Here is a 1,036,724-nt window from a genome sequence, read left to right as displayed (position 1 = left end):
ATGATGTGCTGCAGTTGCTCTGGTGACATTGGTTGCTTCTTGGCTTCTGGTGTTACAGTTGCCGTGGTCTTTGGGTGTGCCAGTCCTGGATTTCTCTCGTGTCCACTGAGCAGTTCTGCTTTTCTGACGCAGGCTTCTATCATCTGTGCTAAGCTAGGTGCTGGCTCGAGGGGAAGGCCAAGAATAAGCCTACGGCAGGTTTAATTAGCATTCATCTGAGCCATCTCTTTAATTAATTCAGCTTGTACCCCTGGATCAGACACCTGTCTTTCCACTTGCGCACGAAGGCGGTCCATAAACTGTAAGAAATTCTCAGAAGCAAAGTGTTTAATGTTAACATAACTGCCTTTAGTATCTACTCTTGGTAATTGATTAAAAGCCTTTTCTGCAACATTGCATATTTTATCCAGGACAGACTTGGATAGTACTCTGGTTTGGCTTTCGGGGCAATGCCAATCCTTTTCCCCACATAGGTGTTCATATGTTATGTCATTATCAGCATCTTTTGCATCATCTGAGCTTTTTAAAAGCTCTAGTAAAAGCACTTTCAAAGATCTTTTCCTCAGGCTTTCCCATAGATCATATTCTGAAGGAGTTAACAGACATCGGAAAAGCTCTTTGATATCATATGGAACCAGTTCGTTTGAGTTAAAGGTGGCTCTCATCATGCCTTTAAAGATGTCACTATTTCTACCAAATTCTCTCTGTACTTTACAAATTTCCTTTTTTATCTTGATAGGACAAAGGTTGATAACTTCTTCTACCATTCCTCTTACCAAGATAAACTACAGGAGCAACTGATGGTATATACTCTTTTTCCTGGTGTTGACTTTCAGGGCTGGGCATCCACCCCCCACCCCGACCGGGAGGCTGCCCACCCCCCCCGCACCACGGGGACACCATCTGCCCCGCAGGGGCTGTGAGCTGATCCCTCCCCACCCTCACTGGCACTGAACTCAGCAGGGGCTCCACTGCCCTCCCCCACACCGCAGCAGCTTGGAGGGAAGGAATGTGAAACCGGAGCGGGGGAGGGGTGGTGGGATTCAGGGTTGCAGCACCTGTGGGCTGGGTCTCGGAGGGGCAAGGGGGCAGTGGAGCCGAAGGCAGGGATGGGTTATGGTAGGGGACAGGCTTAGGGGCAGGGACCGGAGGGTGAAGGGGGTTGCGGGATGAAGGAGGAGACACGTGGTTGCCACCATATGGGACCCCCCCCCTACAGGCTGCATCGCATGGCCAGAGCTATCTGGGACCCTGACACATTCAGGTGTAGCCACGTGGCCGTTGCCCAGAGGGGAAGGGAACAAGGAAGGAGTGCTGACAATTTTTGAAAAATTATCAGAACCGGGATACCGGGGAGGACCCAGGGACTCAGAGCAGCCATAGCAGTGCTGGGAGCCCTGCACCCCCCAGGGAGACCCGTGGGTCCCCTCCAGGTCCGGGTTATAGTGTTTTCGGTAAAGGGAAGGTGAGTCTGAACCGTTTTGCTGCTGCTGTCTGTTGTTTTCTGTCTGAATTTAAAGTTTCCGAATTTGTAAAAAAATCGGGAGGAATACAGAAGATGTTTTATCTCCATTTTCCACTTTTAAAGTTAATAAATCCCCTATTTCATCCCAAAATGAAATCGAATTTATATGTTGCAATTCAAGGTCAGATTTTTCAACAGACAGACAGCTGGCAAAATGGGCTAATTTTTTCTTAGATATTACAACATTTCCTGAATTTATTATTTCCCTGAGTTGGTTTCTTATACTCTTTTGTAAGGCAGATTGCTGTAAGGCCATGATGTTTAGCAATTTGCCACTATATCTACCCCACTACAGTTAAAAACACAGGAAAGGAATTACTTGTTAAAACCTGCCAGGTACACTACGGTTTTCAGGCTTTACTGGATGCGGAGCCGATGTTAATTTCGCCATTTCTGTTGGTAAAACCCACGTGGAACCCGCAGCGCTGTAGGGACTGACCCCGCCACAAAAACCCACAAAAACCACAAGAAACCTCCTTGCCACCGCTTTGAAATCGATCAAAGCTGCCTGCCTGCAGCCGTGCCTGGGTGACTGCGTCCAGCCCCCACCAGTCCGCACACCACACCACATGGTCGCGGGAACACCGAGCCGTCACGCAGGCCGAGCACACGCCCGTGCCATGTCTCTCCTCGAGAGTGGCGCCACGCCAGCCAAATGCCACCGGTGAGACCCCCACGCGGAGCTCCAGGAACCCATCCGCAGCGAAAGGAGGCTTCTACTCACCTATTTTTTTCTTGCAGGCAGAGGCGTCTGAGTAACTGTAGTGGGCCTACGTCCAGAACCGACCTGCCTGGGCTTCTGACAGGCTCCCGGTTCGTGCTTAAAAGTCTTCGAACTGCACAAAATGCAGCTAAAAGAAATTTAAGCTAGTTTATCAGCTCCAAGGCATCTTGAATCCCGAAAATAGGAGTCACAGCCGAACGTGGGGTGCTCTGTAGAGACCATTCACTTAGGGCGCCAACTGAGGCTTTTTCTCGGCCCTAAAATGGGGTTCTTCGCCCTTCCTCCGGTCTAGTTGAGGTGTTAGGGTGATGGCTCCTGGGGCCCTTGTCTCATGGACGAAAGTAAGATAACAAAAGGGGCTCTTTTCCCTGATGAAGTTACAGGGTTTATTTCTCGTGGGTAGCGAGGAAAAGAGGGAGCAAGAGAAAAAGAGGGAAAAAGAGACAGAGGTCAGGGGGCACAGATCTTTTCTAGGGTCTGAAAAGGGTGGCAGGGAGAAATTGGATCCCAGCAAGCCCTGTATGGCCAGGAGGGGAGAGGGACCAAGCTACAGGGCATAGCAGGGGTCACAGAATGTACCATTTACAATGCATCTAGGAAATGCAACAGTATTTCCTACATGCTCGATTAGAGGCACATTAGAAGAGCAGTATGGACCTGAGGGGCAGATGCACATACCTTCACAGACTTGGCAGTGGGACTGTGGTTAGAGCTGGAGGTTTGATATTCTTCGTGATAATTTGAGCCGTTAAAACAAAGCCAGAGGTAACAGGCCAAGTGACAATACAATGCCAGGTTGCGGAAAGAGAATGTTACTTATTTGAACACCTGCATAAATTCCCCATCATTCTCTTTGTTTAGGAGACCAAGCCAATGTCCGTGTAAATGAAAACAAGTGTGAATATTGATTTTTCTTGAATCAAGACTCAGCTTTCTGTCCAAGTCAAAGGCAAATAAACCAGAAAGGCTCCGCTGAGCACAGTGCAGAACTAACATGGAAGACAGTAATTTGACCTCTTGTGTAAGCTGTGTTGGAATAGTTCCCCATCCAAGAGGAAGGATGTCTAATGCTTCTTTGGAAATATTTTAACTTCTGTGCATTTCTTTCTTTGTAATGAACTAATCGCTAACAAGCCAGGACGTGATTTTGTTCAGTAGAAACAGATCAATGGCAACATTTCGCCAAAAGGTTTTATGAGATTGATCAGGAAGTTCGATTTAGATTTAAAGGCACTGTAGTCATATTTAATTTTATTTCTCTCTGTACTTGAGTCTCTTAAACAGGGACCTTCAATTGGACAGGAACGGGACACTGAAGCAAATTGTAATGGATGACGTAATGGCTTACCCAGAAGCATTTTGTTGGAATTGATTTCTTCTAGGTATCCCTCAGCCAGAATTTTAGTGTCAAGGAAAGCTTCAAACAGGTTAAACAAAAATTCCACTACAGTCATCTGCTGGGATCCTCCTGTTACCCCAGAAATAGAGACGGATTCTTCTCCTACATACTTTGATGGCATCAGAGTACATTGGGCGCCGGTGTCAACCAAAGCCTTATGTTTTTTTGGGTTAGATGTGCCAGGCCATCGGATCCACACAGTCCACTATATCCGATTATCCCTCTCCTCTACCTGGCTAGAGGCAGGGCTCCTCTATTCCTGATCTTGGTACACGTCGCTCTCTTCCTGTAAATAGGTTCTTGAGGTTCCTTCAAGAGGATCAGTCATATCATCATTCTGATACTGTCTGGAGTTCTGTACACAAGAGACTGGAGCAGCATTGACTCTAGATGAGCTTCTTGTGGTAGGTGTCCCTCTTTTCAGCTCACGTACCCGGGCTGCTAAGGAGGAGGTGCGTTTTCCATCCCACTTCCTCATGTCTTCTCCATGCTTCTGAAGGAAAAAACAGAGGTTACCTCGTGGAGTGTGTCATCTGTCCCCGCCTGAGGAACGCCGGCTCCTAATGGCAGAAACTCTTGTTGGTTTTGGAGAGATCTGGTAGTTGTTTTCCTTAAGTTCTTTTTTTAGTTTCTGATGGCTCTCTTCAATCAAGCTTCGGACTTGCTCCACCAGCCTTGTTTCCACGGATGAGACATGGGTACGAAATGGGGCTGTGACAGTGTCCTCATCAATTCTTAGTTTATTGGCCAAGACGCCTACCATGTCCTCACCTTCCCTCCACTGCAGCGTTGCCAGATAAGGGGAATACATAACTGATCCAAGCCGTGCAAATCTCAGCCACATCTGTGACGTGCACCGGACACAGTCTGGGCTCTTAGGAAATCTCTCATCTTCTGAGAAAATGATCTCCAGTACGGCCAATTCCCTCAGGCATCGGATACCTTGTTCTATTGTGCTCCATTTTCCTTGGTGCACCTGGAGATCTTCTTTACAAAGGTATCTCTCCTTCACACTTGTCAGTAGTCACCGCCAGAGGCTGAGAGTTTCTTGGGTTCTCCCAATCCCCTGGTCAATGACCACATCCCGGGACAGAGATCCCAGTTGCCTGGCCTTACATCCATCCAGAATGGTGTCATTGGCTGCAGCGTCCCAGATGCGGAGCAGCCAGGTCAAGATGGACTCATTTGTCTGGCGGGTGAATTCCCTCCGCAGGTCACGCAGCTCACCCAGGGATAGAGAGCGAGTGATGATTTCTGTCTCTGTCTCTTCCGCTGGGTGCGAAGGTCCTGCCACGTCCTCCTCAGTCACTATGCGAACTGATTTGCTCTTTGATTTCTTCTTCTGAACGGGGGCAACTGCTACTGGTCTAGGCTGTTCTGGCTCAGTGATGGTTTGTGTGGAGATGCTGATGGCGCTTCTGTCTTTTTTTCTCCTCTGTGGCAGTCTGTGTAGACACGGACACTGTTGCTTTGCTTTTGGCTTTTTCCTCCTCTGTGGCAGTCTGCATAGACACGGACACTGTTGCTTTGTGTTTGGTTCTTCTCCTCTTTATGACATTGTGTGCAGACGTGGACGAAGTTGATTTGTTTCTTTTTTCCTCTTCCTCAAGATTATGCAGCAATACACCATGTCGTGTTTTATTTCTAAGCACATTGTAGGCTGTGGAGAGGAGACAGAGCAGAACTAACAACAATATTATGCTGTCTTTAGCATCCAGCGGGAACTCAATATTTCCAAAAACTACTGAATCAGGCTGGAAAGATAGGAAAAAATCATTCTTTACCCCGCCCCCCAAGGGCTGGGTGTGATTGCTAAACCCAGGATGTAGCACCCTAGACTAGGACAAGCAAACAAAGTCGAGTATATATTCCCAATTATGTTCATTGCCTCAGAGGTTATCATGCAGTAGACATAATAGCCCAGTAAAGCAATTTTTATACCATATCCTGGTCTACACAGGAGCATTACAGCTGGCAGATAGTTCCCCATGTGCAGAAAAATATAGAGAACAAGATATAAAACCCATGTAAGCATGCTGAGAATCATGGTGAATACAAAATTGTAATACAGACCTTTCACAGTACCCTTCGTGCCCCACGTTGGGAGCCAATAAATGTGTTGGTTTGAAAGTAAAACCAGTGCGAGACTCCAAGTCAGTAATACAATTTTATAGGAGAAAAGAGAAAAAATAAAATACGTGCAATAATATAAAAGAAAAAACCACCAATAAAGTCAGAAATACAACCTGACACCCTGTCAGTCAGGGTGTTGGTAGCAGTCCCTATAAATGGTGGCTGCAGTCCTCCTGGATGACAGATGTGGTTCTGTTGAAGCAGTGCTCCTGTAGAAGGTGCAGTTTTCCTCCAAAGATCCAGAGATGATGTGGAAAACGGTCCGAAATTCCTTTGGGATCCAGTGGAAAGGACTGCCTTGGTGTTCCAAATCACAGTTTTTATCTAGGCAGGAAATGTTTGGCTCCTCCCCCTGGCTGGAGCATCTCCCAATGGGATGATGTAATCTTATCAGTCACACAATAGGACTTAATGGCCCATTAACAGAATCTATCTTCTGGAGGAAGGATGGGTTGTGAAAAGATAATGATGATCATCCCCCTGATCTTATCAGATGGCACATCAGCAGGGGATATCTCCCACAGAGAAAAGGATCACCACCCCTCCCACATTTTAACAGATGGTGATAGAATAGACATTTTTGCATTGTACCCCAGGACAGGGGTGAATTTGTGGAATGTGGGGAGTCCCAGTTTAATTTTAGGGGGAATTTGTGGAATTCCAAGGATCTCACAGGAATTTTGGGATGAATTTGGTGAATTTTAGGGTATACATGTGAATTTTAGGGTTCTCACATGAGTTTTGGGAGTGCCAGGCTGATTTTGCGGTGAATTCTGTCGATTTTGGGGTATCCAGGTGAGCATTTGGGAGTCGTGGGAGAGTTTTGGGATGAATTTGGGGGGATGCAGGTGGATTTTCCAGGGAATTTTGGTGATTTTTGAGAGTCCCAGATGGGTCTTGGAGTGAACTTGGTGGATTTGGGGGTATCTGGGTGGGTTTTGAGGGGGATTGAAGAGATTTGGGGGTGAATTTGGGAGGTGTTGGGGGGACTGGATCTTGGGGGTGATTTGAGGGATTTTGGGGGTTGCAGGTGGGATTTTGGGGTGAAGCCCTGGGATTTGGGGGTCCCCTGTGAATTTTGGGGTGAATTTGTGGAATTGTGGGAGCTGCCACGTGAGTGCTGGGCATCCCAGGGAGGACTGCGGGGTGAATTTTGGGGATTTTGGGTTTCCCAGGTGAGTTTCTGCGGTGAAAAGTTTCAAAAAGTTTTTTTCTTGAAAAGAAATTAAAGCCAGAAGGTTATTGAAAATTAATAAATGTGATGCAAGTAGGTAATATGCAGACAATACACAGCGAGACAAATCATGGGGAAAATACAGTTGTAACACATGAGTGTGTGAGGACGGGATCGGTACACCTAGTGCAAGCCTTTTCAGTTTTGGGGATCCCTAGGGAAAACTTAACTGATCAGGGCGCAGCATATAAGTCCAAGGAGTTCCTGGAATTCGTCCAGCGGTGGGGAGTGGAACAAAAAACTGGCACCTCCCACTCCCCCACAGGCCAAGGTGTAGTAGAGAGAGCCAATCAGATGCTCAAGCAGGTTTTGGCTAAACAGAGCAGTTCAACTGTGTGTATGTCTCCACAGCAGAAGCACTGCAAAGCCATGTTTACTATCAATTTCCTGAATTGTTCATTTGAAAACATGAGTCCACCTGTGGTACGTCACTTTAACAGTGGTAAACAGTTCAAGTTATCCCAACATCCTCCAGTCTTGATTAAGCACCCAGAAACCTGGGAAATCAAAGGTCCCTATGAGCTCGTTACCTGGGGGCGTGGCTATGCGTGTGTATCCACGCCCTCAGGCCCTCGGTGGATTCCCCAAAAGTGGGTGAAACCGTATGTCCCCAAACATCCTGCTCCAACTGAGGGGAACGAGGAGCAGGTGGCTGTGGCTTCAAAAAGAAGACGCCACCGGAAACAAGAAAAAGAAATCCTCATAGAGGATGACATTCCGGCATATAGACAATTTTAATAGGTTTGACAATGTTTGTCTTTCCTTTTAGAGAAAAGCTTCCCTTCTCTAGGTCCTGTGATGAACCCCATTCAAGTTGTTTTCCTGTTAACACTGAACAGTTTAGCAACTGCATGAATCGCCCTTCAGCCATGTCAAAACATCTAGATGAACCTGGCACACACACTCCAAAATCGTGCTGCAGTAAATTTTCTCCTACTACTGCACGGTCATGAGTGCTAGGAATTTGAAGGACTTTGCTGTATGGACCTGACCTCGAGAGCTCCTAACATCCATGCTACCCTAATCTGAAAACTGGTTCAATGGACTGTTCAAAGGCTGGGGATTCACTGGGCGGTGGGCAAAGTCATAATTTAAATGAAACTAATATCCTTCTTTCAACTTAGTAAAAGAAAAAACATGGAGATATTGCATTTCCTAGGAGGATTGCAAATGGTATATTCTGTGACCCCTGCTATGCCCTGTAGCTTCGTCCCTCTCCCCTCCTGGCCATTCAGGGCTGGCTGGGATCCAATTTCTCCCTGCCCCCCCTTTTCAGACCCTAGAAAAGATCTGTACCCCCTGAGCTCTGTCTCTTTCTCCCTCTCTTTCTCCCTCTTTTCCTTGCTACCCACGAGAAATAAACCCTGCAACTTCATCAGGGAAAAGAGCCTCTTTTGTTATCTTATTTAGGTCCATGAAGCAAGGGCCCACGAGGATTCATTCTAAGACCTGAGCTAGACCAGAGGAAAAGGTGAAGACCCCATTTTTGGGGCCGAGAAAAAGCCTCAGCACTGCTGCTTGTGCTGCTTCTTGGTTCCCTTGCAGCCTGCAGTGGAAATACTGGCGGTCACTTCTAGGCGCCGAGTTGCACACAGCACCACGGTAAATGCCGCAGAGAAGGGAAATACAGAGTGCAGCGAGGAGCTGGACGTGGCTTACGTGCAATAAGTAGAAGGTGAACCTAGGCACTGCCTCTTTAATCTGGCCCCCTCTGCTCTGCTTGCAACTTTTGCAAGTCGGAAAAGGGAGCTGCAAGTATTTAGAATAGAGGGCAGCGAGACGCCGTGTGTTATGTGCCCTTTCAGGGCTGCTGACAGAGGGCTACTTTAAGAACGCCTTCTTGTTCCTCGCGTCCTTCTCGCTTCGCTCTAACTGCATGCAGTACAGGACAGCGAAGGTGTGAGGAAGGGCACTGCGCCAACTTTTGCCCTTGCTTGCAACGGCTGTGTGCTACTTTTCCAAGCAGCAAGAGCACTGAGAAGTGAAAGCAATTGTGAAGGAACTCGTTGACTACTCGTGTGCTCTTCGCTGCGCTGCGCTTGCAATCCCGGTGCCCTGCGGCTTCGTTCTTCGCCTTCTTTACCATTTAAAGCAGATTTGAACCCCTTGAAGACTGGTGGGGTGAACTTCAATATCCGTGTGATGTATTGGGAAAAGTTTTCACCTGCTGCCACTTCCTCACAGTAAGTACCATTATTGAAGTAGCCCCAGAAACACACACTTAGAGTGCGATAGCTCTGAATCCATGTGGCCATCTTCCAGAGAAAATTAAAAATCCATGAATTCCTCAACGGATCAATCCACAAAACGAACCGGATAACAGCCTCAGTAACCTTGGTTATGAGACTCATGTTTAAAAAAGGCCTTGCAAATTGGTGAGATATAGCAGTGACCGCATGGAGGCCAATCCAGGGTAAGCTGGACAGCATGGTGTCACCTACCACAAGCTTGGGTAATTCAAGAACTGTTATTCCCTTTTCTACCCCTCTCTCAATGTCCTCAGGCAATGCATCATGTCCCGGGCGCCAAAATCTGTCTTGGTTTGAAAGACAGGTATGGTCTAAGGAAAGGCAAGAGCCCCTTTCCTGCGATGCAGAGTGCAACCCCCCTACATTTTAATTATTTTAGTTTTAAATCAGAGGCCTTCAGGTAGGAGATGTGGGGATATGAATAACAGTTCTCTACTGATATCTAACAAGGCAGAAAACAACAACAGCTATAAAAATTGACAACAGAACAGAACAGTATAACTCACTTCCAGTCCCTTTTGGCCACAGGCTGTCTCCCTGCGCTCAGTTACCGGTGCTGTGGGGGCAGGACAGGTCCTGCGCAGTTGAAGCGGGCTGGAGTGACGGCGGCAGCGGCCCAGGGGTGAGAGGGATGGGGAAAGTGACTCCCCCCTCACGGTGTCGGTCTTGGTGCTCGGCAGAGTGTCTGGAGGTAGTAGGGTGAGGTGGGAGAGCAGCAGAGCAATGTCCAAAGGCAGGGTGCGTGGATCTCAGTGCTGGGGTGGCAGGGGAGATGCCAGATCTGAGCATGGGGTGTCCTCTCCCTTCACGAGCCAAATGAGAGAGTTTTCCAGCCCGCTCCCGACCCCCGTCAAACTTTTCCTTTTTCCGGTTTCCCCCGCCCCTCCCTCCACCCACCTCCCTGCGAGAGAACATTATCTTAAGGTGTAGCCACTTAGCATAACAATGGGAGAAATTCCAAAGAAAGAAAAGGGAAGCATTCAACCCCCAACATTATCCACCCCTTTCTTTCTCCCATACTAATATGCTATATCAAATTAAACCGTTACATTATATACACATACATGCAGTTAGAGACATAGGCACAGTACTATAGGTATTTCACCCTAAAACAAGGTCTCCTTGGGGTATGCATCGCATCTCTCCACTCTTTTGCATCACCCTCCAGGTGCAACCTGGTCCCTGAGCGAATACAACTCCACGGAAGGGATTTTCTTTGCTGGAGGCCGTTCTTGAAATGGGTTCCCTTGTCTGAGTCAGTTCTCTCAGGGGTACGATGTCTCCAAAGGACTTGTTTTTCCAGGCCCAAAATGTTGTTCCGAGCAGTGGCATGAGGCACAGGGTACGTCTCTAACCATCCAGTGGTGGCTTCCACCATGGTCAGTACATAGCGCTTGCCCTGGCGGGTTTGAGACAGTGTGATGTAGTCAATCTGCCAGGCCTCTCCATACTTATATTTGGCCCATCGCCCCCCATACCAGAGGGGCTTCACCCGTTTGGCCTGCTTGATGGCAGCACACGTCTCACAGTCATGGATAACTTGAGAAATACTGTCCATGGTTAGATCCACCCCTCGGTCCCATGCCCACTTATAGGTGGCATCTCTGACCTGATGACCTGAGGCATCATGGCCCCATTGAGCCAGGAACAACTGTCCCTTGTGCTGCCAATCTAAATCTATCTTCGACACCTCTCTCTGTGCAGCCTCATCTACCTGCTCATTGTGTCGCTGTTCCTCATTATCCCTACTCTTGGGGACATGTGACGTTTCTTCCACCCACTGCCCACCTCACCTGGGCTACCGGCTAGCTCTGGGAATCCTATATCGGTGAGTGGCCCCTCCGCGGCAACAGTCCGGGAGCCACAGCAGGGGTGTAGCAACAGCTACGCCTGCACGAGTCGTCAGGGAGGGATAAAGAGTCACAGGAGAGACCTTTTACGGTTCTGGGGGAAGGCATTTATTGAAGGAAAAGGTAACAAGTCCGGAGGTAGGGAGGGGGAACCGCAAAAGGCAGTTAGAAGGGGTTCTACACAGGCTTAAGTACGGGGGAGGAGCAAGGGGATGGCACAAAACTCTGGCCAATAACGGTTAACAGGGGGAGGTACAGAAGGTGGGGAAAGGGGTACATTGAGCCAATAAGGCAAACCGAGGGTGGGGATACATACAATATAACCAATCATGAATACAAGAGGGAATGCTTGACATAGAAACTTCTAGAACAAAGGGAGCAGCTACAAAGGAATGACATCCCGTGGGGCAGGGTTTAGGGTGAGGGACAGGGAAGGTTCCAGATAAAGGGGAGGGGTTTAGGATGACTGACTAGGACAAGGGCGGGAAAGGGAAAAACCATTATGTACTTAACTTAGGGGAAAGAAACTGGGATGAACCATGAACACAGAAGGAAAATTAACATTAAACAACATAACACAACAGACATGGGCATCTACTTGACGGACTTTCACAGGCAGCTTCTCTACCCGGGTGGCAATGTCTTTCCATTCATCGGCAGCCCAGATTGGTTTTCCCCTACGTTGCCAGTTAGCCTTTTTCCACCTTTCCACCCAACCCCACAGAGAATTGGCTACCATCCATTAATAGGTGTAAAGGTAGAGTTTTGGCCACTTCTCTCTTTCAGCAATGTCCAGGGCCAGCTGAACAGCTTTGAGTTCAGCAAGTTAACTCGATCCATCTTCTCCTTCGGTAGCTTGTTCAACCTGTTGTGTGGGGCTCCATACGGCTGCTTTCCACTTCCGGTTCATCCCCACGATGCGGCAGGAACCATCAGTGAAAAGAGCATAGCATGTTTCATCTGCTGGCAGTTGGTTATACGTGGGGCTTCTTCAGCCCGGGTCACTTGTTCCTGTTCCTCTTCGTGGGCAAGACCAAAGTCTTCCCCTTCCGGCCAGTTGGCAATTATCTCCAAAATCCCAGGGCGATTCGGGTTTCCAATACAGGCGCGTTGTGTGATGAGGGCAATCCATTTGCTCCATGTGGCATCAGTGGCATGGTGGGTTGAGGGAACCTTTCCTTTAAACATCCACCCCAGCACTGGCAGTCGGGGTGCCAGGAGGAGTTGTGTTTCCGTGCCAACCACCTCTGAGGCAGCTTGAACCTCTTCATAGGCGGCCAAGATCTCCCTCTCCTTAGGAGTATAGTTGGCCTCGGACCCTATGTGGCTTCGACACCAGAATCCCAGTGGTTGCCCACGCGTCTCACCAGGCACCTTCTGCCACAGGCTCCAGGACAGACCATGGTTCCCGGCGGCAGAGTAGAGAACGTTCTTCACATCTGGTCCCGTCCTGACTGGGCCAAGGGCTACTGCATGAGCGATCTCCTGCTTGATCTGGGCAAAGGCTTGCTGCTGCTCAGGGCCCCAGTGGAAATCGTTCTTCTTGCGGGTAACCAGGTAGAGAGGGCTCACAATCTGACTGTACTCAGGAATGTGCATTCTCCAAAAGCCTATGGCACCTAGGAAGGCTTGTGTTTCCTTCTTGCTGGTTGGTGGAGACATTGCAGTGATCTTATTAATGACCTCACTGGGAATCTGGCGCCGTCCATCTTGCCACTTTACTCCCAGGAACTGGATCTCTTGGGCAGGCCCTTTGACTTTGCTCTTTTGAATGGCAAAGCCGGGTCCCAGCAGAATCTCAGTGATCTTTTCTACTTTCTGAAATACCTCCATTGCTGTGTACCCCCACACAATGATGTCATCAATGTACCGCTGATGTTCTGCAGATCCGCCCATCTCCAGCGTAGCCTGGATCAATCCATGACAGATGGCGGGGCTGTGTTTCCACCCCTGGGGCGGTCGGTTCCACGTGTATTGCACACCCCTCCAGGTGAAAGCAAACTGAGGCCTGCACTCTACTGCCAGAGGAATGGAGAAAAATGCATTGGCGATGTCAGTGGTGGCGTACCACTTTGCCGCCTTGGACCCCAGCTCGTACTGGAGTTCCAGCATGTCCGGCACAGCAGCACTCAGTGGTGGAGTCATTTCATTCAGTGCAAGATATTCCACGGTTAATCTCCCTTCTCCTTCAGATTTACGCACAGGCCAGATGGGGCTGTTGAAGGGTGAGTGGGTTTTACTGACCACCCCTTGGATCTCCAGCTCACGGATCATCTTGTGGATGGGGATCACGGCATCTCGATTCGTCCGGTAGTGCCGGCGGTGCACTGTTGAGGTAGCAATTGGCACCTGTTGCTCTTTCACCCTGAGGAGTCCCACTGCAGATGGGTTTTCTGATAGCCCAGGCAGGGTGTTGAACTGCTTAATGCTCTCTGCCGCCACAGCAGCTATTCCAAAAGCCCACCTGAGTCCCTTTGGGTCTTTGTAATAGCCGTTCCTGAGGAAGTCTATGCCCAGGACACATGGTGCCTCTGGGCCAGTCACAATTGGATGTTTCTGCCACTCTTTCTCAGTCAGGCTCACCTCAGCCTCCAGCAAAGTCAATTCTTGAGATCCCCCCGTAACCCCAGCAATTGAAACAGGTTCCTCCCTGACATGTCCCGATGGTATTAATGTACACTGTGAACCAGTGTCAACCAATGCACTGTGTTCCTGTGGCTCTGATGTGGCAAGCCATCGGATCCACACCGTCCAAAAGATCCGGTTTTCCCGTGCCTCTCCCTGGCTAGAGGCAGGGCCCCTCTAGCCCTGGTTATTATTTCTCTCCTGGGCATACATAGTGGAGGTTCCTTCAAGGGGATCTGACAGATCATCTTCCCTTCTGTAATACCCTGCACCTTGGTCATGGGAGGCTGAGGCTACCTTCACTTTAGTGGAGTTCCCTCTGTTAGTGTTGCCCTCCCTGAGTTGGCGCACCCGTGTTGCCAGGACAGAAGTGGGTTTCCCATCCCACCTTCTCATGTCTTCCCCGTGGTCACGTAGAAAAATACACCGCTCAGCACGTGGGGTGTACCCTCTCTCCCTAGCTGGGGGGCGTTGGGCTCTACTTTTGGGGTCCATGACTCGCACTGGTGCTGCACTGATCTTCCTCACCTCTTATCTCCTTCATCTCCTCCTTAAAGTCCTCTCTGAGGTCCTTAACCACAGCAGAGACATGAGCCTGCATTGGGCCAGCCATCATACTCTGAAAATTCCTGAGCCTGTTGGGAACAGAACCCACTGTCACTTGGTTGGTATCAGCATTAATCCTTGCAATAAAGGGGGTATATTGAGATGGGCCCAGGTTTGCCAGATTCCACAACCTCTGCCCTGTGCACCTGACCTTGTCAGGGTCATTGTCATGCTGTCCATCCCTCCCAAAGAGCACCTCCAGTACTGCCACTTCTCTCAGCTGTTGGATCCCTTCCTCAAGGGTATTCCAACGCATTCTCTGGTGGTGCTCCTGCATTCTTTCCCTGTGGACAAATCTCTCTCTCACACTCATTAAAGGTCGCTCCCAGAGGGAAAGGAGACCTGTCTCCCTTACAAATACTTGGTCCACACCTGAGTCCTGGGTCAAGGCTCCCAAATTCCTTAACTCAGTACCATCCAGTTGCACACCTGTACCCATAAGGTCCCAGACCCGCAGTAACCAGGTTGTAAAAGCCTCACGGCCCCGTCGTACAATGTCTTTTCGCAGGTTATGGAGACTCTCGTATGACAGGGACTCGGTGATGATCTCAACTTCTGGCTCCCCTGCTGGTTGTGAGGGGCCCCCTTCCTGACCCTTATTATCTAGGTGCCTTGTTTTCATCTTAGACTTCCTAGTTTCCACAGGGGCAACTGCTGCTGCTGAGTGCCCTTGCAGTTCAGCTGGAACCTGGACAGATGTAACATCTGTGGGTCCCACTGCTGCACCATCAGAGTCTTCCCTCTTTAAGGCAGGGGGAGGGTTTCTCACCAGCTGGGGAGAGGTACTCCTTCAGCATCTGGCCCATCTCATGTATCTCCTTCGCTAGCACACCTACCCATTCTGGGTGGTTCCTTTCCAAGGTGGGCTGTGAATGTTAGATAGAACAGGTTTAACAGGGATATAAGCAACACTAGCCACAGTATAATGTCATTAGCATTTAAAGCGGATTGGAACCCCTTGAAGACTGGTGGGGTGAACTTCAAAAACCATGTGATGGGTTTGGAGAAGATTTCACCTGCTGCCACTTCCTCACAGTAAGTACCATTATTGAAGTAGCCCCAGAAACACACACTTAGAGTGCGATAGCTCTGAATCCATGTGGCCATCTTCCAGAGAAAATTAAAAATCCATGAATTCCTCAGCTGATCAATCCACAAAATGAACCGGATAATAGCCGCAGTATCCTTGATTATGAGACTCATGTTTAAAAAAGGCCTTGCAAATGGGAGAGATATAGCAGTGACCACATGGAGGCCAATCCAGGGTAAGCTGGACAGCACGTTGTCACCTACCACAAGCTTGGGTAATTCAAGAACTGTTATTCCCTTTTCTACCCCTCTCTCAATGTCCTCAGGCAATGCCTCATGTCCCGGGCGCCAAAATCTGTCTTGGTTTGAAAGACAGGTATGGTCTAAGGAAAGGCAAGAGCCCCTTTCCTGCGATGCAGAGTGTAGCCCCCCTCCCTTTTAATTACTTTAGGTCCAAATCAGAGGCCTTCAGGCAGGAGATGTGGGGATAAGAATAACAGTTCTCTACTGATATCTAACAAGGCAGAAAACAACAACAGCTATAAAAATTGACAACAGAACAGAACAGTATAACTCAGTTCCAGTCCCTTTTGGATGCAGGCCGTCTCTCTGTGCTCAGGTACAGGTGCTGTGGGGGCAGGGCAGGTCCCGCTGAGTTGAAGAGGGCTGCAGCCCAAGGTGGGGGGGATGGGGAAAGTGACTCCCCCCTCACGGTGTCGGTCATGGTGCTCGGCAGAGTGTCCGGAGGTAGTAGGGTGAGGTGGGAGAGCAGCAGAGCGATGTCCAAATGCAGGGTGCGTGGATCTCAGTGCTGGGGTGGCAGTGGAGATGCCAGATAGGAGCACTGGGTGTCGTCTCCCTCCACGAGCCAAACGAGAGAGTTTTCCAGCCCACCTTTCCTTTTTCCCGTTTCACCCCCCCTCCCTCCACACACCTCCCTGGGAGAGAACATTACCTAAAGATGTAGCCAATTAGCATAAAAATGGGATAAATTCCACAGAAGGAAAAGGGAAGCGTTCACCCCCCAACAATGGATTACACCACAGCAAAGGTGTGAGGAAGGGCACTGCCCCAGATTTTGCCCTGGCGTGCAACGGCTGCAAGCTACTTTTCCAAGCAGCAAGGGCACTGAGAAGTGAAAGCGAATGTGAAGGAGCTCTTTGACTGCTCGTGTGGTCTTCGCTGCACTGCACTCGCAAGCGGCTTCGTTCTTCACCTTCTGCCTTCCGGACAGAGCTCTACTCCTGGGGTCAGTTTCAGCACTGCCCAGCTTGTCCTCAGTTCTGCGGGCAAGCACGCCCTGTTGCCTTGCTCCGAGTGCAAAGTCCCTAGCGAGCTCTCGCTCAGTGCAATGCACCCAGAAAGACGCTCTCGCTCGTCTTTTAAGGAGCGATTCCTAACAGCAGAAGCAGCAGAAGCACAAACTGGATGACGAGAAGGGACAATGTAGAACACGTCTCTGTCCTGGCACATTTTCGTGTGCGATATGTCCCTCCATGTCCTCGGTCCATGCGAAGCTCTATGTACTGTGAGCGCTGCTACTTGCAGCTGAGAAGGACCATGGAGCTAGCAGCGAATTCGGAGAGTGCTGAGCACATAGTCAAGGAGCGAGATGTGCCCCTCCAATGCGCTGTTAATATCAGCTTCCTCGCTTCGGGGGCGAGCACCGGCCACAAGACCTTCTCGTGCTGGCAACAGATCTCTGTGAAGGGCGTAGGCGAAAAGCTTTCGTTTTCCATTTGAACTGTGAGAGAGGCAGACTGTTGCACGGAGCTCTGAGAACAAAGGTGCACGCCCTAGGTGGGCTTGGGAAGAAGCAGCGTTCTCGAGCACTTGGCTGCCGGCACACTGCTGGCTGTGTTGCGCTGCCTCAGCGGCTTCTGGCCGCCGGGGTCTGAAAGCGGAGCCAGGCGTGGGCGAGGGCGGTGAACGAAGCCGCACAAGTACCGTGCTTGTGTGCACCACGTTTCAGGCTACTAGGAGAGGAAGGTGGCTGCCTCTCGCTTGCCTTCCCAAGTGCCCTTAGCAGTCGAAAGGAGCAAGCTGAAGCACTGCTGCTTGTGCTGCTCCTTGGTTCCCTTGCAGCCCGCTGTGGAAACATTGGCGGTCACTTCAAGGCGCCGAATTGCACACAGCACCACGGTAAATGCCACGGAGAAGGGAAATACAGAGTGCAGCGAGGAGCTGGACGTGGCTTACGTGCAATAAGTAGAAGGTGAACCTAGGCACTGCCTCTTTAATCTGGCCCCCTCTGCTCTGCTTGCAACTTTTGCAAGTCGGAAAAGGGAGCTGCAAGTATTTAGAATAGAGGGCAGCGAGACGCCGTGTCTTATGCGCCCTTTCAGGGCTGCTTGACAGAGGGCTACTTTAAGAATGCCTTCTTCTTCCTCGCGTCCTTCTCGCTTCGCTCTAGCTGCATTTAGTACACCACAGCGAAGGTGTGATGAAGGGCACTGCCCCAGCTTTTGCCTAGGCCTGCCTGTGCTGCGCCTTTAGCTGCACACCAAAACAATGGCATTTCTGAACCTCAAGGTATAAAAGGCGTTAGTGCAGCCTCAGGAATGGCAAGTGCCTAGGCATAACGTAAAGAGATTGCGTATGAGGGAGTCTTTAGAGGATTCCTCCCCCATGGTGCTGGTGTATTCTCATTCTCGTGCTGAACTGAAAAGTCCACGCATGTCAAGTCCGGCCTGCCTTGTGCAAAGACGAGCACAAATGTGGGGCTATGATCCTCTGTTCCAGAGCTCTGCTTTTGGGTGTGTGGGCCGCCATGAGCCTGCAGCAGCCTCAGAGGACACTGTGGATTGTGGATGTGGTTGGCCGGCTGCCCGACCCCCGTTGGTCTGACAGCGGCAGGAGTGGCGGCCGAACGGCATCGCCTGAGGGCCACATGGGGGGGCGGGGAGAGAGCCGGGAGTGACCGTGAGCGACACCAGAAGCGATATCTGAAGGGCCCAAAAGGCCAGCGGTGGCGTCGAGTTTCACGGGGAGGAGGCTGCTAAGGTGCTTTTAAAGCTGGAGCTTCTCTGCTCTAGGACAGACTGTGAGAGCTGTGGGTGTCCAATCTGGAGAACAGAAGGCTCCGGGGAGACCTTCGAGCCCCTTACAGCGCCTGCTGGGGCTCCAAGATAGCTGGGGAGGGACTTTGGAAAAGGGTCTGGACTCGCAGGACAAGGGGGAATAGCTACAAAGTACCAGAGGGCAGGGGTAGATGGGATATTGCAAAGGAATTCTTCCTTGTGTGGGTGCTGAGGCCTGGCACATGTTGCTCAAAGAGGCTGTGTGGGAGCCCCATGGCAGGAAGTGTCCAGGGCCAGGCTGCAACCTGGACTAGTGGAAAAGTGTCCCTGCCCATGTCAGGATGTGGGAAGATAATCTATCATCTCTAAGGTCGCTTCCAGTCCAAACCATGCTGGGATTCTAGGATTCATGGAAGGCCCTTTTCCAAGTGAAGTGTTGTATCTCTTGGCTCCCAGCTTGTAGTTGCCAGTTCTTCTGGAAGCAGGCCTGGCCAAGCAGCTGTGATGAGCCATGGGTTCCCAATAGGACAAGTGTGATATATTTGCAGAGAGGAAGGCTGCAGACAGATCTTCAAGGCCCAGGTAAAACAAGCAAAGGATTGAATAAAAGCCAAAGGTTGGTTGTGTTAGTCAGTTTGCTGGCTGTTGAAATGGCCCCAGGTCATTTTCAACATTTCTAATTTGGATTTGTTTGAGTAAAAAATGAATGTGTTACCTCCAGCGTGGGCTGTCCAATGCATCTCCATGTGCTCCCATCTCTTTGTTGTATATCAGGTTCTATTAACTGAAGACAGAATCATAACACAGTAGTAAAACATTTAGAGGTGTAGTTAGCCAGCTTCAGGAGTTTTCAACTCTGCTGTTGACTTTTCTGGTAACTGTAAGCAAGGCAACACAAATCAGTTACTCCACTTTTCCTCTCTGAGGAAAAGATGATCTTTTTTCTTTTTTTTTTCGCAGTTTGAAAATAGCCTTGAATGAAGAGGGTTATGCATGTGGCATGTAGGATTCATTATTTTACCTTTCTCTTCTGCTGTCTTTTGCGTACTAGGTTTTTTTTTATTTTTTTTTTGTCGCTGTTCTCCATTCAGTAGGTTTGAAAGAATTCTAATTGTTGAGAGGATGCTTCTTTGAAGGCTCACTTAGCCCACCTTTTGGGTGAAGGAAAGAAGAAGACAAGGTCCTCTAAGAAGAGTAAAAAGCATACTTTAAAGAGACATTCAGAGATGTCTGCTGATGCCATCCAATTACTGTGTAATCAGCAGAAATGTGTTGGAAAAACACCCATCAGTGACTTCAAAAGAAAGCCACACTCAAGGCAGGTAAAGAACAGAAGCATAAAACCCCAAAGGTATGAAATGGACAGATTTTCATTGGGAATGAGCAACTCCTGAATTCTTGGTTCTTGAACTAGGGGCTTGTAATAAATAGACTGTATCCTTGCCAAACGTAAATTTGGTGTAATGTATTGCTCACTGCCCGTTGAAGTGCAGGGCTAGTAGACTAATATTTGCCATGGCAGGCATATTGTATGGCTTTCCTGTTAAAAAGATATTGGTTTTGCTCAAAGCATTCTGGATATGTACCCAGTCTGACACCTATTTTTTCGGCTGTATTTCCAAGTAAATGGCTTCCGTGATGATGCAGTAAGTTTATGTCATGAACAGGAATGAAGTGATTGCATGCATCCTTTTTTACCCTAAGCCAGCTGCTGAATAATGAGACAGAGACTCTCACTGACGCCAAGGAGTGCCCAAGCTTTTGGGAAAAGCACTGGGCAGATAAAGCCTATTTCCACATTTCTTGCTAGCGTCTTCTTCAAAGTTCATGGGTTTGATCATCTTTTAGAGCTGTTCTAGATGTCTTTGTAGTTTACATGTACTAAATGTAGCAGGTATTGCTTTCAAATTCAAATGATCTGAAATGATAGAACTTCAAGAAATCTTTTTTCCCAGAATCGAAGTATGATGGACTTACATAGGGAGAAACTTAATCTTAGTTATTCTATTCCATCTCACATCATGGCTGGGAGCAGGGAGAAGGGAGTATCTTTGGGGGACAGTGGGTTCCGGTTTAGTCAGTAAGCTGGGCAGAGGCGCCATCAGGTATTGTCTATTTTTTTGGGGGGGGGAGGATTCATGTGAACTCTTCCTTTCTTGTACGCTGCCACTAGTATTGTTGCTAAAATTGTTTGTTTTCTCATCCAAGTGACAAAATCAGCACACTTAATGAGGGATGAAGAGGGAGCAGCGACCTGAGAACAGGAGGAAGAAGAAGCAGAGCCTGCTGTCCTCCAGAAGAAATAAACACTACCAGCCAACTTTGCATCATCTGTGAACTTCCTGGGCGTGTACTCTATCCCCTTGTCCAGATCAGTGATAAAGATATTAAACAGGACTGGGCCCAAGACTGAGCCTTGGGGACCAGCTGGATGAACTCTATTTCCCACCACTCTGTGGGCCTGGCCATAACCCAGTTTGCCACCCAGCAAACAGCCCACCCATCCAAACCATTAGCAGAGAGTTTCCTCAGGAGAAGGACGTGAGACTCATTGCAAAAAGGATCAGGGAGATGCCCAGGAAGAGTCTCAGGTGAATGCAGGAGACTATAGTGGAGGACTATTCAGTTTTCCAATCAATTTGCTTAAAAAACTCTACAAAACGGTAATAAAAAAACAAAGAAACAAACAAACAAAAAGGCAGACCAAACAAACACACAAAAAACCCCAAACAATAATCCCCAAAGAGACAAAAAAAGCCCCAAACAAGCCCACAAAAAAACCCACCCAAAACTGAAAAAAAATCCCCAAACACAACACATCAAAAAATCAGTGTGAAGGTTTTTAGTAACTTTAGAAATAAGAAAACAAAACAAAACAAAACAAACCATAAAATCACATTTCTAAAGGTGCTGACCCAGCCTCTTCTCCCAGCAGGGAGGACATCCTGACGTGGGGCTAGTTGGAAGAAAGCGGAACAGGGCAGCACCTGGGCCATTGTCACAGGACGGCCCTGTGGCTGCCCCATTGCCAAAACCTCGACACATAAATGAAACACAGGTATGCACATGTGCTTAGACACAGCAAAAATATATTTGTCTGAAAAGAACACTGGTCCATTTTTATCACTGGAAAGAGCATAATGCCTCGTCTCAGCTTTCTTTTAAGTCATTACAAATGTTTCGAAAATATAGGAGTGCAGAAAATGGAAATATCCAAGATCAACATGAGGACCAATAACAAAGATTCCATTTTTGAAACTGCATTGGGAATCCTCTGCAGAAATTGACTCAAAGCTCTAAGATTTACAAAAAAGAACAAGAGTATTGGAGTCAATACAACACAGTGTCTGGAGACTTCAGCTGGTTGCCTTGATTTCTCAAATATGATGGAGGAAGCACCTTAGCAACTACAGCTGCCAGTTCTCTCAGGGCCCTGACATGCCTCTGGGTGGGTCCCATAGTCTTGCATGCTCAGGTTCCTCAAGTGGTTTGAAAGCTGACCTGCTACTATGGCTTAGAATCAAGTCCACCAGTCCAATAACCTGACAGATGTGGAAATAGTGACTGGCAGTAAAAATTGAGACCAACACTTGTTGAGTACCTCAGCCTTCTCCTTGTCTATTGTCACTAGTCCTGTCCGGCTTATGGGGGTGCGGGGGGGAATAGGGGAGTTGTGATAGGTTTCTTTTCATCTTCCTTTTCCCACTGAAATACCCGTAGGTGCCTTTATTATTCTTATTTTTGGCATGCTTTCCCAAATTCAGCTTCAACTGAGCCTTAGCTATACTGATCCCATCCTCATACACTCATGTGTTACCACTGTATTTTCCCCATGATTTGTCTCACTGTGTATTGTCTGCATATTACCTACTTGCATCACATGTATTAATTTTCAATAAACTTCTGGCTTTAACTTGTTTTCAAAAACAAAACCTTTTGAACCTTTTCTCCACAGAAATTCACCTGGGAAACCCAAAATCCCCCAAATTCACCCCGAAGTCCCCCCTGGGATGCCCAGCACTCACCTGGCAACTCCCAGAATTCCACAAATTCACCCCAAAATTCACGGGGGGGCCCCAAATCCCAGGGCTTCACCCCAAAATTCCACCTGCAACCCCCAAAATCCCTTGGGCCTAGAAAAACAAGTCCTTTGGAGGTATGGTACCCCTGAGAGAATTGAATCAGACAACGGAACCCATTTCAAGAACGGCCTTATCAACACCTGGGCCAAAGAACATGGTATTGAATGGATATATCATATCCCTTACCACGTGCCAGCTGCCGGGAAAGTTGAACGGTCTAATGGACTCCTTAAGACTACTTTGAAAGCACCAGGTGGTGGAACCTTCAGAAATTGGGAAATGAACTTGGCCAAAACCACCTGGATGGTTAAAACCCGAGGGTCCATCAATCGAGCCGGTCCTGCCCACTCTGAACCCCTGCACACAGTGGATGGAAACAAGGTCCCTGTGGCACACATGAAAGGTATTTTAGGAAAGACTGTTTGGATTAATCCCACCACAGGCAAAGGCAAACTGATCCATGTGATTGTTTTTGCTCAAGGACCTGGTTGCAGTTGGTGGGTAATGCAGAAAGATGGGGAAACCCATTGTGTACAGCAAGGAGACATAATTTTTAGTGAGAACTGTATGTAAGGTTTCATTTTGGATTATATATCTGTTACAGGGTATTGGTTTGGGTATGATGTAGATGGTAAGAGAATAAGGGGTGGATTATGTCCTGGGGTACAATGCAAAAATGTGTATTCTATCACCATCTGTTAAAATGAGGGAGGGGTGGTGATCCTTATCTCTGTGGGAGATATCCTCTGCTGATGTGCCATCTGATAAGATCAGGGGGATGATCATCATTATCTTTTCACAACCCATCCTTCCTCCAGAAGATATATTCTGTTAATGGGCCATTAAGTCCTATTGTGTGACTGATAAGATTACATCATCCCATTGGGAGATGCTCCAGCTAGGGGGAGGAGCCAAACATTTCCTACCTAGATAAAAAGTGAGATTTGGAACACCAAAGCAGTCCTTTCCACTGGATCCCAGAGGAAAGTCGGACCTTTTTCCACATCATCGCTGGATCTTTGGAGGAAAACTGCACCTTCTACAGGAGCACTGCTTCAACTGAACCACATCTGTCATCCAGGAGGACTGCAGCCACCATTTATAGGGACTGCTACCAACACCCTGACTGACAGGGTGTCAGGTTGTATTTCTGACTTTATTGGTGGTTTTTTCTTTTATATTATTGCACGTATTTTATTTTTTCTCTTTTCTCCTATAAAATTGTATTACTGACTTGGAGTCTCGCACTGGTTTTACTTTCAAACCAACACAACCCCAAACCTCGCTACCCGGGATCCCCCAAAATTCCAAAAATTCTCCCCCAAAATCAACCTGGGACCCCTCAAAACTTACCTGGATCTCCCCAAATCGCCCCTCCCCCCCCCCCCCCCCAGTTCACCTGGGAACCCCCAAATCCCCAGCATTGAATCCAAAATTCACCTGGGACCCCAAAAACCTCCAAATTCGCTCCAAAATGATTGGCAACTTTACACACTCCATTTTCCCACAAAAGGATGTAGAGCCCTGTGCGCTTCGTATACAAACTAAACGGAAAATACCTTTCTATTCATTCTCAGCAAAAAGACTTCCTATTCCTCCTTCTTTTGGACAAAACTGCCTTCACTTTCAAACTTATTCTCTTGCTCACTTAGCTGCATAATGCTTAGTCCCTGTTCAGCATGCTCATTTTCTTCACTTTTACAAGGAATCCTCTCCTCATCGTCTTCTTCCCCTAGTTCTTCCATTTCCTGTGCCTAGATCACCTTTTTCTCTGTTAGATTTGTTTCTCCAGCTGATTTTTGACAACTGTCCCTATCTTGTGGCACCGCTCGCTCGAGAGAGGTGATTGTCCTGCTCTGCTCCGGGCTGGGACTGCGCTCTCTTCAAGCCCTGGGGGCAATTTTGGGTGCCACAACGTCAGAAAGACCTCAGGCTAATGGAGAAATGTCCAAAGGAGGGACACAGAGATAGTGAAGAGGCTGGAGGGGAAGCCATACAAAGAGTGGCTGAGGGCATTTGGTTCAGCTGCAGAGAGGACAGTGAGCTCACACCTCACTTGGGACCTCTCACCTCCTCTCAAGGGCAGCACAGGGACAGCTTTGCTCTCTGCTCTCTGCTATCAGACACAGGAGCCAAGGGAATGCCAGGAGCTGTGTCAGGGGTTGATTAGGCTAGCTATCAGGGAAAGGTTTTTTTCCTCAGAGGCTGGTCAGGCACTGAATAGGTTCTCCAGGCAATGGGCACAGCCCCAAGGCTGCCAGAGATCCAGGAGCGTTTGGCCAATGCTCTCAGGGATGCAGAGGGTGGGACTGTTGGAGTGTCTGTGCACGGCCAGGAGTTGGACTTTGACGATCCCTAGGGGTCCTTTCCGACTCAGGAAACTCTTACCATTTTCTCCTCTTTCCTCTCCTTGCACAATGCTCTCAGCTTACTGTTCCACCGTATGTTCCACTTCTGAAACCTCCGCTACTTCTTTCCAGTTCAAGCACAGTTCTACTGGTTACAATCCAAAGATATACAGATTGAAAAACAACCAAAAAGAAACACCTGTTTGGAATGTCGTGGCCTTATTTGGATCTCGAACTATGAAGTCGATTGTGCCTTGCAAGTTCTAAAAGCAAAACAACAACAAAAACCACCCACCACACCGTTTTAACATAGGGATTTGCTTTCTTCTAAGAAATCCATAGCCCTTCTCAAAATGCATCTATTTCAGTAAGAGATCATCTTGAATAGATCACTTACTATCTAAAGAACATGGAACACTCAAATCCGTAATGATAAGCCTGTTACCTTCTCGTTTTCTGTTCCAAAGACAAATGAATTTGCTCAAGTGCCGTTTGTAACAAGGACAGAGTTGAAAGTGCGGCTCTGAGAAATGTTTTGGTTTCCCTCTCCTATCTCTATCAAAAGCACTTTCTTCAATGGCTGAAACAATACTTGATATAGTCTGAATTTTAAAGATCATGAAAATTTTCTCAAAAGTGAAAAATTAATGTAGCAGTCAGGTTTTAAACCAACGGGAATTTTTGTTTTACCTGTTTGAAGATTTCCTTCACACTAAAATGCTGGCTGATGGATACCTAGAAGAAATCAATTCCCACAAAATGCTTCCGGGTAAGCCATTACGTCATCCATTACAATTCGCTTCAGTGTCCTGTTCCTGTCCAATTGAAGGTCCCTGTTTAAGAGACTCAAGTACGGAGAGAAATAAATTTAAATATGACTACAGTGCCTTTAAATTTAAATCGAACTTCCTGATCAATCTCATAAAACCTTTAGGCTATATGTTGCCATTGATCTGTTTCTACTGAACAGAATCATGCCCTGGCTTGTTACAGATTAGTTCATTACAAAGAAAGAAATGCACAGAAGTTAAAATATTTCCAAAGAAGCATTTGACATCCTTCCTTTTGGATGGGGAACCATTCCAACACTCTTGGCGGCCTAGTAGGAGCTCTGGCTCTGCAGCCTGTCTATAGAAAACTACCTTAGTTATGTTAAAGGTCTGTTCAAGATTACCCTGTCCTTGGCGTGACTATAGGAGAAAAACAAAATCATAAATTTTGACGTTGAGATAAGCAAGAACAAAGGAAAAGACATCTGGGGAAGCAAGATCCTGTTTAGTTGACATACCGTGTCCACTTCAAAGAGTATCTTACACAATAACTAGACTGTAGAATAATAGATCTTAGATGAACCAATAGAATTACTATTAACATATATACGTCTTTTGCGTAACCAATCGTACTCTTTGTAACAAACTCTAATTAACCACTGAAAACGTAAAAAAATCATCTCTTTGTTAAAAATAAAGACTCTGCTCTTTGCATTCATATTGAGTGCGTGTTATTGATTCCTGTTCTCCAGCATGAAAACCCCAGCATCTTGCTGACCCCGACGTGATGATCCGAAGGGGCCAGACTGCTTAACAGACGGACTTTTATGTGGAGGGTCTCTGTGCGTGCCGCCTAGGAGAACGTTGACTTCCCGCAGCGGTTGCGACCGGGCGTCCGAGAGAGGCGCGAGTGGCCGCTGTCGGCAGGTGAGTCGGAGCCTTAGACGGCTGTAAAAAATTTGCTGGATGGGAAACACGGTATCAGCTATCGAGAAGGCTACTGGTGATGCCTTAATGAGACTTGCCCAAAAGAAAGGAGAGACTGTTGATCGGTCTTCGCTTGTGAATTTACTGTATTGGGCTCAACATCGTGGTTTTTTAAAAGACTCTACCGATGTTTTTAAAGAGACTACTTGGCAAGAAGTTGGGGCAGATTTGTGGGAAGCTATACAAACTGGGAATAAGGAGGTAAAATCCTTAGCTCCTACGTACCGGCAGCTGCGCATGTTAATTGAACAAATGGGTGCTGAAATTGAGCTGGAACTCGCAGCACAGACCATGGTCACTGCAGTAGCTGGTAAACTCACCCAAGAGTCTGCTACTGTCCCACCCGCGTACGTGTCAGCCCCTGCGGCCCGTGGCCCCTATGATGATTTAATACCACCCTGGGACCCTACCAATGTTCATAATGTGCCTTCTTTGCACCCCCGGCACCTACGGCACCCTCTGCGCCCTCGGTACCTACAGCACCCCCAGTAACAATGAGCGTAGCGCCGGCTAATCCCACTAATACTGACCCCGTGTTACATCTGCCCTCACCTCCCACTTTCGACCCAGCGACTGTGCCTCTTCCCGAAGAAACAGAAATGGACACGGACGATTTACAGTCCACACTGCAAAAGCAGACCGAAACCATGCTTGAACTGTTAGGTGAAATGAAGCGGCTTGATAAGGGTTCCAAAAGTAAAACGATTCGGGACGCATATAAAAAGGCCCATAACGCCATTCTCTCCGGCCTCAAAACTTTAGAGGAAAATTCTTTTTCTGCGCCGAATACTTCTACATCTCAACGCCGACAGAACATTATCAATTTGGTTAAGGCGGGGGAGTGGGATATGCCTACTGCAAATCAATTTCTAACATCTAAAGGTTTACCCCCAATAATGCTTTCTGAAATTGAAAACACAAATGTTTCTCATTCTACAGAAAAGGAAGGGATGGGATTGTTAACTACCTTTAATGACTCTTTTCAGCGTTGGTGGAACAAAGGAGGGGAGGGAGGCTCGGGAGGCTTGGGAGGCTCGGGAGGCTCAGGGAAAGGTCCTGACAAAACTTCCATCCCCAAAGACCCTTCTTTTGACATGAATAAGAGGTGGAAAGGAGTGGTAACAAATGCTGAGTTGACGGGAGATTTTCAGTTTGTCTCAGCTCCGGTGGTGCGAGGAACTGGTGGTAATAATGCTTGGCAGCCCTTAGACTGGCAAATGATAGCAAGGGTTCAAAAATCTGTAATGGACTACGGTGTTGATAATCGCTTGGTAAGGCGGCAAGTAGAAGCATTGCTAAAATATCAAGAACTCGTCCCTGCTGACCTTAAGGCTATGTTTGAGCTTATACTAGGACCTACTAGTTATATGTTATTTTTAGCAAAGTGGCAACAAAGATTGGAGCTTAAACAATTAATGTCAATTTGCCGCAAGGTGATCCTCTACGCTTTGCCACGCTAGATGTGCTTATGGGAAATGGTCAATTCATCGATCCACAAAGACAGGCAATGTTAGGGGCTCGCATTTTAGCTCAAAGCAAGTCTGCTGCTTTAGAAGCTTTTAACAACTTGCCCCAAGTAGGTAAGCCTCGACAACCTTATTTACATATTCAGCAAAAGGAAGATGAATCCTTTTTGTCTTTTGTGGACAGGATTAAAGAAGGAGTAGAGGTAGCACCAGATGTCCCTCCTGATATGAAAGATACTTCAGTAAAAGAAATAGCTATGCAAAATGCAAATGCCACCTGCAAGTGATTATTAGCAGCATTACCAGCTCATATGACAATAATACAAATGATTGAACAATGTTCAGGAGCCCCTTTAGAAATTGAAAAGGACAAAGCTCGAATTCATGCTGCTGCTTTAGCTGCAGCCATTACTCGAGCACACAAGCAAGGGAACGGGGACAAAGGCCCTCCCAATACATGCTATAATTGCCGTCATACCGGACATATTAGAAAGCATTGTCCTTCAAGTTTGGCAAAACAACAACAAAATAACAATACGAACCTCACATCTACATCATTTGTCGGCACTTGCCTCTGATGCGAAAAGTTTGGCCACAAGGCAAATGAATGCCGATCCAAATTTAAAAAGGATGGGACACCGTTGGCGGGAAACGAGATGAGCCGCAAGGGGGGGCGCTGCGAACAAAAAAGAACCTCTCAGTAGCCATGGCTGTCTCTACAACATGCTCCCCGCCACAAAAAGGAGCGCTGGAGTCGATTTGGTAACTAGAGACTCCGTGACTATTTTTGATGATTCTGTTACCGTCATCGATAGTACTACCAAAGGTCCACTAGGTGGCGGTATGGCCGCATTATTGCTAGGGAGCTCGTCGGCCACTTTAGATAGCATTTTCGTTTTACCTGGTGTAATTGATGCTGATTATAGTGGTGTTATCAGAATAGTAGTGAAAGTCTTTTCCCCACCAATGTTCATTCCACAAGGTAGTGTAATTGCTCAACTTGTTCCTTTTCTTCCCCAGGTTCCAACAGCTACTAATTCACAAAGATCTGGTGGTTTTGGTAGTACCGGACCCTTAATTGCCTTTGCTCAAGTCATGACTAGTGATAGACCGACCCGGCAAGTAACCGTAAAATTGTATTCTGATAATATCGATGATTCCGAAATGCTTGAACATTCAATGATGCTAGACACTGGGTCAGATGTCACCATAATACCACTAACTGCTTGGCCTCAGCAGTGGCCCACTACACTCTTAAATGAGCAAATCTTAGGAGTTGCTGGAACCACCCGTACTTTACAAAGTCAGGAATTCGTAGAAATTACTGATAAAGAGGGAAACAAGGCTGTAGTAAAACCTTATGTACTAGACACTCCTCTTTGGATCCTTGGTAGAGACACGCTTAGTCAATGGAATGTCATTTTAACCAACCAACATTTTCAGGGGCGGCCACTGAGCCGATAGGTGCTCGACCCACTATACAACTAACATGGAAATCTGACCAACCAGTATGGGTGGCTCAGTGGCCCATCACTAAAGATAAATTAGAGCATCTCCATTCATTAGTACAAGAACAATTAGCCTTTGGTCATTTACAACCTTCTATGAGTCCCTGGAATACCCCCGTTTTTGTTATACAAAAAAAGTCGGGAAAAGGGAGATTTTTACATGACTTAAGGGCAGTCAATAATCAAATGCACTCTTTAGGAATTCTGCAACCAGGTTTGCCATTGCCAGCTGGTTTACCAAAAAACTATCACCTGTTTATTATTGATATCAAAGATTGCTTTTTTTAGCATTCCGTTGCACCCTGAAGATACCAAACGATTTGCATTTAGTGTGCCCTCCATTAATCACAGTGCACCTATGAAAAGATATGAGTGGGTGGTACTCCCTCAAGGTATGAAAAATAGTCCTACAATTTGTCAGTGGTTTGTAGACCAAGCCTTACATCAATGGAGACTTAATAATCCAAATTTTCTAACATATCATTATATGGATGACATTTTAGTCACAAGTGAATTTCCGTTACCCCACTTAAAACAAAAGGAATTATTGCTAGAATTAGAAAAGTGGGGATTGAAAGTGGCAGAAAAAAAAGGTGCAATTCTCCGACCCTTGGTCTTACTTGGGCTTTAAAATAACACAAGCTCGCTTTGTGCCTCAAAAGGTAACTTTACATGCAAATATTGAAACAGTCAATGATGTGCAAAAGCTTCTAGGAGACATTCAAAGCATACGTGCATGGGCAGGTATTTCAAATCAAGACTTAGATCCTTTAAGAAAATTATTACAAGGTTCAAAGGACATTAATGATAAAAGGGAATTAACCCAAGAAGGGAAACAAGCACTGCAAATAATTGCTAAAAAGTTGCATTGTACAAATGCTTTTAAGTTTGATCCTACCATACCAATAAACCTTTATATCATTAACTACCCTGCTGAACAAATTGCTATAATTGGGCAGGAATCATTCAAGACTTTCTTCTTATTGGAATGGGTGTTTTTAGCATGTAGCCTCACTTCCTCTGTTACAAGACGTATTGATCATTTAGGATCCTTAATTCTGAAAGCACGCCAACGAGTGCTTACTGTTTTTGGAGTTGATGCATCTTCTCTTTATGTGCCCATAAATAATTTGTCTCTTTGCACTGAATGGCAATCACTATCGTATACATTCACTACAGCCACTATTGGCTTAGAACTTGATAATCATTACCCGTCACATGCCTTGTTTTCCACTAACCTCCCACTAAAAGGTCAAACATTGTGAAACTCTAAGCCAATTCCCAATGCGATCACTGTTTTTACTGATGCCAGTGGAAGGACCAAAATGTTCGGATATGCAATATGGAAAAATGGCAACTGGGATGTCGTAGTTTACCAACATCCGGAAGGATCAGTACAATTACTTGAACTCAAGGCTGTAACCTTAGCTTTTCAACACTTTGACTTTCAAGAAATTAATCTCGTTAGCAATTCCTTGTATGTTGCCTCTATCTTGGAGAGAATTGAGGACGCATTAATAGGTCGAATCTCAAACTCCTTAATTTATCATGAACTCGTTCTTCTAGTAAATGTAATTAATATCAGGCACCATGCCTTTTTCTCAACACATATCCGCAGCCGTCTCAATCTACCAGGGTTTTTATCAGAAGGAAACGCCAAAATTGACCAAATCGTATCCTCACCAGCCATTGGACTCAGTAATTTTGACCTTGCCGTTGCCTCTCATGCCTTTTTTCACCAGTCAGCATTAAGCCTACAGAAGGAATTCCATCTAACAAAACGAGAGGCACGAGGTATCATAGCATGTTGTCCTGATTGGGCAAAACTACCCCCAATCCAGTTACAAGGAGTGAACCCTTGTGGTCTCCACCCTAGAACATTGTTTCAATCAGATGTCACAATCGTGCCATCATTTGGACGCTTTAAACATGTACATGTCACTGTTGATACCTGTAGCAGACTAGTATGGGCAACGCCTATGATAAACGCCAAAAGTAAGGCAACCTGCAGACACTGGTTAGAAGCTTTTGCAGTGCATGGTGTCCCACAACAAATAAAAACAGATAACGGTCCTAATTATGTTAGTTCTACTTCACGTGAGTTCCTACGTAGATGGAACATTACCCATGTCACAGGAGTACCTCACAATAGTACTGGGCAAGCTATTGTAGAACGCAAACATCAAGACCTTAAACGCCTTTTCTCTGCTTTACAAAGGGAGGGGAATGTCACCCTCTCTCCACAAGAAATCGTAGCAAAAACATTGTATGTCCACAATTGGAAAATGTGGATGGAACGCCCTGAGCTAAAAACCCAAATGTTGCCCATTACACTGCATTTTTGCAAGGATGAATCTTTGACTGTTCATAAGATACAAGTATCTGTATGGGAACCCCAATCACAACAATGGACTGGTCCCCACCAATTATTGACATGGGGACAGGGTTATGCTTGTGTATTAACAGGTGCTAAACCTAATTGGATCCCAGCCAAGTGGGTCAAGCCTTGGATATCAAAGATTGAGGAAACTGGAGAAGACACAGAGCCAAATTCAACGGTGGACGAATAGAGTGCAAGATCTCATCCCGATCCCAATCATTATTCTCAAGGAACCAATAAGAACACACCCTAATATCCCAGACTTTCCAGATGTGATTGATTTGCGTAGACTAGTACAGAAATATCTTAGGTCTAGAATACAAGAAGTATTATTTCCTCGTTGCGGTTGTGTAGTATGGAAATTAGGAACTTTCTTACGTGGAAATTGTAAAAGGGAGTAAACCTCCAGTGATATTTATACTTGCTTTTTGGGATGTAATGAATGTCAGGAACGCCAATCAGTAAGACCTTTAGAATCACTTAGAAAGTGGTTAAAACTGCCTGATTTAACTGTTAGTGAAGCTATAAGCCTATTTGAATCAATAGAAGAAAGGAATTTAGCATTGTATGCGTGGTATATTTTAAATTATACAAAGCTAGTTGAGACTGCTTGGTGTACTATTATTATATCTAGCCAATATACTGTTGCCTGCAAAATCCATAGCAATAATGATGCTAATTAAGCTACTAACACTATGTTTGACTCTTACCCAGTGCTTTTCGCAATCAATCAACCTCCCTCAAGAGAACTTCTGGATCGCTTGGGCCAACAAAACTGGTAACACAAATTTTTGTTTACATCTTAGTGCAGCCACTGACCCATTTAAAACTTGCCTCATTGGGTCACCGGTACAACCACAAGAAATTACTATAGCCCCCCCATCAATTGCTCAGAAGTAAAAAACAACAGTCACTGCCTGGCAAAAATAATCAAATCTCTAAATACAACCCTGCCATGGGATCCTCAAGAGTTAAATTTACTAGACAGCCGAAAAGCAAATCACTCCGGATGTGTGTATTTTGGGCAGACTAGTTGGAACATTAACGAATCTAAAAAACAAGTCTGGCTAACCCCTCGTAAGTTTTACAATAGTAGTGAACATAGTGGATCATCCCCCTATGGGTGGGGTTCAGGTCATATTCACTTAGACATTTCTAAGCCCCTTTCCCTACCTCAAGGTCTATATTTAATCTGTGGAGATAGAGCCTGGCAAGGAATACCTAGCGTGCTGGACAGCTAAACAAGCCAATGTCACTACACAAGTTCTGTCCCAAATGGCTCAAGATATGAGTAGTCTCCGACAAGCTATTCTTCAAAACAGAGCAGCTATTGATTACCTTTTGTTGGCCCAAAGCAAAGGCTGTGAAGATTTTGAAGGAATGTGTTGTTTTAACTTGTCCGATCATAATGATTCAATCTATAAGCAGCTAGAATGGCTTCAAGATCACGCTAAGAAGATTACTGTCAATCACAACACCCTTGATGACGGGTTAATGTCTTTTGGGATTTCTGCATGGGTAAAAGATATCCTTAAGATAGGAATTATTATTGTACTAATTGTAGTAATTGTGTTATGTATGGGACGTTGCATCATCCAGGGTTTTTCCTTTCAAATTCGACGTATGGCCAATGCTGTTTTTGAAAAGAAAGGGGGAGATGTTGGCGGCCTAGTAGGACCTCTGGCTCTGCAGCCTGTCTATAGAAAACTACCTTAGTTATGTTAAAGGTCTGTTCAAGGTTACCGTGTCCTTGGCGTGACTATAGGAGAAAAACAAAATCATAACTTTTAACGTTGAGATAAGCAAGAACAAAGGAAAAGACATCTGGGGAAGCAAGATCCTGTTTAGTTGACATACCATGTCCACTTCAAAGAGTATCTTACACAATAACTAGACTGTAGAAAGAAAGATCTTAGATGAACCAATAGAATTACTATTAACATATATATGTGTCCTGGTTTAGGGCAAATTTGGGAGGAAACCTCTGAATGAGGTATCTCGGGAAAAAGGAAAAGGAAAAAAAAATTGGAGAGAAGTGGAAAAAAAAGAACTGTTTATTCAACAGGCAACACACCTCCCAGCGCAACAATGACCAATATCAAACAGCAAAACCTCTCGCCATTCCGAGGAGATGGCAGATTTAGAAGAGTTCTATCCGTGGGCTGCCCGGCTCACTCAGTCTGCTCTCAGTCCCTCTGGTGCTGGGGAATGCCGCGGCCCAGGCCAGGCCCAGTGGGCCACAGGTGTGAGCTCCCGGTGCTCTTCTGGGTTTTCAGTCCAAAGCAGGTTCAAACAGTTCCAGGAAAACAGAAAAAAAATGGGAAATAAAAAAACCAACAAAAATACAATCCAGGGGGCTTCTCTGCCTCAGCTAGCCAAAAAACTAACCAAGAGCAAAGGAGAGCTCTCTCTCTCTGTCCACCGCAGACAACACAGTCTGAGAGCAGGAATGCGGGGGAGCCAGTGCAGTCTCTGATAACAAACTCTGCACTTCTTCTTCCCCCCTCTGCCCTTTCACTCCTGGAACCAGACTTAAAGTTGAAGATTTTAATATTCAACACCAACAGAACAGACGATTTGGGGATATAGGCATCATACAGTCACCCCAAGACAATACGTCTTTTGTGTAACCAATCGTACTCTTTGTAACAAACTCTAAGTAACCACTGAAAACGTATAAAAATCATCTCTTTGTTAAAAAAAAAGACTCTGCTCTTTGCATTCATACTGAGTGCGTATTATTGATTCCTGTTCTCCAGCATGAAGACCCCAGCAAACACTGCTTACATAAGAGGTCAAATTACTGTCTTCCATGTTAGTTCTGCACTCTGCTCAGCGGAGCCTTTCTGGTTTATTGGCCTTTGACTTGGCCATAAAGCTGAGTCTTGATTCAAGAAAAATCAATATTCACACTTGTTTTCATTTACACTGACATTGGCTTGGTATCCTAAACAAAGAGAATGATGGGGAATTTATGTAGGTGTTCAGATAGGTAACATTCTCTTTCCGCAACCTGGCATTGTATTTTCACTTGGCCTGTTACCTCTGGCTTTATTTTATCGGCTCAAATTATTAGGAAGAGTATCAAACCTCCAGCTGTAACCACAGTCCCACTGCGAGGTGTGTGAAGGCATGTGCATCTGCCCCTCAGGTCCATACTGCTCTTCTAATGTGCCTCTGATCAAGCAGGTAGGAAAGACAGTTGCATTTCCTAGATGAATTGTAAATGGTACATTCCGTGACCCCTGCTATGCCCTGTAGCTTGGTCCCTCTCCCCTTCTCGCCATACAGGGCTGGCTGGGATCCAATTTCGCCCCGCCCCCCTTTTCAGACCCTAGAAAAGATCTGTGCCCCCTGACCTCTGTCTCTTTTTCTCTTGCTCCCTCTTTTCCTCGCTACCCACGAGAAATAAACCCTGTAACTTCATCAGGGAAAAGAGCCTCTTTTGTTATCTAATTTACATCCATGAGGCAAGGGCCCCGGGAGCCATCACCCTAACACCTGAGCTAGACCAGAGGAAGGGCGAAGAACCCCATTTTAGGGCTGAGAAAAAGCCTCAGTTGGCGCCCAACTTGAATGGTCTCTACAGAGCACCCCACATTCGGCTGTGACTCCTATTTTTGGGATTCAAGAAGCCTTGGAGCTGATAAACTAGCTTAAATTTCTTTTAGCTGCATTTTGTGCAGTTCGATGACCATTAAGCATGCACCGGGAGCCTGTCAGAAGCCCAGGCAGGTCGGTTCTGGACGTAGACCCACTACAGTTACTCAGACGCCTCTGCCTGCAAGAAAAAAAAAAGGAAGTGGAAGCCTCCTTTTGCGGCGTTTGGGTTCCTGGAGCTCCGCGGGGGGTTCTCACCGGTGGAATTTGGCTGGCACGGCACAGCTCTCGAGGAGAGAGACGGCGCGGGCGTGTGAGAGGCGTGCGCGCGGCTCAGTGTGCCCGCGGCAAAGTTGTGTGGTGCGCGGACTGGGGGCGCGGGACGCAGTCACCCAGGCGCAGCGGCAGGCAGGCAGATTTGATCGGTTTCAAAGTGGTGGCACGGAGGTTTTCTTTGCGGTTTTTTGCTGTTTTTGCGGGGTTTTGCGGCGGGGTCGGTCCCTACAGCGCTGCGGGTGCCACGTGGGTTTCACCGACAGAAACGGCAAAATTAACATCGGCTCCGCATCCAGTAAAGCCTGAAAACCGTAGTGTACCTGGCACGTTTTAACAACTAACTCTCTTCCTGTGTTTTTAATTGTAGTCGGGTAGATATAGTGGCAAATTGTTAAACATCATGGGCTTACAGCAATCTGCCTTACAAAAGAGTATAAGAAACCAACTAAGGGAAATATTAAGTTCAGGAAATGTTTTAATATCTAAGAAAAAATTAGCCCGTTTTTCCAGCTGGCTGTCTGTTGAAAAATCTGACCTTGAATTGCAAAATATGAATTCGATTTCATTTTGGGATGAAATAGGGGATTTATTAACTTTAAAAGTGGAAAATGGAGATAAAACAGCTTCTGTATTCCTCCTGATTTTCTTACAAATTCGGAAACTTAATTCAGACAGAAAACAACAGAGACCAGCAGCAAAACGGTTCAGACTCACCTTCCCTTATCCCAAAACCCTATAACCCGGACCTGGAGGGGACCCACGGGTCTCCCTGGGGGGTGCAGGGTGCCCAGCACTGCTGTGGCTGCTCTGAGTCCCTGGGACCTCCCGGGTATCCCGGTTCTGATAATTTTTCAAAAATTGTCAGCACTCCTTCCTTGTTCCCTGCCCCTCTGGGGAACGGCCATGTGGCTACGCCTGAAGGTGTCGGGGTCCCAGATAGCTCTGGCCATGCGATACAGCCCGTAGGGGGGGTCCCATATGGTGGCAGCCACGTGTTTCCTCCTTCATTGCGAAACCCCCTTCACCCTCTGGTCCCTGCCTCTAAGCCTGTCCCCTGCCATAACCTATCCCTGCCCTCGGCTCCACTGCCCCCTCCCCCCTCCAAGACCCAGCCCTGCACGGCACCCAGTGACCCTGCTCACAGGTGTTGCAACCCTGGATCCCAGCACCCCTCCCCCGCTCCGGTTTCACATTCCTTCCCTCCAACCTGCTGCGGGGTGGGGGAGGACAGTGGAGCCCATGCTGAGTTCAGTGCCGGTGGGGGTGGGGAGCGGTCAGCTCACAGCCCCTGCGGAACGGATGGTGTCCCCGTGGTGGGGGGGGGGGGGGGGGGCAGCCCCCCAGTCCGGGTGGGGGGGGATGCACTGCCCTGAAAGTGAACACCAGGGAAAAGAGTATATACCATCAGTTGCTCCTGTAGTTTATCTTGGTAAGAGAAATGGTAAAAGAAGTTTTCAACCTTTGTCCTATCAAGATAAAAAAGGAAATTTGTAAAGTACAGAGAGAATTTGGTAGAAATAGTGAAATCTTTAAAGGCATGATGAGAGCCACCTTTAACTCAAACGAACTGGTTCCATATGATATCAAAGAGCTTTTCCGATGTCTGTTAACTCCTTCAGAATATGATCTATGGGAAAGCCTGTGGAAAAGATCTTTGAAAGTGCTTTTACTAGAGCTTTTAAAAAGCTCAGATGATGCAAAAGATGCTGATAATAATGACATAACATATGAACACCTATGTGGGGAAAAGGATTGGCATTGCCCCGAAAGCCAAAGCAGAGAACTATCCAAGTCTGTCCTGGATAAAATATGCAATGTTGCAGAAAAGGCTTATAATCAATTACCAACAGTAGATACTAAAGGCAGTTATGTTAACATTAAACAGTTTGATTCTGAGAATTTCTTACAGTTTGTGGACCGCCTTCGTGCGCAAGTGGAAAGACAGGTGTCTGATCCAGGGGTACAAGCTGAATTAATTAAAGAGATGGCTCAGAGGAATGCCAACGATACCTGCCATAGGGTTATTCTTCGCCTTCCCCTCGAGCCAGCACCTAGCTTGGCATAGATGATAGAAGCCTGCGTCAGGAAAGCAGAACTGCTCAGTAGACACGAGAGAAATCCAGGACTGGCACACCCAAAGACCACGGCAACTGTAACACCAGAAGCCAAGAAGCAACCAATGTCACCAGAGCAGCTGCAACACATCATCTGCTTCCAGTGCAAGCAGTCAGGACACTTCGCCAGAGACTGTCCACACAACCAGAAACAGAAGAAGACCAACAAACAAAAATCTAGCTTTACAGCGCGTACCCGCCATTAACACAATAGCGCGCTCGGCTATAAATACTGCGGGCTCCACACTCGCAAAAGATTCTCTCTTAATAAACAAAAAGGGGGAGGATGGGATAGAGGGTGTGGGGATGCATGGCAATGAAAATATTAAATGTTCAATTAACAAGGTTTGGAAGCCACTAGGCCGTTTTAGGCTTGTGACTACAAAAGGTTTTCATTTCAGATCACCTGATTGGACAGTCATTACAGTGGACTTACCTAACAGTACACAGGACATGACGTTAAACCACATGAAACTGGACAGTGAGTGCTTTGTTGTCGGGGACACAGCACACACACCCCCAGAGATTGAGGTATCTCCCATGACCATCAAGGGAAGCATAACTGGCCTCATTCTCCTGGCACGATGTTCTCTACCACCATATTACCTGGTTGAGGGACAAATCCTTGCCCAGGCCATTCCTGTTCCACAGGAGGTCCCAGTAGATGGAAAATCACCTGAAGTCTACTGGGCAGAAGTGGTGGATGAGGACAAACCTTCTCTGGCATGCAACCTAACCCGTGGATGAGATCACCTCCATGTGGAGGGGGAACTGGACACAGGTGCTGATGTGACTATCATACCCGAAAGGATGTGGCCGCCACATTGGGAACTTCAGCCTGTGGCAGGCAGAATCCAGGCTGTAGGAGGAGTCAAATTGGCAAAAATATCAAAAAGCATCATACAAATTGAGGGGCCGGATGGAAAATTGGCTAGCATCCATCCATTTGTTACAGACTATAAATGCCCTCTATGTGGAAGAGACACCATGTCCCAGTGGGGGGTGAAATTAATTATTCCTAAAACTTCTCGGGATTTTTAGAAGCGGCCACGGTGGGGCACCCTACCCAAAAGTTGAAATGGCTAGATGATACCCCAAAGTGGGTAGCACAGTGGCCGATGGGTAAGGAGAAGCTCAGGGCACTTGAGGAGCTTGTGGAGGAGAAATTGGCTAAAGGCCACATAGAAGAGACCACAAGTGCGTGGAATTTCCCAGTTTTTGTGATAAAGAAACCCGGGAAGGACAAGTGGAGGCTGTTCCACGACCTCCGGGAAATAAACAAAGTAATTGAGGACATGGGGTCTCTCCAACCTGGAATGCCTTCTCCAACAATGCATCCCAGAGATTGGCAATTGGCTGTTCTAGACATAAAGGACTGTTTCTTCTACATTCCCCTACACACAGAGGATGCCCACGGTTCGCCTTCTCGGTTCCTACCATCAATCGAGAAGCCCCAATGAAGCACTACCACTGGAAGGTTTTGCCCCAGGGATTAAAATGTAGTCCCTCCATCTGCCAGTGGCATGTGGCCTCATTGCTCTCCCAGGTGCGTGCCCAGAGAGGGGAGGCCATCATCCTTCATTACATGGATGATGTGCTTGTGTGTGCCCCCGATAATTCTCTACTCCAAGACACACTTGACCTAGTGGTTAAAGTTTTAACCTCTGCTGGATTTGAATTGCAGGAGGACAAAGTCGAAAGGATGCCACCTTGGAAGTACCTGGGCCTGGAAATTCCTGCACGGACCATTGTTCCGCAGAAATTGGAAATTAATTGTAATCCAAAAACCTTAGCAGATCTCCATTCCCTGTGTGGGTCATTGAATTGGGTTATGCCCTGGCTTGGCCTCACTAATGAGGACCTAGAACGTCTCTTCAATTTATGGAAGGGGGAGAGAGAGCTGCTTTCTCCCAGGGAACTGACCCCAGAGGCAAAGACTGTAATCTAAAAGGTACAAAAGACCTTAGGCGAGAGGCAAGCTCACCGTTACCAGCCGGAGCTGCCCTTCAAATTCATTGTCCGCGGAAAACTGCCACGCTTACACGGGTTAATATTCCAGTGGATCAAGGAGCAGAGAGAGTCACTGTTAATCATAGAGTGGGACTTCCCCTCCCACCAAAGATCCATAACTACCACTAAGACACAAGAGTTAATAGCTCAGCTGATTCGGAAAGCAAGGATCAGACTGTGTGAACTAGCTGTTTGTGACTTCACATGAATTCACCTCCCTGTTGAACTGTCTGAGGAGGGAAGGAACTCTCCTGAAAGATTGACTAAAGAGATGTTTGAGCACTTGCTCCAGAGCAATGCCAGTCTCCAATTAGCCCTGGACAGCTATAGAGGACAAATATCAGTCCATGCCCCGTCTCACAAGCTGTTTAATGAGGAATTCCACCTCATTCCTCGTGAGGAGTCGGAGACCACTCAAAGCTCTCACAATGTTCACGGATGCATCTGGGGCGTCCCACAAGTTGCTGATGACTTGGAGAGATCCTCAAACTCAGCACTGGGAAGCTGATGTTGAGTTTGTGGAAGGATCACCCCAGGTAGCCGAACTGGCAGCAGTCATGAGAGCCTTTGAGAAGTTCTCAGAGCCAATCAACTTGGTGACAGACACAGCCTATGTAGCAGGGATAGTGTGCAGGGCAGAGCAGGCAATGCTCAGAAACATCGAGAATGAGCAGCTTTTCAGGTTGCTTTCCAAACTAATTTATTTGATTTCTCATAGAGAACACCCGTTCTATGTGATGCATGTGAGGTCACACACAGATTTGCCAGGTGAAATTGCAGAAGGGAACCGTCAGGCAGACTCCCTTGCAACCCCAGCAGAACAAGCACGCCTTCCTGACATCTTCCAACAGGCAAAGCTGAGCCACCAGCAGTATCACCAAAATGCACCAGGTCTGATGCGTCAGTTCCAGCTAACACGGAGTCAGGCTCGAGCCATTGTGACCACCTGTCCCAACTGTCAGCTGCACACCATGCCCTCAATAGGCATGGGGGTTAACCCCCGAGGTCTTGGCAGTTGTGAGGTATGGCAGACAGACATCACACACATTCCTATTTTTGGTCGCCTCAAATATGTGCATGTTAGCATTGACACATATTCAGGCGCAGTCTATGCCTCTGCCCACGCAGGAGAAAGGGCAATGCACGCCAAAAACACACCTAGTGCAAGCCTTTTCAGTATTGGGGATCCCTAAGGAAATCAAAACTGATCAGGGCGCAGCATATAAGTCCAAGGAGTTCCTGGAATTCGTCCAGCGGTGGGGAGTGGAACATAATACTGGCACCTCCCACTCCCCCACAGGCCAAGGTGTAGTAGAGTGAGCCAATCAGATGCTCAAGCAGGTTTTTGCTAAACAGAGCAGTGCAACTGCATGGATGTCTCCATAGCAGAAGCTCTGCAAAGCCATGTTTACTATCAATTTCCTGAATTGTTCATTTGAGAACATGAGTCCATCTGTGGTACGTCACTTTAACAGTGGTAAACAGTTCAAGTTATCCCAACATCCTCCAGTCTTGATTAAGGACCCAGAAACCTGGGAAATCAAAGGTCCCTATGAGCTTGTTACCTGGGGGCATGGCTATGCGTGCGTATCCACTCCCTCAGGCCCTCGGTGGATTCCCCAAACGTGGGTGAAACCGTATGTCCCCAAACATTCTGCTACTACTGAGGGGAACGAGGAACAGGTGGCTGTGGCTACAAAAAGAAGACGCCACCGGAAAAAAGAAAAAGAAATCCTCATAGAGGATGACATTCCAGCAGATAGAAACTTTTAATAGGTTTTACAATGTTTGTCTTTCCTGTTAGAGAAAAGCTTCCCTTCTCTAGGTCCTGTGATGAACCCCATTCAAGTTGTCTTCCTGTTAACACTGAACAGTTTAGCAGCTGCATGAATCGTCCTTCAGCCACATCAAAACATCAAGATGAACCTGGCACACACACTCCAGAATCGTGCGGTCATAGATTTTCTCCTACTACTGCACGGACATGAGTGCCAGGAATTTGAAGGACTTGGCTGTATGCACCTGACGTCGAGATCTCCTAAGATCCATGCTACCCTAATCTGAAGATTGGTTCAATGGACTGTTCAAAGGCTGGGGATTCACAGTGTGGTGGGCAAAGTCATAATTTAAACGAAACTAATATCCTTCTTTCAAGTTTTTAAAACAAAAAACCGGGAGACACTGCATTTCCTAGGTGCATTGTAAATGGCATATTCCGTGCCCCCTGCTATGCCCTGTAGCTTGGTCCCTCTCCCCTCCTGGCCATACAGGGCTGGCTGGGATCCAATTTCTCCCCGCCGACATTTTCAGACCCTAGAAAAGATCTGTACCCCCTCACCTCTGTCTCTTTCTCATTCTCTTTCTCACTCTTTTCCTCGCGACCCACAAGAAAAACCCTGCAACTTCATCAGGGAAAAGAGCCTCTTTTGTTATCTTATTTAGGTCCATGAGGCAAGGGCCCAGGAGGCTTCATCCTAACACCTGAGCTAGACCGGAGGAAAAGGTCAAGACCCCATTTTTAGGGTCGAGAAAAAGCCTCAGCACTGCTGCTTGTGCTGCTCCTTGGTTCCCTTGCAGCCCACTGTGGAAACATTGTCGGTCACTTCTAGGCGCCGAGTTGCAGAGAGCACCACGGTAAATGCCGCGGAGAAGGGAAATGCAGAGTGCAGCGAGGAGCTGGACGTGGCTTATGTGCAATAAGTAGAAGGTGAACCTAGGCACTGCCTCTTCAATCTGGCCGCCCCGCTCTGCTAGCAACTTTTGCAAGTCAGCAAAGGGAGCTGCAGTTATGTAGAATGGAGGGCAGTGAGACACCGTGTGTTATGTGCCCTTTCAGGGCTGCTTACAGAGGGCTACTTTAAGATCGCCTTCTTCTTCCTCGCACTCGCATCCTTCTCGCTTCGTGCTAGCTGCATGCAGTACACCACAGCGAAGGTGTGAGGAAGGGCACTGGCCCAGCTTTTGCCTTGGCGTGCAATGGCTGTGTGCTAGTTTTCCAAGCAGCAAGAGCACTGAGAAGTGAAAGCGATTGTGAAGGAGCTCTTTGGCTGCTCGTGTGCTCTTCGCTGCACTGCTCCCACAAGCCCGGTGCCCTGCGGCTTCGTTTTTCGCCTTCTGCCATCCGGACAGAGCTGAACTCCAGCGGTCAGTTTCAGCTCTGCCCAACAGCTTGTCCTCATTTCTGCAGGCAATCAAGCCCTGTTGCCTTGGCTCCAAGTGCAAAGTCCCTAGCGAGCTCTCACTCAGTGCAATGCACCCAGAAAGACGCTCTCGCTCGTCTTTCAAGGAGCCATTCCTAACAGCAGATGCAGCAGATGTAGAAACTGGATGAACTCTGTCCTGGCACATTTTCGTGTGCGATATGTCCCTCCAGGTCCTCAATCCATGCGAAGCTCTAAGTACTGTGAGCGCTGCTACTTGCAGCTGAGAAGGACCGTGGAGTTAGCAGCGAATTCGGAGAGCGCTGAGCACATAGTCAAGGAGTGAGAAGTGCCCCTGCAATGCGGTGCTAATAGCAGCGTCCTCGCGTCAGGGGCTGTAAGGGTCCGTCCGAAGTTCCCCTCGATTTTGCCTCCCGACCGTCGCAAGGAGAACTCGAGGGCACCCATCCAGGCTGACTCTGAACAATGGTTTCCTGGCCCAGCCAAGGTGGATGCTCGTGACTGTGTGCTGGTGTATTGTGTTCACTGCACTGTGCTCTCATGGCACCAACCAGAGATTGTGTTGTACCACCAACTGAGGAGTGCTTGACCGTACCTGTCTCCTGCAGCACCACACAATGGTCCATAAATCTTCCCAGAGGCCACTCGCTTTGGAGAAGGACTATAAAAGAGCGATCCTCTGAGAAAGACCCTTTGAGATCTCTCCACTGATGAAGACCCGTCTACCCCCTGGAGAAGACCCCTGAGATCTCCCCACGGACGAAGACTCGTCTATCGGATGACCCGGGAGGACGCCCGTCTCGTCTGTTGGTAGCTATTTTCCCATCCCTTTCCTTCCTTCCCCTCTCCCTATACTTTGTTTCCTATACCTCTCCCCCTTACCATAACTGAGTTGTTGGCATTTGATGAAATGCATTGCTGTTGTTGAATAAACTGATTTTGTCCCCTGCACTTTGCCTGTTTGCACCTTTAAGATCAAAAGAACCATCATGACTCCCGCTCTGTATTAATAGCGGATCGTGACATTAAATTGGGGTCATGGACAGGATATTCTGACAGGTAGAAGGGATGCAAGGTTGTCTGTAGTCTGTATCAGGGGAAGGAAGTCTTACTCCAGCCTCACCTAGCTGGCCACCTTCAATGGGTGAGCCTGTCTAGAAAGCAAGATGGGTTTTTCCGATTTCCCGCAGACTGCAGACACCTTGGTGTGGAGCATCCCCAGACTCACTTGAGGGCTCTGTAGTCAGAATTTCACAAAAGATCTACTGGTGCAATAGGCCGGACACTGTTGTTGTTTTTGTTGTTGTTTTTTATGATGTTTTTGATACTTGGTGTAGTGAAGAGGCAACCTGGTGTTTTGTAACTAAGGAGTGCCTCCCAAGTAGTTTGGTCTCTTCACCCGCACAGGGAAGCGAAGGGGGGCACACAGCAAAAGCTGTTTCGTTGTGTGTGGTAACTTAAGCAATAGACCTCCCTGTTGTGGTTTTTACTTATCCCTTCACAAAATGACTGAGAATTCCACCGTAACAGATAAAGCTGCATTTTATGCTCTATTAGCTAAGTATAGCGCCAGACCGTCCCAAGGTGGGGAGGAATGGGCGAACAATAATTGGTTTAATCTGGAGAATGTGATTGATAGAATATATTCTTTGCAACATGAATCCAAGTTCAAAATGGGCAAAAATAAAACCATACTCTGCTCAGTTTTGGGAGCTTGTCTTACGGCAGCCATAGAAACTCGCTCTAAGTGAGTGTCCTGGTTTTGGGCAAATTTGGGGGAAAACCTCCAGAAGGAGCCCCCAGACAGCAAACCCCACGACTCCTCCCCCCCCACCCCACCGGGTTCGGGAAGAATTTCCTCGGAGAAGAGTGGGAGAAAAAACCTGTTTATTTAACAAGCAAGACACTCCCCAGCACAGGGAAAAAAGACAACACCAGCTGACAAAAAAACTCTTTCACCGTTCTGAAGGGATGACAAACTCAGTCTCTCTGGCGAGTGGTCGCTCAGTTATCAGTCTCTGGCGCTGGGGATGACTGCTGCAGGTGACAAAGTGTAGCCTCCCGGTGTTTCTTGGGGTCCCAGTTCCCCGTCCGTTCAGATGGTATCCAGGAGAGGGAGGGGACGGGGTGGAAGAGAAAACAGTCCAGGGAAAAAGTTGGACTGCCTAGCTGAACTAACTAATAAGCAGAAAGCAAGGGCAAAGCGAAGGAAAGAAAAAGGCAGAAGCGAGCAAGCAGGCAAGCAAGCAGGCAAGCAAGCAGGCAAGCAAGCAAGCAAGCAAGCAAGCCGAGCTAAAACCTCTCCTAAACATAGACCGTGGGGGAGGTGAGCCGGCTGATAACAAGACAAAACAAAGCTTCACTCTCAGACTCAGTCCTGGAAGCACAGGACATAATACCAAACATAATCAGGACACACGATTGGAGATAGAAACACCATAACATCACCCTAGGACATTCCACCCCTTATCTCCATATCGTGAACATACTAAACAGCATGTAAAAACTTCAGCAAGTAGAAATTTCCATCTTTCACTTATTCGGACACATTTTCTTCCATCTCACTTGCTCAGACCTTTGACACTTACATATTTCCTTCTGTCTCATGCTGCCTCACCCCACAATCAGATCTCCCTGAGGCACACATCGTGTTGTTCCATCTCTCTGCATTACCCACCATGTACAACCTGGTCCTTGAGCAAAGACAATCCCACGAATGGGTTTGTCTGTACTCGGGGCAGAATTGATCCAAACTGCCTTCCCTAACAAACCTCTGATATGTGCCACTGGGACTTTGTCTCCATCTACTATATTCAGGGACTCAGACTGGGCAGGGCCCGCTCGGTTGGTGGAACCCCGGGTGTTAACTAACCAAGTGGCCTTTGCTAAATGCTGCTCCCAGTTTTTGAATGATCCCCCACCCAATGCTCTCAAGGTGGTTTTTAACAGTCCATTGTACCTTTCCACCTTCCCTGCAGCTGGTGCATGGTAGGGGATATGGTACACCCACTCAATGCCATGTTCCCTAGCCCAAGTGTTGATAAGGCTATTCTTGAAATGAGTCCCATTGTCTGACTCAATCCTCTCAGGGGTACCATGCCTCCAAAGGACCTGCTTTTCCAGGCCCAGGATGGTGTTACGGGCTGTAGCGTGAGACACAGGGTAGGTCTCCAACCATCCAGTGGTGGCTTCCACCATGGTCAGTACATAGCGCTTGCCCTGGCGGGTTTGAGGCAGTGTGATGTAGTCAATCTGCCAGGCCTCTCCATACTTGTACTTGGACCACCGCCCCCCATACCAGAGGGGCTTCACCCGCTTGGCTTGCTTGATGGCAGCGCACGTCTCACAGTCATGGATAACTTGAGAAATGCTGTCCATGGTTAGATCCACCCCTCGGTCTCGTGCCCACTTATATGTGGCATCTCTGCCCTGATGACCTGAGGCATCATGGGCCCATCGAGCCAGGAATAACTCTCCCTTGTGTTCCCAATCAAGGTCTATCTTCGACACCCCTATCTTTGCAGCCTGATCTACCTGCTGATTGTTTTTCTGCTCTTCATTAGCCCTACTTCTGGGAACATGGGCATCTACATGGCGAACCTTCACAGGTAATTTCTCTAACCGGGTAGCGATATCTTTCCACTCTTCGGCAGCCCAAATTGGTTTTCCTCTACGCTGCCAGTTAGCCTCTTTCCATCTCTCCAACCATCCCCACAGAGCATTGGCTACCATCCATGAATCGGTATAAAGGTAAAGCTTTGGCCACTTCTCTCTTTCAGCAATGTCTAAGGCCAGTTGAACCGCTTTGAGTTCAGCAAGTTGACTGGATCCACCCTCTCCTTCAGTGGCCTCTGCTACCCGTCGCGTGGGGCTCCATACGGCTGCTTTCCACCTCCGATTCATCCCCACAATGCGACAGGAACCGTCGGTGAATAGAGCATAGCGTGTTTCCTCTGCTGGCAGTTGGTTATATGGTGGAGCTTCTTCAGCCCGTGTCACTGGTTCTTGTTCCTCATCTGTGACACCAAAACTTTCACCTTCAGGCCAATTTGTAATTACTTCCAAAATCCCAGGGCGATTCAGTTTTCCAATCCGGGTGCGCTGTGTAATGAGGGCAATCCACTTGCTCCATGTAGCACTGGTGGCATGGTGGGTTGAGGGAACCTTTCCTCTGAACATCCACCCCAGCACTGGTAGTCGGGGTGCCAGAAGGAGTTGTGCTTCTGTGCCAACCACCTCTGAGGCTGCTTGGACCCCTTCGTAGGCAGCCAAGATCTCCTTCTCTGTTGGGGTGTAGTTAGCTTCAGACCCTCTGTAGCTCCGACTCCAAAATCCTAATGGTCGGCCTCGAGTCTCACCAGGCACCTTCTGCCACAGGCTCCAGGACAGACCATGGTTCCCGGCTGCAGAGTAGAGCACGTTCTTCACATCTGGTCCCGTCCTGACTGGGCCAAGGGCTACTGCATGAGCAATTTCCTGCTTTATCTGGGCAAAAGCTTGTTGCTGCTCAGGGCCCCAATGGAAATCGTTCTTCTTGCGGGTGACCAGGTAAAGAGGGCTCACAATCTGACTGTACTCAGGAATGTGCATCCTCCAAAAACCTATGGCGCCTAAGAAAGCTTGTGTCTCCTTCTTGTTGGTTGGTGGGGACATAGCTGTGATTTTGTTGATGACATCAGTAGGAATCTGACGCCGTCCATCTTGCCACTTCACTCCCAGGAACTGGATCTCTCGAGCAGGTCCCTTAACTTTACTCTTCTTGATGGCGAAGCCGGCTTCCAGGAGGATTTGGATGATTCTCTCTCCTTTCTTGAACACTTCTGCTGCTGTGTTCCCCCACACAATGATATCATCAATATATTGTAAATGTTCTGGAGCCTCACCTTTTTCTAGTGTAGTCTGGATCAGTCCATGGCAGATAGTAGGACTGTGCTTCCACCCCTGGGGCAGTCGATTCCAGGTGTACTGCACTCCCCTCCATGTGAAAGCGAACTGAGGCCTGCACTCTGCTGCCAGAGGAATGGAGAAAAATGCATTGGCGATATCGATAGTGGCGTACCACTTTGCTGCCTTGGACTCCAGCTCGTACTGCAGTTCCAGCATGTCCGGCACGGCAGCGCTCAGTGGTGGAGTCACCTCATTCAATGCACGATAGTCTATGGTCAGTCTCCATTCTCCTTCAGATTTACGTACAGGCCAGATGGGGCTGTTGAAGGGTGAGTGGGTTTTGCTGACCACCCCTTGGCTCTCCAGCTCACGGATCATTTTATGGATGGGAACCACAGCATCTCGAGTTGTTCTGTATTGTCGGCGATGCACTATGGAAGTGGCAATTGGTACCTTTTGCTCTTCTCCTTTCAGAAGTCCTACAGTACTTGGATTCTCAGACAGTCCAGACAAGGTGTTCAATTGCTGGATGCCCTCTGTCACCACAGTTGCTATCCCAAATGCCCACCTGAATCCTTTTGGATCTTTAAAATACCCCCTTCGGAGGTAATCTATGCCCAAAATGCATGGGGCCTCTGGGCCAGTCACAATAGGATGTTTTTTCCATTCATGTCCAGTCAAGCTCACATCAGCTTCCACCAAGGTAAAGTCCTGTGATCCACCTGTCACACCAGCAATAGAAACAGATTCTGCCCCCACATATCTTGATGGGACTAATGTGCATTGGGCACCAGTATCAACCAAAGCTTTATACTTTTGTGGTTCCGATGTGCCAGGCCAACGAATCCACACAGTCCAGAAGACACGATTTTCCCTCGCCTCTCCCTGGCTAGAGGCAGGGCCCCTCTAAGCCTGTTTATCCTTCTTTCCTTGGGCATATGTCTTAGAGGTTCCTTCAAGGGGATCAGATATATCATCATCATCATACTTGGCAGCTTGGCTACAGGCAACTGGAGCTGCTCTCCTTTTGGTGGAACTTCCTCTTTGGGTCTTGCCTTCCTTCAATTCACGCACCCGTTGTGCCAGAGCAGCAGTAGATTTTCCATCCCATCTCCTCATGTTTTCTCCGCAATCACGTAGGAAGAACCACAGCTCAGCTCGTGGGGTGTACCTCCTCTCCCCATCAGGGGAACGTCTGCGTTGGATACCAGGGCCTCTAATTTGTACTGCTGAGATTTGGAGAAGGTCCTCTTTAATCTCCTCCCTGAGTCTTTTATGATTCTCCTCTATCTTGTCTTCTAATTTCTGCAGACGTGTTTCCACAGCTGCAATTCTGGCATGTGTTGGGCCATGCACAGCATCTGCATATGCTCGGAGCTTCTTTGCCATATCAAGCACGGTCTCATCCCTCTCGTCCCACTTCATTATTGCTAAAGCAGAAGCATATTCATGGGGCCCAAGTCGTACAAGTTTTCGCCACATCACAGATGTACATGGTACCAAGTCTGGATTCCTAGTTGTTATGTCATCTGAGAAGATAATCTCTGCCACTGCCATTTCTCTCAGGCGTTGGATCCCTTGTTCTATCGTCTTCCAGTGGGTCTGCTGCATATAAAGATCATCTGCACACAGGTATCTTTGTGCTACACTGTCCAGGACCCGTGCCCAGAGGCTGTGAGGGTTAGGCCCTCTCATCATTCCTTGGTCAATGACAGGATCATGTGACAGGGATCCCAAATGCCTGGCTTCAGTGCCATCCAGAATTGTAGCCTCGCCTGCAGCATCCCAAAGACGGACAAACCAACTAATTATAGACTCATCAGGTCGTCGGGTGTAATCCTTTCTTAGGCCACGGAGGTCCTTTCGGGAAAAAGACTCAATATTGGCCTCTGATCTTTTACCAGTTGCTTTGACTCCTGGTTTTATGTCAGGAGGCGTCGAGGGTCCTTCTCCTGCATCATCATCATCATCATCATCCACTGGTCGATCAGTCTTGTCTGTGCACTTCCCACTTCTCGTGCTGGTAGCAACAGCCATTGGTTGAGGCTTACTGACAGGTTTAGCTGCTGGCTTAGGCTCACTGTCTGGTGTAGTTGTTGGCCTCGAGCCTGGGGTGTTGGCTGCAGCCTGAGTGACTGGGATAGTGGCTGATTTATCTGCCTGTCCCCCTTCCTCTGTCTGCTGCCCTACAGTATCTAGCAGGGTACGGTAAGCATATGCCAGGGCCCAGCTCACTGCAATGATCTTCTTCTCCTTAGAATTACCATGGCACTTCTCTTTCAGGTACTTTGCCACCTCAGCTGGGTTCTGAATTTGTTCACATGGAAAATCCCAGGATGTAGGGTCAGAAAATTCCTTTAAGATTTGGCCCATATCCTCCCATTTCCCACACCATTCAGGATTCCTCACGCCTGGCTCTACTCTGGGGTCAGGGGTCTCAGCCCCTCTAGAAATCTCAGCTCTCATTCTAGAGAAACTGCAGACTGTATAGAGAAAGCTTACTATATTAAACACCAGAAAGATGGTCTCTTTAACACTCAGGGGGAACTGAACATTCTCTAATAAGGATGTAACAAATTCAGAGGAGAAGAAGGAGAACAAAGGCTGAAAAGCCTCGTCCCCTGCTTCTCCTCTAACAAACTGAGTGCACAACCACAACCAAGAACCATACATTCCTGGAACAGATTCCAGCACCTTTATAAATCTCCTGCAGGCCATTAAAACCAAGCCCAGCCCGATGGATATTTTGGTCAATGCCCCTCTGCTACAGAAACTACGCATTAGGGACAATACCGGAGCTATTTCTGGATAAGCAAATAAACCCAGGGACCACAAAGGTATTAAGACTTCAAAAAACCCTAGGGACCAAAATCCCATGCAGGCCTCCACCCCAAAAGACATGAATTCCAAAACATAGCCAATAACTGCTCTATACCAACACAAAAGAATTTGAACCAAATTATTATTATTAGAACAGGGTTTTTTTCCCACTTTCTCGAGCCTCGAGTTGGGCGCCAATTTATTTGTCCTGGTTTTGGGCAAATTTGGGGGAAAACCTCCAGAAGGAGCCCCCAGACAGCAAACCCCACGACTCCTCCCCCCCCACCCCACCGGGTTCGGGAAGAATTTCCTCGGAGAAGAGTGGGAGAAAAAACCTGTTTATTTAACAAGCAAGACACTCCCCAGCACAGGGAAAAAAGACAACACCAGCTGACAAAAAAACTCTTTCACCGTTCTGAAGGGATGACAAACTCAGTCTCTCTGGCGAGTGGTCGCTCAGTTATCAGTCTCTGGCGCTGGGGATGACTGCTGCAGGTGACAAAGTGTAGCCTCCCGGTGTTTCTTGGGGTCCCAGTTCCCCGTCCGTTCAGATGGTATCCAGGAGAGGGAGGGGACGGGGTGGAAGAGAAAACAGTCCAGGGAAAAAGTTGGACTGCCTAGCTGAACTAACTAATAAGCAGAAAGCAAGGGCAAAGCGAAGGAAAGAAAAAGGCAGAAGCGAGCAAGCAGGCAAGCAAGCAGGCAAGCAAGCAGGCAAGCAAGCAAGCAAGCAAGCAAGCAAGCCGAGTTAAAACCTCTCCTAAACATAGACCGTGGGGGAGGTGAGCCGGCTGATAACAAGACAAAACAAAGCTTCACTCTCAGACTCAGTCCTGGAAGCACAGGACATAATACCAAACATAATCAGGACACACGATTGGAGATAGAAACACCATAACATCACCCTAGGACAGTGAGTTAGTGATGAAAGTACAATTATAGATTCTTTGCAAACTCTTGTTCAAATTCTGCAAAAACAATTAGATCCAGAAAGGAATGAGAACCGTTTGTTGCGAGATGAAAATCATTTGCTACAGGCTGCCCTAAGAGAAGAAAGTACCAAAAAAGTAAAGCAGAATGAAACACACGCAGAAACAGAAGAGAAGGAGATTGTTCACATTAATCAAATTTATCCCCAAAAGGAGTTAACTATAATGAAAAATCTTGGGGAACACTGCTTCCGAAGTTGGGACCTATGGTTAAAACACAATATACTTATCTTGGTCCTGATGATTTTGAACCAAACATTTCTACAAAAGAAATCCCATATTCTGCCACTGAATTAGCAAAACTGACAAAGGAATATGGGCGACTCCCTCATGAAACAGAGACTGAATATGTATTTCGAGTGTCTCTTACTGCGGGAGATCAGATTAAATTATCAGAAAGTGAAGCTAGTGGGTATTGGGGACATGGGGTCTTCTTAACAACCGGAGATAAGAGCTACCCATGGTCCTTGACCCAACGTGCAGCTTTTTGGGCCGCGGGGCTTAACCCCCTGGAATGGGGAGACCCTATAGCTTTAGTTGGTACTCCCGACCAACTTTTGGAAAACATTCACAAAGCTGCTTGCCTGCAAATGATACATGAGAGAAAACTGACTACCACCTATGAATCACCTATGCAATTGCCTGTAATGCCTGAAATCATGACCCCTTTAATTCGTGGTCTCCCAGAAACACTCAAATCCACCGCAATTCTCCTTCAAAAAACTATCGCATCCATGACACCTGTAGAAAGATTAGATAGATTTCTTGGAAACTCATGTGAGCGATCTGGTTCCATGGACTCTTTCCCTCCCTATGAATCCCCCTCTAGACGGACTCCTGAATCTCCTGACAATAACCATAAAGTGAGTCAAACTTAACCCCTCCACAGATTTTGGGCTGTGAGCCAAATCAATCTCCTTCACAGGTTCTGAGAGCTGAGTCAGAGTTTCCTCCTTCTCAGTTTTTGGGAAAGGAACTGAAACTGCTTCAGAAGCAGGGAAACTAGAAACCCCGTCTCTCGTGGGTGGGCAGAGGGATGGGGGAGGGGGGGAACTGGTTATTCATTAGAACGCTCACCAGAAATCCTAATACTGGGGACCTCCTGATAACAGCAATGGTTGGCCCTAAAAGGTCACCTGTTACCTTTGTGGTTGACACTGGAGCCCAAATTTCTGCACTAACAAGAAAAGCTGCGCAGAAATGTGGAGTTGTTCCAACAAGGAGACAATGCTTTGTTCTCAATGCCTTGGGGACCACAGAAGCTATGGATATAGCTCTGATAAAAATCTTACGACCTGGAGAGGAGAATTTGTTACTTATCAAAATTGTAATTGGAGATATTCCAAATGATTTATTGGGAATGGATGTCCTTGCTGGAAGACAGTGGGAAGACGAGGAGGGTTGTCTCTGGTCCTTTGGCACACCACGTTTTAATATTAATCTGCTTCAATCCGCACCTTCCTTATCTTTCAGTAAAATTACTAATGTGAAACAATACCCACTTCCCACTGGTGCCAAAGAAGGAATCAAGCCAGTTATTCAGGACCTGAGAGATCAGGGAGTGATAATTGACACTCATTCTCCCTTTAACTCTCCAGTGTGGCCAGTCCGTAAAGCTAACGGAAAGTGGAGGCTGACAGTAGATTTTCGCAGACTAAATGCAAACACAGATCCTCTCACAGCAGCTGTCCCAAATTTAGCTGAACTTATAACTTCAATTCAGGAGAAGACTCATACAATCATGGCAACTATAGATGTCAAAGACATGTTCTTTATGATACCTATACAGCCAGAGGACATGGACTCTTTTGCCTTCACATGGGAAGGACAGCAATACACCTTCACTAGGCTTCCTCAAGGGTACAAACACTCCCCTACTCTAGCCCACCATGCTTTAGCACAGGAATTAGAAAAGATACCCAAACCTGACAATGTAGCTGTCTATCAATACATTGATGATATTCTGGTGGGGGGAGATGAAATAGAAGTAGTGGGGGGTAGCCAACAGAAAATAATCTCTCATCTGGAAAGCCTTGACTTACAAATTCCCCCAGAGAAAATTCAGAAACCTTCTCAGGAGGTGAAGTTTTTGGGGATTTGGTGGAAAGGAGGTATGACATGCATTCCACCTGATACCCTAACCTCCCTAGATCAAATTAAAATGCCTGGATCCAGGAAAGAGCTTCACCAAGCTCTGGGATTATTAGTGTTTTGGAGAAAACACATCCCTGATTTTTCAATTATTGCTAGACCTCTTTATGACTTGCTGAGGAAAAGGGTAAAATGGGATTGGACTCCTTCTCAGGAGGAAGCATTACAACTGCTGATTTTTGAAGCAACTGCACATCAAGCTCTAGGCCCTATTCATCCCACAGATCCTTTCCAGGTAGAATGGGGATTTGCCACCTCGGGGTTGTCAGTGCACATATGGCAACGAGGCCCAGAAGGCCCTACAAGGCCTGTTGGTTTTTATTCTCGTGGTTTTAAAGATGCTGAAAAAAGATACACTACCTGGGAAAAGGGGCTTTTTGTTGTCAGCATAGCTCTCATAGAAATGGAGAAAATTACACGTCAGCAACCAATTGTATTAAGAGGCCCTTTTAAAGTTATTAAAACAGTCACCAGCGGGACCCCTCCCCCTGACGGGGTGGCCCAGAGATCCTCAGTTAGGAGGTGGTATGCCCAGATAGAACATTACTGTAACATCTTCTCTGTAACAGAAGGAGCTGTAAAAAATGTGGCTATACAAGAAACTGAGAACTTGGCTAGCAGCCACGATAAACCTGCCTCAGTAATTAAAGTGGCCCCTCCTTTCTCCCCTGAACAATCAGTGAATTCTTGGTTTACTGATGCTTCTGCTAGACGAGAAGGAAAGGTGTGGAAATACAGGGCAGTAGCTCTCCATACTTCATCTGGTGAACGAATTATTTCTGAGGGAGAAGGCAGTGCTCAGGTTGGTGAGCTGATTGCTGTATGGAGTGTTTTCAAGCATGAGGTACATAATACCTCTCTTGTTTGTATTTACACTGACTCCTATGCTGTGTTTAAAGGATGTACAGAGTGGCTTCCTTTCTGGCAGCAAAATGATTGGGAAGTTAACAGGATCCCAGTATGGCATAAGGAAAAATGGCAAGAAATTCTAGATATAGCCAATCAAGGAAACTTTGCTGTGGGGTGGGTGGCTTCTCATCAGACAGATGGAAATTTAGCTGGTGAGTGGAATAATGCTGCTGATGAGTTAGCAAGACTAAGTCCCCTGAAAAAGGAACAAATTACAGAGGATTGGGAGCACCTGCTAGAATGGCTGCATATAAAAAGACAACATACAGGTGCGAAAGATTTGTACAAAGAAGCCCTTGCTCGTGGCTGGCCTGTCACCAGGGAAATGTGTAAAACATGCATATCAGCTTGTGAACAATGCCGCAGACGACTAGAAAGGCATCCTTTGGAAGATGACCCTTTGCACTTAAGGAAAGGTAAAGGCTTATGGGACGCGTGGCAGGTAGATTATATTGGTCCCTTTAAGAAGTCTGGTGGTAAACATTTCATGCTGGTAGGAGTGGAAATAATATCAGGGTTAGCTCAAGCTGAAGCCTTTAACAGAGCTACAGGAGAAAACACTGTTAAGGCATTACAAGAATGGTTTGGAACATTTCCAAAGCCACAGGAGATTCAATCTGATAATGGGTCTCACTTTACTGCTAAAGTAGTACAGGAATGGGCAAGGGAGGAAGGAATAAAGTGGACTTTTCACACCCCCTATTACCCTCAAGCCAACGGGATTGTAGAAAGGACCAATGGTCTTCTGAAGCGACTCCTAAAACCACATGAGGGATGTTGGGATCTTCGATTATGGCAAGCTGTAAAAGGTATAAATGATAGATGGGGGGTAAACGGGTGTCCCAAAATAACTGCTTTTTGTCCAAAAGCCCCAAGCATCATTCCTGCACTACAGGGATCTAAGGATCCTAAAAATCCAGCCCATTACCCTGGGCAACCTGTTTTAGTAAACCTCCCTACTGTAGGAGAAGTACCACTGGTACTAAAAACTCCTCTGAATAAATATGCATGGGTAGCCACCAATGCTCTGGGAAAGGAGCATTGGATAAGTACCCGTTGGATTGTTCCATCATTTTGACCTCCTGCCGCTTGGTGGCAGACTCTGTTGTGTTTACTTTTCACAGAAGAACGCCCAAGGACATGGGAGCCGGACAAACCATGATCACCTTTTTGATACTTCTCTGTATCCTACCCCAACACCATGGCCAAAACTCGGCCGAGTGGCCGTGGTCTGAAGCTTCCATCAGATATACCAGTGCTTTAGGGCCCTACCCCAGAGATCGTCACCCAAGCCTTGCGACCGTAGTACTGCACGATTCTGAGGTATACCCTTCAAGTGACTGGGGTTGGGACAAAAAGGACTGGGCTAGGCTACTAATAGGAACAATTGGTGAAGAAATCAAGGTAGGATGCAGAAAAGTGGAGAAATCCCTTCATGAGAAAGCCACTACCATTGCAATCGCCGGGAATTACTTAGATATAACTAGTAGCTTGCACCCTAACATCAGGGCGAGTCTCTGCCCAACGACAGTATGGACATGTAAAAAGCAAGTCCCCCTAATACTGTGCTGTGGCCAAAGGAAGGTTGGTAACTATACCTTAGACCCTGACGCCAACAACGTCGAAGTTACAAAGCTTTGTGCGGATGAACTTACTGACTGTTGGCATAACTTTACTTTAACCAGACCAACCTATGTAACATGCTCCAGGCAGAATAACACAACAGATGAGTCCAGCTTGAAAGGTCTGACCTATAGGTTCAAAATAAATGCCATAGTAAAACCCACACTGACCGCAGTAGTTGCATACCATGGTGTAAGCACCCCCTTAGTGTTGGATGACAAAAACAAGGTTTTCCCTCCTTTCGTGGTGACGCAAGGAGATGACGTCGCAATAACTTGTAAATTAGTGGCTGGATCCCTCACCGAACATGCATACAGTTATGGCATAGGACCCCATGGCCGGACTTTATATTGTAGAACCCAAAATCAAGACTGTTGGCTAAATTTAACTGCTATACAATTTTCCTATAAAGTCATGTGTGGAAAAAACAATACAAAATACTGGGGGGAACTTGATGTTAATGTTGTAACACCTACCACCCCACCACCGGTTGTGTTGAGCCCTACGATTTTTCAATTTGGGCCATACGTAATTAGAAAAACTGGCCAACAACAAATATTGTTTAATCCGGCATGGTCTCTCAAACAAATCAAATTGCTGATGCAAAATAATGTCTCAGACGTTCAGCCAGCTTGTTCACTCTTTCTACAGACTTCTTTTGAGGGATGGACAACCTGGTTGCGGAAACGGAATCCTTCCAAAAAACGAATGGCAAGAGACATAACCGGTGTTGTGGGAACAGGATTGGGAATTTTGAATAGCATCGATTCAGAAGTACTAGTGAATAAATTGGCTACCACAGCTGGAGATGTAACCAAATTACAACGGCCCCTGCAAACAACCTTAACAGCTTTGGGGACTCAACAGTGGTTGTTATCAAACATATTACCAAGTTGGGAAAAGGTAAATGTAAATGATCACAAATTGATAATCGATGCACTTGGTGCTACACAAAATAACATCTCTTTGACTCTCAGGTGTATCCAGGCCCAGTTGTGGATGCAGTCAGTTGCTGCTTTAATTATAAGAGAAGGTGAGGAAGGCACTTTTCCCACTGAAATTCGAAAGATAGTCTGGGACAGTGCCACTGATTTTGAAAAAGAATTCCAGTCCTGGTGGAACTTAGTAAATTTTACCTATGATCCCAGCACAAACACAGCCACAGCCTTTGTACTGACTATACGTAATGCTTCAGTGCATTCAATATTCCCCATCATTGCATTAGGGTTGAACCATGACGGAGCTATTCTCTATCCTTTCGAGCATAGGGAATGGGCCCGTCAAATTGGTGGGAGGTGGCAAACTGTCAATTTGGAAACTTGCATTGTCCGGGAACAACAAGGCTTTATCTGTGAAAGTAATGCAATTAGAGCTCAAGATATCTGCTTGGACACAGAACAGAACGTTTGCAATTTTGAAATTCATCCAAACGAGATTCCTGAAACAGTACTGGTATATGTAGGCAATGGATGTGCATGCTTTAGAACTGCTTGTGATAGTGTTTTCATAGAAAATTTGGTAGTGAATACTAAGAATCATTCAAACTTTTGTGTCTGTAACTTTACTAGGATTTCAGGATGTGATTTTTCCTATGTAGCCCCAGTTACTTCTCACCATCTTTTGCAGTCAAATTACACACTGATCCACCATCTACTGCCCACTCCAATTGGAATGAACCTCTCTCTGGTGAAGCAATTGATGCTCCACCAAGATTTGATCGAAATTTTGGAGAAGATCAAGAAAAACGGACAGAAAACTCTAATAGCTGTTCATCACAATGTGGAAAAAATACATCGTGTTTTGGAAAGGGTAAAGACAGATGCTGAACACAGGTGGTGGGATACTCTATTTGGGTGGTCACCTACTGCTACAGGTGTCCAGAACAAATTGTGTCATCCCACCATTGTTCTCTTGATTTTGGTTTTAATTGGTTTTGTTTTATCAGCAATCCTATACATTATGAGTTGGAGAATCATGAAACGGTTAGCACAATTGGCATCTGTGACAAATGTATCCAGATCGGTTACCGTTGGCATCCCAAGGGTTATTGACACAAGGTTTTAAATAGGATAAAATATGATTTTTAACTAGAATTGATTATCTTCAAATTGCAATTAAAATTGTTTAATCAAAATTTTGCTTTAAAAATTTGATTTATTTCTAATCAAAAATTGAAAAATTAAAGACTTGAACAAATTGTTTAAGATTGTTAGTAATCAAAAATTGAATATAATTGATCTGTTTTGTTTTCCTTTTTTCTCCTTTTCCTTATCCGGTCCCTTATCTTTTTCCTACTTTCCTGTCTCTGTTTTCCGGGATATGCTACCAACTTGGACGAGTCCTGAAGACACCACAACTGAAGACTCCACCACGACTCTACAAAGGGGTGCTCTTGACGACGATCGTGACTCTCGTGGTTGTGTAAGGGTCGGTCCAAAGTTCCCCTCGATTTTGCCTCCCGACCGTCGCAAGGAGAACTCGAGGGCACCCACCCAGGCTGACTCTGAACAATGGTTTCCTGGCCCAGCCAAGGTGGATGCTCGTGACTGTGTGCTGGTGTATTGTGTTCACTGCACTGTGCTCTCATGGCACCAACCAGAGATTGTGTTGTACCACCAACTGAGGAGTGCTTGACCGTACCTGTCTCCTGCAGCACCACACAATGGTCCATAAATCTTCCCAGAGGCCACTCGCTTTGGAGAAGGACTATAAAAGAGCGATCCTCTGAGAAAGACCCTTTGAGATCTCTCCACTGATGAAGACCCGTCTACCCCCTGGAGAAGACCCCTGAGATCTCCCCACGGACGAAGACTCGTCTATCGGATGACCCGGGAGGACGCCCGTCTCGTCTGTTGGTAGCTATTTTCCCATCCCTTTCCTTCCTTCCCCTCTCCCTATACTTTGTTTCCTATACCTCTCCCCCTTACCGTAACTGAATTGTTGGCATTTGATGAAATGCATTGCTGTTGTTGAATAAACTGATTTTCTGCTGTTGAATAAACTGATTTTGTCCCCTGCACTTTGCCTGTTTGCACCTTTAAGATCAGAAGAACCATCACGACCCCCGCTCTGTATTAATAACGGATCGTGACAGGGGCGAGCTCTGGCCACAAGACCTTCTCGTCCTGGCATCAGATCTCTGTGAAGGGCGTAGGCGAAAAGCTTTCCTTTTCCATTCGAACTGCGAGAGAGGCAGACTGTTGCACGGAGCACTGAGAACAAAGGTACACGCCCTAGGCGGGCTTGGTCAGAAGCAGTTCTCGAGCGCTTGGCTGCCAGCACACTGGTGGCTGTGTTGAGCTGCTTCAGCGGCTTCTGGCTGCTGGGGAGTGAAAGCGGCGCCAGGCGTGGGCGAGGGCGGTGAACGAAGCCACACAAGTACCATGCTTGTGTGCACCATGTTACAGGCTACTAGGAGAGGAAGGTGGCTGCCTCTCGCTTGCCTTCCCAAGTGCCCTCAGCAGTTGGAAGGAGCAAGATGAAGCACTGTGTTGCTTGTGTTCCTCCTTGGTTCCCTTGCAGCCCGCTGTGGAAACATTGGCGGTCACTTCTAGGCGCCAAGTTGCAGAGAGCACCATGGTAAATGCCGCGGAGAAGGGAAATAGAGAGTGCAGCCAGGAGCTGGACGTGGCTTACGTGCAATAAGTAGAACGTGAACCTAGGCACTGCCTCTTCAATCTGGCCCCCTCTGCTCTGGAAGCAACTTTTGCAAGGTTGCAAAGGGAGCTGCGAGTATGTAGAATGGAGGGAAGTGAGATGCCGTGCGTTATGCGCCCTTTCAGGGCTGCTTGACAGAGGGCTACTTTAAGAACGCCTTCTTCTTCCTCGCGTCCTTCTCGCTTTGCTCTAGCTGCATGGAGTACACCACAGCGAAGGTGTGAGGAAGGGCACTTCCCCAGCTTTTGCCCTGGCGTGCAACGGCTGAGTGCTACTTTTCCTAGCAGAAAGAGCACTGGGAAGTGAAAGCGGCTGTGAAGGAGCTCGTTGAGTGCTCGTGTCCTCTTCACTGCACGGCGCTCACAAGCCCGGTGCCCTGTGGCTTCGTTCTTAGCCTTCTGACATCCAGACAGGTCTGAACTCCAACGGTCAGTTTCAGTTCTGCCCAACAGCTTGTCCTCAGTTCTGCTGGAAAGCACGCCCTGTTGCCTTGGCTCCAAGTGCAAAGTCCCTAGCGAGCTCTCAGTGCAATGCACCCAGAAAGATGCTCTTGCTCGTCTTTCAAGGAGCGATTTCAAAGAGCAGAAGCAGCAGAAGCACAAACTGGATGACGATTAGGGATGATGTAGTACACGTCTCTCTCCTGGCACATTTTCCTGTGCGATATGTCCCTCCAGGTCCTCAGTTCATGCGAAGCTCTATGTACTGTGAAAGCTGCTACTTGCAGCTGAGAAGGACCGTGGAGCTAGCAGCGAATTTGGAGAGCGCTGAGCACGTATTAAAGGAGCGAGAAGCGCCCCTGCAATGCCGTGCTAATAGCAGCTTCCTCGCGGCGGGGGCGAGCTCTGAACAAAAGACCTTCTCATCCTGGCAACAGATCTCTGAAGGGCGTAGGCAAATAGCTTTCGTTTTCCATTCGAAGAGCGAGAAAGGCAGAATGTTGCACAGAGCTCTGAGAATAAAGGTGCACTCCCTAGGCGTTGGTCTGACAGCGGCAGGAGTGGCATCCGAGCGGCATCACCTGAGGGCCCCATGGGGTGCGAGGAGAGAGCCAGGAGTGCTCCCAAGCAACACCGGAAATGATATCCGTAGGGCCCGGAAGGCCAGCGGTGGCGTCGAGTTTCACGGGTAGGAGACTGCTATGCTGCTTTGAAAGCTGGAGCTCCTCTGCTCTAGGACAGACTGGGAGAGCTGAGGGTGTCCAATGTGGAGAACAGAAGGCTCCAGGGAGACCTTCCAGCCCCTTGCAGTGCCTGCTGGGGCTCCAAGATAGCTGGGGAGGGACTTTGCAAAAGGGTCTGGACTTGCTGGACGAGGGGGAATAGGTCCAAACTGCCAGAGGGCTGGGGTAGATGGGATATTGGAAAGGAATTCTTCCTTGTGTGGGTGCTGAGGCCTGGCACATGTTGCTCAAAGAGGCTGTGTGGGAGCCCCATGGCAGGAAGTGTCCAGGGCCAGGCTGGAGCGGACATGGAGCAACCTGGACTAGTGGAAAAGTGTCCCTGCCCATGTCAGGATGTGGGAAGAAGATAATCTGTCTCTAAGGTCGCTTCCAGTCCAAACCATGCTGGGATTCTAGGATTCATGGAAGGCCCTTTTCCAAGTGAAGTGTTGTATCTTTTGGCTCCCAGCTTGTAGTTGCCAGTTCTTCTGGAAGCAGGCCTGGCCAAGCAGCTGTGATGAGCCATGGGTTCCCAATAGGACAAGTGTGATATATTTGCAGAGAGGAAGGCTGCAGACAGATCTTCAAGGCCCAGGTAAAACAAGCAAAGGATTGAATAAAAGCCAAAGGTCGGTTGTGTTACTCCGTTTGCTGGCTGTTGAAATGGCCCCGGGTCATTTTCAACATTTCTAATTTGGATTTGTTTGAGAGAAAAATGAATGTGTTACCTCCAGCGTAGGCTCTCCAATGCAAGTCCATGTGCTCCCATCTCTTTGTTGTATCTCAGGTTCTATTAACTGAAGATAGAATCATAACACACTAGTAAAACATTTAGAGGTGTATTGAGCCAGCTTCAGGAGTTTTCAACTCTGCTGTTGACTTTTCTGGTAACTGCAAGCAAGGCAACACAATCCAGTTACTCCACTTTTCCTCTCTGAGGAAAAGATTATCTTTTTTTTTTTCCTCATTTTGAAAATAGCCAAGAATGAAGTGTGTTATGTATGTGGCATGTAGGATTCATTATTTGACCTTTCTCTTCTGCTGTCTTTCGCGTACTAGTTTTTTTAATTTTTTTCTTCGCTGTTCTCCATTCAGTAGGTTTGAAAGAATTCTAATTGTTGAGATGATGGTTCTTTGAAGGCTCACTTAGCCCACCTTTTGGGTGAAGGAAAGAAGAAGACAAGGTCCTCTAAGAAGACTAAAAAGCATACTTTAAAGAGACATTCAGAGATGTCTGCTGATGCCATGCAATTACCATGTAATCAGCAGAAATGTGTTGGAAAAACACCCATCAGTGACTTCACAAGAAAGCCACACTCAAGACAGGTAAAGAACAGAAGCATAAAACCCCAAAGGTATGAAATGGACAGATTTTCATTGGGAATGAGCAACTCCTGAATTCTTGGTTCTAGAACTAGGGGCTTGTAATAAATAGACTGTCTCCTTGCCAAACATAAATTTGGTGTAATGAACTGCTCACTGCCCGTTGAAGTGCAGGGCTAGTAGACTAATATTTGCCATGGCAGGCATATTGTATGGCTTTCCTGTTAAAAAGAAATTGGTTTTGCTCATAGCAATCTAGATATGTACCCAGTCTGACAACTATTTTTTAGGCTATATTTCCAAGTAAATGGCTTCCGTGATGATGCAGAAAGTTTATGTCATGAACAGGAATGAAGTGATTGCATGCATCCTTTTTTACCCTAAGCCAGCTGCTGAATAATGAGACAGAGACTCTCACTGACGCCAAGGAGTGCCCAAGCTTTTGGGAAAAGCACTGGCCAGATAAAGCCTATTTCCACATTTCTTGCTAGCGTCTCCTTTAAAGTTCATGGGTTTGTTCATCTTTTAGAGCTGTTCTAGATGTCTTTGTAGTTTACATGTACTAAATGTAGCAGGTATTGCTTTCATGCCGTCCTAATAGATTTGAAGTTGGGATCTACAGAGGTTTCAATGTCTCAGAAGAAGCAACGTTGATTCCTTGAATTCTATTCTTGAACGTGAGAATGATATTTATGTAATTAATGAATTAATTAAATCGAATTCACTTGAATGGAAAAATCGACTTGTTCATGTAGATTTTAACTTGGGAAATTGATATTTGAGTTCTACTTTTCATTGTTGTTGCTTTTCTGTATTCTTTGCACAGATAGCAGATGTACTGACCAAGTATTCTGTGAAACTGGAGGAAATGTCCTTCCTCTTGGCAGCTGATGTTCACAAGCTCATTACCGCTAAGGCCATGGTAAATGTTTTACCTGGAGCAAGATAGCAGTCTGAATATTCCTAGAATCTCTTTCTTTCCCCAAATAAAATTCAATTTTTATGCCTCTCAATCACTGAAATATAGAAGAAATTTTTACTTGGCAGGGTATTGGTTATCATTTGTGTTCTTTTCTCCCCTCATTTTCTGTAGAAGAGACAATTTTTTGTTTGTCTTTGCATGTTGTATGCTGCTTCTACTTCTGGTTTTATTTTTTAATGCACAGAATATAAAGAGAGCACTGCTGGATAATGAGAGGGCAACTGCCAAGCTACTCTTGAATCGAATGAAATCAGAGCTTGAGAAAGAAAATTGGCATCAACTGAAATGGCAAGGGAGAGTCAAGGACTGGAAGCTCATGCAAAACAAGTGTGTAGTTCAGAGTTTCAGGTCAGAAATGGGGCAGTCTCCTTTTGGACAATGAGCAACCAAAGTGGCTAGTGTTCACTTTTGGTTTCTATCAAAGTAATACTTGATCATTATTTCTTTCTACGTGATATCACATATGATATCACATATATCATGTGATTCCATTCTACATATCTACTTTCCATCCTGCAGAGAATTTATGGCAAGTGAAGAAATACAGAATCCCCCAACTGTGAATATGGAAATGGAAAAGTTGATAAAGGAGCAGATGGTACTCAGTGAACAGAGACTGAAGGCTTTGCAATATATCGGGTATGGCAAAGGAGGGTATAGCATAAAGGAAAACAATTGTTGCTGGAGTTAATGAAGGACTTGGCTACAAAATGCACTTTGCTTCCCATCAATGTGTGATTGCTTAAATGCAGCAGTAAGGCAGGGTCTACATCTATTTCTGTACAGCTCTTTTGAATGGAGAAAATGCATTCTTGATTTTCAGTGCCCCAGCCACACTTTATAGGTGGCGATCAGGCTCTAAAATGGAGGAATGGAGAAGTAAATCTTGAAACATAGTAGAAATGGGCAAAGATGGGTGGAGAGATATGAGCTGGTGCTTTTGTCAAGGCATTTTTTCTCCATGTCGTGGGATTTTATTTGCGTAATAAATTAAGAGAGGAGTCTGGATAGAAATCTGACGTTGCTACTTTTGAATATCCATCCTGAACACAAGACGCATTGGTGTGGGTGCAATGCATTACTATCTTTACAGGGAGGTTTTTTACAGTGGATGTAGGAACAAGGTAGATGACAGTTAGTTCCTTATCAGGCAGTAAACAGTTGGCCTTGAACAACAACAATCTCAGGTTTATTTTCATTGCTAAGATGGCTGTAAATAAAAGAAAGCCCAGTAGTATGGATATTCGGATTCATAATTTTATATTTGAAGTACTGACTGGTTTGTATTTTAGGATACCTGACTCTTGTTTCCTACTTTGATAGCACCTTGTTGCCTCCAACACGTGCCAAATCTGATGGAAACGAATGGTGCAGAACTCTGGAGAATTGAAACAAAAGTCTAGGTAGGTCGGGAAATCCTAGCAACATTCTGGAATTCAAGCAATATTTTCTTTTCTCCCGGGCAACGATGAGGCAGACAGTTGCTTTGAGAGTGCATGTTTGCTCTATTCTTTGTTCCGTGTGTTCCCACATCCCTTCTCAGTTGCTTGGAGGTGGCAGTAAGAGCCAAAGAAGCTGCCTGTGGCATGGCTTTCCTTTGGCCAGTACAAACAACTGTGCATGGTGAGATCTAGCAGGAACTGGCTTGGTTAGAATGAATCTGGGGGAAATCAAAAGTTAATTTTGACATGGATCCCTTCTCAATCATACAAAAATACTCCTTTTTAACTCTTGCAGAAGAAGAGGAGAAGTATGAGAAGAAGAGGGGAAGTATTGGAGATACTTCCTTTCTCTGTGTCCTTGCAGCATGCCTTCCCTCTCTGTGTCTGCCTTCTCTTGCTCCAGAGCACATCCTGTTGGGATGTTTGTAGCCTGTATGGTAGCAAAGAAGTTGGTAGCGATTGTAAGTACCTTGCTACTTTGAAGCATAATGATCAAGAGCTGTGTATGAAAATGTCTTGATTTCTTTGGCTGGTAGTGTGTGGTGTCTGTAGGCAAAGATCTGTAGGCACTGCTGGGATCTGTTCTGTGTGCTGAGATTCAGCACATGGCCTCTGTCATGTTTCCATGTCACACTGCACTATGAAAGATGGGAATTTTGACTGTGGTCAGTTCCATATCATTCAGACAGCCCTAATATGGAGTGCGTGGAGAAAATGAGCATCCAGTATGAGCTGGTCGAGGGCAAATGTCAGGAGAAAGGGCAGATGTGCAAGTTGAGTGCCACAGCTTTTGGCTGTGATAGCCGTGGTCCAATGTGTCATTCGAGTAAAATGCGTCTGAGGATGCACAAAACATTGAGATAACAAGTGGAATTCCTTTTTAACCTCCGCCTTACTCTGTTCAAAAAGTAAGCCATCCGTTTGGTTTCACAGTAGTAGCTGGTATTTGTACTTGAAATGTGGAAAAGCCGTAGCAAATGCCGGTAATGAAGGGAGTGCTCTCCTACGTGAATGTGGAAGATGCAAGGAGCCTCAGTACTTCTGCTAAATCTGTCTTATCTTGGGAAAGAAATTCCACCTCTGCCACAATTTCTCCCTTTGTGTCCAACCAGATGGTATTGTTTACTAATCTAATATGGCATGTAGGAGGCTGAATCTATCTCTGTCCATCACAAGAAAAGAAACACTACATTTAGCCAGGCTCTCTGAAAGCCACACAGTATTTCTTCTGAGCATGTCAATAATTTGTTTTTCTTTTCCTTCAGATGACCCTGTTGGATATGAACATTTGCACAGCAGAAGATGCTGAAGTTGTGCACTCCAGCATGCTTCAGATGACTGAGAAACTAAAATGTAGGTTTGAAGAAAAAGTGGGGCATGTGGATGTACGTTTCTTTTATTTGATGACATATATTTTCACCACTCCATGGGATTAGTCTGTTCTTCCTGTGTTCCCACCTGCAATGCCTTCTGCGTGGTAGGCTATTGATGTCACCTTAGAAAGAGGTCCATAGTGTGACAAAACACTCCAAAGAAACAGTTTGGTGTGGAAGAATTTCATGTGCAAGTGTTCATAATTCTTGTGTTTATTATTTGTAATATAAATAGATTGTATTTTTATGATCATTTCTATCTGAAATACATATGATAGCGATGAATGAAGTATGGCCCAGCCTGCTTAAGATCAGACTTTAGGAATAGCTGGAAATGATCTCCCAAATGTCTTCCAATCTTTTCTATACATATAAAAATTCGGGCAGTTGTTTCTAAAGGGATAAATTATACAATGTGATTTGGTGCTTTATGGTGCCAGAATAAACAGAAGTTTTGATAATCTGCATTCTTAGCAGTTTACTTGGAGACTGATTTTTTTTTACTCTCCAGATAGAAGACACCATGTTGGATACCAGTCGTAAAATTCCAGGCAGCCTTTTATCATGTTACATATCCTCTTACTCATTCATTTCACCTTCCAGCAGTTTAGAAAGAACTTGTTCACTAGAATGTTTTTCTTTGGAGTGATTTTAAGGAGACGGCTTAATGGCCATAATACAGGTAGAAACATAGAAACAAGGGTGTGCTATAAAGACAGCACTTCTTAAGGCAAATAACCCTCTGAAATTCCAAATACCTGCTATAAAATTAAAAATATAATCTTTGACTTTTAGATGGGAATTTCTACTCTTCAGTTTCATTCTGTCTGGTGCATTTTTGCTAACTGCTTGATTCACGCTGAATGGACAGTCCTGTCTTATTCTTGGTATGGCAATAGTGATAGAGATCACTGCTGCTTTCTGTAGAAAGCAGCTGCAAGTTGCTATTACGAGATCTTGTGCAGGTCTAGAGTCTGATTGCATGTGAGATTCTCATTGTTTCAACAAGCAACTTGGGGTGGCAGTGTCAGAGGTGTTCATTATCTAGGAAGATTTTCATAGGCCATGAATTTTGCTGAGGTAGCTTTCTCTTCTGGGTGTAGAATATATGTGCATAACTAACTTCCTTGAATCCTAAATAGTTGGGGAGATTTTAGTATCGAAGAAACCATTTTTATTAGCTTTTTTATGTGGCCTTAGATGATGAAAGTGATCTGGATACAATTTTAGAAAAAAGGAAAACGGTGAGCTGTGAGGAAGAGCTGAAGGAGTATTTGGAGAACACCCTTTCTTCTTGAGATCAAATTAGAACAAGGTATGAATTTTGTATCGTCATCTTAAAAGGTAGAGCATCTTTGAACATTGGTTGTACTACTTAGGCCTTGTTTTAATGCTGTTGTGTGAAGGTATGGAGAAAGAGTGCTTTTCACTTCATGTAAGAATATAGAATAATGTCCCTAGTGAACAAGGTTAAGGCAAATAATGCCCACGGTTTAGGAATGGGACAAAGGAAGACTGCTATCATTCAAAACCCTTAGCACATCAGTATTACTGGGCATACCATCACATCCATTCCTTATTCAGAAGGTCAAAGTTGTAGCGCAGATTCTTGGATCACCGGAATCAGAAGTTGGTCTGCACCATCATCTCTTCACTCATAGATTTGATCTCATTCAAAGTTCTAGGAACTCAGAAGTTTAAGATAGCCAAGCACTTGAAACTTCAAAAACCATCTAAAAATTGGTACAATACCGCTCTCCTTCCTGAAGGTCTTAGCAGCAGCTCTGAAGCCATAGAGGAAGCAGCACTGTTCACACACCCAGGAGGTCTTTCCTACCTGCTCGATCAGAGGCACATTAGAAGAGCAGTATGGACCTGAGGGGCAGATGCACATACCTTCACACACCTCGCACTGGGACTGTGGTTAGAGCTGGAGGTTTGATACTCTTCCTAATAATTTGAGCCGTTAAAACAAAGCCAGAGGTAACAGACCAAGTGAAAATACAATGCCAGGTTGCGGAAAGAGAATGTTACTTATCTGAACACCTACATAAATTCCTGTCCTGGTTTTGGGCAAATTTGGGGGAAAACCTCCAGAAGGAGCCCCCAGACAGCAAACCCCACGACTCCTCCCCCCCACCCCACCGGGTTCGGGAAGAATTTCCTCGGAGAAGAGTGGGAGAAAAAAACCTGTTTATTTAACAAGCAAGACACTCCCCAGCACAGGGAAAAAAGACAACACCAGCTGACAAAAAAACTCTTTCACCGTTCTGAAGGGATGACAAACTCAGTCTCTCTGGCGAGTGGTCGCTCAGTTATCAGTCTCTGGCGCTGGGGATGACTGCTGCCGGTGACAGAGTGTAGACGCCCAGTGTTTCTTGGGGTTTCCCAGGTCCCCGTCCGGAACAGGTTCAGATGGTATCCAGGAGAGGGAGGGGACGGGGTGGAAGAGAAAACAGTCCAGGGAAAAGGTTGGACTGCCTAGCTGAACTAACTAATAAGAAAAAAGCAAGGGCAAAGCGAAGGAAAGAAAAAGAGGCAGAAGCGAGCAAGCAGGCAAGCAAGCAGGCAAGCAAGCAGGCAAGCAAGCAGGCAAGCAAGCAAGCCGAGCTAAAACCTCTCCTAAACATAGACCATGGGGGAGGTGAGCCGGCTGATAACAAGACAAAACAAAGCTTCACTCTCAGACTCAGTCCTGGAAGCACAGGACATAATACCAAACATAATCAGGACACACGATTGGAGATAGAAACACCATAACATCACCCTAGGACATTCCACCCCTTATCTCCATATCGTGAACATACTAAACAGCATGTAAAAACTTCAGCAAGTAGAAATTTCCATCTTTCACTTACTCTGACACATTTTCTTCCATCTCACTTGCTCAAACCTTCGACACTTACACATTTCCTTCTATCTCACTTGCTCAGACCTTTGACACTTACATATTTCCTTCTGTCTCATGCTGCCTCACCCCACAATCAGATCTCCCTGAGGCACACATCGTGTTGTTCCATCTCTCTGCATTACCCACCATGTACAACCTGGTCCTTGAGCAAAGACAATCCCACGAATGGGTTTGTCTGTACTCGGGGCAGAATTGATCCAAACTGCCTTCCCTAACAAACCTCTGATATGTGCCACTGGGACTTTGTCTCCATCTGCTATATTCAGGGACTCAGACTGGGCAGGGCCCGCTCGGTTGGTGGAACCCCGGGTGTTAACTAACCAAGCGGCCTTTGCTAAATGCTGCTCCCAGTTTTTGAATGATCCCCCACCCAATGCTCTCAAGGTGGTTTTTAACAGTCCATTGTACCTTTCCACTTTCCCTGCAGCTGGTGCATGGTAGGGGATATGGTACACCCACTCAATGCCATGTTCCCTAGCCCAAGTGTTGATAAGGCTATTCTTGAAATGAGTCCCATTGTCTGACTCAATCCTCTCAGGGGTGCCATGCCTCCAAAGGACCTGCTTTTCAAGGCCCAGGATGGTGTTACGGGCTGTAGCGTGAGACACAGGGTAGGTCTCCAACCATCCAGTGGTGGCTTCCACCATGGTCAGTACATAGCGCTTGCCTTGGCGTGTCTGGGGCAGTGTGATGTAGTCAATCTGCCAGGCCTCTCCATACTTGTACTTGGACCACCGCCCCCCATACCAGAGGGGCTTCACCCGCTTGGCTTGCTTGATGGCAGCGCACGTCTCACAGTCATGGATAACTTGAGAAATACTGTCCATGGTTAGATCCACCCCTTGGTCTCGTGCCCACTTATAGGTGGCATCTCTGCCCTGATGACCTGAGGCATCATGGGCCCATTGAGCCAGGAACAACTCTCCCTTGTGTTCCCAATCAAGGTCTATCTTCCACACCCCTATCTTTGCAGCCTGATCTACCTGCTGATTGTTTTTCTGCTCTTCATTAGCCCTACTTCTGGGAACATGGGCATCTACATGGCGAACCTTCACAGGTAATTTCTCTAACCGGGTAGCGATATCTTTCCACTCTTCGGCAGCCCAAATTGGTTTTCCTCTACGCTGCCAGTTAGCTTCTTTCCATCTCTCCAGCCATCCCCACAGAGCATTGGCTACCATCCATGAATCGGTATAAAGGCAAAGCTTTGGCCACTTCTCTCTTCCTGCAATGTCTAAGGCCAGTTGAACCGCTTTGAGTTCAGCAAGTTGACTGGATCCACCCTCTCCTTCAGTGGCCTCTGCTACCCGTCGCGTGGGGCTCCATACGGCTGCTTTCCACCTCCGATTCATCCCCACAATGCGACAGGAACCGTCGGTGAATAGAGCATAGCGTGTTTCCTCTGCTGGCAGTTGGTTATATGGTGGAGCTTCTTCAGCCCGTGTCACTGGTTCTTGTTCCTCATCTGTGACACCAAAACTTTCACCTTCAGGCCAATTTGTAATTACTTCCAAAATCCCAGGGCGATTCAGTTTTCCAATCCGGGTGCGCTGTGTAATGAGGGCAATCCACTTGCTCCATGTAGCACTGGTGGCATGGTGGGTTGAGGGAACCTTTCCTCTGAACATCCACCCCAGCACTGGTAGTCGGGGTGCCAGAAGGAGTTGTGCTTCTGTACCAACCACCTCTGAGGCTGCTTGGACCCCTTCGTAGGCGGCCAAGATCTCCTTCTCTGTTGGGGTGTAGTTAGCTTCAGACCCTCTGTAGCTCCGACTCCAAAATCCTAATGGTCGGCCTCGAGTCTCACCAGGCACCTTCTGCCACAGGCTCCAGGACAGACCATGGTTCCCGGCTGCAGAGTAGAGCACGTTCTTCACATCTGGTCCCATCCTGACTGGGCCAAGGGCTACTGCATGAGCAATTTCCTGCTTTATCTGGGCAAAAGCTTGTTGCTGCTCAGGGCCCCAATGGAAATCGTTCTTCTTGCGGGTGACCAGGTAAAGAGGGCTCACGATCTGACTGTACTCAGGAATGTGCATCCTCCAAAAACCTATGGCGCCTAAGAAAGCTTGTGTCTCCTTCTTGTTGGTTGGTGGGGACATAGCTGTGATTTTGTTGATGACATCAGTAGGAATCTGACGCCGTCCATCTTGCCACTTCACTCCCAGGAACTGGATCTCTCGAGCAGGTCCCTTAACTTTACTCTTCTTGATGGCGAAGCCGGCTTCCAGGAGGATTTGGATGATTCTCTCTCCTTTCTTGAACACTTCTGCTGCTGTGTTCCCCCACACAATGATATCATCAATATATTGTAAATGTTCTGGAGCCTCACCTTTTTCTAGTGTAGTCTGGATCAGTCCATGGCAGATAGTAGGACTGTGCTTCCACCCCTGGTGCAGTCGATTCCAGGTGTACTGCACTCCCCTCCATGTGAAAGCGAACTGAGGCCTGCACTCTGCTGCCAGAGGAATGGAGAAAAATGCATTGGCGATATCGATAGTGGCGTACCACTTTGCTGCCTTGGACTCCAGCTCATACTGGAGTTCCAGCATGTCTGGCACAGCAGCGCTCAGTGGTGGAGTCACTTCATTCAATGCACGATAGTCTACGGTCAGTCTCCATTCTCCGTCAGATTTACGCACAGGCCAGATGGGGCTGTTGAAGGGTGAGTGGGTTTTGCTGACCACCCCTTGGCTCTCCAGCTCACGGATCATTTTATGGATGGGAACCACAGCATCTCGAGTTGTTCTGTATTGTCGGCGATGCACTATGGAAGTGGCAATTGGTACCTTTTGCTCTTCTCCTTTCAGAAGTCCTACAGTACTTGGATTCTTAGACAGTCCAGACAAGGTGTTCAATTGCTGGATGCCCTCTGTCACCACAGCTGCTATCCCAAATGCCCACCTGAATCCTTTTGGATCTTTAAAATACCCCCTTCGGAGGTAATCTATGCCCAAAATGCATGGGGCCTCTGGGCCAGTCACAATAGGATGTTTTTTCCATTCATGTCCAGTCAAGCTCACATCAGCTTCCACCAAGGTAAAGTCCTGTGATCCACCTGTCACACCAGCAATAGAAACAGATTCTGCCCCCACATATCTTGATGGGACTAATGTGCATTGGGCACCAGTATCAACCAAAGCTTTATACTTTTGTGGTTCCGATGTGCCAGGCCAACGAATCCACACAGTCCAGAAGACACGATTTTCCCTCGCCTCTCCCTGGCTAGAGGCAGGGCCCCTCTAAGCCTGTTTATCCTTCTTTCCTTGGGCATATGTCTTAGAGGTTCCTTCAAGGGGATCAGATATATCATCATCATCATACTTGGCAGCTTGGCTACGGGCAACTGGAGCTGCTCTCCTTTTGGTGGAACTTCCTCTTTGGGTCTTGCCTTCCTTCAATTCACGCACCCGTTGTGCCAGAGCAGCAGTAGATTTTCCATCCCATCTCCTCATGTTTTCTCCGCAATCACGTAGGAAGAACCACAGCTCAGCTCGTGGGGTGTACCTCCTCTCCCCATTAGGGGAACGTCTGCGTTGGATACCAGGGCCTCTAATTTGTACTGCTGAGATTTGGAGAAGGTCCTCTTTAATCTCCTCCCTGAGTCTTTTATGATTCTCCTCTATCTTGTCTTCTAATTTCTGCAGACGTGTTTCCACAGCTGCAATTCTGGCATGTGTTGGGCCATGCGCAGCATCTGCATATGCTCGGAGCTTCTTTGCCATATCAAGCACGGTCTCATCCCTCTCGTCCCGCTTCATTATTGCTAAAGCAGAAGCGTATTCATGGGGCCCAAGTCGTACAAGTTTTCGCCACATCACAGATGTACATGGTACCAAGTCCGGATTCCTAGTTGTTATGTCATCTAAGAAGATAATCTCTGCCACTGCCATTTCTCTCAGGCGTTGGATCCCTTGTTCTATCGTCTTCCAGTGGGTCTGCTGCATATAAAGATCATCTGCACACAGGTATCTTTGTGCTACACTATCCAGGACCCGTGCCCAGAGGCTGTGAGGGTTAGGCCCTCTCATCATTCCTTGGTCGATGACAGGATCATGTGACAGGGATCCCAAATGCCTGGCTTCAGTGCCATCCAGAATTGTAGCCTCGCCTGCAGCATCCCAAAGACGGACCAACCAACTAATTATAGACTCATCAGGTCGCCGGGTGTAATCCTTTCTTAGGCCACGGAGGTCCTTTAGGGAAAAAGACTCAATATTGGCCTCTGATATTTTACCAGTTGCTTTGACTCCTGGTTTTATGTCAGGAGGCGTCGAGGGTCCTTCTCCTGCATCATCATCATCATCATCATCCACTGGTCGATCAGTCTTGTCTGTGCACTTTCCACTTCTCGTGCTGGTAGCAACAGCCATTGGTTGAGGCTTACTGACAGGTTTAGCTGCTGGCTTAGGCTCACTGTCTGGTGTAGTTGTTGGCCTTGAGCCTGGGGTGTTGGCTGCAGCCTGAGTGACTGGGATAGTGGCTGATTTATCTGCCTGTCCCCCTTCATCTGTCTGCTGCCCTACAGTATCTAGCAGGGTACGGTAAGCATATGCCAGGGCCCAGCTCACTGCAATGATCTTCTTCTCCTTAGAATTACCATGGCACTTCTCTTTCAGGTACTTTGCCACCTCAGCTGGGTTCTGAATTTGTTCACATGGAAAATCCCAGGATGTAGGGTCAGAAAATTCCTTTAAGATTTGGCCCATATCCTCCCATTTCCCACACCATTCAGGATTCCTCACGCCTGGCTCTACTCTGGGGTCAGGGGTCTCAGCCCCTCTAGAAATCTCAGCTCTCATTCTAGAGAAACTGCAGACTGTATAGAGAAAGCTTACTATATTAAACACCAGAAAGATGGTCTCTTTAACACTCAGGGGGAACTGAACATTCTCTAATAAGGATGTAACAAATTCAGAGGAGAAGAAGGAGAACAAAGGCTGAAAAGCCTCGTCCCCTGCTTCTCCTCTAACAAACTGAGTGCACAACCACAACCAAGAACCATACATTCCTGGAACAGATTCCAGCACCTTTATAAATCTCCTGCAGGCCATTAAAACCAAGCCCAGCCCGATGGATATTTTGGTCAATGCCCCTCTGCTACAGAAACTACGCATTAGGGACAATACCGGAGCTATTTCTGGATAAGCAAATAAACCCAGGGACCACAAAGGTATTAAGACTTCAAAAAACCCTAGGGACCAAAAACCCATGCAGGCCTCCACCCCAAAAGACATGAATTCCAAAACATAGCCAATAACTGCTCTATACCAACACAAAAGAATTTGAACCAAATTATTATTATTAGAACAGGGTTTTTTTCCCACTTTCTCGAGCCTCGAGTTGGGCGCCAATATATTTGTCCTGGTTTTGGGCAAATTTGGGGGAAAACCTCCAGAAGGAGCCCCCAGACAGCAAACCCCACGACTCCTCCCCCCCCACCCCACCGGGTTCGGGAAGAATTTCCTCGGAGAAGAGTGGGAGAAAAAACCTGTTTATTTAACAAGCAAGACACTCCCCAGTACAGGGAAAAAAAACCAACACCAGCTGACAAAAAAACTCTTTCACCGTTCTGAAGGGATGACAAACTCAGTCTCTCTGGCGAGTGGTCGCTCAGTTATCAGTCTCTGGCGCTGGGGATGACTGCTGCCGGTGACAGAGTGTAGACTCCCGGTGTTTCTTGGGGTTTCCCAGGTCCCCATCCGGAACAGGTTCAGATGGTATCCAGGAGAGGGAGGGGACGGGGTGGAAGAGAAAACAGTCCAGGGAAAAGGTTGGACTGCCTAGCTGAACTAACTAATAAGAAAAAAGCAAGGGCAAAGTGAAGGAAAGAAAAAGAGGCAGAAGCGAGCAAGCAGGCAAACAAGCAGGCAAGCAAGCAGGCAAGCAAGCAAGCAAGCAAGCAAGCCGAGCTAAAACCTCTCCTAAACATAGACCATGGGGGAGGTGAGCCGGCTGATAACAAGACAAAACAAAGCTTCACTCTCAGACTCAGTCCTGGAAGCACAGGACATAATACCAAACATAATCAGGACACACGATTGGAGATACAAACACCATAACATCACCCTAGGACAATTCCCCATCATTCTCTTTGTTTAGGAGACCAAGCCAATGTCCGTGTAAATGAAAACAAGTGTGAATATTGATTTATCTTGAATCAAGACTCAGCTTTATGTCCAAGTCAAAGGCAAATAAACCAGAAAGGCTCCGCTGAGCAGAGTGCAGAACTAACATGGAAGACAGTATTTTGACCTCTTATGTAAGCAGTGTTGGAATGGTTCCCCAGCCAAAAGGAAAGATGTCAAATGCTTCTTTGGAAATATTTTAACTTCTGAGTATTTACTTTGTAATGAACTAATCTCTAACAAGCCAGGACGTGATTGTGTTCAGTAGAAACAGATCAATGGCAACATTTAGCCTAAAGGTTTTATGAGCTTGATCAGGAAGTTCGAATTAGATTTAAAGGCACTGTAGTCATATTTAATTTTATTTCTCTCCGTACTTGAGTCTCTTAAACAGGGACCTTCAATTGGACAGGAACGGGACACTGAAGCAAATTGTAATGGATGACGTAATGGCTTACCCGGAAGCATTTTGTGGGAATTGATTTCTTCTAGGTATCCATCAGTCAGCATTTTAGTGTGAAGGAAATCTTCAAACAGGTAAAACAAAAATTCCTGTTGGTTTAAAACCTGACTGCTATATTAATTTTTCACTTTTGAGAAAATTTTCATGACCTTTAAAATTCAGACTATATCAAGTATTGTTTCAGCCATTGAAGAAAGTGCTTTTGATAGAGATAGGAGAGGGAAACCAAAACATTTCTCAGAGCCGCACTTTCAACTCTGCCTTGTTTCAAATGGCACTTGAGCAAATTCATTTGCCTTTGGAACAGAAAACGACAAGGTAACAGGCTTATCATTACGGATTTGAGTGTTCCAGGTTCTTTAGATAGTAAGTGATCTATTCAAGATGATCTCTTACTGAAATAGATCCATTTTGAGAAGGGCTATGGATTTCTTAGAAGAAAGCAAATCCCTATGTTAAAACGGTGTGGTGGGTGTTTTTTGTTGTTGTTTTGCTTTTAGAACTTGCAAGGCACAATCGACTTCATAGTTCAAGATCCAAATAAGACCACGACATTCCAAACAGGTGTTTCTTTATGGTTGTTTTTCAATCGGTATATCTTTGGATTGTACCCAGTAGAACTGTGCTTGAACTGGAAAGAAGTAGCTGAGGTTTCAGAAGTGGAACATACAGTGGAACAGTAAGCTGAGAGCATTGTGCAAGGAGAGGAAAGAGGGGAAAATGGTGAGAGTTTCCTGAGTCGGAAGGGACCCCTAGGGATCGTCAAAGTCCAACTCCTGGCCCTGCACAGACACTCCAACAGTCCCACCCTCTGCATTCCTGAGAGCATTGGCCAAACGCTCCTGGATCTCTGGCAGCCTTGGGGCTGTGCCCATTGCCTGGAGAACCTATTCAGTGCCTGACCAGCCTCTAAGGAAAAAAACCTTTCCCTGATAGACAGCCTAATCGTCCCCTGACACAGCTCCTGGCATTGCCTTGGCTCCTGTCCCTGGTCGCAGAGAGCAGAGAGCAAAGCTGTCCCTGTGCTGCCCTTGAGATGAGCTAAGAGGTCCCAAGTGAGGTGTGATCTCAGTGTCCTCTCTGCAGCTGAACCAAATGCCCTCAGCCACTCTTTGTATGGCTTCCCCTCCAGCCTCTTCACTCTCTCTGTGTCCCTCCTTTGGACATTTCTGCAATAGACTGAGGTCTTTCTGACGTTGTGGCATCCAAAATCGCCCCCAGGGCTTGAAGAGAGCGAAGTCCCAGCCCAGAGCAGAGCAGGACAATCACCTCTCTCGAGCGAGCGGTGCCACAAGATAGGGACAGTTGTCAAAAATCAGCTGGAGAAAAAAATCTAACAGAGAAACAGGTGATCTAGGCACAGGAAATGGAAGAAGCAGAGGAAGGTGAGGAGAGGATTCCTTGTAAAAGTGAAGAAAATGAGCATGCAGAACAGGGACTAAGCATTATGCAGCTAAGTGAGCAAGTGAATAAGTTTGAAAGTGAGGGCAGTTTTGTCCAAAAGGAGGAGGAATAGGAAGTCTTTTTGCTGAGAATGAATAGAAAGGTTATTTCCTTTTAGTTTGTATACGAAGCGCACAGGGCTCTAGATCCTTTTGTGGGAAAATGGAGTGTGTAAAGTTGCCAATTGTTTTGGAGTGAATTTGGAGGTTTTTGGGGACTCAGGTGAATTTTGGGTAGAATTCTGGGGATTTGGGGGTTCCCAGGTGAATTGCGGACGGGGGAGGGGCGATTTGGGGAGATCCAGGTGAGTTTGAGGGGTCCCAGGTTGATTTTGGGGGAGAACTTGTGGAATTTTGTGGGATCCCGGGTAGCGAGGTTTGGGGTTCTGTTGGTTTGAAAGTAAAACCAGTGCGAGACTCCAAGTCAGTAATACAATTTTATAGGAGAAAAGAGAAAAAATAAAATACGTGCAATAATATAAAAGAAAAACCACCAACAAAGTCAGAAATACAACCTGACACCCTGTCAGTCAGGGTGTTGGTAGCAGTCCGTATAAATGGTGGCTGCAGTCCTAGATGATAGATGTGGTTCAGTTGAAGCAGTGCTCCTGTAGAAGGTGCAGTTTTTCTCCGAAGATCCTGCGATGATGTGGAAAAAGGTCCGACTTTCCTCTGGGATGCAGTGGAAAGGACTGCCTTGGTGTTCCAAATCTCAGTTTTTATCTAGGTAGGAAATGTTTGGCTCCTCCCCCTGTCTGGAGCATCTCCCAATGGGATGATGTAATCTTATCAGTCACACAAGAGGACTTAATGGTCCATTAACAGAATCTGTCTTCTGGAGGAAGGATGGGTTGTGAAAAGATAACGATGATCATCCCCCTGATCTTATCAGATGGCACATAGGCAGAGGATATCTCCCACAGAGATAAGGATCACCACCCCTCCCACATTTTAATCGATGGTGACAGAATACACATTTTTGCATTGTACCCCAGGACATAATCCACCCCTTATTCTATTACCATCTACATCATACCCAAACCAATACCCTGTTACACATATATAATCCAAAATGAAACCTTACCTTCAGTTCTCACTAAAAATTAGGTCTCCTTGCAGTACACAACGTGTTTCCCCATCTTTCTGCATTACCCACCAAGTGCACCCAGGTCCTTGATCAAAAACAATCCCACGGATTGGTTTGCCTTTGCCTGTGGTGGGATTAATCCAAACAGTCTTTCCTAAAATACCTTTCATGTGTGCCACAGGGACCTTGTTTCCATCCACTGTGTGCAGGGGTTCAGAGTGGGCAGGACCGGCTCAATTGATGGACCCTCGGGTGTTAACCATCCAGGTGGCTTTGGCCAAGTTCATTTCCCAATTTCTGAAGGTTCCACCACCTGGTGCTTTCAAAGTAGTCTTAAGGAGTCCATTAGACCGTTCAACCTTCCCGGCAGCTGGCGCATTGTAAGGGATATGATATATCCATTCAATACCATGTTCTTTGGCCCAGGTGTTGATAAGGCCATTCTTGAAATGGGTTCCGTTGTCTGATTCAATTCTCTCAGGGGTACCATGCCTCCAAAGGACTTGTTTTTCTAGGCCCAAGATGGTGTTCTGGGCAGTGGCATGAGGCACAGGGTAGGTTTCTAACCATCCTGTAGTTGCTTCCACCATGCTCAGTACGTAGCGCTTGCCCTGGTGGGTTTGGGGAAGGGTGATGTAGTAAATTTTCCAGGCTTCCCCATACCTGTACTTTGACCCTCGTCCACCGTACCACAGAGGCTTCACCCACTTGGCCTGTTTGATTGCGGCACAGGTCTTGCAGTCGTGGATGACCTCTGAGATGCTGTCCATGGTAAGGTCCACCCCTCGGTCACGGGTCCATCGGTATGTTGCATCTCTCCCCTGATGACCAGAGGCATCATGGGCCCAATGAGCTAGGAATGATTCTCCCTTGTGCTGCCAGTCTAGATCTACATGTGATACTTTCACTTTGGCAGCTCGGCCCACCTGCTCGTTGTTGTGATATTCTTCATTAGCCCGGCTTTTGGCTACATGTGCATCCACGTGTCAAACCTTTATGGTCAATTTCTCTACTTGGGCAGCAATGTCCTGCCAAATCTCAGCTGCCCAGATGGGTTTCCCTCTGCGCTGCCAGTTGGCCTTTTTCCAGCGATCCAACCATCCCCGCAGAGCATTAGCTACCATCCATGAGTCAGTGTAGAGATAAAGCCTTGGCCACTTCTCTCATTCAGCAATATCCAAAGCCAACTGGACGGCTTTTAACTCTGCGACCTGACTCGATCCACCTTGTCCGTCGGTAGCTTGTGCCACTATTCGTATGGGGCTCCGTACTGCAACTTTCCATTTCTGGTTAGTGCCTACAATTCGGCAGGAACCATCAGTGAAGAGGGCATATCGTCTTTCAGTCTCCCGTAGCTCATTATATGGTGGGGCTTCCTCAGCACGTGCCACTTGCTCCTCTTCTTCTTCAGAAGACAATCCAAAAGTCTCACCTTCAGGCCAGTTTGTAATTATTTCCAGAATCCCAGTGTGATTTGGATTTGCAGTACGGGCGCACTGAGTGATGAGGACAATTCACTTGCTCCATGTGGTGTCAGTGGCGTGATTTGTGTAAGGCACCTTTCCCTTCAACATCCAACCCAGGACTGGTAGTCGGGGTGCCAGGAGGAGTTGTGTTTCTGTGCCAATCACCTCTGAGGCAGCTTGAACTCCCTCATAGGCGGCCAAGATCTCCTTCTCTGTGGGAGTGTAGTTGGCTTCAGATCCTTTGTAGCTTCTGCTCCAGAATCCCAGTGGTCGACCCCGAGTCTCGCCAGGCACCTTCTGCCAAAGGCTCCAGGGCAGACCATGGTTCCCGGCTGCAGAGTAGAGCACGTTCTTCACATCTGGTCCCGTCCTTACTGGGCCAATGGCTACAGCATGAGCAATCTCCTGCTTGATCTGGGCAAAGGCTTGCTGCTGCTCAGGGCCCCAGTGGAAATCGTTCTTCTTGCGGGTGACCAGGTAGAGAGGGCTCACAATCTGGCTGTACTCAGGAATGTGCATTCTCCAAAAGCCTATGGCACCTAGGAAAGCGTGTGTTTCCTTCTTGCTGGTAGGTGGAGACATAGAGGTGATCTTATTAATTACCTCTGTTGGGATCTGACAACGTCTATCTTGCCACTTGACTCCTAGAAACTGAATTTCCTGAGCCGGTCCCTTAACTTTATTTCGCTTAACGGCAAAACCAGCTTTCAGCAGAATCTGGATAATCTTCTCTCCTTTCTCGAAGACTTCCCCTGCTGTGCTGCCCCATACAATGATGTCATCAATATACTGTAGATGTTCGGGGGCTTCACCCTTTTCCAGTGAAGCCTGGATCAGTCCATGACAGATGGTGGGACTGTGCTTCCACCCCTGGGGCAGACGATTCCAGGTGTACTGCACGCCCCTCCAGGTGAAAGCAAACTGAGGCCTGCATTCTACTGCCAGAGGAATGGAGAAAAATGCATTGGCAATGTCAATGGTGGCGTACCACTTTGCTGCCTTTGACTCCAGCTCGTACTGGAGTTCCAGAAAGTCCGGCACAGCAGCGCTCATCGGTGGAGTCACCTCATTCAATGCACGATAGTCTACAGTCAATCTCCATTCTCCTTCAGATTTACGCACAGGCCACATGGGGCTGTTGAAGGGTGAGTGGGTTTTACTGACCAACCCTTGGCTCTCCAGTTTACTGATCATTTCATGGATGTGAATCACTGAGTCTCTGTCAGTACGGTATTGCCGATGGTGTACTGTTGTTCTGGCAATTGGTACCTGTTGCTCTTCAACTCTCAGTAGTCCCGCAGCAGAGGGGTCATCTGCAAGACCAGGCAAGGTGTTCCATTTTCTAATGTCACCTGTTGCTACAGCAGCTATACCAAAAGCCCAGCGATATCCTTTTGGGTCTTTGAAATATCCATTTCTAAGATAGTCCATGCCAAGGATGCATGGGGCCTCTGGGCCAGTCACGATGGGGTGTTTCTGCCACCTGTTCCCAGTTAAACTCACTTTGGCCTCCACTACAGTCAGCTGCTGGGATCCTCCTGTTACCCCAGAAATAGAGATGGATTCTTCTCCTACATACTTTGATGGCATCAGAGTACATTGGGCGCCGGTGTCAACCAAAGCCTTATGTTTTTGTGGGTCGGATCTGCCAGGCCATCGGGTCCACACAGTCCAATAGATCCGATTATCCCTCTCCTCTACCTGGCTAGAGGCAGGGCTCCTCTATTCCTGATCTTGGTACATGTCGCTCTCTTCCTGTAAATAGGTTCTTAAGGTCCCTTCAAGAGGATCAGTCATATCATCATTCTGATACTGTCTGGAGTTCTGTACATGAGAGACTGGAGCAGCATTGACTCTAGATGAGCTTCTTGTGGTAGGTGTCCCTCTTTTCAGCTCACGTACCCGGGCTGCTAAGGAGGAGGTGTGTGTTCCATCCCACTTCCTCATGTCTTCTCCATGCTTCTGAAGGAAAAAACAGAGGTTACCTCGTGGAGTGTGTCCTCTCTCCCTGCCTGAGGAACGCCGGCTCCTAATGGCAGAAACTCTTGTTGGTTCTGGAGAGATCTGGTAGTTGTTTTCCTTAAGTTCTTTTTTTAGTTTCTGATGGCCCTCTTCATTTAAGCTTCGGACTTGCTCCACCAGCCTTGTTTCCACGGATGAGACATGGGTACGAAATGGGGCTGTGACAGTGTCCTCATAAATTCTTAGTTTATTGGCCAAGACGCCTACCATGTCCTCACCTTCCCTCCACTGCAGCGTTGCCAGGTAACTAGAATACATCTCTGGTCCAAGCCGTGCAAACCTCAACCACATCTGTGGCATGCACCGGACACAGTCTGGGCTTTTAGGAAATCTCTCATCTTCTGAGAAAATGATCTCCAGCACGGCCAATTCCCTCAGGCATCGGATACCTTGTTCTATTGTGCTCCATTTTCCTTGGTGCACCTGGAGATCTTCTTTACAAAGGTATCTGTCCTTCACACTTGTCATCAGTCGCCGCCAGAGGCTGAGAGTTTCTTGGGTTCTCCCAATCCCCTGGTCAATGACCACATCCCGGGACAGAGATCCCAGTTTCCTGGCCTCACTTCAATCCAGAATGGTGTCATTGGCTGCAGCGTCCCAGATGCGGAGCAGCCAGGTCAAGATGGACTCATTTGTCTGGCGGGTGAATTCCCTCCGCAGGTCAAGCAGCTCACCCAGGGATAGAGAGCGAGTGATGATTTCTGGATCTGTCTCTTCCGCTGGGTGCGAAGGTCCTGCCACGTCCTCGTCAGTCACTATGTGGACTGATTTGCTCTTTGATTTCTTCTTCTGAACGGGGGCAACTGCTACTGCACTATGCTGTGCTGGTGCAGTGATGGTTTGTGCGGAGATGCTGATGGCGCTTCTGGCTTTTTTTCTCCTCTGTGGCGGTCTGGGTAGACACGGACACTGTTGCTTTGCTTTTGGCTTTTTCCTCCTCTGTGGCAGTCTGCATAGACACGGACACTGTTGCTTTGTGTTAGGTTCTTCTCCTCTTTGTGACATTGTGTGCAGACGTGGACGAAGTGGATTTGTTTCTTTTTTACTCTTCCTCAAGATTACACAGCAATACACCATGTAGTGTTTTATTTCTAAGCATATTGTAGGGTGTGCAGAGGAGACAAAGCAGAACTAACAACAATATTATGCTGTCCTTAGCACCCAGCGGGAACTCAATATTTCCAAAAACTACTGAATCAGGCCGGAAAGATTGGAAAAAATCATTCTTTACCCCTCCCCCCAAGGGCTGGGTGTGATTTTTAAAACCCCGGATGCAGCAACCTAGACTAGGACAAGCAAACAAAGTCGAGTATATATTCTGAATTATGTTCATTGCCTTAGAGGTTATCATGCAGTAGACATAATAGGCCAATAAAGCAATTTTTATACCATATCCTGGTCTACACAGGAGCATTACAGCTGGCAGATAGTTCCCCATGTGCGGAAAAATATAGAGAACAAGATATAAAACCCATGTAAGCATGTTGAGAATCATGGTGCATACAAAATTGTAATACTGACGTTTCTCAGTACGCTTCGTGCCCCAAGTTGGGCGCCAACACATGTGTTGGTTTGAAAGTAAAACCAGTGCGAGACTCCAAGTCAGTCATATAATTTTATAGGAGAAAAGAGAAAAAATAAAATACGTGCAATACTATAGAAGAAAAACCATCAAAAAAGTCAGAAATACAACCTGACACCCTGTCAGTCAGGGTGTTGGTAGCAGTCCCTATAAATGGTGGCTGCAGTCCTCCTGGATGACAGATGTGGTTCAGTTGAAGCAGTGCTCCTGTAGAAGGTGCAGTTTTTCTCCGAAGATCCAGCGATGATGTGGAAAAAGGTCCGACTTTCCTCTGGGATCCAGTGGAAAGGACTGCTTTGGTGTTCCAAATCTCAGTTTTTATCTAGGTAGGAAATGTTTGGCTCCTCCCCCTGGCTGGAGCATCTCCCAATGGGATGATGTAATCTTATCAGTCACACAAGAGGACTTAATGGCCCATTAACAGAATCTGTCTTCTGGAGGAAGGATGGGTTGTGAAAAGATAACGATGATCATCCCCCTGATCTTATCAGATGCCACATCAGCAGGGGATATCTCCCACAGAGATAAGGATCACCACCCCTCCCACATTTTAACAGATGGTGATAGAATACACATTTTTGCATTGTACCCCAGGACTCGGGGGAATTTGTAGAATGTGGGGAATCCCAGTTGAATTTTAGGGGGAATTTGTGGAATTCTAGAGATCTGAGGGGAATTTTGGGGATAATTTGGTGAATTTTTCGTGTATACGTGTGATTTTTAGGGTTCTCAGGTGAGTTTTGGGGATGCCAGGCAGATTTTGGGGTGAATTCTGTCAATTTTGGGGTATCCAGGTGAGCATTTGGGAGCCTTGGGAGACTTTTGGGATGAACTGGGGGGGATGCAGGTGGATTTTCGGGGAAATTTGGTGATTTTTGATAGTCCCAGATGGGTCTTGGAGTAAATTTTTTTGATTTGTGGTATCTGTGTGTGTTTTGAGGGGGATTGGAGACATTTTGGGGTGAATTTGGGAGGTGTTGGGGGGACTGGGTGTTGGGGGTGATTTGAGGGATTTTGGGGATTGCAGGTGGGATTTTGGGGTGAAGCCCTGGGATTTGGGGGTCCCCATGATTTTTGGGGTGAATTTGTGGAATTTTGGGAGATGCCAGGTGAGTGCTGGGCATCCTAGGGGGGACTTCGTGGTGACTTTTGGGGATTTTGGGTTTCCCAGGTGAATTTCTGAGGTGAAAAGCTTCAAAAAGTTTTTTTTTGAAAACAAATTAAAGCCAGAAGGTTATTGAAAATTAATAGATGTGATGCAAATAGCTAATATGCAGACAATACACAGCGAGACAAATCATGGGGAAAATACAGTGGTAACACATGAGTGTGTGAGGACGGGATCAGTATAGCTAAGGCTCAGTTGAAGCTGAATTTGGAAAAGCATGCCAAAAATAAGAATAATAAAGGCACCTACATGTATTTCAGTGGGAAAAGGAAGATGAAAAGAAACCTATCACACCTCCCCTATTCTCCCCCACCCCTATAAGCTGGACAGGACTAGTGACAACAGACAAGGAGAAGGCTGAGGTACTCAACAAGTGTTGGTCTCAATTTTTACTGTCAGTCACTATTTCCACATCTCTCAGGTTATTGGACTGGTGGACTTGATTCTAAGCCATAGTAGCAGGTCAGCTTTCAGACCACTTGAGGAACCTGAGCATGCAAGACCATGGGACCCACCCAGAGGCATGTCAGGGCCCTGAGAAAACTGGCAGCTGTAGTTGCTAAGGTGCTTCCTCCATCATATTTGAGAAAACAAGGCAACAAGCTGAAGTCTCCAGACACTGTGTTGTATTGACTCCAATACTCTTGGTCTTTTTTGTAAATCTTAGAGCTCTGAGTCAATTTCTGCAGAGGATTCCCAATGCAGTTTCAAAAATGGAATCTTTGTTATTGGTCCTCATGTTGATCTTGGATATTTCCATTTTCTGCGCTCCTATATTTTTGAAACATTTGTAATGACTGAAAAGAAAGCTGAGACGAGGCATTATGCTCTTTCCAGTGATATAAATGGACCAGTATTCTTTTCAGACAAATATATTTTTGCTGTGTCTAAGCACATGTGCATACCTGTGCTTGATTTATGTGTCCAGGTTTTGGCAATGGGGCAGCCACAGGGCCGTCCTGTGACAATGGCCCGGGTGCTGCCCTGTCCCGTTTTCTTCCAACTGTCTCCACATCAGGATGTACTCCCTGCTGAGAGAAGAGGTTGGGACAGCACCTTTAGAAATGTGACTTTCTGGGGCTTTTTTTTGTTTTGTTATTTTCAAAATTACTAAAAACATTCACCCTGATTTTTTGATGTGTTGGGTTTGGAGGTTTTTTTCAATTTAGGGTGGGTTTTTTGTGGCCTTTGTTTGTCTCTTTGGGGATTATTGTTTGGGGTTTTTTGTGTGTTTCTTTTGTCTGCTTTTTTTGTTTGTTTGTTTGTTTTTTTTATTAAGGTTTTGTAGATTTTTTTAATCAAATTGATTGGAAAACTGAATAGTCCTCCACTATAGTCTCCTGGATTCACCTGAGACTCTTCCTGGGCATCTCCCTGATCCTTTTTGCAATGAGTCTCACGTCCTTCTCCTGAGGAAACTCTCTGCTAATGGTTTGGATGGGTGGGCTGTTTGCTGGGTGGCAAACTGGGTTATGGCCAGGCCCACAGAGTGGTGGGAAATAGAGTTCATCCAGCTGGTCCCCAAGGCTCAGTCTGGGGCCCAGTCCTGTTTAATATCTTTATCAGTGATCTGGTCAAGGGGATAGAGTACACGCCCAGGAAGTTCACAGATGATGCAAAGTTGGCTGGTAGTGTTTTTTTCTTCTGGAGGACAGCAGGCTCTGCTTCTTCTTCCTCCTGTTCTGTGGTCGCTGCTCCCTCTTCATCCCTCATTAAGTGTGCTGATTTTGTCACTTGGATGAGAAAACAAACAATTTTAGCAACAATACTAGTGGCAGGGTACAAGAAAGGAAGAGTTCACATGAAATCCGCCCCCGCCCAACAACAGACAATACCTGATGGCTCCTCTGCCCAGCTTACTGACTACATCGGAACCCATTGTCCCCCAAATATACTTCCTTCTCCCTGCCCCCAGCCATGATGTGAGATGGAATAGAATAACTAAGATTAAGATTCTCCCTGTGTAACTCCATCATACTTCAATTCTGGGAAAAAAATTTCTTGAAGTTTTATAATTTCAGATCATTTGAATTTGAATTTGCATACTAAAAAGTCTAGCCAGAAACTCATGACAATATTAATAGCCCATTCCAGAGTGTCCGAGATGATATACACTTCTTTCAAGAGAATGTGATACCTCACGTGAGTTCTCCAGAATTTCAATGAAAAGCGGGAGTAGTCTACACGATTCTTGCTGCCATCTGGATTTCCTGGTATTTGGCTGGTCTATGTAAGCCAAACAGCTATTCAGCAGAGGGAATATTAGTGTGATACTTGATGGTATGTGAGATGGAACACAGTAATTTATGGCTTTTTGCATAGTGATGAAGCTGTAAAGAAAGCTCCATAATGCTCAGACAAGGAGGCTGCTGGACTTCAAGCAGCAAAGGCCCAAAACGAGCCAGGTAAATGGTGTCATTGAAAAAAAAAAAAAAACAGGTGGGGAGCAAAGTGATACTTAAGGGCAGTTGACTGAAAGAGGAAATATAGTGAAAAAAAAAAGTCCAAGAGTGAAGGAATAACAGGGAAAATGAATCTAAGGAAGGAAATCAATCTCAGCTCATCATTTCTGAAGCTAACAAGTTGTCATTGCAATGATGCATAAAGTGAGAAATAATAAATATGTCTGCTCCAAAATCTGAAATATGAGCTTCATTGCCTTCTGTCTTTTATGGAATCGTACAACAGTCTGTGATTAAAGATCATCTAGTCCAACTTCCTTGCCAGGTAGATCTTACAGTAGATCAAATTGCTCAAGACTAGCCAAACTGATAAGGAGCACTCTCAATGATGGGGCATCCACAACTTCTCTGGAACACCCATTTGAGTGTCTCACCAGCTTCATTGTAGAAAAGTTTTTCCTTTTAGCCAATCTAAACCTAGTCTCAGTTTGACAGCATGGCCCCTTGTCCTGTCTCTGCAAACCTTCCTAAAAAGTCTTTCTCCATTTGTCTTATACCCTCTTTACATATTCAAAGGCCACAATACTGTCTCTCCAGAAACCTCTCTTCTCCAGGCTAAAAGATCCTACTTTTCACAAGAACCAGGTCATAAACTGAGATGGAAGACATCTCAGGAGATCAGATCATCCAACAGCTCAGCATAAGAATAGCTCTGAAGTCAGATCAACTAGCTTAGGGCTGTGTCAGTTTGAATTTTGAAAATTACCAGGAATTGAAATGCTTCAAGGAAGAGAACTCTGGGTGGCTCCAGAAACAGCCTGAGAAACTCGAGCAAACTCGAAACCTCAGAAACTACCACTGCTTTCTCTCCCTCAGCCCAAGCAGTCACAAAGAAGAAGTGTTCCCAGCAGGCTGGGATAGCACACATTTACACTACATATACATGACAGGCATCGCCAGCAGCCACATCCTGCTCCTTTCTGTGGCTGGCAAGAGTGAGACTGGATGTTTACATGTGGGCAAATTGGGTCCCTCCAGCAGCTCAGACACTCAGCCTGCCCATTGACCCCACTGAATTCCAGTATTCGTAGTGTCCCAAGGCCACTGCACTACTCCTCTTGCTGGCACAGACCATCACATGCCTCCTAAATCAGTCAGGACTCCCCTTGTCCCACAGCCAGCATCTCACGTGCTCTCCCCCAGGCCACTGCCATTGTTCACCAACTTCTCCACTTTGATCTTTGCTGGTGCTCTCAACACTGGCACACCCAGATGTTCTGCAGCTGTTGTCTCCTGGTGGAAAGGACTTGTAAAGCCACGTTTCCTAACAGGACTTCCACAACCTTTCAAAGCAACCTTTTCTGGGGTATGAACAATCTCATTCAAATGTCAACATTTCTTTTCCCATATGTGAAATCAGAATTTACTTCTTGCGGGCATGCCCAAAACAATGCACAAACCACATTGGGCCTTCTATTTCACATGCTGACTTGTTTGTAAACAATGCTAGGAGAATACCTGTTTTGATCCAAGCTAACCTCTGGCCCTTATAGTGCTTTCGGTAGTTAGTTTTGCTTTGCTATTTACTTGATGTCCCATTGAATTGTTGAATCATAAACAGACTATCTGTCTGTATAGCAGCATAGCAGTGATGAATAAATGCAAGTACCATCTGCTCCTTTACCAACTTTTTCATTTGCATATTCACAGTTGGGGGATTCTGTATTTCTTCACTTGCCATAAATTCTCTGCAGGATGTAAAGTAGATATGTAGAATGGAATCACATTATATATGTGATATCATATGTGATATCACGTAGAAAGAAATAATGATCAAGTATTACTTTGATAGAAACCAAAAGTGAACACTAGCCGCTTTGTGTTGCTCATTGTCCAAAAGAAGACTGCCAAATTTCTGACCTGAAACTCTGAACTACACACTTCTTTTGCATGAGCTTCCAGTCCTTGACTCTCCCTTGCCATTTCAGTAGATGCCATTTTTCTTTCTCAAGCTCTGATTTCATTTGATTCAAGAGTAGCTCGGCAGTTGCCCTCACATTATCCAGCAGTGCTCTCTTTATATTCTGTGTATTAAAAAAGAAAACCAGAAGTAGAAGCAGCATACGACATGCAAAAACAAACAAAAATTGTCTCTTCTACAGAAAATGAGGGGAGAAAAGAACACAAATGATAACCAATACCCTGCCAAGTAGAAATTTCTCCTATATTTCAGTGATTGATAGGCATAAAAAATGAATTTCATTTGGGGAAAGAAAAACATTCTAGGAATATTCAGACTGCTATCTTGCCCCAGGTAAAACATTTACCATAGCCTTAGTGTTAATGAGCTTGTGAACATCAGCTGCCAAGAGGAAGGTCATTTCCTCCAGTTTCACAGAATACTTGGTCAGTACATCTGCTATCTGTGCAATCCAAAAATACAGAAAAGCAACAACAATGAAAAGTAGAACTCAAATATCAATTTCCCAAGTAAAATCTACATGAACAAGACAATTTTTCCATTCAAGTGATTTCGATTTAATTAATTCATTAACTACATAAGTATCATTCTCACGTTCAAGAATAGAATTCAAAGAATCAGCGTTGCTTCTTCTGAGACATTCAAGCCTCAGTAGATCCTGACTTCAAATCTATTAAGACAGCATGGAAGTAATACCTTCTACATTTAGTACATGTAAACTACAAAGACATCTAGAACAGCTCTAAAAGATGAACATACCCATGAACTTGGAAGAAGACGCTAGCAAGAAATGTGGAAATAGGCTTTATCTGGCCAGTGCTTTTCCCAAAAGCTTGGGCACTCCTTGGCATCAGTGAGAGTCTCTGTCTCATTATTCAGCAGCTGGCTTAGGGTAAAAAAGGATGCATGCAATCACTTCATTCCTGTTCATGACATAAACTTACTGCATCATCACGGAAGCCATTTACTTGGAAATATAGCCTAAAAAATAGTTGTCAGACTGGGTACATATCTAGATTGCTATGAGCAAAACCAATTTCTTTTTAACAGGAAAGCCATACAATATGCCTGCCATGGCAAATATTAGTCTACTAGCCCTGCACTTCAACGGGCAGTGAGCAGTTCATTACACCAAATTTATGTTTGGCAAGGAGACAGTCTATTTATTACAAGCCCCTAGTTCTAGAAGCAAGAATTCAGGAGTTGCTCATTCCCGATGAAAATCTGTCCATTTCATATCTTTGGGGTTTTATGCTTCTGTTCTTTACCTGTCTTGAGTGTGGTTTTCTTGTGAAGTCACTGATGGGTGTTTTTCCAACACATTTCTGCTGATTACATGGTAATTGCATGGCATCAGCAGACATCTCTGAATGTCTTTTAAAGTATGCTTTTTACTCTTCTTAGAGAGCCTTGTCTTCATCTTTCCTTCACCCAAAAGGTGGGCTAAGTGAGCCTTCAAAGAACCATCATCTCAACAATTAGAATGCTTTCAAACCTACTGAATGGAGAACAGCAACAAAAGAAATTAAAAAAACTAGTACGCGAAAGACAGCAGAAGAGAAAGGTAAAATAATGAATCCTACATGCCACATACATAACACTCTTCATTCTTGGCTATTTTCAAAATGAGGAAAAAAAAAAAGATAATCTTTTCCTCAGAGAGGAAAAGTGGAGTAACTGGATTGTGGTGCCTTGCTTGCAGTTACCAGAAAAGTCAACAGCAGAGTTGAAAACTCCTGAAGCTGGCTCAATACACCTCTATATGTTTTACTAGTGTGTTATGATTCTATCTTCAGTTAATAGAACCTGAGATACAACAAAGAGATGGGAGCACATGGAGATGCATTGGAGAGCCCTCGCTGGAGGTAACACATTCATTTTTCTCTCAAACAAATCCAAATTAGAAATGTTGAAAATGACCCGGGGCCATTTCAACAGCCAGCAAACGGAGTAACACAACCGACCTTTGGCTTTTATTCAATCCTTTGCTTGTTTTACCTGGGCCTTGAAGATCTGTCTGCAGCCTTCCTCTCTGCAAATATATCACACTTGTCCTATTGGGAACCCATGGCTCATCACAGCTGCTTGGCCAGGCCTGCTTCCAGAAGAACTGGCAACTACAAGCTGGGAGCCAAGAGATACAACACTTCACTTGGAAAAGGGCCTTCCATGAATCCTAGAATCCCAGCATGGTTTGGACTGGAAGCGACCTTAGAGATGATAGATTATCTTCTTCCCACATCCTGACACTTTTCCACTAGTCCAGGTTGCTCCATGTCCGCTCCAGCCTGGCCCTGGACACTTCCTGCCATGGGGCTCCCACACAGCCTCTTTGAGCAACATGTGCCAGGCCTCAGCACCCACACAAGGAAGAATTCCTTTCCAATATCCCATTTACCCCAGCTCCCTGGCAGTTTGAAGCTATACCCCCTTGTCCTGCGAGTCCAGACCCTTTTGCAAAGTCCCTCCCCAGCTATCTTGGAGCCCCAGCAGGCACTGCAAGGGGCTTGAAGATCTCCCTGGAGCCTTCTGTTCTCCACATTGGACACCCACAGCTCTCCCAGTCTGTCCTAGAGCAGAGAAGCTCCAGCTTTAAAAGCACCTTAGCAGCCTCCTGCCCGTGAAACTCGAAGCCACCGCTGGCCTTTTGGGCCCTACGGATATCGCTTCCGGTGTTGCTCAGGGTCACTGCCGGCTCTCTCCTCGCACCCCATGGGGCCCTCAGGCGATGCCGTTCAGCTGCCACTCCTGCAGCTGTCAGACCAATGGGGGTCGGGCAGCCAGCCCAGCCACATCCACAATCCACAGTGTCCTCCGCGGCTGCTGCAGGCTCATGGTGCCCCACACACCCGGAACCTGAGCTCCGGAACAGAGGATCATAGCCCCACATTTGTGTTCCTCTCTGCACAAGGCAGGCCGGACTTGCCATGCCCGGACATTTCAGTTCAGCACGAGAATGACAATACGCCCGCAGCATGGGGGAGGAATCCTCTAAAGACTCCCTCATACGTGGTCTCTCTACGTTATGCCTAGGCACTTGCCATTCCTGAGGCTACACGAACGCCTTTTTTACCTTGAGGGTAAGAAATGCCATTGTTTTGGTGTGCAGCTAAAGGTGCAGCACAGGTGTTACCGTATGGACTAGAAATCCTGAATATTAGAATATAAAGTGTATAAACCATAATAGTAGTAGTAATGCTAAGGCTTGAAGACTGTAGTTCCCAGAGTAGGCCCTGGGAAACTAACTTAGGAATGTGCTGTGCTGAGAGCATGCAGAACCGTTAGTGATAAGGTTAAAGTATAAACATAAATAAAGTACTGGTGGTGGGCAGTGGCGTAAGAGAGAGATTGAGGAGGAGAACACTATAGTCCTAAGATAAGCAACCATGTAAGATTTATGACGCAAAATGCTTTCTTCAAGGTGAATGTTTCTATAGAAGAATGTGTACTTCTGCACATAAACCATTTGTAATAAGGGTATAAAAAAACCCTCTAAAAAGGGAACCAGTGGGATCCTGACTTGGGGCGCAAGTCCGCAGGTCCCCGGGCCCTGAATAAAGCACCGCATAAACTGACACTCTGTTAGTTTGTGTTTTACTTGGGGTTTCGGGCAGCAGTTTTGGCGTCTGCGGCAGGACTCCGGTGGCGGCAGGGGCGGTTCGCGAGCTGATCTACTCCACGCCGGCGCCAGGTGATTTCTGGGGAGACATCAACCCGTGCCCGACCCCGCGCCTGACGGACGACTGTGAGGTAAGCCCGCAAGGTGCTTTATTCTTTATTGAAAGGGAAAGCCCACCCATTAAGACGGGACGGTGATCCCGCACCGGGGGCAAAGGACGTCTTAAAGGTTGTGGAAAAGGAAGCCTAGGCGCTGGTCGTCAGACGCAACAGTGATTGCGCAGATCCAGCACTTGCCACTCGCGGCGACGAGAAAGGCAAGAATTGTGGTAAAGGGTGTGTGAGTGTGGAAATAATAGTAAAGTGTGTGAGTGTGAGTGTTATGATGCCTTTTAAAACCTTTAAAGTTCTGGCTAGTTGGGGAATGGAAATTCCGAATGATTCACTCTTGGGCTGTTTGTTGCAACATTGGAAGGTGGGGAATTTTGGTCAAGAACTGAGTAAAAAGAAATTGATTGATTTTTGTAATCATGTGTGGCCCCAATACAAACCTGAGGGTATGCAATGGCCCCGAAATGGTACTCTAAATCCTGATACTATAACTCCTCTTATGCACTTCTTACAAAATAATGAGAAATGGGAAGAAATCCCGTATCTTGATTTGTTTTATTATTTGAAAAATAAGCCAGAATGGCAGAAGGAGTGTGGCATTATGGTCTTAAAAACAGCAACAGATGGTTGTGCGGGCTGCAAAGGGTGGCAAAAAGGGAAGGAGTATTCTGTTAAGTTGTCAGACCCTGAGGAGGATGTTTCTCTGTTGGTAGCACCTAGTGTCCCTCCCCTGGAGGAGAGTGAACCGAGTGAGTTGGACGAAGAGGTGAATGGGGAAGAAAAGGGGGGGGATTTAGAGAAAGGAAAAGTCGTTGATAAGCCGCGTACTCCTCTATGTGAAAGGACCCGTAGCGGGTGGGAGAAGAAGGGAAAAAGGGGTGCACAATTGATGGCTCCGTTGCAGGAAGCGGTTGGACCCCACGGGGAACGAGTAATAGTGAAAGTTCCTTTTTCTCCTAATGATTTGTTAATTTGGAAGCAGTCTGCGGGGGCTTATCGGGAGGATCCTGAACGGGCGGCAAGGGTAGTGAAAATGGTGATTAAAACACAGAATCCAGACTGGAATGATTTACAGGTCTTACTGGATACAATAATGGACTCTACTGAGAAAGAGATGGTGTTTAAAGCTATGAGGGAAAAGGCACGAGAAATGATTAGGTTGCAAATAGCGGACAGTACATTAAATGATTTGGTGCCGCGGGAGGATCCAGAGTGGGATGTTAATTCAACAGGGGGTTACCATAGACTTAAGGCTTATCAAGAATTGTTGATAGAAGGAATACGGAGCGGGATACCTAAGACGTTAAACTGGTCCAAGTTGTATTCAGTAAGGCAGGAGAAAAATGAGTCCCCGTCAGCTTTCTTAGAAAGGCTTAAGGAAACTGCTCGAAAATATACCAGTTTAGAAATTGAAGGGGAATCAGGGAAATTGCAGCTAGCTTTAATTTTTATGGGACAATCCCAAGAGGATATTCGGAAAAAGTTGCAGAAATTAGAAGGGGAAGATACACGGAATTTGGATAAACTTTTAGAAGTTGCGTGGAAGGTGTATAATAATAGGGAAAAAGAGACTGCTAAGAAGCAACAAGCTAGTATGTTGGCAGTACTACAGCAGATAACGGGGAATGGTATGTGGGGAGGTGGCCGGGGGCGCGGACGGGGGCGAGGAATGGCTAGGGGAGGAATTTCGATGGGTGGAAGGGGATTCCCAAACCAATTACAAATGGGACAAGGAAAAATGAGATTGGGATTGGATCAGTGTGCCTTGTGCAAGAACAGAGGACACTGGAAAAACGAATGTCCACTTAATCAAGGTATGGGATTCGGGCTGAATAGCAGGGAGGGGTTGATAAATAATTCAAGTGCAGTTCAGGGAGGGCCACAAGGTGTCGCCCAAGCCTTTATGATGGGAAGCTACCAGAATCAAAGCTGACTAGATCGGGATCTGAAGGTAGTTTTAGAAGTAGACGGGGAACCATTGGAATTTAGAGTAGATACGGGGGCTACATATTCTGCAATTAACACCAAATTAGGACTTCTAAGTGATTCTACCATTCGGGTGGTAGGGGTTACAGGACAGGTGGAAGAAAGGGCATTTTTATGTCCGTTGGATATAAAGTTTGGGGGGAAAGAATTTGATCATCAATTTTTTTACATGCCAAATAGCCCAGAATCATTAATGGGGAGGGATTTGTTATCAATGTTAGAGGCAAAAATAATCTTTGAAAAAGGAAGAGTAAAATTAGAAATTCCAGAAGATAATATAGCCAAATTATTTATAGTGAAAGAAGTAGAGGCAACAGAAATCCCCACAGAAATAGAACAGGCTGTGGTACCATGGGTATGGGAAACAGGGATTCCTGGAAAATCAAAAGCAGCACAACCGGTAGTTGTGGAATTGAAGGAAGGAGCACAACCCGTACGGATAAGGCAGTACCCTCTGAAACTAGAGGCTCGGAAAGGAGTAGCACCCTTAATAGATCAGTTTGTTAGTTTAGGGATATTACAGGAATGTGAATCAGAATTCAATACCCCCATATTTCCGGTAAAGAAGTCCAATGGTAAGTACAGGTTAGTTCAAGATCTGAGGGCAATCAATAATATAACAAAGGATATTCATCCAGTAGTAGCAAATCCATATACATTGCTAACAGCTGTCTCGGAGAAATTTAAATGGTTCACAGTAATTGACTTGAAAGATGCATTCTTCTGTATCCCTTTGGCATTTGAAAGTAGGAAAATTTTTGCTTTCGAATGGGAAAACCCTGCTACAGGACGGAAAAGACAGCTCACCTGGACACGTTTACCACAAGGATTCAAGAATTCTCCAACCATCTTCGGAAACCAACTAGCCCGGGAACTGGAAGAATGGAGACTAACCCAGGTAAAGGAGTCACCTTTCTCATTTATTCTTCTACAGTACGTAGATGATATTTTTCTAGCCTCAACAGAAGAAGACATCTGTCGAAGACTCAGCATTGAACTCCTCAACATGCTCGGACAAGCTGGATACCGAGTGTCAAAAGAAAAGGCCCAGCTGGTAAGAACACAAGTCATTTATTTGGGATGCGAGATATCACAAGGAGTTCGGAAATTAGGGGTGAACCGGATCCAGGCAATATGTGCTATACCGACACCTCGAAATCCACAAGAGTTAAGGTCCTTTTTAGGAATGGCAGGGTGGTGTCGGTTGTGGATTCCAGAATTTGGACTAAAAGCAAAACCTCTGTATGAGGCAGTCAAAAATCCTGAATTTAAATGGAATAAAATACAAGAAAAGGCATTTCAGAACTTGAAGCAAGCTCTAAAAGAGGCACCTGCATTAGGGTTGCCAGATCTCACAAAACCCTTTCAACTATATGTAAATGAGAGGCAAAGACTGGGGATTGGGGTGTTGACACAAAAATTGGGAACATGGAAGCGCCCGGTGGGATACTTCTCAAAACAACTGGATCCAGTAAGCGCTGGATGGCCTGGCTGCCTTAGAGCTGTTGCTGCAACAGTGCTTCTGATACAAGAAGCTAGAAAACTAACTATGGGGCAGAAAATGGAAGTGTCTGTCCCACATATGGTAATAGCAGTTTTGGAACAAAAAGGGGGGCATTGGCTCTCCTCTAGCCATATGCTGCAATACCAGGCAATCCTTAGAGAACATGATGATGTTGAAATGAAGGTAACTAACCATCTCAATCCAGCCGAATTTCTTAGAGCCACCCAAGAAGAAGGCAACCTGGTACACGACTGTGTGGAGACCATCGAACAGGTATACGCTACCCGCAAGGATCTAAAGGATGAGCCCTTAGACGAACCTGAATGGGAGCTGTATACCGATGGATCTAGTTTCGTGGAAAATGGAACCAGGTACGCCGGGTATGCAGTGGTAACTCTAAGACAGGTTATAGAAGCCAGAGCCTTGGCTCCCGGAACATCAGCACAAAAAGCTGAAATCCAAGCCCTCATCCGAGCCTTGGAATTGAGTCAAGGGAAAAGAGTAAATATTTGGACTGATTCTAAATATGCATTTGGGGTAATACATGTACATGGGGCATTATGGAAGGAGAGAGGAATATTAAATTCACAGGGTTCGTCAATCAAACACCGAGAACAAATTGTGCAACTACTGGAAGCAGTACATAAGCCCCAGGCGGTAGCAGTAATGCATGTAAAAGGACACCAGCAGGGAGAAGAAAGAGCATTCCAGGGAAATCGTCTGGCTGACAGAACAGCCAGACAGGCTGCTCGCGAGGTATGGACCCAAATGGCGTTGCTACCAGCACGTACCAACCCTGCGGAAACTTTTATGGACAAAGTACCAGTATACCTACCAGAAGACGAAAAATTAGCACGGCTAGTACAAGCTAAGAAGAATGCAGCCGGATGGTATGTAACTGCCGTAGGACAAGTGATATTGCCAACAAAAATAATGAAAATGATATTAGAAATTGAACATAACAAATGCCATTGGGGAGCAGAAGCTCTAGTGCAATTTCTAAAACAAGAAATAATCTCCAATCAGATGTTAACAATGGCCAAAAGGATCAATGCAATGTGTCCAGTTTGTATTAAGAACAACCCAGTGACACGTAGGCAAGTGCAAATGGGAAAATTGCAAATAGGCCCACAGCCAGGAGATTATTGGCAGATAGATTTTTCAGAATTACCAAAAGCACAGGGGTATAAGTATGTTTTAGTCTATGTATGTACCTTCTCAGGCTGGCCAGAGGCATTCCCATGTAGAACAAACCAAGCAAAAGAAGTGATTAAAACTTTACTTCGAGAAATCATCCCTAGGTTTGGAATCCCACTAGGGATGTCCTCAGATAGGGGACCTCATTTTGTGGCAGGAATAGTGCAAGAAGTGGCTAAGGTACTTGGGATAACATGGAATCTCCATACACCTTGGAGACCTCAGTCTAGTGGACAAGTAGAAAAGATGAATCAGACACTAAAAGGCCAAATTAAGAAAATCTGCCAAGAAGCAAAGATACAATGGCCTCAAGCATTACCTTTAGCTCTGTTAAGGGTCAGGATCAAACCTAGAGACAAGGTAGGAGTAAGTCCGTATGAAATTTTATACGGCAAACCCTATCATGCTGCAACTTACAAAGGGGACCCGAATGTGGTGGGAGATCAGGTACTGGTAAATTACATTTTGTCTCTCAATAAGACTCTTACAGCACTATGGGGGGCGTTGCAGTGGAATCGACCTTTGCCTCTGGAGAATCCCGTCCACGATATACAGCCTGGAGACCAAGTCTACATAAAAAACTGGAATGTGGAACCACTAAAAGAAACATGGGACGGTCCCCGACAAGTGATTATGACTACATACACAACCGTAAAGGTCCAAGGGATCGACAATTGGATACACTACACCCGAATCAAGAAAGTCCCGTCACGATGGGAAGTCCAACCTTTAACCGACACAAAACTGGTGTTCAGGGCAAGGCCTTGATTGCGATGTTAATGTTGAGCATTGCTTGTATTGGAGATGCCTTTGTTAAAGTTACTGTTCCTAAACCAACAGTGATTGTACCACAAGGGGCAAATGTAAATCTAACCTGTTTGTTTTCTGATGACCAGGGAGCTGGATTCGATGAAGTAAAGATGAAATGGAAATTGATCACTACAAATAAGGTATTTTCAGAAGGGATTGTGACAATTTGGGATATGAAACAACAGAAAGGTAATACTACCCTAATGATCTCACACTTGCAAAAAGCTCAGGTTGGTCAATTTTCATGCATGGTATGGATCAGGGAAAGCTTCGATTATGGGAACTTAGATGTAAAAATTTTGGCGGAGGGTTTTAAGACAAAAGGGCATTCTTATCCAATACAAGTAACACCCACAAGTATGAGAATTGACATGTGGGATGGTCCTTCATTGAGAATCAATTGCACTCTCAAATTAGGGAATCTTTGCAGGATGAGAGAAACTAGAACGGTCCAACAAGCAAAAGAAATGGAAAATGTGAAACAGGAATTAGGGCAAGAGAATTTGGTAGTGGGATTAATTAGGGATTTTGGGAAAATGCAAAATGTAACAGCGATAACAGCGTGTTTGCCCTTGCCAAAGGCAGCAAGTGACCCTATACCGTGGGGAATCATCCCATTAGGAGAAATGCCCCCAAAAATAGTAAATGGAACGAGGAAATGCCACAGAGAGCTACGAAATCGCACTAGAATAGTAGAAGAGGTTTATACCTATGGAAGACGATGGTCAACCCCAGGGCAAAGATCGGAATGTTTAAAATTACCAAATTCTGTATTCACTGAAATAGGTCAATACAAAAATGTTGGGTGGTGCACATTTGAAGTAAATCAGAAAAGGAGAAAACCTGTAGTAGATTATGATCATGAGATAGTGTGTCAAGAAGGGAAAGAAGAGTGGGAGCAATGGAAAGCAATTTGGGGTCCTAGCCTACTGGAACCCTATAGTTATATCGGATCAATACACTGGTGTATCGAGTGGTCAAGAAAACAGGAACATCCAGGGGCCCTCGAAGCTGAAACAGTGCACCACAACAGACTAGCCCAAATATCAGGTTGGAACTGTTGTAAAGTCATAACCTGTGATACCCCAGAATCCCAAATTGGATTAGTACCCGTCCGGGTGTTGTTAAAATGGGGATGTGAATGTCAGAGATACAACCATACAATAACGGGAGAATTAAAAGGAGCTCGGAAAGATTGTCAATCAACCACAGTACGAAGCCCCGGAAATTCAGTCTGGGTAATGGGACATGGCCAATGGACTACACATTTACCGAGAGGTGGTCCGATTACTCAAATAACGTTAGGGATACCAACCTTATGTCCATTTTGGAAACAGTCCAAATTAACCAAGGAAGACCAAGAGAAAAGGACGAAAAGAGGATTAAGCCCTGAGACAGTCGAAGCAGTAAATCTAGAGAATAAATGGCACGAGCCAGGGGAAAGTGTAAAATTCAGTTGGATGCTTGAATCTTTATTTGCACCTGTATCTACATATAGAAACCGGGAAATGTTATATAAATTACTAGAGCAGACAGAAAGATTGGCAGCAGTAACAAAAAAGGGATTTAGAGATCTTAATCTACAATTACAAGCCACAACCAGGATGACAATCCAGAATAGAATGGCATTAGATCTGCTCTTATTAAAGGAACACGGAGTTTGTGGATATTTACAAGGAAGGGATGATCACTGTTGTGTACATATCCCAAATGTCACGAAGGAAGTAGAAAAGGATATAGGTCAATTGGAGCGAATTGAACTAAACATACATGAAGTACAAAAGGATGCAGAACATAATTGGGTTGGAGCTTTATTCAGTTCTTTGGGAATCCAGGTCTCTGGTTGGTTATCCTCAATTATTCAAAATGGAATAATGATTGTAATAATCATTGTAGTAATTGTGATTATGTATAGATGTCTTTTAGGAATAATTGCTAAAGAAGGAACACACACAGGGCAAATCATGAAGGCCCTGACTCGAAAAGAAGTGATTCAACCAACTTCCTGAAACAACCCTCCACCATCATATCTGGAAACTATCACTTGGAAGAATTGAGCATCCTTGCAGAAGACTCTGAAGAATGCTCAAAAGGGGGGAGTTGTTACCGTATGGACTAGAAATCCCGAATATTAGAATATAAAGTGTATAAACCATAATAGTAGTAGTAATGCTAAGGCTTGAAGACTGTAGTTCCCAGAGTAGGCCCTGGGAAACTAACTTAGGAATGTGCTGTGCTGAGAGCATGCAGAACCGTTAGTGATAAGGTTAAAGTATAAACATAAATAAAGTACTGGTGGTGGGCAGTGGCGTAAGAGAGAGATTGAGGAGGAGAACACTATAGTCCTAAGGCAGTGGCGCCAGAGAGAGATTGAGGAGGAGAACACTATAGTCCTAAGATAAGCAACCATGTAAGATTTATGACGCAAAATGCTATCTTCAAGGTGAATGTATCTACAGAAGAATGTGTACTTCTGCACATAAACCATTTGTAAAAAGGGTATAAAAAACCCTCTAAAAAGGGAATCAGTGGGATCCTGACTTGGGACGCTAGTCCGCAGGTCCCCGGGCCCTGAATAAAGCACCGCATAAACTGACACTCTGTTAGTTTGTGTTTTACTTGGGGTTTCGGGCAGCACAGGCAGGCCTAGGCAAGAGCTGGGGCAGTGCCCTTCCTCACACCTTCGCTGTGGTGTAATCCATGTAGCTAGAGCAAAGCGAGAAGGACGCGAGGAAGAAGAAGGCATTCTTAAAGTAGCCCTCTGTCAAGCAGACCTGAAAGGGCACATACCACACGGCGTCTTGCTGCCCTACATTCTACACACTCGCAGCCCCTTTTGCTGACTTGCAAAAGTTGCTACCAGGGCAGAGAGGGCCAGATTGCAGAGGCAGTGCCTAGGTTCACCTTCTACTTATTGCACGTAAGCCACGTCCAGCTCCTCGCTGCACTCTGTATTTCCCTTCTCTGCGGCATTTACCGTGGTGCTCTCTGCAACTCGGTGCCTAGAAGTGACCGCCAATGTTTCCACAGCGGGCTGCAAGGGAACCAAGGAGCAGCACAAGCAGCAGTGCTTCAGCTTGCTCCTTCCGACTGCTAAGGGCACTTAGGAAGGCAAGAGAAAGGCAGCCACCTTCCTCTCGTAGTAGCCTGTATTGAAGTGCACACAAGCACGCTACTTGTGCGGCTTTGTTCACGGCCCTCCCCCACTCCTGGCGCCGCTTTCAGACCCTGGTGGCCAGAAGCCGCTGAGGCAGGGCCACACAGCCAGCAGTGTGCCAGCAGCCAAGCGCACGAGAACGCTGCTTCTGCCCAAGCCCGCCTAGGGAGTGCACCTTTGTTCTCAGAGCTCCGTGTAACAGTCTGCCTCTCTCGCAGTTCAAATTGAAAACGAAAGCTTTTCGCCTACGCCTTTCACAAAGATCTGTTGCCAGGACGAGAAGGTCTTGTGGCCGGAGCTCGCCCCAGATGCGAGGAAGCTGCTATTAGCACCACATTGCAGGGGCACTTCTCGCTCCTTGACTACATGCTCAGCCCTCTCCGTATTCGCTGCTAGCGCCACGGTCCTTCTCAGCTGTAAGTAGCAGCGTTCACAGTACATAGAGATTCACAAAGACCGAAGACCTGGAGGAACATATCGCACAAGAAAATGGGCCAGGATAGAGACGTGTTCTACATTGTCCCTTCTCGTCATCCAGTTTGTGCTTCTGCTGTTAGGAATCGCTCCTTGAAAGACAAGCGAGAGCGTCTTTCTGGGTGCATTGCACTGAGTGAGAGCTCGCTAGGGACTTTGCACTAGGAGCCAAGGCAACAGGGCGTGCTTGCCCGTAGAAGTGAGGACAGGCTGTTGGGCAGAGCTAAAACTGACCCCAGGAGTTGAGCTCTGTCTGGACGGCAGAAGGTGAAGAACGAAGCCGCTTGCGAGCGCAGTGCAGCGAAGAGCACACGAGCAGTCAAAGAGCTCCTTCACAATCCCTTTCACTTCTCATTGCCCTTGCTGCTTGGAAAAGTAGCTCACAGCCGTTGCAGGCCAGGGCAAAAGCTGGGGCAGTGCCCTTCCTCACACCTTCGCTGTGGTGTACTCCATTGTAGGGGTTGAATTCGTCTATTTTCTTTCTGTGGAATTTCTCCCATTGTTATGCTAATTGGCTACATCTTTAGGTAATGTTCTCTCCCAGGGAGGTGTGTGGAGGGAGGGGCGGGTGAAATGGGAAAAAGGAAAGGTGGGATGGAAAACTCTCTCGTTTGGCCCGTGTAGGGAGAGGACGCCCCGTGCTCCTATCTGGCATCTCCCCTGCCACCACAGCGCTGAGATCCATGCTCCCTGCCTTTGGACATAGCTCTGCTGCTCTCCCACCTCACCCTACTGCCTCGGAACACTCTGCTGAGAACCATGGCCGACACCGTGAGGGGGGAGTCACTTTCCCCCTCCCTCTCACCCCTTTGCTGCAGCTCTCTTCAACTGTGCGGGACCTGCCCTGCCCACACAGCACCGGTAACTGAGTACAGGGAGACGGCCTGTGGCCAAAAGGGACTGGAAGTGAGTTACACTGTTCTGTTCTGTTGTCAATTTTTATAGCTGTTGTTGTTTTCTGCCTTGTTAGATATCAGTAGAGAACTGTTATTCTTATCCCCACATCTCCTGCCTGAAGGCCTCTGATTTGGACCTAAAATAATTAAAAGGGAGGGGGTTGCATTCTGCATCTCACGAAGGGGGCTCTTGCCTTTCCTTACACCATACCTGTCTTTCAAACCAAGACAGATTTTGGCGCCCGGAACATGAGGCATTCCCTGAGGACATTGAGAGAGGGGTAGAAAAGGGAATAAGAGTTCTTGAATTACCCAAGCTTGTGGTAGGTGACACCATGCTGTCCAGCTTACCCTGGATTGGCCTCCATGTGGTCACTGCTATATCTCTCCCATTTGCAAGGCCTTTTTTAAACATGAGTCTCATAACCAAGGTTACTGTGGCTATTATCCGGTTCATTTTGTGTGTTGATCAGTTGAGGAATTCATGGATTTTTAATTTTCTCTGGAAGATGGCCACATTGATTCAGAGCTATCGCACTCTAAGTGTGTGTTTCTGGGGCTACTTCAATAATGGTACTTACTGTGAGGAAGTGGCAGCGTGTGAAATCTTCTCCCAATCCATCACACGGATATTGAACTTCACCCCACCAGTCTTCAAGGGGTTCAAATCTGCTTTAAATGGTAATGAAAGTGAAGAACGAAGCCGCAGGGCACCGGGATTGCAAGCGCAGCGCAGCAAAGACCACACAAGCAGTCAACGAGTTTCTTCACAATTGCTTTCACTTCTCAGTGCTCTTGCTGCTTGGAAAAGTAGAACGCAGCCGTTGCACGCAAGGGCAAAAGCTGGGGCAGTGCCTTTTCTCACACCTTCGCTGTGGTGTACTGCATGCAGCTAGAGCGAAGCGAGAAGGACTCGAGGAAGAAGGCGGCATTCTTAAAGTAGCCCTCTGTCAGCAGCCCTGAAACGGCACATAACACAAGGCGTCTCGCTGCCCTCTATTCTACATACTTGCAGCTCCCTTTGCCGACTTGAAAAAGTTGCTACCAGAGCAGAGGGGGCCAGATTGAAGAGGCAGTGCTTGGTTCACCTTCTATTTATTGCACATAAGCCACGTCCAGCTCCTCGCTGCATTCTGTATTTCCCTTCTCTGCGGCATTTACCGTGGTGCTGTGTGCAACTCGGCACCTAGAAGTGACCGCCAATGTTTCCACAACAGGCTGCAAGGGAACCAAGAAGCAGCACAAGCAGCAGTGCTGAGGCTTTTTCTTGGCCCTAAAAATGGGGTCTTCACCTTTTCCTCTGGTCTAACTCAGGTCTTAGAATGAAGCCTCCTGGGCCCTTGCCTCGGGGACCTAAATAAGATATGAAAAGAGAGGCTCTTTTCCCTGATGAAGTTGCAGGGTTTATTTCTCGTGGGTAGCGAGGAAAAGAGGGAGAAAGAGAGGGAGAAAGAGACAGAGCTCGGGGGGCACAGATCTTTCCTAGTGTCTGAAAATGTCGGCGGGGAGAAACTGGATCCCAGCCAGCCCTGTATGGCCAGGAGGGGAGAGGGACCAGGCTACAGGGCATAGCAGGGGTCGCAGAATGTACCATTTACAATCCACCTAGGAAATGCAATATCTCCCTGTTTTTTGTTTTACAAAGTTGATAGAAGGATATTAGTTTCATTTAAATTATGACTTTGCCCACTGCCCTGTGAATCCCCAGCCTTTGAACAGTCCATTGAACCAATCTTCAGATTAGGGTAGCATGGATGTTAGGAGCTCCCGAGGTCAGATCCATACAGCAAAGTCTTTCAATTTCCTGGCACTCATGTCCGTGCAGTAGTAGGAGAAAATTTATTGCAGCACGATTTTGGAGTGTGTGTGCCACGTTCATCTAGATGTTTTGACGTGGCTGAAGGACGATTCATGCAGCTGCTAAACTGTTCAGTGTTAACAGGAAGACAACTTGAATGGGGTTCATCACAGGACCTAGAGAAGGGAAGCTTTTCTCTAAAAGGAAAGACAAACATTGCAAAACCGATTAAAGGTCTCTATCTGCCGGGATGTCATCCTCTATGAGGATTTATTTTTCTTTTTTCTGGCAGCGTCTTCTTTTTGAAGCCGCAGCCACCTGCTCCTCATTCACCTCAGCTGCAGCAGGATGTTTGGGGACATATGGTTTCACCCACGTTTGGGGAATCCACCGAGGGCCTGAGGGAGTGGATAATCACGCGTAGCCACGTCCCCAGGTAATGAGCTCATAGGGACCTTTGATTTCCCAGGTTTCTGGGTCCCTAATCTAAACTGGAGGATGTTGGGATAACTTGAACTGTTTACCACTGTTAAAGTGATGTACCACAGGTGGACTCATGTTCTCAAATGAACAATTCAGGAAATTGATAGTAAACATGGCTTTGCAGAGCTTCTGCTGTGGAGACATCCACGCAGTTGAACTTCTCTGTTTAGCCAAAACCTGCTTGAGCATCTGATTGGCTCACTCAACTACACCTTGGCCTGTGGGGGAGTGGGAGGTGCCAGTTTTATATTCCACTCCCCACTGCTGGACGAATTCCAGGAACTCCTTGGACTTATATGCTGCGCCCTGATCCGTTAAGATTCCCCTAGGGATCCCCAATACTGAAAAGGCTTGCATTAGGTGTTTTTTGGCTTGTATTGCCCTTTCTCCTGCTTGGGCAGAGGCATAGACTGCGCCTGAATATGTGTCAATGCTAACATGCACATATTTGAGGTGAACGAAACTAGGAATGCGTGTGATGTCTGTCTGCCATACCTCACAACTGCCTAGACCTCGGGTGCTAACCCCCATGCATATTGAGGGCATGGTGTGCAGCTGACAGTTGGGACAGGTGGCCACAAAGGCTCGAGCCTGACTCCCTGTTAGCTGGAACTGACGCATTAGACCTGGCGCATTTTGGACATACTGCTGGTGGCTCAGCTTTGCCTGTTGGAAGATGTCAGGAAGGCGTGCTTGTTCTGCTGGGGTTGCTTGTTCTGCTGGGGTTGCAAGGGAGTCTGCCTGACGGTTGCCTTCTGCAATTTCGCCTGGCAAATCTGTGTGTGACCTCACATGCATCACATAGAACTGGTGTTCTCTATGAGAAATCAAATAAATTAGTTGGGAAAGCAACCTGAAAAGCTGCTCATTCTCGATGTCTCTGAGCACTGCCTGCTCCGCTCTGGACACTACCCCCGCTACATAGGCTGAGTGTTACCAAGTTGATTGGCTCTGAGAACTTCTCAAAGGCTCTCACAACCGCTGCCAGTTCAGCTATCTGGGGTGATCCTTCCACAAACTCAACATCAGCCTCCCAATGCTGAGTCTTGGGATTTTTCCAAGTCATCACCTACTTGTGGGACGCCCCGAATGCATCCGTGAACACTGTGAGATCTTTGAGTTTTCTCCGACTCCTCTTCTCTCGAGGAATGAGGTGGAATTCCTCATTGAACAGCTTGTGAGACGGGGCATGGACTGATATTTGTCCTCTGTAGGTGTCCAGGGCTAATTGGAGATTGGCATTGCTCTGGAGCAAGTGCTCAAACATCTCTTTAGTCAATCTTTCAGGAGAGTTCCTTCCCACCTCAGACAGTTTAACAGGGAGGTGAATACATGTGAAATCACAACCAGCTATTTCATACAGTCTCATCCTTGCTTTCTGTATCAGCTGAGCTATTAACTCTTGTGGCTTTGTGAGAGTTTTGGGTCTTTGGTGGGAGAGGAAGACCCACTCTATGATTAACAGTGACTCTCTCTGCAGCTGGCTCCATTGGAATATTAACCTGTGTAAGTGTGGCAGTTTTCCTAGGACAATGAATTTGAAGGGCAGCTGGGGATGGTAACTGCGAACTTGCCTCTCTCCTAAAGTCTTTTGTACCTTTTCGATTGCCGTCTTTGCCTCTGGGGTCAGTTCCCTGGGAGAAAGCAGCTTTGTCTCCCCCTTCAATAAATTGAAGAGAGGTTCTCGGTCCTCATTAGTGAGGCCTAGCCAGGGCCTAACCCAATTCAATGACCCACACAGGGAATGGAGATCTGCTAAGGTTTTTGGATTACAATTAATTTCCAATTTCTGTGGAACAATGGTCCGTGCAGTAATTTCCAAGCCCAGGTACTTCCAACGTGGCATCCTTTGGACTTTGTCCTCCTGCAATTCAAATCCAGCAGAGGTTAAAACTTTAACCACTAGGTCAAGTGTGTCTTGGAGTAGAGAGTTATCGGGGGCAGACACACTCTTGGCCTTTTTTTTCACTAGATTTCCTCTTTCAGTAAAATGCCCTTAAGTATCACTTTGCTCCCCACCTGGCTTTTTTTTTTCAACGACACCTTTTCATTGGTTCGTTTTGGGCCTTTGCTGCTGGAAGTCCAGCAGCCTCCTTGTCTGAGCATTATGGAGCTTTCCTTACAGCTTCATCACTATGCAAAAAGCCGTAACTTACTGTGTTCCATCTCACATACCATCAAGTATCACACTAATATTCCCTCTGCTGAATAGCTGGTTGGCTTACATAGACCAGCCAAATACCAGGAAATCCAGATGGCAGCAAGAATCTTGTAGACTACTCCCACTGTTCATTGAAATTCTGGAGAAGTCACGTGAGGTATCACATTCTCTTGAAAGAAGTGTATATCATCTCCGACATTCTAGAATGGGCTATTAATATTGTCATGAGTTTCTGGCTAGACTTTTTAGTATGCAAATTCAAATGATCTGAAATGAGAGAACTTCAAGAAATTTTTTTTCCCAGAATCAAAGTATGATGGAGTTACATAGGGAGAATCTTAATCTTAGATATTCTATTCCATCTCACATCATGGCTGGGGGCAGGGAGAAGGGAGTATCTTTGGGGGACAATGGGTTCCGGTGTAGTCAGTAAGCTGGGCAGAGGAGCCATCAGGTATTGTCTGTTGTTGGGCGGGGGCGGATTTCATGTGAACTCTTCCTTTCTTGTACCCTGCCTCTAGTATTGTTGCTAAAATTGTTTGTTTTCTCATCCAAGTGACAAAATCAGCACACTTAATGAGGGATGAAGAGGGAGCAGCGACCACAGAACAGGAGGAAGAAGAAGCAGAGCCTGCTGTCCTCCAGAAGAAATAAACACTACCAGCCAACTTTGCATCATCTGTGAACTTCCTGGGTGTGTACTCTATCCCCTTGACCAGATCACTGATAAAGATATTAAACAGGACTGGGCCCAAGACTGAGCCTTGGGGACCAGCTGGATGAACTCTATTTCCCACCACTCTGTGGGCCTGGCCATCACCCAGTTTGTCACCCAGCAAACAGCCCACCCATCCAAAACATAAGCAGACAGTTTCCTCAGGAGAATGATGTGAGACTCATTGCAAAAAGGATCAGGGAGATGCCTAGGAAGAGTCTCAGGTGAATCCAGGAGACTATAGTGGAGGACTATTCAGTTTTCCAATCAATTTCCTTAAAAAACTCCACAAAATCATAATAAAAAAACAAACAAACAAACAAACAAAAAAAGCAGACCAAACAAACACACAAAAAACCCCAAGCAATAATCCCCAAAGAGGCAAAAAAAACCCCAAAAAGGCCCACAAAAAAACCCACCCAAAACTGAAAAAAAAACCCAAAACCAAACACATCAAAAAATCAAGGTTAATGTTTTTAGTAACTTTAGAAATAACAAAACAAAACAAAACAAAAAAAAACCCAGAAAGTCACATTTCTAAAGGTGCTGTCCCAGCCTCTTGTCTCAGCAGGGAGGACATCCTGAAGTGGAGCCAGTTGGAAGAAAGCGGATCAGGGCAGCACCCGGGCCATTGTCAGAGGACTGCCCTGTGGCTGCCCCATTGCCAAAACCTGGACACATAAATCAAACACAGGTATGCACATGTGCTTAGGCACAGCAAAAATATATTTGTCTGAAAAGAACACTGGTCCATTTATATCACTGGAAAGAGCATAATGCCTCATCTCAGCTTTCTTTTCAGTCATTACAAATGCTTCGAAAATATAGGAGTGCAGAAAATGGAAATATCCAAGATCAACATGAGGACCAATAACAAAGATTCCATTTTTGAAACTGCATTGGGAATCCTCTGCAGAAATTGACTCAGAGCTCTAAGATTTACAAAAAAGACCAAGAGTATTGGAGTCAATACAACACAGTGTCTGGAGACTTCAGCTTGTTGCCTTGTTTTCTCAAATATGATGGAGGAAGCACCTTAGCAACTACAGCTGCCAGTTCTCTCAGGGCCCTGACATGCCTCTGGGTGGGTCCCATGGTCTTGCATGCTCAGGTTCCTCAAGTGGTCTGAAAGCTGACCTGCTACTATGGCTTAGAATCAAGTCCACCAGTCCAATAACCTGAGAGATATGGAAATAGTGACTGGCAGTAAAAATTGAGACCAACACTTGTTGAGTACTTCAGCCTTCTCCTTGTCTGTTGTCACTAGTCCTGTCCGGCTTATGGGGATGGGGGGGAATAGGGGAGTTGTGATAGGTTTCTTTTCATCTTCCTTTTCCCACTGAAATACCTATAGGTACCTTTATTATTCTTATTTTTGGCATGCTTTTCCAAATTCAACTTCAACTGAGCCTTTGCTATACTTATCCCATCCTCACACACTCATGTGTTACCACTGTATTTTCCCCATGATTTGTCTCGCTGTGTATTGTCTGCATATTAGCTATTTGCATCACATCTATTAATTTTCAATAACCTTCTGGCTTTAATTTGTTTTCAAAAAAAAACCTCTTTGAACCTTTTCCCCTCAGAAATTCACCTGGGAAACCCAAAATCCCCAAAATTTGTCCCGAAGTCCCCCTGGGATGCCCAGCACTCACCTGGCAACTCTCAGAATTCCACAAATTCACCCCAAAATTCACGGGGGACCCCCAAATCCCAGGGCTTCACCCCAAAATCCCACCTGCAACCCCCAAAATCCCTCAAATCACCCCCAACACCCAGTCCCCCCAACACCTCCCAAATTCACCCCAAAATGTCTCCAATCCCCCTCAAAACGACCGAAATTCCCCCAAATCCACCGAATTAGCTCCAAGACCCATCTGGGACTCCCCAAAATCACCAAATTCCCAGGAAAATCCACCTGCATCCCCCCAAATTCATCCCAAAATTCTCCCACGACTAGCAAATGCTCACCTGGATACCCCAAAATCGACAGAATTCACACCAATATCTGCCTGGCATCCCCAAAACTCACCTGAGAACCCTAAAATTCACATGTATACCCTAAAATTCACCAAATTCCCCCCAAAATTACCCTGAGATCCCTAGAATTCCACAAATTCCCCCTAAAATTCAACTGGGACTCCCCAGATTCCAAAAATTCAACCCTGTCCTCGGGTACAATGCAAAAATGTGTATTTTATCACCATCTGTTAAAATGAGGGAGGCGTGGTGATCCTTATCTCTGTGGGAGATATCCCCTGCTGATGTGCCATCTGATAAGATCAGGGGGATGATCATCGTTATCTTTTCACAACCCATCCTTCCTCCAGAAGACAGATTCTGTTAATGGGCCATTAAGTCCTCTTGTGTGACTGATAAGATTACATCATCCCATTGGGAGATGCTCCAGCCAGGGGGAGGAGCCAAACATTTCCTACCTAGATAAAAACTGAGATTTGGAACACCAAGGCAGTCCTTTCCACTGGATCCCAGAGCAAAGTTGAACCTTTTTCCACATCATCGCTGGATCTTCGGAGGAAAACTGCACCTTCTACAGGAGCACTGCTTCAACTGAACCACAATTGTCATCCAGGAGGACTGCAGCCACCATTTATACAGACTGATACTGTTACCCTATGGTCTAGAAATCCTGAATATTAGAATATAAAGTGTATAAACCATAATAGTAGTAGTAATGCTAAGGCTTGGAGACTGCATTTCCCAGAGTAGGCCCTGGGAAACTAACTTAGGAATGTGCTGTGCTGAGAAAATAATGTTCAAAAGATTTAGCAGAGCATGCAGAACTGTTAGTGATAAGGTTAAAGTATAAACATAAATAAAGTACTGGTGGTGGGCAGTGGCGTAAGAGAGATTAAGGGGGAGAACACTATAGTCCTAGGATAAGCAACCATGTAAGATTTATGACGTAAAATGCTATCTACAAGGTGAATGTATCTATATTATTTAGAAGCATGTGTACTTCTGCTCATAAACCATTTGTAAAAAGGGTATAAAAAACCCTCTAAAAAGGGAACCGGTGGGATCCTGACTTGGGGCGCGAGTCCGCAGGTCCCCGGGCCCCGAATAAAGCACCGCACAAACTGACACTCTGTTAGTTTGTGTTTTACTTGGGGTTTCGGGCAGCACTAACAACACCCTGACTGACAGGGTGTCAGGTTCTATTTCTGACTTTGTTGGTGGGTTTTCTTTTATATTATTGAAGGTATTTTATTTTTTCTCTTTTCTCCTATTAAATTGTATTACTGTCTTGGAGTATCACACTGGTTTTACTTTCAAACCAACACATTTATTGGCGCCCAACGTGGGGCACGAAGGGTACTGAGAAAGGTCAGTATTACAATTTTGTATTCACCATGATTCTCAACATGCTTACATGAGTTTTATATATTGTTCTCTATATTTTTCTGCACATGGGGAACTACCTGCCAGCTGTAATGCTCCTGTGTAGACCAGAATATGGTATAAAAATTGCTTTCTTGGCCTATTATGTCTACTGCATGATAACCTCTGAGGCAATGAACATAATTCAGAATATATACTCGACTTTGTTTGCTTGTCCTAGTCTAGGTTGCTGCATCCGGGGTTTTAAAAATCACACCCAGCCCTTGGGGTGCGGGGCAAAGAATGATTTTTTCCTATCTATCCGGCCTGATTCAGTAGTCTTTGGAAATGTTGAGTTCCCGCTGGATGTTAAGGACAGCATAATATTGTTGTTAGTTCTGCTTTGTCTCCTTTGCACAGACTACAACATGCAGGTCACAGATGTGGTTGAGATTTGCACGGCTTGGACCAGAGATGTATTCCCGTTACCTGCCAATACTACAGTGGAGGGAAGGTGAGGACATGGTAGGCTTTTTGGCCAATAAACTAAGAATTTATGAGGACACTGTCACAGCCCCATTTCGTACCCATGTCTCATCCGTGGAAACAAGGCTGGTGGAGCAAGTCCGAAGCTTGAGTGAAGAGGGCCATCAGAAACTAAAAAAAGAACTTAAGGAAAACAACTACCAGATCTCTCCAGAACCAACAAGAGTTTCTGCCATTAGGAGCCGGCATTCCTCAGGCAGGGAGAGAAGACACTCCATGAGGTAACCTCTGGTTTTTCCTTCAGGAGCATGGAGAAGACATGAGGAAGTGGGGTGGAAAACCCACCTCCTCCCTAGCAGCCCGGGTACGTGAGCTGAAAAGAGGGACACCTACCACAAGAAGCTCATCTAGAGTCAATGCTGCTCCAGTCTCTCGTGTACAGAACTCCAGACAGTATCAGAATGATTATATGACTGATCCTCTTGAAGGGACCTCAAGAACCTATTTACAGGAAGAGAGCAATGTGTACGAAGATCAGGAATAGAGGAGCCCTGCATCTAGCCAGGTAGAGGAGAAGGATAATCGGATGTATTGGACTGTGTGGATCCGATTGCCTGGCACATCCGACCCACAAAAACATAAGGCTTTGGTTGTCACCGGTGCCCAATGTACTCTGATGCCATCAAAGTATGTAGGAGAAGAATCCATCTCTATTTCTGGGGTAACAGGAGGATCCCAGCAGCTGACTGTAGTGGAGGCCAAAGTGAGTTTAACTGGGAACAGGTGGCAGAAACACCCCATCGTGACTGGCCCAGAGGCCCCATGCATCCTTGGCATGGACTATCTTAGAAATGGATATTTCAAAGACCCAAAAGGATATCACTGGGCTTTAGGGATAGCTGCTGTAGAGACAGACAACATTAGAAAACGGAACACCTTGCCTGGTCTTGCAGATGACCCCTCTGCTGTGGGACTACTGAGAGTTGAAGAGCAACAGGTACCAATCGCCAGAACAACAGTACACCGTCGGCAATACCGTACTGACAGAGACTCAGTGATTCCCATCCATTAAATGATCCGTAAACTGGAGAGTCAAGGGGTGGACAGCAAAACCCACTCACCCTTCAACAGCCCCATCTGGCCTGTGCGTAAATCTGAAGGAGAATGGAGATTGACCGTAGACTATCGTACATTGAATGAGGTGACTCCACCGCTGAGCACTGCTGTGCCGGACATGCTGGAACTCCAGTACGAGCTGGAGTCCAAGGCAGCAAAGTGGTACGCCACCATTGACATCACCAATGCATTTTTCTCCATTCCTCTGGCAGCAGAATGCAGGCCTCAGTTTGCTTTCACTTGGAGGGGCGTGCAGTACACCTGGAATCGTCTGCCCCAGGGGTGGAAGCACAGTCCCACCATGTTATGGACTGATCCAGGCTGCACTGGAAAAGGGTGAAGCACCCGAACATCTACAGTATATCGATGACATCATTGTATGGGGCAGCACAGCAGGGGAAGTCTTCGAGAAAGGAGAGAAGATTATCCAGCTTCTGCTGAAAGCTGGTTTTGCCGTTAAGCGAAATAAAGTTAAGGGACCGGCTCAGGAAATTCAGTTTCTAGGAGTCAAGTGGCAAGATGGACGTTGTCAGATCCCAACAGAGGTAATTAATAAGATCACCTCTATGTCTCCACCTACGAACAAGAAGGAAACACACGCTTTCCTAGGTGCCATAGGCTTTTGGAGAATGCACATTCCTGAGTACAATCAGATTGTGAGCCCTCTCTACCTGGTTACACGCAAGAGAAAGGATTTCCACCTGGGCCGTGAGCAGCAGCAAGCCTTGGCCAGATCAAGCAGGAGATTGCTCATGCAGTAGCCCTTGGCCCAGTCAGGATGGGACCAGATGTGAAGAACGTGCTCTACTCTGCAGCCGGGAAGCATGGTCTGTCCTGGAGCCTTTGGCAGAAGGTGCCTGGTGAGACTCGGGTCGACCACTGGGATTCTGGAGCAGAAGCTACAAAGGATCTGAAGCTAACTACACTCCCACAGAGAAGGAGATCTCAGCCGCCTATGAGGGAGTTCAAGCTGCCTCAGAGGTGGTTAGCACGGAAACACAACTCCTCCTGGCACCCCGACTACCAGTGCTGGGTTGGATGTTCAAGGGAAAGGTGCCTTCCACACATCACGCCACTGACACCACATGGAGCAAGTGGATTGCCCTCATCACTCAGCGTGCCCGTATTGGGAATCTAAATCGCCCTGGGATTCTGGAAATAATTACAAACTGGCCTGAAGGTGAGACTTTTGGATTGTCTTCTGAAGAAGAAGAGGAGCAAGTGGCATGTGTTGAGGAAGCCCCACCATATAATGAGCTACGGGAGACTGAAAGACGATATGCCCTCTTCACTGATGGCTCCTGCCAAATTGTAGGCACTAACCGGAAATGGAAAGGTGCAGTATGGAGCCCCACACGACAAGTTGCACAAGCTACGGAGGGACAAGGTGGATCGAGTCAGGTCGCAGAGCTAAAAGCCGTCCAGTTGGCTTTGGATATTGCTGAACTAGAGAAGTGGCCAAGGCTTTATCTCTACACTGACTCATGGATGGTAGCTAATGCTCTGTGGGGATGGCTGGATCGCTGGAAAAAGGCCAACTGGCAGCGCAGAGGGAAACCCATCTGGGCAGCTGAGATTTGGCAGGACATTGCTGCCCAAGTAGAGAAATTGACCATAAAGGTTTGACACGTGGATACACATGTACCCAAAAGCCGGGCTAATGAAAAGCATCACAACAACGAGCAGGTGGACCGAGCTGCCAAAGTGAAAGTATCACAGGTAGATCTAGACTGGCAGCACAAGGGAGAATCATTCCTAGCTTGTTGGGCCCATGATGCCTCTGGTCATCAGGGGAGAGATGCAACATACCGATGGGCCCCTGACCGAGGGGTGGACCTTACCATGGACAGCATCTCACAGGTCATCCACAACTGCGAGACCTGTGCCGCAATCAAACAGGCCAAGCGGGTGAAGCCTCTGTGGTACGGTGGACGATGGTCAAAGTACAGGTATGGGGAAGCCTGGCAAATTGACTACATCACCCTTCCCCAAACCCACCTGGGCAAGCGCTACGTACTGACCATGGTGGAAGCAACTACAGGATGGTTAGAAACCTACGCTGTGCCTCATGCCACTGCCCGGAACACCATCTTGGGCCTAGAAAAACAAGTCCTTTGGAGGCATGGTACCCCTGAGAGAATTGAATCAGACAAGGGAACCCATTTCAAGAACGGCCTTATCAACACCTGGGCCAAAGAACCTGGTATTGAATGGATATATCATATCCCTTACCACGCGCCAGCTGCCGGGCAAGTTGAACGGTCTAATGGACTCCTTAAGACTACTTTGAAAGCACCAGGTAGTGGAACCTTCAGAAATTGGGAAATGAACTTGGCGAAAGCCACATGGATGGTTAACACCCGAGGATCCATAAAATCGAGCCGGTCCTGCCCACTCTGAACCCCTGCACACAGTGGATGGGAACAAGGTCCCTGTGGCACACAGGAAAGGTACTTTATGAAAGACTGTTTGGATTAATCCCACCACAGGCAAAGGCAAACCAATCCGTGGGATTGTTTTCGCTCAAGGACCTGCTTGCACTTGGTGGGTAATGCAGAAAGATGGGGAAACCTGTTGTGTACTGCAAGGAGACCTAATTTTTAGTGAGAACTGTAGGTAAGGTTTCATTTTGTATTATATATCTGTAACAGGGTATTGGTTTGGGTCTGATGTAGATGGTAATAGAATAAGGGGTGGATTATGTCCTGGGGTACAATGCAAAAATGTGTATTCTATCACCATCTGTTAAAATGTGGGAGGGGTGGTGATCCTTATCTCTGTGGGAGATATCTTCTGCTGATGTGCCATCTGATAAGATCAGGGGGATGATCACTGTTAACTTTTCACAACCCATCCTTCCTCCAGAAGATATATTCTGTTAATGGGACATTAAGTCCTATTGTGTGACTGATAAGATTACGTCATCCCATTGGGAGATGCTCCAGCCAGGGGGAGGAGCCAAACATTTCCTACCTAGATAAAAACTGAGATTTGGAACACCAAGGCAGTCCTTTCCACTAGATCCCAAAGGAAATTTCGACCTTTTTCCACATCATCGCTGGATCTTCAGAGGAAAACTGCACCTTCTACAGGAGCACTGCTTCAACTGAACCACATCTGTCATCCAGGAGGACTGCAGCCACCGTTTATAAGGACTGCTACCAACACCCTGACTGAGAGGGTGTCAGGTTGTATTTATGACTTTTTTGCTGGTTTTTTCTTTTATATTATTGCATGTATTTTATTTTTTCTCTTTTCTCCTATTAAAATGTATTACTGATTTGGAGTTTTGCACTGGTTTTACTTTCAAACCAACACAACCCCAAACCTCGCTACCCGGGATCCCCCAAAATTCCAAAAATTCTCCCCCAAAATAAACCTGGGACCCCTCAAAACCCACCTGGATCTCCCCAAATCGCCCCTCCCCCGTCCCCAATTCACCTGGGAACCCCCAAATCCCCAGAATTCAACCCAAAATTCACCTGAGTCCCCAAAAACCTCCAAATTCGCTCCAAAATGATTGGCAACTTTACACACGCCATTTTCCCACAAAAGGATCTAGAGCCCTGTGCGCTTCATATACAAACTAAACAGAAAATACCTTTCTATTCATTCTCAGCAAAAAGACTTCCTATTCCTCCTTCTTTTGCACAAAACTGCCTTCACTTTCAAACTTATTCACTTGCTCACTTACCTGCATAATGCTTAGTCCCTGTTCTGCATGCTCATTTTCTTCACTTTTACAAGGAATCCTCTCTTCATCTTCTTCTTCCTCTGCTTCTTCCATTTCCTATGCCAAGATCACCTGTTTCTCTGATAGATTTCTTTCTCCAGCTGATTTTTGACAACTGTCCCTATCTTGTGGCACTTCTCGCTCGAGAGAGGTGATTGTCCTGCTCTGGTCTGGGCTGGGACAGTGCTCTCTTCAAGCCCTGGGGGCAATTTTGGATGCCACAACGTCAGAAAGACCTCAGGCTATTGGAGAAATGTCCAAAGGAGAGACACAGAGATAGTGAAGAGGCTGGAGGGGAAGCCATACAAAGAGTGGCTGAGGGCATTTGGTTCAGCTGCAGAGAGGACACTGAGCTCACACCTCACTTGGGACCTCTCAGCTACCCTCAAAGGCAGCACATTGAAAGCTTTGCTCCCCGCTCTCTGCGACCAGGGACAGGAGCCAAGGCAATGCCAGGAGCTGTGTCAGGGGACTATTAGGCTGGCTATCAGGGAAAGGTTTTTTTCCTCAGAGGCTGGTCAGGCACTGAATAGGTTCCCCAGGCAATGGGCACAGCCCCAAGGCTGCCAGAGATCCAGAAGTGTTTGGCCAATGCTCTCAGGGATGCAGAGGGTGGGACTGTTGGAGTGTCTGTGCACGGCCAGGAGTTGGACTTTGACGATCCCTAGGGGTCCCTTCCGACTCAGGAAACTCTTACCATTTTCCCCTCTTTTCTCTTCTTGCACAATACTCTCAGTTTACCATTCCACCATATGTTCCACTTCTGAAACCTCCGCTACTTCTTTCCAGTTCAAGCACAGTTCTACTGCTTACAATCCAAAGATATACAGATTGAAAAACAACCAAAAAAGAAACACCTGCTTGGAATGTCGTGGTCTTATTTGGGTCTCGAACTATGAAGTCGATTGTGCCTTGCAAGTTCTAAAAGCAAAACAACAACAAAAAACACCCACCACACCGTTTTAACATAGGGATTTGCTTTCTTCTAAGAAATCCATATCCCTTCTCAAAATGGATCTATTTCAGTAAGAGATCATCTTGAATAGATCACTTACTATCTAAAGAACCTGGAACACTCAAATCCGTAATGATAAGCCTGTTAGCCTGTCGTTTTCTGTTCCAAAGGCAAATGAATTTGCTCAAGTGCCATTTGTAACAAGGACAGAGTTCAAAGTGTGGCTCTGAGAAATGTTTTGGTTTCACTCTCCTATCTCTATCAAAAGCCCTTTCTTCAATGGCTGAAACAATACTTGATATAGTCTGAATTTTAAAGGTCATGAAAATTTTCTCAAAAGTGAAAAATTGATATAGCAGTCAGGTTTTAAACCAACGGGAATTTTTGTTTTACCTGTTTGAAGATTTCCTTCACACTAAAATGCTGGCTGATGGATACCTAGAAGAAATCAATTCCCACAAAATGCTTCTGGGTAAGCCATTACGTCATCCATTCCAATTTGCTTCAGTGTCCTGTTCCTGTCCAATTGAAGGTCCCTGTTTAAGAGACTCAAGTACGGAGAGAAATAAAATTAAATATGACTACAGTGCCTTTAAATCTAAATCGAACTTCCTGATCAAGCTCATAAAACCTTTAGGCTAAATGTTGCCATTGATCTGTTCCTATTGAACACAATCACGTCCTGGCTTGTTAGTGATTAGTTTATTACAAAGAAAGAAATGCACAGAAGTTAAAATATTTTCAAAGAAGCATTTGACATCGTTTCTTTTGGATGGGGAACCATTCCAATGCTGCTTACATAAGAGGTCAAATTACTGTCTTCCATGTTAGTTGTGCACTGTGCTCAGCGGAGCCTTTCTGCTTTATTTGTCTTTGACTTGGGCATAAAGCTGAGTCTTGAGTCAAGAAAAATCAATATTCACACTTCTTTTCATTTACACGGACATTGGCTTGGTCTCCTAAACAAAGAGAATGATGGGGAATTTATGTAGGTGTTCAGATAGGTAACATTCTCTTTCCGCAACCTGGCATTGTATTTTCACTTGGTCTGTTACCTCTGGCTTTGTTTTAACGGCTCAAATTATTAGGAAGAGTATCAAACTCTAGCTCTAACCACAGTCCCACTGCCATGTCTGTGAAGGTATGTGCATCTGCCCCTCAGGTCCATACTGCTCTTCTAATGTGCCTCTGATCGAGCAGGTAGTAAAGACCACCTGGGTGTGTGAACAGTGCTGCTTCCTCTATGGCTTCAGAGCTGCTGCTAAGATCTTCAGGAAGGACAGCGGTATTGAACCAATTTTTAGATGGTTTTTTAAGTTGCAAGTGCATGGCTATCTTAAACATCTGAGTTCCTAGAACTTTGAATGAGATCAAATCTATGAGTGAAGAGATGATGGTGCAGACCAAATCCTGATTCCGGTGATCCAAGAATCTGCGCTAATACTTTTACCTTCTGAATAAGGCATGGATGTGATTGTATGCACAGTAATACTGATGTGCTATGGTTTTTGAATGATAGGAGTCTTCCTTTGTCCCATTCCTAAACTGTGGGCATTATTTGCCTTAACCTTGTTCACTAGGGACATTATTCTATATTCTTACATGAAGTGAAAAGCACTCTTTTTCCATACCTTCACCCAACAGCATTAAAACAAGGCCTAAGTAGTACAACCCATGTTCAAAGATGCTCTACCTTTTAAGTTGACAATACAAAATTCATACCTTGTTCTAATTTGATCTCAAGAAGAAAGGGTGTTCTCCAAATACTCCTTCAGCTCTTCCTCACAGCTCACCATTTTCCTTTTTTCTAAAATTGTATCCAGATCACTTTCATCATCTAAGGCCACATAAAAAAGCTAGTAAAAATGGCTTTGTAGATACTAAAATTGCCCCCACTATTTAGGATTCAAGGAAGTTAATTATGCTCATATATTCTACACCCAGAAGAGAAAGCTACCTCAGCAAAACTCATCGCCTATGTAAATCTTCCTAGATAATGAACACCTCTGACACTGCCACCCCAAGTTGCTTGTTGAAACAATGAGAACCTCACATCCAATCAGACTCTAGACCTGCACAAGATCTCGTAATAGCAACTTGCAGCCACATTCTACAGAAAGCAGCAGTGATCTCTATCACTGTTGCCATAGCAAGAATAAGACAGGACTGTCCATTCAGCGTGAATCAAGCAGTTAGCAAAAATGCACCTGACAGAATGCAACTGAAGAGTAGAAATTCCTATCAAAAAATCAAAGATTACATTTTCAATTTTATAGTAGGTATTTTGAATTTCCCTTTAGAAACAAATGCCCGACTTTTTTTACGTATAGAAAAGATTGGAAGACATTTGGGAGATCATTTCCATCTATTCCTAAATTTTGATGTTGAGCAGGCTGGGCCATACATCATTCATCCCAATCATATGTGTTTCTGATAGAGATGATCATAAAAATACAATCTATTGATATTACAAATAATAAACACTAGAATTATGAACACTTCCACATGAAACTCTTCCACACCAAACTGTTTCTTTGTAGTGTTTTGTCACACTATGGACCTCTTTCTAAGGTGACATCAATAGCCTACCACGCAGAAGGCATTGCAGATGGGAGCACAGGAAGAACAGACTAATACCAAGGAGTGATGAAAATATATGTCATCAAATAAAAAAACGTACATCCACGTGCTCCACTTCTTCAAACCTACATTTTAGTTTCTCAGTCATCTGAAGCATGTTGGAGTGCACAAGTTCAGTGTTGTGTTATGTTGTTTAATGTTAATTTTCCTTCTGTGTTGATGGTTCATCCCAGTTTCTTTCCCCTAAGTTAAGTGCATAATGGTTTTTCCCTTTGGCGCCCTTGTCCTAGTCAGTCATCCTAAACCCCTCCCCTTTATCTAGAATCTTCCCTGTCCCTCGCCCTAAACCCTGCCCCACGGGATGTCAATCCTTTGTAGCCCCTCTCTTTGTTCTAGAAGTTTCTGTGTCAAGCATTCCCTCTTGTCTTCATGATTGGTTATATTGTATGTATCCCCACCCTCGGTTTGCCTTATTGGTTCAATGTACCCCTTTCTCCACCCTCTGTACCTCCCCCCGTTAACCGTTATTGGCCAGAGTTTTGTGCCTTCCCCTTGCTCCTCCCCCGTACTTAAGCCGGTGTAGAACCCATTCTAACTGCCTTTTGCGCTTCCCCCTCCCAACCTCCTGATCTGTTACCTCTTCCTTCAATAAATCCCTTCCCCCAGAACCGTAAAAGGTCTCTCCTGCGACTCTTTATCCCGCCCTGACGACTCGCCCAGGCGTAGCTGTTGCTACACCCCTTCTTCGGCTCCCAGAGTGGTGCCGGGGAGGGGCCACTCACCGTCGTAGGCTTCCCTGAGCTAGCCGATAGCCCAGGTGAGGTGGGCAGTGGATGGAAGAAGCGTCAGTTAAGCATCTTCTGCGGTGCAAATGTTCATATCCAACAGGGTCATCTGAAGGAAAAGAAGAACAAACTATTGACAGGCACAGAAGAATACTGTGTGGCTTTCAGAGAGCCTAGCTAAACGTAGTGTTTCTTTTCTTGTGATGGACAGAGATAGATTCAGCCTCCTACATGCCATATTAGATTAGTAAACAATACCATCTGTTGGACACAAAGGGATAAATAAGATAAGACAGATTTAGCACAAGGGCTGAGGCTCCTTGCATCTTCCACATTCACATAGGACAGCACTCCCTTCGTTACCGGCATTTGTTAAGGCTTTTCCACATTTCAAATACAAACACCAACTACTACTGTGAAACCAAACAGATGGCTTACTTTTGAACAGAGTAAGGCGGAGGTTAAAAAGGAATTCCACTTGTTATCTCAATGTTTGGTGCATCCTCAGATATGTTTTACTCTAATGACACATTGGACCACGGCTATCACAGCCAAAAGCTGTGGCACTCATCTTGCACATCTGCCCTTTCTCCTGACATTTGCCCCGACCAGCTCATACTGGATGCTCATTTTCTCCACACACTCCACATTAGGGCTGTCTGAATGCTATGGAACTGACCACAGTCAAAATTCCCATCTTTCATAATGCAGTGTGACATGGAAACATGACAGAGGCCATGTGCTGAATCTCAGCACACGGAACAGATCCCAGCAGTGCCTACAGACCTTTGCCTACAGACACCAGACACTACCAGCCAAAGAAATCAAGACATTTTCATACACAGCGCTTTATCATTATGCTTCAAAGTCGCAAGGTACTTACAATCGCTACCAACTTCTTTGCTACCATACAGGCTACATATATCCCAACAGGATGTGCTCTGGAGTAAGAGAAGGTAGGCACACAGAGGGAAGGCATGCTGCAAGGACACAGAGAAAGGAAGTATCTCCAACACTTCCCATCATCTTCTCATACTACCCCTCTTCTTCTGCAAGAGTTAAAAAGGAGTATTTTTGTATGATTGAGAAGGGATCCATGTCAAAATTAACTTTTGATTTCCCCCAGATTCATTCTAACCAAGCCAGTTCCTGCTAGATCTCACCATGCACAGGTGTTTGTACTGGCCAAAGGAAAGCCATGCCACAGGCAGCTTCTTTGGCTCTTACTGCCACCTCCAAGCAACTGAGAAGGGATGTGGGAACACACGGAACAAAGAATAGAGCAAACATGCACTCTCAGAGCAACTGTCTGCCTCATCGTTGCCCGGGAGAAAAGAAAATATTGCTTGAATTCCAGACTGTACTCAGGATTTCCCGACCTACTAAAACTTTTGTTCCAATTCTCCAGAGTTCTGCACCATTCGCTTCCATCAGATTTGGCACGTGTTGGAGGCAACAAGGTGCTATCAAAGTAGGAAACAAGAGTCAGGTATCCTAAAATACAAACCAGTCAGTACTTCAAATATAAAATTATGAATCCGAATATCCATACTACTGGGCTTTCTTTTATTTACAGCCATCTTGGCAATGAAAATAAACCTGAGATTGTTGTTGTTCAAGGCCAACTGTTTACTGCCTGATAAGGAACTGTCATCTACCTTGTTCCTACATCCACCATAAAAAACCTCCTTATAAAGATCGTAATGCATTACACCCACACCAATGCGTCTTGTATTCAGGATGGATATTCAAACGTAGCAACGTTAGATTTCTATCCAGACTCCTCTCTTAATTTATTACGCAAATAAAATCCCACGCCATGGAGAAAAAATGCCTTGACAAAAGCATCAACTTCTAGCTCTCCACCCATCTTTGCCCAATTCTACTATGTTTCAAGATTTACTACTGCATTCCTCCATTTTTAGAGCCTGATCGCAACCTATTAAATGTAGCTGGGGCACTGAAAATCAAGAATGCATTTTCTCCATTCAAAAGAGCTGTACAGAAATCGATGTAGACCTTGGCTTACTGCTGCATTTAGCAATCACACATTAACAGGAAGCAAAGTGCATTTTGTAGCCAAGTCCTTCATTAACTCCAGCAACAATTGTTTTCCTTTATGCTATACCCTCCTTTGCCATACCTGACATATTGCAAAGCCTTCAGTCTCTGTTCACTGAGTACCATCTGCTCCTTTACCAACTTTTCCATATTCAAAGTTGGGGGATTCTGTATTTCTTCACTTGCCATAAATTCTCTGCAGGATGGAAAGTAGATATGTAGAATGGAATCACATGATATATGTGATATCATATGTGATATCACGTAGAAAGAAAAATGATCAAGTATTACTTTGATAGAAACCAATAGTGAACACTAGCCACTTTGTGTTGCTCATTGTCCAAAAGAAGACTGCCCCATTTCTGACCTGAAACTCTGAACTACACACTTCTTTTGCATGAGCTTCCAGTCCTTGACTCTCCCTTGCCATTTCAGTTGATGCCAATTTTCTTTCTCAAGCTCTGATTTCATTCGATTCAAGAGTAGCTTGGCAGTTGCCCTCTCATTATCCAGCAGTGCTCTCTTTACATTCTGTGTAGTAAAAATTAAAACCAGAAGTAGAAGCAGCATACGACATGCAAAAACAAACAAAAAATTGTCTCTTCTACAGAAAATGAGGGGAGAAAAGAACAAAAATGATAACCAATACCCTGCCAATTAGAAATTGCTTCTATATTTCAGTGATTGATAGGCATAAAAAATGAATTTCATTTGGGGAAAGAAAGACATTCTAGGAATATTCAGACTGCTATCTTGCCATACCTCACAACTGCCAAGACCTCGGGGGTTAACCCCCATGCCTATGGAGGGCATGGTGTGCAGCTGACAATTGGGACAGGTGACCACAATGGCTCGAGCCTGACTCCGTGTTAGCTGGAACTGACGCATTAGACCTGGTGTATTCTGGTGATACTGCTGGCGGCTCAGCTTTGCCTGTTGGAAGATGTCAGGAAAGCGTGCTTGTTCTTCTGGGGTTGCTTGTTCTGGTGGGGTTGCAAGGTTGTCTGCCTGACGGTTCCCTTCTGCAATTTTGCCTGGCAAATCTGTGTGTGATCTCACATGCATCACATAGAACGGGTGTTCTCTATGAGAAATCAAATAAATTAGTTTGGAAAGCAACCTGAAAAGCTGCTCATTCTCGATGTCTCTGAGCACTGCATGCTCCGCCCTGGACACTACCCCTGCTACATAGGCTGAGTCTGTCACCAAGTTGATTGGCTCTGAGAACTTCTCAAAGGCTCTCACAACTGCTGCCAGTTCAGCTATATGGGGTGATCCTTCCACAATCTCAACATCAGCTTCCCAATGCTGAGTCTGAGGATTTCTCCAAGTCATCACTGACTTGTGGGATGCCCCGGATGCATCCGTGAACACTGTGAGAGCTTTGAGTGGTCTCTGACACCTCTTCTCACGGGGAATGTGGTCAATTCCTCATTAAATAGCTTGTGAGACGGGGCATGGACTGATATTTGTCCTCTGTAGCTGTCCAGGACTAATTGGAGACTGGCATTGCTCTGGAACAAGTGCTCAAACATCTCTTTAGTCAATCTTTCAGGAGAATTCCTCCCCTCCTCAGAGAGTTTAACAGGGAGGTGAATACATGTGAAGTCACAAACAGCTAGTTCATACAGTCTCATCCTTGCTTTCCGAATCAGCTGAGCTATTAACAATTGTGGCTTAGTGATAGTTTTGGATCTTTGGTGGGAGAGGAAGACCCACTCTATGATTAACAGTGACTCTCTCTGCTCCTTGATCCATTGGACTATTAACCCGTGTAAATGTGGCAGTTTTCCTAGGACAATGAATTTGAAGGGCAGCTCGGGCTGGTAACGGTGAGCTTGCCTCTCTCCTAAAGTGTTTTGTACCTTTTCAATTTCAGTCTTTGCCTCTGGGGTCAGTTCCCTGGGAGAAAGCAGCTCTCTCTCCCCCTTCAATAAATTGAAGAGAGGTTCTAGGTCCTCATTAGTGAGGCCTAGCCAGGGCCTAACCCAATTCAATGACCCACACAGGGAATGGAGATCTGCTAAGGTTTTTGGATTACAATTAATTTCCAATTTCTGGCGAACAATGGTCCGTGCAGTAATTTCCAAGCCCAGGTACTTCCAAGGTGGCATCCTTTCGACTTTGTCCTCCTGCAATTCAAATCCAGCAGAGGTTAAAACTTTAACCACTAGGTCAAGTGTGTCTTGGAGTAGAGAATTATCGGGGGCACACACAAGCACATCATCCATGTAATGCAGGATGATGGCCTCTCCTCTCTGGGCACGCACCTGGGACAGCAATGAGGCCACATGCTACTGGCAGATGGAGGGACTACATTTTAATCCCTGGGGCAAAATCTTCCAGTGGTAGCGCTTCATTGGAGCTTCTCGATTTATAGTAGGAACCGAGAAGGTGAACCGTGGGGCATCCTCTGGGTGTAGGGGAATGTGGAAGAAACAGTCCTTGATGTCTAGAACAGCCAATTGCCAATCTCTAGGAAGCATTGTTGGAGAAGGCATTCCAGGTTGGAGAGACCCCATGTCCTCAATTACTTTGTTTATTTCCCGGAGGTCGTGGGGCAGCCTCCACTTGTCCTTCCCCGGTTTCTTTATCACAAAAACCGGAAAATTCCGCGCACTTGTGGTCTCCTCTATGTGGCCTTTAGCCAATTGCTCCTCCACAAGCTCCTCAAGCGCCCTGAGCTTTTCCTTACTCATTGGCCACTGTGCTACCCACTTTGGGGTACTATCTAGCCATTTCAATTTTTGGGTAGGGCGCTGTACAGTGGCCGGGTCTAAAAATCCCGAGGAGTCTTAGGAATAATCAATTTTACCCCCCACTGGGACATGGTGTCTCTCCCCCATAGAGGGCATTTATAATCTGTAACAAATGGACGGATGCTAACCAATTTTCGATCCGGCCCCTCAATTTGTACGATGCTTTTTGATATTTTTGCCAATTTTACTCCTCCTACACCTTGGATTCTGCCTGCCACAGGCTGAAGTTCCCAATGTGACGGCCACATCCTTTCGGGTATGAAAGTCACATCAGCACCTGTGTCCAGTACCCCCTCCACATGGAGGTGATCTAATCCACGGGTTAGGTTGCATGCCAGAGAAGGTTTGTCCTCACCCACCACTTCTGCCCAGTAGACTTCACATGATTTTCCAACTACTGGACCTCCTGTGGAACAGGAATGGCCTGGGCAAGGATTTGTCCCTCAACCATTAATATGGTGGTAGAGGACATCGTGCCAGGAGAATGAGGCCAGTTATGCTTCCCTTGATGGTCATGGGAGCTACCTCAATCTCTGGGTGTGTGTTTGCTGTGTCCCCGACAACAAAGCACTCACTGTCCAGTTTCATGTGTTTTAATGTCATGTCCTGTGTACTGTTAGGTAAGTCCACTGTAATGACTGTCCAATCACGTGACCTGAAATGAAAACCTTTGGTAGTCACAAGCCTAAAACGGCCTAGTGGCTTCCAAACCTTGTTAATTGAACATTTAATATTTTCATTGCCATGCATCCCCACACCCTCTCCCCCATCCTCGCCCTTTTTGTTTATTAAGGGAGAGTCCTTTGAGAGCCGAGGGCGCTATTGTGTTAATGGCGGGTACGCGCTGTAAAGCTAGTTTTTTTGTTTGTTGGTCTTCTTCTGTTTCTGGATGTGTGGACAGTCCCTGGCGAAGTGTCCTGGCTGCTTGCACTAGAAGCAAATGATGTGCTGCAGCTGCTCTGGTGACATTGGTTGCTTCTTGGCTTCTGGTGTTACAGCTGCCATGGTCTTTGGGTGTGCCAGTCCTGGATTTCTCTCGTGTCCACTGAGCAGTTCTGCTTTCCTGGCGAAGGCTTCTATCATCTGTGCTAAGCTAGGTGCTGGCTCGAGGGGAAGGCCAAGAATAACCCTACGGCAGGTTTCATTAGCATTCCTCTGAGCCATCTCTTTAATTAATTCAGCTTGTACCCCGGGATCAGACACCTGTCTTTCCACTTGCGCACGTAGGCGGTCCACAAACTGTAAGAAATTCTCAGAAGCAAGCTGTTTAATGTTAGCACAACTGCCTTTAGTATCTACTGTTGGTTATTGATTAAAAGCCTTTTCTGCACCATTGCATATTGTATCCAGGACAGACTTGGACAGTACTCTGGTTTGGCTTTCGGGGCAATGCCAATCCTTTTCCCCACATAGGTGTTCATATGTTATGTCATTATTATCAGCATCTTTTGCATCATCTGAGCTTTTTAAAAGCTCTAGTAAAAGCACTTTCAAAGATCTTTTCCACAGGCTTTCCCATAGATCATATTCTGAAGGAGTTAACAGACATCGGAAAAGCTCTTTGATATCATATGGAACCAGTTTATTTGAGTTAAAGGTGGCTCTCATCATACCTTTAGAGATGTCACTATTTCCACCAAATTCTATCTGTAATTAACAAATTTCCTTTTTTATCTTGATAGAACAAAGGTTGATAACTTCTTCTACCATTCCTCTTACCAAGATAAACTACAGGAGCAACTGATGGTATATACTCTTTTTCCTGGTGTTGAATTTCAGGGCTGGGCATCCCCCCCCCACTGGACCGGGGGGCTGCCCACCCCCCGCCCCGCCACCACGGGAACACCATCCGTACCGCAGGGGCTCTGAGCTGATCCCTCCCCACCCCCACCGAAACTAGCAGGGGCTACATTGCCCTCCCCCACCCCCCAGCAGCTTGGAGGGAAGGAATGTGAAACTGGAGCAGGGGAGGGGTGGTGGGATCCAGGGTTGCAACACCTGTGGGCGGGGTGGCTGGGTGCTGTGCAGGGCGGGGTCTTGGAGGGGGCAGGGGGCAGTGGAGCCAAGGGCGGGGATGGGTTATGGGAGGGGACAGGCTTAGGGGCAGGGACCGGAGCGTGAAGGGTGTTGCGGGATGCAGGAGGAGACACGTGGCTGCCACCACATGGGATCCCCCCTACGAGCTGTATCGCATGGCCAGAGCTATCTGGGACCCCGACACCTTCAGGTGTAGCCACATGGCCGTTGCCCCGAGGGGAAGGGAACAAGGAAGGAGTGCTGAAAATTTTCGAAAAATTATCAGAACCAGGGTTCCGGGGAGGACCCAGGAACTCAGAGCACCCACAGCCGTGCTGGGAGCCCTGCACCCCCCTGGGAGACCCGTGGGTCCCCTCCAATTCCGGGTTATAGGGTTTTTGGTAAAGGGAAGGTGAGTCTGAACAGTTTTGCTGCTGCTCTCTGTTGTTTTCTGTCTGAATTTAAAGTTTCCGAATTTGTAAAAACTTGGGGAGGAATACAGAAGCTGTTTTATCTCCATTTTCCACTTTTCAAGTTAATAAATCCCCTATTTCATCCCAAAATGAAATCAAATTTATATTTTGCAATTCAAGGTCAGATTTTTCAACAGACAGCCAGCTGGAAAAACGGGCTAATTTTTTCTTAGATATTAAAACATTTCCTGAACTTAATATCTCCCTGAGTTGGTTTCTTATACTCTTTTGTAAGGCAGATTGCAGTAAGCCCATGATGTTTAGCAATTTGCCACTATATCTACCCCACTACAGTTAAAAACACAGGAAGAGAGTTAGTTGTTAAAACGTGCCAGGTACACAACGGTTTTCAGGCTTTACTGGATGCGGAGCCAATGTTAATTTCGCCGTTTCTGTCGGTAAAACCCAATTGGCGCCCACAGCGCCGTAGGGACCGACGCTGCAGAAAATACCCACAAAAAACGCAAAGAACCCATCAAAGCTTCCTGCCCGCCGCTGCGCCTGGGTGACTGCGTCAAGCCCCCACCAGTCCGCACGCCACACCACGTGGTGGAGGGCACACCGAGCCATCTCACAGGCTGCGCACACGCCCGCGCCGTGTCTCTCCTCGAGAGCAGCACCACGCCAGCCAAATGCCACCAGTGAGACCCCCACGCAGAGCTCCCGGAACCCACCAGCCGTGAAAGGAGGCTTCCACTCACCTTTTTTTTTCTTGCAGGCAGAGGCGTCGGAGTAACTGTAGTGGGTCTACGTCCAGAACCGACCTGCCTGGGCTTCTGACAGGCTCCCGGTTCGTGCTTAAAAGTCTTCGAACTGCACAAAATGCTGCTTAAAGAAATTTAATCTAGTTTATCAGCTCCAAGGCATCTTGAATCCCGAAAATAGGAGTCACAGCCGAACGTGGGGTGATCTGTAGAGACCATTCGCGTAGGGCGCCAAATGAGGCTTTTTCTCAGCCCTAAAATGGGGTTCTTCGCCCTTCCTCCGGTCTAGCTCAGGTGTTAGGGTGATGGCTCCCGGGGCCCTTGCCTAATGGACGTAAATAAGATAACAAAAGAGGCTCTTTTCCCTGATGAACTTACGGGGTTTATTTCTTCTGGACAGCGAGGAAAAGAGGGAGAAAGAGAAAAAGAAGGAAAAAGAGACAGAGGTCAGGGGGCAGAGATCTTTTCTAGGGTCTGCAAAGGGTGGCAGGGAGAAATTGGATCCCAGCAAGCCCTGTATGGCCAGGAGGGGAGAGGGACCAAGCTAGAGGGCATAGCAGAGTTCATGGAATGTACCATTTACAATGCATCTAGGAAATGCAACAGTCTTTCCTACCTGCTCGATCAGGGGCACATTAGAAGAGCAGTATGGACCTGAGTGGCAGATGCACATACCTTCACAGACATCGCAGTAGGACTGTGTCTGGAGCTGGAGGTTTGATATTCTTCCTGATAATTTGAGCCGTTAAAACAAAGCCAGAGGTAACAGACCAAGTGAAAATACTATGCCAGGTTGCGGAAAGAGAATGTTACCGATCTGAACACTTACATAAATTCCACATCACACTCTTTGTTTAGGAGACCAAGCCAATGTCCGTCTAAATGAAAACAAGTGTGAATATTGATTTTTCTTGAATCAAGACTCAGCTTTATGTCCAACTCAAAGGCAAATAAACCAGAAAGGCTCTGCTGCGCACAGTGCAGAACTAACATGAAAGACAGTAATTTGACCTCTTATGTAAGCAGTGATGGAATGGTTCCCCATCCAAAAGGAAGGATGTCAAATGCTTCTTTGGAAATATTTTAACTTCTGTGCATTTCTTTCTTTGTAATGAACTAATCTGTAACAAGCCAGGACGTGATTGTGTTCAGTAGAAACAGATCAATGGCAACATTTAGCCTAAAGGTTTTATGAGCTTGATCAGGAAGTTCGATTTAGATTTAAAGGCACTGTAGTCATATTTAATTTTATTTCTCTCCGTACTTGAGTCTCTTAAACAGGGACCTTCAATTGGACAGGAACGGGACACTGAAGCAAATTGGAATGGATGACGTAATGGCTTACCCGGAAGCATTTTGTGGGAATTGATTCCTTCTAGGTATCCATCAGCCAGCATTTTAGTGTGAAGGAAATCTTCAAACAGGTAAAACAAAAATTCCCGTTGGTTTAAAACCTGACTGCTACATTAATTTTTCACTTTTGAGAAAATTTTCATGACCTTTAAAATTCAGACTATATCAAGTATTGTTTCAGCCATTGAAGAAAGTGCTTTTGATAGAGATAGGAGAGGGAAACCAAAACATTTCTCAGAGCCGCACTTTCAACTCTGTCCTTGTTACAAACAGCACTTGAGCAAATTCATTTGCCTTTGGAACAGAAAACGACAAGGTAACAGGTTTATCATTACGGATTTGAGTGTTCCAGGTTCTTTAGATAGTAAGTGATCTATTCAAGTAGATCTCCTACTGAAATAGATCCATTTTGAGAAGGGATATGGATTTCTTAGAAGAAAGCAAATCCCTATGTTAAAACGGTGTGGTGGGTGTTTGTTGTTGTTGTTTTGCTTTTAGAACTTGCAAGGCACAATCGACTTCATAGTTCGAGATCCAAATAAGACCACGACATTCCAAACAGCTGTTTCTTTTTGGTTGTTTTTCAATCTGTATATCTTTGGATTGTAACCAGTAGAACTGTGCTTGAACTGGAAAGAAGTAGCGGAGGTTTCAGAAGTGGAACATACAGTGGAAAAGTAAGCTGTGAGCATTATGCAAGGAGGGGAAAGAGGGGGAAATGGTAAGAGTTTCCTGAATCGGAAGGGACCCCTAGGGATCGTCAAAGTCCAACTCCTGGCCGTGCACAGACACTCCAACAGTCCCACCCTCTGCATCCCTGAGAGCATTGGCCAAATGCTCCTGGATCTCTGGCAGCCTTGGGGCTGTGCCCATTGCCTGGAGAACCTATTCAGTGCCTGACCAGCCTCTGAGGAAAAAAGCCTTTCCCTGATAGCCAGCCTAATCGTCCCCTGACACAGCTCCTGGCATTCCCTTGGCTCCTGTCCCTGGTTGCAGAGAGCAGAGAGCAAAGCTGTCCTTGTACTGCCCTTGAGAGGAGCCGAGAGGTCCCAAGTGAGGCGTGAGCTCAGTGTCCTCTCTGCAGCTGAACCAAATGCCCTCAGCCACTCTTTGTATGGCTTCCCCTCCAGCCCCTTCGCTATCTCTGTGTCCCTCCTTTGGACATTTCTCCAATAGCCTGAGGTCATTTTGACGATGTGGCATCCAAAATTGCCCCCAGGGCTTGAAGAGAGTGCAGTCCCAGCCCGGAGCAGGACAATAACCTCTATCGAGCGAGAAGTGCCACAAGATAGGGACAGTTGTCAAAAATCAGCTGGAGAAAGAAATCTATCAGAGAAACAGGTGATCTTGGCACAGGAAATGGAAGAAGCAGAGAAAGAAGAAGATGAGGAGAGGATTCCTTTGTAAAGTGAAGAAAATGAGCATGCAGAACAGGGACTAGGCATTATGCAGGCAAGTGAGCAAGAGAATAAGTTTGAAAGTGAAGGCAGTTTTGTCCAAAAGAAGGAGGAATAGGAAGTCTTTTTGCTGAGAATGAATAGAAAAGTTTTTTCCGTTTAGTTTGTATATGAAGCACCCAGGGCTCTGAATCATGGTTTTAAAATGTTAAGATTTTTGCTAAGAGTAGAAGTAGTTTCCATGACCAAGATGTAAGTTAGGTAGGTAAATGGTAGGTAAATAATTACTAGATGCTTAGGCTAGAACTAATTGGTATAATTATCTACTATTATAAAATTACCTACAGAAGAACGTAAAATAAGTAAACTGCTAACCATGAAGCACAGAGCCTTGGATCGTGCCAGAGGGTCACTGAGACCTGATGAAGACTCTCCTGACTTCATCGTTCGAGACCACTGACCCATTTCAAGACCACCGACCCAATTCAGGAGAAGAGCTGTGCGCGCGTGAAGGACTAATGGGCTCATTTTAATATGGGATGGGAGGTGCTGGGGTTATGCACATGTATTGTATCTAAGATCTTGGGGAATAAATAGATGGTAAAGAACCTTGTTTGGGGCCGTCATGCCTTTCGGAGGTGACTCCCGTGCCGCCTGCCGGTGAATAAACATATCACTTTCTAACTTTAATTAGTTAGAGGGTCTTCTCTCAGTGATTATACCGGGATTTTTAATGATTCAGCTCAAGATCCTTTTGTGGGAAAATGGAGTGTGTAAAGTTGCCAATCATTTTGGAGCTAATTTGGAGGTTTTTGGGGTCCCAGGTGAATTTTGGGTTGAATTATGGGGATTTGGGGGTTCCCAGGTGAATGGGGGGGGGGATTTGGGGAGATCCAGGTAAGTTTTGAGGTGTCCCAGGTTGATTTTGGGGGAGGATTTGTGGAATTTTGGGGGATACCGGGTAGCGAGGTTTGGGGTTGTGTTGGTTTAAAAGTAAAACCAGTGCGAGACTCCAAGTCAGTAATACGATTTTATAAGGGAAAAGAGAAAAAATAAAATACATGCAATAATATAAAAGAAAAACCACCAACAAAATTAGAAATACAACCTGTCACCCTATCAGTCAGGGTGTTGTTAGCAGTCCGTATAAATGGTGGCTGCAGTCCTCCTGGATGACAGATGTGGTTCAGTTGAAGCAGTGCTCCTGTAGAAGGTGCAGTTTTCCTCTGAAGATCCAGCGATGATGTGGAAAAAGGTCGAACTTTCCTTTGGGATCTAGTGGAAAGGACTGCCTTGGTGTTCCAAATCTCAGTTTTTATCTAGGTAGGAAATGTTTGGCTCCTCCCCCTGGCTGGAGCATCTCCCAATGGGATGATGTAATCTTATCACTCACACAATAGGACTTAATGGCCCATTAACGGAATATGTCTTCTGGAAGAAGGATGGGTTGTGAAAAGTTAACAGTGATCATCCCCCTGATCTTATCAGAAGGCACATCAGCAGAGGATATCTCCCACAGAGATAAGGATCACCACCCCTCCCACATTTTAACAGATGGTGATAGAATACACATTTTTGCATTGTACCCCAGGACATAATCCACCCCTTATTCTATTACCATCTACATCAGACCCAAACCAATACCCTGTTACAGATATGTAATACAAAATGAAACCTTACCTACAGTTCTCACTAAAAATTAGGTCTACTTGCAGTACACAACGGGTTTCCCCATCTTTCTGCATTACCGACCAAGTGCAACCAGGTCCTTGAGCAAAAACAATCCCACGGGTCTGTTTGCCTTTGCCTGTGGTGGGATTAATCCAAACAGTCTTTGCTAAAATACCTTTCATGTGTGCCACAGGGACCTTGCCCCCATTCACTGTGTGCAGGGGTTCAGAGTGGGCAGGACCGGCTCGATTTTATGGATCCTCGGGTGTTAACCATCCATGTGGCTTTGGCCAAGTTCATTTCCCAATTTCTGAAGGTTCCACAACCTAGTACTTTCAAAGTGGTCTGAAGGAGTCCATTAGACCGTTCAACTTGCCCGGCAGCTGGCGCGTGGTAAGGGATATGATATATCCATTCAATACCATGTTCTTTGGCCAAGGTGTTGATAAGGCTGTTCTTGAAATGGGTTCCCTTGTCTGATTCAATTCCCTCGGGGGTACCATGCCTCCAAAGGACTTGTTTTTCTAGGCCCAGGATTGTGTTCCGGCAGTGGCATGAGGCACAGGGTAGGTTTCTAACCATCCTGTAGTTGCTTCCACCATGGTCAGTACGTAGCGCTTGCCCAGGTGGGTTTGGGGAAGGGTGATGTAGTCAGTTTGCCAGGCTTCCCCATACCTGTACTTTGACCATCGTCCACCGTACCACAGAGGCTTCACCCGCTTGGCCTGTTTGATTGCGGCACAGGTCTCGCAGTTGTGGATGACCTGTGAGATGCTGTCCATGGTAAGGTCCACCCCTCGGTCAGGGGCCCATCGGTATGTTGCATCTCTCCCCTGATGACCAGAGGCATCATGGGCCCAACAAGCTAGGAATGATTCTCCCTTGTGCTGCCAGTCTAGATCTACCTGTGATACTTTCACTTTGGCAGCTCGGCCCACCTGCTTGTTGTTTTGATGTTCTTCATTAGCCCGGTTTTCGGGTACATGTGCATCCACGTGTCGAACCTTTATGGTCAATTTCTCTACTTGGGCAGCAATGTCCTGCCAAATCTCAGCTGCCCAGATGGGTTTCCCTCTGCGCTGCCACTTGGCCTTTTTCCAGCGATCCAGCCATCCCCACAGAGCATTAGCTACCATCCATGATTCAGTGTAGAGATAAAGCCTTGGCCACTTCTCTAGTTCAGCAATATCCAAAGCCAACTGGACGGCTTTTAGCTCTGCGACCTGACTCGATCCACCTTGTCCCTCCGTAGCTTGTGCAACTTGTCGTGTGGGGCTCCATACTGCACCTTTCCATTTCCGGTTAGTGCCTACAATTTGGCAGGAACCATCATTATATGGTGGGACTTCCTCAGCACGTGCCACTTGCTCCTCTTCTTCTTCAGAAGACAATCCAAAAGTCTCACCTTCAGGCCAGTTTGTAATTATTTCCAGAATCCCAGGGCGATTTGGATTCCCAATACGGGCACGCTGAGTGATGAGGGCAATCCACTTGCTCCATGTGGTGTCAGTGGCGTGATGTGTGGAAGGCACCTTTCCTTTAAACATCCAACCCAGCACTGGTAGTCGGGGTGCCAGGAGGAGTTGTGTTTCTGTGCCAATCACCTCTGAGGCATCTTGAACTCCCTCATAGGCGGCTGAGATCTCCTTCTCTGTGGGAGTGTAGTTGGCTTCAGATCCTTTGTAGCTTCTGCTCCAGAATCCCAGTGGTCGACCCCGAGTCTCACCAGGCACCTTCTGCCAAAGGCTCCAGGACAGACCATGGTTCCCAGCTACAGAGTAGAGCACGTTCTTCACATCTGGTCCCGTGCTGACTGGGCCAAGGGCTACTGCATGAGCAATCTCCTGCTTGATCTGGGCGAAGGCTTGCTACTGCTCAGGGCCCCAGCGGAAATCGTTCCTCTTGCGGGTAACCAGGTAGAGAGGGCTCACAATCTGACTGTACTCAGGAATGTGCATTCTCCAAAAGCCTACGGCACCTAGGAAAGCTTGTGTTTCCTTCTTGTTGGTAGGTGGAGACATAGAGGTGATCTTATTAATTACCTCTGTTGGGATCTGACGACATCCATCTTGCCACTTGACTCCTAGAAACTGAATTTCCTGAGCCGGTCCCTTAACTTTACTTCCCTTAATGGCAAAATCTGCTTTCAGTAGAATCTGGATAATCTTCTCTCCTTTCTCGATGACTTCCCCTTCTGTTCTGGCCCATAAAATGATGTCATCGATATACTGTAGATGTTCGGGGGCTTCACCCTTTTCCACTGCAGCCTGGATCAGTCCATAACATGGTGGGACTGTGCTTCCATCCCTGGGGCAGACGATTCCAGGTGTACTGCACACCCCTCCAGGTAAAAGCAAACTGAGGGCTGCATTCTGCTGCCAGAGGAATGGAGAAAAATGCATTGGCGATGTCAATGGTGGCGTACCACTTTGCTGCCTTGGACTCCAGCTCATACTGGAGTTCCAGCATATCCGGCACAGCAGCTCTCAGTGGTGGAGTTATTTAATTCAATGCACCATATTCCACGGTTAATCTCCAGTCTCCTTCAGATTTACGCACAGGCCAGATGGGGCTGTTTAAGGGTGAGTGGGTTTTACTGACCACCCCTTGGCTCTCCAGCTCACGGATCATCTTGTGGATGGGGATCACGGCATCTCGATTCGTCCGGTACTGCCGGCGGCGCACTGTTGAGGTAGCCATTGGCACCTGTTGCTCTTTCACCCTGAGGAGTCCCACTGCAGATGGGTTTTCTGATAGCCCAGGCAGGGTGTTCAACTGCTTAATGCCCTCTGCCGTCACAGCAGCTATTCCAAAAGCCCACCTGAGTCCCTTTGGGTCTTTGTAATAGCCGTTCCTGAGGAAGTCTATACCTAGGATACATGGTGCCTCTGGGCCAGTCACAATTGGATGTTTCTGCCACTCTTTCCCAGTCAGGCTCCCCTCAGCCTCCAGCAAAGTCAATTCCTGAGATCCCCCCGTAACCCCGGCTATTGAAACAGGTTCCTCCCCGACATACCCTGATGGTATTAATGTACACTGTGAACCAGTGTCAACCAATGCACTGTGTTCCTGTGGCTCTGATGTGCCAGGCCATCAGATCCACACCGTCCAAAAGATCCGGTTTTCCAGTGCCTCTCCCTGGCTAGAGGCAGGGCCCCTCTAGCCCTGGTTATTATTTCTCTCCTGGGCATACATACTGGAGGTTCCTTCAAGGGGATCTGACAGATCATCTTCCCTTCTGTAATACCCTGCACCTTGGTCATGGGAGGCTGAGGCTACCTTCACTTTAGTGGAGTTCCCTCTGTTAGTGTTCCCCTCCCTGAGTTGGCGCACCCGTGCTGCCAGGACAGAAGTGGGTTTCCCATCCCACCTTCTCATGTCTTCCCCGTGGTCACGTAGAAAAAAAACACAGGTCAGCACGTGGGGTGTACCCTCTCTCCCTAGCTGGGGGGCGTTGGGCTCTGCTTTTGGGGTCCATGACTCGCACTGGTGCTGCACTGATCTTCCTCACCTCTTCCCTTATCTCCTTCATCTCCTCCTTAAACTCCTCTCTGAGGTCCTTAACCATAGCAGAGACATGAGCCTGCATTGGGCCAGCCATCATACTCTGAAAATTCCTGAGCCTGTTGGCAGCAGAACCCACGGTCACTTGGTTGGTATCAGCATTAATCATTGCTATGAAGGGGGTATATTGAGATGGGCCCAGGTTTGCCAGATTCCACAACCTCTTCCCTGTGCACCTGACCTTGTCAGGGTCATTGTCATGCTGTCCATCCCTCTCAAAGAGCACCTCCAGTACTGCCACTTCTCTCAGCTTTTGGATCCCTTCCTCAAGGGTATTCCAACGCGTTCTCTGGTGGTGCTCCTGCATTCTTTCCCTGTGGACAAATCTCTCTCTCACACTCATTACAAGTCGCTCCCAGAGGGAAAGGAGACCTGTCTCCCTTACAAATACTTGGTCCACACCGGAGTCCTGGGTCAAGGCTCCCAAATTCCTTACCTCGGTACCATCCAGTTGCACACCTGTGCCCATAAGGTCCCAGACCTGCAATAACCAGGGTGTAAAAGGCTAAGGAGCCCGTCATACAATGCCTTTCCGCAGGTTACGGAGACTCTCGTATGACAGGGACTCGGTGATGATCTCAACTTCTGGCTCCCCTGCTGCTTGTGAGGGGCCCCCTTCCAGACCCTTATTATCTAGGTGCCTTGTTTTCATCTTAGACTTCCTAGTTTCCACAGGGGCAACTGCTGCTGGCTGTGAGTGCCCTTGCAGTTCAGCTGGAACCTGGACAGTTGTAACATCTGTGGGTCCCACTGCTGCACCTTCAGAGTCTCCCTCTTTAAGGCAGTGGGAGGATTTCTCATCAGCTGGGGAGAGGTACTCCTTCAGCATCTGGCCCATCTCATGTATCTCCTTCGCTAGCAGTCCCACCCATTATAGGTGGTTCCTTTCCGAGGTGGGCTGTGGGGCAGGGTCAAACTCTGGGGTAATATCCCTAGTCTCTGGAACAGGATCAGGCTCTGGGGTAACATCCCTAGTCTCTTGGATAGGATCAGGCTCTGGGATAACATCCCTAGTCCCTGCAGTAGGTATCAGGGTCGTTATCCAAGTCAATCTCCCCTTATCTCTGAATGTTAGATAGAACAGGTTTAACAGGGATATAAGCAACACTAGCCACAGTATAATGTCATTAGCATTTAAAGCGGCTTTGAAACCCTTGAAGACTGGTGGGGTGAACTTCAGAAACCCTGTGATGGGTTTGGAGAAGATTTCACCTGCTGCCACTTCCTCACAGTAAGTACCATTATTGAAGTAGCCCCAGAAACACACACTTAGAGTGCGATGGCTCTGAATCCATGTGGCCATCTTCCAGAGAAAATTAAAAATCCATGAATTCCTCAACTGATCAACACACAAAATGAACCGGATAATAGCCACAGTAACCTTGGTTATGAGACTCATGTTTAAAAAAGGCCTTGCAAATGGGAGAGATATAGCAGTGACCACATGGAGGCCAATCCAGGGTAAGCTGGACAGCATGGTGTCACCTACCACAAGCTTGGGTAATTCAAGAACTGTTATGCCCTTTTCTACCCCTCTCTCAATGCCCTCAGGCAATGCCTCACATTCCGGGCGCCAAAATCAGTCTTGGTTTGAAAGACAGGTATGGTCTAAGGAAAGGCAGGAGCCCCTTTTCTGCGATGCAGAGTGCAACCCCCCTCCCTTTTAATTATTTTAGTTTTAAATCAGAAGCCTTCAGGTAGGAGATGTGGAGATAAGAATAACAGTTCTCTACTGATATCTAACAAGGCAGAAAACAACAACAGCTATAAAAATTGACAACAGAACAGAACAGTATGACTCAGTTCCAGTCCCTTCTGGCCACAGGCCGTCTCCCTATGCTCAGTTACCGGTGCTGTGGGGGCAGGGCAGGTCCCGCGCAGTTGAAGAGAGCTGCAGCAAAGGGGTGAGAGGGAGGGGGAAAGTGACTCCCCACTCACTGTGTCGGTCATGATGCTCTACAGAGTGTCCGGAGGTATTAGGGTGAGGTGGGAGAGCAGCAGAGCGATGTCCAAAGGCAGGGAGCATGGATCTCAGTGCTGGGGTGGCAGGGGAGATGCCAGATAGGAGCAAGAGGCGTCGTCTCCCTCCACGGGCCAAACAAGAGAGTTTTCCAGCCCACCTTTCATTTTTCCTGTTTCACTCCCCCTCCCTCCACACATTTCCCTGGGACAGAACATTACCTAAAGATGTAGGCAATTAGCATAACAAGGGGCGAAATTCCACAGAAAGAAAAGGGAAGCATTCAACCCCTAACAATGGAGTTCACCACAGCAAAGGAGTGGGGAATGGCACTTCCCCAGCATTTGCCCTGGCGTGCAACAGCTCTGAGCTACTTTTCCAAGCAGCAAGGGCACTGAGAACTGAAAGCTATTGTGAAGGAGTTCTTTGGCTGCTCGTGTGCTCTTCGCTGCACTGCGCTCCCAAGTGGCTTCGTTCTTCACCTTCTGCCGTCCGGAGAGACCTCAAGTCCTGGGGTCAGTTTCAGCTCTGCCCAACAGCCTGTCCTCAGTTCTGCGGGCAGGCACGCCCTGTTGCCTTGGCTCCTAGTGCAAAGTCCCTAGCGAGCTCTCACTCAGTGTAGTGCACCCAGAAAGACGCTCTCACTCGTCTTTCAAGGAGCGATTCCTAACAGCAGAAGCAGCAGAAGCACAAACTGGATGACAAGAAGGGACAATGTAGAATACGTCTCTGTCCTGGCACATTTTCGTGTGCGATATGTCCCTACAGGACCTAGGTCCATGCGAAGCTCTGTGTACTGGTAGCGCTGCTACTTGCAGCTGAGAAGGACCGTGGAGCTAGCAGTGAATTCGGAGAGGGCTGAGCATGTAGTCAAGGAGCGAGAAGTGCCCATGGAATACGGGGCTAATAGCAGCTTCCTCGCATCGGTGGCGAGCTCCGGCCACAACACTTTCTCGTCCTGGCAACAGATCTCTGTGAAGGCGTAGGTGAAAAGCTTTCGTTTTCCATTCGAACTGCGAGAGAGGCAGACTGTTACACGGAGCTCTGAGAACAAAGGTGCACGCCCTAGGCGGGCTTGGGCAGAAGCAGCGTTCTCGAGCCCTTGGGTGCTGGCACACTGCTGGTTGTGTGGCGCTGCCTCAGCGGCTTCTGGCCGCCGGGGACTAAAAGGGGCGCGAGGCGTGGGCGAGGGCGGTGAAGGAAGCCACACAAGTACCGTGCTTGTGTGCAGCACGTTACAGGGTACTAGGAGAGGAAGGTGGCTGCCTCTCGTTTGCCTTCCCAAGTGCCCTTAGCAGTCGAAAGGAGCAAGCTGAAGCACTGCTTCTTGTGCTGCTCCTTGGTTCCCTTGCAGCCCTCTGTGGAAACATTGGCGGTCACTTCAAGGCGCCGAATTGCACACAGCACCACGGTAAATGCCACGGAGAAGGGAAATACAGAGTGCAAGGAGGAGCTGCACATGGCTTACGTGCAATAAGTTGAAGGTGAATCTAGGCACTGCCTCTTCAATCTGGCCCTCTCAGTTCTGGCAGCCACTTTTGAAAGTCGGGAAAGGGAGCTGCGAGTATGTAGAATGGAGTGCAGTGAGACGCCGTATGTTATGCTCCCTTTCAGAGCTGCTGACAGGGGGCTACTTTAAGAACGCCTTCTTCTTCCTCGCGTCCTTCTCGCTTCGCTCTAGCTGCATGGAGTACAACACAGTGAAGCAGTGAGGAACGGCACTGCCCCAGCTTTTCCCTTGGCCTGCCTGTGCTGCGCCTTTAGCTGCACACCAAAACAATGTCATTTCTTACCCTCAAGGTAAAAAAGGCGTTAGTGCAGCCTCAGGAATGGCAAGTGCCTAGGCATAACGAAGAGAGACCACGTATGAGGGAGTCTTTAGAGGATTCCTCCCCCATGGTGGGGGTGTATTCTCATTCTCGTGCTGAACTGAAAAGTCCGGGCATTGCAAGTCTGGCCTGCCTTGTGCAAGGATGAGCACAAATGTGGGGCTATGATCCTCTGGTCCAGAGCTCTGCTTCCGGGTTTGTGGGCCTCCATGAGCCCCCAGCAGCCACCGAGGACACTGTGGATTGTGGATGTGGATGGGCCGGCTGCCTGACCCCCATTGGTCTGACAGCTGCAGGAGTGGCGTCAGAGCGGCATCGCCTGAGGGCCCCATGGGGGGCAGGGAGTGAGCCGGGAGTGACCGTGAGCGACACCGGAAGCGATATCCATAGGGCCCAAAAGGCCAGCGGTGGCGTTGAGATTCACGGGCAGGAGGCTGCTAGGCTGCTTTGAAAGCTGGAGCTCCTCTGCTCTAGGACAGACTGGGAGAGCAGTGGGTGTCCAATCTGGTGAACAGAAGGCTCCAGGGAGACCTTCGAGCCCCTTGCAGTGCCTGCTGGGACTCCTAGATGGGGAGGGACTTTGGAAAAGGGTCTGGACTTGGAGGACAAGGGGGCATAGCTTCAAACTGCCAGAGAGCTGGGGTAAATGGGATATTGGAAAGGAATTCTTCCTTGTGTGGGTGCTGAGGCCTGGCACATGTTGCTCAAAGAGGCTGTGTGGGAGCCCCATGGCAGGAAGTGTCCAGGGCCAGGCTGGAGCGGACATGGAGCAACCTGGACTAGTGGAAAAGTGTCCCTGCCCATGTCAGGATGTGGGAAGAAGATAATCTATCATCTCTAAGGTCGCTTCCAGTCCAAACCATTCTGGGATTCTAGGATTCATGGAAGGCCCTTTTCCAAGTGAAGTGTTGTATCTCTTGGCTCCCAGCTTGTAGTTGCCAGTTCTTCTGGAAGCAGGCCTGGCCAAGCAGCTGTGATGAGCCATGGGTTCCCAATAGGACAAGTGTGATATATTTGCAGAGAGGAAGGCTGCAGACAGATCTTCAAGGCCCAGGTAAAACAAGCAAAGGATTGAATAAAAGCCAAAGGTTGGTTGTGTTACTCCGTTTGCTGGCTGTTGAAATGGCCCCAGGTCATTTTCAACATTTCTAATTTGGATTTGTTTGAGTAAAAAATGAATGTGTTACCTCCAGCGTGGGCTCTCCAATGCATCTCCATGTGCTCCCATCTCTTTGTTGTATATCAGGTTCTATTAACTGAAGACAGAATCATAACACAGTAGTCAAACATTTAGAGGTGTAGTTAGCCAGCTTCAGGAGTTTTCAGCTCTGCTGTTGACTTTTCTGGTAACTGTAAGCAAGGCAACACAATCCAGTTACTCCACTTTTCCTCTCTGAGGAAAAGATGATTTTTTTCCATTCATTTTAAAAATAGCCTCGAATGAAGAGGGTTATGCATGTGGCATGTAGGATTCATTATTTCACCTTTCGCTTCTGCTGTCTTTCGCGTACTAGTCTTTTTAAATTTTTTTGCCACTGATCACCATTCAGTAGGTTTGAAAGCATTCTAATTGTTGAGATGATGGTTCTTTGAAGGCTCACTTAGCCCACCTTTTGGGTGAAGGAAAGATGAAGACAAGGTTCTCTAAGAAGAGTAAAAAGCATACTTTAAAGAGACATTCAGAGATGCCTGGTGATGCCATGCAATTACCGTGTAATCAGCAGAAATGTGTTGAAAAAACACCCATCAGTGACTTCACAAGAAAGCCGCACTCAAGACAGGTAAAGAACAGAAGCATAAAACCCCAAAGGTATGAAATGCACAGATTTCCATTGGGCATGAGCAACTCCTGAATTCTTGCTTCTAGAACTAGGGGCTTGTAATAAATAGACTGTCTCCTTGCCAATCGTAAATTTGGTGTAATGAACCGCTCACTGCCCGGTGAAGTGCAGGGCTAGTAGACGAATATTTGCCATGGCAGGCATATTGTATGGCTTTCCTGTTAAAAAGAAATTGGTTTTGCTCATAGCTATCTAGATATGTACCCAGTCTGACACCTATTTTTTAGGCTATATTTCCAAGTAAATGGTTTCCGTGATGATGCAGTAAGTTTATGTCATGAACAGGAATGAAGTGATTGCATGCATCCATTCTTACCCTAAGCCAGGTGCTGAATAATGAGACAGAGACTCTCACTGACGCCAAGGAGTGCCCAAGCTTTTGGGAAAAGCACTGGGCAGACAAAGCCTATTTCCACATTTCTTGCTAGCTTTTCCTTCAAAGTTCATGGGTTTGTTCATCTTTTAGAGCTGTTCTAGATGTCTTTGTAGTTTACATGTACTAAATGTAGCAGGTATTGCTTTCATGCCGTCCTAATAGATTTGAAGTTGGGATCTACTCAGGCTTCAATGTCTCAGAAGTAGCAACGTTGATTCTTTGAATTCTATTCTTGAACGTGAGAATGATACTGATGTAGTTAATGAATTAATTAAATCGAATTCACTTGAATGGAAAAATTGTCTTGTTCATGTAGATTTGAACTTGGGAAATTGATATTTGAGTTCTACTTTTCATTGTTGTTGCTTTTCTGTATTCTTTGATTGCACAGATAGCAGATGTACTGACCAAGTATTCTGTGAAACTGGAGGAAATGTCCTTCCTCTTGGCAGCTGATGTTCACAAGCTCATTAACGCTATGGCCATGGTAAATGTTTTACCTGGAGCAAGATAGCAGTCTGAATATTCCTAGAATGTCTTCCTTTCCCCAAATGAAATTCATTTTTTATGCCTATCAATCACTGAAATATAGAAGCAATTTCTAATTGGCAGGGTATTGGTTATCATTTTTGTTCTTTTCTCCCCTCATTTTCTGTAGAAGAGACAATTTTTTGTTTGTTTTTGCATGTCGTATGCTGCTTCCAATTCTGGTTTTATATTTTAATACACAGAATATAAACAGAGCACTGCTGGATAATGAGAGGGCAACTGCCAAGCTACTCTTGAATCGAATGAAATCAGAGCTTGAGAAAGAAAAATGGCATCAACTGTAATGGCAAGGGAGAGTCAAGGACTGGAAGCTCATGCAAAAGAAGTGTGTAGTTCAGAGTTTCAGGGCAGAAATGTGGCAGTCTTCTTTTGGACAATGAGCAACACAAAGAGGCTAGTGTTCACTTTTGGTTTCTATCAAAGTAATACTTGATCATTTTTACTTTCTACGTGATATCACATATGACATCACATATATCATGTGATTCCATTCTACATATCTACTTTCCATCCTGCAGAGAATATATGGCAAGTGAGAAATACAGAATCCCCCAACTGTGAATATGGAAATGGAAAAGTTGATAAAGGAGCAGATGGTACTTGCATTTATTCATCACTGCTATGCTGCTATACAGATAGATAGTCTGTTTATGATTCAACAATTCAATGGGACATCAAGTAAACAGCAAAGCAAAACTGACTACCGAAAGCACTATAAGGGCCAGAGATTAGCTTGGTTCAAAACAGGTATTCTCCAGCATTGTTTACAAATAAGTCAACATGTGAAACAGAAGGCACAATGTGGTTTGTGCCTTGTTTTGGGCATGCCCAGAAGAAGGAAATTCTGATTTCACATATGGAAAAAGAAATGTTGACATTTGAATGAGATTGTTCATACCCCAGAAAAGGTTGCTTTGAAAGGTTGTGGAAGTCCTGTTAGGAAACATGGCTTTACAAGTCCTTTCCACCAGGAGACAACAGCTGCAGAACATCTGGGTGTGCCAGTGTTGAGAGCACCAGCAAAGATCAAAGTGGAGAAGTTGGTGAACAATGGCAGTGGCCTGGGGGAGAGCACGTGAGATGCTGACTGTGGGGCCAGGTGAGTCCTGACTGATTTAGGAGGCGTGTGATGGTCTGTGCCAGCAAGCGGAGTAGTGCTCTGGCCTTGGGACACTGTGAATACCGGAATTCAGTGGGGTCACTGGGCAGGCTGAGCAAAAACCTTAACTTTTTAAAACCATGATTCAGAGCCCTGGGTGCTTCATATACAATCTAAACGGAAAAAACTTTTCTATTCATTCTCAGCAAAAAGACTTCCTATTCCTCCTTCTTTTGCACAAAACTGCCTTCACTTTCAAACTTATTCTCTTGCTCACTTGCCTGCATAATGCCTAGTCCCTGTTCTGCATGCTCATTTTCTTCACTTTACAAAGGAATCCTCTCCTCATCTTCTTCTTTCTCTGCTTCTTCCATTTCCTGTGCCAAGATCACCTGTTTCTCTGATAGATTTGTTTCTCCAGCTGATTTTTGACAACTGTCCCTATCTTGTGGCACTTCTCGCTCGATAGAGGTTATTGTCCTGCTCTGCTCCGGGCTGGGACTGCGCTCTCTTCAAGCCCTGGGGGCAATTTTGGATGCCACATCGTCAAAATGACCTCAGGCTATTGGAGAAATGTCCAAAGGAGGGACACAGAGATAGCGAAGGGGCTGGAGGGGAAGCCATACAAAGAGTGGCTGAGGGCATTTGGTTCAGCTGCAGAGAGGACACTGAGCTCACACCTCACTTGGGACCTCTCAGCTCCTCTCAAGGGCAGCACAGGGACAGCTTTGCTCTCTGCTCTCTGCAACCAGGGACAGGAGCCAAGGGAATGCCAGGAGCTGTGTCAGGGGACGATTAGGCTGGCTATCAGGGAAAGGCTTTTTTCCTCAGAGGCTGGTCAGGCACTGAATAGGTTCTCCAGGCAATGGGCACAGCCCCAAGGCTGCCAGAGATCCAGGAGCATTTGGCCAATGCTCTCAGGGATGCAGAGGGTGGGACTGTTGGAGTGTCTGTGCACGGCCAGGAGTTGGACTTTGACGATCCCTAGGGGTCCCTTCCGATTCAGGAAACTCTTACCATTTCCCCCTCTTTCCCCTCCTTGCATAATGCTCACAGCTTACTGTTCCACCGTATGTTCCACTTCTGAAACCTCCGCTACTTCTTTCCAGTTCAAGCACAGTTCTACTGGTTACAATCCAAAGATATACAGATTGAAAAACAACCAAAAAGAAACAGCTGTTTGGAATGTCGTGGTCTTATTTGGATCTCGAACTATGAAGTCGATTGTGCCTTGCAAGTTCTAAAAGCAAAACAACAACAAAAAACACCCACCACACCGTTTTAACATAGGGATTTGCTTTCTTCTAAGAAATCCACATCCCTTCTCAAAATGGATCTATTTCAGTAAGAGGTCATCTTGAATAGATCACTTACTATCTAAAGAACCTGGAACACTCAAATCCGTAATGATAAGCCTGTTACCTTGTCGTTTTCTGTTCCAAAGGCAAATGAATTTGCTCAAGTGCCATTTGTAACAAGGACAGAGTTGAAAGTGTGGCTCTGAGAAATGTTTTGGTTTCCCTCTCCTATCTCTATCAAAAGCACTTTCTTCAATGGCTGAAACAATACTTGATATAGTCTGAATTTAAAAGGTCATGAAAATTTTCTCAAAAGTGAAAAATTAATATAGCAGTCAGGTTTTAAACCAACGGGAATTTTTGTTTTACCTGTTTGAAGATTTCCTTCACACTAAAATGCTGGCTGATGGATACCTAGAAGGAATCAATTCCCACAAAATGCTTCCGGGTAAGCCATTACGTCATCCATTCCAATTTGCTTCAGTGTCCCGTTCCTGTCCAATTGAAGGTCCCTGTTTAAGAGACTCAAGTACGGAGAGAAATAAAATTAAATATGACTACAGTGCCTTTAAATCTAAATCGAACTTCCTGATCAAGCTCATAAAACCTTTAGGCTAAATGTTGCCATTGATCTGTTTCTACTGAACACAGTCACGTCCTGGCTTGTTACAGATTAGTTTATTACAAAGAAAGAAATGCACAGAAGTTAAAATATTTCCAAATAAGCATTTGACATCCTTCCCTTTGGATGGGGAACCATTCCAACACTGCTTACATAAGAGGTCAAATTACTGTCTTCCATGTTAGTTGTGCACTGTGCTCAGTGGAGCCTTTCTGGTTTATTTGCCTTTGACTTGGACATAAAGCTGAGTCTTGATTCAAGAAAAATCAATATTCACACTTGTTTTCATTTACACGGACATTGGCTTGGTATCTGAAACAAAGAGAATGATGTGGAATTTATGTAGGTGTTCAGATAGGTAACATTCTCTTTCCGCAACCTGGCATAGTATTTTCACTTGGTCTGTTACCTCTGGCTTTGTTTTAATGGCTCAAATTATTAGGAAGTGTATCAAACCTCCAGGTCTAACCACAGTCCCACTGCCATGTCTGTGAAGGTATGTGCATCTGCCACTCAGGTCCATACTGCTCTTCTAATGTGCCCCTGATCGAGCAGGTAGGAAAGACTGTTGCATTTCCTAGATACATTGTAAATGGTACATTCTGTGACTCCTGCTATGACCTGTAGCTTGGTCCCTCTCCCCTCCTGGCCATACAGGGCTGGCTGGGATCCAGTTTCTCCCCGCCACCCTTTGCAGACCCTAGAAAAGATCTCTGCCCCCTGACCTCTGTATCTTTTTCTCTTGCTCCCTCTTTTCCTCACTACCCAATCGAAATAAACCCTGCAACTTCATCAAGGAAAAGAGCCTCTTTTGTTATCTTATTTATGTCCATGAGGCAAGGTCCCCGGGAGCCATCACCCTAACACCTGAGCTAGACCGGAGGAAGGGTGAAGATCCCCATTTTAGGGCCAAGAAAAAGCCTCATTTGGCGCCCTACGCGAATGGTCTCTACAGATCACCCCACGTTCGGCTGTGACTCCTATTTTCGGGATTCAAGATGCCTTGGAGCTGATAAACTAGATTAAATTTCTTTAAGCAGCATTTTGTGCAGTTCGAAGACTTTTAAGCACGAACCGGGAGCCTGTCAGAAGCCCAGGCAGGTCGGTTCTGGACGTAGACCCACTACAGTTACTCCGACGCCTCTGCCTGCAAGAAAAAAAAAGGCGAGTGGAAGCCTCCTTTCACGGCTGGTGGGTTCCTGGAGCTCTGCGGGGGGCTGTCACCAGTGGCATTTGTCCGGCGCGGCACCATCCTCGGGGAGAGAGACCACTCTGTTGTGTGAGCGGCGTGCGGATGGCTCGGTGTGCCCGCAGCCACGTGGTGTGGCGTGAGGACTGGGGGCGGATGGACGCAGTCACCCAGGCGCAGCGGCAGGCAGGCAGCTTTGATCGGTTTCAAAGTAGCGGCACGGGGTTTTTTTGCGGTTTTTTGAGGGTTTTTGCGGCAGAGTCGGCCCCTACAGCAGCGCCCGTGCCAAGTCGGTTTTACAGACAAGAAATGGCAAAATTAACATCGGCGCCGCAGCCAGTCAATCCTGAAAACCGTGGTGTACCTGGCACGTTTTAACAACTAACTGTCTTCCTGTGTTTTTAACTGTAGTGGGGTAGATATAGTGGCAAATTGCTAAACACCATGGGCTTACAGCAATCTGCCTTACAAAAGAGTATAAGAAACCAACTAAGGGAAATATTAAGTTCAGGAAATGTTTTAATATCTAAGAAAAAGTTAGCCCGTTTTGCCAGCTGGCTGTCTGTTGAAAAATCTGACCTTGAATTGCAAAATATAAATTTGATTTCATTTTGGGATGAAATAGGGGATTTATTAACTTGAAAAGTGGAAAATGGAGATAAAACAGCTTCTGTATTCCTCCCCAAGTTTTTACAAATTCGGAAACTTTAAATTCAGACAGAAAACAACAGAGAGCAGCAGCAAAACTGTTCAGACTCACCTTCCCTTTACCGAAAACCCTATAACCCGGACCTGGAGGGGACCCACGGGTCTCCCTGGGGGGTGCAGGGCTCCCAGCACTGCTGTGGCTGCTCTGAGTTCCTGGGTCCTCCCCGGTATCCCAGTTCTGATAATTTTTCGAAAATTGTCAGCACTCCTTCCTTGTTCCCTTCCCCTCTGGGCAATGGCCACGTGGCTCCCCCTGAAGGTGTCGGGGTCCCCGATAACTCTGGCCATGCGATACAGCTCGTAGGGGGGGGTCCCATATGGTGGCAGCCACGTGTCTCCTCCTTCATCCCGCAACCCCCTTCACCCTCCGGTCCCTGCCCCTAAGCCTGTCCCCTCCCATAACCCATCCCTGCCCTCGGCTCCACTGCCCCCTCCCCCCTCCAAGACCCCGCCCTGCACGGCACGCAGCGACCCTGCCCACAGGTGTTGCAACCCTGGTCCCCACCACCCCTCCCCCGCTCCGGTTTCACATTCCTTCCCTCCAAGCTGCTGCGGGGTGGGGGAGGGCAGTGGAGCCCCTGCTGAGTTCAGTGCCGGTGGGGGTGGGGGTGGGGAGGGATCAGCTCAGAGGCCCTGCGGGACGGATGGTGTTCCCGTAGTGAGGGGGGGGGGGGGGGGTGGGCAGCCCCCCGGTCCAGTGGGGGGGGGATGCCCAGCCCTGAAAGTCAACACCAGGAAAAAGAGTATATACCATCAGTTGTTCCTGTAGTTTATCTTGGTAAGAGGAATCGTAGAAGAAGTTTTCAACCTTTGTCCTATCAAGATAAAAAAGGAAATTTGTAAAGTACAGAGAGAATTTGGTAGAAATAGTGAAGTCTTTAAAGGCATGATGAGAGCCACCTTTAACTCAAACGAACTGGTTCCATATGATATCAAAGAGCTTTTCCGATGTCTGTTAACTCCTTCAGAATATGATCTATGGGAAAGCCTGTGGAAAAGATCTTTGAAAGTGCTTTTACTAGAGCTTTTAAAAAGCTCAGATGATGCAAAAGATGCTGATAATAATGACATAACATATGAACACTTATGTGGGGAAAAGGATTGGCATTGCCCCAAAAGCCAAACCAGAGTACTATCCAAGTCTGTCCTGGATAAAATATGCAATGTTGCAGAAAAGGCTTTTAATCAATTACCAACAGTAGATACTAAAGGCAGTTATGTTAACATTAAACAGTTTGCTTCTGAGAATTTCTTACAGTTTGTGGACCGCCTTTGTGCGCAAGTGGAAAGACAGGTGTCTGATCCAGTGGTACAAGCTGAATTAATTAAAGAGATGGCTCAGAGGAATGCTAATGAAACCTGCCGTAGGGTTATTCTTGGCCTTCCCCTAGAGCCAGCACCTAGCTTAGCACAGATGATAGAAGCCTGCGCCAGGAAACAGAACTGCTCAGTGGACACGAGAGAAATCCAGGACTGGCACACCCAAAGACCATGGCAGCTGTAAGACCAGAAGCCAAGAAGCAACCAATGTCACCAGAGCAGCTGCAGCACATCATTTGCTTCCAGTGCAAGCAGCCAGGACACTTGGCCAGAGACTGTCCACACAACCAGAAACAGAAGAAGACCAACAAACAAAAAAACTAGCTTTACAGCCCGTACCTGCCATTAACACAATAGCGCCCTCGGCTCTCAAAGGACTCTCCCTTAATAAACAAAAAGGGCGAGGATGGGGGAGAGGGTGTGGGGATGCATGGCAATGAAAATATTAAATGTTCAATTAACAAGGTTTGGAAGCCACTAGGCCGCTTTAGGCTTGTGACTACCAAAGGTTTTCATTTCAGGTCACGTGATTGGACAGTCATTACAGTGGACTTACCTAACAGTACACAGGACGTGACGTTAAACCACATGAAACTGGACAGTGAGTACTTTGTTGTCGGGGACACAGCACACACACCCCCAGAGACTGAGGTAGCTCCCATGACCATCAAGGGAAGCATAACTGGCCTCATTCTCCTGGCACGATGTCCTCTACCACCATATTAATGGTTGAGGGATAAATCCTTGCCCAGGCCATTCCTGTTCCACAGGAGGTCCCAGTAGATGGAAAATCACCTGAAGTCTACTGGGCAGAAGTGGCGGGTGAGGACAAAGCTTCTCTGGCATGCAACCTAACCCGTGGATCAGATCACCTCCATGTGGAGTGGGTACTGGACACAGGTGCTGATGTGACTATCATACCTGAAAGGATGTGGCCGTCACATTGGGAACTTCAGCCTGTGGCTGGCAGAATCCAAGGTGTAGGAGGAGTAAAAGTGGCAAAAATATCAAAAAGCATCGTGTAAATTGAGGGGCCGGATCGAAAATTGGTTTGCATCCGTCCATTTGTTACAGACTATAAATGCCCTCTATGGGGGAGAGACACCATGTCCCAGTGGGGGGTAAAATTGATTATTCCTAAGACTCCTCGGGATTTTTAGACCCGGCCACTGTACAGAGCCCTAACCAAATGTTGAAATGGCTAGATGGTACCCCAAAGTGGGTAGCACAGTGGCCGATGAGTAAGGAGAGTTTCAGGGCGCTTGAGGAGCTTTTGGAAGAGCAATTGGCTAAAGGCCACATAGAGGAGACCACAAGTGCGTGGAATTTTCCGGTTTTTGTGATAAAGAAACCGGGGAAGGACAAGTGGAGGCTGCCCCACGACCTCCGGGAAATAAACAAAGTAATTGAGGACATGGGGTCTCTCCAACCTGGAATGCCTTCGCCAACAATGCTTCCTAGAGATTGGCAATTGGCTGTTCTAGACATCAAGGACTGTTTCTTCCACATTCCCCTACACCCAGAGGATGCCCCACGGTTCACCTTCTCGGTTCCTACTATAAATCGAGAAGCTCCAATGAAGCGCTACCACTGGAAGATTTTGCCCCAGGGATTAAAATGTAGTCCCTCCATCTGCCAGTAGCATGTGGCCTCATTGCTGTCCCAGGTGCGTGCCCAGAGAGGGGAGGCCATCATCCTTCATTACATGGATGATGTGCTTGTGTGTGCCCCCGATAACTCTCTACTCCAAGACACACTTGACCTAGTGGTTAAAGTTTTAACCTCTGCTGGATTTGAATTGCAGGAGGACAAAGTCCAAAGGATGCCACCTTGGAAGTACCTGGGCTTGGAAATTACTGCACGGACCATTGTTCCACAGAAATTGGAAATTAATTGTAATCCAAAAACCTTAGCAGATCTCCATTCCCTGTGTGGGTCATTGAATTGGGTTAGGCCCTGGCTAGGCCTCACTAATGAGGACCTAGAACCTCTCTTCAATTTATTGAAGGGGGAGAGAGAGCTGCTTTCTCCCAGGGAACTGACCCCAGAGGCAAAGACTGAAATTGAAAAGGTACAAAACACTTTAGGAGAGAGGCAAGCTCACCGTTACCAGCCCGAGCTGCCCTTCAAATTCATTGTCCTAGGAAAACTGCCACATTTACACGGGTTAATAGTCCAATGGATCAAGGGGCAGAGAGAGTCACTCATAATCATAGAGTGGGTCTTCCTCTCCCACCAAAGATCCAAAACTATCTCTAAGCCACAATTGTTAATAGCTCAGCTGATTCGGAAAGCAAGGATGAGACTGTATGAACTAGCTGTTTGTGACTTCACATGTATTCACCTCCCTGTTAAACTGTCTGAGGAGAGAAGGAACTCTCCTGAAAGACTGAATAAAGAGATGTTTGAGCACTTGCTCCAGAGCAATGCCAGTCTCCAATTAGCCCTGGACAGCTTTAGAGGACAAATATCAGTCCATGCCCCGTCTCACAAGCTGTTTATTGAGGAATTCCACCTCATTCCTCGTGAGAAGAGGAGTCGGAGACCACTCAAAGCTCTCACAGTGTTCACGGATGCATCCGGGGCATCCCACAAGTCAGTGATGACTTGAAAAAATCCTCAGACTCAGCATTGGGAAGCTGATGTTGAGTTTGTGGAAGGATCACCCCAGGTAGCCGAACTGGCAGCAGTCGTGAGAGCCTTTGAGAAGTTCTCAGAGCCAATCAACTTGGTAACAGACTCAGCCTATGTAGCAGGGATAGTGTCCAGGGCGGAGCATGCAGTGCTCAGAGACATCGAGAATGAGCAGCTTTTCAGGTTGCTTTCCAAACTAATTTATTTGATTTCTCATAGAGAACACCCGTTCTATGTGATGCATGTGAGATCACACACAAATTTGCCAGGCAAAATTGCAGAAGGGAACCGTCAGGCAGACAACCTTGCAACCCCACCAGAACAAGCAACCCCAGAAGAACAAGCATGCCTTCCTGACATCTTCCAACAGGCAAAGCTGAGCCTCCAGCTGTATCACCAGAAAGCACCAGGTCTAATGCGTCAGTTCCAGCTAACACGGAGTCAGGCTCTAGCCATTGTGGCCACCTGTCCCAATTGTCAGCTGCACACCATGCCCTCCATAGGCATAGGGGTTAACCCCCGAGGTCTTGGCAGTTGTGAGGTATGGCAGACAGACATCACACACATTCCTAGTTTCGGTTGCCTCAAATATGTGCATGTTAGCATTGACACATATTCAGGCGCAGTCTATGCCTCTGCCCACACAGGAGAAAGGGCAACGCACACCAAACAACACCTAGTGCAAGCCTTTTCAGTATTGGGGATCCCTAGGGAAATCAAAACTGATCAGGGCGGAGCGTATAAGTCCAAGGAGTTGCTGGAATTCATCCAGCAGTGGGGAGTGGAACATAAAATTGGCACCTCCCACTCCCCCACAGGCCAAGGTGTAGTTGAGCGAGCCAATCAATTATTGACATGCACAGAAGAAATACTGTGTGGCTTTCAGAGAGCCTGACTAAACTTGCTGTTTCTTTTCTTGTGGTCGACAGAGATAGATTCAGCCACGTACATGCCATATTAGATTAGTAAACAATACCATCTGGTTGGACACAAAGGGAGAAATTGAGGCAGAGGTGGAATTTCTTTCCCAAGATAAGACAGATTTACAACAAGGGCTGAGGCTCCTTGCATCTTCCACATTCACGTAGGACAGCACTCCCTTCATTACCGGCATTTGTTACGGCTTTTCCACATTTCAAGTACAAATACCAACTACTACTGTGAAACCAAATGGATGGCTCACTTTTTGAACAGAGTAAGGCAGAGGTTAAAAAGGAATTCCACTTGTTATCTCAATGTTCGGTGCATCCTCAGACGCATTTTACTCGAATGACACATTAGACCACTGCTATCACAGCCAAAAGATGTGGCATTCAACTTGCACATCTGCCTTTCTCCTGACATTTGCCCTCGACCAGCTCATACTGGATGCTCATTTTCACCACGCGCTCCACATTAGGGCTGTCTGAATGCTATGGAACTGACCACAGTCAAAATTCCCATCTTTCATAGTGCAGTGTGACATGGAAACATGACAGAGGCCATGTGCTGAATCTCAGCACACGGAACAGATCCCAGCAGTGCCTACAGACCTTTTCCTACAGACGCCAGACACTAACAGCCAAAGAAATCAAGACATTTTCATACACAACTGTTTACCATTATGCTTCAAAGTAGCAAGGTACTTACAATCGCTACGAACTTCTTTGCTACCATACAGGCTACTAACATCACAACAGGATGTGCTCTGGAGCAAGAGAAGGCAGACACAGAGAGGGAAGGCATGCTGCAAGGACACAGAGGAAGGAAGTATCTCCAAGACACCCCTCTTCTTCTCATACTTCCCCTCTTCTTCTGCAAGAGTTAAAAAGGAGTATTTTTGTATGCTTGAGAAGGGTTCCATGTCAGAATTAACTTTTGATTTCCCCCAGATTCATTCTAACCAAGCGAGTTCCTTCTAGAACTCACCATGCACAGGTGTTTGTACAGGCCAAAGGAAAGCCATGCCACAGGCAGCTTCTTTGGCTCTTACTGCCACCTCCAAGCAACTGAGAAGGTATGTGGGAACACACGGAACAAAGAATAGAGCAAACATGCACTCTCAGAGCAACTGTCTGCCTCATCGTTGCCCGGGAGAAAAGAAAATATTGCTTGAATTCTAGACTGTACTCAGGATTTCCCGACCTACTAAAACTTTTGTTCCAATTCTCCAGAGTTCTGCACCATTCGCTTCCATCAGATTTGGCACGTGTTGGAGGCAACAAGGTGCTATCAAAGTAGGAAACAAGAGTCAGGTATCCTAAAATACAAACCAGTCAGTACTTCAAATATAAAATTATGAATCAGAATATCCATACTACTGGGCTTTCTTTTATTTACAGCCATCTTGGCAATGAAAATAAACCTGAGATTGTTGTTGTTCAAGGCCAATTGTTTACTGCCCGATAAGGAACTAACTGTCATCTACCTTGTTCCTACATCCACCCTAAAAAACCTCCCTGTAAAGATGGTAATGCATTGCACCCACCCCAATGCGTCTTGTGTTCAGGATGGTTATTCAAACGTAGCAACGTTCGATTTCTATCCAGACTCCTCTCTTAATTTATTATGCAAATGAAATCCCACGCCATGGAGAAAAAATGCCTTGACAAAAGCACCAAGTTCTAGCTCTCCACCCATCTTTGCCCATTTCTACTATGTTTCAAGATTTACTTCTGCATTCCTCCATTTTTAGAGCCTGGTCGCCACCTATTAAGTGTAACTGGGGCACTGAAAATCAAGAATGCATTTTTTCCATTCAAAAGAGCTGTACAGAAATAGATGTAGACCCTGCCTTACTGCTGCATTTAGCAATCGCACATTGACAGGAAGCAAAGTGCATTTTATAGCCAAGTCCTTCATTAACTCCAGCAACAATTGTTTGCCTTTATGCTACACCCTCTTTTGCCATACCCGATATATTGCAAAACCTTCAGTCTCTGTTCACTGAGTACCATCTGCTCCTTTATCAACCTTTCCATTTCCATATTCACAGTTGGGGGATTCTGTATTTCTTCACTTGCCATAAATTCTCTGCAGGATTGAATGTAGATATGTAGAATGGAATCACATGATATATGTGATATCATACGTGTTATCACGTTGAAAGAAAAAATGATCAAGTATTACTTTGATAGATACCAAAAGTGAACACTAGCCACTTTGTGTTGCTCATTGTCCAAAAGAAGACTGCCACATTCTGACCTGAAACTCTGAACTACACACTTCCTTTGCATGAGCCTCCAGCCCTTGACTCTCCCTTGCCATTTCAGTTGATGCCATTTTTCTTTCTCAAGCTCTGATTTCATTCGATTCAAGAGTAGCTTGGCAGTTGCCCTCTCATTATCCAGCAGTGCTCTGTTTATACTGTGCATTAAAAAATAAAACCTGAAGTAGAAGCAGCATACGACATGCAAAAAAAACCAAAAAATTGTCACTTCTACAGAAAATGAGGGGAGAAAAGAACACAAATGATAACCAATACCCTGCCAAGTAGAAATTTCTTCTATATTTCAGTGATTGATAGGCATAAAAAATGAATTTCATTTGGGGAAAGAAAGACATTCTAGGAATATTCAGACTGCTATCTTGCTCCAGGTAAAACATTTACCATGGCCTTAGCGTTAATGAGCTTGTGAACATCAGCTGCCAAGAGGAATGACATTTCCTCCAGTTTCACAGAATACTTGGTCAGTACATCTGCTATCTGTGCAAACAAAGAATACATAAAAGCAGCAACAATGAAAAATAGAACTCAAATATCAATTTCCCAAGTTCAAATCTACATGAACAAGACAATTTTTCCATTCAAGTGAATTCGATTTAATTAATTCATTAACTACATCAGTATCATTCTCACGTTCAAGAATAGAATTCAAAGAATCAACGTTGCTTCTTCTGAGACATTGAAGCCTGAGTAGATGCCAACTTCAAATCTATTAGGACGGCATGAAAGCAATACCTGCTACATTTAGTACATGTAAACTACAAAGACATCTAGAACAGCTTTAAAAGATGAACAAACCCATGAACCTTGAAGGAGACGCTAGCAAGAAATGTGGAAATAGGCTTTATCTGCCCAGTGCTTTTCCCAAAAGCTTGGGCACTCCTTGGCATCAGTGAGAGTCTCTGTCTCATTATTCAGCAGCTGGCTTAGGGTAAAAAAGGATGCATGCAATCACTTCATTCCTGTTCATGACATAAACTTACTGCATCATCACGGAAGCCATTTACTTGGAAATATAGCCTAAAAATAGGTGTCAGACTGGGTACATATCTAGGTTGCAATGAGCAAAACCAATTTCTTTTTAACAGGAAAGCCATACAATATGCCTGCCACGGCAAATATTAGTCTACTAGCCCTGCACTTCAACGGGCAGTGAGCAGTTCATTACACCAAATTTACGTTTGGCAAGGAGACAATCTGTTTATTACAAGCCACTAGTTCTAGAACCAAGAATTCAGGAGTTGCTCATGCCCAATGGAAATCTGTGCATTTCATACCTTTGGGGTTTTATGCTTCTGTTCTTTACCTGTCTTGAGTGCGGCTTTCTTGTGAAGTCACTGATGGGTGTTTTTTCAACACATTTCTGCTGATTACACGGTAATTGCATGGCATCACCAGGCATCTCTGAATGTCTCTTTAAAGTATGCTTTTTACTCTTCTTAGAGAACCTTGTCTTCATCTTTCCTTCACCCAAAAGGTGGGCTAAGTGAGCCTTCAAAGAACCATTATCTCAACAATTAGAATTCTTTCAAACCTACTGAATGGTGATCAGTGACAAAAAAAATTAAAAAGACTAGTACGCGAAAGACAGCAGAAGCGAAAGGTCAAATAATGAATCCTACATGCCACATGCATAACCCTCTTCATTCGAGGCTATTTTTAAAATGAATGGAAAAAAATCATCTTTTCCTCAGAGAGGAAAAGTGGAGTAACTGGATTGTGTTGCCTTGCTTACAGTTACCAGAAAAGTCAACAGCAGAGCTGAAAACTCCTGAAGCTGGCTAACTACATCTCTAAATGTTTTACTACTGTGTTATGTTTCTGTCTTCACTTAATAGAACCTGATATACAACAAAGAGATGGGAGCACATGGAGATGCATTGGAGAGCCCACGCTGGAGGTAACACATTCATTTTTTACTCAAACAAATCCAAATTAGAAATGCTGAAAATGACCTGGGGCCATTTGAACAGCCAGCCAACCAACACAACCAACCTTTGGCTTTTATTCAATCCTTTGCTTGTTTTACCTGGGCCTTGAAGATCTGTCTGCAGCCTTCCTCTCTGCAAATATATCACAGTCGTCCTATTGAGAAGCCATGGCTCATCATAGCTGCTTGGCCAGGCCTGCTTCCAGAAGAACTGGCAACTACAAGCTGGGAGCCAAGAGATACAACACTTCACTTGGAAAAGGGCCTTCCATGAATCCTAGAATCCCAGAATGGTTTGGACTGGAAGCGACCTTAGAGAGAGATTATCTCCTTCCCACATCCTGACATGGGCAGGGTCACTTTTCCACTAGTCCAGGTTGCTCCATGTCCGCTCCAGCCTGGCCCTGGACACTTCCTGCCATGGGGCTCCCACACAGCCTCTTTGAGCAACATGTGCCAGGCCTCAGCACCCACACAAGGAAGAATTCCTTTCCAATATCCCATCTACCCCAGCCCTCTGGCAGTTTGAAGCTATACCCCCTTGTCCTGCGAGTCCAGACCCTTTTCCAAAGTCCCTCACCAGCTACCTTGGAGCCCCAGCAGGCACTGCAAGGGGCTCGAAGGTCTCCCTGGAGCCTTCTGTTTTCCACATTGGACACCCACTGCTCTCCCAGTCTGTCCTAGAGCAGAGGAGCTCCAGCTTTCAAATCAGCATAGCAGCCTCCTACACGTGAAACTCGACGTAACCACTGGCCTTCCGGGCCCTATGGATATCGCTTCCGGTGTCGCTCAGGGTCACTCCCAGCTCTCTCCCCGCCCCCCATGGGGCCCTCAGGGGATGCCGCTCGGACGCCACTCCTGCCGCTGTCAGTCCAACAGGGCCGGGGGTCCAGACCAGCCTCATCCACAATCCACAGTGTCCTAGGCGGCTGCTGCGGGCTCATGGTGGCCCATACACCTGGAAGCAGATGTGACAATTGATAAAAGATTCATGTTAATCACAAAAGCATTGGCGTTTGCATAAACCAGAATACTAAGCTCTGAAGTGAAGCATGGACACTTGATAAAGGAAATTATATGATTGAATAATTCTGTTTAAAATCCCCTTGTTATGTTATATTATGTTCTATTATGCTGCACTACATTATGTTATATTATGTTATGTTTATCAATTAAGTTGTATCGGCTACCAGCTTGCGAAATCGGACCACCCAAAAAGCCCTTCCTGTCTTTGTCTGATCAATACTGCTTGCTCTTTCTATATCAAGTAAAGCAATCCAAAATTTTGAGGAATATCGAGACTTTTGTCTCTCATTTATAACAATTTGGTGCCGAACCCCGGGACGTCCTTGGAGCCCTGAGAGGCACTGCGATTTCGGGGAGGCACCCCACTGCTCTGGCCCCGGTTCGTCAGTGATTCTCTTGACCCATCGACGTACCGCACCATATAGACTGAGCAAGGAACATCTCCCCAGAAGACCGCGGCGAAATCACCTGTAATTCTTGTGCACGAAGACCCAGACAGGAACATCGGACTGTGAGTATCTGTCTGGTTTGGTGGGGATGACTGTGTGTTTGTCTGAATGAGACGGGGCCTTTGCTGCGAAGCGAGAGTGGAGTCCTTCTCTCTGCGTTTCAAGCATCCCGCGAGGGACCTGGCCGGTGACCGGACGAAGTGAGTGAGCACAACGGGAAAGACTGATTTTCTTGTCCTAGCCCAGGTAGAGGCTAAGTCCTTCCCATCCTTGTCCCGGTAGAGGCTAGGTCCTTCCCATCCTAGTCCAGGTAGAGGCTAGGTCCATCCCATCCTAGTCCAGGCAAAGGCAGGACCCGGGAAGGGGGGGGGGGGGGGGGGGGGGGGGAAGCGGGAGGAAAAGAAAACCAGATTGCAACACACCAGTCACGGAGGGAGAAGGGAAAAGCTGCTTTTCCCATCCCAGCCCAGGTAGAGGCGGGTTCCAGCAGTCCATCCGGACCCAAGGAGAGGCAGGGGTTCGGGCGGAACACATCGGGGAGTACAAACACCTCAAGACAGTCCCTTGAGGTAAAAATGGGAAAAAGAGGGAGTAAGATTCTGAGTCCCAGGGACCGACGAAGAGGTTCAAGTTCATTTGGTCCACAAGGAGACTGGGAAAATAAAGACAAGACAAGTAGGTTGCCAGAAATACCACCAGGCAGCCCTTTGGGAGTAATATTAAAATGTTGGGACACAGGAGTGGTATACAGAGGAAAAAGTAAAGAAAAATTGATTCAATATTGCATGGTGGAGTGGACCAGAGAAATGATCCATAAAGATAACCTATACTGGCCCATGTTCGGATCATTTGAGGGTTGGATTTGTCGGGCATTAAACACATATGTGGCTCATAAAGAACCATTTAACAGAGAGGAATGTGAGTATGCTGCCCTGTGGGCAAAACAGTCCAAGCCATCCTTGATATATACTTTAAAAGAAAAAGAGGATGAAGATAAAAAAAAGGTTACCTGGGAACCCCTCGATAATCTCCCACCTCCGTATAATACAGAAAATACAGGAGACCCCCCCCCACGCACCCATTTCTCCTCCTGGTACTCCCATAGCTCTAAGAACTCGCTCCAGTCAAAGGAATACCAGGAGAGATAGTATCACCAGAGAGGAGGGAGATAACAATATAAAGGCTCGCCTTTACCCCCTGTGGGAAGTTCCATTAGCAGGACAACAGGCTGGCTTAATTGGATTTGTAAATGTTCCCTTGAACACAGGGGAAGTGAGAAACTTTAAAAAAGAAATGGGAAAAGTATTAAAAGATCCTATAGGGGTATCAGAGAGACTAGATCAATTCCTCGGACCAAGTATGTATACTTGGATACAATTACAATCTATATTAAGTATCCTATTCACCACGTAAGAACGGGAAATGATCAGACAGGCTGGAATGAGGGTATGGGACCGGGAGCATCAGATTGGACCTAGGGGAGACCAGAAATGGCCATTAAATAATCCCAACTGGGATAATCAGAATGATGTCCATTGCCAGAATATGATGGACTTAAGATGGATACTCGTTAAAGGTATCCGAGAATCAGTTCCTAAAGGAAAAGATATTAATAAAGCCTTTAGTGAACAACAAAAAAAAGATGAATCCCCGACTGACTGGTTGGAGTGGCTGAGGAAAGATCTCCAAATGTACTCCGGGATAGACCCTGATACACAAGTGGGTCAGGCACTCCTCAAAACCCAATTTGTTGCTCCATCATGGGGAGATATTAGAAAGAAATTAGACAAGTTAGATGATTGGCAAGATCGGGGGTTACAAGAATTGCTAAGAGAAGCACAAAAAGTTTATGTAAGGAGGAATGAAGAGAAGCAGAAAGCAAAAGCAAAAATCTTTATAGCTGCAGTTCGTGAAACACAGAAAGAAACCCAACAGAAAGGGGGAGGGAAACGACGAAAACCCCCACCAAAACAAGGAAATGAAGCCGGAAATAATTCACCAAGGCGAACCTGCTTTTACTGTAACAAGAAAGGTCATATAAAGAAAAATTGTAAAGAACGGATACGGGATGAAAAAAATGTTCCAGGAAGATGAATAGGGGTGTCAGGGGCTGTATGTATTAGGGACCATACCATCCAAAGAGCCCTTGATAAATTTAAAGATTGGTCCCCAGGGGGAGGAGGTGGAATTTTTAGTAGATACAGGAGCCGAAAAATCCACAATTAAACACCTACCAAAAGGGTGTAAACCTAGTAGAGAAACAACACTCGTGGTTGGAGCAAAAGGTGAACCATTTCTGGTCCCTATTATTAAAAATGTGCAAATTGAGACCCAAACCAAAATTGAATTAAAAGATCTGCTGTTACTGCCAGAGGCAGAAAACAATTTATTGGGGAGGGATTTAATAATAGCATTGGATTTGAAAATTGAAGTATCCCAAGGTCAGCTTAAAATTTTTGCTTTAACTCAAAAGGACGAGGAGCAAATATGTCCTGAGGTGTGGTACACCCCTGGAGAAATAGGGAAGTTAAAAATGAAACCTATCAAAGTGAAAATCACTGATCCCGATTTGCCTATCCGAGTTCGTCAATATCCAATATCTCTGGAAGGGAGACGGCGCCTTAAGCCTCTCATAGAAAACCTTTTGCAACAGGGGGCTTTGGAACCATGTATGTCCCCACATAATACTCCTATTCTGCCTGTCAAAAAGACAGACGGGAATTACAGATTGGTACAGGATTTGAGAGCTATAAATCAGCAAACTGTTACCAAATTTCCCGTAGTAGCAAACCCTTACACACTCTTAAGCCAGTTGTCCCCTGACTACACTTGGTATAGTGTAATAGATCTAAAAGATGCCTTCTGGGCATGCCCATTAGAAGAAAGTAGTAGAGATTACTTTGCCTTTGAATGGGAAGATCCTGATAAGGGCAGGAAACAACAACTGCTTTGGACAGTATTGCCTCAGGGCTTTACAGAATCCCCTAATCTCTTTGGACAAGCCCTAGAAGAATTAATGCAGTCTTTTGAGTCACCAGATGGGGTGAAATTGTTACAATATGTAGATGATCTATTAATAGCAGGAAAGGACGAGAAATCTACTAGAAATGGGACTATAAAACTTTTAAACTTTTTGGGACAACAGGGATTGAAGGTATCCAAAGCCAAATTACAGTTCACAGAACCAGAAGTAAAATATTTGGGACATTGGCTAAGTAAAGGGAAAAAGAAATTGGATCCTAATAGAATCTCTGGAATATTAAGTCTGGGACCTCCAAAAACCAAAAAAGAAGTGAGGAAAATTTTGGGATTGCTGAGATATTGTCGCCAATGGATAGAGGGATTTAGTGAGAAAGTAAAATTTCTATATGAAAAACTTACCACTAATCGCCTAAAATGGACAGAAGAGGATGATAAAAGTTTTGAAAAGGTCAAACATGCTTTAATTCAAGCCCCTGTACTCAGTGTCCCAGACTTGGAGAGACCATTTCAGTTATTTGTAAATACCTCTGATCAAACAGCATATGGGGTACTCATCCAGGAATGGGCAGGCAATCGAAAGCCAGTGGGATATTATTCTAAACTGCTCGACCCTGTCAGTCGGGGTTGGCCCACATGCCTCCAGGCCCTAGTGGCCACAGCACTTTTAATTGAAGAAGCCCAAAAAATTACCTTTGGGGCACCCCTAGTGGTCCACACCCCTCATAACGTAAGGGGAATTCTGAATCAAAAAGCTGAGAAATGCTTAACCGATGCCCGAATATTAAAATATGAAGCTATTCTAATCACTTCCCCAGATTTGGAGCTAAAAACAACAACTGCTCAAAGTCCTGCACAATTCCTATATGGGGAACCAGGAGAAAATTTAGAACATGATTGTGTGGATGTTATAGAATTACAAACAAAAATTAGACCTGACTTGGGAGAAGTTGAATTTAAGGATGGAGTAAAATTGTTTATAGATGGATCTTCTCGAGTGGTGGAAGGAAAACGAAAATCGGGATATGCCATAGTAGGAGGAGAAGAATTGAAATTAGTAGAATCCGGACCCTTAAACGCAGCATGGTCCGCTCAGGCTTGTGAACTATTTGCTCTTTATAGGGCATTATCTTATTTAGAAGGTAAAAAAGGGATGATATATATGGATTCTAAGTATGCCTATGGCATAGTCCACACATTTGGTAAAATTTGGGAAGAAAGGGGGTTAATTAACACTCAAGGACGGGGGTTGATACATCAAGAATTAATTGTTAGAATACTAGAGGCTCTTAGGGGCCCCACTGAAATTGCTGTGGTCCATATAAGAGGGCACCAAAAAGGAACAAGCTACCATACAAGGGGGAATAATCTGGCTGACAAAGAAGCAAAAAAAGCAGCATTGGAGCAAAAACCGGTTTCTGTATTAAGTACTACAGTTAAAGATCTCAGCCCCAACCAGGAATTACAGAAGCTATTTACTCCTCAGGAAAAAGAAGCGATAAAAAAATTACAGGCAGAACAGCATGAGAACAAATGGGTTTTACCAGATGGCAGGGAAATTTTACCTAAGACCCAGGCCAGACAAATTATTGAACAATTACACCAACAAACACATTGGGGAACCAGAGCGCTAGCAGACCAATTTTTAAAATTTTTTGGATGCATCGGCATTTTTGATATTGCAAAGCAGAGCGTACAGGGTTGTTTAACTTGTCAGAAAATTAATAAAAAAGGTATGCGACAAGGTCCGTCAGGAGGACGGAAAACTGCTTACAGACCCTTTGAAAGAATACAAGTAGATTTTACAGAATTACCAAAAATAGGAAGGTGGAAATACTTATTAGTGAGAGTAGACCAATTAACCCACTGGGTAGAGGCATACCCTGCAGCTTGGGCCACATCACAAGTGGTAGCCAAAATATTGTTGGAACACATAATCCCAAGGTATGGCCTGGTTCGAGCAATAGACTCAGACCAGGGGACGCACTTTACATCAAAGGTGCTTAAGTTACTGACCTTGGCGCTGGGCATCAGCTGGGAGTATCATACACCTTGGCACCCTCAGAGTTCTGGGAGGGTTGAAAGGATGAATCAAACATTAAAACAACAGCTGTCAAAATTAATGATTGAGACTAAAATGCCATGGACAAAGTGCCTCCCACTAGCCCTGTCTAATATACGAACAATGCCAAATTCAAAAACAGGGATTTCACCATATGAAATGCTGTATGGTATGCCTTACCCTAAAGGAGTACACCTTGATCCGACCTTAGTTCAGGACCCTTCTCTTCAGAATTACATAATAACAATCAGCAAAAACTTGGAAGAATTAAGAGAGAAGGGGATTTTAGCTCAAACTGTCCCTCTAGGATTTGCCATACATAAAATTAACCCAGGACAACATGTGTTAATGAAAGTATGGAAAGAAGAAAATCTAGCTCCAAAATGGGAAGGACCGTATTTAGTTAACGACTGAAACAGCTGTGAGGACAGCTGAAAAGGGATGGACACATGTGAGTAGAGGCAAGGGTCCTGTAACCCCTCCTACTGCAGGTTGGACAGTGACATCTGAGCCTGGAGACCTCAAAGTGCGAATTTGGAAGACTTGATGTCAATACCGGATCAATTCGTCTCAAAGGTCTCCTAATCAGGACTGAAAGTCACCTGCCCCAAACCCGGGTGTAGCCTGTTCATCAAGAAAAGGTGTCCATATTGTACTGAGTTGTTGTGGTGTTATTCCTATGGTGGGTATCCCCCATTCGCATTATGTGTCCAGTGTAGAAGAAATGAATGTAAGGAAACTATTAAAGTATTAATACCCTATCAGCACAAGGAGAAATCGAAATTGATGATCATAACTGGTGGGAGGAATAAGGAAAAAAAAGAGAGCCAGAGCAGAGGTATTGACAAGAAAGTGTCAGAAGGGTTGTGTATACTGTGCTGTTACTGCTGTACCTTGTACTGGAATGTTAAAGCTAAAAGCTGGGACAAAATTAAGAAACACTACCAAAAGAGAAAGACAATGTGGGAGACCCCAGGACATATTCCCTGCTGCCGAGAAGATTAAACAAACCTCGGCTACTGGCAGCAACCCCGTAGGCCTTGAGGGAGGCAGAGGGATGAAAATGGTCATGGGAGTCATCCTATTGCTAATGATGATAAAAGGAAATAGTGCTGATGCTTGTTCCAAGTGTTACCAGACAATTAAGTATGGCAGACACACGGTATCCACCCTTGCCTTCCATACACATATCAATTCGGCCTGCTATAATAAACACAACTTAGAAACTTGCACTATTATGGGAAGAAGTTACTGGGTAGCCACCAATTTGGGAAAAGGAGGGTGGGCTCCATCAGCATACCAAAGTTGTCCAGTAGGAGAGACACACCTCTGCTTCACAAAAGAAGGTATGTGGGGATATTCAGATCAGGGAGGAGTGCAAGATCACTACAAGGAAGAATTGATAAAAAATATAACTAAGGTGTTCAAAGGAACAAAGACAAACCATGGGGGAAATTTTAACTTGTATGAGAAAACAAAACAACAACTCAGCGAACGGGACTTACCCACCTTGGGAAAAAAATTATTTGTAGAATTAATGAAAGAAATCACTACTGAACTGAACTGAACTCACTGTTGGATCTGTGGAGGAATGCAAATGACTGAACAATGGCCATGGAGGGGGGAGGGATTGGGCCCAGAGCAGTTGTTACAGTGGAATCAAACGGAAATATCGAGGGGAGTCAATAGACCTGAAGGGTGGGTTCTAAGTCATGAGGTAATAGGAGAGGTATGTATAACATGTCAGGGAACTAACTTTACCCAATATGTGAGGCACACCCCCTGTAAGACTATCCTGATTACAAATGCAAGCAAACAGTCTTGGTGGCCCAAAGCTCCAGAAGGATATTGGGGAAAGTTAAGTAAAGGTAATTGTATAAAGAACAATTTTACAGGACTATGCTGGTATAATAAAAACAGAGCCAACCCATATGAAGAAGTAAAAAGTGTAAGGACCTATTGGCAACAACCTGAATCAGTTAAACTAAGCTGGAAAGCCCCAGATGGAATATTTTGGATCTGTGGGAAAAAAGCTTATAATACCCTACCAAAAAGATGGAGAGGGACATGTACTCTAGGGATTATCCAGCCTGCGTTTTTTACATTACCAAAGGAAAAGGGTAATAGAGTGTTAGGAGTTCCCTTGTATGAAACTTTGTATCGAAATAAAAGGAGCACAGACATAGGGGGAACACAAATATGGAAGGATGATGAATGGCCCCCAGAACGAATTATTGAATATTATGGACCAGCTACCTGGGCTCAAGATGGGAGCTGGGGCTATCGCACTCCAATTTATATGCTAAATAGAATTATCAGGCTACAAGCCGTGGTAGAAATTACTTCAAACCGGACAGCCCGAGCAATGGAATTGATAGCTAAACAACTTACCCAAACTAGAGCAGCAGTATATCAAAACCGACTGGCTCTAGACTATCTGTTAGCTGAAGAAGGGAGAGTGTGTGGAAAGTTTAATAATTCTGAATGCTGCTTAGAAATTGATGATAATGGTGAAGTAATTACTAAAATTGCAGAAGAAATAAAACAAATAGCCCATGTACCGGTACAAACCGGGAACACTATGCTTAATGATAATTGATGGAATAACCTGTTGGGGGAAACTTGGTGGAAGAAATTAGGATTTATGTTAACATGTGCATTATTAGGACTACTGTTCATCCCTTGTCTTGTTCCATGCTTCATTCGACTAATCCAGTCGGTGGTTCAAGGAATGCAAGTTGCTACAATACCAATAGACCCTGAAAAGGCAACAAAATTAATGGCAGTACAAGAGGTACTGACAAAATTTGAAACCAGAACACTAATCAATGGGATAAAAAAAGAGAAGTGGGGAAATTGTGACAATTGATAAAAGATACGTGTTAATCACAAAAGAATTGGGGTTTGCATAAACCAGAATACTAAGCTCTGAAGTGAAGCATGGACACTAGATAAAGGAAATTATATGATTAAATAATTCTGTTTAAAATCACCTTGTTATATTATGTTGTATTATGCTGCACTACATTATGTTATATGATGTTATGTTTATCAAATAAGTTGTATCGGCTACCAGCTTGCGAAATCGGACCACCCAAAAAGCCCTTCCTGTCTTTGTCTGATCAATACTGCTTATCTCAAGGACCAGACATCCAGAACTTCTCTGGTGGTTATCTACAAGGACCAGATGGCTATCTGTGACTGATTATCGCCCGGAGGCTTTGTGAATTTGTGTAAGGATGTTTATTCGATCACCACTGCTTACCTGGCAAAATTATGACAGCAAAAGAATCCCAAAAATTATTGATTACAACGAGGAACCACAGAACAAGAAGAGGCTGCAAACTAAGGCTCGGTGGAGCATGGAGTGGGCGGTGACCCCTCGTGTTCCCCAGCGCGCTGCTTGCTCTTTCTATATCAAATAAAGCAATCCAAAATTTTGAGGAATATGGATACTTTTGTCTCTCATTTATAACACAGAGGTCCGGAACAGAGGATAATAGCCACACATTTGTGTTCGTATGTGCACAAGGCGGGCCAGAATTGCCATGCCCGGACTTTTCAGTTAAGCAAGAGAATGTGAATACACCTGCGCCATGGGGGAGGAAACCGCTAAAGACTCCCTCATACGTGGTCTCTCAACTTAATGTCTAGGCACTTGCCAATCCTGAAGCTACATTAACACCTTTTATACCTTGCGGGTAAGAAATGCCATTGTTCTGGTGTGCAGCTAAAGGCGCAGCACAGGCAGGTGAGGCCAAAAGCTGGGGCAGTGCCCTTCCTCACACCTTCGCTGTGGTGTACTCCATGCAGCTAGAGCGAAGCAAGAAGGACACGAGGAAGAAGAAGGCATTCTTAAAGTAGCCCTCTGTCAGCAGCCCTGAAAGGGCGCATAACACACGGCGTCGCACTGCCCTCCATTCTACATACTTGCAGCTCCCTTTGCGACCTTGCAAAAGTTGCTACCAGAGTAGAGAGGGCCAGATTAAAGAGGCAGTGCCTAGGTTCACCTTCTACTTATTGCACGTAAGCCACGTCCAGCTCCTCGCTGCACTCTGTATTTCCCTTCTCCACGGCATTTACCGTGGTGCTCTCTGCAACTCGGCGCATAGAAGTGACCGCCACTGTTTCCACAGCGGGCTGCAAGGGAACCAAGGAGCAGCACAAGCAGCAGTGCTTCAGCTTGCTCCTTCCGACTGCTAAGGGCACTTGGGAAGGCAAGTGAGAGGCAGCCACCTTCCTCTCGTAGTAGCCTGTATTGTAGTGCACACAAGCACGCTACTTGTGCGGCTTTGTTCACGGCCCTCGCCCACTCCTGGCGCCGTTTTCACTCCCCGGTGGCCAGAAGCCCCTGAAGCGGAGCCACACAGCCAGCAGTGTGCCGGCAGCCAAGCGGTCGAGAACGCTGCTTCTGCCCAAGCCTGCCTAGGGCGTGCACCTTTGTTCTCAGAGCTCCGTGCAACAGTCTGCCACTCTCGCAGTTCGAATGGAAAATGAAAGCTTTTCGCCTACGCCTTTCACAGAGATCTGTTGCCAGGACGAGAAGGTCTTGTGGCCGGAGCTTGCACCCACCACGAGGAAGCAGCTATTAGCACAGCATTGCAGGGGGACTTCTCGCTCCTTGACCACCTGCTCGCAGCTCTCCAAATTCGCTGCTAGCTCCACGGTCCTTCTCAGCTGAAAGTAGCAGTTATCGCAGTACATAGAGCTTCGCAAGGACCGGAGACTTGGAGAGACATGTCGTACACGAAAATGTGCCAGGACAGAGACGTTCTACATGAGTAGTGACTGAGAAAGTCAGAGAGTTCTGCACTGCCCCTTCTCGTCGGGCATCTTGTGCTCCTGCTGCCTCTGCTGTGACAAATCGTTCCTTGAAAGACGAGCTAGAGCGCCTCTCCAGGCACATTGCACTGAGTGACAGCTCCCTAGGGACTTTTGGATGTAAAACTTTTTCCACCTCCAAAAATACTTGGCTACGACCTATAAGTTTTGTTTTTATTAAGAATAGTTACGTCCAAGTATTGCTGTTCTAAACACCCTTGGTTTCAGTCTAAAATTAACTGCTTCTGTCTATTTGCCTAGTGGCAATCTAATTCTAAGGTAACTAGATGTGTTGGAAATCCATAAATTACATCTCAGGTTAGGTGGGATAATTGGCTAGGAAGAAAATGAAATTGAGAATTTGAAAAGAATCCAAAGTGAACTGATGACACAATCCGAGATTCCCTTGGGTTCCAAATCCTTTCATTTGTCTATTTGTGGGCTTTTTTGAAGGCGGTGTACAGTTGAAGCCATGATTTAGCTGCTGTGAGACCTGCTCTGCTGTAAAAGCATTATTTTCTCAGTGAGCAGGGACAACAGTTACAGTGTCGTCTTTTAAGATTCCCTGCACTCCACTTATGGTGGCAAAAGCAGTGCCTTGGCTGTAATCATAAAAGTGATTACAGTTTCATTGCTTTGACATCACGTAGGATGCTTCCTCCATCTGCTGTGGTCAGCATTAAGTAACAGATTTCTCAGTTTCTAGGAAGAGTCTAGCAAACAATCACCTTGCTCCTTCTCTTGCATTTATTCATCACTGCTATGCTGCTATACAGACATATAGTCTGTTTATGATTCAACAATTCAATGGGACATCAAGTAAATAGCAAAGCAAAACTAACTACCGAAAGCACTATAAGGGCCAGAGATTAGCTTGGTTCAAAACAGGTATTCTCCTAGCATTGTTTACAAACAAGTCAGCATTTGAAACAGAAGGCGCAATGTAGTTTGTGCCTTGTTTTGGGCATGCCCGGAAGAAGAAAATTCTGATTTCACATACGGGAAAAGAAATGATGACATTTGAATGAGATCGTTCATACCCCAGAAAAGGTTGCTTTCAAAGGTTGTGGAAGTCCTGTTAGGAAACATGGCTTTACAAGTCCTTTCCACCAGGAGACAACAGCTGCAGAACATCTGGGTGTGCCAGTGTTGAGAGCACCAGCAAAGATCAAAGTGGAGAAGTTGGTGAACAATGGCAGTGGCCTAGGGGAGAGCAAATGGGGTGCTGGCTGTGGGACCAGGGGAGTGCTGACTGATTTAGGAGGCTTGTGATGGTCTGTGCCAGCAAGCAGAGTAGTGCTGTGGCTTGGGCCACTGCGAATACTGGAATTCAGTGGAGTCACTGGGCAGGCTGAGTGTCTGAGCTGCTGGAGGGACCCAGGTTGCCCACATGTAAACATCCAGTCTCACTCTTGCCAGCCACAGAAAGGAGCAGGATGTGGCTGCTGGCGATGCCTGTCATGTATATGTAGTGTAAATGTGTGCTATCCCAGCCTGCTGGGAACACTTCTTCTTTGTGACTGCTTGGGCTGAGGGAGAGAAAGCAGTGGTAGTTTCTGAGGTTTCGAGTTTGCTCGAGTTTCTCAGGCTGTTTCTGGAGCCACCCAGAGTTCTCTTCCTTGAAGCATTTCAATTCCTGGTAATTTTCAAAATTCAAACAGACACAGCCCTAAGCTAGTTGATCTGACTTCAGAGCTATTCTTATGCTGATCTGTTGGATGATATGATCTGATCTTCTGAGATGTCTTCCATCTCAGTTTATGACCTGGTTCTTGTGAAAAGTAGGATCTTTTAGCCTGGAGAAGAGAGGTTTCTGGACAGACAGTATTGTGGCCTTTGAATATGTAAAGAGGGTATAAGACAAATGGAGAAAGACTTTTTAGGAAGGTTTGCAGAGACAGGACAAGGGGCCATGCTTTCAAACTGAGACTAGGTTTAGATTGCTAAAAGGAAAAACTGTTCTACAATGAAGCTGGTGAGACACTCAAACGGGTGTTCCAGAGAAGTTGTGGATGCCTGTCTTGGTTTAATTTTGACTTTCCCAGCCATCGCACCAAATTAATGTCTTCGGTTTGAGTTGCCAATTTAAATAAACTTATTTTTTCTGTTCTGAGACAGAACCAGGAGCAAAAGAGCGAGGTAGGCCTAAAACTTGAGAGAGTATAAAAGAAAATTTATTAACTACACAAACAAAAAGAGAGGAAAAAAAAATTCAAAATAAGATTTTTCAGATCACTCCTTCCCTCCTTCTCCCAATCTTCATAACAACAAAACAAACATATAACAAATACTTCGGTCAGTCCCCAATTTAGTCTTTCTCTGTTCACTTTTGGAGAGAGAAGCCTCTTCTTGTTGAAGTTGTAGGGATTTTTCCCTCAAGAAGGAAAAAGACAGGTCTCTTGTGGTTTTATCCTTCACGATTTGCACCCGCCCGGGAACCTGCAACCGTGACACTCCTCCCAACTCTACAGCCGTCCCAAAGTTGTAGATGTGGGCCATGTCTGTCTCATGGGGTATTACTTTTAAGAATGAAATGTTCGCCAGCAAAGATTCTCTCTGTCTCCTTTCTCTCTGCTCAGGCTTCATCTACAGAAAAGTGAAATCCCCTTCTTTTCTCAGGGCAGATATTCTCAACACAGGTGCTTTGTAGTCAAATCATATATTAAATGGAACATTTCCATCCCCCCATGTCTCTTTCCATGGTTTATAGGAATATTCAGTACATCAGTTCATTCCTACAATTTCACAAAAAGATTTTCAGCCATTTCAGCATCTTCTCATTCTCCTTCCATCTTAAAAACTTAGCTCTTACATCACTGACTTCAGAAATCTTCTTATTCCCTTTCATATTCAAAGGAAAGGCTGGAGGCTTTGCAAATCTTATCTGAACACTAAAGAGTTAAATTTTAACACAACTACTAAAGTTGGGCCAGGCTCAGGCCGCGCTGGGGGGGGGCGGCTGAGGTCTTAATCAGACTTTCTGGGGCTGGGCTGCAGCCCCACACTGCTCATGGCCACCCAGGCAGGCCCGGCCCGTCAGCAGCAGCAAGAGTCGGCCTCCCCTCCCACGCGAGAGCCGCAGGACCATGGAGGAGGAAGCTGTGAAGGTCTTATCACACAACTTTTTCTCCCCCCGGCCATAGGGTCCCCTTGTTGGCAAACAGGGCCCAAGCGGCCTACCGACCCTCCCCCCCCCGCAGGGGGGAGGGGGAAGCTCGGGTTGATGTTACCTGCTCAGCCACAGGAAAGACAAGGAGGCCAAGTTCCGGATTACCTCGTTCAAAATGTGTGTGCACGGAGCGAACTAACTTTCTCTAATTGGCTGTTGCAGGTATCCCAAACGCCACAGAGGACATTCCCTTAGAAAGAACCTCTTCTGAGTTTCTTCTTCCTAAGTCAACCTATCACAATGCCCCATCATTGAGAGTGTTCCTTATCAGTTTGGCTAGTCTTGAGCAATTTGATCGAATGTAAGATCTACCTGGCAAGGAAGTTGGACTAGATGATCTTTAATCACAGACTGTTGTATGATTCCATGAAAGACAGAATGCAATAAAGTTCATATTTCAGATTTTGGCGCAGACATATTTATTATATCTCGCTTTATGCATCATTGCAAGGACAACTTGTTAGCTTCTGAAATGATGAGCTGAGATTGATTTCCTTCCTTAGTTTCATTTTCCCTGTTATTCCTTCCCTCTTGGACTTTTTTTTTCACTAGATTTCCTCTTTCAGTAAACTGCCCTTAAGTATCACTTTCCTCCCCACCTGGCTTTTTTTTCTATTTCAATGACACCTTTTGACTGGTTTGTTTTGGGCCTTTGCTGCTTGAAGTCCAGCAGCCTCCTTGTCTGAGCATTATGGAGCTTTCTTTACAGCTTCATCACTATGCAAAGAGCCATAAATTAATGTGTTCCATCTCACATAGCATCAAGTATCACACTAATATTCCCTCTGCTGAATAGCTGGTTGGCTTACATAGACCAGCCAAATACCAGGAAACCCAGATGGCAGCAATAATCTTGTAGACTACTCAAGCTGTTCATTTAAATTCTGGAGAAGTCACGTGAGGTATCACATTCTCTTGAAAGAAGTGTATATGATCTCGGACATTCTAGAATGGGCTGTTAATATTGTCATGAGTTTCTGGCTAGACTTTTTAGTATGCAAATTCAAATTCAAATGATCTGAAATGCTAGAACTTCAAGAAATTTTTTTTCCCAGAATCAAAGTATGATGGAGTTACACCGGGAGAATCTTAATCTTAGTTATTCTATTCCATCTCACATCATGGCTGGGGGCAGGGAGAAGGGAGTATCTTTGGGGGTGTTCTGGTTTTGGGCAAATTTGGAGGAAAACTTCCAGAAGGAGCCCCCAGACAGCAAACCCCACTACTCCTCCCCCCCCACCACAGGGTTCGGGAAGAATTTCCTCAGAGAAGAGTGGGAGAAAAAACCTGTTTCTTTATTTAACAAGCAAGACACTCCCCAGCACAGGGAAAAAAAACAACACCAGCTGACAAAAAAAAACCTCTTCCACCGTTCTGAAGGGATGACAACCTTAGTTGTTTTGGCGAGTGGTTGCTCAGTTATCAGTCTCCGGCGCAGGGGAATGACTGCTGCAGGTGACAAAGGGTAGACTCCAGGTGTTTCTTGGGGTTTCCCAGGTCCCCGTCCAGAACAGGTTCAGATGGTATCCAGGAGAGGGAGGGGACGGGGTGGAAAAGAAAACAGTCCAGGGAAAAAGTTGGACTGCCTAGCTGAACTAACTAATAAGTAAAAAGCAAGGGCAAAGGGAAGGAAAGAAAAAGAGGCAGAAGCGAGCAAGCAGGCAAGCAAGCAGGCAAGCAAGCAAGCAAGTAAGCAAGCAAGCTGAGCTAAAACCTCTCCTAAACATAGACCATGGGGGAGGTGAGCCGGCTGATAACAAGACAAAACAAAGCTTCACTTTCAGAGTCAGTCCTGGAAGCACAGGACGTAATACCAAGCATAATTAGAACACACGATTGGAGATACAAACACCATAACATCACCTTAGGACATTCCACCCCTTATCTCCATATCGTGAACATACTAAACAGCATGTAAAAATTTCAGTAAGTAGAAATTTCCATTTTTTATTTACTCGGACACACTTTTTTTCATTTTACTTGCTCAAAGTTTTGACATTTACACATTTCCTTTTATTTTACTTGCTTAGACTTTTGACACTTACACATTTTTTTTTTTTTGTTTCATGCTGTTTTACTTTACAATCAGATTTCCTTGAGGTACACATTGTGTTGTTCCATTTTTTTGCATTATTCACCATGTACAATTTGGTTTTTGAGCAAGGACAATTCTACGAATGGGTTTGTCTGTACTCGGGGTAGAACTGATTTAAATTGCCTTTTTTAACAAACTTCTGATATGTGCCACTGGGATTTTGTTTCTATATACTATATTCAGGGACTCAGACTGGGCAGGGTTTGCTTGGTTGGTGGAATTTTGGGTGTTAATTAATTAAGTGGCTTTTGCTAAATGCTGCTCCCAGTTTTTGAAAGATCTCCCACCCAATGTTTTTAAGGTGGTTTTTAATAGTCCATTGTATCTTTCTACTTTCCCTGCAGCTGGTGCATGGTACGGGATATGGTACACTCACTTAATGCCGTGTTCCCTAGCCCAGGTGTTGATAAGGCTATTTTTGAAATGAGTCCCATTGTCTGACTCAATTTTCTTAGGGGTACCATGTCTTCAAAGGACTTGTTTTTTAAGGCTTAGGATGGTGTTACGGGCTGTAGCGTGAGACACAGGGTAGGTTTTTAACTATCCAGTGGTGGCTTTTATTATGGTGAGTATGTAGCGCTTGCCTTGGCGTGTCTGGGGCAGTGTGATGTAATTAATTTGCCAGGTCTTTCCATACTTGTACTTGGACCACCGCCCCCCATACCAGAGGGGCTTTACCCGCTTGGCTTGTTTGATGGCAGTGCACATTTTACAATTATGGATAATTTGAGAAATATTGTTTATGGTTAGATTTATTCTTTGGTTTTGTGCTCACTTATAGGTGGCATTTTTATTTTGGTGGCTTGAGGCATTATGGGTCTATTGTGTTAGGAACAACTTTTCTTTGTGTTCCTAATTAAGGTCTATTTTTGACACCCTTATTTTTGCAGCTTGATCTATTTGTTGATTGTTTTGTTGCTTTTTATTAGCCTTACTTTTGGGAACATGGGTATTTACATGGCGAACCTTCATAGGTAGTTTTTTTAACCGGGTAGCGATATTTTTCTATTTTTTGGCAGCCCAAATTGTTTTTTTTTTACTTTGTCAGTTAGCTTCTTTTCATTTTTCCAACTATTTTCACAGAGCATTGGCTACTATTTATGAATTGGTATAAAGGTAAAGCTTTGGCCACTTTTTTTTTGTAATGTTTAAGGCTAGTTGAATCGCTTTGAGTTTAGCAAGTTGATTGGATTTACTTTTTTCTTCAGTGGCTTTTGTTACTCGTTGTGTGGGGTTTTATACAGCTGCTTTCTATTTTTGATTCATTTCTACAATGCGACAGGAACTATTGGTGAATAGAGTATAGTGTGGTTTTTTTGTTGGCAGTTGGTTATATGGTGGAGCTTTTTCAGTCCGTGTCACTGGTTCTTGTTCTTCATTTGTGACACCAAAACTTTTATTTTTAGGTTAATTTGTAATTACTTTCAAAATTCCCGGGCGATTCAGTTTTTTAATCTGGGCGTGTTGTGTAATGAGGGTAATTTACTTGTTCTATGTAGCACTGCTGGCATGGTGGGTGGAGGGAACCTTTTCCTTGAACATTCACCTCAGTATCGGTAGTCGGGGTGCTAGAAGGAGTTGTGTTTTTGTGCCAACCACCTCTGAGGTTGCTTGGACTTTTTCATAGGTGGCTAAGATTTTTTTTTTTTGTTGGGGTGTAGTTAGCTTCAGACTCTTTGTAGCTTTGACTTTAAAATTTTAATGGTTGGCCTCGAGTTTTACCAGGCACCTTCTGCCACAGGTTCTAGGACAGACCATGGTTTTCGGTTGTAGAGTAGAGTACGTTTTTTAAATTTGGCCCCGTCCTGACTGGGCCAAGGGCTACTGCATGAGTAATTTCTTGCTATATTTGGGCAAAAGTTTGTTGTTGCTTAGGGCTCCAATGGAAATTGGTTTTTTTGCAGGTAACCGGGTAAAGAGGGCTCACGATTTGACTGTACTCAGGAATGTGTATTTTCTAAAAACTTATGGCGTTTAAGAAAGCTTGTGTTTCTTTTTTGTTGGTTGGTGGGGACATAGTTGTGATTTTGTTGATGACATCAGTAGGAATTTGACGCTGTCCATTTTGCCACTTCACTTCCAGGAACTGGATTTTTCGAGCAGGTTTCTTAACTTTTCTTGATGGCGAAGCCGGCTTCCAGGAGGATTCGGATGATTTTCTTTCCTTTTTTGAACACTTCTGTTGCTGTGTTTTCTCACACAATGATATTATTAATATATTGTAAATGTTTTGGAGCTTTATCTTTTTTTAGTGTAGTCTGGATTAGTCCATGGTAGATGGTAGGACTGTGCTTTAACTCCTGGGGCAGTCGATTCCAGGTGTATTATACTCTTTTCTATGTGAAAGCAAATTGAGGCTTGTATTTTGTTGTCAGAGGAATGGAGAAAAATGTATTGGCAATATTGATAGTGGTGTACCACTTTGCTGCCTTGGACTCCAGCTCGTATTGCAGTTCCAGCATGTTCGGCACAGTAGCACTTAGTGGTGGAGTCACTTTATTTAATGCACGATAGTTTACGGTGAATTTTATTTTTTCTTTAGATTTATGCACAGGCCAAATGGGGTTGTTGAAGGGTGAGTGGGTTTTGTTGACTACTTTTTGGCTTTTTAGTTTATGGATTATTTTATGGATGGGAACCACAGTATTTTGAGTTGTTTTGTATTGTCAGCGATGTACTATGGAAGTGGCAATTGGTATCTTTTGTTTTTTTTCTTTTAGAAGTCTTACTGTACTTGGATTTTTAGACAGTCCAGACAAGGTGTTTAATTGTTGGATGCCTTTTGTTACTACAGCTGCTATCCCAAATGTCTACTTGAATTCTTTTGGATTTTTAAAATACCCCCTTCGGAGGTAATTTATGCCCAAAATGCATGGGGCCTCTGGGCCAGTCACAATAGGATGTTTTTTCCATTCATGTCCAGTCAAGCTCACATTAGCTTTTATTAAGGTAAAGTCCTGTGATTCACTTGTTACATTAGCAATAGAAACAGATTCTGCCCCCACATATCTTGATGGGACTAATGTGCATTGGGCACCAGTATTAACTAAAGTTTTATACTTTTGTGGTTTCGATGTGCCAGGCCAACGAATTTACACAGTTCAGAAAACACGATTTTCCCTCGCCTCTCCCTGGCTAGAGGCAGGGTCCTTCTAATCTTGTTTATCCTTCTTTCCTTGGTCGATGACAGGATCATGTGACAGGGATCCCAAATGCCTGGCTTCAGTGCCGTCCAGAATTGTAGCCTCGCCTGCAGCATCCCAAAGACGGACCAACCAACTAATTATAGACTCATCAGGTTGTCGGGTGTAATCCTTCCTCAGGCCATGGAGGTCCTTTAGGGAAAAAGACTTAATATTGGCCTCTGATTTTGTACCAGTTGCTTTGACTCCTGGTTTTATGTCAGGAGGCATTGAGGGTCCTTCTCCTGCATCATCATCATCGTCATCCACTGGTCGATCAGTCTTGTCTGTGCACTTTCCACTTCTCGTGCTGGTAGCAACAGCCATTGGTTGAGGCTTACTGAGTGGTTTAGCTGCTGGCTTAGGCTCACTGTCTGGTGTAGTTGTTGGCCTCGAGCCTGGGGTGTTGGCTGCAGCCTGAGTGACTGGGATAGTGGCTGATTTATCTGCCTGTCCCCCTTCCTCTGTCTGCTGCCCTACAGTATCTAGCAGGGTACGGTAAGCATATGCCAGGGCCCAGCTCACTGCAATGATCTTCTTCTCCTTAGAATTACCATGGCACTTCTCTTTCAGGTACTTTGCCACCTCAGCTGGGTTCTGAATTTGTTCACATGGAAAATCCCAGGATGTAGGGTCAGAAAATTCCTTTAAGATTTGGCCCATATCCTCCCATTTCCCACACCACTCAGGATTCCTCACGCCTGGCTCTACTCTGGGGTCAGGGGTCTCAGCCCCTCTAGAAATCTCAGCTCTCATTCTAGAGAAACTACAAACTGTATAGAGAAAGCTTACCATATTAAATACCAGAAAGATGGTCTCTTTAACATTTAGGGGAAACTGAACATTCTCTAATAAGGATGTAACAAATTCAGAGGAGAAGAAGGAAAACAAAGGCTGAAAAGCCTCATCCCCTGCTTCTCCTCTAACAAACTGAGTACACAACCACAACCAAGAACCATACATTCCTGGAACAGACTCCAGCACCTTTATAAATCTCCTGCAGGCCAATAAAACCAAGCCCAGCCCGATGGATATTTTGGTCAATGCCCCTCTGCTACAGAAACTACGTATTACGGACAATACCGGAGCTATTTCTGGATAAGCAAATAAACCTAGGGACTACAGAGGTATTAAGACCTCAAAAAACCCTAGGGAACAAAAACCCATGCAGGCCTCCACCCCAAAAGACATGAATTCCAACAACATAGCCAATAACTGCTTTATACCAACACAAAATAATCTGAACCAAATTATTATTAGAACAGGGTTTTTTTCCCACTTTCTCAAGCCCCACGTTGGGCGCCAATATATATTTGTCCTGGTTTTGGCCAAATTTGGAGGAAAACTTCCAGAAGGAGCCCCCAGACAGCAAACCCCACTACTCCTCCCCCCCCACCACAGGGTTCGGGAAGAATTTCCTCAGAGAAGAGTGGGAGAAAAAACCTGTTTCTTTATTTAACAAGCAAGACACTCCCCAGCACAGGGAAAAAAAACAACACCAGCTGACAAAAAAACTCTTCCACCGTTCTGAAGGGATGACAACCTTAGTTGTTTTGGCGAGTGGTTGCTCAGTTATCAGTCTCCGGCGCAGGGGAATGACTGCTGCAGGTGACAGAATGCAGACTCCCGGTGTTTCTTGGGGTTTCCCAGGTCCCCGTGCAGAACAGGTTCAGATGGTATCCAGGAGAGGGAGGGGACGGGGTGGAAAAGAAAACAGTCCAGGGAAAAAGTTGGACTGCCTAGCTGAACTAACTAATAAGTAAAAAGCAAGGGCAAAGCGAAGGAAAGAAAAAGAGGCAGAAGCGAGCAAGCAGGCAAGCAAGCAGGCAAGCAAGCAAGCAAGTAAGCAAGCAAGCTGAGCTAAAACCTCTCCTAAACATAGACCATGGGGGAGGTGAGCCGGCTGATAACAAGACAAAACAAAGCTTCACTTTCAGAGTCAGTCCTGGAAGCACAGGACGTAATACCAAACATAATCAGGACACACGATTGGAGATACAAACACCATAACATCACCCTAGGACAGGGGGACAATGGGTTCCGGTGTAGTCAGTAAGCGGGGAAGAGGAGCCTTCAGGTATTGTCTGTTGTTGGGGGGGAGTCATGTGAACTCTTCCTTTCTTGTACCCTGCCACTAGTATTGTTGCTAAAATTGTTTGTTTTCTCATCCAAGTGACAAAATCAGCACACTTAATGAGGGATGAAGAGGGAGCAGCGACCTGAGAACAGGAGGAAGAAGAAGCAGAGCCTGCTGTCCTCCAGAAGAAAAAAACACTACCAGCCAACTTTGCATCATCTGTGAACTTCCTGGGTGTGTACTCTATCCCCTTGTCCAGATCACTGATAAAGATATTAAACAGGACTGGGCCCAAGACTGAGCCTTGGGGACCAGCTCGATGAACTCTATTTCCCACCACTCTGTGGGCCTGGCCATCACCAAGGTTGTCACCCAGCAAACAGCCCACCCATCCAAACTATAAGCAGAAAATTTCCTCAGGAGAATGATGTGAGACTCATTGCAAAAAGGATCAGGGAGATGCCTAGGAAGAGTCTCAGGTGAATCCAGGAGACTATAGTGGAGGACTATTCAGTTTTCCAATTAATTTGCTTAAAAAACTCGACAAAACCATAATAAAAAAACAAACAAACAAACAAACAAAAAAAGCAGACCAAACAAACACACAAAAAACCCCAACCAACAATTCCCAAAGAGACAAAAAAGGCCACAAAAAAAAGCCTACAAAAAACCACCCATACTGGAAAAAAACACCAAACCCAACACATCAAATATGAGGGTGAAGGTTTTTAGTAACTATAAAAATAACAAAACAAAACAAAAAAACCCCAGAAAGTCACATTTCTAAAGGTGCTGTCCCAGCCTCTTCTCTCAGCAGGGAGGACATCCTGAAGTGGAGCCAGTTGGAAGAAAGTGGCAAAGGGCAGCACCTGGGCCATTGTCACAGGACGGCCCTGTGGCTGCCCCATTGCCAAAACCTGGACACATAAATCAAACACAGGTATGCACATGTGCTCAGACACAGCAAAAATATATTTGTCTGAAAAGAATACTGGTCCATTTATATCACTGGAAAGAGCATAATGCCTCGTGTCAGCTTTCTTTTCAGTCATTACAAATGTTTCGAAAATATAGGAGTGAAGAAAATGAAAATATCCAAGATCGACATGAGGACCAATAACAAAGATTCCATTTTTGAAACTGCATTGGGAATCCTCTGCAGAAATTGACTCAGAGCTCTAAGATTTACAAAAAAGACCAAGAGTATTGGAGTCAATACAACACAGTGTCTGGAGACTTCAGATGGTTGCCTTGATTTTTCCAATATGATGAAGCACCTTAGCAACTACAGCTGCCAGTTTTCTCAGGGCCCTGACATGCCTCTGGGTGGGTCCCATGGTCTTGCATGCTCAGGTTCCTCAAGTGGTCTGAAAGCTGACCTGCTACTATGGCTTAGAATCAAGTCCACCAGTCCAATAACCTGAGAGATATGGAAATAGTGACTGGCAGTAAAAATTGAGACCAACACTTGTTGAGTACTTCAGCCTTCTCCTTGTCTGTTGTCACTAGTCCTGTCCGGCTTATGGGGATGGGGGGGAATAGGGGAGTTGTGATAGGTTTCTTTTCATCTTCCTTTTCCCACTGAAATACCTATAGGTGCCTTTGTTATTCTTATTTTTGACATGCTTTTCCAAATTCAGCTTCAACTGAGCCTTTGCTATACTGATCCCATCCTCACACACTCATGTGTTACCACTGTATTTTTCCCATGATTTGTCTCGCTGTGTATTGTCTGCTTATTACCTACTTGCATCACATCTATTAATTTTCAATAACCTTCTGGCTTTAACTTGTTTTAAAAAAAAAACGTTTTGAACATTTTCACCTCAGAAATTCACATGGGAAACACAAAATACCCAAAATTGACCCCGAAGTCCCCCCTGGGATGCCCAGCACTCACCTGACAACTCCCAGAATTCCACAAATTCACCCCAAAATTCACGGAGGACCACCAAATCCCAGGGCTTCACCCCAAAATCCCCCCTGCAACCCCCAAAATCCCTCAAATCACCCCCAAGAAACAGTCCTTCGAACACCTCCCAAATTCACCCAAAAATGTCTCCAATCCCCCTCAAAACCCACGCAGTTTCCCCCAAATACACCAAATTCACTCTAAGACCCAGCTGGGACTCCCAAAAATCACCAAAATTCCCCGGAATATCCACCTGCATCCCCCCAAATGCATCCCAAAACTCTCGCACGACTCCCAAATGCACACCTGGATACACCAAAATCGCCAGAATTCACACCAAAATCCGCCTGGCATCCCCAAAACTCTTTTGAGAAACCTAAAATTCACATGTATAGCCTAAAATTCACCAAATTCCCCACAAAAATCCCCTGAGATCCCTAGAATTCCTCAAATTCCCCCTAAAATTTAGCTGGGACTCCCCACATTCCACAAATTCACCCCTGTTCTGGGGTACCATGCAAAAATGTGTATACTATCACGATCTGTTAAAATGTGGGGGGGGTGGTGATCATTATCTCTGTGGGAGATATCCTCTGCTGATGTGCCATCTGATAAGATCAGGGGGATGATCATGGTTATCTTTTCACAACCCATCCTTCCTCCAGAAGACAGATTCTGTTAATGGGCCATTAAGTCCTATTGTGTGACTGATAAGATTGCATCATCCCATTGGGAGATGCTCCAGCCAGGGGGAGGAGCCAAACATTTCCTACCTAGATAAAAACTGAGATTTGGAACACTAAGGCAGTCCTTTCCACTGGATCCCAGAGGAAGTCGGACCTTTTTCCACATCATCGCTGGATCTTCAGAGGAAAACTACACCTTCTACAGGAGCACTGCTTCAACTGAACCACATCTGTCATTCAGGAGGACTGCAGCCACCATTTATACAGACTGCTACCAACACCCTGACTGACAGGGTGTCACGTTGTATTTCTGACTTTGTTGGCGGTTTTTCTTTTACATTATTGCATGTATTTTATTTTTTCTCTTTTCTCCTATAAAATTGTATGACTGACTTGGAGTCTCGCACTGGTTTTACTTTCAAACCAACACAACCCCATACCTCGCTACCCGGGATTCCCCAAAATTCCAAAAACTCTCCCCCAAAATCAACCTGGGACCCCTCAAAACTCACCTGAATCTCCCCAAACACCCCCGCCCCAAATTCACCTGGGAACCCCCAAATCCCCAGAATTCAACCCAAAAATCACCTGGGACCACAAAAACCTCCAAATTCGCTCCAAAATGATTGGCAACTTCACACACTCCATTTTCCCACAAAAGGATCTAGAGCCCTGTGCGCTTCGTATACAAACTAAATGGAAAAAACCTTTGTATTCATTCACTGCAAAAAGACTTCCTATTCCTCCTTCTTTTGGGCGAAACTGCCTTCACTTTCAAACTTATTCTCTTGCTCACTTACGTGCATAATGCTTAGTCCCTGTTCTGCATGCTCATTTTCTTCACTTTTACAGGGAATCCTCTCCTCATCTTCTACTTCCTCTGCTTCTTACATTTCCTGCGCCTAGATCACGTTTCTCTGTTAGATTTGTTTCTCCAGCTGATTTTTGACAACTGCCCTTATCTTGTGGCACCGCTCGCACGACAGAGGTGATTGTCCTGCTCTGCTCTGGGCTGGGACTGTGCTTTCTTCAAGCCCTGGGGGCAATTTTGGATGCCACAACGTCAGAAAGACCTCAGGCTATTGGAGAAATGTCCAAAGGAGGGACACAGAGATAGCGAAGGGGCTGGAGGGGAAGCCATACAAAGAGTGGCTGAGGGCATTTGGTTCAGCTGCAGAGAGGACACTGAGCTCACGCCTCACTTGGGACCTCTCAGCTCCTCTCAAGGGCAGTACAAGGACAGCTTTGCTCTCTGCTCTCTGCGATCAGGGACAGGAGCCAAGGGAATGCCAGGAGCTGTGTCAGGGGACTATTAGGCTGGCTATCAGGGAAAGGTTTTTTTCCTCAGAGGCTGGTCAGGCACTGAATAGGTTCTCCAGGCAATGGGCACAGCCCCAAGGCTGCCAGAGATCCAGGAGCATTTGGCCAATGCTCTCAGGGATGCAGAGGGTGGGACTGTTGGAGTGTCTGTGCAGGGCCAGGAGTTGGACTTTGACGATCCCTAGGGGTCCCTTCCGACTCAGGAAACTCTTACCATTTTCCCCTCTTTCCTCTCCTTGCACAATGCTCTCAGCTTACTGTTCCACCGTATGTTCCACTTCTGAAACCTCCGCTACTTCTTTCCAGTTCAAGCACAGTTCTACTGGTTATAGTCCAAAGATATACAGATTGAAATACAACCAAAAAGAAACACCGGTTTGGAATGTCGTGGTCTTATTTGGATCTCGAACTATGAAGTCGATTGTGCCTTGCTAGTTCTAAAAGCAAAACAACAACACAAAACACAAACCACACCGTTTTAACATAGGGATTTGCTTTCTTCAAAGAAATCAATATCCCTTCTCAAAATGGATCTATTTCAGTAAGAGATCATCTTGAATAGATCACTTACTATCTAAAGAACCTGGAACACTCAAATCCGTAATGATAAACCTGTTACCTTGTCGTTTTCTGTTCCAAAGGCAAATAAATTTGCTCAAGTGCTGTTTGTAACAAGGACAGAGTTGAAAGTGTGGCTCTGAGAAATGTTTTGGTTTCCCTCTCCTATCTCTATCAAAAGCACTTTCTTCAATGGTTGAAACAATACTTGATATAGTCTGAATTTTAAAGGTCATGAATATTTTCTCAAAAGTCAAAAATTAATATAGCAGTCAGGTTTTAAACCAACAGGAATTTTTGTTTTACCTATTTGAAGATTTCCTTCACACTAAAATGCTGGCTGCTGGATACCTAGAAGGAATCAATTCCCACAAAATGCTTCCGGGTAAGGCATTACGTCATCCATTCCAATTTGCTTCAGTGTCCCGTTCCTGTCCAATTGAAGGTCCCTGTTTAAGAGACTCAAGTACGGAGAGAAATAAAATTAAATATGACTACAGTGCCTTTAAATCTAAATCGAACTTCCTGATCAAGCTTGTAGAGAGCCTGGTGCAGGAATGGCTGGAAGAAAAAGGCCATAGTCAGATCAACTTGGTGAGGCTAGCAAAGTGGGCCTCAGTCTCAGGGATACAGTGTCCTTGAGATAAGGAAGGCACGTAGAATTGAGAAAAACATGAATGCCGAAGTGCTTAGCTAAGCCACACATCTAGACCAATGAGGAGCTAAGATTTTGCACTATGCATGAGCTAATTAAGCATTGTATTTAATCGCCACTCTGCGTATCAATAAACGAGACTTTGCTGATGACCATATGGTGTCCGCGTCTCCCTTCTCCGACAAATGGTGAACCCCGACGTCCCTCCGTCGCTGAAAAGAAAACGGGGGAGAACGCGCCACGGTCGGTGAAGTAGAGTTGGGGCCTGCTGCAACCGGGTCGGTGTCAAACGACGTAGGGAAGACACCCCCAGGAGCTACAAAGGTGGTCCTGGGCCATACGTGCTGCCGAAGCCGGAGAGTTGCAACAGCGCTGACGACAAAAAATGGACAGGCAAGCAGCATATAATTTATTTATAGTACATATAGATAAGTTAGGGTTAAAAGAGATTAATCCCAGGAAGGACATACCGGGGTTGTTAGCCTGGGGTTATGCTAAAGGTTTATTCTCTAATCCTCACACCGTGCATGATTTAAATGAGTGGCGTAAGTTAGGGGATGCACTGTGGGAGGCGGTATTAGAGGATGATAAAACGGCAAAAAAGCTGGGAAAGATCTGGCGAGTAGTTCACAACGCACTGCTAAAGCAGCAGGCGGAGAGAAGGGCAGCTCGGGAGGCAGTAGAGGCATATAAAAGAAATGCTCAGTATGGCGATAATGAGCCCCGAGCACCCAGCACGACCAGAGTAGAAATACCTGTCGCTGGGGGGGCGGCAGGAATGACGGACATGGCCAGCTGCGCTTGGCCCTCGGCACCCCCCTTAGAAGAGCTTGAGGAGGATTCCGCCGCGGCGGCGGAGACAATTGCAGAAGGCGGAGTAACCCCGCCTTCCGAGGGCGAAGGGCCCCAGACCAGCGGCGAAAAATCCCCTTGCCGGTCTGAGCCTAGCGTCCCTAAGCCTGCCGCGCAGCCAGACCCTGTCCCTAGGGCGGAAAGCGACCTGTGGGAGGAGATGGCAAGACGGCGGGGGGAGGCGTGGAGTATGCTAGCCAGACACGGCTTGGAGACTGGGGACGAGGGCGCTGTTGACGCAGCGAAAGCCTGGGCTTTTCCCGTCACGTATACACAGGGAATAAATCAACAGGGACAAGCCGTCCAAGTGGGAGCGTATTCGCCTCCCGACTGGAAGCTGCTAGCCCAACTGAGACAGACAGTGAGTCAGTTTGGTTTCCGGAGTGAGCCAGCTAAGCAGATGCTAGATTTCTTGTTTGATACATACCTGCTGTTGCCAAATGATATGAGAAGTATAGTAAAGCTGATTTTCACGCAACATCAGCAGTTGCTATTTAACGCCCACTGGCAGGCTCTTGTTCAGGAGTCAGTTGCAGTACAGAGGGGCCCGGGAGATCCGTTAGCTGGAATTACCATAGACGAACTAATGGGATTGGGTCAATACCGCAGGACAGAGGCTCAAATGATTTCGGGACCCGACAAGGTTAGGGAAGCCATGCGTCTAGTAAGGAGTGCCATCGGTCAGGTCAAAGATAGCTCAGGCATACCCATGTATATGGGGATAAAACAGGGAAGAAATGAATCCTTTGGGGACTTTGTAGATAAAGCTGCTGCTGCTATTGAAAAGGCAGGAGTCCCAGAGTATATGAGAGGGGCGATGCTAAAGCAATGTGCGTTGCAGAATAGCAATGAGGCAACAAAAAGGGTATTATCAACTTTGGGGGCCAATTGGACGATAGAAGAGGCATTGGAAAGGATGGCTCTACAGCCGACAGGGGCGCAGATTTTCTTAGTTAATGCACTAAAAGAATTAGGCTTGGGGCTACAAAAGCAAGCCGAGTCCACACAGTCACAGGTGCTAGCCGCTCTTGCTCCGCTCCGTGCTTCTACAGCAGCCCCGGCCACATCGAGCGACCACCGGCCTCCTTCGGCGCGATGCTATAGATGCGGAAGCGGAGGCCACTTCCGACGAGACTGCCGAGCCTCAGAAGTGTGGTGCCAAAACTGCCAGAACAACACGCACAACACGTCAGCTTGCCGCCGCAAGTCGGAAAACTCCCGGCGGAGCGCGCCCGGCAGCCGCGCCCGGACACAAGTAGCCGCCGTGACATCAGCGCCATCTCCTGTCTACAACCAGCCACAACAGGGAGCCTGGGACTCGACCTGGCAGCCGCAGTAAAAACATCTTTGATGACAGCTCGCCCCGTCAAAGTCCCAACTGGAGTTTATGGCCCGATAAATATCAAAGGACAAGCTCATGGAGGACTAATAGTGGGACGCTCGTCGAGCTCCATTGTAGGGCTGTTTGTGCTTCCAGGCGTCATTGATGCAGACTACACCGGGGAAATACAAATAATGGTATATACTCCTTTCCCTCCTGTTACGATTGAAAAGGGCCAGCGTGTTGCTCAATTTATTCCACTTCCACAGTTGAGCCGGGGTGTTCAACCACAAAGACAAACCCCACGTGGAGACCAAGGATTCGGATCATCAGGTATTGCTATGCTCACAATGGATCTCCATAACAGACCCAAAAAGAAGGTGAAACTAACCTATGCAGGACAGACAATAGAAATGATGGGACTCCTAGACACTGGGGCAGATACCAGCATTGTCTCTCCAGAAAAATGGCCCCACAACTGGCCATCGCTGCAGACCACGGATACTGTGACGGGCGTCGGAGGGTTCACCCTCGCCAGAAAAACTCCTCCAGTAAGGGTCACTATAGATGGGCAAGATTTGGTGACTGTGTTGTCCGTAGTTGCATTACCGCCATCGGTACATTGCTTGATTGGAAGGGACATCTTGGCTCAGATGGGGGTCGTTTTATCCAACGAGCACCCTTTGGAGTAATTGCCATTGCTTGGACTTTCCCGATCCCAATCACCTGGACTACCAATGAACCGGTAATGGTTAAGCAATGGCCTCTAAAAAGGGAAAGTCTAATACAAGCACATCAACTCGTAAAGGAACAATTCCAACAAGGACATTTGAAACTCTCGACAAGCCCATGGAACACGCCAATTTTTGTGATCAAAAAGAAGTCAGGAAAATATCGTCTTCTGCACGATTTAAGAGCAGTAAATGATCAGATGGAGGCGATGGGGGCATTACAGCCAGGCCTCCCCAACCCAGCAATGCTCCCACAGCATTGGCCTCTTCTGATCATTGATCTAAAGGACTGTTTCTTCACTATAGCCTTACACCCTCAAGATAATAAAAGATTTGCGTTCACCCTACCAGCAATAAACAGAGAAGAACCTGATAAACGGTATGAATGGACTGTTCTTCCACAAGGAATGAAGAACTCGCCTACCCTGTGCCAACTGTATGTTGATGCCGCATTACAACCATTGAGGATACAGTGGCCCAACACAATTATTTATCATTATATGGATGATATCCTCTTTGCTCAAGAATCAGCATTTACAGACACTCAGATGCAGGAGATTCAAAGCGCCCTAGCAAAGGCATCCCTCATAATAGCTCAAGAAAAAATACAGCGATCCACACCATGGAGGTACCTGGGGTGGTCTATCACAGGCCAGATCGTACGGCCGCAGAAGCTCCAGCTTGCAACAAAGATCACCACTCTAAATGAGGCACAGCGACTGCTAGGAGATCTGCAATGGCTCAAGCCGATTGTTGGGATACCCAACTCCTTGCTAGACTCCCTCAGGCCACTACTTAAAGGAACTGACCCAACCGCACCCGTAACCGTGACCCCGCAACAACATGAAGCCCTCAAGGGTATTATACGCTGCATCGATGAGGGGTTTGTCTCCCGCCGAGATATCTCCTCGCCCATCGATCTTACCATCTGGAGTACTGCCAACCACCTACTCGGTGCACTCACACAGCTACAAAAGAAAACGCGGGAGACACGGGTACTAGAATGGATAACCCCACCTTTACAAGCAAAAAGGACAATCAGCACAAAAATTGAACAGGTAGCTACCCTGATTCGAAAGGGTCGCGTAAGGATCATGGAAATCACCGGAACGAGCCCAACAACAATTTATCTGCCCATGAAAAAGGAGGACTTAGATTGGTACCTCCTCAATTCAGGAGATCTACAAACGGCCTTGCTGGAAGTCGGAGCAGCCATCCACACCGGACCGCTGATGCCACGTCACCTTCAGTGGCTAGGAAATTGGGACTGGATAGCGAAGCCACTACGATCGGAGCAGCCGATAGCGGGCGCCACCACAGCCTTCACGGATGCCGGGAAAAAGACGAGAAGAGCAGCGATCACCTGGAAAGAAGGCCCTCGGTGGAGGAATAAAACAATAGATGCAGCCCCAGAGGACAGCTTACAAACATTGGAATTGCTTGCCGTTGTGTGGGCACTAAGTGAACTGCAAGGGCCTTTGAATGTGGTCACTGACTCATTTTATGTAGCAGGAGTAGCACAGAGAATTGAGGACGCCTCTGTGAAAGAGGTGCAGAACAAGAGACTCTATGAACTCTTGCTGCAGCTAAAGCGAGCAGTAGGAGCAAGGTTCAAGCCTTATTGTATAATACACGTCAGGAGTCATAAGTGGGACGTAGGCTTGGAAGAAGGCAACGCCAGGGCGGATAGACTGGTTATGAATGTAGCTGATGACAGGGGGATTGAAGCAAGGGAGTCACACACACAATTTCACCAAAATGCTAAAGGATTGGTGCGTGAGTTCAAAATAGGCATACAGGAGGCAAAGGCAATAGTGAGAGCCTGCCCCACCTGCAGTCATCACAATAGTGGGGTAGGCCTTGGGTGTGGGGTAAATCCTCGAGGTCTGGAGAGTAATGAAATTTGGCAAATGGACATCACACATGTGGCAGAGTTTAGTAGACTCAAATATGTGCACGTTACCATAGACACTTATAGTAAGTATATCTGGGCCACAGCACAGACAGGGGAAAAGGCAATCCATGTAATTAGACACCTGACAAGTTGCTTTGCAGTTATGGGAACGCCTAGGGAGGTAAAGACCGACAACGGACCTGCATATGTCAGTGGGAAAGTAAGTCAGTTTATGAGACTCTGGGGAATCAGACATATTACAGGAGTACCACACTCACCCACGGGACAGGCCATAGTAGAAAGGGCCAATGGTACACTCAAGCTATATCTACTCAAACACAAATCCATAGACGATCCGCAAGAAAGACTAGCTAAAGCTCTTTATGTAATGAATTACTTGTGTGTGTTTGGGGATGAATCTGAGCCGCCTGCAATCAGGCATAGAAGGAAAAGGGAAGGTAACAGAGGAGAGCACATGAAGGCATGGGTAAAGTACCGGGATCCAAAAACAGGAATATGGAATGGCCCAGCGGAAGTGGTATATTGGAGGAGAGGCTATGTTTGTGTTTCTACCCCCACAGGAACACTTTGGGTCCCTGCTAGGTGGGTGAAGCCCATTCTAGATGACCGAACTGGTGGAAAGATTCCTGAGGAGGCGGCTGGCTCCAGTCGACCAAGAACGGATCCAGCAGAGGTTGACGGTGACCTTACGGCCCTATTTACAGAAGTTGGGACGCTATAACAGCGCTGCCCGTGAGGCACTAAGGCAGCCACCACCGAATTGGGCTGATTGGATTGAGAGCCACGCCCACCAAGAAGAACAACCTCTCAGCAGCCGTCCTTGTTGTGCGTGTGGAAGGTCATGGTGTGAAGCCTGGGTAGCCCTAAAGTGCGGGGGCTGTGGGGACTGCTCGTAGGTGGAACAGAGAGCAGTGTTTAGTTTGTGGTGCTGGAGGTGTCAAAGTGACGACCTAAGAAATTCAAATTGGGGTCGGGCCCTAGAAAAAGAAGCAGGAGTGCCATATGCCCAGGTACGAAACCTATACGAGACACCAGAACAGCTCCTGTTAGCTTGGGCCCGGTGGGAACTTACCAACTGGATTAAGAGGCAGCACATCTATGCAAATTCGCACATTATCGCTGCAAGATGCAGACATAAAGTCCCACACCTGCCTTGGCCTCGGGTAGGACCAGTTAAGCCCGGTACAGACCCAGAGGAAGTATTAAATCAGAGTATAGAAAAGGTGAAACAACTGCAGATAACAAGGAGCAATACAAGGCGTAAAAAGAATAGGCCGCCAAAGAAATCAAAATGATGATCATTACACTGCTTATGCTTGCTAACTTTGCTCGCACAAAATCTTTTCCAATGCAGCATGCGCCTCGGGAAAACGTATGGGTAACATTCGCTAACATAACAAAGCAAGAATCAATCTGCTTAAGTCTAGGGGGAGTACAAAATCCTTTTAAAACCTGCCTAGTAAGGTTACCAGTATGGTTGCAAGGAGTTCGAGGGAATGTGCTACATGAATTTATCTGACCACTCTGAGTCCATCCACAAAAAGATACAAAACATGCAGCAGAAATTACACAACCTAAAAGAAGAAGATGGTTGGGGCATTGACGAGTGGTTAAAAAGCCTAGGTCTTGGGGGATGGATTCGAACCGTTATTAAGTATGCTATTATGGTGTTAGATATATTCTTGTACTTAGCTTTATTGCTACCTTGCTTGATAACTTGCTTACAAAATTTTATTCAAAAAACTGTTAGCAAAGCTTGGCATGCCACTCTTTTAGCTCAAAAAGAAAACGGGGGAAGTGTAGAGAGCCTGGTGCAGGAATGGCTGGAAGAAAAAGGCCATAGTCAGATCAACTTGGTGAGGCTAGCAAAGTGGGCCTCAGTCTCAGGGATACAGTGTCCTTGAGATAAGGAAGGCACGTAGAATTGAGAAAAACATGAATGCCGAAGTGCTTAGCTAAGCCACACATCTAGACCAATGAGGAGCTAAGATTTTGCACTATGCATGAGCTAATTAAGCATTGTATTTAATCGCCACTCTGCGTATCAATAAACGAGACTTTGCTGATGACCATATGGTGTCCGCGTCTCCCTTCTCCGACACAAGCTCATAAAACCTTTAGGCTAAATGTTGCCATTGATCTGTTTCTAATGAACACAATCACGTCCTGGCTTGTTAGAGATTAGCTCATTACAAAGAAAGAAATGCACAGAAGTTAAAATATTTCCAAAGAAGCATTTGACATCCTTCCTTTTGAATGGGGAACCATTCAAACACTGCTTACATAAGAGGTCAAATTACTGTCTTCCATGTTAGTTCTGCACTGGGCTCAGCGGACCCTTTCTGGTTTATTTGCCTTTGACTTGGACATAAAGCTGAGTCTTGATTCAAGAAAAATCAATATTCACACTTGTTTTCATTTACACGGACATTGGCTTGGTCTCCTAAACAAAGAGAATGATGGGGAATTTATGTGGGTGTTCAGATAGGTAACATTCTCTTTCCGCAACCTGGCATTGTATTTTCACTTGGTCTGTTACCTCTGGCTTTGTTTTAACGGCTCAAATTATTAGGAAGAGTATCAAACCTCCAGCTCTAACCACAGTGCCACTGCGAGGTGTGTGAAGGTATGTGCATCTGCCCCTCAGGTCCATACTGCTCTTCTAATGTGCCTCTGATCGAGCAGGTAGGAAAGACCTCCTGGGTGTGTGAACAGTGCTGCTTCCTCTATGGCTTCAGAGCTGCTGCTAAGATCTTCAGGAAGGAGAGCGGTATTGTACCAATTTTTAGATGGTTTTTAAAGTTGCAAGTGCTTGGCTATCTTAAACTTCTGAGTTCCTAGAACTTTGAATGAAATCAAATCTATGAGTGAAGTGATGATGGTGCAGACCAACTTCTGATTCCGGTGATCCAAGAATCTGCACTACTCCTTTTACCTTCTGAATAAGGCATGGATGTGATGGTATGCACAGTAATACTGATGTGCTATGGTTTTTGAATGATAGCAGTCTTCCTTTGTCCCATTCCTAAACCGTGGGCATTATTTGCCTTAACCTTGTTCAGTAGGGACATTATTCTATATTCTTACATGAAGTGGAAAGCACTCTTTTTCCATACCTTCACACAACAGCATTAAAACAAGGCCTAAGTAGTACAACCAATGTTCAAAGATGCTCTACCTTTTAATTTGTCGATAAAAAATTCATACCTTGTTCTAATTTGTTCTCAAGAAGAAAGGGTGTTCTCCAAATACTCCCTCAGGTCTTCCTCACAGCTCACCGTTTTCCTTTTTTCTAAAATTGTATCCAGATCACTTTCATTATCTAAGGCCACATAAAAAAGCTAATAAAAATGGTTTCTTAGATACTAAAATCTCCCCAACTATTTAGGATTCAAGGAAGTTAATTATGCACATATATCCTACACCCAGGAGAGAAAGCTACCTCAGCAAAACTCATCACCTATGAAAATCTTCCTAGATATGAACACCTCTGACACTGCCACCCAAGTTGCTTGTTGAAACAATGAGAACCTCACATCCAATCAGACTCTAGACCTGCACAAGATCTCGTAATAGCAACTTGCAGCCCCTTTCTACAGAAAGCAGCAGTGATCTCTATCACTGTTGCCATAGCAAGAATAAGACAGGACTGTCTATTCAGCCTGAATCAAGCAGTTAGCAAAAATGCACCTGACAGAATGAAACTGAAGAGTAGAAATTCCCATCTAAAAGTCAAAGATTACATTTTTAATTTTATATTAGGTATTTGGAATTTCAGAGGGCTCTTTGCATTAACAAGTCTGGTCTTTATAGCACACCCTTGTTTCTATATTTCTTCCTGTTTTATGGCCATTAAGCCGTCTCCTTAAAATCACTCCAAAGAAAAACATTCAAGTGAACAAGTTCTTTCTAAACTGCTGGAAGGTGAAATGAATGAGTAAGAGGATATGTAACATGATAAAAGGCTGCCTGGAATTTTACGACTGGTATCCAACATGGCGTCTTCTATCTGGAGAGTAAAAAAAATCAGTCTCTAAGTAAACTGCTAAGAATGTGGATTATCAAAACTTCTGTTTATTCTGGCACCACAAAGCACCAAATCACATTCTATAATTTATCCCTTTAGAAACAACTGCCCGACTTTTTTAATGTATCGAAAAGATTGGAAGACATTTGGGAGATCATTTCCAGCTATTCCTAAAGTCTGATCTTAAGCAGGCTGGGCCATACGTCATTCATCGCTATCATATGTATTTCAGATAGAGATGATCATAAAAATATAATCCATTTATATTACAAATAATAAACACAAGAATTATGATCACTTCCACATGAAACTCTTCCACACCAAACTGTTTCTTTGGAGTATTTTGTCACACTATGGACCTCTTTCTAAGGTGACATCAATAACCTACCACGCAGAAAAAAGCATTCCAGGTGGGAGCACAGGAAGAACAGACTAATCCCAAGGAGTAATGAAAAGATATGTCATCAAATAAAAGAAACGTACATCTGTTGTGTTGCGTTGTTTAATATTAATATTCCTTCTGTGTTGATGGCTGGTCCCAGTTTCGTTCCCCTAAGTACATAATGTTTTTTCCCTTTCCCACCTCTTCCCTTGTCAGTCATCCTAAACCCCTCCCCTTTATCTGGAACCTTCCCTGTCCCTCACCCTAAACCCTGCTCCACTGGATGTCAATCCTTTGTAGCCCCTCCCTTTGTTCTAGAAGTTTCTGTGTCAAGCATTCCCTCTTGTATTCATGATTGGTTATATTGTATGTATCCCCACCCTTGGTTTACCTTTATTGGCCCAGTTTACCCCTTTCCCCGCCTTCTGTACCTCCCCCTATTAACCGTTATTGGACAGAGTTTTGTGCCCTCCCCTTGCTCCTCCCCCGTACTTAAGCCTGTGTAGAACCCCTCAAACTGCCTTTTGCGGTTCCCTCTCCCAACCTCCTGACCTGATACCTCTTCCTTCAATAAATCCCTTCCCCCAGAAAGGTAAAAGGTCTCTCCTGCGGCTCTTTGTCCCTCCCTGACGACTCGCCCAGGCGTAGCTGTTGATACGCCTCTTCTGCGGCTCCCAGAGTGGTGCCGGGGAGGGGCCACTCAGCGACACAAGCTTCCCGGAGCTAGCCAGTAGCCCAGGTGAGGTGGGCAGTAGGTGGAAGAAACGTCATACATCCACGGACTCCACTTCTTCTTCAAACCTACATTTTAGTTTCTCAGTCATCTGAAGCATGTTGGAGTGCACAACTTCAGCATCTTCTGCTGTGCAAATGTTCATATCCAACAGGGTCATCTGAAGGAAAAGAAGAACAAATTATTGACATGCACAGAAGTAATACTGTGTGGCTTTCAGAGAGCCTGGCTAAACGTAGTGTTTCTTTTCTTGTGATGGACAGAGATAGATTCAGCCTCCTACATGCCATATTCGATTAGTAAACAATACCATCTGGTTGGACACAAAGGGAGAAATTGAGGCAGAGGTGGAATTTCTTTCCCAAGATAAGACAGATTTAGTACAAGGGCTGAGGCCCCTTGCATCTTCCACATTCACGTAGGACAGCACTCCCTTCATTACCGGCATTTGTTACGGCTTTTCCACATTTCAAGTACAAATACCAACTACTACTGTGAAACCAAATGGATGGCTCACTTTTTGAACAGAGTAAGGCAGAGGTTAAAAAGGAATTCCACTTGTTATCTCAATGGTTGGTGCATCCTCAGACGCATTTTACTATAATGACACATTGGACCAAGGCTATCATAGCCAAAAGCTGTGGCACTCAACTTGCACATCTGCCCTTTCTCCTGACATTTGCCCTCGACCAGCTCATAGTGGATGCTCATTTTCTCCACACACTCCACATTAGGGCTGCCTGAATGCTATGGAACAGACCACAGTCAAAATTCCCATCATTTATAGTGCAATGTGACATGGAAACATGACAGAGGCCATGTGCTGAATCTCAGCACACGGAACAGATGCCAACAGTGCCTACAAACCTTTGCCTACAGACACCAGACACTACCAGCCAAAGAAATCAAGACATTTTCATACACAGCTCTTGATCATTATGCTTCAAAGTAGCAAGGTACTTACAATCGCTACCAACTTCTTTTCTACCATACAGGCAACAAACATCCCAACAGGATGTGCTCTGGAGCAAGAGAAGGCAGACACAGAGAGGGAAGGCATGCTGCAAGGACACAGAGAAAGGAAGTATCTCCAACACTTCCCCTCTTCTTCTCATACTTCCCCTCTTCTTCTGCAAGAGTTAAAAAGGAGTATTTTTGTATGCTTGAGAAGGGATCCATGTCAAAATTAACTTGTGATTTCCCCCAGATTCATTCTAACCAAGCCAGTTCCTGCTAGATCTCACCATTCACAGGTGTTTGTACTGGCCAAAGGAAAGCCATGCCACAGGCAGCTTCTTTGGCTCTTACTGCCACCTCCAAGCAACTGAGAAGGGATGTGGGAACACACGGAACAAAGAATAGAGCAAACATGCACTCTCAAAGCAACTGTCTGCCTCATCGTTGCCCGGGAGAAAAGAAAATATTGCTTGAATTCCAGACTGGTCTCAGGATTTCGCAACCTACTAAAACTTTTGTTCCAATTCTCCAGAGTTCTGCACCATTCGCTTCCATCAGATTTGGCACGTGTTGGAGGCAACAAGGTGCTATCAAATTAGGAAACAAGAGTCAGGTATCCTAAAATACAAACCACTCAGTACTCCAAATATAAAATTATGAATCAGAATATCCATACTACTGGGCTTTCTTTTATTTACAGCCATCTTGGCAATGAAAATAAAACTAAGATTGTGATTGTTCAAGGCCAAGTGTTCACTGCCTGATAAGAAACTAACTGTCATCTACCTTGTTCCTACATCCACCGTAAAAAACCTCCCTGAAAAGATCGTAATGCATTGCACCCACTCCAATGCGTCTTGTGTTCAGGATGGATATTCAAACGTAGCAACGTTCGATTTCTATCCAAACTCCTCTCTTAATTTATTAGGCAAATAAAATCCCACGCCATGGAGAAAAAATGCCTTGACAAAAGCACCAAGTTCTAGCTCTCCACCCATCTTTGCCCATTTCTACTATGTTTCAAGATTTACTTCTCCATTCCTCCATTTTTAGAGCCTGATCGCCACCTATTAAGTGTAGCTGGGGGACTGAAAATCAAGAATGCATTTTCTCCATTCAAAAGAGCTGTACAGAAATAGATGCAGTCCCTGCCTTACTGCTGCATTTAGCAATCACACATTGACAGGAAGCAAAGTGCATTTTGGAGCCAAGTCCTTCATTAACTCCAGCAACAATTGTTTTCCTTTATGCTACACCCTCTTTTGCCATACCCGATATATTGTAAAACCTTCAGTCTCTGTTCACTGAGTACCAGCTGCTCCTTTATCAACTTTTCCATTTCCATATTCACAGTTGGGGGATTCTGTATTTCTTTACTTGCCATAAATTCTCTGCAGGATGGAAAGTAGATATGTAGAATTGAATCACATGATATATGTGATATCATTCGTGTTATCACGTTGAAAGAAAAAATGATCAAGTATTACTTTGATAGAAACCAAAAGTGAACACTAGCCACTTTGTGTTGCTCATTGTCCAAAAGAAGACTGCCACATTTCTGACCTGAATCTCTGAACTACACACTTCTTTGGCATGAGCTTCCAGTTCTTGACTCTCCCTTGCCATTACAGTTGATGCCATTTTTCTTTCTCAAGCTCTGATTTCATTCGATTCAAGAGTAGCTTGGCAGTTGCCCTCTCATTATCCAGCAGTGCTCTGTTTATATTCTGTGTATTGAAAAATAAAACCAGAAGTAGAAGCAGCATACAACATGCAAAAACAAACAAAAAATTGTCTCTTCGACAGAAAATGAGGGGAGAAAAGAGCACAAATGATAACCAATACCCTGCCAATTAGAAATTTCTTCTATATTTCAGTGTTTGATAGGCATAAAAATTGATTTTCATTTGGGGAAAGAAAGACATTCTAGGAATATTCAGACTGCTATCTTGCCCCAGGTAAAACATTTACCATAGCCTTAGTGTTAATGAGCTTGTGAACATCAGCTGCCAAGAGGAAGGACATTTCCTCCAGTTTCACAGAATACTTGGTCAGTACATCTGCTATCTGTGCAATCAAAGAATACAGAAAAGAAACAACAATGAAAAGTAGAACTCAAATATCAATATCCCAAGTTCAAATCTACATGAACAAGACAATTTTTCCATTCAAGTGAATTCGATTTAATTAATTCATTAACTACGTAAGTATCATTCTCACGTTCAAGAATAGAATTCAAAGAATCAACGTTGCTTCTTCTGAGACATTGAAGCCTCAGTAGATCCCAACTTCAAATCTATTAGGACGACATGAAAGCAATATCTGCTACTTTTAGTACATGTAAACTACAAAGACATCTAGAACAGCTCTAAAAGATGAACAAACCCATGAACTTTGAAGGAGACGCTAGCAAGAAATGTGGAAATAAGCTTTATCTGCCCAGTGCTTTTCCCAAAAGCTTGGGCGCTCCTTGGCATCAGTGAGAGTCTCTGTCTCATTATTCAGCAGCTGGCTTAGGGTAAAAAAGGATGCATGCAATCACTTCATTCCTGTTCATGACATAAACTTACTGCATCATCACGGAAGCCATTTACTTGGAAATATAGCCAAAAAAATAGGTGTCAGACTGGGTACATAGCTAGATTGCTATGACCAAAACCAATTTCTTTTTAACAGGAAAGCCATACAATATGCCTGCCATGGCAAATATTAGTCTACTAGCCCTGTGCTTCAACGGGCAGTGAGCTGTTCGTTACACCAAATTTGCGTTGGGCAAGGAGACAGTCTATTTATTACAAGCCCCTAGTTCTAGAACCAAGAATTCAGGAGTTGCTCATTCCCAATGAAAATCTGTCCATTTCATACCTGTGGGGTTTTATGCTTCTGTTCTTTACCTGTCTTGAGTGTGGCTTTCTGGTGAAGTCACTGATGGGTGTTTTTCCAACACATTTCTGCTGATTACATGGAAATTGCATGGCATCAGCAGACACCTCTGAATGTCTCTTTAAAGTATGCTTTTTACTCTTCTTAGAGGACCTTGTCTTCTTCTTTCCTTCACCCAAAAGGTGGGCTAAGTGAGCATTCAAAGAACCATCATCTCAACAATTAGAATTCTTTCAAACACCTGAATGGGGAACAGCAACAAAAAAAATTTAAAAAAAACTAGTACGCAAAAGACAGCAGAAGAGAAAGGTAAAATAATGAATCCTACATGCCACATGCATAACTCTCTTCATTCAAGGCTATTTTCAAAGTGAGAAAAACAAAAAAGATCATCTTTTCCTCAGAGAGGAAAAGTAGATTAACTGGATTGTGTTGCCTTGCTTACAGTTACCAGAAAAGTCAACAGCAGAGTCGAAAACTCCTGAAGCTGGGTAACTACACCTCTAAATGTTTTACTACTGTGTTATGATTCTGTCTTCAGTTAATAGAACCTGATATACAACAAAGAGATGGGAGCACATGGAGATGCATTGGAGAGCCCACGCTGGAGGTAACACATTCATTTTTTACTCAAACAAATCCAAATTAGAAATGTTGAAAATGACCTGGGGCCATTTCAACAGCCAGCAAACTGACTAACACAACCAACCTTTGGCTTTTATTCCATCCTTTGCTTGTTTTACCTGGGCCTTGAAGATCTGTCTGCAGCCTTCCTCTCTGCAAATATATCACAGTCGTCCTATTGAGAAGCCATGGCTCATCACAGCTGCTTGGCCAGGCCTGCTTCCAGAAGAACTAGCAACTACAAGCTGGGAGCCAAGAGATACAACACTTCACTTGGAAAAGGGCCTTCCATGAATCCTAGAATCCCAGAATGGTTTGGACTGGAAGCGACCTTAGAGATGATAGATTATCTTCTTCCCACATCCTGACATGGGCAGGGACACTTTTCCACTAGTCCAGGTTGCTCCATGTCCACTCCAGCCTGGCCCTGGACACTTCCTGCCTTGGGGTCCCTTACAGCCTCTTTGAGCAACATATGCCAGGCCTCAGCACCCACACAAGGAAGAATTCCTTTCCAATATCCCATCTACCCCAGCCCTCTGGCAATTTGAAGCTATTCCCCCTTGTCCTGCGAGTCCAGACCCTTTTCCAAAGTCCCTCCCCAGCTATCTTGGAGCCCCAGCAGGCACTGCAAGGGGCTTGAAGGTCTCCCTGGAACCTTCTGTTCTCCAGATTGGACAACCTCAGCTCTTCCAGTCTGTCCTAGAGCAGAGGAGCTCCAGCTTTCAAAGCAGCTTAGCAGCCTCCTCCCCGTGAAACTCGACGCCACCGCTGGCCATCCGTGCCCTATGGATATCGCTTCCAGTGTCGCTCGGGGTCACTCCTGGCTCTCTCCCTGCCCCCCATGGGGCCTGCGGAGATTCCGCTCGGATGCCACTCTTGCCGCTGTCAGACCAACGGAGGGCGGGGTGCCAGCCCAGCCTCATCCACAATCCACAGTGTCCTCGGCAGCAGCTGCGGGCTCATGGCGACCCACACACCCGGAAGCAGAGCTCCGGAACAGAGGATCATAGCCCCACATTTGTGCTCATCTTTGCACAAGGCAGGCCAGACTTTCCAGGCCCGGACGTTTCTGTTCAGCACGAGAATGAGAATACACCAGCGCCATGGGGGAGGAAACCTCTAAAGACTCCCTCATACGTGGTCTCTCAACTTAATGCCCAAGCACTTGCCATTCCTGAGGCTACACTTACGCCTTTTTTACCTTGTGAGTTAGAAATGCCATTGTCTGGTGTGCAGCTAAAGGCGCAGCAAAGGCAGGCCAGGCCAAAAAGCTGGGGCAGTGCCCTTCCTCACACCTTCGCTGTGGTGTACGCCATGCAGCTAGAGTGAAGCCAGAAGGACCTGATGAAGAAGAAGGCATTCTTAAAGTAGCCCTCTGTCAGCAGCCCTAAAAGGGTGCATAACACACGGCGTCTCGCTGCCCTCCATTCTACATACTTGCAGCTCCCTTTTCCGATTTGCAAAAGTTGCTGCCAGAGCAGAGTGGGCCAGATTGAAGAGGCAGTGCCTAGGTTCACCTTCTACTTATTGCACGTAAGGCACATCCAGCTCCTCTCTGCACTCTGTATTTCCCTTCTCCGCGGCACGTACCCTGGTGCTGTGTGCAATTCGGCGCCTAGAAGTGACTGCCAATGTTTCCACAGCGGGCTGCAAGGGAACCAAGGAGCACCACAAGCAGCAGTGTTGAGGCTTTTTCTCAGCCCTAAAAATAGGGTCTTCACCTTTTCCACCGGCCTAGCTCTGATGTTAGGATGAAGCCTCCTGGGCCCTTGCCTCATGGACCTAAATAAGATTACAAAAGAGGCTCTTTTCCCTGATGAAGTTGCAGGGTTTATTTCTCCTGGGTAGTGAGGAAAAGAGGGAGAAAGAGAGGGAGAAAGAGACAGAGGTCAGGGGGTACAGATCTTTTCTAGGGTCTGAAAAGGGGTGTGGCGAGAAATTGGATCCCAGCCAGACCTGTATGGCTAGGAGGGGAGAGGGACCAAGCTACAGGGCATAGCAGGGGTCACAGAATGTGCCATTTACAATGCACCTAGGAAATGCAATATCTCCCCATTTTTTGTTTTACAAAGTTGAAAGAAGGATATTAGTTTCATTTAAATTATGACTTTTCACACCACCCTGTGAATCCCCAGCCTTTAAACAGTCCATTGAACCAATCTTCAGATTAGGGTAGCATGGATGTTAGGAGCTTTGGAGGTCAGGTCCATACAGCAAAGTCCTTCAAATTCCTGGTACTCATGTCCGTGCAGTAGTAGGAGAAAATCTATGCCCACACGATTCTGGCGTGTGTGGGCCAGGTTCATCTAGATGTTTTGACATGGCTGAAGGACGATTCATGCAGCTGCTAAACTGTTCAGTGTTAACACGAAGACAACTTGGATGGGGTTCCTCACAGGACTTAGAGAAGGGAAGCTTTTCTCTAAAAGGAAAGACAAACATTGTAAAACCTATTAAAAGTTTCTATCTGCTGGAATGTCATCCTCTATGAGGATTTCTTTTTCTTTTTTTCTGGGGGTGTCTTCTTTTTGAAGCCACAGCCACCTGCTCCTTGCTCCCCTCCGTTGGAGCAGGATGTCTGGGAACATATGGTTTCACCCACTTTTGGGGAATCCACCGAGGGCCTGAGGGAGTGGATACGCACACATAGCCACGCCCCCAGGTAACGAGCTCATAGGGACCTTTGATTTCCCAGGTTTCTGGGTGCTTAATCAAGACTGGAGGATGTTGGGATAACTTGAATTGTTTACCACTGTTAAAGTGACTGTACCACAGGTGGACTCATGTTCTCAAATGAACAATTCAGGAAATTGATAGTAAACATGGCTTTGCAGGGCTTCTGCTGTGGAGACATCCACGCAGTTGAACTGCTCTGTGTAGCCAAAACCTGCTTGAGCATCTGATTGGCTCTCTCTACTACACCTTGGCCTGTGGGGGAGTGGGAGGTGCCAGTTTTATATCCCACTCCCCACTCCTGGATGAGTTCCAGGAACTCCTTGGACTTAAGCGCTCCGCCCTGATCAGTTAAGATTTCCTTAGGGATCCCCAATACTGAAAAGGCTTGCCCTAGGTGTTTTTTGGCATGCATTGCCCTTTCTCCTGCGTGGGCAGAGGCATAGACTGCGCCTGAATATGTGTCAATGCTAACATGCACATATTTGAGGCGACCGAAACTAGGAATGTGTGTGATGTCTGTCTGCCATACCTCACAACTGCCAAGACCTCGGGGGTTAACCCCCATGACTATTGATGGCATGGTGTGAAGCTGACAGTTGGGACAGGTGGCCACAATGGCTCGAGCCTGACTCGGTGTTAGCTGGAACTGACGCATTAGGCCTGGTGCATTTTGGTGATACTGCTGGTGGCTCAGCTTTGCCTGTTGGAAGATGTCAGTAACGTGTGCTTTCTCTGCTGGGGTTGCAAGGGAGTCTGCATGACAGTTCCCTTCTGCAATTTCACCTGGCAAATCTGTGTGTGACCTCACATGCATCACATAGAACGGGTGTTCTCTATGAGAAATCAAATAAATTAGTTTGGAAAGCAACCTGAAAAGCTGCTCATTCTCGATGTCTCTGAGCACTGCCTGCTCCGCTCTGGACACTACCCCCAGTACATAGGCTGAGTCTGTTATCAAGTTGATTGGCTCTGAGAACTTCTCAAAGGCTCTTACAACTGCTGCCAGTTCAGCTATATGGGGTGATCCTTCCACAAACTCAACATCAGCCTCCCAATGCTGAGTCTTGGGATTTTTCCAAGTCATCACCTAATTGTGGGACCCCCCAGATGCATCCGTGAACACTGTGAGATCTTTGAGTTTTCTCCGACTCCTCTCGAGGAATGAGGTGGAATTCCTCATTGAACAGCTTGTGAGAGGGGGCATGGACTGATATTTGTCCTCTGAAGGTGTCCAGGGCTAATTGGAGACTGGCATTGCTCTGGAGCAAGTGCTCAAACATCTCCTTAGTCAATCTGTCAGGAGAGTTCCTCCCCTCCTCAGACAGTTTTACTGGGAGGTGAATATACGTGAAGTCACAACCAGCGAGTTCATACAGTCTCATCCTTGCTTTCTGAACCAGCTGAGCTATTAACTCTTGTGGCTAATGATAGTTTTGGATCTTTGGTGGGAGAGGAAGACCAACTCTATGATTAAGAGTGACTCTCTCTGCTCCTTGATCCATTGGACTATTAACCTGTGTAAGTGTGGCAGTTTTCCTAGGGCAATGAATTTGAAGGGCAGCTCGGGCTGGTAACGGTGAGCTTGCCTCTCTCCTAAAGTCTTTTGTACATTTTCGATTGCCATCTTTGCCTCTGGGGTCAGTTCCCTGGGAGAAAGCAGCTCTCTCTCCCCCTTCAATAAATTGAAGAGAGGTTCTAGGTCCTCATTAGTGAGGCCTAGCCAGGGCCTAACCCAATTCAATGACCCACACAGGGAATGGAGATCTGCTAAGGTTTTTGGATTACAATTAATTTCCAATTTCTGTGGAACATTGGTCCGTGCAGTAATTTCCAAGCCCAGGTACTTCCAAGGTGGCATCCTTTGGACTTTGTCCTCCTGCAATTCAAATACAGCAGAGGTTAAAACTTTAACCACTAGGTCAAGTGTGTCTTGGAGTTGAGAGTTATCAGGGGCACACACAAGCACATCATCCATGTAATGAAGGATGATGGCCTCCCCTCTCTGGGCACGCACCTGGGACAGCAATGAGGCCACATGCCACTGGCAGATGGAGGGACTACATTTTAATCCCTGGGGCAAAACCATCCAGTGGTAACGCTTCATTGGGGCTTCTTGATTGATGGTAGGTACGGAGAAGGCGAACCGTGGGGCATCTTCTGGGTGTAGGGGAATGTGGAAGAAACAGTCCTTGATGTCTAGAACAGCCAATTGCCAATCTCTGGGAAGCATTGTTGGAGAAGGCATTCCAGGTTGGAGAGACCCCATGTCCTCAATTTCTTTGTTTATTTCCCGGAGGTCATGGAGCAGCCTCCACTTGTCCTTCCCCAGCTTCTTTACCACAAAACCCGGAAAATTCCAAGCACTTGTGTTCTCCTCTATGTGGCCTTTAGCCAATTGCTCCTCCACAAGCTCCTCAAGCGCCCTGAGCTTCTCCTTACTCATCGGCCACTGTGCTACCCACTTTGGGGTATCATCTAGCCATTTCAACTTTTGGGTAGGGCTCTGTACAGTGGCCGCCTCTAAAAATCCCGAGGAGTCTTAGGAATAATCAATTTCACCCCCCACTGGGACATGGTGTCTCTCCCCCATAGAGGGCATTTATAGTCTGTAACAAATGGGCGGATGCTAGCCAATTTTCCATCCGGCCCCTCAATTTGCACCATGCTTTTTGATATTTTTGCCAATTTTACTCCTCCTACACCTTGGATTCTGCCTGCCACAGGCTGAAGTTCCCAATGTGACGGCCACATCCTTTTGGGCATGATAGTCACATCAGCACCTGTGTCCAGTACCCCCTCCACATGGAGGTGATTTGATCCACGGGTTAGGTTGCATGCCAGAGAAGGTTTGTCCTCACCCACCACTTCTGCCCAGTAGACTTCAGGTGATTTTTCATCTGCTGGGACCTCCAATGGAACAGGAATGGCCTGGGCAAGGATTTGTCCCTCAACCAGGTAATATGGTGGTAGAGGACATCGTGCCAGGAGAATGAGGCCAGTTATGCTTCCCTTGATGGTCATGGGAGCCACCTCAGTCTCTGGGGGTGTGTGTGCTGTATCCCCGACAACAAAGTACTCACTGTCCAGTTTCATGTGTTTTAACGTCACGTCCTGTGTACTGTTAGGTAAGTCCACTGTAATGACTGTCCAATCAGGTGACCTGAAATGAAAACCTTTGGTAGTCACATGCCTAAAACGGCCTAGTGGCTTCCAAACCTTGTTAATTGAATATTTAATATTTTCATTGCCATGCATCCCCACACCCTCTGTCCCATCCTCCCCCTTTTTGTTTATTAAGAGAGAGTCTTTTGGGAGTTTGGAGCCCGCAGCAGTTATAGCCGAGCGCGCTATTGTGTTAATGGCAGGTACGCTCTTTAAAGCTAGTTTTTTTTTTTGTTGGTGTTCTTCTGTTTCTGGTTGTGTGGACGGTCACTGGCTGCTTGCACTGGAAGCAGAGGATGTGCTGCAGCTGCTCTGGTGACATTGGTTGCTTCTTGGCTTCTGGTGTTACAGTTGCCATGGTCTTTGGGTGTGCCAGTCCTGGATTTCTCTCGTGTCCACTGAGCAGTTCTGCTTTCCTGACGCAGGTTTCTATCATCTGTGCTAAGCTAGGTGCTGGCTCTAGGGGAAGGCGAAGAATAACCCTGCGGCAGGTAGGTAGCCTGCGCAACCTTTCCTCCCAAGAGCACAGCTGGGCCGGCGAAATGCCACCAGTGAGACCTCCCCGCTGAGCTCCGGGAACCCACCGTCTGCGAAAGGAGGCTTCCACTCACCTTTTTTTACTTGCAGGCAGAGGCGTCTGTCTAACTGTAGTGTTTCTACATCCAGAACCAACCTCCCTGGGCTTCTGACAGGCTCCCGGTTCATGCTTAAAAGCCTTCAAACTGCACAAAATGCAGCTAAAAGAAATTTAAGCTAGTTGATCAGCCCCAAGGCTTCTCGAATCCCGAAAATAGGAGTCACAGTCGGACGTGGGGTGCTCTGTAGAGACCATCCAAGTTGGGGCGCCAACTGAGGCTTTTTCTCGGCCCTAAAAATGGGGTCTTCACCTTTTCCTCGAGTCTAGATCAGGCGTTAGGACGAAGCCTCCTGGGCCCTTGCCTCATGGACCTAAATAAAATAACAAAAGAGGCTCCCAGCCAGCCCTGTATGGCCAGGAGGGGAGAGGGACCAAGCTACAGGGCATAGCAGGGGTCACAGAATGTACCATTTACAATGCACCTAGGAAATGCAACACAATGCTTCAGCTTGCTCCTTTCGACTGCTAGGGTCATGTCGGAAGGCAAGCGAGAGGCAGCCACCTTCCTCTCCTAGTAGCCTGTAAGGTGCTGCACACAAGCACGGTACTTTTGCAGCTTCGATCACCGCCCTCGCCCACACCTGGTGCCGCTTTCACTCCACGGCTGCCAGAAGTTGCTGAAGCAGCGCCACACAGCCAGCAGTGTGCCGGCAGCCAAGAGCTCGAGAACGCTGCTTCTGCCGAAGCTCGCCTAGGGCTTGCACCTTTGTTCTCAGAGCTCCATGCAACAGTCTGCCTCTCTCGCAGTTCGAATGGAAATCGAAAGCTTTTCTCCTACACCCTTCACAGAGATTTGTTGCCAGGACGAGAAGGTCTTGTGGCCGGAGCTCTCCCCCACCGCGAGGAAGCTACTATTAGCACCGCATTGCAGGGGCACTTCTCGCTCCTTGACTACGTGCTCAGGGCTCTCCAAATTCGCTGCTAGCTCCATGGTCCTTCTCAGCTGCAAGTAGCAGCGCTCACAGTACATAGAGCTTCGCATGGACCGAAGACTTGGAGGGACATATCACACACGAAAATGTGCCATGGCAGAGACGTTCTACACTGAGTAGAGACAGGGACAGACAGAGAGTTCTACACTGCCCCTTCTTGTCGGCCATCTTGTGCACCTGCTGCCTCAGCTGAGACGAATCGTTCCATGAATTACCAGTGAGAACGCCTCTCCAGGCACATTGCACTGAGTGACAGCTCCCTAGGGACATTTGGATGTAAAACTTTTTCCACCTACAAAAATGCACGGGTAAGTCCTAAAAGTTTTGGTTTTATTAAGGATAGTTACGTCCAAGTATTGCTCTTCTAAACACCCTTGGTTTCAGTCTGGAATTAACTGCTGCTTTCTGTCTTTTTGCCTAGTGGCAATCTAATTCTAAGGTAACTAGATGTGTTGGAAATCCATAAATTACATCTTAGGTTCAGTGGGATAATTGGCTCGGAAGACAATGGAATTGAGAATTTGGAAAGAATCCAAAGTGAGCTGATGCCACCATCCGAGATTCCCTTGGGTTCCAAATCCTTTCATTTGTGTTTTTGTGGGCTTTTTTGAAGGCGTGTATCGTTGAATCCATGATTTAGCTGTGGTGAGACCTGCTCCGCTGTAAAAGCATTATTTTCTCAGTGAGCATGGACAACAGTTACAGTGTTGTCTTTAAATATTCCCTGCACTCCACTTATGGTGGCAAAAGCAGTGCCTTGACTGTAATCATAAAAGTGATTACAGTCTGATTGCTTTGACATCATGTAGGAAGCTTCCTCCATCTGCTGTGGTCAGCATTAAGTAACAGATTTCTCAGTTTCTAGGAAGAGTCTAGCAAACAATCACCTTGCTCCTTCTCTTGCATTTATTCATCACTGCTATGCTGCTATACAGACATATAGTCTGTTTATGATTCAACAATTCAATGGGACATCAAGTAAATAGCAAAGCAAAACTAACTACCGAAAGCACTATAAGGGCCAGAGATTAGCTTGGTTCAAAACAGGTATTCTCCTAGCATTGTTTACAAACAAGTCAGCATTTGAAACAGAAGGCGCAATGTAGTTTGTGCCTTGTTTTGGGCATGCCCGGAAGAAGGAAATTCTGATTTCACATATGGGAAAAGAAATGTTGATATTTGAATGAGATTCTTCATACCCCAGAAAAAGTTGCTTTGAAAGGTTGTGGAAGTCCTGTTAGGAAACATGGCTTTACAAGTCCTTTCCACCAGGAGACAACAGCTGCAGAACATCTGGGTGTGCCAGTGTTGAGAGCACCAGCAAAGATCAAAGTGGAGAAGTTGGTGAACAATGGCAGTGGCCTAGGGGAGAGCAAATGGGGTGCTGGCTGTGGGACCAGGGGAGTCCTGACTGATTTAGGAGGTGTGTGATGGTCTGTGCCAGCAAGCGGAGCAGTGCTGTGGCCTTGGGACACTGCGAATACTGGAATTCAGTGTGGTCACTGGGCAGGCTGAGTGTCTGAGCTGCTGGAGGGACCCAGTTTGCCCACATGTAAACATCCAGTCTCACTCTTGCCAGCCACAGAAAGGAGCAGGATGTGGCTGCTGGCGATGCCTGTCATGTATATGTAGTGTATATGTGTGCTCTCTCAAGCTGCTGGGAACACTTCTTCTTTGTGACTGCTTGGGCTGAGGGAGAGAAAGCAGTGGTAGTTTCTGAGGTTTTGAGTTTGCTCGAGTTTCTCAGGCTGTTTCTGGAGCCACCCAGAGTTCTCTTCCTTGAAGCATTTCAATTCCTGGTAATTTTCAAAATTCAAACAGACACAGCCCTAAGCTAGTTGATCTGACTTCAGAGCTATTCTTACGCTGAGCTGTTGTATGATCTGATCTCCTGAGATGCCTTCCATCTCAGTTTATGACCTGGTTCTTGTGAAAAGTAGGATCTTTTAGCCTGGAGAAGTGAAGTTTCTGGAGAGACAGTATGGTGGCCTTTGAATATGTAAAGAGGGTATAAGACAAATGGAGAAAGACTTTTTAGGAAGGTTTGCAGAGACAGGACAAGGGGCCATGCTTTCAAACTGAGACTAGGTTTAGATTGGCTAAAAGGACAACTTTTCTACACTGAAGCTGGTGAGACACTCAAACGGGTGTTCCAGAGAAGTTGTGGATGCCCCATCATTAAGAGTGCTCCTTATCAGTTTGGCTAGTCTTGAGCAATTTGATCGACTGTAAGATCTGCCTGGCAAGGAAGTTGGACTAGATGATCTTTAATCACAGACTGTTGTACGATTCCATGAAAGACAAAATGCAATAAAGTTCATATTTCAGATTTTGGCGCAGACATTATTTATTATTTCTCACTTTATGCATCATTGCAATCACTAGATTTCCTCTTTGAGTAAACTGCCCTTAAGTATCACTTTGCTCCCCACCTGGCTTTTTTTTTTTCAATGACACATTTTCACTGGTTCATTTTGGGCCTTTGCTGCTTGAAGTCCAGCAGCCTCCTTGTCTGAGCATTATGGAGCTTTCTTTACAGCTTCATCACTATGCAGAAAGCCATAAATTACTGTGTTCCATCTCACATACCATCAAGTATCACACTAATATTCCCTCTGCTGAATAGCTGGTTGGCTTACATAGACCAGCCAAATACCAGGAAATCCAGATGGCAGCAAGAATCTTGTAGACTACTCAAGCTGTTCATTGAAATTCTAGAGAAGTCCCGTGAGGTATCACATTCTCTTGAAAGAAGTGTATATCATCTCTGACATTCTAGAATGGGCTACTAATATTGTCATGAGTTTCTGGCTAGACTTTTTAGTATGCAAATTCAAATTCAAATAATCTAAAATGATAGAACTTCAAGAAATTTTTTTTCCCAGAATCGAAGTATGACGGAGTTACATAGGGAGAATCTTAATCTTAGTTATTCTATTCCATCTCACATCACTGCTGGGGGCAGGGAGAAGGGAGTATCTTTGGGGGACAGTGGCTTCCGGTGTAGTCAGTAAGCTGGGCAGAGGAGCCATCAGGTATTGTCTGTTGTTGGGGGGGAATCCATGTGAACTCTTCCTTTCTTATTCCCTGCCTCTAGTATTGTTGCTAAAATTGTTTTTCTCATCCAAGTGACAAAATCAGCACACTTAATGAGGGATGAAAAGGATCAGCGACCTCAGAAGAGAAGGAAGAAGAAGCAGAGCCTGCTGTCCTCCAGAAGAAATAAACACTACCAGCCAACTTTGCATCATCTGTGAACTTCCTGGGCATGTACTCTATCCCCTTGTCCAGATCACTGATAAAGATATTAAACAGGACTGGGCCCAAGACTGAACATTGGGGACCAACTGGATAAACTCTATTTCCCACCACTCTGTGGGCCTGGCCATCACCCAGTTTGTCAGCAAGCAAACAGCCCACCCACCCAAACCATAAGCAGACAGTTTCTTCAGGAGAATGATGTGAGACTCATTGCAAAAAGGATCAGGGAGATGCCTAGGAAGAGTCTCAGGTGAATCCAGGAGAGTATAGTGGAGGACTATTCAGTTTTCCAATCAATTTGCTTAAAAAACTCTCTAAAACCGTAATAAAAAGACAAACAAACAAACAAACAAAAAAAAAAAGTAGACCAAACAAACACACAAAAACCCCCAACCAATAATCCCCAAAGAGACAAAAAAAGGCCACAAAAAAACCCACCCAAAACTGAAAAAAACCCCCAAACCCAACACATGAAAAAATCAGGGTGAAGGTTTTTACTAACTTTAAAAATAAGAAAACAAAACAAAACAAAAAACCCAGAAAGTCACATTTCTAAAGGTGCTGTCCCAGCCTCTTCTCTCAGCAGGGAGGACATCCTGAAGTGGAGCCAGTTGGAAGAAAGCGGGACAGGGCAGCACCCGGGCCATTGTCACAGGACGGCCCTGTGACTGCCCCATTGCCAAAACCTGGACACATAAATCAAACACAGGTATGCACATGTGCTTAGACACAGCAAAAATATATTTGTCTGAAAAGAACACTGGTCCATTTATATCACTGGAAAGAGCATAATGCCTCGTCTCAGCTTTCTTTTCAGTCATTACAAATGTTTCGAAAATATAGGAGCGCAGAAAATGGAAACATCCAAGATCAACATGAGGACCAATAACAAAGATTCCATTTTTGAAACTGCATTGGGAATCCTCTGCAGAAATTGACTCAGAGCTCTAAGATTTACAAAAAAGACCAAGACTATTGGTGTCAATACAACACAGTGTCTGGAGGCTTCAGCTGGTTGCCTTGATTTCTCAAATATGATGGAGGAAGCACCTTAGCAACTACAGCTGCCAGTTCTCTCAGGACCCTGACATGCCTCTGGGTGGGTCGCATGGTCTTGCATGCTCAGGTTCCTCAAGTGGTCTGAAAGCTGACCTGCTACTATGGCTTAGAATCAAGTCCACCAGTCCAATAACCTGAGAGATGTGGAAATAGTGACTGGCAGTAAAAATTGAGACCAACACTTGTTGAGTACCTCAGCCTTCTCCTTGTCTGTTGTCACTAGTCCTGTCTGGCTTATGGGGGTGGGGGGGCGAATAGGGAAGTTGTGATAGGTTTCTTTTCATCTTCCTTTTCCCACTGAAATACCCGTAGGTGCCTTTATTATTCTTATTTTTGGCATGCTTTTCCAAATTCAGCTTCAACTGAGCCTTAGCTATACTGATCCCGTCCTCACACACTCATGTGTTACCACTGTATTTTTCCCATGATTTGTCTAGCTGTGTAAGTCAGGAGTTTCTCTGAATCCTTCAGGGAGAGATCAGAATGCAGGGATTGAGTTGAATCCTTTGAATGGATTGAAGTATATTAGGCCTCTTACTTATAAGGCAGAGGTGTAGACTTAAGCTATAACATAAGTGAAGGAACATAGGTATGTAAATGGAATAAATTTTAAGTGCTTTTAGTGAGCAAAAGGTCTTAGATGACAAAGAAGTAGAATATGTTCCAGTGAAGGTTGAAAAACATGCTAGTGTTTTCTTAGAGGCTCCAAGAATTTAGCTTTAGACATAATAGAGTTAAGAAAATTGCTGACATTTTTCAGTTAGAACAAGATAGGCCATGAACGTAATTTATACGTAGCTTGGCGTGTTAAGAAATTAGAATTCTAATAGGTTAAGAAGTAGTGGTCCGAGTGTGGTCTGATTCTTCTTCTTAGTTTGCTTGTAAGTTTCTATAAAAGAAGAGGCTTGGAAAGAGACATTGTTTTAGCCATTGCTTTTATGGCACAGCTTTTGCTCTGCTTTTGTTTTCGCCGCTGAAATCAAGACCCGAGAAGAAGATAGGAGCTGCCCGGCTCCTCCGGCCCTGCTGGGACCACGGGGAGCTTCTGCTTCTGTTTGGGACTTTGAGCTAGAACCTGGAATGGACTTTGTTAGCTTTGACTCTGCATTTGAGACTGATGTGCTTCTGCAATAAATAACTTTACAGCTACTATTAGATGCTTTGCTTTTTACATAAAAGCAGAAGTAGCCTGAGAGCGTGGGTGCACAAGAGGCACCCGGAGGTCCCCAGAAACCTCACACACCACGTTACAGGCTACTAGGAGAGGAAGGTGGCTGCCTCTCGCTTGCCTTTCCAAGCACACTTAGCAGTCAAAAGGAGAAAGATGAAGCACTGCTGCTTGTGCTGCTCCTTGGTTCCCTTGCAGCCCGCTGTGGAATCATTGGCGGTCACTTCTAGGCGCCGAATTGCAGACAGCACCACGGTAAATGCCGTGGAGAAGGGAAATACAGAGTGCAGCGAGGAGCTGGACGTGGCTTACGTGCAATAAATAGAAGGTGAACCTAGGCACTGCCTCCTGAATCTGGCCCTCTCTACTCTGGTAGCAACTTTTGCAAGTCGGCAAAGGGAGCTGCGAGTATGTAGAATGGAGAGCAGTGAGACGCCGTGTGTTCTACACCCTTTCAGGGCTGCTGACAGAGGGCTACTTTAAGAACGCCTTCTTCTTCCTCGCGTCCTCCTCACTTCTCTCTAGCAGCATGGAGAACACCACAGTGAATGTGTGAGAAAGGGCACTACCCCTGTTTTTGGTCTGGCCTGCTTCTGCTGCGCCCTTAGCTGCACACCAGAACAAAGGCATTTCTTACCCACTAGGTAAAAAAGGTGTCAGTGTAGCCTCAGTATTGGCAAGTGCCTAGGCATTAAGTGGAGAGACCACGTATGAGGGAGTCTTTAGAGGTTCCCTCCCCCATGGCACTGGTATATTCTCATTCTCGTGCTAAACTGAAAAGTCCGGGCATGGCAATTCTGGCCTGCCTTGTGCAAAGATGAGCACAAATGTGGGGCTATGATCCTCTGTTCCAGACGTATGCTTCCGGGTGTGCAGGCCGCCATGAGGCCGCAGCTGCTGCCTCCGAGGACACTGTGGACTGTGGATGAGGCTGGGCTGGGCCCCCGCCCCCCGTTGGTCTCACTACGGCAGGAATGGCGTCCGAGAGGCATCGCCTGAGGGCCCCATGGGGGGCGGGGAGAGAGCCGGGAGTGACCCCGAGCGACACCGGAAGCGATATCCGTAGGGCCCGGAAGACCTGCGGTGGTGTCGAGTTTCAGGGGTAGGAGGCTGCTTAGCTGCTTTGAAAGCTGTAGCTCCTCTGCTCTAGGACAGACTGGGAGAGCTGTGGGTGTCCAATCTGGAGAACAGAAGGCTCCAGGGAGACCTTCGAGCCCCTTGCAGTGCCTGCTGGGGCTCCAAGATAGCTGGGGAGGGACTTTGGAAAAGGGTCTGGACTCGCAGGACAAGGGGGAATAGCTTCAAACTGCCAGAGGGCTGGGGTAGATGGGATATTGGAAAGGAATTCTTCCTTGTGTGGGTGCTGAGGCCTGGCACATGTTGCTCAAAGAGGCTGTGTGGGAGCCCCATGGCAGGAAATGCCCAGGGCCAGGCTGGAGCAGACATGGAGCAACCTGGACTAGTGGAAAAGTGTCCCTGCCCATGTCAGGATGTGGGAAGAAGATAATCTATCTCTAAGGTCGCTTCCAGTCCAAACCATTCTGGGATTCTAGGATTCATGGAAGGCCCTTTTCCAAGTGAAGTGTTGTATCTCTTGGCTCCCAGCTTGTAGTTGCCAGTTCTTCTGGAAGCAGGCCTGGCCAAGCAGCTGTGATGAGCCATGGCTTCTCAATAGGACGACTGTGATATATTTGCAGAGAGGAAGGCTGCAGACAGATCTTCAAGGCCCAGGTAAAACAAGCAAAGGATGGAATAAAAGCCAAAGTTTGGTTGTGTTAGTCAGTTTGCTGGCTGTTGAAATGGCCCCAGGTCATTTTCAACATTTCTAATTTAGATTTGTTTATGTAAAAAATGAATGTGTTACCTCCAGCGTGGGCTCTCCAATGCAACTCCATGTGCTCCCATCTCTTTGTTGTATATCAGGTTCTATTAACTGAAGACAGAATCATAACACAGTAGTAAAACATTTAGAGGTGTAGTTAGCCAGCTTCAGGAGTTTTCAACTCTGCTGTTGACTTTTCTGGTAACTGTAAGCAAGGCAACACAATCCACTTACTCCACTTTTCCTCTCTGACGAAAAGATGATCTTTTTCTTTTTTTTTTCTCATTTTGAAAATAGCCTCGATTGAAGAGAGTTATGCATGTGGCATGTAGGATTCATTATTTTACCTTTCTCTTCTGCTGTCTTTTGCGTACTTGTTTTTTTAAATTTTTTTTGTGGCTGTTCTCCATTCAGTAGGTTTGAAAGAATTCTAATTGTTGAGATGATGGTTCTTTGAAGGCTCACTTAGCCCACCTTTTGGGTGAAGGAAAGAAGAAGACAAGGTCCTCTAAGAAGACTAAAAAGCATACTTTAAAGAGACATTCAGAGATGTCTGCTGATGCCATGCAATTACCATGTAATCAGTAGAAATGTGTTGGAAAAACACGCATCAGTGACTTCACAAGAAAGCCACACTCAAGGCAGGTAAAGAACAGAAGCATAAAACCCCAAAGGTACTAAATGGACAGATTTTCATTGGGAATGAGCCACTCCTGAATTCTTGGTTCTAGAACTAGGGGCTTGTAATAAATAGACTGTCTCCTTGCCAAACGTAAATTTGGTGTAATGAACTGCTCACTGCCCGTTGAAGTGCAGGGCTACTAGACTAATATTTGCCATGGCAGGCATATTGTATGGCGTTCCGGTTAAAAAGAAACTGGTTTTGGTCATAGCAATCTAGCTATGTACCCAGTCTGACACCTATTTTTTAGGCTATATTTCCAAGTAAATGGCTTCCGTGATGATGCAGTAAGTTTATGTCATGAACAGGAATGAAGTGATTGCATGCATCCTTTTTTACCCTAAGCCAGCTGCTGAATAATGAGACAGAGACTCTCACTGACGCCAAGGAGTGCCCAAGCTTTTGGGAAAAGCACTGGGCAGATAAAGCCTATTTCCACAATTCTTGCTAGCGTCTCCTTCAAAGTTCATGGGTTTTTCATCTTTTAGACCTGTTCAAGATGTCTTTGAAGTTTACATGTACTAAATGTAGCAGGTATTGCTTTCATGCCGTCCTAATAGATTTGAAGTTGGGATCTACTGAGGCTTCAATGACTCAGAAGAAGCAACGTTGATTCTTTGAATTCTATTCTTGAACGTGAGAATGATACATATGTAGTTAATGAATTAATTAAATCGAATTCACTTGAATGGAAAAATTGTCTTGTTCATGTAGATTTTAACTTGGGAAATTGATATTTGAGTTCTTCTTTTCATTGTTGTTTCTTTTCTGTATTCTTTGATTGCACAGATAGCAGATGCACTGACCAAGTATTCTGTGAAACTGGAGGAAATGTCCTTCCTCTTGGCAGCTGATGTTCACAAGCTCAGTAACGCTAAGGCTATGGTAAATGTTTTACCTGGGGCAAGATAGCAGTCTGAATATTCCTAGAATGTCTTCCTTTCCCCAAATGAAATTCATTTTTTCTGCCTATCAATCACTGAAATATAGAAGAAATTTCTAATTGGCAGGGTATTGGTTACCATTTGTGTTCTTTTCTCCCCTCATTTTCTGTAGAAGAGACAATTTTTTGTTTGTTTTTGCATGTTGTATGCTGCTTCTACTTCTGGTTTTATTTTTTAATACACAGAATGTAAAGAGAGCACTGCTGGATAATGAGAGGGCAACTGCCAAGCTACTCTTGAATCGAAGGAAATCAGAGCTTGAGAAAGAAAAATGGCATCAACTGAAATGGCAAGGAAGAGTCAAGGACTGGAAGCTCATGCAAAAGAAGTGTGTAGTTCAGAGTTTCCGGTCAGAAATTTGGCAGTCTTCTTTTGGACAATGGGCAACACAAAGTGGCTTGTGTTCACTTTTGGTTTCTATCAAAGTAATACTTGTTGCGTTCCCTAGATACATTGTAAATGGTACATTCCGTGACCCCTGCTGTACCCTGTATCTTGGTCCCTCTCCCCTCCTGGCCACACAGAGCTGGCTGGGATCCAATTTCTCCCCGCCCCCCCCTTTCCAGACCCTAGAAAAGGTCAGGACCCGCTGACCTCGCTCTCTTATCCCGTTCTCTCTTTTTTCCCCCCTCTCTTTTCCCGCATCTCTTTTTCCCCAGATCTCTTATCCCGCTCTTTCTTTTTTCCCCCTTTTTCTCTTCCCCCGTTCTTTCCCCCCCCCCACGCTTTTACCCTGTTCTTCCCCCTCTTTTCTCTCTCTTCCCCCGCTCTTTTCCCTTCCCTTTTCACTCACTACCCACGAGAAATAAACCTGTAACTTTATTAGGGGAAAGAGCCTCTTTTGATATCTTATTTACGTCTCTGTGGCTAGGGCCCAGGGGAATATCACTCCAACACCTGAGCAAGACCGGTGGAGGGTGAAAGACTCTGTATAGGCCGGGAAAAAGCCGTTACAAATACTTGATCATTTTTTCTTTCTACGTGATATCACTTATGACATCGCATATATCATGTGATTCCATTCTGCATATCTACTTTCCATCCTGCAGGGAATTTATGGCAAGTGAAGAAATACAGAATCCCCCAACTGTGAATATGGAAATGGAAAAGTTGATAAAGGAGCAGTTGGTACTCAGTGAACAGAGACTGAAGGTTTTGCAATATATCGGGTATGGCAAAAGAGGGTGTAGCATAAAGGAAAACAATTGTTCCTGGAGTTAATGAAGGACTTGGCTACAAAATGCACTTTGCTTCCTGTCAATGTGTGATTGCTAAATGGAGCAGTAAGGCACGATCTACATCTATTTCTGTACAGCTCTTTTGAATGGAGAAAATGCATTCTTGATTTTCAGTGCCCCATCTCCACTTAATAGGTGGCAATCAGGCTCTAAAAATGGAGGAATGCAGAAGTAAATCTTGAAACATAGTAGAAATGGGCAAAGATGGGTGGAGAGCTAGAAGTTGGTGCTGTTGTCAAGGCATTTTTTCTCCATGGCGTGGGATTTTATTTGTGTAATAAATTAAGAGAGGAGTCTGGATAGAAATCGAACATTGCTACGTTTGAATATCCATCCTGAACACAAGACACATTGGTGTGGGTGCAATGCATTACGATCTTTACAGGGAGGTTTTTTAGGGTGGATGTAGGAACAAGGTAGATGACAGTTAGTTCCTTATCGGGCATTAAACAGTTGGCCTTGGACAACAACAATCTCAGGTTTATTTTCATTGCCAAGATGGCTGTAAATAAAAGAAAGCCCAGTAGTATGGATATTCAGATTCATAATTTTATATTTGAAGTACTGACTGGTTTGTATTTTAGGATACCTGACTCGTGTTTCCTACTTTGATAGCACCTTGGTGCCTGCAACACGCACCAAATCTGATGGAAGCGAATGGTGCAGAACTCTGGAGAATTGAAACGAAAGTCTAGGTAGGTCCGGAAATCCTTAGAACAGTCTGGAATTCAAGCAATATTTTCTTTTCTCCCGGGGAACGATGAGGCAGACAGTTGCTTTGAGAGTGCATGTTTGCTCTATTCTTTGTTCCGTGTGTTCCCACATCCCTTCTCAGTTGCTTGGAGGTGGCAGTAAGAGCCAAAGAAGCTGCCTGTGGCATGGCTTTCCTTTGGCCAGTACGAACATCTGGGCATGGTGAGTTCTAGAAGGAACTCGCTTGGTTAGAATGAATCTGGGGGAAATCAAAAGTTAATTCTGACATGGAACCCTTCTCAATCATACAAAAATACTCCTTTTTAACTCTTGCAGAAGAAGAGGGGAAGTATGAGAAGAAGAGGGGAAGTACTGGAGATACTTCCTTTCTCTGTGTCCTTGCAGCATGCCTTCCCTCTCTGTGTCTGCCTTCTCTTGCTCCAGAGCACATCCTGTTGGGATGTTTGTAGCCTGTATGGCAGCAAAGAAGTTGGTAGCGATTGTAAGGCCCTTGCTACTTTGAAGCATAATGATTATGTGCTGTGTATGAAAATGTCTTGATTTCTTTGGCTGGTAGTGTCTGGTGTCTGTGGGCAAAGCTCTGTAGGCATTGCTGGGATCTGTTCCGTGTGCTGAGATTCAGCACGTGGCCTCTGTCATGTTGCCATGTCACACTGCACTATGAAAGATGGGAATTTTGGCTGTGGTCACTTCCATAGCATTCAGACAGCCCTAATGTGGAGTGCGTGGAGAAAATGAGCATCCAGTATGAGCTGGTCGAGGGCAAATGTCAGGAGAAAGGGCAGATGTGCAAGTTGAGTGCCACAGCTTTTGGCTGTGATAGCCGTGGTCCAATGTGTCATTCGAGTACAATGCGTCTGAGGATGCACCAAACATTGAGATAACGAGTGGAATTCCTTTTCAACCTCTGCCTTACTCTGTTCAAAAATACGCCATCCATTTGGTTTCACAGTAGTAGATGGTATTTGTACTTGAAATGTGGAAAAGTTGTTTTATAGTCAACTTAAAAGGTAGAGCATCTTTGAACATTGGTTGTACTACTTAGGCCTTGTTTTAATGCGGTTGTGTGAAGGTATGGAAAAAGAGTGCTTTTCACTTCATGTAAGAATATAGAATAATGTCCCTAGTGAACAAGGTTAAGGCAAATAATGCCCACGGTTTAGGAATGGGACAAAGGAAGACTGCTATCATTCAAAAACCATAGCACATCAGTATTAATGTGCATACCATCACATCCATTCCTTATTCAGAAGGTTAAAGTAGCAGGGCAGATTCTTGGATCACCGGAATCAGGATTTGGTCTGCACCATCATCTCTTCACTCATATATTTGGTCTCATTCAAAGTTCTAGGAACTCAGACGTTTAAGATAGCCAAGCACTTGCAACTTTAAAAACCATCTAAAAATTGGTACAATACTGCTCTCCTTCCTGAAGATCTTAGCAGCAGCTCTGAAGCCATAGAGGAAGCAGCACTGTTCACACACCCAGGAGGTCTTTCCTACCTGCTCGATGAGAGGCACATTAGAAGAGCAGTAAGAACCTGAGGGGCAGATGCACATACCTTCACACACCTCGCAGTGGGACTGTGGTTAGAGCTGGAGGTTTGATACTCTTCCTAATAATTTGAGCCGTTAAAACAAAGCCAGAGGTAACAGACCAAGTGAAAATACAATGCCAGGTTGCGGAAAGAGAATGTTACCTATCTGAACACCTACATAAATTCCCCATCATTCTCTTTGTTTAGGAGACCAAGCCAATGTCCGTATAAATGAAAACAAGTGTGAATATTGATTTTTCTTGAATCAAGACTCAGCTTTATGTCCAAGTCAAAGGCCAATAAACCAGAAAGGCTCCGCTGAGCACAGTGCAGAACTAACATGGAAGACAGTAATTTGACCTCTTATGTAAGCAGTGTTTGCTGGGGCCTTCATGCTGGAAAACAGGAATCAATAACATGCACTCAATACGAATGCAAAGAGCAGAGTCTTTATTTTTAACAAAGAGATGATTTTTATACGTTTTCAGTGGTTTCTTAGAGTTTGTTACACAGAGTACAATTGGTTACACAGAAGACGTATATATGTTAATAGTAATTCTATTGGTTCATCTAAGATCTATCTTTCTACAGTCTAGTTATTGCGTAAGATACTCTTTGAAGTGGACATGGTATGTCAACTAAACAGGATCTTGCTTCCCCAGATGTCTTTTCCTTTGTTCTTGCTTATCTCAGCGTTAAAATTTATGATTTTGTTTTACTCCTATAGTCACGCCAAGGACACTGTAACCTTGAACAGGCCTTTAACATAACTAAGGTAGTTTTCTATAGACAGGCTGCAGAGCCAGAGCTCCTACTAGGCCGCCAGCATCTCCCCCTTTCTTTTCAAAAACAGCATTGGCAATACGTCGAATTTGAAAGGAAAAACACTGGATGATGCAAGGTCCCATACATAACACAATTACTACAATTAGTACAATAATAATTCCTATCTTAAGGATATCTTTTACCCATGCAGAAATCCCAAAAGACATTAACCCGTCATCAAGGGGGTTGTGATTGACAGTAATCTTCTTAGCGTGATCTTGAAGCCATTCTAGCTGCTTATGGATTGAATCACTATGATCGGACAAGTTAAAACAACACATTCCTTCAAAATCTTCACAGCCTTTACTTTGGGCCAACAAAAGGTAATCAATAGCTGCTCTGTTTTGAAGAATAGCTTGTCGGAGACTACTCATATCTTGAGCCATTTGGGACAGAACTTGTGTAGTGACATTGGCCTGTTTAGCTGTCCAGCACGCTAGGTATTCCTTGCCAGGCTCTATCTCCACAGATTAAATATAGACCTTGAGGTAGGGAAAGGGGCTTAGAAATGTCTAAGTAAATATGACCTGAACCCCACCCTTAGGGGGATGATCCACAATGTTCACTACTATTGTAAAACTTACGAGGGGTTAGCCAGACTTGTTTTTTAGATTCGTTAATGTTCCAACTAGTCTGCCCAAAATACACACATCCGGAGTGATTTGCTTTTCGGCTGTCTGGTAAATTTAACTCTTGAGGATCCCATGGCAGGGTTGTATTTAGAGATTTGATTATTTTTGCCAGGCAGTGACTGTTGTTTTTTACTTCTGAGCAATTGATAGGGGGGGCTATAGTGATTTCTTGTGGTTGTACCGGTGACCCAATGAGGCAAGTTTTAAATGGGTCAGTGGCTGCACTAAGATGTAAACAAAAATTTGTGTTACCAGTTTTGTTGGCCCAAGCGATCCAGAAGTTCTCTTGAGGGAGGTTGATTGATTGCGAAAAGCACTGGGTAAGAGTCAAACATAGTGTTAGTAGCTTAATTAGCATCATTATTGCTATGGATTTTGCAGGCAACAGTATATTGGCTAGATATAATAATAGTACACCAAGCAGTCTCAACTAGCTTTGTATAATTTAAAATATACCACGCATGCAATGTTAAATTCCTTTCTTCTATTGATTCAAATAGGCTTATAGCTTCACTAACAGTTAAGTCAGGCAGTTTTAACCACTATCTAAGTGATTCTAAAGGTCTTACTGATTGGCGTTCCTGACATTCATTACATCCCAAAAAGCAAGTATAAATATCACTGGAGTTATACTCCCTTTTACAATTTCCACATAAGAAAGTTCCTAATTTCCATACTACACAACCGCAACGAGGAAATAATACTTCTTGTATTCTAGACCTAAGATATTTCTGTACTAGACTACGCAAATCAATCACATCTGGAAAGTCTGGGATATTAGGGTGTGTTCTTATTGGTTCCTTGAGAATAATGATTAGGATCGGGATGAGATCTTGCACTCTATTCGTCCACCGTTGAATTTGGCTCTGTGTCTTCTCCAGTTTCCTCAATCTTTGATATCCAAGGCTTGACCCACTTGGCTAGGATCCAATTAGGTTTAGCACCTGTTAATACACAAGCATAACCCCGTCCCCATGTCAATAATTGGTGGGGACCAGTCCATTGTTGTGATTGGGGTTCCCATACAGATACTTGTATCTTATGAACAGTCAAAGATTCATCCTTGCAAAAATGCAGTGTAATGGGCAACATTTGGGTTTTTAGCTCAGGGCGTTCCATCCACATTTTCCAATTGTGGACATACAATGTTTTTGCTACGATTTCTTGTGGAGAGAGGGTGACATTCCCCTCCCTTTGTAAAGCAGAGAAAAGGCGTTTAAGGTCTTGATGTTTGCGTTCTACAATAGCTTGCCCAGTACTATTGTGAGGTACTCCTGTGACATGGGTAATGTTCCATCTAAGTAGGAACTCAAGTGAAGTAGAACTAACATAATTAGGACCCTTATCTGTTTTTATTTGTTGTGGGACACCAAGCACTGCAAAAGCTTCTAACCAGTGTCTGCAGGTTGCCTTACTTTTGGCGTTTATCATAGGCGTTGCCCATACTAGTCTGCTACAGGTATCAACAGTGACATGTACATGTTTAAAGCATCCAAATGATGGCACGATTGTGACATCTGATTGAAACAATGTTCTAGGGTGGAGACCACGAGGGTTCACTCCTTGTAACTGGATTGGGGGTAGTTTTGCCCAATCAGGACAACATGCTATGATACCTCGTGCCTCTCGTTTTGTTAGATGGAATTCCTTCTGTAGGCTTAATGCTGACTGGTGAAAAAAGGCATGAGAGGCAACGGCAAGGTCAAAATTACTGAGTCCAATGGCTGGTGAGGATACGATTTGGTCAATTTTGGCGTTTCCTTCTGATAAAAACCCTGGTAGATTGAGACGGCTGCGGATATGTGTTGAGAAAAAGGCATGGTGCCTGATATTAATTACATTTACTAGAAGAACGAGTTCATGATAAATTAAGGAGTTTGAGATTCGACCTATTAATGCGTCCTCAATTCTCTCCAAGATAGAGGCAACATACAAGGAATTGCTAACGAGATTAATTTCTTGAAAGTCAAAGTGTTGAAAAGCTAAGGTTACAGCCTTGAGTTCAAGTAATTGTACTGATCCTTCCAGATGTTGGTAAACTACGACATCCCAGTTGCCATTTTTCCATATTGCATATCCGAACCTTTTAGTCCTTCCACTGGCATCAGTAAAAACAGTGATCGCATTGGGAATTGGCTTAGAGTTTCGCAATGTTTGACCTTTTAGTGGGAGGTTAGTGGAAAACAAGGCATGTGACGGATAATGATTATCAAGTTCTAAGCCAATAGTGGCTGTAGCGAATGTATACGATAGTGATTGCCATTCAGTGCAAAGAGACAAATTATTTATGGGCACATAAAGAGAAGATGCATCAACTCCAAAAACAGTATGCACTCCTTGGCGTGCTTTCAGAATTAAGGATCCTAAATGATCAATATGTCTTGTAACAGAGGAAGTGGGGCTACATGCTAAAGACACCCATTCCAATAAGAAGAAAGTCTTGAATGATTCCTGCCCAATTATAGCAATTTGTTCAGCAGGGTAGTTAATGATATAAAGGTTTATTGGTATGGTAGGATCAAACCTAAAAGCAGTTGTACAATGCAACTTTTTAGCAATTATTTGCAGTGCTTGTTTCCCTTCTTGGGTTAATTCCGTTTTTGATGTGTTATGTTGTTTAATGTTAATTTTCCTTCTGTGTTGATGGTTCATCCCAGTTTCTTTCCCCTAAGTTAAGTGTATAATGGTTTTTCCCTTTCCCGCCCTTGTCCTAGTCAGTCATCCTAAACCCCTCCCCTTTATCTGGAACCTTCCCTGTCCCTCACCCTAAACCCTGCCCCACGGGATGTCAATCCTTTGTACCCCTCCCTTTGTTCTAGAAGTTTCTGTGTCAAGCATTCCCTTTTGTATTCATGATTAGTTATATTGTATGTATCCCCACCCTCGGTTTGCCTTATTGGCTCAATGTACCCCTTTCCCCACATTCTGTACCTCCCCCCGTTAACCGTTATTGGCCAGAGTTTTGTGCCATCCCCTTGCTCCTCCCCCGTACTTAAGCCGGTGTAGAACCCATTCTAACTGCCTTTTGCGGTTCCCCCTCCCAACCTCCGGACTTGTTACCTTTTCCTTCAATAAATCCCTTCCCCCAGAACCGTAAAAGGTCTCTCCTGTGACTCTTTATCCCTCCCTGACGACTCGTGCAGGCGTAGCTGTTGCTACACCCCTGCTGGGGCTCCCGGAGTGGTGCCGGGGAGGGGCCACTCACTGACGTAGGCTTCCCTGAGCTAGCCGGTAGCCCAGGTGAGGTGGGCAGCAGGTGGAAGAAACGTCACCTTTTATCATTAATGTCCTTTGAACCATGTAACAATTTTCTTAAAGGATCCAAGTCTTGATTTGAAATACCTGCCCATGCACGTATGCTTTGAATGTCTCCTAGAAGCTTTTGCACATCATTGACTGTTTCAATATTTGCATGTAAAGTTACCTTTTGAGGCACAAAGCGAGCTTGTGTTATTTTAAAGCCCAAGTAAGACCAAGGGTCGGAGAATTGCACCTTTTTTTCTGCCACTTTCAATCCCCACTTTTCTAATTCTAGCAATAATTCCTTTTGTTTTAAGTGGGGTAATGGAAATTCATTTGCGACTAAAATGTCATCCATATAATGATATGTTAGAAAATTTGGATTATTAAGTCTCCATTGATGTAAGGCTTGGTCTACAAACCATTGACAAATTGTAGGACTATTTTTCATACCTTGAGGGAGTACCACCCACTCATATCTTTTCATAGGTGCACTGTGATTAATGGAGGGCACACTAAATGCAAATCGTTTGGTATCTTCAGGGTGCAACAGAATGCTAAAAAAGCAATCTTTGATATCAATAATAAACAGGTGATAGTTTTTTGGTAAACCAGCTGGCGATGGCAAACCTGGTTGCAGAATTCCTAAAGAGTGCATTTGATTATTGACTGCCCTTAAGTCATGTAAAAATCTCCATTTTCCTGACTTTTTTTGTATAACAAAAACGGGGGTATTCCAGGGACTCATAGAAGGTTGTAAATGACCAAAGGCTAATTGTTCTTGTACTAATGAATGGAGATGCTCTAATTTATCTTTAGTGATGGGCCACTGAGCCACCCATACCGGTTGGTCAGATTTCCATGTTAGTTGTATAGTGGGTCGAGCACCTATCGGTTCAGTGGCCGCCCCTGAAAATGTTGGTTGGTTAAAATGACATTCCATTGACTAAGCGTGTCTCTACCAAGGATCCAAAGAGGAGTGTCTAGTACATAAGGTTTTACTACAACCTTGTTTCCCTCTTTATCAGTAATTTCTACGAATTCCTGACTTTGTAAAGTACGGGTGGTTCCAGCAACTCCTAAGATTTGCTCATTTAAGAGTGTAGTGGGCCACTGCTGAGGCCAAGCAATTAGTGGTATTATGGTGACGTATGACCCAGTGTCTAGCAGCATTGAATGTTCAAGCATTTCAGAATCATCGATATTATCAGAATACAATTTTACGGTTACTTGCCGGGTTGATCTATCACTAGTCATGACTTGAGCAAAGGCAATTAAGGGTCCGGTACTACCAAAACCACCAGATCTTTGTGTATTAGTAGCTGTTGGAACCTGGGGAAGAAAAGGAACAAGTTGAGCAATTACACTACCTTGTGGAATGAACATTGGTGGGGAAAAGACTTTCACTACTATTCTGATAATACCACTATAATCAGCATCAATTACACCAGGTAAAACGAAAATGCTGTCTAAAGTGGCCGACGATCTCCCTAGCAATAATGCGGCCATACCGCCACCTAGTGGACCTTTGGTAGTACTATCGATGACGGTAACAGAATCATCAAAAATAGTCACGGAGTCTCTAGTTACCAAATCGACTCCAGCGCTCCTTTTTGTGGCGGGGAGCATGTTGTAGAGACAGCCATGGCTACTGAGGGGTTCTTTTTGTTCGCAGCGCCCCCCCCTTGCGGCTCATCTCGTTTCCCGCCAACGGTGTCCCATCCTTTTTAAATTTGGATCGGCATTCATTTGCCTTGTGGCCAAACTTTTCGCATCGGCGGCAAGTGCCGACAAATGATGTAGATGTGAGGTTCGTATTGTTATTTTGTTGTTGTTTTACCAAACTTGAAGGACAATGCTTTCTAATATGTCCGGTATGACCGCAATTATAGCAGGTATTGGGAGGGCCTTTGTCCCCCTTCCCTTGCTTGTGTGCTTGAGTAATGGCTGCAGCTAAAGCAGCAGCATGAATTCGAGCTTTGTCCTTTTCAATTTCTAAAGGGGCTCGTGAACATTGTTCAATCATTTGTATTATTGTCATACGAGCTGGTAATGCTGCTAATAATCGCTTGCAGGTGGCATTTGCATTTTGCATAGCTATTTCCTTTACTAAAGTACCTTTCATATCAGGAGGGACATCTGGTGCTACCTCTACTCCTTCTTTAATCCTGTCCACAAAAGACAAAAAGGATTCATCTTCCTTTTGCTGAATATGTAAATAAGGTTGTCCAGGCTTACCTACTTGGGGCAAGTTGTTAAAAGCTTCTAAAGCAGCAGACTTGCTTTGAGCTAAAATGCGAGCCCCTAACATTGCCTGTCTTTGTGGATCGATGAATTGACCATTTCCCAGAAGCATATCTAGCGTGGCAAAGCGTAGAGGATCACCTTGCGGCAAATTGACATTATCTAATTGTTTAAGCTCCAATCTTTGTTGCCACTTTGCTAAAAATAACATATAACTAGTAGGTCCTAGTATAAGCTCAAACATAGCCTTAAGGTTGGCAGGGACCAGTTCTTGATATTTTAGCAATGCTTCTACTTGCCGCCTTACCAAGCGATTATCAACACCGTAGTCCATTACAGATTTTTGAACCCTTGCTATCATTTGCCAGTCTAAGGGCTGCCAAGCATTATTACCACCAGTTCCTCGCACCACCGGAGCTGAGACAAACTGAAAATCTCCCGTCAACTCAGCATTTGTTACCACTCCTTTCCACCTCTTATTCATGTCAAAAGAAGGGTCTTTGGGGATGGAAGTTTTGTCAGGACCTTTCCCTGAGCCTCCTGAGCCTCCCGAGCCTCCCGAACTCCCCGAGCCTCCCAAGCCTCCCGAGCCTCCTTTGTTCCACCAACGCTGAAAAGACTCATTAAAGGTAGTTAACAATCCCGTCCCTTCCTTTTCTGTAGAATGAGAAACATTTGTGTTTTCAATTTCGGAAAGCATTATTGGGGGTAAACCTTTAGATGTTAGAAATTGATTTGCAGTAGGCATATCCCACTCCCCCGCCTTAACCAAATTGATAATATTCTGTCGGCGTTGAGATGTAGAAGTATTTGGTGCAGAAAAAGAATTTTCCTCTAAATTTTTGAGGCCAGAGAGAATGGTGTTATGGGCCTTTTTATATGCTTCCCGAATCGTTTTACTTTTGGAACCCTTATCAAGCCGCTTCATTTCACCTAACAGTTCAAGCATGGTTTCGGTCTGCTTTTGCAGTGTGGACTGTAAATCGCCCGTGTCCATTTCCGTTTCTTCGGGAAGAGGCACAGTCGCTGGGTCGAAAGTGGGAGGTGAGGGCAGATGTAACACGGAGTCAGTATTAGTGGGATTAGCGGGCACTACGCTCATTGTTACTGGGGGTGCCGTAGGTACCGAGGGCGCAGAGGGTGCCGTAGGTTCCGGGGGTGCAAAGGAAGTCACATTATGAACATCGGTAGGGTCCCAGGGTGGTATTAAATCATCATAGGGGCCAGGGGCAGCAGGGGCTGACACCTACGCGGGTGGGACAGTAGCAGACTCTTGGGTGAGTTTACCAGCTACGGCAGTGACCATGGTCTGTGCTGTGAGTTCCAGCTCAATTTCAGCACCCATTTGTTCAATTAACATGCGCAGCTGCCGGTACGTAGGAGCTAAGGATTTTACCTCCTTATTCCCAGCTTGTATAGCTTCCCACAAATCTGCCCCGACTTCTTGCCAAGTAGTCTCTTTAACAACATCGGTAGAGTCTTTTAAAAAAACACGATGTTTAGCCCAATACAGTAAATTCACGAGCGAAGACCGATCAACAGTCTCTCCTTACTTTTGGGCAAGTTTCATTAAGGCATCAACAGTAGCCTTCTCGATAGCTGATACGATGTTTCCCATCCCGCAAATTTTTTACAGCCGTCTAAGGCTCCCACTCACCGGTCGACAGTGGCCACTCGCGCCTCTCTCGGACGCCCGGTCGCAACCGCTGCGGGAAGTCAACGTTCTCCTAGGCGGCACGGACAAAGACCCTCCACATAAAAGTCCGTCTGTTAAGCAGTCTGGCCCCTTCGGATCATCACGTGGGGGTCACCAAGATGCTGGGGTTTTCATGCCACAGAACAGGAATCAATAACACGCACTCAATATGAATGCAAAGAGCAGAGTCTTTATTTTTAACAAAGAGATGATTTTTATACGTTTTCAGTGGTTACTTAGAGTTTGTTACAAAGAGTACCATTGGTTACACAAAAGACGTATATATGTTAATAGTAATTCTATTGGTTCATCTAAGATCTATCTTTCTACAGACTAGTTATTGAGTAAGATACTCTTTGAAGTGGACGTGGTATGTCAACTAAACAGGATCTTGCTTCCCCAGATGTCTTTTCCTTTGTTCTTGCTTATCTCAACGTTAAAATTTATGATTTTGTTTTTCTCCTATAGTCACACCAAAGACACGGGAACCTTGAACAGACCTTTAACATAACTAAGGTAGTTTTCTATAGACAGGCTGCAGAGCCAGAGCTCCTACTAGGCCGCCAAGAGTGTTGGAATGGTTCCCCATCCAAAAGGAAGGATGTCAAATGCTTCTTTGGAAAGATTTTAACTTCTGTGCATTTCTTTCTTTGTAACGAACTAATCTGTAACAAGCCAGGACATGATTCTGTTCAGTAGAAACAGATCAATGGCAACATTTAGCCTAAAGGTTTTATGAGATTGATCAGGAAGTTCGATTTAGATTTAAAGGCACTGTAGTCATATTTAATTTTATTTCTCTCCGTACCTGAGTCTCTTAAACAGGGACCTTCAATTGGACAGGAAAGGGACACTGAAGCAAATTGTAATGGAAGACGTAATGGCTTACCCAGAAGCATTTTGTGGGAATTGATTTCTTCTAGGTATCCATCAGCCAGCATTTTGGTGTGAAGGAAATCTTCAAACAGGTAAAACAAAATTTCCCGTTGGTTTAAAACCTGACTGCTATATTAATTTTTCACTTTTGAGAAAATTTTCATGACCTTTAAAATTCAGACTATATCACGTATTGTTTCAGCCATTGAAGAAAGTGCTTTTGATAGAGATAGGAGAGGGAAACCAAAACATTTCTCAGAGCCACACTTTCAACTCTGTCCTTGTTACAAACGGCACTTGAGCAAATTCATTTGCCTTTGGAACAGAAAACGACAAGGTAACAGGTTTATCATTACGGATTGGAGTGTTCCAGGTTCTTTAGATAGTAAGTGATCTATTCAAGATGATCTCTTACTGAAATAGATCTCTTTTGAGAAGGGATGTGGATTTCTTAGAAGAAAGCAAATCCCTATGTTAAAACGGTGTGGTGGGTGTTTTTTGTTGTTGTTTTGCTTTTAGAACTTGCAAGGCACAATCGACTTCATAGTTCGAGATCCAAATAAGACCACGACATTCCAAACAGGTGTTTCTTTTTGGTTGTTTTTCAATCGGTATATCTTTGGATTGCAACCAGTAGAACTGTGCTTGAACTGGAAAGAAGTAGCGGAGGTTTCAGAAGTGGAACATACGGTGGAACAGGAAGCTGAGAGCATTGTGCAAGGAGAGGAAAGAGGGGAAAATGGTAAGAGTTTCCTGAGTCGGAAGGGACCCCTAGGGATGGTCAAAGTCCAACTCCGGGCCCTGCACAGACACTCCAACAGTCCCACCCTCTGCATCCCTGAGAGCATTGGCCAAACGCTCCTGAATCTCTGGCAGCCTTGGGGCTGTGCCCATTGCCTGGAAAACCTATTCAGTGCCTGACCAGCCTCTGAGGAAAAAACCTTTCCCTGATAGCCAGCCTAATCGTCCCCTGACACAGCTCCTGGCATTCCCTTGGCTCCTGTCCCTGGCCGCAGAGAGCAGAGAGCAAAGCTGTCCCTGTGCTACCCTTGAGATGAGCTGAGAGGTCCCAAGTGAGGTGTGAGCTCAGTGTCCTTTCTGCAGCTGAACCAAATGCCCTCAGCCACTCTTTGTATGGCTTCCCCTCCAGCCTCTTCACTATCTCTGTGTCCCTCCTTTGGACATTTCTCCAATAGCCTGAGGTCTTTCTGACGTTGTGGCATCCAAAATTGCCCCCAGGGCTTGAAGAGAGCGCAGTCCCAGCCCAGAGCAGAGCAGGACACTCACCTCTCTCGAGCCAGCGGTACCACAAGATAGGGACAGTTGTCAAAAATCAGCTGGAGAAACAAATCTAACAGAGAAACAGGTGATCTTGGCACAGGAAATGGAAGAAGCAGAGGAAGAAGAAGATGAGGAGAGGATTCCTTGTAAAAGTGAAGAAAATGAGCATGCAGAACAGGGACTAAGCATTATGCAGGCAAGTGAGCAAGAGAATAAGTTTGAAAGTGAAGGCAGTTTTGTCCAAAAGAAGGTGGAATTGGAAGTCTTTTTGCTGAGAACGAATAGAAAGTTTTTTTCCGTTTAGTTTGTATACGAAGCGCACAGGGCTCTAGATCCTTTTGTGGGAAAATGGAGTGTGTAAAGTTGCCAATCATTTTGGAGCGAATTTGGTGGTTTTTGGGGTCCCAGGAGAATGCTGGGTTGAATTCTGGGGACTTGGTGGTTCCCAGGTGAATTGGGGGGGGGGAGGAATTTAGGGAGATCCAGGTGAGTTTTAGGGGTCCCAGTTTGATTTTGGGGGAGAATTTGTGGAATTTTGGGGGATCCCGGGTAGCGAGGTTTGGGGGTGTGTTGGTATGAATGTAAAACCAGTGCGAGACTCCAAGTCAGTAATATGATTTTATAAGGGAAAAGAGAAAAAATAAAATACATGCAGTAATATAAAATAAAAACCACCAACAAAGTTAGAAATACAACCTGACACCCTGTCAGTCAGGGTGTTGGTAGCAGTCCGTATAAATGGTGGCTGCAGTCCTCCTGGTGGACAGATGTGGTTCAGTTGAAGCAGTGCTCCTGTAGAAGGTGCAGTTTTCCTGCAAAGATCCAGTGATGATGTGGAAAAAAGTCCGACTTTCCTCAGGGATCGAGTGGAAAGGACTGCCTTGGTGTTCCAAATCTCAGTTTTTATCTAGGTAGGAAATGTTTGGCTCCTCCCCCTGGCTGGAGCATCTCCCAATGGGATGATGTAATCTTATCACTCACACAATAGGACTTAATGGCCCATTAACAGAATATATCTTCTGGAGGAAGGATGGGTTGTGAAAAGATAACAGAGATCATCCCCCTGATCTTATCAGATGGTACATCAGCAGGGGAATCTCCCACAGCGATAAGGATCACCACCCCTCCCACATTTTAACAGATCGTGATAGAATACACATTTTTGCATTATACCCCAGGACATAATCCACCCCTTATTCTATTACCAGCTACATCATACCCAAACCAATACCCTGTTACAGATATATAATACAAAATGAAACCTTATATACAGTTCTCACTAAAAATTAGGTCTCCTTGCAGTACACAACGCGTTTCCCCATCTTTCTGCATTACCCACCAAGTGCAAGCAGGTCCTTGAGCAAAAACAGTCCCACGGATTGGTTTGCCTTTGCCTGTGGTGGGATTAATCCAAACAGTCTTTCCTAAAGTACCTTTCATGTGTGCCACAGGGACCTTGTCCCCATCCACGGTGTGCAGGGGTTCAGAGTGGGCAGGACCAGATCGATTGATGGACCCTCGGGTGTTAACCATCCAGGTGGCTTTGGCCAAGTTCATTTCCCTATTTCTGAAGGTTCCACCACCTAGTGCTTTCAAAGTAGTCTTAAGGAGTCCATTAGTCCGTTCAACTGTCCCAGCAGCTGGCGCGTGGTAAGGGATATGATATATCCTTTCAATACCATGTTCTTTGGCCCAGGTGTTGATAAGGCCGTTCTTGAAATGGGTTCCGTTGTCTGATTCAATTCTCTCAGGGGTACCATGCCTCCAAAGGACTTGTTTTTCTAGGCCCAAGATGGTGTTCCGGGCAGTGGCATGAGGCACAGGGTAGGTTTCTAACCATCCTGCAGTTGCTTCCACCGTGGTTAGTACGTAGCGCTTGCCCTGGTGGGTTTGGAGAAGGGTGATGTAGTCAATTTTCCAGGCTTCCCCATACCTGTACTTTGACCATCGTCCACAGTACCACAGCGGCTTCACCCGCTTGCCCTGTTTGATTGCGGCACAGGTCTCGCAGTCGTGGATGACCTGTGAGGTGCTGTCCATGGTAAGGTCCACCCCTCGGTCACGGGCCCATCGGTATGTTGCATCTCTCCCCTGATGACCAGAGGCATCATGGGCCCAATGAGCTAGGAATGATTCTCCCTTGTGCTGCCAGTCTAGATCTACCTGTGATACTTTCACTTTGGCAGCTCGGTCCACCTGCTCTTTGTTGTGATGTTCCTCATTAGCCCGGATTTTGGGTACATGTGCATCCATGTGTCGAACCTTTATGGTCAATTTCTCTACTCGGGCAGCAATGTCCTGCCAAATCTCAGCTGCCCAGATGGGTTTCCCTCTGCGCTGCCAGTTGGCCTTTTTCCAGCGATCCAGCCATCCCCACAGAGCATTAGCTACCGTCCATGAGTCAGTGTAGAGATAATGCCTTGGCCACTTCTCTTGTGCAGCCATATCCAAAGCCAACTGGACGGCTTTTAGCTCTGCGACCTGACTCCATCCACCTTGTCCCTCGGTAGCTTGTGCAACTTCTCGTGTGGGGCTCCATACTGCAGCTTTCCATTTCCGGTTAGTGCCTACAATTTGGCAGGAGCCATCAGTGAAGAGGGCATATCGTCTTTCAGTCTCCGGTAGCTCATGATATGGTGGGGCTTCCTCAGCACGTGCCACTTGCTCCTCTTCTTATTCAGAAGACAATCCAAAACTCTCCCCTTCAGGCCAGTTTGTAATTATTTCCAGAATCCCAGGGTGATTTGGATTCCCAATATGGGCGCGCTGAGTGGTGAGGCCAATCCAATTGCTTCATGTGGCGTCAATGGCGTGATTTGTGGAAGGCACCTTTCCCTTGAACATCCAACCCAGCACTGGTAGTCGGGGTGCCAGGAGGAGTTGTGTTTCTGTGCCAATCACCTCTGAGGCAGCTTGAACTCCTTCATAGGCGGCCAAGATCTTTTTCTCTGTGGGAGTATAGTTGGCTTTAGACACTTTGTAGCTTCTGCTCCAGAATCCCAGTGGTCGACCCCGAGTCTCCCCAGGCACCTTCTGCCAAAGGCTTCAGGACAGACCATGGTTCCCGGCAGCAGAGTAGAGCACGTTCTTCACATCTGGTCCCGTCCTGACTGGTCCAAGGGTTACTGCATGAGAAATCTCCTGCTTGATCTGGGCGAAGGCTTGCTGCTACTCAGGGCCCCAGGGGAAATCGTTCCTCTTGCAGGTAACCACGTAGAGAGGGCTCACAATCTGACTGTACTCAGGAATGCGCATTCTCCAAAAGCCTATGGCACCTAGGAAAGCTTGTGTTTCCTTCTTGTTGGTAGGTGGAGACATAGCGGTGATCTTATTAATTACCTCTGGTGAGATCTGATGACATCTATCTTGCCACTTGACTCCTAGAAACTGAATTTCCTGAGCTTGTCCCTTCACTTTACTTCGCTTAATGGCAAAACCAGCTTTCAGCAGAATCTGGATAATCTTCTCTCCTCTCTCGAAGACTTCCCCTGCTGTGCTGCCCCATACAATGATGTCATCGATATACTGTAGATGTTCGGGGGCTTCACCCTTTTCCAGTGCAGCCTGGATCAGTCCATGACAGATGGTGGGACTGTGCTTCCACCCCTGGGGCAGACAATTCCAGGTGTACTGCACGCCCCTCCAGGTGAAAGCAAACTGAGGCCTGCATTCTGCTGCCAGAGGAATGGAGAAAAAGGCATTGGCGATGTCAATGGTGGCGTACCACTTTGCTGCCTTTGACTCCAGCTCGTACTGGAGTTCCAGCATGTCCGGCACAGCAGTGCTCAGCTGTGGAGTCACCTCATTCAATGCACGATAGTCTACGGTCAATCTCCATTCTCCTTCAGATTTACGCACAGGCCACATGGAGCTGTTGAAGGGTGAGTGGGTTTTACTGACCACCCCTTGGCTCTTCAGCTCGCCAATCATCTTGTGGATGGGGATCACGGCATCTCGATTCGTCCGGTACTGCCAGCGGTGCACTGTTGAGGTAGCAATTGGCACCTGTTGCTCTTTCACCCTGAGGAGTCCCACTGCAGATGGGTTTTCTGATAGCCCAGGCGGGGTGTTCAACTGCTTAATGCCCTCTGCCGCCACAGCAGCTATTCCAAAAGCCCACCTGAGTCCCTTTGGGTCTTTGTAATAGCCACTCCTGAGGAAGTCTATGCCTAGGATACATGGTGCCTCTGGGCCAGTCACAATTGGATGTTTCTGCCACTCTTTCCCAGTCAGGCTCACCTCAGCCTCCAGCAAAGTCAATTCCTGAGATCCCCCCGTAACCCCAGCAATTGAAACAGGTTCCTTCCCGACATGTCCCGATGGTATTAATGTACATTTTGAACCATTGTCAACCAATGCACTGTGTTCCTGTGGCTCTGATGTGCCAGGCCATGGGATCCACACCATCCAAAAGATCCGGTTTTCCCGTGCCTCTCCCTGGCTAGAGGCAGGACCCCTCTAGCCCTGGTTATTATTTCTCTCCTGGGCATACGTAGTGGAGGTTCCTTCAAGGGGATCTGACAGATCATCTTCCCTTCTGTAATACCCTGCACCTTGGTCATGGGAGGCTGAGGCTACCTTCACTTTAGTGGAGTTCCCTCTGTTGGTGTTCCCCTCCCTGAGTTGGCGCACCTGTGCTGCCAGGACAGAAGTGGGTTTCCCATCCCACCTTCTCATGTCTTCCCCGTGGTCACGTAGAAAAAAAACACAGGTCAGCACGTGGGGTGTACCGTCTCTCCCTAGCTGGGGGGCGTTGGGCTCTACTTTTGGGGTCCATGACTCGCACTGGTGCTGCACTGATCTTCCTCACCTCTTCCCTTATCTCCTTCATCTCCTCCTTAAACTCCTCTCTGAGGTCCTTAGCCAAAGCAGAGACATGAGCCTGCACTGAGCCAGCCATCATACTCTGAAAATTCCTGAGCCTGTTGGCAACAGAACCCACTGTTACTTGGTTGGTATCAGCATCAATCAATGCAATAAAGGGGGTATATTGAGATGGGCCCAGGTTTGCCAGATTCCACAACCTCTGCCCTGTGCACCTGACCTTGTCAGGGTCATTGTCATGCTGTCCATCCCTCCCAAAGAGCACCTCCAGTACTGCCACTTCTCTCAGCTGTTGGATCCCTTCCTCAAGGGTATTCCAACGCGATCTCTGGTGGTGCTCCGGCATTCTTTCCCTATGGACAAATCTCTCTCTCACACTCATTACAAGTCGCTCCCAGAGGGAAAGGAGACCTGTCTCCCTTACAAATACTTGGTCCACACCTGAGTCCTGGGTCAAGGCTCCCAAATTCCTTGCCTCAGAACCATCCAGTTGCACACCTGTACCCATAAGGTCCCAGACCCGCCATAACCAGGTTGTAAAAGGCTCACAGCCCCGTCGTACAATGTCTTTTCGCAGGTTACGGAGACTCTCGTATGACAGGGACTCGGTGATGATGTCACCTTCTGGCTCCCCTGCTGGTTGTGAGGGGCCCCCTTCCTGACCCTTATTATTTGGGTGCCTTGCTTTCATCTTAGACTTCCTAGTTTCCACAGGGGCAACAGCTGCTGGCTGTGAGTGCCCTTGCAGTTCAGCTGGAACCTGGACAGATGTAACATCTGTGGGTCCCACTGCTGCACCATCAGAGTCTCCCTCTTTAAGGCAGGGGGAGGGTTGCTCACCAGCTGGGGAGAGGTACTCCTTCAGCATCTGGCCCATCTCATCTATCTCCTTCGCTAGCACCCCCACCCATTATGGGTGGTTCCTTTCCGAGGTGGGCTGTGGGACAGGGTCAAACTCTGGGTTAATATCCCTAGTCTCTGGGATAAGATCAGGCTCTGGGGTAACCTTCCTAGTCTCTGGGACAGAATCAGGCTCTGGGGTAACATCACTAATCCCTAGGGTAGGTATCAGGGTTATTATCCAAGTCGATCTCCCCTTATCTCGGAATGTTAGATAGAACAGGTTTAACAGGGATATAAGCAACACTAGCCACAGTATAATGTCATTAGCATTAAAAGCGGACTTGAACCCCTTGAAGACTGGTGGGGTGAACTTCAAAAACTATGTGATGGGCTTGGAGAAGATTTCACCTGCTGCCACTTCCTCACAGTTAGTACCATTATTGAAGTAGCCCCAGAAACACACACTTAGAGTGCGATAGCTCTGAATCCATGTGGCCATCTTCCAGAGAAAATTAAAAATCCATTAATTCCTCAACTGATCAACCCACATAATAAACCGGATAATAGCCACAGTAACCTTGGTTATGAAACTCATGTTTAAAAAAGGGCTTGCAAATGGGAGAGATATAGCAGTGACCACATGGAGGCCAATCCAGGGTAAGATGGACAGCATGGTGTCACCTACCACAAGCTTGGGTAATTTAAGAACTGTTATCCCCTTTTCTACCCCTCTCTCAATGCCCTCAGGCAATGCCCCACGTTGGGCGCCAAAATCTGTCTTGGTTTGAAAGACAGGTATGGTCTAAGGAAAGGCAGGAGCCCCTTTCCTGAGATGCAGAATGCAACCCCGTCCCTGTTAATTATTTTAGATCCAAATCAGAAGCCTTCAGGTAGGAGATATGGGGATAAGAATAACAGTTCTTTACTGGTATCTAACAAGGCAGAAAACAACAACAGCTATAAAAATTGGTAACAGAACAGAACAGTCTAGCTCTGCTGCAGTCCGTTTTGGCCGCAGGCCGTCTCCCTGTACTCAGTTACCGGTGCTGTGTGGGCAGGGCAGGTCCCGCGCAGTTGAAGAGGGCTGGAGTGACAGCGGCGGCAGCGGCCCAGGGGTGAGAGCGGATGGGAAAGTGACTCCCCCCTCACGGTGTCGGTTGTGGTGCTCAGCAGAGTGTCGGGAGATAGTAGGGTGAGATGGGAGAGCAGCAGAGCGATGTCCAAAGGCAGGGAGCGTGGATCTCGGCGCTGGAATGGCAGGGGGAGATGCCAGAGCAGAGTCCAGGCGGTCTTCCCACTCCACGAGCCAAGCGAGAGAGAGAGACCCGCTCCAGACCCCCATCCCACCTTTCCTTTTCAGGTCGCCCCCCCCCCGCCCTCCACCCACCCCCCTACGAGAGAACATTATCTGTCGTTTCAAGGTGTAGCCACAATTACTTAGCATAAAAATGGGAGGAATTCCACAAAAAGAAAAGGGGAACAATCCAACCCCCAACAAAAGCCCAGATGGTGAGACGAGCAGTTGTCTATCCGGGCTATGAGATTAGTGCTGGACAAAGAATTTTGGGACCGGTGTTGCAAGGAAACAATATGCCAGACCCCAAAACCCCAAACAGTGAAAGAACTGAGAACCTTCTTGGGCATGACAGGGTGGTGCAGACTGTGGATTTACAATTATGGGCTGTTAGTCAAACCCCTATATACCTTGATTACGGAAGGAAGCAGAGATCTCCAACGGATGAAAGAAGCAACATGAGCCTTTGACCAACTAAAGAAGGCTCTCATGTCAGCTCCAGCCCTGGGACTTCCAGATGTGAGTAAACCATTCTTTCTGTTTTCCCACAAAAAGCAGGGGATTGCTCTGGGAATACCAGCACAAGACCTGGGCCCGTACTGGAGGGCAGTCGCCTACCTCTCCAAACAGCTGGACACGGCAGCCAAGGGGTGGCCAGGGTGCCTCAGAGCTGTTGCAGCAGTAAGAGGCACACAAATTCACCCTAGGCCAGAAGCTGCAGTCCTGGAGGTGAAAGGAAGACATTGGCTTTCCCCACAAAGATTTCTAAAGTACCAGGCCATACTAGTAGAACAAGATGATGTTGAAATTGTGGTAACTAACACTGTCAATCCAGCTTCTTTCCTCAGCGGGAGTATAGGAGAACCAGTGATCCATGACTGCCTGGAGACCATTGAAGCCACTTACTCCAGTCGCCTGGATCTGAAGGACACCCCTCTCGAGGACGCTGCAACGTGGTTCACTGATGGGAGCATCTACATCATCAGTGGAAAAAGATATGCTGGATATGCGGTTACCACAATAGAGAGGTGATAGAGTCTGGACCATTGCCAACAAACACCTCTGCACAGAGGGCTGAAATAATTACTTTAACCCAGGCCTTAGAGCTAGCTAAAAGAAAAGAAATCAACATGTATACACCACAAAGTGAGCTCTGAATTGGAAAAAGGAAATGAGCTGGTGGACAGAAAGGCAAAAGAAACAGCTAAAGGTAAGGTAATTATTAAAACAATTGAGGCAGCTTTAATTCTAGATGGGCAAATTTCTATGGAAGGTAAGCCAAGATACACTAAAAGGGACAAAAAGCTCATTAGAGAAGAAAACAGGAGTTATAACCAAGAGGGGTGGGCTATTACAGACAGAGGAAAAGGTAGGCTTGTGATCCCCTCTTACATGTTATGGTTATTAGTGAAAAAGGACCATGAGAAAACACATTGGGGAATTGATGCTCTGTACAACTATTTGAAAGATCAAATCATGGCCAGAAACTTGCAAGGTGCAGTAATTCAGGTGACTTGCCAATGTAGCCTTGCCTCCAAACTAATCCCAAGAATAAAACCAAAGCCTGGACAAATTGAAAAAGGCTATGGGCTTGGGCAACAATGGCAAATTGATTTTTCAGAACTACCCAGGAGAGGGGGGTAACAATACCTGTTGGTATTAATAGGTACCTTTTCAGGGTGGCCAGAAACTTTCCCTACCAAAACTGTCAAAGCATGAAAAGTAACCAAAGCATTGTTATTAGGAAAAGAATTTACTAACTTTGAAGAAGGAGTGGGGAATGAATCATGGTTTTAAAAAGTTAAGATTTTTGCTAAGAGTAGAAGTAGTTTCCATGACCAAGATGTAAGTTAGGTAGGTAAATGGTAGGTTAATAATTACTAGATGCTTAGGCTACAGCTAATTGGTATAATTATCTGCTATTATAAATTTACGTACAGAAGAACGTAAAATAAGTAAACTGCTAACCATGAAGCAGGGAGCCTTGGATCGTGCCAGAGGGTCACTGAGACCTGATGAAGACTCTCCTGACTTCATCGTTCGAGACCACTGACCCATTTCAAGATCACCGACCCAATTCAAGAGAAGAGCTGTGCACGCGTGAAGGACTAATGGGCTCATTTTAATATGGGATGGGGATGGGAGGTGCGGGGGTTATGCATATGTATTGTATGTAAGATCTTGGGGAATAAATAGATGGAAAAGAACCTTGTTCAGGGCCGTCACGCTTTCGGAGGTGACTCCCGTGCCACCCGCCGGTGAATAAACATACCACTTTCTAACTTTAATTAGTTAGAGGGTCTTTGTCCGTGATTATACCGGGTTTTTTAATGATTCAGCTCTAGATCCTTTTGTGGGAAAATGGAGTGTGTAAAGTCGCCAATCATTTTGGAGCGAATTTGGAGGTTTTTGGGGTCCCAGGTGAATTTTGGGTTGAATTCTGGGGATTTGGCAGTTCCCAGGTGAATTGGGGGTGGGGGGGGATTTGGGGAGATCCAGGTGAGTTTTGAGGGTTTCCAAGTTGATTTTGGGGGAAAATTTGTGGAATTTTGGGGGATCCCGGGTAGCGAGGTTTGGGGGTGTGTTGGTTTGAAAGAAAAACCAATGCGAGACTCCAAGTCAGTAATACAATTTAATAGGAGAAAAGAGAAAAAATAAAATACATGCAATAATGTAAAAGAAAAACCAGCAACAAAGTCAGAAATACAACCTGACACCCTGTCAGTCAGGGTGTTGGTAGCAGTCTGTATAAATGGTGGCTGCAGTCCTCCTGGATGACAGATGTGGTTCAGTTGAAGCAGTGCTTCTGTAGAAGGTGCAGTTTTCCTCCAAAGATCCAGCGATGATGTGGAAAAAGGTCCGACTTTCCTCGGGGATTGAGTGGAAAGGACTGCCTTGGTGTTCCAAATCTCAGTTTTTATCTAGGTAGGAAAAGTTTGTCTCCTCCCCCTTGCTGGAGCATCTCCCAATGGGATGATGTAATCTTATCACTCACACAATAGGACTTAATGGCCCATTAACAAAATATATCTTCTGGAGGAAGGATGGGTTGTGAAAAGATAACAGAGATCATCCCCCTGATCTTATCAGATGGTACATCAGCAGGGGAATCTCCCACAGCGATAAGGATCACCACCCCTCCCACATTTTAACAGATGGTGATAGAATACACATTTTTGCATTGTACCCCAGGACATAATCCACCCCTTATTCTATTACCATCTACATCATACCCAAACCAATACCCTGTTACAGATATATAATACAAAATGAAACCTTACATACAGTTCTCTCTAAAAATTAGGTCTCCTTGCAGTACACAACGCGTTTCCCCATCTTTCTGCATTACCCACCAAGTGCAAGCAGGTCCTTGAGCAAAAACAGTCCCACGGATTGGTTTGCCTTTGCCTGTGGTGGGATTAATCCAAACAGTCTTTCCTAAAGTACCTTTCATGTGTGCCACAGGGACCTTGTCCCCATCCACTGTGTGCAGGGGTTCAGAGTGGGCAGGACCGGCTCGATTAATGGACCCTCGGGTGTTAACCATCCAGGTGGCTTTGGCCAAGTTCATTTCCCTATTTCTGAAGGTTCCACCACCTAGTGCTTTCAAAGTAGTCTTAAGGAGTCCATTAGTCCGTTCAACTGTCCCAGCAGCTGGCGCGTGGTAAGGGATATGATATATCCATTCAATACCATGTTCTTTGGCCCAGGTGTTGATAAGGCCGTTCTTGAAATGGGTTCCGTTGTCTGATTCAATTCTCTCGGGGGTACAATGCCTCCAAAGGTCTTGTTTTCCTAGGCCCAAGATGGTGTTCCGGGCAGTGGCATGAGGCACAGGGTAGGTTTCTAACCATCCTGTAGTTGCTTCCACCATGGTCAGTAGGTAGCGCTTGCCCTGGTGGGTTTGGGGAAGGGTGATGTAGTCAATTTTCCAGGTTTCCCCATACCTGTACTTTGACCATCGTCCACCGTACCACAGCGGCTTCACCCGCTTGCCCTGTTTGATTGCGGCACAGGTCTCCCAGTCGTGGATGACCTGTGAGATGCTGTCCATGGTAAGGTCCACCCCTCGGTCAGGGGCCCATCGGTATGTTGCATCTCTCCCCTGATGACCAGAGGCATCATGGGCCCAACGAGCTAGGAATGATTCTCCCTTGTGCTGCCAGTCTAGATCCACCTGTGATACTTTCACTCTGGCAGCTCGGTCCACCTGCTCTTTGTTGTGATGTTCTTCATTAGCCCGGCTTTTGGGTACATGTGCATCCGCGTGTTGTACCTTTATAGTCAATTTCTCTACTCGGGCAGCAATGTCGTGCCAAATCTCAGCTGCCCAGATGGGTTTCCCTCTGCCCTGCCAGTTGGCCTTTTTCCAGCGATCCAGCCATCCCCACAGAGCATTAGCTACCATCCATGAGTCAGTGTAGAGATAAAGCCTTGGCCACTTCTCTAGTTCAGCAATATCCAAAGCCAACTGGACGGCTTTTAGCTCTGCGACCTGACTCCATCCACCTTGTCCCTCCGTAGCTTGTGCAACTTGTCGTGTGGGGCTCCATTCTGCAGCTTTCCATTTCTCGTTAGTGCCTACAATTCGGCAGGAACCATCAGTGAAGAGGGCATATCATCTTTCAGTCTCCGGTAGCTCATTATATGGTGGGGCTTCCTCAGCACGTGCCACTTGCTCCTCTTCTTCTTCAGAAGACAATCCAAAACTCTCCCCTTCAGGCCAGTTTGTAATTATTTCCAGAATCCCCGGGCAGTTTGGATTCCCAATACATCAGGAGCGGATATCTCCTACAGAGATAAGGATCACCACCCCTCCCACATTTTAACTGATGGTGATAGAATACACATTTTTGCATTGTACTCCAGGACAGGGGTGAATTTGTAGAAGGTGGGGAGTCCCAGCTGAATTTTAGGGGGAATTTGTGGAATTCTAGGGATCTCAGGGGAATTTTGGGGGGAATTTGGAGAATTTTAGGGAATACATGTGAATTTTAGGGTTCTCAGGTGAGTTTTGGGGATGCCAGGTAGATTTTGGGGTGAATTCAGTCGATTTTGGGGTATCCAGGTGAGTATTTGGGAATCATGGGAGAATTTTGGGATGAATTTGGGGGGATGCAGGTGGATTTTCCAGGGAATTTTGGTGGTTTTTGGGAGTCCCAGATGTGTCTTGGAGTGAATTTGGTGGATTTGGGCGTATCTGTGTGTGTTTTGAGGGGGATTGGAGACATTTTGGGGTGAATTTGGAAGGTGTTGGGAGGACTGGGTCTTAGGGGTGATTTGAGGGATTTGGGGGGTTGCAGGTGGAATTTTGGGGTGAAGCTCTGGGATTTGGTGGTCCCCCATAAATTTTGGGGTGAATTTGTGGATTTTTTTGTAGTTGCCAGGTGAGTGCTGGGCATCCCAGGGGGGACCTCGGGGTGAATTTTGGGGATTTTGGGTTTCCCAGTTGATTTTCTGAGGTGAAAAGCTTCAAAAAGGATTTTTTTGAAAACAAATTAAAGCCAGAAGGTTATGGAAAATTAATAGATGTGATGCAAGTAGCTAATATGCAGACAATACACAGCGAGACAAATCATGGGAAAAATACAGTGGTAACACATGAGTGTGTGAGGATGGGATCAGTATAGCTAAGGCTCACTTGAATCTGAATTTGGAAAAGCATGGCAAAAATAAGAATAATAAAGGCACCTACGGGTATTTCAGTGGGAAAAGGAAGATGAAAAGAAACCTATCACTCCTCCCCTCTTCCCCCGCCACCCCCATAAGCCAGACAGGACTAGTGACAACAGACAAGGAGAAGGCTGGGGAACTCAACAAATGTTGGTCTCAATTTTAACTGCCAGTCACCATTTCCACATCTGTCACTTTATTGGACTGGTGGACTTGATTCTAAGCCGTAGTAGCAGGTCAGCTTTCAGACCACTTGAGGAACCTGAACATGCAAGACCATGGGACCCACCCAGAGGCATGTCAGGGCCCTGAGAGAACTGGCAGCTGTAGTTCCTAAGGTGCTTCATCCATCATATTTGAGAAATCAAGGCAACCAGCTGAAGTCTCCAGACACTGTTGTATTGACTCCAATACTCTTGGGTTTTTTTATATATCTTAGAGCTCTGAGTCATTTTCTGCAGAGGATTCCCAATGCAGTTTCAAAAATGGAATCTTTGTTATTGGTCCTCATGTTGATCTTGGATATTTCCGTTTGCTGCACTCCTATATTTTCGAAACATTTGTAATGACTGAAAAGAAAGCTGAGACAAGGTATTATGCTCTTTCCAATGATATAAATGGACCAGTGTTCTTTTCAGACAAATATATTTTTGCTGTGTCTAAGCACATGTGCATACCTGTGTTTGATTTATGTGTCCAGGTTTTGGCAATCTGGCAGTCACAGGGCCGTCCTGTGACAATGGCCCGGGTGCTGCCCTGTCCCGCTTTCTTCCAACTGGCTCCACTTCAGGATGTCCTCCCTGCTCAGAGAAGAGGCTGGGACAGCACCTTTAGAAATGTGACTTTCTGGGTTTTTTGTTTTGTTTTGTATTGTTATTTTTAAAGTTACTAAAAACATTCACCCTGATTTTTTGATGTGTTGGGTTTGGGGTTTTTTTTCAGTTTTGGCTGGGTTTTATTGTGGGCTTTTTTGTCTCTTTGTGGATTATTGGTTGGGGTTTTTTGTGTGTTTGTTTGGTCTACTTTTTTGTTTGTTTGTTTGTTTGTCTTTTTATTATGGTTTTAGAGAGTTTTTTAAGCAAATTGATTGGAAAACTGAATAGTCCTCCACTATACTCTCCTGGATTCACCTGAGACTCTTCCTCGGCATCTCCCTGATCCTTTTTGCAATGAGTCTCACATCATTCTCCTGAAGAAACTGTCTGCTTATGGTTTGGATGGGTGGGCTGTTTGCTGATGACAAACTGGGTGATGGCCAGGCCCAAATTGTGGTGGGAAATAGAGTTCATCCAGCTGGTCCCCAAGGCTCAGTCTTGGGCCCAGTCCTGTTTAATATCTTTATCAGTGATCTGGACAAGGGGATAGAGTACATGCCCAGGAAGTTCACAGATGATGCAAAGTTGGCTGGTAGTGTTTATTTCTTCTGGAGGACAGCAGGCTCTGCTTCTTCTTCCTCCTGTTCTGAGGTGCCTGCTCCCTCTTCATCCCTCATTAAGTGTGCTGATTTTGTCACTTGGATGAGAAAAAAAACAATTTTAGCAACAATACTAGTGGCAAGGTACAAGAAAGGAAGAGTTCACATGAATCCGCCCCCCAACAACAGACAATACCTGAAGGCTCCTCTGCCCAGTTACTGACTACATCGGAACCCATTGTCCCCCAAAGATACTCCCTTCTCCGTGCCCCCAGCCGTGATGTGAGATAGAATAGAATAACTAAGATTTAGATTCTCCCTATGTAACTCCATCATACTTCGATACTGGGAAAAAAAAATTCTTGAAGTTCTATCATTTCAGATCATTTGAATTTGAATTTGCATACTAAAAAGTCTAGCCAGAAACTCATGACAATATTAATAGCCCTTTCTAGAATATCTGAGATGATATACACTTCTTTCAAGAGAATGAGATACCTCACGCGACTTCTCCAGAATTTCAATGAACAGCGGGAGTAGTCTACAAGATTCTTGCTGCCATCTGGATTTCCTGGTATTTGGCTGGTCTATGTAAGCCAACCAGCTATTCAGCAGAGGGAATATTAGTGTGATACTTGATGGTATGTGAGATGGAACACAGTAATTTATGGCTTTTTGCATAGTGATGAAGCTGTAAAGAAAGCTCGATAATGCTCAGATAAGGAGGCTGCTGGACTTCAAGCATCAAAGGCCCAAAACGAACCAGTGATAAGGTGTCCTTGAAAAAAAAAAAAAAGCCAGGTGGGGAGCAAAGTGATACTTAAGGGCAGTTTACTGAAAGAGGAAATCTAGTAAAAAAAGAAGTCCAAGAGTGAAGGAATAACAGGGAAAATGAAACTAAGGAAGGAAATCAATCTCAGCTCATCATTTCAGAAGCTAACAAGTTGTCCTTGCAATGATGCATAAAGTGAGATATAATAAATATGTCTGAGCAAAAATCTGAAATATGAGCTTCATTGCCTTCTGTCTTTTACGGAATCATACAACAGTCTGTGATTAAAGATCATCTAGTCCAACTTCCTTGCCAGATAGATCTTACCGTAGATCAAATTGCTCAAGACTAGCCAAACTGATAAGGAGCACTCTCAATGATGGGGCATCCACAACTTCTCTGGAACACCCGTTTGAGTGTCTCACCAGCTTCATTGTAGAAAAGTTTTTCATTTTAGCCAATCTAAACCTAGTCTCAGTTTGAAAGCATGGCCCCTTGTCCTGTCTCTGCAAACCTTCCGAAAAAGTCTTTCTCCATTTGTCTTATACCCTCTTTACATATTCAAAGGCCACAATACTGTCTGTCCAGAAACCACTCTTCTCCAGGCTAAAAGATCCTACTTTTCACAAGAACCAGGTCATAAACTGAGATGGAAGACATCTCAGGAGATCAGATCATCCAACAGCTCAGCGTAAGAATAGCTCTGAAGTCAGATCAACTACCTTAGGGCTGTGTCTGTTTGAATTTTCAAAATTGCCAGGAATTGAAATGCTTCAAGGAAGAGAACTCTGGGTGGCTCCAGAAACAGCCTGAGAAACTCAAGCAAACTCGAAACCTCAGAAACTACCACTGCTTTCTCTCCCTCAGCCCAAGCAGTCACAAAGAAGAAGTGTTCCCAGCAGGCTGGGATAGCACACATATACACTACATATACATGACAGGCATCGCCAGCAGCCACATCCTGCTCCTTTCTGTGGCTGGCAAGAGTGAGACTGGATGTTTACATGTGGGCAACCTGGGTCCCTCCAGCAGCTCAGACACTCAGCCTGCCCAGTGACCCCACTGAATTCCAGTATTTGCACTGTCCCAAGGTCACAGCACTACTCCGCTTGCTGGCACAGACCATCACACGCCTACTAAGTCAGTCAGGACTCCCCTGGCCCCACAGCCAGCACCCCACTTTGTCTCCCCCAGGCCACTGCCATTGTTCACCAACTTCTCCACTTTGATCTTTGCTGGTGCTCTCAACATTGGCACACCCAGATGTTCTGCAGCTGTTGTCTCCTGGTGGAAAGGACTTGTAAAGCCATGTTTCCTAACAGGACTTCCACAACCTTTCAAAGCAACCTTTTCTGGGGTATGAACAATCTCATTCAAATGTCAACATTTCTTTTCCCATATGTGAAATCAGAATGTCCTTCTTCCGGGCATGCCCAAAACAAGGCACAATCTACATTGTGCCTTCTGTTTCACATGCTGACTTGTTTGTAAACAATGCTAGGAGAATACCTGTTTTGATCCAAGCTAATCTCTGGACCTTATAGTGCTTTCAGTAGTTAGTTTTGCTTTGCTATTTACTTGATGTCCCATTGAATTGTTGAATCATAAACAGACTATATGTCTGTATAGCAGCATAGCAGTGATGAATAAATGCAAGAGAAGGAGGAAGGTGATTGTTTGCTAGACTCTTCCTAGAAAATGAGAAATCTGTTACTTAATGCTGACCACAGCAGATGGAGGAAGCATCCTACATGATGTTAAAGCAATCAAACTGTAATCACTTTTATGATTACAGTCAAGGCACTGCTTTTTCCACCATATGTGGAGTGCAGGGAATCTTAAAAGACTACACTCTAAGTGTTGTCCATGCTCACTGAGAAAATAATGCTTTTACAGTGGAGCAGGTCTCACCACAGCTAAATCATGGCTTCAACTGTACACTGCCTTCAAAAAAGCCCACAAAAACACAAATGAAAGGATTTGGAACCCAAGGGAATCTCAGATGGTGACATCAGCTCACTTTGGATTCTTTCCAAATTCTCAATTCCCTTTTCTTCTCAGCCAATTATCCCACCTAACCTGAGATGTAATTTATGGATTTCCAACACATCTAGTTACCTTAGAATTAGATTGCCACTAGGCAAAAAGACAGAAACAAGCAGTTAATTTCAGAATGACACCAAGGGTGTTTAGAACAGCAATACTTGGACGTAACTATTCTTAATAAAACCAAAACTTTTAGGACTCAAGCATATATTTTTGTAGGTGGAAGAAGTTTTACATCCAAAAGTCCCTAGGGTGCTCTCACTCAGTGCAATGTGCCTGGAGAGGCACTCTCGCTCGTCATTCAAGGAACGATTCGTCACAGTAGAGCCAGCAGGAGCACAAGATGGCCGATAAGAAGGGGCAGTGTAGAATTCTCTGTGTGTCTCTGTCTCTACTCGGTGTAGAATGTCTCTGTACTGTCACATTTTCATAGGCAACATGTCCCTCCTAGTCTTCGGTCGTGGTTAAGCTCTATGTACAGTGAGCGCTGCTACTTGCAGCTGAGAAGGACCGTGGAGCTAGCAGCGAATTTGGAGAGCGCTGAGCACGTAGTCAAGGAGCGAGAAGTGCCCCTGCAATGCAGTGTTAATAGCAGCTGCCTCGCGTGGGGGGTGAGCTCCGGCCACAAGACCTTCTCGTCCTGGCAACAGATCTCTCTTAAGGGCGTAGGTGAAAATCTTTCGTTTTCCATTCGAACTGCGAGAGAGGCAGACTGTTGCACGGAGCTCTGAGAACAAAGGTGCACGCCCTAGGCGGGCTTGGGCAGAAGCAGCGTTCGCGAGCACTTGGCCGCGGGTATACTGCTGGCTGTGTGGCGCTGCTTCAGCGGCTTCTAGCAGCCGGGGATTGAAAGCGGGGCCAGGCGTGGGCGAGGGCGGTGAACGAAGCCGCACAAGTACCGTGCTAGTGTGCACCACGTTGCAGGCTACTAGGAGAGGAAGGTGGCTGCCTCTCGCTTGCCTTCCAAGTGCCCTTAGCAGTGAGAAGGAGAAAGCAGAAGCACTGCTGCTTGTGCTGCTCCTTGGTTCCACTTGCAGCCCGCTATGGAAACATTGGCGGTCTCTTCTAGGCTCCAAGTTGCAGACAGCACCACGGTACATGCCGTGGAGAAGGGAAATACAGGGTGCAGAGAGGAGCTGGATGTGGCGTATGTGCAATAAATAGAAGGTGAACCTAGGCACTGCCTCTTCAATCTGGCCCCCTCTGCTCTGGTAGCAACTTTTGCAAGTAGGCAAATGGAGCTGCGAGTATGTAGAATGGAGGGCAGCGAGACCCCGTGTGTTATGCGCCCTTTCAGGGCTGCTGACAGAGGGCTACTTGAACATCGCCTTCTTCTTCCTCGCACTCGCATCCTTCTCGCTTCGCTCTAGCTGCATGGAGTACACCGCAGCGAAGGTGTGAGGAAGGGTACTGGCTCAGCTTTAGACCTGGCATGCAACGGCTGTGTGCTATTTCTCCAAGCAGCAAGAGCACTGAGAATTGAAAGCGATTGTGAAGGAGCTATTTGACTGCTCGTGTGCTTTTCGCTGCACTGTGCTCGCAAGCCCGGTGCCTTGCGGCTTCATTCTTCGCCTTCTGCCGTCCGGACAGAGCTGAACTCCAGCTGTCCATTTCAGCTCTGCCCAACAGCTTGTCCTCAGTTCTGCGGGCAAGCAAGCCCTGTTGCCTTGGCTCCGAGTGCAAAGTCCCTAGCGAGCTCTCACTCAGTGCAATGCACCCAGAAAGACGCTCTCGCTTGTCTTTCAAGGAGCCATTCCTAACAGCAGAAGCAGCAGAAGCACAAACTGGATGACGAGAAGGGACAATGTAGAACACGTCTCTGTCCTGGCACATTTTTGTGTGCGATATGTCCCTCCAGGTCCTCAGTTCATGCGAAGTTCTATGTACTGTGAGCGCTGCTACTTGCAGCTGAGAAGGACCATGGAGCTAGCAGTGAATTCGGAGAGCGCTGAGCACGTAGTCAAGTAGCGAGAAGTGCCCCTGCAATGCAGTGCTAATAGCAGCGTCCTCGCGTCAGGGGCTGTAAGGGTCCGTCCGAAGTTCCCCTCGATTTTGCCTCCCCACCGTCGCAAGGAGAACTCGTGGACCCCCACCCAGGCTGACTCTGAACAATGGTTTCCTGGCCCGGCCAAGGTGGATGCCTGTGACTGTGTGCTGTTGTATTGTGTTAACTGGACTGTGCTGTCATGGCACCAACCAGAGTTTGTGGTGTACCACCAACTGAGGAGTGCTTGACCGTACCTGTCTCCTGCAGCAGCCCACACAATGGTCCATAAATCTTCCCACCTCTTGGCCAGAGGCCACTCGCTTTGGAGAAGGACTATAAAAGAGCGATCCTCTGAGAAAGACCCTTTGAGATCTCTCCACTGACGAAGACCCGTCTACCCCCTGGAGAAGACCGCTGAGATCTCCCCACGGACGAAGACTCGTCTATCGGATGACCCGTGAGGACGCCCGTCTCGTCTGTTGGTAGCTATTTTCCCATCCCTTTCTTTCCTTCCCCTCTCCCTATACTTTGTTTCCTATACCTCTCCTCCTTACCGTAACTGAGTTGTTGGCATTTGATGAAATGCATTGCTGTTGTTGAATAAACTCATTTTCTGCTGTTGAATAAACTGATTTTGTCCCCTGCACTTTGCCTGTTTGCACCTTTAAGATCAAAAGAACCATCATGACCCCTGCTCTGTATTAATAGCGGATCATGACGTTAAATTGGCGTTACGGACAGGATATTCTGACAGACAGAAGGGATGCACGGTTGTCTGTAGTCTGTATCAGGGGAAGGAAGTCTTACTCCAGCCTCACCTAGCTGGCCACCTTGGATGGGTGAGCCTGTCTAGAAAGCAAGGGGGGTTTTTCTGATTTCCCGCAGACTGCAGACACCTTGATGTGGAGCATCCCCAGACTTTCTTGAGGGCTCTGTAGTCAGAATTTCACAAAAGATCTACTGGTGCAAAAGGCGGGACACTGTTGTTGTTGTTGTTGTTTTTTATGATGTTTTTGATACTTGGTGTAGTGAAGAGACAACCTGGTGTTTTGTAACTAAGGAGTGCCTCTCAAGTAGTTTGGTCTCTTCACCCGCACAGGGAAGCGAAGGGGGGCACACAGTGAAAGCTGTTTCGTTGTGTGTGGTAACTTAAGCAATAGACCTCCCTGTTGTGGTTTTTACTTATCCCTTCACAAAATGACTGAGAATTCCACCGTAACAGATAAAGCTGCATTTTATGCTCTATTAGCTAAGTATAGTGCCAGGCCGTCCCAAGGTGGGGAGGAATGGGCGAACAGTAATTGGTTTAATCTGGAGAATGTGATTGATAGAATATATTCTTGGCAACATGAATCAAACTGGGCAAAAATAAAACCATACTCTGCTCAGTTTTGGGAGCTTGTCTTACGGCAGCCATAGAAACTCGCTCTAAGCGAGTTAGTGAAGAAAGTACAATTATAGATTCTTTGCAAAATCTTGTTCAAATTCTGCAAAAACAATTAGATCAAGAAAGGAATGAGAACCGTTTGTTGCGAGATGAAAATCATTTGCTACAGGCTGCCCCAAGAGAAGAAAGTACCAAAAAAGTAAGACAGAATGAAACACACGCAGAAACAGAAGAGAAGGAGATTGTTCACATTAATCAAATTTATCCCCAAAAGGAGTTAACTATAATGAAAAATCTTGGGGAACACTGCTGTCCGAAGTTGAGACCTATGGTTAAAACACAATATACTTATCTTGGTCCTGATGATTTTGTACCAAACATTTCTACAAAAGAAATACCATATTCTGCCACTGAATAAGCAAAACTGACAAAGGAATATGGGCCACTCCCTCATGAAACAGAGACTGAATATGTATTTCGCGTGTCTCTTACTGGGGGAGATCAGATTAAATTATCAGAAAGTGAAGCTAGTGGGTATCGGGGACAAGGGGTCTTCTTAACAACCGGAGATAAGAGCTACCCATGGTCCTTGACCCAACGTGCAGCTTTTTGGGCCGGGGGGCTTAACCCCCTGGAAAGGGGAGACCCTATAGCTTTAGTTGGTACTCCCGACCAACTTTTGGAAAACATTCACAAAGCTGCTTGCCTGCAAATGATACATGAGAGAAAACTGACTACCACCTATGAATCACCTATGCAATTGCCTGTAATGCCTGAAATCATGACCCCTTTAATTAATGGTCTCCCAGAAACACTCAAATCTACCGCAATTCTCCTTCAAAAAACTATCGCATCCATGACACCTGTAGAAAGATTAGATCGATTTCTTGGAAACTCACGTGAGCGATCTGCTTCCGTGGACTCTTTCCCTCCCTTTGAATCCCCCTCTAGACGGACTCCAGAATCTCCTGACAATAACCGTAAAGTTTGGACATGGAGCGAAGTTGCAGAGGAATTGTTGAATTACAGCAGGAAATATGGACCCGTAAAAGTCCCAGAGGATAAAGTGGAGAAAACTAAAGGTGTTAGACACATTGTTTCTCCTAGTGATAAGCCAGAAAAGGGGAAATTGAATACTCCCTGTCAGTACTGGTGGTCGTTGGGGTTAAAGAAACAAATTCCTAAAGATGTTATGGATGGCTTACCACTTGACAAGTTGATAAAAATTGTTGTGAATTGGCATTGCCCTAAGATCTTTACATCAAACTCTCCTACTGTCCAGCCTAGTGCACCTCCTCCTCCACCGGTTGTGGTCAGTGAGTCAAACTTAACCCCTCCACAGATTCTGGGCAGTGAGCCAAATCAATCTCTTCCACAGGTTCTGAGAGCTGAGTCAGAGTTTCCTCCTTCTCAGTTTTTGGGAATGGAACTGAAAAGGCTTCAGAAGCAGGGAAACTAGAAACCCCGTCTCTCGTGGGTGGGCAGAGGCATGGCAAGGGAGAACTGGTTATTCATTAGAACGCTCCCCAGAAATTCTAATACTGGGGACCTCCTGATAACAGCAATGGTTGGCCCTAAAAGGTCACCTGTTACCTTTGTGGTTGACACTGGAGCCCAAATTTCTGCACTAACAAGAAAAGCTGCGCAGAAATGTGGAGTTATTCCAACAAGGAGATAATGCTTTGTTCTCAATGCCTTGGGGACCACAGAAGCTATGGATATAGCTCTGATAAAAATCTTACGACCTGGAGAGGAGAATTTGTTACTTATCAAAATTGTAATTGGAGATATTCCAAATGATTTATTGGGAATGGATGTCCTTGCTGGAAGACAGTGGGAAGACGAGGAGGGTTGTCTCTGGTCCTATGGCACACCACGTTTTAATATTAATCTGCTTCAATCCGCACCTTCCTTACCTTTCAGTAAAATTACTAATGTGAAACAATACCCACTTCCCACTGGTGCCAAAGAAGGAATCAAGCCAGTTATTCAGTGTTGTGTTATGTTGTTTAATGTTAATTTTCCTTCTGTGTTTATGGTTCATCCCAGTTTCTTTCCCCTAAGTTAAGTGCATAATGGTTTTTCCCTTTCCCGCCCTTGTCCTAGTCAGTCATCCTAAACCCCTCCCCTTTATCTGGAACCTTCCCTGTCCCTCACCCTAAACCCTGCCCCACGGGATGTCAATCCTTTGTACCCCTCCCTTTGTTCTAGAAGTTTCTGTGTCAAGCATTCCCTCTTGTATTCATGATTGGTTATATTGTATGTATCCCCACCCTCGGTTTGCCTTATTGGCTCAATGTACCCCTTTCCCCACCCTCTGTACCTCCCCCCGTTACCCGTTATTGGCCAGAGTTTTGTGCCTTCCCCTTGCTCCTCCCCCGTACTTAAGCCGGTGTAGAACCCATTCTAACTGCCTTTTGCGGTTCCCCCTCCTGTCAGGAAAATTAATCCACAAACACCAGAGGTTTATGTCCAAAAAGGAGACAGCGGAGTCCTTTTTGCTTTATTCGAATAAAGGGAGAGGCCATGGGACATTCCCCTGGGATCTCTCAAATTTTCGGAGGACGCAGCCTCCTTTTTATCCTATTTTCCCGGCCGCATTTCCCTCTCTCTTTCCCCATTGGCTGAGGTACTTGAGAGGCACAGACTTCCCGGAATGCCTGATACCTGAAATTCCCCTCTAATGTATAACCCTCCCTTTTAATTTTTAATTCTTATAGAATTCATAGTTTTCCCCCCGTTGCTTCTTTCATCTTTCGATATCCAATTTCATTTATCAGCAGCCCTACAGTTTGTTTGTAAAGGCAAATATCTCTTTCCATTCATCAATCAGTGGAATCCATCCCATTGTTTCTTTTATCTCTCAGTGCTAGCCTTATCTACAGGCTGATCCACAACTCATTTGTAAAGACAAATTCAACATTCCTCTCAATCCCTCCTCTTTTATTTTTAATAATTGTCTTTACAAACTTTAGCTATCATTTACTTAATTTTTTGTTCTTGAGTCTTCTTTTTTTTTTTTTTTTGGTTTTGTAATTATTTGGAGTGACATCAATTTCTATCCTTTTGTAATCATTTCTGGATCAGTAGGCATGGCTATTACCTGCATCCCATTGATCACATGTTGAATAAGTTGTACTAAGCAAGGGATCGTGCATGGTAAAAAGATTAGAGTTGCTACAGCACATAAGAGGAAAAAAAGTAATTGTTTAACCTATAGTCCACCAGGTAGCCAAGAAAACATGTCCCATTCCCATAAAGGTTTTTGCTACTTTTTCTCCTAAGGTAAAAACAATTATTTTCCCATTCTTGGCTCCAACCTAACTGATAATATAAAGGTAACATTATTAAGAGAAACATTCTGATTGTGTAATCTAATTTCCTAACTTAATTTTTACTTTCACGTTGTCTTTCACACCACTTGTGGCGAGTGAAGGCACAGAAACAGCTTAACATAAAGAAAACAATGACAGCAAGGGTTGGCCCCCAATGCCTGGAGATCTGAGAGGAGGGATGCCCACACAAATTATTTCAGCAGGCAGTCTGTGGGTGGGCACACGAGGCTTCCCCCGATGTCGACGCCCTGGCTGCTGCTCCAGTCCCCTCCTGACGAGTGTCAGTCGCGGCTTCCCGTCCTTCTCCTCCAGCTGAGATGTCCAAATCTCTGGGGCTGCAGAGACCTTGACCCGAGTGTGATGGGTCCACCCGTGTTCAGCTGTCTTGATGGCTGTTTCTGTGGTCAGCAACACCTGGAAAGGTCCACGCCATTTGGCCACCAGTGGTGCTTCTTCCCACTCCTTAACCAGGACCCAGTCTCCCGGTTGGATGTTGTGAACAGCAAAGTCCAAAGGCAGGGTCTGTGCCAGCTGAGCTTCCTGTCGAAGAGATTTCACAAGAGACAGTATCCGAGCCACATATTGTTTCAAATACACATCACTTATCTATATCCCCACACTCGGCTGAGAATTACAAGGGTAAGGAATTCCAAACATCAATTCAAAGGGAGATAATTTAATATCTCCCCTGTGTCTGGCTCTTATCCTTGCTAAAGGCAGGGGCAGGAGCCGTAGCCATGGCATTTTAGTTTCTATCACCAGCTTCAGGAGATGTTTCTTTATTTCTCCATTCATCCTCTCAACCTGGCCCGAACTCTGTGGGTGCCAGGGGGTATGGAGGTTCCACCGTATTCCTAAAGCAGTCATAACTCCTTGAAGAATTTTTCCTGTAAAATGAGTTTCCCTATCTGAATCTATCGCTTCCACCATCCCATATCTTGGAATTTTTTTGTTCCAAAAATATTTTAACAACTGATCCTGTAGTTGCTGACACAGTTGGAAATGCTTCTGGCCACCCGGTTAATTGACATACTATTACCAGAAGATATTTAAATCTTGCCACTCGAGGCATTTCAGTAAAATCCACCTGGCATCTCTGGAAGGGACGTACTGCCCAACGCCTCCCTCCCCTGGCCAGTTTCTTTGTAACTTTGTTGTTGGTTTTAGCACAAGTCAAACAGCCTTCAGTGGCTCGCTTTGCCAGGCTAAAGAGACCAACAGCAGTGTTCATTTTGAGGAAGGCTTCTGCCAGTCCTCGGGAGCCCCAATGACTCCCTTCATGAAGTTCTTTTAACAATTGTAAGGCTAGAGCTTTTGGTATCCACTGCTTACCATCCCTTGTAAACCAATTATTTTCTCTTTTCTCTGCCCCACTTTTTTTTAATTATCTCAAGTTCCTCTGGTGGAAAAGAGAGTTTCTCTGGCAGCGGTGCAGTTACTGGGAGCAAAGGCAGGATCTTAGAGACTTCTGGCAACAATGCAGCTTTGAGAGCTTCTTCATCAGCCAGTCGGTTTCCTATTGCCTTCTCTGACCATCCTGCCTGATGCCCCTTAATGTGGATTATCGCCACCTTTTTTGGTAAATTCACTGCCTCCAATAGGCGAGAGATTAAGTTCTCGTGAGCTAATGTCTTTCCTCTGCAGTTTAATAAACCTCTTTCTTCCCATAGTTTTCTAAATGCATGTATTACCCCATATGCATATTTAGAATCAGTAAATATATTTACTGTCTTGTCCTGGTATAATTTACAGGCTCTCACAAGCGCGTACAGCTCTGCTGTCTGAGCTGATCAGGTGTGTGGTAACCTCCCCCCTTTCCTTAATTGCTTCCCATTCACGATAGAGTATCCTGTAAATCGTTTCCCTTCTACCACCTTGGAGGACCCATCAATGAACACATTCTCTCCCTCAGGCCAGGGAATATCCCGTAGATCTTCCCTAGCCCGTGTCTGGAGGTCTATAACCTGGATACAATCATGGATTTCTTTCTGGCCCCCCTTTTCTCCAGGGCCATTTAAATAAGAGGCTGGATTAAAAATTTCCCCACCTTTAAATTCTAAATCCTCCTGTTCCATTAAACAAGATTTATACTGTAATAATCGAGCACTCGTCATCCACTTAGAGGCTTTCTCAGTTAACAAAGCTTTAATCTGATGTGGGACTTTAACAATGAGATACCCTCCCCTTGTCAGCTTTCGGGCCTTAGCCACCATCAGAGCTGTGGCTGCACAGTTCTGCAGACAATGGGGCCAGCCTCTGGCCACCGGGTCTAACAATTTAGAAAAGCAGGCAACAGGCCTCCGTGTTCCCCCATGCTCTTGCACCAAAATTCCTTTGGCATGACCCTGTTTGACATCCACATATAGCTGAAATTCTTTTTCTGCATCTGGAAGAGCCAAGACTGGGGCCTTAACCAATTTGTCTTTTAATTTCTTAAAGCTCTTCTCTCCTTCTGGTGTCCATACCACGACATTAGGACTGTTTTGAGTTAAAAAGTTATATAAAGGTCTGGCCACCACAGAAAAATCCTCGATCCATGCTCTACAGTACCCCACCAACCCTAAAAACCGCTGTAACTCCTTTTTAGTCTGGGGTAATGGTACCTGTAAAATCCCTTTTTTGCAAGAAAATTAAGCAGCTTTACAGTAGCCTCTTCAACCACCTTTTCCTGTTCCCCTGATAAGAGCAAATCATCTACATACTGCAACAACTTGACTCCTAAGGGTGGAGTAAACTCTCTTAATATTTTCTGCAAAGCTTGCCCAAACAGAATTGGTGACTCTGTATATCCTTGAGGGAGTACTGTCCATGGCAATTGTTGTTTTATCATTTTTGCTCCTTTCTCTTGTTCCCACTCAAAAGCAAAATATTGTTCACTATCTTCTGTGATTGGACACCCCCAGAAAGCATCCTTCAAATCCAGTACAGAATAATACTGATGTGAAGAAGGGATTTGATTCAGGATTGTGTATGGATCTGGAACTGTAGGATGCCTTGATTTGACAATATTATTTATTATTTTTAAATCCTGCACCATTCTGTAGGTTCCATCTGGTTTCTTAACCGGCAGGATAGGAGTGTTATAGGGAGACATACACGGGTTTAAAAGACCTGCTTTTAGCAGGGACTCAATAACAGGCTGTAACCCCTTCTTTTCCTCCCTTGAAAGAGGGCATTGCTTTTTAGACACCACTTGTCCTGGTTGCTTCAAAGTAATTTGGAGAGGCTCTATGTCCAGTTTCCCATATTTCCCTGGAGCTGCCCATACTTCCGGATTTATTTTAGCATAAGCCTTTTCAGACATTTTACACAAAGATATCACAGTTTCGGACTCCGTGTCACTTTTTACAATGCTAATTTGCATTCCCATTTTAGCCATCAAATGTCTTCCTAGTAAATTACAATCACAATTAGGAACAAACAAGAATTCATGCAGTTTAAATCTGTCCCCCACATCTATTAACAGCGGTTGAATAAAATGCACTCGCTCATCCTTCCTGCTTACTCCTTGAATAACCAAGGATCTTTTTGACAATTTCCCCCCCTTAGGTATAAAATTTAAGTTGGACTGAGAGGCCCCCGTGTCTACCAAAAAACACACCTCCTCTCGATCCGGACCCACCTTAAAAGTTATCAAGGGCTCTTGAGTGGTGGGTCTTTGGTATAATAGGAGCCCCTGACACCTCTAACAATCCATTTCTATTATTCTCTGGACTTCCTCCTCCTGAGGGTCCAGTTGTTTTTGCGGACACTCGTTTTTCCAATGCCCTTCTGCCCTGCAGACAGCACACTGGTTCTTCCCCAGCCGCTGTTTGGGTCGGCTGTCCCCTGCCGAGGAGGGAATCCCTCTGCCACTTCCTTGTGGCCGACCCCGTCCCCTCTGTCCCTGGGGACCCCTTGGACCCTGCGGTTTATTCCTCTGGGGCTGCAAAAACTCTGCCATCATCTTTGCTTTAGCTTCTGCCTTTTCCTCATCCCTTCTTACACATATCTGCTGCGGTTTTCTAACCAATTCCTTTAGAGGCTTATTTTGCCACTTTTTATCTTTTTGTACCCCTTTCCTTATATCAGGCCAGGCCTTAGTAACAAATTGCACCTTAAGCAATGTGTTGAAGGCTGGCCCTTCAGGATCCATCCCCCCGTGCTTCCTCAAGGCATCCCTAATCCTCTCCAACCAATGAGGGCTTTCCTGTTTCTCCTGTTCTTACGACATAGCCTTAGCTATGTTGTTAGTTCTGGGAGCCGCAGACTTGATTGCCCTGATCAAATAAGCACGGTAATCGAAAAGGCGAGCCAGACTGGCCTGGTTATTTGGGTCCCACTGGGGGTCTGCCTGGGGGATGGCATCACCCACCGTAGGTGCATTGGGTCCAGCCCCCCCTGCTGCTTGTGGGTGTTCATCCTCCCACAGCTGCCGAGCTTTCTGCAAAATCATTCGTTTCTCTGATGACCCAAACAAAATTCCCAAAAGAAAATCCCAATCTTTCCATATATAATCCGCATTTCCCAAATATTCCTCTATCTTTTCCCCCACCCCTATGGGATCATCCAAATATGGGGGTAATTCTTTTTTCAACCCTCTTATATCCTGGGTAGTAAGTGGTACAATTACAAACCCAAATCCTCCCCCTTGACCCCCCAAAGGAACTTGACGGAGTGGCATCTGGTGTACCCCTGTCTCTTGGGGGGCTTCTGATGCCCTAAAATGAGTTCCTCTTCTAGTTCTGGGGGGTGATACAACATGCTGCTCCCCTCCCCCTACACCATCATCCTTCTCAGGTGGGGCTGTAGGAATAACATTTCCCTGATCCCCTTGCTCTGAAAGTTGAGGATACAGACGACCTGCAGCTGGCTCTGGGACAGCTAGCAACACTGGAGGACAAGACGGGGGAAGGTGCTGAAAAACATTCCAATCCTCACCACTTTCCTCTAAATACCTTCACAAAATTCGACACAAATGAATTTTATCTGTTCCATAAGTAGCCATATAAGTCCCCTTGCCAACTTATACTCTGGCCACACAAAATAACAATATTTTACCATAATTTCCATAGTTACTTCTGGGTGAATATACAATCTCTCCCAAGACCTCAGCATTCACCCCAAGGGACTCTCCGGGGGTATTATGGGATCGTCATCCCATTTTCCGGGGCCCCTTCGCGGCTTCACCTTTCCAACCCTCTCTGGGTGCCCCGTTTTACCTGTGCTACCCTCCATGGGTGCCCTCTCAGGTTTACCTGTGCTACCCTCCATGGGTGCCCTCCCAGGTTTGCTCCCCGAAGATCCCATTTTACTCACCGGTGAGATTTTCAGTGGTCCTTCCCTGCGGACTCTTCACGGACCCCCCTGGTCCGCCACTCGTCTGTCTCCTGGACAGTCTCGGGAACCCAATCAATCGCCCGGTGCCGGCCGGCACCAAGGGGAGCTGACCACCGAAACTGGGTGAGGCGCGCCTTCAGCTCCGCTCGCCGCCCGCCGCCCTGGACGGTGGAAAGATCCCGGACGAGCCCCCAAATTGTCAGGAAAATTAATCCACAAACACCAGAGGTTTATGTCCAAAAAGGAGACAGAGGAGTCCTTTTTGCTTTATTCGAATAAAGGGAGAGGCCATGGGACATTCCCCTGGGATCTCTCAAATTTTCGGAGGACGCAGCCTCCTTTTTATCCTATTTTCCCGGCCGCATTTCCCTCTCTCTTTCCCCATTGGCTGAGGTACTTGAGAGGCACAGACTTCCCGGAATGCCTGATACCTGAAATTCCCCTCTAATGTATAACCCTCCCTTTTAATTTTTAATTCTTATAGAATTCATAGTTTTCCCCCCGTTGCTTCTTTCATCTTTCGATATCCAATTTCATTTATCAGCAGCCCTACAGTTTGTTTGTAAAGGCAAATATCTCTTTCCATTCATCAATCAGTGGAATCCATCCCATTGTTTCTTTTATCTCTCAGTGCTAGCCTTATCTACAGGCTGATCCACAACTCATTTGTAAAGACAAATTCAACATTCCTCTCACTCCTAACCTCGGGACTTGTTACCTTTTCCTTCAATAAATCCCTTCCCCCAGAACGGTAAAAGGTCTCTCCTGCAACTCTTTGTCCCTCTCTGACGACTCGCCCAGGCGTAGCTGTTGCTACACCCCTGCTGCGGCTCCCGGAGTGGTGCCGGGGAGGGGCCACTCACTGACGTAGGCTTCCCGGAGCTAGCCGGTAGCCCAGGTGAGGTGGGCAGCGGGTGGAAGAAACGTCAATTCAGGACCTGAGAGATCAGGGAGTGATAATTGACACTCATTCTCCCTTTAACTCTCCAGTGTGGCCAGTCCGTAAACCTAACGGAAAGTGGAGGCTGACAGTAGATTTTCGCAGACTAAAGGCAAACACAGATCCTCTCACAGCAGCTGTCCCAAATTTAGCTGAACTTATAACTTCAATTCAGGAGAAGGCTCATACAATCATGGCAACTTTAGATGTCAAAGACATGTTCTTTATGATACCTATACAGCCAGAGGACATGGACTGTTTTGCCTTCACATGGGAAGGACAGCAATACACCTTCACTAGGCTTCCTCAAGGGTACAAACACTCTCCTACTCTAGCCCACCATGCTTTAGCACAGGAATTAGAAAAGATACCCAAACCTGACAATGTAGCTGTCTATCAATACATTGATGATATTCTGGTGGGGGGAGATGAAATAGAAGTAGTGGGGGATAGCCAACAGAAAATAATCTCTCATCTGGAAAGCCTTGACTTACAAATTCCCCCAGAGAAAATTCAGAAACCTTCTCAGGAGGTGAAGTTTTTGGGGATTTGGTGGAAAGGAGGTATGACATGCATTCCACCTGATACCCTAACCTCCCTAGATCAAATTAAAATGCCTGGATCCAGGAAAGAGCTTCAACAAGCTCTGGGATTATTAGTGTTTTGGAGAAAACACATCCCTGATTTTTCAATTATTGCTAGACCTCTTTATGACTTGCTGAGGAAAAGGGTAAAATGGGATTGGACTCCTTCTCAGGAGGAAGCATTAGAACTGCTGATTTTTGAAGGAACTGCACATCAAGCTCTAGGCCCTATTCATCCCACAGATCCTTTCCAGGTAGAATGGGGATTTGCCACCTCGGGGTTGTCAGTGCACATATGGCAACGAGGCCCAGAAGGCCCTACAAGGCCTGTTGGTTTTTATTCTCGTGGTTTTAAAGATGCTGAAAAAAGATACACTACCTGGGAAAAGGGGCTTTTTGTTGTCAGCATAGCTCTCATAGAAGTGGAGAAAATTACACGTCAGCAACCAATTGTATTAAGAGGCCCTTTTAAAGTTATTAAAACAGTCACCAGCGGGACCCCTCCCCCTGACGGGGTGGCCCAGAGATCCTCAGTTAGGAAGTGGTATGCCCAGATAGAACATTACTGTAACATCTTCTCTGTAACAGAAGGAGCTGTAAAAAATCTGGCTATACAAGAAACTGAGAACTTGGCTAGCAGCCACGATAAACCTGCCTCAGTAATTAAAGTGGCCCCTCCTTTCTCCCCTGAACAATCAGTGAATTCTTGGTTTACTGATGCTTCTGCTAAACGAGAAGGAAAGGTGTGGAAATACAGGGCAGTAGCTCTCCATACTTCATCTGGTGAACGAATTATTTCTGAGGGAGAAGGCAGTGCTCAGGTTGGTGAGCTGATTGTTGTATGGAGTGTTTTCAAGCATGAGGTACATAATACCTCTCTTGTTTGTATTTACACTGACTCCTATGCTGTGTTTAAAGGATGTACAGAGTGGCTTCCTTTCTGGCAGCAAAATGATTGGGAAGTTAACAGGATCCCAGTATGGCATAAGGAAAAATGGCAAGAAATTCTAGATATAGCCAATCAAGGAAACTTTGCTGTGGGGTGGGTGGCTTCTCATCAGACAGATGGAAATTTAGCTGGTGAGTGGAATAATGCTGCTGATGAGTTAGCAAGACTAAGTCCCCTGAAAAAGGAACAAATTACAGAGGATTGGGAGCACCTGCTAGAATGGCTGCATATAAAAAGACAACATACAGGTGCGAAAGATTTGTACAAAGAAGCCCTTGCTCGTGGCTGGCCTGTCACCAGGGAAATGTGTAAAACATGCATATCAGCTTGTGAACAATGCCGCAGACGACTAGAAAGGCATCCTTTGGAAGATGACCCTTGCACTTAAGGAAAGGTAAAGGCTTATGGGACGCGTGGCAGGTAGATTATATCGGTCCCTTTAAGAAGTCTGGTGGTAAACATTTCGTGCTGGTAGGAGTGGAAATAATATCAGGGTTAGCTCAAGCTGAAGCCTTTAACAGATCTACGGGAGAAAACACTGTTAAGGCATTACAAGAATGGTCTGGAACTTTTCCAAAGCCACAGGAGATTCAATCTGATAATGGGTCTCGCTTTACTGCTAAAGTAGTACAGGAATGGGCAAGGGGGGAAGGAATAAAGTGGACTTTTCACACCCCCTATTACCCTCAAGCCAAGGGGATTGTAGAAAGGACAAATGGTCTTCTGAAGCGACTCCTAAAACCACATGAGGGAAGTTGGGATCTTCGATTATGGCAAGCTGTAAAAGGTATAAATGATAGATGGGGGGTAAACGGGTGTCCCAAAATAACTGCTTTTTGTCCAAAAGCCCCAAGCATCATTCCTGCACTACAGGGATCTAAGGATCCTAAAAATCCAGCCCATTACCCTGGGCAACCTGTTTTAGTAAACCTCCCTACTGTACGAGAAGTACCACTGGTACTAAAAACTCCTCTGAATAAATATGCATGGGTAGCCACCAATGCTCTGGGAAAGGAGCATTGGCTAAGTACCTGTTGGATTGTTCCATCATTTTGACCTCCTGCCTCTTGGTGGCAGACTCTGTTGTGTTTACTTTTCATAGAAGAATGCCGAGGGACATGGGAACCGGACAAACCATGATCACTTTTTAGATACTTCTCTGTATCCTACCACAACACCATGGCCAAAACTCGGCCGAGTGGCCGTGGTGTGAAGCTTCCATCAGATATACCAGTGCTTTAGGACCCTACCCCAGAGATCGTCACCCAAGCCTTGCGACCATAGTACTGCACGATTCTGAGGTATACCCTTCAAGTGACTGGGGTTGGGACAAAAAGGACTGGGCTAGGCTACTAATAGGAACAATTGGTGAAGAAATCAAGGTAGGATGCAGAAAAGTGGAGAAATCCCTTCATGAGAAAGCCACTACCATTGCAATTGCCGGGAATTACTTAAAATCAGATATAACTAGTAGCTTGCACCCTAACATCACAACGAGTCTCTGCCCCACGACAGTATGGACATGTAAAAAGCAAGTCCCCCTAATACTGTGCTGTGGCCAAAGGAAGGTTGGTAACTATACCTTGGACCCTGACGCCAACAACGTCGAAGTTACAAAGCTTTGTGTGGATGAACTTACTGACTGTTGGCATAACTTTACTTTAACGAGACCAACCTATGTAACATGCTCCTGGCAGAATAACACAACAGATGAGTCCAGCTTGAAAGGTCTGACCTATAGGTTCAAAATAAATGCCATAGAAAAACCCACACTGACCGCAGTAGTTGCATACCATGGTGTAAGCACCCCCTTAGTGTTGGATGACAAAAACAAGGTTTTCCCTCCTTTCGTGGTGACGCAAGGTGATGACGTCGCAATAACTTCTACATTAGTGGCTGGATCCCTCGCCGAACCTGCATACAGTTATGGCATAAGACCCCATGGCCGGACTTTATATTGTAGAACCCAAAATCAAGACTGTTGGCTAAATTTAACTGCTATACAATTTTCCTATAAAGTCATGTGTGGAAAAACAATACAAAATACTGGGGGGAACTTGATGTTAATGTTGTAACACCTACCACTGGTTGTGTTGAGCCCTACAATTTTTCACTTTGGGCCATACGTAATTAGAAAAACTGGCCAACAACAAATATTGTTTAATCCGGCATGGTCTCTCAAACAAATCAAATTGCTGATGCAAAATAATGTCTCAGAAGTTCAGCCAGCTTGTTCACCCTTTCTACAGACTTCTTTTGAGGGATGGACAACCTGGTTGCGGAAACGGAATCCTTCCAAAAAACGAATGGCAAGAGACATAACCGGTGTTGTGGGAACAGGATTGGGAATTTTGAATAGCATGGATTCAGAAGTACTAATGAATAAATTGGCTACCACAGCTGGAGATGTAACCAAATTACAATGGCCCCTGCAAACAACCTTAACAGCTTTGGGGACTCAACAGTGGTTGTTATCAAACATATTACCAAGTTGGGAAAAGGTAAATGTAAATGACCACAAATTGATAATCGATGCACTTGGTGCTACACAAAATAACATCTCTTTGGCTCTCAGTTGTATCCAGGCCCAGTTGTGGATGCAGTCGGTTGCTGCTTTAATTATAAGAGAAGGTGAGGAAGGCACTTTTCCCACTGAAATTCGAAAGTTAGTCTGGGACAGTGCCACTGTTTTTGTAAAAGAATTCCAGTCCTGGTGGAACTTAGTAAATTTTACCTATGATCCCAGCACAAACACAGCCACAGCCTTTGTACTGACTATACGTAATGCTTCAGTGCATTCAATATTCCTCATCATTGCATTAGGGTTGAACCATGACGGAGCTATTCTCTATCCTTTCGAGCATAGGGAATGGGCCCGTCAAATTGCTGGGAGGTGGCAAACTGTCAATTTGGAAACTTGCATTCTCTGGGAACAACAAGGGTTTATCTGTGAAAGTAATGCAATTAGAGCTCAAGATATCTGCTTGGACACAGAACAGAACGTTTGCAATTTTGAAATTCATCCAAACGAGATTCCTGAAACAGTACTGGTATATGTAGGCAATGGATGTGCATGCTTTAGAACTGCTTGTGATAGTGTTTTCATAGAAAATTTGGTAGTGAATACTAAGAATCATTCAAACTTTTGAGTCTGTAACTTTACTAGGATTTCAGGAAGTGATTTTTCCTATGTAGCCCCATTTACTTCTCACCATCTTTTGCAGTCAAATTACACACTGATCCACCATCTATTGCCCACTCCAATTGGAATGAACCTCTCTCTGGTGAAGCAATTGTTGCTCCACCAAGATCTGATCGAAATTTTGGAGAAGATCAAGAAAAACAAACAGAAAACTCCAATAGCTGTTCATCACAATGTGGAAAAAATACATCGTGTTTTGGAAAGGGTAAAGACAGATGCTGAACACAGGTGGTGGGATACTCTATTTGGGTGGTCACCTACTGCTACAGGTGTCCTGAACAAAATGTGCCATCCCACCATTGTTCTCTTGATTTTGGTTTTAATTGGTTTTGTTTTATCAGCAATCCTATACATTATGAGTTGGAGAATAATGAAACGGTTAGCACAACTGGCATCTGTGACAAATGTATCCAGATCGGTTACTGTTGGCATCCCTAGGGTTATTGACACAAGGTTTTAAATAGGATAAAATATGATTTTTAACTAGAATTGATTATCTTCAAATTGCAATTAAAATTGTTTAATCAAAATTTTGCTTTAAAAATTTGATTTATTTCTAAACAAAAATTGAAAAATTAAAGAATTGAACAAATTGTTTAAGATTGTTAGAAATCAAAAATTGAATATAATTGATCTTTTTTGTTTTCCTTTTTTCTCCTTTTCCTTATCCTGTCCCTTATCTTTTTCCTACTTTCCTGTCTCTGTTTTCCAGGATATGCTACCAACTTGGACGAGTCCTGAAGACACCACAACTGAAGACTCCACCACGACTGTACAAAGGGGTGCTCTTGACGACAATCTTGAGTCACGGGGTGGTGTAAGGGTCGGTCCAAAGTTCCCCTCGATTTTGCCTCCCGACCGTCGCAAGGAGACCTCGAGGACCCCCACCCAGGCTGACTCCGAACAATGGTTTCCTGGCCTGGCCAAGGTGGATGCCCGTGACTGTGTGCTGTTGTATTGTGTTCACTGGACTGTGTTGTCATGGCACCAACCAGAGTTTCTGTTGTACCACCAACTGAGGAGTGCTTGACCGCACCTGTCTCCTGCAGCACCACACAATGGTCCATAAATCTTCCCACCTCTTGGCCAGAGGCCACTCGCTTTGGAGAAGGACTATAAAAGAGCGACTCTCTGAGAAAGACCCTTTGAGATCTCCCCACGCATGAAGACCGGTCTATCGGATGACCCGTGAGGACGCCCGTCTCGTCTGTTGGAAGCTATTTTCCTATCCCTTTCTTTCCTTCCCCTCTCCCTATACTTTGTTTCCTATACCTCTCCCACTTACCGTAACTGAGTTGTTGGCATTTGATGAAATGCATTGCTGTTGTTGAGTAAACTCATTTTCTGCTGTTGAATAAACTGATTTTATCCCCTGCACTTTGCCTGTTTGCACCTTTAAGATCAAAAGAACCATCATGACTCCCGCTCTTTATTAATAGTGGATTGTGAAAGCGGCGCCAGGCGTGGGGAAGGGCGGTGAACGAAGCCGCACAAGTACCGTGCTTGTGTCCACCACGTTACAGGCTCCTAGGAGAGGAAGGTGGCTGCCTCACACTTGCCTTCCCAAGTGCCCTTAGCAGTTGGAAGGAGAAAGCTGAAGCACTGCTGCTTGTGCTGCTCCTTGGTTCCCTTGCAGCCCGCTGTGGAAATATTGGCGGTCACTTCTAGGTGCCAAGTTGCAGAGAGCACCACGGTAAATGCCGCGCAGAAGGGAAATACAGGGTGCAGCGAGGAGCTGGATGTGGCTTACGTGCAATAAGTAGAAGGTGAACCTAGGCACTGCCTCTTCAATCTGGCCCCCTCTGCTCTGGTAGCATTTTTGCAAGTCGGCAAAGGGAGCTGCGAGTATGTAGAATGGAGGGCAGTGAGACGCCGTGAGTTATGCACCCTTTCAGGGCTGCTGACAGAGGGCTACTTTAAGAACGCCTTCTTCTTCCTCACGTCCTTCTCGCTTCGCTCTAGCTGCATGCAGAACACCACAGCGAAGGTGTGAGGAAGGGCACTGCCCCAGCTTTTGCCCTTGTGTGCAACAGCTGTGTGCTATTTTCCAAGCAGCAAGAGCGCTGAGAAGTGAAAGCAATTGTGAAGAAACTCGTTGACTGCTCGTGTGCTCTTCGCTGTGCTGCGCTTGCAATCCCAGTGCCCTGTGGGTTCGTTCTTCGCCTTCATTACCATTTAAAGCAGATTTGAACCCCTTGAAGGCTGGTGGGGTGAACTTCAAAAACTATGTGATGGGCTTGGAGAAGATTTCACCTGCTGCCGCTTCCTCACAGTTAGTACCATTATTGAAGTAGCCCCAGAAACACACACTTAGAGTGCGATAGCTCTGAATCCATGTGGCCATCTTCCAGAGAAAATTTAAAATCCATGAATTCCTCAACTGATCAACCCACAAAATGAACCGGATAATAGCCACAGTAACCTTAGTTATGAGACTCATGTTTAAAAAAGGGCTTGCAAATGGGAGAGATATAGCAGTGACCACATGGAAGCCAATCCAGGGTAACCTGGACAGCATGGTGTCACCTACCACAAGCTTGGGTAATTCAAGAACTGTTATGCCCTTTTCTACCCCTCTCTCAATGCCCTCAGGGAATGCCTCACGTTCCGGGCACCAAAATCTGTCTTGGTTTGAAAGACAGGTATGGTCTAAGGAAAGGCAAGAGCCCCCTTCCTGAGATGCAGAATACAACCCCCTCCCTTTTAATTATTTTAGGTCCAAATCAGAGGCCTTCAGGCAGGAAATGTGGGGATAAGAATAACAGTTCTCTACTGATATCTAACAAGGCAGAAAACAACAACAGCTATAAAAATTGACAACAGAACAGTATAACTAAGTTCCAGTCCCTTTTGGCCACAGGCCATCTCCCTGTGCTCAGTTACCGGTGCTGTGTGGGCAGGGCAGGTCCCTTGCAGTTGAAGCGGGCTGGAGTGACGGCGGCAGCGGCCCAGGGGTTAGAGGGATGGGGAAAGTGACTTCCCCCTCATGGTGTTGGTCGTGGTGCTTTGCAGAGCGTCCGGAGGTAGTAGGGTGAGGTGGGAGAGCAGCAGAGCGATGTCCAAAGGCAGGGAGCGTGGATCTCAGCGCTGGGGTGGCAGGGGAGATGCCAGATCTGAGTACGGGGCGTCCTCTCCCTCCACGAGCCAAACGAGAGAGTTTTCCAGCCCGCTCCCGACCCCCGTCCCACCTTTCCTTTTTCCTGTTTCCCGAACCCCTCTCTCCACCCACCTCCCTGCAAGAGAACATTACCTTAAGGTGTAGCCACTTAGCATAACAATGGGAGAAATTCCACAGAAAGAAAAGGGAAGCATTCAACCCCCAACATTATCCACCCCTTTGTTTCTCCCATACTAATATGCTATATCAAATTAAACCGTTACATTATATATACATACATGCAGTTAGAGACATAGGCACAGTACTATAGGTATTTCACCCTAAAACAAGGTTTCCTTGGGGTATGCATCGGGTCTCTCCACTCTTTTGCATCACCCGCCAGGTGCAACCTGGTCCCTGAGCGAATACAACGCCACAGATGGGATTGTCTTTGCTGGAGGCAGGATTCACCCAAACAGTTTTTCCCAGCATACCTCTCATGTGTACCACTGGAACCTTACCTCCATCTGATATTCCCAAGGGCTCAGATTGGGCAGGGTCTGCTTGGTTAGTGGATCCTCGGGTGTTCACTAACCATGTGTCCTTTGGTAGATTAATAATTGTTAATAATAATAATAATAATAATAATAATAATAATAATAATAATAATAATAATAATAGTTTGGTAGATTAATAATAGTTCTTCAAAGTTCCCCCACCCAGTGCCTTCAAGGTGGTTTTAAGCAGGTCATTGAACCTTTCAACTTTCCCTGCCGCTGGTGCATGGTAGGGGATATGGTACACCCACTCAGTGCCGTGTTCTCTAGCCCAGGTGTGTGTAAGGCCGTTCTTAAAATAAGTCCCACTGTCCGACTCAATTCTCTCAGGGGTACCATGCCTCCAAAGAACTTGTTTTTCCAGGCCCAAGATGGTGTTCCGAGCAGTGGCATGAGGCACAGGGTAGGTCTCTAACCATCCAGTGGTGGCTTCCACCATGGTCAGTACATAGCACTTGCCCTGGCAGGTTTGAGGCAGTGTGATGTAGTCAATCTGCCAGGCCTCTCCATACTTGCATTTGGCCCATCGCCCCCCAAACCAGAGGGCCTTCACACGCTTGGCCTGCTTGATGGCATCACACATTTCACAGTAATGGATAACTTGAGAAATACTGTCCATGGTTAGATCCACCCCTCGGTCTCGTGCCCACTTATAGGTGGCATCTCTGCCCTGATGACCTGAGGCATCATGGGCCCATCGAGCCAGGAACAACTCTCCCTTGTGCTGCCAATCTAAATCTATCTTCGACACCTCTATCTGTGCAGCCTGATCTACCTGCTCATTGTGTCGGTGTTACTCATTAGCCCGACTCTTGGGGACATGTGACATTTCTTCCACCCACTGCCCACCTCACCTGGTCTATCGGCTAGCTCCGGGAAGCCTACGTCGGTGAATGGCCCCTCCTCGGCACCACTCCGGAAGCCGCAGCAGGGGTGTAGCAACAGCTACGCCTGGGCGAGTCGTCGGGGAGGGATAAAGAGTCGCAGGAGAGACGTTTTATGGTTCTGGGGGAAGGGATTTATTGAAGGAAAAGGTAACAAGTCCGGAGGTTGGGAGGGGGAACCGCAAAAGGCAATTAGAAGGCGTTCTACACAGGCTTAAGTACGGGGGAGGAGCAAGGGGATGGCACAAAACTCTGGCCAATAACGGTTAACGGGGGGAGGTACAGAAGGTGGGGAAAGGGGTACATTGAGCCAATAAGGCAAACCGAGGGCGGGGATACATACAATATAACCAATCATGAATACAAGAGGGAATGCTTGACACAGAAACTTCTAGAACAAAGGGAGGGGCTACAAAGGATTGACATCCTGTGGGGCAGGCTTTAGGGTGAGGGACAGGGAAGGTTCCAGATAAAGGGGAGGGGTTTAGGATGACTGACAAGGACAAGGGCAGTAAAGGGAAAAACTATTATGCACTTAACTTAGGGGAAAGAAACTGGGATGAACCATCAACACAGAAGGAAAATTAAAATTAAACAACATAGCACAACAGACATTGGCATCTACTGGACGGACTTTCACAGGCAGCTTGTCTACCAGGGTGGCAATGTCTTTCCATTCATTGGCAGCCCAGATTGGTTTTCCCCTACTTTGCCAGTTAGCCTTTTTCCACCTTTCCAGCCAACCCCACAGAGCATTGGCTACCATCCATGAATCACTGTATAGGTAGAGGTTTGGCCACTTCTCTCTTTCAGCAATGTCCAGGGCCAGCTGAACAGCTTTGAGTTCAGCAAGTTGACTAGATCCACCTTCTCCTTCGGTAGCTTGTGCAACCTGTCCTGTGGGGCTTCATACGGCTGCTTTCCACATCTGGTTCATCCCCACAATGTGGCAGGAACCATCAGTGAAAAGAGCATAGCATGTTTCATCTGCTGGCAGTTGGTTATACGGTGGGGCTTCTTCAGCCCAGGTCACTTGTTCCTGTTCCTCTTCGTTGGCAAGACCAAAGTCTTCCCCTTCCGGCCAGTTGGCAATTATCTCCAAAATCCCAGGGCGATTCGGGTTTCCAATACGGGCGCGTTGCGTGATGAGGGCAATCCATTTCCTCCATGTGGTGTCAGTGGCATGGTGGGTTGAGGGAACCTTTCCTTTAAACATCCACCCCAGCACTGGCAGTCGGGGTGCCAGGAGGAGTTGTGTTTCCGTGCCAACCACCTCTGAGGCAGCTTGAACCCCTTCATAGGCGGCCAAGATCTCCCTCTCCCTTGGAGTATAGTTGGCCTCGGACCCTCTGTAGCTTCGACTCCAGAATCCCAGTGGATGGCCTCGCGTCTCACAAGGCACCTTCTGCCACAGGCTCCAGGACCGACCATGGTTCCCAGCTGCAGAGTAGAGCGCGTTCTTCACATGTGGTCCCGTCCTGACTGGGCCAAGGGCTACTGCATGAGCGATCTCCTACTTGATCTGGGCAAAGGCTTGCTGCGGCTCAGGGCCCCAGTGGAAATCGTTCTTCTTGCGGGTGACCAGGTAAAGAGGGCTCACAATCTGGCTGTACTCAGCAATGTGCATTCTCCAAAAGCCTATGGCACCTACGAAGGCTTGTGTTTCCTTCTTGCTGGTTGGTGGAGACATTGCAGTGATCTTATTGATGACCTCACTGGGAATCTGGCGCCGTCCAACTTGCCACTTTACTCCCAGGAACTGGATCTCTTGGGCAGGCCCTTTGACTTTGCTCTTCTTAATGGAGACTCCGGCTCCCAGCAGAATCTAAGTGATCTTTTCTCCTTTCAGAAATACCTCCATTGCCCTGTCCCCCCACACAATGATGTCATCAATGTACTGCAGATGTTCTGGAGATCCACCCCTCTCCAGTGTAGCCTGGATCAATCCATGACAGATGGTGGGGCTGTGTTTCCACCCCTGGGGCAGTAGGTTCCAAGTGTATCGCACACCCCTCCAGGTGAAAGCAAAGTGAGGCCTGCATTCTGCTGCCAGAGGAATGGAGAAAAATGCATTGGCGATGTCAATGGCGGCGTACCATTTTGGTGCCTTGGACTCCAGCTTGTACTGGAGTTCCAGCATGTCTGGCACAGCAGCGCTCAGCAGTGGAGTCATTTCATTCAATGCACGATAGTCCACGGTCAATCTCCATTCTCCTTCAGATTTACGCACAGGCCACATGGGGCTGTTGAAGGGTGAGTGGGTTTTACTGACCACCCCTTGGATCTCCAGCTCACGGATCATCTTGTGGATGGGGATCACAGCATCTCGATTCGTCCGGTACTGCCAGCCCAGGCAGGGTGTTCAACTGCTTAATGCCCTCTGCCGCCACAGCAGCTATTCCAAAAGCCCACCTGAGTCCCTTTGGGTCTTTGTAATAGCCACTCCTGAGGAAGTCTATGCCTAGGATACATGGTGCCTCTGGACCAGTCACAATTGGATGTTTCTGCCACTCTTTCCCAGTCAGGCTCACCTCAGCCTCCAGCAAAGTCAATTCCTGAGATCCCCCCGTAACCCCAGCAATTGAAACAGGTTCCTTCCCGACATGTCCCGATGGTATTAATGTACATTTTGAACCATTGTCAACCAATGCACTGTGTTCCTGTGGCTCTGATGTGCCAGGCCATGGGATCCACACCATCCAAAAGATCCGGTTTTCCCATGCCTCTCCCTGGCTAGAGGCAGGACCCCTCTAGCCCTGGTTATTATTTCTCTCCTGGGCATACATAGTGGAGGTTCCTTCAAGGGGATCTGACAGATCATCTTCCCTTCTGTAATACCCTGCACCTTGGTCATGGGAGGCTGAGGCTACCTTCACTTTAGTGGAGTTCCCTCTGTTAGTGTTCCCCTCCCTGAGTTGGCGCACCCGTGCTGCCAGGACAGAAGTGGGTTTCCCATCCCACCTTCTCATGTCTTCCCCTTGGTCACGTAGAAAAAAATACAGGTCAGCACATGGGGTGTACCCTCTCTCCCTAGGTGGGGGGCATTGGGCTCTGCTTTTGGGGTCCATGACTCGCACTGGTGCTTCATTGATCTTCCTCACCTCTTCCCTTATCTCCTTCATCTCCTCCTTAAACTCATCTCTGAGGTCCTTAACCACTGCAGAGACATGAGCCTGCATTGGGCCAGCCATCATACTCTGAAAATTCCTGAGCCTGTTGGCAACAGAACCCACTGTCACTTGGTTGGTATCAGCATTAATCATTGCAATAAAGGGGGTATATTGAGATGGGCCCAGGTTTGCCAGATTCCACAACCTCTTCCCTGTGCACCTGACCTTGTCAGGGTCATTGTCATGCTGTCCATCCCTTCCAAAGAGCACCTCCAGTACTGCCACTTCTCTCAGCTGTTGGATCCCTTCCTCAAGGGTATTCCAAGGCGTTCTCTGGTGGTGCTCCTGCATTCTTTCCCTGTGGACAAATCTCTCTCTCACACTCATTACAAGTCGCTCCCAGAGGGAAAGGAGACCTGTCTCCCTTACAAATACTTGGTCCACACGTGAGTCCTGGGTCAAGGCTCCCAAATTCCTTCCCTCAATACCATGCAGTTGCACGCCTTTTCCCCTAAGGTCCCAGACCCGCAGTAACCAGGTTATAAAAGGCTCACAACCCCGTCGTACAATGTCTTTTCGCAGGTTACGGAGACTCTCGTATGACAGGGACTTGGTGATGATCTCAACTTCTGGCTCCCCTGCTGGTTGTGAGGGGCCCCCTTCCAGACCCTTATTATCTAGGTGCCTTGCTTTCATCTTAGACTTCCTAGTTTCCACAGGGGCAACAGCTGCTGGCTGTGAGTGCCCTTGCAGTTCAGCTGGAGCCTGGACAGATGTAACATCTGTGGGTCCCACTGCTGCACCATCAGAGTCTCCCTCTTTAAGGCAGGGGGAGGGTTGCTCACCAGCTGGGGAGAGGTACTCCTTCAGCATCTGGCCCATCTCATGTATCTCCTTCGCTAGCACCCCCACCCATTATGGGTGGTTCCTTTCCAACGTGGGCTGTGGGGCAGGGTCAAATGCTGGGTTAATATCCGTAGTCTCTGGAACAGGGTCAGGCTCTGGGGTAACCTCCCTAATCTGGTAAACAGGATCAGGCTCTGGAGTAATATCCCTAGTCCTTGCGGTAGGTATCAGGGTCGTTATCCAAGTCAATCTCCCCTTATCTCTGAATGGTAGATAGAACAGGTTTAACAGGGATATAAGCAACACAAGCCACAGTATAATGTCATTAGCATTTAAAGCAGATTTGAACCCCTTGAAGACTGGTGGGGTGAACTTCAAAAACTATGTGATGGGCTTGGAGAAGATTTCACCTGCTACCACTTCCTCACAGTTAGTACCATTATTGAAGTAGCCCCAGAAACACACACTTAGAGTGCGATAGCTCTGAATCCATGTGGCCATCTTCCAGAGAAAATTTAAAATCCATGAATTCCTCAACTGATCAACCCACAAAATGAACCGGATAATAGCCACAGTAACCTTGGTTATGAGACTCATGTTTAAAAAAGGGCTTGCAAATGGGAGAGATATAGCAGTGACCACATGGAAGCCAATCCAGGGTAACCTGGACAGCATGGTGTCACCTACCACAAGCTTGGGTAATTCAAGAACTGTTATGCCCTTTTCTACCCCTCTCTCAATGCCCTCAGGGAATGCCTCACGTTCCGGGCGCCAAAATCTGTCTTGGTTTGAAAGACAGGTATGGTCTAAGGAAAGGCAAGAGCCCCCTTCCTGAGATGCAGAATGCAACCCCCCTCCCTTTTAATTATTTTAGTTTTAAATCAGAGGCCTTCAGGCAGGAGATGTGGGGATAAGGGTAACAGTTCTTTACTGATATCTAACAAGGCAGAAAACAACAACAGCTATAAAAATTGACAACAGAACAGAAGAGTATAACTCACTTCCGGTCCCTTTTGGCCACAGGCCCTCTCCTTGTGTACATTTACCGCAGCTGTAGGGGGCAGGGCAGGTCCCGCGCAGTTGAAGAGGGCTGCAGCCCAGGGGTGAGAGGGATGGGGAAAGTGACTCCCCCCTCACGGTGTCGTTCATGGTTCTTGGCCGGGTATTCGAAGGTAGTAGGGTGAGGTGGGAGAGCAGCAGATCGATGTCCAAAGGCAGGGAGCGTGGATCTCAGCGCTGGGGTGGCCGGGGAGATGCCAGATAGGAGCAAGAGGCGTCGTCTCCCTCCATGTGCCAAACAAGAGAGTTTTTCATCCCACCTTTCCTTTTTCCCATTTCACCCCCCCTCCCTCTACACACCTCCCTTGGAGAGAACATTACCTAAAGATGTAGCCAATTAGCATAAAATTGGGATAAATTCCACAGAAAGAAAAGGGAAGCATTCAACCCCCAGCAATGGAGTACACAGCGAAGGTGTGAGGAAGGGCACTGCCCCAGCTTTTGCCCTGGCGTGCAACACTGTGAGCTACTTTTCCAAGCAGCAAGGGCACTGAGAACTGAAAGCTATTGTGAAGGAACTCTTTGACTGCTCGTGTGCTCTTCGCTGCACTGCGCTTGCAAGCGGCTTTGTTCTTCACCTTCTGCCATCCAGACAGAGCTCAACTCCTGGGGTCAGTTTCAGCTCTGCCCAACAGCCTGTCCTCAGTTCTGGGGGCAAGCACGCCCTGTTGTCTTGGATACTGGTGCAAAGTCCCTAGCGAACTCTCACTCAGTGCAATGCACCCAGAAAGATGCTCTCGCTCGTCTTTCAAGGAGCGATTCCTAACAGCAGAAGCAGCAGAAGCACAAACTGGATGACGAGAAGGGACAATGTAGAACACGTCTCTGTCCTGGCACATTTTCTTGTGCGATATGTCCCTCCAGGTCTTCGGTCTTTGCGAATCTCTATGTACTGTGAGCGCTGCTACTTGCAGCTGAGAAGGACCATGGAGCTAGCAGCGAATTCGGAGAGGGCTGAGCATGTAGTCAAGGAGCGAGAAGTGCCCCTGCAATGCAGTGTTAATAGCAGCTTCCTCGTGGTGGGGGCGAGGTCCGGCCACAAGACCTTCTCGTCCTGGCAACAGATCTTTGTGAATGGCGTAGGCAAAAAGCTTTCATTTTCCATTTGAATTGTGAGAGAGGCAGACTGTTGTACGGAGCTCTGAGAACAAAGGTGCACGCCCTAGGCGGGCTTGGGCAGAAGCAGCGTTCTCGAGCGCTTGGCTGCTGGCACACTGCTGGCTGTGTGGCCCTGCCTCAGAGGCTTCTGGCCGCCGGGGACCCAAAGCGGCGCCAGGCGTGGGCGAGGGTGGTGAACGAAGCCGCACAAGTACCGTGCTTGTGTGCACCACGTTACAGGCTACTAGGAGAGGAAGGTGGCTGCCTCTCGCTTGCCTTCCCAAGTGCCCTTAGCAGTGAGAAGGAGCAAGCTGAAGCACTGCTGCTTGTGCTGCTCCTTGGTTCCCTTGCAGCCTGCTGTGGAAACACTGCCGGTCACTTCTAGGAGCCGAGTTGCAGAGAGCACTACGGTAAATGCCGCGGAGAAGGGAAATACAGAGTGCAGAGAGGAGCTGGACGTGGCGTATGTGCAATAAGTAGAAGGTGAACCTAGGCACTGCCACTGCAATCTGGCCCCCTCAGTTCTGGCAGCCACTTTTGCAAGTCGGAAAAGGGAGCTGCGAGTATGTAGAATGTAGAGCAGCAAGATCCCGTGCGTTATGCGCCCTTTCAGGGCTGCTTGACAGAGGGCTACTTTAAGAATGCCTTCTTCTTCCTCGCGTCCTTCTCGCTTCGCTCTAGCTGCATGGAGTACACCACAGCAAAGGTGTGAGGAAGGGCACTGCCCCAGGTCTTGCCTAGGCCTGCCTGTGCTGCACCTTTAGCTGCACACCAGAACAATGGCATTTCTTACCCTCAAGGTAAAAAAGGCGTTCGTGAACCCTCAGGAATGGCAAGTGCCTAGGCATAACGAAGAGAGACCACGTATGAGGGAGTCTTTAGAGGATTCCTCCCCCATGGTGGGGGTGTATTCTCATTCTCGTGCTGAACTGAAAAGTCCCGGCATGGCAAGTCCGGCCTGCCTTGTGCAGAGACGGACACAAATGAGGGGCTAGGATCCTCAGTTCCGGAGCTCTGCTTCCAAGTGTGTGGGCCACCATGAGCCTGCAGCTGCCGCCGAGGACACTGTGGATTGTGGATGTGGCTGGGCCGGCTGCCCGACCCCCATTGGTCTGACAGCTGCAGGAGCGGCAGCTGAACGGCATCGCCTGAGGGCCCCATGGGGGGCAGGGAGAGACCCAGGAATGACCCCGAGCGACACCGGAAGCGATATCCGTAGGGCCCGGAAGGCCAGCAGTGGAATCGAGTTTCACGGGTAGGAGGCTGCTAAGCTGCTTTGAAAGCTGGAGCTCCTCTGCTCTAGGACAGACTGGAAGAGCTGTGGGTGTCCAATCTGGAGAACAGAAGGCTCCAGGGAGACCTTCGAGCTCCTTGCAGTGCCTGCTGGGGCTCCAAGATAGATGGGGAGGGACTTTGGAAAAGGGTCTGGACTCGCAGGACAAGGGGGAATAGCTTCAAACTACCAGTGAGCTGCGGTAAATGGGATATTGGAAAGGAATTCTTCCTTGTATGGGTGCTGAGGCCTGGCACATGTTGCTCAAAGAGGCTGTGTGGGAGCCCCATGGCAGGAAGTGTCCAGGGCCAGGCTGGAGCAGATATGGAGCAACCTGGACTAGTGGAAAAGTGTCCCTGCCCATGTCAGGATGTGGGAAGAAGATAATCTATCATCTCTAAGGTCGCTTCCAGTCCAAACCATTCTGGGATTCTAGGATTCATGGAAGGCCCTTTTCCAAGTGAAGTGTTGTATCTCTTGGCTCCCAGCTTTTAGTTGCCAGTTCTTCTGGAAGCAGGCCTCGCCAAGCAGCTGTGATGAGCCATGGCTTCTCAATAGGACGAGTGTGATATATTTGCAGAGAGGAAGGCTGCAGACAGAATTTCAAGGCCCAGGTAAAACAAGCAAAGGATTGAATAAAAGCCAAAGGCTGGTTGTGTTAGTCAGTTTGCTGGCTGTTGAAATGGCCCCAGGTCATTTTCAATATTTCTAATTTGGATTTGTTTGAGTAAAAAATGAATGTGTTACCTCCAGCGTAGGCTCTCCAATGCATCTCCATGTGCTCCCATCTCTTTGTTGTATATCAGGTTCTATTAACTGAAGACAGAATCATAACACAGTAGTAAAACATATAGAGGTGTAATTATCCAGCTTCAGGAGTTTTCAACTCTGCTGTTGACTTTTCTGGTAACTGTAAGCAAGGCAACACGATCCAGTTACTCCACTTTTCCTCACTGAGGAAAAGATGATCTTTTTTTTTTTCTCATTTTGAAAATAGCCTCGATTGAAGAGAGTTATGCATGTGGCATGTAGGATTCATTATTTTACCTTTCTCTTCTGCTGTCTTTTGCGTACTTGTTTTTTTAAATTTTTTTTTCGCTGTTCTCCATTCAGTAGGTTTGAAAGAATTCTAATTGTTGAGATGATGGTTCTTTGAAGGCTCACTTAGCCCACCTTTTGGGTGAAGGAAAGAAGAAGACAAGGTCCTCTAAGAAGACTAAAAAGCATACTTTAAAGCGACATTCAGAGATGTCTGCTGATGCCATGCAATTACCATGTAATCAGTAGAAATGTGTTGGAAAAACACGCATCAGTGACTTCACAAGAAAGCCACACTCAAGGCAGGTAAAGAACAGAAGCATAAAACCCCAAAGGTACTAAATGGACAGATTTTCATTGGGAATGAGCAACTCCTGAATTCTTGGTTCTAGAACTAGGGGCTTGTAATAAATAGACTGTCTCCTTGCCAAACGTAAATTTGGTGTAATGAACTGCTCACTGCCCGTTGAAGTGCAGGGCTAGTAGACTAATATATGCCATGGCAGGCATATTGTATGGCTTTCCTGTTAAAAAGAAATTGGTTTTGCTCATAGCAATCTAGATATGTACCCAGTCTGACACCTATTTTTTAGGCTATATTTCCAAGTAAATGGCTTCCCTGATGATGCAGTAAGTTTATGTCATGAACAGGAATGAAGTGATTGCATGCATCCTTTTTTACCCTAAGCCAGCTGCTGAATAATGAGACAGAGACTCTCACTGATGCCAAGGAGCGCCAAAGCTTTTGGGAAAAGCACTGGGCAGATAAAGCCTATTCCCACATTTCTTGCTAGCGTCTTCTTCGAAGTTCATGGGTTTGTTCATCTTTTAGAGCTGTTCTAGATGTCTTTGTAGTTTACATGTACTAAATGTAGCAGGTATTGCTTTCATGCCGTCCTAATAGATTTGAAGTTGGGATCTACTGAGGCTTGAATGTCTCAGAAGAAGCAACGTTGATTCTTTGAATTCTGTTCTTGAACTTGAGAATGATACATATGTAGTTAATGAATTAATTAAATCGAATTCACTTGAATGGGAAAATTCTCTTGTTCATGTAGGTTTTAACTTGGGAAATTGATATTTGAGTTCTACTTTTCATTGTTGTTGCTTTTCGGTATTTTTTGATTGCACAGAGAGCCGATGTACTGACCAAGTATTCTGTGAAACTGGAGGAAATGTCCTTCCTCTTGGCAGATGATGTTCACAAGCTCATAACACTAAGGCTATGGTAAATGTTTTACCTGGGGCAAGATAGCAGTCTGAATATTCCTAGAATGTCTTTCTTTCCCCAAATGAAATTCATTTATTCTGCCTATCAATCACTGAAATATAGAAGAAATTTCTACTTGGCAGGGTATTGGTTATCATTTGTGTTCTTTTCTCCCCTCATTTTCTGTAGAAGAGACAATTTTTTGTCTGTTTTTGCATGTTGTATGCTGCTTCTACTTCTGGTTTTATTTTTTAATACACAGAATGTAAAGAGAGCACTGCTGGATAATGAGAGGGCAACTGCCAAGCTACTCCTGAATCGAATGAAATCAGAGCTTGAGAAAGAAAAATGGCATCAACTGAAATGGCAAGGGAGAGTCAAGGACTGGAAGCTCATGCAAAAGAGGTGTGTAGTTCAGAGTTTCAGGTCAGAAATGTGGCAGTCTTCTTTTGGACAATGAGCAACACAAAGTGGCTAGTGTTCACTTTTGGTTTCTATCAAAGTAATACTTGATCATTTTTTCTTTCTACATGATATCACACATGATATCACATATATCATGTGATTCCATTTTACATATCTACTTTCCATCCTGCAGAGAATTTATGGCAAGTGAAGAAATACAGAATCCCCCAACTGTGAATATGCAAATAGAAAAGTTGGTAAAGGAGCAGATGGTATGCAGTGAACAGAGACTGAAGGTTTTGCAATATATCGGGTATGGCAAAAGAGGGTATAGCATAAAGGAAAACAATTGTTGCTGGAGTTAATGAAGGACTTGGCTACAAAATGCATTTATTCATCACTGCTATGCTGCTATACTGTCAGATAGTCTGTTTATGATTCAACAATTCAATGGGACAACAAGTAAACAGCAAAGCAAACCTAACTTCCGAAATCACTATAAGGGCCAGAGATTAGGTTGGATCAAAACAGGTATTCTCCTAGCATTGTTTACAAACAAGTCAGCATGTGAAACAGAAGGCACAATCTGGTTTGTGCCTTGTTTTGGGCATGCCCGGAAGAAGAACATTCTGATTTCACATATGGGAAAAGAAATGTTGACATTTGAATGAGATTGTTCATACCCCAGAAAAGGTTGCTTTGGAAGGTTGTGGAACTCCTGTTAGGAAACATGGCTTACAAGTCCTTTCCGCCAGGAGACAACAGCTGCAGAATATCTGGGTGTGCCAGTGTTGAGAGCACCAGCAAAGATCAAAGTGGAGAAGTTGGTGAACAATGGCAGTGGCCTGGGGGAGACCAAGTGGGGTGCTGGCTGTGGGACCAGGTGAGTCCTGACTGATTTAGGAGACGTGTGATGGTCTGTGCCAGCAAGCGGAGTAGTGCTGTGGCCTTGGGACACTGCGAATACTGGAATTCAGTGGGGTCACTGGGCAGGCTGAGTGTCTGAGCTGCTGGAGGGACCCACTATATCGACATGTAAACATCCAGTCTCACTCCTGCCAGCCACAGAAAGGAGCAGGATGTGGCTGCTGGCGATGCCTGTCATGTAGTGTATATGTGTGCTATCCCAGCCTGCTGGGAACACTTCTTCTTTGTGACTGCTTGGGCTGAGGGAGAGAAAGCAGTGGTAGTTTCTGAGGTTTCGAGTTTGCTTGAGTTTCTCAGGCTGTTTCTGGAGCCACCCAGAGTTGTCTTCCTTGAAGCATTTCAATTCCTGGCAATTTTGAAAATTCAAACAGACACAGCCCTAAGCTAGTTGATCTGACTTCAGAGCTATTCTTACGCTGAGCTGTTGGATGATCTGATCTCCTGAGATGTCTTCCATCTCAGTTTATGACCTGGTTCTTGTGAAAAGTAGGATCTTTTAGCCTGGAGAAGAGAGGTTTCTGGAGAGACACTATTGTGGCCTTTAAATATGTAAAGAGGGTATAAGACAAATGGAGAAAGACTTTTTAGGAAGGTTTGCAGAGACAGGACAAGGGGCCATGCTGTCAAACTGAGACTAGGTTTAGATTGGCTAAAAGGAAAAACTTTTCAACAATGAAGCTGGTGAGACACTCAAACGGGTGTTCCAGAGAAGCTATGGATGCCCCATCATTGAGAGTGCTCCTTATCAGTTTGGCTAGTCTTGAGCAATTTGATCTACTGTAAGATCTACCTGGCAAGGAAGTTGGACTAGATGATCTTTAATCACAGACTGTTGTATGATTCCGTAAAGACAGAAGGCAATGAAGCTCATATATCAGATTTTGGCGCAGACATATTTATTATTTCTCACTTTATGCATCATTGCAATGACAACTTGTTAGCTTCTGAAATGATGAGCTGAGATTGTTTTCCTTCCTTAGTTTCATTTTCCCTGTTATTCCTTCACTCTTGGACTTTTTTTTTCACCATATTTCCTCTTTCAGTCAACTGCCCTTAAGTATCACTTTGCTCCCCACCTGGCTTTTTTTTTTCAATGACATCTTTTCATTGGTTCGTTTTGGGCCTTTGCTGCTTGAAGTCCAGCAGCCCCCTTGTCTGAGCATTATGGAGCTTTCTTTACAGCTTCATCACTATGCAAAAAGCCATAAATTACTGTGTTCCATCTCACATACCATCAGGTATCACACTACTATTCCATCTGCTGAATAGCTGGTTGGCGTACATAGACCAGCCAAATACCAGGAAATCCAGATGGCAGCAAGAATCTTGTAGACTACTCCCGATGTTCATTGAAATTCTGGAGAAGTCGCGTGAGGTATCACATTCTCTTGAAAGAAGTGTATATCATCTCAGACATTCTAGAATGGGCTATTAATATTGTCATGAGTTTCTGGCTAGACTTCTTAGTATGCAAATTCAAATGATGTGAAATGATAGAACTTCAAGAATTTTTTTTTCCCAGAATCGAAGTATGATGGAGTTACATAGGGAGAATCTTAATCTTAGTTATTCTATTCCATCTCACATCATGGCTGGGGGCAGGGAGAAGGGAGTATCTTTGGGGGACAGTGGCTTCCGGTGTAGTCAGTAAGCTGGGCAGAGGAGCCATCAGGTATTGTCTGTTGTTTGGGGGGGATTCATGTGAACTCTTCCTTTATTGTACCCTGCCACTAGTATTGTTGCTAAAATTGTTTCTTTTCTCATCCAAGTGACAAAATCAGCACACTTAATGAGGGATGAAGAGGGAGCAGCGACCTCAGAACAGGAGGAAGAAGAAGCAGAGCCTGCTGTCCTCCAGAAGAAATAAACACTACCAGCCAACTTTGCATCATCTGTGAACTTCCTGGGCATGTACTCTATCCCCTTGTCCAGATCACTGATAAAGATATTAAACAGGACTGGGCCCAAGACTGAACATTGGGGACCAACTGGATAAACTCTATTTCCCACCACTCTGTGGGCCTGGCCATCACGCAGTTTGTCAACCAGCAAACAGCCCACCCACCCAAACCATAAGCAGAAAATTTCTTCAGGAGAATGATGTGAGACTCATTGCAAAAAGGATCAGGGAGATGCCTAGGAAGAGTCTCAGGTGAATCCAGGAGAGTATAGTGGAGGACTATTCAGTTTTCCAATCAATTTGCTTAAAAAACTCTACAAATCCGCAATAAAAAATCAAACAAACAAACAAAAAAAGGAGACCAAAGAAACACACAAAATAACCCAACTAATAATCCACAAAGAGACAAAAAAGCCCACAAAAAAACCCACCCTAAACTGAAAAAAACTCCAAACCCAACACATGAAAAAATCAGGGTGAATGTTTTTAGTAACTTTAAAAATAAAAAAACAAAACAAAAAAAACCCACAAAGTCACATTTCTAAAGGTGCTGTCCCAGCCTCTTCTCTAAGCAGGGAGGACATCCAGAAGTGGAGCCAGTTGGAAGAAAGCGGGACAGGGCAGTGCCTGGGCCATTGTCACAGGACGGCCCTGTGACTGCCCCATTGCCAAAACCTGGACACATAAATCAAACACAGGTATGCACATGTGCTTAGACACAGCAAAAATATATTTGTCTGAAAAGAACACTGGTCCATTTATATCGCGGGAAAGAGCATAATGCCTCGTCTCAGCTTTCTTTTCAGTCATTACAAATGTTTCGAAAATATAGGAGTGCAGAAAATGGAAACATCCAAGATCAACATGAGGACCAATAACAAAGATTCCATTTTTCAAAGTGCATTGGGAATCCTCTGCAGAAATTGACTCAGAGCTCTAAGATTTACAAAAAAGACCAAGAGTATTGGAGTCAATACAACACAGTGTCTGGACACTTCAGCTGGTTGCCTTGATTTCTCAAATATGATGGAGGAGGCACCTTAGCAACTACAGCTGCCAGTTCTCTCAGGGCCCTGACATGCCTCTGGGTGGGTCGCATGGTCTTGCATGCTCAGGTTCCTCAAGTGGTCTGAAAGCTGACCTGCTACTATTGCTTAGAATCAAGTCCACCAGTCCAATAACCTGAGAGATGTGGAAATAGTGACTGGCAGTAAAAATTGAGACCAACACTTGTTGAGTACCTCAGCCTTCTCCTTGTCTGTTGTCACTAGTCCTGTCTGGCTTATAGGGGGGGTGGGGGGGAATAGGGGAGGTGTGATAGGTTACTTTTCATCTTCCTTTTCCCACTGAAATACCCGTAGGTGCCTTTATTATTCTTATTTTTGGCATACTTTTCCAAATTCAGCTTCAAGTGAGCCTTAGCTATACTGATCCCATCCTCACACACTCATGTGTTACCACTGTATTTTTCCCATGATTTGTCTCTCTGTGTATTGTCTGCATATTACCTAATTGCATCACATCTATTAATTTTCCATAACCTTCTGGCTTTGTTTTCAAAAAAATCCTTTTTGAAGCTTTTCACCTCAGAAAATCAACTGGGAAACCCAAAATCCCCGAAATTCACCCCGAAGTCCCCTCTGGGATGCCCAGCACTCACCTGGCAGCTCCCAAAATTCCACAAATTCACCTCAAAAATCACGGGGAACCACCAAATCCCAGGGCTTCACACCAAAATCCCACCTGCGACCCCAAAAATCCCTCAAATCACCCCCAAGACCCAGTCCTTCGAACACCTCCCAAATTCACCCCAAAATGTCTCCAATCCCCCTCAAAACACACACAGATACCCCCAAATCCACCAAATTCTCCTGAAGACCCATCTGGGACTCCCAAAAATCACCAAAATTCCCTGGAAAATCCACCTGCATCCCCCCCAATTCATGCCAAAATTCTCGCACGACTCCCAAATGCTCACCTGGATACCCCAAAATCGACAGAATTCACCCCAAAATCTACCTGGCATCCCCAAAACTCACCTGAGAACCTTAAAAATCACATGTATACCCTAAAATTCACCAAATTACCCTCAAAATTCCCCTGAGATCCCTAGAATTCCACAAATTCCCCTTAAAATTCTCCGGGGACTCCCCACATTGCACAAAGTCACCCCTCTACTGGGGTACAATGCAAAAATGTGTATTCTATCACGATCTATTAAAATGTGGGAGGGGTGGTGATCCTTTTCTCTGTGGGAGATATCCTCTGCCTATGTGCCATCTGATAAGATCAGGGGGATGATCATCGTTATCTTTTCACAACCCATCCTTCCTCCAGAAGACAGATTCTGTTAATGGGCCATTAAGTCCTATTGTGTGACTGATAAGATTACATCATCCCATTGGGAGATGCTCCAGCCAGGGGGAGGAGCCAAACATTTCCTACCTAGATAAAAACTGAGATTTGGAACACCAAAGCAGTCCTTTCCACTGCATCCCAGAGGAAAGTCGGACCTTTTTCCACATCATCGCAGGATCTTCGGAGAAAAACTGCACCTTCTACAGGAGCACTGCTTCAACTGAACCACATCTGTCATCCAGGAGTACTGCAGCCACCATTTATACGGACTGCTACCAACACCCTGACTGACAGGGTGTCAGGTTGTATTTCTGACTTTGTAGCTGGTTTTTCTTTTACATTATTGCATGTATTTTATTTTTTCTCTTTTCTCCTATTAAATTGTATTACTGACTTGGAGTCTCGCATTGGTTTTTCTTTCAAACCAACACACCCCCAAACCTCGCTACCCGGGATCCCCCAAAATTCCACAAATTATCCCCCAAACTCAACCTGGGACCACTCAAAACTCACCTGGATCTCCCCAGATTCCCCCCCCCCCCCCCCCAATTCACCTGGGAACCACCAAGTCCCCAGAATGCAACCCAAAATTCTCCTGGGACCCCAAAAACCACCAAATTCGCTCCAAAATGATTGGCAACTTTACACACTCCATTTTCCCACAAAAGGTTCTAGAGCCCTGTGCGCTTCGTATACAAACTAAAGGGAAAAAACCTTTCTATTCATTCACTGCAAAAAGACTTCCTATTCCTCCTTCTTTTGGACGAAACTGCCTTCACTTTCAAACTTATTCTCTTGCTCACTTACGTGCATAATGCTTAGTCCCTGTTCTGCATGCTCATTTTCTTCACTTTTACAAGGAATCCACTCTTCATCTTCTTCTTCCTCTGCTTCTTCCATTTCCTGTGCCAAGATCACCTGTTTCTCTGTTAGATTTGTTTCTCCAGCGGATTTTTAACAGCTGTCCCTATATTGTGGCACCGCTCACTCGAGAGAGGTGATTGTCCTGCTCTGCTCTGGGCTGGGACAGTGCTCTCTTCAAGCCCTGGGGGCAATTTTGGATGCCACACCGTCAGAAAGACCTCAGGCTATTGGAGAAATGTCCAAAAGAGGGACACAGAAATAGTGAAGAGGCTGGAGGGGAAGCCATACAAAGAGTGGCTGAGGGCATTTGGTTCAGTTGCAGAGAGGACACTGAGCTCACACCTCACTTGGGACCTCTCAGCTCATCTCAAGGGCAGCACAGGGACAGCTTTGTTCTCTGCTCTCTGCGGCCAGGGACAGGAGCCAAGGGAATGCCAGGAGCTGTGTCAGGGGACGATTAGGCTGGCTGTCAGGGAAAGGTTTTTTTCCTCAGAGGCTGGTCAGGCACTGAATAGGTTCTCCAGGCAATGGGCACAGCCCCAAGACTGCCAGAGATCCAGGAGCGTTTGGTCAATGCTCTCAGGGATGCAGAGGGTGGGACTGTTGGAGTGTCTGTGCAGGGCCAGGAGTTGGAGTTTGACGATCCCTAGGGGTCTCTTCTGACTCAGGAAACTCTCATCATTTTCCCCTCTTTCCTCTCCTTGCACAATGCTCTCAGCTTACCATTCCACCGTATGTTCCACTTCTGAAACCTCTGCTACTTCTTTCCAGTTCAAGCACAGTTCTACTGGTTACAATCCAAAGATATATAGATTGAAAAACAACCAAAAAGAAACACCTGTTTGGAATGTCGTGGTCTTATTTGAATCTCGAACTATGACGTCGAGTGGGCCTTGCAAGTTCTAAAAGCAAAACAACAACAAAAAACACACACTACACCGTTTTAACATCGGGATTTGCTTTCTTCTAAGAAATCCATTTCCCTTGTCAAAATGGATCTATTTCAGTAAGAGATCATCTTGAATAGATCACTTACTATCTAAAGAACCTGGATCACTCAAATCCGTAATGATAAGCCTGTTACCTTGTCGTTTTCTGTTCCAAAGGCAAATGAATTTGCTCAAGTGCCGTTTCTAACAAGGACAGAGTTCAAAGTGTGGCTCTGAGAAATGTTTTGCCTTCCCTCTCCTATCTCTATCAAAAGCACTTTCTTCAATGGCAGAAACAATACTTGATATAGTCTGAATTTTAAAGGTCATGAAAATTTTCTCAAAAGTGAAAAATTAATATAGCAGTCAGGTTTTAAACCAACGGGAATTTTTGTTTTACCTGTTTGAAGATTTCCTTCACACCAAAATGCTGGCTGATGGATACCTAGAAGAAATCAATTCCCACAAAATGCTTCTGGGTAAGCCATTACGTCTTCCATTACAATTTGCTTCAGTGTCCCGTTCCTGTCCAATTGAAGGTCCCTGTTTAAGAGACTCAAGTACGGAGAGAAATAAAATTAAATATGACTACAGTGCCTTTAAATCTAAATCGAACTTCCTGATCAATCTCATAAAACCTTTAGGCTAAATGTTGCCATTGATCTGTTTCTACTGAACACAATCACATCCTGGCTTGTTAGAGAATAGTTCATTACAAAGAAAGAAATGCACAGAAGTTAAAATATTTCCAAAGAAGCATTTGACATCTTTCCTTTTGGATGCGGAACCATTCCAACACTGCTTACATAAGAGGTCAAATTACTGTCTTCCATGTTAGTTCTGCACTCTGCTCAGCGGAGCCTTTCTGGTTTATTTGCCTTTGACTTGGACATAAAGCTGAGTCTTGATTCAAGAAAAATGAATATTCACACTTGTTTTCATTTACACGGACATTGGCTTGGTCTCCTAAACAAAGAGAATGATGGGGAATTTATGTAGGTGTTCAGATAGGTAACATTCTCTTTCTGCAACCTGGCATTGTATTTTCACTTGGTCTGTTACCTCTGGTTTGTTTTAACGGCTCAAATTATTAGGAAGAGTATCAAACCTCCAGCTCTAACCACAGTCCCACTGCGAGGTGTGTGAAGGTATGTGCATCTGCCCCTCAGGTCCATATTGCTCTTCTAATGTGCCTCTGATCGAGCATGTAGGAACGACCTCCTGGGTGTGTGAACAGTGCTGCTTCCTCTATGGCTTCAGAGCTGCTGCTAAGATCTTCAGGAAGGAGAGCGGTATTGTACCAATTTTTAGATGGTTTTTAAAGTTGCAAGTGCTTGGCTGTCTTAAACGTCTGAGTTCCTAGAACTTTGAATGAGATCAAATCTATGAGTGAAGAGATGATGGTGCAGACCAACTTCTGATTCCGGTGATCCGAGAATCTGTGCTTCTACTTTGACCTTCTGAATAAGGCATGGATGTGATGGTATGCACAGTAATACTGATGTGCTATGGTTTTTGAATGATAGCAGTGTTCCTTTGTCCCATTCTAAAACCGTGGGCGTTATTTGCCTTAACCTTGTTCAGTAGGGACATTATTCTGTATTGTTACATGAAGTTAAAAGCACTCTTTTTCCATACCTTCACATAACAGCATTAAAACAAGGCCTAAGTAGTACAACCAATGTTCAAAGATGCTCTACCTTTTAAGTTGACGATACAAAATTCATACCTTGTTCTAATTTGTTCTCAAGAAGAAAGGGTGTTCTCCAAATACACCTTCAGCTCTTCCTCACAACTCACCGTTTTCTTTTTTTCTAAAATTGTATCCAGATCACTTTCATCACCTAAGGCCACATAAAAAAGCTAGTGAAAATGGTTTCATGGTTACTAAAATCTCCCCAACTATTTTGGATTCAAGGAAGTTAGTTATGCACATATATTCTACACCCAGAAGAGAAAGCTACCTCAGCAAAATTCATGGCCTATGAAAATCTTCCTAGGTAATGAACACCTCTGACACCGCCACCCCAAGTTGCTTGTTGAAACAATGAGAAACTCACATCCAATCAGACTCTAGACCTACACAAGATCTCGTAATAGCAACTTGCAGCCACTTTGTACAGAAAGCAGCAGTGATCTCTATCACTGTTGCCATACCAAGAATAAGACAGGACTGTCCATTCAGCGTGAATCAAGCAGTTAGCAAAAATGCACCTGACAGAATGAAACTGAAGAGTAGAAATTCCCATCTAAAAGTCAAAGATTACATTTTTAATTTTATAGCAGGTATTTTGAATTTCAGAGGGCTCTTTGCATTAAGAGCTCCTGTCTTTATAGCACACCCTGGTTTTTATGTTTCTACCTGTATTATGGCCATTTAGCCGTCACCTCAAAACCACTCCAAAGAAAAACATTCAAGTTAACAAGTTCTTTCTAAACTGCTGGAAGGTGAAATGAATGAGTAAGAGGATATGGAACATGATAAAAGGCTGCCTGGAATTTTACGACTCGTATCCAACATGGCATCTTCGATCTGGAGAGTAAAAAAAATCAGTCTCCAAGTAATCTGCTAAGAATGCGGATTATCAAAACTTCTGTTTATTCTGGCACCATAAAGCACCAAATCACATTCTATAATTTATCCCTTTAGAAACAACTGCCCGACTTTTTTTATGTATAGAAAAGATTGGAAGACATTTGGGAGATCATTTCCAGCTATTCCTAAAGTCTGATCTTAAGCAGACTGGGCCATACATCATTCATCGCTATCATATGTATTTCAGATAGAAATGATCATAAAAATACAATCTATTTATATTACAAATAATAAACACAAGAATTATGAACACTTCCACATGAAACTCTTCCACACCAAACTGTTTCTTTGGAGTGTTTTGTCACACTATGGACCTCTTTCTAATGTGACATCAGTAGCCTACCACGCAGAAAGCATTGCAGGTGGGAGCGCAGGAAGAACAGACTAATCCCAAGGAGTGATGAAAATATATGTCATCAAATAAAATAAACGTACATCCACATGCTCCACTTGTTCTTCAAACCTACACATTAGTTTCTCAGTCATCTGAAGCATGTTGGAGTGCACAACTTCAGCATCTTCTGCTGTGCAAATGTTCATATCCAACAGGGTCATCTGAAGGAAAAGCAGAACAAATTATTGACATGTACAGAAGAAATACTGTGTGGCTTTCAGAGAGCCTGGCTAAACCTAGTGTTTCTTTTCTTGTGATGGACAGAGATAGATTCAGCCTCCTACATGCCATATTAGATTAGTAAACAATACCATCTGGTTGGACACAAAGGGAGAAATTGAGGCAGAGGTGGAATTTCTTTCCCAAGATAAGACAGATTTAGCACAAGGGCTGAGGCTCCTTGCATCTTCCACATTCACGTAGGACAGCACTCCCTTCATTACCGGCATTTGTTACGGATTTTCCCCATTTCAAGTACAAATACCAACTACTGCTGTGAAACCAAAAGGATGGCTTACTTTATGAACAGAGTAAGGCGGAGGTTAAAAAGGAATTCCACTTGTTATCTCAATGTTTGACCCATCCTCAGATGCATTTTACTGTAATGACACATTGGACCACGGCTATCACAGCCAAAAGCTGTGGCACTCAACTTGCACATCTGCCCTTTCTCCTCACATTTGCCCTCGACCAGCTCATACTGGATGCTCATTTTCTCCACGCACTCCACATTAGGGCTGTCTGAATGCTATGAAACAGACCACAGTCATAATTCCCATCTTTCATAGTGCAGTGTGACATGGAAACATGACAGAGGCCATGTGCTGAATCTCAGCACACGGAACAGATCCCAGCAGTGCCTGCAGACCTTTGCCTACAGACACCAGACACTACCAGCCAAAGAAATCAAGACATTTTCATACACAGCTCTTGATCATTATGCTTCAAAGTAGCAAGGTACTTACAATTGCTACCAACTTCTTTGCTACCATACAGGCTACAAACATCCCAACAGGATGTGCTCTGGAGCAAGAGAAGGCAGACACAGAGAGGGAAGGCATGCTGCAAGGACACAGAGAAAGGAAGTATCTCCAATACTTCCCCTCTTCTTCTCATATTTCCCCTCTTCTTCTCCAAGAGTTAAAAAGGAGTATTTTTGTATGATTGAGAAGGGATCCATGTCAAAATTAACTTTTGATTTCCCCCAGATTCATTCTAACCAAGCCAGTTCCTGCTAGATCTCACCATGCACAGTTGTTTGTACTGGCCAAAGGAAAGCCATGCCACAGGCAGCTTCTTTGGTTCTTACTGCCACCTCCAAGCAACTGAGAAGGGATGTGGGAACACACGGAACAAAGAATAGAGCAAACATGCACTCTCAAAGCAACTGTTTGCCTCATCGTTTCCAGGGAGAAAAGAAAATATTGCTTGAATTCCAGACTGTTCTTAGGATTTCCTGACCTACCTAGACTTTTGTTTCAGTTCTCCAGAGTTCTGCACCATTCGCTTCCATTAGATTTGGCACGTGTTGGAGGCAACAAGGTGCTATCAAAGTAGGAAACAAGAGTCAGGTATCCTAAAATACAAACCAGTCAGTACTTCAAATATAAAATTATGAATCAGAATATCCATACTACTGGGCTTTCTTTTATTTACAGCCATCTTGGCAATGAAAATAAACCTGAGATTGTTGTTGTTCAAGGACAACTGTTTTCTTCCCGATTAGGAACTAACTGTCATCTACCTTGTTCCTGCATCCACCGTAAAAAACCTCCCTGAAAAGATCGCACTGCATTGCACCCACACCAATGTGTCTTGTGTTCCGGATGGATATTCAAACGTAGCAACGTTAGATTTCTATCCAGACTCCTCTCTTAATTTATTAGGCAAATAAAACCTCATGCCATGGAGAAAAAATGCCTTGACAAAAGCACCAACTTCTAGCTCTCCACCCATCTTTGCCCAATTCTACTATGTTTCAAGATTTACTTCTGCATTCCTCCATTTTTAGAGCCTCGTCGCCACCTATTAAGTGTGGCTGGGGCACTGAAAATCAAGAATGCATTTTCTCCATTCAAAAGAGCTGTACAGAAATATATGTAGACCCTGCCTTACTGCTGCATTTAGCAATCACACATTGACAGGAAGCAAAGTGCATTTTGTAGCCAAGTCCTTCATTAACTCCAGCAACAATTGTTTTCCTTCATGCTATACCCTCTTTTGCCATACCCGATATATTGCAAAACCTTCAGTCTCTGTTCACTGAGTACCATCTGCTCCTTTACCAACTTTTCCATTTCCATATTCACAGTTGGGGGATTCTGTATTTCTCCACTTGCCATAAATTCTCAGCAGGATGGAAAGTAGATATGTAGAATGGAATCACATGATATATGTGATATCATATGTGATATCACGCTGAAAGAAATAATGATCAAGTATTACTTTGATAGAAACCAAAAGTGAACACTAGCCACTTTGTGTTGCTCATTGTCCAAAAGAAGACTGCCACATTTCTTACCTGAAACTCTGAACTCCACACTTCTTTTGCATGAGCTTCCAGGCCTTGACTCTCCCTTGCCATTTCAGTTGATGCCATTTTTCTTTCACAAGCTCTGATTTCATGCGATTCAGGAGTAGCTTGGCAGTTGCCCTCTCATTATCCAGCAGTGCTCTCTTTACATTCTGTGTATTAAAAAATAAAACCAGAAGTAGAAGCAGCATACGACATGCAAAAACAAACAAAAAATTGTCTCTTCTACAGGAAATGAGGGGAGAAAAGAACACAAATGATAACCAATACCCGGCCAAGTAGAAATTTCTTCTATATTTCAGTGATTGATAGGCAGAAAAAATGAATTTCATTTGGGGAAAGAAAGACATTCTAGGAATATTCAGACTGCTATCTTGCCCCAGGTAAAACATTTACAATGGCCTTAGCGTTAATGCACTTCTGAATATCAGCTGCCAAGAGGAGGGCATTTCCTCCAGTTTCACAGAATACTTGGTCAGTACATCTGCTATCTGTGCAATCAAAGAATACAGAAAAGCAACAACAATGAAAAGTAGAACTCAAATATCAATTTCCCAAGTTAAAATCTACATGAACAAGACAATTTTTCCATTCAAGTGAATTCGATTTAATTAATTCATTAACTACATATGTATCATTCTCAAGTTCAAGAACAGAATTCAAAGAATCAACGTTGCTTCTTCTAAGACATTGAAGCCTGAGTAGATCCCAACTTCAAATCTATTAGGACAGCATGAAAGCAATACCTGCTACATTTAGTACATGTAAACTACAAAGACATCTAGAACAGCTCTAAAAGATGAACAAACCCATGAACTTTGAAGTAGATGCTAGCAAGAAATGAGGAAATAGGCTTTATCTGCCCAGTGCTTTTCCCAAAAGCTTGGGCAGTCCTTGGCATCAGTGAGAGTCTCTGTCTCATTATTCAGCAGCTGGCTTAGGGTAAAAAAGGATGCATGCAATCACTTCATTCCTCTTCATGACATAAACTTACTGCATCATCAGGGAAGCCATTTACTTGGAAATATAGCCTAAAAAATAGGTGTCAGACTGGGTACATATCTAGATTGCTATGAGCAAAACCAATTTCTTTTTAACAGGAAAGCCATACAATATGCCTGCCATGGCATATATTAGTCTACTAGCCCTGCACTTCAACGGGCAGTGAGCAGTTCATTACACCAAATTTACGTTTGGCAAGGAGACAGTCTATTTATTACAAGCCCCTAGTTCTAGAACCAAGAATTCAGGAGTTGGTCATTCCCAATGAAAATCTGTCCATTTCATTCCTTTGGGGTTTTATGCTTCTGTTCTTTACCTGCCTTGAGTGTGGCTTTCTTGTGAAGTCACTCATGGGTGTTTTTCCAACACATTTCTGCTGATTACACGGTAATTGCATGGCATCAGCAGACATCTCTGAATGTCTCTTTAAAGTATGCTTTTTAGTCTTCTTAGAGGACCTTGTCTTCTTCTTTCCTTCACCCAAAAGGTGGGCTAAGTGAGCCTTCAAAGAACCATCATCTCAACAATTAGAATTCTTTCAAACCTACTGAATGGAGAACAGCGAAAAAAAAATTTAAAAAAACAAGTACGCAAAAGACAGCAGAAGAGAAAGGTAAAATAATGAATCCTACATGCCACATGCATAACTCTCTTCAATCGAGGCTATTTTCAAAATGAGAAAAAAAAAAAGATCATCTTTTCCTCAGTGAGGAAAAGTGGAGTAACTGGATCGTGTTGCCTTGCTTACAGTTACCAGAAAAGTCAACAGCAGAGTTGAAAACTCCTGAAGCTGGATAATTACACCTCTATATGTTTTACTACTGTGTTATGATTCTGTCTTCAGTTAATAGAACCTGATATACAACAAAGAGATGGGAGCACATGGAGATGCATTGGAGAGCCTACGCTGGAGGTAACACATTCATTTTTTACTCAAACAAATCCAAATTAGAAATATTGAAAATGACCTGGGGCCATTTCAACAGCCAGCAAACTGACTAACACAACCAGCCTTTGGCTTTTATTCAATCCTTTGCTTGTTTTACCTGGGCCTTGAAATTCTGTCTGCAGCCTTCCTCTCTGCAAATATATCACACTCGTCCTATTGAGAAGCCATGGCTCATCACAGCTGCTTGGCCAGGCCTGCTTCCAGAAGAACTGGCAACTAAAAGCTGGGAGCCAAGAGATACAACACTTCACTTGGAAAAGGGCCTTCCATGAATCCTAGAATCCCAGAATTGTTTGGACTGGAAGCGACCTTAGAGATGATAGATTATCTTCTTGCCACATCCTGACATGGGCAGGGACACTTTTCCACTAGTCCAGGTTGCTCCATGTCCACTCCAGCCTGGCCCTGGACACTTCCTGCCATGGGGCTCCCACACAGCCTCTTTGAGCAACATGTGCCAGGCCTCAGCACCCACACAAGGAAGAATTCCTTTCCAATATCCCATCTACCCCCGCCCTCTGGCAGTTTGAAGCTATTCCCCCTTGTCCTGCGAATCCAGACCCTTTTCCAAAGTCCCTCCCCATCTATCTTGGAGCCCCAGCAGGCACTGCAAGGGGCTCGAATGTCTCCCTGGAGCCTTCTGTTCTCCAGATTGGACACCCTCAACTCTCCCAGTCTGTCCTAGAGCGGAAGAGCTCCAGCTTTAAAAGCAGCTCAGCAGCCTCCTACCCGTCCAATTCGACACCACCGCAGGCCTTTTGGGCCCTACGGATATCACTTCTGGTGTCGCTCATGGTCACTCCCGGCTCTCTCCCCGCCCCCCATGGGGCCCTCTGGTGATGCCTCTCGGACGCCACTCCTGCCGCTGTCAGACCAACGGGAGGCGCTGGGCCAGCCCAGCCTCATCCACAATCCACAGTGTCCTCGGCAGCTGCTGCAGGCTCATGGATGCCCACACACCCTGAAGCAGATGTGACAATTGATAAAAGGTTCATGTTAATCTCCAAAGCATTGGGGTTTGCATAAACCAGAATACTAAGCTCTGAAGTGAAGCATGGACACTTTATAAAGGAAATTATATGATTGAATAATTCTGTTTAAAATCACCTTGTTATGTTATATTCTGTTGTATTATGTTACATTGCATTATGTTATATTATGTTATGCTTTTCAAATAAGTTGTAAGGAGGGATGAAGAGAAGCAGAAAGCAAAAGCAAAAATCTTTATCGCTGCAGTTCGTGAAACACAGAAAGAAACCCAGCAGAAAGGGGGAGGGAAACCACGAAAACCCCCACCAAAACTAGGAAATGAAGCAGGAAATAATTCACCGTGACGAACCTGCTTTTACTGTGCTGGGATGGCAGGGGAGATGCAAGACCGGAGCCCCGGGCTGTCCTCCCACACCACGAGCCAAGCGAGAGAGAGTCCTTCGCTCCAGACCCCCCATCCCACCTTTTCTTTTCCAGTTCCCCCCCCTCCCCCTACACTCACCCCCCTAGGAGAGAACATTATCTGTTGTTTTAAGGTGTAGCCACAATTACTTAGCATAACAGTGGGAGAAATTCCACAGAAATAAAAGGGGAACAATTCAACCCCCAACAATTATGTTACATTACATTAATTATATTATGCTATGTTTATCAAAGAAGTTGTATCGGCTACCAGCTTGCGAAATCGGACTACCCAAAAAGCCCTTCCTGTCTTTGTCTGATCAATACTGCTTATCTCAAGGACCAGACTTCCAGAACTTCTCTGGTGGTTATCTACAAGGACCAGATGGCTATCTGTGACTGATTATCGCCCGGAGGCTTTGTGAATTTGTGTAAGGATGTTTATTCGACCACCACTGCTTACCTGGCAAAATTATGACAGCAAAAGAAACCCAAAAATTATTGATTACAACGAGGAACCGCAGTATAAGAAGAGGCTGCAAACCAAGGTTTGGTGGAGCGTGGAGTGGGCGGTGACCCCTCGTGTTCCCCAGCGGGCTGCTTGCTCTTTCTAGATCAAATAAAGCAATCCAAAATTTTGCTGAATATGGAGACTTTTGTCTCTCATTTATAACAATTTGGTGCCGAAACCCAGGACGTCCTTGGAGCCCTGAGAGGCACTGCGATTTCGGGGAGGCGCCCCACTGCTCTGGCCCCGGTTCGTCAGTGATTCTCAGGACCCATCGACGTACCACACCATATAGACTGAGCAAGGAAAATCTCCCCGGAAGACAAAATCACCTGTAATTCTTGTGCACAAAGACCCAGACAGGAGCATCGGACTGTGAATATCTGTCTGGTTTGGTGGGGATGACTGTGTGTTTGTCTGAATGAGACGTGGCCTTTGCTGCGAAGCGAGAGTGGAGTCCTTCTATCTGCGTTTCCAGCATCCCGTGAGGGACCTGGCCGGTCACCGGACGAAGCGAGTGAGCACAAAGGGAGAGACAGATTTTCTTGTCCTAGCCCAGGTAGAGGCTAGGTCCTTCCCATCCGAGTCCAGGCAAAGGAAGGACCCGGGAAGGCGGCGGGGGGGGTGGGGGGGTGGGGTGGGGAAGGGGGAGGAAAAGAAAAGCAGATTGCAACACACCAGTCACGGAGGGAGAAGGGAAAAGCTGCTTTTCCCATCCCAGCCCAGGTAGAGGCGGGTTCCAGTCCATCCTGACCCAAGGAGAGGCAGGGGTTTGGGCGGAACACATCGGGGAGTACAAACACCTCAAGACAGTCCCTTGAGGTAAAAATGGGAAAAAGAGGGAGTAAGATTATGAGTCCCAGGGACCCACGAAGAGGTTCAAGTTCATTTGGTCCACAAGGAGACTGGGAAAATAAAGACAAGACAAGTAGGTTGCCAGAAATACCACCAGGCAGCCCTTTGGGAGTAATATTAAAATGTTGGGACACAGGGGTGGTATACAGAGGAAAAAGTAAAGAAAAATTGATTCAATATTGCATGGTGGAGTGGACCAGAGAAATGATCCCTAAAGATAACCTATACTGGCCCATGTTCGGATCATTTGAGGGTTGGATTTGTGGGGCATTAAACACATATGTGGCTCATAAAGAACCATTTAACAGAGAGGAATGTGAGTATGCTGCCCTGTGGGCAAAACAGTCCAAGCCATCCTTGATATATACTTTAAAAGAAAAAGAGGATGAAGATAAAAAAAAGGTTACCTGGGAACCCCTCGATAATCTCCCACCTCCGTATAATACAGAAAATACAGGAGACCCCCCCCACCGCACCCACTTCTCCTGGTACTCCCATAGCTCTAAGAACTCGCTCCAGTGAAAGGAATACCAGGAGAGATAGTATCACCAGAGAGGAGGGAGATAACAATACAAAGGCTCGCCTTTACCCCCTGAGGGAAGTTCCATCAGCAGGACAACAGGCTGGCTTAATTGGATTTGTAAATGTTCCCTTGAACACAGGGGAAGTGAGAAACTTTAAAAAAGAAATGGGAAAACTATTAAAAGATCCTATAGGGGTATCCGAGAGACTAGATCAATTCCTCGGACCAAGTATGTATACTTGGATGGAATTACAATCTATATTAAGTATCCTATTCACCACGGAGGAACGGGAAATGATCAGACAGGCTGGAATGAGGGTATGGGACCGGGAGCATCAGATTGGACCTAGGGGAGACCAGAAATGGCCATTAAATAATCCTAACTGGGATAATCAGAATGATGTCCATCGCCAGAATATGATGGACTTAAGATGGATACTCGTTAAAGGTATCTGAGAATCAGTTCCTAAAGGTCAAAATATTAATAAAGCCTTTAGTGAACAACAAAAAAAGGATGAATCCCCCACTGACTGGTTGGAGCGGCTGAGGAAAGATCTCCAAATGTACTCCCGGATAGACCGTGATACACAAGTGGGTCAGGCACTCCTCAAAACCCAATTTGTTGCTCCATCATGGGGAGATATTAGAAAGAAATTAGACAAGTTAGATGATTGGCAAGATCGGGGGTTACAAGAATTGCTAAGAGAAACACAAAAAGTTTATGTAAGGAGGGATGAAGAGAAGCAGAAAGCAAAAGCAAAAATCTTTATAGCTGCAGTTCGTGAAACACAGAAAGAAACCCAACAGAAAGGGGGAGGGAAACCACGAAAACCCCCACCAAAACAAGGAAATGAAGCAGGAAATAATTCACCAAGGCGAACCTGCTTTTACTGTAACAAGAAAGGTCATATAAAGAAAAACTGTAAAGAACGGATACGGGATGAAAAAATGTTCCAGGAAGATGAATAGGGGTGTCAGGGGCTGTATGTATTAGGGACCATACCATCCAAAGAGCCCTTGATAAATTTAAAGATTGGTCCCCAGGGGGAGGAGTTGGAATTTTTAGTAGATACAGGAGCCGAAAATTCCACAATTAAACACCTACCAAAAGGGTGTAAACCTAGTAGAGAAACAGCACTCGTGGTTGGAGCAAAAGGTGAACCATTTCGGGTCCCTATTATTAAAAATGTGCAAATTGAGACCCAAACCAAAATTGAATTAAAAGATCTGCTGTTACTGCCAGAGGCAGAAAATAATTTATTGGGGAGGGATTTAATAATAGCATTGGATTTGAAAATTGAAGTATCCCAAGGTCAGCTTAAAATTTTTGCTTTAACTCAAAAGGACGAGGAGCAAATATGTCCTGAGGTGTGGTACACCCCTGGAGAAATAGGGAAGTTAAAAATGAAACCTATCAAAGTGAAAATCACTGATCCCGATTTGCCTATCCGAGTTCGTCAATATCCAATATCTCTGGAAGGGAGACGGGGCCTTAAGCCTCTCATAGAAAACCTTTTGCAACAGGGGGCTTTGGAACCATGTATGTCCCCACATAATACTCCTATTCTGCCTGTCAAAAAGACAGACGGAATTACAGATTGGTACAGGATTTGAGAGCTATAAATCAGCAAACTGTTACCAAATTTCCCGTAGTAGCAAACCCTTACACACTCTTAAGCCAGTTGTCCCCTGACTACACTTGGTATAGTGTAATAGATCTAAAAGATGCCTTCTGGGCATGCCCATTAGAAGAAAGTAGTAGAGATTACTTTGCCTTTGAATGGGAAGATCCTGATAAGGGCAGGAAACAACAACTGCTTTAGACAGTATTGCCTCAGGGCTTTACAGAATCCCCTAATCTCTTTGGACAAGCCCTAGAAGAATTAATGCAGTCTTTTGAGTCACCAGATGGGGTGAAATTGTTACAATATGTAGATGATCTATTAATAGCAGGAAAGGACGAGAAATCTACTAGAAATGGGACTATAAAACTTTTAAACTTTTTGGGACAACAGGGATTGAAGGTATCCAAAGCCAAATTACAGTTCACAGAACCAGAAGTAAAATATTTGGGACATTGGCTAAGTAAAGGGAAAAAGAAATTGGATCCTAATAGAATCTCTGGAATATTAAGTCTGGGACCTCCAAAAACCAAAAAAAGAATTGAGGAAAATTTTGGGATTGCTGAGATATTGTCGCCAATGGATAGAGGGATTTAGTGAGAAAGTAAAATTTCTATATGAAAAACTTACCACTAATCGCCTAAAATGGACAGAAGAGGATGATAAAAGTTTTGAAAAGGTCAAACATGCTTTAATTCAAGCCCCTGTACTCAGTGTCCCAGACTTGGAGAGACCATTTCAGTTATTTGTAAATACCTCTGATCAAACAGCATATGGGGTACTCACCCAGGAATGGGCAGGCAGTCAAAAGCCAGTGGGATATTATTCTGAACTGCTCTACCCTGTCAGTCGGGGTTGGCCCACATGCCTCCAGGCCCTAGTGGCCACAGCACTTTTAATTGAAGAAGTCCGAAAAATTACCTTTGGGGCACCCCTAGTGGTCCACACCCCTCATAACGTAAGGGGAATTCTGAATCAAAAAGCTGAGAAATGCTTAACCGATGCCCCAATATTAAAATATGAAGCTATTCTAATCACTTCCCCAGATTTGGAGCTAAGAACAACAACTGCTCAAAGTCCTGCACAATTCCTATATGGGGAACCAGGAGAAAATTTAGAACATGATTGTGTGGATGTTATAGAATTACAAACAAAAATTAGACCTGACTTGGGAGAAGTTGAATTTAAGGATGGAGTAAAATTGTTTATAGATGGATCTTCTCGAGTGGTGGAAGGAAAACGAAAATCGGGATATGCCATAGCAGAAGGAGAAGAACTGAAATTAGTAGAATCCGGACCCTTAAACGCAGCATGGTCCGCTCAGGCTTGTGTACTATTTGCTCTTTATAGGGCATTATCTTATTTAGAAGGTAAAAAAGGGATGATATATACGGATTCTAAGTATGCCTATGGCATAGTCCACACATTTGGTAAAATTTGGGAAGAAAGGGGGTTAATTAACACTCAAGGACAGGGGTTGATACTTCAAGAATTAATTGTTAGAATACTAGAGGCTCTTAGGGGCCCCACTGAAATTGCTGTGGTCCATATAAGAGGGCACCAAAAAGGAACAAGCTACCATACAAGGGGGAATAATCTGGCTGACAAAGAAGCAAAAAAAGCAGCATTGGAGCAAAAACCGGTTTCTGTATTAAGGACTACAGTTAAAGATCTCAGCCCCAACCAGGAATTACAGAAGCTATTTACTCCTCAGGAAAAAGAAGGGATAAATAAATTAAAGGCAGAACAGCATGAGAACAAATGGGTTTTACCAGATGGCAGGGAAATTGTACCTAAGACCCAGGCCAGACAAATTATTGAACAATTACACCAACAAACACATCGGGGAACCAGAGCGCTAGCAGACCAATTTTTAAAATTTTTTGCATGCATCGGCATTTTTGATATTGCAAAGCAGAGCGTACAGGGTTGTTTAACTTGTCAGAAAATTAATAAAAAAGGTATGCGACAAGGTCCGTCAGGAGGACGGAAAACTGCTTACAGACCCTTTGAAAGAATACAAGTAGATTTTACAGAATTACCAAAAATAGGAAGGTGGAAATACTTATTAGTGAGAGTAGACCAATTAACCCACTGGGTAGAGGCATACCCTGCAGCTTGGGCCACATCACAAGTGGTAGCCAAAATATTGTTGGAACACATAATCCCAAGGTATGGCCTGGTTCGAGCAATAGACTCAGACCAGCGGACGCACTTTACATCAAAGGTGCTTAAGTTACTGACCTCGGCGCTGGGCATCAGCTGGGAGTATCATACACCTTGGCACCCTCAGAGTTCTGGGAGGGTTGAAAGGATGAATCAAACATTAAAACAACAGCTGTCAAAATTAATGATTGAGACTAAAATGCCATGGACAAAGTGCCTCCCACTAGCCCTGTCTAATATACGAACAATGCCAAATTCAAAAACAGGGATTTCACCATATGAAATGCTGTATGGTATGCCTTACCCTAAAGGAGTACACCTTGATCCGACCTTAGTTCAGGACCCTTCTCTTCAGAATTACATAATAACAATCAGCAAAAACTTGGAAGAATTAAGAGAGAAGGGGATTTTAGCTCAAACTGTCCCTCTAGGATTTGCCATACATAAAATTAAGCCAGGACAACATGTGTTAATGAAAGTATGGAAAGAAGAAAATCTAGCTCCAAAATGGGAAGGACTGTATTTAGTTCTGTCAACGACTGAAACAGCTGTGAGGACAGCTGAAAAGGGATGGACACATGTGAGTAGAGGCAAGGGTCCTGTAACCCCTCCTACTGCAGGTTGGACAGTGACATCTGAGCCTGGAGACCTCAAAGTGCGAATTCGGAAGACTTGATGTCAATACCGGATCAATTCGTCTCAAAGGTCTCCTAATCAGGACTGAAAGTCACCTGCCCCAAACCCGGGTGTAGCCTGTTCATCAAGAAAAGGTGTCCATATTGTACTGAGTTGTTGTGGTGTTATTCCTATGGTGGGTATCCCCCATTCGCATTATGTGTCCAGTGTAGAAGAAATGAATGTAAGGAAACTATTAAAGTATTAATACCCTATCAGCACAAGGAGAAATCGAAATTGATGATCATAACTGGTGGGAGGAATAAGGAAAAAAAAGAGAGCCAGAGCAGAGGTATTGACAAGAAAGTGTCAGAAGGGTTGTGTATACTGTGCTGTTACTGCTGTACCTTGTACTGGAATGTTAAAGCTAAAAGCTGGGACAAAATTAAGAAACACTACCAAAAGAGAAAGACAATGTGGGAGACCCCAGGACATATTCCCTGCTGCCGAGAAGATTAAACAAACCTCGGCTACTGGCAGCAACCCCGTAGGCCTTGAGGGAGGCAGAGGGATGAAAATGGTCATGGGAGTCATCCTATTGCTAATGATGATAAAAGGAAATAGTGCTGATGCTTGTTCCAAGTGTTACCAGACAATTAAGTATGGCAGACACACGGTATCCACCCTTGCCTTCCATACACATATCAATTCGGCCTGCTATAATAAACACAACTTAGAAACTTGCACTATTATGGGAAGAAGTTACTGGGTAGCCACCAATTTGGGAAAAGGAGGGTGGGCTCCATCAGCATACCAAAGTTGTCCAGTAGGAGAGACACACCTCTGCTTCACAAAAGAAGGTATGTGGGGATATTCAGATCAGGGAGGAGTGCAAGATCACTACAAGGAAGAATTGATAAAAAATATAACTAAGGTGTTCAAAGGAACAAAGACAAACCATGGGAGAAATTTTAACTTGTATGAGAAAACAAAACAACAACTCAGCGAACGGGACTTACCCACCTTGGGGAAAAATTTATTTGTAGAATTAATGAAAGAAATCACTACTGAACTGAACTGAACTCACTGTTGGATCTGTGGAGGAATGCAAATGACTGAACAATGGCCATGGAGGGGGGAGGGATTGGGCCCAGAGCAGTTGTTACAGTGGAATCAAACGGAAATATCGAGGGGAGGCAATAGACCTGAAGGGTGGGTTCTAAGTCATGAGGTAATAGGAGAGGTATGTATAACATGTCAGGGAACTAACTTTACCCAATATGTGGGGCACACCCCCTGTAAGACTATCCTGATTACAAATGCAAGCAAACAGTCTTGGTGGCCCAAAGCTCCAGAAGGATATTGGGGAAAGTTAAGTAAAGGTAATTGTATAAAGAACAATTTTACAGGACTATGCTGGTATAATAAAAATAAAGCCAACCCATATGAAGAAGTAAAAAGTGTAAGGGCCTATTGGCAACAACCTGAATCAGTTAAACTAAGCTGGAAAGCCCCAGATGGAATATTTTGGATCTGTGGGAAAAAAGCTTATAATACCCTACCAAAAAGATGGAGAGGGACATGTACTCTAGGGATTATCCAGCCTGCGTTTCTTACATTACCAAAGGAAAAGGGTAATAGAGTGTTAGGAGTTCCCTTGTATGAAACTTTGTATCGAAATAAAAGGAGCACAGACATAGGGGGAACACAAATATGGAAGGATGATGAATGGCCCCCAGAACGAATTATTGAATATTATGGACCAGCTACCTGGGCTCAAGATGGGAGCTGGGGCTATCGCACTCCAATTTATATGCTAAATAGAATTATCAGGCTACAAGCCGTGGTAGAAATTACTTCAAACCGGACAGCCCGAGCAATGGAATTGATAGCTAAACAACTTACCCAAACTAGAGCAGCAGTATATCAAAACCGACTGGCTCTAGACTATCTGTTAGCTGAAGAAGGGAGAGTGTGTGGAAAGTTTAATAATTCTGAATGCTGCTTAGAAATTGATGATAATGGTGAAGTAATTACTAAAATTGCAGAAGAAATAAAACGAATAGCCCATGTACCTGTACAAACCGGGAACTCTATGCTTAATGATAATTGGTGGAATAACCTGTTGGGGGAAAGTGGTGGAAGAAATTAGGATTTATGTTAACATGTGCATTATTAGGACTACTGTTCATCCCTTGTCTTGTTCCATGCTTCATTCGACTAATCCAGTCGGTGGTTCAAGGAATGCAAGTTGCTACAATACCAATAGACCCTGAGAAGGCAACAAAATTAATGGCAGTACAAGAGGTACTGCCAAAATTTGAAACCAGAACACGAATCAATGGGATAAAAAAAGAGAAGTGGGGAAATTGTGACAATTGATAAAATATTCGTGTTAATCACAAAAGCATTGGGGTTTGCATAAACCAGAATACTAAGCTCTGAAGTGAAGCATGGACACTAGATAAAGGAAATTATATGATTAAATAATTCTGTTTAAAATCACCTTGTTATGTTATATTATGTTGTATTATTGTCTTGGTTTGAAAGACAGGTATCTGCTAAGGAAAGGCAAGAACCCCTTTCCTGAGATGCGGAATGCAACCCCCTCCCTTTTAACTATTTTAGGTCCAAATCAGAAGCCTTCAGGCAGGAGATGTGGGCATAAGGGTAACAGTTCTTTACTGATATCTAACAAGGCAGAAAAAACAATAACAGCTATAAAAATGGACAACAGAACAGAACAGTATAGCTCCCCTCCAGTCCCTTTTGGCCGCAGGCCGTCTCCCTGCGCTCAGTTACCGGTGCTGTGGGGGCACGGCAGGTCCCGTGCAGTTGAAGAGGGCTGGAGTGATGGCGGCTGCGTCCCAGGGGTGAGAGAGGCTGGGAAAGTGACTCCCCCTCACGGTGTCGTTCGTTATGCTCAGCAGGGTGTCTGGAGATAGTAGGGTGAGATGGGAGAGCATCAGAGCGATGTCCAATGGCAAGGAGCGTGGATCTCAGTGCTGGGATGGCAGGGGAGATGCCAGACCGGAGCCCCGGGCTGTACTCCCACTCCAAGAGCCAAGCGAGAGCGAGTCCCCTGCTCCAGATCCCGCGTCCCACCCTTCCTTTTCCTGTTCCCCCCCTTCCCCCTCCACCCACCCCCCTACAAGAGAACATTATCTGTCGTTTTAAGGTGTAGCCGCAATTACTTAGTATAACAATGTGATAAATTCCACAGAAAGAAAAGGGAAGCATTCAACTCCCAACACCATCCTTCCTCCAGAAGATATATTCTGTTAATGGGCCATTAAGTCCTATTGTGTGACTGATAAGATTACATCATCCCATTGGGAGATGCTCCAGCCAGGGGGAGGAGCCAAACATTTCCTACCTAGATAAAAACTGAGATTTGGAACACCAAGGCAGTCCTTTCCACTGGATCCCAGCGGAAAGTCGGACCTTTTTCCACATCATCGCTGGATCTTCAGAGGAAAACTGCACCTTCTACAGGAGCACTGCTTCAACAGAACCACATCTGTCATCCAGGAGGACTGCAGCCACCATTTATACGGACTGCTACCAACACCCTGACTGACAGGGTGTCAGGTTGTATTTCTGACTTTGTTGGTGGTTTTTTCTTTTATATTATTGCATGTATTTTATTTTTTCTCTTTTCTCCTATTAAATGGTATTACTGACTTGGAGTCTCGCACTGGTTTTACTTTCAAACCAACACATTTATTGGCGCCCAACGTGGGGCATGAAGGGTACTGAGAAAGGTCAGTATTACAATTTTGTATTCACCATGATTCTCAACATGCTTACATGGGTTTTATATCTTGTTGTCTATATTTTTCCACACATGGGGAACTATCTGACAGCTGTAATGCTCCTGTGTAGACCAGGATATGGTATAAAAATTGCTTTATTGGGCTATTATGTCTACTGCATGATAACCTCTAAGGCAATGAACATAATTCGGAATATATACTCGACTTTGTTTGCTTGTCTTAGTCTAGGTTGCTACATCCGGGGTTTTAACAATCACACCCAGCCCTTGGGGGGAGGGGTAAAGAATGATTTTTTCCAATCTTTCCAGCCTGATTCAGTAGTTTTTGGAAATATTGAGTTCCCGCTGGATGCTAAGGACAGCATAATATTGTTGTTAGTTCTGCTTTCTCTTCTATGCACAGCATACAACATGCTTAGAAATAAAACACTACATGGTGTATTGCTGCGTATTCTTGAGGAAGAGGAAAAAAGAAACAAATCCACTTCTTCCACGTCTGCACACAATGTCACAAAGAGGAGAAGAACCAGACCCAAAGCAAGTGTTCGTGTCTATGCAGACTGCCACAGAGGAGGAAAAAGCCAAAAGCAAAGCAACAGTGTCCGTGTCTACGCAGACTGCCACAGAGGAGAAAAAAGCTAGAAGCGCCATCAGCATTTCCACACAAACCATCACTGCACCAGCACAGCCTAGACCAGTAGCAGTTGCCCCCGTTCAGAAGAAGAAATCAAAGAGCAAATCAGTCCGCATAGTGACTGACGAGGACGTGGCAGGACCTTCGCACCCAGCGGAAGAGACAGATCCAGAAATCATCACTCGCTCTCTATCCCTGGGTGAGCTGCGTGACCTGGGGAGGGAATTCACCCACCAGACAAATGAGTCCATCTTGACCTGGCTGCTCTGCATCTGGGACGCTGCAGCCAATGACACCATTCTGGATGGAAGTGAGGCCAGGCAACTGGGATCTCTGTCCCGGGATGTGGTCATTGACCAGGGGATTGGGAGAACCCAAGAAACTCTCAGCCTCTGGTGGTTACTGCTGACAAGTGTGAAGGACAGATACCTTTGTAAAGAAGATCTCCAGGTGCACCAAGGAAAATGGAGCACAATAGAACAAGGTATCCAATGCCTGAGGGAATTGGCCGTGCTGGAGATCATTTTCTCAGAAGATGAGAGATTTCCTAAGAGCCCAGACTGTGTCCGGTGCACATCACAGATGTGGTTGAGATTTGCACAGCTTGGATCAGAGATGTATTCCCGTTACCTGGCAACGCTGCAGTGGAGGGAAGGTGAGGACATGGTAGGCGTCTTGGCCAATAAACTAAGAATTTATGAGGACACTGTCACAGCCCCATTTCGTACCCATGTCTCATCCGTGGAAACAAGGCTGGTGGAGCAAGTCTGAAGTTTGATTGAAGAGGGCCATCAGAAACTAAAAAAAGAACTTAAGGAAAACAAATACCAGATCTCTCCAGAACCAACAAGAGTTTCTGCCATTAGGAGTAGGCGTTCCTCAGGCAGGGACAGATGACACACTCCACGAGGTAGCCTCTGGTTTTCCCTTCAGGAGCATGGAGAAGACATGAGAAAGTGGGATGGGAAACCCACCTCCTCCTTAGCAGCCCGGGTATGTGAGCTGAAAAGAGGGACACCTACCACAAGAAGCTCATCTAGAGTAAATGCTGCTCCAGTCTCTCGTGTACAGAACTCCAGACAGTATCAGAATGATGATATGACTGATCCTCTTGAAGGGACCTCAAGAACCTATTTACAGGAAGAGAGCGACATGTACCAAGATCAGGAATAGAGGAGCCCTGCCTCTAGCCAGGTAGAGGAGAGGGATAATAGGATCTATTGGACTGTGTGGACCTGATGGCCTGGCACATCCGACCCACAAAAACATAAGGCTTTGGTTGACACCGGCGCAAAATGTACTCTGATGCCATCAAAGTATGTAGGAGAAGAATCCATCTCTATTTCTGGGGTAACAGGAGGATCCCAGCAGCTGACTGTAGTGGAGGCCAAAGTGAGTTTAACTGGGAACAGGTGGCAGAAACACCCCATCGTGACTGGCCCAGCGGCCCCATGCATCCTTGGCATAGACTATCTTAGAAATGGATATTTCAAAGACCCAAAAGGATATCGCTGGGCTTTCAGGATAGCTGCTGTAGAGACAGACGACATTAGAAAATGGAACACCTTGCCTGGTCTTGCAGTTGACCCCTCTGCTGTGGGACTACTGAGAGTTGAAGAGCAACAGGTACCAATCGCCAGAACAACAGTACACCATTGGCAATACCGTACTGACAGAGACTCAGTGATTCACATCCATGAAATGATCCGTGAGCTGGAGACCCAAGGGGTGGTCAGTAAAACCCACTCACCCTTCAACAGCCCCATCTGGCCTGTGCGTAAATCTGAAGGAGAATGGAGATTGACTGTAGACTATTGTGCATTAAATGAGGTGACTCCACCGCAGAGTGCTGCTGTGCCGGACATGCTGGAACTGCAGTATGAGCTGGAGTCCAAGGCAGCAAAGTGGTATGCCACCATTGACATCGCCAATGCATTTTTCTCCATTCCTCTGGCAGCAGAATGCAGGCCTCAGTTTGCTTTCACCTGGAGGGGCATGCAATACACCTGGAATCGTCTGCCCCCGGGGTGGAAGCACAGTCCCACCATCTGTCATGGACTGATCCAGGCTGCACTGGAAAAGGGTGAAGTCCCCGAACATCTACAGTATATCGATGACATCATTGTATGGGGCAGCACAGAAGGGGAAGTCTTCGAGAAAGGAGAGAAGATTATCCAGAGTCTGCTGAAAGCTGGTTTTGCCATTAAGCGAAATAAAGTTAAGGGACCGGCTCAGGAAATTCAGTTTCTAGGAGTCAAGTGGCAAGATAGACGTTGTCAGATCCCAACAGAGGTAATTAATAAGATCACCTCTATGTCTCCACCTACCAGCAAGAAGGAAACACAAGCTTTCCTAGGTGCCATAGGCTTTTGGAGAATGCACATTCCTGAGTACAGTCAGATTGTGAGCCCTCTCTACCTGGTCACCCGCAAATAGAATTATTTCCACCGGGGCCCTGAGCAGCAGCAAGCCTTTGCCCAGATCAAGCAGGAGATTGCTCATGCAGTAGCCCTTGGCCCAGTCAGGACGGGACCAGATGTGAAGAACGTGCTCTACTCTGCAGCCGGGAACCATGGTCTGCCCTGGAGCCTTTGGCAGAAGGTGCCTGGGGAGACTCGGGGTCGACCACTGGGATTCTGGAGCAGAAGCTACAAAGGATCTGAAGCCAAATACACTTCCACAGAGAAGGAGATCATGGCCGCCTATGAAGGAGTTCAAGCTGCCTCAGAGGTGATTGGCAAAGAAACACAACTCCTCCTGGCACCCCGACTACCAGTGCTGGGTTGGATGTTCAAGGGACAGGTGCCTTCCACAAATCACGCCACTGACACCACATGGAGCAAGTGGATTGCCCTCATCACTCAGTCCGCCTGTATTGGGAATCCAAATCACCCTGGGATTCTGGAAATAATTACAAACTGGCGTGAAGGTGAGAGTTTTGGATTTTCTTCTGAAGAAAAGGAGCAAGTGGCACGTGCTGAGGAAGCCCCACCATATAATGAGCTACAAGAGACTAAAAGACGATATGCCCTCTTCACGGATGGTTCCTGCTGAATTGTAGGCACTAACCAGAAATGGAAAGTTGCAGCATGGAGCCCCACACGACAAGTTGCACAAGCTACCGAGGGACAAGGTGGATCGAGTCAGGTCGCAGAGCTAAAAGCCTTCCAGTTGGCTTTGGATATTGCTGAACGAGAGAAGTGGCCAAGGCTTTATCTCTACACTGACTCATGGATGGTAGCTAATGGTCTGTGGGGGTGGCTGGATCGCTGGAAAAACGCCAATTGGCAGCTCAGAGGGAAACCCATCTGGGCAGCTGAGATTTGGCAGGACATTGCTGCCCGAGTAGAGAAACTGACCATAAAGGTTTGACACGTGGATGCACATGTACCCAAAAGCCGGGCTAATGAAGAACATCACAACAACGAGCAGGTGGACCGAGCTGCAAAAGTGCAAGTATCACAGGTAGATCTAGACTGGCAGCACAAGGGAGAATCATTCCTAGCTCGTTGGGCCCATGATGCCTCTGGTCATCAGGGGAGAGATGCAACATACCGATGGGCCCATGACCGAGGGGTGGACCTTACCATGGACAGCATCAAACAGGCCAAGCGGGTGAAGCCTCTGTGGTACGGTGGACGATGGTCAAAGTACAGGTAAGGGGAAGCCCGGAAAATTGACTAAATCACCCTTCCCCAAACCCACCAGGGCAAGTGCTACGTACTGAGCATGGTGGAAGCAACTACAGGATGGTTAGAAACCTACCCTGTGCCTCATGCCACTGCCCGGAACACCATCTTGGGCCTAGAAAAACACGTCCTTTGGAGGCATGGTACCCCTGAGAGAATTGAATCAGACAACGGAACCCATTTCAAGAACGGCCTTATCAACACCTGGGCCAAAGAACATGGTATTGAATGGATATATCATATCCCTTACCACGCGCCAGCTGCCGGGAAAGTTGAACGGTCTAATGGACTCCTTAAGACTACTTTGAAAGCACCAGGTGGTGGAACCTTCAGAAATTGGGAAATGAACTTGGCCAAAGCCACCTGGATGGTTAACACCCGAGGGTCCATCAAGTGAGCTGGTCCTGCCCACTCTGAACCCCTGCACACAGTGGATGGAAACAAGGTCCCTGTGGCACACATGAAAGGTATTTTAGGAAAGACTGTTTGGATTAATCCCACCACAGGCAAAGGTCAACCAATCCATGGGATTGTTTTTGCTCAAGGACCTGGTTGCACTTGGTGGGTAATGCAAAAAGATGGGGAAACCCATTGTGTACTGCAAGGAGACCTAATTTTTAGTGAGAACTGTATGTAAGGTTTCATTTTGGATTATATATCTGTAACAGGGTATTGGTTTGGGTATGATGTAGCTGGTAATAGAATAAGGGGTGGATTATGACCTGGGGTACAATGCAAAAATGTGTATTCTATCACCATCTGTTAAAATGTGGGAGGGGTGGTGGTCCTTTTCTCTGTGGAAGATATCCTCTGCTGATGTGCCATCTGATAAGATCACAACCCATCCTTCCTCCAGAAGATATATTATGTTAATGGGCCATTAAGTCCTATTGTGTGACTGATAAGATTACATCATCCCATTGGGAGATGCTCCAGCCAGGGGGAGGAGCCAAACATTTCCTACCTAGATAAAAACTGAGATTTGGAACACCAAAGCAGTCCTTTCCACTGGATCCCAGAGGAAAGTTGGACCTTTTTCCACATCATCGCTGGATCTTTGGAGAAAAACTGCCCCTTCTACAGGAGCACTGCTTCAACTGAACCACATCTGTCATCCAGGAGGACTGCAGCCACCATTTATACGGACTGCTACCAACACCATGACTGACAGGGTGTCAGGTTGTATTTCTGACTTTGTTGGTGGTTTTTCTTCTATATTATTGCACGTATTTTATTTATTCTCTTTTCTCCTATAAAATTGTATGACTGACTGGGAGTCTCGCACTGGTTTTACTTTCAAACCAACACAACCCCAAACCTCGCAACCTGGGATCCCCCAAAATTCCACAAATTCTCCGCCAAAATAAACCTGGGACCCCTTAAAACTCACCTGGATCTCCCCAAATCACCTGTCCCCCCAATTCCCCTGGGAACCACCAAGTCCCCAGAATTCAACCCTAAATTCACCTGCGACCCCAAAAATCTCCAAATTCGCTCCAAAATGATTGGCAACTTTACACACTCCATTTTCCCACAAAAGGATGTAGAGCCCTGTGCGCTTCGTATACAAACTTAACGGAAAATACCTTTCTATTCATTCTCAGCAAAAAGACTTCCTATTCCACCGTCTTTTGGACAAAACTGCCTTCACTTTGAAACTTATTCTCTTGCTTACTTAGCTGCATAAGGCTTAGTCCCTGTTCTGCATGCTCATTTTCTTCACTTTTTCAAGGAATCCTCTCCTCATCTTCTTCTTCCACTGCTTCTTCCATTTCCTGTGCCTAGATCACCTGTTTCTCTGTTAGATTTGTTTCTCCAGCTGATTTTTGACAACTGTCCCTATCTTGTGGCAGGGCTCGCTCGATAGAGGTGATTGCCCTTCTCTGCGCTGGGCTGGGACTGCGCTCTCTTCAAGCCCTGGGGGCAATTTTGGATGCCAGAACGTCAGAAAGACCTCAGGCTATTGGAGAAATGGCCAAAGGAGGGACACAGAGAGAGTGAAGAGGCTGGAGGGGAAGCCATACAAAGAGTGGCTGAGGGCATTTGGTTCAGCTGCAGAGAGGACACTGAGCTCACACCTCACTTGGGACCTCTCAGCTACCCTCAAAGGCAGCACAGGGAAAGCTTTGCTCCCCGCTCTCTGCGACCAGGGACAGGAGCCAAGGCAATGCCAGGAGCTGTGTCAGGGGACTATTAGGCTGGCTATCAGGGAAAGGTTTTTTCCCTCAGAGGCTGGTCAGGCACTGAATAGGTTCTCCAGGCAATGGACACAGCCCCAAGGCTGCCAGAGATCCAGGAGCGTTTGGCCAATGTTCTCAGGGATGCAGAGGGTGGGACTGTTGGAGTGTCTGTGCAGGGCCAGGAGTTGGACTTTGACGATCCCTAGGGGTCCCTTCCGACTCAGGAAACTCTTACCATTTTCCCCTCTTTCCTCTCCTTGCACAATGCTCTCAGCTTCCTGTTCCACCGTATGTTCCACTTCTGAAACCTCCGCTACTTCTTTCCAGTTCAAGCACAGTTCTACTGGTTACAATCCAAAGATATACAGATTGAAAAACAACCAAAAAAAAACACCTGTTTGGAATGTCGTGGTCTTATTTGGATCTCGAACTATGAAGTCGATTGTGCCTTGCAAGTTCTAAAAGAAAAACAACAACAAAAACCACCCACCACACCGTTTTAACATAGGGATTTGCTTTCTTCTAAGAAATCCATAGCCCTTCTCAAAATGGATCTATTTCAGTAAGAGATCATCTTGAATAGATCACTTACTATCTAAAGAACCTGGAACACTCAAATCCGTAATGATAAGCCTGTTACCTTGTCGTTTTCTGTTCCAAAGGAAAATGAATTTGCTCAAGTGCCATTTGTAACAAGGACAGAGTGCGGCTCTGAGAAATGTTTTGGTTTCCCTCTCCTATCTCTATCAAAAGCACTTTCTTCAATGGCTGAAACAATACTTGATATAGTCTGAATTTTAAAGGTCATGAAAATTTTCTCAAAAGTGAAAAATTAATATAGCAGTCAGGTTTTAAACCAACGGGAATTTTTGTTTTACCTGTTTGAAGATTTCCTTCACACCAAAATGCTGGCTGATGGATACCTAGAAGAAATCAATTCCCACAAAATGCTTCCGGGTAAGCCATTACGTCATCCATTACAATTTGCTTCAGCATCCCGTTCCTGTCCAATTGAAGGTCCCTGTTTAAGAGACTCAAGTACGGAGAGAAATAAAATTAAATATGACTACAGTGCCTTTAAATCTAAATCGAACTTCCTGATCAATCTCATAAAACCTTTAGGCTAAATGTTGCCATTGATCTGTTTCTACTGAACACAATCATGTCCTGGCTTGTTACAGATTAGTTCATTACAAAGAAAGAAATGCACAGAAGTTAAAATATTTCCAAAGAAGCATTTGACATCCTTCCTTTTGGATGGGGAACCATTCCAGCACTGTTGGCGGCCTAGTAGGAGCTCTGGCTCTGCAGCCTGTCTATAGAAAACTACCTTAGTTATGTTAAAGGTCTGTTCAAGGTTACCTTGTCCTTGGCGTGACTACAGGAGAAAAACAAAATCATAAATTTTAACGTTGAGATAAGCAAGAACAAAGGAAAAGACATCTGGGGAAGCAAGATCCTGTTTAGTTGACATACCGTGTCCACTTCAAAGAGTGTCTTACACAATAACTAGACTGTAGAAAGATAGATCTTAGATTAACCAATAGAATTACTGTTAACATATATACGTCTTCTGTGTAACCAATCGTACTCTTTGTAACAAACTCTAAGTAACCACTGAAAACGTATAAAAATCATCTCTTTGTTAAAAATAAAGACTCTGCTCTTTGCATTCATATTGAGTGCGTGTTATTGATTCCTGTTCTCCAGCATGAAAACCCCAGGATCTTGCTGACCCCGACGTGATGATCCGAAGGGGCCAGACTGCTTAACAGACGGACTTTTTTGTGGAGGGTCTCTGTGCGTGCCGCCTAGGAGAACGTTGACTTCCCGCAGCGGTTGCCACCGGGCGTCCGAGAGAGGCGTGAGTGGCCACTGTCGACCGGTGAGTGGGAGCCTTAGACGGCTGTAAAAAATTTGCTGGATGGGAAACACGTTATCAGCTATCGAGAAGGCTACTGGTGATGCCTTAATGAAACTCGCCCAAAAGAAAGGAGAGACTGTTGATCGGTCTTCGCTCATGAATTTACTGTATTGGGCTAAACATCGTGGTTTTTTAAAAGACTCTACCGATGTTGTTAAAGAGACTACTTGGCAAGAAGTCGGGGCAGATTTGTGGGAAGCTATACAAACTGGGAATAAGGAGGTGAAATCCTTAGCTCCTACGTACTGGCAGCTGCGCATGTTAATTGAACAAATGGGTGTTGTAATTGAGCTGGAACTCGCAGCACAGACCATGGTCACTGCCGTTGCTGGTAAACTCACCCAAGAGTCTGCTACTGTCCCACCTGCGTACGTGTCAGCCCCTGCGGCCCGTGGCCCCTATGATGATTTAATACCACCCTGGGACCCTACCGATGTTCATAATGTGCCTTCCTTTGCACCCCCGGCACCTACGGCACCCTCTGCGCCCTCGGTACCTACGGCACCCCCAGTAACAATGAGGGTAGCGCCCGCTAATCCCACTAATACTGACCCCGTGTTACATCTGCCCTCACCTCCCACTTTCGACCCAGCGACTGTGCCTCTTCCCGAAGAAACAGAAATGGACAAGGATGATTTACAGTCCACACTGCAAAAGCAGACCGAAACCATGCTTGAACTGTTAGGTGAAATGAAGCGGCTTGATAAGGGTTCCAAAAGTTAAACGATTCGGGAAGCATATAAAAAGGCCCATAACGCCATTCTCTCTGGCCTCAAAACTTTAGAGGAAAATTCTTTTTCTGCACCGAATACTTCTACATCTCACTGCCGACAGAACATTATCAATTTGGTTAAGGCGGGGGAGTGGGATATGCCTACTGCAAATCAATTTCTAACATCTAAAGGTTTACCCCCAATAATGCTTTCTGAAATTGAAAACACAAATATTTCTCATTCTACGGAAAAGGAAGGGATGGGATTGTTAACTACCTTTAATGACTCTTTTCAGCGTTGGTGGAACAAAGGAGGCTCGGGAGGCTTGGGAGGCTCGGGGAGTTCGGGAGGCTCGGGAGGCTCAGGAGGCTCAGGGAAAGGTCCTGACAAAACTTCCATCCCCAAAGACCCTTCTTTTGACATGAATAAGAGGTGGAAAGGAGTGGTAACAAATGCTGAGTTGACGGGAGATTTTCAGTTTGTCTCAGCTCCGGTGGTGCGAGGAACTGGTGGTAATAATGCTTGGCAGCCCTTAGACTGGCAAATGATAGCAAGGGTTCAAAAATCTGTAATGGACTACGGTGTTGATAATCGCTTGGTAAAGCGGCAAGTAGAAGCATTGCTAAAATATCAAGAACTCGTCCCTGCCGACCTTAAGGCTATGTTTGAGCTTATACTAGGACCTACTAGTTATATGTTATTTTTAGCAAAGTGGCAACAAAGATTGGAGCTTAAACAATTAGATAATGTCAATTTGCCGCAAGGTGATCCTCTACGCTTTGCCACGCTAGATATGCTTATGGGAAATGGTCAATTCATCGATCCACAAAGACAGGCAATGTTAGGGGCTCGCATTTTAGCTCAAAGCAAGTCTGCTGCTTTAGAAGCTTTTAACAACCTGCCCCAAGTAGGTAAGCCTCGACAACCTTATTTACATATTCAGCAAAAGGAAGATGAATCCTTTTTGTCTTTTGTGGACAGGATTAAGGAAGGAGTAGAGGTAGCACCAGATGTCCCTCCTGATATGAAAGGTACTTTAGTAAAAGAAATAGCTATGCAAAATGCAAATGCCACCTGCAAGCGATTATTAGCAGCATTACCAGCTCATATGACAATAATACAAATGATTGAACAATGTTCACGAGCCCCTTTAGAAATTGAAAAGGACAAAGCTCGAATTCATGCTGCTGCTTTAGCTGCAGCCATTACTCAAGCACACAAGCAAGGGAAGGGGGACAAAGGCCCTCCCAATACATGCTATAATTGCCGTCATACCGGACATATTAGAAAGCATTGTCCTTCAAGTTTGGCAAAACAACAACAAAATAACAATACGAACCTCACATCTACATCATTTGTCGGCACTTGCCGCCGATGCGAAAAGTTTGGCCACAAGGCAAATGAATGCCAATCCAAATTTAAAAAGGATGGGACACCATTGGCGGGAAACGAGATGAGCTGTAAGGGGGGGCGCGGCGAACAAAAAGAACCCCTCAGTAGCCATGGCTGTCTCTACAACATGCTCCCCGCCACAAAAAGGAGCGCTGGAGTCGATTTGGTAACTAGAGACTCCGTGACTATTTTTGATGATTCTGTTACCGTCATCGATAGTACTACCAAAGGTCCACTAGGTGGCGGTATGGCCGCATTATTGCTAGGGAGATCGTCGGCCACTTTAGACAGCATTTTCGTTTTACCTGGTGTAATTGATGCTGATTATAGTGGTGTTATCAGAATAGTAGTGAAAGTCTTTTCCCCACCAATGTTCATTCCACAAGGTAGTGTAATTGCTCAACTTGTTCCTTTTCTTCCCCAGGTTCCAACAGCTACTAATTCACAAAGATCTGGTGGTTTTGGTAGTACCGGACCCTTAATTGCCTTTGCTCAAGTCATGACTAGTGATAGACCGACCCGGCAAGTAACCGTAAAATTGTATTCTGATAATATCGATGATTCTGAAATGCTTGAACATTCAATGATGCTAGACACTGGGTCAGATGTCACCATAATACCACTAACTGCTTGGCCTCAGCAGTGGCCCACTACACTCTTAAATGAGCAAATCTTAGGAGTTGCTGGAACCACCCGTACTTTACAAAGTCAGGAATTCGTAGAAATTACTGATAAAGAGGGAAACAAGGCTGTAGTAAAACCTTATGTACTAGACACTCCTCTTTGGATCCTTGGTAGAGACACACTTAGTCAATGGAATGTCATTTTAACCAACCAACATTTTCAGGGGCGGCCACTGAGCCGATAGGTGCTCGACCCACTATACAACTAACATGGAAATCTGACCAACCAGTATGGGTGGCTCAGTGGCCCATCACTAAAGATAAATTAGAGCATCTCCATTCATTAGTACAAGAACAATTAGCCTTTGGTCATTTACAACCTTCGATGAGTCCCTGGAATACCCCGTTTTTGTTATACAAAAAAAGTCAGGAAAATGGAGATTTTTACATGACTTAAGGGCAGTCAATAATCAAATGCACTCTTTAGGAATTCTGCAACCAGGTTTGCCATCGCCAGCTGGTTTACCAAAAAACTATCACCTGTTTATTATTGATATCAAAGATTGCTTTTTTAGCATTCCGTTGCACCCTGAAGATACCAAACGATTTGCATTTAGTGTGCCCTCCATTAATCACAGTGCACCTATGAAAAGATATGAGTGGGTGGTACTCCCTCAAGGTATGAAAAATAGTCCTACAATTTGTCAATGGTTTGTAGACCAAGCCTTACATCAATGGAGACTTAATAATCCAAATTTTCTAACATATCATTATATGGATGACATTTTAGTCGCAAATGAATTTCCATTACCCCACTTAAAACAAAAGGAATTATTGCTAGAATTAGAAAAGTGGGGATTGAAAGTGGCAGAAAAAAAAGGTGCAATTCTTCGACCCTTGGTCTTACTTGGGCTTTAAAATAACACAAGCTCGCTTTGTGCCTCAAAAGGTAACTTTACATGCAAATATTGAAACAGTCAATGATGTGCAAAAGCTTCTAGGAGACATTCAAAGCATACGTGCATGGGCAGGTATTTCAAATCAAGACTTAGATCCTTTAAGAAAATTGTTACAAGGTTCAAAGGACATTAATGATAAAAGGGAATTAACCCAAGAAGGGAAACAAGCACTGCAAATAATTGCTAAAAAGTTGCATTGTACAACTGCTTTTAGGTTTGATCCTACCATACCAATAAACCTTTATATCATTAACTACCCTGCTGAACAAATGGCTATAATTGGGCAGGAATCATTCAAGACTTTCTTCTTATTGGAATGGGTGTTTTTAGCATGTAGCCCCACTTCCTCTGTTACAAGACGTATTGATCATTTAGGATCCTTAATTCTGAAAGCACATCAACGAGTGCGTACTGTTTTTGGAGTTGATGCATCTTCTCTTTATGTGCCCATAAATAATTTGCCTCTTTGCACTGAATGGCAATCACTATCGTATACATTCACTACAGCCACTATTGGCTTAGAACTTGATAATCATTATCCGTCACATGCCTTGTTTTCCACTAACCTCCCACTAAAAGGTCAAACATTGCGAAACTCTAAGCCAATTCCCAATGCGATCACTGTTTTTACTGATGCCAGTGGAAGGACCAAAAGGTTCGGATATGCAATATGGAAAAATGGCAACTGGGATGTCGTAGTTTACCAAAATCTGGAAGGATCAGTACAATTACTTGAACTCAAGGCTGTAACCTTAGCTATTCAACACTTTGACTTTCAAGAAATTAATCTCGTTAGCGATTCCTTGTATGTTGCCTCTATCTTGGAAAGAATTGAGGACGCATTAATAGGTCGAATCTCAAACTCCTTATTTTATCATGAACTCGTTCTTCTAGTAAATGTAATTAATATCAGGCACCATGCCTTTTTCTCAACACATATCCGCAGCCATCTCAATCTACCAGGGTTTTTATCAGAAGGAAACGCCAAAATTGACCAAATCGTATCCTCACCAGCCATTGGACTCAGTAATTTTGACCTTGCCGTTGCCTCTCATGCCTTTTTTCACCAGTCAGCATTAAGCCTACAGAAGGAATTCCATCTAACAAAACGAGAGGCACGAGGTATCATAGCATGTTGTCCTGATTGGGCAAAACTACCCCCAATCCAGTTACAAGGAGTGAACCCTTGTGGTCTCCACCCTAGAACATTGTTTCAATCAGATGTCACAATCGTGCCATCATTTGGACACTTTAAACATGTACATGTCACTGTTGATACCTGTAGCAGACTAGTATGGGCAACGCCTATGATAAACGCCAAAAGTAAGGCAACCTGCAGACACTGGTTAGAAGCTTTTGCAGTGCATGGTGTCCCACAACAAATAAAAACAGATAACGGTCCTAATTATGTTAGTTCTACTTCACGTGAGTTCCTACTTAGATGGAACATTACCCATGTCACAGGAGTACCTCACAATAGTACTGGGCAAGCTATTGTAGAACGCAAACATCAAGACCTTAAACGCCTTTTCTCTGCTTTACAAAGGGAGGGGAATGTCACCCTCTCTCCACAAGAAATCGTAGCAAAAACATTGTATGTCCACAATTGGAAAATGTGGATGGAACGCCCTGAGCTAAAAACCCAAATGTTGCCCATTACACTGCATTTTTGCAAGGATGAATCTTTGACTGTTCATAAGATACAAGTATCTGTATGGGAACCCCAATCACAACAATGGACTGGTCCCCACCAATTATTGACATGGGGACAGGGTTATGCTTGTGCATTAAGAGGTGCTAAACCGAATTGGATCCCAGCCAAGTGGGTCAAGCCTTGGATATCAAAGACTGAGGAAAGTGGAGAAGACACGGAGCCAAATTCAACGGTGGATGAATAGAGTGCAAGATCTCATCCCGATCCTAATCATTATTCTCAAGGAACCAATAAGAACACACCCTAATATCCCAGACTTTCCAGATGTGATTGATTTGCGTAGACTAGTACAGAAATATCTTAGGTCTAGAATACAAGAAGTATTATTTCCTCGTTGCGGTTGTGTAGTATGGAAATTAGGAACTTTCTTTTGTGGAAATTGTAAAAGGGAGTATAACTCCAGTGATATTTATACTTGCTTTTATGGATGTAATGAATGTCAGGAACGCCAATCAGTAAGACCTTTAGAATCACTTAGAAAGTGGTTAAAACTGCCTGACTTAACTGTTAGTGAAGCTATAAGCTTATTTGAATCAATAGAAGAAAGGAATTTAGCATTGCATGCGTGGTATATTTTAAATTATACAAAGCTAGTTGAGACTGCTTGGTGTACTATTATAATATCTAGCCAATATACTGTTGCCTGCAAAATCCATAGCAATAATGATGCTAATTAAGCTACTAACACTATGTTTGACTCTTACCCAGTGCTTTTCGCAATCAATCACCCTCCCTCAAGAGAACTTCTGGATCGCTTGGGCCAGCAAAACTGGTAACACAAATTTTTATTTACATCTTAGTGCAGCCACTGACCCATTTAAAACTTGCCTCATTGGGTCACCGGTACAACCACAAGAAATTACTATAGCCCCCCCTATCAATTGCTCAGAAGTAAAAAACAACAGTCACTGCCTGGCAAAAATAATCAAATCTCTAAATACAACCCTGCCATGGGATCCTCAAGAATTAAATTTACTAGACAGCCCAAAAGCAAATCACTCCGGATGTGTGTATTTTGGGCAGACTAGTTGGAACATTAACGAATCTAAAAAACAAGTCTGGCTAACCCCTCGTAAGTTTTACAATAGTAGTGAACATTGTGGATCATCCCCCTATGGGTGGGGTTCAGGTCATATTCACTTAGACATTTCTAAGCCCCTTTCCCTACCTCAAGGCCTATATTTAATCTGTGGAGATAGAGCCTGGCAAGGAATACCTCATCATGCTTATGGGGGTCCTTGTTACCTTGGCAAGTTATCTTTAATGCTACCCTCTTATAATCATTTGATTGCCTGGAACATTTCCAAAAATCGAAGGGAAAAACGACAAGTCTCGGAATTAGATGATAAATGCAATGATGAAGTGGAACTATGGAGTAGAACAAGCTATTCTTCAAAACAGAGCAGCTATTGATTACCTTTTGTTGGCCCAAAGTAAAGGCTGTGAAGATTTTGAAGGAATGTGTTGTTTTAACTTGTCCGATCATAGTGATTCAATCCATAAGCAGCTAGAATGGCTTCAAGATCACCCTAAGAAGATTACTGTCAATCACAACCCCCTTGATGACGGGTTAATATCTTTTGGGATTTCTGCATGGGTAAAGGATATCCTTAAGATAGGAATTATTATTGTACTAATTGTAGTAATTGTGTTATGTATGGGACCTTGCATCATCCAGGGTTTTTCCTTTCAAATTCGACGTATGGCCAATGCTGTTCTTGAAAAGAAAGGGGGAGATGTTGGCGGCCTAGTAGGACCTCTGGCTCTGCAGCCTGTCTATAGAAAACTACCTTAGTTATGTTAAAGGTCTGTTCAAGGTTACCGTGTCCTTGGCGTGACTATAGGAGAAAAACAAAATCATAACTTTTAACGTTGAGATAAGCAAGAAGAAAGGAAAAGACATCTGGGGAAGCAAGATCCTGTTTAGTTGACATACCATGTCCACTTCAAAGAGTATCTTACGCAATAACTAGACTGTAGAAAGATAGATCTTAGATGAACCAATAGAATTACTATTAACACATATACGTGTCCTGGTTTAGGGCAAATTTGGGAGGAAACCTCTGAATGAGGTCCCTCGGGAAAAAGGAAAAGGAAAAAAATTGGAGAGAAGTGGAAAAAAAAGAACTATTTATTCAACAGGCAACACACCTCCCAGCGCAACAATGAACAATATCAAACAGCAAAACCTCTCGCCATTCCGAGGAGATGGCAGATTTAGAAGAGTTCTTTCCATGGGCTGCCCAGCTCACTCAGTCTGCTCTCAGTCCCTCTGGTGCTGGGGAATGCCGCGGCCCAGGCCAGGCCCGGTGGGCCACAGGTGTGAGCTCCCGGTGCTCTTCTGGGTTTTCAGTCCAAAGCAGGTTCAAACAGTTCCAGGAAAACAGAAAAAAAATGGGAAAAAAAAAAAGAAAACCAACAAAAAAACAATCCAGGGGGCTTCTCTGCCTCAGTTAGCCAAAAAACTAACCAAGAGCAAAGGAGAGCTCTCTCTCGCTGTCCACCACAGACAACACAGTCTGAGAGCAGGAATGCGGGGGAGCCAGTGCAGTCTCTGATAACAAACTCTGCACTTCTTCTTCCCCCCTCTGCCCTTTCACTCCTGGAACCAGACTTAAAGTTGCAGAATTTAATATTCAACACCAACAGAACAGACAATTTGGGGATATAGGCATCATACAGTCACCCCAAGACATTCCACCCCTTATCCCCATATCGTCAGCTTACTACCATATCTGATACACACACTAATTCTATAAACACATACATCATTATCATACACACATATATATATGCAAGGTACAGCTATAGACAGACAATGACAGTGATATTCAATAGTAATATTTACATATGGTTCTCACCCAACAATTAGATCTCCCTGAGGTACACATTGTGTTGTCCCATCCTTCTGAATTATCCACCATGTGCAACCTGGTCCTTAAGCAAAAACAATCCCATGAATGGGTTTGTCTGTATTTGAGGCAGAATTGATCCAAACTCTCTTCCCTAACAAACCCCTGGCATGCACCACTGGGACTTTATCTCCATCTACTGTATGCCAGGACTCAGACTGGGCAGGGCCTGCTCGATTTGTGGAACCTTGGGTGTTAACTAACCAAGTGGCCTTTGCTAAATGCTGCTCCCAATTCTTAAAAGATCCCCCACCCAATGCTTTCAAAGTGTTTTTTAACAGTCCATTGTACCTCTCCACCTTCCCTGCAGCTGGTGCATGGTAGGGGATATGGTACACCCACTCAATACCATGTTCTTTGGCCCAGGTGTTGATAAGGTTATTCTTGAAATGAGTCCCATTGTCTGACTCAATTCTCTCAGGGGTACCATGCCTCCACAAAACTTGTTTCTCAAGGCCCAAGATGGTGTTCCGAGCAGTGGCATGAGGCACAGGGTAGGTCTCTAACCATCCAGTGGTGGCTTCCACCATGGTCAGTACAGAGCGCTTACCTTGGCGTGTCTGGGGCAGTGTGATGTAGTCAATCTGCCAGGCCTCTCCATACTTATATTTGGACCATCGCCCCCCATACCAGAGGGGCTTCACCCGCTTGGCCTGCTTGATGGCAGCACACATCTCACAGTCATGGATAACTTGAGAAATACTGTCCATGGTTAGATCCACCCCTCGGTCTCGTGCCCACTTATAGGTAGAATCTCTACCGTGGTGGCCTTAGGCATCATGGGCCCATCTAGCCAGGAACAACTCTCCCTTGTGCTGCCAGTCTAGGTCTATCTTTGACACCTCTATCTGTGCCGCCTGATCTACCTGTTTGTTGTATTGATGCTCCTCATTAGCTCTACTTTTGGGGACATGGGCATCTACATGACGGACTTTCACAGGTAGCCTTTCTACCCGAGTGGCAATGTCTTTCCACTTGTCAGCAGCCCAGATTGGTTTTCCCCTACGTTGCCAGTTAGCCTTTTTCCACCTTTCCAGCCAACCCCACAAAGCATTGGCTACCATCCATGAATCAGTGTAAAGGTAGAGCTTTGGCCACTTCTCTCTTTCAGCAATGTCCAGGGCCAGCTGAACAGCTTTGAGTTCAGCAAGTTGACTTGATCCACCTTCTCCTTCCGTAGCTTGTGCAACCTGTCGTGTGGGGCTTCATACGGCTGCTTTCCACTTCCGGTTCATCCCCACGATGTGGCAGGAACCATCAGTGAAAAGAGCATAGCATGTTTCATCTGCTGGCAGTTGGTTATACGGTGGGGCTTCTTCGGCCCGGGTCACTTGTTCCTGTTCCTCTTCGCCAGCAAGACCGAAGATTTCACCTTCTGGCCAGTTGGTAATTATCTCCAAAATCCCAGGGCGATTCGGGTTTCCAATACGGGCGCGTTGTGTGATGAGGGCAATCCATTTACTCCATGTGGCGTCAGTGGCATGGTGGGTAGGAGGAACCTTTGCTTTGAACATCCAGCCCAGCACTGGCAGTCGGGATGCCAGGAGTTGTGTTTCTGTGCCAACCATCTCTGAGGCAGCTTGGACCCCTTCATAGGTGGCCAAGATCTCCTTCTCTGTTGGAGTATAGTTGGCCTCGGACCCTCTGTAGCTTCGACTCCAGAATCCCAGTGGTCGACCCCGAGTCTCCCCAGGCACCTTCTGCCACAGGCTCCAGGACAGACCATGGTTCCCGGCTGCAGAGTAGAGAACGTTCTTCACATCTGGTCCCGTCCTGACTGGGCCAAGGGCTACTGCATGAGCGATCTCCTGCTTTATCTGGGCAAAGGCTTGCTGCTGCTCAGGGCCCCAGTGGAAATCGTTCTTCTTGCGGGTAACGAGGTAAAGGGGGCTCACAATCTGGCTGTACTCAGGAATGTATATTCTCCAAAAACCTACGGCACCTAGGAAAGCTTGTATTTCCTTCTTGCTGGTTGGTGGAGACATTGCAGTGATCTTATTGATGACCTCATTGGGAATCTGGCGCCGTCCATCTTGCCACTTCACTCCCAGGAACTGGATCTCTCGAGCAGGTCCTTTGACTTTGCTTTTCTTGATGGCAAAACCAGCTTTCAGGAGAATCTGGATGATTTTCTTTCCTTTCTCAATTACTTCTGATGCTGTGTTCCCCCACACGATGATATCATCGATGTACTGCAGATGCTCTGGAGCATCACCCTTTTCTAGTGCAGCCTGGATCAGCCCATGGCAAATGGTGGGGCTGTGTTTCCACCCCCGGGGTAGTCGGTTCCACGTGTATTGCACACCCCTCCAGGTGGAAGCAAACTGAGGCCTGCACTCTGCTGCCAGAGGAATGGAGAAAAATGCATTGGCGATGTCAATGGTGGCATACCACTTTGCTGCCTTGGACTCCAGCTCGTACTGCAGTTCCAGCATGTCCGGCACAGCAGCGCTCAGCTGTGGAGTCACCTCATTTAATGCACAATAGTCTACAGTCAATCTCCATTCTCCTTCAGATTTACGCACAGGCCAGATGCGGCTGTTGAAGGGTGAGTGGGTTTTACTGACCACCCCTTGGGTCTCCAGCTCACGGATCATTTTGTGGATGGGGACCACGGCATCTCGATTCATCCGGTACTGCCGGCGGTGCACTGTTGAGGTGGCAATTGACGCTTATTGCTCCTTCACCTTCAGGTGTCCTACTGCAGATGGGTTTTCTGATAGTCCTGGCAAGGTGTTCAATCGTTTAATGCCCTCTGCCTCTACAGCAGCTATTCCAAAACCCACCTGAGTCCCTTTGGATCTTTGAAATACCCATTTTGGAGGAAGTCTATGCCCAAAATGCGTGGGGCCCCTGGGCCAGTCACAACAGGGTGTTTCTTCCATTCATTTTAAGTCAGGCTCACCTCTGCTTCCACCAAAGTAAAATCCTGTGATCCCCCTGTTATACCAGCAATAGAAACAGATTCTGTCCCCACATGTCTTGATGGGATTAGTGTGCACTGCGAACCGGAGTCAACCAAGGCCTTATATTTTTGTGGTTCAGATGTGCCAGGCCAACGAATCCACACAGTCCAAAAAACACGGTTTTCCCTAGCCTCTACCTGGCTAGAGGCAGGGCCCTTCTAAGCCTGGTTATTCTTCTTTCCTTGAGCATATGTCTTGGAGGTTCCTTCAAGGGGATCGGACATATTATCATCATCATCATCATCATCATCATCGTACTTGGCAGTTTGGCTACGCGCAACTGGAGCTGCTTCCCCTTTAGTGGAACTCCCTCTCTGCATCTCGCTGTCCTGCAATTCAAGCACCCGTTTTACCAGAGCAGTAGTAGATTTTCCATCTCACTTCTTCATGTTTTCTCCAGAATCATGCAGGAAAGACCACAATTCAGCTCGTGAGAACGGTCTTCTCTTTCTATCTGGGGAGCGTTTACATTTGGGGCCAGAAGCTTTGATCCGTATAGCCGAGATTTGGAGAATGTCCTCTTTAATCTCCTCCCTGAGTCTCTTATGATTCTCCTCCATCCTATCTTCTAATTTCTGCAGACGTGTTTCCACAGCTGCAATTCTGGCATGTGTTGGGCCATGCACAGCATCTGCATATTCTCGTAGCTTCTTCGCCATATCAAGCACGGTCTCCTCCCCGTCATCCCCCTTCATTATTGCTAAAGCAGAAGAGTATTCTTGTGGCCCAAGTCATACAAGTTTTCACCACATCACAGGTGTACATGGTACCAAGTCTGTATTCCTAGTTGTTAGGTCATCTGAAAAGACAATCTCTGCCACTGCCATTTCTCTCAAGCGTTGAATCCCTTGTTCTATGGTCTTCCATTGGGTTTGCTGCATATAGAGATCGTCTGCACACAGGTATCTTTGTGCCACACTTTCCAGGACCCGTGCCCAGAGACTCTGAGGATTAGCCCCCCTCATAATTCCTTGGTCAATAGCTGGATCATGTGACACAGATCTCAAATGCCTGGCTTCAGTGCCATCCAGAATTGTAGCCTCGCCTGCAGCATCCCAGAGACGGACCAGCCAACTAATTACAGATTCATCAGGTCGTCGGGTGTAATCCTTTCTCAGGCCACGAAGGTCTTTCAGAGATAGGGACTCAATATTGGCTTCTGATCCTGTGCCAGTTGCCCTGACTTCTGATTTTGTATCGGAAGCCTGCCTTGAGGGTCCTTCCCCCTCATCATCATTGTCCACTGGCCGATCAGTTTTGCTGGTGTGTTTTCTTCCTGCAGCAACTGCCAGTGGCTTAGGTTTACTATCTGGTTTAGCTACAGCCTGAGTGACTGGGGTATTGGCTGGTTTATCTCCCTGCCCCCCTGCCTCTCTCTGCTGCCCTACAGTATCTAGCAGTGTGCGATAAGCATATGCTAGGGCCCAGCTTATTGCAATGATCCTTTTCTCATTAGAATCATCATGACACTTCTCTTCCAGGTATTTCCCCACCTCGTCTGGGTTCTGAATTTGTTCATGTGAAAATTCCCAGGCTGGGGGATCAGAAAATTTCTTCAGGGTTCTGCCCATTCTCTCCCATTCCCCACACCACTCAGAATTTTCCACACCTGGGCCTACTCCTGGGTCAGGGGTCCCATCAGCTCCTCTGGACACCTCAGCCCTCACTCTAGAGAGGCTGCAGACTGTGTAGAGGAAGCTTACTAGATTAAATACCAGGACTGCAGTTTCCTTGACATTCAGGGGAAACTGAACATCCTCAAAAATTGACTTAACAGATTCAAGGGAGAAAAAAGAAAGCAAAGGCTGAAAAGCCTCATCCCCTGCTCCTCCTCTAACAAACTGGGTGCAATTACTAATGAACCCCCAAAACATGCTATTAGAACTGGGATGCAGGGTAGGACAAAGAAACCATAAACCATAGATACCTAGAACAAACTCCAGTAGCTTTATGAACTTTCTATAAATCATTATCACTGAGCCCAGCACAATAGCTATTCTAATTTGTGCTCCTCTACTGAAAAAAACTGCTCGTTAGGGACACTACTGGAGCTATCTCTGGATAAGAAAATAAGCCCAGAGACCAGAAAGGTATTAAAACCTCAAAAAAGCCTAGGGACCCAAGACCCATAAAGGCCTCTACCCCGACAGACACAGCAGACATTATGACTTCAGACAACATGGTTACTGACTGCTTTACCCCAATACAGAGTAAATATAATCAAAATGCAATCAGAACAGGTTTTTTTTCCACTTTCTCAAGCCCCGCGTTTGGGCGCCAAAAGTATTTGTCCTGGTTTAGGGCAAATTTGGGAGGAAACCTCTGAATGAGGTCCCTCGGGAAAAAGGAAAAGGAAAAAAAAATTGGAGAGAAGTGGAAAAAAAAAGAACTATTTATTCAACAGGCAACACACCTCCCAGCGCAACAATGAACAATATCAAACAGCAAAACCTCTCGCCATTCCGAGGAGATGGCAGATTTAGAAGAGTTCTTTCCATGGGCTGCCCGGCTCACTCAGTCTGCTCTCAGTCCCTCTGGTGCTGGGGAATGCCGCGGCCCAGGCCAGGCCCGGTGGGCCACAGGTGTGAGCTCCCGGTGCTCTTCTGGGTTTTCAGTCCAAAGCAGGTTCAAACAGTTCCAGGAAAACAGAAAAAAAATGGGAAAAAAAAAAGAAAACCAACAAAAAAACAATCCAGGGGGCTTCTCTGCCTCAGTTAGCCAAAAAACTAACCAAGAGCAAAGGAGAGCTCTCTCTCGCTGTCCACCACAGACAACACAGTCTGAGAGCAGGAATGCGGGGGAGCCAGTGCAGTCTCTGATAACAAACTCTGCACTTCTTCTTCCCCCCTCTGCCCTTTCACTCCTGGAACCAGACTTAAAGTTGCAGAATTTAATATTCAACACCAACAGAACAGACAATTTGGGGATATAGGCATCATACAGTCACCCCAGGACAATACGTCTTTTGTGTAACCAATCATACTCTGTAACAAACTCTAAGTAACCACTGAAAACGTATAAAAATCATCACTTTGTTAAAAATAAAGACTGCTCTTTGCATTCATATTGAGTGCGTGTTATTGATTCCTGTTCTCCAGCATGAAGACCCCAGCAAACACTGCTTACATAAGAGGTCAAATTACTGTCTTCCATGTCAGTTCTGCACTGTGCTCAGCGGAGCCTTTCTCGTTTATTGGCCTTTGACTTGGACAGAAAGCTGAGTCTTGATTCAAGAAAAATCAATATTCACACTTGTTTTCATTTACACGGGCATTGGCTTGGTCTCCTAAACAAAGAGAATGATGGGGAATTTATGAAGGTGTTCAGATAGGTAACATTCTCTTTCCGCAACCTGGCATTGTATTTTCACTTGGTCTGCTACCTCTGGCTTTGTTTTAATGGCTCAAATTATTAGGAAGGGTATCAAACCTCCAGCTCTAACCACAGTCCCACTGCGAGGTGTGTGAAGGTATGTGCATCTGCCCCTCAGGTCCATACTGCTCTTCTAATGTGCCTCTGATGGAGCAGGTAGGAAAGACTGTTGCATTTCCTAGATGCATTGTAAATGGTACATTCCGTAACCCCGGCTAAGCCCTGTAGCTTGGTCCCTCTCCCCTTCTGGCCATACAGGGCTGGCTGGGATCCAGTTTCTCCCCGCCACCCTTTTCAGACCCTAGAAAAGATCTGTGCCCCCTGACCTTTGTCTCTTTTTCTCTTGCTCCCTCTTTTCCTTGCTGCCCATGAGAAATAAACCCTGTAACTTCATCATGGAAAAGAGCCTCTCTTTTTATCTAATTTACATCCATCAGGCAAGGGCCCCGGGAGCCATCACGCTAACACCTGAGCTAGAACAGAGGAAGGGCGTAGAACCCCATTTTAGGGCTGAGAAAAAGCCTCAGTTGGCGCCCAACTTGAATTGTCTCTACAGAGCACACCACGTTCGGCTGTGACTCCTATTTTTGGGATTCAAGAAGCCTTGGAGCTCATAAAGTAGCTTAAATTTCTTTAACCTGCATTTTGTGCAGTTCGATGACCATTAAGCATGCACCGGGAGCCTGTCAGAAGCCCAGGCAGGTCGGTTCTGGACGTAGACCCACTACAGTTACTCAGACGCCTCTGCCTGCAAGAAAAAAAAGGTGAGTGGAAGCCTCCTTTCGCGGCGGGTGGGTTCCTGGAGCTCCGCGGGGGGTTCTCACCGGTGGCATTGGCTGGCATGGCACAGATCTCGAGGAGAGTGACGGCGCGGGCGTGTGAGCGGATACCTCGGGGCTCAGTGTGCCCGCGGCCACGTGTTGTGGCGCGCGGACTGGGGGGGCTGGGTGCAGTCACCCAGGCGCAGCAGCAGACAGGCAGCTTTGATCGGTTTCAAAGAGGTAGCACGGAGGTTTTTTTTGCGTTTTTTTGCTGTTTTTGCGGGTTTTTGCGGCGGGGTCGGTCCCTACAGCGCTGCGGGCGCCACGTGGGTTTTACCAACAGAAACGGCGAAATTAACATCGGCTCAGCATGCAGTAAACCCTGAAAACCGTAGTGTACCTGGCACGTTTTAACAACAAACTCTCTTCCTGTGTTTTTAACTGTAGTGGGGTAGATATAGTGGCAAATTGCTAAACATCATGGGCTTACAGCAATCTGCCTTACAAAAGAGTATAAGAAACCAACTAAGGGAAATATTAAGTTCAGGAAATGTTTTAATATCGAAGAAAAAATTAGCCTGTTTTGCCAGCTGGCTGTCTGTTGAAAAATCTGACCTTGAATTGCAAAATATGAATTCGATTTCATTTTGGGATGAAATAGGGGATTTATTAACTTTAAAAGTGGAAAATGGAGATAAAACAGCTTCTGTATTCCTCCCGATTTTCTTACAAATTTGGAAACTTAATTCAGACAGAAAACAACAGACAGCAGCAAAACTGTTCAGACTCACCTTCCCTTTCCCCAAAACCCTATAACCCGGACCTGGAGGGGACCCACGGGTCTCCCTGGGGGGTGCAGGGCACCCAGCACAGCTGTAGCTCTTCTGAGTCCCTGGGTCCTCCCCAGTATACCGGTTCTGATAATTTTTCGAAAATTGTCAGCCCTTCTTCCTTATTCCCTGACCCTCTGGGCAACAGCCACGTGGCTACGCCTGAAGGTGTCAGGGTCCCAGATAGCTCTGGCCATGCCATACAGCCCGTAGGGGGGCCCATATGGTGGCAGCCACGTGTTTCCTCCTTCATTCCGAAACCCCCTTCACCCTCCTGTCCCTGCCCCTAAGCCTGTCCCCTCCTATAACCCATCCTGGCCCTCGGCTCCACTGCCCCCTCCCCCAGCCAAGACCCAGCCCTGCACGGCACCCAGCGACCCCGCCCACAGGTGTTGCAACCCTGGATCCCACCACCCTCCCCCGCTCCAGTTACGCATTCCTTATCTCCAAGCTCCTGCGGGGTGGGGGAGGGCAGTGGTGCCCCTGCTGAGTTCAGTGCTGGTGGGGGTGGGGATGGGGAGGGTCAGCTCACAGCCCCTGCGGAACGGATGGTGTCCTCGTGGTGGGGGGGGGGGGGGTGGGAAGCACCCCGGTCCGGGTGGGGGGGATGCCCAGCCCTGAAAGTCAACACCAGGAAAAAGAGTATATACCATCAGTTGCTCCTGTAGTTTATCTTGGTAAGAGGAATGGTATAAGAAGTTATCAACCTTTGTCCTATCAAGATAAAAAAGGAAATTTGTAAAGTACAGAGAGAATTTGATAGAAATAGTGAAATCTTTAAAGGCATGATGAGACCCACCTTTAACTCAAATGAACTGATTCCATATGATATCAAAGAGCTTTTCCAATGTCTGTTAACTCCTTCAGAATATGATCTATGGGAAAGCCTGTGGAGAAGATCTTTGAAAGTGCTTTTTCTAGAGCTTTTGAAAAGCTCAGATGATGCAAAAGATGCTGATAATAATGACATAACATATGAACACCTATGTGGGGAAAAGAATTGGCATTGCCCCGAAAGCCAAACCAGAGTACTATCCAAGTCTGTCCTGGATAAAATATGCAATGTTGCAGAAAAGGCTTTTAATCAATTACCAACAGTAGATACTAAAGGCAGTTATGTTAACATTAAACAGTTTGCTTCTGAGAATTTCTTACAGTTTGTGGACCGCCTTCGTGCGCACGTGGAAAGACAGGTGTCTGATCCAGTGGTACAAGCTGAATTAATTAAAGAGATGGCTCAGAGGAATGCTAATGAAACCTGCCGTAGGGTTATTCTTGGCCTTCCCCTCGAGCCAGCACCTAGCTTAGCATAGATGATAGAAGCCTACGTCAGGGAAGCAGAACTGCTCAGTGGACACGAGAGAAATCCAGGACTGGCACACACTGTAACACCAGAAGCCAAGAGGCAACCAATGTCACCAGAGCAGCTGCAGCACATCATCTGCTTCCAGTGCAAGCAGCCAGGACTTCGCCAGAGACTGTCCACACAACCAGAAACAGAAGAAGACCAACAAACAAAAAAACTCGCTTTACAGCGCGTACCCGCCATTAACACAGTAGCGCGCTCGGCTATAAATACTGCGGGCTCCACACTCGCAAAAGACTCTCTCTTAATAAACAAAAAGGGGGAGGATGGGATGGAGGGTGTGGGGATGCATGGCAATGAAAATATTAAATGTCCAATTAACAAGGTTTGGAAGCCACTAGGCCGTTTTTGGCTTGTGACTACAAAAGGTTTTCATTTCAGGTCACCTGATTGGACAGTCATTACAGTGGACTTACCTAACAGTACACAGGACATGATGTTAAACCACATGAAACTGGACAGTGATTGCTTTGTTGTCGGTGACACAGCACACACACCCCCAGAGATTGAGGTAGCTCCCATGACCATCAAGGGAAGCATAACTGGCCTCATTCTCCTGGCACGATGCCCTCTACCACCATATTACCTGGTTGAGGGACAAATCCTTGCCCAGGCCATTCCTGTTCCAGCGGACGTCCCAGTAGATGGAAAATCACCTGAAGTCTACTGGGCAGAAGTGGTGGGTGAGGACAAACCTTCTCTCGCATGCAACCTAACCTGTGGATCAGATCACCTCCATGTGGAGGGGGTACTGGACACGGGTGCTGATGTGACTATCATACCCGAAAGGATGTGGCCGCCACATCGGGAACTTCAGCCTGTGGCAGGCAGAATCCAGGCTGTAGGAGGAGTAAAATTGGCAAAAATATCAAAAAGCATAGTACAAATTGAGGGGCCGGATGGAAAACTGGCTAGCATCCGTCCATTTATTACAGACTATAAATGCCCTCTATGTGGAAGAGACACCACGTCCCAGTGGGGGGTGAAATTAATTATTCCTAAAACTTCTTGGGATTTTTAGAGGCGGCAATTGTAGAGTGCCCTACCCAGAAGTTGAAATGGCTAGATGATACCCCAAAGTGGGTAGCACAGTGGCCGATGAGTAAGGAGAAGCTCAGGGCGCTTGAGGAGCTTGTGGAGGAGCAATTGGCTAAAGGCCACATAGAGGAGACCACAAGGGCGTGGAATTTCCCGGTTTTTGTGATAAAGAAATTGGGGAAGGACAAGTGGAGGCTGCTCCATGACCTGCGGGAAATAAACAAAGTAATTGAGGACATGGGGTCTCTCCAACCTGGGATGCCTTCTCCAACAATGCATCCCAGAGATTGGCAATTGGCTGTTCTAGACATCAAGGACTGATTCTTCCTCATTCCCCTACACACAGAGGATACCCCACGGTTCGCCTTCTCGGTTCCTACCATCAATCGAGAAGCCCCAATGAAGCGCTACCACTGGAAGCTTTTGCCCCAGGGATTAAAATGTAGTCCCTCCATCTGCCAGTGGCATGTGGCCTCATTGCTGTCCCATGTGCGTGCCCAGAGAGGGGACGCCATCATCCTTCATTACATGGATGATGTGCTTGTGTGTGCCCCCGATAATTCTCTACTCCAAGACACACTTGACCTAGTGGTTAAAGTTTTAACCTCTGCTGGATTTGAATTGCAGGAGGACAAAGTCCAAAGGATGCCACCTTGGAAATACCTGGGCCTGGAAATTACTGCATGGACCTTTGTTCCGCAGAAATTGGAAATTAATTGTCATCCAAAAACCTTAGCAGATCTCCATTCCCTGTGTGGGTCATTGAATAGGGTTATGCCCTGGCTTGGCCTCACTAATGAGGACCGAGAACGTCTCTTCAATTTATTGAAGGGGGAGAGAGAGCTGCTTTCTCCCAGGGAACTGACCCCAGAGGCAAAGACTGCAATCTAAAAGGTACAAAAGACCTTAGGCGAGAGGCAAGCTCACCGTTACCAGCCCGAGCTGCCCTTCAAATTCATTGTCCTAGGAAAACTGCCACACTTACACGGCTTAATATCCCAATGGATGAAGGAGCAGAGAGAGTCACTCTTAATCATAGAGTGGGTCTTCCCCTCCCACCAAAGATCCATAACTATCACTAAGACACAAGAGTTAATAGCTCAGCTGATTCGGAAAGCAAGGATCAGACTGTATGAACTAGCTGGTTGTGACTTCACATGTATTCACCTCCCTGTTAAACTGTCTCAGGAGGGAAGGAACTCTCCTGAAAGATTGGCTAAAGAGATGTTTGAGCACTTGCTCCAGAGCAATGCCAGTCTCCAATTAGCCCTGGACAGCTACAGAGGACAAATATCAGTCCATGCCCCGTCTCACAAGCTGTTTAAAGGAATTCCACCTCATTCCTCGTGAGGAGTCGGAGACCACTCAAAGCTCTCACAGTGTTCACGGATGCATCTGGGGCGTCCCACAAGTTGCTGATTACTTGGAGAGATCCTCAAACTCAGCATTGGGAAGCTGATGTTGAGGTTCTGGAGGGATCACCCCAGGTAGCCGAACTGGCAGCAGTTGTGAGAGCCTTTGAGAAGTTCTCAGAGCCAATAAACTTGGTAAGAGACTCAGCCTATGTAGCAGGGATAGTGTCCCCGGCAGAGCAGGCAGTGCTCAGAGACATCGAAAATGAGCAGCTTTTCAGGTTGCTTTCCAAACTAATTTATTTGATTTCTCATAGAGAACACCCGTTCTATGTGATGCATGTGAGATCACACACAGATTTGCCAGGCAAAATTGCAGAAGGGAACCGTCAGGCAGACTCCCTTGCAACCCCAGCAGAACAAGCAACCCCAGTAGAACAAGCACGCCTTCCTGACATCTTCCAACAGGCAAAGCTGAGCCACCAGCAGTATCGCCAAAATACACCAGGTCTAATGTGTCAGTTCCAGCTAACACGGAGTCAGGCTCGAGCCATTGTGGCCACCTGTCCCAATTGTCAGTTGCACACCATGCCCTCAATAGTCATGGGGGTTAACCCCCGAGGTCTTGGCAGTTGTGAGGTATGGCAGACAGACATCACACACAATCCTAGTTTTGGTCGCCTCAAATATGTGCATGTTAGCATTGACATGTATTCAGGTGCAGTCTATGCCTCTGTCCATGCAGGAGAAAGGGCAATGCTCGCCAAACAACACCTAGTGCAAGCCTTTTCAGTATTGGGGATCCCTAAGGAAATCAAAACTGATCAGGGAGCAGCATATAAGTCAAAGGTGTTCCTGGAATTCGTCCAGCAGTGGGGAGTGGAACATAAAACTGGCACCTCCCACTCCCCCACATGCCAAGGTGTAATTGAGAGAGCTAATCAGACACTCAAGCAGGTTTTGGCTACACAGAGCAGTTCAACTGTGTGGATGTCTCCACAGCAGAAGCTCTGCAAAGCCATGTTTACTATCAATTTCCTGAATTGTTCATTTGAGAACGAGTCCACCTGTGGTACGTCACTTTAACTGTGGTAAACAGTTCAAGTTATCCCAACATCCTCCAGTTTTGATTAGGGACCCAGAAACCTGGGAAATCAAAGGTCCCTATGAGATCGTTTCCTGGTGACGTGGCTATGTGTGCATATCCACTCCCTCAGGCCCTCGGTGGATTCCCCAAAAGTGGGTGAAACCGTATGTTCCCAAACATCCTGCTCCAACTGAGGGGAACGAGGAGCAGGTGGCTGTGGCTTCAAAAAGAAGACGCTGCCAGAAAAAAGGAAAAAAATCCTCATAGAGGGTGGCATTGCGGCAGATAGAGACTTTTAACAGGTTTTATAATGTTTGTCTTTCCTTTTAGAAAAAAGCTTCTCTTCTCTCAGTCCCCTGAAGAACCCCATCCAAGCTGTCTTCCTGTTAACACTGAACAGTCTGGCAGCTGCATGGATCGTCCCTCAACCACGTCAGAACATCTGGGTCACCCTGGCACAAACGCTCCAACAAGAAAACATATGTCTGTCCACAGCAGCAACAGCAAACCCTATGTCCACCTGCCTGGTAAGAATCCCATTGAAGGCTGGAGAATATTCAGCCAGTTTTGAAACACACTTGTCCAATGAAATTCCTGAGTCACACACCATTTCATCACACAAAAATCATAGACAGCAAGCTGGGGTAAGTAAGAACCCCGTAGAGGAGTTGCTGCCAAGTTTGCCCAAATCAACTCAGGAACCCCAAGAACTAGAGCTGTTAGGTTCCTACCCAGCACAATATTGCATTCACTTTAGGATCTTCCCAAAACCTTCTAGCATAAAGGAATTCCACAACATAATGCAATATCGTGGGGAATTCACTGCCAAAAGGTGGTGCAATACTATAAGCCATATTGCAGCAGATACCCCAACTTATTCAATCCCCAAAAGCCTCCCAAAGGGATTGTTCTTAATTTGTGGGGACCGGGCGTGGGCAGGGATCCCTTCTCGGCTCTTAGGAGGGCCATGCACCTTCGGTCGGTTGTCCCTGTTGGCACCCAACGAAACCTTAATAAACGATTGGACTCACAAAACAAATCAGGTAATAAAATCCAAAAAAGAAGTGCAGACAATTTGGACCCAAACTGTGATTCTGAAATTTTCCATTGGGCCAAGTCCAAAAGAATTGCTGTGTCCCTGTTTCTTCCGTGGGTTGCAGCAACTAAAGCTCTAGGCGAATTGGGCCACCTAAAGTGTTGGGTAGTCAAACAAGCAAACTTAACATGCACCGCAATCAGCTCCGTCCTAGAAGACGAGGAAATTACCAGGCAGGCCACACTACAAAATCGTGCTGCTATAGATTTTCTCTTGCTACTGCACGGACATGAGTGCCAGGAATTTGAAGGACTGTGCTGTATGGACCTGACCTCGAGAGCTCCTAACATCCATGCTGCCCTCCGAAACATGAACAACTTAATCGGACAAGTGAAACAAGAATCTGAAGATTGGTTCAATGGACTGTTCAAAAGCTGGGGACTCACAGGGTGGTAGACATATATAGTCAAAACAATTATGTTAATTTTTGTTATTCTTTTCCTTGTAATAACGGCATTCGGGACCCTACGTCACTTAGTTTTCAAGGCCATTAATGGTCTCATTCCCTCTACCTCAGTAGTCAATCACATAGAAATGAAAATCTTAGAACAATCTAACCCTCCCACCAACTGCAAGTGGTGGGCAACATCATAATTTCAATGAAACTAATATCCTTCTTTCAAATTTGTTAAACAAAAAAACGGGGTGATGTTGCCTTTCCTAGATACATTGTAAATGGTACATTCTGTGACCCCTGCTGTGCCCTGTATCTTGGTCCTTCTCCCCCTCCTGGCCATACAGGGCTGGCTGGGATCCAATTTCTCCCCGCCCCCCTTTCCAAACCTTAGAAAAGGTCGGTACCCCCTGGCCTCTGTCTCTTTTTCCCCTCTTTTCTCCCCCTCCCTCTTTCCCTCGCTACCCACGAGAAATAAACCCTGTAACTTCATTAGGGAAAAGAGCCTCCTTTGTTATCTTATTTACGTCCATTAGGCAAGGGCGCAGGGAAACTTCACCCTAACACCTGAGCTAGACCGGAAGAAAGGGAAAAACCCCATTTTAGGGCCAAGTAAAAGCCTCATGATGGAGTCGCCCATATTCCTTTGTCAGTTTTGCTAATTCAGTGGAAGAATATGGGATTTCTTTTGTAGAAATATTTGGTACAAAATCATCAGGACCAAGATAAGTATATTGTGTTTTAATCATAGGTCTCAACTTCGGACAGCAGTGTTCCCCAAGATTTTTCATTATAGTTAACTCCTTTTGGAGATAAATTTGATTAATGTGAACAATCTCCTTCTCTTCTGTTTCTGCATGTGTTTCATCCTGCTTTACTTTTTTGGTACTTTCTTCTCTTAGGGCAGCCTGTAGCAAATGATTTTCATCTCGCAACAAACAGTTCTCATTCCTTTCTTGATCTAATTGTTTTTGCAGAATTTGAACAAGATTTTGCAAAGAATCTATAATTGTACTTTCTTCACTAACTCGCTTAGAGCGAGTTTCTATGGCTGCCGTAAGACAAGCTCCCAAAACTGAGCAGAGCATGGTTTTATTTTTGCCCAGTTTGAACTCTGATTCATGTTGCAAAGAATATATTCTATCAGTCACATTCTCCAAATTAAACCAATTACTGTTAGCCCATTCCTCCCTGTTGCGTTCCCTAGATACATTGTAAATGGTACATTCCGTGACCCCTGCTGTACCCTGTATCTTGGTCCCTCTCCCCTCCTGGCCACACAGAGCTGGCTGGGATCCAATTTCTCCCCGCCCCCCTTTCCAGACCCTAGAAAAGGTCAGGACCCGCTGACCTCGCTCTCTTTTCCCGCATCTCTTTTTTTTCCCAGATCTCTTATCCCGCTCTTTCTTTTTCCCCCCCTTTTTCTCTTCCCCCGTTCTCTTTTCCCCCCCCACGCTTTTACCCTGTTCTTCCCCCTCTTTTCTCTCTCTTCCCCCGCTCTTTTCCCTTCCCTTTTCACTCACTACCCACGAGAAATAAACCTGTAACTTTATTAGGGGAAAGAGCCTCTTTTGATATCTTATCTATGTCTCTGTGGCTAGGGCCCAGGGGAATATCACCCCAACACCTGAGCTAGACCGGAGGAGGGTGAAAGACTCTGTTTTGGCCGAGGAAAAAGCCGTTACACTTGGCGCCCCACGTGCGTGATTTCTATAAAGCACCCACGTTTCGCTGTGATTCCTATTTTCGGGATTCGACCAGCATAGGAGCTGATCAACTAGCTAAAATTTCTTTAAGCTGCATTTTGTGCAGTTCGAAGACTTTTCAGCACGAACCGGCAGCCTGTCAGTCCCAGACAGGTCGGTTCAGGACGTGGATCCACTACCGTGTACACAGACGTGTCTGCCTGTAAGAGAAAAGGTGAGTTAAGCGTCCCTTTCCGGCGGGTGGTTCCCGGAGCTCCGCGGGGGGGTCTCACCGGTGGCATTTTGCCGGCCCGGCGCTGTTCTCGGGAGCAGAGGCGGCGCGGGCGTGTTAGCCGCGTGCGCGGCTCAGCAGCTTGTGGCCACGTGGTGGGGCGTGGGGGCTGGGGGAGGGCTGGACGCGGCCACCCCAGGCGCGGCGCAGCAGGCAGGCAGCTTTGATCGGTTTCAAAGCTGCGGCACAGGGGAGTTTTTTTTGCGTTTTTGCGGTTTTTACGGGTGTTTGCGGCGGGACCGGTCCCTACAGCGGCGCAGGCGCCACACATAGGTTTTGCTGACAAAAAACGGCGAAATTAACATCGGTTCCGCATCTAGTAAAGCCTGAAAACCGTGGTGTACCTAGCACGTCTTAACAACTAACTCCTTTCCTGTGTTTTAACTGTAGTGGGGTAGATATAGTGCAAATTGCTAACACTATGGGTTACAGCAATCTGCTTTACAAAAGAGTATAACAAAACAACTCAAAGAAATACTAAGTTCAGGAAATGTTTTAATATCTAATAAAAAACTAGCCCGTTTTGCCAGCTGGCTGTCTGTTGAAATATCTGACCTTGAATTGCAAAATGTAAATTCGATTTCATTTTGGGATGAAATAGGGGATTTATTAACTTTAAAAGTAGAAAATGGAGATAAAACTGCCTCTGCATTCCTTCCGATATTCTTACAAATTCGGAAAGTTTTAATTCAGAGAGAAAACAACAGACAGCAGCAGCAAAATGATTCAAGCTCACCTTCCCTTTCCAAAAATCCCTATAACCATAACCTGAAAAGCACCCTACGGTCTCCCTTGGGAATGCAGCATGCTCAGCACGGCTGTAACTGTGCTGAAACCCCAAATCCTCCCCAGTATCCTGGTTCTGACGATTTTTCTAAAATTATCAGCTCTCCTTCCTTGTTCCCTTCCCCCGCGGGCCACGAACACGTGGCCGTATCTGGACAGGTTGGGGTCCCAGATAGCATTGGACATGCGGTCCAGGGGGTGGGGGAGGGCCGATATGGTGGCAGCCACGTGTCTCCTCCTTCATCCCGCAACCCCCTTTACCCTCTGGTCCCAGCCCCTAAGCCTGTCCCCTCCCATAACTCCTCCCTGCCCTCGGCTCCACCGCCCCCTCCCCCCTCCAAGACCCTGTCCTGCCTGGTACCTGGCGACCCCGCCCACAGGTGTTGCAACCCTGGATTCCACCACACCTCCCCCTCTCCGGTTTCACATTCCTTCCCTCCAAGCTGCTGCGGGGTGGGGGAGGGCGATGGAGCCCCTGCTGGGTTCAGTGGGGGTGGGGGTGGGGGTGGGGACGGATCAGCTCACAGCCCCTGGGGGATGGATGGTGCTCCCGTGGTGGGGGGGGGTGGGCAGCCTCCTGGGCCCGGTGGGGGGGGATGCCCAAACCTGAAAGTCAGCACCAGGAGAAAGAGTATGTACCATCAGTTGCTCCTGTAGTTTATCTTGGTAAGAGAAACCGAAAAAGAAGTTATCAACCTTTGTCCTATCAAGATAAAAAAGGAAATTTGTAAAGTACAAAGAGAATTTGGTAGGAATAGTGAAATCTTTAAAGGCATAATGAGAGCCACTTTTAATTCAAACGAACTGGTTCCATATGATATCAAAGAGCTTTTCCGATGTCTGTTAACTCCTTCCGAATATGATCTATGGGAAAGCCTATGGAAAAGATCATTAAAAGTGCTTTTACAAGAGCTTTTAAAAAGCTCAGATAATGCAAAAGATGCTGATAATAATGATATCACATATGAACACCTATGTGGGGAAAAAGATTGGCATTGCCCTGAAAACCAAACCAGAGTACTATCTAAGTCTGTCCTAGATAAGATATGCAATGCTGCAGAAAAAGCCTTTAATCAATTACCAACAGTAGATACTAAAGGCAGTTATATTAACATGAAACAGTTTACTTCTGAGAGTTTCTTACAGTTTGTGGACCGCCTTCGTATGCAAGTAGAAAGACAAGTGTCTGATCCAGTATTACAAGCTGAATTAATTAAAGAAATGGCTCAGAGGAATGCTAATGAAACCTGCCGTAGGGTTATCCTTGGCCTTCCCCTGGAGCCAGCACCTAGCCTAGCACAGATGATTGAAGCCTGCGCCAGAAAAGCAGAACTGTTCAGTGGACACGAAAGAAATCCAGGACTGGCACACCCAAGAACCATGGCAGCTGTAACACCAGAAGCCAAGAAGCAACCAATGTCACCAGAGCAACTGCAGCACATCATCTGCTTCCAGTGCAAGCAGCCAGGACAATTCGCCAGGAACTGTCCACACAACCAGAAACAGAAGAAAACCAACAAACAAAGAAACTAACTTTACAGCGCGTACCCGCCATTAACACCATAGCGCGCTCGGCTATAAATACTGCTGGCTCCACACTGGCAAAGGACTCTCTCTTCATAAACAAAAAGGGGGAGGATGGGATAGAGGGTGTGGGGATGCATGGCAATGAAAATATCAAATGTTCAATTAACAAGGTTTGGAAGACACTAGGCCGTTTTAGGCTTGTGACTACCAGAGGTTTTCATTTCAGGTCACCTGATTGGACAGTCATAACAGTGGACTTACCTAACAGTACACAGGACGTGACGTTAAACCACATGAAACTGGACAGTGAGTACTTTGTTGTCGGTGACACAGCACACACACCCCCAGAGATTGAGGTAGCTCCCATGACCATCAAGGGAAGCATAACTGGCCTCATTCTCCTGGCACGATGCCCTCTACCACCATATTACCTGGTTGAGGGACAAATCCTTGCCCAGGCCATTCCTGTTCCAGCGGACGTCCCAGTAGATGGAAAATCACCTGAAGTCTACTGGGCAGAAGTGGTGGGTGAGGACAAACCTTCTCTCGCATGCAACCTAACCTGTGGATCAGATCACCTCCATGTGGAGGGGGTACTGGACACGGGTGCTGATGTGACTATCATACCCGAAAGGATGTGGCCGCCACATCGGGAACTTCAGCCTGTGGCAGGCAGAATCCAGGCTGTAGGAGGAGTAAAATTGGCAAAAATATCAAAAAGCATAGTACAAATTGAGGGGCCGGATGGAAAACTGGCTAGCATCCGTCCATTTATTACAGACTATAAATGCCCTCTATGTGGAAGAGACACCACGTCCCAGTGGGGGGTGAAATTAATTATTCCTAAAACTTCTTGGGATTTTTAGAGGCGGCAATTGTAGAGTGCCCTACCCAGAAGTTGAAATGGCTAGATGATACCCCAAAGTGGGTAGCACAGTGGCCGATGAGTAAGGAGAAGCTCAGGGCGCTTGAGGAGCTTGTGGAGGAGCAATTGGCTAAAGGCCACATAGAGGAGACCACAAGGGCGTGGAATTTCCCGGTTTTTGTGATAAAGAAATTGGGGAAGGACAAGTGGAGGCTGCTCCATGACCTGCGGGAAATAAACAAAGTAATTGAGGACATGGGGTCTCTCCAACCTGGGATGCCTTCTCCAACAATGCATCCCAGAGATTGGCAATTGGCTGTTCTAGACATCAAGGACTGATTCTTCCTCATTCCCCTACACACAGAGGATACCCCACGGTTCGCCTTCTCGGTTCCTACCATCAATCGAGAAGCCCCAATGAAGCGCTACCACTGGAAGCTTTTGCCCCAGGGATTAAAATGTAGTCCCTCCATCTGCCAGTGGCATGTGGCCTCATTGCTGTCCCATGTGCGTGCCCAGAGAGGGGACGCCATCATCCTTCATTACATGGATGATGTGCTTGTGTGTGCCCCCGATAATTCTCTACTCCAAGACACACTTGACCTAGTGGTTAAAGTTTTAACCTCTGCTGGATTTGAATTGCAGGAGGACAAAGTCCAAAGGATGCCACCTTGGAAATACCTGGGCCTGGAAATTACTGCATGGACCTTTGTTCCGCAGAAATTGGAAATTAATTGTCATCCAAAAACCTTAGCAGATCTCCATTCCCTGTGTGGGTCATTGAATAGGGTTATGCCCTGGCTTGGCCTCACTAATGAGGACCGAGAACGTCTCTTCAATTTATTGAAGGGGGAGAGAGAGCTGCTTTCTCCCAGGGAACTGACCCCAGAGGCAAAGACTGCAATCTAAAAGGTACAAAAGACCTTAGGCGAGAGGCAAGCTCACCGTTACCAGCCCGAGCTGCCCTTCAAATTCATTGTCCTAGGAAAACTGCCACACTTACACGGCTTAATATCCCAATGGATGAAGGAGCAGAGAGAGTCACTCTTAATCATAGAGTGGGTCTTCCCCTCCCACCAAAGATCCATAACTATCACTAAGACACAAGAGTTAATAGCTCAGCTGATTCGGAAAGCAAGGATCAGACTGTATGAACTAGCTGGTTGTGACTTCACATGTATTCACCTCCCTGTTAAACTGTCTCAGGAGGGAAGGAACTCTCCTGAAAGATTGGCTAAAGAGATGTTTGAGCACTTGCTCCAGAGCAATGCCAGTCTCCAATTAGCCCTGGACAGCTACAGAGGACAAATATCAGTCCATGCCCCGTCTCACAAGCTGTTTAAAGGAATTCCACCTCATTCCTCGTGAGGAGTCGGAGACCACTCAAAGCTCTCACAGTGTTCACGGATGCATCTGGGGCGTCCCACAAGTTGCTGATTACTTGGAGAGATCCTCAAACTCAGCATTGGGAAGCTGATGTTGAGGTTCTGGAGGGATCACCCCAGGTAGCCGAACTGGCAGCAGTTGTGAGAGCCTTTGAGAAGTTCTCAGAGCCAATAAACTTGGTAAGAGACTCAGCCTATGTAGCAGGGATAGTGTCCCCGGCAGAGCAGGCAGTGCTCAGAGACATCGAAAATGAGCAGCTTTTCAGGTTGCTTTCCAAACTAATTTATTTGATTTCTCATAGAGAACACCCGTTCTATGTGATGCATGTGAGATCACACACAGATTTGCCAGGCAAAATTGCAGAAGGGAACCGTCAGGCAGACTCCCTTGCAACCCCAGCAGAACAAGCAACCCCAGTAGAACAAGCACGCCTTCCTGACATCTTCCAACAGGCAAAGCTGAGCCACCAGCAGTATCGCCAAAATACACCAGGTCTAATGTGTCAGTTCCAGCTAACACGGAGTCAGGCTCGAGCCATTGTGGCCACCTGTCCCAATTGTCAGTTGCACACCATGCCCTCAATAGTCATGGGGGTTAACCCCCGAGGTCTTGGCAGTTGTGAGGTATGGCAGACAGACATCACACACAATCCTAGTTTTGGTCGCCTCAAATATGTGCATGTTAGCATTGACATGTATTCAGGTGCAGTCTATGCCTCTGTCCATGCAGGAGAAAGGGCAATGCTCGCCAAACAACACCTAGTGCAAGCCTTTTCAGTATTGGGGATCCCTAAGGAAATCAAAACTGATCAGGGAGCAGCATATAAGTCAAAGGTGTTCCTGGAATTCGTCCAGCAGTGGGGAGTGGAACATAAAACTGGCACCTCCCACTCCCCCACATGCCAAGGTGTAATTGAGAGAGCTAATCAGACACTCAAGCAGGTTTTGGCTACACAGAGCAGTTCAACTGTGTGGATGTCTCCACAGCAGAAGCTCTGCAAAGCCATGTTTACTATCAATTTCCTGAATTGTTCATTTGAGAACGAGTCCACCTGTGGTACGTCACTTTAACTGTGGTAAACAGTTCAAGTTATCCCAACATCCTCCAGTTTTGATTAGGGACCCAGAAACCTGGGAAATCAAAGGTCCCTATGAGATCGTTTCCTGGTGACGTGGCTATGTGTGCATATCCACTCCCTCAGGCCCTCGGTGGATTCCCCAAAAGTGGGTGAAACCGTATGTTCCCAAACATCCTGCTCCAACTGAGGGGAACGAGGAGCAGGTGGCTGTGGCTTCAAAAAGAAGACGCTGCCAGAAAAAAGGAAAAAAATCCTCATAGAGGGTGGCATTGCGGCAGATAGAGACTTTTAACAGGTTTTATAATGTTTGTCTTTCCTTTTAGAAAAAAGCTTCTCTTCTCTCAGTCCCCTGAAGAACCCCATCCAAGCTGTCTTCCTGTTAACACTGAACAGTCTGGCAGCTGCATGGATCGTCCCTCAACCACGTCAGAACATCTGGGTCACCCTGGCACAAACGCTCCAACAAGAAAACATATGTCTGTCCACAGCAGCAACAGCAAACCCTATGTCCACCTGCCTGGTAAGAATCCCATTGAAGGCTGGAGAATATTCAGCCAGTTTTGAAACACACTTGTCCAATGAAATTCCTGAGTCACACACCATTTCATCACACAAAAATCATAGACAGCAAGCTGGGGTAAGTAAGAACCCCGTAGAGGAGTTGCTGCCAAGTTTGCCCAAATCAACTCAGGAACCCCAAGAACTAGAGCTGTTAGGTTCCTACCCAGCACAATATTGCATTCACTTTAGGATCTTCCCAAAACCTTCTAGCATAAAGGAATTCCACAACATAATGCAATATCGTGGGGAATTCACTGCCAAAAGGTGGTGCAATACTATAAGCCATATTGCAGCAGATACCCCAACTTATTCAATCCCCAAAAGCCTCCCAAAGGGATTGTTCTTAATTTGTGGGGACCGGGCGTGGGCAGGGATCCCTTCTCGGCTCTTAGGAGGGCCATGCACCTTCGGTCGGTTGTCCCTGTTGGCACCCAACGAAACCTTAATAAACGATTGGACTCACAAAACAAATCAGGTAATAAAATCCAAAAAAGAAGTGCAGACAATTTGGACCCAAACTGTGATTCTGAAATTTTCCATTGGGCCAAGTCCAAAAGAATTGCTGTGTCCCTGTTTCTTCCGTGGGTTGCAGCAACTAAAGCTCTAGGCGAATTGGGCCACCTAAAGTGTTGGGTAGTCAAACAAGCAAACTTAACATGCACCGCAATCAGCTCCGTCCTAGAAGACGAGGAAATTACCAGGCAGGCCACACTACAAAATCGTGCTGCTATAGATTTTCTCTTGCTACTGCACGGACATGAGTGCCAGGAATTTGAAGGACTGTGCTGTATGGACCTGACCTCGAGAGCTCCTAACATCCATGCTGCCCTCCGAAACATGAACAACTTAATCGGACAAGTGAAACAAGAATCTGAAGATTGGTTCAATGGACTGTTCAAAAGCTGGGGACTCACAGGGTGGTAGACATATATAGTCAAAACAATTATGTTAATTTTTGTTATTCTTTTCCTTGTAATAATGGCATTCGGGACCCTACGTCACTTAGTTTTCAAGGCCATTAATGGTCTCATTCCCTCTACCTCAGTAGTCAATCACATAGAAATGAAAATCTTAGAACAATCTAACCCTCCCACCAACTGCAAGTGGTGGGCAACATCATAATTTCAATGAAACTAATATCCTTCTTTCAAATTTGTTAAACAAAAAAACGGGGTGATGTTGCCTTTCCTAGATACATTGTAAATGGTACATTCTGTGACCCCTGCTGTGCCCTGTATCTTGGTCCTTCTCCCCCTCCTGGCCATACAGGGCTGGCTGGGATCCAATTTCTCCCCGCCCCCCTTTCCAAACCTTAGAAAAGGTCGGTACCCCCTGGCCTCTGTCTCTTTTTCCCCTCTTTTCTCCCCCTCCCTCTTTCCCTCGCTACCCACGAGAAATAAACCCTGTAACTTCATTAGGGAAAAGAGCCTCCTTTGTTATCTTATTTACGTCCATTAGGCAAGGGCGCAGGGAAACTTCACCCTAACACCTGAGCTAGACCGGAAGAAAGGGAAAAACCCCATTTTAGGGCCAAGTAAAAGCCTCATGATGGAGTCGCCCATATTCCTTTGTCAGTTTTGCTAATTCAGTGGAAGAATATGGGATTTCTTTTGTAGAAATATTTGGTACAAAATCATCAGGACCAAGATAAGTATATTGTGTTTTAATCATAGGTCTCAACTTCGGACAGCAGTGTTCCCCAAGATTTTTCATTATAGTTAACTCCTTTTGGAGATAAATTTGATTAATGTGAACAATCTCCTTCTCTTCTGTTTCTGCATGTGTTTCATCCTGCTTTACTTTTTTGGTACTTTCTTCTCTTAGGGCAGCCTGTAGCAAATGATTTTCATCTCGCAACAAACAGTTCTCATTCCTTTCTTGATCTAATTGTTTTTGCAGAATTTGAACAAGATTTTGCAAAGAATCTATAATTGTACTTTCTTCACTAACTCGCTTAGAGCGAGTTTCTATGGCTGCCGTAAGACAAGCTCCCAAAACTGAGCAGAGCATGGTTTTATTTTTGCCCAGTTTGAACTCTGATTCATGTTGCAAAGAATATATTCTATCAGTCACATTCTCCAAATTAAACCAATTACTGTTAGCCCATTCCTCCCTGTTGCGTTCCCTAGATACATTGTAAATGGTACATTCCGTGACCCCTGCTGTACCCTGTATCTTGGTCCCTCTCCCCTCCTGGCCACACAGAGCTGGCTGGGATCCAATTTCTCCCCGCCCCCCTTTCCAGACCCTAGAAAAGGTCAGGACCCGCTGACCTCGCTCTCTTTTCCCGCATCTCTTTTTTTTCCCAGATCTCTTATCCCGCTCTTTCTTTTTCCCCCCCTTTTTCTCTTCCCCCGTTCTCTTTTCCCCCCCCACGCTTTTACCCTGTTCTTCCCCCTCTTTTCTCTCTCTTCCCCCGCTCTTTTCCCTTCCCTTTTCACTCACTACCCACGAGAAATAAACCTGTAACTTTATTAGGGGAAAGAGCCTCTTTTGATATCTTATCTATGTCTCTGTGGCTAGGGCCCAGGGGAATATCACCCCAACACCTGAGCTAGACCGGAGGAGGGTGAAAGACTCTGTTTTGGCCGAGGAAAAAGCCGTTACACTTGGCGCCCCACGTGCGTGATTTCTATAAAGCACCCACGTTTCGCTGTGATTCCTATTTTCGGGATTCGACCAGCATAGGAGCTGATCAACTAGCTAAAATTTCTTTAAGCTGCATTTTGTGCAGTTCGAAGACTTTTCAGCACGAACCGGCAGCCTGTCAGTCCCAGACAGGTCGGTTCAGGACGTGGATCCACTACCGTGTACACAGACGTGTCTGCCTGTAAGAGAAAAGGTGAGTTAAGCGTCCCTTTCCGGCGGGTGGTTCCCGGAGCTCCGCGGGGGGGTCTCACCGGTGGCATTTTGCCGGCCCGGCGCTGTTCTCGGGAGCAGAGGCGGCGCGGGCGTGTTAGCCGCGTGCGCGGCTCAGCAGCTTGTGGCCACGTGGTGGGGCGTGGGGGCTGGGGGAGGGCTGGACGCGGCCACCCCAGGCGCGGCGCAGCAGGCAGGCAGCTTTGATCGGTTTCAAAGCTGCGGCACAGGGGAGTTTTTTTTGCGTTTTTGCGGTTTTTACGGGTGTTTGCGGCGGGACCGGTCCCTACAGCGGCGCAGGCGCCACACATAGGTTTTGCTGACAAAAAACGGCGAAATTAACATCGGTTCCGCATCTAGTAAAGCCTGAAAACCGTGGTGTACCTAGCACGTCTTAACAACTAACTCCTTTCCTGTGTTTTAACTGTAGTGGGGTAGATATAGTGCAAATTGCTAACACTATGGGTTACAGCAATCTGCTTTACAAAAGAGTATAACAAAACAACTCAAAGAAATACTAAGTTCAGGAAATGTTTTAATATCTAATAAAAAACTAGCCCGTTTTGCCAGCTGGCTGTCTGTTGAAATATCTGACCTTGAATTGCAAAATGTAAATTCGATTTCATTTTGGGATGAAATAGGGGATTTATTAACTTTAAAAGTAGAAAATGGAGATAAAACTGCCTCTGCATTCCTTCCGATATTCTTACAAATTCGGAAAGTTTTAATTCAGAGAGAAAACAACAGACAGCAGCAGCAAAATGATTCAAGCTCACCTTCCCTTTCCAAAAATCCCTATAACCATAACCTGAAAAGCACCCTACGGTCTCCCTTGGGAATGCAGCATGCTCAGCACGGCTGTAACTGTGCTGAAACCCCAAATCCTCCCCAGTATCCTGGTTCTGACGATTTTTCTAAAATTATCAGCTCTCCTTCCTTGTTCCCTTCCCCCGCGGGCCACGAACACGTGGCCGTATCTGGACAGGTTGGGGTCCCAGATAGCATTGGACATGCGGTCCAGGGGGTGGGGGAGGGCCGATATGGTGGCAGCCACGTGTCTCCTCCTTCATCCCGCAACCCCCTTTACCCTCTGGTCCCAGCCCCTAAGCCTGTCCCCTCCCATAACTCCTCCCTGCCCTCGGCTCCACCGCCCCCTCCCCCCTCCAAGACCCTGTCCTGCCTGGTACCTGGCGACCCCGCCCACAGGTGTTGCAACCCTGGATTCCACCACACCTCCCCCTCTCCGGTTTCACATTCCTTCCCTCCAAGCTGCTGCGGGGTGGGGGAGGGCGATGGAGCCCCTGCTGGGTTCAGTGGGGGTGGGGGTGGGGGTGGGGACGGATCAGCTCACAGCCCCTGGGGGATGGATGGTGCTCCCGTGGTGGGGGGGGGTGGGCAGCCTCCTGGGCCCGGTGGGGGGGGATGCCCAAACCTGAAAGTCAGCACCAGGAGAAAGAGTATGTACCATCAGTTGCTCCTGTAGTTTATCTTGGTAAGAGAAACCGAAAAAGAAGTTATCAACCTTTGTCCTATCAAGATAAAAAAGGAAATTTGTAAAGTACAAAGAGAATTTGGTAGGAATAGTGAAATCTTTAAAGGCATAATGAGAGCCACTTTTAATTCAAACGAACTGGTTCCATATGATATCAAAGAGCTTTTCCGATGTCTGTTAACTCCTTCCGAATATGATCTATGGGAAAGCCTATGGAAAAGATCATTAAAAGTGCTTTTACAAGAGCTTTTAAAAAGCTCAGATAATGCAAAAGATGCTGATAATAATGATATCACATATGAACACCTATGTGGGGAAAAAGATTGGCATTGCCCTGAAAACCAAACCAGAGTACTATCTAAGTCTGTCCTAGATAAGATATGCAATGCTGCAGAAAAAGCCTTTAATCAATTACCAACAGTAGATACTAAAGGCAGTTATATTAACATGAAACAGTTTACTTCTGAGAGTTTCTTACAGTTTGTGGACCGCCTTCGTATGCAAGTAGAAAGACAAGTGTCTGATCCAGTATTACAAGCTGAATTAATTAAAGAAATGGCTCAGAGGAATGCTAATGAAACCTGCCGTAGGGTTATCCTTGGCCTTCCCCTGGAGCCAGCACCTAGCCTAGCACAGATGATTGAAGCCTGCGCCAGAAAAGCAGAACTGTTCAGTGGACACGAAAGAAATCCAGGACTGGCACACCCAAGAACCATGGCAGCTGTAACACCAGAAGCCAAGAAGCAACCAATGTCACCAGAGCAACTGCAGCACATCATCTGCTTCCAGTGCAAGCAGCCAGGACAATTCGCCAGGAACTGTCCACACAACCAGAAACAGAAGAAAACCAACAAACAAAGAAACTAACTTTACAGCGCGTACCCGCCATTAACACCATAGCGCGCTCGGCTATAAATACTGCTGGCTCCACACTGGCAAAGGACTCTCTCTTCATAAACAAAAAGGGGGAGGATGGGATAGAGGGTGTGGGGATGCATGGCAATGAAAATATCAAATGTTCAATTAACAAGGTTTGGAAGACACTAGGCCGTTTTAGGCTTGTGACTACCAGAGGTTTTCATTTCAGGTCACCTGATTGGACAGTCATAACAGTGGACTTACCTAACAGTACACAGGACGTGACGTTAAACCACATGAAACTGGACAGTGAGTACTTTGTTGTCGGTGACACAGCACACACACCCCTAGAGATTGAGGTGGTTCCCATGACCATCAAGGGAAGCATAACTAGCCTCATTCTCTTGGCACGATGTGTTCTACCACCATATTACCTGGCTGAGGGACAAATCCTTGCCCAGGCCATTCCTGTTCCAGCGGACGTCCCAGTAGATGGAAAATCACCTGAAGTCTACTGGGCAGAAGTGGTGGGTGAGGACAAGCCCTCTCTGGCATGTAACCTAACCCGTGGATCAGATCACCTCCATGTGGAGGGGGTACTGGACACGGGTGCTGATGTGACTATCATACCTGAAAGGATGTGGCCGTCACATTGGGAACTTCAGCCTGTGGCAGGCAGAATCCAGGCTGTAGGAGGAGTAAAATTGGCAAAAATATCAAAAAGCATCGTACAAATTGAGGGGCCGGATGGAAAACTGGCTAGCATCCGTCCATTTGTTACAGATTATAAATGCCCTCTATGGGGGAGGGACACCATGTCACAGTGGGGGGTAAAATTGATTATTCCTAAAACTCCTCGGGATTTTTAAAAGCGGCCACTGTGGGGCGCCCTACCCAGAAGTTGAAATGGCTAGATGATACCCCAAAGTGGGTAGCACAGTGGCCGATGAGTAAGGAGAAGCTCAGGGTGCTTGAGGAGCTTGTGAAGGAACAATTGGCTAAAGGCCACATAGAAGAGACCACAAGTGCGTGGAATTTCCCGATTTTTGTGGTAAAGAAAGGAGGGAAAGACAAGTGGAGGCTGCTCCACGACCTCCGGGAAATAAACAAAGTAATTGAAGACATGGGGGCTCTCCAACCTGGAATGCCTTCTCCAACAATGCTTCCCAGAGATTGGCAATTGGCTGTTCTAGACATCAAGGATTGTTTCTTTCATATCCCCCTACACCCAGAGGATGCCCCACGGTTTGCCTTCTCGGTTCCTACCATCAATCGAGAGGCCCCAATGAAGCGTTACCACTGGAGAGTTCTGCCACAGGGAATGAAATGTAGTCCCTCCATTTGCCAGTGGTATGTGGCTTCATTGCTGTCCCAGGTGCGTGCCCAGAGAGGGGAGGCCATCATCCTTCATTACATGGATGATGTGCTAGTGTGTGCACCCGATAACTCTCTACTCCAGGACACGCTTGACCTAGTGGTTAAAGTTTTAACCTCTGCTGGATTTGAATTGCAGGAGGACAAAGTCCAAAGGATGCCACCTTGGAAGTACCTGGGCCTGGAAATTACTGCACGGACCATTGTTCCGCAGAAATTGGAAATTAATTGTCATCCAAAAACCTTAGCAGATCTCCATTCCCTGTGTGGGTCATTGAATTGGGTTAGGCCCTGGCTAGGCCTCACTAATGAGGACCTAGAACCTCTCTTCAATTTATTGAAAGGGGAGAGAGAGCTGCTTTCTCCCTGGGAACTGACTCCAGAGGCAAATACTGCAATTGAAAAGGTACAAAAGACCTTAGGAGAGAGGCAAGCTCACCGTTACCAGCCCGAGCTGCCCTTCAAATTCATTATCCTAGGAAAACTGCCACACTTACATGGGTTAATATTCCAATGGATCAAGGAGCAGAGAGAGTCACTCTTAATCATAGAGTGGGTCTTCCTCTCCCACCAGAGATCCAAAACTATCACTAAGCCACAAGAGTTAATAGCTCAGCTGATTCAGAAAGCAAGGATCAGACTGCATGAACTAGCTGTTTGTGACTTCACATGTATTCACCTCCCTGTTAAACTGTCTGTGGAGGGAAAGAACTCTCCTGAAAAATTGACTAAAGAGATGTTTGAGCATTTGCTCCAGAGCAATGCCAGTCTCCAATTAGCCCTGGACAGCTACAGAGGACAAATATCAGTCCATGCCCCGTCTCACAAGCTGTTTAATGAGGAATTCCACCTCATTCCTCGTGAGAAGAGGAGTCGGAGACCACTCAAAGCTCTCATAGTGTTCACAGATGCATCTGGGGCATCCCACAAGTCGGTGATGACTTGGAGAGATCCTCAGACTCAGCATTGGGAAGCTGATGTTGAGTTTGTGGAAGGGTCACCCCAGGTAGCTGAACTGGCAGCAGTCGTGAGAGCCTTTGAAAAGTTCTCAGAGCCAATAAACTTGGTGACAGACTCAGCCTATGTAGCGGGGATAGTGTCCAGGGCGGAGCAGGCAGTGCTCAGAAACATCGAAAATGAGCAGCTTTTCAGGTTGCTTTCCAAACTAATTTATTTGATTTCTCATAGAGAACACCCGTTCTATGTGATGCATGTGAGATCACACACAGATTTGCCAGGCAAAATTGCAGAAGGGAACCGTCAGGCAGACTCCCTTGCAACCCCAGCAGAACAAGCAACCCCAGCAGAACCAGCACGCCTTCCTGACATCTTCCAACAGGCAAAGCTGAGCCACCAGCAGTATCACCAGAATACACCAGGTCTAATGCGTCAGTTCCAGCTAACACGGAGTCAGGCTCGAGCCATTGTGGCCACCTGTCCCAACTGTCAGCTGCACACCATGCCCTCAATAGGCATGGGGGTAAACCCCTGAGGTCTTGGCAGTTGTGAGGTATGGCAAACAGACATCACACACATTCCTAGTTTTGGTCGCCTCAAATATGTTAATGTAAGCATTGACACATATTCAGGCGCAGTCTATGCCTCTGCCCATGCAGGAGAAAGGGCTATGCATGCCAAACAACACCTAGTGCAAGCCTTTTCAGTGTTGGGGATCCCTAAGGAAATCAAAACTGATCAGGGCGCAGCGTATAAGTCCAAGGAGTTCCTGGAATTCGTCCAGCAGTGGGGAGTGGAACATAAAACTGGCACCTCCCACTCCCCCACAGGCCAAGGTATAGTGGAGCGAGCCAATCAGACACTCAAACAGGTTTTGGCTAAACAGAGCAGTTCAACTGTGTGGATGTCTCCACAGCAGAAGCTCTGCAAAGCCATGTTTACTATCAATTTCCTAAATTGTTCATTTGAAAACATGAGTCCACCTGTGGTACGTCACTTTAACAGTAGTAAACAATTCAAGTTATCCCAACATCCTCCAGTTTTGATTAGGGACCCAGAAACCTGGGAAATCAAAGGTCCCTATGAACTTGTTACCTGGGGGCGTGGCTATGCATGTGTATCCACTCCCTCAGGCCCTCGGTGGATTCCCCAAAAGTGGGTGAAACCATTTGTTCCCAAACATCCTGCTCCAACTGAGGAGAATGAGGAGCAAGTAGCAGTGGCTTCAAAAAGAAGACGCCGCAGAAAAAAGGGAAAAGAAATCCTCATAGAAGGTGGCATTCCGGCAAATAGAGACTTTTAATAGGTTTTATAATGTTTGTTTTTCCTTCTAGAGAAAACCTTCTCTTCTCTCAGTCCAGTGATGAACCCCATCCAAGCTGTCTTCCTGCTAACACTGAACAGTCTAGCAGCTGCATGGATCGTCCCTCAGCCACGTCAGAACATCTGGGTCACCCTGGCACAGACGCTCCAACAAGAAAATAGATTTTCTCTTGCTACTACAAGGACATGAGTGCCAGGAATTTGAAGGACTTTGCTGTATGGACCTGACCTCGAGAGCTCCTAACATCCATGCTGCCCTCCGAAACATGAACAACTTAATCGGACAAGTGAAGCAAGAATCTGAAGATTGGTTCAATGGACTGTTCAAAAGCTGGGGACTCACAGGGTGGTGGACATCTATAGTCAAAACAATTGTGTTAATTTTTGTTATTCTTTTCCTTGTAATAATGGCATTCGGGATCCTACGTCACTTGGTTTTCAAGGCTATTCATAGTCTCATTCCCTCTACCTCAGTAGTCAATCACATAGAAATGAAAGACTTGAAACAATCTAACCCTCCTGCCAGCTACAAGTGGTGGGCAAAATCGTAATTTGAATGATACCAATATCCTTCTTTCAACTTTGTTAAAAAAAAAACGGGGAGATGTTGCGTTCCCTAGATACATTGTAAATGGTACATTCCGTGACCCCTGCTGTACCCTGTATCTTGGTCCCTCTCCCCTCCTGGCCATACAGGGCTGGCTGGGATCCAATTTCTCCCCGCCCCCCCTTTCCAGACCCTAGAAAAGGTCAGGACCCGCTGACCTCGCTCTCTTTTCCCGCATCTCTTTTTTTTCCCAGATCTCTTATCCCGCTCTTTCTTTTTCCCCCCCTTTTTCTCTTCCCCCGTTCTCTTTTCCCCCCCACGCTTTTACCCTGTTCTTCCCCCTCTTTTCTCTCTCTTCCCCCGCTCTTTTCCCTTCCCTTTTCACTCACTACCCACGAGAAATAAACCTGTAACTTTATTAGGGGAAAGAGCCTCTTTTGATATCTTATCTACGTCTCTGTGGCTAGGGCCCAGGGGAATATCACCCCAACACCTGAGCTAGACCGGAGGAGGGTGAAAGACTCTGTTTTGGCCGAGGAAAAAGCCGTTACACCTCCCCACCTTGGGATGGTCTGGTGCTATACTTAGCTAATAGAGCATAAAATGCAGCTTTATCTGTTACGGTGGAATTCTCAGTCATTTTGTGAAGGGATAAGTAAAAACCACAACAGGGAGGTCTATTGCTTAAGTTACCACACACAACGAAACAGCTTTCGCTGTGTGCCCCCCTTCGCGGGTGAAGAGGCCAAACTACTTGGGAGGCACTCCTTAGTTACAAAACACCAGGTTGTCTCTTCACTACACCAAGTATCAAAAACATCATAAACAACAAAAACAACAACAACAACAGTGACCCGCCTTTTGCACCAGTAGATCTTTTGTGAAATTCTGTTGACAGAGCCCTCAAGCGAGTCTGGGGATGCTCCACACCAAGGTGTCTGCAGTCTGCGGGAAATCAGAAAAACCCCCCTTGCTTTCTAGACAGGCTCACCCATCCAAGGTGGCCAGCTAGGTGAGGCTGGAGTAAGACTTCCTTCCCCTGATACAGACTACAGACAACCTTGCATCCCTTCTGTCTGTCAGAATATCCTGTCCGTGACGCCAATTTAATGTCACCATCCGCTATTAATACAGAGCAGGGGTCATGATGGTTCTTTTTATCTTAAAGGTGCAAACAGGCAAAGCGCAGGGGACAAAATCAGTTTATTCAACAGCAGAAAATCTGTTTATTCAACAACAGCAATGCATTTCATCAAATGCCAACAACTCAGTTACGGTAAGGGGGAGAGGTATAGGAAACAAAGTATAGGGAGAGGGGAAGGTAAGAAAGGGATGGGAAAATAGCTACCAACAGACGAGACGGGCGTCCTCATGGGTCATCTGATAGACAGGTCTTCGTCAGTGGAGAGATCTCAAAGGGTCTTTCTCAGAGGATCCCTCTTTTATAGTCCTTCTCCAAAGTGAGTGGCCTCTGGCCAAGAGGTGGGAAGATTTATGGACCAATGTGTGGTGCTGCAGGAGACAGGTACGGTCAAGCACTCTTCAGTTGGTGGTACAACACAAACTCTGCTTGGAATCGCTCCTTGAAAGACGAGTGAGAGCGTCTTTCCGGGTGCATTGCATTGAGTGAGAGCCTGCTAGGGACTTTGCACTCGGAGCCAAGGCAACAGGGCGTGCTTGCCCGCAGAACTGAGGACAAGCTCTTGGGCAGAGCTGAAAGTGACCGCTGGAGTTCAGCTCTGTCTGGAGGGCAGAAGGCAAAGAATGAAGCCGCAAGGCACCGGGCTGGCGAGAGCAGTGCAGCAAAGAGTACACGAGCAGCCAAATAGCTCCTTCACAATCACTTTCACTTCTCAGTGCTCTTGCTGCTTGGAAAAGTAGCACACAGCCTTTGCACGGCAGGGCAAAACCTGGGGCAGTGCCCTTCCTCACACCTTTGTTATGGTGTACTCCATGCAGCTAGAGCGAAGTGAGAAGGATGCGAGTGCGAAGAAGGCATTCTTAAAGTAGCCCTCTGTCAAGCAGTGCTGAAAGGGCGCATAACACACGGCGTCTCGCTGCACTCTCTTCTACATACTCGCAGCGCCCTTTGCCTACTTGCAAAAGTTGCTACCAAAACTGAGGGGGCCAGATTGAAGAGGCAGTGCCTAGGTTCACCTGCTATTATTGCACGTAAGCCACGTCCAGCTCCTTGCTTCAGTCTGTATTTCCCATCTCCGCGGCATTTACCGTGGTGCTCTCTGCAACTCGGCACCTAGAAGTGACCGCCAATGTTTCCACAGAGGGCTGCAAGGGAACCAAGGAGCAGCACAAGCAGCAGTGCTTCAGCTTCCTCCTTTCGACTGCTAAGGGCGCTTGGGAACGCAAGCGAGAGGCAGCCACCTTCCTCTCCTAGTAGCCTGTAACGTGCTGCACACAAGCACGGTACTTGTGCTGCTTCGTTCACCGCCCTCACCCACGCCTGGCGCCGCTTTGGGTCCCCGGCGGCCAGAAGCCTCTGAAGCGGCGCCACACAGCCAGCAGTGTGCCGGAAGCCAAGCGCTCACGAACGCTGCTTCTGCCCAAGCCCGCCTAGGGCGTGCACCTTTGTTCTCAGAGCTCCGTGCAACAGTCTGCCTCTCTTGCAGTTCGAATGGAAAACGAAAGCTTTTCGCCTACGCCCTTCCTAGAGCTCTGTTGCCAGGAAGAGAAGGTCTTGTGGCCGGAGCTCGTCCCCGCAGCGAGGAATCTGCTATTAGCACTGCATTGCAGGGGCACATCTCGCTCCTTGACTACCTGCTCAGCGCTCTCCGAATTCACTGCTAGCTCCAAGGTCCTTCTTAGCTGCAAGTAGCAGCGCTCACAGTACAGAGAGCTTCGCATGGTCCCAAGACCTGGAGGGACATATCGCACACGAAAATGCGTCACGACAGGGACGTGTTCTACATTGTCCCTTCTCCTCATCAAACTTGTGCTCCTGCTGCCTCTGCTGTGACGAATCGTTCCTTGAAAGACGAACGAGAGCTCCTTTCCAGGCACATTGCACTGAGTGAGAGCTCCCTAGGGACTTTTGGATGTAAAACTTTTTCCACCTCCAAAAATACATGGGTAACTCCTAAAAGTTTTTCTTTTATTAACAACAGTTTCGTCCAAGTATTTCTGTTCTAAACACCCTTGGTTTCAGTCTGAAATTAACTGCTTGTTTCTGTCTTTTTGCCTAGTGGCAATCTAAATCTCAGGTAACTGGATGTGTTGGAAATCCATAAATTACATCTCAGGTTAGGTGGGATAATTGGCTCGGAAGAAAATGGAATTGAGATTTTGGAAAGAAACCAAAGTGAGCTGATGTCACCATCCCAGATTCCCTTGGGTTCCAAATCCTTTCATTTGTCTTTTTGTGGGCTTTTTTGAAGGCGGTGTACAGTTGAAGCCATGGTTTAGCTGCGGTGAGGCCTGCTCTGCTGTAAAAGCATTATTTTCTCAGTGAGCATGGACAACAGTTACAGTGTCGTCTTTTAAGATTCCCTGCACTCCACTTATGGTGGCAAAAGCAGTGCCTTGACTGTAATCATAAAAGTGATTACACTTTCATTGCTTTGACATCATGTAGGATGCTTCCTCCATCTGCTGTGGTCAGCATTAAGTAACAGATTTCTCAGTTTCTAGGAAGAGTCTAGCAAACAATCACCTTGCTCCTTCTCTTGCATTTATTCATCACTGCTATGCTGCTATACAGACATATAGTCTGTTTATGATTCAACAATTGAATGGGACATCAAGTAAATAGCAAAGCAAAACTAACTACCGAAAGCACTATAAGGGCCAGAGATTAGCTTGGATCAAAGCAGGTATTCTCCTAGCATTGTTTACAAACAAGTCAGCATGTGAAACAAAAGGCACCATGCAGTTTGTGCCTTGTTTTGGGCATGCCCGGAAGAAGGAAATTCTGATTTCACATATGGGAAAGCAAATGTTGACATTTGAATGAGATCGTTCATATGCCAGGAAAGGTTGCTTTGAAAGGTTGTGGAAGTCCTGTTAGGAAACATGGCTTTACAAGTCCTTTCCACCAGGAGACAACAGCTGCAGAACATCTGGCTGTGCCAGTCTTGAGAGCACCAGCAAAGATCAAAGTGGAGAAGGTGGTGAACAATGGCAGTGGCCGGGGGGAGAGCACGTGAGCTGCTGGCTGTGGGACAAGGGGTGTCCTGACTGATTTAGGAGGCGTGTGATGGTCTGTGCCAGCAAGAGGAGTAGTGCTGTGGCCTTGGGACACTGCGAATACTGGAATTCAGTGGGGTCAATGGGCAGGCTGAGTGTCTGAGCTGCTGGAGGGACCCAATTTGCCCACATGTAAACATCCAGTCTCACTCTTGCCAGCCACAGAAAGGAGCAGGATGCGGATGCTGGCGATGCCTGTCATGTATATGTAGTGCATATGTGTGCTATCCCAGCCTGCTGGGAACACTTCTTCTTTGTGACTGCTTGGGCTGAGGGAGAGAAAGCAGTGGTAGTTTCTGACGTTTCGAGTTTGCTTGAGTTTCTCAGGCTGTTTCTGGAGCCACCCAGAGTTCTCTTCCTTGAAGCATTTCAATTCCTGGTAATTTTCAAAATTCAAACAGACACAGCCCTAAGCTAGTTGATCTGACTTCAGAGCTATTCTTACGCTGAGCTGTTGAATGATCTGATCTCCTGAGATGTCTTCCATCTCAGTTTATGACCTGGTTCTTGTGAAAAGTAGGATCTTTTAGCCTGGAGAAGAGAGGTTTCTGGACAGACAGTATGGTGGCCTTTGAATATGTAAAGAGGGTATAAGACAAATGGAGAAAGACTTTTTCGGAAGGTTTGCAGAGACAGGACAAGGGGCCATGCTTTCAAACTGAGACTAGGTTTAGATTGGCTAAAAGGAAAAACTTTTCTACAATGAAGCTGTTGAGACACTCAAACGGGTGTTCCAGAGAAGCTGTGGATGCCCCATCATTGAGAGTGCTCCTTATCAGTTTGGCTAGTCTTGAGCAAGTTGATCGACTGTAAGATCTACGTGGCTAGGAAGTTGGAGTAGATGATCTTTAATCACAGACTGTTTTATGATTTCGAAAAAGACATAATGCAATAAAGTTCATATTTCAGATTTTGGTGCAGACATTTTTATTATTTCTCACTTTATGCATCATTGCAAGGACAACTTGTTAGCTTCTGAATTGATGAGCTGAGATTGATTTCCTTCCTTAGTTTCATTTTCCCTGTTATTCCTTCACTCTTGGACTTTTTTTTTCACTAGATTTCCTCTTTCAGTCAACTGCCCTTTAAGTATCACTTTGCTCCCCACCTGGCATTTTTTTTTTTCAATGACACCTTTTCACTGGTTCGTTTTGGGCCTTTGCTGCTTGAAGTCCAGCAGCCTCCTTTTCTGAGCATTATGGAGCTTTCTTTACAGCTTCATCACTATGCAAAAAGCCATAAATTACTGTGTTCCATCTCACATACCATCAAGTATCACACTAATATTCCCTCTGCTGAATAGCTGGTTGGCTTACATAGACCAGCCAAATAACAGGAAATCCAGATGGCAGCCAAAATCTTGTAGACTACTCCCGCTTTTCATTTAAATTCTGGAGAAGTCACGTGAGGTATCACATTCTCTTGAAAGAAGTGTATATCATCTCGGACATTCTAGAATGGGCTATTAATATTGTCATGAGTTTCTGGAAAGACTTTTTAGTATGCAAATTCAAATTCAAATGATCTGAAATTATAGAACTTCAAGAAATTTTTTTTCCCAGTATCGAAGTATGATGGAGTTACATAGGGAGAATCTTAATCTTAGTTATTCTATTCCATCTCACATCATGGCTGGGGGCAGGGAGAAGGGAGTATCTTTGGGGGACAATGGGTTCTGGTGTAGTCAGTAATTTGGGCTGTGGAGCCATCAGGTATTGTCTGTTGTTGGGGGGGATTCATGTGAACTCTTCCTTTCTTGTACCCTGCCACTAGTATTGTTGCTAAAATTGTTTGTTTTCTCATCCAAGTGACAAAATCAGCACACTTAATGAGGGATGAAGAGGAGCAGCGACCTCAGAAGAGGAGGAAGAAGAAGCAGAGCCTGCTGTCCTCCAGAAGGAAAAAACACTACCGGCCAACTTTGCATCATCTGTGATCTTCCTGGGCGTGTAATCTATTGCCTTGTCCAGATCACTGATAAAGATATTAAACAGGACTGGGCCCAAGACTGAGCCTTGGGGACCAACTGGATGAACTCTATTTCCCACCACTCTGTGGGCCTGGCCATCACACAGTTTGTCACCCAGCAAACAGCCCACCCATCCAAACCATTAGCAGACAGTTTCCTCAGGAGAATGATGTGAGACTCATTGCAAAAAGGATCAGGGAGATGCCTAGGAAGAGTCTCAGGTGAATCCAGGAGACTATAGTGGAAGACTATTCAGTTTTCCAATCAATTTGCTTAAAAAACTCTACAAAACCGTAACAAACAAACAAACAAACGAACAAACAAAGCAGACCAAACAAACACAGAAAAAACCCCAACCAGTAATCCACAAAGCGACAAAAAAGGCCCCAAAAAAATCCCACAACAAAACCCACGCAAAACTGAAAAAAAACCTCAAACCCAACACATCAAAAAATTAGGGTGAATGCTTTTAGTAACTTTAATAATAACAAAACAAAACAAAACAATCCCAGAAAGTCACATTTCTAAACGTGCTGTCCCAGCCTCTTCTCTCAGCAGGGAGGACATCCTGAAGTGGAGCCAGTTGGAAGAAAGCGGGATAGGGCAGCACCCGGGCCATTGTCACAGGACGGCCCTGTGGCTGCCCCATTGCCAAAACCTGGACACATAAATCAAACACAGGTATGCACATGTGCTTAGACACAGCAAAAATATATTTGTCTGAAAAGAATACTGGTCCATTTATATCACTGGAAAGAGCATAATGCCTCGTCTCAGCTTTCTTTTCAGTCATTACAAATGTTTCGAAAATATAGGTGTGGAGAAAATGGAAATATCCAAGATCAACATGAGGACCAATAACAAACATTCCATTTTTCAAACTGCATTGGGAATCCTCTGCAGAAATTGACTCAGAGCTCTAAGATTTACAAAAAAGACCAAGAGTATTGGAGTCAATACAACACAGTGTCTGGAGGCTTCAGCTGGTTGCCTTGATTTCTCAAATATGATGGAGGAAGCACCTTAGCAACTACAGGTGCCAGTTCTCTCAGGGCCCTGACATGCCTCTGGGTGGGTCCCATGGTCTTGCATGCTCAGGTTCCTCAAGTGGTCTGAAAGCTGACCTGCTACTATGGCTTAGAATCAAGTCCACCAGTCCAATAACCTGACCGATGTGGAAATAGTGACTGGCAGTAAAAACTGAGACCAACGCTTGTTGAGTACTTCAGCCTTCTCCTTGTCCGTTGTCACTAGTCCTGTCTGGCTTATGGGGATGGGGGGGGGAATAGGGGAGGTATGATAGGTTTCTTTTCATCTTCTTTTTCCCACTGAAATACCCGTAGGTTCCTTTATTATTCTTATTTTTGGCATGCTTTTCAAATTCAGCTTCAGCTGAGCCTTAGCTATACTGATCCCATCCTCACACACTCATGTGTTACCACTGTATTTTTCCCATGATTTGTCTCACTGTGTATTGTCTGCATATTACCTTCTTGCATAACATCTATTAATTTTCAATAACCTTCTGGCTTTAACTTGTTTTCAAAAAAAACCTTTTTGAAACTTTTCACCTCTGAAATTCACCTGGGAAACCCAAAATCCCCCAAATTCACCCCGAAGTCCTCGCTGGGATGCTCAGCACTCACCTGGCAACTTTCAAAATTCCACAAAAGAACCCCAAAATTCACAGGGGACCACCAAATCCCAGGGCTTCTCCCCAAAATCCCACCTGCAAACCCCAAAATCCCTCAAATCACTCCCAAGACCCAGTCCCCCCAACACCTCACAAATTCACCCCAAAATGTCTCCAATCCCCCTCAAAACCCACCCAGATACCCCCAAATCCACCAAATTCACTCCAAGACCAATCTGGGACTCCCAAAAATCACCAAAATTCCCCGGAATATCCACCTGCATCCCCCGAAATTCATCCCAAAATTCTCCCACGACTCCCAAATGCTCACCCGGATACCCCAGAATCGACAGAATTCACCCCAAAATCTTCCTGGCATCCCCAAAACTCACCTGAGAACCCTAAAATTCACATGTATACCCTAAAATTCACCAAATTCACCACAAAATTCCCCTGAGATCCTAAGAATTCCACAAATTCCCCCTAAAATTCAACTGGGACGCCCCACATTCAACAAATTCACCCCAAACCTCGCTACCCGAGATCCCCCAAAATTCCACAAAATCTCCCCCAAAGTCAACCTGGGACCCCTCAAAACTCACCTGGATATCCCCAAATCCCCCCCCCCCCACCCCAATTCACCTGGGAACCCCCAAATCCCCAGAATTCAAATCAAAATTCAGCTGGGATCCCAAAAACCTCCAAATTCGCTCCAAAATGATTGGCTACTTTACAAACTCCGTTTTCCCACAAAAGGATCTAGAGCCCTGTGTGCTTCGTATACAAACTAAATGGAAAAAACCTTTCTATTCATTCTCAGCAAAAAGACTTCCTATTCCACCGTCTTTTGGACAAAACTGCCTTCACTTTCAAACTTATTCTCTTGCCCACTTACCTGCATAATGCTTAGTCCCTGTTCTGCATGCTCATTTTCTTCACTTTTACAAGGAATCCTCTCCTCATCTTCTTCTTCCTTTGCTTCTTCCATTTCCCGTGCCAAGATCACCTGTTTCTCTGTTAGATTTGTTTCTCCAGCTGATTTTTGACAACTGTCCCTATCTTGTGGCACCGCTCGCTCGAGAGAGGTGATTGTCCTGCTCTGCTCTGGGCTGGGACTGCGCTCTCTTCAAGCCCTGGGGGCAATTTTGGATGCCACAACGTCAGAAAGACCTCAGGCTATTGGAGAAATGTCCAAAAGAGGGACACAGAGATAGTGAAGAGGCTGGAGGGGAAGCCATACAAAGAGTGGCTGAGGGCATTTGGTTCAGCTGCAGAGAGGACACTGAGCTCACACCTCACTTGGGACCTCTCAGCTCCTCTCAAGGGCAGCACAAGGACAGCTTTGCTCTCTGCTCTCTGCGACCAGGGACAGGAGCCAAGGGAATGTCAGGAGCTGTGTCAGGGGACGATTAGGCTGGCTGTCAGGGAAAGGTTTTTTTCCTCAGAGGCTGGTCAGGCACTGAATAGGTTCTCCAGGCAATGGGCACAGCCCCAAGGCTGCCAGAGATCCAGGAGCCTTTGGCCAATGCTCTCAGGGATGCAGAGGGTGGGACTGTTGGAGTGTCTGTGCAGGGCCAGGAGTTGGACTTTGACGATCCCTAGGGGTCCCTTCCGACTCAGGAAACTCTTACCATTTCCCCCTCTTTCCTCTCCTTGCACAATGCTCTCAACTTACTGTTCCACCGTATGTTCCACTTCTGAAACCTCCGCTACTTCTTTCCAGTTCAAGCACAGTTCTACTGGTTACAATCCAAAGATATACAGATTGAAAAACAACCAAAAAGAAACACCTGTTTGGAATGTCGTGGTCGTATTTGGATCTCGAACTATGAAGTCGATTGTGCCTTGCAAGTTCTAAAAGCAAAACAACAACAAAAACCACCCACCACACCGTTTTAACATAGGGATTTGCTTTCTTCTAAGAAATCCATATCCCTTCTCAAAATGGATCTATTTCAGTAAGAGATCATCTTGAATAGATCACTTACTATCCAAAAACCTGGAACACTCAAATCCGTAATGATAAGCCTGTTACTTTGTCGTTTTCTGTTAAAAAGGCAAATGAAATTGCTCAAGTGCCCTTTGTAACAAGGACAGAGTTCAAAGTGTGGCTCTGAGAAATGTTTTGGTTTCCCTCTCCTATCTCTCTCAAAAGCACTTTCTTCAATGGCTGAAACAATACTTGATATAGTCTGAATTTTAAAGGTCATGAAAATTTTCTCAAAAGTGAAAAATTAATATAGCCGTCAGGTTTTAAACCAACGGGAATTTTTGTTTTACCTGTTTGAAGATTTCCTTCACACTAAAATGCTGGCTGATGGATACCTAGAAGAAATCAATTCCCACAAAATCCTTCCGAGTACGCCATTACGTCATCCATTACAATTTGCTTCAGTTTCCCGTTCCTGTCCAATTGAAGGTCGCTGTGTAATAGACTCAAGTACGGAGAGAAATAAAATTAAATTTGACTACAGTGCCTTTAAATGGAACTTCCTGATCAAGCTCATAAAACCTTTAGGCTAAATGCTTGCATTGATCTGTTTCTACTGAACACAATCACGTCCTGCCTTGTTAGAGATTAGTTCATTACAAAGAAAGAAATGCACAGAAGTTAAAATATTTCCAAAGCAGCATTTGACATCTTTCCTTTTGGATGCGGAACCATTCCAACACTGCTTACATAAGAGGTCAAATTACTGTCTTCCATGTTAGTTCTGCACTGTGCTCAGCGGAGCCTATCTGGTGTATTGGCCTTTGACTTGGACAGAAAGCTGAGTCTTGATTCAAGAAAAATCAATATTCACACTTGTTTTCATTTACACGGACATTGGCTTGGTCTCCTAAACAAAGAGAATGATGGGGAATTTATGTAGGTGTTCAGATAGGTAACATTCTCTTTCCGCAACCTGGCATTGTATTTTCACTTGGTCTGTTACCTCTGGTTTGTTTTAACGGCTCAAATTATCAGGAAGAATATCAAACCTCCAGCTCTAGCCACAGTCCCACTGCGAAGTCTGTGAAGGTATGTGCATCTGCCCCTCAGGTCCATACTGCTCTTCTAATGTGCCCCTGATCGAGCAGGTAGGACAGACTGTTGCATTTCCTAGATGGATTGTAAATGGTGCATTCTGTGACCCCTGCTATGCCCTGTAGCTTGGTCCCTCTCCCCTCCTGGCCATACAGGGCTGGGTGGGATCCAGTTTCTCCCCACCACCCTTTGCAGTCCCTAGAAATGATCTGTGCCCCCGGACCTCTGTCTCTTTTTCCCTCTTTTTCTCTTGCTCCCTCTTTTTCTCGCTACTCACGAGAAATAAACCGTCTAATTTCATCAGGGAACAGAGCCTCTTTTGTTATCTCATTTAGGTCCATGAGGCAAGGGCCCCGGGAGCCATCACCCTACACCTCAGCTAGACCGGAGGAAAGGCGAAGAACCCCATTTTAGGGCCGAGAAAAAGCCTCAGTTGGCGCCCTACGTGAATGGTCTCTACAGAGCACCCCATGTTCGGCTGTGACTCCTATTTTCGGGATTCAAGAAGCCTTGGAGCTGATCAACTAGCTTAAATTTCTTTTAGCTGCATTTTGTGCAGTTCGAAGACTTTTAAGCACGAACCGGGAGCCTGTCAGAAGCCCAGGCAGGTCGGTTCTGGACGTAGACCCACTACAGTTACTCAGATGCCTTTGCCTGCAAGAAAAAAATAGGTGAGTGGAAGCCTCCTTTCGCGGCGGGTGAGTTCCTAGAGCTCCGCGGGGGGTTCTCACCGGTGGCATTTGGGTGCCGTGGCGCCGCTCTCAAGGAGAGACACGGCGCGGGCGTGTGCGTGGCCTGCGCAACGGCTCAGTGTGCCCGCGACTACGTGGTGTGGCGTGCGGACTGTTGGGGGCTGGACGCAGTCACCCAGGCGCGGCAGCAGGCAGGAAGCTTTGATCGGTTTCAAAGCGGTGGCACGGAGGTTTTTTTGCGGTTTTTGTGGGTTTTTGCTGCGGGGTCGGTCCCTATAGCGGCGCAGGCTAAATTAACGAAATTAACATCGGCTCCGCATCCAGTAAAGCCTGAAAACCATAGTGTACCTGGCACGTTTTAACAACTAACTCTCTTCCTGTGTTTTTAACTGTAGTGGGGTAGATATAGTGACAAATTGCTAAACATCATGCGCTTACAGCAATCTGACTTACAAAAGAGTATAAGAAACCAACTCGGGGAGATATTAAGTTCAGGAAATGTTTTAATATCTAAGAAGTTAGCCCGTTTTGCCAGCTGGCTGTCTGTTGAAAAATCTGACCTTGAATTGCAAAATATAAATTCGATTTCATTTTGGGACGAAATAGCGGATTTATTGACTTTAAAAGTGGAAAATGGAGATAAAACAGCTTCTGTATTCCTCCCGAATTTTTTACAAATTCGGAAACTTTTAATTCAGACAGAAAACAACAGACAGCAGCAGCAAAACGGTTCAGACTCACCTTCCCTTTCCCCAAAATCCTATAACCCGGACCTGGAGGGGACCCACGGGTCTCCCTGGGGGGTGCAGGGCGCCCAGCACTGCTGTGGCTGCTCTTAGTCCCTGGATCCTCCCGGGTATCCCGGTTCTGATAATTTTTCGAAAATCGTCAGCACTCCTTCCTTGTTCCCTTCCCCTCTGGGCAACTGCCAGGTGGCTACACCAGAAGGTGTCGGGGTCCCAGATAGCTCTGGCCATGCCATACAGCCCGTAGCGGGGGGGGTCCCATATGGTGGCAGCCACGTGTCTCCTCCTTCATCCCGCAACCCCCTTCACTTTCTGGTCCCTGCCCCTAAGCCTGTCCCCTCCCATAATCCATCCCTGCCCTTGGCTCCATTGCCCCCTCCCCCCTCCAAGACCCCGCCCTGCACGGCACCCAGCGACCCCGCCCACAGGTGTTGCAACCCTGGATCCCAGCACCCCTCCCCCGCTCCGGTTTCACATTCCTTCCCTCCAAGCTGCTGCGGGGTGGGGAAGGGCAGTGGAGCCACTGCTGAGTTCAGTGCCGGTGGTGGTGGGGAGGGATCAGCTCACAGCCCCTGCGGGACGGATGGTGTCCCCGTGGTGGGGGGGGCTGGGCAGCCTCCCGGTCCGGGTGGGGGTGGGATGCCCAGCCCTGAAAGTCAACACCAGGAAAAAGAGTATATACCATCAGTTCCTCCTGTAGTTTATCTTGGTAAGAGGAATGGTATAAGAAGTTATCAACCTTTGTCCTATCACGATAAAAAAGGAAATTTGCAAAGTACAGAGAGAATTTGGTAGAAATAGTGAAATCTTTAAAGGCATGAGGAGAGCCACCTTTACCTCAAAAGTAGTGGTTCCATATGATATCAAAGAGCTTTTCCGATGTCTGTTAACTCCTTCAGAATATGATCTATGGGAAAGCCTGTGGAAAAGATCTTTGAAAGTGCTTTTACTAGAGCTTTTAAAAAGCTAAGATGATGCAAAAGATGCTGATAATAAGTGAGAAATAATAAATATGTCTGCGCCAAAATCTGAAATATGAACTTTATTGCATTCGGTCTTTCACGGAATCATACAAAAGTCTGTGATTAAAGATCATCTAGTCCAACTTCCTTGCCAGGTAGATATTACATTCGATCAAATTGCTCAAGACTAGACAAACTGATAAGGAGCACTCTCGATGATGGGGCATCCACAACTTCTCTGGAACACCCGTTTGAGTGTCTCACCAGCTTCATTGTAGAAAAGTTTTTCCTTTTAGCCAATCTAAACCTAGTCTCAGTTTGAAAGCATGGCCCCTTGTCCTGTCTCTGCAAACCTTCCTAAAAAGTCTTTCTCCATTTGTCTTATACCCTCTTTTCATATTCAAAGGCCACCATACTGTCTGTCCAGAAACCTCTCTTCTCCAGGCTAAAAGATCCTACTTTTCACAAGAACCAGGTCATAAACTGAGATGGAAGACATCTCAGGAGATCAGATCATTCAACAGCTCAGCGTAAGAATAGCTCTGAAGTCAGATCAATTAGCTTAGGGCTGTGTCTGTTTGAATTTTGAAAATTACCAGGAATTGAAATGCTTCAAGGAAGAGAACTCTGGGTGGCTCCAGAAACAGCCTGAGAAACTCGAGCAAACTCGAAACGTCAGAAACTACCACTGCTTTCTCTCCCTCAGCCCAAGTAGTCACAAAGAAGAAGTGTTCCCAGCAGGCTGGGATAGCACACATATACACTACATATACATGACAGGCATCGCCAGCAGCCACATCCTGCTCCTTTCTGTGGCTGGCAAGAGTGAGACTGGATGTTTACATGTGGGCAAACTGGGTCCCTCCAGCAGCTCAGACACTCAGCCTGCCCAGTGACCCCACTGAATTCCAGTATTTGCAGTGTCCCAAGGCCACAGCACTACTCCGCTTGCTGGCACAGACCATCACAGGCCTCCTAAATCAGTCAGGACTCACCTGGTTCCACAGCCAGCACCCCACCTGCTCTCCCCCCGGCCACTGCCATTGTTCACCACCTTCTCCACTTTGATCTTTGCTGGTGCTCTCAACACTGGCACACCCAGATGTTCTGCAGCTGTTGTCTCCTGGTGGAAAGGACTTGTAAAGCCATGTTTCCTAACAGGACTTCCACAACCTTTCAAAGCAACCTTTTCTGGGGTATGAACAATCTCATTCAAATGTCAACATTTCTTTTCCCATATGTGAAATCAGAATTTCCTTCTTCCGGGCATGCCCAAAACAAGGCACAAACTGCATGGTGCCTTTTGTTTCACATGCTGACTTGTTTGTAAACAATGCTAGGAGAATACCTGCTTTGATCCAAGCTAATCTCTGGCCCTTATAGTGCTTTCGGTAGTTAGTTTTGCTTTGCTATTTACTTGATGTCCCATTCAATTGTTGAATCATAAACAGACTATCTGTCTGTATAGCAGCATAGCAGTGATGAATAAATGCAAGAGAATGAGCAAGGTGATTGTTTGCTAGACTCTTCCTAGAAACTGAGAAATCTGTTACTTAATGCTGACCACAGCAGATGGAGGAAGCATCCTACATGATGTCAAAGCAATGAAACTGTAATCACTTTTATGATTACAGTCAAGGCACTGCTTTTGCCACCGTAAGTGGAGTGCAGGGAATCTTAAAAGACGCCACTGTAACTGTTGTCCATGCTCACTGAGAAAATAATGCTTTTACAGCAGAGCAGGCCTCACCGCAGCTAAACCATGGCTTCAACTGTACACCGCCTTCAAAAAAGCCCACAAAAACACAAATGAAAGGATTTGGAACCCAAGGGAATCTCAGATGGTGGCATCAGCGCACTTTGGAATCTTTCCAAATCCTCAATTCCTTTTTCTCCCCAGCCAATTGTCCCACCTAACCTGAGATGTAATTTATGGATTTGCAACACATCTAGTTACCTTAGAATTAGATTGCCACTAGGCAAAAAGACAGAAACAAGCAGTTAATTTCAGACTGAAACCAAGGGTGTTTAGAACAGCAATACTTGGACATAACTAATCTTAATAAAACCAAAACTTTTAGGACTTTCCCATGTATTTTTGGAGGTGGAAAAAGTTTTGCATCCAAAAGTCCCTAGGGAGCTCTCACTCAGTGCAATGTGCCTGGAGAGGCGCTCTCGCTCGTCTTTCAAGGAACAATTTGTCACAGCAGAGGCGTCAGGTGCACAAGATTCCCGACGAGAATGGGGAGTGTAGAACTCTCTGTCAGTCTCAGTCACTACTCAGTGTAGAACGTCTCTGTCCTGGCACATTTTCGTGTGCGATATGTCTCTCCAGCTCTTCGGTCCTTGCGAAGCTCTATGTACTGTGTGCGCTGCTACTTGCAGCTGAGAAGGACCGTGGTGCTAGCAGCGAATTCGGAGAGCGCTGAGCACGTAGTCAAGGAGCGAGAAGTGCCCCTGCAATGCGGTGCTAATAGCAGCTTCCTCGCGGAGGGGGCGAGCTCCGAACAAAAGACCTTCTCCTCCTGGCAACAGATCTCTTTGAAGGGCGTAGGCGAAAAGCTTTCGTTTTCCATTTGAACTGCGAGAGAGGCAGACTGTTGCACGGAGCTCTGAGAACAAAGGTGCACGCCCTAGGCGGGCTTGGGCAGAAGCAGCGTTCGCGAGCGCTTGGCTGCCGGCACACTGCTGGCTGTGTGGCGCCGCTTCAGAGGCTTCTGGCCGCCGGGGAGTGAAAGCGGCGCCAGGCGTGGGTGAGGGCGGTGAACGAAGCAGCACAAGTACCGTGCTTGTGTGCAGCACGTTACAGGCTACTAGGAGAGGAAGGTGGCTGCCTCTCGCTTGCGTTCCCAAGCGCCCTTAGCAGTCGAAAGGAGGAAGCTGAAGCACTGCTGCTTGTGCTGCTCCTTGGTTCCACTTGCAGCAGGCTGTGGACACATTGGCGGTCACTTCTAGGCGCCAAGTCGCAGAGAGCACCGCGGTAAATGTCGCCGAGAAGGGAAATACAGAGTGCAAGGAGGAGCTGCGCATGGCTTACGTGCAATAAGTTGAAGGTGAACCTAGGCACTGCCTCTTCAATTTGGCCCCCTCAGTTCTGGCAGCCACTTTTGCAAGTCGGCAAAGGGAGCTGCGAGTATGTAGAATGGAGGGCAGCGAGATGCCGTGTGTTATGCGCCCTTTCAGGGCTGCTGACAGGGGGCTACTTTATGAACGCCTTCTTCTCCCTCGCGTCCTTCTCACTTCGCTCTAGCTGCATGGAGTACACCACAGCGCAGGTGTGAGGAACGGCACTGCGCCAGCTTTTCCTTTGGCTTGCAACGGCTGTGTACTACTTTTCCAAGCAGCAGGAGCACTGAGAAGTGAAAGCGATTATGAAGGAGCTCTTTGGCTGCTCATGTTCTCTTCGCTGCACTGTCCTCGCAAGCCCGGTGCCCTGTGGCTTCCTTCTTTGCCTTCATTACCATTTAAAGCAGATTTGAACCCCTGGAAGACTGGTGGGGTGAACTTCAAAAACTGTGTGATGGGTTGGGAGAAGATTTCACCTGCTGCCACTTCCTCACAGTAAGTACCATTATTGAAGTAGCCCCAGAAACACACACTTAGAGTGCGATAGCTCGGAATCCATGTGGCCATCTTCCAGAGAAAATTAAAAATCCATGAATTCCTCAACTGATCAACCCACAAAATGAACCGGATAATAGCCACAGGAACCTTGGTTATGAGACTCATGTTTAAAAAAGGGCTTGCAAATGGGAGAGATATAGCAGCGACCACATGGAGGCCAATCCAGGGTAAGCTGGACAGCATGGTGTCACCTACCACAAGCTTGGGTAATTCAAGAACTGTTATGCCCTTTTCTACCCCTCTCTCAATGCCCTCAGGCAATGCCTCACGTTCCGGGCGCCAAAATCTGTCTTGGTTTGAAAGACAGGTATGGTCTAAGGAAAGGCAAGAGCCCCTTTCCTGCGATGCAGAGTGCAACCCCCCTCCCTTTTAATTATTTCAGGTCCAAATCAGGGGCCTTCAGGCAGGAGATGTGGGGATAAGAACAACAGTTCTTTACTGATATCTAACAAGGCAGAAAACAACAACAGCTATAAAAATTGACAACAGAACCGAACAGTATGACTCAGCTCCAGTCCCTTTTGGCTGCAGGCCATCTCCCTGTGCTCAGTTACCGGTGCTGTGGGAGCAGGGCAGGTCCTGCGCAGTTGAAGAGGGCTGGAGTGGCAGCGACAGCGGCCCAGGGGTGAAAGGGATGGGGAAAGTGACTCCCCCCTCACGGTGTCAGTCGTGGTGCTCGGCAGAGTGTCCGGAGGTAGTAGGGTGAGGTGGGAGAGCAGCAGAGCGATGTCCAAAGGCAGGGAGCATGGATCTCAGCGCTGGGGTGGCAGGGGAGATGCCAGATTGGAGCACGGGGCGTCCCCTCCCTCCACGAGCCAAACAAGAGAGAGTTTTCCAGCCCGCTCCCTACCCCCGTCCCACCTTTCCTTTTTCCGGTTTCCCCCCCGCGCTCCCTCCACCCACCTCCCTTCGAGAGAACATTACCTTAAGGTGCGGCCACTTAGCATAACAAGGGGAGAAATTCCACAGAAAGAAAAGGGAAGCATTCAACCCCCAACAATGGAGTACACCACAGCGAAGGTGTGAGGAAGGGCGCTGGCGTGCAACGGCTGTGTGCTACTTTTCCAAGCAGCAAGAGCACTGAGAAGTGAAAGCGATTGTGAAGGGGCTCTTTGACTGCTCATGTGCTCTTTGCTGCACGGCACTGGGAATCGGCTTCGTCCTTTGCCTTCTGCCGTCCGGACAGAGCTGAACTCCAGCGCTCAGTTTCAGCTCTGCCCAACAGCTTGTCCTCAGTTCTGCGGGCAAGCACGCCCTGTTGCCTTGGCTCCGAGTGCAAAGTCCCTAGCGAGCTCTCACTCAGTGCAATGCACCCAGAAAGATGCTCTCGCTCGTCTTTGAAGGAGCGATTCCTAACAGCAGAAGCAGCAGAAGCACAAACTGGATGACGAGAAGGGACAATGTAGAACACGTTGTTGTTTTTTATGATGTTTTTGATACTTGGTGTAGTGAAGAGACAACCTGGTGTTTTGTAACTAAGGAGTGCCTCCCAAGTAGTTTGGTCTCTTCACCCGCGCAGGGGGGCACACAGCGAAAGCTGTTTCGTTGTGTGTGGTAACTTAAGCAATAGACCTCCCTGTTGTGGTTTTTACTTATCCCTTCACAAAATGACTGAGAATTCCACCGTAACAGATAAAGCTGCATTTTATGCTCTATTAGCTAAGTGTAGCGCCAGACCGTCCCAAGGTGGGGAGGAATGGGCGAACAGTAATTGGTTTAATCTGGAGAATGTGACTGATAGAATATATTCTTTGCAACATGAATCAGAGTTCAAACTGGGCAAAAATAAAACCATGCTCTGCTCAGTTTTGGGAGCTTGTCTTACGGCAGCCATAGAAACTCGCTCTAAGCGAGTTAGTGAAGAAAGTACAATTATAGATTCTTTGCAAAATCTTGTTCAAATTCTGCAAAAACAATTAGATCAAGAAAGGAATGAGAACTGTTTGTTGCGAGATGAAAATCATTTGCTACAGGCTGCCCTAAGAGAAGAAAGTACCAAAAAAGTAAAGCAGAATGAAACACACGCAGAAACAGAAGAGAAGGAGATTGTTCACATTAATCAAATTTATCTCCAAAAGGAGTTAACTATAATGAAAAATCTTGGGGAACACTGCTGTCCGAAGTTGAGACCTATGATTAAAACACAATATACTTATCTTGGTCCTGATGATTTTGAACCAAACATTTCTACAAAAGAAATCCCATATTCTGCCACTGAATTAGCAAAACTGACAAAGGAATATGGGCGACTCCCTCATGAAACAGAGACTGAATATCTATTTCGAGTGTCTCTTACTGGGGGAGATGAGATTAAATTACCAGAAAGTGAAGCTAGTGGGTATCGGGGACAAGGGGTCTTCTTAACAACCGGAGATAAGAGCTACCCATGGTCCTTGACCCAACGTGCAGCTTTTTGGGCCGGGGGGCTTAACCCCCTGGAAAGGGGAGACCCTATAGCTTTAGTTGGTACTCCCGACCAACTTTTGGAAAACATTCACAAAGCTGCTTGCCTGCAAATGATACATGAGAGAAAACTGACTACCACCTATGAATCACCTATGCAATTGCCTGTAATGCCTGAAATCATGACCCCTTTAATTCGTGGTCTCCCAGAAACACTCAAATCTACCGCAATTCTCCTTCAAAAAACTATCGCATCCATGACACCTGTAGAAAGATTAGATCGATTTCTTGGAAACTCACGTGAGCGATCTGGTTCCGTGGACTCTTTCCCTCCCTATGAATCCCCCTCTAGACGGACTCCAGAATCTCCTGACAATAACCGTAAAGTTTGGACATGGAGTGAAGTTGCAGAGGAATTGTTGAATTACAGCAGGAAATATGGACCCGTAAAAGTCCCAGAGGATAAAGTGGAGAAAACTAAAGGTGTTAGACACATTGTTTCTCCTAGTGATAAGCCAGAAAAGGGGAAATTGAATACTCCCCGTCAGTACTGGTGGTCGTTGGGGTTAAAGAAACAAATTCCTAAAGATGTTATGGATGGCTTACCACTTGACAAGTTGATAAAAATTGTTGTGAATTGGCATTGCCCTAAGATCCTTACATCAAACTCTCCTAGTGTCCAGCCTAGTGCACCTCCTCCTCCACCGGTTGTGGTCAGTGAGTCAAACTTAACCCCTCCACAGATTCTGGGCAGTGAGCCAAATCAATCTCCTCCACAGGTTCTGAGAGCTGAGTCAGAGTTTCCTCCTTCTCAGTTTTTGGGAAAGGAACTGAAACGGCTTCAGAAGCAGGGAAACTAGAAACCCCGTCTCTCGTGGGTGGGCAGAGGCATGGCAAGGGAGAACTGGTTATTCATTAGAACGCTCACCAGAAATCCTAATACTGGGGACCTCCTGATAACAGCAATGGTTGGCCCTAAAAGGTCACCTGTTACCTTTGTGGTTGACACTGGAGCCCAAATTTCTGCACTAACAAGAAAAGCTGCGCAGAAATGTGGAGTTGTTCCAACAAGGAGACAATGCTTTGTTCTCAATGCCTTGGGGACCACAGAAGCTATGGATATAGCTCTGATAAAAATCTTACGACCTGGAGAAGAGAATTTGTTACTTATCAAAATTGTAATTGGAGATATTCCAAATGATTTATTGGGAATGGATGTCCTTGCTGGAAGACAGTGGGAAGACGAGGAGGGTTGTCTCTGGTCCTTTGGCACACCACGTTTTAATATTAATCTGCTTCAATCCGCACCTTCCTTACCTTTCAGTAAAATTACTAATGTGAAACAATACCCACTTCCCACTGGTGCCAAAGAAGGAATCAAGCCAGTTATTCAGGACCTGAGAGATCAGGGAGTGATAATTGACACTCATTCTCCCTTTAGCTCTCCAGTGTGGCCAGTCCGTAAACCTAACGGAAAGTGGAGGCTGACAGTAGATTTTCGCAGACTAAATGCAAACACAGATCCTCTCACAGCAGCTGTCCCAAATTTAGCTGAACTTATTACTTCAATTCAGGAGAAGGCTCATACAATCATGGCAACTATAGATGTCAAAGACATGTTCTTTATGATACCTATACAGCCAGAAGACATGGACTGTTTTGCCTTCACATGGGAAGGACAGCAATACACCTTCACTAGGCTTCCTCAAGGGTACAAACACTCCCCTACTCTAGCCCACCATGCTTTAGCACAGGAAGTAGAAAAGATACCCAAACCTGACAATGTAGCTGTCTATCAATACATTGATGATATTCTGGTGGGGGGAGATGAAATAGAAGTAGTGGGGGATAGCCAACAGAAAATAATCTCTCATCTGGAAAGCCTTGACTTACAAATTCCCCCAGAGAAAATTCAGAAACCTTCTCAGGAGGTGAAGTTTTTGGGGATTTGGTGGAAAGGAGGTATGACATGCATTCCACCTGATACCCTAACCTCCCTAGATCAAATTAAAATGCCTGGATCCAGGAAAGAGCTTCAACAAGCTCTGGGATTATTAGTGTTTTGGAGAAAACACATCCCTGATTTTTCAATTATTGCTAGACCTCTTTATGACTTGCTGAGGAAAAGGGTAAAATGGGATTGGACTCCTTCTCAGGAGGAAGCATTAGAACTGCTGATTTTTGAAGGAACTGCACATCAAGCTCTAGGCCCTATTCATCCCACAGATCCTTTCCAGGTAGAATGGGGATTTGCCACCTCGGGGTTGTCAGTGCACATATGGCAACGAGGCCCAGAAGGCCCTACAAGGCCTGTTGGTTTTTATTCTCGTGGTTTTAAAGATGCTGAAAAAAGATACACTACCTGGGAAAAGGGGCTTTTTGTTGTCAGCATAGCTCTCATAGAAGTGGAGAAAATTACACGTCAGCAACCAATTGTATTAAGAGGCCCTTTTAAAGTTATTAAAACAGTCACCAGCGGGACCCCTCCCCCTGACGGGGTGGCCCAGAAACCCTCAGTTAGGAAGTGGTATGCCCAGATAGAACATTACTGTAACATCTTCTCTGTAACAGAAGGAGCTGTAAAAAATCTGGCTATACAAGAAACTGAGAACTTGGCTAGCAGCCACGATAAACCTGCCTCAGTAATTAAAGTGGCCCCTCCTTTCTCCCCTGAACAATCAGTGAATTCTTGGTTTACTGATGCTTCTGCTAAACGAGAAGGAAAGGTGTGGAAATACAGGGCAGTAGCTCTCCATACTTCATCTGGTGAACGAATTATTACTGAGGGAGAAGGCAGTGCTTGGGTTGGTGAGCTGATTGCTGTATGGAGTGTTTTCAAGCATGAGGTACATAATACCTCTCTTGTTTGTATTTACACTGACTCCTATGCTGTGTTTAAAGGATGTACAGAGTGGCTTCCTTTCTGGCAGCAAAATGATTGGGAAGTTAACAGGATCCCAGTATGGCATAAGGAAAAAAGGCAAGAAATTCTAGATATAGCCAATCAAGGAAACTTTGCTGTGGGGTGGGTGGCTTCTCATCAGACAGATGGAAATTTAGCTGGTGAGTGGAATAATGCTGCTGATGAGTTAGCAAGACTAAGTCCCCTGAAAAAGGAACAAATTACAGAGGATTGGGAGCACCTGCTAGAATGGCTGCATATAAAAAGACAACATACAGGTGCGAAAGATTTGTACAAAGAAGCCCTTGCTTGTGGCTGGCCTGTCACCAGGGAAATGTGTAAAACATGCATATCAGCTTGTGAACAATGCCGCAGACGACTAGAAAGGCATCCTTTGGAAGATGACCCTTTGCACTTAAGGAAAGGTAAAGGCTTATGGGACGTGTGGCAGGTAGATTATATCGGTCCCTTTAAGAAGTCTGGTGGTAAACATTTCGTGCTGGTAGGAGTGGAAATAATATCAGGGTTAGCTCAAGCTGAAGCCTTTAACAGATCTACGGGAGAAAACACTGTTAAGGCATTACAAGAATGGTTTGGAACTTTTCCAAAGCCACAGGAGATTCAATCTGATAATGGGTCTCACTTTACTGCTAAAGTAGTACAGGAATGGGCAAGGGAGGAAGGAATAAAGTGGACTTTTCACACCCCCTATTACCCTCAAGCCAACGGGATTGTAGAAAGGACAAATGGTCTTCTGAAGCGACTCCTAAAACCACATGAGGGAAGTTGGGATCTTCGATTATGGCAAGCTGTAAAACGTATAAATGATAGATGGGGGGTAAACGGGTGTCCCAAAATAACTGCTTTTTGTCCAAAAGCCCCAAGCATCATTCCTGCACTACAGGGACCTAATGATCCTAAAAATCCAGCCCATTACCCTGGGCAACCTGTTTTAGTAAACCTCCCTACTGTAGGAGAAGTACCACTGGTACTAAAAACTCCTCTGAATAAATATGCATGGGTAGCCACCAATGCTCTGGGAAAGGAGCATCGGATAAGGACCCGTTGGATTGTTCCATCATTTTGACCTCCTGCCTCTTGGTGGCAGACTCTGTTGTGTTTACTTTTCACAGAAGAACGCCCAGGGACATGGGAACCGGACAAACCATGATCACCTTTTTGATACTTCTCTGTATCCTACCACAACACCATGGCCAAAACTCGGCCGAGTGGCCGTGGTCTGAAGCTTCCATCAGATATACCAGTGCTTTAGGACCCTACCCCAGAGATCGTCACCCAAGCCTTGCGACCGTAGTACTGCACGATTCTGAGGTATACCCTTCAAGTGACTGGGGTTGGGACAAAAAGGACTGGGCTAGGGTACTAATAGGAACAATTGGTGAAGAAATCAAGGTAGGATGCAGAAAAGGGGAGAAATCCCTTCATGAGAAAGCCACTACCATTGCAAGCGCCGGGAATTACTTAAAATCAGATATAACTAGTAGCTTGCACCCTAACATCACGGCGACTCTCTGCCCCACGACAGTATGGACATGTAAAAAGTAAGTCCCCCTAATACTGTGCTGTGGCCAAAGGAAGGTTGGTAACTATACCTTGGACCCTGACGCCAACAACGTCGAAGTTACAAAGCTTTGTGCGGATGAACTTACTGACTGTTGGCATAACTTTACTTTAACCAGACCAACCTATGTAACATGCTCCTGGCAGAATAACACAACAGATGAGTCCAGCTTGAAAGGTCTGACCTATAGGTTCAAAATAAATGCCATAGAAAAACCCACACTGACCGCAGTAGTTGCATACCATGGTGTAAGCACCCCCTTAGTGTTGGATGACAAAAACAAGGTTTTCCCTCCTTTCGTGGTGACGCAAGGTGATGACATCGCAATAACTTGTAAATTAGTGGCTGGATCCCTCACCAAACCTGCATACAGTTATGGCATAGGACCCCATGGCCGGACTTTATATTGTAGAACCCAAAATCAAGACTGTTGGCTAAATTTAACTGCTATACAATTTTCCTATAAAATCATGCGTGGAAAAAATGATACAAAATACTGGGGGGAACTTGATGTTAATGTTGTAACACCTACTATCCAACCACCGCTTGTGTTGAGCTCTATTATTTTTCAATTTGGACCATATGTAATTAAAAACACTGGCCAACAAGAAATATTGTTTAATCCGGCATGGTCTCTCAAACAAATCAAATTGCTGATGCAAAATAATGTCTCAGAAGTTCAGCCAGCTTGTTCTCCCTTTCTACAGACTTCTTTTGAGGGATGGACAACCTGGCTGCGGAAACGGAATCCTTCTAAAAAAACAAATGGCAAGAGACATACCGGTGTTGTGGGAACAGGATTGGGAATTTTGAATAGCATCAATTCAGAAGTACTAATGAATAAATTGGCTACCACAGCTGGAGATGTAGCCAAATTACAACGGCCCCTGCAAACAACCTTAACAGCTTTGGGGACTCAACAGTGGTTGTTACCAAACATATTACCAAGTTGGGAAAAGGTAAATATAAATGACCACAAATTGATAATCGATGCACTTGGTACTACACAAAATAACCTCTCTTTAGTTCTCCGTTGTATCCAGGCCCAGTTGTGGATGCAGTCGGTTGCTGCTTTAATTATAAGGGAAGGTGAGGAAGGCACTTTTCCCACTGAAATTCGAAAGTTAGTCCGGGACAGTGCCACTTATTTTGAAAAGGAATTCCAGTCCTGGTGGAACTTAGTAAATTTTACCTATGATCCCAGCACAAACACAGCCACAGCCTTTGTACTGACTATACGTAATGCTTCAGTGCATTCAATATTCCCCATCATTGCATTAGGGTTGAACCATGACGGAGCTATTCTCTATCCTTTCGAGCATAGGGAATGGGCCCCTCAAATTGGTGGGAGGTGGCAAACTGTCAATTTGGAAACTTGCATTGTCCGGGAACAACAAGGGTTTATCCGTGAAAGTAATGCAATTAGAGCTCAAGATATCTGCTTGGACACAGAACAGAACGTTTGCAATTTTGAAATTCATCCAAACGAGATTCCTGAAACAGTACTGGTATATGTAAGCAATGGATGTGCATGCTTTAGAACTCCTTGTGATAGTTTTTTCATAGAAAATTTGGTAGTGAATACTAAGAATCATTCAAACTTTTGTGTCTGTAACTTTACTAGGATTTCAGGATGTGATTTTTCCTATGTAGCCCCAGTTACTTCTCACCATCTTTTGCAGTCAAATTACACACTGATCCACCATCTATTGCCCACTCCAATTGGAATGAACCTCTCTCTGGTGAAGCAATTGTTGCTCCACCAAGATCTGATCGAAATTTTGGAGAAGATCAAGAAAAACAAACAGAAAACTCTAATAGCTGTTCATCACAATGTGGAAAAAATACATCGTGTTTTGGAAAGGGTAAAGACAGATGCTGAACACAGGTGGTGGGATACTCTATTTGGGTGGTCACCTACTGCTACAGGTGTCCTGAACAAATTGTGACATCCCACCATTGTTCTCTTGATTTTGGTTTTAATTGGTTTTGTTTTATCAGCAATCCTATACATTATGAGTTGGAGAATAATGAAACGGTAAGCACAATTGGCATCTGTGACAAATGTATCCAGATCGGTTACTGTTGGCATCCCTAGGGTTATTGACACAAGGTTTTAAATAGGATAAAATATGATTTTTAACTAGAATTGATTATCTTCAAATTGCAATTAAAATTGTTTAATCAAAATTTTGCTTTAAAAATTTGATTTATTTCTAATCAAAAATTGAAAAATTAAAGAATTGAACAAATTGTTTAAGATTGTTAGTAATCAAAAATTGAATATAATTGATCTTTTTTGTTTTCCTTTTTTCTCCTTTTCCTTATCTAGTCCATTATCTTTTTCCTACTTTCCTGTCTGTGTTTTCCAGGATATGCTACCAACTTGGACGAGTCCTGAAGACACCGCAACTGACGACTCCACCACGACTGTACAAAGGGGTGCTCTTGACGACGATCGTGAGTCACGGGGTTGTGTAAGGGTCGGTCCGAAGTTCCCCTCGATTTTGCCACCCGACCGTCGCAAGGAGACCTCGAGGACCCCCACCCAGGCTGACTCTGAACAATGGTTTCCTGGCCCGGCCAAGGTGGATGCCCGTGACTGTGTGCAGTTGTATTGTGTTCACTGGACTGTGCTGTCATGGCACCAAACAGAGTTTCTGTTCTACCACCAACTGAGGAGTGCTTGACGGCACCTGTCTCCTGCAGCACCACACAATGGTCCATAAATCTTCCCACCTCTTGGCCAGAGGCCACTCACTTTGGAGAAGGACTATAAAAGAGCGACTCTCTGAGAAAGACCCTTTGAGATCTCCCCACGGATGAAGACTCGTCTATCGGATGACCCGTGAGGACACCCGTCTCGTCTGTTGGTAGCTATTTTCCCATCCCTTTCTTTCCTTCCCCTCTCCCTATACTTTGTTTCCTATACCTCTCCCCCTTACCGTAACTGAGTTGTTGGCATCTGATGAAATGCATTGCTGTTGTTGAATAAACTGATTTTCTGCTGTTGAATAAACTGATTTTGTCCCCTTCACTTTACCTGCTTGCACCTTTAAGATGAAAAGAACCATCATGACCCCTGCTCTATATTAATAGTGGATCGTGAAAGCGGCGCCAGGCGTGGGGGAGGGCGGTGAACGAAGCCGCACAAGTACCGTGCTTGTGTGCAGCACGTTACAGGCTACTAGGAGAGGAAGGTGGCTGCCTCTCGCTTGCCTTCCCAAGTGCCCTTAGCAGATGGAAGGAGCAAGCTGAAGCACTGCTGCTTGTGCTGCTCCTTGGTTCCACTTGCAGCAGGCTGTGGACACATTGGCGGTCACTTCTAGGCGCCAAGTCGCAGAGAGCACCACGGTAAATGTCGCCGAGAAGGGAAATACAGAGTGCAGTGAGGAGGTGGATGTGGCTTACGTGCAATAAGTAGAAGGTGAACCCAGGCACTGCCTCTTCAATCTGGCCCCCTCTGCTCTGGAAGCAACTTTTGCAAGGTTGCAAAAGGAGCTGCGAGTATGTAGAATGGAGGGAAGCGAGACGCCGTGCGTTATGCGCCCTTTCAGGGCTGCTTGACAGAGGGCTACTTTAAGAACGCCTTCTTCTTCCTCGCATCCTTCTCGCTTCGCTCTAGCTGCATGGAGTACACCACAGCGAAGGTGTGAGGAAGGGCACTTCCCCAGATTTTGCCATGGCATGCAAAGGCTGTGTGCTACTTTTCCAAGCAGCAAGAGCACTGGGAAATGAAAGCGGCTCTGAAGGAGCTCTTTGAGTGCTCGTGTCCTCTTCGCTGCACGGCGCTCACAAGCCCGGTGCCCTGTGGCTTCGTTCTTCGCCTTCTGCCATCCAGACAGGTCTGAACTCCAGCGGTCAGTTTCAGTTCTGCCCAAGAGCTTGTCCTCAGTTCTGCTGGAAAGCACGCCCTGTTGCCTTGGCTCCGAGTTCAAAGTCCCTAGCGAGCTGTCACTCAGTGCAATGCACCCAGAAAGATGCTCTTGCTCGTCTTTCAAGGAGCGATTTCTAAGAGCAGAAGCAGCAGAAGCACAAACTGGATGACGATTAGGGATGATGTAGTACACGTCACTCTCCTAGCACATTTTCCTGTGCGATATGTCCCTCCAGGTCCTCAGTTCATGCGAAGCTCTATGTACTGTGAACGCTGCTACTTGCAGCTGACAAGGACCGTGGAGCTAGCAGCGAATTTGGAGAGCACTGAGCACGTATTAAAGGAGCGAGAAGCGCCCCTGCAATGCGGTGCTAATAAGAGCTTCCTCGCAGCGGGGGCGAGCTCCGAACAAAAGACCTTCTTGTCCTGGCAAGAGATCTCTGTGAAGGGCGTAGGGAAATAGCTTTCGTTTTCCATTCGAATTGTGAGAAAGGCAGAATGTTGCACGGAGCTTTGAGAACAAAGGTGCACGCTCTAGGCGTTGGTATGACAGCGGAAGGAGTGGCGTCCGAGCGGCATCGCCTGAGGGCCCCATGGGGTGCGGGGAGAGAGCCGGGAGTGCCCCCGAGCGACACCGGAAGTGATATCCATAGGGCCCGGAAAGCCAGCGGTGGCGTCGAGTTTCATGGGTAGGAGGCTGCTAAGCTGCTTTGAAAGCTGGAGCTCTTCTGCTCTAGGACAGACTGGGAGAGCTGAGGGTGTCCAATGTGGAGAACAGAAGGCTCCAGGGAGACATTCGAGCCCCTTGCAGTGCCTGCTGGGGCTCCAAGATAGCTGGGGAGGGACTTTGCAAAAGGGCCTGGATTCTCAGGACAAGGGGGAATAGCTTCAAACTGCCAGAGGGCTGGGGTAGATGGGATATTGCAAAGGAATTCTTCCTTGTGTGGGTGCTGAGGCCTGGCACATGTTGCTCAAAGAGGCTGTGTGGGAGCCCCATGGCAGGAAGTGTCCAGGGCCAGGCTGGAGCGGACATGGAGCAACCTGGACTAGTGGAAAAGTGTCCCTGCCCATGTCAGGATGTGGGAAGAAGATAATCTATCATCTCTAAGGTCGCTTCCAGTCCAAACCATTCTGGGAATCTAGGATTCACGGAAGGCCCTTTTCCAAGTGAAATGTTGTATCTCTTGGCTCCCAGCTTGTAGTTGCCAGTTCTTCTGGAAGCCGGCCTGGCCAAGCAGCTGTGATGAGCCATGGGTTCTCAATAGGACGAGTGTGATATATTTGCAGAGAGGAAGGCTGCAGACAGATCTTCAAGGCCCAGGTAAAACAAGCAAAGGATTGAATAAAAGCCAAAGGTTGGTTGTGTTAGTCAGTTTGCTGGCTGTTTAAATGGCCCCAGGTCATTTTCAACATTTCTAATTTGGATCTGTTTGAGTAAAAAATGAATGTGTTACATCCAGCGTAGGCTCTCCAATGCATCTCCATGTGATCCCATCTCTTTGTTGTATATCAGGTTCTATTAACTGAAGACAGAATCATGACACAGTAGTAAAACATTTAGAGGTGTAGTTAGCCAGCTTCAGGAGTTTTCAACTCTGCTGTTGACTTTTCTGGTAACTGTAAGCAAGGCAACACAATCCAGTTACTCCACTTTTCCTCTCTGAGGAAAAGATGACCTTTTTTTTTTTTCTCATTTTCAAAATATCCTCGAATGAAGAGTGTTATGCATGTGGCATGTAGGATTCATTATTTTACCTTTCTGTTCTGCTGTCTTTCGCGTACTAGTTTTTTTAAATTTTTTTTTGTCGCTGTACTCCATTCAGTTGGTTGGAAAGAATTCTAATTGTTGAGATGATGGTTCTTTGAAGGCTCACTTAGCCCACCTTTTGGGTAAAGGAAAGAAGAAGACAGGGTCCTCTAAGAAGAGTAAAAAGCATACTTTAAAGAGACATTCAGAGGTGTCTGCTGATGCCATGCAATTACCATGTAATCAGCAGAAATGTGTTGGAAAAACACCCATCAGTGACTTCACAAGAAAGCCACACTCAAGGCAGGTAAAGAACAGAAGCATAAAACCCCAAAGGTATGAAATGCACAGATTTTCATTGGGAATGAGCAACTCCTGAATTCTTGGTTCTAGAATTAGGCGCCTGTAATAAATAGACTGACTCCTTGCCAAACGTAAATTTGGTGTAATGAACTGCTCACTGCCCGTTGAAGTGCAGGGCTAGTAGACTAATATTTGCCATGGCAGGCATATTGTATGGCTTTCCTGTTAAAAAGAAATTGGTTTTGCTCATAGCAATCTAGATATGTACCCAGTCTGACACCTATTTTTTAGGCTATATTTCCAAGTAAATGGCTTCCATGATGATGCAGTAAGTTTATGTCATGAAGAGGAATGAAGTGATTGCATGCATCCTTTTTTACCCTAAGCCAGCTGCTGAATAATGAGACAGAGACTCTCACTGACGCCAAGGAGTGCCCAAGCTTTTGGGAAAAGCACTGGGCAGACAAAGCCTATTTCCACATTTCTTGCTAGCTTTTCCTTCAAAGTTCATGGGTTTGTTCATCTTTTAGAGCTGTTCTAGATGTCTTTGTAGTTTACATGTACTAAATGTAGCAGGTATTGCTTTCTTGCCGTCCTAATAGATTTGAAGTTGCGATCTACTGAGGCTTCAATGTCTCAGAAGAAGCAACTTCGATTCTTTGAATTCTATTCTTGAATGTGAGAATGATACTTATGTAGTTAATGAATTAATTAAATCGAATTCACTTGAATGGAAAAATTGTCTTATTCATGTAGATTTTAACTTGCGAAATTGATATTTGAGTTCTACTTTTCATTGTTGTTGCTTTTCTATATTCTTTGATTGCACAGATAGCAGATGTACTGACCAAGTATTCTGTGAAACTGGAGGAAATGTCCTTCCCCTTGGCAGCTGATGTTCACAAGCTCATTAACGCTCAGGCCATGGTAAATGTTTTACCTGGGGCAGGATAGCAGTCTGAATATTCCTAGAATGTCTTTCTTTCCCCAAATGAAATTCATTTTTTCTGCCTATCAATCACTGAAATATAGAAGAAATTTCTACTTGGCAGGGTATTGGTTGACATTTGTGTTCTTTTCTCCCCTCATTTTCTGTAGAAGAGACAATTTTTTGTTTGTTTTTGCATGTCGTATGCTGCTTCTACTTCTGGTTTTATTTTTTAATACACAGAATGTAAAGAGAGCACTGCTGGATAATGAGAGGGCAACTGCCAAGCTACTCTTGAATCGAATGAAATCAGAGCTTGAGAAAGAAAAAATGTCATCAACTGAAATGGCAAGGGGGAGTCAAGGACTGGAAGCTCATGCAAAAGAAGCGAGTAGTTCAGAGTTTCAGGTCAAAAATTTGTCAGTCTTCTTTTGGACAATGAGCAACATAAAGTGTCTAGTGTTCACTTTTGGTTTCTATCAAAGTAATACTTGATCATTTTTTCTTTCAATGTGATAACACCTATGATATCGCATATATCATGTGATTCCATTCTACATATCTACTTTCCATCCTGCAGAGAATTTATGGCAAGTGAAGAAATACAGAATCCCCCAACTGTGAATATGGAAATGGAAAAGCTGATAAAGGAGCAGATGGTACGCAGTGAACAGAGACTGAAGGTCTTGCAATATATCGGGTATGGCAAAAGAGGGTATAGCATAAAGGAAAACAATTGTTGCTGGAGTTAATGAAGGACTTGGCTACAAAATGCACTTTGCTTCCTGTCAATGTGCGATTGCTAAATGCAGCAGTAAGGCAGGGACTACATCTACTTCTGTGCAGCTCTTTTGAATGGAGAAAATGCATTCTTGATTTTCAGTGCCCCAGCTACACTTAATAGGTGGCGACGAGGCTCTAAAAATGGAGGAATGCAGAAGTAAATCTTGAAACATAGTAGAAGTGGGCAAAGATGGGTGGAGACTTAGAAGTTGGTGCTTTTGTCAAGGCATTTTTTTCTCCATGGCATGGTATTTTATTTGCATAATAAATTAAGAGAGGAGTCTGGATAGAAATCTAACGTTGCTACGTTTGAATATCCATCCTGAACACAAGACGCATTGGTATGGGTGCAATGCATTTCTGATCTTTACAGGGAGGTTTTTTACGGTGGATGTAGGAACAAGGTAGATGACAGTTAGTTCCTTATCGGGCAGTAAAATGTTGGCCTTGAACAACAACAATCTCAGGGTTATTATCATTGCCAAGATGGCTGTAAATAAAAGAAAGCCCAGTAGTATGGATATTCAGATTCATAATTTTATATTTGAAGTACTGACTGGTTTGTATTTTAGGATACCTGACACTTGTTTCCTACTTTCATAGCACCTTGCTGCCTCCAACACGTGCCAAATCTGATGGAAACGAATGGTGCAGAACTCTGGCTTGTACTGCCACCTCCAAGGAAATGAGAAGGTATGTGGGAGCACACGGAACAAGGAATAGAGCAAACATGCACTCTCAAAGCAACTGTCTGCCTCATCGTTGCCCGTGAGAAAAGAAAATATTGCTTGAATTCGAGACTGTTCTTAGGATTTCCCAACCTACCTAGACTTTTGTTTCAATTCTCCAAAGAAGCAGCCTGTGGCATGGCTTTCCTTTGGCTAGTACAAACAACTCTGCATGGTGAGATCTAGTAGGAGCTAGCTTGGTTAGAATTAATCTGGGGGAAATCAAAAGTTAATTTTGACATGGATCCCTTCTCAATCATGCAAAAATACTCCTTTTTAACTCTTGCAGAAGAAGAGGGGAAGTATGAGAAGAAGAGGGTAAGTATTGGAGATACTTCCTTTCTCTGTGTCCTTGCAGCATGCCTTCCCTCTCTGTGTCTGCCTTCTCTTGCTCCAGAGCACATCCTGTTGGGATGTTTGTAGCCTGTATGGTAGCAAAGAAGTTGGTTGCGATTGTAAGTACCTTGCTACTTTGAAGCATAATGGTAAACAGTTGTGTATGAAAATGTCTTGATTTCTTTGGCTGGTAGTGTCTGGTGTCTGTAGGCAAAGGTCTGTAGGCACTGCTGGGATCTGTTCCGTTTGCTGAGATTCAGCACATGGCCTCTGTCATGTTTCCATGTCACACTGCACTATGAAAGATGGGGATTTTGACTGTGGTCTGTTCCATAGCATTCAGACAGCCCTAATGTGGAGTGCGTGGAGAAAATCAGCATCCAGTATGAGCTGGTCGAGGGCAAATGTGAGGAGAAAGGGCAGATGTGCAAGTTGAGTGCCACAGCTTTTGGCTGTGATAGCCGTGGTCCAATGTGTCATTAGACTAAAATGCGTCTGAGGATGCACCAAACATTGAGATAACAAGTGGAATTCCTTTTTAACCTCCGCCTTACTCTGTTCAAAAACTAAGCCATCCCTTTGGTTTCACAGTAGTAGTTGGTATTTGTACTTGAAATGTGGAAAAGCTGTAACAAATGCCGGTAATGAAGGGAGTGCTGTCCTACGTGAATGTGGAAGATGCAAGGAGCCTCAGCCCTTGTGCTAAATCTGTCTTATCTTGGGAAAGAAATTCCACCACTGCCTCAATTTCTCCCTTTGTGTCCAACCAGATGGTATTGTTTACTAATCCAATATGGCATAGAGGAGGTTGAATCTATCTCTGTCCATCACAAGAAAAGAAACACTACGTTTAGCCAGGCTCTCTGAAAGCCACACAGTATTTCTTCTGTGCATGTCAATAATTTGTTCTTTTTCTTCAGATGACCCTGTTGGATATGAACATTTGCACAGCAGAAGATGCTGAAGTTGTGCGCTCCAACATGCTTCAGATGACTGAGAAACTAATGTGTAGGTTTGAAGAAGAAGTGGAGCACGTGGATGTACGTTTCTTTTATTTGATGACATATATTTTCATCACTCCTTGGGATTAGTCTGTTCTTCCTGTGCTGCCACCTGCAATGCCTTCTGCGTGGTAGGCTATTGATGTCACCTTATAAAGAGGTCCATAGTGTGACAAAACACTTCAAAGAAACAGTTTGGTATGGAAGAGTTTCATGTGGAAGTGTTCATAATTCTTGTGTTTATTATTTGTAATGTAAATAGATTGTATTTTTATGATCATTTCTATCTGAAATACATATGATAGAGATGAATGACGTATGGCCCAGCCTGCTTAAGATCAGACTTTAGGAATAGCTGGAAATGATCTCCCAAATGTCTTCCAATCTTTTCTATAGATAAAAAAAGTCGGGAAGTTGTTTCTAAAGGGATAAATTATAGAATGTGATTTGGTGCTTTATGGTGCCAGAATAAACAGAAGTTTTGATAATCCGCATTCTTAGCAGTTTACTTGGAGATTGATTTTTTTTACTCTCCAGATCGAAGACGCCATGTTGGACACCAGTCTTAAAATTCCAGGCAGCCTTTTATCATGTTACATATCCTCTTACTCATTCATTTCACCTTCCAGCAGTTTAGAAAGAACTTGTTCACTTGAATGTTTTTCTTTGGAGTGATTTTAAGGAGATGGCTAAATGGCCATAATACAGGTAGAAACATAAAATCAAGGGTGTGCTACAAAGACAGGACTTCTTAATGCAAAGAGCCCTCTGAAATTCCAAATACCTGCTATAAAATTAAAAATGTAATCTTTGACTTTTAGATGGGAATTTCTACTTTTCAGTTTCATTCTGTCAGGTGCATTTTTGCTAACTGCTTTATTCACGCTGAATGGACAGTCCTGTCTTATTCTTGGTATGGCAACAGTGATAGAGATCACTGCTGCTTTTTGTAGAAAGTGGCTGCAAGTTGCTATTACGAGATCTTGTGCAGGTCTAGAGTCTGATTGGATGTGAGTTTCTCATTGTTTCAACAAGCAACTTGGGGTGGCAGTGTCAGAGGTGTTCATTATCTAGGAAGATTTTCATAGGTGATGAGTTTTGTTGAGGTTGCTTTCTCTTCTGGGTGTAGAATATATGTGCATAATTAACTTCGTTGAATCCTAAATAGTTGGGGAGATTTTAGTATCTACGAAGCCATTTTTACTAGCTTTTTTATGTGGCCTTAGATGATGAAAGTGATCTGGATACAATTTTAGAAAAAAGGAAAACGGCGAGCTGTGAGGAAGAGCTGAAGGAGTATTTGGAGAACAGCCTTTCTTCTTGAGATGAAATGAGAACAAGGTATGAATTTTGTATCGTCAACTTAAAAGGTAGAGCATCTTTGAACATTAGTTGTACTACTTAGGCCTTGTTTTAATGCTGTTGTGTGAAGGTATGGAAAAAGAGTGCTTTTCACTTCATGTAAGAATATAGAATAATGTCCCTAGTGAACAAGGTTAAGGCAAATAATGCCCACGGTTTAGGAATGGGACAAAGGAAGACTGCTATCGTTCAAAAACCATAGCACATCAGTATTACTGTGCATACATTCACATCCATGCCTTATTCAGAAGGTTAAAGGAGTAGCGCAGATTCTAGGATCACTGGAATCAGAAGTTGGTCTGCACCATCATGTCTTCACTCCTAGATTTGATCTCATTCAAAGTTCTAGGAACTCAGACGTTTAAGATAGTCAAGCACTTGCAACTTTAAAAACCATCTAAAAATTGGTACAATACCGCTCTCCTTCCTGAAGATCTTAGCAGCAGCTCTGAAGCCATAGAGGAAGCAGCACTGTTCACACACACAGGAGGTCTTTCCTACCTGCTCGATCAGAGGCACATTAGAAGAGCAGTATGGACCTGAGGGGCAGATGCACATACCTTCACACACCTGGCAGTGGGACTGTGGCTAGAGCTGGAGGTTTGGTACTCTTCCTAATAATTTGAGCCGTTAAAACAAAGCCAGAGGTAACAGACCAAGTGAAAATACAATGCCAGGTTGCGGAAAGAGAATGTTACCTATCTGAACAACTACATAAATTCCCCATCATTCTCTTTGTTTAGGAGACCAAGCCAATGTCCTTGTAAATGAAAACAAGTGTGAATATTGATTTTTCTTGAATCAAGACTCAGCTTTATGTCCAAGTCAAAGGCCAATAACCCAGAAAGGCACTGTTGAGCACAGTGCAGAACTAACATGGAAGACAGTAATTTGACCTCTTATGTAAGCAGTGTTTGAATGGTTACGCATCCAAAAGGAAAGATGTCAAATGCTTCTTTGGAAATATTTTAACTTCTGTGCATTTCTTTCTTTGTAATGGACTAATCTCTAACAAGCCAGGACGTGATTGTGTTCAGTAGAAACAGATCAATTGCAACATTTAGCCTAAAGGTATTATGAGCTTGATCAGGAAGTTCGATTTAGATTTAAAGGCACTGTAGTCAAATTTAATTTTATTTCTCTCCGTACTTGAGCCTCTTAAACAGGGACCTTCAATTGGACAGGAACGGGACACTGAAGCAAATTGTAATGGATGACATAATGGCTTACCCAGAAGCATTTTGTGGGAATTGATTTCTTCTAGGTATCCATCAGCCAGCATTTTAGTGTGAAGGATAGGTTCAAACAGGTAAAACAAAAATTCCCGTTGGTTTAAAACCTGACGGCTATATTAATTTTTCACTTTTGAGAAAATTTTCATGATCTTTAAAATTCAGACTATTTCAAGTATTGTTTCGGCCATTGAAGAAAGGGCTTTTGATAGAGATTGGAGGGGGAAACCAAAACATTTCTCAGAGCCACACTTTCAACTCTGTCCTTGTTACAAACGGCACTTGAGCAAATTCATTTGCCTTTGGAACAGAAAACTACAAGGTAACAGGCTTATCAGTACGGATTTGAGTGCTCCAGGTTCTTTAGATAGTAAGTGATCTATTCAAGATGATCTCTTACTGAAATAGATCCATTTTGAGAAGGGATATGGATTTCTTAGAAAAAAGCAAATCGCTATGTTAAAACGGTGTGGTGGGTGGTTTTTGTTGTTGTTTTTCTTTTAGAACTTGCAAGGCACAATCGACTTCATAGTTCGAGATCCAAATAAGACCACGACATTCCAAACAGGTGTTTCTTTTTGGTTGTTTTTCAATCTGTATATCTTTGGATTGTACCCAGTAGAACTGTGCTTGAACTGGAAAGAAGTAGCAGAGGTTTCAGAAGTGGAACATACGGTGGAACAGTAAGCTGAGAGCATTGTGCAAGGAGAGGAAAGAGGGGAAAATGGTAAGAGTTTCCTGAGTCGGAAGGGACCCCTAGGGATCGTCAAAGTCCAACTCCTGGCCCTGCACAGACACTCCAACAGTCCCACCCTCTGCATCCTTGAGAGCACTGGCCAAACGCTCCTGAATCTCTGGCAGCCTTGGGGCTGTGCCCATTGCCTGGAGAACCTATCCAGTGCCTGACCAGCCTCTGAGGAAAAAAACCTTTCCCTGATAGCCAGCCTAATCGTCCCCTGACACAGCTCCTGACATTCCCTTGGCTCCTGTCCCTGGTTGTGGAGAGCAGAGAGCAAAGCTGTCCCTGTGCTGCCCTTGAGATGAGCTGAGAGGTCCCAAGTGAGGTGTGAGCTCAGTGTCCTCTCTGCAGCTGAACCTAATGCCCTCAGCCACTCTTCGTATGGCTTCCCGTCCAGCCCCTTCACGGTCTCTATGTCCCTCCTTTGGACATTTCTCCAATAGCCTGAGGTCTTTCTGACGTTGTGACATCCAAAATTGCCCCCAGGGCTTGAAGAGAGCGCCGTCCCAGCCCAGAGCAGAGCAGGACAATCACCTCTCTCGAGCGAGCGGTGCCACAAGATAGGGACAGTTGTCAAAAATCAGCTGGAGAAACAAATCTAACAGAGAAACAGGTGATCTAGGCACAGGAAATGGAAGAAGCAGAGGAAGAAGATGATGAGGAGAGGATTCCTTGTAAAAGTGAAGAAAATGAGCATGCAGAACAGGGACTAAGCATTATGCAGGTAAGTGGGCAAGAGAATAAGTTTGAAAGTGAAGGCAGTTTTGTCCAAAAGAAGGAGGAATAGGAAGTCTTTTTGCTGAGAATTAATATAAAGGTTTTTTTCCGTTTTGTCTGTATATGAAGCACCCAGGGCTCTACATCCTTTTGTGGGAAAATGGAGTGTGTAAAGTAGCCAATCATTTTGGAGCGAATTTGGAGGTTTTTGGGATCCCAGGTGAATTTTGATTTGAATTCTGGGGATTTGGGGGTTCCCAGGTGAATTGGGGTAGGGGGGGGGGAATCTGGGGAGATCCAGGTGAGTTTTGAGGGGTCCCAGGTTGATTTTGGGGGAGAATTTGTGGAACTTTGGGGGATCCCGGGTAGCGAGGTTTGGGGTGAATTTGTGGAATGTGAGGACTCCCAGTTGAATTTTAGGAGGAATTTGTGGAATTCTAGGGGTCTCAGGGGAATTTGGGGGGGAATTTGGTTAATTTTAGGGTATACATGTGAATTTTAGGGTACTCAGGTGAGTTTTGGGGATGCCAGGAAGATTTTGGGGTGAATTCTGTCGAATTTGGGGTATCCGGGTGAGCATTTGGGAGTCGTGGAAGAATTTATGGATGAATTTGGGGGGATGCAGATGGATTTTCCGTTGAATTTTGGTGATTTTTGGGGGTCCCAGATGGGTCTTAAAGTGAATTTGATGGAATTGGGGGTATCTGGGTGGGCTTTGAGGTGGACTGGAGACATTTTGGGGTGAATTTAGGAGGTGTTGGGGAAACCGGGTCTTGGGGGGGATTTGAGGGATTTTGGGGACTGCAGGTGGGATTTTGGGGTGAAGCCCTGGGATTTGGGGGTCCCCCGTGAATTTTGGGGTGAATTTGTGGAATTCTGGGAGTTGCCAGGTGAGTGCTGGGCATCCCAGGGGGGACTTCGGGGTGAATTTTGGGGATTTTGGGTTTCCCAGGTGAATTTCTGAGGTGAAAAGGTTCAAAAAGGTTTTTTCTTGAAAAGAAATTAAAGCCAGAAGGTTATTGAAAATTAATAGATGTGATGCAAGAAGGTAATATGCAGACAATACACAGCGAGACAAATCATGGGAAAAATACAGTGGTAACACATGAGTGTGTGAAGATGGGATCAGTATAGCTAAGGCTCAGTTGAAGCTGAATTTGGAAAAGCATGCCAAAAATAAGAATAATAAAGGCACCTACGGGTATTTCAGTGGGAAAAGGGAGATGAAAAGAAACCTATCACACCTAACCTATTCCCCCCCACCCCCATAAGCCAGACAGGACTAGTGACAACAGACAATGAGAAGGCTGAGGTATTCAACAAGTGTTGGTCTCAGTTATTACTGCCAGTCACTATTTCCACATCTGTCATGTTATTGGACTGGTGGACTTGATTCTAAGCCATAGTAGCAGGTCAGCTTTCAGACCACTTGAGGAATCTGAACATGCAAGACCATGGGACCCACCCAGTGGCATGTCAGGGCCCTGAGAGAACTGGCAGCTGTAGTTGCTAAGGTGCTTCCTCCATCATATTTGAGAAATCAAGGCAACCAGCTGACGTCTCCAGACACTGTGTTGTATTGACTCCAATACTCTTGGTCTTTTTTGTAAATCTTAGAGCTCTGAGTCAATTTCTGCAGAGGATTCCCAATGCAGTTTCAAAAATGGAATCTTTGTTATTGGTCCTCATGTTGATCTTGGATATTTCCATTTTCTCCACACCTATATTTTCGAAACATTTGTAATGACTGAAAAGAAAGCTGAGACGAGGCATTATGCTCTTTCCAGTGATATAAATGGACCAGTATTCTTTTCAGACAAATATATTTTTGCTGTGTCTAAGCACATGTGCATACCTGTGTTTGATTTATGTGTCCAGGTTTTGGCAATGGGGCAGCCACAGGGCCGTCCTGTGACAATGGCCCGGGTGCTGCCCTATCCCGCTTTCTTCCAACTGGCTCCACTTCAGGATGTCCTCCCTGCTGAGAGAAGAGGCTGGGACAGCACGTTTAGAAATGTGACTTTCTGGGATTGTTTTGTTTTGTTTTGTTATTATTAAAGTTACTAAAAGCATTCACCCTAATTTTTTGATGTGTTGGGTTTGAGGTTTTTTTTCAGTTTTGCGTGGGTTTTGTTGTGGGATTTTTTTGGGGCCTTTTTTGTCGCTTTGTGGATTACTGGTTGGGGTTTTTTCTGTGTTTGTTTGGTCTGCTTTGTTTGTTCGTTTGTTTGTTTGTTTGTTACGGTTTTGTAGAGTTTTTTAAGCAAATTGATTGGAAAACTGAATAGTCTTCCACTATAGTCTCCTGGATTCACCTGAGACTCTTCCTAGGCATCTCCCTGATCCTTTTTGCAATGAGTCTCACATCATTCTCCTGAGGAAACTGTCTGCTAATGGTTTGGATGGGTGGGCTGTTTGCTGGGTGACAAACTGTGTGATGGCCAGGCCCACAGAGTGGTGGGAAATAGAGTTCATCCAGTTGGTCCCCAAGGCTCAGTCTTGGGCCCAGTCCTGTTTAATATCTTTATCAGTGATCTGGACAAGGCAATAGATTACACGCCCAGGAAGATCACAGATGATGCAAAGTTGGCCGGTAGTGTTTTTTCCTTCTGGAGGACAGCAGGCTCTGCTTCTTCTTCCTCCTCTTCTGAGGTCGCTGCTCCTCTTCATCCCTCATTAAGTGTGCTGATTTTGTCACTTGGATGAGAAAACAAACAATTTTAGCAACAATACTAGTGGCAGGGTACAAGAAAGGAAGAGTTCACATGAATCCCCCCCAACAACAGACAATACCTGATGGCTCCACAGCCCAAATTACTGACTACACCAGAACCCATTGTCCCCCAAAGATACTCCCTTCTCCCTGCCCCCAGCCATGATGTGAGATGGAATAGAATAACTAAGATTAAGATTCTCCCTATGTAACTCCATCATACTTCGATACTGGGAAAAAAAATTTCTTGAAGTTCTATAATTTCAGATCATTTGAATTTGAATTTGCATACTAAAAAGTCTTTCCAGAAACTCATGACAATATTAATAGCCCATTCTAGAATGTCCGAGATGATATACACTTCTTTCAAGAGAATGTGATACCTCACGTGACTTCTCCAGAATTTAAATGAAAAGCGGGAGTAGTCTACAAGATTTTGGCTGCCATCTGGATTTCCTGTTATTTGGCTGGTCTATGTAAGCCAACCAGCTATTCAGCAGAGGGAATATTAGTGTGATACTTGATGGTATGTGAGATGGAACACAGTAATTTATGGCTTTTTGCATAGTGATGAAGCTGTAAAGAAAGCTCCATAATGCTCAGAAAAGGAGGCTGCTGGACTTCAAGCAGCAAAGGCCCAAAACGAACCAGTGAAAAGGTGTCATTGAAAAAAAAAAATGCCAGGTGGGGAGCAAAGTGATACTTAAGGGCAGTTGACTGAAAGAGGAAATCTAGTGAAAAAAAAAGTCCAAGAGTGAAGGAATAACAGGGAAAATGAAACTAAGGAAGGAAATCAATCTCAGCTCATCAATTCAGAAGCTAACAAGTTGTCCTTGCAATGATGCATAAAGTGAGAAATAATAAAAATGTCTGCACCAAAATCTGAAATATGACCTTTATTGCATGCTGTCTTTCATGGAATCATACAAAAGTCTGTGATTAAAGATCATCTACTCCAACTTCCTTGCCACGTAGATCTTACAGTCGATCAACTTGCTCAAGACTAGCCAAACTGATAAGGAGCACTCTCAATGATGGGGCATCCACAGCTTCTCTGGAACACCCGTTTGAGTGTCTCACCAGCTTCATTGTAGAAAAGTTTTTCCTTTTAGCCAATCTAAACCTAGTCTCAGTTTGAAAGCATGGCCCCTTGTCCTGTCTCTGCAAACCTTCCGAAAAAGTCTTTCTCCATTTGTCTTATACCCTCTTTACATATTCAAAGGCCACCATACTGTCTGTCCAGAAACCTCTCTTCTCCAGGCTAAAAGATCCTACTTTTCACAAGAACCAGGTCATAAACTGAGATGGAAGGCATCTAAGGAGATCAGATCATCCAGCATCGCAGCGTAAGAATAGCTCTGAACTCAGATCAACTAGCTTAGGGCTGTGTCTGTTTGAATTTTGAAAATTACCAGGAATTGAAATGCTTCAAGGAAGAGAACTCTGGGTGGCTCCAGAAACAGCCTGAGAAACTCAAGCAAACTCGAAACGTCAGAAACTACCACTGCTTTCTCTCCCTCAGCCCAAGCAGTCACAAAGAAGAAGTGTTCCCAGCAGGCTGGGATAGCACACATATACACTACATATACATGACAGGCATCGCCATCATCCGCATCCTGCTCCTTTCTGTGGCTGGCAAGAGTGAGACTGGATGTTTACATGTGGGCAAATTGGGTCCCTCCAGCAGCTCAGACACTCAGCCTGCCCAGTGACCCCACTGAATTCCAGTATTCGCAGTGTCCCAAGGCCACAGCACTACTCCTCTTGCTGGCACAGACCATCACACGCCTCCTAAATCAGTCAGGACACCCCTTGTCCCACAGCCAGCAGCTCACGTGCTCTCCCCCAGGCCACTGCCATTGTTCACCACCTTCTCCACTTTGATCTTTGCTGGTGCTCTCAACACTGGCACACCCAGATGTTCTGCAGCTGTTGTCTCCTGGTGGAAAGGACTTGTAAAGCCATGTTTCCTAACAGGACTTCCACAACCTTTCAAAGCAACCTTTCCTGGCATATGAACGATCTCATTCAAATGTCAACATTTGCTTTCCCATATGTGAAATCAGAATTTCCTTCTTCCGGGCATGCCCAAAACAAGGCACAAACTGCATGGTGCCTTTTGTTTCACATGCTGACTTGTTTGTAAACAATGCTAGGAGAATACCTGCTTTGATCCAAGCTAATCTCTGGCCCTTATAGTGCTTTCGGTAGTTAGTTTTGCTTTGCTATTTACTTGATGTCCCATTCAATTGTTGAATCATAAACAGACTATCTGTCTGTATAGCAGCATAGCAGTGATGAATAAATGCAAGAGAAGGAGCAAGGTGATTGTTTGCTAGACTCTTCCTAGAAACTGAGAAATCTGTTACTTAATGCTGACCACAGCAGATGGAGGAAGCATCCTACATGATGTCAAAGCAATGAAAGTGTAATCTCTTTTATGATTACAGTCAAGGCACTGCTTTTGCCACCATAAGTGGAGTGCAGGGAATCTTAAAAGACGCCACTGTAACTGTTGTCCATGCTCACTGAGAAAATAATGCTTTTACAGCAGAGCAGGCCTCACCGCAGCTAAACCATGGCTTCAACTGTACACCGCCTTCAAAAAAGCCCACAAAAAGACAAATGAAAGGATTTGGAACCCAAGGGAATCTGGGATGGTGACATCAGCTCACTTTGGTTTCTTTCCAAAATCTCAATTCCATTTTCTTCCGAGCCAATTATCCCACCTAACCTGAGATGTAATTTATGGATTTCCAACACATCCAGTTACCTGAGATTTAGATTGCCACTAGGCAAAAAGACAGAAACAAGCAGTTAATTTCAGACTGAAACCAAGGGTGTTTAGAACAGAAATACTTGGACGAAACTGTTGTTAATAAAAGAAAAACTTTTAGGAGTTACCCATGTATTTTTGGAGGTGGAAAAAGTTTTACATCCAAAAGTCCCTAGGGAGCTCTCACTCAGTGCAATGTGCCTGGAAAGGAGCTCTCGTTCGTCTTTCAAGGAACGATTCGTCACAGCAGAGGCAGCTGGAGCACAAGCTTGATGAGGAGAAGGGACAATGTAGAACACGTCCCTGTCATGACGCATTTTCGTGTGCGATATGTCCCTCCAGGTCTTGGGACCATGCGAAGCTCTCTGTACTGTGAGCGCTTCTACTTGCAGCTGAGAAGGACCTTGGAGCTAGCAGCGAATTCGGAGAGCGCTGAGCAGGTAGTCAAGGAGCGAGATGTGCCCCTGCAATGCGGTGCTAATAGCAGATTCCTCGCTGCGGGGACGAGCTCCGGCCACAAGACCTTCTCTTCCTGGCAACAGAGCTCTAGGAAGGGCATAGGCGAAAAGCTTTCGTTTTCCATTTGAACTGCGAGAGAGGCAGACTGTTGCACGGAGCTCTGAGAACAAAGGTGCACGCCCTAGGCGGGCTTGGGCAGAAGCAGCGTTCGTGAGCGCTTGGCTTCCGGCACACTGCTGGCTGTGTGGCGCCGCTTCAGAGGCTTCTGGCCGCCGGGGAGTGAAAGCGGCGCCAGGCGTGGGTGAGGGCGGTGAACGAAGCAGCACAAGTACCGTGCTTGTGTGCAGCACGTTACAGGCTACTAGGAGAGGAAGGTGGCTGCCTCTCGCTTGCGTTCCCAAGCGCCCTTAGCAGTCGAAAGGAGGAAGCTGAAGCACTGCTGCTTGTGCTGCTCCTTGGTTCCCTTGCAGCCCTCTGTGGAAACATTGGCGGTCACTTCTAGGTGCCGAGTTGCAGAGAGCACCACGGTAAATGCCGCGGAGATGGGAAATACAGACTGAAGCAAGGAGCTGGACGTGGCTTACGTGCAATAATAGCAGGTGAACCTAGGCACTGCCTCTTCAATCTGGCCCCCTCAGTTTTGGTAGCAACTTTTGCAAGTAGGCAAAGGGCGCTGCGAGTATGTAGAAGAGAGGGCAGCGAGACGCCGTGTGTTATGCGCCCTTTCAGCACTGCTTGACAGAGGGCTACTTTAAGAATGCCTTCTTCGCACTCGCATCCTTCTCGCTTCGCTCTAGCTGCATGGAGTACACCATAACAAAGGTGTGAGGAAGGGCACTGCCCCAGGTTTTGCCCTGCCGTGCAAAGGCTGTGTGCTACTTTTCCAAGCAGCAAGAGCACTGAGAAGTGAAAGTGATTTTGAAGGAGCTCTTTGGCTGCTCATGTGCTCTTCGCTGCACTGCGCTCCCAATCCCGGTACCATTCGGGTTCCTTTTTCGCCTTCTACTGTCCGCACAGAGCTGAAGTCCAGAGGCCAGTTTCAGCTCTGCCCAACAGCTTGTCCTCAGTTCTGCGGGCAAGCACGCCCTGATGCCTTGGCTCCGAGTTCAATGTCCCTAGGGAGCTCTCACTCAGTGCAATGCACCCAGAAAGATGCACTCGCTCATCTTTCAACAGCGATTCCTAACAGCAGAAGCAGCAGAAGCACAAACTGGATGCCGAGAAGGGAGAATGTAGATCACGTCTCTATTCTGGCACATCTTCGTGTTCGATATGTCCCTCCAGGTCCTTGGTCCATGCGAAGCTCTATGTACTGTGATCACTGCTACTTGCAGCTGAGAAGGACTGGGGAGCTAGCAGCGAATTTGGAAAGCGCTGAGCACGTAGTCAAGGAGCGAGAAGGGCCGCGGCAATGAGGTGCTAATATCAGCTTCCTTGCTGCGGGAGCGAGCTCCGGTGACAAGACCTTCTTGTCCTGGCAACAGATCTCTGTGAAGGGCGTAGGCGAAAAGCTTTCGTTTTCCATTCCAACTGCGAGAGAGGCAGACTGTTGCACGGAGCTCTGAGAACAAAGGTGCAGTAAGTTTATGTCATGAACAGGAATGAAGTGATTGCATGCATCCTTTTTTACCCTAAGCCAGCTGCTGAATAATGCGACAGAGACTCTCACTGACGCCAAGGAGTGCCCAAGCTTTTGGGAAAAGCACTGGGCAGATAAAGCCTATTTCCACATTTCTTGCTATCATCTCCTTCAAAGTTCATGGGTTTGTTCATCTTTTAGAGCTGTTCTAGATGTCTTTGTATTTTACATGTACTAAATGTAGCAGGTATTGCTTTCATGCCCTCCTAATAGATTTGAAGTTGGGATCTGTAGAGAGCCTGGTGCAGGAATGGCTGGAAGAAAAAGGCTATAGTCAGATCAACTTGGTGAAGCTAGCAAAGTGGGCCTCAGTCTCAGGGATACAGTGTCCTTGAGATAAGGAAGGCACGTAGAATTGAGAAAAACATGAATGCCGAAGTGCTTAGCTAAGCAGCACATCTAGACCAATGAGGAGCTAAGATTTTGCACTATGCATGAGCTAATTAAGCACTGTACTTAAGCACCACTCTGCGTATCAATAAACAAGACTTTGCTGATGACCATATGGTGTCCGCGTCTCCCTTCTCCGACAAATGGTGAACCCCGACGTGCCCCCCGTTGCTGAAAAGAAAACGGGGGAGAACGCGCCACGGTCGGTGAAGTAGAGTTGGGGCCTGCTGCAACCGGGTCGGTGTCAAACGACGTAGGGAAGACACCCCCAGGAGCTACAAAGGTGGTCCTGGGCCATACGTGCTGCCGAAGCCGGAGAGTTGCAACAGCGCTGACGACGAAAAATGGACAGGCAAGCAGCATATGATTTATTTATAGTACATATACATATACTACATATATACATATATATATACTATATACTACATATAGATAAGTTAGGGCTGAAAGAAATTAATCCCAGGAAGGACATACCGGGGTTGTTAGCCTGGGGTTATGCTAAAGGTTTATTCTCTAACCCTCACACCGTGCATGATCTAAACGAGTGGCATAAGTTAGGGGATGCACTGTGGGAGGCGGTATTAGAGGATGATAAAACAGCAAAAAAGCTGGGAAAGATCTGGTGGGTAGTTCACAACGCACTGCTAAAGCAGCAGGCGGAGAGAAGGGCGGCTCGGGAGGCAGTAGAGGCATATAAAAGAAATGCTCAGTATGGCGATAATGAGCCCCAAGCACCCAGCACGACCAGAGTTGAAATACCTATCTCTGGGGAGGCGGCAGGAATGACGGACATGGCCAGCTGCGCTTGGCCCTCGGCACCCCCCTTAGAAGAGCTTGAGGAGGATTCCGCCGCGGCGGCGGAGACAATTGCAGAAGGCGGAGTAACCCCGCCTTCCGAGGGCGAAGGACCTCAGCCCAGCAGCGAAAAATCCCCTTGCCGGTCTGAGCCTAGCGTCCCTAAGCCTGCCGCGGAGCCAGACCCTGTCCCTAGGGCAGAAAGCGACCTGTGGGAGGAGATGGCTAAACGGCAAAGGGAGGCGTGGACTATGTTAGCCAGACACGGCTTGGAGACTGGGGACGAAAGCGCTGTTGACGCAGCGAAAGCCTGGGCTTTTCCCGTCACGTATACACAGGGAATAAATCAACAGGGACAAGCCGTCCAAGTGGGAGCGTATTCGCCTCCCGACTGGAAGCTGCTAGCCCAGCTAAGACAGACAGTGAGTCAGTTTGGTTTCCGGAGTGAGCCAGCTAAGCAAATGCTAGATTTCTTGTTTGATACATACCTGCTGTTGCCAAATGATATGAGAAGTATAGTAAAACTGATTTTCACGCAACATCAGCAGTTGCTATTTAACGCCCACTGGCAAGCTCTTGTTCAGGAGTCAGTTGCAGCACAGAGGGGCCCGGGAGATCCGTTAGCTGGAATTACCATAGACGAACTAATGGGATTGGGTCAATACCGCAGGACAGAGGCTCAAATGATTTCAGGACCCGACAAAGTTAGGGAAGCCATGCGTCTAGTAAGGAGTGCCATCGGTCAGGTCAAAGATAGCTCAGGCATACCCATGTATATGGGGATAAAACAAGAAAGAAATGAATCCTTTGGGGACTTTGTAGATAAGGCTGCTGCTGCTATTGAAAAGGCAGGAGTCCCAGAGTATATGAGAGGGGCGATGCTAAAGCAATGTGCGTTGCAGAATAGCAATGAGGCAACAAAAAGGGTATTATCAACTTTGGGGGCCAATTGGACGATAGAAGAGGCATTGGAAAGGATGGCTTTACAGCCGACAGGGGCGCAGGTTTTCTTAGTTAATGCACTAAAGAAAATAGGCTTAGGGCTACAGAAACAAGCCGAGTCCACACAGTCACAGGTGCTAGCCGCTCTTGCTCCGCTCCGTGCTTCTACAGCAGCCCCGGCCACATCGAGCGACCACCGGCCTCCTTCGGCGCGATGCTATAGATGCGGAAGCGGAGGCCACTTCCGACGAGACTGCCGAGCCTCAGAAGTGTGGTGCCAAAACTGCCAGAACAACACGCACAACACGTCAGCTTGCCGCCGCAAGTCGGAAAACTCCCGGCGGAGCGCGCCCGGCAGCCGCGCCCGGACACAAGTAGCCGCCGTGACATCAGCGCCATCTCCTGTCTACAACCAGCCACAACAGGGAGCCTGGGACTCGACCTGGCAGCCGCAGTAAAAACATCTTTGATGACAGCTCGCCCCGTCAAAGTCCCAACTGGAGTTTATGGCCCGATAAATATCAAAGGACAAGCTCATGGAGGACTAATAGTGGGACGCTCGTCAAGCTCCGTTGTAGGGCTGTTTGTGCTTCCAGGCGTCATTGATGCAGACTACACCGGGGAAATACAAATAATGGTATATACTCCTTTCCCTCCTATTACGATTGAAAAGGGCCAGCGTGTTGCTCAATTTATTCCACTTCCACAGTTGAGCCGGGGTGTTCAACCACAAAAACAAACCCCACGTGGAGACCAAGGATTCGGATCATCAGGTATTGCTATGCTCACAATGGATCTCCATAACAGACCCAAAAAGAAGGTGAAACTAACCTATGCAGGACAGACAATAGAAATGATGGGACTCCTAGACACTAGGGCAGATACCAGCATTGTCTCTCCAGAAAAATGGCCCCACAACTGGCCATCACTGCAAACCACGGATACCGTGACGGGCGTCGGAGGGTTCACCCTTGCCAGAAAAACTCCTCCAGTAAGAGTCACTATAGATGGGCAAGATTTGGTGACTGTGTTGTCCGTAGTTGCGTTACCGCCATCGGTACATTGCTTGATTGGAAGGGACATCTTGGCTCAGATGGGGGTCGTTTTATCCAACGAGCACCCTTTGGGGTAATTGCCATTGCTTGGACTTTCCCGATCCCAATCACCTGAACTACCAATGAACCGGTAATGGTTAAGCAATGGCCTCTAAAAAGGGAAAGTCTAATACAAGCACATCAACTCGTAAAAGAACAATTCCAACAAGGACATTTGAAACTCTCGACAAGCCCATGGAACACACCAATTTTTGTGATCAAAAAGAAGTCAAGAAAATATCGTCTTCTGCACGATTTAAGAGCAGTAAATAATCAAATGGAGGCGATGGGGGCATTACAGCCAGGCCTCCCCAACCCAGCAATGCTCCCACAGCATTGGCCTCTTCTGATCATTGATCTAAAGGACTGCTTCTTCACTATAGCCTTACACCCTCAAGATACTAAAAGATTTGCGTTCACCCTACCAGCAATAAACAAAGAAGAACCTGATAAACGGTATGAATGGACTGTTCTTCCACAAGGAATAAAAAACTCGCCTACCCTGTGCCAACTGTATGTTGATGCCGCATTACAACCATTAAGGATACAGTGGCCCAACACAATTATTTATCATTATATGGATGATATCCTCTTTGCTCAAGAATCAGCATTTACAAACACTCAGATGCAAAAGATTCAAAGCGCCCTAACAAAGGCATCCCTCATAATAGCTCAAGAAAAAATACAGCGATCCACACCATGGAGGTACTTAGGGTGGTCTATCACAAGCCAGATCGTACGGCCGCAAAAGCTCCAGCTTGCAACAAAAATCACCACTCTAAATGAAGCACAGCGACTGCTAGGAGATCTGCAAGAGGCTAAGGCAATAGTAAGAGCCTGCCCCACCTGCAGTCATCACAATAGTGGGAAACACTTTGGGTCCCTGCTAGGTGAGTGAAGCCCATTCTAGATGACCGAACTGGTGGAAAGATTCCTGAGGAGGCGGCTGGCTCCAGTCGACCAAGAGCGGATCCAGCAGAAGTTGACGGTGACCTTACGGCCCTATTTACAGAAGTTGGGACGCTATAACAGCGCTGCCCGTAAGGCACTAAGGCAGCCACCACCGAATTGGGCTGATTGGATTGAGAGCCACGCCCACCAGGAAGAACAGCCTCTCAGCAGCCGTCCTTGTTGTGCGTGTGGGGGGTCATGGTGTGAAACCTGGGTAGCCCTAAAGTGCGGGGGCTGTGGGGACTGCTCGTGGGTGGAACAGAGAGCAGTGTTTAGTTTGTGGTGCTGAAGGTGTCAAAGTGACGACCTAAGAGATTCAAATTGGGGTCGGGCCCTAGAAAAAGAAGCAGGAGTGCCATATGCCCAGGTACAAAACCTATACGAGACACCAGAACAGCTCCTGTTAGCTTGGGCCCAGTGGGAACTTACCAACTGGATTAAGAAGCAGCACATCTATGCAAATTCGCACATTATCGCTGCAAGATGCAGACATAAAGTCCCACACCTGCCTTGGCCTCGGGTAGGACCAGTTAAGCCCGGTACAGACCCAGAGGAAGTATTAAATCAGAGTATAGAAAAGGTGAAACAACTGCAGATAACAGGGAGCAATACAGGGCGTAAAAAGAATAGGCCGCCAAAGAAATCAAAATGATGATCATTACACTGCTTATGCTTGCTAACTTTGCTCGCACAAAATCTTTTCCAATGCAGCATGCGCCTCAGGAGAACGTATGGGTAACATTCGCTAACATAACAAAACAAGAATCAATCTGCTTAAGTCTAGGGGGAGTACAAAATCCTTTTAGAACCTGCCTAGTAGAGTTGCCAGTATGGTTACAAGGAGTTCAAGGGAATGTGCTGCATGAATTTATCTGACCACTCTGAGTCCATCCACAAAAAGATACAAAACATGCAGCAGAAATTACACAACCTAAAAAAAGAAGATGGTTAGGGCATTGACGAGTGGTTAAAAAGCCTAGGTCTTGGAGGATGGATTCGAACCGTTATTAAGTATGCTATTATGGTGTTAGGTATATTCTTGTGCTTAGCTTCATTACTACCTTGCTTGATAACTTGCTTACAAAATTTTATTCAAAAGACTATTAGCAAAGCTTGGCATGCCACTCTTCTAGCTCAAAAAGAAAACGGGGGAAGTGTAGAGAGCCTGGTGCAGGAATGGCTGGAAGAAAAAGGCTATAGTCAGATCAACTTGGTGAAGCTAGCAAAGTGGGCCTCAGTCTCAGGGATACAGCGTCCTTTAGATAAGGAAGGCACGTAGAATTGAGAAAAACATGAATGCCGAAGTGCTTAGCTAAGCAGCACATCTAGACCAATGAGGAGCTAAGATTTTGCACTATGCATGAGCTAATTAAGCACTGTACTTAAGCACCACTCTGCATATCAATAAACAAGACTTTGCTGATGACCATATGGTGTCCGCGTCTCCCTTCTCCGACAGGGATCTACTCAGGCTTCAATGTCTCAGAAGAAGCAACGTTGATTCCTTGAATTCTATTGTTGAAAGTGAGAATGATACTTATGTAGTTAATGAATTAATTAAATCGAATTCATTTGAATGGGAAAATTGTCTTGTTCATGTAGATTTTAACGTGGGAAATTGATATTTGAATTCTACTTTTCATTGTTGTTGCTTTTCTGTATTCTTTGATTGCACAGATAGCAGATGTACTGACCAAGTATTCTGTGAAACTGGAGGAAATGTCCTTCCTCTTGGCAGCTGATGTTCACAAGCTCATTAACACTAAGGCTATGGCAAATGTTTTACCTGGGGCAAGATAACAGTCTGAATATTCCTAGAATGTCTTTCTTTCCCCAAATGAAATTCATTTTTTCTGCCTATCAATCACTGAAATATAGAAGAAATTTCTACTTGGCAGGGTATTGGTTATCATTTGTGTTCTTTTCTCCCCTCATTTTCTGTAGAAGGGACAATTTTTGTTTGTTTTTGCATGTCGTATGCTGCTTCTACTTCAGGTTTTATTTTTTAATACACAGAATGTAAAGAGAGCACTGCTGGATAATGAGAGGGCAACTGCCAAGCTACTCTTGAATCGAATGAAATGAGAGCTTGAGAAAGAAAAATGGCATCAACTGAAATGGCAAGGGAGAGTCAAGGACTGGAAGCTCATGCAAAAGAGGTGTGTAGTTCAGAGTTTCAGGTCAGAAATGTGGCAGTCTTCTTTTGGACAATGAGCAACACAAAGTGGCTAGTGTTCACTTTTGGTTTCTATCAAAGTAATACTTGATCATTTTTTCTTTCTACGTGATATCACGTATGATGTCACATATATCAGGTGATTCCATTCTACATATCTACTTTCCATCCTGCAGAGAATTTATGGCAAGTGAAGAAATACAGAATCCCCCAACTGTGAATATGGAAATGCAAAAGTTGATAAAGGAGCAGATGGTACTCAGTGAACAGAGACTGAAGGTTTTGCAATATATCGGGTATGGCAAAAGAGGGTATAGCATAAAGGAAAACAATTGTTGCTGGAGTTAATGAAGGACTTGGCTACAAAATGCACTTTGCTTCCTGTCAATGTGCGATTGCTAAATGCAGCAGTAAGGCAGGGTCTACATCTATTTCTGTACAGCTCTTTTGAATGGAAAAAATGCATTCTTGATTTTCAGTGCCCCAGCTACACTTAATAGGTGGCGATCAGGCTCTAAAAATGGATGAATGCAGAAGTAAATCTTGAAACATAGTAGAAATGGGCAAAGATGGGTGGAGACCTAGAAGTTGGTGCTTTTGTCAAGGCATTTTTTCTCAATGGCGTGTGATTTTATTTGCGCAATAAATTAAGAGAGGAGTCTGGATAGAAATCGAACGTTGCTACGTTTGAATATCCATCCTGAACACAAGACGCATTGGTGTGGGTGCAATGCATTCTGATCTTTACAGGGAGGATTTTTTATGGTGGATGTAGGAACAAGGTAGATGACAGTTAGTTCCTTATCGGGGAGTAAACTGTTGGCCTGGAACAACAACAATCTCAGGCTTATTTTCATTGCCAAGATGGCTGTAAATGAAAGAAAGCCCAGTAGTATGGATATTCAGATTCATAATTTTATATTTGAAGTACTGACTGGTTTGTATTTTAGGATACCTGACTCTTGTTTCCTACTTTGATAGCACCTTGTTGCCTCCAACACGTGCCAAATCTGATGGAAGCAAATGGTGCAGAACTCTGGAGAATTGAAACAAAAGTCTAGGTAGGTCGGGAAATCCTAAGTACAGACTGGAATTCAAGCAATATTTTCTTTTCTCCCGGGCAACGATGAGGCAGACAGTTGCTTTGAGAGTGCATGTTTGCTCTATTCTTTGTTCTGTGTGTTCCCACATACCTTCTCAGTTGCTTGGAGGTGGCAGTAAGAGCCAAAGAAGCTGCCTGTGGCATGGCTTTCCTTTGGCCAGTACGAACATCTGGGCATGGTGAGATCTAGAAGGAACGGCTTGGTTAGAATGAATCTGGGGGAAATTAAAAGTTAATTTTGACATGGATGCCTTTGCAATCATACAAAAATACTCCTTTTTAACTCTTGCAGAAGAAGAGGGGAAGTGTGAGAAGAAGAGGGTAAGTATTGGAGATACTTCCTTTCTCTGTGTCCTTGCAGCATGCCTTCCCTCTCTGTGTCTGCCTTCTCTTGCTCCAGAGCACATCCTGTTGGGATGTTTGTAGCCTGTATGGCAGCAAAGAAGTTGGTAGCGATTGTAAGTACCTTGCTACTTTGAAGCATAATGACAAAGAGCTGTGTATGAAAATGTCTTGATTTCTTTGGCTGGTAGTGTCTGGCGTCTGTAGGCAAAGGTCTGTAGGCACTGCTGGGATCTGTTCTGTGTGCTGAGATTCAGCACATGGCCTCTGTCATGTTTCCATGTCACACTGCACTATGAAAGATGGGAATTTTGACTGTGGTCTGTTCCATAGCATTCAGACAGCCCTAATGTGGAGTGCGTGGAGAAAATGAGCATCCAGTATGAGATGGACGAGGGCAAATGTCAGGAGAAAGGGCAGATGTGCAAGTTGAGTGCCACAGCTTTTGGCTGTGATAGCCGTGGTCCAATGTGTCATTAGACTAAAATGCGTCTGAGGATGCACCAAACATTGAGATAACAAGTGGAATTCCTTTTTAACCTCCGCCTTACTCTGTTCAAAAAGTAAGCCATCCGTTTGGTTTCACAGCAGTAGTTGGTATTTGTACTCGAAATGTGGAAAAGCCTTAACAAATGCCGGTAATGAAGGGAGTGCTGTCCTACGTGAATGTGGAAGATGCAAGGAGCCTCAGGCCTTGTGCTAAATCTGTCTTATCTTGGGAAAGAAATTCCACCTCTGCCTCAATTTCTCCCTTTGTGTCCAACCAGATGGTATTGTTTACTAATCTAATATGGCATGTAGGAGGCTGAATCTATCTCTGTCCATCACAAGAAAAGAAACACTAGGTTTAGCCAGGCTCTCTGAAAGCCACACAGTATTTCTTCTGTACATGTCAATAATTTGTTCTGCTTTTCCTTCAGTTGACCCTGTTGGATATGAACATTTGCACAGTAGAAGATGCTGAAGTTGTGCGCTTCAACATGCTTCAGATGACTGAGAAACTAAGATGTAGGTTTGAAGAAGAAGTGGAGCGCGTGGATGTATGACGTTTCTTCCACCCACTGCCCACCTCACCTGGGCTACCGGCTAGCTCCGGGAAGCCTGCGTCGGTGAGCGGCCCCTCCCCGGCACCACTCTGGGACCCCCAGAAGAGGTGTAGCAACAGCTACGCCTGGGCGAGTCGTCAGGTAGGGACAAAGAGGCGCATGAGAGACCTTTTACAGTTCTGGGGGAATGGATTAATTGAAGGAAGAGGTAACAGGTCAGGAGGTTGGGAGAGGGAACCGCAAAAGGCAGTTTGAGGGGTTCTACACTGGCTTAAGTACGGGGGAGGAGCAAGGGGAGGGCACAAAACTCTGTCCAATAACGGTTAACGGGGGGAGGTACAGAAGGCGGGGAAAGGGGTACATTGAGCCAATAAGGTAAACCGAGGGTGGGGATACATACAATATAACCAATCATGAATACAAAAGGGAATGCTGGACACAGAAACTTCTAGAACAAAGGGAGGGGCTACAAAGGATTGACATCCAGTGGGGCAGGGTTTAGGGAGAGGGAAAGGGAAGGTTCCAGATAAAGGGGAGGGGTTTAGGATCACTGACTAGGGCAAAGGTAGTAAAGGGAAAAACTATTATGTACTTAACTTAGGGGAACGAAACTGAGACCAACCATCAACACAGAAGGAAAATTAACATTAAACAACACAACAGTACATCTCCCCCTTTCTTTTTAAACAGAAGTGTCATTTTCAAAGTCGTCGCCAGAGGTGAGCCCATCCTTCTCTTCCTCAACTGCTTTCATGTCTTCACCATTTGGGGGATCTTCAAGATCCCAATCCAGGATAGGCCCCACCTCTGCGCGGTTAACTTGGGGTGATGGGGAGATGCTGCGGACAACTAATGTCTTTATAATGGGGATAGCAATTCAAACGAGAATAATAACTAGGACAATAGAAATAATGGTTTTGACAACTGAAGCCAGCCAACCCGAAAGTCCCTAGGTTTTAAAGATGTTTCTCAGCCAGTCTTCGGATTCCTCCTTGATGTTCGTGACAAGACCTTGTATTTACTGTATCTCGGAGTAGACACTGCTGCTCGGAGATGACAAGTTGAGACAGCAGAGGCCTTTGAAGTCCTCTCAGCCGTGGCCATGCGCAAGCAACAGGAAATCTATTGCTTCCCGATTTTGTAGGGTCGCCTGCCTGGTAATTTCCTCATCTGCTAGGAGGTCGCTTAAGGCCACTGACGTAAGGTTTGCCTGTTTCGCTACCCAGCACTCTAGGCGGCCCAATTCACCTAGGGCTTTAGCCGCTGCCACCCACGGTAAAAAGATGGAGACAGCAACTCTTTTGGACTTAGACCAATGAAAAACATCTGCATTGCAATTTTCATCCAAATTATGAGCTTCTCTCTTTTGGATTGCAGATTTTGTGTTTTTAGATTTCCAATTCGAAATTTGGGTACGGTTAGGCGAAAACAGGGTCAGTCGTCCAAGGGTGCAGAGCCCTCCTATCAGGCGAGAGGGGATGCCTGCCCACGCCCGGTCGCCACAGATCAAGAAGACCCCCTTACCTAGCTGACGAGGTTAGTCTACAGGGATCCCCTCAATCTGGGCGGTGGCGTTGCACCTCGCGGCAGCTCTATAGTCAAGGTTGGGTTGGATAACGTTTAGGTATGATTCAGGGTTGGACCATCTATAATGATTCTGAACACAAAAACGGGATGGGGCTGAACCAAGTAACTCTAATTCCTGAGGTTCCTCGGGTGCTTTGGGAAGGTCTTTAGACCACTCCAGCCACACCCAGAGGGGGTTGGTCATAGGATAGGAGGCATAGGAGGGGTGCCACCGCCGGGGGTTAAAATCATCCCGCATGTTGATGATTGTCTTGGGATATTCGTCGGGCTGAAATGGGATCCCCACCAGGCAGGTTGAAAGTGGATTCCCTGTTGCCGCAGTTGATAAGCAGAGATGGTCCTGCTGCATGGCCTGGGCCAGGGTGACCCACACATTCTTCCTTGGCTGCGGGACTATCCACTCCACCGAAGACTGGCAAAGGCACGCCCAGATGACAAGGGCATACCACATCCTGGGGCTCCGGGTGGCTGACTAAAACAGAACAGGAAAAGTGAATGGGTTACTCAGATAAGTCCTGAACTTCAGGGGGAGGAAACAACTTGGAGAAGGGGCTGTCCCGCTCTCTGGGGGACCCTTGGTGTTCCAGGGAGAGGCGCCAGCGTCGACGAAGCGCTGCATATTTGACATCTCCGGAGGTTGGCCCTGACAGATGTCCCTGACTGGCAGTATAGGGCCGGATCCACCTTTGAGGGACCCACCTCAAACCAAAGGGCGTGGATACGCAAGCGTACCCACGACCCCAGGTGACTAACTCATGTGGGCTCTCCGTATTACCGGTCTCCTCACAATGGGAGGACTCAGCACTTCGAAGGAGCAGTTAAGAAAGTTGATGGTAAAAAGGGCTTTTTGCAATATAGTATGAGGTGTATCGAATTGAGTATCGCCCTGTTGCTGCTCCAGGACCCGTTTGAGCGTTTGGTGGGCGCGCTCAACCATGCCCTGACCTGCGGGGGAATAACGGGATGCCAGTCTTATGTTTGATTCCACACCTCTGCGGGAACTCCCAGGAGGCCGTGGAAGCATATGCTGGGCCATTGTCCGATTTCAATTCCCTTGGGATCCCCAACACAGAGAAGGCCTGTACAAGGTGTTTGTGTACGTCCTTGGCCTTCTCCCCTGTGTGGGCAGAAGGGAAGACTGCCCCGGAAAAGGTGTCCACACTCACATGTACATATTTCAACCTGCCGAACTGCGGAACGTGGGTGACATCAATCTGCCATAACTCACAGCTCTCCAGGCCTCTAGGATTGATGCCAGAGCTCAGGGTTGGCACCCCAAGCTTCTGGCACTGGGGACATGTGGCCACAATGTCCTTGGCCTGGTCACGGATTAGTTGGAATTGCCATACCAAGCCAGGTGCATTCTGATGGAATTTCTGATGGCTCAGCTTTGCCTGTTGGTAAATATCAGGAATCCCGGCCATATCAGCTGGTGCGGCCAGGGTGTCTGCTCTCTGGTTACCCTCGGCGATAAAGCCTGGCAGGTCTGTGTGCGGTCTTACGTGCATCACAAAGTATGGATGCTCTCGGTGGGAGACAGCATATATCAGCTTCGAGAGCAGAGCGTGGAGGTTCGGATTAGAGACTTCTTTCAAAACAGCGTTCTCTGCCCTTGACACCACACCCGCCACATAGGCCGAATCTGTAACCAAATTAAGTGGCTCTGAGAACCTCTCGAAAGCTCTAATGACTGCATCTAACTCAGCAATTTGAGGGGAACCCTCAACAACCTTAACATCTGCTTCCCACTGCTGAGTCTGGGGGTTCTTCCAAGTCATGACTGACTTGTGCGAAGCCCCAGATGCGTCTCTAAAAACAGTTAGAGCTTTGAGCGACACCCGGCTCAATTTTTCTTTCGGGACCAGATTGAAATTTGAATTAAATAATTTATGACTTTGGTGGTGGACAGATGTTTGTCCTGTGTAGCTATCAAGGGCAAAGAGAAGAGTCTCATTCTCCCGGAGCAAATGCTCCAAAACCTCCTTAGTCAGCTTGCCTGATGATAAGGCAAGTGGTACTCGGATGAACGCAAAATCGCAACCCGCCAGCCCTCACAAATGAGCCCTGGCCTTCCTGATCATCTGTGCCATCAGCTCCTGTGGCCTGGTGATACTTTTGGACCTCTGATGACTGAGGAACACCCGCTCCATAATCAAGAGGGGGTCCCTCTGGTCCTGGTCCCACTGGTAAATGAGGCCGTGGAGGTGCGGCAGCCGTCCCAGGATAATAAACTCAAATTGCAGATTCGGCAGGTAGCGATGGGCTTGTCTTGTCCCCATCGCCTTCTCTACCTTTTCCAGAGCTGCCCTCGCATCTGGGGTCAGCACCCTAGGAGAAAGTAACTCCTCTCCCCCTTTCAATAAATTGAAAAGGGGAGCTAGGTCCTCGGTGGTCAATCCTAGCCAGGGTCTGACCCAATTCAATGACCCACACAGCTGGTGGAAATCCGCAAGGGTTTTTGGCTTGGTGTTAATTGCCAATTTCTGTGGGACAGTAGTCCTGCTGTTAATTTGGAGCCCGAGATACTTCCACGGGGGCATCCTCTGAACTTTCTCCTTCTGGAGCTCAAACCCTGCAGAGATCAAAACCTCGATGACAAGGTCAAGGACATACTGCAGTATGTCGTCCGTGGGGGCACAAATTAGCACATCATCCATATAGTGCAGGATGACGGCCTCCCCTGCCTTGGCATGGACAGGAGAAAGCAATGCGGCTACATACTATTGACAGATACTGGGGCTGTTCTTCATGCCCTGAGGCAGTACCCGCCAATGGAAGCCCCTCATTGGGGCTTCCCGGTTGATGGATGGAACCGAGAAGGCAAACCGTGGTGCATCCTCGGGGTCGAGGGGAATTGGGAAAAAACAATCCTTGATATCTAGGACTGCCAGATTCCAACTTTGCGGCAGCATTGAGGGTGAGGGCATACCTGGTTGCAGAGACCCCATGTCTTCTATCTTTTTATTTATTTCACGAAGGTCGTGAAGGAGCCGCCACTTGTCCTTCCCCGGCTTTTTGATGATGAAGACCGGAGAATTCCAAGGGCTCCAGGTTGGCTCGATGTTACCTTTGGCTAACTGCTCCTCCACGATTTCGTTGAGCGCCTGCATTTTCTGTTTGTTAAGCGACCACTGATCTATCCATACTGGTTCATCAGATAGCCAATTCAGTTTCTGGACAGGGCGCTCCACAGTGGCTGCTAAGAAAAATCCTGCGGGGTTTTCAGGATGTCAATACGAACACCCCATTGCGACATGGCATCTCTGCACCACAGGAGAGCTTTATACTCCATAACAAAAGGGCGGACATTAGCCACCTGCCCTTCAGGTCCCTCAATTTTAATTACGCTTTTTGACTGCCGAGCCAATTGGGCCCCCCTGACTCCTTGTATTCTGCCAGACACGGGTTGCAACTCCCAATGTGATGGCCAATTCTTGGTTGGTATAATTGTCACATCTGCTCCTGTATCGAAGAGTCCGTCGAGGTAAAAGTAGTCTTCACCCCGACGGAGTCCGCATCCAATGATTGGTTTATCCTCACCAATGACTTCCGCCCAATAGACGCAGGGATTAGCCGGTTTCGCCACGATGGTGTTGGGCACCGGAATCGCCTGCGCTACTAGTTGTTCCTTTGGCAGGAAGTATGGTGGCTGGATGCACCGTGCCAGGAGAGAGAAACCGTCCGGACACAAAAGCTGTGTCTGCGGCACGATTTCAACCTCCGGAGGGGTACACTTTGTATCCCCAAGCACGACATACGTGCAGTCGAGTCTGGCGAACAAACCCGGTGATGTGGGCTTCACCGACACCAACCGCCAGTCCTGTGTTTCAAAATAAGTGTTATCTGTCAGGGCCAAGCTCAGGGGAGGACAAGGAGTCCACCCTGGCGCTATTTGTCATGTTCGGTAAATGCCGGATCCGGTGGGAATGTCACATCCGGTATTGGTATTGCCCCCCCTCACGGCCCCTTCGCGGCCCGCCTCATTTTTGTTTTCACGCGAGGCGGGGTCGCTCTCCCCAGTTAGTTTTTTTTGTTTGTGTGCTTCTTCCCACCTCCCCCTGCCCCTGCCCGTTATCGATTTTATTTTTAAGAGGGCACACGCGTGTGATGTGACCAAGCTGGTTGCAGAGGAAGCAGCGCACAGGGAAAGTCTTTGCAGCTGCAGTCATCGCCGCCATCATCACTCCTCCTCTGGTGGGAATAGGTGGCGCTGGCACAACTGCGCACTTGACACAGGCCTCCACTATAAGCTGGAGAGATGGCTCAGGGTAGAGAGGTAGAGATGTTATAACCTGTTTACATGCATCGTTAGCATTTAACTTTATCATTTCCATTATTAGTTCTTCTAGGGTGTCCTGGTTTTTCACTTGCTTTTCAATTTCTATCTCTAGCCTCTCCACGAACTCAATGATAGGTTCCACCGGCCCCTGTTTGATGGAGGCATAGTGGACACGGGGCTCGGTGGTCGGCATCACCATGAATGCCTTCTCGGCAGCAGCTTGAATTTTTAAAATCACAGGCTTTGGGATTTTTTTTCTGCCTGTGCTTCTGCCTGGGACCACTGCCCTTCGCCTCACAAATGATCCATCGTGATGGGCTTTTTGTCTGCGTCAATGGCGCACTTGGGGCTCTGTAAGAGCTCAGGCAGGAGTTCCCCTAGCATCCTTTTCCATGTGTCCTCCCACAATCTGTACTCAATTGATAGGAGGAGACATTTAAACAATCCTTTCAAGTCGCTAGGGACCAAGATATTGGAGGAGAAAGTAGCTTCCAATAAGCCTTTAAAATATTTGCTCTTTCTCCCGAACTCCTTCTGTGCCCTACAGAGCTCCTTTTTATGGGAGTATTCAAATGGCCGCCAATTTGGAATACCCCTTTGCCAAGAATAAAAAACCGGAGCGGCAATGAGTGTGGTCTCCGCTTCCGGGTTCCGATCCCCTGGCCTGTCACTTCCGTTTTCCGGAGCGTGGGAACCGGAAGGAGGGGAGTGGGAATCGGAAGTCAGAAGCGGAGGGGCAGGACCACTTACGGAGGAGGAGCCAGAACACTGGCAACATTCATGGTGATGGGTGGGACCTGTTGAGCTCGGGGGCCGCCTCTCTGGGGGTGGAGTAAGAGGAGGAGTTTTAGTAGGAGGAGGAGGAGGAGCCTGGGGAGGAGGAACACCCCTCCCGTGGGAGGAGACAGGGGCAGGACTTGGGGAAGGAGGCAGGAACAGAAAGGGGTTGGGACAGGGTGTAGGGGGGGGGAGCCACAGTTGGAGGAGGGTACGGATCAATGAGGAAGGGATTCTGGGGAGAAAAAGGAGCCAGAGCACAAGGGACCGGCCACGCCACGTAGCCGGCCCCATCTTGTGCGCCGGAGTCCAGGAGGCTATTTTGTGGCTCTGGGGGGGATGACTGGAACCTGACTGACTTTGGGGTTTTTGGGGTAGAGCCTGGGGGAGGAGCGGGGGAGGGTTTCGGGGTACATTTACAAACTTTACAACTCTTTAAAACAGGTTTCAGGGTAGAACTCGGGGTGCAACTGGGAGAGACGGAACTGCGGGAAGAGGGATTAGGGGAAGGCTCCCTGACGGCTGGTGCCTTGCCGCCCGGACTAGGGTATCGGGAGGACTGAGAGGGGCCAGGCGAGCAGCGGCTGGTCTCCCTGGCCAGGCTGGTCTGCAATCGTTGCGAGCTGCCCGTCTCGGATCCCCCGATGCAGGGGAAGAGGGATTGGAAAGAGGGTTAGGAGAGGGGAGAACAACTGGGGGAACCCGGGATGGCTTGCTTCCCTTCCCCGCCCTCTCCTGGTGGGGCGGGGCTGGGCACCCGCTCCCTGCCTTTTCTTTTACAGCTGTACGAATTTGAATGTATAAACTGAAAAGCCGATCCACGGAGGTGTCGTCCTGATTGCTCAACGCCATGAGCCTTTGTCCTACTTGTTCCCAAATCTGGACCGACTCCATTTTCTGGGGTGACACCCTGGGGAATTGGGAAGCAAGCCATTTTATGAACTTGTTTAACGAACCCCGTGAAAACTTTTTTTTTCCTCCCTCCAGGGTACCCACAAGTTGGAAAAACATCTCCTGCTGCTGTGTGGACAGCTTTGCGCCTATTATGGTGTGCCTCGTACCCACACAGCAGAACTCACTCTCCCACTGCAGCAAAAGAAAACTGAAACAACTGAGAATAAAGGTCCCAGGGCCAGTTAGTCCCCCACCCTCAGGGACTAAAGGAAGGGGTTTTTTTACGGGCCTCCACACCTAGGGCTGCACACCCCGCCCCGCCTAATGGTAAGCCCCCCTGCACCCCGTTGGGGGATACTTACCGGCTCCGTTGGCCTCTGGAACAGGAGCTGCAACAGGAGGCCCCTCCCTCGAAAGTGGTACTCCGGGCGCAGAGGTTTGCCACCTTCTCCCCGGGAGCTCGGCGGACCTGGCCGGCTCCGACCCGGGTAGTCGATGCCCAATGCCTCTGATCCTCAGATCTTAGAGGCTCTTCAAGGGGTCACCGGCGAAGTGGCCCCGCGGTGAGCGCCAAACTGACGTTTCTTCCACCCACTGCCCACCTCACCTGGGCTACCGGCTAGCTCCGGGAAGCCTGCATCGGTGAGTGGCCCCTCCCCGGCACCACTCTGGGAGCTGCAGAAGAGGTGTAGCAACAGCTACGCCTGGGCGAGTCATCAGGCAGGGACAAAGATGTGCAGGAGAGACCTTTTACGGTTCTGGGGGAATGGATTTATTGAAGGAAGAGGTAACAGGTCAGGAGGTTGGGAGAGGGAACCGCAAAAGGCAGTTTGAGGGGTTCTACACTGGCTTAAGTACGGAGGAGGAGCAAGGGGAGGGCGAATAACGGTTAACGGGGGGAAGTACAGAAGGCGGGGAAAGGGGTACATTGAGCCAATAAGGCAAACCGAGGGTGGAGATAGATACAATATAACCAATCATGAATACAAAAGGGAATGCTTGACACAGAAACTTCTAGAACAAAGGGAGGGGCTACAAAGGATTGACATCCAGTGGGGCAGGGTTTAGGGTGAGGGACAGGGAAGGTTCCAGATAAAGGGGAGGGGTTTAGGATGACTGACTAGGGAAAAGGTGGGAAAGGGAAAAAATATTAAGTACTTAGGGGAATGAAACTGGGACCAGCCATCAACACAGAAGGAATGTTAACATTAAAAAACACAACACAACAGATGTACGTTTCTTTAATTGGTGGCATATATTTTCATCACTCCTTGGGATTAGTCTGTTCTTCCTGTGCTGCCACCTGCAATGCTTTTTTCTGCGTGGTAGGTCATTGATGTCACCTTAGAAAGAGGTCCATAGTGTGACAAAACACTACAAACAAACAGTTTGGTGTGGAAGAGTTTCATGTGGAAGTGTTCATAATTCTTGTGTTTATTATTTAGAATATAAATAGATTATATTTTTATGATCATTTCTATCTGAAATACATATGATAGCGATGAATGACGTATGGCCCAGCCTGCTTAAGATCAGACTTTAGGAATAGCTGGAAATGATCTCCCAAATGTCTTCCAATTTTTCCTATACATAAAAAAAGTCGGGCAGTTGTTTCTAAAGGGATAAATTATAGAATGTGATTTGGTGCTTTGTGGTGCCAGAATAAACAGAAGTTTTGATACTCTGCATTCTTAGCAGTTTACTTGGAGACTGATTTTTTTTACTCTCCAGATAGAAGATGCCATGTTGGATACGAGTCGTAAAATTCCAGGCAGCATTTTATCATGTTACATATCCTCTTACTCATTCATTTAACCTTCCAGCAGTTTAGAAAGAACTTGTTCACTTGAATGTGTTTCTTTGGAGTGATTTTAAGGAGATGGATAAACGGCAATAATACAGGTAGAAATATAAAAACAAGGGTTTGCTATAAAGACAGGACTTCTTAATGCAAAGAGCCCTCTGAAATTCAAAATACCTGCTATAAAATTAAAAACGTAATCTTTGACTTTTAGATGGGAATTTCTACTCTTCAGTTTCATTCTGTCAGGTGCATTTTTGCTAACTGCTTGATTCACGCTGAATGGACAGTCCTGTCTTATTCTTGGTATGGCAACAGTGATAGAGATCACTGCTGCTTTCTGTAGAAAGTGGCTGCAAGTCGCTATTACGAGATCTTGTGCAGGTCTAGAGTCTGATTGGATGTGAGGTTCTCATTGTTTCAACAAGCAACTTGGGGTGGCAGTGTCAGAGGTGTTCATTATCTAGGAAGATTTTCATAGGCGATGAGTTTTGTTGAGGTTGCTTTCTCTTCTGGGTGTAGAATATAAGTGCATAATTAACTTCCTTGAATCCTAAATAGTTGGGGAGATTTTAGTATCTATGAAACCATTTTTACTGGCTTTTTTATGTGGCCTTAGTGTCTTCTCCAAATACTCCTTCAGCTCTTCCTCACAGCTCACCGTTTTCCTTTTTTCTGGAATTCTATGCAGATCACTTTCATCATCTTTCTTCTTGAGATCAAATTAGAACAAGGTATGAATTTTGTATTGTCAATTTAAAAGGTAGAGCATCTTTGAACATTGGTTGTACTACTTAGGCCTTGTTTTAATGCTGTTGTGTGAAGGTATGGAAAAAGAGTGCTTTTCACTTCATGTAAGAATATAGAATAATGTCCGTAGTGAACAAGGTTAAGGCAAATAATGCCCACCGTTTAGGAATGGGACAAAGGAAGACTGCTATCATTCAAAAACCATAGCACATCAGTATTACTGTGCATACATTCACATCCATGCCTTATTGAGAAGGTAAAAGTAGTAGTGCAGATTCTAGGATCACTGGAATCAGAAGTTGGTCTGCACCATCATGTCTTCACTCCTAGATTTGATCTCATTCAAAGTTCTAGGAACTCAGACGTTTAAGATAGCCAAGCACTTCCAACTTTAAAAATCATCTAAAAATTGGTACAATACCGCTCTCCTTCCTGAAGATCTTAGCAGCAGCTCTGAAGCCATAGAGGAAGCAGCACTGTTCACACACACAGGAGGTCTTTCCTACCTGCTCGATCAGAGGCACATTAGAAGAGCAGTATGGACCTGAGGGGCAGATGCACATACCTTCACACACCTGGCAGTGGGACTGTGGCTACAGCTGGAGGTTTGGTACTCTTCCTAATAATTTGAGCCGTTAAAACAAAGCCAGAGGTAACAGACCAAGTGAAAATACAATGCCAGGTTGCGGGAAGAGAATGTTACCTATCTGAACACCTACATAAATTCCCCATCATTCTCTTTGTTTAGGAGACCAAGACAATGTCGGTGTAAATGAAAACAAGTGTGAATATTGATTTTTCTTGAATCAAGACTCAGCTTTATGTCCAAGTCAAAGGCCAATAAACCAGAAAGGCTCCGCTGAGCACAGTGCCGAACTAACATGGAAGACAGTAATTTGACCTCTTATGTAAGCAGTGTTGGAATGGTTCCCCATCCAAAAGGAAGGATGTCAAATGCTTCTTTGGAAATATTTTAACTTCTGTGCATTTCTTTCTTTGTAATGAACTAATCTCTAACAAGGCAGGACGTGATTGTGTTCAGTAGAAACAGATCAATGGCAACATTTAGCCTAAAGGTTTTATGAGATTGATCAGGAAGTTCGATTTAGATTTAAAGGCACTGTAGTCATATTTAATTTTATTTCTCTCCGTACTTGAGTCTCTTAAACAGGGACCTTCAATTGGACAGGAACGGGACACTGAAGCAAATTGTAATGGATGACGTAATGTCTTACCCGGAAGCATTTTGTGGGAATTGATTTCTTCTAGGTATCCATCAGCCAGCATTTTGGTGTGAAGGAAATCTTCAAACAGGTAAAACAAAAATTCCCTTTGGTTTAAAACCTGACTGCTATATTAATTTTTCACTTTTGAGAAAATTTTCATGACCTTTAAAATTCAGACTATATCAAGTATTGTTTCAGCCATTGAAGAAAGTGCTTTTGATAGAGATAGGAGAGGGAAACCAAAACATTTCTCAGAGCAGCACTTTGAACTCTGTCCTTGTTACAAACGGCACTTGAGCAAATTCATTTGCATTTGGAACAGAAAACTGCAAGGTAACAGGTTTATCATTACGGATTTGAGTGTTCCAGGTTCTTTAGATACTAAGTGATCTATTCAAGATGATCTCTTACTGAAATAGATCCATTTTGAGAAGGGCTATGGATTTCTTAGAAGAAAGCAAATCCCTGTGTTAAAACGTTGTGGTGGGCGTTTTTTGTTGTTGTTTTGCTTTTAGAACTTGCAAGGCACAACCGACTTCATAGTTCGAGATCCAAATAAGACCACGACATTCCAAACAGGTGTTTCTTTTTGGTTGTTTTTCAATCTGTATATCTTTGGATTGTAACCAGTAGAACTGTGCTTGAACTGGAAAGAAGAAGCTGAGGTTTCCGAAGTGGAACAAACGGTGGAACAGTAAGCTGAGAGCATTGTGCAAGGGGAGGAAAGAGGGGAAAATGGTAAGAGTTTCCTGAGTCGGAAGGGACCCCTAGGGATCGTCAAAGTCCAACTCCTGGCCCTGCACAGATAGTCCAACAGTCCCACCCTCTGCATCCCTGAGAGCATTGGCCAAAGGCTCCTGGATCTCTGGCAGCCTTGGGGCTGTGCCCATTGCCTGGAGAACCTATTCAGTGCCTGACCAGCCTCTGAGGAAAAAAACCTTTCCCTGATAGCCAGCCTAATAGTCCCCTGACACAGCTCCTGGCATTCCCTTGGCTCCTGTCCCTGGTCCCAGAGATCAGAGAGCAAAGCTGTCCCTGTGCTGCCCTTGAGAGGAGGTGAGAGGTCCCAAGTGAGGTGTGAGCTCAGTGTCCTCTCTGCAGCTGAACCAAATGCCTTCAGCCACTCTTTGTACGGCTTCCCCTCCAGCCCGTTCACTATCTTTGTGTCCCTCCTTTGGACATTTCTCCAATAGCCTGAGGTCTTTCTGACGTTGTGGCATCCAAAATTGCCCCCAGGGCTTGAAGAGAGCTCAGTCCCAGCCCAGAGCAGTGCAGGACAATCACCTCTCTCGAGCGAGCGGTGCCACAAGATAGGGACAGTTGTCAAAAATCAGCTGGAGAAACAAATCTAACAGAGAAACAGGTGATCTAGGCACAGGAAATGGAAGAAGCAGAGGAAGAAGAAGATGAGGAGAGGATTCCTTGTAAAAGTGAAGAAAATGAGCATGCAGAACAGGGACTAAGCATTATGCAGGTAAGTGAGCAAGAGAATAAGTTTGAAAGTGAAGGCAGTTTTGTCCAAAAGAAGGAGGAATAGGAAGTCTTTTTGCTGAGAATGAATAGAAAGTTTTTTTCCATTTAGGTTGTATATGAAGCACCCAGGGCTCTCAATCATGGTTTTAAAAAATTAAGATTTTTGCTAAGAGTAGAAGTAGTTTCCATGACCATGATGTAAGTTAGGTAGGTAAATGGTAGGTTAATAATTATTAGATACTCTAGGCTAGAGCTAATTGGTATAATTATCTGCTATTATTAATTTACGTACAGAAGAACGTAAAAAAGTAAACTGCTAACTATGAAGCACGGAGCTTTGGATCGTGCCAGAGGGTCACTGAGACCTGATGAAGACTCTCCAGACTTCATCCTTCGAGACCACTGACCCAATTCAAGATAAGAGCTGTGCACGCGTGAAGGACTAATGGGCTCATTTTAATATGGGATGGGAGGTGGTGGGGTTATGCATATGTATTGTATGTAAGATCTTGGGGAATAAATAGATGGCAAAGAACCTTGTTCAGGGCCGTCACGCCTTTCGCTGGTGTCTCCTGTGCCGCCCGCATGTGAATAAACATATCACTTTCTATCTTTAATTACTTAGTGATTATACCAGGATTTTTAATGATTCAGCTCTAGATCCTTTTGTGGGAAAATGGAGTGTGTAAAGTTGCCAATCATTTTGGAGCGAATTTGGAGGTTTTTGGGGTCGCAGGTGAATTTTGGGTTGAAATCTGGGGATTTGGGGGTTCCCAGGTGAATTGGGGGGGGGAGGGATTTGGGGAGATCCAGGTGAGTTTTGAGGGGTCCCAGGTTGATTTTGGGGGAGAATTTGTGGAATTTTGGGGGATCCCGGGTAGCGAGGTTTGGGGTTGTGTTGATTTGAAACTAAAAGCAGTGCGAGACTCCAAGTCACTAATAAAATTTAATAGGAGAAAAGAGGAAAAATAAAATACCTGCAATAAGATAAAAGAAAAACCACCAACAAAGTCAGAAATACAACCTGACACCCTATCAGTCAGGGTGTTGGTAGCAGTCCGTATAAATGGTGGCTGCAGTCCTCCTGGATTACAGATGTGGTTCATTTGAAGCAGTGATCCTGTAGAAGGTGCAGTTTTCCTCCGAAGATCCAGCGATGATGTGGAAAAAAGTCCAACTTTCCTCTGAGATCCAGTGGAAAGGACTGTCTTGGTGTTCCAAATCTCAGTTTTTATCTAGGTAGGAAATGTTTGGCTCCTCCCCCTGGCTGGAGCATCTCCCAACCGGATGATGTAATCTTATCAGTCGCACAATAGGACTTAATGGCCCATTAACAGAATCTGTCTTCTGGAGGAAGAATGGGTTGTGAAAAGATAACGATGATCATCCCCCTGATCTTATCAGATGGCACATCAGCAGAGGATATCTCCCACAGAGATAAGGATCACCACCCCTCCCACATTTTAAGAGATGGTGATAGAATACACATTTTTGCATTGTACCCCAGGACAGGGGTGAATTTGTAGAATGTGGGGAGTCCCGGTTGAATTTTAGGAGGAATTTGTGGAATTCTAGCGATCTGAGGGGAATTTTGGGTGGAATTTGGTGATTTTAGGGTTCTCAGGTGAATTTTAGGGTTCTCAGGTGACTTTTGGGGATGACAGGCAGATTTTGGGGTGAATTCTGTCGATTTTGTGGTGTCCAGGTGAGCATTTGGGAGTCGTGGGAGAATTTTGGGATGAATTTCGGGGGATGCATGTGAATTTTCCAGGGAATTTTGGTGATTTTTGGGAGTCCCAGATGGGTCTTGGAGTGAATTTGGTGGATTTGGGCGTATCTGGGTGGGTTTTGAGGGGGCTTGGAAACATTTTGGGGTGAATTTGGGAGGTGTTGGGGGGACTGGATCTTGGGAGGGATTTGAGGGATTTTGGGGGTTGCAAGTGGGATTTTGGGGTGAAGCCCTAGGATTTGGCAGTCCCCCCTGAATTTTGGGAGGAATTTGTGGAATTCTGTGAGTTGCCAGGTGAGTGCTGGGCATCCCAGGGGGACTTCGCGATGAATTTTGGGGATTTTGGGTTTCCCAGGTGATTTTCTGAGGTGAAAAGGTTCAAAAAGGTTTATTTTGAAAACAAGTTAAAGCCAGAAGGTTATTGAAAATTAATAGATGTGATGCAAGAAGGTAATATGCAGACAATACACAGTGAGACAAATCATGGGAAAAATACAGTGGTAACACATGAGTGTGTGAGGATGGGATCAGAATAGCTAAGGCTCAGTTGAAGCTGAATTTGGAAAAGCATGCCAAAAATAAGAATAATAAAGGCACCTACGGGTATTTCAGTGGGAAAAGGAAGATGAAAAGAAACCTATCACACCTAACCTATTCCCCCCCACCCCCCCCACCCCCCCTATAAGCCAGACAGGACTAGTGACAACAGACAAGGAGAAGGCTGAGCTACTCAACAAATGTTGGTCTCAATTTTTCCTGCCAGTCACTATTTCCACATCTCTCAGGTTATTGGACTGGTGGACTTGATTCTAAGCCATAGTAGCAGGTCAGCTTTCAGACCACTTGAGGAACCTGAGCATGCAAGACCATGGGACCCACCGAGAGGCATGTCAGGGCCCTGAGAGAACTGGCAGCTGTAGTTGCTAAGGTGCTTCCTCCATCATATTTGAGAAATCAAGGCAACCAGCTGAAGCCTCCAGACACTGTGTTGTATTGACTCCAATACTCTTGGTCTTTTTTATAAATCTTAGAGCTCTGAGTCAATTTCTGCAGAGGATTCCCAATGCAGTTTCAAAAATGGAATCTTTGTTATTGGTCCTCATGTTGATCTTGGATATTTCCACTTTCTGCACTCCTATATTTTCGAAACATTTGTAATGACTGAAAAGAAAGCTGAGACGAGGCATTATGTTCTTTCCAGTGATATAAATGGACCAGAGTTCTTTTCAGACAAATATATTTTTGCTGTGTCTAAGCACATGTGCATACCTGTGTTTGATTTTTGTGTCCAGGTTTTGGCAATGGGGCAGCCACAGGGCCGTCCTGTGACAATGGCCCAGGTGCTGCTCTGTCCCGCTTTCTTCCAACTGGCTCCACTTCAGGATGTCCTCCCTGCTCAGAGAAGAGGCTGGGACAGCATCTTTAGAAATGTGACTTTCTGGTTTTTTTTTTTTTTGTTTTGTTTTGTTATTCTTATAGTTAGTAAAAACATTCAACCTGATTTTTTGATGTGTTGGGTTTGGAGGTTTTTCAGTTTTGGGTTGGGTTTTTTGTGGGATTTTTTATCTCCTTGGGGATTATTGGATGGGGGTTTTTTTGTGTTGTATTGGTCTGCGTTTTTTGTTTGAAAAGAATTTTAGCAACAATACTAGTGGCAGGGTAAAAGAAAGGAAGAGTTCACAGGAATCCCCCCCCCCACAACAGACAATACCTGATGGCTCCTCTGCCCAGCTTACTGACTACACCGGAACCCAGTGACCCCCATAGATACTCCCTTCTCCCTGCCCCCAGCCATGATGTGAGATGGAATAGAATAACTAAGATTAAGATTCTCCCTATGTAACTCCATCATACTTCGATTCTGGGAAAAAAAATTTCTTGAAGTTCTCTTATTTCACATCATTTGAATTTGAATTTGTATACTAAAAAGTCTAGCCAGAACCTCATGGCAATGCTAATAGCCAATTCTAGAATGTCCGAGATGATATACACTTCTTTCAAGAGAATGTGATACCTCACGTGACTTCTCCAGAATTTCAATGAACAGTGGGAGTAGTCTACAAGATTCTTGCTGCCGTCTGGGTTTCCTGGTAGTTGGCTGGTCTATGTAAGCCAACCACCTATTCAGCAGAGGGAATATTTGTGTGATACTTGATGGTATGTGAGATGGAACACAGTAATTTATGGCTTTTTGCATAGTGATGAAGCTGTAAAGAAAGCTCCATAATGCTCAGACAAGGAGGCTGCTGGACTTCAAGCAGCAAAGGCCTAAAACCAATCAGTGAAAAGGTGTTGAAAAAAAAAAGCCAGGTGGGGAGCAAAGTGATACTTAAGGGCAGTTGACTGAAAGAGGAAATCTAGTGAAAAAAAAAGTCCAAGAGTGAAGGAATAACAGGGAAAATGAAACTAAGGAAGGAAATCAATCTCAGCTCATCATTTCAGAAGCTAACAAGTTGTCATTGCAATGATGCATAAATTGAGAAATAATAAATATGTCTGGGCCAAAATCTAAAATATGAACTTGATTGCATTCTGCCTTTCATGGAATCATACAACAGTCTGTGCTTAAAGATCATCTAGTCCAACTTCCTTGCCAGGTAGATCTTACAGTCGATCAAATTGCTCAAGACTAGCCAAACTGATAAGGAGCACTCTCAATGATGGGGCATCCACAACTTCTGGAACCCCCGTTTGAGTGTCTCACCAGCTTCATTGTAAAAAAGTTTTTCCTTTTAGCCAGTCTAAACCTAGTCTCAGTTTGACAGCATGGCCCCTTGTCCTGTCTCTGCAAACCTTCCGAAAAAGTCTTTCTCCATTTGTCTTATACCCTCTTTACATATTCAAAGGCCACCATACTGTCTGTCCAGAAACCTCTCTTCTCCAGGCTAAAAGATCCTACTTTTCACAAGAACCAGGTCATAAACTGAGATGGAAGACATCTCAGGAGATCACATCATCCAACAGCTCAGTGTAAGAATAGCTCTGAAGTCAGATCAACTAGCTTAGGGCTGTGTCTGTTTGAATTTTGAAAATTACCAGGAATTGAAATGCTTCAAGGAAGAGAACTCTGGGTGGCTCCAGAAACAGCCTGAGAAACTCGAGCAAACTCGAAACCTCAGAAACTACCACTGCTTTCTCTCCCTCAGCCCAAGCAGTCACAAAGAAGAAGTGTTCCCAGCAGGTTGGGATAGCACACATATACACTACATATACATGACAGGCATCGCCAGCATCCGCATCCTGCTCCTTTCTGTGGCTGGCAAGAGTGAGACTGGATGTTTACATGTGGGCAAACTGGGTCCCTCCAGCAGCTCAGACACTCAGCCTGCCCATTGACCCCACTGAATTCCAGTATTCGCAGTGTCCCAAGGCCACAGCACTACTTTGCTTGCTTGCACAGACCATCACATGCCTCCTAAATCAGTCAGGACTCCCCTGGTCCTACAGCCAGCACCCCACTTGCTCTACCCCAGGCCACTGCCATTGTTCACCAACTTCTCCACTTTGATCTTTGCTGGTGCTCTCAACACCAGTACACCCAGATGTTCTGCAGCTGTTGTCTCCTGGTGGAAAGGACTTGTAAAGCCATGTTTCCTAACAGGACTTCCACAACCTTTCAGAGCAACCTTTTCTGGGGTATGAACAATCTCATTCAAATGTCAGCATTTCTTTTCCCATATGTGAAATCAGAATTTCCTTCTTCTGGGCATGCCCAAAACAAGGCACAAACCACATTGTCCCTTCTGTTTCACATGTCGACTTGTTTGTAAACAATGCGAGGAGAATACCTGTTTTGATCCAAGCTAATCTCTGGCCCTTATAGTGCTTTCGGTAGTTAGTTTTGCTTTGCTATTTACTTCATGTCCCATTGAATTTTTGAAGAATAAACAGACTATCTGTCTGAATAGCAGCGTAGCAGTGATGAATAAATGCAATTACCATCTGCTCCTTTACCAACTTTTTCATTTCCATATTCACAGTGGGGGGATTCTCTATTTCTTCACTTGCCATAAATTCTGTGCAGGATGGAAATTAGATATGTAGAATGGAATCACATGATATATGCGATATCATATGTGATATCACATATAAAGAAAAAATGATCAAGTATTACTTTGATAGAAACCAAAAGTGGACACTTGCCACTTTGTGTTGCTCATTGTCCAAAAGAAGACTGCCACATTTCTGACCGGAAACTCTGAACTACACACTTCTTCTGCATGAGCTTCCAGTCCTCGACTCCCCCTTGCCATTTCAGTTGATGCCATTTTTCTTTCTCAAGCTCTGATTTAATTCGATTCAAGAGTAGCTTGGCAGTTGCCCTCTCATTATCCAGCGGTGCTCTGTTTATATTCTGTGTATTAAAATATGAAACCAGAAGTAGAAGCAGCATACGACATGCAAAAACAAACAAAAAATTGTCTCTTCTACAGAAAATGAGGGGAGAAAAGAACACAAATGATAACCAATACCCTGCCAAGTAGAAATTTCTTCTATATTTCAGTGATTGATAGGCAGAAAAAATGAATTTCATTTGGGGAAAGAAAGACATTCTAGGAATATTCAGACTGTTATCTTGCCCCAGGTAAAACATTTGCCATAGCCTTAGTGTTAATGAGCTTGTGAACATCAGCTGCCAAGAGGAAGGACATTTCCTCCAGTTTCACAGAATACTTGGTCAGTACATCTGCTATCTGTGCAATCAAAGAATACAGAAAAGCAACAACAATGAAAAATAGAACTCAAATATCAATTTCCCAAGTTAAAATCTACATGAACAAGACAATTTTTCCGTTCAAGTGAATTCGATTTAATTAATTCATTAACTACATAAGTATCATTCTCATGTTCAAGAATAGAATTCAAAGAATCAACGTTGCTTCTTCTGAGACATTGAAGCCTGAGTAGATCCCAACTTCAGATCTATTAGGACAGCATGAAAGCAATACCTGCTACATTTAGTACATGTAAACTACAAAGACATCTAGAACAGCTCTAAAAGATGAACAAACCCATGAACTTTGAAGGAGATGATAGCAAGAAATGTGGAAATAGGCTTTATCTGCCCAGTGCTTTTCCCAAGAGCTTGGGCACTCCTTGGCGTCAGTGAGCGTCTCTGTCTCATTATTCAGCAGCTGGCTTAGGGTAAAAAAGGATGCATGCAATCACATCATTCCTGTTCATGACATAAACTTACTGCATCATCACGGAAGCCTTTTACTTAGAAATATAGCCTAAAAATTAGGTGTCAGACTAGGTACATATCTACGTTGCTATGAGCAAAACCAATTTCTTTTTAACAGGAAAGCCATACAATATGCCTGCCATGGCAAATATTAGTCTACTAGCCCTGCACTTCAACGGGCAGTGAGCAATTCATTACACCAAATCTAGGTTTGGCAAGGAGACAGTCTATTTATTACAAGCCCCTAGTTCTAGAACCAAGAATTCAGGAGTTGCTCATTCCCAATGAAAATCTGTGCATTTCATACCTTTGGGGTTTTATGCTTCTGTTCTTTACCTGCCTTGAGTGTGGCTTTCTTGTGAAGTCACTGATGGGTGTTTTTCCCACACATTTCTGCTGATTACATGGTAATTGCATGGCATCAGCAGACATCTCTGAATGTCTCTTTAAAGTATGCTTTTTACTCTTCTTAGAGGACCTTGTCTTCTTCTTTCCTTCACCCAAAAGGTGGGCTAAGTGAGCCTTCAAAGAACCATCATCTCAACAATTAGAATTCTTTCAAACCTACTGCATGGAGAACAGCAACAAAAAAATTAAAAAAAAACTAGTACGCGAAAAACAGCAGAAGAGAAAGGTAAAATAATGAATCCTACATGCCACATGCATAACTCTCTTCATTCAAGGCTATTTTCAAAATGAGAAAAAAAAAAAAAAATCATCTTTTCCTCAGAGAGGAAAAGTGGACTAACTGGATTGTGTTGCCTTGCTTACAGTTACCAGAAAAGTCAACAGCAGAGTTGAAAACTCCTGAAGCTGGCTAACTACACCTCTATATGTTTTACTACTGTGTTATGATTCTGTCTTCAGTTAATAGAACCTGATAGACAACAAAGAGATGGGAGCACATGGAGATGCATTGGAGAGCCCACGCTGGAGGTAACACATTCATTTTTTACTCAAACAAATCCAAATTAGAAATGTTGAAAATGACCTGGGGCCATTTCAACAGGCAGCAAACTGACTAACACAACCAACCTTTGGCTTTTATTCAATCCTTTGCTTGTTTTACCTGGGCCTTGAAGATCTGTCTGCAGCCTTCCTCTCTGCAAATATATCACACTCGTCCTATTGAGAACCCATGGCTCATCACAGCTGCTTGGCCAGGCCTGCTTCCAGAAGAACTGGCAACTACAAGCTGGGAGCCAAGAGATACAACACTTCACTTGGAAAAGGGCCTTCCATGAATCCTAGAATCCCAGAATGGTTTGGACTGGAAGCGACCTTAGAGATGATAGATTATCTTCTTCCCACATCCTGACATGGGCAGGGACACTTTTCCACTAGTCCAGGTTGCTCCATGTCCACTCCAGCCTGGCCCTGGACACTTCCTTCCATGGGGCTCCCACACAGCCTCTTTGAGCAACATGTGCCAGGCCTCAGCACCCACACAAGGAAGAATTCCTTTCCAATATCCCATTTACCCCCGCCCTCTGGCACTTTGAAGCTATTCCCCCTTGTCCTGCTAGTCCAGACCCTTTTCCGAAGTCCCTCCCCAGCTATCTTGGAGCCCCAGCAGGCACTGCAAGGGGCTTGAAGGTCTCCCTGGAGCCTTCTGTTCTCCAGATTGGACACCCACACCTCTCCCAGTCTGTCGTAGAGCTGAGAAGCTCCAGCTTTCAAACCAGCTTAGCAGCCTCCTACCCGTGAAACTTGACGCCACCGCTGGCCTTCCGGGCCCTACAGATATCGCTTCAGGTGTCGCTCGGGGTCACTCCCGGCTCTCTCCGCCCCCCATGGGGCCCTCAGGCGATGCCGCTCGGACGCCACTCCTGCCGCTGTCAGACCAACGGGTGTCGGGCATCCGCCCCAGCCACATCCACAATCCACAGTGTACTCTGCGGCTGCTGCAGGCTCATGGCTGCCTACACACCCGGAAGCAGAGCTCTGGAACAGAGCCCCACATTTGTGCTCGTCTTTGCACAAAGCAGGCCGGACTTGCCATGCTCGGACTTTTCAGTTCAGCACGAGAATGAGAATACACCAGCACCATGTGGGAGGAATCCTCTAAAGACTCCCTCATTCGTGGTCTCTCTACGTTATGCCTAGACACTTGCCATTCCTGAGGCTACACTAACGCCTTTTTTACCTTGAGGGTGAGAAATGCCATAGTTTTGGTATGCAGCTAAAGGCTCAGCACAGGCAGGCCTAGGCAAAAGCTGGGGCAGTGCCCTTCCTCACACCTTCGCTGTGGTGTACTCCATGCAGCTAGAGCGAAGCGAGAAGGACGCGAGGAAGAAGAAGGCATTCTTAAAGTAGCCCTCTGTCAGCAGCCCTGAAAGGGGGCATAACACACGGCGTCTCACTGCCCTCCATTCTGCATACTTGCAGCTCCCTTTTCCGACTTGCAAAAGTTGCTACCAGAGCAGAGGGGGCCAGATTGAAGAGGCAGTGCCTAGATTCACCTTCTACTTATTGCGCGTAAGCCACGTCCAGCTACTCGCTGCACTCTGTATTTCCCTTCTCTGCGGCATTTAATGTGGTGCTCTCTGCAACTAGGCGCCTAGAAGTGACCGCCAATGTTTCCACAGCGGGCTGCAAGGGAACCAAGGAGCAGCACAAGCAGCAGGGCTTCAGCTTCCTCCTTTCGACTGCTAAGGGCACTTGGATAGGCAAGCGAGAGGCAGCCACCTTCCTCTCCTAGTAGCCTGTAACGTGGTGCACACAAGCACAGTACTTGTGGGGCTTCGTTCACCGCCCTCGCCCACGCCTGGCGCTTCTTTCAGTTCCCGGCTGCCAGAAGCCGCTGAGGCTGCGCAACACACCCGGCAGTGTGCCAGCAGCCAAGTGCTCGAGAATGCTGCTTCTGCCCAAGCCCACCTAGGGCTTGCACCTTTGTTCTCAGAGCTCCGTGCAACAGTCTGCCTCTCTCGCAGTTCGAATGGAAAACGAAAGCTTTTTGCCTATGCTTTTCATAGAGATCTGTTGCCAGGACGAGAAGGTCTTGTGGCGGGAGCTCGCCCCCGACGCGAGGTCGCTGCTATTAGCACCGCATTGCAGGGGCACATCTCGCTCCTTGACTACCTGCTCAGCGCTCTCCGAATTCGCTGCTAGCTCCACGGTCCTTCTCAGCTGCAAGTAGCAGCGATTACAATACATAGAGCTTCGCATGGACCGAGGTGATGGAGAGACATATCGCACAGGAAAATGTGTCAGGACAGAGACGTGTTCTACATTGTCCCTTCTCGTCATCCATTTTGTGCTTCTACTGCTTCTGCTGTTCGGAATCGCTCCTTGAAAGACGAGCAAGAGCGTGGTTCTGGGTGCATTGCACTGAGTGAGATCTCCCTAGGGACACTGAACTCGGAGCCCAGGCAACAGGGCATGCTTGCCTGCAGAACTGAGGACAGGCTGTTGGGCAGAGCTGAAACTGACCCCAGGAGTTGAGCTCTGTCCGGATGGCAGAAGGCGAAGAACGAAGCCGCTTGCGAGCGCAGTGCAGCGAAGAGCACACGTGCAGTCAAAGAGCTCCTTCACAATCGCTTTCACTTCTCAGTGCCCTTGCTGCTTGGAAAAGTAGCTCGCAGCCGTTGCACGCCAGGGCACAAGCTGGGCCAGTGCCCTTCCTCACACCTTCGCTGTGGTGTACTCCATTGTTGGGGGTTGAATGCTTCCCTTTTCTTTCTGTGGAATTTATCCCATTTTTATGCTAATTGGCTACATCTTTAGGTAATGTTCTCTCCCAGGGAGGTGTGTGGAGGGAGGGAGGGTGAAACGGGAAAAAGGAAAGGTGGGCTGGAAAACTCTCTCCTTTGGCTCCTGGAGGGAGATGACGCCCCGTGCTCCTATATGGCTTCTCCCCTGCCACCCCAGCGCTGAGATCCACACTCCCTGCCTTTGGACATCGCTCTGCTGCTCTCCCACCTCACCCTACTACCTCCGGACACTCTGCCGAGCACCATGACCGACACCGTGAGGGGGGAGTCACTTTCCCCATCCCTCTCACCCCTGGGCTGCAGCTCTCTTCAACTGCGCGGGACCTGCCCTGCCCCCACAGCACCTGTACCTGAGCACAGGGAGACGGCCTGTGGCCAAAGGGACTGGAACTGAGTTACACTGTTCTGTTCTGTTGTCAATTTTTATAGCTGTTGTTGTTTTCTGCCTTGTTAGATATCAGTAAAGAACTGTTATTCTTATCCCCACATCTCCTGCCTGAAGGCCTCTGATTTGGACCTAAAATAATTAAAAGGGAGGGGGGTTGCACTCTGCATCGCTGGAAAGGGGCTCTTGCCTTTCCTTAGACCATACCTGTCTTTCAAACCAAGACAGATTTTGGCGCCCGGAACGTGACGCATTGCCTGAGGGCATTGAGAGAGGGTTAGAAAAGGGGATAACAGTTCTTGAATTACCCAAGCTTGTGGTAGGTGACACCATGCTGTCCAGCTTACCCTGGATTGGCCTCCATGTGGTCACTGCTATATCTCTCCCATTTGCAAGGCCTTTTTTAAACATGAGTCTCATAACCAAGGTTACTGTGGCTATTATCCGGTTCATTTTGTGGATTGATCAGCTGAGGAATTCATGGATTTTTAATTTTCTCTGGAAGATGGCCACATGGATTCCGAGCTATCGCACTCTAAGTGTGTGTTTCTGGGGCTACTTCAATAATGGTACTTACTGTGAGGAAGTGGCAGCAGGTGAAATCTTCTCCAAAACCATCACATAGTTTTTGAAGTTCACCCCACCAGTATTCAAGGGGTTCAAAGCCGCTTTAAATGCTAATGACATTATACTGTGGCTAGTGTTGCTTATATCCCTGTTAAACCTGTTCTATCTAACATTCAGATATAAGGGGAGATTGACTTTGATAACGACCCTGATAACTACTGCAGGGACTAGGGATGTTACCCCAGAGCCAGACCCTGTTCCAGAGACTAGGGATATTAACCCAGCGTTTGACCCTGCCCCACAGCCCACCTTGGAAAGGAACCACCCAAATGGGTGGGGGTGCTAGCGAAGGAGATACATGAGATGGGCCAGATGCTGAAGGAGTACCTCTCCCCAGCTGGTGAGAAACCCTCCCCCTGCCTTAAAGAGGGAGACTCTGATGGTGCAGCAGTGGGACCCACAGACGTTACATCTGTCCAGGTTCCAGCTGAACTGCAAGGGCACTCAGCAGCAGCAGTTGCCCCTGTGGAAACTAGGAAGTCTAAGATGAAAACAAGGCACCCAGATAATAAGGGTCAGGAAGGGGGCCCCTCACAACCAGCAGGTAAGCCAGAAGTTGAGATCATCACCGAGTCCCTGTCATACGAGAGTCTCCGTAACCTGCGAAAAGACATTGTACAACGGGGCCGTGAGCCTTTTACAACCTGGTTACTGCGGGTCTGGGACCTTATGGGCACAGGTGTGCAACTGGATGGTACTGAGGCAAGGAATTTGGGAGCCTTCACCCAGGACTCAGGTGTGGACCAAGTATTTGTAAGGGAGACAGGTCTCCTTTCCCTCTGGGAGCGACTTTTAATGAGTGTGCGAGAGAGATTTGTCCACAGGGAAAGAATGTGGGAGCACCACCAGAGAACGCCTTGGAATACCCTTGAGGAAGGGATCCAACAGCTGAGAGAAGTGGCAGTACTGGAGGTGCTCTTTGGGAGGGATGGACAGCATGACAATTACCCCGACAAGGTCAGGTGCACAGGGCAGAGGTTGTGGAATCTGGCAAACCTGGGCCCATCTCACTATACCCCCTTTATTGCAAAGATTAATGCTGATACCAACCAAGTGACAGTGGGTTCTGTTGCCAACAGGCTCAGGAATTTTCAGAGTATGATGGCTGGCCCAATGCAGGCTCATGTCTCTGCTGTGGTTAAGGACCTCAGAGAGGACTTTAAGGAGGAGATGAAGGAGATAAGGGAAGAGGTGAGGAAGATCAGTGCAGCACCAGTGCGAGTCATGGACCCCAAAAGCAGAGCCCAACGCCCCCCAGCTAGGGAGAGAGGGTACATCCCACGTGCTGACCTGTGTATTTTTCTACGTGACCACGGGGAAGACATGAGAAGGTGGGATGGGAAACCCACTTCTGTCCTGGCAGCACGGGTGCGCCAACTCAGGGAGGGGAACACTAACAGAGGGAACTCCACTAAAGTGAAGGTAGCCTCAGCCTCCCATGACCAAGGTGCAGGGTATTACAGAAGGGAAGATGATCTGTCAGATCCCCTTGAAGGAACCTCCACTATGTATGCCCAGGAGAGAAATAATAACCAGGGCTAGAGGGGCCCTGCCTCTAGCCAGGGAGAGGCACGGGAAAACCGGATCTTTTGGACGGTGTGGATCCGATGGCCTGGCACATCAGAGCCACAGGAACACAGTGCATTGGTTGACACTGGTTCACAGTGTACATTAATACCATCGGGACATGTCGGGGAGGAACCTGTTTCAATTGCTGGGGTTACAGGGGGATCTCAGGAATTGACTCTGCTGGAGGCTGAGGTGAGCCTGACTGGGAAAGAGTGGCAGAAACATCCAATTGTGACTGGCCCAGAGGCACCATGTATCCTAGGCATAGACTTCCTCAGGAGTGGCTATTACAAAGACCCAAAGGGACTCAGGTGGGGTTTTGGAATAGCTGCTGTGGCGGCAGAGGGCATTAAGCAATTGAACACCCTGCCTGGGCTGTCAGAAATCCCATCTGCAGTGGGACTCCTCAGGGTGAAAGAGCAACAGGTGCCAATTGCTACCTCAACAGTGCAACGCCGGCAGTACCGGACGAATCGAGATGCCGTGATCCCCATCCACAAGATGATCCATGAGCTGGAGAGCCAAGGGGTGGTCAGTAAAACCCACTCACCCTTCAACAGCTCCATCTGGCCTGTGCGTAAATCTGAAGGAGAATGGAGATTAACCGTGGAATATCTTGCACTGAATGAAATGACTCCACCACTGAGCGCTGCTGTGCCGGATATGCTGGAACTCCAGTACGAGCTGGAGTCCAAGGCAGCAAAGTGGTACGCCACCATTGACATCGCCAATGCATTTTTCTCCATTCCTCTGGCAGTAGAGTGCAGGCCTCAGTTTGCTTTCACCTGGAGGTGTGTGCAATACATGTGGAACCGACTGCCCCGGGGGTGGAAACACAGCCCCACCATCTGTCATGGATTGATCCAGGCTACACTGCAGAGGGGTGGATCTCCAGAACATCTGCAGTACATTGATGACATCATTCTGTGCGGGGACAGGGAAATGGAGGTATTTCAGAAAGGAGAAAAGATAATTTATATTCTGCTGAGAGCCGGCTTCGCCATTCAAAAGAGCAAAGTCAAAGGGCCTGCCCAAGAGATCCAGTTCCTGGGAGTAAAGTGGCAAGATGGACGGCGCCAGATTCCCAGTGAGGTTGTTACCATATGGACTAGAAATCCTGAATATTAGAATATAAAGTGTATAAACCATAATAGTAGTAGTAATGCTAAGGCTTGAAGACTGCAGTCCCCAGAGTAGGCCCTGGGAAACTAACTTAGGAATGTGCTGTGCTAAGAGCATGCAGAACCGTTAGTGATAAGGTTAAAGTATAAACATAAATAAAGTACTGGTGGTGGGCAGTGGCGTAAGAGAGAGATTGAGGGGGAGAACACTATAGTCCTAAGATAAGCAACCATGTAAGATTTATGACGCCAAAATGCTATCTTCAAGGTGAATGTATCTATAGAAGCATGTGTACTTCTGCACATAAACCATTTGTAAAAAGGGTATAAAAAAACCCTCTAAAAAGGGAACCAGTGGGATCCTGACTTGGGACGCGAGTCCCCGGGCCCTGAATAAAGCACCGCATAAACTGACACTCTGTTAGTTTGTGTTTTACTTGGGGTTTCGGGCAGCAAGGTCATCAATAAGATCACTGCAATGTCTTCACCAACCAGCAAGAAGGAAACACAAGACTTCGTAGGTGCCATAGGCTTTTGGAGAATGCACATTCCTGAGTACAGCCAGATTGTGAGCCCTCTTTACCTGGTCACCCGCAAGAAGAACAATTTCCATTGGGGCCCTGAGCAGCAGCAAGACTTTGCCCAGATCAAGCAGGTGCAGTAGCTCTTGGCCCAGTCAGGACAGTACCAGATGTGAAGAACGTTCTCTACTCTGCAGCCGGGAACCATGGTCTGTCCTGGAGCCTGTGGCAGAAGGTGCCTGGTGACACACGAGGCCAACAACTGGGATTCTGGAGTCGAAGCTACAGAGGGTCCGAGGCCAACTATACTCCAACAGAGAAGGAGATCTTGGCCGCCTATGAAGGGGTTCAAGCTGCCTCAGAGGTGGTTGGCACGGAAACACAACTCCTCCTGGCACCCCGACTGCCAGTGCTGTTGTGGATGTTTAAAGGAAAGGTTCCCTCAACCCACCATGCCACTGACGCCACATGGAGCAAATGGTTTGCCCTCATCACAGAAAGCACCTGTATCGGAAATACGAAACCCCCAGGGATTTTGGAGATAATTGCCAACTGGCCGGAAGGGGAAGACTTAGGTCTTGCAGACGAAGAGGAACAGGAACAAGTGACCCGGGCTGAAGAAGCCCCACCGTATAACCAACTGCCAGCAGATGAAACATGCTATGCTCTTTTCACTGATGGAGCCCCACACGACAGGTTGCACAAGCTACCGAAGGAGAAGGTGGATCGAGTCAACTTGCTGAACTCAAAGCTGTTTAGCTGGCCCTGGACATTGCTGAAAGAGAGAAGTGGCCAAAACTCTACCTTTACACTGATTCATGGATGGTAGCCAATGCTTTGTGGGGTTGGCTGGAAAGGTGGAAAAACGCTAACTGGCAATGTAGGGGAAAGCCAATCTGGGCTGCCGATGAATGGAAAGACATTGTCACCCGGGTAGAGAAGCTGCCTGTGAAAGTCCGTCACATAGATGCCCATGTCCCCAAGAGTCGGGCTAATGAGGAGCACCGACACAATGAGCAGGTAGATCCATATATTAGAATATAAAGTGTATAAACCATAATAGTAGTAGTAATGCTAAGGCTTGAAGACTGCAGTCCCCAGAGTAGGCCCTGGGAAACTAACTTAGGAATGTGCTGTGCTAAGAGCATGCAGAACCGTTAGTGATAAGGTTAAAGTATAAACATAAATAAAGTACTGGTGCAGATAGAGGTGTCGAAGATAGATTTAGATTGGCAGCACAAGGGAGAGTTGTTCCTGGCTCGATGGGCCCATGATGCCTCAGGTCATCAGGGCAGAGATGCCACCTATAAGTGGGCACGAGACCGAGGGGTGGATCTAACCATGGACAGTATTTCTCAAGTTATCCATGACTGTGAGACATGTGCTGCCATCAAGCAGGCCAAGCGGGTGAAGCCCGTCTGATATGGGGGGCGATGGGCCAAATATAAGTATGGAGAGGCCTGGCAGATTGACTAAATCACACTGCCTCAAACCCGCCAGGGCAAGCGCTAACTGCGTGTATGTATATATAATGCAACGGTTTAATTTGATATAGCTTATTAGTATGGGAGAAATTCAGGCGTGGATAATGTTGGGGGTTGAATGCTTCCCTTTTCTTTCTGTGGAATTTCTCCCATTGTTATGCTAAGTGGCTACACCTTAAGGTAATGTTCTCTCGCAGGGAGGTGGGTGGAGGGAGGAGGGGGGGAAACGGGAAAAGGAAAGGTGGGACAGGCGGTCTGGAGCGGGGGACTCTCTCTCGCTTGGCTACTGGAGTGGGAGGACAGCCCGGGCTCAGGTCTGGCATCTCCCCTGCCATCCCAGCACTGAGATCCATGCTCCCTGCCATTGGACATCACTCTGGTGCTCTCCCACCTCACCCTACCACCGCCGGACACTCTGCTGAACACCACGACCGACACCGTGACGGGGAGTCACGTTCCCATCCCGCTCATCCCTGGGCCGCCGCCATCGCTCCAGCCCTCTTAGACTGCGCGGGACCTGTCCTACCTACAGCACCGGTAACTGAGCGCAGGGAGACGGCCTGAGGCCAAAAGGGGCTGGAGCTGAACTATACTGTTCTGTTCTGTTGTCAATTTTTATAGCTGTTGTTGTTTTCCTGCCTTGTTAGATATCAGTAAAGAACTGTTACCCATATCCCCACATCTACTGCCTGAAAGCCTGTGATTTGGACCTAAAATTATTAAAAGGGAGGGGGTTGCATTCTGCATCTCAGGAAGGGGGCTCTTGCCTTTCCTTAGACCATACCTGTCTTTCAAACCAAGACGGAGACTCATTGCAAAAAGGATCAGGGAGATGCCTAGGAAGAATCTCAGGTGAATCCAGGAGACTACAGTGGAGCACTATTTAGTTTTCCAATCACTTTCCTTAAAAAACTCTACAAAACCGTAATAAAAAAACAAACAAACAAACAAACAAACAAAAAAAGCTGACCAAACAAACACACAAAAAACCCCAAACAATTACCCCCAAAGGAACAAAAAAAGCCCCCAAAAAAGCCCACAAAAAACCCCACCCAAAACTGAAAAAAACCCCCAAACCCAAAACATCAAAAATCAAGGTGAAGGTTTTTAGTAATGTTAAAAATAACAAAACAAAACAAAAAAAAAAACCCCAGAAAGTCACATTTCTAAAGGTGCTGTCCCAGCCTCTTCTCTCAGCAGGGAGGACATCCTGAAGTGGAGCCAGTTGGAAGAAAGCGGGACAGAGCAGCACCTGGGCCATTGTCACAGGACGGCCCTGTGGCTGCCCCATTGCCAAAACCTGGACACAAAAATCAAACACAGGTATGCACATGTGCTTATACACAGCAAAAACATATTTGTCTGAAAAGAACACTGGTCCATTTATATCACTGGAAAGAACATAATGCGTTGTCTCAGCTTTCTCTTCAGTCATTACAAATGTTTCGAAAATATAGGAGTGCAGAAAGTGGAAATATCCAAGATCAACATGAGGACCAATAACAAAGATTCCATTTTTGAAACTGCATTGGGAATCCTCTGCAGAAATTGACTCAGAGCTCTAAGATTTATAAAAAAGACCAAGAGTATTGGAGTCAATACAACACAGTGTCTGGAGGCTTCAGCTGGTTGCCTTGATTTCTCAAATATGATGGAGGAAGCACCTTAGCAACTACAGCTGCCAGTTCTCTCAGGGCCCTGACATGCCTCTGGGTGGGTCCCATGGTCTTGCATGCTCAGGTTCCTCAAGTGGTCTGAAAGCTGACCTGCTACTATGGCTTAGAATCAAGTCCACCAGTCCAATAACCTGAGAGATGTGGAAATAGTGACTGGCAGGAAAAATTGAGACCAACATTTGTTGAGTAGCTCAGCCTTCTCCTTGTCTGTTGTCACTAGTCCTGTCTGGCTTATAGGGGGGGTGGGGGGGAATAGGTTAGGTGTGATAGGTTTCTTTTCATCTTCCTTTTCCCACTGAAATACCCGTAGGTGCCTTTATTATTCTTATTTTTGGCATGCTTTTCCAAATTCAGCTTCAACTGAGCCTTAGCTATTCTGATCCCATCCTCACACACTCATGTGTTACCACTGTATTTTTCCCATGATTTGTCTCACTGTGTATTGTCTGCATATTACCTTCTTGCATCACATCTCTTAATTTTCAATAACCTTCTGGCTTTAATTTCTTTTCAAGAGAAAACCTTTTTGAACCTTTTCACCTCAGAAAATCACCTGGGAAACCCAAAATCCCCAAAATTCATCGCGAAGTCCCCCCTGGGATGCTGAGCACTCACCTGGCAACTCACAGAATTCCACAAATTCCTCCCAAAATTCAGGGGGGACTGCCAAATCCTAGGGCTTCTCCCCAAAATCCCACCTGCAACCCCCAAAATCCCTCAAATCCCTCCCAAGATCCAGTCCCCCCAACACCCCCCAAATTCACCCCAAAATGTCTCCAATCCCCCTCAAAACCCACCCAGATACCCCCAAATCCACTAAATTCACTCCAAGACCCAGTTGGGCTCCCAAAAATCACCAAAATTCCTGGGAAGGTCCACCTGCATCCCCCCAAATTCATCCCAAAATTCTCCCACGAATCCCAAATGCTCACCTGGATACCCCAAAATCGACAGAATTCACCCCAAAATCTGCCTGTCATCCCCAAAATCACCTGAGAACCCTAAAATTCACCTGAGAACCCTAAAATCACCAAATTCCCCCCAAAATTCCCCTGAGATCACTAAAATTCCACAAATTCCCCCTAAAATTCAACTGGGACTCCCCACATTCTACAAATTCACTCCTGTCCTGGGGTACAATGCAAAAATGTGTATTCTATCACCATCTCTTAAAATGTGGGAGGGGTGGTGATCCTTATCTCTGTGGGAGATAGCCTCTGCTGATGTATTGGGAATCCAAATTGCCCTGGGATTCTGGAAATAATATCAAACTGGCCTGAAGGTGAGACTTTTGGATTGTCTTCTGAAGAAGAAGAGGAGCAAGTGGCATGTGCTGAGGAAGCCCCACCATATAATGAGCTACCGGAGACTGAAAGACGATATGCCGAATTGTAGGCACTAACCGGAAATGGAAAGCTGCAGTATGGCGCCCCACAAGACAAGTTGCACAAGCTACCGAGGGACAAGGTGGATCGAGTCAGGTCGCAGAGCTAAAAGCCGTCCCGTTGGCTTTGGATATTGCTGAACTAGAGAAGTGGCCAAGGCTTTATCTCTACACTGACTCATGGATGGTAGCTAATGCTCTGTGGGGATGGCTGGATGGCTGGAAAAAGGCCAACTGGCAGCGCAGAGGGAAACCCATCTGGGCAGCTGAGATTTGGCAGGACATTGCTGCCCGAGTAGAGAAATTGACCATAAAGGTTCAACACGTGGATGCACATGTACCCAAAAGCCGGGCTAATGAAGAACATCACAACAACGAGCAGGTGGACCGAGCTGCCAAAGTGAAAGTATCACAGGTGGATCTAGACTGGCAGCACAAGGGAGAATCATTCCTAGCTCGTTGGGCCCATCATGCCTCTGGTCATCAGGGGAGAGATGCAACATACCGATGGGCCCGTGACCGAGGGGTGGACCTTACCATGGACAGCATCTCACAAATTATCCACGACTGCGAGACCTGTGCCGCAATCAAACAGGCCAAGGGGGTGAAGCCTCTGTGTTACGGTGCACTATGGTCAAAGTACAGGTATGGGGAAGCCTGGAAAATTGACGACATCTCCCTTCCCCAAACCCACCAGGGCAAGCGATACGTACTGACCATGGTGGAAGCAACTACAGGATGGTTAGAAACCCACCCTGTGCCTCATGCCACTGCCCGGAACACCATCTTGGGCCTAGAAAAACAAGTCCTTTGGAGGCATGGTACCCCTGAGAGAATTGAATCAGACAAGGGAACCCATTTCAAGAACGGCCTTATCAACACCTGGGCCAAAGAACATGGTATTGAATGGATATATCATATCCCTTACCACGCGCCAGCTGCCGGGAAAGTTGAACGGTCTAATGGACTCCTTAAGACTACTTTGAAAGCACCAGGTGGTGGAACCTTCAGAAATTGGGAAATGAACTTGGCCAAAGCCACCTGGATGGTTAATACCCGAGGGTCCATCAAGTGAGCCGGTCTTGCCCACTCTGAACCCCTGCACACAGTGGATAGAAACAAGGTCCCTGTGGTACACATGGAAGGTATTTTAGGAAAGACTGTTTGGATTAATCCCACCACAGGCAAAGGCAAACCAATCCGTGGGATTGTTTTTGCTCAAGGACCTGGTTGCACTTGGTGGGTAATACAGAAAGATGGGGAAACCCGTTGTGTACTGCAAGGAGACCTAATTTTTAGTGAGAACTGTATGTAAGGTTTCATTTTGGATTATATATCTGTAACAGGGTATTGGTTTGGGTATGATGCAGATGGTAATAGAATAAGGGGTGGATTATGTCCTGGGGTACAATGCAAAAATGTGTATTCTATCACCATCTGTTAAAATGTGGGAGGGGTGGTGATCCTTATCTCTGTGGGAGATATCCTCTGCTGATGTGCCATCTGATAAGATCAGGGGGATCATCATCGTTATCTTTTCACAACCCATCCTTCCTCCAGAAGATATATTCTGTTAATGGGCCATTAAGTTCTCTTGTGTGACTGATAAGATTACATCATCCCATTGGGAGATGCTCCAGCCAGGGGGAGGAGCCAAACATTTCCTACCTAGATAAAAACTGAGATTTGGAACACCAAGGCAGTCCTTTCCACTGGATCCCAGAGGAAAGTCGGACCTTTTTCCACATCATCGCTGGATCTTCAGAGGAAAACTGAACCTTCTACAGGAGCACTGCTTCAACTGAACCACATCTGTCATGCAGGAGAACTGCAGCCACCATTTATAGGGACGGCTACCAACACCATGACTGATAGGGTGTCAGGTTGTATTTCTGACTTTGTTGGTGGTTTTTCTTTTATATTATTGCAGGTATTTTATTTTTTCTCTTTTCTCCTATTAAATTGTATGACTAACTTGGAGTCTCGCACTGGTTTTACTTTCAAACAGACACAACCCCAAACCTCGCTACCCAGTATCCCCCAAAATTCCACAGCTCCTCCCCCAAAATCAACCTGGCACCCCTCAAAACTCACCTGAATCTCCCCAAATCCCCCCCCCCCCCAATTCACTTGGGAACCCCCAAATCCCCAGAATTCAACCCAAAATTCACCTGGGACCCCAAAAACCTCCAAATTCGCTCCAAAATGATAGGCAACATTACACACTCCATTTTCCCACAAAAGGATCTAGAGCTGAATCATTAATCACTGAGAGAAGACCCTCTGACTAATTAAAGTTAGAAAGTGATATGTTTATTCACTGGCGGCCGGGGCGGGAGTCACCTCCAAAAGGCGTGACCGCCCCGAGTAAGGTTCTTTGCCATCTGTTTATTCCCCATGATCTTACATACAATACATATGCTTAACCCCACCACCTCCCATCCCATATTAAAATGAGCCCATTAGTCCTTCACGCGTGCACAACTCTTCTCTTGAATTGGGTCGGTGGTCTCGAAATGGGTCAGTGGCCTCGAAGGATGAAATCAGGAGAGTCTTCATGAGGTCTCAGTGACCCTCTGGCACTATCCAAGGCTCCGTGCTTCATGGTGAGAAGTTTACTTATTTTACGTTCTTCTGTACGTAAATTTATAATAGCAGATAATTATACCAATTAGTTCAAGCCTAAGCATCTAGTAATTATTAACCTACCATTTACCTACCTAACTTACATCATGGTCATGGAAACTACTTCTACTCTTAGCAAAAATCTAAACATTTTACAAACATGATTCAGAGCCCTGTGCCCTTCGTATACAAACTAAATGGAAAAAAACTTTCTATTCATTCTCAGCAAAAAGACTTCCTATTCCACCGTCTTTTGGACAAAACTGCCTTCACTTCCAAACTTATTCTCTTGCCCACTTACCTGCATAATGCTTAGTCCCTGTTCTGCATGCCCATTTTCTTCACTTTTACAAGGAATCCTCTCCTCATCATCTTCTTCCTCTGCTTCTTCCATTTCCTGTGCCTAGATCACCTGTTTCTCTGTTAGATTTGTTTCTCCAGCTGATTTTTGACAACTGTCCCTATCTTGTGGCACCGCTCGCTCGAGAGAGGTGATTGTCCTGCACTGCTCTGGGCTGGGACTGAGCTCTCTTCAAGCCCTGGGGGCAATTTTGGATGCCACAACGTCAGAAAGACCTCAGGCTATTGGAGAAATGTCCAAAGGAGGGACAAAGAGACCGTGAAGGGGCTGGAGGGGAAGCCATACAAAGAGTGGCTGAGGGCATTAGGTTCAGCTGCAGAGAGGACACTGAGCTCACACCTGACTTGGGACCTCTCACCTCCTCTCAAGGGCAGCACAGGGACAGCTTTGCTCTCTGCTCTCTGCGACCAGGGACAGGAGCCAAGGCAATGCCAGGAGCTGTGTCAGGGGACGATTAGGCTGGCTATCAGGGAAAGGTTTTTTTCCTCAGAGGCTGGTCAGGCACTGAATAGGTTCTCCAGGCAATGGACACACCCCAAGGCTGCCAGAGATCCTGGAGCGTTTGGCCAATGCTCTCAGGGATGCAGAGGGTGGGACTGTTGGAGTGTCTGTGCAGGGCCAGGAGTTGGACTTTGACGATCCCTAGGAGTCCCTTCCGACTCAGGAAACTCTTACCATTTTCACCTCTTTCCTCTCCTTGCACAATGCTCTCAGCTTACCGTTCCACCATATGTTCCACTTCGGAAACCTCAGCTTCTTCTTTCCAGTTCAAGCACAGTTCTACTGGTTACAATCCAAAGATATACAGATTGAAAAACAACCAAAAAGAAACACCTGTTTGGAATGTCGTGGTCTTATTTGGATCTCGAACTATGAAGTCGATTGTGCCTTGCAAGTTCTAAAAGCAAAACAACAACAAAAAACGCCCACCACAACCTTTTAACACAGGGATTTGCTTTCTTCTAAGAAATCCATAGCCCTTCTCAAAATGGATCTATTTCAGTAAGAGATCATCTTGAATAGATCACTTACTATCTAAAGAACCTGGAACACTCAAATCCGTAATGATAAGCCTGTTACCTTGTCGTTTTCTGTTCCAAAGGCAAATGAATTTGCTCAAGTGCCGTTTGTAACAAGGACAGAGTTCAAAGTGCTGCTCTGAGAAATGTTTTGGTTTCCCTCTCCTATCTCTATCAAAAGCACTTTCTTCAATGGCTGAAACAATACTTGATATAGTCTGAATTTTAAAGGTCATGAAAATTTTCTCAAAAGTGAAAAATTAATATAGCAGTCAGGTTTTAAACCAAAGGGAATTTTTGTTTTACCTGTTTGAAGATTTCCTTCACACTCAAATGCTGGCTGATGGATACCTAGAAGAAATCAATTCCCACAAAATGCTTCTGGGTAAGCCATTACGTCATCCATTACAATTTGCTTCAGTGTCCCGTTCCTGTCCAATTGAAGGTCCCTGTTTAAGAGACTCAAGTACGGAGAGAAATAAAATTAAAAATATCTACAGTGCCTTTAAATCTAAATCGCACTTTCTGATCAATCTCATAAAACCTTTAGGCTAAATGTTGCCATTGATCGGTTTCTACTGAACACCATCACGTCCTGGCCTGTTAGAGATTAGTTCATTACAAAGAAAGAAATGCACAGAAGTTAAAATATTTCCAAAGAAGCATTTGACATCCTTCCTTTTGGATGGGGAACCATTCCAACACTGCTTACATAAGAGGTCAAATTACTGTCTTCCATGTTAGTTCTGCACTGTGCTCAGCGGAGCCTTTCTGGTTTATTGGCCTTTGACTTGGACATAAAGCTGAGTCTTGATTCAAGAAAAATCACTATTCACACTTGTTTTCATTTACACGGACATTGGCTTTGTCTCCTAAACAAAGAGAATGATGGGGAATTTATGAAGGTGTTCAGATAGGTAACATTCTCTTCCCGCAACCTAGCATTGCATTTTCACTTGGCCTGTTACCGCTGGCTTTGTTTTAACGGCTCATATTATCAGGAAGAATATCAAACCTCCAGCTGTAGCCACAGTCCCACTGCAAGGTGTGTAAAGGTATGTGAATCTGCCCCTCAGGTCCATACTGCTCTTCTAATGTGCCCCTGATCGAGCAGGTAGGAAAGACTGTTGCATTTCCTAGATGCATTGTAAGTGGTACATTCCGGGACCACTGCTATGCCCTGTAGCTCGGTCCCTCTGCCCTCCTGGCCATACAGGGCTGGCTGGGATGCAGTTTCTCCCCGCCACCCTTTGCAGACCCTAGAAAAGATCTGTGCCCCCGGACCTCTGTCTCTTTTTCCCTCTTTTTCTCTTGCTCTCTCTTTTCCTCGCTACCCACGAGAAATAAACCCTGTAACTTCATCAGGGAAAAGAGCCTCGTTTGTTATCTAATTTACGTCCGTGAGGCAAGGGCCCCGGGAGCCATCACACTAACACGTGAGCTAGACCAGAGGAAGGGCGAAGAACCCCATTTTAGGGCTGAGGAAAAGCCTCAGTTGGCGCCCAACTTGAATGGTCTCTACAGAGCACCCCACATTCGGCTGTGACTCCTATTTTCGGGATTCAAGAAGCCTTGGAGATGATAAACTAGCTTAAATTTCTTTAACCTCCATTTTGTGCAGTTCGATGACCATTAAGCACGAACCGGGAGCCTGTCAGAAGCCCAGGCAGGTCGGTTCTGGATGTAGACCCACTACAGTTACTCAGACTCCTCTGCCTGCAAGAAAGAAAAGGTGAGTGGAAGCCTCCTTTTGCGGCGTTTGGGTTCCTGGATCTCCGCGTGGGGGTCTCACCGGTGGCATTTGGCTGGCGTGGCGCCGCTCTCGAGCAGAGACACGGCACGGGCGTGAGCGTGGCCTGCGCGACCGCTCGGTGTGCCTGCGACCACGTGGTGTGACGTGCGGACTGGTGAGGGCTGGGAGCAGTCACCCAGGCTTGGCGGCAGGCAGGGAGTTTTGATCGGTTTCAAAGCGGTGGCAGGGAGGTTTTTTTGCGGTTTTTTGCAATTTTTGCGGGTTTTTGCGGCGAGGTCGGTCCCTATAGCGGCGGGCGCCACGTGGGTTTTACCGACAGAAACGGCGAAATTAACATCGGCTCCGCATCCAGTAAAGCCTGAAAACCGTAGTGTACCCGGCACGTTTTAACAACTAACTCTCTTCCTGTGTTTTTAACTGTAGTGGGGTAGATATAGTGACAAATTGCTAAACATCATGGGCTTACAGCAATCTGCCTTACAAAGGAGTATAAGAAACCAACTCAGGGAAATATTAAGTTCAGGAAATGTTTTAATATCTAAGAAAAAATTAGCCCGTTTTGCCAGCTGGCTGTCTGTTGAAAAATCTGACCTTGAATTGCAAAATATGAATTCGATTTTATTTTGGGATGAAATAGGGGATTTATTAACTTTAAAAGTGGAAAATGGAGATAAAACAGCTTCTGTATTCCTCCCGAATTTTTTACAAATTCGGAAACTTTTAATTCAGACAGAAAACAACAGACAGCAGCAGCAAAACGGTTCAGACTCACTACCCTTATCCCAAAATCCTATAACCCGGACCTGGAGGGGACCCACGGGTCTCCCTGGGGGGTGCAGTGCTCCCAGTACTGCTGTGGCTGCTCTGAGTCCCTGGGTCGTCCCCGGTATCCCGGTTCTGATAATTTTTCGAAAATTGTCGGCACTCCTTCCTTGTTCCCTTCCCCGCTGGGCCACGGCCACGCGGCTACACCTGAAGGTGTCGGGGTCCCAGATAGCTCTGGCCATGCCATACAGCCCGTAGCGGGGGGGGTCCCATATGGTGGCAGCCACGTGTCTCCTCCTTCATCCCGCAACCCCCTTCACTTTCTGGTCCCTGCCCCTAAGCCTGTCCCCTCCCATAATCCATCCCTGCCCTTGGCTCCATTGCCCCCTCCCCCCTCCAAGACCCCGCCCTGCACGGCACCCAGGGAACCCGCCCACAGGTGTTGCAACCCTGGATCCCAGCACCCCTCCCCCGCTCCGGTTTCACATTCCTTCCCTCCAAGCTGCTGCGGGGTGGGGGAGGGCAGTGGAGCCCCTGCTGAGTTCAGTGCCGGTGGGGGTGGGGAGGGATCAGCTCACAGCCCCTGCGGAACGGATGGTGTCCCCGTGGTGGAAGGGGTGGGCAGCCTCCTGGGCCGGGTGGGGGGGGGATGCACAGCCCTGAAAGTCAACACCAGTGAAAAGAGTATATACCATCAGTTGCTCCTGTAGTTTATCTTGGTAAGAGGAATGGTAGAAGAAGTTATCAACCTTTGTCCTATCAAGATAAAAAAGGAAATTTGTAAAGTAAAGAGAGAATTTGGTAGAAATAGTGACATCTTTAAAGGCATGATGAGAGCCACCTTTAACTCAAACGAACTGGTTCCATATGATATCAAAGAGCTTTTCCAATGTCTCTTAACTCCTTCAGAATATGATCTATGGGAAAGCCTGTGGAAATGATCTTTGAAAGTGCTTTTACTTGATCTTTTAAAAAGCTCAGATGATGCAAAAGATGCTGATAATAATGACATAACATATGAACACCTATGTGGGGAAAAGGATTGGCATTGCCCCGAAAGCCAAAGCAGAGTACTATCCAAGTCTGTCCTGGATAAAATATGCAATGTTGCAGAAAAGGCTTTTAATCAATTACCAACAGTAGATACTAAAAACAGTTATGTTAACATTAAACAGTTTGCTTCTGAGAATTTCTTACAGTTTGTGGACCGCCTTCGTGCGCAAGTGGAAAGACAGGTGTCTTATCCAGTGGTACAAGCTGAATTAATTAAAGAGATGGCTCAGAGGAATGATAATGAAACCTGCCGTAGGGTTATTCTTGGCCTTCCCCTAGAGCCAGCACCTAGCTTAGCACAGATGATAGAAGCCTGCGCCAGGAAACAGAACTGCTCAGTGGACATGAGAGAAATCCAGGACTGGCACACCCAAAGACCATGGCAGCTGTAACACCAGAAGCCAAGAAGCAACCCATGTCACCAGAGCAGCTGCAGCACATCATCTGCTTCCAGTGCAAGCAGCCAGGACACTTCGCCAGAGACTGTCCACACAACCAGAAACAGAAGAAGACCAACAAACAAAAATACTTGCTTTACAGCGCGTACCCGCCATTAACACAATAGAGCCCTCGGCTCGCAAAGGACTGTCTCTTAATAAACAAAAAGGGAGAGGATGGGTTAGAGGGTGTGGGGATGCATGGCAATGAAAATATTAAATGTTCAATTAACAAGGTTTGGAAGCTACTAGGCTGTTTTAGGCTTGTGACTACCAAAGGTTTTCATTTCAGGTCACCTGATTGGACAGTCATTACAGTGGACTTACCTAACAGTACACAGGACTTGACGTTAAACCACATGAAACTGGACAGTGAGTACTTTGTTGTCGGGGACACAGCACACACACCCCCAGAGATTGAGGTAGCTCCCATGACCATCAAGGGAAGCATAACTGGCCTCATTCTCCTGGCACAATGTCCTCTACCACCATATTACCTGGTTGAGGGACAAATCCTTGCCCAGGCCATTCCTGTTCCAGCGGACGTCCCAGTAGATGGAAAATCACCTGAAGTCTACTGGGCAGAAGTGGTGGGTGAGGACAAACCTTCTCTGGCATGCAACCTAACCCGTGGATGAGATCACCTCCATGTGGAGGGGGTACTGGACACAGGTGCTGATGTGACTATCATACCTGAAAGTATGTGGTCGCCACATTGGGAACTTCAGCCTGTGGCAGGCAGAATCCAGGGTGTAGGAGGAGTCAAATTGGCAAAAATATCAAAAAGCATAGTACAAATTGAGGGGCCAGATGGAAAATTGGCTAGCATCCGTCCATTTGTTACAGACTATAAATGCCCTCTATGTGGAAGAGACACCATGTCCCAGTGTGGGGTAAAATTGATTATTCCTAAGACTCCTCGGGATTTTTAGAGGCGGCCATTGTAGAGCGCCCTACCCAAAAGTTGAAATGGCTAGATGATACCCCAAAGTGGGTAGCACAGTGGCCGATGAGTAAGGAGAAGCTCAGGGCGCTTGAGGACCTTGTGGAGGAGCAATTGGCTAAAGGCCACATAGAGGAGACCACAACTGCATGGAATTTCCCGGTTTTTGTGATAAAGAAACCGGGGAAGGACAAGCGGAGGCTGCTCCACGACCTCTGGGAAATAAACAAAGTAATTGAGGACATGGGGTCTCTCCAACCTGGGATGCCTTCTCCAACAATGCTTCCTAAAGATTGGCAATTGGCTGTTCTAGACGTCAAGGACTGTTTCTTCCACGTTCCCCTACACCCAGAGGATGCCCCATGGTTCGCGTTCTCCGTTCCTACCATCAATCGAGAAAGCCCCAATGAAGCGCTACCACTGGAAAGTTTTGCCCCAGGGATTAAAATGTAGTCCCTCCATCTGCCAGTGGCATGTGGCCTCATTGCTGTTCCATGTGCGTGCCCAGAGAGGGGAGGCCATCATCCTTCATTACATGGATGATGTGATTGTGTGTGCTCCCGATAATTCTCTACTCCAAGACACACTTGACCTAGTGGTTAAAGTTTTAACCTCTGCTGTATTTGAATTGCAGGAGGACAAAGTCCAAAGGATGCCACCTTGGAAGTACCTGGGCCTGGAAATTACTGCACGGACCATTGTTCCGCAGAAATTGGAAATTAATTGTAATCCAAAAACCTTAGCAGATCTCCATTCCCTGTGTGGGTCATTGAATTGGGTTAGGCCCTGGCTAGGCCTCACTAATGAGGACCTAGAACGTCTCTTCAATTTATTGAAGGGGGAGAGAGAGCTGCTTTCTCCCAGGGAACTGACCCCAGAGGCAAAGACTGCAATCAAAACGGTACAAAAGACTTTAGGAGAGAGGCAAGCTCACCGTTATCAGCCCGAGCTGCCCTTCAAATTCATTGCCCTAGGAAAACTGCCACACTTACACAGGTTAATATTCCAATGGATCCAGGGGCAGAGAGAGTCACTCTTAATCATAGGGTGGGTCTTCCTCTCCCACCAAAGATCCAAAACTATCACTAAGCCACAAGAGTTAATAGCTCAGCTGATTCGGAAAGCAAGGATGAGACTGTATGAACTAGCTGTTTGTGACTTCACATGTATTCACCTCCCTGTTAAACTGTCTGAGGAGGGAAGGAACTGTCCTGAAAGATTGACTATAGAGATGTTTGAGCACTTGCTCCAGAGCAATGCCAGTCTCCAATTAGCCGTGGACACCTACAGAGGACAAATATCAGTCTATGCCCGGTCTCACAAGCTGTTTAATGAGGAATTCCACCTCATTCCTCCACTGAAGAAGAGTCGGAGACCACTCAAAGCTCTCACAGTGTTCACGGATGCATCAGGGACGTCCCACAAGTCAGTGATGACTTGGAAAAATCCCCAGACTCAGCATTGGGAAGCTGATGTTGAGTTAGTGGAAGGATCACCCCAGATAGCTGAACTGGCAGCAGTCGTGAGAGCCTTTGAGGAGTTCTCAGAGCCAATCAATTTGGTAACAGACTCAGCCTATATAGCGGGGGTAGTGTCCAGAGCGGAGCAGGCAGTGCTCAGAGACATTGAGAATGAGCAGCTTTTCAGGTTGCTTTCCAAACTAATTTATTTGATTTCTCATAGAGAACACCCGTTCTATGTGATGCATGTGAGGTCACACACAGATTTGCCAGGTGAAATTGCAGAAGGGAACCATCAGGCAGACTCCCTTGCAACCCCAGCAGAACAAGCACGCCTTCCTGACATCTTCCAACAGGCAAAGCTGAGCCACCAGCAGTATCCCCAGAATACACCAGGTCTAATGCGTCAGTTCCAGCTAACACGGAGTCAGGCTCGAGCCATTGTGGCCACCTGTCCCAATTGTCAGCTGCACACCATGCCCTCAATAGGCATGGGGGTTAACCCCCGAGGTCTTGGCAGTTGTGAGGTATGGCAGACAGACATCACAGACATTCCTAGTTTTGGTCACCTCAAATATGTGCATGTTAGCATTGACACATATTCAGGTGCAGTCTATGCCTCTGCCCACCCAGGTGAACGGGCAATGCACGCCAAAAACACACCTAGTGCAAGCCTTTTCAGTATTGGGGATCCCTAAGGAAATCAAAACTGATCAGGGCGCAGCGTATAAGTCCAAGGAGTTCCTGGAATTCGTCCAGCAGTGGGGAGTGGAACATAAAACTGGCACCTCCCACTCCCCCACAGGCCAAGGTGTAGTAGAGAGAGCCAATCAGACACTCAAGCAGGTTTTGGCTATACAGAGCAGTTCAACTGCGTGGATGTCTCCACAGCAGAAGCTCTGCAAAGCCATGTTTACTATCAATTTCCTGAATTGTTCATTTGAGAACATGAGTTCACCTGTGGTACGTCACTTTAACAGTGCTAAACAGTTCAAGTTATCCCAACATCCTTCAGTCTTGATTAAGCACCCAGAAACCTGGGAAATCAAAGGTCCCTATGAGCTCGTTACCTGGGGGCGTGGCTATGTGTGCATATCCACTCCCTCAGGCCCTCGGTGGATTCCCCAAAAGTGGGTGAAACCGTATGTCCCGAAACATCCTGTTCCAACTGAGGGGAACGAGGGTCACGTGGCTGTGGCTTCAAAAAGAAGACACCGCCAGAAAAAAGAAAAAGAAATCCTCATAGAGGATGACATTCCGGCAGATAGAAACTTTTAATCGGTTTTACAATGTTTGTCTTTCCTTTTAGAGAAAAGCTTCCCTTCTCTAGGTCCTGTGATGAACCCCATTCAAGTTGTCTTCCTGTTAACACCGAACAGCTTAGCAGCTGCATGAATCATCCTTCATCCACGTCAAAACCTCTAGATGAACCTGGCACACACACTCCAGAATCGTGCGGGCATAGATTTTCTCCTACTACTGCACGGACATGAGTACCAGGAATTTGAAGGACTTTGCTGTATGGACCTGACCTCGAAAGCAGTTCAATGGACTCTTCAAAGGCTGGGGATTCACAGGTTGGTGGGCAAAGTCATAATTAAAATGAAGCTAATATCCTTCTTTCAACTTTGTAAAACAAAAAACGGGGAGATACTGCATTTCCTAGGTGAATTGTAAACGGCACATACCGTGACCCCTGCTATGCCCTGTAGCTTGGTCCCTCTCCCCTCCTGGCCATACAGGGCTGGCTGGGGTCCAATTTCTCCCCACCCCCCTTTTCAGACCCTAGAAAAGATCTGTACTCCATGAGCTCTGTCTCTTTCTCCCTCTCTTTCTCCCTCTTTTCCTTGCTACCCACGAGAAATAAACCCTGCAACTTCCTCAGGGAAAAGAGCCTCTTTTATTATCTTATTTAGATCCATGAGGCAAAGGCCCAGGAGGCTTCATCCTAACACCTGAGCTAGACCGTAGGAAAAGGTGAAGACCCCATTTTTAGGGCCGAGAAAAAGACTCAGCAGTGATGGTTGTGCTGCTCCTTGGTTCCCTTGCAGCCTGCTGTGGAAGCATTGGCAGTCACTTCTAGGCACCGAGTTGCAGAGAGCACCACGGTAAATGCCGCAGAGAAGGGAAATACAGAGTGCAGCGAGTAGCTGGACGTGGCTTACGTGCAATAAGTAGAAGGTGAATCTAGGCACTGCCTCTTCAATCTGGCCCCCTCTGCTCTGGTAGAAACTTTTGCAAGTCGGAAAAGGGAGCTGCAAGTATGCAGAATGGAGGGCAGTGAGACGCCGTGTGTTATGCCCCCTTTCAGGGCTGCTGACAGAGGGCTACTTTAAGAACACCTTCTGCTTCCTGGCGTCCTTCTTGCTTCGCTCTAGCTGCATGGAGTACACCACAGCGAAGGTGTGAGGAAGGGCACTGACCCAGCTCTTGCCCTGGTGTGCAACGGCAGTGTGCTATTTTTCCAAGCAGCAAGAGCACTGAGAAGTGAAAGCCATTGTGAAGGAGCTCTTTGGCTGCTCGTGTGCTCTTCACTCAACTGCACTCGCAAGCCAGATGCCCTGCGGATTCATTCTTTGCTTTCATTAACATTTATGGGGATCTGAACCCCTTGTAGAATGGTGAGGTGAACTTCAAAAACCGTGTGATGGGTTGGGTGAAGATTTCACCTGCTGCCACTTCCTCATAGTAAGTACCATTATTGAAGTAGCCCCAGAAACACACACTTAGAGTGCGATAGCTCTGAATCCATATGGCCATCTTCCAGAGAAAATTAAAAATCCATGAATTCCTCAACTGATCAACCCACAAAATGAACCGGATAATAGCCACATTAACCTTGGTTATGAGACTCATGTTTCAAAAAAGGCCTTGCAAATGGGACAGATATAGCAGTGAATACATGGACGCCAATCCAGGGTAAGCTGGACAGCATGGTGTCACCTACCACAAGCTTGGGTAATTCAATAACTGTTATCCCCTTTTCTATCCCTCTCTCAATGCCCTCAGGCAAAGCCTCATGTCCCAGGCGCCAAAATCTGTCTTGGCTTGAAAGACAGGTATGGTCTAAGGAAAGGCAAGAGCCCCTTTCCTGCGATGCAGAGTGTGACCCCCCTCCCTTTTAATTATTTCAGGTCCAAATCAGAGGCCTTCAGGCAGGAGATGTGGGGATAAGAATAACAGTTCTTTACTGATATCTAACAAGGCAGAAAACAACAACAGCTATAAAAATTAACAACAGAACAGAACAGTACAGTATAACTCAGTTCCAGTCCCTTTTGGCTGTAGGCCTTCTCCCTGTGCACAGTTACCAATGCTGTGGGGGCAGGGCAGGTCCCGCGCAGTTGAAGAGGGCTGGAGTGACGGCAGCAGCGGCCCAGGGGTGAGAGGGATGGGGAAAGTGACTCCCCCCTCACGGTGTTGGTCGTGGTGCTCGGCAGAGTGTCCGGAGGTAGTAGGGTGAGGTGGGAAAGCAGCAGAGGGATGTCCAAAAGCAGGGAGGGTGGATCTCAGTGCTGGGGTGGCAGGGGAGATGCCAGATCCGAGCACGGGGCATCCTCTCCCTCCACGAGCCAAACGAGAGGGTTTTCCAGCCCGCTCCCGAAAACCATCCCACCTTTCCTTTTTCCTGTTCCGGCCCCCCCTCCCTCCACCCACCTCCCTTAGAGAGAACATTACCTTAAGGTATAGCCACTTAGCATAACAATGGGATAAATTCCACAGAAAGAAAAGGGAAGCTTTCAACCCCCACCAATGGAGTACACCACTGCGAAGGTGTGAGGAAGGGCATTGCCGCAGCTTTTGCCCTGCCGTGCAACGGCTGTGTGCTACTTTTCCAAGCAGCAAGAGCACTGAGAAGTGAAAGCGATTGTGAAGGAGCTATTTGGCTGCTCCTGTGCTCTTTGCTGCACTGGGCTCGCAAGCCCGCTGCCCTGCGGCTTCGTTCTTCACCTTCTGCTTTCCGGACAGAGCTGAACTCCAGCGGTCAGTTTCAGCTCTGCCCAACAGCTTGTTCTCAGTTCTGCGGGCAAGCACGCCCTGTTGCCTTGGCTCCGAGTGCAAAGTCCCTAGCGAGCTCTCACTCAGTGCAATGCACCCAGAAAGACGCTCTTGCTCGTCTTTCAAGGAGTGTTTCCTAACAGCAGAAGCAGCAGAAGCACAAACTGTATACGAGAAGGGACAATATAGAACACGTCTCTGTCCTGACACATTTTCCTGTGCGATATGTCCCTCCATGACCTCGGTCCATGTGAAGCGCTATGTGTTGTAATTGCTGCTACTTGCAGCTGAGAAGGACCTTGGAGCTAGCAGCGAATTCGGAGTGCGCTGAGCAGGTAGTCAAGGAGCGAGAAGTGCCCCTGCAATGCGGTGCTAATAGCAGCATCCTCGCGTCGGGGGCTGTAAGGGTCCGTCCGAAGTTCCCCTCGATTTTGCCTCCCAACCGTCGCAAGGAGGACTCGAGGACACCCACCCAGGCTGACTCTGAACAATGGTTTCCTGGCCCGGCCAAGTTGGATGCCCGTGACTGTGTGCTGTTGTATTGTGTTCACTGGCCTGTGCTGTCATGGCACCAAACAGAGTTTGTGTTGTACCACCAACTGAGGAGTGCTTGACCGTACCTGTCTCCTGCAGCACCACACAAAATTCCATAAATCTTCCCATCTCTTGGCCAGAGGCCACTCGCTTTGGAGAAGGACTATAAAAGAGAGACTCTCTGAGAAGGACCCTTTGAGATCTCTCCACTGATGAAGACCCATCTACCCCCTGGAGAAGGCCCCTGAGATCTCCCCACGGACGAAGACTCGTCTATCGGATGACCCGTGAGGACGCCCGTCTCGTCTGTTGGTAGCTAGTTTCCCATCCCTTTCTTTCCTTCCCCTCTCCCTATACTTTCTTTCCTATACCTCTCCCCCTTACAGTAACTGAGTTGGTGGCATATTATGAAATGCATTGCCGTTGCTGAATAAACTGATTTTCTGCTGTTGTATAAACTGATTTTGTCCCCTGCACTTTGCCTATTTGCATTTTTAAGATCAAAAGAACCATCATGACCCCTGCTCTGTATTAATAGCGAATCGTGACATTAAATTGGCATCACGGGCAGGATATTCTGACAGACAGAAGGGATGCAAGGTTGTGTGTAGTCTGTATCAGAGGAAGGAAGTCTTACTCCAGCCTCACCTAGCTGGCCACCTTGGATGGGTGAGCCTGTCTAGAAAGCAAGGGGGGTTTTTCTGATTTCCCGCAGACTGCAGACACCTTGGTGTGGAGCATCCCCAGACTCGCTTCAGGGCTTTGTCAACAGAATTTCACAAAAGATCTACTGGTGCAAAAGGCGGGTCACTGTTGTTGTTGTTGTTGTTGTTGTTTATGATGTTTTTGATACTTGGTGTAGTGAAGAGACAACCTGGTGTTTTGTAACTAAGGAGTGCCTCCCAAGTAGTTTGGTCTCTTCACCCGCAAAGGGGGGCACACAGCGAAAGCTGTTTCGTTGTGTGTGGTAACTTAAGCAATAGACCTCCCTGTTGTGGTTTTTACTTATCCCTTCACAAAATGACTGAGAATTCCACCGTAACAGATAAAGCTGCATTTTATGCTCTATTAGCTAAGTGTAGCACCAGACCGTCCCAAGGTGGGGAGGAATGGGGGAACAGTAATTGGTTTAATCTGGAGAATGTGATTGATAGAATATATTCTTTGCAACATGAATCCAAGTTCAAACTGGGCAAAAATAAAACCATGCTCTGCTCAGTTTTGGGAGCATGTCTTACGGCAGCCATAGAAACTCGCTCTAAGCGAGTTAGTGAAGAAAGTACAATTATAGATTCTTTGCAAAATCTTGTTCAAATTCTGCAAAAACAATTAGATCAAGAAAGGAATGAGAACCGTTTGTTGCGAGATGAAAATCATTTGCTACAGGCTGCCCTAAGAGAAGAAAGTACCAAAAAAGTAAACCAGAATGAAACACACGCAGAAACAGAAGAGAAGGAGATTGTTCACATTAATCAAATTTATCCCCAAAAGGAGTTAACTATAATGAAAAATCTTGGGGAACACTGCTGTCCGAAGTTGAGACCTATGGTTAAAACACAATATACTTATCTTGGTCCTGATGATTTTGTACCAAACATTTCTACAAAAGAAATCCCATATTCTGCCACTGAATTAGCAAAACTGACAAAGGAATATGGGCGACTCCATCATGAAGCTTTTACTTGGGCCTAAAATGGGGTTTTTCCCTTTCATCCGGTCTAGCTTAGGTGTTAGGGCGAAGTTTCCCTGCGCCCTTGCCTAATGGACGTAAATAAGATAACAAAGGAGGCTCTTTTCCCTAATGAAGTTACAGGGTTTATTTCTCGTGGGTAGCGAGGGAAAGAGGGAGGGGGAGAAAAGAGGGGAAAAAGAGACAGAGGCCAGGGGATACCGACCTTTTCTAAGGTCTGGAAAGGGGGGCGGGGAGAAATTGGATCCCAGCCAGCCCTGTATGGCCAGGAGGGGAGAGGGACCAAGATACAGGGCACAGCAGGGGTCACAGAATGTACCATTTACAATGTATCTAGGAAATGCAACATCACCCCGTTTTTTTTTGTTTAACAAAGTTGAAAGAAGGATATTAGTTTCATTCAAATTATGATGTTGCCCACCACTTGCAGTTGGTCGGAGGGTTAGATTGTTCCAAGTTTTTAATTTCTATGTGATTGACTACTGAGGTAGAGGGAATGAGACCATTAATGGCCTTGAAAACTAAGTGACGTAGGGTCCCGAATGCCGTTATTACAAGGAAAAGAATAGCAAAAATTAACATAATTGTTTTGACTATAGATGTCCACCACCCTGTGAGTCCCCAGCTTTTGAACAGTCCATTGAACCAATCTTCAGATTCTTGTTTCACTTGTCCGATTAAGTTGTTCATGTTTCAAAGGGCAGCATGGATGTTAGGAGCTTTTGAGGTCAGGTCCATACAGCAAAGTCCTTCAAATTCCTGGCACTCATGTCCGTGCAGTAGCAAGAGAAAATCTATAGCAGCACGATTTTGTAGTGTGGCCTGCCTGGTAATTTCCTCGTCTTCTAGGAGGGAGCTGATTGCGGTGCATGTTAAGTTTGCTTGTTTGACTACCCAACACTTTAGGTGGCCCAATTCACCTAGAGCTTTAGTTGCTGCAACCCACGGAAGAAACAGGGACACAGCAATTCTTTTGGACTTGGCCCAATGGAAAATTTCAGAATCACAGTTTGGGTCCAAATTGTCTGCACTTTTTTTTGGATTTTATTACCTGATTTGTTTTTGTGAGTCCAATCATTTATTAAGGTTTCGTTGGGTGCCAACAGGGACAACCGACCGAAGGTGCATGGCCCTCCTAAGAGCCGAGAAGGAATCCCTGCCCACGCCCGGTCTCCACAAATTAAGAACAATCCCTTTGGGAGGCTTTTGGGGCTTGAATAAGTTGGGGTGGCAGCTGCAATATGGCTTATAGTATTGCACCACCTTTTGGCAGTGAATTCCCCACGATATTGCATTATGTTGTGGAATTCCTTTATGCTAGAAGGTTTTGGGAAGATCCTAAAGTGAATGCAATATTGTGCTGGGTAGGAACCTAACAGCTCTAATTCTTGGGGTTCCTGAGTAGATTTGGGCAAACTTGGCAGCAACTCCTCTATGGGGTTCTTACTTACCCCAGCTTGCTGTCTATGATTTTTGTGTGATGAAATGGTGTGTGACTCAGGAATTTCATTGGACAAGTGTGTTTTAAAACTGGCTGAATATTCTCCAGCCTTCAATGGGATTCCTACCAGGCAGGTGGACATAGGGTTTGCTGTTGCTGCTGTGGACAGACATATGTTTTCTTGTTGGAGCGTTTGTGCCAGGGTCACCCAGATGTTCTGACGTGGTTGAGGGACGATCCATGCAGCTGCCAGACTGTTCAGTGTTAACAGGAAGACAGCTTGGATGGGGTTCATCAGGGGACTGAGAGAAGAGAAGCTTTTTTCTAAAAGGAAAGACAAACATTATAAAACCTGTTAAAAGTCTCTATCTGCCGCAATGCCACCCTCTATGAGGATTTTTTTCCGGCAGCGTCTTCTTTTTGAAGCCGCAGCCACTTGCTCCTCGTTCCCCTCAGCTGGAGCAGGATGGTTGGGAACATACGGTTTCACCCACTTTTGGGGAAGCCACCGAGGGCCTGAGGGGGTGGATATGCACACATAGCCACGCCCCCAGGTAACGAGCTCATAGGGACCTTTGATTTCCCAGGTTTCTGGGTCCCTAATCAAAACTGGAGGATGTTGGGATAACTTGAACTGTTTACCACAGTTAAAGTGACGTACCACAGGTGGACTCGTTCTCAAATGAACAATTCAGGAAATTGATAGAAAACATGGCTTTGCAGAGCTTCTGCTGTGGAGACATCCACGCAGTTGAACTGCTCTGTATAGCCAAAACCTGCTTGAGTGTCTGATTGGCTCTCTCTACTACACCTTGGCCTGTGGGGGAGTGGGAGGTGCCAGTTTTATGTTCCACTCCCCACTGCTGGACGAATTCCAGGAACTCCTTGCACTTATACGCTGCGCCCTGATCAGTTTTGATTTCCTTAGGGATCCCCAATACTGAAAAGGCTTGCACTAGGTGTGTTTTTGGCATGCATTGCCCGTTCACCTGGGTGGGCAGAGGCATAGACTGCACCTGAATATGTGTCAATGCTAACATGCACATATTTGAGGTGACCAAAACTAGGAATGTCTGTGATGTCTGTCTGCCATACCTCACAACTGCCAAGACCTCGGGGGTTAACCCCCATGCCTATTGAGGGCATGGTGTGCAGCTGACAGTTGGGACAGGTGGCCACAATGGCTCGAGCCTCACTCCGTGTTAGCTGGAACTGACACATTAGACCTGGTGTATTTTGGCGATACTGCTGGTGGCTCAGCTTTGCCTATTGGAAGATGTCAGGAAGGCGTGCTTGTTCTGCTGGGGTTGCTTGTTCTGCTGGGGTTGCAAGGGAGTCTGCCTGACGGTTCCCTTCTGCAATTTTGCCTGGCAAATCTGTGTGTGATCTTACATGCATCACATAGAACGGGTGTTCTCTATGAGAAATCAAATAAATTAGTTTGGAAAGCAACCTGAAAAGCTCCTCATTTTCGATGTCTCTGAGCACTGCCTGCTCCGCCCTGGACACTATCCCTGCTGCATAGGCTGAGTCTCTTACCAAGTTGATTGGCTCTGAGAACTTCTCAAAGGCTCTCACGACTGCTGCCAGTTCAGCTACCTGGGGTGACCCCTCCCCAAACTCAACATCAGCTTCCCAATGCTGAGTCTGAGGATTTCTTCAAGTCATCACTGACTTGTGGGACACCCCGGATCCATCCGTGAACGCTGTGAGAGCTTTGAGTGGTCTCCGACTCCTCTTCTGAGGAGGAATGAGGTGGAATTCCTCATTAAACAGCTCGTGAGAAGGGGCATGGACTGATATTTGTCCTCTGTAGCGGTCCAGGGCTAATTGGAGACTGGCATTGCTCTGGAGCAAGTGCTCAAACATCTCTACAGTCAATCTTTCAGGACAGTTCCTTCCCTCCTCAGACAGTTTAACAGGGAGGTGAATACATGTGAAGTCACAAACAGCTAGTTCATACAGTCTCATCCTTGCTTTCCGAATCAGCTGAGCTATTAACTCTTGTGGCTTAGTGATAGTTTTGGATCTTTGGTGGGAGAGGAAGACCCACCCTATGATTAAGAGTGACTCTCTCTGCCCCTGGATCCATTGGAATATTAACCTGTGTAAGTGTGGCAGTTTTCCTAGGGCAATGAATTTGAAGGGCAGCTCGGGCTGATAACGGTGAGCTTGCCTCTCTCCTAAAGTCTTTTGTACCGTTTTGATTGCAGTCTTTGCCTCTGGGGTCAGTTCCCTGGGAGAAAGCAGCTCTCTCTCCCCCTTCAATAAATTGAAGAGAGGTTCTAGGCCCTCATTAGTGAGGCCTAGCCAGGGCCTGACTGTTGCGTTTCCTAGATACATTGTAAATGGTACATCCCGTGACCCCTGCTGTGCCCTGTATCTTGGTCCCTCTCCCCTCCTGGCCACACAGAGCTGTCTGGGATCCAATTTCTCCCCGCCCCCCCTTTCCAGACCCTAGAAAAGGTCAGTACCCCCTGGCCTCCCTCTCTTTTTCCCCCCAAGCTCTTATCCCGCACTCTTTTTCCCCCACTCTCTTCCCCCCGCTTTTTTCCCGTCCTCTTGCCCCCGCTCCTTTTTTCCCCCGCTCTCTTACCCAACTCTTACCCCGACTTTTCTCTCTTCACCCGTGCTCTTTTCCCCCACGCTCTTACCCTGTTCTTCCCCCTCTTTTCTCTCTCTTCCCCCGCTCTTTTCCCTTCCCTTTTCATTCACTACCCACGAGAAATAAACCTTTAACTTTATCAGGGGAAAGAGCCTCTTTTGATACCTTAACTAGGTCTCTGTGGCTAGGGCCCAGGAGAATTTCACCCTAACACTACAGCTAGACCGGAGGAAGGGAGAAAGACCCTGTTTTGGGCCGAGAAAAAGCCTTACACCTGACCCAATTCAATGACCACCCACACAGGGAATGGAGATCTGCTAAGGTTTTTGGATTACAATTAATTTCCAATTTCTGTGGAACCATGGTCCGTGCAGTAATTTCCAGGCCCAGGTACTTCCAAGGTGGCATCCTTTGGACTTTGTCCTCCTGCAATTCAAATACAGCAGAGGTTAAAACTTTAACCACTAGGTCAAGTGTGTCTTGGAGTAGAGAGTTATCGGGGGCACACACAATCACATCATCCATGTAATGAAGGATGATGGCCTCCCCTCTCTGGGCACGCACATGGAACAGCAATGAGGCCACATGCCACTGGCAGATGGAGGGACTACATTTTAATCCCTGGGGCAAAACCTACCAGTGGTAGCGCTTCATTGGGGCTTTCTCGATTGATGGTAGGAACGGAGAACGCGAACCTTGGGGCATACTCTGGGTGTATGGGAATGTGGAAGAAACAGTCCTTGACGTCTAGAACAGCCAATTGCCAATCTTTAGGAAGCATTGTTGGAGAAGGCATCCCAGGTTGGAGAGACCCCATGTCCTCAATTACTTTGTTTATTTCCCAGAGGTCGTGGAGCAGCCTCCGCTTGTCCTTCCCCGGTTTCTTTATCACAAAAACCGGGAAATTCCATGCACTTGTGGTCTCCTCTATGTGGCCTTTAGCCAATTGCTCCTCCACAAGGTCCTCAAGCGCCCTGAGCTTCTCCTTACTCATCGGCCACTGTGCTACCTACTTTGGGGTATCATCTAGCCATTTCAACTTTTGGGTAGGGCGCTCTACAATGGCCGCCTCTAAAAATCCCGAGGAGTCTTAGGAATAATCAATTTTACCCCACACTGGGACATGGTGTCTCTTCCACATAGAGGGCATTTATAGTCTGTAACAAATGGACGGATGCTAGCCAATTTTCCATCTGGCCCCTCAATTTGTACTATGCTTTTTGATATTTTTGCCAATTTGACTCCTCCTACACCCTGGATTCTGCCTGCCACAGGCTGAAGTTCCCAATGTGGCGACCACATACTTTCAGGTATGATAGTCACATCAGCACCTGTGTCCAGTACCCCCTCCACATGGAGGTGATCTCATCCACGGGTTAGGTTGCATGCCAGAGAAGGTTTGTCCTCACCCACCACTTCTGCCCAGTAGACTTCAGGTGATTTTCCATCTACTGGGACGTCCGCTGGAACAGGAATGGCCTGGGCAAGGATTTGTCCCTCAACCAGGTAATATGGTGGTAGAGGACATCGTGCCAGGAGAATGAGGCCAGTTATGCTTCCCTTGATGGTCATGGGAGCTACCTCAATCTCTGGGGGTGTGTGTGCTGTGTCCCCGACAACAAAGTACTCACTGTCCAGTTTCATGTGGTTTAACGTCATGTCCTGTGTACTGTTAGGTAAGTCCACTGTAATGACTGTCCAATCAGGTGACCTGAAATGAAAACCTTTGGTAGTCACAAGCCGAAAACAGCCTAGTGGCTTCCAAACCTTGTTAATTGAACATTTAATATTTTCATTGCCATGCATCCCCACACCCTCTATCCCATTCTCTCCCTTTTTGTTTATTAAGAGACAGTCCTTTGCGAGCCGAGGGCTCTATTGTGTTAATGGCGGGTACGCGCTGTAAAGCAAGTATTTTTGTTTGTTGGTCTTCTTCTGTTTCTGGTTGTGTGGACAGTCTCTGGCGAAGTGTCCTGGCTGCTTGCACTGGAAGCAGATGATGTGCTGCAGCTGCTCTGGTGACATGGGTTGCTTCTTGGCTTCTGGTGTTACAGTTGCCGTGGTCTTTGGGTGTGCCAGTCCTGGATTTCTCTCATGTCCACTGAGCAGTTCTGTTTCCTGGCGCAGGCTTCTATCATCTGTGCTAAGCTAGGTGCTGGCTCTAGGGGAAGGCCAAGAATAACCCTACGGCAGGTTTCATTATCATTCCTCTGAGCCATCTCTTTAATTAATTCAGCTTGTACCACTGGATAAGACACCTGTCTTTCCACTTGCGCACGAAGGCGGTCCACAAACTGTAAGAAATTCTCAGAAGCAAACTGTTTAATGTTAACATAACTGCCTTTAGTATCTACTGTTGGTAATTGATTATAAGCTTTTTCTGCAACATTGCATATTTTATCCAGGACAGACCTGGATAGTACTCTGCTTTGGCTTTCGGGGCAATGCCAATCCTTTTCCCCACATAGGTGTTCATATGTTATGTCATTATTTTCTGCATCTTTTACATCATCTGAGCTTTTCAAAAGCTCTAGTAAAAGCACTTTCAAAGATCTTTTCCACAGGCTTTCCCATAGATCATATTCTGAAGGAGTTAACAGACATCGGAAAAGCTCTTTGATATCATATGGAACCAGTTCATTTGAGTTAAAGGTGGCTCTCATCATGCTTTTAAAGATGTCACTATTTCTACCAAATTCTCTCTGTACTTTACAAATTTCCTTTTTTATCTTGATAGGACAAAGGTTGATAACTTCTTCTACCATTCCTCTTACCAAGATAAACTACAGAAGCAACTGATGGTATATACTCTTTTCCTTGGTGTTGACTTTCAGGGCTGTGCATCCCCCCCCACCTGCACCGGGGAGCTGCCCACCCCCCCCCCCCACCAGGGGACACCATCCGTTCCGCAGGGGCTGTGAGCTGACCCCTCCCCACCCCACCGGCACTGAACTCAGCAGGGGCTCCACTGCCCTCCCCCACCCCGCAGCAGCTTGGAGGGAAGGAATGTGAAACCGGAGCGGGGGAGGGGTGGTGGGATCCAGGGTTGCAACACCTGTGGGCGGGTTCCCTGGGTGCCGTGCAGGGCGGGGTCTTGGAGGGGGGAGGGGGGCAGTGGATCGAAGGGCAGGGATGGATTATGGGAGGGGACAGGCTTAGGGGCAGGGACCAGAGGGTGAAGGGGGTTGCGGGATGAAGGAGGAGACACGTGGCTGCCACCATATGGGACCCCCCCCGCTACGGGCTGTATGGCACGGCCAGAGCTATCTGGGACCCCGACACCTTCAGGCGTAGCCACGTGGCCGTTCCCCAGAGGGGCAGGGAATAAGGAAGAAGGGCTGACAATTTTCGAAAAATTATCAGAACCGGGATACCGGGGAGGACCCAGGGACTCAGAGCAGCCACAGCAGTGCTGGGCGCCCTGCACCCCCCAGGGAGACCCGTGGGTCCCCTCCAGGTCCGGGTTATAGGATTTTGGGATAAGGGTAGTGAGTCTGAACCGTTTTGCTGCTGCTGTCTGTTGTTTTCTGTCTGAATTAAGTTTCCAAATTTCTATGAAAATCAGGAGGAATACAGAAGCTGTTTTATCTCCATTTTCCACTTTTAAAGTTAATAAATCCCCTATTTCATCCCAAAATAAAATCGAATTCATATTTTGCAATTCAAGGTCAGATTTTTCAACAGACAGCCAGCTGGCAAAACGGGCTAATTTTTTCTTAGATATTAAAACATTTCCTGAACTTAATATTTCCCTGAGTTGGTTTCTTATACTCTTTTGTAAGGCAGATTGCTGTAAGCCCATGATGTTTAGCAATTTGTCACTATATCTACCCCACTACAGTTAAAAACACAGGAAGAGAGTTAGTTGTTAAAACGTGCCGGGTACACTACGGTTTTCAGGCTTTACTGGATGCGGAGCCGATGTTAATTTTGCCATTTCTGTCGGTAAAACCCACGAGGCACTTGCAGCGCTGTAGGGACTGAACCCGCCACAAAAACCTGCAAACACAGCAAAAAACCGCAAAAAAACCCTCCGTGCCACCGCTTTGAAACCGATCAAATCTGCCTGCCTGCTGCTGCGCCTGGGTGACTGCGTCCAGCGCCCCCAGTCCGCGCACCACACAATCTTGCTGCGGGCACACTGAGCGGCGCGCATGCCTCGCACACGCCCGCGCCGTCTCTCTCCTCGAGAGCGGCGCCACGCCAGCCAAATGCCACCGGTGAGACCCCCACGCGGAGATCCAGGAACCCAAACGCCGCAAAAGGAGGCTTCCACTCACCTTTTCTTTCTTGCAGGCAGAGGAGTCTGAGTAACTGTAGTGGGTCTACATCCAGAACCGACCTGTCTGGGCTTCTGACAGGCTCCCGGTTCGTGCTTAATGGTCATCGAACTGCACAAAATGCAGGTTAAAGAAATTTAAGCTAGTTTATCATCTCCAAGGCTTCTTGAATCCCAAAAAGAGGAGTCACAGCCGAATGTGGGGTGCTCTGTAGAGACCATTCAAGTTGGGCGCCAACTGAGGCTTTTTCTCAGCCCTAAAATGGGGTTCTTTGCCCTTCCTCTGGTCTAGCTCACGTGTTAGTGTGATGGCTCCCGGGGCCCTTGCCTCATGGATGTAAATTAGATAACAAAAGAGGCTCTTTTCCCTGATGAAGTTACAGGGTTTATTTCTCATGGGTAGCGAGGAAAAGAGGGAGCAAGAGAAAAAGAGACAGAGGTCAGGGGGCACAGATCTTTTCTAGGATCTGAAAAGGGGGTCTGGGAGAAATTGGATCCCAGCCAGCCCTGTATGGCCAGAAGGGGAGAGGGACCAAGCTACAGGGCATAGCAGGTGTCACGGAATGTACCATTTACAATGCATCTAGGAAATGCAACAGTCTTTCCTACCTGCTCGATCAGAGGCACTTTAGAAGAGCAGTATGGACCTGAGGGGCAGATGCACATACCTTCACACACCTCGCAGTGGGACTGTGGTTAGAGCTGGAGGTTTGATACCCTTCCTGATAATTTGAGCCGTTAAAACAAAGCCAGCGGTAACAGACCAAGTGAAAATACAATGCCAGGTTGCAGAAAAAGAATGTTACCTATCTGAACACCTTCATAAATTCCCCATCATTCTCTTTGTTTAGGAGACCAAGCCAATGCCCGTGTAAATGAAAACAAGTGTGAATATTGATTTTTCTTGAATCAAGACTCAGCTTTATGTCCAAGTCAAAGGCCAATAAACCAGAAAGACTCCGCTGAGCACAGTGCAGAACTAACATGGAAGACAGTAATTTGACCTCTTATGTAAGCAGTGTTTGCTGGGGTCTTCATGCTGGAGAACAGGAATCAATAACACGCACTCAATATGAATGCAAAGAGCCGAGTCTTTATTTTTAACAAAGAGATGATTTTTATACGTTTTCAGTGGTTACTTAGAGTTTGTTACAAAGAGTACAATTGGTTACACAAAAGACGTATTGTCTTGGGGTGACTGTATGATGCCTATATCCCCAAATCGTCTGTTCTCTTGGTGTTGAATATTAAATTCTGCAACTTTAAGACTGGTTCCAGGAGTGAAAGTGCAGAGGGGGGAAGAAGAAGTGCAGAGTTTGTTATCAGAGACTGCACTGGCTCCCCCGCATTCCTGCTCTCAGACTGTGTTGTCTGCGGTGGACAGCGAGAGAGAGCTCTCCTTTCCTCTTGGTTAGTTTTTTGGCTAGCTGAGGCAGAGAAGCCCCCTGGATTGTTTTTTTGTTGGTTTTTTTTCCCCCATTTTTTTTCTGTTTTCCTGGAACTGTTTGAACCTGCTTTGGACTGAAAACCCAGAAGAGCACCGGGAGCTCACACCTGTGGCCCAGCGGGCCGGGCCTGAGCCGCGCCATTCCCCAGCACCAGAGGGACTGAGAGCAGACTGAGTGAGCCGGGCAGCCCACGGAAAGAACTCTTCTAAATCTGCCATCTCCTCGGAACGGCGAGAGGTTTTGCTGTTTGATATTGTTCATTGTTGCGCTGGGAGGTGTGTTGCCTGTTGAATAAACAGTTCTTTTTTTTCCACTTCTCTCCAATTTTTTTTTCCTTTTCCTTTTTCCCGAGGGACCTCATTCAGAGGTTTCCTCCCAAATTTGCCCTAAACCAGGACAAATACTTTTGGCGCCCAAACGCGGGGCTCGACAAAGTGGAAAAAAAAACTGTTCTGATTGCATTTTGATTATATCTACTCTGTATTGGGGTAAAGCAGTCAGTAACCATGTTGTTTGAAGTCATAATGTCTGCTGTGTCTGTCGGGGTAGAGGCCTTTATGGGTCTCGGGTCCCTAGGCTTTTTTGAGGTTTTAATACCTTTCTGGTCTCTAGGCTTATTTTCTTATCCAGAGATAGCTCCAGTAGTGTCCCTAACGTGCAGTTTTTTCAGTAGAGGAGCACAACTTAGAATAGCTATTGTGCTGGGCTCAGTGATAATGATTTATAGAAAGTTCATAAATCTACTGGAGTTTGTTCTAGGTATCTATGGTTTATGGTTTCTTTGTCCTACCCTGCATCCCAGTTCTAATAGCATGTTTTGGGGGTTCATTAGTAATTGCACCCAGTTTGTTAGAGGAGGAGCAGGGGATGAGGCTTTTCAGCCTTTGCTTTCTTTTTTCTCCCTTGAATCTGTTAAGTCAATTTTTGAGGATGTTCAGTTTCCCCTGAATGTCAAGGAAACTGCAGTCCTGGTATTTAATCTAGTAAGCTTTCTCTACATAGTCTGCAGCCTCTCTAGAGTGAGGGCTGAGGTGTCCAGAGGAGCTGATGGGACCCCTGACCCAGGAGTAGGCCCAGGTGTGGAAAATTCTGAGTGGTGTGGGGAATGGGAGAGAATGGGCAGAACCCTGAAGAAATTTTCTGATCCCCCAGCCTGGGAATTTTCACATGAACAAATTCAGAACCCAGACGAGGTGGGGAAATACCTGGAAGAAAAGTGTCATGATGATTCTAATGAGAAAAGGATCATTGCAATAAGCTGGGCCTTAGCATATGCTTATCGCACACTGCTAGATACTGTAGGGCAGCAGAGAGAGGCAGGGGGGCAGGGAGATAAACCAGCCAATACCCCAGTCACTCAGGCTGTAGCTAAACCAGATAGTAAACCTAAGCCACTGGCAGTTGCTGCAGGAAGAAAACACACCAGCAAAACTGATCGGCCAGTGGACGATGATGATGAGGGGGAAGGGCCCTCAAGGCAGGCTTCCGATACAAAATCAGAAGTCAGGGCAACTGGCACAGGATCAGAAGCCAATATTGAGTCCCTATCTCTGAAAGACCTTCGTGGCCTGAGAAAGGATTACACCCGACGACCTGATGAATCTATAATTAGTTGGTTGGTCCGTCTCTGGGATGCTGCAGGCGAGGCTACAATTCTGGATGGCACTGAAGCCAGGCATTTGGGATCTGTGTCACATGATCCAGCTATTGACCAAGGAATGATGAGGGGGGCTAATCCTCAGAGTCTCTGGGCACGGGTCCTGGAAAGTGTGGCACAAAGATACCTGTGTGCAGACGATCTCTATATGCAGCAAACCCAATGGAAGACCATAGAACAAGGGATTCAATGCTTGAGAGAAATGGCAGTGGCAGAGATTGTCTTTTCAGATGACCTAACAACTAGGAATACAGACTTGGTACCATGTACACCTGTGATGTGGCAAAAAATTGTACAACTTGGGCCACAAGAATACTCTTCTGCTTTAGCAATAATGAAGGGGGATGACAGGGAGGAGACCGTGCTTGATATGGCGAAGAAGCTAAGAGCATATGCAGATGCTGTGCATGGCCCAACAGATGCCAGAATTGCAGCTGTGGAAACACGTCTGCAGAAATTAGAAGATAGGATGGAGGAGAATCATAAGAGACTCAGGGAGGAGATTAAAGAGGACATTCTCCAAATCTCGGCTATACGGATCAAAGGTTCTGGCCCCAAACGTAAACGCTCCCCAGATGGGGAGAGAAGACCCTTCTCACGAGCTGAATTGTGGTCTTTCCTGCGTGATTCTGGAGAAAACATGAAGAAGTGAGATGGAAAATCTACTACTGCTCTGGTAAAACGGGTGCTTGAATTGCAGGACAGCGAGATGCAGAGAGGGAGTTCCACTCAAAGGGAAGCAGCTCCAGTTGCCCATAGCCAAACTGCCAATTACGATGATGATGATGATGATGATATGTCCAATCCCCTTGAAGGAACCTCCAAGACATATGCTCAAGGAAAGAAGAATAACCAGGCTTAGAAGGGCCCTGCCTCTAGCCAGGTAGAGGCTAGGGAAAACTGTGATTTTTGGACTGTGTGGATTCGTTGGCCTGGCACATCTGAAACACAAAAATATAAGGCCTTGGTTGAATCCGGTTCGCAGTGCACACTAATCCCATCAAGACATGTGGGGACAGAATCTGTTTCTATTGCTGGTATAACAGGGGGATCACAGGATTTTACTTTGGTCGAAGCAGAGGTGAGCCTGACTTAAAATGAATAGAAGAAACACCCTATTGTGACTGGCCCAGGAGCCCCACGCATTTTGGGCATAGACTTCCTCCAAAATGGGTATTTCAAAGATCCAAAGGGACTCAGGTGGGCTTTTGGAATAGTTGCTGTAGAGGCAGAGGGCATTAAACGATTGAACACCTTGCCAGGACTATCAGAAAACCCATCTGCAGTAGGACTCCTGAAGGTGAAGGAGCAACAAGTGCCAATTGCCACCTCAACAGTGCACCCCCGGCAGTACCGGACGAATCGAGATGCCGTGGTCCCCATCCACAAAATGATCCGTGAGCTGGAGAGCCAAGGGGTGGTCAGCAAAACCCACTCACCCTTCAACAGCCCCATCTGGCCTGTGCGTAAATCTGAAGGAGAATGGAGATTGACCATAGACTATTGTGCATTAAATGAGGTGAATCCACCGGTGAGCTCTGCTCTGCCGGACATGGTGGAACTCCAATATGAGCTGGAGTCCAAGGCAGCAAAGTGGTACGCCACCATTGACATCGCCAATGCATTTTTCTCCATTCCTCTGGCAGCAGAGTGCAGGCCTCAGTTTGCTTTCACCTGGAGGGGTGTGCAATACATGTGGAACCGACTGCCCCAGGGGTGGAAACACAGCCCCACCATTTGCCATGGGCTGATCCAGGCTGCATTAGAAAAGGGTGATGCTCCAGAACATCTGCAGTACTTCGATGATATCGTGTGGGGGAACACAGCATCAGAAGTATTTGAGAAAGGAAAGAAAATCATCCAGATTGTCCTGAAAGCTGGTTTTGCCATCAAGAAAAGCAAAGTCAAAGGACCTGCCCGAGAGATCCAGTTCCTGGGAGTGAAGTGGCAAGATGGACGGCGCCAGATTCCCAATGAGGTCATCAATAAGATCACTGCAATGTCTCCACCAACCAGCAAGAAGGAAACACAAGCTTTCCTAGGTGCCATAGGTTTTTGGAGAATGCACATTCCTGAGTACAGCTAGATTGTGAGCCCCCTTTTCCTGGTTACCCGCAAGAAGAACGATTTCCACTGGGGCCCTGAGCAGCAGCAAGCCTTTGCCCAGATCAAGCAGGAGATCGTTCATGCAGTAGCCCTTGGCCCAGTCAGGACGGGACCAGAGGTGAAGAACGTGCTCTACTCTGCAGCCGGGAACCATGGTCTGTCCTGGAGCCTGTGGCAGAAGGTACCTGGTGAGACGCGAGGCCGACCACTGGGATTCTGGAGTCGAAGCTACAGAGGGTCCGAGGCCAACTATACTCCAACGGAGAGAGAGATCTTGGCCACCTATGAAGGGGTCCAAGCTGCCTCAGAGGTGGTTGGCACAGAAACACAACTCCTTCTGGCACCCCGACTGCCAGTGCTGGGCTGGATGTTCAAAGCAAAGATTCCTCCTACCCACCATGCCACTGACGCCACATGGAGTAAATGGATTGCCCTCATCACACAACGCGCCCGTATTGGAAACCCGAATCGCCCTGGGATTTTGGAGATAATTACCAACTGGCCGGAAGGTGAAAACTTCGGTCTTGCCGACGAAGAGGAACAGGAACAAGTGACCCGGGCTGAAGAAGCCCCACCGTATAACCAACTGCCAGCAGATGAAACATGCTATGCTCTTTTCACTGATGGTTCCTGCCACATCGTGGGGATGAACCGGAAGTGGAAAGCAGCCGTATGGAGCCCCACACGACAGGTTGCACAAGCTACAGAAGGAGAAGGTGGATGGAGTCAACTTGCTGAAGTCAAAGCTGTTCAGCTGTCCCTGGACATTGCTGAAAGAGAGAAGTGGCCAAAACTCTACCTTTACACTGATTCATGGATGGTAGCCAATGCTCTGTGGGGTTGGCTGGAAAGGTGGAAAAAGGCTAACTGGCAACGTAGGGGAAAATCAATTTGGGCTGCTGACAAGTGGAAAGACATTGCCACTCGGGTAGAAAGGCTACCTGTGAAAGTCCGTCATGTAGATGCCCATGTCCCCAAAAGTAGAGCTAATGAGGAGCATCAATACAACAAACAGGTAGATCAGGCGGCACAGATAGAGGTGTCAAAGATAGACCTAGACTGGCAGCACAAGGGAGAGTTGTTCCTGGCTCGATGGGCCCATGATGCCTCAGGCCACGAGGGTAGAGATGCTACCTATAAGTGGGCACGAGACCGAGGGGTGGATCTAACCATGGACAGTATTTCTCAAGTTATCCATGACTGTGAGACGTGTGCTGCCATCAAGCAGGCCAGGCGGGTGAAGCCCCTCTGGTATGGGGGGCGATGGTCCAAATATAAGTATGGAGAGGCCTGGCAGATTGACTACATCACACTGCCCCAGACACGCCAAGGTAAGCGCTATGTACTGACCATGGTGGAAGCCACCACTGGATGGTTAGAGACCTACCCTGTGCCTCATGCCACTGCTCGGAACACCATCTTGGGCCTTGAGAAACAAGTTTTGTGGAGGCATGGTACCCCTGAGAGAATTGAGTCAGATAATGGGACTCATTTCAAGAATAACCTTATCAACACCTGGGCCAAAGAACATGGTATTGAGTGGGTGTACCATATCCCCTACCATGCACCAGCTGCAGGGAAGGTGGAGAGGTACAATGGACTGTTAAAAACACTTTGAAAGCATTGGGTGCGGGATCTTTTAAGAATTGGGAGCAGCATTTAGCAAAGGCCACTTGGTTAGTTAACACCCGAGGTTCCACAAATCGAGCAGGCCCTGCCCAGTCTGAGTCCTTGCATACAGTAGATGGAGATAAAGTCCCAGTGGTGCATGCCAGGGGTTTGTTAGGGAAGAGAGTTTGGATCAATTCTGCCTCAAATACAGACAAACCCATTCACGGGATTGTTTTTGCTCAAGGACCAGGTTGCACATGGTGGATAATTCAGAAGGATGGGACAACACGATGTGTACCTCAGGGAGATCTAATTGTTGGGTGTCAACCATATGTAAATATTACTATTGAATATCACTGTTAATGTCTGTCTATAGCTGTACCTTGCATATATATATGTGTGTATGATAATGATGTATGTGTTTATAGAATTAGTGTGTGTATCAGATATGGTAGTAAGCTGACGATATGGGGATAGGGGGTGGAATGTCTTGGGGTGACTGTATGATGCCTATATCCCCAAATCGTCTGTTCTCTTGGTGTTGAATATTAAATTCTGCAACTTTAAGACTGGTTCCAGGAGTGAAAGTGCAGAGGGGGGAAGAAGAAGTGCAGAGTTTGTTATCAGAGACTGCATTGGCTCCCCCGCATTCCTGCTCTCAGACTGTGTTGTCTGCGGTGGACAGCGAGAGAGAGCTCTCCTTTCCTCTTGGTTAGTTTTTTGGCTAGCTGAGGCAGAGAAGCCCCCTGGATTGTTTTTTTGTTGTTTTTTTTTATTTCCCATTTTTTTTCTGTTTTCCTGGAACTGTTTGAACCTGCTTTGGACTGAAAACCCAGAAGAGCACCGGGAGCTCACACCTGTGGCCCAGCGGGCCGGGCCTGAGCCGCGCCATTCCCCAGCACCAGAGGGACTGAGAGCAGACTGAGTGAGCCGGGCAGCCCATGGAAAGAACTCTTCTAAATCTGCCATCTCCTCGGAATGGCGAGAGGTTTTGCTGTTTGATATTGTCCATTGTTGCGCTGGGAGGTGTGTTGCCTGTTGAATAAACAGTTCTTTTTTTTCCACTTCTCTCCAATTTTTTTTTCCTTTTCCTTTTTCCCGAGGGACCTCATTCAGAGGTTTCCTCCCAAATTTGCCCTAAACCAGGACACGTATATATGTTAATAGTAATTCTATTGGTTCATCTAAGATCTATCTTTCTGCAGTCTAGTTATTGTGTAAGATACTCTTTGAAGTGGACATGGTATGTCAACTAAACAGGATCTTGCTTCCCCAGATGTCTTTTCCTTTCTTCTTGCTTATCTCAACGTTAAAATTTATGATTTTGTTTTTCTCCTACAGTCACGCCAAGGACACGGTAACCTTGAACAGACCTTTAACATAACTAAGGTAGTTTTCTATAGACAGGCTGCAGAGCCAGAGGTCCTACTAGGCCGCCAACATCTCCCCCTTTCTTTTCAAGAACAGCATTGGCCATACGTCGAATTTGAAAGGAAAAACCCTGGATGATGCAAGGTCCCATACATAACACAATTACTACAATTAGTACAATAATAATTCCTATCTTAAGGATATCCTTTACCCATGCAGAAATCCCAAAAGACATTAACCCGTCATCAAGGGGGTTGTGATTGACAGTAATCTTCTTAGCGTGATCTTGAAGCCATTCTAGCTGCTTATGGATTGAATCACTATGATCGGACAAGTTAAAACAACACATTCCTTCAAAATCTTCACAGCCTTTACTTTGGGCCAACAAAAGGTAATCAATAGCTGCTCTGTTTTGAAGAATAGCTTGTCAGAGACTACTCATATCTTGAGCCATTTGGGACAGAACTTGTGTAGTGACATTGGCCTGTTTAGCTGTCCAGCACGCTAGGTGTTGGATCTCAGTTAGCGCTTGTGTTGTTCCCACTGGGGGTAGTAACGCTGCAAAAAATCGAGCGGTTCTATTCCATAGTTCCACTTCATCATCGCATTTATCATCTAATTCCGAGACTTGTCGTTTTTCCCTTCGATTTTTGGAAATGTCCCAGGCAATCAAATGATTATAAGAGGGTAGCATTAAAGATAACTTGCCAAGGTAACAAGGACCCCCATAAGCATGATGAGGTATTCCTTGCCAGGCTCTATCTCCACAGATTAAATATAGGCCTTGAGGTAGGGAAAGGGGCTTAGAAATGTCTAAGTGAATATGACCTGAACCCCACCCATAGGGGGATGATCCACAATGTTCACTACTATTGTAAAACTTACGAGGGGTTAGCCAGACTTGTTTTTTAGATTCGTTAATGTTCCAACTAGTCTGCCCAACATACACACATCCGGAGTGATTTGCTTTTTGGCTGTCTAGTAAATTTAACTCTTGAGGATCCCATGGCAGGGTTGTATTTAGAGATTTTATTATTTTTGCCAGGCAGTGACTTTTGTTTTTTACTTATGAGCAATTGATAGGGGGGGCTATAGTAATTTCTTGTGGTTGTACCGGTGACCCAATGAGGCAAGTTTTAAATGGGTCAGTGGCTGCACTAAGATGTAAACAAAAATTTGTGTTACCAGTTTTGTTGGCCCAAGCGATCCAGAAGTTCTCTTGAGGGAGGGTGATTGATTGCGAAAAGCACTGGGTAAGAGTCAAACATAGTGTTAGTAGCTTAATTAGCATCATTATTGCTATGGATTTTGCAGGCAACAGTATATTGGCTAGATATAATAATAGTACACCAAGCAGTCTCAACTAGCTTTGTATAATTTAAAATATACCATGCATGCAATGCTAAATTCCTTTCTTCTATTGATTCAAATAAGCTTATAGCTTCACTAACAGTTAAGTCAGGCAGTTTTAACCACTTTCTAAGTGATTCTAAAGGTCTTACTGATTGGCGTTCCTGACATTCATTACATCCATAAAAGCAAGTATAAATATCACTGGAGTTATACTCCCTTTTACAATTTCCACATAAGAAAGTTCCTAATTTCCATACTACACAACCGCAACGAGGAAATAATACTTCTTGTATTCTAGACCTAAGATATTTCTGTACTAGTCTATGCAAATCAATCACATCTGGAAAGTCTGGGATATTAGGGTGTGTTCTTATTGGTTCCTTGAGAATAATGATTAGGATCGGGATGAGATCTTGCACTCTATTCATCCACTGTTGAATTTGGCTCCGTGTCTTCTCCAGTTTCCTCAATCTTTGATATCCAAGGCTTGACCCACTTGGCTGGGATCCAATTAGGTTTAGCACCTGTTAATACACAAGCATAACCCCGTCCCCATGTCAATAATTGGTGGGGACCAGTCCATTGTTGTGATTGGGGTTCCCATACAGATACTTGTATCTTATGAACAGTCAAAGATTCATCCTTGCAAAAATGCAGTGTAATGGGCAACATTTGGGTTTTTAGCTCAGGGCGTTCCATCCACATTTTCCAATTGTGGACATACAATGTTTTTGCTACGATTTCTTGTGGAGAGAGGGTGACATTCCCCTCCCTTTGTAAAGCAGAGAAAAGGCGTTTAAGGTCTTGATGTTTGCGTTCTACAATAGCTTGCCCAGTACTATTGTGAGGTACTCCTGTGACATGGGTAATGTTCCATCTAAGTAGGAACTCACGTGAAGTAGAACTAACATAATTAGGACCGTTATCTGTTTTTATTTGTTGTAGGACACCAAGCACTGCAAAAGCTTCTAACCAGTGTCTGCAGGTTGCCTTACTTTTGGCGTTTATCATAGGCATTGCCCATACTAGTCTGCTACAGGTATCAACAGTGACATGTACATGTTTAGAGCGTCCAAATGATGGCACGATTGTGACATCTGATTGAAACAATGTTCTAGGGTGGAGACCACGAGGGTTCACTCCTTGTAACTGGATTGGGGGTAGTTTTGCCCAATCAGGACAACATGCTATGATACCTCGTGCCTCTCGTTTTGTTAGATGGAATTCCTTCTGTAGGCTTAATGCTGACTGGTGAAAAAAGGCATGAGAGGCAACGGCAAGGTCAAAATTACTGAGTCCAATGGCTGGTGAGGATACGATTTGGTCAATTTTGGCATTTCCTTCTGATAAAAACCCTGGTAGATTGAGATGGCTGCAGATATGTGTTGAGAAAAAGGCATGGTGCCTGATATTAATTACATTTACTAGAAGAACGAGTTCATGATAAAATAAGGAGTTTGAGATTCGACCTATTAATGCGTCCTCAATTCTTTCCAAGATAGAGGCAACATACAAGGAATCGCTAACGAGATTAATTTCTTGAAAGTCAAAGTGTTGAATAGCTAAGGTTATAGCCTTGAGTTCAAGTAATTGTACTGATCCTTCCAGATTTTGGTAAACTACGACATCCCAGTTGCCATTTTTCCATATTGCATATCCGAACCTTTTGGTCCTTCCACTGGCATCAGTAAAAACAGTGATCGCATTGGGAATTGGCTTAGAGTTTCGCAATGTTTGATCTTTTAGTGGGAGGTTAGTGGAAAACAAGGCATGTGACGGATAATGATTATCAAGTTCTAAGCCAATAGTGGCTGTAGTGAATGTATATGATAGTGATTGCCGTTCAGTGCAAAGAGACAAATTATTTATGGGCACATAAAGAGAAGATGCATCAACTCCAAAAACAGTATGCACTCGTTGGCGTGCTTTCAGAATTAAGGATCCTAAATGATCAATACGTCTTGTAACAGAGGAAGTGGGGCTACATGCTAAAAACACCCATTCCAATAAGAAGAAAGTCTTGAATGATTCCTGCCCAATTATAGCCATTTGTTCAGCAGGGTAGTTAATGATATAAAGGTTTATTGGTATGGTAGGATCAAACCTAAAAGCAGTTGTACAATGCAACTTTTAGCAATTATTTCCAGGGCTTGTTTCCCTTCTTGGGTTAATTCCCTTTTATCATTAATGTCCTTTGAACCTTGTAACAATTTTCTTAAAGTATCTAAGTCTTGATTTGAAATACCTGCCCATGCACGTATGCTTTGAATGTCTCCTAGAAGCTTTTGCACATCATTGACTGTTTCAATATTTGCATGTAAAGTTACCTTTTGAGGCACAAAGCGAGCTTGTGTTATTTTAAAGCCCAAGTAAGACCAAGGGTCGAAGAATTGCACCTTTTTTTTCTGCCACTTTCAATCCCCACTTTTCTAATTCTAGCAATAATTCCTTTTGTTTTAAGTGGGGTAATGGAAATTCATTTGCGACTAAAATGTCATCCATATAATGATATGTTAGAAAATTTGGATTATTAAGTCTCCATTGATGTAAGGCTTGGTCTACAAACCATTGACAAATTGTAGGACTATTTTTCATACCTTGAGGGAGTACCACCCACTCATATCTTTTCATAGGTGCACTGTGATTAATGGAGGGCACACTAAATGCAAATCGTTTGGTATCTTCAGGGTGCAACGGAATGCTAAAAAAGCAATCTTTGATATCAATAATAAACAGGTGATAGTTTTTTGGTAAACCAGCTGGCGATGGCAAACCTGGTTGCAGAATTCCTAAAGAGTGCATTTGATTATTGACTGCCCTTAAGTCATGTAAAAATCTCCATTTTCCTGACTTTTTTTTGTATAACAAAAACGGGGGTATTCCAGGGACTCATAGAAGGTTGTAAATGACCAAAGGCTAATTGTTCTTGTACTAATGAATGGAGATGCTCTTATTTATCTTTAGTGATGGGCCACTGAGCCACCCACACTGGTTGGTCAGATTTCCATGTTAGTTGTATAGTGGGTCGAGCACCTATCGGCTCAGTGGCCTCCCCTGAAAATGTTGGTTGGTTAAAATGACATTCCATTGACTAAGCGTGTCTCTACCAAGGATCCAAAGAGGAGTGTCTAGTACATAAGGTTTTACTACAGCCTTGTTTCCCTCTTTATCAGTAATTTCTACGAATTCCTGACTTTGTAAAGTACGGGTGGTTCCAGCAACTCCTAAGATTTGCTCATTTAAGAGTGTAGTGGGCCACTGCTGAGGCCAAGCAGTTAGTGGTATTATGGTGACATCTGACCCAGTGTCTAGCATCATTGAATGTTCAAGCATTTCGGAATCATCGATATTATCAGAATACAATTTTACGGTTACTTGCCGGGTCGGTCTATCACTAGTCATGACTTGAGCAAAGGCAATTAAGGGTCCGGTACTACCAAAACCACCAGATCTTTGTGAATTAGTAGCTGTTGGAACCTGGGGAAGAAAAGGAACAAGTTGAGCAATTACACTACCTTGTGGAATGAACATTGGTGGGGAAAAGACTTTCACTACTATTCTGATAACACCACTATAATCAGAATCAATTACACCAGGTAAAACGAAAATGCTGTCTAAAGTGGCCGACGATCTCCCTAGCAATAATGCGGCCATACCGCCACCTAGTGGACCTTTGGTAGTACTATCGATGACGGTAACAGAATCATCAAAAATAGTCACGGAGTCTCTAGTTACCAAATCGACTCCAGCGCTCCTTTTTGTGGTGGGGAGCATGTTGTAGACACAGCCATGGCTACTGAGGGGTTCTTTTTGTTCGCCGCGCCCCCCCTTACAGCTCATCTCGTTTCCCGCCAACCGTGTCCCATCCTTTTTAAATTTGATCGGCATTCATTTGCCTTGTGGCCAAACTTTTCGCATCGGCGGCAAGTGCCGACAAATGATGTAGATGTGAGGTTCGTATTGTTATTTTGTTGTTGTTTTGCCAAACGTGAAGGACAATGCTTTCTAATATGTCCGGTATGATGGCAATTTTAGCGTGTATTGGGAGGGCCTTTGTCCCCGTTCCCTTGCTTGTGTGCTTGAGTAATGGCTGCAGCTAAAGCAGCAGCATGAATTCGAGCTTTGTCCTTTTCAATTTCTAAAGGGGCTCGTGAACATTGTTCAATCATTTGTATTATTGTCCTATGAGCTGGTAATGCTGCTAATAATCGCTTGCAGGTGGCATTTGCATTTTGCATAGCTATTTCTTTTACTAAAGTATCTTTCATATCAGGAGGGACATCTGGTGCTACCTCTACTCCTTCTTTAATCCTGTCCACAAAAGACAAAAAGGATTCATCTTCCTTTTGCTGAATATGTAAATAAGGTTGTCCAGGCTTACCTACTTGGGGCAAGTTGTTAAAAGCTTCTAAAGCAGCAGACTTGCTTTGAGCTAAAATGCGAGCCCCTAACATTGCCTGTCTTTGTGGATCGATGAATTGACCATTTCCCATAAGCACATCTAGCGTGGCAAAGCGTAGAGGATCACCTTGAGGCAAATTGACATTATCTAATTGTTTAAGCTCCAATCTTTGTTGCCACTTTGCTAAAAATAACAGACAACTAGTAGGTCCTAGTCCTAAGTTCAAACATAGCCTTAAGGTCAGCAGGGACGAGTTCTTGATATTTTAGCAAGGCTTCTACTTGTCGCCTTACCAAGCGATTATCAACACCGTAGTCCATTACAGATTTTTGAACCCTTGCTATCATTTGCCAGTCTAAGGGCTGCCAAGCATTATTACCACCAGTTCCTCGCACCACCGGAGCTGAGACAAACTGAAAATCTCCCGTCAACTCAGCATTTGTTACCACTCCTTTCCACCTCTTATTCATGTCAAAAGAAGGGTCTTTGGGGATGGAAGTTTTGTCAGGACCTTTCCCTGAGCCTCCCGAGCCTCCCAAGCCTCCCGAGCCTCCTGAGCCTCCCTCCCCTCCTTTGTTCCACCAACGCTGAAAAGAGTCATTAAAGGTAGTTAACAATCCCGTCCCTTCCTTTTCTGTAGAATGAGAAACATTTGTGTTTTCAATTTCAGAAGGCATTATTGGGGGTAAACCTTTAGATGTTAGAAATTGATTTGCAGTAGGCATATCCCACTCCCCAGCTTAACCAAATTGATAATGTTCTGTCGGCGTTGAGATGTAGAAGTATTCAGTGCAGAAAAAGAATTTTCCTCTAAAGTTTTGAGGCCGGAGAGAATGGCGTTATGGGCCTTTTTATATGCTTCCTGAATAGTTTTACTTTTGGAACCCTTATCAAGCCGCTTCATTTCACCTAACAGTTCATGCATGGTTTCGGTCTGCTTTTGCAGTGTGGACTGTAAATCGTCCGTGTCCATTTCTGTTTCTTCGGGAAGAGGCACAGTCGCTGGGTTGAAAGTGGAAGGTGAGGGCAGATGCAACACGGAGTCAGTATTAGTGGGATTAGCGGGCGCTACGCTCATTGTTACTGGGGGTGCCGTAGGTACCGAGGGCGCAGAGGGTGCTGTAGGTGCCGGGGGTGCAAAGGATGGCACATTATGAACATCGGTAGGGTCCCAGGGTGGTATTAAATCATCATAGGGGCCACGGGCAGCAGGGGCTGACATGTACGCGGGTGGGACAGTAGCAGACTCTTGGGTGAGTTTACCAGCAACGGCAGTGACCATGGTCTATGCTGCTAGTTCCAGCTCAATTTCAGCACCCATTTGTTCAATTAACATGCGCAGCTGCCGGTACATAGGAGCTAAGGATTTTACCTCCTTATTCCCAGTTTGTATAGCTTCCCACAAATCTGCCCCGACTTCTTGCCAAGTAGTCTCTTTAAAAACATCGGTAGAGTCTTTTAAAAAACCACGACATTTAGCCCAATACAGTAAATTCACGAGCGAAGACCGATCAACAGTCTCTCCTTTCTTTTGGGCAAGTTCCATTAAGGCATCAACAGTAGCCTTCTAGATAGCTGATACCGTGTTTCCCATCCCGCAAATTTTTAACAGCCGTCTAAGGCTCCGACTCACTGGTTGACAGTGGCCACACGCGCCTCTCTCGGACGCCCGGTCGCAACCGCTGCAGGCAGTCAACGATCTCCTAGGCGGCACGCACAGAGACCCTCCACATAAAAGTCTGTCTGTTAAGCAGTCTGGCCCCTTCGGATCATCACGTCGGGGTCAGCAAGATCCTGGGGTTTTCATGCTGGAGAACAGGAATCAATAACACGCACTCAATATGAATGCAAAGAGCCGAGTCTTTATTTTTAACAAAGAGATGATTTTTATACGTTTTCAGTGGTTACTTAGAGTTTCTTACAAAGAGTACGATTGGTTACACAAAAGACGTATATATGTTAATAGTAATTCTATTGGTTCATCTAAGATCTATTTTTCTACAGTCTAGTTATTGCATAAGATACTCTTTGAAGTGGACAAGGTATATCAACTAAACAGGATCTTGCTTCCCCAGATGTCTTTTCCTTTGTTCTTGCTTATCTCAATGTCAAAATTTATGATTTTGTTTTTCTCCTATAGTCACGCCTAGGACACGGTAACCTTGAACAGACCTTTAACATAACTAAGGTAGTTTTCTATAGACAGGCTGCAGAGCCAGAGCTCTTACTAGGCCGCCAACAGTGTTGGAATGGTTCCCCATTCAAAAGGAAGGATGTCAAATGCTTCTTTGGAAATATTTTAACTTCTGTGCATTTCTTTCTTTGTAATGAACTAATCTGTAACAGGCCAGGACGTGATTGTGTTCAGTAGAAACAGATCAATGGCAACATTTAGCCTAAAGGTTTTATGAGATTGATCAGGAAGTTCGATTTATATTTAAAGGCACTGTAGTCATATTTAATTTTATTTCTCTCTGTACTTGAGTCTCTTAAACAGGGACCTTCAATTGGACAGGAACGGGACACTGAAGCAAATTGTAATGGATGACGTAATGGCTTACCCAGAAGCATTTTGTGGGAATTGATTTCTTCTAGGTATCCATCAGCCAACATTTTGGTGTGAAGGAAATCTTCAAACAGGTAAAACAAAAATTCCCGTTGGTTTAAAACCCGACTGCTATATTAATTTTTCACTTTTGAGAAAATTTTCATGACCTTTAAAATTCAGACTATATCAAGTATTGTTTCAGCCATTGAAGAAAGTGCTTTTGATAGAGATAGGAGAGGGAAACCAAAACATTTCTCAGAGCAGCACTTTGAACTCTGTCCTTGTTACAAATGGCACTTGAGCAAATTCATTTGCCTTTGGAACAGAAAACAACAAGGTAACAGGCTTATCATTACGGATTTGAGTGATCCAAGTTCTTTAGATACTAAGTGATCTATTCAAGATGATCTCTTACTGAAATAGATCCATTTTGAGAAGGGATATGGATTTCTTAGAAGAAAGCAAATCCCTGTGTTAAAACGGTTTGGTGGGTGGTTTTTGTTGTTGTTTTGCTTTTTGAACTTGCAAGGCACAATCGACTTCATAGTTCGAGATCCAAATAAGACCACGACATTCCAAACAGGTGTTTCTTTTTGGTTGTTTTTCAATCGGTATATCTTTGGATTGCAACCAGTAGAACTGTGCTTGAACTGGAAAGAAGTAGCTGAGGTTTTAGAAGTGGAACATACGGTGGAACAGTAAGCTGAGAGCATTGTGCAAGGAGAGGAAAGAGGGGAAAATGGTAAGAGTTTCCTGAGTCGGAAGGGACCCCTAGGGATCGTCCAAGTCCAACTCCTGTCCCTGCACAGACACTCCAACAGTCCCACCCTCTGCATCCCTGAGAGCATTGGCCAAACGTTCCTGGATCTCTGGCAGCCTTGGAGCTGTGCCCATTGCCTGGAGAACCTATTCAGTGCCTGACCAGCCTCTGAGGAAAAAAACCTTTCCCTGATAGCCAGCCTAATCGTCCCCTGACACAGCTCCTGGCATTCCCTTGGCTCCTGTCCCTGGTCGCAGAGAGCAGAGAGCAAAGCTGTCCCTGTGCTGCCCTTGAGAGGAGCTGAGAGGTCCCAAGTGAGGTGTGAGCTCAGTGTCCTCTCTGCAGCTGAACCAAATGCCCTCAGCCACTCTTTGTATGGCTTCCCCTCCAGCCTCTTCACTATCTCTGTGTCCTTCCTTTGGACATTTCTCCAATAGCCTGAGGTCTTTCTGACGTTGTGACATCCAAAATTGCCCCCAGGCCTTGAAGAGAGCACAGTCCCAGCCCAGAGCAGAGCAGGACAATCACCTCTCTCGAGCGAGCGGTGCCACAAGATAGGGACAGTTGTCAAAAATCAGCTGGAGAAACAAATCTAACAGAGAAACGAGATCTAGGCACAGGAAATGGAAGAAGCAGAGGAAGAAGAAGATGAGGAGAGGATTCCTTGTAAAAGTGAAGAAAATGAGCATGCAGAACAGGGACTAAGCATTATGCAGGCAAGTGAGCAAGAGAATAATTTTGAAAGTTAAGGCAGTTTTGTCCAAAAGAAGGAGGAATAGGAAGTCTTTTTGCTGAGAATGAATAGAAAGGTATTTTCCATTAAGTTTGTATACGAAGCGCCCAGGGCTCTAGATCCTTTTGTGGGAGAATGGAGTGTGTAAATTTGCCAATCATTTTGGAGCGAATTTGGAGGTTTTTGGGGTCCCAGGTGAATTTTGGGTTGAATTCTGGGGATTTGGGGGTTCCCAGGTGAATGGGGGGGGGGAATCTGGGGAGATCCAGGTGAGTTTTGAGGGGTCAAAGCTTGATTTTGGGGGAGAATTTGTGGAATTTTGGGGGATACTGGGTAGTGAGGTTTGGGGTTGTGTTGGTTTGAAATAAAACGAGTGAGAGACTCCAAGTCAGTAATACAATTTTATAGGAGAAAAGAGAAAAAATAAAATACATGCAATAATATGAAAGAAAAAACCACCAACAAAGTCAGAAATACAACCTGACACCCTGTCAGTCAGGGTGTTGGTAGCAGTCCGTATAAATGGTGGCTGCAGTCCTCCTGGATGACAGATGTGGTTCAGTTGAAGCAGTGCTCCTGTAGAAGGTGCAGTTTTCCTCCAAAGATCCAGCGATGATGTGGAAAAAGGTCAGACTTTCCTCTGGGATGCAGTAGAAAGGAGTGCTTTGGTGTTCCAAATCTCAGTTTTTATCTAGGTAGGAAATGTTTGGCTCCTCCCCCTGGCTGGAGCATCTCCCAATGGGATGATGTAATCTTATCAGTCACACAAGAGAACTTAATGGCCCATTAATAGAATATATCTTCTGGAGGAAGGATGGGTTGTGAAAAGATAACGATGATCATCCCCCTGATCTTATCAGATGGCACATCAGCAGAGGCTATCTCCCACAGAGATAAGGATCACCACCCCTCCCACATTTTAACAGATGGTGATAGAATATACATTTTTGCATTGTACCCCAGGATATAATCCACCCCTTATTCTATTACCATCTACATCATACCCAAACCAATACCCTGTTACAGATATATAATATAAAATGAAACCTTACCAACAGTTCTCACTAAAAATTAGGTCTCCTTGCAGTACACAACGGGTTTCCCCATCTTTCTGCATTACCCACCAAGTGCAACCAGGTCCTTGAGCAAAAACAATCCCACCGATCGGTTTGCCTTTGCCTGTGGTGGGATTAATCCAAACAGTCTTTCCTAAAATACCTTTCATGTGTGCCTCAGGGACCTTGTCCCCATCCACTGTGTGCAGGGGTTCAGAGTGGTCAGGACCGGCTCGATTGATGGACCCTCGGGTGTTAACCATCCAGGTGGCTTTGGCCAAGTTCATTTCCCAATTTCTGAAGGTTCCACCATTTGGTGCTTTCAAAGTAGTCTTAAGGAGTCCATTAGACCGTTCAACTTTCCCGGCAGCTGGCGCGTGGTAAGGGATATGATATATCCATTCAATACCATGTTCTTTGGCCCAGGTGTTGATAAGGCCGTTCTTGAAATGGGTTCCCTTGTCTGATTCAATTCTCTCAGGGGTACCATGCCTCCAAAGGACTTGTTTTTCTAGGCCCAAGATGGTGTTCCGGGCAGTGGCATGAGGCACAGGGTGGGTTTCTAACCATCCTGTAGTTGCTTCCACCATGCTCATTACGTAGCGCTTGCCCGGGTGGGTTTGGGGAAGGGTGATGTAGTCAATTTTCCAGGCTTCCCCATACCTGTACTTTGACCATCGTCCACCGTAACACAGAGGCTTCACCCGCTTGGCCTGTTTGATTGCGACACAGGTCTCGCAGTCTTGGATGACCTGTGAGATGCTGTCCATGGTAAGGTCCACCCCTCGGTCACGGGCCCATCGGTATGTTGCATCTCTCCCCTGATGACCAGAGGCATCATGGGCCCAACGAGCTAGGAATGATTCTCCCTTGTGCTGCCAGTCTAGATCTACCTGTGATACTTTCACTTTGGCAGCTCGGTCCACCTGCTCTTTGTTGTGATGTTCTTCATTAGCCCGGCTTTTGGGTACATGTGCATCCACGTGTCAAACCTTTATGGTCAATTTCTCTACTCAGGCAGCAATGTCCTGCCAAATCTCAGCTGCCCAGATGGATTTCCCTCTGCACTGCCAGTTGGCCTTTTTCCAGGGATCCAGCCATCCCCACAGAGCATTAGCTACCATCCATGAGTCAGTGTAGAGATAAAGCCTTGGCCACATCTCTCGTTCAGCAATATCCAAAGCCAACTGGACGGCTTTTAGCTCTGCGACCTGACTCGATCCACCTTGTCCCTCGGTAGCTTGTGCAACCTGTCGTGTGGGGCTCCATACTGCAGCTTTCCATTTCCGGTTAGTGCCTACAATTTGGCAGGAACCATCAGTGTAGAGGGCATATCGTCTTTCAGTCTCCAGTAGCTCATTATATGGTGTGGCTTCCTCAGCACGTGTCACTTGCTCCTCTTCTTCTTCAGAAGACAATCCAAAAGTCTCACCTTCAGGCCAGTTTGATATTATTTCCAGAATCCCAGGGCAATTTGGATTCCCAATACATCAGCAGAGGATATCTCCCAGAGAGAAAAGGATCACCACCCCTCCCACATTTTAACAGATGGTGATAGAAGACACATTTTTGCATTGTACCCCAGGACTGGGGTGAATTTGTGGAATGTGGGGAGTCCCAGTTGAATTTTAGGGGGAATTTGTGGAATTCTAGGGATCTCAGGGGAATTTTGGGGGGAATTTGGTGAATTTTAGGGTATACATGTGAATTTTAGTGTACTCAGGTGAGTTTTGGGGATGCCAGGTGGATTTTCCAGGGAATTTTGATGAATTTTGGGAGTCCCAGATGTGTCTTGGAGTGAATTTGATGGTTTTGGGGTATCTGGATGGGTTTGGAGGGGGATTGGAGTGATTTTGGGGTGAATTTGGAGGTATTGGGGGGACTGGGTCTTGGGGGTGATTTGAGGGATTTTGGGGGTTGCAGGTGGGATTTTGGCGTGAAGCCCTGGGATTTGGGGGACCCCCGTGAATTTTGGGGTGAATTTGTGGAATTCTGGGAGTTGCGAGGTGAGTGCTGGGCATCCCAAAGATGACTTCGGGGTGAATTTTGGGGATTTTGGGTTTCCCAGGTGAATTTCTGAGGTGAAAAGGTTCAAAAAGTTTTTTTTGAAAACAAGTTAAAGCCAGAAGGTTATTGAAAATTAATAGATGTGATGCAAGAAGGTAATATGCAGACAATACACAGTGAGACAAATCATGGGAAAAATACAGTGGTAACACATGAGTGTGTGAGGATGGGATCAGTACAGCTAAGGCTCAGTTGAAGCTGAATTTGGGAAAGCATGCCAAAAATAAGAATAATAAAGGCACCTACGGGTATTTCAGTGGGCAAAGGAAGATGAAAAGAAACATATCACACCTCCCCTATCCCCCCCACCCCCATAAGCCAGACAGGACTAGTGACAACAGACAAGGAGAAGGCTGAGGTACTCAACAAATATTGGTCTCAGTTATTACTGCCAGTCACTATTTCCACATCTGTCACTTTATTGGACTGGTGGACTTGATTCTAAGCCATAGTAGCAGGTCAGCATTCAGACCACTTGAGGAACCGGAACATGCAAGACCATGGGACCCACCCAGAGGCATGTCAGGGCCCTGAGAGAACTGGCAGCTGTAGTTGCTAAGGTGCTTCCTCCATCATATTTGAGAAATCAAGGCAACCAGCTGAAGTCTCCAGACACTGTGTTGTATTGAGCCAATACTCTTGCTCTTTTTTGTAAATCTTAGAGCTCTGAGTCAATTTCTGCAGAGGATTCCCAATGCAGTTTCAAAAATGGAATCTTTGTTATTGGTCCTCATGTTGATCTTGGATATTTCCATTTTCTGCACTCCTATATTTTCGAAACATTTGTAATGACTGAAAAGAAAGCTGAGATGAGGCATTATGTTCTTTCCAGTGATATAAATGGACCAGTATTCTTTTCAGACAAATATATTTTTCCTGTGTCTAAGCACATGTGCATACCTGTGTTTGATTTATGTGTCCAGGTTTTGGCAATGGGGCAGCCACAGGGCCGTCCTGTGATAATGGCCCAGGTGCTGCCCTGTCCCGCTTTCGTCCAACTGGCTCCTCTTCAGGATGTACTCCCTGCTGAGAGAAGAGGCTGGGACAGCACCTTTTGAAATGTGACTTCCTAGGTTTTTTTGTTTTGTTTTGTTAGTTTTAAAGTTACTTAAAACCTTCACGCTGATTTTTTGATGTGTTGGGCTTGGGGGTTTTTTTCAGTTTTGGGTGGGTTTTTTGTGGGCTTTTTTTTGTGTCCTTTTTTGTCTCTTTGGGGATTATTGGTTGGGGTTTTTTGTGTGTTTGATAGGTCTGCTTTTTCTGTTTGTTTGTTTGTTTGTTTTTTATTACGGTTTTGCAGAGTTTTTTAAGCAAATTGATTGGAAAACTGAATAGTCCTCCACTATAGTCTCCTGGATTCACCTGAGACTCTTCCTAGGCATCTCCCTGATCATTTTGCAATGAGTTTCACATCATTCTCCTGAAGAAACTGTCTGATTATGGTTTGGATGGGTGGGCTATTTGCTGGGTGACAAACTGGGTGATGGCCAGGCCCACAGAGTGGTGGGAAATAGAGTTCATCCAGCTGGTCCCCAAGGCTCAGTCTTGGGCCCAGTCCTGTTTAATATCTTTATCAGTGATCTGGACAAGGGGATAGTGATGGCTTTTACTCGGCCCCAAAATAGGGTTTTTCACCCTTCCTCGGGTCTAGCTCAGGTGTTAGGGTGAAATTCCCCTAGGCCCTAGCCTCATGTACCTAGTTAAGATATCAAAAGAGGCTCTTTCCCCTAGAAAAGTTACAGGTTTATTTCTCGTGGGTAGTGAGTGAAAAAGGTAAGGGAAAAAGGGAGAAAAGAGGGAGAAAAGAGCGGGGGAAGAGAGCGGGGGAAGAGAGAAAAGAGAGAAAAGAGAGGGGGAAGAGAGGGGAAAGAGATGGGGAAGAGCCCGAGGCCACGGGGTACTGACCTTTTCTAGGGTCTGGAAAGAGGGGGCGGGGAGAAATTGGATCCCAGCAAGCTCTGTGTGGCCAGGAGGGGAAAGGGACCAAGATACAGGGCACAGCAGGGGTCACGGAATGTACCATTTACAATGTATCTAGGAAACGCAACAGGATAGAGTACACGCCCAGGAAGTTCACAGATGATGCAAAGTTGGCTGGTAGTGTTTTTCTCTTCTGGTGGACAGCAGGCTCTGCTTCTTCTTCCTCCTGTTCTGAGGTCGTTGCTCCCTTTTCATCCCTCATTAATTGTGCTGATTTTGTCACTTGGATGAGAAAACAAACAATTTTAGCAACAATACTAGTGGCAGGGTACAAGAAAGGAAGAGTTCACATGAATCGCCCCCCCCAACAACAGACAACACCTGATGGCTCCTCTGCCCAGCTTACTGACTACACTGGAACCCATTGTCCCCCAAAGATACTCCCTTCTCCCTGCACCCAGCCATGATGTGAGATGGAATAGAATAACTAAGATTAAGATTCTCCCTATGTAACTCCATCATACTTCGATTCTGGGAAAAAAAATTTCTTGAAGTTCTCTCATTTCAGATCATTTGAATTTGAATTTGCATACTAAAAAGTCTAGCCAGAAACTCATGACAATATTAATAGCCCATTCTAGAATGTCCGAGATGATAGACACTTCTTTCAAGAGAATGTGATACCTCACGTGACTTCTCCAGAATGTCAATGAACAGCGGGAGTAGTCTACAAGATTCTTGCTGCCATCTGGGTTTCCTGGTATTTGGCTGGTCTATGTAAGCCAAACAGCTATTCAGCAGAGGGAATATTAGTGTGATACTTGATGGTATGTGAGATGGAACACAGTAATTTATGGCTTTTTGCATAGTGATGAAGCTGTAAAGAAAGCTCCATAATGCTCAGACAAGGAGGCTGCTGGACTTCAAGCAGCAAAGGCCCAAAACGAACCAGTGAAAAGGTGTCATTGAAAAAAAAAAGCCAGGTGGGGAGCAAAGTGATACTTAAGGGAAGTTTACTAAAAGAGGAAATCTGGTGAAAAAAAAGTCCAAGAGTGAAGGAATAACAGGGAAAATGAAACTAAGGAAGGAAATCAATCTCAGCTCATCATTTCAGAAGCTAAAAAGTTGTCCTTGCAATGATGCATAAAGTGAGAAATAATAAATATGTCTGCGCCAAAATCTGAAATATGAACTTTATTGCATTCTGTCTTTCATGGAATCATACAACAGTCTGTGATTAAAGATCATCTAGTCCAACTTCCTTGCCAGGTAGATTTAACAGTCGATCAAATTGCTCAAGACTAGCCAAACTGATAAGGAGCACTCTCAATGATGGGGAATCCACAGCTTCTCTGGAACACCCGTTTGAGTGTCTCACCAGCTTCATTGTAGAAAAGTTTTTCCTTTTAGCCAATCTAAACCTAGTCTCAGTTTGAAAGCATGGCCCCTTGTCCCGTCTCTGCAAACCTTCCGAAAAAGTCTTTCTCCATTTGTCTTATACCCTCTTTAAATATTCAATGGCCACCATACTGTCTGTCCAGAAACCTCTCTTCTCCAGGCTAAAAGATCCTACTTTTCACAAGAACCAGGTCATAAACTGAGATGGAAGACATCTCAGGAGATCAGATCATTCAACAGCTCAGCGTAAGAATAGCTCTGATGTCAGATCAACTAGCTTAGGCCTGTGTCTGTTTGAATTTTGAAAATTACCAGGAATTGAAATGCCTCAAGGAAGAGAACTCTGGGTGGCTCCAGAAACAGCCTGAGAAACTCAAGCAAACTCGAAACGTGAGAAACTACCACTGCTTTCTCTCCCTCAGCCCAAGCAGTCACAAAGAAGAAGTGTTCCCAGCAGGCTAGGATAGCACACATATACACTACATATACATGACAGGCATCACCAGCAGCCACATCCTGCTCCTTTCTGTGGCTGGCAAGAGTGAGACTGGATGATTACATGTGGGCAAACTGGGTCCCTCCAGCAGCTCAGACACTCAGCCTTCCCAGTGACCCCACTGAATTCCAGTATTCGCAGTGTCCCAAGGCCACAGCACTACTCCTCTTGCTGGCACAGACCATCACCTCCTAAATCAGTCAGGACTCCCCTGGTCCCACAGCCAGCACCCCACTTGCTCTCCCCCAGGCCACTGCCATTGTTCACCAACTTCTCCACTTTGATCTTTGCTGGTGCTCTCAACACTGGCACACCCAGATGTTCTGCAGCTGTTGTCTCCTGGTGGAAAGGACTTGTAAAGCCATGTTTCCTAACAGGACTTCCACAACCTTTCAAAGCAACCTTTCCTGGGGTATGAACGATCTCATTCAAATGTCAACATTTCTTTTCCCATATGTGAAATCAGAATTTCCTTCTTCTGGGCATGCCCAAAACAAGGCACAAACTACATTGTGCCTTCTGTTTCACATGCTGACTTGTTTGTAAACAATGCTAGGAGAATACCTGTTTTGATCCAAGCTAATCTCTGGCCCTTATAGTGCTTTCGGAAGTTAGTTTTGCTTTGCTATTTACTTGATGTCGCATTGAATTGTTGAATCATAAACAGACTATCTGACTGTATAGCAGCATAGCAGTGATGAATAAATGCAAGTACCATCTGCTCCTTTATCAACTTTTCCATTTCAATATTCACAGTTGTGGGATTCTGTATTTCTTCACTTGCCATAAATTCTCTGCAGGATGGAAAGTAGATATGTAGAATGGAATCACATGATATATGTGATATCATACGTGATATCACGTAGAAAGAAAAAATGATCAAGTATTACTTTGACAGAAACCAAAAGTGAACACTAGCCACTTTGTGTTGCTCATTGTCCAAAAGAAGACTGCCACATTTCTGACCTGAAACTATGAACTATGCACTTCTTTTGCATGAGCTTCCAGTCCTTAATTCTCCCTTGCCATTTCAGTTGATGCCATTTTTCTTTCTCAAGCTCTGATTTCATTCGATTCAAGAGTAGCTTGGCAGTTGCCCACTCATTATCCAGCAGTGCTCTCTTTATATTCTGTGTATTAAAAAATAAAACCAGAAGTAGAAGCAGCATACGACATGCAAAAACAAACAAAAAATTGTCTCTTCTACAGAAAATGAGGGGAGAAAAGAACACAAATGATAACCAGTACTCTGCCAAGTAGAAATTTCTTCTATATTTCAGTGATGGATAGGCAGAAAAAAATGAATTTCATTTGGGGAAAGAAAGACATTCTAGGAATATTCAGACCGCTATCTTGCCCCAGGTAAAACATTTACCATGGCCTTAGCGTTAATGAGCTTGTGAACATCACCTGCCAAGAGGAAGGACATTTCCTCCAGTTTCACAGAATACTTGGTCAGTACATCTGCTATCTGTTGAAAGAATACAGAAAAGCAACAACAATGAAAAATAGAACTCAAATATCAATTTCCCAAGTTAAAATCTACATGAACAAGACAATTTTTCCATTCAAGTGAATTCGATTTAATTAATTCATTAACTACATCAGTATCATTCTCACGTTCAACAATAGAATTCAAAGAATCAACGGTCCTTCTTCTGAGACATTGAAGCCTGAGTAGATCCCAACTTCAAATCTATTAGGATGGCATGAAAGCAATACCTGCTACATTTAGTACATGTAAACTACAAAGACATCTAGAACAGCTTTAAAAGATGAACAAACCCATGAACTTTGAAGGAGACGCTAGCAAGAAATGTGGAAATAGGCTTTATCTGCCCAGTGCTTTTCCCAAAAGCTTGGGCACTCCTTGGCGTCAGTGAGAGTCTCTGTCTCATTATTCAGCAGCTGGCTTAGGGTAAAAAAGGATGCATGCAATCACTTCATTCCTCTTCATGACATAAACTTACTGCATCATCACAGAAGCCATTTACTTGGAAATATAGCCTAAAAAATCGGTGTCAGACTGGGTATATATCTAGATTGCTATGAGAAAAACCAATTTCTTTTTAACAGGAAAGCCATACAATATGCCTGCCATGGCAAATATTAGTCTACTAGCCCTGCACTTCAACGGGCAGTGAGCAGTTCATTACACCAAATTTACGTTTGGCAAGGAGACAGTCTATTTATTACAAGCCCCTAGTTCTAGAACCAAGAATTCAGGAGTTGCTCATTCCTAATGAAAATCTGTCCATTTCATACCTTTGGGGTTTTATGCTTCTGTTCTTTACCTGTCTTGAGTGTGGCTTTCTTGTGAAGTCACTGATGGGTGTTTGTCTAACACATTTCTGCTGATTACACGGTAATTGCATGACATCAGCAGACATCTCTACATGTCTCTTTAAAGTATGCTTTTTACTCTTCTTAGAGGACCTTGTCTTCTTCTTTCCTTCACCCAAAAGTTGGGCTAAGTGAGCCTTCAAAGAACCATCATCTCAACAATTAGAATTCTTTCAAACCTACTGAATGGAGAAAAGCAACAAAAAATTTTTTAAAAAAACTAGTACGCGAGAGACAGCAGAAGAGAAAGTTGAAATAATGAATCCAACATGCCACATGCATAACTCTCTTCATTCGAGGCTATTTTCAAAATGAGAAAAAAAAAAAAAGATCATCTTTTCCTCAGAGAGGAAAAGTGGAGTAACTGGATTGTGTTGCCTTGCTTACAGTTACCAGAAAAGTCAACAGCAGAGTTGAAAACTCCTGAAGCTGGCTAACTACACCTCTATATGTTTTACTACTGTGTTATGATTCTGTCTTCAGTTAATAGAACCTGATATACAACAAAGTGATGGGAACACATGGAGATGCATTGGAGAGCCCACGCTGGAGGTAACACATTCATTTTTTACTCAAACAAATCCAAATTAGAAATGTTGAAAATGACCTGGGGCCATTTCAACAGCCAGCAAACTGACTAACACAACCAACCTTTGGCTTTTATTCAATCCTTTGCTTGTTTTACCTGGGCCTTGAAGATCTGTCTGTAGCCTTCCTCTCTGCAAATATATCACACTCGTCCAATTGAGAACCCATGGCTCATCACAGCTGCTTGGCCAGGCCTGCTTCCTGAAGAACTGGCAACTTCAAGCTGGGAGCCAAGAGATAGAACACTTCACTTGGAAAAGGGCCTTCCATGAATCCTAGAATCCCAGAATGGTTTGGACTGGAAGCGACCTTAGAGATAGATTATCTTCTTCCCACATCCTGACATGGGCAGGGACACTTTTCCATTAGTCCAGGTTGCTCCATGTCCGCTCCAGCCTGTCCATGGACACTTCCTGCCATGGGGCTCCCACACAGCCTCTTTGAGCAACATGTGCCAGGCCTGGGCATCCACACAAGGAAGAATTCCTTTGCAATATCCCATCTACCCCAGCCCTCTGGCAGTTTGAAGCTATTCCCCCTTGTCCTGCGAGTCCAGACCCTTTTCCAAAGTCCCTCCCCAGCTATCTTGGAGCCCCAGCAGGCACTGCAAGGGGCTTGAAGGTCTCCCTGGAGCCTTCTGTTTGCCAGATTGGACACCCACACCTCTCCCAGTCTGTCCTAGAGCAGAGGAGCTCCAGCTTTCAAAGCAGCTTAGCAGCCTCCTACCCGTGAAACTCGATGCCACCGCTGGCCTTTTGGGCCCTACGGATATCACTTCTGGTGTCGCTCAGGGTCAGTCCCTTCTCTCTCCCCGCCCCCCTTGAGGCCCTCAGGCGATGCTGCTCGGATGCCACTCCTGCCGCTGTCAGACCAACGGGGGCCGGGGGGCCAGCCCAGCCTCATCCACAATCCACAGTGTCCTCGGCAGCTGCTGCGGGCTCATAGCGGCCGACACACCCGGAAGCAGATGTGACAGTTGATAAAATATTCGTGTTAATCACAAAAGCATTGGGGTTTGCATAAACCAGAAAACTAAGCTCTGAAGTGAAGCATGGACACTAGATAAAGGAAATTATATGATTGAATAATTCTTTTTAAATTCACCCTGTTTTATTATGTTGTATTATGTTACATTACATTATGTTATATTATGTTATCTTTTTCAAATAAGTTGTATTGGCTACCAGCTTGCGAAATCGGAGTACCCAAAACCCTCTTTTTGTCTTTGTCTGGTCAATACTGCTTATCTCAAGGACCAGACTTCCAGAACTTCTCTGGTGGTTATCTACAAGGACCAGATGGCTATCTGTGACTGATTATCGCCCGGAGGCTTTGTGAATTTGTGTAAGGATGTTTATTCGACCACCACTGCTTACCTGGCAAAATTATGACAGCAAAAAAACCCTAAAAATTATTGATTGCAACGAGGAACCGCAGTATAAGAAGAGGCTGCAAACCAAGGTTCGGTGGAGCGTGGAGTGGGCGGTGACCCCTCGTGCTCCCCAGCGTGCTGCTTGCTCTTTCTATATCAAATAAAGCAATCCAAAATTTTGCTGAATATCGAGACTTTTGTCTCTCATTTATAACAATTTGGTGCCGAAACCCGGGACGTCCTTGGATCCCTGAGAGGCACTGTGATTTCGGGGAAGCGCCCCACTACTGCGGCCCCGGTTCGTCAGTGATTCTCGGGACGCATCGATGTACCGCACCATATAGACTGAGCAAGGAAAATCTCCCGGGAAGACCGCGGCAAAATCACCTGTAATTCTTGTGCACGAAGACCCAGACAGGAGTATCGGACTGTAAGTATCTGTCTGGTTTGTTGGGGATGACTGTGTGTTTGTCTGAATGAGACGTGGCCTTTGCTGCGAAGCGAGAGTGGAGTCCTTCTATCTGCGTTTCCAGCATCCCGCGAGGGACCTGGCCGGTGACTGGACGAAGCGAGTGAGCACAAAGGGAGAGACTGATTTTCTTGTCCTAGCCCGGGTAGGGCTACGTCCTTCCCATCCTAATCCAGGCAAAGGCAGGACCCGTGAAGGGGGGGGCAGGGGGGAAGGGTGAGGAAAAGAAAATCAGATTGCAACACACCAGTCACGGAGGGAGAAGGGAAAAGCTGCTTTTCCCATCCCAGCCCAGGTAGAGGCGGGTTCCAGTCCATCCTGACCCAAGGAGAGGCAGGGGTTCGGGCGGAACACATCGGGGAGTACAAACACCTCAAGACAGTCCCTTGAGGTAAAAATGGGAAAAAGAGGGAGTAAGATTCTGAGTCCCAGGGACCCACGAAGAGGTTCAAGTTCATTTGGTCCACAAGGAGACTGGGAAAATAAAGACAAGACAAGTAGGTTGCCAGAAATACCACCAGGCAGCCCTTTGGGAGTAATATTAAAATGTTGGGACACAGGGGTGGTATACAGAGGAAAAAGTAAAGAAAAATTGATTCAATATTGCATGGTGGAGTGGACCAGAAAAATGATCGGTAAAGATAACCTATACTGGCCCATGTTCGGATCATTTGAGGGTTGGATTTGTCGGGCATTAAACACATATGTGGCTCATAAAGAACCATTTAACAGAGAGGAATGTGAGTATGCTGCCCTGTGGGCAAAACAGTCCAAGGCATCCTTGATATATACTTTAAAAGAAAAAGAGGATGAAGATAAAAAAAAGGTTACCTGGGAACCCCTCGATAATCTCCCACCTCTGTATAATACAGAAAATACAGGAGACCCCCCCCCCACGCACCCACTTCTCCTCCTGGTACTCCCATAGCTCTAAGAACTCGCTCCAGTCAAAGGAATACCAGGAGAGATAGTATCACCAGAGAGGAGGGAGATAACAATACAAAGGCTCTCCTTTACCCCCTGAGGGAAGTTCCATTAGCAGGACAACAGGCTGGCTTAATTGGATTTGTAAGTGTTCCCTTGAACACAGGGGAAGTGAGAAACTTTAAAAAGAAATGGGAAAACTATTAAAAGATCCTATAGGGGTATCAGAGAGACTAGATCAATTCCTCGGACCAAGTATGTATACTTGGATGGAATTACAATCTATATTAAGTATCCTATTCACCACGGAAGAACGGGAAATGATCAGACAGGCTGGAATGAGGGTATGGGACTGGGAGCATCAGATTGGACCTAGGGGAGACCAGAAATGGCCATTAAATAATCCTAACTGGGATAATCAGAATGATGTCCATCGCCAGAATATGATGGACTTAAGATGGATACTCGTTAAAGGTATCTGAGAATCAGTTCCTAAAGGACAAAATATTAATAAAGCCTTTAGTGAACAACAAAAAAAGGATGAATCCCCTACTGACTGGTTGGAGCGGCTGAGGAAAGATCTCCAAACGTACTCTGGGATAGACCCTGATACACAAGTGGGTCAGGCACTCCTCAAAACCCAATTTGTTGCTCGATCATGGGGAGATATTAGAAAGAAATTAGACAAGTTAGATGATTGGCAAGATCGGGGGTTACAAGAATTGCTAAGAGAAGCACAAAAAGTTTATGTAAGGAGGGATGAAGAGAAGCAGAAAGCAAAAGCAAAAATCTTTATAGCTGCAGTTGGTGAAACACAGAAAGAAACCCAGCAGAAAGGGGGAGGAAAACCAGGAAAACCCCCACCAAAACAAGGAATGAAGCAGGAAATAATTCACCAAGGCGAACCTGCTTTTACTGTGCTGGGATGGCAGGGGAGATGCAAGACCGGAGCCCCGGGCTGTCCTCCCACACCACGAGCCAAGCGAGAGAGAGTCCCCCTCTCCAGACCCCCCATCCCACCTTTCCTTTTTTGGTTCCCTCCCCTCCCCCTCCACCCACCCCCCTACCAGAGCACATTATCTGTCGTTTTAAGGTGTAGCCACAATTACTTAGCATAACAATGGGAGAAATTCCACAGAAAGAAAAGGGGAACAATTCAACCCCCAACAATTATGTTACATTACATTAATTATATAATGTTATGTTTATCAAATAAGTTGTATTGGCTACCAGCTTGCGAAATCGGACTACCCAAAAAGCCCTTCCTGTCTTTGTCTGATCAAGACTGCTTATCTCAAGGACCAGACTTCCAGAACTTCTCTGGTGGTTATCTACAAGGACCAGATGGCTATCTGTGACTGATTAATGCCCGGAGGCTTTGTGAATTTGTGTAAGGATGTTTATTCGACCACCACTGCTTACCTGGCAAAATTATGACAGCAAAAAAAACCCCAAAAATTATTGATTACAACGAGGAACCACAGTACAAGAAGAGGCTGCAAACCAAGGGTTGGTGGAGCGTGGAGTGGGCGGTGACCCCTCGTGATTCCCAGCGCGCTGCTTGCTCTTTCTATATCAAATAAAGCAATCCAAAATTTTGCTGAATATCGAGACTTTTGTCTCTCATTTATAACACAGTGGTCCGGTACAGAGGATAATAGCCACACATTTGTGTTTGTCTCTGCACAAGGCGGGCCAAAATTGCCATGCCCGGACTTTGCAGTTCAGCACGAGAATGAGAATACACCTGTGCCATGGGGGAGGAAACCGCTAAAGACTCCCTCATACGTGGTCTCTCCACTTAATGTCTAGGCAATGCCAATCCTGAGACTACACTAAGACCTTTTTTACCTTGCGGGTAAGAAATGCCATTGTTCTGGTGTGCAGCTAAATGTGCAGCACAGGCAGGCCAGGCCAAAAGCTGAGGCAGTGCCCTTCCTCACACCTTCGCTGTGGTGCACTCCATGCAGCTAGAGAGAAGCGAGAAGTACACTAGGAAGAAGGCGTTCTTCAACTAGCCCTCTGTCAGCAGCCCTGAAAGGGCGCATAACACACGGCGTCTCGCTGCCCTCCATTCTACATACTCGCAGCTCCCTTTGCTGACTTGCAAAAGTTGCTGCCAGACCAGAGTGGGCCAGATTGAAGAGGCAGTGCCTAGGTTCACCTTCTACTTATTGCACTTAAGCCACGTCCAGCTCCTCGCTGCACTCTGTATTTCCCTTCTCCACGGCATTTACCATGGTGCTCTCTGCAACTCGGCGCCTAGAAATGACTGCCAATGTTTCCACAGCGGGCTGCAAGGGAACCAAGGAGCAGCACAAGCAGCAGTGCTTCAGCTTGCTCCTTCCGACTGCTAAGAGCACTTGGGAACGCAAGCGAGAGGCAGCCACCTTCCTCTCCTAGTAGCCTGTAACGTGCTGCACACAAGCACGGTACTTGTGCGGCTTCATTCACCGCCCTCGCCCACGCCTGGAGCCGCATTCACCCCCGGCGGCCAGAAGCTTCTGAGGCAGCGCCACACAGCCAGCAGTGTGCAAGCAGCCAAGCGCTCGAGAACGCTGCTTCTGCCCAAGCCCGCCTAGGGTGTGCACCTTTGTTCTCAGAGCTCCGTGCAACAGTCTGCCTCTCTCGCAGTTCAAATGGAAAACGAAAGCTTTTCGCCTACGCACCTTCACAGAGATCTGTTGCCAGGAAGAGAAAGTTTTTTGTTCGGAGCTCACCCCCTCCGGGAGGAAACTGCTATTAGCACCGCATTGCAGGGGCACTTCTCGCTCCTTGACTATGTGCTCAGCGGTCTCCGAATTCACTGCTAGCTCCACAGTCCTTGTCAGCTGCAAGTAGCAGCGCTCACAGTACATAGAGCTTCGCAAGGACCGAAGACCTGGAGAGACATATCGCACACGAAAATGTGCCAGGACAGAGACGTTCTACAGTGAGTAGTGACTGAGACCGAGAGAGAGTTCTACACTGCCCCTTCTAGTCGGGCATCTTGTGCACCTGACGCCTCTGCTGTGACAAATAGCTCCTTGAAAGACGAGCGAGAGCGCCTCTCCAGGCGCATTGCACTGAGTGAAAGCTCCCTAGGGACTTTTGGATGTAAAACTTTTTCCACCTCCAAAAATACATGGGTAAGTCCTAAAAGTTTTGCTTTTATGAAGAGTAGTTATGTCCAAGTATTGCTGTTCTAAACACCCTTGGTTTCAGTCTGAAATTAACTGCTTGTTTCTGTCTTTTTGCCTAGTGGCAATCTAATTCTAAGGTAACTAGATGTGTTGGAAATCCATAAATTACATCTCAGGTTAGGTGGGATAATTGGCTCGGAAGAAAATGGAATTGAGAATTTGGAAAGAAACCAAAGTGAGCTTATGCCACGATCTGACATTCCCTTGGGTTCCAAATCCTTTCATTTGTCTTTTTGTGGGCTTTTTTGAAGGCAGTGTACAGTTGAAGCCATGATTTAGCTGCGGTGAGACATGCTCCACTGCAAAAGCATTATTTTCTCAGTGAGCATGGAGAACAGTTACAGTGTCGTCTTTTAAGATTCCCTGCACTCCACTTATGGCGGCAAAAGCAGTGCCTTGACTGTAATCATAAAAGGGATTACAGTTTCATTGCTTTGACATCATGTAGGATGCTTCCTCCATCTGCTGTGGTGAGCATTAAGTAACAGATTTCTCAGTTTCTAGGAAGAGTCTAGGAAACAATCACCTTGCTCCTTCTCCTGCATTTATTCATCACTGCTATGCTGCTATACAGTCAGATAGTCTGTTTATGATTCAACAATTCAATGCGACATCAAGTAAATAGCAAAGCAAAACTAACTACCGAAAGCACTATAAGGGCCAGAGATTAGCTTGGATCAAAACAGGTATTCTCCTAGCATTGTTTACAAACAAGTCAGCATGTGAAACAGAAGGCACAATGTAGTTTGTGCCTTGTTTTGGGCATACCCGGAAGAAGGAAATTCTGATTTCACATATGGGAAAAGAAATGTTGACATTTAAATGAGATTGTTCATACCCCAGGAAAGGTTGCTTTGAAAGGTTGTGGAAGTCCTGTTAGGAAACATGGCTTTACAAGTCCTTTCCACCAGGAGACAACAGCTGCAGAACATCTGGGTGTGCCAGTGTTGAGAGCACCAGCAAAGATCAAAGTGGAGAAGTTGGTGAACAATGGCAGTGGCCAGGGGAGAGCAAGTGGGGTGCTGGCTGTGGAACCAGGGGAGTCCTGACTGATTTAGGAGGCGTGTGATGGTCTGTGCCGTCAAGCAGAGTAGTGCTGTGGCCTTGGGACAGTGCAAATACTGGAATTCAGTGGGGTCACTGGGCAGGCTGAGTGTCTGAGCTGCTGGAGGGACCCAGTTTGCTCACATGTAAACATCCAGTCTCACTCTTGCCAGCCACAGAAAGGAGCAGGATGTGGCTGCTGGCGATGCCTGTCATGTATATGTAGTGTATATGTGTGCTATCCCAGCCTGCTGGGAACACTTCTTCTTTGTGACTGCTTGGGCTGAGGGAGAGAAAGCAGTGGTAGTTTCTGAGGTTTCGAGTTTGCTCGAGTTTCTCAGGCTGTTTCTGCAGCCACCCAGAGTTCTCTTCCTTGAGGCATTTCAATTCCTGGTAATTTTCAAAATTCAAACAGACACAGGCCTAAGCTAGTTGATCTGACTTCAGAGCTATTCTTACACTGAGCTGTTGGATGATGTGATCTCCTGAGATGTCTTCCATCTCAGTTTATGACCTGGTTCTTGTGAAAAGTAGGATCTTTTAGCCTGGAGAAGAGAGGTTTCTGGACAGACAGTATGGTGGCCATTGAATATTTAAAGACGGTATAAGACAAATGGAGAAAGACTTTTTCGGAAGGTTTGCAGAGACAGGACAAGGGGCCATGCTTTCAAACTGAGACTAGGTTTAGATTGGCTAAAAGGAAAAACTTTTCTACAATGAAGCTGGTGAGACACTCAAACGGGTGTTCCAGAGAAGCTGTGGATTCCCCATCATTGAGAGTGCTCCTTATCAGTTTGGCTAGTCTTGAGCAATTTGATCGACTGTTAAATCTACCTGGCAAGGAAGTTGGACTAGATGATCTTTAATCACAGACTGTTTTATGATTCCATGAAAGACAGAATGCAATAAAGTTCATATTTCAGATTTTGGCGCAGACATATTTATTATTTCTCACTTTATGCATCATTGCAAGGACAACTTTTTAGCTTCTGAAATGATGAGCTGAGATTGATTTCCTTCCTTAGTTTCATTTTCCCTGTTATTCCTTCACTCTTGGACTTTTTTTTTTACCAGATTTCCTCTTTCAGTCAACTGCCCTTAAGTATCACTTTGCTCCCCACCTGGCTTTTTTTTTTTCAATGACACCTTTTCACTGGTTCGTTTTGGGCCTTTGCTGCTTGAAGTCCAGCAGCCTCCTTGTCTGAGCATTATGGAGCTTTCTTTACAGCTTTATCACTATGCAAAAAGCCATAAATTACTGTGTTCCATCTCACATACCATCAAGTATCACACTAATATTCCCTCTGCTGAATAGCTGTTTGGCTTACATAGACCAGCCAAATACCAGGAAACCCAGATGGCAGCAAGAATCTTGTAGACTACTCCCGCTGTTCATTGACATTCTGGAGAAGTCACGTGAGGTATCACATTCTCTTGAAAGAAGTGTATATCATCTCGGACATTCTAGAATGGACTATTAATATTGTCATGAGTTTCTGGCTAGACTTTTTAGTATGCAAATTCAAATTCAAATGATCTGAAATGAGAGAACTTCAAGAAATTTTTTTTCCCAGAATCGAAGTATGATGGAGTTACATAGGGAGAATCTTAATCTTAGTTATTCTATTCCATCTCACATCATGGCTGGGTGCAGGGAGAAGGGAGTATCTTTGGGGGACAATGGGTTCCAGTGTAGTCAGTAAGCTGGGCAGAGGAGCCATCAGGTATTGTCTGTTGTTGGGGGGGGGGGATTCATGTGAACTCTTCCTTTCTTGAACCCTGCCACAAGTGTTGTTGCTAAAATTGTTTGTTTTCTCATCCAAGTGACAAAGTCAGCACACTTAATGAGGGGTGAAGAGGGAGCAGCGACCTCAGAAGAGGAGGAAGAAGAAGCAGAGCCTGCTGTCCTCCAGAAGAAAAAAACACTACCAGCCAACTTTGCATCATCTGTGAACTTCCTGGGCTTGTACTCTATCCCCTTGTCCAGATCACTGATAAAGATATTAAACAGGACTGGGCCCAAGACTGAGCCTTGGGGACCAGCTGGATGAACTCTATTTCCCACCACTCTGTGGGCCTGGCCATCACCCAGTTTGTCACCCAGGAAACAGCCCATCCATCCAAACCATAAGCAGACAGTTTCTTCAGGAGAATGATGTGAAACTCATTGCAAAAAGGATCAGGGAGATGCCTAGGAAGAGTGTCAGCTGAATCCCGGAGACTATAGTGGAGGACTATTCAGTTTTCCAATCAATTTGCTTAAAAAACTCTACAAAACCTTAACAAACAAACAAACAAACGAACAAACAAAGCAGACCAGACAAACACAGAAAGTACCCCAACCAATAATCCACAAAGAGACAAAAATGCCCCAAAAAAAGGCCACAAAAAAACCCACGCAAAACTCAAAAAAACCCTCCAAACCCAACACATCAAAAAATTAGGCTGAATGTTTTTATTAACTTTAAAAATAACAAAACAAAACAAAATAAAACAAACCCAGAAAGTCACATTTCTAAAGGTGCTGTCCCAGCCTCTTCTCTCAGCACGGAGGACATCCTGAAGTGGAGCCAGTTGGAAGAAAGCGGGACAGGGCAGCACCTGGGCCATTGTCACAGGACGGCCCTGTGGCTGCCCCATTGCCAAAACCTGGACACATAAATCAAACACAGGTATGCACATGTGCTTAGACACAGCAAAAATATATTTGTCTGAAAAGAATACTGGTCCATTTATATCACTGGAAAGAGCATAATGCCTTGTCTCAGCTTTCTTTTCAGTCATTACAAATGTTTTGAAAATATAGGAGTGTAAAAAATGGAAATATCCAAGATCAACATGAGGACCAATAACAAAGATTCCATTTTTGAAACTGCATTGGGAATCCTCTGCAGAAATTGACTCAGAGCTCTAAGATTTACAAAAAAGAGCAAGAGTATTGGAGTCAATACAACACAGTGTCTGGAGACTTCAGCTGGTTGCCTTGATTTCTCAAATATGATGGAGGAAGCGCCTTAGCAACTACAGCTGCCAGTTCTCTCAGGGCCCTGACATGCCTCTGGGTGGGTCCCATGGTCTTGCATGCTCAGGTTCCTCAAGTGGTCTGAAAGCTGACCTGGTACTATGGCTTAGAATCAAGTCCACCAGTCCAATAACCTGACAGATGTGGAAATGGTGACTGGCAGTAAAAATTGAGACCAACACTTGTTGAGTACCTCAGCCTTCTCCTTGTCTGTTGTCACTAGTCCTGTCTGGCTTATGGGGGTGGGGGGGATAGGGGAGGTGTGATATGTTTCTTTTCATCTTCCTTTGCCCACTGAAATACCCGTAGGTGCCTTTATTATTCTTATTTTTGGCATGCTTTTCCAAATTCAGCTTCAACTGAGCCTTAGCTATAATGATCCCGTCCTCACACACTCATGTGTTACCACTGTATTTTTCCCATGATTTGTCTCACTGTGTATTGTCTGCATATTACCTTCTTGCATCACATCTATTAATTTTCAATAACCTTCTGGCTTTAACTTGTTTTCAAAAAAAACCTTTTTGAACCTTTTCACCTCAGAAATTCACCTGGGAAACCCAAAATCCCCAAAATTCACCCCAAGTCCCCCCTGGGATGCCCAGCACTCACCTGGCAACTCCCAGAATTCCAGAAATTCACCCCAAAATTCACAGGGGACCACCAAATCCCAGGGCTTCTCCCCAAAATCCCACCTGCAACCCCCAAAATCCCCCAAATCACCCCCAAGACCCGGTTTCCCCAATACCTACCAAATTCACCCCAAAATGTCTCCAATCCATCTCAAAACTCACCCAGATAACCAATTCCATCAAATTCACTTTAAAACCCATCTGGGACTCCCAAAAATCACCAAAATTCCCTGGAAAATCCACCTGCATCCCCCCAAATTCATCCATAAATTCTCCCACGACTCCCAAATGCTTACCTGGATACCCCAAAATCGACAGAATTCACCCCAAAATTTTCCTGGCATCCCCAAAACTCACCTGAGAACCCTAAAATTCACATGTATACCCTAAAATTCACCAAATTCACCCCAAAATTCCCCTGAGATCCCTAGAATTCCACAAATTCCCCCTAAAATTCAACTGGGAGTCCTCACATTCCACAAATTCACCCCAAACCTAGCTAGCCGGAATCCCCCAAAATTCCAAAAATTCTCCCCCAAAATCAACCTGGGACCCCTTAAAACTCACCTGGATCTCCGCAGATTCCCCCCACCGGCCCCCCGCAATTCACCTAGGAACCCCCAAATCCCCAGAATTCAACCCAAAATTCACCTGGGACCCCAAAAACCTTTAAATTCGCTCCAAAATGATTGGCAAATTTACACACTCCATTCTCCCACAAAAGGATCTAGAGCCCTGGGCGCTTCATATACAAACTGAACGGAAAAAAACTTTCTATTCATTCTCAGCAAAAAGACTTCCTATTCCTCCTTCTTTTGCACAAAACTGCCTTCACTTTCAAAATTATTCCCTTGCTCACTTACCTGCATAATTCTTAGTCCCGGTTCTGCATGCTCATTTTCTTCACTTTTACAAGGAATCCACACCTCATCTTCTTATTCCCCTGCTTCTTCCATTTCCTGTGCCTAGATCACCTGTTTCTCTGTTAGATTTGTTTCTCCAGCTGATTTTTGACAACTGCCCCTGTCTTGTGGCACCACTCGCTCGAGAGAGGTAATTGTCCTGCTCTGCTCTGGGCTGGGACTGGGCTCTCTTCAAGCCCTGGGGGCAATTTTGCATGTCACAACGTCAGAAAGACCTCAGGCTATTGGAGAAATGTCCAAAGGAAGGACACAGAGATAGTGAAGAGGCCGGAGGGGAAGCCATACAAAGAGTGGCTGAGGGCATTTGGTTCACCTGCAGAGAGGACACTGAGATCACACCTCACTTGGGACCTCTCAGCTCCTCTCAAGGGCAGCACAGGGACAACTTTGCTCTCTGCTCTCTGCAACCAGGGACAGGAGCCAAGGGAATGTCAGGAGCTGTGTCAGGGGACGATTAGGCTGGCTATCAGGGAAAGGTTTTTTTCCTCAGAGGCTGGTCAGGCACTGAATAAGTTCTCCAGGCAATGGGCACAGCCCCAAGGCTGCCAGAGATCCAGGAGCGTTTGGCCAATGCTCTCAGGGATGCAGAGATTGGGACTGTTGGAGTGTCTGTGCAGGGCCAGGAGTTGGACTTTGACGATCCCTAGGGGTCCCTTCCGACTCAGGAAACTCTTACCATTTTCCCCTCTTTCCTCTCCTTGCACAATGCTCTCAGCTTACTGTTCCACCATATGTTCCACTTCTGAAACCTCCGCTACTTCTTTCCAGTTCAAGCACAGTTCTACTGGTTACAATCCAAAGATATACAGATTGAAATACAACCAAAAAGAAACACCTGTTTGGAATGTCGTGGTCTTATTTGGATCTCGAACTATGAAGTCGATTGTGCCTTGCAAGTTCTAAAAGCAAAACAACAACAAAAACCACCCACCACACCGTTTTAACATAGGGATTTGCTTTCTTCTAAGAAATCCATAGCCCTTCTCAAAATGGATCTATTTCAGTAAGAGATCATCTTGAATAGATCACTTACTATCTGAAGAACCTGGAACACTCAAATCCGTAATGATAAGCCTGTTACCTTGTTGTTTTCTGTTCCAAAGGCAAATGAATTTACTCAAGTGCCGTTTGTAACAAGGACAGAGTTCAACGTGTGGCTCTGAGAAATGTTTTGGTTTCCCCCTCCTATCTCTATCAAAAGCACTTTCTTCAATGGCTGAAACAATACTTGATATAGTCTGAATTTTAAAGGTCATGAAAATTTTCTCAAAAGTGAAAAATTAATGTCGCAGTCAGGTTTTAAACCAACGGGAATTTTTGTTTTACCTGTTTGAAGATTACCTTCACACTAAAATGCTGGCTGCTGGATACCTAGAAGGAATCAATTCCCACAAAATGCTTCTGGGTAAGCCATTACGTCATCCATTACAATTTGCTTCAGTGTCCCGTTCCTGTCCAATTGAAGGTCCCTGTTTAAGAGACTCAAGTACAGAGAGAAATAAAATTAAATATGACTACAGTGCCTTTAAATCTAAATCGAACTTCCTGATCAATCTCATAAAACCTTTAGGCTAAATGTTGCCATTGATCTGTTTCTACTGAACAGAATCATGTCCTGGCCTGTTACAGATTAGTTCATTACATAGAAAGAAATGCACAGAAGTTAAAATATTTCCAAAGAAGCATTTGACATCCTTCCTTTTGGATGCGGAACCATTCCAACACTGCTTACATAAGAGGTCAAATTACTGTCTTCCATTTTAGTTGTGCACTGTGCTCAGCGGAGCCTTTCTGGTTTAATGGCCTTTGACTTGGACATAAAGCTGAGTCTTGATTCAAGAAAAATCCATATTCACACTTGTTTTCATTTACATGGACATTGGCTTGGTCTCCTAAACAAAGAGAATGATGGGGAATTTATGTAGGTGTTCAGATAGGTAACATTCTCTTTCCGCAAACCTGCATTGTATTTTTACTTGGCCTGTTACCTCTGGCTTTGTTTTAACAGCTCAAATTATTAGGAAGAGTATCAAACCTCCAGCTCAAACCACAGTCCCAGTGCAAGGTGTGTGAAGGTATGTGCATCTGCCCCTCAGGTCCATACTGCTCTTCTAATCTGCCTCTGATCGAGCAGGTAGGAAAGACCTCCTGGATGTGTGAACTGTGCTGCTTCCTCTATGGCTTCAGAGCTGCTGCTAAGATCTTCAGGAAGGAGAGCGGTATTGTACCAATTTTTAGAAGGTTTTTGAAGATGCAAGTGCTAGGCTGTCTTAAACATCTGACTTCCTAGAACTTTGAATGAGATCAAATCTCTGAGTGAAGAGATGATGGTGCAGACCAACTTCTGATTCCAGTGATCCAAGAATCTGCACTCCTCCTTTCTACTTCTTTTACCTTCTGAATAAGGCATGGATGTGATGGTATGCACAGTAATACTGATGTGCTATGGTTTTTGAATGATAGCAGTCTTCCTTTGTCCCATTCCTAAACCGTGGGCATTATTTGCCATAACCTTGTCCAGTAGGGGCATCATTCTATATTCTTACATGAAGTGAAAAGCATTCTTTTTCCATACCTTCACACAACAGCATTAAAACAAAGCCTAAGTAGTACAACCAATGTTCAAAGATGCTCTACCTTTTAAGTTGCCGATACAACATTCATACCTTGTTCTAATTTGATCTCAAGAAGAAAGGGTGTTCTCTAAATACTCCTTCAGCTATTCCTCAGAGTTCACCGTTTTCCTTTTTTCTAAAATTGTATCCAGATCACTTTCATCATCTAAGGCCACATACAAAAGCTAGTAAAAATGGTTTCGTAGATACTAACATCTCCCCAACTATTTAGGATTCAAGGAAGTTAATTATGCACATATATTCTACACCCAGAACAGAAAGCTACCTCAGCAAAACTCATCGCCTATGAAAATCTTCCTAGATAATGAACACCTCTGACACTGCCACCCCAAGTTGCTTCTTGAAACAATGAGAACCTCACATCCAATCAGACTCTAGACCTGCACAAGATCTCGTAATAGCAACTTGCAGCCACTTTCTACAGAAAGCAGCAGTGATCTCTATCACTGTTGCCATACCAAGAATAAGACAGGACTGTCCATTCAGCGTGAATCAAGCAGTTAGCAAAAATGCACCTGACAGAATGAAACTGAAGAGTAGAAATTCCCATCTAAAAGTCAAAGATTACATTTTTAATTTTATAGCAGGTATTTTGAATTTCAGAGGGCTCTTTGCATTAAGAAGTACTGTCTTTATAGCACACCCTTGTTTTTATGTTTCTACCTGTATTATGGCCATTTAGCCATCTCCTTAAAATCACTCCAAACAAAAACATTCAAGTGAACAAGTTCTTTCTAAACTGCTGGAAGGTGAAATGAATGAGTAAGAGGATATGTAACATGATAAAAGGCTGCCTGGAATTTTACGACTCGTATCCAACATGGCGTCTTCTATCTGGAGAGTAAAAAAATCAGTCTCCAAGTAAACTGCTAAGAATGCCGATTATCAAAACTTCTGTTTATACTGGCACCATAAAGCACCAAATCACATTCTATAATTTATTCCTTTAGAAACAACTGCCCGACTTTTTTAATGTATAGAAAAGATTGGAAGACATTTGGGAGATCATTTCCAGCTATTCCTAAAGTCTGATCTTAAGCAGGCTGGGCCATATGTCGTTCGTGGCTATCATATGTATTTCAGATAGAAATGATCATAAAAATACAATCTATTTATATTACAAATAATAAACACAAGAATTATGAACACTTCCACATGAAACTCTTCCACACCAAACTGTTTCTTTGGAGTGTTTTGTCACACTATGGACCTCTTTCTAAGGTGACATCAATAACCTGCCACGCAGAAAAAAGCATTGCAGGTGGGAGCACAGGAAGAACAGACTAATCCCAAGGAGTGATGAAAATATATGTCATCAAATAAAAGAAACATACATCTGTTGTGTTGCGTTGTTTAATGTTAACATTCCTTCTGTGTTGATGGCTGGTCCCAGTTTCGTTCCCCTAAGTACATAATGTTTCTTCCCTTTCCCACCTTTTCCCTAGTCAGTCACCCTAAACCCCTCCCCTTTATCTGGAACCTTCCCTGTCCCTCACCCTAAACCCTGCCCCACTGGATGTCAATCGCTTGTAGCCCCTCCCTTTGTTCTAGAAGTTTCTGTGTCAAGCATTCCCTTTTGTATTCATGATTGGTTATATTGTATGTATCTCCACCCTCGGTTTGCCTTATTGGCTCAATGTACCCCTTTCCCCACCTTCTGTACTTCCCCCCGTTAACCGTTATTGGCCCTCCCCTTGCTCCTCCCCCGTACTTAAGCCTGTGTAGAACCCCTCAAACTGCCTTTTGCGGTTCTCTCTCCCAACCTCCTGACCTGTTACCTCTTCCTTCAATAAATCCCTTCCCCCAGAACCGTAAAAAGTCTCTCCTGCGCCTCTTTGTACCTCCCTGACGACTAGCCCAGGCGTAGCTGTTGCTACACCTCTTCTGCAGCTCCGAGAGTGGTGCCGGGGATGGGCCACTCACCGACGCAGGCTTCCCGGAGCTAGCCGGTAGCCCAGGTGAGGTGGGCAGTGGGTGGAAGAAACGTCAGTTTGGCTCTTCCCGCGGGGCCACTTCACCGGTGACCCCATGAAGAGCCTCTAAGATCTGACGATCAGAGGCATTGGGCGTCGACTACCCCGTTCAGAGCCGGCCAGGTCGGCAGTGCTCCCGGGGAGAAGGTGGCAAACTTCTGCGCCCGGAGGACCACTTTCGAGGGAGGGGCCTCCTCTTGCCGCTCCTGTTCCAGAGGCCAACGGAGCCGGTAAGTATCCCCCAACGGGGTGCAGGGGGGCTTACCATTAGGCTGGGCGGGGTGTGCAGCCCTAGGTGTGGGGGCCCGAAAAAAACCCCTTCCTTTAGTCCCTGAGGGTGAGGGACTCACTGGCCCTGGGACCTTTATTCTCAGTTGTTTCAGTTTTCTTTTGCTGCAGTGGGAGAGTGAGTTCTGCTGTGTGGGTACGAGGCACACCATAATGGGCGCAAAGCTGTCCACACAGCAGCGGGAGATGTTTTTCCAAGTTGTGGGTACCCTGGAGGGAGGGAAAAAAAGTTTTCACGGGGTTCGTAAAAGAAGTTCATAAAATGGCTTGCTTCCCAATTCCCCGGGGTGTCACCCCAGCAAATGGAGTCAGTCCAATTTTCGGAATTAGTAGGACAAAGGCTCATGGCGTTGAGCAATGAGGATGACACCTCCGTGGATCGGCTTTTCAGTTTATACATTCAAATTCGTACAGCTGTAAAAGAAAAGGCGGGGAGCGCGCCCCCGGCCCCGCCCGGCCAGGAGAGGGCAGGGAAGGGAAGCAAGCCATCCCGGGTTCCCCCAGTTTTTCCCCCCTCTCCTAACCCTCTTTCCAATCCCTCTTCCCCTGCATCGGGGGATCCGAGACGGGCAGCGCGGCAACGATCGCAGACCACCCGGCCAGGGAGACCAGCCGCTGCTCGCTTGGCCCCTCTCGGTCCTCCCGATACCCTAGCCCAGGCGGCAAGGCGCCAGCCGTCAGGGAGCCTTCCCCTAATCCCTCTCCCCGCAGTTCCGTCTCTCCCAGTTGCACCCCGAGTTCTACCCTTGTCCTGGTTTTGGGCAAATTTGGGGGAAAACCTCCAGAAGGAGCCCCCAGACAGCAAACCCCACGACTCCTCCCCCCCCACCCCACCGGGTTCGGGAAGAATTTCCTCGGAGAAGAGTGGGAGAAAAAACCTGTTTATTTAACAAGCAAGACACTCCCCAGTACAGGGAAAAAAGACAACACCAGCTGACAAAAAAACTCTTTCACCGTTCTGAAGGGATGCCAAGTTCAGTCTCTCTGGCGAGTGGTCGCTCAGTTATCAGTCTCTGGCGCTGGGGAATGACTGGTGCAGGTGACAAAGTGTAAACTCCCGGTGTTTCTTGGGGTTTCCCAGGTCCCCGTCCGGAACAGGTTCAGATGGTATCCAGGAGAGGGAGGGGACGGGGTGGAAGAGAAAACAGTCCAGGGAAAAAGTTGGACTGCCTAGCTGAACTAACTAATAAGAAAAAAGCAAGGGCAAAGGGAAGGAAAGAAAAAGAGGCAGAAGCGAGCAAGCAGGCAAGCAAGCAAGCAAGCAAGCAGGCAAGCAAGCAAGCAAACCGAGCTAAAACCTCTCCTAAACATAGACCATGGGGGAGGTGAGCCGGCTGATAACAAGACAAAACAAAGCTTCACTCTCAGAGTCAGTCCTGGAAGCACAGGACATAATACCAAACATAATCAGGACACACGATTGGAGATACAAACACCATAACATCACCCTAGGACAACCCTGAAACCTGTTTTAAAGAGTTGTAAAGTTTGTAAATGTACCCCGAAACCCTCCCCCGCTCCTCCCCCAGGCTCTACCCCAAAAACCCCAAAGTCAGTCAGGTTCCAGTCATCCCCCCCGGAGCCACAAAATAGCCTCCTGGACTCCGGCGCACAAGATGGCGCCGGCCACGTGGCGTGTCCTGTCCCTTGTGCTCTGGCTCCTTTTACTTCCCAGAATCCCTTCCTCATTGATCCGTACCCTCCTCCGACTGTGGCTCCGCACCCTACACCGTGTCCCAAACCCTTTCTGTTCCCGCCTCCTTCCCCGAGTCCTGCCCCTGTCTCCTCCCACGGGAGGGGTGTTCCTCCTCCCCAGGCTCCTTCTCCTCCTCCTACTAAAACTCCTCCTCTTACTCCACCTCCAGAGAGGCAGCCCCCGAGCTCAACAGGTCCCACCCATCACCATGAATGTTGCCAGTGTTCTGGCTCCTCCTCGGTAAGCGGTCCTGCCCCTCCGCTTCCGACTTCCGATTCCCACGCCCCTCCTTCCGGTTCCCACGCTCCGGAAACTGGAAGTGACAGGCCAGGGGATCGGAACCCGGAACCAGAGACCACACTCATTGCCTCTCCTGTTTTTTATTCTTGGCAAAGGGGTATTCTAAATTGGCGGCCATTTGAATATTCCCATAAAAAGGACCTCTGTAGGGCACAGAAGGAGTTCGGGAGAAAGAGCGAATATTTTAAAGGCTTATTGGAAGCTACTTTCTCCTCCAATATCTTGGTCCCTAGCGACTTGAAAGGATTGTTTAAATGTCTCCTCCTATCAATTGGGTACAGATTGTGGGAGGACACATGGAAAAGGATGCTAGGGGAACTTCTGCCTGAGCTCTTACAGACCCCCAAGTGCGCCATTGACGCAGACAAAAAGCCCATCACGATGGATCATTTGTGAGGCGAGGGGCAGTGGTCCCAGGCAGAAGCACAGGCAGAAAAAAATCCCAAAGCCTGTGATTTTAAAAATTCAAGCTGCTGCCGAGAAGGCATTCATGGTGATGCCAACCACCGAGCCCCGTGTCCACTATGCCTCCATCAAACAGGGGCCGGCGGAACCTATCATTGAATTCGTGGAGAGGCTAAAGATTGAAATTGAAAAGCAAGTGAAAAACCAGGACACCCTAGAAGAACTAATAATGGAAATGATAAAGTTAAATGCTAACGATGCATGTAAACAGGTTATATATAACATCTCTACCTCTCTACCCTGAGCCGTCTCTCCAGCTTATAGTGGAGGCCTGTGTCAAGCGCGCAGTTGTGCCAGCGCCACCTATTCCCACCGGAGGAGGAGTGAAGATGGTGGCGATGACTGCAGATGCAAAGACTTTCCCTGTGCGCTGCTTCCTCTGCAACCAGCTTGGTCACATCGCGCGCGTGTGCCCTCTTAAAAATAAAATCGATAACGGGCAGGGGCAGGGGGAGGTGGGAGGAAACACACAAGCAAAGAAAAACTAACTGGGGAGAGCGACCCCGCCTTGTGTGAAAACAAGAATGAGGTGGGCCGCGAGGGGGACCTTGGGGGGGAGGGCAATACTAATACCTGATGTGACATTCCCACCGGATCCGACATTTACCGAACACGACGAATAGCGCCAGGGTGGACTCCTCGTCCTCCCCTGAGCTTGGCCCTGACAGATAACAATTATTTTGAAACACAGGACTGGCGGTTGGTGTCGGTGAAGCCCACATCACCAGGTTTGTTTGCTGGACTCGACTGCACGTATGTCGTGCTTGGGGATACAAAGTGTACCCCTCCGGAGATTGAAATCCTGCCGCAGACAAAGCTTTTGTGTCCGGACAGTTTCTCTCTCCTGGCACGGTGCATCCAGCCACCATACTTCCTGCCAAAGGAACAACTAGTAGCGCAGGCGATTCCGGTGCCCAACACCATCGTGGCGAAACCGGCTAATCCCTGCGTCTATTGGGCGGAAGTCATTGGTGAGGATAAACCAATCATTGGATGCGGACTCCGTCGGGGTGAAGACTACTTTTTTCTCGACAGACTCTTCGATACAGGAGCAGATGTGACAATTATACCAACCGAGAATTGGCCGTCACGTTGGGAGTTGCAACCCATGGCTGGCAGAATACAAGGAGTCAGGGGGGCCCAATTGGCTCAGCAGTCAAAAAGCGTAATTAAAATTGAGGGACCTGAAGGGCAGGTGGCTAATGTCCACCCTTTTGTTATGGAGTATAAAGCTCCCCTGTGGGGCAGAGATGCCATGTCGCAATGGGCTGTTCGTATTGACATCCCGAAAACCCCGCGGGATTTTTCTTAGCGGCCACTGTGGAGCGCCCTGTCCAGAAACTGAATTGGCTATCTGATGAACCAGTATGGATAGATCAGTGGTCGCTTAACAAACAGAAAATGCAGGCGCTCAACGAAATCGTGGAGGAGCAGTTATCCAAAGGTAACATCGAGCCAACCTGGAGCCCTTGGAATTCTCCGATCTACGTCATCAAAAAGCCGGGGAAGGACAAGTGGCGGCTCCTTCACCACCTTCGTGAAATAAATAAAAAGATAGAAGACATGGGGTCTCTGCAACCAGGTATGCCCTCACCCTCAATGCTGCCGCAAAATTGGAATCTGGCAGTCCTAGATATCAAGGATTGTTGAGGCCTGGAGAGCTGTGAGTTATGGTAGATTGATGTCACCCACATTCCGCAGTTCGGCAGGTTGAAATATGTGCATGTGAATGTGGACACCTTTTCCGGGGGAGTCTTCGCTTCTGCCCACACAGGGGAGAAGGCCAAGGACGTACAGAAACTCCTTGTACAGGCCTTCTCTGTGTTGGGGATCCCAAGGGAATTGAAATCGGACAATGGCCCAGCATATGCTTCCACGGCCTTCCGGGAGTTCCTGTAGAGGTGGGGAATCAAACATAATACTGGCATCCCGTTATTCCCCTGCAAGTCAGGGCATGGTTGAGTGCAACCACCAAACGCTCAAAAGGGTCCTGGAGCAGCAGCAGGGCGATACTCAATTCGATACACCTCACACTAAATTGCATAAAGCCCTTTTTACCATCAACTTTCTTAACTGCTCCTTCGAAGTGCTGAGTCCTCCCATTGTGAGGCACTTCACGAACTCTTCATCATTACGGTTGAGAAAACACCCTCCCGTGATGGTGAAGAACCTGGAGACCGGTAAAACGGAGGGCCCACATGAGTTAGTCACCTGGGGTCGTGGGTACGCTTGCGTATCCACGCCCTTTGGTTTGAGGTGCGTCCCTCAAAGGTGTGTCGGTCCCTGTACTGCCAGTCAGGGGCATCTGTCAGGGCCAACCTCCGGAGATGTCAAATATGGAGCGCTTCGTCGTCGCCGGCGCCCCTCCCTGGGACACCAAGGGTCCCCCAGAGGGCGGGACAGCCCCTTCTCCAAGTTGTTTCCTCCCCCTGAAGTTCAGGACCTATTTGAGTAACCCATTCCCTTTTCCTGTTCTGTTTTAGTCAGCCACCCGGAGCCCCAGGATGTGGTATGCCCTTGTCATCTGGGCGTGCCTCTGCCAGTCTTCGGTGGAGTGGATAGTCCCGCAGACGACGAAGAATGTGTGGGTCACCCTGGCCCAGGCCATGCAGCAGGACCATCTCTGCTTATCAGCTGTGGCAACAGGGAACCCACTTTCAACCTGCCTGGTGGGGATCCCATTTCAGCCCGATGAATATCCCAAGACAATCATCAACATGCGGGATGATTTTAACCCCCGGCGGTGGCACCCCTCCTATGCCTCCTATCCTATGACCAACCCCCTCTGGGTGTGGCGGGAGTGGTCTAACGACCTTCCCAAAGCACCCGAGGAACCTCAGGAATTAGACTTACTTGGTTCAGCCCCTCCCCTTTTTGTGTTCAGAATCATTATAGATGGTGCAACCCCGAATCATACCTAAACGTTAGCCAACCCAAACCTGACTATAGAGCTGCCGTGTGGTGCAACACCACCGCCCAGATTGAGGGGACCCCTCTAGACTAACCTCGTCCACTAGGTAAGGGGGTCTTCTTGATCTGTGGCGACAGGGCGTGGGCAGGCATCCCCTCTCACCTGATAGGAGGGCTGTGCACCCTTGGACGACTGACCCTGTTTTCGCCTAACCGTACCCAAATTTCGAATTGGAAATCTAAAAACATGAAATCGGCAATCCAAAAGAGAGAAGCTCATAATTTGGATGAAAACTGCAATGCAGATGTTTTTCATTGGTCTACGTCCAAAAGAGTTGCTGTCTCCATCTTTTTACCGTGGGTGGCAACAGCTAAAGCCCTAGGTGAATTGGGCCGCCTAGAGTGCTGGGTAGCAAAACAGGCAAACCTTACGTCAGCGGCCTTAAACGACCTCCTAGCAGATGAGGAAATTACCAGGCAGGCGACCCTACAAAATCGGGAAGCAATAGATTTCCTGTTGCTTGCGCATGGCCACGGCTGCGAGGACTTCAAAGGCCTCTGCTGTCTCAACTTGTCATCTCGAAGCAGCAGTGTCCACTCCAAGATACAGTAAATACAAGGTCTTGTCACAAACATCAAGGAGGAATCCGAAGACTGGCTGAGAAACAACTTTAAAGGCTGGAGACTTTCGGGTTGGCTGGCTTCAGTTGTCAAAACCATTATTTCTATTGTCCTTGTTATTATTCTCGTTTGTATTGCTATCCCCATTATTAAGATCTTAGTTGTCCGCAGCATCTCCCCATCACCCCAAGTTAACCGCGCAGAGGTGGGGCCTATCCTGGATTGGGATCTTGAAGATCCCCCAAATGGTGAAGACATGAAAGCAGTTGAGGAAGAGAAGGATGGGCTCACCTCTGGCGACGACTTTGAAAATGATACTTCTGTTTAAAAAGAAAGGGGGAGATGTAGTGTTGCGTTATTTAATGTTAATTTCCCTTCTGTGTTGATGGTTGGTCCCAGTTTCGTTCCCCTAAGTTAACTACATAATGGTTTTTCCCTTTGCCGCCTTTGCCCTAGTCAGTCATCCTAAACCCCTCCCCTTTATCTGGAACCTTCCCTGTCCCTCACCCTAAACCCTGCCCCACGGGATGTCAATCCTTTGTAGCCCCTCCCTTTGTTCTAGAAGTTTCTGTGTCAAGCATTCCCTTATGTATTCATGATTGGTTATATTGTATGTATCCCCACCCTCGGTTTACCTTATTGGCTCAATGTACCCCTTTCCCTGCCTTCTGTACCTCCCCCCGTTAACCGTTACTGGACGGAGTTTTGTGCCATCCCCTTGCTTCTCCCCCGTACTTAAGCCTGTGTAGAACCCCTCAAACTGCCTTTTGCGGTACCCACTCCCAACCTCCTGACCTGTTACCTCTTCCTTCAATAAATCCCTTCCCCCAGAACCGTAAAAGGTCTCTCCTGTGCCTCTTTGTCCCTCCCTGACGACTCGCCCAGGGGTAGCTGTTGCTACACCTCTTCTGCAGCTCCGAGAGTGGTGCCAGGGAGGGGCCACTCACCGACGCAGGCTTCCCGGAGCTAGCCGGTAGCCCAGGTGAGGAGGGCAGTGGGTGGAAGAAACGTCATACATCCACGCGCTCCACTTCTTCTTCAAACCTACATTTTAGTTTCTCAGTCATCTGAAGCATGTTGCAGTTCACAACTTCAGCATCTTCTGCTGTGCAAATATTCATATCCAACAGGGTCATCTGAAGGAAAAGAAGAACAGATTATTGACATGCACAGAAGAAATACTGTGTGGCTTTCAGAGAGCCTGGCTAAACGTAGTGTTTCTTTTCTTGTGATGGACAGAGATAGATTCAGCCTCCTACATGCCATATTAGATTAGTCAACAATACCATCTGGTTGGACACAAAGGGAGAAATTGAGGCAGAGGTGGAATTTCTTTCCCGAGATAAGACAGATTTAGCACAAGGGCTGAGGCTCCTTGCATCTTCCACATTCACGTAGGACAGCACTCCCTTCATTACCGGCATTTGTTAGGGCTTTTCCACATTTCAAGTACAAATACCAACTACTACTGTGAAACCAAATGGATGGCTTACTTTTTGAACAGAGTAAGGTGGAGGTTAAAAAGGAATTCCACTTGTTATCTCAATGTTTGGCGCATCCTCAGACGCATTTTACTGGAATGACACATTGGACCAAGGCTATCACAGCCAAAAGCTGTGGCACTCAACTTGCACATCTGCCCTTTCTCCTGACATTTGCCCTCGACCAGCTCATACTGGATGCTCATTTTCTCCACGCACTCCATATTAGGGCTGTCTGAATGCTATGGAACAGACCACAGTCAATATTCCCATCTTTCATAGTGCAGTGTGACATGGAAACATGACAGAGGCCATGTGCTGAATCTCAGCACACGGAACAGATCCCAGCAGTGCCTACAGACCTTTGCCTACAGACACCAGACACTACCAGCCAAAGAAACAAGACATTTTCATACACAGCTCTTTATCATTATGCTTCAATTTAGCAAGATACTTACAATCGCTACCAACTTCTTTGCTGCCATACAGGCTACAAACATCCCAACAGGATGTGCTCTGGAGCAAGAGAAGGCAGACTCAGAGAGGGAAGGCATGCTGCAAGGACACAGAGAAAGGAAGTATCTCCAATACTTCCCCATTTCTTCTCACACTTCCCCTCTTCTTCTGCAAGAGTTAAAAAGGAGTATTTTTGTATGATTGAGAAGGGATCCATGTAAAAATTAACTTTTGATTTCCCCCAGATTCATTCTAACCAAGCCAGTTCCTGCTAGATCTCACCATGCACAGGTGTTTGTACTGGCCAAAGGAAAGCCATGCCACAGGCAGCTTCTTTGGCTCTTACTGCCACCTCCAAGCAACTGAGAAGGTATGTGGGAACACACGGAACAAAGAATAGAGCAAACATGCACTCTCAAAGGAATTGTCTGCCTCATCGTTCCCCGGGAGAAAAGAAAATATTGCTTGAATTCCAGACTGTTCTCAGGATTTCCTAACCTACCTAGACTTTTGTTTCAATTCTCCAGAGTTCTGCACTATTCACTTCCATCAGATTTGGCACGTGTTGGAGGCAACAAGGTGCTATCAAAGTAGGAAACAAGAGTCAGGTATCCTAAAATACAAACCACTCAGTACTTCAAATATAAAATTATGAATCTGAATATCCATACTACTGGGCTTTCTTTTATTTACAGCCATCTTGGCAATGAAAATAAACCTGAGATTGTTGTTGTTCAAGGCCAACTGTTTACTGCCTGATAAGGAACAAACTGTCATCTACCTTGTTCCTACATCCACCGTAAAAAACCTCCCTGTAAAGATCGGAATGCATTGCACCCACAGCAATGCGTCTTGTGTTCAGGATGGATATTCAAACATAGCAAAGTTAGATTTCTATCCAGAGTCCTCTCTTAATTTATTACGCAAATAAAATCCCACGCCATGGAGAAAAAATGCCTTGACAAAAGCACCACCTTCTAGGTCTCCACCCATCTTTGCCCATTTCTACTATGTTTCAAGATTTACTTCTGCATTCCTCCATTTTTAGAGCCTGGTCGCCACCTATTAAGTGTAGCTGGGGCACTGAAAATCAAGAATGCATTTTCTCCATTCAAAAGAGCTGCACAGAAGTAGATGTAGTCCCTGCCTTACTGCTGCATTTAGCAATCGCACATTGACAGGAAGCAAAGTGCATTTTGTAGCCAAGTCCTTCATTAACTCCAGCAACAATTGTTTTCCTTTATGCTATACCCTCTTTTGCCATACCCGATATACTGCAAAACCTTCAGTCTCTGTTCACTGAGTACCAACTGCTCCTTTATCAACTTTTCCATTTCCATATTCACAGTTGGGGGATTCTGTATTTCTTCACTTGCCATAAATTCTCTGCAGGATGGAAAGTAGATGTGTACAATGGAATCACCTGATATATGCGATATCATACGTGATATCACGTAGAAAGAAAAAATGATCAAGTATTACTTTGATAGAAACCAAAAGTGAACACTAGCCACTTTGTGTTGCTCATTGTCCAAAAGAAGACTGCCACTTTTCTGACCTGAAACTCTGAACTACACACTTCTTTTGCATGAGCTTCCAGTCCTTGACTCTCCCTTGCCATTTCAGTTGATGCTGCTGCCCGAAACCCCAAGTAAAACACAAACTAACAGAGTGTCAGTTTATGTGGTGCTTTATTCGGGCCCGGGGACCTGCGGACTCGCGTCCTAAGTCAGGATCCCACCGGTTCCCTTTTTAGAGGGTTTTTTTTTAATACCCTTTTTACAAATGGTTTATGTGCAGAAGTACACATTTTTCTATAGATACATTCACCTTGTAGATAGCTTTTTACGTCATAAATCTTACATGGTTGCTTATCCTAGGACTATAGTGTTCTCCCCCTTAATCACTCTCTTACGCGACTGCCCACCACCAGTACTTTATTTATGATTATACTTTAACCTTATCACTAACAGTTCTGCATGCTCTCAGCACAGCACATTCCTTAGTTAGTTTCCCAGGGCCTACTCTGGGAACTGCAGTCTCCAAGCCTTAGCATAACTACTACTATTATGGTTTCCACACTTTATATTCTAATATTCAGGATTTCTAGTCCATACCGTAACAATGCCATTTTTCTTTCTCAAGCTCTGTTTTCATTCGATTCAAGAGTAGCTTGGCAGTTGCCCTCTCATTATCCAGCAGTGCTCTCTTTACATTCGGTGTATTAAAAAATAAAAACAGAAGTAGAAGCAGCATACAACATGCAAAAACAAACAAAAAATTCTCTCTTCTACAGAAAATGAGGGAAGAAAAGAAGACAAATGATAACCAATACCCTGCCAAGTAGAAATTTCTTCTATATTTCAGTGATTGATAGGCAGAAAAAATGAATTTCATTTGGGGAAAGAAAGACATTCTAGGAATATTCAGACTGTTATCTTGCCCCAGGTAAAACATTTACCATGGCCTTAGGGTTAATGAGCTTGTGAACATCAGCTGCCAAGAGGAAGGACATTTCCTCCAGTTTCACAGAATACTTGGTCAGTACATCTGCTATCTGTGCAATGAAAGAATACAGAAAAGCAACAACAATGAAAAGTAGAACTCAAATATCAATTTCCCAAGTTAAAATCTACATGAACAAGACAATTTTTCCATTCAAGTCAATTCGATTTAATTAATTCATTAACTACATAAGTATCATTCTCACCTTCAAGAATAGAATTCAAGGAATCAACGTTGCGTCTTCTGAGACATTGAAGCCTGAGTAGATCCCAACTTCAAATCTATTAGGACGGCATGAGAGCAATACCTGCCACATTTAGTACATGTAAACTACAAAGACATCTAGAACAGCTCTAAAAGATGAAGAAACCCATGAACTTAGAAGGAGACGCTAGCAAGAAATGTGGAAATAGGCTTTATATGCCCAGTGCTTTTCCCAAAAGCTTGGGCACTCCTTGGCGTCAGTGAGAGTCTCTGTCTCATTATTCAGCAGCTGGCTTAGGGTAAAAAAGGATGCATGCAATCACTTCATTCCTGTTCATGACATAAACTTACTGCATCATCACGGAAGCCATTTACTTGGAAATATAGCCTAAAAAATAGGTGTAAGACTGGGTACATATCTAGGTTGCTATGAGCAAAACCAATTTCTTTTTAACAGGAAAGCCATACAATATGCCTGCCATGGCAAATATTAGTCTACTAGCCCTGCACTTCAACGGGCAGTGAGCAGTTCATTACACCAAATTTACGTTTGGCAAGGAGACAGTCTATTTATTACAAGCCCCTAGTTCTAGAACCAAGAATTCAGGAGTTGCTCATTCCCAATGAAAATCTGTCCATTTCATACCTTTGGGGTTTTATGCTTCTGTTCTTTAACCTGCCTTGAGTGTGGCTTTCTTGTGAAGTCACTGATGGGTGTTTGTCTAACACATTTCTGCTGATTACATGGTAATTGCATGACATCAGCAGGCATCTCCGCATGTCTCTTTAAAGTATGCTTTTTACTCTTCTTAGAGGACCTTGTCTTCTTCTTTCCTTCACCCAAAAGGTGGGCTAAGTGAGCCTTCAAAGAACCATCATCTCAACAATTAGAATTCTTTCAAACCTACTGAATGGAGAACAGAGACAAAAAAATTTAAAAAAACTAGTAAGCTAAAGACAGCAGAAGAGAAAGGTAAAATAATGAACTCAACATGCCACATGCATAACTCTCTTCATTCGAGGCTATTTTCAAAATGAGAAAAAAAAAAAAAATCATCTTTTCCTCAGAGAGGAAAAGTGGAGTAACTGGATTGTGTTGCCTTGCTTACAGTTACCAGGAAAGTCAACAGCAGAGTTGAAAACTCCTGAAGCTGGCTAACTACACCTCTAAATGTTTTACTACTGTGTTATGATTCTGTCTTCAGTTAATAGAACTTGATATACAACAAAGAGATGGGAGCACATGGAGATGCATTGGAGAGCCCACGCTCGAGGTAACACATTCATTTTTTTACTCAAACAAATCCAAAATAGAAATGTTGAAAATGACCGGGGGCCATTTCAACAGCCAGCAAACTGACTATCACAACCAACCTTTGGCTTTTATTCAATCCTTTGCTTGTTTTACCTGGGCCTTGAAGATCTGTCTGCAGCCTTCCTCTCTGCAAATATATCACACTCGTCCTATTGAGAACCCATGGCTCATCACAGCTGCTTGGCCAGGCCTGCTTCCAGAAGAACTGGCAACTACAAGCTGGGAGCCAAGAGATAGAACACTTCACTTGGAAAAGTGCCTTCCATGAATCCTAGAATCCCAGAATGGTTTGGACTGGAAGCGGCCTTAGAGATGATAGATTATCATCTTCCCACATCCTGGGACACTTTTCCACTAGTCCAGGTTGCTCCATGTCCGCTCCAGCCTGGCCCTGGACACTTCCTGCCATGGGGCTCCCACACAGCCTCTTTGAGCAACATGTGCCAGGCCTCAGCACCCACACAAGGAAGAATTCCTTTGCAATATCCCATCTACCCCAGCCCTCTGGCAGTTTGAAGCTATTCCCCCTTGTCCTGCGAATCCAGACCCTTTTCCAAAGTCCCTCCCCAGCTATCTTGGAGCCCCAGCAAACACTGCAAGGGGCTTGAAGGCCGCCCTGGAGCCTTCTGTTCGCCAGATTGGACACACACAGCTCTCCCAGTCTTTCCTAGAGCAGAGGAGCTCCAGCTTTCAAAGCAGCTTAGCAGCCTCCTACCCGTGAAACTCGACGCCACCGCTGGCCTTTTGGGCCCTACAGATATCACTTCCGGTGTCGCTCAGGGTCACTCCCTGCTCTCTCCCCGCCCTCCTTGAGGCCCTCAGGCGATGCTGCTCGGATGCCACTCTGGCCCCTGTCAGACCAACGGGGGCCGGGGGGCCAGCCCAGCCTCATGCACAATCCACAGTGTCCTCGGCGGCTGCGGCGGGCTCATGGTGCCCCACACACCCGTAAGCAGATGTGACAATTGATAAAATGTTCGTGTTAATCACAAAAGCATTGGGGTTTGCATAAACAAGAATACTAAGCTCTGAAGTGAAGCATGGACACTTGATAAAGGAAATTATATGATAGAATAATTCTTTTTAAATTCACCTTGTTATGTTATATTATGTTGTATTATGTTACATTACATTATGTTATATTATGTTATCTTTTTCAAATAAGTTGTATTGGCTACCAGCTTGCGAAATCGGACTACCCAAAAAGCCCTTTTTGTCTTTGTCTGGTCAATACTGCTTATCTCAAGGACCAGACTTCCAGAACTTCTCTGGTGGTTATCTACAAGGACCAGATGGCTATCTGTGACTGATTATCGCCCGGAGGCTTTGTCAATTTGTGTAAGGATGTTTATTCGACCACCACTGCTTACCTGGCAAAATTATGACAGCAGAAAAAACCTAAAAATTATTGATTACAACGAGGAACCGCAGTATAAGAAGAGGCTGCAAACCAAGGTTCGGTGGAGCGTGGAGTGGGGGGTGACCCCTCGTGCTCCCCAGCGTGCTGCTTGCTCTTTCTATATCAAATAAAGCAATCCAAAATTTTGCTGAATTTCGAGACTTTTGTCTCTCATTTATAACAATTTGGTGCCGAAACCCGGGACGTCCTTGGATCTCTGAGAGGCACTGCGATTTCAGGGAAGCGCCCCACTACTGCGGCCCCGGTTCGTCAGTGATTCTCAGGACCAGTCGACATACTGCACCATATAGACTGAGCAAGGAAAATCTCCCGGGAAGACCGCGGCAAAATCACCTGTAATTCTTGTGCATGAAGACCCAGACAGGAGTATCGGACTGTAAGTATCTGTCTGGTTTGTTGGGGATGACTGTGTGTTTGTCTGAATGAGACGTGGCCTTTGCTGCGAAGCGAGAGTGGAGTCCTTCTATCTGCGTTTCCAGCATCCCGCGAGGGACCTGGCCGGTGACTGGACGAAGCGAGTGAGCACAAAGGGAGAGACTGATTTTCTTGTCCTAGCCCGGGTAGGGCTACGTCCTTCCCATCCTAATCCAGGCAAAGGCAGGACCCGTGAAGGGGGGGGCAGGGGGGAAGGGTGAGGAAAAGAAAATCAGATTGCAACACACCAGTCACGGAGGGAGAAGGGAAAAGCTGCTTTTCCCATCCCAGCCCAGGTAGAGGCGGGTTCCAGTCCATCCTGACCCAAGGAGAGGCAGGGGTTCGGGCGGAACACATCGGGGAGTACAAACACCTCAAGACAGTCCCTTGAGGTAAAAATGGGAAAAAGAGGGAGTAAGATTCTGAGTCCCAGGGACCCACGAAGAGGTTCAAGTTCATTTGGTCCACAAGGAGACTGGGAAAATAAAGACAAGACAAGTAGGTTGCCAGAAATACCACCAGGCAGCCCTTTGGGAGTAATATTAAAATGTTGGGACACAGGGGTGGTATACAGAGGAAAAAGTAAAGAAAAATTGATTCAATATTGCATGGTGGAGTGGACCAGAAAAATGATCGGTAAAGATAACCTATACTGGCCCATGTTCGGATCATTTGAGGGTTGGATTTGTCGGGCATTAAACACATATGTGGCTCATAAAGAACCATTTAACAGAGAGGAATGTGAGTATGCTGCCCTGTGGGCAAAACAGTCCAAGGCATCCTTGATATATACTTTAAAAGAAAAAGAGGATGAAGATAAAAAAAAGGTTACCTGGGAACCCCTCGATAATCTCCCACCTCTGTATAATACAGAAAATACAGGAGACCCCCCCCCCCCACGCACCCACTTCTCCTCCTGGTACTCCCATAGCTCTAAGAAGTCCCTCCAGTCAAAGGAATACCAGGAGAGATAGTATCACCAGAGATGAGGGAGATAACAATACAAAGGCTCTCCTTTACCCCCTGAGGGAAGTTCCATTAGCAGGACAACAGGCTGGCTTAATTGGATTTGTAAGTGTTCCCTTGAACACAGGGGAAGTGAGAAACTTTAAAAAAGAAATGGGAAAACTATTAAAAGATCCTATAGGGGTATCGGAGAACCTAGATCAATTCCTCGGACCAAGTATGTATACTTGGATGGAATTACAATCTATATTAAGTATCCTATTCACCACGGAAGAACGGGAAATGATCAGACAGGCTGGAATGAGGGTATGGGACCGGGAGCATCAGATTGGACCTAGGGGAGACCAGAAATGGCCACTAAATAATCCTAACTGGGATAATCAGAATGATGTCCATCGCCAGAATATGATGGACTTAAGATGGATACTCGTTAAAGGTATCTGAGAATCAGTTCCTAAAGGACAAAATATTAATAAAGCCTTTAGTGAACAACAAAAAAAGGATGAATCCCCTACTGACTGGTTGGAGCGGCTGAGGAAAGATCTCCAAATGTACTCCGGGATAGACCTTGATACACAAGTGGGTCAGGCACTCCTCAAAACCCAATTTGTTGCTCAATTATGGGGAGATATTAGAAAGAAATTAGACAAGTTAGATGATTGGCAAGATCCGGGGATTTCAAGAATTGCTAAGAGAAGCACAAAAAGTTTATGTAAGGAGGGATGAAGAGAAGCAGAAAGCAAAAACAAAAATCTTTATAGCTGCAGTTGGTGAAACACAGAAAGAAACCCAGCAGAAAGGGGGAGGAAAACCAAGAAAACCCCCACCAAAACATGGAATGAAGCAGGAAATAATTCACCAAGGCAAACCTGCTTTTACTGTGCTGGGATGGTAGGGGAGATGCAAGACCGGAGCCCCGGGCTGTCCTCCCACACCACGAGCCAAGCGAGAGAGAGTCCCCCTCTCCAGACGCCCCATCCCACCTTTCCTTTTCCGGTTCCCCCCCCCTCCCCCTCCACCCACCCCCCTACCAGAGCACATTATCTGTCGTTTTAAGGTGTAGCCACAATTACTTATCATAACAATGGGAGAAATTCCACAGAAAGAAAAGGGGAACAATTCAACCCCCAACAATTATGTTACCTTACATTAATTATATTATGTTATGTTTATCAAATAAGTTGTATCGGCTACCAGCTTGCGAAATCGGACTACCCAAAAAGCCCTTCCTGTCTTTGTCTGATCAATACTGCTTATCTCAAGGACCAGACTTCCAGAACTTCTCTGGTGGTTATCTACAAGGACCAGATGGCTATCTGTGACTGATTATCGCCCGGAGGCTTTGTGAAATGTGTAAGGATGTTTATTCGACCATCACTGCTTACCTGGCAAAATTATGACAGCAAAAGAAATGCAAAAATTATTGATTACAACGAGAAACCACAGTATAAGAAGAGGCTGCAAACCAAGGTTCGGTGGAGCGTGGAGTGGGCGGTGACCCCTCGTGTTCCACAGCGCGCTGCTTGCTCTTTCTATATCAAATAAAGCAATCCAAAATTTTGAGGAATATCAATACTTTTGTCTCTCATTTATAACACAGAGGTCCGGTACAGAGGATAATAGCCACACATTTGTGTTCGTCTCTGCACAAGGCGGGCCAAAATTGCCATGCCCGGACTTTTCAGTTTAGCACGAGAATGAGAATACACCTGCGCCATGGGGGAGGAAACCGCTTAAGACTCCCTCATACGTGGTCTCTCAACTTAATGTCTAGGCAATGCCAATCCTGAGGCTACACTAACACCTTTTTTACCTTGCGGGTAAGAAATGCCATTGTTCTGGTGTGCAGCTAAAGGTGCAGCACAGGCAGGCGAGGCCAAAGGCTGAGGCAGCGCCCTTCCTCACACCTTCGCTGTGGTGCACTCCATGCAGCTAGAGCGAAGCAAGAAGGACGCGAGGGAGAAGAAGGCGTTCTTCAACTAGCCCTCTGTCAGCAGCCCCGAAAGGGCGCATAACACACGGCGTCTCGCTGCCCTCCATTCTACATACTCGCAGCTCCCTTTGCTGACTTGCAAAAAATCTACCAGAGTAGAGAGGGCCAGATTGAAGAGGCAGTGCCTAGGTTCACCTTCTACTTATTGAACTTAAGCCACGTCCAGCTCCTCGCTGCACTCTGTATTTCCCTTCTCCACGGCATTTACCGTGGTGCTCTCTGCAACTCGGCGCCTAGAAGTGACCGCCAATGTTTCCACAGAGGGCTGCAAGGGAACCAAGGAGCAGCACAAGCAGCAGTGCTTCAGCTTTCTCCTTCCGACTGCTAAGGGCACTTGGGAAGGCAAGCGAGAGGCAGCCACCTTCCTCTCCTAGTAGCCTGTAACGTGCTGCACACAAGCACGGTACTTGTGCTGCTTCGTTCACCGCCCTCACCCACGCCTGGCGCCGCATTCACTCCCCGGCGGCCAGAAGCCGCTGAAGCGGTGCCACACAGCCAGCAGTGTGCCGGCAGCCAAGCGCTCGAGAACGCTGCTTCTGCCCAAGCCCGCCTAGGGCATGCACCTTTGTTCTCAGAGCTCCGTGCAACAGTCTGCCTCTCGCAGTTCAAATGGAAAACGAAAGCTTTTCGCCTACGCCCTTCACAGAGATATGTTGCCAGGAAGAGAAGGTCTTTTGTTCGGAGCTCGCCCTAGCAGCGAGGAAGCTGCTCTTAGCACCGCATTGCAGGGGCACTTCTCGCTCCTTGACTACCTGCTCAGCACTCTCCGAATTCGCTGCTAGCTCCACGGTCCTTCTCAGTTCCAAGTAGCAGCGCACACGGTACATAGAGCTTCGCAAGGACCGAAGAGCTGGAGAGACATATCGCACACGAGCCAAACAAGAGAGAGTTTTCCAGCCTGCTCCCGACCCCCGTCCCACCTTTCCTTTTTCCGGTTTCCCCCCCCCCTCCCTGCACCCACCTCCCTGCGAGAGAACATTACCTTAAGGTGCAGCCACTTAGTATAACAAGGGGAGAAATTCCACAGAAAGGGAAGCATTCAACCCCCAACAATGGAGTACACCACAGCGAAGGTGTGAGGAAAGGCACTGGCGTGCAACGGCTGTGTGCTAATTTTCCAAGCAGCAAGAGCACTGAGAAGTGAAAGCGATTGTGAAGGGGCTCTTTGACTGCTCATGTGCTCTTTGCTGCACTGCTCTCGCCAGCCCGGTGCGCTGCGGCTTCGTCCTTTGCCTTCTGCCGTCCAGACAGCTGAACTCCAGCGCTCATTTTCAGCTCTGCCCAACAGCTTGTCCTCAGTTCTGCTGGCAAGCACGCCCTGTTGCCTTGGCTCCGAGTGCAAAGGCCCTAGCGAGCTCTCACTCAGTGCAATGCACCCAGAAAGACGCTCTCGCTCGTCTTTGAAGGAGCGATTCCTAACAGCAGAAGCAGCAGAAGCACAAACTGGATGACGAGAAGGGACAATGTAGAACACGTTGTTGTTTTTTATGATGTTTTTGATACTTGGTGTAGTGAAGAGACAACCTGGTGTTTTGTAACTAAGGAGTGCCTCCCAAGTAGTTTGCTCTCTTCACCCGCACAGGGAAGTGAAGGGGGGCACACAGTGAAAGCTGTTTCGTTGTGTGTGGTAACTTAAGCAATAGACCTACCTGTTGTGGTTTTTACTTATCCCTTCACAAAATGACTGAGAATTCCACCGTAACAGATAAAGCTGCATTTTATGCTCTATTAGCTAAGTGTAGCGCCAGACCGTCCCAAGGTGGGGAGGAATGGGCGAACAGTAATTGGTTTAATCTGGAGAATGTGATTGATAGAATATATTCTTTGCAACATGAATCCAAGTTCAAACTGGGCAAAAATAAAACCATACTCTGCTCAGTTTTGGGAGCTTGTCTTACGGCAGCCATAGAAACTCGCTCTAAGCGAGTTAGTGAAGAAAGTACAATTATAGATTCTTTGCAAAATCTTGTTCAAATTCTGCAAAAACAATTAGATCAAGAAAGGAATGAGAACTGTTTGTTGCGAGATGAAAATCATTTGCTACAGGCTGCCCTAAGAGAAGAAAGTACCAAAAAAGTAAAGCAGAATGAAACACACGCAGAAACAGAAGAGAAGGAGATTGTTCACATTAATCAAATTTATCTCCAAAAGGAGTTAACTATAATGAAAAATCTTGGGGAAAACTGCTGTCCGAAGTTGAGACCTATGATTAAGACACAATATACTTATCTTGGTCATGATGATTTTGAACCAAACATTTCTACAAAAGAAATCCCATATTCTGCCACTGAATTAGCAAAACTGACAAAGGAATATGGGCGACTCCCTCATGAAACAGAGACTGAATATGTATTTCGAGTGTCTCTTACTGGGGGAGATGAGATTAAATTATCAGAAAGTGAAGCTAGTGGATATTGGGGACATGGGGTCTTCTTAACAACCGGAGAGAAGAGCTACCCATGGTCCTTGACCCAACGTGCAGCTTTTTGGGCCGGGAGGCTTAACCCCCTGGAAAGGGGAGACCCTATAGCTTTAGTTGGTACTCCCGACCAACTTTTGGAAAACATTCACAAAGCTGCTTGCCTGCAAATGATACATGAGAGAAAACTGACTACCACCTATGAATCACCTATGCAATTGCCTGTAATGCCTGAAATCATGACCCCTTTAATTGGTGGTCTCCCAGAAACACTCAAATCTACCGCAATTCTCCTTCAAAAAACTATCGCATCCATGACACCTGTAGAAAGATTAGATCGATTTCTTGGAAACTCACGTGAGCGATCTGGTTCCGTGGACTCTTTCCCTCCCTATGAATCCCCCTCTAGACGGACTCCAGAATCTCCTGACAATAACCGTAAAGTTTGGACATGGAGCGAAGTTGCAGAGGAATTGTTGAATTACAGCAGGAAATATGGACCCGTAAAAGTCCCAGAGGATAAAGTGGAGAAAACTAAAGGTGTTAGACACATTGTTTCTCCTAGTGATAAGCCAGAAAAGGGGAAATTGAATACTCCCCGTCAGTACTGGTGGTCGTTGGGGTTAAAGAAATAAATTCCTAAAGATGTTATGGATGGCTTACCACTTGACAAGTTGATAAAAATTGTTGTGAATTGGCATTGCCCTAAGATCCTTACATCAAACTCTCCTACTGTCCAGCCTAGTGCACCTCCTCCTCCACCGGTTGTGGTCAGTGAGTCAAACTTAACCCCTCCACAGATTCTGGGCAGGGAGCCAAATCAATCTCCTCCACAGGTTCTGAGAGCTGAGTCAGAGTTTCCTCCTTCTCAGTTTTTGGGAATGGAACTGAAACGGCTTCAGAAGCAGGGAAACTAGAAACCCCGTCTCTCATGGGTGGGCAGAGGGATTGGGGGGGGGGGGGGGAACTGGTTATTCATTAAAACGCTCACCAGAAATCCTAATACTGGGGACCTCCTGACAACAGCAATGGTTGGCCCTAAAAGGTCACCTGTTACCTTTGTGGTTGACACTGGAGCCCAAATTTCTGCACTAACAAGAAAAGCTGCACAGAAATGTGGAGTTGTTCCAACAAGGAGACAATGCTTTGTTCTCAATGCCTTGGGGACCACAGAAGCTATGGATATAGCTCTGATAAAAATCTTACGACCTGGAGAGGAGAATTTGTTACTTATCAAAATTGTAATTGGAGATATTCCAAATGATTTATTGGGAATGGATGTCCTTGCTGGAAGACAGTGGGAAGACGAGGAGGGTTGTCTCTGGTCCTTTGGCACACCACGTTTTAATATTAATCTGCTTCAATCGGCACCTTCCTTACCTTTCAGTAAAATTACTAATGTGAAACAATACCCACTTCCCACTGGTGCCAAAGAAGGAATCAAGCCAGTTATTCAGGACCTGAGAGATCAGGGAGTGATAATTGACACTCATTCTCCCTTTAGCTCTCCAGTGTGGCCAGTCCGTAAACCTAACGGAAAGTGGAGGCTGACAGTAGATTTTCGCAGACTAAATGCAAACACAGATCCTCTCACAGCAGCTGTCCCAAATTTAGCTGAACTTATTACTTCAATTCAGGAGAAGGCTCATACAATCATGGCAACTATAGATGTCAAAGATGTTCTTTATGATACCTATACAGCCAGAGGACATGGACTGTTTTGCCTTCACATGGGAAGGACAGCAATACACCTTCACTAAGCTTCCTCAACGGTACAAACACTCCCCTACTCTAGCCCACCATGCTTTAGCACAGGAAGTAGAAAAGATACCCAAACCTGACAATGTAGCTGTCTATCAATACATTGATGATATTCTGGTGGGGGGAGATGAAATAGAAGTAGTGGGGGATAGCCAACAGAAAATAATACCTCATCTGGAAAGCCTTGACTTACAAATTCCCCCAGAGAAAATTCAGAAACCTTCTCAGGAGGTGAAGTTTTTGGGGATTTGGTGGAAAGGAGGTATGACATGCATTCCACCTGATACCCTAACCTCCCTAGATCAAATTAAAATGCCTGGATCCAGGAAAGAGCTTCAACAAGCTCTGGGATTATTAGTGTTTTGGAGAAAACACATCCCTGATTTTTCAATTATTGCTAGACCTCTTTATGACTTGCTGAGGAAAAGGGTAAAATGGGATTGGACTCCTTCTCAGAAGGAAGCATTACAACTGCTGATTTTTGAAGGAACTGCACATCAAGCTCTAGGCCCTATTCATCCCACAGATCCTTTCCAGGTAGAATGGGGATTTGCCACCTCGGGGTTGTCAGTGCACATATGGCAACGAGGCCCAGAAGGCCCTACAAGGCCTGTTGGTTTTTATTCTCGTGGTTTTAAAGATGCTGAAAAAAGATACACTACCTGGGAAAAGGGGCTTTTTGTTGTCAGCATAGCTCTCATAGAAGTGGAGAAAATTACACGTCAGCAACCAATTGTATTAAGAGGCCCTTTTAAAGTTATTAAAACAGTCACCAGCGGGACCCCTCCCCCTGACGGGGTGGCCCAGAAACCCTCAGTTAGGAAGTGGTATGCCCAGATAGAACATTACTGTAACATCTTCTCTGTAACAGAAGGAGCTGTAAAAAATGTGGCTATACAAGAAACTGAGAACTTGGCTAGCAGCCACGATAAACCTGCCTCAGTAATTAAAGTGGCCCCTCCTTTCTCCCCTGAACAATCAGTGAATTCTTGGTTTACTGATGCTTCTGCTAAACGAGAAGGAAAGGTGTGGAAATACAGGGCAGTAGCTCTCCATACTTCATCTGGTGAACGAATTATTACCGAGGGAGAAGGCAGTGCTCAGGTTGGTGAGCTGATTGTTGTATGGAGTGTTTTCAAGCATGAGGTACATAATACCTCTCTTGTTTGTATTTACACTGACTCCTATGCTGTGTTTAAAGGATGTACAGAGTGGCTTCCTTTCTGGCAGCAAAATGATTGGGAAGTTAACAGGATCCCAGTATGGCATAAGGAAAAATGGCAAGAAATTCTAGATATAGCCAATCAAGGAAACTTTGCTGTGGGGTGGGTGGCTTCTCATCAGACAGATGGAAATTTAGCTGGTGAGTGGAATAATGCTGCTGATGAGTTAGCAAGACTAAGTCCCCTGAAAAAGGAACAAATTACAGAGGATTGGGAGCACCTGCTAGAATGGCTGCATATAAAAAGACAACGTACAGGTGCGAAAGATTTGTACAAAGAAGCCCTTGCTCGTGGCTGGCCTGTCACCAGGGAAATGTGTAAAACATGCATATCAGCTTGTGAACAATGCCGCAGACGACTAGAAAGGCATCCTTTGGAAGATGACCCTTTGCACTTAAGGAAAGGTAAAGGCTTATGGGACGCGTGGCAGGTAGATTATATCGGTCCCTTTAAGAAGTCTGGTGGTAAACATTTCGTGCTGGTAGGAGTGGAAATAATATCAGGGTTAGCTCAAGCTGAAGCCTTTAACAGATCTACGGGAGAAAACACTGTTAAGGCATTACAAGAATGGTTTGGAACTTTTCCAAAGCCACAGGAGATTCAATCTGATAATGGGTCTCACTTTACTGCTAAAGTAGTACAGGAATGGGCAAGGGAGGAAGGAATAAAGTGGACTTTTCACACCCCCTATTACCCTCAAGCCAACGGGATTGTAGAAAGGACAAATGGTCTTCTGAAGCGACTCCTAAAACCACATGAGGGAAGTTGGGATCTTCGATTATGGCAAGCTGTAAAAGGTATAAATGATAGATGGGGGGTAAACGGGTGTCCCAAAATAACTGCTTTTTGTCCAAAAGCCCCAAGCATCATTCCTGCACTACAGGGACCTAATGATCCTAAAAATCCAGCCCATTACCCTGGGCAACCTGTTTTAGTAAACCTCCCTACTGTAGGAGAAGTACCACTGGTACTAAAAACTCCTCTGAATAAATATGCATGGGTAGCCACCAATGCTCTGGGAAAGGAGCATCGGATAAGTACCCGTTGGATTGTTCCATCATTTTGACCTCCTGCCTCTTGGTGGCAGACTCTGTTGTGTTTACTTTTCACAGAAGAACACTGAGGGATGTGGGAACCGGACAAACCATGATCACCTTTTTGATACTTCTCTGTATCCTACCACAACACCATGGCCAAAACTCGGCCGAGTGGCCGTGGTCTGAAGCTTCCATCAGATATACCAGTGCTTTAGGACCCTACCCCAGAGATCGTCACCCAAGCCTTGCGACCGTAGTACTGCACGATTCTGAGGTATGCCCTTCAAGTGACTGGGGTTGGGACAAAAAGGACTGGGCTAGGGTACTAATAGGAACAATTGGTGAATAAATCAAGGTAGGATGCAGAAAAGTGGAGAAATCCCTTCATGAGAAAGCCACTACCATTGCAATTGCCGGGAATTACTTAAAATCAGATATAACTAGTAGCTTGCACCCTAACATCACAGCGAGTCTCTGCCCCATGACAGTATGGACATGTAAAAAGCAAGTCCCCCTAATACTGTGCTGTGGCCAAAGGAAGGTTGGTAACTATACCTTGGACCCTGACGCCAACAATGTCGAAGTTACAAAGCTTTGTGCGGATGAACTTACTGACTGTTGGCATAACTTTACTTTAACCAGACCAACCTATGTAACATGCTCCTGGCAGAATAACACAACAGATGAGTCCAGCTTGAAAGGTCTGACCTATAGGTTCAAAATAAATGCCATAGAAAAACCCACACTGACCGCAGTAGTTGCATACCATGGTGTAAGCACCCCCTTAGTGTTGGATGACAAAAACAAGGTTTTCCCTCCTTTCGTGGTGACGCAAGGTGATGACGTCGCAATAACTTGTAAATTAGTGGCTGGATCCCTCACCAAACCTGCATACAGTTATGGCATAGGACCCCATGGCCGGACTTTATATTGTAGAACCCAAAATCAAGACTGTTGGCTAAATTTAACTGCTATACAATTTTCCTATAAAATCATGTGTGGAAAAAATGATACAAAATACAGGGGGGAACTTGATGTTAATGTTGTAACACCTACCACCCAACCACCGGTTGTGTTGAGCCCTACCATTTTTCAATTTGGGCCATACGTAATTAGAAAAACTGGCCAACAACAAATATTGTTTAATCCGGCATGGTCTCTCAAACAAATCAAATTGCTGATGCAAAATAATGTCTCAGAAGTTCAGCCAGCTTGTTCACCCTTTCTACAGACTTCTTTTGAGGGATGGACAACCTGGCTGCGGAAACGGAATCCTTCCAAAAAAAGAATGGCAAGAGACATAACCGGTGTTTTGGGAACAGGATTGGGAATTTTGAATAGCATCGATTCAGAAGTACTAATGAATAAATTGGCTACCACAGCTGGAGATGTAACCAAATTTCAACGGCCCCTGCAAACAACCTTAACAGCTTTGGGGACTCAACAGTGGTTGTTATCAAGCATATTACTAAGGTGGGAAAAGGTAAATGTAAATGACCACAAATTGATAATCGATGCACTTGGTGCTACACAAAATAACATCTCTTTGGCTCTCAGTTGTATCCAGGCCCAGTTGTGGATGCAGTCGGTTGCTGCTTTAATTATAAGAGAAGGTGAGGAAGGCACGTTTCCCACTGAAATTCGAAAGATAGTCTGGGACAGTGCCACTGATTTTGAAAAGGAATTCCAGTCCTGGTGGAACTTAGTAAATTTTACCTATGATCCCAGCACAAACACAGCCACAGCCTTTGTACTGACTATACATAATGCTTCAGTGCATTCAATATTCCCCATCATTGCATTAGGGTTGAACCATGACGGAGCTATTCTCTATCCTTTCGAGCATAGGGAATGGGCCCATCAAATTGGTGGGAGGTGGCAAACTGTCAATTTGGAAACTTGCATTGTCCGGGAACAACAAGGCTTTATCTGTGAAAGTAATGCAATTAGAGCTCAAGATATCTGCTTGGACACAGAACAGAACGTTTGCAATTTTGAAATTCATCCAAACGAAATTCCTGAAACAGTACTGGTATATGTAGGCAATGGATGTGCATGCTTTAGAACTGCTTGTGATAGTTTTTTCATAGAAAATTTGGTAGTGAATACTAAGAATCATTCAAACTTTTGTGTCTGTAACTTTACTAGGATTTCAGGATGTGATTTTTCCTATGTAGCCCCAGTTACTTCTCACCATCTTTTGCAGTCAAATTACACACTGATCCACCATCTATTGCCCACTCCAATTGGAATGAACCTCTCTCTGGTGAAGCAATTGATGCTCCACCAAGATTTGATCGAAATTTTGGAGAAGATCAAGAAAAACGGACAGAAAACTCTAATAGCTGTTCATCACAATGTGGAAAAAATACATCGTGTTTTGGAAAGGGTAAAGACAGATGCTGAACACAGGTGGTGGGATACTCTATTTGGGTGGTCACCTACTGCTACAGGTGTCCTGAACAAATTGTGTCATCCCACCATTGTTCTCTTGATTTTGGTATTAATTGGTTTTGTTTTATCAGCAATCCTATACATTATGAGTTGGAGAATAATGAAATGGTTAGCACAATTGGCATCTGTGACAAATGTATCCAGATCGGTTACTGTTGGCATCCCTAGGGTTATTGACACAAGGTTTTAAATAGGATAAAATATGATTTTTAACTAGAACTGATTATCTTCAAAATGCAATTAAAATTGTTTAATCAAAATTTTGCTTTAAAAATTTGATTTATTTCTAATCAAAAATTGAAAAATTAAAGAATTGAACAAATTGTTTAAGATTGTTAGTAATCAATAATTGAATATAATTGATCTTTTTTGTTTTCCTTTTTTCTCCTTTTCCTTATCCTGTCCCTTATCTTTTTCCTACTTTCCTGTCTCTGTTTTCCGGGATATGCTACCAACTTGGACGAGTCCTGAAGACACCACAACTGAAGACTCCACCAGGACTCTACAAAGGAGTGCTCTTGACGATGATCGTGAGTCACGGGGTGGTGTAAAGGTCGGTCCAAAGTTCCCCTCGATTTTGCCTCCCGACCGTCGCAAGGAGAACTCTATGACCCCCACCCAGGCTGACTCTGCACAATGGTTTCCTGGCCCGGCCAAGGTGGATGCTCGTAACTGTGTGCTGGTGTATTGTGTTCACTGGACTGTGCTGTCATGGCACCAACCAGAGGTTGTGTTGTACCACCAACTGAGGAGTGCTTGACCGTACCTGTCTCCTGCAGCACCACACAATGGTCCATAAATCTTCCCACCTCTTGGCCAGAGGCCACTTGCTTTGGAGAAGGACTATAAAAGAGCGACTCTCTGAGAAAGACCCTTTGAGATCTCTCCACTGATGAAGACCCGTCTACCCCCTGGAGAAGACCCCTGAGATCTCCCCACGGACGAAGACTCGTCTATCGGATGACCTGTGAGGACGCCCGTCTCGTCTGTTGGTAGCTTTTCCCCCATCCCTTTCTTTCCTTCCCCTCTCCCTATACTTTGTTTCCAATACCTCTCCCCCTTACAGTAACTGAGTTGTTGGCATTTGATGAAATGCATTGCTGTTGTGGAATAAACTGATTTTGTGCTGTTGAATAAACTGATTTTCTCCCCTGCACTTTGCCTGTTTGCACTTTTAAGATCAAAAGAAACATCATGACCCCCGCTCTGTATTAAAAGTGGATCGTGAGAGGGGCGAGCTCCGGCCGCATGACCTTCTTGTCCTGACAACAGATCTCTGTGAAGGGCATAGGCGAAAAGCTTTCGTTTTCCATTCGAACTGCGAGAGAGGCAGACTGTTGCACGGAGCTCTGAGAACAAAGGTGCACGCCCTAGGCGGGCTTGGGCAGAAGCTGCGTTCTTGAGCACTTGGCTGCCGGCACACTGCTGGCTGTGTGGCGCCGCTTCAGCAGCTTCTGGCCACCGGGGAATGAAAGCGGCGCCAGGCGTGGTGAGGGCCGTGAACAAAGCCGCACAAGTACCGTGCTTGTGTGCACTACGATACAGGCTACTAGGAGAGGAAGGTGGCTGCCTCTCGCTTGCCTTCCCAAGCGCCCTTAGCAATCGAAAGGAGGAAGCTGAAGCACTGCTGCTTGTGCTGCTCCTTGGTTCCCTTGCAGCCCACTGTGGAAACATTGGCGGTCACTTTAGGCGCCGAGTTGCACACAGCACCACGATAAATGCCCTGGAGAAGGGAAATGCAGAGTGCAGCGAGGAGCTGGACGTGGCTTAAGTGCAATAAGTACAAGGTGAACCTAGGTACTGCCTCTTCAATCTGGCCCCTCTGCTCTGGTAGCAACTTTTGCAAGTAGGCAAAGGGAGCTGCGAGTGTGTAGAATGAAGGGCAGTGAGACGCGGTCTGTTATGCGCCCTTTCACGGCTGCTTGACAGAGGGCTAGTTGAAGAACGCCTTCTTCTCCCTCGCGTCCTTCTTGCTTCGCTCTAGCTGCATGGAGTACACAACAGCGAAGGTGTGAGGAAGGGCACTGCCCCAGCTTTTGCCCTGGCCTGCCTGTGCTTTGCCTTTAGCTGCGCACCAGGACAATGGCACTTCTTACCAGCAAGGCAAAAGAGGCGTTAGTGTATCCTCAGGAATGGCAAGGGCCTAGGCATTGAGTTGAGAGTCAGGATCTGGGCAGTCTTTAGAGGTTTCCTCCCCCATGGCGCTGGTGTATTCTCATCCTGGTGCTGAACTGAAATGCCCGGGCATGGCAATTCTGGCCTGCCTTGTGCAGAGACGAACACAAATGTGGGGCTATGATCCTCTGTTCTGGAGCTCTGCTTCTGGGTGTGTGGGGCACCATGAGCCCGCAGCAGCCGCCGAGGACACTGTGGATTGTGCATGAGGCTGGGCTGGCCCCCCGGCCCCCGTTGGTCTGACAGGGGCCATAGTGGCATCCGAGCAGCATCGCCTGAGGGCCCCATAGGGTCGGGGAGAGAGCTGGGAGTGACCCCGAGCGACACCCGAAGCGATATACGTAGGGCCCGGAAGGCCAGTGGTGGTGTCGAGTTTCACGGGTAGGAGGCTGCTAAGCTGCTTTTAAAGCTGGAGCTCCTCTGCTCTAGGACAGACTGGGAGAGCTGTGTGTGTCCAATCTGGAGAACAGAAGGCTCCAGGGCGGCCTTCAAGCCCGTTGCAGTGTTTGCTGGGGCTCCAAGATAGCTGGGGAGGGACTTTGGAAAAGGGTCTGGATTCGCAGGACAAGGGGGAATAGCTTCAAACTGCCAGAGGGCTGGGGTAGATGGGATATTGCAAAGGAATTCTTCCTTGTGTGGGTGCTGAGGCCTGGCACATGTTGCTCAAAGAGGCTGTGTGGGAGCCCCATGGCAGGAAGTGTCCAGGGCCAGGCTGGAGCGGACGTGGAGCAACCTGGACTAGTGGAAAAGTGTCCCTGCCCATGTCAGGATGTGGGGAGAAGATAATCCATGATCTCTAAGGTCGCTTCCAGTCCAAACCATTCTGGGATTCTAGGATTCATGGAAGGCACTTTTCCAAGTGAAGTGTTCTATCTCTTGGCTCCCAGCTTGTAGTTGCCAGTTCTTCTGGAAGCAGGCCTGACCAAGCAGCTGTGATGAGCCATGGCTTCTCAATAGGACGACTGTGATATATTTGCAGAGAGGAAGGCTGCAGACAGATCTTCAAGGCCCAGGTAAAACAAGCAAAGGATTGAATAAAAGCCAAAGGTTGGTTGTGTTAATCAGTTTGCTGGCTGTTGAAATGGCCCCAGGTCATTTTCAGCATTTCTAATTTGGATTTGTTTGAGTAAAAAATGAATGTGTTACCTCCAGCGTACGCTCTCCAATGCATCTCCATATGCTCCCATCACTTTGTTGTATATCAGGTTCTATTAACTGAAGACAGAATCATAACACAGTAGTAAAACATTTAGAGGTGTAGTTAGCCAGCTTCAGGAGTTTTCAACTCTGCTGTTGACTTTTCTGGTAACTGTAAGCAAGGCAACACAATCCAGTTACTCCACTTTTCCTCTCTGAGGAAAAGATGATTTTTTTTTTCTCATTGTGAAAATACCCTCGAATGAAGAGAGTTATGCATGTGGCATGTAGGATTCATTATTTTACCTTTCTCTTCTGCTGTCTTTCGCATACTAGTTTTTTTAAATTTTTTTTGCCTCTGTTCTCCATTCAGTAGGTTTGAAAGAATTCTAATTGTTGAGATGATGGTTCTTTGAAGGCTCACTTAGCCCACCTTTGGGGTGAAGGAAAGAAGAAGACAAGGTCCTCTAAGAAGAGTAAAAAGCATACTTTAAAGAGACATTCAGAGATGTCTGCTGATGCCATGCAATTACCATGTAATCAGCAGAAATGTGTTGGAAAAACACCCATCACTGACTTCCCAAGAAAGCCACACTCAAGACAGGTAAAGAACAGAAGCATAAAACCCCAAAGGTATGAAATGGACAGATTTTCATTGGGAATGAGCAACTCCTGAATTCTTGGTTCTAGAACTAGGGGCTTGTAATAAATAGACTGTCTCCTTGCCAAACCTAGATTTGGTGTAATGAATTGCTCACTGCCCGTTGAAGTGCAGGGCTAGTAGACTAATATTTTCCATGGCAGGCATATTGTATGGCTTTCCTGTTAAAAAGAAATTGGTTTTGCTCATAGCAATCTAGATATGTACCCAGTCTGACACCTAATTTTTAGGCTATATTTCCTAGTAAATGGCTTCCATGATGATGCAAAAGGTTTATGTCATGAACAGGAATGAAGTGATTGCATGCATCCTTTTTTACCCTAAGCCAGCTGCTGAATAATGAGACAGAGACTCTCACTGATGCCAAGGAGTGCCCAAGCTTTTGGGAAAAGCACTGGGCAGATAAAGCCTATTTCCACATTTCTTGCTAGCGTCTCCTTCAAAGTTCATGGGTTTGTTCATCTTTTAGAGCTGTTCTAGATGTCTTTGTAGTTTACATGTACTAAATGTCGCAGGTATTGCTTTCATGAAGTCCTAATAGATTTGAAGTTGGAATCTACTCAGGCTTCAATGTCTCAGAAGAAGCAACGTTGATTCTTTGAATTCTGTTCTTGAACGTGAGAATGATACTTATGTAGTTAAGGAATTAATTAAATCGAATTCACTTAAATGGAACAATTGTCTTGTTCATGTAGATTTTAACTTGGGAAATTGATCTTTGAGTTCTACTTTTCATTGTTGTTGCTTTTCTGTATTCTTTGATTGCACAGATAGCAGATGTACTGACCAAGTATTCTGTGAAACTGGAGGAAATATCCTTCCCCTTGGAAGCTAATGTTCACAAGGTCATTAACGCTAAGGCCATGGTAAATGTTTTACCTGGGGCAAGATGGCAGTCTGAATATTCCTAGAATGTCTTTCTTTCCCCAAATGAAATTCATTTTTTCTGCCTATCAATCACTGAAATATAGAAGAAATTTCTACTTGGCAGGGTATTGGTTATCATTTGTGTTCTTTTCTCCCCTCATCTTCTGTAGAAGAGACAATTTTTTGTTTGTTTTTGCATGTCGTATGCTGCTTCTACTTCAGGTTTTATTTTTTAATACACAGAATATAAAGAGAGCACTGCTGGATAATGAGAGGGCAACTGCCAAGCTACTCTTGAATCGAATGAAATCAGAGCTTGAGAAAGAAAAATGGCATCAACTGAAATGGCAAGGGAGAGTCAAGGACTGGAAGCTCATGCAGAAGAAGTGTGTAGTTCAGAGTTTCAGGTCAGAAATGTGGCAGTCTTCTTTTGGACAATGAGCAACACAAAGTGGCAAGTGTCCACTTTTGGTTTCTATCAAAATAATACTTGATCATTTTTTCTTTCTACGTGATATCGCGTATGATATCACATATATCATGTGATTCCATTCTACATATCTACTTTCCATCCTGCCGAGAATTTATGGCAAGTGAAGAAATACAGAATCCCCCAACTGTGAATATGGAAATGGAAAAGTTGATAAAGGAGCAGTTGGTACTCAGTGAACAGAGACTGAAGGTTTTGCAATATATCGGGTATGGCAAAAGAGGTTATAGCATAAAGGAAAACAATTGTTGCTGGAGGTAATGAAGGACTTGGCTACAAAATGCACTTTGCTTCCTGTCAATGTGTGATTGCTAAATGTTGCGGTAAGGCAGGGTCTACATCTATTTCTGTACAGCTCTTTTGAATGGAGAAAATGCATTCTTAATTTTCAGTGCCCCAGCTACACTTAATAGGTGGCGACCAGGCTCTAAAAATGGAGGAATGCTGAAGTAAATCTTGAAACATAGTAGAAATCGGCAAAGATGGGTGGAGACCTAGAAGTTGGTGCTTTTGTCAAGGCATTTTTTCTCCATGGCGTGGGATTTTATTTGATTAATAAATTAAGAGAGGAGTCTGTATAGAAATCTAACGTTGCAACTTTTGAATATCCATCCTGAACACAGGAAGCATTGCTGTGGGTGCAATGCATTACGATCTGTACAGGGAGGTTTTTTACGGTGGATGTAGGAACAAGGTAGATGACAGTTAGTTTGTTATCGGGCAGTAAACAGTTGGCCTTGAACAACAACAATCTCAGGTTTATTTTCATTGCCAAGATGGCTGTAAATGAAAGAAAGCCCAGTAGTATGGATATTCCCATTCATAATTTTATATTTGAAGTACTGACTGGTTTGTATTTTAGGATACCTGACTCTTGTTTCCTACTTTCATAGCACCTTGTTTCCTCCAACACGTGCCAAATCTGATGGAAGCAAATGGTGCAGAACTCTGGAGAACTGAAACAAAAGTCTAGGTATGTCGGTAAATCCTAAGAACAGTCTGGAATTCAAGCAATATTTTCTTTTCTCCCGGGCAACGATGAGGCAGACAGGTGCTTTGAGAGTGCATGTTTGCTGTATTCTTTGTTCCGTGTGTTCCCACATACCTTCTCAGTTGCTTGGAGGTGGCAGTAAGAGCCAAAGAAGCTGCCTGTGGCATGGCTTTCCTTTGGCTAGTACAAACACCTGTGCATGGTAAGATCTCGCAGGAACTGGCTAGGTTAGAATGAATCTGGGGGAAATCAAAAGTTAATTTTGACATGGATCCCTTCTCAATCATACAAAAATACTCCTTTTTAACTCTTGCAGAAGAAGAGGGGAAGTATGAGAAGAAGAGGGGAAGTATTGGAGATACTTCCTTTCTCTGTGTCCTTGCAGCATGCCTTCCCTCTCTGAGTCTGCCTTCGCTTGCTCCAGAGCACATCCTGTTGGGATGTTTGTAGCCTGTATGGCAGCAAAGAAGTTGGTAGCGATTGTAAGTATCTTGCTAAATTGAAGCATAATGATAAAGAGCTGTGTATGAAAATGTCTTGTTTTCTTTGGCTGGTAGTGTCTGGTGTCTGTAGGCAAAGGTCTGTAGGCACTGCGGGAATCTGTTCTGTGTGCTGGGATAGAGCACATGGCCTCTGTCATGTTTCCATGTCACACTGCACTATGAAAGATGGGAATTTTGACTGTGGTCAGTTCCATAGCATTCACACAGCCCTAATGTGGAGTGCGTGGAGAAAATGAGCATCCAGTATGAGCTGGTTGAGGGCAAATGTCAGGAGAAAGGGCAGATGTGCAAGTTGAGTGCCACAGCTTTTGGCTGTGATAGCCGTGGTCCAATGTGTCATTCGAGTAAAATGCATCTGAGGATGCGCCAAACATTGAGATAACAAGTGGAATTCCTTTTTAACCTCCACCTTACTCTGTTCAAAAAGTAAGCCATCCGTTTGGTTTCACAGTAGTAGCTGGTATTTGTACTTAAAATGTGGAAAAGCCGTAACAAATGCCAGTAATGAAGGGAGTGCTGTCCTGCGTGAATGTGGAAGATGCAAGGAGCCTCAGCCTTTGTGCTAAATCTGTCTTATCAAGGGAAAGAAATTCCACCTCTGCCTCAATTTCTCCCTTTGTGTACAACCAGATGGTATTGTTTACTAATCTAATATGGCAAGTAGGAGGATGAATCTATCTCTGTCCATCACAAGAAAAGAAACACTACGTTTAGCCAGGCTCTCTGAAAGCCACACAGTATTTCTTCTGTGCATGTCAATAATTTCTTCTTCTTTTCCTTCAGATGACCCTGTTGGATATGAACATTTGCACAGCAGAAGATGCTGAAGTTGTGCACTCCAACATGCTTCAGATGACTGAGAAACTAAAATGTAGGTTTGAAGAAGAAGTGGAGCACGTGGATGTACGTTCCTTTTATTTGATGACATATATTTTCATCACTCCTTGGGATTAGTCTGTTCTTCCTGTGCTCCCACCTGCAATGCCTTCTGCGTGGTAGGCTATTGATGTCACCTTAGAAAGAGGTCCATAATGTGACAAAACACTCCAAAGAAACAGTTTGGTGTGGAAGAGTTTCATGTGGAAGTGTTCATAATTCTTGTGTTTATTATTTGTAATATAAATAGATTGTATTTTTATGATCATTTCTATCTGAAATACATATGATAGCCACGAACGACATATGACCCAGCCTGCTTAAGATCAGACTTTAGTAATAGCTGGAAATGATCTCCCAAATGTCTTCCAATCTTTTCTATACATAAAAAAAGTCGGGCAGTCGTTTCTAAAGGAATAAATTATAGAATGTGATTTGGTGCTTTATGGTGCCGGAATAAACAGAAGTTTTGATAATCCGTATTCTTAGCAGTTTACTTGGAGACTGATTTTTTTAACTGTCCAGATAGAAGACGCCATGTTGGATACGAGTCGTAAAATTTCTGGCAGCCTTTTATCATGTTACATATCCTCTTACTCATTTATCTCACCTTCCAGCAGTTTAGAAAGAACTTGTTCACTTGAATATTTTTCCTTGGAGTGATTTTAAGGAGACGGCTAAATGGCCATAATACAGGTAGAAACATAAAAACAAGGGTGTGCTATAAAGACAGGACTTCTTAATGCAAAGAGCCCTCTGAAATTCAAAATACCTGCTATAAAATTAAAAATGTAATCTTTTAGATGGGAATTTCTACTCTTCAGTTTCATTCTGTCAGGTGCATTTTTGCTAACTGCTTGATTCACGCTGAATGGACAGTCCTGTCTTATTCTTGGTATGGCAACAGTGATAGAGATCACTGCTGCTTTCTGTAGAAAGTGGCTGCAAGTTGCTATTACGAGATCTTGTGCAGGTCTAGAGTCTGATTGGATGTGAGGTTCTCATTGTTTCAACAAGCAACTTGGGGTGGCAGTGTCAGAGGTGTTCATTATCTAGGAAGATTTTCATAGGCGATGAGTTTTGCTGAGGTAGCTTTCTCTTCTGGGTGTAGAATATATGTGCATAATTAACTTCCTTGAATCCTAAATAGTTGGGGAGAATTTAGTATCTACGAAACCATTTTTACGAGAATTTTTATGTGGCCTTAGATGATGAAAGTGATCTGGATACAATTTTAGAAAAAAGGAAAACGGTGAGCTGTGAGGAAGAGCTGAAGGAGTATTTGGAGAACACCCTTTCTTCTTGAGATCAAATGAGAACAAGGAATGAATTTTGTATCGTCAACTTAAAAGGTAGAGCATCTTTGAACATTGGTTGTACTACTTAGGCCTTGTTTTAATGCTGTTGTGTGAAGGTATGGAAAAAGAGTGCTTTTCACTTCATGTAAGAATATAGAATAATGTCCCTAGTGAACAAGGTTAAGGCAAATAATGCCCACAGTTTAGGAATGGGACAAAGGAAGACTGCTATCATTGAAAAACCATAGCACATCAGTATTACTGTGCATACCATCACATCCATGCCTTATTCAGAAGGTAAAAGAAGTAGAAAGGAGGAGTGCAGATTCTTGGATCACCGGAATCAGAAGTTGGTCTGCACCATCATCTCTTCACTCATAGATTTGATCACATTCAAAGTTCTAGGAACTCAGACGTTTAAGATAGCAAATCACTTGCAACTTTAAAAATCATCTAAAATTTGGTACAATTCCCCTCTCCTTCCTGAAGATCTTAGCAGCGGCTCTGAAGCCATAGAGGAAGCAGCACTGTTCACACACCCAGGAGGTCTTTCCTACCTCCTCGATCAGAGGCACATTAGAAGAGCAGTATGGACCTGAGGGGCAGATGCTAAATTCCTTTCTTCTATTGATTCAAATAAGCTTATAGCTTCACTAACAGTTAAGTCAGGCAGTTTTAACAACTTTCTAAGTGATTCTAAAGGTCTTACTGATTGGCCTTCCTGACATTCATTACATCCATAAAAGCAAGTATAAATATCACTGGAGTTATACTCCCTTTTACAATTTCCACATAAGAAAGTTCCTAATTTCCATACTACACAACCGCAACGAGGAAATAATACTTCTTGTATTCTAGATCTAAGATATTTCTGTACTAGTCTATGGAAATCAATCACATCTGGAAAGTCTGGGATATTAGGGTGTGTTCTTATTGGTTCCTTGAGAATAATGATTGGGATCGGGATGAGATCTTGCACTCTATTTGTCCACCGTTGAATTTGGCTCCGTGTCTTCTCCACTTTCCTCAATCTTTGATATCCAAGGCTTGACCCACTTGGCTGGGATCCAATTAGGTTTAGCACCTGTTAATACACAAGCATAACCCTGTCCCCATGTCAATAATTGGTGGGGACCAGTCCATTGTTGTGATTGGGGTTCCCATACAGATACTTGTATCTTATGAACAGTCAAAGATTCATCCTTGCAAAAATGCAGTGTAATGGGCAACATTTGGGTTTTTAGCTCAGGGCGTTCCATCCACATTTTCCAATTGTGGACATACAATGTTTTTGCTACGATTTCTTGTGGAGAGAGGGTGACATTCCCCTCCCTTTGTAAAGCAGAGAAAAGGCGTTTAAGGTCTTGATGTTTGCGTTCTACAATAGCTTGCCCAGTACTATTGTGAGGTACTCCTGTGACATGGGTAATGTTCCATCTAAGTAGGAACTCACGTGAAGTAGAACTAACATAATTAGGACCGTTATCTGTTTTTATTTGTTGTGGGACACCATGCACTGCAAAAGCTTCTAACCAGTGTCTGCAGGTTGCCTTACTTTTGGCGTTTATCATAGGCGTTGCCCATACTAGTCTGCTACAGGTATCAACAGTGACATGTACATGTTTAAAGCGTCCAAATGATGGCACGATTGTGACATCTGATTGAAACAATGTTCTAGGGTGGAGACCACAAGGGTTCACTCCTTGTAACTGGATTGGGGGTAGTTTTGCACAATCAGGACAACATGCTATGATACCTCGTGCCTCTCGTTTTGTTAGATGGAATTCCTTCTGTAGGCTTAATGCTGACTGGTGAAAAAAGGCATGAGAGGCAACGGCAAGGTCAAAATTACTGAGTCCAATGGCTGGTGAGGATACGATTTGGTCAATTTTGGCATTTCCTTCTGATAAAAACCCTGGTAGATTGAGATGGCTGCGGATATGTGTTGAGAAAAAGGCATGGTGCCTGATATTAATTACATTTACTAGAAGAACGAGTTCATGATAAAATAAGGAGTTTGAGATTCGACCTATTAATGCGTCCTCAATTCTTTCCAAGATAGAGGCAACATACAAGGAATCGCTAACGAGATTAATTTCTTGAAAGTCAAAGTGTTGAATAGCTAAGGTTATAGCCTTGAGTTCAAGTAATTGTACTGATCCTTCCAGATGTTGGTAAACTACGACATCCCAGTTGCCATTTTTCCATATTGCATATCCGAACCTTTTGGTCCTTCCACTGGCATCAGTAAAAACAGTGATCGCATTGGGAATTGGCTTAGAGTTTCGCAATGTTTGATCTTTTAGTGGGAGGTTAGTGGAAAACAAGGCATGTGACGGATAATGATTATCAAGTTCTAAGCCAATAGTGGCTGTAGTGAATGTATATGATAGTGATTGCCGTTCAGTGCAAAGAGACAAATTATTTATGGGCACATAAAGAGAAGATGCATCAACTCCAAAAACAGTATGCACTCGTTGGCGTGCTTTCAGAATTAAGGATCCTAAATGATCAATACGTCTTGTAACAGAGGAAGTGGGGCTACATGCTAAAAACACCCATTCCAATAAGAAGAAAGTCTTGAATGATTCCTGCCCAATTATAGCCATTTGTTCAGCAGGGTAGTTAATGATATAAAGGTTTATTGGTATGGTAGGATCAAACCTAAAAGCAGTTGTACAATGCAACTTTTAGCAATTATTTCCAGGGCTTGTTTCCCTTCTTGGGTTAATTCCCTTTTATCATTAATGTCCTTTGAACCTTGTAACAATTTTCTTAAAGGATCTAAGTCTTGATTTGAAATACCTGCCCATGCACGTATGCTTTGAATGTCTCCTAGAAGCTTTTGCACATCATTGACTGTTTCAATATTTGCATGTAAAGTTACCTTTTGAGGCACAAAGCAAGCTTGTGTTATTTTAAAGCCCAAGTAAGACCAAGGGTCGAAGAATTGCACCTTTTTTTTCTGCCACTTTCAATCCCCACTTTTCTAATTCTAGCAATAATTCCTTTTGTTTTAAGTGGGGTAATGGAAATTCACTTGCGACTAAAATGTCATCCATATAATGATATGTTAGAAAATTTGGATTATTAAGTCTCCATTGATGTAAGGCTTGGTCTACAAACCATTGACAAATTGTAGGACTATTTTTCATACCTTGAGGGAGTACCACCCACTCATATCTTTTCATAGGTGCACTGTAATTAATGGAGGGCACACTAAATGCAAATCATTTGGTATCTCCAGGGTGCAACGGAATGCTAAAAAAGCAATCTTTGATATCAATAATAAACAGGTGATAGTTTTTTGGTAAACCACCTGGCGATGGCAAACCTGGTTGCAGAATTCCTAAAGAGTGCATTTGATTATTGACTGCCCTTAAGTCATGTAAAAATCTCCATTTTCCTGACTTTTTTTGTATAACAAAAACGGGGGTATTCCAGGGACTCATAGAAGGTTGTAAATGACCAAAGGCTAATTGTTCTTGTACTAATGAATGGAGATGCTCTAATTTATCTTTAGTGATAGGCCACTGAGCCACCCATACTGGTTGGTCAGATTTCCATGTTAGTTGTATAGTGGGTCGAGCACCTATCGGCTCAGTGGCCGCCCCTGAAAATGTTGGTTGGTTAAAATGACATTCCATTGACTAAGCGTGTCTCTACCAAGGATCCAAAGAGGAGTGTCTAGTACATAAGGTTTTACTACAGCCTTGTTTCCCTCTTTATCAGTAATTTCTACGAATTCCTGACTTTGTAAAGTACGGGTGGTTCCAGCAACTCCTAAGATTTGCTCATTTAAGAGTGTAGTGGGCCACTGCTGAGGCCAAGCAGTTAGTGGTATCATGGTGACGTCTGACCCAGTGTCTAGCATCATTGAATGTTCAAGTATTTCGGAATCATCGATATTATCAGAATACAATTTTACGGTTACTTGCCGGGTCGGTCTATCACTAGTCATGACTTGAGCAAAGGCAATTAAGGGTCCGGTACTACCAAAACCACCAGATCTTTGTGAATTAGTAGCTGTTGGAACCTGGGGAAGAAAAGGAACAAGTTGAGCAATTACACTACCTTGTGGAATGAACATTGGTGGGGAAAAGACTTTCACTACTATTCTGATAACACCACTATAATCAGCATCAATTACACCAGGTAAAACGAAAATGCTGTCTAAAGTGGCCGACGATCTCCCTAGCAATAATGCGGCCATACCGCCACCTAGTGGACCTTTGGTAGTACTATCGATGACGGTAACAGAATCATCAAAAATAGTCACGGAGTCTCTAGTTACCAAATCGACTCCAGCGCTCCTTTTTGTGGCGGGGAGCATGTTGTAGAGACAGCCATGGCTACTGAGGGGTTCTTTTTGTTCGCAGCGCCCCCCCCTTGCAGCTCATCTCGTTTCCCGCCAACGGTGTCCCATCCTTTTTAAATTTGGATAGGCATTCATTTGCCTTGTGGCCAAACTTTTCGCATCGGCGGCAAGTGCCCACAAATGATGTAGATGTGAGGTTCGTATTGTTATTTTGTTGTTGTTTTGCCAAACTTGAAGGACAATGCTTTCTAATATGTCCGGTATGACGGCAATTATAGCAGGTATTGGGAGGGCCTTTGTCCCCCTTCCCTTGCTTGTGTGCTTGAGTAATGGCTGCAGCTAAAGCAGCAGCATGAATTCGAGCTTTGTCCTTTTCAATTTCTAAAGGGGCTCGTGAACATTGTTCAATCATTTGTATTATTGTCATATGAGCTGGTAATGCTGCTAATAATCGCTTGCAGGTGGCATTTGCATTTTGCATAGCTATTTCTTTTACTAAAGTATCTTTCATATCAGGAGGGACATCTGGTGCTACCTCTACTCCTTCTTTAATCCTGTCCACAAAAGACAAAAAGGATTCATCTTCCTTTTGCTGAATATGTAAATAAGGTTGTCGAGGCTTACCTACTTGGGGCAAGTTGTTAAAAGCTTCTAAAGCAGCAGACTTGCTTTGAGCTAAAATGCGAGCCCCTAACATTGCCTGTCTTTGTGGATCGATGAATTGACCATTTCCCATAAGCATATCTAGCGTGGCAAAGCGTAGAGGATCACCTTGTGGCAAATTGACATTATCTAATTGTTTAAGCTCCTATCTTTGTTGCCACTTTGCTAAAAATAACATATAACTAGTAGGTCCTAGTATAAGCTCAAACATAGCCTTAAGGTCGGCAGGGACGAGTTCTTGGTATTTTAGCAATGCTTCTACTTGTCGCCTTACCAAGCGATTATCAACACCGTAGTCCATAACAGATTTTTGAACCCTTGCTATCATTTGCCAGTCTAAGGGCTGCCAAGCATTATTACCACCAGTTCCTCGCACCACCGGAGCTGAGACAAACTGAAAATCTCCCGTCAACTCAGCATTTGTTACCACTCCTTTCCACCTCTTATTCATGTCAAAAGAAGGGTCTTTGGGGATGGAAGTTTAGTCAGGACCTTTCCCTGAGCCTCCCGAGCCTCCCGAGCCTCCCGAACTCCCCGAGCCTCCCAAGCCTCCCGAGCCTCCCTCCCCTCCTTTGTTCCACCAACGCTGAAAAGAGTCATTAAAGGTAGTTAACAATCCCGTCCCTTCCTTTTCTGTAGAATGAGAAACATTTGTGTTTTCAATTTCAGAAAGCATTATTGGGGGTAAACCTTTAGATGTTAGAAATTGATTTGCAGTAGGCATATCCCACTCCCCTGCCTTAACCAAATTGATAATGTTCTGTCGGTGTTGAGATGTAGAAGTATTCGGTGCAGAAAAAGAATTTTCCTCTAAAGTTTTGAGGCCGGAGAGAATGGCGTTATGGGCCTTTTTATATGCTTCCCGAATCGTTTTACTTTTGGAACCCTTATCAAGCCGCTTCATTTCACCTAACAGTTCAAGCATGGTTTCGGTCTGCTTTTGCAGTGTGGACTGTAAATCGTCCGTGTCCATTTCTGTTTCTTTGGGAAGAGGCACAGTCGCTGGGTCGAAAGTGGGAGGTGAGGGCAGATGTAACACGGGGTCAGTATTAGTGGGATTAGCGGGCGCTACCCTCATTGTTACTGGGGGTGCCGTAGGTACCGAGGGCGCAGAGGGTGCCGTAGGTGCCGGGGGTGCAAAGGAAGGCACATTATGAACATCGGTAGGGTCCCAGGGTGGTATTAAATCATCATAGGGGCCACGGGCAGCAGGGGCTGACACGTACGCGGGTGGGACAGTAGCAGACTCTTGGGTGAGTTTACCAGCAACGGCAGTGACCATGGTCTGTGCTGCGAGTTCCAGCTCAATTTCAACACCCATTTGTTCAATTAACATGCGCAGCTGCCGGTACGTAGGAGCTAAGGATTTTACCTCCTTATTCCCAGTTTGTATAGCTTCCCACAAATCTGCCCCGACTTCTTGCCAAGTAGTCTCTTTAACAACATCGGTAGAGTCTTTTACAAAACCACGATGTTTAGCCCAATACAGTAAATTCATGAGCGAAGACCGATCAACAGTCTCTCCTTTCTTTTGGGCAAGTTCCATTAAGGCATCAACAGTAGCCTTCTCGATAGCTGATAACGTGTTTCCCATCCAGCAAATTTTTTACAGCCGTCTAAGGCTCCCACTCACTGGTCGACAGTGGCCACTCACGCCTCTCTAGGACGCCCGGTCGCAACCGCTGCGGGAAGTCAACGTTCTCCTAGGCGGCACGCACAGAGACCCTCCACAAAAAAGTCAGTCTGTTAAGCAGTCTGGCCCCTTCGGATCATCACGTCGGGGTCAGCAAGATCCTGGGGTTTTCATGCTGGAGAACAGGAATCAATAACACACACTCAATATGAATGCAAAGAGCAGAGTCTTTATTTTTAACAAAGAGATGATTTTTATACGTTTTCAGTGGTTACTTAGAGTTTGTTACAAAGAGTACGATTGGTTACACAGAAGACGTATATATGTTAACAGTAATTCTATTGGTTCATCTAAGATCTATCTTTCTACAGTCTAGTTATTGCGTAAGATACTCTTTGAAGTGGACACGGTATGTCAACTAAACAGGATCTTGCTTCCCCAGATGTCTTTTCCTTTGTTCTTGCTTATCTCAACGTTAAAATTTATGATTTTGTTTTTCTCCTATAGTCACGCCAAGGACACGGTAACCTTGAACAGACCTTTAACATAACTAAGGTAGTTTTCTATAGACAGGCTGCAGAGCCAGAGCTCCTACTAGGCCGCCAACAGTGTTGGAATGGTTCCCCATCCAAAAGGAAGGATGTCAAATTCTTCTTTGGAAATATTTTAACTTCTGTGCATTTCTTTCTTTGAAATGAACTAATCTGTAACAAGCCAGGACATGATTCTGTTCAGTAGAAACAGATCACTGGCAACATTTAGCCTAAAGGTTTTATGAGATTGATCAGGAAGTTCGATTTATATTTAAAGGCACTGTATTCATATTTAATTTTATTTCTCTCCCTACTTGAGTCTCTTAAACAGGGACCTTCAATTGGACAGGAATAGGACTCTGAAGCAAATTGTAATGGATGACGTAATGGCTTACCCGGAAGCATTTTGGGGAATTGATTCCTTCTAGGTATCCAGCAGCCAGCATTTTAGTGTGAAGGAAAACTTCATACAGGTAAAACAAAAATTCCCGTTGGTTTAAAACCTGACTGCTATATTAATATTTCACTTATGAGAAAATTTTCATGACCTTTAAAATTCAGACTATATCAAGTATTGTTTCAGCCATTGAAGAAAGTCCTTTTGATAGAGATAGGAGAGGGAAACCAAAACATTTCTCAGAGCCGCACTTTGAACTCTGTCCTTGTTACAAACGGCACTTGAGCAAATTCATTTGCCTTTGGAACAGAAAACTGCAAGGTAACAGGCTTATCATTACGGATTTGAGTGTTCCAGGTTCTTTGGATAGTAAGTGATCTATTCCAGATGATCTCTTACTGAAATAGATCCATTTTGAGAAGGGATATGGATTTCTTAGAAGAAAGCAAATCCCTACGTTAAAACGGTGTGGTGGGTGGTTTTTGTTGTTGTTTTCCTTTTAGAACTTGCAAGGCACAATCGACTTCATAGTTCGAGATCCAAATAAGACCACGACATTCCAAACAGGTGTTTCTTTTTGGTTGTTTTTCAATCGGTATATCTTTGGATTGCAACTAGTAGAACTGTGCTTGAACTGGAAAGAAGTAGCAGAGGTTTCAGAAGTGGAACATATGGTGGAACAGTAAGCTGAGAGCATTTTGCAAGGTGAGGAAATAGGGGTAAATGGTAAGAGTTTCCTGAGTCGGAAGGGACCCCTAGGGATCGTCAAAGTCAACCTCCTGGCCCTGCACAGACACTCCAACAGTCCCACCCTCTGCATCCCTGAGAACATTGGCCAAACGCTCCTGGATCTCTGGCAGCCTTGGGGCTGTGTCCATTGCCTGGAGAACCTATTCAGTGCCTGACCAGCCTCTAAGGGAAAAAACCTTTCCCTGATAGCCAGCCTAATCGTCCCCTGACACAGCTCCTGGCATTCCCTTGGCTCCTGTCCCGGGTCGCAGAGAGCAGAGAGCAAAGCTGTCCCTGTGCTGCCCTTGAGATGAGCTGAGAGGTCCCAAGTGAGGTGTGAGCTCAGTGTCCTCTCTGCAGCTGAACCTAATGCCCTCAGCCACTCTTTGTATGGCTTCCCCTCCAGCCTCTTCACTCTCTCTGTGTCCCTCCTTTGGCCATTTCTCCAATAGCCTGAGGTCTTTCTGACGTTGTGACATCCAAAATTGCCCCCAGGGCTTGAAGAGAGCGCAGTCCCAGCCCAGAGCAGAGAAGGCCAATCACCTCTCTCGAGCGAGTGGTGCCACAAGACAGGGACAGTTGTCAAAAATCAGCTGGAGAAACAAATCTAACAGAGAAACAGGTGATCTAGGCACAGGAAATGGAAGAAGCAGTGGAAGAAGAAGATGAGGAGAGGATTCCTTGAAAAAGTGAAGAAAATGAGCATGCAGAACAGGGACTAAGCATTATGCAGGTAAGTGAGCAAGGGAATAAGTTTGAAAGTGAAGGCAGTTTTGTCCAAAAGACGGTGGAATAGGAAGTCTTTTTGCTGTGAATGAATAGAAAGGTTTTTTCCATTTAGTTTGTATACGAAGCGCACGGGGCTCTACATCCTTTTGTGGGAAAATGGACTGTGTAAAGTTGCCAATCATTTTGGAGCGAATTTGGAGATTTTTGGCGTCGCAGGTGAATTTTGGGTTGAATTCTGGGTTCTTGGTGGTTCCCAGGGGAATTGGGGGGAGGGGTGATTTGGGGAGATCCAGGTGAGTTTTGAGGGGTCCCAGGTTGATTTTGGGGGAGAATTTGTGGAATTTTGGGGGATCCCGGGTTGCGAGGTTTGGGGTTGTGTTGGTTTGAAAGTAAAACCAGTGCGAGACTCCAAGTCAGTCATACAATTTTATAGGAGAAAAGAGAATAAATAAAAGACGTGCAATAATATAGAAGAAAAACCACCAACAAAGTCAGAAATACAACCTGACACCCTGTCAGTCAGGGTGTTGGTAGCAGTCCGTATAAATGGTGGCTGCAGTCCTCCTGGATGACAGATGTGGTTCAGTTGAAGCAGTGCTCCTGTAGAAGGGGCAGTTTTTCTCCGAAGATCCAGCGATGATGTGGAAAAAGGTCCGACTTTCCTCTGGGATCCAGTGGAAAGGACTGCTTTGGTGTTCCAAATCTCAGTTTTTATCTAGGTAGAAAATGTTTGGCTCATCCCCCTGGCTGGAGCATCTCCCAATGGGATGATGGAATCTTATCAGTTACACAATAGGACTTAATGGCCCATTAACATAATATATCTTCTGGAGGAAGGATGGGTTGTGAAAAGATAACGATGACCATCCCCCTGATCTTATCAGATGGCACATCAGCAGAGGATATCTCCCACAGTGATAAGGATCACCACCCCTCCCACATTTTAACAGATGGTGATAGAATACACATTTTTCCATTTTACCCCAGGACATAATCCACCCCTTATTCTATTACCATCGACATCATACGCAAACAATACCCTGTTACAGATATATAATACAAAATGAAACCTTACATACAGTTCTCTCTAACAATTAGGTCTCCTTGCAGGACACAACAGGTTTCCCCATCTTTCTGTATTACCCACCAAGTGCAACCAGGTCCTTGAGCAAAAACAATCCCACGGATCGGTTTGCCTTTGCCTGTGGTGGGATTAATCCAAAGTCTTTCCTAAAATACCTTTCATGTGTGCCACAGGGACCTTGTTCCCGTCCACTGTGTGCAGGGGTTCAGAGTGGGCAGGACCGGCTCGATTGATGGACCCTCTGGTGTTAACCATCCAGGTGGCTTTCGCCAAGTCCATTTCCCAATTTCTGAAGGTTCCACCACCTGGTGCTTTCAAAGTAGTCTTAAGGAGTCCATTAGACCTTTCAACTTTCCCGGCAGCTGGCGCGTGGTAAGGGATATGATATATCCATTCAATACCATGTTCTTTGGCCCAGGTGTTGATAAGGCCGTTCTTGAAATGGGTTCCGTTGTCTGATTCAATTCTCTCAGGGGTACCATGCCTCCAAAGGACTTGTTTTTCTAGGCCCAAGATGGTGTTCCGAGCAGTGGCATGAGGCACAGGGTAGGTTTCTAACCATCCTGTAGTTGCTTCCACCATGCTCAGTACGTAGCACTTGCCCTGGTGGGTTTGGGGAAGGGTGATTTAGTCAATTTTCCGGGCTTCCCCTTACCTGTACTTTGACCATCGTCCACCGTACCACAGAGGCTTTACCCGCTTGGCCTGTTTGATGCTGTCCATGGTAAGGTCCACCCCTCGGTCACGGGCCCATCGGTATGTTGCATCTCTCCCCTGATGACCAGAGGCATCATGGGCCCAACGAGCTAGGAATGATTCTCCCTTGTGCTGCCAGTCTAGATCTACCTGTGATACTTTCACTTTGGCAGCTCGGTCCACCTGCTCGTTGTTGTGATGTTCTTCATTAGCCCGGCTTTTGGCTACATGTGCATCCACGTGTCAAACCTTTATGGTCAATTTCTCTACTTGGGCAGCAATGTCCTGCCAAATCTCAGCTGCCCAGATGGGTTTCCCTCTGCACTGCCAGTTGGCCTTTTTCCAGCAATCCAGCCATCCCCACAGAGCATTAGCTACCATCCATGAGTCAGTGTAGAGATAAAGCATTGGCCACTTCTCTCATTCAGCAATATCCACAGCCAACTGGAAGGCTTTTAGCTCTGCGACCTGACTCGATCCACCTTGTCCCTCGGTAGCTTGTGCAACTTGTCGTGTGGGGCTCCATGCTGCAACTTTCCATTTCTGGTTAGTGCCTACAATTCAGCAGGAACCATCCGTGAAGAGGGCATATCGTCTTTTAGTCTCCTGTAGCTCATTATATGGTGGGGCTTCCTCAGCACGTGCCACTTGCTCCTCTTCTTCAGAAGAAAATCCAAAACTCTCACCTTCACGTCAGTTTGTAATTATTTCCAGAATCCCAGGGCGATTTGGATTCCCAATACGGGCGCACTGAGTGATGAGGGCAATCCACTTGCTCCATGTGGTGTCAGTGGCGTGATTTGTGGAAGGCACCTTTCCCTTGAACATCCAACCCAGCACTGGTAGTCGGGGTGCCAGGAGGAGTTGTGTTTCTTTGCCAATCACCTCTGAGGCAGCTTGAACTCCTTCATAGGCGGCCATGATCTTCTTCTCTGTGGAAGTGTAGTTGGCTTCAGATCCTTTGTAGCTTCTGCTCCAGAATCCCAGTGGTCGACCCCGAGTCTCCCAAGGCACCTTGTGCCAAAGGCTCCAGGGCAGACCATGGTTCCCGGCTGCAGAGTAGAGCACGTTCTTCACATCTGGTCCCGTCCTGACTGGGCCAAGGGCTACTGCATGAGCAATCTCCTGCTTGATCTGGGCAAAGGCTTGCTGCTGCTCAGGGCCCCGGTGGAAATAATTCTATTTGCGGGTGACCAGGTAGAGAGGGCTCACAATCTGACTGTACTCAGGAATGTGCATTCTCCAAAAGCCTATGGCACCTAGGAAAGCTTGTGTTTCCTTCTTGCTGGTAGGTGGAGACATAGAGGTGATCTTATTAATTTCCTCTGTTGGGATCTGACTACGTCTGTCTTGCCACTTGACTCCTAGAAACTGAATTTCCTGAGCTGGTCCCTTAACTTTATTTCGCTTAATGGCAAAACCAGCTTTCAGCAGAATCTGGATAATCTTCTCTCCTTTCTCAAAGACTTCCCCTTCTGTGCTGCCCCATACAATGATGTCATCGATATACTGTAGATGTTCGGGGGCTTCACCCTTTTCCAGTGCAGCCTGGATCAGTCCATGACAGATGGTGGGACTGTGCTTCCACCCCTGGGGCAGACGATTCCAGGTGTATTGCACGCCCCTCCAGGTGAAAGCAAACTGAGGCCTGCATTCTGCTGCCAGAGGAATGGAGAAAAATGCATTGGCGATATCAATGGTGGCGTACCACTTTGCTGCCTTGGACTCCAGCTCGTACTGGTGTTCCAGCATATCCGGCACAGCAGCGCTCAGTGGTGGAGTCACCTCATTTAATGCACGATAGTCTACAGTCAATCTCCATTCTCCTTCAGATTTACGCACAGGCCAGATGGGGCTGTTGAAGGGTGAGTGGGTTTTACTGACCACCCCTTGGGTCTCCAGCTCACGGATCATTTCATGGATGTGAATCACCGAGTCTCTGTCAGTACGGTATTGCCGATGGTGTACTGTTGTTCTGGCGATTGGTACCTGTTGCTCTTCAACTCTCAGTAGTCCCACAGCAGAGGGGTCATCTGCAAGACCAGGCAAGGTGCTCCGTTTTCTAATGTCATCTGTCTCTACAGCAGCTATCCCAAAAGCCCAGCGATATCCTTTTGGGTCTTTGAAATATCCATTTCTAAGATAGTCTATGCCAAGGATGCATGGGGCCTCTGGGCCAGTCACGATGGGGTGATTCTGCCACCTGTTCCCAGTTAAACTCACTTTGGCCTCCACTACAGTCAGCTGCTGGGATCCTCCTGTTACCCCAGAAATAGAGATGGATTCTTCTCCTACATACTTTGATGGCATCAGAGTACACTGGGCGCCGGTGTCAACCAAAGCCTTATGTTTTTGTGGGTCGGATGTGCCAGGCCATTGGATCCACACAGTCCAATAGATCCGATTATCCCTCTCCTCTACCTGGCTAGAGGCAGGGATACTCTATTCCTGATCTTGGTACATGTCGCTCTCTTCCTGTAAATAGGTTCTTGAGGTCCCTTCAAGAGGATCAGTCATATCATCATTCTGATACTGTCTGGAGTTCTGTACATGAGAGACTGGAGCAGCATTGACTCTAGATGAGCTTCTTGTGGTTGGTGTCCCTCTTTTCAGCTCATGTACCCGGGCTGCTAAGGAGGAGGTGGGTTTCCCATCCCACTTTCTCATGTCTTCTCCATGCTCCTGAAGGGAAAACCAGAGGCTACCTCGTGGAGTGTGTCTTCTCTCCCTGCCTGAGGAACGCCGGCTCCTAATGGCAGAAACTCTTGTTGGTTCTGGAGAGATCTGGTAGTTGTTTTCCTTAAGTTCTTTTTTTAGTTTCTGATGGCCCTCTTCAATCAAGCTTCAGACTTGCTCCACCAGCCTTGTTTCCACGGATGAGACATGGGTACGAAATGGGGCTGTGACAGTGTCCTCATACATTCTTAGTTTATTGGCCAAGACGCCTACCATGTCCTCACCTTCCCTCCACTGCAGCGTTGCCAGGTAACGGGAATACATCTCTGATCCAAGCTGTGCAAATCTCAACCACATCTGTGACGTGCACTGGACACAGTCTGGGCTCTTAGGAAATCTCTCATCTTCTGAGAAAATGATCTCCAGCACGGCCAATTCCCTCAGGCATTGGATACCTTGTTCTATTGTGCTCCATTTTCCTTGGTGCACCTGGAGATCTTCTTTACAAAGGTATCTGTCCTTCACACTTGTCAGCAGTAACCACCAGAGGCTGAGAGTTTCTTGGGTTCTCCCAATCCCCTGGTCAATGACCACATCCCGGGACAGAGATCCCAGTTGCCTGGCCTCACTTCCATCCAGAATGGTGTCATTGGCTGCAGCGTCCCAGATGCGGAGCAGCCAGGTCAAGATGGACTCATTTGTCTGGTGGGTGAATTCCCTCCGCAGGTCACGCAGCTCACCCAGGGATAGAGAGCGAGTGATGATTTCTGGCTCTGTCTCTTCCGCTGGGTGCGAAGGTCCTGCCACGTCCTCGTCAGTCACTATGCGGACTGATTTGCTCTTTGATTTCTTCTTCTGAACGGGGGCAACTGCTACTGGTCTAGGCTGTGCTGGTGCAGTGATGGTTTGTGTGGAGATGCTGATGGCGCTTCTGGCTTTTTTCCTCCTCTGTGGCAGTCTGCATAGACACGGACACTGTTGCTTTGGGTTAGGTTCTTCTCCTCTTTGTGACATTGTGTGCAGACGTGGACGAAGTGGATTTGTTTCTTTTTTCCTCTTCCTCAAGAATACGCAGCAATACACCATGTAGTGTTTAATTTCTAAGCAAGTTGTAGGCTGTGCATAGAAGACAAAGCAGAACTAACAACAATATTATGCTGTCCTTAGCATCCAGCGGGAACTCAATATTTCCAAAAACTACTGAATCAGGCCGGAAAGATTGGAAAAAATCATTCTTTACCCCTCCCCGCAAGGGCTGGGTGTGATTGTTAAAACCCCGGATGTAGCAACCTAGACTAAGACAAGCAAACAAAGTCGAGTATATATTCCGAATTATGTTCATTGCCTTAGAGGTTATCATGCAGTAGATATAATAGGCCAATAAAGCAATTTTTATACCATATCCTGGTCTACACAGGAGCATTACAGCTGGCAGATAGTTCCCCATGTGTGGAAAAATATAGACAACAAGATAGAAAACCCATGTAAGCATGTTGAGAATCATGGTGAATACAAAATTGTAATACTGACCTTTCTCAGTACCCTTCATGCCCCACGTTGGGCGCCAATAAATGTGTTGGTTTGAAAGTAAAACCAGTGTGAGACTCCAAGTCAGTAATACAATTTAATAGGTGAAAAGAGAAAAAATAAAATACATGCAATAATATAAAAGAAAAAACCACCAACAAAGTCAGAAATACAACCTGACACCCTGTCAGTCAGGGTGTTGGTAGCAGTCCGTATAAATGGTGGCTGCAGTCCTACTGGATGACAGATGTGGTTCAGTTGAAGCAGTGCTCCTGTAGAAGGTGCAGTTTTCCTCCGAAGATCCAGCGATGATGTGGAAAAAGGTCCGACTTTCCTCTGGGATCCAGTGGAAAGGACTGCCTTGGTGTTCCAAAGCTCAGTTTTTATCTAGGTAGGAAATGTTTGGCTCCTCCCCCTGGCTGGAGCATCTCCCAATGGGATGATGTAATCTTATCAGTCACACAATAGGACTTAATGGCCCATTAACAGAATATATCTTCTGGAGGAAGGATGGTGTTGGGGGTTGAATGCTTCCGTTTTCTTTCTGTGGAATTTCTCACATTGTTATACTGAGTAACTGCGGCTACACCTTAAAACGACAGATAATGTTCTCTTGTAGGGGGGGTGGGTGGAGGGGGAAGGGGGGGAACAGGAAAAGGAAGGGTGGGACGCAGGGTCTGGAGCAGGGGACTCGCTCTCGCTTGGCTCTTGGAGTGGGAGAACAGCTCGGGGCTCCGGACTGGCATCTCCCCTGCCATCCCAGCACTGAGATCCACGCTCCTTGCCGTTGGACATCGCTCTGCTGCTCTCCCATCTCACCCTACTATCTCCAGACACCCTGCTGAGCATAACGAACGACACCGTGACGGGGAGTCACTTTCCCAGCCTCTCTCACCCCTGGGGTGCCGCCCCCATCACTCCAGCCCTCTTCAACTGCACGGGACCTGCCCTGCCCCCACAGCACCGGTAACTGAGCGCAGGGAGACGGCCTGTGGCCAAAAGGGACTGGAGGGGAGCTATACTGTTCTGTTCTGTTGTCCATTTTTATAGCTGTTATTGTTTTTTCTGCCTTGTTAGATATCAGTAAAGAACTGTTACCCTTATGCCCACATCTCCTGCCTGAAGGCTTCTGATTTGGACCTAAAATAGTTAAAAGGGAGGGGGTTGCATTCCGCATCTCAGGAAAGGGGTTCTTGCCTTTCCTTAGCAGAGACCTGTCTTTCAAACCAAGACAATAATACAACATAATATAACATAACAAGGTGATTTTAAACAGAATTATTTAATCATATAATTTCCTTTATCTAGTGTCCATGCTTCACTTCAGAGCTTAGTATTCTGGTTTATGCAAATCCCAATGCTTTTGTGATTAACACGAATCTTTTATCAATTGTCACAATTTCCCCACTTCTCTTTTTTTATCCCATTGATTCGTGTTCTGGTTTCAAATTTTGCCAGTACCTCTTGTACTGCCATTAATTTTGTTGCCTTCTCAGGGTCTATTGGTATTGTAGCAACTTGCATTCCTTGAACCACCGACTGGATTAGTCGAATGAAGCATGGAACAAGACAAGGGATGAACAGTAGTCCTAATAATGCACATGTTAACATAAATCCTAATTTCTTCCACCAAGTTTTCCCCAACAGGTTATTCCACCAATTATCATTAAGCATAGAGTTCCCGGTTTGTACAGGTACATGGGCTATTCGTTTTATTTCTTCTGCAATTTTAGTAATTACTTCACCATTATCATCAATTTCTAAGCAGCATTCAGAATTATTAAACTTCCCACACACTCCCCCTTCTTCAGCTAACAGATAGTCTAGAGCCAGTCGGTTTTGATATACTGCTGCTCTAGTTTGGGTAAGTTGTTTAGCTATCAATTCCATTGCTCGGGCTGTCCGGTTTGAAGTAATTTCTACCACGGCTTGTAGCCTGATAATTCTATTTAGCATATAAATTGGAGTGCGATAGCCCCAGCTCCCATCTTGAGCCCAGGTAGCTGGTCCATAATATTCAATAATTCGTTCTGGGGGCCATTCATCATCCTTCCATATTTGTGTTCCCCCTATGTCTGTGCTCCTTTTATTTCGATACAAAGTTTCATACAAGGGAACTCCTAACACTCTATTACCCTTTTCCTTTGGTAATGTAAGAAACGCAGGCTGGATAATCCCTAGAGTACATGTCCCTCTCCATCTTTTTGGTAGGGTATTATAAGCTTTTTTCCCACAGATCCAAAATATTCCATCTGGGGCTTTCCAGCTTAGTTTAACTGATTCAGGTTGTTGCCAATAGGTCCTTACACTTTTTACTTCTTCATATGGGTTGGCTCTGTTTTTATTATACCAGCATAGTCCTGTAAAATTGTTCTTTATACAATTACCTTTACTTAACTTTCCCCAATATCCTTCTGGAGCTTTGGGCCACCAAGACTGTTTGCTTGCATTTGTAATCAGGATAGTCTTACAGGGGGTGTGCCCCACATATTGGGTAAAGTTAGTTCCCTGACATGTTATACATACCTCTCCTATTACCTCATGACTTAGAACCCACCCTTCAGGTCTATTGACTCCCCTTGATATTTCCGTTTGATTCCACTGTAACAACTGCTCTGGGCCCAATCCCTCCCCCCTCCATAGCCATTGTTCAGTCATTTGCATTCCTCCACAGATCCAACAGTGAGTTCAGTTCAGTTCAGTAGTGATTTCTTTCATTAATTCTACAAATAAATTTTTCCCCAAGGTGGGCAAGTCCCGTTCGCTGAGTTGTTGTTTTATTTTCTCATACAAGTTAAAATTTCCCCCATGGTTTGTCTTTGTTCCTTTGAACACCTTAGTTATATTTTTTATCAATTCTTCCTTGTAGTGATCTTGCACTCCTCCCTGATCTGAATATCCCCACATACCTTCTTTTGTGAAGCAGAGGTGTGTCTCTCCTAATGGACAACTTTGGTATGCTGATGGAGCCCACCCTCCTTTTCCCAAATTGGTGGCTACCCAGTAACTTCTTCCCATAATAGTGCAAGTTTCTAAGTTGTGTTTATTATAGCAGGCCGAATTGATATGTGTATGGAAGGCAAGGGTGGATACCGTGCGTCTGCCATACTTAATTGTCTGGTAACACTTGGAACAAGCATCAGCACTATTTCCTTTTATCATCATTAGCAATAGGATGACTCCCATGACCATTTTAATCCCTCTGCCTCCCTCAAGGCCTACGGGGTTGCTGCCAGTAGCCGAGGTTTGTTTGATCTTCTCGGCAGCAGGGAATATGTCCTGGGGTCTCCCACATTGTCTTTCTCCTTTGGTAGTGTTTCTTAATTTTGTCCCAGCTTTTAGCTTTAACATTCCAGTACAAGGTACAGCAGTAACAGCACAGTATACACAACCCTTCTGACACTTTCTTGTCAATACCTCTGCTCTGGCTCTCTTTTTTTTCCTTATTCCTCCCACCAGTTATGATCATCAATTTCGATTTCTCCTTGTGCTGATAGGGTATTAATACTTTAATAGTTTCCTTACATTCATTTCTTCTACACTGGACACATAATGCGAATGGGGGATACCCACCATAGGAATAACACCACAACAACTCAGTACAATATGGACACCTTTTCTTGATGAACAGGCTACACCCGGGTTTGGGGCAGGTGACTTTCAGTCCTGATTAGGAGACCTTCGAGACGAATTGATCCGGTATTGACATCAAGTCTTCTGAATTCGCACTTTGAGGTCTCCAGGCTCAGATGTCACTGTCCAACCTGCAGTAGGAGGGGTTACAGGACCCTTGCCTCTACTCAGATGTGTCCATCCCTTTTCAGCTGTCCTCACAGCTGTTTCAGTCGTTAACAGAACTAAATACGGTCCTTCCCATTTTGGAGCTAGATTTTCTTCTTTCCATACTTTCATTAACACATGTTGTCCTGGCTTAATTTTATGTATGGCAAATCCTAGAGGGACAGTTTGAGCTAAAATCCCCTTCTCTCTTAATTCTTCCAAGATTTTGCTGATTGTTATTATGTAATTCTGAAGAGAAGGGTCCTGAACTAAGGTCGGATCAAGGTGTACTCCTTTAGGGTAAGGCATACCATACAGCATTTCATATGGTGAAATCCCTGTTTTTGAATTTGGCATTGTTCGTATATTAGACAGGGCTAGTGGGAGGCACTTTGTCCATGGCATTTTAGTCTCAATCATTAATTTTGACAGCTGTTGTTTTAATGTTTGATTCATCCTTTCAACCCTCCCAGAACTCTGAGGGTGCCAAGGTGTATGATACTCCCAGCTGATGCCCAGCGCCGAGGTCAGTAACTTAAGCACCTTTGATGTAAAGTGCGTCCCCTGGTCTGAGTCTATTGCTTGAACCAGGCCATACCTTGGGATTATGTGTTCCAACAATATTTTGGCTACCACTTGTGATGTGGCCCTAGCTGCAGGGTATGCCTCTACCCAGTGGGTTAATTGGTCTGCTCTCACTAGTAAGTATTTCCACCTTCCTATTTTTGGTAATTCTGTAAAATCTACTTGTATTCTTTCAAAGGGCCTGTAAGCAGTTTTCCGTCCTCCTAACGGACCTTGTCGCATACCTTTTTTATTAATTTTCTGACAAGTTAAACAACCCTGTACGCTCTGCTTTGCAATATCAAAAATGCCGATGCATCCAAAAAATTTTAAAAATTGGTCTGCTGGCGCTCTGGTTCCCCAATGTGTTTGTTGGTGTAATTGTTCAATAATTTGTCTGGCCTGGGTCTTAGGTAAAATTTCCCTGCCATCTGGTAAAACCCATTTGTTCTCATGCTGTTCTGCCTGTAATTTTTTTATCGCTTCTTTTTCCTGTGGAGTAAATAGCTTCTGTAATTCCTGGTTGGGGCTGAGATCTTTAACTAGTACTTAATACAGAAACCGGTTTTTGCTCCAATGCTGCTTTTTATGCTTTTTTGTCAGCCAGATTATTCCCCCTTGTATGGTAGCTTGTTCCTTTGTGGTGCCCTCTTATATGGACCACAGCAATTTCAGTGGGGCCCCTAAGAGCCTCTAATATTCTAACAATTAATTCTTGATGTATCAACCCCCGTCCTTGAGTGTTAATTAACCCCCTTTCTTCCCAAATTTTACCAAATGTGTGGACTATGCCATAGGCATATTTAGAATCCATATATATCATCCCTTTTTTACCTTCTAAATAAGATAATGCCCCATAAAGAGCAAGTAGTTCACAAGCCTGAGCGGACCATGCTGCGTTTAAGGGTCCGGATTATACTAATTTTAATTCTTCTCCTCCTACTATGGCATATCCCGATTATTTTCGTTTTCCTTCCACCACTCGAGAAGATCCATCTATAAACAATTTTACTCCATCCTTAAATTCAACTTCTCCCAAGTCAGGTCTAATTTTTGTTTGTAATTCTATAACATCCACACAATCATGTTCTAAATTTTCTCCTGGTTCCCCATATAGGAATTGTGCAGGACTTTGAGCAGTTGTTGTTCTTAGCTCCAAATCTGGAGAAGTGATTAGAATAGCTTCATATTTTAATATTGGGGCATCGGTTAAGCATTTCTCAGCTTTTTGATTCAGAATTCCCCTTGCGTTATGAGGGGTGTGGACCACTAGGGGTTCCCCAAAGGTAATTTTTCGGGCTTCTTCAATTAAAAGTGCTGTGGCCACTAGGGCCTGGAGGCATGTGGGCCAACCCCTACTGACAGGGTCGAGCAGTTTAGAATAATATTCCACTGGCTTTCTACTGCCTGCCCGTTCCTGGGTGAGTACCCCATATGCTGTTTGATCAGAGGTATTTACAAATAACTGAAATGGTCTCTCCAAGTCTGGGAGACTGAGTACAGGGGCTTGAATTAAAGCATGTTTGACCTTTTCAAAACTTTTATCATCCTCTTCTGTCCATTTTAGGCAATTAGTGGTAAGTTTTTCATATAGAAATTTTACTTTCCCACTAAATCCCTCTATCCATTGGCGACAATATCCCAGCAATCCCAAAAGTTTCCTCACTTCTTTTTTGGTTTTTGGAGGTCCCAGACTTAATATTCCAAAGAATCTATTAGGATCCAATTTCTTTTTCCCTTTACTTAGCCAATGTCCCAAATATTTTACTTCTGGTTCTGTGAACTGTAATTTGGCTTTGGATACCTTCAATCCCTGTTGTCCCAAAAAGTTTAAAAGTTTTATAGTCCCATTTCTAGTAGATTTCTCATCCTTTCCTGCTATTAATAGATCATCTACATATTGTAACAATTTCACCCCATCTGGTGACTCAAAAGACTGCATTAATTCTTCTAGGGCTTGTCCAAAGAGATTAGGGGATTCTGTAAAGCCCTGAGGCAATACTGTCCAAAGCAGTTGTTGTTTCCTGCCCTTATCAGGATCTTCTCATTCAATGGCAAAGTAATCTCTACTACTTTCTTCTAATGGGCATGCCCAGAAGGCATCTTTTAGATCTATTACACTATACCAAGTGTAGTCAGGGGACAAGTGGCTTAAGAGTGTGTAAGGGTTTGCTACTACGGGAAATTTGGTAACAGTTTGCTGATTTATAGCTCTCAAATCCTGTACCAATCTGTAATTCCCGTCTGTCTTTTTGACAGGCAGAATAGGAGTATTATGTGGGGACATACATGGTTCCAAAGCCCCCTGTTGCAAAAGGTTTTCTATGAGAGGCTTAAGGCCCCGTCTCCCTTCCAGAGATATTGGATATTGAAGAACTCGGATAGGCAAATCGGGATCAGTGATTTTCACTTTGATAGGTTTCATTTTTAACTTCCCTATTTCTCCAGGGGTGTACCACACCTCAGGACATATTTGCTCCTTGTCCTTTTGAGTTAAAGCAAAAATTTTAAGCTGACCTTGGGATACTTCAATTTTCAAATCCAATGCTATTATTAAATCCCTCCCCAATAAATTATTTTCTGCCTCTGGCAGTAACAGCAGATCTTTTAATTCAATTTTGGTTTGGGTCTCAATTTGCACATTTTTAATAATAGGGACCCCAAATGGTTCACCTTTTGCTCCAACCACGAGTGCTGTTTCTCTACTAGGTTTACACCCTTTTGGTAGGTGTTTAATTGTGGAATTTTCGGCTCCTGTATCTACTAAAAATTCCAACTCCTCCCCCTGGGGACCAATCTTTAAATTTATCAAGGGCTCTTTGGATGGTATGGTCCCTAATACATACAGCCCCTGACACCCCTATTCATCTTCCTGGAACATTTTTTCATCCTGTATCCGTTCTTTACAATTTTTCTTTATATGACCTTTCTTGTTACAGTAAAAGCATGTTCGCCTTGGTGAATTATTTCCTGCTTCATTTCCTTGTTTTGGTGGGGGTTTTCGTGGTTTCCCTCCCCCTTTCTGCTGGGTTTCTTTCTGTGTTTCACGAACTGCAGCTATAAAGATTTTTGCTTTTGCTTTCTGCTTCTCTTCATCCCTCCTTACATAAACTTTTTGTGCTTCTCTTAGCAATTCTTGTAACCCCCGATCTTGCCAATCATCTCACTTGTCTAATTTCTTTCTAATATCTCCCCATGATGGAGCAACAAATTGGGTTTTGAGGAGTGCCTGACCCACTTGTGTATCAAGGTCTATCCCGGAGTACATTTGGAGATCTTTCCTCAGCCGCTCCAACCAGTCAGTAGGGGATTCATCCTTTTTTTGTTGTTCACTAAAGGCTTTATTAATATTTTGTCCTTTAGGAACTGATTCTCGGATACCTTTAACGAGTATCCATCTTAAGTCCATCATATTCTGGCGATGGACATCATTCTGATTATCCCAGTTAGGATTATTTAATGGCCATTTCTGGTCTCCCCTAGGTCCAATCTGATGCTCCCGGTCCCATACCCTCATTCCAGCCTGTCTGATCATTTCCCGTTCTTCCGTGGTGAATAGGATATTTAATATAGATTGTAATTCCATCCAAGTATACATACTTGGTCCGAGGAATTGATCTAGGCTCTCTGATACCCCTATAGGATCTTTTAATAGTTTTCCCATTTCTTTTTTAAAGTTTCTCACTTCCCCTGTGTTCAAGGGAACATTTACAAATCCAATTAAGCCAGCCTGTTGTCCTGCTAATGGAACTTCCCTCAGGGGGTAAAGGAGAGCCTTTGTATTGTTATCTCCCTCCTCTCTGGTGATACTCTCTCTCCTGGTATTCCTTTGACTGGAGGGACTTCTTAGAGCTATGGGAGTACCAGAAGGAGAAGTGGGTGCGTGGGGGGGGTCTCCTGTATTTTCTGTATTATACGGAGGTGGGAGATTATCGAGGGGTTCCCAGGTAACCTTTTTTTTATCTTCATCCTCTTTTTCTTTTAAAGTATATATCAAGGATGGCTTGGACTGTTTTGCCCACAGGGCAGCATACTCACATTCCTCTCTGTTAAATGGTTCTTTATGAGCCACATATGTGTTTAATGCCCGACAAATCCAACCCTCAAATGATCCGAACACGGGCCAGTATAGGTTATCTTTACGGATCATTTCTCTGGTGCACTCCACCATGCAATATTGAATCAATTTTTCTTTACTTTTTCCTCTGTATACCACCCCTGTGTCCCAACATTTTAATATTACTCCCAAAGGGCTGCCTGGTGGTATTTCTGGAAACCTACTTGTCTTTATTTTCCCAGTCTCCTTGTGGACCAAATGAACTTGAACCTCTTCTTGGGTCCCTGGGACTCAGAATCTTACTCCCTCTTTTTCCCATTTTTACCTCAAGGGACTGTCTTGAGGTCTTTGTACTCCCCGATGTGTTCCGCCCGAACCCCTGCCTCTCCTTGGCTCAGGATGGACTGGAACCTGCCTCTACCTGGGCTGGGATGGGAAAAGCAGCTTTTCCCTTCTCCCTCCGCGACTGGTGTGTTGCAATCTGCTTTTCTTTTCCTCACCCTTCCCCACCCCCCCACCCCCCCCTTCCCGGGTCCTGCCTTTGCCTAGACTAGGATGGGATGGACCTAGCCTCTACCTGGACTAGGATGGGAAGGACTTAGCCTCTACCTAGGCTAGGACAAGAAAATCTGTCTCTCCCTTTGTGCTCACTCACTCTGTCCGGTCACCAGCCAGGTGCCTCGCGTGATGCTGGAAAAGCAGATAGAAGGACTCCACTCTCGCTTCGCAGCAAAGGCCATGTCTCATTCACACAAACACACAGTCATCCCCACCAAACCAGACAGATACTCACAGTCCGATGCTCCTGTCTGGGTCTTCGTGCACAAGAATTACAGGTGATTTTGCCGCGGTCTTCCAGGGAGATTTTCCTTGCTCAGTCTATATGGTGCTGTACGTCGATGGGTCCCGAGAATCACTGACGAACCGGGGCGAGAGCAGTGGGGCGCCTCCCTGAAATCGCAGTGCCTCTCAGGGCTCCAAGGACGTCCCGGGTTTCAGCAAAATTTTGGATTGCTTTATTTGATATAGAAAGAGCAAGCAGCGCACTGGGGAACGCGAGGGGTCACCGCCCACTCCACGCTCCACCAAACCTTGGTTTGCAGCCTCTTCTTATACTGCGATTCCGAGTTGTAATCAATAATTTTTGGGGTTTTTTTGCTGTCATAATTTTGCCAGGTAAGCAGTAGTGGTCGAATAAACATCCTTACACAAATTCACAAAGCCTCCGGGCGATAATCAGTCACAGATAGCCATCTGGTCCTTGTAGATAACCACCAGAGAAGTTCTGGAAGTCTGGTCCTTGAGATAAGCAGTATTGACCAGACAAAGACAAAAAGGGCTTTTTGGGTAGTCCGATTTCGCAAGCTGGTAGCCAATACAACTTATTTGAAAAAGATAACATAATATAACATAATGTAATGTAACATAATACAACATAATATAACATAACAAGGTGAATTTAAAAAGAATTATTCTATCATATAATTTCCTTTATCAAGTGTCCATGCTTCACTTCAGAGCTTAGTATTCTTGTTTATGCAAAACCCAATGCTTTTGTGATTAACATGAATCTTTTATCAATTGTCACATCTGATTCCGGGTGTGTGGGCCACCATGAGCCCGCAGGACACTGTGGATTGTGGATGAGGCTGGGCTGGCCCCCGCGCCTCGTTGGTCTGACAGTGGCAGGAGTGGCATCTGAGCAGCATCTCCTGAGGGCCCCATGGGGGCCGGAGAGAGAGCCGGGTGTGACCCTGAGCGACACCGGAAGTGATATCCGTAGGGCCCAAAAGGCCAGCGGTGGAGTCGAGTTTCATGGGTAGGAGGCTGCTAAGCTGCTTTTAAAGCTGAAGCTCCGCTGCTCTAGGACAGACTGGGAGAGCTGAGGGTGTCCAATCTGGCGAACAGAAGGCTCCAGGGAGACCTTCAAGCCCCTTGCAGTGCCTGCTGGGGCTCCAAGATAGCTGGGGAGGGACTTTGGAAAGGGGTCTGGATTCGCAGGACAAGGGGGAATAGCTTCAAACTGCCAGAGGGCTGGGGTAGATGGGATATTGCAAAGGAATTCTTCCTTGTGTGGATGCCGAGGCCTGGCACATGTTGCTTAAAGAGGCGGTGTGGGAGCCCCATGGCAGGAAGTGTCCAGGGCCAGGCTGGAGCGGACATGGAGCAACCTGGACTAGTGAAAAAGTGTCCCTGCCCATGTCAGGATGTGGGAAGAAGATAATCTATCATCTCTAAGGCCGCTTCCAGTCCAAACCATTCTGGAATTCTAGGATTCATGGAAGGCCATTTTAAAAGTGAAGTGTTGTATCTCTTGGCTCCCAGCTTGTAGTTGCCAGTTCTTCTGGAAGCAGGCCTGGCCAAGCAGCTGTGATGAGCCATGGCTTCTCAATAGGACAACTGTGATATATTTGCAGAGAGGAAGGCTGCAGACAGATCTTCAAGGCCCAGGTAAAACAAGCAAAGGATTGAATAAAAGCCAAAGGTTGGTTGTGTTAGTCAGTTTTCTGGCTGTTGAAATGGCCCCAGGTCATTTTCAACATTTCTAATTTGGATTTGATTGAGTAAAAAATGAATGTGTTACCTCCAGCGTGGGCTCTCCAATGCTTCTCCATGTGCTCCCATCTCTTTGTTGTATATCAGGTTCTATTAACTGAAGACAGAATCATAACACAGTAGTAAAACATTTAGAGGTGTAGTTAGCCCGCTTCAGGAGTTGATCTTTTTTATTCTTTTTTTTCTCATTTTAAAAATAGCTTCAAATGAAGAGAGTTATGCATGTGGCATATAGGATTCATTATTTTACCTTTCTCTTCTGCTGTCTTTCGCATACTAGTTTTTTTAAATTTTTTTTGCCTCTGTTCTCCATTCAGTAGGTTTGAAAGAATTCTAATTGTTGAGATGATGGTTCTTTGAAGGCTCACTTAGCCCACCTTTGGGGTGAAGGAAAGAAGAAGACAAGGTCCTCTAAGAAGAGTAAAAAGCATACTTTAAAGAGACATTCAGAGATGTCTGCTGATGCCATGCAATTACCATGTAATCAGCAGAAATGTGTTGGAAAAACACCCATCACTGACTTCCCAAGAAAGCCACACTCAAGACAGGTAAAGAACAGAAGCATAAAACCCCAAAGGTATGAAATGGACAGATTTTCATTGGGAATGAGCAACTCCTGAATTCTTGGTTCTAGAACTAGGGGCTTGTAATAAATAGACTGTCTCCTTGCCAAACCTAGATTTGGTGTAATGAATTGCTCACTGCCCGTTGAAGTGCAGGGCTAGTAGACTAATATTTTCCATGGCAGGCATATTGTATGGCTTTCCTGTTAAAAAGAAATTGGTTTTGCTCATAGCAATCTAGATATGTACCCAGTCTGACACCTAATTTTTAGGCTATATTTCCTAGTAAATGGCTTCCATGATGATGCAAAAGGTTTATGTCATGAACAGGAATGAAGTGATTGCATGCATCCTTTTTTACCCTAAGCCAGCTGCTGAATAATGAGACAGAGACTCTCACTGATGCCAAGGAGTGCCCAAGCTTTTGGGAAAAGCACTGGACAGATAAAGCCTATTTCCACATTTCTTGCTAGCGTCTTCTTCAAAGTTCATGGGTTTGTTCATCTTTTAGAGCTGTTCTAGATGTCTTTGTAGTTTACATGTACTAAATGTCGCAGGTATTGCTTTCATGCCGTCCTAATAGATTTGAAGTCGGGATCTACTCAGGCTTCAATGTCTCACTTAATAAGTGGCAACCAGGCTCTAAAAATGGAGGAATGCTGAAGTAAATCTTGAAACATAGTAGAAATCGGCAAAGATGGGTGGAGACCTAGAAGTTGGTGCTTTTGTCAAGGCATTTTTTCTCCATGGCGTGGGATTTTATTTGCCTAATAAATTAAGAGAGGAGTCTGGATAGAAATCTAACGTTGCTACGTTTGAATATCCATCCTGAACACAAGACGCATTGGTGTGGGTGCAATGCATTACGATCTTTACAGGGAGGTTTTTTACGGTGGATGTAGGAACAAGGTAGATGACAGTTTGTTCCTTATCGGGCAGTAAACAGTTGGCCTTGAACAACAACAATCTCAGGTTTATTTTCATTGCCAAGATGGCTGTAAATAAAAGAAAGCCCAGTAGTATGGATATTCGGATTCATAATTTTATATTTGAAGTAATGACTGGTTTGTATTTTAGGATACCTGGCTCTTGTTTCCTACTTTGATGGCACCTTGTTGCCTCCAACACGTGCCAAATCTGATGGAAGCGAATAGTGCAGAACTCTGGAGAATTGAAACAAAAGTCTAGGTAGGTCAGGAAATCCTGAGAACAGTCTGGAATTCAAGCAATATTTTCTTTTCTCCCGGGGAACGATGAGGCAGACAATTGCTTTGAGAGTGCATGGTTACTCTATTCTTTGTTCCGTGTGTTCCCACATACCTTCTCAGTTGCTTGGAGGTGGCAGTAAGAGCCAAAGAAGCTGCCTGTGGCATGGCTTTCCTTTGGCCAGTACAAACACCTGTGCATGGTGAGATCTAGCAGGAACTGGCTTGGTTAGAATGAATCTGGGGGAAATCAAAAGTTAATTTTGACATGGATCCCTTCTCAATCATACAAAAATACTCCTTTTTAACTCTTGCAGAAGAAGAGGGGAAGTGTGAGAAGAAGAGGGGAAGTATTGGAGATACTTCCTTTCTCTGTGACCTTGCAGCATGCCTTCCCTCTCTGAGTCTGCCTTCTCTTGCTCCAGAGCACATCCTGTTGGGATGTTTGTAGCCTGTATGGCAGCAAAGAAGTTGGTAGCGATTGTAAGTACCTTGCTACTTTGAAGCATAATGATCAAGAGCTGTGTATGAAAATGTCTTGATTTCTTTGGCTGGTAGTGTCTGGTGTCTGTAGGCAAAGGTCTGTAGGCACTGCTGGGATCTGTTCCCTGTGCTGAGATTCAGCACGTGGCCTCTGTCATGTTTCCATGTCACACGGTACTATGAAAGATGGGAATTTTGACTGTGGTCTGTTCCATATCATTCAGGCAGCCCTAATTCGGAGTGCGTGGAGAAAATGAGCATCCAGTATGAGCTGGTCGAGGGCAAATGTCAGGAGAAAGGACAGATGTGCAAGTTGAGTGCCACAGCTTTTGGCTGTGATAGCCTTGGTCTAATGTGTCATTCCAGTAAAATGCGTCTGAGGATGCACCAAACATTGAGATAACAAGTGGAATTCCTTTTTAACCTCCACCTTACTCTGTTCAAAAAGTAAGCCATCCGTTTGGTTTCACAGTAGTAGTTGGTATTTGTACATGATATGTGGAAAAGCCTTAACAAATGCCGGTAATGAAGGGAGTGCTGTCCTACTTGAATGTGGAAGATGCAAGGAGCCTCAGTCCTTGTGCTAAATCTGTCTTATCTTGGGAAAGAAATTCCACCTCTGCCTCAATTTCTCCCTTTGTGTCCAACCAGATGGTATTGTTTACTAATCTAATATGGCATGTAGGAGGCTGAATCTATCTCTGTCCATCACAAGAAAAGAAACACTACTTTTAGCCAGGCTCTCTGAAAGCCACACAGTATTTCTTCTGTGCATGTCAATAATCTGTTCTTCTTTTCCTTCAGATGACCCTGTTGGATATGAACATTTGTACAGCAGAAGATGGTGAAGTTGTGCACTCCAACATGCTTCAGATGACTGAGAAACTAAAATGTAGGTTTGAAGAAGAAGAGGAGCGCGTGGATGTATGACATTTCTTCCACCCACTGCCCACCTCACCTGGGCTACCGGCTAGCTCCGGGAAGCCTGCGTCGGTGAGTGGCCCCTCCCCGGCACCACTCTGGGAGCCGCAGAAGAGGTTTAGCAACAGCTACGCCTGGGCGAGTCGTCAGGGAGGGACAAAGAGGCGCAGGAGAGACCTTTTACGATTCTGGGTGAAGGGATTTATTGAAGGAAGAGGTAACAGGTCAGGAGGTTGGGAGAGGGAACTGCAAAAGGCAGTTTGAGGGGTTCTACACAGGCTTAAGTACAGGGGAGGAGCAAGGGGATGGCACAAAACTCTGTCCAATAACGGTTAACGGGGGGAGGTACAGAAGGCGGGGAAAGGGGTACATTGAGCCAATAATGTAAACCGAGGGTGGAGATACATACAATATAACCAATCATGAATACATAAGGGAATGCTTTTCACAGAAACTTCTAGAACAAAGGGAGGGGCTACAACGGATTGACATCCAGTGGGGCAGGGTTTAGGGTGAGGGACAGGGAAGGTTCCAGATAAAGGGGAGGGGTTTAGGATGACTGACTAGGGCAAAGGCGGGAAAGGGAAAAACCATTATGTACTTAACTTAGGGGAACGAAACTGGGACCAACCATCAACACAGAAGGGAAATTAACATTAAATAATGCAACACTACATCTCCCCCTTTCTTTTTAAACAGAAGTGTCATTTTCAAAGTCCTCACCAGAGGTGAATCCCTCCTTCACTTCCTCAGCTGCTTTCATGTCTTCACCATTTGGGGGATCTTCGAGATCCCAATCCAGGATAGGCCCCACCTCTGCGCGGTTAACTTGGGGTGATGGGGATATGCTGCAGACAACTAAGATCTTAATAATGGGGATAGCAATACAAACGAGAATAATAACAAGGGCAATAGAAATAATGTTTTTGACAACTGAAGCCAGCCAACCCGAAAGTCCCCAGATTTTAAAGATGTTTCTCAGCCAGTCTTCGGATTCCTCCTTGATGTTTGTGACAAGACCTTGTATTTGCTGTATCTTGGAGTGGACACTGCTGCTCCGAGATGACAAGTTGAGACAGCAGAGGCCTTTGAAGTCCTCGCAGCCGTGGCCATGCGCAAGCAACAGGAAATCTATTGCTGCCCGATTTTATAGGGTCGCCTGCCTGGTAATTTCCTCATCTGCTAGGAGGTCGTTTAAGGCCGCTGACGTAAGGTTTGCCTGTTTCACTACCCAGCACTCTAGGCGGCCCAATTCACCTAGGGCTTTAGCCCCTGCCACCCACGGTAAAAAGATGGAGACAGCAACTCTTTTGGACTTAGACCAATGAAAAACATCTGCATTGCAATTTTCGTCGAAATTATGAGTTTCTCTCTTTTGGATTGCCGATTTTGTATTTTTAGATTTCCAATTCGAAATTTGGGTACGGTTAGGCGAAAACAGGGTCAGTCGTCCAAGGGTGCACAGCCCTCCTATCAGGCGAGAGGGGATGCCTGCCCACGCCCGGTCGCCACAGATCAAGAAGACCCCCTTACTTAGCTGACGAGGTTGGTCTAGAGGGGTCCCCCCAATCTGGGCCGTGGCGTTGCACCACGCGGCAGCTCTATAGTCAGGTTTGGGTTGGATAACGTTTAGGTATGATTCAGGGTTGGACCATCTATAATGATTCTGAACACAAAAAGGGGATGGGGCTGAACCAAGTAACTCTAATTCCTGAGGTTCCTCGGGTGCTTTGGGAAGGTCTTTAGACCACTCCCGCCACACCCAGAGGGGGCTGGTCATAGGATAGGAGGCATAGGAGGGGTGCCACCGCCGGGGGTTAAAATCATCCCGCATGTTGATGATTGTCTTGGGATATTCATCGGGCTGAAATGGGATCCCCACCAGGCAGGTTGAAAGTGGGTTCCTTGTTGCTGCAGCTGATAAGCAGAGATGGTCCTGCTGCATGGCCTGGGCCAGGGTGACCCACACATTCTTCCTTGGCTGCGGCACTATCCACTCCACCGAAGACTGGCAGAGGCACTCCCAGATGACAAGGGCATACCACATCCTGGGGCTCCGGGTGGCTGACTAAAACAGAACAGGAAAAGGGAATGGGTTACTCAAATGGGTCCTGAACTTCAGGGGGAGGAAACAACTTGGAGAAGGGGCTGTCCCACCCTCTGGGGGACCCTTGGTGTCCCAGGGAGGGGCGCCGGCGACGACGAAGCGCTGCATATTTGACATCTCCGGAGGTTGGCCCTGACAGATGTCCCTGACTGGCAGTATAGGGCCGGACCCACCTTCGAGGGACCCACCTCAAACCAAAGGGCGTGGATACGCAAGCGTACCCACGACCCCAGGTGACTAACTCATGTGGGCCCTCCGTTTTACCGGTCTCCGGGTTATTCACCATCATGGGAGCGTGTTTTCTCAACCGTAATGATGAAGAGTTCGTGAAGTGCCTCAGAATGGGAGGACTCAGCACTTCGAAGGAGCAGTTAAGAAAGTTGATGGTAAAAAGGGCTTTATGCAATTTAGTATGAGGTGTATCGAATTGAGTATTGCCCTGTTGCTGCTCCAGGACCCGTTTGAGTGTTTGGTGGGTGCGCTCAACCATGCCCTGACTTCCAGGGGAATAACGGGATGCCAGTCTTATGTTTGATTCCCCACCTCTGCAGGAACTCCCGGAAGGCCGTGGAAGCATATGCTGGGCCATTGTCCAATTTCAATTCCCTTGGGATCCCCAACACAGAGAAGGCCTGTACAAGGTGTTTCTGTACGTCCTTGGCCTTCTCCCCTGTGTGGGCAGAAGCGAAGACTGCCCCGGAAAAGGTGTCCACATTCACATGCACATATTTCAACCTGCCGAACTGCGGAATGTGGGTGACATCAATCTGCCATAACTCACAGCTCTCCAGGCCTCTAGGATTGATGCCAGAGCTCAGGGTTGGCACCCCAAGCTTCTGGCACTGGGGACATGTGGCCACAATGTCCTTGGCCTGGTCACGGCTTAGTTGGAATTGCCATACCAAACCAGGCGCATTCTGATGGAATTTCTGATGGCTCAGCTTTGCCTGTTAGTAAATATCAGGAATCCTGGCCATATCAGCTGGTGCGGCCAGGGTGTCCGCTCTCTGGTTACCCTCAGAGAGAAATCCTGGCAGGTCTGTGTGCGATCTTACGTGCATCACGAAGTACGGATGCTCTCGGTGGGAGACAGCATATATCAGCTTAGAGAGCAGACCGTGGAGGTTCGGATTAGAGACTTCTTTCAAAACAGCGTTCCCTGCCCATGACACCACACCCGCCACATAGGCCGAATCTGTAACCAAATTAAGTGGCTCTGAGAACCTCTCGAAAGCTCTAACGACTGCATCTAACTCAGCAATTTGAGGGGAACCCTCAACAACCTTAACATCTGCCTCCCACTGCTGAGTCTGGGGGTTCTTCCAAGTCATGACTTGTGCGAAGCCCCAGATGCATCTGTAAAAGCAGTTAGAGCTTTGAGCGGCACCCGGCTCAATTTTTCTTTTGGGACCAGATTGAAATTTGAATTAAATAATTTATGACTTTGGTGGTGGACAGATGTTTGTCCTGTGTAGCTATCAAGGGCAAAGAGAAGAGTCTCATTCTCCTGGAGCAAATGCTCCCAAACCTCCTTAGTCAGCTTGCCTGATGATAAGGCAAGTGGTACTCGGATGAACGCAAAATCGCAACCCGCCAGCTCTCCCAAACGGGCCCTGGCCTTCCTGATCAGCTGCGCCATCAGCTCCTGTGGCCTGGTGATACCTTTGGACCACTGATGTCTGAGGAACACCCGCTCTGTAATCAAGAGGGGGTCCCTCTGGTCCTGGTCCCGCTGGTAAATGAGGCCGTGGAGGTGCGGCAGCCGTCCCAGGATAATAAACTCAAATTGCAGGTTCGGCAGGTAGCAATGGGCTTGTCTCGTCCCCATCACCTTCTCTACCTTTTCCAGAGCTGCCCTCGCATCTGGGGTCAGCACCCTAGGAGAAAGTAACTCATCTCCCCCTTTCAATAAATTGAAAAGGGGAGCTAGGTCCTCGGTGGTCAATCCTAGCCAGGGTCTGACCCAATTCAATGACCCACACAGCTGGTGGAAATCCGCAAGGGTTTTTGGCTTGGTGTTAATTGCCAATTTCTGTGGGACAATAGTCCTGCTGGTAATTTGGAGCCCAAGATACTTCCACGGGGGCATCCTCTGAACTTTCTCCTTCTGGAGCTCAAACCCTGCAGAGATCAAAACCTCGATGACAAGGTCAAGGACATACTGCAGTATGTCGTCCGTGGGGGCACAAATTAGCACGTCATCCATATAGTGCAGGATGACGGCCTCCTCTGCCTTGGCATGGACAGGAGAAAGCAATGAGGCCACGTACCATTGACAGATACTGGGGCTGTTCTTCATGCCCTGAGGCAGTACCCGCCAATGGAAGCCCCTCTTTGGGGCTTCCTGGTTGATGGAAGGAACCGAGAAGGCAAACCGTGGTGCATCCTCGGGGTCGAGGGGAATGTGGAAAAAACAATCCTTGATATCTAGGACTGCCATATTCCAATTTTACGGCAGCATTGAGGGTGAGGGCATACCTGGTTGCAGAGACCCCATGTCTTCTATGTTTTTATTTATTTCACGAAGGTGGTGAAGGAGCCGCCACTTGTCCTTCCCCGGCTTTTTGATGATGTAGATCGGAGAATTCCAAGGGCTCCAGGTTGGCTCCATGTTACCTTTGGCTAACTGCTCCTCCACGATTTCGTTGAGCGCCTGCAATTTCTGTTTATTAAGCGACCACTGATCTATCCATACTGGTTCATCAGATAGCCAATTCAGTTTCTGGACAGGGCGCTCCACAGTGGCCGCTAAGAAAAATCCAGCGGGGTTTTCGGGATCTCAATACGAACACCCCATTGCGACATGGCATCTCTGCCCCACAGGGGAGCTTTATACTCCATAACAAAAGGGTGGACATTAGCCACCTGCCCTTCAGGTCCCTCAATTTTAATTACGCTTTTTGACTGCTGAGCCAATTGGGCCCCCCTGACTCCTTGTATTCTGCCAGCCATGGGTTGCAACTCCCAATGTGACGGCCAATTCTCGGTTGGTATAATTGTCACATCTGCTCCTGTATCGAAGAGTCCGTCGAGAAAAAAGTAGTCTTCACCCCGACGGAGTCCGCATCCAATGAATGGTTTATCCTCACCAATGACTTCCGCCCAATAGACGCAGGGATTAGCCGGTTTCGCCACGATGGTGTTGGGCACCGGAATCGCCTGCGCTACTAGTTGTTCCTTTGGCAGGAAGTATGGTGGCTGGATGCACCGTGCCAGGAGAGAGAAACTGTCCGGACACAAAAGCTTTGTCTGCGGCAGGATTTCAATCTCCGGAGGGGTACACTTTGTATCCCCAAGCACGACATACGTGCAGTCGAGTCCAGCAAACAAACCTGGTGATGTGGGCTTCACTGACACCAACCGCCAGTCCTGTGTTTCAAAATAAGTGTTATCTGTCAGGGCCAAGCTCAGGGGAGGACGAGGAGTCCACCCTGGCGCTATTCGTCGTGTTCGGTAAATGTCGGATCCGGTGGGAATGTCACATCCGGTATTAGTATTGCCCCCCCCCCCCAAGGTCCCCCTCGCGGCCCGCCTCATTCTTGTTTTCACACGAGGTGGGGTCGCTCTCCCCAGTTAGTTTTTCTTTGCTTGTGTGTTTCCTCCCACCTCCCCCTGCCCCTGCCCGTTATCGATTTTATTTTTAAGAGGGCACACGGGCGCGATGAGACCAAGCTGGTTGCAGAGGAAACAGCGCACAGGGAAAGTCTTTGCATCTGCAGTCATCGCCGCCATCTTCACTCCTCCTCTGGTGGGAATAGGTGGCGCTGGCACAACTGCGCACTTGACACAGGCCTCCACTATAAGCTGGAGAGATGGCTCAGGGTAGAGAGGTAGAGATGTTATAACCTGTTTACATGCATCGTTAGCATTTAACTTTATCATTTCCATTATTAGTTCTTCTAGGGTGTCCTGGTTTTTCACTTGCTTTTCAATTTCAATCTTTAGCCTCTCCACGAATTCAATGATAGGTTCCACTGGCCCCTGTTTGATGGAGGCATAGTGGACACGGGGCTCGGTGGTCGGCATCACCATGAATGCCTTCTCGGCAGCAGCTTGAATTTTTAAAATCACAGGCTTTGGGATTTTTTTCTGCCTGTGCTTCTGCCTGGGACCACTGCCCTTCGACTCACAAATGATCCATCGTGATCGGATTTTGTCTGTGTCAATGGCGCACTTGGGGCTCTGTAAGAGCTCAGGCAGAAGTTCCCCTAGCATCCTTTTCCATGTGTCCTCCCACAATCTGTACTCAATTGATAGGAGGAGACATTTAAACAATCCTTTCAAGTCGCTAGGGACCAAGATATTGGAGGAGAAAGTAGCTTCCAATAAGCCTTTAAACTATTCGCTCTTTCTCCCGAACTCCTTCTGTTCCCTACAGAGCTCCTTTTTATGGGAGTATTCAAATGGCCGCCAATTTGGAATACCCCTTTGCCAAGAATAAAAAACAGGAGAGGCAATGAGTGTGGTCTCCGGTTCCGGGTTCCGATCGCCTGGCCTGTCACTTCCAGTTTCCGGAGCGTGGGAACCGGAAAGAGGGGCGTGGGAATCAGAAGTCGGAAGCGGAGGGGCAGGACCGCTTACCGAGGAGGAGCCAGAACACTGGCAACATTCATGGTGATGGGTGGGACCTGTTGAGCTCGGGGGCTGCCTCTCTGGGGGTGGAGGAAGAGGAGGAGTTTTAGTAGGAGGAGGAGGAGGAGCCTGGGGAGGAGGAACACGCCTCCCGTGGGAGGAGACAGGGACAGGACTTGGGGAAGGAGGCGGGAACAGAAAGGGGTTGGGACACGGTGTAGGGGGCGGAGCCACAGTCGGAGGAGGGTACGGATCAATGAGGAAGGGATTCTGGGAAGTAAAAGGAGCCAGAGCACAAGGGACAGGACACGCCACGTGGCCGGCGCCATCTTGTGCTCCGGAGTCCAGGAGGCTATTTTGTGGCTCCGGGGGGGATGACTGGAACCTGACTGACTTTGGGGTTTTTGGGGTAGAGCCTGGGGGAGGAGCGGGGGAGGGTTTTGGGGTACATTTACAAACTTTACAACTCTTTAAAACAGGTTTCAGGGTAGAACTCGGGGTGCACCTGAGAGAGACAGATCTGTGGGAAGAGGGATTAGGGGAAGGATCCCTGACGGCTGGCGCCTTGCCGCCCGGGCTAGGGTATCGGGAGGACCGAGAGGGGCCAGGCAAGCAGTGGCTGGTCTCCCTGGCCGGGCTGGTCTGCGATCGTTGCCGATCTGCCCGTCTCAGATCCCCCGATGCAGGGGAAGAGGGATTGGAAAGAGGGTTAGGAGAGGGGGGAACAACTGGGGGAACCCGGGATGGCTTGCTTCCCTTCCCCGCCCTCTCCTGGCGGGGCGGGGCCGGGGGTGCGCCCAGCTGTACGAATTTGAATGTATAAACTGAAAAGCCGATCCACGGAGGTGTCGTCCTGATTGCTCAACACCATGAGCCTTTGTCCTACTAGTTCCCAAAATTGGACTGACTCCATTTGCTGGGGTGACACCCCGGGGAATTGGGAAGCAAGCCATTTTATGAACTTCTTTTATGAACCCCGTGAAAACTTTTTTTCCCTCCCTCCAGGGTATCCACAACTTGGAAAAACATCTCCCCCTGCTGTGTGGACAGCTTTACGCCCATTATGGTGTGCCTCGTACCCACACAGCAGAACTCACTCTCCCACTGTAGCAAAAGAAAACTGAAACAACTGAGAATAAAGGTCCCAGGGCCAGTGAGTCCCCCACCCTCAGGGACTAAAGGAAGGGGTTTTTTTCGGGCCCCCACACCTAGGGCTGCACACCCCGCCCAGTCTAATGGTAAGCCCCCCTGCACCCCGTTGGGAGATACTTACCGGCTCCGTTGGCCTCTGGAACAGGAGCTGCAACAGGAGGCTCCTCCTTCGAAAGTGGTCCTCCGGGTACAGAAATTTGCCACCTTCTCCCCGGGAGCGCTGCCGACCTGGCCGGCTCCGAACGGGGTAGTCGACGCCCAATGCCTCTGATCGTCAGATCTTAGAGGCTCTTCATGGGGTCACCGGTGGAGTGGCCCCGCGGGGAGAGCCAAACTGACGTTTCTTCCACCCACTGCCCACCTCACCTGGGCTACCGGCTAGCTCCGGGAAGCCTGCGTCGGTGAGTGGCCCATCCCCGGCACCACTCTGGGAGCTGCAGAAGAGGCGTCGCAACAGCTACGCCTGGGCTAGTCATCAGGGAGGTACAAAGAGGCGCAGGAGAGACCTTTTACGCTTGTGGGGGAAGGGATTTAATGAAGGAAGAGGTAACAGGTCAGGAGGTTGGGAGACGGAACTGCAGAAGGCAGTTTGAGGGGTTCTACACAGGCTTAAGTACAGGGGAGGAGCAAGGGGAGGGCCAATAACGGTTAACGGGGGGAAGTACAGAAAGCGGGGAAAGCTTATTGAGCCAATAAGGCAAACCGAGGGTGGAGATACATACAATATAACCAATCATGAATACAAAAGGGAATGCTTGACACAGAAACTTCTAGAACAAAGGGAGGGGCTACAAGCGATTGACATCCAGTGGGGCAGGGTTTAGGGTGAGGGACAGGGAAGGTTCCAGATAAAGGGGAGGGGTTTAGGGTGACTGACTAGGGAAAAGGTGGGAAAGGGAAGAAACATTATGTACTTAGGGGAACGAAACTGGGACCAGCCATCAACACAGAAGGAATGTTAACATTAAACAACGCAACACAACAGATGTATGTTTCTTTTATTTGATGACATATATTTTCATCACTCCTTGGGATTAGTCTGTTCTTCCTGTGCTCCCACCTGCAATGCCTTCTGCGTGCAGGTTATTGATGTCACCTTAGAAGGAGGTCCATAGTATGACAAAACACTCCAAAGAAACAGTTTGGTGTGGAAGAGTTTCATGTGGAAGTGTTCATAATTCTTGTGTTTATTATTTGTAATATAAATAGATTGTATTTTTATGATCATTTCTATCTGAAATACATATGATAGCCACGAACGACATATGGCCCAGCCTGCTTAAGATCAGACTTTAGGAATAGCTGGAAATGATCTCCCAAATGTCTTCCAATCTTTTCTATACATTAAAAAAGTCGGGCAGTTGTTTCTAAAGGAATAAATTATAGAATGTGATTTGGTGCTTTATGGTGCCAGTATAAACAGAAGTTTTGATAATCCGTATTCTTAGCAGTTTACTTGGAGACTGATTTTTTTAACTGTCCAGATAGAAGACGCCATGTTGGATACGAGTCATAACATTCCAGGCAGCCTTTTATCATGTTACATATCCTCTTACTCATTTATCTCACCTTCCAGCAGTTTAGAAAGAACTTGTTCACTTGAATGTTTTTCTGTGGAGAGATTTTAAGGAGACTGCTAAATGGCCATAATACAGGTAGAAACATAAAAACAAGGGTGTGCTATAAAGACAGGACTTATTAATGCAAAGAGCCCTCTGAAATTCAAAATACCTGCTATAAAATTAAAAATGTAATCTTTGACTTTTAGATGGGAATTTCTACTCTTCAGTTTCATTCTGTCAGGTGCATTTTTGCTAACTGCTTGATTCACGCTGAATGGACAGTCCTGTCTTATTCTTGGTATGGCAACAGTGATAGAGATCACTGCTGCTTTCTGTAGAAAGTGGCTGCAAGTTGCTATTACGAGATCTTGTGCAGGTCTAGAGTCTGATTGGATGTGAGGTTCTCATTGTTTCAACAAGCAACTTGGGGTGGCAGTGTCAGAGGTGTTCATTATCTAGGAAGATTTTCGTAGGCGATGAGTTTTGCTGAGGTAGCTTTCTCTTCTGGGTGTAGAATATATGTGCATAATTAACTTCCTTGAATCCTAAATAGTTGGGGAGATTTTAGTATCTACGAAACCATTTTTATTACCTTCTTTATGTGGCCTTAGATGATGAAAGTGATCTGGATACAATTTTAGATAGAAGGAAAACGGTGAGCTGTGAGGAAGAGCTGAAAGAGTGTTTGGAGAACAGACTTTCTTCTTGAGATCAAATTAGAACAAGGTATGAATGTTGTATCGTCAAATTAAAAGGTAGAGCATCTTTGAACATTGATTGTACTACTTAGGCCTTGTTTTAATGCTGTTGTGTGAAGGTATGGAAAAAGAATGCTTTTCACTTGATGTAAGAATATAGAATGATGCCCCTACTCGGCAAGGTTATGGCAAATAATGCCCACGGTTTAGGAATGGGACAAAGGAAGACTGCTATCATTCAAAAACCATAGCACATCAGTATTACTGTGCATACCATCACATCCATGCCTTATTCAGAAGGATAAAGTAGTAGTGCAGATTCTTGGATCACCGGAATCAGAAGTTGGTCTGCACCATCATCTCTTCACTCATAGATTTGATTTCATTCAAAGTTCTAGGAACTCAGACGTTTAAGATAGCAAAGCACTTGCAACTTTAAAAGCCATCTAAAAATTGGTACAATACCGCTCTCCTTCCTGAAGATCTTAGCAGCAGCTCTGAAGCCATAGAGGAAGCAGCACTGGTCACACACCCAGGAGGTCTTTCCTACCTGCTCGATCAGAGGCGCATTAGAAGAGCAGTATGGACCTGAGGGGCAGATGCGCATACCTTCACACACCTCGCAGTGGGACTGTGGTTAGAGCTGGAGGTTTGATACTCTTCCTAATAATTTGAGCCGTTAAAACAAACCAGAGGTAAGAGGCCAAGTGAAAATACAATGCCAGGTTGCGGAAAGAGAATGTTACCTATCTGAACACCTACATAAATTCCCCATCATTCTCTTTGTTTAGGAGACTAAGCCAATGTCCTTGTAAATGAAAAGAAGTGTGAATATGGATTTTTCTTGAATCAAGACTCAGCTTTATGTCCAAGTCAAAGGCAAATAAACCAGAAAGGCTCTGCTGAGCACAGTGCAAAACTAACATGGAAGACAGTAATTTGACCTCTTATGTAAGCAGTGTTGGAATGGTTACGCATCCAAAAGGAAAGATGTCAAATGCTTCTTTGGAAATATTTTAACTTCTGTGCATTTCTTTCTTTGAAATGAACTAATCTCTAACAAGCCAGGACGTGATTGTATTTAGTAGAAACTGATCAATGGCAACATTTGCCTAAAGGTTTTATGAGATTGATCAGGAAGTTCGATTTATATTTAAAGGCACTGTAGTCATATTTAATTTTATTTCTCTCCCTACTTGAGTCTCTTAAACAGGGACCTTCAATTGGACAGGAATAGGACTCCGAAGCAAATTGTAATGGATGACGTAATGGCTTACCCGGAAGCATTTTGTGGGAATTGATTCCTTCTAGGTATCCAGCAGCCAGCATTTTAGTGTGAAGGAAAACTTCATACAGGTAAAACAAAAATTCCCGTTGGTTTAAAACCTGACTGCTATATTAATATTTCACTTATGAGAAAATTTTCATGACCTTTAAAATTCAGACTATATCAAGTATTGTTTCAGCCATTGAAGAAAGTGCTTTTGATAGAGATAGGAGAGGGAAACCAAAACATTTCTCAGAGCCACACTTTGAACTCTGTCCTTGTTACAAACGGCACTTGAGCAAATTCATTTGCCTTTGGAACAGAAAACTGCAAGGTAACAGGCTTATCATTACGGATTTGAGTGTTCCAGGTTCTTTGGATAGTAAGTGATCTATTCCAGATGATCTCTTACTGAAATAGATCCATTTTGAGAAGGGCTATGGATTTCTTAGAAGAAAGCAAATCCCTATGTTAAAACGGTGTGGTGGGTGTTTTTTGTTGTTGTTTTGACTTTAGAACTTGCAAGGCACAATCGACTTCATAGTTCGAGATCCAAATAAGACCACGACATTCCAAACAGGTGTTTCTTTTTGGTTGTTTTTCAATCTGTATATCTTTGGATTGTAACCAGTAGAACTGTGCTTGAACTGGAAAGAAGTAGCTGAGGTTTCAGAAGTGGAACATACGGTGGAACAGGAAGCTGAGAGCATTGTGCAAGGAGAGGAATGAGGGGAAAATGGTAAGAGTTTCCTGAGTCGGAAGGGACACCTAGGGATCGTCAAAGTCCAACTCCTGGCCCTGCACAGACACTCCAACAGTCCCACCCTCTGCATCCCTGAGAGCGTTGGCCAAACGCTCCTGGATCTCTGGCAGCCTTGGGGCTGTGTCCATTGCCTGGAGAACCTATTCAGTGCCTGACCAGCCTCTGAGGAAAAAAGCCTTTCCCTGATAGCCAGCCTAATCGTCCCCTGACACAGCTCCTGGCATTTCGTTGGCTCCTGTCCCTGGTCGCAGAGAGCAGAGAGCAAAGTTGTCCCTGTGCTGCCCTTGAGAGGGGCTGAGAGGTCCCAAGTGAGGTGTGAGCTCAGTGTCCTCTCTGCAGCTGAACCAAATGCCCTCAGCCACTCTTTGTATGGCTTCCCCTCCAGCCTCTTGACTATCTCTGTGTCCCTCCTTTGGACATTTCTCCAATAGCCTGAGGTCTTTCTGACGTTGTGGCATCCAAAATTGCCCCCAGGGCTTGAAGTGAGTGCAGTCCCAGCCCAGAGCAGAGCAGGCCAATCACCTCTCTCGAGCGAGTGGTGCCACAAGATAGGGACAGTTGTCAAAAATCAGCTGGAGAAACAAATCTAACAGAGAAACGTGATCTAGGCACAGGAAATGGAAGAACTAGGGGAAGAAGAAGATGAGGAGAGGATTCCTTGTAAAAGTGAAGAAAATGAGCATGCAGAACAGGGACTAAGCATTATGCAGGTAAGTGAGCAAGGGAATAAGTTTGAAAGTGAAGGCAGTTTTGTCCAAAAGAAGGAGGAATAGGAAGTCTTTTTGCTGAGAATGAATAGAAAGGTTTTTTCCGTTTAGTTTGTATATGAAGCACCCAGGGCTCTGAATCATGGTTTTAAAATGTTAAGGTTTTTGCTAAGAGTAGAAGTAGTTTCCATGACCAAGATGTAAGTTAGGAAGGTAAATGGTAGGTTAATAATTACTAGATGCTTAGGCTAGAGCTAATTGGTATAATTATCTGCTATTATAAATTTACGTACAGAAGAACGTAAAATAAGTGAACTGCTAACCATGAAGCACGGAGCCTTGGATCGTGCCAGAGGGTCACTGAGACCTGATGAAGACTCTCCTGACTTCATCCTTCGAGACCACTGACCCATTTCGAGACCACCGACCCAATTCAAGAGAAGAGCTGTGCACGCGTGAAGGACTAATGGGCTCATTTTAATATGGGATGGGGATGGGAGGTGCTGGGGTTATGCATATGTATTGTATGTAAGATCTTGGGGAATAAATAGATGGCAAATAACCTTGTTCAGGGCCGTCACACCTTTCGGAGGTGACTCCCGTGCCGCCCGCCGGTGAATAAACATAGCACTTACTAACTTTAATTAGTTAGAGGGTCTTTGTCCGTGATTATACCGGGTTTTTTTAATGATTCATTTGGCGAGCCAGGCCAGGAGGAGGCTCTGCTCAGGTGTGAGACCAGCCCAGGGAGTGGACCCCTCGGGGCGTCCCTGGGATATTCCTGGAAGAGAGGGCTCCGCCGCCCGAACTGTTCATCCAGCAGCAGACAAGGACTCCTGACTTCCAAAACTCCGGACAAAAGGGTATGTTTAAAAATTGAAACAATTTAAGTTGTGACCTGTAAGGCGTACGCGTGGCCGGGTAAGGCTGTTGGTAAGTCGTGGGAGACGTCCCACGCACAACTTGTGCCTCTGTGTGCTTGCAAGACTTGTTTGGTATTTGGTTGTACTTGGTTGCCAGCAGAGAATCTTGTTATACCGAGCCGAAAGGGCTCGGTCTGTAGTTACTGGCAGTAGATTTTGCCATTTGTTGTGCCGTAGAGGGCTTTGTTCGCTAGCATTGTGGGGCTAGCACTTGTAAAGGAAAAATCCTGGTGTATGGTTGTTGAACTGTGTGAGTGTGTCCTTATTGTGAGAGTGGTTGAGAGAGAGCTTGTTGAGACGTGCTATTAGCACGAAGTGAGTGGGAGTTTGGACCCGTGGTTCCGTTCTTGGGCGACTGAAACGGCCGGGGAAAAATGAAGCAAGTGGGGGTGCATGAAATCCTTAAAAACTCCCTCCCTGCTGTGACTGTGGTGTGTGTGCTCTGGTTACCAAATACAGTATTCACTATAACTGTATTTCTGAGGCAATAGTGCCTTTTGACTTGTGCAAAAAGTTATAAGGGAAGCACAGCCTGAGTGAAAGAGTTTATTAGGAAATGAGACATGAATACTAGTGAAGTAAATGGAAGACAAAAGACAGGACCAGTTTGGGAAGGAAAAAGTCCTTGACAAGAGTTTAGTTATGATTTTAAGTACAGAGGCTGTGTTTGTAGATTGTTGAAATCAGAATAAGAGCAGTGTCAGTTTAAGGATCCAATCTAACCAGATGAATAGAAAGAATTCCTTTACCTCAGTGGTTTGGGCTTGACCCATAGGAGTTTGTGAATTCAGTAAACTAGTGGACAGATAGGAGAAATAAGAAAACATATTTTAAAAGTTTACATCGGACATCTGCTGGAGGACTTGTGGCTTTGGATTGGGAGCAACAAGCTGTGGAAAATTTAGAAAGTTAAGAAAGAGTGAATGAAATAGCTTGAATTTGTAAGAATTTTCCTGCAGTTTTTGGTGCATCTAGAGGTTGGCCTTGTGCCTGGGTGCTATTACTATCGTTCTTCTGCTAACCAGCACAGTAAATGTAAACAACAGCTCCTTGATCGAGCTGATAAGTGGAAAGTTACATTTAGTACCTGAGCTGTGGGCTGTAAGAAAAAGTCTAGGAAAGGACTGACTTTTCACTTGCTGAGTGTAAGGGTCGGTCCGAAGTTCCCCTCGATTTTGCCTCCCGATCGTCGCAAGGAGACCTCGAGGACCCCCACCCAGGCTGACTCCGAACAATGGTTTACTGGCCGGGCCAGGTGGATGTTCATGACTGTGTGCTGGTGTATTGTGTTCACTGGACCATGCTGTCGTGGCACCAACCAGAGACTGTGTTGTACCAACTGAGGACTGCTTGTCCGTACCTGTCTCCTGCAGCACCACACAATGGTCCATAAATCTTCCCACCTTTTGGCTAGAGGCCACTCGCTTTGGAGAAGGACTATAAAAGAGCGACCCTCTGGAAAGAACCCTTTGAGATCTCTCCACTGATGAAGACCCCTGAGATCTCCCCACGGACGAGGACTCGTCTATCGGATGACCCGTGAGGACGCCCGTCTCGTCTGTTGGTAGCTATTCTCCCATCCCTTCCTTTCCTTCCCCTTTCCCTATCCTATACCTCTCCCCTTTACCGTAACTGAATTGTTGGCATTTGATGAAATGCATTGCTGTTGTTGATTAAACTGATTTTCTGTTGTTGAATAAACTGATTTTGTCCCCTGCATTTTGCCTGTTTGCACCTTTGAGATCAAAAGAACCATCACGACCCCCGCTCTGCATTAATAGCGGATCGTGACACTGAGTGAAAAGCAGGACAAGAAGCAATGGACAAGATAATAAGAATTAAAGCAGAGTACCAGTTTTGTTAAGGAGGGATGACGGGAACTAACCAGAGTAAAGAGATCCCTAAAACTTGTCCTTTGGGGTGCGTTTTGGCACATTGGAAGGAGCTAGTGGGGTATGGAGACTCAGAGAACCAAAAGACCCTTGTAAAGTTTTGTACACAATGGTGGCCACTTTATAAACTTGAGGGGGGAGCCAGGTGGCCCTCTGTTGGATATTTACATTATGAAACTTTGTTACAGCTTATGTTATTTTTCAGACACAGAAACGGGAGGAGGTTACTTACTCTGACTGTTTTGGATTTTTGGGGTTTTTTTCTCCTGAATCACCTTGAGTGGCAGAAAGATTGTGGACTCAGAGCCCCCTCTGACCCCTTGGTATTGGTCTTAGAAAAAGACAACGAGGCTAAGTTAAAATAATGTTGTAGTACATGCTCCATAAACCAACGCTGCACACACCCTGATAAGGTGTATCCAGCTAACCCTCTGGAATAAGAATTGGGGAATTTGTTTGAACCACCCACTAAAACGCAAAGCGGGGTGAGAGGGGAAGCAAATTTGAGATGGTTATTAACCTCAACTCCCGCTTTACCTTCTACTTCTGAAAAAAAGCCAGCTCGCGTTACTTCAGCTCCTCTTCCCTCATTCCACCTCCTGAAATTTCTATGTCCCATCCCCCACTCCAGTCCCATTCCACCTCCTGAGATTTCTTCTTCTATCCAGACTCCAGCCTATGTTCCATCCCCCACTCTAGTTAAAGCAATTTCTATTTCAACTCCAGTATCCAGAAGGAAGAAAAAGTGATGATCAAAGAAGAGGAGATTGAAAAGAGGAATGGAGCAGAGGATCTTACCCTAGGAGACCCTCTGGTTATAATAAAAGTAGGGAACAAAGAAAAAAAAAATTGATAAACACAGGAGCAACATATTTGATGTTAAATAAAGCCTTAATACCAATAACAGATGATTATGTCATGGTAAAGGGGGCAACTGGCCAATCTGAAAGGGCTTATTTTTGTAGCCCATTGAAATATAAGTTTGGGAAACAATGGGGAATTCACAGGTTTTTATATATGCCCAATGCTCCATTAGCACTTTTGGGTAAGAATCTATTGGAACTATTAAAAACAAAAATAATATTCAAAAATGGGGAAATTAGTTTGGAGGTAAATGATCAGCATTACGTGGAACTGTTAAATGTAATGCTAATAACCAAAGATATTGTGGCTGAAAACAAAGAAGAAATTATTAAGAAAATAATAGATCAGCTGCTCCCTGGGGTGTGGGCCTCCAATATACCAGCGAGAGCAAAGAATGCTCTACCAGTACAAATCCGGCTTAAAGAAGGAAAACAACCAGTTAAAATTAGACAATACTCCTGTCCTAGGGTGATGTTATGGTGTTTGTATCTCCAATCGTGTGTCCTGATTATGTTTGGTATTATGTCCTGTGCTTCCAGGACTGACTCTGAGAGTGAAGCTTTGTTTTGTCTTGTTATCAGCCGGCTCACCTCCCCCATGGTCTATGTTTAGGAGAGGTTTTAGCTCGGTTTGCTTGCTTGCTTGCTTGCTTGCTTGCCTGCTTGCTTGCCTGCTTGCTCGCTTCTGCCTCTTTTTCTTTCCTTCGCTTTGCCCTTGCTTTTTTCTTATTAGTTAGTTCAGCTAGGCAGTCCAACTTTTTCCCTGGACTGTTTTCTCTTCCACCCCGTCCCCTCCCTCTCCTGGATACCATCTGAACCTGTTCCGGACGGGGACCTGGGAAACCCCAAGAAACACCGGGAGTCTACACTCTGTCACCTGCAGCAGTCATCCCCAGCGCCAGAGACTGATAACTGAGGGACCACTCGCCAGAGAGACTGAACTTGTCATCCCTTCAGAACGGTGAAAGAGTTTTTTTTGTCAGCTGGTGTTGTCTTTTTTCCCTGTGCTGGGGAGTGTCTTGCTTGTTAAATAAACAGGTTTTTTCTCCCACTCTTCTCTGAGGAAATTCTTCCCGAACCCGGTGGGGTGGGGGGGGAGGAGTCGTGGGGTTTGCTGTCTGGGGGCTCCTTCTGGAGGTTTTCCCCCAAATTTGCCCAAAACCAGGACAAATATATATTGGCGCCCAACGTGGGGCTCGAGAAAGTGGGAAAAAACCCTGTTCTAATAATAATAATTTGGTTCAAATTCTTTTGTGTTGGTATAGAGCAGTTATTGGCTATGTTGTTGGAATTCATGTCTTTTGGGGTGGAGGCCTGCATGGGTTTTTGGTCCCTAGGGTTTTTTGAGGTCTTAATACCTCTGTGGTCCCTGGGTTTATTTGCTTATCCAGAAATAGCTCCGGTATTGTCCCTAATGCGTAGTTTCTGTAGCAGAGGGGCATTGACCAAAATATCCATCGGGCTGGGCTTGGTTTTAATGGCCTGCAGGAGATTTATAAAGGTGCTGGAGTCTGTTCCAGGAATGTATGGTTCTTGGTTGTGGTTGTGCACTCAGTTTGTTAGAGGACAAGCAGGGGATGAGGCTTTTCAGCCTTTGTTCTCCTTCTTCTCCTCTGAATTTGTTACATCCTTATTAGAGAATGTTCAGTTCCCCCTGAGTGTTAAAGAGACCATCTTTCTGGTGTTTAATATAGTAAGCTTTCTCTATACAGTCTGCAGTTTCTCTAGAATGAGAGCTGAGATTTCTAGAGGGGCTGAGACCCCTGACCCCAGAGTAGAGCCAGGCGTGAGGAATCCTGAATGGTGTGGGAAATGGGAGGATATGGGCCAAATCTTAAAGGAATTTTCTGACCCTACATCCTGGGATTTTCCATGTGAACAAATTCAGAACCCAGCTGAGGTGGCAAAGTACCTGAAAGAGAAGTGCCATGGTAATTCTAAGGAGAAGAAGATCATTGCAGTGAGCTGGGCCCTGGCATATGCTTACCGTACCCTGCTAGATACTGTAGGGCAGCAGACAGAGGAAGGGGGACAGGCAGATAAATCAGCCACTATCCCAGTCACTCAGGCTGCAGCCAACACCCCAGGCTCGAGGCCAACAACTACACCAGACAGTGAGCCTAAGCCAGCAGCTAAACCTGTCAGTAAGCCTCAACCAATGGCTGTTGCTACCAGCACGAGAAGTGGAAAGTGCACAGACAAGACTGATCGACCAGTGGATGATGATGATGATGATGATGATGCAGGAGAAGGACCCTCGACGCCTCCTGACATAAAACCAGGAGTCAAAGCAACTGGTAAAAGATCAGAGGCCAATATTGAGTCTTTTTCCCTAAAGGACCTCCGTGGCCTAAGAAAGGATTACACCCGACGACCTGATGAGTCTATAATTAGTTGGTTGGTCCGTCTTTGGGATGCTGCAGGCGAGGCTACAATTCTGGATGGCACTGAAGCCAGGCATTTGGGATCCCTGTCACATGATCCTGTCATCGACCAAGGAATGATGAGAGGGCCTAACCCTCACAGCCTCTGGGCACGGGTCCTGGACAGTGTAGCACAAAGATACCTGTGTGCAGATGATCTTTATATGCAGCAGACCCAGTGGAAGACGATAGAACAAGAGATCCAACGCCTGAGAGAAATGGCAGTGGCAGAGATTATCTTCTCAGATGACATAACAACTAGAAATCCAGACTTGGTACCGTGAACATCTGTAATGTGGCGAAAACTTGTACGACTTGGGCCCCATGAATACGCTTCTGCTTTAGCAATAATGAAGCGGGACGAGAGGGATGAGACCGTGCTTGATATGGCAAAGAAGCTCCGAGCATATGCAGATGCTGTGCATGGCCCAACACATGCCAGAATTGCAGCTGTGGAAACACGTCTGCAGAAATTAGAAGACAAGATAGAGGAGAATCATAAAAGACTCAGGGAGGAGATTAAAGAGGACCTTCTCCAAATCTCAGCAGTACAAATTAGAGGCCCTGGTATCCAACGCAGACGTTCCCCTGATGGGGAGAGGAGGTACACCCCACGAGCTGAGCTGTGGTTCTTCCTACGTGATTGCGGAGAAAACATGAGGAGATGGGATGGAAAATCTACTGCTGCTCTGGCACAACGGGTGCGTGAATTGAAGGAAGGCAAGACTCAAAGAGGAAGTTCCACCAAAAGGAGAGCAGCTCCAGTTGCTCGTAGCCAAGCTGCCAAGTATGATGATGATGATATGTCTGATCCCCTTGAAGGAACCTCTAAGACATATGCCCAAGGAAAGAAGGATAAACAGGCTTAGAGGGGCCCTGCCTCTAGCCAGGGAGAGGCGAGGGAAAATCGTGTCTTCTGGACTGTGTGGATTCGTTGGCCTGGCACATCGGAACCACAAAAGTATAAAGCTTTGGTTGATACTGGTGCCCAATGCACATTAGTCCCATCAAGATATGTGGGGGCAGAATCTGTTTCTATTGCTGGTGTGACAGGTGGATCACAGGACTTTACCTTGGTGGAAGCTGATGTGAGCTTGACTGGACATGAATGGAAAAAACATCCTATTGTGACTGGCCCAGAGGCCCCATGCATTTTGGGCATAGATTACCTCCGAAGGGGGTATTTTAAAGATCCAAAAGGATTCAGGTGGGCATTTGGGATAGCAGCTGTGGTGACAGAGGGCATCCAGCAATTGAACACCTTGTCTGGACTGTCTGAGAATCCAAGTACTGTAGGACTTCTGAAAGGAGAAGAGCAAAAGGTACCAATTGCCACTTCCATAGTGCATCGCCGACAATACAGAACAACTCGAGATGCTGTGGTTCCCATCCATAAAATGATCCGTGAGCTGGAGAGCCAAGGGGTGGTCAGCAAAACCCACTCACCCTTCAACAGCCCCATCTGGCCTGTGCATAAATCTGAAGGAGAATGGAGACTGACCGTAGACTATCGTGCATTGAATGAGGTGACTCCACCACTGAGCGCTGCCGTGCCGGACATGCTGGAACTGCAGTACGAGCTGGAGTCCAAGGCAGCAAAGTGGTACGCCACTATCGATATTGCCAATGCATTTTTCTCCATTCCTCTGGCAGCAGAGTACAGGCCTCAGTTTGCTTTCACATGGAGGGGAGTGCAGTACACCTGGAATCGACTGCCCCAGGGGTGGAAGCACAGTCCTACTATCTGCCATGGACTGATCCAGACTACACTAGAAAAAGGTGAGGCTCCAGAACATTTACAATATATTGATGATATCATTGTGTGGGGGAACACAGCAGCAGAAGTGTTCAAGAAAGGAGAGAGAATCATCCAAATCCTCCTGGAAGCCGGCTTCGCCATCAAGAAGAGTAAAGTTAAGGAACCTGCTCGAGAGATCCAGTTCCTGGGAGTGAAGTGGCAAGATGGACGGCGTCAGATTCCTACTGATGTCATCAACAAAATCACAGCTATGTCCCCACCAACCAAGAAGAAGGAGACACAAGCTTTCTTAGGCGCCATAGGTTTTTGGAGGATGCACATTCCTGAGTACAGTCAGATCGTGAGCCCTCTTTACCTGGTTACCCGCAAGAAGAACGATTTCCATTGGGGCCCTGAGCAGCAACAAGCTTTTGCCCAGATAAAGCAGGAAATTGCTCATGCAGTAGCCCTTGGCCCAGTCAGGACGGGACCAGATGTGAAGAACGTGCTCTACTCTGCAGCCGGGAACCATGGTCTGTCCTGGAGCCTGTGGCAGAAGGTGCCTGGTGAGACTCGAGGCCGACCATTAGGATTTTGGAGTCGGAGCTACAGAGGGTCTGAAGCTAACTACACCCCAACAGAGAAGGAGATCTTGGCCGCCTACGAAGGGGTCCAAGCAGCCTCAGAGGTGGTTGGCACAGAAGCACAACTCCTTCTGGCACCCCGACTACCGGTGCTGGGGTGGATGTTCAGAGGTAAGGTTCCCTCAACCCACCATGCCACCAGTGCTACATGGAGCAAGCGGATTGCCCTCATTACACAGCGCACCCGGATTGGAAAACTGAATCGCCCTGGGATTTTGGAAGTAATTACAAATTGGCCTGAAGGTGAAAGTTTTGGTGTCACAGATGAGGAACAAGAACCAGTGACCCGGGCTGAAGAAGCTCCACCATATAACCAACTGCCAGCAGAGGAAACATGCTATGCTCTATTCACCGACGGTTCCTGTCGCATTGTGGGGATGAATCAGAGGTGGAAAGCAGCCGTATGGAGCCCCACGCGACGGGTAGCAGAGGCCACTGAAGGAGAGGGTGGATCCAGTCAACTTGCTGAACTCAAAGCGGTTCAACTGGCCTTAGACATTGCAGGAAGAGAGAAGTGGCCAAAGCTTTACCTTTATACCGATTCATGGATGGTAGCCAATGCTCTGTGGGGATGGTTGGAGAGATGGAAAGAGGCTAACTGGCAGCGTAGAGGAAAACCAATTTGGGCTGCCAAAGAGTGGAAAGATATCGCTACCTGGTTAGAGAAATTACCTGTGAAGGTTCGCCATGTAGATGCCCATGTTCCCAGAAGTAGGGCTAATGAAGAGCAGAAAAACAATCAGCAGGTAGATCAGGCTGCAAAGATAGGGGTGTCAAAGATAGACCTTGATTGGGAACACAAGGGAGAGTTTTTCCTAGCATGATGGGCCCATGATGCCTCAGGTCATCAGGGCAGAGATGCCACCTATAAGTGGGCACGAGACCGAGGGGTGGATCTAACCATGGACAGTATTTCTCAAGTTATCCATGACTGTGAGACGTGCGCTGCCATCAAGCAGGCCAAGCGGGTGAAGCCCCTCTGGTATGGGGGGCGATGGTCCAAGTACAAGTATGGGGAGGCCTGGCAGATTGACTACATGACACTGCCTCAAACTCGCCAGGGCAAGCGCTATGTACTGACCATGGTGGAAGCCACCACTGGATGGTTGGAGACCTACCCTGTGTCTCATGCTACAGCCCGTAACACCATCCTGGGCCTTGAAAAGCAGGTCCTTTGGAGGCATGGCACCCCCGAGAGGATTGAGTCAGACAATGGGACTCATTTCAAGAATAGCCTTATCAACACTTGGGCTAGGGAACATGGCATTGAGTGGGTGTACCATATCCCCTACCATGCACCAGCTGCAGGGAAAGTGGAAAGGTACAATGGACTGTTAAAAACCACCTTGAGAGCATTGGGTGGGGGATCTTTCAAAAACTGGGAGCAGCATTTAGCAAAGGCCACTTGGTTACTTAACACCCGGGGTTCCACCAACCGAGCTGGCCCTGCCCAGTCTGAGTCCCTGAATATAGTAGATGGAGACAAAGTCCCAGTGGCACATATCAGAGGTTTGTTAGGGAAGGCAGTTTGGATCAATTCTGCCCCGAGTACAGACAAACCCATTCGTGGGATTGTCTTTGCTCAAGGACCAGGTTGTACATGGTGGGTAATGCAGAGAGATGGAACAACACGATGTGTGCCTCAGGGAGATCTGATTGTGGGGTGAGGCAACATGAGACAGAAGGAAATATGTAAGTGTCAAAGGTCTGAGCAAGTGAGATAGAAGGAAATGTGTAAGTGTCGAAGGTTTGAGCAAGTGAGATGGAAGAAAATGTGTCAGAGTAAGTGAAAGATGGAAATTTCTACTTGCTGAAGTTTTTACATGCTGTTTAGTATGTTCACGATATGGAGATAAGGGGTGGAATGTCCTAGGGTGATGTTATGGTGTTTGTATCTCCAATCGTGTGTCCTGATTATGTTTGGTATTATGTCCTGTGCTTCCAGGACTGACTCTGAGAGTGAAGCTTTGTTTTGTCTTGTTATCAGCCGGCTCACCTCCCCCATGGTCTATGTTTAGGAGAGGTTTTAGCTCGGTTTACTGGGTTGCTTGCTTGCTTGCCTGCTTGCTTGCCTGCTTGCTTGCCTGCTTGCTCGCTTCTGCCTCTTTTTCTTTCCTTCGCTTTGCCCTTGCTTTTTTCTTATTAGTTAGTTCAGCTAAGCAGTCCAACTTTCTCCCTGGACTGTTTTCTCTTCCACCCCGTCCCCTCCCTCTCCTGGATACCATCTGAACCTGTTCCGGACGGGGACCTGGGAAACCCCAAGAAACACCGGGAGTCTACACTCTGTCACCTGCAGCAGTCATCCCCAGCGCCAGAGACTGATAACTGAGGGACCACTCGCCAGAGAGAGTGAACTTGTCATCCCTTCAGAACGGTGAAAGAGTTTTTTTTGTCAGCTGGTGTTGTCTTTTTTCCCTGTGCTGGGGAGTGTCTTGCTTGTTAAATAAACAGGTTTTTTTCTCCCACTCTTCTCCGAGGAAATTCTTACCGAACCCGGTGGGGTGGGGGAGAGGAGTCGTGGGGTTTGCTGTCTGGGGGCTCCTTCTGGAGGTTTTCCCCCAAATTTGCCCAAAACCAGGACAGCCTCCAAAGGACTTTTTCTTCTAGGCCTAAGATGGTGTTCCGGGCAGTGGCATGAGGCACAGGGTAGGTTTCTAACCATCCTGTAGTTGCTTCCACCATGCTCAGTACGTAGCGCTTGCCCTGGTGGGTTTGGGGAAGGGTAATGTAGTCAATTTTCCAGGCTTCCCCATACCTGTACTTTGACCATCGTCCACCGTACCACAGAGGCTTCACCCGCTTGGCCTGTTTGATTGCGGCACAGGTCTCGCAGTCGTGGACGACCTGTGAGATGCTGTCCATGGTAAGGTCCACCCCTCGGTCACGGGCCCATCGGTATGTTGCATCTCTCCCCTGATGACCAGAGGCCTCATGGGCCCAATGAGCTAGGAATGATTCTCCCTTGTGCTGCCAGTCTAGATCCACCTGTGATACTTTCACTTTGGCAGCTCGGTCCACCTGCTCTTTGTTGTGATGTTCTTCATTAGCCCGGCTTTTGGGTACATGTGCATCCACGTGTTGAACCTTTATGGTCAATTTCTCTACTTGGGCAGCAATGTCCTGCCAAATCTCAGCTGCCCAGATGGGTTTCCCTCTGCGCTGCCAGTTGGCCTTTTTCCAGCCATCCAGCCATCCCCACAGAGCATTAGCTACCATCCATGAGTCAGTGTAGAGATAAAGCCTTGGCCACTTCTCTAGTTCAGCAATATCCAAAGCCAACGGGACGGCTTTTAGCTCTGCGACCTGACTCGATCCACCTTGTCCCTCGGTAGCTTGTGCAACTTGTCTTGTGGGGCTCCATACTGCAGCTTTCCATTTCTCGTTAGTGCCTACAATTTGGCAGGAACCATCAGTGAAAAGGGCATATCGTCTTTCAGTCTCCCGTAGCTCATTATATGGTGGGGCTTCCTCAGCACGTGCCCCTTGCTCCTCTTCTTCTTCAGAAGACAATCCAAAAGTCTCACCTTCAGGCCAGTTTGTAATTATTTCCAGAATCCCAGGGCGATTTGGATTCCCAATACGAGCATGCTGAGTGATGAGGGCAATCCACTTGCTCCATGTGGTGTCAGCGGCGTGATGTGTGGAAGGCACCTTTCCTTTAAACATCCAACCCAGCACTGGTAGTCGGGGTGCCAGGAGGAGTTGTGTTTCTGTGCCAATCACCTCTGAGGCAGCTTGAACTCCCTCACAGGGGGCCAAGATCTCCTTCTCTGTGGGAGTGTAGTTGGCTTCAGATCCTTTGTAGCTTCTGCTCCAGAATCCCAGTGGTCTACCCCGAGTCTCCCCAGGCACCTTGTGCCAAAGGCTCCAGGGCAGACCATGGTTCCCGGCTGCAGAGTAGAGCACGTTCTTCACATCTGGTCCCGTCCTGACTGGGCCAAGGGCTACTGCATCAGCAATCTCATGCTTGATCTGGGCAAAGGCTTGATGCTGCTCAGGACCCCAGTGGAAATCGTTCCTCTTGCGGGTAACCAGGTAGAGAGGGTTCACAATCTGACTGTACTCAGGAATGTGCATTCTCCAAAAGCCTGTGGCACCTAGAAAAGCTTGTGTTTCCTTCTTGTTGGTAGGTGGAGACATAGAGGTGATCTTATTAATTACCTCTGTTGGGATCTGACAGCGTCCATCTTGCCACTTGACTCCTAGAAACTGAATTTCCTGAGCCGGTCCCTTAAATTTACATCGCTTAATGGCAAAACCTGCTTTCAGCAGAATCTGGATAATCTTCTCTCCTTTCTCGAAGACTTCCCCTTCTGTGCTGCCCCATAAAATGATGTCATCGATATACTGTAGATGTTCGGGGGCTTCACCCTTTTCCAGTGCAGCCTGGATCAGTCCATGACAGATGGTGGGACTGTGCTTCCACCCCTGGGGCAGACGACTCCAGGTGAACTGCACCCCCCTCCAGGTGAAAGCAAACTGAGGCCTGCATTCTGCTGCCAGAAGAATGGAGAAAAATGCATTGGCGATGTCAATGGTGGCGTACCACTTTGCTGCCTTGGACTCCAGCTCGTACTGGAGTTCCAGCATGTCCGGCACAGCAGTGCTCAGCGGTGGAGTCACCTCATTCAATGGACGATAGTCCACGGTTAATCTCCATTCTCCTTCAGATTTACACACAGGCCAGATGGGGCTGTTGAAGGGTAAGTGGGTTTTACTGACCACCCCTTGGCTCTCCAGCTCACGGATCATCTTGTGGATGGGGATCACGGCATCTCGATTCGTCCGGTACTGCCAGCGGTGCACTGTTGAGGTAGCAATTGGCACCTGTTGCTCTTTCACCCTGCGGAATCCCACTGCAGATGGGTTTTCTGATAGCCCAGGCAGGGTGTTCAACTGTTTAATGCCCTCTGCCGCCACAGCAGCTATTCCAAAAGCCCACCGGAGTCCCTTTGGGTCTTTGTAATAGCCGTTTCTGAGGAAGTCTATGCCTAGGATATATGGTGCCTCTGGGCCAGTCACAATTGGATGTTTCTGCCACTCTTTCCCAGTCAGGCTCACCTAAGCCTCCAGCAAAGTCAATTCCTGAGATCCTCCCATAACCTAGGCAATTGAAACAGGTTCCTCCCTGACATGTCCCGATGGTATTAATGTACACTGTGAACCAGTGTCAATCAACGCACTGTGTTTCTGTGGCTGTGATGTGCCAGGCCATCGGATCCACACCGTCCAAAAGATCCGGTTTTCCCGTGCCTCTCCCTGGCTAGAGGCAGGGCCCCTCTAGCCCTGGTTATTATTTCTCTCCTGGGCATACATAGTGGAGGTTCCTTCAGGGGGATCTGACAGATCATCTTCCCTTCTGTAATACCCTGCACCTTGGTCATGGGAGGCTGAGGCTACCTTCACTTTAGTGGAGTTCCCTCTGTTAGTGTTCCCCTCCCTGAGTTGGCGCACCCGTGCTGCCAGGACAGAAGTGGGTTTCCCATCCCACCTTCTCATGTCTTCCCCGTGGTCACGTAGAAAAAAACCACAGGTCAGCACGTGGGGTGTACCCTCTCTCCCTAGCTGGGGGGCGTTGGGCTCTACTTTTGGGGTCCATGACTCGCACTGGTGCTGCACTGATCTTCCTCACCTCTTCCGTTATCTCCTTCATCTCCTCCTTAAACTCCTCTCTGAGATCCTTAACCGCAGCAGAGACATGAGCCTGCATTGGGCTAGCCATCATACTCTGAAAATTCCTGAGCCTGTTGGCAACAGAACCCACTGTCACTTGGTTGGTATCAGCATCAATCATTGCAATAAAGGGGGTATACTGAGATGGGCCCAGGTTTGCCAGATTCCACAACCTCTGCCCTGTGCACCTGACCTTGTCAAGGTCATTGTCATGCTGTCCATCCCTCCCAAAGAGCACCTCCAGTACTGCCACTTGTCTCAGCTGTTGGATCCCTTCCTCAAGGGTATTCCAACGCGTTCTCTGGTGGTGCTCCTGCATTCTTTCCCTGTGGACAAATCTCTCTCGCACACTCATTAAAAGTCGCTCCCAGAGGGAAAGGAGACCTGTCTCCCTTACAAATACTTGGTGCACACCTGAGTCCTGGGTCAAGGCTCCCAAATTCCTTGCCTCAGTACCATCCATTTGCACAGCTGTGCCCATAAGGTCCCAGACCCGCAGTAACCAGATTGTAAAAGGCTCACGGCCCCGTCGTACAATGTCTTTTCGCAGCTTACGGAGACTCTCGTATGACAGGGACTCAGTGATGATCTCAACTTCTGGCTCCCCTGCTGGTTGTGAGGGGCCCCCTTCCTGACCCTTATTATCTGGGTGCCTTGTTTTCATCTTAGACTTCCTAGTTTCCACAGGGGCAACTGCTGCTGCTGAGTGCCCTTGCAGTTCAGCTGGAACCTGGACAGATGTAACGTCTGTGGGTCCCACAGCTGCACCATCAGAGTCTCCCTCTTTAAGGCAGGGGGAGGGTTTCTTACCAGCTGGGGAGAGGTACTCCTTCAGCATCTGGCCCATCTCATGTATCTCCTTCGCTAGCACCCCCACCCATTCTGGGTGGTTCCTTTTCAAGGTGGTCTGAGGGGCAGGGTCAAACTCTGGGTTAATATCCCTAGTCTCTGGAACAGGGTCAGGGTCTGGGTTAACATCCCTAGTCCCTGCGGTAGGTATCAGGGTTGTTATCCAAGTCAATCTCCCCTTATCTCTGAATGTTAGAAAGAACAGGTTTAACAGGGATATAAGCAACACTAGCCACAATATAATGTCATTAGCATTTAAAGCTGATTGGAACCCCTTGAAGGCTGGTGGGGTGAACTTCAAAAACCATGTGATGGGTTTGGAGAAGATTTCACCTGCTGCCACTTCCTCACAGTAAGTACCATTATTGAAGTAGCCCCAGAAACACACACTTAGAGTGCGATAGCTCTGAATCCATGTGGCCATCTTCCAGAGAAAATTAAAAATCCATGAATTCCTCAGCTGATCAATCCACAAAATGAACCGGATAATAGCCACGGTTACCTTGGTTATGAGACTCATGTTTAAAAAAGCCCTTGCAAATGGGAGAGATATAGCAGTGACCACATGGAAGCCAATCCAGGGTAAGCTGGACAGCATGATGTCACCTACCACAAGCTTGGGTAATTCAAAAACTGTTATTCCCTTTTCTACCCCTCTCTCAATGCCCTCAGGCAATGCCTCACGTTCCGGGCGCCAAAATCTGTCTTGGTTTGAAAGACAGGTATGGTCTAAGGAAAGGCAAGAGCCCCTTTCCTGCCATGCCGAGTGCAACCCCCCTCCCTTTTAATTATTTCAGGTCCAAATCAGGGGCCTTCAGGCAGGAGATGTGGGGATAAGAACAACAGTTCTTTACTGATATCTAACAAGACAGAAAACAACAACAGCTATAAAAAATGACAAGAGAACCGAACAGTATGACTCAGTTCCAGTCCCTTTTGGCCGCATGCCGTCTCCCTGTGCTCAGGTACAGGTGCTGTGGGGGCAGGGCAGGTCCCACGCAGTTGAAGAGGGCTGCAGCCCAGGGGTGAGAGGGATGGGGAAAGTGACTCCCCCCTCACGGTGTCTGTCGTGGTGCTCGGCACAGTGTCAAGAATTAGTAGGGTGAGGTGGGAGAGCAGCAGAGCGATGTCTAAAGGCAGGGAGCATGGATCTCAGCGCTGGGGTGGTAGGGGGGATGCCAGATAGGAGCATGGGGCGTCATCTCCCTCCACCAGCCAAAGGAGAGAGTTTTCCAGCCCACATTTCCTTTTTCCCGTTTCACCCTCTCTCCCTCCACACACCTCCCTGGGAGAGAACATTACCTAAAAATGTAGCCAATTAGCATAACAATGGGAGAAATTCCACAGAAAGAAAAGGGAAGCATTCAACCCCCAACAATAGAGTACACCACAGCGAAGGTGTGAGGAGGGGCACTGCCCCAGATTTTGACATGGCGTGCAACAGCTGCCAGCTACTTTTCCAAGCAGCAAGGGCATTGAGAAGTGAAAGCGATTGTGAAGGAGCTCTTTGAATGCTCGTGTGCTCTTCGCTGCACTGCGCTCGCAAGCGGCTTCGTTCTTCCCCTTCTGCCGTCCGGACAGAGCTCAACTCCTGGGGTCAGTTTCAGCTCTACCCAACAGCCTGTCCTCAGTTCTGCGGGCAAGTACGCCCTGTTGCCTTGGCTTCTAGTGCAAAGTCCCTAGCGAGCTCTCACTCAGTGCAATGCACCCAGAAAGACGCTCTCGCTCGTCTTTCAAGTAGCGATTCCTAATAGCAGAAGCAGCAGAAGCACAAACGGGATGACGAGAAAGGACAATGTAGAACACGTCTCTGTCCTGACACATTTTCGTGTGCGATATGTCCCTCCAAGTCCTCCGTCCATGGGAAGCTCTATGTACTGTGAGCGCTGCTACTTGCCGTTGAGAAGGACGGAGGAGCTAGCAGCGAATTCGGAGAGCGCTGAGCACGTAGTTAAGGAGCGAGAAGTGCCCCTGCAATGCGGTGCTAATAGCAGCTTCCTCGTGGTGGGGGCGAGCTCCGGCCACAAGACCTTCTCGTCCTGGCAACAGATCTCTATGAAAGGCATAGGCAAAAAGCTTTCATTTTCCATTCGAACTGCGAGAGAGGCAGACTGTTGCACAGAGCTCTGAGAACAAAGGTGCACACCCTAGGTGGGCTTGGGCAGAAGCAGCGTTCTCGAGCACTTGGCTGCTGGCACACTGCTGGCTCTGTTGCGCTGCCTCAGAGGCTTCTGGCTGCCGGGAACTGAAAGCAGCGCCAGGCGGGGGTGAGGGCGGTGAACGAAGCAGCACAAGTACCGTGCTTGTGTGCACCACGTTACAGGCTACTAGGAGAGGAAGGTGGCTGCCTCTCGCTTGCCTTCCCAAGTGCCCTTAGCAGTCGAAAGGAGCAAGCTGAAGAACTGCTGCGTGTGCTGCTCCTTGGTTCCCTTGCAGCCCGCTGTGGAAACATTGGCGGTCACTTCTAGGCGCCAAGTTGCAGAGAGCACCACGGTAAATGCCGCGGAGAAGGGAAATACAGAGTGCAGCGAGGAGCTGGACAGGGCTTACGTGCAATAAGTAGAAGGTGGACCTAGGCACTGCCTCTTCAGTCTGGCCCCCTCTGCCCTGGTAGCAACTTTTGCAAGTCAGCAAAATGGGCTGCGAGTGTGTAGAATGTAGGGCAGCAAGACGCCGTGTGTTATGCGCCATTTCAGGGCTGCTTGACAGAGGGCTACTTTAAGAAGGCCTTCTTCTTCCTCGCGTCCTTCTCGCTTCGCTCTAGCTGCATGGAGTACACCACAGCGAAGGTGTGAGGAAGGGCACTGCCCCGGCTTTTTCCGAGGCCTGCCTGTGCTGCGCCTTTAGCTGCACACCAGAACTGTGGCAATTCTTACCCTCAAGCTAAAAAAGGCCCTGGTGTATCCTCAGGAATGGCAAGTTCCTAGGCATAACGTAGAGAGACCACGTCTGAGGGAGTCCTTAGAGGATTCCTCCCCCATGGCACAGGTGTATTCTCATTCTCGTGCTGAACTGAAAAGTCCGGGCATGTCAATTCTGGCCTGCCTTGTGCAAAGACGAGCACAAATGTGGGGCTATGATCCTCTGTTCCAGAGCTCTGCTTCCGGGTGTGTGGGCAGCCATGAGCCTGCAGCAGCCGCAGAGGACACTGTGGATTGTGGATGTGGCTGGGGCGGCTGCCTGACACCCGTTGGTCTGACAGCGGCAGGAGTGGTGTCCGAGCGGCATCGCCTGAGGGCCCCATGGGGGGCAGGGAGAGAGCAGGGAGTGACCCTGAGCGACACCGGAAGCGATATCCTTAGGGCCCAAAAGGCCAGCTGTGGCGTCGAGTTTCACGGGTAGGAGGCTGCTAAGCTGCTTGGAAAGCTGGAGCTCCTCTGCTCTGGGAGAGACTGGGAGTGCTGTGGGTGTCCAATGTGGAGAACAGAAGGCTCCAGGGAGACCTTCAAGCCCCTTGCAGTGCCTGCTGGGGCTCCAAGATAGCTGGGGAGGGACTTTGGAAAAGGGTCTGGACTCACAGGACAAGGGGGTATAGCTTCAAACAGCCAGAGGGCTGGGGTAAATGGGATATTGCAAAGGAATTCTTCCTTGTGTGGGTGCTGAGGCCTGGCACATGTTGCTCAAAGAGGCTGTGTGGGAGCCCCATGGCAGGAAGTGCCCAAGGCCAGGCTGGAGCAGACATGGAGCAACCTGGACTAGTGGAAAAGTGTCCCTGCCCATGTCAGGATGTGGGAAGAAGATAATCTATCATCTCTAAGGTCGCTTCCAGTCCAAACCATTCTGGGATTCTAGGATTCATGGAAGGCCCTTTTCCAAGTGAAGTGTTGTATCTCTTGGCTCCCCGCTTATAGCTGCAGTTCTTCTGGAAGCAGGCCTGGCCAAGCAGCTGTGATGAGCCATGGCTTCTCAATAGGACGACTGTGATATATTTGCAGAGAGGAAGGCTGCAGACAGATCTTCAAGGCCCAGGTAAAACAAGCAAAGGATTGAATAAAAGCCAAAGGTTGGTTGTGTTAGTCAGTTTGCTGGCTGTTGAAATGGCACCAGGTCATTTTCAACATTTCTAATTTGGATTTGTTTGAGTAAAAAATGAATGTGTTACCTCCAGCGTGGGCTCTCCAATGCATCTCCATGTGCTCCCATCTCTTTGTTGTATATCAGGTTCTATTAACTGAAGACAGAATCATGACACAGTAGTAAAACATTTAGAGGTGTAGTTAGCCAGCTTCAGGAGTTTTCAACTCTGCTGTTGACTTTTCTGGTAACTGTAAGCAAGGCAACACAATCCAGTTACTCCACTTTTCCTCTCTAAGGAAAAGATTATCTTTTTTTTTTTTTTTCCTCATTTTGAAAATAGCCTAGAATGAAGAGTGTTATGCATGTGGCATGTAGGATTCATTATTTTACCTTTCTCTTCTGCTGTCTTTCACGTACTAGTTTTTTTTAATTTTTTTGGTTGCTATTCTCCATTCAGTAGGTTTGAAAGAATTCTAATTGTTGAGATGATGGTTCTTTGAAGGCTCACTTAGCCCACCTTTTGGGTGAAGGAAAGAAGAAGACAAGGTCCTCTAAGAAGAGTAAAAAGCATACTTTAAAGAGACATTCAGAGATGACTGCTGATGCCATGCCATTACCATGTAATCAGCAGAAATGTGTTGGAAAGTCACCCATCAGTGGCTTCACAAGAAAGCCACACTCAAGACAGGTAAAGAACAGAAGCATAAAACCCCAAAGGTCTGAAATGGACAGATTTGCATTGGGAATGTGCAACTCCTGAATTCTTGGTTCTAGAACTAGGGGCTTGTAATAAATAGACTGTCTCCTTGCCAAACGTAAATTTGGTGTAATGAACTGCTCACTGCCCGTTGAAGTGCAAGGCTAGTAGACTAATATTTGCCATGGCAGGCATATTGTATGGCTTTCCTGTTAAAAAGAAATTGGTTTTTCTCATAGCAATCTAGATATATACCCAGTCTGACACATATTTTTTAGGCTATATTTCCAAGTAAATGGCTTCCGTGACGATGTAGTAAGTTTATGTCATGAACAGGAATGAAGTGATTGCATGCATCCTTTTTTAGACCAAGCCAGCTGCTGAATAATGAGACAGAGACTCTCACTGACGGCATGGAGTGCCCAAGCTTTTGGGAAAAGCACTGGGCAGATAAAGCCTATTTCCACATTTCTTGCTAGCGTCTCCTTCAAAGTTCATGGGTTTATTCATCTTTTCAAGCTGTTCTAGATGTCTTTGTAGTTTACATGTATTAAATGTAGCAGGTATTACTTCCATGCTGTCTTAATAGATTTGAAGTTGGCATCTACTCAGGCTTCAATGTCTGAGAAGAAGCAACGTTGATTCTTTGAATTCTATTCTTGAACGTGAGAATGATACTTATGTAGTTAATGAATTAATTAAATCGAATTCACTTGAATGGAAAAATTGTCTTGTTCATGTAGATTTTAACTTGGGAAATTAAAATTTGTGTTCTACTTTTCATTGTTGTTGCTTTTCTGTATTCTTTGATTGCACAGATAGCAGATGTACTGACCAAGTATTCTGTGAAACTGGAGGAAATGACCTTCCTCTTGGCAGCTGATGTTCACAAGCTCATTAACGCTAAGGCCATGGTAAATGTTTTACCTGGGGCAAGATAGCAGTCTGAATATTCCTAGAATGTCTTCCTTTCCCCAAATGAAATTCATTTTTTCTGCCTATCAATCACTGAAATATAGAAGAAATTTCTACTTGGCAGGGTATTGGTTATCATTTGTGTTCTTTTCTCCCCTCATTTTCTGTAGAAGAGACAATTTTTTGTTTGTTTTTGCATGTCGTATGCTGCTTCTACTTCTGGTTTTATTTTTTAATACACAGAATATAAAGAGAGCACTGCTGGATAATGAGAGGGCAACTGCCAAGCTACTCTTGAATCGAATGAAATCAGAGCTTGAGAAAGAAAAATGGCATCAAGTGAAATGGCAAGGGAGAGTCAAGGACTGGATGCTCATGCAAAAGAAGTGTGTAGTTCAGAGTTTCAGGTCAGAAATGTGGCAGTCTTCTTTTGGACAATGAGCAACACAAAGTGGCTAGTGTTCACTTTTGGTTTCTATCAAAGTAATACTTGATCATTATTTCTTTCTACGTGATATCACATATGATATCACAAATATCATGTGATTCCATTCTACATATCTACTTTCCATCCTGCAGAGAACTTATGGCAAGTGAAGAAATACAGAATCCCCCAACTGTGAATAAGGAAATGGAAAAGTCGGTAAAGGAGCAGATGGTAATTGCATTTATTCATCACTGCTATGCTGCTATACAGTCAGATAGTCTCTTTATGATTCAAAAATTCAATGGGACATCGAGTAAATAGCAAATCAAAACTAACTACCTAGAGCACTAAAAGGGCCAGAGATTATCTTGGATCAAAACATGTATTCTCCGAGCATTGCTTACAAACAAGTCAACGTGTGAAAAAGAAGGCACAATGTGGTTTGTGCCTTGTTTTGGGCATGCCCGGAAGAAGGAAATTCTGATTTCACATATGGGAAAAGAAATGTTGACATTTGAATGAGATTGTTCATACCCCAGAAAAGGTTGCTTTGAAAGGTTGTGGAAGTCCTGTTAGGAAACATGGCTTTACAAGTCCTTTCCACCAGGAGACAACAGCTGCAGAACATCTGGGTGTGCCAGTGTTGAGAGCACCAGCAAAGATCAAAGTGGAGAAGTTGGTGAACAATGGCAGTGGCCTGGGGGAGAGCATGTGAGCTGCTGGCTGTGGGACCAGGGGAGTCCTGACTGATTTAGGAGGCGTGTGATTGTGCCAGCAAGACGAGTAGTGCTGCGACCTTGGGACACTGCGAATACTGGAATTCAGTGGGGTCACTGGGCAGGCTGAGTGTCTGAGCTGCTGGAGGGACCCAGTTTGCCCACATGTAAACATCCAGTCTCACTCTTGCCAGCCACAGAAAGGAGCAGGATGTGGCTGCTGGTGATGCCTGTCATGTATATGTAGTGTATATGTGTGCTATCCCAGCCTGCTGGGAACACTTCTTCTTTGTGACTTCTTGGGCTGAGGGAGAGAAAGCAGTGGTAGTTTCTGACGTTTCGAGTTTGCTCAAGTTTCTCAGGCTGTTTCTGGAGCCACCCAGAGTTCTCTTCCTTGAAGCATTTCAATTCCTGGTAATTTTCAAAATTCAAACAGACACAGCCCTAAGCTAGTTGATCTGACTTCAGAGCTATTTTTACGCTGAGCTGTTGAATGATCTGATCTCCTGAGATGTCTTCCATCTCAGTTTATGACCTGGTTCTTGTGAAAAGTAGGATCTTTTAGCCTGGAGAAGAGAGGTTTCTGGACAGCTGTATGGTGGCCTTTGAATATGTAAAGAGGGTATAAGACAAATGGAGAAAGACTTTTTAGGAAGGTTTGCAGACACAGGGCAAAAGCCATGCTTTCAAACTGAAACTAGGTTTAGATTGGCTAAAAGGAAAAACTTTTCTACAATGAAGCTGGTGAGACACTCAAACGGGTGTTGCAGAGAAGTTGTGGATGCCCCATCATTGAGAGTGCTCCTTATCAGTTTGGCTAGTCTTGAGCAATTTGATCTACTGTAAGATCTACTGGGCAAGGAAGTTGGACTAGAGGATCTTTAATCACAGACTGTTGTATGATTCCGTGAAAGACAGAATGCAATGAAGCTAATATTTCAGATTTTGTTGCAGACATATTTATTATTTCTCAGTTTATGCATCATTGCAATGACAACTTGTTAGCTTCTGAAATGATGAGCTGAGATTTATTTCCTTCCTTAGTTTCATTTTCCCTGTTATTCCTTCACTCTTGGACTTTTTTTTACCAGATTTCCTCTTTCAGTCAACTGCCCTTAAGTATCACTTTGCTCCCCAACTGGCTTTTTTTTTTTCAATGACACCTTTTCACTGGTTCGTTTTGGGCCTTTGCTGCTTGAAGTCCAGCAGCCTCCTTGTCTGAGCATTATGGAGCTTTCTTTACAGCTTCATCACTATGCAAAAACCATAAATTACTGTGTTCCATCTCACATACCATCAAGTATCACACTAATATTCCCTCTGCTGAATAGCTGTTTGGCTTACATAGACCAGCAAAATACGAGGAAACCGAGATGGCAGCAAGAATCTTGTAGACTACTCCCACTGTTCATTGAAATTCTGGATAAGTCACGTGAGGTATCACATTCTCTTGAAAGAAGTGTATATCATCTCGGACATTCTAGAATGGGCTATTAATATTGTCATGAGTTTCTGGCAAGACTTTTTCATATGCAAATTCAAATTCAAATGATCTGAAATGATAGAACTTCAAGAAATTTTCTTTCTCAGAATCGAAGTATGATGGAGTTACATAGGGAGAATCTTAATCTTAGTTATTCTATTCCATCTCACATCATGGCTGGGGGCAGGGAGAAGGGAGTATCTTTTAGGGACAGTGGGTTCCGGTGTAGTCAGTAAGCTGGGCAGAGGAGCCATCAGGTATTGTCTGTTGTTGGGGGGGGGATTCATGTGAACTCTTCATTTCTTGTACCCTGCCACTAGTATTGTTGCCAAAATTGTTTGTTTTCTCATCCAAGTGACAAAATCAGCACAATTAATGAGGGATGAAGAGGGAGCAGCGACCTCAGAACAGGAGGAAGAAGAAGCAGAGCCTGCTGTCCTCCAGAAGAAAAAAACACTACCAGCCAACTTTGCATCATCTGTGAACTTCCTGGGCGTGTACTCTATCCCCTTGTCCAGATCACTGATAAAGATATTAAACAGGACTGGGCCCAAGACTGAGCCTTGGGGACCAGCTGGATGAACTCTATTTCCCACCACTCTGTGGGCCTGGCCATCACACAGTTTGTCACCCAGCAAACAGCCCACCCACCCAAACCATAAGCAGACAGTTTCCTCATGAGAATGATGTGAGACTCATTGCAAAAAGGATCAGGGAGATGCCTAGGAAGAGTCTCTGGTGAATCCCGGAGACTATAGTGGAGGACTATTCAGTTTTCCAATCAATTTGCTTAAAAAACTCTGCAGAACCGTAATAAAAAACAAACAAACAAACAAGCAAACAGAAAAAGCAGACCAATCAAACACACAAAAAACCCCAACCAATAATCCCCAAAGAGACAAAAAAGCCCACCAAAAAACCTAATCTGAAAAAAAACCTCAAACCCAACACATCAAAAATCAGGGTGGATGTTTTTAGTAACTTTAAAAATAACAAAACAAAACACAAAAACCCAGAAAGTCACATTTGTAAAGGTGCTGTCCCAGCCTCTTCTCTCAGCAGGGAGGACATCCAGAAGTGGAGCCAGTTGGAAGAAAGCGGGACTGGGCAGTGTTGCGTTTCCTAGATACATTGTAAATGGTACATCCCGTGACCCCTGCTGTGCCCTGTATCTTGGTCCCTCTCCCCTCCTGGCCGCACAGAGCTGGCTGGGATCCAATTTCTCCTCGCCCCCCCCCCCCCCTTTCCAGACCCTAGAAAAGGTCAGTACCCCCTGGCCTCTCTCTCTTACCTCGTTCTCTTTTTCCCCCCACGCTCTTACCCCGCACTTTTCCCTCTTCCCCCACTCTTTTCTCCCTCTTTTCTCCCTTTTTCCTTTCCCTTTTTTCACTCACTACCCACGAGAAATAAACCTGTAACTTTATTAGGGGAAAGAGCCTCTTTGGATATCTTAACTACATCCCTGAGGCTAGGGCCCAGGGGAATTTCACCCTAACACCTGAGCTAGACCGGAGGAAGGGTGAAAAAACCCTATTTTGGGGCCGAGAAAAAGCCTACAGTTGGCGCTCCACGTGCGTGGTTTCTACAAAGCACCCACGTTTCGCTGTGACTCCTATTTTCGGGATTCGACCAGCATAGGAGCTGATCAACTAGCTCAAATTTCTTTAAGCTGCATTTTGTGCAGTTCGAAGACTTTTCAGCACGAACCGGCAGCTGGTCAGGAGCCCAGACAGGTCGGTTCGGGACGTGGATCCACTACGTGTACACAGACGTGTCTGCCTGCAGGACAAAAGGTGAGTTAAGTGTCCCTTTGCGGCGGGTGGTTCCCGGAGCTCCGCGGGGGGGTCTCACCGGTGGCATTTTGCCGGCCCGGCGCTGTTCTCGGGAGGAGAGGCGGCGCGGGCGTGTTTGCAGCTCGGAAGCCCTCGGCCACGTGGTGCGGCGCGGGGGCTGGGGGGGGGGGGGCTGGACGCGGCCACCCCAGGCGCGGCGCGGCAGGCAGGCAGCTTTGATCCGTTTCAAAGCTGCGGTACAGGGAGTTTTTTGCAGTTTTTGCGATTTTTACGGGTTTCTGCGGCGGGGGCGATCCCTACAGAGGCGCGGGCGCCACGTAGGTTTTGCTGACGAAAAACGGCGAAATTAACATCGGTTCCGCATCCAGTAAAGCCTGAAAACCGTAGTGTACCTAGCACGTCTTAACAACTAACTCCTTTCCTGTGTTTTAACTGTAGTGGGGTAGATATAGTGCAAATTGCTAATACTATGGGCATACAGCAATCTGCCTTACAAAAGAGTATAACAAAACAACTCAAGGAAATACTAAGTTCAGGAAATGTTTTAATATCTAATAAAAAATTAGCCCGTTTTGCCAGCTGGCTGTCTGTTGAAATATCTGACCTTGAATTGCAAAATATAAATTCGATTTCATTTTGGGATGAAATAGGGGATTTATTAACTTTAAAAGTGGAAAATGGAGGTAAAACTGCCTCTGTATTCCTCCCGATATTCTTACAAATTCGGAAAGTTTTAATTCAGACAGAAAACAACAGACAGCAGCAGCAAAATAAATCAAACTCACCTTCCCCTTCCAAAAATCCCTATAACCATAACCTGGAAAGCACCCTAGGGTCTCCCTTGGAAATGCAGGGTGCCCAGCACGACTGTAACTGTTCTGAACCCCCAAATCCTCCCCAGTATCCCGGTTCTGACAATTTTTCGAAAATTATCAGCTCTCCTTCCTTGTTCCCTTCCCCCCCGGGCCACGGACACGTGGCCGTATCTGGACAGGTCAGGATCGGGGTCCCAGATAGCATTGGACATGCGGTACATGGAGAGGGGGGGGGCCGATATGGTGACAGCCACGTGTCTCCTCCTTCATCCCGCAACACCCTTTACCCTCCGGTCCCAGCCCCTAAGCCTGTCCCCTCCCATAACTCAACCCTGCCCTCGGCTCCACCGCCCCCTCCCCCCTCGAAGACCCTGCCCTGCGCGGTACCTGGCGACCCCGCCCACAGGTGTTGCAACCCTGAATTCCACCACCCCTGCCCCTCTCCGGTTTCACATTCCTTCCCTCCAAGCTGCTGCGGGGTGGGGGAGGGCAATGTAGCCCCTGCTAGTTTCAGTAACGGTGAGGGTGGGGGTGGGGAGGGATCAGTTCACAGCCCCTGGGGGATGGATGGTGCTCCCGTGGTGGGGGGGGGGGGGGGGGTGGGCAGCCTCCCGGTCCGGGTGGGGGGGGGATGCCCAACCCTGAAAGTCAGCACCAGGAGAAAGAGTATGTACCATCAGTTGCTCCTGTAGTTTATCTTGGTAAGAGAAACGGTAAAAGAAGTTATCAACCTTTGTCCTATCAAGATAAAAAAGGAAATTTGTAAAGTACAAAGAGAGTTTGGGAGGAATAGTGAAATCTTTAAAGGCATGATGAGAGCCACTTTTAACTCAAACGAACTGGTTCCATATGATATCAAAGAGCTTTTCCGATGTCTGTTAACTCCTTCAGAATATGATCTATGGGAAAGCCTGTGGAAAAGATCTTTAAAAGTGCTTTTACAAGAGCTTTTAAAAAGCTCAGATAATGCAAAAGATGCTGATAATAATGATATGACATATGAACACCTATGTGGGGAAAAAGATTGGCATTGCCCTGAAAGCCAAACCAGAGTACTATCTAAGTCTGTCCTAGATAAAATATGCAATGCTGCAGAAAAAGCCTTTAATCAATTACCAACAGTAGATACTAAAGGCAGTTATATTAACATTAAACAGTTTACTTCTGATAATTTTTTAGTTTGTGGACCGCCTTCGTACGCAAGGAGAAAGACAAGTGTCTGAGCCAGTATTACAAGCTGAATTAATTAAAGAAATGGCTCAGAGGAATGCTAATGAAACCTGCCGTAGGGTTATCCTTGGCCTTCCCCTGGAGCCAGCACCTAGCTTAGCACAGATGATAGAAGCTTGCGCCAGAAAAGCAGAAGTGCTCAGTGGACACGAAAGAAATCCAGGACTGGCACGCCCAAGAACCATGGCAGCTGTAACACCAGAAGCCAAGAAGCAACCAATGTCACCAGAGCAACTGCAGCACATCATCTGCTTCCAGTGCAAGCAGCCAGGACACTTCGCCAGGGACTGTCCACACAACCAGAAACAGAAGAAGACCAACAAACAAAAAAACTAGCTTTACAGCCCGTACCCGCCATTAACACCATAGCGCGCTCGGCTATAAATACTGCGGGCTCCACACTCGCAAAGGACTCTCTATTAATAAACAAAAAGGGGGAGGATGGGGGAGAGGGTGTGGGGATGTATGGCAATGAAAATATCAAATGTTCAATTAACAAGGTTTGGAAGCCACTAGGCCGTTTTAGGCTTGTGACTACCAGAGGTTTTCATTTCAGGTCACGTGATTGGACAGCCATTACAGTGGACTTACCTAACAGTACACAGGACGTGATGTTAAACCACATGAAACTGGACAGTGAGTACTTTGTGGCGGGGACACAGCACACACCCCCCCAGAGATTGAGGTAGCTCCCATGACCATCAAGGGAAGCATAACCGGCCTCATTCTCCTGGCACGATGTCCTCTACCACCATATTATCTGGTTGAGGGACAAATCCTCGCCCAGGCCATTCCTGTTCCAGTGGAGGTCCCAGCAGATGGAAAATCACCTGAAGTCTACTGGGCAGAAGTGGTGGGTGAGGACAAACCTTCTCTGGCATGCAGCCTAACCCGTGGATGAGATCACCTCCATGTGGAGGGGGTACTGGACACAGGTGCTGATGTGACTATCATACCCGAAAGGATGTGGCCGTCACATTGGGAACTTCAGCCTGTGGCAGGCAGAATCCAAGGTGTAGGAGGAGTAAAATTGGCAAAAATATCAAAAAGCATCTTACAAATTGAGGGGCCGGATGGAAAATTGGCTAGCATCCGTCCATTTGTTACAGACTATAAATACCGTCTATGTGGAAGACACACCAAGTCCCAGTGGGGGGTGAAATTGATTATTCCTAAAAGTCCTCGGGATTTTTAGAAGCGGGCACTGTGGGGCCCTCTACCCAAAAGTTGAAATGTCTAGATCATACCCCAAAGTGGGTAGCACAGCGGCCGATGAGTAAGGAGAAGCTCAGGGCGCTTGAGGAGCTTGTGGAGGAGCAATTGGCTAAAGGCCACATAGAGGAGACCACAAGTGCGTGGAATTTCCCGGTTTTTGTGATAAAGAAACCGGGGAAGGAGAAGTGGAGGCTGCTCCACGACCTCCGGGAAATAAACAAAGTAATTGAGGACATGGGGTCTCTCCAACCTGGGATGCCTTCTCCAACAATGCTTCCTAAAGATTGGCAATTGGCTGTTCTAGACATCAAGGACTGTTTCTTCCACATTCCCCTACACCCAGAGGATGCCCCAAGGTTCGCCTTCTCGGTTCCTACCATCAATCGAGAAGCCCCAATGAAGCGCTACCACTGGAAAGTTTTGCCCCAGGGATTAAAATGTAGTCCCTCCATTTGCCAGTGGCATGTGGCCTCATTGCTCTCCCAGGTGCGTGCCCAGAGAGGGGAGGCCATCATCCTTCATTGCATGGATGATGTGCTTGTGTGTGCCCCCGATAACTCTCTACTCCAAGACACACTTGACCTAGTGGTTAAAGTTTTAACCTCTGCTGTATTTGAATTGCAGGAGGACAAAGTCCAAAGGATGCCACCTTGGAAGTACCTGGGCCTGGAGATTACTGCACCAACCATTGTTCCACAGAAATTGGAAATTAATTGTAATCCAAAAACCTTAGCAGATCTCCATTCCCTGTGTGGGTCATTGAATTGGGTCAGGCCCTGGCTAGGCCTCACTAATGAGGACCTAGAACGTCTCTTCAATTTATTGAAAGGGGGAGAGAGAGCTGCTTTCTCACAGGGAACTGACCCCAGAGGCAAAGACTGCAATCGAAAAGGTACGAAAGACCTTAGGAGAGAGGCAAGCTCACCATTACCAGCCCGAGCTGCTTTTCAAATTCATTGTCCTAGGAAAACTGCCACACTTACACGGGTTAATATTCCAATGGATCAAGGAGCAGAGAGAGTCACTCTTAATCATAGAGTGGGTCTTCTTCTCCCACCAGAGATCCAAAACTATCACTAAGCCACAAGAGTCAATAGCACAGCTGATTTGGAAAGCAAGGATCAGACTGTATGAACTAGCTGGTTGTGACTTCACATGTATTCACCTCCCTGTTAAACTGTCTGAGGAAGGAAAGAACTCTCCTGAAATATTGACTAAAGAGATGTTTGAGCATTTGCTCCAGAGCAATGCCAGTCTCCAATTAGCCCTGGACAGCTACAGAGGACAAATATCAGTCCATGCCCCGTCTCACAAGCTGTTTAATGAGGAATTCCACCTCATTCCTCCTCAGAAGAAGAGTCGGAGACCACTCACAGCTCTCACAGTGTTCACGGATGCATCTGGGGCATCCCACAAGTCAGTGATGACTTGGAGAGATCCTCAGACTCAGCATTGGGAAGCTGATGTTGAGTTTGTGGAGGGGTCACGCCAGGTAGCTGAACTGGCAGCAGTCGTGAGAGCCTTTGAGAAGTTCTCAGAGCCAATCAACTTGGTAACAGACTCAGCCTATGTAGCAGGGATAGTGTCCAGGGCGGAGCAGGCAGTGCTCAGAGACATCGAGAATGAGCACCTTTTCAGGTTGCTTTCCAAACTAATTTGTTTGATTTCTCATAGAGAACACCCATTCTATGTGATGCATGTGAGATCACACACAGATTTGCCAGGCGAAATTGCAGAAGGGAACCGTCAGGCACACTCCCTTGCAACCCCAGCAGAAAAAGCAACCCCAGCAGAACAAGCACGCCTTCCTGACATCTTCCAACAGGCAAAGCTGAGCCACCAGCAGTATCACCAAAATGCACCAGGTCTAATGCGTCAGTTCCAGCTAACACGGAGTCAGGCTCGAGCCATTGTGGCCACCTGTCCCAACTGTCAGCTGCACACCATGCCCTCAATAGGCATGGGGGTAAACCCCCGAGGTCTTGGCAGTTGTGAGGTATGGCAAACAGACATCACACACATTCCTAGTTTTGGTCGCCTCAAATATGTTCATGTAAGCATTGACACATATTCAGGCGCAGTCTATGCCTCTGCCCATGCAGGAGAAAGGGCTATGCATGCCGAACAACACCTAGTGCAAGCCTTTTCAGTGTTGGGGATCCCTAAGGAAATCAAAACTGATCAGGGCGCAGCGTATAAGTCCAAGGAGTTCCTGGAATTCGTCCAGCAGTGGGGAGTGGAACATAAAACTGGCACCTCCCACTCCCCCACAGGCCAAGGTATAGTGGAGCGAGCCAATCAGACGCTCAAGCAGGTTTTGGCTAAACAGAGCAGTTCAACTGTGTGGATGTCTCCACAGCAGAAGCTCTGCAAAGCCATGTTTACTATCAATTTCCTGAATTGTTTATTTGAAAACATGAGTCCACCTGTGGTACGTCACTTTAACAGTGGTAAACAGTTCAAGTTATCCCAACATCCTCCAGTTTTGATTAGGGACCCAGAAACCTGGGAAATCAAAGGTCCCTATGAGCTTGTTACCTGGGGGCGTGGCTATGCATGTGTATCCACTCCCTCAGGCCCTCGGTGGATTCCCCAAAAGTGGGTGAAACCGTTTGTTCCCAAACATCCTGCTCCAACTGAAGAGAACAAGGAGCAGGTAGCTGTGGCTTCAAAAAGAAGACGCTGCCGGAAAAAAGGAAAAGAAATCCTCATAGAAGGTGGCATTCCGGCAGATAGAGACTTTTAATAGGTTTTATAATGTTTGTCTTTTCTTCTAGAGAAAAGCTTCTCTTCTCTCAGTCCCGTAATGAACCCCATCCAAGCTGTCTTCCTGTTTACACTGAACAGTCTAGCAGCTGCATGGAGCGTCCCTCAGCCACGTCAGAACATCTGGGTGACCCTGGCACAGACGCTCCAACAAGAAAACATATGTCTGTCCACAGCAGCAACAGCAAACCCGACAGGCCACACTACAAAATCGTGCTGCTATAGATTTTCTCTTGCTACTGCACGGACATGAGTGCCAGGAATTTGAAGGACTTTGCTGTATGGACCTGACCTCGAAAGCTCCTAACATCCATGCTGCCCTCTGAAACATGAACAACTTGATCGGACAAGTGAAGCAAGAATCTGAGGATTGGTTCAATGGACTGTTCAAAGGCTGGGGACTCACAGGGTGGTGGACATCTATAGTCAAAACAATTATGTTAATTTTTGTTATTCTTTTCCTTGTAATAATGGCATTCGGGATCCTACGTCACTTGGTTTTCAAGGTTATTCATAGTCTCATTCCCTCTACCTCAGTAGTCAATCACATAGAAATGAAAGACTTGAAACAATCTAACCCTCCCGCCAGCTACAAGTGGTGGGCAGAATCGTAATTTGAATGATACCAATATCCTTCTTTCAACTTTGTTAAACAAAAAACGGGGAGATGTTGTGTTTCCTAGATACATTGTAAATGGTACATCCCGTGACCCCTGCTGTGCCCTGTATCTTGGTCCCTCTCCCCTCCTGGCCACACAGAGCTGGCTGGGATCCAATTTCTCCTCGCCCCCACCCCCCCCTTTCCAGACCCTAGAAAAGGTCAGTACCCCCTGGCCTCTCTCTCTTACCTCGTTCTCTTTTTCCCCCCACGCTCTTACCCCGCACTTTTCCCTCTTCCCCCACTCTTTTCTCCCTCTTTTCTCCCTTTTTCCTTTCCCTTTTTTCACTCACTACCCACGAGAAATAAACCTGTAACTTTATTAGGGGAAAGAGCCTCTTTGGATATCTTAACTACATCCCTGAGGCTAGGGCCCAGGGGAATTTCACCCTAACACCTGAGCTAGACCGGAGGAAGGGTGAAAAAACCCTATTTTGGGGCCGAGAAAAAGCCTACAGGGCAGCATCCGGGCCATTGTCACAGGACGGCCCTGTGGCTGCCCCACTGCCCAAACCTGGACATAAATCAAACACAGGTATGCACATGTGCTTAGACACAGCAAAAATATATTTGTCTGAAAAGAATACTGGTCCATTTATATCACTCGAAAGAGCATAATGCCTCTTCTCAGCTTTCTTTTCAGTCATTACAAATTTTTCGAAAATATAGGAGTGCAGAAAATGGAAATATCCAAGATCAACATAACAACCAAAAACAAAGATTCCATTTTTGAAACTGCATTGGGAATCCTCTGCAGAAATTGACTCAGAGCTCTAAGATTTACAAAAAAGACCAAGAGTATTGGAGTCAATACAACACAGTGTCTGGAGGCTTTCACTCTTTGCCTTGTTTTCTCAAATATGATGGAGGCAGCACCTTAGCCACTACAGCTGCCAGTTCTCTCAGGGCCCTGACATGACTCTGGGTGGGTCCCATGGTCTTGCACGCTCAGATTCCTCAAGTGGTCAGAAAGCTGACCTGCTACTATGGCTTAGAATCAAGTCCACCAGTCCAATAAAGTGACAGATGTGGAAATAGTGACTGGCAGTAATAATTGAGACCAACATTTGTTGAGTACCTCAGCCTTCTCCTTGTCTGTTGCCACTAGTCCTGTCTGGCTTATGGGGGTGGGGGGGGGAATAGGGCAGGTGTGATAGGTTTATTTTCATCTTCCTTTTCCCACTGAAATACCCGTAGGTGCCTTTATTATTCTTATTTTTGTCATGCTTTTCCAAATTCAGCTTCAGCTGAGCCTTATCTATACTGATCCCATCCTCACACACTCATGTGTTACCACTGTATTTTTCCCATGATTTGTCTCCCTGTGTATTGTCTGCATATTACCTACTTGCATCACATCTATTAATTTTCAATAACATTCTGGCTTTAACTTGTTTTCGAAAAAAAAACTTTTTGAGCCTTGTCACCTCAGAAATTCACCTGGGAAACCCAAAATCCCCAAAATTCACCCCGAAGTCCTCGCTGGGATGCCCAGCACTCACCTGGCAAGTCCCAAAATTCCACAAATTCATGCCAAAAATCACAGGGAACCACCAAATCCCAGGGCTTCACCCCAAAATCCCACCTGCAACCCCCAAAATATCTCAAATCACCCCTAAGACCCAGTTCCCCCAACACCTCCCAAATTCACCCCAAAATGACTCCAATCCCCCTCAAAACACACCCAGATACCCCCAAATCCACCAAATTCGCTCAAAGACCCATCTGGGACTCGCAAAAATCACCAAATTTCCCCGGAAAATCCACCTGCATCTCCCCCAATTAATTCCAAAATTCTCCCACGACTCCCAAACGCTCACCTGGATACCCCAAAATCGACAGCATTCACACCAAAATTCACCTGGCATCCCCGAAACTCATGTGAGAACCCTAAAATTCACATGTATACCCTAAAATTCACCAAACTCTACCCCAAATTCCCCTGAGATCCCTAGAATTCCACAAATTCCCCCTAAAATTCAAGTGGGACACCCCACATTCCACAAATTCACCCATCTACTGGGGTACAATGCAAAAATGTGTATTCTATCACCATCTGTTAAAATGTGGGAGGGGTCATCATCCTTATCTCTTTTGGAGATATCCCCTGCTCATGTGCCATCTGATAAGATCAGGGGGATGCTCATCGTTATCTTTTGACAACCCATCCTTCCTCCAGAAGATATATTCTGTTAACGGACCATTAAGTCCTATTGTGTGACTGATAAGATTACATCATCCCATTGGGAGATGCTCCAGCCAGGGGGAAGAGCCAAACATTTCCTACCTAGATAAAAACTGAGATTTGGAACACCAAAGCACTCCTTTCCACGGGATCCCAGAGGAAAGTCGGACCTTTTTCCACATCATCACTGGATCTTCGGAGGAAAACTGCACCTTCTACAGGAGCACTGCTTCAACTGAACCACATCTGTCATCCAGGAGGACTGCAGCCACCATTTATAGGGACTGCTACCAACACCCTGACTGACAGGGTGTCAGGTTGTATTTCTGACTTTGTTGCTGTTTTTTCTTTTATATTATTGCACGTATTTTATTTTTTCTCTTTTCTCCTATAAAATTGTATTACTGACTTGGAGTCGCACTGGTTTTACTTTCAAACCAACACAACCGCAAACCTCGCTACCTGGGATCCCCCAAAATTGCACAAATTCTCCCCCAAAATCAAGCTGTGACCCCTCAAAACTCACCTGGATCTCCCCAGATTCCCCCCGCCCCCCCCCCCCCAATTCACCTGGGAACCCCCAAATCCCCAGAATTCAACCCAAAATTCACCTGGGACCCTAAAACCCTCCAAATTCGCTCCAAAATGATTGGCAAATTTACACACTCCATTCTCCCATAAAAGGATCTCGAGCCCTGTGCGCTTCGTATACAAGCTAAACGGAAAAAAACTTTCTATTAATTTTCAGCAAAAAGACTTTCTATGCCTCATTCTTTTGCACAAAACTGCCTTCACTTTCAAACTTATTCTCTTGCTCACTTACCTGCATAATGCTTAGTCCCTGTTCTGCATGCTCATTTTCTTCACTTTTACAAGGAATCCTCTCCTCATCTTCTTTGTCCTCTGATTCTTCCATTTCCTGTGCCAAGATCACCTGTTTCTCTGTTAGATTTGTTTCTCCAGCTGATTTTTGACAACTGTCCCTATCTTATGGCACCGCTAGCTCGAGAGAGGTGATTGTCCTGCTCTGCTATGGGCTGGGACTGGGCTCTCTTCAAGCCCTGGGGGCAATTTTGGATGCCACACCGTCAGAAAGACCTCAGGCTATTGGAGAAATGGCCAAAGGAGGGACACAGAGATAGTGAAGAGGCTGGAGGGGAAGCCATACAAAGAGTGGCTGAGGGCATTTGGTTCAGCTGCAGAGAGGACACTGAGCTCACACCTCACTTGGGACCTCTCAACTCCTCTCAAGGGCAGCATAGGGACAGCTTTGCTCTCTGCTCTCTGCGACCAGGGACAGGAGCCAAGGGAATGCCAGGAGCTGTGTCAGGGGACGATTAGGCTGGCTATCAGGGAAAGGCTTTTTTCCTCAGAGGCTGGTCAGGCACTGAATAGGTTCTCCAGGCAATGGGCACAGCCCTACGGCTGCCAGAGATCCAGGAGCGTTTGGCCAATGCTCTCAGGGATGCAGAGGGTGGAACTGTTGGAGTGTCTGTGCAGGGCCAGGAGTTGGACTTTGATGATCCCTAGGGGTCCCTTCCGACTCAGGAAACTCTTACCATTTTCCCCTCATTCCTCTCCTTGCACAATGCTCTCAGCTTCCTGTTCCACCGTATGTTCCACTTCTGAAACCTCCGCTACTTCTTTCCAGTTCAAGCACAGTTCTACTGGTTACAATCCAAAGATATACAGATTGAAAAACAACCAAAAAGAAACACCTGTTTGGAATGTCGTGGTCTTATTTGGATCTCGAACTATGAAGTCGATTGTGCCTTGCAAGTTCTAGAAGCAAAACAACAACAAAAAACACCCACCACACCGTTTTAACATAGGGATATGCTTTCTTCTAAGAAATCCATATCCCTTCTCAAAATGGATCTATTTCAGTAAGAGGTCATCTTGAATAGATCACTTACTATCTAAAGAACGTGGAACACTCAAATCCGTAATGATCAGCCTGTTACCTTGCCGTTTTCTGTTCGAAAGGCAAATGAATTTGCTCAAGTGCCGTTTGTAACAAGGACAGAGTTCAAAGTGTGGCTCTGAGAAATGTTTTGGTTTCCCTCTCCTATCTCTGTCAAAAGCACTTTCTTCAATGGCTGAAACAATACTTGATATAGTCTGAATTTTAAAGGTCATGAAAATTTTCTCAAAAGTGAAAAATTAATGTAGCAGTCAGGTTTTAAACCAACGGGAATTTTTGTTTTACCTGTTTGAAGATTTCCTTCACACCAAAATGCTGGCTGATGGATACCTAGAAGAAATCAATTGTCACAAAATGCTTCCGGGTAAGCCATTACGTCATCCATTACAATTTGCTTCAGTGTCCCCTTCCTGTCCAATTGAAGGTCCCTGTTTAAGAGACTCAAGTACGGAGAGAAATAAAATTAAATATGACTACAGTGCCTTTAAATCTAAATCGAACTTCATGATCAATCTCATAAAACCTTTAGGCTAAATGTTGCCATTGATCTGTTTCTACTGAACACAATCTCGTCCTGGCTTATACAGATTAGTTCATTTCAAAGAAAGAAATGCACAGAAGTTAAAATATTTCCAAACAGGCATTTGACATCTTTCCTTTGGGATGCGGAACCATTCCAACACTGCTTGCATAAGAGGTCAAATTACTGTCTTCCATGTTAGTTCTGCACTGTGCTCAGCGGAGCCTTTCTCGTTTATTTGCCTTTGACTTGGACATAAAGCTGAGTCTTGATTCAAGAAAAATCCGTATTCACACATGTTTTCATTTCCACCGACATTGGCTTGGTCTCCTATACAAAGAGAATGATGGGGAATTTATATAGGTGTCTAGATAGGCAACATTCTCTTCCCGCAACCTGGCATTGTATTTTCACTTGGTCTGTTACATCTGGCTTTGTTTTAACGGCTCAAATTATTAGGAAGAGTATCAAACCTCCAGCTCAAACCACAGTCCCAGTGCAAGGTGTGTGAAGGTATGTGCATCTGCCCCTCAGGTCCATACTGCTCTTCTAATGTGCCTCTGATCGAGCAGGTAGGAAAGACCTCCTGGGTGTGTGAACTGTGCTGCTTCCTCTATGGCTTCAGAGCTGCTGCTAAGATCTTCAGGAAGGAGAGCGGTATTGTACCAATTTTTAGATGGCTTTTAAAGTTGCAAATGCTTGGCTATATTAAACGTCTGAGTTCCTAGAACTTTGAATGTGATCAAACGTATGAGTGAAGAGATGATGGTGCAGACCAACTTCTGATTCCAGTGATCCAAGAATCTGCACTCCTCCTTTCTACTTCTTTTACCTTCTGAATAAGGCATGGATGTGATGGTATGCACAGTAATACTGATGTGCTATGGTTTTTGAATGATAGCAGTCTTCCTTTGTCCCATTCCTAAACCGTGGGCATTATTTGCCTTAACCTTGTTCACTATGGACATTATTCTATATTCTTACATGAAGTGAAAAGCACTCTTTTTCCATACCTTCACACAACAGCATTAAAACATGGCCTAAGTAGTACAACCAATGTTCAAAGATGCTCTACCTTTTAAGTTGACGATACAACATTCATACCTTGTTCTAATTTGATCTCAAGAAGAAAGGGTGTTCTCCAAATACTCCTTCAGCTCTTCCTCACAGCTCACCGTTTTCCTTTTTTCTAAAATTGTATCTAGATCACTTTCATCATCTAAGGCCACATAAAAAAGCTAGTAAAAATGGCTTCGTAGATACTAAAATCTCCCCAGCTATTTAGGATTCAAGGAAGTTAATTATGCACATATATTCTACACCCAGAAGAGAAAGCTACCTCAGCAAAACTCATCACCTATGAAAATCTTCCTAGATAATGAACACCTCTGACACTGCCACCCCAAGTTGCTTGTTGAAACAATGAGAACCTCACATCCAATCAGATTCTAGACCTGCACAAGATCTCGTAATAGCAACTTGCAGCCACTTTCTACAGAAAGCAGCAGTGATCTCTATCACTCTTGCCATACCAAGAATAAGACAGGACTCTCCATTCAGCTTGAATAAAGCAGTTAGCAAAAATGCACCTGACAGAATGAAACTGAAGAGTAGAAAATACCATCTAAAAGTTATAGATTACATTTTTAATTTTACAGCAGGTATTTTGAATTTCAGTGGGCTCTTTGCATTAAGAAGTCCTGTCTTTATAGCATACCCTTCTTTTTATGTTTCTACCTGTATTATGGCCATTTAGCCGTCTCCTTAAAATCACTCCAAAGAAAAACATTCAAGTGAACAAGTTCTTTCTAAACTGCTGGAAGGTGAAATGAATGAGTAAGAGGATATGTAACATGATAAAAGGATGCCTGGAATTTTACGACTGGTATCCAACATGGCGTCTTCTATCTGGAGAGTAAAAAAAATCAGTCTCCAAGAAAACTGGTAAGAATGCTGATTATCAAAAACTTCTGTTTATTCTGGCACCATAAAGCACCAAATCACATTCTATAATTTATCCCTTTAGAAACAACTGCCCGACGTTTTTTATGTATAGAAAAGATTGGAAGACATTTGGGAGATCATTTCCAGCTATTCCTAAAGTCTGATCTTAAGCAGGCTGGGCCATATGTCGTTCATGGCTATCATATGTATTTCAGATAGAAATGATCATAAAAATACAATCTATTTATATTACAAAAAATGAACACAAGACTTATGAACACTTCCACATGAAACTCTTCCACACCAAACTGTTTCTTTGGAGTGTTCTGTCGCACTATGGACCTCTTTCTAAGGTGACATCAGTACCCTACCAGGCAGAAGGCATTGCAGGTGGGAGCACAGGAAGAACAGACTAATCCCAAGGAGTGATGAAAATATATGTCATCAAATAAAAGAAATGCACATCAGTTGTGTTGCGTTGTTTAATGTTTATATTCCTTCTGTGTTGATGGTTCATCCCAATTTCGTTCCCCTAAGTACATAATGTTTTTTCCCTTTCCCACCTTTTCCCTAGTCTGTCATCATAAACGCCTCCCCTTTATCTGGAACCTTCCCTGTCCCTCACCCTAAACCCTGCCCCACTGGATGTCAATCCTTTGTAGCCCCTCCCTTTGTTCTAGAAGTTTCTGTGACAAGCATTCCCTTATGTATTCATGATTGGTTATATTGTATCTATCTCCACCCTCGGTTTGCCTTATTGGCTCAATGTACCCCTTTCCCCTCCTTCTGTACCTCCCCCCATTAACCGTTATTTGGCCTCCCCTTGCTCCGCCCCCGTACTTAAGCCTGTGTAGAACCCCTCAAACTGCCTTTTGCCGTTCCCTCTCCCAACCTCCTGACCTGTTACCTCTTCCTTCAATAAATCCCTTTCCCCAGAACCGTAAAAGGTCTCTCCTGCGCCTCTTTGTCCCTCCCTGACGACTCCCCCAGGCATAGCTGTTGCTACACCTCTTCTGCAGCTCCCAGAGTGGTTCCAGGGAGGGGCCTCTCACCGACGCAGGCTTCCCGGAGCTAGCCGGTAGCCCAGGTGAGGTGGGCAGTGGGTGGAAGAAACGTCCGTTTGGCGCCCAGAAGCAGGGCCACTTCGCCAGTGACCCCACGAAGAGCCTCTAAGATCTGAGGATCAGAGGCATTGAGCATCGACTACCCCGATCGGAGCAGGCCCGGTTGGCAGCGCTCGGGGAGAAGGTGGCAAACCTCTGCGCCCAGAGGACCACTTTCGAGGGAGGGGCCTTCTGTTGCAGCTCCTGTTGCAGAGGCCAACGGAGCCGGTAAGTATCCCCCAACGGGGTGCAGGGGGGCTTACCATTAGACTGGGTGGGGTGTGCAGCCCTAGGTGTGGGGGCCCGTAAAAACACCCCTTCCTTTAGTCCCTGAGGGTGGGGGACTCACTGGCCCTGGGACCTTTATTCTCAGTTGTTTCAGTTTTCTTTTGCTACAGTGGGAGAGTGAGTTCTTCTGTGTGGGTATGAGGCACACCATAATGGGCGCAAAGCTGTCCACACAGCAGCGGGAGATGTTTTTCCAAGTTGTGGGTACCCTGGAGGGAGGGAAAAAAAAGTTTTCACGGGTTCGTTAAGGAAGTTCATAAAATGGCTTGCTTCCCAATTCCCCGGGGTGTTACCCCAGCAAATGGAGTCAGTCCAATTTTGGGAACTAGTAGGACAAAGGCTCATGGCGTTGAGCAATTAGACACCTCCGTGGATCGGTTTTTCAGTTTATACATTCAAATTCGTACAGCTGTAAAAGAAAAGGTAGGGAGCGTGCGCCAGGCCCCGCCCCGCCAGGAGAGGGCAGGGAAGGGAAGCAAGCCATCCTGGGTTCCCCCAGTTGTTCCCCCCTCTCCTAACCCTCATTCCAATCCCCCTTCCCCTGCATCAGGGGATCTGAGACGGGCAGCTCAGGAACGATCACAGGCCAGCCCGGCCAGGGAGACCAGCCGCTAATTGCCTGGCCCCTCTCGGTCCTCCCGATACCCTAGCCCAGGTGGCAAGGCGCCAGCCGTCAGGGAGCCTTCCCCTAATCCCTCTTCCCGCAGTTCCGTCTCTCCCAGTTGCACCCCGAGTTCTACCCTGAAACCTGTTTTAAAGAGTTGTAAAGTTTGTAAATGTACCCCAAAACCCTCCCCCACTCCTACCCCAGGCTCTACCCCCAAAACCCCAAAGTCAGTCAGGTTCCAGTCATCCTCCCCGGAGCCACAAAATAGCCTCCTGGACTCTGGCGCACAAGATGGTGCCGGCTACGTGGCGTGGCCGGTCCCTTGTGCTCTGGCTCCTTTTTCTTCCCAGAATCCCTTCCTCATTGATCCGTACCCTCCTCCGACTGTGGCTCCGCCCCCTACACCGTGTCCCAAACCCTTTCTGTTCCCGCCTCCTTCCCCGAGTCCTGCCCCTGTCTCCTCCCACGGGAGGGGTGTTCCTCCTCCCCAGGCTCCTCCACCTCTTCCTACTAAAACTCCTCCTCTTACTCCACCTCCAGAGAGGCAGCCCCCGAGCTCAACAGGTCCCGCCCATCACCATGAATGTTGCCAGTGTTCTGGCTCCTCCTCCGTAAGCGGTCCTGCCCCTCCGCTTCTGACTTCTGATTCCCACACAGGACTGGCGGTTGGTGTCGGTGAAGCCCACATCACCAGGGTTGTTCGCCGGACTTGACTGCACATATGTCGTGCTTGGGGATAGAAAGTGTACCCCTCCGGAGATTGAAATTGTGCCGCAGACGCAGCTTTTGTGTCCAGACCGTTTCACTCTCCTGGCACAGTGCATCCAGCCACCATACTTCCTGCCAAAGGAACAACTAGTAGCGCAGGCGATTCCGGTGCCCAACACCATCGTGGCGAAACCGGCTAATCCCTGCATCTATTGGGCGGAAGTCATTGGTGAGGATAAACCAATCATTGGATGCGGACTCCATCGGGGTGAAGACTACTTTTACCTCGACAGACTCTTCGATACAGGAGCAGATGTGACAATTATACCAACCGAGAATTGGCCGTCACATTGGGAGTTGCAACCCGTGGCTGGCAGAATACAAAGAGTCAGGTGGGCCCAATTGGCTCGGCAGTCAAAAAGCGTAATTAAAATTGAGGGACCTGAAGGGCAGGTGGCTAATGTCCGCCCTTTTGTTATGGAGTATAAAGCTCCCCTGTGGGGCAGAGATGCCATGTTGCAATGGGGTGTTCGTATTGACATCCCGAAAACCCCGCGGGATTTTCCTTCGCAGTCACTGTGGAGCGCCCTGTCCAGAAACTGAATTGGCTATCTGATGAACCAGTATGGATAGATCAGTGGTCGCTTAATAAACAGAAATTGCAGGCGCTCAACGAAATCGTGGAGGAGCAGTTAGCCAAAGGTAACATGGAGCCAACCTGGAGCCCTTGGAATTCTCCGATCTACATCATCAAAAAGCCGGGGAAGGACAAGTGGCGGCTCCTTCACCACCTTCGTGAAATAAATAAAAAGAGAGAAGACATGGGGTCTCTGCAACCAGGTATGCCCTTACCCTCAATGCTGCCGCAAAATTGGAATCTGGCAGTCCTAGCTATCAAGGATTGTTTTTTCCACATTCCCCTCGACCCCGAGGATGCACCACGGTTTGCCTTCTCGGTTCCATCCATCAACCGGGAAGCCCCAATGAGGCGCTTCCATTGGCGAGTACTGCCTCAGGGCATGAAGAACAGCCCCATTATCTGTCAATAGTACGTGGCCTCATTGATGTCTCCTGTCCGTGCCAAGACAGGGGAGGCCGTCATCCTGCACTATATGGATGATGTGCTAATTTGTGCCCCCACGGACAACATACTGCAGTATGTCCTTGACCTTGTCATCGAGGTTTTGATCTCTGCAGGGTTTGAGCTCCAGAAGGAGAAAGTTCAGAGGATGCCCCCGTGGAAGTATCTTGGGCTCCAAATTACCAGCAGGACTATTGTCCCACAGAAATTGGCAATTAACACCAAGCCAAAAACCCTTGCGGATTTCCACCAGCTGTGTGGGTCATTGAATTGGGTCAGACCCTGGCTAGGATTGACCACCCAGGACCTAGCTCCCCTTTTCAATTTATTGAAAGGGGGAGATGAGTTACTTCCTCCTAGGGTGCTGACCCCAGATGCGAGGGCAGCTCTGGAAAAGGTAGAGAAGGCGATGGGGACGAGACAAGCCCATCGCTACCTGCCGAATCTGCAATTTGAGTTTATTATCCTGGGACAGCTGCCGCACCTCCACGGCCTCATTTACCAGTGGGACCAGGACCAGAGGGACCCCCTCTTGATTATAGAGTGGGTGTTCCTCAGTCATTAGAGGTCCAAAAGTATCACCAGGCCACAGGAGCTGATGGCGCAGCTGATCAGGAAGTCCAGGGCCCGTTTGGGAGAGCTGGCGGGTTGCGATTTTGCGTTCATCCGAGTACCACTTGCCTTCTCATCAGGCAAGCTGACTAAGGAGGTTTTGGAGCATTTGCTCCAGGAGAATGAGACTCTTCTCTTTGCCCTTGATAGCTACACAGGACAAACATCTGTCCACCACCAAAGTCATAAATTATTTAATTCAAATTTCAATCTGGTCCCAAAAGAAAAATTGAGCCGGGTGCAGCTCAAAGCTCTAACTGTTTTTACAGAGGCATCTGGGGCTTCGTACAAGTCAGTCATGACTTGGAAGAACCCCCAGACTCAGCAGTGGGAGGCAGATGTTAAGGTTGTTGAGGGTTCCCCTCAAATTGCTGAGTTAGATGCAGTCGTTAGAGCTTTCGAGAGGTTCTCAGAGCCACTTAATTTGGTTACAGATTCGGCCTATGTGGTGGGTGTGGTGTCAAGGGCAGAGAACATTGTTTTGAAAGAAGTCTCTAATCCGAACCTCCACGGTCTGCTCTCTAAGCTGATATATGCTGTCTCCCACCGAGAGCATCCGTACTTCGTGATGCACGTAAGATCGCACACAGACCTGCCAGGATTTCTCTCCGAGGGTAACCAGAGAGAGGACACCCTGGCCGCACCAGCTGATATGGCCAGGATTCCTGATATTTACCAACAGGCAAAGCTGAGCCATCAGAAATTCCATCAGAATGCGCCTGGCTTGGTATGGCAATTCCAACTAAGCCGTGACCAGGCCAAGGACATTGTGGCCACATGTCCCCAGTGCCAGAAGCTTGGGGTGCCAACCCTGAGCCCTGGCGTCAATCCGAGAGGCCTGGAGAGCTGTGAGTTATGGCAGATTGATGTCATCCACGTTCCGCAGTTCGGCAGGTTGAATTATGTGCATGTGAGTGTGGACACCTTTTCCGGGTAGTCTTCGCTTCTGCCCACACAGGGGAGAAGGCCAAGGACGTACAGAAACACCTTGTACAGGCCTTCTCTGTGTTGGGGATCCCAAGGGAATTGAAATCGGACAATGGCCCAGCGTATGCTTCCACGGCCTTCCGGGAGTTCCTGTAGAGGTGTGGAATCAAACATAAGACTGGCATCCCGTTATTCCCCCGCAGGTCAGGGCATGGTTGAGCCCTCCCACCAAACACTCAAACGGGTCCTGGAGCAGCAACAGGGCGATACTCAATTCGATACACCTCACACTAAATTGCATAAAGCCCTTTTTACCATCAACTTTCTTAACTGCTCCTTCGAAGTGCTGAGTCCTCCCATTGTGAGGCACTTCACGAACTCTTCATCATTACGGTTGAGAAAACACCCTCCCGTGATGGTGAAGAACCCGGAGACCGGTAAAACGGAGGGCCCACATGAGTTAGTCACCTGGGGTCGTGGGTACGCTTGCGTATCCATGCCCTTTGGTTTGAGGTGCGTCCCTCAAAGGTGTGTCGGTCCCTGTACTGCCAGTCAGGGACATCTGTCAGGGCCAACCTCCGGAGATGTCAAATATGCAGCGCTTCGTCGTCGCCGGCGCCCCTCCCTGGGACACCAAGGGTCCCCCAGAGGGCGGGACAGCCCCTTCTCCAAGTTGTTTCCTCCCCCTGAAGTTCAGGACCTATTTGAGTAACCCATTCCCTTTTCCTGTTCTGTTTTAGTCAGCCACCCGGAGCCCCAGGATGTGGTATGCCCTTGTCATCTGGGCGTGCCTCTGCCAGTCTTCGGTGGAGTGGATAGTCCTGCAGCCGAGGAAGAATGTGTGGGTCACCCTGGCCCAGGCCATGCAGCAGGACCATCTCTGCTTATCAACTGCAGCAACAGGGAATCCACTTTCAACCTGCCTGGTGGGGATCCCATTTCAGCCCGACGAATATCCCAAGACAATAATCAACATGCGGGATGATTTTAACCCCCGGCGGTGGCACCCCTCCTATGCCTCCTATCCTATGACCAACCCCCTCTGGGTGTGGCGGGAGTGGTCTAAAGACCTTCCCAAAGCACCCGAGGAACCTCAGGAATTAGAGTTACTTGGTTCAGCCCCATCCCCTTTTTGTGTTCAGAATCATTATAGATGGTCCAACCTCGAATCATACCTAAACGTTATCCAACCCAACCTTGACTATAGAGCTGCAGCGTGGTGCAACGCCACCTCCCAGATTGAGGGGACCCCTGTAGACCAACCTCGTCAGCTCGGTAAGGGGGTCTTCTTAATCTGTGGCGACCAGGAGTGGGCAGGCATCACCTCTCGCCTGATAGGAGGGCTCTGCACCCTTGGACGACTGACCCTGTTTTCGCCTAACCGTACCCAAATTTCGAATTGGAAATCTAAAAACACAAAATCGGCAATCCAAAAGAGAGAAGCTCATAATTTGGTTGAAAATTGCAATGCAGATGTTTTTCATCGGTCTAAGTCCAAAAGAGTTGCTGTCTCCATCTTTTTACTGTGGGTGGCAGGGGCTAAAGCCCTAGGTGAATTGGGCAGCCTAGAGTGCTGGGTAGCGAAACAGGCAAACCTTACGTCAGCGGCCTTAAGCGACCTCCTAGCAGATGAGGAAATTACCAGGCAGGCGACCCTACAAAATCGGGAAGCAATAGATTTCCTGTTGCTTGCACATGGCCACGGCTGCGAGGACTTCAAAGGCCTCTGCTGTCTCAACTTGTCATCTCGGAGAAGCAGTGTCCACTCCAAGATACAGCAAATACAAGGTCTTGTCTCAAACATCAAGGAGGAATCCGAAGACTGGCTGAGAAACATCTTTAAAGGCTGGGGACATCTGGGTTGGCTGGCTTCAGTTGTCAAAACTATTATTTCTATTGTCCTTGTTATTATTTTCGTTTGTATTGCATTCCCATTATTAAAACCTTAGTTGTCCGCAGCATCTCCCCATCACCCCAAGTTAACTGCGCAGAGGTGGGGCCTATCCTGGATTGGGATCTCGAAGATCCCCCAAATGGTGAAGACATGAAAGCAGTTGAGAAAGAGAAGGATGGGCTCACCTCTGGCGAGGACGTTGAAAATGACACTTCTGTTTAAAAAGAAAGGGGGAGATATAGTGTTGCGTTGTTTAATGTTAATTTTCCTTCTGTGTTGATGGTTGGTCTCAGTTTCGTTCCCCTAAGTTAAGTACATAATGGTTTTTCCCTTTCCCGCCTTTGCCCTAGTCTGTCATCATAAACCCCTCCCCTTTATCTGGAACCTTCCCTGTCCCTCACCCTAAACCCCGCCCCACTGGATGTCAATCCTTTGTAGCCCCTCCCTTTGTTCTAGAAGTTTCTGTGACAAGCATTCCTTTTTGTGTTTATGTTTGGTTAAATTGTATGTATCCCCACCCTCGGTTTGCCTTATTGGCTCAATATACCCCTTTCCCCGCCTTCTGTACCTCCTCCCGTTAACTGTTATTGGCCAGAGTTCTGTGCCCTCCCCTTGCTCCGCCCCCGTACTTAAGCCAGTGTAGAACCCCTCAAACTGCCTTTTGCGGTTCCCTCTCCCAACCTCCTGACCTGTTACCTCTTCCTTCAATAAATCTGTTCCCCCAGAACCGTAAAAAGTCTCTCCTGCGCCTCTTTGTCCCTCCCTGACGACTAGCCCAGGCGTAGCTGTTGCTACACCTCTTCTGCGGCTCCCAGAATGGTGCCGGGGAGGGGCCACTCACCGACGCAGGCTTCCCGGAGCTAGCCGGTAGCCCAGGTGAGGTGGGCAGTAGGGGGAAGAAACGTCATACATCCACGGACTCCATTTCTTCTTCAAACCTACGTTTTAGTTTCTCAGTCATCTGAAGCATATTGGTGTGCACAACATCAGCATCTTCTGCTGTGCAAATGTTCATATCCATCAGGGTCATCTGAAGGAAAAGAAGAACAAATAATTGACATGCACAGAAGAAATACTGTGTGGCTTTCAGAGAGCCTGGCTAAACGTAGTGTTTCTTTTCTTGTGATGAACAGAGATAGATTCAGCCTCCTACATGCCATGATATATTAGTAAACAATACCATCTGGTTGGACAAAAAGGGAGAAATTGAGGCAGAGGTGGAATTTCTTTCCCAAGATAAGACAGATTTAGCACAAGGGCTGAGGCTCCTTGCATCTTCCACATTCACGTAGGACAGCACTCCCTTCATTACTCGCATTTGTTACGGCTTTTCCACATTTTAAGTACAAATACCAACTACTAATGTGAAACCAAACGGATGGCTTAATTTTTGAACAGAGTAAGGCGGAGGTTAAAAAGGAATTCCACTTGTTATCTCAATGTTTGGTGCATCCGCAGATGCATTTTACTCAAATGACACATTGGACCACGGCTATCACAGCCAAAAGCTGTGGCACTCAACTTGCACATCTGCCCTTTCTCCTCACATTTGCCCTCGACCAGCTCATACTGGATGCTCATTTTCTTCACGCACTCCACATTAGGGCTGTGTGAATGCTATGGAACAGACCACAGTCAATATTCCCATCTTTCATAGTGCAGTGTGACATGGAAACATGACAGAGGCCATGTGCTGAATCTCAGCACACGGAACAGATCCCAGCAGTGCCTACAGACCTTTGCCTACAGACACCAGACACTACCAGCCAAAGAAATCAAGACATTTACATACACAGCTCTTTATCATTATGCTTCAAAGTAGCAAGGTACTTACAATCACTACCAACTTCTTTACTACCATACAGGCTACAAACATCCCAACAGGATGTGCTCTGGAGCAAGAGAAGGCAGACACAGAGAGGGAAGGCATGCTGCAAGGACGCAGAGAAAGGAAGTATCTCCAATACTTCCCCTCTTCTTCTCATACTTCCCCTCTTCTTCTCCAAGAGTTAAAAAGGAGTATTTTTGTATGATTGAGAAGGGATCCATGTCAAAATTAACTTTTGATTTCCCCCAGATTCATTCTAACCAAGCCAGTTCCTGCTAGATCTCACCATGCACAGGTGTTTGTACTGGCCAAAGGAAAGCCATGCCACAGGCAGCTTCTTCGGCTCTTACTGCCACCTCCAAGCAACTGAGAAGGTATGTGGGAACACACGGAACAAAGAATAGAGCAAACATGCACTCTCAAAGGAATTGTCTGCCTCATCGTTCCCCGGGAGAAAAGAAAATATTGCTTGAATTCCAGACTGTTCTCAGGATTTCCTAACCTACCTAGACTTTTGTTTCAATTCTCCAGAGTTCTGCACCATTCGTTTCCATCAGATTTGGCACGTGTTGGAGGCAACAAGGTGCTATGAAAGTAGGAAACAAGAGTCAGGTATCCTAAAATACAAACCAGTCAGTACTTCAAATATAAAATTATGAATCCGAATATCCATACTACTGGGCTTTCTTTTATTTACAGCCATCTTGGCAATGAAAATAAACCTGAGATTGTTGTTGTTCAAGGCCAACTGTTTACTGCCCGATAAGGAACTAACTGTCATCTACCTTGTTCCTACATCCACCGTAAAAAACCTCCCTGTAAAGATCGTAATGCATTGCACCCACACCAATGTGTCTTGTGTCCAGGATGGATATTCAAACGCAGCAACGTTAGATTTCTATCCAGACTCCTCTCTTAATTTATTACGCAAATAAAATCCCACGCCATGGAGAAAAAATGCCTTGACAAAAGCACCACCTTCTAGGTCTCCACCCATCTTTGCCCACTTCTACTATGTGTCAATATTTACTTCTCCATTGCTCCATTTTTACAGCCTGATCTCCACCTCTTAAGTGTAGCTGGGGCACTGAAAATCAAGAATGCATTTTCTCCATTCAAAAGAGCCAAACAGAAATAGATGTAGTCCCTGCCTTACTGCTGCATTTTGCAATCACACAATGACAGGAAACAAAGTGCATTTTGTAGCCAAGTCCTTCATTACCTCCAGCAACAATTGTTTTCCTTTATGCTATAACCTCTTTTGCCATACCCGATACATTGCAAAACCTTCAGTCTCTGTTCACTGAGTACCATCTGCTCCTTTACCAACTTTTCCATTTCCATATTCACAGTTGGGGGATTCTGTATTTCTTCACTTGCCATAAATTCTCTGCAGGATGGAAAGTAGATATGTAGAATGGAATCACATGATATATGTGATATCATATGTGTTATCACGTTGAAAGAAAAAATGATCAAGTATTACTTTGATAGAAACCAAAAGTGAACACTAGCCACTTTGTGTTGCTCACTGTCCAAAAGAAGACTGCCAAATTTCTGACCTGAAACTCTGAACTACACACTTCTTTTGCATGAGCTTCCAGTCCTTGACTCTCCCTTGCCATTTCAGTTGATGCCATTTTTCTTTCTCAAGCTCTGATTTCATTCGATTCAAGAGTAGCTTGGCAGTTGCCCTCTCATTATCCAGCAGCGCTCTCTTTACATTCTGAGTATTAAAAAATAAAACCAGAAGTAGAAGCAGTATACGACATGCAAAAACAAACAAAAATTGTCTCTTCTACAGAAAATGAGGGGAGAAAAGAACACAAATGATAACCAATACCCTGCCAAGTAGAAATTTCTTCTATATTTCAATGATTGATACTCAAAGTGTCCTGGGTGCTTGCACTGGAAGCAGATGATGTGCTGCAGCTGCTCTGGTGACATTGGTTGCTTCTTGGATTCTGGTGTTACAGCTGCCATGGCTTTTGGGCGTGCCAGTCCTGGATTTCTCTCCTGTCCACTGAGCAGTTCTGCTTTCCTGGTGCAGGCTTCTATCATCTGTGCTAAGCTAGGTGCTGGCTCTAGGGGAAGGCCAAGAATAACCCTACGGCAGGTTTCATTAGCATTCCTCTGAGCCATCTCTTTAATTAATTCAGCTTGTACCCCTGGATCAGACACCTGTCTTTCCACTTGCGCACGAAGGCGGTCCACAAACTGTAAGAAATTCTCAGAAGCAAACTGTTTAATGTTAACATAACTGCCTTTAGTATCTACTGTTGGTAATGGATTAAAAGCCTTTTCTGCAACATTGCATATTTTATCCAGGACAGACTTGGATAGTACTCTGGTTTGGCTTTCAGGGCAATGCCAATCCTTTTCCCCACATAGGTGTTCATATGTTATGTCATTATTATCAGCATCTTTTGCATCATCTGAGCTTTTTAAAAGCTCTAGTAAAAGCACTTTCAAAGATCTTTTCCACAGGCTTTCCCATAGATCATATTCTGAAGGAGTTAACAGACATAGGAAAAGCTCTTTGATATCATATGGAACCAGTTCGTTTGAGTTAAAGGTGTTTCTCATCATGCCTTTAAAGATTTCACTATTTCTACCAAATTCTCTCTGTACTTTACAAATTTCCTTTTTTATCTTGATAGGACAAAGGTTGATAACTTCTTCTACCATTCCTCTTAACAAGATAAACTACAGGAACAACTGATGGTATATACTCTTTTTCCTTGTGTTGACTTTCAGGGCTGGGCATCCCCCCCCCACCCGGACCGGGAGGCTGCCCACCCCCCCCCCCCCCACCACGGGGACACCATCCGTTCCGCAGGGGCTGTGAGCTGATCCCTCCCCACCCCCACCGGCACTGAACTCAGCAGGGGCACCACTGCCCTCCCCCACCCCGCAGCAGCTTGGAGGGAAGGAATGTGAAACCGGAGCGGGGGAGGGTGGTGGGATCCAGGGTTGCAACACCTGTGGGCGGGGTCGCTGGGTGCCGTGCAGGGCTGGGTCTTGGAGGGGGGAAGGGGCAGTGGAGCCGAGGGCAGGGATGGGTTATGGGAGGGGACAGGCTTAGGGGCAGGGACCGGAGGGTGAAGGGGGTTGCGGCATGAAGGAGGAGACACGTGGCTGCCACCATATGGGACCCCCCCTAAGGGATGTATCGCATGGCCAGAGCTATCTGGGACCCCGACACCTTCAGGTGTAGCCACATGGCCGCTGCCCAGAGGGGAAGGGAACAAGGAAGGAGTGCTGACAATTTTCGAAAAATTATCAGAACTGGGATACCGGGGAGGACCCAGGAGCTCAGAGCAGCCACGGCAGTGCTGCGAGCCCTGCACCCCCCAGGGAGACCCGTGGGTCCCCTCCAGGTCCGGGTTATAGGGTTTTGGGGAAAGGGAAGGTGAGTCTGAACCGTTTTGCTGCTGCTGTCTGTTGTTTTCTGTCTGAATTAAAAGTTTCTGAATTTGTAAAAACTTCGGGAGGATTACAGAAGCTGTTTTATCTCCATTTTCCACTTTTAAAATTAATAAGTCCCCTATTTCATCCCAAAATGAAATCGAATTTATATTTTGCAATTCAAGGTCAGATTTTTCAACAGACAGACAGCTGGCAAAACGGGCTAACTTTTTCTTAGATATTAAAACATTTCCTGAACTTAATATCTCCCTGAGTTGGTTTCTTATACTCTTTTGTAAGGCAGATTGCTGTAAGCCTATGATGTTTAGCAATTTGCCACTATATCTACCCCACTACAGTTAAAAACACAGGAAGAGAGTTAGTTGTTAAAACGTGCCAGGTACACTACGGTTTTCAGGCTTTACCGGATGCCGACCCGATGTTAATTTCGCCGTTTCTGTCGGTAAAACCCACGTGGTGCCTGCGCCGCTATAGGGACCGACCCCGCCGCAAAAACCCACAGAAACCACAAAAAACCGCAAAAAAACCTCCGTGCCACCGCTTTGAAACCGATCAAAGCTTCCTGCCTGCTGCCGCGCCTGGGTGACTGCGTCCAGCCCCCACCAGTCCGCACTCCACAGCACGTGGTCACTGGCACCACGAGCCGTCGTTCAGGCCGCGCACACGCCCGTGCGTGTCTCTCCTTGAGAGCGGTGCCACACCAGCAAAATCCCACCGGATGAGACCCCCACGCGGAGCTCCAGGAACCCACCCGCCGTGAAAGAAGGCTTCCACTCACCTTTTTTTTTCTTGCAGGCAGGAGTGTCTGAGTAACTGTAGTGGGTCTACGTCCAGAACCGACCTGCCTGGGCTTCTGACAGGCTCCCGGTTCGTCCTTAAAAGTCTTCGAACTGCACAAAATGCAGCTAAAAGAAATTGAAGCTAGTTTATCAGCTCCAAGGCTTCTTGAATCCCGAAAATAGGAGTCACAGCTGAAGATGGGGTGCTCTGTAGAGACCATTCACGTAGGGAGCCAACTGAGGCTTTTTCTCGGCCCTAAAATGGGGTTCTTCGCCCTTCCTCCGGTCTAGCTCAGGTGTTAGGGTGATGGCTTCCGGGGCCCTTACCTCATGGACGTAAATGAGATAACAAAAGAGGGTCTTTTCCCGGATGAAGTGAGAGGGTTTATTTCTCGTAGGTAGCGAGGAAAAGAGGGAGCAAGAGAAAAAGAGGGAAAAAGAGACAGAGGACAGGGGGCACAGATCTTTTCTAGGGTCTGCAAAGAGTGGAGGGGAAAAACTGGATCCCAGCCAGCCCTGTATGGCCAGGAGGGGAGAGGGACCAAGCTACAGGGCATAGCAGGGGTCACGGAATGTACCATTTACAATGCATCTAGGAAATGCAACAGTCTTTCCTACCTGCTCCATCAGGGGCACATTAGAAGAGCAGTATGGACCTGAGGGGCAGATGCACATACCTTCACAGACTTTGCAGTGGGACTGTGGCTAGAGCTGGAGGTTTGATATTCTTCCTGATAATTTGAGCCGTTTAGACAAAGCCAGAGGTAACAGACCAAGTGAAAATACAATGCCAGGTTGTAGAAAGAGAATGTTACCTATCTGAACACCTACCTAAATTCCCCATCATTCTCTTTGTTTAGGAGACCAAGCCAATGTCCGTGTAAATGAAAACAAGTGTGAATATTGATTTTTCTTGAATCAAGACTCAGCTTTCTGTCCAAGTCAAAGGCAAATAAACCAGAAAGGCTCCGCTGAGCACAGTGCAGAACTAACATGGAAGACAGTAATTTGACCTCTTATGCAAGCAGTGTTGGAATGGTTCCCCATCCAAAAGGAAGGATGTCAAATGCTTCTTTGGAAATATTTTAACTTCTGTGCATTTCTTTCTTTGTAATGTACTAATCTCTAACAAGCCAGGACGCGATTGTGTTCAGAAGAAACAGATCAATGGTAACATTTAGCCTAAAGGTTTTATGAGATTGATCAGGAAGTTCGATTTAGATTTAAAGGCACTGTAGTCATATTTAATTTTGTTTCTCTCCGTACTTGAGTCTCTTAAATAGGGACCTTCAATTGGACAGGAACGGGACACTGAAGCAAATTGTAATGGATGACGTAATGGCTTACCCAGACGCATTTTGTGGGAATTGATTTCTTCTAGGTATCCATCAGCCAGCATTTTAGTATGAAGGAAATCTTGAAACAGGTAAAACAAAAATTCCCGTTAGTTTAAAACCTGACTGCTACATTAATTTTTCACTTTTGAGAAAATTTTCATGACCTTTAAAATTCAGACTATATCAAGTATTGTTATAGCCATTGAAGAAAGTGCTTTTGATAGAGATAGGAGAGGGAAACCAAAACATTTCTCAGAGCCACACTTTGAACTCTGTCCTTGTTACAAACGGCACTTGAGCAAATTAATTTGCCTTTGGAACAGAAAACGACAAGGTAACAGGCTTATCATTACGGATTTGCGTGTTCCAGGTTCTTTAGATAGTAAGTGATCTATTCAAGATGACTTACTGAAATAGATCCATTTTGAGAAGGGATATGGATTTCTTAGAAGAAAGCAAATCCCTATGTTAAAAGGGTGTGGTAGGTGTTTTTTGTTGTTGTTTTGCTTCTAGAACTTGCAAGGCACAATCAACTTCATAGTTCGAGATCCAAATAAGACCACGATATTCCAAACAGGTGTTTCATTTTGGTTGTTTTTCAATCTGTATATCTTTGGATTGTACCAGTAGAACTGTGCTTGAACTGGAAAGAAGTAGCGGAGGTTTCAGAAGTGGAACATACGGTGGAACAGGAAGCTGAGAGCATTGTGCAAGGAGAGGAATGAGGGGAAAATGGTAAGAGTTTCCTGAGTCGGAAGGGACCCCTAGGGATCATCAAAGTCCAACTCCTGGCCCTGCACAGACACTCCAACGGTCCCACCCTCTGCATCCCTGAGAGCATTGGCCAAACGCTCCTGGATCTCTGGCAGCCTTGGGGCTGTGCCCATTGCCTGGAGAACCTATTCAGTGCCTGACCAGTCTCTGAGGAAAAAAAGCCTTTCCCTGATAGCCAGCCTAATCGTCCCCTGACACAGCTCCTGGCATTCCGTTGGCTCCTGTCCCTGGTTGCAGAGAGCACAGAGCAAAGCTGTCCCTGTGCTGCCCGTGAGAGGAGCTGAGAGGTCCCAAGTGAGGTGTGAGCTCTGTGTCCTCTCTGCGGCTGAACCAAATGCCCTCAGCAACTCTTTGTATGGCTTCCCCTCCAGTCTCTTCACTATCTCTGTGTCCCTCCTTTGGACATTTCTCCAATAGCCTGAGGTCTTTCTGACGTTGTGGCATCCAAAATTGCCCCCAGGGCTTGAAGAGAGAGCAGTCCCTGCCCACAGCAGAGCAGGACAATCACCTCTCTAGAGCCAGCGGTTCCACAAGATAGGGACAGTTGTCAAAAATCAGCTGGAGAAACAAATCTAACAGAGAAACAGGTGATCTAGGCACAGGAAATGGAAGAATCAGAGGAAGAAGAAGATGAGGAGAGGATTCCTTGTAAAAGTGAAGAAAATGAGCATGCAGAACAGGGACTAAGCATTATGCATGTAAGTGAGCGAGACTCCAAGTCAGTCATAGAATTTAATAGGAGAAAAGATAAAAAATAAAATACATGCAATGATATAAATGAAAAACCACCAACAAAGTCAGAAATACAACCTGACACCCTGTCAGTCAGCGTGTTGTAAGCAGTTCCTATAAATGGTGGCTGCAGTCCTCCAGGATGACAGATGTGGTTAAGTTGAAGCAGTGCTCCTGTAGAAGGTGCAGTTTTCCTCCAAAGATCCAGCGATGATGTGGAAAAAGGTTCAACTTTCCTCTGGGATCCAGTGGAAAGGACTGCCTTGGTGTTCCAAATCTGTTTTTATCTAGGTAGGAAATGTTTGGCTCCTCGCACTGGCTGGAGCATCTCCCAATGGGATGATGTAATCTTATCAGTCACACAATAGGACTTAATGGCCCATTAACAGAATATATCTTCCGGATGAAGGATGGGTTGTGAAAAGATAACCATGACCATCCCCCTGATCTTATCAGATGGCAGATCAGCAGGGGATATCTCCCACAGAGATAAGAATCACCACCCCTCCCACATTTTAACAGATGGTGATAGAATACACATTTTTGCATTGTACCCCAGAACATAATCCACCCCTTATTCTATTACCATCTACATGAGACCCAAACCAATACCCTGTTAGAGATATATAATACAAAATGAAACCTTACATACAGTTCTCACTAAAAATTAGGTCTCCTTGCTGTACACAAAGGGTTTCCCCATCTTTCTGCATTACCCACCAAGTGCAACCAGGTCCTTGAGCAAAAACAATCCCACGGATCGGTTTGCCTTTGCCTGTGGTGGGATTAATCCAAACAGTCTTTCCTAAAATACCTTTCATGTGTGCCACAGGGACCTTGTTTCCATCCACTGTGTGCAGGGGTTCAGAGTGGGCAGGACGGGCTCGATTGATGGACCCTCGGGTGTTAACCATCCAGGTGGCTTTGGCCAAGTTCATTTCCCAATTTCTGAAGGTTCTACCACCTGGTGCTTTCAAAGTAGTCTTAAGGAGTCCATTAGTCCGTTCAACTTTCCCGACAGCTGGCGCGTGGTAAGGGATATGATATATCCATTCAATACCATGTTCTTTGGCCCAGCTGTTGATAAGGCTATTCTTGAAATGGGTTCCGTTGTCTGATTCAATTCTCTCAGGGGTACCATGCCTCCAAAGGACGTGTTTTTCTAGGCCCAAGATGGTGTTCCAGGCCGTGGAATGAGGCACAGGGTAGGTTTCTAACCATCCTGTAGTTGCTTCCACCATGCTCAGTACGTAGCACTTGCCCTGGTGGGTTTGGGGAAGGGTGATGTAGTCAATTTGCCAGGCTTCCCCATACCTGTACTTTGACCATCGTCCACCGTACCACAGAGGCTTCACCCGCTTGGCCTGTTTGATTGCGACACAGGTCTCGCAGTCGTGGATGACCTGTGAGATGCTGTCCATGGTAAGGTCCACCCCTCGGTCACGGGCCCATGGGTATGTTGCATCTCTCCCCTGATGACCAGAGGTATCATGGGCCCAAAGAGCTAGGAATGCTTCTGCCTTGTGCTGCCAGTCTAGATCCACCTGTGATACTTTCACTTTGGCAGCTCTGTCCACCTGCTCGTTGTTGTGATGTTCTTCATTAGCCCAGCTTTTGGGTACATGTGCATCCACGTGTTGAACCTTTATGGTCAATTTCTCTACTCGGGCAGCAATGTCCTGCCAAATCTCAGCTGCCCAGATGGGTTTCCCTCTGCGCTGCCAGTTGGCCTTTTTCCAGCCATCCAGCCATCCCCACAGAGCATTAGCTACCATCCATGAGTCAGTGTAGAGATAAAGCCTTGGCCACTTCTCTAGTTCAGCAATATCCAAAGCCAACGGGACGGCTTTTAGCTCTGCGACCTGACTCGATCCACCTTGTCCCTCGGTAGCTTGTGCAACTTGTCTTGTGGGGCTCCATACTGCAGCTTTCAATTTCCGGTTAGTGCCTACAATTTGGCAGGAACCATCAGTGAAGAGGGCATATCGTCTTTCAGTCGCCAGTAGCTCATTATATGGTGGGGCTTCCTCAGCACGTGCCACTTGCTCCTCTTCTTCTTCAGAAGACAATCCAAAAGTCTCACCTTCAGGCCAGTTTGTAATTATTTCCAGAATCCCAGGGCAATTTGGATTCCCAGTACATCAGCCGAGGATATCTCCCACAGAGATAAGGATCACCACCCGTCCCACATTTTAAGAGATGGTGATAGAATACATATTTTTGCATTGTAGCCCAGGACAGCAGTGAATTTGTAGAATGTGGGGAGTCCCAGTTGAATTTTAGGGGGAATTTGTGGAATTTTAGTGATCTCAGGTGAATTTTGGGGGGAATTTGGTGAATTTTAGGGTATACATGAGAATTTTAAGGTTCTCAGGTGAGTTTTGGGGATGCCAGGTGGATTTTGGGGTGAATTCTGTCAATTTTGGGGTATTCAGGTGAGCATTTGGGAGTCGTGGGAGAATTTTGGGATGAATTTGGGGGGATGCAGGTGGATTCTCCCGGGAATTTTGGTGATTTTTGGAGTCCCAGATGGGTCTTCGAGTGAATTTGCTGTATTTGGGGTATCTGGGTGGGTTTTTAGGGGGATTGGAGACATTTTGGGGTGAATTTGGGAGGTGTTGGGGGGACCGGGTCTTGGGGGTGATTTGAGGGATTTTGGGGTTGCAGGTGGGATTTTGGGGTGAAGCCCTGGGATTTGGTGGTCCCCCGGGAATTTTGGGGTGAATTTGTGGAATTCTGGGAGTTGCCAGGTGAGTGCTCAGCATCCCAGGGGGGACCTCGGGGTGAATTTTGGGGATTTTGGGTTTCCCAGGTGAATTTATGAGGTGAAAAGGTTCAAAAAGGGTTTTTTGAAAACAAGTTAAAGCCAGAAGGTTATTGAAAATTAATAGATGTGATGCAAGTAGGTAATATGCAGACAATACACAGCGAGACAAATCATGGGAAAAATACAGTGGTAACACATGAGTGTGTGAGGATGGGATCAGTATAGCTAAGGCTCAGTTGAAGTTGAATTTGGAAAAGCATGCCAAAAATAAGAATAATAAAGGCACCTACAGGTATTTCAGTGGGAAAAGGGAGATGGAAAGAAACTTATCACTCCTCCCCTCACCCCCCCCACCCCCATAACCCAGACAGGACTAGTGACAACAGACAAGGAGAAGGCTGAGGTACTCAATAAGTTTTGCTCTCAATTTTTACTGCCAGTCACTATTTCCACATCTCTCAGGTTATTGGACTGGTGGACTTGATTCTAAGCCATAGTAGCAGGCCAGCTTTCAGACCACTTGAGGAACCTGAGCATGCAAGACCATGGGACCCACCCAGTGGCATGTCAGGGCCCTGAGAGAACTGGCAGCTGTAGTTGCTAAGGTGCTTCCTCCATCATATTTGAGAAATCAAGGCAACCAGCTGAAGTCTCCAGACACTGTGTTGTATTGACTCCAATACTCTTGGTCTTTTTTGTAAATCTTAGAGCTCTGAGTCAATTTCTGCAGAGGATTCACAATGCAGTTTCAAAAATGGAATCTTTGTTATTGGTCCTCATGTTTATCTTGGATATTTCCATTTTCTGCACTCTTATATTTCCAAAACATTTGTAATGACTGAAAGGAAAGCTGAGACGAGGCATTATGCTCTTTCCAGTGATATAAATGGACCAGTGTTCTTTTCTGACAAATATATTTTTGCTGTGTCTAAGCACATGTGCATACCTGTGTTTGATTTATGTGTCCAGGTTTTGGCAATGGGGCAGCCACAGGGCTGTCCTGTGACAATGGCCCAGGTGCTGCCCTGTCCCACTTTCTTCCAACTGGCTCCACTTCAGGATGTCCTCCCTGCTGAGACAAGAGGCTGGGACAGCATCTTTAGAAATGTGACTTTCTGGGGTTTTTTTTTGTTTTGTTTTGTTTTGTTATTTTTAAAATTACTAAAAACCTTCACCCTGATTTTTTGATGTGTTGGTTTGGGTTTTTTTTTTCAGTTTTTGGTGGGGTTTTTTGTGGGTTTTTTTGTGGCTTTTTTTGTCCCTTTGGGGATAATTGTTTGGGTTTTTTTGTGTGTTTGTTTGGTCTGCTTTTTTTTGTTTGTTTGTTTGTTTTTTTATTACGGTTTTGTAGAGTTTTTTAAGGAAAGTGATTGGAAAACTGAATAGTCCTCCACTATAGTCTCCTGGATTCACCAGAGACTCTTCCTAGGCATCTCCCTGATCCTTTTTGCAATGAGTCTCTGTCTTGGTTTGAAAGATAGGTGTGGTCTAAGGAAAGGCAAGACCCCCCTTCCTGAGATGCAGAATGCAACACCCTCCCTTTTAATTATTTTAGGTCCAAATCAGAGGGCTTCAGGCAGGAGATGTGGGGATAAGGGTAACAGTTCTTCACTGATATCTAACAAGGCAGGGAAACAACAACAGCTATAAAAACTGACAACAGAACAGAACAGTATAGCTCAGCTCCAGTCCCTTTTGGCCTCAGGCCTTCTCCCTGTGCTCAGTTACCGGTGCTGTAGGCAGGACAGGTTCCGCGCAGTCTAAGAGGGCTGGGCTGATGGTGGCAGACCAGGGGTTAGCGGGATGGGAAAGTGACTCCCCGTCACGGTGTCGGTTGTGGTGCTCAGCAGAGTGTCCGGTGGTAGTAGGGTAAGGTGGGAGAGCACCAGAGCCATGTCCAACGGCAGGGAGTGTGGATCTCAGTCCTGGGATGGCAGGGGAGATGCCAGACCGGAGCCCGGGCTGTCCTCCCACTCCAGGAGCCAAGCGAGAGAGAGTCCCCCGCTCCAGACCCCCTGACCCACCTTTCCTTTTCTCGTTTCCCCCCCTCCTCCCTGCACCCACCTCCCTGCGAGAGAACATTACCTTAAGGTGTAGCCACTTAGCATAACAATGGGAGAAATTCCACTGAAAGAAAAGGGAAGCATTCAACCCCCAACATTATCCACCCCTGAATTTCTCCCATACTAATATGCTATATCAAATTAAACCTTTGCATTATATATACATACATGCAGTTAGAGACATAGGCACAGTACTATAGGTATTTCACCCTAAAACAAGGTCTCCTTGGGGATGCATCTGGTCTCCCCACTATTTGCATCACCCACCAGCTGCAACCTGGTCCCTGAGCGAATACAAGTCCATGGATGGAATTGTCTTTGCTGGAGGCAGGATTCACCCAAACAGTTTTTCCTAGCATACCTCTCATGTGTACCACTGGAACCTTATCTCCATCTGATATTCCCAAGGGCTCAGACTGGGCAGGGCCTGCTCGGTTAGTGGAACCTCGGGTGCTCACTAACCATGTGGCCTTTTGTAGATTAATCTCCCAGTTCTTCAAAGTTCCCCCACCCAGTGCCTTCAAGGTGGTTTTAAGCAGGCCATTGAACGTTTCAACTTTCCCTGCAGCTGGTGCATGGTAGGGGATATGGTACACCCACTCAATGCCGTGTTCTCTAGCCCAGGTGTGTATAAGGCTGTTGTTGAAATGAGTCCCATTGTCTGACTCAATTCTCTCAGGGGTACCATGCCTCCCAAGAACTTGTTTTTTCCCGGCCCAAGATGGTGTACCAAGCAGTGGCATGAGGCACAGGGTAGGTCTCTAACCATCCAGTGGTGGCTTCCACCATGGTCAGTACATAGCGCTTGCCCTGGCGAGTTTGAGGCAGTGTCATGTAGTCAATCTGCCAGGCCTCTCCATACTTATATTTGGCCCATCGCCCCCCAAACCAGAGGGCCTTCACCCGCTTGGCCTTCTTGATGGCAGCACACGTCTCACAGTCATGGATAACTTGAGAAATACTGTCCATGGTTAGATCCACCCCTTGGTCTCGTGCCCACTTATAGGTGGCATCTCTGCCCTGATGACCTGAGGCATCATGGGCCCATCGAGTCAGGAACAACTCTCCCTTGTGCTGCCAATCTAAATCTATCTTCGACACCTCTATCTGTGCAGCCTCATCTACCTGCTCATTGTGTCGGTGTTCCTCATTAGAATGACTCTTGGGGACATGGGCATCTACGTGACGGACTTTCACAGGCAGCTTCTCTACCCGGGTGGCAGTGTCTTTCCATTCATCGGCAGCCCAAATTGGTTTTCCCCTACGTTGCCAGTTAGCCTTTTTCCACCTTTCCAGCCAACCCCACAGAGCATTGGCTACCATCCATGAATCAGTGTAAAGGTAGAGGTGTGGCCACTTCTCTCTTTCAGCAATGTCCAGGGCCAGCTGAACAGCTTTGAGTTCAGCAAGTTGACTCGATCCACCTTCTCCTTCGGTAGCTTGTGCAACCTGTCGTGTGGGGCTCCATACGGCTGCTTTCCACTTCCGGTTCATCCCCACGATGCGGCAGGAACCATCAGTGAAAAGAGCATAGCATGTTTCATCTGCTGGCAGTTGGTTATATGGTGGGGCTTCTTCGGCCCGGGTCACTTGTTCCTGTTCCTCTTCGTCAGCAAGACCAAAGTCTTCCCCTTTCGGACAGTTGGCAATTATCTCCAAAATCCCAGGGCGATTCGGGTTTCCAATACGGGCACGTTGTGTGATGAGGGCAATCCATTTGCTCCATGTGGCGTCAGTGGCATGGTGGGTTGAGGGAACCTTTCCTTTAAACATCCACCCCAGCACTGGTAGTCGGGGTGCCAGGAGGAGTTGTGTTTCCGTGCCAACCACCTCTGAGGCAGCTTGAACCCCTTTATAGTCGTCCAAGATCTCCCTCTCCGTTGGAGTATAGTTGGCCTCGGACCCTCTGTAGCTTCGACTCCAGAATCCCAGTGGTCGGCCTCGTGTCTCACCAGGCACCTTCTGCCACAGGCTCCAGGACAGACCATGGTTCCCAGCTGCAGAGTAGAGAACGTTCTTCACATCTGGTCCCGTCCTGACTGGGCCAAGGGCTACTGCATGAGCGATCAGCTGCTTGATCTGGGCAAAGGCTTGCTGCTGCTCAGGGCCCCAGTGGAAATCGTTCTTCTTGCGGGTGACCAGGTAAGGAGGGCTCACAATCTGGCTGTACTCAGGAATGTGCATTCTCCAAAAGCCTATGGCACCTACGAAGGCTTGTGTTTCCTTCTTGCTGGTTGGTGGAGACATTGCAGTGATCTTATTGATGACCTCACCGGGAATCTGGGGCCGTCCATCTTGCCACTTTACTCCCAGGAACTGGATCTCTTGGGCAGGCCCTTTGACTTTGCTCTTTTGAATGGCGAAGCCGGCTCCCAGCAGAATCTCAGCGATCGTTTCGCCTTTCTGAAATAACTCCATTGTCGTGTCCCCCCACACAATGATGTCATCAATGTACTGCAGATGTTCTGGAGATCCACCCCTCTCCAGTGTAGCCTGGATCAGTCCATGACAGATGGTGGGGCTGTGTTTCCACCCCTGAGGCAGTCGGTTCCAAGTGTATTGCACACCCCTCCAGGTGAAAGCAAACTGAGGCCTGCACTCTACTGCCAGAGGAATGGACAAAAACGCATTGGAGATGTCAGTGGTGGCGTACCACTTGGCTGCCTTGGACTCCATCTCGTACTGGAGTTCCAGCATGTCCGGCACAGCAGCGCTCAGTGGTGGAGTCATTTCATTCAGTGCAAGATATTCCACGGTTAATCTCCATTCTCCTTCAGATTTACGCACAGGCCAGATGCGGCTGTTGAAGGGTGAGTGGGTTTTACTGACCCCCCCTTGGGTCTCCAGCTCACGGATCATCTTGTGGATGGGGATCACGGCATCTCGATTCGTCTGGTACTGCCGGCGGTGCACTGTTGAGGTAGCAATTGGCACCTGTTGCTCTTTCACCCTGCGGAATCCCACTGCAGATGGGTTTTCTGATAGCCCAGGCAGGGTGTTCAACTGCTTAATGCCCTCTGCCGCCACAGCAGCTATTCCAAAAGCCCACCTGAGTCCTTTTGGGTCTTTGTAATAGCCGCTCCTGAAGAAGTCTATGCCTAGGATACATGGTGCCTCTGGGCCAGTCACAATTGGATGTTTCTGCCACTCTTTCCCAGTGAGGCTCACCTCAGCCTCCAGCAAAGTCAATTCCTGAGATCCCCCTGTAACCCCGGCAATTGAAACAGGTTCCTCCCCGACATGTCCCGATGGTATTAATGTACACTGTGAACCAGTGTCAACCAATGCACCGTGTTCCTGTGGCTGTGATGTGCCAGGCCATGGGATCCACACCGTCCAAAAGATCCGGTTTTCCCGTGCCTCTCCCTGGCTAGAGGCAGGGCCCCTCTAGCCCTGGTTATTATTTCTCTCCTGGGCATACATAGTGGAGGTTCCTTCAAGGGGATCTGACAGATCATCTTCCCTTCTGTAATACCCTGCACATTGGTCATGGGAGGCTGAGGCTATCTTCACTTTAGTGGAGTTCCCTCTGTTAGTGTTCCCCTCCCTGAGTTGGCGCACCCGTGCTGCCAGGACAGAAGTGGGTTTCCCATCCCACCTTCTCATGTCTTCCCCGTGGTCACGTAGAAAAAACCACAGGTCAGCACGTGGGGTGTACCCTCTCTCCCTAGCTGGGGGGCGTTGGGCTCTACTTTTGAGGTCCATGACTCGCACTGGTGCTGCACTGATCTTCCTCACCTCTTCCCTTATCTCCTTTATCTCCTCCCTAAACTCCTCTCTGAGGTCCTTAACCACAGCAGAGACATGAGCCTGCATTGGGCCAGCCATCATACTCTGAAAATTCCTGAGCCTGTTGGCAACAGAACCCACTGTCACTTGGTTGGTATCAGCATTAATCATTGCAATAAAGGAGGTATATTGAGATGGGCCCAGGTTTTCCAGATTCCACAACCTCTGCCCTGTGCACCTGACCTTGTCAAGGTCATTGTCATGCTGTCCATCCCTCCCAAAGAGCACCTCCAGTACTGCCACTTGTCTCAGCTGTTGGATCCCTTCCTCAAGGGTATTCCAACGCGTTCTCTGGTGGTGCTCCTGCATTCTCTCCCTGTGGACAAATCTCTCTCTCACACTCATTAAAAGTCGCTCCCAGAGGGAAAGGAGACCAGTCTCCCTTACAAATACTTGGTCCACACCTGAGTCCTGGGTCAAGGCTCCCAAATTCCTTGCCTCAGTACCATCCATTTGCACAGCTGTGCCCATAAGGTCCCAGACCCGCAGTAACCAGATTGTAAAAGGCTCACGGCCCCGTCGTACAATGTCTTTACTCAGGTTACGGAGGCTCTCGTATGACAGGGACTCGGTGATAATCTCAACTTCTGGCTCCCTTGCTGGTTGTGAGGGGCCCCCTTCCTGACCCTTATTATTTGGGTGCCTTGTTTTCATCTTAGACTTCCTAGTTTCCACAGGGGCAACTGCTGCTGCTGAGTGCTTTTGCAGTTCAGCTGGAACCTGGACAGATGTTACATCTGTGGGTCCCACTGCTGCACCATCAGAGTCTCCCTCTTTAAGGTAGGGGGAGAGTTTCTCACCAGCTGGGGAGAGGTACTCCTTCAGCATCTGGCCCATCTCATCTATCTCCTTCGCTAGCATTCTGGGTGGTTCCTTTCCAACGTGGGCTGTGGGGCAGGGTCAAATGCTGGGTTAATATCCCTAGTCTCTGGAAGAGGGTCAGGCTCTGGGGTAACATCCCTAATCTGGTAAAAAGGATCAGCCTCTGGAGCAACATCCCTAGTCCCTGCGGTAGGTATCAGGGTCGTTATCCAAGTGAATCTCCCCTTATCTCTGAATGTTAGATAGAACAGGTTTAACAGGGATATAAGCAACACTAGCCACAGTATAATGTCATTAGCATTTAAAGCGGATTGGAACCCCTTGAAGACTGGTGGGGTGAACCTCAAAAACCATGTGATGGGTTTGGAGAAGATATCACCTGCTGCCACTTCCTCACAGTAAGTACCATTATTGAAGTAGCCCCAGAAACACACACTTAGAGTGCGATAGCTCTGAATCCATGTGGCCATCTTCCAGAGAAAATTAAAAATCCATGAATTCCTCAGCTGATCAACCCACAAAATGAACCGGATAATAGCCACAGTAACCTTAGTTATGAGACTCATGTTTAAAAAAGAGCTTGCAAATGGGAGAGATATAGCAGTGACCACATGGAAGCCAATCCAGGGTAAGCTGGACAGCATGGTGTCACCTCCCACAAGCTTGGGTAATTCAAGAACTGTTATGCCCTTTTCTACCCCTCTCTCAATGTCCTCAGGGAGTGCCTCACCTTCTGGACGCCAAAATCTGTCTTGGTTTGAAAGACAGGTATGGTCTAAGGAAAGGCAAGAGCCCCTTTCCTGCGATGCAGAGTGCAACCCCCTTCCCTTTTAATTATTTTAGTTTTAAATCAGACGCCTTCAGGCAGGAGATGTGGGGATAAGGGTAACAGTTCTTTACTGATCTCTAACAAGGCAGAAAACAACAACAGCTATAAAAATTGACAACAGAACAGAACAGTGTAACTCACTTCCAGTCCCTTTTGGCCGCAGGCCGTCTCCCTGTACTCAGTTACCGGTGCTGTGTGGGCAGGGCAGGTCCCGCGCAGTTGAAGAGGGCTGCAGCCCAGGGGTGAGAGGGATGGGGAAAGTGACTCCCCCCTCACGGTGTCGGCCATGGTTCTCAGCAGAGTGTTCGGAGGCAGTAGGGTGAGGTGGGAGAGCAGCAGAGCGATGTTCAAAGGCAGGGAGCATGGATCTCAGCGCTGGGGTGGCAGGGGAGATGCCAGATAGGTGCACGAGGCATCGTCTCCCTACACGGGCCAAACGAGAGAGTTTTCCATCCCACCTTTCCTTTTTCCCATTTCACCCCCCCCTCCCTCCACACACCTCCCTGGGAGAGAACATTACCTAAAGATGTAGCCAATTAGCATAACAATGGGAGAAATTCCACAGAAAGAAAATAGACGCATTCAACCCGTACAATGGAGTACACCACAGCGAAGGTGTGAGGAAGGGCACTGCCCCAGCTTTTGCCCTGGCTTGCAACGGCTGTGAGCTACTTTTCCAAGCAGCAAGGGCAATGAGAAGTGAAAGCGATTGTGAAGGAGCTATTTGACTGCTCGTGTGCTCTTCGCTGCACTGCGCTCGCAAGCGGCTTCGTTCTTCACCTTTTGCCGTCCAGACAGAGCTCAACTCCTGGGGTCAGTTTCAGCTCTGCCCAACAGCCTGTCCTCAGTTCTACGGGCAAGCACGCCCTGTTCCCTTGGCTCCTAGTGCAAAGTCCCTAGCGAGCTCTCACTCAGTGCAATGCACCCAGAAAGACGCTCTCGCTCGTCTTTCAAGGAGGGATTCCTAACAGCAGAAGCAGCAGAAGCACAAACTGGATGACGAGAAGGGACAATGTAGAACACGTCTCTGTCCTGGCCCATTTTCTTGTGCGATATGTTCCTCCAGGTCTTCGGTCTTTGCGAATCTCTATGTACTGTGAACGCTGCTACTTACAGCTGAGAAGGACCGTGGCGCTAGCAGCGAATTCGGAGAGGGCTGAGCATGTAGTCAAGGAGCGAGAAGTGCCCCTGCAATGCGGTGCTAATAGCAGCTTCCCCGCATCTGGGGCGAGCTCCAGCCACAAGACCTTCTCGTCCTGGCAACAGAACTTTGTGAATGGCGTAGGCAAAAAGCTTTCGTTTTCCATTCGAACTGCGAGAGAGGCAGACTGTTACACGGAGCTCTGAGAACAAAGGTGCACGCCCTAGGCGGGCTTGGGCAGAAGCAGCGTTCTCGTGCGCTTGGCTGCTGGCACACTGCTGGCTGTGTGGCCCTGCCTCAGGGGCTTCTGGCCACCAGGGTCTGAAGGCGGAGCCAGGCGTGGGCGAGGGCGGTGAACGAAGCTGCACAAGTACCGTGCTTGTGTGCACCACGTTACAGGCTACTAGGAGAGGAAGGTGGCTGCCTCTCTCTTGCCTTCCTAAGTGCCCTTAGCAGTCGAAAGGAGCAAGCTGAAGCACTGCTGCTTGTGCTGCTCCTTGGTTCCCTTGCAGCCCGCTGTGGAAACATTGGCGGTCACTTCTAGGCACCGAGTTGCAGAGAGCACCACGGGAAATGCCGCGGAGAAGGGAAATACAGAGTGCATCGAGGAGCTGGACGTGGCTTACGTGCAATAAGTAGAAGGTGAACCTAGGCACTGCCTCTGCAATCAGGCCCCCTCTGCCCTGGTAGCAACTTTTGCAAGTCAGCAAAAGGGGCTGCGAGTGTGTAGAATGTAGGGCAGCAAGACGCCATGTGGTATGCGCCCTTTCAGGTCTGCTTGACAGAGGGCTACTTTAAGAATGCCTTCTTCTTCCTCGTGTCCTTCTCGCTTCACTCTAGCTGCATGGATTACACCACAGCGAAGGTGTGAGGAAGGGCACTGCCCCAGCTCTTGCCTAGGCCTGCCTGTGTTGCACCTTTAGCTGCACACCAAAACAATGGCATTTCTTACCCTCAAGGTAAAAAAGGCGTTCGTGTAGCCTCAGGAATGGCAAGTGCCTAGGCATAACGTAGAGAGAGCACGTATGAGCGAGTCTTTAGAGGATTCCTCCCGCATGGAGCAGGGGTATTCGCATTCTCGTGCTGAAATGAAATGTCCGGGCTTGGCAAGTCCGGCCTGCCTTGTGCAGAGACGAACACAAATGTGGGGCAATGATCCTCTCTTCCGGAGCTCAGGTTTCGGGTGGGTGGGGCGCCATGAGCCTGCAGCAGCCGCGGAGGACACTGTGGATTGTGGATGTGGCTGGGCTGGCTGCCCGACCCCCATTGGTCTGACAGCTGCAGGAGTGGCAGCTGAACGGCATCGCCTGAGGGCCCCATGGGGGGGCGGGGAGAGAGCCGGGAGCGACCCCAAGCGACAGCGGAAGCGATATCCGTAGGGCCCAAAAGGCCAGCGGTGGCTTCGAGTTTCACGGGGAGGAGGCTGCTAAGCTGCTTTTAAAGCTGGAGCTTCGCTGCTCTAGGATAGACTGGGAGAGCTGAGGGTGTCCAATCTGGAAAAGACAAGGCTCCAGGGAGATCTTCAAGCCCCTTGCAGTGCCTGCTGGGGCTCCAAGATAGATGGGGAGGGGACTTTGCAAAAAGGTCTGGACTCGCAGGACAAGGGGGTATAGCTTCAAACTGCCAGAGGGCTGGGGTAAATGGGATATTGCAAAGGAATTCTTCCTTGTGTGGGTGCTGAGGCCTGGCACATGTTGCTCAAAGAGGCTGTGTGGGAGCCCCATGGCAGGAAGTGTCCAGGGCCAGGCTGGAGCAGACATGGAGCAACCTGGACTAGTGGAAAAGTGTCCCTGCCCATGTCAGGATGTGGGAAGTAGATAATGTATCATCTCTAAGGTTGCTTCCAGTCCAAACCATTCTGGGATTCTAGGATTCATGGAAGGCACTTTTCCAAGTGAAGTGTTGTATCTCTTGGCTCCCAGCTTGAAGTTGCCAGTTCTTCTGGAAGCAGGCCTGGCCAAGCAGCTGTGATGAGCCATGGCTTCTCAATAGGACGACTGTGATATATTTGCAGAGAGGAAGGCTGCAAACAGATCTTCAAGGCCCAGGTAAAACAAGCAAAGGATTGAATAAAAGCCAAAGGTTGGTTGTGTTAGTCAGTTTGCTGGCTGTTGAAATGGCCCCAGGTCATTTTCAACATTTCTAATTTGGATTTGTTTGAGTAAAAAATGAATGTGTTACCTCCAGCGTAGGCTCTCCAATGCATCTCCATGTGCTCCCATCTCTTTGTTGTATATCAGGTTCTATTAACTGAAGACAGAATCATAACACAGTAGCAAAACATTTAGAGGTGTAGTTAGCCAGCTTCTGGAGTTTTCAACTCTGCTGTTGACTTTTCTGGTGACTGCAAGCAATGAAACACAATCCAGTTACTCCACTTTTCCTCTCTAAGGAAAAGATTATCTTTTTTTTTTTTTTTCCCTGATTTTGAAAATAGCCTAGAATGAAGAGTGTTATGTATGTGGCATGTAGGATTCATTATTTTACCTTTCTCTTCTGCTGTCTTTCGCGTGCTAGTTTTTTAAAAAAATTTTTTGTTGCTGTTCTCCATTCAGCAGGTTTGAAAGAATTCTAACTGTTGAGATGATGCTTCTTTGAAGGCTCACTTAGCCCACCTTTTGGGTGATGGAAAGAAGAAGGCAAGGTCCTCTAAGAAGAGTAAAAAGCATACTTTAAAGAGACATTCAGAGATGTCTGCTGATGCCATGCAATTACCATGTAATCAGCAGAAATGTGTTGGAAAAATACCCATCAGTGACTTCACAAGAAAGCCACACTCAAGACAGGTAAAGAACAGAAGCATAAAACCCCAAAGGTATTAAATGGACAGATTTTCATTGGGAATGAGCAACTCCTGAATTCTTGGTTCTAGAACTAGGGGCTTGTAATAAATAGACTGTCTCCTTGCCAAACATAAATTTGGTGTAATGAACTGCTCACTGCCCGTTGAAGTGCAGGACTAGTAGACTAATATTTGCCATGGCAGGCATATTGTATGGCTTTCCTGTTAAAAAGAAATTGGTTTTGCTCATAGCAATCTAGATATGTACCCAGTCTGACACCTAATTTTTAGGCTATATTTCCAAGTAAATGGCTCCCATGATGATGCAGTAAGTTTATGTCATGAACAGGAATGAAGTGATTGCATGCATCCTTTTTTAGACCAAGCCAGCTGCTGAATAATGAGACAGAGACTCTCACTGACGGCATGGAGTGCCCAAGCTTTTGGGAAAAGCACTGGGCAGATAAAGCCTATTTCCACATTTCTTGCTAGCGTCTCCTTCAAAGTTCATGGGTTTGTTCATCTTATAGAGCTGTACAAGATGTCTTTGTAGTTTACATGTACTAAATGTAGCAGGTATTACTTCCATGCTGTCTTAATAGATTTGAAGTTGGCATCTACTCAGGCTTCAATGTCTGAGAAGAAGCAACGTTGATTCTTTGAATTCTATTCTTGAACGTGAGAATGATACTTATGTAGTTAATGAATTAATTAAATCGAATTCACTTGAATGGAAAAATTGTCTTGTTCATGTAGGTTTTAACTTGGTAAATTAATATTTGAATTCTACTTTTCATTGTTGCTGCTTTTCTGTATTCTTTAATTGCACAGATAGCAGATGTACTGACCAAGTATTCTGTGAAACTGGAGGATATGACCTTCCTCTTAGCAGCTGATGTTCACAAGCTCATTAACGCTATGGCTATGGTAAATGTTTTACCTGGGGCAAGATAGCAGTCTGAATATTCCTAGAATGTTTTTCTTTCCCCAAATGAAATTCATTTTTTCTGCCTATCAATCACTGAAATATAGGAGAAATTTCTACTTGGCAGGGTATTGGTTATCATTTGTGTTCTTTTCTCCCCTCATTTTCTGTAGAAGAGACAATTTTTGTTTGTTTTTGCATGTCGTATACTGCTTCTACTTCTGGTTTTATTTTTTAATACACAGAATATAAAGAGAGCACTGCTGGATAATGTGAGGGCAACTGCCAAGCTACTCTTGAATCGAATGAAATCAGAGCTTGAGAAAGAAAAATGGCATCAAGTGAAATGGCAAGGGAGAGTCAAGGACTAGAAGCTCATGCAAAAGAAGTGTGTAGTTCAGAGTTTCAGGTCAGAAATGTGGCAGTCTTCTTTTGGACAATGAGCAACACAAAGTGGCTAGTGTTCACTTTTGGTTTCTATCAAAGTAATACTTGATCATTATTTCTTTCTACGTGATATCACATATGATATCACATATATCATGTGATTCCATTCTACATATCTACTTTACATCCTGCAGAGAATTTATGGCAAGTGAAGAAATACAGAATCCCCCAACTGTGAATATACAAATAAAAAAGTTGGTAAAGGAGCAGATGGTACTTTCATTTATTCATCACTGCTATGCTGCTATACAGATGGATAGTCTGTTTATGATTCAACAATTCAATGGGACATCAAGTAAACAGCAATGCAAAACTAACTACCGAAAGCACTATAAGGGCCAGAGATTAGCTTGGATCAAAACAGGTATTCTCCTAGCATTGTTTACAAACAAGTCAACATGTTTAACAGAAGGCACAATGTGGTTTGTACCTTGTTATGGGCATGCCCGGAAGAAGGAAATTCTGGTTTCACATATGGGAAAAGAAATGTTGACATTTGAATGAGATTGTTCATACCCCAGAAAAGGTTGCTTTGAAAGGTTGTGGAAGTCCTGTTAGGAAACATGGCTTTACAAGTCCTTTCCACCAGGAGACAACAGCTGCAGAACATCTGGCTGTGCCAGTCTTGAGAGCACCAGCAAAGATCAAAGTGGAGAAGTTGGTGAACAATGGCAGTGGCCTGGGGGAGAGCATGGGAGCTGCTGGCTGTGGGACAAGGGGAGTCCTGACTCATTTAGGAGGCATGTGATGGTCTGTGCCAGCAAGAGGAGTAGTGCTGTGGCCTTGGGACACTGCGAATACTGGAAATCAGTGGGGTCACTGGGCAGGCTGAGTGTCTGAGCTGCTGGAGGGACCCAATTTGCCCACATGTAAACATCCAGTCTCACTCTTGCCAGCCACAGAAAGGAGCAGGATGTGGCTGCTGGCAATGCCTGTCATGTATATGTAGTGTATATGTGTGCTATCCCAGCCTGCTGGGAACACTTCTTTTTTGTGACTGCTTGGGCTGAGGGAGAGAAAGCAGTGGTAGTTTCTGAGGTTTCGAGTTTGCTCGAGTTTCTCAGGTTGTTTCAGGAGCCACCCAGAATTCTCTTCCTTGAAGCATTTCAATTCCTGGTAATTTTCAAAATTTAAACTGACACAGCCCTAAGCTAGTTGATCTGACTTCAGAACTATTCTTATGCTGAGCTGTTGGATGATCTGATCTCCTGAGATGTCTTCCATTTCAGTTTATGACATGGTTCTTGTGAAAAGTAGGATCTTTTAGCCTGGAGAAGAGAGGTTTCTGGAGAGACAGTATGGTGGCCTTTGAATATGTAAAGAGGGTATAAGACAAATGGAGAAAGACTTTTTAGGAAGGTTTGCAGACACAGGACAAGGGGCCATGCTTTCAAACTGAGACTAGGTTTAGATTGGCTAAATGGAAAAACTTTTCTACAATGAACCTGGTGAGACACTCAAATGGGTGTTCCAGAGAAGTTGTGGATGCTCCATCATTGAGAGTGCTCCTTATCAGTTTGGCTAGTCTTGAGCAATTTGATCGACTGTAAGATCTACCTGGCAAGGAAGTTGGACTAGATGATCTTTAATCACAGACTGTTGTACGATTCCATAAAAGACAGAAGGCAATGAAGCTCATATTTCAGATTTTGGAGCAGACATATTTATTATTTCTCACTTTATGCATCATTGCAATGACAACTTGTTAGCTTAAGAAATGATGAGCTGAGATTTATTTCCTTCCTTAGTTTCATTTTCCCTGTTGTTCCTTCACTCTTGGACTTTTTTTTTTACCAGATTTCCTCTTTCTGTAAACTGCCCTTAAGTATCACGTTGCTCCCCACCTGGCTTTTTTTTTTTTCAATTACACCATTTACCTGGTTCGTTTTGGGCCTTTGCTGCTTGAAGTCCAGCAGCCTCCTTGTCTGAGCCTTATGGAGCTTTCTTTACAGCTTCATCACTATGCAAAAACCATAACTTACTGTGTTCCATCTCACATAGCATCAAGTATCACACTAATATTCCCTCTGCTGAATAGCTGATTGGCTTACATAGACCAGTCAAATACCAGGAAATCCAGATGGCAGCAAGAATCTTGTAGACTACTCCTGCTTTTCATTTAAATTCTGGAGAAGTCATGTGAGGTATCACATTCTCTTGAAAGAAGTGTATATCATCACGGACATTCTAGAATGGGCTATTAATATTGTCATGAGTTTCTGGCTAGACTTTTTAGTATGCAAATTCAAATTCAAATGATCTGTAATTATAAAACTTATAGAAATTTTTTTTCCCAGAATTGAAGTATGATGGAGTTACATAGGGAGAATCTTAATCTTAGTTATTCTATTCCATCTCACATCATGGCTGGGGGCAGGGAGAAGGAAGTATATTTGGGGGACAATGGGTTCCAGTGTAGTCAGTAAGCTGGGCAGAGGAGCCATCAGGTATTGTCTGTTGTTGGGGGGGGGATTCATGTGAACTCTTCCTTTCTTGTACCCTGCCACTAGTATTGTTGCTAAAATTGTTTGTTTTCTCATCCAAGTGACAAAATCAGCACACTTAATGAGGGATGAAGAGGGAGCACGGACCTCAGAAGAGGAGGAAGAAGAAGCAGAGCCTGCTGTCCTCCAGAAGAAAAAAACACTACCAGCCAACTTTGCATCATCTGTGAACTTCCTGGGCGTGTACTCTATCCCCTTGTCCAGATCACTGATAAAGATATTAAACAGGACTGGGCCCAAGACTGAGCCTTGGGGACCAGCTGGATGAACTCTATTTCCCACCACTCTGTGGGCCTGGCCATCACCCAGTTTGTCACCCAGCAAACAGCCCACCCACCCAAACCATAAGCAGACAATTTCTTCAGGGGAATGATGTGAGACTCATTGCAAAAAGGATCAGGGAGATGCCTAGGAAGAGTCTCAGGTGAATCCAGGAGACTACAGTGGAGGACTATTCAGTTTTCCAATAAATTTGCTTAAATAATCTACAAAACCATAATAAAAACAAACAAACAAACAAACAAACAAACAAAAAAGGCAGACCAAACAAACACACAAAAAACCCCAAACAATAATCCCCAAAGAGACAAACAAAGCCCACAAAAAAACCCACCCAAAACTGTAAAAACCCTAAACCCAACACATCAAAAAATCAGTGTGAATGTTTTTAGTAACTTTAAAAATAACAAAACAAAACAAAATAAAAAAAACCCCAGAAAGTCACATTTCTAAAGGTGCTGTCCAAGCCTCTTCTCTCTGCAGGGAGGACACCCTGAAGTGGAGTCAATTGGTAGAAAGTGGGACAGGGCAGTACCTGGGCCATTATCACAGGATGGCCCAGTGGCTGCCCCATTGCCAAAACCTGGACACATAAATCAAACACAGGTATGCACATGTGCTTAGACACAGCAAAAATATATTTGTCTGAAAAGAATACTGGTCCATTTATATCACTGGAAAGAGCATAATGCCTCATCTCAGCTTTCTTTTCAGTCATTACAAATGTTTCAAAAATATAGGAGTGCAGAAAATGGAAATATCCAAGATCAACATGAGGACCAATAACAAAGATTCCATTTTTGAAACTGCATTGGGAATCCTCTGCAGAAATTGACTCAGAGCTCTAAGATTTACAAAAAAGACCAAGAGTATTGGAGTCAATACAACACAGTGTCTGGAGGCTTCAGCCGGTTGCCTTGATTTCTCAAATATGATGGAGGAAGCACCTTAGCAACTACAGCTGCCAGTTCTCTCAGGGCCCTGACATGCCTCTGGGTGGGTCCCATGGTCTTGCATGCTCAGGTTCCTCAAGTGGTCTGAAAGCTGACCTGCTACTATGGCTTAGAATCAAGTCCACCAGTCCAATAACCTGAGAGATGTGGAAATAGTGACTGACAGTAAAAATTGAGACCAACACTTGTTGAGTACCTCAGCCTTCCCCTTCTCTGTTGTCACTAGTCCTGTCCGGCTTATAGGGGTGGGGGGGAACAGGGGAGGTGTGATAGGTTTCCTTTCATCTTCCTTTTCCCACTGAAATACCTGTAGGTGCCTTTATTATTCTTATTTTTGGCTTGCTTTTCCAAATTCAGCTCCAACTGAGCCTTAGCTATACTGATCCCATCCTCACACACTCATGTGTTACCACTGTATTTTTCCCATGATTTGTCTCCCTGTGTATTGCCTGCATATTAGCTACTTGCATCACATCTATTAATTTTCAATAACCTTCTGTCTTTAACTTGTTTTAAAAAAAAAACTTTTTGAAGATTTTCACCTCAGAAATTCACCTGGGAAACCCAAAATCTCCAAAAGTCACCCCGAAGTCCCCCCTAGGATGCCCAGCACTCACCTGGCAACTCCCAAAATTCCACAAATTCACCCCAAAATTCACGGGGGACCCCCAAATCCCAGGGCTTCACCCCAAAATCCCACCTGCAACCCCCAAAATCCCTCAAATCAAACCCAACACCAGTCCCCCCAACACCTCCCAAATTCACCCCAAAATGTCTCCAATCCCCCTCAAAACCCACCCAGATACCCCAAATCAAAAAAATTCACTCCAAGACCCATCTGGGACTATGAAAAATCACCAGATTTCCCCGAAAATCCACCTGCATCCACCCCAATTCATCCCAAAATTCTCCCACGACTCCCAAATGCTCACCTGGATACCCCAAAATGGACCGAATTCACCCCAAAATCTGCCTGGCATCCCCAAAACTCACCTGAGAACCCTAAAAATCACACGTATACCCTAAAATTCACCAAATTATCCCCAAAATTCCCCTGAGATCTCTAGAATTCCACAAATTCCCCCTAAAATTCAACTGGGATTCCCCACATTCTACAAATTCCCCCGAGTCCTGGGGTACAATGCAAAAATGTGTATTCTATCACAATCTGTTAAAATGTGGGAGGGGTGGTGTTCCTTATCTCTGTGGGAGATATCCTTTGCTGATGTGCCATCTGAGAAGATCAGGGGGATGATCATCGTTATCTTTTCACAACCCATCCTTCCTCCAGAAGACAGATTCTGTTAATGGGCCATTAAGTCCTCTTGTGTGACTGATAAGACTACATCATCCCATTGGGAGATGCTCCAGCCAGGGGGAGAAGCCAAACATTTCCTACCTAGATAAAAAGTGAGATTTGGAACACCAAAGCAGTCCTTTCCACTGGATCCCAGAGGAAAGTTGAACCTTTTTCCACATCATCGCTGGATCTTCGGAGAAAAACTGCACCTTCTACAGGAGCACTGTTTCAACTGAACCACATCTGTCATCCAGGAGGACTGCAGCCACCATTTATAGGGACTGCTACCAACACCCTGACTGACAGGGTGTCAGGTTGTATTTCTGACATTTTTGATGGTTTTTCTTCTATAGTATTGCATGTATTTTATTTTTTCTCTTTTCTCCTATAAAATTTTATGACTGACTTGGAGTCTCGCACTGGTTTTGCTTTCAAACCAACACATTTATTGGCGCCCAACGTGGGGCACGAAGCGTACTGAGAAAGGTCAGTATTACAATTTTGTATGCACCATGATTCTCAACATGCTTGCATGGGTTTTATATCTTGTTCTCTATATTTTTCCACACATGGGGAACTATCTGCCAGCTGTAATGCTCCTGTGTAGACCAGGATATGGTATAAAAATTGCTTTATTGGCCTATTATGTCTACTGCATGATAACCTCTAAGGCAATGAACATAATCCGGAATATATACTCGACTTTGTTTGCTTGTCCTAGTCTAGGTTGCTGCATTCGGGGTTTTAACAATCACACCCAGCCCTTGGGGGGAGGGGTAAAGAATGATTTTTTCCAATCTTTCCGGCCTGATTCAGTAGTTTTTGGAAATATTGAGTTCCCGCTGGATGCTAAAGACAGCATAATATTGTTGTTAGTTCTGCTTTGTCTCCTCTGCACAGCCTACAACATGCTTAGAAATAAAACACTATATGGTGTATTGCTGCGTAATCTTGAGGAAGAGGAAAAAAGAAACAAATCCACTTCGTCCACGTCTGCACACAATGTCACAAAGAGGAGAAGAACCTAACCCAAAGCAACAGTGTCCGTGTCTATGCAGACTGCCACAGAGGAGGAAAAAGCCAAAAGCAAAGCAACAGTGTCCGTGTCTACCCAGACTGCCACAGAGGAGAAAAAAAGCCAGAAGTGCCGTCAGCATCTCCACACAAACCATCACTGCACCAGCACAGCCTAGACCAGTAGCAGTTGCCCCCGTTCAGAATAAGAAATCAAAGAGCAAATCAGTCCGCATAGTGACTGACGAGGACGTGGCAGGACCTTCGCACCCAGCGGAAGAGACAGATCCAGAAATCATCACTCGCTCTCTATCCCTGGGTGAGCTGCTTGACCTGCGGAGGGAATTCACCCACCAGACAAATGAGTCCATCTTGTCCTGGCTGCTCTGCATCTGGGACGCTGCAGCCAATGACACCATTCTGGATGGAAGTGAGGCCAGGCAACTGGGATCTCTGTCCAGGGATGTGGTCATTGACCAGGGGATTGGGAGAACCCAAGAAACTCTCAGCCTCTGGAGGCGACTGATGACAAGTGTGAAAGACAGATACCTTTGTAAAGAAGATCTCCAGGTGCACCAAGGAAAATGGAGCACAATAGAACAAGGTATCCGATGCCTGAGGGAATTGGCCGTGCTGGAGATCATTTTCTCAGAAGATGAGAGATTTCCTAAGAGCCCAGACTGTGTCCGGTGCACGTCACAGATGTGGTTGAGATTTGCACGGCTTGGACGAGAGATGTATTGCCGTTACCTGGCAACGCTGCAGTGGAGGGAAGGAGAGGACATGGTAGGCGTCTTGGCCAATAAACTAAGAATTTATGAGGACACTGTCACAGCCCCATTTTGTACCCATGTCTCATCCGTGGAAACAAGGCTGGTGGAGCAAGTCCGAAGCTTAAATGAAGAGGGCCATCAGAAACTAAAAAAAGAACTTAAGGAAAACAACTACCAGATCTCTCCAGAACCAACAAGAGTTTCTGCCATTAGGAGCCGGCGTTCCTCAGGCAGGGACAGATGACACACTCCACGAGGTAACCTCTGTTTTTTCCTTCAGAAGCATGGAGAAGACATGAGGAAGTGGGATGGAAAACCCACCTCCTCCTTAGCAGCCCCGGTACGTGAGCTGAAAAGAGGGACACCTACCCCAAGAAGCTCATCTAGAGTCAATGCTGCTCCAGTCTCTCGTGTACAGAACTCCAGACAGTATTAGAATGATGATATGACTGATCCTCTTGAAGGGACCTTAAAAACCTATTTACAGGAAGAGAGCGACATGTACCAAGATCAGGAATAGAGGAGCCCTGCCTCTAGCCAGGTAGAGGAGAGGGATAATCGGATTTTTGGACTGTGTGGACCCTATGGCCTGGCAGATCCGACCCACAAAAACATAAGGCTTTGGTTGACACCGGCGCAAAATGTACTCTGATGCCATCAAAGTATGTAGGAGAAGAATCCATCTCTATTTCTGGGGTAACAGGAGGATCCCAGCAGCTGACTGTAGTGGAGGCCAAAGTGAGTTTAACTGGAAACAGGTGGCAGAAACACCCCATCGTGATTGGCCCAGAGGCCCCATGCATCCTTGGCATAGACTATCTTAGAAATGGATATTTCAAAGACCCAAAAGGATATGGCTGGGCTTTCAGGATAGCTGCTGTAGCGACAGATGACATTAGAAAACGGAACACCTTGCCTGGTCTTGCAGATGACCCCTCTGCTGTGGGACTGCTGAGAGTTGAAGAGCAACAGGTACCAATCGCCAGAACAACAGTACACTGTCGGCAATACCGTACTGACAGAGACTCGGTGATTCACATCCATGAAATGACCCGTGAGCTGGAGAGCCAAGGGGTGGTCAGTAAAACCCACTCACCCTTCAACAGCCCCATCTGGCCTGTGCATAAATCTGAAGGAGAATGGAGATTGACCGTAGACTATCGTGCATTGAATGAGGTGACTCCACCACTAAGCGCTGCTGTGCCGGACATGCTGGAACAGCAGTACGAGCTGGAGTCCAAGGCAGCAAAGTGGTACGCCACCATTGACATTGCCAATGCATTTTTCTCCATTCCTCTGGCAGCAGAATGCAGGCCTCAATTTGCTTTCACCTGGAGGGGCGTGCAGTACACTTGGAATCATCTGCCCCAGGGGTGGAAGCACAGTCTTACCATCTGTCATGGACTGATCCAGGCTGCACTGGAAAAGGGTGAAGCCCCCGAACATCTACAGCATATTGATGACATCATTGTATGGGGCAGCACAGAAGGGGAAGTCTTTGAGAAAGGAGAGAAGATTATCCAGATTCTGCTGAAAGCTGGTTTTGCCATTAAGCGAAATAAAGTTAAGGGACCGGCTCAGGAAATTCAGTTTCTAGGAGTCAAGTGGCAAGATAGACGTTGTCAGATCCCAACAGAGGTAATTAATATGATCACCTCTATGTCTCCACCTACCAGCAAGAAGGAAACACAAGCTTTTCTAGGTGCCATAGGCTTTTGGAGAATGCACATTCCTGAGTACAGACAGATTGTGAGCCCTCTCTACCTGGTCACCCGCAAGAAGAATGATTTCCACTGGGGCCCTGAGCAGCAGCAAGCCTTTGCCCAGATCAAGCAGGAGATTGCTAATGCAGTAGCCCTTGGCCCATTAAGGACGGGACCAGATGTGAAGAACATGCTCTACTCTGCAGCCGGGAACCATGGTCTGCCCTGGAGCCTTTGGCAGAAGGTGCCTGGGGAGACTCGGGGTCGACCACTGGGATTCTGGAGCAGAAGCTACAAAGGATCTGAGGCCAACTACACTCCCACAGAGAAGGAGATCTTGGCCGCCTATGAAGGAGTTCAAGCTGCCTCAGAGGTGATTGGCAAAGAAACCAACTCCTCCTGGCACCCCGACTACCAGTGGTGGGTTGGATGTTCAAGGGAAAGGTGCCTTCCACACATCATGCCACTGACACCACATGGGGCAAGTGGATTTCCCTCATCACTCAGTGCGCCCGTATGCAAATCCAAATCACCCTGGGATTCTGGAAATAATTACAAACTGGCCTGAAGGTGAGACTTTTGGATTGTCTTCTGAAGAAGAAGAGGAGCAAGTGGCACGTGCTGAGGAAGCCCCACCATATAATGAGCTACTGGAGACTGAAAGGCGATATGCCCTCTTCACTGATGGTTCCTGCCGAATTGTAGGCACTAACCAGAAATGGAAAGCTGCAGTATGGAGCCCCACACGACAAGTTGCACAAGCTACCGAGGGACAAGGTGGATCGAGTCAGGTCGCAGAGCTAAAAGCCGTCCAGTTGGCTTTGGATATTGCTGAACTAGAGAAGTGGCCAAGGCTTTATCTCTACACTGACTCATGGATGGTAGCTAATGCTCTGTGGGGATGGCTGGATCGCTGGAAAAAGGCCAACTGGCAGCGCAGAGGGAAACCCATCTGGGCAGCTGAGATTTGGCAGGACATTGCTGCCCAAGTAGAGAAATTGACCATAAAGGTTCAACACGTGGATGCACATGTACCCAAAAGCCGGGCTAATGAAGAACATCACAACAAAGAGCAGGTGGACCGAGCTGCCAAAGTGAAAGTATCACAGGTGGATCTAGACTGGCAGCACAAGGGAGAATCATTCCTAGCTCATTGGGCCCATGAGGCCTCTGGTCATCAGGGGAGAGATGCAACATACCCATGGGCCCGTGACCGAGGGGTGGACGTTACCATGGACAGCATCTCACAGGTCATGCACGACTGCAAGACCTGTGCCGCAATCAAACAGGCCAAGCAGGTGAAGCGTCTGTGGTACGGTGGACGATGGTCAAAGTACAGGTATGGGGAAGCCTGGCAAATTGACTACATCACCCTTCCCCAAACCCACCAGGGCAAGCGCTACGTACTGACCATGGTGGAAGCAACTACAGGATGGTTAGAAACCTACCCTGTGCCTCATGCCACTGCCCGGAACACCATCTTGGGCCTAGAAAAACAAGTCCTTTGGAGGCATGGTACCCCTGAGAGAATTGAATCAGACAACGGAACCCATTTCAAGAATAGCCTTATCAACACCTGGGCCTAAGAACATGGTATTGAATGGATATATCATATCCCTTACCACGCGCCAGCTGCCGGGAAAGTTGAACGGTCTAATGTACTCCTTAAGACTGCTTTGAAAGCACCAGGTGGTGGAACCTTCAGAAATTGGGAAATGAACTTGGCCCAAGCCACCCGGATGGTTAACACCCGAGGGTCCATCAATCGAGCCCGTCCTGCCCACTCTGAACCCCTGCACACAGTGGATGGAAACAAGGTCCCTGTGGCACACATGAAAGGTATTTTAGGAAAGACTGTTTGGATTAATCCCACCACAGGCAAAGGCAAACCAATCCGTGGGATTGTTTTTGCTCAAGGACCTGGTTGCACTTGGTGGGTAATACAGAAAGATGGGGAAACCTGTTGTGTCCTGCAAGGAGACCTAATTGTTAGAGAGAACTGTATGTAAGGTTTCATTTTGGATTATATATGTGTAACAGGGTATTGGTTTGGGTATGATGTAGATGGTAATAGAATAAGGGGTGGATTATGTCCTGGGGTAAAATGCAAAAATGTGTCTTCTATCACCATCTGTTAAAATGTGGGAGGGGTGGTGATCCTTATCTCTGTGGGAGATAGCCTCTGCTGATGTGCCATCTGATAAGGTCAGGGGGATTGTCATCGTTATCGTTTCACAACCCATCCTTCCTCCAGAAGATATATTCTGTTAATGAGCCATTAAGTCCTATTGTGTGACTGATAAGATTACATCATCCCATTGAGAGATGCTCCAGCCAGGGGGAGGAGCCAAACATTTCCTACCTAGATAAAAACTCAGATTGGGAACACCAAGGCAGTCCTTTCCACTGGATCCCAGAGGAAAGTCGGACCTTTTTCCACGTCATCGCTGGATCTTTGGAGGAAAACTGCACCTTCTACAGGAGCACTGCATCAACTGAACCACATCTGTCATCCAGGAGGACTGCAGCCACCATTTATACAGACTGCTACCAACACCCTGACTGATAGGGCGTCAGCTTGTATTTCTGACTTTGTTGGTGGTTTTTCTTTTATATTATTGCATGTATTTTATTTTTTCTCTTTTCTCCTATTAAACTGTATTACTGACTTGGAGTCTCGCACTGGTTTTACTTTCAAACAAACACAACCCCAAACCTCGCTACCCGGTATCCCCCAAAATTCCACAAATCCAACCCCAAAATCAACCTGGGACCCCTCAAAACTCACCTGAATCTCCCCAAATCCCCCCCCCCCCTCCAATTCACCTGGGAACCCCCAAATCCCCAGAATTCAACCCAAAATTCACCTGGGACCCCAAAAACCTCCAAATTCGCTCCAAAATGATAGGCAACTTTACACACTCCATTTTCCCACAAAAGGATCTAGAGCTGAATCCTTAATCACTGAGAGAAGACCCTCTGACTAATTAAAGTTATAAAGTGATATGTTTATTCACCAGCGGGCGGCACGGGAGTCACCTCCAAAAGGCGCGACCGCCCCGAGCAAGGTTCTTTGCTATCTATTTATTCCCCAAGATCTTACATACAGTACATATGCTTAACCCCACCACCTCCCGTCCCATATTAAAATGAGCCCATTAGTGCTTCACGCGTGCAGATCTCTTCTCTTGAATTGGGTCGGTGGTCTCGAAATGGGTCAGTGGTCTAGAAGGATGAAATCAGGAGAGTCTTCATCAGGTCTCAGTGACCCTCTGGCACTATCCAAGGCTCCGTGCTTCATGGCTAGCAGTTTACTTATTTTATGTCCATCTGTATGTAAATTTATATTATGAGCATCTAGTAATTATTAACCTACCATTTACCTACCTAACTTACATCTTGGTCATGGAAACTACTTCTACTCTTAGCAAAAACCTTAACTTTTTAAAACCATGATTCAGAGCCCTGGGTGCTTCATATACAAACTAAACCGAAAAAACCTTTCTATTCATTCTCAGCAAAAAGACTTCCTATTCCTCCTTCTTTTGGACAAAACTGCCTTCACTTTCAAACTTATTCTCTTGCTCACTTACCTGCATAATGCTTAGTCCCTGTTCTGCATGCTCATTTTCTTCACTTTTACAAGGAATCCTCTCCTCATCTACTTCTTCCCCTGCTTCTTCCATTTCCTGTGCCTAGATCACCTGTTTCTCTGTTAGATTTGTTTCTCCAGCTGATTTTTGACAACTGTCCCTATCTTGTGGCAGCGCTCGCTCGAGAGAGGTAATTGTCCTGCTCTGCTCTGGGCTGGGAGTGCTCTCTCTTCAAGCCCTGGGGGCAATTTTGGATGCCACAACGTCAGAAAGACCTCAGGCTATTGGAGAAATGTCCAAAGGAGGGACACAGAGAGAGTGAAGAGGCTGGAGGGGAAGCCATACAAAGAGTGGCTGAGGGCATTTGGTTCAGCTGCAGAGAGGACACTGAGCTCACACCTCACTTGGGACCTCTCAGCTCCTCTCAAGGGCAGCACAGGGACAGCTTTGCTCTCTGCTCTCTGCAACCAGGGACAGGAGCCAAGGGAATGCCAGGAGCTTTGTCAGGGGACGATTAGGCTGGCTATCAGGGAAAGGCTTTTTTCCTCAGAGGCTGGTCAGGCACTGAATAGGTTCTCCAGGCAATGGGCACAGCCCCAAGGCTGCCAGAGATCCAGGAGCCTTTGGCCAATGCTCTCAGGGATGCAAAGGGTGGGACTGTTGGAGCGTCTGTGCAGGGCCAGGAGTTGGACTTGGACGATCCCTAGGGGTCCCTTCCGACTCAGGAAACTCTTACCATTTTCCCCTCTTTCCTCTCCTTGCACAATGCTCTCAGCTTACTGGTCCACCATATGTTCCACTTCTGAAACCTCCGCTACTTCTTTCCAGTTCAAGCACAGTTCTACTGGTTACAATCCAAAGATATACAGATTGAAAAACAACCAAGCCTTGCAAGTTCTAAAAGCAAAACAACAACAAAAAACACCCACCGCACCGTTTTAACATAGGGATTTGCTTTCTTCTAAGAAATCCATATCCCTTCTCAAAATGGATCTATTTCAGTAAGAGATCATCTTGAATAGATCACTTACTATCTAAAGAACCTGGAACACTCAAATCCGTAATGATAAGCCTGTTACCTTGTTGTTTTCTGTTCCAAAGGCAAATGAATTTGCTCAAGTGCCGTTTTTAACAAGGACAGAGTTCAAAGTGGGGCTCTGAGAAATGTTTTGGTTTCCCTCTCCTATCTCTATCAAAAGCACTTTCTTCAATGGCTGAAACAATACTTGATATAGTCTGAATTTTAAAGGTCATGAAAATTTTCTCAAAAGTGAAATATTAATATAGCAGTCAGGTTTTAAACCAACAGGAATTTTTGTTTTACCTGTTTGAAGATTTCCTTCACACTAAAATGCTGGCTGATGGATACCTAGAAGAAATCAATTCCCACAAAATGCTTCTGGGTAAGCCATTACGTCATCCATTACAATTTGCTTCAGTGTCCCGTTCCTGTCCAATTGAAGGTCCCTGTTTAAGAGACTCAAGTACGGAGAGAAATAAAATTAAATTTGACTACAGTGCCTTTAAATCTAAATCGAACTTCCTGATCAATCTCATAAAACCTTTAGGCTAAATTTTGCCATTGATCTGTTTCTACTGAACACAATCACATCCTGGCTTGTTACAGATTAGTTCATTACAAAGAAAGAAATGCACAGAAGTTAAAATATTTCCAAAGAAGCATTTGACATCTTTCCTTTTGGATGGGGAACCATTCCAACACTGCGTACATAAGAGGTCAAATTACTGTCTTCCATGTTACTTGTGCACTGTGCGCAGTGGAGCTTTTCTGGTTTATTGGCCTTTGACTTGGACATAAAGCTGAGACTTGATTCAAGAAAAATCAGTATTCACACTTGTTTTGATTTACACGGACATTGGTTTGGTCTCCTAAACAAAGAGAATGATGGGGAATTTATGTAGGTGTTCAGATAGGCAACATTCTCTTTCCGCAACCTGGCATTGTATTGTCACTTGGTCTGTTACCTCTGGCTTTGTTTTAACGGCTCAAATTATCAGGAAGAGTATCAAACCTCCAGCTCTAGCCGCAGTCCCTCTGCGAGGTGTGTGAAGGTATGTGCATCTGCCCCTCAGGTCCATATTGCTCTTCTAATGTGCCTCTGATGGAGCAGGTAGGAAAGACTGTTGCATTTCCTAGATGCATGGTAAATGGTACATTCCGTGACCCCTGCTATGCCTTTTATCTTGGTCCCTCTCCCTAACCTGATTAACTATCTTAAATTTCTTTTAGCTGCACTTTGTGCAGTTCGAAGACTTTTAAGCACGAACCGGGAGACTGTCAGAAGCCCAGGCAGGTCGGTTCTGGACGTAGACCCACTAGAGTTACTGAGACGCCTCTGCCTGCAAGAAAAAAAAAGGTGAGTAGAAGCCTCCTTTTGCGGCGTTTGGGTTTTTTGCGGTTTTTGAGGGTTTTTGCTGCGGGGTCGGTCCCTACAGCAGCGCGGGCGCCGAGTGGGTTTTACCGACAGAAACGGCGAAATTGACATCGGCTCCGCATCCAGTAAAGCCTGAAAACCGTTGTGTACCTGGCACGTTTTAACAACTAACTCTCTTCCTGTGTTTTTAACTGTAGAGGGGTAGATATAGCGGCAAATTGCTAAACATCATGGGCTTACAGCAGTCTGCCTTACAAAAGAGTATAAGAAACCAACTAAGGGAAATATTAAGTACAGGAAATGTTTTAATATCTATGAAAAAATTAGCCCGTTTTGCCAGCTGGCTGTCTGTTGAAAAATCTGACCTTGAATTGCAAAATATAAATTCGATTTCATTTTGGGATGAAATAGGGGATTTATTAACTTTAAAAGTGGAAAATGGAGATAAAACAGCTTCTGTATTCCTCCCGAATTTTTTAGAAATTCGGAAACTTTAATTCAGACAGAAAACAGCAGAGAGCAGCAGCAAAACGGTTCAGACTCACCTTCCCTTTCCCCAAAACCCTATAACCCGGACCTGGAGGGGACCCACGGGTCTCCCTGGGGGGTGCAGTGCTCCCAGCACTGCTGTGGCTGCTCTGAGTCCCTGGGTCCTCCCCGGTATCCGGGTTCTGATAATTTTTCGAAAATTGTCCGCACTCCTTCCTTGTTCCCTTCCCCCCTGGGCCACGGCCACGTGGCTACACCTGAAGGTGTCGGGGTCCCAGATAGCTCTGGCCATGCCATACAGCACGTAGGGGGGGTCCCATATGGTGGCAGCCACCTGTCTCCTCCTTCATCCCACAACCCCCTTCACCCTCCGGTCCCTGCCCCTAAGCCTGTCCTCTCCCATAACCCATCCCTGCCCTTGGCTCCACTGCCCCCTCCCCCCTCCAAGACCCAGCCCTGCACGGCACCCAGCGACCCCGCCCACAGGTGTTGCAACCCTGGATCCCACCACCCTCCCCCGTTCCGGTTTCACATTCCTTCCCTCCAAGCTGCTGCGGGGTGGGGGAGGGCAGTGGAGCCCCTGCTGAGTACAGTGCCGGTGGCGGTGGGGAGGGATCAGCTCACAGCCCCTGCGGGACGCGGGACGGATGGTGTCTCCGTGGTGGGGGGGGGGGGGCGGGTAGGGCAGCCTCCCGGTCCGGGTGGGGGTGGGGGATGCCCAGCCCTGAAAGTCAACACCAGTGAAAAGAGTATATACCATCAGTTGCTCCTGTAGTTTATCTTGGTAAGAGGAATGGTAGAAGAAGTTATCAACCTTTGTCCTATCAAGATAAAAAAGGAAATTTGTAAAGTACAGAGAGAATTTGGTAGAAATAGTGACATCTTTAAAGGCATGATGAGAGCCACCTTTAACTCAAACAAACTGGTTCCATATGATATCAAAGAGCTTTTCCGATGTCTGTTAACTCCTTCAGAATATGATCTATGGGAGAGCCTGTGGAAAAGATCTTTGAAAGTGCTTTTACTAGAGCTTTTAAAAAGCTCAGATGATGCAAAAGATGCTGATAATAATGACATAACATATGAACACCTATGTGGGGAAAAGGATTGGCATTGCCCCTAAAGCCAAACCAGAGTACTATCCAAGTCTGTCCTGGATAAAATATGCAATGTTGCAGAAAAGGCTTTTAATCAATTACTAACAGTAGATACTAAAGGCAGTTATGTTAACATTAAACAGTTTGCTTCTGAGAATTTCTTACAGTTTGTGGACCGCCTTCGTGCGCAAGTGGAAAGACAGGTGTCTGATCCAGTAGTACAAGCTGAATTAATTAAAGAGACGGCTCAGAGGAATGCTAATGAAACCTGCCGTAGGGTTATTCTTGGCCTTCCCCTAGAGCCAGCACCTAGCTTAGCACAGATGATAGAAGCCTGCACCAGGAAAGCAGAACTGCTCAGTGGACACGAGAGAAATCCAGGACTGGCACACCCAAAGACCACGGCAACTGTAACACCAGAAGCCAAGAAGCAACCAATGTCACCAGAGCAGCTGCAGCACATCATCTGCTTCCAGTGCAAGCAGCCAGGACACTTTGCCAGAGACTGTCCACACAACCAGAAACAGAAGAAGACCAACAAACAAAAAAACTAGCTTTACAGCGCGTACCTGCCATTAACTCAATAGAGCCCTCGGCTCGCAAAGGACTATCTCTTAATAAACAAAAAGGGGGAGGATGGGATAGAGGGTGTGGGGATGAATGGCAATGAAAATATTAAATGTTCAGTTAACAAGGTTTGGAAGCCACTAGGCCGTTTTAGGCTTGTGACTACCAGAGGTTTTCATTTCAGGTCACCTGATTGGACAGTCATAACAGTGGACTTACCTAACAGTACACAGGACGTGACGTTAAACCACATGAAACTGGACAGTGAGTACTTTGTTGTCGGGGACACAGCACACACACCCCCAGAGATTGAGGTATCTCCCATGACCATCAAGGGAAGCATAACCGGCCTCATTCTCCTGGCCCGATGTCCTCTACCACCATATTAGCTGGTTGAGGGATAAATCCTTGCCCAGGCCATTCCTCTTCCAGCGGAGGTCCCAGTAGATGGAAAATCACCTGAAGTCTACTGGGCAGAAGTGGTGGGTGAGGACAAACCTTCTCTGGCATGCAACCTAACCCGTGGATGAGATCACCTCCATGTGGAGGGGGAACTGGACACAGGTGCTGATGTGACTATCATACCCGAAAGGATGTGGCCGTCACATTGGGAACTTCAGCCTGTGGCAGGCAGAATCCAAGGTGTAGGAGGAGTAAAATTGGCAAAAATATCAAAAAGCGTCGTACAAATTGAGGGGCCGGATGGAAAATTTGCTAGCATCCGTCCATTTGTTACAGACTATAAATGCCCTCTATGGGGGAGAGACACCATGTCCCAGTGGGGCGTGAAATTGATTATTCCTAAGACTCCTCGGGATTTTTAGTGGCGGCCACAGTAGAGCGCCCTACCCAAAAGTTGAAATGTCTAGATGATACCCCAAAGTGGGTAGCACAGTGGCCGATGAGTACGGAGAATCTCAGGGCACTTGAGGAGCTTGTGGAGGGACAATTGGCTAAAGGCCACATAGAAGAGACCACATGTGCGTGGAATTTTCCGGTTTTTGTGATAAAGAAACCGGGGAAGGACAAGTGGAGGCTGCTCCACAACCTCCGGGAAATAAACAAAGAAATTGAGGACATGGGGTCTCTCCAACCTGGAATGCCTTCTCCAACAATGCTTCCTAAAGATTGGCAATTGGATGTTCTAGACATCAAGGAATGTTTCTTCCACATTCCCCTACACCCAGAGGATGCCCCACGGTTCGCCTTCTCGGTTCCTACCATCAATTGAGAAAGCACCAATGAAGCCCTACCACTGGAAAGTTTTGCCCCAGGGATTAAAATGTAGTCCCTCCATCTGCCAGTGGCATGTGGCCTCATTGCTGTCCCAGGTGCGTGCCCAGAGAGGGGAGGCCATCATCCTTCATTACATGGATGACGTGCTTGTGTGTGCCCCCGATAACTCTCTACTCCAAGACACACTTGACCTAGTGGTTAAAGTTTTAACCTCTGCTGTATTTGAATTGCAGGAGGACAAAGTCCAAAGGATGCCACCTTGGAATTACCTGGGCTTGGAAATTACTGCACGGACCATTGTTCTGCAGAAATTGGCAATTAATTGTAATCCAAAAACTTTAGCAGATCTCCATTCCCTGTGTGGGTCATTGAATTGGGTTAGGCCCTGTCTAAGCCTCACTAATGAGGACCTAGAACCTCTCTTCAATTTATTGAAGGGGGAGAGAGAGCTGCTTTCTCCCAGGGAACTGACCCCAGAGGCAAAGACTGCAATCGAAAAGGTACAAAAGACCTTAGGAGAGAGGCAAGCTCACCGTTACCAGCCCGAGCTGCCCTTCAAATTCATTGTCCTAGGAAAACTGCTACGCTTACACGGGTTAATATTGCAATGGATCCAGGGGCAGAGAGAGTCACTCTTGATCATAGAGTGGGTCTTCCTCTCCCACCAAAGATCCAAAACTATCACTAAGCCACAAGAGTTAATAGCTCACCTGGTTCAGAAAGCAAGGATGAGACAGTATGAACTAGCTGGTTGTGACTTCACGTGTATTCACCTCCCAGTAAAACTGTCTGAGGAGTGAAGGAACTGTCCTGAAAGACTGAATAAAAAGATGTTTGAGCACTTGCTCCAGAGCAATGCCAGTCTCCAATTAGCCCTGGACACCTTCAGAGGACAAATATCAGTCCATGCCCCGTCTCACAAGCTGTTTAATGAGGAATTCCACCTCATTCCTTGTGAGGAGTCGGAGACCACTCAAAGCTCTCACAGTGTTCACGGATGCATCTGGGGCATCCCACAAGTCGGTGATGACTTGGAGAGATCCTCAGACTCAGCATAGGGAAGCTGATGTTGAGTTAGTGGAAGGGTCACCCCAGGTAGCTGAACTGGCAGCAGTCGTGAGAGCCTTTGAAAAGTTCTCAGAGCCAATAAACTTGGTAACAGACTCAGCCTATGTCGCGGGGATAGTGTCCAGGGCAGAGCAGGCAGTGCTCAGAGACATCGAGAATGAGCACCTTTTCAGGTTGCTTTCCAAACTAATTTGTTTGATTTCTCATAGAGAACACCCGTTGTATGTGATGCATGTGAGATCACACACAGATTTGCCAGGTGAAATTGCAGAAGGGAACCATCAGGCAGACCCCCTTGCAACCCCAGCAGAACAAGCACGCCTTCCTGACATCTTCCAACAGGCAAAGCTGAGCCACCAGCAGTATCACCAAAAGGCTCCAGGTCTAATGCGACACTTCCAGCTAACACGGAGTCAGGCTCTAGCCATTGTGGCCACCTGTCCCAACTGTCAGCTGCACACCATGCCCTCAATAGGCATGGGGGTTAACCCCCGAGGTCTTGGCAGTTGTGAGGTATGGCAGACAGACATCACACACATTCCTAGTTTTGGTGGCCTCAAATATGTGCATGTTAGCATTGACACATATTCAGGCGCAGTCTATGCCTCTGCCCACCCAGGTGAAAGGGGAATGCACTCTAAAAAACACCTAGTGCAAGCCTTTTCAGTATTGGGGATCCCTAAGGAAATGAAAACTGATCAGGGCACAGCATATAAGTCCAAGGAGTTCCTGGAATTCGTCCAGCAGTGGGGAGTGGAACATAAAACTGGCACCTCCCACTCCCCCACAGGCCAAGGTGTAGTTGAGCGAGCCAATCAGATGCTCAAGCAGGTTTTGGCTAAACAGCGCAGTTCAACTGCATGGATGCCTCCACAGAAGAAGCTCTGCAAAGCCATGTTTACTATCAATTTCCTGAATTGTTCATTTGAGAACATGAGTCCACCTGTGGTACGTCACTTTAACAGTGGTAAACAGTTCAAGTTATCCCAACATCCTTCAGTCTTGATTAGGGACCCAGAAACCTGGGAAATCAAAGGTCCCTATGAGCTCGTTACCTGGCGGCGTGGCGATGCGTGTGTATCCACTCCCTCAGGCCCTCGGTGGATTCCCCAAAAGTGGGTGAAACCGTATGTCCCCAAACATCCTGTTCCAACTGAGGGGAATGAGGATCAGGTGGCTGTGGCTTCAAAAAGAAGACGCCGCCGGAAAAAAGAAAAAGAAATCCTCATAGAGGATGACATTCCGGCAGTTAGAAACTTTTAATAGGTTTTACAATGTTTGTCTTTCCTTTTAGAGAAAAGCTTCCCTTCTCTAGGTCCTGTGATGAACCCCATTCAAGTTGTCTTCCTGTTAACACTGAACAGCTTACCAGCTGCATGAATCGTCCTTCAGCCACGTCAAAACATCTAGATGAACCTGGCACACACACTCCAAAATCGTGCTGCAATAAATTTTCTCCTACTACTGCACGGACATGAGTGCCAGGAATTTGAAGGACTTGGCTGTATGGACCTGACGTCGAGAGCTCCTAACATCCATGCTACCCTAATCTGAAGATTGGTTCAATGGACTGTTCAAAGGCTGGGGATTCACAGGGCAGTGGGCAAAGTCATAATTTAAATGAAACTATTATCCTTCTATCAACTTTGTAAAACAAAAACCAGGGAGATATTGCATTTCCTAGGTGGATTGTAAATGGTACATTCTGTGACCCCTGCTATGCCCTGTAGCTTGGTCCCTCTCCCCTCCTGGCCATACAGGGCTGGCTGGGATCCAATTTCTCCCCACCCCCCTTTTCAGACCCTAGAAAAGATCTGTAGCCCCTGACCTCTGTCTCTTTCTCCCTCTCTTTCTCCCTCTATTCCTCGCTACCCACGAGAAATAAACCCTGCAACTTCATCAGGGAAAACAGCCTCTTTTATTATCTTATTTAGATCCATGAGGCAAGGGCCCAGGAGGCTTCATCCTAACACCTGAGCTAGACCGGTGGAAAAGGTGAAGACCCCATTTTTAGGGCCGAGAAAAAGCCTCAGCAGTGATGGTTGTGCTGCTCCTTGGTTCCCTTGCAGCCTGCTGTGGAAGCATTGGCGGTCACTTCTAGGCGCCGAGTTGCACACAGCACCACGGTAAATGCCGCAGAGAAGGGAAATACAGAGTGCAGCGAGGAGCTGGACGTGGCTTACGTGCAATAAGTAGAAGGTGAATCTAGGCACTGCCTCTTCAATCTGGCCCCCTCAGTCCTGGTAGCAACTTTTGCAAGTAGGCAAAGGGAGCTGCAAGTATGTAGAATGGAGGGCAGTGAGACACCGTGTGTTATGCCCCCTTTCAGGGCTGCTGACAGAGGGCTACTTTAAGAATGCCTTCTTCTTCCTCGCGTCCTTCTCGCTTCGCTCTAGCTGCATGGAGTACACCACAGCGAAGGTGTGAGGAAGGGCACTGTCCCAGCTCTTGCCCTGGTGTGCAACGGCTGTGTGCTATTTTTCCAAGCAGCAAGAGGACTGACAAGTGAAAGCGATTGTGAAGGAGCTCTTTGGCTGCTCGTGTGCTCTTCACTCAACTGCCCTCGCAAGCCCGATGCCCTGCGGATTCATTCTTTGCTTTCCTTAACATTTATGGGGATCTGAACCCCTTGTAGACTGGTGGGCTGTACTTCAAAAACCGTGTGATGGGTTTGGAGAAGATTTCACCTGCTGCCACTTCCTCATAGTAAGTACCATTATTGAAGTAGCCCCAGAAACACACACTTAGAGTGCGATAGCTCTGAATCCATGTGGCCATCTTCCAGAGAAAATTAAAAATCCATGAATTCCTCAGCTGATCAACCCACAAAATGAACCGGTTAATAGCCACAGTAACCTTGGTTATGAGACTCATGTTTTAAAAAGGCCTTTCAAATGGGAGAGATATAGAGGTGACCACATGGAGGCCAATCCAGGGTAAGCTGGACAGCATGGTGTCACCTACCACAAGCTTGGGTAATTCAATAACTGTTATCCCCTTTTCTATCCCTCTCTCAATGCCCTCAGGCAAAGCCTCATGTTCCGGGCGCCAAAATCTGTCTTGGTTTGAAAGTCAGGTATGATCTAAGGAAAGGCAAGAGCCCCTTTCCTGCGATGCAGAGTGCAACCCCCCTCCCTTTTAATTATTTTAGGTCCAAATCAGAGGCCTTCAGGCAGGAGATGTGGGGATAAGAATAACAGTTCTTTACTGATATCTAACAAGGTAGAAAACAACAACAGCTATAAAAATTGACAACAGAACAGAACAGTACAGTATAACTCAGTTCCAGTCCCTTTTGGCTGTAGGCCTTCTCCCTGTGCTCAGTTACCAATGCTGTGGGGGCAGGGCAGGTCCCGAGCAGTTGAAGAGGGCTGGAGTGACGGCGGCAGTGGCCCAGGGGTGAGAGGGATGGGGAAAGTGACTCCCCCCTAACGGTGTCGGTCGTGGTGCTCGGCAGAGTGTCCGGAGGTAGTAGGGTGAGGTGGGAAATCAGCAGAGGGATGTCCAAAGGCAGGGAGCGTGGATCTCAGTGCTGGTGTGGAAGGGGAGATGCCAGATCCGAGCACGGGGCGTCCTCTCCCTCCACGAGCCAAACGAGAGGGTTCTCCAGCCCGGTCCCGAAACCCGTCCCACCTTTCCTTTTTCCTGTTCCCGCCCCCCCTCCCTCCACCCACCTCCCTTCGAGAGAACATTACCTTAAGGTATAGCCGCTTAGCATAACAACGGGATAAATTCCACAGAAAGAAAAGGGAAGCTTTCAACCCCCACCAATGGACTACACCACAGCGAAGGTGTGAGGAAGGGCATTGCTGCAGATTTGCCCTGCCGTGCAACGGCTGTGTGCTACTTTTCCAATCAGCAAGAGCACTGAGAAGTGAAAGAGATTGTGAAGGAGCTATTTGACTGCTCGTGTGCTCTTCGCTGCACTGGGATCGCAAGCCCGTTTCCTTGCGGCTTCGTTCTTCGCCTTCTGCCTTCCGGACACAGCTGAACTCCAGAGGTCAGTTTCAGTTCTGGGGGCAAGCACGCCCTGTTACCTTGGCTCCGAGTGCAAAGTCCCTAGCGAGCTCTCACTCAGTGCAATGCACCCAGAAAGACGCTCTTGCTCGTCTTTCAAGGAGTGATTCCTAACAGCTGAAGCAGGAGTAGCACAAACATGATGACGAGAAGGGACAACATAGAACACGTCTCTGTCCTGGCACATTTTCGTGTGCGATATGTCCCTCCTAGTCCTCCGTCCATGCGAAGGTCTATGTACTGTGAGCGCTGCTACTTGCAGCTGAGAAGGACCGTGGAGCTAGCAGCAAATTCGGAGAGCGCTGAGCACGTAGTCAAGGATCGAGAAGTACCCCTGCAATGCGGTGTTAATAGCAGCGTCCTCGCGTCGGGGGCTGTAAGGGTCGGTACGAAGTTCCCCTCGATTTTGCCTCCTGACCGTCGCAAGGAGAACTCGAGCACACCCACCCAGGCTGACTCTGAACAATGGTTTCCTGGCCCGGCCAAGGTGGATGCCCGTGACTGTGTGCTGTTGTATTGTGTTCACTGGACTGTGCTGTCATGGCACCAACCAGAGTCTGTGTTGTACCACCAACTGAGGAGTGCTTGACCGTACCTGTCACCTGCAGCACCACACAATGGTCCATAAATCTTCCCACCTCTTGGCCAGAGGCCACTCGCTTTGGAGAAGGACTATAAAAGAGAGACACTGTGAGAAAGACCCTTTGAGATCTCTCCACTGATGAAGACCCGTCTACCCCCTGGAGAAGACCCCTGAGATCTCCCCACGGACGAAGACTCGTCTATCGTATGACCCATGAGGACGCCCGTCTCGTCTATTGGTAGCTAGTTTCCCATCCCTTTCTTTCCTTCCCCTCTCCCTATACTTTGTTTCCTATACCTCTCCCCCTTACCGTAACTGAGTTGGTGGCATTTGATGAAATGCATTGCTGTTGTTGAATAAACTGATTTTCTGCTGTTGAATAAACTGATTTTGTCCCCTGCACTTTGCCTGTTTGCACCTTTAAGATCAAAAGAACCATCATGACTCCCGCTCTGTATTAATAGCGTATCGTGACATTAAATTGGCATCACGGACAGGATATTCTGACAGACAGATGGGATGCAAGGTTGTCTGTAGTCTGTATCAGGGGAAGGAAGTCTTACTCCAGCCTCACCTAGCTGGCCACCTTGGATGGGTGAGCCTGTCTAGAAAGCAAGGGGGGTTTTTCTGATTTCCCGCAGACTGCAGACACCTTGATGTGGAGCATCCCCAGACTTTCTTGAGGGCTCTGTAGTCAGAATTTCACAAAAGATCTACTGGTGCAATAGGCGGCACACTGTTGTTGTTGGTGTTGTTGTTGTTGTTGTTGTTTTTTATGATGTTTTTGATACTTGGTGTAGTGAAGAGACAACCTGGTGTTTTGTAACTAAGGAGTGCCTCCCAAGTAGTTTGGTCTCCTCACCCGCACAGGGAAGCGAAGGGGGGCACACAGCGGAAGCTGTTTCTTTGTGTGTAGTAACTTAAGCAATAGACCTCCCTGTTGTGGTTTTTACTTATCCCTTCACAAAATGACTGAGAATTCCACCGTAACAGATAAAGCTGCATTTTATGCTCTATTGGCTAAGTATAGCGCCAGACCGTCCGAACGTGGGGAGGAATGGGCGAACAATAATTGGTTTAATCTGGAGAATGTGATTGATAGAATATATTCTTTGCAACATGAATCAAAGTTCAAACTGGGCAAAAATAAAACCATACTCTGCTCAGTTTTGGGAGCTTGTCTTACGGCAGCCATAGAAACTCGCTCTAAGCGAGTTAGTGAAGAAAGTACAATTATAGATTCTTTGCAAAATCTTGTTCAAATTCTGCAAAAACAATTAGATCAAGAAAGGAATGAGAACTGTTTGTTGCGAGATGAAAATCATTTGCTACAGGCTGCCCTAAGAGAAGAAAGTACCAAAAAAGTAAAGCAGAATGAAACACATGCAGAAACAGAAGAGAAGGAGATTGTTCACATTAATCAAATTTATCCCCAAAAGGAGTTAACTATAATGAAAAATCTTGGGGAGCACTGTTGTCCGAAGTTGAGACCTATGGTTAAAACACAATATACTTATCTTGGTCCTGATGATTTTGTACCTAACATTTCTACAAAAGAAATCCCATATTCTGCCACTGAATTAGCAAAACTGACAAAGGAATATGGGCGACTCCCTCATGAAACAGAGACTGAATATGTATTTCGAGTGTCTCTTACTGGGGGAGATCAGATTGGATTATCAGAAAGTGAAGCTAGTGGGTATTGGGGACATGGGGTCTTCTTAACAACTGGAGATAAGAGCTACCCATGGTCCTTGACCCAACGTGCAGCTTTTTGGGCCGGGGGGCTTAACGTCCTGGAATGGGGAGACCCTATAGCTTTAGTTGGTACTCCCGCCCAACTTTTGGAAAACATTCACAAAGCTGCTTGCCTGCAAATGATACATGAGAGAAAACTGACTACCACCTATGAATCACCTATGTAATTGCCTGTAATGCCTGAAATCATGACCCCTTTAATTCGTGGTCTCCCAGAAACACTCAAATCTACCACAATTCTCCTTCAAAAAACTATCGCATCCATGACACCTGTAGAAAGATTAGATAGATTTCTTGGAAACTCACGTGAGCGATCTGGTTCCGTGGACTCTTTCCCTCCCCATGAATCCCCCTCTAGACGGACTCCAGAATCTCCTGACAATAACCGGAAAGTTTGGACATGGAGCGAAGTTGCAGAGGAATTGTTGAATTACAGCAGGAAATATGGACCCGTAAAAGTCCCAGAGGATAAAGTGGAGAAAACTAAAGGTGTTAGACACATTGTTTCTCCTAGTGATAAGCCAGAAAAGGGGAAATTGAATACTCCCCGTCAGTACTGGTGGTCGTTGGGGTTAAAGAAACAAATTCCTAAAGATGTTATGGATGGCTTACCACTTGACAAGTTGATAAAAATTGTTGTGAATTGGCATTGTCCTAAGATCCTTACATCAAACTCTCCTAGTGTCCAGCCTAGTGCACCTCCTCCTCCACCGGTTGTGGTCAGTGAGTCAAACTTAACCCCTCCACAGATTCTGGGCAGTGAGCCAAATCAATCTCCTCCACAGGTTCTGAGAGCTGAGTCAGAGTTTCCTCCTTCTCAGTTTTTGGGAATGGAACTGAAACGGCTTCAGAAGCAGGGAAACTAGAAACCCCATCTCTCGTGGGTGGGCAGAGGGATGGGGGGGGGGGGGGGAACTGGTTATTCATTAGAACGCTCACCAGAAATCCTAATACTGGGGACCTCCTGATAACAGCAATGGTTGGCCCTAAAAGGTCACCTGTTACCTTTGTGGTTGACACTGGAGCCCAAATTTCTGCACTAACAAGAAAAGCTGCGCAGAAATGTGGAGTTGTTCCAACAAGGAGACAATGCTTTGTTCTCAATGCCTTGGGGACCACAGAAGCTATGGATATAGCTCTGATAAAAATCTTACGACCGGGAGAGGAGAATGTGTTACTTATCAAAATTGTAATTGGAGATATTCCAAATGATTTATTGGGAATGGATGTCCTTGCTGGAAGACAGTGGGAAGACGAGGAGGGTTGTCTCTGGTCCTTTGGCACACCACGTTTTAATATTAATCTGCTTCAATCCGCACCTTCCTTACCTTTCAGTAAAATTACTAATGTGAAACAATACCCACTTCCCACTGGTGCCAAAGAAGGAATCAAGCCAGTTATTCAGGACCTGAGAGATCAGGGAGTGATAATTGACACTCATTCTCCCTTTAACTCTCCAGTGTGGCCAGTCCGTAAACCTAACGGAAAGTGGAGGCTGACAGTAGATTTTCGCAGACTAAATGCAAACACAGATCCTCTCACAGCAGCTGTCCCAAATTTAGCTGAACTTATTACTTCAATTCAGGAGAAGGCTCATACAATCATGGCAACTATAGATGTCAAAGACATGTTCTTTATGATACCTATACAGCCAGAAGACATGGACTGTTTTGCCTTCACATGGGAAGGACAGCAATACACCTTCACTAGGCTTCCTCAACGGTACAAACACTCCCCTACTCTAGCCCACCATGCTTTAGCACACGAATAAGAAAAGATACCCAAACCTGACAATGTAGCTGTCTATCAATACATTGATGATATTCTGGTGGGGGGAGATGAAATAGAAGTAGTGGGGAATAGCCAACAGAAAATAATCTCTCATCTGGAAAGCCTTGACTTACAAATTCCCCCAGAGAAAATTCAGAAACCTTCTCAGGAGGTGAAGTTTTTGGGGATTTGGTGGAAAGGAGGTATGACATGCATTCCACCTGATACCCTAACCTCCCTAGATCAAATTAAAATGCCTGGATCCAGGAAAGAGCTTCAATAAGCTCTGGGATTATTAGTGTTTTGGAGAAAACACATCCCTGATTTTTCAATTATTGCTAGACCTCTTTATGACTTGCAGAGGAAAAGGGTAAAATGGGATTGGACTCCTTCTCAGGAGGAAGCATTAGAACTGCTGATTTTTGAAGGAACTGCACATCAAGCTCTAGGCCCTATTCATCCCACAGATCCTTTCCAGGTAGAATGGGGATTTGCCACCTCGGGGTTGTCAGTGCACATATGGCAACGAGGCCCAGAAGGCCCTACAAGGCCTGTTGGTTTTTATTCTCGTGTTTTTAAAGATGCTGAAAAAAGATACACTACCTGGGAAAAGGGGCTTTTTGTTGTCAGCATAGCTCTCATAGAAGTGGAGAAAATTACACGTCAGCAACCAATTGTATTAAGAGGCCCTTTTAAAGTTATTAAAACAGTCACCAGCGGGACCCCTCCCCCTGACGGGGTGGCCCAGAGATCCTCAGTTAGGAAGTGGTATGCCCAGATAGAACATTACTGTAACATCTTCTCTCTAACAGAAGGAGCTGTAAAAAATCTGGCTATACAAGAAACTGAGAACTTGGCTAGCAGCCATGATAAACCTGCCTCAGTAATTAAAGTGGCCCCTCCTTTCTCCCCTGAACAATCAGTGAATTCTTGGTTTACTGATGCTTCTGCTAGACGAGAAGGAAAGGTGTGGAAATACAGGGCAGTAGCTCTCCATACTTCATCTGGTGAACGAATTATTACCGAGGGAGAAGGCAGTGCTCAGGTTGGTGAGCTGATTGCTGTATGGAGTGTTTTCAAGCATGAGGTACATAATACCTCTCTTGTTTGTATTTACACTGACTCCTATGCTGTGTTTAAAGGATGTACAGAGTGGCTTCCTTTCTGGCAGCAAAATGATGGGGAAGTTAACAGGATCCCAGTATGGCATAAGGAAAAATGGCAAGAAATTCTAGATATAGCCAATCAAGGAAACTTTGCTGTGGGGTGGGTGGCTTCTCATCAGACAGATGGAAATTTAGCTGGTGAGTGGAATAATGCTGCTGATGAGTCAGCAAGACTAAGTCCCCTGAAAAAGGAACAAATTACAGAGGATTGGGAGCACCTGCTAGAATGGCTGCATATAAAAAGACAACATACAGGTGCGAAAGATTTGTACAAAGAAGCCCTTGCTCGTGGCTGGCCTGTCACCAGGGAAATGTGTAAAACATGCATATCAGCTTGTGAACAATGCCGCAGACGACTAGAAAGGCATCCTTTGGAAGATGACCCTTTGCACTTAAGGAAAGGTAAAGGCTTATGGGACGCGTGGCAGGTAGATTATATCGGTCCCTTTAAGAAGTCTGGTGGTAAACATTTCGTGCTGGTAGGAGTGGAAATAATATCAGGGTTAGCTCAAGCTGAAGCCTTTAACAGAGCTACGGGAGAAAACACTGTTAAGGCATTACAAGAATGGTTTGGAACTTTTCCAAAGCCACAGGAGATTCAATCTGATAATGGGTCTCACTTTACTGCTAAAGTAGTACAGGAATGGGCAAGGGAGGAAGGAATAAAGTGGACTTTTCACCCCCCCATTACCCTCAAGCCAACGGGATTGTAGAAAGGACAAATGGTCTTCTGAAGCGACTCCTAAAACCACATGAGGGAAGTTGGGATCTTCGATTATGGCAAGCTGTAAAAGGTATAAATGATAGATGGGGGGTAAACGGGTGTCCCAAAATAACTGCTTTTTGTCCAAAAGCCCCAAGCATCATTCCTGCACTACAGGGACCTAAGGATCCTAAAAATCCAGCCCATTACCCTGGGCAACCTGTTTTAGTAAACCTCCCTACTGTAGGAGAAGTACTACTGGTACTAAAAACTCCTCTGAATAAATATGCATGGGTAGCCACCAATGCTCTGGGAAAGGAGCATTGGATAAGTACCCGTTGGATTGTTCCATCATTTTGACCTCCTGCCTCTTGGTGGCAGACTCTGTTGTGTTTACTTTTCACAGAAGAACACCGAGGGACATGGGAACCGGACAAACCATGATCACCTTTTTGATACTTCTCTGTATCCTACCACAACACCATGGCCAAAACTCGGCCGAGTGGCCGTGGTCTGAAGCTTCCATCAGATATACCAGTGCTTTAGGACCCTACCCCAGAGATCGTCACCCAAACCTTGCGACCGTAGTTCTGCACGATTCTGAGGTATACCGTTCAAGTGACTGGGGTTGGGACAAAAAGGACTGGGCTAGGGTACTAATAGGAACAATTGGTGAAGAAATCAAGGTAGGATGCAGTAAAGTGGAGAAATCCCTTCATGAGAAAGCCACTACCATTGCAAGCGCCGGGAATTACTTAAAATCAGATATAACTAGTAGCTTGCACCCTAACATCACGGCGAGTCTCTGCCCCACGACAGTATGGACATGTAAAAAGCAAGTCCCCCTAATACTGTGCTGTGGCCAAAGGAAGGTTGGTAACTATACCTTGGACCCTGACGCCAACAACGTCGAAGTTACAAAGCTTTGTGCGGATGAACTTACTGACTGTTGGCATAACTTTACTTTAACCAGACCAACCTATGTAACATGCTCCAGGCAGAATAACACAACAGATGAGTCCAGCTTGAAAGGTCTGACCTATAGGTTCAAAATAAATGCCATAGAAAAACCCACACTGACGGCAGCAGTTGCATACCATGGTGTAAGCACCCCCTTAGTGTTGGATGACAAAAATAAGGTTTTCCCTCCTTTCGTGGTGACGCAAGGAGATGACGTCGCAATAACTTGTAAATTAGTGGCTGGATCCCTCACCGAACATGCATACAGTTATGGCATAGGACCCCATGGCCAGACTTTATATTGTAGAACCCAAAATCAAGACTGTTGGCTAAATTTAACTGCTATACAATTTTCCTATAAAGTCATGTGTGGAAAAAACAATACAAAATACTGGGGGGAACTTGATGTTAATGTTGTAACACCTACCACCCAACCACCGGTTGTGTTGAGCCCTACAATTTTTCAATTTGGGCCATACGTAATTAGAAAAACTGGCCAACAACAAATATTGTTTTATCCGGCATGGTCTCTCAAACAAATCAAATTGCTGATGCAAAATAATGTCTCAGAAGTTCAGCCAGCTTGTTCTCCCTTTCTACAGACTTCTTTTGAGGGATGGACAACCTGGTTGCGGAAACGGAATCCTTCCAAAAAACGAATGGCAAGAGACAAAACCGGTGTTGTGGGAACGGGACTGGGAATTTTGAATAGCATCGATTCAGAAGTACTAATGAATAAATTGGCTACCACAGCTGGAGATGTAACCAAATTACAACGGCCCCTGCAAACAACCTTAACAGCTTTGGGGACTCAACAGTGGTTGTTATCAAACATATTACCAAGTTGGGAAAAGGTAAATGAAAATGACCACAAATTGATAATCGATGCACTTGGTGCTACACAAAATAACATCTCTTTGGCTCTCAGTTGTATCCAGGCCCAGTTGTGGATGCAGTCAGTTGCTGCTTTAATTATAAGAGAAGGTGAGGAAGGCACTTTTCCCACTGAAATTCGAAAGATAGTCTGGGACAGTGCCACTGATTTTGAAAAAGAATTCCAGTCCTGGTGGAACTTAGTAAATTTTACCTATGATCCCAGCACAAACACAGCCACAGCCTTTGTACTGACTATACGTAATGCTTCAGTGCATTCAATATTCCCCATCATTGCATTAGGGTTGAACCATGACGGAGCTATTCTCTATCCTTTCGAGCATAGGGAATGGGCCCGTCAAATTGCTGGGAGGTGGCAAACTGTCAATTTGGAAACTTGCATTGTCCGGGAACAACAAGGCTTTATCTGTGAAAGTAATGCAATTAGAGCTCAAGATATCTGCTTGGACACAGAACAGAACGTTTGCAATTTTGAAATTCATCCAAACGAGATTCCTGAAACAGTACTGGTATATGTAAGCAATGGATGTGCATGCTTTAGAACTGCTTGTGATAGTGTTTTCATAGAAAATTTGGTAGTGAATACTAAGAATCATTCAAACTTTTGTGTCTGTAACTTTACTAGGATTTCAGGATGTGATTTTTCCTATGTAGCCCCAGTTACTTCTCACCATCTTTTGCAGTCAAATTACACACTGATCCACCATCTATTGCCCACTCCAATTGGAATGAACCTATCTCTGGTGAAGCAATTGTTGCACCACCAAGATTTGATCGAAATTTTGGGGAAGATCAAGAAAAACGGACAGAAAACTCTAATAGCTGTTCATCACAATGTGGAAAAAATACATCGTGTTTTGGAAAGGGTAAAGACAGATGCTGAACACAGGTGGTGGGATACTCTATTTGGGTGGTCACCTACTGCTACAGGTGTCCTGAACAAATTGTGTCATCCCACCATTGTTCTCTTGATTTTGGTTTTAATTGGTTTTGTTTTATCAGCAATCCTATACATTATGAGTTGGAGAATAACAAAACGGTAAGCACAGTTGGCGTCTGTGACAAATGTATCCAGATCGGTTACTGTTGGCATCCCTAGGGTTATTGACACAAGGTTTTAATTAGGATAAAATATGATTTTTAACTAGAATTGATAATCTTCAAATTGCAATTAAAATTGTTTAATCAAAATTTTGCTTTAAAAATTTGATTTATTTCTAATCAAAAATTGAAAAATTAAAGAATTGAACAAATTGTTTAAGATTGTTAGTAATCAAAAATTAAATATAATTGATCTGTTTTGTTTTCCTTTTTTCTCCTTTTCCTTATCCTGTCCCTTATCTTTTTCCTACTTTCCTGTCTCTGTTTTCCAGGATATGCTACCAACTTGGACGAGTCCTGAAGACACCACAACTGAAGACTCCACCACGACTCTACAAAGGGGTGCTCTTGACGACGATCGTGAGTCACGGTGTGGTGTAAGGGTCGGTCCGAAGTTCCCCTCGATTTTGCCTCCCGACCTTCGCAAGGAAACCTCCAGGACCCCCACCCAGGCTGACTCTGAACAATGGTTTCCTGGCCCGGCCAAGGTGGATGCTCGTAACTGTGTGCTGGTGTATTGTGTTCACTGGACTGTGCTGTCATGGCACCAACCAGAGGTTGTGTTGTACCACCAACTGAGGAGTGCTTGACCGTACCTGTCTCCTGCAGCACCACACAATGGTCCATAAATCTTCCCACCTCTTGGCCAGAGGCCACTCGCTTTGGAGAAGGACTATAAAAGAGCGACCCTGTGGAAAAGACCCTTTGAGATCTCTCCACTGATGAAGACCCGTCTACCCCCTGGAGAAGACCCCTGAGATCTCCCCACGGACGAAGACTCATCTATCAGATGACCCGTGAGGACGCCCATCTCGTCTGTTGGTAGCTATTTCCCCATCCCTTTCTTTCCTTCCCCTCTCCCTATACTTTGTTTCTAATACCTCTTCCCCTTACAGTAACTGAGTTGTTGGCATTTGATGAAATGCATTGCTGTTATTGAATAAACTGATTTTCTGCTGTTGAATAAACTGATTTTCTCCCCTGCACTTTGCCTGTTTGCACTTTTAAGATCAAAAGAACCATCATGACTCCCGCTCTGTATTAAAAGTGGATCGTGAGGGGGCGAGCTCCGGCCGCAAGAACTTCTCGTCCTGACAACAGATCTCTGTGAAGGGCATAGGTGAAAAGCTTTCGTTTTCCATTCGAACTGCAAGAGAGGCAGACCGTTGCACGGAGCTCTGAGAACAAAGGTGCACGCCCTAGGCGGGCTTGGGAAGAAGCTGCGTTCTCGAGCACTTGGCTGCCGGCACACTGCTGGCTGTGTGGCACCGCTTCAGCGGCTTCTGGCCTCCGGGGAGTGAAAGCAGCGCCAGGAGTGGGCAAGGGCCGTGAACAAAGCTGCACAAGTAGCGTGCTTGTGTGCACTACGATACAGGCTACTACGAGAGGAAGGTGGCTGCCTCTCACTTGCCTTCCCAGATGACCCTAGCAGTCGAAAGGAGCTAGCTGAAGCACTGCTGCTTGTGCTGCTCCTTGGTTCCCTTGCAGCCCGTAGTGGAAACATTGACGGTCACTTCTAGGCGCCGAGTTGCACACAGCACCACGATAAATGCCGCAGAGAAGGGAAATACAGAGTGCAGCCAGGAGCTGGACGTGGCTTATGTGCAATAAGTAGAAGGTGAACTTAGGCACTGCCTCTTCAATCTGGCCCCCTCTGCTCTGGTAGCAACTTTTGCAAGTAGGCAAAGGGAGCTGCGAGTATGTAGAATGAAGGGCAGCAAGACGCCGTGTGTTATGCGCCCTTTCACGGCTGCTTGACAGAGGGCTACTTTAAGAACGCCTTCTTCATCCTCGCGTCCTTCTCGCTTCGCTCTAGCTGCATGGAGTACACCACAGCGAAGGTGTGAGGAAGGGCACTGTCCCCAGCTTTTGCCCTGGCCTGCCTGTGCTTTGACTTTAGCTGCGCACCAGGACAATGGCACTTCTTACCAGCAAGGCAAAAGAGGCGTTAGTGTATCCTCAGGAATGGCAAGGGCCTCGGCATTGAGTTGAGAGTCAGCATCTGAGCAGTCATTAGAGGTTTCCTCCCCCATGGCGCTGGTGTATTCTCATTCTGGTGCTGAACTGAAATGTCCGGGCATGGCAATTCTGGGCTGCCTTGTGCAGAGACGAGCACAAATGTGGGGCTATGATCCTCTGTTCCGGAGCTCTGCTTCTGGGTGTGTGGGCCGCCATGAGCTTGCAGCAGACACCGAGGACACTGTGGATTGTGGATGAGGCTGTGCTGGCCCCCCGCCCCCCATTGGTCTGACGGCAGCAGGAGTGGTGTCCGAGCAGCATCGCCTGAGGGCCCCATGGGGTCGGGGAGAGAGCCGGGAGTGACCCTGGGTGACACCCCAAGCGATATCCGTAGAGCCCGGAATGCCAGCAGTGGCGTCAAGTTTCACGGGTAGGAGGCTGGTAAGCTCCTTTGAAAACTGGAGCTCCACTGCTCTAGGACAGACTGGGAGAGCTGAGGTTGTCCAATCTGGAGAACAGAAGGTTCCAGGGAGACCTTCGAGCCCTTTGCAGTGCCTGCTGGGGCTCCAGGATAGCTGGGGAGGGACTTTGGAAAAGGGTCTGGACTCACAGGACAAGGGGGAATAGCTTCAAACTGCCAGAGGGCTGGGGTAAATGGGATATTGCAAAGGAATTCTTCCTTGTGTGGGTGCTGAGGCCTGGCACATGTTGCTCAAAGAGGCTGTGTGGGAGCCCCATGGCAGGAAGTGTCCAGGACCAGGCTGGAGCGGACATGGAGCAACCTGGACTAGTGGAAAAGTGTCCCTGCCCATGTCAGGATGTGGGGAGAAGATAATCTATCATCTCTAAGGTCGCTTCCAGTCCAAACCATTCTGGGATTCTAGGATTCACGGAAGGCCCTTTTCCAAGTGAAGTGTTGTATCTCTTGGCTCCCAGCTAGTAGTTGCCAGTTCTTCTGGAAGCAGGCAGGGCCAAGCAGCTGTGATGAGCCATGGCTTCTCAATAGGACGACTGTGATATATTTGCAGAGAGGAAGGCTGCAGACAGATCTTCAAGGCCCAGGTAAAACAAGCAAAGGATTGAATAAAAGCCAAAGGTTGGTTGTGTTAGTCAGTTTGCTGGCTGTTGAAATGGCCCCAGGTCATTTTCAACATTTCTAATTTGGATTTGTTTGAGTAAAAAATGAATGTGTTACCTCCAGCGTAGGCTCTCCAATGCATCTCCATGTGCTCCCATCTCTTTGTTGTATATCAGGTTCTATTAACTGAAGACAGAATCATAACACAGTAGTAAAACATTTAGAGGTGTAGTTAGCAAGCTTCAGGAGTTTTCAACTCTGCTGTTGACTTTTCTGGTAACTGTAAGCAAGGCAACACAATCCAGTTACTCCACTTTTCCTCTCTGAGGAAAATATGATTTTTTTTTTTCTCATTTTGAAAATACCCTCAAATGAAGAGAGTTATGCATGTGGCTTGTAGGATTCATTATTTTAACTTTCTCTTCTGCTGTCTTTCGCGTACTAGTTTTTTGTAAATTTTTTTTTTGTGGCTGTTCTCCATTCAGTAGGTTAGAAAGAATTCTAATTGTTGAGATGATGGTTCTTTGAAGGCTCGCTTAGCCCACCTTTTGGGTGAAGGAAAGAAGACAAGGTCCTCTAAGAAGAGTAAAAAGCATACTTTAAAGAGACATGCAGAGATGTCTGCTGATGCCATGCAATTACCGTGTAATCAGAAGAAATCTGTTGGAAAAACACCCATCAGTGACTTCACAAGAAAGCCACACTCGAGACAGGTAGCGAACAGAAGCATAAAACCCCAAAGGTATGAAATGGACAGATTTTCATTGGGAATGAGCAACTCCTGAATTCTTGGTTCTAGAACTAGGGGCTTGTAATAAATAGACTGTCTCCTTGCCAAACGTAAATTTGGTATAATGAACTGCTCACTACCCGTTGAAGTGCAGGGCTAGTAGACTAATATTTGCCATGGCAGGCATATTGTATGGCTTTCCTGTTAAAAAGAAATTGGTTTTGGTCATAGCAATCTAGATATGTACCCAGTCTGACACCTATTTTTAAGGCTATATTTCCAAGCAAATGGCTTCCGTGATGATGCAGTAAGTTTATGTCATGAACAGGAAGGATGTGATTGCATGCATCCTTCTTTACCCTAAGCCAGCTGCTGAATAATGAGATAGAGACTCTCACTGAGCCCAAGGAGTCCCCAAGCTTTTGGGAAAAGCACTGGGCAGATAAAGCCTATTTCCACATTTCTTCCTAGCGTCTCCTTCAAAGTTCATGGGTTTGTTCATCTTTTAAAGCTGTTCTAGATGTCTTTGTAGTTTACATGTACTAAATCTAGCAGGGATTGCTCTCATGCCGTCCTAATAGATTTGAAGTTGGGATCTACAGAGGCTTCAATGTCTCAGAAGAAGCAACGTTGATTCTTTGAATTCTATTCTTGAATGTGAGAATGATACTTATGTAGTTAATGAATTAATTAAATCGAATTCACTTGAATGGGAAAATTGTCTTGTTCATGTAGATTTTAACTAGGGAAATTGATATTTGAGTTCTACTTTTCATTGTTGCTGCTTTTCTGTATTCTTTGATTGCACAGATAGCAGATGTACTGACCAAGTATTCTGTGAAACTGGAGGAAATGTCCTTCCTCTTGGCAGCAGATGTTCACAAGCTCATTAACGCTAAGGCCATGGTAAATATTTTACCTGGGGCAAGATAGCAGTCTGAATATTCCTAGAATGTCTTCCTTTCCCCAAATGAAATTCATTTTTTCTGCCTATCAATCACTGAAATATAGAAGAAAGTTCTACTTGGCAGGGTATTGGTTATCATTTGTGTTCTTTTCTCCCCTCGTTTTCTGTAGAAGAGACAATTCTTTGTTTGTTTTTGCATGTCGTATGCTGCTTCTACTTCTGGTTTCATTTTTTAATACACAGAATATAGAGAGAGCACTGCTGGATAATGAGAGGGCAACTGCCAAGCTACTCTTGAATCGAATGAAATCAGAGCTTGAGAAAGAAAAATGGCATCAACTGAAATGGCAAGGGAGAGTCAAGGACTGGAAGCTCATGCAAAAGACGTGGGTAGTTCAGAGTTTCAGGTCAGAAATGTGGCAGTCTTCTTTTGGACAATGAGCAACACAAAGTGGCTAGTGTTCACTTTTGGTTTCTATCAAAGTAATACTTGATCATTTTTTCTTTCTACGTGATATCACGTATGATATCACATATATCATGTGATTCCATTCTACATATCTACTTTCCATCCTGCAGAGAATTTATGGCAAGTGAAGAAATACAGAATCCCCCAACTGTGAATATGGAAATGGAAAAGTTGATAAAGGAGCAGATGGTACTCAGTGAACCGAGACTGAAAGTTTTGCAATATATCGGGTATGGCAGAAGAGGGTATAGCATAAAGGAAAACAATTGCTGCTGGAGTTAATGAAGGACTTGGCTACAAAATGCACTTTGCTTCCTGTCAATGTGCGACTGCTAAATGCAGCAGTAAGACAGGGACTACATCTATTTCTGTACAGCTCTTTTGAATGGAGAAAATGCATTCTTGATTTTCAGTGCCCCAGCTACACTTAATAGGTGGCGACCAGGCTCTAAAAATGGAGGACAGAAGAAGTAAATCTTGAAACATAGTAGAAATGGGCAAAGATGGGTGGAGACCTAGAAGTTGGTGCTTTTGTCAAGGCATTTTTTCTCCCTGGCTTGGGATTTCATTTGCGTAATAAATTAAGAGAGGAGTCTGGATAGAAATCTGACGCTGCTGCTTTTGAATATCCATCCTGAACACAAGACGCTTTGGTGTGGGTGCAATGCATTACGATCTTTACAGGGAGGTTTTTTACCGTGGATGTAGGAACAAGGTAGATGACAGATAGTTCCTTATCGGGCAGTAAACAGTTGGCCTGGAACAACAACAATCTCAGGTTTATTTTCATTGCCAAGATGCCTGTAAATAAAAGAAAGCCCAGTAGTATGGATATTCGGATTAATAATTTTATATTTGAAGTACTGAGTGGTTTGTATTTTCAGATACCTGACTCTTGTTTCCTACTTTGATAGCACCTTGTTGCCTCCAACACGTGCCAAATCTGATGGAAGCAAATAGTGCAGAGCTCTGGAGAATTGAAACAAAAGTCTAGGTAGGTCAGGAAATCCTAAGAACAGTCTGGAATTCAAGCAATATTTTCTTTTCTCCCGGGCAACAATGAGGCAGACAATTGCTTTGAGAGTGCATGTTTGCTCTATTCTTTGTTCCGTGTGTTCCCACATACCTTCCCAGTTGCTTGGAGGTGGCAGTAAGAGCCAAAGAAGCTGCCTGTGGCATGGCTTTCCTTTGGCCTGTACAAACACCTGTGCATGGTGAGATCTAGCAGGAACGGCTTGGTTAGAATGAATCTGGGGGAAATCAAAAGTTAATTTTGACATGGATCCCTTCTCAATCATACAAAAATACTCCTTTTTAACTCTTGCAGAAGAAGAGGGGAAGTATGAGAAGAAGAGGGGAAGTATTGGAGATACTTCCTTTCTCTGTGTCCTTGCAGCATGCCTTCCCTCTCTGTGTCTGCCTTCTCTTGCTCCAGAGCACATCCTGTTGGGATGTTTGTAGCCTGTATGGCAGCAAAGAAGTTGGTAGCGATTGTAAGTACCTTGCTACTTTGAAGCATAATGATAAAGAGCTGTGTATGAAAATGTCTTGATTTCTTTGGCTGGTAGTGTCTGGTGTCTGTAGGCAAAGGTCTGTAGGCACTGCTGGGATCTGTTCCGTGTGCTGAGATTCAGCACATGGCCTCTGTCATGTTTCCATGTCACACTGCACTATGAAAGATGGGAATTTTGACTGTGGTCTGTTCCATATCATTAAGAGAGCCCTAATGTGGAGTGCGTGGAGAAAATGAGCATCCAGTATGAGCTGGTCGAGGGCAAATGTCAGGAGAAAGGGCAGATGTGCAAGTTGAGTGCCACAGCTTTTGGCTGTGATAGCCGTGGTCCAATGTGTCATTCGAGTAAAATGCTCCTTGATAGAGCTGATAAGTGGAAAGTTACATTTTGTACCTGAGCTGTGGGCTGTAAGAAAAAGTCTAGGAAAGGACTGACTTTTCACTTGCTGAGTGAAAAGCAGGACAAGAAGCAATGGACAAGATAATAAGAATTAAAGCAGAGTACCAGTTTTGTTAAGGAGGGATGACGGGAACTAACCAGAGTAAAGAGATCCCTAAAACTTGTCCTTTGGGGTGCGTTTTGGCACATTGGAAGGAGCTAGTGGGGTATGGAGACTCAGAGAACCAAAAGGCCCTTGTAAAGTTTTGTACACAATGGTGGCCACTTTATAAACTTGAGGGGGGAGCCAGGTGGCCCTCAGTTGGATATTTACATTATGAAACTTTGTTGCAGCTTATGTTATTTTTCAGACACAGAAATGGGAGGAGGTGACTTACTCTGACTGTTTTGGTTTTTTGGGTTTTTTTTCTCCTGAATCACCTTGAGTGGCAGAAAGATTGTGGACTCAGAGCCCCCTCTGACCCCTTGGTATTGGTCTTAGAAAAAGACAACGAGGCTAAGTTAAAATACTGTTGTAGTACATGCTCCATAAACCAACGCAGCAAACACCCTGATAAGGTGTATCCAGCTAACCCTCTGGAATACGAATTGGGGAATTTGTTTGAACCACCCGCTAAAAGGCAAAGCGGGGTGAGAGGGGAAGCAAATTTGAGACGGTTATTAACCTCAACTCCTGCTTTACCTTCTACTTCTGAAAAAAAAGCCAGCTCGAGTTACTTCAGCTCCTCTTCCCTCATTCCACCTCCTGAAATTTCTATGTCCCATCCCCCACTCCAGTCCCATTCCACCTCCTGAGATTTCTTCTTCTATCCAGACTCCAGCCTATGTTCCATCCCCCACTCTAGCTAAAGCAATTTCTATTTCAACTCCAGTATCCAGAAGGAAGAAAAGGTGATGATCAAAGAAGAGGAGATTGAAAAGAGGAATGGAGCAGAGGATCTTACCCTAGGAGACCCTCTGGTTATAATAAAAGTAGGGAACAAAGAAAAAAAAAATTTGATAAACACAGGAGCAACATATTGGATGTTAAATAAAGCCTTAATACCAATAACAGATGATTATGTCATGGTAAAGGGGGCAACTGGCCAATCTGAAAGGGCTTATTTTTGTAGCCCATTGAAATAAAAGTTTGGGAAACAATGGGGAATTCACAGGGTTTTATATATGCCCAATGCTCCATTAGCACTTTTGGGTAAGAATCTCTTGGAACTATTAAAACCAAAAATAATATTCAAAAATGGGGAAATTAGTTTGGAGGTCAATGATCAGCAATATGTGGAACTGTTAAATGTAATGCTAATAACCAAAGATATTGTGGCTGAAAACAAAGAAGAAATTATTAAGAAAATAATAGATCAGCTGCTCCCTGGGGTGTGGGCCTCCAATATACCAGCGAGAGCAAAGAATGCTCTACCAGTACAAATCCGGCTTAAAGAAGGAAAACAACCAGTTAAAATTAGAAAATACCCCTTAAAAAAGGAAAGTAGGGAAGGGATTAGTCCAGTAATTAAGAACTTTTTGTAAATAGGACTACTAAAAAAATGTCAATCTGATTTTAATACCCCTATTTTGTCCGTAAAAAAGCCCTATGGATCATACAGGTTAGTACAAGATTTGCGAGCTGTTACCAGTGGTAGCCAACCCCTACACCTTGTTAACTCGTTTAACATCCAAACTAACCTGGTTTACTGTTTTAGATTTAAAGGATGCTTTCTTTTGCCTTCCTCTCCGTGAAACCAGCCAGAAAATTTTTGCATTTGAATGGGAAAATCCCAAAACTGGAGGTAAAACTCAGCTCACATGGTGTGTACTACCCCAGGGGTTCAAGAATTCCCCTACCATATTTGGAGAAGAGCTGGCAAAAGATCTAGAATCCTGGGAAGCTCCATCAAGAGAAGGACAGCTGTTACAGTATGTGGAGGACCTCCTGATAGCTACTAAAACTCAAGAAGCATGTATGGAGTGGACGGTAAGCCTCCTAAATTTTTTGGGGTCTACAGGGGTATCGAGTATCCCAGAAGAAAGCCCAGATGGTGAGACGAACAGTTGTCTATCCGGGCTATGAGATTAGTGCTGGACAAAGAACCTTGGGACGGGATTGCAAGGAAACAATATGCCAGATCCCAAAACCCCAAACAGTGAAAGAACTGAGAACCTTCTTGGGCATGACAGGGTGGTGCAGACTGTGGATTTAAAATTATGGGCTGTTAGTCAAACCCCTATATACCTTGATTACGGAAGGAAGCAGAGATCTCCAACGGATGAAAGAAGCAACATGAGCCTTTGACCAACTAAAGAAGGCTCTCATGTCAGCTCCAGCCCTGGGACTTCCAGATGTGAGTAAACCATTCTTTCTGTTTTCTCACAAAAAGCAGGGGATTGCTCTGGGAATACCAGCACAAGACCTGGGCCCGTACTGGAGGGCAGTCACCTACCTCTCCAAACAGCTGGACACGGCAGCCAAGGGGTGGCCAGGGTGCCTCAGAGCTGTTGCAGCAGTAAGAGGCACACAAATTCACCCTAGGCCAGAAGCTGCAGTCCTGGAGGTGAAAGGAAGACATTGGCTTTCCCCACAAAGATTTCTAAAGTACCAGGCCATACTAGTAGAACAAGATGATGTTGAAATTGTGGTAACTAACACTGTCAATCCAGCTTCTTTCCTCAGCGGGAGTATGGGACAACCAGTGATCCATGACTGCCTGGAGACCATTGAAGCCACTTACTCCAGTCGCCTGGATCTGAAGGACACCCCTCTCGAGGATGCTGCAACTTGGTTCACTGATGGGAGCATCTACATCATCAGAGGAAAAAGATATGCTGGGTATGCGGATACCACAATAGAGAGGTGATAGTCTGGACCATTGCCAACAAACACCTCTGCACAGAAGGCTGAAATAATCACTTTAACCCAGGCCTTAGAGCAAGATAAAGGAAAAGAAATCAACATGTATACACCAAAAAGTGAGCTCTGAATTGGAAAAAGGAAATGAGCTGGTGGACAGAAAGGCAAAAGAAACAGCTAAAGGTAAGGTAATTATTAAAACAATTGAGGCAGCTTTAATTCTAGATGGGCAAATTTCTATGGAAGGTAAGCCAAGATACAATAAAAGGGACAAAAAACTCATTAGAGAAGAAAACAGGAGTTATAACCAAGAGGGGTGGGCTATTACAGACAGAGGAAAAGGTAGGCTTGTGATCCTCTCTTACATGTTATGGTTATTAGTGAAAAAGGACCATGAGAAAACACATTGGGGAATTGATGCTCTGTACAATTATTTGAAAGATCAAATCACGGCCAGAAACATGCAAGGTGCAGTAATTCAGGTGACTCGCCAATGTAGCCTTGCCTCCAAACTAATCCCAAGAATATTCCTAAACCAAAGCCTGGACAAATTGAAAAAGGCTATGGGCCTGGGCAACAATGGCAAATTGATTTTTCAGAACTACCCAGGAGAGGGGGGTAACAATACCTATTGGTATTAATAGGTACCTTTTCAGGGTGGCCAGAAACGTTCCCTACCAAAACTGTCAAAGCATGAAAAGTAACCAAAGCATTGTTATTAGGAAAAGAATTTACTAACTTTGAAGAAGGAGTGGGGAATGAATCATGGTTTTAAAAAGTTAAGGTTTTTGCTAAGAGTAGAAGTAGTTTCGATGACCAAGATGTAAGTTAGGAAGGTAAATGGCAGGTTAATAATTACTAGATGCTTAGGCTAGAGCTAATTGGTATAATTATCTGCTATTATAAATTTACGTACAGAAGAACGTAAATTAAGTAAACTGCTAACCATGAAGCACGGAGCCTTGGATTGTGCCAGAGGGTCACTGAGACCTGATGAAGACTCTCCTGACTTCATCCTTCGAGACCACTGACCCATTTCGAGACCACCGACCCAATTCAAGAGAAGAGCTGTGCACGCGAGAAGGACTAATGGGCTCATTTTAATATGGGATGGGGATGGGAGGTGCCGGGGTTATGCATATGTATTGTATGTAAGATCTTGGGGAATAAATAGATGGCAAAGAACCTTGTTCAAGGCCGTCACGCCTTTCGGAGGTGACTCCCATGCTGGCTGCCGGTGAATAAACATACTACTTTCTAACTTTAATTAGTTAAAGGGTCTTTGTCCGTGATTATACCGGGTTTTTTAATGATTCAGCTCTAGATCCTTTTGTGGGAAAATGGAGTGTGTAAATTTTCAAATATTTTGGAGCGAATTTGGAGGTTTTTGGGGTCCCAGGTGAATTTTGGGTAGAATTCTGAAGATTTGGGGGTTCCCAGGTGAATGGGGGGGGGGGGATCTGGGGAGATCCAGGTGAGTTTTGAGGGGTCACAGGTTGATTTTGGGGGAGAATTTGTGGAATTTTGGGGGATCCCGGGTAGCGAGGTTTGGGGTTGTGTTGGTTTGAAAGTAAAACCAGTGCGAGACTCCAAGTCAGTAATACAATTTAATAGGAGAAAAAAGAAAAAATAAAATACATGCAATAATATAAAAGAAAAACCACCAACAAAGTCAGAAATACAACGTGACACCCTGTCAGTCAGGGTGTTGGTAGCAGTCCCTATAAATGGTGGCTGCAGTCCTCCTGCATGACAATTGTGTTTCAGTTGAAGCAGTGCTCCTGTAGAAGGTGCAGTTTTCCTCCAAAGATCCAGTGATGATGTGGAAAAAGGTCAGACTTTCCTCTGGGATCCAGTGGAAAGGACTGACTTGGTGTTCCAAATCACAGTTTTTATCTAGGTAGGAAATGTTTGGCTCCTCCCCCTGGCTGGAGCATCTCCCAATGGGATGATGTAATCTTATCAGTCACACAAGAGGACTTAATGGCCCATTAACAGAATATATCTTCTGGAGGAAGGATGGGTTGTGAAAAGATAACGATGATCATCCCCCTGATCTTATCAGATGGCACATGAGCAGGGGATATCTCCCACAGAGATAAGGATCACCACCCCTCCCACATTTTAACAGATGGTGATACAATACACATTTTTGCATTGTACCCCAGGACTGGGGTGAATTTGTGGAATGTGGGGAGTCCCAGCTGAATTTTAGGGGGAATTTGTGGAATTCTAGGCATCTCAGGGGAATTTTGGTGAGAATTTCGTGAATTTTAGGGTATACATGTGAATTCTAGGGTTCTCAGGTGAGTTTTGGGGATGCCAGGAAGATTTTGGGGTGAATTCTGTCGATTTTGGGGTATCCAGGTGAGCATTTAGTAGTCGTGGGAGAATTTATGGATGAATTTGGGGGGATGCAGGTGGATTTTCCGGGGAATTTTGGTGATTTTTGGGAGTCCCAGATTGGTCTTGGAGTGAATTTGGTGGATTTGGGGGTATCTGTGTGTGTTTTGAGGGGGATTGGAGACATTTTGGGGTGAATTTGGGAGTTGTTGGGGGGACTGGATCTTGGGGGTGATTTGAGGGATTTTGGGGGTTGCAGGTGGGATTTTGCGGTGAAGCCCTGGGATTTGAGGGTCCCCCGTGAATTTTGGGATGGATTTGTTGTATTTGGGAGTTGCCAGCTGAGTGCTGGGCATTGCAGGGGGGACTTCGGGGTGAATTTTGGGGATTTTGGGTTTCCCAGGTGAATTTCTGAGGCGAAAATGTTCAAAAAGGTTTTTTTTAGAAAACAAGTTAAAGCCAGACGGTTATTGAAAATTAATAGATGTGATGCAAATAGGTAATATGCAGACAACACACAGCGAGACAAATAATGGGAAAAATACAGTGGTAACACATGTGTGTGTGAGGATGGGATCAGTACAGCTAAGGCTCAGTTGAAGCTGAATTTGGAAAAGCATGCCAAAAATAAGAATAATAAAGGCACCTACGGGTATTTCAGTGGGAAAAGGAAGATGAAAAGAAACCTATCACACCTAACCTATTCCCCCCCCCACCATACGCCAGACAGGAGTAGTGGCAACAGACAAGGAGAAGGCTGAGGTACTCAACAAGTGTTGGTCTCAATTTTTACTGCCAGTCACTATTTCCACATCTCTCAGGTTACTGGACTAGTGGACTTGATTCTAAGCCATAGTAGCAGGTCAGCTTTCAGACCACTTGAGGAACCTGAGCATGCAAGACCATGGGACCCACCCAGAGGCATGTCAGGGCCCTGAGAGAACTGGCAGCTGTAGTTGCTAAGGTGCTTCCTCCATCATATTTGAGAAATCAAGGCAACCAGCTGAAGTCTCCAGACACTGTGTTGTATTGACTCCAATACTCTTGGTCTTTTTTGTAAATCTTAGAGCTCTGAGTCAATTTCTGCAGAGGATTCCCAATGCAGTTTCAAAAATGGAATCTTTGTTATTGGTCCTCATGTTTATCTTGGATATTTCCATTTTCTGCACCCCTATATTTTCGAAACATTTGTAATGACTGAAAAGAAAGCTGAGACGAGGCATTATGCGCTTTCCAGTGATATAAATGGACCAGTATTCTTTTCAGACAAATATATTTTTGCTGTGTCTAAGCACATGTGCATACCTGTGTTTGATTTATGTGTCCAGGTTTTGGCAATGGGGCAGCCACAGGGCTGTCCTGTGACAATGGCCCAGGTGCTGCCCTGTCCCGCTTTCTTCCAACTGGCTCCACTTCAGGATGTCCTCCCTGCTGAGACAAGAGGCTGGGACAGCACCTTTACAAATGTGGCTTTCTGGGTTTTTGTGTTTTGTTTTGTTTTGTTATTTCTAAAGTTACTATAAACCTTCACCTTGATTTTTTACGTGTTGGGTTTGGGGTTTTTTCAGTTTTGGTTGGGTTTTTTGGTGGGCTTTTTTGGGGGCTTTTTTTGTCTCTTTGGGGATTATTGGTTGGGGGTTTTTGTGTGTTTGTTTGGTCTTCTTTTTTGTTTTTTTGTTTGTTTGTTTATTTTTTATTACGATTTTGTACAGTTTTTTAAGCAAATTGATTGGAAAACTGAATAGTCCTCCACTATAGTCTCCTGGATTCACCTGAGACTCTTCCTAGGCATCTCCCTGATCCTTTTTGCAATGAGTCTCTGTCTTGGTTTGAAAGACACATATGGTCTAAGGAAAGGTAAGAGCCCCCTTCCTGAGATGCAGAATGCAACTCCCTCCCTTTTAATTATTTTAGGTCCAAATCAGAGGCCTTCAGGCAGGAGATGTGGAGATAAGGGTAACAGTTCTCTACTGATATCTAACAAGGCAGGAAAACAACAACAGCTATAAGAATTGACAACAGAACAGAACAGTATAGCTCAGCTCCAGTCCCTTTTGGCCTCAGGCCATCTTGCTGCCCTCAGTTACCGGTGCTGTGGGCAGGACAGGTCCCGCGCAGTCGAAGAGAGGTGGAGTGATGGCGGCGGCCCAGGGGTGAGCGGGATAGGAAAGGGACTCCCTGTCACGGTGTCTGTTGTGGTGCTCAGCAGAGTGTCCGATGGTAGTAGGGTGAGGTGGGAGAGCAGTAGAGGGATGTCCAACGGCAGGGAGCATGGATCTCAGTGCTGGGATGGCAGGGGAGATGCCAGACCAGAGCCCGGGCTGTTCTCCCACTCCCGGAACCAAGGGAGAGAGAGAGTCCCCAGCTCCAGACCCCCCGTCCCACCTTTCATTTTTTGGTTCCCCCCTCCACCCCCTCCACCCACCCCCCTATGAGAGAACATTATCTCTCGTTTTAAGGTGTAGCCACAACTACTTAGCATAACAATGGGAAAAATTCCACAGAAAGAAAAGGGAAGCATTCAACCCCCAACATTATCCACCCCTGAATTTCTCCCATACTAAAATGCCATATCAAATTAAACCGTTACATTATATATACATACATGCAGTTAGAGACATAGGCACAGTACTATGGGTATTTCACCCTAAAACAAGGTCTCCTTGGGGTATGCATCGGGTCTCTCCACTCTTTTGCATCACCCACCATGTGCAACCTTGTCCCTGAGCAAATAGAGCTCCACGGATGGGATTGTCTTTGCTGGAGGCAGGATTCACCCAAACAGTTTTTCCTAGCATACCTCTCATGTGTACCACTGGAACCTTATCTCCATCTGATATTCCCAAGGGCTCAGATTGGGCAGGGCCTGCTCGGTTAGTGGAACCTCGGGTGTTCACTAACAAGGTGGCCTTTGGTAGATTAATCTCCCAGTTCTTCAAAGTTCCCCCACCCAGTGCCTTCAAGGTGGTTTTAAGCAGGCCATTGCACCATTCAACTTTCCCTGCAACTGGTGCATGATAGGGGATATGGTACACCTGCTCAATGCCGTATTCTCTAGCCCAGGTGTGTATAAGGCTGTTCTTGAAATGAGTCCCATTGTCTGATTCAGTTCTCTAGGGGGTACCATGCCTCCAAAGAACTTGTTTTTTCCAGGCCCAAGATGGTGTTCCGAGCAGTGGCATGAGGCACAGGGTAGGTCTCTAACCATCCAGTGGTGGCTTCCACCATGGTCAGTACATAGCGCTTGCCCTGGCAGGTTTGAGGCAGTTTGATGTAGTCAATCTGCCAGGCCTCTCCATATTTATATTTGGCCCATCGCCCCCCATACCAGAGGGGCTTCACCCGCTTGGCCTGCTTGATGGCAGCACACGTCTCACAGTCATGGATAACTTGAGAAATACTGTCCATGGTTAGATCCACCCCTCGGTCTCGTGCCCACTTATAGGTGGCATCTCTGCCCTGATGACCTGAGGCATCATGGGCCCATCGAGCCAGGAACAACTCTCCCTTGTGCTGCCAATCTAAATCTATCTTCGACACCTCTATCTGTGCAGCCTCATCTACCTGCTCATTGTGTCGGTGTTCCTCATTAGAATGACTCTTGGGGACATGGGCATCTACGTGACGGACTTTCACAGGCAGCTTGTCTACCCGGGTTGCAATGTCTTTCCATTCATCGGCAGCCCAGATTGGTTTTCCCCTACGTTGCCAGTTAGCCTTTTACCACCTTTCCAGCCATCCCCACAGAGCATTGGCTACCATCCATGAATCAGCGTAAAGGTAGAGTTTTGGCCACTTCCCTCTTTCAGCAATGTCCAGGGCCAGATGAACAGCTTTGAGTTCAGCAAGTTGACTCGATCCACCTTCTCCTTCGGTAGCTTGTGCAACCTGTCGTGTGGGGCTCCATACGGCTGCTTTCCACTTCCGGTTCATCCCCACGATGCGGCAGGAACCATCAGTGAAAAGAGCATAGCATTTTTCATCTACTGGCAGTTGGTTATACGGTGGGGCTTCTTCAGCCCGGGTCACTTGTTCCTGTTCCTCTTCGTCAGCAAGACCAAAGTCTTCCCCTTCCGGCCAGTTGTCACTTATCGCCAAAATCCCAGGGCGATTCGGGTTTCCAATACGGGCGCATTGTGTAATGAGGGCAATCCATTTGCTCCATGTGGCGTCAGTGGCATGGTGGGTTGAGGGAACCTTTCCTTTAAACATCCACCCCAGCACTGGTAGTCGGGGTGCCAGGAGGAGTTGTGTTTCAGTGCCAATCACCTCTGAGGCAGCTTGAACTCCCTCATAGGCGGCCAAGATCTCCTTCTCTGTGTGAGTGTAGTTGGCTTCAGATCCTTTGTAGCTTCTGCTCCAGAATCCCAGTGGTCGACCCCGAGTCTCCCCAGGCACCTTCTGCCAAAGGCTCCAGGACAGACCATGGTTCCCAGCTGCAGAGTAGAGCATGTTCTTCACATCTGGTCCCGTCCTGACTGGGCCAAGGGCTACTGCATGAGCAATCTCCTGCTTGATCTGGGCGAAGGCTTTCTGCTGCTCAGGGCCGCAGTGGAAATCGTTCCTCTTGCAGGTAACCAGGTAAAGAGGGCTCACAATCTGGCTGTACTCAGGAATGTGCATTCTCCAAAAGCCTATGGCACCTACGAAGGCTTGTGTTTCCTTCTTGCTGGTTGGTGGAGACATTGCAGTGATCTTATTGATGACCTCACTGGGAATCTGGAGCCGTCCATCTTGCCACTTTACTCCCAGGAACTGGATCTCTTGGGCAGGCCCTTTGACTTTGCTCTTTTGAATGGCGAAGCCGGCTCCCAGCAGAATCTCAGCGATCGTTTCTCCTTTCTGAAATAACTCCATTGTCGTGTCCCCCCACACAATGATGTCATCAATGTACTGCAGATGTTCTGGAGATCCACCCCTGTCCAGTGTAGCCTGGATCAATCCATGACAGATGATGGGGCTGTGCTTCCACCCCTGGGGCAGTCGGTTCCACGTGTATTGCACACCCCTCCAGGTGAAAGCAAACTGAGGCCTGCACTCTACTGCCAGAGGAATGGAGAAAAATGCATTGGGGATGTCAATGGTGGCGTACCACTTTGCTGCCTTGGACTCCATCTCGTACTGGAGTTCCAGCATGTCCGGCACAGCAGCGCTCAGTGGTGGAGTCATTTCATTCAGTGCAAGATATTCCACGGTTAATCTCCATTCTCCTTCAGATTTACGCACAGGCCAGATGCGGCTGTTGAAGGGTGAGTGGGTTTTATTGACCACCCCTTGGCTCTCCAGCTCACGGATCATCTTGTGGATGGGGATCACGGCATCTCGATTTGTCCGGTACTGCCGGTGGTGCACTGTTGAGGTAGCAATTGGCACCTGTTGCTCTTTCACCCTGAGGACTCCCACTTCAGATGGGTTTTCTGATAGCCCAGGCAGGGTGTTCAACTGCTTAATGCCCTCTGCCGCCACAGCAGCTATTCCAAAAGCCCACCTGAGTCCCTTTGGGTCTTTGTAATAGCTGCTCCTGAGGAAGTCTATGCCTAGGATACATGGTGCCTCTGGGCCAGTCACAATTGGATGTTTCTGCCACTCTTTCCCAGTGAGGCTCACCTCAGCCTCCAGCAAAGTCAATTCCTGAGATCCCCCTGTAACCCCGGCAATTGAAACAGGTTCCTCCCCGACATGTCCCGATGGTATTAATGTACACTGTGAACCAGTGTCAACCAATGCACCGTGTTCCTGTGGCTGTGATGTGCCAGGCCATGGGATCCACACCGTCCAAAAGATCCGGTTTTCCCGTGCCTCTCCCTGGCTAGAGGCAGGGCCCCTCTAGCCCTGGTTATTATTTCTCTCCTGGGCATACATAGTGGAGGTTCCTTCAAGGGGATCTGACAGATCATCTTCCCTTCTGTAATACCCTGCACATTGGTCATGGGAGGCTGAGGCTACCTTCACTTTAGTGGAGTTCCCTCTGTTAGTGTTCCCCTCCCTGAGTTGGCGCACCCGTGCTGCCAGGACAGAAGTGGGTTTCCCATCCCACCTTCTCATGTCTTCCCCGTGGTCATGTAGAAAAAACCACAGCTCAGCACGTGGAGTGTGTCCTCTCTCCCTAGCTGGGGCACCTTGGGCTCTGCTTTTGGGGTCCATGACTCGCACTGGTGCTGCACTGATCTTCCTCACCTCTTCCCTTATCTCCTTCATCTCCTCCTTAAACTCCTCTCTGAGATCCTTAACCGCAGCAGAGACATGAGCCTGCATTGCGCCAGCCATCATATTCTGAAAATTCCTGAGCCTGTTGGGAACAGAACCCAATGTCACTTGGTTGGTATCAGCATTAATCATTGCAATAAAGGGGGTATACTGAGATGGGCCCAGGTTTGCCAGATTCCACAACCTCTGCCCTGTGCACCTGACCTTGTCAGGGTCATTGTCATGCTGTCCATCGCTCCCAAAGGGCACCTCCAGTACTGCCACTTCTCTCAGCTGTTGGATCCCTTCCTCAAGGGTATTCCAACGCGTTCTCTGGTGGTGCTCCTGCATTCTCTCCCTGTGGACAAATCTCTCTCTTACACTCATTAAAAGTCCCTCCCAGAGGGAAAGGAGACCTGTCTCCCTTACAAATACTTGGTCCACACCTGAGTCCTGGGTCAAGGCTCCCAAATTCCTTAACTCAGAACCGTCCAGTTGCACACCTGTACCCATAAGGTCCCAGACCCACAGTAACCAGGTTGTAAAAGGCTCACGGCCCCGTCGTACAATGTCTTTTTGCAGGTTACGGAGACTCTTGTATGACAGGGACTCGGTGATGATCTCAACTTCTGGGTCCCCGGCTGGTTGTGAGGGGCCCCCTTCCTGACCCTTATTATCTAGGTGCCTTGTTTTCATCTTAGACTTCCTAGTTTCCACAGGGGCAACTGCTGCTGCTGAGTGCCCTTGCAGTTCAGCTGGAACCTGGACAGATGTAACGTCTGTGGGTCCCACTGCTGCACCATCAGAGTCTTCCCTCTTTAAGGCAGGGGGAGGGTTTCTCACCAGCTGGGGAGAGGTACTCCTTCAGCATCTGGCCCATCTCACGTATCTCCTTCGCTAGCACCCCCACCCATTCTGGGTGGTTCCTTTCCGAGGTGGGCTGTGGGGCAGGGTCAAACTCTGGGTTAATATCCCTAATCTCTGGAACAGGGTCATGCTCTGGGGTAACCTCCCTAGTCTCTTGGACAGGATCAGGCTCTGGGGTAACATCCCTAGTCTCTGGAACAGGGTCAGGCTCTGGGGGAGCATCCCTAGTCCCTTGCTGTAGGTATCAGGGTTGTTATCCAAGTCAATCACCCCTTATCTCTGAATGTTAGATAGAACAGGTTTAACAGGGATATAAGCAACACTAGCCACAGTATAATGTCATTAGCATTTAAAGCGGCTTTGAACCCCTTGAATACTGGTGGGGTGAACTTCAAAAACTGTGTGATGGGTTGGGAGAAGATTTCACTTGCTACCACTTCCTCACAGTAAGTACCATTATTGAAGTAGCCCCAGAAACACACACTTAGAGTGCGATAGCCCTGAATCCATGTGGCCATCTTCCAGAGAAAATTAAAAATCCATTAATTCCTCAACTGATCAACCCACAAAATGAACTGGATAATAGCCACAGTAACCTTGGGTATGAGACTCATGTTTAAAAAAGGCCTTATAAATGGGAGAGATATAGCAGTGACCACATGGAGGTCAATCCAGGGTAAGCTGGACAGCATGGTGTCGCCTACCACAAGCTTGGGTAATTCAAGAACAGTTATCCCCTTTTCTACCCCTCTCTCAATAACCTCCGGCAATGCCTCACGTTCCGGGCACCAAAATCTGTCTTGGTTTGAAAGACAGGTATCTGCAAAGGAAAGGCAAGAGCCCCTTCCCTGCGATGCAGAGTGCAACCCCTTTCCCTTTTAATTATTTTAGGTCCAAATCAGAGGCCTTCAGGCAGGAGATGTGGGGATAAGAATAACAGTTCTTTACTGATATCTAACAAGGCAGAAAACAACTATAAAAATCGACAACAGAACAGAACAGTACAGTATAACTCAGTTCCAGTCCCTTTTGGCCTCAGGCCGTCTCCCTGTGCTCAGTAACCAATGCTGTGGGGGCAGGGCAGGTCCCGCCCAGTTGAAGAGGGCTGGAGTGACAGCTACAGCGGCCCAGGGTTGAGAGGGATGGGGAAAGTGACTCCCCCCTCACGGTGTCGGTTGTGGTGCTCGGCAGAGTGTCCGGAGGTAGTAGGGTTGCTGCCCGAAACCCCAAGTAAAACAGAAACTAACAGAGTGTCAGTTTATGCGGTGCTTTATTCAGTGCCCGGGGACCTGCGGACTCGTGTCCCAAGTCAGGATCCCACTGGTTCCCTTTTTAGAGAGTTTTTTATACCCTTTTTACAAATGGTTTATGTGCAGAAGTACACATTCTTCTATAGATACATTCACCTTGAAGATAGCATTTTGCGTCATAAATCTTACATGGTTGCTTATCTTAGGACTATAGTGTTCTCCTCCTCAATCTCTCTTTGGCGCCACTGCCTTAGGACTATAGTGTTCTCCCCCTCAATCTCTCTCTTACGCCACTGCCCACCACCAGTACTTTATTTATGTTTATACTTTAACCTTATCACTAACGGTTCTGCATGCTCTCAGCACAGCGCATTCCTAAGTTAGTTTCCCAGGGCCTACTCTGGGAACTCCAGTCTTCAAGCCTTAGCATTACTACTACTATTATGATTTATGCACTTTATATTCTAATATTCAGGTAAGAGGGTGAGGTGGGAGAGCAGCAGAGGGATGTCCAAAGGCAGGGAGCGTGGATCTCAGCGCTGGGGTGGCAGGGGAGATGCCAGATCGGAGCACGGAGCGTCCTCTCATTCCAGGAGCCAAACGAGAGAGTTTTCCAGCCCGCTCCCACCTTTCCTTTTTCCGGCTTCAAACCCCCCTCCCTCCACCCACCTCCCTGAGAGAGAACATTACCTTAAGGTGTAGGCACTTAGCATAACAATGGGAAAAATTCCACAGAAAGAAAAGGGAAGAATTCAACCCCCAACAATGGAGTACACCACAGCGAAGGTGCAAGGAAGGGCACTGGCCCAGCTTTTGCCCCGGCGTGCAACGGCTGTGAGCTACTTTTCCAGTCAGCAAGAGCACTGAGAAGAGAAAGCAATTGTGAAGGTGCTCATTGGCTGCTCGTGTGCTCTTCGCTGCACTGTGCTCTCAAGCCAGGCGCCCTGCGGCTTCGTTCTTCGCCTTCTGCCGTCGGGACAGAGCTGAACTCCAGCGGTCAGTTTCAGCTCTGCCAAACAGCTTGTCCTCAGTTCTGCGGGCAAGTACGCCCAGTTGCCTTGGCTCCTAGTGGAAAGCCCCTAGCGAGCTCTCACTCAGTGCAATGCACCCAGAAAGACACTCTCGCTCGTCTTTGAAGGAGCCATTCTTAAAAGCAGAAGCAGCAGAAGCACAAACTGGATGACGAGAAGGGACAATGTAGAACACGTCTCTGTCCTGGCCTATTTTCTTGTGCGATATGTTCCTCCAGGTCTTCGGTCCTGGCGAAGCTCTATGTACGGTGAGCGCTGCTACTTGCAGCTGAGAAGGACCGTGGAGCTAGCAGCGAATTCGGAGAGCGCTGGGCACGTAGACAGGGAGCAAGAAGTGCCCATGCAATGCGGTGCTAATAGCAGCTTCCACGCATTGGGTGCGAGCTCCAGCCACAAGACCTTCTTGTCCTGGCAATAGATCTCTGTGAAGGGCGTGGGCGAAAAGCTTTCGATTTCCATTCGAACTGCGAGAGTCGCAGACTGTTGCACGGACCTCTGAGAACAAAGGTGCACACCCTAGGCGGGCTTGGGCAGAAGCAGCGTTCTCGAGCACTTGGCTGCCGGCACACTGCTGGCTGTGTGGCGCCACTTCAGTGGCTTCTGGCCTCCGGGGAGTGAAAGCAGCGCCAGGCATGGGCAAGGGCCGTGAACAAAGTCGCACAAGTACCGTGCTTGTGTGCACCAAGTTACAGGCTACTAGGAGAGGAAGGTGGCTGCCTCTCGCTTGCCTAGCCAAGTGCCCTTAGCAGTCGGAAGGAGCAAGCTGAAGCACTGCTGCTTGTGCTGCTCCTTGTTTCCCTTGCAGTCCGCTGTGGAATCATTGGCGGTCACTTCTAGGCTCTGAGTGGCAGAGAGCACCACGGTAAATGCCGCGAAGAAGGGAAATACAGAGTGCAGCGAGGAGCTGGACATGGCTTACGTGCAATAATAGAAGGTGAACCTAGGCACTGCCTCTTCAATCTGGCGCCTCAGTTTTGACAGCAACTTTTGCCAGTCGGCAAAGGGAGCTGCGTGTATGTAGAATGGAGGGCAGCGAGACACCGTGTGTTATGCGCTCTTTCCGGGCTGCTGACAGAGGGCTGCTTTAAGAACGCCTTGTTCTTCCTCGCATCCTTTTCACTTCTCTCTAGCTGCATGGAGAACACCACAGCGAAGGTGTGAGGCAGGGCACTGCCCCAGCTTTTGGCCTGCCCTGCCTGTGCTGCGCCTTTAGTTGCACACCAAAACAATGGCATTTCTTACCCACAAGGTAAAAAGGTGTTAGTTTAGCCTCAGTATTGGCAAGTGCCTAGGCATTAAGTGGAGAGACCACGCATGAGGGAGTCTTTAGCGGTTTCCTCCCCTATGGTGCATGTGTATTCTCATTCTCGTGCTGAACTGAAAAGTCCAGGCATGGCAATTCTGGCCTGCCTTGTGCAGGTACAAACACAAATGTGGGGCTATGATCCTCTGTTCCGGAGCTCTGCTTCCGGGTGTGTATGCCGCCATGAGCCCGCAGCAGCCGCAGAGGACACTGTGGATTGTGGATGAAGCTGGGCTGGCCCCCCGGCCCCCGTTGGTCAGACAGTGGCATGCATGGCATCCGAGCGGCATCGTCTGAGGGCCCCATGGGGGGCGGGGAGAGAGCCGGGAGTGACCCTGAGCGACACCAGAAGCTATATACATAGGGCCCGGAAGGCCTGTGGTGGCATCGAGTTTCATGGGTAGGAGGCTGCTAAGCTCTTTTTAAAGCTGGAGCTCCTCTGCTCTAGGACAGACAGGGAGAGATGAGGGTGTCCAGTCTGGAGAACAGACGGCTCCAGGGAAAACTTCGAGCCCCTTGCAGTGCCTGCTGGGGCTCCAAGATAGCTGTGGAGGGACTTTGGGAAAGGGTCTGGACTCGCAGGACAAGGGGGAATAGCTACAAACTGCCAGAGGGCTGGGGTAGATGGGATATTGGAAAGGAATTCTTCCTTTTCTGGATGCTGAGGCCTGGCACATGTTGCTCAAAGAGGCTGTGTGGGAGCCCCACGGCAGGAAGTGTCCAGGGCCAGGCTGGAGCGGACATGGAGCAACCTGGACTAGTGGAAAAGTGTCCCTGCCCATGTCAGGATGTGGGAAGAAGATAATCTATCTCTAAGGTCTCTTCCAGTCCAAACCATTCTGGGATTCTAGGATTCATGGAAGGCCCTTTTCCAAGTGAAGTGTTGTATCTCTTGGCTCCCAGCTTGTAGTTGCCAGTTCTTCCGGAAGCAGGCCTGGCCAAGCAGCTGTGATGAGCCATGGCTTCTCAATAGGACGACTGTGATATATTTGCAGAGAGGAAGGCTGCAGACAGATCTTCAAGGCCCAGGTAAAACAAGCAAAGGATTGAATAAAAGCCAAAGGTTGGTTGTGTTAGTCAGTTTTCTGGCTGTTGAAATGACCCCAGGTCATTTTCAGCATTTCTAATTTGGATTTGTTTGAGTAAAAAATGAATGTGTTACCTCCAGCATAGGCTCTCCAATGCCTCTCCATGTGCTCCCATCGCTTTGTTGTATATCAGGTTCTATTAACTGAAGACAGAATCATAACACAGTAGTAAAACATTTAGAGGTGTAGTTAACCAGCTTCTGGAGTTTTCAACTCTGCTGTTGCCTTTTCTGGTAACTGTAAGCAAGGCAACACAATCCAGTTATTCCACTTTTCCTCTCTGAGGAAAAGATGATCTTTTATATTCTTTTTTTTTCTTATTTTAAAAATAGCCTCAAATGTAGAGAGTTATGCATGTGGCATGTTGGATTCATTATTTTACCTTTCTCTTCTGCTGCCTTTTGCCTACTAGTTTTTAATTTTTTTTTTGCCTCTGTTCTCCATTCAGTAGGTTGGAAAGAATTCTAATTGTTGAGATGATGGTTTTTTGAAGGCTCACTTAGCCCACCTTTTGGGTGAAGGAAAGAAGAAGACAAGGTCCTCTAAGAAGAGTAAAAAGCATACTTTAAAGAGACATTCAGAGATGTCTGCTGATGCCATGCAATTACCGTGTAATCAGCAGAAATGTGTTGGAAAAACACCCATCAGTGACTTCACAAGAAAGCCACACTCAAGACAGGTAAAGAACAGAAGCATAAAACCCCAAAGGTCTGAAATGGACAGATTTTCATTGGGAATGAGCAACTCCTGAATTCTTGGTTCTAGAACTAGGGTCTTGTAATAAATAGACTGTCTCCTTGCCAAACGGAAATTTGGTGTTATGAACTGCTCACTGCCCGTTGAAGTGCAGGGCTAGTAGACTAATATTTGCCATGGCAGGCATATTGTATGGCTTTCCTGTTAAAAAGAAATTGGTTTTGCTCATAGCAAACTAGATATGTACCCAGTCTGACACCTATTTTTAAGGCTATATTTCCAAGCAAATGGCTTCCGTGATGATGTTGTAAGCTTATGTCATGAAGAGGAATGAAGTGATTGCATGCATCCTTTTTTACCCTAAGCCAGCTGCTGAATAATGAGATAGAGACTCTCACTGACGGCATGGAGTGCCCAAGCTTTTGGGAAAAGCACTGGGCAGATAAAGCCTATTTCCACATTTCTTGCTAGCGTCTTCTTCAAAGTTCATGGGTTTGTTCATCTTTTAGAGCTGTTCTAGATGTCTTTGTAGTTTACATGTACTAAATCTAGCAGGGATTGCTCTCATGCCGTCCTAATATGTTTGAAGTTGGGATCTACTCAGGCTTCAATGTCTCAGAAGAAGCAACGTAGATTCTTTGAAATCTATTCTTGAACTTGAGAATGATACTTATGTAGTTAATGAATTAATTAAATCAAATTCACTTGAATGGAACAATTGTCTTGTTCATGTAGGTTTTAACTTAGGAAATTGATATTTGAGTTCTACTTTTCATTGTTGTTGCTTTTCTGTATTCTTTGATTGGACAGATAGCAGATGTACTGACCAAGTATTCTGTGAAACTGGAGGAAATGTCCTTCCTCTTGGCAGCAGATGTTCACAAGCTCATTAACACTAAGGCCATGGTAAATGTTTTACCTGGGGCAAGATAGCAGTCTGAATATTCCTAGAATGTCTTCCTTTCCCCAAATGAAATTCATTTTTTCTGCCTATCAATCACTGAAATATAGAAGAAATTTCTACTTGGCAGGGTATTGGTTATCATTTGTGTTCTTTTCTCCCCTCATTTTCTGTAGAAGAGACAATTTTTGTTTGTTTTTGCATGTCGTATACTGCTTCTACTTCTGGTTTTATTTTTTAATACACAGAATATAAAGAGAGCACTGCTGGATAATGTGAGGGCAACTGCCAAGCTACTCTTGAATCGAATGAAATCAGAGCTTGAGAAAGAAAAATGGCATCAACTGAAATGGCAAGGGAGAGCCAAGGACTGGAAGCTCATGCAAAAGAAGTGTGTAGTTCAGAGTTTCAGGTCAGAAATGTGGCAGTCTTCTTTTGGACAATGAGCAACACAAAGTGGCTAGTGTTCACTTTTGGTTTCTATCAAAGTAATACTTGATCATTATTTCTTTCTACGTGATATCACATATGATATCACAAATATCATGTGATTCCATTCTACATATCTAATTTCCATCCTGCAGAGAATTTATTGCAAGTGAAGAAATACAGAATCCCCCAACTGTGAATATGGAAATGGAAAAGCTGGTAAAGGAGCAGATGGTAATTGCATTTATTCATCACTGCTATGCTTCTATACAGACAGATAGTCTGTTTATGATTCAAAAATTCAATGGGACATCAAGTAAATAGCAAAGCAAAACTAACTACCGAAAGCACTAAAAGGGCCAGAGATTAGCTTGGATCAAAACAGGTATTCTCCTATCATTGCTTACAAACAAGTCAACATGTGAAACAGAGGGCACAATGTGGTTTGTGCCTTGTTTTGGGCATGCCCGGAAGAAGGAAATTCTGATTTCACATATGGGAAAAGAAATGTTGACAATTGAATGAGATTGTTCATATCCCAGAAAAGGTTGCTTTGAAAGGTTGTGGAAGTCCTGTTAGGAAACATGGCTTTACAAGTCCTTTCCACCAGGAGACAACAGCTGCAGAACATCTGGCTGTGCCAGTGTTGAGAGCACCAGCAAAGATCAAAGTGGAGAAGTTGGTGAACAATGGCAGTGGCCTTGGGGAGAGCACGTGAGCTGCTGGCTGTGGAACCAGGGGAGTCCTGACTCATTTAGGAGGCGTGTGATGGTCTGTGCCAGCAAGAGGAGTAGTGCTGTGGCCTTGGGACACTGCGAATACTGGAATTCAGTGGGGTCAATGGGCAGGCTGAGTGTCTGAGCTGCTGGAGGGACCCAGTTTGCCCACATGTAAACATCCAGTCTCACTCTTGCCAGCCACAGAAAGGAGCAGGATGTGGCTGCTGGCGATGCCTGTCATGTATATGTAGTGTATATGTGTGCTATCCCAGCCTGCTGGGAACACTTCTTCTTTGTGACTGCTTGGGCTGAGGGAGAGAAAGCAGTGGTAGTTTCTGACGTTTCGAGTTTGCTCGAGTTTCTCAGGCTGTTTCTGCAGCCACCCAGAGTTCTCTTCCTTGAAGCATTTCAATTCCTGGTAATTTTCAAAATTCAAACAGACACAGCCCTAAGCTAGTTGATCTGACTTCAGAGCTATTCTTACGCTGAGCTGTTGGATGATCTGGTCTCCTGAGATGTCTTCCATCTCAGTTTATGACCTGGTTCTTGTGAAAAGTAGGATCTTTTAGCCTGGAGAAGAGAGGTTTCTGGAGAGACAGGATGCTGGCCTTTGAATATGTGAAGAGGGTATAAGACAAATCGAGAAAGACTTTTTAGGAAGGTTTGCAGAGACAGGACAAAGGGCCATGCTTTCAAACTGAGACTAGGTTTAGATTGGCTAAAAGGAAAAACTTTTCTACAGTGAAGCTGGTGAGACACTCAAACGGGCGTTCCAGAGAAGTTGTGGATGCCCCATCATTAAGAGTGCTCCTTATCAGTTTGGCTAGTCTTGAGCAATTTGATCGACTGTAAGATCTACCTGGCTAGGAAGTTGGACTAGATGATCTTTAATCACAGGATGTTGTACGATTCTGTGAAAGGCAGAATGCAATAAAGTTCATATTTCAGATTTTGGCGCAGACATATTTATTATTTCTCACTTTATGCATCATTGCAATGACAACTTGTTAGCGTCTGAAATGATGAGCTGAGATTGATTTCCTTCCTTAGTTTCATTTTCCCTGTTATTCCTTCACTCTTGGACTTTTTTTTTTACCAGATTTCCTCTTTCAGTATACTGCCCTTAAGTATCACTTTGCTCCCCACCTGGCTTTTTTTTTTCAATGACACCTTTTCACTGGTTCGTTTTGGGCCTTTGCTGCTTGAAGTCCAGCAGCCTCCTTGTCTGAGCATTATGGATCTTTCTTTACAGCTTCATCACTATGCAAAAAGCCATAAATTAATGTGTTCCATCTCACATACCATCAAGTATCACACTAATATTCCCTCTGCTGAATAGCTGGTTGGCTTTCATAGTCCAGCCAAATACCAGGAAATCCAGATGGCAGCAAGAATCTTGTAGAGTACTCCCACTGTTCATTGAAATTCTGGATAAGTCACGTGAGGTATCAAATGCTCTTGAAAGAAGTGTATATCATCTCGGACATTCTAGAATGGGCTATTAATATTGTCATGAGTTTCTGGCTAGACTTTTTAGTATGAAAATTCAAATACAAATGATCTGAAATGATAGAACTTCAAGAAATTTTTTTTCCCAGAATCGAAGTATGATGGAGTTACATAGGGAGAATCTTAATCTTAGTTATTCTATTCCATCTCACATCATGGCTGGGGGCAGGGAGAAGGGAGTATCTTTGGGGGACAATGGGTTCCAGTGTAGTCTGTAAGCTGGGCAGAGGAGCCATCAGGTATTGTCTGTTGTTGTTGGGGGGGGGGGATTCATGTGAACTCTTCATTTCTTGTACCCTGCCACTAGTATTGTTGCCAAAATTGTTTGTTTTCTCATCCAAATGACAAAATCAGCACACTTAATGAGGGATGAAGAGGGAGCAGGGACCTCAGAACAGGAGGAAGAAGAAGCAGAGCCTGCTGTCCTCCAGTAGAAAAAAATACTACCAGCCAACTTTGCATCATCTGTGAACTTCCTGGGCGTGTACTCTATCCCCTTGTCCAGATCACTGATAAAGATATTAAACAGGACTGGGCCCAAGACTGAGCCTTGGGGACCAGCTGGATGAACTCTATTTCCCACCACTCTGTGGGCCTGGCCATCACCCAGTTTGTCACCCAGCAAACAGCCCACCCAACCAAACCATAAGCAGACAGTTTCCTCAGGAGAATGATGTGAGACTCATTGCAAAAAGGATCAGGGAGATGCCTAGGAAGAGTCTCAGGTGAATCCAGGAGACTATAGTGGAGGACTATTCAGTTTTCCAATCAATTTGCTTAAAAAAATCTACAAAGGCGCAATAAAGAAACAAACAAGCAAGCAAAAAAAGCAGAGCAATCAAACACACAAAAAACACCAACCAATAATCCCCAAAGAGGCAAAAAAGCCCACAAAAAACCCACCATAAACTGAAAAAAACCTCCAAACCCAGCACATAAAAAAATCAGGGTGGATGTTTTTAGTAACTTAAAAAATAACAAAACAAAACAAAAAAACCCAGAAAGTCACATATCTAAAGGTGCTGTCCCAGCCTCTTGTCTCAGCAGGGAGGACATCCTGAAGTGGAGCCTGTTGGAAAAAAGCGGGACAGGGCTGCCCCATTGCCAAAACCTGGACACCTAAATCAAACACAGGTATGCACATGTGCTTAGACACAGCAAAAATATATTTGTCTGAAAAGAATACTGGTCCATTTATATCACTGGAAAGAGCATAATGCCTAGTCTCAGCTTTCTTTTCAGTCATTACAAATGTTTCAAAAATATAGGAGTGCAGAAAATGGAAATATCCAAGATCAACATAACAACCAATAACAAAGATTCCATTTTTGAAACTGCATTGGGAATCCTCTGCAGAAATTGACTCAGAGCTCTAAGATTTACAAAAAAGACCAAGAGTATTGGAGTCAATACAACACAGTGTCTGGAGACTTCCGCTGGTTGCCTTGATTTCTCAAATATGATGGAGGAAGCACCTTAGCAACTACAGCTGCCAGTTCTCTCAGGGCCCTGACATGCCTCTGGGTGGGTCCCATGGTCTTGCATACTCAGGTTCCTCAAGTGGTCTGAAAGCTTGTAGGCTTTTTCTCGGCCCCAAAATAGGGTCTTTCACCCTTCCTCTGGTCTAGCTCCGGTGTTAGGGTGAAATTCCCCTGGGCCCTAGCCTCAGGGACGTAGTTAAGATATCAAAAGAGGCTCTTTCCCCTAATAAAGTTACAGGTTTATTTCTCGTGGGTAGTGAGTGAAAAAGGGAAGGGAAAAGAGTGGGGGAAGAGGGAAAAGTACGGGGTAAGAGAGCAGGGGAAGAGAGCGGGGTAAGAGGACGGGAGAAAAGCGCGGGGGAAGAGAGCGAGGCCAGCAGGTACTGACCTTTTCTAGGGTCTGGAAAGGGGGGGCGGAGAGAAATTGGATCCCAGCCAGCTCTGTGTGGCCCGGAGGGGAGAGGGACCAAGATACAGGGCACAGCAGGGGTCACGGGATGTACCATTTACAATGTATCTAGGAAACGCAACAAAAGCTGACCTCCTACTATGGGTTAGAATCAAGTCCACCAGTCCAGTGACCTGAGAGATGTGGAAAGAGTGACTGGCAGTAAAAATTGAGACCAACACTTGTTGAGTACTTCAGCCTTCTCCTTGTCTGTTGTCACTAGTCCTGTCTGGCTTATGGGGGTGGGGTGGGGGAATAGGGGAGGTGTGATAGGTTTCTTTTCATCTTCTTTTTCCACTGAAATACCCGTGGGTGCCTTTGTAATTCTTATTTTTGGCATGCTTTTCCAAATTCAGCTTCAGCTGAGCCTTAGTTATACTGATCCCATCCTCACACACTCATGTGTTACCACTGTATTTTTCCCATGATTTGTCTCACTGTGTATTGTCTGCATATTACCTTCTTGCATCACATCTATTAATTTTCAATAACCTTCTGGCTTTAACTTGTTTTCAAAAAAAACCTTTTTGAAACTTTTCACCTCTGAAATTCACCTGGGAAACCCAAAATCCCCAAAATTCACCCCGAAGTACCTCCTGGGATGCCCAGCACTCACCTGGCAACTTCCAAAATTCCACAAATTCACCCCAAAATTCACGGGGAACCACCAAATCCCAGGGCTTCTCCACAAAATCACACCTGCAACCCCTAAAATCCCTCAAATCACCCCCAATACCCAGTCCCCCCAACACCTCCCAAATTCACCCCAAAATGTCTCCAATCCCCCTCAAAACCCACCCAGATACCCCCAAATCCACCAAATTCACTCCAAGACCAATCTGGGACTCCCAAAAATCACCAAAATTCCCCGGAATATCCACCTGCATCCCCCCAAATTCATCCCAAAATTCTCCCACGACTACTAAATGCTCACCTGGATACCCCAAAATCGACAGAATTCACCCCAAAATCTTCCTGGCATCACCAAAACTCACCTGAGAACCCTAAAATTCACATGTATAACCTAAAATTCACCAAACTCTCCCCCAAATTCCCCTGAGATCCCTATAATTCCACAAATTCCCCCTAAAATTCAACTGGGACGCCCCACATTCCACAAATTCACCCCAAACCTCGCTACCCGGGATCCCCCAAAATTCCACAAATTCTCCCCCAAAATCAACCTGGGACCCCTCAAAACACACATGGATCTCCCCAAATACCCCCTCCCCACCAAAATTCACCTGGGAACCCCAAATCCCCAGAATTCAAATCAAAATTCACCTGGGATCCCAAAAACATCCAAACTCGCTCAAAAATGATTGGCAACTTTACACACTCCATTTTCCCACGAAAGGATCTAGAGCCCTGTGCGCTTCGTATACAAACTAAACGGAAAAAAACTTTCTATTCATTCTCAGCAAAAAGACCTCCTATTCCTCCTTCTTTTGGGCAAAACTGCCTTCACTTTCAAACTTATTCTCTTGCTCACATACCTGCATAATGCTTAGTCCCTGTTCTGCATGCTCATTTTCTTCACTTTTACAAGGAATCCTCTCCTCATCTTCTTCTTTCTCTGCTTCTTCCATTTCCTGTGCCAAGATCACCTGTTTCTCTGTTAGATTTGTTTCTCCAGCTGATTTTTGACAACTGTCCCTATCATGTGGCACCGCTCACTCGAGAGAGGTAATTGTCCTGCTCTGCTCTGGGCTGGGAGTGCGCTTTCTTCAAACCCTGGGGGCAATTTTGGATGCCACAACTTCAGAAAGACCTCAGGCTATTGGAGAAATGTCCAAAGGAGGGACACAGAGATAGTGAAGAGGCTGGAGGGGAAGCCATACAAAGAGTGGCTGAGGGCATTTGGTTCAGCTGCAGAGAGGACACTGAGCTCACACCTCACTTGGGACCTCTCAGCTCCTCTCAAGGGCAGCACAGGGACAGCTTTGCTCTCTGCTCTCTGCGACCAGGGACAGGAGCCAAGGGAATGCCAGGAGCTGTGTCAGGGGACGATTAGGCTGGCTATCAGGGAAAGGTTTTTTTCCTCAGAGGCTGGTCAGGCACTGAATAGGTTCTCCAGGCAATGGGCACAGCCCCAAGGCTGCCAGAGATCCAGGAGTGTTTGGTCAATTCTCTCAGGGATGCAAAGGGTGGGACTGTTGGAGCGTCTGTGCAGGGCCAGGAGTTGGACTTTGACGATCCCTAGGGGTCCCTTCCGACTCAGGAAACTCTTTCCATTTTCCCCTCTTTCGTCTCCTTGCACAATGCTCTCAGCTTACTGTTTCACCGTATGTTCCACTTCTGAAACCTCCTATACTTCTTTCCAGTTCAAGCACCGTTCTACGGGTTACAATCCAAAGATATACCGATTGAAAACAACCAAAAAGAAACACCTGTTTGGAATGTCGTGGTCTTATTTGGATCTCGAACTATGAAGTCGATTGTGCCTTGAAAGTTCTAAAAGCAAAACATGAACAAAAAACACCCACCACACCGTTTTAACATAGGGATTTGCTTTTAAGAAATCCATATCCCTTCTCAAAATGGATCTATTTCAGTAAGAGATCATCTTGAATAGATCACTTACTATCTAAAGAACCTGGAACACTCAAATCCGTAATGATAAGCCTCTTACCTTGTTGTTTTCTGTTCCAAAGGCAAATGAATTTGCTCAAGTGCCGTTTGTAACAAGGACAGAGTTGAAAGTGCGGCTCTGAGAAATGTTTTGGTTTCCCCCTCCTATCTCTATCAAAAGCCCTTTCTTCAATGGCTGAAACAATACTTGAAAGAGTCTGAATTTTAAAGGTCATGAAAATTTTCTCAAAAGTGAAAAATTAATATAGCAGTCAGGTTTTAAACCAACGGGAATTTTTGTTTTACCTGTTTGAAGATTTCCTTCACACTAAAATGCTGGCTGAAGGAAACCTAGAAGAAATCAATTCCCACAGAATGCTTCTGGTTAAGCCATTACGTCATCTATTACAATTTGCTTCAGTGCCCGTTTCCTGTTCAATTGAAGGTCCCTGTTTAAGAGACTCAAGTACGGAGAGAAATAAAATTAAATATGACTACAGTGCCTTTCAATCTAAATCGAACTTCCTGATCAATCTCATAAAACCTTTAGGCTAAATGCTGCCATTGATCTCTTTCTACTGAACACAATGAAGTCCTGGCTTGTTAGAGATTAGTTCATTACAAAGAAAGAAATGCACAGAAGTTAAAATATTTCCAAAGAAGCATTTGGCATCTTTCCTTTTGGATGGGGAACCATTCCAACACTGCTTACATAAGAGGTCAAATTACTGTCTTCCGTGTTAGTTGTGCACTGTGCTCAGCGGAGCCTATCTGGTTTATTTGCCTTTGACTTGGACATAAAGCTGAGTCTTGATTCAAGAAAAATCAATATTCAGACTTGTTTTCATTTACACGGAAATGGCTTGATGGGGAATTTATGTAGGTGTTCAGATAGGTAACATTCTCTTTCTGCCACCTGGCATTGTATTTTCACTTGGTCTGTTACCTCTGGCTTTGTTTTAATGGCTCAAATTATTTGGAAGAGTATCCAACCTCCAGCTCTAACCACAGTCCCACTGCGAGGTGTGTGAAGGTATGTGCATCTGCCCCTCAAATCCATACTGCTCGTCTAATGTGCCTCTGATCGAGCAGGTAGGAAAGACTGTCGCATTTCCTAGATGGATTGTAAATGGTACATTCCGTGACCCCTGCTATACCCTGTAGCTTGGTCCCTCTCCCCTCCTGGCCATACAGGGTTGGCTGGGATCCAGTTTCTCCCCGCCCCCCTTTTTCAGACCCTAGAAAAATCTGTGCCCCCTGTCCTCTGTCTCTTTTTCTCTTGCTCCCTCTTTCCCTCGCAACCCACGAGAAATAAACCCTGTAACTTCATCAGGGAAAAGAGCCTCTTTTTTTGTCTTATTTACATCCATGAGGCAAGGGCCCGGGGAGCCATCACCCTAACACCTGTGCTAGAATAGAGGAAGGGCGAAGAACCCCATTTTAGGGCTGAGGAAAAGCCTCAGTTGGCGCCCAACATGAATGGTCTCTACAGAGCACACCACGTTCGGCTGTGACTCCTATTTTCGGGATTCAAGAAGCCTTGGAGCTGATAAACTAGCTTAAATTTCTTTAACCTGCATTTTGTGCAGTTCAAAGACCTTTAAGCACGAACCGGGACCCTGTCAGAAGCCCGGGCAGGTCGGTTCTGGACGTAGACCCACCACAGTTACTCAGACGCCTCTGCCTGCAAGAAAAAAAAGGCGAGTGGAAGCCTCCTTTCGCGGTGGGTGGGTTCCTGGAGCTCCGCGGGGGGGTCTCATCGCCGGCATTTTGCCGGCGCTGTGCAGCTCTTGAGGAGATTGACGGCGCGGGTGTGTGTGCGGCGTGCGCGCAGCTCGGTGTGCCCGCGGCCACGTGGTGTGGCGCGCGGACTGGGGGGGAGCTGGACGCAGTCACCCAGGCGCAGCGGCAGGCAGGCAGCTTCGATCGGTTTCAAAGCGGTGGCACGGAGGTTTTTTTTGCGGTTTTTTGCTGTTTTTGCGGGATTTTTCGGCTCGGTCAGTCCCTACAGCGGCGCGGGTGCCACGTGGGTTTTACTGACAGAAACGGTGAAATTAACATCGGCTCCGCATCCAGTAAAGCCTGAAAACCGTAGTGTACCTGGCACGTTTTAACAACTAACTCTCTTCCTGTGTTTTTAACTGTAGTGGGGTAGATATAGTGGCAAATCGTTAAACATCATGGGCTTAAAGCAATCTTTCTCACAAAAGAGTATAAGAAACCAACTAAGGGAAATATTAAGTTAAGGAAATGTTTTAATATCTAAGAAAAAATTAGCCCGTTTTGCCAGCTGGCTGTCTGTTGAAAAATCTGACCTTGAATTGCAAAATATGAATTCGATTTCATTTTGGGATGAAATAGCGGATTTATTAACTTTAAAAGTGGAAAATGGAGATAAAACAGCTTCTGTATTCCTCCTGATTTTCTTACAAATTCAGAAACTTTTAATTCAGACAGAAAACAACAGACAGCAGCAGCAAAACGGTTCAGACTCACCTTCCCTTTCCCCAAAACCCTATAACCCGGACCTGGAGGGGACCCACGGGTCTCCCTGGGGGGTGCAGGGCTCCCAGCACTGCTGTGGCTGCTCTGAGCTCCTGGGTCCTCCCCGGTATCCCGGTTCTGATAATTTTTCGAAAATTGTCAGCACCCCTTCCTTGTTCCCTTCCCCTCTGGGCCACGGCCACGTGGCTACACCTGAAGGTGTCGGGGTCCCAGATAGCTCTGGCCATGCGATCCACCGCCTAGGGGTGTCCCATATGGTGGCAGCTACGTGTTTCCTCCTTCATCCCGCAACCCCCTTCACCCTCTGGTCCCTGCCCCTAAGCCTGTCCCCTCCCATAACCCATCCCTGCCCTCGGGTCCCCTGCCCTTTCCCCCCTCCAAGGCCCCACCCTGCACGGCACCCAGTTACCCTGCCCACAGGTGTTGCAAACCTGAATCCCACCACCACTCCCCCGCTCCGGTTTCACATTCCTTCCCTCCAAGCCGCTGCAGGGTGGCGGAGGGCAGTGGAGCCCCTGCTGAGTTCAGTGCCGGTGGGGGTGGGGGTGGGGAGGGATCAGCTCACAGCCCCTGCAGGATGGATGGTGTCCCCGTGGTGGGGGGGGGGGTGTGCAGCCACCTGGGCCGGGTGGGGGGGGATGCCCAGCCCTCAAAGTCAACACCAGGAGAAAGAGTATATAGCATCAGTTGCTCCTGTAGTTTATCTTGGTAAGAGAAACGGAAAAAGAAGTTATCAACCTTTGTCCTATCAAGATTAAAACGGAAATTTGTAAAGTACAAAGAGAATTTGGTAGAAATAGTGACATCTTTAAAGGCATGATGAGAGCCACCTTTAACTCAAACAAACTGGTTCCATATGATATCAAAGAGCTTTTCCGATGTCTGTTAACTCCTTCAGAATATGATCTATGGGAAAGCCTGTGGAAAAGATCTTTGAAAGTGCTTTTACTAGAGCTTTTAAAAAGCTCAGATGATGCAAAAGATGCTGATAATAATGACATAACATATGAACACCTATGTGGGGAAAAGGATTGGCATTGCCCCGAAAGCCAAACCAGAGTACTCTCCAAGTCTGTCCTAGATAAAATACGCAATGTTGCAGAAAAACTTTTAATCAATTACCAGCAGTAGATACTAAAGGCAGTTATGTTAACATTAAACAGTTTGCTTCTGAAAATTTCTTACAGTTTGTGGACCGCCTTCGTGCACAAGTGGAAAGACAGGTGTCTGATCCAGTGGTACAAGCTGAATTAATTAAAGAGATGGCTCAGAGGAATGCTAATGAAACCTGCCATAGGGTTATTCTTGGCCTTCCCCTGGAGCCAGCACCTAGCTTAGCACAGATGATAGAAGCCTGCGCCAGGAAAGCAGAACTGCTCAGTGGACAGGAGAGAAATCCAGGACTGGCACACCCAAAGACCACGGCAGCTGTAACACCAGAAGCCAAGAAGCAACCAACATCTCCAGAGCAGCTGCAGCACATCATCTGCTTCCAGTGCAAGAAGCCAGGACACTTCGCCAGAGACTGTCCACACAACCAGAAACAGAAGAAGACCAACAAACAAAAAAACTAACTTTACAGCGCGTACCCGCCATTAACACAATAGAGCCCTCGGCTCGCAAAGGACTATCTCTTAATAAACAAAAAGGGGGAGGATGGGATAGAGGGTGTGGGGATGCATGGCAATGAAAATATTAAATGTTCAATTAACAAGGTTTGGAAGCCACTAGGCTGTTTTAGGCTTGTGACCACCAAAGGTTTTCATTTCAGGTCACCTGATTGGACAGTCATTACAGTGGACTTACCTAACAGTACACAGGACGTGACGTTAAACCACATGAAACTGGACAGTGAGTACTTTGTTGCAGGGGACACAGCACACACACTCCCAGAGATTGAGGTGGCTCCCATGACCATCAAGGGAAGCATAACTGGCCTCATTCTCCTGGCACGATGTCCTCTACCACCATATTACCTGGTTGAGGGACAAATCCTCGCCCAGGCCATTCCTGTTCCAGTGGAGGTCCCCGTAGATGGAAAATCACCTGAAGTCTACTGGGCAGAAGTGGTGGGTGGGGACAAACCTTCTCTGGCATGCAACCTAACCAGTGGATCAGATCACCTCTATGTGGAGGGGGTACTGGACACAGGTGCTGATGTGACTATCATACCCGAAAGGATGTAGCCGTCACATTGGGAACTTCAGCCTGTGGCAGGCAGAATCCAAGGTGTAGGAGGAGTAAGATTGGCAAAAATATCAAAAAGCATCTTACAAATTGAGGGGCCAGATGGAAAATTTGCTAGCATCCGTCCATTTGTTACAGACAATAAATGCCATCTATGGGGGAGAGACACCATGTCCCATTGGGGGGTAAAATTGATTATTCCTAAGACTCCTCGGGATTTTTAGAGGCGGCCACTGTAGAGCGCCCTACCCAAAAGTTGAAATGGCTAGATGATACCCCAAAGTGGGTAGCACAGTGGCCGATGAGTAAGGAGAAGCTCAAGGCGCTTGAGGAGCTTGTGGAGGAGCAATTGGCTAAAGGCCACATAGAGGAGACCACAAGTGCGTGGAATTTTCCGGTTTTTGTGATAAAGATACTGGGGAAGGACAAGTGGAGGCTGCTCCACGACCTCCGAAAAATAAACAAAGTAATTGAGGACATGGGGTCTCTCCAACCTGGAATGCCTTCTCCAACAATGCTTCCTAGAGATTGGCAATTGGCTGTTCAAGACATCAAGGACTGTTTCTTCCACATTCCCCTACACCCAGGCGATGCCCCAAGGTTCGCCTTCTCCTTTCCTACCATCAATCGAGAAGCCCCAATGATGCGCTAGCACTGGAAGGTTTTGCCCCAGGGATTAAAATGTAGTCCCTCCATCTGCCAGTGGCATGTGGCCTCATTGCTGTCCCAGGTGCGTGCCCAGAGAGGGGAAGCCATCATCCTTCATTATATGGATGATGTGCTTGTGTGTGCCCCCGATAACTCTCTACTCCGAGACACACTTGACCTAGTGGTTAAAGTTTATCCTCTGCTGGATTTGAATTGCAGGAGGACAAAGTCCAAAGGATGCCACCTTGGAAGTACATGGGCTTGGAAATTACTGCACGGATCATTGTTCCGCAGAAATCGGAAATTAATTGTAATCCAAAAACCTTAGCAGATCTCCATTCCCCGTGTGGGTCATTGAATTGGGTTAGGCCCTGGCTAGGCCTCACTAATGGGAACCTAGAACCTCTCTTCAATTTATTGAAGGGGGAGAGAGAGCTGCTTTCTCCCAGGGAACTGACCCCAGAGGCAAAGACTGCAATCGAAAAGGTACAAAAGACTTTAGGAGAGAGGCAAGTTCACGGTTACCAGCCCCAGCTGCCCTTCAAATTCATTGTCCTAGGAAAACTGCCACACTTACACGGGTTAGTATTCCAACGGATCAAGGAGCAGAAAGAGTCACTCTTAATCATAGAGTGGTTCTTCCTCTCCCACCAAAGATCCAAAACTATCATTAAGCCACAAGAGTTAATAGCTCACCTGATTCAGAAAGCAAGGATGAGACTGTATGAACTACCTGGCTGTGACTTCACATGTATTCACCACCCTGTTAAACTGTCTGAGGAGGGGAGGAACTCTCCTTAAAGATTCGCTAAAGAGATATTTGAGCACTTGCTCCAGAGCAATGCCAGTCTCCAATTAGCCCTGGACAGCTATAGAGGACAAATATCAGTCCACGCCACGTCTCACAAGCTGTTCAATGAGGAATTCCAGCTCATTCCTCGTGAGAAGAGGAGTTGGAGACCACTCAGAACTCTCACAGTGTTCACGAATGCATCTGGGGCGTCCCACAAGTCGGTGATTACTTGGAGAAATCCTCAGACTCAGCATTGGGAAGCTGATGTTGAGTTTGTGGAAGGACCACCCCAGGTAGCTGAAGTGGCAGCAGTCGTGAGAGCCTTTGAGAAGTTCTCAGAGCCAATCAACTAGGTAACAGACTCAGCCTATGTAGCAGGGGTAGTGTCCAGAGCGGAGCAGGCAGTGCTCAGAGACATCAAGAATGAGCAGCTTTTCAGGTTGCTTTCCAAACTAATTTATTTGATTTCTCATAGAGAACACCCATTCTATGTGATGCATGTGAGATCGCACACAGATTTGCCAGGCAAAATTGCATAAGGGAACCGTCAGGCAGACTCCCTTGAAACCCCAGCAGAACAAACACGCTTTCCTGACATCTTCCAACAGGCAAAGCTGAGCCACCAGCAGTATCACCAGAATACACCAGGTCTAATGCGTCAGTTCCAGCTAACACGGAGTCAGGCTCGAGCCATTGTGGCCACCTGTCCCACTTGTCAGCTGCACACCATGCCCTCAATAGGCATGGGGGTCAACCCCCGAGGTCTTGGCAGTTGTGAGGTATGGCAGACACACATCACACACATTCCTAGTTTTGGTCGCCTCAAAAATGTGCATGTTAGCATTGACACATATTCAGGCGCAGTCTATGCCTCTGCCCATGCAGGAGAAAGGGCAGTGCACGCCAAAAAACACCTAATGCATGCCTTTTCAGTATTGGGGACCCCTAGGGAAATCTAAACTGATCAGGGCGCAGCGTATAAGTCCAAGGAGTTCCTGGAATTCGTCCAGCAGTGGGGAGTGGAACATAAAACTGGCACCTCCCACTCCCCCACAGGCCAAGGTGTAGTTGAGAGAGCCAATCAGATGCTCAAGCAGGTTTTGGCTACACAGAGCAGTTCAACAGCGTGGATGTCTCCACAGCAGAAGCTCTGCAAAGCCATGTTTACTATCAATTTCCTGAATTGTTCATTTGAGAACATGAGTCCACCTGTGGTACGTCACTTTAACAGTAGTAAACAATTCAAGTTATCCCAACATCCTCCAGTTTTGATTAGGGACCCAGAAACCTGGGAAATCAAAGGTCCCTATGAGCTTGTTACCTGGGGGCGTGGCTATGCGTCCGTATCCACTCCCTCAGGCCCTCGGTGGATTCCCCAAAAGTGGGTAAAACCGTATGTCCCCAAACATCCTGCTCCAACTGAGGGGAATGAGGAGCAGGTGGCTGTGGCTTCAAAAAGAAGACGCCACCGGAAAAAAGAAAAAGTAATCCTCCTAAAGGATGACATTCCAGCAGATAGAGACTTTTAACAGGTTTTATAATGTTTGTCTTTCCTTTTAGAGAAAAGCTTCTCTTCTCTCAGTCTTGTGATGAACCCTATCCAAGCTGTCTTCCTGTAAACACTGAACAGTCTAGCAGCTGCATGAATTGTCCCTCAACCACGTCAGAACATTTGGGTGACCCTGGCACAGACGCTCCAACAAGAAAACATATGTCTGTCCACAGCAGCAACAGCAAAACCTATGTCCACCTGCCTGGTACGAATCCCATTGAAGGCTGGAGAATATTCAGCCAGTTTTGAAACACACTTGTCCGATGAAATTCCTGAGTCACATACCATTTCATCACACAAAAATCATAGACAGCAAGCTGGAGTAAGTAAAAACCACATAGAGGAGTTGCTGCCAAGTTTGCCCAAAGCAGCTCAGAAACCCCAAGAATTAGAGCTGTTAGGTTCCTACCCAGCACAATATTGCATTCACTTTAGGATCTTCCCAAAACCTTCTAGCATAAAAGAATTCCACAACATAATGCAATATCGTGGGGAATTCACTGCCAAAAGGTGGTGCAATACTATAAGCCATATTGCAGCTGATACCCCAACTTATTCAAGCCACAAAAGCCTCCCAAAGTGATTGTTCTTAATTTGTGGGGACCGGGCGTGGGCAGGGATCCCTTCTCGGCTCTTAGGAGGGCCATGCACCTTTGGTCGGTTGTCCCTGTTGGCACCCAACGAAACCTTAATAAACGATTGGACTCACAAATACAAATAGGGTAATAAAATCAAAAAAAAAGTGCAGACAATTTGGACCCAAACTGTGATTCTGAAATTTTCCATTGGGCCAAGTCAAAAAGAATTGCTGCATCCCTGTTTCTTCCGTGGGTTGCAGCAGCTAAAGCTCTAGGCGAATTGGGCCACCTAGAGTGTTGGGTAGTCAAACAGGCAAACTAAACATCCACCGCAATCAGCTCCCTCCTAGAAGACGAGGAAATTACCAGGCAGGCCACACTACAAAATCGTGCTGCTATAGATTTTCTCTTGCTACTGCACGGACATGAGTCCCAGGAATTTGAAGGACTTTGCTGTATGGACCTGATCTCGAGAGCTCCTAACATCCATGCTGCCCTCCGAAACATGAACAACTTGATGGTACAAGTGAAGCAAGAATCTGAAGAATGGTTCAATGGACTGTTCAAAGGCTGGGGACTCACAGGGTGGTGGACATCTGTAGTCAAAACAATTATGTTAATTTTTATTATTCTTTTCCTTGTCATAATGGGGTTCGGGATCCTACGTCACTTAGTTTTCAAGGCTATTAATGGTCTCATTCCCTCTACCTCAGTAGTCAATCACATAGAAATGAAAACCTTAGAACAATCTAACCCTCCCACCAACTGCAAGTGGTGGGCAAAACCATAATTTGAATGAAACTAATATCCCTCTTTGAACTTTGTTAAACGAAAAAAGGGGAGATGTTGCATTTCCTAGATGCATTGTAAATGGTACATTCCGTGACCCCTGCTATGCCCTGTATCTTGGTCCCTCTCCCCTCCTGGCCATAAAGGGCTGGCTGGGATCCAATTTCTCCCCACCCCCCTTTTCAGACCCTAGAAAAGATCTGTGCCCCCTGTCCTCTGTCTCTTTTTCTCTTGCTCCCTCTTTTCCTCGCTACCCATGAGAAATAAATCCTGTAATTTCATCAGGGAAAAGAGCCTCTTTTGTTATCTTATTTAAGTCCATGCGGCAACGGCCCCGGGAACCATCACCCTAACACCTGAGCTAGACCGGAGAAAGGGTGAAGAACCCCATTTTAGGTCCGAGAAAAAGCCTCAAAAGACCTCCTGGGTGTGTGAAGAGTGCTGCTTCCTCTATGGCTTCAGAGCTGCTGATAAGATCTTCAGGAAGGAGAGCGGTATTGTACCAATTTTTAGATGGTTTTTAAAGTTGTAAGTGCTTGGCTATCTTAAACATCTGAGTTCCTAGAACTTTGAATGAGATCAAATCTATGAGTGAAGAGATGATGGTGCAGACCAACTTCTGATTCCGGTGATCCAAGAATCTGCACTACTACTTTTGCCTTCTGAATCAGGCATGGATGTGATGGTATGCACAGTAATACTGATGTGCTATGGTTTTTGAATGATAGCAGTCTTCCTTTGTCCCATTCCTAAACAGTGGGTGATATTTGCCTTAACCTTGTTCAGTACAGACTTTATTCTATATTCTTACATGATGTGAAAAGCACCCTTTTTCCATACCTTCACACAACAGCATTAAAACAAGGCCTAAGTAGTACAACCAATGTTCAAACATGCTCTACCTTTTAAGTTGACGATACAAAATTCATACCTTGTTCTCATTTGATCTCAAGAAGAAAGGGTGTTCTCCAAATACTCCTTCAGCTTTTCCTCACAGCTCACCGTTTTGCTTTTTTATAAAATTGTATCCAGATCACTTTCATCATCTATGGCCACATAAAAAAGCTAGTAAAAATGGTTTCTTAGATACTAAAATCTCCCCCACTATTTAGGATTCAAGGAAGTTAATTATGCACATATATTCTACACCCAGAAGAGAAAGCTTCCTCAGCAAAACTCATCACCTATGAAAATCTTCCTAGATAATGAACACCTCTGACACTGCCACCCCAAGTTACTTGTTGAAACAATGAGAACCTCACATCCAATCAGACTCTAGACCTGCACAAGATCTCGTAATAGCAACTTGCAGCCACTTTCTACAGAAAGCAGCAGTGATCTCTATCACTGTTGCCATACCAAGAATAAGACAGGACTGTCCATTCAGCCTGAATCAAGCAGTTAGCAAAAATGCACCAGACAGAATGAAACTGAAGAGTAGAAATTCCCATCTAAAAGTCAAAGATAACATTTTTAATTTTATAGCAGGTATTTTGAATTTCAGAGGGCTCTTTGCATTAAGAAGGCCTGTCTTTATAGCTGTTGGGGGTTGGATTGTTCCCCTTTTCTTTCTGTGGAATTCCTCCCATTGTTATGCTACGTAATTGTGGCTACACCTTGAAAGGACAGATAATGTTCTCTCGTAGGGGGGTGGGTGGAGGGCGAGGTGGGGGGGGAACCGAAAAGGAAAGGTGGGATGGGGGGGTCTGGAGCGGGGCTCTCGCTCTCGCTTGGCTCGTGGAGTGGGAAAACCTCATGGGCTCCGCTCTGGCATCTCCCCCTGCCATCCCAGCACTGAGATCCACGCTCCCTGCCTTTGGACATGGCTCTGCTGCTCTCCCATCTCACCCTACTCTCTCCGGAAACTCTGCTGAGCACCACGACCGACACCGTGAGGGGGAGTCACTTTCCCATCCCCTCTCACCCCCTGGGCCGCGGCCGCCATCACTCCAGACCTCTTCAACTGCGCGGGACCTGCCCTGCCCACAGCACCGGTAACTGAGAGCTGGGAGACGGCCTGCGACCAAAAGGGACTGGAGCGGAGCTAGACTGTTCTGTTGTCAGTTTTTATAGCTGTTCTTGTTTTATGCCTTGTTAGATATCTGTAAAGAACTGTTATTCTTATCCCCAGATCTCCTGCCTGAAGACCTCTGATTCGGACCTAAAATAATTACAAGGGAGGGGGGTTGCAGTCTGCATTGCAGAAAAGGGGCTCCTGCCTTTTCTTAGACCATACCTGTCTTTCAAACTAAGACAGATTTTGGCGCCGGAAATGTGGAGCATTGCCTGAGGGCATTGAGAGAGGGGTAGAAAAGGGCATAACAGTTCTGGAATTACCCAAGCTTGTGGTAGGTGACACCATGCTGTCCAGCTTACCCTGTATTGGCCTCCATGTGGTCACTGCTATATCTCTCCCGTTTGCAAGCCCTTTTTTAAAGATGAGTTTCATAACCAAGGTTACTGTGGCTATTATCCGGTTTATTGTGTGGGTTGATCAGTTGAGGAACTCATGGATTTTTAATTTTGTCTGGAAGATGGCCACATGGATTCAGAGCTATCGCACTCTAAGTGTGTGTTTCTGGGGCTACTTCAATAATGGTACTTACTGTGAGGAAGTGGCAGCAGGTGAAATTTTTTCTCAACCCATCACAGGGTTTTTGAAGTTCACCCCACCAGTCTTCAAGGGGTTCCAATCCGCTTTAAATGCTAATGACATTATATTGTGGCTAGTGTTGCTTATATCCCTGTTAAACCTGTTCTATCTAACATTCAGAGATAAGGGGAGATTGACTTGGATAACAACCCTGATACCTACCCCAGGGATTAGTGATGTTACCCCAGAGCCTGATCCTGTCCCAAAGACTAGGAAGGTTACCCCAGAGCCTGATCCTGACCAAGAGACTAGGGAGGTTACCCCAGAGCCTGACCCTGTTCCAGAGATTAGGGATATTAACCCAGCGTTTGACCCTGCCCCACAGCCCACCTTGGAAAGGAACCACCCAAATGGGTGGGGGTGCTAGCGAAGGAGATACATGAGATGGGCCAAATGCTGAAGGAGTACCTCTCCCCAGCTGGTGAGAAACCCTCCCCCTGCCTTAAAGAGGGAGACTCTGATGGTGCAGCAGTGGGACCCACAAACGTTACATCTGTCCAGGTTCCAGCTGAACTGCAAGGGCACTCACAGCCAGCAGCAGTTGCCCCTGTGGAAACAAAGAAATCTAAGATGAAAACAAGGCACCCAGATAATAAGGGTCAGGAAGGGGGCCCCTCACAACCAGCAGGGGAGCCAGAAGTTGAGATCATCACCGAGTCCCTGTCATATGAGAGTCTCCGTAACCTGCAAAAAGACATTGTACGACGGGGCCGTGAGCCTTTTACAACCTGGTTACTGCGGGTCTGGGACCTTATGGGTACAGGTGTGCAACTGGACGGTACAAAGGCAAGGAATTTGGGAGCCTTGACCCAGGACTCAGGTGTGGACCAAGTATTTGTAAGGGAGACAGGTCTCCTTTCCCTCTGGGAGGGACTTTTAATGAGTGTGAGAGAGAGATTTGTCCACAGGGAAAGAATGCAGGAGCACCACCAGAGAACCCCTTGGAATACCCTTGAGGAAGGGATCCAACAGCTGAGAGAAGTGGCAGTACTGGAGGTGCTTTTTGGGAGGGATGGACAGCATGACAATGACCTTGACAAAGTCAGGTGCACAGGGCAGAGGTTGTGGAATCTGGCCAACCTGGGCCCATCTCAATATACCCCCTTTATTGCAATGATTAATGCTGATACCAACCAAGTGACAGTGGGTTCTGTTGCCAACAGGCTCAGGAATTTTCAGAGTATGATGGCTGGCGCAATGCAGGCTCATGTCTCTGCTGCGGTTAAGGATCTCAGAGAGGAGTTTAAGGAGGAGATGAAGGAGATAAGGGAAGAGGTGAGGAAGATCAGTGCAGCACCAGTGCGAGTCATGGACCCCAAAAGCAGAGCCCAAGGTGCCCCAGCTAGGGAGAGAGGACACACTCCACGTGCTGAGCTGTGGTTTTTTCTACATGACCACGGGGAAGACATGAGAAGGTGGGATGGGAAACCCACTTCTGTCCTGGCAGCACGGGTGCGCCAACTCAGGGAGGGGAACACTAACAGAGGGAACTCCACTAAAGTGAAGGTAGCCTCAGCCTCCCATGACCAAGGTGCAGGGTATTACAGAAGGGAAGATGACCTGTCAGATCCCCTTGAAGGAACCTCCACTATGTATGCCCAGGAGAGAAATAATAACCAGGGCTAGGGGGGCCCTGCCTCTAGCCAGGGAGAGGCAGGGGAAAACCGGATCTTTTGGACAGTATGGATCCGATGGCCTGGCACATCACAGCCACAGGAACACAGTGCATTGGTTGACACTGGTTCACAGTGTACATTAATACCATCGGGACATGTCGGGGAGGAACCTGTTTCAATTGCCGGGGTTACAGGGGGATCTCAGGAATTGACTTTGCTGGAGGCTGAGGTGAGCCTCACTGGGAAAGAGTGGCAGAAACATCCAATTGTGACTGGCCCAGAGGCACCATGTATCCTAGGCATAGACTTCCTCAGGAGCAGCTATTACAAAGACCCAAAGGGACTCAGGTGGGCTTTTGGAATAGCTGCTGTGGCGGCAGAGGGCATTAAGCAGTTGAACACCCTGCCTGGGCTATCAGAAAACCCATCTGAAGTGGGAGTCCTCAGAGTGAAAGAGCAACAGGTGCCAATTGCTACCTGAACAGTGCACCGCCGGCAGTACCGGACAAATCGAGATGCCGTGATCCCCATCCACAAGATGATCCGTGAGCTGGAGAGCCAAGGGGTGGTCAATAAAACCCACTCACCCTTCAACAACCCCATCTGGCCTGTGCGTAAATCTGAAGGAGAATGGAGATTAACCGTGGACTATCGTCCATTGAATGAAATGACTCCTGTCAGGATCCGCTCTTAATGCAGAGCGGGGGTCGTGATGGTTCTTTTCATCTTAAAGGTGCAAACAGGCAAAGTGCAGGGGACAAAATCAATTTATTCAACAGCAGAAAATCAGTTTATTCAACAACAGCAATGCATTTCATCAAATGCCAACAATTCAATTACAGTAGAGGGGAGAGGTATAGGAAACAAAGTATAGGGAAAGGGGAAGGAAAGGAAGGGATGGGAAGATAGCTACCAACAGACGAGACGGGCGTCCTCACGGGTCATCCGATAGACGAGTCTTCGTCCGTGGGGAGATCTCAGCGGTCTTCTAGAGCGGGGAGATGGGTCTTCATCAGTGGAGAAATCTCGAAAGGTCTTTTCCAGAGGGTGGCTCTTTATAGTCCTTCTCCAAAGCGAGTGGCCTCTGGCCAAGAGGTGGGAAGATTTATGGACCATTGTGTGGTGCTGCAGGAGACAGGTATGGTCAAGCAGTCCTCAGTTGGTACAACACAACCGCTGCTTGGTGCCATGACAGCGCAGTCCAGTGAGCACAATACACTAGCACACAGTCACGAGCATCCACCTTGGCCAGGCCAGGAAAACATTGTTCAGAGTCAGCCTCAGTGGGGGGTCCTCGAGGTCTCCTTGCGACGGTTGGGAGGCAAAATCGAGGGGAACTTCGGACTAACATTTACACCACCCCATGACTCACGATCGTCGTCAAGAGCGCCCCTTTGTAGAGTTGTAGTGAAGTCTTCAGTTGTGGTGTCTTCAGGATTCGTCCAATTTGGTAGCATATCCCGGAAAACAGAGACAGGAAAGTAGGAAAAAGATTATGGACAGGATAAGGATTAGGAGAAAAGGGAAAACAAAACAGATTAATTATATTCAATTTTTTGATTGCTAACAATTTCAAACAATTTGCTCAATTCTTTAATTTTTCAATTTTGATTAGAAATAAATCAAACATTTTTTTAAGCAAGTTTTTGATTCAACAATTTTAATTGCAATTTGAAGATAATCAATTCTAGTTAAAAATCATATTTTATCCTATTTAAAACCTTGTGTCAATAACCCTAGGGATGTCAACAGTAACCGATCTGGATACATCTGTCACAGATGCCAATTGTGCTAACCGTTTCATTATTCTCCAACTCATAATGTATAGGATTGCTGATAAAACAAAACCAATTAAAACCAAAATCAAGAGAACAATGGTGGGATGACACAATTTGTTCAGGACACCTGTAGCAGTAGGTGACCACCCAAATAGAGTATCCCACCACCTGTGTTCAGCATCTGTCTTTACCCTTTCCAAAACACGATGTATTTTTTCCACATTGTGATGAACAGCTATTAGAGTTTTCTGTCCGTTTTTCTTGATCTTCCCCAAAATTTTGATCAAATCTTGGTGGTGCAACAATTGCTTCACCAGAGATAGGTTCATTCCAATTGGAGTGGGCAATAGATGGTGGATCAGTGTGTAATTTGACTGCAAAAGATGGTGAGAAGTAACTGGGGCTACATAGGAAAAATCACATCCTGAAATCCTAGTAAAGTTACAGACACAAAAGTTTGAATGATTCTTAGTATTCACTACCAAATTTTCTATGAAAACACTATCACAAGCAGTTCTAAAGCATGCACATCCATTGCCTACATATACCAGTACTGTTTCAGGAATCTTGTTTGGATGAATTTCAAAATTGCAAACATTCTGTTCTGTGTCCAAGCAGATATCTTGAGCTCTGATTGCATTACTTTCACAAATAAACCCTTGTTCCCGGACAATGCAAGTTTCCAAATTGACAATTTGCCACCTCCCACCAATTTGACGGGCCCATTCCCTATGCTCGAAAGGGTAGAGAATAGCTCCGTCATGGTTCAACCCTAATGCAATGATGGGGAATATTGAATGCCCTGAAGCATTACGAATTGTTAGTACAAAGGCTGTGGCTGTGTTTGTGCTGGGATCATAGGTAAAATTTACTAAGTTCCACCAGGACTGGAATTCTTTTTCAAAATCAGTGGCACTGTCCCAGACTATCTTTCGAATTTCAGTGGGAAAAGTGCCTTCCTCACCTTCTCTTATAATTAAAGCAGCAACCGACTGCATCCACAACTGGGACTGGATACAACTGAGAGCCAAAGAGATGTTATTTTGTGTAGCACCAAGTGCATCGATTTTCAATTTGTGGTCATTTACATTTACCTTTTCCCAACTTGGTAATATGTTTGGTAACAACCACTGTTGGGTCCCCAAAGCTGTTAAGGTTGTTTGCAGGGGCCGTTGTAATTTGGTTACATCTCCAGCTGTGGTAGCCAATTTATTCACTAGTACTTCTGAATCGATGCTATTCAAAATTCCCAATCCTGTTCCCACAACACCGGTTATGTCTCTTGCCATTCGTTTTTTTAGAAGGATTCCGTTTCCGCAGCCAGGTTGTCCATCCCTGAAAAGAAGTCTGTAGAAAGAGTGAACACGCTGGCTGGACTTCTGAGACATTATTTTGCATCAGCAATTTGATTTGTTTGAGAGACCATGCCGGATAAAACAATATTTGTTGTTGGCCAGTTTTTCTAATTACGTATGGCCCAAATTGAAAAATCGTAGGGCTCAACACAACCGGTGGTTGGGTAGTAGGTGTTACGACATTAACTTCAAGTTCCCCCCAGTATTTTGTATCATTTTTTCCACACATGACTTTATAGGAAATTTTATAGCAGTTAAATTTAGCCAACAGTCTTGATTTTGGGTTCTACAATATAAAGTCCGGCCATTGGGTCCTATGCTATAACTGTATGCAGGTTCGGTGAGGGATCCAGCCATTAATTTACAAGCCATTGCGGCATCATCACCTTGTGTCACCATGAAATGAGGGAAAACCTTGTTTTTGTCATCCACCACTAAGGGGGGTGCTTCTTCATGTCCCTCGGTGTTCTTCTGTGAAAAGTAAACACAAACAGAGTTGTTACCATATGGACTAGAAATCCTGAATATTAGAATATAAAGTGTATAAACCATAATAGTAGTAGTAATGCTAAGGCTTGGAGACTGCAGTTCCCAGAGTAGGCCCTGGTAAACTAACTTAGGAATGTGCTGTGCTGAGAAAACAATGTTCAAAAGATTTAGCAGAGCATGCAGAACTGTTAGTGATAAGGTTAGAGTATAATCATAAATAAAGTACTGGTGGTGGGCAGTGGCGTAAGAGAGAGATTAAGGGGGAGAACACTATAGTCCTAGGATAAGCAACCATGTAAGATTTATGACGTGAAATGCTATCTACAAGGTGAATGTGTCTATATTATTTAGAAGAATGTGTACTTCTGCACATAAACCATTTGTAAAAAGGGTATAAAAAACCCTCTAAAAAAGGGAACCAGTGGGATCCTGACTTTGGACGCGAGTCCGCAGGTCCCTGGGCCCCGAATAAGGCACCACATAAACTGACACTCTGTTAGTTTGTGTTATACTTGGGGTTTCAGGCAGCAGAGTCTGCCTCCAGGAGGCAGGAGATTAAAATGATGGAACTATCCAGTGTGTAGCGTGGACTGGAATTCTGTTAACTTCCCAATCGTTTTGCTGCTGAAAAGGGGGCCACTCTGTACCTCCTTTAAACACAGCATAGGAGTCATTGTAGATGTAAACAAGAGAGATATTCTGTACCTCAAGTTGGAAAACACTCCAGACAACTGTCAGCTCACCAACCTGAGCACTGCCTTCTCCCTCAGTAATAATTCGTTCACCAGATGAAGTATGGAGAGCTACTGCCCTGTATTTCCACACCTTTCCTTCTCGTTTAGCAGAAGCATCAGTAAACCAAGAATTCACCGATTGTTCAGGGGAGAAAGGAGGGGCCACTTTAATTATTGAGGCAGGTTTATCGTGGCTGCTAGCCAAGTTCTCAGCTTCTTGTATTGCCAGATTTTTTACAGCTCTTTCTATCACTGAGAAGATGTTACAGTCATGTTCTATCTGGGCATACCACTTCCCAACTGAGGACCTTTGGGCCACCCCGTCAGGGGGAGGGGTCTCAATAGTGACTGTGATGCGTTTTCTCCAGAACACTAATAATTCTAGAGCCTGTTGGATTGCTTTCCTGGATTCAGGCAATTTAATTTGATCCAGGGAGGTTAGAGTATCAGGTGGAATGCATGTCATACTTCCTTTCCACCAAATTCCCAAAAACTTCACCTCCTGAGAAGGTTTTTGAATTTTCTCTGAGGAAATTTGCAAATCAGGGTTTTCCAAATGAGAGATTATTTTTTGTTGGGTATCCCCCACTACTTTTATTTCATCCCTTCCCACCAGAATATCATCAATGTATTGATAGACAGCTGTATTGTCAGGTTTGGGTATCTTTTCTAATTCCTGGGCTAAAGTGTGGTGGGCCGAAGTGGGGGAATGTTCAGACCCTTGGGAAAGCCCAGTGCAGGTGTACTGCTTTGGTTCAACTCCCAGAGCCTGTGGAGGAGATTGATTTGGTTCATTGTTCAGAACTTGTGGAGAAGTTTGCTCTGGTACACTGCCCAGAACCTGTGGAGAAGGTTGCTCGGGGGGTGCATCACTGATATAATCATATTCTATTTTAATCACAGGTTTCAAGTCGGGGCAGCAGTGTTGCCCACAATTTTTCATCAAAATTAGGTCTTTTTGAGAGTGTATTGGATTAATGTGAATAGCTTCCTTCTCCTGTGTTTCTTTTACTGTTACACCCTGCCTTGAATTTTTGTCCCATTCTTCTCTTAAGGCAGCTTTTAACAAATTATTTTCATCTAGCAACAAATGGTTCTCATTCCTTTCTTGATCTAATTGTTTTTGCAAAATTTGAACAAGATTTTGTAGAGAGTCTATAATTGTTCTTTCCTCATTTCTGCACTCAGAGCGAGTTTCTATAGCTGCCATAAGACAAGCTCCTAAAACTGAGCAGATCATGGTTTTATTTTTGCCCAGTTTGAACTTTGACTCATGTTGCAAAGAATATATTCTATCAATCACATTCTCCAGATTAAGCCAATTATTGTTCGCCCATTCCTCCCCACGTTCGGACGGTCTGGCGCTATACTTAGCCAATAGAGCATAAAATGCAGCTTTATCTGTTACAGTGGAATTCTCAGTCATTTTGTGAAGGGATAAGTAAAAACCACAACAGGGAGGTCTATTGCTTAAGTTACTACACACAAAGAAACAGCTTCCACTGTGTGCCCCCCTTCGCTTCCCTGTGCGGGTGAGGAGACCAAACTACTTGGGAGGCACTCCTTAGTTACAAAACACCAGGTTGTCTCTTCACTACACCAAGTAGTCAAACATCATAAAACAACAACAACAAAAACAACAACAAAAACAACAGTGTCCCGCCTTTTGCACCAGTAGATCTTTTGTGAAATTCTGACGACAGAGCCCTCAAGTGAGTCTGGGGATGCTCCACACCAAGGTGTCTGCAGTCTGCGGGAAATCAGAAAAACCCCCATTGCTTTCTAGACAGGCTCACCTATTCAAGGTGGCCAGCTAGGTGCGGCGGGAGTAAGACTTCCTTCCCCTGATACAGACTACAGACAACCTTGCATCCCTTCTGTCTGTCAGAATATCCTGTCCGTGACGCCAATTTAATGTCACAATCCTCTATTAATGCAGAGCGGGGGTCGTGATGGTTCTTTTGATCTTAAAGGTGCAAACAGGCAAAGTGCAGGGGACAAAATCAGTTTATTCAACAGCAGAAAATCAGTTTATTCAACAACAGCAATGCATTTCATCAAATGCCAACAATTCAATTACGGTAGAGGGGAGAGGTATAGGAAACAAAGTATAGGGAGAGGGGAAGGAAAGGAAGGGATGGGAAAACAGCTACCAACAGACGAGACGGGTGTCCTCACGGGTCATCCGATAGACGAGTCTTCGTCCGTGGGGAGAGCTCTCGGGTTTTCTAGAGGGGGGAGATGGGTCTTCATCAGTGGAGAAATCTCGAAAGGTCTTTTCCAGAGGGTGGCTCTTTATAGTCCTTCTCCAAAGCGAGTGGCCTCTGGCCAAGAGGTGGGAAGATTTATGGACCATTGTGTGATGCTGCAGGAGACAGGTACGGTCAAGCAGTCCTCAGTTGGTACAACACAACCTCTGCTTGGGGCCATGACAGCACAGTCCAGTGAGAACCATACACCAGCACACAGTCAAGAGCATCCACCTTGGCCAGGCCAGGAAACCATTGTTCGGAGTCAGCCTCAGTGGGGGGTTCCTCGAGGTCTCCTTGCGACGGTTGGGAGGCAAAATCGAGGGGAACTTCGGACCGACCCTTACAACTCCACCACTGAGTGCTGCTGTGCCGGACATGCTGGAACTCCAGTACGAGCTGGAGTCCAAGGCAGCAAGGTGGTACGCCACCATTGACATCCCCAATGCATTTTTCTCCATTCCTCTGGCAGTGGAGTGCAGGCCTCAGTTTGCTTTCACCAGGAGTGGTGTGCAATACACGTGGAACATACTGCCCCAGGGGTGGAAGCACAGCCCCACCATCTGTCATGGATTGATCCAGGCTACACTGGAGAGGGGTGGATCTCCAGAACTTCTGCAGTACATTGATGACATCATTGTGTGGGGGGACACGACAATGGAGGTGTTTCAGAAAGGAGAAAAGATCACTGAGATTCTGCTGGGAGCCCGCTTCGCCATTCAAAAGAGCAAAGTCAAAGGGCCTGCCCAAGAGATCCAGTTCCTGGGAGTAAAGTGGCAAGATGGACGGCCCCAGATTCCCAGTGAGGTCATCAATAAGATCACTGCAATGTCTCCACCAACCAGCAAGAAGGAAACACAAGCCTTCCTAGGTGCCATACGCTTTTGGAGAATGCACATTCCTGAGTACAGCCAGATTGTGAGCCCTCTTTACCTGGTCACCCACAAGAAGAATGATTTCCACTGGGGCCCTGAGCAGCAGCAAGCCTTTGACCGGATCAAGCAGGAGATTGCTCATGCAGTAGCCCTTGGCCCAGTCAGGACGGGACCAGATGTGAAGAACGTGTTCTACTCTGCAGCCGGGAACCATGGTCTGTCCGGGAGCCTTTGACAGAAGGTGCCTGGTGAGACGCGAGGCCAACCACTGGGGTTCTGGAGTCGAAGATACAGAGGGTCTGAGGCCAACTACACTGCGACGGAGAGGGAGATCTTGGCTGCCTATGAAGGGGTCCAAGCTGCCTCAGAGGTGGTTGGCATGGAAACACAACTCCTCCTGGCACCCCGACTACCGGTGCTGGGGTGGATGTTTAAAGGAAAGGTTCCCTCAACCCACCATGCCACTGACGCCACATGGAGTAAATGGATTGCCCTCATCACACAACGGGCCTGTATTTGAAACCCGAATCGCCCTGGGATTTTGGCGATAAGTGACAACTGGCCAGAAGGGGAAGACTTTGGTCTTGCTGACTAAGAGGAACAGGAACAAGTGACCCGGGCTGAAGAAGCCCCACCGTATAACCAACTGCCAGTAGATGAAACACGCTATGCTCTTTTCACTGATGGTTCCTGCCGCATCGTGGGGATGAACCGGAAGTGGAAAGCAGCCGTATGGAGCCCCACACGACAGGTTGCACAAGCTACCGAAGGAGAAGGTGGATCGAGTCAACTTGCTGAACTCAAAGCTGTTCAGCTGGCCCTGGACATTGCTGAAAGAGGGAAGTGGCCAAAACTCTACCTTTACGCTGATTCATGGATGGTAGCCAATGCTCTGTGGGGATGGCTGGAAAGGTGGTAAAAGGCTAACTGGCAATGTAGGGGAAAACCAATCTGGGCTGCCAATGAATGGAAAGACATTGCCACCCAGATAGAGAAGCTGCCTGTGAAAGTCCGTCATGTAGATGCCCATGTCCCCAAGAGTCAGGCTAATGAGGAACACCGATACAATGAGCAGGTAGATCCGGCCGCACAGATAGAGGTGTCGCAGATAGATTTAGACTGGCAGCACAAGGGAGAGTTGTTCCTGGCTCGATGGGCCCATGATGCCTCAGGTCATCAGGGCAGAGATGCCACATATAAGAGGGCACGAGACCAAGGGGTGGATCTAACCATGGACAGTATTTCTCAAGTTATCCATGACTGTGAGACATGTGCTGCCATCAAGCAGGCCAAGCAGGGGAAGCCCCTCTGGTATGGGGGGCGATGGTCCAAATATAAGTATGGAGAGGCCTGGCAGATTGACTACATCACACTGCCTCAAACTCGCCAGGGCAAGCGCTATGTACTGACCATGGTGGAAGCCACCACTGGATGGTTGGAGACCTACCCTGTGCCTCATGCCACTGCTCGCAACACCATCCTGGGCCTTGAAAAACAAGTTCTTTGGAGGCATGGTACCCCTGAGAGAATTGAGTCAGACAATGGGACTCATTTCAAGAACAGCCTTATAAACACCTGGGCTAGAGAACATGGCGTTGAGTGGGTGTACCATATCCCCTACCATGCACCAGCTGCAGGGAAAGTTGAAACGTTCAATGGCCTGCTTAAAACCACCTTGAAGGCACTGGGTGGGGGAACTTTGAAGAATTGGGAGATTAATCTACCAAAGGCCACCTTGTTAGTGAACACCCGAGGTTCCACTAACCGAGCAGGCCCTGCCCAATCTGAGCCCTTGGGAATATCAGATGGAGATAAGGTTCCAGTGGTACACATGAGAGGTATGCTAGGAAAAACTGTTTGGGTGAATCCTGCCTCCAGCAAAGACAATCCCATCCGTGGAGTTGTATTCGCTCAGGGACCAGGTTGCACATGGTGGGTGATGCAAAAGAGTGGAGAGACCCGATGCATACCCCAAGGAGACCTTGTTTTAGGGTGAAATACCTATAGTACTGTGCCTATGTCTCTAACTGCATGTATGTATATATAATGTAAGGGTTTAATTTGATATAGCATATAAGTATGGGAGAAATTCAGGGGTGGATAATGTTGGAGGTTGAACTATTCCCTTTTCTTTCAGTGGAATTTTCTCCCATTGTTATGCTAAGTAATTGTGGCTACACCTTGAAACGACAGATAATGTTCTCTCGTAGGGGGATGGCTGGAGGGGGAGGCGGGGGGAACCGGGAAAGGAAAGGTGGGATGGGGGGTCTGGAGCAGGGCTCTCTCTCTCGCTTGGCTCGTGGAGTGGGAAGACAACCTGGGCTCCGGTCTGGCATCTTCCCCTGCCATCCCAGCACTGAGATCCACGCTCCCTGCCTTTGGACATCGCTCTGCTGCTCTCCCACCTCACCCTACTATCCCTTTGGACATCGCTCTGCTGCTCTCCCACCTCACCCTACTATCTCCGGACACTCTGCTGAGCACCACGACCGACACCGTGAGGGGGAGTCACTTTCCCCATCCCCTCTCACCCCTGGGCCGTGGCCGCCATCACCCAGCCCTCTTCAACTGCGCGGGACCTGCCCTGCCCCCACAGCACTGGCAACAGCACAGGGAGACGGCCTGCGGCCAGAAGGGACTGGACCGGAGCTAGACTGTTCTGTTGCCAATTTTTATAGCTGTTGTTGTTTTCTGCCTTGTTAGATACCAGTAAAGAACTGTTATTCTTATCCCCAGATCTCCTGCCTGAAGACCTCTCATTCGGACCTAAAATAATTACAAGGGAGGGGGGTTGCAGTCTGCATTGCAGAAAAGGGGCTCCTGCCTTTTCTTAGACCATACCTGTCTTTCAAACCAAGACACATGTGAAACAGAGGGCACAATGTAGTTTGTGCCTTGTTCTGGGCTTGCCCGGAAGAAGGAAATTCTGATTTCACATATGGGAAAAGAAATGTTGACATTTAAATGAGATTGTTCATACCCCAGGAAAGGTTGCTTTGAAAGGTTGTGGAAGTCCTTTTAGGAAACACGGCTTTACAAGTCCTTTCCACCAGGAGACAACAGCTGCAGAACATCTGGGTGTGCCAGTGTTGAGAGCACCAGCAAAGATCAAAGTGGAGAAGTTGGTGAACAATGGCAGTGGCCTGGGGGAGAGCAAGTGGGGTGCTGGCTGTGGAACCAGGGGAGTCCTGACTGATTTAGGAGGCATGTGATGGTCTGTGCCAGCAAGAGGAGTAATGCTGTGGCCTTGGAACACTGCAAATACTGGAATTCAGTGGGGTCAATGGGCAGGCTGAGTGTCTGAGCTGCTGGAGGGACCCAGTTTGCCCACATGTAAACATCCAGTCTCACTCTTGCCAGCCACAGAAAGGAGCAGGATGTGGCTGCTGGCGATGCCTGTCATGTATATGTAGTGTATATGTGTGCTATCCCAGCCTGCTGGGAACACTTCTTCTTTGTGACTGCTTGGGCTGAGGGAGAGAAAGCAGTGGTAGTTTCTGAGGTTTCGAGTTTGCTCGAGTTTCTCAGGCTGTTTCTGGAGCCACCCAGAGTTCTCTTCCTTGAAGCATTTCAATTCCTGGTAATTTTCAAAATTCAAACAGACACAGCCCTTAGCTAGTTGATCTGACTTCAGAGCTATTCTTACGCTGAGCTGTTGGATGATCTGATCTCCTGAGATGTCTTCCATCTCAGTTTATGACCTGGTTCTTGTGAAAAGTAGGATCTTTTAGCCTGGAGAAGAGAGGTTTCTGGAGAGACACTATCGTGGCCTTTGAATATGTAAAGAGGGTATAAGACAAATGGAGAAAGACTTTTTCGGAAGGTTTGCAGAGACAGGACAAGGGGCCATGCTTTCAAACTGAGACTAGGTTTAGATTGGCTAAAAGGAAAAACTTTTCTGCAATGAAGCTGGTGAGACACTCAAATGGGTGTTCCAGAGAAGTTGTGGATGCCCCATCATTGAGAGTGCTCCTTATCAGTTTGGCTAGTCTTGAGCAATTTGATCGACTGTAAGATCTACGTGGCTAGGAAGTTGGACTAGATGATCTTTAATCACAGGCTGTTGTACGATTCCGTGAAAGGCAGAATGCAATAAAGTTCATATTTCAGATTTTGGCGCAGACATATTTATTATTTCTCACTTTATGCATCATTGCAATGACAACTTGTTAGCGTCTGAAATGATGAGCTGAGATTGATTTCCTTCCTTAGTTTCATTTTCCTTCATTTTCCTTCACTTTTGGACTTTTTTTTTCACTAGATTTCCTCTTTCAGTATACTGCCCTTAAGTATCACTTTGCTCCCCACCTGGCTTTTTTTTTTCAATGACACCTTTTCACTGGTTCGTTTTGGGCCTTTGCTGCTTGAAGTCCAGCAGCCTCCTTGTCTGAGCATTATGGAGCTTTCTTTACAGGTTTATCACTATGGAAAAAGGTATAAATTACTGTGTTCCATCTCACATACCATCAAGTATCACACTAATATTCCCTCTGCTGAATAGCTGGTTGGCTTACATAGACCAGCCAAATACCAGGAAATCCAGATGGCAGCAAGAATCTTGTAGACTACTCCCGCTTTTCATTTAAATTCTGGAAAAGTCACGTGAGGTATCAAATGCTCTTGAAAGAAGTGTATATCATCTCGGACATTCTAGAATGGGCTATTAATATTGTCATGAGTTTCTGGCTAGACTTTTTAGTATGAAAATTCAAATACAAATGATCTGAAATGATAGAACTTCAATAAATTTTTTTCCCAGAATCAAAGTATGATGGAGTTACATAGGGAGAATCTTAATCTTAGTTATTCTATTCCATCTCACATCATGGCTGGGGACAGGGAGAAGGGAGAATCTTTGGGGGACAATGGGTTCTGGTGTAGTCAGTAAGCTGGGCAGAGGAGCCATCAGGTATTGTCTGTTGTTGGGGGGGGAGGATTCATGTGAACTCTTCCTTTCTTGTACCCTGCCACTAGTATTGTTGCTAAAATTGTTTGTTTTCTCATCCAAGTGACAAAATCAGCACACTTAATGAGGGATGAAGAGGGAGCAGCGACCTCAGAACAGGAGGAAGGAGAAGCACAGCCTGCTGTCCTCCAGAAGAAAAAAACACTACCAGCCAACTTTGCATCATCTGTGAACTTCCTGGGCGTGTACTCTATCCCCTTGTCCAGATCACTGATAAAGATATTAAACAGGACTGGGCCCAAGACTGAGCCTTGGGGACCAGCTGGATGAACTCTATTTCCCACCACTCTGTGGGCCTGGCCATCACCCAGTTTGTCACCCAGCAAACAGCCCACCCATCCAAACCATAAGCAGACAGTTTCCTCAGGAGAATGATGTGAGACTCATTGCAAAAAGGATCAGGGAGATGCCTGGGAAGAGTCTCAGGTGAATCCAGGAGATTATAGTGGAGGACTATTCAGTTTTCCAACCAATTTGCTTAAAAAAATCTACAAAGGCGCAATAAAGAAACAAACAAACAAACAAGCAAAAAAAGCAGAGCAATCAAACACACAAAAAACCCCAACCAATAATCCCCAAAGAGACAAAAAAGGCCCCAAAAAAAGCCCACAAAAAAACCCACCCAAAACTGAAAAAAAACCTCCAAACCTAACACATCAATAAATCAGGGTGGATGTTTTTAGTAACTTAAAAAATAACAAAACAAAACAAAAAAACCCAGAAAGTCACATATCTAAAGGTGCTGTCCCAGCCTCTTGTCTCAGCAGGGAGGACATCCTGAAGTGGAGCCAGTTGGAAGAAAGCGGGACAGGGCAGCACCTGGGCCATTGTCACAGGACGGCTCTGTGACTGCCCCATTGCCAAAACCTGGACACATAAATCAAACACAGGTATGCACATGTGCTTAGACACAGCAAAAATATATTTGTCAGAAAAGAACACTGGTCCATTTATATCAATGGAAAGAGCATAATGCCTCGTCTCAGCTTTCCTTTCAGTCATTACAAATGTTTTGTAAATATAAGAGTGCAGAAAATGGAAATATCCAAGATAAACATAACAACCAATAATAAAGATTCCATTTTTGAAACTGCATTGGGAATCCTCTGCAGAAATTGACTCAGAGCTCTAAGATTTACAAAAAAGACCAAGAGTATTGGAGTCAATACAACACAGTGTCTGGAGACTTCAGCTGGTTGCCTTGATTTCTCAAATATGATGGAGGAAGCACCTTAGCAACTACAGCTGCCAGTTCTCTCAGGGCCCTGACATGCCTCTGGGTGGGTCCCATGGTCTTGCATACTCAGGTTCCTCAAGTGGTCTGAAGGCTGACCTGCTACTAGGGCTTAGAATCAAGTCCACCAGTCCAATAAGCTGACAGATGTGGAAATAGTGACTGGCAGTAAAAATTGAGACCAACACTTGTTGAGTTCTTCAGCCTTCTCCTTGTCTGTTGTCACTAGTCCTGTCTGGCTTATGGGGGTGGGGGGGAAGAGGGTAGGCGTGATAGGTTTCTTTTCATCTTCCTTTTCCCACTGAAATACCCGTAGGTGCCTTTATTATTCTTATTTTTGGCATGCTTTCCCAAATTCAACTTCAACTGAGCCTTAGCTATACTGATCCCATCCTCACACACTCATGTGTTACCACTGTATTTTTCCCATGATTTGTCTTGCTGTGTGTTGTCTGCATATTACCTACTTGCATCACATCTATTAATTTTCAATAACATTCTGGCTTTAATTTGTTTTCAAAAAAAAACCTTTTTGAAACTTTTCTCCTCAGAAATTCACCTGGGAAACCCAAAATCCCCAAAATTCACCCCGAAGTCCCCCCTGCAATGCCCAGCACTCAGCTGGCAACTCCCAGAATTCCACAAATTCACCCCAAAATTCACGGGGGACCACCAAATCCCAGGGATTCACCCCAACATCCCACCTGCAACCCCCAAAATCCCTCAAATCACCCCCAACACCCAGTCCCCCCAACACCTCCCAAATTCACCCCAAAATCTCTCCAATCCCCCTCAAAACCCTCCCAGATACCCCCAATTCCATCAAATTCACTTTAAGACCCATCTGGGACTCCCAAAAATCACCAAAATTCCCTGGAAAATCCACCTGCATCCCCCCAAATTCATCCCAAAATTCTCCCATGACTCCCAAATGCTTACCTGGATACCCCAAAATCGAGTGGATTCACCCCAAAATTTTCCTGGCATCCCCAAAACTCACCTGAGAACCCTAAAATTGACATGTATACCCTAAAATTCACCAAATTCCCCCCAAAATTCCCGAGTTCCCTAGAATTCCACAAATTCCCCCAATAATTCAACTGGGAGCCCTCACATTCCACAAAGTCACCCCAAACCTAGCTAGCCGGGATCCCCCAAAATTCCACAAATTCTCCCCCAAAATCAACCTGGGACCGCTCAAAACTCACCTGGATCTCCCCAGATTCCCCCCCCCCCCCAATTCACCTGGGAACCCCCAAATCCCCAGAATTCTACCCAAAATTCACCTGGGACCCCAAAAACCTTTACATTCGCTCCATAATGACCGGCAACTTTACACACTCCATTTTCCCACAAAAGGATCTAGAGCCCTGGGTGCTTCATATACAAACTAAACTGAAAAAACCTTTCTATTCATTCTCAGCAAAAAGAATCCCTATTCCTCCTTCTTTTGGACAAAACTGCCCTCACTTTCAAAATTATTCTCTTGCTCACTTACCTGCATAATGCTTAGTCCCTTTTCTGCATGCTCATTTTCTTCACTTGTAAAAGGAATCCTCTCCTCATCTTCTTCTTCCTCTGTTTCTTCCATTTCCTATGCCAAGATCACCTGTTTCTCTGTTAGATTTGTTTCTCCAGCTGATTTTTCACAACTGCTCCTATAATGTGGCGCCGTTCGCTCGAGAGAGGTGATTGTCCTGTTCTGCTTTGGGCTGGGACTGCGCTCTCTTAAAGCCCTGGGGGCAATTTTGGATGCCACAACTTCAGAAAGACCTCAGGCTATTGGAGAAATGTCCAAAGGAGGGACACAGAGATAGTGAAGAGGCTGGAGGGGAAGCCATACAAAGAGTGGCTGAGGGCATTTGGTTCAGCTGCAGAGAGGACACTGAGCTCACACCTCACTTGGGACCTCTCAGCCCCTCTCAAGGGCAGCACAGGGACAGCTTTGCTCTCTGCTCTCTGCAACCAGGGACAGGAGCCAAGGGAATGCCAGGAGCTGTGTCAGGGGACGATTAGGCTGGCTATCAGGGAAAGGTTTTTTTCCTCAGAGGCTGCTCAGGAACTGAATAGGTTCTCCAGGCAATGGGCACAGCCCCAAGGCTGCCAGAGATCCAGGAGTGTTTGGTCAATGCTCTCAGGGATGCAGAGGGTGGGACTGTTGGAGTGCCTGTGCAGGGCCAGGAGTTGGACTTTGACGATCCCTAGGGGTCCCTTCCGACTCAGGAAACTCTTACCATTTTCCCCTCTTTCGTCTCCTTGCACAATGCTCTCAGCTTACTGTTTCACCGTATGTTCCACTTCTGAAACCTCCTATACTTCTTTCCAGTTCAAGCACCGTTCTACGGGTTACAATCCAAAGATATACCGATTGAAAAACAACCAAAAAGAAACACCTGTTTGGAATGTCGTGGTCTTATTTGGATCTCAAACTATGAAGTCGATTGTGCCTTGGAAGTTCTAAAATCTAAAGAAGGAAAACCACCTACCACACCGTTTTAATATAGGGATTTGCTTTCTTCTAAGAAATCCATATCCCTTCTCAAAATGGATCTATTTCAGTAAGAGATCATCTTGTATAGATCACTTACTATTTAAAGAACCTGGAACACTCAAATCCATAATGATAAACGTGTTACCTCGCAGTTTTCTGTTCCAAAGGCAAATGAATTTGCTCAAGTGCCGTTTTTAACAAGGACAGAGTTCAAAGTGTGGCTCTGAGAAATGTTTTGGTTTCCCTCTCCTATCTCTATCAAAAGCACTTTCTTCAATGGCTGAAACAATACTTGATATAGTCTGAATTTTAAAGGTCATGAAAATTTTCTCAAAAGTTAAAAATTAATATAGCAGTCAGGTTTTAAACCAACGGGAATTTTTGTTTTACCTGTTTGAAGATTTCCTTCACACTAAAATGCTGGCTGATGGATACCTAGAAGGAATCAATTCCCACAAAATGCTTCCGGGTAAGCCATTACGTCATCCATTACAATTTGCTTCAGTGCCCGTTTCCTGTTCAATTGAAGGTCCCTGTTTAAGAGACTCAAGTACAGAGAGAAATAAAATTAAATATGACTGCAGTGCCTTTAAATCTAAATCGAACTTCCTGATCAAGCTCATAATACCTTTAGGCTAAATGTTGCCATTGATCTATTTCTACTGAACACAATGAAGTCCTGGCTTGTTAGAGATTAGTTCATTACAAAGTAAGAAATGTACAGAAGTTAAAATATTTCCAGAGAAGCATTTGACATCCTTCATTTTGGATGGGGAACCATTCCAACACTGCTTACATAAGAGGTCAAACTACTGTCTTCTATGTTAGTTGTGCACTGTGCTCAGCGGAGCCTATCTGGTTTATTGGCCTTTGACTTGGACAGAAAGCTGAGTCTTGATTCAAGAAAAATCGATATTCACACTTGTTTTCATTTACAAGGACATTGGCTTGGTCTCCTAAACAAAGAGAATGATGGGGAATTTATGTAGGTGTTCAGATAGGTAACATTCTCATTCCGCAACCTGGCATTGTATTGTCACTTGGTCTGTTACCTCTGGCTTTGTTTTAACGGCTCAAATTATCAGGAAGAATATAAAACCTCCAGCTCTAGCCACACTCCCACTGCGAGGTGTGTGAAGGTATGTGCATCTGCCCCTCAGGTCCATACTGCTCTTCTAATGTGCCTCTGATCGAGCAGGTAGGAAAGACTGTTGCATTTCCTAGATGCATTGTAACTGGTACATTCCGTGACCACTGCTATGCCCTGTAGCTTGGTCCCTCTCCCCTCCTGGCCATACAGGGCTGGCTGGGATCCAATTTCTCCCCGCCACCCTTTGCAGAGCCTAGAAAAGATCTGTGCCCCCTGACCTCTGTTTCTTTTTCTCTTTTTCCCTTTCTCCCTCTTTCCCAAGCTACCCACGAGAAATAAACCCTGTAACTTCATCAGGGAAAAGAGCCCCTTTTGTTATCTAATTTACGTTCGTGAGGCAAGGGCCCTGGGAGCCATCACCCTAACACCTGAGCTAGACCAGAGGAAGGGCGAAGAACCCCATTTTAGGGTCGAGAAAAAGCCTCAGTTGGCTCCCTATGTGAATGGTCTCTACAGAGCACCCCACGTTTGGCTGTGACTCCTATTTTCAGGATTCAAGAAGCCTTGGAGCTGATCAACTAGCTTAAATTTCTTTTAGCTGCATTTTGTGCAGTTCGAAGACTTTTAAGCACGAACCGGGAGCCTGTCAGTAGCCCAGGGAGGTCGGTTCTGGACGTAGATCCACTACATTTACTCAGACGCCTCTGCCTGCAAGAAAAAAAAAGGTGAGTGGAGCCTCCTTTTGCGGTGTTTGGGTTCCTGGAGGTTTGCGTGGGGGTCTCACCGGTGGCATTTGGCTGGCGTGGCGCCGCTCTCGAGGAGAGACACCGCGCGGGCCTGTGTGTGGCCTGCGTGACGGCTCCGTGTGCCCGCGACCACGTGGTGTGGCATGCGGACTGGTGGGGGCTGGACGCAGTCACCCAGGCGTGGCGGAAGGCAGGGAGCTTTGATCGGTTTCAAAGCAGTATCACGGAGGTTTTTTTTGAGATTTTTTGCGGTTTTTGTGGGTTCCTGGCTCTGATAATTTTTCGAAAATTGTCAGCACTCCTTCCTTGTTCCCTTCCCCTCTGGGCAACGGCCACGTGGCTATACCTGAAGGTGTCGGGGTCCCAGATAGCTCTGGCCATGCAATACAACCCGTGGGGGGGGGTCCCATATGGTGGCAGCCACGTGTTTCCTCCTTCATCCCACAACCCCCTTCAGCCTCCGTTCCCAGCCCCTAAGCCTGCCCCCTCCCATAACTCATCCCTGCCCTCGGCTCCACTGCCCCCTCCCCCCTCCAAGACCCAGCCCTGCACGGCACCCAGCGACCCCGGCCACAGGTGTCACAACCCTGAATCCCACCACCCCTCCCCCCTCCGGTTTCACATTCCTTCCCTCCAAGCTGCTGCGGGGTGGGGGAGGGCAGTGGAGCCCCTGCTGAGTTCAGTGCTGGTGGGGGTGGGGAGGGATCAGCTCACAGCCCCTGCGGGATTGATGGTGTCCCCGTGGTGGGGGGGCGGGTGGGGGGGGTGGGCAGCCTCCCGGGCCGGGTGGGGGGGGATGCCCAGCCCTGAAAGTCAACACCAGGAAAAAGAGTATATAGCATCAGTTGCTCCTGTAGTTTATCTTGGTAAAAGAAACGGTAAAAGAAGTTATCAACCTTTGTCCTATCAAGATAAAAAAGGAAATTTGTAAAGTACAGAGAGAATTTGGTAGAAATAGTGACATCTTTAAAGGCATGATGAGAGCCACCTTTAACTCAAACGAACTGGTTCCATATGATATCAAAGAGCTTTTCCGATGTCTGTTAACTCCTTCAGAATATGATCTATGGGAGAGCCTGTGGAAAAGATCTTTGAAAGTGCTTTTACTAGAGCTTTTAAAAAGCTCAGATGATGCAAAAGATGCTGATAATAATGACATAACATATGAACACCTATGTGGGGAAAAGGATTGGCATTGCCCCTAAAGCCAAACCAGAGTACTATCCAAGTCTGTCCTGGATAAAATATGCAATGTTGCAGAAAAGGCTTTTAATCAATTACCAACAGTAGATACTAAAGGCAGTTATGTTAACATTAAACAGTTTGCTTCTGAGAATTTCTTACAGTTTGTGGACCGCCTTCGTGCGCAAGTGGAAAGACAGGTGTCTGATCCAGGGGTACAAGCTGAATTAATTAAAGAAATGGCTCAGAGGAATGCTAATGAAACCTGCCGTAGGGTTATTCTTGGCCTTCCCCTAGAGCCAGCACCTAGCTTAGCACAGATGATAGAAGCCTGCACCAGGAAAGCAGAACTGCTCAGTGGACACGAGAGGAATCCGGGACTGGCACACCCAAAGACTATGGCAACTGTAACACCAGAAGCCAAGAAGCAACCAATGTCACCAGAGCAGCTGCAGCACATCATCTGCTTCCAGTGCAAGCAGCCAGGACACTTCGCCAGAGACTGTCAACACAAGCAGAAACAGAAGAAGACCAACAAACAAAAAATCTCGCTTTACAGCGCGTACCCGCCATTAACACAATAGAGCCCTCGGCTCGCAAAAGACTGTCTCTTAATAAACAAAAAGGGGGAGGATGGGATAGAGGGTGTGGGGATGCATGGCAATGAAAATATTAAATGTTCAATTAACAAGGTTTGGAAGCCACTAGGTCGTTTTAGGCTTGTGACTACCAAAGGTTTTCATTTCAGGTCACCTGATTGGACAGTCATAACAGTGGACTTACCTAACAGTACACAGGACGTGACGTTAAACCACATGAAACTGGACAGTGAGTACTTTGTTGTCAGGGACACAGCACACACACCCCCAGAGATTGAGGTATCTCCCATGACCATCAAGGGAAGCATAACTGGCCTCATTCTCCTGGCACGATGTCCTCTACCACCATATTACCTGGTTGAGGGATAAATCCTTGCCCAGGCCATTCCTGTTCCAGCAGAGGTCCCAGTAGATGGAAACTCACCTGAAGTCTACTGGGCAGAAGTGGTGGGTGAGGACAAACCTTCTCTGGCATGCAACCTAACCCGTGGATCAGATCACCTCCATGTGGAGGGGGTACTGGACACCGGTGCTGATGTGACTATCATACCCGAAAGGATGTGGCCATCACAATGGGAACTTCAGCCTGTGGCAGGCAGAATCCAGGGTGTAGGGGGAGTCAAATGGGCAAAAATATCAAAAAGCATCGTACAAATTGAGGGGCCGGATGGAAAATTGGCTAGCATCCGTCCATTTGTTACAGACTATAAATGCCCTCTATGGGGGAGAGACACCATGTCCCAGTGGGGTGTGAAATTGATTATTCCTAAGACTCCTTGGGATTCTTAGATGCGGCCACTGTAGAGCGCCCTACCCAAAAGCTGAAATGGCTAGATGATACCCCAAAGTGGGTAGCACAGTGGCCGATGAGTAAGGAGAAGCTCAGGGCGCTTGAGGACCTTGTGGAGGAGCAATTGGCTAAAGGCCACATAGAGGAGACCACAAGTGCGTGGAATTTCCCGGTTTTTGTGATAAAGAAACCGGGGAAGGACAAGTGGAGGCTGTTCCACGACCTCCTGGAAATAAACAAAGTAATTGAGGACATGGGGTCTCTCCAACCTGGAATGCCTTCTCCAACAATGCTTCCTAAAGACTGGCAATTGGCTCTTCTAGACATCAAGGACTGTTTCTTCCACATTCCCCTATACCCAGGCGATGCCCCACGGTTCGCCTTCTCCGTTCCTACGATCAATCGAGAAGCCCCAATGAAGCACTACCACTGGAAGGTTTTGCCCCAGGGATTAAAATGTAGTCCCTCCATCTGCCAGTGGTATGTGGCCTCATTGCTGTCCCAGGTGCGTGCCCAGAAAGGGGCGGCCATCATCCTTCATTACATGGATGATGTGCTTGTGTGTGCCCCCGATAACTCTCTACTCCAAGACACACTTGACCTAGTGGTTAAAGTTTTAACCTCTGCTGGATTTGAATTGCAGGAGAACAAAGTCGAAAGGATGCCACCTTGAAAGTACCTGGGCTTGGAAATTACTGCACGGACCATTGTTCCGCAGAAATTGGAAATTAATTGTAATCCAAAAACCTTAGCAGATCTCCATTCCCTGTGTGGGTCATTGAATTGGGTCAGGCCCTGGCTAGGCCTCACTAATGAGGACCTAGAACCTCTCTTCAATTTATTGAAGGGGGAGAGAGAGCTGCTTTCTCCCAGGGATCTGACCCCAGAGGCAAAGACTGCAATCAAAAAGGTTCAAAAGACTTTAGGAGAGAGGCAAGCTCACCTTTACCAGCCCGAGCTGCCCTTCATATTCATTGTCCGAGGGAAACTGTCTCGCTTACACAGGTTAATATTCCAATGGATCAAGGAGCAGAGAGAGTCACTCTTAATCATAGAGTGGGTCTTCCTCTCCCACCAAAGATCCAAAACTATCACTAAGCCACAAGAAATGATAGCTCAGCTGATTCGGAAAGCAAGGATGAGACTGTATGAACTAGCTGGTTGTGACTTCACATGTATTCACCTCCCTGTTAAACTGTCTGAGGAGGGAAGGAGCCCTCCTGAAAGACTGACTAAAGTGATGTTTGAGCACTTGCTCCAGAGCAATGCCAGTCTCCAATTTGCCATGGACAGCTACAGAGGACAAATATCAGTCCATGCCACGTCTCACAAGCTGTTCAATGAGGAATTCCAGCTCATTCCTCGTGAGAAGAGGAGTTGGAGATCACTCAAAGCTCTCACAGTGTTCACGGATGCATCTGGGGATTCCCACAAGTCGGTGATGACTTGGGGAAATCCTCAGACTCAGCATTGGGAAGCTGATGTTGAGTTTGTGGAAGGATCACCCCAGATAGCTGAACTGGCAGCAGTCGTGAGAGCCTTTGAGAAGTTCTCAGAGCCAATCAACGTGGTGACAGACTCAGCCTATGTAGCGGGGAGAGTGTCCAGGGCAGAGCAGGCAGTGCTCAGAGACATCAAGAATGAGCAGCTTTTCAGGTTGCTTTCCAAACTAATTTATTTGATTTCTCATAGAGAACACCCGTTCTATGTGATGCATGTGAGATCACACACAGATTTGCCAGGCAATATTGCAGAAGGGAACAGTCAGGCAGACTCCGTTGCAACCCCACCAGAACAAGCAACCCCAGCAGAACAAGCACGCCTTCCTGACATCCTCTAACAGGCAAAGCTGAGCCACCAGCAGTATCACCAGAATACACCAGGTCTAATGCGTCAGTTCCAGCTAACACGGAGTCAGGCTCGAGCCATTGTGGCCACCTGTCCCAGCTGTCAGCTGCACACCATGCCCTCAATAGGCATGGGGGTTAAGCCCCGAGGTCTTGGCAGTTGTGAGGTATGGCAGACAGACATCACACACATTCCTAGTTTTGGTCGCCTGAAATATGTGCATGCTAGCATTGACACATATTCAGGCGCAGTCTATGCCTCTGCCCATGCGGGAGAAAGGGCAATGCATGCCAAAAAACACCTAGTGCGAGCCTGTTCAGTATTGGGGATCCCTAAGGAAATCAAAACTGATCAGGGCGCAGCGTATAAGTCCAAGGAGTTCCTGTAATTCGTCCAGCAGTGGGGAGTGGAACATAAAACTGGCACCTCTCACTGCCCCATAGGCCAAGGTGTAGTTGAGCGAGCCAATCAGATGCTCAAGCAGGTTTTGGCTAAACAGAGCAGTTCAACTGTGTGGATGTCTCCACAGCAGAAGCTCTGCAAAGCCTTGTTTACTATCAGTTTCCTGAATTGTTCATTTGAGAACTTGAGTCCACCTGTGGTACGTCACTTTAACAGTGGTAAACAGTTCAAGTTATCCCAACATCCTCCAGTTTTGATTAGGGACCCAGAAACCTGGGAAATCAAAGGTCCCTATGAGCTCGTTACCTGGGGGCGTGGCTATGCGTGCGTATCCACTCCCTCAGGCCCTCGGTGCATTCCCCAAATGTGGGTAAAACCGTATGTCCCCAAACATCCTGCTCCAACTGAGGGGAACGAGGAGCAGGTGGTTGTGGCTTCAAAAATAAGACACCGCCGGAAAAAAGAAAAAGAAATCCTCCTAAAGGATGACATTCTGGCATATAGAGTCTTTTAACAGGTTTTATAATGTTTGTCTCTTTATTTAGAGAAAAGCTTCCCTTCTCTAGGTTCTGTGAGGAACCCCATTCAAATTGTCTTCCTGTTAACACTGAACAGTTTAGCACCTGCATGAATCATCCTTCCGCCCTGTCAGAACATCTGGGTGACCCTGGAACACACACTCCAAAATAGTGCTGCTACAGATTTTCTCTTGCTACTGCACGGACATGAGTGCCAGGAATTTGAAGGACTTTGCTGTATGGACATAACCTCAAAAATTCCTAACAACCATGCTACCCTAACCTGAAGACTGGTTCAATGGACTGTTCAAAAGCTGGGGACCCAAAGGGTGGTGGGCCAAATCATAAGTTGAATGAAACTAATATCCTTCTTTCAACTTTGTTAAACAAAAAATGGGGAGATGTTGCATTTCCTAGATGCATTGTAAATGGTACTTTCCGTGACCCCTGCTATGCCCTGTAGCTTGGTCCCTCTCCCCTCCTTGCCATACAGGGCTGGCTGGGATCCAATTTCTCCCCGCCCCCCTTTTCAGACCCTAGAAAAGATCTTTGCCCCCTGACCTCTGTTTCTTTTTCTCTTTTTCTCTTTCTCCCTCTTTTCCAAGCTTCCCACGAGAAATAAACCCTGCAACTTCATCAGGGAAAAGAGCCCCTTTTGTTATCTTATTTACGTCGATGAGGCAAGGGCCCTGGAGGCTTCATCCTAACACCTGAGCTAGACCGGAGGAAGGGTGAAGAACCCGATTTTAGGGCAGAGCAAAAGCCTCAGTATACCACAGCGAAGGTGTGAGGACGGGGACTGCCCCAACTTTTGGCCTGGCCTGCCTTTGCTGCGCCTTTAGCCGCACACCAGAACAATGGCATTTCTTCCCCGATAGGTAAAAAAGGTGTTAGTGTATCCTCAGGATTGGCAAGTGCCTAGGCATTAAGATGAGAGACCACGTCTGAGGGAGTCTTTAGAGGTTTCCTCCCACCTTGCGCAGGTGTATTCTCATCCTCGCGCTGAACTGAAAAGTCCGGGCATGGCAATTCTGGCCTGCCTTGTGCAGAGACGAACAAAAATGTGGGGCTATGATCCTCTGTTCCGGAGCTCTGCTTCCGGGTGTGTGGGGCACCATGAGCCTGCAGCAGCCGCCGAGGACACTGTGGATTGTAAATGAGGCTGGGCTGGCCCCCCGGCCCCCGTTGGTCTGACAGCGGCAGGAATGGCGACGGAGCGGCATCGCCTGAGGGCCCCATGGGGGGCGGGGAGAGAGCCGGGAGTGACCCTGACCGACACCGGAAGCGATATCCGTAGTGCCCAGAAGGCCAGCGGTGGAGTCGAGTTTCACGGGTAGGAGGCTGCTAAGCTGCTTTTAAAGCTGGAGCTCCTCTGCTCTAGGACAGACTGGGAGAGCTGAGGGTGTCCAATGTGGAGAACAGAAGGCTCCAGGGAGACATTCGAGCCCCTTGCAGTGCCTGCTGGGGCTCCAAGATAGCTGGGGAGGGACTTTGGAAAAGGGTCTGGACTCGCAGGACAAGGGGGAATAGCTTCAAAGTGCCAGAGGGCTGGGGTAGATGGGATATTGGAAAGGAATTCTTCCTTGTGTGGGTGCTGAGGCCTGGCACATGTTGCTCAACGAGGCTGTGTGGGAGCCCCATGGCAGGAAGTGTCCAGGGCCAGGCTGGAGCAGACATGGAGCAACCTGGACTAGTGGAAAAGTGTCCCTGCCCATGTCAGGATGTGGGAAGAAGATAATCTATCTCTAAGGTCGCTTCCAGTCCAAACCATTCTGGGATTCTAGGATTCATGGAAGGCCCTTTTCCAAGTGCAGTGTTGTATCTCTTGGCTCCCAGCTTGTAGTTGCCAGTTCTTCCGGAAGCAGGCCTGGCCAAGCAGCTGTGATGAGCCATGGCTTCTCAATAGGACGACTGTGATATATTTGCAGAGAGGAAGGCTGCAGACAGATCTTCAAGGCCCAGGTAAAACAAGCAAAGGATTGAATAAAAGCCAAAGGTTGGTTGTGTTAGTCAGTTTGCTGGCTGTTGAAATGGCCCCAGGTCATTTTCAACATTTCTAATTTGGATTTGTTTGAGTATAAAATGAATGTGTTTCCTAAAGCATAGTCTCTCCAATGCATCTCCATGTGCTCCCATCTCTTTGTTGTATATCAAGTTCTCTTAACTGAAGACAGAATCATAACACAGTAGTAAAACATTTAGAGGTGTAGTTAGCAAGCTTCAGGAGTTTTCAACTCTGCTGTTGACTTTTCTGGTAACTGTAAGCAAGGCAACACAATCCACTTACTCCACTTTTCCTCTCTGAGGAAAAGATGAAGCTTTTTTTTTTTCTCATTTTAAAAATAGCTTGGAATGAAGAGAGTTACGCATGTGGCATGTAGGATTCATTATTTTACCTTTGTCTTCTGCTGTCTTTTGCGTACTAGTTTTTTTAAATTTTTTTGTTGCTGTTCTCCATTCAGTAGGTTTGAAAGAATTCTAATTGTTGAGATGATGGTTCTTTGAAGGCTCACCTAGCCCACCTTTTGGGTGAACGAAAGATGAAGACAAGGTCCTCCAAGAAGAGTAAAAAGCATACTTTAAAGAGACATTCAGAGATGTCTGCTGATGCCATGCAATTACCGTGTAATCAGCAGAAATGTGTTGGAAAAATACCCATCAGTGACTTCACAAGAAAGCCACACTCAAGACAGGTAAAGAACAGAAGCATAAAACCCCAAAAGTATGAAATGGACAGATTTTCATTGGGAATGAGCAACTCCTGAATTCTTGGTTCTAGAACTAGGGGCTTGTAATAAATAGACTGTCTCCTTGACAAATGTAAATTTGGTGTAATGAGCTGCTCACTGCCCGTTGAAGTGCAGGGCTAGCAGACGAATATTTGCCATGGCAGGCATATTGTATGGCTTTCCTGTTAAAAAGAAATTGGTTTTGCTCATAGCAATCTAGATATGTACCCAGTCTGACACCTAATTTTTAGGCTATATTTCCAAGTAAATGGCTCCCATGATGATGCAGTAAGTTTATGTCATGAACAGGAATGAAGTGATTGCATGCATCCTTTCTTACCCTAAGCCAGCTGCTGAATAATGAGACAGAGACTCTCACTGATGCCAAGGAGTGCCCAAGCTTTTGGGAAAAGCACTGGGCAGATAAGGCCTATTTACACATTTCTTGCTAGAGTCTCCTTCAAAGTTCATGGGTTTGTTCATCTTTTAGAGCTGTTCTAGATGTCTTTGCAGTTTACATGTACTAAATCTAACAGGTATTGCTCTCATGCCATCCTAATAGATTTGAAGTTGGGATCTACTCAGGCTTCAATGTCTCATAAGAAGCAACGTTGATTCTTTGAATTCTATTCTTGAACGTGAGAATGATACTTCTGTAATTAATGAATTACTTAAATCGAATTCACTTGAATGGAAAAATTGTCTTGTTCATGTAGATTTTAACTTGGGAAATTGATCTTTGAGTTTTACTTTTCATTGTTGTTGCTTTTCTGTATTCTTTGATTGCCCAGAGAGCAGATGTACTGACCAAGTATTCTGTGAAACTGGAGGAAATGTCCTTCCTCTTGGCAGCTGATGTTCACAAGCTCATTAACCCTAAGGCCATGGTAAATGTTTTACCTGGGGCAAGATAGCAGTCTGAATATTCCTAGAATGTCTTTCCCAAAATGAAATTCATTTTTTCTGCCTATCAATCACTGAGATATAGAAGAAATTTCTACTTGGCAGGGTATTGGTTATCATTTGTGTTCTTTTCTCCCCTCATTTTCTGTAGAAGAGACAATTTTTTGTTTGTTTTTGCATGTTGTATGCTGCTTCTACTTCGGGTTTTATTTTTTAATACACAGAATGTAAAGAGAGCACTGCTGGATAATGAGGGGGGCAACTGCCAAGCTACTCTTGAATCGAATGAAATGAGAGCTTGAGAAAGAAAAATGGCATCAACTGAAATGGCAAGGGAGAGTCGAGGACTGGAAGCTCATGCAAAAGAAGTGTGTAGTTCAGAGTTTCAGGTCAGAATGTGGCAGTCTTCTTTTGGACAATGAGCAACACAAAGTGGCTAGGGTTCACTTTTGGTTTCTATCAAAGTAATACTTGATCATTTTTTCTTTCTACGTGATATCACGTATGATATCACATATATCATGTGATTCCATTCTACATATCTACTTTCCATCCTGCAGAGAATTTATGGCAAGTGAAGAATTACAGAATCCCCCAACTGTGAATATGGAAATGGAAAAGTTGATAAAGGAGCAGATGGTACTCAGTGAACAGAGACTGAAGGTTTTGCAATATATCGGGTATGGCAAAAGAGGGTATAGCATAAAGGAAAACAATTGTTCCTGGAGTTAATGAAGGACTTGGCTTCAAAATGCTCTTTGCTTCCTGTCAATGTGCGATTGCTAAATGCAGCAGTAAGGCAGGGTCTACATCTATTTCTGTACAGCTCTTTTGAATGGAAAAAATGCATTCTTGATTTTCTGTGCCCCAGCTACACTTAATAGGTGGCGATCAGGCTCTAAAAATGGAGGAATGGAGAAGTAAATCTTGAAACATAGTAGAAATGGGCAAAGATGGGTGGAGACCTAGAAGTTGGTGCTTTTGTCAAGGCATTTTTTCTCAATGGCGTGGGATTTCATTTGCACAATAAATTAAGAGAGGAGTCTGGATAGAAATCGAACGTCGCTACGTTTGAATATCCATCCTGAACACAAGACGCTTTGGTGTGGGTGCAATGCATTACGATCTTTACAGGGAGGTTTTTTACCGTGGATGTAGGAACAAGGTAGATGACAGTTAGTTCCTTATCGGGCAGTAAACAGTTGGCCTGGAACAACAACAATCTCAGGTTTATTTTCATTGCCAAGATGCCTGTAAATAAAAGAAAGCCCAGTAGTATGGATATTCGGATTCATAATTTTATATTTGAAGTAATGACTGGTTTGTATTTTAGGATTCCTGACTCTTGTTCCTACTTTGATAGCACCTTGTTGCCTCCAACACGTGCCAAATCTGATGGAAGCAAATGGTGCAGAGCTCTGGAGAATTGAAACAAAAGTCTAGGTAGGTCTGGAAATCCTAAGAACAGTCTGGAATTCAAGCAATATTTTCTTTTCTCCCGGGCAACGATGAGGCAGACAGTTGCTTTGAGAGTGCATGTTTGCTCTATTCTTTGTTCCGTGTGTTCCCACATACCTTCTCAGTTGCTTGGAGGTGGCAGTAAGAGCCAAAGAAGCTGCCTGTGGCATGGCTTTCCTTTGGCCAGTACAAACACCTGTGCATGGTGAGATCTAGAAGGAACTGGCTTGGTTAGAATGAATCTGGGGGAAATCAAAAGTTAATTTTGACATGGATCCCTTCTCAATCATACAAAAATACTCCTTTTTAACTCTTGCAGAAGAAGAGGGGAAGTGTGAGAAGAAGAGGGGAAGTATTGGAGATACTTCCTTTCTCTGTGTCCTTGCAGCATGCCTTCCCTCTCTGTGTCTGCCTTCTCTTGCTCCAGAGCACATCCTGTTGGGATGTTTGTAGCCTGTATGGTAGCAAAGAAGTTGGTAGCGATTGTAAGTACCTTGCTACTTTGAAGCATAATGATAAAGAGCTGTGTATGAAAATGTCTTGATTTCTTTGGCTGGTAGTGTCTGGTGTCTGTAGGCAAAGGTCTGTAGGCACTGCTGGGATCTGTTCCGTGTGCTGAGATTCAGCACATGGCCTCTGTCATGTTTCCATGTCACACTGCACTATGAAAGATGGGAATTTTGACTGTGGTCTGTTCCATAGCATTCAGACAGCCCTAATGTGGAGTGCGTGGAGAAAATGAGCATCCAGTATGAGCTGGTCGAGGGCAAATGTCAGGAGAAAGGGCAGATGTGCAAGTTGAGTGCCACAGCTTTTGGCTGTGATAGCCGTGGTCCAATGTGTCATTGGAGTAAAATGCGTCTGAGGATGCCCCAAACATTGAGATAACAAATGGAATTCCTTTTTAACCTCCGCCTTAATCTGTTCAAAAAGTAAGTCATCTGTTTGGTTTCACAGTAGTAGATGGTATTTGTGCTTGAAATGTAGAAAAGCCCTAACAAATGCCGGTAATGAACGGAGTGCTGTCCTATGTGAATGTGGAAGATGCAAGGAGCCTCAGGCCTTGTGCTAAATCTGTCTTATCTTGGGAAAGAAATTCCACCTCTGTCTCAATTTCTCCCTTTGTGTCCAACCAGATGGTATTGTTTGCTAATCTAATATGGCATGTAGGAGGCTGAATCTATCTCTGTCCATCACGAGAAAAGAAACAGTACGTTTAGCCAGGCTCTCTGAAAGCCACACAGTATTTCTTCTGTGCATGTCAATAATTTGTTCTTCTTTTCCTTCAGATGACCCTGTTGGATATGGACATTTGCACAGCAGAAGATGCTGAAGTTGTGCACTCCAACATGCTTCAGATGACTGAGAAACTGAAATGTAGGTTTGAAGAAGAAGTGGAGCGAGTGGATGTATGACGTTTCTTCCACCTACTGCCCACTTCACTTGGGCTACCGGCTAGCTCCAGGAAGCCTGCGTTGGTGAGTGGCCCCTCCCCGGCACCACTCTGGGACCCGCAGAAGAGGCGTAGCAACAGCTACACCTGGGCGAGTCATCAGGGAGGAACAAAGAGGAGCGGGAGGGACAAAGAGGCGCAGGAGAGACCTTTACTGTTCTGGGGGAAGGGATTTATTTAAGGAAGAGGCACCAGGTCAGGAGGTTGGGAGAGGGAACCGCAAAAGGCAGTTTGAGGGGTTCTACACAGCCTTAAGTACGGGGAGGAGCAAGGGGATGGCACAAAACTCTGGCAAATAACGGTTAACGGGGGGAGGTACAGAGGGCGGGGAAAGGGGTACATTGAGCCAATAAGGTAAACCGAGGGTGGGGATGCATACAATATAACCAATCATGAATACAAAAGGGAATGCTTGACACAGAATCTTCTAGAACAAAGGGAGGGGCTACAAAGGATTGATATCCAGTGGGGCAGGGTTTAGGGTGAGGGACAGGGAAGGTTCCAGATAAAGGGGAGGGGTTTAGGATGACTGACTAGGGCAAAGGCGGGAAAGGGAAAAACCATTATGTAATTAACTTAGGGGAACGAAATTGAGACCAACCATCAACACAGAAGGAAAATTAACATTAAACAACACAACACTACATCTCCCCCTTTCTTTTTAAACAGAAGTGTCATTTTCAAAGTCCTCGCCAGAGGTGAGCCCATCCTTCTCTTCCTCAACTGCTTTCATGTCTTCACCATTTGGGGGATCTTCGAGATCCCAATCCAGTATAGGCCCCACCTCTGCGTGGTTAACTTGGGGTGATGGGGAGATGCTGCGGACAACTAAGATCTTTATAATGGGGATAGCAATACAAACGAGAATAATGACAAGGACAATAGAAATAATGGTTTTGACAACTGAAGCCAGCCAACCCAAAAGTCCCCAGCCTTTAAAGATGTTTCTCAGCCAGTCTTCTGATTCCTCCTTGATGTTCGTGACAAGACCTATTATTTGCTGTATTTTGGAGTGGACACTGCTGCTCCGAGATGACAAGTTGAGACAGCAGAGGCCTTTGAAGCCCTCGCAGCTGTGGCCATGCGCAAGCAACAGGAAATCTATTGCTGCCCGATTTTGTAGGGTCGCCTGCCTGGTAATTTCCTCATCTGCTAGGAGGTCGCTTAAGGCCACTGACGTAAGGTTTGCCTGTTTCGCTACCCAGCACTCTAGGCGGCCCAATTCACCTAGGGCTTTAGCCACTGCCATCCACGCTAAAAAGATGGAGACAGCAACTCTTTTGGACTTAGACCAATGAAAAACATCTGCATTGCAATTTTCGTCCAAATTATGAGCTTGTCTCTTTTGGATTGCAGATTTTGTGTTTTTAGATTTCCAATTTGAAATTTGGGTACGGTTAGGCAAAAACAGGGTCAGTCATCCAAGCGTGCACAGCCCTCCTATCAGGCGAGAGGGGATGCCTGCCCACGCCCGGTCGCCACAGATCCAGGAGACCCCCTTACCTAGCTGACGAGGTTGGTCTACAGGGGTCCCCTCAATCTGGGCGGTGGCGTTGCACCACGCGGTAGCTCTATAGTCAAGGTTGGGTTGGATAAAGTTTAGGTATGATTCGGGGTTGGACCATCTATAATGATTCTGAACACAAAAACGGGATGGGGCTGAACCAAGTAACTCTAATTCCTGAGGTTCCTCGGGTGCTTTGGGAAGGTCTTTAGACCACTCCCGCAACACCCAGAGGGGGTTGATCATAGGATAGGAGGCATAGGAGGGGTGCCACCGCTGGGGGTTAAAATCATCCCGCATGTTGATGATTGTCTTGGGATATTCGTCAGGCTGAAATGGGATCCTCACCAGGCAGGTTGAAAGTGGATTCCCTGTTGCCGCAGTTGATAAGCAGAGATGGTCCTGCTGCATGGCCTGGGCCAGGGTGACCCACACATTCTTCCTCGGCTGCAGGACTATCCACTCCACCGAAGACTGGCAGAGGCACGCCCAGATGACAAGGGCATACCACATCCTGGGGCTCCAGGTGGCTGACTAAAACAGAACAGGAAAAGGGAATGGGTTACTCAAATAGGTCCTGAACTTCAGGGGGAGGAAACAACTTGGAGAAGGGGCTGTCCCGCTCTCTGGGGTACCCTTGGTGTTCCAGGGAGGGGCACCGGCGACGACGAAGCGCTGCATATTTGACCTCTCCAGAGGTTGGCCCTGACAGATGTCCCTGACTGGCAGTATTGGGCCGGACCCACCTTTGAGGGACGCACCTCAAACCAAAGGGAGTGGATACGCAAGCGTACCCACGACCCCAGGTGACTAACTCATGTGGGCCCTCCGTATTACCGGTCTCCGGGTTCTTCACCATCACGGGAGGGTGTTTTCTCAGCCATAATGATGAAGAGTTCGTGAAGTGCCTCACAATGGGAGGACTCAGCACTTCGAAGGAGCAGTTAAGAAAGTTGATGGTAAAAAGGGCTTTTTGCAATTTAGTATGAGGTGTATCGAATTGAGTATCACCCTGTTGCTGCTCCAGGACCCGTTTGAGCGTTTGGTGGGCGCCCTCAACCATGCCCTGACCTGCGGGGGAATAACGGGATGCCAGTCTTATGTTTGATTCCCCACCTCTGCAGGAACTCCCGGAAGGCCGTGGAAGCATATGCTGGGCCATTGTCCAATTTCAATTCCCTTGGGATCCCCAACACAGAGAAGGCCTGTACAAGGTGTTTCTGTACATCCTTGGCCTTCTCCCCTGCGTGGGCAGAAGCGAAGACTGCCCCGGAAAAGGTGTCCACACTCACATGTACATATTTCAACCTGCCGAACTGCGGAACGTGGATGACATCAATCTGCCATAACTCACAGCTCTCCAGGCCTCTAGGATTGATGCCAGAGCTCAGGGTTGGCACCCCAAGCTTCTGGCACTGGGGACATGTGGCCACAATGTCCTTGGCCTGGTCACGGCTTAGTTGGAATTGCCATACCAAACCAGGCGCATTCTGATGGAATTTCTGATGGCTCAGCTTTGCCTGTTGGTAAATATCAGGAATCCTGGCCATCTCAGCTGGTGCGGCCAGGGTGTCCGCTCTCTGGTTACCCTAGGCGATAAAGCCTTGCAGGTCTGTGTGCGATCTTACGTGCATCACGAAGTACGGATGCTCTCGGTGGGAGACAGCATATATCAGCTTCGAGAGCAGACCGTGGAGGTTCAGATTAGAGACTTCTTTCAAAACAGTGTTCTCTGCCCTTGACACCACACCCGCCACATAGGCCGAATCTGTAACCAAATTAAGTGGCTCTGAGAACCTCACGAAAGCTCTAACGACTGCATCTAACTCAGCAATTTGAGGGGAACCCTCAACAACCTTAACATCTGCCTCCCACTGCTGAGTCTGGGGGTTCTTCCAAGTCATGACTGACTTGTGCGAAGCCCCAGATGCATCTGTAAAAACAGTTAGAGCTTTGAGCGGCACCCGGCTCAATTTTTCTTTCGGGACCAGATTGAAATTTGAATTAAATAATTTATGACTTTGGTGGTGGACAGATGTTTGTCCTGTGTAGCTATCAAGGGCAAAGAGAAGAGTCTCATTCTCCTGGAGCAAATGCTCCAAAACCTCCTTAGTCAGCTTACCTGATGATAAGGCAAGTGGTACTCGGATGAACGCAAAATCGCAACCTGCCAGCTCTCCCAAACGGGCCCTGGCCTTCCTGATCAGCTGCGCCATCAGCTCCTGTGGCCTGGTGATACTTTTGGACTTCTGATGACTGAGGAACACCCACTCTATAATCAAGAGGGGGTCGCTCTGGTCCTGGTCCCACTGGTAAATGAGGCCGTGGAGGTGCGGCAGCCCTCCCAGGATAATAAACTCAAATTGCAGGTTCAGCAGGTAGCGATGGGCTTGTCTCGTCCCCATCACCTTCTCTACCTTTTCCAGAGCTGCCCTCGCATCTGGGGTCAGCACCCTAGGAGAAAGTAACTCATCTCTCCCTTTCAATAAATTGAAAAGGGGAGCTAGGTCCTTGGTGGTCAATCCTAGCCAGGGTCTGACCCAATTCAATGACCCACACAGCTGGTGGAAATCCGCAAGGGTTTTTGGCTTGGTGTTAATTGCCAATTTCTGTGGGACAATAGTCCGGCTGTTAATTTGGAGCCCGAGATACTTCCACCGGGGCATCCTATGAACTTTCTCCTACTGGAGCTCAAACCCTGCAGAGATCAAAACCTCAATGACAAGGTCAAGGACATACTGCAGTATGTTGTCCGTGGGGGCACAAATTAGCACGTCATCCATATAGTGCAGGATGACGGCCTCCTCTGCCTTGGCACGGACAGGAGACAGCAATGAGGCCACGTACTATTGACAGATACTGGGGCTGTTCTTCATGCCCTGAGGCAGTACCCGCCAATGGAAGCGCCTCATTGGGGATTCCCGGTTGATGGATGGAACCGAGAAGGCAAACCATGGTGCATCGTCGGGGTCGAGGGGAATGTGGAAAAAACAATCCTTGATATCTAGGACTGCCAGATTCCAATTTTGTGGCAGCATTGAGGGTGAGGGCATACCTGGTTGCAGAGACCCCATGTCTTCTATCTTTTTATTTATTTCACGAAGGTTGTGAAGGAGCGGCCACTTGTCCTTCCCCAGCGTTTTGATGACGAAGACCGGAGAATTCCAAGGGCTCCAGGTTGGCTCGATGTTACCTTTGGCTAACTGCTCCTCCACGATTTCGTTGAGCGCCTGCAATTTCTGTTTGTTAAGCGACCACTGATCTATCCATACTGGTTCATCAGATAGCCAATTCAGTTTCTGGACAGGGCGCTCCACAGCGGCCGCTAAGAAAAATCCCACGGGGTTTTCGGGATCTCAATACGAACACCCCATTGCGACATGACATCTCTGCCCCACAGGGGAGCTTTATACTCCATAACAAAAGGGCAGATATTAGCCACCTGCCCTTCAGGTCCCTCAGTTTTAATTACGTTTTTGACTGCCAAGCCAATTGGGCCCCTCTGACTCCTTGTATTCTGCCAGCCACGGGTTGCAACTCCCAATGTGACGGCCAATTCTCGGTTGGTATAATTGTCACATCTGCTCCTGTATCGAAGAGTCTGTCGACGTAAAAGTAGTCTTCACCCCGACGGAGTCCACATCCAATGATTGGTTTATCCTCACCAATGACTTCCGCCCAATAGACGCAGGGATTAGCCGGTTTCGCCACGATGGTGTTGGGCACCGGAATCGCCTGCGCTACTAGTTGTTCCTTTGGCAGGAAGTATGGTGGCTGGATGCACTGTGCCAGGAGAGAGAAACGGTCCGGACACAAAAACCATGTCTGCGGCACGATTTCAATCTCCGGAGGGGTACACTTTGTATCTCCAAGCACGATATACGTGCAGTCAAGTCCGGCGAACAAACCGGGTGATGTGGGCTTCACCGATACCAACCGCCAGTCCTGTGTTTCAAAATAAGTGTTATCTGTCAGGGCCAAGCTCAGGGGAGGACGAGGAGTCCACCCTGGCGCTATTCGTCGTGTTCGGTAAATGTCGGATCCGGTGGGAATGTCACATGCGGTATTAGTATTGCCCCCCCCCCAAGGTCCCCCTCGCGGCCCACCTCACTTTTGTTTTCACCCGAGGCGGAGTCGCTCTCCCCAGTTAGTTTTTTTTTGCTTGTGTGTTTCCTCCCACCTCCCCCGGCCCCTTCCCGTTATCGATTTTATTTTTAAGAGGGCACACGCACGATGTGACCAAGCTGGTTGCAGAGGAAGCAGCGCACAGGGAAAGTCTTTGCAGCTGCAGTCATCACCACCATCATCACTCCTCCTCTGGCGGGAATAGGTGGCACTGGCACAACTGCGCACTTGACACCGGCCTCCACTATAAGCTGGAGAGACGGCTCAGGGTAGAGAGGTAGAGATGTTATATATAACCTGTTTACATGCATCGTTAGCATTTAACTTTATCATTTCCATTATTAGTTCTTCTAGGGTGTCCTGGTTTTTCACTTGCTTTTTAATTTCTATCTTTAGCCTCTCCACGAACTCATTGATAGGTTCCGCCGGCCCCTGTTTGATGGAGGCATAGTGGACACGGGGCTCGGTGGTCGGCATCACCATGAATGCCTTCTCGGTAGCAGCTTGAATTTTTAAAATCACAGGCTCTGGGATTTTTTCTGCCTCTGCTTCTGCCTGGAACCACTGCCCTTCGCCTCACAAATGATCCATCGTGATTGGCTTTTTGTCTGCGTCAATGGCGCACTCGGGGGTCTGTAAGAGCTCAGGCAGGAGTTCCCCTAGCATCCTTTTCCATGTGTCCTCCCACAATCTGTAGTCAATTGATAGGAGGAGACATTTAAACACTCCTTTGAAGTAGCTAGGGACCAAGATATTGGAGGAGAAAGTAGCTTCCAATAAGCCTTTAAAATATTTGCTCTTTCTCCCGAACTCCTTCTGTGCCCTACAGAGCTCTTTTCAAAGGGATTATTCAAATGTCCGTCAATTTGGAATACCCCTTTGCCAAGAATAAAAAACAGGAGCGGCAATGAGTGTGGTCTCCGGTTCCGGGTTCCGATCCCCTGGCCTGTCACTTCCGGTTTCCGGAGCGTGGGAACCGGAAGGAGGGGCATGGGAATCGGATGTCGGAAGCGGAGGAGCAGGACTGCTTACCGAGGAGGAGCCAGAACACTGGCAACGTTCATGGTGATGGGTGGGACCTGTTGAGCTCGGGGGCTGCCTCTCTGGGGGTGGAGTAAGAGGAGGAGTTTTAGTAGGAGGAGGAGGAGGAGCCTGGGGAGGAGGAATACCCCTCCCGTGGGAGGAGACAGGGGCAGGACTTGGGGAAGGAGGCGGGAACAGAAAGGGGTTGGGACACGGTGTAGGGGGCGGAGCCACAGTTGGAGGAGGGTACGGATCAATGAGGAAGGGATTCTGGGAAGAAAAAGGAGCCAGAGCACAAGGGACCGGCCACGCCATGTAGCCGGCCCCATCTTGTGCGCCAGAATCCAGGAGGCTATTTTGTGGCTCCGGGGGGGATGACTGGAACCTCACTGACTTTGGGGTTTTTGGGGTAGAGCCTGGGGGAGGAGCGGGGGAGGGTTTCAGGGTACATTTACAAACTTTACAACTCTTTAAAACCGGTTTCAGGGTAGAACTAAGGGTGCAACTGGGAGAGACGGAACTGCGGGAAGAGGGATTAGGGGAAGGCTCCCTGACGGCTGGCGCCTTGCCACCAGGGCTAGGGTATCGGGAGGACCGAGAGGGGCCAGACGAGCAGCGGCTGGTCTCCCTGGCCGGGCTGGCCTGCGATCGTTGCCGAGCTGCCCGTCTCAGATCCCCCGATGCAGGGGAAGAGGGATTGGAACAAGGGTTAGGAGAGGGGGGAACAACTGGGGGAACCTGGGATGGCTTGCTTCCCTTCCCCGCCCTCTCCTGGTTGAGGGGGGCCGGACACCTGCTCCCCGTCTTTTCTTTTACAGCTGTACGAATTTGAATGTATAAACTAAAAAGCCGATCCACGGAGGTGTCTAATTCCTCAACGCCATGAGCCTTTGTCCTACTAGTACCCAAAATTGGACCGACTCCATTTGCTGGGGTGACACCCCGGGGAATTGGGAAGCAAGCCATTTTATGAACTTCTTTAACGAACCCGTGAAAACTTTTTTTTCCCTCCCTCCAGGATACCCACAACTTGGAAAAACATCTCCCGCTGCTGTGTGGACAGCTTTGCGCCCATTATGGTGTGCCTACCCACACAGCAGGACTCACTCTCCCACTGCAGCAAAAGAAAACTGAAACAGCTGAGAATAAAGGTCCCAGGGCCAGTGAGTCCCCCACCCTCAGGGACTAAAGGAAGGGGTGTTCTTACGGGCTCCCACACCTCGGGCTGCACACCCCGCCCCGCCTAATGGTAAGCCCGCCTGCACCCCGTTGGGGGATACTTACCGGCTCCGTTGGCCTCTGGAACAGGAGCTGCAACAGGAGGCCCCTCCCTCGGAAGTGGTCCTCCGGGCGCAGAGGTTTGCCACCTTCTCCCCGGGAGCGCTGTGGACCTGGCCTGCTCCGATCGGGGTAGTCGACGCCCAATGCCTCTGATCCTCAGATCTAAGAGGCTCTTCGTGGGGACACCGGCGAAGTCGCCCGGCGGTGAGCGCCAAACTGACATTTCTTCCACCCACTGCCCACCTCACCTGGGCTACCGGCTAGCTCCGGGAAGCCTGCGTCCGTGAGTGACCCCTCCCCGGCACCACTCTGGGAGCCGCAGAAGGGGTGTAGCAACAGCTACGCCGGGGCGAGTCATCAGGGAGGGACAAAGAGACGCAGGAGAGACCTTTTCTGGTTCTGGGGGAAGGGATTTATTGAAGGAAGAGGCAACAGGTCAGGAGGATGGGAGAGGGAACCGCAAAAGGCAGTTAGAAGGGGTTCTACACAGGCTTAAGTACGGGGGAGGAGCAAGGGGAGGGCCAATAACGGTTAACGGAGGGAGGTACAGAAGGTGGGGTAAGGGGTACATTGAGCCAATAAGGCAAACCGAGGGTGGGGATGCATACAATATAACCAGTCATGAATACAAAAGGGAATGCTTGACACAGAAACTTCTAGAACAAAGGGAGGGGCTACAAAGGATTGACATCCAGTGGGGCAGGGTTTAGGGTGAGGGACAGGGAAGGTTCCAGATAAAGGGGAGGGGTTTTAGGATGACTAACTAAGGAAAAGGTGGGAAAGGGAAAAACCACTATGTACTTAATTTAGGGGAACGAAATGGGGACCAACCATCAACACAGAAGGAATATTAACATTAAACAACGCAACACAACAGATGTACGTTTCTTTTATTTGATGACATATATTTTCATCATTCCTTGGGATTAGTCTGTTCTTCCTGTGCTCCCACCTGCAATGCCTTCTGCGTGGTAGGCTACTGATGTCACCTTAGAAAGAGGTTCATAGTGTGACAAAACACTCCAAAGAAACAGTTTGGTGTGGACGAGTTTCATGTGGAAGTGTTGATAATTCTTGTGTTTATTATTTGTAATATAAATAGATTGTATTTTTATGATCATTTCTATCTGAAATACATATGATAGCGATGAATGACATATGGCCCAGTCTGCTTAAGATCAGACTTTAGGAAAAGCTGGAAATGATCTCCCAAATGTCTTCCAATCTTTTCTATACATAAAAAAAGTCGGGCAGTTGTTTCTAAAGGGATAAATTATAGATTGTGATTTGGTGCTTTGTGGTGCCAGAATAAACATAAGTTTTTATAATCTGCATTCTTAGCAGTTTACTTGGAGATTTATTTTTCTTACTCTCCAGATAGAAGATGCCATGTTGGATACCAGTTGTAAAATTCCAGGCAGCCTTTTATCATGTTACATATCGTCTTATTCATTTCACCTTCCAGCAGTATAGAAAGAACTTGTTCACTTGAATGTTTTTCTTTGGAGTGATTTTAAGGAGACAGCTAAATGGCCATAATACAGGTAGAAACATAATAACAAGGGTGTGCTATAAAGACAGGACTTCTTAATGCAAAGAGCCCTCTGAAATTCCAAATACCTGCTATAAAATTAAAAATGTAATCTTTGACTTTTAGATGGGAATTTCTACTCTTCAGTTTCATTCTGTCTGGTGCATTTTTGCTAACTGCTTGATTCATGTGGAATGGACAGTCCTGTCTTATTCTTGGTATGGCAACAGTGATAGAGATCACTGCTGCTTTCTGTAGAAAGTGGCTGCAAGTTGCTATTAATAGATCTTGTGCAGGTCTAGAGTCTGACTGGATGTGAGGTTCTCATTGTTACAAAAACAACTTGGGGTGGCAGTGTCAGAGATGTTCATTAGGAAGATTTTCATAGGCGATGAGTTTTGCTGAGGTAGCTTTCTCTTCTGGGTGTAGAATATATGTGCATAATTAACTTCCTTGAATCCTGAATAGTTGGGGAGATTTTAGTATCTAAGAAACCATTTTTACTAGCTTTTTTATGTGGCCTTAGATGGTGAAAGTGATCTGGATACTATTTTAGAAAAAAGCAAAACGGTGAGCTGTGAGGAAGAGCTGAAGGAGTATGTGGAGAACACCCTGTCTTCGTGAGATCAAATCAGAACAAGGTATGAATTTTGCATCGTCAACTTAAAAGGTAGAGCATGTTTGAACATTGGTTGTACTACTTAGGCCTTGATTTAATGCTGTTGTGTGAAGGTATGGAAAAAGAGTGCTTTCCACTTCATGTAACAATATAGAATAATGTCCCTACTGAACAAGGTTAAGGCAAATAATGCCCACGGTTTAGGAATGGGACAAAGGAAGACTGCTATCATTCAAAAACCATGAGACATCAGTATTACTGTGCATACCATCACATCCATGCCTTATTCAGGTCAAAGTAGTAGTGCAGATTCTCGGATCACCGGAATCAGAAGTTGGTCTGCACCATCATCTCTTCACTCATAGATTTGATCTCATTCAAAGTTCTAGGAACTCAGACGTTTAAGATAGCAAAGCACTTGCAACTTTAAAAACCATCTAAAAATTGGTACAATACGGCTCTCCTTCATGAAGTTATTAGCAGCAGCTCTGAAGCCATAGAGGAAGCAGCACTGTTTTCACACACCCAGGAGGTCTTTCTTACCTGCTCGATCAGAGGCACATTAGAAGAGCAATATGGACCTGAGGGGCAGATGCACATACCTTCACACACCTCGCAGTGGGACTGTGGTTAGAGCTGGAGGTTTGATACTCTTCCTAATAATTTGAGCCGTTAAAACAAAGCCAGAGGTAACAGACCAAGTGACAATACAATGCCAGGTTGCAGAAAGAGAATGTTACCTATCTGAACACCTACATAAATTCCCCATCATTCTCTTTGTTTAGGAGACCAAACCAATGTCCGTGTAAATCAAAACAAGTGTGAATACTGATTTTTCTTGAATCAAGTCTCAACTTTATGTCCAAGTCAAAGGCCAATAAACCAGAAAAGCTCCGCTGCGCACAGTGCACAAGTAACATGGAAGACAGTAATTTGACCTCTTATGTACGCAGTGTTGGAATGGTTCCCCATCCAAAAGGAAAGATGTCAAATGCTTCTTTGGAAATATTTTAACTTCTGTGCATTTCTTTCTTTGTAATGATCTAATCTCTAACAAGCCAGGACGTGATTGTTTTCAGTAGAAACAGACCAATGGCAATATTTAGCCTAAAGGTATTATGAGATTGATCAGGAAGTTCGATTTAGACTTAAAGGCACTGTAGTCAAAGTTAATTTTATTTCTCTCCATACTTGAGTCTCTTAAACAGGGACCTTCAATTGGACAGGAACGGGACACTGAAGCAAATTGTAATGGATGACCTAATGGCTTACCCGGAAGCATTTTGTGGGAATGGATTTCTTCTAGGTATCCATCAGCCAGCATTTGAGTGTGAAGGAAATCTTCAAACAGGTAAAACAAAAATTCCCGTTGGTTTAAAACCTGACTGCTATATTAATTTTTAACTTTTGAGAAAATTTTCATGACCTTTAAAATTCAGACTATATCAAGTATTGTTTCAGCCATTGAAGAAAGTGCTTTTGATAGAGATAGGAGAGGGAAACCAAAACATTTCTCAGAGCTACACTTTCAACTCTGTCCTTGTTAGAAACAGCACATGAGCAAATTCATTTGACTTTGGAACAGAAAACAACAAGGTAACAGGCTTATCATTACGGATTTGAGTGTTCCAGGTTCTTTAGATAGTAAGTGATCTATTCAAGATGATCTCTTACTGAAATAGATCCATTTTGAGAAGGGATTTGAATTTCTTAGAAGAAAGCAAATCCCTATGTTAAAACGGTGTGGTGGGTGTTTTTTGTTGTTGTTTAGCTTTTAGAACTTGCAAGGCACAATCGACTTCATAGTTCTAGATCCAAATAAGACCACAATATTCCAAACAGGTGTTTCTTTTTGGTTGTTTTTCAATCTGTATATCTTTGGATTGTAACCAGTAGAACTGTGCTTGAACCGGAAAGAAGTAGCGGAGGTTTCAGAAGTGGAACATACTGTGGAACAGTAAGCTGAGAGCATTGTGCAAGGAGAGGAAAGAGGGGAAAATGGTAAGAGTTTCCTGAGTCGGAAGGGACCCCTAGGGATCGTCAAAGTCCAACTCCTGGCCCTGCACAGACACTCTAACAGTCCCACCCTCTGCATCCCTGAGAGCGTTGGCCAAACTCTCCTGGATCTCTGGCAGCCTTGGGGCTGTGTCCATTGCCTGGAGAACCTATTCAGTTCCTGACCAGCCTCTGAGGAAAAAAAACCTTTCCCTGATAGCCAGCCTAATCGTCCCCTGAAACAGCTCCTGGCATTCCCTTGGCTCCTGTCCCTGGTTGCAGAGAGCAGAGAGCAAAGCTGTCCCTGTGCTGCCCTTGAGAGGAGCTGAGAGGTCCCAAGTGAGGTGTGAGTTCAGTGTCCTCTCTGCAGCTGAACCAAATGCCCTCAGCCACTCTTTGTATGGCTTCCCCTCCAGCCTCTTCACTATCTCTGTGTCCCTCCTTTGGACATTTCTCCAATAGCCTGAGGTCTTTCTGACGTTGTGGCATCCAAAATTGCCCCCAGGGCTTGAAGAGAGCCCAGTCCCAGCCCAGAGTAGAGCACGGCAATCACCTCTCTCGAGCGAGCGGTGCCACAAATTAGGGACAGTTGTCAAAAATCAGCTGGAGAAACAAATCTAACAGAGAAACAGGTGATCTAGGCACAGGAAATGGAAGAAGCAGAGGAAGAAAAAGATGAGGAGACGATTCCTTGTAAAAGTGAAGAAAATGAGCATGCAGAACAGGGACTAAATATTATGCAGGCAAGTGAGCAAGAGAATAAGTTTGAAAGTGAAGGCAGTTTTGTCCAATAGAAGGAGGAATAGGAAGTGTTTTTGCTGAGAATTAATAGAAAGTTTTTTTTCTGTTTAGTTTGTATATGAAGCACCCAGGGCTCTGAATCATGGTTTTAAAAAGGTAAGGTTTTTGCTAAGAGCAGAAGTAGTTTCCATGACCAAGATGTAAGTCAGGTAGGTAAATGGGAGGTTAATAATTACTAGATGCTTAGGCTAGAGCTAATTGGTATAATTATCTGTTATTATAAATTTACGTACAGAAGAACGTAAAATAAGTAAACTGCTAACCATGAAGCACGGAGCCTTGGATAGTGCCCGAGGTTCACTGAGACCTGATGAAGACTCTCCTGACTTCATCCTTCGAGACCACTGACCCATTTTGAGACCACCAACCCAATTCAAGAGAAGAGCTGTGCACGCGTGAAGGACTAATGGGCTCATTTTAATATGGGATGGGGATGGCAGGTGCTGGGGTTATGCATATGTATTGTATGTAAGATCTTGGGGAATAAATAGATGGCAAAGAACCTTGTTCAGGGCCGCCACGCCTTTCGGAGGTGACTCCCGTGCCGCCCGCCGGTGAAAAAACATACCACTTTCTAACTTTAATTAGTTAGAGGGTCTTTGTCCATGATTATACCGGGTTTTTTAATGATTCAGCTCTAGATCCTTTTGTGGGAAAATGGAGTGTGTAAATTTGTCAATAATTTTGGAGCGAATTTGTAGGGTTTTGGGGTCCCAGGTGAATTTTGGGTTGAATTCTGGGGATTTGGGGGTTCCCAGGTGAATTGGGGGGGGGATTTGGGGAGATCCAGGTGAGTTATGAGGGGTCCCAGGTTAATTTTGGGGGAGAATTTTTGGAATTTTGGGGGATCCCGGGTAGCGAGGTTTGGGGTTGTGTTGCTTTGAAAGTAAAACCAGTGTGAGACTCCAAGTCAGTAATACAATTTAATAGGAGAAAAGAGAAAAAATAAAATACATGCAATAATATAAAAGAAAAAACCACCAACAAAGAAATACAACCTGTCACCCTGTCAGTCAGGGTGTTGGTAGCATTCCGTATAAATGGTGGCTGCAGTCCTCCCGGATGACTGATGTGGTTCAGTTGAAGCAGTGCTCCTGTAGAAGGTGCAGTTTTCCTCCGAAGATCCAGCGATGATGTGGAAAAAGGTTCAACTTTCCTCTGGGATCCAGTGGAAAGGACTGCCTTGGTGTTCTAAATCTCAGTTTTTATCTAAGTAGGAAATGTTTGGCTCCTCCCCCTGGCTGGAGCATCTCCCAATGGGATGATGTAATCTTATCAGTCACACAAGAGGACTTAATGGCCCATTAACAGAATATATCTTCTGGAAGAAGGATGGGTTGTGAAAAGATAACGATGATCATCCCCCAGATCTTATCAGATGGCACATCAGCAGGGGATATCTCCCACAGAGATAAGGATCACCACCCCTCCCACATTTTAACAGATGGTGATAGAATACACATTTTTGCATTGTACCCCAGGACATAATCCACCCCTTATTCTATTACCATCGACATCATAACCAAACCAATACCCTGTTACAGATATATAATACAAAATGAAACCTTACATACAGTTCTCACTAAAAATTAGGTCTCCTTGCAGTACACAACGTGTTTCCCCATCTTTCTGCATTACCCACCAAGTGCAAGCAGGTCCTAGAGCAAAAACAATCCCACGGATTGGTTTGCCTTTGCCTGTGGTGGGATTAATCCAAACAGTCATTCCTAAAATACCTTTCATGTGTGCCACTGGGACCTTGTTTCCATTCACTGTGTGCAGGGGGTCAGAGGGGGTAGGACCGGCTCGATTGATGGACCCTCGGGTGTTAACCGTCCAGGTGGTTTTGGCCAAGTTCATTTCCCAATTTCTGAAGGTTCCACCACCTGGTGCTTTCAAAGTAGTCTTAAGGAGTCCGTTAGACCTTTCAACTTTCCCGGCAGCTGGCGCGTGGTAAGGGATATGATATATCCATTCAATACCATGTTCTTTGGCCCAGGTGTTGATAAGGCCGTTCTTGAAATGGGTTCCGTTGTCTGATTCAATTCTCTCAGGGGTACCATACCTCCAAAGGACTTGTTTTTCTAGGCCCAAGATGGTGTTCCGGGCAGTGGCATGAGGCACAGGGTAGGTTTCTAACCATCCTGTAGTTGCTTCCACCATGGTCAGTACGTAGCGTTGCCCTGGTGGGTTTGGGGCAGTGTGATGTAGTCAATTTGCCAGGCTTCCCCATACCTGTACTTTGACCATCGTCCACCGTACCACAGAGGCTTCACCCGCTTGGCCTGTTTGATTGCGGCACAGGTCTTGCAGTCGTGGATGACCTGTGAGATGCTGTCCATGGTAAGGTCCACCCCTCAGTCACGGGCCCATGGGTATGTTGCATCTCTCCCCTGATGACCAGAGGCATCATGGGCCCAACGAGCTAGGAATGATTCTCCCTTGTGCTGCCAGTCTAGATCCACCTGTGATACTTTCACTTTGGCAGCTTGGTCCACCTGCTCGTCGTTATGATGTTCTTCATTCGCCCAGCTTTTGGCTACATGTGCATCCACGTGTTGAACCTTTATGGTCAATTTCTCTACTTGGGCAGCAATGTCCTGCCAAATCTCAGCTGCCCAGATGGGTTTTCCCCTACGTTGCCAGTTGGCCTTTTTCCACCTTTCCAGCCATCCCCACAGAGCATTAGCTACCATGCATGAGTCAGTGTAGAGATAAAGCCTTGGCCACTTCTCTCGTTCAGCAATATCCAAAGCCAACTGGACGGCTTTTAGCTCTGCCACCTGACTCGATCCACCTTGTCCCTCGGTAGCTTGTGCAACTTGTCGTGTGGGACTCCATACTGCAGCTTTCCATTTCTGGTTAGTGCCTGCAATTCGGCAGGAACCATCAGTGAAGAGGGCATATCGTCTTTCAGTCTCCGGTAGCTCATTATATGGTGGGGCTTCCTCAGCACTTGCCACTTGCTCCTCTTCTTCTTAAGAAGACAATCCAAAAGTCTCACCTTCAGGCCAGTTTGTAATTATTTCCAGAATCCCAGGGCGATTTGTATGCCCATCATCAGCAGAGGATATCTCCCACAGAGATGAGGATCACCACCCCTCCCACATTTTAACAGATGGTGATAGAACACACATTTTTGCATTGTACCCCAGGACAGAGGTGAATTTGTAGAATGTGGGGAGTCCAAGTTGAATTTTAGGGGGAATTTGTGGAATTCTAGGGATCTCAGGGGAATTTTGGGGGGAATTTGGTGAATTTTAGGGTATACAAGTGAATTTTAGGGTTCTCAGGTGAGTTTTGAGGATGCCAGGTGGATTTTGGGGTGAATTCTGTCGATTTGGAGATATCCAGGTGAGCATTTGGGAGTCATGGGAGAATTTAGGGATGAATTTGGGGGGATGCAGGTGGATTTTCCAGGGAATTTTGGTGATTTTTGGGAGTCCCAGATGGGTCTTGGAGTGAATTTGATGGATTTGGGGTATCTGGGTGGGTTTTGAGGGGGATTGGAGAGATTTTGGTGTGAATTTGGGAGGTGTTGGGGGGACTGGGTGTTGGGGGTGATTTGAGGGATTTTGGGGGTTGCAGGTGGGATGTTGGGGTGAATCCCTGGGATTTGGTGGTCCCCCGTGAATTTTGGGGTGAATTTGTGGAATTCTGGGAGTTGCCAGGTGAGTGCTGGGCATCCCAGGGAGGACTGCGGGGTGAATTTTGGGGATTTTGGGTTTCCCAGGTGAATTTCTGTGGAGAAAAGATTCAAAAGGTTTTTTTTTTTAAAACAAGTTAAAGCCAGAAGTTTATTGAAAATTAATAGATGTGATGCAAGTAGGTAATATGCAGACAATACACAGCGAGACAAATCATGGGAAAAATACAGTGGTAACACATGAGTGTGTGAGGACGGGATCAGTATAGCTAAGGCTCAGTTGAAGCTGAATTTGGGAAAGCATGCCAAAAATAAGAATAATAAAGGCACCTATGGGTATTTCAGTGGGAAAAGGAAGATGAAAAGAAACCTATCACAACTTCCCTATTCCCCCCCCCCACCCCCATAAGCCAGACAGGACTAGTGACAACAGACAAGGAGAAGGCTGAGGTACTCAACAAGTGTTGGTCTCAACTTTACTCCCAGTCACTATTTCCACATCTGTCAGGTTATTGGACTGGTGGACTTGATTCTAAGCCATAGTAGCAGGTCAGCTTTCAGACCACTTGAGGAACCTGAGTATGCAAGACCATGGGACCCACCCAGAGGCATGTCAGGGCCCTGAGAGAACTGGCAGCTGTAGTTGCTAAGGTGCTTCCTCCATCACATTTGAGAAATCAAGGCAACCAGCTGAAGCCTCCAGACACTGTGTTGTATTGACTCCAATACTCTTGGTATTTTTTGTAAATCTTAGAGTTCTGAGTCAATTTCTGCAGGGGATTCACAATGCAGTTTCAAAAATGGAATCTTTGTTATTGGTCCTCATGTTGATCTTGGATATTTCCATTTTCTGCACACCTATATTTTCAAAACATTTGTAATGACTGAAAAGAAAGCTGACACGAGGCATTATGCTCTTTCCAGTGATATAAATGGACCAGTATTCTTTTCAGACAAATATATTTTTGCTGTGTCTAAGCACATGTGCATACCTGTGTTTGATTGATGTGTCCAGGTTTTGGCAATGGGGCAGCCACAGGGCCGTCCTGTGACAATGGCCCAGGTGCTGCCCTGTCCCGCTTTCTTCCAACTGGCTCCACTTCAGGATGCCCTCCCTGCTGGGAGAAGAGGCTGGGACAGCACCTTTAGAAATGTGATTTTATGGTTTGTTTTGTTTTGTTATTTTTATAGTTACTAAAAACCTTCACCCTGATTTTCTGATGTGTTGGGTTTGGGGTTTTTTTCAGTATTGGGTGGGTTTTTTGGGGGGCTTTCTTTGGGGCTTTTTTTGACTCTTTGGGGATTATAGGTTGGGGGTTTTTGTGTGTTTGTTTGGTCTGCCTTTTTGTTTGTTTGTTTCTTTGTTTGTTTTTTATGGTTTTGTAGAGTTTTTTAAGCAAATTGATTGGAAAACTGAATAGTCCTCTGTCGGAGAAGGGAGACGCGGACACCAATTCGGTCATCAGCAAAGTCTCGTTTATTGATACGCAGAGTGGCGATTAAATACAGTGCTTAATTAGCTCATGCATAGTGCAAAATCTGAGCTCATCATTGGTCTAGCTGTGCGACTTAGCTAAGCACTTCGGCATTCATGTTTTTCTCAATTCTGCGTGTCTTCCTTATCTCAAGGACACTGTATCCGTGAGACTGAGGCCCACTTTGCTAGCTTTACTAAGTTGATCTGACTATGGCCTTTTTCTTCCAGCTATTCCTGCACCAGGCTCTCTACACTTCCCCCGTTTTCTTTTTGAGCTAGAAGAGTGGTATGCCAAGCTTTGCTGACAGTCTTTTGAATAAAATTTTGTAAGCAAGTTATCAAGCAAGGTAGCAATAAAGCTAAGCACAAGAATATATCTAACACTATAATAGCATACTTAATAACGGTTCGAATCCATCCCCCAAGACCTAGGCTTTTTAACCACTCGTCAATGCCCCAACCATCTTTTTCTTTTAGGTTGTGTAATTTCTGCTGCGTGTTTTGTATCTTTTTGTGGATGGACTCAGAGTGGTTAGATAAATTCATGCAGCACATTCCCTTGAACTTCTTGCAACCATACTGACAACCTTACTAGGCAGGTTTTAAAAGGATTTTGTACTCCCCCTAGACTTAAGCAGATTGATTCTTGTCTTGTTATGTTAGTGAATGTTACCTATACGTTCTCCCGGGGCGCATGCTGCATTGGAAAAGATTTTGTGTGAGCAAAGTTAGCAAGCATAAGCAGTGTAATGATCATCATTTTGATTTCTTTGGCGGCCTATTCTTTTTACGCCCTGTATTGCTCCCTGTTATCTGCAGTTGTTTTACCTCTTCTATACTTTGATTTAATACCTCCTCTGGGTCTGTACCGGGCTTAACTGGTCCTACCCGAGGCCAAGGCAGGTGTGGGACTTTATGTCTGCATCTTGCAGCGATAATGTGTGAATTTGCATAGATGTGCTGCCTCTTAATCCAGTTGGTAAGTTCCCACCGGGCCCAAGCTAACAGGAGCTGTTCTGGTGTCTCGTATAGGTTTCGTACCTGGGCATATGGCACTCCTGCTTCTTTTTCTAGGGCCCGACCCCAATTTGAATTTCTTAGGTCGTCACTTTGACACCTCCAGCACCACAAACTAAACACTGCTCTCTGTTCCACCCATGAGCAGTCCCCACAGCCCCCGCACTTTAGGGCTACCCAGGCTTCACACCATGACCCCCCACACGCACAACAAGGACGGCTGCTGAGAGGCTGTTCTTCTTGGTGGACGTGGCTCTCAATCCAATCAGCCCAATTCGGTGGTGGCTGCCTTAGCGTCTCACGGGCAGCGCTGTTATAGTGTCCCAAAAAGGTGGGGTTATCCATTCTAGTACCCGTGTCTCCCGCGTTTTCTTTTGTAGCTGTGTGAGTGCACCGAGTAGGTGGCTGGCAGTACTCCAGATGGTAAGATCGATGGGTGAGGAGATATCTCGGCGGGAGACAAACCCCTCATCGATGCAGCGTATAATACCCTCGAGGGCTTCATGTTGTTGCGGGGTCACGGTTACGGGTGCGGTTGGGTCAGTTCCTTTAAGTAGTGGCTTGAGGGAGTCTAGCAAGGAGTTGGGTATCCCAACAATCGGCTTGAGCCATTGCAGATCTCCTAGCAGTCGCTGTGCCTCATTTAGAGTGGTGATCTTTGTTACAAGCTGGAGCTTCTGTGGCCGTACGATCTGGCCTGTGATAGACCACCCCAAGTACTTCCATGGTGTGGATTGCTGTATTTTTTCTTGAGCTATTATGAGGGATGCTTTTGCTAGGGCGCTTTGAATCTCCTGCATCTGAGTGTCTGTAAATGCTGATTCTTGAGTAAAGAGGATATCATCCATATAATGATAAATAATTGTGTTGGGCCACTGTATCCTTAATGGTTGTAATGCGGCATCAACATACAGTTGGCACAGGGTAGGCGAGTTTTTCATTCCTTGTGGAAGAACAGTCCATTCATACCGTTTATCAGGTTCTTCTCTGTTTATTGCTGGTAGGGTGAACGCAAATCTTTTAGTATCTTGAGGGTGTAAGGCAATAGTGAAGAAGCAGTCCTTTAGATCAATGATTAGAAGAGGCCAATGCTGTGGGAGCATTGCTGGGTTGGGGAGGCCTGGCTGTAATGCCCCCATTGCCTCCATCTGATTATTTACTGCCCTTAAATCATGTAGAAGACGATATTTTCCTGACTTCTTTTTGATCACAAAAATTGGCGTGTTCCATGGGCTTGTTGAGAGTTTTAAATGTCCTTGTTGGAATTGTTCCTTTACGAGTTGATGTGCTTGTATTAGACTTTCCCTTGTTAGAGGCCATTGCTTAACCATTACCGGTTCATTGGTAGTCCAGGTGATTGGGATTGGGAAAGTCCAAGCAATGGCAATTACCCCAAAGGGTGCTCGTTGGATAAAACGACCCCCATCTGAGCCAAAATGTCCCTTCCAATCAAGCAATGTACCGATGGTGGTAACGCAACTACGGACAACACAGTCACCAAATCTTGCCCATCTATAGTGACCCTTATTGGAGGAGTTTTTCTGGCAAGGGTGAATCCTCCGACGCCTGTCACGGTATCCGTGGTCTGCATTGATGGCCAGTTGTGGGGCCATTTTTCTGGTGAGACAATGCTGGTATCTGCCCCAGTGTCTAGGAGTCCCATCATTTCTATTGTCTCTCCTGCATAGGTTAGTTTCACCTCCTTTTTGGGTCTGGTATGGAGATCCATTGTGAGCATAGCAATACCTGATGATCCGAATCCTTGGTCTCCACGTGGGGTTTGTCTTTGTGGTTGAACACCCCGGCTCAACTGTGGAAGTGGAATAAATTGAGCAATACGCTGACCTGCCTCAATTGTCAGAGGAGGAAAAGGAGTATAAACCATTATTTGTATTTCTCCCGTGTAGTCTGCATCGATGACACCTGGCAGCACAAACAGTCCTACAATGGAGCTCGACGAGCGTCCCACTATTAGTCCTCCATAAGCTTGTCCTTTGATATTTATCGGGCTATAAACTCCAGTTGGGACTTTGACGGAGCGAGCTGTTATCAAAGATGTTTTTACTGCGGCTGCCAGGTCGAGTCTCAGGCTCCCTGTTGTGGCTGGTTGTAGACAGGAGATGGCGCTGGTGTCACGGCGGCTACTTGTGACTGGGGCCAATATGGCGGCGGCCGCCGGGGGCTGGTCGGCGGCGCCCGTCGGGCCGTGCCGCATCCACCCGCATCTGTAGCAGCGCGCCGAGGGAGGCCGGTGGTCGTTCGATGTGGCTGGGGCTGCCGTAGAAGCACGGAGCGGAGCAAGAGCGGCTAACACCTGTGACTGTGTGGACTCGGCTTGTTTCTGCAGCCCTAAGCCTAATTCTTTTAGTGCATTAACTAAGAAAACCTGCGCCCCTCTCATATACTCTGGGACTCCTGCCTTTTCAATAGCAGCAGCAGCCTTATCTACAAAGTCCCTAAAGGATTTATTTCTTCCCTGTTTTATCCCCATATACATGGGTATGCCTGAGCTATCTTTGACCCGACCGATGGCACTCCTTACTAGACGCATGGCTTCCCTAACCTTGTCGGGTCCCGAAATCATTTGAGCTTCTGTCCTGCGGTATTGACCCAATCCCATCAGTTCGTCTATGGTAATTCCAGCTAACGGATCTCCCGGGCCCCTCTGTGTTGCAACTGACTCCTGAACAAGAGCTTGCCAGTGGGCGTTAAATAGCAACTGCTGATGTTGCGTGAAAATCAGTTTCACTATACTTCTCATATCATTTGGCAACAGCAGGTATGTATCGAACAAGAAATCTAGCATTTGCTTAGCTGGCTCACTTTGGAAACCAAACTGACTCACTGTCTGTCTTAGCTGGGCTAGCAGCTTCCAGTCGGGAGGCGAGTATGCTCCTACTTGGACGGCTTGTCCTTGCTGGTTTATTCCCTGTGTATACGTGACGGGGAAAACCCAGGTTTTCGCTGCGTCAACAGCGCTTTCGTCCCCAATCTCCAAGCCGTGTCTGGCTAGCATACTCCACGCCTCCCCCCGCCGTCTTGCCATCTCCTCCCACAGGTCGCTTTCCGCCCTAGGGACCGGAGCTGGCTCCACGGTGGGCTTAGGGGCGGTAGGCTCAGACCGGCAAGGGGATTTTTCGCCGCCGGTCTGGGGCCCTTCGCTGTCGGAAGGCGGGGTTACTCCGCCTTCTGCAATTGTCTCCGCCGCCGCGGCGGAATCCTCCTCAAGCTCTTTTAAGGGGGGTGCCGAGGGCCAAGCACAGCTAGCCATGTCTGTCATTCCTGCCGCCTCCCCAGAGATAGGTATTTCTACTCTGGTCGTGCTGGGTGCTCGGGGCTCATTATCACCATACTGAGCATTCCTTTTATATGCCTTTACTGCCTCCCGAGCCGCCTTTCTCTCCGCCTGCTGCTTTAGCAGTGCGTTGTGAACTACCCGCCAGATCTTTCCCAGCTTTTTTGCTGTTTTATCATCCTCTAATACCGCCTCCCACAGTGCATCCCCTAACTTACGCCACTCATTTAAATCATGCACGGTGTGAGGATTAGAGAATAAACCTTTAGCATAACCCCAGACTAACAACCCCGGTATATCCTTCCTGGGATTAATCTCTTTTAACCCTAACTTATCTATATGTGCTATAAATAAATCATATGCTGCTTGCCTGTCCATTTTTCGTCGTCAGCGCTGTTGCAACTCTCCGGCTTCGGCAGCACGTATGGCCCAGGACCACCTTTATGGCTCCTGGGGGTGTCTTCCCTACGTCGTTTGACACCGACCCGGTTGCGGCAGGCCCCAACTCTACTTCACCGACCGTGGCGCGTTCTCCCCCGTTTTCTGAAACCGTTTTCTTTTCAGCGACGGAGGCACGTCGGGGTTCACCAAATGTCGGAGAAGGGAGACGCGGACACCAATTCGGTCATCAGCAAAGTCTCGTTTATTGATACGCAGAGTGGCGATTAAATACAGTGCTTAATTAGCTCATGCATAGTGCAAAATCTGAGCTCATCATTGGTCTAGCTGTGCGACTTAGCTAAGCACTTCGGCATTCATGTTTTTCTCAATTCTGCGTGTCTTCCTTATCTCAAGGACACTGTATCCGTGAGACTGAGGCCCACTTTGCTAGCTTTACTAAGTTGATCTGACTATGGCCTTTTTCTTCCAGCTATTCCTGCACCAGGCTCTCTACAGTCCTCCACTATAGTCTCCTGGATTCACCTGAGACTCTTCCTAGGCATCTCCCTGATCCTTTTTGCAATGAGTCTCACATCATTCTCCTGTGGAAACTGTCTGCTTATGGTTTGGATGGGTGGGCTGTTTGCTGGGTGACAAACTGGGTGATGGCCAGGCCCACAGAGTGGTGGGAAATAGAGTTCATCCAGCTGGTCCCCAAGGCTCAGTCTTGGGCCCAGTCCTGTTTAATATCTTTATCAGTGATCTGGACAAGGGGATAGAGTACACGCCCAGGAAGTTCACAGATGATGCAAAGTTGGCTGGTAGTGTTTATTTCTTCTGGAGGACAGCAGGCTGTGCTTCTTCTTCCTCCTGTTCTGAGGTCGCTGCTCCCTCTTCATCCCTCATTAAGTGTGCTGATTTTGTCACTTGGATGAGAAAACAAACAATTTTAGCAACAATACTAGTGGCAGGGTACAAGAAAGGAAGAGTTCACATGAATCCCCCCCCCAACAACAGACAATACCTGATGGCTCCACTTCCCAGCTTACTGACTACACCAGAACCCATTGTCCCCCAAAGATACTCCCTTCTCCCTGCCCCCAGCCATGATGTGAGATGGAATAGAATAACTAAGATTAAGATTCTCCCTATGTAACTCCATCATACTTCGATTCTGGGAAAAAAGATTTCTTGAAGTTCTATCATTTCAGATCATTTGAATTTGAAAGCAATACCTGCTACATTTAGTACATGTAAACTACAAAGACATCTAGAACAGCTCTAAAAGATGAACAAACCCATGAACTTTGAAGAAGACGCTAGCAAGAAATGTGGAAATAGGCTTTCTCTGCCCAGTGCTTTTCCCAAAAGCTTGGGCACTCCTTGGCGTCAGTGAGAGTCTCTGTCTCATTATGCAGCAGCTGGCTTAGGGTAAAAAAGGATGCATGCAATCACTTCATTCCTGTTCATGACATAAACTTACTGCATCATCACGGAAGCCATTTACTTGGAAATATAGCCTAAAAATTAGGTGTCAGACTGGGTACATATCTAGATTGCTATGAGCAAAACCAATTTCTTTTTAACAGGAAAGCCATACAATATGCCTGCCATGGCAAATATTCGTCTACTAGCCCTGCACTTCAACGGACAGTGAGCAATTCATTACACCAAATTTACGTTTGGCAAGGAGACAGTCTATTTATTACAAGCCCCTAGTTCTAGAACCAAGAATTCAGGAGTTGCTCATTCCCAATGAAAATCTGTCCATTTCATACCTTTGGGGTTTTATGCTTCTGTTCTTTACCTGTCTTGAGTGTGGCTTTCTTGTGAAGTCACTGATGGGTGTTTTTCCAACACATTTCGGCTGATTACACAGTAATTGCATGGCATCAGCAGACATCTCTGAATGTCTCTTTAAAGTATGCTTTTTACTCTTCTTGGAGGACCTTGCCTTCTTCTTTCCTTCACCCAAAAGGTGGGCTAAGTGAGCCTTCAAAGAAGCATCATCTCAACAAGTAGAATTCTTTCAAACCTACTGAATGGAGAACAGCGACAAAAAAAATTAAAAAAAAACTAGTATGTGAAAAACAGCAGAAGAGCAAGGTAAAATAATGAATCCTACATGCCACATGCATAACTCTCTTCATTCAAGGCTATTTTCAAACTGCGAAAAAAAAAAAAAAGAAAAAAATCATCTTTTCCTCAGAGAGGAAAAGTGGAGTAAGTGGATTGTGTTGCCTTGCTTACAGATACCAGAAAAGTCAACAGCAGAGTTGAAAACTCCTGAAGCTTGCTAACTACACCTCTAAATGTTTTACTACTGTGTTATGATTCTGTCTTCAGTTAATAGAACCTGATAAACAACAAAGAGATGGGAGCACATGGAGATGCATTGGAGAGCCCACGCTGGAGGTAACACATTCATTTTTTACTCAAACAAATCCAAATTAGAAATGTTGAAAATGACCTGGGGCCATTTCAACAGCCAGCAAACTGACTAACACAACCAACCTTTGGCTTTTATTCAATCCTTTGCTTGTTTTACCTGGGCCTTGAAGATCTGTCTGCAGCCTTCCTCTTTGCAAATATATCACACTCGTCCTATTGAGAAGCCATGGCTCATCACAGCTGCTTGGCCAGGCCTGCTTCCAGAAGAACTGGCAACTACAAGCTGGGAGCCGGCCAACCACATCCACAATCCACAGTGTCCTCTGAGGCTGCTGCAGGCTCATGGTGGCCCACACACCCAAAAGCAGAGCTCTGGAACAGAGGATCATAGCCCCACATTTGTTCTCGTCTTGCACAAGGCAGGCCGGACTTGCCATGCGAGGACTTTTCAGTTCAGCACGAGAATGAGAATACACCAGCACCATGGGGGAGGAATCCTCTAAAGACTCCCTCATACGCGGTCTCTTTACGTTATGCCTAGGCACTTGCCATTCCTGAGGCTGCACTAACGCCTTTTATACCTTGAGGTTCAGAAATGCCATTGTTTTGGTGTGCAGCTAAAGGCGCAGCACAGGCAGGCCTAGGCAAAAGCTGGTGCAGTGCCCTTCATCACACCTTCGCTGTGGTGTACTAAATGCAGCTAGAGCGAAGCGAGAAGGACGCAAGGAAGAAGAAGTCATTCTTAAAGTAACCCTCTGTCAAGCAGCCCTGAAGGGGCGCATAACACACGGCGTCTTGCTGCCCTACATTCTACACACTCGCAGACAATTTTGCCGACTTGCAAAAGTTGCAAGCAGAGCAGAGGGGGCCAGATTGAAGAGGCAGTGCCTAGGTTCACCTTCTACTTATTGCACGTAAGCCACGTCCACCTCCTCGCTGCACTCTGTATTTCCCTTCTCCGCGGCATTTACCGTGGTGCTCTCTGCAATTCGGCGCCTTGAAGTGACCGCCAATGTTTCCACAGCGGGCTGCAAGGGAACCAAGGAGCAGCACAAGCAGTAGTGCTTCAGCTTGCTCCTTTCCACTGCTAAGGGCACTTGGGAAGGCAAGCGAGAGGCAGCCACCTTCCTCTCCTAGTAGCCTGTAACGTGGTGCACACAAGCACGGTACTTGTGCGACTTCATTCACCGCCCTCGTCCACGCCTGGCTCCGCTTTCAGTCCCCGGCGGCCAGAAGCCACTGAGGCAGCGCAACACAGCCAGTAATGTGCCAGCAGCCAAGTGCAAGAGAACGCTTCTTCTGCCCAAGCCCACCTAGGGCGTGCACCTTTCTTCTCAGAGCTCCGTGCAACAGTCTGCCTCTCTCACAGTTCAAATGGAAAACGAAAGCTTTTCGCCTACGCCCTTCACAGAGATCTGTTGCCAGCACGAGAAGGTCTTGTGGCCGGTGCTCGCCCCCGAAGCGAGGAAGCTGATATTAACAGCGCATTGCAGGGGCACTTCTCGCTCCTTGACTACATGCTCAGCCCTCTCCGAATTCGCTGCTAGCTCCACGGTCCTTCTCAGCTGCAAGTAGCGGTGATTACAATATATAGAGCTTCGCATGGACCGAGGACATGGAGGGACATATCGCACACGAAAATGTGCCAGGACAGAGATGTGTTCTACATTGTCCCTTCTCGTCATCCAGTTTGTGCCTCTGCTGCTTCTGCTGTTAGGAATCGCTCCTTAAAAGACGAGCGAGAGCGTCTTTCTGGGTGCATTGCACTGAGCGAGAGCTCGCTGGGGACTTTGCACTCGGAGTAAGGCAACAGGGCGTGCTTGCCCGCAGAACTGAGGACAAGCTGTTGGGCAGAGGTGAAACTGACCCCAGGAGTAGAGCTCTGTCCGGAAGGCAGAAGGTGAAGAACGAAGCCGCTTGCGAGTGCAGTGCAGCGAAGAGCACACAAGCAGTCAATGAGCTCCTTCACAATCGCTTTCACTTCTCAGTGCCCTTGCTGCTTGGAAAAGTAGCTCGCAGCCGTTGCAAGCCAGGGCAAAAGCTGGGGGAGTGCCCTTCCTCATACCTTCGCTGTGGTGTACTCCATTGTTGGGGGGTGAATGCTTCCCTTTTGTTTCTGTGGAATTTATCCCATTTTTATGCTAATTGGCTTCATCTTTGGGTAATATTCTCTCCCAGGGAGGTGTGTGGAGGGAGGGGGGGTGAAACGGGAAAAAGGAAAGGTGGGATGGAAAACTCTCTCTTTTGGCTCGTGCAGGGAGAGGACACCCCATGCTCAGATCTGGCATATCCACTGCCACCCCAGTGCTGAGATCCACACTCCCTGCATTTGCACATCGCTTTGCTGCTCTCCCACCTCACCCTACTACCTCCGGACACTCTGCCGAGCACCATGACCGACACCGTGAGGGGGGAGTCTCTTTCCCCATCCCCCCCACCTTGGGCTGCAGCCCTCTTCAACTGGGCGGGACCTGCCCTGCCCCCACAGCACCTGTACCTGAGCACAGGGAGACGGCCTGCAGCCAAAAGGGACTGGAACTGAGTTACACTGTTCTGTTCTGTTGTCAATTTTTATAGCTGTTGTTGTATTCTGCCTTGTTAGAGATCAGTAAAGAACTGTTATTCTTATCGCCAGATCTCCTGCCTGAAGGCCTCTGATTTGGACCTAAAGTAATTAAAAGGGAGGGGGGCTGCACTCTGCATCGCAAGAAAGGGGCTCTTGCCTTTCCTTAGACCATACCTGTCTTTCAAACCAAGACAGATTTTGGCGCCCGGGACATGAGGCATTGCCTGAGGACATTGAGAGAGGGGTAGAAAAGGGAATAACAGTTCTTGAATTACCCAAGCTTGTGGTAGGTGACACCATGCTGTCCAGCTTACCCTGTATTGGCCTCCATGTGGTCACTGCTATATCTCTCCCATTTGCAAGCTCTTTTTTTAACATGAGTTTCATAACTAAGGTTACTGTGGCTATTATCCGGTTCATTTTGTCGGTTGATCAGTTGAGGAATTCATGGATTTTTAATTTTGTCTCGAAGATGGCCACATGGATTCAGAGCTATCGCACTCTAAGTGTGTGTTTCTGGGGCTACTTCAATAATGGTACTTACTGTGAGGAAGTGGCAGCAGGTGAAATCTTCTCCAAACCCATCACATGGTTTTTGAAGTTCACCCCACCAGTCTTCAAGGGGTTCAAATCCGCTTTAAATGCTAGTGACATTATACGGTGGCTAGTGTTGCTTATATCCCTGTTAAACCTGTTCTATCTAACATTCAGCGATAAAGGGAGATTGACTTGGATAACAACCCTGATACCTACCGCAAGGTACTAGGGATGTTACCCCAGAGCCTGATCATGTCCCAGAGACTACGGATGTTACCCCAGAGCCTTACCCTGTACCAGAGACTAGGGATATTAACCCAGCTTTTGACCCTGCCCCACAGCCCACCTTGGAAAGGAACCACCCAGAATGGGTAGGTGTGCTAGCGAAGGAGATACATGACATGGGCCAGATGCTGAAGGAGTACCTCTCCCCAGCTGGTGAGAAACCCTCCCCCTGCCTTAAAGAGGGAAGACTCTGATGGTGCAGCAGTGGGACCCACAGACGTTACATCTGTCCAGGTTCCAGCTGAACTGCAAGGGCACTCAGCAGCAGCAGTTGCCCCTGTGGAAACTAGGAAGTCTAAGATGAAAATAAGGCACCTAGATAATAAGGGTCAGGAAGGGGGCCCCTCACTACCAGCAGGGGAGCCAGAAGTTGAGATCATCACTGAGTCTCTGTCATACGAGAGTCTCCGTAACATGCGAAAAGACATTGTACGACGGGGCCGTGAGCCTTTTACAACCTGGTTACTGTGGGTCTGGGACATTATGGGCACAGGTGTGCAACTGTATGGTACTGAGTTAAGGAATTTGGGAGCCTTGACCCAGGACTCAGGTGTGGACCAAGTATTTGTAAGGGAGACAGGTCTCCTTTCCTTCTGGGAGCGACCTTTAATGAGTGTGAGAGAGATATTCGTCCACAGGGAAAGAATGCAGGAGCACCACCAGAGAATGCGGTGGAATACCCCTGAGGAAGGGATCCAACAGCTGAGACAAGTGGCAGTACTGGAGGTGCTCTTTGGGAGGGATGGACAGCATGACCATGACCCTGACAAGGTCAGGTGCACAGGGCAGAGGTTGTGGAATCTGGCAAACCTGGGCCCATCTCAGTATACCCCCTTTATTGCAATGATTGATGCTGATACCAACCAAGTGACAGTGGGTTCTGTTGCCAACAAGCTCAGGAATTTTCAGAGTATGATGGCTAGCCCAATGCAGGCTCATGTCTCTGCTGTGGTTAAGGACATCAGAGACGAGTTTAAGGAGGAGATGAAGGAGATAACGGAAGAGGTGAGGAAGATCAGTGCAGCACCAGTGAGAGTCATGGACCCCAAAAGTAGAGCCCAACGCCCCCCAGCTAGGGAGAGAGGGTACACCCCACGTGCTGACCTGTGTTTTTTTCTACGTGACCACGGGGAAGACATGAGAAGGTGGGATGGGAAACCCACTTCTGTCCTGGCAGCATGGGTGCGCCAACTCAGGGAGGGGAACACCAACAGAGGGAACTCCACTAAAGTGAAGGTAGCCTCAGCCTCCCATGACCAAGGTGCAGGGTATTACAGAAGGGAAGATGATCTGTCAGTTCTGCTTGAAGGAACCTCCACTACGTATGCCCAGGAGAGAAATAATAACCAGGGCTAGAGGGGCCCTGCCTCTAGCCAGGGAGAGGCACGGGAAAATCGGATCTTTTGGACGGTGTGGATCCGATGGCCTGGCACATCAGAACCACAGGAACACAGTGCATTGGTTGACACTGGTTCACAGTGTACATTAATACCATCGGGACATGTCGGGGAGGAACCTGTTTCAATTGCCGGGGTTAAGGGGGGATCTCAGGAATTGACTCTGCTGGAGGCTGAGGTGAGCCTGACTGGGAAAGAGTGGCAGAAACATCCAATTGTGACTGGCCCAGAGGCACCATGTATCCTAGGCATAGACTTCCTCAGGAACGGCTATTACAAAGACCCAAAGGGACTCATGTGGGGTTTTGGAATAGCTGCTGTGGCGGCAGAGGGCATTAAGCAGTTCAACACCCTGCCTGGGCTATCAGAAAACCCATCTGCAGTGGGACTCCTCAGGGTGAAAGAGCAACAGGTGCCAATTGCTACCTCAATTCTCAGTTCTTGAATTACCCAAGCTTGTGGTAGGTGACACCATGCTGTCCAGCTTACCCTGTATTGGCCTCCATGTGGTCACTGCTATATCTCACCAATTTGCAAGTCCTTTTTTAAACATGAGTCTCATAACCAAGGTTACTGAGGCTGTTATCCGGTTCGTTTTGTGGATTGATCTGTTGAAGAATTCATGGATTTTTAATTTTCTCTGGAAGATGGCCACATGGATTCAGAGCTATCGCACACTAAGTGTGTGTTTCTGGGGCTACTTCAATAATGGTACTTACTGTGAGGAAGTGGCAGCAGGTGAAATCTTCTCCCAATACATCACACAGATATTGAAGTTCACCCCACCAGTCTTCAAGGGGTTCAAATCTGCTTTAAATGGTAAAGAAGGCGAAGAACGAAGCCGCAGGGCACTGGGATTGCAAGCGCAGCGCAGCGAAGAGCACACGAGTAGTCAACGAGTTCCTTCACAATTGCTTTCACTTCTCAGTGCTCTTGCTGCTTGGAAAAGTAGCACACAGCAGTTGCAAGCAAGGGCAAAAGCTGGCGCAGTGCCCTTCCTCACACCTTCGCTGTGCTGTACTGCATGCAGTTAGAGCGAAGCGAGAAGGGCGCGAGGAACAAGAAGGCGTTCTTAAAGTAGCTCTCTGTCAGCAGACCTGAAAGGGTGCATAACACACGGCGTCTGGCTGCCCTCTATTCTAAATACTTGCAGCTCCCTTTTCCGACTTGCAAAAGTTGCAAGCAGAGCAGAGGGGGCCAGATTGAAGAGGCAGTGCCTAGGTTCACCTTCTACTTATTGCACGTAAGCCACGTCCAGCTCCTCTCTGCACTCTGTATTTCCCTTCTCCGGGGCATTTACCGTGGTGCTGTGTGCAACTCGGTGCCTAGAAGTGACCGCCAATGTTTCCACAGCGGGCTGCAAGGGAACCAAGGAGCAGCACAACCATCACTGCTGAGGCTTTTTCTCGGCCCTAAAAATGGGGTCTTCACCTTTTCCTCTGGTCTAGCCCAGGTCTTAGAATGAATCCTCCTGGGCCCTTGCTTCATGGACCTAAATAAGATAACAAAAGAGGCTCTTTTCCCTGAGGAAGTTGCAGGGTTTATTTCTCGTGGGTAGCAAGGAAAAGAGGGAGAGAGGGAGAAAGAGACAGAGCTCAGGGGGTACAGACCTTTTCTAGGGTCTGAAAAGGGGGGGCAGGGAGAAATTGGATCCCAGCCAGCCCTGTATGGCCAGGAGGGGAGAGGGACCAAGCTACAGGGCATAGCAGGGGTCACAGAATGTACCATTTGCAATCCTCCTAGGAAATGCAATATCTCCCTGTTTTTTGTTTTACTAAGTTGAAAGAAGGATATTAGTTTCATTTAAATTATGACTTTGCCCACCGCCCAGTGAATCCCCAGCCTTTCAACAGTCCATTGAACCAGTTTTCAGATTAGGGTAGCATGGATGTTAGAAGCTCTCGAGGTCAGGTCCATACAGCAAAGTCCTTCAAATTCCTAGCACTCATGACCGTGCAGTAGTAGGAGAAAATTTATTGCAGCACGATTTTGGGGTGTGTGTGCCAGGTTCATCTAGATGTTTTGACATGGCTGAAGGGTGATTCATGCAGTTGCTAAACTGTTCAGTGTTAACAGGAAGACAACTTGAATGGGGTTCATCACAGGACCTAGAGAAGGGAAGCTTTTCTCTAAAAGGAAAGACAAACATTGCCAAACCTATTAAAAGTGTCTATATGCCGGAATGTCATCCTCTATGAGGATTTCTTTTTCTTTTTTCTAGTGGTGTCTTCTTTTTGAAGCCACAGCCACCTGCTCCTCGTTCCCCTCAGTTGGAGCAGGATGTTTGGGGACATACGGTTTCACCCACTTTTGGGGAATCCACCGAGGGCCTGAGGGAGTGGATACACACGCATAGCCACGCCCCCAGGTAACGAGCTCATAGGGACCTTTGATTTCCCAGGTTTCTGAGTCCCTAATCAAGACTGGAGGATGTTGGGATAACTTGAACTGTTTACCACTGTTAAAGTGACGTACCACAGGTGGACTCATATTATCAAATGAACAATTCAGGAAATTGATAGTAAACATGGCTTTGCAGACTTCTGCTGTGGAGACATCCACGCAGTTGAACTGCTCTGTTTAGCCAAAACCTGCTTGAGCATCTGATTGGCTCGCTCAACTACACCTTGGCCTGTGGGGAAGTGGGAGGTGACAGTTTTATGTTTCACTCCCCACCGCTGGACGAATTCCAGGAACTCCTTGGACTTATATACTGCGCCCTGATCAGTTTTGATTTCCCTAGGGATCCCCAAAACTGAAAAGGCTTGCACGAGGTGTAGTGATCCCGTCCTCACACACTCATGTGTTACCACTGTATTTTCCCCATGATTTGTCTCGCTGTGTATTGTCTGCGTATTACCTACTTGCATCACATCTATTAATTTTCAATAAACTTCTGGCTTTAACTTGTTTTCAAAAAAAACCTTTTTGAACCTTTTCACCTCAGAAACTCACCTGGAAAACCCAAAATCCCCAAAATTCGCCCCGCAGTCCTCCCTGGGATGCCCAGCACTCACGTGGCAGCTCCCAGATTTCCACAAATTCACCCCAAAATTCACAGGGGACCCCCAAATCCCAGGGCTTCACCCCAAAATCCCACCTGCAACCCCCAAAATCCCTCAAATCACCCCCAAGGTCCAGTCCCCCCAACACCTCCCAAATTCACCCCAAAATCTCTTCAATCCCCCTCAAAACCCACCCAGATACCCCCAAATCCACCAAATTCACTCCAAGACCCATCTGGGACTCTCAAAAATCACCAAAATTCCCTGGAAAATCCACCTGCATCCCCCCAAATTCTTCCCAAAACTCTCCCACGACTCCCAAATGCTCACCTGGATACCCCAAAATCGACAGAATTCACCGTAAAATCAGCCTGGCACTCCCAAAACTCACCTGAGAACCCTAAAATTCACATGTATACCCTAAAATTCACCAAATTCATCCCAAAATTCCTGTGAGATCCTTGGAATTCCACAAATTCCTCCTAAAATTAAACTGGGACTCCCCACATTCCACTAATTCACCCCTGTCCTGGGGTACAATGCAAAAATGTGTATTCTATCACCATCTGTTAAAATGTGGGAGGGGTGGTGATCCTTATCTCTGTGGGAGATATCCCCTGCTCATGTGCCATCTGATAAGATCAGGGGGATGATCATCGTTATCTTTTCAAAACCCATCCTTCCTCGAGAAGATAGATTCTGTTAATGGGCCATTAAGTCCCATTGTGTAACTGATAAGATTACATCATCCCATTGGGAGATGCTCCAGGCTGGGGGAGGAGCCAAACATTTCCTACCTAGATAAAAACTGGGATTTGGAACACCAAGGCAGTCCTTTCCACTGGATCCCAAAGGAAAGTCGGACCTTTTTCCACATCATCGCTGGATCTTTGGAGGAAAACTGTATCTTCTACAGGAGCACTGCTTCAACTGAACCACATCTGTCATGCAGGAGGACTGCAGCCACCATTTATACGGACTGCTACCAACACCCTGACTGACAGGGTGTCAGGTTGTATTTCTGACTATGTTGGTCGTTTTTCTTTTATATTATTGCATGTATTTTATTTTTTCTCTTTTCTCCTATTAAATTGTATTACTGACTTGGAGTCTCGCATTGGTTTTAATTTCAAACCAACACATTTATTGGCGCCCAACGTGGGGCACGAAGGGTACTGTGAAAGGTCTGTATTACAATTTTGTATTCACCATGATTCTCAACATGCTTACATGGGTTTTATATCTTGTTCTCTATATTTTTCTGCACATGGGGAACAATCTGCCAGCTGTAATGCTCCTGTGTAGATCTGGATATGGTATAAAAATTGCTTTATTGGCCTATTATGTCTACTGCATGTTAACCTCTGAGGCAATGAACATAATTCGGAATATATACTCGGCTTTGTTTGCTTGTCCTAGTCTAGGGTGCTACATCCGGGGTTTAGCAATCACACCCAGACCTTGGGGGGCGGGGTAAAGAATGATTTTTTCCAATCTTTCCGGCCTCATTCAGTAGTTTTTGGAAAAGTTGAGTTCCCTCTGGATGCTAAAGACAGCATAATATTGTTGTTAGTTCTGCTCTGTCTCCTCTCCACAGCCTACAATGTGCTTAGAAATAAAACACTACATGGTGTATTGCTGCTTAATCTTGACGAAGAGGAAAAAAGAAACAAATCAACTTCGTCCACGTCTGCACACAATGTCATAAAGAGGAGAAGAACCAAACACAAAGCAACAGTGTCCGTGTCTATGCAGACTGCCACAGAGGAGGAAAAAGCCAAAAGCAAAGCAACAGTGTCCGTGTCTACACAGACTGTCACAGAGGAGAAAAAAAGCCAGAAGTGCCATCAGAATCTCCACACAAACCATCACTGCACCAGAACAGCCTAGACCAGTAGCAGTTGCCCCGTTCAGAAGAAGAAATCAAAGAGCAAATCAGTCCGCATAGTGACTGACGAGGACATGGCAGGACCTTCGCACCCAGCGGAAGAGACAGAGCCAGAAATCATCACTCGCTCTCTATCCCTGGGTGAGCTGCGTGACCTGAGGAGGGAATTCACCTGCCAGATAAATGAGTCCATCTTGACCTGGCTGCTCCGCATCTGGGACGCTGCAGCCAATGACACCATTCTGGATGGAAGTGAGGCCAGGCAACTGGGATCTCTGTCCCGGGATGTGGTCATTGACCAGGGGATTGGGAGAACCCAAGAAACTCTCAGCCTCTGGAGGCGACTGATGACAAGTGTGAAAGACAGATAGCTTTGTAAAGAAGATCTCCAGGTGCACCAAGGAAAATGGAGCACAATAGAACAAGGTATCCGATGCCTGAGGGAATTGGCCCTGCTGGAGATCATTTTCTCAGAAGATGAGAGATTTCCTAAGAGCCCAGACTGTGTCCGGTGCACGTCACAGATGTGGTTGAGATTTGCATGGCTTGGATCAGTTATGTATTCCCCTTATCTGGCAACGCTGCAGTCGAGGGAAGGTGAGGACATGGTAGGCGTCTTGGCCAATAAACTAAGAATTGATGAGGACACTGTCACAGCCGCATTTCGTACCCATGTCTCATCCGTGGAAACAAGGCTGGTGGAGCAAGTCCGAAGCTTGATTGAAGAGGGCCAGCAGAAACTAAAAAAAGAACTTAAGGAAAACTACTGCCAGATCTCTCCAGAACCAACAAGAGTTTCTGCCATTAGGAGCCGGCGTTCCTCAGGCAGGGACAGATGACACACTCCACGAGGTAACCTCTGGTTTTTCCTTCAGAAGCATGGAGAAGACATGAGGAAGTGGGATGGAAAACCAACCTCCTCCTTAGCAGCCCGGGTACGTGAGCTGAAAAGAGGGACACCTACCCCAAGAAGCTCATCTAGAGTCAATGCTGCTCCAGTCTCTCGTGTACAGAACTCCAGACAGTATCAGAATGATGATATGACTGATCCTCTTGAAGGGACCTCAAGAACCAATTTACAGGAAGAGCGACGTGTACCAAGATCAGGAATAGAGGAGCCCTGCCTATAGCCAGGTAGAGGAGAGGGATAATCGGATCTATTGGACTGTGTGGATCCGATGGCCTGGCACATCCGACCCACAAAAACATAAGGCTTTGGTTGACACCAGCGCCCAATGTACTCTGATGCCATCAAAGTATGTAGGAGAAGAATCCATCTCTATTTCTAGGGTAACAGGAGGATCCCAGCAGCTGACTGTAGTGGAATTTTTGTTTTACCTGTTTGAAGCTTTCCTTCACACTAAAATGCTGGCTGATGGATACCTAGAAGAAATCAATTCCCACAAAATGCTTCTGGTTAAGCCATTAGGTCATCCATTACAATTTGCTTCAGTGTCCCGTTCCTGTCCAATTGAAGGTCCCTGTTTAAGACACTCAAGTACGGAGGGAAATAAAATTAAATATGACTACAGTGCCTTTAAATCTAAATCGAACTTCCTGATCAAGCTCATAAAACCTTTAGGCTAAATGTTGCCATTGATCTGTTTCTACTGAACACAATCACTTCCTGGCTTGTTACAGATTAGTTCATTACAAAGAAAGAAATGCACAGAAGTTAAAATATTTCCAAAGAAGCATTTGACATCCTTCCCCTTGGATGGGGAACCATTCCAACACTGCTTACATAAGAGGTCAAATTACTGTCTTCCATGTTAGTTGTGCACTGTGCTCAGTGGAGCCTTTCTGGTTTATTTGCCTTTGACTTGGACATAAAGCTGAGTCTTGATTCAAGAAAAATCAATATTCACACTTGTTTTCATTTACAAGGACATTGGCTTGGTCTCCTAAACAAAGAGAATGATGGGGAATTTATGCAGGTGTTCAAATAGGTAGCATTCTCATTCCGCAACCTGGCATTGTATTTTCACTTGGCCTGTTACCTCTGGCTTTGTTTTAATGGCTCAAATTATTAGGAAGAGTATCAAACCTCCAGCTCTAACCACAGTCCCACTGCCAAGTCTGTGAAGCTATGTGCATCTGCCCCTCAGGTCCATAGTGCTCTTCTAATGTGCCTCTGATCGAGCAGGTAGGAAATACTGTTGCATTTCCTAGATGCATTGTAAATGGTACATTCTGTGACACCTGCTATGCCCTGTAGCTTGGTCCCTCTCCCCTCCTGGCCATACAGGGCTTGCTGGGATCCAATTTCTCCCTGCCACCCTTTTCAGACCCTAGAAAAGATCTGTGCCCCCTGACCTCTGTCTCTTTTTCCCTCTTTTTCTCTTGCTCCCTCTTTTCCTCGCTACCCACGAGAAATAAACCCTGTAACTTCATCTGGGAAAAGAGCCCCTTTTGTTATCTTATTTTCGTCCGTGAGACACGGGCCCCAGGAGCCATCACCCTAACACCTGAGCTAGACCGGAGGAAGGGCGAAGAACCCCATTTTAGGGCCGAGAAAAAGCCTCAGATGGCGCCCTAAGTGAATGGTCTCTACAGAGCACCCCACGTTCGGCTGTGACTCCTATTTTCGGGATTCAGGAAGCCTTGGAGCTGATCAACTAGCTTAAATTTCTTTTAGCTGCATTTTGTGCAGTTCGAAGACTTTTAAGCATGAACCGGGAGCCTGTCAGAAGCCCAGGCAGGTCGGTTCTGGACTTAGGTCCACTACAGTTACTCAGACGCCTCTGCCTGCAAGAAAAAAATAGGTGAGTAGAAGCCTCCTTTCGCTGCGGATGAGTTCCTGGAACTCCGCGTGGGGGTCTCACCGGTGGCATTTGGCTGGCGTGGCGCCACTCTAGAGGAGAGACATGGCACGGGCGTGTGCACGGCCTGCGTGACGGGTCGGTGTGCCGGCGACCTTGTGGTGTGGTGTGCGGACTGGTGGGGGCTGGAGGCAGTCACCCAGGCACGGAGGCAGGCAGCTTTGTTCGGTTTCAAAGCGGTGGTACGGAGGTTTCTTGTGGTTTTTGTGGGTTTTTGTGGCGGGGTCGGTCCCTACAGCAGCGAGGGCGCCACGTGGGTTTTACCGACAGAAACGGCGAAATTAACATTGGCTCCGCATCCAGTGAAGCCTGAAAACCGTGGTGTACCTGGCACGTTTTAACAAGTAACTCCTTTCCTGTGTTTTTAACTGTAGTGGGGTAGATATAGTGGCAAATTGCTAAACATCATGGGCTTACAGCAATCTGCCTTACAAAAGAGTATAAGAAACCAACTCAGGGAAATATTAAATTCAGGAAATGTTTTAATATTTAAGAAAAAATTGGCCCATTTTGCCAGCTGTCTGTCTGTTGAAAAATCTGACCTTGAATTGCAACATATAAATTCGATTTCATTTTGGGATGAAATAGGGGATTTATTAACTTGAAAAGTGGAAAATGGAGATAAAACAGCTTCTGTATTCCTCCCGATTTTTTTACAAATTCGGAAACTTTAAATTCAGACAGAAAACAACAGACAGCAGCAGCAAAACGGTTCAGACTCACCTTCCCTTTCCCAAAAATCCTATAACCCGGACCTGGAGGGGACCCACGGGTCTCCCTGGGGGGGTGCAAGGCTCCCAGCACTGCTGTGGCTGCTCTGAGCTCCTGGGTCCTCCCCGGTATCCCGGTTCTGATAATTTTTCGAAAATTGTCAGCACTCCTTCCTTTTTCCCTTCCCCTCTGGGCAACGGCCACGTGGCTACACCTGAAGGTGTCAAGGTCCCAGATAGCGCTGGCCATGCGATACAGCCTGTAGGGGGGGGTCCCATATGGTGGCAACCACTTGTCTCCTCCTTCATCCCGCAACCCCCATCACCCTACGGTCCCTGCCCCTAAGCCTGTCCCCTCCCATAACCCATCCCTGCCTTCGACTCCACTGCCCCCTCGCCTCTCCAAGACCCAGCCCACAGGCGCTGCAACCCTGAATCCCACCACCCCTCCCCCGCTCCGGTTTCACATTCTTTCCCTCCAAGCTGCTGTGGGGTGGGGGAGGGCAGTGGAGCCCCTGCTGAGTTCAGTGCCGGTGGGGGTGGGGAGGGATCAGCTCACAGCCCCTGGGGGACGGATGGTGTCCCCGTGGTGGGGGGGGGGTGGGCAGCCTCCCGGTCCGGGGGGGGGGGGATGCCCAGCCCTGATAGTCAACACCAGGAAAAAGAGTATATACCATCAGTTGCTTCTGTAGTTTATCTTGGTAAGAGGAAGGGTAGAAGAAGTTATCAACCTTTGTCCTATCAAGATAAAAAAGGAAATTTGTAAAGTACAGAGAGAATTTGGTAGAAATAGTGAAATCTTTAAAGGCATGATGAGAGCCACCTTTAACTCAAATGAACTGGTTCCATATGATATCAAAGAGCTTTTCCGATGTCTGTTAACTCCTTCAGAATATGATCTATGGGAAAGCCTGAGGAAAAGATCTTTGAAAGTGCTTTTACTAGAGCTTTTAAAAAGCTCAGATGATGCAAAAGATGCTGATAATAATGACATAACATATGAACACCTATGAGGGGAAAAGGATTGGCATTGCCCCGAAAGCCAAACCAGAGTACTATCCAAGTCTGTCCTGGATAAAATATGCAATGTTGCAGAAAAGGCTTTTAATCAATTACCAACAGTAGATACTAAAGGCAGTTATGTTAACATTAAACAGTTTGCTTCTGAGAATTTCTTACAGTTTATGGACCGCCTTCGTGCGCAAGTGGAAAGACAGGTGTCTGATCCAGGGGTACAAGCTGAATTAATTAAAGAGATGGCTCAGAGGAATGCTAATGAAACCTGCCGTAGGGTTATTCTTGGCCTTCCCCTAGAGCCAGCACCTAGGTTAACACAGATGATGGAAGCCTGTGCCAGGAAGGCAGAACTGCTCAGTGGACACGAGAGAAATCCAGGACTGGCACACCCAAAGACCACGGAAGCTGTAACACCAGAAGCCAAGAACCAACCAATGTCACCAGAGCAGCTGCAGCACATCATCTGCTTCCAGTGCAAGCAGCCAGGACACTTCGCCAGAGACTGTCCACACAACCAGAAACAGAAGACCAACAAACAAAAAAACTAGCTTTACAGCGCGTACCCGCCATTAACACAATAGAGCCCTCGGCTCGCAAAAGACTATCTCTTAATAAACAAAAAGGGGGAGGATGGGATAGAGGGTGTGGGGATGCATGGCAATGAAAATATTAAATGTTCAATTAACAAGGTTTGGAAGCCACTAGGCCATTTTAGGCTTGTGACTACCAAAGGTTTTCATTTCAGGTCACCTGATTGGACAGTCATAACAGTGGACTTACCTAACAGTACACAGGACGTGACGTTAAACCACATGAAACTGGACAGTGAGAACTTTGTTGTCAGGGACACAGCACACACACCCCCAGAGATTGAGGTAGCTCCCATGACCATCAAGGGAAGCATAACTGGCCTCATTCTCCTGGCACAATGTCCTCCACCACCATATTACCTGGCTGAGGGACAAATCCTTGCCCAGGCCATTCCTGTCCCGCAGGAGGTCCCAGTAGATGGAAACTCACCTGAAGTCTACTGGGCAGAAGTGGTGGGTGAGGACAAACCTTCTCTGGCATGCAACCTAACCCGTGGATTAGATCACCTCCATGTGGAGGGGGTACTGGACACCGGTGCTGATGCGACTATCATACCCGAAAGGATGTGGCTGTCACATTGGGAACTTCAGCCTGTGGCAGGCAGAATCCAGGGTGTAGGGGGAGTCAAATGGGCAAAAATATCAAAAAGCATCGTACAAATTGAGGGGCCGGATGGAAAATTGGCTAGCATCCGTCCATTTGTTACAGACTATAAATGCCCTCTATGGGAGAGAGACACCATGTCCCAGTTGCCGGAAAAATTGATTATTCCTAAAACTCCTCGGGATTTTTAGAAGCGGCCACTGTGGGGCGCCCTACCCAAAAGTTGAAATGGCTAGATGATACCCCAAAGTGTGTAGCACAGTGGTCGAACAGTAAGGAGAAGCTCAGGGGGCTTGAGGAGCTTGTGGAGGAGCAATTGGCTAAAGGCCACATAGAGGAGACCACAAGTGTGTGGAATTTCCGGGTTTTTGTGATAAAGAAACCGGGGAAGGATAAGTGGAGGCTGCTCCATGACAGCCGGTGAGGCTTTTACTGGCCCCAAAATGGGGTTTTTCCCTTTCTTCCGGTCTAGCTCAGGTGTTAGGGTGAAGTTTCCTTGGGCCCTTGCCTAATGGACGTTAATAAGATAATAAAGGAGGCTCTTTTCCCTAATGAAGTTACAGGGTTTATTTCTCGTGGGTAGCGTGGAAAAGAGGGAGGGGAGAAAAGAGGGGAAAAAGAGACAGAGGCCAGGGGGTACAGACCTTTTCTAAGGTCTGGAAAGGGGGGCGGGGAGAAATTGTATCCCGGCCAGCTCTGTGTGGCCAGGAGGGGAGAGGGACCAAGATACAGGCCACAGCAGGGGTCACGGAATGTACCATTTACTATTTATCTAGGAAAAGCAACATCACCCCATTTTTTTGTTTAACAAAGTTGAAAGAAGGATATTAGTTTCATTCAAATTATGATGTTGCCCACCACTTGCAGTTGCTGGGAGGGTTAGATTGTTCCAAGTTTTTCATTTCTATGTGATTGACTACTGAGGTCGAGGGAATGAGACCATTAATGGCCTTGAAAACTAAGTGACGTAGGGTCCCGAACGCCGTTATTACAAGGAAAAGAATAACAAAAATTAACATAATTGTTTTGACTACAGATGTCCACCACCCTGTGAGTCCCCAGCTTTTGAACAGTCCACTGAACCAATCTTCAAATTCTTGCTTCACTTGTCCGATCAAGTTGTTCATGTTTCGGAGGGCAGCATGGATGTTAGGAGGTTTTGAGGTCAGGTCCATACAGCAAAGTCCTTCAAATTCCTGTCACTCATGTCCGTGCAGTAGCAAGAGAAAATCTATAGCAGCACGATTTTGTAGTGTGGCCTGCCTGGTAATTTCCTCATCTTCTAGGAGGGAGCCGATTGCGGTGCATGTTAAGTTTGCCTGTTTGACTACCCAACACTCTAGGTGGCCCAATTTGCCTAGAGCTTTAGTTGCTGCAACCCACGGAAGAAACAGGGACACAGCAATTCTTTTGGACTTGGCCCAATGGAAAATTTCAGAATTACAGTTTGGGTCCAAATTGTCTGCACTTCTGTTTTGGATTTTATTACCTGATTTGTTTTTGTGCGTCCAATCGTTTATTAAGGTTTCGTTGGGTGCCAACAGGGACAACCGACCGAAGCTGCATGGCCCTCCTAAGAGCCAAGAAGGGATCCCTGCCCACGCCCGGTCTCCACAAATTAAGAACAATCCCTTTGGGAGGCTTTTGGGGCTTGAATAAGTTGGGGTATCAGCTGCAATATGGCTTATAGTATTGTAACACCCTTTGGCAGTTAATTCCCCACGATGTTGCATTATGTTGTGGAATTCCCTTATGCTAGAAGGTTTTGGGAAGATTCTAAAGTGAATGCAATATTGTGCTGGGTAGGAACCTAACAGTTCTAATTCTTGGGGTTCTTGAGCTGTTTTGGGCAAACTTGGCAGCAACTCTTCTATGGGATTCTTATTTACTCCAGCTTGCTGCCTATGATTTTTGTGTGATGAAATGGTGTGTGACTCAGGAATTTCATTGGGCAAGTGTGTTTCAAAACTGGCTGAATATTCTCCAGCCTTCAATGGGATTCGTACCAGGCAGGTGGACATAGGTTTTGCTGTTGCTGCTGTGGACAGACATATGTTTTCTTGTTGGAGCGTTTGTGCCAGGGTCACCCAGATGTTCTGACGTGGCTGAGGGACGATCCATGCAGCTGCTAGACTGTTCAGTGTTAACAGGAAGACAGCTTGGATGGGCTTCATCACAGGACTGAGAGAAGAGAAGCTTTTCTCTAGAAGGAAAGACAAACATTATAAAACCTATTAAAAGTTTGATCTGCCGGAATGCCACATTCTATGAGGATTTCTTTTCCTTTTTTCCGGCAGTGTCTTTTTTTTGAAGCCACAGCGACCTGCTCCTCGTTCTCCTCAGTTGGAGCAGGATGTTTGGGAACATACAGTTTCACCCACTTTTGGGGAATCCACCGAGGGCCTGAGGGAGTGGATACGCACGCATAGCCACTCCCCCAGGTAACAAGCTCATAGGGACCTTTGATTTCCCAGGTTTCTGGGTCCCTAATCAAAACTGGAGGATGTTGGGATAACTTGAATTGTTTACCACTGTTAAAGTGACGTACCACAGGTGGACTCATGTTTTCAAATGAACAATTCAGGAAATTGATAGTAAACATGGCTTTGCAGAGCTTCTGCTGTGGAGACATCCACACAGTTGAACTGCTCTGTTTAGCCAAAACCTGCTTGAGCATCTGATTGGCTCGCTCCACTACACCTTGGCCTGTGGGGAAGTGGGAGGTGCCAGTTTTATGTTCCACTCCCCACTGCTGGACGAATTACAGGAACTCCTTGGACTCATACGCTGCGCCCTGATCAGTTTTGATTTCCCTAGGGATCCCCAATACTGAAAAGGCTTGCACTAGGTGTTGTTTGGCATGCACCGCCCTTTCTCCTGCATGGGCAGAGGCATAGACTGTGCCTGAATACGTGTCAATGCTAACATGCTCATATTTGAGGCGACCAAAACTAGGAATGTGTGTGATGTCTGTTTGCCATACCTCACAACTGCCAAGACCTCGGGGCTTAACCCCCATGCCTATTGAGGGCATGGTGTGCAGCTGACAATTGGGACAGGTGGCCACAATGGCTCGAGCCTGACTCCGTGTTAGCTGGAACTGACGCATTAGACCTGGTGTATTCTCGTGATACTGCTGGTGGCTCAGCTTTGCCTGTTGGAAGATGTCAGGAAGGCGTGCTTGTTCTGCTGGGGTTGCTTGTTCTGCTGTGGTTGCAAGGGAGTCTGCCTGACGGTTTCCTTCTGCAATTTCACCTGGCAAATCTGTGTGTGATCTCACATGCATCACATAGAACGGATGTTCTCTATGAGAAATGAAATAAATTAGTTTGGAAAGCAACCTGAAAAGCTGCTCATTTTCGATGTCTCTGAGCACTGCCTGCTCCGCCCTGGACACTATCCCCGCTACATAGGCTGAGTCTGTCACCAAGTTTATTGGCTCTGAGAACTTTTCAAAGGCTCTCACGACTGCTGCCAGTTCAGCTACCTGGGGTGATCCCTCCACAAACTCAACATCAGCTTCCCAATGCTGAGTCTGAGGATCTCTCCAAGTCATCACCGACTTGTGGGATGCCCCAGATGCATCCGTGAACACTGTGAGAGCTTTGAGTGGTCTCCAACTCCTCTTCTCAGGAGGAATGAGGTGGAATTCCTCATTAAGCAGCTTGTGAGACGGGGCATGGACTGATAGTTGTCCTCTGTAGCTGTCCAGGGCTAATTGGAGACTGGCATTGCTCTGGAGCAAATGCTCAAACATCTCTTTAGTCAATCTTTCAGGAGAGTTCCTTCCCTCCTCAGACAGTTTGACTGGGAGGTGAATACATGTGAAGTCACAACCAGCTAGTTCATACAGTCTGATCCTTGCTTTCCGAATCAGCTGTGCAATTAACTCTTGTGGCTTAGTGATAGTTTTGGATCTTTGGTGGGAGAGGAAGACCCACTCTATGATTAAGAGTGATTCTCTCTGCTCCTTGATCCATTGAAATATTAACCCGTGTAAGTGTGGCAGTTTTCCTAGGACAATGAATTTGAAGGGCAGCTCGAGCTGGTAACGGTGAGCTTGCCTCTCTCCTAAGGTCTTCTGCACCTTTTTGATTGCAGTCTTTGCCTCTGGGGTCAGTTCCCTGGGAGAAAGCAGCTCTCTCTCCCCTTTCAATAAATTGAAGAGAGGTTCTAGGTCCTCATTAGTGAGGCCTAGCCAGGGCCTAACCCAATTCAATGACTCACACAGGGAATGGAGATCTGCTAAGGTTTTTGGATTACAATTAATTACCAATTTCTGCGGAACAATGGTCCGTGCAGTAATTTCCAAGCCCAGGTACTTCCAAGGTGGCATCCTTTGGACTTTGTCCTCCTGCAATTCAAATCCAGCAGAGGTTAAAACTTTAACCACTAGGTCAAGTGTGTCTCGGAGTAGAGAGTTATGGGGTGCACACACTAGCACATCATCCATGTAATGAAGGATGATGGCCTCCCCTCTCTGGGCACGCACCTGGGACAGCAATGAGGCCACATTCCACTGGCAGATGGAGGGACTACATTTTAATCCCTGGGGCAAAACTCTCCAGTGGTAGCGCTTCATTGGGGCCTCTCGATTGATGGTAGGAACCGAGAAGGTGAAACTTGGGGCATCCTCTGGGTGAAGGGGAATGTGGAAGAAACAGTCTTTGTTCAGTGTGTTCCCACATACCTTCTCAGTTGCTTGGAGGTGGCAGTAAGAACCAAAGAAGCTGCCTGTGGCATGGCTTTCCTTTGGCCAGTACAAACACCTGTGCATGGTGAGATCTAGAAGGAACTGGCTTGGTTAGAATGAATCTGGGGGAAATCAAAAGTTAATTTTGACATGGATCCCTTCTCAATCATACAAAAATACTCCTTTTTAACTCTTGGAGAAGAAGAGGGGAAGTATGAGAAGAAGAGGGGAAGTATTGGAGATACTTCCTTTCTCTGTGTCCTTGCAGCATGCCTTCCCTCTCTGTGTCTGCCTTCTCTTGCTCCAGAGCATATCCTGTTGGGATGTTTGTAGCCTGTATGGTAGCAAAGAAGTTGGTAGCGATTCTAAGTACCTTGCTACTTTGAAGCATAATGATCAAGAGCTGTGTATGAAAATGTCTTGATTTCTTTGGCTGGTAGTGTCTGGTGTCTGTAGGCAAAGGTCTGTAGGCACTGCTGGGATCTGTTCCGTGTGATGAGATTCAGCACATGGCCTCTGTCCTTTTTCCATGTCACACTGCACTATGAAAGATGGGAATTCTGCCTGTGGTCTCTTCCATAGCATTCAGACAGCCCTAATGTGCAGTGCGTGGAGAAAATGAGCATCCAGTATGAGCTGGTCGAGGGCAAATGTCAGGAGAAAGGGCAGATGTTCAAGTTGAGTGTGATAGCTTTTGGCTTTGATAGCCGTGTTCCAATGTGTCATTCGAGTAAAATGCGTCTGAGGATGCACCAAACATTGAGATAACAAGTGGAAATCCTTTTTAACCTCCGCCTTACTCTGTTCTAAAAGTAAGCCATCTGTTTGGTTTCACAGTAGTAGTTGGTATTTGTACATGAAATGTGGAAAAGCCGTAACAAATATTGGTAATGAAGGGACTGCTGTCCTAGGTGAATATGGAAGATGCAAGGAGCCTCAGCCCTTGTGCTAAATCTGTCTTATCTTGGGAAAGAAATTCCACCACTGCCTCAATTTCTCCCTTTGTGTCCAACCAGATGGTATTGTTTACTAATCTAATATGGCATGTAGGAGGCTGAATCTATCTCTGTCCACCACAAGAAAAGAAACACTACATTTAGCCAGGCTCTCTGAAAGCCACACAGTATTTCTTCTGCGCATGTCAATAATTTGTTCTTCTTTTCCTTCAGATGACCCTGTTGCATATGAACATTTGCACAGCAGAAGATGCTGAAGTTGTGCACTCCAACATGCTTCGGATGACTGAGAAACTATAATGTAGGTTTGAAGAAGAAGTGGAGCACGTGGATGTACGTTTCTTGTATTTGATGACATATATTTTCATCACTCCTTGGGATTAGTCTGTTCTTCCTGTGCTCCCACCTGCAATGCCTTGTGCGTGGTAGGCTATTGATGTCACCTTAGAAAGACGTCCATAGTGTGACAGAACACTCCAAAGAAACAGTTTGGTGTGGAAGAGTTTCATGTGGAAGTGTTGATAATTCTTGTGTTTATTATTTGTAATATAAATAGATTGTATTTTTATGATCATTTCTATCTGAAATACATATGATAGCTGTTGCGTTTCCTAGATACATTGTAAATGGTACATTCCGTGACCCCTGCTGTGCCCTGTATCTTGGTCCCTCTCCCCTCCTGGCCACACAGAGGTGGCTGGGATCCAATTTCTCGCCGCCCCCCCCCCCCCCCCTTCCAGACCCTAGAAAAAGTCAGTACCCCCTGGCCTCGCTCTCTTTTTTCTCTCTTTTCTCCCTTTTCCCCTTCCCTTTTTCACTCACTACCCACGAGAAATAAACCTGTAACTTTATTAGGGGAAAGAGCCTCTTTTGATATCTTATTTACGTCCATGAGTAAAGGGCCCAGGGGAGCTTCACCCTAACACCTGAGCTAGACTGGAGGAAGGGGGAAAAACCTTATTTTGGGGCCAAGTAAAAGCCATCAGTTGGCGCTCCACGTGCGTGGTCTCTACAGAGCACCCACGTTCCGCTGTGACTCCTATTTTCGGGATTCAACAAGCCTCAGAGCTGATCAACTAGCTTAAATTTCTTTAAGCTGTATTTTGTGCAGTTCGAAGACTTTTCAGTACGAACCGGCAGCCTCTCAGGAGCCCAGACAGGTCGGTTCGGGACATGGATCCACTACAATTACACAGACGTCTCTGCCTGCAAGAGGAAAGGTGAGTTAAAGCGTCCCTTCGCGGCAGGTGGTTCCCGGAGCTCCAGGGGGGGGGGGGGGGGGTGTCACCGGTGGCATTTTTCCGGTGCGGCGCTGTTCTCGGGAGGAGAGGCAGACCGGGAGTGTTTGCAGAGTGCGCACGATTCGGCAGCCCTTGGCCACGTGGTGCGGCGCTGGGGCTGGGGGGGGGCTGGACGCGGCCACCCCAGGCGCGGCGCGGCAGGCAGACAGCTTTGGTCGGTTTCAAAGCTGCGGCACAGGGAGGTCTTTTGCAGTTTTTGCGGTTTTTACGGGTTTTTGCGGCGGGGTCGATCCCTACATCGGCGCGGGCGCCACGTAAGGTTTTGCTGACAAAAAATGGCGAAATTAACATCGGCTCCCCATCCAGTAAAGCCTGAAAACCGTAGTGTAACTAGCACGTCTTAACAACTAACTCCTTTCCTGTGTTTTAACTGTAGTGGGGTGGATATAGTGCAAATTGCTAACACCATGGGCTTACAGCAATCTGCCTTACAAAAGAGTATAAAAAAACAACTCAAGGAAATACTAAGTTTCAGGAAATGTTTTAATATATAATAAAAAATTAGCCCGTTTTGCCAGCTGGCTGTCTGTTGAAATGTCTGACCTTGAATTGCAAAATATAAATTCGATTCCATTTTGGGATGAAATAGGGGGTTTATTAACTTTAAAAGTAGAAAATGGAGATAAAGCTGCCTCTGTATTCCTCCCGATATTCTTACAAATTCGGAAAGTTTTAATTCAAACAGAAAACAACAAACAGCAGCAGCAAAATGATTCAAGCTCACCTTCCCTTCCCCAAAAACCCTATAACCATAACCTGGAAAGCACCCTCGGGTCTCCCTTGGAAATGCAGGGTGCCCAGCACGGCTGTAACTGTTCCGAATCCCCGAATCCTCCCCAGTATCCTGGTTCTGACAATTTTTCCAAAATTATCAGCTCTCCTTCCTTGTTCCCTTCCCCTCCGGGCCACGGACACGTGGCCTATCTGGACAGGTCAGGATCGGGGTCCCAGATAGCATTGGACATGCGGAACAGGGAGAGGGGGGGGCCCATATGGTGACAGCCACGTGTCTCCTCCTTCATCCCGCAATCCCCTTTACCCTCCGGTCCCAGCCCATAAGCCTGTCCCCTCCCATAACTCATCCCCTCCCTCAGCTCCACCGCCCCCTCCCCCCTCGAAGACCCTGCCCTGCACGGTACCTGGCGACCCCGCCCACAGGTGTTGCAACCCTGGATTCCACCACCCCTCCCCCTCTCCGGTTTCACATTCCTTCCCTCCAAGCTGCTGCGGGGTGGGGGAGGGCAATGTAGCCCCTGCTAGTTTCAGTGTCAGTGAGGGTGGGGGTTGGGAGGGATCAGCTCACAGCCCCTGCAGGACGGATGGTGTCCCCGTGGTGGAGGGGGTGGGCAGCCTCCCGGGCCGGGTGGGGGGGATGCCCAACCCTGAAAGTCAACACCAGGAAAAAGAGTATATACCATCAGTTGCTTCTGTAGTTTATCTTGGTAAGAGGAAGGGTAGAAGAAGTTATCAACCTTTGTCCTATCAAGATAAAAAAGAAATTTGTAAAGTACAAAGAGAATTTGGTAGAAATAGTGAAATCTTTAAAGGCATGATGAGAGCCACCTTTAACTCAAATGAACTGGCTCCATATGATATCAAAGAGCTTTTCCGGTGTCTGATAACTCCTTCAGAATATGATCTATGGGAAAGCCTGTGGAAAAGATCTTTGAAATTGCTTTTACTAGAGCTTTTAAAAAGCTCAGATGATGCAAAAGATGCTGATAATAATGACATAACATATGAACACCTATGAGGGGAAAAGGATTGGCATTGCCCCGAAAGCCAAACCAGAGTACTATCCAAGTCTGTCCTGGATAAAAAATGCAATGTTGCAGAAAAGGCTTTTAATCAATTACCAACAGTAGATACTAAAGGCAGTTATATTAACATTAAACAGTTTACTTCTGAGAATTTCTTACAGTTTGTGGACCGCCTTCGTACGCAAGTAGAAAGACAAGTGTCTGATCCAGGGGTACAAGCTGAATTAATTAAAGAGATGGCTCAGAGGAATGCTAATGAAACCTGCCGTAGGGTTATCCTTGGTCTTCCCCTGGAGCCAGCACCTAGCTTAGCACAGATGATAGAAGCCTGCGCCAGAAAAGCAGAACTGCTCAGTGGACACGAAAGAAATCCAGGACTGGCACACCCAAAAACCATGGCAGCTGTAACACCAGAAGCCAAGAAGCAACCAATGTCACCAGAGCAGCTGCAGCACATCATCTGCTTCCAGTGCAAGCAGCCAGGACACTTCGCCAGAGACTGTCCACACAAGCAGAAACAGAAGAAGACCAACAAAAAAAAAAAAACTAGCTTTACAGTGCGTACCCGCCATTAACACAATAGCGCGCTCGGCTATGAATACTGCGGGCTCCACCTTCACAAAAGACTCTCTTTTAATAAACAAAATGGGGAGGATGGGATAGAGGGTGTGGGGATGTATGGCAATGAAAATATCAAATGTTCAATTAACAAGGTTTGGAAGCCACTAGGCTGTTTTAGGCTTGTGACTACCAAAGGTTTTCATTTCAGGTCACCTGATTGGACAGTCATAACAGTGGACTTACCTAACAGTACACAGGACGTGACGTTAAACCACATGAAACTGGACAGTGAGAACTTTGTTGTCAGGGACACAGCACACACACCCCTAGAGATTGAGGTGGTTCCCATGACCATCAAGGAAAGCATAACTGGCCTCATTCTCCTGGCATGATGTCCTCTACCACCATATTACCTAGCTGAGGGACAAATCCTTGCCCAGGCCATTCCTGTCCCAAAGGAGGTCCCAGTAGATGGAAAATCACCTGAAGTCTACTGGGCAGAAGTGGTGGGTGAGGACAAGCCTTCTCTGGCATGCAACCTAACCCGTGGATGAGATCACCTCCATGTGGAGGGGGAACTGGACACAGGTGCTGATGTGACTATCATACCCGAAAGGATGTGGCTGTCACATTGGGAACTTCAGCCTGTGGCAGGCAGAATCCAGGGTGTAGGAGGAGTCAAATTGGCAAAAATATCAAAAAGCATCGTACAAATTGAGGGGCAGGATGGAAAATTGGCTAGCATCCGTCCATTTGTTACAGACAATAAATGCCCTCTATGGGGGAGAGACACCATGTCCCAGTGGGGGGTAAAATTAATTATTCCTAAAACTCCTCGGGATTTTTAGAAGCGGCCACTGTGAGGCGCCCTACCCAAAAGTTGAAATGGCTAGATGATACCCCAAAGTGGGTAGCACAGTGGCCGATGAGTAAGGAGAAGCTCAGGGGGCTTGAGGAGCTTGTGGAGGAGCAATTGGCTAAAGGCCACAGAGAAGAGACCACAAGTGCGTGGAATTTCCTGTTTTTTGTGATAAAGAAACCAGGGAAAGACAAGTGGAGGCTGCTCCACGACCTCCGGGAAATAAACAAAGTAATTGAAGACATGGGGTCTCTCCAACCTGGAATGCCTTCTCCAACAATGCTTCCTAGAGATTGGCAATTGGCTGTTCTAGTCATCAAGGACTGTTTCTTCCACATTCCCCTACACCCAGAGGATGCCCCAAGGTTCGCCTTCTCGGTTCCTACCATCAATCAAGAAGCCCCAATGAAGCGCTACCACTGGAGAGTTTTGCCCCAGGGATTAAAATGTAGTCCCTCCATCTGCCAGTGGAATGTGGCCTCATTGCTGTCCCAGGTGCGTGCCCAGAGAGGGGAGGCCATCATCCTTCATTACATGGATGATGTGCTAGTGTGTGCACCCCATAACTCTCTACTCCGAGACACACTTGACCTAGTGGTTAAAGTTTTAACCTCTGCTGGATTTGAATTGCAGGAGGACAAAGTCCAAAGGATGCCACCTTGGAATTACCTGGGCTTGGAAATTACTGCACGGACCATTGTTCCCCAGAAATTGGTAATTAATTGTAATCCAAAAACCTTAGCAGATCTCCATTCCCTGTGTGGGTCATTGAATTGGGTTAGGCCCTGGCTAGGCCTCACTAATGAGGACCTAGAATCTCTCTTCAATTTATTGAAAGGGGAGAGAGAGCCGCTTTCTCCCAGGGAACTGACCCCAGAGGCAAAGACTGCAATCAAAAAGGTGCAGAAGACCTTAGGAGAGAGGCAAGCTCACCGTTACCAGCTCGAGCTGCCCTTCAAATTCATTGTCCTAGGAAAACTGCCACACTTACACGGGTTAATATTTCAATGGATCAAGGAGCAGAGAGAATCACTCTTAATCATAGAGTGGGTCTTCCTCTCCCACCAAAGATCCAAAACTATCACTAAGCCACAAGAGTTAATTGCACAGCTGATTCGGAAAGCAAGGATCAGACTGTATGAACTAGCTGGTTGTGACTTCACATGTATTCACCTCCCAGTCAAACTGTCTGAGGAGGGAAGGAACTCTCCTGAAAGATTGACTAAAGAGATGTTTGAGCATTTGCTCCAGAGCAATGCCAGTCTCCAATTAGCCCTGGACAGCTACAGAGGACAACTATCAGTCCATGCCCCGTCTCACAAGCTGCTTAATGAGGAATTCCACCTCATTCCTCCTGAGAAGAGGAGTTGGAGACCACTCAAAGCTCTCACAGTGTTCACGGATGCATCTGGGGCATCCCACAAGTCGGTGATGACTTGGAGAGATCCTCAGACTCAGCATTGGGAAGCTGATGTTGAGTTTGTGGAGGGATCACCCCAGGTAGCTGAACTGGCAGCAGTCGTGAGAGCCTTTGAAAAGTTCTCAGAGCCAATAAACTTGGTGACAGACTCAGCCTATGTAGCGGGGATAGTGTCCAGGGCAGAGCAGGCAGTGCTCAGAGACATCGAAAATGAGCAGCTTTTCAGGTTGCTTTCCAAACTAATTTATTTGATTTCTCATAGAGAACATCCGTTCTATGTGATGCATGTGAGATCACACACAGATTTGCCAGGTGAAATTGCAGAAGGAAACCGTCAGGCAGACTCCCTTGCAACCACAGCAGAACAAGCAACCCCAGCAGAACAAGCACGCCTTCCTGACATCTTCCAACAGGCAAAGCTGAGCCACCAGCAGTATCACGAGAATACACCAGGTCTAATGTGTCAGTTCCAGCTAACACGGAGTCAGGCTCGAGCCATTGTGGCCACCTGTCCCAATTGTCAGCTGCACACCATGCCCTCAATAGGCATGGGGGTTAACCCCCGAGGTCTTGGCAGTTGTGAGGTATGGCAAACAGACATCACACACATTCCTAGTTTTGGTCGCCTCAAATATGTGCATGTTAGCATTGACACATATTCAGGTGCAGTCTATGCCTCTGCCCATGCAGGAGAAAGGGCGGTGCACGCCAAAAAACAGCTCATGCAAGCCTTTTCAGTGTTGGGGATCCCTAAGGAAATCAAAACTGATAAGGGCGCAGCGTATAAGTCCAAGGAGTTCCTGTAATTCGTCCAGCAGTGGGGAGTGGAACATAAAACTGGCACCTCCCACTCCCCCACAGGCCAAGGTGTAGTTGAGCGAGCTAATCAGACACTCAAGCAGGTTTTGGCTACACAGAGCAGTTCAACTGCGTGGATGTCTCCACAGCAGAAGCTCTGCAAAGCCATGTTTACTATCAATTTCCTAAATTTTTCATTTGAAAACATGAGTCCACCTGTGGTACGTCACTTTAACAGTGGTAAACAGTTCTAGTTATCCCAACATCCTCCAGTTTTGATTAGGGACCCAGAAACCTGGGAAATCAAAGGTCCCTATGAGCTTGTTACCTGGGGGCGTGGCTATGGGTGCGTATCCACTCCCTCAGGCCCTCGGTGGATTCCCCAAAAGTGGGTGAAACCGTATGTTCCCAAACATCCTGCTCCAACTGAGGGGAACGAGGAGCAGGTGGCTGTGGCTTCAAAAAGAAGACGCCGCCTGAAAAAAGGAAAAAAATCCTCATAGAGGGTGGCATTGCGGCAGATAGAGACTTTTAAGAGGTTTTATAATGTTTGTCTTTCCTTTTAGAAAAAAGCTTCTCTTGTCTCAGTCCCCTGATGAACCCCATCCAAGCTGTCTTCCTGTTAACACTGAACATTCTGGCAGCTGCATGGATCGTCCCTCAACCACGTCAGAACATCTGGGTGACCCTGGCACAAACGCTCCAACAAGAAAACATATGTCTGTCCACAGCAGCAACAGCAAACCCTATGTCCACCTGCCTGGTACGAATCCCATTGAAGGCTGGAGAATATTCAGCCAGTTTTAAAACACACTTGTCCAATGAAATTCCTGAGTCACACACCATTTCATCACACAAAAATCATAGACAGCAAGCTGGGGTAAGTAAGAACCCCATAGAGGAGTTGCTGCCAAGTTTGCCCAAATCAACTCAGGAACCCCAAGAACAAGAGCTGTTAGGTTCCTACCCGGCACAATATTGCATTCACTTTAGGATCTTCCCAAAACCTTCTAGCATAAAGGAATTCCACAACATAATGCAATATCGTGGGCAATTCACTGCCAAAAGGTGGTGCAATACTATAAGCCATATTGCAGCTGACAGCCCAACTTATTCAAGCCCCAAAAGCCTCCCAAAGGGATTGTTCTTAATTTGTGGAGACGGGGTGTGGGCAGGGATTCCTTCTTGGCTCTTAGGCGGGCCATGCACCTTCGGTCGGTTGTCCCTGTTGGCACCCAACGAAACCTTAATAAACGATTGGACGCACAAAAACAAATCAGGTAATAAAATCCAAAACAGAAGTGCAGACAATTTGGACCCAAACTGTAATTCTGAAATTTTCCATTGGGCCAAGTCCAAAAGAATTGCTGTGTCCCTGTTTCTTCCGTGGGTTGCAGCAACTAAAGCTCTAGGCAAATTGGGCCACCTAGAGTGTTGGGTAGTCAAACAGGCAAACTTAACATGCACCGCAATCGGCTCCCTCCTAGAAGATGAGGAAATTACCAGGCAGGCCACACTACAAAATCGTGCTGCTATAGATTTTCTCTTGCTACTGCACGGACATGAGTGCTAGGAATTTGAAGGACTTTGCTGTATGGACCTGACCTCAAAACCTCCTAACATCCATGCTGCCCTCCGAAACATGAACAACTTAATCGGACAAGAGAAACAAGAATCTGAAGATTGGTTCAATGGACTGTTCAAAAGCTGGGGACTCACAGGGTGGTGGACATCTGTAGTCAAAACAATTATATTAATTTTTGTTATTCTTTTCCTTGTAATAACGGCATTCGGGACCCTACTTCACTTAGTTTTCAAGGCCATTAATGGTCTCATTCCCTTCACCTCAGTAGTCAATTACATAGAAATGAAAAACTTGGAACAATCTAACCCTCCCACCAACTGCAAGTGGTGGGCAACATCATAATTTGAATGAAACTAATATCCTTCTTTCAACTTTGTTAAACAAAAAAATGGGGTGATGTTGCTTTTCCTAGATACATAGTAAATGGTACATTCCGTGACCCCTGCTGTGGCCTGTATCTTGGTCCCTCTCCCCTCCTGGCCACACAGAGCTGGCTGGGATCCAATTTCTCCCCGCCCCCCTTTCCAGACCTTAGAAAAGGTCGGTACCCCCTGGCCTCTGTCTCTTTTTCCCCTCTTTTCTCCCCTCCCTCTTTTCCACGCTACCCACGAGAAATAAACCCTGTAACTTCATTAGGGAAAAGAGCCTCCTTTGTTATCTTATTAACGTCCATTAGGCAAGGGCCCAAGGAAACTTCACCCTAACACCTGAGCTAGACGGGAAGAAAGGGAAAAACCCCATTTTAGGGCCAAGTAAAAGCCTCATGATGGAGTAGCCCATATTCCTTTGTCAGTTTTGCTAATTCAGTGGCAGAATATGGGATTTCTTTTGTAGAAATATTTGGTACGAAATCATCAGGACCAAGATAAGTATATTGCGTTTTAACCATAGGTCTCAACTTCGGACAGCAGTGTTCCCCAAGATTTGTCATTATAGTTAACTCCTTTTGGGGATAAATTTGATTAATGTGAACAATCTCCTTCACTTCTGTTTCTGCGTGTGTTTCATTCTGGTTTACTTTTTTGGTTCTTTCTTCTCTTAGGGCAGCCTGTAGCAAATGATTTTCATCTCGCAACAAACGGTTCTCATTCCTTTCTTGATCTAATTGTTTTTGCAGAATTTGAACAAGATTTTGCAAAGAATCTATAATTGTACTTTCTTCACTAACTCGCTTAGAGCGAGTTTCTATGGCTGCCGTAAGACAAGCTCCCAAAACTGAGCAGAGTATGGTTTTATTTTTGCCCAGTTTGAACTTTGATTCATGTTGCAAAGAATATATTCTATCAATCACATTCTCCAGATTAAGCCAATTATTGTTCGCCCATTCCTCCCCACCCTGGGACGGTCTGGCGCTATACTTAGCTAATAGAGCATAAAATGCAGCTTTATCTGTTACGGTGGAATTCTCAGTCATTTTGTGAAGGGATAAGTAAAAACCAAAACAGGGAGGTCTATTGCTTAAGTTACCACACACAACGAAACACCTTTCGCTGTGTGCCCCACTTCGCGGGTGAAGAGACCAAACTACTTGAGAGGCACTCCTTAGTTACAAAACACCAGGTTGTCTCTTCACTACACCAAGTATCAAAAACATCATAAAAAACAACAACAACAAAAACAAGAGTGACCCGCCTTTTGCACCAGTAGATCATTTGTGAAATTCTGTCGACAGAGCCCTCAAGCGAGTCTGGGGATGCTCCACACCAAGGTGTCTACAGTCTGCGGGAAATCAGAAAAAAACCCCTTGCTTTCTAGGCAGGCTCACCCATCAAAAGTGGCCAGCTAGGTGAGGCTGGAGTAAGACTTCCTTCCTCTGATACAGACTACAGACTACCTTGCATCCCTTCTGTCTGTCAGAATATCCTGTCCGTGACGCCAATTTAATGTCAGCATCCGCTATTAATACAGAGCGGGGGTCATGATGGTTGTTTTGATCTTAAAGGTGCAAACAGGCAAAGTGCAGGGGACAAAATCAGTTTATTCAACAACAGAAAATCAGTTTATTCAACAACAGCAATGCATTTCATCAAATGCCAACAACTCAGTTACGGTAAGGGGGAGAGGTATAGGAAACCAAGTATAGGGAGAGGGGAAGGTAAGAAAGGAATGGGAAAATAGCTACCAACAGACGAGACGGGCCTCTCATGGGTCATCCGATAGACGGGTCTTCGTCAGTGGAGAGATCTCAAAGTGTCTTTCTCAGAGGATCGCTCTTTTATAGTCCTTCTCCAAAGTGAGTGGCCTCTGGCCAAGAGGTTGGAAGATTTATGGACCATTGTGTGGTGCTGCAGGAGACAGGTACGGTCAAGCACTCTTCAGTTGGTGGTACAACACAAACTCTGGTTGGAATCGCTCCTTAAAAGACGAGCGAGAGCGTCTTTCCGGGTGCATTGCATTGAGTGAGAGCTCGCTGGGGACTTTGCACTCGGAGCCAAGGCAAAAGGGCTTGCTTGCCCGCAGAACTGAGGACAAGCTGTTGGGCAGAGCTGAAACTGACCGCTGGAGTTCAGCTCTGTCTGGACGGCAGAAGGCGAAGAACGAAGCCGCAGCGCACTGGGCTGGGGGGAGCAGTGCAGCAAAGAGCACACGAGCAGCCAAATAGCTCCTTCACAATCACTTTCACTTCTCAGTGCTCTTGCTGCTTGGAAAAGTAGCACACTGCTGTTGCACGGCAGGGCAAAAGCTGGGGCAGTGCCCTTCCTGACACCTTTGTTATGGTGTACTCCATGCAGCTGGAGTGAAGCGAGAAGGAAGGAAGGAAGAAGAAGGCGTTCTTAAAGTAGCCCTCTGTCAAGCAGTGCTGAAAGAGCGCATAACACACGGCGTCTCGCTAACCTCTATTCTACATACTTGCAGCGCCCTTTGCCTACTTGCAAAAGTTGCTACCAAAACTGAGGGGGCCAGATTGAAGAGGCAGTGCCTAGGTTCACCTTCTATTATTGCACGTAAGCCACTTCCAGCTCCTTGCTTCAGTCTGTATTTCCCATCTCCGCAGCATTTACCGTGGTGCTCTCTGCAAGTCGGCGCCTAGAAGTGACCGCCAATGTTTCCACAGCGGGCTGAAAGGGAACCAAGGAGCAGCACAAGCAGCAGTGCTTCAGCTTCCTCCTTTCGACTGCTAAGGGCGCTTGGGAAGGCAAGCGAGAGGCAGCCACCTTCCTCTCGTAGTAGACTGTAACGTGGTGCACACAAGCACGGTACTTGTGCTTCTTTGTTCACCTCCCTCGACCACGCCTGGCGCCCCTTTCACTCCCCGGCGGCCAGAAGCCGCTGAAGCGGTGCCACACAGCCAGCAGTGTGCCGGCAGCCAAGAGCTCGAGAACGCTGCTTCTGCCCAAGCCCGCCTAGGGCGTGCACCTTTGTTCTCAGGGCTCCGTGCAACAGTCTGCCTCTCTCGCAGTTCGAATGGAAAACGAAAGCTTTTCGCCTACGCCCTTCACAGAGATCTGTTGCCAGGACGTGAAGGTCTTGCGGCCGGAGCTCGCCCCCGCAGCGAGGAAGCTGGTATTAGCACCGCATTGCAGGGGCACATCTCGCTCCTTGACTACCTGCTCAGCGCTCTCCGAATTCGCTGCTAGCTCCATGGTCCTTCTCAGCTGCAAGTAGCAGCGCTCACAGTACGGTGAGCTTCGTATGGTGCCAAGACCTGGAGGGACATATCGCACACGAAAATGTGTCACGACAGGGACGTGTTCTACATTGTCCCTTCTCGTCATCAAGCTTGTGCTCCTGCTGCCTCTGCTGTGACGAATCGTTCCTTGAAAGACGAAGGAGATCTCCTTTCCAGGCACATGGCACTGAGTGAGAGCTCCCTAGGGACTTTTGGATGTAAAACTTTTTCCACCTCCAAAAATACATGGCTAAGTCCTAAAAGGTTTTGTTTTATTAAGAATAGTTTCGTCCAAGTATTTCTGTTCTAAACACCCTTGGTTTCAGTCTGAAATTAACTGCTTGTTTCTGTCTTTTTGCCTAGTGGCAATCTAATTCTAATGTAACTGGATGTGTTGGAAATCCATAAATTACATCTCAGGTTAGGTGCGATAATTGGCTCGGAAGAAAATGGAATTGAGATTTTGGAAAGAAACCAAAGTGAGCTAATGTCACCATCCCAGATTCCCTTGGGTTCCAAATCTTTTCATTTGTCTTTTTGTGGGCTTTTTGAAGGTGGTGTACAGTTGAAGCCATGATTTAGCTGCGGTGAGACCGGCTCCACTGTAAAAGCATTATTTTCTCAGTGAGCATGGACAACAGTTACAGTATCGTCTTTTAAGATTCCCTGCACTCCACTTATGGTGGCAAAAGCAGTGCCTTGACTGTAATCATAAAAGTGATTACAGTTTGATTGCTTTGACATCATGTAGGATGCTTCCTCCATCTGCTGTGGTCAGCATTAAGTAACAGATTTCTCAGTTTCTAGGAAGAGTCTAGCAAAACAATCACCTTGCTCCTTCTCTTGCATTTATTCATCACTGCTATGCTTGTATACAGACAGATAGTCAGTTTATGATTCAAGAATTCAATGAGACATCAAGTAAATAGCAAAGCAAAACGAACTACCGAAAGCACTATAAGGGCCAGAGATTAGCTTGGATCAAAACAGGTATTCTCCTAGCATTGTTTACAAACAAGTCAGCATGTGAAACAGAAGGCACAATGTAGTTTGTGCCTTGTTTTGGGCTTGCCCGGAAGAAGGAAATTCTGATTTCACATATGTGAAAAGAAATGTTGACATTTGAATGAGATTGTTCATACCCCAGAAAAGGTTGCTTTGAAAGGTTGTGGAAGTCCTGTTAGGAAACATGGCTTTACAAGTCCTTTCCACCAGGAGACAACAGCTGCAGAACATCTGGGTGTGCCAATGTTGAGAGCACCAGGAAAGATCAAAGTGGAGAAGTTGGTGAACAATGGCAGTGGCCTGGGGGAGAGCACGTGAGCTGCTGGCTGTGGGACAAGGGGAGTCCTGACTGATTTAGGAGGCATGTGATGGTCTGTGCCAGCAAGAGGAGTAGTGCTGTGGCCTTGGGACACTGCGAATACTGGAATTCAGTGGGGTCACTGGGCAGGCTGAGTGTCTGAGCTGCTGGAGGGACCCAGTTTGCTCACATGTAAACATACAGTCTCACTCTTGCCAGCCACAGAAAGGAGCAGGATGTGGCTGCTGGCAATGCTTGTCATGTATATGTAGTGTATATGTGTGCTATCCCAGCCTGCTGGGAGCACTTCTTTGTGACTGCTTGGGCTGAGGGAGAGAAAGCAGTGGTAGTTTCTGAGGTTTCGAGTTTGCTCGAGTTTCTCAGGCTGTTTCTGGAGCCACCCAGAGTTCTCTTCCTTGAAGCATTTCAATTCCTGGTAATTTTCAAAATGCAAACAGTCACAGCCCTAAGCTAGTTGATCTGACTTCAGAGCTATTCTTATGCTGAGCTGTTGGATGATCTGATCTCCTGAGATGTCTTCCATCTCAGTTTATGACCTGGTTCTTGTGAAAAGTAGGATCTTTTAGCCTGGAGAAGAGAGGTTTCTGGAGAGACACTATTGTGGCCTTTGAATATGTAAAGAGGGTATAAGACAAATGGAGAAAGACTTTTTAGGAAGGTTTGCAGAGACAGGACAAGGGGCCATGCTTTCAAACTGAGACTAGGTTTAGATTGGCTAAAAGGAAAAACTGTTCTACAATGAAGCTGGTGAGACACTCAAACGGGGGTTCCAGAGAAGCTGTGGATGCCCCATCATTGAGAGTGCTCCTTATCAGTTTGGCTAGTCTTGAGCAATTTGATCGACTGTAAGATCTACCTGGCAAGGAAGTTGGACTAGATGATCTTTAATCACAGACTGTTGTATGATTCCATGAAAGACAGCATGCAATAAAGGTCATATTGCAGATTTTGGTGCAGACATATTTATTATTTCTCACTTTATGCATCATTGCAAGGACAATTTGTTAGCTTCTGAAATGATGAGCTGAGATTGATTTCCTTCCTTAGTTTCATTTTCCCTGTTATTCCTTCACTCTTGGACTTTTTTTTTCACTAGATTTCCTCTTTCAGTAAACTGCCCTTAAGTATCACTTTGCTCCCCACCTGGCTTTTTTTTTTTTCAATGTCACCTTTTCACTGGTTCGTTTTGGGCCTTTGCTGCTTGAAGTCCAGCAGCCTCCTTGTCTGAGCATTATGGATCTTTCTTTACAGCTTCATCACTATGCAAAAAGCCATAAATTACTGTGTTCCATCTCACATACCATCAAGTATCACACTAATATTCCCTCTGCTGAATAGCTGGTTGGCTTACATAGACCAGCCAAATACCAGGAAATCCAGATGGCAGCAAGAATCTTGTAGACTACTCCCGCTTTTCATTTAAATTCTGGAGAAGTCACATGAGGTATCACATTCTCTTGAAAGAAGTGTATATCATCTCGGACATTCTAGAATGGGCTATTAATATTGTCATGAGTTTCTGGCTAGACTTTTTAGTATGCAAATTCAAATTCAAATGATGTGAAATGATAGAACTTGAAGAAATTTTTGTTCCCAGAATCGAAGTATGATGGAGTTGCATAGGGAGAATCTTAATCTTAGTTATTCTATTCCATCTCACATCATGGCTGGGGGCAGGGAGAAGGGAGTATCTTTGGGGGACAATGGGTTCCGGTGTAGTCAGTAAGCTGGGCAGAGGAGCCATCAGGTATTGTCTGTTGTTGGGGGGGGATTCATGTGAACTCTTCCTTTCTTGTACCCTGCCACTAGTATTGTTGCTAAAATTGTTTGTTTTCTCATCCAAGTGACAAAATCAGCACACTTAATGAGGGATGAAGAGGGAGCAGCGACCTCAGAACAGGAGGAAGAAGAAGCAGAGCCTGCTGTCCTCCAGAAGGAAAAAAACACTACCAGCCAACTTTGTATCATCTGTGATCTTCCTGGGCGTGTACTCTATCCCCTTGTCCAGATCACTGATAAAGATATTAAACAGGACTGGGCCCAAGACTGAGCCTTGGGGACCAGCTGGATGAACTCTATTTCCCACCACTCTGTGGCCTGGCCATCACCCAGTTTGTCACCCAGCAAACAGCCCACCCATCCAAAGCATAAGCAGACAGTTTCTTCAGGAGAATGATGTGAGACTCATTGCAAAAAGGATCAGGGTAATGCCTAGGAAGAGTCTCAGGTGAATCCAGGAGACTATAGTGGAGGACTAATCAGTTTTCCAATCAATTTGCTTAAAAAACTCTACAAAACGGTAGCAACAAACAAACAAACGAACAAAGCAAACCAAACAAACACAGAAAAAACCCCAAACAATAATCCCCAAAGACACAAAAAAAGCCCCCAAAAAAGCCCTCAAGAAACCCACCCAATACTGAAAAAAACCCAAAACCCAACACATCAAAAAATCAGGGTGAAGATTTTTAGTTACTTTAGAAATAACAAAACAAAACAAAACAAAAAACCCCAGAAAGTCACATTTCTAAAGGTGCTGTCCCAGCCTCTTCTCTCAGCAGGGAGGACATCCTGAAGTGGAGCCAGTTGGAAGAAAGCTGGACAGGGCAGCCCCTGGGCCATTGTCACAGGACAGCCCTGTGGCTGCCCCATTGCCAAAACCTGGACACATAAATCAAACACAGGTATGCACATGTGCTTAGACACAGCAAAAATATATTTGTCTGAAAAGAATACTGGTCCATTTATATCACTGGAAAGAGCATAATGCCTCGTCTCAGCTTTCTTTTCAGTCATTACAAATGTTTCGAAAATATAGGAGGGCAGAAATTGGAAATATCCAAGATCAACATGAGGACCAATAACAAAGATTCCATTTTTGAAACTGCATTGGGAATCCTCTGCAGAAATTGACTCAGAGCTCTAAGATTTACAAAAAATACCAAGAGTATTGGAGTCAATACAACACAGTGTCTGGAGACGTCAGCTGGTTGCCTTGATTTCTCAAATATGATGGAGGAAGCACCTTAGCAACTACAGCTGCCAGTTCTCTCAGGGCCCTGACATGCCTCTGGGTGGGTCCCATGGTCTTGCATACTCAGGTTCCTCAAGTGGTCTGAAAGCTGACCTGCTACTAGGGCTTAGAATCAAGTCGACCAGTCCAGTAACCTTACAGATGTGGAAATAGTGACTGGCAGTAAAAATTGAGACCAACACATGTTGAGTACCTCAGCCTTCTCCTTGTTTGTTGTCACTAGTCCTGTCTGGCTTATGGGGGTGGGGGGGTGATAGGGGAGTTGTGATAGGTTTCTTTTCATCTTCCTTTTCCCACTGAAATACCCGTAGGTGCCTTTATTATTCTTATTTTTGGCATGCTTTCCCAAATTCAACTTCAAATGAGCCTTAGCTATACTGATCCCATCCTCACACACTCATGTGTTACCACTGTATTTTTCCCATGATTTGTCTCGCTTTGTATTGTCTACATATTAGCTACTTGCATCACATCTATTAATTTTCAATAACCTTCTGGCTTTAATTTCTTTTCAAGAAAAAACCTTTTTGAAACTTTTCTCCTCAGAAATTCACCTGGGAAACCCAAAATCCCCAAAATTCACCCCGAAGTCCTCCCTGGGATGCCCAGCACTCACCTGGCAACTCCCAGAATTCCACAAATTCACCCCAAAATTAACGGGGTACCCCCAAACCCCAGGGCTTCACCCCAAAATCCCACCTGCAACACCCAAAATCCCTCAAATCCCCCCCAAGACCAAGTTTCCCCAACACCTCCCAAATTCACCCCAAAATGTCTCCAATCCACCTCAAAACCCACCCAGATACCCCCAATTCCGACAAATTCACTTTAAGACCCATCTGGGACTCCCAAAAATCACCAAAATTCCCCCGGAAATCCACCTGCATACCCCCAAATTCATCCATAAATTCTCCCACGACTCCCAAATGCTCAACTGGATACCCCAAAATCGACAGAATTCACCCCAAAATCCACCTGGAATCACCAAAACTCACATGAGAACCCTAAAATTCACATGTATACCCTAAAGTACACCAAATTCCACCCAAAATTCCCCTGAGATCACTAGAATTGCACAAATTCCCCCTAAAATTCAACTGGGAGTCCTCACATTCCACAAATTCACCCCAAACCTCGCTACCCGGGATCCCCCAAAATTCCAAAAATTCTCCCCCAAAATCAACCTGGGACCCCTCAAAACTCACCTGGATCTCCCCAGATTCCGCCCCCCCGCCCCCCGCAATTCACCTAGGAACCCCCGCATCCCCAGAATTCAACCCAAAATTCACCTGGGACCCCAAAAACCTCCAAATTCGCTCCAAAATGATTGGCTACTTTACACACTCCATTTTCCCACAAAAGGATCTAGAGTCCTGGGTGATTCATATACAAACTAAACGGAAAAAAACTTTCTATTCATTCCCAGCAAAAAGAATCCCTATTCCTCCTTCTTTTGGACAAAACTGCCTTCACTTTCAAACTTATTCCCTTGCTCACTTACATGCATAATGCTTAGTCCCTGTTCTGCATGCTCATTTTCTTCACTTTTACAAGGAATCCTCTCCTCATCTTCTTCTTCCCCTGCTTCTTCCATTTCCTGTGTCAAGATCACCTGTTTCTCTGATAGATTTGTTTCTCCAGCTGATTTTTGACAACTGTCCCTATCTTGTGGCACCGCTCGCTCGAGAGAGGTGATTATCCTGCTTTGCTCTGGGCTGGGACAGGGCTCTCTTCAAGCCCTGGGGGCAATTTTGGATGCCATAACGTCAGAAAGACCTAAGGCTATTGGAGGAATGTCCAAAGGAGGGACACGGAGATAGTGAAGAGGCTGGAGGGGAAGCCGTACAAAGAGTGGCTGAGGGCATTTGGTTCAGCTGCAGAGAGGACACTGAGCTCACACCTCACTTGGGACCTCTCAGCTCCTCTCAAGGGCAGCACAGGGACAGCTTTGCTCTCTGCTCTCTGAGACTAGGGACAGGAGCCAAGGGAATGCCAGGAGCTGTGTCAGGGGACGATTAGGCTGGCTATCAGGGAAAGGTTTTTTTCCTCAGAGGCTGGTCAGGCACTGAATACGTTTTTCAGGCAATGGGCACAGCCTCAAGGCTGCCAGAGATCCAGGAGCGTTTGGTCAATGCTCTCAGGGATGCAGAGGGTGGGACTGTTGGAGTGTCTGTGCAGGGCCAGCAGTTGGACTTTGACGATCCCTAGGGGTCCCTTCGGACTCAGGAAACTCTTACCATTTTCCCCTCTTTCCTCTCCTTTCACAATGCTCTCAGCTTAACGTTCTACTGTATGTTCCACTTCTGAAACCTCCGCAACTTCTTTCCAGTTCAAGCACAGTTCTTCTGGTTACAATCCAAAGATATACAGATTGAAAAACAACCAGAAAGAAACACCTGTTTGGAATGTTGTGGTCTTATTTGGATCTCGAACTATGAAGTCGATTGTGCCTTGCAAGTTCTAAAAGCAAAACAACAACAAAAAACACCCACCACACCGTTTTAACACAGGGATTTGCTTTCTTCTAAGAAATCCATAGCCCTTCTCAAAATGGATCTATTTCAGTAAGAGATCATCTTGAATAGATCACTTACTATCTAAAGAACCTGGAACACACAAATCTGTAATGATAAGCCTGTTACCTTGTCGTTTTCTGTTCCAAATGCAAATGAATTTGCTCAAGTGCCGTTTGTAACAAGGACAGAGTTCAAAGCGTAGCTCTGAGAAATGTTTTGGTTTCCCTCTCCTATCTCTATCAAAAGCACTTTCTTCAATGGCTGAAACAATACTTGATATAGTCTGAATTTTAAAGGTCATGAAAATTTTATCAGAAGTGAAAAATTAATGTAGCAGTCAGGTTTTAAACCAACGGGAATTTTTGTTTTACCTGTTTGAAGATTTCATTCACGCTAAAATGCTGGCTGATGGATACCTAGAAGGAATCAATTACCACAAAATGCTTCCGGGTAAGCCATTAGGTCATCCATTACAATTTGCTTCAGTGTCCCGTTCCTGTCCAATTGAAGGTCCCTGCTTTAGAGACTCAAGTACAGAGAGAAATAAAATTAAATATGACTACAGTGCCTTTAAATCTAAATCGAACTTCCTGATCGATCTCATAAAACCTTTAGGCTAAATGTTGCCATTGATCTGTTTCTACTGAACACAATGACGTCCTGGCTTGTTAGAGATTAGCTGATTACAAAGAAAGAAATGCACAGAAGTTAAAATATTTCCAAAGAAGCTTTTGACATCCTTCCTTTTGGATGGGGAACCATTCCAACACTGCTTACATAAGAGGTCAAATTACTGTCTTCCATGTTAGTTCTGCAATGTGCTCAGCAGAGCCTTTCTGGTTTATTGGCCTTTGACTTGGACGTAAAGCTGAGTCTTGATTCAAGAAAAATCAATATTCACACTTGTTTTCATGTACATGGACATTGGCTTAGTCTCCTAAACAAACAGAATGATGGGGAATTTATGTAGGTGTTCAGATAGGTAACATTCTCTTTCTGCAACCTGGCATTGTATTTTCACTTGGCCTGTTACCTCTGGCTTTGTTTTAACGGCTCAAATTATTAGGAAGAGTATCAAACCTCCAGCTCTAACCACAGTCCCACTGCGAGGTGTGTGAAGGTATGTGCATCTGTACCTCAGGTCCATAGTGCTCTTCTAATGTGCCTCTGATCGAGCAGGTAGGAAAGAGCTCCTGTGTGTGTGAACAGTGCTGCCTACTCTATGGCTTCAGAGCTGCTGCTAAGATCTCCAGGAAGGAGAGCGATATCGTACCAATTTTTAGATGGTTTTTAAAGTTGCAAGTGCTTTGCAATCTTAAACGTCTGAGTTCCTAGAACTTTGAATGAGATCAAATCTATGAGTGAAGAGATGATGGTGCAGACCAACTTCTGATTCCGGTGATCCAAGAATCTGCGCTACTACTTTGACCTTCTGAATAAGGCATGGATGTGATCGTATGCACAGCAATACTGATGTCCTATGGTTTTTGAATGATAGCAGTCTTCCTTTGTCCCATTCCTAAACGGTGGGCATTATTTGCCTTAACCTTGTTCAGTAGGGACATTATTCTATATTGTTACATGAAGTGGAAAGCACTCTTTTTCCATACCTTCACACAACAGCATTAAATCAAGGCCTAAGTAGTACAACCAATGTTCAAACATGCTCTACCTTTTAAGTTGACGATGCAAAATTCATACCTTGTTCTGATTTGATCTCAAGAAGAAAGGGTGTTCTCCAAATACTCCTTCAGCTCTTCCTCACAGCTCACCGTTTTCCTTTTTCTAAAATTGTATCCAGATCTCTTTGATCATCTAAGGCCACATAAAAAAGCTAGTAAAAATGGTTTCGTAGATACTAAAATCTCCCCAACTATTTAGGATTCAGGGAAGTTAATTATGCACATATACTCTACACCCAGAAGAGAAAGCTACCTCAGCAAAACTCATCGCCTATGAAAATCTTCCTAGATAATGAACACCTCTGACCCTGCCACCCCAAGTTGTTTTTGTAACAATGAGAACCTCACATCCAGTCAGACTCTAGACCTGCACAAGATCTATTAATAGCAACTTGCAGCCAGTTTCTACAGAAAGCAGCAGTGATCTCTATCACTGTTGCCATACCAAGAATAAGACAGGACTGTCCATTCCACATGAATCAAGCAGTTAGCAAAAATGCACCTGACAGAATGAAACTGAAGAGTAGAAATTCCCATCTAAAAGTCAAAGATTACATTTTTAATTTTATAGCAGGTATTTTGAATTTCAGAGGGCTCTTTGCATTAAGAAGTCCTGTCTTTATAGCACACCCTTGTTTTTATGTTTCCACCTGTATTATGGCCATTTAGCCGTCTCCTTAAAATCACTCCAAAGAAAAACATTCAAGTGAACAAGTTCTTTCTAAACTGCTGGAAGGTGAAATGAATAAGACGATATGTAACATGATAAAAGGCTGCCTGGAATTTTACGACTGGTATCCAACATGGCATCTTCTATCTGGAGAGTAAAAAAAATCAGTCTCCAAGTAAACAGGTAAGAATGCTGATTATCAAAACTTCTGTTTATTCTGGCACCATAAAGCACCAAATCACAATCTATAATTTATCCCTTTAGAAACAACTGCCCGACTTTTTTTATGTATAGAAAAGATTGGAAGACATTTGGGAGATCATTTCCAGCTATTCCTAAAGTCTGATCTTAAGCAGACTGGGCCATACGTCATTCATGGCTACCATATGTATTTCAGATAGAAATGATCATAAAAATACAATCTATTTATATTACAAATAATAAACACAAGAATTATGAACACTTCCACATGAAACTCTTCCACACCAAACTGTTTCTTTGGAGTGTTTTGTCACACTATGGACCTCTTTCTAAGGTGACATCAGTAGCCTACCATGCAGAAGGCATTCCAGGTGGGAGCACAGGAAGAAGAGACTAATCCCAAGGAGTGATGAAAATATATGTCATCAAATAAAAGAAACATACATCTGTTGTGTTGTGTTGTTTAATGTTAATATTCCTTCTGTGTTGATGGTTGGTCTCCGTTTCATTCCTCTAAGTATATAATGTTTTTTCCCTTTCCCACCTTTTCCTTAGTTACTCATCCTAAACCCCTCCCCTTTATCTGGAACCTTCCCTGTCCCTCACCCTAAACCCTGCCCCACTGGATGTCAATCCTTTGTAGCCCATCCCTTTGTTCTAGAAGTTTCTGTGTCAAGCATTCCCTTTTGTATTCATGACTGGTTATATTCTATGCATCCCAACCCTCAGTTTGCCTTATTGGCTCAATGTACCCCTTTCCCCGCCTTCTGTACCTCCCCCCGTTAACCGTTATTGGCCCTCCCCTTACTCCTCCTCCGTACTTAAGCCTGTGTAGAACCCCTCAAACTGCGTTTTGGGGTTCCCTCTCCCATCCTCCTGATCTGTTGCCTCTTCCTTCAATAAATCCCTTCCCCCAGAACTATAAAAGGTCTCTCCTGCGCCTCTTTGTCCCTCCCTGATGACTCGCCCAGGCATAGCTCTTGCTATGCCTCTTCTGCTGCTCCCAGAGTGGTGCCGGGGAGGGGCCACTCACCGACGCAGGCTTCCCAGAGCTAGGCGGTAGCCCAGGTGAGGTGGGCAGTGGGTGGAAGAAATGTCAGTTTGGCGCTCACCGCAGGGCCACTTCGCCGGTGTCCCCACGAATAGCCTCTTAGATCTGAGGTTCAGAGGCTTTGGGCGTCGACTACCCCAATCGGAGCAGGCCAGGTCCGCAGCGCTCCCGGGGAGAAGGTGGCAAACCTCTGCGCCCGGAGGACCACTTTCGAGGGAGGGGCCTCCTGTTGCAGCTCCTGTTCCAGAGGCCAACGGAGCCGGTAAGTATCCCCCAATGGGGTGCAGGGGGCTTGCCCTTAGACGGGGCAGGGTGTGCAGCCCTAGGTGTGGGGGCCCGTAAGAACACCCCTTCCTTTAGTCCCTGAGGGTGGGGGACTCACTGGCCCTGGGGCCTTTATTCTCAGTTGTTTCAGTTTTCTTTTGCTGCAGTGGGAGAGTGAGTCCTGCTGTGTGGGTAGGCACACCATAATGGGCGCAAAGCTGTCCACACAGCAGCGGGAGATGTTTTTCCAAGTTGTGGGTATCCTGGAGGGAGGGAAGAAAAAGTTTTCACGGGGTTCGTTAAAGAAGTTCATAAAATGGCTTGCTTCCCAATTCCCCGGGGTGTCACCCCAGCAAATGGAGTCGGTCCAATTTTGGGAACTAGTAGGACAAAGGCTCATGGCGTTGAGCAATCAGGACGACACCTCCGTGGATCGGTTTTTCAGTTTATACATTCAAATTCGTACAGCTGTAAAAGAAAAGGCGGGGGGCGCGCGCGCTGCCACGCCCCACCAGGAGAGGGCGGGGAAGGGAAGCAAGCCATCCCAGGTTCCCCCAGTTGTTCCCCCCTCTCCTAACCCTCGTTCCAATCCCTCTTCCCCTGCATCGGGGGATCCGAGACAGGCAGCTCGGCAACGATTGCAGGCCAGCCCGGCCAGGGAGACCAGCCGCTGCTCGCCTGGCCCCTCTCGGTCCTCCCGATACCCTAGCCCTGGTGGCAAGGTGCCAGCCGTCAGGGAGCCTTCCCCTAATCCCTCTTCCCGCAGTTCCGTCTCTCCCAGTTGCACCCTTAGTTCTACCCTGAAACCGGTTTTAAAGAGTTGTAAAGTTTGTAAATGTACCCTGCAACCCTCCCCCGCTCCTCCCCCAGGCTCTACCCCAAAAACCCCAAAGTCAGTGAGGTTCCAGTCATCCCCCCCGGAGCCACAAAATAGCCTCCTGGATTCTGGCGCACAAGATGGGGCCGGCTACGTGGCGTGGCCGGTCCCTTGTGCTCTGGCTCCTTTTTCTCCCCAGAATCCCTTCCTCATTGATCCGTACCCTCCTCCAACTGTGGCTCCCCCCCCTACACCCTGTCCCAACCCCTTTCTGTTCCCGCCTCCTTCCCCAAGTCCTGCCCATGTCTCCTCCCACGGGAGGGGTGTTCCTCCTCCCCAGGCTCCTCCTCCTCCTCCTACTAAAACTCCTCCTCTTACTCCACCCCCAGAGAGGCGGCCCCCGAGCTCAACAGGTCCCACCCATCACCATGAATGTTGCCAGTGTTCTGGCTCCTCCTCGGTAAGCGGTCCTGCCCCTCCGCTTCGGACTTCCGATTCCCACGCTCCGGAAACCAGAAGTGACAGGCCAGGGGATCGGAACCCGGAACCGGAGACCACACTCATTGCCGCTCCTGTTTTTTATTCTTGGAAAAGGGGTATTCCAAATTGGCGGCCATTTGAATACTCCCATAAAAAGGAGCTCTGTAGGACACAGAAGGAGTTTGGGGGAAAGAGCAAATATTTTAAAGGCTTATTGGAAGCTACTTTCTCCTCCAATATCTTGGTCCCTAGCTACTTGAAAGGAGTGTTTAAATGTCTCCTCCTATCAATTGACTACAGATTGTGGGAGGACACATGGAAAAGGATGCTAGGGGAACTCCTGCCTGAGCTCTTACAGACCCGCGAGTGCGCCATTGACGCAGACAAAAAACCAGTCACGATGGATCATTTGTGAGGCGAAGGGCAGTGGTCCCAGGCAGAAGCACAGGCAGAAAAAATCCCAAAGCCTGTGATTTTAAAAATTCAAGCTGCTGCTGAGAAGGCATTCATGGTGACGCCGACCACCGAGCCCCGTGTCCACTATGCCTCCATCAAACAGGGGCCGGCGGAACCTATCAATGAGGTCGTGGAGAGGCTAAAGATTGAAATTGAAAAGCAAGTGAAAAACCAGGACACCCTAGAAGAACTAATAATGGAAATGATAAAGTTAAATGCTAACGATGCATGTAAACAGGTTATATATAACATCTCTACCTCTCTACCCTGAGCCGTCTCTCCAGCTTATAGTGGAGGCCTGTGTCAAGCGGGCAGTTGTGCCAGCGCCACCTATTCCCACCAGAGGAGGAGTGATGATGGTGGTGATGACTGCAGCTGCAAAGACTTTCCCTGTGCGCTGCTTCCTCTGCAACCAGCTTGGTCACATCGTGCGTGTGCCCTCTTAAAAATAAAATCGATAACGGGAAGGGGCCGGGGGAGGTGGGAGGAAACACACAAGCAAAAAAAAACTAACTGGGGAGAGCGACTCCGCCTCGGGTGAAAACAAAAGTGAGGTGGGCCGCGAGGGGGACCTTGGGGGGGGGCAATACTAATACCGCATGTGACATTCCCACCGGATCCGACATTTACCGAACACGACGAATAGCGCCAGGGTGGACTCCTCGTCCTCCCCTGAGCTTGGCCCTGACAGATAACACTTATTTTGAAACACAGGACTGGCGGTTGGTATCGGTGAAGCCCACATCACCCGGTTTGTTCGCCGGACTTGACTGCACGTATATCGTGCTTGGGGATACAAAGTGTACCCCTCCGGAGATTGAAATCGTGCCGCAGACATGGTTTTTGTGTCCGGACCGTTTCTCTCTCCTGGCACAGTGCATCCAGCCACCATACTTCCTGCCAAAGGAACAACTAGTAGCGCAGGCGATTCCGGTGCCCAACACCATCGTGGCGAAACCGGCTAATCCCTGCGTCTATTGGGCGGAAGTCATTGGTGAGGATAAACCAATCATTGGATGTGGACTCCGTCGGGGTGAAGACTACTTTTACGTCGACAGACTCTTCGATACAGGAGCAGATGTGACAATTATACCAACCGAGAATTGGCCGTCACATTGGGAGTTGCAACCCGTGGCTGGCAGAATACAAGGAGTCAGAGGGGCCCAATTGGCTTGGCAGTCAAAAACGTAATTAAAACTGAGGGACCTGAAGGGCAGGTGGCTAATATCTGCCCTTTTGTTATGGAGTATAAAGCTCCCCTGTGGGGCAGAGATGTCATGTCGCAATGGGGTGTTCGTATTGAGATCCCGAAAACCCCGTGGGATTTTTCTTAGCGGCCGCTGTGGAGCGCCCTGTCCAGAAACTGAATTGGCTATCTGATGAACCAGTATGGATAGATCAGTGGTCGCTTAACAAACAGAAATTGCAGGCGCTCAACGAAATCGTGGAGGAGCAGTTAGCCAAAGGTAACATCGAGCCAACCTGGAGCCCTTGGAATTCTCCGGTCTTCGTCATCAAAAAGCCGGGAAAGGACAAGTGGCCGCTCCTTCACGACCTTCGTGAAATGAATAAAAAGATAGAAGACATGGGGTCTCTGCAACCAGGTATTGTAAGCGTCGTTCCGAAGTTCCCCTCGATTTTGCCTCCCGACCGTCGCAAGGAGACCTCGAGGACCCCCACACAGGCTGACTCCCAACAATGGTTTACTGGCCGGGCCAGGTGGATGCTCGTGACTGTGTGCTGGTGTATTGTGTTCACTGGACTGTGCTGTTGTGGCACCAACCAGAAGTTGTGTTGTATCAACTGAGGACTGCTTGACAGTACCTGTCTCCTGCAGCACCATACAATGGTCCATAAATCTTCCCACCTCTTGGCCAGAGGCCACTCGCTTTGGAGAAGGACTATAAAAGAGAGACACTGTGAGAAAGACCCTTTGAGATCTCTCCACTGATGAAGACCCCCTGGAGAAGACCCCTGAGATCTCCCCACGGACGAAGAATCGTCTATCTGATGACCCATGAGGACGCCCGTCTCATCTGTTGGTAGCTATTTCCCGATCCCTTTCTTTCCTTCCCCTCTCCCTATACTTTGTTTCCTATACCTCTCCCCTTTACCGTAACTGAGTTGTTGGCATTTGATGAAATGCATTGCTGTTGTTGAATAAACTGATTTTCTGCTGTTGAATAAACTGATTTTGTCCCCTGCATTTTGCCTGTTTGCACCTTTAAGATCAAAAGAACCATCATGACCCCCGCTCTGCATTAATAGCGGATGGTGACATTAAACTGGCGTCACGGACAGGATTTTCTGGCAGACAGAAGGGATGCAAGGTTGTCTGCAGTCTGTATCAGGGGAAGGAAGTCTTACTCCAGCCTCACCTAGCTGGCCACCTTGGATGGGTGAGCCTGTCTAGAAAGCAAGGGGGGTTTTTCTGATTTCCTGCAGACTGCAGACACCTTGGTGTGGAGCATCCCCAGACTCGATTGAGGGTTCTGTCGTCAGAATTTCAAAAAAGATCTACTGGTGCAAAAGGCGGGACACTGCTGTTATTGTTGTTTTTTATGATGTTTTTGATACTTGGTGTAGTGAAGAGACAACCTGGTGTTTTGTAACTAAGGAGTGCCTCCCAAGTAGTTTGGTCTCTTCACCCGCACAGGGAAGCGAAGGGGGGCACACAGCAAAAGCTGTTTCGTTGTGTGTGGTAACTTAAGCAATAGACCTCCCTGTTGTGGTTTTTACTTATCCCTTCACAAAATGACTGAGAATTCCACTGCAACAGATAAAGCTGCATTTTATGCTCTATTAGCTAAGTATAGCGCCAGACCGTCCCAAGGTGGGGAGGAATGGGCGAGCAATAATTGGTTTAATCTGGATAATGTGATTGGTAGAATATATTCTTTGCAACATGAATCAAAGTTCAAACTGGGCAAAAATAAAACCATACTCTGCTCAGTTTTGGGAGCTTGTCTTACGGCAGCCATAGAAACTCGCTCTAAGCGAGTGAGTGAAGAAAGCACAATTATAGATTCTTTACAAAATCTTGTTCAAATTTTGCAAAAACAATTAGATCAAGAAAGGAATGAGAACCATTTGTTGCTAGATGAAAATAATTTGTTAAAAGCTGCCTTAAGAGAAGAATGGGACAAAAATTCAGCGCAGGGTATAACACCAAAAGAAACAGAGGAGACGGAAGCTATTCACATTAATCCAATACACTCTCAAAAAGACCCAATTTTGATGAAAAATTGTGGGGAACACTGCTGCCCCGACTTGAAAACTGTGATTAAAATAGAATATGATTATATCAGTGATGCACCCCCTGAGCAAACTTCTCCACAAGTTCTGAACAATGAACCAAATCAATCTCCTCCACAGGCTCTGGGAGTTGAGCCAAAGCAGTACACCTGCACTGGGCTTTCCCAAGGGTCTGAACATTCCCCCACTTCGGCCCACCACACTTTAGCCCAGGAATTAGAAAAGATACCCAAACCTGACAATACAGCTGTCTATCAATACATTGATGATATTCTGGTGGGAAGGGATGAAATAAAAGTAGTGGGGGATACCCAACAAAAAATAATCTCTCATTTGGAAAACCCTGATTTGCAAATTTCCTCAGAGAAAATTCAAAAACCTTCTCAGGAGGTGAAGTTTTTGGGAATTTGGTGGAAAGGAAGTATGACATGTATTCCACCTGATACTCTAACCTCCCTGGATCAAATTAAATTGCCTGAATCCAGGAAAGAGATCCAACAGGCTCTAGAATTATTAGTGTTCCAGGGGAAACACATCACAGTCACTATTGAGACCCCTCCCCCTGATGGGGTGGCCCAAAGATACTCAGTTGGGAAGTGGTATGCTCAGATAGAACATGACTGTAACATCTTCTAAGTGATAGAAAGAGCTCTAAAAAATCTGGCAATACAAGAAACTGAGAGCTTGGAAAATAGCCATGACAAACCTGCCTTGATAAGTAAAGTAGCCACTCCTTTCTCCCCTGAACAATCAGCAAATTCTTGGTTCACTGATGCTTCTGCCAAACGAGTGGGAAAGGTGGGGGGATACAGGGCATTAACCCTCCCCACTTCTGCTGGTGAACAAATTATTACTGAGGGAGAAGGCAGCTCTCAGACCGGTGAGCTGACAGTTGTTTGGAGTGTTTTCCAACTTGAGGTACAGAATATCTCTCTTGTTTACATCTACACTGACTCCTGTGCTGTGTTTAAAGGAGGTACAGAGTGGCCCCCTTTTCAGCAGCAAAATGATTGGGAAGTTAACAGAATTCCAGTCCATGCTACACACTGGATAGTTCCATCATTTTAATCTCCTGCCTCCTGGAGGCAGACTCTGTTTGTGTTTACTTTTCACAGAAGAACACCGAGGGACATGAAGAAGCACCCCCCCCCTTAGTGTTGGATGACAAAAACAAGGTTTTTCCTCCTTTCATGGTGACACAAGGTGATGATGTCACAATAACTTGTAAATTAATGGCTGGATCCCTCACCAAACCTGCATACGGTTATGGCATAAGACCTCATGGCCGGACTTTATATTGTAGAACCCAAAATCAAGACTGTTGGCTAAATCTAACTGCTATACAATTTTCCTATAAAATCATGTGTGGAAAAAATGATACAAAATACTGGGGGGAACTTGATGTTAATGTTGTAACACCTACTACCCAACCACCAGTTGTGCTGAGCCCTACGATTTTTCAATTTGGACCTTATGTAATTAAAAAAACTGGCCAACAACAAATATTGTTTAATCCGGCATGGTCTCTCAAACAAATCAAATTGCTGATGCAAAATAATGTCTCAGAAGTTCAGCCAGCTTGTTCACCCTTTCTACAGACTTCTTTTGAGGGATGGACAACCTGGCTGCGGAAACGGAATCCTTCTAAAAAAAACGAATGGCAAGAGACATAACCGGTGTTGTGGGAACAGGATTGGGAATTTTGAATAGCATCGATTCGGAAGTACTAATGAATAAATTGGCTACCACAGCTGGAGATGTAACCAAATTACAACGGCCCCTGCAAACATCCTTAACAGCTTTGGGGACCCAACAATGGTTGTTATTAAACATATTACCAAGTTGGGAAAAGGTAAACCTAAATGACCACAAATTGATAATCAATGCACTTGGTACTACACAAAATAACATCTCTCTGGCTCTCAGTGGTATCCAGACCCAGTTGTGGATGCAGTCGGTTGCTGCTTTAATTATAAGAGAAGGTGAGGAAGGCACTTTTCCCACTGAAATTCAAAAGATAGTCTGGGACAGTGCCACTGATTTTGAAAAATAATTCTAGTCCTGGTGGAACTTAGTAAATTTTACCTATGATCCCAGCACAAACACTGCCACAGCCTTTGTACTGTACATTACAATTCGTAATGCTTCAGTGCATTCAATATTCCCCATCATTCCATTAGGGTTGAACCATGACGGAGCTATTCTCTGTCCTTCCAAGCATAGGGAATGGGCCCGTGAAATTGGTGGGAAGTGGCAAACTGTTAATTTGGAAACTTGCGTTGTCCGGTAACAACAAGGGTTTATCTGTGAAAGTAATGCAATCAGAGCTCAAGATATCTGCTTGGATACAGAACAGAATGTTTGCAATTTTGAAATTCATCCAAACGAAATTCCTGAAACAGTACTGGTATATGTAGGCAATGGATATGCATGCTTTAGAACTGCTTGTGATAGTGTTTTCATAGAAAATTTGGTAGTGAATACTAAGAATCATTCAAAATTTTGTGTCTGTAACTTTACTAGGATTTCAGGATGTGATTTTTTCCTATGTAGCCCCAGTTACTTCTCACCATCTTTTGCAGTCAAATTACACACTGATCCACCATCTATTTCCCACTCCATTTGGAATGAACCTCTCTATGGTGAAGCAATTGTTGCTCCATCCAGATTTGATCGAAATTTTGGAGAGGATCACGAAAAACGGACAGAAAACTCTAATAGCTGTTCATCACAATGTGGAAAAAATACATCGTGTTTTGGAAAGGGTAAAGACAGATGATGAACACAGCTGGTGGGATACTCTATTTGGGTGGTCACCTACTGCTACAGGTGTCCTGAACAAATTGTGTCATCCCACTATTGTTCTTTTGATTTTGGTTTTAATTGGTTTTGTTTTATCAGCAATTCTATACATCATGACTTGGAGAATAACGACACGATTAACACAATTGGCATCTGTGACAGATGTACCCACATCGGCTACTGTTGACATCCCTAGGGTTATTGACACAAGGTTTCAAATAAGATAAAATATGATTTTTAACTAGAATTATCTTCTAATTGCAATAAGAATTGTTTAATCAAAAACATGCTTTAAAAATTGATTTATTTCTAATCAAAAACTGAAAAATTTAAAGAATTGAACAAATTGTTTGAAATTGATAGCAATCAAAAAAATTGAATATAATTAATCTGTTTTGTTTCCCCTTTTCTCCTTTTCCTTATCCTGTCCCTTATCTTTTTCCTACTCTCCTGTCTCTGTTTTCCGGGATATGCTACCAACTTGAACGAGTCGAGAAGACACCACAACTGAAGACTCCACCACAACTCTACAAAGGGGCGCTCTTGACGACGATCGTGAGTCACGGGGTGGTGTAAGGGTAGGTCCGAAGTTCCCCTCGATTTTGCCTCCCGACCGTCGCAAGGAGACGTCGAGGACTCCCACCCAGGCAGACTCCCAACAATGGTTTACTGGCCGGGCCAGGTGGATGCTCATGACTGTGTGCTGGTGTATTGTGTTCACTGGACTGTGCTGTTGTGGCACCAACCAGAGGTTGTGTTGTATCAACTGAGGAGTGCTTGTCCGTACCTGTCTCCTGCAGCACCACACAACGGTCCATAAATCTTCCCACCTCTTGGCCAGAGGCTACTCGCTTTGGAGAAGGACTATAAAAGAGCGACCCTCTGGAAAAGACCCTTTGACATCTCTCCACTGATGAAGACCCCCTGAAGAAGACCCCTGAGATCTCCCCACAGACGAAGACTCGTCTATCGGATGACTCATGAGGACGCCCGTCTCCACTGCTGGTAGCTATATTCCCATCCCTTTCTTTCCTTCCCCTTTCCCTATACTTTGTTTCCTATACCTCTCCCCCTTACCGTAACTGAGTTGTTGGCATTTGATGAAATGCGTTGCTCTTGTTGAATAAACTGCTTTTTTGTTGTTGAATAAACTGATTTTGTCCCCTGCATTTTGCCTGTTTGCACCTTTGAGATCAAAAGAACCATCACGACCCCCGCTCTGCATTATTAGTGGATCGTGACAGCTTGTGAACATCAGCTGCCAAGCGGAAGGACATTTCCTCCAGTTTCACAGAATACTTGGACAGTACATCTGCTATCTGTGCAATCAAAGAATACAGAAAAGCAACAACAATGGAAAGTAGAACTCAAATATCAATTTCCAAGTTAAAATCTACATGAACAAGACAATTTTTCCATCAAGTGAATTCAATTTAATTAATTCATTAACTACATAAGTATCATTCTCACTTTCAAGAATAGAATTCAAAGAATCAACGTTGCTTCTTCTGAGACATTGAAGCCTGAGTAGATGCCAACTTCAAATCTATTAGGACGGCATGAAAGCAATACCTGCTACATTTAGTACATGTAAACTACAATGACATCTAGAACATCTCTAAAAGATGAAGAAACCCATGAACTTTGAAGAAGACACTAGCAAGAAATGTGGAAATAGGCTTTATCTGCCCAGTGCTTTTCCCAAAAGCTTGGGCACTCCTTGGTGTCAGTGAGAGTCTCTGTCTCATTATTCAGCAGCTGGCTTAGGGTAAAAAAGGATGCATGCAATCACTTCATTCCTGTTCATGACATAAACTCACTGCATCATCACGGAAGCCATTTACTTGGAAATATAGCCTAAAAAATAGGTGTCAGACTGGGTACATATCTAGATTGCTATGACCAAAACCAATTTCTTTTTAACAGGAAAGCCATACAATATGCCTGCCATGGCAAATATTAGTCTACTAGACCTGCACTTCAACGGGCAGTGAGCAGTTCATTACACCTAATTTACGTTTGGCAAGGAGACGGTCTATTTATTACAAGCCCCTAGTTCAAGAACCAAGAATTCAGGAGTTGCTCATTCCCGATGAAAATCTGTCCATTTCATACCTTTGGGGTTTTATGCTTCTGTTCTTTACCTGTCTTGAGTGTGGCTTTCTTGTGAAGTCACTGATGGGTGTCTTTACAACACATTTCTGCTGATTACACTGTAATTGCATGGCATCAGCAGGTATCTCTGAATGTCTCTTTAAAGTATGCTTTTTACTCTTCTTAGAGGACCTTGTCTTCTTCTTTCCTTCACCCAAAAGGTGGGCTAAGTGAGCCTTCCAAGAACCATCACCTCAACAATTAGAATTCTTTAAAACCTACTGAATGGAGAACAGCAACAAAAAAAATTTAAAAAAACTATCACGCGAAAGACAGCAGAAGAGAAAGGTAAAATAATGAATCCTACATGCCACATGCATAACTCTCTTCATTCGAGGCTATTTTCAAAATGCGGAAAAAAAAAAGAAAAAAAGACCATTCTTTCCTCAGAGAGGGAAAGTGGAGTAACTGGATTGTGTTGCCTTGCTTACAGTTACCAGAAAAGTCAACAGCAGAGTTGAAAACTCCTGAAGCTGGCTAACTACACCTCTAAATGTTTTACTACTGTGTTATGATTCTGTCTTCAGTTAATAGAACCTGATATACAACAAAGAGATGGGAGCACATGGAGATGCATTGGAGAGCCTATGCTGGAGGTAACACATTCAATTTCTAATCAAACAAATCCAAATTAGAAATGTTGAAAATGACCTGGGGCCATTTCAACAGCCAGCAAACTGACTAACACAACCAACCTTTGGCTTTTATTCAATCCTTTGCTTGTTTTACCTGGGCCTTGAAGATCTGTCTGCAGCCTTCCTCTCTGCAAATATATCACAGTCGTCCTATTGAGAAGCCATGGCTCATCACAGCTGCTTGGCCAGGCCTGCTTCCAGAAGAACTGGCAACTACAAGCTGGGAGCCAAGAGATACAACACTGCACTTGGAAAAGGGCCTTCCATGAATCCTAGAATCCCAGAATGGTTTGGACTGGAAGCGACCTTAGAGATGATAGATTATCTTCTTCCCACATCCTGACATGGGCAGGGACACTTTTCCACTAGTCCAGGTTGCTCCATGTCTGCTCCAGCCTGGCCCTGGACACTTCCTGCCATGGGGCTCCCACACAGCCTCGTTGAGCAACATGTGCCAGGCCTCAGCACCCACACAAGGAAGAATTCCTTTCCAATATCCCATCTACCCCAGCCCTCTGGCACTTTGAAGCTATTCCCCCTTGTCCTGCGAGTCCAGACCCTTTTCCAAAGTCCCTCCCCAGCTATCTTGGAGCCCCAGCAGGCACTGCAAGGGGCTCGAATGTCTCCCTGGAGCCTTCTGTTCTCCACATTGGACACCCTCAGCTCTCCCAGTCTGTCCTAGAGCAGAGGAGCTCCAGCTTTAAAAGCAGCTTAGCAGCCTCCTACCCGTGAAACTCGACTCCACCGCTGGCCTTCTGGGCACTACGGATATCGCTTCCGGTGTCGCTCAGGGTCACTCCCGGCTCTCTCCCCGCCCCCCATGGGGCCCTCAGGAGATGCTGCTCGGATGCCACTCCTGCCGCTGTCAGACCAACGAGGCGCGGGGGGCCAGCCCAGCCTCATCCACAATCCACAGTCTCCTGCGGGCTCATGGTGGCCCACAAACCCGGAAGCAGATGTGACAATTGATGAATGATTCATGTTATTCACAAAAAGCATTGGGTTTTGCATAAACCAGAATACTAAGCTCTGAAGTGAAGCATGGACACTTGATAAAGGAAATTATATGATTGAAGAATTCTGTTTAAAATCACCTTGTTATGTTATATTATGTTGTATTATGTTACATTACATTATGTTATATTATGTTATGTTTATCAAATAAGTTGTATCGGCTGCCAGCTTGCGAAATCGGACTTGCCCAAAAGCCCTTGTAAAGTCCATTGTACCTTTCCACTTTCCCTGCCGGTGGTGCATGGTAGGGGATATGGTACACCCACTCAATGCCGTGTTCCCTAGCCCAGGTGTTGATAAGGCTATTCTTGAAATGAGTCCCATTGTCTGACTCAGTCCTCTCAGGGGTACCATATTCAAAGGACCTGCTTTTCAAGGCCCAGGATGGTGTTATGGGCTGTAGCGTGAGACACAGGGTAGGTTTCCAACCATCCACTGGTGGCTTCTACCATGGTGAGCACATAGCGCTTGCCTTGGCGTGTCTGGGGCAGTGTGATGAAATCAATCTGCCAGGCCTCCCCATACTTGTACTTGGACCACCGCCCCCAATACCAGAGGGTCTTCACCCGCTTGGCTTGCTTGATGGCAGCGCACGTCTCACAATCATGGATAACTTGAGAAATACTGTCCATGGTTAGATCCACCCCTCGGTCTCGTGCCCACTTATAGGTGGCATCTCTACCCTGGTGGCCTGAGGCATCATGGGCCCATTGTGCTAGGAACAACTCTCCCTTGTGTTCCCAATCAAGGTCTATCTTTGACACCCCTATCTTTGCAGCCTGATCTACCTGCTGATTGTTTTGCTGCTCTTCATTAGCCCTACTTCTGGGAACATGGGCATCTACATGGCGAACCTTCACAGGTAGTTTCTCTAACCGGGTAGCAATATCATTCCACTCTTTGGCAGCCCAAATTGGTTTTCCTCTACGCTGCCAGTTAGCCTCTTTCCATCTCTCCAACCATCCCCACAGAGCATTGGCTACCATCCATGAATCGGTATAAAGGTAAAGCTTTGGTCACCTCTCTCTTTCTGCAATGTCTAAGGCCAGTTGAACTGCTTTGAGTTCAGCAAGTTGACTGGATTCACCCTCTCCTTCAGTGGCCTCTGCTACCCGTCGTGTGGGGCTCCATACAGCTGCTTTCCACCTCCGATTCATCCCCACAATGCGACAGGAACCATCAGTGAATAGAGCATAGCGTGTTTCCTCTGCTGGCTGTTGGTTATATGGTGGAGCTTCTTCAGCCCGGGTCACTGGTTCTTGTTCCTCATCTGTGACACCAAAACTTTCACCTTCAGGCCAATTTGTAATTACTTCCAAAATCCCAGGGCGATTCAGTTTTCCAATTCGGGCGTGCTGTGTAATGAGGGCAATCCACTTGCTCCATATAGCACTGGTGGCATGGTGGGTGGAGGGAACCTTTCCTCTGAACATCCACCCCAGCACCGGTAGTCGGGGTGCCAGAAGGAGTTGTGCTTCTGTGCCAACCACCTCTGAGGCTGCTTGGACTCCTTCGTAGGCGGCCAAGATTTCCTTCTCTGTTGGGGTGTAGTTAGCTTCAGACCCTCTGTAGCTCCGACTCCAAAATCCTAATGGTCGGCCTCGAGTCTCACCAGGCACCTTCTGCCACAGGCTCCAGGACAGACCATGGTTCCCGGCTGCAGAGTAGAGCACGTTCTTCACATCTGGCCCCGTCCTGACTGGGCCAAGGGCTACTGCATGAGCAATTTCCTGCTTTATCTGGGCAAAGGCTTGTTGCTGTTCAGGGCCCCAATGGAAATCGTTCTTCTTGCAGGTAACCAGGTAAAGATGGCTCACGATCTGACTGTACTCAGAAATGTGCATCCTCCAAAAACCTATGGCTCCTAAGAAAGCTTGTGTCTCCTTCTTGTTGGTTGGTGGGGACATAGCTGTGATTTTGTTGATGACATCAGTAGGAATCTGACGCCGTCCATCTTGCCACTTCACTCCCAGGAACTGGATCTCTTGAGCAGGTCCCTTAACTTTACTCTTCTTGATGGCGAAGCCGGCTTCCAGGAGGATTTGGATGATTCTCTCTCCTTTCGTGAACGCTTCTGCTGCTGTGTTCCCCCACACAATGATATCATCAATATGTTGTAAATGTTCTGGAGCCTCACCCTTTTCTAGTGTAGTCTGGATCAGTCCATGGCAGATGGTAGGACTGTGCTTCCACCCCTGGGGCAGTCGATTCCAGGTGTACTGCACTCGCCTCCATGTGAAAGCAAACTGATGCCTGCATTCTGCTGCCAGAGGAATGGAGAAAAATGCATTGGCAATATCTATAGTGGCGTACCACTTTGCAGCCTTGGACTCCAGCTCGTACTGCAGTTCCAGCATGTCCGGCACAGCAGCGCTCAGCGGTGGAGTCACTTCATTCAATGCACGATAGTCTACGGTCAATCTCCATTCTCCTTCAGATTTACGCACAGGCCAGATGGGGCTGTTGAAGGGTGAATGGGTTTTGCTGACCACCCTTTGGCTCTCCAGCTCACGGATCATTTTATGGATGGGAACCACAGCATCTCGAGTTGTTCTGTATTGTCGGCGATGCACTATGGAAGTGGCAATTGGTACCTTTTGCTCTTGTCCCTTCAGAAGTCCTACAGTACTTGGATTCTCAGACAGTCGAGACAAGGTGTTCAATTGCTGGATGCCCTCTGTCACCACAGCTGCTATCCCAAATGCCCACCTGAATCCTTTTGGATCTTTAAAATACCCCCTTCGGAGGTAATCTATGCCCAAAATGCATGGGGCCTCTGGGCCAGTCACAATAGGATGTTTTTTTCCATTCATGTCCAGTCAAGCTCACATCAGCTTCCACCAAGGTAAAGTCCTGTGATCCACCTGTCACACCAGCAATAGAAACAGATTCTGCCCCCATATATCTTGATGGGACTAATGTGCATTGGGCACCAGTATCAACCAAAGCTTTATACTTTTGTGGTTCCGATGTGCCAGGCCAACGAATCCACACAGTCCAGAAAACACGATTTTCCCTCGCCTCTCCCTGGCTAGAGGCAGGGCCCCTCTAAGCCTGTTTATCCTTCTTTCCTTGGGCATATGTCTTAGAGGTTCCTTCAAGGGGATCAGACATATCATCATCATCATCATACTTGGCAGCTTGGCTACGGGCAACTGGAGCTGCTCTCCTTTTGGTGGAACTTCCTCTTTGAGTCTTGCCTTCCTTCAATTCACGCACCCGTTGTGCCAGAGCAGCAGTAGATTTTCCATCCCATCTCCTCATGTTTTCTCCGCAATCACGTAAGAAGAACCACAGCTCAGCTCGTGGGGTGTACCTCCTCTCCCCATCAGGGCAACGTCTGCGTTGGATACCAGGGCCTCTAATTTGTACTGCTGAGATTTGGAGAAGGTCCTCTTTAATCTCCTCCCTGAGTCTTTTATGATTCTCTTCTATCTTGTCTTCTAATTTCTGAAGACGTGTTTCCACAGCTGCAATTCTGGCATGTGTTGGGCCATGCACGGCATCTGCATATGCTCGGAGCTTCTTCGCCATATCAAGCACGGTCTCATCCCTCTCGTCCCGCTTCATTATTGCTAAAGCAGAAGGGTATTCATGGGGCCCAAGCAGCACAAGTTTTCACCACATCACAGATGTACACGGTACCAAGTCCGGATTCCTAGTTGTTATGTCATCTGAGAAGATAATCTCTGCCACTGCCATTTCTCTCAGGCGTTGGATCCCTTGTTCTATTGTCTTCCACTGGGTCTGCTGCATATAAAGATTGTCTGCACACAGGTATCTTTGTGCTACACTGTCCAGGACCCGTGCCCAGAGGCTGTGAGGGTTAGGCCCCCTCATCATTCCTTGGTCGATGACAGGATCATGTGACAGGGATCCCAAATGCCTGGCTTCAGTGCCGTCCATAAATGTAGCCTCGCCTGCAGCATCCCAAAGACGGACCAACCAACTAATTATAGACTCATCAGGTTGTCGGGTGTAATCCTTTCTTAGGCCACGGAGGTCCTTTAGGCAAAAAGACTCAATATTGGCCTCTGATCTTTTACCAGTTGCTTTGACTCCTGGTTTTATGTCAGGAGGTGTTGAGGGTCCTTCTCCTGCATCATCATCATCATCGTCAGCCACTGGTCGATCAGTCTTGTCTGTGCACTTTCCACTTCTCGTGCTGGTAGCAACAGCCATTGGTTGAGGCTTACTGACAGGTTTAGCTGCTGGCTTAGGCTCACTGTCTGGTGTAGTTGTTGGCCTCGAGCCTGGGGTGTTGGCTACAGCCTGAGTGACTGGGATAGTGGCTGATTTATCTGCCTGTCCCCCTTCCTCTCTCTGCTGCCCTACAGTATTTAGCAGGGTACAGTAAGCATATGCCAGGGCCCAGCTCACTGCAATGATCTTCTCCTTAGAATTACCATGGCACTTCTCTTTCAGGTACTTTGCCACCTCAGCTGGGTTCTGAATTTGTTCACATGGAAAATCCCAGGATGTAGGGTCAGAAAATTCCTTTAAGATTTGGCCCATATCCTCCCATTTCCCACACCACTCAGGATTTCTCACGCCTGGCTCTACTCTGGGGTCAGGAGTCTCAGCCCCTCTAGAAATCTCAGCTCTCATTCTAGAGAAACTGCAAACTGTATAGAGAAAGCTTACCATATTAAACACCAGAAAGATGGTCTCTTTAACATTCAGGGGGAACTGAACATTCTCCAATAAGGATGTAACAAATTCAGAGGAGAAGAAGGAAAACAAAGGCTGAAAAGCCTCATCCCCTGCTTCTCCTCTAACAAACTGAGTACACAACCACAACCAAGAACCATACATTCCTGGAACAGACTCCAGCACCTTTATAAATCTCCTGCAGGCCATTAAAACCAAGCCCAGCCCGATGGATATTTTGGTCAATGCCCCTCTGCTACAGAAACTACGTATTAGGGACAATACCGGAGCTATTTCGGGATAAGCAAATAAACCTAGGGACCACAGAGGTATTAAGACCTCAAAAAACCCTAGGGACCAAAAACCCATGCAGGCCTCCACCCCAAAAGACATGAATTCCAACAACATAGCCAATAACTGCTCTATGCCAACACAAAATAATTTGAACCAAATTATTATTAGAACAGGGTTTTTTTCCCACTTTCTCGAGCCCCGAGATGGGCGCCAATATATTTGTCCTGGTTTTGGGCAAATTTGGGGGAAAACCTCCAGAAGGAGCCCCCAGACAGCAAACCCCACCACGCCTCCCCCCCCCCCCCCCCCCCCCCCCCCACCACCGGGTTCGGGAAGAATTTCCTCAGAGAAGAGTGGGAGAAAAAACCTGTTTATTTAACAAGCAAGACACTCCCCAGTACAGGGAAAAAAACCAACACCAGCTGACAAAAAAACTCTTTCACCGTTCTGAAGGGATGACAAACTCAGTCTCCTCGGCGAGTGGTCGCTCAGTTATCAGTCTCTGGCGCTGGGGAATCACTGCTGCAGGTGACAGAATGCAGACTCCCAGTGTTTCTTGGGGTTTCCCAGGTCCCCGTCCAGAACAGGTTCAGATGGTATCCAGGAGAGGGAGGGGACGGGGTGGAAAAGAAAACAGTCCAGGGAAAAAGTTGGACTGCCTAGCTGAACTAACTAATAAGCAAAAAGCAAGGGCAAAGCGAAGGAAAGAAAAAGAGGCAGAAGCGAGCAAGCAAGCAAGCAAACAAGCCGAGCTAAAACCTCTCCTAAACATAGACCATGGGGGATGTGAGCCGGCTGATAACAAGACAAAACAAAGCTTCACTTTCAGGGTCAGTCCTGGAAGCACAGGACATAATACCAAACATAATCAGAACACACGATTGGAGATACAAACACCATAACATCACCCTAGGACATAGGGCCACATCACAAGTGGTAGCCAAAATATTGTTGGAACACATAATCCCAAGGTATGGCCTGGTTCGAGCAATAGACTCAGACCAGGGGACGCACTTTACATCAAAGGTACTTAAGTTACTGACCTCGGCGCTGGGCATCAGCTGGGAGTATCATACACCTTGGCACCCTCAGAGTTCTGGGAGGGTTGAAAGGATGAATCAAACATTAAAACAACAGCTGTCAAAATTAATGATTGAGACTAAAATGCCATGGACAAAGTGCCTCCCACTAGCCCTGTCTAATATACGAACAATGCCAAATTCAAAAACAGGGATTTCACCATATGAAATGCTGTATGGTATGCCTTACCCTAAAGGAGTACACCTTGATCCGACGTTAGTTCAGGACCCTTCTCTTCTGAATTACATAATAACAATCAGCAAATACTTGGAAGAATTAAGAGAGAAGGGGATTTTAGCTCAAACTGTCCCTCTAGGATTTGCCATACATAAAATTAAGCCAGGACAACATGTGTTAATGAAAGTATGGAAAGAAGAAAATCTAGCTCCAAAATGGGAAGGACCGTATTTAGTTCTGTTAACGACTGAAACAGCTGTGAGGACAGCTGAAAAGGGATGGACACGTGAGTAGAGGCAGGGGTCCTGTAACCCCTCCTACTGCAGGTTGGACAGTGACATCTGAGCCTGGAGACCTCAAAGTGCAAATTCGGAAGACTTGATGTCAATACCGGATCAATTCGTCTGAAAGGTCTCCTAATCAGGACTGAAAGTCACCTGCCCCAAACCCGGGTGTAGCCTGTTCATCAAGAAAAGGTGTCCATATTGTACTGAGTTGTTGTGGTGTTATTCCTATGGTGGGTATCCCCCATTCGCATTATGTGTCCAGTGTAGAAGAAATGAATGTAAGGAAACTATTAAAGTATTAATACCCTATCAGCACAAGGAGAAATCGAAATTGATGATCATAACTGGTGGGAGGAATAAGGAAAAAAAAGAGAGCCAGAGCAGAGGTATTGACAAGAAAGTGTCAGAAGGGTTGTGTATACTGTGCTGTTACTGCTGTACATTGTACTGGAATGTTAAAGCTAAAAGCTGGGACAAAATTAAGAAACACTACCAAAAGAGAAAGACAATGTGGGAGACCCCAGGACATATTCCCTGCTGCCGAGAAGATTAAACAAACCTCGGCTACTGGCAGCAACCCCGTAGGCCTTGAGGGAGGCAGAGGGATTAAAATGGTCATGGGAGTCATCCTATTGCTAATGATGATAAAAGGAAATAGTGCTGATGCTTGTTCCAAGTGTTACCAGACAATTAAGTATGGCAGACGCACGGTATCCACCCTTGCCTTCCATACACATATCAATTCGGCCTGCTATAATAAACACAACTTAGAAACTTGCACTATTATGGGAAGAAGTTACTGGGGAGCCACCAATTTGGGAAAAGGAGGGTGGGCTCCATCAGCATACCAAAGTTGTCCATTAGGAGAGACACACCTCTGCTTCACAAAAGAAGGTATGTGGGGATATTCAGATCAGGGAGGAGTGCAAGATCACTACAAGGAAGAATTGATAAAAAATATAACTAAGGTGTTCAAAGGAACAAAGACAAACCATGGGGGAAATTTTAACTTGTATGAGAAAATAAAACAACAACTCAGCGAACGGGACTTGCCCACCTTGGGGAAAAATTTATTTGTAGAATTAATGAAAGAAATCACTACTGAACTGAACTGAACTCACTGTTGGATCTGTGGAGGAATGCAAATGACTGAACAATGGCCATGGAGGGGGGAGGGATTGAGCCCAGAGCAGTTGTTACAGTGGAATCAAACGGAAATATCGAGGGGAGTCAATAGACCTGAAGGGTGGGTTCTAAGTCATGAGGTAATAGGAGAGGTATGTATAACATGTCAGGGAACTAACTTTACCCAATATGTGAGGCACACCCCCTGTAAGACTATCCTGATTACAAATGCAAGCAAACAGTCTTGCTGGCCCAAAGCTCCAGAAGGATATTGGGGAAAGTTAAGTAAAGGTAACTGTATAAAGAACAATTTTACAGGATTATGCTGGTATAATAAAAACAGAGCCAACCCATATGAAGAAGTAAAAAGTGTAAGGACCTATTGGCAACAACCTGAATCAGTTAAACTAAGCTGGAAAGCCCCAGATGGAATATTTTGGATCTGTGGGAAAAAAGCTTATAATACCCTACCAAAAAGATGGAGAGGGACATGTACTCTAGGGATTATCCAGCCTGCGTTTTTTACATTACCAAAGGAAAAGGGTAATAGAGTGTTAGGAGTTCCCTTGTATGAAACTTTGTATCGAAATAAAAGGAGCACAGACATAGGGGGAACACAAATATGGAAGGATGATGAATGGCCCCCTGTTGCGTTCCCTAGATACATTGTAAATGGTACATCCCGTGACCCCTGCTGTGCCCTGTATCTTGGTCCCTCTCCCCTCCTGGCCACACAGAGCTGGCTGGGATCCAATTTCTCCCCGCCCCCCCTTTCCAGACCCTAGAAAAGGTCAGGACCCGCTGACCTCGCTCTCTTTCCCGCACTCTTTCCCGCATTTTTTCCCTCTCTTGCCCCGTTCTCTTTTTTCCCACTCTCTCTTATCCCGTTCTCTCTTTTCTCCCCCCTCTCTTTTCCCGCATCTCTTTTTCCCCCAGATCTCTTATCCCGCTCTCCCTTTTTCCCCCTTTTTCTCTTCCCCCGCTCTTTTCCCTTCCCTTTTCGCTCACTACCCACGAGAAATAAACCTGTAACTTTATCAGGGGAAAGAGCCTCTTTTGATATCTTATCTACGTCTTTGTGGCTAAGGCCCAGAGGAATATCATCCCAACACCTGAGCTAGACCGGTGGAAGGTGAGAGACTCTGTATCGGCCGGGAAAAAGCCGTAACAGTTGGCGCCCAACGTGCGTGTTTCTTTAAAGCACCCACGTTTCGCTGTGATCCCTAATTTCGGGATTCGACCAGCATAGGAGCTGATCAACTAGCTAAAATTTCTTTAAGCTGCATTTTCTGCAGTTCGAAGACTTTTCAGCACGAACCGGCAGCCTGTCTGTCCCAGACAGGTCGGTTCACGACGTAGATCCACTACCGTGTACACAGACGTGTCTGCCTGCAAGAGAAAAGGTGAGTTAAGCGTCCCTTTCCGGCGGGGGGGTTCCCGGAGCTCCGCGGGGGACGTCTCACCGGTGGCATTTTGCCGGCCCGGAGCCGTCCTCGGAAGGACAGGCGGCACGGGTGTGTTTGCAGCGTGCGCGGGGCTTGGAAGCCCTCGGCCACGTGGTGCGGTGCGGGGGCTGGGGGGGGCTGGACGCGGCCACCCCAGGCGCGGCGCGGCAGGCAGGCAGCTTTGATCGGTTTCAAAGCTGCGGCACAGGGGAGTTTTTTTTTCCGTTTTTGCGGTTTTTACGGGTTGTTGCGGCGCGGGGGCGGTCCCTATAGCGGCGCGGGCGCCACACATAGGTTTTGCTGACAAAAAACGGCGAAATTAACATCGGTTCCGCATCTAGTAAAGCCTGAAAACCGTGGTGTACGTCTTAACAACTAACTCCTTTCCTGTGTTTTAACGGTAGTGGGCTAGATATAGTGCAAATTGCTAACACTATGGGGATACAGCAATCTGCTTTACAAAAGAGTATAACAAAACAACTCAAAGAAATACTAAGTTCAGGAAATGTTTTAATATCTAATAAAAAATTAGCCCGTTTTGCCAGCTGGCTGTCTGTTGAAATATCGGACCTTGAATTGCAAAATGTAAATTCGATTTCATTTTGGGATGAAATAGGGGATCCCTAAGGAAATCAAAACTGATCAGGGCGCAGCGTATAAGTCCAAGGAGTTCCTGGAATTCATCCAGCAGTGGGGAGTGGAACATAAAACTGGCACCTCCCACTCCCCCACAGGCCAAGGTATAGTGGAGCGAGCCAATCAGACACTCAAGCAGGTTTTGGCTAAACAGAGCAGTTCAACTGTGTGGATGTCTCCACAGCAGAAGCTCTGCAAAGCCATGTTCACTATCAATTTCCTAAATTGTTCATTTGAAAACATGAGTCCACCTGTGGTACGTCACTTTAACAGTAGCAAACAATTCAAGTTATCCCAGCATCCTCCAGTTTTGATTAGGGACCCAGAAACCTGGGAAATCAAAGGTCCCTATGAGCTTGTTACCTGGGGGCGTGGCTATGCGTGTGTATCCACTCCCTCAGGCCCTCGGTGGATTCCCCAAAAGTGGGTGAAACCGTTTGTTCCCAAACATCCTGCTCCAACTGAGGAGAACGAGGAACAAGTAGCAGTGGCTTCAAAAAGAAGACGCCGACGGAAAAAAGGAAAAGAAATCCTCATAGAAGGTGGCATTCCGGAAAATAGAGACTTTTAATAGGTTTTATAATGTTTGTTTTTCCTTCTAGAGAAAACCTTCTCTTCTCTCAGTCCCGTGATGAACCCCATCCAAGCTGTCTTCCTGCTAACACTGAACAGTCTAGCAGCTGCATGGATCGTCCCTCAGCCACGTCAGAACGTCTGGGTGACCCTGGCACAGACGCTCCAACAAGAAAATAGATTTTCTCTTGCTACTACACGGACATGAGTGCCAGGAATTTGAAGGACTTGGCTGTATGGACCTGACCTCGAGAGCTCCTAACATCCATGCTGCCCTCCGAAACATGAACAACTTAATCGGACAAGTAAAGCAAGAATCTGAAGATTGGTTCAATGGACTGTTCAAAGGCTGGGGACTCACAGGGTGGTGGACATCTATAGTCAAAACAATTGTGTTAATTTTTGTTATTCTTTTCCTTGTAATAATGGCATTCGGGATCCTACGTCACTTGGTTTTCAAGGCTATTCATAGCCTCATTCCCTCTACCTCAGTAGTCAATCACATAGAAATGAAAGACTTGAAACAATCTAACCCTCCCACCAGCTACAAGTGGTGGGCAAAATCGTAATTTGAATGATACCAATATCCTTCTTTCAACTTTGTTAAACAAAAAACGGGGAGATGTTGCGTTCCCTAGATACATTGTAAATGGTACATCCCGTGACCCCTGCTGTGCCCTGTATCTTGGTCCCTCTCCCCTCCTGGCCACACAGAGCTGGCTGGGATCCAATTTCTCCCCGCCCCCCCTTTCCAGACCCTAGAAAAGGTCAGGACCCGCTGACCTCGCTCTCTTTCCCGCACTCTTTCCCGCATTTTTTCCCTCTCTTGCCCCGTTCTCTTTTTTCCCACTCTCTCTTATCCCGTTCTCTCTTTTCTCCCCCCTCTCTTTTCCCGCATCTCTTTTTCCCCCAGATCTCTTATCCCGCTCTCCCTTTTTCCCCCTTTTTCTCTTCCCCCGCTCTTTTCCCTTCCCTTTTCGCTCACTACCCACGAGAAATAAACCTGTAACTTTATCAGGGGAAAGAGCCTCTTTTGATATCTTATCTACGTCTTTGTGGCTAAGGCCCAGAGGAATATCATCCCAACACCTGAGCTAGACCGGTGGAAGGTGAGAGACTCTGTATCGGCCGGGAAAAAGCCGTAACAGCCCCCAGAACGAATTATTGAATATTATGGACCAGCTACCTGGGCTCAAGATGGGAGCTAGGGCTATCGCACTCCAATTTATATGCTAAATAGAATTATCAGGCTACAAGCCGTGGTAGAAATTACTTCAAACCGGACAGCCCGAGCAATGGAATTGATAGCTAAACAACTTACCCAAACTAGAGCAGCAGTATATCAAAACCGACTGGCTCTAGACTATCTGTTAGCTGAAGAAGGGGGAGTGTGTGGAAAGTTTAATAATTCTGAATGCTGCTTAGAAATTGATGATAATGGTGAAGTAATTACTAAAATTGCAGAAGAAATAAAACGAATAGCCCATGTACCTGTACAAACCTGGAACTCTATGCTTAATGATAATTGGTGGAATAAGCTGTTGGGGGAAACTTGGTGGAAGAAATTAGGATTTGTTAACATGTGCATTATTAGGACTACTGTTCATCCCTTGTCTTGTTCCATGCTTCATTCGACTAATCCAGTCGGTGGTTCAAGGAATGCAAGTTGCTACAATACCAATAGACCCTGAGAAGGCAACAAAATTAATGGCAGTACAAGAGGTACTGGCAAAATTTGAAACCAGAACACGAATCAATGGGATAAAAAAAGAGAAGTGGGGAAATTGTGACAATTGATAAAAGATTCGTGTTAATCACAAAAGCATTGGGGTTTGCATAAACCAGAATACTAAGCTCTGAAGTGAAGCATGGACACTTGATAAAGGAAATTATATGATTAAAAAATTCTGTTTAAAATCACCTTGTTATGTTATATTATGTTGTATTATGTTACATTACATTATGTTATATTATGTTATCTTTTTCAAATAAGTTTTATCGGCTACCAGCTTTCAAAATCGGACCACCCAAAAAGCCCTTCCTGTCTTTGTCTGATCAATACTGCTTATCTCAAGGACCAGACATCCAGAACTTCTCTGGTGGTTATCTACAAGGACCAGATGGCTATCTGTGACTGATTATCGCCCGGAGGCTTTGTGAATTTGTGTAAGGATGTTTATTCGACCACCACTGCTTACCTGGCAAAATTATGACAGCAAAAAAACCCAAAAATTATTGATTACAACGAGGAACCACAGTACAAGAAGAGGCTGCAAACCAAGGTTCGGTGGACGGTGGAGTGGGCGGTGACCCCTCATGTTCCCCAGCGCGCTGCTTGCTCGTTCTATATCAAATAAAGCAATCCAAAATTTTGAGGAATATCGAGAGTTTTGTCTCTCATTTATAACACAGAGGTCCAGAACAGAGGATAATAGCCACACATTTGTGTTCGTCCATGCACAAGGTGGGCCAAAATTGCCATGCCCGGACTTTTCAGTTCAGCATGAGAATGAGAATACACCTGCGCCATGGGGGAGGAAACCGCTAAAGACACCCTCATACGTGGTCTCTCAACTTAATGTCTAGGCACTTGCCAATCCTGAGGCTACACTAACACCTTTTTTACCTTGCAGGTAAGAAATGACATTGTACTGGTGTGCAGCTAAAGGCGCAGCACAGGCAGGCCAGGGCAGAAGCTGGGGCAGTGCCCTTCCTCACACCTTCGCTGTTGTGTACGACATTGTTGGGGGTTGAATGCTTCCCTTTTCTTTCTGTAGAATTTATCCCATTTTTATGCTAAGAGGCTACACCTTAAGGTAATGTTCTCTCGCTGGGAGGTGGGTGGAGGGAGGGGGGGGGCAATCCAGAAAAAGGAAAGGTGTGACAGGGGTCGGGACCAGGCTGGAAAACTTTCTCGTTTGGCTCGTGGAGGGAGAGGACGCCCTGTGCTCAGATCTGGCATCCCCCCTGCCACCCCAGTGCTGAGATCCACGCTCCCTGACATTGAACATCCCTCTGCTGCTCTCCCATCTCACCCTACTACGTCCGGACACTCTGCCGAGCACCACGACTGACGCCGTGAGGGGGGAGTCACTTTCCCCATCCCTCTCACCTCTGGGCCGCTGTCACCGTCACTTCAGCCCTCTTCAACTGTGCGGGACCTGCCCTGCCCTAACAGCAAATGTACCTGAGCACAGGGAGACGGCCTTCGGCCAAAAGGGACTGGAACTGAGTTACACTCTTCTGTTCTGTTGTCAATTTTTATAGCTGTTGTTGTTTTCTGCCTTGTTAGAGATCAGTAAAGAACTGTTATTCTTATCCCCACATCTCCTGCCTGAAGGCCTCTGATTTGGACCTAAAATAATTAAAAGGGAGGGGGGTTGCACTCTGCATCGCAGGAAAGGGGCTCTTGCCTTTCCTTAGACCATACCTGTCATTCAAACCAAGACAGATTTTGGCACCCGGAACGTGAGGCATTGCCTGAAGGCATTGAGTGAGGGGTAGAAAAGGGGATAACAGTTCTTGAATTACCCAAGCTTGTGGTAGAGGACACCATGCTGTCCAGATTACCCTGGATTGGCTTCCATGTGGTCACTGCTATATCTCTCCCATTTGCAAGCCCTTTTTTAAACATGAGTCTCATAACCACGGTTACTGTGGCTATTATCCGGATCATTTTGTGGGTTGATCAGTTGAGGAATTCATGGATTTTTAATTTCCTCTGGAAGAAGGCCACATGGATTCAGAGCTATCACACTCTAAGTGTGTGTTTCTGGGACTACTTCAATAATGGTATTTATTGTGAGGCAGTGGCAGCAGGTGAAATCTTCTCTCAACCCATCACACGGTTTTTGAAGTTCACCCCACCAGTCTACAAGAAGTCCAAATCCGCTTTAAATGCTAATGAAGGCGAAGAACGAAGCCACAGGGCACCGGGATTGCGAGCGCAGTGCAGCGAAGAGCAAACTAGCATCCAAAGAGCTCCTTCACAATCGCTTTCACTTCTCAGTGCTCTTGCTGCTTGGAAAAGTAGTACCCAGCCGTTGCACGCCACGGCAAAAGCTGGGGCAGTGCCCTTCCACACACCTTTGCTGTGCTGTTCTCCCTGCAGCTAGAGCGAAGGGAGAAGGACGCGAGGAAGAAGAAGGCGTTCTTAAAGTAGCCTACAGTCATCAGCCCTGAAAGGGCGCATAACACACGGCGTCTCGCTGCCCTCCATTCTACATACTCGCAGCTCCCTTTGCCGACTTGCAAAAGCTGCTACCAGAACTGAGGGGGCCAAATTGAAGAGGCAGTACCTAGGTTCACCTTTTACTTATTGCACGTAAGCCACGTCCAGCTCGTCGCTGCACTCTGTATTTCCCTTCTCCGCGGCATTTACCGTGGTCCTCTCGGCAACTCGGAGCCTAGAAGTGACCACCAATGTTTCCACAGCGGGCTGCAAGGGAACCAAGGAGCAGCACAAGCAGCAGTGCTTCATTTTGCTCCTTCTGACTGCGAAGGGCACTTGGGAAGGCAAGCGAGAGGCAGCCACCTTCCTCTCCTAGTAGCCTGTAACATGGTGCACACAAGCACGGTACTTGTGCTGCTTCGATTACCGCCCTCTCCCATGCCTGGCTCCGCTTTCACTTCTCAGAGGCCAGAAACCGCTGAAGCGGCACCACACAGCCAGCGGTGTGCCGGCAGCCAAGCGCTCGAGAACGCTGCTTCTGCCCAAGCCCGCCTAGGGAGTGCACCTTTGTTCTCAGAGCTCCGTGCAGCAGTCTGCCTCTCTCGCCGTTCAAATCGAAAACGAAAGCTTTTTGCCTATGCCCTTCACAGAGATCTGTTGCCAGGACGAGAAGGTCTTGTGCCCAAAGCTCTCCCCCACCGCGAGGAAGCTGCTATTAGCACCGCATTGCAGGGGCACTTCTTGCTCCTTGACTACGTGCTCAGGGCTCTCCGAATTCGCTGCTAGCTCCACGGTCCTTCTCAGCTGCAAGTAGCAGTGCTTACAGTACATAGAGCTTCGCATGTACCGAGGACCTGGAGGAACATATCACACACGAAAATATGTCAGTACAAAGACGTGTTCTACATTGTCCCTTCTCGTCATCCAGTTTGTGCTTCTGCTGCTTCTGCTGTTAGGAATCGCTCCTTGAAAGACGAGCGAGAGCGTCTTTCTGGGTGCATTGCACTGAGTAACACCTCCCTAGGGACATTGCACTCGGAGCCAAGGCAACAGGGCGTGCTTGCCCGCAGAACTGAGGACAAGCTGATGGGCAGAGCAGAAAGTGACCGCTGGAGTTCAGCCCTGTCTGGAAGGCAGAAGGCGAAGAACGAAGCCGCTTGCGAGCGCAGTGCAGCGAAGAGCACACGAGCTGCCAAAGATCTCCTTCACAATGGCTTTCACTTCTCAGTGCTCTTGCTGCTTGGAAAAGTAGCACCCAGCGGTTGCACGCCAGGGCAAAACTGGGGCCGTGCCCTTCCTCACACCTTCGCTGTGGTGTACTGCATGCAGCTAGAGCGAAGCGAGTACGATGCGAGGGAGAAGAAGGCGTTCTTAGAGTAGCCCCCTGTCACCAGCCCTGAAAGGGCGCATAACACACGCATAAACCATAGATAATGTTCTCTCGTAGGGGAGTGGGTGGAGGGGGAGGGGGGGAACCCGAAAAGGAAATGTGGGACTGAGGGCCTGGAGCGGGGGTGCTCTCTCGCATGGCTGGTGGAGTGGGAGGACAGCCCGGGCTTCGATCTGGCATCTCCCCTGCCACTCCAGCGCTGAGATCCACGTTCCCTGCCGTTGGACAGCGCTCTGCTGCTCTCCAACCTCACCCTACTACCATCGGACACTCTGCTGAGCACCACGACCGATGCCGTGCAGGTGGGAGTCTCTTTCCCATCCCTCTCACCCTGGGTTTCTCTTGCCATCACCCAGCCCTCTTCAACTGCGCAGGACCTGCTGTGCCCCCACAGCACCAGTAACTGAGTGCAGGGAGACGGCCTGCTGCCAAAACGGACTGGAACTGAGCTATATTGTGCTGTTCTGTTGTCAATTTCTATCGCTGTTGATGTTTTATGCCTTGTTAGATACCAGTAAAGAACTGTTATCCTTATCTCCACATCTCCAGCAGGAAGGCCTCTGATTTAAAACTAAAATAATTAATAGGGGTGGGGTTGCATACTGCATCTCAGGAAGGATGCTCTTGCCTTTCTTTGAAAATCTCTCTTTCAAACCAAGACAAAGCCCCTAGTTCTAGAACCAAGAATCCAGGAGTTGCTCATTCCCGATGAAAATCTGTCCATTTCATACCTTTGGGGTTTTATGCTTCTGTTCTTTGCCTGTCTTGAGTGTGGCTTTCTTGTGAAGTCACGGATGTGTGTTTTTACAACACATTTCTGCTGATTACATGGTAATTGCATGGCATCAGCAGACATCTCTGAATGTCTCTTTAAAGTATGCTTTTTACTCTTCTTAGAAGACCTTGTCTTCTTCTTTCCTTCACCCAAAAGGTGGGCTATGTGAGCCTTCAAAGAACCATCATCTCAGCAATTAGAATTCTTTCAAACCTACTGAATGGAGAACAGCAACAAAAAAAATTTAAAAAAACTATCACGCGAAAGACAGCAGAAGAGAAAGGTAAAATAATGAATCCTACATGCCACATGCATAACTCTCTTCATTCGAGGCTATTTTTAAAATGAAAAAATAAAAAAAAAATCATCTTTTCCTCAGGGAGGAAAAGTGGAGTAACTGGATTGTGTTGCCTTGCTTACAGTTACCAGAAAAGTCAACAGCAGAGTTGAAAACTCCTGAAGCTGGCTAACTACACCTCTAAATGTTTTACTACTGTGTTATGATTCTGTCTTCAGTTAATAGAACCTGATATACAACAAAGAGATGGGAGCACATGGAGATGCATTGGAGAGCCTACGCTGGAGGTAACACATTCATTTTATACTCAAACAAATCCAAATTAGAAATGTTGAAAACGACCTGGTGCCGTTTCAACAGCCAGCAAACTGACTAACACAACCAACCTTTGGCTTTTATTCAATCCTTTGCTTGTTTTACCTGGGCCTTAAAGATCTGTCTGCAGCCTTCCTCCCTGCAAATATATCACAGTCGTCCTATTGAGAAGCCATGGCTCATCACAGCTGCTTGGCCAGGCCTGCTTCCAGAAGAACTGGCAACTACAAGCTGGGAGCCAAGAGATACAACACTTCACTTGGAAAAGGGCCTTCCATGAATCCTAGAATCCCAGAATGGTTTGGACTGGAAGCGACCTTAGAGATGATAATCTTCTTCCCACATCCTGACATGGGCAGGGACACTTTTCCACTAGTCCAGGTTGCTCCATGTCTGCTCCAGCCTGGCCCTGGACACTTCCTGCCATGGGGCTCCCACACAGCCTCTTTGAGCAACATGTGCCAGGCCTCAGCACCCACACAAGGAAGAATTCCTTTCCAATATCCCATCTACCCCAGCCCTCTGGCACTTTGAAGCTATTCCCCCTTGTCCTGCGAGTCCAGACCCTTTTCCAAAGTCCCTCCCCAGCTATCTTGGAGCCCCAGCAGGCACTGCAAGGGGCTCGAATGTCTCCCTGGAGCCTTCTGTTCTCCACATTGGACACCCTCAGCTCTCCCAGTCTGTCCTAGAGTGTTGTGTTATGTTGTTTAATGTTAATTTTCCTTCTGTGTTTATGGTTCATCCCAGTTTCTTTCCCCTAAGTTAAGTGCATAATGGTTTTCCCCTTTCCCGCCCTTGTCCTAGTCAGTCATCCTAAACCCCTCCCCTTTATCTGGAACCTTCCCTGTCCCTCACCCTAAACCCTGCCCCATGGCATGTCAATCCTTTGTAGCCCCTCCTTTTGTTCTAGAAGTTTCTGTGTCAAGCATTCCCTCTTGTATTCATGATTGGTTATATTGTATGTATCCCCACCCTCGGTTTGTGTTATTGGCTCAATGTACCCCTTTCCCCACCTTCTGTACCTCCCCCCGTTACCCGTTATTGGCCAGAGTTTTGTGCCTTCCCCTTGCTCCTCCCCCGTACTTAAGCCGGTGTAGAACCCATTCTAACTGCCTTTTGCGGTTCCCTCTCCCAACCTCCTGACCTGTTACCTCTTCCTTCAATAAATCCCTTCCCCCAGAACCGTAAAAGGTCTCTCCTGCGACTCTTTATCCCTCCCTGACGACTCGTCCAGGCGTAGCTGTTGCTACACCCCTTCTGCTGCTCCCGGAGTGGTGCCGGGGCGGGGCCACTCACCGACATAGCCTTCCCGGAGCTAGCCGGTAGCCCAGGTGAGGTGGGCAGCGGGTGGAAGAAACATCACTAGAGCAGAGGAGCTCCAGCTTTCCAAGCAGCTTAGCAGCCCTCTACCCATGAAACTCGACGCCACCGCTGGCCTTCCAGGCCCTACGGATATCGCTTCCGGTGTCGCTCGGCATCACTCCCGGCTCTCTCCCCGCCCCCCATGGGGCCCTCGGGAGATGCCACTCAGACGCCACTCCTGCCGCTCTCAGACCAACGGGCCGCGGGAGGCCAGCTCAGCCTCCTCCACAATCCACAGTGTCCGCGGCGGCTGCTGCAGGCTCATGGTGGCCCACAAACCCGGAAGCAAAGCTCCGGAACTGAGGATCATAGCCCCACATTTGTGTTCGTCTCTGCACAAGGCAGGCCAGAACTGCCATGCCCGAACCTTTCAGTTCAGCATGAGCATGAGAATGCACCTCCGCACTGGGGGAGGAAAGGTCAAAGAATGCTCAGACACCGACTCTCAACTAAATGCCTAGGCCCTTGCCATTTCTGAGGCTACAGTAACGCCTCTTTCGCATTGCGGGTAAGAAATGCCATTGTCCTGGTGCGCAGCTAAAGGCCCAGCACAAGCAGGCCAGGGGAAAAGCTCGGGCAGTGCCCTTCCTCACAACTTAGCTGTGGTGTACTCCATGCAGTTAGAGCGAAGAGAGAAGGACGACAGCTAGAAGAAGGACTTCTTAAAGTAGCCCTCTGTCAAGCAGCCCTGAAAGGGCGCATAACACACGGCGTCTTGCTGCCCTCCATTCTACATACTCGCAGATCCCTTTGCCGACTGGAAAAAGTTGCTACCAGAGCAGAGAGGGCCAGATTGAAGAGGCAGTGCCTAGGTTCACCTTCTACTTATTGCACGTAAGCCACGTCCAGCTCGTCGCTGCACTCTGTATTTCCCTTCTCCGTGGCATTTACCGTGGTGCTCTCTGCAACTCGGAGCCTAGAAGTGACTGCCAATGTGTCCACAGTCTGCTGCAAGTGGAACCAAGGAGCAGCACAAGCAGCAGAGCTTCATCTTGTTCCTTTCGACTGCTAGGGTCATGTGGGAAGGCAAGCGAGAGGCAGCCACCTTCCTCTCCTAGTAGCCTGTATCATAGTGCACACAAGAATGGTACTTGTGCGGCTTTGTTCACGGCCCTCGCCCACTCCTGGCGCAGCTTTCACTCCCCCGCGGCCAGAAGCCGCTGAAGCGGCCCCATAGAGCAAGCAGTGTGCCGGCAGCCAAGCACTAGAGAATGCTGCTTCTGCCCAAGCCCGCCTAGGGCGGGCACCTTTGTTCTCAGAGCTCCGTGCAACAGTCTGCCTCTCTCGCAGTTCAAATGGAAAATGAAAGCTTTTTGCCTGCGCCCTTCACAGAGATCTGTTGCCAGGACGAGAAGGTCTTGTGGCCGGAATTCGCCCCTGTCACGATCCTCTGTTAATACAGAGCGGGGGTCATGATGGTTCTTTTGATCTTAAAGGTACAAACAGGAAAAGTGCAGGGGACAAAATCAGTTTATTCAACAGCAGACAATCAGTTTATTCAACAACAGCAATGCATTTCATCAAATGCCAACAACTCAGTTACGGTAAGGGGGAGAGGTATAGGAAACAAATATAGGGAGAGGGGAAGGAAAGAAAGGGATGGGGAAATAGCTACCAACAGACGAGACGGGCGTCCTCATGGGTCATTCGATAGACGAGTCTTCGTCCGTGGGGAGATCTCAGGGGTCTTCTCCAGGGGGTAGACGGGTCTTCATCAGTGGAGAGATCACAAAGGGTCTTTCTCAGAGGATCGCTCTTTTATAGTCCTTCTCCAAAGCGAGTGGCCTCTGGGAAGATTTATGGACCATTGTGTGGTGCTGCAGGAGACAGGTACTGTCAAGCAGTCCTCACTTGGTGGTACAACACAACCTCTGGTTGGTGCCATGAGAGCACAGTCCAGTGAACACAATACACCAGCACACAGTCACGAGCACCCACCTTGGCCGGGCCAGGAAACCATTGTTCAGAGTCAGCCTCGGTGGGGGGTCCTCGACATCTCCTTGCGAAGGTCGGGAGGCAAAATCGAGGGGAACTTCGGACCAACCCTTACACCACCCCGTGACTCACGATCGTCGTCAAGAGCACCCCTTCGTAGAGTTGTGGTGGAGTCTTCAATTGTGGTGTCTTCAGGACTCGTCCAAGTTGGTAGCATATCCCGGAAAACAGAGACAGGAAAGTAGGAAAAAGATAAGGGACAGGATAAGGAAAAGGAGAAAAAAGGAAAACAAAAAAGATCAATTATATTCAAATTTTGATTACTAACAATCTTAAACAATTTGTTCAAGTCTTTAATTTTTCAATTTTTGATTAGAAATAAATCAAAATTTTAAAGCAAAATTTTGATTAAACAATTTTAATTGCAATTTGAAGATAATCAATTCTAGTTAAAAATCATATTTTATCCTATTTAAGACCTTGTGTCAATAACCCTAGGGATGCCAACAGTAACCGATCTGGATACATTTGTCACAGATGCCAATTGTGCTAACCGTTTCATTATTCTCCAACTCATAATGTATAGGATTGCTGATAAAACAAAACCAATTAAAACCAAAATCAAGAGAACAATGGTGGGATGACACAATTTGTTCAGGACACCTGTAGCAGTAGGTGACCACCCAAATAGAGTATCCCACCACCTGTGTTCAGCATCTGTCTTTACCCTTTCCAAAACACGATGTATTTTTTCCACATTGTGATGAACAGCTATTAGAGTTTTCTGTCCGTTTTTCTTGATCTTCTCGAAAATTTCGATCAAATCTTGGTGGAGCATCAATTGCTTCACCAGAGAGAGGTTCATTCCAATTGGAGTGGGCAATAGATGGTGAATCAGTGTGTAATTTGACTGCAAAAGATGGTGAGAAGTAACTGGGGCTACATAGGAAAAATCACATCCTGAAATCCTAGTAAAGTTACAGACACAAAAGTTTGAATGATTCTTAGTATTCACTACCAAATTTTCTATGAAAACATTTTCACAAGCAGTTCTAAAGCATGTACATCCATTGCCTACATATACCAGTACTGTTTCAGGAATTTCGTTTGGATGAATTTCAAAATTGCAAACATTCTGTTGTGTATCCAAGCAAATATCTTGAGCTCTGATTGCATTACTTTCACAGATAAACCCTTGTTGTTCCCGGACAATGCAAGTTTCCAAATTGACAGTTTGCCACTTCCCACCAATTTCACGGGCCCATTCCCTATGCTTGGAAGGACAGAGAATAGCTCCGTCATGGTTCAACCCTAATGGAATGATGGGGAATATTGAATGCACTGAAGCATTACGAATTGTAATGTACAGTACAAAGGCTGTGGCAGTGTTTGTGCTGGGATTATAGGTAAAATTTACTAAGTTCCACCAGGACTAGAATTATTTTTCAAAATCAGTGGCACTGTCCCAGACTATCTTTTGAATTTCAGTGGGAAAAGTGCCTTCCTCACCTTCTCTTATAATTAAAGCAGCAACCGACTGCATCCACAACTGGGTCTGGATACCACTGAGAGCCAGAGAGATGTTATTTTGTGTAGTACCAAGTGCATCGATTTTCAATTTGTGGTCATTTACATTTACCTTTTCCCAACTTGGTAATATGTCTGATAACAAACACTGTTGAGTCCCCAAAGCTGTTAAGGATGTTTGCAGGGGCCGTTGTAATTTGGTTACATCTCCAGCTGTGGTAGCCAATTTATTTATTCGTACTTCTGAATCAATGCTATTCAAAATTCCCAATCCTGTTCCCACAACACCGGTTATGTCTCTTGCCATTCGTTTTTTGGAAGGATTCCGTTTCCGCAACCAGGTTGTCCATCCCTCAAAAGAAGTCTGTAGAAAGGGTGAACAAGCTGGCTGAACTTCTGAGACATTATTTTGCATCAGCAATTTGATTTGTTTGAGAGACCATGCCGGATAAAACAATATTTGTTGTTGGCCAGTTTTTCTAATTACGTATGGCCCAAATTGAAAAATCGTAGGGCTCAACACAACCGGTGGTTGGGTGGGAGGTGTTACAACATTAACATCAAGTTCCCCCCAGTATTTTGTATTGTTTTTTCCACACATGACTTTAGAGGAAAATTTTATAGCAGTTAAATGTAGCCAACAGTCTTGATTTTGGGTTCTACAATATAAAGTCCAGCCATGGGGTCTTATGCCATAATTGTATGCAGGTTCGGTGAGTGATCCAGCCACTAATTTACAAGTTATTGTGACGTCATCACCTTGCGTCACCACAAAAGGAGGGAAAACCTTGTTTTTGTCATCCAACACTAAGGGGGTGCTTACACCATGGTATGCAACTACTGCGGTCAGTGTGGGTTTTTCTATGGCATTTATTTTGAACCTATAGGTCAGACCTTTCAAGCTGGACTCATCTGTTGTGTTATTCTGCCAGGAGCATGTTACATAGGTTGGTCTGGTTAAAGTTATGCCAACAGTCAATAAGTTCATCCGCACAAAGCTTTGTAACTTTGACGTTGTTGGCGTCAGGGTCCAAGGTATAGTTACCAACCTTCCTTTGGCCACAGCACAGTATTAGGGGGACTTGCTTTTTACATGTCCATACTGTCGTGGGGCAGAGACTCGCCGTGATGTTAGGGTGCAAGCTACTAGTTATATCTGATTTTAAGTAATTCCCGGCGATTGCAATGGTAGTGGCTTTCTCATGAAGGGATTTCTCCCCTTTTCTGCATCCTACCTTGATTTCTTCACCAATTGTTCCTATTAGTGCCCTAGCCCAGTCCTTTTTGTCCCAACCCCAGTCACTTGAACGGTATACCTCAGAATCGTGCAGTACTACGGTCGCAAGGCTTGGGTGACGATCTCTGGGGTAGGGTCCTAAAGCACTGATATATCTGATGGAAGCTTCAGACCACGGCCACTCGGCCGAGTTTTGGCCATGGTGTTGTGGTAGGATACAGAGAAGTATCAAAAAGGTGATCATGGTTTGTCCAGTTCCCATGTCCCTGGGCGTTCTTCTGTGAAAAGTAAACACAACAGAGTCTGCCACCAAGAGGCAGGAGGTCAAAATGATGGAACAATCCAACGGGTACTTATCCAATGCTCCTTTCCCAGAGCATTGGTGGCTATCCATGCATATTTATTCAGAGGAGTTTTTAGTACCAGTGGTACTTCTCCTACAGTAGGGAGGTTTACTAAAACAGGTTGCCCAGGGTAATGGGCTGGATTTTTAGGATCCTTAGGTCCCTGTAGTGCAGGAATGATGCTTGGGGCTTTTGGACAAAAAGCAGTTATTTTGGGACACCCGTTTACCCCCCATCTATCATTTATACCTTTTACAGCTTGCCATAATCGAAGATCCCAACTTCCCTCATGTGGTTTTAGGAGTCGCTTCAGAAGACCATTGGTCCTTTCTACAATCCCGTTGGCTTGAGGGTAATAGGGGGTGTGAAAAGTCCACTTTATTCCTTCCTCCCTTGCCCATTCCTGTACTACTTTAGCAGTAAAGTGAGACCCATTATGAGATTGAATCTCCTGTGGCTTTGGAAAAGTTCCAAACCATTCTTGTAATGCCTTAACAGTGTTTTCTCCCATAGCTCTGTTAAAGGCTTCAGCTTGAGCTAACCCTGATATTATTTCCACTCCTACCAGCACGAAATGTTTACCACCAGACTTCTTAAAGGGACCAATATAATCTACCTGCCACGCGTCCCATAAGCCTTTACCTTTCCTTAAGTGCAAAGGGTCATCTTCCAAAGGATGCCTTTCTAGTCGTCTGCGGCATTGTTCACAAGCTGATATGCATGTTTTACACATTTCCCTGGTGACAGGCCAGCCACGAGCAAGGGCTTCTTTGTACAAATCTTTCGCACCTGTATGTGGTCTTTTTATATGCAGCCATTCTAGCAGGTGCTCCCAGTCCTCTGCAATTTGTTCCTTTTTCAGGGGACTTAGTCTTGCTGACTCATCAGCAGCATTATTCCACTCACCAGCCAAATTTCCATCTGTCTGATGAGAAACCACCCACCCCACAGCAGAGTTTCCTTGATTGGCTATATCTAGAATTTCTTGCCATTTTTCCTTATGCCATACTGGGATCCTGTTAACTTCCCAATCATTTTGCTGCCAGAAAGGAAGCCACTCTGTACATCCTTTAAACACAGCATAGGAGTCAGTGTAAAGACAAACAAGAGAGGTATTATGTACCTCATGCTTGAAAACACTCCATACAGCAATCAGCTCACTAGCCTGAGCACTGCCTTCTCCCTCGGTAATAATTCCTTCACCAGATGAAGTATGGAGAGCTACTGCCCTGTATTTCCACACCTTTCCTTCTCGTTTAGCAGAAGCATCAGTAAACCAAGAATTCACTGATTGTTCAGGGGAGAAAGGAGGGGCCACTTTAATTACTGAGGCAGGTTTATCGTGGCTGCTAGCCAAGTTCTCGGTTTCTTGTATAGCCAGATTTTTTACAGCTCCTTCTGTTACAGAGAAGATGTTACAGTAATGTTCTATCTGGGCATACCACTTCCTAACTGAGGGTTTCTGGGCCACCCCGTCAGGGGGAGGGGTCCCGCTGGTGACTGTTTTAATAACTTTAAAAGGGCCTCTTAATACAATTGGTTGCTGACGTGTAATTTTCTCCACTTCTATGAGAGCTATGCTGACAACAAAAAGCCCCTTTTCCCAGGTAGTGTATCTTTTTTCAGCATCTTTAAAACCACGAGAATAAAAACCAACAGGCCTTGTAGGGCCTTCTGGGCCTCGTTGCCATATGTGCACTGACAACCCCGAGGTGGCAAATCCCCATTCTACCTGGAAAGGATCTGTGGGATGAATAGAGCTTGATGTGCAGTTGCTTCAAAAATCAGCAGTTGTAATGCTTCCTCCTGAGAAGGAGTCCAATCCCATTTTACCCTTTTCCTCAGCAAGTCATAAAGAGGTCTAGCAATAATTGAAAAATCAGGGATGTGTTTTCTCCAAAACACTAATAATCCCAGAGCTTGTTGAAGCTCTTTCCTGGATCCAGGCATTTTAATTTGATCTAGGGAGGTTAGGGTATCAGGTGGAATGCATGTCATACCTCCTTTCCACCAAATCCCCAAAAACTTCACCTCCTGAGAAGGTTTCTGAATTTTCTCTGGGGGAATTTGTAAGTCAAGGCTTTCCAGATGAGAGATTATTTTCTGTTGGCTATCCCCCACTACTTCTATTTCATCTCCCCCCACCAGAACATCATCAATGTATTGATAGACAGCTACATTGTCAGGTTTGGGTATCTTTTCTAATTCCTGTGCTAAAGCATGGTGGGCTAGAGTAGGGGAGTGTTTGTACCCTTGAGGAAGCCTAGTGAAGGTGTATTGCTGTCCTTCCCATGTGAAGGCAAAACAGTCCATGTCCTCTGGCTGTATAGGTATCATAAAGAACATGTCTTTGACACCTATAGTTGCCATGATTGTATGAGCCTTCTCCTGAATTGAAGTTATAAGTTCAGCTAAATTTGGGACAGCTGCTGTGAGAGGATCTGTGTTTGCATTTAGTCTGCGAAAATCTACTGTCAGCCTCCACTTTCCGTTAGGTTTACGGACTGGCCACACTGGAGAGTTAAAGGGAGAATGAGTGTCAATTATCACTCCCTGATCTCTCAGGTCCTGAATAACTGGCTTGATTCCTTCTTTGGCACCAGTGGGAAGTGGGTATTGTTTCACATTAGTAATTTTACTGAAAGGTAAGGAAGGTGCGGATTGAAGCAGATTAATATTAAAACATGGTGTGCCAAAGGACCAGAGACAACCCTCCTCGTCTTCCCACTGTCTTCCAGCAAGGACATCCATTCCCAATAAATCATTTGGAATATCTCCAATTACAATTTTGATAAGTAACAAATTCTCCTCTCCAGGTAGTAAGATTTTTATCAGAGCTATATCCATAGCTTCTGTGGTCCCCAAGGCATTGAGAACAAAGCATTGTCTCCTTGTTGGAACAACTCCACATTTCTGCGCAGCTTTTCTTGTTAGTGCAGAAATTTGGGCTCCAGTGTCAACCACAAAGGTAACAGGTGACCTTTTAGGGCCAACCATTGCTGTTATCAGGAGGTCCCCAGTATTAGGATTTCTGGTAAGCATTCTAATGAATAACCAGTTCCCCTCCCCCCCATGCCTCTGCCCACCCACGAGAGACAGGGTTTCTAGTTTCCCTGCTTCTGAAGCCGTTTCAGTTCCATTCCCAAAAAATGAGAAGGAGGAAACTCTGACTCAGCTCTCAGAACCTGTGGAGGAGATTGATTTGGCTCACTGCCCAGAATCTGTGGAGGGGTTAAGTTTGACTCACTGACCACAACCGGTGGAGGAGGAGGTGCACTAGGCTGGACAGTAGGAGAGTTTGATGTAAGGATCTTAGGGCAATGCCAATTCACAACAATTTTTATCAACTTGTCAAGTGGTAAGCCATCCATAACATCTTTAGGAATTTGTTTCTTTAGCCCCAAAGACCACCAGTACTGACGGGGAGTATTCAATTTCCCCTTTTCTGGCTTATCACTAGGAGAAACAATGTGTCTAACACCTTTAGTTTTCTCCACTTTATCCTCTGGGACTTTTACGGGTCCATATTTCCTGCTGTAATTCAACAATTCCTCTGCAACTTCGCTCCATGTCCGAACTTTACGGTTATTGTCAGGAGATTCTGGAGTCCGTCTAGAGGGGGATTCATAGGGAGGGAAAGAGTCCACGGAACCAGATCGCTCATGTGAGTTTCCAAGAAATCGATCTAATCTTTCTACAGGTGTCATGGATGCGATAGTTTTTTGAAGGAGAATTGCGGTAGATTTGAGTGTTTCTGGGAGACCACCAATTAAAGGGGTCATGATTTCAGGCATCACAGGCAATTGCATAGGTGATTCATAGGTGGTAGTCAGTTTTCTCTCATGTATCATTTGCAGGCAAGCAGCTTTGTGAATGTTTTCCAAAGGTTGGTCGGGAGTACCAACTAAAGCTATAGGGTCTCCCCTTTCCAGGGGGTTAAGCCCCCCGGCCCAAAAAGCTGCACGTTGGGTCAAGGACCATGGGTAGCTCTTATCTCCGGTTGTTAAGAAGACCCCATGTCCCCAATACCCACTAGCTTCACTTTCTCATAATTTAATCTCATCTCCCCCAGTAAGAGACACTCGAAATACATATTCAGTCTCTGTTTCATGAGGGAGTCGCCCATACTCCTTTGTCAGTTTTGCTAATTCAGTGGCAGAATATGGGATTTCTTTTGTAGAAATGTTTGGTTCAAAATCATCAGGACCAAGATAAGTATATTGTGTTTTAACCATAGGTCTCAACTTCAGACAGCAGTGTTCCCCAAGATTTGTCATTATACTTAACTCCTTTTGGGGATAAATTTGATTAATGTGAACAATCTCCTTCTCTTCTGTTTCTGCGTGTGTTTCATTCTGGTTTACTTTTTTGGTACTTTCTTCTCTTAGGGCAGCCTGTAGCAAATGATTTTCATCTCGCAACAAACGGTTCTCATTCCTTTCTTGATCTAATTGTTTTTGCAGAATTTGAACAAGATTTTGCAAAGAATCTATAATTGTACTTTCTTCACTAACTCGCTTAGAGCGAGTTTCTATGGCTGCCGTAAGACAAGCTCCCAAAACTGAGCAGAGTATGGTTTTATTTTTGCCCAGTTTGAACTTTGATTCATGTTGCAAAGAATATATTCTATCAATCAAATTCTCCAGATTAAGCCAATTATTGTTCGCCCATTCCTACCCACCTTGGGACGGTCTGGAGCTATACTTAGCTAATAGAGCATAAAATGCAGCTTTATCTGTTACGGTGGAATTCTCAGTCATTTTGTGAAGGGATAAGTAAAAACCAAAACAGGGAGGTCTATTGCTTAAGTTACCACACACAACGAAACACCTTTCGCTGTGTGCCCCCCTTCGCTTCCCTGTGTGGGTGAAGAGACCAAACTACTTGGGAGGCACTCCTTAGTTACAAAACACCAGGTTGTCTCTTCACTACACCAAGTATCAAAAACATCATAAAAAAAAAAAACAACAACAACAACAGTGTCCCACCTTTTGCACCAGTAGATCTTTTGTGAAATTCTGACTACAGAGCCCTCAAGCGAGACTGGGGATGCTCCACACCAAGGTGTCTGCAGTCTGCGGGAAATCGGAAAAACCCATCTTGCTTTCTAGACAGGCTCACCCATCCAAGGTGGCCAGCTAGGTGCGGCTGGAGTAAGACTTCCTTCCCCTGATACAGACTACAGACAACCTTGCATCCCTTCTGTCTGTCAGAAAATCCTGCCCGTGATGCCAATTTAATGTCACCATCCGCTATTAATACAGAGCGGGGGTCATGATGGTTGTTTTGATCTTAAAGGTGCAAACAGGCAAAGTGCAGGGGACAAAATCAGTTTATTCAACAGCAGAAAATCAGTTTATTCAACAACAGCAATGCATTTCATCAAATGCCAACAACTCAGTTACGGTAAGGGGGAGAGGTATAGGAAACAAATATAGGGAGAGGGGAAGGAAAGAAAGGGATGGGGAAATAGCTACCAACAAACGAGACGGGCGTCCTCATGGGTCATCCGATAGACGAGTCTTCGTCCGTGGGGAGATCTCAGGGGTCTTCTCCAGGGGGTAGACGGGTCTTCATCAGTGGAGAGATCTCAAAGGGTCTTTCTCAGAGGATCGCTCTTTTATAGTCCTTCTCCAAAGCGAGTGGCCTGGCCAAGAGGTGGGAAGATTTATGGACCATTGTGTGGTGCTGCACGAGACAGGTACTGTCAAGCAGTCCTCAGCTGGTGGTACAACACAACCTCTGGTTGGTGCCATGAGAGCACAGTCCAGTGAACACAATACACCAGCACACAGTCACGAGCATCCGCCTTGGCCGGGCCAGGAAACCATTGTTCAGAGTCAGCCTCGGTGGGGGGTCCTCGACATCTCCTTGCGACGGTCGGGAGGCAAAATCGAGGGGAACTTCGGACCGACCCTAACAGCCCCCGACGCGAGGACGCTGCTATTAGCACCGCATTGCAGGGGCACTTCTCGCTCCTTGACTACGTGCTCAGTGCTCTCCGAATTTGCTGCTAGCTCCACGGTCCTTCTCAGCTGCAAGTAGCAGCCCTCACAGTACTTAGAGCTTCGCATGGACGGAGGACCTGGAGGGATATATCGCCCACGAAAATGTGCCAGGACAGAGAAGTGTTCTACATTGTCCCTTCTCTTCATCCAGTTTGTACTTCTGCTGCTTCTGCTGTTAGGAATGGCTCCTTGAAAAACGAGCGAGAGCGTCTTTCTGGGTGCATTGCACTGAGTGAGAGCTTGCTGGGGATTTTGCACTCGGAGCCAAGGCAACAGGGCTTGCTTGCCCGCAGAACTGAGGACAAGCTGTTGGGCAGAGCTGAAACTGACCGCTGGAGTCGTGCAGCAAAGAGCACACGAGCACCCAAAGATCTCCTTCACAATCGCTTTCACTTCACAGTGCTCTTGCTGCTTGGAAAAGTAGCACACAGAAGTTGCACGCCAGGGCAAAAGCTGGGCCAGTGCCCTTCCTCACACCTTCGCTGTGGTGTACTCCATGCGAGGAAGAAGAAGGCGATCTTAAAGTAGTCCTCTGTAAGCAGCCCTGAAAGGGCGCATAACACACGGTGTCTCACTGCCCTCCATTCTACATACTTGCAGCTCCCTTTACTGACTTGCAAAAGTTGCTAGCACAGCAGAGGGGGCCAGATTGAAGAGGCAGTGCCAAGGTTCACCTTCTACTTATTGCACGTAAGCCACGTCCAGCTCCTTGCTGCACTCTGCATTTCCATTCTCCGCGGCATTTACCGTGGTGCTCTCTGCAACTCGGCGCCTAGAAGTGACCGCCAATGTTTCCACAGCGGGCTGCAAGGGAACCATGGAGCAGCACAAGCAGCAGTGCTGAGGCTTTTTCTCTACCCTAAAAATGGGGTCTTCACCTTTTCCTCCGGTCTAGCTCAGATGTTAGGATGAAGCCTCCTGGGCCCGTGCCTCAGGGACCTAAATAAGATAACAAAAGAGGCTTTTTTCCCTGATGAAGTTGCAGGGTTTATTTCTGGTGGGTCGCAAGGAAAAGAGGGAGAAAGAGAGGGAGAAAGAGACAGAGGTCAGGGGGTACAGATTTTTCAAGCGTCTGAAAAGGGGGGCGGGGAGAAATTGGATCCCAGCCAGCCCTGTATGGCCAGGAGGGGAGAGGGACCAAGCTACAGGGCATAGCAGGAGTCACGGAATGTGACATTTACAATGCACCTAGGAAATGCAATATCTCCCCCTTTTTTGTTTTAAAAAATTGAAAGAAGGATAGTAGTTTCATTTAAATTATGACTTTGCCCACCACCCTGTGAATCCCCAGCCTTTGAACAGTCCATTGAACCAATCTTCAGATTAGGGTAGCATGGATGTTAGGAGGTTTTGAGGTCAGGTCCATACAGCAAAGTCCTTCAAATTCCTGGCACTCATGTCCCTGCAGTAGTAGGAGAAAATCTATGCCCGCACGATTCTGGAGTGTATGTGCCAGGTTCATCTAGATGTTTTGATGTGGCTGAAGGACGATTTCATGCAGCTGCTAAACTGTTCAGTGTTAACAGGAAGACAACTTGAATGGGGTTCATCACAGGAACTAGAGAAGGGAAGCTTTTCTCTAAAAGGAAAGACAAACATTGTAAAACCTATTAAAAGTTTCTATCTGCCAGAATGTCATCCTCTATGAGGATTTCTTTTTCTTTTTTCTGGTGGCGTCTTCTTTTTGAAGCCACAGCCACCTGTTCCTCGTTCCCCTCAGTAGGAGCAGGATGTTTGGGGACATACGGTTTGACCCACTTTTGGGGAATCCACCGAGGGCCTGAGGGAGTGGATACGCACGCATAGCCACACCCCCAGGTAACAAGCTCATAGGGACCTTTGATTTCCCTGGTTTCTGGGACCCCAATCAAGACTGGAGGATGTTGGGATAACTTGAACTGTTTACCACTGTTAAAGTGACATACTACAGGTGGACTCATGTTCTCAAATGAACAATTCAGGAAATTGATAGTAAACATGGCTTTGCAGACCTTCTTCTATGGAGACAGCCATGCAGTTGCACTGCTCTGTTTAGCCAAAACCTGCTCGAGCGTCTGATTGGCTCAATCTACTACACCTTGGCCTGTGGGGGAGTGGGAGGTGCCAGTTTTATGTTCCACTCCCCACTGCTGGACGAATTCCAGGAACTCCTTGGACTTACACACTGCGCCCTGATCAGTTTTGATTTCCTTAGGGATCCCCAATACTGAAAAGGCTTGCACTAGGTGTGTTTTTGGTGTGCATTGCCCTTTCTCCTGCATGGGCAGAGGCACAGACTGCGCCTGAATATGTGTCAATGCTAACATGCACATATTTGAGGCGACCAAAAATTGGAATGTGTGTCATGTCTGTTTGCCATACCTCACAACTGCCAAGACCTCGGGGGTTAACCCCCATGCCTATTGAGGGCGTGGTGTGCAGCTGACAGTTGGGACAGGTGGCCACAATGGCTCGAGCCTGACTCCATGTTAGCTGGTACTGACGCATTAGACCTGGTGTATTCTGGTGATACTGCTGGTGGCTCGGCTTTGCCTGTTGGAAGATGACAGGAAGGCGTGCTTGTTCTGCTGGGGTTGCTTGTTCTGCTGGGGTTGCAAGGGAGTGTGCCTGACGGTTCCCTTCTGCAATTTCGCCTGGCAAATCTGTGTGTGATCTCACATGCATCACATAGAACGGGTGTTCTCTATGAGAAATCAAATGAATTAGTTTGGAAAGCAACCTGAAAAGGTGCTCATTCTCGATGTCTCTGAGCACTGCCTGCTCCACTCTGGACACTACCCCTGCTACATAGGCTGAGTCTGTTACCAAGTTGATTGGCTCTGAGAACTTCTCAAAGGCTCTCACAACTGCTGCCAGTTCAGCTATCTGGGGTGATCCTCCCACAAACTCAACATCAGCTTCCCCATGCTGAGTCTGGGGATTTTTCCAAGTCATCACCGACTTGTGGGACACCCCGGATGCATCCGTGAACACTGTGAGAGCTTTGAGTGGTCTCCGACTCCTCTTCTCACGAGGAATGAGGTGGAATTCCTCATTAAACAGCTTGTGAGACCGGGCATGGACTGATATTTGTCCTCTGTAGCTGTCCAGGGCTAATTGGAGACTGGCGTTGCTCTGGAGCAAGTGCTCAAACATCTCTTTAATCAATCTTTCAGGACAATTCCTCCACTCCTCAGACAGTTTGACTGGGAGGTGAATACATGTGAAGTCACAAACAGCTAGTTCATACAGTCTCAGCCTTGCCTTCTGAATTAACTGAGCTATTAAATCTTATGGCTCTGTGATAGTTTTGGATGTTTGGTGGGAGAGGAAGACCCACTCTACGATTAAGAGTGACTCTCCCTGCCCCTGGATCCATTGGAATATTAACCCGTGTAAGTGTGGCAGTTTTCCTAGGACAATGAATTTGAAGGGCAGCTCGGGCTGGTAACGGTGAGCTTGCCTCTCTCCTAAGGTCTTTTGTACCTTTTCGATTGCAGTCTTTGCCTCTGGGGTCAGTTCCCTGGGAGAAAGCAGCTCTCTCTCCCCTTTCAATAAATTGAAGAGAGGTTCTAGGTCCTCATTAGTGAGGCCTAGCCAGGGCCTAACCCAATTCAATGACCCACACAGGGAATGGAGATGTGCTAAGATTTTTTGATTACAATTAATTTCCAATTTCTGCGGAACAATGGTCCGTGCAGTAATTTCCAAGCCCAGGTAATTCCAAGGTGGCATCCTTTGGACTTTGTCCTCCTGCAATTCACATCCAGCAGAGGTTAAAACTTTAACCACTAGGTCAAGTGTGTCTTGGAGTAGAGAGTTATCGGGGGCACACACAAGCACATCATCCATGTAATGAAGTATGATGGCCTCCCCTCTCTGGGCACGCACCTGGGACACCAATGAGGCCACATGCCACTGGCAGATGGAGGGACTACATTTTAATCCCTGGGGCAAAACCTTCCAGTGGTAGTGCTTCATTGGGACTTCTCGATTGATGGTAGGAACGGAGATGGCGAACCGTGGGGCATCCTCTGGGTATAGGGGAATGTAGATGAAACAGACCTTGATGTCTAGAACAGCCAATTGCCAATCTCTGGGAAGCATTGTTGGAGAAGGCATTCCAGGTTGAAGAGACCCCATGTCCTCAATTACTTTGTTTATTTCCAGGAGGTGGTGGAGCAGCCTCCACTTGTCCTTCCCGGGTTTCTGATTCACAAAAACCGGAAAATTCCACCCACTTCTGGTCTCCTCTATGTGGCCTTTAGCCAATTGCTCCTCCACAAGCTCCTCAAGGGCACTGAGCATCTCCTTACTCATCGGCCACTGTGCTACACACTTTGGGGTATCATCTAGCCGTTTCAGCTTTTCGGTAGGGCGCTCTACAGTGGCCGCCTCTAAAAATCCCGAGGAGTCTTAGGAATAATCAATTTTACCCTCCACTGGGACATGGTGTCTCTCCCCCATAGAGGGCATTTATAGTCTGTAACAAATGGACGGATGCTAGCCAATTTTCCATCCGGCCCGTCAATTTGTACGATGCTTTTTGATATTTTTGCCAATTTTACTCCTACACCTTGGATTCTGCCTGCCACAGACTGAAGTTCCCAATGTGACGGCCACATCCTTTCGGGTATGATAGTCACATCAGCACCTGTGTCCAGTACCCCCTCCACATGGAGGTGATCTGATCCACTGGTTAGGTTGCATGCCAGAGAAGGTTTGTCCTCACCCACCACTTCTGCCCAGTAGACTTCAGGTGAGTTTCCATCTACTGGGACCTCTGCTGGAACAGGAATGGCCTGGGTAAGGATTTGTCCCTCAACCAGGTAATATGGTGGTAGAGGACATCGTGCCAGGAGAATGAGGCCAGTTATGATTCCCTTGATGGTCATGGGAGATACCTCAATCTCTGCGGGTGTGTGTGCTGTGTCCCTGACAACAAAGTACTCACTGTCCAGTTTCATGTGGTTTAACGTCACGTCCTGTGTACTGTTAGGTAAGTCCACTGTAATGACTGTCCAATCAGGTGACCTGAAATGAAAACCTTTGGTAGTCACAAGCCTAAAACGGCCTAGTGGCTTCCAAACCTTGTTAATTGAACATTTAATATTTTCATTGCCATGCATCCCCACACCCTCTATCCCATCCTCCCCCTTTTTGTTTATTAAGAGACAGTCTTTTGCGAGCCGAGGTTTCTATTGTGTTAATGGCGGGTACGCTCTGTAAAGCGAGATTTTTTGTTTGTTGGTCTTCTTCTGTTTCTGCTTGTGTGGACAGTCTCTGGCGAAGTGTCCGACTGCTTGCACTGGAAGGAGATGATGTGCTGCAGCTGCTCTGGTGACATTGGTTGCTTCTTGGCTTCTGGTGTTACAGTTGCTGTGGTCTTTGGGTGTGCCAGTCCTGGATTCCTCTCGTGTCCACTGAGCAGTTCTGCTTTCCTGGCGCAGGCTTCTATCATCTGTGCTAAGCTAGGTGCTGGCTCTAGGGGAAGGCCAAGAATAAACCTACGGCATGTTTCATTAGCATTCCTCTGAGCCATCTCTTTAATTAATTCAGCTTGCACCCCTGGATCAGACACCTGTCTTTCCACTTGCGCACGAAGGCGGTCCACAAACTGTAAGAAATTCTCAGAAGCAAACTGTTTAATGTTAACATAACTGCCTTTAGTATCTACTGTTGGTAATTGATTAAAAGCCTTTTCTGCAACATTGCATATTTTATCCAGGGCAGACTTTGATAGTACTCTGGTTTGGCTTTAGGGGCAATGCCAATCCTTTTCCCCACATAGGTGTTCATATGTTATGTCATTATTATCAGCATCTTTTGCATCATCTGAGCTTTTTAAAAGCTCTAGTAAAAGCACTTTCAAAGATCTTTTCCACAGGCTTTCACATAGATCATATTCTGAAGGAGTTAACAGACATCGGAAAAGCTCTTTGATATCATATGGAACCAGTTCATTTGAGTTAAAGGTGGCTCTCATCATGCTTTTAAAGATGTCACTATTTCTACCAAATTCTCTCTGTACTTTACAAATTTCCTTTTTTATCTTGATAGGACAAAGGTTGATAACTTCTTCTACCATTCCTCTTACCAAGATAAACTACAGGAGCAACTGATGGTATATACTCTTTTTCCTCGTGTTGACTTTCAGGGCTGGGCATCCCCCACCCCCACCCGGCCCGGGAGGCTGCCCACCCCCCCCACCACGGGGACACCATCCATCCCGCAGGGGCTGTGAGCTGATCCCTCCCCACCCCCACCGGCACTGAACTCAGCAGGGGCTCCACTGCCCTCCCCCACCCCGCAGCAGCTTGGAGAGAAGGAATGTAAAACCGCAGCGTGGGAGGGGTGCTGGGTTCCAGGGTTGCAACACCTGTGGGCGGGGTCGCTGGGTGCCGTGCAGGGCTGGGTCTTGGAGGGGGGAGGGGGCAGTGGAGCCGAGGGCAGGGATGGGTTATGGGAGGGGGCAGGCTTAGGGGCACGGACCGGAGGGTGAAGGGGGTTGCGGGATGAAGGAGGAGACACGTGGCTGCCACCATATGGGACCCCCCCCACTACGGGCTGTATCGCATGGCCAGAGCTATCTGGGACCCCGACACCTTCAGGTGTAGCCGCGTGGCCGTTGCCCAGAGGGGAAGGGAACAAGGAAGGAGTGCTGACAATTTTCGAAAAATTATCAGAACCAGGATACCGGGGAGGACACAGGGACTCAGAGCAGCCACAGCAGTGCTGGGAGCCCTGCACCCCCCAGGGAGACCTGTGGGTCCCCTCCAGGTCCGGGTTATAGGGTTTTGGGGAAAGGGAAGGTGAGTCTGAACCGTTTTGCTGCTGCTGTCTGTTGTTTTCTGTCTGAATTAAAGTTTCCAAATTTCTAAAAAATTCGGGAGGAATACAGAAGCTGTTTTATCTCCATTTTCCACTTTTAAAGTGAATAAATCCCCTATTTCATCCCAAAATGAAATCGAATTTATATTTTGCAATTCAAGGTCAGATTTTTCAACAGACAGCCAGCTGGCAAAACAGGCTAACTTTTTCTTAGATATTAAAACATTTCCTGAACTTAGTATTTCCTTGAGTTGTTTTGTTATACTCTTTTGTAAGGCAGATTGCTGTATTCCCATGGTATTATCAATTTGCACTATATCTACCCCACTACAGTTAAAAACACAGGAAGAGAGTTAGTTGTTAAAACGTGCCCGGTACACTACGGTTTTCAGGCTTTACTGGATGCGGAGCTGAGGTTAATTTCGCCGTTTCTGTCGGTAAAACCCATGTGGCGCTCGTGTCGCTGTAGGGACCGAACCCGCCGCAAAACCCCACAAAAACTGCAAAAAAACGCAGAAAAACCGCCTTGCCACCGCTTTGAAACTGATGAAAGCTCCCTGCCTTCCGCCACGCCTGGGTGACTGCTTCCAGCCCCCACCAGTCCGCACGCCACACCACGTGGTCATGGCCTGCTCTGTGTCTCTCCTCGAGAGCGGCGCCACGCCAGCCAAATGCCACCGGTGAGACCCCCACGCAGAGCTACAGGAACCCAAACGCCGCAAAAGGAGGCTTCCAATCGCCTTTTTTTTTCTTGCAGGCAGAGGTGTCTGAGTAACTGTAGCGGGTCTAGGTCCAGAACCAACCTGCCTGGGCTTCTGACAGGCTCCCGGTTCGTGCTTAAAAGTCTTCGAACTGCACAAAATGCAGCTAAAAGAAATTTAAGCTAGTTGATCAGCTCCAAGGCTTCTTGAATCCTGAAAATAGGAGTCACAGCCAAACGTGGGGTGCTCTGTAGAGACCATTCACATAGGGCGCCAAGTGAGGCTTTTTCTCGGCCCTAAAATGGGGTTCTTCACCCTTCCTCTGGTCTAGCTCAGGTGTTAGGGTGATGGCTCCCAGGGCCCTTGCTCACGGACGTATATTAGATAACAAAAGAGGCTCTTTTCCCAGATGAAGTTACAGGGTTTATTTCTCGTGGGTAGCTTGGGAAAGAGGGAGAAAGGGAAAAAGAGAAAAAGAAACAGAGGTCAGGGGGCACAGATCTTTTCTAGGCTCTGCAAAGGGTGGCGGGGAGAAATTGGATCCCAGCCAACCCTGTATGGCCAGGAGGGGAGAGGGTCCGAGCTACAGGGCATAGCAGTGGTCATGGAATGTACCATTTACAATGCATCTAGGAAATGCAACTGTCTTTCCTACCTGCTCGATCAGAGGCACATTAGAAGAGCAGTATGGACCTGAGGGGCAGATGCACATACCTTCACAGACTTGGCAGTGGGACTGTGGTTAGAGCTGGAGGTTTGATACTCTTCCCAATAATTTGAGCCATTAAAACAAAGCCAGAGGTAACAGGCCAAGTGAAAATACAATGCCAGGTTGCGGAAAGAGAATGTTACCTATCTGAACACCTACATAAATTCCACATCATACTCTTTGTTTAGGAGACCAAGCCAATGTCCGTGTAAATGAAAACAAGTATGAATATTGATTTTTCTTGAATCAAGACTCGGCTTTATGGCCAAGTCAAAGGACAATAAACCAGAAAGGCTCCGCTGAGCACAGTGCGCAACTAACATGGAAGACAGTAATTTGACCTCTTATGTAAGCAGTGTTGGAATGGTTCCCCATCCAAAAGGAAGGATGGCAAATGCTTCTTTGGAAATATTTTAACTTCTGTGCATTTCTTTCTTTGTAATGAACTAATCTCTAACAAGCCAGGACGTGATTGTGTTCAGTAGAAACAGATCAATGGCAACATTTAGCCTAAAGGTATTATGAGATTGATCAGGAAGTTCGATTTAGATTTAAAGGCACTGTAGTCAAATTTAATTTTATTTCTCTCCGTACTTGAGTCTCTTAAACAGGGACCTTCAATTGGACAGGAACGGGACGCTGAAGCAAATTGTAATGGATGACGTAATGGCTTACCCAGAAGCATTGTGTGGGAATTGATTCCTTCTAGGTATCCATCAGCCAGCATTTTAGTGTGAAGGAAATCTTCAAACAGGTAAAACAAAAATTCCCGTTGGTTTAAAACCTGACTGCTATATTAATATTTCACTTTTGAGAATATTTTCGTGACCTTGAAAATTCAGACTATATCAAGTATTGTTTCAGCCATTGAAGAAAGTGCTTTTGATAAAGATAGGAGAGGGAAACCAAAAAATTTCTCAGAGCCGCAGTTTCTACTCTGTCCTTGTTACAAACGGCACTTGAGCAAATTCATTTGCCTTTGGAACAGAAAACGACAAGGTAACAGGCTTATCATTACAGATTTGAGTGTTCCAGGTTCTTTAGATAGTAAGTGATCTATTCAAGACGACCTCTTACTGAAATAGATCCATTTTGAGAAGGGATATGGATTTCTTAGAAGAAAACAAATCCCTATGTTAAAAGGGTGTGGTGGGTGTTTTTTGTTGTTGTTTTGCTTTTAGAACTTGCAAGGCACAATCGACTTCATAGTTCGAGATCCAAATAAGACCACGACATTCCAAACAGGTGTTTCTTTTTGGTTGTTTTTCAATCGGTATATCTTTGGATTGTAACCAGTAGAACGGTGCTTGAACTGGAAAGAAGTAGCTGAGGTTTCAGAAGTGGAACATATGGTGGAACAGTAAGCTGAGAGCATTGTGCAAGGAGAGGAAAGAGGGGATAATGGTAAGAGTTTCCCGAGTCGGAAGGGACCCCTAGGGATCGTCAAAGTCCAACTCCTGGCCCTGCACAGACACTCCAACAGTCCCACCCTCTGCATCCCTGAGAGCATTGACCAAACGCTCCTGGATCTCTGGCAGCCTTGGGGCTGTGCCCATTGCCTGGAGAACCTATTCAGTGCCTGACCAGCCTATGAGGAAAAAAACCTTTCCCTGATAGCCAGCCTAATCGTCCCCTGACACAGCTCCTGGCATTCCCTTGGCTCCTGTCCCTGGTCGCAGAGAGCAGAGAGCAAAGCTGTCCCTGTGCTGCCCTTGAGACGAGGTGAGAGGTCCCAAGTGAGGTGTGAGCTCGGTGTCCTCTCTGCAGCTGAACCAAATGCCCTCAGCCACTCTTTTATGGCTTTCCCTCCAGCCTCTTCACTATCTCTGTGTCCCTCCTTTGGACATTTCTCCAATAGCCTGAGGTCTTTCTGACATTGTGGCATCCAAAATTGTCTCCAGGGCTTGAAGAGAGCCCAGTCCCAGCCCAGAGCAGAGCAGGACAATCACCTCTCTTGAGCGAGCGGTGCCACAAGATAGGGACAGTTGTCAAAAATCAGCTGGAGAAACAAATCTAACAGAGAAACAGGTGATCTAGGCACAGGAAATGGAAGAAGCAGGGGAAGAAGATGATGAGGAGAGGATTCCTTGTAAAAGTGAAGAAAATGAGCATGCAGAACAGGGACTAAGCATTATGCAGGTAAGTGAGCAAGAGAATAAGTTTGAAAGTGAAGGCAGTTTTGTCCAAAAGGAGGAGGAATAGGAAGTCTTTTTGCTGCGAATGAATATAAAGGTTTTTTCTGTTTAGTTTGTATATGAAGCACCCAGGGCTCTGAATCATGGTTTTAAAAAGTTAAGGTTTTTGCTAAGAGTAGAAGTAGTTTCCATGACCAAGATGTAAGTTAGGTAGGTAAATGGTAGGTTAATAATTACTAGATGCTTAGGCTAGAGCTAATTGGTATAATTATCTGCTATTATAAATTTTCGTACAGAAGAATGTAAAATAAGTAAACTGCTAACCATGAAGCACGGAGCCTTGGATCGTGCCAGAGTGTCACTGAGACTTGATGAAGACTCTCTTGACTTCATCCTTCGAGACCACTGACCCATTTCGAGACCACCGACCCAATTCAAGAGAAGAGCTGTGCACGCGAGAAGGACTAATGGGCTCATTTTAATATGGGATGGGGATGGGAGGTGCTGGGTTTATGCCTATGTATTGTATGTAAGATCTTGGGGAATAAATAGATGGCAAAGAACCTTGTTCAGGGCTGTCACGCCTTTCGTTAGTGACTCCCGTGCCGCCCAGCAGTGAATAAACATAGCTCTTTCTAACTTTAATTAGTTAGAGGGTCTTTGTTCATGGTTATACCGGTTTTTTTAATGATTCAGCTCTAGGTCTTTTTGTGGGAAAATGGAGTGTGTAAAGTTGCCAATCATTTTGGAGCGAATTTGAAGGTTTTTGGGGTCCCAGGTCAATTTTGGTTTGAATTCTGGGGATTTCGGGATTCCCAGGTGAATTGGGGGGGGGGGGGGGGGGGGATTTGGGGAAATCCAGGTGAGTTTTGAGGGGTCCCAGGGTGATTTTGGGGGAGAATTTTTGAAATTTTGGGGGATCCGGGGTAGCGAGGTTTGGGGTTGTGTTGGTTTGAAAGTAAAACCAGTGCGAGACTCCAAGTCAGTAATACAATTTAATAGGAGAAAAGAGAAAAAATAAAATATGTGCAATAACATAAAAGAAAAACCACCAACAAAGTCAGAAATACAACCTGACACCCTGTCATTCAGGGTGTTGGTAGCAGTCTATATAAATGGTGGCTGCAGTCCTCCTGGATAACAGATGTAGTTCAGTTGAAGCAGTGCTCCTGTAGAAGGTGCAGATTTCCTCCAGAGATCCAGCGAAGATGTGAAAAAAGGTCCAACTTTCCTCTGGGATCCAGTGGAAAGGACTGCCTTGGTGTTCCAAATCTCAGTTTTTATCTAGGTAGGAAATGTTTGGCTCCTCCCCCTGGCTGGAGCATCTCCCAATGGGATGATGTAATCTTATCAGTCACACCATAGGACTTAATGGCCCATTAAAAGAATATATCTTCGGGAGGAAGGATGGGTTGTGAAAAGATAACCATGACCATCCCCCGATCTTATCAGGTGACAGATCAGCCGGGGATATCTCCCACAGAGATAAGGATCACCACCCCTCCCACATTTTAACAGATGGTGATAGAATACACATTTTTGCATTGTACCCCAGGACATAATCCACCCCTTATTCTATTACCATCTACATCATACCCAAGCCAATACCCTGTTACAGATATATAACACAAAGTGAAACCTTACATACAGTTCTCACTAAAAATTAGGTCTACTTGCAATACACAACGGGTTTCCCCATCTTTCTGCATAACCCACCAAGTGCAACCTGATCCTTGAGCAAAAACAATCCCACAGATCGGTTTGCCTTTGCCTGTGGTGGGATTAATCCAAACAGTCTTTCCTAAAATACCTTTCATGTGTACCACAGGGACCTTGATTCCATCCACTTTGTGCAGTGGTTGAGAGTGGGCAGGACGGGCTCGATTGATGGACCCTCAGGTGTTAACCATCTGGGTGGCTTTGGCCAAGTTCATTTCCCAATTTCTGAAGGTTCCACCACCTGGTGCTTTCAAAGTAGTCTGAAGGAGTCCATTAGACCGTTCAACTTTCCCAGCAGCTGGCACGTGGTAAGGGATATGACATATCCATTCAATACCATGTTCTTTGCCCAGGTGTTGATAAGGCCGTTCTTGAAATGGCTTCCGTTGTCTGATTCAATTCTCTCGGGGGTACCATGCCTCCAAAGGACTTGTTTTTCTAGGCCCAAGATGGTGTTCCAGGCAGTGGAATGAGGCACAGGGTAGGTTTCTAACCATCCTGTAGTTGCTTCCACCATGGTCAGTACGTAGCGCTTGCCCTGGTGGGTTTGGGGAAGGGTGATGTAGTCAATTTGCCAGGCTTCCCCATACCTGTACTTTGACCATCGTCCACCGTACCACAGAGCCTTCACCCGCTTGGCCTGTTTGATTGCGACACAGGTCTCGCAGTCGTGGATGACCTGTGAGTTGCTGTCCATGGTAAGGTCCACCCCTCGGTCACGGGCCCATCGGTATGTTGCATCTCTCCCCTGATGACCAGAGGCATCATGGGCCCAACGAGCTAGGAATGATTCTCCCTTGTGCTGCCAGTCTAGATCCACCTGTGATACTTTCACTTTGGCAGCTCGGTCCCCCTGCTCTTTGTTGTGATGTTCTTCATTAGCCGGGCTTTTGGCTACATGTGCATCCACGTGTTGAACCTTTATGGTCAATTTCTCTACTCAGGCAGCAATGTCCTGCCAAATCTCAGCTGCCCAGATGGGTTTCCATCTGCGCTGCCAGTTGGCCTTTTTCCAGCCATCCGGCCATCCCCACAGAGCATTAGCTACCATCCATGAGACAGTGTAGAGATAATGCCTTGGCCACTTCTCTCGTTCAGCAATATCCAAAGCCAACTGGACGGCTTTTAGCTCTGCGACCTGACTCGATCCACCTTGTCCCTCGGTAGCTTGTGCAACTTCTCGTGTGGGGCTCCATACTGCAGCTTTTCATTTCCGGTTGGTGCCTACAATTCAGCAGGAACCATCCGTGAAGAGGGCATATCGTCTTTCAGTCTCCAGTAGCTCATTATATGGTGGGGCCTCCTCAGCACATGCCACTTGCTCCTCTTCTTCTTCAGAAGACAATCCAAAAGTCTCAGCTTCAGGCCAGTTTGTAATTATTTCCAGAATCCCAGGGCAATTTGGATTCCCAATACATCAGCAGAGGATATCTCCCACAGAGATAAGGATCACCACCCCTCCCAGATTTTAAGAGATGGTGATAGAATACACATTTTTGCACTGTAGCCCAGGACAGGAGTGAATTTATAGAATGTGGAAAGTCCCAGTTGAATTTTAGGGTGAATTTGTGGAATTCTAGGGATCTCAGGGGAATTTTGGGGGGAATTTGGTGAATTTTAGGGTATACATGTGAATTTTAGGGTTCTCAGGTGAGTTTTGGGGATGCCAGGTGTATTTTGGGGTGAATTCTGTAGATTTTGGGGTATCCAGGTGAGCATTTGGGAGTCGTGGGAGAATTTTAGGATGAATTTGGGGGGATGCACGTGGATTTTCCAGGGAATTCTGGTGATTTTTGGGAGTCCCAGCTGGGTCTTGGAGTGAATTTTGTGGATTTGGGGGTATCTGGGTGGGTTTTGAGGGGGACTGGAGACATTTTGGGGTGAATTTGGGAGGTGTTGGGGGGACTGGATCTTGGGGGTGATTTTAGGGATTTTGGGGGTTGCAGGTGGGATTTTGGGGTGAAGCCCTGGGATTTGGTGGTCCCCCGGGAATTTTGGGGTGAATTTGTGGAATTCTGGGAGTTGCCAGGTGAGTGCTCAGCATCCCAGGAGGGACTTCGGGGTGAATTTTGGAGATTTTGGGTTTCCCAGCTGAATTTCTGAGGTGAAAAGGTTCAAAAAGGGTTTTTTGAAAATAAGTTAAAGCCAGAAGGTTATTGAAAATTAATAGATGTGATGCAAGTAGGTAATATGCAGACAATACACAGCGAGACAAATCATGGGGAAAATACAGTGGTAACACATGAGTGTGTGAGGACGGGATCAGTATAGCTAAGGCTCAGTTGAAGCTGAATTTGGAAAAGCATGCCAAAAATAAGAATAATAAAGGCACCTATGGGTATTTCAGGGGGAAAAGGAAGATGAAAAGAAACCTATCACTCCTCCCCTCTCCCCCCCACCCCCTTAAGCCAGACAGGACTGGTGACAACAGACAAGGAGAAGGCTGAGGTACTCAACAAGTGTTGCTCTCAATTTTTACTGCTAGTCACTATTTCCACATGTGTCAGTTTATTGGACTGGTCGACTTGATTCTAACCCATTGTAGCAGGTCAGCTTTCAGACCACTTGAGGAACCTGAGCATGCAAGACCATGGGACCCACCCAGAGGCATGTCAGGGCCCTGAGAGAACTGGCAGCTGTAGTTGCTAAGGTGCTTCCTCCATCATATTTGAGAAATCAAGGCAACCAGCTGAAGCCTCCAGACACTGTGTTGTATTGACTCCAATACTCTTGGTCTTTTTTATAAATCTTAGAGCTCTGAGTCAATTTCTGCAGAGGATTCCCAATGCAGTTTCAAAAATGGAATCTTTGTTATTGGTCCTCATGTTGATCTTGGATATTTCCATTTTCTGCACTCCTATATTTTCGAAACATTTGTAATGACTGAAAAGAAAGCTGAGAAGAGGCATTATGCTCTTTCCAGTGATATAAATGGATCAGTGTTCTTTTCAGACAAATATATTTTTGCTGTGTCTAAGCACATGTGCATACCTGTGTTTGATTTATGTGTCCACGTTTTGGCAATGGGGCAGCCACAGGGCCGTCCTGTGATAATGGCCCAGGTGCTGCCCTGTTCTGCTTTCTTCCAACTGGCTCCACTTCAGGATGTCCTCCCTGCTGAGAGAAGAGGCTGGGACAGCACTATTAGAAATGTGACTTTCTGGGGTTTTTTTGTTTTGTTTTGTTTTGTTTTATTTTTAAAATTACTAAAAACCTTCACCCTGATTTTTTGATGTGTTGGTTTTGGTGGTTTTTTTCAGTTTTTGGTGGGGTTTTTTGTGGCTTTTTTTGTCCCTTTGGGGATAATTGTTTGGGCTTTTTGTGTGTTTCTTTGGTCTGGTTTTTTTGTTTGTTTATTTTTTTATGACGGTTTTGTAGAGTTTTTTAAGGAAAGTGATAGGAAAACTGAATAGTCCTCCACTATAGTCTCCTGGATTCACCTGAGACTCTTCCTAGGCATCTCCCTGATCCTTTTTGCAATGAGTCTCTGTCTTGGTTTGAAAGACAGGTATGGTCTAAGGAAAGGCAAGAGCCCCCTTCCTGAGATGCAGAATGCAACCCCGTCCCTGTTAATTATTTTAGGTCCAAATCAGAGGGCTTCAGGCAGGAGATGTGGGGATAAGGGTAACAGTTCTTCACTGATATCTAACAAGGCAGGAAAACAACAACAGCTATAAAAATAGACAACAGAAGAGAACAGTATAGCTCAGCTCTAGTCCCTTTTGGCCTCAGGCCGTCTCCCTGTGCTCAGTTACCGGTGCTGTAGGTAGGACAGGTTCCGCGCAGTCTAAGAGGGCTGGAGTGATGGTGGCGGCCCAGGGGTGAGCGGGATGGGAAAGTGACTCCCCGTCACGGTGTCGGTCGTGGTGCTCAGCAGAGTGTCCGGACGTAGTAGGGTGAGGTGGGAGAGCACCAGAGCGATGTCCAACGGCAGGGAGTGTGGATCTCAGTGCTGGGATGGCAGGGGAGATGCCAGACCGGAGCCAGGGCTGTCCTCCCACTCCAGCAGCCAAGCGAGAGAGAGTCCCGCGCTCCAGACCCCCTGTCCCACCTTTCCTTTTCCCGTTTCCCCCCCTCCTCCCTCCACCCACCTCCCTGCGAGAGAACATTACCTTAAGGTGTAGCCACTTAGCATAACAATGGGAGAAATTCCACAGAAAGAAAGGGGAAGCATTCAACCCCCAACATTATCTACCCCTGAATATCTCCCATACTAATATGCTATATCAAATTAAACCGTTGCATTATAAATACATACATGCAGTTAGAGACATAGGCACAGTACTATAGGTATTTCACCCTAAAACAAGGTCTCCTTGGGGATGCATCGGGTCTCCCCACTCTTTTGCATCACCCATCAGGCGCAAGCTGCTCCCTGAGCGAATACAACTCCACGGATGGGATTGTCTTTGCTGGAGGCAGGATTCACCCAAACAGTTTTTCCTAGCATACCTCTCATGTGTACCACTGGAACCTTATCTCCATCTGATATTCCCAAGGGCTCAGATTGGGCAGGGCCTGCTCGGTTAGTGGAACCTCGGGTGTTCACTAACCATGTGGCCTTTGGTAGATTATTCTCCCAGTTCTTCAAAGTTCCCCCACCCAGTGCCTTCAAGGTGGTTTTAAGCAGGCCATTGCACCGTTCAACTTTCCCTGCAGCTGCTGCATGTTAGGGGATATGGTACACCCACTCAATGCCGTGTTCTCCAGGCCAGGTGTGTATAAGGTTGTTCTTGAAATGAGTCCCATTGTCTGACTCAATTCTCTCAGAGGTACCATGCCTCCCAAGAACTTGTTTTTTCCAGGCCCAAGATGGTGTTCGAAGCAGTGGCATGAGGCACAGGGTAGGTCTCTAACCATCCAGTGGTGGCTTCCACCATGGTCAGTACATAGCGCTTGCCCTGGCGGGTTTGAGGCAGTGTGATGTAGTCAATCTGCCAGGCCTCTCCATACTTATATTTGGCCCATCGCCCCCCATACCAGAGGGGCTTCACCCGCTTGGCCTGCTTGATGGCAGCACACGTCTCACAGTCATGGATAACTTGAGAAATACTGTGCATGGTTAGATCCACCCCTCGGTCTCGTGCCCACTTATAGGTGGCATCTCTGCCCTGATGACCTGAGGCATCATGGGCCCATCGAGCCAGGAACAACTCTCCCTTGTTCTGCCAATCTAAATTTATCTTCGACACCTCTATCTGTGCAGCCTCATCTACCTGCTCATTGTGTCGGTGTTCCTCATTAGCCCAACTCTTGAGGACATGGGCATCTACGTGACGGACTTTCACAGACACCTTCTCAACCCGGGTGAAAATGTCTTTCCATTCATCGGCAGCCCAGATTGGCTTTCCCCTACGTTGCCAGTTAGCCTTTTTCCACCTTTCCAGCCAACCCCACAGAGCATTGGCTACCATCCATGAATCAGTGTAAAGGTAGAGTTTTGGCCACTTCTCTCTTTCAGCAATGTCCAGGGCCAGCTGACCAGCTTTGAGTTCAGCAAGTTGACTCGATCCACCTTCTCCTTCGGTAGCTTGTGCAACCTGTCGTGTGGGGCTCCATACGGCTGCTTTCCACTTCCGGTTCATCCCCACGATGCGGCAGGAAACATCAGTGAAAAGAGCATAGCATGTTTCATCTGCTGGCAGTTGGTTATACGGTGGGGCTTCTTCGGCCCGGGGCACTTGTTCCTGTATCTCTTTGTCGGAAAGATCAAAGTCTTCCCCTTCCGGCCAGTTGGCAATTATCTCCAAAATCCCAGGGCGATTCCGGTTTCCAATGCGGGCGCATTGTGTGATGAGGGCAATCCATTTGCTCCATGTGGCGTCAGTGGCATGGTGGGTTGAGGAAACCTTTCCTTTAAACATCCACCCCAGCACTGGTAGTCGAGCTGCCAGGAGGAGTTGTGTTTCCGTGCCAACCACCTCTGAGGCAGCTTGAACCCCTTCATAGGCGGCCAAGATCTCCCTCTCCGTTGGAGTATAGTTGGCCTCGGACGCTCTGTAGCTTCGACCCCAGAATCCCAGTGGTCAGCCTCGCGTCTCACCAGGCACCTTCTGCCACAGGCTCCAGGACAGACCATGGTTCCCGGCTGCAGAGTAGAGAATGTTCTTCACATCTGGTCCAGTCCTGACTGGGCCAAGGGCTACTGCATGAGCAATCTCCTGCTTGATCTGAGCAAAGGATGGATGCTGCTCGGGGCCCCAGTGGAAATCGTTCTTCTTGCGGGTGACCAGGTAAACAGGGCTCACAATCTGGCTGTACTCAGGAATGTGCATTCTCCAAAAGCCTATGGCACCTAGGAAGGCTTGTGTTTCCTTCTTGCTGGTTGGTGGAGACATTGCAGTGATCTTATTGATGACCTCACTGGGGATCTGGCGCCGTCCATCTTGCCACTTTATGCCCAGGAACTGGATCTCTTGGGCAGGCCCATTGACTTTGCTCTTTTTAATGGCGAAGCTGTCTCCCCGCAGAATCTCAATGATCCTTTCTCCTTTCTGAAATACCTCCATTGCTGTGTCCCCCCACACAATGATGTCATCAATGTACTGCAGATGTTCTGGAGCTCCACCCTTCTCCAGTGTAGCCTGGATCAATCCATGACAGATGGTGGGGCTGTGTTTCCACCCCTGGTGCAGTCGGTTCCACGTGTATTGCACACCCCTCCAGGTGAAAGCGAACTGAGGCCTGCACTCTGCTGCCAGAGAAATGGAGAAAAATGCATTGGCGATGTCAATGGTGGCGTACCACTTGGCTGCCTTGGACTCCAGCTCGTACTGCAGTTCCAGCATGTCCGGCACGGCAGCGCTCAGTGGTGGAGTCACCTCATTCAGTGCAGGATAGTCCACTGTCAATCTCCATTCTCCTACAGATTTACGCACAGGCCAGATGGGGCTGTTGAAGGGTGTGTGGGTTTTGCTGGCCACCCCTTGGCTCTCCAGCTCACGGATCATCTTGTGTATGGGGATCACGGGATCTCGATTCGTCCCGTACTGCTGGCGGTGCACTGTTGAGGTAGCAATTGGCACCTGTTGCTCTTTCACCCTGAGGAGTCCCACTGCAGATGGGTTTTCTGACAGCCCAGGCAGGGTGTTGAACTGCTTAATGCCCTCTGCTGCCACAGCAACTATTCCAAAAGCCCACCTGAGTCCCTTTGGGTCTTTGTATTCGCCACTCCTGAGGAAGTCTATGCCTAGGATACATGGTGCCTCTGGGCCAGTCACAATTGGATGTTTCTGCCACTCTTTCCCAGTCAGGCTCACCTCAGCCTCCAGCAAAGTCAATTCCTGAGATCCCCCCGTAACCCCGGCAATTGAAACAGGTTCCTTCCCGACATGCCCCGATGGTATTAATGTACACTGTGAACCAGTGTCAACCAATGCGCTGTGTTCCTGTGGCTGTGATGTGCCAGGCCATCGGATCCACACCGTCCAAAAGATCCGGTTTTCCCGTGCCTCTCCCTGGCTAGAGGCAGGGCCCCTCTAGCCCTGGTTATTATTTCTCTCCTGGGCATACATAGTGGAGGTTCCTTCAAGGGGATCTGACAGATCATCTTCCCTTCTGTAATACCCTGCACCCTGGTCATGGGAGGCTGAGGCTACCTTCACTTTAGTGGAGTTCCCTCTGTTAGTGCTCCCCTCCCTGAGTTGGCGCACCCGTGCTGCCAGGACAGAAGTGGGTTTCCCATCCCACCTTCTCATGTCTTCCCCGTGGTCACGTAGAAAAAAAACACAGGTCAGCACGTGGGGTGTACCCTCTCTCCCTAGCTGGGGGGCGTTGGGCTCTACTTTTGGGGTCCATGACTCGCACTGGTGCTGCACTGATCTTCCTCACCTCTTCCCTTATCTCCTTCATCTCCTCCTTAAACTCCTCTCTGAGGTCCTTAACCACAGCAGAGACATGAGCCTGCATTGGGCCAGCCATCATACTCTGAAAATTCCTGAGCCTGTTGGCAACAGAACCCACTGTCACTTGGTTGGTATCAGCATTAATCTTTGCAATAAAGGGGGTATAGTGAGATGGGCCCAGGTTTGCCAGATTCCACAACCTCTGCCCTGTGCACCTGACCTTGTCGGGGTCATTGTCATGCTGTCCATCCCTCCCAAAGAGCACCTCCAGTACTGCCACTTCTCTCAGCTGTTGGATCCCTTCCTCAAGGGTATTCCAGCACCTTCTCTGGTGGTGCTCCTGCATTCTTTCCCTGTGGACAAATCTCTCTCTCACACTCATTAAAAGTCGCTCCCAGAGGGAAAGGAGACCTGTCTCCCTTACAAATACTTGGTCCACACGTGAGTCCTGGGTCAAGGCTCCCAAATTCCTTAACTCAGAACCGTCCAGTTCCACACCTGTGCCCATAAGGTCCCAGACCCGCAGTAACCAGGTTGTAAAAGGCTCACGGCACCGTCGTACAATGTCTTTTTGCAGGTTACGGAGACTCTCGTATGACAGGGACTTGGTGATGATCTCAACTTCTGGCTCCCCTGCTGGTTGTGAGGAGCCCCGTTTCTGACCCTTATTATCTAGGTGCCTTGTTTTCATCTTAGACTTCCTAGTTTCCACAGGGGCAACTGCTGCTGGCTGCGAGTGTCCTTGCAGTTCAGCTGGAACCTGGACAGATGTAACATCTGTGGGTCCCACTGCTGCACCATCAGAGTCTCCCACTTTAAGGCAGGGGGAGGGTTTCTCACCAGCTGGAGAGAGGTACTCCTTCAGCATCTGGGCAATCTCATGTATCTCCTTCGCTAGCACCCCCACGCATTCTGCATGGTTCCTTTCCGAGGTGGGCTGTGGGGCAGGGTCAAACTCTGGGGTAATATCCCTAGTCTCTGGGACAGGATCAGGCTCTGGGGTAACATCACTAATCCCTGGGGTAGGTATCAGGGTTGTTATCCAAGTCAATCTCCCCTTATCTCTGAATGTTAGATAGAACAGGTTTAACAGGGATATAAGCAACACTAGCCACAATATAATGTCATTAGCATTTAAAGCGGATTGGAACCCCTTGAAGATTGGTGGGGTGAACTTCAAAAACCCTGTGATGGGTTGGGAAAAAATTTCACCTGCTGCCACTTCCTCACAGTAAGTACCATTATTGAAGTAGCCCCAGAAACACACACTTAGAGTGCAATAGCTCTGAATCCATGTGGCCATCTTCGAGACAAAATTAAAAATCCATGCATTCCTCAACTGATCAACCCACACAATAAACCAGATAATAGCTACAGTAACCTTGGTTATGAAACTCATGTTTAAAAAAGGGCTTGCAAATGGGAGAGATATAGCAGTGACCACATGGAGGCCCATCCAGGGTAAGCTGGACAGCATGGTGTCACCTATCACAAGCTTGGGTAATTCCAGAACTGTTATGCCCTTTTCTACCCCTCTCTCAATGCCCTCAGGCAATGCCTCACGTTCCGGGTGCCAAAATCTGTCTTGGTTTGAAAGACAGGTATCTGCTAAAGAAAGGCAAGAGCCCCTTTCCTGAGATGCAGAATGCAACCCCGTCCCTGTTAATTATTTTAGATCCAAATCAGAAGCCTTCAGGCAGGAGGTTTGGGGATAAGGGTAACAGTTCTTTACTGATAGCCAACAAGGCAAAAAAAAAAAAAAAAGTTGTAAAAATTGGCAACAGAACAGAACAGTATAGCTCAGCTCCAGAACCTTTTGGCAACAGGCTGTCTGCGTGCTCTCAGTTTCCGGTGCTGTGGGGGCAGGGCAGGTCCCACCCAGTTGAAGAGGGCTGGGTGATGGCGGCCGCGGCCCAGGGGTGAGAGGGATGGGAAAGTGACTCCCCGTCACGGTGTCGGTTGTGGTGCTCAGCAGAGTGTCCGGTGGTAGTAGGGTGAGGTGGGAGAGCAGCAGAGCGATGTCCAACGGCAGGGAGTGTGGATCTCAGTGCTGGGATGGAAGGGAGATGCCAGATCGGTGCCCAGGCTGTCCTCCCACTCCACTAGCCAAGCGAGAGAGAGCCCCCTGCTCCAGCCCCCCGTCCACCTTTCCTTTTCCGGTTCCCCCCCTCTCTCCCCCCCCACCCACCCCCCTACGAGAGAACATTATCTGTCGTTTTAAGGTGCAGCCACAATTACTTAGCATAAAAATGGGAGAAAATTCCACAGAAAGAAAAAGGAAACAATTCAACCTCCAACATATGTCTTCGCCAAAAACTGAAATATGAACTTTATTGCATTCTGTCTTTCACGGAATCATACAACAGTCTGTGATTAAAGAACATCTAGTCCAACTTCCTTGCCAGGTAGATCTTACAGTCGATCAAATTGCTCAAGACTAGCCAAACTGATAAGGAGCACTGTCAATGATGGGGCATCCACAACTTCTCTGGAACACCCGTTTGAGTGTCTCACCAGCTTAATTGTTGAAAAGTTTTTCCTTTCAGCAATCTAAACCTAGTCTCAGTTTGAAAGCATGGCCCCTTGTCCTGTCTCTGCAAACCTTCCGAAAAAGTCTTTCTCCATTTGTCTTATACCCTCTTTACATATTCAAAGGCCACAATACTGTCTCTCCAGAAACCTCTCTTCTCCAGGCTAAAAGATCCTACTTTTCACAAGAACCAGGTCATAAACTGAGATGGAAGGCATCTCAGGAGATCAGATCATCCAACAGCTCAGCGTAAGAATAGCTCTGAAGTCAGATCAACTAGCTTAGGGCTGTGTCTGTTTGAATTTTGAAAATTACCAGGAATTGAAATGCTTCAAGGAAGAGAACTCTGGGTGGCTCCAGAAACAGCCTGATAAACTCGAGCAAACTCGAAACCTCAGAAACTACCACTGCTTTCTCTCCCTCAGCCCAAGCAGTCACAAAGAAGAAGTGTTCCCAGCAGGCTGGGATAGCACACATATACACTACATATACATGACAGGCATCGCCAGCAGCCACATCCTGCTCCTTTCTGTGGCTGGCAGGAGTGAGACTGGATGTTTACATGTGGGCAAACTGGGTCTCTCCAGCAGCTCAGACACTCAGCCTGCCCAGTGACCCCACTGAATTCCAGTATTTGCACTGTCCCAAGGCCACAGCACTACTACCTCGTAAATCAGTCAGGACTCCCCTGGTCCCACAGCCAGCACCCCACTTGCTCTCCCCCAGGCCACTGCCATTGTTCACCAACTTCTCCACTTTGATCTTTGCTGGTGCTCTCAACACTGGCACACCCAGATGTTCTGCAGCTATTGTCTCCTGGTGGAAAGGACTTGTAAAGCCATGTTTCCTAACAGGACTTCCACAACCTTTCAAAGCAACCTTTTCTGGGGTATGAACAATCTCATTCAAATGTCAACATTTCTTTTCCCATATGTGAAATCAGAATTTCCTTCTTCCGGGCATGCCCAAACCAAGGCACAAACTACATTGTCCCTTCTATTTCACATGCTGACTTGTTTGCAAACAATGCTAGGAGAATACCTGTTTTGATCCAAGCTAATCTCTGGCCCTTATAGTGCTTTCAGTAGTTAGTTTTGCTTTGCTATTTACTTGATGTCCAATTGAATTGTTGAATCATAAACAGACTATCTGTCTGTATACAAGCATAGCAGTGATGAATAAATGCAAGAGAAGGAGCAAGGTGATTGTTTGCTAGACTCTTCCTAGAAACTGAGAAATCTGTTACTTAATGCTGACCACAGCAGATGGAGGAAGCATCCTACATGATGTCAAAGCAATGAAACTGTAATCACTTTTATGATTACAGTCAAGGCACTGCTTTTGCCACCATAAGTGGAGTGCAGGGAATCTTAAAAGACGACACTGTAACTGTTGTCCCTGCTCACTGAGAAAATAATGCTTTTACAGCGGAGGAGGTCTCACCGCAGCTAAATCATGGCTTCAACCGTACACCGCCTTCAAAAAAGCCCACAAAAACACAAATGAAAGGATTTGGAACCCAAGGGAATCTCCGATGGTGACATCAGCTCACTTTGGATTCTTTCCAAATTCTCAGCTCCATTTGCTTCCTGGCCAATTATCCTAACTAACCTGAGATGTAATTTATGGATTTCCAACACATTTAGATACCTTAGAATTAGATTGCCACTAGGCAAAAAGACAGAAACAAGCAGTTATTTTCAGACTGAAACTAAGGGTGTTTAGAACAGCAATACTTGGACGAAACTATTCTTAATAAAACCAAAAGTTTTAGGACTTACCCATGTATTTTTGGAGGTGGAAAAAGTTTTCCACCAAAAAGTCCCTAGGGAGCTCTCACTCAGTGCAATATGCCTGGAGAGGCGCTATCGCTTGTATTTAAAGGAACGATTCTTCACAGCAGAGTCAGCAGGACCACAAGATGGCCGATGAGAAGGGGCAGTGTAGAACTCTTTGTCTGTCTCTGTCTCTACTCAGTGTAGAACGTCTCTGTCCTGGCATATTTTCGTGTGCGATATGTGCCTCCAAGTCCTCGGTCCATGCCAAGCTCTATGTACTGTGGGCGCTGCTACTTGCAGCTGAGAAGGACCGTGGAGCTAGCAGCGAATTTGGAGAGCGCTGAGCACGTAGTCAAGGACCGAGAAGTGCCCCTGCAATGCGGTGCTAATAGCAGCTTCCTCGTGTCGGGGGCGAGCTCCTGCCCCAAGACATTCTCGTCCTGGCAGCAGATCTCTGTGAAGGGCGTAGGCGAAAAGCTTTCGTTTTCCATTCGAACTGCGAGAGAGGCAGACTGTTGCATGGAGCTCTGAGAACAAAGGTGCACGCCCTAGGCAGGATTGGGCAGAAGCAGCGCTCTCGAGCGCTTGGCTACCGGCACACTGCTGGGCTGTGTGGCGCCACTTCAGCGGCTTCTGGCCGCCGGGGAGTGAAAGCTGCCCCAGACGTGGGTGAGGGCGGTGATCCAAGCCGCACAAATACCGTGCTTGTGTGCGCCACTGTTGGAGTCTGTAATTCCGGAGTTTCTCTGAATCCTTCAGGGAGAGATCAGAATGCAGGGATTGAGTTGAAACCTTTGGATGGATTGAAGTATATTAGGCCTCTTACTTATAAGGCAGAGGTGTAGACTTAAGTTATAACATAAGAGAAAGAAAATAGGTAAGCAAATGGAATAAGTTTTAAGTGCTTTTAGTGAGCAAAAGGTCTTAGTTGCCTAAGAAGTAGTACATGTTCTAGTGAAGGTTGAAAAACATGCTAGTGTTTTCTTAGAGGCTCCAAGAACTAAGCTTTAGACATAATAGAGTTAAGAATATTGCTTACATTTTTCAGTTAGAACAAGATAGGCCATGAACGTAATTTATACGTAGCTTGGCGTGTTAAGAAATTAGAATTCCAATAGGTTAAGAAGTAGTGGTCCGAGTCTGGTCCAATTCTACGTCTTAGTTTGCTCGTAAGATTCTATAAAAGAAGAGGCTTGGAAAGAGACATTGCTTTTAGCCATTGCTTTTATGGCACAGCTTTTGCTCTGCTTTTGTTTTCGCCACTGAAATCAAGACCCGAGAAGATAGGAGCTGCCTGGCTCCTCCGGCCCTGCTGGGACCACAGGGAGCTTCTGCTTCTGTTTGGGACTTTGAGCTAGAACCTGGAATTGACTTTGTTAGCTTTGACTCTGCATTTGAGACTGATGTGCTTTTGCAATAAATAACTTTACAGCTACTATTAACAGATTTGCTTTTTACATAAAAGAAGAAGTAGTCTGAGAGTGTGGGTGCATAAGAGGCACCCGGAGGTCCCCAGAAACCTCACACACCACGTTACAGGCTACTAGGAGTGGAAGGTGGCTGCCTCTAGCTTGCCTTCCCAAGTGCCCTTAGCAGTCGGAAGGAGCAAGCTGAAGCCCTGCTGCTTGTGCTGCTCCTTGGTTCCCTTGCAACCCTCTGTGGAAACATTGGTGGTCACTTCTAGGTTCCGAGTTGCAGACAGAACCACGGTAAATGCCGCGGAGAAGGGAAATACAGAGTGCAGCGACGAGCTGGACGTGGCTTACGTGCAATAAGTAGAAGGTGAACCTAGGCACTGCCTCATCAATCTGCCCCCTCTGCTCTGGTAGCAACTTTTGCAAGTAGGCAAAGGGAGCTGCAAGTATGTAGAATGGAGGGCAGCGAGACGCAGTGTGCTATGCGCCTTTTCAGGACTGCTTGACAGCGGGCTACTTTAAGAACGCCTTCTTCTTCCTCTTGTCCTTCTCACTTCTCTAGCTGCATGGAGAACACCAAAGCGAAGCTGTGAGGAAGGGCGGTGCCCCAGCTTTTGGCCTGGCCTGCCTCTGCTGCGCCTTTAGCTGCACACCAGAACAATGGCATTTCTTACCCACAAGGTAAAAAAGGTGTTAGTGTAGCCTCAGTATTGGCAAGTGCCTAGGCATTAAGTGAAGAGACCACATATGAGGCAGTCTTTAGAGGTTTCCTCCCCCGTGGCGCAGGTGTATTCTCATTCTCGCGCTGAACTGAAAAGTCCGGGCATGGCAATTCTGGCCAACAACAAACACAACAACAAACGGTTCTCATTCCTCATTCCTTTCTTGATCTAATTGTTTTTGCAGAATTTGAACAAGATTTTGCAAAGAATCTATAATTGTACTTTCTTTACTAACTCGCTTAGAGTGAGTTTCTATGGCTGCCGTAAGACAAGCTCCTAAAACTGAGCAGAGCATGGTTTTATTTTTGCCCAGTTTGAACTTTGATTCATGTTGCAAAGAATATATTCTATCAATCACATTCTCCAGATTAAGCCAATTATTGTTCGCCCATTCCTACCCACCTTGCGACGGTCTGGCGCTATACTTAGCTAATAGAGCATAAAATGCAGCTTTATCTGTTACGGTGGAATTCTCAGTCATTTTGTGAAGGGATAAGTAAAAACCACAACAGGGAGGTCTATTGCTTAAGTTACCACACACAACGAAACACCTTTCGCTGTGTGCCCCCCTTCGCTTCCCTGTGTGGGTGAAGAGACCAAACTACTTGGGAGGCACTCCTTAGTTACAAAACACCAGGTTGTCTCTTCACTACACCAAGTATCAAAAACATCATAAAAAAAAAAAACAACAACAACAACAGTGTCCCGCCTATTGCACCAGTAGATCTTTTGTGAAATTCTGATGACAGAGCCCTCAAGTGAGTCTGGAGATGCTCCACACCAAGGTGTCTGCAGTCTGCGGGAAATCGGAAAAACCCATCTTGCTTTCTAGACAGGCTCACCCATCCAAGGTGGCCAGCTAGGTGCGGCTGGAGTAAGACTTCCTTCCCCTGATACAGACTACAGACAACCTTGCATCCCTTCTGTCTGTCAGAAAATCCTGTCCGTGATGCCAATTTAATGTCACCATCCGCTATTAATACAGAGCGGGGGTGGTGATGGTTGTTTTGATCTTAAAGGTGCAAACAGGCAAAGTGCAGGGGACAAAATCAGTTTATTCAACAGCAGAAAATCAGTTTATTCAACAACAGCAATGCATTTCATCAAATGCCAACAACTCAGTTACGGTAAGGGGGAGAGGTATAGGAAACAAATATAGGGAGAGGGGAAGGAAAGAAAGGGATGGGGAAATAGCTACCAACAAACGAGACGGGCGTCCTCATGGGTCATCCGATAGACGAGTCTTCGTCCGTGGGGAGATCTCAGGGGTCTTCTCCAGGGGGTAGACGGGTCTTCATCAGTGGAGAGATCTCAAAGGGTCTTTCTCAGAGGATCGCTCTTTTATAGTCCTTCTCCAAAGCGAGTGGCCTCCTGTCGGAGAAGGGAGACGCGGACACCATATGGTCATCAGCAAAGTCTCGTTTATTGATACGCAGAGTGGCGATTAAGTACAGTGCTTAATTAGCTCATGCATAGTGCAAAATCTGAGCTCATCATTGGTCTAGATGTGCTGCTTAGCTAAGCACTTCGGCATTCATGTTTTTCTCAATTCTGCGTGCCTTCCTTATCTCAAGGACACTGTATCCCTGAGACTGAGGCCCACTTTGCTAGCCTCACCAAGTTGATCTGACTATGGCCTTTTTCTTTCAGCCATTCCTGCACCAGGCTCTCTACACTTCCCCCGTTTTCTTTTTGAGTTAAAAGAGTGGCATGCCAAGCTTTGCTAACAGTCTTTTGAATAAAATTTTGTAAGCAAGTTATCAAGCAAGGTAGCAATAAAGCTAAGCACAAGAATATACTTAACACCATAATAGCATACTTAATAACGGTTCGAATCCATCTCCCAAGACCTAGGCTTTTTAACCACTCGTCAATGCCCCAACCATCTTCTTCTTTTAGGTTGTGTAATTTCTGCTGCATGTTTTGTATCTTTTTGTGGATGGACTCAGAGTGGTTAGATAAATTCATGCAGCACATTCCCTTGAACTCCTTGTAACCATACTGGCAACCTTACTAGGCAGGTTTTAAAAGGATTTTGTACTCCCTCTAGACTTAAGCAGATTGATTCTTGCTTTGTTATGTTAGCGAATGTTACCCATACGTTCTTCCGAGGCGCATGCTGCATTGGAAAAGATTTTGTGCGAGCAAAGTTAGCAAGCATAAGCAGTGTAATGATCATCATTTTGATTTCTTTGGCGGCCTATTCTTTTTACGCTCTGTATTGTTCCCTGTTATCTGCAGTTGTTTCACCTTTTCTATACTCTGATTTAATACCTCTTCTGGGTCTGTACCGGGCTTAACTGGTCCTACTCGAGGCCAAGGCAGGTGTGGGACTTTATGTCTGCATCTTGCAGCGATAATGTGCGAATTTGCATAGATGTGCTGCCTCTTAATCCAGTTGGTAAGTTCCCACCGGGCCCAAGCTAACAGGAGCTGTTCTGGTGTCTCGTATAGGTTTCGTACCTGGGCATATGGCACTCCTGCTTCTTTTTCTAGGGCCCGACCCCAATTTGAATCTCTTAGGTCGTCACTTTGACACCTCCAGCACCACAAACTAAACACTGCTCTCTGTTCCACCCACGAGCAGTCCCCACAGCCCCCGCACTTTAGGGCTACCCAGGCTTCACACCATGACCCCCCACACGCACAACAAGGACGGCTGCTGAGAGGTTGTTCTTCTTGGTGGGCGTGGCTCTCAATCCAATCAGCCCAATTCGGTGGTGGCTGCCTTAGTGCCTCACGGGCAGCGCTGTTATAGCATCCCAACTTCTGTAAATAGGGCCGTAAGGTCACCGTCAACCTCTGTTGGATCCGCTCTTGGTCGACTGGAGCCAGCCGCCTCCTCAGGAATCTTTCCACCAGTTCGGTCATCTAGAATGGGCTTCACCCACCTAGCAGGGACCCAAACTGTTCCTGTGGGGGTAGAAACACAAACATAGCCTCTCCCCCAATATACCACTTCCGCTGGGCCATTCCATATTCCTGTCTTTGGATCCCGGTACTTTACCCATGCCTTCATGTGTTCTCCTCTGTTACCTTCCCTTTTCCCTCTATGCCTGATTGCAGGCGGCTCAGATTCATCCCCAAACACACACAAGTAATTCATTACATAAAGAGCTTTAGCTAGTCTTTCTTGCGGATCGTCTATGGATTTGTGTTTGAGTAGATATAGCTTGAGTGTACCATTGGCCCTTTCTACTATGGCCTGTCCCGTGGGTGAGTGTGGTACTCCTGTAATATGTCTGATTCCCCAGAGTCTCATAAACTGACTTACTTTCCCACTGACATATGCAGGTCCGTTGTCGGTCTTTACCTCCTTAGGCGTTCCCATAACTGCAAAGCAACTTGTCAGGTGTCTAATTACATGGATTGCTTTTTCCCCTGTCTGTGCTGTGGCCCAGATATACTTACTATAAGTGTCTATGGTAACGTGCACATACTTGAGTCTACCAAACTCTGCCACATGTGTGATGTCCATTTGCCAAATTTCATTACTTTTCAGACCCCGAGGGTTTACCCCACACCCAAGGCCTACCCCACTATTGTGATGACTGCAGGTGGGGCAGGCTCTCACTATTGCCTTAGCCTCTTACATGCCTATTTTGAACTCACGCACCAATCCTTTAGCATTTTGGTGAAATCGTGTGTGTGACTCCCTTGCTTCAATCCCCCTGTCATCAGTTACATTCATAACCAGTCTATCCGCCCTGGCGTTGCCTTCTCCCAAGCCTACGTCCCACTTATGACTTCTGACGTGTATTATACAATAAGGCTTGAACCTTGCTCCTACTGCTCGCTTTAGCTGCAGCAAGAGTTCATAGAGTCTCTTGTTCTGCACCTCTTTTACAGAGGCGTCCTCAATTCTCTGTGCTACTCCTGCTACATAAAATGAGTCAGTGACCACATTCAAAGGCCCTTGCAGTTCACTTAGTGCCCACACAACGGCAAGCAATTCCAATGTTTGTAAGCTGTCCTCTGGGGCTGCATCTATTGTTTTATTCCTCCACCGAGGGCCTTCTTTCCAGGTGATCGCTGCTCTTCTCGTCTTTTTCCCGGCATCCGTGAAGGCTGTGGTGGCGCCCGCTATCGGTTGCTCCGATCGCAGTGGCTTCGCTATCCAGTCCCAATTTCCTAGCCACTGAAGGTGACGTGGCATCAGCGGTCCGGTGTGGATGGCTGCTCCGACTTCCAGCAAGGCCGTTTGTAGATCTCCTGAATTGAGGAGGTACCAATTTAAGTCCTCCTTTTTCATGGGCAGATAAATTGTTGTTGGGCTCGTTCCGGTGATTTCCATGATCCTTACGCGACCCTTCCGAATCAGGGTAGCTACCTGTTCAATTTTTGTGCTGATTGTCCTTTTTGCTTGTAAAGGTGGGGTTATCCATTCTAGTACCCGTGTCTCCCGCGTTTTCTTTTGTAGCTGTGTGAGTGCACCGAGTAGGTGGTTGGCAGTACTCCAGATGGTAAGATCGATGGGTGAGGAGATATCTTGGCGAGAGACAAACTCTTCATCGATGCAGCGTATAATACTTTTGAGGGCTTCATGTTGTTGCGGGGTTACGGTTACGGGTGCGGTTGGGTCAGTTCCTTTAAGTAGTGGCCTGAGGGAGTCTAGCAAGGAGTTGGGTATCCCAACAATCGGCTTGAGCCATTGCAGATCTCCTAGCAGTCGCTGTGCCTCATTTAGAGTGGTGATCTTTGTTGCAAGCTGGAGCTTCTGCGGCCGCACGATCTGGCCTGTGATAGACCACCCCAAGTACTTCCATGGTGTGGATCGCTGTATTTTTTTTTTGAGCTATTATGAGGGATGCCTTTGCTAGGGTGCTTTGAATCTCCTGCATCTGAGTGTCTGTAAATGCTGATTCTTGAGCAAAGAGGATATCATCCATATAATGATAAATAATTGTGTTGGGCCACTGTATCCTCAATGGTTGTAATGCGGCATCAACATATAGTTGGCACAGGGTAGGCGAGTTCTTCATTTCTTGTGGAAGAACAGTCCATTCATACCGTTTATCAGGTTCTTCTCTGTTTATTGCTGGTAGGGTGAAAGCAAATCTTTTAGTATCTTGAGGGTGTAAGGCTATAGTGAAGAAGCAGTCCTTTAGATCAATGATCAGAAGAGGCCAATGTTGTGGGAGCATTGCTGGGTTGGGGAGGCCTGGCTGTAATGCCCCCATCGCCTCCATCTGATCATTTACTGCTCTTAAATCGTGCAGAAGACGATATTTTCCTGACTTCTTTTTGATCACAAAAATTGGCGTGTTCCATGGGCTTGTCGAGAGTTTCAAATGTCCTTGTTGGAATTGTTCCTTTACGAGTTGATGTGCTTGTATTAGACTTTCCTTTTTTAGAGGCCATTGCTTAACCATTACCGGTTCATTGGTAGTCCAGGTGATTGGGATCGGGAAAGTCCAAGCAATGGCAATTACTTCAAAGGGTGCTCGTTGGATAAAACGACCCCCATTTGAGCTAAGATGTCCCTTCCAATTAAGCAATGTACCGATGGCGGTAATGCAACTACGGACAACACAGTCACCAAATCTTGCCCATCTATAGTGACCCTTACTGGAGGAGTTTTTCTAGCGAGGGTGAATCCTCCGACGCCCGTGACGGTATCCGTGGTCTGCAGCTATGGCCAGTTGTGGGGCCATTTTTCTGGAGAGACAATGCTGGTATCTGCCCCAGTGTCTAGGAGTCCCATCATTTCTATTGTCTGTCCTGCATAGGTTAGTTTCACCTTCTTTTTGGGTCTGGTATGGAGATCCATTGTGAGCATAGCAATACCTGATGATCCGAATCCTTGGTCTCCGCGTGGGGTTTGTCTTTGTGGTTGAACACCCCGGCTCAACTGTGGAAGTGGAATAAATTGAGCAACACGCTGGCCTTTTTCAATCGTAATAGGAGGGAAAGGAGTATATACCATTATTTGTATTTCCCCGGTGTAGTCTGCATCAATGACGCCTGGAAGCACAAACAGCCCTACAATGGAGCTCGACGAGCGTCCCACTATTAGTCCTCCATGAGCTTGTCCTTTGATATTTATCGGGCCATAAACTCCAGTTGGGACTTTGACGGGGCGAGCTGTCATCAAAGATGTTTTTACTGTGGCTGCCAGGTCGAGTCCCAGGCTCCCTGTTGTGGCTGGTTGTAGACAGGAGATGGCGCTGATGTCACGGCGGCTACTTGTGTCCGGGCGCGGCTGCCGGGCGCGCTCCGCCGGGAGTTTCCCGACTTGCGGCGGCAAGCTGACGTGTTGTGCGTGTTGTTCTGGCAGTTTTGGCACCACACTTCTGAGGCTCGGCAGTCCCGTCGGACGTGGCCTCCGCTTCCGCATCTATAGCATCGCGCCGAAGGAGGCCGGTGGTCGCTCGATGTGGCCGGGGCTGCTGTAGAAGCACGGAGCGGAGCAAGAGCGGCTAGCACCTGTGACTGTGTGGACTAGGCTTGCTTTTGTAGCCCCAAGCCTAATTCTTTTAGTGCATTAACTAAGAAAACCTGCGCCCCTGTCGGCTGTAGAGCCATCCTTTCCAATGCCTCTTCTATCGTCCAATTGGCCCCCAAAGTTGATAATACCCTTTTTGTTGCCTCATTGCTATTCTGCAACGCACATTGCTTTAGCATCGCCCCTCTCATATACTCTGGGACTCCTGCCTTTTCAATAGCAGCAGCAGCTTTATCTACAAAGTCCCCAAAGGATTCATTTCTTCCCTGTTTTATCCCCATATACATGGGTATGCCTGAGCTATCTTTGACCTGACCGATGGCACTCCTTACTAGACGCATGGCTTCCCTAACCTTGTCGGGTCCCAAAATCATTTGAGCTTCTGTCTTGCGGTATTGACCCAATCCCATTAGTTCGTCTATGGTAATTCCAGCTAACGGATCTCCCGGGCCCCTCTGTGCTGCAACTGACTCCTGAACAAGAGCCTGCCAGTGGGCGTTAAATAGCAACTGCTGATGTTGCGTGAAAATCAGCTTCACTATACTTCTCATATCATTTGGCAACAGCAGGTATGTATCGAACAAGAAATCTAGCATCTGCTTAGCTGGCTTACTCCGGAAACCAAACTGACTCACTGTCTGTCTCAGCTGGGCTAGCAGCTTCCAGTCGGGAGGCGAATACGCTCCCACTTGGACGGCTTGTCCCTGTTGATTTATTCCCTGTGTATACGTGACGGGAAAAGCCCAGGCTTTCGCTGCGTCAACAGCGCCCTTGTCCCCAGTCTCCAAGCCGTGTCTGGCTAGCATACTCCACGCCTCCCCCCGCCGTCTTGCCATCTCCTCCCACAGGTCGCTTTCCGCCCTAGGGACCGGAGTTGGCTCCACGGCGGGCTTAGGGGCGCTAGGCTCAGACCGGCAAGGGGATTTTTCGCAGCTGGTCTGGGGCCCTTCGCCCTCGGAAGGCGGGGTTACTCCGCCTTCTGCAATTGTCTCCGCCGCCGCGGCGGAATCCTCCTCAAGCTCTTCTAAGGGGGGTGCCGAGGGCCAAGCGCAGCTGGCCATGTCCGTCATTCCTGCCGCCCCCCCAGCGACAGGTATTTCTACTCTGGTCGTGCTGGGTGCTCGGGGCTCATTATCGCCATACTGAGCATTTCTTTTATATGCCTCTACTGCCTCCCGAGCCGCCCTTCTCTCTGCCTGCTGCTTCAGTAGCGCGTTATGAACTACCCGCCAGATCTTTCCCAGCTTTTTTGCTGTTTTATCATCCTCTAATACCGCCTCCCACAGTGCATCCCCCAACTTACGCCACTCATTCAAATCATGCACGGTGTGAGGATTAGAGAATAAACCTTTAGCATAACCCCAGGCTAACAACCCCGGTATGTCCTTCCTGGGATTAATCTCTTTTAACCCTAGCTTATCTATATGTACTATAAATAAATCATATGCTGCTTGCCTGTCCATTTTTTGTCGTCAGCGCTGTTGCAACTCTCCGGCTTCGGCAGCACGTATGGCCCAGGACCACCTTTGTAGCTCCTGGGGGTGTCTTCCCTACGTCGTTTGACACCGACCCGGTTGCAGCAGGCCCCAACTCTACTTCACCGACCGTGGCGCGTTCTCCCCCGTTTTCTTTTCAGCGACGGAGGCACGTCGGGGTTCACCATTTGTCGGAGAAGGGAGACGCGGACACCATATGGTCATCAGCAAAGTCTCGTTTATTGATACGCAGAGTGGCGATTAAGTACAGTGCTTAATTAGTTCATGCATAGTGCAAAATCTGAGCTCATCATTGGTCTAGATGTGCTGCTTAGCTAAGCACTTCGGCATTCATGTTTTTCTCAATTCTGCGTGCCTTCCTTATCTCAAGGACACTGTATCCCTGAGACTGAGGCCCACTTTGCTAGCCTCACCAAGTTGATCTGACTATGGCCTTTTTCTTTCAGCCATTCCTGCACCAGGCTCTCTACAGCCTCCGGCCAAGAGGTGGGAAGATTTATGGAATATTGTGTTTTGCTGGAGGAGACAGGTACGGTCAAGCAGTCCTCAGCTGGTGGTACAACACAACCTCTGGTTGGTGCCATGACAGCACAGTCCAGTGAACACAAGACACCAGCACACAGTCACGAGCACCCACCTTGGCCGGGCCAGGAAACCATTGTTCAGAGTCAGCCTGGGTGGGGGTCCTCAAGGTCTCCTTGCGACGGTCGGGAGGCAAAATAGAGTGGAACTTCGGACCAACCCTTACAGCCCCTGACGCGAGGACGCTGCTATTAGCACCGCATTGCAGGGGCACTTCTCGCTCCTTGACTACGTGCTCAGCGCTCTCCAAATTCGCTGCTAGCTCCACGGTCCCTCTCAGCTGCAAGTAGCAGCGCTCACAGTACATAGAGCTTCGCAAGGACCGAAGTCCTGGAGGGACATATCGCACACGAAAATGTGCCAGGACAGAGACGTTCTACACTGAGTAGAGACAGAGACAGACAGAGAGTTCTACACTGCCCCTTCTTGTCGGCCATCTCGTGCTCCTGAGGCCTCTGCTGTGACAAATCGTTCCTTGAATGACGACCGAGAGCTCCTCTCCAGGAACATTGCACTGAGTGACCGTTCCATAGGGACTTTCGGATAAAAAACTTTTTCCACCTCCAAAAATACATGGCTAAGTCCTAAAATTTTTGGTTTTATTGAGAATAGTTTCATCCAAGTATTGCTCTTTTAAACACTCTTGGTTTCAGTCTGAAATTAACTGCTTGTTTCTGTCTTTTTGCCTAGTGGCAATCTAATTCTGAAGTAACTAGATGTGTTGCAAATCCATAAATTACATCTCAGGTTAGGTGGGATAATTGGCTCGAAAGAAAACAGAATTGACAATTTGGAAAGAATCCAAAGTGAGCGGATGCCACCATCCGAGATTCCCTTGGGTTCCAAATCCTTTCATTTGTGTTTTTGTGGGCTTTTTTGAAGGCGGTGTACAGTTGAAGCCATGATTTAGCTGCAGTGAGACCTGCTCCGCTGTAAAAGCATTATTTTCTCAGTGAGCATGGACAACAGTTACAGTGTCGTCTTTTAAGATTCCCTGCACTCCACTTATGGTGGCAAAAGCAGTGCCTTGGCTGTAATCATAAAAGTGATTACAGTTTCATTACTTTGACATCATGTAGGATGCTTCCTCCATCTGCTGTGGTCAGCATTAAGTAACAGATTTCTCAGTTTCTAGGAAGAGTCTAGCAAACAATCACCTTGCTCCTTCTCTAGCATTTATTCATCACTGCTATGCTGCTACACAGACAGATAGTCTGTTTATGATTCAAGAATTCAACGGGACATCAAGTAAATAGCAAAGCAAAACTAACTACTGAAAGCACTATAAGGGCCAGAGATTAGCTTGGATCAAAACACGTATTCTCCTAGCATTGTTTACAAACAAGTCAGCATGTGAAACAGAAGGGACAATGTAGTTTGTGCCTTGTTTTGGGCATGCCCGGAAGAAGGAAATTCTGATTTCACATATGGGAAAAGAAATGTTGACATTTGAATGAGATTGTTCATACCCCAGAAAAGGTTGCTTTGAAAGGTTGTGGAAGTCCTGTTAGGAAACATGGCTTTACAAGTCCTTTCCACCAGGAGACAACAGCTGCAGAACATCTGGGTGTGCCAGTGTTGAGAGCACCAGCAAAGATCAAAGTGGAGAAGTTGGTGAACAATGGCAGTGGCCTGGGGGAAAGCAAGTGGGGTGCTGGCTGTGGGACCAGGGGAGTCCTGACTGATTTAGGAGGCGTGTGATGGTCTGTGCCAGCAAGGGGAGTAGTGCTGTGGCCTTGGGACACTGCGAATACTGGAATTCAGTGGGGTCACTGGGCAGGCTGAGTGTCTGAGCTGCTGGAGGGACCCAGTTTGCCCACATGTAAACATCCAGTCTCACTCCTGCCAGCCACAGAAAGGAGCAGGATGTGGCTGCTGGCGATGCCTGTCATGTATATGTAGTGTATATGTGTGCTATCCCAGCCTGCTGGGAACACTTCTTCTTTGTGACTGCTTGGGCTGAGGGAGAGAAAGCAGTGGTAGTTTCTGAGGTTTCGAGTTTGCTCGAGTTTCTCAGGCTGTTTCTGGAGCCACCCAGAGTTCTCTTCCTTGAAGCATTTCAATTCCTGGTAATTTTCAAAATTCAAACAGACACAGCCCTAAGCTAATTGATCTGACTTCAGAGGTATTCTTAGGCTGAGCTGTTGAATGATCTGATCTCCTGAGATGTCTTCCATCTCAGTTTATGACCTGGTTCTTGTGAAAAGTAGGATCTTTTAGCCTGGAGAAGAGAGGTTTCTGGAGAGACAGTATGGTGGCCTTTGAATATGTAAAGAGGGTATAAGACAAATGGAGAAAGACTTTTTAGTAAGGTTTGCAGAGACAGGACAAGGGGCCATGCTTTCAAACTGAGACCAGGTTTAGATTGGCTAAAAGGAAAAACTTTTCTACAATGAAGTTGGTGAGACACTCAAACGGGTGTTCCAGAGAAGTTGTGGATGCCCCATCATTGACAGTGCTCCTTATCAGTTTGGCTAGTCTTGAGCAATTTGATCGACTGTAAGATCTACCTGGCAAGGAAGTTGGACTAGATGATCTTTAATCACAGACTGTTGTATGATTCCGTGAAAGACAGAATGCAATAAAGTTCATATTTCAGATTTTGGCGCAGACATATTTATTATTTCTCACTTTATGCATCATTGCAATGACAACTTGTTAGCTTCTGAAATGATGAGCTGAGATTGATTTCCTTCCTTAGTTTCATTTTCCCTCTTATTCGTTTACTCTTGAACTTTTTTTTTTCACCATATATCCTCTTTCAGTAAATTGCCCTTAAGTATCACTTTGCTCCCCACCTGGCTTTTTTTTTTTTCAACGACACCTTTTCACTGGTTCGTTTTGGGCCTTTGCTGCTTCAAGTCCAGCAGCCTCCTTGTCTGAGCATTATGGAGCTTTCTTTACAGCTTCATCACTATGCAAAAAGGCATAAATTACTGTGTTCCATCTCACATACCATCAAGTATTACAGTAGTATTCCCTCTGCTGAATAGCTGGTTGGCTTACATAGACCAGTCAAATACCAGGAAATCCAGATGGCAGCAAGAATCTTGTAGACTACTCCCGCTCGTCATTTAAATTCTGGAGAAGTCACGTGAGGTATCACATTCTCTTGAAAGAAGTGTATATCATCTCAAACATTCTAGAATGGGCTATTAATATTGTCATGAGTTTCTGGCTAGACATTTTCATATGCAAATTCAAATTCAAATGATCTGAAAGGATAGAACTTCAAGAATTTTTTTTTCCCAGAATCGAAGTATGATGGAGTTACATAGGGAGAATCTTAATCTTAGTTATTCTATTCCATCTCACATCATGGCTGGGGGCAGGGAGAAGGGAGTATCTTTGGGGGACAGTGCGTTCCGGTGTAGTCAGTAAGCTGGGCAGAGGAGCCATCAGGTATTGTCTGTTGTTGGGGGGGGGCGATTCATGTGAACTCTTCCTTTCTTGTACCCTGCCACTAGTATTGTTGCTGAAATTGTTTGTTTTCTCATCCAAGTGACAAAATCAGCACACTTAATGAGGGATGAAGAGGGAGCAGCGACCTCAGAACAGGAGGAAGAAGAAGCAGAGCCTGCTGTCCTCCAGAAGAAAAAAACACTACCAGCCAACTTTGCATCATCTGTGAACTTCCTGGGCTTGTACTCTATCCCCTTGTCCAGATCACTGATAAAGATATTAAACAGGACTGGGCCCAAGACTGAGCCTTGGGGACCAGCTGGATGAACTCTATTTCCCACCACTCTGTGGGCCTGGCCATCACCCAGTTTGTCACCCAGCAAACAGCCCACCCATCCAAACCATAAGCAGACAGTTTCCACAGGAGAATGATGTGAGACTCATTGCAAAAAGGATCAGGGAGATGCCTAGGAAGAGTCTCAGGTGAATCCAGGAGACTATAGTGGAGGACTATTCAGTTTTCCAATCAATTTGCTTAAAAAACTCTATGAAACCGTAATAAAAAACCAACCAAACAAACAAAAAAGGCAGACCAAACAGACACACAAAAATCCCCAAACAATAATCCCCAAAGGGACAAAAAAAGCCCCAAAAAATGCCCACAAAAAAACCCAACCAAAACTGAAAAAAATCCCCAAACCCAACAGATAAAAAAATCCGGGTGAAGGTTTCTAGTAAGTTTAGAAATAACAAAACAAAACAAAAAAACCCATAAAGTCACATTTCTAAAGGTGCTGTCCCAGCCTCTTCTCTCAGCAGCGAGGACATCCGGAAGTGGAGCCAGTTGGAAGAATGCGGGACAGGGCAGCACCTGGGCCATTGTCACAGCTCGGCCCTGTGGCTGCCCCATTGCCAAAACCTGGACACATAAATCAAACACAGGTATGCACATGTGCTTAGACACAGCAAAAATATATTTGTCTGAAAAGAACACTGGTCCATTTATATCACTGGAAAGAGCATAATGCCTCATCTCAGCTTTCTTTTCAGTCATTACAAATGTTTCCAAAATACAGGAGTGCAGAAAATGGAAATATCCAAGATCAACATGAGGACCAATAACAAAGATTCCATTTTTGAAAGTGCATTGGGAATCCTCTGCAGAAATTGACTCAGAGCTCTAAGATTTACAAAAAAGACCAAGAGTATTGGAGTCAGTACAACACAGTCTCTGGAGACTTCAGCTGGTTGCCTTGATTTCTCAAATATGATGGCGGAAGCACCTTAGCAACTATAGCTGCCAGTTCTCTCAGGGCCCTGACATGCCTCTGGGTGGGTCCCATGGTCTTGCATGTTCAGGTTCCTCAAGTGGTCTGAAAGCTGACCTGCTACTAGGGCTTAGAATCAAGTCCACCAGTCCAATAACCTGAGAGATGTGGAAATAGTGACTGGCAGTAAAAATTGAAACCAACACTTGTTGAGTACCTCCTTGTCTGTTGGCACTAGTCCTGTCTGGCTTATGGGGGTGGGGGGGAATAAGGGAGTTGTGATAGGTTTCTTTTCATCTTCCTTTTCCCACTGAAATACCCGTAGGTGCCTTTATTATTCTTATTTTTGGCATGCTTTTCCAAATTCAGCTTCAACTGAGCCTTAGCTATACTGATCCCGTCCTCACACACTCATGTGTTACCACTGTTTTTTCCCCATGATTTGTCTCGCTGTGTATTGTCTGCATATTACCTTCGAGCATCGCATCTATTAATTTTCAATAACCTTCTGGCTTTAACTCGTTTTCAAAAAAAAAACCTTTTGAACCTTTTCACCTCAGAAATTCACCTGGGAAACCCAAAATCCCCCAAATTCACCCCGCAGTCCTCCCTGGCATGCCCAGCACTCACCTGGCAACTCCCAGAATTCCACAAATTCACCCCAAAGTTCACGGGGGACCCCCAAATCCCAGGGCTTCACCCCAAAATCCCACCTGCAACCCCCAAAATCCCTCAAATCACCCCCAACACCCAGTCCCCCCAACACCTCCCAAATTCACACCAAAATCTCTCCAATCCCCCTCAAAACCCACCCAGATACCCCAAATCCATCAAATTCACTCCAAGACCCATCTGGGACTCCCAAAAATCACCAAAATTCCCTGGAAAATCCACCTGCATCCCCCAAATTCAACCCAAAATTATCCCATGACTCCCAAATGCTCACCTGGATACCCCAAAATCGACAGAATTCACCCCAAAATCCACCTGGCATCCCCAAAACTCACCTGAGAAGTCTAAAATTCACATCTATACCCTAAAATTCACCAAATTCCCCCCAAAATTCCCCTGAGATCCCTAGAATTCCACAAATTCCCCCTAAAATTCAACTGGGACTCCCCACATTCTACAAATTCACCCCTGTCATGCGGTTCAATGCAAAAATGTGTATTCTATCACCATCTGTTAAAATGAGGGGGGGGTGGTGTTCCTTATCTCTGTGGGAGATATCCTCTGCTGATGTATTGGGAATCCAAATCGCCCTGGGATTCTGGAAATAATTACAAACTGGCCTGAAGGTGAGACTTTTGGATTGTCTTCTGAAGAAGAAGAGGAGCAAGTGGCACGTGCTGAGGAAGCCCCACCATATAATGAGCTACCAGAGACTCTAAGACGATATGCCCTCTTCGCTGATGGTTCCTGCCAAATTGTGGGCACTAACCGGAAATGGAAAGCTGCAGTATGGAGCCCCACACGAGAAGTTGCACAAGCTACCGAGGGACAAGGTGGATCGAGTCAGGTCACAGAGATAAAAACCGTCCCGTTGGCTTTGGATATTGCTGAACGAGAGAAGTGGCCAAGGCATTATCTCTACACTGACTCATGGATGGTAGCTAATGCTCTGTGGGGATGGCTGGATCGCTGGAAAAAGGCCAACTGGCAGCGCAGCGGGAAACCCATCTGGGCAGCTGAGATTTGGCAGGACATTGCTGCCCGAGTAGAGAAATTGACCATAAAGGTTTGACACGTGGATGCACATGTACCCAAAAGCCGGGCTAATGAAGAACATCACAACAATGAGCAGGTGGACCGAGCTGCCAAAGTGAAAGTATCACAGGTAGATCTAGACTGGCAGCACAAGGGAGAATCATTCCTAGCTCGTTGGGCCCATGATGGCTCTCGTCATCAGGGGAGAGATGCAACATACCGATGGGCCCGTGACTGAGGGGTGGACCTTACCATGGACAGCATCTCACAGGTCATCCACGATTGCGAGACCTGTGCCGCAATCAAACAGGCCAAGCGGGTGAAGCCTCTGTGGTACGGTGGATGATGGTCAAAGTACAGGTATGGGGAAGCCTGGCAAATTGACTACATCACCCTTCCCCAAACCCACCAGGGCAAGCGCTACGTACTGACCATGGTGGAAGCAACTACAGGATGTGCCTCATGCCACTGCCCGGAACACCATCTTGGGCCTAGAAAAACAAGTCCTTTGGAGGCATGGTACCCCCGAGAGAATTGAATCAGACAATGGAACCCATTTCAAGAACGGCCTTATCAACACCTGGGCCAAAGAACATGGTATTGAATCAATATATCATATCCCTTACCACGCGCCAGCTGCTGGGAAAGTTGAACGGTCTAATGGACTCCTTAAGACTACTTTGAAAGCACTAGGTGTTGAAACCTTCATAAATCGGGAAATGAACTTGGCCAAAGCCACCCAGATGGTTAACACCTGAGGGTCCATCAATCGAGCCGGTCCTGCCCACTCTCAACCCCTGCACACAGTGGATGGGGACAAGGTCCCTGTGGCACACATGAAAGGTATTTTAGGAAAGACTGTTTGGATTAATCCCACCACAGGCAAAGGCAAACCAATCCGTGGGATTGTTTTTGCTCAAGGACCTGGTTGCACTTGGTGGGTAATGCAGAAAGATGGGGAAACCCGTTGTGTACTGCAAGGAGACCTAATTTTTAGTGAGAACTGTATGTAAGGTTTCACTTTGTGTTATATATCTCTAACAGGGTATTGGTTTGGGTATGATGTAGATGGTAATAGAATAAGGGGTGGATTATGTCCTGGGGTACAATGCAAAAATGTGTATTCTATCACCATCTGTTAAAATGTGGGAGGGGTGGTGATCCTTATCTCTGTGGGAGATATCCTCTGCTGATGTGCCATCTGATAAGATCAGGGGGATGATCATCGTTATCTTTTCACAACCCATCCTTCCTCCAGAAGATATATTCTCTTAATGGGCCATTAAGTCCCATTGTGTGACTGATAAGATTACATCATCCCACTGGGAGGTGCTCCAGCCAGGGGGAGGAGCCAAACATTTCCTACCTAGATAAAAAGTGAGATTTGGAACACCAAGGCAGTCCTTTCCACTGCATCCCAGAGGAAAGTTGGACTTTTTCCACATCATCGCTGGATCTTCGGAGGAAAACTGCACCTTCTACAGGAGCAATGCTTCAACTCAACAACATCTGTCATCCAGGAGGACTGCAGCCACCATTTATACAGACTGCTCCCAACACCCTGACTGATAGGGTGTCAGGTTGTATTTCTGACTTTGTTGGTGGTTTTTCTTTTATATTATTGCATGTATTTTATTTTTTCTCTTTTCTCCTATTAAATTGTATTACTGACTTGGAGTCTCGCACTGGTTTTACTTTCAAACCAACACAACCCCAAACCTCGCTCCCCGGGATCCCTCAAAATTCCACAAATTCTCCCCCAAAATCGACCTGGATCTCCCCAAATCCCCCCCCTCCCCAAATTCACCTGGGAACCCCCAAATCCCCAGAATTCTACCCAAAATTCACCTGTGACCCCAAAACCCGACAAATTTGCACCAAAATGATTGGCAAATTTACACACTCCATTTTCCCACAAAAGGATCTAGAGCTGAATCATTAAAAAACCCGGTACAATCACGGACAAAGACCCTCTTAACTAATTAAAGTTAGAAAGTTCTTTGTTTATTCTCCGGTGGGCGTAAGGGGAGTCACCTCCAAAAGGCGTGACAGCCCTGAACAAGGTTCTTTGCCATCTATTTATTCCCCAAGATCTTACATACAATACATAGGCATAAACCCAGCACCTCCCATCCCCATCCCATATTAAAATGAGCCCATTAGTCCTTCTCGCGTGCACAGCTCTTCTCTTGAATTGGGTCGGTGGTCTCGAAATGGGTCAGTGGTCTCGAAGGATGAAGTCAAGAGAGTCTTCATCAAGTCTCAGTGACACTCTGGCACGATCCAAGGCTCCGTGCTTCATGGTTAGCAGTTTACTTATTTTACGTTTTCTCTACGTAAATTTATAATAGCAGACAATTATACCAATTAGCTCTAACCTAAGCATCTAGTAATTATTAACCTACCATTTACCTACCTAACTTACATCTTGGTCATGGAAACTACTTCTACTCTTAGCAAAAATCTTAACTTTTTACAAACATGATTCAGAGCCCTGGGTGCTTCATATACAAACTAAACGGAAAAAAGCGTTCTATTAATTCTCAGCAAAAAGACTTCCTATTCCTCCTTCTTTTGGACAAAACTGCCTTCACTTTCAAACTTATTCTCTTGCTCACTTGCCTGCATAATGCTTAGTCCCTGTTCTGCATGCTCATTTTCTTCACTTTTACAAGGAATCCTCTCCTCATCTTCTTCTTCCCCTGCTTCTTCCATTTCCTGTGTCAAGATCACCTGTTTCTCTGTTAGATTTGTTTCTCCAGCTGATTTTTGACAACTGTCCCTATCTTGTGGCACCGCTCGCTCGAGAGAGGTGATTATCCTGCTCTGCTCTGGGCTGGGACAGCGCTCTCTTCAAGCCCTGGGGGCAATTTTGGATGCCACAACGTCAGAAAGACCTCAGGCTATTGGAGAAATGTCCAAAGGAGGGACACAGAGATAGTGAAGAGGCTGGAGGGGAAGCCATACAAAGAGTTGCTGAGGGCATTTGGTTCAGCTGCAGAGAGGACACCGAGCTCACACCTCACTTGGGACCTCTCACCTCCTCTCAAGGGCAGCACAGGGACAGCTTTGCTCTCTGCTCTCTGCGACCAGGGACAGGAGCCAAGGGAATGCCAGGAGCTGTGTCAGGGGACGATTAGGCTGGCTATCAGGGAAAGGTTTTTTTCCTCAGAGGCTGGTCAGGCACTGAATAGGTTCTCCAGGCAATGGGCACAGCCCCAAGGCTGCCAGAGATCCAGGAGTGTTTGTCCAATGCTCTCAGGGATGCAGAGGGTGGGACTGTTGGAGTGTCTGTGCAGGGCCAGGAGTTGGACTTTGACGATCCCTAGGGGTCCCTTCCGACTCAGGAAACTCTTACCATTTTCCCCTCTTTCCTCTCCTTGCACAATGCTCTCAGCTAACTGTTCCACCGTATGTTCCACTTCTGAAACCTCCGCTACTTCTTTCCAGTTCAAGCACAGTTCTACTGGTTACAATCCAAAGATATACAGATTGAAAAAACAACCAAAAAGAAACAACTGTTTGGAATGTCGTGGTCTTATCTAGATCTCGAACTATGAAGTCGATTGTGCCTTGCAAGTTCTAAAAGCAAAACAACAACAAAAAACACCCACCACACCCTTTTAACATAGGGATTTGTTTTCTTCTAAGAAATCCATATCCCTTCTCAAAATGGATCTATTTCAGTAAGAGATCATCTTGAATAGATCACTTACTATCTAAAGAACCTGGAACACTCAAATCCATAATGATAAGCCTGTTACCTTGTCGTTCTCTGTTCCAAAGGCAAATGAATTTGCTCAAGTGCCGTTTGTAACAAGGACAGAGTTCAAAGTGTGGCTCTGAGAAATGTTTTGGTTTCCCCCTCCTATCTCTATCAAAAGCCCTTTCTTCAATGGCTGAAACAATACTTGAAAGAGTCTGAATTTTAAAGGTCATGAAAATTTTCTCAAAAGTGAAAAATTAATATAGCAGTCAGGTTTTAAACCAACGGGAATTTTTGTTTTACCTGTTTGAAGATTTCCTTCACACTAAAATGCTGGCTGAAGGAAACCTAGAAGAAATCAATTCCCACAGAATGCTTCTGGTTAAGCCATTACGTCATCTATTACAATTTGCTTCAGTGTCCCGTTCCTGTCCAATTGAAGGTCCCTGTTTAAGAGACTCAAGTACGGAGAGAAATAAAATTAAATATGACTACAGTGCCTTTAAATCTAAATCGAACTTCCTGATCAATCTCATAAAACCTTTAGGCTAAATGTTGCCATTGATCTGTTTCTTCTGAACACAATCACGTCCTGCCTTGTTAGAGATTAGTTCATTACAAAGAAAGAAATGCACAGAAGTTAAAATATTTCCAAAGAAGCATTTGACATCCTTCCTTTTGGATGGGGATCCATTCCATCACTGCTTACATAAGAGGTCAAATTACTGTCTTCCATGTTAGTTCTGCACTGTGCTCAGCGGAGCCTTTCTGGTTTATTTGCCTTTGACTTGGACATAAAGCTGAGTCTTGATTTAAGAAAAATCAATATTCAGACTTGTTTTCATTTACACGGACATTGGCTTGGTCTCCTAAACAAAGAGAATGATGGGGAATTTATGTAGGTGTTCAGATAGGTAACATTCTCTTTCCTCAACCTGGCATTGTATTTTCACTTGGCCTGTTACCTCTGGCTTTGTTTAAACGGCTCAAATTATTAGGAAGAGTATCAAACTTCCAGCTCTAACCACAGTCCCACTGCTAGCTGTGTCAAGGTATGTGCATCTGCTCCTCAGGTCCATACTGCTCTTCTAATGTGCCTCTGATCGAGCAGCTAGGAAAGACCTCCTGGGTGTTTGAACAGTGCTGCTTCCTCTATGGCTTCAGAGCTGCTGCTAAGATCTTCAGGAAGGAGAGCGGTATTGTACCAATTTTTAGATGATTTTAAAGTTGCAAGTGCTTGGCTATCTTAACCATCTTAGTTGCTAGAACTTTGAATGAGATCAAATCTATGAGTGAAGAGATGATGGTGCAGACCAACATCTGATTCCAGTGATCCAAGAATCTGCGCTACTACTTTGACCTTCTGAATAAGGCATGGATGTGATTGTATGCACAGTAATACTGATGTCCTATGGTTTTTGAATGATAGCAGTCTTCCTTTGTCCCATTCCTAAACCGTGGGCATTATTTGCCTTAACCTTGTTCACTAGGGACATTATTCTATATTCGTACATGAAGTGAAAAGCACTCTTTTTCCATACCTTCACACAACAGCATTAAAACAAGGCCTAAGTAGTACAACCAATGTTCAAAGATGCTCTACCTTTTAAGTTGACGATACAAAATTCATACCTTGTTCTAATTTGATCTCAAGAAGAAAGGGTGTTCTCCAAATACTCCTTCAGCTCTTCCTCACAGCTCACCGTTTTCCTTTTTCTAAAATTGTATCCAGATCTCTTTGATCATCTAAGGCCACATAAAAAAGCTAGTAAAAATGGTTTCGTAGCTACTAAAATGTCCCCAACTATTTAGGATTCAGAAAAGTTAATTATGCACATACATTCTACACCCAGAAGAGAAAGCTACCTCAGCAAAACTCATCGCTTATGAAAATCTTCCTAGATAATGAACACCTCTGACACTGCCACCCCAAGTTGCTTGTTGAAACAATGAGAACCTCACATCCAATCAGACTCTAGACCTGCACAAGGTCTCGTAATAGCAATTTGCAGCCACTTTCTACAGAAAGCGGCAGTCATCTCTATCACTGTTGCCATACCAAGAATAAAACAGGACTGTCCATTCAGTGTGAATCAAGCAGTTAGCAAAAATGCACCTGACAGAATGAAACTGAAGACTAGAAATTCCCATCTAGAAGATTACATTTTTAATTTTATAGCAGGTATTTTGAATTTCAGGGGGCTCTTTGCATTAAGAAGTCCTGTCTTTATAGCACACCCTTGTTTTTATGTTTCTACCTGTATCATGTCCATTTAGCCATCTCTTTAAAATCACTCCAAAGAAAAACATTCAAGTGAACAAGTTCTTTCTAAACTGCTGGAAGGTGGAATGAATGAGTAAGAGGATATGTAACATGATAAAAGGCTGCCTGGAATTTTACGACTGGTATCCAACATGGCATCTTCTATCTGGAGAGTAAAAAATAAGAGTCTCCAAGTAAACTGCTAAGAATGCGGATTATCAAAACTTCTGTTTATTCTGGCACCATAAAGCACCAAATCACATTCTATAATTTATTCCTTTAGAAACAACTGCTCAACTTTTTTTATATATGGAAAAGATTGGAAGACATTTGGGAGATCATTTCCAGCTATTCCTAAAGTCTGATCTTAAGCAGACTGGGCCATACCTAATTCATTGCTATCATATGCATTTCAGATAGAAATGATCATAAAAATATAATGTATTTATATTACAAATAATAAACACAAGAATTATGAACACTTCCACATGAAACTCTTCCACACCAAACTGTTTCTTTGGAGTGTTTTGTCACACTATGTACCTCTTTCTAAGGTGACATCAATAGCCTACCACGCAGAAGGCATTGCAGGTGGGAGCACAGGAAGAACAGACTAATCCCAAGGAGTGATGAAAATATATGTCATCAAATAAAAGAAACGTACATCCACATGCTCCACTTCTTCTTCAAACCTACATTTTAGTTTCTCAGTCATCTGAAGCATGTTGGAGTGCACAACTTCAGCATCTTCTGCTGTGCAAATGTTCATATCCAACAGGGTCATCTGAAGGAAAAGAAGAACAAATTATTGACATGCACAGAAGAAATACTGTGTGGCTTTCAGAGAGCCTGGCTAAACGTAGTGTTTCTTTTCTTGTAATGGACAGGGATAGATTCAGCCTCCTACATGCCACTTTACATTAGTAAACAATACCATCTGGTTGGACACAAAGGGAGAAATTGAGGCAGAGGTGGAATTTCTTTCCCAAGATAAGACAGATTTAGCATAAGGGCTGAGGCTCCTTGCATCTTCCACATTCACATAGGACAGCACTCACTTATTACTGGCATTTGTTACGGCTTTTCCACATTTCAAGTACAAATATCAACTACTACTGTGAAACCAAACAGATGGCTTAGTTTTTGAACAGAGTAAGGCAGAGGTTAAAAACAAATTCCACTTGTTATCTCAATGGTTGGTGAATCCTCAGACACATTTTACTCTAATGACACATTGGACCACGGCTATCACAGCCAAAAGCTGTGGCACTCAACTTGCACATCTGCTGTTTCTCCTGACATTTGCCCTCGACCAGCTCATACTGGATGCTCATTTTCTCCACACACTCCACATTAGGGCTGTCTGAATGCTATGGAAGAGACCACAGTCAAAATTCCCATCTTTCATAGTGCAGTGTGACATGGAAACATGACAGAGGCCATGTGCTGAATCTCAGCACACGGAACAGATCCCAGCAGTGCCTACAGACCTTTGCCTACAGACACCAGACACTACCAGCCAAAGAAATCAAGGCATTTTCATACACAGCTCTTTATCATTATGCTTCAAAGTAGCAAGGTGTAACGGCTTTTTCCCGGCCTAAACAGTCTTTCACCCTCCTCCGGTCTAGCTCAGGTGTTAGGCTGATATTCCCCTGGGCCTTAGCCACAGAGACGTAGATAAGATATCAAAAGAGGCTCTTTCCCCTGATAAAGTTACAGGTTTATTTCTCGTGGGTAGTGAGTGAAAAGGGAAGGGAAAAGAGCGGGGGAAGAGAGAGAAAAGAGGGGGAACGACAGGGTAAAAGCGTGGGGGGGGGAAAGAGAACAGGGGAAGAGAAAAAGGGGGGGAAAAAGGAAGAGCGGGATAAGAGATCTGGGGGAAAAAAAGAGATGCGGGAAAAGAGAGCGAGGTCAGCGGGTCCTGACCTTTTCTAGGGTCTGGAAAGGGGGGGCGGGGAGAAATTGGATCCCAGCCAGCTCTGTGTGGCCAGGAGGGGAGAGGGACCAAGATACAGGGTACAGCAGGGGTCACGGGATGTACCATTTACAATGTATCTAGGAAACGCAACATCTCCCCGTTTTTTGTTTCACAAAGTTGAAAGAAGGATATTGGTATCATTCAAATTACGATTTTGCCCACCACTTGTAGCTGGCGGGAGGGTTAGATTGTTTCAAGTCTTTCATTTCTATGTGATTGACTACTGAGGTAGAGGGAATGAGACTATGAATAGCCTTGAAAACCAAGTGACGTAGGATCCCGAACGCCATTATTACAAGGAAAAGAATAACAAAAATTAATATAATTGTTTTGACTATAGATGTCCACCACCCTGTGAGTCCCCAGCCTTTGAACAGTCTATTGAACCAATCTTCAGATTCTTGCTTTACTTGTCCGATTAAGTTGTTCATGTTTCGGAGGGCAGCATGGATGTTAGGAGCTTTCGAGGTCAGGTCCATACAGCAAAGTCCTTCAAATTCCTGGCACTCATGTCAGTGTAGTAGCAAGAGAAAATCTATAGCAGCACGATTTTGGAGTGTGGCCTGCCTGGTGATTTCCTCGTCTTCTAGGAGGGAGCTGATTGCGGTGGATGTTAAGTTTGCCTGTTTGACTACCCAACACTCTAGGTGGCCCAATTCGCCTAGAGCTTTAGCTGCTGCAACCCACGGAAGAAACAGGGATGCAGCAATTCTTTTGGACTTGGCCCAATGGAAAATTTCAGAATTACAGTTTGGGTCCATATTGTCTGCACTTCGTTTTTGGATTTTATTACCTGATTTGTTTTTGTGAGTCCAATCACTAATTAAGGTTTCGTTGGGTGCCAACAGGGACAACCGACCGAAGGTGCATGGCCCTCCTAAGAGCCGAGAAGGAATTCCTGCCCATGCCCGGTCTCCACAAATTAAGAACAATCCCTTTGGGAGGCTTTTGGGGCTTGAATAAGTTGGGGTATCAGTTGCAATATGGCTTATAGTATTGCACCACCTTTTGGCAGTGAATTCCCCACGATGTTGCATTATGTTGTGGAATTCCTTTATGCTAGAAGGTTTTGGGAAGATTCTAAAGTGAATGCAATATTGTGCTGGGTAGGAACCTAGCAGTTCTAATTCTTGGGGTTCTTGAGCTGTTTTGGGCAAACTTGGCAGCAGCTCTTCTATGGGGTTTTTATTTACTCCAGCTTGCTGCCTATGATTTTTGTGTGATGACATGGTGTGTGACTCAGGAATTTCATTGGGCAAGTGTGTTTCAAAACTGGCTGAATATTCTCCAGCCTTCAATGGGATTCGTACCAGGCAGGTGGACATAGGGTTTGCTGTTGCTGCTGTGGACAGACATATGTTTTCTTGTTGGAGCGTCTGTGCCAGGGTCACCCAGACGTTCTGACGTGGCTGAGGGAGGATCCATGCAGCTGCTAGACTGTTCAGTGTTAGCAGGAAGACAGCTTGGATGGGGTTCATCACGGGACTGAGAGAAGAGAAGGTTTTCTCTAGAAGGAAAAACAAACATTATAAAACCTGTTAAAAGTCTCTATTTGCCGGAATGCCACCTTCTATGAGGATTTCTTTTCCTTTTTTTCTGCGGCGTCTTCTTTTTGAAGCCACAGCTACCTGCTCCTCGTTCTCCTCAGTTGGAGCAGGATGTTTGGGAACAAACGGTTTCACCCACTTTTGGGGAATCCATCGAGGGCCTGAGGGAGTGGATACGGACGCATAGCCACGCCCCCAGGTAACAAGCTCATAGGGACCTTTGATTTCCCAGGTTTCTGGGTCCCTAATCAAAACTGGAGGATGTTGGGATAACTTGAATTGTTTACTACTTTTAAAGTGACGTACCACAGGTGGACTCATGTTTTCAAATGAACAATTCAGGAAATTGATAGAAAACATGGCTTTGCAAGGCTTCTGCTGTGGAGACATCCACACAGTTGAACTGCTCTGTTTAGCCAAAACCTGTTTGAGTGTCTGATTGGCTCGCTCCACTATACCTTGGCCTGTGGGGGAGTGGGAGGTGCCAGTTTTATGTTCCACTCCCCACTGCTGGACGAATTCCAGGAACTCCTTGGACTTATACGCTGCACCCTGATCAGTTTTGATTTCCTTAGGGATCCCCAACACTGAAAAGGCTTGCACTAGGTGTTGTTTAGCATGCATAGCCCTTTCTCCTGCATGGGCAGAGGCATAGACTGCACCTGAATATTTGTCAATGCTTACATGAACATATTTGAGGCGACCAAAACTAGGAATGTGTGTGATGTCTGTTTGCCATACCTCACAACTGCCAAGACCTCGGGGGTTAACCCCCATGCCTATTGAGGGCATGGTGTGCAGCTGACAGTTGGGACAGGTGGCCACAATGGCTCGAGCCTGACTCCGTGTTAGCTGGAACTGACGCATTAGACCTGGTGTATTCTGGTGATACTGCTGGTGGCTCAGCTTTGCCTGTTGGAAGATGTCAGGAAGGCGTGCTTGTTCTGCTGGGGTTGCTTGTTCTGCTGGGGTTGAAAGGGAGTCTGCCTGACGGTTCCCTTCTGCAATTTCGCCTGGCAAATCTGTGTGTGATCTTACATGCATCACATAGAACGGATGTTCTCTATGAGAAATCAAATAAGTTAGTTTGGAAAGCAACCTGAAAAGCTGCTCATTTTCGATGTCTCTGAGCACTGCCTGCTCCGCCCTGGACACTATCCCCGCTACATAGGCTGAGTCTGTCACCAAGTTTATTGGCTCCGAGAACTTTTCAAAGGCTCTCACAACTGCTGCCAGTTCAGCTACCTGGGGTGACCCTTCCACAAATTCAACATCAGCTTCCCAATGCTGAGTCTGAGGATCTCTCCAAGTCATCACCGACTTGTGGGATGCCCCAGATGCATCTGTGAACACTGTGAGAGCTTTGAGTGTTCTCCGACTCCTCTTCTCACTAGGAATGAGGTGGAATTCCTCATTAAACAGCTTGTGAGACGGGGCATGGACTGATATTTGTCCTCTGTAGCTGTCCAGGGCTAATTGGAGACTGGCATTGCCCTGGAGCAAATGCTCAAACATCTCTTTAGTCTATTTTTCAGGAGAGTTCTTTCCCTCCACAGACAGTTTAACAGGGAGGTGAATACATGTGAAGTCACAGCCAGCCAGTTCATACAGTCTGATCCTTGCTTTCCAAATCAGCTGAGCTATTAACTCTTGTGGCTTAGTGATAGTTTTGGATCTTTGGTGGGAGAGGAAGACCCACTCTATGATTAAGAGTGACTCTCTCTGCTCCTTGATCCATTGGAATATTAACCCGTGTAAGTGTGGCAGTTTTCCTAGGATAATGAATTTGAAGGGCAGCTCGGGCTGGTAACGGTGAGCTTGCCTCTCTCCTAAGGTCTTTTGTACATTTTCAATTGCCGTCTTTGCCTCTGGGGTCAGTTCCCTGGGAGAAAGCAGCTCTCTCTCCCCTTTCAATAAATTGAAGAGAGGTTCTAGGTCCTCATTAGTGAGGCCTAGCCAGGGCCTAACCCAATTCAATGACCTACACAGGGAATGGAGATCTGCTAAGGTTTTTGGATTACAATTAATTTCCAATTTCTGCGTAACAATGGTCCGTGCAGTAATTTCCAGGCCCAGGTACTTCCAAGGTGGCATCCTTTGGACTTTGTCCTCCTGCAATTCAAATCCAGCAGAGGTTAAAACTTTAACCACAAGGTCAAGTGTGTCCTGGAGTAGAGAGTTATCGGGTGCACACACTAGCACATCATCCATGTAATGAAGGATGATGGCCTCCCCTCTCTGGGCACGCACCTGGGACAGCAATGAAGCCACATACCACTGGCAGATGGAGGGACTATATTCCCTGTGGCAGAACTCTCCAGTGGTAACACTTCATTGGGGCCTCTCGATTGATGGTAGGAACCGAGAAGGCAAACCGTGGGGCATCCTCTGGGTGTAAGGGAATATGGAAGAAACAATCCTTGATGTCTAGAACAGCCAATTGCCAATCTCTGGGAAGCATTGTTGGAGAAGGCATTCCAGGTTGGATAGACCCCATGTCTTCAATTACTTTGTTTATTTCCCGGAGGTCGTGGAGCAGCCTCCACTTGTCTTTCCCTGGTTTCTTTATCACAAAAATCGGGAAATTCCATGCACTTGTGGTCTCTTCTATGTGGCCTTTAGCCAATTGTTCCTCCACAAGCTCCTCAAGCGCCCTGAGCTTCTCCTTACTCATCGGCCACTGTGCTACCCACTTTGGGGTATCATCTAGCCATTTCAACTTTTGGGTAGGGCGCCCCACAGTGGCCACTTCTAAAAATCCCCAGGAGTTTTAGGAATAATTACTTTTACCCCCCACTGTGACATGGTGTCTCTCCCCCATAGAGGGCATTTATAATCTGTAACAAATGGACAGATGCTAGCCAATTTTCCATCCGGCCCCTCAATTTGTACGATGCTTTTTGATATTTTTGCCAATTTGACTCCTCCTACACCCTGGATTCTGCCTGCCACAGGCTGAAGTTCCCAATGTGACGGCCACATCCTCTCGGGTATGATAGTCACATCAGAACCCATGTCCAGTACCCCCTCCACATGGAGGTGATCTGATCCACGGGTTAGGTTACACACCAGAGAGGGCTTGTCCTCACCCACCACTTCTACCCAGTAGACTTCAGGTGATTTTCCATCTACTGGGACCTCCTGTGGAACAGGAATGGCCTGGGCAAGGATTTGTCCCTCAGCCAGGTAATATGGTGGTAGAGGACATCGTGCCAAGAGAATGAGGCCAGTTATGCTTCCCTTGATGGTCATGGGAGCCACCTCAATCTCTGGGGGTGTGTGTGCTGTGTCACCGACAACAAAGTACTCACTGTCCAGTTTCATGTGGTTTAACGTCACGTCCTGTGTACTGTTAGGTAAGTCCACTGTTATGACTGTCCAATCAGGTGACCTGAAATGAAAACCTCTGGTAGTCACAAGCCTAAAACGGCCTAGTGGCTTCCAAACCTTGTTAATTGAACATTTGATATTTTCATTGACATACATCCCCACACCCACTATCCCATCCTCCCCCTTTTTGTTTATGAAGAGAGAGTCTTTTGCGAGTGTGGAGCCCGCAGTATTTATAGCCGAGCGCGCTATGGTGTTAATGGCGGGTATGCGCTGTACAGTTAGTTTTTTTGTTTGTTGGTTTTCTTCTGTTTCTGGTTGTGTGGACAGTCCCTGGCGAAGTGTCCTGGCTGCTTGCACTGGAAGCAGATGATGTGCTGCAGTTGCTCTGGTGACACTGGTTGCTTCTTGGCTTCCGGTGTCACAGCTGCCATGGTCCTTGGGTGTGCCAGTCCTGGATTTCTTTCGTGTCCACTGAACAGTTCTGCTTTTTTTTGGCGCAAGCTTCTATCATCTGTGCTAAGCTAGGTGCTGGCTCCAGGGGAAGGCCAAGGATAACCCTACAGCAGGATTCATTAGCATTCCTCTGAGCCATTTCTTTAATTAATTCAGCTTGTACCCCTGGATCAGACACCTGTCTTTCCACTTGCGTACGAAGGCGGTCCACAAACTGTAAGAAACTCTCAGAAGTAAACTGTTTAATGTTAATATAACTGCCTTTAGTATCTAATGTTGGTAATTGATTAAAGGCTTTTTCTGCAGCATTGCATATTTTATGTAAGACAGACTTAGATAGTACTCTGGTTTGGTTTTCAGGGCAATGCCAATCTTTCTCCCCACATAGGTGTTCATATGTGATATCATTATTATCAGCATCCTTTGCATTATCTGAGCTTTTTAAAAGCTCTTGTAAAAGCACCTTTAAAGATCTTTTCCATAGGCTTTCCCATAGATCATATTCGGAAGGAGTTAACAGACCTCGGAAAAGCTCTTTGATATCATGTGGAACCAGTTCGTTTGAGTTAAAGGTGGCTCTCATCATGCCTTTAAAGATTTCACTATTCCTACCAAATTCTCTTTGTACTTTACAAATTTCTTTTTTATCTTGGTAGGACAAAGGTTGATAACTTCTTTTTCCGTTTCTCTTACCAAGATAAACTACAGGAGCAACTGATGGTACATACTCTTTCTCCTGGTGCTGACTTTCAGGTTTAGGCACCCCCCCCCCCCACCGGGCCCGGGAGGCCGCACGCCCCCCCCCACTACGGGAGCACCATCCATCCCCCAGGGGCTGTGGGCTGATCCCCCCTCACCCCCAGCCCCCCCATCACCGAACCTAGCAGGGGCTACATCGCCCTCCCCCACCCTGCAGCAGCTTGGAGGGAAGGAATGTGAAACCGGAGAGGGGGAGGGGTGGTGGAATTCAGGATTGCAACACCTGTGGGCGGGGTCGCCAGGTACCAGGCAGGACAGGGTCTTGGAGGGGGGAGGGGGCGGTGGAGCCGAGGGCAGGGATGGGTTATGGGAGGGGACAGGCTTAGGGGCTGGGACCAGAGGGTAAAGGGGGTTGCGGGATGAAGGAGGAGACACGTGGCTGCCACCATATCGGCCCCCCCCCTCTCCCTGGACCGCATGTCCAATGCTATCTGGGACCCCAATCCTGTCCTGTCCAGATACGGCCATGTGTTCGTGGCCCGGAGGGGAAGGGAACAAGGAAGGAGAACACTTACAGCCGTGCTGAGCATGCTGCATTTCCAAGGGAGACCCTAGGGTGCTTTCCAGGTTATGGTTATAGGGATTTTTGGAAAGGGAAGGTGAGCTTGAATCATTTTGCTGCTGCTGTCTGTTGTTTTCTGTCTGAATTAAAACTTTCCGAATTTGTAAGAATATTGGAAGGAATACAGAGGCAGTTTTATCTCCATTTTCTACTTTTGAAGTCAATAAATTCCCTATTTCATCCCAAAATGAAATCCAATTTATATTTTGCAATTCAAGGTCAGATTTTTCAACAGACAGCCAGCTGGCAAAACGAGCTAGTTTTTTATTAGATATTAAAACATTTCCTGAACTTAGTATTACTGTGAGTTGTTTTGTTATACTCTTTTGTAAAGCAGATTGCTGTATCCCCATAGTGTTAGCAATTTGCACTATATCTACCCCACTACAGTTAAAACACAGGAAAGGAGTTAGTTGTTAAGACGTACACCACGGTTTTCAGGCTTTACTAGATGCGGAACCGATGTTAATTTCGCCGTCTTTTTGTCAGCAAAACCTATGTGTGGCGCCCGCGCCTCTGTAGGGACCGGCCCCGCCGCAAACACCCGTAAAAACCGCAAAAACACAAAAAAAAACCCCTGTGCCGCAGCTCTGAAACCGATCAAAGCTGCCTGCCTGCTGCTCCGCGCCTGGGGTGGCCGCGTCCAGCCCCCCCACAGCCCCCGCGCCGCACTACGTGGCCACGAGCTGCTGAGCCGCGCGCACGCTGCAAACACTCCCGCGCCGCCTCTCCTCCCGAGAACAGCGCCGGGCCGGCAAAATGCCACCGGTGAGACCCCCCCGCGGAGCTCCGGGAACCACCCGCCGGAAAGGGACGCTTAACTCACCTTTTCTGTTGCAGGCAGACACGTGTGTGTACACGGTAGTGGATCCACGTCCCGAACCGACCTGTCTGAGCTCCTGACAGGCTGCCGGTTCGTGCTGAAAAGTCTTCGAACTGCACAAAATGCAGCTTAAAGAACTTTGAGCTAGTTGATCAGCTCCTATGCTGGTCGAATCCCGAAAATAGGAGTCACACCTAAACGTGTGAGCTTTAAAGAAACTACGCACGTGGAGCGCCAACTGTAACGGCTTTTTCCCGGCCTAAACAGAGTCTTTCACCCTCCTCCGGTCTAGCTCAGGTGTTAGGGTGATATTCCCCTGGGACCTAGCCACAGAGACATAGATAAGATATCAAATGAGGCTCTTTCCTCTGATAAAGTTACAGGTTTATTTCTCGTGGGTAGTGAGTGAAAAGGGAAGGGAAAAGAGCGGGGGAAGAGAGAGAAAAGAGGGGGAACGACAGGGTAAAAGCGTGGGGGGGGAAAAGAGAACGGGGGAAGAGAAAAAGGGGGGGAAAAAGGAAGAGCGGGATAAGAGATCTGGGGGAAAAAAAGAGATGCGGGAAAAGAGAGCGAGGTCAGCGGGTCCTGACCTTTTCTAGGGTCTGGAAAGGGGGGGGCGGGGAGAAATTGGATCCCAGCCAGTTCTGTGTGGCCAGGAGGGGAGAGGGACCAAGATACAGGGTACAGCAGGGGTCACGGAATGTACCATTTACAATGTATCTAGGAAACGCAAGAGCAAGGTTCTTAAAATTGCTACCAACTTCTTTGCTACCATACAGGCTACCAACATGCCAACAGGATGTGCTCTGGAGCAAGAGAAGGCAGGCACACAGCGGGAAGGCATGCTGCAAGGACACAGAGAAAGGAAGTATCTCCAACACTTCTGCTCTTCTTCTCATACTTCCCCTCATCTTCTCCAAGAGTTAAAAAGGAGTATTTTTGTATGATTGAGAAGGGATCCATGTCAAAATTAACTTTTGATTTCCCCCAGATTCATTCTAACCATGCCAGTTCCTGCTAGGTCTCACCATGCACAGGTGTTTGTACTGGCCAAAGGAAAGCCATGCCATAGGCAGCTTGTTTGGTTCTTACTCCCACCTCCAAGCAACTGAGAAGGTATGTGGGACCACACGGAACAAAGAATAGAGCAACCATGCACTCTCAAAGCAACTGTCTGCCTCATCGTTGCCCGGGAGAAAAGAAAATATTGCTTGAATTCCAGACGGTTCTCAGGATTTCCTGACCTACCTAGACTTTTGTTTCAGTTCTCCAGAGTTCTGCACTATTCGCTTCCATCAGATTTGGCATGTGTTGGAGGCAACAAGGTGCTATCAAAGTAGGAAACAAGAGTCAGGTATCCTAAAATACAAACCACTCAGTATTTCAAATATAAAGTTATGAATCCGAATATCCATACTACTGGGCTTTCTTTTATTTACAGCCATCTTGGCAATGAAAATAAACCTGAGATTGTTGTTGTTCAAGGCCAACTGTTTACTGCCCGATAAGGAACTAGTTGCCATCTACCTTGTTCCTACATCCACTATAAAAAACCTCCCTGAAAAGATCGCACTGCATTGCAACCACACCAATGCGTCTTGTGTTCAGGATGGATATTCAAACGTAGCAACGTTAGATTTTTATCCAGACTCCTCTCTTAATTTATTACGCAAATAAAATCCCACGCCATGGAGAAAAAATGCCTTGACAAAAGCACCAACTTCTAGCTCTCCACCCATCTTTGCCCATTTCTACTATGTTTCAAGATTTACTTCTGCATTCCTCCATTTTTAGAGCCTGGTTGACACCTATTAAGTGTAGCTGGGGCACTGAAAATCAAGAATGCATTCTTTCCATTCAAAAGAGCTGTACAGAAATAGATGTAGACCCTGTCTCACTGCTGCATTTAGCAATCACACATTGACAGGATGCAAAGTGCATTTTGTAGCCAAGTCCTTCATTAACTCCAGCAACAATTGTTTTCCTTTATGCTATACCCTCTTTTGCCATACCCGATATATTGCAAAACCTTCAGTCTCTGTTCACTGAGTACCATCTGCTCCTTTATCAACTTTTCCATTTCCATATTCACAGTTGGGGGATTCTGTATTTCTTCACTTGCCATAAATTCTCTGCAGGATGGAAAGTAGATATGTAGAATGGAATCACATGATATATGTGATATCATATGTGATATCACGTAGAAAGAAAAAATGATCAAGTATTACTTTGATAGAAACCAAAAGTGAACACTAGCCACTTTGTGTTGCTCATTGTCCAAAAGAAGACTGCCACATTTCTGACCTGAAACTCTGAACTACCCACGTCTTTTGCATGAGCTTCCAGTCCTTGACTCCCCCTTGCCATTTCAGTTGATGCCATTTTTCTTTCGCAAGCTCTGATTTCATTCGATTCAAGAGTAGCTTGGCAGTTGCCCTCTCATTATCCAGCAGTGCTCTGTTTATATTCTGTGTATTAAAAAATAAAACCAGAAGTAGAAGCAGAATACAACATGCAAAAACAAACAAAACATTGTCTCTTATACAGAAAATGAGGGGAGAAAAGAAGACAAATGATAACCAATACCCTGCCAAGTAGAAATTTCTTCTATATTTCAGTGATTGATAGGCAGAAAAAATGAATTTCATTTGGGGAAAGAAAGACATTCTAGGAATATTCAGACTGCTATCTTGCCCCAGGTAAAACATTTACCATGGCCTTAGGGTTAATGAGCTTGTGAACATCAGCTGCCAAGAGGAAGGACATTTCCTCCAGTTTCACAGAATACTTGGTCAGTACAACTGCTATCTGTGCAATCAAAGAATACAGAAAAGCAACAACAATGAAAAGTAGAACTCAAATATCAATTTCCCAAGTTAAAATCTACATGAACAAGACAATTTTTCCATTCAAGTGAATTCGATTTAATTAATTCATTAACTACATAAGTATCATTATCACGTTCAAGAATAGAATTCAAGGAATCAACGTTGCTTCTTCTGAGACATTGAAGCCTGAGTAGATCCCAACTTCAAATCTATTAGGACAGCATGAAAGCAATACCTGCTACATTTAGTACATGTAAACTACAAAGACATCTAGAACAGCTTTAAAAGATGAACAAACCCATGAACTTTGAAGGAGACGCTAGCAAGAAATGTGGAAATAGGCTTTATCTGCCCAGTGCTTTTCCCAAAAGCTTGGGCACTCCTTGGCATCAGTGAGAGTCTCTGTCTCATTATTCAGCAGCTGGCTTAGGGTAAAAAAGGATGCATGCAATCACTTCATTCCTGTTCATGACATAAACTTACTGCATCATCACGGAAGCCATTTACTTGGAAATATAGCCTAAAAAATAGGTGTCAGACTGGGTATATATCTAGTTTGCAATGAGCAAAACCAATTTCTTTTTAACAGGAAAGCCATACAATATGCCTGCCATGGCAAATATTAGTATACTAGCCCTGCACTTCAAGGGGCAGTGAGCAGTTCATTACACCAAATTTACGTTTGGCAAGGAGACAGTCTATTTATTACAAACCCCGAGTTCTTGAACCAAGAATTCAGGAGTTGCTCATTCCCAATGAAAATCTGTCCATTTCATACCTTTGGGGTTTTATGCTTCTGTTCTTTACCTGCCTTGAGTTTGGCTTTCTTGTGAAGCCACTGATGGGTGATTTTCCAACACATTTCTGCTGATTACACAGTAATTGCATGGCATCAGCAGGTATCTCTGAATGTCTCTTTAAAGTATGCTTTTTACTCTTCTTAGAGGACCTTGTCTTCTTCTTTCCTTCACCCAAGAGGTGGGCTAAGTGAGCCTTCAAAGAACCATCATCTCAACAATTAGAATTCTTTCAAACCTACTGAATGGAGAACAGCAACAAAAAAAAATTTAAAAAAAAACTAGTATGCGAAAAACAGCAGAAGAGAAAGGTAAAATAATGAATCCTACATGCCACATGCATAACTCTCTTCATTCGAGGCTATTTTGAAAATGAAAAAATTAAAAAAAAAAAGATCATCTTTTCCTCAGGGAGGGAAAGTGGAGTAACTGGATTGTGTTGCCTTGCTTACAGTTACCAGAAAAGCCAACAGCAGAGTTGAAAACTCCTGAAGCTGGCTAACTACACCTCTAAATGTTTTACTACTGTGTTATGATTCTGTCTTCAGTTAATAGAACCTGATATACAACAAAGAGATGGGATCACATGGAGATGCATTGGAGAGCCTACTCTGGAGGTAACACATTCATTTCTTACACAAACAAATCCAAATTAGAAATGTTGAAAATGACCTGGGGCCATTTCAACAGCCAGCAAACTGACTAACACAACCAACCTTTGGCTTTGATTCAATCCTTTGCTTGTTCTACCTGGGCCTTGAAGATCTGTCTGCAGCCTTCCTCTCTGCAAATATATCACACTCGTCCTATTGAGAAGCCATGGCTCATCACAGCTGCTTGGCCAGGCCTGCTTCCAGAAGAACTGGCAACTACAAGCTGGGAGCCAAGAGATACAACACTTCACTTGGAAAAGGGCCTTCCATGAATCCTAGAATCCCAGAATGGTTTGGACTGGAAGCGACCTTAGAGATAGATTATCTTCTTGCCACATCCTGACATGGGCAGGGACACTTTTCCACTAGTCCAGGTTGCTCCATGTCCGCTCCAGCCTGGCCCTGGACACTTCCTGCCATGGGGCTCCCACACAGCCTCTTTGAGCAACATGTGCCAGGCCTCAGCACCCACACAAGGAAGAATTCCTTTCCAATATCCCATTTACCCCAGCTCTCTGGCAGTTTGAAGCTATTCCCCCTTGTCCTGCGAGTCCAGACCCTTTTCCAAAGTCCCTCCCCTGCTATCTTGGAGCCCCAGCAGGCACTGCAAGGGGCTCGAATGTCTCCCTGGAGCCTTCTGTTCTCCACATTGGACACCCTCAGCTCTCCCAGTCTGTCCTAGAGCAGAGGAGCTCCAGCTTTCCAAGCAGCTTAGCAGCCTCCTCCCCGTGAAACTCGATGCCACCGCAGGCCTTCGGAGCCCTACGGATATCACTTCCGGTGTCACTCGGTGTCCCTTCCTTCTCTTTCCCCTCCCCCCATGGGGTCCTCAGGCGATGCCGCTCCGACGCCACTCCTGCTACTCTCAGACCAACGGGGGGCCGGGGGGCCAGCCCAGCCTCATCCACAATCCACAGTGTCCTCAGCGGCTGCTGCGGGCTCATGGCGCCCCACACACCCGGAAGCAGAGTTCCGGAACAGAGGATCATTGCCCCATATTTGTGTTCCTCTCTGCACAAGGCAGGCCAGAATTGCCATGCCCGGACTTTTCAGTTCTGCACGAAAATGAGAATACATCAGCACCACGGGGGAGGGATACTCTAAAGACTCCCTCATACGTGGTCTCTCATCTTAATGCCTCCGCACTTGTCAATACTGAGGCTACACGAACGCCTTTTTTACCTTGAGGGTAAGAAATGCCATTGTTTTGGTGTGCAGCTAAAGGCGCAGCACAGGCAGGCCTAGGCAAAACCTGGGGCTGTGCCCTTCCTCACACCTCCGCTGTGGTGTACTCCATGCAGCTAGAGAGAAGCAAAAAGGACGCGAGGAAGAAGCAGGCATTCTTGAAGTAGCCCTCTGTCAAGCAGCCCTGAAATGGCGCATACCACACGGCGTCTTGCTGCCCTGCATTCTACACACTCGCAGCCCCTTTTGCTGACTTGCAAACTTTGCTACCAGAGCAGGGGGGGCCAGATTGAAGAGGCAGTGCCTAGGTTCACCTTCTACTTATTGCATGTAAGCCCCCTCCAGCTCCTCGCTGCACTCTGTATTTCCCTTCTCCACGGCATTTACCGTGGTGGTCTCTGCAACTCGGCGCCTAGAAGTGACCGCCAATGTTTCCACAGCAGGCTGCAAGGGAACCAAGGAGCAGCACAAGCGGCAGTGCTTCAGCTTTCTCCTTCTGACTGCTAAGGGCACTTGGGAATGCAAGCAAGAGGGAGCCACCTTCCTCTCCTAGTACCCTGTTACGTGGTACAAACAAGCACGGTACTTGTGTGGCTTCGTTCACCGCCCTCTCCCACGCCTGGCACCGCTTTCAGTCCCCGGCGGCCAGAAGCTGCTGAGGCAGCGCCACACGGCCAGCAGTGTGCCAGCAGCCAAGCGCTCGAGAACCCTGCTTCTGCCCAAGCCCGCCTAGGGAGTGCACCTTTGTTCTCAGAGCTCCATGCAAGAGTCTGCCTCTCTCACAGTTCGAATGGAAAATGAAAGCTTTTCGCTTACGCCTTTCATCGAGATCTCTTGCAAGGATGAGAAGGTCTTGTGGCCGGAGCTTGCCCCGGACGCGAGGAAAATGCTATTAGCACCGCATTGCAGGGGCACTTCTCGCTTCTTGACTACATGCTCAGCCCTCTCCGAATTCGCTGCTAGCTCCATGGTCCTCCTTAGCTGCAAGTAGCAGTGCACACAGTAAATAGAGCTTTGCAAGGACCGAAGTCCTGGAGAGACATATCGCACACGAAAATGTGCCAGGACAGAGACGTTCTACACTGAGTAGAGACAGAGACAGACAGAGAGTTCTACACTGCCCCTTCTCGTCAGCCATCTTGTGCTCCTGAGGCCTCTGCTGTGACAAATCATTCCTTGAAAGATGAGCGAGAGCACCTCTCCAGGCACATTGCACTGATTGAGAGCTCCCTAGGGACTTTTGGATGTAAAACTTTTTCCACCTCCAAAAATACATGGGTAAGTCCTAAAAGTTTTGGTTTTATTAAGATTAGTTATGTCCAAGTATTGCTGTTCTAAACACCCTTGGCGTCAGTCTGAAATTAACTGCTTGTTTCTGTCTTTTTGCCTTGTGGCAATCTAATTCTAAGGTAACTAGATGTATTGCAGATCCATAAATTACATCTCAGGGTAGGTGGGATAATTGGCTGGGGAAAAACGGAATTGAGCATTTGGAAAGAATCCAAAGTGCGCTGATGCAACCATCCGAGATTCCCTTGGGTTCCAAATCCTTTCATTTGTGTTTTTGTGGGCTTTTTTGAAGGCGGTGTACAGTGGAAGCCATGATTTAGCTGCGGTGAGACCTGCTCTGCTGTAAAAGCATTATTTTCTCAGTGAGCATGGACAACAGTTACAGTGTCGTCTTTTAAGATTCCCTGCACTCCACTTATGGGGGCAAAAGCAGTGCCTTGGCTGTAATCATAAAAGTGATTACAGTTTCATTACTTTGACATCATGTAGGATGCTTCCTCCATCTGCTGTGGTTAGCATTAAGTATCAGATTTCTCACTTTCTAGGAAGAGTCTAGCAAACAATCACCTTGCTCCTTCTCTTGCATTTATTCATCACTGCTATGCTGCTATACAGACAGATAGTCTGTTTATGATTCAACAATTCAATGGGACATCAAGTAAATAGCAAAGCAAAACTAACTACTGAAAGCACTATAAGGGCCAGAGATTAGCTTGGATCAAAACAGGTATTCTCCTAGCATTGTTTACAAACAAGTCAGCATGTGAAACAGAAGGCGCAATGTAGTTTGTGCCTTGTTTTGGGCATCCCCGGAAGAAGGAAATTCTGATTTCACATATGGGAAAAGAAATGTTGACATTTGAATGAGATTGTTCATACCCCAGAAAAGGTTGCTTTGAAAGGTTGTGGAAGTCCTGTTAGGAAACATGGCTTTACAAGTCCTTTCCACCAGGAGACAACAGCTGCAGAACATCTGGCTGTGCCAGTGTTGAGAGCACCAGCAAAGATCAAAGTGGAGAAGTTGGTGAACAATGGCAGTGGCCTGGGGGAGAGCACGTGAGGTGCTGGCTGTGGGACCAGGGGAGTCCTGACTGATTTAGGAGGCGTGTGATGGTCTGTGCCAGCAAGGGGAGTAGTGCTGTGGCCTTGGGACACTGCGAATACTGGAATTCAGTGGGGTCACTGGGCAGGCTGAGTGTCTGAGCTGCTGGAGGGACCCAGTTTGCCCACATGTAAACATCCAGTCTCACTCCTGCCAGCCACAGAAAGGAGCAGGATGTGACTGCGGGCGATGCCTGTCATGTATATGTAGTGTATATGTGTGCTATCCCAGCCTGCTGGGAACACTTCTTCTTTGTGACTGCTTGGGCTGAGGGAGAGAAAGCAGTGGTAGTTTCTGAGGTTTCGAGTTTGCTCGAGTTTCTCAGGCTGTTTCTGGAGCCACCCAGAGTTCTCTTCCTTGAAGCATTTCAATTCCTGGTAATTTTCAAAATGCAAACAGACACAGCCCTAAGCTAGTTGATCTGACCTCAGAGCTATTCTTATGCTGAGCTGTTGGATGATCTGATCTCCTGAGATGTCTTCCATCTCAGTTTATGACCTGGTTCTTGTGAAAAGTAGGATCTTTTAGCCTGGAGAAGAGAGGTTTCTGGAGATACAGGATGGTGGCCTTTGAATATTTAAAGAGGGTATAAGACAAATGGAGAAAGACTTTTTAGGAAGGTTTGCAGAGACAGGACAAGGGGCCATGCTTTGAAACTGAAACTAGGTTTAGATTGGCTAAAAGGAAAAACTTCTCTACAATGAAGTTGGTGAGACACTCAAACGGGTGTTCCAGAGAAGTTGTGGATGCCCCATCATTGAGAGTGCTCCTTATCAGTTTGGCTAGTCTTGAGCAATTTGATCGACTGTAAGATCTACCTGGCAAGGAAGTTGGACTAGATGATCTTTAATCACAGACTGTTGTATGATTCTGTGAAAGACAGAATGCAAGAAAGTTCATATTTCAGATTTTGGCACAGACATATTTATTATTTCTCACTTTATGCATCATTGCAATGACAACTTGTTAGCTTCTGAAATGATGAGCTGAGATTGATTTCCTTCCTTAGTTTCATTTTCCCTGTTATTCCTTCACTCTTGGACTTTTTTTTCACTAGATTTCCTCTTTTAGTAAACTACCCTTAAGTATCACTTTGCTCCCCACCTGGCTTTTTTTTTTTCAATGACACCTTTTCACTGGTTCGTTTTGGGCCTTTGCTGCTTGATGTCCAGCACCCACCTTGTCTGAGCATTATGGAGCTTTCTTTACAGCTTCATCACTATGCAAAAAGCCATAAATTACTGTGTTCCATCTCACATACCATCAAGTATCACACTAATATTCCCTCTGCTGAATAGCTGGTTGGCTTACATAGACCAGCCAAATACCAGGAAATCCAGATGGCAGCAAGAATCTTGTAGACTACTCCCGCTGTTCATTTAAATTCTGGAGAAGTCACATGAGGTATCACATTCTCTTGAAGGAAGTGTATATCATCTCAGACATTCTAGAATGGGCTATTAATATTGTCATGAGTTTCTGGCTAGACATTTTCATATGCAAATTCAAATTCAAATGATCTGAAAGGATAGAACTTCAAGAATTTTTTTTTCCCAGAATCGAAGTATGATGGAGTTACATAGGGAGAATCTTAATCTTAGTTATTCTATTCCATCTCACATCATGGCTGGGGGCAGGGAGAAGGGAGTATCTTTGGGTGACAATGGGTTCTGGTGTAGTCAGAAAGCAGGCTCAGAGGTTCCTTCAGGTATTGTCTGTTGTTGGGGGGGGGGCGATTCATGTGAACTCTTCCTTTCTTGTACCCTGCCACTAGTATTGTTGCTGAAATTGTTTGTTTTCTCATCCAAGTGACAAAATCAGCACATTTAATGAGGGATGAAGAGGGAGCAGCGACCTCAGAACAGGAGGAAGAAGAAGCAGAGCCTGCTGTCCTCCAGAAGAAAAAAACACTACCAGCCAACTTTGCATCATCTGTGAACTTCCTGGGCGTGTACTCTATCCCCTTGTCCAGATCACTGATAAAGATATTAAACAGGACTGGGCCCAAGACTGAGCCTTGGGGACCAGCTGGATGAACTCTATTTCCCACCACTCTGTGGGCCTGGCCATCACCCAGTTTGTCACCCAGCAAACAGCCCACCCATCCAAACCATAAGCAGACAGTTTCCACAGGAGAATGATGTGAGACTCATTACAAAAAGGATCAGGGAGATGCCTAGGAAGAGTCTCAGGTGAATCCAGGAGACTATAGTGGAGGACTATTCAGTTTTCCAATCAATTTGCTTAAAAAACTCTTCAAAACGGTAATAAAAAAACACAGAAACAAACAAACAAAACAGCAGACAAAAAAAACACACATAAAACCCCAGCCAATAATCCCCAAAGAGACAAAAATCCCACAAAAAAAGCCCACAAAAAACCACCCATACTGGGAAAAAAACCCAAACCCAACACATCAAAAAATCAAGGTGAAGGTTTTTAGTAACTTTAAAAATAACAAAACAAAACAAAAAACCCCAGAAAGTCACATTTCTAAAGGTGCGGTCCCAGCCTCTTCTCTCAGCAGGGAGGACATCCTGAAGTGGAGCCAGTTGGAAGAAAGCGGGACAGGGCAGCACCTGGGCCATTATCACAGTACGACCCTGTGGCTGCCCCATTGCCAAAACCTGGACACATAAATCAAACACAGGTATGCACATGTGCTTAGACACAGCAAAAATATATTTGTCTGAAAAGAATATTGGTCCATTTATATCACTGGAAAGAGCATAATGCCTCGTATCAGCTTTCTTTTCAGTCATTACAAATGTTTCGAAAATATAGGAGTGCAGAAAATGGAAATATCCAAGATCAACATGAGGACCAATAACAAAGATTCCATTTTTGAAAGTTCATTGGGAATCCTCTGCAGAAATTGACTCAGAGCTCTAAGATTTACACAAAAGACCAAGAGTATTGGAGTCAATACAACACAGTGTCTGGAGACTTCAGCCGGTTGCCTTGATTTCTCAAATATGATGGCGGACGCACCTTAGCAACTACAGCTGCCAGTTCTCTCAGGGCCCTGACATGCCTCTGGGTGGGTCCCATGGCCTTGCATGTTCAGGTTCCTCAAGTGGTCTGAAAGCTGACCTGCTACTATGGCTTAGAATCAAGTCCTCCAGTCCAATAACCTGAGAGATGTGGAAATGGTGACTGGCAGTAAAAATTGAGACCAACACTTGTTGAGTACCTCAGCCTTCTCCTTGTCTGTTGGCACTAGTCCTGTCTGGCTTATGGGGGTGGGGGGGGGAATAGGGGAGGAGTGATAGGTTTCTTTTCATCTTCCTTTTCCCACTGAAATACCCGTAGGTGCTTTTATTGTTCTTATTTGTGGCATGCTTTTCCAAATTCAGCTTCAACTGAGCCTTAGCTATACTGATCCAGTCCTCACAAACTCGTGTTACCACTGTATTTTTCCCATGATTTGTCTCGCTGTGTATTGTCTGCATATTACCTACTTGCATCACATCTATTAATTTTCAATAACCTTCTGGCTTTAACTCGTTTTCAAAAAAAAAACCTTTTGAAACTTTTCACCTCAGAAAATCACCTGGGAAACCCAAAATTCCCAAAATTCAGCCCGAAGTCCCCCCTGGGATGCCCAGCACTCACCTGGCAACTCCCAGAATTCCACAAATTCACCCCAAAATTCACGGGGTACCCCCAAATCCCAGGGCTTCACCCCAAAATCCCACCTGCAACCCCCAAAATCCCTCAAATCACCCCCAAGACCCAGTCCTTCGAACACCTCCCAAATTCACCCCAAAATGTCTCCAATCCCCCTCAAAACACACCCAGATACCCCCAAATACACCAAATTCACTCCAAGACCCATCTGGGACTCCCAAAAATCACCAAAATTCTCCGGAAAATCCACCTGCATGCCCCCAAATTCATCCCAAAATTCTCCCACGACTCCCAAATACTCAGCTGGATACCCCAAAATTGACAGAATTCACCCCAAAATTTTCCTGGCATCCCCAAAACTCACCTGAGAACCCTAAAATTCACATGTATACTCTAAAATTCACCAAATTCCCCCCAAAATTCCCCTGAGATCCCTAGAATTCCACAAATTCCCCCTAAAATTCAACCGGGACTCCTCACATTCCACAAATTCACCCCTGCCCTTGTTACCGTATGGACTAGAAATCCTGAATATTGGAATATAAAGTGTATAAACCATAATAGTAGTAGTTATTCTAAGGCTTGGAGACTGCAGTTCCGAGAGTAGGCCCTGGGAAACTAACTTAGGAATGAGCTGTGCTGAGGAAACAATGTTCAAAAGATTTAGCAGAGCATGCAGAACTGTTAGTGATAAGGTTAGAGTATAATCATAAATAAAGTACTGGTGGTGGGAACTGGCGTAAGAGGGAGATTAAGGGGGAGGACTGTTGCGTTTCCTAGATACATTGTAAATGGTACATCCCGTGACCCCTGCTGTGCCCTGTATCTTGGTCCCTCTCCCCTCCTGGCCACACAGAGCTGGCTGGGATCCAATTTCTCCCCGCCCCCCCTTTCCAGACCCTAGAAAAGGTCAGTACCCGCTGGCCTCGCTCTCTTCCCCCGCGCTTTTCTCCCGTCCTCTTACCCCGCTCTCTTCCCCTGCTCTCTTACCCCGTCTTTTCTCTCTTACCCCGCACTTTTCCCTCTTCCCCCGTTCTCTTTTCCCCCCCACGCTCTTACCCTCTTCTTCCCCCTCTTTTCTCTCTCTTCCCTCGCTCTTTTCCCTTCCATTTTTCACTCACTACCCACGAGAAATAAGCCTGTAACTTTATTAGGGGAAAGAGCCTCTTTTGATATCTTAACTAGTTCCCTGTGGCTAGGGCCCAGGGGAATTTCACCCGAACACCTGAGCTAGACCGGAGGAAGGGTGAAAGACCCTATTTTGGGGCCGAGAAAAAGCCGACAGTTGGCACTCCACGTGCGTGGTTTCTACAAAGCACCCACGTTTCGCTGTGACTCCTATTTTCGGGATTCGACCAGCATAGGAGCTGATCAACTAGCTCAAATTTCTTTAAGCTGCATTTTGTGCAGTTCGAAGACTTTTCAGCACGAACCGGCAGCCTGTCAGGAGCTCAGACAGGTCGGTTCGGGACGTGGATCCACTACCGTGTACACAGACGTCTTTGCCTGCAGGACAAAAGGTGAGTGAAGTGTCCCTTTGCGGCAGGTAGTTCCCGGAGCTCCGCGGGGGGGTCTCACCGGTGGCATTTTGCCGGCCCGGCGCTGTTCTCGGGAGGAGAGGCGGCGCGGGCGTGTTTGCAGCGTGCGCGCGGCTCGGAAGCCCTCGGCCACATGGTGCGGCGCGGGGGCTGGGGGGGGGCTGGACGCGGCCACCCCAGGCGCGGCGCGGCAGGCAGGCAGCTTTGATCGGTTTCAGAGCTGCGGCACAGGGAGTTTTTTTGCAGTTTTTGCAGTTTTTACGGGTTTTTGCGGCGGGGTCGGTCCCTACAGCGGCACGGGTGCCACATTATGTTTTGCTGACGAAAAACGGAGAAATTAACATCGGTTCCGCATCTAGTAAAGCCTGAAAACCGTAGTGTACTTAGCACGTCTTAACAACTAACTCCTTTCCTGTGTTTTAACTGTAGTGGGGTAGATATAGTGCAAATTGCTAACACTATGGGGATACAGCAATCTGCTTTACAAAAGAGTATAACAAAACAACTCAAGGAAATACTAAGTTCAGGAAATGTTTTAATATCTAATAAAAAATTAGCCCGTTTTTCCAGCTGGCTATCTGTTGAAATATCTGACCTTGAATTGCAAAATATAAATTCGATTTCATTTTGGGATGAAATAGGGAATTTATTAACTTTAAAAGTAGAAAATGGAGATAAAACTGCCTCTGTATTCCTCCCGATATTCTTACAAATTCGGAAACTTTTAATTCAGACAGAAAACAACAGACAGCAGCAGCAAAATGATTCAAGCTCACTTTCCCTTTCCAAAAAACCCTAAAACCATAACCTGGAAAGCACCCCAGGGTCTCCCTTGGAAATGCAGCATGCCCAGCACGGCTGTAACTGTTCTAAACCCCCAAATCCTCCCCAGTATCCCAGTTCTGACGATCTTTCGAAAATTATCAGCTCTCCTTCCTTGTTCCCTTCCCCCCGGGCCACGAACACGTGGCCGAATCTGGACAGGTCAGGGTCGGGGTCCCAGGTAGCATTGGACATGCGGTACAGGGAGAGGGGGGGGGGGGGCGATATGGTGACAGCCACGTGTCTCCTCCTTCATCCCGCAACCCCCTTTACCCTCCGGTCCCAGCCCCTAAGCCTGCCCCCTCCCATAACTCATCCCTGCCCTCGGCTCCACAGCCCCCTACCCCCTCCAAGACCCTGCCCTGCACGGTACCTGGCGACCCCGCCCACAGGTGTTGCAACCCTGAATTCCACCACCCCTCCCCCGCTCCGGTTTCACATTCCTTCCCTCCAAGCTGCTGCGGGGTGGGGGAGGGCAGTGGAGCCCCAGCTGAGTTCAGTGCCGGTGGGGGTGGGGAGGGATCAGCTCACAGCCCCTGGGGGATGGATGGTGCTCCCGTAGTGGGGGGGGGGTGGCCAGCCTCCCCGTCCGGGTGGGGGGGGATGGCCAGCCCTGAAAGTCAACACAAGGGAAAAGAGTATATAGCATCAGTTGCTCCTGTAGTTTATCTTGATAAGAGGAATGGTAGAAGAAGTTATCAACCTTTGTCCTATCAAGATAAAAAAGAAATTTGTAAAGTACAAAGAGAATTTGGTAGGAATAGTGAAATCTTTAAAGGCATGATGAGAGCCACCTTTAACTCAAACGAACTGGTTCCATATGATATCAAATAGCTTTTCCGGTGTCTGTTAACTCCTTCAGAATATGATCTATGGGAAAGCCTGTGGAAAAGGTCTTTAAAAGTGCTTTTACAAGAGCTTTTAAAAAGCTCAGATAATGCAAAAGATGCTGATAATAATGATATGACATATGAACACCTATGTGGAGAAAAAGATTGGCATTGCCCTGAAAACCAAACCAGAGTACTATCTAAGTCTGTCCTAGATAAAATATGCAATGTTACAGAAAAAGCCTTTAACCAATTACGAACAGTAGATACTAAAGGCAGTATTATTAACATAAAACAGTTTACTTCTGAGAATTTCTTACAGTTTGTGGACCGCCTTCGTACGCAAGTAGAAAGCCCGGTGTCTGATCCAGTATTACAAGCTGAATTAATTAAAGAAATGGCTCAGAGGAATGCTAATGAATCCTGCCGTAGGGTTATCCTTGGCCTTCCCCTGGAGCCAGCGCCTAGCTTAGCACAGATGATAGAAGCTTGCGCCAGAAAAGCAGAACTGTTCAGTGGACACAAAAGAAATCCAGGACTGGCACACCCAAAGACCATGGCAGCTGTGACACCAGAAGCCAAGAAGCAACCAATGTCACCAGAGCAACTGCAGCACATCATCTGCTTCCAGTGCAAGCAGCCAGGACACTTCGCCAGAGACTGTCCACACAATCAAAAACAGAAGAAGATCAACAAACAAAAAAACTAACTTTACAGCGAGTACCCGCCATTAACACCATAGCGCGCTCGGCTATAAATACTGAGGGCTCCACACTCGCAAAAGACTCTCTCTTAATAAACAAAAAGGGGGAGGATGGGATAGAGGGTGTGGGGATGTATGGCAATGAAAATATCAAATGTTCAGTTAACAAGGTTTGGAAGCCACTAGGTCGTTTTAGGCTTGTGACTACCAGAGGTTTTCATTTCAGGTCACCTGATTGGACAGTCATAACAGTGGACTTACCTAACAGTACACAGGACGTGACGTTAAACCACATGAAACTGGACAGTGAGTACTTTGTTGTCAGGGACACAGCACACACACCCCCAGAGATTGAGGTGGCTCCCATGACCCTCAAGGGAATCATAACTGGCCTCATTCTCCTGGCACGATGTCCTCTACCACCATATTACCTGGCTGAGGGACAAATCCTTGCCCAGGCCATTCCTGTTCCACAGGATGTCCCAGTAGATGGAAAATCACCTGAAGTCTACTGGGCAGAAGTGGTGGGTGAGGACAAGCCCTCTCTGGTGTGTAACCTAACACGTGGATCAGATCACCTCCATGTGGAGGGGGTACTGGACACGGGTGCTGATGTGACTATCATACCCGAAAGGATGTGGCCGTCACTTTGGGAACTTCAGCCTGTGGCAGGCAGAATCCAGGGTGTAGGAGGAGTCGAATTGGCAAAAATATCAAAAAGCATCGTACAAATTGAGGGGCCGGATGGAAAATTGGCTAGCATCCGTCCATTTGTTACAGATTATAAATGCCCTCTATGGGGGAGAGACACCATGTCCCAGTGGGGGGTGAAATTGATTATTCCTAAAACTCCTCGGTATTTTTAGAAGCGGCCACTGTGAGGCGCCCTACCCAAAAGTTGAAATGGCTAGATGATACCCCAAAGTGGGTAGCACAGTGGCCGATGAGTAAGGAGAAGCTCAGGGCGCTTGAGGAGCTTGTGGAGGAACAATTGGCTAAAGGCCACATAGAAGAGACCACAAGTGCGTGGAATTTCCCGATTTTTGTGATAAAGAAACCAGGGAAAGACAAGTGGAGGCTGCTCCACGACCTCCGGGAAATAAACAAAGTAATTGAAGACATGGGGTCTCTCCAACCTGGAATGCCTTCTCCAACAATGCTTCCCAGAGATTGGCAATTGGCTGTTCTAGACATCAAGGATTGTTTCTTCCATATTCCCCTACACCCAGAGGATGCCCCACGGTTCGCCTTCTCGGTTCCTACCATCAATCGAGAGGCCCCAATGAAGCGCTACCACTGGAGAGTTCTTCCACAGGGAATGAAATGTAGTCTCTCCATGTGCCAGTGGTATGTGGCCTCACTGCTGTCCCAGGTGCGTGCCCAGAGAGGGGAGGCCATCATCCTTCATTACATGGATGATGTGCTAGTGTGTGCACCCCATAACTCTCTACTCCAGGACACACTTGACCTAGTGGTTAAAGTTTTAACCTCTGCTGGATTTGAATTGCAGGAGGACAAAGTCCAAAGGATGCCACCTTGGAAGTACCTGGGCTTGGAAATTACTGCACGGACCATTGTTCCGCAGAAATTGGAAATTAATTGTAATCCAAAAACCTTAGCAGATCTCCATTCCCTGTGTGGGTCATTGAATTGGGTTAGGCCCTGGCTAGGCCTCACTAATGAGGACCTAGAACCTCTCTTCAATTTATTGAAAGGGGAGAGAGAGCTGCTTTCTCCCAGGGAACTGACCCCAGAGTCAAAGACTGCAATCTAAAAGGTACAAAAGACCTTAGGCGAGAGGCAAGCTCACCGTTACCAGCCCCAGCTGCCCTTCAAATTCATTGTCCTAGGAAAACTGCCACACTTACACGGGTTAATATTCCAATGGATCCAGGGGCAGAGAGAGTCACTCTTAATCATAGAGTGGGTCTTCCTCTCCCACCAAAGATCCAAAACTATCACTAAGCCACAAGAGTTAATAGCACAGTTGATTCGGAAAGCAAGGATCAGACTGTATGAACTAGCTGGTTGTGACTTCACATGTATTCACCTCCCTGTTAAACTGTCTGCGGAGGGAAAGAACTCTCCTGACAAATTGACTAAAGAGATGTTTGAGCATTTGCTCCAGGGCAATGCCAGTCTCCAATTAGCCCTGGACAGCTACAGAGGACAAATATCAGTCCATGCCCGGTCTCACAAGCTGTTTAATGAGGAATTCCACCTCATTCCTCGTGAGAAGAGGAGTCGGAGAACACTCAAAGCTCTCACAGTGTTCACGGCTGCATCTGGGGCATCCCACAAGTTGGTGATGACTTGGAGAGATCCTCAGACTCAGCATTGGGAAGCTGATGTTGAGTTTGTGGAAGGGTCACCCCAGGTAGCTGAACTGGCAGCAGTTGTGAGAGCCTTTGAAAAGTTCTCAGAGCCAATAAACTTGGTGACAGACTCAGCCTATGTAGCAGGGATAGTGACCCCAGCAGAGCAGGCAGTGCTCAGAGACATCAAAAATGAGCAGCTTTTCAGGTTGCTTTCCAAACTAATTTATTTGATTTCTCATAGAGAACATCCGTTCTATGTGATGCATGTGAGATCACACACAGATTTGCCAGGCGAAATTGCAGAAGGGAACCGTCAGGCAGACTCCCTTGAAACCCCAGCAGAACAAGCAACCCCAGGAGAACAAGCACGCCTTCCTGACATCTTCCAACAGGCAAAGCTGAGCCACCAGCAGTATCACCAGAATACACCAGGTCTAATGCGTCAGTTCCAGCTAACACGGAGTCAGGCTCTAGCCATTGTGGCCACCTGTCCCAACTGTCAGCTGCACACCATGCCCTCAGTAGGCATGGGGGTAAACCCCCGAGGTCTTGGCAGTTGTGAGGTATGGCAAACAGACATCACACACATTCCTAGTTTTGGTCGCCTCAAATATGTGCATGTAAGCATAGACACGTATTCAGGCGCAGTCTATGCCTCTGCCCATGCAGGAGAAAGGGCAATGCACGCCAAAAAACACCTAGTGCAAGCCTTTTCAGTGTTGGGGATCCCTAAGGAAATCAAAACTGAACAGGGCGCAGCGTATAAGTCCAAGGAGTTCCTGGAATTCGTCCAGCAGTGGGGAGTGGAACATAAAACTGGCACCTCCCACTCCCCCACAGGCCAAGGTATAGTGGAGAGAGCCAATCAGACACTCAAGCAGGTCTTGGCTAAACAGAGAAGTTCAACTGTGTGGATGTCTCCACAGCAGAAGCTCTGCAAAGCCATGTTTACTATCAATTTCCTGAATTGTTCATTTGAAAACATGAGTCCACCTGTGGTACGTCACTTTAAAAGTAGTAAACAATTCAAGTTATCCCAACATCCTCCAGTTTTGATTAGGGACCCAGAAACCTGGGAAATCAAAGGTCCCTATGAGCTTGTTACCTGGGGGCGTGGCTATGCGTCCGTATCCACTCCCTCAGGCCCTCGGTGGATTCCCCAAAAGTGGGTGAAACCGTTTGTTCCCAAACATCCTGCTCCAACTGAGGAGAATGAGGAGCAGGTAGCTGTGGCTTCAAAAAGAAGACGCCGCCAGAAAAAAGGAAAAAAATCCTCATAGAGGGTGGCATTGCGGCAGATAGAGACTTTTAACAGGTTTTATAATGTTTGTCTTTCCTTTTAGAAAAAAGCTACTCTTCTCTCAGTCCCGTGATGAACCCCATCCAAGCTGTCTTCCTGCTAACACTGAACAGTCTAGCAGCTGCATGGATCGTCCCTCAGCCACGTCAGAACATCTGGGTGACCCTGGCACAGACGCTCCAACAAGAAAATAGATTTTCTCTTGCTACTACACGGACATGAGTGCCATGAATTTGAAGGACTTTGCTGTATGGACCTGACCTCGAAAGCTCCTAACACCCACGAACAACTTGATCGGACAAGTGAAGCAAGAATCTGAAGATTGGTTCAATGGACTTTTCAAAGGCTGGGGACTCACAGGGTGGTGGACTTCTACAGTCAAAACAATTATGTTAATTTTTGTTATTCTTTTCCTTGTAATAATGGCATTCGGGATCCTACGTCACTTGGTTTTCAAAGCTATTCATAGTCTCATTCCCTCTACCTCAGTAGTCAATCACATAGAAATGAAAAACTTGGAACAATCTAACCCTCCTGCCAGCTACAAGTGGTGGGCAAAATTGTAATTTGAATGATACCAATATCCTTCTTTCAACTTTGTTAAACAAAAAACGGGGAGATGTTGCGTTTCCTAGATACATTGTAAATGGTACATCCCGTGACCCCTGCTGTGCCCTGTATCTTGGTCCCTCTCCCCTCCTGGCCACACAGAGCTGGCTGGGATCCAATTTCTCCCCGCCCCCCCTTTCCAGACCCTAGAAAAGGTCAGTACCCGCTGGCCTCGCTCTCTTCCCCCGCGCTTTTCTCCCGTCCTCTTACCCCGCTCTCTCCCCCTGCGCTCTTACCCCGTCTTTTCTCTCTTACCCCGCACTTTTCCCTCTTCCCCCGTTCTCTTTTCCCCCCCATGCTCTTACCCTCTTCTTCCCCCTCTTTTCTCTCTCTTCCCCCGCTCTTTTCCCTTCCGTTTTTCACTCACTACCCACGAGAAATAAGCCTGTAACTTTATTAGGGGAAAGAGCCTCTTTTGATATCTTAACTACATCCCTGTGGCTAGGGCCCAGGGGAATTTCACCCTAACACCTGAGCTAGACCGGAGGAAGAGTGAAAGACCCTATTTTGGGGCCGAGAAAAAGCCGACAGGGGACACTATAGTCCTAGGATAAGCAACCATGTAGGATCTATGATGTAAAATGTTATCTACAAGGTGAATGTATCTATATTATTTAGAAGAATGTGTACTTCTGCACGTAAACCATTTGTAAAAAGGGGTATAAAAACCCTCTGAAAAAGGGAACCAGTGGGATTCTGACTTTGGACGTGCGTCCGCAGGTCCCCGGGCCCCGAATAAAGCACCGCATAAAGTGACACCCTGTTAGTTTGTGTTTTAATTTGGCGTATCGGGCAACATCCTGGGGTAAAATGCAAAAATGTGTATTCCATGACCATCTGTTAAAATGTGGGAGGGGTGGTCATCCTTTTCTCTGTGGGAGATATCCTCTGCTGATGTGCCATCTGATAAGATCAGGGGGATGATCATCGTTATCTTTTTACAACCCATCCTTCCTCCAGAAGATATATTCTATTAATGGGCCATTAAGTCCTATTGTGTGACTGACAAGATTACATCATCCCATTGGGAGATGCTCCAGCCAGGGGGTGGAGCCAAACATTTCCTACCTAAATAAAAACTGAGATTTGGAACACCAAGGCAGTCCGTTCCACTGGATCCAAGAGGAAAGTCGGACCTTTTTCCCCATCATCGCTGGATCTTCGGAGGAAAACTGCACCTTCTAGAGGAGCACTGCTTCAACTGAACCACATCTGTCATCCAGGAGGACTGCAGCCACCATTTATACAGACTGCTATCAACACCCTGACTGATAGGGTGTCAGGCTGTATTTCTGACTTTGTTGGTGTTTTTTCTTTTATATTATTGCATGTATTTTATTTTTTCTCTTTTCTCCTATTAAATTGTATGACTGACTTGGAGTCTCGCTCACTTACATGCATGATGCTTAGTCCCTGTTCTGCATGCTCATTTTCTTCACTTTTAAAAGGAATCCTCTCCTCATCTACTTCTTCCTCTGCTTCTTCCATTTCCTGTGCCTAGATCACCTGTTTCTCTGTTAGATTTGTTTCTCCAGCTGATTTTTGACAACTGTCCCTATCTTGTGGCACCGCTCGCTCGAGAGAGTTGATTGTCCTGCTCTGCTGTGGGCTGGGACTGCGCTCTCTTCAAGCCCTGGGGGCAATTTTGGATGCCACAACGTCAGAAAGACCTCAGGCTATTGGAGAAATGTCCAAAGGAGGGACACAGAGATAGTGAAGAAGCTGGAGGGGAAGCCTTACAAAGAGTTGCTGAGGGCATTTGGTTCAGCTGCAGAGAGGACACTGAGCTCACACCTCACTTGGGACCTCTCAGCTCATCTCAAGGGCAGCACAGGGACAGCTTTGCTCTCTGCTCTCTGCAACCAGGGACAGGAGGCAAGGGAATGCCAGGAGCTGTGCCAGGGGACGATTAGGCTGGCTATCAGGGAAAGGCTTTTTTCCTCAGAGGCTGGTCAGGCACTGAATAGGTTCTCCAGGCAATGGACACAGCCCCAAGGCTGTCAGAGATCCAGGAGTGTTTGTCCAATGCTCTCAAGGATGCAGAGGGTGGGACTGTTGGAGTGTCTGTGCAGGGCCAGGAGTTGGACTTTGAGGATCCCTAGGGGTCCCTTCCGACTCAGGAAACTCTTTACATTTTCCCCTCTTTCCTCTCCTTGCACAATGCTCTCAGCTTACTGTTCCACCGTATGTTCCACTTCTGAAACCTCCGCTACTTCTTTCCAGTTCAAGCACAGTTCTACTGGTTGCAATCCAAAGATATACCGATTGAAAAACAACCAAAAAGAAACACCTGTTTGGAATGTCGTGGTCTTATTTGGATCTCGAACTATGAAGTCGATTGTGCCTTGCAAGTTCTAAAAGCAAAACAACAACAAAAAACATCCACCACAACGTTTTAACATAGGGATTTGCTTTCGTCTAAGAAATCCATATCCCTTCTCAAAATGGATCTATATCAGTAAGAGATCATCTTGAATAGATCGCTTACTATCTAAAGAACCTGGAACACTCAAATCTGTAATGATAAGGCTGTTACCTTGTCGTTTTCTGTTCCAAAGGCAAATGAATTTGCTCAATTGCCGTTTGTAAAAAGGACAGAGTTCAAAGTGTGGCTCTAAGAAATGTTTTGGTTTCCCTCTCCTATCTCTATCAAAAGCACTTTCTTCAATGGCTATAACAATACTAGATATAGTCTGAATTTTAAAGGTCATGAAAATTTTCTCAAAAGTGAAAAATTAATGTAGCAGTCAGGTTTTAAACCAACGTGAATTTTTGTTTTACCTGTTTGAAGATTTCCTTCACACTAAAATGCTGGCTGATGGATACCTAGAAGAAATCCATTCCCACAAAATGCTTCCGGGTAAGCCATTACGTCATCCATTACAATTTGATTCAGTGTCCCGTTCCTGTCCAATTGAAGGTCCCTGTTTAAGAGACTCAAGTACGGAGAGAAATAATATTAAATATGACTACAGTGCCTTTAAATCTAAATCGAACTTCCTGATCAAGCTCATAATACCAGTAGGCTAAATGTTGCCATTGATCTGTTTCTACTGAACACAATCACGTCCTGGCTTGTTAGAGATTAGTTCATTACAAAGAAAGAAATGCACAGAAGTTAAAATATTTCCAAAGAAGCATTTGACATCCTTCCTTTTGGATGAGGAACCATTCCAACACTGCTTACATAAGAGGTCAAATTACTGTCTTCCATGTTAGTTGTGCACTGTGCTCAGCGGAGCCTTTCTGGTTTATTGTCCTTTGACTTGGACATAAAGCTGAGTCTTGATTCAAGAAAAATCAATATTCACACTTGTTTTCATTTACACGGACATTGGCTTGGTCTCCTAAACAAAGAGAATGATGGGGAATTTATGTAGTTGTTCAGATAGGTAACATTCTCTTTCCACAACCTGGCATTGTATTTTCACTTGGTCTGTTACCTCTGGCTTTGTTTTAACGGCTCAAATTATCAGGAAGAATATCAAACCTCCAGCTCTAGCCACAGTCCCACTGCAAAGTCTGTGAAGGTATGTGCATCTACCCCTCAGGTCCATACTGCTCTTCTAATGTGCCCCTGATCGAGCAGGTAGGAAAGACTGTTGCATTTCCTAGATGGATTGTAAATGGTACATTCCGTGACCCCTGCTATGCCCTGTAGCTTCGTCCCTCTCCCCTCCTGGCCATACAGGGCTGGCTGGAATCCAGTTTCTCCCCGCCACTCTTTGCAGACCCTAGAAAAGATCTGTGCCCCCTGACCTCTGTCTCTTTTTCCCTCTTTTTATCTTGCTCCCTCTTTTCCTCACTACCCATGAGAAATAAACCCTCTCACTTCATCAGGGAAAAGAGCCCCATTTGTTATCTTATTTACATCAATGAGGCAAGGGCCCGGAGGCTTCATCCTAACACCTGCGCTAGACCGGAGGAAGGGTGAAGAACCAGATTTTAGGGCAGAGCAAAAGCCTCAGTACAGCACAGCAAAGGTGTGAGGAAGGGCACTGCCCCAACTTTTGGTCTGGCCTGCCTGTGCTGCGCCTTTAGCCGCACACCAGAACAATGGCATTTCTTAACCTCAAGGTAAAAAAGGCGTTAGTGTAGCCTCAGGTTTGGCAAGTGACGAGGCATTAAGATGAGAGACCACGTATGAGGGAGTCTTTAGAGGTTTCCTCCCACATGGCGCAGGTGTATTCTCATTCTCGTGCTGAACTGCAAAGTCCAGACATGGCAATTCTGGCCTGCCCTGTGCAGAGACGAACCCAAATGTGGGGCTATGATCCTCTGTTCCGGAGCTCTGCTTCCGGGTGTGTGTGGCGCCATGAGCCTGCAGCAGCCGCCGAGGACACTGTGGATTGTGGATGAGGCTGGGTTGGCCCCCCGGCCCCCGTTGGTCTGAGAGTAGCAGGAGTGGCGTCGGAGCGGCATCGCCTGAGGGCCCCATGGGGGGCGCGGAGAGAGCCGGGAGTGACACCGAGCGACACCGGAAGTGATATCCGTAGGTCCTGGAAGGCCTGCGGTGAGGTCGAATTTCAGGGGTAGGAGGCTGCTAAGCTGCTTTGAAAGCTGGAGCTCCTCTGCTCTAGGACAGACTGGGAGAGCTGAGGGTGTCCAATCTGGAGAACAGAAGGCTCCAGGGAGACCTTCGAGCCCCTTGCAGTGCCTGCTGGGGCTCCAAGATAGCTGAGGAGGGACTTTGGAAAAGGGTCTGGAGTCGCAGGACAAGGGGGAATAGCTTCAAACTGCCAGAGGGCTGGGGTAGATGGGATATGGGAAAGGAATTCTTCCTTGTGTGGGTGCTGAGGCCTGGCACATGTTGCTCAAAGAGGCTGTGTGGGAGCTCCATGGCAGGAAATGTCCAGGGCCAGGCTGCAGCGGACGTGGAGCAACCTGGACTAGTGGAAAAGTGTCCCTGCCCATGTCAGGATATGGGAAGAAGATAATCTATCATCTCTAAGGTCGCTTCCAGTCCAAACCATTCTGGGATTCTAGGATTCATGGAAGGCCCTTTTCCAAGTGAAGTGTTGTATCTCTTGGCTCCCAGCTTGTAGTTGCCAGTTCTTCCGGAAGCAGGCCTGGCCAAGCAGCTGTGATGAGCCATGGCTTCTCAATAGGACGACTGTGATATATTTGCAGAGAGGAAGGCTGCAGACAGATCATCAAGGCCCAGGTAAAACAAGCAAAGGATTGAATCAAAGCCAAAGGTTGGTTGTGTTAGTCAGTTTGCTGGCTGTTGAAATGGCCCCAGGTCATTTTCAACATTTCTAATTTGGATTTGTTTGTGTAAAAAATGAATGTGTTACCTCCAGAGTAGGCTCTCCAATGCATCTCCATGTGCTCCCATCTCTTTGTTGTATATCAGGTTCTATTAACTGAAGACAGAATCATAACACAGTAGTAAAACATTTAGAGGTGTAGTTAGCCAGCTTCAGGAGTTTTCAACTCTGCTGTTGACTTTTCTGGTAACTGTAAGCAAGGCAACACAATCCAGTTACTCCACTTTTCCTCTCTGAGGAAAAGATGATTTTTTCTTTTTCTCATTTTAAAAATAGCCTCGAATGAAGAGAGTTATGCATGTGGCATGTAGGATTCATTATTTTACCTTTCTCTTCTGCTGTCTTTCGCGTACTAGTTTTTTAAAATTTTTTTTGTTGCTGTTCTCCATTCAGTAGGTTTGAAAGGTTTCTAATTGTTGAGATGATGGTTCTTTGAAGGCTCACATAGCCCACCTTTTGGGTGAAGGAAAGAAGAAGACAAGGTCCTCTAAGAAGAGTAAAAAGCATACTTTAAAGAGACATTCAGAGATGTCTGCTGATGCCATGCAAATACCGTGTAATCAGCAGAAATCTGTTGTAAAGACACACATCAGTGACTTCACAAGAAAGCCTCACTCAAGACAGGTAAAGAACAGAAGCATAAAACCCCAAAGGTATGAAATGGACAGATTTTCATTGGGAATGAGCAACTCCTGAATTCTTGGTTCTAGAACTAGGGGTTTGTAATAAATAGACTGTCTCGTTGCCAAACGTCAATTACGTATAATGAACTGCTCACTGCCCGTTGAAATGCAGGTCTAGTAGTCTAGTATTTGCCATGGCAGGCATATTGTATGGCTTTCCTGTTAAAAAGAAATTGGTTTTGCTCATAGCAACCTAGATATGTACCCAGTCTGCCACCTAATTTTTAGGCTATATTTCCAAGCACATGCAAAAGAAGTGTGTAGTTCAGAGTTTCAGGTCAGAAATGTGGCAGTCTTCTTTTGGACAATGAGCAACACAAAGTGGCTAGTGTTCACTTTTGGTTTCTATCAAAGTAATACTTGATCATTTTTTCTTTCTACGTGATATCACGTATGATATCACATATATCATGTGATTCCATTCTACATATCTACTTTCCATCCTGCAGAGAATTTATGGCAAGTGAAGAAATACAGAATCCCCCAACTGTGAATATGGAAATGCAAAAGTTGATAAAGGAGCAGATGGTACTCAGTGAACAGAGACTGAAGGTTTTGCAATATATCGGGTATGGCAAAAGAGGGTATAGCATAAAGGAAAACAATTGTTTCTGGAGTTAATGAAGGACTTGGCTATAAAATGCTCTTTGCTTCCTGTCAATGTGTGATTGCTAAATGCAGCAGTTAGGCAGGGACTACATCTATTTCAGTACAGCTCTTTTGAATGGAGAAAATGCATTCTTGATTTTCAGTGCCCCAGCTACACTTAATAGGTGGCGATCAGGCTCTAAAAATGGAGGAATGCACAAGTAAATCTTGAAACATAGTAGAAGTGGGCAAAGATGGGTGGAGAGCTAGAAGCTGGTGCTTTTGTCAAGGCATTTTTTCTCCATGGCGTGGGATTTTATTTGCGTAATAAATTAAAAGAGGAATCTGGATAGAAATCTAACGTTGCTACATTTGAATATCCATCCTGAACACAAGACACATTGCTGTGGGTGCGATGCATTATGATCTTTACAGGGAGGTTTTTTAACGGTGGATGTAGGAACAAGGTAGATGACAGTTAGTTCCTAATCGGGCTGTAAACAGTTGGCCTTGAACAACAACAATCTCAGGTTTATTTTCATTGCCAAGATGCCTGTAAATAAAAGAAAGCCCAGTAGTATGGATATTCGGATTCATAATTTTATATTTGAAGCACTGACTGGTTTGTATTTTAGGATAGCTGACTCCTTTCTTATTTTGATAGCACCTTGTTGCCTCCAACACGTGCCAAATCTGATGGAAGCGAATGGTGCAGAACTCTGGAGAATTGAAACAAAAGTCTAGGTAGGTCAGGAAATCCTAAGAACAGTCTGGAATTCAAGCAATATTTTCTTTTCTCCTGGGCAACGATGAGGCAGACAGTTGCTTTGAGAGTGCATGTTTGCTCTATTCTTTGTTCCGTGTGTTCCCACATACCTTCTCAGCTGCTTGGAGGCGGCAGTAAGAATCAAAGAAGCTGCCTGTGGCTTTCCTTTGGCCAGTACAAACACCTGTGCATGGTGAGATCTAGCAGGAACTGGCTAGGTTAGAATGAATCTGGGGGAAATCAAAAGTTAATTTTGACATGGATCCCTTCTCAATCATACAAAAATACTCCTTTTTAACTCTTGGAGAAGAAGAGGGGAAGTATGAGAAGAAGAGGGGAAGTATTGGAGATACTTCCTTTCTCTGTGTCCTTGCAGCATGCCTTCCCTCTCTGTGTCTGCCTTCTCTGCTCCAGAGCACATCCTGTTGGGATGTTTGTAGCCTGTACGGTAGCAAAGAAGTTGGTAGCGATTGTAAGTACCTTGCTACTTTGAAGCATAATGATAAAGAGCTGTGTATGAAAATGTCTTGATTTCTTTGGCTGGTAGTGTGTGGTGTCTGTAGGCAAAGATCTGTAGGCACTGCTGGGATCTGTTCGGTGTGCTGAGATTCAGCACATGGCCTCTGTCATGTTTCCATGTCACACTGCACTATGAAAGATGGGAATTTTGACTGTGGTCTCTTCCATAGCATTCAGACAGCCCTAATGTGGAGTGTGTGGAGAAAATGAGCATCCAGTATGAGCTGGTCGAGGGCAAAAGTCAGGAGAAAGGGCAGATGTGCAAGTTGAGTGCCACAGCTTTTGGCTGTGATAGCCGTGGTCCAATGTGTCATTCGAGTAAAATGCGTCTGAGGATGCACCAAACATTGAGATAACAAGTGGAATTTGTTTTTAACCTCCGCCTTACTCTGTTCAAAAAGTAAGCCATCTGTTTGGTTTCACAGTAGTAGTTGGTATTTGTACTTGAAATGTGGAAAAGCTGTAACAAATGCCGCTAATGAAGGGAGTGCTGTCCTATGTGAATGTGGAAGATGCAAGGAGCCTCAGCCCTTGTGCTAAATCTGTCTTATCTTGGGAAAGAAATTCCACCTCTGCCTCAATTTCTCCCTTTGTGTCCAACCAGATGGTATTGTTGACTAATCTAATATGGCATGTAGGAGGCTGAATCTATCTCTGTCCATCACAAGAAAAGAAACACTACGTTTAGCCAGGCTCTCTGAAAGCCACACAGTATTTCTTCTGTGCATGTCAATAATTTGTTCTTCTTTTCCTTCAGATGACCCTGTTGGATATGAACATTTGCACAGCAGAAGATGCTGAAGTTGTGCACTCCAACATGCTTCAGATGACTGAGAAACTAAAATGTAGGTTTGAAGAAGAAGTGGAGCACGTGGATGTACGTTTCTTTTATTTGATGACATATATTTTCATCACTCCTTGGGATTAGTCTGTTCTTCCTGTGCTCCCACCTGCAATGCCTTCTGCGTGGTAGGCTATTGATGTCACCTTAGAAAGAGGTCCATAGTGTGACAAAACACTCCAAAGAAACAGTTTGGTGTGGAAGAGTTTCATGTGGAAGTGTTCATAATTCTTGTGTTTTTTATTTGTAATATAAATAGATTGTATTTTTATGATCATTTCTATCTGAAATACATATGATAGCGATGAATTAGGTATGGCCCAGTCTGCTTAAGATCAGACTTGAGGAATAGCTGGAAACGATCTCCCAAATGTCTTCCAATCTTTTCTATACATATAAAAGTCAGGAAGTCGTTTCTAAAGGGATAAATTATAGAATGTGATTTGGTGCTTTATGGTACCAGAATAAACAGAAGTTTTGATAATCCGCATTCTTAGCAGTTTACTTGGAGACTCTTATTTTTTACTCTCCAGATAGAAGATGCCATGTTGGATACCAGTCGTAAAATTCCAGGCAGCCTTTTACCATGTTACATATCCTCTTACTCATTCATTTCACCTTCCAGCAGTTTAGAAAGAACTTGTTCACTTGAATGTTTTTCTTTGGAGAGATTTTAAGGAGACGGCTAAATGGCCATAATACAGGTAGAAACATAAAAACAAGGGTGTGCTATAAACACAGGACTTCTTAGTGCAAAGAGCCCTCTGAAATTCAAAATACCTGCTATAAAATTAAAAACGTAATCTTTGGCTTTTAGATGGGAATTTCTAGTCTTCAGTTTCATTCTGTCAGGTGCATTTTTGCTAACTGCTTGATTCACGCTGAATGGACAGTCCTGTCTTATTCTTGGTATGGCAACAGTCATAGAGATCACTGCCGCTTTCTGTAGAAAGTGGCTGCAAATTGCTATTATGAGATCTTGTGCAGGTCTAGAGTCTGATTGGATGTGAGGTTCTCATTGTTTCAACAAGCAACTTGGGGTGGCAGGGTCAGAGGTGTTCATTATCTAGGAAGATTTTCATAGGCGATGAGTTTTGCTGAGGTAGCTTTCTCTTCTGGGTGTAGAGTATATGTGCATAATTAACTTCCCTGAATCCTAAATAGTTGGGGAGATTTTAGTATCTACGAAACCATTTTTACTAGCTTTTTTATGTGGCCTTAGATGATCAAAGAGATCTGGATACAATTTTAGAAAAAACGAAAACGGTTAGCTGTGAGGAAGAGCTGAAGGAGTATTTGGAGAACACCCTTTCTTCTTGAGATCAAATTAGAACAAGGTATGAATTTTGTATCGTCAACTTAAAAGGTAGAGCATCTTTGAACATTGGTTGTACTACTTAGGCCTTGTTTTAATGCTGTTGTGTGAAGGTATGGAAAAAGAGTGTTTTTCACTTCATGTAAAAATACAGAATAATGTCCCTACTGAACAAGGTTAAGGCAAATAATGCCCACCGTTTAGGAATGGGACAAAGGAAGACTGCTATCATTCAAAAACCATAGCACACCAGTATTACTGTGCATACCATCACATCCATGCCTTATTCAGAAGGTAAAAGGAGTAGTGCAGATTCTTGGATCACCGGAATCAGAAGGTGGTCTGCACCATCATCTCTTCACTCATAGATTTGATCTCATTCAAAGTTCTAGGAACTCAGAAGTTTAAAATAGCCAAGCACTTGCAACTTTAAAAACCATCTAAAAATTGGTACAATACGGCTCTCCTTCCTGAAGTTATTAGCAGCAGCTCTGAAGCCATAGAGGAAGCAGCACTGTTTTCACACACCCAGGAGGTCTTTCTTACCTGCTCGATCAGAGGCACATTAGAAGAGCAGTATGGACCTGAGGGGCAGATGCATGCACCTTGACACACCTAGCAGTGGGACTGTGGTTAGAGCTGGAGGTTTGATACTCTTCCTAATAATTTGAGCGATTAAAACAAAGCCAGAGGTAACAGACCAAGTGAAAATACAATGCCAGGTTGCGGAAAGAGAATGTTACCTATCTGAACACCTACATAAATTCCCCATCATTCTCTTTGTTTAGGAGACCAAGCCAATGTCCGTGTAAATGAAAACAAGTGTGAATATTGATTTTTCTTAAATCAAGACTCAGCTTTATGTCCAAGTCAAAGGACAATAAACCAGAAAGGCTCCACTGAGCACAGTGCACAACTAACATGGAAGACAGTAATTTGACCTCTTATGTAAGCAGTGTTGGAATGGTTCCCCATCCAAAAGGAAGGATGTCAAATGCTTCTTTGGAAATATTTTAACTTCTGTGCATTTCTTTCTTTGTAATGAACTAATCTCTAACAAGCCAGGACATGATTGTGTTCAGTAGAAACAGATCAATGGCAACATTTAGCCTAAAGGTTTTATGAGATTGATCAGGAAGTTCGATTTAGATTGAAAGGCACTGTAGTCATATTTAATTTTATTTATCTCCGTACTTGACCCTCTTAAACAGGGACCTTCAATTGGAGAGGAATGGGACACTGAAGCAAATTGTAATGGATGACGTAATGGCTTACCCGGAAGCATTTTGTGGGAATTGATTTCTTCTAGGTATCCATCAGCCAGCATTTTAATGTGAAGGAAATCTTCAAACAGGTAAAACAAAAATTCCCGTTGGTTTAAAACCTGACTGCTATATTAATTTTTCACTTTTGAGAAAATTTTCATGACCTTTAAAATTCAGACTATATCAAGTATTGTTTCAGCAATTGAAGAAAGTGCTTTTGATAGAGATTGGAGAGGGAAACCAAAACATTTCTCAGAGCCACACTTTGAACTCTGTCCTTGTTAAAAACGGCACTTGAGCAAATTCATTTGCCTTTGGAACAGAAAACGACAAGGTAACAGGCTTATCATTACGGATTTGAGTGTTCCAGGTTCTTTAGATAGTAAGTGATCTATTCAAGATGACTTACTGAAATAGATCCATTTTGAGAAGGGATATGGATTTCTTAGAAGAAAGCAAATCCCTATGTTAAAACGGTGTGGTGGGTGTTTTTTGTTGTTGTTTTGCTTTTAGAACTTGCAAGGCACAATCGACTTCATAGTTCGAGATCCAAATAAGACCACGACATTCCAAACAGGTGTTTCTTTTTGGTTGTTTTTCAATCGGTATATCTTTGGATTGCAACCAGTAGAACTGTGCTTGAACTGGAAAGAAGTAGCGGAGGTTTCAGAAGTGGAACATACGGTGGAACAGTAAGCTGAGAGCATTGTGCAAGGAGAGGAAAGAGGGGAAAATGGTAAGAGTTTCCTGAGTCGGAAGGGACCCCTAGGGATCGTCAAAGTCCAACTCCTGGCCCTGCACAGACACTCCAACAGTCCCACCCTCTGCATCCTTGAGAGCATTGGACAAACACTCCTGGATCTCTGACAGCCTTGGGGCTGTGTCCATTGCCTGGAGAACCTATTCAGTGCCTGACCAGCCTCTGAGGAAAAAAGCCTTTCCCTGATAGCCAGCCTAATCGTCCCCTGGCACAGCTCCTGGCATTCCCTTGGCTCCTGTCCCTGGTTGCAGAGAGCAGAGGGCAAACTGTCCCTGTGCTGCCCTTGAGAGGAGCTGAGAGGTCCCAAGTGAGGTGTGAGCTCAGTGTCCTCTCTGCAGCTGAACCAAATGCCCTCAGCCACTCTTTGTATGGCTTGCCCTCCAGCCTCTTCACTATCTCTGTATCCCTCCTTTGGCCATTTCTCCAATAGCCTGAGGTCTTTCTGACGTTGTGGCATCCAAAATTGCCCCCAGGGCTTGAAGAAAGCGCACTCCCAGCCCAGAGAAGAGCAGGACAATCACCTCTCTCGAGTGAGCGGTGCCACAAGATAGGGACAGTTGTCAAAAATCAGCTGGAGAAACAAATCTAACAGAGAAACAGGTGATCTTGGCACAGAAAATGGAAGAAGCAGAGAAAGAAGAAGATGAGGAGAGGATTCCTTGTAAAAGTGAAGAAAATGAGCATGCAGAACAGGGACTAAGCATTATGCAGGTAAGTGAGCAAGAGAATAAGTTTGAAAGTGAAGGCAGTTTTGTCCAAAAGAAGGAGGAATAGGAAGTCTTTTTGCTGAGAATGAATAGAAAGTTTTCTTCCGTTTAGTTTGTATACGAAGCGCACAGGGCTCTAGATCCTTTTGTGGGAAAATGGAGTGTGTAAAGTAGCCAATCATTTTGGTGCGAGTTTGGATGTTTTTGGGATCCCAGGTGAATTTTGATTTGAATTATGGGGATTTGGGGTTCCCAGGTGAATTGGGGTGGGGGGGGGATTTGGGGACATCCAGGTGAGTTTTGAGGGGTCCCAGGTTGATTTTGGGGGAGGATTTGTGGAATTTTGGGGGATCCCGGGGAGCGAGGTTTGGGGTGAATTTGTGGAATGTGGGGCGTCCCAATTGAATTTTAGGGGGAATTTGTGGAATTCTAGGGTTCTCAGGGGTATTTTGGGGGGAGTTTGGTGAATTTTAGGGTATACATGTGAATTTTAGGGTTCTCAGGTGAGTTTTGGTGATTCCAGGCAGATTTTGGGGTGAATTCTGTCGATTTTGGGGTATCCACGAGAGCATTTGGGAGTCGTGGGAGAATTTTGGGATGAATTTGGGGGATGCAGGTGGATTTTCCTGGTTTTTGGTGATTTTTGGCAGTCCCAGATTTGTCTTGGAGTGAATTTGGTGGATTTGGGGGTATCTGGGTGGGTTTTGAGGGGGCTTGGAGACATTTTGGGGTGAATTTGGGAGGTGTTGGGGGGACTGGATCGTGGGGGTGATTTTAGGGATTTTGGGGGTTGCAGGTGGGATTTTGGGGTGAAGCCCTGGGATTTGGTGGTTCCCCGTGAATTTTGGGGTGAATTTGTGGAATTTTGGAAGTTGCCAGGTGAGTGCTGGGCATCCCAGGGGGTACTTCGGGCTGAAGTTTGGGGATTTTGGGTTTCCCAGGTGAATTTCTGAGGTGAAAAGTTTCAAAAAGGTTTTTTTTGAAAACAAGTTAAAGCCAGAAGGTAATTGAAAATTAATAGATGTGATGCAAGTAGGTAATATGCAGACAATACACAGCGAGACAAATCATGGGAAAAATACAGTGGTAACACATGAGTGTGTGAGGATGGAATCAGTATAGCTAAGGCTCAGTTGAAGCTGAATTGGGAAAAGCATGCCAAAAATAAGAATAATAAAGGCACCTATGGGTATTTCAGTGGAAAAAAGAAGATGAAAAGAAACCTATCACACCTCCCCTATTCCCCCACCCCACCCCCATAAGCCAGACAGGACTAGTGCCAATAGACAAGGAGAAGGCTGAAGTACTCAACAAGTGTTGGTCTCAATTTTTACTGCCAGTCACTATTTCCACATCTCTCAGGTTATTGGACTGGAGGACTTGATTCTAAGCCATAGTAGCAGGTCAGCTTTCAGACCACTTGAGGAACCTGAACATGCAAGGCCATGGGACCCACCCAGAGGCATGTCAGGGCCCTGAGAGAACTGGCAGCTGTAGTTGCTAAGGTGCTTCCTCCATCATATTTGATAAATCAAGGCAACCAGCTGAAGTCTCCAGACACTGTGTTGTATTGACTCCAATACTCTTGGACTTTTTTATAAATCTTAGAGCTCTGAGTCAATTTCTGCAGAGGATTCCCAATGCAGTTTCAAAAATGGAATCTTTGTTATTGGTCCTCATGTTGATCTTGGATATTTCCATTTTCTGCACTCCTATATTTTCAAAACATTTGAAATGACTGAAAAGAAAGCTGAGACGAGGCATTATGCTCTTTCCAGTGATATAAATGGACCAGTATTCTTTTCAGACAAATATATTTTTGCTGTGTCTAAGCACATGTGCATACCTGTGTTTGATTTATGTGTCCACGTTTTGGCAATGGGGCAGCCACAGGGCCGTCCTGTGACAATGACCCAGGTGCTGCCCTGTCCCGCATTCTTCCAACTGGCTCCACTTCAGGATGTCCTCCCTGCTGAGAGAAGAGGCTGGGACAGCACCTTTAGAAATGTGACTTTCTGGGTTTTTTTGTTTTGTTTTGTTATTTTTAAAGTTACTAAAAACATTCACCCTGATTTTTGATGTGTTGGATTTGGAGTTTTTTTTCAGTTTAATTTTTTTGGTGGGCTTTTTTGTCTCTTTGGGGATTATTGGTTGGGGGTTTTTGTGTGTTTGATTGCTCTGCCTTTTTTGTTTGTTTGTTTGTTTCTTTATTGCGCCTTTGTAGATTTTTTTAAGCAAATTGATTGGAAAACTGAATAGTCCTCCACTATTGTCCCCTGGATTCACCAGACACTCTTCCTAGGCATCTCCCTGATCCTTTTTGCAATGAGTCTCACATCATTCTCCTGAAGAAACTGTCTGCTCATGATTTGGATGGGTGGGCTGTTTGCTGGGTGACAAACTGGGTGATGGCCAGGCCCACAGAGTGGTGGGAAATAGAGTTCATCCAGCTGGTCCCCAAGGCTCAGTCTTGGGCCCAGTCCTGTTTAATATCTTTATCAGTGATCTGGACAAGGGGATAGAGTACACGCCCAGGAAGTTCACAGATGATGCAAAGTTGGCTGGTAGTGTTCTTTTCTTCTGGAGGACAGCAGTCTCTGCTTCTTCTTCCTCCTGTTCTGAGGTCGCTACTCCCTCTTAACCCCCCATTAGGTGTGCTGATTTTGTCACTTGGATGAGAAAACAAACAATTTTAGCAACAATACTAGTGGCAGGGTACAAGAAAGGAAGAGTTCACATGAATCCTCCCCCCCCCAACAACAGACAATACCTGAAGGAACCTCTGAGCCTGCTTTCTGACTACACTAGAACCCACTGTCCCCCAAAGATACTCCCTTCTCCCTGCCCCCAGCCATGATGTGAGATGGAATAGAATAAATAAGATTAAGATTCTCCCTATGTAACTCCATCATACTTCGATTCTGGGAAAAAAAATTCTTGAAGTTCTATCCTTTCAGATTATTTGTATTTGAAATTTCATACTAAAAAGTCTAGCCAGAAACTCATGACAATGTTAATAGCCCATTCTAGAATGTCCGAGATGATATACACTTCTTTCAAGAGAATGTGATACCTCACGTGACTTCTCCAGAATTTCAATGAACAGTGGGAGTAGTCTACAAGATTATTGCTGCCATCTGCGTTTCCTGGTATTTGGCTGGTCTATGTAAGCCAATCAGCTATTCAGCAGAGGGAATATTAGTGTGATACTTGATGGTATGTGAGATGGAACACAGTAATTTATGGTTTTTGCATAGTGATGAAGCTGTAAAGAAAGCTCCATAATGCTCAGACAAGGTGGCTGCTGGACTTCAAGCAGCAAAGGCCCAAAACGAACCAGTGAAAAGGTGTCGTTGAAATAAAAAAAAGCCAGGTGGGGAGCAAAGTGATACTTAAGGGCAGTTGACTGAAAGAGGAAATCGGGTAAAAAAAAAAGTCCAAGAGTGAAGGAATAACAGGGAAAATGAAACTAAGGAAGGAAATAAATCTCAGCTAATCATTTCAGAAGCTAACAAGTTGTCTTTGCAATGATTCATAAATTGAGAAATAATAAATAAGTCGGAACCAAAATCTGAAATATGAGCTTCATTGCATTCTGTCTTTTATGGAATTGTACAACAGTCTGTGATTAAAGATCATTTAGTCCAACTTCCTAGCCAGGTAGATCTTACAGTAGATCAAATTGCTCAAGACTAGTCAAACTGATAAGGAGCACTCTCAATGATGGGGCATCCACAACTTCTCTGGAACACCTGTTTGAGTGTCTCACCAGCTACATTGTAGAAAAGTTTTTCCTTTTAGCCAATCTAAACCTAGTTTCAGTTTCAAAGCATGGCCCCTTGTCCTGTCTCTGCAAACCTTCCTAAAAAGTCTTTCTCCCTTTGTCTTATACCCTCTTTACATATTCAAAGGCCACCATACTGTCTCTCCAGAAACCTCTCTTCTCCAGGCTAAAAGATCCTACTTTTCACAAGAACCAGGTCATAAACTGAGATGGAAGACATCTCAGGAGATCAGATCATTCAACAGCTCAGCCTAAGAATACCTCTGAAGTCAGATCAACTAGCTTAGCGCTGTGTCTGTTTGAATTTTGAAAATTACCAGGAATTGAAATGTTTCAAGGAAGAGAACTCTGGGTGGCTCCAGAAACAGCCTGAGAAACTCGAGCAAACTCGAAACCTCAGAAACTACCACTGCTTTCTCTCCCTCAGCCCAAGCAGTCACAAAGAAGAAGTGTTCCCAGCAGGCTGGGATAGCACACATATACACTACATATACATGACAGGCATCGCCAGCAGCCACATCCTGCTCCTTTCTGTGGCTGGCAGGAGTGAGACTGGATGTTTACATGTGGGCAAACTGGGTCCCTCCAGCAGCTCAGACACTCAGCCTGCCCAGTGACCCCACTGAATTCCAGTACTCGCAGTGTCCCAAGGCCACAGCACTACTCCGCTTGCTGGCACAGACCATCACACGCCTCCTAAATCAGTCAGGACTCCCCTGGTCCCACAGCCAGCACCCCACTTGCTCTCCCCCAGGCCACTGCCATTGTTCACCAACTTCTCCACTTTGATCTTTGCTGGTGCTCTCAACACTGGCACAGCCAGATGTTCTGCAGCTGTTGTCTCCTGGTGGAAAGGACTTGTAAAACCATGTTTCCTAACAGGACTTCCACAACCTTTCAAAGCAACCTTTTCTGGGGTATGAACAATCTCATTCAAATGTCAACATTTCTTTTCCCATATGTGAAATCAGAATTTCCTTCTTCCGGGCATGCCCAAAACAAGGCACAAACTACATTGTCCCTTCTATTTCACATGCTGACTTGTTTGCAAACAATGCTAGGAGAATACCTGTTTTAATCCAAGCTAATCTCTGGCCCTTATAGTGCTTTCGGTAGTTAGTTTTGCTTTGCTATTTACTTGATGTCCCGTTGAATTTTTGAATCATAAACAGACTATCTGTCTGTATAGCAGCATAGCAGTGATGAATAAATGCAATTACCATCTGCTCCTTTACCAACTTTTCCATTTCCATATTCACAGTTGGGGGATTCTGTATTTCTTCACTTGCCATAAATTCTCTGCAGGATGGAAATTAGATATGTAGAATTGAATCACATGGTATATGTGATATCATACGTGATATCACATAGAAAGAAAAAATGATCAACTATTACTTTGATAGAAACCAAAAGTGAACACTAGCCACTTTGTGTTGCTCATTGTCCAAAAGAAGACTGCCACATTCTGACCTGAAACTCTGAACTACACACTTCTTTTGCATGAGCTTCCAGTCCTTGACTCTCCCTTGCCATTTCAGTTGATGCCATTTTTCTTTCTCAAGCTCTGATTTCATTCGATTCAAGAGTAGCTAGGCAGTTGCCCTCTCATTATCCAGCAGTGCTCTCTTTATATTGAGTGTATTAAAAAATAAAACCAGAAGTAGAAGCAGCATACGACATGCAAAAGCAAACAAAAAATTGTCTCTTCTAAAGAAAATAAGGGGAGAAAAGAACACAAATGATAACCAATACCCTGCCAAGTAGAAATTTCTTCTATATTTCAGTGATTGATAGGCAGAAAAAATGAATTTCATTTGGGGAAAGAAAGACATTCTAGGAATATTCAGACTGTTATCTTGCTCCAGGTAAAACATTTACCATGGCCTTAGCGTTAATGAGCTTGTGAACATCAGCTGCCAAGAGGAAGGACATTTCCTCCAGTTTCACAGAATACTTGGTCAGTACATCTGCTATCTGTGCAATCAAAGAATACAGAAAAGCAACAACAATGAAAAGTAGAAATCAAATATCAATTTCCCAAGTTAAAATCTACATGAACAAGACAATTTTTCCATTCAAGTGAATTCGATTTAATTAATTCATTAGCTTCATAAGTATCATTCTCACGTTCAAGAATAGAATTCAAAGAATCAACGTTGCTTCTTCTGAGACATTGAAGCCTGAGTAGATCCCAACTTCAAATCTATTAGGATGGCATGAGAGCAATACCTGCTACATTTAGTACATGTAAACTACAAAGACATCTAGAACAGCTCTAAAAGATGAACAAACCCATGAATTTGATGGAGATGCTAGCAAGAAATGTGGAAATAGGCTTTATCTGCCCAGTGCTTTTCCCAAAAGCTTGGGCACTCCTTGGCGTCAGTGAGAGTCTCTGTCTCATTATTCAGCCGCTGCCTTAGGGTAAAAAAGGATGCATGCAATCACTTCATTCCTGTTCATGACATAAACTTACTGCATCATCACGGAAGCCATTTACTTGGAAATATAGCCTAAAAAATCGGTGTCAGACTGGGTACATATCTAGATTGCTATGAGCAAAACCAATTTCTTTTTAACAGGAAAGCCATACAATATGCCTGCCATGGCAAATATTAGTCTACTAGCCCTGCACTTCAACGGGCAGTGAGCTGCTCATTACACCAAATTTACGTTTGGCAAGGAGACAGTCTGTTTATTACAAGCCCCTAATTCTAGAACCAAGAATTCAGGAGTTGCTCATTCCCAATGAAAATCTGTCCATTTCATACTTTTGGGGTTTTATGCTTCTGTTCTTTACCTGTCTTGAGTGTGGCTTTCTTGTCAAGTCACTGATGGGTGTTTTTCCAACACATTTCTGCTGATTACATGGTAATTGCATGGCATCAGCAGACATCTCTGAATGTCTCTTTAAAGTATGCTTTTTACTCTTCTTAGAGGACCTTGTCTTCTTCTTTCCTTCACCCAAAAGGTGGGCTAAGTGAGCCTTCAAAGAACCATCATCTCACCAATTAGAATTCTTTCAAACCTACTGAATGGAGAACAGAGACACAAAAAAATTTAAAAAACTAGTAGGCAAAAGACAGCAGAAGAGAAAGGTAAAATAATGAATCCTACATGCCACATGCGTAACTCTCTTCATTCGAGGCTACTTTTAAAACGAGAAAAAAAAGAATAAAAAAGATCATCTTTTCCTCAGAGAGGAAAAGTGGAGTTACTGGATTGTGTTGCCTTGCTTACAGTTACCAGAAAAGTCAACAGCAGAGTTGAAAACTCCTAAAGCTGGCTAACTACACCTCTAAATGTTTTACTACTGTGTTATGATTCTGTCTTCAGTTAATAGAACCTGATATACAACAAAGAGATGGGAGCACATGGAGATGCATTGGAGAGCCTACTCTGGAGGTAACACATTCATTTTTTACACAAACAAATCCAAATTAGAAATGTTGAAAATGACCTGGGGCCATTTCAACAGCCAGCAAACTGACTAACACAACCAACCTTTGGCTTTGATTCAATCCTTTGCTTGTTTTACCTGGGCCTTGAAGATCTGTCTGCAGCCTTCCTCACTGCAAATATATCACACTCGTCCTATTGAGAAGCCATGGCTCATCACAGCTGCTTGGCCAGGCCTGCTTCCGGAAGAACTGGCAACTACAAGCTGGGAGCCAAGAGATACAACACTTCACTTGGAAAAGGGCCTTCCATGAATCCTAGAATCCCAGAATGGTTTGGACTGGAAGCGACCTTAGAGATGATAGATTATCTTCTTCCCATATCCTGACATGGGCAGGGACACTTTTCCACTAGTCCAGGTTGCTCCATGTCCGCTGCAGCCTGGCCCTGGACATTTCCTGCCATGGAGCTCCCACACAGCCTCTTTGAGCAACATGTGCCAGGCCTCAGCACCCACACAAGGAAGAATTCCTTTCCCATATCCCATCTACCCCAGCCCTCTGGCAGTTTGAAGCTATTCCCCCTTGTCCTGCGACTCCAGACCCTTTTCCAAAGTCCCTCCTCAGCTATCTTGGAGCCCCAGCAGGCACTGCAAGGGGCTCGAAGGTCTCCCTGGAGCCTTCTGTTCTCCAGATTGGACACCCTCAGCTCTCCCAGTCTGTCCTAGAGCAGAGGAGCTCCAGCTTTCAAAGCAGCTTAGCAGCCTCCTACCCCTGAAATTCGACCTCACCGCAGGCCTTCCAGGACCTACGGATATCACTTCCGGTGTCGCTCGGTGTCACTCCCGGCTCTCTCCCCGGCCCCCATGGAGCCCTCAGGCGATGCGGCTCGGACGCCATTCCTGCCGCTGTCCGACCAACCGGGGGGGAGGGGGGACAGCCCAGACTCATCCACAATCCACAGTGTCCTCTGCGGCTGCTGCAGGCTCATGGCAGCCTGCAGACCGGGAAGCATACATCTGGAACAGAGGATCATAGCCCCACATTTTTGTTCGTCTCTGCACAACGCAGTCCAGAATTGCCATGCCCAGACTTTTCAGTTCAGCACGAGAATAAGAATACACCTGCGCCATGGGGGAGGAAACCTCTAAAGACTCCCTCATACGTGGTCTCTCCACTTAATGCCTAGGCACTTGCCAGTAATGAGGCTACACTAACACCTTTTTTACCTTGTGGGTAAGAAATGCCATTGTTCAGGTGTGCAGCTAAAGGCGCAGCACAGGCAGGCCAGCCCAAAAGCTGGGGCAGTGCCCTTCCTCACACCATCACTGTGGTGTTCTCCATGCAGCTAGAGCAAAGCGAGAAGGACGCGAGGAAGAAGAAGGCGTTCTTAAAGTAGCCCTCTGTCAGCAGCCCTGAAAGGGCGCATAACACACGGAGTCTCGCTGCTCTCCATTCTACATACTCACAGCTCCCTTTGCCGACTTGCAAAAGTTGCTACCAGACCAGAGGGGGCCAGATTGGAGATGCAGTGCCTAGGCTCACCTTCTACTTATTGCACGTAAGCCACGTCCAGCTCCTCGCTGCACTCTGTATTTCCCTTGTCCACGGCATTTACCGTGGTGCTCTCTGCAACTCGGTGCCTAGAAGTGACCACCAATGATTCCACAGAGGGCTGCAAGGGAACCAAGGAGCAGCACAAGCAGCAGTGCTTCAGCTTGCTCCTTCCAACTGCTAAGGGCACTTGGGAAGGCAAGCGAGAGGCAGCCACCTTCCTCTCCTAGTAGCCTGTAATATGGTGTGTGAGGTTTCTGGGGACCTCCGGGTGCCTCTTGTGCACCCACACTCTCAGACTACTTCTTTTATGTAAAAAGCAAAGCGGCTAATAGTAGCTGTAAAGTTATTTATTGCAGAACCACATCAGTCTCAAATGCAGAGTCAAAGTTAACAAAGTCCATTCCAGGTTCTAGCTCAATCCCAAACAGAAGCAGAAGCTCCCCGTGGTCCCAGCTGGGCAGGAGGAGCCGGGCAGCTCCTATCTTCTTGGGTCTTGATTTCAGCGGCGAAAACCAAAGCAGAGCAAAAGCTGTGGCATAAAAGCAATGGCTAAAAGAATGTCTCTTTCCAAGCCTCTTCTTTTATAGAAACTTACGAGCAAACTAAGACGTAGAATCGGACCAGACTTGGACCACTACTTCTTAACCTATTAGAATTCTAATTTCTTAACACGCCAAGCTACGTATAAATTACGTTCATGGCCTATCTTGTTCTAACTGAAAAATGTAAGCAATATTCTTAACTCTAACTCTATTATGTCTAAAGCTAAGTTCTTGGAACCTCTAAGAAAACACTAGCATGTTTTTCAACCTTCCCTAGAACATGTACTACTTCTTAGGCATCTAAGACCTTTTGCTCACTAAAAGCAGTTAAAACTTATTCTATTTACTTACTTATTTTCTTTCTCTTATTTTATAGCTTAAGTCTACACCTCTGCCTTATAAGAGGCCTAATATACTTCAATCCATCCAAAGGATTCAACTCAATCCCTGCATTCTGATGTCTCCCTGAAGGATTCAGACAAACTCCTGCCTTACTGACTCCAACATCTCCCCCTCCTCTTTGGACCATAAAGATCCCCTCAACAGATCTTTCAATTATCCGTCGAATACATCGGAAAAAACGGGGCACCATATTTAGTACCACTATTATAATAACTAAAACATATAAACCCATTTTTAAAAGCTTCTTTGCCCATGATGTCAGGTCTAATCCATTAAACAAATCATCTAACCAAGTTCCATCATCAATTTTGATCTTTGCCACACCTTCCCTAAGCCGTTGTATTCTTTTATGAATGGATTCTGAATGATCAGATAAATTCATGCAATACATTCCGTCAAAATCTTCACATCCATGGCCATGTGCTAACAAAAGGAAATCAATTGCAGCTCTATTTTACAAAGTTGCATGTCTATTACTGCTGACATCCGTTAACATATCACTCATTGCAAGGGAAGTAGCATTGGTCTCTTTACTCAACCAGCACCCCAATCGATCTAATTGCTTCAATGCCACTGCCGAACTAAGTTGTGGCAAAAGAAGAGACGATGGAAGTCTCTTCCCAAGACCCCAAGGTGTAAAATCATCCTTGCAGTCTGGTTTGTAAAGATGGGTAAATCTCCTCACTCTATACTTCATAGACTTCTTCATTTTGGGTGCTAGCAAAGTAAGTTTTCCAATACTACATGGTCCACCTTTGATGTGTGCCGGGATGGCAGGACAAACTCTGTCCCCACAAATAAAAAACATCCCTCGTGGCAACTGATAAGTAACATTATTAAACGTCGATTGGACCAAAAAAGTCTGATTACACCAAAAAGTTTGATTTTTATAAATAACATGATGGGGAGAAACATCTTTAACTAAAGCTCGATTTTCTTCTGTGTAGTTAAACACAGCACAAATGTTCATTTTCACAGAACCAAAAATGTCCAATTCTTGTGGTTCTGAAATTGTTTCAGGAAGATGGGGAACCCACCACTCCCACGTACTAACAGGGGTTTGAAGGTCCCATTTTGGCGTTCCTGCCAAAGGTCCTCATATAGCTCTATCAACTTCTATGGGAATTGGCCAAACATCCACAGTCACACCAACTAAACAAGTTGAAAATGGCTTCTCCGGGGTTGTGTTGGAGAGACATATAGTATCCAGACCGGTCACATTAACTAATGTCACCCAAACATTCGTCTTAGTCTGGCTAATTGGCAAATCTGTACTACTAATAGTAAACAAAGCAAAGCAATAAAAGCACAGCATAAAATGAAAACCCATATTTCCCTAAACTAATACAAAACAAAATTCTACAATACTACTGATTCCCCCTCTTTTTTAAAAAAAAAAAAAAAAGAACAGAGCACACAGTCTTCTTTAGATAAAGCATGAGATATCAGGTGTACGTAAAGATCTTTAACAGTTCACGTTTGTGTGCCCGCTTCTTCACTGGAGGAGTGGGTAGTGCTTTCTTGCTCTTGGAAAGGTTTCACGTTCTTAGCTGGAATCCACTTGGGTCCTGAATCTGTGGAAATACAAGCAAAACCCTTGCCCCAAGTTATTAAAGGAAATGGGCCTTCAATTTTCCCAGTTTCTTAATTTTTGATCAAAACTGGAGGATTTTCTTTCCATTTTGCCCGTGTATTGTTATAGAAATGCCTAAAAATCGGTGGGTCAGGCTCTGTAGGAGAGCTATTCAAAAAATTATAAACATACAAAGCTTTACTCAATCTCATTTGTGGTGTGGCTTGTGCCAATCCTCCTTTCTGCTGATCTAAGATACGTTTTAAAGAGCAATGCGTTCTTTCAACAATTGCTTGACCCGTGGAAGAATGAGCGATACCTAAAACATGTCAAACAGCCCAATCCATCAAAAAATCAGACAATCTTTTGGCCTTATATGCTGGGCCATTGTCAGTTTTTATCTCCTGAGGCACACCCAATGAAGCAAAAGCTTGCAAAAAATGTTGACACACCTGGTTAGCTGTCTCCCCTGTATGAAGGGAGGCATAAACTGCACCTGAAAAAGTGTCCACTGACACATGGATGTTTTTAAACTTCCCAAATGATGGGTACTTAGTAACATCTGTTTGCCACAATTCAAGGCTGTGTAACCCTCGTGGATTGACTGCTCCTGTGGAGACAGGAGGTTGCACCAATTGACAGTCAGGACAGGCACTTATAATTGCCTTCGCCGGATCTTTAGAAAAGTGAAAGGTCCACACAAGTGCTTGAGCATTTTGGTGAAAGAAGGCATGACTCAAATTTGCTTGCTCAAAAATGTTGGGCAAAGTATTAACAGCAGCCACTGTCAGCTCATCAGCCCTAGCATTCCCTTCTGCCAGAAATCCTGGAAGTGAAGAATGAGCCCTAATATTGGAAACAAAATATGGATTAGTTCTATTTTGCAAGATAGTATAAAGACATGCAAGGTATCGATATAAATCATCATTATTGACATCTTTTAGAATTGATCCCTCTATTCTTTTTACTATATTTGCTACATATGCAGAATCTGTGATCAAATTAAAAGGCTCTGGAAAAAGTTGAAACCTTCTAACTACAGCTGCTAACTCCACAACTTGATGTGAACCTTCCACTGACTGAATATCTGACTCCCATTCTTTAGTTTTTTCGTTTTGCCACGTAATAACTGACTTATGGGTTGTGATAGGTTGACTTAGGAAGAAGAAACTCAGAAGAGATTCTTCCTAAGGGAATTTCCTCTGTGGGGGTTGGGATACCTGCAACAGCCAATTAGAGAAAGTTAGTTCGCTCCGTGCACACACATTTTGAAGGAGGTAATCCGGAACTTAGCCTCCTTGTCTTTCCGGCGGCTGAGCAGGTAACATGAACCCGAGCTTCCCCCTCCCCCCTGCGGGGGGGTGGGGAGGCTCGGTAGGCCGCTTGGGCCCTGTTTGCCAACAAGGGGACCCGATGTCCGGGGGGAGAAAAAGTTGTGTGATAAGACCTTCACAGCTTCCTCCTCCACGGGGCTGCGGCTCTGGCGTGGGAGGGGAGGCCGACTCTTGCTGCTGCCGACGGGCCGGGCCTGCCTGGGTGGCCATGAGCAGTGTGGGGCTGCAGCCCAGCCCCAGAAAGTCTGATTAACACCTCAGCCGCCCCCCCAGCGCGGCCTGAGCCTGGCCCAACTCTTGTAGTTGTGTTAAACTTTAACTCTTTAGTGCTCAGATAAGATTTGCAAAGCCTCCAGCCTTTCCTTTGAATATGAAAGGGAATAAGAAGATTTCTGAAGTCAGTGATGTAAGAGCTAAGTTTTTAAGATGGAAGGAGAATGAGAAGATGCTGAAATGGCTGAAAATCTTTTTGTGAAATTGTAGGAATGAACTGATGTACTGAATATTCCTATAAACCATGGAAAGAGACATGGGGGGATGGAAATGTTCCATTTAATAGATGATTTGACTAAAAAGCACCTGTGTTGAGAATTTCTGTCCTGAGAAAAGAAGGGGATTTTGGTTTTCTGAAGATGAAGCCTGAGCAGAGAAAAAGGAGACAGAGAGAATCTTTGCTGGCGAACATTTCATTCTTAAAAGTAATACCCCAAGGAGCAGACATGGCCCACATGTAAAACTTTGGGACGGCTGTAGAGTTGGGAGGAGCGTCACGGTTGCAGGTTCCCGGGCGGATGCAAATCGTGAAAGATAAAACCACAAGAGAACTGTTTTTTTCCTTGTGGGAAAAATCCCTACAACTTCAACAAGAAGAAGCTTCTATCTCCAGGAGTGAACAGAGAAAGACTAAATTGGGCACTGACCGAAGTATTTGTTATATGTTTGTTTTGTTGTTATGAAGATTGGGAGAGGGAGGGAAGAAGTGATCTAAAAAAAAATCTTATTCTGAAAATTTTTTTCCCCCTTTCTTTTTGTTTGTGTAGTTAATAAATTTTCTTTTATACTCTCTCAAGTTTTAGGCCTGCCTTGCTCTTTTGCTCCTGGTTCTGTCTTACAACAAGAAAAATAAGTTTATTCAAATTGGCAACTCAAACTCAAGACATTAATTTGGTGCGTTGGCCGGGAAAGTCAAAATTAAACCAAGACATGGGTTCTCCCTGAACCATCAGTAAACACTAATAGCTTCCAGAGGCACTTGACTTAAAATGGGCTTTTCCCTAAAATTTAATTTTGCTTGCAATAACTTGTGACTTGGGAAATGTAGAGAACAAATACCCGAAAAATTTAACAACACAATCTGCAAATCCTCTGACTTTTGCAATGCCCAATCAAAATACTCTCTCCTCAAAGGCAAGTAGATTATGGTAAAATCCCGACCTGCAATGGCCATTAACCTATCCCTGGCTCTAATTACAATCTGAGCCAACATTTCCATCGTGGTAAAAATTGTCTTAGGAGACCTAGAAGATAAAAAACCCCATTCTATTATCAACAAAGGGTCCCCTTTCAGAACGTCCCACTGAAATATCAGTCCATATAACTGTTTGTTTCCCCCCAAAATTGCAAGAAAATAAGGCAATGAATGCACACATCGATGAGCTTGTCTAGATTGAAGGGCTTCAGTGACCTTTTCAAGGGCTTTCTGAGCTTCAGGTGTCAAAGATCTCGGAGAAGTGATGTCACAATTCCCTCTAAGCAAGTCAAAAACCGGAGCAAGTTCATCATTGGTAATCCCTAAAGTAACTCTGATCCAGTTGATTTCCCCCAAAAGTTGCTGCAGATCTTGTAAGTTGTTGACCTTAGTTTGGAGCTGAATTTTCTGAGGCTTGATGGAATGCTCTGTCATTCTCCACCCTAAATACTTCCATGGTGAAACTTCTTGTATTTTTTCAGTGGAGATTTCAAGTCCTGCTTCCTGAACTGCTGCAACAACGTCATCACAAACCTCTTTTACTTCCTTTTGAGTCAAAGCTGAAATAAGTAAATCGTCCATGTAATGTAAAATCATTGCTCGAGGATGCTTTTGCCGCACAGGGGCCAAAGCCTGAGCCACAAACCATTGACATATAGTAGGAGAGTTCTTCATTCCATGTGGCAGAACCACCCAGTGGTATCTTTGCAGGGGTTCTTGTCTGTTGATACTTGCAATAGAAAAAGCAAACCGTGGAGCGTCATCTGGATGGAGTGGGATATTGAAAAAACAGTCTTTTAAGTCAATAATAACAAGAGGCCAGTCTCTCGGGATCATTGAGAGCGAAGGGAGACCCAGTTGTAGTGGTCCCATGTCTTCTAATACTTCATTGATCTTCCTGAGGTCTTGAAGCAGCCTCCAGGCACCAGATGCTTTCTTGCGAATGACAAACACTGGTGAATTCCACGGACTGTTCGTCACTCTAATGTGGCCTTTTCGTAGTTGTTCTCTAATCAGTTCTTTAAGAGCACTCAATTTCTCTTCCTCCAGAGGTCATTGACTCACCCATACAGGATTATTAGTTTTCCAGGATAATTTTGGAGTGATAAATGCTGTCATGGCTTTTCACAAAAATCCACTTCCAGCCTTGCTCCCCACTGAGACAGCAGGTCCCTTCCCCAGGCTGTGATGGGTCTTTGCACCACAAAGGGACAGATGGCTGCTGTCTTCCCCGCTGGTCCTCTGACTGTGATCACGTATTCATTTCGTTGACAAACAGTGGCCCCTCCAATACCTGTAATAGGATCTAAAGGAGTAATTAAAGTCCAGTCCTTTGGCCAAAGCAAATAAGAAATCACTGTAACATCAGCACCAGTGTCCAGGAGACCTGTAATTTCAATAGTTTTGTTATTATGAGTTAGGCTGCAAGTCAGTTTTGGTCGGTTGCGGCCTATATGTTCCACCCAAAAAACATGAGAAGCTATATTCATGTTCCCAGTTGACATCTGTTGACCTTCAACAAGCTGCTCCTCTAGATTAGGTGGCAAAGCAACAGCTGTAGCTATTGGAGTTCCTGCTAGAATGGCAAGTGGAAGGCACCAGGTTTGAACTAAAACTGTCAATTCTTCATTACAATTTGCTGAAACAATAGTCGGAAAAACCACAAGTCCCAAAATACGATTCCTTTCTTTACCTATAATTAGAAAATCTTGTCTCCTTTGTGAAGTTCCTGTCACTCCTGTAGAAACAACTGCATGACAATTCTGTAAAAAGCAGGTTAATTTGGAAGTTGCCAGCTCGCATTGTGCCCCTGGGGGTAAAAGGGTGGGATCGTTGGGTTACTGACTGGCCACCCAGGGTATGATGGGGCCGGATAATTCATGTATCCTGCCCCAGGGAAGCCTCCTGGCTGCTGGAAAGCCACTATTTGTTTCGGCACGCGGTGGGGCCCCCTCACTCTCCCGTTTCCCGTCAACAGATTCCCTTCAATATCATATTTAGAACGGCATTGGCTAGCTTGATGCTTCCCCTTTCTGCATCTTGGGCAACGACCAGTTGACTTTTTGCTCTCTGCTGGCTCTGGGCAATTCTTTATCAAATGTCCTGATTTTCCACATCTATAACATGATCCTTTAGAAGCACCATCTTTCTGAAACTTATTATTTTGCAAAAGTGCTGAACTAAGATTATCAAGAGCCTTTGCAAGGTAATCATTATTCTCTTTAAGTTTTGCCCCAATCTTCTCTCCCATAGTATCTGCTTGAAGAGTAGCTATATGTTGGGGAGTGCCAATCTTACTGCAAGCCTCTAGCATCCGTGAGAGATCGGGGTTAGAATCTGGCAGGCTTTGAATAACTTTTTTTACACTCACTATTAGCATTCATGAAAGCAAGAGTTTGAAGCATCAGTGTACGGATTCTATCATCTTCACATTGCCTGTCCAGGGCCTGTGATAGGCGGTCAACAAATGTTGCATAGGGTTCTGTTGGCCCTTGTTTAATTTGCACAAAATCTCCCTCTGGGGTCCCCCCTGGCTGAGTCAGAAGCAAGGCTTTGCAGGCAGCCCTCTTAATATCACTGAGCACTGCTCTAGGCAAATCTACTGCCTGGTCTTCAGTTCTATCATGTGGGGCTTCTCCTGCTAAATCTGCCAGTGTAAACTGAGCATTGGGACCCCCAGCATATCCTTCAATTAATTGATTTAAAAACCTTTTCCACCTTCCTTCCCACAAAATTAATTGCGATTCCGTCAACAATGCTCCAGCAATACAACGGCAATCATGCGGTGTCAAATCCACACTGTTAAACATTCCTCTCAATAATTGCCTAAAATATGGTGAGCCCAATCCATCCTCCTTCAATACCTTCCTCAGCTCCTTAACATCTTGATGATCTATTGGTTCCCATCTAGGGTTCGCTCCTCCTCTGCCGTATCTAACAGGCAGAGCTAATAACGGTTCAGTAGCTTAATGAAAATCTTTCTCTTTAATTGCTTGGTGCCTCATTGCTGTCCAATTTACAGAAACATGCTGTGGAGTCTTTGACTGAGAATCCTCAGGCTTAAAAACAGACGAACTTCTTTCCCCGTTTGAGTTTTCTGGCTTTGATGTTGGAACCTCTGATCTCCCTGGAACGGGACAATCAACTCCTCTCTTTTTCTCAACAGCCCACTGATCTTCCCTCTCACCCTCAATCACGCCGTCCTGCCCCTCCTCCCTCCACTTCCCCCTCTTCTTTGCCAACTCTGCTTCGTCTATGGACACAGAAGGAGGGTTGTCCCATGCAGGCACAGAAACCGCAGCACCGCGGCTACGCGGGGGGAGGAGGCGGGGATCCCGATCTCCCGATCACATCGCCGCTCCGGCTGTGGGCGGGGACCGGCAACTCCGCCTCCGTAGGTGCACAATGAACACAGCAACGTGGGGCGGGTTGGGGACGCGCAGGCGCAGAAGACGTTATGGCTGCCCGACGCAAAGGACTGACGTCATGCGGCAGCCCTTGTTCGAAAACTTCTGCGCGGTCCCGATAAGTATGCAGAGATGGAAAACCCACCGAATGCGCTCCCGAATCCAAACTCGCGGCATAAGGTATGAAAGCCGACTGAGTCATTTGTGGAAAAGGCGCGTAAAATGTAGCAAAGCCCGCATCGTCCCGGTGCAAGGTAGAAAAAACGGCGGAGCAGCTACCGTTAAAAGAAGCGGCCGGCACGGCAGGTACCTAGCACCGGAAGTCATGCCGTAAAAATCGCGCCGTGCTTCCAGCGCAGCCAAAGCTGGCGCTGCCGTTCGACTCAACCGCGGAGGGGAGGGAAACTGACAATCACCCGAATCCCCGACACCGGAACCCGGTACAGGATCCGCAGCTCTTTCGCCCTCGAAACTCCGTTCGGGGGCCGGTGGGACAGAACCAGGTCCCGCGCTAGTAAAACAGGGCTCACGGTGTAACAATCACGACGGCGAGACCCCGAGATCACGGTCAGGGCCATCCTCCCTAGCTGCAGGAGACCGCGGTGGGGTGGCTGCCCGAGATCGCGGTGGGGGGGCCTCGGTACCAGAATTTCCCTCAAAGTCTCGCAAGGGCATCACAGAAGGGAGAGAGGAAACCTCTGTATCGACAAGATTATGCATTAACAGAGAATCACTAACATACTTCCAAGTTGGTAACAGCAACGGGGCTGTCTTATCACCTCGAGTAACATCTTCAAAAAGCTTAACTCCTATCTGATCCCAATAAGAAGCACTTAAGGCAGAATCAAGATCTATATCAGGAAACACACTATGAGCATATACTAAAAGCTCTTTCAACTTTTTTTCAGAAACGTTAAAACCATGCTTTCTTAACAAGAATTTTAAGTAATCAAAGACATATTTCTGCTCTTTTGGCATATTATTTCGCATTTCACTAATTCTAAATGGCACTACTCTTCACCCCAAAGCTCACCTCAATATAAGACAGGCGATGAGAAGGTCCAGACACAGTCCCCTTCGTCCACCTTTTAGGGGTGCTTGCTCCTCTCAGCAACCGGTGGGGTGTCCACCCTTCTTCTTGCCACACTCAAATGAGGGTTCCAGGGAGGCCCGACAGTAGATATAAAGCCTTGCAAAGCGAAGCAAAAGCATGGCACCAAACACGGGGCACCAAATGTGAGGTTGCAGGGGACCTCCGGGTGCCTCTTGTGCACCCACACTGTCAGGCTCCTTCTTCTTTTATGTAAAAAGCAAATCGGCTAATAGTAGCTGTAATGTTATTTATTGTAGAAGCACATCAGTCTCAAATGCAGAGTCAAAGCTAACAAAGTCCATTCCAGTTTCTAGCTGAAAGTCCCAAACAGAAGCAGAAGCTCCCTGTGGTCCCAGCAGGGCCTGAGGAGCCGGGCAGCTCCTATATTCTTCTCGGGTCTTGATTTCAGCGGCGAAAACAAAAGCAGAGCAAAAGCTGTGCCATAAAAGCAATGGCTAAAAGCAATGTCTCTTTCCAAGCCTCTTCTTTTATAGAAACTTACGAGCATACTAAGACATAGAATCGGACCAGACTCGGACCACTACTTCTTAACCTATTAGAATTCTAATTTCTTAACACGCCAAGCTACGTATAAATTACGTTCATGGCCTATCTTGTTCTAACTGAAAAATGTAAGCAATATTCTTAACTCTAACTCTATTATGTCTAAAGCTAAGTTCTTGGAACCTCTAAGAAAACACTAGCATGTTTTTCAACCTTCCCTAGAACATGTACTACTTCTTAGGCATCTAAGACCTTTTGCTCACTAAAAGGAGTTAAAACTCATTCCGTTTACTTACTTATTTTCTTTCTCTTATGTTATAGCTTAAGTCTACACCTCTGCCTTATAAGTAAGAGGCCTAATATACTTCAATCCATCCAAAGGTTTCAACTCAATCCCTGCATTCTGATCTCTCCCTGAAGGATTCAGAGGAACTCCGGAATTACAGACTCCAACAGTGGCGCACACAAGCAGGGTACTCGTGCGGCTTCGATCACCCCCCTCACCCATGTCTGGTGCTGCTTTCACTCCCCGGCAGCCAGAAGCCGCTGAAGCGGCGCCACACAGCCAGCAGTGTGCCGGCAGCCAAACGCTCGAGAACGCTGCTTCTGCCCAAGCTCGCCTAGGGCATGCACCTTTGTTCTCAGAGCTCCGTGCAACAGTCTGCCACTCTCGCAGTTCGAATGGAAAACGAAAGCTTTTCGCCTACTCCCTTCACAGAGATCTGTTACCAGGACGAGAATGTCCGGTGGCAGGAGCTTGCCCTTCCCGCGAGGAAGCTGCTATTAGCACCGCATTGCAGGGGCACTTCTCGCTCCTTGACTACGTGCTCAGCGCTCTCCGAACTCGCTGCTAGCTCCACGGTCCTTCTCAGCTGCCTGTAGCAGCGCTCACAGCACATAGAGCTTGGCATGGACCGAGGACCTGGAGGGACATATCTCACATGAAAATGTGCCAGGAAAGGGACGTGTTCTACATTGTCCCTACTCGTCATCCAGTTTGTACTTCTGCTGTTTCTGCTGTTAGGAATCGCTCCTTGAAAGACGAGCGAGAGCGTCTTTCTGGGTGCATTGCACTGAGTGTGAGCTCGTTAGGGACTTTGCACTCGGAGCCAAGGCATCAGGGCGTGCTTGCCCGCAGAACTGAGAACAAGCTGTTGGGCAGAGCTGAAAGTGGCCGCTGGAGTTCAGCTTTGTCCGGACAGCAGAAGGCCAAGAAGGAAGCCGCAGGGCAACGGGCTTGGGAGCGCAGTGCAGTGAAGAGCACACGAGCAGCCAAAGAGCTCCTTCACAATCGCTTTCACTTCTCAGTGCTCTTGCTGATTGGAAAAGTAGCACACAGCCGTTGCACGCCAGGGCAAAAGCTGGGGCAGTGCCCTTTCACACACCTTCGCTGTGGTGTACTCCATTGTTGGGGGTTGCATGCTTCCCTTTTCTTTCTGTGGAATTTCTCCCATTGTTATGCTAATTGGCTACACCTTAAGTTAATGTTCTCTCGAAGGGAGGTGTGTGGACGGTGGGCTGGGGGTGAAACGGGAAAAAGGAAAGGCCGGACGGGGGTCCGGAGTGGGCTGGAAAACTCTCTCGTTTGGCTCGTGGAGGGAGTTGACGCCCCCTGCTCCTATCTGGCATCTCCCCTGCCACCCCAGCGCTGAGATCCCCGCTCCTTGCCGTTGGACATCCCTCTGCTGCTCTCCCACCTCACCCTACTATCTCCCGACACTCTGCCGAGCACCACGACCGACACCGTGAGGGGGGAGTCACTTTCCCCATCCCTCTCACCCCTGGGCCGCAGCCCTCTTCAACTGCGCGGGACCTGCCCTGCCCCCACAGCACTGGTAACTGAGCGCAGGGAGTCGGCCTGCGGCCAAAAGGGTCTGGAACTGAGTCATACTGTTATGGTCTGTTGTCAATTTTTATAGTTGTTGCTGATTTCCTGCCTTGTTAGATATCAGCAAAGAACTGTTATTCTTATCCCCACATCTCCTGCCTGAAGGCCTCTGATTTGGACCTAAAATAATTAAAAGGGAGGGGGGTTGCACTCTGCATCGCTGGAAAGGGGCTCTTGCCTTTCCTTAGACCATACCTGTCTTTCAAAGCAAGACAGATTTTGGCGCCCGGAACGTGAGGCATTGCCTGAGGGCATTCAGAGACGGGTAGAAAAGGGGCTAACAGTTCTTGAATTACCCAAGGTTGTGGTAGGTGACACCATGCTCTCTAGCTTACCCTGGATTGGCCTCCATGTGGTCACTGCTATATCTCTCCCATTTGCAAGGCCTTTTTTAAACATGAGTCTCATAACCAAGGTTACTGTGGCTATTATCGGGTTCATTTTGTGGGTTGATCTGTTGAGGAATTAATGGATTTTTAATTTTCTCTGGAAGATGGCCACATGGATTCAGAGCTATCGCACTCTAAGTGTGTGTTTTTGGGGTTACTTCAATAATGGTACTTACTGTGAGGAAGTGGCAGCAGGTGAAATCTTCTCCCAACATCTGTACAGGTTCCAGCTGAACTGCAAGGGCGCTCAGCAGCAGCAGTTGCCCCTGTGGAAACTAGGAAGTCTAAGATGAAAACAAGGCACCTAGATAATAAGGTTCAGGAAGGGGGCCCCTCACAACCAGCAGGGGAGCCAGAAGTTGAGATCATCACCGAGTCCCTGTCATATGAGAGTCTCCGTAACCTGCAAAAAGACATTGTACGACGGGGCCGTGAGCCTTTTACAACCTGGTTACTGCGGGTCTGGGACCTTATGGGTACCGGTGTGCAACTGGATGGTACTGAGGCAAGGAATTTGGGAACCTTGACCCAGGACTCAGGTGTGGACCAAGTATTTGTAAGGGAGACAGGTCTCCTTTCCCTCTGGGAGCAACTTTTAATGAGTGTGAGAGAGAGATTTGTCCACAGGGAAAGAATGCAGGAGCACCACCAGAGAACCCCTTGGAATACCCTTGAGGAAGGGATCCAACAGCTGAGAGAAGTGGCAGTACTGGAGGTGCTCTTTGGGAGGGATGGACAGCATGACAATGACCCCGACAAGGTCAGGTGCACAGGGCAGAGGTTGTGGAATCTGGCAAACCTGGGCCCATCTCAACATACCCCCCTTTATTGCAAAGATTAATGCTGATACCAACCAAGTGACAGTGGGTTCTGTTGCCAACAGGCTCAGGAATTTTCAGAGTATGATGGCTGGCCCAATGCAGGCTCATGTCTCTGCTGTGGTTAAGGCCCTCAGAGAGGAGTTTAAGGAGGACATGAAGGAGATAAGGGAAGAGGTGAGGAAGATCAGTGCAGCACCAGTGCGAGTCATGGACCCCAAAAGCAGAGCCCAACGCCCCCCAACTAGGGAGAGAGGGTACACCCCACGTGCTGACCTGTGGTTTTTTCTACGTGACCACGGGGAAGACATGAGAAGGTGGGATGGGAAACCCACTTCTGTCCTGGCAGCACGGGTGCGCCAACTCAGGGAGGAAAACACTAACAGAGGGAACTCCACTAAAGTGAAGGTAGCCTCAGCCTCCCATGACCAAGGTGCAGGGTATTACAGAAGGGAAGATGATCTGTCAGATCCCCTTGAAGGAACCTCCACTATGTATGCCCAGGAGAGAAATAATAACCAGGGCTAGAGGGGCCCTGCCTCTAGCCAGGGAGAGGCACGGGAAAAACGGATCTTTTGGATGGTGTGGATCCGATGGCCTGGCACATCAGAGCCACAGGAACACAGTGCATTGGTTGACACTGGTTCACAGTGTACATTAATACCATCGGGACATGTCGGGGAGGAACCTGTTTCAATTGCCGGGGTTACGGGGGGATCTCAGGAATTGATTTTGCTGGAGGCTGAGGTGAGCCTGACTGGGAAAGAGTGGCAGAAACATCCAATTGTGACTGGCCCAGAGGCACCATGTATCCTAGGCCTAGTCTTGCTCAGGAGCGGCTATTACAAAGACCCAAAGGGACTCAGGTGGGCTTTTGGAATAGCTGCTGTGGCGGCAGAGGGCATTAAGCAGTTGAACACCCTGCCTGGGCTATCAGAAAACCCATCTGCAGTGGGACTCCTCAGGGTGAAAGAGCAACAGGTGCCAATTGCTACCTCAACAGTGCACGACCGGCAGTACGGGACGAATCTAGATGCCGTGATCCCCATCCACAAGATGATCCGTGAGCTGGAGAGCCAAGGGGTGGTCAGTAAAACCCACTCACCCTTCAACAGCCCCATCTGGCCTGTGCGTAAATCTGAAGGAGAATGGAGATTAACCGTGGACTATAGTGCATTGAATGAAATGACTCCATCACTGAGAGCTGCTGTGCCGGACATGCTGGAACTCCAGTACGAGCTGGAGTTCAAGGCAGCAAAGTGGTACTCCACCATTGACATCGCCAATGCATTTTTCTCCATTCCTCTGGCAGTAGAGTGCAGGCCTCAGTTTGCTTTCACCTGGAGGGGTGTGCAATACACGTGGAATCGACTGCCCCAGGGGTGGAAACACAGCCCCACCATATGTCATGGATTTATCCAGGCTACACTGGAGAGGGGTGGATCTCCAGAACATCTGCAGTACGTTGATGACATCATTGTGTGGGGGGACAAAACAATGGAGGTATTTCAGAAAGGAGAAAAGATCACTGAGATTCTGCTGGGAGCCCGCTTCGCCATTCAAAAGAGCAAAGTCAAAAAGTCTGCCCAAGAGATCCAGTTCCTGGGAGTAAAGTGGCAAGATGGACGGCACCAGATTCCCAGTGAGGTCATCAATAAGATCTCTGCAATGTCTCCACCAGCCAGCAAGAAGGAAACACAAGCCTTCGTAGGTGCCATAGGCTTTTGGAGAATGCACATTCCTGAGTACAGCCGGATTGTGAGCCCTCTTTACCTGGTCACCCGCAGGAAGAACGATTTCCACTGGGACCCTGAGCAGCAGCAAGCCTTTGCCCAGATCAAGCAGGAGATTGCTCATGCAGTAGCCCTTGGCCCAGTCAGGACGGGACCAGATGTGAAGAACATGCTCTACTCTGCAGCCGGGCACCATGGTCTGTCCTGGAGCCTGTGGCAAGAAGGTGCCTGGTGAGACGCGAGGCCGACCACTGGGATTCTGGAGTCGAAGCTACACAGGGTCCGAGGCCAAGTATACTCCAACGGAGAGGGAGATCTTGGCCGCCTATGAAGGGGTTCAAGCTGCCTCAGAGGTGGTTGGCACTGAAACACAACTCCTCCAGGCACCCCAACTGCCAGTGCTGGGGTGGATGTTTAAAGGAAAGGTTCCCTCAACCCACCATGCCACTGACGCCACATGGAGCAAATGGATTGCCCTCATCACACAACGCGCCCGTATTGGAAACCCGAATCGCCCTGGGATTTTGGAGATAATTACCAACTGGCCGGAAGGGGAAGACTTTTGTCTTGCCGACGAAGAGGAACAGGAACAAGTCACCTGGGCTGAAGAAGCCGCACCGTATAACCAACTGCCAGCAGATGAAACATGCTATGCTCTTTTCACTGATGGTTCCTGCCGCATCGTGGGGATGAACCGGAAGTGGAAAGCAGCCGTATGGAGCCCCACACGACAGGTTGCACAAGGTACCGAAGGAGAAGGTGGATCGAGTCAACTTGCTGAACTCAAAGCTGTTCAGCTGGCCCTGGACATTGCTGAAAGAAAGAAGTGGCCAAAACTCTACCTTTACACTGATTCATGGATGGTAGCCAATGCTCTGTGGGGTTGGCTTGAAAGGTGGAAAAAGGCTAACTGGCAATGTAGGGGAAAGCCAATCTGGGCTGCTGATGAATAGAAAGACATTGCCACCTGGGTAGAGAAGCTGCCTGTGAACGTCCATCATGTAGATGCCCATGTCCCCAAGAGTCAGGCTAATGAGGAACACCGACACAATGAGCAGGTAGATGAGGCTGCACAGATAGAGGTGTCGAAGATAGATTTAGATTGGCAGCACAAGGGAGAGTTGTTCCTGGCTCGATGGGCCCATGATGCCTCAGGTCATCAGGGCAGAGATGCCACCTATAAGTGGGCATGAGACCAAGGGGTGGATCTAACCTTGGACAGTATTTCTCAAGTTATCCATGACTGTGAGACGTGTGCTGCCATCAAGCAGGCCAAGCGGATGAAGCCCCTCTGGTATGGGGGGCGATGGGCCAAATATAAGTATGGAGAGGCCTGGCAGATTGACTACATCAAACTGCCTCAAACCCGCCAGGGCAAGCGCTATGTACTGACCATGGTGGAAGCCACCACTGGATGGTTAGAGACCTACCCTGTGCCTCATGCCACTGCTCGGAACACCATCTTGGGTCTGGAAAAAACAAGTTCTTGTGAGCCATGGTACCCCTGAGAGAATTGAGTCAGACAATGAGACTCATTTCAAGAACAGCCTTATACACACCTGGGCTAGAGAACATGGCATTGAGTCGGTGTACCATATCCCCTACCATGCACCAGCTGCAGGGAAAGTTGAATGGTGCAATTGCCTGCTTAAAACCACCTTGAAGGCACTGGGTGGGGGAACTTTGAAGAACTAGGAGATTAATGTACCAAAGGCCACATGTTTAGTGAACACCCGAGGTTCCACTAACCGAGCAGGCCCTGCCCAGTCTGAGCCCTTGGGAATATCAGATGGAGATAAGGTTCCAGTGGTACACATGAGAGGTATGCTAGGAAAAACTGTTTGGGTGAATCCTGCCTCCAGCAAAGACAATCCCATCCGTGGAGTTGTATTCGCTCAGGGACCAGGTTGCACCTGGAGGGTGATGCAAAAGAGTGGAGAGACCCAATGCATACCCCAAGGATACCTTGTTTTAGGGTGAAATACCTATACAGTACTGAGCCTATGACTCTAGCTGCATGTATGTATTTATAATGTAACGGTTTAATTTGATATAGCATATTAGTATGGGAGAAACAAAGGGGTGGATAATGTTGGGGGTTGAATGCTTCCCTTTTCTTTCTGTGGAATTTCTCCCATTGTTATGCGAAGTAGTTGTGGCTACACCTTAAAACGATAGATAATGTTCTCTGGTAGGGGGGTGGGTGGAGGGGGAGGGGGGGAAACCGGAAAAGGAAAGGTGGGACAGGGGGTCTGGAGCGGGGGACTCTCTCTCGCTTGGCTCCTGGACTGGAAGGACAGCCCGGGCTCTGGTCTGGCATCTCCCCTGCCATCCCAAAGCTGAGATCCACACTCCCTGCCGTTGGACGTCCCTCTGCTGCTCTCCCACCTCACCCTACTACCTCTGGACACTCTGCTGAGCACCACGACCGACACCGTGATGGGGAGTCACTTTCCCATCCCGCACACCCCTGGGCCGCCACCATCACTCCAGCCCTCTTCGACTGCGCGGGACCTGTCCTGCCCACAGCACCGGTAACTGAGCACCGAGAGACGGCCTGAGGCCAAAAGGGACTGGAGCTGAGCTATACTGTTCTGTTCTGTTGTCAATTTTTATAGCTGTTGTTGTTTTCCGGTCTTGTTAGATATCAGTAAAATACTGTTATTCTTATCCCCACATCTCCTTCCTGAAAGCGTCTGATTTGGATCTAAAATAATTAAAAGGGAGGGGGTTGCATTCTGCATCTCAGGAAGGGGGGTCTTGCCTTTCCTTAGACCATACCTGTCTTTCAAACCAAGACAGAGACTCATTGCAAAAAGCCCACCCATCCAAACCATAAGCAGACAGTTTCTTCAGGAGAATGATGTGAGACTCATTGCAAAAAGGATCAGGGAGATGCCTAGGAAGAGTCTCAGGTGAATCCAGGAGACCAGAGTGGAAAACTATTCAGTTTTCCAATCAATTTGCTTAAAAAACTGTACAAAATCGTAATAACAAAACAAACAAACAAACAAACAAAAAAAGCAGACCAAACAAACACACAAAAAACCCCAACCAATAATCCCCAAAGAGACAAAAAAAGCCCCCAAAAAAACCCACTCAAAACTGAAAAAACCCCCAAACCCAACACATGAAAAAAACAGGGTGAAGGTTTTTAGTAACTTTAAAAATAACAAAAGAAACAAAAGAAACAAAAAAAACCCAGAAAGTCACATTTCTAAAGGTGCTGTCCCAGCCTCTTCTCTCAGCAGGGAGTACATCCTGAAGTGGAGCCAGTTGGAAGAAAGCGGGACAGGGCAGCACCCGGGCCATTGTCACAGGACAGCCCTGTGGCTGCCCCATTGCCAAAACCTGGACACATAAATCAAACACAGGTATGCACATGTGCTTAGACACAGCAAAAATATATTTGTCTGAAAAGAATACTGGTCCATTTATATCACTGGAAAGAGCATAATGCCTCGTCTCAGCTTTCTTTTCAGTCATTACAAATGTTTCGAAAATATAGGAGTGCAGAAAATGGAAATATCCAAGATCAACATGAGGACCAATAACAAAGATTCCATTTTTGAAACTGCATTGGGAATCCTCTGCAGAAATTGACTCAGAGCTCTAAGATTTACAAAAAAGACCAAGAGTATTGGAGTCAATACAACACAGTGTCTGGAGACTTCAGCTGGTTGCCTTGATTTCTCAAATATGACGGTAGAAGCACCTTAGCAACTACAGCTGCCAGTTCTCTCAGGGCCCTGACATGCCTCTGGGTGGGTCCCATGGTCTTGCATACTCAGGTTCCTCAAGTGGTCTGAAAGCTGACCTGCTACTATGGCTTAGAATCAAGTCCACCAGTCCAATAAGGGGAGAGATGTGGAAATAGCGACTGGCAGTAAAAATTGAGACCAACACTTGTTGAGTACCTCAGCCTTCTCCTTGTCTGTTGTCACTAGTCCTGTCCGGCTTATGGGGGTGGGGCGGGGGGGAAATAGGGGAGGTGTGATAGGTTTCTTTTCATCTTCTTTTTCCCACTGAAATACCCGTAGGTGCCTTTATTATTCTTATTTTTGGCATGCTTTTCCAAATTCAACTTCAACTGAGCCTTAGCTATACTGATCCCATCCTCACACACTCATGTGTTACCACTGTATTTTTCCCATGATTCGTCTCGCTGTGTATTGTCTGCATATTACCTTCTTGCATCACATCTATTAATTTTCAATAACCTTCTGGCTTTAACTTGTTTTCAAAAAAGACCTTTTTCAACCTTTTCACCTCAGAAATTCACCTGGGAAACCCAAAATACCCAAAATTCAACCCGAAGTCCCGCCTGGGATGCCCAGCACTCACCTGGAAACTTCCAAAATTCCACAAATTCACCCCAAAATTCACGGGGGACGACCAAATCCCAGGGCTTCACCCCAAAATCCCACCTGCAACCCCCAAAATCCCTCAAATCACCCCCAAGACCCAGTCCTCCCAACACCTCCCAAATTCACCCCAAAATGTCTCCAATACCCCTCAAAACCCACCCAGATACCCCCAAATCCACCAAATTCACTCCAAGACCCAGCTGGGACTCCCAAAAATCACCAAAATTCCCTGGAAAATCCACCTGCATCCCCCAAATTCATCCCAAAATTCTCCCATGACTCCCAAATGCTCACCTGGATAACCCAAAACCGACAGAACACCCCAAAATCTTCCTGGCATCCCCAAAACTCACCTGAGAACCGTAAAATTCAGACGTATACCCTAAAATTCACCAAATTCCCCCCAAAATTCCCCTGAGTTGCCTAGAATTCCACAAATTCCCCCTAAAATTCAACTGGGACTCCCCACATTCCACAAATTCACCCCTGTCCTGGGGTACCATGCAAAAATGTGTATTCTATCACCATCTGTTAAAATGTGGGACGGGTGGTGATCCTTATCTCTGTGGGAGATATCCCCTGCTGATCTGCCATCTGATAAGATCAGGGGGATGGTCATCATTATCTTTTCACAACCCATCCTTCCTCCAGAAGATATATTCTGTTAATGGGCCATTAAGTCCTATAGTGTGACTGATAAGATTACATCATCCCATTGGGAGATGCTCCAGCCAGGGGGAGGAGCCAAACATTTCCTACCTAAATAAAAACTGAGATTTAGAACACCAAGGAAGTCCTTTCCACTGGATCCCAGAGGAAAGTCTGACCTTTTTCCACATCATCGCTGGATCTTCGGAGGAAAACTGCACCTTCTACAGGAGCACTGCTTCAACTGAACCACATCTGTCATCCAGGAGGACTGCAGCCACCATTTATACGGACTACTACCAACACCCTGACTGACAGGGTGTCAGGTTGTATTTCTGACTTTGTTGGTGGTTTTTTCTTTTGTATTATTGCATGTGTTTTATTTTTTCTCTTTTCTCCTATTAAATTGTATTACTGACTTGGAGTCTCGCATTGGTTTTACTTTCAAACCAACACAACCGCAAACCTCGCTACCTGGGATCCCCCAAAATTCCACAAATTCTCCCCCAAAATCGACCTGGGATGCCTCAAAACTCACCTGGATCTCCCCAAATCCCCCCCCCCCCATTCACCTGGGAACCCCCAAATCCCCAGAATTCAACCCATAATTCACCTGGGACCTCAAAAAACCTCCAAGTTCGATCCACAATGATTGGCAACTTTACACACTCCATTTTCCCACAAAAGGATCTAGAGCCCTGTGCGCTTCGTATACAAACTAAAGGGAATAAACCTTTCTATTCATTTTCAGCAAAAAGACTTCCTATTTCTCCTTCTTTTGGACAAAACTGCCTTCACTTTCAAACTTATTCTCTTGCTCACTTACCTGCATAATGCTTAGTCCCTGTTCTGCATGCTCATTTTCTTCACTTTTACAAGGAATCCTCTCCTCATCTTCTTCTTCCTCTGCTTCTTCCATTTCCTGTGCCAAGATCACCTGTTTCTCTGTTAGATTTGTTTCTCCAGCTGGTTTTTGACAGCTGTCCCTATCTTGTGGCACCGCTCGCTCGAGAGAGGTGATTGTCCTGGTCTGCTCTGGGCTGGGACTGCGATCTCTTCAAGCCCTGGGGGCAATTTTAGATGCCACACCTTCAGAAAGACCTCAGGCTATTGGAGAAATGTCCAAAGGAAGGACATAGAGACCATGGAGGGGCTGGAGGGGAAGCCATACAAAGAGTGGCTGAGGGCATTTGGTTCAGCTGCAGAGAGGACACTGAGCTCACACCTCACTTGGCACCTCTCAGCTCCTCTCAAGGGCAGCACTGGGACAGCTTTGCTCTCTGCTCTCTGCGACCAGGGACAGGAGCCAAGGGAATGCCAGGAGCTGCGTCAGGGGACGATTAGGCTGGCTATCACGGAACTTTTTTTTTTCCTCAGAGGCTGGCCAGGCACTGAATAAGTTCTCCAGGCAATGGGCACAGCCCCAAGGCTGCCAGAGATCCAGGAGCGTTTGGCCAATGCTCTCAGGGATGCAGAGGGTGGGACTGTTGGAGTGTCTGTGCAGGGCCAGGAGTTGGACTTTGACGATCCCTAGGGGTCCCTTCCGACTCAGGAAACTCTTATCATTTTCCTCTCTTTCCTCTCCTTGCACAATGCACTCAGCTTGCTGTTCTACCATATGTTCCACTTCTGAAACCTCCGCTACTTCTTTCCAGTTCAAGCACAGTTCTACTGGCTGCAATCCAAAGATATACAGATTGAAAAACAACCAAAAAGAAACACCTGTTTGGAATGTCGTGGTCTTATTTGGATCTCGAACTATGAAGTCGATTGTGCCTTGCAAGTTCTAAAAGCAAAACAACAACAAAAAACATCCACCACAACGTTTTAACATAGGGATTTGCTTTCGTCTAAGAAATCCATATCCCTTCTCAAAATGGATCTATATCAGTAAGAGATCATCTTGAATAGATCGCTTACTATCTAAAGAACCTGGAACACTCAAATCTGTAATGATAAGCCTGTTACCTTGTCATTTTCTGTTCCAAAGGCCAATTTGCTCAAGTGCCATTTGTAACAAGGACAGAGTTCAAAGTGCAGCTCTGAGAAATGTTTTGGTTTCCCTCTCCTATCTCTATCAAAAGCACTTTCTTCAATGGCTGAAACAATACTTGATATAGTCTGAATTTTAAAGGTCATGAAAATTTTCTCAAAAGTGAAAAATTAATATAGCAGTCAGGTTTTAAACCAACGGGAATTTTTGTTTTACCTGTTTGAACATTTCCTTCACACCAAAATGCTGGCTGATGGATACCTAGAAGGAATCAATTCCCACAAAATGCTCCCGGGAAAGCCATTACGTCATCCATTACAATTTGCTTCAGTGTCCCTTTCCTGTCCAATTGAAGGTCCCTGTTTAAGAGACTCAAGTACGGAGAGAAATAAAATTAAATATGACTACAGTGCCTTTAAATCCAAATCGAACTTCCTGATCAATCTCATAAAACCTTTAGGCTAAATATTGCCATTGATCTGTTTCTACTGAACACAATCACGTCCTGACTTGTTAGAGATTAGTTCATTACAAAGAAAGAAATGCACAGAAGTTAAAATATTTCCAAAGAAGCATTTGACATCCTTCCTTTTGGATGCGGAACCATTCCAACACTGCTTACATAAGAGGTCAAATTACTGTCTTCCATGTTAGTTCTGCACTGTGCTCACCGGAGCCTTTCTGGTTTATTGGCCTTTGACTTGGACATAAAGCTGAGTCTTGATTCAAGAAAAATCAATATTCACACTTGTTTTCATTTACACGGACATTGGCTTGATGGGGAATTTATGTAGGTCTTCAGATAGGTAACATTCTCTTTCTGCAACCTGGCATTGCATTTCACTTGGTCTGTTACCTCTGGCTTTGTTTTAACGACTCACATTATTAGGAAGAGTATCAAACCTCCAGCTCTAACCACAGTCCCACTGCGAGGTGTGTGAAGGTATGTGCATCTGCCCCTCAGGTCCATATTGCTCTTCTAATGTGCCTCTGATCGAGCAGGTAAGAAAGACCTCCTGGGTGTGTGAACAGTGCTGCTTCCTCTATGGCTTCAGAGCTGCTGCTAAGATCTTCAGGAAGGAGAGCGGTAGTGTACCAATTTTTAGATGTTTTTTAAAGTTGCAAGTGCTTGGCTATCTTAAACGTCTGAGTTCCTAGAATTTTGAACGAGATCAAATCTATGAGTGAAGAGATGATGGTGCAGACCAACTTCTGATTCCGGTGATCCAAGAATCTGTACTACTAGTTTTACCTTCTGAATAAGGCATGGATGTGATGGTATGCACAGTAATACTGATGTGCTATGGTTTTTGAATGATAGCAGTCTTCCTTTGTCCCATTCCTAAACCGTGGGCATTATTTGCCTTAACCTTGTTCAGTAGGGACATTATTCTATATTCTTACATGAAGTGAAAAGCACTCTTTTTCCATGCCTTCACACAAGAGCATTAAAACAAGGCCTAAGTAGTACAACCAATGTTCAAAGATGCTCTACCTTTTAAGTTGACGATACAAAATTCATACCTTGTTCTAATTTGATCTCAAGAAGAAAGGGTGTTCTCCAAATACTCCTTCAGCTCTTCCTCACAGCTCACTGTTTTCCTTTTTTCTAAAATTGTATCCAGATCACTTTCATCACCTAAGGCCACATAAAAAAGCTAGTAAAAATGGTTTCGTAGATACTAAAATCTCCCCCACTATTTAAGATTCAAGGAAGTTAATTATGCACATATATTCTACACCCAGAAGAGAAAGCTACTTCAGCAAAACTCATTGCCTATGAAAATCTTCCTAGATAATGAACACCTCTGACACTGCCACCCCAAGTTGCTTGTTGAAACAATGAGAACCTCACATCCAATCAGACTCTAGACCTGCACAAGATCTCGTAATAGCAACTTGCAGCCACTTTCTACAGAAAGCAGCAGTGATCTCTATCACTGTTGCCATTCCAAGAATAAGACAGGACTGTCCATTCAGCATGAATCAAGCAGTTAGCAAAAATGCACCTGACAGAATGAAACTGAAGAGTAGAAATTCCCATCTAAAAGTCAAAGATTACATTTTTAATTTTATAGCAGGTATTTTGAATTTCAGAGGGCTCTTTGCATTAAGAAGTCCTGTCTTTATAGCACACCCTTGTTTTTATGTTTCTACCTGGATTATGGCCATTTAGCCGTCTCCTAAAAATCATTCCAAAGAAAAACATTCAAGTGAACAAGTTCTTTCTAAACTGCTGGAAGGTGAAATGAATGAGTAAGAGGATATGTAACATGATAAAAGGCTGCCTGGAATTTTACGACTGGTATCCAACAAGGCGTCTTCTATCTGGAGATTAAAAAAAATCAGTCTCCAAGTAAACTGGTAAGAATGCGGATTATCAAAACTTCTGTTTATTCCGGCACCATAAAGCACCAAATCACATTCTATAATTTATCCCTTTAGAAACAACTGCCCGATTTTTTTATATATAGAAAAGATTGGAAGACATTTGGGAGATCATTTCCAGCTATTCCTAAAGTCTGATCTTAAGCAGGCTGGGCCATACGTCATTCATCGCTATCATAGGTATTTCAGATAGAAAGGATCATAAAAATGCAATCTATTTATATTACAAATAACATACACATGATTTATGAACACTTCCACATGAAACTCTTCCACACCAAACTGTTTCTTTGGAGTGTTTTGTCACACTATGGACCCCTTTCTAAGGTGACATCAATAGCCTACCACGCAGATGGCATTGCAGGTGGGAGCACAGGAAGAACAGACTAATCCCAAGGAGTGATGAAAATATATGTCATCAAATAAAAGAAACGTACATCTGTTGTGTTGCGTTGTTTAGTGTTAATATTCCTTCTGTGTTGATGGCTGGTCCCAGTTTCGTTCCCCTAAGTACATAATGTTTTTTCCCTTTCCCACCTTTTCCCTAGTCAGTCATCCTAAACCCCTCTCCTTTATCTAGAACCTTCCCTGTCCCTCACCCTAAACCCTGCCCCACGGGATGTCAATCCTTTGTAGCCCCTCCCTTTGTTCTAGAAGTTTGTGTGTCAAGCATTCCCTTTGGTATTCATGATTGGTTATATTGTATGTATCGGCGCCCTCGGTTTGCCTTATTGGCTCAATGTACCCCTTTCCCCGCCTTCTGAACCTCCCCCCGTTAACTGTTATTGGCCCTCCCCTTGCTCCTCCCCCATAGTTAAGCCTGTGTAGAACCCCTCAAACTGCCTTTTGCGGTTCCCTCTCCCAACCTCCTGACCTGTTGCCTCTTCCTTCAATAAATCCCTTCCTCCATAACCGTAAAAGGTCTCTCCTGCGCCTCTTTGTCCCTCCCTGACGACTCGCCCAGGCGTAGCTGTTGCTACACCTCTTCTGCAGCTCCCAGAGTGGTGCCGGGCAGGGGCCACTCACCGACGCAGGCTTCCTGGAGCTAGCCGGTAGCCCAGATGAGGTGGGCAGTGGGTGGAAGAAACGTCAGTTTGGCACTCACCGCGGGGCCACTTCGCTGGTGACCCCACGAAGAGCCTCTTAGATCTGAGGATCAGAGGCATTAGGCGTCGACTACTCTGGTCGAAGCCGGCCAGGTCGGCAGCGCTCCGGGGGAGAAGGTGGCAAACCTCTGCGCCCGGAGGACCACTTTTGAGGGAGGGGTCTCCTGTTGCAGCTCCTGTTCCAGAGGCCGATGGAGCCGGTAATTATCCCCCAACGAGGTGCAGGGGGGCTTACCATTAGGCTGGGTGGGGTGTGCAGCCCTAGGTGTGGGGGCCCGTAAAAACACCCCTTCCTTTAGTCCCTGAGGGTGGGAGACTCACTGGCCCTGGGACCTTTATTCTCAGTTGTTTCAGTTTTCTTTTGCTGCAGTGGGAGAGTGAGTTCTGCTGTGTGGGTACGAGGCACACCATAATGGGTGCAAAGCTGTCCACACAGCAGCGGGAGATGTTTTTCCAAGTTTTGGGTACCCTGGAGGGAGGGAAAAAAAGTTTTCACGGGTTCGTTAAAGAAGTTCATAAAATGGCTTGCTTCCCAATTCCCCGGGGTGTCACCCCAGCAAATGGAGTCAGTCCAATTTTGGGAACTAGTAGGACAAAGGCTCATGGCGTTGAGCAATCAGGACGACACCTCCGTGGATCGGCTTTTCAGTTTACACATTCAAATTCGTAGAGCTGTAAAAGAAAAAACAGGGGGCGCGCGCCCTGCCCTTCCCCGCCCCCCCAGGATAGGGCGGGGAAGGGAAGCAAGCCATCCCGGGTTCCCCCAGTTGTTCCCCCCTCTCCTAACCCTCGTTCCAATCCCTCTTCCCCTGCATCGGGGGATCCAAGACCGGCAGCTCAGAAACAATTGCAGACCAGCCCGGCCAGGGAGACCAGCCGCTGCTCGCCTGGCCCCTCTCGGTCCTCCCGATACCCTAGCCCGGGCGGCAAGGCGCCAGCCCTCAGGGAGCCTTCCCCTAATCCCTCTTCCCGCAGTTCCATCTCTCCCAGTTGCACCCCGAGTTCTACCCTGAAACCTGTTTTAAAGAGTTGTAAAGTTTGTAAATGTACCCCAAAACCCTCTCCCGCTCCTCCCCCAGGCTCTACCCCAAAAACCCCAAAGTCAGTCAGGTTCCAGTCATCCCCCCCGGAGACACAAAATAGCCTCCTGGACTCCGGCGCACAAGATGGCGCCGGCCACGTGGCGCGGCCGGTCCCTTGTGCTCTGGCTTCTTTTACTTCCCAGAATCCCTTCCTCATTGATTAGTACCCTCCTCCGACTGTGGCTCCGCCCCCTACACCGTGTCCCAACCCCTTTCTGTTCCCGCCTCCTTCCCCAAGTCCTGCCCCTGTCTCCTCCCACGGGAGGGGTGTTCCTTCTTCCCAGGCTCCTCCTCCTCCTCCTCCTACTAAAACTCCTCCTCTTACTCCACCCCCAGAGAGGTGGCCCCTGAGCTCAACAGGTCCCACCCATCACCATGAATGTTGCCAGTGTTCTGGCTCCTCCTCGGTAAGCGGTCCTGCCCCTCCGCTTCCGACTTCCGATTCCCACGCCCCTCCGTCCGGTTCCCACGCTCCGGAAACCGGAAGTGAAAGGCCAGGCTATCGGAACCCGGAACCGGAGACCACACTCATTGCCTCTCCGGTTTTTTATTCTTGGCAAAGGGGTATTCCAAATTGGCGGCCATTTGAATACTCCCATAAAAAGGAGCTCTGTAGGACACAGAAGGAGTTCGGGAGAAAGAGCGAATATTTTAAAGGCTTATTGGAAGCTACTTTCTCCTCCAGTATCGTGGTCCCTAGCGACTTGAAAGGATTGTTTAAATGTCTCCTCCTATCAATTGAATACAGATTGTGGGAGGACACATGGAAAAGGATGCTAGGGGAACTGCTGCCGGAGCTCTTACAGACCCCCAAGTGCGCCATTGACGCAGACAAAAAACCGATCAGGATGGATCATTTGTGAGGCGAAGGGCAGTGGTCCCAGGCAGAAGCACAGGCAGAAAAAATCCCAAAGCCTGTGATTTTAAAAATTCAAGCTGCTGCCGAGAAGGCATTCATGGTGATGCCGACCACCGAGCCCCGTGTCCACTATGCCTCCATCAAACAGGGGCCGGCGGAACCTATCATTGAGTTCGTGGAGAGGCTAAAGACAGAAATTGAAAAACAAGTGAAAAACCAGGACACCCTAGAAGAACTAATAATGGAAATGATAAAGTTAAATGCTAACGATGCATGTAAACAGGTTATAACATCTCTACCTCTCTACCCTGAGCCGTCTCTCCAGCTTATAGTGGAGGCCTGTGTCAAGCGCGCAGTTGTGCCAGCGCCACCTATTCCCACCAGAGGAGGAGTGATGATGGCGGCGATGACTGCAGCTGCAAAGACTTTCCCTGTGCGCTGCTTCCTCTGCAACCAGCTTGGTCACATCGCATGAGTGTGCCCTCTTAAAAATAAAATCGATAACAGGCAGGGGCAGGGGGAGGTGGGAGGAAACACACAGGCAAAAAAAAACTAACTGGGGAGAGCGACCCCACCTCGCGTGAAAACAAAAATGAGGCGGGCCGCGAGGGGGACCTTGGGGTGGTCAAAACTAATCCCAGATGTGACATTCCCACCGGATCCAACATTTACCGAACACGACGAATAGTGCCAGGGTGGACTCCTCGTCCTCCCCTGAGCTTGGCCCTGACAGATAACACTTATTTTGAAACACAGGACTGGCAGTTGGTGTCGGTGAAGCCCACATCACCGGGTTTGTTCGCCGGACTCGACTGTACGTATGTCGTGCTTGGGGATACAAAGTGTACCCCTCCGGAGATTGAAATCATGCCGCAGACCCAGCTTTTGTGTCCGGACCGTTTCTCTCTCCTGGCACGGTGCATCCAGCCACCATACTTCCTGCCAAAGGAACAACTAGTAGCGCAGGCGATTCCGGTGCCCAACACCATCGTGGCGAAACCGGCTAATCCTGCGTCTATTGGGCGGAAGTCATTGGTGAGGATAAACCGATCATTGCATGCGGACTCCGTCGGGGTGAAGACTACTTTTACCTCGACGGACTCTTCGATACAGGAGCAGATGTGACAATTATACCAACCGAGAATTGGCCGTCACATTGGGAGTTGCAACCCGTGGCTGGCAGAATACAAGGAGTCAGGGGGGCCAATTGGCTCAGCAGTCAAAAAGCATAATTAAAATTGAGGGACCTGAAGGGCAGGTGACTAATGTCCGCCCTTTTGTTATGGAGTATAAAGCTCCACTGTGGGACAGAGATGCCATGTCGCAATGGGGTGTTCGTATTGAGATCCCGAAAACCCCGTGGGATTTTTCTTAGCTGCCACTGTGGAGCGCCCTGTCCAGAAACTGAATTGGCTATCTGATGAACCAGTATGGATAGATCAGTGGTCACTTAACAAACAGAAATTGCAGGCGCTCAACAAAATCGTGGAGGAGCAGTTAGCCAAAGGTAACATCGAGCCAACCTGGAGCCCTTGGAATTCTCCGGTCTTCGTAATCAAAAAGCCGGGGAAGGACAAGTGGCAGCTCCTTCACGACCTTCGTGAAATAAATAAAAAGATAGAAGACATGGGGTCTCTGCAACCAGGTATGCCCTCACCCTCAATGCTGCTGCAAAATTGGAATCTGGCAGTCCTAGATATCAAAGATTGTTTTTTCAAAATTCCCCTGGACCCCGAGGATGCACCACGGGTTCCCTTCTCGGTTCCATCCATCAACCAGGAAGCCCCAATGAGGTGCTTCCATTGGCGGGTACTGCCTCAGGGCATGAAGAACAGCCCCAGTATCTGTCAATAGTACGTGGCCTCATTGCTGTCTCCTGTCCGTGCCAAGGCAGGGGAGTCCGTCATCCTGCACTATATGGATGACGTGCTAATTTGTGCCCCCACGGATGACATACTGCAGTATGTCCTTGATCTTGTCATCGAGGTTTTGATCTCTGCAGGGTTTGAGCTCCAGAAGGAGAAAGTTTAGAGGATGCCCCCATGGAAGTATCTCGGGCTCCAAATTACCAGCAGGACTATTGTCCCACAGAAATTGGCAATTAACACCAAGACAAAAACACTTGCGGTTTACCACCAGCTGTGTGGGTCATTGAATTGGGTCAGACCCTGGCTAGGATTGACCACCGAGGACCTAGCTCCCCTTTTCCATTTATTGAAAGGGGGAGATGAGTTACTTTCTCCTAGGGTGCTGACCCCAGATGCGAGGGCAGCTCTGGAAAAGGTAGAGAAGGTGATGGGGACGAGACAAGCCCATTGCTACCTGCCGAACCTTCAATTTGGGTTTATTATCCTGGGACGGCTCCCGCATCTCCACGGCCTCATTTACCAGTGAGACCAGGACCAGAGGGACCCCCTCTTGATTATAGAGTGGGTGTTCCTCAGTCATCAGAGGTCCAAAAGTATCACCAGGCCACAGGAGCTGATGGCGCAGCTGATCAGGAAGGCCAGGGCCCGTTTGCGAGAGCTGCTGGGTTGCGATTTTGCCTTCATCCGAGTACCACTTGCCTTATCATCAGGCAAGCTGACTAAGGAGGTTTTGGAGCATTTGCTCCAGGAGAATGAGACTCTTCTCTTTGCCCTTGATAGCTACACAGGACAAACATCTGTCCACCACCAAAGTCATAAATTATTTAATTCAAATTTCAATCTGGTCCCGAAAGAAAAATTGAGCCTGGTGCCGCTCAAAGCTCTAACTGTTTTTACAGATGCATCTGGGGCTTCGCACAAGTCAGTCATGACTTGGAAGAACCCCCAGACTCAGCAGTGGGAGGCAGATGTTAAGGTTGTTGAGGGTTCCCCTCAAATTGCTGAGTTAGATGCAGTCGTTAGAGCTTTCGAGAAGTTCTCAGAGCCACTTAATTTGGTTACAGATTTGGCCTATGTGGCGGGTGTGGTGTCAAGGGCAGAGAACGCTGTTTTGAAAGAAGTCTCTAATCCGAACCTCCATGGTCTGCTCTCGAAGCTGATATATGCTGTCTCCCACTGTTGCCCCATGCCCCAAACAGAACACAGACTAACAGAGTTAGTTTATGCAGTGCTTTATTCAGGGCCTGGGGAACCTGCGGACTAGCGTCCAAAGTCAGGATCCCACAGTTCCCTTTTTCGTCAGGTTTTTATACCTTTTTACAAAGTAGTCTACGTGCAGAGGTACACATTCTTCAAGACAATACAGATACATAAATCTTGTAGATATCATTCCTAAAAGTTATAAATTCTGCATGCTTGTCTTGTTGAAAACTATAGGCTACCCCCCTTTAATCCCCCTTGCATGTTTTCCCATCACCAGAACCCTTTATTTATTATTATACTTTAGCCTTATCTTGAAAGTTTCTAAATGTTCTATATGCTCTACTAAATTCTTTAATTATCTTTAATTATTGTTTTCACAGTCCTCAGCTCATTCCCAGGGCTGGTTCCCAGGGCCTGTCCGAGAACTGCAGTTTTCTAAGCCTTAGCATGACTACTACTATATCTACATTAGTCCTTTTTCTCATTATTTCGGTATGACCACCGAGAGCATCCGTACTTCGTGATGCACGTAAGATCGCACACAGACCTGCCAGGCTTTATCGCCGAGGGTAACCAGAGAGCGGACACCCTGGCCGCACCAGCTGATATGGCCAGGATTCCTGATATTTACCAACAGGCAAAGCTGAGCCATCAGAAATTCCATCAGAATGAGCCTGGCTTGGTATGGCAATTCCAACTAAGCCGTGACCAGGCCAAGGACATTGTGGCTACATGTCCCCAGTGCCAGAAGCTCGGGGTGCCAACCCTGAGCTCTGGCATCAATCCTAGAGGCCTGGAGAGCTGTGAGTTATGGCAGATTGATGTCACCCACGTTCCGCAGTTCGGCAGGTTGAAATATGTACATGTGAGTGTGGACACCTTTTCCGGGGCAGTCTTCGCTTCTGCCCACACAGGGGAGAAGGCCAAGGACGTACAGAAACACCTTGTACAGGCCTTCTCTGTGTTGGGGATCCCAAGGGAATTGAAATAGGACAATGGCACAGCGTATGCTTCCATGGCCTTCCGGGAGTTCCTGCAGAGGTGGGGAATCAAACATAAGACTGGCATCCCGTTATTCCCCCGCAGGTCAGGGCATGGTTGAGTGCACCCACCAAACGCTCAAACGGGTCCTGGAGCAGCAGCAGGGCGATACTCAATTCGATACACCTCACACTAAATTGCATAAAGCCCTTTTTAACATCAACTTTCTTAACTGCTCCTTCGAAGTGCTGAGTCCTCCCATTCTGAGGCACTTCACGAACTCTTCATCATTACGGTTGAGAAAACACCCTCCCGTGATGGTGAAGAACCCGGAGACCGGTAAAACGGAGGGCCCACATGAGTTAGTCACCTGGGGTCATGGGTACGCTTGCGTATCCACGCCCTTTGGATTGAGGTGGGTCCCTCAAAGGTGGGTCCGGCCCTATACTGCCAGTCAGGGACATCTGTCAGGGCCAACCTCCGGAGGTGTCAAATATGCAGCGCTTCGTCGTTGCTGGCGCCCCTCCCTGGAACACCAAGGGTCCCCCAGAGGGCGGGACAGCCCCTTCTCCAAGTTGTTTCCTCCCCCTGAAGTTCAGGACCTATTTGAGTAACCCATTCCCTTTTCCTGTTCTGTTTTAGTCAGCCACACAGAACCCCAGGATGTGGTATACCCTTGTCATCTGGGCGTGCCTCTGCCAGTCTTCGGTGGAGTGGATAGTCCTGCAGCCGAGGAAGAATGTGTGGGTCACCCTGGCCCAGGCCATGCAGCAGGACCATCTCTGCTTATCAACTGCGGCAACAGGGAACCCACTTTCAACCTGCATGGTGGGGATCCCATTTCAGCCCGAAGAATATCCCAAGACAATCATCAACATGCGGGATGATTTTAACCCCCAGCGGTGGCACCCCTCCTATGCCTCCTATCCTATGACCAGCCCCCTCTGGGTGTGGCGGGAGTGGTCTAAAGACCTTCCCAAAGCACCCGAGGAACCTCAGGAATTAGAGTTACTTGGTTCAGCCCCATCCCCTTTTTGTGTTCAGAATCATTATAGATGGTCCAACCCCGAATCATACCTAAACGTTATCCAACCCAACCTTGACTACAGAGCTGCCGCGTGGTGCAACGCCACCGCCCAGATTGAGGGGACCCCTGTAGACCAACCTCGTCAGCTAGGTAAGGGGGTCTTCTTGATCTGTGGCAACCGGGCGTGGGCAGGCATCCCCTCTCGCCTGATAGGAGGGCTGTGCACCCTCGGACGACTGACCCTGTTTTCGCCTAACCGTACCCAAATTTCGAATTGGAAATCTAAAAACACAAAATCGGCAATTCAAAAGAGAGAAGCTCATAATCTGGACGAAAATTGCAATGCAGATGCTTTTCATTGGTCTAAGTCCAAAAGAGTTGCTGTCTCCATCTTTTTACTGTGGGTGGCAGTGGCTAAAGCCCTAGGTGAATTGGGCAGCCTAGAGTGCTGGGTAGCGAAACAGGCAAACCTTACATCAGCGGCCTTAAGCGACCTCCTAGCAGATGAGGAAATTACCAGGCAGGCGACCCTATAAAATCGGGCAGCAATAGATTTCCTGTTGCTTGCGCATGGCCACGGCTGCGAGGACTTCAAAGGCTTCTGCTGTCTCAACTTGTCATCTCGGAGCAGCAGTGTCCACTCCAAGATACAGCAAATACAAGGTCTTGTCACGAACATCAAGGAGGAATCCGAAGACTGGCTGAGAAACATCTTTAAAATCTGGGGACTTTCGGGTTGGCTGGCTTCAGTAGTCAAAACCATTATTTCTATAGTCCTTGTTATTATTCTCGTTTGTATTGCTATCCCCATTATTAAGACCTTAGATGTCCGCAGCATCTCCCCATCACCCCAAGTTAACCGCGCAGAGGTGGGGCCTATCCTGGATTGGGATCTCGAAGATCCCCCAACTGGTGAAGACATGAAAGCAGTTGAGGAAGAGAAGGATGGGCTCACCTCTGGCGAGGACTTTGAAAATGACACTTCTGTTTAAAAAGAAAGGGGGAGATGGAGTGTTGCGTTGTTTAATGTTAATTTTCCTTCTGTGTTGATAGTTGGTCACAGTTTCGTTCCCCAAAGTTAAGTACATAATGGTTTTTCCCTTTCCCACCTTTGCCTTAGTCAGTCATCTTAAACCCCTCCCCTTTATCTGGAACCTTCCCTGTCCCTCACCCTAAATCCAGCCCCACTGGCTGTCAATCCTTTGCAGCCCCTCCCTTTGTTCTAGAAGTTTCTGTGTCAAGCATTCCCTTTTGTATTCATGATTGGTTATATTGTATGTATCCCCACCCTCGGTTTACCTTATTGACTGAATGTACCCCTTTCCCCACTTCCTGTACCTCCCCCCATTAACCGTTATTGGCCAGAGTTTTCTGCCCTCCCCTTGCTCCTCCCCCGTACTTAAGCCTGTGTAGAACCCCTCAAACTGCCTTTTGCGGTTCCCTCTCCCAACCTCCTGACCTGTTGCCTCTTCCTTCAATAAATCCCTTCCCCCATAACCTTAAAAGGTCTCTCCTGCGCCTCTTTGTCCCTCCCTGACGACTCGCCCAGGCGTAGCTGTTGCTACACCTCTTCTGCAGCTCCCAGAGTGGTGCCGGGGAGGGGCCACTCACCAACGCAGGCTTCCCGGAGCTAGCCGGTAGCCCAGGTGAGGTCGGCAGTGGGTGGAAGAAACGTCATACATCCACTTCTTCTTCAAACCTACATTTTAGTTTTTCAGTCGTCTGAAGCATGTTGGAGTGCACAACTTCAGCATCTTCTGCTGTGCAAATGTTCATATCCAACAGGGTCATCTGAAGGAAAAGAAGAATAAATTATTGACATGCACAGAAGAAATACTGTGTGGCTTTCAGAGAGCCTGGCTAAACGTAGTGTTTCTTTTCCTGTGATGGACAGAGATCGATTCAGCCTCCTACATGCCATATTAGATGAGTAAACAATACCATCTGGTTGGACACAAAGGGAGAAATTGAGGCAGTGGTGGAATTTCTTTCCCAAGAAAAGACAGATTTAGCACAAGGGCTGAGGCCCCTTGCATCTTCCACATTCACGTAGGACAGCACTCCCTTCATTACCGGCATTTGTTACGGCTTTTCCACATTTCAAGTACAAATACCAACTACTACTGTGAAACCAAACGGATGGCTTACTTTTTGAACAGAGTAAGGCGGAGGTTAAAAAGGAATTCCACTTGTTATCTCAATGTTTGGTGCAGCCTCAGACGCATTTTACTCGAATGACACATTGGACCACGGCTATCACAGACAAAAGCTGTGGCACTCAACTTGCACATATGCTGTTTCTCCTGACATTTGCCCTCGACCAGCTCATACAGGATGCTCATTTTCTCCACGCACTCCACATTAGGGCTGTCTGAATGCTATGGAACAGACCACAGTCAAAATTCCCATCTTTCATAGTTCAGTGTGACATGGAAACATGACAGAGTCCATGTGCTGAATCTCAGCACACGGAACAGATCCCAGCAGTGCCTACAAACCTTTGCCTACAGACAGCAGACACTACCAGCCAAAGAAATCAAGACATTTTCATACACAGCTCTTTATCATTATGCTTCAAAGTAGCAAGGTACTTACACACGCTACCAACTCCTTGGCTACCATACAGGCTACTAACATCCCAACAGGATGTGCTCTGGAGCAAGAGAAGGCAGACACAGAGAGGGAAGGCATGCTGCAAGGACACAGAGAAAGGAAGTATCTCCAATACTTCCCCTCTTCTTCTCCAAGAATTAAAAAGAGTATTTTTGCACGATTGAGAAGGGATCCATGTCAAAATTAACTTTTGATTTCCCCCAGATTAATTCTAACCAAGCCAATTCCTTCTAGAACTCACCATGCACAGGTGTTTGTACAGGCCAAAGGAAAGCCATGCCACAGGCAGCTTCTTTGGCTCTTACTGCCACCTCCAAGCAAATGAGAAAGTATGTGGGAACACACGGAACAAAGAATAGCGCAAACATGCACTCTCAAAGCAACTGTCTGCCTCATCGTTGCCCGGGAGAAAAGAAAATATTGCTTGAATTCCAGACTGTTCTTAGGATTTCCCGACATACCTAGACTTTTGTTTCAATTCTCCAGAGTTCTGCACCATTCGCTTCCATCAGATTTGGCACGTGTTGGAGGCAACAAGGTGCTATCAAAGTAGTAAACAAGAGTCAGGTATCCTAAAATACAAACCAGTCAGTACTTCAAATATAAAATTATGAATCCGAATATCCATACTACTGGGATTTCTTTTATTTACAGCCATCTTGGCAATGAAAATAAACCTGAGATTGTCCTTGTTCAAGGCCAACTGTTTACTGCCCGATAAGGAACTGTCATCTACCTTGTTCCTACATCCACCGTTAAAAAACCTCCCTGTAAAGATCGTAATGCATTGCACCCACACCAATGTGTCTTGTGATCAGGATGGATATTCAAACATAGCAAAGTTAGATTTCTATCCAGACTCCTCTCTTAATTTATTAATCAAATAAAATCCCACGCCATGGAGAAAAAATGCCTTGACAAAAGCACCAACTTCTAGCTCTCCACCCATCTTTGCCCATTTCTACTATGTTTCAAGATTTAATTCTGCATTCCTCCATTTTTAGAGTTTGATCGCCACCTATTAAGTGTAGCTGGGGCACTGAAAATCAAGAATGCATTTTCTCCATTTAAAAGAGCTGTACAGAAATAGATGTAGACCGTGCCTTACTGCTGCATTTAGCAATCACACATTGACAGGAAGCAAAGTGCATTTTGTAGCCAAGTCCTTCATTAACTCCAGCAACAATTGTTTTCCTTTATGCTATACCCTCTTTTGCCATACCCGATATATTGCAAAACCTTCAGTCTCTGTTCACTGAGTACCATCTGCTCCTTTATCAGCTTTTCCATTTCCATATTCACAGTTGGGGGATTCTGTATTTCTTCACTTGCCATAAATTCTCTGCAGGATGGAAAGTAGATATGTAGAATGGAATCACATGATATATGTGATATCATACATGATATCACGTAGAAAGAAAAAATGATCAAGTATTACTTTGATAGAAACCAAAAGTGAACACTAGCCACTTTGTGTTGCTCATTGTCCAAAAGAAGACTGCCAAATTTCTGACCTGAAACTCTGAACTACACACTTCTTTTGCATGAGCTTCCAGTCCTTGACTCTCCCTTGCCATTTCAGTTGATGCCATTTTTCTTTCTCAAGCTCTGATTTCATTCGATTCAAGAGTAGCTTGGCAGTTGCCCTCTCATTATCCAGCAGTGCTCTCTTTATATTCTGTGTATTAAAAAATAAAACCAGAAGTAGAAGCAGCATACAACATGCAAAAACAAACAAAAAATTGTCTCTTCTACAGAAAATGTGGGAAGAAAAGAACACAAATCATAACCAATACCCTGCCAAGTAGAAATTTCTTCTATATTTCAGTGATTGATAGGCAGAAAAAATGAATTTAATATGGGGAAAGGAAGACATTCTAGGAATATTCAGACTGCCATCTTGCCCCAGATAAAACATTCACCATGGCCTTAGCGTTAATGAGCTTGTGAACATCAGCTGCCAAGAGGAAGGACATTTCCTCCAGTTTCACAGAATACTTGGTCAGTACATCTGCTATCTGTGCAATCAAAGAATACAGAAAAGCAACGACAATGAAAAGTAGAACTCAAATATCAATTTCCCAAGTTAAAATCTACATGAACAAGACGGTTTTTTCATTCAAGTGAATTCTATTTAATTAATTCATTAACTACATAAGTATCATTCTCATGTTCAAGGACAGAATTCAAAGAATCAAAGTTGCTTCTACTGAGACATTGAAGCCTGAGTAGATCCCAACTTCAAATCTATTAGGACGGCATGAAAGCAATACCTGCTACATTTAGTACATGTAAACTACAAAGATATCTAGAACAGCTCTAAAAGAAGAACAAACCCATCAACTTTGAAGGAGACGCTAGCAAGAAATGTGGAAATAGGCTTTATCTGCCCAGTGCTTTTCCCAAAAGCTTGGGCACTCCTTGGTGTCAGTGAGAGTCTCTGTCTCATTATTCAGCAGCTGGCTTAGGGTAAAAAAAGGATGCATGCAATCACTTCATTCCTGTCCATGACATAAACTTACTGCATCATCATGGAAGCCATTTGCTTGGAAATATAGCCTAAAAAATAGGTGTCAGACTGGGTACATATCTAGATTGTTATGAGCAAAACCAATTTCTTTTTAACAGGAAAGCCATACAATATGCCTGCCATGGCAAATATTAGTCTACTAGCCCTGCACTTCAACGGGCAGTGAGCAGTTCATAACACCAAATTTCCGTTTGGCAAGGAGACAGTCTATTTATTACAAGCCCCTAGTTCTAGAACCAAGAATTCAGGAGTTGCTCATTCCCAATGGAAATCTGTCCATTTCATTCCTTTGTGGTTTTATGCTTCTGTTCTTTACCTGTCTTGAGTGTGGCTTTCTTGTCAAGTCACTGATGGGTGTTTTTCCAACACATTTCTGCTGATTACATGGTAATTGCATGGCATCAGCAGACATCTCTGCATGTCTCTTTAAAGTATGCTTTTTACTCTTCTTAGAGGACCTTGTCTTCTTCTTTCCTTCACCCAAAAGGTGGGCTATGTGAGCCTTCAAAGAACCATCATCTCAACAATTAGAATTCTTTCAAACCTACTGAATGGAGAACAGCGACAAAAAAAAATTAACAAAACTAGTACGCGAAAGACAGCAGAAGAGAAAGGTAAAATAATGAATCCTACATGTCACATGCATAAATCTCTTCATGCGAGGCTATTTCCACAATGAGAAAAAAAAAAATCATCTTTTCGTCAGAGAGGAAAAGTGGAGCAACGGGATTGTCTTGCCTTGCTTACAGTTACCAGAAAAGTCAACAGCAGAGTTGAAAACACCTGAAGTTGGCTAACTACACCTCTAGATGTTTTACTACTGTGTTATGATTCTGTATTCAGTTAATAGAACCTGATATACAACAAGCAGATGGGAGCACATGGAGATGCATTGGAGAGCCTACGCTGGAGGTAACACATTCATTTTTTACTCAAACAAATCCAAATTAGAAATGTTGAAAATGACCTGGGGCCATTTCAACAGCCAGCAAACTGACTAACACAACCAACCTTTGTCTTTTATTCAATCCTTTGCTTGTTTTACCTGGGCCTTGAAGATCTGTCTGCAGCCTTCCTCTCTGCAAATATATCACACTCGTCCTATTGAGAACCCATGGCTCATCACAGCTGCTTGGCGAGGCCTGCTTCCAGAAGAACTGGCATCTCCAAGCTGGGAGCCAAGAGATACAACACTTCACTTGGAAAAGGGCCTTCCATGAATCCTAGAATCCCAGAATGGTTTGGACTGGAAGCGACCTTAGAGATGATAGATTCTCTTCTTCCCACATCCTGACATGGGTAGGGACACTTTTCCACTAGTCCAGGTTGCTCCATGTCCGCTCCATCCTGGCCCTGGACATTTCCTGCCATGGGGCTCCCACACAGCCTCTTTGAGCAACATGTGCCAGGCCTCAGCATCCACACAAGGAAGAATTCCTTTCCAATATCCCATTTACCCCAGCCCTCTGGCAGTTTGAAGCTATTCCCCCTTGTCCTGTGAGTCCAGACCCTTTTCCAAAGTCCCTCCCCAGCTATCTTGGAGCCCCAGCAGGCACTGCAAGCGGCTCGAAGATCTCCCTGGAGCCTTCTGTTCTCCAGATTGGACACCCTCAGCTCTCCCAGTCTGTCCTAGAGCAGAGGAGCACCAGCTTTCAAAGCAGCTTATCAGCCTCCTACCCGTGAAACTCGACGCCACCGCTGGCCTTCCGGGCCCTACGGATATCGCTTCCGGTGTCCCTCGGGGTCACTCCCAGCTCTCTCCCCGCCCCCCATGGGGCCCTCGGGAGATGCCGCTTGGACGCCACTCCTGCCGCTGTCCGACCAACGGGGGGCGGGGGGCCAGCGCAGCCTAATCCACAATCCACAATGTCCTCAGCGGCTGCTGCGGGCTCATGGCGGCCCACACACCCGGAAGCAGAGCTCCGGAACAGAGGATCATAGCCCCACATTTGTGTTCGTCTCTGAACAAGGACGGCCAGAATTGCCATGCCTGGACCTCTCAGTTCAGCACTAGAATGAGAATACACCTGCGCCATGGAGGAGGAAACCTCTAAAGACTGCTCAGACGCGGACTCTAAACTAAATGCCTAGGCCCTTGTCATTCCTGAGGCTTCACTAACACCTCTTTTGCCTTGCGGATTAGAAATGCCATGGTCCTGGTGCGCAGCTAAAGGCACAGCACAGGCAGGCCAGGCCAAAAGCTGGGGCAATGGCCTTCCTCACCCCTTCGCTGTGGTGTACTCCATGCAGCTAGAGCAAAGCGAGAAGGACGCGAGGAAGAAGAAGGCGTTCTTAAAGTAGCCCTCTGTCAGCAGCCCTGAAAGGGCGCATAACACACGGCGTCTCGCTGCCCTCCATTCTACATACTCGCAGATCCCTTTGCCGACTTGCAAAAGTTGCTACCAGAGCAGAGGGGGCAAGATTGAAGAGGCAGTGCCTAGGTTCACCTTCTACTTATTGCACGTAAGCCATTTCCGGCTCCTTGCTGCACTCTGTATTTCCCTTGTCCACGGCATTTACCGTGGGGCTGTCTGCAACTCGGAGCCTAGAAGTGACCGCCAATGTTTCCCCAGCGGGCTGCAAGGGAACCAAGGAGCAGCACAAGCAGCAGTGCTTCAGCTTGCTCCTTCTGACTGCTAAGGGCACTTGGGAAGGCAAGCGAGAGGCAGCCACCTTCCTCTCCTAGTAGCCTGTAACGTGGTGCACACAAGCACGGTACTTGTGTGGCTTGGTTCACCGCCCTCACCCACGCCTGGCGCCGCCTTCACTCCCCGGCGGCCAGAAGCCGCTGAAGCGGTGCCACACAGACAGCCGTGTGCGGGCAGCCAAGCGCTCGAGAACGCTGCTTATGCCCAAGCCCGCCTAGGGCGTGCACCTTTGTTCTCAGAACTCTGTGCAACAGTCTGCCTCTCTCAGTTCGAATGGAAAACAAAAGCTTTTTGCTTACGCCTTTCACAGAGATCTGCCGCCAGGACGAGGATATCTTGTGGACGGAGCTCGCCCCCACCGCGAGGAAGCTGCTATTAGCACCGCATTGCAGGGGCACTTCTCGCTCCTTGACTACGTGCTCAGCGCTCTCTGAATTCGCTGCTAGCTCCACTGTCCTTCTCAGCTGCCTCTAGCAGCGCTCAGAATACATAGAGCTTGGCATGGACCGAGGACCTGGAGGGGCATATCGCACACGAAAATGTGCCAGGACAGAGACGTGTTCTACATTGACCCTTCTCGTCATCCAGTTTGTGTTTCTGCTGCTTCTGCTGTTAGGAATCGCTCCTTGAAAGACAAGAGAGAGAGTCTTTCTGGGTGCATTGCACTGAGTGAGAGCTCGCTAGGGACTTTGCACTCGGAGCCAAGGCAACAGGGCGTGCTTGCCCGCAGAACTGAGGACAAGCTCTTGGGCAGAGCTGAAACTGACCAATGGAGTTCAGCTCTGTCCGGAAGGCAGAAGGCGAAGAACGAAGCCGCTTGCGAGCGCAGTGCAGCAAAGAGCACACGAGCAGTCAAAGAGCTCCTTCACAATCGCTTTCAATTCTCAGTGCTCTTGCTGCTTGGAAAAGTAGCACAGAGCCCTTGCATGCCAGGGCAAAATCTGGGTCAGTGCCCTTCCTCACACCTTCGCTGTGGTGTTCTCCATGCAGCTAGAGCGAAGCGAGTAGGACACGAGGAAGGAGAATGCGTTCTTAAAAGTAGCCCTCTATCAGCAACCCTGAAAGGGCGCATAACATATGGCGTCTCACTGCTGTTATGAATGGTTTTCTATTTTTCCAATTAAATAAACAACAAAGATTAAAAGTAACAACAAATTTTTAATAGTAGCAATTATAAATGAATACAATCAGAAGTATTAAAGATGATTACAAAAATTATTGAAACTAAATACCATCCAAGTAAAGTATTACAGTTGTATAATTTGGGATGGATAAAATTTGAGAGTAAGTTTTTTAGTATAATTGAGGTTCGTATAAAGCATAAGCAAAACCGACCGGGGGTATGGGGAGGGGCCTGCCCTTCCTCTCGTACCAAAGCATTTGGGCTAACAATCCCACTTATATACTATAGGCTACAAAAGTTTCTAGGAAGCTCCTCCTAGTTTCTATTCCTAAAATCTACGTAACTATACTGCACGGCGCATGCTCTACTAATGGGTTAGGGGGTCTCTTATCCTTTTGAGGGTCTTATTTCTGGTGAAAGCTCATCATCTTCATCAGTGACCGAGGTGTGACCCGCAGGTAGCGCAGGCTCCCTGTGTGACTGAGCAGATGTTTTCCATAACATGACTCTAATTAAGTCCCATGCTTGGAATCATTCCATTTTTGCCCATTTCAAGGTTGAAGCTGTATTTCTAGATGCTGCTTATCAGACCTCCGTCCTTCTACTATTCTTATCTGACTTTCTTCTAACCTTCTTCTTCGACTCCCAACATCTGGAAGATGTCTTTTGTCCTGTCTCACCCATCTCCCCCCCTTTCACTCGGTAACAATAGTCTTCTATTGATCTAAATACAATTTTGCTAATATAGTTACAATTTAATTAGCACGAATCACATTTATCACAATTCCCCCATTTCTTTTTTTTTAAATCATTTTGATTCATGCTTTAGAAGGTTGTTACTTGGTATTGTCTATGTTCCTTCATACTAGCCTCCATTTTTTCTAACTTTTTTCGTGCGGTTTCCAGCTTTTCACACTCCTTCTCAAATTTGATTAACATTTCTCGTGCCAGGGTATTCTTTTTGCATTCAGTTACCACTTTTTTGACCTCTTTCCCTTGAGTGCCATTAGATTGCGCTTTCAGTACCATTAAGGAGTTTATTTTCCCTTTTGCTGTTAATTCTGGATCTATGGGCATGGCTGTACGTTGCATTCCTTGAATTACTGAGTGTATTAGTCTGATTAGACATGGTATCATGCAAGGCAGAAACAATAGACCTAAAACAGAACACAATAGCATGAATCCTAATTTTTTCCACCACACACCCCCAAAAAGATTATCCCACCAGTCAGCTTTCAGGATAGAATTCCATTTTTGAACTGGTACATGTGCCACTCTTTTAATTTCGTCAGCAAGTTTGGTGATGGCTTCCCCGTGGTCATCTATTTCCACACAACACTCAGATTCATTAAACCTCTCACAAGCTCCTCCTTCTTCTGCCAACAGATAGTCTAGGGCAATTCTGTTTTGATATACAAATGCTCGCATTTGTGAATGCTGTTTGGCCAACAACTTTTAAGCATCTGCTGTGTGGTTTGAGACGACTTCTACTACGGCCTGGAGCCTTATCAACCGGTTTAATAGGTAAATTGGAGTTCTATATCCCCAAGACCCATCCTGAGCCCAAGTAGCAGGTTCATAGTATGCTATAATTCTTTCTGCAGGCCATTCTTCATCTTTCCATTTTTGGTTTCTTCCCGCCATCGGAAAGTCGAGATTTAATTCTCTTTTTTTTCTTTCTAAGGTTTCATAAAGTGGTGTTCCTAGTATATCGCCCTTAGACCTTGGTATGACAAAGAAGGAGGGTCGTATAATTCCTAAGGTACAAGTTCCCTCCCATTTTCGGGGTAGTTCACTGTATGCTCGTTGCCCACAAATCCAATATATTCTATCAGGGGCTTTCCATCTTTCTTTTGTATTTTCTGGTTGTTCCCAATAAGATTTCAAGTCTTTTATGGATTGGTAGGGGTTAGCTCCAGAACTGTTATGCCAGCACAAATTAGTTTGATTATTCCACTTGCAATTCATTTCTTTTGCTATTCCCCAATATCCAGTAGGACTCTTGGGTTGCCAGGTCTTTGTGTTATTGTCTGAATTTACTACTAAACTAGATAGGCAAGGAGTATATCCTACCACTTCAGTGTATTTTCTCCCTTCCCGAGTTATACAAACTGTTCCAATGACTTGATAACTCAGGACCCAGCCTTCAGGCCGTTTTAGGGTCTTAGAAATTTGTGTATGATTCCATTTTAAAAATTGTTCTGGAGCCAAACCCTCACCTCTCCATGGCCATCTTTCAGCCATTCTAAGTCCTCCACAAACAAAACATTTAGATAATCCCAATTCTGTGGCAATTTCTTGCATTAGATCTACAAACAAATTTTTGTTTGAAGTTGGCAAATCCCAGTCGCTATAGTGCTGTTTTAATTGTTTATACAGCTCATCCAGTTCTTCTAATTCTTTCCTTTTGATTATTTCCCTATCCTTCATTGTTTCTTTTTGTTTTCCAATTAGTTTTTTCTTTGGCCCTTTTCCTTTTTCATCCTTTTCAAAACACAAAAAATGTTCGTATCTAGGACAGAGTTGATTATCATTAGGGTAAGGAGCTCGTCCCCTGAATCCCAAATTCTTTCTTACCCAATACAATTTTGAACTTTTCACACAAATTTCTAAGAAGCTGTTATGATCATAACAAGCTGCACTAATATATGAGTGTGCCACAAATACTGATTCCATCTTATTCTTGACCCACATGGATTGATTGCATTTGTCACAGGGATCAGGAAGGGTTCGTTTCTTTATTTCTGCTTCTTGAGTGGTTTGTCGTCTTGTAATTTGTTCCTGCATGGCCTGTTCTTTTCCATTCCATGCAGTCTTACGGTTCTGGCCAGTTGCTAGGGGTATTATTGTAAGCACCATGAAAAGAATTCTCAGGAATTTTAACTTTCTACCTGTCTCAAGGCCCCTTGGGTTGCAGCCAAGGGCCGAGATGTCCATCTTCTCGGTAGCAAAGTTTTTATCCTGGGATTTGTTTTTCTTTGGTACCCTTGGCCTCATAAGGTTTGCACGATCTATTTTAACTTTTTCTGTTCCAAAGATGGCACAAAATATTTATAGTTCTGCAGCACTGCCTTATCTCTTTCCCTAGATTGATTAGCTATTTTTTCCCAATTTACTAAAGCTCTGGAGATATGCCAACCACAACAAAATTACACTATTTCAATTAAATAGTTCTTCTTTTTGGTTTTCTAAACCTTCTTTTCCACCAATAGATATACTCGCGATGTCAATTTGCTGGTGAGATGTATTTACTACGTGGCACATAGACTTCTTCTTCACAGCAACTGTCAGTTATGATACTTTGGTTTATAATATTTTGGATTGCTTGTTCTTTAGCCTGCACAAAAGTTAATATGGCAAGGAGTAGTTGGTCCTGATTCTCTATTAGTTGAATTGTGGCATAAAAGGTCCCGTTTTTATGTCTTAATGGTTTCCCATAGAAGTCACTAAAAATTTTTTTCTGTTGTTAGCTGATCATGCATACTCTCTGAACAACTGAAACAAAGCAATTGTCTTTCTTTTTCTTTTGCCCTAGTTACTCTCCACCATGAATTAAAACAGCAAGTGCAAAGAATACGAATCCATGGGCGGCATTCTAAGCTATGAATACAACATTGCCAATATTCTATTTGTTTTTGGGCCTCCTCAATAATAGGTGTTACCAGTCTCTTTCTCTTGAGTTGCAGTTCTTCAAATAAATTGGTTAACGTTGGCGGTCGGAAAGTCCGGAGAAACTTTTCAATTTGTCTGGGATTTTCCCACTGATCAAGGAGGCGTCTGATTCTTTTCCATCGGCGCTGTTCAGCTTCTGAACTTAATGGGGTTGCAGTTGGCAGCCAATCCAGGATGTCTAGACTTTAACAATATACTGTCTCAAAGCAATTTTAATTGATATTCTAAGCAATAACAACATACAATAATATCTTTCTCTTATATATATATATATATATCTCACACCTCCCTTTTGGTCCCCAAATACAATGACTTTATGCCAGTTTCTTATTAATACTGCTTTGTGGTGTCAAGTTTTCCTTTTCGCCTAATCATGAAGTTATTACAATTAATCAGTCTTCAAATTCCCTTTTTAATTTGATTTTTAGGTCTCCTGGTGCTGAAATAATTTTCCATCCTTTGTTTTGTATTGGTCCTTTTACTCTTGAAGCATGAGTCCAGCCTTTTTCTGCTGTTCGGACTGCTGCTTCTGTGGTTAAAAGAACCAGAAATGGTCCCTCCCACCGAGGTTCTAAACTTTCTCCTTTCCAGCATTTTATCAATACATATTGTCCTGGTCTGATGGAATGTATTGGAAAATCGAGAGGAGTGGTTTGTGCTAAAATGCCTTTCTCTCTTAATTCCCTTAAATTGTTTGCGATGGTTGTAAGATACCCTTGAATGGTTTTGTCCCCGACCAGGGAGGGATCCATTGTCATGCCTTGGGAGTAAGGCAATCCATATAACATCTCATATGGTGAGATCCCAGTTTCAGAGTGGGGCTTGGTTCTTATATTTAACAGAGCTAAAGGAAGGCATCTGGTCCATGGTAATTTAGTTTCTATCACTAATTTAGTTAGTTGTTGTTTAATAGTTTGATTCATCCTTTCAGCACGTCCAGAACTTTCAGGATGCCATGGGGTATGGTATTCCCAGGCAATTCCTAATGCTTGGCTTAAATTTTTAATTATTCTTGAAGTAAAATGAGTGCCCTGATCTGAATCAATAACTTGTACTATTCCAAATCGTGGAATAATATGCTCCAATAAAATTTTAGCTACTGTTTGAGCTGTGGCTCTAGCCGCAGGGAATGCTTCTACCCACTGAGTCAACTGATCTACTATAACCAGCAGATATTTCCACCTGCTTACTTTAGGTAATTTAGTAAAGTCAACTTGGATCTTTTCAAATGGCCGATAGGCTGTCCGACGACCTCCAGAGGGAGGAGTCCTCAACACTTTTTTATTCACTTTCTGACATGTGAGACATCCTTGTGTGATTTGTTTTCCAATTTCAAATATTCTTATACACCCATAAAATTTTAAAAAGTGCACCATCATCTCTTCACTCATAGATTTGATCTCATTCAAAGTTCTAGGAACTCAGATGTTTAAGACAGCCAAGCACGTGCAACTTAAAAAACCATCTAAAAATTGGTACAGTACCGCTCTCCTTCCTGAAGATCTTAGCAGCAGCTCTGAAGCCATAGAGGAAGCAGCACTGTTCACACACACAGGAGGTCTTTCCTACCTGCTGGATCAGAGGCACATTAGAAGAGCAGTATGGACCTGAGGGGCAGATGCACATACCTTCACACACCTCGCAGTGGGACTGTGGTTAGAGCTGGAGGTTTGATACTCTTCCTAATAATTTGAGCAGTTAAAATAAAGCCAGAGGTAACAGACCAAGTGAAAATACAATGCCAGGTTGCCGCGAGAGAATGCTACTTATGTGAACAACTACATAAATTCCCCATCATTCTCTTTGTTTAGGAGACCAAGCCAATGTCCGTGTAAATGAAAACAAGTGTGAATATTGATTTTTCTTGAATCAAGACTCAGCTTTATGTCCAAGTCAAAGGCCAATAAACCAGAAAGGCTCCGGTGAGCACAGTGCAGAACTAACATGGAAGACAGTAATTTGACCTCTTATGTAAGCAGTGTTGGAATGGTTCCGCATCCAAAAGGAAGGATGTCAAATGCTTCTTTGGAAATATTTTAACTTCTGTGCATTTCTTTCTTTGTAATGAACTAATCTCTAACAAGTCAGGACGTGATTGTGTTCAGTAGAAACAGATCAATGGCAATATTTAGCCTAAAGGTTTTATGAGATTGATCAGGAAGTTCGATTTAGATTTAAAGGCACTGTAGTCATATTTAATTTTATTTCTCTCGGTGCTTGAGTCTCTTAAACAGGGACCTTCAATTGGACAGGAACGGGACACTGAAGCAAATTGTAATGGATGTTGTAATGGCTTACCCAGAAGCATTTTGTGGGAATGGATTCCTTCTAGGTATCCATCAGCCAGCGTTTTAGTGTGAAGGAAATCTTCAAACAGGTAAAACAAAAATTCCCGTTGGTTTAAAACTTGACTGCTATATTAATTTTTCATTTTGAGAAAATTTTCATGACCTTTAAAATTCAGACTATATCAAGTATTGTTTCAGCCATTGAAGAAAGTGCTTTTGATAGAGATAGGAGAGGGAAACCAAAACATTTCTCAGAGCCACACTTTGAACTCTGTCCTTGTTACAAACGGCACTTGAGCAAATTCATTTGCCTTTGGAACAGAAAATGACAAGGTAACAGGCTTATCATTACGGATTTGAGTGTTCCAGGTTCTTTAGATAGTAAGTGATCTATTCAAGATGATCTCTTACCGAAAGAGATCCATTTTGAGAAGGGATATGGATTTCTTAAAAGAAAGCAAATCCCTATGTTAAAACGGTGTGGTGGGTTGTTTTGCTTGTTATTTAGCTGTTAGAACTTGCAAGGCACAATCGACTTCATAGTTCGAGATCCAAATAAGACCATGACATTCCAAACAGGTGTTTCTTTTTGGTTGTTTTTCAATCTGTATATCTTTGGATTGTAACCAGTAGAACTGTGCTTGAACTGGAAAGAAGTAGCGGAGGTTTCAGAAGTGGAACATACGGTGGAACGGTAAGCCGAGAGCATTGTGCAAGGAGAGGAAAGTGGGGAAAATGGTAAGAGTTTCCTGAGTCGGAAGGGACCCCCAGGGCTCGTCAAAGTCCAACTCCTGGCTCTGCACAGACACTCCAACAGTCCCACCCTCTGCATCCCTGAGAGCATTGGCCAAAAGCTCCTTGATCTCTGGCAGCCTTGGGGCTGTACCCATTGCCTGGAAAACGTATTCAGTGCCTGACCAGCCTCTGAGGAAAAAAACCTTTCCCTGATAGCCAGCCTAATCGTCCCCTGACACAGCTCCTGGCATTCCCTTGGCTCCTGTCCCTGGTCGCAGAGAGCAGAGAGCAAAGCTGTCCCTGTGCTGCCCTTGAGAGGAGCTGCGAGGTGCCAAGTGAGGTGTGAGCTCAGTGTCCTCTCTGCAGCTGAACCAAATGCCCTCAGCCACTCCTTGTATGGCTTCCCCTCCAGCCTCTTCACTATCTCTGTATCCCTCCTTTGGACATTTCTCCAATAGCCTGAGGTCTTTCTGACGTTGTGGCATCCAAAATTGCCCCCAGGGCTTGAAGAGAGTGCAGTCCCAGCCCAGAGCCGGACAATCACCTCTCTCAAGCGAGCGGTGCCACAAGATAGGGACAGTTGTCAAAAATCAGCTGGAGAAACAAATCTAACAGAGAAACAGGTGATCTAGGCACAGGAAATGGAAGAAGCAGAGGAAGAAGAAGATGAGGAGAGGATTCCTTGTAAAAGTGAAGAAAATGAGCATGCAGAACAGGGACTAAGAATTATGCAGGTAAGTGAGCAAGAGAATAAGTTTGAAAGTGAAGGCAGTTTTGTCCAAAAGAAGGAGGAATAGCAAGTCTTTTTGCTGAGAATGAATAGAAAGGTTTTTTCCGTTTAGTTTGTATACGAAGCGCACAGGGCTCTAGATCCTTTTGTGGGAAAATGGAGTGTGTAAAGTTGCCAATCATTTTGGAGCGAATTTGGAGGTTTTTGGAGTCCCAGGTGAATTTTGGGTTGAATTCTGGGGATTTGGGGGTTCCCAGGTGAATGGGGGGGGGGGGGGAGGGAGGGGATATTTGGGGAGATCCAGGTGAGTTTTGAGTTGTCCCAGGTTGGTTTTGGGGGAGAATTTGTGGAATTTTGGGTGATCATGGGTAACGAGGTTTGGGGTTGTGTTGGTTTGAAAGTAAAACCAGTGCGAGACTCCAAGTCAGTAATACAATTTAATAGGAGAAAAGAGAAAAAAATAAAATACATGCAATAATATAAAAGAAAAAACAACCAACAAAGTCAGAAATACAACCTGACACCCTGTCAGTCAGGGTGTTGGTAGCAGTCTGTATAAATGGTGGCTGCAGTCCTCCTGGATGACAGATGTGGTTCAGTTGAAGCAGTGCTCCTGTAGAAGGTGCAGTTATTCTCTGAAGATCCAGCGATGATGTGGAAAAAGGTCCGACTTTCCTCTGGGATCCAGTGGAAAGGACTGCCTTGGTGTTCCAAATCTCAGTTTTTATTTAGGTAGGAAAGGTTTGGCTCCTCCCCCTGGCTGGAGCATCTCCCAATGGGATGATGTAATCTTATCAGTCACACAATAGGACTTAATGGCCCATTAACAGAATATATCTTCTGGAGGAAGGATGGGTTATGAAAAGATAATAATGATCATCCCCCTGATCTTATCAGATGGCACATCAGCAGAGGATATCTCCCACAGAGATAAGGATCACCACCCCTCCCACATTTTAACAGACTGTGATAGAATACACATTTTTGCATTGTACCCCAGGACAGAGGTGAATTTGCAGAGTGTGGGGAGTCCCAGTTGAATTTTAGTGGGAATTTGTGGAATTCTAGGGATCTCAGGGGAATTTTGGGGTGAATTTGATGAATTTTAGGGTATACATGTGAATTTTAGGGTTCTCAGGTGAGTTTTGGGGATGCCAGGCGGATTTTGGGGTAAATTCTGTCGAATTTGGGGTATCCAGGTGAGCATTAGGGAGTCGTGGGAGAATTTTGGGATAAATTTGTGGGGATGCAGGTGGATTTTCCCGGGAATTCTGGTGATGTTTAGGAGTCCCAGCTGGGTCTTGGAGTGAATGTGGTGGATTTGGGGGTATCTGGGTGGGTTTTGATGGTGATTGGAGATATTTTGGGGTGAATTTGGGAGGTGTTGGGGGACTGGGTCTTGGGGGTCATTTGAGGGATTTTGGGCGTTGCAGGTGGGATTTTGGGTTGAAGCCCTGTGATTTGCGGGTCCCCCGTGAATTTTGGGGTGAATTTGTGGATTTCTGGGAGTTGCCAGGTGAGTGCTGGGCATCCCAGGGGGGACCTCGGGGTGAATTTTGGGGATTTTGGGTTTCCCAGGTGAATTTCTGAGGTGAAAAGGTTCAAAATTTTTTTTTTTAAACAAGTTAAAGCCAGAAGGTTATTGAAAATTAATAGATGTGATGCAAGTAGGTAATATGCAGACAATACACAGCGAGAAAAATCATGGGGAAAATACAGTGGTAACACATGAGTGTGTGAGGATGGGATCAGTATAGCTAAGACTCACTTGAATCTGAATTTGGAAAAGCATGGCAAAAATAAGAATAATAAAGGCACCTAGGGTTATTTCAGTGGGAAAAGGAAGATGAAAAGAAACCTATCACACCTCCCCTATTTCCCCCCACCCCCATAAGCCAGACAAGACTACTGACAACAGACAAGGACAAGGCTGAGGTACTCAACAAGTGTTGGTCTCAATTTTAACTGCCAGTCACTATTTCCACATGTCTCAGGTTACTGGACTGGTGGACTTGATTCTAAGCCATAGTAGCAGGTCAGCTTTCAGACCACTTGAGGAACCTGAGTTTGCAAGACCATGGGACCCACCCAGAGGCATGTCAGGGCCCTGAGAGAACTGGCAGCTGTAGTTGCTAAGGTGCTTCCTCCATCATATTTGAGAAATCAAGGCAACCAGCTGAAGTCTCCAGACACTGTGTTGTATTGACTCCAATACTCTTGGTCTTTTTTGCAAATATTAGAGCTCTGAGTCAATTTCTGCAGAGGATTCCCAATGCAGTTTCAAAAATGGAATCTTTGTTATTGGTCCTCATGTTGATCTTGGATATTTCCATTTTCTGCTCTCCTATATTTTTCGAAACATTTGTAATGACTGAAAAGAAAGCTGAGATGAGGCATTATGCTCTTTCCAGTGATATAAATGGAGCGGTATTCTTTTCAGACAAATATATTTTTGCTGTGTCTAAGCACATGTGCATACCTGTGTTTGATTTATGTGTCCAGGTTTTGGCAATGGGGCAGCCACAGGGCCGTCCTGTGACAATGGCCCAGGTGCTGCCCTGTCCCGCTTTCTTTCAACTGGCTCCACTTCAGGATGTCCTCCCTGCTGAGAGAAGAGGCTGGGACAGCACCTTTAGAAATGTGACTTTTGGAGTTTTTTGTTTTGTTTTGTTTTATTATTTTTAAAGTTACTAAAAACCTTCACCCTGATTTTTTGATGTGTTGGGTTTGGGGGTTTTTTTTCAGTTTTGGGTGGGTTTTTTTGGGGGCTTTTTTGGGGGCTTTTTTGACTCTTTGTGGATTATTGGTTGGGGGTTTATGTGTGTTTGTTTGGTCTGCTTTTTTTGTTTGTTTGTTTGTTTGTTTACTACGGTTTTGTAGTTTTTCAAGCAAATTGATTGGAAAACTGAATAGTCCTCCACTATAGTCTCCTGGATTCACCTGAGACTCTTCCTAGGCATCTCCCTCATCCTTTGTGCAATGAGTCTCGCATCATTCTCCTGAGGAAACTGTCTGCTTATGGTTTGGATGGGTGGGATGTTCGCTGGGTGACAAACTGGGTGATGGCCAGGCCCACGGAGTGGTGGGAAATAGAGTTCATCCAGCTGGTCCCCAAGGCTCAGTCTTGGGCCCAGTCCTGTTTAATATCTTTATCAGTGATCTGGACAAGGGGATAGAGTACACGCCCAGGAAGTTCACAGATGATGCAAAGTTGGCTGGTAGTGTTTTTTTCTTCTGGAGGACAGCAGGCTCTGCTTCTTCTTCCTCCTGTTCTGAGGTCGCTGCTCCCTCTTCATCCCTCATTAAGTATGCTGATTTTGTCACTTGGATGAGAAAACAAACAATTTTAGCAGCAATACTAGTGGCAGGGTACAAGAAAGGAAGAGTTCACATGAATCCCCCCAGAACAACAGACAATACCTAATGGCTCCTCTGCCCCGCTTAGTGACTACACCAGAACCCACTGTCCCCCAAATATACCCCCTTCTCCCTGCCCCCAGCCATGATGTGAGATGGAATAGAATAACTAAGATTAAGATTCTCCCTATGTAACTCCATCATACTTCGATTCTGGGAAAAAATATTTCTTGAAGTTCTATCATTTCAGATCATTTGAATTTGAATTTGTATACTCAAAATCTAGCCAGAAACTCATGACAATATTAATTGCCCATTCTAGAATGTCCGAGATGATATACACTTCTTTCAAGAGAATGTGATATGTCACGTGACTTCTCCAGAATTTCAATGAACAGCGGGAGTAGTCTACAAGATTCCTGCTGCCATCTGGATTTCCTGGTTTGGCTGATCTATGTAAGCCAACCAGCTGTTCAGCACAGGGAATATTAGTGTGATATGTCTTTCACGGAATCATACAACAGTCTGTGATTAAAGATCATCTAGTCCAACTTCCTTGCCCGGTAGATCTTAGAGTAGTTCAAATTGCTCAAGACTAGCCAAACTGATAAGGAGCACTCTCAATGACGGGGCATCCACAACTTCTCTGGAACACCCGTTTGAGTGTCTCACCAGCTTCATTGTAGAAAAGGTTTTCCTTTTAGCCAATTTAAACGTAGTCTCAGTTTGAAAGCATGGCCCCTTGTCCTGTCTCTGCAAACCTTCCTAAAAAGTCTTTCTCCATTTGTCTTATACCCTCTTTACATATTCAAAGGCCACAATACTGTCTCTCCAGAAACCTCTCTTCTCCAGGCTAAAAGATCCTACTTTTCATAAGAACCAGGTCATAAACTGAGATGGAAGACATCTCAGGAGATCAGATCATCCAACAGCTCAGTGTAAGAATAGCTCTGAAGTCAGATCAACTAGCTTAGGGCTGTGTCTGTTTGAATTTTGAAAATTACCAGGAATTGAAATGCTTCAAGAAAGAGAACTCTGGGTGGCTCCAGAAACAGCCTGAGAAACTCGAGCAAACTCGAAACCTCAGAAACTACCACTGCTTTCTCTCCCTCAGCCCAAGCAGTCACAAAGAAGAAGTGTTCCCAGCAGGCTGGGATAGCACACGTATACACTACATATACATGACAGGCAGCGCCAGCAGCCACATCCTGCTCCTTTCTGTGGCTGGCAAGAGTGAGACTGGATGTTTACATGTGGGCAAACTGGGTCCCTCCAGCAGCTCACACACTCAGCCTGCCCAGTGACCCCACTGAATTCCAGTATTCGCAGTGTCCCAAGGCCACAGCACTACTCCGCTTGCTGGCACAGACCATCACATGCTTCCTAAATCAGTCAGGACTCCCCTGGTCCCACAGCCAGCACCCCACTTGCTCTCCCCCAGGCCACTGCCATTGTTCACCAACTTGTCCACTTTGATCTTTGCTGGTCCTCTCAACACTGGCACACCCAGATGTTCTGCAGCTATTGTCTCCTGGTGGAAAGGACTTGTAAAGCCATGTTTCCTAACAGGACTTCCACAACCTTTCAAAGCAGCCTTTTCTGGGGTATGAACAATCTCATTCAAATGTCAACATTTCTTTTCCCATATGTGAAATCAGAATGTCCTTCTTCCGGGCATGCCCAAAACAAGGCACAAACTTGTGCCTTCTGTTTCACACGCTGACTCGTTTGTAAACAATGCTAGGAGAATACCTGTTTTGATCCAAGCTAATCTCTGGCCCTTATAGTGCTTTCGGTAGTTTGATTTGCTTTGCTATTTACTTGATGTCGCATTGAATTGTTGAATCATAAACAGACTATCTGTCTGTATAGCAGCATAGCAGTGATGAATAAATGCAAGAGAAGGAGCAAGGTGATTGTTTGCTAGACTCTTCCTAGAAACTGAGAAATCTGTTACTTAATGCTGACCACAGCAGATGGAGGAAGCATCCTACATGATGTCAAAGCAATGAAACTGTAATCACTTTTATGATTACAGTCAAGGCACTGCTTTTGCCACCATAAGTGGAGTGCAGGGAATCTTAAAAGACGACACTGTAACTGTTGTCCATGCTCACTGAGAAAATAATGCTTTTACAGTGGAGCAGGTCTCACCGCAGCTAAATCATGGCTTCAACTGCACACCGCCTTCAAAAAAGCCCACAAAAAACACAAATGAAAGGATTTGGAACCCAAGGGAATCTCAGATGGTGACATCAGCTCACTTTGGATTCTTTCCAAATTCTCAATTCCATTTTCTTCCTTGTCAATTATCCCACCTAACCTGAGATGTAATTTATGGATTTCCAACACATCTAGTTACCTTAGAATTAGATTGCCACTAGGCAAAAAGACAGAAACAAGCAGGTAATTTCAGACTGAAACCTAGGGTGTTTAGAACAGCAATGCTTGGACGTAACTATTCTTAATAAAACCAAAACTTTTAGAACGTAGCCAAGTATTTTTGGAGGTGGAAAAAAATTTTACATCCAAAAGTCCCTAGGGAGCTGTCACTCAGTGCAATGTGCCTGGGGAGGCGCTCTAGCTCCTCTTTCAAGGAACGATTAGTCACAGCAGAGGCAGCAGGAGCACAAGATGCCCGACGAGAAGGGGCAGTGTAGAACTCTCGGACTTTCTCAGACACTACTCAGTGTAGAATGTCTCTGCCCTGTCACATTTTCGTGTGCGACATGTCTCTCCAGGTCTTCGGTACTTGAGAAGCTCTATGTACTGTGATCACTGCTACTTGCAGCTGAGAAGGACCGTGGAGCTAGCAGCGAATTCGGAGAGGTCTGAGCACGTAGTCAAGGAGCGAGAAGTGCCCCTGAAATGCGGTGCTAATAGCAGCTTCCTCGCGGTGGGTGCAAGCTCCGGCCACAAGACCTTCTTGTCCTGGTGACAGATCTCTGTGAAGGGCGTAGGCGAAAAGCTTTCATTTTCCATTCGAACTGCGAGAGTGGCAGACTGTTGCACGGAGCTCTGAGAACAAAGGTGCACTCCCTAGGCGGGCTTGGGCAGAAGCAGCGTTCTCAATCGCTTGGCTGCCAGCACACTGCTGGCTGTGTGGCGCCGCTTCAGCGGTTTCTGGCCGCCAGGCATGGGCGAGGGCGGTGAACGAAGCCGCACAAGTACCGTTCTTGTTTGCACTACGATACAGGCTACTAGGAGAGGAAGGTGGCTGCCTCTCACTTGCCTTCCCAAGAGCCCTTAGCAGTCGGAAGGAGAAAGATGAAGCACTGCTGCTTGTGCTGCTCCTTGGTTCCCTTGCAGCCCGCTGTGGAAACATTGGCGGTCACTTCTATGCGCCGAGTTGCATAGAGCACCCCGTTAAATGCCGTGGAGAAGGGAAATACAGAGTGCAGCGAGGAGCTGGACATGGCTTACGTGCAATGAGTAGAAGGTGAACCTAGGCACTTCCTCTTCAATCTGGCCCTCTCTACTCTGGTAGCAACTTTTGCAAGTCGGCAAAGGGAGCTGCGAGTATGTAGAATGGAGGGCAGCGAGACGCCGTGTGTTATGCGCCCTTTCAGGGCTGCTGACAGAGGGCTACTTTAAGAATGCCTTCTTGTTTCTCGTGTCCTTCTTGCTTCGCTCTAGCTGCATGGAGTACACCACAGCGAAGGTGTGAGGAAGGGCACTGCCCCAGCTTTTGGCCTGGCCTACCTGTGCTGCGCCTTTAGCTGCACACCAGAACAATGGCATTTCTTACCCGCAAGGTAAAAAAGGTGTTAGTGTAGCCTCAGGATTGGCAAGTGCCTAATCATTAAGTTGATAAACCACGTATGAGGGAGTCTTTAGCGGTTCCCTTCCCCATGGCGCAGGTGTATTCACATTCTCTTGCTTAACTGAAATGTCTGGTCATGGCAATTCTGGCCCGCCTTGTGCTGAGAGGAACACAAATGTGTGGCTATTATCCTCTGTTCTGGACCTCTGTGTTATAAATGAGAGACAAAAGTATCGATATTCATCAAAATTTTGGATTGCTTTATTTGATATAGAAAGAGCAAGCAGCGCGCTAGGGAACACGAGGGGTCACCGCCCACTCCACGCTTCACCGAACCTTGGTTTGCAGCCTCTTCTTGTACTGTGGTTCCTCGTTGTAATCAATAACTTTTGGGTTTTTTTGCTGTCATAATTTTGCCAGGTAAGCAGTGGTGATCGAATAAACATCCTTACACAAATTCACAAAGCCTCCGGGCGATCATCAGTCATAGATAGCCATCTGGTCCTTGTAGATAACCACCAGAGAAGTTCTGGAAGTCTGGTCCTTGAGATAAGCAGTATTGATCAGACAAAGACAGGAAGGGCTTTTTGGGTGGTCCGATTTCGCAAGCTGGTAGCCGATACAACTTATTTGATAAACATAACATCATATAACATAATGTAATGTAACATAATACAACATAATATAACATAACAAGGTGATTTTAAACAGAATTATTTAATCATATAATTTCCTTTATCTAGTGTCCATGCTTCACTTCAGAGCTTAGTATTGTGATTTATGCAAACCCCAATGCTTTTGTGATTAACACGAATCTTTTATCAATTGTCACAATTTCCCCACTTCTCTTTTTTTATCCCATTGATTCGTGTTCTGGTTTCAAATTTTGTCAGTACCTCTTGTACTGCCATTAATTTTGTTGCCTTTTCAGGGTCTATTGGTATTGTAGCAACTTGCATTCCTTGAACCACCGACTGGATTAGTCGAATGAAGCATGGAACAAGACAAGGGATGAACAGTAGTCCTAATAATGCACATGTTAACATAAATCCTAATTTCTTCCACCAAGTTTCCCCCAACAGGTTATTCCGTCAATTATCATTAAGCATAGAGTTCCCGGTTTGTACAGGTACATGGGCTATTCGTTTTATTTCTTCTGCAATTTTAGTAATTACTTCACCATTATCATCAATTTCTAAGCAGCATTCAGAATTATTAAACTTTCCACACACTCCCCCTTCTTCAGCTAACAGATAGTCTAGAGCCAGTCGGTTTTGATATACTGCTGCTCTAGTTTGGGAAAGTTGTTTAGCTATCAATTCCATTGCTCGGGCTGTCCGGTTTGAAGTAATTTCTACCACGGCTTGTAGCCTGATAATTCTATTTAGCATATAAATTGGAGTGCGATAGCCCCAGCTCCCATCTTGAGCCCAGGTAGCTGGTCCATAATATTCAATAATTCGTTCTGGGGGCCATTCATCATCCTTCCATATTTGTGTTCCCCCTATGTCTGTGCTCCTTTTATTCGATACAAAGTTTCATACAAGGGAACTCTTAACACTCTATTACCCTTTTCCTTTGGTAATGTAAAAAACGCAGGCTGGATAATCCCTAGAGTACATGTCCCTCTCCATCTTTTTGGTAGGGTATTATAAGCTTTTTTCCCACAGATCCAAAATATTCCATCTGGGGCTTTCCAGCTTAGTTTAACTGATTCAGGTTGTTGCCAATAGGTCCTTACACTTTTTACTTCTTCATATGGGTTGGCTCTGTTTTTATTATACCAGCATAGTCCTGTAAAATTGTTCTTTATACAGTTACCTTTACTTAACTTTCCCCAATATCCTTCTGGAGCTTTGGGCCACCAAGACTGTTTGCTTGCATTTGTAATCAGGATAGTCTTACAGGGGGTGTGCCCCACATATTGGGTAAAGTTAGTTCCCTGACATGTTATACATACCTCTCCTATTACCTCATGACTTAGAACCCACCCTTCAGGTCTATTGACTCCCCTCGATATTTCCGTTTGATTCCACTGTAAACAACTGCTCTGGGCCCAATCAGTCCCCCCTCCATGGCCATTGTTCAGTCATTTGCATTCCTCCACAGATCCAAGAGTGAGTTCAGTTCAGTTCAGTAGTGATTTCTTTCATTAATTCTACAAATAAATTTTTTCCCAAGGTGGGCAAGTCCCGTTCGCTGAGTTGTTGTTTTGTTTTCTCATACAAGTTAAAATTTCCCCCATGGTTTGTCTTTGTTCCTTTGAACACCTTAGTTATATTTTTTATCAATTCTTCCTTGTAGTGATCTTGCACTCCTCCCTGATCTGAATATCCCCACATACCTTCTTTTGTGAAGCAGAGGTGTGTCTCTCCTACTGGACAACTTTGGTATGCTGATGGAGCCCACCCTCCTTTTCCCAAATTGGTGGCTACCCAGTAACTTCTTCCCATAATAGTGCAAGTTTCTAAGTTGTGTTTATTATAGCAGGCCGAATTGATATGTGTATGGAAGGCAAGGGTGGATACCGTGCGTCTGCCATACTTAATTGTCTGGTAACACTTGGAACAAGCTTCAGCACTATTTCCTTTTATCATCATTAGCAATAGGATGACTCCCATGACCATTTTCATCCTTCTGCCTCCCTCAAGGCCTACAGGGTTGCTGCCAGTAGCCGAGGTTTGTTTAATCTTCTCGGCAGCAGGGAATATGTCCTGGGGTCTCCCACATTGTCTTTCTCTTTTGGTAGTGTTTCTTAATTTTGTCCCAGCTTTTAGCTTTAACATTCCAGTACAAGGTACAGCAGTAACAGCACAGTATACACAACCCTTCTGACACTTTCTTGTCAATACCTCTGCTCTGGCTCTCTTTTTTTTCCTTATTCCTCCCACCAGTTATGATCATCAATTTCGATTTCTCCTTGTGCTGATAGGGTATTAATACTTTAATAGTTTCCTTACATTCATTTCTTCTACACTGGACACATAATGCGAATGGGGGATACCCACCATAGGAATAACACCACAACAACTCAGTACAATATGGACACCTTTTCTTGATGAACAGGCTACACCCGGGTTTGGGGCAGGTGACTTTCAGTCCTGATTAGGAGACCTTTGAGACGAATTGATCCGGTATTGACATCAAGTCTTCCGAATTCGCACTTTGAGGTCTGCAGGCTCAGATGTCACTGTCCAACCTGCAGTAGGAGGGGTTACAGGACCCTTGCCTCTACTCACATGTGTCCATCCCTTTTCAGCTGTCCTCACAGCTGTTTCAGTCGTTAACAGAACTAAATACGGTCCTTCCCATTTTGGAGCTAGATTTTCTTCTTTCCATACTTTCATTAACACATGTTGTCCCGGCTTAATTTTATGTATGGCAAATCCTAGAGGGACAGTTTGAGCTAAAATCCCCTTCTCTCTTAATTCTTCCAGGTTTTTGCTGATTGTTATTATGTAATTCTGAAGAGAAGGGTCCTGAACTAAGGTCGGATCAAGGTGTACTCCTTTAGGGTAAGGCATACCATACAGCATTTCATATGGTGAAATCCCTGTTTTTGAATTTGGCATTGTTCGTATATTAGACAGGGCTAGTGGGAGGCACTTTGTCCATGGCATTTTAGTCTCAATCATTAATTTTGACAGCTGTTGTTTTAATGTTTGATTCATCCTTTCAACCCTCCCAGAACTCTGAGGGTGCCAAGGTGTATGATACTCCCAGCTGATGCCCAGCGCCGAGGTCAGTAACTTAAGCACCTTTGATGTAAAGTGCGTCCGCTGGTCTGAGTCTATTGCTCGAACCAGGCCATACCTTGGGATTATGTGTTCCAACAATATTTTGGCTACCACTTGTGATGTGGCCCTAGCTGCAGGGTATGCCTCTACCCAGTGGGTTAATTGGTCTACTCTCACTAGTAAGTATTTCCACCTTCCTATTTTTGGTAATTCTGTAAAATCTACTTGTATTCTTTCAAAGAGCCTGTAAGCAGTTTTCCGTCCTCCTGACGACCTTGTCGCATACCTTTTTTATTAATTTTCTGACAAGTTAAACAACCCTGTACGCTCTGCTTTGCAATATCAAAAATGCCGATGCATCCAAAAAATTTTAAAAATTGGTCTGCTAGCACTCTGGTTCCCCAATGTGTTTGTTGGTGTAATTGTTCAATAATTTGTCTGGCCTGGGTCTTAGGTAAAATTTCCCTGCCATCTGGCAAAACCCATTTGTTCTCATGCTGTTTTGCCTTTAATTTTTTTATCGCTTCTTTTTCCTGAGGAGTAAATAGCTTCTGTAATTCCTGGTTGGGGCTGAGATCTTTAACAGTAGTACTTAATACAGAAACCGGTTTTTGCTCCAATGCTGCTTTTTTTGCTTCTTTGTCAGCCAGATTATTCCCCCTTGTATGGTAGCTTGTTCCTTTTCGGTGCCCTCTTATATGGACCACAGCAATTTCAGTTGGGCCCGTAAGAGCCTCTAGTATTCTAACAATTAATTCTTGATGTATCAACCCCTGTCCTTGAGTGTTAATTAACCCCCTTTCTTCCCAAATTTTACCAAATGTGTGGACTATGCCATAGGCATACTTAGAATCCATATATATCATCCCTTTTTTACCTTCTAAATAAGATAATGCCCTATAAAGATCAAATAGTTCACAAGCCTGAGCGGACCATGCTGTGTTTAAGGGTCCGGATTCTACTAATTTCAATTCTTCTCCTCCTACTATGGCATATCCCGATTTTCGTTTTCCTTCCACCACTCGAGAAGATCCATCTATAAACAATTTTACTCCATCCTTAAATTCAACTTCTCCCAAGTCGGGTCTAATTTTTGTTTGTAATTCTATAACATCCACACAATCATTTTCTAAATTTTCTCCTGGTTCCCCATATAGGAATTGTGCAGGACTTTGAGCAGTTGTTGTTTTTAGCTCCAAATCTGGGGAAGTGATTAGAATAGCTTCATATTTTAATATTCGGGCATCGGTTAAGCATTTCTCAGCTTTTTGATTCAGAATTCCCCTTACATTATGAGGGGTGTGGACCACTAGGGGTGCCCCAAAGGTAATTTTTTGGGCTTCTTCAATTAAAAGTGCTGTGGCCACTAGGGCCTGGAGGCATGTGGGCCAACCCCGACTGACAGGGTCGAGCACTTTAGAATAATATCCCACTGGCTTTCTACTGCCTGCCCATTCCTGGATGAGTACCCCATATGCTGTTTGATCAGAGGTATTTACAAATAACTGAAATGGTCTCTCCAAGTCTGGGAGACTGAGTACAGGGGCTTGAATTAAAGCATGTTTGACCTTTTCAAAACTTTTATCATCCTCTTCTGTCCATTTTAGGCGATTAGTGGTATGTTTTTCATATAGAAATTTTACTTTCTCACTAAATCCCTCTATCCATTGGTGACAATATCCCAGCAATCCCAAAATTTTCCTCACTTCTTTTTTGGTTTTTGGAGGTCCCAGACTTAATATTCCAGAGAATCTATTAGGATCCAATTTCTTTTTCCCTTTACTTAGCCAATGTCCCAAATATTTTACTTCTGGTTCTGTGAACTGTAATTTGGCTTTGGATACCTTCAATTCCTGTTGTCCCAAAAAGTTTAAAAGTTTTATAGTCCCATTTCTAGTAGATTTCTCGTCCTTTCCTGCTATTAATATATCATCTACATATTGTAACAATTTCACCCCTTCTGGTGACTCAAAAGACTGCATGAATTCTTCTAGGGCTTGTCCAAAGAGATTAGGGGATTGTGTAAAGCCCTGAGGCAATACTGTCCAAAGCAGTTGTTGTTTCCTGCCCTTATCAGGATCTTCCCATTCAAAGGCAAAGTAATCTCTACTACTTTCTTCTAATGGGCATGCACAGAAGGCATCTTTTAGATCTATTACACTATACCAAGTGTAGTCAGGGGACAACTGGCTTAAGAGTGTGTAAGGGTTTGCTACTACGGGAAATTTGGTAACAGTTTGCTGATTTATAGCTCTCAAATCCTGTACCAATCTGTAATTCCCGTCTGTCTTTTTGACAGGCAGAATAGGAGTATTATGTGGGGACATACATGGTTCCAAAGCCCCCTGTTGCAAAAGGTTTTCTATGAGAGGCTTAAGGCCCCTTCTCCCTTCCAGAGATATTGGATATTGACGAAATCGGATAGGCAAATCGGGATCAGTGATTTTCACTTTGATAGGTTTCATTTTTAACTTCCCTATTTCTCCAGGGGTGTACCACACCTCAGGACATATTTGCTCCTCGTCCTTTTGAGTTAAAGCAAAAATTTTAAGCTGACCTTGGGATACTTCAATTTTCAAATCCAATGCTATTATTAAATCCCTCCCCAATAAATTATTTTCTGCCTCTGGCAGTAACAGCAGATCTTTTAATTCACTTTTGGTTTGGGTCTCAATTTGCACATTTTTAATAATAGGGACCCGAAATGGTTCACCTTTTGCTCCAACCACGAGTGCTGTTTCTCTACTAGGTTTACACCCTTTTGGTAGGTGTTTAATTGTGGATTTTTCGGCTCCTGTATCTACTAAAAATTCCACCTCCTCCCCCTGGGGACCAATCTTTAAATTTATCAAGGGCTCTTTGGATGGTATGGTCCCTAATACATACAGCCCCTGACACCCCTATTCATCTTCCTGGAACATTTTTTCATCCCGTATCCGTTCTTTACAATTTTTCTTTATATGACCTTTCTTGTTACAGTAAAAGCAGGTTCGCCTTGGTGAATTATTTCCTGCTTCATTTCCTTGTTTTGGTGGGGGTTTTCTTGGTTTTCCTCCCCCTTTCTGCTGGGTTTCTTTCTGTGTTTCACGAACTGCAGCTATAAAGATTTTTGCTTTTGCTTTCTGCTTCTCTTCATCCCTCCTTACATAAACTTTTTGTGCTTCTCTTAGCAATTCTTGTAACCCCCGATCTTGCCAATCATCTAACTTGTCTAATTTCTTTCTAATATCTCCCCATGATGGAGCAACAAATTGGGTTTTGAGGAGTGCCTGACCCACTTGTGTATCAGGGTCTATCCCGGAGTACATTTGGAGATCTTTCCTCAGCCGCTCCAACCAGTCAGTAGGGGATTCATCCTTTTTTTTTTGTTCACTAAAGGCTTTATTAATATTTTGTCCTTTAGGAACTGATTCTCAGATACCTTTAACGAGTATCCATCTTAAGTCCATCATATTCTGGCAATGGACATCATTCTGATTATCCCAGTTAGGATTATTTAATGGCCATTTCTGGTCTCCCCTAGGTCCAATCTGATGCTCCCGGTCCCATACCCTCATTCGAGCCTGTCTGATAATTTCCCGTTCTTCCGTGGTGAATAGGATACTTAATATAGATTGTAATTCCATCCAAGTATACATACTTGGTCCGAGGAATTGATCTAGTCTCTCTGATACCCCTATAGGATCTTTTAATAGTTTTCCCATTTCTTTTTTAAAGTTTCTCACTTCCCATGTGTTCAAGGGAACATTTACAAATCCAATTAAGCCAGCCTGTTGTCCTGCTAATGGAACTTCCCTCAGGGGGTAAAGGCAAGCCTTTGTATTGTTATCTCCCTCCTCTCTGGTAATACTATCTCTCCTGGTATTCCTTTGACTGGAGCTAGTTCTAAGAGCTATGGGAGTACCAGGAGAAGTGGGTGCATGGGGGGGGTCTCCTGTATTTTCTGTATTATACGGAGGTGGGAGATTATCGAGGGGTTCCCAGGTAACCTTTTTTTTATCTTCATCCTCTTTTTCTTTTAAAGTATATATCAAGGATGGCTTGGACTGTTTTGCCCACAGGGCAGCATACTCACATTCCTCTCTGTTAAATGGTTCTTTATGAGCCACATATGTGTTTAATGCCCGACAAATCCAACCCTCAAATGATCCGAACATGGGCCAGTATAGGTTATCTTTACGGATCATTTCTCTGGTCCACTCCACCATGCAATATTGAATCAATTTTTCTTTACTTTTTCCTCTGTATACCACCCCTGTGTCCCAACATTTTAATATTACTCCCAAAGGGCTGCCTGGTGGTATTTCTGGCAACCTACTTGTCTTGTCTTTATTTTCCCAGTCTCCTTGTGGACCAAATGAACTTGAACCTCTTCGTGGGTCCCTGGGACTCAGAATCTTACTCCCTCTTTTTCCCATTTTTACCTCAAGGGACTGTCTTGAGGTGTTTGTACTCCCCGATGTGTTCCGCCCGAACCCCTGCCTCTCCTTGGGTCAGGATGGACTGGAACCCGCCTCTACGTGGGCTGGGATGGGAAAAGCAGCTTTTCCCTTCTCCCTCCGTGACTGGTGTGTTGCAATCTGCTTTTCTTTTCCTCCCCCTTCCCCCCCCCCCCCCCCCCTTCCCGGGTCCTGCCTTTTTTCTGGACTAGGATGGGAAGGACCTAGTCTATACCTGGACTAGGATGGGAAGGACTAAGCCTCTACCTGGGCTAGGACAAGAAAATCAGTCTCTCCCTTTGTGCTCACTCACTTCGTCCGGTCACCGGCCAGGTCCCTCGCGGGATGCTGGAAACGCAGATAGAACGACTCCACTCTCGCTTCGCAGCAAAGGCCACGTCTCATTCAGACAAACACACAGTGATCCTCACCAAACCAGACAGATACTCACAGTCCGATGCTCCTGTCTGAGTCTTCGTGCACAAGAATTACAGGTGATTTTGCCGCGGTCTTCTGGGGAGATGTTCCTTGCTCAGTCTATATGGTGCGTTACGTCGATGGGTCCTGAGAATCACTGAAGAACCGGGGCCACAGCAGTGGGGCGCCTCCCCGAAATCGCAGTGCCTCTCAGGGCTCCAAGGACGCCCCGGGGTTCGGCACCATATTGTTATAAATGAGAGACAAAAGTATCGATATTCATCAAAATTTTGGATTGCTTTATTTGATATAGAAAGAGCAAGCAGCGCGCTAGGGAACATGAGGGGTCACCGCCCACTCCACGCTTCACCGAACCTTGGTTTGCAGCCTCTTCTTGTACTGTGGTTCCTCGTTGTAATCAATAACTTTTGGGTTTTTTTGCTGTCATAATTTTGCCAGGTAAGCAGTGGTGATCGAATAAACATCCTTACACAAATTCACAAAGCCTCCGGGTGATCATCAGTCATAGATAGCCATCTGGTCCTTGTAGATAACCACCAGAGAAGTTCTGGAAGTCTGGTCCTTGAGATAAGCAGTATTGATCAGACAAAGACAGGAAGGGCTTTTTGGGTGGTCCGATTTCGCAAGCTGGTAGCCGATACAACTTATTTGATAAACATAACATCATATAACATAATGTAATGTAACATAATACAACATAATATAACATAACAAGGTGATTTTAAACAGAATTATTTAATCATATAATTTCCTTTATCTAGTGTCCATGCTTCACTTCAGAGCTTAGTATTGTGATTTATGCAAACCCCAATGCTTTTGTGATTAACATGAATCTTTTATCAATTGTCACATCTGCTTCCGGGTGTGTGGGCCACCATGAGCCCGCAGCAGCCGCCGAGGACACTGTGGATAGTGGAGGAGGCTGGGCTGGCCCCCCGCGCCCCCTTGGTCTGACAGCGGCAGGAGTGGCGTCCGAGCGGCATCGCCTGAGGGCCCCATGGAGGGCGGGGAGAGAGCCGGGAGTGACCCTGAGCGACACTGGAAGCGATATCCGTAGGGCCCAAAAGGCCAGCGGTGGCGTCGAGTTTCACGAGAAGGAGGCTTCTAAGCTGCTTTTAAAGCTGGAGCTCCTCTGCTCTAGGACAGATTGGGAGAGCAGTGGGTGTCCAATCTAGAG

General features: G+C 46.2%; 3 protein-coding genes, 1 long non-coding RNA gene and 3 pseudogenes across 4 annotated transcripts; 2 read left to right on the top strand and 5 right to left on the bottom strand.

Annotated features, from left to right (window-relative positions):
- Nucleotides 1-225,131: 225,131 nt before the first annotated feature.
- LOC148220120 (endogenous retrovirus group K member 8 Gag polyprotein-like) lies at nucleotides 225,132-231,528 on the bottom strand. The gene is made up of 3 exons (XM_088155788.1): nucleotides 231,514-231,528; nucleotides 227,385-227,454; nucleotides 225,132-226,318 (listed from the first exon to the last, which is right to left on the bottom strand). Exons 1-3 carry the CDS (start codon nucleotides 231,526-231,528, stop codon nucleotides 225,132-225,134), a joined length of 1,272 nt encoding a protein of 423 aa, XP_088011914.1.
- A 57,225-nt stretch (nucleotides 231,529-288,753) lies between these two features.
- Nucleotides 288,754-931,897, bottom strand: LOC148220114 (uncharacterized). Its single transcript, XR_015798850.1, has 3 exons — nucleotides 931,756-931,897; nucleotides 633,056-633,135; nucleotides 288,754-288,855 (listed from the first exon to the last, which is right to left on the bottom strand). It is a non-coding gene; the product is annotated as an uncharacterized LOC148220114 (long non-coding RNA).
- Nucleotides 308,910-318,646, top strand: LOC148220119 (endogenous retrovirus group K member 8 Gag polyprotein-like). Its single transcript, XM_088155756.1, has 4 exons — nucleotides 308,910-308,924; nucleotides 312,953-313,022; nucleotides 314,089-315,234; nucleotides 318,567-318,646. The coding sequence occupies exons 1-4, from the start codon at nucleotides 308,910-308,912 to the stop codon at nucleotides 318,644-318,646; spliced, it is 1,311 nt and encodes a 436-aa protein (XP_088011882.1).
- LOC148220118 (uncharacterized) lies at nucleotides 324,718-326,521 on the bottom strand (annotated as a pseudogene).
- Nucleotides 398,080-468,888, top strand: LOC148220117 (endogenous retrovirus group K member 8 Gag polyprotein-like). Its single transcript, XM_088155755.1, has 3 exons — nucleotides 398,080-398,084; nucleotides 399,650-400,643; nucleotides 468,874-468,888. The coding sequence occupies exons 1-3, from the start codon at nucleotides 398,080-398,082 to the stop codon at nucleotides 468,886-468,888; spliced, it is 1,014 nt and encodes a 337-aa protein (XP_088011881.1).
- On the bottom strand, nucleotides 470,610-494,647 carry LOC148220116 (uncharacterized; annotated as a pseudogene).
- On the bottom strand, nucleotides 547,602-548,699 carry LOC148220115 (endogenous retrovirus group K member 8 Gag polyprotein-like; annotated as a pseudogene).
- Nucleotides 931,898-1,036,724: the final 104,827 nt, after the last annotated feature.

This window comes from Sturnus vulgaris, chromosome W, assembly GCF_052056855.1.
Source record: "Sturnus vulgaris isolate bStuVul1 chromosome W, bStuVul1.hap1, whole genome shotgun sequence".
Taxonomy (NCBI): domain Eukaryota; kingdom Metazoa; phylum Chordata; class Aves; order Passeriformes; family Sturnidae; genus Sturnus; species Sturnus vulgaris.
The sequence above is the reverse complement of the archived record's forward strand: the minus strand, read 5'-3'. Positions and strand labels throughout refer to the sequence as shown.

What these genes read in the sequence shown, in the direction of transcription:
- LOC148220120 (XM_088155788.1), bottom strand. An exon ending in CGAGTGGCCACTGTCGACCG is followed by an intron (nt 226,319 to 227,384) that starts GTGAGTGGGAGC and finishes GGAACAAAGGAG; the next exon opens with GCTCGGGAGGCTTGGGAGGC.
- LOC148220119 (XM_088155756.1), top strand. An exon ending in TGAGTGGCCACTGTCGACCG is followed by an intron (nt 313,023 to 314,088) that starts GTGAGTGGGAGC and finishes GGAACAAAGGAG; the next exon opens with GCTCGGGAGGCTTGGGAGGC. An exon ending in GGCGGGAAACGAGATGAGCT is followed by an intron (nt 315,235 to 318,566) that starts GTAAGGGGGGGC and finishes ATTGGATCCCAG; the next exon opens with CCAAGTGGGTCAAGCCTTGG.